General features: G+C 42.5%; 1 protein-coding gene and 1 non-coding gene across 2 annotated transcripts; one reads left to right on the top strand and one right to left on the bottom strand.

Moving 5' to 3' along the window:
- The first annotated feature begins 368456 nt into the window (after positions 1-368456).
- On the top strand, positions 368457-1145383 carry LOC126271423 (iroquois-class homeodomain protein IRX-6). The gene is made up of 9 exons (XM_049974156.1): positions 368457-368567; positions 619321-619471; positions 735274-735348; positions 938151-938282; positions 938330-938567; positions 1000302-1000402; positions 1117417-1117718; positions 1137843-1138284; positions 1143831-1145383. The coding sequence occupies exons 1-9, from the start codon at positions 368546-368548 to the stop codon at positions 1144099-1144101; spliced, it is 1734 nt and encodes a 577-aa protein (XP_049830113.1). The 5' UTR covers positions 368457-368545; the 3' UTR covers positions 1144102-1145383.
- On the bottom strand, positions 1036944-1037015 carry Trnaa-cgc (transfer RNA alanine (anticodon CGC)). The gene has a single exon. It is a non-coding gene; the product is annotated as a tRNA-Ala (tRNA).
- Positions 1145384-1153433: the final 8050 nt, after the last annotated feature.

Genomic DNA, 1153433 nt, shown 5'->3' with positions numbered 1-1153433 from the left:
ACCCTGGCCAGCAAGATCTCCGGATCTGTCCCCCATTGAGCATGTTTGGGACTGGATGAAGCGTCGTCTCACGCGGTCTGCACGTCCAGCACGAACCTTGGTCCAACTGAGGCGCCAGGTGGAAATGGCACGGCAAGCCGTTCCACAGGACTACATCCAGCATCTCTACGATCGTCTCCATGGGAGAATAGCAGCCTGCATTGCTGCGAAAGGTGGATATACACTGTACTAGTGCCGACATTGTGCATGCTCTGTTGCCTGTGTCTATGTGCCTGTGGTTCTGTCAGTGTGATCATGTGATGTATCTGACCCCAGGAATGTGTCAATAAAGTTTCCCCTTCCTGGGACAATGAATTCACGGTGTTCTTATTTCAATTTCCAGGAGTGTAGATTTCTGGAAAGCATTTGACACGGTGCCCCACTGCAAGCTGTTAACGAAGGTACGAGCATATGGAGTAAGTACACAGATCTGTTGGTGGCTCGATGAGTTTTTAAATAATAGAGCCAAGTATATTGTTCTCAACGGCGAGTGTTCATAAGAGGCAAGGGTATCCTCAGGAGTGCGCCACGGAAGTGTGGCAGGACCGCTGTTGCTCTCTACATACATAAATGATTTGGCTGACAGGGTGGGCAGCATTCTGCGACACTTTGCTGATGATGCCGTGGTGTACGGTAAGGTGTCAAAGTTGATAGACTGTAGGAAGATACAAGACGACTAAGACAAAATTTCCTGTTGGTATGGTGAATTGGAGCTTGCACTGAGTGTGGAAAAATGCAAATTAATGTTGATGAGTAGGAAAATCAAACCTGTAACCATCGGATAAAGTATTACTAGTGTCCTGCTCGAGATATTCAAGTCGTTTGAATGTCTGGGCATAACGTTGCAAAGCAACATGAGGTGGAATGAACATGTGAGAACTGTGGTAGGGAAAGCGAATGGTCGACTTAGGTTTATTGGAAATATTTTAGGAAAGAGTGCTTCGCCTGTAAAGGATACCGAATATAGGACTCTGTTGTGACCTATTTGACCTATTCTTGAGTACTTCTTTAGTGTTTGGGATCCGCCCCGGGTCGGATTGAAGGAAGACATCGAAGCAATTCGAAGGCGGGCTGCTAGATTTGTTACCGGTAGGTTCTAAAACAATCTAAGTGTTACGGAGAGGCTTCGGGGACTCAAATGGGAATCTCTGGAGCGAAGGCGAAGTTCTTTTTCAGAAACACGTTTGAGAAAATGTAGAGAACCGGCATTTGAAGCTGATTGTCAAAATATTCTATTGCAGCCAGCATAGACTACGCTTGAGGACCATGAAGATTAGATACGAGAAATTCGGGACATACGGAGGTATACAAGCAGTGTATTGTACCCTCGCTCTATTTGCGAGTGGAACAAAAAAGGAATTGACAAGTTGTGGTATAGGGTGCCCTCTGCCACGCCCCCTACGCTGGCTTGCGGAGTATCTGTGTAGATGTAGACGTAGACGGATCTTAGGACATATGGACAGAATTATAGACCCATGTCGTTGACGTCAGTCTGTTGTAAAGTCATGGACCATGCTTTATATTCAACAATTATGACGATTTCGATGAATGAAAATCTCCTGTATAGAAATCAACATGGATTCCGTGAACAGAGATACTGCGAAACTGAGCTCGCTCTGCCACAACGCCGTAGACAAAGGCGCTCAGCTTGATTCCGTGTCCATGATTTCATTAAGGCATCTAACATCGTCTCGCACTACCGTTTAGTGGAAAAATCGAGTATCGGGGCAGGTTTTCGACTGGCTTCAGTCAGAACTCAACGCGTCGCTCTTAATGAAACAAAATCGACAGACGTAAACGTAATTTCCGTAGTACCCCAAGGAAATGTGATAGGATCGTTAGTGTTTACAATATGTGTAAAAGATGTAGAAAGCGTCGGATGTTCTTTAAGGCTGCTTCCAGATGATGCGGTTGTTTATAAGAATGTAGCAACTACAGGAAATATCTGCAGAATGACGTCAAGAGAATTGACGAATGATGCAGGCTCTGGCAGTTGAGCCTGAACTTAAGTAAATGTAACATTTTGCGCTTACACAGGAAAAGAAATCCACTACTGTACAGCTAGACTATTGCTTTCAAACCGCTGGTAACAGTATCTGGAATAAGATATGTAGGACTAACTATACAGAGAGACCTTAAGTGAAGTGAGCACATAAAACAAATGGTGAGAAAAATATATGCCGGACTCACATTCATAGGAAGAATCTTTAGAAAAAGTAGCTCACCCACGAAGGAAGTGGCTGATAAGGCGCTTGTTCGATTCACTCTTGAATATTGTTCATTTATCTGTGATCCCTACCAGGTAGGACTGATAGAAGAGAGAGAGAAGATCCAGCGAAGAGCGGCGCGCTTCGTCACGGGTGCGAGAGTGTTACGGAGATGCTCAACGAACTCCAAACGTTATAATGGAGGCGCTGTGCATAACGGACAGATTTACTACTGAAACTTCGAGAGAGCGTTTTCCGGGGAGAGTCGGATAACGTATTAGTCCCCCCACATGTGTCTCGCCTAATGACTATGAGTAGAAAATTCGAGAAATTAGAGCCAGTACAGAGACTTACTAACAATCATTCTTCCCAAGCGCTAGCCGCGAGTGGAACAGGTTGGAGGGCTACGATAGTGGTACAAAAAGTTCCCTTTAACCGCACACCATTAGGTGCCTTACGGAATATGACACAGATGTAGACGTAGATGTAGAAGTCGGTTGTGTCTACATCGATGATTGTAGTTAGACATATTGCCGCAACTGTGTTTTACAATTTCACTCTCAGTAAATGCATGTTGTTACGGCCCACATGTTAACATAGTGCACTTACTATGAGTAAAATTGTAAACCACAATTATGGAAATATGTCCAACTACATAGGTTGATATAGACACTATTGCCTTGTATTAAGTAATCTGAAGATGGTAATTTTAATTTGCTGAAACTAGTTATCTATGTACGAATATTAACGGTCACGGAATCATTCCCATAAGAAGACTACACCACTTATAATTACTGGTCACCTCTTACAGAACTAAGCACTCTACAAACTTTTGAGCAGAAACTAATGAAAAAGACAAAACGGTATTTCCTATGTAAAGAAAACGTGAGGAAGAGGCTGGTACTGAAGAAGGAAGCATTTACACAAATCGTAAATAGTAACTTGTGCTATTCGAGAGGAATAGTTTAATGGCTATAATAAATTTTTGCTGTCTTCATTTAGCTGTATAATCATCTCCAGCATTAGGAGTACAAAACCACGCTAAAAAAGCTCACACTGCAGTCGTGCATTATGTATAGGAACGCAATGGAAACTTCATTAAATACTGGAAGAATACAATACTAAACCTATCCGTTACGATCCTTATCAGAGGAGTAGACTGCTCGCTTACGATGTTTGCCTTGTTCTTTGACGACAGATATTTAGACTTGTCCTATTTAAGGGCAAATCTGATGAGGTGCAAATAGTAGACATTTAGCATTTTCCCACTCTCTTTGAAGGGAGAATTTCAGTCACTGGAGACAATCTCCGTTTTAAAGTGAAAGGTGTTAGCAAGAACAATCCTTTGAAAGATGACGATACGACGAAGAGGGAGCAGATAGTGCAATGGTCGGAGTGCATATACCGCCGAAAAAAAGTTGAGCCGCATTTGTTGTACACGGCTTTAATCGCAGGAACACCTCGCGCGCTATCGCCGCCATTAAGAAGGAGCGGAGAGCTTTCGGCCGCTGGCGCTAAATCAAAGCGGTCGGAGGGACATTTAGGGCGGCGCTTTCGGCCGTAATGGACCTCATAAGGCACGATGGCCGGCCGAGAGCCTTGCTCGCTCCTCGCGGCCTCCCGCGGCGACACCTGACCTCCTCCCCCCACTTCCCCCCTCCCCCTCCCCTACGAGCAACCATCTATCGAGCTGCCAGTGGCCTAAGGACAGAAACAATAACAGAGCTGAGAAAAGAGAGTCGCTGGAGAAACGATGTCATTAATTGATGCTTCGTGGTTCTAGGCTACATTACTAAAAAAGATTGGTGCGTCTGTAACTCTCGTTTTTACAAGAAACGTATACCAACTAGTTATCAAGGGTTGTGGTAATAATAGAAGTTGTTGGGCAGTAACTTCCGTAGAGGGAAGGGTAGGAATCTGCCAAGAAGTTTCCGCTGAAGAGCGAAAATTCATATGGAAAGTATCCCGTGTACTGTGGCTGACCCACTCTTTGATTCGAAAACATATAAAAAAAACATAGCACCGCCGAGCGGTCGAAGGAATTTCTTTGTTATTTAAGCTGACACAGAAAAAAATGCACATTGTGAGTAATAATAACTATGTTTGTTTTTTAAATAATTTAGGGACTTGGTTAGTTTGTAAATAAGAACAAGTCTATAGCAAATAGATTTTTTCTGACAATAATTTTCGTATTTTACTATTTTATACAGTTTAAAGATGCTCAAATAATAAATATTTTGATTATAAAAAAAGATGCCGTGTAGACAGTAGTGAAGAAATTTTTTTCAGAGGGAGGTTTGTTTACAATGATGGTGATCTATATACAATATTGCACAGGTATGTGTGTGTGTGTGTGTGTGTGTGTGTGTGTGTGTGTGTGTGTGTTAAAATAATCTATTTGAGAAGATGATCTAAATATAAAACTGCAGCCGTAGATATTTTTCGTGTGTATGGTTTTCAAGATACACAATACTTAGAGTTTGTAAGGAGACTAGCATCAGGCAGTCTGAAGAGAAAATAGAAACCACACACACACAGACGCTTGCATGCACACACGGTGCGCATAAAATAACATACACAATTTTCGCAGAAACACTCCTGCGTGCACAAACACACACACACACACACACACACACACACATATATATACATTCTCCAGCTATTTGTAACACACGTACAGTTTCATCTTGCTCCAGCATGTGATGTCACCAGAGCTTAATCCAATAACAGAGTGTTTTCAATTACGTGACAAAATCTCGAAATTTAAAGATTTTTAGGCTGTAATTAAATAAAACTAACAGCTATTTTATGAGAACGTTGACCGAAAATGCTATTTTAATGTTATAATCATTCAGAATAATAAGAACTCAAACTATATTTTAACATAGTAAAATAGCCTGTTTGATTATTTCAACGGTTCCGTTTTCTCGCTCCACTGGCCTCGCCAACTCCCTAGTTATTTTGAGAGGTCTTTCCCCCCTTTGTGTTCGCATGCTTGCTGCTGCAAACCTTTCCGTAATGGTGCTGGTCGTATACAGCACCCTTACACTTCTGCTCACGCTCGACCTCTTCTACGTAAAACGGTATTAATCCTAATGCCTCGAATTCGTTCTCTTCCATGCCAATGAACTATCGTTACTGTTCTCTTGGAATCGAGCTTATGAGTAACTGGATGAGCTCATCACCGTTGTACGGATGATCTAAAGGTATGTTTATAAATAATTATTCTGCTACCAGTCATGATTTTCTTTATTTTATTTTTCACACGACGCGTTTCGAGAAATGATTCCCATTTTCATGTGCGATTTTATGTGTTTGTTATGCCTTTTCTATGTGATACTGTCGATGTGTGAGAGTCTGCTTCATTTCGTTGACTTTACTGCAGTATATAAAAAAACGCGATTTTTAGTTGGTTGTAGATCTTTTTGTGAAGTTAGTGGCGAAATTTAGAAGAATTTGTACTTACAGTTTTCTTATGGTCAAATTGTGCAGAGTCTCACACACTAAACATCACACAAAATTTACTGTGCACGTTAAACGTCGAAAATGTTTTACATAAACAAAACAATTACAAAGATGTTCCTACAAGTAGTCAACAGAGATGACATTATAGTTCTTCCACGGCGTATAAATGCTTTTTGTACAGTGGTTACTTACCTTAACAATTTGGATCAAAATTTATTTACATCGATTTTACAATTGTGCTTATTTCTATGAGTTACTATTTTTATTTAAGTTTAACAGAAAAATGGTGGCTGGTAGCAGAAGAAATATTTATAAACGAACCTATTGTTTTCACAGTCGCAATCAAAAAAAAAAAAAAAAAAAGGGTTCAAATGGCTCTGAGCACTTAACATCTACGGTCATCAGTCCCCTAGAACTTAGAACTAGTTAAACCTAGCTAACCTAAGGACATCACACAACACCCAGCCATCACGAGGCAGAGAAAATCCCTGCCCCCGCCGGGAATCGAACCCGGGCGTGGGAAGCGAAAACGCTACCGCACGACCACGACATGAGGGCTACAGTCGCTATCTTTCAGAACTATTTGTAATGGATCATATCCGAATGATGATCTAGATATTGATTACGTTCAAGAATTTTGTCGAAATATATGGCTTACAACTGGAAAGGCGTCGCTGAAAGCACAATTTAATTTCGCTATCGCGCATTCAAAGCACTCTATCGTTGCACACATTTGTATTACTGGCAACACTCTAGCACTGACTTCACCATTCAAATGGCTAGTAATAAATCCGAGTTTCCTTTGGATAGGGCAGTAGCTTGATAGGCTATTTTTAAATGGGTCATCTAGGTTTTGATATCTAGGTCCCTGCCCACAAAGCATGTCAAAATTTTCCTCAATGAGAAAAACTGTTTTTCATCAAGCGACCTCTCCTATCTGGACACGGACCCCGAAGCCGTGCTCGTATCTGTAATAAAGGCTCCTCCATAATGCACTCGTTTTCCTTTTGTTTTCTACTCTACGACATTACTGAAAGCTGTTCCGCCACTTGCAGTCACTCAGTTCCTCTTTTCAGATTCTCTGTTTCATGTTTTATCAAAGTAAATTTCTCAGTTTCAACTAATTACACAGGCCCCGTCGCTCCAGAAACTGATCGTCCCTCGAGATTTTTCATTCTTATTGCAAGTCCTTACTCGTGCCTTTAGTCATTTTCATCCTTTTGCAAAGAGAGGTCGCAATACCCTGCGTGTGTGAACTTAGAAATTGTTAACATAGTAACAGACTATCTAGACTTCAACACACCCCTTAAGACCAAATACTGATACACTTAACACAAAGGAAGTACGCTATCTGAAATTTGGTCCTAACATGAGCTCCTAAGGTGGGAAATTGCTAGGAAATCCATTATTAACAATATTTTAAAAACTGTTGATAATGAACATGAGATGAAGGGAACACTACCTACTCTAAGTAAAATTCAAGTCAAAGTAAATTAGTGTTTAATTTCAAAAGTACGATTTCGTACACAAGAAAACCAACAGATCAGCAATATGACTTTAATGTGATAGACTATCCATCAGCATAAGTATGACGTCCAGAGAATGGCAATGGATTCATGCTACACCTTTCCTCAACGTTGTTAAAAAACCCACGAATCTGAATTTTGCTACGCAGTGGTTAGTTGTCCGAACTAAAATGAAAAGAATCCACCTTCGTAACTGGAATCTAACGGCACTGTGGCGTCGATGTATGCTTGTAAAACGGTAAAATCCCACCTAACGAGCCGGTGTTTACACAATATGCTTACCGTTTCTTGTCATCTCTGTGGACATAAAGATGTAGGTCAACAAGAGATTTGCGTCAGATCAGAATCTGCGGATTGCGCTAACTCGTCGGCACGACATTACAGCACAGAACCAAGAATGATGGCCTCCTCTGCGATCGAGCACGGCAAGTTGCCTCCAAGACGGAAGATCCAAGAGTGTCCGCCAACATGCATCCCTGCACCCGACTCCCCGTTTGCTGTGACACGCCAGCAAACACTGATCAGCTATAATGTTATTTACTTATGTCCAATGGCATGAAACAACTGTGTTCAATAATTTCCCACCAAGAAATCTATCAAGCAGTTGGCCAATAGGGCACACTCCCCTCTCAAAGTTGTTGCAGAAATTCCTGTCAAACATCAAGAGACGATACCCGAATCGTAGCATTGTTTATAGAACACAGTTTCCAGAGCATCAGGCGTGGTCTCTTCGAGAATAATAAGTTCTATTCAGATCGTGTAAGGTGGTTGGCCAGCTCTTAAGACTCATACCCACTAGCCGGACACCGGAAACTACCGTACACCACAACACAGAAAATCTAGTCCTTCTTTGACTGACATGAGTGCTGCAAGGCTCACTGGATTTTCACCACAACCCACGTAAGCCAAGGACTTAATTCTTTGAGTGGCGAGCGGAATGCTCCATTATTCCCTGTCTTGTCTGTCTCGGCCGTTCCCCAACTCCTGGGGAAACCAACAGCAAGGTTCCTATGAATTCCCTTGGCGAAGTGACATCATTTAAGACAGACAACTCCTGAGTTTTTTTTTTATCAAATACAGATCTCAGAATCAAGCACGGCAATCAGAATAAAATAAAGTACGGAGGATCATTTGTCTCTCATAACTCTAGTCATGGCAAGGAGCGGACAGTGGTAGGTTGTTGATGGAAGGAGGCGAGCCAGTCAGCTTGTAATCTTTCAAGGTGTTAACTTTCTCTACTTTCTCTATTCGAGTTTCGGGCTAAAGCAGCCTATCTATACCGCTTGCTGCTATTTTCGAGACTTTCTCGATTTGCTTGCTAACTGTCTTAATCGATTTTCGTTTGTAGCTCCGTTATTTTATCCCAAAATTACTTTCTTTCTCCCCTCTCTTTCCCTACCTGCTTTTGCTTTTTGTCTATCCGCCTTGGATTTACTGCTGCTTTCTTTGCTCTGTCTTTATCTGCCTCAACTTTTGTCTCTCTGCCACGGTATCTTTTCTACCTGCCTCACTATTTTCTTCTCTTTTCTCTTGCGCTCTAGCATCTATTTAAGCCATCGTGGCACTTCCTCCATAGCAGGGAAAATCGTTGCTCGACTTTCCCCAACCTGGCTGCTACCACTCTGCTCGTTAGCCTTTTCACTTTCTCCAGTAGGAGCCATGGCAACTGCAGCTTCTGTCTTCCCCACGGGAAATTCAGCAGTACTTGTTCCCGTATCTGTCAACTTACTGTCTCACGTAATTATCGTAGTCTCTCTCGACCTAGCTCGATTTACCCTTTTCCATGCTCTAAAATAATTCAAATCTGATCTACTACTCAACGAAAACACACTAATAAAAATACAGTAAACAAATAAACACGTTACATACATAAAACATCTTCACACGCAGTGGAATTTAACTTCACTCGCAACACGATAAAAATCAAGAAAATAAAATCCCAAAAAATCGAAGTAAATAACGTATACTTCTTTTTAGTAAAGCTGCTGCTGCTGAGAACATGCACGCAAGCGAAGCGGTAACAACAAAATGGTCGCTACAGCAATATTCTGCACACTGAATTGCGTCTCGCCATGATGTTTCAAACTGCGTTTGTCAGACCACTTCAGACGTATGATGCCCGGCTCAGCATCGACCTGAAATATTCTTTCTGCTTGTTGTGCGCTGGGTGGTGGTGACGTGCTGATGTCGGCAGTGGAGTGTGCATTCTGCCTACCGCACTTACGTATTCACTGTATAAACGTTATACAAGCTAATGTATGACTGTACAACATTAAATCGACAAATTGCACTACTTACAGCAACTGAAACTCTCTATAATTTCAGCACTGTGGCAAATACAGTTAAGAGCAATTCTTGTTAATCATTAGTGATGTGAATTAAATAAATGTCCTAAAGCACACTTTAGATGTTCCAAGTGGAGGCATCTGTTTTATAATGTACCTCAAAATGACTTTGTACGCAATCCCAACCGTAGTCAAACTACCAAATAACTCAAAGCAATCTGAAAATCTCTCTTAAGATTGCCAGTCAGGAACATCCAAAGCAGTGTCTATTACCGGAATTTGACGAATTCCTGTACCAGTAACTGACGTGATGGTGCGAGAAAGTCACGTGGAAAAAAATATTCTCAAATATTACCCAGCATCTCCATGATAAGAAATTTTGAAGAAGAAGAAATTAATAAGAAAGTAAGGAATGAAAAGAAACACGATTGGGTTCAAGAAAAGTATGGAAAGGCTGTACGTGGGTGTTTACTAAGCAATCTGAAAAGAAGAAAAAGAAAATCGGAACTAAGGAGGAAACATCAAAGTTACTGAAAGTACCGCATGGTATCAGCGTTCGTAATGGTGATGACGATGACTGCCACGACCAGTTTACTACTGCATTGCAATCACTATACATAATGAAGAACCTAATGGGCTTCGTTGTATTTGTGAACAAGCAGGTAAAGAATATTGTGGTAGAGATGTGTTCGATGCATTGTTTGGAATCGTACTACATGTACTGGAGAATAAACCCCAAACCTAAGTTTGTTAAACTTGTGTAAGGTGTGAAAACGAAAGTGATTATAGATATCATTTTTCTGTTAAATAATTTCAGTATTCTAACTTCGTAACAGTAATTGGCAGATAATTTAAGTGGCGATTATCATCACTCGTGTATATTTAACATAAGCTCCACTTCCACAGTGGACAGTTCCCCTGCCATCACGTATAATTACCAGATGGTATGGGGAATCGTCAGTAATCCCATCTTTGAGTTAAATTTCATCGTACCGATTTTCACATTTACGATGATTCACATAAAAATTAGATGAACTACAGCGATCGTACACATAGTTTGGTTTACGTTAGTTGCTATGAATTTATCAAAATAATAATTTTTGCGTAGGTGCATACTCCTGTACTGAAGATTTTTTGTTAGGAAGAACATCGATAAAAGTAGAAGTAATTTATTGTGTGCCCAGAAAAACGTGTTGGGATCCTTGATGTTGTTTATGTATCAATAGCCTTGCAGACAATATAAAAAGTAATTCAGATTTTTCGTAGATAATGTCATTATCTGTGATGAATTACAGGCTGAAACAAGCTGCATAAATATTCAGTCAGATCTTGATAAGATTTCAAAATGGTGCAAAGTTTGGCAACTTGCTTTAAACGTTCAGAAATCTAAAACTTTTATCCTCAGAAAACGAGAAAACTATGACTACAATATCAAAGAGTCACATTTCAGCAATATGAAATGGGACGATCACGTAGCTTCAGTCGCGTGTGAAGCGACTTCGCTATATTGACAAAGTGCTGGAGAAATGCAGTCACTCTACAAAGGAGATGGCATACAAACCACTCGTGCCATCCATCCTAGAATACTGCTCAACTATGTGGGACTATATAGGCCTAACACGGGATATTGAAACCGCAGCACGAATGATCACAGGTTTGTTTGACCCATGGGAGAGTGTCACAGAGATGCTGAAGGAAATGGCACTCGAACACAAAAGCTTACTAAAAAAGTATTAAGACCCAAGTTTTCAACGATGAATCTAGAAATATACTGTAACGCCCTACGAATCTCTCCATCACGGTTCCTGAGGATAAGATCAGGTTAATCCAGCGCGCACATACTCGTCTGAACATTCACCCTTCCCTCATTCCATACGGGAATGGAACGCAAAGTAGCTCTAATAAATGGTACAATAGGAAGAACTTTTTTCCCGTTACTTCACAGTACTTTGCGGAGTACGGGTGTAGATGTAAATGTAGATTTCCTCCACTTTCACTTACGTTTTATTACTGAGCTAACCAGCCACGTACAACTACCGGTGGTCGAGGGGTATTTGACCATACGTTGGACCGCCTCGATCATGATTTTCTGCTTGCGGTCATAGAACGCATGTGTTTGTAGATGTAGTAATGTGCTTAATTATCGGAGCACATTCGAGGGTGATGGTGAACGGTTATCGATCAGAACACATTTCCATCGAGCTTTCGTGGGCCAAGGATGCTCCTTGCGAATTTGCAGTTTGCAGTAACCTTCGAACCAGCCCTGCATGATCTTCGACGGCACTTGGGAGGAGTTTGTCTATGGACCGCGATATTCAGATGTTACGCATATGCCGACGAAGTCGTATTCATGGCAAGGTAACGGAACGAATTACAGACGGCGCTGCGATGGTATCAACAGTACGGTACAGTGCCGAACAATACAATCTCAGTGAGACGAAGTATGTGGACGTGGCTAGACGGCTGCCCTCAGGAGCGGCTGTACCCATTACTGAAGCACCGGTGCTCAAATGTTTAGCGGTGCTATTTCATGGGCACATTCAACACATTGCGGCGGACTGTTAACAACAGATACATGCACTGGCGCATTTCCTCAAGCTATGCACGATGGACATGTTCCAGCGAGGACAGTCGATAATGTGTGCTTAGCTCCAAAATTAAGCCATTTCGCTAATGTGCTACCACTGATCATTACGATTACTATGAGGATACACAGTTCATTTGGACATTCCGTAGAAATGTTGGAACACGTGAGGCAATACTGTCCCTACGACTTATCTTAGAAGCTAGATTAAGGAAGGGCAAACCTACGTTTCTAGCATTTGTAGACTTAGAGAAAGCTTTTGACAACGTTGATTGGAATACTCTCCTTCGAATTCTGAAGGTAGTAGGGGTAAAATACAGGGAGCGAAAGGCTATTTACAATTTGTACAGAAACCAGATGGCAGTTATAAGAGTTGAGGGGCATGAAAGGGAAGCAGTGGTTGGGAAGGGAGTGAGACAGGGTTGCAGTCTCTCCCTGATGTTATTCAACCCGTATATTGAGCAAGCAGTGAAGGAAACAAAAGAAAAATTCGGAGTAGGCATTAAAATCCATGGCCAAGAAATAAAAACTTTGAGGTTCGCCGATGACATCGTAATTCTGTCAGAGACAGCAAAGGACTTGGAAGAGCAGTTGAACGGAATGGATAGTGTCTTGAAAGGAGGATATAAGATGACCATCAACAAAAGCAAAACGAGGATAATGGAATGTAGTCGAATTAAGTCGGGTGATGCTGAGGGAATTAGATTAGGAAGTGAGACACTTAAAGTAGTAAAGGAGTTTTGCTATTTGGGGAGCAAAATAACTGATGATGGTCGAAGTAGAGAGGATATAAAATGTAGACTGGCAATGGCAAGGAAAGCGTTTCTGAAGAAGAGAAGTTTGTTAACAGCGAGTATAGATTTAAGTGTCAGGAAGTTATTTCTGAAAGTATTTGTATGGAGGGTAGCCATGTATGGAAGTGAATCATGGACGATAAATAGTTTGGACAAGAAGAGAATAGAAGCTTTCGAAATGTTGTGCTACAGAAGAATGCTGAAGATTAGATGGGTAGATCACATAACTAATGAGGAACTATTGAATAGGATTGGAGAGAAGAGAAGTTAGTGGCACAACTTGACTAGAAGAAGGGATCGGGTTGTAGGACATGTTCTGAGGCATCAAGGGATCACCAATTTAGTATTAGAGGGCAGCGTGGAGGGTAAAAATTGTAGAGGGAGACTAAGAGATGACTACACTAAGCAGATTCAGAAGGATGTAGGTTGCAGTAGGTTCTGGGAGATGAAGAAGCTTGCACAAGATAGAGTAGCATGGAGAGGTGCATCAAACCAGTCTCAGGACTGAAGACCACAACAACAACGACACATTGACGTTGCCTTCACAAGACGACGACGTAGGTTTGACCAATGTCAGTAACAGAGCGCGGGCATTGTTTCTTGGAACGATGCTTCGACTTTGGCATTCTGAGCAAGTCAAACTGACAGATACCGTGATCGAGGAAGTGGTGCCACAATCACTGAACCTTCCAACTGTCGTCGTTCATGCCTCGACGCCATTTAATTACATTGGGACATTCCTCATTCACGACAGTTATCCGCTGGACGAGGTGTCTTCTACACGATCATTTACGACGTAGGACTGTTATCACCAATCACAGAGATGCCACAGCGCTAACGCGATTGAACGATGCCACCATGTAGTACGATGGAAGAGGGTATGGCGTTCGATCCATCTACCCTTTCCCCCCACGGAAGTGCGGGCTTCGTGGAAAGTGGTCGTGAGCGACAAATTACCTAATCACCACCGACTGTACCACAGTCATCTGGTCGACGCATCTTTGTGCCCACGTTCTGACATGTGGTACGGAAGCTACATGTGATCTACCCACACAACGAATGTTAGCCCTATTCTTACGACGGTCGCCGGCGTCGATGTTTTCTGACGCTGTGTTCCATTCGGATGTCGTCTTCTTCCCAACCGCCAGGACAAATGCAGCCAGCTGGATTAACTGAATGGTGCTGTATTATTTTTTCCATGACGGTGTCAAAGAAGTGTCCATTCTGCTAGACAGACACACGGACTTACAATGGCGAGCGAAATTCCAGTCCTAGTACGTCAACTACCTGGGTTCGTATTTTATGGACCTTCTGGCTAGCTGGGATGTTCTAGGTGTGAGAAGAGATAGATGACGATAGTCCACGATTCAAGACCGATTGTTAAACTGTGTACACGAGGCATAGTACTCCTCATCGTACGAAAAGACGATCTAGACAATCCACATTCTCAACTGTTATAGGGTTTCTTTACCCAGTTAACATAATCTTTTCTTTGTCATAAAAAAATTATATCTCCCCCTTCGATCCCTATTCCAGACCCTTGAACGCGGCGATGGAGGGTCTACGAGGTAAAGGCAGCTTCTTTGACCGGTGAACGAAAACGTCATGAGTTGCGAATTCAAACTCAGCCATAGCATAAACTCTGAGTACAAATAATCAACAATGGCGGCTGAAGACATCCGCCGTAGGAAGTCATCCTCATTTTGCCAACGGCATTTTTCAAAGAGGGCGGAGGAGTAGACAGAAGTTCAGTGTACTCTCCTCCCCTCGGGGTGGGAAACTGCGCCATAAAGGCCGGAGAATCAGGTACCTCAACGGCATGAGGATGCAGAAGGCAAGGTAAACCACTGTATTAAAGACATATAATGTGTATCCATAGGACATGTGGCCTGTAAATGAAAAAAGTCTCATGATGATCTCTCCATTGGCAAGTGATTCCGGATTAGTCCGCCATTCGAATCTCCGGAAGAGCACTGCCAAGGGGGATGTGATCGGGAGAAGAGGATGGAATGATCAACGAAAGGGTAACATTCTACGAATCGGAGCATCGAATGTCTGAACGTAGTAAACAAGCTAGACAATCTGGAAAGGGAAATGCGAATGCTCAAGCTAGATACAGTTGGTGTCAGTGAAGTTAAATGGAGAAAAGATAAGCGTCTCTGGTCAGACGAATATAGGGTAATATGCACAGCAGCAGAAAATTGTATAACGGGAGTAGGATACGTTACGGGGGCAGAGAGTTAGCTGTTGTGAACAGTTCGGTGATAGGTTTCTTCTCATAAGATTGAACAGCAAACCAAAGCCGTCAACGATAGTTCAGCTACACACGCTGACGTTTGCAACCGGAAGATGAAGAAACAGAGAAGTATATGAGGAAGCTGAACAGGGACCTCAGCGTCAAATGTGAACATGTAATAATTATGGGGGATTGGAAGGCGATTGTAGGGGAAGGAGTAGAATACACGGCTTTGGGAGAATATGGTCTAGGCAGTAGGGATGAAAAAGAAGTTAACAACAGATACTGGATTGCGAGGCATAGCCTGGAGCAGAAACAGACTTAGATCGTAATTTAGTAATGATTAATAGTAGACTGAAGTTTAAGAGAGTTGTACGGAAGAGTGAATGTGCGAGGAAGCGGGGTGCTGAAGTACTGACGAAAGATGAGACGCATTTGACGTTGGCGAAGCATATGGATACTGCGATAAGGAATATCTCTGTAGGCAGTGCAGTTGAAGAGGAATGCACATCTCTAAAAAGGACAATCACAGATGTTGGAGAGGCAGACCTCAGTAGAAGGAAAGTAACTCTGAAGAAAAATTGAGTAACAAAAGAATGACTTCAGTTGATTGACGAAAGAAGGAAGTACAAAACGTTGAGTAAAAGACAGGAATATTGATATATAACTAACTTAGGTATGAAATAAGGTGGAAGAGCAGGGCAGAGAAGACGAAAAGGCTTCAGGACTTGCCGTGTGTGAAGAAATCGGAAAAGAAATAATTGTCAAAAGCACTCACTCATCATTCAGCAAAGTCAAATCAACCTTCGATGAAGTTGAATGGTAGTGTGATAACGTTAAGAACACAATGGGAATGGGACTATTAAACGGAAATGAAAGAGCTGATGGGTGGAAAGAGTACACCGAGGGAATCTATGAGAGGGAGTACTGATCTGATGACGTGATAGAAAAAGAAACAGGAGTCGTTAAATAAGATATGGTGGAGCCAGTATTAGAGCAAGAATTTAAGAGAGCTCTGGAAGTCTTGAGCTCAAATAAAGGAAAAGGGGCGATAACAATCAATCGGAATTTTAAAATTATTCGGATAAGTAGCAACCAAATGACTATTCATGTTGGTGCGTAGAATCTATGAAACTGGCGATGTACTATCAGATTTTATGAGAAATATGATCCACATAATTCCGAAGATAGCAAGGATAGATAGGGACGAAAGCTATCGCGCAATCAGCTTAATATCCCATACATCCGAGTTAGTAACAAAAACAAACAAAAAAGAAAACTAAAGACCTGTTAGTTGGTAATCAGTTTGGATTTAAGAAAGGTAAAGACAGCAGAGCGGCAGGTCTGACTGAGCGTGATATTGGAAGCAAAACTGAAAAGAAATCGAGATACTGTTAAAGGGATTGCCGATCCAGAAAAAGCGTTAGACGGTATAAAATGGCGAAAGATGTTAGAAATTACGAGAAAAATAGGCGCAAGTTACAGAGAAAGGCAGATGATATACAATGTGTATAAGAACCAGGAAAGAACAATAAGACTGGAAGATGAAGAACGAAGTGCTCGGATTAAAAAGGGTGAAGTAATGGATGCACTCTTTTTCCCCAATTGTTCAGTCTATACATCGAAGAAGCAATGACGGAAATAAAATTAAGTTTGAAGCGACCGATTAAATTTCAGGATGTAAGGATATCAACGATAAGTTTCGCAAATGACATTTGTATCATCAGCGAAAGTAAAGACCGAGCGAGGTGGCGCAGTGGTTAGCACACTGGACTCGCATTCGGGAGGAGGACGGTTCAAAGCCGCGTCCGGCCATCCTGATTTAGGTTTTCCGTGATTTCCCTAAATCGGTCCAGACAAATGCCGGGATGGTTCGTTTGAAAGGGCACGGCCGACATCCTTCCCTAATCCGGTGAGACCGATGACCTCGCTGTCTGGTCTCCTCCGCCAAACAACACAACCCAACCAAACCCAACCCAACCCCGAAAGTAAAGAAGAGTTACAGGATCTGTTGAATGGAATGAACACTGCAATGAATACGAAATATAGATCGACAGTTAACTGGAGAAAGACAAATGTTCTGACGGAGCAGCAGAAACGAGAATAGCGAGAAATTTAACGTGATAATTGGTGGCTACAAAGCATACGATAATACGGAATTCTATTACACTGATAGCACAGTAAGCCATGACGGACGAAGCAAGGAGGAGAAAAGAAGCAGAATAGCACAGACAAAGATGGCATTCCTGGCCAGGAGAAGAGTACTGGTGTCAAACATAGGTCTTAATTAAGGAAAAAAATTCTGAGAATGTACGTTTGGAGCACGTGGACTGTGGAAAAACTGGAACAAGAAAATGTGGTGTTACAGAAGAATGCTAAAAATTAAATGTACTCACAAGATGACTTACGAGGAGGTTCCCCTCAGAACTGGCGAAGAAAGGAACATATAGGCAACAACGACAAGGAGAAGGGACGAGATGGTAGGACATGAGTTAAGGTTATAACCTCTGCGGCACTAAAGAGAACTGTAGAGGGAAGACAGATATTGGAACACATCCAGCAAATAATTGAGAGGTTAGGGTCAAATGCTACACTAAACTGAACAGGTTGGCACAGGGCAGAAATTCGTTGCGGACCGCATCAAATAAGTCAGAAGACTGGAAGAAAAGCACGTGCCAAGCACGGTCTATTCGATCGCTCAGCAGGTACCACACTTTAGTTTCCGGGGAGGCAGACGGAGGACACTGGTGGCCAGCAGTCCCTGTGAGGCCAGCGGCTGCCCGGCTGCCCGGCGCACCCCACGCAGGGCGCCAGGTCGGCGCGACAGGACGCGACGCGGCGCAGCTCGGGCCAGGTCGGGGGCCGGCGCCACCTGCCGCTGATTTATACGGCCTGCTGGCGTCGCCTTACCTGCCGCTAAATCTCCGGGATACCGTGGGACCTGCGCCCTGCGCCCTCAGCCCAGCGCCCTGCAGCCTCCAGCCACCCGCAATCCGCTACCTCCACAAAAACTCTGCTCCCATCGCCCGCCCTCGCTAATTTTTGGGAGCGCTCCCGGTGCTGTTCTCACATCAATAACAAATTGTCCTCAGCTGGCCGAGGATCATCCCAGCAAAGTGCGTTTCCAGCGTGTCGTCGGACTTTCGGGACAAGTATGGGCACGGAAACCATTAATAAAGGCAAAAAAGGGAGGCGAGGTTAACTTTTTACCGACGCCGTGTTGAATTAAGGCAGGCCACTCGTTCAGTTGGCTAGGGCACATGAAACGGATTAGACACGTTTTCCGAAGAAATGCCCCACTGCACTTCCGAAGGAAGTGATCCTGCTGAAAATGCTGTCAACAGTGAGGTCTCTCGATATGGAGCGCATCCTCGAATTGAACAAGTTTGGGAAGTGAATCCGCCATGATTTTTTCTAACATTGTCAGCGTTTGCCATAACAGATTTAGGGAAACTACAGACAATTTAAATCCTCTTGGCTGAACGAGGCCTGAATTCTCCTCCCGAATCCGAATCCATATCATCGACTATTGTGTCATTCAGATCGGGGTGAAGTGTCCAGAAATTTATTAATTCAAAATTTGCATATGAACATTTTTTAATTGCTCCAGTTTCTCGGACACTGTGTCCACTCACTCTTCAGAGGCACATAAAACAAAATACCTATTTTTCAATTACCTGATATATGATGACGTAAACAGTCAGTATTTTCCCATAACTCTGAAATGGTTGCAGTAACAACGCAACTCCAAATTAAAATTGAATCAACAAGAGCGTAGCGGTCGCAGGTTCGAATCCTGCCTCGGGCATGGATGTGCGTGATGTCCTTAGGTCAGTTAGGTTCAAGTAGTTCTAAGTTCTAGTGGACTGATGACAACAGATGTTAAGTCCCATAGTGCTCAGAGCCATTTGATTTGAACAAGACCGTTGTGCTTATGACTAAATTCCAATTACGACAGACAAGAAAAAAGTTTAGGGTTTCACTCCCGTCGACATCGACTTCATTAGGGATGGATCCAGTTACTAATATTCTTTATAAGTACTTCACAACGTCAAAGAATGTCGTTCTTGTTAAATTGCATTAGGTACTGCTGTGTATGAGAGTTGCAAAAATCCAAAAATGTATGGTGTGTCGACATGTTGCTTGTATTTTTATGCAGATAGTAATTCCAGTACTACTGTCTTTCATCCGAAAACGTGTCTTATCATCTACAGCGCGACGTAAAATTCTCTGTCGGAAATAATGACGAAGATCATGAAAAATGATGCTTGCAGTTGCGTGCCACAAAGGTGAATAGGCAGCGCATCTTTGTAGAGCAATGAGTACTTGCTTTGTACGCTTTTCATTAACAATTTTCAGAGAGCATGATGGAAAATGTACACTTGTCGTCTCATGTAGTACATTATTTTCTTTTTATATGATATTCATGTGACAATCACGCAGGCAAGTCACATGTGCATTTATCATTATAGTTTATGACATGCGTTTATAAAATTTTCATCTTCGATCATACTCTTTCCTAACTGCATACTTGGCTCCTCCCTATTCCTCCCTGTCTCACTAAACCTTAACTCACACTCACATCAGAATTCTTAATAATCCACTTCTCATTTAAAGACCGTCACTGAGGTCTCTTTCTTAGGCTTCATTGTCATGTCAACATGCTGACTTCAGTGATGAAGTTCGATAGTAGTTGAGGATCCAGATGTGGAACATGAAAGGACTGAGCAGAAAATGGGATGCTCTGTATACCATGTTCAACCACTGACAAAGTTGGATGTCTGTTGTGTGTTTCCACCACTGGAAGGCGGGAACAATATGGTGAGTCCCCAATAAGATGAGTCCACTTTCCAGCTGTGTGTGGACGTTAATTTCGGCCTGTCACTGTTAAGGAAGTTTCTATTAGCATATCTACGGAACGCAGAAATTGATTGACGTACTACTCTATGGCAATGTTTCCTGCTAGGTCTAGATCCTGTCCATTTACACCCTCATATGTCTCTTAGAGCTTCCTTCAACTGAATTACGAAATCTCAGTACGAAATCTTGTCGCACTCGTGATTTTCGATGATAATCGCTACTTTCACTAACTTGTTTCATTTCTGTGGAGGCTGCAATGGTCTTTTACCTACACAAAACTAACTTCCTTGTTTCACATGCTCGCTTATCTCATACGCCGGCTGGTTGTTAGAGGTTGTAGCGACTGTGTTTCAGTACTTGTAGAGCTGCTTACTTGAGGCAGTTGAATAGTCTTCATATCAGCGTTTAACGAAACGAAATTCAGAACTTGCCGCATGGGGCAGTGCGCGGTCTTGGGCGTCTTGTCACGGCTCGCCCGGCTCCTCCCACAGGAGGTTCGAATCCTACCTCGGGAATAGGTGTGTGTGTTGTCCTTAGCATCAGGTTAGTTTAAGTTCGATTAAGTAGTGTGTATGCCTAGGGACCGATGACTTCAGCAGTTTGGTCCCATGAGATCTTACCACAAATATCCAAATTTCCAAATTCAGAATCATCAAATTCTGCCATCATAACCAATATTTTTGAAGCAGTCTTGCGTCTTCTGAGGCGCAGCCCACGTATGCTCGTACAAACCCAGTACCTGTAATATTTTTTAAATCCGACAGTATATATTATTCGATTACGAACTTCGTCTGCCACGTATTACAACGCACCATTAGCAATGTACCATGCGGTGTTGTTCCGTCTGGTAACATTCACAGATAATCAGGGACAACAGCAGAAAAAGGAATTTTTAAAAAATGCATTATCTACCTTTTCAGTGTTCTACAGTAATTTCCCACACACTATTCGTTGTCGACGCGCGTACAGTGGGGTGTTCAGTGAAACTAAGCGCCTCATGGTCGTATCACACAAGCAGAAGCAACCAGCCATGTACAATGTCGTTATCGCCCAGGAAACACCCTCCGACGCTCTTTTCAGTTAAAGAGAGGTCTTACATCATACGAGATGCTAGCAGAGAGGGTTCTTTGAGCAATGCACTGTATTTTGTTCTGTTTGTGCAGTGAAGAGTTACGAGCGAAACTTGCCCGGTAACAGCCTCATACCGTGCAACGTTTCTAACGAACACTATTTCGACTGGACATTAAATACTCATCTTCATCCCTCTTTTCATAATGCAGAAAATTAAATGGAGACAATAATACTACCGTTGCAGCACAATTTGGATTTTAAGAGTAAAATTCTTAGCACAAACAGGTATAATAAATTACAGTTAATCTAAAACCGATTAGAATCACTAAATACGAATCAGAGATACAAATTGAAGAAAAATATTTTAAAATTACTTAAAAACTGAGCCCATGAAAATGTTAAAATATTTAGTGGGAATAGTTTGTTGCGGTCAGAACTGTTTTTAACTCATTTTAAAATATTTTATCGAGAAATGTTCTCAGTAATTAGAAGTAAAAATTGTGAACACAATACACATAGAGAAACAAATGAAGTAATCTAATTATAAGTTCTACGAACGCTAGCTAGCATCATAAGATTTTCCATACATTTCAGCACTGAAAAATGCCATGTCTGAATCCAAAAAATGTTTCCATCTTTTCTCTATGCATGCAGGTGCCATCAATCATATGCCTCAACAACTTTGTTTATACGAGTGAATTTTCACCTTGCAGACTTATTGGTGGCGAAAAACAGTACGTTCTACAATTCTTGTAGTGAATCACATTCTCAGTAGCGTGTGTATCACACTAATATAAAATATCTGTGAAACAAAACATTTTCTTCTCTAATTTGCTCTGCAACCACATTACGGCCTAATACCATCAATATCGACGAGCATTCAAAATTATTTATACACTCCTGGAAACTGAAAAAAGAACACCGTGAATTCATTGTCCCAGGAAGGTGAAACTTTATTGACACATTCCTGGGGTCAGATACATCACATGATCACACTGACAGAACAACAGGCACATAGACACAGGCAACATAGCATGCGCAATGTCGGCACTAGTACAGTGTATATCCACCTTTCGCAGCAATGCAGGCTGCTATTCTCCCATGGAGACGATCGTAGAGATGCTGGATGTAGTCCTGTGGAACGGCTTGCCATGCCATTTCCACCTGGCGCCTCAGTTGGACCAACGTTCGTGCTGGACGTGCAGACCGCGTGAGACGACGCTTCATCCAGTCCCAAACATGCTCAATGGGGGACAGATCCGGAGATCTTGCTGGCCAGGGTAGTTGACTTACACATTCTAGAGCACGTTGGGTGGCACGGGATACATGCGGACGTGCATTGTCCTGTTGGAACAGCAAGTTCCCTTGCCGGTCTAGGAATGGTAGAACGATGGGTTCGATGACGGTTTGGATGTACCATGCACTATTCAGTGTCCCCTCGACGATCACCAGAGGTGTACGGCCAGTGTAGGAGATCGCTCCCCACACCATGATGCCGGGTGTTGGCCCTGTGTGCCTCGGTCGTATGCAGTCCTGATTGTGGCGCTCACCTGCACGGCGCCAAACACGCATACGACCATCACTGGCACCAAGGCAGAAGCGACTCTCATCGCTGAAGACGACAATTCTCCATTCGTCTCTCCATTCACGCCTGTCGCGACACCACTGGAGGCGGGCTGCACGATGTTGGGGCGTGAGCGGAAGACGGCCTAACGGTTTGCGGGACCGTAGCCCAGCTTCATGGAGACGGTTGCGAATGGTCCTCGCCGATACCCCAGGAGCAACAGTGTCTCTAATTTGCTGGGAAGTGGCGGTGCGGTCCCCTACGGCACTGCGTAGGATCCTACGGTCTTGGCGTGCATCCGTGCGTCGCTGCGGTCCGGTCCCAGTGTAAGTAGGCTGTTTAGGTTTTTTTATTGGTAACGCCGCCGCCACATAGCGCTCTGTATAAAAATCACTGGCTGTGCCGTGTGCAGTCTGTGGCTGGTTTGCATTGTTGTCTGCCATTGTAGTGTTGGGCAGCAGCAGCTGGATGCTCACAGCGCGTAGCGTTGGGCAGTTGGAAGTGAGCCGCCAGCAGTGGTGGACGTGGGGAGAGAGATGGCGGAGTTTTGTAATTTGTAAGACTGGATGACATGAACTATCATATATATTTTGACTATTAAGGTAAATACACTGTTTGTTCTCTATTAAAATCTTTCATTTGCTAACTATGCCTATCAGTAGTTAGTGCCTTCAGTAGTTTGAATCTTTTATTTAGCTGGCAGTAGTGGTGCTCGCTGTATTGCAGAAGTTCGAGTAACGAAGATTTTTGGTGAGGTAAGTGATTTGTGAAAGGTATAGGTTAATGTTAGTCAGGGCCATTCTTTCGTAGGGATTTTTGGAAGTCTGATTGCGTTGCGCTAAAAATATTGTGTGTCAGCTCAAGCACAGTCGTGTATAATTGGTCTAAGGGGACGTTTCACCAGGTCGACGGGCACGTGCACCTTCCGCCGACCACTGGCGACAACATCGTTGTACTGATGAGACCTCACGCCCCACGTGTTGAGCAATTCGGCGGTACGTCCACCCGGCCTCCTGCATGCCCACTATACGCCCTCGCTCAAAGTCCGTCAACTGCACATACGGTTCACGTCCACGCTGTCGCGGCATGCTACCAGTGTTAAAGACTGCGATGGAGCTCCGTATGCCACGGCCAACTGGCTGACACTGACGGCGGCGGTGCACAAATGCTGCGCAGCTAGCGCCATTCGACGGCCAACACCGTGGTTCCTGGTGTGTCCGCTGTGCCGTGCGTGTGATCATTGCTTGTACAGCCCTCTCGCAGTGTCCGGAGCAAGTATGGTGGGTCTGACACACCGGTGTCAATGTGTTTTTTTTTTCCATTTCCAGGAGTGTAGATAGCCACGTAAGATAACTGACTCAAGTACGAAAATTGGCCAGCTGAATTACAGAACTAATTAAGTTAGAAAACTTAAATTGCAAACGCCGCTCAGCTGTTAAGTGCGGCTTTTCTTCTTTGGGAAAGAGTCGCTAATCATGATTCTTGATTTAGATTTTCTACAGTTTCCCTAGCTCATTTCTGCCATTTGCTGACATAGATCATTCAAAAAAGTCGACACAAGTTCCTCCTCGCAGCCTTGTCCAACGTAATCTAGTACTTTGTCTTTAAAGAGTTCCAACTCGATTGGATTTTAGCATAAGTTACCAGACAAGGACAGATCTGGCACAAAGTTCATTGTTGCCAGATTTCCCTCTCCCTTCCTTCTTACGATGTCATACACTTTTGACAGATTTTCCCATCGTCTGTCCCTCCGGCAGAGACCAATTGCTCCGTGTATAAAATGGCGGGGAAACTGAAAAATAGATGAGAAATTTAAAATGGGGGAAATTCAAAATGTGGTGGAAATTTAGAAATAGCCTAGCAGTGGTATAAGATTCCCCACATCCTTATGATATCACTGTGGAAATTAGGCTGTTGTCCTAAGTGTAAATTGGCAGGATGTCCAAGATGACACACTGTCCTACTGGAATTCAAGCTGGCTCAAATGGCTCTGAGCACTACGGGACTTAACATCTGAGGTCATCAGTCCCCTAGGACTTAGAACTACTTTAACCTCACTAACCTAAGGACATCACACACATCCATGCCCGAGGCAGGATTCAAACCTGTGACCGTAGCAGAGGAGCGGTTCCGGATTGAAGCGCCTTGAACCGCCCGGCCACCGCGGTAGGAAATTCAAGCTAGGTTACGTGGGATACTAGTGCAGCCTACAATGCTTCCAGATATCCTGGATTTTCTTTTGAGATATGTCTAAACCCGCCTGTTACACAACGAATGCCAGTCTGAGACCGTTGGCTACAGAAATATGTTTTTCAACTAACTGGTGTTATCTTGCCTACTGACCTACTTTCGATTCAATCCAGTTCAGTTCAAAATTAAGTTCAATCTCAATTTGAATTCAAATCAGTTTGAATTCAATTGAATTTATAACGGGGGTTCAAAAATAAACGAGCCGCAGGCATAATAAAAGAACCTGCTTGTATGTCAGATGTATTGACCCTGCCCCGGGAATTTTATGAGAAAGCCATTCAGCGCCTTTTGTCTCATAGGGACAGCGTGGGTAATACTTCTAACATACAGGTATTGGTTTCTGCAATTATGCCTCCTGCTCGTTTCTTTTTGAACTCTCCTTATAGCTTGAATTCATTTAATAATCATATGGACTCAATTCAGTTCAATTCAATCAAAATTAATTCAGTTCAGAAACCGGGAGCCCACGTTCAATAAGTTAAAAATATTGCTAGCCCAGGTGCCCAAAATGTAAACAACTGGCACACCGAAGATTAGCATTAAACTGTTCCCGCTGACGTTAAAGTTTAAACAGGTTTCACACCACCCCTCTGATACCACAGTTTAAAGAATTGTCACCGTAAGATTGAATTTACCTTGTCCTAAGTTTAAGTCCACTTCCACTGTATTTAAGCAACTACCAATACTGTTCCAAGAGGATATCCGAACATTCACTCATCCTAAATTTAAAATGATGAGAATTTCAATTACCCTAAAGTTAAAATTATGGGAAGCCCTAATGTTCTCAGAACTAGATCACTTGATCTCACTTTTTAACTGTGTAGGTCACTAATGCAGTCTGTATGGTTACCAAACACTCTTTACTGTCATATTTAGTAGGACAGGAATATGAAGGGATGACTTGCACTTCAACTTACACCAATACCACATTGGGGGGGGGGCGCTCTTTTCCTACCAGACAGCGCTGATGCTCGGCTTCTGCGGATTCCGTGTGTCGGGGCAGTTCCACGCTGCTGCCACGAAGTCTCACAGCTGCCACTCTGCGCGCCACTTCATTCATACACTGCAGGCCTGTGCCATGTTGTGTCACATTCCACACTACTCCACGGCTACCATCAAACTGCCAACAGAACCTGACAGCTGACTGTCGCAAAGAGCACACAGTACACTGGCACAGAGAGGCTGCTCCTACCTACGTGTCTGGACCTGTCAGCAATGTGTCATCTGTTAGAAGTGTTGACAGCTGTTTGTCACATTTTATGCTCTACAGCTAGTGCAACCAAACCACAGCAAACTACACTACTTCACACTAAAGAACTGTAAGGTATCATACTTTGCTGCATGCCGGACGTCCTCTGCTACCACTGTGACCACAGCCGTTAATCACACTCCCATCTCTTCTTTTATTCACCCAGCACCGTCCCTCATGATATCTTGCACTTGCGTTTTTGGGGATACAAGAGCGTACGCAAACACATCTTCACACCTTACTACAGTTATGAGTTGAATATGGAGGTTCTTATTGTGAGATATTTATGTGAAAATTTACAGAACATACAGTAGCGCAATTCCATAGCCCTAAGATCCATATTTTAAATAAAATCAGTATAACATTTCGTGAATTGGAGAAAGGTTTTGATAAATTCAACTGAAATATACTCTCAGAAGTCCTGCAGGTGGCAGGGTTAAAATACAGGGAGCGAAAGTTTACATAGGGGTATGAAAGGGAAGCAGTGGCTAACAAGGGTATGAGACACTGAGACATCGTTGTACCCGTTCCACGATGTTATTCAATCTGTAAATTGAGCAAGCAATGAAGGAAACCAAAGAAACATTTAGAGGTGGAATTAAAGTCCAGGGAGAAGGAATACAAGCTTTGTGGTTTGCTAATGACATGGTAATTCTGTTAGAGACAGCAAAGGACTTGTAAGAGTATGGCTCTGAGCACTATGGGACTCAACTGCTGTGGTCATTAGTCCCCTAAAACTTAGAACTACTTAAACCTAACTAACCTAAGGACATCACACACATCCATGCCCGAGGCAGGATTCGAACCTGCGACCGTAGCAGTCCCACGGTTCCGGACTGCGCGCCTAGAACCGCGAGACCACCGCGGCCGGCTTGTAAGAGTAGTTGAACAGAGTGTACAGTGTTTGCCGGCCGGGATGGCCGAGCGGCTCTAGACACTACAGTCTGGAACCGCGCAACCGCTACGGTAACAGGTTCGAATCCTGCCTCGGACATGGCTGTGTGTGTGATGTCTTTAGGTTAGTTAGGTTTAAGTAGTTCTAAGTTCTAGGGGACTGATGACCTCAGAAGTTAAGTCCCATAGTGCTCAGAGCCATTTGACCCATTTGTACGGTGTTTTGAAAGGAGGATATAAGACGGGCTTGGACAAAAGCAACACAAGAGGAAATTAGATTACAAAACGAGACTCTGAAAGTAATATTTTACTTTTCTATTTTGACAGTAAAATAAATGACCATGGCCAAAGTACAGAGGATATTAAAAATGGACTGGCAATGACATGAAAAGCTATTTTCAAGAAAAGAATTTGTTAACATCAAATATAGATTTAACTTTTAGGAAGCATTTTCTGTAGGCATTTATCTGGAATGTAGTCTTGTATGGAAGTGAAACATGGAAGATAAATAATTCAGACAAGAACAGAATAGAAGCTTTTGAAATGCAGTGCTACAAAGGAATACTGAAATTTAGGTTGGTAGATCATCCAACCAATAGGAATTAATGAAAATAACTGGCGAGAATAGGAATTTGTGACGTAGCTTGACTAAAAGAAAGAACTGGTTGGTAGGACACATTCTGAGACATCAACAATATAGTACTGGAGTGAAGTGAAATTGCGGAGGGAGACCAAGAGATGAATACAGTGAGCAGGTCCAAAGGGATGTAGTTTGCAGTAGTTATTGAGAGATGAAGAGGTTTGCTCGGAACAGAGTAGTGTGGAAAGCTGCATCAAAGAAATGGGCATAAGAGAAATAAGAACATGTGAAAATGGGAATTCTCATGATGGAGCTATACACTGAACCACAATTTCGCAACCGATTTCAATGCTTTAAAGAGAAGGCGATATGAAACCAGGTCCTGGATGCACCATATGAGCAGAAGGATTAACAAAAATCATCCCAACCAATTTTTTGAACTGAGTAAGATAGGATAATTACGCTTGTAGGTCGATACACAAAAGATATGGCCACATTACTTTATTTCTTAGATTAACTTGCATATGAGCATGGAGAGGAAATTAGGAAACAACCCAGCATGAGTCAGTTTAACATGCTCTACTCATTGCACACTGGTGAGCAAGCCATCTGCTCAACAAGAATAGATATAAGTGGCATAATAATAATTTTAATTGTTAATAAATGCCACCCTATTGAATAGATAGAGGAGTACATATAGGGTGTAGAAATTGTAAAAGTGTGCGCTCCACACCCATGAAGGACTCAGCACGGCAGTAATGCAGATATGAATAACAGGCATGATTGATTAGTGGAAGAGGCTCTGACTCTACCCGTAGATAGTATCCGTCTTCCTGGAGCCTTACTCGTAAATTACAATGAGCCAAAAACGAAACTTTCAGAAGGTGTCGCTCACTTCAGTAACTGAACAGGGAAACTGCATAATGCATCTACATCTACATCTACATCTACATCCATACTCCGCAAGCCACCTGACGGTGTGTGGCGGATGGTAACTTGAGTACCTCTAGCGGTTCTCCCTTCTATTCCAGTCTCGTATTGTACGTGGAAAGAAGGATTGTCGGTATGCCTCTATGTGGGCTCTAATCTCTCTGATTTTATCCTCATGGTCTCTTCGCGAGATATACATAGGAGGGAGCAATATACTGCTTCACTCCTAGGTGAAGGTATGTTCTCGAAACTTCAACAAAAGCCCGTACCGAGCTACTGAGCGTCTCTCCTGCAGAGTCTTCCACTGGAGTTTATCTATCATCTCCGTAACGCTTTCGCGATTACTAAATGATCCTGTAACGAAGCGCGATGCTCTCCGTTGGATCTTCTCTATCTCTTTTATCAACCCTCTCTGGTTCGTATCCCACACTGCTGAGCAGTATTCAAGCAGTGGGCGAACAAGCGCACTGTAACCTACTTCCTTTGTTTTCGGTTTGCATTTCCTTAGGATTTTTCCAATGAATCTCAGTCTGGCATCTGTATGTATATTGTGAATAGCAACGGTCCTACAACACTCCCCTGCGGCATACCTGAAATCGCTCTTACTTCGGAAGACTTCTCTCCATTGAGAATGACATGCTGCATTCTGTTATCTAGGAACTCTTCAATCCAATCACACAATTAGTCAGATAGTCCATATGCTCTTACTTTGTTCATTAAACGTCCGTGGGGAACTGTATCGAACGCCTTGCGGAAGTCAAGAAACATAGCATATACCTGGGAACCCGTGTCTATGGCCCTCTGAGTCTCGTGGACGAATAGCGCGAGCTGGGTTTCACACGATCTTCTTTTTCGAAACTCATCCTGATTCCTATAGAGTATATTTCTAGTCTCGAGAAAAGTCATTATACTCGAACATAATACGTGTTCCAAAATTCTACAACTGATCGCCGTTAGAGATATAGGTCTATAGTTGTGCACATCTGTTCGACGTTCCTTCTTGAAAACGGGGATGACCTGTGCCCTTTTTCAATCCTTTGGAACGCTTCGATCTTCTAGAGACCTACGGTACACCGCTGCAAGAAGGGGGCTCCTTCACGTACTCTGTGTAAAATCGAACTGGTATCGCATCAGGTCCAGCAGCCTTTCCTCTTTTGAGCGATTTTAATTGTCTCTCTATCCCTCTGTCGTCTATTTCGATATCTACCATTTTGTCATCTGTGCGACAGTATAGAGAAGGAACTACAGTGCAGCCTTCCTCTGTGAAACAGCTCTGGAAAAAGACACTTAGTATTTCGACCTTTAGTCTGTCATCCTCTGTTTCAGTAACTGATGTGATATTAGGCGTCATAACAGTGCCTTGTTTTGCGGTCTTAGGCAGCCAAGTTCCAGTTCTAGCTAAGAAAGTCTACGAAATGCGAGACAAAGAAAAAAAAAGTGCCCAACTTTCAGAATCCAAGGACTGAGAGTACTTGGTGCAGTACATTGAAGTTTAGGGAGAAGTCAAGGCCAAATCTCTGTGTTAATCACATACGCTTAATGGTAATTATGTAGTTGTATGTAATCTGATTGTGAAATAAATTTTGGAGCTCTACTTTTTAAAATTACATGTTCTGTTACTGTACCTGAAGCAGAGATATGCAGAGATACTAGTAAGAGAGAAATTAAACTAACCTTCTGGGACAGTTCAGACATTTCACTGGACGAGGACTCAAATGTTAGGGGTTGAACTCACCATTGAAGAGAGGTACTGCCAAAAAATGAGGCTGAAGGATTAATGGAAATAGATGAGGAGGAACTAGGTGAAGAAAATGGCTCTGAGCACTATGGGACTCAACATCTATGGTCATCAGCCCCCTAGAACTTAGAACTACTTAAACCTAACTAATCTAAGGACATAACACAACAACCAGTCATCACGAAGCAGAGAAAATCCCTGACCCCGCCGGCAATCGAACCCGGGGACCCAGGAGCGGGAAGCGAGAACGCTACCGCAGGTGAAGAAAAAGACTTGTTCCACCAGAAGTTTTGTGAACAGAGAGGGCGATAGAATTAGTCACAGAAGGAAATGTCGCTTTCCCAACGATACTGCAAAGATGATGATTGGGAAGATGTTTGGACCAGCGACTCTGATGATGAGGAGATAAATTACTGAGCTTTACCATGTAATACATTGGCAGAGGCTGTAAAAAGGTTTTGATGTCTTTACCCATGCAAGACTGAGTACAGATGTGATGTTAGATTATCAGAGGATGATTTCGAGCAGAGACAAGTTTGAATACATGAACAGGAACTGGTGATAAGCCCCTGGGAGAAGAGCTGTGTTGCAGACACAGGAAGTCCGCTGGTTCTGATGGCGGGCAGAGAGGAAGAAGTAGGCGGAACACTGCACAGTGATCACAAGGCCGAACTGTGAGGCATGTTACTCAGTGTAAGAGATGACGATAATGGCAAGTACTTGAAGTAGGGTAACACAGGTTACGAGTTAATTAGTGACAGTAATTTCGACATGTGTTTGTGTGTGTGTGTGTGTGTGTATGTGTGCACACAAGCCAAATGAATACTTCTTGATGAGTAGAAAGAATGCAGTAAGACAAATTAATTCCGTTGAAGGTGACAAGGTTCCACTAAAGATGAGGAAAAGGTCATGGAAGTGCAAGTTGATGAGCCACAAGTTTTTCTACATCTGTTGTAAACTGCAATGAGTTACGAAAATAATACATAACAACAAAATAGAAAATGAGAGTCCCTAGAGCCACAAATCAATGGGACGGCAACAAATTTCAAACCTCAAAAGATATATTGAGCAAACAATGTCAGGTACCACCCAGCAAACCTCACAGCCAAGAATGAGTTGGAGGTATTTAGGTAGCTTATGTACGGATGACTTCCTGGAAACGTTAAAACCGCTATAATGGTATGGAAAATAATAAAGATGATAGCATCAGAGAAGGTACTGGACAAGTTTTCTCAATGAGCACTGTTTGCGTGTTACACATGTGAGCCAGTAGGGGGAAGACTGACCTGTGGTTGCTAGTACCATTGGGGCAACGAGCCTTTGATGTTTTGCCAGTCGTGATGGAGCATTGTGCAAGGGAGGATTTTTTTGTTATTTTTACGAGGACGAGAAGCATGATAAACTGAACAGTGAAGAGGCCAACGTGAGTGCAGATACGACAAATCATGTAAAGGTACGTCAGTCTGATTAACAGATGGTGCAGGATTCCTTCTATGTGTTTTGATTATGCTGTTCACAGGGAATATGGTTGTCATCTGGAGGAAGTCCTTATTTGTAACAGTTAATATAATGGAAAAGGAGAAGTATACCGCATGGAGGAATAAAAAAAGTGAAAAATAACGTAATTGGAAGAAAGGGAATGTAATCTTACAAGCTCAGATAAGGAAATAAATTTACGAATCGTATAGTTGATATGTTGAATATCACAAAAGAGCATTTTGTGTTGAAGTGTCTTGCATTTTGTGTTGTTTTGCATTGTCTTTCACGTGTTATACTAGCACCTCTTGTGTGTTTCAAAGTAGTCATTTGAGAATTAAGATGACTAATTTGTATTCAGAAACCAAAGGAGCCAAATTAGTAACGTAATGCAAGAAGATCTCTGCCAAATGAGGGAGTATAGTTCTGCACACTGGCTGTGGAGAAGTTAGTCGTATGATACACTATAGATAACACAGATTTGTGTTCACAAAAGCATACAGATCATTTAACATGTATCAAGCAGAAACCTCATGGGGAGAAAAGGTATTCACATACACTTAGTACTAACAGCATACCCAGTAATTTGTAAGCAAAAGTATTCATACAATGTTTGTTGTATTCCCCTAGTGTTAGGCTAAATACGAAAGCTAAAAATTTGCATGCGCTAATATATTAATTGGTGCCATTCACGTTTAAAATTGTTAATTTATTGATTTGATCAAATTTGTTCAACTGACGAAGCAGCCAATATATAATTGTGTAATGGTTAAAACCCCAATAATTTTCTCATATTAATAATTAGAAATTTTTATTCTAAAGGGTATTGAATATCATGGTGATAAATTAAAATTTATTTTTGTGTTTCAAATGTATCTGTGTAATGCTGTTTGACGGCGAACATTCAACACAAGCAATGAAGAAAATACCAGATGAAAAGATGTCTGCCTGAGGAGATAGCTGCGGGAAGACACCTATCCGGCCTTGGCACACTGCTGTAGGTTGAACATGGCAAACCAGGAGTCCCACTGAGTCGCACAGCTGACCCTACTGCTCTAGGATGTCTACCTGCAATGACAAATGGCAGCTGCCACAACGGGACCGGCGCTGCGTATCACAGCTGCACGAAAGAGGACTGGTTTCTACTGCAGGCTGACTCAAAATAAACCACCGGAACTGTGACAGCAAGAGATTACTGTCTGTTAATTCTTCTTGGAGCAGTCATGCTCATGGCTGAAGATGTTAAGAAACTTACCTTCAAGAGTCAACTTATCCACACCCACAGTATTAAATATTAGGGAGGCTTTAAATCGACCTGGGACATCACTTAAGCTGTCTGGGGTCTGCATTAATGAACTTATTACTGTGTTGCCCACATGAGAACGCGTTGCCTCGAAGCACAATGTCTCACTTGTAATACTTACTTTGAACTCTTAATTTAATATACACTTATGATATGGAACAACTAACACAAATCTAATCATAGTGACTTAGAAAATGATATCAATTTTTGTTCCATTAATTGTGTGTCAGGCTAGGCATCACAGTATCGATTTTCGTGACTTAAGCATACAGACCATTTATGTTACTCACTATGATCACTAGGACACTGGTCATACATTAGAGCTAGGAGTTGTAAACTTCATGATGATAGACGTTGAGAGTCACAAGCGATGAGAGTGATCCAACAGATGACTGAGCAGGCTATGAACATGATCATCTTGACTAAAATCGAGGTTTGCCACAAGTTACTAGGAGAAATGTACGCGTATTCTTTAAAAAAAAAAAAGTGTTTTCGGAGACTGCCCTGTAGCCCCATTTACAATTATCAATTAATAGATTGATCCTGACATTCACTGTCAGTGGTGCTGCAATTGTATTATGTTTATAACTTTACAATAGTTCGTTAAGAGTGATCTGATGTGAAAGTAATTGTGTTTTATGTCAAGCGTCTCAGTGTTATATTTTGTTCAGTTTAATGTCACAAGTGCAACACTAGTTTCCTTAATCTGTACTTGGATCTGTTCACTCGATGTCACTAGGTTGTTATATGAGTATTTTCTTATGTTTTTGTACCAAATTATCATTCGTGTCCGTGCATATTTAAATGACTATGTGTTTAAATTTGTTTAATGATTCACAAATTTATATATACATCAAATAGTACAGTAACACAGTTGTTGTACAGCTTTATTTTCTAATGTTTTAGTGTCATACATACACCAGTCTACTTAAATGTGTCTATAAATATGCCACATTTCCCATGAACCATGTTGTCAGGATAATTTCCTACAAGGCTGAATGATTTGTGGTTGTAATACAGTAAGTGTGAATGTGTTGTAAGCTGCTGTCACATTGCCTTTCAGTGTCAGTGTATTTGAACAATAAGCCATCTGTATCTGTGCGAGGTTGACAAGGTACTGCCTTGTCTCAGAACTATTGTCAGGAACAAAGAGTGGGTGTGTGTGGAATTTTATGAGCTGGTGCTCCTTTTACTTGCAACCAAATAAATCTGCTCTTTCACAAGTGAACGTGACTAAGTGTGAGGAGTCTCACTGTTATATGTGTTTGTGAATTTTGATGTTTGTCGCCTTGGCACCAACTTACGCATGTTTCTATCCGTAATATATGCCATGAAGCACATTAGTCGATGACCATGTGGACTAAGATGAAAAATGGTACCTATAGCCTACAATCGCCGTGATGTGCTACAGATCAGTATTAGCACAAATACATCGGCATCCACGTGGAAGGGATGATTTTATATCGCAGTTTTTTTTCAAAAGCTACCTAGTAGCTTGTTTAATAATACAGTATCCGTATCTGAGTAGTAAACAAAATCAAATCACTAACGCTGCATGCAAGCAGCAAGCAGTAATAACAAATGCTAATGATTGCAGTTATAATTAGCTCTATCTCTTTTTCTTTTGATGTGGTGATGGATACTTGTAATGAACCGCAGACTGGGGCTTTTAGTTATTTCTACTGAAAGCCAGAGTCTCAGGCAAGTAAACGCAGGGAAGAGTGGTCTGCAGATTGAATCTAGCAGGAGTGACCCATGTGAGAGACTAGTCCATTGTATTTATTTTGGTGGCGGAGATGAGTTCTTGCACGCATGTGCATACATGACTGCCGTCTCATTGGCTGTAACTAGAAATCTATTATATAGCGGAGAAGATTTTCTGCTGTATACCCAGCTGCAAAGGGGAGATATACCGGTATTTCATTGGCTGATCATGGCAGTATCCGTAAGAGCGGGGAATTTGTTAACAAGTTTGTTAAATTATCAGTGATCTGAATTGGCAAGGTCTGTTGCAGTTGGCGGGCAAAATTCCGATGCTGACAGAACCAGCTACGTTTTTCAGATAAGAATAAAACACACCTGCTCCAGAGATATCGTAGAGGAGGCTTCCCTGCAATGCTTGATGTCGTATTTTGTATCTTAGAGCTGCAGAGCAAGACGTCTAGAACTTGCAACAGAACCCAGATGTCATGGCTGAACTTCTCAGCCACTACTGCAGCCAACTTTTACTCTCGTCCATCATTAGAGTAGTAAACATGGCTATATGGCCACCGCGGTGAGGCGAGTGCAAAGTCATTTATCTTGCACCAAGCCTGCGTTTTACTGATTTACTTACAATTTCCATAATCAGTTATGAGGACTCACTATACGCTTAGGCGACGGTGCTGCTGCTTGTTCGTGCTTTTCCAGTACTTTTCCTCACCGCATTAACTTATTCCTCAATCAATTGCCATATTTTCTGAAGCAATTTTATGTCGTTTCTATCGTATGTTGATCCACCTGTGCTAAGGCTTTCATATGAGTTTTCAAATCTTTGTTCTCTCAGTAACTGAATGTAGTCTTTATTAAGTGGATAAAATATTTTAGATGTATTTTAGCAATAAATCTGAGAGTTATAGAGTCCCTTAGTTTCTTTTCATAGTTAGATCGATCCAGCTGTCAATATACCCGTATGACGTGCAGTACCCATACTTCCTTGCTGAACTGGACCACAGTAGGTGATTTATTTAAATAAGCCATTATCTATTGCGTGTCACTCTTTTAAGTCGCATGATCTTATAAGAAGTTTTTTTAACACTGTATTTCGCTATGGATAGAATCTATAGTATCTCAGGGCTATGCTAAATAGCTCAACCAATGCCTCACAAGTTGCATTGCTGACATCCGTAATGCGATCCCATTGTCTCAGTCACTGTACCCTTGGTATTTCAGGTAAAATTTTGGGTTGACCATTCCTCAAAGCTGCATATTATCTAATATCTCGCTGTGCACTAACAGTTTGCCCCCTTGCTCATGCCGCTCACAAAGACCTCAGTTGGCCACTTGCTTTTTTCTTCAGTATCGAAGTCTAATTAGTACTCTAATATCTAACAGAGAGCTACAACTCAGTGTTTAACAAATTCTTTCACCAGCGGAGGTGCTACAGAGGAAATACACTGGATCTGTTTCTGGAAACACTTGCTCAAGTTTAGATTTTCCATGCCTACCATAGAAAGATCATGCCCAGCGCCTCCCCCATGCCTTCAACAGGACTCGAATACACCCCGTCAAGTCTTCATAACTAGAATACTTTAAGGTTTATGTTGTTGTTGTGGTCTTCAGTCCTGAGACTGGTTTGATGCAGCTCTCCATGCTACTCTATCCTGTGCAAGCTTCTTCATCTCCCAGAACTCACTGCAACCCACATCCTTCTGAATCTGCTTAGTGTAGTCATCTCTTGGTCTCCCTCTACGATTTTTACCCTCCACGCTGCCCTCCAATACTAAATTGGTGATCCCTTGATGCCTCAGAACATGAGCTACCAACCGATCCCTTCTTCTGGTCAAGTTGTGCCACAAACTTCTCTTCTCCCCAATCCTATTCAATACTCCCTCATTAGTTATGTGATCTACCCATCTAATCTTCAGCAATCTTCTGTAGCACCACATTTCGAAAGCTTCTATTTTCTTCTTGTCCAAACTATTTATCGTTCATGTTTCACTTCCATACATGGCTACACTCCATACAAATACTTATACTCGATGTTAAGAAATTTCTCTTCTTCAGAAACGCTTTCCTTGCCATCGCCAGTCTACGTTTTATATCCTCTCTACTTCGACCATCATCAGTTAATTTGGTCCCCAAATAGCAAAACTCCTTTACTACTTTAAGTGTCACATTTCCTAATCTAATTCCCTCTGCATCACCCGACTTAATTCGACTACATTCCATTATCCTCGTTTTGCTTTTGTTGATGTTCGTCTTATATCATCCTTTCAAGACACTATCCATTTCGTTCAACTGCTCTTCCAAATCCTTTGCTGTCTCTGACAGTATTACGATGTCATCGGCGAACCTCAAAGTTTTTATTAATTCTCCATGGATTTTAATACCTACTCCAAATTTTTCTTTTGTTTCCTTTACTGATTGCTCAATATACAGACTGAATAACATCGGGGAGAAACTACAACCCTGTCTCACTCCCTTCCCAACCACTACTTCCCTTTCATGTCCCTCGACTCTTATAACTGCCATCTGGTTTCTGTACAAAATGTAAGTAGCCTTTCGCTCCCTATATTTTACCCCTGCCACCTTCATGTATTCTCCTTTTCACATCCTGTTTGTCTAGCCAGTTCTGTTTGCGTCAACTTCGAATTCTCATAATTTTCGGTAAAATAAGGATCCGTTACAGGTTCGTTACAAATGTTAAATATCTGATGTTATGCGCAGGCTGATGGTTCATCAAAATACAAAACAGAAAAAGCCTTTAGTTTGATGTAGGGTTCACTATAAGAAGTACGTTTGTTGCTGTTTGGTTGACAGTCTGCAGAATCAGAGGTCCAGCAGTCGATTCACAACTGGTATCAATATTTTTCTCTGTATTAATACGAGTTGCACATAAGGCAATGGTTTATGGTACGTGAAAAATTTAAGCTGCATCCCGATTCTTCTCCTACATGACACTGTAAGCCCTTGTTTATCTGAGTGTGTGGGCTGGTTCTCATGACGACATAGGCATCGCTGTTCACTTTGCTTCCCCGAGTAACATAGCAACATAGTTTTGAACACAAAGAAGCCTTTCTGACCCAGTTAGGAAGAGATCGAAAGGCAAAGCGAATGAAACAGAAAGATGAAGGAAATAGTATTATCGAGGAAGACAAGTGAAGTCACCAACCAATCACTGCGACTATGGTTCCCCAACGTCCCTAAATTGCTTGAAGCAAATGCCAGGATGTTTCCAAATAGACTTGCACTGCTAATTCCGGTCAACATTCTCCAATCGTAGTCTGGGCTCAGGTTTTAATCAACTCATCGTCTATGAGACTTTAGATCTACATCTACATCTACATCTACATCCATACTCCGCAAGCCACCTGACGGTGTGTGGCGGAGGGTACCCTGAGTACCTCTATCGGTTCTCCCTTCTATTCCAGTCTCGTATTGTACGTGGAAAGAAGGATTGTCGGTATGCTTCTGTGTGGGCTCTAATCTCTCTGATTTTATCCTCATGGTCTCTTCGCGAGATATACGTAGGAGGGAGCAATATACTGCTTGACTCTTCGGTGAAGGTATGTTCTCGAAACTTTAACAAAAGCCCGTACCGAGCTACTGAGCGTCTCTCCTGCAGAGTCTTCCACTGGAGTTTATCTATCATCTCCGTAACGCTTTCGCAATTACTAAATGATCCTGTAACGAAGCGCGCTGCTCTCCGTTGGATCTTCTCTATCTCTTCTATCAACCCTACCTGGTGCGGATCCCACACTGCTGAGCAGTATTGAAGCATTGGGCGAACAAGCGTACTGTAACCTACTTCCTTTGTTGTCGGATTGCATTTCCTTAAGATTCTTCCAATGAATCTCAGTCTGGCATCTGCTTTACCGACGATCAACTTTATATGATCATTCCATTTCAAATCACTCCTAATGAGTACTCCCAGATAATTTATGGAATTAACTACTTCCAGTTGCTGACCTGCTATTTTGTAGCTAAATGATAAGGGACCTATCTTTCTATGTATTCGCATCACATTACACTTGTCTACATTGAGATTCAATTGCCATTCCGTGCACCATGCGTCAATTCGCTGCAGATCCTCCTGCATTTCAGTACAATTTTCCATTGTTGCAACCTCTCGATACACCACAGCATCATCTGCAAAAAGCCTCAGTGAACTTCCGATGTCATCCACCAGGTCATTTATGTATATTGTGAATAGCAACGGTCCTATGACACTCCCCTGCGGCACACCTGAAATCACTCTTACTTCGGAAGACTTCTCTCCATTGAGAATGACATGCTGCGTTCTGTTATCTAGGAACTCCTCAATCCAATCACACAATTGATCTGATAGTCCGTATGCTCTTACTTTGTTCATTAAACGACTGTGGGGAACTGTGTCAAACGCCTTGCGGAAGTCAAGAAACACGGCATCTACCTGTGAACCCGTGTCTAAGGCCCTCTGAGTCTCGTGGACGAATAGCGAGAGCTGGGTTTCATACGACCGTCTTTTTCGAAACCCATGCTGATTCCTATAGAGTAGATTTCTAGTCTCCAGAAAAGACATTATACTCGAACATAATACGTGTTCCAAAATTCTACAACTGATCGACGTTAGAGATATAGGTCTATAGTTCTGCACATCTGTTCGACGTCCCTTCTTGAGAACGGGGATGACCTGTGCCCTTTTCCAATCCTTTGGAACGCTTCGCTCTTCTAGAGACCTACGGTACACCGCTGCAAGAAGGGCGGCAAGTTCCTTCGCGTACTCTGTGTAAAATCGAACTGGTATCCCATCAGGACCAGCGGCCTTTCCTCTTTTGAGCGATTTTAATTGTTTCTCTATCCCTCTGTCGTCTATTTCGATATCTACCATTTTGTCAACTGTGCGACAATCTAGAGAACTTTGCAACTTCCTTTCATTTCCGAAGATAGTATGATGGCCGAAGTTACTGTCTTTGAAAGTTTTTTTCGGTAGATTATAAAAATATCATTGACCATAAAAATGTTTCAGGTATTGGGAAAATGTGAACGGAGCTATGTAATGCACAAAGAGAGGGTGGCATAAGGTGGAATGACCTGGCAAGAAACATTTTCTCTGGTTCTCTATTTTAAGACATAGAGGAATAGTAGATAAACAGACAGTACAGATGACTACCAGTTGGTAGACGAACGGAGAGGATACTGCCACATCATTTCATTAATCAGCTACTCCTAGGAGAAAACTCACACTCCTGCATAAACATACACATCTTGCATACGGTTATGACAGGTTCACTTCACGACTTCTTGTGTACACTAAAGAATTTTGCGCTTTGAATTACTCTCCAATTTTACAGTTCCCTGTCTAGTTAAGTGTGATCTCCTTTTGTATCATACAGTTAAATAAATTTGCAATCATTCACCATCAAAAACGGTAAACTGAACTGAGGTACATGTGGAAAGAGATAAATATCTCCCCGACGTTTCAGCATTATCATATCGTCTTCGATTAGCTCCTACCATGGTCATAAACTGAAGGGCGAGGGGGTTTCAAAGCCCTTCCGAAATGTTAACGGAGCTAAAAAAAAATGAGTGGAAGTAATCTTGATGTCGAGTGCAATGTAATTTTTACTTCAAAATTTCAGTGCTTTCAAAAACGGCTATTGGTGTAAAGCACGAAGGGAGTGCGGCAGTGGTAATACAATACTGGTAACAATATTGGTACCAGTATGTGGACTGAGCATCAAACGAATGTGGTTTGTTCAAATGGTTCAAGTGGCTCTGAGCACTATGGGACTTCTCTTCTTAGGTCATCAGTCCCCTAGAACTTAGAACTACTTAAACCTAACTAACCTAAGGACATCACACACATCCATGCCCGAGGTAGGATCCGAACCTGCGACCATAGCGGTGGCGCTGTTCCAGACTGTAGCGCCTAGAACCGCTCGGCCACCCCGGCCGGCAATGTGGTTTGTCTGTAGTCTTGGGAAGTCCAATTAGCACTGTTCCTGGTCGAGGGCTACCCTAATTGTCACAGTTGTTGAGGCTGGGTGCAGTGAAAAGACAATCGTCATATGGCAGCAGGTTAGAACTAACGTGGCGATGGTTTACCAGTTCACTCTAAGCTAATGCCCGGATGGTTACTTTAGAATGCCACTGTAACTCCCTACGGTCCATTGATAAAAAACGCGACTAAAGTTCCGTCCCTAATGAGATTAAATGTCGACGAGATATAAAATACTAGATTTACTTCCTTATTTCTGCTACAGGAGATGATTTCTGGGGCTAGTAAGTAAAAACTGTGCTTTTGTTATCGGCACTGAGTAGGATGGAAATTCTTTTCCATTTACTTGTCCTCTCTTACTGACTGTCATTGTGCTGCTTACCTCACTCACAAACTCTTTATTGTTCGAAGTGATACCGCTTGTTGAAAAGACGTTGATTGCAGATGTGAATAAGCAAATGTTCTGTGCCAACTCTGGACAACATTAACTATCATACGACAACTTATCCCTGTGGAGACATCATCTGCTTGATGATGATATAATGATGTTATAATTTGCCGTTTTGTGTTCTGTTACAAGTACATTTTATTATGACGTCGATCTGTTGAACACCCATCCCCCTTCCGCCCGAAATGAAGTTCTGGCTATGCCTTTGTCTCCTACTATCAGCTTTCTGCCAGTATCAACTCAAGTGATACCGACTGCGGAACGTCATGTAAAATGCCAAGGCAAGGAGTTTTACATCATGTGAAGGAATCTAGTCACTGAATCTGTGTTCAAATTTGTACCCTCAAACTAGCGGAGCCCACTGTTGAAAAAGACCAGTGAGAACTAGGTAGTGGAGGCTAGTGCAGATCAGTCTTTCATGTGGTAACAGTGAAGATTCTGCACCATATAGCGTGAGACGACTTTACTGAAGCACATAAGACCGGGGAAACATTTCAGATTAATGGTATAAGTCTGACACTTAGAACTACTAGCAAGGTGACTAAAACCTATCGATGATTATTTATATTGACGCAAAAGCTTAGTTTGAAACGTGGTTTGTTAACAAATCGCCGCCGGCCCGTCTGCTACACCCAAAGTTTCGGTTACGTAGTGGAACTATAGAAATACAAGCTCGAGTAACATACTTATGAGTACTGAAGTACAGGGTGCGACACCATAAACATCGTATCATAATTTCCCTAGCGGATAAAAGTTGATAATTTTTTATATATTGCCCCAACATTTATTGGTAACTAAGTATTCACACTAAAAGATAATTACTGTCCACAATTCAACAGATGTAGTGAGCAGTCGATGATGATCTGGTTAGCACCCATCCGTACCGCATTATGATAAATGATGTCGCTGAATGTGCCGTTTATCACTACAATGTTTAAAGGAGAGCCCGAACATTGTCGCGAGAAATGTCCTGCGTTATACGGGAAAGTTATGATACCATAACAGTATGATCCCATCTATTTCTCCTTCGTGTCGTTTCTTATTCAGGCAGGAAAGACACAGTTTGTGGCTTCACTAATTTGCAGCTGCTGATATTGGAGAGGGCCTAGAAGGAGAACCTGGTCGCATTTCTATCCTTCGCAGTCGAGGCAACAACTTCATTCCCTCTCATGTCAGGGAGCCCCTTGATCCACACAATAAAAGTCTATTTACTGCGACAACATAAAACTCGCAAGCTGTTCTCATTATACGATGAAATTTCTGGTGTCGTCTACATGGTTGTTTAACAGCACCAGCGCAGACTAAGTCTGACAAGTTAATGGCTGTATCGACTATTACGTTGTCAACATATTTCAGTTGTTTAGTATAGCAGTGAATTCCACTGCACCAATGACAGAGCCAACACATAGCAGTTAGTGTTGACGAGGTAGGCAAGCGCTGCTTTACATCCCTAACGTGTTTCCAACATGGTAATGTATCTCTGAAGATGGTTGTGTTTGATGACCGAAACTAGTAATATAGACATTCCAAATAATACGCGACCGGCGGCAGGTTACATATGCATTTCTCTGCATCAGTCTGAATCTACCGTGGTCCCAGCGCTCTCAGTGCAATCACACGTAACACCGATGGACTGCCCTACACCGCAGGGTCTACGATACGGTCCCTTCCAAACTCTTCTGGCTCCTAAAAACTGTTCTCTCTCTAATCTCCGTGCTGTTCTGCTTTGGATAATCTACAGCACTGACACGACTGCCTCATCCAAATACTTGTACATTGTTACGGTAGGTTGATAATTTTTAAAATGTTTTATGATGTTCATCAAACTTTGAGGTGAATCTTTCAAACTTTTAATTAAAAGTACCGTAGATTTAGTCTTGTTACGAGGGGAAATTAAGGGAATGGTCCATCTATTATCTCACTATGGACTAAACTCAGGCGAGCTACGAGTGCTGTCCTATGCTCCACAAAACATGGCCAAAGTCGAGGCTGTAACCCAATAAACCAGAACAAGGCAACAAACACAATAAGGTAAAATTTATATTTTTCACTAGTAAATACGTTGATCACCCCGAAGATGACTATGAAAGACTGACATTTCAGGAACGAAATAATAAATTCGTAGATAAAATGGCAATCGGTTCTTTTATATTTTTTGCTCATGTCAAAATATACAATAAAAATGTGGCAGACTGAGACTCTGGATTGGGACCTGGTTCGTATTCCTGTCCGACACGAAGTTCTAATTCGCTGGAAAGTTTCGTATTAGCGCACACTCCACCGCAGAGCGGAAATTCATTGTGGGAACAATCCCCCACGCTGTGCTTAAACTCTGAAGTTTAGAAGGCAGGAGATGAGGTACTGGTGGAAGTAAAGCTCTGGGGACGGCTCCTGATCTGTACTCACATAGATCAGTTGATTAGCTGCTAGAGTGGCTCACCATGTTCGGTCAGAGTGCTGGATGCAGTCTGTAATAAAAAAAAAAAAAAAAAAAAAAAAAAAAACTGAGTGAAGTATTCACCCATGAACTTTAAGAGGTGTCATGGACGCCACCCGAGACAAAACTGCCGGGAACAATGGCGAAAAAAATAACAAAATAATAAAAAAGAAAATGATAGGTTGGTAGAGCACTTGCCAGTGAAAGGCAAATATCCCAGATTCGAATCTCACTCTGGTATACAGTTTTTATCTGTCAGAAAGTTTCATATCAGCATACACTCCACCGCAACTTGAAAATTCATCCTGGAATATAAGTACGAATTCTGTATCAGGGGACGAAAAGCCCACGCTCATTAAAAGAGAATGTTAGAAATAAATGAGTCCAGACAAAAACATTAGTAGACTGCGTGCTTCATGAGTCTCATTACTGAAGTGACCAGTGAAATGTTTTAAAACAAGTGTGGAAAACACAATTCTGATTTAATCATTTTCATTGAATCAACTGTAGGTTCTCGGTGAAACATTGTAAATTAACTAAACAAACACCATTTTTTGCCTTGTTTCACCAATTTTATTATGGCTACTGTAAAACCTAGGTTTTGGGTATTAAGTAACCATAATAAAGTTCGTGAAATAAGGCGAAAAACAGTGTTTGTTTAGTTAATTCTGATTTAAGATTTAGAAACAGTGTCAGAAAGTGATGGAAGCTATAGAAGTTTTTTTTTAATTTTAATTGCCTGAACAAACGAAAGAATCACATTTATTCCATTCGCCGCCCCTACTCCGATTCCCATGCGAAACTGAAAGAAATTTCTGGTACATAATATGTGCTTGATAACGTCTCACTTGTAAAAGAGTGAATGTTGGGTTTTAACCTGTAAGAAAATAATTAAAATATTTCTTCTACAAAACGCAGCAACGTAATCAAACGTTGTCAAGTCTGTCATTTACGTATTTGGAACTATAGCTCAAAACGACAGTATTCTATCTTCCTTCCAGGAGAGTCTACACTGAGAGCCTTACTACCTTTAAACCCTGTACTACGGAAACGACTAGAACAACTAATGCTTTTTTAGCGAGTGAAGAAAAATGCACATCCGCGTTAATTCCAACGACGTTTGGTTCTTTTAGGAGTACAAAAACATTTACAGGTATAAGAAGGTGAGGAACATGTGGAAAAGCTTACTCTAAGAATGGTCAGGACGATAGAGCATGTATCAAGACATCAAAACATAACTAGAATGGCATTTCACAGAACCATATATCCAACCAATAACCGAGGACGTTGGACATAAATGCTACTTTGAGACGAAGGTGTTGATACCGGAGGAAAGGTCGTGGAGGTTGGCTCTGAGCACTATGCGACTTAACTTCTAAGGTCATCAGTCGCCTAGAACTTAGAACTAATTAAACCTAACTAACCTAAGGACATCACACACATCCATGCCCGAGGCAGGATTCGAACCTGCGACCGTAGCGGTCGCTGGGCTCCAGATTGGAGCGCCTAGAACCGACGGCCAGAAAGGTCGTGTAGGCTCCCTTCAAACCCGTGAGAAGTCTGATAAAAAATTAATGAAATACAGTGATAGATCACCCATAGGGTTCAACTGCTGGTACGTGGAATGAGACATCACGATTGTTAATAAAATTTAATTGATCATATAAGCAGTTGTACTGAAACCGAAACTCAAAACATATAGATCTACCTTTTTGAAGCAGTACTTTCGCCAGTTACTCGTCTCAGGTGATAACTTGTCTTTATTTGTCTGAGGGAAGCAAATCTTTCGTCTGCTTTAAATTCTAAACACTGCGGCTGCTGTTTGTCTGAACCGCTTGCTACTCTGTAGAATTACAACGCACATGCTATTCATAACAGACGTCTTTCTTCTACGTTTCCCTGACGACAAGCACATCTTTGTTGGCCGCCGATGCATGTAACACTACAAAAGACGAGGTTTCTTTTGTGTGAATGAGCTCGTGTGCTGCGACGCGTCACGTCAACCTGATACCGCAGCACGACTCCTCCGTGCGGCACGCATCTTGCTGTGACTAAGCCTACTACGTAGGAGGAGTCCTACACGTCTCGCCCATTGTTATTGTTTCACTTTGTCCTCAGTCGCTTAGACCTGAAAAATTATCCGTGATTACATGTTTGAAATAACAGTGGGAAAACGAAAAATGAAGAGGCATAAAGAAAACCGATGCCTTACTAGTGAATTCTCCATTTCATTCATCAGCCAAATGAATAAGTAACACTCTGGTACGTTATCCGGTCACAACAGGCGTCTTCATCTAACCGTTTACCGAAAACATCCAACTTCTGGAGGCTAAATGTGAGGCAAAGTATTCTTGTTGTCGATGAACTGTGATGAGCCAAAACATGACCACCTACTAATAGCATGTTGGCCCACTTGGGGGTAGTAATACAGCAGCGATTCTTTCTGGCATGGACTGGAGAAGTCCTTGGGAGGTTTCCGGAGCTATGTGGCACCAGTCGACTAATCACATATCACGCAATTCCCGTACATTACGGTCGATGGTTTGTGACTTTGTATCTGGTGCCCGATAGCGTCGAAGATGTGTCCCATCGGGTTGAGATCAGATGAACTTGGTGGCAGACATAAACACGTATCCACCATCATGCTTCTCTATGATTCTGGCCTTGTATGCGCATCGTTACGCTGCTGGAACATTCTCCAATGTTAATTTATTTTATATTGTTTATTTACAAAAGTCCTAATTATTCTTCTTTCTGTTTTTAGTATTCTGTCAGTTTGTGCTATATTAGTTGTTTTGAAGATAGTTTTAGCTGCATACGTTATTTCTGGTTGTGTAACTGTTTTATAGTGTCTTAATTTTGCATCTATAGATAGGTTTTTTTGTTGTATGTAGTTTTGGTTATGTAATTTGCGTATTTCAGTTTTTTTTATTCTATTCTGACATGACGGCTTCTCATTTAAAGTCTATGTTATTATTTCGCATAAATATTTAAATTTATCAACAATTTTGATTTCCTGTTCTCCTATTGTAATTTTGTTTGCAAGTGGTGGATCAGTTAGCATAATCTACGTTTTTTCAAATGATATTCTAAGGCCTAGTGGTGGTGGTGGTGGTGGTTAGTGTTTAACGTCCCGTCGACAACGAGGTCGTTAGAGACGGAGCGCAAGCTCGGGTTAGGGAAGGATTGGGAAGGAAAGCGGCCGTGCCCTTTCAAAGGAACCATCCCGGCATTTGACTGAAACGATTTTAGGGAAATCACGGAAAACCTAAATCAGGATGGCCGGAGAAGGGATTGAACTGTCGTCCTCCCGAATGCGAGTCGAGTGTGCTAACCACTGCGCCACCTCGCTCGGTTCTAAGGCCTACTTTCTCTCGTTTTTCTTGTAGTGATTTCACTTGTTGCCTGGCTTCTTGAACGGTGTTGGCTAGGAGAGCAAGATCATCAGCGAATCCCAAGCAGTTTAAGCTAATATCATGTTTTGCACTTCCAATTCTTATCCTCTTTGGATCGTCCTTGTACCATTGTCTCATTATGTATTCCAGTGCACAGTTGAACAGTAACGGGATAGGCAGTCACCTTGTCTTAAGCCTGTTTTTATGAGGAATGGTTCCGAAATTTCTCCTCTAAACTTCACTTTTGATTTGGTGTTGGTTAGAGTGAGTTGTATTATTTTAATTAGGTTTGGATGGAGTTCTAGATTTCTTAAAATTTTTAATACTGAGGGTCTGTGGAGACCGTCATATGCCTTCTTAAAATCTACAAATGTTATTGCCAGAGGTTTGTTCCGTTTCTTGTAGTATGCCATAATCAATTTTAAACTAATTATCTGCTCTGCACAGCTTTTCCATGGTCTGAAACCTCCCTGATCTTCTCCTAACTCCTGTTCTAATTGCTCCTTGATTCTTTCATATAGGATCTTGGATAGAATTTAGTATGTGCAATCTAGGATATATATATATATATATATATATATATATATATATATATATATATGTGTGTGTGTGTGTGTGTGTGTGTGTGTAAATGAACAGACACTATATATATATGGTGCCTTTTAGACACGTGATGATGACAAGCTGTTGTTTCAAAGTGGATTGAAGAAACATCTTTAAGCAATATTATGAAGAACTGAATATAAAATGAAGTAATCGTTCTTAAAACATCGGTGATGGTTAGTTATCAAAGAGCCAAAGCTCAACCTCGAGGACATGTAGGTGACAAGCTAGAACACCAAGTTATAATTCACTTACATGGTCACTAGAGATCCAAAAGCAAAGAAGTAAGGAGTGGAGTTGTGCCCGCAACTAGAACCTTCCATAAAAAGGAGAAGAAATTTGTCACAAAAAGTAACATAATATAAATCGTAGAGACTTTTCTGGAAGCAAGTGGAGTGCGGCATTATGTGGCTGTGAAACCTGGGATCTGAAGAAAGAAAAGAGTGAATTCTTTTCATATGTGATGTTACCTGCGTACCTTGCAGATGAAATGTAGTTATAAGTTCAAAAATGATGAAGGTCTTAAAAGGCGAGAGAGAAGATGATGGAAGGGGCCAGCGTAGTTAAACTCCAAACAGTCTGATTTTTCACTGACTTGCACATGGTATTCCCACTCAGTGCGCAAGTCCTCCACTATGATCAAGGAGTACGTAAAGGAATTATATGAAAGGAAACGAAAGGGAAGGGTTCGCCGTAATACACGCGCTGCAGTTGTGTACTCTGATTAAATGTCATTAATTGCTAAGTTGTGCTGGTGATTGTCAGTAACTGTAATGAAACAAGGGCTGCATATTATGCACTTTCATTGGTTGCATATGAATGTTCAGAACAAAGAAAGATCAAATACTCATCATGGGAGAATGAGTGCATGAACACATATGAACGTATGATAGTTATGGACCTCTGGAAGGAAAGGACCGGAAAAGTTGTAACACAACAGGCTGAATAGATAATGAATCGGGTGGACTGACACCTGGGCGCGAAATTAAATTGGTGGTGATGAGTACATTGAAAGTTTAGTGAATGAAGAGAGACAGAACCTCAAAGAGTAAAATCGTGGCCGAGAGGTCACCATACAGTGACCAATTAATCTGAAACAACACGCCTGTCATCCTGTACGAATTTTGTACACCGTTTTGTTGCGGAACTTATACATTAATTATGGAAGACGAGACCTGTTGATGTTTGGTCCATCTGCTCGTGAAAAGACTGCCCCTACCCAAGTTCAGATTTCGACCCTCCACTTCTTGCGGCAAAGAATTTGTCTCTATCTCCTCTCGGTGAAGAAGTGCCTTCTACCTGAACAAGAATGCGAAGAAATGTCCTCTGATACTTCGCTCTCCCTCTTCTTCGCGGTGTGAGCCTACCAAAACTGCCATTTTGGCCACTCTGAGGTTGTGTACTTTATTTCTCCAATTCGAAAATTCTTAACAAGTTTACTGTGGAAAGTTTGGCATAGCTTTTCGGAAGAAAGCGAACGCCGACCTATCAAAGATCCTCCTTGCAAGAAACTTTCGAGTGCCGACCTATGGCGAATCGCCGCTCCGAAAGACTGAGCTCCGACCTGGCAAAAAGCATCCGCCAAAAGTTTCTGTAACTTTACCGTCTCATTGTTCACGCTCTAGGTGCCAGCAGCCAGTCAGCATGAGATAGAAGACTCGCCTGTGAATGGGGCACCGTGGCTGCTTCACAACAGTGCAGTGTTATCCGTCGGGTCACTGCGTTCCTGTGGGTGGTCTGTTTCTTCAGGGAAAACTCGATATTCCTTTTCGCCGCTGGCGAGGGATGGGCGTGTTCACTGAAGGCAGTACGCAGTCGCAGTCTACTCCGAGCGTCGCTAATCGCGCAAAGATAAACGCTGATTTCTGCCATGGTGAATGAGACGTCAGGCGTGCTGCTCAGGGCAGCCAGTATTTAACCCCCCCCCCCCCCCCCCCCCCCTTAGGTTAATGTGTCCGATCAGTTGAAGGAGTGGAAACTGAAAGGGTCATGATTTCATTTCCTACCAACTGACAAAAGACTTAATACATCACGCACGTTGCAATTGCAGGAAATTAAGGGAAACCCTCTTTAATCATCATGCATTCCCAAGAGTAATCCTCCGAATATGCGTTAGCATTTATCGATGAATTAGACCTATGGTATCGATGAATTAAGGGTGCTGAGTGAAAATAATTAAACATAAGGCTGGTCACAGTCTGACGCGTTTCAAGGAGTCTATAAAACACAACTGGAATAAGAAGAACTTGGAGTATTCGTCAACCATTGAAACATGAGGTGCCCCTAAAAACAATAATAGAAGTTTATGTCAAATGAACGAGAATTAGAGGAGGACCACGACTGAATCACATAAATCATATTGGATCAATCTGTAGACAGTACCAGCTGCATCTCGGATAGAGAAATAAAGAAGAAGGGAGAAAGACGCGACGATTAGAGATGTGCTGCTATCGATGCTGCTGCGAACCGGACTGCTATTCTTAATCCGCAGATTCGGGGCTAAAGGAAGTAAGGATTCCCAGAGAACGATTAAAAGTCCCACATGTGAATTATTAGAAACGTAAGAGGAAGTAAGGCTTGACACAACTTTGCTGAATAAACTTCGAGACAATGGTCCTGTGTGTAGCCACGGAAAAACTCAATCACAATCGATTCAGGAACACTCTGATCTGGCCTTTTCCTGCAACGAGAATGACATTATCTCACAGTATCCCATCATCATTTCTCACCTGACGAATGTAAAGTGAATATCTAGCCCAGAGGACGGACGCTGTGCTCAGGCCAACAAGGTCTTCGTAACTCCTGGGAAGTGACTTTGCATTTTGGGGACTGTTAAGCCATTAAGGAAAACTAGAGGCGAAGGGCAAAATGTTTTAGTCGCTCTAACTAAATAACAGCTACACTGTCAGCAGTGGAATTAACTAACGCCTATTTGGGTAGCCCTTCGTGCTTACGGACAGCGTCACTTCGGCACTGAACAAATGCCTTGAGCTCATAAACTAAAAATACAATAAGCTCGCCTTTTTCAACTTACTTGTGACTGCAGAGAAAATCACTTTGAATATGTGAAAATGCATTGAAGCAAAACACATTGTACACCATAACTAGTTTCTGCGAAAATTGCTTAATCATCATGAGAATTTGTTCTGAAATTACTTGTAACGCAGAGGGCTAAGCACCGCAGTTATCTTGATTTTCAATATTGTTCAAGTAGCTCCTTGACAGTGTGTTTTATTTCCATTTTCTTTCCCTTACATGCCATCAGACTTGAACATTCTGTGTTAAGTTATACGAGAAGTCTGCAACGAAAACACCTACTTCGATTTAAATTTACCGTTAACGGTAAATAACTGTTATATTACAGAAATGCTAGTTCACAACGGTAGTGGGGTGCTTAGACGAAACGTACACGAACATAAGATGTGTCACAAGGGTTATTTTGAAGTTACTTTGAAGTGTTCATTATTATGGGTAAGAACGAAGCAACAACGTCATCTGCAGTCGTCTTTATCAACGTAGCTCTGGAGATCAGATCAGTGTATTATATTCGGGTAAATATAAGATGCGTAAAACAGTGTTCGGTTTGTATTCTTCTTGTGCTTTAGTTATTAAAGCATTTTATTCCTCGCAAACAGCTTACAATTTTTGATGAAACGTTAATTTTTTAGTTTAAGTTAAAGGGCAAGCATTTAAAGCTGGATTCATCAACAAAATATAGTGTATTAAACTGCTATAATGCATTATCTTTCCCACTGAAAGATGGCCATGTTCCGCCCACAATGCAGATCGTTATGATACTTTTTCTTAAGCTCAGATGCTGCTATCGGTTTTTAGGATGATTTTTTTACACATACAGTGTTTAAAGTAGTTAGTTTCTACGCATCACTTTTATACTTCCATATTTCCATTAAATAACCCTTAGCTCTCTAACCATCCCAATAGTTATTTATTGACAATCACTGCCAGCAGTTAAGTCTTATTTGTCCCAATGTCCGCTGCAAATAGTTCTCTACTCTTCGAAGGTACTTCGAAGAAATCAATGTTTGATACAAGATGTAGCTTTACTTCAGAGTAATTTTTTTTATCATACTGTTCCTCCACTGTTTTCTCCTAAAATTCTACGCGACAACTGAAATGATTATAACGGTACCTCTTATACCCACAGTCAATATAAGTCTATTTCTCAGTTGTCACTCAGTGTAGATCTATCACTGTTATTATTCTTTTGAATCTCCTTTACTTCATCCAGCTTTAATATTTTCTTTCTTCTTCACTCAGTGACAACAGCTTTGCATCCACAGTGCATCCTTTCCTCTCAAAAGCGATTCAGTCATCGAATATTTCTGTGACATTTTGTCAAACGAGGTGGCACTATGATGAGACAAGGAACTCGAATTCGGGTGGGACGGCGTTTCATATAATCATTTGGCTTCCATATTCCCCTGAACAGTTTAAGTCCATTTCCGCCATTTCAGTAATGGTTTCTTTGAAAAGCACACCTCCAGTTTCCTTCTAGTTCCCTCTCCAGACCAAGAATGTGGTCCGTCAATCATCACTCGTCGTAGACGCGTAGTTTAAACTTAATCTTCCTATCCTTCTTCCCAATTTTTTCCTTGCTAACCATGTGTAATGAGCAGGGCGAATCTCTAGAAACAACTTTGTCCTTGCCCACACAACTATTCTGAACAGAATATTCATTGTTGTTGTTGTTGTTGTTGTTATGGTTGCGAGATTATGATATAGATCCGCACGTCGTATTTGAAGTCTATATATTTAAAGTAAACAGCTGGTAAATATATTATACATATTAGTTGTCAAAGCATTGCGTCGGTTTTCCCGAATTCGTCCTGTAATGAACTTTCACTGACTTTAATATACGCTATGTCTGATACTGTGCTGAAGAGTCAGTGTGTACCGTAAAGAACATACCTACAAAACAGAAGGGCTGTCTACGGATTATATTACTTTACTTGGTGCGTCTTCGTCTTTCTTCCACCCATAAACATTCACACACAACTTCTAATGCGAGACGAACTGCTTAATATGAAATCGGGCTGCGAATCGTGACTACTGTGTCTTTCGAGGGAGGGGGTGGGGACGGGGCTGGGAGTCCATTAATTATGTTTTAGTGACAGTAAGGAAACCCAATGTCTGATCCACATGTTCACATTTCTCAAATGTCAGTATCCACGAGATAATAACGTTACTGTTCGCAGTACGTTGGCATGAGAAAGAAAGAAATAGAAAGATCGGCAACTTAGATGGATCCAGGAACACTCTCAGTGGGAAAGAGCGTTCTTTATGGGCAGCAAACATATATGCTTTTCACGAAACCGCACTGTGGACAGCTAACAACTGGATGAATCAAAAGGTTCAGCTCTTTGGAATGCAAGTATAACGTGTGGCTTGACTAGAGACCATTTCATGGCATTACAGTCAAATTACATCTGTCTCTCCAGTTTGTTCTCTTATCAATTTACCTGATTCTGTGACACTCTAATCTCACTGCATAGCCCAGCATTTTTGAATAGTTTTTGAATTGTAGGTCCATTTCTCCCTGATATAAAAACTGGTAATAAATTCTGAGTGTAAACTTCCCTTTTCAGTCACCTTCGGAGCACAATTTCGAATAGCCTGTTTAGTGTACCAATCAATTTCTAGTATTTCGTTCGCTGTTCACCCAATCGTTGTCTTTGATACTTCTTTATTTATGTTGCCTATTTATTTATTCATCCTTCGGTAACGTCACAATAACATACGATTTGTTATCGTAAAACAACGAAAATATACATACACATAGAATATATATTTACGAAGACAGGGCACTTGGCTAGCCATGGTCTTTCTGGAGAATTCATCAGGACATTTATCCGAAATGATTTACGAAAACCGCGAAAAACCTAAATTAGGATGGCCAAACAGGCCGAAGTCCACCCTCCCGAATATGAAGTATCTGTCTTAACAAATGTACTAACTCATTTGGCTGGTCATTATCTGCACAATTCTCTTTTAAAAATTTGCACACTAGAACTTATCATGTAAAAATTAGTTCTTCACTCTTTCTTCCCACCACTTCCCATACGATGGGCACTTGCTGATACCTTAAGGACCACGAACACGCTGCTATGCCCCTTTAACTCCCATCAGTCTCTTTGGAAAACGGACTCTGGGACCATAAACATGCTATTACGCCCCGTGCACGTCTTCATATCCTCTCATCAGTCCGTCTGGAAAAGAAGATGAGCCCGGGAAACAACAAGATGTTAGTATCATGCACTATAGATCTTGACACACGAGTGCCTTGCGAAAGCATTTCAGGCTCATTATCTGTTACAGTATGACAAAAACGTGTGTGAAATCTTATGGGACTTCACTGCTAAGGTCATCAGTCCCTAAGCTTACACACTACTTAACCTAAATTATCCTAAGGACTAACACACACACCCATGCCCGAGGAAGGACTCGAACCTCTGCTGGGACCAAAATTGTGTTTTGCTAAAGGAGGACCCTAGCCACAATCGCATGCATTGTTAAAGAAAACACGGACAAAAGAGCTTCAACCTCAAAATGATTAGTATGAAATTCACTTTAAAAAGGGAAAACTCTCCCGACAGAGTTGACTAAATGCGTTGTTTATGTACAACTGTCATCCCGGATTTCTTTGAAAGCACGTCAATTGCTTTCTCAGAATCTACGAATCCCAGTGGTCACTCATATTAATTGCTCCACAACATAATTTCGTTAGGTCCTTTCTATAACGATGTTTAGATGTAAAGGGATAAACTTGGAGATAGAGAAATACAAAAGGAAATGGCAAAATTATTTACATAATGTAAAAGCAGTAAAATAATTCAGCAAAACAAGAAGTTCTATAATTTTTTGCTTAACAAGAAATGAGTCTGACATAATATAAACATCCTATATACGTAACAGCCTCCTACGCAATCGACCATTTGGATATCCTGTGCTAAATTATAGACAGAGCAATGAGCATGAAGAGCTTCGTCTGCCGTTTTGAGATTTTAATATAGTTTCAACGTAAGCTGCAGTAGCAAATTTTGGAGAAACTCGGAATTCTTTCATGGTAGACCAAGAACGATGTACTTGGATCAAATGGGTGTAAGACAGGAATGTAGTCTGCCACCAGTAGAGCTCAGTCTATGCACCCAAGAAGTAATGTTGGAGATAGCACAAGTGTTCAGGAGCGGGATTAAACTTCAGGGTGGAAGTGTATGAATGATAAGATTGGATGATGTCATTGGTATCCTCAGTGAAAGCGAGGAAGAAATACAGGGCCTATCGAATGAGACTAAAAGTCTAGTGAGTACACGTTGTGGCTTGAGTGTAAGTCGAAAACAGATGAAAGTAATGAGAGGTGGCAGATATAAGATTAACTATAAACTTAATCTTAAAATTATCAAACACGGAGTAGACGGTGTGAAGGAATTCTGCTATTTAGTAAGCAAATTAATACATGAGAGACAAATCGAGGAGGATATTTAAAAAAAGAACTAGAACTGGTAAAAAGGGCATTCTTGTCGAAGGGAAGTTTACTGTTATCAAAGATCAGCAGTAATTCTTTGAAAAAAATTCTGAAAATGTACGTTTGGAACACAGCATTGTAAGGATGGGAATAATGATTTTTGGGAAAACCGGAAAAGCAGAACATCGAACCGTTTGCGATGTAATGCTACAGAAGGATGTAGAAGAATGGAGACAGAATGATAGGACAGTAAGTAGTAATCTGCATTATACTTGAAAGAGCTATAGATCGGAAAAACTGATTGTAATACACTCAACAAATCCCATTGGATGTAAGTGGTAGTCTCAGATGGACAAGTTAGCACAGGAGAGTAATTCGTGGCGGACCGCAACGAACCAGACAGAAGACTGACGAAAAAAATTGGTTAAATATACAGCGTCTCACAAAAATAAGTTAAGAAATTAGCTGTGGCACGGAGAAAGGCCACCAGGGTGCGGTAGTATTGTTCTTGTTTAGGGTTTTTCGAAGCTAGATTGGTTATATAACGGGCGAGAACAGTGACATATGTTGAGCGATCACTGTGCCAGACACTCGGATGCTCCTTATTCGTGTGAGAAAGCGTTACTAGCACCTGACGATGTTTGAAAGATTCCTCGTTATAAGTCTCCGTTTAGCAAGCTGATCAGATCGTGCAATATCCAGATTAGTGGGGCATTCGGATAGGACAAACGCATGGCGCTAGTGTGCATGGAAACGTGAGGACACTCAAATTCTTCGTTAAGGTTCCGTCTGCCCAGGACGAGTATGGATCGCTTTGTTGTGGACCAAGCACACCATAACCCCATCACACATGCATCTGGCATCCGGGAACAAGTAACCAACTGCCCTCAACATTCTCTGTCATCCCGCACTGCTGGTCAGAGACGAACAGCAGCAGGACTAAGAAAATACCCTCCTACGCGTAGGCACGTTCACAGGGCAACACAAACGGCTGCTCGTGGAGAGGTACCGTGATCGAGAACTTAGGCTGCTTGCGAATGGCATGGCACTGTGTTCACCGATGAGCCGTGGTTCTGCACTTACCACGATGATCGTCGCTGCTGAGTGTGGTAGCGGCCTGGAGAGAGACCCATTCTTCCAATGTTTAGGAGATGCAAAACATTGTTAATCCTGATGTAATGGTTTGGGAAGGCTCGGGTATGACTTCAGGTCACTGCTGTTAATGACAGAAAGATCTAGCAGCACAACGGCACGCCACGGAAACCTTTCTGCCACAGTATTGTGGTGTCATTTTCAACAGGACAATGCTAGTTCACACATCGCAAGTATCTCTTTGCACTGTCTGGGTGATGTAGAGGTACTTCCGAGGCCAGTAACATTACAGATCTGTCCCCGACAGAACATGTGTGGGATCAGTTCGGACTTCAGCTCTGCCCCACTGCCAGTATACAGGGTATCAAGGACCAGGCACTCTTCCTCAGGAGAGGACTGCTTCGTGAGAGTCTTCCCAACTGAATCAGTGGGTGCACCCAGGCTAGAGAGTGTTCGATACCCTACTGATAAGTGGGCTCATACTAGCATGTACTTTTTAAATTTGACTCGATTTTGCAATAAATGAAACAACGAACCTGTGGTATTTCATTTCGGTTCCCCTTCCGCTGATGGGTGCTTCAATATTTTTGTAACTGCAGAAAAGAATACGTACATCAATATTTCAACTCCCAGTCGTTTAGGATTGAACGTGGAGTTTGGAGAAGAAGAAAAATGTGTTAACGGAATATTTCTGAACCACCTTCCTTTTGCTGACTGCATTGTACTGTCTGTGTTAAGCAGAGGAAAAACATAACTCAGGTTCAAAAAAATGGTCCAAATGGCTCTGAGCACTATGGGACTTAACATCTGAGGTCATCAGTCCCCTAGAACTTAGAACTACTTAAACCTAACTAACCTAAGGACATCACACACATCCATGCCCGAGGCAGGATTCGAACCTGCGACCGTAGCCGTCTCACGGTTCCGGACTGAAGCGCCTAGAACCGCTAGACCACCGCGACCGGCATCACTTAGGAAGACAACTTTAAAGCGATAGTAATGGAAGTAGACAGGTTTTAACTAACAGAACCGTGTTTTTAAAACGAACGTTCTGATTTTCTGAAATGGAAGGTTCACCATTCTCTACTTTCGGCAATAAGATGTGGACTTTTCAGGGGAGACGAAAAGCAATTTCTATCCCTATTCTGCCAATGCTATTTTACCCTTTGAATAGGTACACTTTCCAGTAGAATTATAAGTGATAAAACAATGAAATTTTTACTGCCTATATATAACATATATGCCTCAATTTACAAGTAAAATGAACGTAATACATCTTATGGTTTCGAAGAAAAAAAATTCTTTCGCTAGTAAAATTTAACTTTTTTTGTACATTAGTATAAAACAGTTTCTGCTTGTTTGGTGGTTATCAATTTACTTGTAATAATTTGTTACCATATGCAGTACAAATTGACCAAATTTCATGTTTCTAACCCCATTAGTCTATCAAATAATGGTACCGGAAAGTAAAAAAAGAAAATCTGGTTTTGAGAAAAATCCATTTAATGTGTAATACTCCAATTCTAGTATATTTATTGATGACAATTACTTACCACTAATATTTTCTTGCACCATACTGAGCATTATCTGAATCATACTGATCTTCTTTTCTTCTCTTGGTCCCTATGTTCTTCTGTTTGGCTTCTTTTGTGCATTTTAAATTAGCAGTATCTGCTTTGTGGATTCTCTCTTTATCTATTTCCACCAAGGATTTTGCAGTACTTCCACTACATTTTATGCCCGATAATTCCAAAACATCCTGTTTTCTGATTACACCATGACTGAAGCATAAAATAGCATCATAAACACCAAATATGAGGGTTGTAAACTGAACAAATACAGTTTTCGGTAACCGGTTCCAAACGACAGAATTCACACATTGATTTAAATTTTGGGTTTTCCCTTGAAGACAGTTCTTCAACAAGGTATCTTTACAAACGTCTCTAAATATGTTTTTAATTTCATTCATTGCTGATGCATGTCAAGAATGTATGTGGTCATATCTGGTACTTCTCCTGTACTTCCACCAAGTGTCAGGATCATTCGGCGAAAGACCGTGCACTGGATATTCAATTGTGGAAAGCGTATGGAAAAAGATAGCCCATACAGCTTTTTTCATGTTTTCTAAATTCCCTACATTTCTTCTTATGGCCAAGCCGTAATGATTCTGTAATCTATCAATTTCAACGTTTGTCAGCCGACCTTTACCACCTATCTTCTTACCATCTTCCAATACTGTTTTTGACTTTCCTTTCAATAATCTTCTCAACCGGGACCCCATTCTCTTCCGGACATGCCCAATGCACTCTAATTTAGAAAATGTGGCATTAGGACCATATGGTTGTTTTGCACATACCCGGTCATAAGCTTTGCTGTCATCGATCACAGATTGCACAGAGCGTCAGGAAAACCATCATATCTCTCGAAAAAATTATATAAAACAAAAACTGTTTCACACAGGAAAGACCAGGCATTTCAAATATGCTAAAATCTAAAAATAGAATTTTGGAAGCCCACATACCTTACAACTCCCCTTATAGAGAAAGCAATTCAGCACATAGGTCTGCTCGTCAATCAAAGGAGATACGTATGTTAAGAAACATAAGGGGAAACGGGAAAAAAAGAAATTAATCTGGCAACAGGAATTAAAGTAGGGAAGACATGGTTTAATGTCTTAGTGACAATTAGGTAATTCAAGGTGGAGGACAAGGTCGGACATGACATAAGGTAATAGATAAGGCCTATTATTTTCTGTTTCCACGTAAAGCATCCCGAAATTTGGCTAATCAATTAAGAGAAACTACCAGAGACATAAATTAATAAGTTCCACTCTTCTCGACTGTGAGGACACAGTGTGTCAGCCACTGTGTCATATCGCTCTGCCATCTTGGGACAGACTAGAGTGGAAGAAACTGTTGCGTACGGAGTGGAAATTTTATGAAGTGGCCGGGCACGTATGCAGACGAATGAATGATGTGGCGGTACTTCCTCTAGAGGCTTTCGAGAGTTGTGGAAGACCGAGACCACGATCTAAAGGAACATGGAGAGACGAGTATTGGAAATATGCAGCAAAACGGATGCGTGTAGTTGAAGATTAATACACGGAAAATACAGAATTGGCCATTACCGAGCAATAGAGACCTTGTTCTGACGATGAACAAATCTTAATCGAAACGTTCTTTTGAAACTTCTTCTTGAAAAAGGTCATATGTCTAGTTCATGTAAACCGTTTAGGATTCATTTTCCTCAGTCAGCAACTTTTACTCTTCTACTCTTCTACTACTTTTTTTTTCTTATAAACTAATGAGGTAATCAAAGCAGGTTTCTTGGAAATTATTGATTGATTCTGATTCTGGGGAAACATTTTCTGATTTTCTAAGAAATTCAGTCATCATTAAGCACCCCATCCGAGGAGTTAAATATTCTCTGTCGAAAACGAGGGTTGTCCATGACGGAAGTCCTGCAGTCTGCAAATCTTCTCTCAAATAAAAACGACAGTCTTCGTAATCTACAGGATATTGCACACAGAGTAATTGCATAGTTTTCGAAAGTTGACAAAATGGCGGACATTTAAAGCAAAGATGTAGTTTTGTTCTGTAATTTTCGGTAAAGTTTTTTGCAGCAAATAATGAATAAATTAAAAAATTATCTTATTACTCCTTGCGGACATGCCCGAGGAGGAATTCACCCAAATTTCAGTAACAACCCTTGCATGTCCGTAATCCATTCACTGAGAATAAGATACAGTGCAAAGGATTGATTGATACAGTAGTTTCTCCAAAAAACAAAAATTGTGAAAGTTGGTTATTTTACTGGCTGACTGATGAGAATGGACCTTGAAATTACGTTATAGATTGGATCATACAGTTATTACCAACTGTATTACTGTGGACAAAAATGGCATTTTGGCATTTCCAGTAAATAGCTGTCGGAGATGAAAACTAAGTTACATGCTAGGCATGCTTCACTCAAGAGAATAATCTGAAAAAGTGTAAGAAAAATGTAAGAAATTACGTTTACTTGTTGCAGTCACTTTCACCTATGTCGTCATCTGTAAGCAACGACGTCTGACATGAGCAGAAGGTACCGAATGAAGTGTACGTACGTGGGTAACTTCAGTTCCTATGAGTACATGATATATCACGTATACTGCCACTACAGACATACACAACCTCTAAGAGATGGAGTTAGCTGCCACTAGGCCGTCACGAGTGATAGGAGGTGTACAGCCTGCAGTGGACTCTGCTTCTTTCGAGGGCACCGAGTCAGACATGAGAATGAATGTTGTCCCATAGGCATTCAGTTGGTTCAAGATCCTGACTCTATGGTGCCAGAGGACTAGACGTCTCGATCTCCAACACAGCTCTTCTTGACTTGCATGTGCTTTAGTAAAAATATTCCCCAAATTATAATGCTAACGTCATCATATAATGTCGTTAGTAATTAAAGCACCTAACCTTTGGTCTCTTGAGATAAATTTACCTGCACCTAATCGACAGGAATTCAGTTAATCGTTGAAGATGCCAGCCAATCGTACTGTTGAAAGGTCAGAAAAATCATTAAACAAAAGTCGGTCATAGATCCTGAGATGAAAACCAACAGGCAATATCTCAACGAGAGCCACCCAACACCTCAACAATTTTGCACAGCAATTCAATTCGATAGTGCTCACAGTATTCGCAGTCGTGATGTGTGGATTTCAAATAATGCTTCAGCCAATCCAGATTTAAATTTTCTACTGTCGCATAGAACCACTTCAGGTAACTTCCAAGGAGGTGCTAAACCACAAAACAAAAAGAAAATAAAACCTCTCAACGCTGAGTCCTTATCACATCCTTATCCAGTTCGAGGTCGTATTGCGCCTGTAATTACTCTCTTATTGGAGGGACATAAAATACAAACTAATTAAAGTCTATGCAGGAAACTAAAGTGCAATTAGATAGCGAAATTCTTGATTGTAGTACACAGAGGTGACAAAAATCATGGGACAGCTCTTGGTATTTCATCGGACCTCCTTTACCCGGGGTAGCGCAGTAGGTCGACGTGACGTGGACTCAACATATCATTGCAAGTCCCTTCCAGGAACACTGAGCCATACTGCCACCGGTAACTGAGTGGCCAGCGCGACAGAATGTCAATCCTAAGGGCCTGGGTTCGATTCAAGGCTGGGTCGGAGATTTTCTTCGTTCAGGGACTGGTTGTTGTGTTGTCCTATTCATCATCATTTCATCCCCATCGACGCACAAGTCGCCACAGTGTGTCCAATCGAAATACTTGCAGCCGGCGAACGGTCTACCGGACGTGAGGCCCTAGTCACACGACATTTTTTAAGCCGTCCATATTTGTGAAAGTGTTTTCAGTTTAGGATTTTGTGTACGAACTGGTCTCTCGAGAACGTCCCGTAAAAGTCTGATTCGTGGACAAATCATTCGCTAGAACTGTCCAGAAAGTTCTTCAAACCAGTCGGGAACAATTGTGGACAAGAGACATGGTGCATTTTCATCCATCAGAACGCCAGCGTTTTTTTGGAACATGAAATCTGTGATGTAAATTGTATCCAATTACTCGAACATAATCATTTTCTGTCAACGATCGGTTCAGTTGGGGCAGAGGACCCAGCGCATTCCATGTAAACACACTTCAAACCATTATCGAACAATGGTGCGCCACACTAGAATCCTTCCATTAGGTTTCACCAACTGAAATCGTGATTCATCTGACCAGACCACAGTTTTGCAGTAGTGTAGAGTCCAACCGATACGGTAACGAGTCCAGAAGGAGCGCTGCAGGCGATGTCGTGCCGTTAGCAAAGGGACTCGAGCCGGTCTTCTGCTGCCATAGCTCATGAGCACCAAATACGGCGATGAGGGATAAGTTCGTCGTATGTGAAACATTGATTTCAGCCCTTATTTCAAGCGGAGTTGCTTGTCTATTAGCTCTCAGAACTATACGTAAACTCTGCTGCTCTCGGTCGTTAAGTGAATGCCGTCGGCCACTGCGTTGTCCATGGTGAGAGGCAATGCCTGAAATTTTATATTCTCGGCACATTCTTGACACAGTGGATCTCGGAATATTGAATTCGCTAGCGATTTCGTAAGTGGAATTTACCCATGCGTATAGTTCAAACTATCATTCCGCGTTCGAAGTCTGTTAATTCCCATCTCGCTGGCATAATCACGTCTGAAGCCCTTTCACGTGAATCACCTGAGTACAAATGCACTGCCCTTTTATACCTAATGTATATCATTTTGATGTATCTCGGTTAGCCTTCAAGCACTGTCATAGTCTTCGTTCATATGGGACGCGAACAGGCAGCAAACTTACGATTTCAGTTACAGCACCCCTGTTGGACCAAAACTCGTAAGAATCCGCATCTGCGATTCGTATGACTTGGGGAGCTAAAGGAGAAGGGACGCCCTGCGAGCATGCTTGTATACTTGAGGGGGCACGACGCCGGCACACATGACGCCCACGGCTGAGGCGAGCCTCCCTGCACAATTATCTCGAGCCACTAAAACAGGACGAAACGAACAGGGGACAGCTGGAAGGCCGTGGACTGGTGTGGGTGACTTCGTACGTCATGCGGGACACGCAGCTTACACGTATAACTGTCAGTATTTGTTTCAGGCTGACGTTATAAATTGAAATGTTAGGACGTAAAAAACGAGTATTTGACGGCGAGTAAAGCGGCGGGGTGCCGGCGGCGCCACCGCCCCCTGGCGGGGACACGGAGCCCGGCCGCGCCCCGGGGGTCCGCCGGCCCGGCGCTGCCGCATTCCGGGACCTCGCGGGGGCGCTGCTCCAGCAGCCGACGCCTCCTCCACAGCGTCGGTTCACTCGCTGCGGAACGCCACGTCACCCGCATTCCACAGCGTATTCCAAACGGTGGCGTTCACACAAATCATCGACTGAACGAAACGGATCGGAATGGGGTCGGCATGCTTCAGTGTCATCGTACAAACGACAAAGGATGTACGAGCCGGATCCACACTCCAATATTACGACAGTCGATCTGATTGCCATTTTCGGAGCTCTGATAATCGCACAGATGACCACAGCAGACACAATAGTCATAATCGATGATTGTATGACAGCCCTACAGCTGATGAGAAACCATCATAATAGTTGTACCAATCCCACAGCTGCTGCAATTATTGACCTTGCTTTTTCAGGAACTATCACAACATCGTAATGGTTCGGATGAAAGGCCACTCCAGGATAACTGAAAATGAAGAAGTAAATGTCAGAGCAAAGTAAGCATTATACGTGAAGCTTTAAAATGTGATAAACTCCCAATCACCGATATAATACCCACGCTCAGAAAGCAGTTGTCATCGGACAGGTCAGAGGAATGGACAGACACATCTAAAACCAAAAGCAGTCATTACGTGCTAATTCGTCCCAAGGTTCCTAGAGCACCATGATATAAAAAGACACAAACATCGAGCAGGCTTACGACAGTTATAGGTTCATAAATGGTTCAAATGGCTCTGAACACTATGCGACTTAATATCTGTGGTCATCAGTCCCCTAGAACTTAGAACTACTTAAACCTAACTAACCTAAGGACATCACACACATCCATGCCCGAGGCAGGATTCGAACCTGCGGCCATAGCAGTCGCGCGGTTCCGGACTGAGCGCCAGAACCGCGAGACCACCGCGGCCGGCGACAGTTACAGCACGGTTCAAACTTAATCACTGCAAGTTCAACAAAAACTCTGTCGGCTCAGCTTAAGCGCCACCGCTCTAAGTGTTTGCGGAGAGCAGTAAGATCCAAATAATAAGTTCCTCGGAACACGCTTAACATAAACGTCCTTGCAAGTAATCTTCGTGCGCATGGCCGTAAGTTCCCAAGCAGCCTCCAAACCTTATTAGCATCCAACGATATAGCAACGTATAAAATGCTGTACGAGTTTTTTAACAGTGCCAAAGTCCAGTGCTGCTAATCTAACGGTCTTGACAGCTACAGAGCCAGGAGAAGAGCAAAGTGAAATTAACTAAACTGTATTTCAATGTACTCCTCAGCAGGACATGACACTCTCAGCCCATAAATGTATGTCAGCATGTACCTCCTATATGCAAGTGTCTGAGTACTGAAGCACGAGTGCCTATCATATGGCTGACATACCTAAATCTAGTTCTTGTATATTGTTATCATGTTCTGTCTAGATGGAATTTACGGACCGGCACAAATATTCAATTATCTATTCGCAGCTTTTGAAATAGTTCTTACAGGACATACAAAGAACATTTTATTGTTAATTTACATAGACAGTCATTGATATGTAATGTGTAACAACGGCGTTTTGTCGTTTTTATTATATTACGAGTAATATTTCGTCGCATAGTACTTCTGATTATCCTGTGCTATATTTTTGTTTTGTTTACTCGTTTCAGTAAACTGTGTGTGTAAAATTCGATTTATGTAACTTCGTAGTAAGGTAGGACTTAGACCAACGTATACTCTGCATTGTCAAAACAACTTGTTGTGTCGCATTTCCAGTTTTCCGGTGATGCCGTCAGCTGTGAGAAAATATAATAATAGTTGTGGAGAATAAGTCGTAGTCCATCACCAATATAGTCGTCTTCTCTTCAGAATATTTAGTCCCTGAATTCTACATCTTAGTTGGTTCTGAAGACTCCGTACATGTGTTCTGGAAACGTAATGGTTAAACATATAGAGTTTTACTCTTAATTGTCTGAAGTACAACTGTTCATTCCAATATTTACTTTAATTAGATGTACTTGACTCACAAAGTCAGTACCTGAAACTGATCTGTGCATCACACACATTCATTGTAACATTGTCACGTTTATTTGGCTAGCCACAGAGCATCAGTGGAAGCTGAAAGGGATAAGGCTATTTGAGTCTACAGTTTAGTGTTTTCTTTTAGATCTGCAGTTCCGAATTCTCCACACGATATTTCCCCGATAATACCAGTACACAGGAGCCAAACGTATCGACATTCAGATGTACAAGTTCAGGAATTCGTTTAAAAAGGACCTGGACGTTAAATTACATATAAAAGGAACAAGGGGTAGTTCATGACGGTGACCCTATTGGTTGTAGAATACTTTGTAGTAATTTAACCTACTATAAGCTAACGATGACTCATTCTTGAAGAACTATCGTTTTACTGGGACTCTTGTATTGGATGACGGTATATAATCAAGAAAAACTTGTAGTTCCGCCATCTTCAGAGAACAAACGAGAAAAACCTCAGCTAATATAGTTACCTCCCTCTTCTCTCCATTTGAGTCTGGTGTCTATTATATGTCGCTTGTTATCAGTTTAGCTGAGACGTAGTTTACTTGTAACTTTAGAGAGAAACCATACGACGTAGGCTTTCACGGCCGGTATTGTCTTCACTTAAAACTTCCGGGCTGATAGGCCATGGTCGATGTATAAAACTCCAACCAGTTTCCCACGTTACCTGGGAGGATGTCTCCCGCATTCGGAGACGAAATGTCAGGGGAGAGTTTTATACACTCCTGGAAATGGAAAAAAAGAACACATTGACACCGGTGTGTCAGACCCACCATACTTGCTCCGGACACTGCGAGAGGGCTGTACAAGCAATGATCACACGCACGGCACAGCGAACACACCAGGAACCGCGGTGTTGGCCGTCGAATGGCGCTAGCTGCGCAGCATTTGTGCACCGCCGCCGTCAGTGTCAGCCAGTTTGCCGTGGCATACGGAGCTCCATCGCAGTCTTTAACACTGGTAGCATGCCGCGACAGCGTGGACGTGAACCGTATGAGCAGTTGACGGACTTTGAGCGAGGGCGTGTAGTGGGCATGCGGGAGGCCGGGTGGACGTACCGCCGAATTGTTCAACACGTGGGACGTGAGGTCTCCACAGTACATCGATGTTGTCGCCAGTGGTCGGCGGAAGGTGCACGTGCCCGTCGACCTGGGACCGGACCGCAGCAACGCACAGATGAACGCGAAGACCGTAGGATCCTACGCAGTGCCGTAGGGGACCGCACCGCCACTTCCCAGCAAATTAGGGACACTGTTGCTCCTGGGGTATCGGCGAGGACCATTCGCAACCGTCTCCATGAAGCTGGGCTACGGTCCCGCACACCGTTAGGCCGTCTTCCGCTCACGCCCCAACATCGTGCAGCCCGCCTCCAGTGGTGTCGCGACAGGCGTGAATGGAGGGACGAATGGAGACGTGTCGTCTTCAGCGATGAGAGTCGCTTCTGCCTTGGTGCCAATGATGGTCGTATGCGTGTTTGGCGCCGTGCAGGTGAGCGCCACAATCAGGACTGCATACGACGGAGGCACACAGGGCCAACACCCGGCATCATGGTGTGGGGAGCGATCTCCTACACTGGCCGTACACCTCTGGTGATCGTCGAGGGGACACTGAATAGTGCACGCTACATCCAAACCGTCATCGAACCCATCGTTCTACCATTCCTAGTCCGGCAAGGGAACTTGCTGTTCCAACAGGACAATGCACGTCCGCATGTATCCCGTGACACGCAACGTGCTCTAGAAGGTGTAAGTCAACTACCCTGGCCAGCAAGATCTCCGGATCTGTCCCCCATTGAGCATGTTTGGGACTGGATGAAGCGTCGTCTCACGCGTTCTGCACGTCCAGCACGAACGCTGGTCCAACTGAGGCGCCAGGTGGAAATGGCATGGCAAGCCGTTCCACAGGGCTACATCCAGCATCTCTACGATCGTCTCCATGGGAGAATAGCAGCCTGCATTGCTGCGAAAGGTGGATATACACTGTACTAGTGCCGACATTGTGCATGCTCTGTTGCCTGTGTCTATGTGCCTGTGGTTCTGTCAGTGTGATCATGTGATGTATATGACCCCAGGAATGTGTCAATAAAGTTTCCCCTTCCTGGGACAATGAATTCACGGTGTTCTTATTTCAATTTCCAGGAGTGTACATCGACTACGGCCTATGAGTCCGAAAGTTTTAAGTAGCGTAACGTGTCGAAAAAGCTTTGTGATAATGACTGCCTTATTTTTTTCATTACAGGTGCTCTCTTAGCTTCAACTTGCACTACCTCAGCTCTGTCCTTACTAATTACGCAAGTAGCATTTAAATCATCATCACAAATTTCTCTATTACATTATAACATTTGCCGAGTTCTCCCATTCTCACAAGCTTGATCCTTCTCTGACTCACGACACATAATACTGGTTCTAGAATCTAGCCTATATGCGACAAATTTTCTGCTATTTCGATAGTTCCACTCGAGGGATCTTCGACCTTGCTACTGTCATAGTGCTATGGGCTACAACAACCAATCGAATCAGTTCGGTGTCTCAGCTCCGTAACGCGCTACTTTGAGACCACTTTCAAGTGATGTAAGGTCAAGAACCTTACGTAAATTAAAGCGTAACTGTAAGGCACCTGTCATAACGGTGATCACTCCTGATTCCCGTTTTTTTCCAATTCCAGTAGAGATGTACGACACTAAATTTAAATTCTGAGTTTAGCTTTCCGATTCATAATGACAGAAATGAATGACAGTCGTATGTGGAAGAACTGTAGCACAGAAACGTAAAGGAAGAAAAAGCTTTGCAAACAACTCAAGTACTCTGTGGACTTAAACGCTCAATCTACTAGAGGAGATGCCTAGAGCACTCTTAGACTTGAACTCACATTTTCACCTCTATAGTAACTCCACCTGTTTCAAATTTAGCCGACACTCATTTATACTACCCGGAAAGGCTTACAGCAGCTCAGTCAGCATCTTTCTGGCGTAATAACTTCCTAATCGACAACTTCAACGTACTGTATCATGAGACTGTGTACAAGAACTCTGACTTTCATCGGTTCATCACTTATCTCTCTGGAATGGTACACAATCACATCTGCTCCCAGCGTAGATGCCTATGACCTATTGATAAACGGAAGGAAGAACATAAGGTAATGGAATCCACGAAGAGTTACCTCTCGCAAAGGTTACCTGTTATTCGTAACGAAGAGCCTTGTGTCGCTGATTTCGGCAGTGTCTCCACCTGCACAACCCGATACTGACATCAATAGTAACAGGTCAAGGTTTGTAGACACACCTGGGTAAAGTGGTGCGCCAACACTGGAGCAAGATCACGGGCAATTTATTGCCTAAGAAGATCTGGCAAACAGTCTTCAGTTAGCCTCTGGTCTACACCGAGCGAAGCTGTGGCAGTTCTTCGACCATGTCGAGAAGTCTGAGACCTCAGCCCGTTCAGCGACGCTAGACTAGCGACGTCTCGGACGTTGCTATGCCAGTAATCAGCTGATACTGACACGGTGGAAGACGGTGTCATGCTCACGTTACTTCGATCCCAGACGGAGCTGCCATCTGCGAGGGTTGTACTGGGGTAGCATGGGTAGCGTCTGGGTAGCATGGGTGGTCCCAGCTCAGGAACCGACGTACGAGGGTTAGTTCACGAACTTGTGAGGGCTTCACAGTGGATGCTGAAAACGTCGATGATTCAGGCACACAGCAGTCTAATAGATCGGCCAAGCGAATCATTTTTCGGATGGGCGCTACGAAACGTAGCCTGACCGACTTGTTCTGCTGCAGCTGCTGCTGCTGGAGTCACATACAACTGGTTGCTACAATGCTTGTTTAGCGCCCTCCTACTTTGCTAACTAAACCGCTGTTCTAATATGGACGGTAGTCAGTGCCGCAGCAATATCTTCAGCTATGAGGGATTTCAGAAATAGCTGCGAAAAGAATGACATATTTTCACCAGTTACATGTTAGCTAAAGGTATCCGACCGCTTGTAAGCTCTTTGTCCATCTTATTTTCTTCTGTTTCTTCAAAAAGCAGCATAACACTAAAAAAGTAAAAAATTGCACTATACCTCTTTATATAATGATTTACATACTTTATAGCAGTAGTAATAAAATAATACAATCTTTGACAGCAGTCTTATGTATCCAATGTACCACATCTATGGAGTAGAACTACTTCAATCGAATACCTTTGGTAATACAGAAAGTTTTTGTTTTCTATTACTTTCATATTTTAATTTCTTGACGGTACCACCAGTACGGCAGAATCTCTCAGTACACAAGTATTTTATAGCGCTTTCGTGTTCTCATACACTTTCCGTTTATATACCAACATAACATACCCCACGAGCGATTGCTTAGCTACATCATGATGAAACCCCGCATGTGCATCACGGAGACTCTGACAATAGAACTTCCGCTCTGAAATACGAAAATTAAAACTTAGGAAACTGAAATGCGGTCGGTGGTCATATTTCATAATGTATATGGTCACAGACCAGTTTAACTGGCGGGAGAGAGTAACGGAAATGTTGAACTGTTAAATAACGAACACATAAAGACGCCATACATCTTGAGATAACACATCTAAATGTACGCTCACTGAGTGTAAGCTGAACGCCTTCCACTGCTGTTAACTTTAGTTTATGATTTCATAGGACTTTACGACTTCTGTTTTTCATACCCTGTAACGTTACTTCCTTACATGAAATTTGACTCATAAGCGAATAAACGCAACGTCAATAACTTTGTTTTAACTGCAGTAGGGGCAAGCACCTTAACGAAGCACAACGGAATAATTGGAATGAGGGTTTAGCAAGAGCTAACCCCTACGAAACAGAAACCGTAATCCTGACAATAGACTTTATCCAACTACTAACTGTACACGTTTAAGAATTGCTCGCGCGGTTAAAAAAATGGCTCTGAGCACTATGGGACTTAACAGCTGTGGTCATCAGTCCCCTAGAACTTAGAACTAATTAAACCTAACTAACCTAAGGACATCACATACATCCCTGCCCGAGGCAGGATTCGAACCTGCGACCGTAGCAGTCGCACGGCTCCGGACTGCGCGCCTAGAACCGCGAGACCACCGCGGCCGGCTCGCGCGGTTAGAGGCGCTACGTTACTAATAGTGCGGCTCCTCACGCCGGAGGTTCGAGTCCTCCCTCGGGCATGGGTGTGAGTGTTGTCTTTAGCCTTAAGTTAGTTTAAATAGTGTGTAACTCTAGGGACCGATGACCTCAGCAGTTTGTTCCCTTAGCAATTCACACACATTTGAACATTTGATTTGAATTGATTCTTATGGATAAAATTCGTACTATGCAAATTTTATTCCTCTGTGTTTCTTGAAACACAGGTAGAAAATACTTGAACTAATTTGGAAGCAGAAATCATATTCGTTGGCTCATGTCTCGAAGTCAGCATCACCACAAAATTACCTGTAAAGCTGAAAACTTTATTTCATGCAACTCTCGCCTCAGATTAAAGTAGGATGCTCCCTCTCGCCTTTAAATGCAATTAAAGTGAATGTAGTACATTTGAGAATGTAGTTCTTAATGATCACACGTGGGGATGTGGAGCACATAGAAGGTTAAACTGAACACAGACCAGGGAGAATGAAAGTAAGATCTTAAGAATCGCAAATTATGTTCACACTTCATACAGTGTTCAATAATTGAACGTAAAATCTAATATTTCACATAGAAATCCGATTCAGCAGACGATGTCTGTTTATATTATCATCTGGATACCAAAGACAATGAAAATCACTACATATTAGCATGGTTGCCAAAAAAAATTTCATGAGTGGAAGAATAATAAGCTAAGAAACTAGAAACATTTTATGTCTGAAATAAAACTACATATTGATCGCACATGTTGTAAAAAGTAGAGTGTATGAACAAAGACCTTACATTTCTCACGTTAACCCTTTCAGACACGATTTTTTTTTCCGGAGGAAATGTTCATCGGTGAACTTTTAATTATTTTAGATGCAAGATTTATTCACATAAATGTACCCGTTTTCGAAATATATTTTTTCACTTGTGTTCTTTTTATGGACTAAGTATTTACTGTTGCAATAAATAAAATGATCATTTTATAATTACCATGCAATATAAAAATAATAATATTCAATTATACAGCGTAATGAAACCAACTATTTCTGTACATTCTTGCGGCCACTGGCTGTTGCGTGCTGCTACATTCGCTTGTTGGTACTTTTACAGTTATGCCCAACTACTGGCAGCACTTGTGCATGGTGAAAAGATTGAACATTCACAAATGTATACATGAGGCTTCCACTGAGCAAAAATACTTCTGTTGCAGCCAATACACAGGTTCATGATTCATGGGAAGAACATTAACAAATTCCATGCCGAGTAGGCGTAGCAGAAGTCTTTATCAAGGCTGGTATAACGACCAGCTTCGACAACCCGGAATTCACCAAATCACATTTCGTTCTATGAACATGAAATTTCTCGGTACTCACAGTTAAGTTACACCATGGGTATATGGTCTTCAAAAATACACAAAAAAGGTCTTCCATTAGTACTATTGTGAGCAATATCGGCACTCCAGCGTACTGTATGAGTTAGCTAGACAGCTTGAGTCTTTACTGTGATCTTTTTTGGGGAAGTTTTCACATCATTTTCGCAATTCCTGTTGCTTTATTAATAAACTGAAGTCACTTCGACTCAACAAGTCAGACTTATTAGTAAGCTTCGATGTCGTCTCACTCGTCATCACGGTCGCTCTCATGGATTCATTGTCATTTATCAGATGTAAGTTCAAAGCTTCATCATGTCCTTTCCTCAACCTACTTTTGAGTCTACAGTGAATAGGTTCAGCAAATTGACGGTGTTGCCATGGGTAGCCCTCTCTCCCCTCCAGCAGCAAACATTTTTATGGAAGAGGAGAGGGCACGGATCATTGGGGCACTTCCGTTTACCGTACCCACACACACAGTGGTTCACCGAGCACATGTTGTGTTTGATGGAAACAACCTTGCAAAGGAGCTGGAAAGCCTGCAATCAGTGTTCAAGGATAATGGATATTCTTCACGTCAGATCACCACAGCTCTAAGGAAAAAGAAACGTGACCACCCTTAAGAACAAGAGGAGAAGGAGTGGTTCAAGTTCAGATCGTTACTCCCTTACGTTGGTAATACTTCATCGAAATTAGGCAGAATCTTAAGAAAACATGAAGTGAAAGTAATATTCCGCCTACCTACAAAGGCTTGTGCTCTTTTCGGTTCGGTAAAGGAAGCTCTGGGATGGCGGAAGGTTGGAACCTACAGAGTACCTTGGCAGTGTGGCAAAGCGTACATTGTCAGACAACGCGCACAATACATGGAAGATGCGTTGAACATGATCGCCACACTAGCCTTTCTCAGCCCACTAAATTAACCATAGCCATATCCATAGCAATTCCATGGATTACTCTGCCACGGAAATCTTGGCCCCACGCCTTTTTAAGAGACAGTCTTCACTCTTTCTGATCTGATCATGTAAGTGTAGAAAAGTTGTGAAATGTTTTCAAAGAGATAGCATCGACAGCAATTGAGAGATATATACCACATAAATTAATAAGTGATGGTACTGATCCCCAATGGTACACAAAACGGGGCCAAATCGCTGTTACAGAAGTAGCGAAAAAAGCAAGCCAAATTTAAAAGAACACAAAATCCCAAAATTGGCAAAGTCTTACAGAAGTTCAAAATATGGCACGTACTTCAATGTGAGATGCTTTTAATAATTTACACAACGAAATTCTATCTCGAAATCTGGCAGAAAACCCAAAGACATTCTGGTCATACACAAATCACACCAGCGGCAAGACACAATCAATATACCTTCACTGCGCGATGACAACGGTGAAGTCACTGATGACAGGGCCATTAAAGCAAAGTTATTAAACACGGTTTTCCGAAACTCCTTCACCAAAGTAGACGAAGTAAATATTCCTGACTTCCAATCAAGAAAACTGCCAAGATGAGAAACATAGAAGTAAACATCCTCGGAGTAACGAAGCAGCTTAAATCACTTAATAAAGGCAAGGCTTTCGGTCCACATTGTATACCAGTCAGGTTCCTCTCAGAGTAGCTCCATATGTAGCAAATATATACAACCACTCGCTAACTGAAAGATCCGTACCTAAAGACTGGAAAATTGATCAAGTCACATCAATACCCAAAAAGGAAGCAGGAGTAGTCCGCAGAATTACACGCCTATATCACTAACGTCGATTTGCAGTAGGGTTTTAGAACATATACTGTATTCAAATATTATGAAGTACCTCGAATAAAATGATTTATTGACACATAGCCAGCAAGGTTTCAGAAAATATCGTTCTTGTGAAACACAACTAGGTCTTTATACTCACGAAGTAATAAGTGCTATCGTCAGGGGATGTCAAATTGATTCCATATTTTTAGATTTCGAGAAGGCTTTCGACACCGTTCCTCACAAGTGTCTTCTAACCAAACTGCGTGCCTACGGAGTATCGCCTCAGTTGTGCGACTGGTTTTCGTTCTTTCCTGTTATGAGGTCTCAGTTCGTAGTAATAGACGGAAAGTCATCGAGTAAAACAGAAGTAGTATCCGGCGTTCCCCAAGGAAGTGTTGTAGGCCCTCTATTGTTCCTGATCTATATTAATGACGTAGGAGACAATCTGAATAGCCGTCTTAGATTGTTTGCAGATGAAGCTGTCATTTATCGTCTTGTAAAGTCATCAGATGATCTAAATGACTTGCAAAATGATTTAGATAGAGTATCTGTATTGTGCGAATAGTGGCAATTGACCCTGAATAAGGAAAAGTGTGAAGTTATTCACATGAGTACTAAAAGAAATCAGGTAAAGTTCGATTACGCGATAAGTCACACAAATTTGAAGGTTGTAAATTTAACTAAAAACTTAGGGATTACAATTACAAATAACCTAAATTGGTACGATCACATAGATAATATTGTGGGTAGAGCAAACCAAAGACTGCGACTCACTGGGAGAACACTTAGAAGGTGCAACAGGTCTACTAGACACACTGCTTACACCACGCTTATCCTCCCTGTTCTGGAGTATTGCTGTGTGGTGTGGGATCCGCATTAGGTGGAACTGGCGGATGACTTCGAAAAAGTACAAAGAAGGGCAGCTAATTTTGTATTATCGCGAAATAGTGGACATAGTGTCAAGGACATGATACGTGAATTGGAGTGGCAACCATTAAAACAAAGGCGTTTTTCGTTGCGACGGGATCTTCTCATGAAACTTAAATCACCAGTTTTCTCCTCCGATTGCGAAAACATTCTGTTGGCACCCCCTGCATAGGGAGAAATGATCATCACGATAAAATTAGAGAAATCAGGGCTCGCACAGAAAAATTGAAGTGCTCGTTTTTCCCACGTGGCGTTCGAGAGTGGAACGTTAGACAGACAGCTTGAGGTGGTTTATTGAACCCTCCGGCAGACACTTTGTTGTGAATAGCAGAGTAATCACATAGATGTAGATGTACATGTAGACGAGATCCTTCTGGGATTCAGTTATTATGGAACTGGTTGAAATTCGTGTAACTCAAAATATTATTAGTCGCGATGGCGGTTTTCAACTGGATGATTGTGGGACCCGGTGATATCTTTCATTTCTTCGGAAAGAAAACATTTAATGAACAATGACATTTCTGGCAACACTGAGTTTTATTTCTACTGATATCTGAATTTTAACTCTATGAGTGCACATTACAACAGAGAGGGAGCATGTATTGTCTAATTACATATGCGCTTGCGCGCCACAGATACGGCAATATTCGAGGAGGGCGCGTAACTCGACAAAGGACGCTCATATAGTGATTGTCTTTGCGCATGCTTTTCTCGCCAATTGTTTATATAGAGGTGGCGATGTGAACTAGCAAGCTCCAGTGGAAAACACTCACTTGAAGATGGCTGAATTGGTGTCAGCCGAAACATCGTGGCAAGAAGTCGACATTATCTGTTTGAAATACAGAAACTTCATGGAATACTCATCATACCTCCGCACTTTTATCGAATCTTTAAATGTTGTCATACGACTATAGACAACATTTATTCATGGCTTTACATCTGAACTATTTTAATTAGCATGACATTAACTGTGTAATAGATTTGACATTTTATAATGTTCAGAATAATATTAAATTTTGTCTACTGCCACTCGCACTTTCATTCCATTAGGGAATTTACCCACAGTTTCCTCAAAACAGTTTAAGGGCAGCTATTGCATGAACCATCCAAATATGCGTGTTGAACAGTGAAGCAGGTGGCTAGTACAAATCAAATGAGGCGCGGAGTAGCCGCTCGGTCCTAGGAGCCCTAAGATACGAGTCCTCCCTCTGGCATGGGTGTATGTGTTGTTCTTAGCAGAAGTTAGTTTAAGTAATGTGTAAGTCTAGGGACCGATGAACTCAACAATTAGGTTCCTTAGGAATTCACACACATTTGAACAAATCAAATATTCGTCATTTTCTGTTGGGATGCCATATACTCACGAAGTTATAGAAAACTCCACCGTGTACACGTGACAATTAACAAAAAAAGTGTCTCAAACGTTGTAAGTAGACTGCTGATGTTTTTACGTTGGTAACGCCACCTAGCGCTCTGTATGAAAATCCCTGACTGTGCTGTGTGCAGTCTGTGGCTGGTTGGACTCATTGTTGGAATATTCGCTTTATAGTGTTGGGCAATTGGATGTGAACAGCACGTAGCGCTGGGCAGTTGGAGGTGAGCCGCCAGCAGTGGTGGATGTGGAGAGAGAGATGGCGGAGTTTTGAGAGGTTACTGTAAGTGGACGACTTGGAAGTGTGTCCGCCAGAGAAAAGGAAATTTGTAAAGATGGTTGTCATGAATTGATATATATGATGACTTTTGAACATTATTGTTGTTGTTGTTGTTGTGGTCTTCAGTCCTGAGACTGGTTTGATGCAGCTCTCCATGCTACTCTATCTTGTGCAAGCTTCTTCATCTCCCAGTACCCACTGCAATCTACATCCTTCTGAATCTGCTTAGTGTATTCATGTCTTGATCTCCCTCTATGATTTTTACCCTCCGCTCTGCACTCCAATACTAAATTGGTGATCCCTTGATGCCTCAGAACACTTAAGTCTATACTCGATGTTAACAAATTTCTCTTCTTCAGAAACGCTTTCCTTGCCATTGCCAGTCTACATTTTATATCCTCTCTACTTCGACCATCATCAGTTATTTTGCTCCCCAAATAGCAAAACTCCTTTACTACTTTAAGTGTCTCATTTCCTAAACTAGTTCTCTCAGCATCACCAGACATCATTCGGCTACATTCCATTATCCTCGTTTTGCTTTTGTTGATGTTCATCTGATATCCTCCTTTCAAGACACTATCCATTCCGTTCAACTGCTCTTCCAAGTCCTTTGCTGTCTCCGACAGAATTACGATGTCATCGGCGAACCACAAAGTTTTTGTAAATTCTCCATGGATTTTAATACATACTCCAAATTTTTCTTTTGTTTCCTTTACTGCTTGCTCAATATACAGATTGAATAACATCGGGGAGAGGCTACAACGTCGTCTCACTCCCTTCCCAACCACTGCTTCCCTTTCATGTTCCTCGACTCTTATAACTGCCATCTGGTTTCTGTACAAATTGTAAATAGCCTTTCGCTCCCTATATTTAACCCCTGTCACCTTCATGTATTCTCCTTTTTACATCCTGTTTGTCTAGCCAGTTCTGTTTGCATCAACTTCGAATTCTCATAATTTTGGGTAAAATAAGGATCTGTTACAGATTCGTTACAAATGGTAAATACCTGATGTTATGCGCAGGCTGATGGTTCATCAGAATACAAAACAGAAGAAGACTTTAGTTTGATGTAGGGTGCACTATAAGAAGTACGTTCCTTTCTGTTTGGTTGACAGGCTGTAGAATCAGAGGTCCAGCAGTCGATTCATAACTGGTACCAATATTTTTCTCTGTATTAATACGAGTTGCACATATGGCAATGGTTTATGGTACGTGAAAAATTTAAGCTGCATCCCGATACAGATTGAATAACATCGGGAGTGACTACAACCCTGTCTCACTCCCTTCCCAACCACTGCCTCCCTTTCATGTCCCTCGATCTAATAACTGCCATCTGGTTTCTGTACAAATTGTAAATAGCCTTTCGCTCTCTGTGTTTTACCCCTGCCACCTTCAGAATTTGAAAGAGAGTATTCCAGTCAACAGTGTCAAAAGCTTTCTCTAAGTCTACAAATGCTAGAAACGTAGGTTTGCCCTTCCTTAATCTAGCTTCTAAGATAGGCCGTAGTGTCAGTATTGCCTCACGTGTTCCAACATTTCTACGGAATTCAAGCTGATCCTCCCAGAGGTCGGCCTCTACTAGTTTTTCCATTCGACTGTAAAGAAATCGCGGTAGTATTTTGCAGCTGTGACTTATAAACTTCACATCTGTCAACACCTGCTTTCTTTGGGATTGGAATTATTACATTCTTTGAACATTATTAATGTAAATAAATTGTTTGTCCTCTATCAAAATCTTTCAGTTGCTGACTATGCTTATCAGTTGTTAGTGCCTTCAATAGTTGGAGTATTTTTATTTAGCTGGCTGGCAGTATTGGCGCTCGCTGTATTGCTGTAGTTCGAGTAACGAAGATTTTTGTGTGGTAAGTAATTCATGAGAGGTGTAAGTTATTGTTAGTCAGGGCCATTCTTTTGTAGGGATTACTGAAAGGCAGATGGCTCATTCAGCTGATTCAAGACGTACTACCGCCAGAAATATTTATAATCTATCTCATCCCAAAATACTTACCTAGAGATAATCTACCGTCTGTATAATTTTGGCCCAAAAGTTTTGGAAGAATTTGTATACTGCAGGTGTAACTTTATGGTATGTTGCGGAGTACAATTCATGCTTCACTATCATTACCCTTATGTTCTGTTCCAATCATGATGTTGCACATCGAGAACGGCTATTGTTATCGTAGGGTGTTGCGTAGTGAGGGGTGCTTTTATATCGAAAGTTTACTTGAATATTTTAATGTAGCCCCGTATATCTCACACAAGTAAACCACTAACCATCAAAACAATGATAAAGGATTTCATCCTACTACGAATATGAAGAAGAATTTCAATTAACTCATTTTATTACACTTAAACGGATAAAAAATTGTTTAAAAATCATTGACAGTAATAAGCTAATACCTTGGCAAACCTGAACAAGGAATCTTTAATGTGATTCGGATGAACGCGTATCTGGATAAAACAATTAAATTCACATAAGTCGTACCATAATTGTTGAATGTTAGTGAACAAAGATAGAAAACGTTATATAAGGGTATATGTTTGAAACCACGGCTGGTGCTACAAACATGTTGATCCTCTAACTGTGAACATATCTTCAGAAAGAAGAATGCAGCTACTGAAAACTGGTACAACTAACTCGACCTGCAGGTGGCGACTAAAGTGACGGCGAAGTCAGTCACTGACTCTCTACCAACAGTTTATGTCTGCGTGTAAGTTCAACTCAGCCGGTTGAGAGCCTCGTGTCTCTAGAGTAAAGTCCGCCACTCGTGAATACTGGCAGAGAAGTCTGTCTACGAAGACTCTAAAATCTGAAGCACTCTCTGCAGTGCACTTCCGACAAGGAAGACTCGTTTCTCTGGATTTTTTTTTTTTTTTTTGTGTCATTTAATTTTGACCAGCAAGAATTTGTGTTAAAGGGTGATGGTCCTCTCCCTTACTCTTATTTCAGTTGGTCAGCTAGTTACGAAATTCGTTATATTTGGTGCTCCAAAACTGTATCCTGCCCTTCCCCTCTCTCTGTCTATGTTCAGGTGCTGACCAATAAGGGGGACTTCTGAAAGCAGAGCCTCACTCTTTACTCTCAGTTCTAAATTATTTACATTAGCCTGTGGTAGTCATTTTTACATTCCATTATTTCATTCGAGTTTTGTGGGATCTGAGTACGGTGTCAATAACTCACAGTCTTCAGGGATGCCTTAAACTTTCCTCTTCCTCTCGCATTTCCTAAGATGTTATTTTAAACGTCGGTGTATTTTGACGAATTCTGACTTCCTGCTGTTCTTTCCACAACAGCTGCCCTTCCGAGACTGCCAAAAATGGCACACAGCCCCCATCTACACAAAGCTCACTAAAAACTGTCTCTCAGTGAAGCATTATATTGTCAAAGAGGAGATGTGGGTCTTCATGTAGTTTATTATAAAAGAAAAATAATTTTAATGTGAAAGATTTTTTTGTGCCTAGACTCCAATTTTCAGTATACTATTACAGCACGATGACTGCTTTCGGTTTTTTTTCTGCATCCATCTTCAAACCTGTAAATCAATGGATTAAAGATAGCCTAAGAAAATATTGTACAATAGAGTAAGATATAAAACAATGTATAACAGATCAACATATTATATAAAAAGAGTCAACTCCAGTAGTAAAAGTGAACATGTATCAGATTCACTTAACAGTAGGGTGTAAGTAATATCTTACTGCTCTTAAGGTGACGTACTGTTCAAATCGTAAAGAAAAGCGATGCACGTGCGCTGAAAAACGTGATTGACTGTAGTCATGCAATGAAATGCATTAGTGTTGTTGGCCAACAAGATTATTGGAGTACGTAATCAAATGTTTCAGCATGAGTGATCCAGGTTGTAAACCTGCCAAAATAATTGTAAAAATAATAAGGGAATGAAATTAAAATTATGAGGTATGGCAGCTGTGTTATGTTATTACCTGGCAACATGCCGCATGAAGGACACAATCCTACATAACTGTGAATAATTCAAGACCAAAAACCAAGAAAGTCTGTCCCTAAGTCCAAATATTTTTAAAACTATAAATATAACAAGGAATTGAAGTTAAAAAAAAGCAAGACAGAAGATGCCTTATACATTTTTAGCAGCATACCATATGTAAAAGACAAATCCTACGTAAATGCCAACATACACAGTGTAAACGTAAACACCAAACACTACGCAGTAATTTTACAGAAATGCTGTGTGATCAACGGCTGCAAAATGAGAGAGAAATGCTATATTCTGGCTTGCAAGGAAGTCATTCTGGTTCAAATGGCTCTGAGCGCTATGGGACTCAACATCTGAGGTCATCAGTCCCCTAGAAGTTAGAACTACTTAAACCTAACCAACTTAAGGACATCACACACATCCATGCTCGAGGAAGGATTCGAACCTGCGGCCGTAGTAGTCACGCGGTTCCGGACTGAAGTGCCTAGAACCGCACGGCCACCGCGGCCGGCTGATGTCATTCTGGTATCTGTTGTATTTTCCAGGCGTGGGGTAACGACTTCAGCAAGATGTTGTTGTGGTCTTCAGTCCTGAGACTGCTTGATGCAGGTCTCCATGCTACTCTATCCTGCGCAAGCTTCTTCATCTCCCAATACCTACTGCAACCTACATCATTCTGAATCTGCTTAGTGTAGTCATATCTTGGTCTCCCTCTACGATTTTTACCCTCCACGCTGCCCTCCAATGCTAAATTTGTGATCCCTTGATGCCTCAAAACATGTCCTACCAACCGATCCCTTCTTCAAGTCAAGTTGTGCCACAAACTTATCTTCTCCCCAATCCTATTCAATACCTCCTCATTAGTTACGTGATCTACCCATTTAAACTTCAGCATTCTTCTGTAGCACCACATTTCGAAAGCTTCTATTCTCTTCTTGTCCAAACTATTTATCGTCCATGTTTCACTTCCATACATGGCTACACTCCATACAAATACTTTCAGAAATGACTTCCTGACACTTAAATCTATACTCGATGTTAAGAAATTTCTCTTCTTCAGAAACGCTTTCCTTGCCATTGCCAGTCTACATTTTATATCCTCTCTACTTTGACCATCATCAGTTATTTTGCTCCCCAAATAGCAAAACTCCTTTACTACTTTAAGTGTCTCATTTCTTAATTTAATTCCCTCACATCACCCGACTTCATTCGACTACATTCGATTATCCTCGTTTTGCTTTTCGTGATGTTCATCTTATATCCTCCTTTCAAGACACTATCCATTCCGTTCAACTGCTCTTCCAAGTCCTTTGCTGTCTCTGACAGAATTACGATGTCATCGGCGAACCTCAACATTTTTATTTTTTCTTCATGGATTTTAATACCTACTCCGAATTGTTCTTTTGTTTCCTTTACTGCTTGCTGAATATACAGATTGAATAACATCGGGGAGAGGCTACAACCCTCTCTCACTCCCTTCCCGACCACTGCTTCCCTTTCATGTCTCACGACTCATAACTGCCATCTGGTTTTTGTAGAAATTGTAAATAGCTTTTCGCTCCCTGTATTTTATCCCTGCTACCTTCAGAATTTGTAAGGGAGTATTCCAGTCAACATTATCAAAAGCTTTCTCTAAGTCTACAAATGCTAGAAACGTATGTTTGCCCTTCCTTATTCTAGCTTCTAAGGTAAGTCGTAGGGACAGTATTGTCTCACGTGTTCCAATATTTCTACGGAATCCAAACTGATCTTCCCCGAGGTCGGCTTCTACTAGTTTTTCCATTCGTCTGTAAAGAATTCGCGTCAGTATTTTGCAGCTGTGACTTACGAAACTGATAGTTCGGTAATTTTCACATCTGTCAACACCTGTTTTCTTTGGGATTGGAATTATTATATTCTTCTTGAAGTCTGAGGGTATTTCGCCTGTCTCATACATCTTGCTCACCAGATGGTAGAGTTTTGTCAGGACTGGATCTCCCAAGGTCGTCAGTAGTTCCAATGAAATGTTGTCTACTTCGGGGGCCTTGTTTCGACTCAGGTCTTTCAGTGCTCTGTCAAACTCTTCACACAGTATCGTAGCCCCCATTTCATCTTCATCTACATCCTCTTCCATTTCCATACTATTGTTCTCAAGTACATCGCCCTTGTATAGACCCTCTATATACGCCTTCCACACTTCTGCTTTCCCTTCTTTGCTTAGAACTGCGTTTCCATCTGCGCTCTTGATGTACATACAAGTGGTTCTCTTATGTCCAAAGGTCTCTTTAATTTTCCTGTAGGCAGTATCTACCTTACCCCTAGTGAGATAAGCCTCTACATCCTTAAATTTGTCCTCTAGCCATCCCTGCTTATCCATTTTGCACTTCCTGTCGATCTCATTTTTGAGACGTTTGTATTCCTTTTTGCCTGCTTCATTTACTGCATTTTTATATTTTCTCCTTTCATCAATTAAATTCAACATTTCTTCCGTTACCCAAGGATTTCTAATAGTCTCCGTCTTTTTACCTACTTGATCCTCTGCTGCCTTCACTACTTCATCCCTCAAAGCTACCCATTCTTCTTCTACTGTATTTATTTCCCCCATTCCTGTCAATTGTTCACTTATGCTCTCCCTGAAACTCTATACCACCTCTGGTTCTTTTAGTTTATCCAGGTACCATCTCCTTAAATTCCCACCTTTTTGCAGTTTCTTTAGTTTTAATCTACAGGTCATAACAAATAGATTGTGGTCAGAGTCCACATCTGCCCCTGGAAATGTCTCACAATTTAAAACCTGGTTCCGAAATCTCTGTCTTACCAATATATAATCTATCTGAAACCGGTCAGTATCTCCAGGCTTCTTCCATGTATACAGCCTTCTTCTATGATTCTTGAACCAATTGTTAGCTATGATTAAGTTGTGCTCTGTGCAAAATTCTACCAGGCGGCTTCCTCTTTCATTTCTTTGCCCCAGTCCACATTCACCTACTGCGTTTCCTTCTCTCCCTTTTCCTACTACCGAATTCCAGTCACCCATGACTATTAAATTTTCATCTCCCTTCACTATCTGAATAATTTCTTTTATTTGATCATACATTTCTTCAATTTCTTCGTTATCTGCAGAGCTAGTTGGCATATAAACTTGTACTACTGTAGTAGGTGTGGGCTTCGTATCTATCTTGGCCACAATAATGCGTTCACTATGCTGTTTGTAGTAGCTTACCCGCATTCTTATTTTCCTATTCATTATTAAACCTACTCCTGCATTACCCCTCTTTGATTTTGTGTTTATAACCCTGTAGTCACCTGACCAAAATTCTTGTTTCTCCTGCCAACGAACTTCACTAATTCCCACTATATCTAACTTTAACCTATCCATTTCCCTTTTTAAATTTTCTAACCTACCTGCCCGATTAAGGGATCTGACATTCCAAGCTCCGATTCGTAGAACGCCAGTTTTCTTTCTCCTGATAACGACATCCTCCTGAGTAGTTCCCGCCCAGAGATCCGAATGGGGGACTATTTTACCTCCGGAATATTTTATCCAAGAGGACGCCATCCATTTCCTTTTTTAAATTTTCTACCCTACCTGTCCGATTAAGGGATCTGATCCACGCTCCGATGTGTAGAACCCTAGTTTGGTTTCTGCTGATAACGACGTCCTCCTGAATAGTACCCGCCCTGGGATCGAATGGGGGGACTATTTTATTTCCAGAAAATTTACCCAAGTGGACGCCATCGTCATTTCACCATTCAGTAAAGCTCATGCCCTCGGGAAAAATTACGGCCGTAGTTTCCCCTTGCTTTCAGCCGTTCGCAGTACCAGCACAGCAAGGTCGTTTTGGTTATTGTTACAAGGCCAGATCAGTCAATAATCCAGACTGTTGCCCCTGCAACTACTGAAAAGGCTGCTGCCCCTCTTCAGGAACCACACGTTTGTCTGGCCTCTCAACAGATACCCCTCCACTGTGGTTGCACCTACGGTAAGGCCATCTGTATCGCTGAGGCACGCAAGCCTCCCCACCAACGGCAAGGTCCATGGTTCATGGGGGGAGGTTCAGCAAGAAGATAGATACGTCTAATAACCAGGCATACGATCTAACCCAGCAAACTGAGAGAGTGCTTTTCAATAAGAAAACCTTAAGAAAGAGTGTCTTCAAGCAGATAAAGGTATTTGAGAAATCCAACCTACTCCAGTCATGCAGAGCAGGTGACTGAGTTATATGCAACATGCAATGGATATGGACGTTGCAGAGTGCCTATGCCCTGCTGCCTCTCAGGGGCATAGCCAACAATAATACACTTAGCGGCACCAGAAGTGTCACTGATCTTTATCTATGTACCACTCATAGACATTAGATGCAAGGATTTCCAGAAACCAAATATATGTTGCTTGTTCATTCTTAGAACGTACAATGTCACAATTTTGATAAGAAATCACACTGCGATTCAAAACGTAACTCTTGTCGTGACACTGTCTGAGAAGGAAGAACAAGACCACGATGAATTTGCTCCTACTAAACGAATCTATGACGAACCACGCTGCTTTTCTTTACATCTCGTTTATCTCCTATTTTAACACCACCTGCTTAGGATCCCAGACTGATAAGCAGTACTTAGAAATTTGTGGAATAGTTACTTCGTAAACTGCGTTCTACATTGGTGTATCTCATTACCTTAGAGATCCTCATTCTGGAACCAGCGTTTCCTACAACTAGTCTTGTGTGGTCATTACATTTTAAATGCACGCAGTTGCGTACTTCTAGAGTAAAACTTGTTTCTAGCGACTGATCGCCAATAAGAAAATCACGACTCTCTCTTTCTATTTATGCGCAAGACATTATTTTGTTTATGTTGAGGATAAACTACCACTCCCTACACCACATGTCGATACTTCGAAGGTCCACCTACAGTTTGCAATCAAAATTTGACGTTGTAGCACCCCTTTATGAAACAGCACAATCCGTTATAAATATCATAGAGCATCCGACATTATCCATTAATTCAGTTTTGTTAATTGTAACCAGTGATTGTCATACACCATCCTTTCGGGCACTGGCGAAGCTACTTTATTAACTCCTGACGTCGTCTACCCCTGGGGGATGACATGCTGAATTCCTTGACAGTTGACGGTGCGACCAGAGTCTGCTCCGCTGCAATAGCACTGGCTTGTGCTCAGAAGACTTACGTATACAGGGTGTTACAAAAAGGTACAGCTAAACTTTCAGGAAACATTCCTCACACACAAATAAAGAAAGATGCTATGTGGACATGTGTCCGGAAACGCTTAATTTCCATGTTAGAGGTCATTTTAGTTTGTTCTTCCACCTACGCTCAATGGAGCACGTTATCATGATTTCATACGGGATACTCTACCTGTGCTGCTGGAACATGTACCTTTACAAGTACGACACAACATGTGGTTCATGCACGATGGAGCTCCTGCACATTTCAGTCGAAGTGTTCGTACGCTTCTCAACAACAGATTCGGTGGCCGATGGATTGGTAGAGGCGGACCAATTCCTTGGCCTCCACGCTCTCCTGACCTCAACCCTCTTGACTTTCATTTATGGGCGCATTTGAAAGCTCTTGTCTACACATACCCGGTACCAAACGTAGAGACTCTTCGTGCTCGTATTGTGGACGGCTGTGATTGAAACGTCCCCTTAGAAAAATTATAACACGACTGTGCTTAAACTGACACACAATATTTTTAGCGCAACGCAATCTGACTTTCAATAATCCTTACAAAAGAATGGCCCTGACTAACATTAACCTATACCTTTCACAAATCACTTACCTCACAAAAAATCTTCGTTACTCGAACTACCGCAATACAGCGAGCACCACTATTGCCAGCTAAATAAAAGATTCAAACTACAGAAGGCACTAACTACTGATAGGTATAGTTAGCAAATGAAAGATTTTAATAGAGAACAAACAATGTATTTACCTTAATAGTCATAATATATATGGTAGTTCATGACATCCAGTCTTGCAAATTACAAAACTCCGCCATCTCTCTCCCCACGTCCACCACTGCTGGCGGCTCACCTCCAACTGCGCAACGCTACGCGCTGTTAGCATCCAGCTGCCGCTGCCCAACACTACAATGGCAGACAACAATGCAAACCAGCCACAGACTGCACACGGCACAGCCAGTGATTTTTCATACAGAGCGCTGCGTGGCGTTACCAATAAGAAAACGTAAACAGCCTACTTACATGATACAATACTCCATTCTCCAGGGCTGCATCAGCGCATCAGGGATTCCATGCGACAGAGGGTGGATGTATGTATCCTCGCTAACGGAGGACATTTTGAACATTTCCTGTAACAAAGTGTTTGAAGTCACGCTGGTACGTTCTGTTGCCGTGTGTTTCCATTCCATGATTAATGTGATTTGAACAGAAGTAATAAAATGAGCTCTAACATGGAAAGTAAGCGTTTCCGGACACATGTCCACATAACAGATTTTCTTTCTTTGTGTGTGAGGAATGTTTCCTGAAAGTGTGCCTGTACCTTTTTGTAACACCCTGTAGATCTGAAATTCGTGTGTTCAAACGGAGCATAATATGTGCACTATGCAAACCAAACTAGAAGTAAACTGTACTGCTTCAGACTATTTATTTATTTATCTATCTCACATCTACATTTTATATTATGATTATTACGATGAACATCTTACAAAAGCTCTTATACTTCATACGGAATACAACAATTATAAAGAACCGTAACATAAACATAAGAAACAATAGTAGCTGTATTAGAGAATAAAATCCAAGTTGAATCAGTTCATGAAAATAGAGCACTAACACAAATTACAGGCAGCGATATTTAAACTGATGGTAGCGAAAGACGGGAGAGAAGAAGCCGCAGCGATATGGTCAAATAAATGAAAGGTGCATGTGTGCGGTACCCAAGCATTCGTGGTTAGTTGTAACAGCGTAGAGTTTTCATTGCTTGTGTCGTGTTACTTTGCATGCCAATGGAGATTCGGTAGAAAGTGCGCTTGCATGCATTAATCTTTCGCATCCAGTGGAAATAGTTTCCGAACTTCTGGAAAGCCCTTCCTGTACGTGCGAATAGTGTTTTATGACCAGTGGATTGCACTTCAGTTCAGCCAAGTTCTTCGCCGCTTTATGAGATGGTTTTGGGACTGCGGCGAGAAGTTTAGGAGGCAACTTCCGTGGAATTTAGAACTAATCTAAGCTTTATCCTTTTCGCCCATCTGGACATTTGAAGACAGATGAATATTCATCTGATCGGTCACAGTATTAAGATCTTCATTGCTAGGACTTAAGTGAAGTTGGAAGTGGTCGGCACAGAAAAAATATCTACAGGACAGAAACAATGAGATGTCATTGACATAGACGGAGAACAATAATTTGCCTAGGACGACGCCGTGTGGCACTCTTAAGAGTATCTGATTCTAGAAAGACTTTTCATTCCCACGCACAGCACACTGTTGTGTATTTGTCAAGCAGTTTACTTCCCACTTCTCCCGCCTCCGTAGTTGAGTGGTCATCATGGCTGACTGTCATATGTAGAACCCAGGTTCGATTCCCGATATTACCAAGGATTTTTCCTTCAGGGCGCACTCAGCGTCTTGAAGCTAACAGGTGTTTCAAGGTCATGAGACCCAACAACGACTGGCAGAGACTTGTACTGACCACATGCCTCCCCCCCCCCCCCCCCCCCAAATCGCGTCCAGTGAAGTCATTGGCAGAGGGCAGAGGATGACACGGCCTTCGGACTTGCCCGATTTGGCGGTCTATTACCCGGTTCTCTTAAATTCACTGTGAAAATTAGTTTCTCGGCTCTAGTCTTCTTCACTAGGAAAGTTTTTGAGCCAGTTGGAGCAACGGTGGTGTTATGCGGCATGTAAAGAAACACTGGCCTCTGGTCACCTTTACCAACCACGGAGAGCAAATAGTCATCTTCCTGTCGCACTTGTATTACGTACCGAAAGAGCTCGATTACCTTGTCCGCATAGTCTCGAGATAAATGCATTCACAAAGATGTTCTCCTTCGTAGACTGAGATTTTTCCGTCTCATAGAACTATTTACCCAACCATCGTTTCTTTAAAATCCTTTCAGACAGTGTTGAGCGTGGTAGGTATTTGGCGAGCTTTGTTCTGAATCATTTCGTGAGAAACACAACAGTCATCAATCCGAACTTCATAGACATAAGCCACTACACCATTATCAGTTTCGGGATGTTTCCCTGTTATAGGCTCACGGAGAGATTTGTAGCTTCCGTTTTTATCTCCACCATTACCGTATTGAATTGGGATCAACGGAGAAATGTAATCCTGCTGCAGTCTGTATCGGCGTAAGGAAATATTTTAATTAAGTTTTGCAGTGTTGTTTCAATATTTCGACATAATGACGACTTTTAACAAACTGACCTAGAAATACACTACTGGCCATTAAAATTGCTACACCAAGAAGAAATGTAGATCATAAACGGGTATTCATTGGACAAATACATTATACTAGAACTCACATGTGATTACATTTTCACGCAATTTGGGTGCATAGATCCTAAGACATCAGTACCCAGAACAACTACCTCTGGCCGTAATAACAGCCTTGATACGCCTGGCCATTGAGTCAAACAGAGCTTGGATGGCGTGTACAGGTACAGCTGCCCATGTAGTTTCAACACGATACCACAGTTCATCAAGAGTAGTGACTGGCGTATTGTGACGAGCCAGTTGCTCGCCCACCATTGACCAGACGTGTTCAATTGGTGAGAGATCTGGAGAATGTGCTGGCCAGGGTAGCAGTCGAACATTTTCTGTATCTAGAAAGGCCCGCACAGGAGCTGCAACACGCGGTCGTGCATTATCCTTCTGAAATGTAGGGTTTCGCAGGGAACGAATGAAAGATAGAGCCACGGGTCGTAACACATCTTAAATGTAACGTCCACTGTTCAAAGTGCCATCAGTGCGAACAAGAGGTGACCGAGACGTGCAACCAATGGCACCCCATACCATCACGCCGGGTGATACGGCAGTATGGCGATGTCGAATACACGCTTCCAATGTGCGTTCACCGCGATGTCGCCAAACACGGATGCAACCTGGATTCATCCGAAAAAAATGACGTTTTGCTATTCGTGCACCCATGTTCGTCATTGAGTACACCATCGCAGACGCTCCTGTGTGTGAAGGGTAACCGCAGCCATGGTCTCCGAGCTTATAGTTCATGTTGCTACAAACGTCGTCCAACTATTGGTGCTGATGGTTGTTGTCTTGCAAACGTCCCCATCTGTAGACTCAGGGATCGAGACGTGGCTGCACGACCCGTTATTGACACGCGGATAAGATGCCTGTCATCTCGACTGCTAGTGATACAAGGCCGATGGGATCCAGCACGGCGTTCCGTATTATCCTCCTGAACCCGCCGATTCCATATTCTGCTAACAGTCATTAGATCTCGACCAATGCGAGCAGCAATATCGCGATACGATGAACCACAATGACGATAGGCTACAATCCGACCTTTATCAAAGTCGGAAACGTGATGGTACGCATTTCTCCTCCTTAAATGAGGCGTCACAACAACGTTTCACCAGGCAACGTCGGTCGACTGCTGTTTGTGTATGAGAAATCGGTTGGAAACTTTCCTCATGCCAGCACGTTGTAGGTGTCACCAACTGCTCTGAAAAGCTAATCATTTGCATATCACAGCAACTTCTTCTTGTCGGTGAAATTTCGCGCCTGTAGCACGTCATCTTCGTGGTGTAGCAATTTCAATGGCCAGTAGTGTAGGTGTGGAACTTTCACTTTTCAGATTTAAGGTGTGTTGAGACAATCGAAACATTTTTGTGCCAAGTACCGTAGTGTCTATTGTTGTCCATTGTCAAGTCATTTGAAGCCCGCCCTAGTAAGAACGGACCAGGAGAGGGACTCATGCGTGATATTAAGAAAATAATAATTTATTATGATGAAAAATCTTAGGGTAGGGTAAGACTATGCGATAAAATGCGGTATTTTTAGTACTCCTTAACCGATGCAGATTCTGTGCTAAGATATTTAAAAGCAACGAAATGAATTTTTTTCTCCGTACTTTCCTCTCAGCCCACGTAAATACGTTTAACGTTGTTTAAAACGTACAGGGATCTTCGCTGTGCCCAAGACTGCTGGCAACATCGTATCCGCCGTTGTGGCGCACAGCGAGCTCGACTCGCCGGTAGAGGTTGCTGCGCTTTACGTGGTGCAGCGATTACCATATTTTATTGGTGCAGCTGCCGTAGGAATTGTTCAGCACGCTGTTTAGGGCCCCTGGAAGTGTTGGGGGGCGGCCGCGTGTGGTGTTTGCGGAGTTTACAGCGGACAAACGAAGCGCCGGCGGCGGTGGCGGCTCGTGTTTACGGGTGGCGCGATCCACACCTCACCTTCGCAGGGCAGCGCCGGTCGCCGCCTAGAGCGTCGGCGCCCTCGTTAGGGCCGGCACTGGCCTCTGCAGGTGTGCGGCGCCCGGGGCGGCGCTCCGGTAAGGCTGTACCGGGAGTAGTTCTTATGCATTCTTACATCTACTTACGTGCTGTACTCCTATGTAATTCTTATTATACTGTTTTCCTTGCGAGAAAATTAAAAATGCTGCTATTGATTAGAGTATACACGTACACAAAAGAACAGGCCTTGGCAAACAGCTACCCCACAAACACTGCTGAACATTCCAATTGCAATAAAAGAACCACAGGAAAGTAATAAAATTTCTCTTATTATGCACGTACAGTATAATAGGAAGGTCGACCGGTGTGGCCGTGCTGTTCTAGGCGCTTCAGTCTGGAACCGCGTGACCGCTACGGTCGCAGGTTCGAATTCTGCCTCGGGCATGGATGTGTGTGATGTCCTTAGGTAAGTTAGGTTTAAGTAGTTCTAAGTTCTAGGGGACTCATGACCACAGATGTTAAGTCCCATAGTGCTCAGAGCCATTTGAACCATTTATAATAGGAAGAATGCACTATTAAATTTGAAGGTATACAGGGTGCGAACTTTAGTACACGGAACTGCAACTTATGGCGAACGGTCATCGCTGTAACCCGGTTCATCATCGAGACAGACGAAGTACCTCATTACATGTCGCTTCAGTCATACTTGCTCCAGTCATACACTACAGTTCATTAGCCTCAATTATTGAGTAGCGCTGGTGTGCTATTCTATCTAGAACATGTAACCAGATGTTTTCATTGGTTGAGAGCTAGAGAATGTGTTAGCGAGGGCAGCAGTGGAACATCGCCAGGACAGTATTGGCAATATCCAGTCTTGCATTGTCTTGTTGAAAGTCAACGCTATGGATATCTCAAAGGTAGGACACAGCAAAAGGGGTTATCGACTATACAAGCCAGAGGTGATCGTGTTTTACTCTGGCCCCTCAAATTAATGTCACCGCCTGTCAAAAGCTTGAAAATAACCTTCCTTTCCCAGCGGGGGCCACTGAGCACAGAAATGAGTCAGTGAGGTTCTAGAAGGTACCAAAACGGATGTGGGGTGGTGTCGACTACATTGCTGTGGCCAACTCCGCTAGGTCTCTCGATTGAGGACTCATAGCGTGTACAGCCTGATAAAGGTGGTTCAAATGGTTCAAATGGCTCTGAGCACTATGGGACTTAACTTCTGAGATCATCAGTCCCCTAGAACTTAGAACTACCTAAACCTAACTAACCTAAGGACATCACACACATCCATGCCCGAGGCAGGATTCGAACCTACGACCGTAGCGCTCGCGCTGTCCCAGACTGAAGCGCCTAGATCTGCTGGGCCACTCCGGCCGGCTAATAAAGGTGGTCCCACAGATTTTCGATTGGGCTATACGCAGCAACGTTCGCTGAACCGTCGATGAAGAGACACTGTAACCGTCTTTTTCATCTGGGCAGCCAGTTGCTGAATAGTTTCGTGTCTATTCGCCCGTACACATATACCCATCCATCGTTCACTCCTGTAATCTATGGCCCGCGTTGCAGTGCAGGTGCTTCGGCGGCCGTTTTGGCTAGTGCAAATTTGTCATGCATGAAATACTTTAAACAAGCCGTTTCTGAAATGCTTCTACCCTTGGCACGAAAGCCAATGATCACGTCCTCTTGGACGTCATATAAGTCGCTCCCATATCCGCATTACAACAATGACTGCACTGTTTCCGGCGTCACCCCCCCCCCCCCCCCCTCCCGACACGCTTTATACATCATCTAACGTTGCCACCTGCCGTCGGTGAGTGGTCATTGGACTTCGACGTCGAACATAGGCAGTGGTCACATTAACAAATGACTCGCCGCAACTTATCTGTTTGACGATGACGAATTCTGTCTGACCAGTTGGATGTCCTCCGAGCCTAAACATATGGATACGCCCATCGTGATGCTGTATGGAGAACGAGGACTCTTCAGAAAAGGCATTGTGATGTTCCTCTTGTGTCCAGCATTGTCGTTGGGTGAACCACTTTCCTCGCCCCTTTCTATGCTGGCGCACGAAGGGAAGCCACAACAGTAGTAGCCTCGTTGATAGCTCGTGGTATGCCACACGTCATCGTGCTGTCCGTGTCCAATCAGGCCCGTTGCCACACTCCTGCCAGATGATGTTTCCGAATGGTTCTACATGGCCGAGCGGACAATGTGTCTGTTCTCTGTTGCGCTGTTCGTGCACAGCCGCTGAGATCCTGCAAGTAGCAGGATACTGCCGTGCGGAATCTATACATTTCATATTTGAACTACAGTCGTAGGACCCCGAACAACGCGAGCAGCAATCTTGCGGAGCAGAAAACTACTATCTCGACAGGCCACGATCCTGCTGGTACAAGTTCCTCCTCCTTACGCGAGCCTTGACAAGATCTCCTCACAGTCAACATTTCTGAATCAGAAGCCTGTTGCTTAATATTTCCTTATATACAGAGCATTTCTCCTGCCTACTTTGTGCAGCTATGCTGAAATGCTATTCATTTGCATATAAAAAGAAGCCAGTTTGGCGTTTGTTGCATTCCACCTTCTTGGTGTTGCTGTTTTGATGGCCAGCAGTTTGTATGTATATTAGAACAGCTGAGATACTCATTGGCACATAGACGGTCACTGTAATAAGTCTCTTACTTTGCAGTGATTTGTCTGCTGTTAAGAGACTTGATAAATTAAAACTCTGTGTCGCACTGGGATTAGAACGACAACTCTTTACAAGGATCCTATTTATAGTCTGTATCGGACGCAGTTTAACAGGGTAGATGGTCTCCAGTGATGTAAGGTTGTGGTAATCACCAGGCGCGTCCAAGTGGAGTTGGTGTGAAAGTTAGTTCGCTTCCAGATAGCTGTTCAGGCGGACTAAGTGGTAGTATAGTATTACTGAGCGAAGCCGCAGTGCGACAGAAGGTGCGGTGTCGGTGGAAGGGATGATAGCCATCCGTCGAAGTCATCGTTGTCAGCGCCTTCAGCGGTCGCGTTTCTTTATTTCTAATTTTTATCAACCTCGGTAATCATTTTAGCGTACTCCTTTCATCAGCTGAAACAAACTGCTGCATTCAAGTTTAGCTTGGCTAGTTCCAGTGTTGGTGACAAATGGTAAAAGAGAATTACGCGGTACTTAGCTCCATATGACACACTAAATTCGTCAGGTGACAGACGTCAGCTGAACAAGAGAAGCATTACCATCAAGAAAATATTCGCAAGTTGGACTACACTTCTTCCTGAAAGTGAATACTGTACAGAGCGACTATTAATTAGAGTTAATAGGCTATGTAGAACGGAATTGAGGCTAAAATGACTAACATAATAATGTTAAAAACAACACAAGATTCGTAAGTATTTCCCTGTCTAGGAACCAATCTTATTCCGGTTTGTCAACGCGAATCAATGTATAGGAAAAATAGCGTCTGCAAAGCACCTTTTGCGGAGGAAGAGAAATCCAATCGTCTGAAACAATTATCTCGGAAAATGAGAGAATTCAGCATCTGAAAGAAAAGATCGTATCGAAATGGGGAAAATAAACAGAAGATGTAGTGTTAACACGAAATTTTAGAAGCGAAATGTACGAGTACAAAAAAAAGTTTTTGCAATATACGCCATCTCCGGACAGGCAAGGGATGGTCTGATGAGACATATACTAACATATCCGTGCTTAGTCATTCCGAAGATGCACGACGCAGGAGCAGCTAGAATAATAAAACTGATAGAGAGACCAATTCAGTAATATAGTCCATATATAATAAACACACTTGAATGTGTAACAGGTGGACATACAAATTGTCCGATAAGTGAAATAGAGGCCACAGGGAATTTAGTCGAGTAACTCCTGACCGAATTTTATAAATCTTTCTACGTAAACATCCAGCCATACTTTCTGTACCTTCTTCATCTGTCTCCTGGATAAAGAGTTCCGTTGGAAGAATATACTGTCAAAGTGACATTCTCAGAGTCGTGGCTACTTGGCTACTATTCATTTCATACTACTAGACGCTATTATTCTTATTTGCTATTAGTCGGCATCAACTGATTCGTCTGCGAATGTAGATCGTGGTGAGTCATTGTTACCATTGATACTACTAGTATCAACAGAATTTGAACGCCTACAACAGCAACATGAGCTGTGAATGTGTTGGTCTCTATGGGTACAGAGTCAAGCCGTCTGTGAAAGTTCTTAAGAGATATTCAGTGTATGGTTAAAGCATATATGCTTTTGATCATAGATCTGGTAACGATGAATGTTTAAACTGGCAGTTCATGAATATTCAAGCACATCTGACTGATACTGATCATTTGACTACAAATGATTAATACTGGATATTCAAATGTATCTAACGTTTTATATTAAATATTACAAAGATTGAAAATTGCAGCTGGCTAAGATTGAAATGTTTTAGCTCAATGGAAAACGCTATCATCTACCAAAATGTTCGTCAGTAGGGTGACTAAAATGTACAAAAGACAAAATCATGTTACGTAATAGAATTACTTTTCTATTATGCAACGAAAACCACGCCCCGCATAACGACAGCATGGAAACAATCCATACTATCTTTACTACTAGTGTGTACATAACCACATCTGAAGCACCCAAACAGTACTGTGGGGGCTAGAGGAACATTTGCTGCGTACTTGCAGTCTTACTCGTAGATTGCTTTACATCGGAGCAATCAGCAGAAAGAAAAGTGATGCTGTGTTATACCCTGAAGTATGTGATCCTGCAATGGATTACCTTGGATCTGACCATGTTCGTTTCTATAATTTTGTGTCTTTCAATCTGTATATTTTCTGTAAAAATCTTTTGCATGTAAATCTCCATAAAATTTCTGAATATTCTGCTAAAGAAGTAACTGAATTCTGAACAGAAATTCCTTTTTAATCTGAAGGATCGAATTGTGGGCAAAGATGGCATGTGATGCAGAAGTGAAAGATATATTAACTTCAATACAAATTAGGTAGATCATAGAAAGGAAAGTTAGAGCGCACTGTTCTCACGCCCCGAATGTTGACGCAAATTATGTTTAAATAAGGCCACACGTACAGTGCACACAACGACAAAAGAATTTGGGGACAAAGTAATATTCATCCTTGAAACGTAACTCACGAAATATACCTTCATTTAAAGAACAATATGTATATTCATAAACGTTGTAACTAACTGTAGAAACAACAAGAATGACATAACATGCAGGTTATAGTTCAATCACGCGAGCCTTCAAACGTTAAGTCACTTCCTACACACGAGGGACGAAACGGTTTCACTTTTCCACAGTTAAGGATATTAAATCACGTTGAGTCTGATTTAAACAGCTATAAATTGCTACTTCATACGGTAGAGCATCCCTTGGTCGTAAACACCGTGCTGATCCAGGCCTCATTAGCTACAACCTGGTAAGATAAGTGCTGATAGTTAACAGCTACATGATACACAGGTCGCAAATTTACAGACACAATGCACTCCATAAAGTTACGAGAGTTCCATGTATTTCAGCATAACAAACCCCTAAACCTTCACTAGATACGTGGTCGTAATGTGGCAGCATCAAAGACATTTGAATTCACGCAAGTGAAGAAGGAAAGAAGTGCCTATAATTGACGTGGCACGCTAGTTGTCGAAGTGTTTTACATACGGAAATCATCCTCAGTAAAATATTTCAAGGCAGAGCATTAATATAATGAATAAGAATCTTAAATAATTAGACGACAGAGGGCTACATGGGCACAGAAGAAGCACCACGAAACAAAATAGTTATTAATTTCACGAATAAATTAACAAAATGTAATTCAAACAGTCAGTCCGAAAGGAGATATTGACAGACAAACGACAGTGAAAGGCTAATTGTCCTCTCACCCACATTCAGCATGGTATAAAGAATAAAACTTGGTTACAGCAGAACAACAGCAGAAGTTGAGCGACGGCTGCGGCCTCTTCTTGATGAGAGTGTGAACTGGGGGCTCTATAGTTCGCTGTTTCCTGCCGGAATCCCTACGCTGGCGAATGACAAGGTAAGCCATTTCTTCTGACTTCCCAGATTTTGGTTAACTCGATAGTATCTTGTCTTACTGTCACACAGTTCATGTGATATCTTTGACCAACGCGACAGCCGGAATGAATTCGGGAAATCAAAAACCATTTACGAGAGCTTTCTCGCTGCTCGCGATGCCAAACAGACGTTCGAAATGATATGCAAATGTAAATACAGACACAAATACTGATAACAATCATTAAAATCTTGAAATTGTGCAATTTTTCAGTCAGCTTTTCATGTTGAGTCAGTTTTTCGCCCTATAAAACTTTGAGGGATCACTTCTTACCGTTGTTGGATTTTCAGTTACAAAAGACTCATACAGCAAACAAGATGGTCGACATGGGTTCACGTGCTTTCGATTCGGGTAAGTTACAGGTAACTCGGATCGAGCATTTAATTTATGGAAGAGTAGTATGCGAAATCCATCAGTACCGTTATATGTAGGACAATAAAGAGGTTGACGTGGCGCTTTATAGTGAAAGTAAGAAAAATCAATAGAGGTGTTCAGAATCTGTAAACCTAGAAAAAGCGGTCTATAAATTAAAATTGGGTAGGTTGCTCGAGATCCTTAAAAAAGCATTATTTATAAGCTGCAAATGGGTAATACAAATGTGTTCAACAACGAAGAGAGCACGAGGTGTTCGGATTAGAAAGGGTGTAAGAAACGGTTGAGTCATTCGTCCCTAGTGTTCAGTCTATACATTGAGGAGGTAATGGCGGAAGTTCAAGATTGGGATTAAGGTTCATGGAGAAAGGATGTCAATGTTAAGATTCGATGACAACGCTGCTCTGCGCAGTGGAAGTGCAGAAGAATTGCAGGACCTATAGAATAGGATGAAATGTCCAATGAGCACGCACTATGGATTGAGAGTAAACCAAAGAAAGACGAAAGTAATGAGGAGAAACAAAAATGAGATCAGCGACATGCTTAACATCAAAATTGATAATCAGAAAGTAGACGAGGTTAAGGTATTCTTCTACCTTGGAAGCAGAAAATCGTATGAGAGACGAAGAAAGGAGGCCATAAAAGGGAGTAGCAAGGGCATAGACAGCATTCTTGGGCAAGAGAGGCCTACGAGTATCAACCAAAGGCATTAATGAGACGGAGAAGTTTCTCAGAATGCAGGTTTGGAGAACAGCATTATGAGGTAGCGTGTCACGCACTGTGGGAAAACCAGAACATAAAACAATCGAAGCTGCTGTGATCTGATGCAACAAGATGTCGGAAATCAGGTGCAATGATAAAGTAAGAAATGACGAGCTTCTCAGCAGCGTCGACGAAGGAAGGGATATGTAGTTAACATTGACTGCACTAGAAAAAGGGAAAGGATGTTAGGACAAGTGTAAAGACAATCACGGAATAACTTCCATCGTACTTGAAGAAGCTGTAGAGGAGAAAAACTGTAGAGGATGAAAGAGTATGGAGAGTATCCACGAAATAATAAAGGACGTTGATGCAAGTGCTACTTTGTGATGAAAAGGTTGGCACGGGAGAATAATTTGTGATAAGCCGCATCAAACCAATCAGAACGCAAAAATAAAACAGAATAAAATAAAAATATAAAATAGAGAGAAAGAGAGATGAAAAATAAAGGGGTACGCCGAAACTTGCAGGGAAGATTCCTAATGATGTACGGGGGCTGAGTACGTGTATAGGGCGTGTGCGTAACAAAAGGGAACGGTCACTCTGTAGATATTCGCCGAACATACAAGTACGAGTAGAAAATATGCTACATGTACAGGGGCTCGGGAAGTAGTTACTTACGTCTAAGACCTTCCACTCAGACTCGACGAACTAACTTACAACTATTTCTTAGACAATACTACAGCAGTTCTGCTGTAAGAAGTGCCTTCTCCAGTGCGATGGACGGTATATTTCATCTCGCAAGATCGAGACCCTCCTCGGTTCAGGGTTAACGGTCGCACGTTTCCAAATAAAAGATTCTGTTGAGGCTGACGCAGCGTTTATTTGACCTTTTGACTGTTGGCACTCGCCTCAAGACTTCCGGCCGACGGTCGTCGACGGGTATTTCTGGTGTTTCGCCAGCGCGAGTGGCAGGCGCTGTCAAAGTCTACAACGCTTAGCTGGTGGTCCGCTACTTGTCCTGGCGAAAAATCAGAAAAATCCCTACGTGAATGTCAGCCGAAAATTCCGAGACGATGTCCAGTGGCTGCACAACATATTCTGTGCCAGATGGGTAGGTAAGAGTTGGACCAATTTCCTGGCCTCATCCTTCTTCGGGCCTGAAGCCACTAGACTTTAATATATAGGAATGTTTGAGAGCTCTTGTGTATGGAATCCCGATACAAGAAACATGGCTGCCGAGATAATATGCGACAAAGGACTCATGCAAATACCAGGGTCAACTGAAGACTTTTCAAAATATCGTCGAAGAATGATTTTCATTTGTTATGCTGCTACGATATGTTTCTGTGTACTTCCCATGGTTAATATACAATAAAGAGCTGTATGAAATGAGTTCTAAAGTGAAAATAAGGCGATCCCGGACCCATGTCCGTATAACACGTCTTTCTTCTACAAGTGAAAGATGTGTTCCGAAATTATTAATAAAGGAATAAACCAAATTCTTTAAATAATTGAGTGATTCTTATGAACTTTGGCGAATATTATGTTTGATTACAGACCACTGACAGCGTTTTAAATTAGCGAAACTAAATGCTCGCATTTTTAGTAGCTGGATGTACGGATTTGAAATGCCTCAGGTAAAAATAGCGTCTAGATCATTTAATTGGTAAATTTTTACGTTTTTTGACTAATAACATCTTTGTGATAATGTTTGTCATTCTTTTGTAATTTCTTGTGATAAATTTTGTTCCCATAGACCAAAATGTGAATAATTTCATAAAAAATATATAAATAAACGTTAAGGGGACCTAGATATGAAAATGACTATAAAATCGAATCTCTCTCTTTTGCCTCACGAGAAAGAGCACCTTATCCTGATTTCAGAATTGTATTGTTTGCAAACATTTACAATTTCATTTCATTTCGGCCTGAATGAACTTTGAATCAGAGCTTGAACACGCGTTACGCCCAGATCTCATCGAAGAGTCCACTATACTGAAGAGAGAACTGAAAAATTATGCGGAGGACAGAAGTGCGGCTAGCCAACAGGAATATGCGGCTTGAATGTACATAAGATGCCTTAAGCTTATAGTAAACTTTCTTTTCCCGTTTTCCGGAAACTACACTTTCGCTGCTTAAGGAGCATCATCTGATCAGTAGCATCCGGCACCTATCAGTGGCATTAATACGGGGTGTGTCCACTCTTCACCTTTCTGACTGCTTTTTTGAGGACATTTCCAATGAATATGTCTGATGGTCTGTCAGGGATTTGCAGCCCGTTCTTCCTGAAGAGCCGAAACAAGAAAAAGTAGTGATGCCGGACGCTGGGTTCTGGAGCGAAAACGACCTTCTATCTCATCTTCAAGGTGTTCTCTTGGTTTCAGTTCGGGACTCTTGTTAGGCCAGTGCATGTCGGCAATATCGTTGTCTACAAACCGTCACTCTGTGGTGTGACGTGTCGTATGCTGTACTGCTGTTGAAATTGCTAATGGAAAGCCCACGTTCAGGATCTTGTTCAAAGACTCGATACCGTCATTTTTACTATTCGAACGGTATCAGAAATGAGTGATCGTTCGACGCTAAAATTAATTTACTTTGCTTATTTTCATTCGCTTATGTAGTATGGTATTATATTTTGGGGTAACTCTTCCCGTTCTAAAAGGATATTTTTAGCTCAGAGACGGGCCTTTCGGGCAATAAGTAATGTAAGTTCACGAACCTCTTGTCGACCCCTGTTCACGAGTCTGGGTATTTTGACGATGGCCGTTTAATATATATACACTCCTGGAAATGGAAAAAAGAACACATTGACACCGGTGTGTCAGACCCACCATACTTGCTCCGGACACTGCGAGAGGGCTGTACAAGCAATGATCACACGCACGGCACAGCGGACACACCAGGAACCGCGGTGTTGGCCGTCGAATGGCGCTAGCTGCGCAGCATTTGTGCACCGCCGTCGTCAGTGTCAGCCAATTTGCCGTGGCATACGGCGCTCCATCGCAGTCTTTAACACTGGTAGCATGCCGCGACAGCGTGGACGTGAACCGTATGTGCAGTTGACGGACTTTGAGCGAGGGCGTATAGTGGGCATGCGGGAGGCCAGGTGGACGTACCGCCGAATTGCTCAACACGTGGGGCGTGAGGTCTCCACAGTACATCGATGTTGTCGCCACTGGTCGGCGGAAGGTGCACGTGCTCGTCGACCTGGGACCGGACCGCAGCGACGCACGGATGCACGCCAAGACCGTAGGATCCTACGCAGTGCCGTAGGGGACCGCACCGCCACTTCCCAGCAAACTAGGGACACTGCTGCTCGTGGGGTATCGGCGAGGACTATTCGCAACCGTCTCCATGAAGCTGGGCTACGGTCCCGCACACCGTTAGGCCGTCATCCGCTCACGCCCCAACATCGTGCAGCCCGCCTCCAGTGGTGTTGCGACAGGCGTGAATGGAGGGACGAATGGAGACGTGTCGTCTTCAGCGATGAGAGTCGCTTCTGCCTTGGTGCCAATGATGGTCGTATGCGTGTTTGGCGCCGTGCAGGTGAGCGCCACAATCAGGACTGCATACGACTGAGGCACACAGGGCCAACACCCGGCATCATGGAGTGGGGAGCGATCTCCTACACTGGCCGTACACCTCTGGTGATCGTCGAGGGGACACTGAATAGTGCACGGTACATCCAAACCGTCATCGAACCCATCGTTCTACCATTCCTAGACCGGCAAGGGAACTTTGCTGTTCCAACAGGACAATGCACGTCCGCATGTATCCTGTGCCACCCAACGTGCTCTAGAAGGTGTAAGTCAACTACTCTGGCCAACAAGATGTCCGGATCTGTCCCCCATTGAGCATGTTTGGGACTGGATGAAGCGTCGTCTCACGCGGTCTGCATGTCCAGCAAGAACGCTGGTCCAACTGAGGCGCCAGATGGAAATGGCATGGCAAGCCGTTCCACAGGACTACATTCAGCATCTCTACGATCGTCTCCATGGGAGAATAGCAGCCTGCATTGCTGCGAAAGGTGGATATACACTGTACTAGTGCCGACTATGTGCATGCTCTGTTGCCTGTGTCTATGTGCCTGTGGTTCTGTAAGTGTGATCATGTGATGTATCTGACCCCAGGAATGTGTCAATAAAGTTTCCCGTTCCTGGGACAATGAATTCACGGTGTTCTTATTTAAATTTCCAGGAGTGTATATTTCTTACTGTCATTTCTTGTTAACAATATTAGCTTATTCCCAAGAACAAGCAGCTTTCACTCGGTTAATACTCGGGAGAAATCAAACCTGCATTTGGATCGGACTTCCTTATCTCTTGTGCAAAAGGTGTGCAGTATACTGATGCATCCTTTTTCAATAAGCTACCACTCGAAAATCGAAACTTATGGGCCACTCCTGCCTAAGAGTTCCTTGAAAAATTAAGCTGATTCTTATTGTATTGTTGTTTGCGTTTACTTAAACTTATGGAGTGACTTTTTTCGGGATCATAAACATTTATTTTTCTGTTATTACTTTTATGTTGTAATTTCATGTAGTGACATGTTCCATGATCTCGGTGATTTGCTCCTCAATTTGGTCCAACGCAGCTTGACGTGTATATAAAATAAATAAATAACAGCTGTAGCTGCTTTATGACAGGGTGCATTCGTAAGTAGGCTGTTAAGGTTCTTATATTGGTAACGCCACCGCCACGTAGCGCTCTGTACGAAAATCACTGGCTGTGCTGTGTGCAGTCTGTGGCTGGTTTGCATTGTTGTTGGCTATTGTAGTGTTGGGCAGTTGGCTGTTAGCAGCGCATAGCGTTGCGCAGTTGGGGGAGAGCCGCCAGCAGTAGTGGATGTGGGGAGAGAGACGGCGGAGTTTTGAGAGCGGATTATCTGGACTTATGTCCATCAGAGACAGTAAATTTGGAAGACTGGATTTCATGAACTGATATATATATATATATATATATATATATATATATATATATATATATATATATATATATACAGGGTGTTTCAAAAATGACCGGTATATTTGAAACGGCAATAAAAACTATACGAGCAGCGATAGAAATACACCGTTTGTTGCAATATGCTTGGGACAACAGTACATTTTCAGGCGGACAAACTTTCGAAATTACAGTAGTTACAATTTTCAACAACAGATGGCGCTGCAAGTGATGTGAAAAATATAGAAGACAACGCAGTCTGTGGGTGCGCCATTCTGTACGTCTTCTTTCTGCTGTAAGCGTGTGCTGTTCACAACGTGCAAGTGTGCTGTGGACAACATGGTTTATTCCTTAGAACAGAGAATTTTTCTGGTATTGGAATTCCACCGCCTACAACACAGTATTGTTGCAACAAGACGAAGTTTTCAATGGAGGTTTAATGTAACCAAAGGACCGAAAAGCGATACAATAAAGGATCTGTTTGAAAAATTTCAACGGACTGGGAACGTGACGGATGAACGTGCTGGAAAGGTAGGGCGACCGCGTACGGCAACCAGAGAGGGCAACGCGCAGCTAGTGCAGCAGGTGATCCAACAGCGGCCTTGGGTTTCAGTTCGCCGTGTTCCAGCTGCGGTCCAAATGACGCCAATGTCCACGTATCGTCTCATGCGCCAGAGTTTACACCTCTATCCATACAAAATTCAAACGCGGAAACCCCTCAGCTGCACGAGAGACATTCGCAAACGATATAGTGCACAGGATTGATGACGGCGATATGCATGTGGGCAGCATTTGGTTTGCTGACGAAGCTTATTTTTACCTGGACGGCTTCGTCAATAAACAGAACTGGCGCATATGGGGAACCGAAAAGTCCCATGTTGCAGTCCCATCGTCCCTGCATCCTCAAAAAGTACTGGTCTGGGCCTCCATTTCTTCCAAAGGAATCATTGGCCCATTTTTCAGATCCGAAACGATTACTGCATCACGCTATCTGGACATTCTTTGTGAATTTGTGGCGTTTAAAACTGCCTTAGACGACACTGCGAACACCTCGTGGTTTATGCAAGATGGTGCCCGGCCACATCGCACGGCCGACGTCTTTAGTCTCCTGAATGAATATTTCGATGATCGTGTGATTGCTTTGGGCTATCCGAAACATACAGGAGGCGGCGTGGATTGGCCTCCCTATTCGCCAGACATGAACCCCTGTGACTGCTTTCTGTGGGGACACTTGAAAGACCAGGTGTACCGCCAGAATCCAGAAACAATTGAACAGCTGAAGCAGTACATCTCATCTGCATGTGAAGCCATTCCGACAGACACGTCGTCAAAGGTTTCGGGTAATTTCAATCAGAGACTACGCCATATTATTGCTACGCATGGTGGATATGTGGAAAATATCGTACTATAGAGTTTCCCAGACCGCAGCGCCATCTGTTGTTGACAATTGTAACTACTGTAAATTCGAAAGTTTGTCTGCCTGAAAATGTACTGTTGTCCCAAGCATATTGCAACAAACGGTGTATTTCTATCGCTGCTCGTTTAGTTTGTATTGCCGTTTCAAATATACCGGTCATTTTTGAAACACCCTATATATATATATATATATATATATATATATATATATATATATATATATATATATAATGACGTTTGAACACTATTAAGGTAAATACATTGTTTGTTCTCTATCAAAATCTTTCACTTGCTAACTATGCCTATCAGTATTTTGTGCCTTCAGTAGTTTGAATCTTTTATTTAGCTGGCAGTAGTGGCGCTCTCTGTATTGCAGTAGTTTGAGTAACGAAGATTTTTGTGAGGTAAGTGATTCATGAAAGGTATAGGTTAATGTTAGTCAGGGCCATTGTTTTGTAGGGATTATTGAAAGTCAGATTGCGTTGCCCTAAAAAATACTGTGTGTCAGTTTAAGCACAGCCGTGTATAATTTTTCTAATGGGACGTTCCACATTGTCTCGCCAATACGAACAGTCATGGTGTGCGAACTGTCGGTGTACTATTTGCGGTACACGATGCAGCCAGATGTGTTCATACGTTTCGGCATTTAGCGTTTTCTTAAGCTCAATATCGGAACCATACCTTAACATCGAAAAACATCCCCATGCCGCAACATCCCGTGCTCCATACTTCACTATTGGCACTAAACATATGGCAAGTAAAATTCTCCAAGCATTCGACAAACCCGAGCCCTGCCATCGTATAGGGTGTTTCATAACTCTAAGTTACACGTTTCCAATTAGCCACTGTACAGTGGTGTTACTCTTTATGCCACATGGAAGACCGCTTAGCATTGTCTACACAAAAGTGCGGTTTATGAGGAGTTGCTCGATCGTTGCGCCCAATTATTTTTAACTCCCAACGTACGATAAAAGTGCTAGCTGGATTGCTGGTAGCACTTTGAAAATCACCAGTGGTCCCTTCAGTTGATTTGCAACCAGCTGGCTCTTTATTTCCTTGAAGTAATGAGTGCTGTCGACATGGGATCTCAGATCGATTCCATATGCCTAGATTTCCAGAAGGCTTTTGATACCGTTTCTCACAAGCGAGTATTAATCAAATTGCGTGCATATGGAGTATCGTCTCAGTTGTGTGACTGGATTCCTGATTTCCTTTCGGTGAAGTCCCCGTACGTAGTGATAGACGGTAAATCATCGAGTAGAACAGAAGTGATATCTGGCGTTCCGCAAGGTAACGTCATAGGACCTCTGCTATTCCTGATTCATGTAAATCATCTAGGTGATAATCTGAGCACCCCCCTTAGATTGTTTGCAGATGACACTGTAATTTAACGTCTAGTAAAATCATCAGACGATCCATTCCAATTACAAAATGATCTAGAGAGAATTTCTGTATGGTGCGAAAAGTGGCAATTAGCACTAAACTAAGAAAAGTGCGAGGTTATCTGCACGAGTACTAAATGAAATCCGATAAATTTTGGGTATACGATAAATCACCAAATCTACGGGCTGTCGATACGAGTAAATACCTAGGAATTACAATTATGGGTAACTTAAATTGGAAAGACCACATAGATAATCTTGTGGGGAATGCGAAACAAAGACTGCGCTTTGTTGGCAGAACACTTAGAAGATATGACAAACCCACTAAAGAGACAGCCTACATTACACTTGTCCGTCCTTTGCTGGAATATTGCTGCGGGTATGGGATCCTTACCAGGTAGGATTGACGGAGGACATCGAATAAGTGCAAAGAAGGGCAGTTCGTTTCGTGTTATCGCGCAATAGGGGTGAGAGTGTAACTGATATGATACGCGAGTTGGGGTGGCAGTCAGTGAAACAAAAGCGGTTTTCTTTGCGGAGAGATCCACACTACTAGCCATTAAAATTGCTACACCACCAAGATGACGTGCTACACATGCGAAATTTAACCGACAGCAAGAAAATGCTGTAATATGCAAATGATTAGCTTTTCAGAGCATTCAAACAAGGTTGGCGCCGGTGGCGACACCTACAACGTGCTGACATGAGGAAAGTTTCCAACCGATTTCTCTTACACAAACAGCAATTGACCGGCGGTGCCTGGTGAAACGTGATGCCTCGTGTAAGGAGGAGAAATGCCTACCATCACGCTTCCGACTTTGATAAAGGTCGGATTGCAGCCTATCGCGATTGCGGTTTATCGTATCGCGACACTGCTGCTCCCGTTGGTCGTGATCTAATGACTGTTAGCAGAATATGGAATCGGTGGGTTCAGGAGCGTAATGCGGAACGCCGTGCTGGATCCCAACGGCCTCGTATCACTAGCAGTCGAGATGACAGACATCTTATGCGCATGGCTGTAACGGATCATGCAGCCACCTCTCGATCCCTGAGTCCATAGATGGGGACTTCAGCAAGACAACAACCATCTGCACTAACAGATCCACGACGTTTGCAGCAGCGTGGACTACCAACTCACAGACCATGGCTGAGGTTACCCTGGACGCTGCATCAGAGACAGGAGCACCTGCGATGGTGTACTCAACGACAAACCTGGGTGCACGAACGGCAAAACGTCATTTTTTCGGATGAATCCGGGTTCTCTTTACAGCGTCATGATGGTCGCATCCGCGTTTGGCGACATCGCGGTGGATGCACATTGGAAGCGTGTATTCGTCATCGCCATACTGCCGTACCACCCGGCGTAATGGTATGGGGTGCCATTGGTTACACGTCTCGGTCACCTCTTGTTCGCATTGACGGCCCTTTGAACAGAGGACGTTACATTTCAGATGTAATACGAACCGTGGCTCTACCCTTTGTTCGATCCCATCGAAACACTACATTTCAGCAGTATAATGCACGACCAAATGTTGCAGGTCCTGTACCGGCCTTTCTGGGTACAGAAAATGTTCGACTGCTGCCCTGGCCAGCACATTCTCCAGATCTCTCACCAATTCAAAACGTCTGGTCAATGGTGGCCGAGAAACTGGCTCATCACAATAAGCCAGTCACTACTCTTGATGAACTGTGGTATCGTGTTGAAGCTGTATGGACAGCTGTACCTGTACACGCCATCCAAGCTCTGTATGACTCAATGCCCAGGCGTATCAAGGCCGTTATTACGGCCAAAGGTCCTGATTTCTCAGGATCTATGCACCCAAATTGCGTGGAAATGTAATCAAATGGTTCAAATGGCTCTGAGCACTATGGGACTTAACATCTGTGGTCATCAGTCCCCTAGAACGTAGAACTAATTCAACCCAACTAACCTACGGACATCACACACATCCATGCCCGAGGCAGGATTCCAACCTGCGGACGTAGCAGGCGCGAGGTTCCGGACTGCAGCGCCTAGAACCGCGTGGCCACCGCGGTCGGCGTATGTGTCAACTGACAGATTCGTATCTACACTTATCCGGGGTCCCATATCACTCCAACAGCACATGGTCCACACCATTACAGAGCCTCCACCAGCTTGAATAGTCCCCTGTTGAAAAGCTGGGACCATGGGTTCATGAGGTTGTCTCCCTACTCGTACACGTCCATTCACTCGATAATATCTGTAACGAGACTCGTCCGACCAGGCAACATGTCTGCAGTCATCAACAGTCCAGTTTCAGTGTTGATGGGTCCAGGCGAGGCGTAAAGCTTTGCGTAGTGTAATCATCAGGATACACTTGTGGACCTTCGGCTCCGAAAGCCCATACAGGTGATGTTTCGTTGAATGATTCGCGCGTTGACACTTGTTGGTGGCCCAGCATTAAAATCTGCTGCAATTTACGGAAGATTTGCACTTCTGCGACACTGAACTATTCTCTTCAGTCGTCGTTGGTCCTGTTGTTGCAGGATCCTTTTCCGGCAGCAGCGATGTCGCAGATTTAATGTTATAACGGATTTCTGATATTCAAGGTACTTTGGAGATGCTGTGTGCCATCTCGCGTGCGCCTACTATAACAGCACGTTCAAACTCACTTAAATCTTGATAACCTACACTTGTAGCAGCAAAAACCAATCTAACAATTGCGCCAGACATTTCTATCTTATATAGGCGTTGTTGACTGCAGCGCCATATTCTGCCTGTTAACATATCTCTGTAGTTTAATAAGCGTCTTTATACTAGTTTCTTTGGCGCTTCAGTGTAAATAGAAACCGAAAAGAATTTACAGAATATTATATGTTTTGTGGCAAAATGTTGCTACCTAACTGTAGGAGGTGTGATTTTCCGTTGTGACACGGTATGTTTCATATCACTCAGTGACAGCACGGTGGAATCACAGGACGTGCTAGACACGGCGGCCGCTACAGAAGGAGTCGCTGGTTCGGGAGACCGGGCGTCGGCAGCGGACTGTGAGCGGGAGGAAGACGCCGCCGCGGCCTCGGCGGGCCTCTGGACTGTTTTAATTGCGGCGCGGTGCGCCCCCAATCACGGCCGACACGCCCCCTAAATCAGTGCCGGCCCTAATGAGGCGGCCGCATGCAAATCAAACGGCCGCCCAGGTCGGCCAATTACCGCCCCGCTGCCACGCAGCGATGCCCGTAATTTGGACAAACGGCGCCCAGCGTCGCAAAAGGCGAGGCGCCACCCCACACCGGCTTTCCGCAGACTCCGTTCTGCCAGCCCTAGCCAACCGTCTCGCAGCGTCCTGAGGCAGTCAGCATGCGTTCCTTAAGGCGACCACACCCGTGACTGCACGCTTGCGCAAGCGTGTTTGTCCAAGCATGCTTGGGAGTAATTTTGCGGAAGCATCAGGACTCCACAAGCAGCTTCATGCTTGATTGAATTTCGATTCTGCATGCTTGTGCTAGTGTTCAGCCGCGTGCGTGCTGGAGTGTATGTACCGAGAATAGGGAAAGAATATAATATTACTCTGAGAAAAATAGGAGAAAAACGACAACACTGTAAGACAATTTCCGTAGCGTGTATATCGTGAATAGTTAATATGGAGATAATATTTTCCTTTCTTTAATTACCCTTTACTCCACATGTCACGTTTGCTCTTTTGTTTTCTTCGTAATATAGGTAAACAAACTAATGCTTATACAGTCATTCTTGTAGAGTAAAGAGACATGAGCAATTCGTGCATGCTGGCTCAAGCACGCTTGCCCAAGCGTGCTTGTGAATCATACAGTATCGTCACGTCTGTTGGCGCCTTTGCACCTCAGATGCCATTGCCGGCTTTACACCTCAGATGACACTGGAGTCGCAATGAAGCTGTTGGACATCGTATGTATTCGTTACTGAGTAGCGAATATAATGTGAGACTCGAAGACCTGCTACGTTACTGGCTGTAACATCGCTCGTATGTTCTTTTCCCCGCCCGTAGTACATGCCCGACTAGAGTCGAGTACGTTGTTTCGTACTGAATTTTCTGTCTGGAATCGATCGATTATTGATTTCTGGCCACACACATTTGTAACTACTTTGATCATAGTACCTTGTCCACACATCCCCAAGTACAGAGTGGCGCACTTAAAAGTAGGCCCCCCTGTCTTTGAATGCGAATGCAACATTTCGACTTTTGAAACAGAGTAAACAGCTGCAACAAATAGCTCAAGTGGCTCTAAGCACTATGGGACTTAACATCTGGGGTTACTAGTCCCCTAGACTTAGAACTACTTAAACCTAACAAACCTAAGGACATCACACACATCCATGCCCGAGGCAGGATTCGAACCTGCGACCGTAGCAGCAGCGCGGTTCCGGACAGGAACGCCTTAAACCGCTCGGCCACAGCGGCCGGCCTGCTGCAACAATAGACAGTTTTACGCAGTAATCGACTGTTACACTATTAGAAAAAAAGTATCCAGACAGCCACAAAAACATATGTTTTTCATTTTATGTGCATTGTGCTGCCACCTACTGCCAGGTACTCCACATCAGCGACTTCAGTAGTCAGACATCATGAGAGAGCAGAATGGGGCGCTCCGCGGAACTCACGGACTTCGAACGTGGTCAGGTGACTGATTGTCACTTGTGTCATACGTCTGTATGCGAGATTTCCACGCTCCTAAACATCCCAAGGTCCACTGTTTCCCATGTGATAGTGAAGTGGAAACATGAAGGGCCATGTACAGCACAAAAGCGTAATCTGTAATAGGCAGACTTCTATCGAGATCATCACACAGGAATCCCAAACCGCATCAGCATTCACTGCAAGAACTATGACAGTTAGGCGGGAGGCGAGAAAACGTGGATTTCATGCTCATAAGCCACACATCACACCGGTAAATACCAAATGACGCCTCGCTTGGTGTAAGGTGTGTAAACATTGGACGATTGAACAGTGGAAAAACGTCGTGTGCAGTGACGAATCACCGTACACAATGTGGCCATCCTATGGCAGCGTGTTCCGGCGGTGGTGTTATGGTGTGGTCGTGTTTTCCATGGTGAGGGCTTGCACCACTTGTTGTTTTGCTTGGCATTATCACTGTACAGGCTTACGCTGATGTTTAAAGCACCTTCTGGCTTCCCACTGTTGAAGAGCAGTTCGGGATTGGCGATTGCATCTTTTAACACGATAGTGCACCTGTTCATAATTCAAGGCCTGTGGTGGAGTGATTACACGACAATAACACCCTTTAATGGACTGGCCTGCTTAGAGTCCTGACTTGAGTCCTATAGAACACCTTTGTGATGTTTCTCAACGTCGTCTTCGTGCCAGGCCTCACCGATCGACATCGATACCTCTCCTCAGTGCAGCATTCCGTGAAGAATGGGCTGCCATTCCCCAAGAAACATTCCAGAACACGATTGAACGTATGCATGCGAGAGTGGCAGCTGTCATCAAAGCTGAGGGTGGGCCAATACTATACTGATTTCCAGCATTACCGATGGAGGGTGCCAGGAACTTGTAAGTCATTTTCAGCCAGTAGTTTGGACACTTTTGATCACATAGTGTAGCATTCTTCTGTCAGCATTTCATCAGTGAAGTTGGACGTTTCTCTTTGCGGTCTGCAAAATTACTTTTCCTATAGAAGAAAAAATGAAATTGTGAAAACGTTGTGAAAATATATTCGATAAAGGAAACTCGCGAAATATTCGGGGTCAAGTATCTGGACAAAAGACTACCAGCGAAGACAGCAATACAGTGTCTGTATAAAGACTGAGACACCTACAGATCTGTGCAAAATGTAAAACGGCAAGGAATTCCTTCATTTCGCACCCAGAAATTTTCGAAGAATTATTCAGAGCCTGGAGAATTCTACATGTAAATGGGCCCAACAGGCGTATGTGAGTAGGAGGAATTGCCAGCGGATATTGAAAAGCCTCAATTTGAAGTCATATCGTGTTACGGTTTTGCAGCAGTTGCGGGAGGTTGACAATCATAAAAGTGTAGATTACTGCACGTGACTTTTGAGTAACATCAAAGATGGTTTGTTAGACATGGGCAAAGGAGAACCCTGACATTGTGGCACTCTATGATGAAAAAATCGGCGTTTGGTGCTGTGTATTAGGAACGTGCATCACTGGACGGATATTTTTTGACACTACAGTCAACACTGTTGCGTATATGGAAATTTTTGATAATTTTTTTGTTAAATCCACTGAACAGGACAGATAATACTGCTTCTTCCAGCAAGATGGGGCAACGTGCCACAAGGCTAAGGTATCCTGGAAAGAGTACGTGAAGTTTTCACTGAGAAACGAACGGTCAGCAAGTATTTATGGCCACCACGTTCGCTGAATCTAATAACATTAGATTTTTTCCTGTGGGAAGACTTGAAGAACAAAGTCTGTGAAACAAATTCACACACAATACAGGAACTGAAAGGTAATATCAGCCATGCAGTTGCCGATATCGATATCCGAAACTTACGCCAGGTGTATCTGAATATGCTTAGACGTGCACAGCTGTGTATTGCTGTTGAATGGGGTAACTCCCAGGATCTTCTATAAACGTGTTTTTCACTGTATTTTTCATTGTAAAGAAATGGTAAGTCCATTTAAGTTCTCCGTTTCTGCAGTTTCACTGCATTTCCTTTATACTTACACGGGCTACTTTTATCTGTTCCACCCTGTATATGCTGAGAGTGTTGTCGACTTGTAAAGATTGGAATGAAGAAGCTCCTTTGGAGTGACGTCTAATTCGTGTGGAGCCACGAATTATCTTTCGTACCAGTGTCGGCCTTGCAAATCACGTAACCCTATTCGACGCTAACGTGTTAACATGATGTTTGATTTTGGCGAAAGCAGGTACTACTTTTTCATCTCGACAACTTATTACGGAAGTTAGCGTACTGACGTCGATTTTTCTTCTGGGGCAACTTATCCAACTTGTGTGCTCTATGGAACATGAGACGTTAGCTAACTGTTTTCTGCTGAGTAGTTGCTCCCCAAACAGCATCCCACACGATCAAGCCAGTTGGAATTTTACCTGATATTGCTCGCGCCTTAGGTAATTAGGGCATGCACGGCTCTGTTCAAAAGAAATAGCTTCATATTGTCAGAGGGTCGAGCAGAGCATGTCAGCTGCAGGTAATAACCTGTAGCTGAGATTCCCCAGTCAAATCGTCTCTGCATTGGCTTGAATTACGAATGACTGAAATACACATTAATATTAAATAAGAGACAAATGAATAATTAACGAAAATGGTTCTGTTGTAACGTCTGTAACTAATGTAAATAACAGAGAATTGTACTGAATAATGTTTATTCAAGAAAATAAACGGAAATAGTCCTACGATATCCATTTAAAGTACAGACAGAAAATAGCCTTATTAAATGCAGTGAAGATCCGTTGAGAGGTTAAGAGAATGGAAGCGGAATACCCAAGATGATTAGTAATCCAAAACTAGCGAAAACTACGTCCATTTCGTGGTCATAATACACTAAATATCACGAAATATTCTCCAATCCAAAATAGTTCAGTGTTCAACATGCTAATTTGAAAATTAACACACACTCACGTTCTGTGTATTCTCAATTCCGTAATGGAATCGAAAAAAGTTAACAGTACTGTAGGGGCCGTTCATTGCCCAGAACCAGTCACCCACACGCTTGAATCACGCACATTACCTAAGGCAGGTCTCTCTTCTTCCAGGACAAACGAAAAGAATCCAGAATCGCGCGCTTCAGCTCTTCACTTGAAAAAAATTTGTCTCCACTCGACTCCAGTTGTGTTCCCCCAGTGCCTCCTTTCCCACCAAAAAATGTGTCGCCCGTAAGTTCTACAAAGATGACTTGTCTCATCTCGACCACTTCCGGCACTAAACTAACATACTGTTATAATATTTAAAAAAAAGAATGTTATAAATATTCAGTCAAACTCAAATCATTTGCAGTAAACATAAATCATAGTTTGTTGACAAACAATTAAGTCAGCATTCTTGAGCATCTGCATTCACTTTCAATTACAATAAACAGTCTTCAAAAATTGTTTAAACAATTATTTAGGCAGAAGCGTCTTTTGGTCTCGTCTTCAAAGGTGGTGTAAGCAAACAAATGCTATTGACCACCTCCTAAATTTCCATGGTTTTGTATTAGTTGTTGTAAATAGCCTAACGCTAACGTAGTGTGACAGGATCTGTGGAGCAGGAATGGGGACTGTGATAACCACATCTATATGTTCTATGAGACTGATGAAGTGTTAATGAGCTGGCAGCTATTTGCTCGTCCAAAGGCATTTTTTTTTGTCGGTTTTGAGGACTATTCCATTTGAGAACACGTCTGCTGCCACTTTGAAAGTTAAAGGGGAATGAACCTGTAGCACTATTGGCTATAGCATTATTGGCCGGGAGACTCTCTCTGGTGTAGTTGGGCCGTCTGGTGCATGACTTTCTCTGACGACGCTCCAGCGACTTAGGCGTTTCATACCCGGGCGGTAAACCAAGTCTGTACACCAGGATCTACAGGCAGCTGCGCTAAGTAGCAGACCCCTAGCTGTGGACACTGGGACTCACTCGGGAAAAGGATTCTCTCCTAATGGTCGTAGACCTATACTGATCTACTATCCAAAACTCTAATTTGAATGGTACGGAGATTCTTCTAAAGGCTTCTCGATATCGAAACTGTTATTCGTAATTGTTGTCAATTCTGTGAGCAACAGAAGGGCAAATATACAGACGGAAGTGTTTTACCGTGAAGCACCAGTCTTATATTTCTCGAACTTTGATATCCATCGTCAACATAAGTATGAACTGTGAGCCCACAGGAACGAATATACTACTGTGTTCTTTATGGTACGGAAGTAAACATTTTACGAATGCTATCTTCAGGAGACTGTGTCACTTCTCGAAGCTGCCGGCTGAAGGCTGGTATCCATAACGTCCCAGACATGCTCCATGAGTGACAGATCAGGAATCTGAGCAGGCCGGTTAAGGACCCGTATACATACGAGGGTTGGAACTTTAATACCGGCAAATATTTTTTACAACTTACACAAAGAAGACACATGTTCCGAAGTTTTCCTGTCCTTGAGAGTTGTTACCAGTATTGTGTATAACCACTTGCCAGCAATGTGGAAGTAGTAGGATACATTTAACAGCGTCAGATGTGTTGATACATCGAGTGGGGCGCTCTGCTGCCTGACGAATCTCTGTAACAGTTCTGAAACGAATGCCGTAAAGTGGTTCCTTCATCTCAGGAATCAAGCCCCGTCGATCGACCAGATAAGTCGCAAGTTGGTGCCACACAATACCGTGCACTGATGGGCGGATCCTGCAGAATGTGTCACCGCTTCTTTCTATAAGCTGTTCAGTTTTGGAACACAGCCTGCAATCCACTACAGTGCCAAGACTTAAGCCCTTGTGATTTCAACTTGATTCCTAAGATAAAGGATGCACTTCTTGGCATTCGTTTCAGAACTGTTACAGAGATTCGGGAAACAGACCGCTCCTCTCGAACTATCAACACAACTGGTGCTGTTAAAGCGGTCCTACATCACTGACAGCTAGTTATACACAAATCTAGTGACTACTCTGAAGGACAGTAAAACTTTTAAACATTTATCTGTTTTGTACAAGTTGTAAATAAACATTTTCCACTATTAATTTTCCAGCCCTCGTGTGGGGTCTCGCAATTTGTTTCTGGAATACACCACTTGGTAACCTGGTCATGAAGGGTATATAACAACAGTTTTTACCATCCTGGCAACATACTGCTGAACATTCACCAACACTTATCAAATCAGACCTGTTGTCATATCCAAGAACTTTCTAAGCCATGAATCCAGGACGGGAGAGATGCAGGACTCGAAAATCGGTATTTTCTGTGACTCTTCACCAGGTCGCGTACGGGCACGTTGGTGTCGATCTTATCGCCGTAAACAGGAGTGAGACACATGGCTCAACGTCACGGAATGCCGTTCCAAATCCCAGTTGACTGTGGTTCTATGTCATTCAAACTCTGTTGTCTGTGGTATGGTGTCAGCTGTAAATGACACGTGGCAACTCAAGACCTCAACCAAGTTGTGAGTAATCTTTCCATATGGTTAGAAGTGTCACTTTGCCTGTAGCTTTTGACCAGATTTCAGTTACTTGTCATTGGTATATTCGTGAAAGCCATTCGAACAATCCTACGAAATTCTAATGGTGTAGCTCTTCTGGAAAGAATTGTGCCTACATTTCTAGCCACACCGTTGTCGTGAATCCGTCTCTTCACCATTTGTCCTGCTGTTGTTGTAATGCCGACTGTCTGCGCGAAGTGTCTGTGTGATGATCCAATGTCCCTCATGCAAACTGTTCGATATTTTTCAAAGTTCGAAGATTAGCGAGTTGCAAATGCACAAGACCTAGGCATTCTATGTTCCAATCTCCGAATGAAAAGTTCACATACTGACAAAATTATCGTCTGCTGGAATGACTATTTCTATACTAAAAATACAAAATATCAGCTCGCGTAAGAATGCAATTTCGATGAATATTTGCCACAGGCAAGGGAACCTGGAGTATTAGTTTGGTAGCGTTCGGTCACATTGTTCATGGTATAACATCTACTATTTCCATCAACGTAACTAACCAACTGGTAAACATTCCACTTATTGGTTCAAATGGCTCTGAGCACTATGGGCCTTAACTTCGGAGATCATCAGTCCCCTAGAACTTAGAACTACTTAAACCTAACTAACCTAAGGACATCACACACATCCATGCCCGAGGTAGGATTCGAACCTGCGACCGTAGCGATCGCGCGGTTCCAGACTGAAGCGCCTAGAACCACTCGGCTACAACGGCCGGCCATTCCACCTAGTCTGACAAGTTCTGAAATACATAAGAGTCCATTGTAGTTTATCAACATTGTGTGCTCGGGTACCCTTCTGTAGTCTACCCTAGCTGTCTGATCTTGTTCCCACAATACCAACAGCCGTCCTGAAATGAAAACAAATTTGATGACTTCTTCTGGGGTTATCAGCCGAGTCGTGGCGTCGTCTTCTCGCAACGTTCGCCAGAAGATGAGGGGTACGAAACTCATTGAAACGTTGCGACAAGACGACTCCACCACTCGGCTGATAATCCGAGACGAACTCATCAGTGGAATACGCCGAGAAAGACTGCAATCGTATGAAACCAAATGTACTTATCGTATTTTTGTCAGGGGAGTTATGCCACCTGGTGGGACATTTTTACCTGATCACTACGACGACTTGCGCGTCGATGATGATGTAATGATGATGAGAACAACACACACACATCACACACATACTCTCTCTCTCTCTCTCTCTCTCTCTCTCTCTCTCTCTCTCTCTCTCTCACACACACACACACACACACATACAGTCCGAAGTGGAAAAAATTGAACCCATTTTTAACAATTGTAAAACTTTATTCAATTTAGAATATACATCCAAATGTTAAAAATTATTAAGAAATATTGCATTATTTTTTGCTTCAGATTTCCCTTTTAAAATTTTCCTCTTTTACTACATTTTCATTAAATATGTTTTCGGTCTCTTAGAGTTCGTATTGATTTTGATTTTAAGATATTTTTCCTTGCATCTCGTTCTTGGAATGCTTTCAGTACTTTTCGAGTTGGATCTGTTGACGTCTTTCCTAACTATTCATGAGTTATCGTTTGATGATTAATGTCAAAAAATAAATAAGTTTACGTTACTAGCCACAAATTTTTTAGGATGAAAATATGTGCGAGTAGGATGACAGTCAGCACTTTTACTAACTTTCAGCGGAATTTTTAGTATGTTTCTTATTTCGAGGACTTCACTTCCTAGTTGGGAAGCCCTTATTTTATGTGGAAAAGGTGATACAGACATTTATCACAGAAGCAATGCAAATAGAAATACTTTATGGTTACAATATGGCATACAATTTTAACGTTATCAAGAATTTGATAGGGAGACAGTGATACATAATGAGACGTAAATGAAGGGAATAAGGAGCACACGTATTGAGAGGTAGTTTCAATCAGTCACTTCGTGTTCAGAATGGTTAGACATGAGATTTCAGGGCAGAATTTAGCTTTTTTATGGGTACGATTTAGTATAGTAATTGTTGTAACACAGATTTAATTTAAGCATGTGCAAATTAATAAATCACTAAACTGTAGCCGGTCGCTGTGACCGAGCGGTTCTAGGCGCTTCAGTCCGGAACCGCGCTGCTGCTACGGTCGCAGGTATGAATCCTGCCTCGGGCATGGATGTGTGTGATGTCCTTAGGTTAGTTAGGTTTAAGTAGTTCTGAGTCTAGGGGATTGATGATAGATGTTAACTCACATAGTGCTTAGAGTCATTTGAACCATTTTGAACTAAATTGTTTAGTGCGAATATGGCACTGTTTTGGCAGAGGAGAAATATTAATCTTTCCTTTTGCTTTCTCCTTTTCTGCTATTCACTGTTCACTGGCACTGGCGATGACGTTAGAAAGCATTAATACAAAACAAATTCCTTATTATATTAAATCACTGCACTCTTGACGTTTTGCAGGGGGCCCGAGGATCGAGAATTAGCTTCGCTAACCATAAAACCACGACGCAGCCGTCCCGCATGAAACAAGATGATTTTCGCTGTGCAGCGTGGCGCAAGTAGATTTCAGCGCAGTACGTTTGCATGCCGCAGTATCTTGCAATGATAGAGTAGCAACTGCGTACTGAACCTGAATGATACCTGTTCTTTTCGAAACTCAGATTTAATGACAAAGTCTATATTCTGAATGAAACTTGCACCTAGCTTTAAATACCAACAACCATTATAGAAATAGACCTTACTTTAGTTTTTCTTGAACAAGGACTAGACACAAAAACTTGGACTGGTTTTTCAAATTCATTTAAATACTGATTAATTTGATTGCCTCCCCCCCCCCCAGAAAAACACCTGTCAGATCGTTATATGATTAAAAGAATTAAATTCCTCGTCCTGGATACAAAGAACAACACACTAAAATTTCACTGAAATTCGTTATTGAGGGAAGATAAAAACTGAGTGATTTTAAGGAGCCAGACTAGAAAGCATGGTGGTGCTATGAGATGTAACAGTCTAAAGTTAAGAAATCACTGAACATCTATTTATGAATTAGAAGCACACGAGGATTTTAAATAAAACATAACTGCTTCGAATGCTGGTGCTTAATAGTCTAGATATGGTACATTATCTATCACAAGAACACAACCTCCATACATGGAACCTAATCTGCTAAATAACGGGTAGAATTTGCTTGACACACACACAAGAACATTCATAGCAAAAGGAATAGAGTTTAGAAGAATGCTGCCCCATTCTACGTTTAAGTATAATGGGTCAGAGACTAACTAGTTTTTACGGTCAACATCTGAGGACAAGAATTCGATGCAGATTCACTTATTCCACGGTATAATTATATATAAATAAAGCACGTGTACTGCTTAGTGGATCTGAGGGTTCAGTCACACCACGAGAGGTGATTACGTCTTATAGCAGCCTCCTAGCATACGGGGAAACGCACGTTGTGTAGCAGAATATAGTTTATTAAAATAAAATAAAATATGAAACGGAAGACTAATCAGTAAAGCACATAGCACACTCATACATGGTATACAAAGCTAACTGAGTTTTTACATCACTTGACTTCACCGCTCGACATCGCTATGTTGCTGTTGAACAAAGGATCACTTTAAGTACATTGAATAGTAATAAAAATAAAATGATTTGAATAGCAAGAGTACCGATTACTGCACTGAAGAAGAACTATTATACACTCAAACAAAACTAAGTTTACGCACCTCAACTTATGCTGCTAGTGAAGACCAATCACATCATTCTTACTCACCGGCGACTCAGGGAAAGCCAAAGCTTATACGCTACATTAGCCCGTGTCGTCACGGAAGCCGGAAATTCTCAGAGAGGTTACCTGTTGGCTACCTGTGCTTTTGACTAGTGGCCACTGATGTCTCTCAGACCCGACTTAACTACCTGGTGGCTACCTATGCTGTTGACTAGTGGCCACTGATGTCTCTTTGACCCAACGTTGACTAATGGTCACTGATGTCACTTTCATCCAACGTTATTGCTCGTAACGTCCACAGAAATCCTCTTGCAACCAAAGAATTTTGAAGTACCACACACAGACAAGTCGCACATTCACTGAAGCAGACGAATACAGGAACGAGCACATATTGATCCTGAGACATAAATTATAAATTGAGAAAGCATTCTCTCATAGTGTTTAAATCGCACTGGGGCTAATAAACCAAGCACTTTTCCGTTCAGTTTTCTCTCCACCAAACATCAGAGGTACGAGGAGATGTTGCAAACCAAAGTTTGCTTTGCAAAGTCATTGGAATTGCTTAGATGGAGACGTTTCAAACTTTCTGCAGCAAGAATATTATTGTAGATTTTCTGCCGTTTTATGACGCCATCCACAGCAGCTCAGATTTGTATAATCTCGTGTGATCCAGTCGGCCTGCAGACCATGCTTAGCTCTGTCCAGTTGCAAGTTCATCTCGCTGCAGTAGTAAACAGTGGGGGTAGCATACTTCCACACGTCATAAAAGAGACAAGAGCTCCGTATTGGCAGCTGTGGGTGGTCCAAGAGATGGTATCGGCTGCTTCAGTTACCCTTGGCCACACACGCGGCTTTATTGCTGGCGCTAATTACCAACCAGTGTGTGAGGTGCAGGCCGTGCTTTACGACGCCCACCGCTCCACTACACAGATAGCCGCGCTACCATAAACGCAGCTCCTCTGCCGTCCTGCCTGCACTCCACGTACATTCCTTAACGTTAGGCTGTTTTACCGTTGCGTCCGTAAGACGTGGAACGTAGTTTAGTCTGTGGTTGCGTATGAAACATACTTCCAGAGTCGTGGAAGCAAGATACCTCCAGATTTTATGTTGCACTTGATATTTTATTGATGTTCTTATCGGTGCTTAATGATTAATGGATACGAATCGACCTGATCACATCCACGGATGCTACAAGAGCCTTCCGACCGTGGTGTTTGCGACCATTCTATAGGTTCCGCAGGCACCGTGGGACTTCCGACCAGGGAGTTTTCACAGTGTATTTTCCGACCAGACCTTTCCCCACTGCTCGTCTACCAGAGTCGTTCACCAGCAGCAGACGGTGTTGTAAACGCCAGCCACGGAGTGCAACCGTCAACAGGCTTCATTTCCATTTAGTTTTGTAGGCCTCAGCTACTTGAATTCTGTACATTGACAGTAACAGAAATAACTACAACAACGAAAAGTAAGCCGTGTCTTCTCGAGAATGCTCACTGATACTGCATGCACGGAAAATGTGATGAATATACTAACTCGTTGTGCGTGAATTCTGAACTAAATACGTGCCGAGTACTCCTGACTGAAAAGTAACATTCATACTATCTGACGAAGCAGATATGGAGAGAAAGAAATGAATGTATAACTCCAGGGCCGGCCAATGTGGCCGAGCGGTTCTAGGTGCTTCAGTCCGGAACCGCGTTGCTGCTACGGCGGCAGGTTCGAATCCTGCCTCGGGCATGGATGTATGTGATGTCCTTAGGTTAGTTAGGTTCAAGTAGTTTCTAAGTCTAGGGGACTGTTGACCTCAGATGTTAAGTCCCATAGTGCTTAGAGCCATTTTGAATCATAACTCCAGGAAAGAAGTACACCGAATAAACGCCGTGCCTTTTTTCCAAATTTTTAAAGAAGATGTGAAAGGTAAAGATTCAGATTTCGTCGCAAACATGCCAAATTATGATATCTCCAAGATTGCATTGTGTAAAGTAAGAAAGGGAGCCACTGAGGCGACGCAGAACCCTGGCACTATTCCAGAGACTGAAATTGGGGAAGGGTCTGAAATTAACGGAAGGCAACAGTTCTTTGAAAAGTAATTATGAGCCTCTTCCTGACATTACAATCCTGTATGGAAATGGAACTGCTTTTATGGAAGTGATTTTCGACAGTTGTTCGATACAATACAGACAACTGTACACCCTACATATTGATGCCGGAAGCATAGAAAGAGAGACGAAGCTATTTCATGGGTTATTTGCTTCGCTCCCAGACAAAAGTCAAAAGTCATGTGAAAAGTATCCAACTGGGTAGTCACTGAAAACTGCAAAGCTAGACTTTGAAATGGCTACAATTAGACCTACAAAAATAGTGTTCCCGGAAATATCCCTTTCCCGCTACTATTTTCGTTTCAACTACTGTGTGTGGAAGAAAATACAAGAACTGGAATTAACGAAAGAATACAGGAATGAAGAATAAGTTGTTTTGCTGAATTGGTGCTGCAGTAGCACATCTCCCACCGTACAGTGTTGATTAAGCGAGGAGGAAATGTCCAGATCAGGAAAGGTCATGAAATTCGCAGACTGTATTGTAAAATCCTAGCATACCAATTGAAATATGGAATATTTTTACCCAACGGCATAGGATCAAGAATGCTATCGAAGGTAGACAATGGAAACCCAACTCTGCAATAAATCAAAAACATCCGAAATTATACTTTCTGATAAGCTAGCTGAAGGAGGAATCAATAAATACTATATTTTTGATAGATTCCAATGGCCTGCCTCTTCAAAATATAACGAAAAATTACGTAGATCTTGGCAAAAGGCGAGACCTTCAGAGATGGTGGTTCAGAATGCTGTACATGGTGCAGATTGCCGTACACACCGGTACATCTAATACCCAGTACCACGTCCTCTTGCACTGATGCATGCCTGTATTCGTCGTGGCATACTATCCATAAGTTCATCAAGGCACTGTTGGTCCATATTGTCCCACTCGTCAACGGCGATTCGGAGTAGATCGCTCAGAATGGTTGGTGGGTCACGTCGTCCATAAACAGCCTTTCTCAGTCTATCCCAGGCATGTTCGATAGGGTTCATGTCTGGAGAACATGCTGGCCCCTCTAGTCGAGCGATGTCGTTATTCTGAAGGAAGTAATTCTCAATATTTGCTCGATGGGGGCGCGAATTGTCTTCCATGAAGACGAATGAATCTCCAACATGCTGCCGATATGGTTGCACTATCGATCAGAGGATGGCATTCACGTATCGTATGCTGATACGTTGCCTTTCATTACCACTAGTGGTGTACGTCGGGACAACATAATGCCACCCCAAAAACATTAGGGAACCTCCACTTTGCAGCACTCGCTGGACAATGTGTCTAAAGAGTTCAGCCTCAACGGGTTGCCTCCAAACACGTCTCTGATGATTCTCTGGTTGAAGGCATATGCGACACTCATCGGTGAAGTGAAAGCTGTTCACAGTTTGAGTCGTAACACGATGTCCTGTGGCTGCACGAAAAGCATTGTTCAACATGATGGCGATGCTGTCAGTGTCCATAATCAGTAGGTAGCGGTCATCCAGTGTAGTAGTGTAAGTAGGCTGTTTAGGATTTTTTATTGGTAACGCCGCCGCCACGTAGCGCTCTGTATGAAAATCACTGGCTGTTCCGTGTGCAGTCTGTGGCTGGTTTGCATTGTTGTCTGCCATTATAGCTTTGGGCAGTTGGCTGTTAGCGGCGCGTAGTGTTGCGTAGTTGGAGGTGAGCCGCCAGCAGTGGTGGACGTGGGGAGAGAGATGGCGGAGTTTTGAAATTTGTAAGAACTGGTGTCATGAACTGATTTATATATTATGACTATAAAGGTAAATACATTTATTTATTTATTTATTTATTTATGCATTTATTTTACCTGGCAAGATTAGGGCCTTCAGGCCCTCTCTTACACCTAACCAGGCTTACTCAGGTTGAACGAGTTACAGTTTCTACTTAACATTAAGGACATATAGCCTATTGTGCAGTATTGATGTTAAAGAAAAAAATAGATATTATAACAGTAGTATAATGATAATTATAACAATAAAAATAATTATAACAATCAATAATAATAATAATAATAGTAATAATAATAATAATAATGACTATGTATATGAAAGTAAACATACTTTTCTTTTCTGAAATGTCAGTCCCATTGTTAGTTGGGAATTTTCTCGTTATGTTCTTGCAGCTTGTGAGTTATTCTCATCGAGCAGAGACATAAGACGATAGAATGGGGTGAAAGAGATATATAAGAGGTAGATAGGTTAGAGGAAGAGAAATAGAACGGTAAAATTCGAAGCTGTGATGGAGAGGAGAAAGAAAGAGATGGGAGGGGCACAAGAATGGTGGTTATACCGTCCCTAATATGTAAGCTTTGAGTTCCCTCTTGAATGTTGAGTAGTTCTGGATAAGACGCAGATCACAGGGGAGCGCGTTCCATAGTCGTATGGCTGAGATGGAGAATGACACGGAGAAAGATTTTGTGTTATGTAAAGGTACAGCCAAGATGATAGACGTATCCGATCTGGTGTTGCGATTGTGGAATGATGATAGGTGTTTAATGTGAGAAGATAAGTATTGGGGGCACCAGTGGCTAAGAAATCGATGAAGTAAGCACATCGTGTGGAGATCGCGTGCCGTATGTGGGCGTATCCAACCTAGCTGGGAGTATGAAGGACTGATATGATCATACAACCGAATATTGCACACGTATCTAACGCAAGCATTCATCACTAGCTCGAGGCATCTAGAATTTTCACTATTTGTGCCGTGTTGAACTACATCGCAGTAGTAAAGATTAGGCAAGACTAGTGTTTGGACTAATTTTTGTTTAACATGGGTTGGAAATATTTTTCTAAACTTTTGAATGGCATGTAGGGAGGAGAGCGATTTCCGGCAAGCTGTGACTGTTTGTTCTTCCCAGTTTAGGTGTTCATCCAAGATTATTCCAAGGTCTTTTACTGTTTTTTGGTATGGTAGTTGGGTACCATTGAGGAGTATTTTAGGGACTGTTTCGCGAAAGTACCGGCTGATTAACTTTGGATGAGATATAAGTATGACCTGGGATTTCTTGGGGTTTAGTTTCAGACCTAGGTTCTGTGCCCATCGAGAAACAGAACAAAGATCTGCGTTCATACTCGCTACTGCGCCAGCAATGTTTTTGGGGCTTGCACTTATGTACAGTTGGATGTCGTCGGCATAAAGATGGTAGTTGCAGGAGTGAATCACTGAAGAAATATCATTAATGTACAGTGAGAAGAGTAGTGGACCAAGGACGGAGCCTTGGGGAACTCCAGAGCGCACGCTTTTCCATGATGACTTTTCCGACCCACAAATGACTTGTTGACTTCTGTTTTTGAGGTAGCTGTCGAACCATTGTATTGCGCTGTTTGAGAAATTCAGCTGTTTCATTTTAATTAGTAATATATCGAAGTCAACTGTGTCAAAAGCCTTGCTAAGGTCAAGCAGTGTTAGGATAGTAGCTTCACGTCTGTCCATAGCATGTTTAATGTCATCAGTTACTTTGATTAATGCGGTTGCTGTACTATGGTGCTTTCGAAAGCCTGACTGATATTCGTCATGGATGTTATGAGTTTTGAGGTAATCCGTCAGTTGTTCATGGACGATGTGCTCTAGGGCTTTAGAAATTGCAGGTAGTATGCTGATCGGCCTGTAGTCACCTGGCGACTTAGGGTTGTCAGTCTTGGGTATAGGCTTAATTAAACTTTGCTTCCACTCAGTAGGATATGTACTACTGACAAGAGACAGGTTGAAGATGTCTGTGATAACTGGAATAATAGTGTCTACGACGTTCTTAATCATGCCAATGCTCACTCCATCATTTCCTACTGCCTCGGAGAGATTCTCATAATTGCCTTGTGTACTGTGCCGGTAGTGACATGTTTTAGGAAAAACTTGTCTCTCGAGAGATTGATATCTTGGGGCTGGTAATTTGTCGCTGCGTGGCAGTTTGCAGCTGTTGAGAAGAAATCGTTTAATTCTTCTGCAGACGCTTGATAAGCAGCGTCAGATCTTCGCTTCCCTATACCGAAACTGCGCAGCTTTTTCCACAGTGCAGCAGGTTTTGATATGCCGCATACGACAGAGCGGGCATGTCTGATTTTGGCATTCCTCACGCTTTGCTTGGTTCTGTTTCGGAGTTTCCTATAAGCTTCGTACGCCTCGGGAGTTGGGTTACGCTTGAAGGCCCTATGTGCAGCATCACGTTTATTCATTAACTGACGTAATGCAGTGGTGAGCCACGGAGCGGGAGCTCTCTTTACCTTAACAGTGCGTTGAGGAGCATGTTTATCATACAGTGCAATAATTTTGCGACATAATTGCCGAATTTTTTCGTCTAAAGTCGGTTCATCGTTTATATCATGCCAAGGGATTGTTCTCTAATAAAATCTTTCATTTGCTAACTGTGCCTCAGTAGTTAGTGACTTCCGTAGTTTGAATCTTTTAGTTAGCTGGCGGTAGTGGCGCTCGCTGTATTGCAGTAGTTCGAATAACGAAGATTTTTGTGAGGTAAGTGATTTGTGTAACGTATAGGTTAATGTTAGTCTGGGCCATTCTTTCGTAGGGATTTTAGGAAGTCAGATTGCGTTGCGCTAAAAATATTGTGTGTCAGTTTAAGCACATTCGTGTATAATTGTTCAAAGAGGACGTTTCACAAGCACAGTCTTGTACAATTTTTCTATGGGGACGTTTCAGTAGTAGCCCCTGGGCGGCCTGAGCGAGGCATTTCATCGACAGTTTCTGTCTCTCTGTATCTCCTCCGTGCCCGTACAACATCGCTTTCGTTCACTCCGAGATGCCTGGACACTTCCCTTGTTGAGAGCCTTCCCTGGCACAAAGTAACAATGTGGATGCGATTGAACCGCGATACTGACCGTCTAGGCATGGTTGAACCACAGACAACATCATCCGTGTACCTCCTTCTTGGTGGAATGACTGGAACTGATCGGCTGTCGGACCCCGACCGTCAAATTTCTTTTTTGTTCCACAAAAACAGTAGCAAAAATGGCTAGCTTAAAATGAAATGACATAAATAAGTTGACAGATAATTGCAGCCATAAAGGCGCTACTCATGCATGGTTGTTTACATCTTTGGGTGGATTTAGTGACATCTCTGAACAGTCAGAGTGATTGTGTCTGTGATACAATATCCACGTTTGACGTTACAGGTCGCGAAGTCCGCGGTCGTAAAGCCTACGTCATCTCTACAGACCTCTTATCAACCACTGAAGAGGCCTGAATAAGTTCTACCTGAACCTACCAAACGAGTGGATATTACATTCCTGGTCAGTAAGACGGCAGTAGATAGTGCCCTCCGCCACACACCGTCAGGTGGCTTGCGGAGTATGGATGTAGATGTAGATATAGATAAAGCTTCTGATGGACGTCACAGCGAGATTACAGAATGCATTGGCAAACTTTCTTGGGTTTGTCCGAAGTGTTTGCTGAGGGGTTTTGTGCTAAGTGTGCATTCCCTCATCCGCGCTATTTGTCTTAATGGTGGAGACACTTGTAGTACGTACTCAGGATGAGCAGTTACGTTTTCGTTCTCACTTGTGGCATGCTATTTTCTGCAGCTAGGCATCGCAGTCTTAGGACCTTTGATGACTGCTTGTGCACTTCAGGCTGTATGCTCTGACTAGAATATCGGCTCGTGAAACTAGTTTCGGTTTTGCTTTTCCACTGACGCAGGAAATGACTGAAAAACATGTCACAACCTGTTCTTAACGAGGAACACAGACACGAATTTACGTAATTCAGTAAATACTTCACGTATGAACAGCACAGAGCTGAACGTACGTGTAGAGGGACAGGTTTTCACCTGTCAGGTTCCATCGGCACGTGCATGCAAGGTTATCAGTGGTCGAGAAATTAGTGGTTTTCAAAATGCATGTCCCATGCAGATTTCACAGATAAAGTGAAGAAAACGGAAACCCGGAGAATAATGTTTGGAGTTTCACGCTGGTAGCTGTTAAGAAGGATTAGAACTTCGTTTTAATTGTTCGATAATAGAACATAAATAACACAGTGTTCATGAAAGCAATATCTTTTTTATATTCATGTGTACTCAGAATGTAAGCCGCATACAGTTTGAAGGTTTGAATAGGCCTGTACCGGGTAGTGAAACTGGTAGCACACAGCTCGCGAACGCCAGAGATCCAGGTTCGACTCCCAGTCTGGCGTGCAGTGTTAACGCAACACTGGACCTCTACACTACGTTCCTACTCGAGTCAATATAGTAATTGTGTAATGTTGGAATATTGGCACGCTGAAACAATGTTTGATAAATCCTTCAACTGACTCAAAAATAATGTTTTTAATAGACATATATATCCACTCCATATTACTGCTTCCTGGCGAGGACGTCATGTTCCTGCAAAGAGAGCTTCAGTAGTAAATCAAAACGATGGAAACATGCCAAGAGAGGTGGTGGTTCGTATGTAGATTTTTTTTGTTTCTTTAAAACGCTTAAACAAAAGCCGATATTGTTACCTTGGAGAGGACATGGCCGATAAGCTTCTCCAAATCAGAGATTATTGTCTCTAATAACCTCATTGTCGATCGGATCTTAACTGTGATATTCTTTATAAATACGTAGACGTTCGTGCTCTGTGCCGTCTCTTTTTGTTTCTCAATTTTGTGGGAGTATATAAATCGAAAACACTCCACAGATGATGCTTGCAAAGGAATGTAGCAACTTGACGTTACGTTGGAAAGGACGTGCTCTTTCCTCAGTTACAACATCGCAACGTATTTTTCCACATAAAACAAAAGAAAATAAATGTAAGAAACAGTGAAACATATTAACTGAGGGAACTTGTGTGCTGAACCTTGGTTGAAACTGGTAGTTTCAGTTTTACTATCTCACAGCTCTCTTATGGCACAGTGAAATCACCACAGATGGAAGCCCTTTCCTTTCCATCCAGCTGGTATTCACTGTTGTCAGTTTCGCTTGCTATCGATTTTGAAACTGGATATTTTTGTCGTCAGCTGCGTTGCTAGAACATGTAAATCAGCTGGGTGTAATACCAATAACTATCAATACAGTTGAAGGAAAGAAAAAGTATATCTTTCTTCAGTACTGTACAGCTGATGTCCCTGTATCACTTGCCAACATGAAAAAAGTAGATGAAATCATTGTGGTTCTTGCAAGTTGTATCTTGCTGGGATGTATTATGTGACTTCCCCACAAATTAGTAACAAGGGCATATTAAATTGAAGTGAAAGCTAATTTGGCAACCTTTCAAATACTGTATTGATATACGTTCACCTTTACAGAGCATAGTTGTTTCTTTTTCGTTTTTTGCACCGGTTGTATTCCAACGCAGTTGCATCATCTTCAGAGAGAGTTCTTTGTTTACTACTTTGAAATTTTGCTCGAGAAATGTTGGTGAAACAAACTTACATAACACTAATGTAGTATTTTGTTTATCATTCTTTCTTGGTTTTTACATTTGTGGGGCACTATATGGCATCTGTCTTCTTTTCGACTTGTACCTGCATTACAATGTGTCATCAGAAACTACCGGCACGTTTACAGTCGTGAGTTCATTTTGATGGGGAAACATGGTTTAACTTCCAATGTCATACCCAAAATAGTACACATTTTGATAAATTAGTCCTTTCATGATGGTATTTTTTGCTAAATCACTGATTTTTAATTGGTTGAGAAGTCCTTTTATTTTTGAATGCAATTTACAGCTTTATTAGCCGAAAATTTGCATAATTCTATAACTTTCGTTATAGCTATATTTTGATGTATGGTCCTCGAGTAAACAGACGTGTCTCTCCGACTGTAGCTGCAGACTCGTTTGGTACAATTACTTATGTTTCAACATTCTGCAGTTGTGAGAAGAACGCAAATCGTCACGTTGGCGCACTGTGGCGTCTCTTGTCGTAGGCATGAAAGAAGATATAGTAAAGACTGTTTGTCTGTCGATTAGGGTTTTTTTTTCGTGCGCTGTTTCAAATGCTTACTGTACGATATCTGCATGAAATGTAGCATTTTAATAGGATTGATAAAAATAAGAAAGAGATATAAGGACGTGGTTATTGATAGTTCAGTGTACTAATCAGTGTAGCAAATAAAAAAAAACATTTATATTAAGAAACAGAATTTCAGTAATTCAGCTGTCAAGTGGAACCGCACAACGGCATATAAATACAGTACGTTATTGTCATGGTTATGACACAGTTTTCTGTATTTGTATGTATAGCGAAGCATGGTCACCGTTCTTATTCGTATGAAGTGGAATGGCGACTGTTTTCGTGCATATTTCAGTTTTTTATTATTCCTTGAAAATGAATATTCGAAACTGCATCATCATCAGTATTTCCTTACAGCGAGCCGGGTAGGGACTTTGTGAAGCATACGTCTCCACTTATTTCTGTCGTGGTATAGCTTTTTTTCTTTCCATGCATCCCACGTTACTCCTATACTGTCATTGACCTGGTCTGCACATCTCTTACTCGGCCGACCAATCGGTCTTTTCCCAGGTACTTGCATCTCCAAATACTATCGTGGAGTTTGAGTCGGGTGGTTTGGCTTCTCATGACCTAATCAATTTTCTCACAGCACTCATTGCTTGCTCAATGGTCGAGGTCACCTTTTAACACTTATATCTATTGGAAGACGGTTTATATTACGTAACTGTGTATCTGCAATTTATGAAGTGTGTATTCTGTGTTGTTGATAAACTCGTTGATCTGAGGCAAGAAAATTAGAGTTTTCTAATGTATATGAAAAGAGCATAATAATATATTGAATAATAATTTACCAATTATTACAGTATGAATATTTTCATAAAAACAAAAGGTTTTTTTAAAAGCTGGTTAATGCTTAGGGCAATTGTAGTTTTAACATGTAAATGCTGTAGGGAAGTCCCTCCATAACGGAAGTAGCGTGACGCGATGTAAAAGATGGGTTTGGCGGTCGAACTGAGCGGCTCCTTTGTGTGAACAACACGCAGTATGTGGCGAGCCTTAGCACAATACACTTCGAAAGTACTAAGAGAGGCAACTGGAAGCTTCATTATGAAGGGATTTGCCTCAGATGTATATCTGGCTATTACTTGGTATTCACGGCATAATGTTATGGCTCTAATATGTTGAAAATCCGACGTCAAGAAGTGATTTTATAGAGCATCCGTACATCAAGAGCCGTGAGTACGGTTAGCCGGCATGTCGCCTGCCACCAGTCTTCGCCACTGCTTCACGGACTTAATACATTCAGTCAAGTAATGTATATGGCCATGAACCAGTCAATCTGTGTGTTTTTTCAATAATAATTATAAAAATCTAACTTCGAGTCTAGAACCATATTTTTAGTCCTGACCACGAACCCACGCAGGATCCGTACCTAAGTGCTACTGAAACCGAGTATCCTGATTTGAATGAACAATTGTTGCATTCATGTGCTTTAAAGTGATTTTTTGTCTAAAGTAAAAGGAGTGGTAAACGTTAAAGCTAAAACCACAAAAGTGAAGTTGGATAGGCTTTTGATAAAGTATCCTTAGTTAATTATAAAATATAGTTTTGTAGGATTACAGGGCAAGATTGTGTAAATATTATTGTCTAGAATACCTGCTTTACGGGAGATACAAGGAAAATACATACAAATCTTTAATGAACAGTTGCCCAATAGTAATATTAGAAGTGAAGTTATGCTCACATTCAAAATTAGTGTGGTTGTGATTTCTATCATGGATGGATCCTTTTTTGAAGTTTATTAAACTTAGTGTTGTATTTTATTGTCTTGCAAAGTAATTTATGAACTACTCCAACTCAAGTTAATGATTAGCTTTTTTGAATTAGTCTTTACAATTATAATAATCAAAGAGCGTTGACTAGTGAAATTATACTAGTTTATGGATCCCCATCATATACTCCATATATAAGGAAAAAAATTGAACTACTTCTGTTGCTAAGGATATTACTCATCTTTAATTCTGTTTTTCGTGTCAGTCAAGACAGAAGCAAAAAATGGCACTGAGCACTATGGGACTTAACATCTGTGGTCATCAGTCCCCTAGAACTTAGAACTACTTAAACCTAAGTAACCTAAGGACATCACACACATCCATGCCCGAGGCAGGATTCGAACCTGCGACCGTAGCGGTCGTGCGATTCCAGAGTGAAAACCCTAGAACCGCTCGGCCACATCAGCCGGCGAAGATAGAAGCCCCTCGTGTCCAAATTTAGTTCTACACTTCATGCAGTGACATTTCAATATTTGATTAATTTATGCTCTTGAGTGTGGCTGTCTTTAATATGAGTTTGGTGCAAATATACTCCCCAAAATTTACTGGTGTTGTTTTATTGGTAAGTGCTGCTATACACAGTACAGAGTGCACTGTATCAGTTTTAATCCAGTTTTCTATTCAAAGGGAAATCTCAACAAAAATAATTTCACTAATTAATGTCCAATTTTCTCAAATATATATTTCCAAACTAATGTGCTTCATTGGTTTGCAGATCGTTCACTTTTTTTTTCATTCACTTATGGTTTTACGACTTACGTTGACCTCGTTTGGTTTTTCTGTTAATTTAACAAAATTCTAAATTATAATCCGATACCCTTGTCCATTAGACACAAGCGCGGTAAAACTTCGAAATCCTGTCAGAGGGTATCATTAACGTGTTTCACAGCACGTTAGAGTGATATACGTTATAGTGTTATATGTGCCATTCCCGTGACAGGACTAAATGTTCACTTATTAGGGAACAAAGCGTTACTGTCATAAACTGCAGGTTACTCCTTACATATTTACTCCCGACTCTGTCTCTCCTGACTGCTTGTAGAGCGGACGTAAGGAACTTCATTTCATATGCTCGTCTTTGAGTCTCTCCTTTCTTATTTACGACAAAGGTCACCGGGCAATACGTCATGATTGGCAGGAGACAGGTTTTGTAGGTGGTCTCTGTAGCTCTCAGAGGGACTACGTCGCCGAACAATGGGCTTCGTATTTTGTGGAAGAAGCTTGATCTTTTTCCTATTTAGTTTGAAACTTCTAGTTGCAAATCTCAGATAATAAAAGCTTTGGTTGCTTTAAGCGGTGGTCACCATGTTAAAATACTTTTCAAGGGGAAGTTCCAAAAGAGAGTGAGTGAAATACGTAAGTGCATATGATAAAATCCTTCACTCAGCATTTTCCCTCCTTCATACCTCCTCTGTGTTACCACAGATGAAGAGCAAATTCAAATGGCTCTGAGCACTATGGGACTTAACTGCTGAGATCATCAGTCCCCTAGAACTTAGAACTACTTAAACCTAACTAACCTAAGGACATCACAGACATCCATGCCGGAGGCAGGATTCGAACCTGAGACAGTAGTGGTCGCGCGGTTCCAGACTGTAACGCCTAGAACCGCTTGGCCACTCTGGCCGGCAGATGAAGAGCGACTGGTCTCATTTGCACTAAGATTACACGTGAGGCGCCTATTTGCTTCCACCCCATAATTTCTCATTAATGTTTACCAATCTGCAGTCTTCTGTAGTTATTCCCCCCCCCCCCCCCCCCCCTCACGGAAACAGCACGTAGGTCATGAATCCGTTAACTTGAGGCTATAATAAACTCTTAGCGAAGAACTGATATTTTAGAAATAATTAAATTTCCAATTAATTTGTTTATATGGGATGCCACTCACTTTTCTTTAGCAGAACACGAGAAACTGCCCAATTACATTCCACTTTATAATCATAAATAATTTCCACTGTTCAACAAAATAATGAACTGTGTATTTCCGTAATTACTGTCACCCTATTCTTAACTACATAAAGTCTTAACTGACACCAACCGCAGCAGACAACATGTCCCTCTTCCGAGACTATGTAACCAGCTTTCATCGTACAGCCGAAACACTTCGCCCGCCATCTAGGTTAGCCCCGATCCGAAGGCCACCTATTTCGTTTAGCAGTTGTTTTTTAATTTGCTGGTTACTAACACTTGTAAAATAACAGAATGATAGCACGCTATTGAGAGATGCTTTAATTTGAAATTCAAGTAAATACGTTATTTAGTTTTTCTAATACTAAGAACAGAAAATTATCATTTTGGCGCGCAACTTCCGAACACAGCAGCCAATCGCGGGGCAGGACCACAATTTAGGCGATCTTTCTCAAGATAACCGCACCGAAAAAACCATCTGTCTCTGGTACCTCGCATCACATTACGTCAACCTGCCACTACTGCCTTCTGAACTGCTCTAAGAAGCACTTGTAGCCGAATATGATGGCTCTTCAGGAAGTTTAAGGTTTCTTCAGCAGTGTCAACAATAAGACACAATTCAACAGTAGAGAGCATTGCGTCGGAAAAGTTGTACTGCACAATAATCTGTCCAGTTCAAAAATGGTTCAAATGGCTCTGAGCACTATGGGACTTAACGTCTAAGGTCATCAGTCCCCTAGAACTTAGATCTACTTAAACCTAACACACACATCCATGCCCAAGGCAGGATTCGAACGTGCGACCGTAGCGGTCGCTCGGTTCCAGACTGTAGAGCCTAGAACCGCTCGGCCACCACTGCCGGCACTCTGTCCAGTACTGAAGGCTTAACATAATATGTCTGTACCTGGTACACGCATATTGAGAAACGACGAAGAAAGGAAAGACTTCGTCAGTAAAATATACCATGCTAGTGGTGGAATCAGTGTATTGGCTAACTGTTACAGGAAACCCACTTCCAGATGTGCTGCAGACAGATAATCCGTTTTCCGTCTCCTGACAAATGATTTCACCCAGAATAGGATGTCAACGACGCGAAGCGGCGGCAGAGCCGGAGCTAAGGAGGCCTGTTAAGAAGGTGCGGCGCGGACAAAGGGCCCGAGTGTTTGCTCATCGCTAACCTCTTAACCCGCTGCTTGCCTCCAGCGGCAGAGGGAAAGGGCCCGGCGGGCGGCGGCGCGTCCTCACAAAGGCCGCTACGGCCCGACCTGTTGACAGGGCGTAGGGACCTGCCCAGGGGAGCGAAAGGCGCAGGACTCGGGCTCCAACAGCACCGTCTGCGCCTTGTATGGCGAGCATAACTGCGTTTCTCATGTACGAGAATTGCATTCGTTAAACAAATACCGATACTGAAAATCCCTGGCTGACTAATACCGAGTGCCGGATCTGAACTCGAACCTGGCATCTTTGAGCTGTAAGCGCTGATCGTGAGTCATGTTTGGATATGTCAGTTACCAGAGAACTGATTGCACATGGTACACAAAACAGGTCAGAACACTGTCGCAGAAGAACGCAAGCCTCGCCCTCCCGCCAACCAAAGTGGTGAAGATTTGCAGAAGCTCGAGAGTCAGAGTGAACTTGATTGCGAGAAGGTTTTTAACAGTTTGCACAACGAAACTCTGTCTCTAGCTCTGACAGAAAACCCAAAGAGATTCGGATCGTATCTAAAGAACAACAGTGGGAAGACGCAATCAGTACCTTTACTGCTCGTAACAGTTGTGATGTTACTGTTGACAGTATCACTACAGCAGAATTACTAAACATGGTTTTTAGAAATTCCTTGACAAAAGAAGACGAAGTAAGTATTCGAGAACTCGCGTGAAGAACAACTGCAAACATGGGGAGCTTAGAAGTAGATACCTCGGTGCAGCGAATGAGCTTCAATAAAGACAAAACCTGTAGCGAGATTGTATACCAGTCAGTTTCGTTTCAGATAATGCTGATACAATAGCTCCATACTTCGGTTCAAGATTCAAGGTAGTCTTTTTGACATTTAAATACCGCACCATTGTATCCTTTTATGTGCAAAAAACCTAGGCCTTGAACAGATAAACTTTTTGACACTTGATTTACATAGCTTTGCGGCAGCTTTTCGTGAAACGTTCCAATTTTTTCTCAACTCAGTAATTAAGTTTTCCTTAATTACCCTGATTACCTACAAGCTATTAAACATTTTCGTGCAAAACTAGTTCTCACGCTGCTCACTTTGATACCACGTTTGCCTGTTTCTTTGTTTAGCTATGAAAATTCGGAGGCGACCTCATAGTGTAATTTACAGGCAGTCTTGTTTTCGCTCTGCTCACACGTTTGACAAAAACGTATCGAGTGTTAATCATGCGATAAAATAATCCTTTCTGCGTGCTGTCATTTCCAAAAAATGCCGTTTCGATACCTCGAACCGTTAATGAGATACGACGATTTTTACGACCACTTCATTCCCGAAGCCCAACAAATGATTTGGACGCGCCGCCAGTGACCCATCCGCGGCTATAACAACCAATATCTCAAGAATGAAAACAGATATCATTCCGCTCTCAACTTTAAATACAATTTACGTAAATATATTGGTTACATTTCATACACAATAATGTATAGCCTAAAACGAACTATACGAAAAGTCTATGCAATGTGATTTTAGCTCTGCATACTCTTAAAAATTTCGTGCAGCTATGTACTCAGTTTCGTGCAGCACAGTAACTGTGACGACTAAAGAAAATAAATTCAGACCTTTATCCAGCAAAGATATCAAGCTGTAAGATGCGGAAGAATCAATTGTTTTTCACCGAATAGCATACCTCCGGTGCTATTTCGTCGTCTGAAGCAGTCGCGGGCTATCGGCCGCTTCTGTCTCTGACGTAGGACACGGCCTTGAGAAGTAGGTGCAGCGACCACGGAAACTGGGTCAGAGGCCGCTATTGGCAGCGTGCTTCAAAGAATTGAAGAAAAGAAAAAGATGAAGTCTGTAGTCGTTCACAGCCAGACACGGAGCTCTTCAGCATATTGTCGTGATGAAATACACCACAATCAATCTGTCTCGACGTCTGATGACGTTACTCCAATACTCATGAGCAGACATCTGTGGAAATCCCTTTTTGGTGTATGTCGCGAAACCGCGATCAATGTTGATCGATTAGAGACGCGTCTCTACTGCAGCAATTAACTGTCTCTTAAGGCGTGTGCTGCAATTAGAGAATTTTTTTCATGTTTCTGTGCGAAACAAAGGGTAAATGATTGTCACGGAGGAGCAGCAGTACTGAAGACATTTTGCCATTAGTGCAGTGGAAGTTAAGTTATACACTGATCAGCCACAATATTATGATCAGTGCACACCGTGGCAGTCAATGCGGGGTATGAAAAGTCTGTGACTTGGCCAGACGCGGGCTGGGATCATCCCAGAGAAGATATGGCCTGCAAATGGGGAAATACACTGAGGTAAGCGATTCTGACAGAGGGCAGATAACTGTTATGTAGAGCCGGTGAACGAGTATCTTGGATACGGCGAAGCTGGTCGAACGTTGTCGTGAGCTGAAAAATGTAGAAGGGCAGTGAAACTACGACTAGGTGCTCAGAACGTTGGGTTCGGAGGCTTGGCTGCTCTGCAAAGTAGGATAGATAGTGATCTTTGGCATCTCGGCCGAAAGAGCACAATACTGGTGCACGCACAAGTGTTTGAGAGCACACCGTTCGTCGTACGTTGTCGAACATGGAGCTCCGCAGCATACCACCCCTACAGGTTCACATATCGACCCAATGACAACTCTATTACGATTCCATTGGGCACATCGGGATCAGTGGAAACGTGTCGGCTCTTCGGGTGAACTCACTTTTGCTGCACTAGATAGATTGTCGTCTCCACAAACGCCCTCATCGAGGTGGACGACGACTCGAAACGTGAAGATCACCACGGACGCAGGCTGATGGGAGCAATATTATGCGATGTGAGACATTCTCCAGCGCTTCCGTGGGACGTATGACAGCAATCGAATACACGCTGACAGCAGCGAATCACCTGCATCCGTTCATACTTAATGTCTTCCCCGACGGAAAAATAAATAAATAAATAGTGTAAATTTGTGGTAAGATCTTATGCTACCAAACTGCTTAGGTATTGGTCTCTAAGCTTACGCACTACTTAATCTACACTCCTGGAAATGGAAAAAAGAACACATTGACACCGGTGTGTCAGACCCACCATACTTGCTCCGGACACTGCGAGAGGGCTGTACAAACAATGATCACACGCACGGCACAGCGGACACACCAGGAACCGCGGTGTTGGCCGTCGAAGGGCGCTAGCTGCGCAGCATTTGTGCACCGCCGCCGTCAGTGTCAGCCAGTTTGCCGTGGCATACGGAGCTCCATCGCAGTCTTTAACACTGGTAGCATGCTGCGACAGCGTGGACGTGAACCGTATGTGCAGTTGACGGACTTTGAGCGAGGGCGTATAGTGGGCATGCGGGAGGCCGGGTGGACGTACCGCCGAATTGCTCAACACGTGGGGCGTAAGGTCTCCACAGTACATCGATGTTGTCGCCAGTGGTCGGCGGAAGGTGCACGTGCCCGTCGACCTGGGACCAGACCGCAGCGACGCACGGATGCACGCCAAGACCGTAGATCCTACGCAGTGCCGTAGGGGACCGCACCGCCACTTCCCAGCAAATTAGGGACACTGTTGCTCCTGGCGTATCGGCGAGGACCATTCGCAACCGTTTCCATGAAGCTGGGCTACGGTCCCGCACACCGTTAGGCCGTCTTCCGCTCACGCCCCAACATTGTGCAGCCCGCCTCCAGTGGTGTCGCGACAGGCGTGAATGGAGGGACGAATGGAGACGTGTCGTCTTCAGCGATGAGAGTCGCTTCTGCCTTGGTGCCAATGATGGTCGTATGCGTGTTTGGCGCCGTGCAGGTGAGCGCCACAATCAGGACTGCATACGACCGAGGCACACAGGGCCAACACCCGGCATCATGGTGTGGGGAGCGGTCTCCTACACTGGCCGTACACCTCTGGTATTCGTCGAGGGGACACTGAATAGTCCACGGTTCATCCAAACCGTCATCGAACTCATCTTTCTACCATTCCTAGACCGGCAAGGGAACTTGCTGTTCCAACAGGACAATGCACGTCCGCATGTATCCCGTGCCACCCAACGTGCTCTAGAAGGTGTAAGTCAACTACCCTGGCCGAAGGAAAAGATGAGTTGATATGAAGGTAGACAAAGCAGTCCTACGACAGATACCTGTCTTACCTGCTTCGCTGCATCGCCTTCGCTTTTTTGCCTGGAAACTTCCCCAACTACCATTTCACCCTACTTCAGGGCTTAAACATCTGAGACTGAGTATGTTTTTGTTTTCTCAGTTTCACTATTACTCTCTCGTGGCTGCAAGAGACCAATGCGCAGAGAATACGACAGTGCGAGATAGATGACAGCTGTGCTACGATTCATAGAAAGACAAGATATCCTGCTGTTTGCAGCATGATTGTATCATCCGTTCCTAATAGCTTTTTCGTCTATATTACAGTCCGATCCACAAATGATGGCGGTTCACGAATGTCGAGACACGAACGAGAGTTGCACTGTTGACGATTCAAAGCGACAGTTGTGGTAAGCGCATGCTCTCCCTTGCTTATGTTGAATGTATTACTTACCATAACCATAAGCGATGACAACTTGCAAGAAATGGAATAAAAATTCACTAAAAAATTCGCCACCATCACGTTTAAAGCTCACATTAGCTACGGCCGTCAGAGCAGAGTGCACAGAACACTACTGAACACTCATTGGCTGTCTGAGAATGCGTGACGTAGGTGCGTAGAACAAGCATAAGATCGACCACCATCTTTTGTGACTTCAACCACAGTCGACCAAAATATTATTGCGCCTGGGAGTGAAAGCGCTTCGGTCTGCTTATCATGAGATATTATCGTGATATTTCTAGAGGTCACATTGAGTCGCCTGATAGTACAAAAAAATGGTTCAAATGGCTCTGAGCACTATGGGACTTAACAGCTATGGTCATCAGTCCCCTAGAATATAGAACTTCTTAAATCTAACTAAACTAAGAACATCACAAACATCCATGCCCGAGGCAGGATTAGAACCAGCTTGACCACACCGGCCGCCTTGATAGTACAAGGGCTTGCTGAAAGGTATTGCCTCCTAAATTTGTACTCCGTTCTCAATATTGGCTCAGGTATTGCATATGATGGGTATTACTCGTTAGACTTTCCCGCTCCTCCGAAGTAAGTTGCAATTCTCGGCTGCTAGAGGGCGCCGTGTTGTAGTGTGTAACATGGCGGTGTGTCACGCAACTATGTCGATGCGTGAAAAAACAGCGTGCTGTAATCGAGTTTCTAACCGTCCACGTGTGGAGCTCCTCCCCCCCCCCCCCCCTCCTTTCCCCTTCAGCATGACAATTCCAGACTAAAACCAGAGCCGTGACAGAGGTAACAGTCCAGCATTTTGAGTTCAGTGTCATCAATAAACCTCCCGACTTAGTCCCATCCGATTTTCATCAGTTTCCAAAACTTAAAGAGCACCTGCGAAGACTTCGTACTGATAGTGATGAAGAGGTGCCAACATAGGTGAGGTTGTGGGTACGTTAACTGAGTCATACATTATACAGTGACTATCTTCCATTGCGAGAAATGTGTTCATCGTCTGAATGACTATGGTGAGAAATCATTACATAGACATGAAGACTAAAGCTGTTGAATGTTAAAAATGTTTGTTTTATTTAAACAGCTTTAAGATTTTTGAGATAAAAGTCGGAGGCATTTCTTTTCAAGACGCCCACACATATGCGCAACTGTTCTGGAATCATTCACAGTACGAGGCTTTTTCCTTAGTCACCACTCTACTTGTCTACTCTGACGTCACCGCGGTTTTCCGATAGCATCCACAGGAGGGAAAGTGCAATAATATCGTCTTCGAGTAGTACCTAGAGTAGGTGTAAACACACTGATCAATACGAAACCTGTTGCGTAACAAGCAGTCACATAAACGTATACACAAAATCCATCGAGTGAAGACTGGCTGTGGAATTTCAGTGATTATTATGATGACAACAATCGTCGTAGCCTGTTTTGTAGGAGTCGTTATTTGTCAAGAGGACGTTAACCAAAGAGTTATAGTCGGCCTGTAACCACAAAACAGTGCATAATGAGAAGATTTACACGCCGCAGTGCCTTTCAAGTGTGCGTTACTAACACTTAGGCTCGTCTGAACAGGATCCTACTAATGGAATGTAAAAAAAATCCGAGTTAGATTCGTTTTATGGGCACTCACATTGGCTGGACAGTTACCACTGTAGCACTATGTGTGCGAGTGTGAATATATCGAACAGCAAATAGGCACTGTACATGACCCACAAGATTCATTGCAGTTACGGAAAATCTTTACATCTCCCAATGGAAGGTGGTGCATAGCGGCACCGTGTTTAGTGACGCAACCTGTGGGTTTTAGTACCTCATATTGTTTTTGGATGTCACCAAGAAACCAACCTTCATGAATGTCAATGGGCTGTAATAACAAATCTTCTACATCTATCTTGTTTGACCTCTTTCCTTGTGTGATGAAGCACTGGAGAAACAGAAAGGCTGTGTTGTATTCTCCGTTATATATTACTGCTGCTGCACGTTAGGCGACAGACTCGTAAGATTTTGACCTATAACGCAAGTATTCGGTACTGGTTCCTTATGACAGGCATTACATTATACAGAACAGGATTACTTTTCTAGTTTCCTGAAGGTGTAGAGGCACCCATTTAAGTGATAGTGAGAAACTGGGGTTCCATTTTCTGTAATTCAGAATAGAAGCCTGCGTGAACATTACCCTCGTGGCTAAATGCGTTGCACAGTTTATTAGTTCAATGGCGCCTTACAGTATTTTTGTCACATATTGACACCCAGGATAAACCAGAATACATATATTCACGACTAGAATAGGCAGTGTTTCCTTTACATTAAGTCCAACAATTATGTACAAAAACAATCCATAAACATAAGCTGAAAACATATTCCAAATATGTACGACTCAAAAATTTGCAATATCTGTAGCTTCGGAAGGAAATTTTGTATGCCGAATTCTTCCTTCGTTATGACAAAGAAAGCGTACATCATATGTGAATGACAAAGTACCTCGGACCCGAAATACTACCACGAGTTCGGCACTATTATGTCTCCATGCTCGTCACCAAATATCACGTCCAGCCTTATCATCAAATAATGGGGTGTCTAGATATCCTTCTTACTCGGTTCGCTAGACAATCAAATCAAACGAGTCGTATTAATGAGTATTACCACAAAAAGAAAAGAGACAATACTTTGCAATTATATGTGTCGCACGCAAAGGGCGACATACGAAATATTAAATCTTCTTCAATATAAACAACCCGATGACTGTGCTACATAGAGCGCACAAGCAGAGTAACTTGCGTTGACACTTCTATCCAAATTACTAGTCTTGCAGCTGCTATTCAATTGGGGAGTCGCCAGTCGGTCGCGGCCCTTGTGTTCTCTTCGCACAGGGGCCGCTGCTGTCGCGTTGTCGTCCTGAAGAGGCGGCGGTCAGCGAGCGATTGGCTGATATCTTCTCACAACCATCTATTCTCTGTCGTTGCCAGCTGACCTGCCGACGCTTGACTTTACGCCGTAAGAGGCACCTTGAAAGCAGTCTGTCAAATTCACAACTTTCAGTACTGAATTTCTTTCACGTGTTCATGAATCGCAACCACTCCCATTTCATCTTCATCTACATCCTCTTACATTTCCAAAAATTGTCCTCAAGTACATCGCCCTTGCACCAGCACTCTCACCTGAAGATGGCGGCCAGTTGGACCGCGGAAATATTGTGTCATGAAGACGTTATGATCCGGCTGCATACCCGAGAAGAATATTATCAATTATTACGCCGGGAAAGCCTTCGTAGTCACGCCACTGTTGTTGTTGATGTGGTCTTCAGTCCTGAGACTGGTTTGATGCAGCTCTCCATGCTACTCTATCCTGTGCAAGCTTCTTCATCTCCCAGTACCTACTGCTACCTACATCCTTCTGAATCTGCTTAGTGTATTCATCTCTTGGTCTCCCTTTACGGTCGGCCGGTGTGGCCAAGCAGTTCTAGGCGCTACAGTCTGGAAGCGCGCGACCGCTACGGTCGCAGGTACGAATCCTATCTCAGGCATGGATGTGTGTAATGTCCTTAGGTTAGTTAGGTTTAAACAGTTCCATGTTCTAGGGGACTGATGGCCTTAGATGTTAAGTCCCAAATGCTCAGAGCCATTTGGACCATTTGGATCTCCCTCTACGTTTTTTACCTTCCATGATGCCGTCCAATACTAAACTGGTCATCCCTCAATGCCTCAGAAAATGTCCTACAAACCGATCCCTTCTTCTAGTCAAGTTCTGCCACAAACTCCTCTTCTCCCCAATTCTGTTCAGTACCTCCTCATTAGCTATGTGATCTACCCATCTAATCTTCAGCTTTCTTCCGTAGCACCACATTTCGAAAGCTTCTATCCTCTTCTTGTCTAAACTATTTATCGTCCATGTTTCACTTCCATACACGGCTACACTCCATACAATTAGTTTCAGAGACGACTTCCTGACACATAAATCTAAACTCGATGTTAACAAATTTCTCTTGTTCAGTCTACATTTTATATCCTCTCTACTTCGACCATCAACAGTTATTTTGCTCTCCAAATAGCAAAACTCCTTTACTACTTTAAGTGTCTCCTTTCCTACAATGGCCGCTAACCCTAAGATATTCAGCAAAAGAAAAGTAATTCTTTACAGAGCCATTTTAGTGAGAAAGTGCTCCTGAAACTTTATTTTAACCTGTCGACTTGTTTGTCCAATACACCTGCCCCTATCGGCAGGAAAATCCGTTTGAAGCCCGCTTTTGTACGTTTTTCTTGAATAACTCGATAACAACAGCATCTTTTGTAAACTAAATCCAGTACAAAATTTACTTACATGATGTAACATCCACGTGATAAATTTTTGACTACAGTGCGACGAGAGGAAATTATGCCTTTAACAGTTATAAACATTATCTATTCGACGTATGAAGAAACAGTGAAAACTTATAAATATTAATGATTTATATAATATTTTATGATGTAATTGGACATATCGATGTGTATCATACAAAGACAATGATAATTGTAAATTCCTTTTATGATCTGCGTTTGTCTTCCTTTGTTTTTACCTTTTGTTGGTTGGCTTATGTAAGTTGCGGACGCGTATGAAACTGAGGTCTGTTAAGAAATTGTAGTTATTTGTTAATTATTACTTGAAAATGGAGTTCATTATTATAATAAATATGAGTGAATAATTATTTTTAACTTTAATTCCTCTCTGAGTAACCATTATCTGTGTTAATTATTTCTTTCCGCTGCAACGAGCGCAGTCATTGATGATAGCGATTTGTATCGCGTTTTTGTCTGTGTTTTCCTTAGAAACAAATCAAATGTTTGCTTGATGAGGTCTAAATACTGCACAATATGAAAGTATAGTTTATAGCGTTAAATAAACATTTTAAATACTTACTTATTGGTCTAACAACAGAAAGTCTCTATCAATTGTCTGCCGCTATCTTAACAATTTTCTCAGCGGCAAATTCAAATTACGCAACTCTGCAGACATTAATGCTGTACGTAATACAAATCTGTAAAAATAAATGTGCACCGGTGGTCCCGAACTCATTTTAATGAAAATAATTCGAATCAGATTGGTTCTTTAAAAATAGTGCTCATAGCACGATCGTTATAACAAATTTTTCTAGGTGATATATGGAGCCGAAATTAATTACGCACGAGTTGCGAAGAATATTGTTTCAGGTAACATACATCAGCGTTGTGCGCGGCTGATATTCTGTGGTTTTAATAATCATTTTGCTGGAGATAACTGTTTCCATCACAATGCATAGTTGTATAGAATCTGTTGTATGAACTGTGATTTAGAAACACTTACACAACTTACAGGCTACACTTTAACACGACGTTAACTTGGAGTTCTTTAGCAACTTGATCAAATCTTTGGCCGGGACTACGGTCGCAGGTTCGAATCCTCCCTCGAGCATGGATGTGTGTGATGTCCTTAGGTTAGTTAGGTTTAAGTAGTTCTAAGTTCCAGGGGACTGATGACCACAGCAGTTGAGTCCCATAGAGCTCAGAGCTATTTAAACCATTTTTTAGCCGGGAGAAAAATTATTTAGTAATTACTCAATGTAATAAAATAAGATTATTATTTTCATTTACAAATTAGTTAAATACCAAACCACTGAATAACACAGCGAACGCCACAATGATATTTCCTACATAAATGCCCTGTTCACAATTTCTGTAGGACTAACAGTTTTCATGTAGGAAGTGAGAGAATATGATAATTTCCACGTGGTATCTTAAGGCGTTGTGCGATGCATAAAACCCACTGGTAGGGGCAGTTTCTTTTTATCCAGAGGTTGAGCTCCTCGACGCCCACACCGGCATGATGGCCAACTCAAAAGGTCTACAGCCATCTCTGCATAAGGGTTAGTCTTCACTAAAGTGAGGTGTCGCAGGATGTGGATACTGCGATGTTTGCGTACGTCTGGTTAACCATTAATACGTGCTCATGTGGAGATCGACTGGGTCGAAAGTCGAACGAAGGGTAGCAGTTTGAAGGGCAGAGGGAAAAAAGTGCCAAGGCAAGAGCCAAGGGAAAAAAAAACCTCTGCGATAGTTAGGTCGGGTGGTAAGAGCAGTAGCGGATGTCTTGCTGCCTGCTACAGGTCATGCAAGGGTAGGTTTTGCTAGTAGTGGGTATCATGCATGTCGATACCTTTGACATTGTGCGGCGCTATTGCCCGGCGGCTGTCTCTGGGTGCCGGTGTTGAACTTTCGGTCAGCATTAGCTACCTGCAACAGCCGCGTGGGATTAGCCGAGCGATCTGTGGCGCTGCAGTCATGGACTGTGCGGCTGGTCCTGGCGGAGGTTCGAGTCCTCCCTTGGGCATGGATGTGTGTTTGTCCTTAGGATAATTTAGGTTAAGCAGTGTGTAAGCTTAGGGACTGATGACCTTAGCTGATAAGTCCCACAATATTTCACACACGTTTTGAACCTGCAACAGTTAGGTTTATCGTCGTTTTGTGTCCGGTAGGTCATATATCGGATGCACAGTGTAGGGTGGTGTGGACATTTGTTTGTGTGTCAATGGGCGAGCTCGTCTGTTTCCCTGCTGTAGCCTGTTGGTCGGCTTTAATAGCAGCTGGTATTTCAAGTCAACGTTGCTGATATGCAGGGGCTTGCGGACGTTTGTCGCATGTTAGAGTAAGCTTGCCATAGGTGGTTATTCCCTGCCGAATCACCCTGTATATGTACAAGAGCCTGGACACAAGTCTTGTAACTTAGACCCATTCACCTACCGAAATCCCGAAGGTAGCTATCCAGCACTACGCCCTCTGCCGTCTCTCACGGTGTCATCGTGTTCATCCGGTCGTCTGAAGGGCGGGGTTTCGATCCCGGTCGTGTCCAGAGCCAGTGACCCCCGACACGGGCAGCTGACAGCTGCAGGACCGCGGCTCAAAAGTGCGCCCTCGTGCAGTTGGCGTCGGACGCTGGAATTACCGCTCCTCTCTGCTCTCTGGCGACAAAAGGAAGGGGGCCGTGGCGCGCCCATTTGTCATCGGCGGACGAATAATTCACGCGTCGAGCGCAATTGGCCGGTTTCATTAGCAACACGCGGCCCGGCCTGCTCTCCGTAGAAGTGCGAGGCCGGCCGGCGGTCAATTGTGGGGCACTAGCTGCACAATTACACGCGGCCGGCCGATGCGGGCGGCGGTGTACAAGCGCACAACACAACAACGCGCGCCGTTTTGCGCCCGGCTCGTCGGCGTTTCTATTAAACAGCGCCGCGGACGCTAATTTAGCGGGCCCGTATTATGACGGAGCGTGTTCGGTGCGCCTGACAGCGCTTGTAAATATCGCTTTGTGCGGCCGTCCACTACACGCGTTCCCGCGCGGAAATAGTCCCGCGCCTGCCCGTCATTATTCGCAATGAATGCCGCCGCCATAATGCTCCGCTCTCGTTATTTATCGTCCGTCGTATGCCCGCATTTTTGCTAGCTCATTGCCGTCGCCTGAAATGCGCTGATAGCCGAGTAGTGTTGCAAAAACTCGTAGTTTCGTAGATGGATTCAATATTGTGCGCTGCGGCGGGTATACGACTATTGAATTCCCAGAAGAGATCAAAAACAAAAGTCGAAAGCCGATACTTACCGTTTGTTACCTCCGCTCTTCCTCGTTCCTGTCTGCACAACCCTTAAGGCCGAACGTTAGTAAACAAACTGATCCAGCAGAAGGGACATGGTGACTAATTGCAGGTGACCATTTCCTATTCCAACTATTCTGTAAACCGTCGCTAGAAGTTACAGAAGTTTCAGGCGATGGGAGCTGCAAAGCACGCATCACCTTGGAAGGTCTACATCTACGTAGATACTCCGCAAGCACTGTAAGGTGCATGGCAGAGGGTACCCTGCACCACTAATAGTCATTTTCTTTCCTGTTTCACTCGGAAATAGCTCAATGGAACCAGACTGTCTATATTCCTCCGTATGGGCCCTAATTTCGCATATCTTATCTTTGTGGTCCTTCCACGCAATGTATGTTGGCGGCAGTAGAATAGTGTGGCAGTCAGCTTCAATTTTCGGTCCTCTCATCTTTTTCAGTGGTATTTCTAGAAAACAACGTCACCTTCTCTCCAGGGGTTCTCATGTGTGCATCTCCACAATACTTATGTGTTATTCTAACCTAACGGTAACAAACTTAGCAGCCCTTCTCTGAATTGCTACGATGTCTCCTTTCAATCCGACTTGGTACGGAGCCACGCGGGATTAGCCGAGCTTTCTAAGGCGCTGCAGTCATGGACTGTGCGGCTGGTCCCGGCGGAGGTTCGAGTCCTCCCTCGGGCATGGGTGTTTGTTTGTGCTTAGGAGTTAAGTCCCATAAGATTTCACACACATTTGAACATTTGAACTTGGTACGGATCCCAAACATGCGAGCTGTACTCAACCTCTCATGCCAGCTTATTCAGCTCTGATAACAGTCCATGTAGAAGGGTTACGCAAAAAAAAAGTGGTTCTTATGGCTCTAAGCACTATAGGACTTAACATCTGAGGTCATCAGTCCCCTAGACTTAGAACTACTTAAACGTAACTAACCTAAGGACATCACACACATCCATGCCCGAGGCAGGATTCGAACCTGCGACCGTAGCAGCAGCGCGGTTCCGGACTGAAGCGCCTAGTACCGCTCGTTCACAACGGCCGGCCGTTACGGAAATCGTGGCCCATCTCCAGAATGGGCAAATATCCCTTATCTGCACCGTACCACAACCGTATTCTAGCGTCCACAGTAGCGAAGAAGACGAGCACACGACCGTGACCGCCAAATTTTACAGAGCGATGAAGCTACCGCTACCGATAGGTTTTATGGAACCGGGAACTCCTTCAGAACCCGTGCTCTACTTTTACATATTCTTTTACTTGCTACGCACAAAATATTAGTCCTACATAAAACAATGAACAGCACCTTTCTGTAGAAAATTTAATTTAAAATTTTGTACTGGGATGTGTTTTTGCTGGAGGATATATTTCTCAACTTGTTCAAGGAAAACCTACAAAAGTTATCTTCAAACGCACCTCTACCCCCACATTCATCCCTCACCAGCCAGGATTTCTAGAAGGTTGCTTGTGGCACTCCCTTCTAACACTGAACAAAAATTTCTGACTGCGTGAACTATTCCAGATATTCGACTTTGGTCTCTTTTGATTGGGCTATTACGACACCAGCATAGCCCGCAGTTTTGTTAACGGTATGAATTTAAACATGCCTGTGAAGGTAATGAAAGGAAAACGACTTTTGTAAACGTTACGCTAAAACTAATTGCGTTGACAATTCGATCGAAACTTAGCCCTTACGAACACAGTAATTTCATAGTCAGAAATCCTGACAAATACGAACATGTACGTGTTTATTTTGCTTTATTACTAAATAAAATTAACACCAACATAAATTTTACGATTTGTAATTGCTCGACTAAGTCAGTTAAATAATAATGCTAGTCAATGAAAAGAAATGGAAAAAAATCGACTATGTTAAATAATTCGTGCAGTTACAAATTTTTGTACAGTGGTAAGAGGGATTGCTACGTACATCATAGTAGAAATCCTGACCAGAATGGGCTAAGAGTGAAAGTGGGGGTCCGTTTGAAGGTGACTATTGTATCTTTTGCTTGAATAATTCAAAGCTAAGGCGTCTTGTAAAAATGTCTGACAGTACAAAATTTAACTTCATTCCACTTTCTATAAAAAGGCTCTGTTTATTTTTTTCTGAAGGACTAATAGTTTGCGTTTAGCGAGCCAGAGAATATGAAAATCTCACGCATGTTATTTGAAGGCTTTGTGGAATCCATAAAACCCATCGGTAATAGCGGCTGAATAACACTGTATATTTGACCATATTTTTTTTAAAGACTACAGAATATCACACAAGAATCATATCTAGTGTGAGTTCGATGATACCTTCCACACTCCTCTTTAAAAAACTCGATAGTTTTATAATGGCCGGCAGTGGTGGCCGAGCGGTTCTATGCACTTCAGTCCGGAACAGAGCGGCTGCTACGGTCGCAGGTTCGAATCCTGCCTCGGGCATGGATGTGTTTGATGTCCTTAGGTTAGTTAGGTTTAAGTAGTTCTAAGTTCTAGGCGACTGATGACCTCAGCTGTTAAGTACCAGAGTGCTCAGAACCATTTGATAATGACTAGCAGTTCATTTGTACTGATGAATGTTCTTTGACTTTACCAATCTCTATCTTATCTCATGAAATAGTGAAAAGCATGAACGTAACACGCGGGATAAAAGTAACCTTTATAATAATTTCGAGAGTAACAGCTGTACGGAAATAACCGATACACACTGGCAACTCCTTCTATTCCAGTAAAGTGTATCATTAGAGAAACTTTGCAAATTAGTGATCGACGTTCTCTTTCTGTAATCTCACATAATGTTCTTTTATTTTACTGTAGTGAAATAAAGGTTCTTGTTTTGATTCCCCGTGATCTGAGGCGCCTTGCCAGGGTTCGCGTGGCTCCCACCGTCGGTTCGAGTCTTCCCTTGGGCATGGGTGTGTCTTTTGTCTACATCTACATCTACCTAACGGTGTGTGGAGAAGGGCACTTTCAGTACCACTATCTGATCCCTCCAACCCGGTTCCACTTGCGCGTAGTGTGTGGGACGAATGATTGTCGGTAAGCCACTGCACTGGCTTTAATTTCTTAATTTTCTGCTCGTGGTCAATACACGAGATGTATGTGGGTGGGGGGGGGGGAGGGGGAGGGGGAGAGGGAGTAATATGTTGTCAGACTCCTCCTGAAAAGTGCTGTAACGAAATTACATAGTAAATCTCTCCGTAATGCATAATGCCTCTCCTATTACGTTTACTAGTGGAGTTTGTTGAGCATCTCCATAACGATCTCTCGCCGGCTAAACGATCCGGTGACAAAACGCGCCGCTCTACGTTGGACCTTCTCTATATCAGTCCTACCTGATAGGGATCCCAGATAGATGAGAAGCTGTATTTGACTTTGAAACGTTCTCTTAGAAAAATTATAAATGACTGTACTTAAACTGACACACAATGTTTTTTACGCAACGCACTCTGACTTTCAATAATCCCTACAAAAGAATGGCCCTGACTAACAATAACCCATACCTTTCATTACTCGAACTACTGCAATACAGTGAGCGCCAATACTGCCAGCTAAATAAAAGATTCTGACTACGAAGTCACTAACTACTGATAGAAAATGAAAGATTTTGATAGAGAACAAACAAAGTATTTATCTTAATAGTGTTCAAAAGTCATAATATATATATATCAGTTCATGACATCCAGTCTTACAAATTTACTGTCTCTGATGGACACATGTCCAGATCATCCTCTCTCAAAACTCCGCCATCTCTCTCCCCACATCCACCACTGCTGGCGGCTCTCCTCCAACTGCGCAACGCTACGCGCTGTTAACAGCCAACTGCCCAACACTACAATGGCGAATATTGCAACAATGCCGACCAGCCTCAGACTGCACACAGCACAGTCAGTGATTTTCATACAGAGCGCTACGTGGCGTTACCGATATAATAACCTAAACAGCCTACTTACAACTTATATCGTTAAGTTGAATTTATCGAAGAACTATTTTTTGTGCGTTACAGCACACACGCATACACACACATATATATGCTGTAAAAACCTTCATTAATTGGTCGATTTTCATTAATTAGTCGTAATCCCTCTTGAAAGAAAAATCCAGCCCAAATAGCAACTAGAGCGCTGTTACTTTGTCGAATGTAACATCAACAGAAGCCAGAAGATCTCCACTGTTTCGACTTTTGGGATCTCGACCACATGAGGAAGCCGATGTGGAGGTATATTAATCTATGCAGGACTCTGTCAAACATTTGTACACTTTCATCCTAAAACTGCTTCACAGTCAGGTCGAGAGAATTTGTTTATTTTGCAATCGCACCAGTCGTTCCGTTTCGGTTTACAGACTCAGCCTGTCAGGATATTTCATAATGAATGTAAAACTTGGGTCCTGACTCCCTGAAGCAAGAAACGAAGAAAGAAATGAAGTTGTCACTAGAAAAGGAGCACAATATCGTACCTGGTAAAGATGTGGAAAAAAATGTCACATGTTTCGAAATGATTCTTTTAGGGCATTTGCCTGGCTTGGTATAGTAGAATAATTGAAAACCTAAAACCAGACAAATCTCAATGAGAAATCACACTTCCATAATTTTGGCAGGTGTTTCTGAGTCTCGGCACCCTCTTGGAAGCCAAAATCGGTTTATTAATTTTAAAGTAAGTTTAAATTTAGGCTGCTAGTCACATTTTCACAGCACTTGACACGCTGAGATAGTATTACAATGTAGGGAGAAATACCAACGCTAGAATCTGAATGATCAGTTTTCCTTTCCCTAATCTTTTATTGTTGTTCCTTGCTGGAAGTTGTAGGCTCGTAGCCCATTCTGAAATGCAACCTTATATATCGGCTTCATTTTCTTTAAATGATATGAACAATGGTAGAATTTCTGTTGTTGGATACATATATTTTTAGTCATTACACTTTCCAATAATAATTAACATCAACCAACATGCTAACATAACAAAAATAAGTTTTACGCCTTCCTCGCACTTAAGACTTGTACTACGATCTCGTACTACGAACTGCCCAAAGACGAAGATTTACATCTAACAACATGTAGCAATATTGTCATACATCGATCTATTTGTGCAAAATTATCTTTGTAACATACATTTCAAAAATAAAGTACAAATAATTGTTTGCTCCCCTTCCATGAACCATGGACCTTGCCGTTGGTGAGGAGGCTTGCGTGCCTCAGCTATAGGTAAAGCCGTACCGCAGTTACAACTACAACGGAGGGGTAGCTGTTGAGAGGCCAGACAAACGTATGGTTCCTGAAGAGGGGCAGCAGCCTTTTCAATAGTTGCAGGGGCAGCAGTCTGGATGAATCACTGAACTGGCCTTGTAACATCAACCCAAACAGCATTGATGTGATGGTACCGCCAAAGGCTGAAAGCAAGGGGAAACTGCTGCCGTAATTTTTCTCGAGGGAATGAGCTTTACTGAATGGTGAAATGACGATGGCGTCCACTTGGGTAAATTTTCTGGAAATAAAATAGTCCCCCCTTCGATCCCAGGGCGGGGACTATTCAGGAGGACGTCGTTATCAGCAGAAACCAAACTAGGGTTCTACACATCGGAGCGTGGATCAGATCCCTTAATCGGACAGGTAGGGTAGAAAATTTAAAAAAGGAAATGGATAGATTAAAGTTAGATATAGTGGGAATTAGTGAAGTTCGGTGGCAGGAGGAACATGACTTCTGATCAGGTGAACACAGGGCTATAAATACAAAATCAAATAGGGGTAATGAAAAAGTTGGTTTAATAATGAATAGAAATTAGGAATGAGGATAATCTACTACATACAGCATAGCGAACGCATTGTTGTAGCCAAGATAGACACGAAGCCCACGCCTACCACAATAGTACAAGTTCATTTGTCAACTAGTTCTGCAGATGATGAAGAGATTGAAAACATCAATGATGAAATATAAGAAATTATTCAGATAGTTAAGTGAAATGATAATTTAATAGTAATGGGTGACAGGAATTCTATAGTAGGAAAAGGAAGAGAAGGAAAAGTAGTAGACAATATGGACTGGGGGTATGTATGAATGAGGAAGCACCCTGGTAGAATTTTGCACAGAGCATAACTTAATCATACTTAACACTTGATTTAAGCATTATGAAAGAAGGCTATATACTTGCAAGAGGCCTGGAGACACCGGACGGTATCAAACTGATTGTATAATGGTAAGACAGATTTGGGAACCAGGTTTTAAATTCTGAGACATTTTCAGGGGCAGACTTTGACCACAATTTATTGGTTATAAACTGTAGAATAAAACTGAAGAAACTTCAAAAAGTTAGGAATTTAAGGAGATGGAACCTAGATAAACTGAAAGAACCAGAGATTCTAGAGAGTTTCACAGGGAGCGTTAGGGGACAATTGACATAAACAGTGGAAAGGAATATAGTAGAAGAAGAATGAGTAGTTTTGAGAGATGAAATAGTGAAGGCAGCACAGAATCAAGTATGTAATAAGACGAGGGCTAGTAGAAATCCTTGGGTGACACAAGAGATAATGAATTTAATTGGTGAAAGAAGAAAATATAAAAATGCAGTAAATGAATCAGGAGAAAAGGAATACGAATGTCTCAAGAATGAGATCGACAGGAAGTGCAAAGTGGTTAAGCAGGAATGGATAGAGAACCAATGTAAGGCTGTAGAAGCATATATCACTAGGGGTAAGTTAGATGTCGCCTACAGGAAAATTAAAGAGGCTTTTGGAGAAAAGAGCAACACCTGCGTGAATATCAGGAGCTCAGATGGAAAACCAGTCCTAAGCAAAGAAGGGAAGGCATGAAGGTGAAAGGAGGATGTACGGGATCTATACAAGGGCAATGTACTTGAGGATAGTATTATGGAAATGGAAGAGGACGTAGATGAAGATGAGGTGGGATGTATGATACTGCGTGAAGAATTTGACAGAGCACTGAAAGACTTAAGTCGAAACAAGGCCGGAGGAATAGACGCCATCCAGTTAGAACTACCGATTGCCTTTGGAGAGCCAGCCATGACAAAACTCTTCCATCTTGTGAGCAAGCTGTATGAGACAGGCGAAATACCCTTAGACTTCAAGAAGAATAAAATAATTAAAATTCTAAAGGAAACATGTGCTGGTATGTGTGAGAATTGCCGAGCTGCTAGTTTTATCAGGCACGAAAATCCAAGAAAACAAATAAAAACCTTGAGGTTTGCCAATGCATTGTAATACAGTCAGAGACAGCGAAATACATGGAAAAGCACTTGAACGGAATGGACAGTGTCTTGAAAGGAGGATATAGGATGAACAGTAACAAACGAGCCGAATTAAATCACATTATGCTGATGGGATCAGATTGAGAAATGAGACACTTAAAGCAGCAGATGAGTTTTGTTATTTGGGCAGCAAAATAGCTGATGAAGGTCGAAGTTGAGAGGATATAAAGTGTAGACTGGCAATGGCAAGGAAAGCGTTCCAGAAGAAGAGAAATTTGTTAACATCAAGTACAGATTTAAGTGTCAGGAAATCGTTTCTGAAAGTATTTGTATGGAGTGTAGCCATGTATGGAAGTGAAACATGGACCATAAATAGTTTGGAGAAGAAGAGCATAGAAGCTTTCGAAATGTGGTGCTACAGAAGAATGCTGATAATTAGATGGGTAGATCACATAACTAATGAGGAGGTATTGTATAGAACTGGGGAGAAGAGGAGTTTGTGGCACAACTTGACTAGAAGAAAGGATCGGTTGGTAGGACATGTTCTGAGGCATCGAGGGATCACCAATTTAGTACGAGAGGGAAGCGTGGAGAGTAAAAACAGGAGAAAGAAACCAAGAGATTAATACACTAAGCAGACTCAGAAGGATGTACGTTGTGGTTGTTTTTCGGAGATGAAGAGGCTTGTACAAGATGGAGTAGCATGGAGAGCTGCACCAGACCAGGCTTTGGACTGAAGACCACAACAACAATTGTTTATCATTGATTTTTTTTAAGAACTCTATAATCATCATCGTAATTGGTTTAGGTGTTTATATATGTAGACGAATATAAATTTTCATATAACTATATGGTATTGGATTTCTGGGTTTTGAGTGTTCGACTTGGGAATCGGTCCTTTCAAATGATGTAAGATCGATTAATACATTTATCTTGCCATAACCAGTTTTACTACATGTTGAAGGTGACATTGTCATACGAAAGTATTTTATTGGGAAAATCGAAGACACTCTTTGATTCGAATTATACAATTATCTAAAATTCTTTCCAGAAGCTGAGTGAAGTGCTTTGCAGTTTTCAGAGCGAAACATTAACATAACTATAGTTATTAAAGTTTGACAATATCTGAGATATCTTTGGAACTGATTATTTATGTGTTTTTATGTTTTTAATGTATGTTGAGGACTGTGAACTGTTTAAGCTATGTGCAATATCTGATTTTCTACTTAATAGTATAACAAGAATTTCATAGAAAACTTTCATCCAAAGTTGTCACTAGATTTAGGACCAGCTGAAAAACTTGGCGTTACCAAATTTATTTTTGATTTATAAATCTTCTTTGTACACAAAATTTGAAGTAGTGTGATTACGAACATGAACGAAGAGCTTGTTTGCATCTCTAACTCAGGAGAGCTGGCCTTCCGAAAAGCAGCTGGTACTAACGTCCAGGCCTGCAACACACAGCGTCTGGCCATGTTCTTTGTTTATAGTCATGGTATAACATAATCTCGACGCTAATTGTACACGTTTAAAGCGAAATCGTAAATTGTCAGGAATAAGCGGCATTCGGGGTAAAAGAACTCACTTGTGAGTGCCACTTCGCATCAAAATTTCCGCTTTAATGATGTTACGTTTGAGAGAAGTTACGTTAAGCCTTTGGGGGTAAAGGGTTCTGAAAAGCGAAATAATGCATGACGTTCTCGCTCAGAGTTACTTTGGGCCTCACTTTAAGTCTCGCCTCACGATCTTCGTTGGATTCATTAGCCTTCATAGCCCTCAGTCTTTTAGTCGTTCTGTTGTATTTTGAAAGACTCGACCGCTTTCTATGCGTTTTTCCTCATAAACAAAATTAACTCAAACTGTAATGAATAGGCACTCAAATCACATAGGAAACTTAACAAATTCGCTTTCTCTACAATGTAAATAAAATCTATCGAAAGAAACAAAGCAAGGACGCTAAGTTTTTATTACACACACACACACACACACACACACACACACACACACACACACACACACACACACAAACACATACATTTCTCACTGCAGAGAAAGAGACGGTGGGGAATATTCACAATCGCTTGTGCAAAGTCTACGGGGCATATTCTGTCGACAGAAGTACGGTTAGTCACTGGGCATGAATGGTGAGGCCATCAGAAGGCGGTTCGGTGGTGCTCCTCGATTTGCTGCCATTCGTGGAAGATATTTTGAGGCCGATGGGGAGGTGACTCACACAGTGAAGCACTCGCTCCGCCACCAGAACAAGGAAGCGTACCGACAGGGCATAAACGCCCTCGTTTCGCGCTAGAGGAAGGCCATAGAACGGAATGGAGACTACTTGGAAATATAGGGAACGTAAATAAACACCATTCTTTCCTGTGTGTAATTCTCATGATGTTGAATAAATAATTGTCGAAAAAAGAATATGCGATGGATTACTTTCTGGGCAACCCTCGTATATGTATATACAGGGTGTTTCAAAAATGACCGGTATATTTGAAACGGAAATAAAAACTAAACGAGCAGCGATAGAAATACACCGTTTGTTGCAATATGCTTGGGACAACAGTACAGTTTCAGGCGGACAAACTTTCGAAATTACAGTAGTTAAAATTTTCAACCACAGATGTCGCTGCAATTGATGTGAAAGATATAGAAGACAACGCAGTCTGTGGGTGCCCCATTCTGTACGTCGTCTTTCTGCTGTAAGCGTGTGCTGTTCACAACATGCAAGTGTGCTGTAGACAACATGGTTTATTCCTTAGAACAGAGGATATTTCTGGTGTTGGAATTCCACCGCCTAGAACGCAGTGTTGTTGCAACAAGACGAAGTTTTCAACGGAGGTTTAATGTAACCAAAGGACCGAAAAGCGATACAGTAAAGGATCTGTTTGAAAAATTTCAACGGACTGGGAACGTGACGGATGAACGTGCTGGAAAGGTAGGGCGACCGCGTATGGCAACCACAGAGGGCAACGCGCAGCTAGTGCAGCAGGTGATCCAACAGCGGCCTCGGGTTTCCATTCACCATGTTGCAGCTGCGGTCAAAATGACGCCAACGTCCACGTATCGTCTCATGCGCCAGAGTTTACACCTCTATCCATACAAAATTCAAACGCGGCAACCCCTCAGCGCCGCTACCATTGCTGCACGAGAGACATTCGCTAACGCTATAGTGCACAGGATTGATGACGGCGACATGCATGTGGGCAGCATTTGGTTTACGGACGAAGCTTATTTTTACCTGGACGGCATCGTCAATAAACAGAACTGGCGCATATGGGGAACCGAAAAGCCCCATGTTGTAGTCCCATCGTCGCTGCATCCTCAAAAAGTATTGGTCTGGGCCGCCATTTCTTCGAAAGGAATCATTGGCCCACTTTTCAGATCCGAAACGATTGCTGCATCACGCTATCTGGACATTCTTTGTGAATTTGTGGCGGTACAAACTTCCTTAGACGACACTGCGAACACCTCGTGGTTTATGCAAGATGGTGCCCGGCCACATCGCACGGCCGACGTCTTTAATTTCCTGAATGAATATTACGATGATCGTGTGATTGCTTTGGGCTATCCGAAACATACAGGAGGCGGCGTGGATTGGCCTCCCTATTCGCCAGACATGAACCCCTGTGACTTCTTTCTGTGAGGACACTTGAAAGACCAGGTGTACCACCAGAATCCAGAAACAATTGAACAGCTGAAGCAGTACATCTCATCTGCATGTGAAGCCATTCCGCCAGACACGTTGTCAAAGGTTTCGGCTAATTTCATTCAGTGACTATGCCATATTATTGCTACGCATGGTGGATATGTGGAAAATATCGTACTATAGAGTTTCCCAGACCGCAGCGCCATCTTTTGTTGACAATTGTAACTACTGTAATTTCGAAAGTTTGTCTGCCTGAAAATGTACTGTTGTCCCAAGCATATTGCAACAAACGGTGTATTTCTATCGCTGCTCGTTTAGTTTCTATTGCCGTTTCAAATATACCGGTCATTTTTGAAACACCCTGTATATTAGAGAGAGGGAGAAAGAAAGAGAAGAAAAGACTAATAGCGCAATCTATTGGTTCTTTGATGCAGTACGAAACTAACAGCGCTATCTATTGGTTCTTTGGTGTACTACGCCGTCATCGTTAAACATCCGAGCTATTAAGGTGAGCAGACGATTTAACTAAAGATTTAAATTACGGTACCTTTTTTTTCATATTCTGATTTTAATGAAATAAAGCCCGTGTGTCTCTCGAAGTTGCGCTCTACGTACAAGTGAAAATTCCATTATAATTCATCTGGCAGTTTTGCCCAATACACACGACGATTTTACAATTTTTGTATTAGTATAGATAGGATACATTATTAATTAGGAAACTGCGCATGTTTACATTCGCGAAAAGTAACCAGAGTAATGCCGCAGCTCATATACATCACAAAGATAACGCATAATTTAATATTTTCTTTCAATGTGTTATGCGAAAAATAAACTGACAAAAATGACGGCTGACCCCCAGAAAGTTATATTACACGAAATGAAAGCATAGAGAGAAGAATATTCCTAAGGACCACTCTTGCAATTCTATATAAATCTGAGCGGATATTGAGAGGGACAGTGAAATGGAAAACGAACACCTGCCACAACGGTGATCATAGAATGATTCCATTCAAACGTAATCACCACACTAATCACCACACGCGTTAAGACACTTATCCCTCTGGAGGACAACACTATCAGCTCCTGCTTTATATTACAATTTTTTTCAAATAACATTTTATGATATTTGCCAGTCTCGTTTTGGAAAAAACTAAGTGTGTAACTATTGTGAATCGGTTTGGTCAACAAAAAATTTATAAAATGAACATTAATAGCCGTGTCATTCTTCCTCGCAACACACACGGAATCATTTCTTTGTTTGTTGACGAGTCTCAATTTTTTGGAGCAGCGTACTGTTCTCTGATTGTAGATAAATTCGTAATAAACCTAGTTTTATATCCAACGAAAATACATTGTTTTCAGTAGGCTTTGGTATAACACTGTCCGAAATTTTCCCAACAATTAAAATCGATAGAATGGACTAGGATGACTCTGTTTACGATACATAGAACCTCTTGTGTGATGATCCAACCGTATTACATACGTATGATCACTGTTTCCTGGAATGCATACTCGTTGCCAAGAAAAAGTTCAGTTTGACCTAGTTATGCTACAATACATGAGTTCAAAATATAGTGTAAAATATTGTTGCTGCTACAATGATATAGGATGGTACTTCTGTTGAACATACCCCTAGTTTTTCTGCTCAAGGAGCATAAGTTATTATCGACATGGCTGTGAAGAAATTTTTGCTGAAGAAGCCGGTGATAAATTATTTTCCGTTAGATAGGCACAGAAAAGTTTAATAATCTACTACGCAATTGTGACTAAAATGTAGTAAAAGGATCTTTTTCTCAAGGTATATACATGTCTATAGGTTTCTTCAGAGTCATTTCAAACCGTTCTACGCACTGCGCATGCGCAACCGTTACGTTGGCGTGATGAAGTTGAAAGTCATGTCAGCCATGAGCGAGAATTTAGGCGTAAAGGTCGTATGTGTGACTGCTGGTTCGCGTGGCTGTGTCATGAGTAATTCTGTTATAAAATTAATGCTGAAACCGGGTCAGGTCGGATAATACGTACTGACCAACGTTCCTACATCAAAATCAAATCCCTACGTGGAAAGAACGTAACCAATATTTACAACGCTTTCAGAGAGGGATGTGAGGTTAGTGTAGTGGATCATAGCACAATATCACGGTAGTCCAGTCCTTCCCGTGGAGGTCAGGTAAGTCCTGAAGACAAACTAAGAATTGGAAGACCATCAACTGCAACAGACTACACCACTCACGTTATTGTTAATGTCATGTTCAGAGAGGATCGACGGAAAACATATGAGGAGACTGTATATGAGGCAAGATCGTCTGTCATTTCAGTTTACTGAAAAGTTAAAGATGAGAAAAATTGCTGCCAGTAGGGTTCCGCATGATCTAAGTGAAGAGCAGAGAACAGCTCCCAAAAGAATTGCAGAAAAATTGCTGCAATTGATGAAACCTGGATACGAAATTTTGACTCAGGACTGAAGTTCGATTGGACACAATGGAAAAGTTTCAACTCTCCACTCACGAAAAAAATTCACCACCAACAATCAAAGATTGTTCATCGTGATCTTTGCGCATGACATGAACGGAGTCACAGCATGAAACAGAGTGCCCCAGGGGACGCAGCCCAGGGGACATCTGCAACAGGCATGTGCTACAAGCTGTTTCTGCGAAATGTTTTGCCCCCGAAAATTAGTCAAAGAGGGCCTGGCATGCTTGCAGCTGGCGTCCTCATTCTGCACCATAATGGAAGACCGCCCATTGCCCTACTGGTCACAGAGACACTGGACAAACATGGATGGCAAATAGTTCATCACCCACAATAAAGTCCTGATATGAGCCCACCAGACTATGATTTTTTTTTACCAAATTGAAGGAACAACTCAGTGGAAAACGTTTTAATAGAACTGACGAAGTTTCGAGTGAGGTGACCAGAAAAATCATGGTACTCAACAATGAAGGGACGCAAAAGTTGCCAAAAAGGTTAGAAGCTGCCATAAGCAAAAACTGAAGTTATGTTGAAGGCCTGTAAAGGTACTTTGTAAACTAAATTATTTCCTTTAAATATATCTTACAGTGTGCAAAAGTATTGAAATGACGCTGGTAAAAAACGGGAACAGTTAGTAGTCATTCATCGTGTCTTTACATTACGTCCTGTGGAGGATCCTTCTTAATCAATTCTAGGCTGCCGCATCTCCGGCAGCTTCAGTAAACTCACATACTGTTGCTACAACACTTGCAGAACACCCCAAACATATACTTTCTATCGTTTGCCATAAATATAGATGAAACGCGTACGATACATTAAGATGTAGACTAAAGAAATACACTACTCGCGATTAAAATTGCTACACCATGAAGATGACGTGCTATAGACGCGAAATTTAACGGACAGGACGAAGATGCTTTGATATGCAAATGATTATCTTTTCAGAGCATTCACATAAGCTTGGCACCGGTGGCGACATCTACAACGTGCTGACATGAGGAAAGTTTCCAGCCGATTTCTCATACAGACACAGTAGTTGACCAGCGTTGCCTGGTGAAACGTTGTTATGATGCCTCGTGTAAGGAGGAGAAATACGACCATCACGTTTCCGACTTTGATAAAGGTCGTTTAACCTATCGCGTATGCGGTTTATCGTATCGCGACATTGTTACTCGCGTGGGTCGAGATCCAATGACTGTTAGCAGAATATAAAATCGGTGGGTTCAGGAGGGTAATACAGAACGCCGTGCTGGATCCCAACGGCGACGTATCACTAGCAGTCGAGATGACAGGCATCTTATCAGCATGGCTGTAACGGATCGTGCAGCCACGTCTCGATCCCTGAGTCAACAGATGGGGACGTTTGCAAGACAACAACCATCTGCACCAACAGTTCGATGACGTTTGCTGCAGCATGGACTATCAGCTCGGTGACCATGGCTGCGGTTACCCTTGGCGCTGCATCACAGATAGGAGCGCCTACAATGGTGTACTCAACGACTAACCTGGGTGGACGAATAGCAAAACGTCATTTTTTCAGGTGAATCCAGGTTCTGTTTACAGCATCATGATGGTCGCATCCGTGTTTGGCGACATCGCTGTGAACGCACAATGGAAGCGTGTATTCGTCATCGCCATACTGGCATAACACCCGGCATGATGGTATGGGGTGCCGGTGGTTACACGTCTCGGTCACCCATTGTTCACACTGACGGCACTTTGAACAGTGGACGTTACAATTCAGATGTGTTACGACCCGTGTCTCTACCCTTCATTCGATCCCTGCGAAACCGAACATTTCAGCAGAATAATGCACGACTGCATGTTGCAGGTCCTGTACAGGCCTTCCTGGATACAGAAAATGTTCGACTGCTGCTCTGACCAGCACACTCTCCAGATCTCTCACAAATTGAAAACGTGAGGTCAATGTTGGCCTAGCAAGTGGCTGGTCACAATACGCCAGTCACTACTCTTGATGAACTGTGGTATCGTGTTGAAGCTGCATGGGCAGCTGTACCTGTACATTCCATCCAAGCTCTGTGTGACTCAATGCCCAGGCTTATCAAGGCCGTTACTACGGCCAGAGGAGGTTGTTCTGGGTACTGATTTCTCAGGGTCTATTCACCCAAATTGGGTGAAAATGTAATCACATGTCAGTTCCAGTATAATATATTTCTCCAATGAATACCCGTTAATGATCTGCATTTCTTCTTGGTGTAGCAATTTTAATGACCAGTAGTGTAATAGACAATATAATTGTTCATATCTGAAAATATATCCTCATCACAAACAGATTTGCGAAAGCAAAAGTAGAAGTAGCCTACTACCAAAATCATTGCTATTTGTTCCATTCTTTTATTAAGACGGAGAAAAAAAAAAGTGGCTCATACACATTAGTCTTCTCATCAAAAAGGGAAACGTATGCCATGAACCCAAAAGATTACATATTTACGTGACGGAAAGACTTCCGAACAGAAAAAAGGTATTTCCGATACCATCTTAGGGTATTTCTACAAGAATAACAGAGATGAAAACAGTGTATGATTTAACAAACAAAACCACATTCTTCGATTACAATAGCTATTTTTCAGCTTAATGACAGGAAGATACCTTCATATCTCTCAAAATCTGTCCAGAACGCGGTTATAACCTATGGTATTGAAATTCCGGGCGGGAAGGAGCGCCTGGTCCCCGGCACGAATCCGCCCGGCGTATTTGTGTCGAGATCCGGTGGACCGGCCAGTCTGTGGATGGTTTTTAGGCGGTTTTCCATCTGCCTCGGCGAATGTGGGCTGGTTGCCCTTATTCTGTCTCAGTGACACTATGTCAGAGATTGCTGCTCAAACAAGTTCCCCACGTACCCGTACAGCACAATTACTCTACCACGCAAACAGAGGTTGCACTCGTGTGAGACGTTCCCTGGGGGGCCCCACCGGGAGCCGAACAGCACAAAAACTCTGGGTTCGGTGTGGGGCGGCGGAGGGGTGAAGTGGACTGCGTTAGTCGTCGTGGGGTTGTGGACAACTGCGGCTGCGGTGTGGACGGAGCCTCTCCGTCGTTTCTAGGTCCCCGGTTAACATACACTCCTGGAAATGGAAAAAAGAACACATTGACACCGGTGTGTCAGACCCACCATACTTGCACCGGACACTGCGAGAGGGCTGTACAAGCAGTGATCACACGCACGGCACAGCGGACACACCAGGAACCGCGGTGTTGGCCGTCGAATGGCGCTAGCTGCGCAGCATTTGTGCACCGCCGCCGTCAGTGTCAGCCAGTTTGCCGTGGCATACGGAGCTCCATCGCAGTCTTTAACACTGGTAGCATGCCGCGACAGCGTGGACATGAACCGTATGTGCAGTTGACGGACTTTGAGCGAGGGCGTATAGTGGGCATGCGGGAGGCCGGGTGCCCGTCGACCTGGGACCGGACCGCAGCGACGCACGGATGCACGCCAAGACCGTAGGATCCTATGCAGTGCCGTAGGGGACCGCACCGCCACTTCCCAGCAAATTAGGGACACTGTTGCTCCTGGGGTATCGGCGAGGACCATTCGCAACCGTATCCATGAAGCTGGGCTACGGTCTCGCACACCGTTAGGCCGTCTTCCGCTCACGCCCCAACATGGTGCAGCCCGCCTCCAGTGGTGTCGCGACAGGCGTGAATGGAGGGACGAATGGAGACGTGTCGTCTTCAGCGATGAGAGTCGCTTCTGCCTTGGTGCCAATGATGGTCGTATGCGTGTTTGGCGCCGTGCAGGTGAGCGTCACAATCAGGAGTGCATACGACCGAGGCACACAGGGCCAACACCCGGCATCATGGTGTGGAGAGCGATCTCCTACACTGGCCGTACACCTCTGGTGATCGTCTAGGGGACACTGAATAGTGCACGGTACATCCAAATCGTCATCGAACCCATCGTTCTACCATTCCTAGACCGGCAAGGGAACTTGCTGTTCCAACAGGACAATGCACGTCCGCATGTATCCCGTGCCACCCAACGTGCTCTAGAAGGTGTAAGTCAACTACCCTGGCCAGCAAGATCTCCGGATCTGTCCCCCATTGAGCATGTTTGGGACTGGATGAAGCGTCGTCGCACGCGGTCTTCACGTCCAGCACGAACGCTGGTCCAACTGAGGCGCCAGGTGGAAATCGCATGGAAAGCCGTTCCACAGGACTACATCCAGCATCTCTACGATCGTCTCCATGGGAGAATAGCAGCCTGCATTGCTGCGAAATGTGGATATACACTGTACTAGTGCCGACATTGTGCATGCTCTGTTGCCTGTGGTTCTGTCAGTGTGATCATGTGATGTATCTGACCCCAGGAATGTGTCAATAAAGTTTCCCCTTCCTGGGACAATGAATTCACGGTGTTCTTATTTCAATTTCCAGGAGTGTACATTACAATTCAGTACAATGGTATTGCAAACTGTCTGCAGGCAATAGAACTTTTGTAGGAATGAACAGTGAGAGATGCTAGGATTTCGCACGAAGTCTAACACTAGTAAGATTTAATTAGTCTACTCTGACGAAGGAAATATCAGTTGACAATTTTGCAGAAGTGATTGGAATCTAGTCTTAGTTCTACAATCAAAGCAGTGGTTTAGACATATATTTCATCAGGAAGTTTTCAGTTCGTGCTCTTCTCCTTTTATCTCCTCGAGATTACGGACGACTAATGGTGAGGGCCCTCAGAAATCTAGACCATCCATCGGAGTACACGCGCCCACGGCGAACAAAGAACGGTGGCGTGTGTCACCGGCGCCCAGGAAACACAGGCTGGAAGACGCAGGAGCTGCGGCTGCGGCTGCGGTGCCAGCGGCGATGCCGGGCGCAGATAACGCGTCCACACCCGCTATCACGGCTCGCCATCTGCTGCCGCCTGCGCAGGAATGCGACCGCGAACCGGCGGCCGGCCGCCACGGGCCCGTTACGCGCTTCTGCGTGCTCACTGCTATAAACACATCAATATGGTAGTCATTAATAGCGCGCGCGGAAAAACCCGTGTACCAGGGCGGACGTATGGCTTTCCCTGTAACGGCTGGCAACGTTCCGCCAAAATTAAGAAGAGTACGACGGCTTCTGCCTAACTGAAACATTAGTTCACCAATCTGTTTGCTTCTTTAGTAGAGCCGAACCGGGGACACTGCTCCCTGCCAGAAGCGCCAAAGCTGCCATCTACCCATCCCATCTGCACACACACGTACGTGAAACTACATTTCTACTACCGCTACGGTCGCAGGTTCGAATCCTACCTCGGGCATGGATGTGTGTGATGTCCTTAGGTTAGTTAGGTTTAAATAGTTCTAAGTTCTGGAGGACTGTGACCTCAGATGTTAAGTCCCATAGTGCTCAAAGCCAAAGCCATGTATTTGATCTAAGAAACTGAAATTATAACCTTCTATGCCTAATAACTCTTCAATAGATTTCAAACTAAGATTTTTAGGACGAACTCTCTCATAATTTGGAATATTTCTCTGTAACTTGTGTTTTCAGATGATTACCCTCCATTAAAAATCTTTTGTTACATTGTCCACTGATGTAATTTCATTCCATGACGACAGTCTTTCCGTATTTCATTGAAGTGTAATAGGTGATGAAAACGAGAAAGTTTCACGAATATATTATTTACATATAAAATTAAACAGGCAGAATACGGCGCTGCGATTGGCAAAGACTATATAAGACAAAAAGTGTCTGATGCAGTTGTTAGATCAGTTACTGCTGCTACAATGGCAGGTTATTAAGATTTAAGTGAGTTTGAACGTGGTGTTACAGTCGGTGCACAAGCGATGAGACAGAGCATCTCCGAGGTAGAGATGAAGTGGGGATTTTCCCGTAGGCGATTTCACGAGTGGTGTATCGTGAATATCACGAATCTGGTGAAACGTGAAATCTCCGACCTCGCTGCGGCCGAAAAAGATCCTGCAAGAACGGGACCAACGGCGGCTGAAGAGAGTTGTTCAACGTGACAGAAGTGCAACCCTTCCTCAAACTGCTGCAGATTTCAATGCTGGCTCATCAACAAGTGTCTGCGTGTGAACCATCCTACGAAACATCTTCGATACGGGCTTGCGGAACAAAAGGCCTACTCTCGTAGCCTTGGTGACTGCACGACACAAAGCTTTACTCTTCACCTGGACTGGGCGACACTGACGTTGGACCGTTGATTACTGGAAACATGTTGCATGCTCGTTTCAAATTGTATCGAGCGGATGGATACAAGCTCATGAATCCATGGAGCCTGCATGTCAGCAGGGGACGGTTAAAGTTGGAGGATGCTCTTTAATGGTGTGGGGCGTTTGCAGTTGGAGTGATATGGGAACCCTGATAGTCTGAATATCGTTCAGACAGGCGACACGTACGTAACCATCCTGACTGCGACCTGCGTCCACTCATCTCCATTGTGCATTCCGACGGACTTGGGCAATTCCAGCAGGACAATGCGACACCCCACACGTCCAGATTTGTTAACGATTGGCTCCAGCAACACTCTTCTGAGTTTAAACGCTTCCACTGGCAACCAGACTCCGCAGACATGGACATAATCGAGCGTGTCAGGGATGCGTTGCAACGTGCTATTTAGAATAGATCTCCTCCCCCTCGTGCTCCTACGGAGTTATGGACAGCCCTGCAGGATTGATGCTGTCGATTCCCGCCAGCACTAATTCAGACATTAGGCGAGTCCACGCCACGTCGTGTTGCGGCATTTCAGCGTGCTCGCGGGGCCCTACACGATATTAGGCAGGTGTACCAGATTCTTTGGCTCTTCAGCGTATAAGCTTTTAAGAATCTATCTTTAGTAAAACCTCCACTCATCGGTTTCGTCTATGCTGAAGCTCAGGTTGCGTTCGAATAAATTTTAGGGATTCAATATGAGCACCATCCCTTCCTGTTCTTAAGTGATGTTAAGATGAGTTTTATAACGTGATTTCATCTAATCCTTCCTCATCTGTTGCTTCGATTTCAGTTTCTTGTGTTGTTGCATCGTACCATAACGGTTTGTAATACTATGTCCACGTTTCTTCTTCAGCATTGCTTTCCTTTCCACTGCATTCTTAGCGTTCTTCCGGTTTTTGATACGTCGTCATACTTACATGTAATACCAAACGCCACAAACTTCCCGAGAAAATGAGTTTCTTGACGTTCTGGATCACATGTACAAGCCTTGATTTTAGTGTAGTGCCGTTAATCGGTATTGGAAATACAGGTAATAGAATAACTGGTGATGACGAGACTTCAAAAATTAATTATCTGAGCTGGTGCACATGTGATAAATGTTAAAGGAACTTGAATTATTTGTAGTTTGAGAAAGCTTTAGTCTTATAATTACTTGTACAAATAAAATCTGAACGAATATATTAACATTAGCGGCAGGATGAGACTTACGTACTTTCTCAGTAACGATAAAAGGTATATTTTACTGGAATTTATTTGCAGCACTTTTTTGCTTCTAGTAAGAACACAGAGTACCTTTCTACGTCTAAACACAGATTTAAATAAATAATTTTTGCTTGAGGAAATTTACATTATGATAGCTGGACAGTGGACTGATAAAACAAGTTTCTTCACACAAGTACTAAACAAGATGTAAATCACAGCTTAAATGAAATGTTGTTTCACATGCGACAGTGAACAAAAGAAGTATCTCACTCATGTTAATCAGTTACCAGATGCAGTCTTAACTATTTGATCTGATCTGGCCTCTCAAGTTAGGCGAAGTTCAAGTTAGACACATATATTGAACTCACTGACAATATGGAACAACATACCAAAAAACTACTCATACACATGTTTCCAAATATAGCCACAGCTATAAACAAAAGTTAAGGAACGTAAGAGTAAACAATGTTCAAGAATGGCAAGGACATACTATAAAACCAATTTACGATAGTGAAAAGATTTCTTGTTCACCACCAACGATGAACAATTGTGTAAAAGGGTCATATACCTCAGAGAGCAGTTCCGCTAACCCTCTGTATACGAAAATCATTCAATGGGTTCACGGAAGATTATCAATTGAATTGAAGATACTGTGAGGGAGAACAAGATTACCGATTTTCAAAACACGTGGTCATCAAACTTTAAGCGGGAAAACTGTCATTTAGATCTTGGGGTAATAGTGTCATTATTTGGAATTTTGAGTTAAATAAAGGTAAACAATCGTTTACCGCAACATTTTTTTCTTCCGTGCACTGCCGTTATTTCCATGAATTAAATGCAGTAATCATTAAACGGCACTTGTTCTAGCACGGTGGACATGGAGACGTCTCCAGATCTTGAGTCTGCACATCGACCTTGTTCTCTCGTGGACTCTTCGTAGCGGAAACCTTACATTAAAAGCCGACAAGAGCGTAGCCGACCAGTGAGCCCTTGTGACAATTATCCCAGAGAGCACACTAGCGTGGTCTCATTTACTGTTATCCCCGCCACACCACAAGCAAGGAGAGAGATACATACGTAACACTTCCAACTGCGGGAAGTTCGTCTTGCACACAGTCTAGGAATCGGCAGTTGACGCCCAAGTTAATGGCAAGCAGCAGCAAACGCTCCCAAGCAAAGCTAAGCGCAGACGTTTAGTGTGTTTCCTGTGTGCGAGTCGACAGTCCGATGACGAAGTAAGAAATTTTAATCACACTTCCTATCAATTGACACGGGAGAGTGATAGACACTCAAGCTATTTTGTAACTACATACTGACCTAATTAACAGTTTGAGAAACCAGGTCACATTTAGAAACATCTATCAGCTGTACTTACTTGTTTTATACATAGGCAACCGTTTTCGGTGCTGTGGATGCACCCGTGGGCATAGCAGAAAATGTGTAAGGATGACCTCTCCATTGGCAAAAGATTACGGAATAGTCCTCCATTCAGATCTCTGGGACAGTATTGCCTAGGTGTAGGTTCCAAAACCAACGAAAGGATAATGTTCCACGAAACGGGGTGTGGAATGTCAGAAGCTTCAACATGGTAGGAAAGCTAGAAAATCTGAAAAGGGAAATGCAAAGTCTCGAACTACATATAGTTGGGGCCAGTGAAGTGAAATGAAAAGGATACTAGGATTTTTGGTCAGATGAGTACTGAGTATATCATGAGCAGCAGAAAATGGTGTAACGGGCGTAGGATTCGTTATGAATAGGGAAGTAGGGCAGAGAGCATTTACTGTGAACAGTTCAGTGATAGGACTGTTGTTATCAGAATCGACAGTAACCCAACACCGACAACGATAGTTCAGGTATACATGACAACGTCGCAAGCTGAACATGAGGAGATAGAGAAAGTGTGCAAGGATACTGAAAGGGTAATACAATACGTAAAGGGAGATGAAAACCTAATAGTCATGGCAACTGGAATGTAGTTTTAGAGGAAGGAGTAGAAGAATAGGTTACAGAAAGATTATGAACTTGGGACAAGGAACCAAAAAGGAGAAAATCTGTTAAGTTCTGCAATAAATTTCAGTTAGTAATGTTAGTAATGTCGGATACTCTGTTCAAGAATCACAAGAGGCAGAGATATACTTGGAAAAGGCTGAGTGATACAGGTATATTTCAGTTTGATTACGGCATGGTCAGAGATTCCGAAATCAAATATTGGATTGTAAGGCATACACAGAAACAGATGTAGACTCAGATCACAATGTAGTAGTGGTGAAGAATAGGCTGAAATTTAAGAGATTAGTCAGGAAGAAACAATACGCAAAGAAGTGGGATACGGAAGTACTAAGGAATGATGAGATACGCTTGAAGTTCTCTCAGGCTATAGATATAGCAGTGAGGAATAGCTCAGAGACAGCACAGTTGAAGAGGAATGGAGATCTTAGAAAGGGCAGTCACAGCAGTTGGAAAGAAAAGCATAGGTACAAATCAGGCTAAGAAACCATGGGTAACAGAAGAAATACTTCAGTTGATCAACGGAAGAAGGAAGTATAAAAATGTGCAGGGAAATTCAGGAATACAGAAATACAAGTCGCTGAGGAATGAAATAAGTAGGAAGCCCAGGTAAGCTAAGACGAAATGGTTGCATGAGGAATGTGAAGAAATTGAAAAAGAAGTAATTGTCGGAAGGACTGACTCAGCATATAGGAAACCCAAAACAACCTTCGGTGAAATTAAAAGCAAGGGTGGTGACATTAAGAGTGCAACGGGGATTCCACTGTTAAATGCAGAGGAGTGAGCGATAGGTGGAAAGAGTACGCTGAAGGCCTCTATGAGGGGAAATACTTGTCTGATGTGATAGAAGAAGAAGCAGGAGTCGATTTAGAAGAGATGGTGGATCCAATATTCGAATCAGAATTTAAGACAGCTTTGGAGCACTTACGGCAGAAAGGATAGATAATATTCCTTCAGAAATTTTTTTAAAAGTACACTACCATCATGCCTCTAGATACATAGCTACAGTTTTCTATGTGGTTATAAGAGTTCCTACTCCGTTGCCGAGGGCAGCTATACCATTTATTCAGTTGCCTAATTACTAAAGCGCCCATCTGTCATGGTGTACCACGCGTGTAGGAGTCCTATCCCAGGTCACATTTTAGTCTAGTTGGACAAAGTAAGTGGAACATCGTAACTTATTGATTTACAAATAGAGACTCTGTACTATATGGAGAGGCGTGTCACTATATGATTAAATAGTTTTGTTTCATGATGCGTTTAGGTCTTACACCATGCAAGTGATGCATTGCGTGCCACAGCAGTGAACTGTATTATGTGACTGATACAGAGGAATACAATCCTCCTAAGGTTGATGTCGCGTAGTAGAGCCTGTTGAATATCCCCATGCATATTCTTTTACTTGTTTGTGTGTACTGCTACTACATATTTATACACCAATTTGTACACTGTTTGATTTTCCTGCAATAATTATGAAATAGAGTGGACACTATCTACAGCCTTGTACATAATGAATGTTTTAATACTATGTTAGTGACATGAATGAGTGTAACTGGAATTAGTTCCGTTAATGTGGTTAACATATAATCGTTTTTAAATAGTAACAACAGGTATTCCGATGCTCTATTTTGTACAGTAACGAGAAATCATATTTTTCTGTACCTAGGAGCTTGAAGATGGTGTACTGTAACACCAAATCCGGTTGCATATGAATAAAACCAGTAGGTTCAATTGATGGTATTGTCATTGATTCAGTTGCTCCTACCGATGTCGTTTGATGCAACCCGCAAAGTTTTGTCTGGCCTTCAGAAACCACAGGCGAGATTTTTATGTGCTCCCACTCTCTATGCGTCAGTCATTAGTCCTAAAGGAAAAATGAGGAAGACCATTATGTAGGAATTTTAATGCACTTAAAAATTTTAGTGGGATAAGTTTTCGCTAGAGGCCGTAATTGTCGATATGCTCAAGAAAAACGTAGAAATGTGACCTTCAAACGTATCCCCACCCCTACACTCAGCCCCGATCAGGATTTCCAGTAAGTTGTTCATGGCTCTTCCTTCCACCGCTGAACGTCTGCTGAAAGTGTAATGTTCAAACTCCTACATCAACTCGTGTTTTCAATTGTCTGGTTGGTATCTGATAAATACATTCAAAACTTTTTCTCGATATTGAACTGCGTAAATGTCAGTGCAGGGCAAGAGAAATATGCGAAAATTGAATTTTAAATGGAAGTATATGGAGCACACGTTACACAATACGAAATTCTGGCCAGCCAGTACATCAAATCAGTCGCCTGCCAGAGACCAAACCGTTCCCAATAGAATTTGCGTGTGCTCTGTGATTGCAAAACAAAATAATTCTAAGTAAAATGTTGACCCTGATTACAGCTAACCTTTACCTTAATGTTGTAAACAATCACTGTACCAGAATTGTTAATTTAATTACGCAGCAAATGAAATAAAATTTAATGCGGTTCACTTTCTGATCAAATGCTTGAAAATTTACAAGATAGCACTTTTCTGAACTCTTTTGCTGATATGGAACATCTGAACTGATATGTTTTTTTTATTCAGAAATACGTTTCGACAATCACTGTACTTTACAGTGGACATGAATTTTGCTAATAATTAAATTTGTTGGCTCGTCTGTTCTGTTATTATTAGAAATATTGATCTGACTGTCCAAAACCAAATTTCATTCACCGTACTTGTGATGTGCAATGCAAGAGAGTATCTTGGGACTTTTCATAAAAATGCTTCTGCAGCACACAACTCGCGATGTGTAATGAGAGTAAAAAAACATAGTCATAAAAGTAAAGAATGATAAACGAGGAACTAAAGTTAACGACTGATAAAACAGAACAAAAACTTCAAGTTAAACTACGCTTCATTAGCCAGTAACAATACACCCTTTCATAACGTTCTCACGACTTGACAAGTTAGCGAAATATTTCTTAATAATTTTCCATAATTTTCCTGTGCACGATTACTTTCCTTGACACTTATATCTGTTATAAGTCCATGTGCTTCAATATAAAATTTCTTACAACAAACTTTAACAATACACAATATTCTGTCAATAAGAAACTACACAGTCACGAATTTGTAAAAAAAGACTAGATTACTTTAGAAAATTTCCAATCTGACATTCTTGCATTCATATCATCTCACTTCCACAAAAATTTCCTCAGAATAAATTAATTCAAAATCCTTTTCGAATAATGTTGTTTCCTCTACAAGGCAGGCAGCTTCCATCCTTCTAAAAGCAAATACATAGCCAGACTGTCTACTCTCTTCAAAAGAAGTAACATCTCTGACCAACCCCTGTGGTCTCAAGAGGTTGAGTACAATTATCAAATTTTTTACATTTATGGTCAAATCCTCTTGAAGATCGACAATGCTAGGACAGTTACCCTCCATCACCCTTCCCCGATAAAATAAGAATTTTTCAGTGTGGTATCTGCTGATGCAATAGCAGGAGGCACTCAAAAAGTTCTACAAAAGAAGCAGCCACAAAATTATGGTACAAAATGTGTGGGTATAAGTACCTGGGGTGGTTTACAATGTATACAAATTGCCAGTGAACAAGTACAAAGTGATACTAATATGGTACATAATTTGAAATTCAAGTAAGAGTACATACATACAAATAAGCGTACAAAGCTTGCAGTAATAAGTCACTTCACATACTTGTCGTGATACAGAAGACATGGCACTACAAAACGCTTGTTTTGATAAATTAGTAATCTGGTGATGACAAATGAGTATTCTAGTCAGTTCAAATAAAGCGAGAAACGTAGACACATTTACAGCGTGCTGCGAAAATCCTTACAGTTGTCTATTCAAAACCACTGAGAAAACCTATGAGGACAACGTCTTCAAATGGAGGGAAAAACTATCATAGCAAAATGTTATACACATCACTGTTTAGTCACACAAACACTTATCACAGTCACACCAGCATGGCAGCATGAACATATTCCTGGGGCAAACTCAGGGAGCACACTACATTCTCCACTGACAATCCACAGGGATCAAAATAAGTATGTTATCCAGGCAGACTCAGGGAGCATGAACTGTCTTGCCACAGCCTCCGCTGACAACGCAGAACTTGAAGAGCTACAGTCATCACTGTAGGGCTGACATAATGAGTGTGTTTCCCTTTATCCTTCTTTCGTGATCTAAGACATGGTGTGATACTCTACTTAGTGCCACAGCAAACTGCATGAAGCCATCCAGCATAATCTATCCATTATCTTTCTATGTTGTGTTAGCCATGATGATTTACCATGCATGTCCATAATAAATGAAAGCAATTTATAAAGTAATTAGATAACAAGTTACATCTATGTGAATACGGCAATTAATTGTCCCGAAAACCACATAATTGCATAGACATGTGTCTTATTCAAAATCCTTATCTAACATATATATTAGGACTGGTTATCTTATGACCTGTGTATGATACGAATCACATGTAAGACTTGCCAGTAAAATTCCGATGTCATTTTAACCACATTGCTTAAACAAGTATACAGCTGATCATTATTTTGGTACCAATTGTCAATAATATGTATTCATCTCTATTCTCAAAGTACATAAAATAAATGAGAGGATTTAGAACCAGTTTTCTACAGGGTGTTTAAAAAATGACCGGTATATTTGAAACGGCAATACAAACTAAACGAGCAGCGATAGAAATACACCGTTTGTTGCAATATGCTTGGGACAACAGTACATTTTCAGGCAGACAAATTTTCGAAATTACAGTAGTTACAATTGTCAACAACAGATGGCGCTGCGGTATGGGAAACTCTATAGTACGATATTTTCCACATATCCACCATGCGTAGCAATAATATGGCGTAGTCTCTGAATGAAATTACCCGAAACCTTTGACAACGTGTCTGGCGGAATGGCTTCACATGCAGATGAGATGTACTGCTTCAGCTGTTCAATTGTTTCTGGATTCTGGCGGTACACCTGGTCTTTCAAGTGCCCCACACAAAGAAGTCACAGGGGTTCATGTCTGGCGAATAGGGAGGCCAATCCACGCCGCCTCCTGTATGTTTCGGATAGCCCAAAGCAATCACACGATCATCGAAATATTCATTCAGGAAATTAAAGACGTCGGCCGTGTGATGTGGCCGGGCAACATCTTGCATAAACCACGAGGTGTTCGCAGTGTCGTCTAAGGCAGTTTGTACCGCTACAAATTCACGAAGAATGTCCAGATAGCGTGATGCAGTAATCGTTTCGGATCTGAAAAATGGGCCAATGATTCCTTTGGAAGAAATGGCGGCCCAGACCAGTACTTTTTGAGGATGCAGGGACGATTGAACTGCAACATGGGGCTTTTCGGTTCCCCATATGCGCCAGTTCTGTTTATTGACGAAGCCGTCCAGGTAAAAATAAGCTTCGTCAGTAAACCAAATGCTGCCCACATGCATATCGCCGTCATCAATCCTGTGCACTATATCGTTAGCGAATGTCTCTCATGCAGCAATGGTAGCGGCGCTGAGGGGTTGCCGCGTTTGAATTTTGTATGGATAGAGGTGTAAACTCTGGCGCATGAGACGATACGTGGACATTGGCGTCATTTGGACGGCAGCTGCAACACAGCGAACGGAAACCCGAGGCCGCTGTTGGATCACCTGCTGCACTAGCTGCGCGTTGCCCTCTGTGGTTGCCATACGCGGTCGCCCTACCTTTCCAGCACGTTCATCCGTCACGTTCCCAGTCTGTTAAAATTTTTCAAACAGATCCTTTATTGTATCGCTATTCGGTCCTTTGGTTTCATTAAACCTCCGTTGAAAACTTCGTCTTGTTGCAACAACACTGTGTTCTAGGCCGTGGAATTCCAACACCAGAAAAATCCTCTTTTGTAAGGAATAAACCATGTTGTCCACAGCACACTTGCACGTTGTGAAGAGCACACGCTTACAGCAGAAAGACGACGTACAGAATGGCGCACCCACAGACTGCATTGTCTTCTATATCTTTCACATCACTTGCAGCGCCATCTGTTGTTGAAAATTGTAACTACTGTAATTTCGAAAGTTTGTCTGCCTGAAAATGTACTGTTGTCCCAAGCATATTGCAACAAACGGTGTATTTCTACCGCTGCTCGTTTAGTTTTTATTGCCGTTTCAAATATACCGGACATTTTTGAAACACCCTGTAGTTACACCCATGTATCTGTCTGGCAATAATGCTAACTACCACATATGCCATATATTACAACATTAGGAATAAATATAGTGATTACCAAAAATAGATAGTTGATGTGTACACAATCTTAGAATAGAAAACCTTATTACCCAGTGTACTTTTAATGTCAGTCTTGCATCAGTCAAAATCTTATTCTAATGGAGCAAAAATCTTTGTTGTAACATTATTTTAACATGTGTCAAATTCACTGTATCATTAGGACTACAAAACTGTTGTAATTCCTCATGATAAAAGAGTAACATGTTAATTGTATTTTCATTAAGAAGTTGCAGGTTCCTGAAAATTCAAAGATTAGTTGTCAATCAGAAAGTAGGTCTATTATGTGTTTAGTGAATTCCTCATAAAGACATCGGGCCGTCCTCGGCCACTTGTTCATGACATTTATTGTTTTTCTTCTTCTGCCTCGCCTAGTTTTCTGATAACATTTACTGGAGTCACTAAATTCTGCCTTACGTGCCCGTGAGTGGCAGCAGCAGAGCTTATCGATAAGAGCACTGTCGTTCCATATCTAGAGCGACCGATAGTATTTTCGGGTCGTCGGTGAGTCTGGTATTTAGTTGGAGACGGACCAGGAGTGCAGTCGGGCACGGAGCAGCATCGGGGACGGGCGCCAGTGAGGTGATGACAGGCAGTACTTGCCACCGCTGGGGACACACATGCACTGTCCGACGGAAGGAGACTGGAGCGGGAACGACAGTTGCTTGGTCGTACGGTCGGTCGTCTCATCGGCCGACGTATGTTTGGTCTTTTGACCGTTTCCAGGTGTGTGGCAGTCGGTCAGTTGGGGCAGAGCGCCGAGGAAGTCTCCGTGGCGCGTTTTCAGGCCGGAGGTACTGGCAGCGTGCATGTGCGGTTGGAGTTGTGAGGCGCTTCTTGCGAGGGTTACGAAGTTCGTTGCCTACCGATCCTGGACACTAAAGTTGAGTGCTCACTGAAGCTACTATCAAGCGTCAGCTGCTCTCACATCTCTTCTTTTGATCCCGGTTGTCGCTTTCTGGGAGATTCCCACGAGTGAGAACGTCTATGCATTGAAGTTGGATAGAGTTGCAGTCGTTTTCCTGTGTGGCGTTTAACTTAATTTAATCCATTTATTCTGACTTGGCTGGATTGGGCACCAGTATCCAGAACGTTATGCTACTGACTTCTTGTTGTCGATTTGCTGGTCCAGTGGAGCAGATCTGACCTTGTTGGTTGGTTCATCCGTTGGCTTCCAAGTAAGAAGTTGTCAGTCTGGCTGCCCTTCTCATCTAAACGTGTTAGTGTTACCTTCCCAGGCTGACCCTTGGAACCCTCTGATCGCCACTCCTTGTGTTTTACATAGCGATTTCCTTTTTAGTCTTAAGTACTCTGTGTGGCCTTCAGCCGAGTTTCAGCCTTTCAAAATTAAAACTGAAAATTCCTTGTGGCTAGGCCTTAAGCAGTAAATTGGTTTCAAGTTGGATTGTGGCCTTCAGCCTTTTTAAATCAAAAGTTGAAAAATTTTCTCTTGACCTTAAGCCGCAAGAAATATTTTCTATTTTTTATGTGGCCTTCAGCCGAGTTTTCTAGCTTAAATTAAAAATTGGAAATTTCTTGGTCTGGGCTTTAAGCCGTGATATTGATTGGGTTTCGTATGTGGCCTTCAGCCGAGAGTTATGTGAAGCATTTTAGGATAAAGCCTTTTGCCTATTTTAGTAGAAATTTAGAAGCTCTTTCCTTTAGGCCTTAAGCCATAAAATTGTTCTCTGCATGGTGTGCGGCATTCAGCAGAATTTTAATTCAAAATCCTTGTCTTGCCCTTAAGTCATAAGATTGTTATTCTTTAGTATGAGGCCTATTTTACACGATATATTTTAAAATAAAGCCTTCAGCCTCTTCTTATTGAAAGCTTTTCTTCCTAGGCCTTAAGGCGTTAAATTGTTTTGTTGATATGCGGCCTTCAGCAGAGTTTTCAGCCTATTTAGATTGAACTTTGAAAATGTTTGTCTCGGTCTTAAGCTGTAACACTGTTCTTGATTAATGTGAGACTTCCAGCCGAATTCTATTGGAAAAATTTAAGCTGAGGCTTTCAGCCTATTTATAATGAAAAAAATTTTTTCCTAAAGAAGTGAAACCTCCAGAAGAAAACCTGTACCTCAATTCCATGCTTAGGCCTTGTGCCTTGGATTTTCGACGTGACCTTAAGCCGATCTAAATTAGGAGGTCTATCTTTAAAATCTTGAGTTTTGATTCTTGCTTGTGTGATTGTGTGTCTTAAGAAATATAGTTTGTATGTTGAGTGGAACTGGCAGTAGCTTATTTTGGCCCATTTCCACAAATATAACCGCATCCGCTTCGTCCTGCTAGACCAGGGCTTTCAGACATGCATAAAGACCACATTCTGAACAAACAAATGTCCATGTTAAACATATTTTGGTTCTTGTTTTCACTGATGCACAGAGTACTTGTAAAGTAAATATTAAACGACATAGAACATCATTAGTGAGACACTAATCTTCTTTTACCCTTTATTGGATACCGCAAATAATAATCCATAAAATATCCACATAAATCATCAATACAGAAATAACATACTCTTATTCTTCTCATTAGCGCCCTAGAAAATTTATTCTTAAAAACATCACTTACATTTCAATCGTAATTCAATACATATTGTTCCTTTGCCGTTGCTCAGCAAAACCACCATTTATATTATAGCATAAATCAGCATCCTATTGCATAAATACAGCTACATCATAAGTATATCATTTCTTCCATTTTCGTCTCAGTACTTCTCTTAATAAGTGTGATACTTTACCCTTTATTTATAATTCTTTACGCTGTGTCCAGTTTATCACAATATACATATTCAGCTGGAATTGTCAATTAATATCTGTGTATCAACAGCAGAGAATTGTTTTTCGGTTTACAATGGTACTCTCAAATATCTCGAAATGGCATCAATACAGTAAACTTCTGAAATATCAGTTACAAATTACTAAAAGTTCATAGCAAATGATATTTATCATCAATTAGGAAAATAATTTCTTGTAGCGGAAGGTCAGCTAGGATCAAAACTTTCTTCACTGTACTTACAGTAAGATAGCAGGAGAGAGTTATTTACTTTTATTAATTAAATAAAATGGGACAAGAAGTCGAGTGCACCACGAATTAAAGAAGGAATAGTAACACCTATTTCAAGGAGGCATCAGTCGCCAGCTGATGTAGCCGTCATAGGGAGATGGAGTCTTTACCTACAAGTTTCTTTTAGTGGAATGTCAACCAGTCTCAAAACTTTCTTCTCTATACTTACACTAGGATAAGAACAGAGAGTTATTTACACTTATTAACCAAGCAGAACAGTACAAGAAGTGGAGTATACCATAAATTAAACTGCTGTCTGTTGGTGTCACCACTATTGCCGAAGCTTCTTTGTTTGCTAAAGCGACGACCTGTGTTCCTATCTTTGAAATTGCCGCAACTGTTAGACTGTGATCTCGAATGCCAATGGAATGAATAATTATGATTACGGCTATTAGAAAACTGATTACTCTTGTAACTATTTTCGGAATACCCATTATCTCATCTGCTTTGCAGTGACGTGAAATTTTGCCTTTCAGTGTCTCTGCATTTACTTCGTGAGTTAAATTCCTCACTGTCATCTTCAAGTTCTTGCAGTAAATTTTGAAAACCTTCAATGTCATCTTTACAGCGTCCTGCCAAAACAATGTGTCGCAAGCGTGTCGGTAATTTAGTCAAACAAATTCTTGTTATGTGACTCTTCAAGCTTTCCCGGCTGTTCTTGTTAATTCAGAGGGACTGTAGGGATTCGATAAGAAGCGATTCTTTCGTATCATGTGCTGAAAACAGTCTGCTGGAAAAGTCTGAATAATCAAAATTCCTTAGCATAATGGTACTGTTTATTACTCTGTCTTTTGTTGCTTCAGACCAGTATGGTGACAAGAATGTGTGATAAAATTCACCTTCCGTTTGGCATTCTTGTGTGATTGCTCTCATTCTTGTGGCTAATTCAGATTCTAAATAGCTACAGTCAGCAGTTAACTACGAAGGTGGGAGACAGTACTGGAATTGTTGGAGCCACTCTCTGGGGTGCATATCATTAGGAGACTTTGGAAAAACTTTAAACTTTATGTAGAAAATATTTGTAATCGAATGAATCATTCTGTTCGAGAGAAAATCATTTTTCGTTGTGTGTGAGGCATCAGCGCTATCTTGTCTGCTTACCGCACGGCTTTTGCGTATCAGTTCACCTGCGAGGCACAAATCAGAAAGTTTGTCAGAAGTATTAACGCGCGTAGTGTGAACATCGGTATCATTACGGCCACCGTGACTGGTTTTCTGTGCAACGCATGATTATCTGTAATCCAGTTTCTTTACATCAGACTTGTGCTGTTGATTAACAGTCGGTTGACCTTACTTAAAACGATGAAGAGAAAGACATTCTTCCTATTGTGCAAAGGGAACAGGCTGTGTAATATCTGGATTTTTATCGGCGTTGTTAGATAGTTGGGTCGGGGTTACGGACAATTCGTCTATTTCTTTGGTAACTGTGTTTAACTGTCCCTTTACCCTTAAGGGTGCACATTCCTCATCAAGACTTTGAGTATGGGTTTCAAACTGACTACCTTGCTGTTTTAGCTACGAAATTTCGGCCGTTTCAATCTGTTCGACTCTTGACTTTAGGTTCTCCACATCTTGCTTAACCTAGTGAGTTTCCTCATTTAAATCGGACAAAAGTTCCTCTCTAAACAGTTTATAGTTCAGTTCCAAATTGCTGGCTAGTTTTCCGTCACGTTCCTCTAATCTTCTAACCTGTTCCCTATGACGCTATGATAATACCTTATAATTTTCTTCCTTAACGCTTTTAAACTCTGATAACTCGCAGGAGAGCTTCTGTAAAGTTTGGAAGGTAGGAGACGAGATACTGGCAGAAGTAAAGCTGTGAGTACCGGCCGTGAGTCGTGCTTCGGTAGCTCAGATGGTAGAGCAATTGCCCGCGAGTTCGAGTTTCGGTCGGGCACACAGTTTTAATCTGCCAGGAAGTTTCATATCAGCGCACACTCCACTGCAGAGTGACAATCTCATTCTGATAATATTATCTGCAAAAGATCGTTGTCCTTATGTTTGGCACTATTACCGGAAGGAAAGAGATTGGCTCAGATCGGTCGACAGCTGCGGGTACCTGTAGCTATATAATCTCTTTGTATGTCAGATTACATCCCACAGCTCAGTTTTCAAAGATGAATCCACAGCTTCACTTCCTTGTTCCATATTTGATACCGAAAAGTTACCCTGATCGTCCTATCAGGCATTGTTCTATATGTTTCAGTTAAATCAGTAATGTGAGAGGACACCTGTTGAGCTGTTTCTTCTCTGTATACAGTATTACCAGAAGTTACGTCAGCAGTAGCTCTGGCATTTGATGACAGTGGATCAGAGGCTGATGACAGTTTCAGAGACAGCTATTGGCAACCCTGGTTGGCTGATTTGGGGGAAGGGGACCAGACAACGAGGTTATCGGTCTCATCGGTTTAGGCAGGGATGGGGAAGGAAGTCGGCGGTGCCCTTCAAAGGAACCATCGGGGTATTTGCCTGAAGCGATTTAGGGAAATCACGGAAAACCTAAATCAGAATTGCCGGACGCGGGTTTGAACCGTCGTCCTCCCGAATTCCAGTCCAATGTGCTAGCCACTGCTTCACCTCACTCGCTCTCTGGCATTTGATCTAGCTCTGGTAGCATTTGACATTTTAAGGCGATCAACAGGAAAAACTATCGCACACTACTAAAAATCACTTCCTATAATTTTTGATGACGACAGAAAAAATATTTAAATTGCCGCTGACAGGCACTTCAGTAAAGACACAATGTCGCATACACCACAAAAAATCACAGTCTGTCTAGCCATATAACTCTTCAAGATTCAATAAAAATGAATACTTTTAAATGGCAGCAAATCACTACGAATGGCGATGACCAATGGCAAAACACTTATTGTAAGAATAATAAACATTGCAAACGCATAAAATGAAAAACTCTCAGTTGCACTACATACTGTAAAATGCTTGTCACTAATCGGTGTTCAAAATTTCAGAATATTTGTGAAAATCTATTCCTGCACAAGCAAACTTTAAGTGTTCTCCAGAAAATTTGTCTATGTTGTTGCCTGGTAATAGATATCCAAAAGACTCAGTGTTGCTGTAATAGTATACAGTGTATAATCACATCAATTGTTATGTCAAATATCTTGAGAGTAATTGCCAAGTCTATGTCTATAATAGAAATTTTAATTTGTGGTTACAGAACAAAACTTTATATAACTGCAAAAATCAGCCGACAACCATATAACTACCCATCCTGGCACAGAAGGTCGAGAGGTGAAACTATAATGTTCAACCAAGTTTAAATTAATAATGTAAACGATACAACCGGCTATGCTGGTATAATAATGGAGACCAAGAAAAATCGAACATCGAGAAGAGTTCGTGTAGTCATATATTTTTGTATCGTAGCAGGAGAAATGCTACGAATAACATACTTGAAATCCCGACTGATGAGGGATGAGTGAGGGGAGGAGGTGCATTTCAATACAACTTTTTGTATGTTTCTCTTGAATAAATCCAGCAAAAAACATATCCCTCTGCAAAACTTAACTACATTAAATTTCATATAAAAGATCCTGTTCATTTTTTCTGTTGGACTAGCAGTTTGTGTGTAGCAAGCGAGACAATGTAAAACACCACGTGATTTTTTGAAGACCAGATATAACATTGCAGGTTGCATAAAACAACATCTGTAAGGGCACCTGAATGAAACAAAAACAGTAATTGCCTTATTATCCACCATAAGATGGATGTACGCGGACGCATAGAAATTGTAATTAATCAAACTTATTACTTTCAGTATCATGAGTAATTAACCTAAATTGTAATTGATGCTGAGAAGTGTCTTCACCTCACAACAGTGAAATTCATAGGACAACTCAGAACCGCAGCTCAAAATGGTTCACCGAGAGAGCTGACGCAGTGATTAGCACACTGGACTCGCATTTGGGAGAACGACGGTTCAATCCCGCGTCCGGCCATCCTGATTTAGGTTTCCCGTGATTTCCCTAAGTCGCTCCAGGCAAATGCCGGGATGTTTCCTTTGAAACGGCACGGCCGACTTCCTTCTCCGTCCTTCCCTAATTCGATGAGACCCATGAGCTCGCTGTTTGGTCTCTTCCCCCAAACAATCTAATCCCTCAAAATGGTTCAAATGGATGTGAGCACTATGGGTCTTAACATCTGAGGTCAACAGTCCCCTAGAACTTAGAACTACTTAAACCTAACTAACCTAAGGACGTCATGCACGTCCATGACCGTGGCACGATCCGAAACTGCGACCGTAGCAGTCGCGCGGTTCCAGACTGAAGCGCCTAGAGCCGCTCGGCCATAACAGCCAGCAACTGCAGTGGGCAAGTAAGTTACATATCATTCCAGTCAGTTAATGGCATCTTTAAGTTAAGCATAGAGTGATAAACAGACGAGGCAAGAACATGACGACAGTGTTCTGTTCTGTTGGTGTAGCTGAGCAGATGGAACGTGTTTACCGTGGACGGAGGGGTACCGTTTTGAGTTACGCAATCAGCACACGTCTTGGCGCGCGGTCCACGGCTTGAGGACCCTCGTGACCACAGCAGCGCCTCTCTGGACCGATGACGTAAGAGGGACGTGCCAAGAGACGCACGCCCGCGCCCGCGGCCGCCCCCACCCGTGACCACGCGTAGCGGTGCCGCGCCTTGCCGTGTGACGCTGACTCACGCAGGCTCTCTTCCTGCTGCGCCTGCAGCCCAACACCGGCTGCCCGCATTGCGCTGCCGTCTCCCGTCCTACGTACTGGGCGCAATGGGCGGGAAGTTGGGGTTTAGTTTCCCGTCGCTGAAGACAAGGTGCGAAGTACACATGGGTGCCGAAGGAAATCGGTGATCTTCTTTTCGAAGGGCCATACATCGGAAATATACTTAAATAATTTGTTACGAGAAGAAAAAATAGAGATGAGGATATGAGAAGAGTGCTTGTCATAACGCGAGTAGACTTCAACAGAGCGCCAGAAGACTGATATCAAAACAAGGCATCTGTGGTAGATGACATTCGAATTATTAAGGTATTTGGGAGAACCAACTATGACTAAACACTTGCGACCTGATGAGACAGGCGAAACTCCTCAGACTTAAAGAATGCAGCAGCGGAATTGCCATTTTTGACAATGCTACTGGAATAGATTCTTTGAAATTCTGAAGTTATCTAAAACTTATACAGTATCGGCTACAGTTATAACAAACGAAGCACATGCAACGGAGGTTGTAGTTGAGAAGAGAAAATGATATGATTGTTGTTTATCAGCCTCGTTATTCAATTTGTACATTCAGAAAGCAGCAAAGTAAATTAATTAGTAACCTGGTAACTAAATGAAACTTTAGGGAGAAAAAGTAAAAACTATAAGTTTCACCGACGACACTGTAAATACCACGGACAGCAAAGAACTTGGAAGTGCAGTTGAACGGTTTGGGTACTGGCGTGAGAAGAGCTTACAAGAGGCACAGTAACATAAGTAAAACAAGGGTAATGGAGTGTAGTGAAATTAAATAGCTGGCGCTAAAGTGATCAAATTACGAAATGAGGCTCTAAAATTAGATAACGAGTTTTGTAATCTGTGCAACAGAATAACAATCAGTAGCAGTTGTAAAGATTTAAAATGCAAATTGGCAATAATAAGAAAATCTTCTCTGGAAAGGAAAACGATGTTAGCATCAAATGTAGACTTAAATATTTAGAAGTTGTCTCTGGCACTATCTCCCCTATTTCGCGATAATACAAACGAGCCGCCCTTCTTTCAACTTTTTCAAAATCATCCGTCAGTCCCACCTGATGCGGATCCCACACCGCACAGCAATACTCCAGAACAGGGCGGTCAAGTATAGTGTAGTAGACCTGTTGCACCTTTGAAATGTTCTGCCAATGAATCGCAGTATTTGGTTTGCTTTACAATGCTATCTATGAGATCGTTCCAATTTAGAGCATTTGTAATTGTAATCCCTAAATATTTAGTTGAATTTACAGCCTTCAGATTTATGTGACTTACCACGTAATCGAAATTTAGCGGATTTTTTTAGTACTCATGTGAATAACTTTACACTTTTCTTTATTCAGGGTCAATTGCCACTTTTCGCACCAGACATATCTTATCTAAATCATTTTGCAATTCGTTTTGGTCATCTGATTACTTTACAAGACGGTAAATGACAGCATCATCTGCAAACAATCAAAGACGGCTACTGAGATTGTCTCCTATGTCGTTAATATAGATCAGGAACAATAGAGGGCTTATAACACTTCCTTGGGGAATGCCGGATAGTATTTATGTTTTACTCGATGACTTCCCGTCTATTACTACGAACTGAGGCCTTTCTGACAGGAAATCACGAATCCAGTCGCACAACTGAGGCGATATTCCACAGGCACGCAGTTGGTTAGAAGACATGTGAAGCCTTCAGGAAATCTAAATATATGGAATCAATTGTACATCCCCTGTCGATAGCACTCATTACTTCATGAGTATAAAGAGCTAGTTGAATTTTGCAAGAATGATATTTTCTGAATCCGTGCTGACTACGTGTAGATAAATCTTTTTCTTCGAGATACTTCATGATGTTCGAGTACAGTATATGTTCCAAACCCCTACTGCAAATCGACATTAGTCATGTGGGCCTGTAATTCAGCGGATTACCCCTATTTGACTTTTTGGGTATTGGTGTGACTCGAGCAATTTTTCAGTCTTGAGGTACGGGTCTTTCTATGTCCGAGGGGTTGTATGTATTGCTAAATATGGAGCTATTGTAGCAGTATACACTGGAAGGATCTTGACGGTATACAATCTGGACCGGGAGCCCTGCTTATATTAAGTGATTTAAGCTGCTTTGCGACACCGAGGATGTCTATTTCTGTGTTTCTCGTCTTGGCAGTTGTTCTTGATTTGAATTCAGGAATATTTACTTCGTCTTCTTCGGTGAAGGAGTTTCGGAAAATCGTGTTTAATAACTCTGCTTTATTAACACTGTCATCAGTGACTTCACCGTTTTTAGCGCGCACTGAAGGTATTGATTGCGTTTGGTACTGGTGTGCTTTAAGATTTCGAGACAAAGTTTCGTTGTGGAAATTATTGAAGTACGCACTATATTTCGAACTTCTGCAAAACTTTGCCAATCTTGGGATTTTTGCGTTCTTTTAAATTTGGCATGCTTTTTTCGCCGCTTCCGCGACAGCGATCTGACCCGTTTTGTGTACCATGGGGGATCAGTACCATCACTTAACGTAATACTGCAAGCATTGCTGCGACTTGTGCAGAAAAACTAGAAATCTCACACGGAAGAAAAACATTTCCTTCCAACCTGTGCTTGGATACAGTAATTCGCAGCCCCACTGTCGTTACCTGTGTTTATGGAACCGTCAATTTATATCACGAAATGATCTGGACAGTTTTCAGCAACGCAGAGTTTTACTAATTGCTCCGGCAAATGTTTTTGGTTAATAGCAAAAACCGTCTGTTCCTGAAGCTGTTTCAGTATCTAGATAACTGGAATTCGGTTTTGTTGGCGTTCGTCGGAGATTAGGCAATATTTCCTTCAAATGCATAAAATTTTTGCCTAATTCCTATTTTCAGGCGGTTTTTATTCTTTATCCGTTCATATCTACTTGACATAATCTGTCCAGTTTCTGTATCAGTGTGTGGTCAGTTGCGAAAATATTTTTCATTACGCATATGTCTGTCTTTATTTTTCATCGTAAGGCTTTTCATTTCTACAGCTTTCGCTAACAATGCATTTATTGATGCGCATTGTATACCTTCGAGGCAAGGTCCGATGTAGCTACACCTATTTTTTCTAGTTACCTTTGAGATGATGATGTTTCAGCAAAACAACACACCACCATAGTCAATTTTAGATCTTAGTAGATTCCTGTACGTTAACGGCCGAATACTGTGATCCGCTCACGGTCACGCTGAGCCAATCGAACGCAACACGTTGGTACAAGGCCCCACTTGTCAATGAGATATCCGTCAAAAGTTTGTGTTCATTGCCATTCAAAGAAATTTAGTTTTACTTCACTGGGAAAGGCTGATCATTTAATCTCATCTGCGTTATCCCCTTGGTGTGCTTTCCCCAATTCCCACTAAACTTTATTTCAACTGTATCTAGATGTACATTTGAACTGAGCATACAGAAGCCGTGACTTTTTTTAAGAACTTCTCTCTACTTTTTCCTTTATTCACGTAAACTTATGCAACGCGAGAGAGCGCATCCAAAGACTATATAACAGTGATTTGAAAAAAAAATTAGCTAGGCGGTCTGTGGATACTGCATGGGGGTTATTTACTGAAATTGAAGGAGGAACTATTCGGAGGGACGTCTGCTTAAGCTTAAGCACAAGACGCAGTAGAAATCAGTGTGTTAAAGAGATCGACATCAATTCTGATCTGTATTGCAGAAAATCTTTTTTTTTCCTTTGTTGTATTTCAATGCCCCATCAGGAGCGGGCTGGCAGCAGCATATGCGTTGCTGTGCAACCAAAAGACAGTAATTATACAAAAGAAAACATTTAAAATAATAGAAATGAGAAAATATGGCGTATATAAATATAAAAAGGGGGAACAGTACAGAAAAGAACAGACAAAAAGGGGGACATGTGTTTTGTCAACCGCATCTTTCGCATCTTGTCTGGCCTTTGGATTGATTGCTAACGTGGCTGTAGCGTAGACATTTGAAACATTGACTCACAGCAGATATACAGCGTTCCAAACAACACCTGACTGCATGAATGTACACAAACGCCAGCAAAATTTGTTTGTAAAATGTTACTAAAAGAAGTCTGATGTTTTCAGAGCATTTGTGATTGACTATGGGCAACTCCCTTCAAAAACTACTGAGATTTCCACATCCCTGATTACACCTTATTCGTTCATATGTAACACATTAATCCCAATTATTTTTCTTGAAAAATTTCTCGTGCAGAAGTGATTTTTTGCCTCACTTTTCGTAAACTTGAAGGTCGCTTGTCACAATATCAGCTTTCAAAATTATCCTTTCTTCAAGTATTCTGTATCACATGCATATTGCAAAGATGTTATGTATCAAATGTTCGATTACAGAAAGTGCCACAATTTTTGACTGGCGAAGTGAAGGTATTCCTGTATGTGCCAAAAGATACCTTCGCGAGTTGAGGTTCGAGACAATAGTAAGTGCAGTCGCATGGTCTCAGCCATATGACCCATTCAGTGGCAGAAAGCATTCTCGTTGGCTTCTGTCTGTGTTTCTGATGTAATCTTCCACGAGCGGCTGCCGCTATTGCTTCCATGTTTCTGCTATGGGGAACTGATGTTGTTTTCTCATAGTCATTCTCATTCACTGCAAAACTATGGTCAGCTATCTGCTAATGTTTTGGCAGCTTCGTACTTTGTACTCTTCACCTTACTTCAAATATGAACACTCTACCATCGATTGCCTTCAGCAGGAATGTTAGTAAATACGAGGCACAAATGCAATCAATATAACTTTTTTTTAGAACGGCAAAAACCAGAAATCTTCGTCTGTTCCTCGCATGCTTTTCAGGTTAGGTGGTAAGAGATGCTGTCGAGATCCTGAGACTGATAGCAGGTGATGATATTATGTCGATCTGATCACTTTGAATCTTTCTTTTTCAGGTTTTGTACAGATAGTTATTAGGTAATCGGAATAGGAGACGCATGCTCAGTGCACATGCATCACTTACAAAGCGGTTCATATGTACTTTCTTCGAATCAGATTACGAGATTTCCACAAGTAACTGTGATCATAAAATTAACTCAAATATTTATTAATGCCCATAATTCTATTAGTTTCACAAAATAAGCACTAACTACTATTGAGTATGAGTTTAGAGTACGAATTGATTGCGTTATAAATTATTCCTTGGTTCAAAACATCATGTACAAAGGTGCACTAATTCACGCACTTTACTGGAGACATCCTTTTATTTACTCAGAACTCACGGTTTTTGCCAATAGCGAACATATTTACAATATCATTATTCATAATCGGTACTTTTGAATGTCATTGGTTGGTACACCAATATTTGGACGTACATCACATAAGGGTCTATATCTGTCATCTCCTATTTGTTTTTAAATATTTGTCGTTCTGCAGAACCTAGCTGTGGCGTGCTCTCTTTGTGTTATCTCCCAGGCTTCCTTTGTTGACGATTGTGGGGGCTTTTCTGCCTTTGTCTAGTCTGCAATGGAAGTTTTTGTTATGATCTTTCCTCAGCTACTTCAACAGGTCTCATTGTCAATACTGAGCTCCATCTCTAAGTCATCTGACATCTCTCGAGAATTTACTCGGACTATTGTGTTCGTTGCAGTAACGTTTCTAATACCGGTATAATGTTTATGGTGAATATAAAGAGGGTTTCCTGCTCAACGCTTTCTTCATACAAATCCTCACCACAATTACCTACAAACATAGTGGGAATCTCGAAGATTCATACTGCCAAGTAACAGTAAACTCACTGCTTCACTGACAATAGTACGTTATGCTACATCGCAGTATTACAGGACTCTCATGTCGCGCGCCGGCCGTTGTGGCCGAGCGGTTCTAGGCGCTTTAGTCTGGAACCGCACGACTGCTGTGGTCGCAGGTTCGAATCCTGCCTCGGGCATGGATGTGTGTGATGTCCTTAGGTTAGTTAGGTTTAAGTAGTTCTAAGTTCTAGGAGACTGATGACCTCAGATGTTAAGTCCAATAGTGCTCAGAGCCATTTGTCATGTCGCGATACGTGGGAACTTTGAGAGGGCTAGAGGTAAACTAACAAAAATAAAGGCTACTTATCGCGACGCACTGAATGTGGTGTTTAACGGGCAGTGTGTGGAGTGTACAGTTCAGCGCAAAGGGGTTTCCTTAATGTTTACGGGTTAGTTTTCGTACCATGATTTGGGTCTACCGTGAATATGGTTCAAATGGCTCTAAGCACTATTGGACTTAACATCTGAGTTCATCAGTCCCCTAGACTTTAAAGTATTTAAACCTAACTAACCTAAGGACAGCACACACGCCCATGCCCGGGGCAGGATTCGAACCAGCGACCGTAGCAGCAGCGCGGTTCCGGACTAAAGCGCCTAGAAGCGCTCGGCCACAACGGCCAGCCTACCGTGAACATGAATAAGGTTGCTTTTTCAGCGTTTTCGGTTACCAACTCTTCTGGCCACTAAACTCCGCAGACATGAATATTATTGAGCATATCTGTGATGTCTTGCAACGTGCTGCTCAAGAAGAGATCGCCACCCCTTCCCACTGTTACGGATTTGTGGACAACCCTGCAGGATTGATTGCGTCAATTCCCTCCAGGACTTCTTCAGACATTATTCGAGTACATGCCACGTCGTGTCGCGGCACTTCCGCTTCCTCGCGGGGGCCCTACAAGATATTAGGCAGGTGTACCAGTTTCAATGGTTCGTATGGCTCTGAGCACTATGGGACTTAACTTCTGAGGTCATCAGTCACCTAGACTTAGAACTACTTAAACCTAACTAACCTAAGGACATCAGATACATCCATGACCGTGGCAGGATTCGAACCTACGACCGTAGCGGTCGCGCGGTGCCAGGCGGTAGCGGCTAGAACCGCTCGACCACATCGGCCAGCTGTACCAGTTTCTTCGGCTCTATATTGTATAAGTAAACAATAAAATAAATTTCTGAACTTTTTACACTATGTTCTGAAGTAACACAGTGTTTGCGAAATTTACTGGAGCTGTTTGGCTACGTTCACGGCCTCTCGCATGCTTACGGACACCTGTCACTTCCCAGGACACGGTTTGTTCCGCATTAACGGTTCGCCACAATGCTTTACAGCTACTGGCAACACGCTTAATGTGCGCCGACGAGCACAATGAGCGTACGCCTCGGCCATAAAGGGCAGCGAACATCCTGCTGTGGCGCCGTTACACAGCGCCGTAGCCGGACTCGCAGGCACCGGAAGGAGGAAGTGGGCGCGTCGCCGCGCGCCCGCCATGTTAGGAGCCGCGGCTGGTCGTTCACTTCAGCCCCGTCCGCTGACACGTGGCTCTCTGCCGTCAGCGGAATTACAAGTGCCCTCTGCAGCTCTGACTTACTCAGCCAGTGGTCCACAGGAACTGACATTTCACCCACGTACTTTCCACATTACTAGAAATCGTGTCACAACGAAATGGGTTTGCGAGTATTATTGAAAATCATAGGTATTAATTCCGCTCGGCAGTATTTGTTCCGTTTCCGTGGCGCTAAAAGCCACATCTTTACATTCCGAGACTTTCCGCTCTAATTTTTTGATCATACACTACTGGCCATTAAAATTGCTACACCACGAACATGGCGTGCTACAAACGTGAAATTTAACCGACAGGAAGAAGATGCTGTGATATGCAAATGATTAGCTTTTCAAAGCATTCACACAATGTTGGCGCCGGTGGCGACACCCACAACGTGCTGACATGAGGAAAGCTTCCAACCGATTTCTCATACACAAACAGCAGTTGACCGGCGTTGCCTGGTGAAACGTTGTTGTGATGCCTCGTGTAAGGAGGAGAAATGCGTACCATCACGTTTCCGACTTTGATAAAGGTTGGATCGTAGCCTACCGCGATTGCGGTTTATCATATCGCGACATTGCTGCTCGCATTAGTTAAGATCAAATGACTGTTAGTAGAATACGGAATCTGTGGGTTCAGGAGGGTAATACGGAACGCCGTGCTCTATCACAACAGCCTCGTATCACTAGCAGTCGGGATGACGGGCACCTTATCCGCATGGCTATAACGGATCGTACAGCCACGTCTCGATCCCTGAGTCAACACATGGGGTCGTTTGAAAGACAGCAACCATCTGCACGAACAGTTTGACGACGTTTGCAGCAGCATGGACTATCACCTCGGAGACCACGGCTGCGGCTACCCTTAACGATGCATCACAGACAGGAGCCCCTGCGGTGGTGTACTCAACGACGAATCTATGTGCACCAACGGCAAAACGTCATTTTTTTGAATGAATCTAGGTCCTGTTTACAGCATCATGATGGTCGCATCCGTGTTTGGCGACATTGCGGTGAACGCACATTGGAAGCGTGTATTCGTCATCGCCATACTGGCGCATCACCCGGCGTGATGACATGGGCTGCCATTGTCTACACGTCTCGGTCACCTCTCGTTTACACTGACGGCACTGTGAACAGTGGACGTTACATTCCAGATGTGTTACGACCCATGGCTCTATCCTTCATTCGATCCCTACATTTCAGCAGGATAATGCACAACCGCATGTTGCAACTTCTGTACGGGCCTTTCTGGATACAGAAAATGTTCGAAAGGCCGTTATTATAGCCAGAAGTGGTTATTATGGGTACTGATTTCTCAGGATCTATCCACCCAAATTGCGTGAAAATGTAATCACAGTTCGATTATAGTATAATATATTTGTCCAATGAATACCCGTTTATCATCTGCATTTCTTCTTGTGTAGCAATTTTAATGGGCAGTAATGTATGTTCACCTGAAGATGTGGCTCTTAGTGCCACGTAACGGGTACTGGTACCGTAACAAAAGACCAAATATAGCTGAAGCGGTTATTAATACCTAAGATGAATACGCAGAGCTGTGGTTGCCCCACCTTCAAGGTTGTCTGTTGAAAATGTGAAATGACAAACACAATCATCCCTATCCTTTTAAGACACATATTCTGTTACAGATTCCCTACAGTATCCCACCTACACTGGGTATCGATAGTAATTCAGAGATGGTACGCCTGTCTAACACGAGAGCCGCCCGTATGGCTACAAACAGAGCAACAGAGATGTCATGTGGTCCAAGCCACTCACTTGCTTACAGATTGGCCGGGCGGTCAGTAATAACTTATTCCGTTCTGTATGAAGTGCCCTGTAGCTCGCCACATCGCTATAAACACAACGACCCCATTCTTCTTCCAGGATGTCTGGTTTCGCCATTGGGATGTATTCAGTGTTGAGCTCACGACGACTCTTGCTCTGTCCATGGTTTACGCATTCGTATCGGAAGTAGACTGAAAAATTCTCACCTAGTCCCTTGAGTCTGGCAACCTATCCTTTGTACATAGCTTGACGAGTTGCTTCTTCTAGATCAGTGGTCGTCAAACGAGGCCCAGGTGCCTCACACGACCCGAATAGAATGGTTTGTCGAACACGGCTTCGAAATAGATGTGGCGAAAACAGAAATGATCGTTCTCCGAAATGGAGGAAGAGCACCTGCATCAGTTGAGGTCTTCATACGGGAAGGAAAACTGAAGATCGTAGCATGCTTCAAGTACCTAGGTTGCTATAGACGCAACTGCAAAATGTTTCACAAATCATGTTGCAGAGAAAGTAATGCAAACAATAATGGCAATCTATGAAATACAGTACATCAGATCCCTGAGCCTAGTGACAGAAATGGCACTATTCAGAGCCAAAATCTCCCCAAAACTAACGTATGGCATAGAAATCATCGGATTACTCCACTGTGAAAATCCTAACGACACTACAGAGACTGAAGGCGACCTGTACAAAGAAAGCAATAGGACTGTCCAAAACAAAACGATGCAGACTTTTATACCTGCTGACTAGGAAACCCTTCCTCACTGAAGACCTAGGACAAACCTAATGCTCTCAACAGCAGCGCTTTGGAAAGTCTACTTAAAACATTGAAGGAAAAAAGGAAAGTCGTACTTCCGAAATTTTACAGCACAGTCGCCATGGTTGGCCGAACATGGACAAAGGAAAACTTCCAAATAAGACAGAGGGCCATCAGAATGGCAGTCTATGGTTTCCTTCATCTTATTTGCAACAACATGTCATATCATGAACCAAACGCAGTGTGTAAGTGTAAACTGTGTAAGCAAATATACAAACGTTACCATATAGAACTCTGTACCTAAAGGACCCGGTCAGTAAGTGACTATGCAAATCAGAATATGTAAAATTTATAACTTCGTTTATTGTTACCATTGTACTTTGAACTTGTTTGGTTATTTGGTTGTAATAAACGTATTATTATTCGCGTAACCCACGGTTGTCAGCCGCGTTTTACAATGTGCGCCTGAAAAATTCGCTGAAAATAAAGGAAATGACGGCTACAAACAAATCTCCCTTACTCGCCTTCAAAAAACCTCTATTAGCGACAACACGCTCCTGACATTGGCTGTAAAGCTGTTTGCTGGCCGGGGTGGCCGAGCAGCTCTAGCGCTACAGTCTGGAACCGCGCGACAGCTACGATCGCAGGTTCGAATCCTGCCTCAGGCATGGATGTGTGTGATGTCCTTTGGTTAGTTAGGTTTAAGTAGTTCTAAGTTCTAGGGGACTCATGACCTTAGAAGTTAAGTCCCGTAGTGTTCAGAACCAATTTACTCATTTTTGAACGAAAGGTAAACGGAAAAAACAGTTTACATGAAACAGGATGAAAGATTGGAAAAAAATAGTAAAACAGTACGAACAGGATGGTGGGATAAGGGTTTGCTTGAAAGCTATCTCGTATTTACAAAAACTTGACTAAATTTATCAGAAGATGTACATAGAAAAATGTACAAAATGTAAATACCAACTTACAAATAATTTTAAAAACGTACAGTTGAACTGATTATTAACGAAGCAGAACAAGTAACTTAAGATCTCCTTAGTGACAGGTGACCAGCACGCAGCTTAGAATTTCTTCCTTTTCTTCGGCTGCAAGTTTTGAAATTGCCTCATCAATAACGTTATCTTTAGCTAAATAATTTTTTATTGATTAACAGCTAAATTAGTCAGTTAAGTTTTGAAATTGCCTTATCAGTATCGGTATCTTTAGTTAGCTAATTTTTTATTGATTAACAGCTAAATTAGTCGGTCATGACTGATTCATAGTGAACCCAAGAAAATTCTTAATTAATTTGATTTCTGGAAAAAAATAATTCTTTTACAAAACACTATCGAAATACACAAAGTTTAGAAAATCTTAGCGCCAAAATAAAGTTGGCAACAATATTGAAAAAAATCGTAGTTGTGAAATTTGTGCAAGGATACCGTCTTCAGGAATCTCATGATAGCCGTCAACTGATTTTTGGATAATCGTGAGAAGTTTCGTTTCTGAAGTTTTAATCACATGACTAGCATCCGAAACAGTCCATATTCCATGGTTTTACAACCTGCATCAATTTCTTGCAGAAAGCTGTCGATGTACTCTCAACATTGTCCTTCCAAGTTAACAGCGTTCTGTATAGTATGACTTGAAAATGCGAGCTCGGAAACACCTAGGTAGCGTTCCTCAGCTCTTCTACCTGCCGAGCAAATGGATTTGCAGACCGTTCCTTGACCCTTTCTGGGCGCAAATTTCACTGAGCGCAAATTTCAGTGGGAGCAGGTTTCAGTACACCTTGCTAACCATTGCTCTTCTAGCGGCTGGACCTTCAAGTATATCACATTTACCGCTTCAGCCTGGCGAGATTATCTACCACTTCCAACAACTCACCATACAGCGTTGTAACGTTGTTTACCTTCAATATAAGACAAGCAATTTCAGCACATACTCCACTTTCTGTGTTGTTTCCTCCAGCGTCGTGCCACGATGCTGTTGCACGAAGAGCTTACTGTTTACTTTTCTAGAGGATAATTAAGGGTTTGAGTGGCCCTCGTAATACAAGTAGTCTCGTTCTTTTCTGTCGAGGCACCGCGATGGTGAACAATTTTGTATACAGTCCTCTTGGTTTAAATGGCTCTGAGCACTATGGGACTCAAGAGCTGAGGTCATCAGTTCCCTAGAACTGAGAACTACAGCTACATCTACATCTACATCTACATACATACTCCGCAATCCACCATACGGTGCGTGCCGGAGGATACCTCGTACCACAACTATTATCTTCTCTCCCTGTTCCACTCCCAGACAGAAAGAGGGAAAAATGACTGCGTATATTCCTCTGTACGAGCCCTAATCTCTCTTATCTTATCTTTGTGGTCTTTATGCGAAATGTAAGTTGGCTGCAGTAAAATTGTACTGCAGTCAGCCTCAAATGCTGGTTCTCTAAATTTCCTCAGTAGCGATTCACGAAAAGAACGCCTCCTTTCCTCTAGAGACTCCGACCCGAGTTCCTGAAGCATTTCCGTAACACTCGCGTGATGATAAAACCTACCAGTAACAAATCTAGCAGCCTGCCTCTGAATTGCTTCTATGCCCTCCCTCAATCTGACCTGATAGGGATCCCAAAGGCTCAAGCAATACTCAAGAATAGGTCGTATTAGTGTTTCATAAGCGGTCTCCTTTACAGATGAACCACATCTTCCCAAAATTCTACTAATGAACCGAAGACGACTATCCGCCTTCCCCACAACTGCCATTACATGCTTGTCCCACTTGATATCGCTCTGCGGTGTTACGCCCAAATATTTAATCGACGTGACTGTGTCAAGCGCTACACTACTAATGGAGTATTCAAACATTACAAGATTCTTTTTCCTATTCATCTGCATTAATTTACATTTATCTATATTTAGAGTTAGCTGCCATTCTTTACTCCAATCACAAATCCTATCCAAGTCATCTTGTATCCTCCTACAGTCACTCAGCGACGACACCTTCCCGTACACCACAGCATCATCAGCAAACAGCCACACATTGCTATCCACCCTATGTAAAAGATCATTTATGTAGATAGAAAACAATAGCGGACCTACCACACTTACCTGGGGCACTCCAGATTATACCCTCACCTCCGATGAACACTCACCATCGAGGACAACGTACTGGGTTCTATTACTTAAGAAGTCTTCGAGCCACTCACATACTTGGGAACCAATCCCATATGCTCGTATCTTAGTTAGGAGTCTGCAGTGGGGTACCGAGTCAAACGCTATCCGGAAGTCAAGGAATATGGCATCTGATACCCTTCATCCATGGTTCGCAATATATCATGTGAAAAAAGGGCGAGTTGCGTTTCGCAGAAGCGATGCTTTCTAAAGCCGTGCTGATGCATGGACAGCAACTTCTCTGTCTCAAGGAAATTCATTGTATTCGAACTGAGAATATGTTCGAAAATCCTGCAACAAGCCGATGTTAAGGATTTTGGTCCGTAATTTTGAGGATCCGTCTTTCTACCCTTCTTATATACAGGCGTCACCTGCGCTTTGTTCCAGTCGCTCGGGACTTTACTTTGGGCATTAGATTCGCTATAAATGGAAGCTAAGTAAGGAGCCAATGCAGTAGAGTACTCTCTGTAAAACCGAATTGGAATCCCATCAGGACCTGGTGATTTATTTATTTTCAACCCATCCAGCTGCTTCACAACCTAACCAACCTAATGACATCACACACATTCAAGCCCGAGGCACGATTCGAACCTGCGACCGAGGCGGTCGCGCGGTTCCAGACTGAAGCGCCTACAACCGCTCGGCCACTATACAGCCCTCTGTTTGTGAGAGAGCCATGGCAGAAGCAATAGTTCTTTGTGTCTCACGAATGGAAAATCATCAGCTCTTGTGCTCTCCGTCGGCTGAAATGTCGAGCGCAAGAGGGGCACATGCGTGATATTGCCGTTTTGATCGCCTCTGGCTGTTGTGTGTCTGAAAAGAGGGCACTCCGTCTCCGAGATGGCGCTGGTACCGAACTATCTATAGTGGCGCTGTGTCAAACGTGTACAAGAGTACCTCGATTCGAGGAAAACGGCCATGAACTGAGTTAGCTGACGTAACCAGCACCCTTTGCTACCAGGAGTCTGGCAGACTTTAGAACTGAACTGGTGGGACACAATGTAGCAAGTCATTCGTCTTTTCAGTTGTGACCAACTATTTCTCGTGGTCAGTGAGACAATGGAGAACGACCACCTCGCTATGGGAAACAGATGCCAGCTAAATTAGGGTCAGGTCATATCACAGGGCAGACACTGGTCGCAGAAACACTGCCTTCACTCGCTTGCAGCATGGAGAAGACTGATGAGTGGCGGCACCCGTTTGGTACGTTCCGAGGAAAGTACAAGAAGTGTAGAATCAATGTGTGTTAATACATACTGCTTGTGAACAGACCACGTTCCAGACAAGAGTGGAGGTATTCTCATGTTCACTTGCGATGAAATGAGGCCCCTGATACATCTACCGTCATCTCTCATCGGCGAAGAATACAGATCTTGCCGCGGACCGATGCACACCAGAATGATAGCAGGAACGTTCACCAGGCGTGATCGCGCTTATTTTGCTTCAATCATGCGAGATGAATGCGCCGCCAATCAATCTTCATGAGTCGTATACAACAATTGATGAGTGGTCATGTATCGTGATGGATCTCCAATGCTTCCAGTATATCTTAGAATCCGTACGACGCACAACACTGCTGTCATCACTGCGAATGGGATACCATGAGGTAGGAGGCTCAAGTGCAACTGCAGGTTCACTCACTGTGAGGTTTACAATCGGTACATCATTACTGTTTATTGAAGCTGGGGGGAGATGGTTGGGGGGCCAGAAATAAATTATATTTCGACAACAACTTATTAAAACAATCAAAATCATTACAGTGAGAAAAATATGCGAATAAGAGGGGCTACAGTAGGCAGACAATTTTTGAAATTTAAAACAAGCAGCGGAAAACAGTAGAGATGGAGAACAAACAACTAAAATTGCTTCAGTTCAAATGAAAAGCTATTTTTACAGGCAAAGCAAAAAAACAAAATTAAAAGTTTAGAATAGCAGCAATAAAATGACTTAAAACCCAAGAACAATCAAATTACAACCCCGCCGTTGCTTCTAAACCGTTAATCACCTTGTGGCTTTGTTCATACACTGAATATTTGAGAAAATCAAATAAGAAACATAGCAACTGAAAAATTGGCTTACGGCCCAATTAAATCTGTATTTCATCGGTAAGCCAAAATAATTTAAGTTACAAGTAAGTGTACTACAGTACAGTTTTCAAAGTAACAGCGTAGGGCTAGTCCAAAATTATTCTCAGCAACACCACCAAAGGCATTAGGGGGTAATCTGTCCCGCAACACAAACGTATAGACAGAATTAAATATTACGCCATTTAACTACAAGCCAGTAGGCAAAATTACAAAGACAACTGGGCCAGCACTAAGGGGTACATAGTATCTTAATGAAATGCCAAAATGAGCACAGTCTGACACCTTTAATTTCGTAAAATGTGAGACACTAAATAATAGTTAAAAAAAGTACAAGGCACATTAAGGAAAATTAGCAAGCATAATGTAAAATATCAGGGCAAGAAATTTACAGATTTGAACGTAGAAAAGCACCTTGAAGATATTATAAGCCAGCCACGCCTCTCAGTAACGCAGCGAGTACACAACAAATGTGGTGCACGTTTGCCACAATTCGCGAAATGTCCATTACATGAAAACCGCAAACGAATACCTTTGGCTCAGAACATCAGATCAGAGTAATGACGTATATATCAAGTAGGCGGAAAGGAACCAGGAAACAAGTATTAAGCACAAAATTAATGCCTCTTATTCAAGTACCTCACCGTTGGTCAGAATATAAGACCTTCCCGGAGCATACTTGTTTCCTTCAGTTATCGAAAATAGCTGCCATCCAAATTCACTACCGATGTGATGGTGCCGACAAGAATCTGCAGCCGAAGCCACAGGCTTCCAGGAATGTTCGGCTAAGACGGAGCCCCTGGCAAACACACACCTTCAGCGGTCATTACTGACAGCCAGTCACTTCACTGTAGCTAACTAAGCATCCCGTTCGGTGCTGCTTACTCGCCCACTCTTGAAATCAAGCGTCCTCTGGTCTCCCAGCGACCGGCCAGAGTCAAACTTACTGCACAAACAATCGATAATAGAAAAGTCGCGCGAGCACAGCACATTTATTTTTATATGTAGTATTGCACCTACGACAAGATGGCCTTTAAAAGTCGTTGCAATTGCGAATTACGTTTATCCTAGAGCAGCTCACCAGGAAACAAAAGTCACATGTGTTTTGACTAAAGCATGAAAAATGTCTGGTGATCACCAGAAGAAATTTGACACTTTCGAATAAAATAACTTAAAACCAATTTTATGGGTGGTTGCTGCACTACTCCATCAACGTATTGTTTAACATAACAGCCACGGTGTCTAACCACTTTTTGACAAATGTTACTCATCTGAGAAATCTAAACACGAAGAAACTGGAGATACCACTACTGCACCGAAACTTATAGTCTACAACTGCTTTCCAACAAGCCCTCTCCAATATCCTCAGAACCTGAGGAAACTTAAATCATGGGATAACAGTAACTCAAAATCGCACAATAGAAATACAATATTTGTACTCAACCAAACTAGGCAGACCAGTTTCTTTCCAGCAAAGTATTCTAAAACATAACACAAAACAGCATCCTGACAATAGCTTGTAAGCAGACCAGGTCGCAAAATGTGCCTTCGGAAAGAGAAAACTCCTGCGTGGAAATACTTTCACTTGTATGACTCCAGGCTACCCGGTACAGCCGAGTGGTTCTACGCGCTTCAGTCTGGAACCGCGACCGCTACGGTCGCAGGTTCGAATCCTGCCTCGGGCGTGGATGTGTGTAATGTCCTTAGGTTACTTAGGTTTTAGTAGTTCTAAGTTGTAGATGACTGATGACCTCAGACGTTAAGTCCCATAGTGCTCAGAGCCATTTGAACCATTTTCTTTTAGAAAATAGACGATGTGTTTTGCAATTTGGACTTCAAAATAACTGACGGCTGCCGAAGTAGAGATGGCATGAAATGCTGACTGCCCGTATAGAGAAAAGCGTTTCTGAACAGGAGAAATTTGTTAACATCGAATATAAATTTAAGTGTTAGGAAGTCTTTACCAAAGATATTTGTCTGGATTATATCCTTGCTGAGAAGTGAAATCAGGGCGACACATAGTTCATACAGGAAGAAGATTAAAGCCTTTGAAATGTGATGCTACAGAAATGAAATGAATATATGGTAAAACTAATGGACAGGTACTGAATCGATGTGGGACAAAACAATTTGTGGTACAACTTAACTAAAAGAAGCGACTGAGTGATAGGACAAATCCTTAGACATCAAGAAATCGTCTGTTTGGTAGTGGAAGCAAGTGTTAGCGGTAAAAATTGTAGAGAGAGACCAAGACTTGAAAACACTGAGCAGATTCAGGTGGATGAAGGTTGCGGCAGTTATGCAGCGATAAAAAGGCATGTATATAGTTACACAAGCGTGGTGAGCAGAGTCATATCAGTCTTTGCAATGAAGACCATAACGACAACAACAACAAAAACCGGGGCTGTATTCAGCTTGCAATAATCGACAAACGAGTTCTCACTTGCATTGGTCTAGACCATAAATGCCTTTTGTTCAGTTACAGAAACGATTGTCATATCCTCTCAAGTCACAGCTCATGTGAAGCCATACTGTCTGTTAACTGCAATGAAAATCATACCTCCACAAGGTCAGGAACGATATGTTACATTTTAACAGTTGGTGAGGTCAATATAGTTCAATAAGTAGTCCGTGTACAATATACAGCGTTCCACTAACGATTCAGCAGTTGACTTCCAACGAATAGGTAGACATTTACTCGTATGCTTATGCCAAAATGGCATTGGGCCAGTTAAGGCTGCTGAAATAAGCATAATTCCACAGTTGTATAATATGTAGTGGTTGTAACGACCGAGGGGTCTCTAGAAATTCATTGTGACTTTCTGACAATTATAACATAAGCCAAATTTGTCGCAGCATTAGGTCCTGTAGTACGACACAATACTAGGTCAGACAACTTTGTACCGCCAGTTGGCGGAACGTCTTAACTGGTGAATACGGTGATAGGACCGCTAATAAGTTCATTTATGCTTTTATCTTGTGCCATAACTTATTCCTATAAAATATTTTTACCGACTGATCTTGTTGATCATTATTTTTACTGATTTATAGCCAACTGAACTTCCACTGTCAATGATTCCCCTCTCGGACATCTGCATCTGTCCACTTGTGTATTTCTCTTCTTGAGGTCTTCTTCCGGTAACCAACACAGAAAATTGAACAGGATTTAATTTCGTAAAGGAAACTGAAACTATAACTGTCATGGGAGAATAGGATACTGCGGTAGAGAAAGGAAAAGAAGCAGTGTTACTGGAGAAACGCTGCCGGCAAAAGGAATGAGTTAGGAGAAAGACTCCTTGGGTTGCGCAAGACATTTCATTTCACTGTGTGCGCCCCAGGCACTTTGTTTCGGAGTCATGTTTACAGCTTTTGAGCGCGATCTTATTCTCCGCTGCTGCGACTGATAACCCACACTGCACGACTGTACACAGCACGGGTTTTTGAACCAATAAAGAGCCTTGTGCGACCGAAGACTGCATTTTTAATTTCAGTCAGAGTATAAGGTTGCTGTACCACCGCGGCACAGTAGATTGGAATAAATTTTACATCTCAGTTAGTAATAGTGAATAAGCTTTTAAAAAATTGAGAAAGAAGCTGGAATTTACAGGAAGATGCCTTGATAAGGCAAAGAGCCAAAAATCAGGTACTGAATCTTATGGGGTGCTTAAGAGCAATTACAGGTCTATATTAAAAGGATCGTAAAAAAGAATTAACATACAAAGATGTGGAATACTGAAGCACTGTGAGATACACATGTAAGAAAGATGTTTACAAAGAAATTGCGGACAACAGAAGAAATACTTCAGTTGATCAACGGAAGGAAAGAAGTGATTTGGACATGGAAATATATCAGTAGTGCAAGGAAACTAAATCAAAATAGCTGTAAGAAAAGCATGAGAAAAATGAAAGAAAGTTTTTGTCAGGAGGACACATTCAGCGTATAAAAAACTCGAAAATTAAATATACAAACGGGATATCACTGCTAAACGTAGAGGAGAGAACACAATTGTGGGAAGGGGACATTCGGTGGCTCCACGAACAGGGGGAACTCTTTTTTTAAAGGTATAGAAAAATTAATGGCTGTTTATTTGGAAGCCGTAAAGGATCCAGTATTACAGTAGCAATCTGACACTGTTTATGAAGATTTGAGAATCGTTTTGACATTGTAAGGTTATCGAGGAAAGTCACAACCAACAGATTATTCAAATTAATGTGTAGAATGTTTAAGACTGCAGACACAACCTTCGCACTTTCGGAAGAAATTCACCTGAGATGTTTGAAGTTCTCAGCAAAATACGTACACTTTGTAGAGAAGATAGGTACAAAAATCAAGAGGGGCAATGAGAATGGAAGATAGGAGAGCTCGATTTGCAGGGGGGTGTAAGGAAACGATGCTGTCCGCTTTTCTCTTCTGTCCAGCCTCTGTATCAAATGAGCAATGAACGAAAGAGAATTTCAGATGTGGAATTCGAGCCAAAAGCGCAGGATGGGGCTAATAAAACTGGCGCAGACGAATGGATATGACTGGACGTGAATGTATGGATACAACCACACCCCTTGATGCGCACACCACGTGTACGCTCGTCACATGATCCAAACCGGATCAGAGCGTAGAGCGGGCTGTGTCAGTGTGAGTGGAAGAGTACAACGGACACCATGGTACTCACAGTGGAGCGGCTGATGTTCGTTGTGGGGAGGTACGTGACAGCAAATTGGTGCTGACGGTGTGGTCAGTTGTTCACTGAGAAATTTAAAGATGTCAAAGTGCCAACAAAGAGTACCACGCAATGATTAGTCCGAGCTTCAGAGAGGATCTGTTTTGAACAAACCAAGAAACATTGCCAAACGTGCCCGCACTCCAGAAAATGTGGCTGCAGGTCCCTAAAAATGCTTCAGAGTGCTACCAAATCAACCCGACGGCTGTCGTAAGAGGCCGGCATGTCACGTCGATGATGCTGTTTCCTAGACCTCTTTTATTTGCCCCACCATGCACTACAGAGGTATGATTCGGTGACGACACTGTATTGCTCTCTGAAATTGAGATAAAATTGTATCATATTTTGAATGGAACGTCTACTGATGAGAGAATATGGATTAAGAGTAATCCAGAGAAAGACAAAAGTATAGAGAAGCAACAAATGTGAGATTAGCAACAAACGTCAATTCTGCGACCACATACTAGACGAAGTGTAGGAATTTTGCTATCTTGGAAGCAAAATAACGAATAACAGACGAACCAAAAAGAATGTAAGAAGCAGATTAGCACAGACCAAGAGCGCATTCTTCCACAAAACATAGACCTTAACGTGAAAAAGACATTTCTGAGAATGTACATCTTGAGCACAGTATAGTACGCAAGCTAATCATGAAATGTGGAAAGAGCTTGAGATGTGATGCAAAGCGAACAGAAAAAGTAAAAGTTTAATTAGATTTACAAGAAATGAGAAGTTGGCCAGGGTAATAGGCGAATAAAGAAATTTGTGGAGAAGACTAAATAGAAGGCGGACAGGGTGATATGATGTGTGATAAAACTTGCGTGGCACTATGAAGAACCGTAGTAGGCAAATGTAAGAGAAGGCAGAGAGGGAATAGTTACCACAAATAAAACAGAAAAAACTAACAACGATCGGTGGATAGAAGTTATGTGGCCACACGTGGCTACCATGCTGTAGGCGAGAGACGTAGCATCTTCCGCAGTGGTGGTGGGGTACCTGGTGGGTGCCAGCTGGTAGGACTGGCCCAGATACCTACCGCCGATGACTGTATTACGTCGTTGCTTCTACGCACAGCCAATGTTCTGAGCGATCTTCAGACTGAGTCACCCACCCAACTCCTCGAATCGGAGTCTCGCTCAGAAGACGTAAATAGCAGTGAAAGGACTGAAATGTCCCACAGAAGGATTTGACATTCTGACTTTCCTCTGTAAATTTTTTATAATTATTAGTTCACTGCCAAGCTGATGTAAAAATTGAAAGTTCTTTCCCGAACTGTCAGCGGCTGATATCGGTTGACTGAGTGGTCGCCATCTAGTTGTTCTTAACTTTTACTACTAAGAGGAACCTTTCCAGATACGACTGTGATTTTCCAACGCAACAGTTTTAGTTCCAGGAAAAGTTACGTACTTACGTGAAAACAATATCGCCCTTATTTTGAAACTTCTTTTGGAAAGCTGCTCTTGCTCGGCATCCGATGAAACTGCATATCAAGGCGTATTGCAAAACATTTTACATTCCTTCTCTGACGTTTAAGAAATACTTGGCCTGAACATGTGCTATCTTCTGACTAACCAGTCTGGGTTAGGAGTCCGTATTTTGCATACCTTCTTTAGTACCTGCAAACTGCAGCCATTCTTACTGTTCATGCTGTTTGAGCATTCAGTTATCTCACTAACACTCCTATTTCTCGCGGCTGCATGGCTGCTACCCAAGCGCTCAGGTGTCTTCAAAAATGTCATCAGTCCCCTAGAACTTAGAACTACTTAAACCTAACTAACCTAAGGATATCACACACACACCCATGCCCGAGGCAGGATTCGAACCTGCGACCAGAGCGGTTGTGCGGTTCCAGACTGAAGCGTCTAGAACCGCTCGGCCACACCGGCCGGCCTCACCCTGGGGAGTGGTATTATTTTGAAAGTAAACTAAAGAAATGTTTGGGAAGGAATGATATTCCGGTTGTATTGGTGACGTGAATAATTACTTGTTCACACGCTTGTTTTGAAAGTATTTTCCAGCACAATCACACATAAATTCAGTAAGAAATTGTCGGTTTCGGCCGTCACCAGATACTTCCAGAACATAAGGGGGAAAAAGTTGTTCTCTTCAACCACAGAGAAAACCACATTGTCAATTTACCCGACAATGCGATTTTCTCAGTGATTGGATGAACTACCGCTTCCATGTTATGATGTAGAAATAGCAGGTGACTGCCGAGATTGATATTTCTTGAATACAATTGTATGTGGTTGTGCCGGGGTCTAATGTACTCACTACTGCTCTATTATGAATGTTCTAATTTTTAGCTGCTAGTAAGACGCTCTCTGAGCTAGAAGTGGTCAGATTCCTTGCGTGAAGTTGCACGTCGGCTGACTGTACTCTGCATTCTGAGGCGGGTTCTTCCAATACCTCACCAGCAAGTGCTGCATGTGCGTTCTGTTGAGGTCTCCTCGCATCGCGGACGGAAGTCTCGCGACGTCTCAAGCCATAAGCAAAGCGCACGGTAAATTTTGCAGAGGGCTGAACTACGAGCGATCTCAGCCGGCAGAGACACGGCAAAGACATTTATATGTGCAGCAGACCAGCAACAGACGTCTGCTGCACGACAAACGAGATGAATCAAAGACTGCACAGTATATAGCCACCTTCCGTATGATTCTTCACGGACTCGCGTTATTGGTGCTGTCGTCGCATTTTCGATCGTCAATTAGCGACAATGCGTGGCCGTAGAGGTGTTGATTGAACCTTCACTCTCAATGGCTTTTATATCCTTTCGACGCTATTGTAAACACATTGGCATATCCTTCTTTTCAGGGGAGGGGTGGGGTCTTCTGGCCGGTATGATACGGCCCGCCGCTACTTTCTATATTGTGCAAACTTCTAGCATTTGCACACAACATCCTCAATAGTTTGTTGGATGTATTCCATTCTGTATCCTCCCCTACAGCTTATATCCTCTACAGCTCCTTCACTTAAGTTACTGCTTGATATCTTAAGACACATTAGAACATCGTTTCGGTTCTTTTTGTCAATGTTCTCCTCATATTCCTCTCCTCACTGATGCTCTGGACAATGTCATTATTTCTTATCCTACCAGAGCACCTGATTTTCAACATCCATCAACAGCAGCACGTCCCAAACACTTCGATTGTCTTCCTTTCCGCCTTTTCCAAAGTCCATGATTCACTTCCATCGAACACTGTGCACCTGTAGCAAACGAACATTTTCAGAAAGTTTTTCCTCACAAGATCCATGCTTAAATACTAGTAGACTTCTTTTGGACAGGGACGCTTTCTTTACCTGCCTTACTTCGCTTTAGATGTCCTTTGTCCGTCTAGATGGTATTCTTTTCAAGGTAGCAGAATTCCTTCACTTCGTTTTGCTATGTGGTCAACAGTTCAGATGTTAAGTTTATCGGTAATCTCATTTATATTGCTCTTCATCACTATTGTCATTCTACTGTTTTTTTATATTCATAGTGTGTGCACATTAGAGTTTCCGTTCCATTAATCAGCTCTTGCGATTCGTTCTCATTTTCACCAGATAGCAACGTCATCAACTAATCTTGTCATTTATATTGTTTCTCACTGGATTTTAATCTTAATCCTGGGCTTTTATTTCTGTCATTGCTCCTTCGATGTGTAGATCGCACAGTAGTGGCGAAGGGTTACATCCCTATCCAATAGCCGGCCGGTGTGGCCGATCGGTTCTAGGCGCTTCAGTCTGGAACCGCGCAACGGCTACGGTCGCAGGTTCGAATCCTTCCTCGGGCATGGATGTGTGTGATGCCCTTTGGTTAGTTAGGTTTAAGTAGTTCTAAGTCTAGGGGACTGATGACCTCAGATGTTAAGTCCCATAGTGCTCAGACCCATTTTTGAACCTAACCAATACCCTTTCTAATACGAACATTTCGTTTATCTTATTCCAGTCTTATATTTTCCCTATCCATTCGTTGACATATTGTGTATTACCCAACCTTCAGTAGGGCTTATTTCCCAAAAATTTCGAATACATTGCTACATTTGCTTTTTTGTAGGTCAAAATCCCCATTGTAGGAGTCCTGATTTTTGTTAAATAATCAAATGTTTGTGAATTCCTAAGGGACCAAACCGCTGAGGTCATCTGTCCGTAGACGTACACACTACTTAAACTAACTATGCTAAGATCATTGTAATTCTGTCAGACACAGCAAAGGACTTGGAAGAGCAGTTGAACGGAATGGATGGTGTCTTGAAGGAAGGATATAAGATGAACATCAACAAAAGCAAAACGAGGATAATGAAATGTAGTCGAATTATGTCGGGTGATGTTGATGGTATTAGATTAGGAAATGAGACAGTTAAAGTAGTAAAGGAGTTTTGCTATTTGGGGAGCAAAATAACTGATGATGGTTGAAGTAGAGAGGATATAAAATGTAGACTGGCAATGGGAAGGAAAGCGTTTCTGAAGGAGAGAAATTTGTTAACATCGAGTGTTGATTTAAGTGTCAGGAAGTCGTTTCTGAAAGTATTTGTATGGAGTGTAGCCATGTATGGAAGTGAATCATGGACGATAAATAGTTTCGACAAGAAGAGAATAGAAGCTTTTGAATTGTGGCGCTACAGAACAATGCGATGGGTAGATCATATAACTAATGAGGAGGTGTTGAATAGGATTGGGGAGAAGACAAGTTTATGGCACAACTTGAGTAGAAGAAGGGATCGGTTGGTAGGACATGTTCTGGGGCATCAAGGGATCACCAATTTAGTATTGGAGGGTAGCGTGGAGTGTAAAAATCGTAGAGGGAAACCAAGAGATGAATATACCAAGCAGATTCAGAAGGATGTAGGTTGGAGTAGGTACTGGGAGATGAAGAAGCTTGCACAGGATAGAGTAGCATGGAGAGCTCAAACCAGTCTCAGGACTGAAGACCACAACGACATGCTAAGAACAACACACACACACACACACACACCCAGGCCCGAGGGAGGACTCGAACCTCCGGCGGGAGGGGCCGCGCAGTCCGTGACATGGCCCCTCAAACCGCACGGCCACTCCGCGTGGCTTTTCTGAACTCTTGTTTCCATTATTCAAGTACAGCATCAGAATTACCTGCCTAGTGTCCTTGCCTTTACTAAAGCCAGACTAATGGTCATTTAACACATCCACATTTTTCGTATCCATTTTGCTATATACGAACTGTAAGCTGTTTCAAATAATTTTATGATACCTGAAGATGATCGAAACGGGTAATATATGAAGCAGATCTTGGCGTTTTTGAAACATGAGTTTTTTTCGTGTTGAGTGTATGTCTCAGCGAAGTACGAAGCAAAGACCGGGCAGCATCGGACGAACGTTGAGGTACGACTCGTCCCGAGTGCGCGTCCACAGACAGCGCCGAGGGCTGTCAACACGGCGGCTCGCGCAGGCAGGCGGCAGCGCGCCCGCGGAGGCGAGGTGACGCGCCCCGAGTGCGGCGCCGGTGCCTGCGGCGAGTCGCGTTCTTGGCGTGTCCGGCCGGCCGCGGCCCTTGACACGGCGGCTCATGCATTATGCGCGCCGCACGGAGGTGTCAGGCGTGCGGCCGGGCCGCGGTCGCCGCCACCGCACTTGATGGACGCCCCGGCGCCGGACAGCGCTGAAATATTCAGCCGGCCGCCGCGCCGCGCCGCGCCGCCCCCGGCTCCTCAGCGGCGCGCTGCCTGTCCGGCCCTGTCCCGCTCACCGCACCGCGCACTCTGCCGCGCCGTCTTCCCACTCCGGCCTCTACCTCGCGCAGCCGGTTAGCAGCTGGCCGCACTCCGCCACCGTCAACCCGGTTCTCAGTACTCCGGATGGCTTACGGGCCAGCGACAATCAGTGTCCCAACAACCAGTCCACTCTTTTGACTTAAACTCAAATGTTCAAATGTGTGTGAATTCCTAAGGGACCACACTGGTGTGGTCATCGGTCCCTAGACTTCCACACTACTTAAACTAGCTTAAACTAACTTCTGCTAAGAACAACATACAGACACCAATGCCAGAGGGAGGAGCCGCGCAGTTCGGTACGTGGCGCCTCTAACCGGGCGGCCACTCTCTGTCCAAACAGCCCTCGGAAGGCCCAGTGGTACCGACCGATCGCCATGTCATCTTCACCCAATAGGAGTCACAGGATACGGATATGGAGAGCCATGTGCTCAGCATACTGCTCTCAAGGCCATTGTCAGCTTTCGCGACTGGACCCGCTACTTCTGAATCCAGTAACTTCTCAGTTGACCTCACAAGGGCCAAATTCAACCCGCTTGCCAACTGCTCTCGGCAGGACTAGCCAAGCCCGACGGAGCTTAACTTCAGTGATAAGGCGGGAACGTGTGTTTCCACTGCAGCGAGGCCATTGGACTTTTACTTAAGGTGTGCCACAAATTTCTTTTTCCCCCAATTCGATCCAGTATCACTCGATCTCCGCATCTTATCTTCAACATTGGGCTGTAGCAATCTATTTCTCTTCTTGTTCACCTCCGTAGATCAGTGGTCTGCATGTCTTGCCACAACGCGGGAGACCTGGATTGTCAGTACTGCCACTGGTGAGAATACAGGAACAGGATGCGCTCAGCATCGTGCTACCAGCTGAGGAGCTACCTGATGACAAGTAGCGGTTGCAGAGTCAGAAAAGGCCGAGAACGGCAGGGACAGCGGTGTGCTTATCCCGAGCCCCTACATACCGCATCCAGTGACTCCAATACCAGAGGGTGACTCGATGGACGGTTGGTCCCCAATGACCCCATAGGGCCAGAATGCTGAGCTTTACTTCCTTCGTTCTTGTCTTGTCTGAGCAGTTTGTAGCCCTGCTTTCACCGCCAAGCAAACGAGTACCTCCTTAAAAGACTTCCTAAAACTGTAATTTGTGACGGAAGAGAAATTCCGACATCAACTGCAGACAGGCACTGAAATAAATGCAGTGGCCACAAGTGAAAATTAGTGCTACATCGCGACTCGAACATACATTTCCCGCTAATCACGACCGCTTTGAAGAAATGTAAATTAAAAAGAAAAGAGGAACGCGACTCGATATAACGATCCACCGATTACGGACCTTTCCTTATAATTTATTAGAAAGAGAAACACATCTACCTTTATTTTTTACAGGTAGTTCCTTGTGGGAAGGAAACAAGAACACAATGAACAATAATGAAAAACTGAAGAAGAGAGAGCCCACCCTCCGTAACAAATAAAAAGGCCGCATACCCGCGGCTGTAGGCGAGTGGTTGTAAGTTTATCCCCTTGTCCTGCAGACGAGATCTGGGCACGTCGACTATAAGAAATATGCCGTACGTCCCTGTCTTTGTTTCTGTGCTGAGAATTAGACACTTCCTATGAAGTTACCTCCTCATCGTCAGCACACACTAGCTGCGGGGAAAAAATTGCAGATAGCGCAGGTGGTGATGAAGACAAGTAGAACGTTCCTATATAAAAAAATATAAAAATCAAGAAATCTCTGATCACCATCGTGGAAGAGATAATTTATCGACATTCCTTTCATTCGTGTCACGGCATTAGTCTGAGAGCGACGGATAAGTATCTTATCCGGGTGTAAAAGGGACTGTGGGTCTACGCATGTAGGGCCGTGCGAACAACAACTCATCAAATGCCACACCCCCGCAGAACATCCGTGTTCCAGGTGGTGTGCATCCATGTCAGGCAGAAAGAGCTGAAAGTCAGCCATGTTAATGGCATGGATCCGCTAAAGCGTCATATGTTTTTTGTTGTCCTTGCGTTAGAGTCGAGGAGGGGGTCCTATACTGTGCGCTAGACCAGGGCCAAGCTATTGCAGGTTGACGTCATTTCATCACATTCCGGTTTTGTCCTATCATCATCAGGCGGTAAACATAACGCGCCTGAGAGGACCTGGTGCACGGTAGATCGACGTGGATCTAACTGTAGTCAACAAAAAAGACCTTGACGTGGGAAAGTGATGACGTTTTATACATCACGGCAATGGACGATAGTCGGGAAGGGGGAGCCAACTCTTCGATTGAGATACCAATCAATTTCGGCAATCCGAAAACGCTTTCCCAAATTCCCAAATATCGCACACTGTATACGCAATGTCTACAGTCTATCCTCCACATTGGTCTCAGCCTCACCTCAGTGCCGCAAGGCCTCAAGCGGAAGAACGAAGAATCCATTCGCACTGAAGCTATCATTATTTGCCGTCAAGGCGTTAGTATTTGTAAGTGTGGTGCCTGCTATTTCGGACGTGTCAGAACAGACGCCACACACACACATTTTAACTTATATTCCAAGTTAAAAAATTTCTCTTTTGCTGAAATGCTTTCCTTGTTACTGTTAGTCTGCATTTGACATTCTCTCTACTTCGGCAATCACAGTTCTCTTTCTGTACTAAATAGCAGAACTCTTTTGCCACGATGGTTGAGGTGCGACGAGAATATTCACCGAGCGAAAACAGCGGAAAGGAACACAATATTTTATTTTCCATCAAACTAGTCTCCGCTGGCCCCTATACACGTCTAGTAACTGAGGGGAACTACCAGTAACAGGCTTTTGGTCCAACTAGGTCACAACATTGTGGTCCGTATGGATGTGAAACAATATTGTGTGCACTTTAACCGCGAGGGTTACCTACTGTAATATAGATGGAATTTTGTACTCAAGTCGGATGTCAGTCACACACACCTCTAGAAAAATATTGGTAGAAGCATTAGTATTTTTATGTATGTAGCTATATCAGCTCGCGGGTCACTCGACATTTATTCGTTGGCAACGTCGCGTACGAGCAACACCAGAAAGACCGTACTCAGAGCATCAGCAGACCAATTTCTGTCACGGCGCGAGCGTCACGGAGTGTCTGTGCATGATGCAGGATACATACCGTTCATCGAGTAACGACACGTACATCATTTTCCAAGTTCCAGAGTTCTCTCTCTGATAATAATGTACCATGAAAACTAAGTCTCAAGATGGAAAGAAATTCTACACTGAAGAGCCAAAGAAACTAGTACACCGTGTAGGGGCTCCGAAATCACGCAGGAGGGTCGCAGTACGACGTGACATGAGCTCGACTAATGCCTGAATTAGTGCTGAAGGGAACTGACACCATGAAACCTGCAGGGTTGTACATAAATCCGTAAGCGTACGAAGAGGTGGATATCTCTTCCGACCAGTACGTTGCAAAGCATTCCAGGTGTACTCAATGACGTTCACTTCTGGGGAGTTTGGTGGCCAGCTGAGGTGTTTAATCTCAGAAGAGTGTTTCTGGAACAATTATGGACGTGTGGGGTGTCGCATTGTCCAGCTGGAATTGCCAGAGTCCGTCGAAATGCACAATGGACATGAATGGATGCAGGTGATGACACAGGATGCTTACGTATGTGTCACCTGTCTGAGTGGCATCTAGACGTATCAGGGGTCCCATATCAATCCAACTGCACATGCCCCACACCATTAGAGAGCCTCCACCAGTTTGAGCAGGCTCCTGCTGAAATGCTGGGTCTACGGATCCATGTGGTTGTCTCCATACCAGTACATGTCCATCCGCTCGACACAGTTTGAAACGAAACTCGTCCGACCAGGCAGCATATTGCCAGTCATCAACAGTCCAATGTCGATGTTGGTGGGCCCAGGCGAGGCATAAAACTTTGTGTTGTGCAGTCATCAAGGGTACACGAGTGGACCTTCGGCTCCGAAACCCCATATCGATGATGTTTTGTTGAATGGTTCGGACATCGGCACTTGTCGATGACCCAGCATTGAAATATGCAGCAAGGCTGCAGTTCTGTCATGTTGAACAATTATTTTCAGTCGTCTTTGGTCCCGTTCTTGCGGTATCTTTTTTCCGCAGCAGCGCTATCGGAGATTTGATGTTTATCGGATTCTTGGTATTCACGGTACACTTGTGAAGTGGTCACAGGGGAAAATCCCCACTTCATCACTATCTTGGAGATGCTATGTCGCATCGCTCGTGCACGGACTATAAAACACGTTCAAACTCAATTAAATCTTGATAACCTGCCACTGTAGCAGCAGTAACCGATCTAACATCTGCAGCAGACACTTGCCTTATATAGGCGTTGCCGACCGCAGCGCCGTATTCTGCCTGTTTACATATCTCTGTATTTGAATTCGCATGCGTATACCAGTTTCTTTAGCACTTGGTGTTTAATTTACCAGTTATGTTTAGCACAGAAGTTGACTCATGAGATTCTACGCGCATGCATGTGCTTGCAGCGTGACCGGTAATATGCCAGCCAGATAAAGTCGTCAAAAAATTCGACATGGTTTGTGACTGGTCAGATTGAATATGCAAGCCACAGGAATCTGATTTAGGGAACATAGAAAACAGAAAGACTGACAGGCGGAAACGGCTGAAAGGAAGTCCTTTGCGCTCGTTTACACTCTCGTTCACAGATTTGAAATCGCAGTGGTAATGGTTAAGAAAATATGATATTTGTGCGAGCACATTAGATTTTATATTGTATAAATTATTAAGTTATGAATGAGAGAGAGAGAGAAACTGTGATCATTGGTTGGCGAAAATGATAACTGATCGTGTGGCGTGTCGCGTCTTTGTGAAGAATGGCTAATTTCTAAATAAATACTCATCTCACTAAATATTAGCCACCCATGTGCTGGTCGATTTGCAGCCTCGTAGTGGTGTAGAGCCTTCATCACCAACGTAAATAATGCGACTAGAGCGGTGTGTTATGTGCCAGTCGATTGCATATCTTGAGAATCAGTGCAGTTCGACGCGCCGACGTGGAGACAGAATGCGGTGATACAACTAACCAGTTTTGTTACTCACCAGCGGCCCATATCCATATTACACTTTGGCTTCTGTAATAATTACTTTCATATTAGTACGTTTTCATGACTGAACACCATATCTGGCCGTGCGGTTCTAGGCGCTTCAGTCTGGAACCGCGTAACCACTACGGTCGCAGGTTCGAATCCTGCCTCGGGCATGGAAGTGTGTGATGTCCTTAGTTTAGTTAGGTTTAAGTAGTTCTAAGTTCTAGGGGACTGATGACCACAGATGTTAAGACCCATAGTGCTCAGAGCCATTCGAACTATTTTTGAACACCATATCAACTGAGAGATGGCCCGTGGGTACTCTAACGCCTAAGGGAAGTCGAAGAGGTTGCCTGCTCTTAGGCGCTAGAGCAGCCACAAGCCACCAATCAGATGAATGGATGTCAAAGTCTCTATCAGGTATATGTTTATTGTGCTCAAGAAGTGCTTCGATGGCAGCTAGGATATTGCCGAAGGGGAGTCTTAGAGGGATCCTTTGCAGTTTTTGCAGTTTAATTCACGCACGTGTCAATGTTGCATCCTTGCACCCCTCCACGATCACGCCACAATGGGCGCGATACAGGAGAGTTGAAAAAAAAAGTATAAACACCCTTTGCTGCTTCGGAACACGTTTAAACTCTCTCACGACACAACAGGGCGTGCGATACCGTTCGATGAGGCTGCAGCCCCACGATAGAATAGGTTGAATCGTCCAGAATGTGTCAGTAGTTTCGAACGTTGTCAAGAACGTGACACTGTTGCTCATCCTTCTACGAACTGTCGATTTGGATCTCGAAATGTGTAAGAGTCAACGCCCAAAGGAAAAGGATGGTTTGACTGACGCCCTTAGCGCCAACTGCTGAGCGCTTTTCGTGTCGATTCTGAGCGGCCACCCATAAGAATGCTTGTTTCCATAGCTGGGGGTCGCGGTTTTGACTTCCATCCCAGAAGTGCAAAAAGAAGTCGTGAAATGAGGGTACATGGGGATGTGACGATCTTCCAGTCACATGACACGTCCACGAAGGCATTGGGCAGAGTTGAAGTGAAATTTGGATCTAATGTGACATCTTCAACCCTCCGTACACCTCGCATGAACTTTTGAGCTGTGTCGTATTTTGCGCCTTTCGACATCTTGCTGTTAGAGGCGCCGCCGAGCCTGAGGGCGGTGTTGTAGGGTTCCACCCCTTCGCACTATTAAAGAAGAAGGTTGCACGTACATTTGACTCACGTTTCTAACTTAGACTTCACTATGGTAGACTATTGCAGAATTTAGCAAAAGTGACAACTGTTTTATCATCATTAGTGTATGTGTGTGTGTGTGTGTGTGTGTGTGTGTGTGTGTTTGTATGAGTGAATGGAACTTGAGTAGACAGGAAAACCACATTGAAGCTTAGTTGAATATCATAAAATTAACTTATTATCAATGTTTACTGTGGACCATCCTATTTACTGGACACCACTACTCACTCATCGAGCGGTAGCGTTCTCGCTTCCCACGCTGGGGTTCCCGGGTTCGATTCCAGGCGGGGTCAGGGATTTTCTCTGGCTCGTGATGGCTGGGTGTTGTGTGATGTCCTTAGGTTAGTTAGGTTTAAGTAGTTCTAAGTTCTAGGGGACCGATGACCATCGATGTTAAGTCCCATGGTGCTCAGAGCCATTTGAACCACTCATCGAGTTTAGGCTGATAAAGTTCTTTGACTACGTCCAGTACTGCTGTGAAAATTTCTTAACTTTCTGGAGCTACTTTCTAACACGGCTCACGGCTGTCCAACGACGACAAGTCTTCCCTAATCCTCACAAACTTTCTCTGCGCTTAACTATCGAAGGCGTACTGTATAAAACTCTTTCCCATTAATACATAACGGAACTGTTATTTCAGAGCCTCGTGTGGCTCCTGATATTGTCCACTGGCTCACTTACATATATGTTGTGAACAATAACGGTCCTGCATCAGAAGATTCCTTTTGCGTTTTGCCTGGCAGTAAGTCTTCAGTCGAATCACAAAGCTTGTTTGATGTTTCGGACGCTCGTATTTTATTAATTAGGCGATAGTACGGAACTGTCTTGAGTCAAGAAACACGGCGTAAGTCTGTGCTGTTTTCTAGGTCTCGTGGACGAACAGTGAAAGCTTTGTTTCATATGACTGTTGTTTTCGCAACCCATGATGATTTCTGTGGGAGACATTCAGTCCCCAGGAAGGTAGTAATTCTACAGCAGTCTGACGCCAGCGATATACTGAAGCGGGGCTGACTATTGCCAGAAACGGCCACCGTTGACGTCGAATCAGCGCCCTGCTCGATTTATCAATCTCTGCGACACGCATATGCGGTTCTGCCTAAAGGACAGCCGCAATGTCGTTTCCATTGCTCTGCTGTAGCCTTTGCAGAGCATTGTGATCATCTGAGTGCACTTAACTCTTCAATTTGCTTCACACGTAAAAATCACACACACACAGGGAGAGAGAGAGATCAGACGACCGAAGTCCCTCCGCTGAATTGTACTCTCCTAACTAAAATATCATGCACTCCTGACAAAGCTTTTAGGGGAAAGCGTGCCGTTGAACCGTTTTGCTGAAAATATCTTTGCAGTTGTTCGTCTTCTGTGACTTGATCGACGCATGGATTAAACAGATTCTTGACATGCCGATTAGCGTTAACAGTTTGGTGAAGGAATGCGGACACCAGACAATTCGCACCGAACATTAGATTATGCAACGGCTAGTCAAAGTAGTGATGAGGTTTTCCGATTCACAGTGGTGCATGTTCTATGAACTGACATGCCTTGAAAGGCTAAACAAGTTACATCCGGAGAGATGAAAAACTAGGGACATAAAAGTCTTTATACCACCGCCAGAACTCATTGAGTGAAAGGTCGCCAGGAAGCTTTAACTCAACAAACAACAGTAGATTTGTAAGCTTACAATTGCAGGACCTGCTTGTTAATGGCTCGCCACTACAGCCTCGTAATTTCCACTTGAACACATAGACGGCATTGTGATTTCGTCGATCTTTGTTCTAGGTTTTCCTTCACTCCAGCGATGTTGCCGAGTATTCGAAATGTTTCCGAGAAGTTACGATTTTTATTTGCTACATTTCCAGTTCCGCGTCATTTTGACCCAAAATTTTGCTTTGCAAACATTCCTGTAGTTTTTGCGAACACAATCTCAAATTTTTGCGTAAACAGTTCTGTATACGGTTCCCACGAACTGTGCTTCGCGCAACATTCGCAATGAACGCGCGCTATTTTATCGTGAGCACCATTTTGTGTTACATTCAACTGATCACTTAAAACGTCTACTTCCCTCACTCTTTCAAAAGTAATGAGAGAATGTAGTCGAGACAGTGAATGTGGAACATCGGCATGTGACAGATGCGACAGCAACCGGTAGGTACAACGAAATAACGATTTGCAGTATTTTCTGTGGTAGGCTGTTCTTCTGTCCATTAAGAAGAGTCAGTTCCACGTCAGTTTTAATACTTTTCCTGACCAGTCCAACACAGTCTTATTTTTCCCACCCTATGGTAGTGTGCGACTGTTCGTGGACTCTTCTTATAAACAGGAGTGACCAGAGAATTTTTTCAATCACTAGCAACGCTTCTTTCCTCCAGTGACCAACGATAAACTGCTACTAGTAGGCAAGTGTCTTTCGTAACCAAATTATATAGGGGCAACATATTTTTGTGGTTTAAAATTCTGAGGTGGGTAAGATGCGGATGAAAAATTTCCTTCGTAACTACCTGTCGTAAATCGACTTGGGTCACGACATACTTTAGAAGCTCAGATTCAGATCAGAGATGAAGTGGGATTTTTCGTCACAGGTTTCTTTGCACACGAGCGGCTGCGTACACCATTGAAACAGTAGCGGGGTTCAAGTAGAGATTTTCAAGTCTCTGTGGTTGGAGACAGTAGTCGGATTTTAAGCTAAAGAGCTAGGTAAGGTGATGATAAGAGAAATGAGACTCTAGGTTGGCTTACTGGTCTGTTTTTTATCGCATCTTCACATGTTATGAAGGAACATTCAGAAGAGCACAGCTACTAGTTTATAACATCAGTAAGCGTAAGACGTAGATGAAGTTACAATCAGTTACTGGCCTACAACTTTGTTAAGATTCGGGTATACAAAGGAATGTGTAGTACTACAGACCACGAACCATGAAAGTGCCAGATTCTATTGTTCTAATCAAACTCTTAAGTCCAAGAACTCATCACACTGTAAGTGACATATAGACATAGGTTCATGTAGACATAAGATGGAAACCAATAACAATTGCCTAGAGTTACATACAGGCAAGCCTTGCAAGTCCTTCTTAGTGTACATAGTTAATCGAGTGTGACTTCTCACGTGGCATCTGCTGTAGGCTCGCTCATTCGAGTCGGTAGTCGCTGGATCCATCGAACGCTCGAACTCTGTCAAACTCTCTCTGTTCGCTTACAGAGGGTACGTAACTGCGTAGCTCTCTAACTCCACTTCGTAGTCACTGCGCTTGTAGTCAGTGATTTCTCAATGCGTTTGACGTCTTAACTGACTGACGAAAGTGGCTAGCACTGGGCGCCTCCTCCTAAGTTACAACGCTTACGGCTAATATTCATATTTTGATGATTTTTCTTTGTCTTCCTGTCAACGTTTCGTGATTGGGTCATGACGTACGGGACATTATTTCCTTCCCAAGTCGATACCTACAGTCCCAGCAATATTTGAAGGACATCGAGATGGCCCCTTAAGAGACGAAAAAGCCGTCACCCGTGAGCCCGCAGCCGAAGCTTCGGGCCACAGACGAGCTTCCCGCCCCCGCGGCAGCGCGGAGAAGCGATCGCCGCACCCGGCGCGGCGCGGCGCGGCGCGGCGCGGTGTGCCGTTCGAGTCTGGCGCCGGGGTTTTGGCGTGGCGCCGATCCGGAGCGGCGATAGCGCGTCCCGAGAGGGCGGTGGGCTATCTGCACCCTTAATAAACCTGTCCCGGCGGGGGCGTCCCGCCAGACAATGCTCCCCATTGTCGCTAACGACGCCCTGCCCCGGCACTGTCGCCGACTCGGGCTAATTGGCCCAAAGGTCGCCCGCTCGCTTTTTTCCTCCGTCCAAGGGCGTCGCCCGTCGGTGGTTGTACGGGAGCGCCAGTCACCAGTCGCCCCTTGCCGGAAGGTAACAACCTGCCCGTGTGGCTGTGTTTTCTTTCTCACGCCTTGGCGTCCATGGATCACTCCTTACTGTCATAACAACCACGAAACAACGACTGTTGTCCTTGCACAGAAATACACTAGACTGAAATTATTAAAACAGACTCTAAATGGAGGACAAAAGAGCTCGTGTCATTTTCCTCTCACGCAGTCGCGCCAGCGTTTCAAATCCTGATGGTGAAACAAATTTTCTTCGCCAGTATTTGGCCGACAAAGGGGTGAGCGAAACTCCTTTACCAAAGATATACCAGAAGTGGACTATAGAACAACTGCCAACATGAGTAACTTCGAAGTAGATATCGTCGGCGTGCCAAAGCAGCTTCAATCACATAATAAACGCAAGGCCTCTTTCCAGATCGCACACTAGCCAAGTTCCTTTCAGAGTATGCTGATACAATAGCTCCATACTTAGAAATCATACTCAACCGCTCGCTCATCGAAGACAGGAATGTTGAACAAATCACAGCAACACCCAAGATAGGTAATAGGAATAATCCATCTAATTGCAGACCCTTATCTCTAACGTCGATTTGCAGTCCGATTTTGGAGTATCTACTGTGTTCCAACACCATGAATTACGTCGAAGAAAACGATTTAGTGACAGATGGTCATCACTGATTCAGAAAAAATCGTTCTTGTGAGACAGCACTAGCTCTTCATTCTGACAAAGTAATCAGAGCTATCGACAGGGGATGTCAAATTGATCCCATAGTTTTAGATTTCCAGAAGGCTTTCGACGCCTTTCCTCACAAGCGCTTTCTAACCAAATTCCTTACCAATGGAGTATCGCCGCAGTTTAACTAAACGATTCGTGACTTCCTCTCAGGAATGTCACAGTTCGTAGTACCTAACGGGAAGCCATCGATTAAGACAGAAGTAATATCTGGTGTTCCCTAAGGAATTATTATAGATCCTCTGCTGTTCCTGGGCTTCATAAATGACTTAGGAGGCTAAACCTCTAGGATTGTTCGTAGATATTGCAGTTATTTACCGACTTTTAGAGTCATTAGATGGTCAAAAGCAATTGCAAAATGGTTTAGATAATATATTTGTATGGTGAAAAAAAGTGGTAATTGACTCTAAATAATGAAAAAGTTGAAGTCATCTACTTGAGCACTAAGAGAAATACGCTAAATTTCGGTTACACGATAAATCACACAAATCCAAAGGCTGTAAATTCAACCAAGTATTTAGGGATTGCAATTACTAATAACTGGAATTGGAAAGAAAACATATATAATGTTGTGTCTAAAGAAAACCAGACTGAGACTTATTGACTTAGAAAGTGCGACAGGTCAACTAAAGAGACTGTTTACACCCCGCTTGTACGTCATCTTCCGCAGTATTATTGTGCGATATCGGATCTGCATCAGAGAACACTGATGGAGGACGTGGAAAGAGTTCTGAGAAGAACAGGTCGATTTGTGTTATCACGAAAGACGGGCGATAACAGGTAGTGCCACCGGCATGATGCGTGGGTGGCAGTCATTAAAACAAAGAAATGTTTCGTTCCAGCAGAATCTTCTCGTGAAATTTCAATCACCAGATTTCTCCTCCTATTGGGAAAATATTCTTTTGGTGCTGGCACACATAGGCAGAAACGATCATCATGATAAAATAAGAGAAATGGGATCTCGCAGACAGAGATTTAAGTGCTTGGTTTTCTCACTCGCTGTCCTAGAGTGGGACGTTAGAGAAATAGCTTGATGGTGCTTCGATGAACACTCTTTCAGGCACTGCATAGTGAATTGCAGACTAATCATGTAGATTTAGAAAGTTAGTGATATGTGGTTCCTGATCACCAGACTTTGTACCAAAGTCTGGGGTTAAATTCCGAACCTCGTCTTATTATCTCATGCTGTCTTCATAGATGAATACGTGACGTCTGAGTGTACTAACCCCTGTTTTAATATAATGAAGAAAGACAGACACTGTCTGGGTCATTTTTTATTTCTATTCAGATTATCAGTTTGTACTGTTGTTACTACTCGTCATCCGTAACTGATTACTGAGAATCTCAGTTCGCGGTGTGTGTATGTGTGTGTGTGTGGGTGAGTGTCTGACACTTACAGATACTCAATAGCAAGGTTTATAGCGCGTTTCAGTTCCATAATAAGAATAAGAAGTCTTGTACAGGACGCCCAGCCTGTCTAGTACTTGAAAAGATTTTTCCATTGAAACATTAAGGTGTAATGTCCATAGCTAAGTGCAGTCCACATCCCAGAATCGTCGCTTTAGCATAAGCTGTTTGTTAACATGAATGCGAATTGCTCAGAATGTGCTCTCTACGGACTCGCTCTATGTAGCCCATAAAGATCGTGGGACTGGGACCACTAAATGATTGCTGGTCGGAAAAGAAGTGCGTCGGTTCTGATTCACATTCTCTCTCTCTCTGGCACCGACTCATAGCTGTCTGGGACGTTTCCTGGCCCCTTTGCGAATTTTAATGAGTAAGTTACTTTTCTAACGTATCATATCTCGGCCTCGTCATAACTAACGGACGCCTTATAAACAAACCTGGGTGCACCCAACAGTATTCCATATGAGGGGCAAACTTATTTTTGTTAATAGAACCTACATCTTCTGATTTAATGCCCCTAAAAATGCATACCTCTTGATTACCCTGAACAGGCCCACCTTGACACCTGAACAAAGTTTTAATTCAACATTCACTTTGCGAAGATTTAGTTAAGGCATCATATGAAGACGTAAAGCTCGAGAGGCCCTTTCACGCTGTTCAAGAGGTGTAGGCTATGTGCCTACACTATCTGTCATTCCCACTTATCTCTCACTCTGTTACACCACAAAAACACTTTACTACACTCAGTACCCATCCACTAGAGTCACCAACTCCATACGTGTCCACTTACGACACAACACACAATGTGCGAAGAAAGAAAACTTGGTTGGTTGGACCTAGCCCTCGGGGTCTCCCAGCCAATCATGTCACTCTAGCTAACACATTATGTTGGATACATCAACACAATATAACACTGCTCCACTTCATCACCTCAATGTTATAAATTGCTGAACTTCTTTCTGCATGGGCTCGATCTCTCAAACATTTTTCTGAGATGTATCTCCAATTGCAGCGCTACCTTGTCACCATAAACCCTCCATGAAACTCTTGTTAGGCAGTCGGCATCAAGTTGAGCAGGGAAGTTCCATTCGTCTGGGTGGATTTCTACTACGTTCTTAGGTGAAGAATCTTCCTTGAAACTTCATTAAGAAATTAAGAAACACATCAATCATTTCTTCTTGATCACAAAAGAATTAGAGCAGCTATGAGTAAAGATGCAACAGCGAAAATGATTCTGCATTGCGTCAAAAACGGAAGGTCAAGTTGTTTGCCCAAGGACGATACATTACTACAGTCATCTCTTAGTGTAGGGCCTACCATCAGCGTCAGCCATCGCTTGTTGCTTCTTTAAGCAGATTCCATAATGGTTGTCATATGCAGAATGTGCCAAAACAAACTTTGGTGACTGCTCACGAGGGACACTGGGCCATATGAAACAAATGGTAAGAATATATTGCTGGCAGCCAAAATGAGCGAAGAAAATGAAAAAAATGGTTTCACACTATGAACCATATCAAATGCAAAATCATACACCAAAAAGGCATTTCAAAACAGGATCCAAGCAACAAAACAAAGGAAAAGAGTTCATATAGATCATGCAGGATCGTTTTGAAAAGCATATTGTTTTACGTGTATCGAAGCATACTCACAGTTCCAATATTATATAATTATGATACACATGATGTATATGAAGTCACAATAAATGCACTCAAAAAAAAGTCTTTCCCACGGAAGGTCTCCACAAGACCACGGCTTCTGACAGTGGGACACAATTTGTATCAAATGAATTCAAAGATTTCTGATTCAATCCTAGTTTGGTCAGTCTTTCATTTGCTTCTTTCACTCTATCCTTTATGGCAAATGATACCGGTCTGAGCTTGAAAAAAATTGATGTGGCTCCTGTTTTTAATTTCAGAACTGCGTTGTAGGTTTTGTAGGTACCTAAGCGAGGCTGGAAAACAGATTTATGATCCTGGCATATTTCCTTCTCAGCTTCTTTACAGTTATTTTGATTCACCAAACTTACAATCCATGAGCTATTTTCGTTGATATTTAAATTGAAGGCAATTGAACCAGTTCATACCAAAGAGAGAGGCTGCTTTTCGTGATCTGAATCTTTTGATTCTTTGACTGATTTTGACCAGTGCCATTACTTTTCCCTTTAGGTCAGCCTCGGCTCCATGTTTTCAATGTTGAACTTGAACTCACTTATTCTAGTACTCCCAGCAATCCGTACGAATACAGGTCCTCTATTGAGAAATTTGCACGAGTGTCAAATAGGAATTCAGTTTCGCAGCCATTGATTTCCAATCGTATGAATATTTTTCCTGTTTTTTTCACTGATAACGATTTTATTACCACTGAATTCTTCAGCTACTGCAACTTCATTCGCTTCATCTGTGTTTCCCTAGTCCATGAGTTTAAATTTTGGTGCTTCTCGGCAGTGAAAGGAGGATTTTTACTTTTCCCGAGCAGGTGGTGGAGTGGGTCTTATCTTCTTGCAAACATTGGACATTGAATTTCTGAATTTGTATTCATTCTGGCTATAGCTCATACCACAGTCTGCGCAAGATTTATATTTTTCCTTGTTAGAGTTACTTTGTTTTGATGAGCTTTTCGAATGTGGCATTGTGGATTTATAGCAGCTGCATGTTAGAAAAAAGTCAGGCAAATCTGAATTTTTAGCCTTTATTGTTTTCACAGATCGTTGAGTGGCTTCAAATGCTTCATAAATCCTTGAAACTTCTTCCAGTGAATCAATACTATACTTTACCGTAGAATTCTGCACGGTATCATAAAGCTAGGAGGTGTAATATCTGTGATCGATGTCAGTATAAGCAAACTTCTGACCATCATTTTCGTATATGAAATTACAGTCCATTGCAAGATCAAGTAAAACAGACACCCATCCTAAATATGTCCACCCAGGCTTCTTTTTTTTGTGCTAAGGAGCTAGTAAGTGGCCGCTTTTTGCTTCAAACTTGGCCGATAGCTGCTTCAGCAGCCTCGTAATATTTTCTCTTATTGAGGTCCTTTTATTAAGAGTTTCGTCAGCAGGTCGAACGTGTCAGTGACGAGCCATGTCAGGAAAAAATCCGCTTGTGGTCGTCGTCTGTCACCAGGAAAGCCTCGAACTGTTGATCCAGGCGGCACAGTTATATGTATATGTATCTGCATCGAACGCAGGGAACGCTGGCACGTTTGATTTTTGATCCAGTAACGTAGCGCTCTGCTTTGTCAGTGGTTCCGCCAACTCCTGTTGTTCTCTTGTCGCTTTCTGTTATTCTTCCACAAACTCGCACTGTTGGAGCATCAATATTTTGGTAAGCGGTGTAAGTTCTGCGATTGCCATTCCCTTTCGTCTTTACGATTCCTTAACTCCCTGTCGCCAAATAATTTGATTTTGTTTAGTGGCCACGTTAGTTGTAGTTTTTGAAATACGCACTTTTACTAGCACAAACCAGTAATTCTGTAGAGTCGTACTGTAACATACACTAACATAACAAAACAAGAACTAAATACAGATACTGAGAATCATGGCACTTCTATATCTGCTTAATTAAAAGGTAGAAAATTTCCCATGTTACAGTAGGCGGGATGTTGTATGCAAGAGCATTTTGTCCCAGTCCTGAGATATCCAGAAAAAAGAGAAAACATGGAGGCAGTTTGCTGCTGATCGTCACATCGTGTGCCGGTGTACTGGGTAAAATCGCAACCCCTCGTCTGTTTTTCTTGGAGTGAGGACGTCTCAAACTGTTGATGGCAACACGTTTGCCACTTCCTATTCCCCTCGTGATATTCCATTTATGGTGTACTTTAAACGCTTTCCGGGTTTCACACTCTACCTTCCCACCAACATCATAGCCAAGACAACAGTACAATGGAAAAATACTCAGCATAATCGTCAACACAACCAACATACTCAGTTGATACGCTATACTGAGGGAAATATTCCAGTATGAAAGAAAGGAATACTAGTGTTTAATGCAGTATCGATGTTGACATCATAAGAGACGAATCACGACTTCTGACTGTGGAAGAATATGACATTAAATCGGCATTTTCCTTGCAACGCAATCGCCCCAACGTTGGCTTTAAATGGCTTAGAGAAATCACGGAAAAAATTAAATGTTGATGGCCGGACGATGATAGGAAACACGATGTCGAATACGAGCCCATTGTTTTAACTATTGCGTCATCTTTCTCGACCCTTGGAAGATCTACTTTGACAGTTCACAGAGCTCAAATCAGAACCATATATTATAGGTGAATGTTTAATTAAACATTAGTACCATGTGCAGTGTAGTAGACAAAAATGTTTCCTTCCTTGTTCAATCTGTGCATAGCTTGTACCGTGAGTATGATAAGCACAGGTAAGTTCATTTTTATTAATTTAAGCTACTATGTTATTTATTACAATTTAAACACCCAAAAGTAGCCATACGCAGAAACAAACTATATATACTTATCATTTACAATGGATCAATAGAAAAAAATCGAACAAATAAACAATGGAACCAACATTTGACTAAATAGCTATTAACTAACTGATGATTGCTCTTTGCGTGAAGTATGGTTAGTATATATATTTTTTGTTAGCAGATGTTATCTCTCATAAATGTAGTGCTACTTTTATTGTTGTACAGCGAAAATAAAATCGCCTTATGCTTTCAATGAGAATTGATTTTTGTACTTGCAACTTACGGTAAGTAACTTTAGTGCAACACGCGGGTCATTATTGCAACGTGTTCAGCAGTGAGCGTCAGCTGTGGCTGCGCACCTACTTACGTGTAGCCACGATCGCTTCTCCCAACAGATGCGGGACAGCCAACACTGACTTCTTATGTTTTATACGAGGACCTGCTGAAAAGTACTAACTTAGACTTATTTTTTTGAAAACTCTTAAAATTTTTAAATAAAACAAACGTTATTAACATTCTACACCTTTGATGTCATGTCAAGTTATTTATTTTCGACACACGCACCCAGCCGACGAGCACAACAAGAGACCACTTTGTTAATACTGTCACTGTAGAATGTATAACTTTGTTGACGGAGTCCCAAACCCGCCTCTGTTTGCACAGCTTCATCACTATCAACGTGAAGTCCTCGAAGGTGTTCTTTAATTTTTGGAAACAGATGAAAATCGGATAGGCCAAGTCGGGACTGTATGGAGGGCTACGACGACAGTGAACCCAAGGCGTCGGACTGTTGCAGATGTTGCAGCGCTCGTGTGTGGTTTGGGACTGTCGTGCTGAAGGGGAGGCTGTTCCATGTGTTGACGAACTCTTGAAATTGGAAACTCGATTACAACACGCTGTTTGTCAAGCACCATCGCCGTTACGCAACACACCGCCATGTTAAACGCTACAATTCGGAACTATGTAACGGCACAGGGCTGCAAAATACTGTAACGCTCGTTTTATTTAAGAAGATTTATGATTTTTCATATTAAAAATGCGGATGTGAACGTTTCAGCATGACCCCATAAACAACCTACAACCTCTTGCACAGAGAAAGAACATATCTCCGAATCGCGGTGCGCTGTAATGAAATGATTACCGGTATGTCACAGTGGTTCAGTTCCGTTATTGAGAAAGTTCCAAACTGCTCGATACAATGTGGTTTTTTGTAGCTAAAGACCACTAACTATCGTAAATGGTTACAATGTTCTTCTAAAAATTCTTGCGATGTCTTAAAAATAATCCTAAGACTTTGTGATATTAATGATAAAATTCTGATTACGTAGTATTTTACTATGTAAGGGTAAACCCTTCGACGGCCGATATTGAAGTATCCTCTGACCGACATTACGACACTACAGCAGCTTCAAACAACATGCTGCTTCAGGTTCGTTCGTAGCTACTCATCATTTTAGTAACTCTTTAATGAAATGGGTTACAAATTACCTTTGAAAAACTTAATCTAGTACGTAAGTATAGAGGTGTATCGGTTTCCTCGTTGCTGATACACGAGCGTCCTTTTGTTTCTCTTGCATGAAATAAATTTGATTTTTTACGTACAGCTTACACTGAAAAATTTGAATGATATCGCGTACTGTTCTTCAGTCACATTCACTGTAATGATTATTTCGAACGCATATTCCTTCAAGAGGTCTGGAGAATAAACTATGATTAAACATCACGCGAATTGTAGAACTTAAAACAGCTTTTGATTTGCATTAATTGTGTAGTACCAGGACTTCGAGATACTGTTTGAACTCGTCCATAATATTTCCCTTTAGTGCGTATCAGTGATTAAAATTCGTCTTCCCACTAACATCTTGCTTTTCTTTATAATGTAGTTTTTAGTAAATACTCTGCACCGGCGAATGTTTTTATTGAAAAATAAAATACGTGGACTGCTGAAGTCTTTTAGTTAAAATGCTAATCAGGATATATGTTAGCGTTCTCCTGGTACTGCGTAAAATTTCCTTTAAATCTATGAAGTTTGCATAAAATTCTTGTTTTCAGGTGTTGTTTATTTTCTGTTCATTCATTTCCTTGAGACAAATTTTCAAGTTTCTGCAGAAAATCTTTTCGGGAGGAATATGTATGTCATCAATTTCCATCCTCAGGCGTTGGACATTTGTGCAGCTTCCTCTAACAGTGCGTTATTTGTAATGGAACACATAGCTCCTAGGCAAGTTCTGATGCAGCCAAACTGGACTTTTTGTAGATTCGCAATTCGTAGTTGATTTCAAATGGTTCAAATGGCTTTGAGCACTATGGGACTTAACATCTATGGTCATCAGTCCCCTAGAACTTAGAACTACTTAAACCTAACTAACCTAAGGACATCACACAACACCCAGCCATCACGAGGCAGAGAAAATCCTTGACCCCGCCGGGAATCGAACCCGGGAAACCGGGCGTGGAAAGCGAGAACGCTACAGTACCGCACGACCACGATATGCGGGCAGTTGATTTCCTGCTACCTCTGCAGCGCTTGCGTCTCACTTATCAACACTTATTGTTTTCATTCATGTCTGCTTTGGAATGTTTCAGCAGTACCGACAAGTTGCTTCCTTGAAAGCAGAACGGTCTCCTATCGGTTGTAGGTCACAAATAAAATTTCTAAAGCGTCTTTCGGCATGGTGTGGCCTGCATAGTAGCTCATGTTACTGTTTCTGGTTTGCCACCATAATGGGTCAACTTACTCTTTCTGTTTTCAGCAATAAATGTTCTAGTTATGAAATACATTATGTACTTTGTGTACCCTATATCAGTACGTCGTTGTTTCTGTGTATTCTTACAGTAACGTGATAAAAGTCATGGGATAGTGATATGCACATCTACAGATGGCGGCAGTATCGTGTACAGAAGGTATTGAAGAGCAATTCATTGACAGAGTTGTCATTTATAATCAGGTGATTCCTGTGGAAACGTTTCTGACGTGATTATGGCCGCAGGATGGCAATTAACAGATGCTGAACGCGGAATAGTAGTTGGATCTATACGCATGGGCCATTCCACTTCCTATACTGTTAGCGAATTCAATATTTCGCGATCCACAGTGTGAAGGGTCTGTCGACAACACCAAATTTTAGGCATTACCTCTAACCACGGATACAGAAGTGACAAACGGCCTTCACTAAAAGACCATTAATTAATAACATTTGTTTGTAAGTCATTTGCTTAGAATATGATCAGTGAATTTTGGCTGGCTGTAGCTGCTTATTCAGTGACAGTTAATTGTTTTTCAAATTGTGTGTTTTGTTATCTACTGAATGACAGTAGGTTTATAATTAATAACAGCTGTTTAGAAATCATTTTCGTAAAATGTGATCAGTGTATCTGGTTATTTAGGGCCTGTTAATTGTTTTTAATGTTTAAAGATCATTTGCTTACAATCTTATTAGTGAATTTTGACTAAGGGTAGCTGCTTATTCGGTGAGTGATATTGGTTTTAGTGCTTCCGTGTTTTTCAGTCTACAAGGCTGACAGTGGATTCATAAATGACAACAGGTTTCAGCAGTCATTTGCTTAAAATCTGATCAGGGAATTCTGGGTGACTGTAGCTAACTATTCAGTGATTTTTAATTGTTTTTAAAATTTTGTACCTTTGCTGTCTACAGAGTAACATTGGGTTCATAAATAATGGCAGCTGTTTAAAGATCATTTAGTTAAAAGAATTTTACTATCTGTAGTCAATTGTTTTTAAAATTCTGTACTTTTGATGTATAGTTAAAGGGTAGTGGTTCATAGTTAGTGGCAGCTGTTAACATGTATTTTTTCTGAAGTCTGCTCAGTCAATTGAAACGCTGCTTATTTTTAAAACTCGTCTGACTTTAATAAAAGCAAGTTGTGTATTAAAGATGATTAACACTGAAGCAGTTATGTGGGGACCACAGTCCCTCCATTGGGGTAACCCGATACCAAATCTTTCTACCAAAATTCCTATTTATCAGCCAGCTCAGATGAGTCCCGATTTCAATTGGTAAGAGCTAATGGTAGGATTCGAGTGTGGAACAGACACCAAGAATCCATGGGCGCAAGGTGTCAACAAGGCACTATGCAAACTGGTGGTGGATCCATAATGGGTGGGCTGTATTTACATGGAATGCACTGGGTCCTCTGATTGAACTGAAACGATCATTGAGATGGTTATGTTTGGCTATATGGAGACCATTTTGAGCCATTCATGGACTTCATGGACTTCATGTTTCCAAACAACGATGGAATTTTTATTGATGACAATGCACCATGTCACCGAGCCAAAATTGTTCGCAGTTGGTTTGAAGACATTCTGGACAATTCAAGACAATGATCTGGCCGCCCTTCGAACATTTGTGGGGCATAATTGAGAGGTCAGTTTGTGCACAAAATCCTGCAGCTGCAACACTTTCGCAGTTATGGATGGCAGTAGAGGCAGCATGGCTCAACGTTTTTGCAGAGGAGTTCCAACCACCTGTTTAGTGCTTGTGACATCGAGTTGCTGCATTACACCGGGAAAAAGAAGGTCGGATAGATTCTTTGTAGGTATCCCATGACTTTCGTCAATTCACAAAAGTAACCAAAGGTGAAACAAGTGACTCATAAAAATCCAAGGACTGACTAGCGTAAGAACAAACATTTTTGTTGTTTGCCGGAGAGGTTTGCCAGAGAAAGGTCTCTCTTAAAGGCAAACTTACAGGCCGCCGGACTGATGAACGTGAGACGTGGGAATATCATGGTTGCTTAGAGGCAAACTCATACTGCCCAAGTAGTGTATAACCAACGGTCACTGTCACCTAGCAAGCTGGCGACCGCCAGGCCCCGCCTCTGGGCAGTAGCAGCGAGGCAGTGCAGCAGGGACGGTACATAAACACAAGCGCCGCGCTGACCGCAGCGCAGGCTGCGGCTAATGTCCGGTGCGTCGCTCTAGCCGCCTGCCAGCCACGCCTCAGCTGCTGTGGTGCTCTCTAACTGCCTGGCGGAGGTTGCTGCACTCCTACCCTGCTAACCTAAGCAACAGCTTCTATAAGACCTCAACACTTTCCCGCTTACATTCTTCTGCTAACGGAGAAGCGACCGTTTACTCAAAGCGCTTATAATCGTATATCATCACACAATTTACAAATTTTTATCCGTCTTTCAGAGATTAATAAAGTAACATGAACGTGACAAATAATTCTAATATAAAATTGAAACAAATGAGCCCTCGGTCACTATTATTTTTAGTCTTATTGACCAGATTTCAACACTTCTAACAGAGCCTTCATCAGAATTAAAACAATTAACAACGGAGTCCGTTGCAACCTGCGGCTGTACAGGTACGAGCAGCCCATAGTGGCTCGCCTTCACGCATTCCCTTTTATATATTTTGTGACTAAAGCCCTTCTGGCCTGTTAATTATGTCATACATGTTCGTACTGGCTCTGTCTTTTATTGTTAGTCAGTACTTAAACTTTTTGTATAAAAATGTCTTTTCCTATAAATTTGTAACTATGTTATACGCTATTTTAAATCTTTTAATTCTGATGAAGGCACTCTTCGAAGTGTTGAAACCTGGTCAATAAGACTAAAACTAGTAGTGACCGAGGGCTCATTTGTTTCAATTTTAATTTAGAAACGGTCACTGAACCAAGTAGCCATGTTTGAAACTTCACAAATAATTCTCGATGACCACTAGCATGATGCTAAGACATGTGTAAAAGTGAAAGTCCTACAAATCTGAAACAATAAGAAAGTCCTTCTCTGCCAAATACAGGAGGATGGGACCTTAAGAAATAATCTTCATTTGTGTAACCCTAGTCAACAAACATGTGTTGCAGTTGTGGTCTTCCTGCACTGATAATAATGATGAGTCCCTCCTTTCATTTTGTATTGTGTAAATTTTGACGTTGTCAAACCTGTCGCAGTTTGCTCCATCAAATTTCTTAAATCAATCGTACGATTTGTAGCTTTAAGCTTCTGGCAAGAATGCTTTCCAAATCGTATAGAACTACTTCTCTCTATTGTACTTGTTTGGATTTTATGCTGGAATGATGCACTAATTACTGATGTAAATAAATGGTTATTATATTTAAACATTTTATATATTTCGCTGTCACATTATTAAAATCTTTAACATATTAACAGTGAGAGTGTCAGCAAGTTGTACCGGGGGCATTAGAGCCCGTAAAAAAAAATTTTGCCTTCCTCACCCCTCCCCCCGAAACCCACCCAGGATCCATGCTTGCCTGCAAAAGAATAACCTCTGGTGCGTAGTGTAACAATTGACAAAAACCTACACCGTCTGACTGCACAGTCGCTAATCTGTTATTTGAATAAGCTAGAACATTTTGGCAACTAGGGATATCTAAGCAGTGTGACCTAAGATGGAACGAAAAACATTTTGGATGTATCCCATGTCGCAGCTTTCGTATCGTTCATAAATGACCTCTAAGGCTATTAAACACGTTTAAGCTGCATACAAAATATTTATTGTTCAACCGGTGTTAGCATTCTATAATACGAGGTAATATACCATACACGTTCTGCGACGGCTTAACACAGTGTAGAAGCAAATATATCCTTCTGACATCTGCCTAGGCTGCTCTTTCATTAATGTTTAACAGCCGTAAAATCCAGACGGCTTGATTATATCAGCTTTTCTTGTTTTGTGCAAGTGTTTTCACCTCTGCGAACAGCATACTCACAAACGTGTTTGAATATCTCTCTGTTCGTATTGTAGTTTCTTTTCTAATTCGCTACGTAGGGACGAGTTTGTTGGTAAATATGTTAACATTCTCAACGTCTTAGCACATTTTCCGCTATAATGTCACTTCTTTTGGTGAAAGTATCGTATAAATCGCTTTACTCGAATGCCCTTTCAAATTGGAGTAAACATTCAACTCCTTTTGTAGCACAGAACCGGGAAACTCTTGAAATCTTCGGTTTTTCCACTGTCCCCGCCTTATTTGCGTACAATTTTGTGTTCAAGTTGGTGTTCTAACAGCTCGGTCCCCATTTCTCTGGTAACATTTGTTCTTTTCCTGAAAGTTAACAATATTAATGCCCACGTGCCACTGATTATTCTCTCTCATCAACCATCTTGCACATGGTTACTTACTGGACAGCAGAACGTTTTCGTTTTCTCTACTGTGTCGTCTTCACTCTGGTGTTTGCAGAATGTTTCTACACCTTTACACTACGCTTGTGAAGAAGTGTTCGCCTGTGTTTTGGTATCCTTGGCACAAATTCCCCAAAAGAGAAATATTGTATTCCAACTTTGATATCGTTATTGTTTTATTTTCATTTTTGTTCTGATTCTGAAATATTCTTTCGTTTCTTTCATCATTGTCAGTCAAACCATTTGTTAGTAGTGATGTTATGCCGCTAGCCCTGAAAGGTTAACAATTTGCAACTGGTGTGGTAGTGAAAGACTAAAATCTGTTTCCTGTTATACGAACGAAGCAAATATAAGTGCAGCAGATTAATCTCTATAGTTACGCATATATGACTAACGACTGACTAAGCACACGTGACTAAAGTTTGAATATAAATGGTGTTAGTTGTATAAGTGCTTTCTGTTAAAAAAAGACCCTCACTCTGAAGAGTAATACGTAATTTCAACCAGAGAACTCGTAAGGAAATACTTTGAGCAAATGACACATGATCTTAGCAACCATGGGGCAGGATCAATTTAATCCATTTCACGGTTACTGGTTACAATGTGTATCACAACATCGCTGTCCTTCAGCTCTTTGTTCCGGTCGAAGATCATTGCGAGTCAGGACACTTGTAGGTGGAAACCTACAGATCCAGAGGCTAGCTAGAGTATTTAAGGTATGACTGGATACAGAACAATAGAGCAGATAATATGTTGGTGCCATGCAGTCAGCAACAGCATCTCCAAATATTCATATTTGCTTTAACAACAGTAAATTAAGTTTTTTTCTTTTAAATATTTCTCTTCATCAGATGTATATTATTTATCAAGCTGTTGCGTTTATACATGGTGTTAGCGTTATAAGTGCAGGCATTGTGATCAATGGTACATGAACGTGTACTCACGTCATCGGGTTAAATGTTTTCTCTACTTCTCACAGTCTTCTTGCAAACATGTCGCATAATTTATTTACTGCCTTGTATTTTCTCCACAATCGTGTCGGTGACACTAAGTGGACCTCGCCTGTCAGTATAGACTAAACGTTCTGGGTCTAAGCGTCCACAAAATGGCTCTGAGCACTATGGGACTTAACTTCTGAGGTCATCAGTCCCCTAGAACTTAAAACTACTTAAACCTAAATAACCTAAGGACATTACACACATCCAATCCTCTAGGCAGTATTCGAACCTGCGGTCGTAGCGGTCGCGCGGTTCCAGTCTACAGTGCCTAGAACCGCTCGGCCACACCGGCCGGCGTCCACAATTCAGCAAATGACGTACTACCCAGGGGAAAATAAGCATTAATGGCTTGCTCTTTCCACATTTACTTGCAGGTACATTCACGTCAGATGCGTTGTATTGATCTTAACTTCGCTAATACATGTTAAAGTCTTCCATTCTTTCATTCCATTGGCCGCACTGTGTGCCCACGTCTAGTCCATTTCATTCTACATTCCTAAAGAAGTAACGTTCGAGTGCTAATGCAGAATGGCCGTTGGTTTGAAACAAAAAGATAAATAACTCTGAATATTTACGTCTTTGATTATTTATAGGTTTACAGGGATTAGAGACAAATATGGAAACAACACGAGAAATGCATGCTTGAACTTATTATCAGATACTAGACAAGACTGCCTGTTGCGTTGTTGATTTCACCACAGGGAGCACCTGGAAACTTCCTCCAAACGTTGCAAGTGTCACTCGTGCTCAGAACAGTGTCCTGCGAAGTTGCGGGAGCATGATTTAAAAGCTAAACCATTTCAAACGTGGGTAAATTGTTGGTTTTCTTCAGGTGGGTGCTTCCATAAACAAGACAGCAGAAGTGTTTGGCGTTTCGAGTCGCACCATATGGAAGATTTATACGGCGTGAAGAGGTCGCGGAAGACCATCATCCGGTAAGTCACAATTCAAACGAAGATGTGTGTCGACTCATCATTACAGCTAGTCACTGAAAAGGATTTGGGGCAAAAATAGGACGATAGGGGCTGCAAATGTCACTGCAGAATTGAATTTGACACTCGCAAACACTTTCAGCACCAAAACAACACGAAGGGACCTCCAAAATGAACGAATTGCAGGGCGAGTTAGCCGGCCGCTGTGGCCGAGCGATTCTAGGAGCTTCAGTTCGGAACCGCGCGGCTGCTACGGTCGCAGGTTCCTATTCTGCCTCGGGCATGGATGTGTGTGATGTCTTTAGGTTAGTTAAGTTTAAGCAGTTCTAAATCTAGGGGACTGATTACCTCACCCTTAGTGCTTAGAGCCATTTGAACCATTTCAGCTGGGCGACCTGGATATACAAAACCGTTAGTCAGTGATACAAATGCTGGGAACAGAAAAACGTGATGCCGGTGCCGAAGCCCAGGTAACAGGGTGTGCAGCAATGGAACAAAGACATTTCCAGTGGTGAGCGTCGTTTGACACTCTTTCCAACTCCTGGCCGAATTTCGTTACAAGAGTGAAACATGTCGTGGTTTCGGTGAGGATTTGGGCAGTCATATCGATGTATTCCATGGGCGTCATGGTTACCCTACAAGGTCAAGTTACTGCTAAGGATTGTGTGACCATTTTGGATGATAGGTACATCTCGTGGTACAATGTTTGTCCCCCAGATGATGATGCTGAGTTCCAAGACAACAGGGTCCGTGTTCACACAGCTAGCTTTCTCCAAGACTGGTTTTGTGAATACCCGGATGAACTGTCGCTTCTTTCCTGGGAACCACAGTCACCATATGTCAGTATTATTGAGCCTTTGTGGTCTACTTTGGAAAGAAAGATGCGTGATTACAATTCGGATCCATCTCTGGCCCACTGTTGTAGAGGAAGAACGGTATAAGATGCCCTTGAAGTCCACACCGGATCTGCATTTATTCTTTCCGATACGACTGGGAGATTTTTTTATGCCAACGGGTTTCCTACACTGTATTAGGCAAGGTAATGTGTTTTCGGTGTTTTCATATTACGTCCAACCCCTGTACTATAGGGATTCTGATACGGTTTTCACTAATAGACTGATTCGCGAGGAAGGGTTGCGTTATGTAATTTATTACCGCTGTTGCTGACAAGTCGTCCGGCCGTAGACACAAGTGATTCCCATGCGAAGCCCTGATAGGTTGCTATTTTTAATATACAAAAGTACTTCACTTGACTGACTGGTTTTTCTTTCATTTCTTCCTTACGTATTTAGTCCTTGTTTTTTTTATGGTTCTTCCTTTTGGGCGCCTGGGACCTTAGAATCTTGAAGACCCTTGTGAAATGTTCCAGTTGCTCTAGCCTAGTTACGTCACTAATGTGACAAGTATCACTGGACCGAATATCCTCCGTTATCTAATTGGGATATTCCGGTCTTTGTTAACTGTTGTAACCGATATTGCGTGGTGGCTAAGAAAAGGTTTTCACATGTAAAGGATGACAAGGGTGAATAAGTGCCACTTCTTGAAGTCAAACTCGTGAAATGGACTGCATGTCTAACCGAAAAAGCAACACCAGCATTGCTACACACGACCTGGGAAGCAGCGAGCTGAAACATCGAAAAATCTCGAAATATCAATATCTAGCGAGTGTTGGAAAAATTCACCAATGTCAGGAATCGAACCCAAAATATTCTAGGAGCAAATCCGGTGGAAATTGGGTAAGTGAGATGTTTTGAACTGCCCGCCAGGAAGAGGCGGGAGTTTTTACATATGTAACTGAATTTTTTCCGTGGAAAGAAGGGGGGAAGTAGTGGGAGGAGAGGGAAAGAGTTAACGTTATAAGAAAATGTAGGTCAAGATGCAGTTAGATAATATGGACAGTTCTCTCCAAAACATTCCAATATTGTAAGGAATGTGTCAGAACTCTCCATTGCATTGAAAACAATATATCCAACTTAACGCTATTCTTTGCATTGTGTAAAATTGAAAATAAATAAGCAATCAGATATCGATGGTAACAATCTGAGGGCGAAACATGGGAGCGCGATTCTAAGCATTTTTGGGAGAGGAGGTCTGTCTGCGAGAATGGAAGTAGTAGTGCCGGTCGAAGAGCTCAGAGACAGAACAAATGATCAAATGGCTCTGAGAACTATGGGACTTAACGTCTAAGGTCATCAGTCCCGTAGACTTAGAACTACTTAAACCTAACTAATCTAAGGACATCACACACATCCATGCCCGAGGCGACCGTAGCAGCAGCGTGGTTCCAGACTGAAGCACCTACAACTGCTCGTCCACGACGGCCGGCTTAGAGGCAGAAGGCGTGCACGCTGCTCTCACGTCGGTGATGGCAGATCTTACCACAATCGACGCCCGACTTCATTTATAGAGATAGAGAGGAGAGATTTAGATGGCTAACTGCGATTGAAGATTGAATTCGAGGTAAAATTCGCAAGCATAGAGCAAAAGCAACTGTAGGGTTAGGCTCGGGATAGCTAGTCTCACTTTGCAATAACCCTATGTTTTGCTTCTCAGTTAAAGAAGCCTCCTTATGCTCCAAATAATAATTATTATTCTCCACATCTAATTAATAAATAAATGCTGTGGTTTTAAATGTTAATCTAACTTTGAAACTGAAATAATTTGTTTATCTGACACTCGGCCATTATTGACACCTAATGTCATTATGATTCTGATTTTTTAAATAGACTTAATTTGATAAATCCCTTCTCACAATGTAAGCAGGCTGTTTAGGTTTTTATGTTGGTTAACACCACGTAACTCTCTATATGAAAATCACTGACTGTGCTATGTGCAGTCTGTGGCTGGTTGGCATTGTAGATATATTCGCTATTGTAGTGTTGGGCAGTTGGAGGTGAGCTGCCAGCAGTGGTGGATGTGGGGAGAGAGATGACAGAATTTTGAGAACGGACGATCTGGACCTGTGTAGGCCAGAAAGTAAATTTCTAATACTGGATATCATGAACTGATATATATATTATGACTTTTGAACACTATTAAGGTAAATACAGTGTTTGTTCTCTCTCAAAATCCTTCATTTGCTAACTACACCTATCAGTAGTTAGTGCCTTCAGTAGTTTGAATCTTTTATTTAGCTGGCAGTAGTGGCGCTCGCTGTATTGCAGTAGTTCGAGTAACGAAGATTTTTGTGAGGTAAGTGATTCATGAAAGGTATAGGTATTCTTTTGTAGGGGCTTTTGAAAGTCAGAATGCGTTGCGCTAAAGATATTGTGTGTTAGTTTAGTGTTGATCAGAATAAGTAAAGAGAGTAATGTCTTAGTACGTTCAGTTTTGCTCAACTGTTTGAAAATCATAGAGGTTTATCAGCACAGTAATTCATTAATTTTTCTACGGGGACATTTCATGTATCGACCCTTAGGCCAGGATACCTCACTGGAATCTTCTGACTTTTTCTTGTAGTTTCTGTAATTAGTGTAGCTTTTGTTTATTGCTAGCGCGTAATTGTAGAGAGAATCTCCTTTGTCGTTGTAGTTTTTCATTGTTGTACAGAAAAACAGTTGTGGCATGCATGTAGATTTGCACCAAGTATTTTTCAGCTGTGTTTGCAATTAACTAGATGATATTTTCAATGCTGTGTTAATGTGTTTTCTTATTTTGCTCTTCAAATTGTGCTTTTCTGCGTTGTCGTGTGAAATACTGTGACAATAATGGCGTGTGAAAAACGTAATACTAGGCTCTAAAGTAAACTGAGAAATGACAGTGAAGACGAAAGCAGTGTGTTAGCGCCACCGAGTAATGAATTAACTAATGTTCATCGTAGTAATTTGGTAATTGTGCATGGGGAAATGGAGCGGGCGGCAAATAATAGTGTAGACAGTGAAACAATTAGTGAACAGGGAAGCATTATCCATCGATCGGTCTGAAACTGTTCGCCCCAGAAATCCGAAATGACAGGACACAATCTTGCAAATACTGTAGATTCAGGTTTTGCGTCCTCGTCGTTTTCTCAAGTAAGTCAGGACACATTTTCTGCTCGTCAAAATGTGAATGTTGCCGGGGCAAATACACTGCCCAAAAGCATAGAGGAACAGATTCCAGACACTAAAACATTATTATTGCAATTAATGCAACAAATGAAACAAAATCAGAGCCAAACACAGCAACAGTTAGACACAATGGAACAAAATCAAAAACAGTCACAGCAACAGCTTCAAAAGTTAGACACCACGCTCGAACAAACACGTGAAGGTTTAACTGCTGAGTTACTTAAAATCAAATCGAAATGTCAAAAAGTCTGTAATAACGTAAAGACACAAATTTGTGAGTACTTCCAACCTATTTTTTCGCGTCATGAAAATGCTTTACAGAATCACGAAGCAGTCATAAAAGAACTGCAAACTATTGTTCATGAAAATCACGACACCTTGCAAGCTAAAATTGCCTGAGTTGCATCTGCCGATTCGGTTACGCAACTTGCAAAAACTCAGGAAAACTTAAAGGACACAGTAGATACGATTTCAACACAAATGGACACTCTGAAACATGGTTCAGAAAAACATACTGAGGAAATAAGTTCTCTATCGGAGAAAGTAGCCGAAGTTTCGGATCAGTTCACCAACTTATCCACAAAGGTAGATGATGATATGAATGACACAAAACCGTAGCCTTCACTGACTCAGAAGAGTATGAACAAATTAGAAAATTCAAACAAAAGCAAAGTCAAATCAATATACAGTACAAAAGAGAAATCCGGGAAGTACAAGATCAGTTGACACAGGTAATACAAGAATTACATATTTCAGAGGAGACTCGCGTTCCAATATGGGAAGAGGGACTTAGAAATACGGAAAAGTCACAAAACAATAACACAAGGCATTTCGGATATTATGAAAGAAATTGGCAAGGTGCAGTGAATTTTGAGATTGAACCGCCGAAACGAAGTAACAATGACCGATATGCGACTCGCCGACATGATGGTTTTGACTATAAGCTGTTCATTACTACACGTAAATTCAAAACATTTAAGAATTCCGGCAACGACATTCATCAATTCTCTCATTGATTTCTTCCCAAGTGCTCATTAGAGCCCAGGTTAGAATTTATGTGTGGCTACTTAGAGAATGAACCAGCTGTAAGAATGCGATCGGTCATTCACGATTGTCGCAGTGAAGGAGAATTTTATCATGCCTGCCTCTCAGCATACTGGTCTCAAGCATCATAATTTCGAACAATCTGAGTTTTCCAGTTTGTGAAATACTTTGAAGATATGTTGCACAAGAATTAATACCTGTAAAACCCATACAGCCCCTCAGAACTCATCCGCATTGGCTTAATCAAATTGCCTGAACATTTACGACATATTATTTTGGCAGGACGTTGCAAAGACGACATTGAAGCTTTTCAGGGACTGTTACAAGAACTGGAAACTGACACTGACAATCGCGGGACGCGAAAACAGGAACACAACAATTACAGGTCACTTCCGTCACTATTCCGCAATGAAAGAAATAATAACTGGACACGCAAATCGTGACCAAAACAGACACCACCCTTATGACAACTGTTGACAGAGTAGTGATAATTACAGAGAAAGATCGCATTTCCATAGTAATGAATGTGACAGAGATAACCATAGAAACAGACAATATGGGAACCAAAACAATTATTATTAAGGGAGACAGAATAACTTCAGACGCAACGGTCCACCGCGCAGTTACGATTCCGGGAGAAATTCTCCACCACATGATCGTCAAAAAAGAAACCATGTAAACTACCGACAAAACGACAGACCTGAATTTCATCAGAACTGGCGGACACACGTCCAGATCGTCCGTTCTTAAAATTCTGCCATCTCTCTCCCCACATCCACCACTTCTGGCGGTTCACCTCCTACTGCCCTGCACTACAATAGCGAATATTTCAACAATGCCAACCGCCACAGACTGCACACAGCACAGTCAGTGATTTTCATATAGAGAGCTACGTGGTGTTACCAACATAAAAACCTAAACAGCCCACTTACAAGAAGTTATTTAGCAGTTATCAGGACCCAAGCAAACTCCTTTTTATTACATTCATTCTTAGTAACAATCAGCTTTAGCCGCTGCTGCTGCATGCTACTGCGAATTGCTGTAAACCACATAGAAAAAATCAGTCATCTAAAGAGGTGAGTGCAAAACGTAGTGCCAAAACAGAGACACTGACACACCACAACATGCCATGTACTCTAATCCAATAAACTCCGTTGCACAAGTTATATTCTATACCATTTGTAAATTCTTGTTCAAATACGCAGTCAGATAGCTTATCCAAATGTTACTTTTAAGTTTTTCATGTAACGATCTGTTGAGGGCTTAAAAGACAGTGAAACTGACACTCACACAATACGCACACAGTGTTATGCAGGTTAGAGTCCGTGTACTGATAGCTCAGGTTGCTTATCGACTCCATTTTCATAGACGAACATAGGGAATATTGACTGTAGCTAAGTCACATATTGGTTGCATATGCGTTACCGTATCTCAAGTAGTGTACACCTGATTGATCATATTGTAATCCAGGAACAAATGTTGCTGGACGTACTGAATCAGTACGTCGTACAAGACGCGTAAAGTTCACGACCTAGCTTGCACAGCGCCCTGTAGAGACTGTGTGTCAGTTACCAAACTGATCAACTCTGGGATGAAAAACATTCAGAGAATACTGAAACCAAACGCGTCAACTAGATGAGAAATTGGCTATGTAGCTCCAACTTCGCAATGCGTACGACAAAAGTACAACAACAAGCGGCACAATAACAAGAGGAGAAATGTGGAAAGAAGCAGCTTCATTACAGGGGTGAGCGTTGGTCTCGAAACTGCCTCACATGTTGCTAAAATACCAGTACTAAAATGGCTCAAGAGGCATCGACAATGTGTAATTACCACTTCTTGAACAAGCATAATATTGCCCCTAATCCAATATTTGTTACCTTTTTGCACATGTAACCTAAGCTACTGGCGCATTTTAGAAAGTAAAACCTCTTGAAAGGCATGAAATCCCCTCGAGTAGTTAACAATATTATGACGACATAACTAAGTAAGTTATGTTGAACGAAAGGGTCGACACTTAGGACATTAAAGGAAATTTTTTTTAAATACGTATCTAATAACACCAGCTACTGTGAATCCTAAGAAAACTCTTGACTTTAACAGTCTTCCAACAAAACTCTTACTAATTTTGACTCAAATAATGTTAAAAGACTGGGAATGCCTGATATTCGAGGTCTTGTTGCGAAATTCCCACATGTGGAAAATTATCGTACTCCAGAAAATTAAATGTGAGGAAGGGGCCATTAAGACCTAAGCTGTGAGTTTAAGGTGCATAATTTAATTGGATAACGCTAATTTTAATGGCTGGAGACGTAGATTCTAAAGAGGGAACTGACACCAAAAAATAATTAATTTAAGGGAAGGATGTCGCACTCAAACGACATGTCATTTGAACACGTTGATTTGTTCACAGAAACGTCAATCACATCCATGAATTAAAAGAAAATGTGTCATGATTTACAAACAACAATTGGAGAAATCTAATTAATGGCTTTAACTGATTAGCAGTGTTACTATACTGGACGAGAAAGTAGGCCCTTCTAACGGTTATATCGATGAAAATGTGACTCGCATAGATTGTGAATTCTATACAAATAACAGTGACTGTACACCAGATACTAACTGCAAAACGGGCAAATTCAACACACCAAGGTTGAATCTCAGATAGGCTCTCACACAGTAATGCAAATGGAGTACAAGAATGCCCTAACACGCCAGGGCTTTTATTTGTACTCACCGCAATGATGCACGAGGACCGTGACGAACACCGCTGTTATGAGAATGGTTTTCGACAGAAGGCGAGGGCGCATCGCTGTTGCTGCAGCTCCTCTCCAGGCTCGTCTGCTAAGGTGCAGTGACCTCTATCTCCCACGCATACAGCTGACATACAAAGCTGCACACGGCTCCACGTCTGTAATAACTCAAAATCCAAGACGGTTACATCTGCGCATGAAAATCTCTGTGCAAACCCTACCACACCTTAAAAAAAATCCTTTGTGTCCGAATATATCATGTCTACCAAAGAAGGCTTAAGCTCCGCACTCCTCCCCCTCTTCAGTAGAAGTCCTCATACGTGTGAACACTTACTAATGTACTGAAGAAATTTCAAATTTTTGGCGGATTCTAACTTCCAGCTATCGTGCACTCATACCGATATGCCCATCCGTCCTATCTTTTCCAACTGAACCGTCCCCGGTCGCCGATAGTGAAAATTGCAGAAAAGAGTGATCCGATACCGAGGTTTTCTCTACGTATGGAATCCCGTCAAAAATAACACGTCGTGATCTGACACCAAGTACATCACAAAACAATCCCATACTACTACTAAAAGAAAGAAAAAAGAAACAAAAAAAGAAACGGCTGCTTCACCAACGTCTCCTTGACGTCACTGACTAAAGCATCAATGACACGTTTTTGTGAACAGCTCTCAGACTTGTACCGGACGCCCTCTGAAATCCCAAGAGCAATGGATGAGGCTAGGCCTTTATTCCTGAAGGCTGTGTTTTCTTGCAAAAAGTATGACGTGACTATCTACCAGACATTCTCTATGGAGTTTGGTAATATATCATCTACTTACGGAAATAATCTTACTTTCAGTTAAAGTGGCACGCGAAAATTTGCCTGCTGCATATTATTCTTAGGCGCTATCTGGAAGATGTCGGAGAAGATATGACAGTGTAAATGTAAAATCCCAGACAAGAAAAGACCGTGGGTGCCTCGTAAAAAGAATAATATTTTTTAATATATTTCGACAACTGGATAGTTCAAACATATCAGTAATTGTGCAATAAAATGTAGCTACAATATTTTTCTGTGAACTAGTAGAAATTTGGTTGCCATTGTCTAAAGTTGATGCAAGCTGCATAATATGTAGGGTGTCAATGTTCAGGGACATGACAGGAACCATTATTCGAAGCAAAAGTTCGGTAAACATTGGCTCTAAATTGCATACCTTAAGAGTTATGAGCACTTGTTCATTTGAAGAGGTGTGTTTCACAGGACTGAAGATAAAGAAGTTCTCGTAGCTCTTAAGGTATGCATTTTAGGGCTCATGTTTACCAGACCTTTCCGCTTTGAATCAACGTTCTGTCATGTCCCTGAATATTGACCATTCTTACTGGGAAACCCCGTACAGTGGCACTATAACCATGGTTATTATTACACATTGCTGCCCCCCCCCTCTCGACATGCACACACACACACACACACACACACACACACACACACACACACACACACAGCAACACACCATATGCCATATGCCTAAAAAAAGTGGTTAAGGAAAGTGAATATAGACGATAATAAGTCTTCAATTGATGGGATAGCGAGGAGAGGCGATGGGACGATGCATAACGCGTCCCAAATCAGTCGTATTTTCGAAAAAAGTCAGATGTTCGTCTTACACCATTCTAATTGGGTAAAACTTCAGAGAAGTCGACCAGTAGCGGCTGGGCAAGTGTTTAGCGTATAAAGGCTTCCCATGCTGCAGGCTGGTTGATGTTGCCGCTACTTAAGTACCATAAGCTCCAGCCATGCTTCAGCGATCACTGTGGGCATGGCAATGGTAGAAATTTGTCTCTCGGCCAGCGGCTTAAGCACATGCAAAGCAATGATAAGACAAACCTTGAGTCTCCTGCTGATCCAGAAATGTATCAGGACTCTTCAGATAAACAGAGCTTCATATAGTTCAACGGTCATCTCCGTAGAGTCTCGTGGCACCTCTTTGATGCCTCCAGTATCACACCAAAACATTCAACTCAAGTTTCCTCTGGGTGAATTATTGATGTTGTGCTTTCATCTAAATTTTTGATCCCATTTTACACATTATATTTCGAAGGCCTAACCGCTCAACTTCTTTTCGAGGTGCATAACTGCCTTTTGAAGGAAAAATTTCGAAAATCCTAACAACTTGGGGACGAGGTTTCAAAACACAGTCATCCAACCAGAGTGCCTTTATGTAGTTGAAACACTCTATTAAACGGATCGTGAGACACTGAAGAAATCAAAAAGAGGGAATGGAAAATAATAAGGAAAATTTTTGGTACAAATTATACTGAAAAAAGAACATACAGACTAAGAATAAACAAAAGAAACTGAAAGCTGGATCAAAAATAATTTGTATGTGAGAAAACGTAGAGCAAGATTCTATGCTCATATTAAAAGAACAGAACCAACCAGATTAACTAGACAGATTGTAGAACTCTAGGAAACCCGCAAAAAAGCTAAAACAATCTATAATATGGAACGAGTAGTTACAGTAGATCCGAAGCAACCTGCCACAACACCACTTTATATACCGGACAGAAAAATATATAGGCAGAAAAACTCGAGAAGACGAGAAAGGCTTGGTCTGATGAGCGGAAAGATTTGATTCGAAGAGAATGGAAGTATGAGGGGCATGAAATGAAGCCGCTACAACTCGACAGTGGAATGGTTCCATTCAAAAGTAATCGCCACTCACCTTAAGACATTTATCCCACTGGGAGACGAGACGAAAAATTTCTGTTTCGTAAAACGCGGAGACCACTGATGGATCTGTAACCACACCCATCTTGCATTTCCTCGTCGGACTGAAACCGACGTCCACGTCTTTTTTCAGCTCGCTAAAAACGCCATGAGTTAAATTCGGTCAAATCTTAGGAAGTTCCAGTGAGCATTTGAAACAAGAATACGGAATGAGTGTAATTCTCGAGACAGAAACTTTTGAAACGGTAGTGTATGGTGTATCCGGTGAAAGTCTACATTATACGTTATAGAAGTAACCTAAGGACCTCACACACATCCATGCCCGAGGCAGGATTCGAACCTGCGACCGTAGTAGTCGCGCGGTTCCGGACTGAAGCGCCTAGAATCGCTCAGCCACCAATACCGGCGAGAGGATGTTTGTCTAGTAAATATAACAAAAGAAACGAGCAGTTGGCTGTTCACCCGAAGCCTCTTGAAGCACCGATCATACATTTCGTAAGCTGACAGTTTTGTAAAAGCCATCACTACTACTCCAGTTCATCATGTTCACCATTAACCAAATGGTGGTGGGTTTGTATGATTGTGACCTATGTTTCTGAGACACAATACATGACTTAGTCCAATATCTGCCTATGTGGTTGTGACAAACTGCCTTAATGCATCACAAAAATTGCTAGACCTTTACGAGGACGTAGAGAAATATTCAATTTACTGTTCGTTGATATGATTTTGTTCTGATATTAGCAATTAATCATAAAATCACACAAACAGACACTCACAAACACACACACACATACACACATACACACACACAGCGCTACTTACAAAACAACTCCTGAGTAAGTGATCTCCAGAAAGTAAGACGTTTGCTCTCCCGTACAAGGTAAAAATTTTCATTATTCAAAATTTTAATTCCACACAGGTTGTTGGACCTGGAGCATAATGAATTGCTTACGAAGGACCGTTTGCCAAGTAAGAGACAGATTTTATAACTGTACTTTTAAGCAAGCGTTCTTTTGCATTTCTTACTTGCTAAGCGCTGATTTATTTCTCCACGGTGACAACGGAAAGCTGTATTATGTAAATTTCAGATTCCACTTAGCGAAACCAAGAAGCGGAAAGATTTTTTATTTCACGCTGTGCGCTAACGCGGCAACAGTTTATACCCGTAGTTCGCTGTGTTGTACGCCTTTGTTTTCTTTTGCACGTGAAGACAGTATAGCTGTTTCTAGGAATCTGCATTGTATGCGGGAGAAGTTAAGCGAATTAGTAGCTTCCCCAATTTTTCGTGAGTGTGTAAATGAAGACGAAAAAGTTAATTTGGTTTCACACGTAATATTACCAGAATGTGACGTTGTAATTAAGGTTCATAAAATGTAATTAACATATTTAACGGTTATGGATGAGACACCGACTTGAGACGTTGAAGGCGTGTTCTGCATTGTTGACGTCTCATGAAAAATGTAAGATAAGATACGAAGGAAACACACTTCCGACCTACACATTAAACGCGACAACCGGGAACTGCAAAGAAACTTACAAATGTTTGTGAAGACAAATCCTTTCACTATATGTTATTCACATCAACTTTATTCGAAGATTTCTAGAACCTGTTATATTTTATTGTTAACGGAAGTATAAACTTAATTTTTTCGTGTGCATGCAGGAAATCACTAAGAATTATTTTGTTGCTTACTAACAACAATAACAACGTCCAACGTAGCATAACGTTCAAAATACAATAGATTGCGAAGGAAGAACTCGGTTTCCTTCGAAGTATACCTTGTGTACCAGTTAACGACATAATGTGTGGTGTACCAATGTTTCAGTGGTCGCCTACCTTCACCTGAATTAGATAACATTTGAAAGTAGATACAGAAGACTTACAGCGTTTGAGAATCCATTGAATACGAATTTGAAAGTGCAGCGGAGTTTTATTTTTAGCTCCAGTTCACTGAACCAGCAATGCGAATGATTTGATGAAAACTGCTGTTACAAAGTGACACATACACCCAAATGATTAGAGAAGGATTTACTGTAAAAATGCCATTACGGAAGGGCACGTGGTACCAAATAAGTAGAGAAATGATACGAGGTAATTTAGAAACTTTTGTGAATATTGCATGCATATCAGCCCACAGAGCCATAAGATAATCAGCAATATCACAGTCAGCTCTTGTCCCCATCTTGACGGTCTATTTTCGAAGTCCAGTCAGTTACGAATGTGTCAGGCACTTCAGCCAATCGAGAAATCAGTGCATAGTATATTACGATCGTACACACTACAAGATGCAAGATGGTAACATCATGCACCTTCACCTTCAAACCTCAAGCATTTTTACGCTACGGAGAAGAAATTATATACTGCAAGAGTTTTCTTATTTCCTCAATTCATTTACCGTCCGTCCAAAACGTTCCGAGACTGATCTTGCTTCTCTGGCGTATAAACCAAGTAAGCGCAGTAACTACGGTGACAACTTAAGCTTCAAATGGTTCAAATGGCTCTGAGCACTATGGGACTTAACATCTGAGGTCACGAGTCCCCTAGACTTACAACTACTTAAACCTAACTAACCTAAGGACATCACACACGTCCATGCCCGAGGCAGGATTCGAACGTGCGACCGTTGCAGCAGCGCGGTTCCAGACTGAAGCGCCTAGAACCACTCTGCCACAGTTGCCGGCCAACTTAAACTAACAACTGTAAACAACATATCCTTTCTATGTGTCTTTGGTCAGCAGGTAGTAAACGTGTGTTAATACTGTACCAACGTTGCTGTGTCACAAATTGCAGTGAACAACATCTCTAAATGAAGCGCTTAAGACAATCTCCACAACGTTTTGAAGAAGAAAACAGTGTGCAATGTTTGTTCCCCACATATTGACTCCCGAAGGAAAATAATGATGCATGGACGCCTGTCGCGACTTTGAAATGCCAAACGCGTTCTTATCAGGGAAATAGCTTCACACGTAACAACACATGAATCATTAATGCGAACCTACCACAACGCGACAACATTCAGAAATTCAGAAGAAGAATTAACTCTCAGACGACCAACATTCAATGACGTACTAGATGAGCAACATCCCAAAGAAGGACACTTTCACAAGATTGTATGAACATTCTGCACGCTGTGCTCAAACGGAGAGAGACCATGTAGGACACCTGAAGTATTAAAATCATCGTTTTAGCTTTTTTCTATTTTGTTCTAAGCCATACTGGCGGGTGCATTTTGAAGCAAGGCCTTCGAGGACGTGCAAAGAGTCGAAGTAGAAACTGGCATAGGTAAGTCACTATCAGAAAGCGACGATGTACATTGTACTCATAATAAATTGTTACAGTACTGGTATATACTATTTATGCATAAGAATGTACTTACTACTCCTTATTTAGCCTTGATTCACTACAAAGATAATTTCTTTGTTTTGTAAGAACAAGATTCCGTGCATAATGAATAATTCACCTTGTTTTGCTAATAGCAAACGTATGTATGTTTTACATTGAGATACTCAAATAGCTTGCAAAAGAAGTTGCGGGTAAATATGTTTTCTTTTTCATTTCTATAAAAAAAATTCAGTTTCTTGTTTTATGTGAGCAGTAACTCATAAAGGGCCAGCGCATCGCAACGTGAAGCACCATTACGAGGCACAGGCAAGGAGTCAAAATGGACACGGAAACTTTGTGTGTTCTGTTTTTTATTAACTAAATCTCAGTTGGCTTAAAATATAGTTTCACTGTTCTCATTAAGAAGGAAAACTCAGAAAGCCAGTTTTGTCATTGTTTTTCGAATGGAAACTTTATTTCCAGAAACAAATACACAAATGGCACCGTGAATGATACACCTTGCACTATGTTTCGACATAGTCGGCTACATTGAACGTTTGTGGTCGTGTGCTATCAGTCTGAAAAAACCACTCTGTTCAAATTCGGTTCCCTGCGATGCAAGGAGCTGCCGCACAGCCTGCTCCACCTTAGCATTCATTTGGAAGTGACGTTCCGAGCTTGCGGCTTTCAGTGCAGGGAACAGGGCAAGATCTGTGAGGGTGAGATCGGGGATGTAGGACGTGTGATCCAATCTCTCGCGACCGAAGAGACGGATGTGATCCTATCTGAGCCGCGTTGTCCTTCCAAGAGCACAATACTTTCACTCAAGACTCATGCTCTCTTTCGCCGCATTGCTGACTTGAGTTTGGTGAGGGTGTCGCAGTACTGTGCCGCATTGATGGTCTCTTGGTGCTGGAAATCAAGTAGATTCACAACTTTCGCGTACACTGGGGAACTGGGACGCCCATATCATTGAGGTGACCTTGGATTCTGGGGTAAAGTGGTGCACCCATATTTTATCGCTTGTGATGATTTTAATCGGGAAGTCATTTCCCTCTCGCGTGTACTGCACCAAGTGATCCTGACTGATTCTCATTCTTCCACTATCGTGATTCGAGATCAGGTTTCTCGGCATCCATCTTGAAGACACTTTTCGGTAACCCTTCACATTAGGGAACACATGAGAAGGCCTGAGCACGACCATTATGCAATGTGGGAGCCACGTTACGCATCTGGCCGCTAGCACCATGTGCTATACTAGCAATGTTGCTTTCGTTCGTGGATATGGAGGGACGCCCACTTCATGTTCTGCCTTCCTTCTCTGAACATGCAACACCAGCGACCAACCATATGACGAAACATGACCTCTTCATCATACATGGTCTGTAGACGTTAATGGATGACAGACACACACCCTACGTGCCCATTCATACCGGATCACAGAACCCACTTCCACTGGGGATCACGTTGTCAGTATACGTCCGTCTGCTATCGTGATTTGTACTCGAATAACCTCGGGCACGTCGGTTTACTGCTATTCTCTCTTGTTTGGCGATCTGTGCATGCGTCATTCCACAGCTGACGCCCCTTCCATCGTTGAACTGGTGTGGATTCATACAGCGTTAACACACCAGTGGAAGAACCTGCATAATCAGAAGACCTGTCCCTTTATGGTGGCATGTCTCTAAATGATAAATATATCTCCTAGTGTGTAGCATAATCCAAAGAAATAGTATTGCATTTGCCTTTGACTCTGTATTATAATGTCCCATATTCACTGCCGATGTTAGGGACGGTTCATTGAATTTGATGACCATGTTTTTTGTCATAGCTATTGTTTGGAAAGTAAGCAGTGAACAAATTCAAGTAAGAGATACCTATTCGAATTTTACAATTATCATCGAGATAAGCTATTGTAACCATTGAACCCACTCCAACTGAAGAGGTCGGCGGAAGAGAGTGCTGTCTTATCTTTCTTATCTTCGAGGGACAAAAAGCGGTATAGCAATGACATCACTTCCAGTGACGTATCTTCCATCCGTGATATCTAAGCGCCTTGCCCCGCTGTTTTGAGTCAATGCTATATCGTGTGAAGAAAAATTCCGAACCATCAGAAAATATATATATATATATATATATATATATATATATATATATATATATATATATATATATCACTATCGCACTAGTGTCTGATGGTTCGGAATTTTTCTTCACACGATATAGCATTGACTCAAACCTGCGGGGCATATATATATACACTCCTGGAAATGGAAAAAAGAACACATTGACACCGGTGTGTCAGACCCAGCATACTTGCTCCCGACACTGCAAGAGGGCTGTACAAGCAATGATCACACGCACGGCACAGCGGACACACCAGGAACCGCGGTGTTGGCCGTCGAATGGCGCTAGCTGCGCAGCATATGTGCACCGCCGCCGTCAGTGTCAGCCAATTTGCCGTGGCATACGGAGCTCCATCGCAGTCTTTAACACTGGTAGCATGCCGCGACAGCGTGGACGTGAACCGTATGTGCAGTTGACGGACTTTGAGCGAGGGCGTATAGTGGGCATGCGGGAGGCTGGGTGGACGTACCGCCGAATTGCTCAACACTTGGGGCGTGAGGTCTCCACAGTACATCGATGTTGTCGCCATTGGTCGGAGGAAGGTGCATGTGCCCGTCGACTTGGGACCGGACCGCAGCGACGCACGGATGCACGCCAAGACCGTAGGATCCTACGCAGTGCCGTAGGGGACCGCACCGCCACTTCCCAGCAAATTAGGGACACTGTTGCTCCTGGGGTATCGGCGAGGACCATTCGCAACCGTCTCCATGAAGCTGGGCTACGGTCCCGCACACCGTTAGGCCGTCTTCCGCTCACGCCCCAACATCGTGCAGCCCGCCTCCAGTGGTGTCGCGACAGGCGTGAATGGAGGGACGAATGGAGACGTGTCGTCTTCAGCGATGAGAGTCGCTTCTGCTTTGGTGCCAATGATGGTCGTATGCGTGTTTGGCGCCGTGCAGGTGAGCGCTACAATCAGGACTGCATACGACCGAGGCACACAGGGCCAACACCCGGCATCATGGTGTGGGGAGCGATCTCCTACACTGGCCGTACACCTCTGGTGATCGTCGAGGGGACACTGAATAGTACATGGTGCATCCAAACCGTCATCGAACCCATCGTTCTACCATTCCTAGACCGGCAAGGGAACTTGCTGTTCCAACAGGACAATGCACGTCCGCATGTATCCCGTGCCACCCAACGTGCTCTAGAAGGTGTAAGTCAACTACCCTGGCCAGCAAGATCTCCGGATCTGTCCCCCATTGAGCATGTTTGGGACTGGATGAAGCGTCGTCTCACGCGGTCTGCACGTCCAGCACGAACCTTGGTCCAACTGAGGCGCCAGGTGGAAATGGCACGGCAAGCCGTTCCACAGGACTACATCCAGCATCTCTACGATCGTCTCCATGGGAGAATAGCAGCCTGCATTGCTGCGAAAGGTGGATATACACTGTACTAGTGCCGACATTGTGCATGCTCTGTTGCCTGTGTCTATGTGCCTGTGGTTCTGTCAGTGTGATCATGTGATGTATCTGACCCCAGGAATGTGTCAATAAAGTTTCCCCTTCCTGGGACAATGAATTCACGGTGTTCTAATTTCAATTTCCAGGAGTATATATATATATATATATATATATATATATATATATATATATATATATATATATATATATATTACCGGTCTGTACTGCAGCTTCTAGCTACCTCAATAGAGAATAGGGTGATACGGAAAAGCAGAAGAAATGCGGCACAGAAACAGGTAGCAAAGGAAATGCTGTGGCAGCAACTCAGGTAGGCCTGCTCTGTGGACGGCAAACCACATATCCAGAGGCGTAGGTCCCAGGACGGAGGACTCTTAAATGCTTAACTCAGGTATCGACACTATTTACTCGTACAACAAATTACGCTTTCCCTCGCCTACTATTTTTATTCACCTAAACTTCTTCCATATTCATGGTCTACTACATCTCAAACACGTACAATCCTTAGATTGACTGGCTTTTGCAAGCATTTTCAACATATCATGTCGTATCACTCGGTAGATACAGGGACATGACCTGTGAGTTTGTATCCACATAACCTGTTTCAGCAGTTCGTCCCTTGGACTCTTCCCAGGAACCACATTCAAATCTATTCCTGACATAATCATGACATTTACATAGTACATGAAGAAGAGAATGGACACAAATCAAAAAACCAATGATTCAAGGAACCCACGAATGGTTACAAATACACATGCAGCTACTAATCTTGACTATGTTGATGATGATGGCAGCACCGCTGATGTTGGTGCAACTTCACTGGCTCGGTTTTGAACGAAGAGACCTTTCTGTAAGGCCACTGAAACCCAGATGCAACGGTGCCGCAAGAAACAAAGTGGTGCCGTTATTTTCACAAAAGTCACAAAATTCTGCTGCAGTTGTTTTTGGTAATTTTTCAACGTAAAAATTGAGCGATAAATTTGGTACGACATTGTTGGCGAAGGTGACTGCATCTGAGTGACGCAGGGAAATAGTGCTTCCTGTATCGATCAAGATCGAAAAACATGAACCCAGAGAAGGGCAAGGGAAACTTATATGACTATGTGGTAAAATAGATGTTGCCTGCGTTCATCAGAAATATCGATGTGCCAGAGCTGCTGGCTTTCTTCGGCTTGTCCGGCTTGGTACCATCTGTTTCGTGTTTTCCCGATGGCCTTCCAGCAGATATGTTGTTCAGCCAAACTTTTTGTGATGATTGTGCCTTGGTGGAACAAAGTCAATACCCAGCGTTGGAGCGGTTTTGGGATGATGGTTCTTGGATGTCCATTGTTTGTGTGCAGCAGGAGGACACCAGTGAGTGAATACAGGTCATGCTGATGGTGCCTATACGCCTGAATCTTGTGGTGCTAGATGAGTTTGTGATCTGACGGGGACATGTGTTGTATCAACTGGATGACGTCAACAAGGACCGGATCCTCTGGTTACCTGTGGGCCATGGTCAAGTGTATGCTTCTGTATGGAAGCAGAACCCCAGTGCAGCATGAAACTAGAGCTCCTGTGCTGCAAGGAGACGGGACAGCGCGTCTGCATTCACATCCTGTGCTGTGGGACGGTGGTTGATGTCGCAACGGTATTTCAAGAGGAACAGTGCCCACCGTTGTAGGCACCAGGCAGTAGTGGTAGGGGTGTTAGCGGATGGGTTAAACACTACCAGAAGGGGCTTATGGTGTGTTAAAAGAATAAATTGCTGTTCATACTTTTACTGCAAAAATGTTGAGGAGGCCTCTTTTTCTATTTGACTATAATAGCACTGTGCTGGAGACAGATTTTGGAAACAAATGCAACTGGGCACTCCACGCCCTTATTTTGTGGGAAAGAACTCTCCAAGGTCTTTGTCTGACGCATCAGGCAACAATCAGCAACCGTACGGTCGTAAGCTTTGAGACAAGAGGGTACAAATGACATTTAGCATTGTTTCGAATTCGAAGAAGCTAATGGAGCGGTCTGGCGATGGCTGCTGCAAAAAGAATGATTTTTTGGTAGTCGTTTAGCAGGTTCAACACTGATTTTAGTTGTTTGATATCCCTGGAGACTGACAGTTTTTATATCAGCTCTAAATGATGCCAAGAGGTGCATGTATCTGAGGCATTTAAATCATATTCAAGGTATTCAGCTCGTGATGTGAATAAACAGCATTAATTCTTGTCTTTGTTACACTTCAAATTCGCTTGTAGAAAGCTGAATAAGGCTACTAGTGACGATGATATTATTCAAATTCTTAGCCTTGCCTGGAATTTCTTGTGTTAGGTGTTCCAAGTATCTTTGAAATACGGCCAAAGGGGAGAAGATTGTATCCAAAAGGGCCAAAGGTTGTATTAACAACTAAGATATGTTTGCAGGCTTCATCCAAGGATGGTTGTAGATAGATCGATTTTTACGAACAACTTGCCACTAGAAAGCTTTTTCGAGATATCCTCAACCTTCGCGTTGGGACAAGTGTCAATGACAGATTGTACACTGACAATATATTGAAAGTCTCCACAAAGTCTCAGAGACAAAATTGGTTTTTCAGCTATCACCATGGGAATATCCACTGGTTGTTCGCTACTGGTGTCAGAACTCCTTTCTCTAACAGTCTCTGTTGCTGAATGTGAAGCTTATTCTAGAATGCCAAAGGTACATTCTGTAAGCTGAAAAACATAGTCATCGCTGAGGGCTGCAAATATATATGTGCTTGAGTCAGTGACTCTGGTCGACTATTGGGAACAAGTTGAGGCATACTTTATAAAAAGTTCTTGATGTATGGTTGGATGTGGTTCGTTGAATCATGGACGTCCGATCCCAGAGATAAGAGAGAGAATTCCCAAGATGTTATTTGTCCCCAGCGAGTTAATGCCTACGTTGCTGGTTGATAGAAATGCTGCCTGATACCGAATCTGTGCAGTGAAATGGACCTTCACATTAGTGGTGTCATTGATGTAGTTAGTAAGCTGTCTGGCAAAAGGCTGATGTGGTGCCGAACCAAGGTGCCTATATGTGTCCGAATCCATTTCAGTGGTGGAGGTCCGAATGTATATTTTACAGATGATGCAGATGGCGTCGATCACTATCTCTAATGTCAACAGCCGATATAAGATGGGCACCATGGCTTGTACCTGGAAGGCATGTGGGCTGTGTGCATAGCCCAGCTTGTTCAAGCCAGAGTCCAGTGTTCCCATACGGGTATCATCCACTTTCATTTTTAGGGAAGCCTACAAACCTCAGCCTTATATTCAGTTTTTCCAGTCATTGTATTTCGCCTAGCGAAAGTAACACTGCTGCTCTGACGCCTGATGAAACAATTACTACATTCCATGTCTGTTGGAATGAGCAACCTTGCAGGATGGGGTCAAGCCATAGGTTTATCTCCGGGGTGGGCGACAAAAATGCAACCTGGGTCTTTTTAAGTCACCTCTATCAACATCTTCTCACTTTTATGTTTCAGCATCCTGTCAAATTTTAATATTACGTAACACGCTAAAATTCCACATACTACACTGTTCTCTGTCTTAATCAACTCAGTTTCACTTTCGTTTATTTCACTTTCTATAACTTTCCCTTTTACTCGATTTTACCTATCGATTTTCAAAACTATTCTAGTATACTTTTCACCATCGGACCCCCAGCACAACAACAAAATGACAAACTCGAGAGCATTTTCTAACATTCTTAAACAATCTCTGTTATTTGGGAAAATTATAGAACGTTCTAGAACAATCTGTAACTTTCATGGTCTGGAACATTCTACAGCATTCTCGAAAGTTTTCAAACGTTTTTGGTGGACTTTAGAGCTTTAGTGGCATGTACAAATAAAGAACACTTACATGTTTTGTATAGTATAATTCTCAATAATGCTGTAGCATTATGGCATTATCTAAACGCGAGGCCAATAAAAAATTAAAATCTGGGTCCCCATTCAAGTGACGCCACAAATCAAAGTTAAGGATTTCAGTAATAACATGATGAATCGAACGGGCACACACTCCATTCCAGGAGTTTGGTCCCAGAGGTCGCTTGTGCTAGGTGTTAGTCAGTCAGAACCATATATTCATACTACAATGTTTCTTACATAAACATAGTTCACAGTCAGAGTTTACTGCAACACGAACCATCGGCCATTATTTTGCAGCGGCGCCAGTCTACTTTTGGAAAGCACTCCAACTCACAAAAATACAGGTTTTGTTGGTCTCTCCAGTCAAACACATTAGTTCACATGAACTGTCTTCTAGCACCTTCCAAAAATTTATGAATAAACATGCCTCTTCCCACTAGTTTAAGTAATGTCAGATCACGGAAACGAAGTATAAAGTATTTTATAGTAGAATTAAGATAGCTGATGGCCAGCACTATTTAATTTTTAGCAGTTTTATAGTGAATTAGTTTCCCTTTGTGTGTTACATTAGACACCACGTATATTAAGGAAGTAGCCACATTTGAACACGCATTCTTTCCACAATTCCTTCGGCCTCCTAAACTAAATAAAATAAATCTCATGTTTACACAGTTTAAAATGACTTTGACATGATGTATAAAATGTCTCATGTAAATTAATTTTTATACTGCTATGAAGACCCCAAGGTTATAATTAATATTTTAGTAATATCAGTTCTGTTGATGCGTTTGGGTTACAGTTGCATGTGTAAAATATTATATTTTGTCATCTAGTATTAGTTGAATGAGCGTAACTTTTGGAAACGATAGTGAAATTGAATTTCAACATTGCATCACCAGTTTTTGTTACCGCACGAAACAGTTTTGGAATTAGCCAAATGAATACTTTTATCTTATTGACATCTTTACTTTTATAGATCGTCAGCTTGTAGTAGCGAAATATGTGTTGATGAATTTCAACTTTCGAAGCGTGAATCTTAAAATACTATTTCAGAAGGATTTTGTGGAACCTATTGAACCAGCAAGCAGTCAGCAGTGTTGTAATGATGTTATAAACATGTCCTATGTATATAAACAGAATTTACGTAATGTCAATTCATGTTAAGGTAAAAGTGTGTTGGAAGGCGTCACGATTGACTTTGCTTCAGTAATCAATAATCGATCACAAAATTATGTTGCAGCATACTGTGTTTCCTAAACTATACGCTTAATAAACCTACAGTTTTTTAACCTTGCATATTAAAATTAGTTGTTGAACATATCACCAATTTTCTTGAGGAGGAGGAATTAACTGTCATAGGACAGAACTAACTACAAAACTTTTCAAGAACAGGTGTTAAACACACTTGCAACAGTCAGTAAGAGCAGCCGGTTGTGATATTTTAAATACACTATTAGACCAAGTGCTGAAGGCGACCTCCCACACCTACATTTAGCGAATCGAAGCATAGTTGCTAGCAGCAACTGTGGGAAAGTGCTTGTAAACATTTATTTCATCGAAGTGGATCGTTGTCCCTTACGCACATCAATCCTATCATGAGTTGTTTCTGGTGGCGTTTTACTCATGGATCTACGGAGATCAAGTTTGAGTTTTTTAAACTGAACTTTTAAGTATCAGTACGTTCTATGAGGTAGTCAACGATGTGGAGATATCAGAACAATTTGAAAGTGCTTTTAGAGAAACAAAACGATGATATATAATTATTAGTTCGCAAAAGGGATGCCACAACACACGACTTTCTCTGCTATGACGCCAACCAGTAGTCGGCTGTGCGCGTGATGCACGACTTGTAGAAACACAGCTTTTGTCTTGCATTGTTCTTCTCAACACTGCCTCTCACGAAAGGGGTACAGTTCCAATTGTGCCGTTTTCCTAGCGATTAATGAACGAGATTTTCCCAGGTATCAATCTATGCAGACCGTAATAATAATGACAATAACACTAAAATAATGGAAGCTCTAAGACGCAACTAGTCGTTCCATCACGATGAAAGCAAAGCTAGTGACAAAGTTTGGTTGTTACCTGTGAATGGGTTTCTCGCTCTACTGGTGATGTAGTATCCTACAGAAATGTAATGAAAGTGATATGAATGTCAGCTGGTACTAACCGATGTAAGCAATGACATATGCCATACGGAGCACTGGGTTCGAATGTAAGGGGAGAAGTAGGGTGAAACAATACATTTAAACCATTGGCTATGTGATATGCATGGTTGCGGGGGAACTACCCAGGACAAGAAGGAGAGCCACTGAATTATTTTCTTTAACTTTAGGGTAAACGGTGTTACTGAATGAAATTGAAAAAAATTATTGAGAATCCATCAGAAAGCATGGAGAGGCGTAGCGCGTGGAAGAGAACAGCGTATTGTTTAAAGCCTAAATACATCTTTAGAAGCGTAATAAAGAAAATGATTATACTCTCATTTCTGATGTTATTAGTAAATAGTCGCTCGTGTTTTGTGTAAGACCTGCTATAATTTATGTACAACGTTTACGAACACAGGTGCGATATCACGCATTACAGACCCAGAATCGAGCTCGAACACAAACCACCACCCATTACAATAACTCGAAAACATAGAAGAAACAGAGCCATGAAAGATGACACTTGTATTCATGGAATCGTACTGTGGCGTCCCATTTCACGAATTTTGGCTCGTGACGAAATGGATACCGACAGAAGTTTCTTGATGCTTTTCGTGGATGATGCTATTATGTACAGATGAGTCGGAAAGGTAGAAAATTGTAGTGAAATGCACGAATATCTGCGGAGGATAGACATTTGGTCGCGGGTTGTCAGTTGATCGTCAGTATAATGAAGTGTAACGTATTGTGCACACTTAGGCAGAAAGACCCATCATAATAAGACTACACGATTTTAGAACAGCCACTGGTAGCAGTCATACCCATTAACTATCTAGAACAACGTGATTTCAGTTGTAACGACCATATAAAACTAATGACAGGTAAGGGAGATGCCAGATACCAGACTGAAATTCATTGGAAGAATCCTCAGGAAATGTAGCCAACCAATGAAGAAGGTAGCTTACAAAAACCTTGTTTGACCTATACTTGATAAAGTTCGATAGTGTAGGATTCGTATCGGATATGATTGATACAGGAAACAGAGAAGATACGATGAGTAGCAGCGCGTTTCTCACAGGATCATTCAGCAATCGCGAAAGCGTCACGGAGATGTTCATCCAACTCCAGTGACAAACGCTTTAAGAGAGATGTTATGCATTACAGTGTGGTTCACTGGTCTAATTGCATGAGTTCATAGAAGGGTCTACCTACATACAAAAATACGGAAACACCACAAACACAACACTTTAACATACCTTAAACGGCACAGGAAAACGTCTTCTAGTCATTTCGGGATGGATAAATACAGGTCCTGTATGGTTTCCAGGGGGATCTTATACCATATTTGAAGCAAAATATTGGCAAGTTCAGATAAAGACAGAGGTTGAATAGTGATCATCACGCACCATTTTGTCCGAAGCAGCTCCCATAGTCTTTGTAATATCGAGATTTGGCGATTTTGGCGGCCAAGGCAGATGTGATTATTCATCCTTGTGCTTACAAAACCAGTCTTTGACGATTTGAGCTGTGTGAACAGCGTCCTTATTGTCTTCGAACAGTGAATCACCATTAGGAAACAAACAAACATTATAAAAAAAAATGGTTCAAATGGCTCAGAGCACTATAGGACTCAACATCTTAGGTCATAAGTCCCCTATAACTTAGAACTACTTAAACCTAACTAACCTTAGGACATCACACACACCCATGCCCTAGGCAGGATTCGAACCTGCGACCGTAGCAGCCCCGCGGTTCCGGACTGCAGCGCCAGAATCGCACGGCCACCGCGGCCGGCAACAAACATTATACCATCGGATTGACGTCATCAGCCAAAATTATCACATAATCCTTGCGCTCTAGCAGAGTAACTACGGGGCCCTCAGAGTACCACGATATTGCTGGACAAATCATTTCCGAGCCTCCTGCCAAGCTTCGCTGTTGATACATAAACTCGACCAGAATTTGGAAACGGTGTGAAAGAAGACTAATCCTACCAAATTACTTTCTTCAGTTGCTCCATAGTCCACGTTTTATGACCGCGGCACCACATGATCCTGTTACGAGTAGCTGCATCACTGGCGGGGGGTTTTGAAATTACATCGATGTACGTCTGGAGCTCCCTTCGTGTTGTTTTGGTGCTGATAGGTTCGTGAGTGCGACATTCAGTTTTTCACTGACTTTTGCAGCTGTCGTCCTCTAATTTTGTGTCACAGTCCTCTTCACTCACCGTCCGTCATGATTACTCAAGACTTTCGCCCGCATTCTGATTTTTCCCTGAGTGCGATATGAATCTTAGATATGGTAACTCTTGAAGCAACAAATACTTGGGCTACATTGTTAGTGGAAGCACACACTATACGAGCATCATTAATTTGGCGACGTTCTAATTCACTTGCTTCTGACTAACACACTCACGACTACGCAGACACTGGTCTGACCATGGGTGACACTTGCTGCTTACTGAGGATATAGCACAGGTGCCGTACGTGGTCAAATACAACAGCGCTACTTTCAGACTCGGCTAGCATTTGCATTTATGTACAACCATGCATTTCTGGCGGTGTTTCCTTATCCTTGTCCAACCCCTGTATATTTCGCGAAAGGACCAGAGATATTCGGGCTCTTATAATGTCCCTGGACCACTTGCGACCGAAATAGAAAACGTGGAAGAACATTAATATACGAAGTACTCTCCACAACGGGCCATAAGGTGGCTTGCAGAGTGTACACGTATATGTAGACGTACAAAGATATCGGGTGATCAAAAAGTCAGTATAAATTTGAAAACTGAATAAATCACGGAATAATGAAGATAAAGAGGTACAAATTCACACACATGCTTGGAATGACATGGGGTTTTATGAGAACCATAAAAACACATAAGTTCAAAAAATGTTCGACAGATGGCGCTTCATCTGATCAGAATAGCAATAATTAGCATAACAAAGTAAGATAAAGCAAAGATGATGTTCTTTACAGGAAGTGCTCAATATGTCCACCATCATTCCTCAAAAATAGCTGTAGTCGAGGAATAATGTTGTGAACACCACTGTAAAGCATGTCCGGAGTTATGGCGAGGCATTGGCGTCGGATGTTGTCTTTCAGCATCCCTAGAGATGTCGGTCGATCACGATACACTTGCGACTTCAGGTAACCCCAAAGTCAATAATCGCACACACTGAGGTCTGGGGACCTGGGAGGCCAAGCATGACGAAAGTGGCGGCTGAGCACACGATCATCACCAAACGACGCGCGCAAGAGATCTTTCACGCGTCTAGCAACATGGGTTGGAGCGCCATCCTTCATAAACATCGTACGTACGTTCCAGCAGGTGTTTATCAGCCAGGCTGGGGATGATGCGATTCTATAACATATCGGCGTACCTCTCACCCGTCACGGTAGCAGTTTTGCGGTCCAGCGCCATCTGTCGGACATTTTGTGAACTTTGTTTTTTCTTTGGTTCTAATAAAACCCCATGTCATTCCAAGCTTGTGTGTCAATTTTTAACTCTCTATCTGCATTATTCCGTGCTTTATTAAGTTTTCAAATTTATACTGACTTTTTGATCACCCGGTATGTTAGGTTCGCTTCGGTAGCTATGCGATCAGTGCAGTGGATTGCCAAATGAGGGATCCGGGTTCGATTCCCGACCGGGTCGGAGATTTTATCCGTTGGGGTACAAGGTACTATGTTGTCCTAAACGTTCGTATCGTCATAACTGACATTCCACTATTGAGCTAGCTGAATGAACATCTCCCGAAAGATTAAAAAAAAATTTAAAAAAAAAAAAGAAGAAGAAAGAAAAAAAAATTAGAGGGATTCGAGCCTGTACAGAGGTTCACCAGCAGCCGTTCACTTTAAGCTTCATTCGCCACTGGGGCAAGAAAGGGGGAATGTGACTGTGATACAGAGTGGAGACGTAGATGTAAGACGAGACAGACTACAGTATTCAAACAGCAAAGCTCTGTACTTAAAGCAGTAGTTTCGTCGCGTCGACGTTCTTCAGCCCTGTTGGGAGGCGCTGCCGGCGCTCTTGCTTCGGTGACGAGCTCCTCATTACCAGCGAGGCCCGTCCCTCTGCAAGAAAACTCATAAGAGCGGCGTGGAGCAGGCGCCCTGCGGAAACCACAGCTGCCGTGGAACACGCAGCCGCTGAAATCCCGAGTTGGCGGCGTTGGGGCCTGGCCCGGTATTGTTCGCCAAGTTTTATGCCTCCGCCTCGCCTTAATACAAGTTCTTGCCTAATTGCGCTTTGCTCTACACCAGCAACAAATTAATTCGCCTCTAGCGGCCGCTCCCGCAGCAGCCGGTGCCGGTGCCGCCGCCTTCGCCTCTCGCCTCCCGTGTCGTCTGGCGGCTGCGGCCCGAGCAGGGCTCGCCCGCTGCAGCCGGTGCGGCGTAAAATGTGTCGCAAGCGGGAGCACCGTTAGCTACGCGTGTTGCCGGTTGTAAATGCCTGAGAAACTGCGCTCCAACTAATAACAATAGCGCGGCGCCCGCTAGGCTCTCGGGGCGCAAGTTGGCGGGGCCCGCGCGCGCCGCGATGGCTCGCGAGGGAGGGGGTGATGCGCCAACTTGTTCCATTACTGCTCCCCTTGTAATGCTTCTTGATTTTCTTGTGAAACTGCATACAACAGGCCCTTCTGAAGGAGCGCAGTCCCCACATAACTAACATTCGCCTCTGTTTTCAGTTACGACACTCCAACAATTTTATTAGCGCTGTCCAAGAATGGTCATCTTTTATACAGTGTTCCTTATAAATGAAATATTCTCTTAGCAACAATAATATTTAGACTTTTCCAATTTTTACTGTCTTTTTAATATGGTTAATACGCAACTACACTGAAAGTATTGGAAAAGTGTTTTTACCATGAAGCGCTAGCCCGATATCCATTCTGCAGCATTCTTCTCTAGCATTGCATTTCGAAAGCTTCTAGTATCTTCTTGTCTGAACTGCTTATCATCCACGTTTCGCTTCCGTACAAGGTTGCGCACCGGACCGGAGCCGTACCGAGGTTCTTCCAATCATCATACGGATATGGAATTGGCAGATATTGAGATAACTGATCGTCGAATAGGAACACAACTTCAACCGCTTCGTAGATTATACAGACTGCGAAAGAACTCGCTCCTCTTCTAGCACCAGTTTATCGTAGGTCGCTGCAGTAACGAAGGGTACCAGACGACTGGAAAATATCGCAGGCGGTTTCAGTTTTCAAGAAGGGTCGTAGGTCAGATGCATACATATCGTTGACGTCAATCTGTTGTAGATATGTGGAAAACTTTTTAAGCTAATGAACTATGGCATTTGAAGAGAAATAAAATCTCCTCTAGCAAGGTGCCGGTGTGGAGAAGAGTTTCTACCTCTTTAATTCTGACGAATTTTGCATAAGAACGAGACATGCACTCGACCCCCTCCTTACCTACCACCCAATTAATTATACACACAACAGTAACGAAAGGAAATGATGGTGGGCCCTGTAAGTTGATAAAATGAGAAGTGCACATTCACAACAAATATATAAAAACCTTAATCTACTCAGAGAAAAAAAGAGAACTTCATCGTAATAAACAACAGGAAATGGGATTCTGCATATATCTACGAAATGATGTGAGGATTAAATATTACAATGAGATTTATTGTACATCAGAAGACTAAGGCACACGATTATCGACATAAACAGTACGTTAAAGGATAGGGTATACTGAACTATTATGAGAATAAGAGCTGGCTCGAGAACAAGGGGCGCCTACTCTCTGTGACGCAGTAAATTGACGATAATGACTGGAGGTCCTAATGATGAAAATATTACTCCCCCGACTGCATTGCGGTATCGCGATTAGTAGTGAGAGCTCAAATGGGATCACATGGAGAAACAGACAAGGTGGACTTGTAGCAAAGCGAGCGCGTGTGCTGCTGAGGACTGCAGTACAAAACTGATAGGTCCTACAATGCCCGGAGCTGCAACATACTTTACTAGTGCAGAAATCTGTTGCAGGTCGTCGGTAGGCAGCGTTCTGTTGATGTAGGCGCCGGCTTCTGCTGTGCAGCAACTCTGTTTTAACCCCTTGCCTCGAAGGCTGTCCGATAATTCTAAGTTCTGTCGAAAAAGTGTGACTAAGTAACAAGACCGTCCGACTCCGACGAAGATCAGATCACGAATGCCAGCGCCCGAGCAACGCAAGAGCGAAGCCAACATTGCTCAGCTCCCTACCATCTTCGAAAACGGCGAATCAGCATTCAGAGCTGATTCCCAGAAGTCACCGTCTCACAACATCATTCGCGCCAATAGCAACCGTTTTCTCCAATTTCGAGCAGGGCCTTATGACGTCAACTAGCCTAAGTTTAAGTTAGCCAATCATGCCTCCGTTATTCAGCTGAGGGCACTGGACCTGCCGTTTGACTGGCGATGAAAACAACATGCCTAGACCACCGATCATCTGGCGTCAGACAGTCGCGTCCAGCAGGGCACGCTCCACCAGTTTTCTGAGAGTCATGAGGACAGTGCAGTGAGTCGGTGCCAGCAGTCTTCGTTCCGAACGCGCAGGAACGGTCAACACATAAACTGCGGCGACACTCAGACGTATCGCAGGTAGTTTAACCCTGCGTACAACAGGCGAAACTCGACCGACGTCAATCGTTTCGCCAGTCGCTTAACCCCACTGATGTACGACCCTATCAGTGTTCGCTGAAGTGCAGCCCCCAACCGGAAACGCAGTGTGTGCCGTGTCCTCCGGCGCTCGTCTCGCACAGCCCACCCAGGGAAGTAACCCAACACGCTTAGCAATCAAATGAAAAGTGTTTTGAGCTTTCAGTACAAATACTCTCGTTACAATAACCTTATTCGGCCTGTTACCAACGTGCAGTGACAAAAAACATTAACAAAATTGTTCAAAATGAGAGGCTACACGAAGAAGAGAGCATGCAACCTCTCACTCTATAAAACTCAACATGGATTCCGCTAACAGAGGTAAAGCGAATGTCAGCTCGCTCTGCTCTTCCATCGGATCCCCAGCATTGTAAACATCTTCGCTCAGGTCGATGTCGTGTTCCTCGACTTCGGAAAGGCATTTGATACCGTGCTGCACTGCCATTTAGCGAGCTTATCAAGTGTCGGGTCAGATTGACGACGGGATTCAAGAAGGTACAAAATCGACATATGGAAGGGTAATTTCGGGGATACCGCAAGGAAGTGTGATAGTAGATTTGTTGACACCTCCTGGCAGATTAAAACTGTGTGCCGGACCGAGACTCGAACTCAGGACCTTTGCCTTTCGCAGGCAAGCACTCTACCACACTGCGAAAGAACTCGAGCACTTGCCCTCGAAAGGCAAATGTCCCAAGCTCGGCACACAGTTTTAATCTGCCAGGAAGTTTCATATCAGCGGACAGTCCGCTGCAGAGTGAAAATCTCATTCTAGTACAGTTGTTGTTTGCAATAAATGATCTAGAAGAAAGTGTCGGGAGTTCTTTAAGGCTATTAGAAGAGGATGCTGTTATCTCTAAGAAGGTAGCGACGCCAGAAGACTAACGATTTGCATAAGGACACACACAGGATTGACGGCTGGCAGTTGGGTCTGAATATCAATAAATGCAGCATATTGCGTACACATAGCAGAAGATATCCGTTGCTCTACAGCAGTGTGCGATTTGCAGGGGGGATGGGGATGATTCCCCCCCCCCCCCCCCCCCCCTCTGCATCAGACCATCCTTTCCTCTGGTTTTGGTTTTGCATCCCAACACGGGATGTTTATTTCCCACACACTGGAGTAAAATTTTACAAATAATTTAAATTTGTGGGGCCGAACTCTGGAAGTTTTTAATACAGTCTTACTATTAATACTATTAATGTGTTTGCTTATTAATTTTGAAAAAGTGTTATGTAGTAGTTAAGCATTTCAAAACATTTAGAACTAAATCATCATTCTCATGTGGTCATTGTTGCTTTCGTCTAAGGTGCGTCATCCGTTTAGTTGCGAGCTTGCGAGGGAAGTAGTGTGTCAGTCATACGGCAGCAGTCGTACCGCAGAGTTGGGTGAGCTGGGGGCTGAAATTCCCACCCACAGGGTGGTGACCGGCCCGGTACCTGACCGAACATTTACCGTTAGCCCACCTTTTGGCAACGGTATAGCGCGGAGTAACGCGCCTGGGACGAAAGCACACATTACTAAATAACGCACCATCGTCTGCTTCTAGTTCCTAGGATACTACTTCGTGGACCTTCTATAATACTCTTCTCTTCTACCATCGTTTTCTTTTCCTTTGGTTTTCATTTACGTTGTTAGCTGCATGTGCAAATACCAAGTAGGCCGCCGCTGCTATACTTTACCATCCTTATACTGCAAGACCGACATACGTGTGGCACAAATTCTGTTGCTTTGGTATAAATTAACCTGCCGCATGCAACATACGCCCGCAAGATGTTGCCTGTTGTAGCATGCTACAAGATGACGCACACCACATTTCCGTAGCATGCCACAATGTTGCAAGACGTCGCCCCACCGTAAACGTGGGTTTAGAGCCAGGTCTGTATTGTATGGCGGATGTGATGTGTTGCATACGAAACTAAAACCTGCCATCAGATCCAAACGTCGTGGTAAACTGTGAAGAGGTGTCATCCTGCAACAAGATAACGCTCGCCCACATTCTGCCAAACGGACAGCCGACGCAATAAAGGAGTTGAGATTCGAGGTGCTGGCTCCAAGCGATTTTCACATGTTTGGACCCTTAACGGAAGCACTATAGGGAAGAAGATTTGAATGTGATGAAGACATCATTGTTGCGGTGCAAAATTGGTTACAGATTCAACCGAGAAACGTATTTTCTGATGAAATAAAAAAAAACTCGTAAAACGTCAGGAAAACTGCACTGAAGTCCAGGGAGGTTACGTAGAAAAATAACGCACGTTTCAGTTTTCTATCATCAGAATAAGTACAGCTTTTCACAAATGTGCCTTGACTTTTTGAATTCCCGTCGTATACCTGTACGTAGATGACTTTGTAAATAAGCTTTACCTATAATGCACTTTTAAAGATATAACAAGGGATGACTTTTCTAATAGTGCTTACGCGTGAATAGTGAGTTTCGGCATTCTACATCTACATCTACATCTACATCTACATCTACATCCATACTCCGCAAGCCACCTGACGGTGTGTGTCTATTTATAAATAACTGTTTAACCATGGGTAACGCCACAAGCTAGTACCATATGTAATTATACTAACCCCGTAAGACATCCTCCCCCCCCCCCCCCCCCGCTGGTGAAAGCACAAATCGCACACTGCTCTAGATATACACTATTGCTGAACATTTGTTGGAAGAGTAATTACTGTAGAATGTCTATGAGTATCAATCCGAAGCCACCTTAAGTGAGATGACCAGATAAAACGAAAAGTAGGAAAAGCAAATCCCAGACGGAGATTCATATGAAGAATGTTAAGGAAATGCAGTTCATCCACTAATGAAGTAGTTTATAGGGTGCTTGTTCGAGCGATTCTTGAGTATCGTCTATCAGTTGGCAGTTATGACTGATAGAAGAGAGAGAGAACATCGAACGAAGAGTGGCGCATTTCGTCACGGGATCGTTTATTCCACACGAAAGCGTTACCGAGTTGCTCAACAAACTCCAGTGGTAGGCGCTACAAAAGAGGCGTTGAGCATCACAGAGAAGTTTACTATTGAAATTTCGAGACAGTACTCTCTCGGGAGAGCGGGACAACAAATTACTTTCTTTCACATATGTCCACGAAATGATCACAACGAGAAAATTAGAGAAATTAGTGCTGGGACAGAGGTTTACCGGCAATCTTTTTTCCCACGCGCCATTTGCGAGTGGAAGAGGGAAAGGGTGATCAGTTAGTCGTACTATAAGTATCCCCAGCCACATATCGTCACGTGGCTTGTGAAGTATTGTTGTAGTATAGTGGGCGAGATTGAGTCCCGCCAAGGATGCAAGCGAAGTCGGAGCGCAAACCTGAGTGAATAAATCCAGAATAGAAAGTTAGCTTCAGGGCCAACCGGACAGATATGTCAGACCAGCTGTCTCCCTTTTTTTCACCTTTTGCTTACTGAAGCCGCACTGTTTTGCCGTACTGTTATCTCCACAGTGTCATTTCACCAAAGTGATAACATCAAGAAATGCCCACTAAGCAACAGACGTCTATCGCTAACGCAGTTTAAATGGCAATATTGCTGCTGGTACATACAAATAGCGCCTACAAAGTTCGCTCAGGTTCCACAGTGGAGTTCTTGTTGCCACTTCGCTACGGTATTTTTGATTTCGAAAGGTCGTCATGCAGGTGCCGAAGCGTGTATGCTATTTATAGGGAGGCTTCCGATTTTTCCGTTTCTGCCGACTGATGACTCGAGTTAGAGGCAAGAAGGAAAGGCAGAAGGTGTTCAAATTAAAATGCTTCTGAGCAATATGGGACTTAACATCTGAGGTCATCAGTCCCCTAGAACTCAGAACTACTTAAACCTAACCAACCTAAGGACATCACACACAACCATTCCATAGGCAGGATTCGAACCTACGACCGTAGCGGTCGCGCGGCTTCAGACTGAAGCGCCTAGAACCGCTCGGACACAACGGCCGAACTCCAGCCAAGTATGAAACTTGGGCTTCTTCTCTAATTAATGTTCAAATGACTTATAGGAAACAGCCGGGTAGCTTCTTCAAGCAGAACTGAAACGTGAGACCATTGTGAATGGCAGATGATGCCAATAAATTTTCAATAATGCTCCATTTTCATTAAACTAATTACAAAATTATAGAATCTGAAATAATCTAGAACTGTAGAGAAAATTACCAATCTTTGGTTTAGTGTTTGGGGGGGGGGGGGGGGGGAGGTCGTAGGAGGAGGTGGGGGGTTAGCTACCCTTGGTAGTCTGGCAAGTACGTAGGATTACCTCGGTACGGCTCTGTTCCAGATAAATGCCCTTATAAAAGACTTCTAAACACTTAACTCTACATTGGATGTTAACAAATTCCTCTTCTTTAGGCACGCTTCTTTTTTTCATTGCCATCCTACATTTTATATTGGCTCTGCTTCAGCCATGATATGTTACTTTACTGCCCAAATGGCAAAACTCTTCTACTACCTTTGCAGTCTCGTCCCGTTGTCTAATTTCCTGAGCAACGTCTGATTTAATTCGTCTAGTTTCCAGTATTCTTGTTTTGCTGTTCTTAAAGATTAACCTACATGCTCCTTTCAGGATATTGTCCATTCCGTTCACCTGCTCTTCCAAGTCCTTTCCTGTCTCCACCAGAATAAAAGTGTCATCAGCGAATAGCAGAATTCTTACTTCTTCTCCCTCAACTCTAATTCCTTTCTGAAATTTCTTCTTGCTTTCCTTCACAGCTCCCTCAGTGTAAGGACTGATTGAATAACGTCGGGGATAGCTACAGTCTTGCTCTCTTCTCAACCACTGCTTCCTTTTTATTCTCTTTGACTCTTATAACTGGTTTCTGTACAATTTGTAAATAACCGTTCACTCCTTGTATTTTGCCACGGCTGTATTCCAGTCGACATTGTCAAAGCTTCCTCCAAATCTACAAACGCTATAAATGTAGGCTTGTCTTTCCTTACTCAATTTCCTAAGGTTACTCTTAGGGTCAGTATTGCCTTACGTTTTCCTACATTTACTGGAATACAAATTGAACTTCCCCGAGATTTGCTTCTACCAGTTTTTCCTACATGCTGTTAATCATTTCTGTCGATGTTTGGCAAACATACTGTTCGGCAATATTCACACCTGTCAGCATCTGCTTTTTTTGGGATTGAAATTATTGCATACTTCTGGAAGTCCAAGGGTATTTGCCCTGTCTCGTCTATCTTTCGCAGTAGGTGAAATAGTTTTGTCATTACTGGCACTCTCAAGGATGTCAGCTGTGTTGAGGGAATCTTGTTCACTCAAGGGTCTTGTTTCGAATTAGGTCTTTCAATGCTCCATCAAATTCTTCTCACAGTAACGTGTCTCCCATCTTATCTTCATCTGTTTTCTCCTCCGTTTCTATAATATTGTCTCTAAGTTCATTTCCCTTCTATAGCCCCTGTATATAATCTACTTTCTTTTTAGTGCTGATTTTCCATCTGAGATCTTGATATTCATACAGATACTTCTCTTTCCTTCAAAGTCCTTTTCAATTTACGTGTAAGCAGTACCAATCTTTCAGCTAATTAAAAGTACTTCTACAGACTTCCATTCGTCATCTAGCCACTCTTTCTTTCAGTGTAAGCAGTACCAATCTTTCAGCTAATTAAATGTACTTCTACAGACTTCCATTCGTCACCTAGCCACTCTTGCGTAGCCATTTTGGCACTTTCTTTCAGTCTCCTCTTAAATCTCTATATTCCCTTTCACCTGCTTCATTTGCTACATTTTTATATTTTATCCTTTCATCAGTTAAACTGAGTACCTCGTCTTATATCCAAAGATTTCTACCAGGCCTTGTCCTTTCACCTACCTTCATCAACTCTCAAAACTACCCGTTTGTCTTCTACTGAAGTATCTTCCCTTATTTGAACCAACTGTTGCCTAATGCTTCCTCTGGAACTCTAAAAAATCTCTTGGTCTTTCAACTCATCTGGGCTCATCTTCTTAATGTTCTATATTTTAGAAATTTTTCAGTTTTAATCTACAGATAAAAACCAAAAAATTATTGTCGCAGTTCACATCTGTCCCTGGAAATATCTCATAGTTCTTAATTTGGTACAGAAATCTCTGTTTTTACCATGACATAATCAATCTGAATCCTTCCAGTTTTGCAGTTCTCTTCCATACAAACAACTTTCTTTGAAGATGCTTAAACGTGTTAGCTATGATTCAATTGTGCTCTGTATAAAATACAACTATTCCTTCTCTTCCTCATTCATTCCTTTCCCCCAGCCAAAATTCTTCTACTGTTTACCCTTATCTCCCGCTTTATACTGGCAAATTCCAGTCGTACATTACAATTAAGTTTCCTCTCCCTTCTCTATCAGAATAATTACTTTTATTTCGTCTAACATTCTATCAATCTCTTCATCAGCTGCAGAGCTAGTTGACATAAAAATTGGACTGCTATAGTGAGTATCTGGGGTGGTTAGCATAATGCGTTCGGTATGCTAGGTTTCCTAGAAGTTAAAATCTGGAGGAGAATTTAGGAGTCAGTATAGATACTCACATTCTACAGATTCCTCCCTACAGTTGGCCCAGGATATAAAATCACTGAAGTACTTGCCAACACTATATATTTTACAGCAGTTGGCCAGAAATTAGGCTTTCTACAGTTGAATATCATGGATCAGAACAGGCATGTAGTCAACCTCTGATGTGAAGAAATCTTAATATATCAAAACTTGAAACAGCAGCAGCAGCATGTGTGTAAGGTATAAAACTGATGTACGCAGCCACAGGCATGCTACTTTGCAGCAGCATCACGGGAGACCTACTTTTTTTTTAAAGTCGATAGACTTGAAACCCACAATGACATCGCTTGATAAAGGAGCTCTAGTTCACTATGATGAACGAATCATCCACCCGAAATATTTGTCCCAGAAGCCTTTTATTTCAATGTAATTTAATAATAATTATAATGAGATTATGATTCTCATTCAGTGCCAGAATACATTACCAATTCCAAGCAACAATTTCCTGTACACAAGATGAAGATTTATAAAGAATGATGGTGACCCTAGATCGACATTGCTGCTTACACATAATGTGTTCGCCTTTCTGTGTCAAGAAAGGGCACTGAGATTCAACGATCAAGAAAACTTAGAATTGCATCAAATCTCAAAACCTGTTTCCATATCAGCTACTGACTTGAACAGTTAACAAAATGCAGGACAGTCCGTGGATGGACTGATAACTGAACACAATTGCTTTTGCGTGTTTATACCTCTCAAGGTCCTTATGGAATACTTTGAAGACATGTCATTATGCATGCGAAGGAAGAAGTAATTCTTATATGAAGTGCTCGTAACTTATACATTCAGGGAGACACTGAACCTGAAGAGAATAAAATTAGGCTGGAGAAATTAGTATGGAATATGCCTAATATTTCTGTAACAGACAACGAGCATTTGAAATTTGTAAAGTTACTGAAGACTGGTACTCAGCTACCTTAAACTTTACATACAAGGGAACTGCTGAATATCCAATTCTACCGACTACATCCAGGTACACGTAGGCCATCACAACAGTTATTTAGTTAGAGATGCATCGATTCATCACACTGACACTACAAACCAACATGAAGGGGAGTCTAAAAAAGAATATTCGGCAGTCGTAAGCCAAGCAAAGCTAAAGTTTACCTTAACTAAGAGCTTCAACTGCATGTTAATTTAGTGCTGGACTGGAGTAGGCTAATAATGTCTATGGTACATTGTTTTACATGTATACAAAATTTCTCTGTGAGAGTGATGAATACTCAGTCCAAATAAATTTAAGCAATCATCACCCATTATCTTGAGAGATTTCTTAAAGCAGAGCGATATGTGTATAGAATTTTAGCCAGAAGATTTACCCAAAGAATCTGCTGTGTACACATCAGCACTACATGACCTTGTGATTAAGTATTCACCTCTCACTCGAATAATAATTATAGTTAATGTGTAATTTCCAATGGAATACGCTATAACGAGCCTGTGATGGCTTATGATGGTATGTTGACACTGGTTAAAATTTTTGACCACACATAGACGGTCGTTCTGCCAAAGGCTGTGAGAAAGCTTTGTGGACGCACAATATTCACAAGCATTCTGCAGTTCAGATCCTGGAATCATACAGTTGTTCATTTCTCTGGCAGCTGTAGTAGATTTATGGTGAATAAGAAGAACATAGTGCTATGTTCGCTGCAAGTAACGTAAAATGATCTTTAATTGTGGTGACAAATACATGATATTAAAAAAATAATCAATATGCAAACAAGGTCTGAAGAACGTCTTCCTTCAGGACTGGTCGGTTTCAACTTGAAACTTTCTCACACTCGTCTACCGACAAGTTTGAGCAAGCTCCTCATGAACATAGACCATGAGTAATGGAAAAATCAGTGAACATAGTCCACTGATTCTTTGATAACTTCTTGGTAGAACAACATAATAACTAATGAAAATCACAATATAGTTTATAATTACAGAATAAAGTGATTTAGTTAACTAGTTTACGGGTTACAAGGCTATCGGTTGATCCTTAATCCTCATGGACTGGCTGGTCTCAATTTTCTCACCAATCCTCTTCCTCCCCCTCCTGTACTGATTAAGCCAGGTCCAGTTTGTCCACCAACAAGCTACTCTACTACAACTTCTCCACATACAGGTAAGGATTTATACACAGTAAGACGAAATTTATGAATGGTAATTATGCATTTTTCCCCAAGTACATTGTCTGTAGTGTTCATCTATTACTGAGGATGCAATTTTACCCATGTCTTCTATATCTGTATGGAACTTACACCGATCATGTGTCACCTGTTCCAGTAGAACAATGCAAGAATACATGTGGCACTGTAAGCAAACTCTCGTGTAATTATTTCATGAACTGAGTCACGCTTCTCAACTACAATCTGCTCTTTTTCTTCCCTGTACTCATGTCTGTTGCTCCTTTCATATGGGCTGGTATCAGCTCGGAATATATGATTAAACCTGAGAATTAAATTTCTTTAGCAACAAAAGGGGGATATAGGGTAATAACAAATTTTCTTCATTATTCATGTTATAAGGGGCAGTCATATGGAACCCAAACACCTACCATAAAACACAGTCACCATGATAACTTTGCCTTTTGTTATATTTCAATACTGTCACCACTGTGTTAGAAGAACAGCATAGAGTGACATCAAACCTGCATGGAGTTGGGTTATTTCTATGGTTGTTGGTAGACCTGACTGGCATGTTTGTACAGCTACTGACATGAGGTCGAGTCAGGAAGGGCAGAGAGTGTGATTTATTTTCTGGCGGCTGACGGTGCAGGTGTATGCGAAATTCGTTGTCGCCTGAGTACAGTGAACACTGCATGTCCCTCATGTGCATTCACAGGCGACGGAGGAGATTCTGGGAAGGCTAAACATTACTGCAAGATGATGCCCACTCAGTACAGGCACAATGAGCCATTACACCTCACGTGATGGGATGGGCTGATGGGCTTCTACGGAGAGAGCGCTGAGCCACAGAGGATGAAATTTGTGTTTAGATCGTCATTCGCCATGGCTCTTTGCATGCCATCATCGAAGACCACTTGCATTATCACAAAATTACCATGCACCTGATAGAGAGACAAAAGAGGGACATAATATCGTCAAATTTAAGTCATCTGTTCTAGAACTACGAGGAAGGGCTCTGCCCCGTACTTTCACAGGGGTCAAAGTGTGATGCTACCATTTGGAGCCATAGGGCAAATCGCAAAGCCAACAGGGGAAACATCCCATATAATCCATACCAAAGAAATCCAAACCTGTTCACACGAGTGCCAGTGAGGTGAAGATGTCCTTCTTCTTTGACTGTAAAGATGCTCTGCTCATAGAGTTCTTCTATCTTGGAACCACAGTAAATGAGTAGCACTGTGAAGACACTTTCCAGAAACTGCGATGTGACGTAAAGTCACAACATCGAGAAATACTTCTGGACGGGATCATCATGTTAGACGATAATGTCTGCCCCACACTGGTAATACGATGAAGCTACACGTCGGTGATTTGGTTGAGAAACACTGTAATATCCGCCGTACAGGCAAGATCTTTCACTGTATGATTTTCACATCTTTGGTGACCTGGAGAAAGACATCCATGAGGAAGTACCAGAGTGGTGCTATTGTGGACCCCTCAGCACCCGAATGTGTTCTGTGCAACAGGGATTAATCATCCCATCTCCCAGTGGGATAAATGTCGCAATTCATGTGGTAATTACTTTTCAATGGATCTGTTTCTTGCCCCATTGTGGTGGATGCTTGTTCATTTGACTGTCCCTGATATATGCAATATGGTAACAAAATATTTTTTGTTTATTCACAATATTTTTTCCTTGGTAACCATTTTCATGCAGTATTTTCAGAGATGCTTCGGTAATAATGACAGGAAACTAACACGCACTTATGATAACAGATTATTTCTTACAGTAATGACAATAATGCTAGAAACTAATACACATACCAAAAAAAATTTTGCTCCTCCTCGGCTCCGAGACTTCCGGAACCTGTACAGAAAATTGGAATAGAGATCAATATAAACATCATTTCCGTCCTTTCATTGCTCATGAAAACAACATATTCCATGTTGTACCACCATACCGCGAGACCTTGTGAAATGGAGGGTCCAGATTGCTGTACACACCGGTACCTCTGATACCCATTAGCACGTCCTCTTGCATTGATGCATGCCTGTATTCGTCGTGGCATACTATCCACAAGTTCATCAAAGCGCTGTTGGTCCAGATTGTCCCACTGCTAAACTGAGATACGGCGTAGATCCCTCAGAGTAGTTGGTGGGTCGCGTCGTCCATAAAAGCCCTTTACAATCTAGGCCAGTCATGTTCGATAGGGCTCATGTCTGGAGAACATGCTGACCACTCTAGTCGAGCCATGTCGTTATCCTGAAGAAACTTATTCACAAGATGTGCACGATGGGGCGTGAAATGTCGTGCACGAAGATGAATGTTTCACCAATATTCTGCCGATGTGGTTGCACTATCCGTCGGAGGATGGCACTCACGTATCGTACAGCCAGTTTGGCGCCTTCCATGACCACTAACGGCGTACTTCGGCATCACATAATGCCACCCGAAAACTGAAGGGAACCTTGCTACACTTGCAGGACAGCGTGAAGAGAGCGTGATGGCAATCCTGAGCCGTTCCTTCGGTATGTTGTTGGGCCCAACTGTACCGCGCTGCATGGTGTCGTAGTTGCAAAGATTGATCTCCCGATGGACGTCGGGAGTTAAGTTGCGCATCATGCAGCCTATTGCGCACAGTTTGAGTCGTAACACGAATTCCTGTGGCTGCACGAAATATGGTGGCATTGCTGTCAGGGTTCCTCCGAGCCATAATCTGTAGGTAGCGGTCATCCACTGCAGTAGTAGCCCTTGGGCGGCCTGAGCGATGCGTGTCATTGACAGTTTCTGTCTCTCTGTATCTCCTCCATGTCCGAACAACATCGCTTTGCTTCACTCTGGGACGCCTGGACACTTACCTTGTTGAAAGCCCTTCCTGGCACAAAGTAACAATGCGGACGTGGTCCAGCCGCCGTATTGACCGGCTAGGCATGGTGAACTATAGACAACACGAGCCGTTTACCTCCTTCCTGTTGGACGCCCTCCTTGTAATAGGCGCTCCTCATGCGTGGTTGTTTACATCTTTAGGCGGGTTTAGTAACATCTCTGAACAGTCAAGGGACTGTGCCTGTGATTCAGTATCCACAGTCAACTTCTGTCTTGAGCTGCTGTGGGAACCGGGGTGATGTAAAACTTTTTTTAATGTGTGTATATACACCAAACAACAATCTAACGCTATTTTTGATAAAGTTGATTTCTTGGAATGCTACAGCAGATTTACAGTGGCGCTATCAAGCCTTAACGCTCTCATTCATTTTTGTGTAGAGTTGTATAGACACATTTCTTTCCATATGTTACAGCAGTTACAATCTTGCATTTCCTTTGACACCACTGTTTCAATATTGGTGGGACTAATAATGACTGGCACGGCTAGCAGCAGTTGGAAAGAGCATGTAAAACACACACAGCATGCAACCAATTAAGACGAAGATACATTATAATACTCACACCTGGAATCCAATCAACTCAGGCACAAGTACAGTACACTCACATACTGTGGAATCAACACAGACACCCATTTACACTACAACAGATCAGTAATACTAGTCCCATATGCCGCAGCTGTATTTACAAGTAAATACATCCACTCTCTCTGTATCACCTCAATTAATAGCGGTGATTACAGCATGGTTTCAATTCCATTCACACAAATGATACATTTGTTGTCATGGTGCAAGAGGCTGACTTTCGGTTGCAATATAGTATGTAACACACTATCCCGTGATTGAATGGTAACTTGGTACGCCTTGTGCGGAAAAGCATTTGCAACATGTCGCAGGCATTCCAAATAATTATTTACCGGGAAAGCCATTCAGGCCACACAATGGACAATCCACACCTGTGAGTGGCAGCTGTCACTGCATGGTATGCATACATTTTGGATGTAAGGCAACAGTCAGCGACCCATTCTTCTCGTCTTTCGTTAGGGCTGTAACCTTCTTGTTTGCAAGCATTGTACCATATTGATTATCGGCCACATATCCACAGATGTCGAATGTGTCGGACTGGTACCTTGTTACTTCCTGTGGATTGTAACCCTTCGCCAAATAGATTAAGCTGTCCACATGTGTATGAAGTAACTTTGGATCTCCAATATGAGTTTTTACAAACTGATAATGAGACTGGTACATACTGAGCCTGGATAGATCCAGTATATGCATATCGACACAACCAGGTTTTGTGAACTCTATCGCAGTTATGGCCATCTCCAGAGCGACAAATTCTTTTTTGAAAGATGTGGCCAGTTTAAATTTCGCTTTGTGATTTTAATCTTTTCTCTATAATGCCTCTCCCTTACACTGTTTGTGGATATCGCTGTAGTTTCTTAGATTCTGGACTGCTTTGGCAGAAACGGTGTTATTCGTAATTTCAAATTTTTTTTTTTCGAGGTGACACATGTCCAAGTATTAAGAAGTATTTCTGAAAGTGTTTAATTTAAGAAGGAAGACAGTTCAAAAAGACACACGTAATGTTTGTGACAAATATAGAGCACAAGCTGCATCAGCAAACGCTGCAGTGGATAAGACAGTGCTCCTTGACCAGCGTGACAAACACATATATAGAGCAGAACAAGCTCAGAAAAATCTGAAAAAAGATATGATTATATCACAGGAGGAAAATCGGATTGAAATCAGTTACGGTCTAGAAAAATGATTATATTACCACGGATACCATTAAATATCATCTTTTACAAAAGACAACTGTGCATGTACCATTGTGGAATCCATATTGCTAAAGTAATGAAGGACACTGCTATATCTGCATTGAAGACACTGCTGGCCGTGGAGCTCAAGAAGTTGGGTCACGTATTCGACGTCACATATTGAACAATGTAAGTAATGGAGTGAAGGAATTGGTTTTGTCATCGGATTCACATGGGGGACAAAACATTAATATAAAAATAGTTTTAATGTTAAAAGCAACTCTAGAAAAATATAGTTACTTGGAGGGAATTACATTAAAATATCTTATCTCAAGCCATTCTTTCTTTGCCTTACGATAGTGACTTTGGCGGTATAGAAAGCGATCTGACGATGCAGACGCCAGGAAACTATATCCGTGTAATGCAGAGGGCAAGGAAAAAGAAACTCCTACAGGTCCATAGGATGCAAAAACATGATTTTAAAGGAATTGCACAACTTATTAATAGGAAACTAGACACCCATTAGAACAAAGTAAGCTGGCTACAACTCCGTCAGATTAAAGAGCAGACCCTTCCCTGTATTACTGAATTTTGTTGAAGCTCATGTCAAGAAAAGTAGAACTGGTCGCCCAACGTCTTCAGTAAACTTTCCATCATGGAAAGCCTACATCACAGCCAAAATTGGACGACATCACATCCTTTATGCACCTCATTCCAGTGATGCTATCACGATTTACAGTAATCATTCAGTACACTGTGGTATTGTGGATGATATTAAAGGGGTGGACTTCACCTTAGTATAACACCGGATTTATTGTGCAAAATGTATTATTTTCCTTGTCATTGCATTGTATTATATTCAAATTGTTTGGTAAGTAATTGAGGTTTAATATATTAATACATGCAAACATCACTATTGCCAGGTTTTCAAAGACATGATGCACACTACCCAGTTCTTTACAATACAACAAAAAAGATCCAAGTGCCATTTTAACTTATTGAGGTGAGCAATAAGGAATCAACTTCAATTTAGGCCCTTCCCACCAACGGAAATCCATATTTTTTATCTTTTTTATTTTAAACTTTGGCATCTAAAAAGTACACTGTAATAACATTCTCACTTGGTCGATATTGTACTTATAGAATCTTATTTTTAATGTTTTGCAAAACATGATGTAGCTCAAAACTTTGATCTACCTCTGCCCCCTTACAATTTTTCCCAGACTTCATTAATCGGTACATTATTATATGCTATCTCTAGAACAATCATTGTAATATGCGTCTCCAATCCAGTGTTCTCCCGTTTTTCACATATTAATTTCATTGTAAACATGTAGACCATTACCGCCCTTCCTGCTGGGAATCCTGCATGCTCGTCTAGCTGCTTGTGACATGTTTCTTTCTCCACCAGCTGTTTCAGTAGCTTCGAATACAATCTTTCAGGGGAAGGGAATTTAATGGTGCTCTGCTGCATCTACATCCCACCAGATTCGTTTCTCCTTTTCTATTTTCTTCAAGGAATTGTTTCACTTTTTCATCTATGACCTTCTTTGTCTTCTTTTTATGCTCATATTCCTCTTTTACCGTTCTCTCTGCACTCTTCAGTTTCTTTCTCAGTCACTGTTAGTATAAGAACGAAGTACTGTCTTATCCTAAACTGTCCAAGATATGACTTATGATCTTAGGCTGGCTAGAATGCTGTTCTGTTCGATGCTACTCCTGAAAAAATAGGAGATATAAATCTTATATTCCACAGATAGCTGTTACTTACACAGCCTGTCCCTCTTTTAACTCTGATTACCTGAATTTTTGAACTGACCTTCTGCCTCAAGATTAGATAATCAATAATTGACCATGAAAACTATCAGGATATATGAAGTCCACCTCACGACAAATACAGCACCAGAATCCGCTGACACATATCTGACTTCACCGACTTTAACGATTTCCTTACTTGACAACCACTAAAAGCCTCCAACTGACGAAGAGGGTAGCGTGGTTTGCTCATATAAATTGTTTGTATTTATGCACAGGATGTAATTCAAATCACTGGATGCACTGAATTCATCAGCCATTCGTGGATTATTTGCCTCGGTGTGCCTATGGACACAAGGACAAAGCCACCTACGAATCTCACTCTGAAAAAAAAATCGATATCGATCAAAGTTCGCGTGTTTTTCAACAATGCGTTCCAAAAAATCCTAGGCACTGTTAATAGAAGGCAAGATCCAGCGTGTATGCTTTCATCCATACAGTTTGGAATTTCTCGAAAATATATTCAAGCAAGCATATGTCCAGGTCCTTACAAAGAAGTCTTAGAAACTCCCCTAAATTGGGGATGTTGAATTCCTTTCAAACAAATACCATATGCTCACACTCAACAACCTTATGCATTGCCTATAAGATTACCCGAAACTGTGGTTATGATTGGCAAAGTGGTTTTGTTGAGTTCTTCATCGAATCCAGATACTTGTTTGGAAAGACCTCTTTCTCATCACGAGCTAGCATCATCAGGTTGTGTACCTACATAAATACTGAAAGAGAGTATAAATTAACTGTTTGTTTCCATAAGGGTCATACATAAATGATGAATAACAGCGGAAATGTGCTACTGGGAAAAGGGGAGGGTTGGGTTGAGGTGTGACCCAGAAAGTAACAGGTGGTGCTTTTTTCTTAAGGATCAAAAATCGGTGGGTCTCAAACTTTACAGTCTCCTTACCACTATGTGTGGGGAGGGAGAGGGAGGAGGGTGTAAACTGTAGGGGGAGACGAAGGCTCAAATACACTAAACAGGTTCTGAAAGGCATAGGTTGCAGTGGTTATGCAGAGATGAAGAGGCTTGTAAGGATACTGGAGAATGCAGAGCTTCTTAAAACAAGTCTTCCACCTGCGGAGCACAATAACAGCAACTTGCTAATTGAGGGGCACTTTCGGTAACATTTCCGTCTAGGGGAGTCCGTAAGAGCTAAGTATGTACAAAGGCATTGTGATCTGGAGAAGCAGCCCTTCATTACTTTGTAGGAACAACTACTAAGTCAGCAGCATAATATCCTGCACGTATGATACGTTGACCAGCGTATCCTTACAAATACTAACCTTACAACACTATGCATATATGATCATTGTAGGTTATGACTCCTCTCCCTCACCTTGATATTCAGTTAATTCCTGTAAGCCACTGACTGATAACACCCTAGCTGTTGCTTCTCTCCTGATCGGGACTCGCAGACATCTGCTACCACTCTGATGCTCCAAAAGAGGATCATAGAGAGACAATCTATGCGCTACAGCGCTCTGTGTGGAGGCAACAATCTAACGTCAGGAACACTGATCATTTAAATTTGGCAGATGTAGCAGATGCTGGAAAAGAGTGTGTTTCATGAACTAAATGCAGGATGAGGCAAATAGAAGTGGCCCGGAGAAGAGAGTTCCAGGGTACAAAGAGACAAGGCAGAGGGAAGGAAATACAGCACTAACTTGACTGTAGCAGATGCTGAAAGTGAGTACCTTTCATCTGTTGGCACTTTTGGGTTCTGGTAAGCAAGCTGCTGAAGGCGGATCGGAGCTGGACTGCTAGAACTGCTGTAATGTCATCAGAAATATTCCGCTGCAGTTCTTGAAGACAATGAGGTTTGTTGCGATACACATTGGACTTGAGGACTTCCCACAGAATGTAATTGCACACTGACAGATCAGGTGGCCTGGATGGCCATCTAGGGCCACGATCAGATTTATCTTTGCTAAAAGCTCTGTCAGGCGTGAAGATTGTTTAAACGTGCTCGAACTTTCAGCCGATGCATGGGCAGCCGTCCCAACCTGTTGGAAGTAATTGTAGGTCTCTTCCTCCTCCGTTAATGCTGCCACAAATGGTTTCAAAATGTCTGGGCTACTTTTATTTGCCCCTCCTTGTGTAATTTAAAGGTAAATGTTACCCAGTGTATTTTTAGTGGTCAACGGTATTAACTGTTGCAATGAAATATAGCTAAGTATCAGCATGTTTTCACTTCTAATATTCTTTGTTCATAACTAAGTATCCTTGTGATGTCGAATGGGGTGGCATGCTTGTTCCTATCGTAAAATGAAATATTCGATAACCTATCGTCTAACACAGGGACAGTACGCAAAGGACAATGCCACATCAACGACAAAGCTCAACATGCTTGTATGCCAGGTTGTATTTATATTGTAGTGGCAGCTTCTGCCACCGAATGTACCAGGATGACCAAATGTAGCGAGAAGAGGTAGAAGGCATCTTATTAAGACTCGCCCAAGCTTTCCAAGTGATTTATTGTTTCCAACTACAGTGTCGTGTTCCCCTCGGTCTGCGACACCGGGTCCCGCACCACTTCACTGTCTGCGAAATGGTTTGGAGCAGAATGGCTGCCTCAGTGACCCATGCAAACTCTGTGTGTTGTCCTTGTATGCCATCGGAGTTGCGGCATCGTCAGGATGCCGGCAGTTGACTCAGCTGTTTGCATCCCTGCAACTCAGCGCTGCGCAGTGTGAGCCCCAGGTGGGCAGCTGCGTGCTTTTTACCAGCATGGTTGAGATCGCAGCGACAACAAGTGCCCATGATTCGGAGTCTGAATCTGCGGCCCTCGCCTCAGGATGCCTCTGGCGTGTGTTGGATGCCGGGACGAATGCCCGCGGTAGCGAGCCGTGGAGTGGGCCACTGCTGGCTGGCTGCGGATCCCGCGTCGGCCTCAGAGGGTTGAACCAGCGACCAGCCATGGACTGGAGTGCTGGTGCCCCATATTCTGCTGCGTGTCGCTGGTGGAGTGACACGCCCTGCCATCCAGGAGAGCTGCCACACTTGAATGAATCTCGTTAGAAACCCGCACCTACTTATATGTGGCTGTGAGACTCTGTTTTTCCATACATGCCGCTTCGCATCACGTACTCATAACAATCTAGGTTGGCCAGTGGGCCCCTTCTGCCTGTGATTTGCGACATGAAAACCTGCTACGTATACTCTTTTGGTGATTTGATGGCCCTGTGACCTCTATTCTACTTTGCAGCTGTTGGTATTCGTAACTCACTGCAAACCGGCCCGCACCTCGCTGTAACTTGTGCTCAGAATATTGCCCAAAACTAACTTTCCCTATTCTAAAAGGTGGTTCTGCTACAATATTTTTATGGGTAATCTATCCATGAAACTTATAGAACACATTACGGGTCTTTAAATTAAGATCAAGTCCACCTTTAAAAGATTTTTTTTTTACCCTTAAGTTTCACAATAGTCTCTCAAAAGTAATCTAGCAGTAAGAATAATTGAATTATGAATTACGTTAACAAAAAGTCATGCCAATACTGTGAGAGGTAGCAAATGAAAGGAAGACACCATGGAGAATGAAGCACCAAGACATCCAGATCTGTGCAGCTTGCGATTACAAGATAAAATATAAATTGGAATAAAATCAGCTACTCAAGTTGCCTACAAAAAAAACGGGTCAAGTGAGCTGCTCAGATTATAGATCACGCTATCAAGGATTGTGAAATCTTACATCTTCTCGAGATCAGCAACATATGCCAATTAGTCCCAGATGCCCTGAATGCACAATAGATGTTCCCTCCTGAGCCATTTCCAACTTTTGAAAGCTTCAGTGTGCACAGGAGGACTCCAAGATGTTGCTGACGTGATGGAGGAGAAATATGAAAAATGTATCAAAAATTGGGATAGGACAGCGAGCCTCCCCCTTTATGTGTACAAGACCAAAATTTTGCCATCACGGCGTTGCACTGGGCTGAAACAGTGTGACCTTGATAAGTCAGCCACTGCACACCATGCGCAAGATGGCACAAAGTAATCTCATTGTACTGTGTAAACAAAATCTCTGGAGGGAAACGGAATTCACAATGCCACTATAGCTGAGTGTGCAGTGTTTCGGCCTTTGAAGTTATTGCAAATCAAACTGTCCCCAAGGGATTATAAGGCCTTTACCGCGCAGCTCACGTACAGGTCTGGCCGTATTTACAAAAAGGCCGTGGTAAGGGCCACAGACTGACTTCTGGGAAGGTCACTCAACACCCCACGGAGACGTGCGTGTCATAATGATATTCACAGGCTGCTCTCTGCTGACAAAGAGTACCTGAGGCCGTACTGGGGCCCATCTGAGCCGCAAGAAGGGCGTGAAGTTTTTTCTCCAAGTACACATTATTAGCGCCCAGAAAGTTTACTGCAAAATAGTCGACGAAAAATGAATTGCTATCACAACGAACTGTCATATTTACCAAATTTGTACATCGTATGTTCTGTATCTTCATGGTCGTCTGGAATATCAGATAGATGACTTTATTAAAGTACGCTTTTCTACCGTATTTTGTATGTATTAATGTGTCGACAATACACGTATTTATCCAGAGTAAAATTGAGTGTTAAACAATGACTTAACAGGTATATGGGCTACGTATACATATAAACTCTAATTAAGCTAGCGTTTATTTTTTTCAGAATTCGTTTGAAAAGCAAGAAGGCAACACATCGATGGGCAACCAGTACAAGGCTGGGACGAGTGGCTACCTACTCATTCCAATTATACATGCTCTTCTCTTCGTAAGGGTTCTGGTAATTGCTCCTTTCCGAGAAACAAAAATGTTATTGCAGTATGACCTGAAACTTGACAGTTCTATGTTCCACTAAAAATGGTGAAAATCACACAAAACACGATGCTACAATAAAAAAACTCTAGCCCATATACCTGGAATTCTTCTCAAAAACAACGAAAACTAAGCCGGAAGTCACGAATTACTACCCTTCCATTCCCTCCCTTTCGCTGTTCTCTGTTTCACGTAAATAAATCAGCCTTCGAATCACGTATTAAAATGTTTATTACTGTTTATTATTGTTTGTTTTCTCTACAAATTTAAACGATCCGTTTAAGTTTTAGCCTGGTGTATAAACTCGTAGACTTCTTGTTTTGCATTTTGGTCTTCCGGTTGCTGTGGGTTTATTTCTAGACCGTATTTCTTATATTTAGTTCACTGTTGCTGTTTGAGTTTAAATATTGTCGTTTAGTCCCTGGAGAAAACAGAGTGCCAAGTTGAGGAATTGGAACATCCGTGGCGTATCCTTTTGTCTGAGTTGAATAGAGTGATGACAGCGGCGGAGGCAGATAGAAACATTTGTATCATGTATGGAGATAATGAAAGTGAGTGCGGTAACAAAATGGTTTTCTCGTTTTAAGGAGGATCTTTTTGACGATAGTGAGTCTCTACGCTCAGGAAGACCTTTGGGGTTTGATGACGATCACTTGGACGCAGTGATAAACACCCACATATCCACCTCACTGTACTCAAAAACTGGAAAATGTGATGAACTGTGATTATTACACCACCGTGAGATATTTGCATGCAGTGGGAAGTTTCATAAATCAGGTATGTGGGCACCGCATCTCTAAGCCAAAATCACAAAAATCAGTAGCTGGACATATGTGCATCTCCGCTTGCTTGTCATTCCTATCCTGTATCGAGAAATGGTGTTTTTACGCTAACACAACGGAAAGAAAGGAATGGTTGAGCCCAAACAAAGCAGCAATTCCCCATAGAAACACCTGAGCGCTTCCACAAAAGATAATGTTATGCATCTGATGAAACAGTGGCGGTGTGGTTTACTGTGAACTGCTTCCCCGACGTATAACCATCGCTGCTGATATTTATTGTCTGCGACTGAGACATCTGGAAGACGCAATCGAAAATCAGTGACCAGGAAGACTGGGTGAAGTGACGCTGCTCCATTACAAAGGCCGCCAGCCTTCTGGTAGACTTCCAACAAACACTAGGAATTGGGTCGGGAAGTCATTCTGCACGCACCTTGTTCACCAGACTTTGCGCTCTGAAATTTTAATCTTTTCCACTCTCGATCCAACAACCTTGCAGGAATTTCCTTTACGGATATGTCTCGACGACTTTTTCGCCTCGAAACCACGTGATTTATGCAGTCGGGGGGTCTGAAAGTTCTCCCAGCGTTGGCAGACTGTTGCAAATAGTGAAGGAGAATAAGTTATCGATGACTAAAGGTTCTGTTATGTGTATCTTTATTCTCGGAGGGCTGGCTGCTGTGGCCGAGCGCTTCTAGGTGCTTCAGTCTGGAAACGCGCGACCGCTACGGTAGCAGGTTCGAATCTTGCCTCGGGCATGGATGTGTGTCCTTAGGTTAGTTAGGTTTAAGTAGTTCTAAGTTCTAGGGAACTGGTGACTTCAGACGTTAAGTCCCATAGTGCTTAGAGCCATTTGAACCTTTTGTTCTTGGAGAAATGAAAATATTTCTCTGATCAATCATTGGTCCCTTTGATGTAGTAAAATATTATAAAGAAATTCGTCCGTACCTATAGAGTAAGACGCATCGTCAGTTGCACAAATACGGGTGTTTACATTAAAGCCATCAGAATAACACAGCAGCACGCACATCGCAAACATCACACTTGAGATAACATTGTTATAACCTTTAATAACCAATAATTGCGTGGATATTCAAACACAGTCACTTATAAACAATAGCAGGTTGCCTGATAACAACTCAGTATCTCTTATTCGACTGCCGTGCCGTGACATGTGGCCGGCGCCGTTCGTAGCTAGGTGGCGCTCCCGCGCTCAGCCGAGTTGCGGAGCGCCTCTATCGCCGTTTGCGCGTACTGTCGTGGCGGCACTGTTAAATGTTGTGGCACTGTCACAACACTTTTCCACCCTTGAAAAAAAAAACTCACTTCCTTGGAGACATGGACAGTGCGGAGACATGGAGACATCCATGGCCTCTTGTGAGGCCCCGAGAAGTTCCCGCGGAGAGACACGTGAGTATGGTCGAAAATGTCCAGGACGGAAGCTCGTGCGTGGAACTTGCCTCCTGGACGAGATGATGGGTGAAAACTCCGGAGCAGCATCCATAGGTGTCGTGAACCTGGGGGTGTGCTCCAGCGAGATGGGTCCCGGAGAAGGCTGCGTCGCGACTGGGGCCGGTTCCGACGTACTCGGAAGCGGTAGCGACGTCGGCTGCATCAACACGTACGGTAGATCGGCAGCAGCGACAGGACTGGCTTCTCGGGCTGGTGGAGGCGAAGGAAGGGGCGGTGGCACCGGCGTGGCCACCACTCGTGGGCGCATCTGGTCGTAGTGGCGAACAACCGAGCCGTCTTCCGTAAGTATTTCATAAAGCCGGCGGCCGCGAAGAGCCTTGACCACCCCTGGAATCAATTTAGGGCGAGATCCATACCCTCGTGCCCACACGTCTGCGCCCACCGAGTATTTTCCCGCACTAGTGGACACAGCACAAGGGCCTGACAGGGTGAGCAGGTGCAGTAGAGTGCGCGGATGGCGGCTATGCAAGCAGGGCTGCGATCACCCAGAGGCGTGAAGCGATAAGAACTAAGAAATTGCAGCAGAGCGTCATCTGTGGAAAATTCACTAAGGAATTTTTTCATCTGGCTTTTGAAAGTGCGGACAAGGCTCTCGACCTCCCCATTCGATTGCGGATGGAAGGGCGGAGCTGTAACACGATGAATCCCTTGTCCAGTACAAAATTCACGGAAGGCCTGCGAAGAAAACTGAGGGCCATTTTCCTTGACGATCGTGGATGGAAGACCTTCTAGCGCAAAGATTTTGGACAAAGCCAGCGTCGTCGCCGCAGTGGTGGGCGACGGACATCGAACAACAAACGGAAACTTCGAGAAGGCGTCAATCAACAGTAGCCAATAAGTACCGAGGAAGGGGCCGGATCAGGCAACGGAGAGGGTATTGTACGAGGTGCAGCCAGTTGTTGAGCACACTGACCACACGCAGCAACGATGGGGTGATGTCCGAATCAATACCGGGCCAATAAACGTGCCTGCGGCCAGGGACTTAGTCCGAGAAATACCCCAATGGCCTTCATGCAACAGTTTGAGATTATCTTTCTGAAGAGAGGCTGGCACCACGACCCGTGGAGATGCGCCATCCGTGGCCAGAAGAACAACACCATCACGAAGGCGCAAGGCATGGTAGTTGCGAAGGGGATCGGATGCCCGGCCCTTGGTCCTGTCCGGCCATCCCCGTTGGAAAAAAAAAAAAAAAAAAAAAAAAAAAAAAAAAAAAAAAAAAACCGGTCACCTGACGCAGGACCGGGTCCCGCGCAGTAGCCGACGCGACCTGCGAACCTATAAGTGGAAAACTCTCCACCGCACGACTTTCTTCCTCATCAATGTGGTAACAGAGTAGTTCATCACGATCGAAAACCGGGTCGGGGCCCATCGGCAATCGCGACAATGCGTCAGCGTTGGCGTGTTGGGCCGTGCGGCGATAGTGAATCTCATAGTGAAAACGAGACACGTATAAGGCCCAACGTTGCAGGCGGTGAGCTGCCTTATCGGGAAGCGACGCCGATGGGCTGAACAGAGAGACCAGCGGCTTGTGGTCGGTGATGAGGTGAAACTTAGAACCATACAAAAAAACGCTGAACTTTTTTAGAGCATAAATGATAGCGAGCGCCTCCTTTTCGATTTGAGAGTAACGCCGTTGCGCATCGTTGAGGGTCTTGGAAGGGTCCTCATACCGATGGGCGAGAACAGCCCCTAGGCCATACTGTGACACGTCAGTCGCCAGAACCAAGTGCTGACCCGGACGGAATGTGGCAAGACAAGGCGCCGACTGCAAATGAGCCTTCAGGCGGACAAAAGCCTGCTCACACTCGTTGGACCAACAGAAAGGGACGTTTTTGCGTAACAGCTGATGCAGAGGATGAGCTACCGCCCCCGCGGATGGAATGAATTTGTGATAATAAGCAATTTTGCCTAGAAACGCCTGAAGATCTTTGACCGTAGACGGCCGGAGTAGAGCGTTAATGGCCGCAACGTGATGACGTAGAGGACGTATACCCTCATGGGACAAGTGGAAACCAAGATACACAATGGAGGGTTGGAAGAACTGCGACTTGTCCAGATTGCACCTCAACCCAGCCGAATGCAAAACCCGAAACAGTGAACGCAAATTGCGAAGGTGCTCCTCAGTGGAGGCCCCCGTGACAACAATGTCATCCTGATAGTTTCTGCAGCCGGGAACGGAAGCCGTGAGCTGTTCCAAAAACCGCTGAAAAATGGCCGGCGCGCTAGCGACGCCAAATGGTAACCGCTGGTACTGATACAAACCACAAGGAGTGTTGATGACGAGAAATTCCTTGGAAGAAGCATCCAACGGCAACTGATGATACGCCTCCGATAAGTCAAGTTTGGAAAAGACCTGGCCCCCAGTGAGCTTGGTAAATAACTCCTCAGGACGCGGAAGAGGATAAGTGTCAATAAGGCTCTGAGCGTTGACAGTGGCTTTAAAATCACCACACAAACGCAGACTCCCGTTTGGTTTAGAAACCTCCACGATTGGCGATGCCCATTCGCTGGAGGTAACAGGAAGGAGAATGAATCCCTGAAGCTGTTAACCTGTCTATCTCAGCCTTGACAGGTGCACGCAACGCCACCGGAATAGGGCGTGCCCGGAAAAACTTTGGGCGAGCTGTAGGTTTAAGAGTAATGTGGGCTTCAAAATCCTTGACACGACCCAGACCAGCAGAGAACACGGACGAAAATTCAGAACACAATCCATCCAGGTGTTGATACGGAATATCCTCAGATACGAGGTGCACATCATCATCAATGGAGAACCCGAACAACTGGAAAGCATTATAACCGAACAGGTTTTCAGTGCCCGCATGATCCACCACATAAAACGTGAGGGGCCTAACAGCAGACTTGTAGGCAGTGGAAGCATCAAACTGGCCAATGATAGGAATTTTCTGTTTATTATAAGTTCTCAGATTACGCGTAACTGGAGACAAGGGAGGGGAGCCCAACTCCAAATACGTGCGAGAATTAATGAGAGTTACTGCAGAGCCAGTGTCCACTTGCATGCGAATGTCTTTATCCAGAACACGAACAGTAACAAACAACTTATTTGTTTCAGAAAGCACACAGTTAACATCCATGTCCGATGCCTCGTCCTCGTCGACAGGAACTTTAGGGGACTGACACGCAGAAGCAATGTGGCGTTTTTTCCTACATGAATTACAAGTGGCCCAACGTTTTGGACACGCGGCCCTGTCATGCTGTACGAAACAACGTGGACAAGAAGGAAGTGCGGAACGAACCTGCTTTTGTGGTTGCTGTTTTCGCTTCGAGCGTTGCGGCCCAACGCGACGTTGTTTACGCGAGTGAACCGCCGCCACATCTTCGATCTCCTGTGAAACAGGCAAATTGTCCGTGTCGAAAGTTGACTGTAAAGCGCCTACATCACACCACGCGTCTATTTGCGCGCCAGCAGCGTGAGACACTTCAAAGGATTGAGCGATGCTTAGAACTTCCGACAACGACGGGTTTCGCAGTTGTAGGGCACGTTGCCGAACTTCTTTATCAGGAGCAAGCCGTAGAATAGCATCCCTAACCATTGAATCAGCATAAGACTCATGATGATTGTCCGTGACAAACTGACATTTCCTACTCAGACCGTGTAGTTCCGCCGCCCAAGCCCGGTAAGATTGATGGGGCTGTTTACGACACCGGGGAAACGCCACGCGGGCGGCAACGACGTGCGCGTTTTTTCGGTAATAAGTCACACATTTCTTGGAAGGACAGAGAGGCAGGTTCCCGCAGAGGGGCTAACTGAGATAGCAGCTGATAGATCCGTGGGGAACTCCAAGATAGAAATAACGACTTACACATAGGAGCGTCGACAACGCCGAAAGCCAAGAAGTGTTGCCGCAAACGCTTCTCATAATCCTCCGTCTTCAGCGGCCTCGTCGTAAGGAGGGAATGGAGGCGGAGAAGAAGACAGACGATGAGTAAGCGACGTCGACAATGCGTGAATAGCAGCCGTCATCTGTTTGTTGTGCCTGAATACCAGCCGTCAGCTGTGTTTGTTGTTCAATGAGCGCTTGCATAAGCTATTCCATGTCTGCCCCGTCACGAACACACACATCCACAAAGCAGTGAAAATATCCGACCTCATCGCCAAAAAAGTGCTATAACATTTAATCACTAATAATTGCGTGGATATTCAAACACGCTCATTTAGAAACAATAGCAGGTTACATGGTAACAACTCAGTATCTCTTATTCAACTGCCGTGACGTGCCATGCGGCCGGCGCCGTTCGTAGCTAGGTGGCGCTCCCGCGCTCAGCCGTGTTGCGGAGCGCCTCTATCGCCGTTTGCGCGTCCTGTCGTGGCGGCACTGTAAAATGTCGTGGCACTGTCACAACAAACATAGTGCACGAAAACCACATGAGATGTTGGGTATTATTTCCCGAAACGTCTCGTGTGGGCAATAAATAAAAGAAGATCGTTACCGGCAGCAGAAAATTGAATTGTACAACGAACAAAACCGTGTATTCTATGCTAGCAGAGAATTAGCTTCACTCATCATGACGTAGCAAGACATGGCTGTTAATTTTTAATTGGATTCAAAAATGGCGGCGCCTTGATGGTTTTTCAATTGTTCTTTCATCCCCCTCGCTCACTATTGCGGTGGGGGTTTGGGGGGTGAGTGTGCTGTCAGGGAATATAATTTGACACTCTTCAACCATATGAGAGTAAAAATTTTTAAAAACATAGTATAAAAACTGGATTTGGCAATTGACAAAACTGAATGTTTTGATTGTGTACAATGAAAAGACAGATTGTCAGCTGTATAAATTAAAATATACATGGTTGATGTAATGATAAATTAAAATAGAGACACAGATGAATAGAAAAAGAGTGTTTCACTTCAATATATGAAACAGATAGATGGTTGGAGCTGATATGTTGACTAATTAAATCAGCAACATAGATGAGTGAACTGACGAGTGGATGTAGATTTGTAGATTACCGGGGATAAGGGTATCATGGGAACATAGCAAAAAAAATGGTTCAAATGGCTCTGAGCACTATGGGACTTAACTTCTTAGGTCATTAGTCCCCTAGAACTTAGAACTACTTAAACCTAAGTAACCTAAGAACATCACACACGTCCATGCCAGAGGCAGGATTCCAAACTGCTACCGTAGCGGTCGCACAGTTCCAGACTGTAGCACCTGTAACTGCTCGGCGGAACGTAGCATTCAAGGCTAGTCCATATGAGGTGGTTTGTGTGGATGGGTGTTTGGAGGAGGGGTGTGGGAAAAGTGAAGAGGAATGGCGGGCCGGTGTGGCCGAGCGGTTCTAGCCGCATCAGTCTGTAACCGCGCGACCGCTAGGTCACCGGTTCGATTTCTGCCTAGGGCTGGATGTGTGTGTGATGTCCTTAGGTTAGTTACGTTTAAGTAGTTCTAAGTTCTAGGTAACTTATGACCTCAGATGTTAAGTCCCATAGTGCTCAGAGCAATTTGAAACATTTTTGAAGCGGGATGCAGTTCCGAATCAAGACTTCGGAGGTGGATGGATTGTAGTGGAGGCGGTGGAAGCGCTAACGGGGAGAAGGTGGTGAGGCTCTCTTAGGTCTGGTTGCACAACTAAAAACAAAACACCAAGGCACCGCCACTTTTGAAGCCAATTAAAAACTTAACAGCTACGTCTTGCTACGTCATGTTGAATGAAGCTAATCCCCTGCTAGCATAGAATTACGTGGATTTCTTTGTTGTACAATTCAGTTTTCTACTACTCGTACATCAGGGCAGATTTCATGGTTGGGTAAGCAAATGCGTTTAAAGTTTCGTTGGGAGAAAACGTAGAGGATACGAAGGCGCAGTTTTGGGGGAATGTGATGGTAGAGGTACACCAGAATACCACGGCGAGCGAGCAGAGGGGAAAAATAAGGCATCGATGTTTATGATGGAAGTGTAGAGTGGGTAACTTTATAAGTTTGTGGAGGATTTAGGTGGGGAAGGGTAAACAGATTCGATAGGCTAGGAGAAGTGCATGGCATTCGAGGATCTGTAGGACATGGTAAACGGAGGTAGGAGCATGCGGCTTGTGTTTAGCAGAGGATGCGACAGATCAGGGCCTTATAGGTGTGGATGGTTATGGAAGGGAGCAATCCCTAAGTTAAGCCAGTTAGCAGTTTTAGTAATTTTAGTTTAATGTGGACTTTCTATTGCATAGTTGGTAGATTGAGTGTCCATGTCAGTCGGCGATTAAGTGCTGTAGTGTGTTAGTAACCTGGATAGGACGATCGTAAATGGTAAGGTAAACGTCGTGGGGCAGAAGCTGCAGGTCGTTTCACCTATAATTACCGCCCACGTTTTGGTAGGGTTGGTTTTGAGGGTGTCATCAGTTGTAGTAGGAGGTTAACTGATTGACTTGGAGCTGCATGGTACGTTGGGATTTCTGGAGGGTAGGGTAGAGTGCGAGGAAGGCGGTGTCATCGCCATACTAGAGGAGATAAACAAGAGGAAGAGCCTCTGGTACATAGGCACTGAAGAGGACACACAGGAGAGAAGTAAGGACATAACCGTGGAGCACAACTGCAATGCGATGGAAGATAGAGGAGTTGGTACTGTCGACGGTGACATAAGACGGGCGGCTACAGAGAAAGAATGCGAGGAGGTAGACATAATTTACAGGAAGTGCTTAGGTCTGGAGCTTAAAGAGGTGACTGGAATGACAAAAACGGTCATACGGTTTTTCAAGATGCGCCCCGGCCAGTCTGTGTTTATATACACTACTGGCCATTAAAATAGCTACACCGACAGGTAGAATATGCTGTGATATGCAAATGTTTACCTTTTCAGAGCATTCACACAAGGTTGACGCCGGTGGCGACACCTACAACGCGTTTACAGGAGGAAAGTTTCCAACCGATTTCTCATACACAAACAGCAGCTGACCGGCGTTGCCTGGTAAAACGTTGTTGTGATGCCTTGTGTTGTAACACCCTACCCGTCACTTATCTGGTTTTGGCGTGCGTTCACCCGAGCTAATTGACTAACAGATCAACAGAGAGTGCAAAACTGCCACAATATCGGATAACGCAAGGGAAGTATTAAGGTCCTGTGACTCCTGATTGAACTGCGGTGGCAGTGTTGACATTAATTGATTCAGAATTGATCACTTTTAATTAAAAAGGGGTACACATTGATGTTATATACAGCTATTGAACACTAGACGCAAATGTTGAACTTAAAATTAATTAAGAAAATGACCTGGGATTTCAACTACTTGATTGAAAAGAGATGCAGTCGATTAGCACAAATTTGTTTTAACTCACGACCTTCAATCATCACATTACATGTCTCTCCTACCAGGCAGTGGTAATAAATTGCGTTTGCGTGGAGTAAAGCGCGATAACTCAAAAGTAATTCCTATCGACTGACCCAGGCGTAATGCGAAGTGCGAGAAGAATTCTACAACACATGGTCCATGAAACCATTGTGGAAACTTTGACAACGTGATCCAACAAATTAATCAGTGGCCGGATCAAGCGCAATATCACCGAATAGTGTGGCGGAGCGGCGTCTTTGTGTGGACATCGGCGACCTCATGGTGCTGCAAGGCTGCGCTCGTCTATTCACTCCTAGCTATCTTGTTCAGTACATAGCTGAACCAAAACTTCCTATGTCCAAGTTCAGTCGTTCCATTTGCTAAGTCCTAAACTGCAGAGATGCTCACTCTTTCTCAGACAAGCTAAGAACGCCACGTCTGCACTCTAGGCAAGGTGGGAACGGAAGACCTCTACGGAGACTCCTCACAGTCCGCTCTTTGCTTTGGTTTCCCCTCCAGCAAAATCACTTAAGCCAATTGCAGCGCCAGTCGCATTAATTATTCGTTGCTTCCCAGTGCCAACCAATGCGTGCTCTGGCAAGTGAACAAATTCCCATAACATTTCCCTTCCTCCCAACTTCTGCTATTTAGCTCCTCCCAGGCCACCCATCAAGGTTAGTGTCTGCACAAACACCAATTTTTCCAGAATTCTGACTCCCAGGAGAGTACTTCAAATTCCTTGGTCCTACGTTCCCATAGGAGGCTGGCGTATTTCATTCTGTCGCTCTTCACCTGATTTACTTAAGACTCTGCAAACCGTGAATTCAGCGTTAAGTTGCTATAGTCACGAACACGCATATTTTGACCTCTGTTGACCACTCCACCATAGCTTTGTGCTGCTTTCTCACATGTTTCACTGAAAACGGGACGATGGACATTTATCAACAGGCGTACAAGTTCTCTGTCTGTTTGATGGTACCCCAGCATAGGGTCGGGGTAAACCATCCACTCACTGTCACTAACCTGAAGGTGGCTGGAGGCTGCGCCCTGTTACTGCTTTCTCAGAGCTTGAGCCACCCTCAGCTGCCTCTTGTAGCTTCCCTTAGCCACTCCCCCAGCGGCCACGGTCAATTCTGAGTACTTCCCTGGGATGAACTAGCCTCCAGTAAATCGACGCATTTCCACAAAGTTTCCATGTCGTGTGAATTACTTTAAAACCATCACCTGACGTTAATTATTTCCATACGTCCATACAAGATGCTTTGTGCCTTGTCAGCCATTTCTGTTCAGCCCTACTATTCGCTCAACGTTAGTTAGGTGATCTTTCATGACTTCAGGTAAGGGGCTTGTTCTTGCCATCTTACAGTGTAAGGAGGAGAAATGCATACCATCACGTTTACGACTTTGATAAATGTCGAATTGTAGCCTACCACGGTTGCGGTTTATCGAATCGCAACATTGCTACTCGTGTTGGTCGAGATCCAATGACTGTTAGCAGAATATGGAATCGATGGATTCAGGACGGTCATATGGAGCGCTGTGCTGGATCCCAATGGGCTTGTATCAAATGGCTTTGAGCACTATCGAACTCACCATCTGAGGTCATCAGTACCCTAGAACTTAGAACTACTTAAAATTAACCAACCTAATAACATCGCACACATCCAAGCCTGAGGCACGATTCTAACCTGCGACCGTAGCGGTCGCGCGGTTTCGAACTGTAGCGTCTAGAAACACTCGGCCATGGCCTCGTATCACTATCAATCGAGATGACAGGCATCTTACCTGTATGGCTGTAACGGATCGTGCAGCCACATCTCGATCCCTGAGTGAACAGATGGGGACGTTTGCAAGACGACAACCATCTGCAAGAAACTGTTCAACGACGTTTGCAGGAGCATGGACTATCATCTCGGAGACCATGACTGCGGTTACCCTCGACGCTGCATCACAGATAGGAGCGACTGCGATGGTCTACTGAACGATGAACCTGGGTACACGAATGGCAAAACGTCATTATTTCGGGTGAATCCAGGTTCTATTTACAGCATCATGATGGTCGCATCCGTGTTTGGCGACATCGCGGTGAACGCACAATGGAAGCGTGTATTCGTCATCGCCATACTGGCGTATCACCGGCGTAATGGTAAGGGTGTCATTGGTTACATGACTCGGTTACCTCTTGTTTGCTTTGACGACACTATGGACAGTGGACGTTACATTTCAGATGTGTTACGACCTGTGGCCCTACCCTTCATTCGGTCCCTGCGAAACCCTACATTTCAGCAGGATAATGCACGACCGCATGTTGCAGGTCCTGTACGGAAATGTTCGACTGGTGCCCTGGCCAGCGCATTCTCCTCATCTCTCACCAACTGAAAGCGTCTGGTCAATGGTGGCCGAGCAACTGGCTCGTCACAACATGCCACTCACTACTCTTGATGAACTGTGGTATCATGTTGAAGGTGCATGGGCGCTGTGCGTGTACACACCATCCAAGCTCTGTTTGACTCAATGCCTAGGCGTATAAAGGCCGTTATTACGGCCAGAGGAGGTTGTTCTGGGTACTGATTTTCAGGATCTATGCACCCAAATTGCGGGAAAATGTAATCACATGTCAGTTCTAGTATAATATATTTGTCCAATGAATACCTGTTTATCATCTGCATTTATTCTCGGTGTAGCAATTGTAACGGCCAGTAGTGTAGGTCGTCGGATCCTGGTGTAAGAGATGAGCAGTCGCATGGCAACTGGTCGAAGCACTCGTTCGGCCACGGCGCGCCAGAGTGGCAGGGCCACGGCGTCCACTGTCGCTGGCCACGGCGCGGGCCGGGCCGGGCCAGGCCGGAAGCGATGTCGCGGCCCGATAGCGTCGCTCCGGCCCCAGCGAGGCCGCCAGGATGTGGCCGCCTGGCGGAGACGGGAATTAGGGAATATTTTAGTGCGGCCGGCCGCAACATGTGTCGCACAGCGACGCCGCAGCGGGAGTCCGCAGCTGCCGCCTTTGTCCGCGGCTCGCGCCCAGCTGCGGCTCCGATGGCCGCCGTTCGATGTACCCTGGCCTCGCCTAATGGTTGCTAATCCCTTCACTTGTATTCTATCGTAGCCGTCGCACCTTGCCCGCGGCCTCCTCTCTCAGCCCTTCGCAGGAGTGAATAAAAAGGTAATAAACCCCGGCAGTAAGTAGTTTCGGCGCCATGATATAGCATCCATTGTGTCGGTACGGCACAATAGCAGTGCGCGGCCGGGAACTTGCCGGAAGTGTTATTTTACTTTCGAACGAGGCGTGACATTGCCACCGGGTGACTCCGTTGGCAATTGCCTTCCTGAATACACGCCGTGAGCAGGAAGCGTCGCACCGGGTCGTAAATCTTCGTCCCTATCCGCGACGACTCGCACTGCCCGGACAGTATCCTTCGTTTTCCTACAGCCGGCTCCTTTTTGTGTTCAGAGGGTGTTTTACGGCGTGCGGCACACTTTGTCAGGTAGTTTCGCTCGTCTCGTTATCACCCAGAGCTGCCAGTGGAACAATAACCGAAAAACAGTATGTTCTCACCTAGAGAGGTGATAGAGAGCTTAACAAAACGGAGCCGTATTACGGGCAAGGGATTCGAATTCCTGTCCGACTAACCCGATCTACATGCGCCCTGATTCCTTAAAATAAGTTGAGTTGAAGGACGTGGCCAGATTCTTGCATCATCCTTCTTAGTCTAGCTAGTCCCCCATCTAACTTTTCCCTCTGGAAAGTCTATAATGATCACGGCATCGTCTAGAGGCAGATTATCTTCAAAAAATGCTCAAATGTGTGTGAAATCTTATGGGACTTAGCTGCTGAGGTCATCAGTCCCTAAGCTTACACACTACTTAACGTAAATTACCCTAAGGACAAACAGACGCACCCATGCCCGAGGGGGGACTTGAACCTCCGCCGGGACCAGCCGACTGCAGCGCCTCGACCGCTCGGCAAATCCCGCGCGGTGCAAATTATCTTCCCAATATTCTTTTTTGTATTCGTAGCCTAAAGATCTGCCCTGTCACGTTCGTATAGCTTAATGTGCAGCTCTGTAGTTCACCAAAAACGAAGATGAGCAAAACCGCGGTCCGAAATGACGACACTTGGTCTGGTACATAGGCAAGCGTGAGTGTAGTTTCTAGATCGTTTCCCAACAACAGTTAGGTAAATTCCGGCCTTGTCTTCAAACTCAGTCTCAGGAAACTCGTTACATAATCAGTGAAAACAATAACATGTACGCCGGCCGAGGTGGCCGAGCGGTTCTAGGCGCTACAGTTTGGAACCGCGTGCCCGCAAGGGTCGCAGGTTCGAATCCTGCCTTGGGCATGGATGTGTGTGATGTCCTTAGGTTAGTTAGATTTAAGTAGTTCTAAGTTCTAGGGGACTGATGACCTCAGAAGTTAAGTCCCATAGTGCTCAGAGCCATTTGACCCAGCCACTAACACGTACACAATTCACAGACAGAAGGCACGCCCGAATTTCCTCCAGATTGTTAACTGGCGACTATGACGACAGAAGAAGCATCGAACAACAAAGTGAAAAATGCAAAAAAAAGAGCTTCATGATAAACTAATGCGAACCCTGTTATCAAGGAACAACGGTAGGAACCAGGAGCACAACAAAAAGAAGAAGAAGAATGATGATCTCTTACTTCTACTGCATCTGTGCGGCGGCAAACTGTTGCTCTGATCTGCAGAAATTTTGTGCGCCTACAGAAATATTTGAAAATCAGCGCAAGTTAGTCTGGTGTCCATTGTCATTTGTTGTGATCTTCGGCGCAGGCACGACCGACGTATTTGATCTATCTGTGAAGTGCTTGATGTGCTGCTCTCTCCAAGACTGTTGTCATAACCTCTTTTCTATGCTGAAGAAAGATACAGCTAAGCAGAAATGAAATAATCACTATACTCGGTAAACAAACGAAACTGGCGGCTTCACAGCACGTTACTAAAACACTGGACTGGACATCGGCTTTCATTTCTTTCCATTTACTTAAACATTTAGTTCGTCGGTGGTTCCTCCAAATTAATTTGGTTCTTTCAGTACCTTTGTTTCTTTTTAATAAGTGAAGTAACAAAATACATTCATGTCCAGTGTTAATTTCAAATTCGGGAATCTAAAAATACAAAACCAAATGAAACGAAATGGAGCAAGCGTGAAAACTTAATATGACAGAAACTGAAAGGAGCAGCCTTGATAATGAATTGGCGGTTATCGTTAATAGTTTCACTTCACAACAGTACATCAATTTCCTCAACATATCCTTTTTTTACGTTTAACTGAGGCATACGAACAGCTAAATTAAGAAGTAGTTAATTGTTCCACACCATAGATAAATAACTGGCTAACATTTGTGTTTATGTTACAGTGTATTCTATCAAGAAATGCTCTTTCGTTTGATGCCTTCCCAAGTAGCATGGATTCCAGTCTTCTGGTTTATTTCGAATTTTTCCAGTAGAAGTAGTGATTTGTTTGAGCGAGTTGCCACAGTGGTTAGCACAATGAACTCGCATTCGGTAGGATGGCGGCTCAAATCCGTGTCCGGCCATTCTGATTCAGGTTTCCCGTGATTTCCTTGAATTACACCAGACAAGTTCAGGGACGGTTCCTATGAAAGGGCACGCCCAATTTCTTTCTCCATCCTTGAAACAATCCGAGCTTGTGGCATCTTGAAAGAAGTCGACATCGACGGGGCGTTAAACACTAATCTTTCTTCCTTCTTTCATTCGTCTGTAGAGGTTTTGGACGTGTTTAACAACATGCTTAGTATCGAGCATGTGCTGCACGAAAGCTTATCTCTCACAGTGGTCTAACGGGAAGGCAATCACACGCTCTTGGTGTGTGTCTGGAAACTTCTGTCTGTTTCTCGATACAGTAGGTAAGTCGAATAACACCATTATCATCAACACCAACATCTTATTAGGCATTTGACATCCACTGGTGAATAAAGAAGTCCTCTGGACTCTTCCATACGTCGCGATCTTGAGCTAAAGGGATCCCTGTCACCCCTGCATGTTTTCTTACGTCATCTCCCAAAATTCCATTTGGTCGTCGTCTGCGTCTTCTCCTGTCTCTTGGCATCCAGTAAAGAACTTCTTTCATCCAGCTACCATAAATTTTTATTCGCTTACCACTTGTGCGACTCAACTCCATTTCATTTTCATTTCCTGATCCATTTGTTTTTTATCCGTGTCTTTTGTTTATTCCGATGATGTAGCTTTACAATAATCACTGGGAAACAGTCTACATTTTCAAATGGTTTTTCAGCGAAATTTCCACGTCTCACCACACTAAACTCTGATTGTTAACCTTCCTGAACACACACATAGGATGCTTACTTCAGAAAATCGTATTCAGTTTATCGAAAGCAGTCCATACTATTTAAACCTTCTGTTAATTTCATTCACTGTAAATACAGTCGTTGTATTCAGTTGCCCTAAATATAAACAATCATCCACTTGATCTGTGACCCCATTGTCAATTTATATTATTATCCTTTCTGTATTTTGCTTCTACGTTATTTTAGTCTTATTGCGATTGATTTTCAAGCCTACTTAGAGACTTGCTTTATTAAGTTGTTCAGCTGATTATTAAAATTCTTTTGCGCTCATGGCAAACTGCGCACAATCATGGAAGTCAAGGTGGTCCACGTATGTTCCAGCAGCACGTTTTTCCTTTTCATTTTCCATGTTAAGGGGTCTAAGAACTTTTTCTAGAATTGCTGAGAACAGTTTTGGTGATTTGAAATCTCCCGGCGTAGCTCATCCTTTTTAGTTCCGATTTTGTCACTATCTTCATGAAATCTAATGAGCACCGTAGCACTGCCACATAAATTCTTCAGTTAGTAACACGCATTGAGCTCTTAGTACAGTATTTGTTGAAAGTGAGTCGATACTATATTTTTAAATCTATGAACCCGGGATCAACTGGTAATTCATAGTGTCATTACTTCATTCAACAGTTTCTTTTACGACTTCAATTGATCCACTGTGCTATGTATATTTTCATGACCAGTTTGTTCCTTTGCCTGATTAAATTCTGATGTATTTCATATGCTTCAGGTGATAATATTAGCGAACGTTTTTTACGTTATGAAGAGGAGTCTGAGAGATTTGTAAGTTTCTATTATCTTGTCTGTCCCATTCCATATTTAGGAGGGTAATTACGACGTTTTTCAAGTTTTGGGAAGTTGTCTTCCGAGGCAAATATTATGTAAACAACTTTGCAGATTGCCTTTCTAAAACGTCTCCCGACACCTTCCATTTGAATATCTTTCTACACCTTATCTGGTGTTGCTTCCCACATCTTACTATCACCTGCCTGCATTTATGATTCATCTTTTGAAGCGACTGATCAGTGAGGTAATCTTATTGGTACAATTTTCTGTAGTTAGTTAGTTACTGTTCCATGTGCCTTTTTAAATTCTGAAAATTTTTGTTGTGTTTTCTCACACCTTCTTTATTATAGGTGGCTCGTACCATTTGAGATTTTCTTATTTGATGCTTCGTTCGAAACTGCTTATGTATATGCTGTTATTATGTCTGCAGTGTTGCTTAACTTAATCTGGGATGTGCCTCTGTATTCCATAAAGCATCGTTATCTATATTGACTACTTTCTGCCCAATGAATCTACTTGCCTCAAATGATTCAAATGGCTCTGAGCACTATGAGACTTAACACCTATGGTTATCAGTCCCCTAGAACTTAGAATTACTTAAGCCTAACAAACCTAAGGACATCACACAACACCCAGCCATCACGAGGCAGAGAAAATCCCTGACCCCGCCGGGAATCAAACCCGGGAACCCGGGCGCGGGAAGCGAGAACGCTACCTCAAGATCACGAGCTGCGGACAATGAATCTACTCTTTCTTGCTTTGTATCTGTGTTTACACTGTATCTCATGTACCTATGATCACCAGTTAAGAACTATTTAATTTCTTTATTAGTTAACTTAGTTTTTATTACGTTTGACATTTCCAGGTTCGAATCCTGATTGCTGTCTTATGTAAGAAAGGGCGAAAAGCAAATTCATTTTTTTTTCTTGGCATATTCTAAACGTATCAATTTCGTCTTTTCAGGTTCCGTATCTAACTTCCGCAACTGATGAATCGTTGTCTTATGGTCTCATAACATTTCTACATCATCACCATGTAGAGGTAATTGGTGTTATTGATTTGCTATTGTGGCTTTATTGTGGGCCAAAAGTTCTCCCGTATTAGCATCAGTGAGGGATGTGATTGTTACATGCTTTAAAAATACCAGTTAACAGTTTTTTGTGACGTAAAATTTAAAACAGGAATACGCTACTTTCCTTTTACAAATGGGCAACGGCCTTGCCGCAGTGGATATACTGGTTCCTGTCAGATCACCGAAGTTAAGCGCTGTCGAGCTTGCCCGCACTTGGATGGGTGACCATCCGGACTGCTATGCGCTCGGGGTGCTCAGCCGCCTGATGCCAATTGAGGAGCTCCTCGACCGAACAGTAGCTGTTCCGGTTAGGGAAAAGCATCACAACGACCGGGAGAGCGGTGTGCTGACCACACGCCCGTCTTATCCGCAGTCCCGATGGGCCACTTGTGGCCTGAAGACGGAGAGTGCCTTTTACAAATGCAATGTTATTCTATGTCAATTAATCGGAAATTCTGTTATTTAAGGGTAAGTGTCGGCATGACATTCATGAAACTTACACTGACCAACTATAATTCAAGATGTCACTTGAAGATGGAAGTAGGTCTCTGTAACACAATAGTATAGAAAAAAAGGTTAAATATGTCTTGTTACAAAGATTGTATTTGAGTGAATGGTACAGCCTTCGTGACCATGGTGTCGTGGCGTTCATAAATGTAGTCATAATCGCAAATTATCAACTGCTCCAAATTATCGTCTGTTGCACTACATTGCAGCTCAGTTCTCTTCAAAATACTTTACCTGAACATACCTGGCTTATAAATAGTATTGAATGGCATTTCTTCATTACTTCAAATTTAGCTACAAATCTCATGCATTTATATCGCATCACTCTATCATATTCTTCATAACGTCCTATTCAGTACTTCAGATAACCATTATCACCTACGTCAATAGATTACCCGGGAAACTTAACATCTCCCTAAAGCTTTATCTGCATAACGAGTTTTCTGCATAGATGATACCGTACTTCACTGTTTCGTACACCTCACAGAATGAATATAGTTTCTAGAAACTAACAGTGCAAAGTGTTAGACACCTCTTATTGCTCATTCAAGATGTAGTCGGTCATCCACATGTTATGTCTTTCTTACTGATCTCTCTACAGAAAATTAACCTAGTGGCTGAGAAAGAACTGCAGTCAGATGCAGAACGGCATTTTATATCACCTCAGTATGCTTTACACTTGTCCATCTGTGCGTGACCTGATAAAGTATAATTGCCACTGAATTACTATCGACAACATTTCGAAATCAAAAAACAGTCTTTTCGAGGAAGTCAGACCTTTTTAGCTATGCTGATATATCAAACTGAATATTGCACTTAAGCTGAATTTACTTCTCTGTTGGAACTAGTGGTTTAGAATTTTAAGAATTCATTACGATTACACACTGTGTACAACTGTGGAGGCTGGCAATTCTTCTTACCATCATAACTCAGTTAACCATAATTTACTTAGATACTGTACATGTTAGTTTCAGGTTTACAGGAAATGATTCACAGGCTCTACTACAATTTATTAATCGTACTAAACAAGTACAAAATAACGCTACGAACCGTCGTGATCAAGACAGTAGAGATAAAGAGAGAAATGATACAGGGAAACGGCAGCACAAAGACCAACACACCATGTTCTCTGTCAACGTATTTTCAAGAATTGCAAACGTCCTACAGCGATTACCAATACTTCTCTCTCGTCACCGCCTTACTTGCATATTATGAGCTAATTTTTATAGCCTTTGAATGAGTCATTGCATCTTATTACTTAAGTCAAGTACTTCGTAACTTTTGGTAAAACATTTCACTCTTCTATCCCTTGTGGGGGCGGGGGAGGGAGGTTGGAGAGAGAGTGCAACTGAGTGTACCGCATTTATTTGTGTGCCACCGAAGCTAAGGTACATGAAGTCACACATCTCAGCTGTAACTCTCGCTCGGCTTTAATGCTGAAACACCCTATATGTGTCCTGTTGTGCAGAAAAGGAAGAAGGAAGGTTAGAGTTTAGAATTAAAGCGACAATGGCTCATTTGTGACGGAGCATAATGTTGCATTGGAAGAGACTTGGAAGGAAATCGACCACGCCATTTTAAAGGAACCCAGCTCTTTGTTCCCCTTAATCAGTTTATGGAGGCCACGGAACGCTTGAGCCTGCACGTCTGGACATGAATTTTAAGCGGAGTCCAGTGGCTCTTGCGCTGGAGCACCTCGCTCGGTTTCGCTCTTTATAGAAATACTCTTTAGCTTAACATTACTCAGTTTTGTAGGTACACTACCAGCATAAATGAAAACACATTGTACTTGATCCCTTACAAGCAAAAAGAGCAAGGCTAGTCTTCCATTATACACTTCGAAATTTAGCCATCGTATTTTCAACATTTACACGACAGGTGCTACATTAGCACTCCAAGTTAACACGCAGTTATCAGCTTCAGCATTTCCTGACACATATGCCCGTATAATATTAACAGCTTACGGAATGAAACCCCACATTTGTATTTGTATAAGACATTTTAGAGGTGCATGTGTTTCCTAATATTTTATGCACTTCCTTGTAGTTCAGGTATACCTCTATTGTCGTTTTGGCTTATACCTCTGTCCTACTAGACTCTTCTAGTTTTAATGTATACTCTACTATCTTTATTTCAGAACGTGTTTTCGGTATTTCAGTATTTGAAAACTATGTACCAGTAAATTTTCGACTCAACTTCATACACTATGCAGCACATTTCACAGTTCAACAAACCTATGAATCAAATTTTCTCCATATTGATACAAAATTTGCTTATAAATTCTGTAGAAAACTAGTACGGTTCTTCTCGTATAATTATATTTTTCATCACTGTTTACTTCCATTAACGATGCCTTGTCGCATTGCCTGAATAACTTCCCGATATCTTAATATGAAAACTGTCTGCATCAAATCCAACCTCGGGTTCGATTTATACTGTTTTGTACCGTAATAGCTTTACACTTTCCATAATGCTATTAAAAGGGGAATTTCTGCGTCATTGTGATAGACTTCTTGTTGTTGACAGCTATCATTTTGTCCATCATTTATCTCTATTCCCTGACAAAAGCGACACCACATGGTTTAAAGCAGTTTGTTTGGTATAAAACAACCTTAACGAATTCACCTGAAAGTTACGCCTACTAGTCGTCGTTTTAATTTCATTTTGGAAAGAGAAACACTGTCAAGTAAGTTAGCGCAACTTCTAACCAGTGCAGGATACGTCAGGTGCAGTGAGGAAAATAAAGACAACGGGCAGACAGACCAAACATGAGAAAGAGCCCAGTAATAAGCAGCAAGCCGCTTTCAAAATGCAAATACAAGTACTCGTATTTTGTATTCCCTTTAAAGTTTTAACGGTTTCCAAGTCTGAACACCGAGAACGCTCCACATTCGAAAACGACGTAATACTTCCTAAAAACGTAAAACAACAGTAACAGTTTAAAATAATATTAACTTTGAAAGATTGACGACGCTGTACAATTACATCAGACTCATATAAAATTAAAGAATGAAATTAACTAGAGGTAAGTTCGAATATACGACAATTTTACCTTTGCACGTTACAAAGTGCACATTTAGCATTTGCTATTTTTAACACGAAATTATCTGAGTAACGTTGCAGGGCTGAACAGGAAAACGAAATATTCACAGCGCCACACACAAAGTAAGCAACGGAAATCCATTGCTAGAAAATCTATATTTGCATCAGCACAACTAAATATTGTGATTCTTGTCAGTAAACTTCGTGAATATATGCCCTTTATGGCCAGCTAGACAATAATGTAAGAAATAAAGTTCTCTGGTAAGAGCATTACCTGTCTGCCATTGAACTTCATACCTACGATCAATTTACACATTAATCGGTCGCTAACGGCACAATGAAGAGCAATACTCTTTGTCGACAATGAAATGATCTGCTGTACACGAGCGCCTTTGAGTTACTATCCCTTAGTGGTAATGGTCCTTTCCTTGCTGCCTCCTTACTGATAATTCTTTATCACTCCTGTAATGTATACGGGTAACATAAAATTAGAATTGCAGACAAGTGTATATCTGATTCAGCGACAGTGAATGCATCTTGCGGAAAGCGGTTGTACAACACCATAGTGTGCCCTCCTCGCTGTTTATACAGTGGCACGAGAGGCCAGTGACATGAGTATCCAGATGAAGAGATAACTGTTGCCCATACGGCACGATGAAGCCAGAGATAAGTATAAGAACATTTTAATGAGGAGGGGACTCGCGGGAATAAAAGTCACCGGACAATGTCTCCTCCGCCGCCCTCTATCAGATAGTGCAGTCGCGACTGCGCGACCCACGTGGCTTCTCGGTTTTGTAGGGAATCGTCGTGACCCTTTATATTTTACGCTTAGCGTATACGGCAGTCGTATTTTAATAGCGACCTATGACGTCATGTGAACTGAATATTGACAGCATCCAACATAAGTTCAGCAAAATATGGGGGTCATATAGATCGGTCGCGCGATACATGTATAAATAAAGAAAACAGGGGCATGCATTGCATATATTGACCGCGACCTTGCGGAAGACCTGAAGTCAACAACACGTCTATTCACGTCTCACTCCAGTTGCGTTCATCCTTTTAGTTTTACAACCGTCATATCTTGGCTATTTTCTGCCACGGTAGTTTATGGAACTGAAGCTAAAAGTATATTATTTGTTTAACATCGCTGCTCCCTCTGCAGTATTATGCTGCTCAACACCAGTTCGCTTTGCTTTAAAGGTCACTACAATACTATCTCTCAGTCACCCGAGCTGTTTTAAGTTCTTGTAAGAGATACTTCCCACGTCCTCTACAATCCTCTACAATTTATAGTTTACGATTCAGTGTATCACAAGTTAACGGTTGTCTGCCTTTCTTATACCAATACTACATTTCCACGTCCAGTTACTACCTGTTTTGTCGCACATGTATACGCAAAGAATCATGTACATTGCTATCATCGGCCATCAACTATTTGCAATGAAAACGTCTGTTCGGTAATTCTGTTCCAAACCATAGACTTTCATAGTTAAGAATTTCATGCAGATTTGGAAGATGCAGAAATACAATGAACTTCTGAAATGTTGTTTCTCCTTTTCTTTACTGGGTCATGTGCTACACAAATGAAAACATTCTTATTTTTATTCGAAGACCAACCAGCAATAACTCTCTGTCTCATACTTTTTCTTCTATACGTCTCTACCGAGTTTTCAACTCATTTCGACGCACGATTTGAGGCGCTGCATCACGGGTTGCTGGAAACCTCCCGCCGGAGTTTCGAGTCCTCCCTCGGGCATGAGTGTATGTGTTGTTCTTACCAGAAGCTACTTTAAGTTAGTTTAGGTAGTGTGTAAGTCTAGGGACCGATGACCTCAGCAGTTTGGTCCCTTAGAAATTCACACACATTTGAACTCATTTCCTTTCAGGAAGTATGGGTTTTAAGTAAACACACCTCACTTCGTCGAATGTTAGAGATAAATATATAAATCGGCTAAGGCCACTTTTTTTAAACTCATTCTCTAAAATTCTTACATTTGCATAACTATACACACGTGCGGATTAACATAATTATACACTGAAGAATCAGGAACTTAGACGCCGGAAATGGAACAGTTTCTATGACGGATATATCAGGACAGCGAAATGCAAAAGCCCAGTCGGGAGTCAGTCAAGAGTTTATGTCAAGAACTTAAGATGCTCTCCATGTCACTGGATGTTCATGTACCTTTATTTATATTTAGTTACTTGTTATCAGTAGGATGATTTTCTAAGGTGATATGAGAGAATATAGTGACAGAAAGATGGAGTTACCGATGGATCACTATTACAGTCTGCCACACCCGATACAAATGTCTATCACAAACGTGAAGCAGATAAGTTATGTGACGCTGACACACACACACACACACACACACACACACACACACAAACAGAAATATTAGAGATGAGAGTTTCAAGCAATGGAATAATGTACTGTATAATTTTTGGTATGTGTTTGTTTTCTTTATGTGATTTTCTTTACACTTCTGTACTACTAGCAAATAAATACTAGATTGTTGTGCAGTAACATCCATATCTACTTTATGTTATACTCATTTGAAAATAGCATCTTACAGACCTTCGTTTAGTATGCCTCGGCTACTTATGGACAAATTACGTAAAACTTTACTCCCTCGAGCTTCAAAATTAATCCCGTATTCTCACATTATTTTTCGATGAGCGTTCTCCTTTTTCTATGTCCACGCCTATCGTTTCCTTTTCTTCGATGTCGGCTGGAAACTCTACTGTACATGATGTTCGTTCTTCAGAGGGTCAGTTTCGGGTCATCGTGGCAGTATTATTATAATTATTATTTGTTGTTTTTAAACACAGTTTTTAATTTTTATCTACCTAGTGCACGGAAATAATCCATAGCTGAGAGGAAGTTTTGCGTTAGTGCTGTGGAATAAAGAAAGATAACATTTTTAATGTTGTGAATGAAGCTTTGCAGTTATAAATAAATTAGCCCCAGGCTGTGTCGTTTTTGGTTTCTTTACTGCATAACCTTCTTCGGGGCTATCAGGCCCATGTTCAGATGCACTTGTTCACATAACGAAATTTTCCAAAAGTTTCATTGCAGCAGTACTTTTACAACGTAACACATTACTCGTTGTATCCTACCTCGTTTTGAAACCTCTACCGGGCATTAGATCACACTAAAGTCATAGTGCTCAAGTGAGATTATACATGAAAACACAATTACTCACAGTCATAGACAAAATATTAATACAATGATGTTTTCTGCCTTACGTTCATTAATTGTCATTATACAGTATGAGCAACCTATTTACTTTCGTGTTAGAAAACATTTATAGTGGGAATGTGCACATCACTCTCTACTAAGGACAACCATTTATGGAGCTAAGAACAAACTCTGTGGTAAAATCGAGTGAACATTATTCTGAAACGGCACCGAATCCAATAAAATACTATTCTTTGTGCCATGTCCCATGAATCATGAGTAATTGTTCACCTTTGCGTATGTAACAGGGTAAAATAAAAGTTTCTAGAACCAACATGATTTATTTTGTTTGATACACGGTATAATTCATCGTTGTCATAGACACATCATTAATACAATAATATTTTCCGTCGCATGTGTGTTAACTGTCCTCAAACAAGGTTGTCAACAAATTTACATTTGAATTAAGAACCATGTACAGTGTGGTTTGTACATCACTGTCTACAATCATAAACCATTTCGCAGTTCAGAATAACCTTTATGGTACAGCCGGGCGCACTTTATACTGAAAGCGCACCGAAACATAATGAAGTACGAGACTAACCTCTCATAGGCTACATGGACGTGAATTAAAATGAAGCAGCTGGTAACCTATGAGAACGTAATTGGGTAAAATTTTGTTTCATACACAGTCTTATTATTTTATTTTGCCACGTATTTAACCTAGTCCGTTGTAGGTGCTTTGCACTTAAGACAGTCATGAGACATAAAGGTACCATTACATAATAACTAACGAGGTGTCTCATGGAGGTATTCCAGATATAGGATTAATTCACTGACTGAATGTCTACTAACGAAAACTAGCTTCACTTCTTGGGAAATATATTCTGGGATTAGAAAATTAGAGTTGTTTATGAGTTATGTTCAACTATCGATTAGTAACAGTCCAACCACATCAGACATCTAATGGAGTCAATCGCAGTGTAATAAATTGAAGCTGTGCGTAGTGGGCGCGTGGTTTAAGGCGCCATGTCACGGATTGCGCGTCCCCTCCCGCTGGAGGTTCGAGGCCTCCCTTGGGCATGGGTGTATATATTGTTCTTAGCATAAGTTAGTTTAAGTAGTGGTAAGTCTAGGGGCCGATGACCTCAGCAGTTTGGTCATTAGGAATTCACACACATTTGAACATTTGAATAAACTGAATTTTAAAATAGAAATGAGAATGATTTATATAAGCCAACAAATGTGACATCTGAGATCAACACTTCATGTCATACTTATCCTGTCATATTTTGGTACGTTTCACACACAACATCAGAAACTAATGAAAATGTAAATGTGGTGTAGAATGCACAGCACAATAAAAGTGTGTAGCACAGCAGACTTAACTGAAATAGGGTTTGATATAAAGGGGTCATACATGGAAAAGGCAGCTAAACAAACTTACTCAGACGGTTTTGGTGTTTGTTGACTGATTACAGGATTTCAGAAAGGAGTACACAGAAAGTAAATGGCAGAAGTTGCGCAAGCGCACGTTTAAAAAAGTTGTAGTGCCATGATGAACAAATTGTGGAGTTGAAAAGAATGTGTCGATGTCGTGTGGAACGAATCCATCCTCCCGTGGAGCGCGGACTCGGCGACGAAGCGTAAGCTATCTCGAAAGGCTGTAACAAGGTATATGTCAGCGAAACAATTTCTTACTCCGCAGTGTACACGAGTTAACTGCGGAAAACAGATTTCTCAGCATCCGGGAATTATGGCCTGCTCTGACGCAGAGTCTGTTCAGACGGCCGTCAGGCCACAGTGGGAGTCGCGAGCAGGACCACAGGATTTCCCGATATAAAATCCAGATCCGGTGACGGGAAATTATCGCCTTGTTACGCGGAGCACGTGTTTCTTGACAAAACTCGGCCCCTGAGGGGCGTCGCGCCGTTACGTCTGAATCGAGCACGGACATAACTCGCCGCGCCCGTCCGTGCTCTCGCAATTTGTTTGGCCAGGTTTCGCGCCGGGCCATCGCGGCCGCTAGATGCGGATCCGATACTATTTCTTTACTTCTCATTACTTATTCATGGTGTTATTATTTATCCCGCAAGCGGTGATAAATAAGGCGGCCGGCGTTGTACGCTGTCGCCGGCGTGGTGACTAAATCAAGCGCGCGCCGCGGGGACCCGGCGCAGCGCGCGCTGTCTCCCAGAGCGGGCATCGTTCAACGTCCGGCGCCGGGCAGCCGCAGCCAGCCGCCAGCTACAAGCGCGCGCGGGCCCGCCTCCCACCAGGCGATATACTGTGTACCGTCCACTTCCCGAGGCGCTAATGCAGCGACAGAGGAGAAGTCGTGGCCGGTACCAGCCAGCGGTTTCGGATCATAAAATCCGATGCGTCCACAGATTTTACTCCGCTACCTGCTCTCGTATCGATGAGAACAGAATGAAATCGTGTATCATGTTATGAGGAGGGACAGAATAATTTCGCCAAAACGGTAACTAAAAAATAACATGAAATCGTCGATTTTTACGAAGTATCGGGAATCTGGCCTTTTCCCACACAAAAACAATTATAATTCTGAAGATTTCGGTTTACCAAATTTTTAAATGATTTTTGTTGAAAGAATAAAAGGTTCAAATGGCTCTGAGCACTATGGGACTTAACTTCTGAGGTCGTCAGTCCCCTAGAACTTACAACTACTTATACCTAACTAACCTAAGGACGCCACGCACATCCACGCCCGAGGTAGGATTCGAACCTGCGATCGGAGCGGTCGCGCGGTTCCAGACTGTAGCGCTTAGAACCGCTCAGCCACACCGGCAGGCATTTTTGTTGAATGCTGAAATTGCATTTTGGCTTATTCTTCCCTCAAGGCTCAGGTTCGTGTGTAATCTTAAAATGACCGTAGATTTCCCACGTAACGAGCTGTGATGTAATGTCAAAAAAAGACATACGAAAAAAAACACAAAATTCGGCAAAAAAGAACAATATCGAATTTGGGAAAAAATATCACCGTACTTTGTAAAAAGTAACATAGAATATGACGAAAATTGTATCAAATTTCGCAAAAAGACAATGCCCAATATGGTAAATAATAACGCTCAATTTCTTAAAAAAAACGTGAATTTGGCGAAAAATTGCGATGAATTTCGCAAAAATTCACTGACTTCATCGAAAAGTGACACCGAATTCCGCAAAATAAGCACCGCATTTGGCGGAAGCTGCACAGAATTTGGAAAAAAAGATTCCAAATTAGGTAAAAAATAACACCTAAAGTGGCCAAAAAGTACTCAATTTCGCAAAAAAATTAATCTGAATTGCAATTTGACAAAATACTAACATTAATTTAGCAGAAAAAAACAACGGATTTGGGAAAAAGTAACACTGAATATGGCAATATAATTAAACCAAATTTCGCAGTTTGTCAAAAACAAAAAAGAAAAAACAAAAAAACATCAAACTTGGAAAAAATCGTAGAATTTGGCAATAAATAACATCGAACTTGGCAAACACTAACGACGCATTTGGAAGAAAATAGCGGCCAATGCGGCAACTAACATTACTGAATTCACCAAAAAGATCACCGAATATGGCAAAAAAATCACCAACCTCGGCAAATATACTCGCTAAAAAGATCAATGAATTAGGCTAAAATCGACATCAAGTTTGGTACAAAATACGAACTAATTTGGCAAGGAAATATAGAATCCGGCAATTTTACAGAAGTTCGAAGAAAAATTGCCAAAAGTAGCACCGAATATGTAAAACATAACACCGAATTTGGTCATAAAGTAAAAGGTTTTCTCTTGTCTCTAGTTATGAGGCATACTAACAGGGAACACAGTATGACGACTCGGACTTGAACACACAGCATTGCTGTCAATGGCTGCAACATTAACATTGTGTACATGGAGCTTAGTGAATAAAATACTAGGTCACTGGATATCGGACCAGATTTGTGATTAGATTCAGAACCACCTTGCAGCTGGAACTCAACACGTCGTTCTTAACGGAATAAGGTGAACAGATATAAAAGTTATTTTCTTTTCATGGCTAGGGTTCAGAGTCATGGAAAATTTTGAAAACGGCATTATGGTAGCCCTTTATTGTAAAAATGTTTCTTCTCTCTATACAAAAGGAAATGTCCAGATTGATATACTGATCAATCATCGCCCAGCCCAAACGACTAAGAATACAAGCTTCAAATGCGAGGTGTGCTTGACCTTACGCCGTAGGCAATGTTTAGGATGGGATTTTTCGAAATTCCACCAAAGGGGAGGACATAGCGGGTATAATGTCATTTTCTTTTTTAAAAAAATACGCCACAATTTAGGCAATTTTGAAGCTAGAGCTACTAAAATTGGTATTTGTTTCCTTGGTTGGAAACAAAAAATAAATGCGAATTCCAGCAGTTTTAGAAATTTACCTCTGAGGTAATGAAGTAGAGGTGAAAGTTATTTCGAAATTAAATCGTTATTAAAGAACCTGTACAGAATTTAGTACTTGACTTACAAGTTTAAAAAAAATCTTTCATCAGTTTTGTAAACAACCCCTAACGCGGTGAAACAGGGGTTGAAACGTTTTATGAAAATATTTCACTATGAAAGCATTTATTAAACTAAATCTATGAAAATTTGTATTTGACTTCCCAGTTAGAAACAAAAACAGTACATGTTCCAGTAATTCTGGGAATTCAACCCCCAAGGACGTGAACTTTGGAATGAAAACCTTTATGAAAGTCTTTCCTGATATTAAAACATTTTTAAAGCTAAATCGATGAAAAGTGAAATTTCGGTTAGAAATAAAGAAATATATGTCAGGGGATGAAAGTTTGCATGGAAATATCACACCACAAGAACTCAAAGGGCAGAATTAACAAACCTCTGATTCCAACTGCCAGAATCGCTTTTTGGTCAGAAGTACATTCGGAAAGGACGTACTTGTAGGATCTTAAAAGTGAAAAGTTTAAGAGGTGTTGCGGTTTGTGAACTAAATCAGCGAAAGCTATGTAACAGTCACCACGACAAATTGGCTTTGTCAGAATTTCACAGGAAAAGAAAGAGCTCTTTAATACATTAATTTTTCAGTGGCCTAATATATTTTAACAAAATTATCTTTGTTGTAATTAGTACGCCAAAGAGAACGAAGCAGTGAGAGCTAAGCAAGTTTATCAAGTCCACTTCTGAAGTTTCGGCCGTGTGGCCCTTATCAAGTACAGTACTACGAAAATACTGCTTCAACAGATGACAAAACGTTAAAAAGTATGTATGACGCATTATGTCTACGTCACGTACATACGCTAGGATTTTGAGCGTTGTCATCTTTCACATAAATCACATAAAAGTACTACACGTTTTCACTGTATTAAATAACTGAATTGCCATTAATACGGTGGCAGTGTGTAGTGGTTTCATGCGGTTTATGTAAAATACGGCAACAACCTTAAATATGGACGTGATAGAAACTAGGGCTCGGTTGTAAATGAAATGTCATAACCTTTCCCTGAACTTGAGGGTGATTTTTTTCAAGAGTCTACCCCTCAATCCAAGTACTGTTGTGTAGAACAATATATTTCTGTGGTGGATGTAATGTCAAACTGCACATTTTTTAATAATGGACGACGTTTCAGAAACTTTTGCTAATAATGCATATATTTAACGTATCTTTAAGAGCACAGCAATGAAAACATGAAAATGTTGTTCACATGACAATGTTTCGAGTGATGTCACAAGCAACCACAGCTGTTTCTACAAAGTTTTATTTACCAGGACTGTAGTAGATAAGCAGCGTAATACACTCCTGGAAATGGAAAAAAAAAACACATTGACACCGGTGTGTCAGACCCACCATAATTGCTCCGGACACTGCGAGAGGGCTGTACAAGCAATGATCACACGCACGGCACATCGGACACACCAGGAAACGCGGTGTTGGCCGTTGAATGGCGCTAGCTGCACAGCATTTGTGCATCGCCGCCGTCAGTGTCAGCCAGTTTGCCGTGGCATACGGAGCTCCATCGCAGTCTTTAACACTGGTAGCATGCCGCGACAGCGTGGACGTGAACCGTATGTGCAGTTGACGGACTTTGAGCGAGGGCGTATAGTGGGCATGCGGGAGGCCGGGTGGACGTACCGCCGAATTGCTCAACACGTGGGGCGTGAGGTCTCCACAGTACATCGATGTTGTCGCCAGTGGTCGGCGGAAGGTGCACGTGCCCGTCGACCTGGGACCGGACAGCAGCAACGCACGGATGCACGCCAAGACCGTAGGATCCTACGCAGTGCCGTAGGGGACCGCACCGCCACTTCCCAGCAAATTAGGGACACTGTTGCTCCTGGGGTATCGGCGAGGACCATTCGCAACCGTCTCCATGAAGCTGGGCTACGGTCCCGAACACCGTTAGGCCGTCTTCCGCTCACGCCCCAACATCGTGCATCCCGCCTCCAGTGGTGTCACGCCAGGCGTGAATGGAGGGACGAATGGAGACGTGTCATCTTCAGCGATGAGAGTTGCTTCTGCCTTGGTGCCAATGATGGTCATATGCGTGTTTGGCGCCGTGCAGGTGAGCGCCACAATCAGGACTGCATACACCCGAGGCACACAGGGCCAACACCCAGCATCATGGTGTGGGGAGCAATCTCCTACACTGGCCGTACACCTCTGGTGATCGTCGAGGGGACAGTGAATAGTGCACGGTACATCCAAACCGTCATCGAACCCATCGTTCTACCATTCCTAGACCGGCAAGGGAACTTGCTGTTCCAACAGGACAATGCACATCCACATGTATCCCGTGCCACCCAACGTGCTCTAGAAGGTGTAAGTCAACTACCCTGGCCAGCAAGATCTTCGGATCTGTCCCCCATTGAGCATGTTTGGGACTGGATGAAGCGTCGTTTCACGCGGTCTGCACGTCCGGCACGAACGCTGGTCCAACTGAGGCGCCAGGTGGAAATGGCATGGCAAGCCGTTCCACAGGACTACATCCAGCATCTCTACGATCGTCTCCATGGGAGAATAGCAGTCTGCATTGCTGCGAAAGGTGGATATACACTGTACTAGTGCCGACATTGTGCATGCTCTGTTGCCTGTGTCTATGTGCCTGTGGTTCTGTCAGTGTGATCATGTGATGTATCTGACAACAAGAATGTGTCAATAAAGTTTCCCCTTCCTGGGACAATGAATTCACGGTGTTCTTATTTCAATTTCCAGGAGTGTACATTAGTGGAGTCGCTGACACGAGACATTCTTGCATGGAGTCGACAAAAGCATCTCGAAACCAATAAGGGTGACTTCCGAGGAAATAAAAATACACAGGCAATCACTCTATTCGGTCTGTTTCAACATGCGAAATCAAAAGTGCTCCAGCAGCATAAAGTGGCGACGTCTTGTTCGCAGTTTTGGAGAGACGTTCTACAGCTCTGAAGGGAAAATACTATTTTCCAATCTATATTAAGTTGGAGTTAACACAGAAAAGTGCTTTAATTGCAATAACAACAGCTGTGTGAAGAGAAGTTCTGAAAATGACAATAGACCGAAGTTGTTATTTGAGCATAGAGGTTCATCTTCAACTGTGGAATCTTTTTCACTTGCGTGAGATGATAGTGGTTTGCAACATCCCATTGGAGAAGTACGCAACACATGAATACCCTGATGACTCGACAATGAGAAAGAACTATTTATTCATGTGGTACGAGGAAGTAATCAGCAAAATACGAATTAGTGTTGCTGACCAGAAGGTCTTTATGCTCATAGATGAAACCATTGATGTGGGCAGGAGCTATGTTGTAAAGGGTATCGTTGGTTTTATAAAAGTTGACGGGCCTGGAAAAATGATCCTCTTAACGCCTAAAGCTCCCGGGAGAATAAACAAACCAATAATCGCCATTCGGTTTGACAAGTCCACGAAGTTTTTGTGGCCGGATGGATTGAACAGTTTTCTTTTCTTTTCTTTTTTTCTTTTTTTTTTTTTTTTTGCTAGTTACAAACTGTTCTTCATTTATGATTAATTAGCCAAGTGGCTGCAGATTCTCTACCACAGTATCAAGGACATCACTTGCCTTGCACATGCAGTACACCAACTTGCAAAATGGGTGCAATTAGATTATCCTGATGTGGAAAATTAACTTCCTGTGGCAAGAAAATTTATGTGAAATCTCCGCTACGGGTGCAGAAATTGAAGAAACAAGCACCTTCACTGACCCCCCCCCCCCTCCCCCGCGCCAGCCTGTTCTTATACTATGGAATTCTGAGTATTACTGCGCCAACTACACTAAAATAACGACCTTTCGTGAGCTTGACAGCGATGAATCAAGTGTTATCAGAACTGTGAAGAGGCATTTACAGATACCCTTCTGGAAACTTGGCATACATCATCGCCAAGTCTTCATTGGTATCAAAAGCCATCACACGACTGGAAGCTGCTGGTACTCAACTAGGTGACGCTCTGGAGATTGTGCATCACGTGGAGAGGGAGTTGGGTCAAGCTCTTGGTCACGTTGCAGACAAAGTGAACAACAGATTGCAAAGTATTCTGCAGCGGAAGCTCAGATATTGTGCAATGTGCAAAATTTGTGGTAGTCTTTGTGAGAATGCCACAACATTTGAAGACAATGAAACAAAGCCGGACTGCAGTCACCTCGGTACCTCCAAATACGTTCCTCTCATTTCGTGTGATGTGGAGAGGAGCTTTCCAGATACAGAGCCATCATCATCGACAACTGTAGATCTCTCAAGATGGAAAAACTGAAAGATTACCATCTGTTACAGTGCATCTCTGCAGAAACTGAAGACTGACGGGACCTGTATACTAATTTGGGTTTTTTTCAGACAAATGCAGATATTTGCCAAATAATTGATAGTTTCAGACACTGAAAATTGTGAGTATTAAACTCAAAATTTGTTCAGAAGCCTTAAGAATTACAAAAAAAGTGTTCTAAATAAAATTATATGAAGCCATATTTCGTTCTTCTAAGGTCATATTTATATAAATTTTAGATAATAAGTGCTTGCATATTTCGCTGTTTTTTTTTAGGTCTTTAAAACCTGTACTGTTATAATGACACGGCAGATACGTACTAGAACACTATTCTCACGGTACTCCACTTGATAGTGGCCACACGGTGGCAAATGCAGTTGTCTACTTTGTGAATAAATACTCTGACAGTCAAAGACGACCATGATGTTCTTAAAAACTTCGGTAATCCAAGAGAGTGTTATAGAACCGTTGCAGTAACGCTCTAGAGAAGAACGTTGGATTTTCCATGGGCCTATTCATGGCTAATACTGTTCGCTATAGAAAGGCTCCGCTAGACACAGCGCTGAGATACGAAAGAAATTACAGTCAAAACACTTGTTTGGCTATCTCCTGAGTCTCATTCACCAACGGAAGATGCAGAGAAGATCCAACGAAGAACAATGCGTTTCGTCACTAGATCATTTAATCGACATTTGAGGATTACGGAAATGCACAACAAACTTCAGTATCAAGCTCAACAAGAGAGGCGTTGTGCATCATGAAGAGGTTTTTTAATGAAATTCCGGGAGAGCAGATTTCAAGAAGAGTTGGGAAACATATTGCTTCCTCCCACATACATCCTGGGAAATGAACACTACGAGAGAACAAGAGATATCAGAGCTCATACGGACGTTGATGGACAATGATTCTTCATACGTACAACTGCCAACACAACAGGTAGGAGATAAGATAGTGGTGCTAGGGGTATCCTTCACTATTCGCTTTAAGTTGGTTTGCGGCATAGGGACGTAGTTGTAGGCGACAGCAGCAACAAATGTTAATTGCGAATAGGACTGCTGTTTTCTCCAGTACTGCCATATTTCAGAAGTATTTGGGAACAGTAAATGCAGTATTTAGGTAATTATTTTCTGTCTCGTAGGTCTCTGCGATCATTCACTGTGGGAATATAAGTTGCAGTTTCTGTTATAGTCCTGGTTTCAACTCAAGTTTTGAACTCAGCAAGTAAAAATGATGACTTTAGAATTTCTTAAAATACCTCAGTTTTTCAAGTTTTTTTTCTGAATCAATTAATTGGCGAATGTTTTGAGAGTTTATGTACATATGGACTACGTTTAGTAATGTAGCCAACGGATGTACCCTGGGCGCCGTCTCCAAGGAGATGCAGTCTTTAGACAGTCGGAAAAATTTAAAAACACGAAAAGAGATGTTGGAGGAAGCAGAAGAAAGAAGAAGAAGAGTGGAATGGATTTGAGGATATTAAAATGGGAAGCGGACTGAAATGTGTAAAGGGTAGTCAATAGCACATTCATGTTGAGAAACTATTCCGTAATACCTACTAACCACGTCTGATTCGAAAATGTTTTTTTTCTTGGTTTTGGCTACTAAATGGAGTCATTCTCGTTATGCAATTGAAATTTTGTAATGAAGTGCAAAGACTATACTTTGTACTTCCTGTTTAATGTTTCGGTTTTGAATTGTTCGGCAATGAAACAGTGAAAAAGTAAGCGTGTTACTGTTGCAACACATGTGACTTTTGACTGTGTGCAACTTCCTATTTTAAACTGTATCATATAAAACAGAATTATAGAGATGAGTAAGTTCTACTTCCTTGTAATGGCGTGTTGATCTCGATATATGAGTAAATAGGCAAACAACCGTAATGATTAAAGAAAGGAAATGTGATTATGGCAGCAGAGAAGGAGGAAGGGGCTAGACTAAATCATGAAGTTCGCCCACGGCACAGTTTTCCCTATTTACACCACTGGTTGCGATGAAAATGTTTGTGGTTCGTTTGTAGAGTTCAGTAGCGGTTTTTGTGCAGCTGCACGCACGTTCCAAAATTTTAGCATTTCACGTGTCATCAATATGTACGAAAACGTGAATTCTCTACAGAGCTTGTAAAAAAACTATTTAGATACTGAGAGGATCACCATACTAAAAGAAAAGCTAAATGAATTCAACATATACTGAACGATGTGTAACTGACATTGGTTCGTTGTCGTATGTTGTGGATCTTGCTTACTTCAGAGAATACGGTAATATTGGCTTCAAATGAGGTAATCTTTAGAGGCCCCTTAGTTGCTTCCGGTAAGTAATTTTGGAATTACGGATATTTTTTCGTTGACATTGTATTGTCCATTTTATTTCCTTTATTGGAGCGACTGAAGAGTGACTCATTTCACAAATGTGTTCTTCAGACTCCCTTTTACTTTTCTTCCATTTAGTAAGTGAAACAAGTGCAGCTTTGAAGAATGTCGCAAAATCCCTAGCACAGAGTATTGTAGGATGTCTCACGAGATGGAAAATCACCTGTTTCCACTGGATACTGAGTCGCATTGGCAAAAGGAAACAATAAGAGTAAGGGCAAGCTTTTCAAAAACGTGTGATGATTCGCTCCTATTCTAAAGTCCATACACAATGCGGTCATTGCCAAGGGATTGTTTTCAGGGGAAAAGAAAAATGATCAATCTTACGTATTGGGAACATTTTTTCAAACCAAATTGCTGCTACACTATGAAGAAACACATTCGTCGCATGCCATGGTTTTTTATTCTGGTAATAAGAGAAAGAAGAGTGTCATCATTAATAGATTAAGAGCAGGCTACATGGCTATCAAGAGCACAAAAAACATGTTAAATAACTTATAAATTAACTCTCACAAACTGTGATGCCATACAGTAGCCCAAGACATTGTGCAGTTTTATTGGACTCTGCAAAGGTTGTTCATTCGTCTCACTTTGACGAGTTCTAAGTTTCTGTAACTGTATATATAGGGTCGTCAGAAACAGATATTTCTAATTTGTATTTCTTAATAGATTTTTTTAAAATTTCGTTAGTTTATGAATAAGTGTAACTCTGAATGACAAAATATTTAACGCCTTTCTATTCATGCAAGAAAAACGAACTTGAACGGATGTCAAGTGACGTCGGCAACGACGAAACACAACGATCAACAACGAACAAAACGCAAAAAAAAGCACCCTGGTATAGTGGTTATGATACTACAGGGTGGTCCAAACGTCCGGAAACACCCTGAAGTAATCCATACGGAGTAGCAAACAAGGAAACAAAGTCCCTACACACGAAGAACGGGAAGGGAGAAAGTTTGTAGGCTATGCCACCAACATGGCGGCTATCTTGAAAGCCTCCATCTTGGATTCAACTCCAAAATTTCATATGGGATAGTGGTCATGCGCCATATCAAACAGATAGAGAATTTCACCAGAAAAACAATGCCGTTATTATTTTAAACATAGCTTTATTCATTCTCAGGTTATAGCCAATTACTTGCGGCAGCAATGGGACGCTCGGCAGCGTGAGTATTACGTACTTAGAAGTCATAAATTGTTGTCTGGAACGGTGCAAAGTGACTGTCCCATGCCTGATAAGCTACGTTTACTCATGTAAACGTTTTAATCATTGTTTCCTTATTTACAGATTACAAAATGTCCTTAACACATGAAGAACGCATTGAAATCATCTTGATATCAGAAGAAAGAAGCACAGGGGTCATTACTGAGGATTTCAACAGTCGTCACTCAACCAGACAGCCCATCACTCACAGCGCAGTTGCCAAGCTTTTGGCCAAGTTCCGAGCAACAGGTTCTGTCGCAGATAAACCTAAGGCTGCAAGGCCAAAATCCACCACCGATGAAGCAACAACAGTGAGCGTGTTGGCATCATTTCGCAAGAGTCCGCAACGGAGTACTCGTCGCCTGTCACAAGAATGTGGGGTTAGCCGTACCTGCATATTGCGAATTTTATCGCAGCACAAATGGCACCCGTACAAAATTCCACTGCTCCAACACCTGAACGAGGATGACCCAGAACGTCGGGTACAATGCGCAGAATGGGTGACACAGCAGCTGCAGAGAAACCCACGTTCCCCCTATCAGGTGCTGTTCAGTGATGAAGCCAATTTCGTTATCAATGGTGAAGTGATAAAGTAAAATCACAGATAATGGTCCGATACAAATCCGCACTGGACTGATGCTTCCAAAACGGTCGACTCACAAAAAGTGATGGTCTAGTGTGGTGTGCCGGGTGCCAAAGTCGTTGGACCTTCCTTTTTATGGTACTTTAACAGCCAACTGTTATCTGAGATTATTGGATGAAGAACTGTTCCCCTCATTGTTAACGGAGGACGGGACATTCCCGGAATTCCTTCAGCATGATGGAGTCCCACCACATTATAGGCACAATGTGCGAGTATACCTGGATATGCAGTTCCCTCAAAAGTGAATTGGTCGTAGGGGTGCTGTGGAGTGGCCACCACGTTCACCGGATTTGACTCCTTTGGATTTTTATCTTTAGGGTCATGTCAAAGCACTGGTCTATTCTGTGAAAATACGGGATTTGCATCATCTAAAGCAGAGCATTGTTGATGCGTGTGGTCAAATTCAGCCAGATGTGTGGGTCAAAGATCATCAGGACTGGGTTCGGAGGATAGCATTAACAATTCAACATAATGAACAACAATTGAGCCATTCCTATGACTATTGGTGGTCTCTCGGGACTGTCTTAACATCGGCGTAATGTCTCTTCGGCACATAACACACATGTTGCTGAAGGTCCCACCACTGCCACATGTAACTGCCTATAACCTGAGAATGAATAAAGCTACGTAAAAATAACAACGGCATTGTTTTTCTGGTGAAATTCTCTATCTGTTTGATATGTCACATGACCACATTCCCATTTGAAATTTTGGAGTTGAATCCAAGATGGCAGCTTTCAAGATGGCCGCCATGTTAGTGGCATAGCCTATAAAGTTTCCCCCTTCCCGTTCCTCGTGTGTAGGGACTCTGTTTCCTTGTTTATTACTCCATTTGAATTTTATGAGGATGTTTCCGGACTTTTGGACCACCCTGTATACTGGTGCATGGAGGGTCTTGAAGCCAAAATTCACCTGGCCGGCCAATGTGGCCGGTGGCCGAGCGGTTCTAGGCGCTTCAGTCTGGAACCGTGCGACCGCTACGGTCGCAGGATCGAATCCTGCCTTTGGCATGGATGTGTGTGCTGTCCTTAGGTTAGTTAGGTTTCAGTAGTTCTGGGGGACTGATGACCTCAGATGTTAAGTCCCATAGTGCTCAGAGCCATTTGAACCATTTCAAAACTCACCTGCACTGTACAATTTTAATTTCTACATTCGGTTCGGGTACATTTTAGAAGTATCCACAAATGTCAAGCATCACTGTACTCGAATGATCTGTAGCTATATAAATACTGTATGTGTTCCGACCAGAGGCAGTTCGCTCCGCGCTCTTGTATGTGCAAGTGCTGAATAAATCTTCGTTAAGTGAAGTTATTGTTCGTCATTCATCTAATTAAACCTTCTTCTAAGTGATATTATCCTGGTGGAGGAGCTGGGTTTTGGAACTTGTGATAGCGCAAATTATCGACGACACAGTGGCTCCCATCAGACCACGACAGAGCCGCCGTTTACGTTGCGAGAAACCCGAGTTCGAGCCATATTCAGCAGAATGTAATCTACTGCAGACAGAAGAAGAGGAGGACGTTTCGATGACAGCAGCGGTGTGCCATCACATGAGACGTCCTTTCTCTGGTGACGATGGCCAAGATCCAAATATGTGGCTAAAGGTATATGAGCGTGTAGCCAAATTTAACAAATGGGTTGACACTCTGTGTTTGGCTGACGTATTATTCTACTTGGAGCGCACTGCCAAGCAATTGGTATGAGAACAATGAGGAGAAGTTCACTAGCTGCAAAGTATTCCAGGTGGAACTGCGCAAGTATTTCGGCGACACACAACGTCAGAAGTGCATGGCTGAAGATAAATTAAAGTGCAGGGCACAGTGTCCAGGAGAAACTACTGCATCCTACATTGAGGACGTCTTGGACTGTGTGAAATAGTGGATCCTAGAATGAAGGAGGAAGACAAGGTTTCACATCTCATGAAAGGTGTTGCTGAGGACATGTATCAAGACCTACTCCTCAAGGAAGTTTCGATAGCAGACGACTTCATAAAATGGTGCCAATATATCGAGACAATGCATCAAAAAACAATCGCACGCAAGAAGTTCGAACGGCTTCCAAACTTCGTATCGATGTCTGTGATGGAGGAGGCAACTGATTACATAAGTGTTCTTCGTCAGATAGTGAGGGAGGAAGTTCAGAAGGCACGTGGATTGCACGGCGAGCAAAAAACCGAGACGCTTCAAGAGATCATGAGGGAGGAAGAGTAACAGATATGGAACCCAGTCTCTCGACGTTCATTTCCCTTTGAACGCTGAAAAAGTCGACAGCCAGGCGAAGTTACGTTTCTACAATGCCGCATGAGAAACCTGTTTGGACACCAAGGAAGACTGACGTCTGGAGGACCAAGGATAACCAACCAGTACGTTTCCACTGCGGAGGACCGGGACATGTGATGCGCTATTGTCGAAAGAGGCGGCGGATATTTGATGACGCTCGCGCCAGAAGACAGCAGACCGATCTTAGACGACACCAACTCTGGGACGACGAAGATGAACAACAAGATGTGGGTGCAGGACGACGTAGGTCACCATCGCCGCAAGCTAGCCGCTGGAGAGGACGCTCCCCAACACGCCGAGCAAAGTCTCCATCGCCATTAAGAACCTCCAGTCGATCACCTAGCCACCGCAACCTGGAAAACTAAAGGGTGCGACCTTCCTTGGAGGTGTGGCCGCCGAAGAGAAAATCCGCCGTCGATCACTACAAATATGGTAGGAAACCATGTCGATATCCTCATGGATAGCTGACCAGCCCAAGCTCTTGTGGACTCTGGAACATCACATTCAATCATTTCGGAGAAGTACCGTCGCCAGTTGCAGAAAACCGTATTTGTTGACAGCAAAACGTCTCTGCTGAGGGTGGCTGATGGGAAATATGTAAAACCTGCAGGAAGATGTACCATTCGTGAGGGTATAAGTGGCCATATACAGCCCTTAGAATTCATCGCCTTACAAGAGTGTAGTCATGACGTGATTCTCGGCTGGGACTTTTTGAAAGCTTCTCAGGCAATTATAGATTGTGGTCGCTCGAAGATTCTGCTAAACGAGATGAGGTACTGTGGACAGGAAGATGCGCATCAGCGCTAGAAAGGTAACTGTTAGTGTCATGCCATGCGTCAACCCATGGATCTTGTGTGGAATGTAAGAGAAGCATACCACTGAAGAATAACTTGGTCATCGTTTAAGAAAGGATTCGGTGAATTGTGGATATTTAACTATCGCCAAGAACCGCAGATCCTTCCAAGACGCATGTGCGTAGCAAACGCTGAGGCGTTAATTCAAGAACAGATGAGCGTCATAGAAACCTCCCATGCCAAGTCTGTGGGCGAAATTAGTGCTACCACTAGGAGATAAGATCTTCTAGCTCGACTATCACCAGATCTTACTAAGGAACAACAGAAGAAGCCACTTGCCCTTCTTCAAGAGTTATCTGAATGCTTCAATCCACAGGTAAAGAGATAATTAGACAAATCGACGGTGAAGCAGCGGATTAGCGCTGGAGACCATCAACCAATAAGCCAGAGAGCATACCGTGTGTCAGCAACGGAACGTCAAATAATTCGCCACGAGGTAGAGAAAATGATGAAGAATGAGATCATTCAGCCTTCGCAGAGCCCATGGTCGTCACCAGTGGTCCTCGTCAGTAAGAAGGTTGGCAGTTGGTGCTTTTCTGTTGATTACAGGAAGCTTAATAAGATAACTAAAAGGGACGTTTACCCTCTTCCATGAATTGACGATACACTAGATTGTCTGAAGGGGCAAAGTTTTTCTCAACCATAGACACGTACTCGGGATACTGGCAAATCGAAGTAGATGAGACTGATGGTGATAAAACTGCATTCATCACTCCTGAGGGCGTGTATGTGTTTAAGGTAGTGCCAATTCGTTTGTGTAATGCACCAGCAACTTTTGAGCGGGTGATGGATAATCTTCTGTATCATCTAGACGGAGTGCCTTTGTTATTTAGATGTCATTATAGTGTTCTCAAAGACATTTGATGAAGATATAAAATGACTGAGGGCCGTTCTTAAGTGCTTCCAACAAGGCAGACTGAAACGTACTCCAAGAAAGTGTCTCTTTGGAGCAAAAGAAATCAAAGTACTTGGACATCTTGTGTCAAACGAAGGTGTGCGGCCAGACCCAGAAAAGGTGAGATCTATAACAGAATTTCCTACTCCAAAAAGTATTAGAGATGTGAGAAGCTTCCTCAGACTATGTTCTTATTACCTTCGTTTTATCAAAGACTTCTGCATCAAAGCCAGGCCACTCCAAGAGGTGTTAAAAGCTGATGCTAAATTTATCTGGGATGGAGCTCAACAAGATTCTTTCGATGTGCTGCGATAAGCTCTGACGGCTGACCCTGTACTTGGTCTGCATGATGAGAGAGCACCTACAGAACTAAACACAGATGCCAGTGGGTATGGGATCGGTGCTGTTCTGGTGAAAACTTCAGATGGAAAAGAGAAGGTTATAGCCTAGGCTTCTAGGACACTTACAAAAGAGGAGAGAAGCTATTCAACTACAGAAAGAGAATGTCTTGCTGTGGTCTGGGCCATGTGCAAATTTCGACAGCATCTCTATGGAAGGCCATTCACATTTGTTACATACCATCATTCACTTCGTTGGCTGACAGGTCTTAAGGATCCAACAGGACGACTCACCAGGTGGGCACTACGTCTTCAAGAATATGACATTACCTTAGTGTACAAAAGTGCAAGAAAACACCAAGATGCGGACTATCTTTCAAGAAACCCTGTGTAAGACCATCAACACTTTCATGAAGGCAGTGTTATTTCGCTGCACTTCAGGATCTGTCTGCTGAGAACAAGCAGGACGTCAAGATATCTCAAATTGTGCTTGCCTTTAATCGGTCGGAGGATGTGAAAGGACAATTTAAGGTAGTTAATGGGTTACTTTGCAAGAGAAACTTTGATCCGCTTGGAAATAGGTGGCTACCAGTGATTCCTAAACACTTGCGCTTACATGTTCTACAGAAATTCCATGACACACCTGAGGCCGGAAATTTAGGATTTATTAAGATTTACGATAGAATCCGCAAGAGATTTTTCTGGACAGGTTCATTTAGGAGTGTCCGTCACCATCTGTCGCACTATCGAGAGTGCCAGAGGAGAAAAGCAGTTCCTCAGAAACCACCTGGTCGACTCATTCCAATTCCACCAGCCGAAACGCCTTTCCAGCGTGTTGGGATTGACCTCCTCGGACGATATTCAACTTCTGCTAGTGGCAATAGATGCATTATTGTTTGCACTGATTATCTGACACGCTATGCCATTACAGCCGAAGCATCCGAGGCAGCCCAATTCATCGTGGAAGACATTGTATTGAAACACGGTGTCCCAAGGTCATAAATTACGGATCGAGGGAAAGTTTTTCAATAGAATCTTGTGACATTACTCATCACATGACATGCTATCAATGATACTAAATTGTCGTATGGAGGGTCGTGAGTTCAAAACTCTACTGTATTGTACAATTTCAATATCTACATTCGGTTCGAGTACATTCTAGAAGTACCGACAATTGTCAAGGATCATTGTAGTGGAATGTTCTGTAGCTGTATATATACTGTATGTGCTCCGGCCGAAGGCAGTTCGTTCCGCGCTCTTGTATGTGCAAGTGCTGAATAAATCTTTGTTAAGTGTAGTTAGTGTTCGTCATTCATCTAATTACACTGTCTTCTACGTGACAATATGTATAAAGTAAATATATTGTATTTTGTCTCATGTTCTGAACTTTTTTCTTAGTTTATTGGCCATAGTCAGAAGCAACGTGAAATAAAATAAATAAAAGATATTTATATTTACTTCCATCCTCGCTACAAATATCTAGACATGGTGGTTCTCCATTACATCCTGCTATCTCGTACAACATATTGTTTCCAGTTACGAATGAAGGAACAGGCTAGGACAACAAACAGTGAGCAAAGTTGATACTGTAATTACTAACGAACATTTCAGTTGGAGTGAGAGGTGAAAAAAAAGTTTTGTTGTGCCAGTTATACCAATGCCTGCGAAATATCCGTGGCCAAGAGTGGAGACGTGTATGAAGTTTTACAACATCTTTATCTCCCGGGGGTGAAAGTGAGAGAGGGGTCGAGGAATTAAACTTAAACATTTTCATCAGGAACAAAAGTACAGTTACAAGAAACACAATCTTTTAATTTCGTCATGAGTTTTTTTTCCACAATGTTTCGGAGTCAGTTGTGTCCCCTTATGCAGTTACCAGCAACTAATATTCTAAGTATCTTTTTTTGTAAGACACCGGAGAATAACAGCTCATTGGCCACAATGTCCACTGAAAGCACTACCAGTAGAGTATAGTAGCAAGAAAAACTTAGGAACGGGACAGCCTGAGGAATACATCCAGCAGGGACAAACGAACGAAACAGTTAGTGGAACAGTGCACTGGATTGGAACTCGTATTGTGAAAAATTCCTTTCATGAACATTTTTTTCCCTGACGAGGCCTTCGATCCCAACAATAAAACCGATTCAAAGCGTTACAGTCTCTATGGCTTCTCACTTTCTTCTAGACCAAAAGTCGCTAAGAATCTTATGTTAATAACACACATCTGTTATTGATGCTGTGTTATAACCTATGATGATGTCACTCACTGTATTGCACCCATTACCTAAGAGCTGTTAAATCTGCTAGGATCAGTTTTAGCAGTGTAGCGGTTCATATTGATGAGTTACGAGTGCTGCCAGAGACGTTACTTCGTTTTTGGGTGGGAGTGATATTTGACAGTAACTGTCCCTACAAGAGGTGCTTCGCGATGGATGGAAGATTGCCACCGGACGGCTCTTAAATTCTTGGCTGCATGTTACCGAGGTCTATTTCACTAATGGTGCACTGGAATTCTATCTAAGGGATTAATTTGAGTCTGTTGAGTCTTCGTTTATTTATCCATACCTGATGGATTTGTCATAGGAAACTCGTTCCACTGCAGTGTCCCTGCCCACCATTTTGTAAAATACGCAGAATAAGAGACAAAGTCAGAGGCTTCTCCACAAACTCATTACTTTTAAGACCTCGCATGAAGTCTTATATGTGGTGTTACTTGAAATTTTCTTGTGTTTTAGAATTGGCCATAGTTGTATATTATGATTTTCATGCGCAGTGGTTTGCCGAGAGTTGTTTAGCTTGTGATTATTTTAGACACAGCTATCAAGTTCCAAGGCTCATTAACTGGATGGATCCCTTTATGTAATTACATATACGATATATGTATAACTCTGTTTTCTTTATGTTGCAGTAAAGTGATCTTAGTAATTGGTAACAGAACGCTCACCTGTAAGGTTCTAACCTTGATCGATGGGTTGAATCATCAACCTTGCTACAGAGAAGCAGACTGTATATCGGTTATTATTTTTAATCATTTGTATTTTACTCTTTCTGTTAATCTAGCAAATGCTAAAGTAATTCTGAATATCAATTGAAAGTTTTTTCCCTTGTGAAAGGCGTAAAATTTCCCTGGAGGCTGCTTTTGTTACTTTAACAAGTTGATTGCAGATTGTTTGTTTCTGTTCATTTAAGTGTGATAAGTTAACCATTTCCTGCTCCATGCATTGTTACACGCTTTCACAGTTACTGAATTTTTCTGAGGTTAAATTTACTTTACTTTACGTGTATGGTCACAAAAAATTTTCGTCAACAGATTGATCAAAGGGTGCACAGAACTCATAAAAGGCATTTTTTGTGTTCGAGTGGCTCCTCTGAAGCAATATAATTCGATGTTCAAGGCAGTGAGTTTCACACGTTAATAGATTTCAGATCGAAGATGTATTATTTTATTGATTGAAATGGTATTACCATAATGAGTACTGAAAATGAGAAGGAGAATGACAAATACAAAGGGCGTTCAAAACGTTTTGCACAGTCGTCTCAATTTTTTTTATCTTTTGCAGGAGAAGAGTTAAATTTTTTGTGAACATACTTAGAACATGTAGCTATAAGTAGGTGGATAAAAGTATTGTCTTTTATTTACAGGTGAGCCATAATGGACCGTGAAGTAGAAGAAAGGGTGCGACAACGGTAGGTGATGGAGTTCCTCTTCAAGACCGGCGATGACTCTGCCACATCTATTCACAGGAAGTTGCTCCCTGCTTATGGGGAGGACACAGTGGATCGCAGCAGTATCCAGCGGCGGCTGCAGTGGTTTCTCTCTATTGGAGAATCCATGATACGGTAGACCATCGATGGCAGTAAGTTGTGTGAATAAGGAGACCATTGATCAAATCATCCTAATGACAGATGTGTGACGACACGACAGCTCGCTGAAATGACTCGTTTGTCGTTGAGTAGTGTGGTGTCACTGGTACAGTCACTAGGATACAGAGAAATATGTGCACGTTGGGTGCCTAGAGTATTGACAAGAGAAATGAAAACGACGAGGGAAAATTTGTGCGAGGGTCTCATAAAGACTTAACTAAAGAGTGGAAACAGTGTTTTGACAGGGTCATTACTCAGGATGAAAGATGGTTGTTTTTGACCGAACCTGAGAGCAAACCGCAGTCCATGGAGTGGCGTCATCCGGGTTCCCCTCGGAAGGAGAAACCAAGACTTACACGAACAGCAGGCCGAAAGGTGATGGCCTCCTCCTTCTGGGATCAGTGTGGTGTCACTTGCATTGACTTTTGGAACCTGGCTCCACAACTAACCGGGACCGTTACTGTTTGTCACTGCACAAGCTGCGACGTGCCACCAAGACCCATAGACCACAGCTTCCGGGTCAGCTCATCAGACTACAGCATGACAATGCCAAACCCCATACAGCCCTTATTATGTAGGAGAAAATCAGGAACATGGGTTGGAAAATTGTTCCTCGTCCTCCCTCCAGTCCAGAATTGGCTTCATCTGATTTTTAGCTCTTTGGTTGTCTGGAGGCCCACCTGCGCGGTAAAATTCTTGATAGCGAAAAAGACCTTGTTTCCTGTGTCAAGCGATGGTGTAAAAGTCATTCCCCAGAGTTTTACCAAAGTGCATTTACATCACGGCAAAGACGTTGGGCCAGATGTCTCATAGCCGATGGAGGCTACATTGAGTAGGCTCAATGAATAGCTGAATGTTGCAAGAATGTTCAGAAGAAATTTCATTGTTATCTTGAAAAAAAAGTGAGGGGGTGATACGACGTAGGTGAACCACAGAGAAGAAGGTATTACACTTGGACAGTTATGTGGCACAAACCGAATGAAGATTATCTTTGACAGAGCAGTAGGAATGAAACTGAAACTGAAACTGAACGAACAGTCCACGGTAGTACTGCTGGTTCATTTCGGCTGACGAACTGAATCCAAGGGGCGCACGGTAGACTTACATGCACTACACTGCGAGCATTCTCCACACAGTCTAAGCACGACGGCGCATGTTGGTGGCCACTTGCGGTAGTGTGGGTATAATTACCAATCCGCCCTCGTCTCCAGAACGTTGTGTTTGCAGAATGTCTTCTTAATTAGACCCAATGCTGCTTCCCAAGCCTTGCTGAGACTGTAGCCGCAGTCCAGATTGGTGCGATTGTCGCTGCTGCATATTTCGATGGCCTCTATAATGACGCTGTCGCGATATTTGGAGGTTGGTCTCAATATTCTGGCACGTTCGGATTCAGTAGCTTCAGTTTCGGGAAAACATGCACGGTGACCGCTGACTTGGTGGGATACATTATTCGAGTGTGTCACTAGTGTTCTGGGTATCGATCTTCGATGGTTCATACTTTTTGTCCAATATACGTCTTCCCACATTGGCACGGAACCTGATATACTCCGTCTTTTTGTAAAACTAAGTCCTCCTTGACGCTTACCAATGATGAATGCGCTGGGTGTTCTGAGTACAGTTCTTACTTCGTGCTTTTTCAGTACGCACCCAATTTTTTTTCCGATAGCGCGGCGGTTAATGCTAGAGAGACAAATGGCTAGCATGGAGCAACAGCCTTCTGGTTCTGCCTTTCCGTACAGGACCCCTCGGGAACACATGCGATCAATTCCGGTTCTAGAATCTGGTATTTGTCTGATGAGAGCATGATTATGTCTAAAGGAGAACGTCTTGTACTCTTTGAAGTTCTATCAGAACTCGGGCACAAGCAACTCAAGTACTCAGTAGTGGCATTTTAAGCCAGTCTTTGGGACAGGCAGTGTTCCGAGATAGTTTTATGTTTGTAGTTAAAACGTTATACGATCGTGACCTAAAATGGTTCAAATGACTCTGAGCTCTATGGGACTTAACTTCGGATGTCATCAGTCCCCTAGGACTTAGAACTACTTAAACCTAACTAACCTAAGGACAACACATACATCCATGCCCGAGACAGGATTCGAACCTGCGACATGATCATGACAGTTTGTCTGCTTAGAGTGCCTGAATAAGGCTGTTATTCCACTGCTAACTTTTGTAGCCTTTATTAATATTCGGGGCCGAATTTAATGACTGGTTTGTGGTTTGGATTTTTACTTCTAGTTAATTTATAAAGGGGCTGCTCGTATAGACTATTACACGAAAGCAATTGTCATTTTATTTCAGCTGAATTGCTCTTTATTCCCCACCTGCAATTGTTCAACCTTGTAATTAAAGATTTGTGAATTTAGGATCTTAGTCTGTTGCCGTCGTTTCCATTCTTTCGGCCAGTGTCATCCCCCAGGTAGCGGGTAACAGTTTCCAGCAGTTTTCCGCTGTCTTGGTTGGCCTAGATTCTAGCACTGCTGCCCTGGCGGTCAAGGTGCCTGTGTTTGAAACGGATAGCGATCTCATGTTACTCCGCTATTTGCTCAAATCCGGAGCTGTAAAAGTGCCTCTAACCATTTAATGCTGTGTTTTATTTTATTGAACTTATTTGACTTTAATTGTATGGTTGTTAGCACCGAAATTTGAGACTTATTTATCACTGGTCAGATCAAACTTAATTAACGATCTAATGAAACCTGTGGCCTGTCTTCCTTAAATACAAATTTCATTTAATTTGATATGAACAAACTATTCTAGTGAGCGATGTGGTGCATATTTCTTAAATACAATTTTAATTTAAACTGATGTGAATAAACTACTGGACACGGAAGAGCCAAAGGAACTGGTACACTTGCCTCATACTGTGTAGGGCCACGGCGAGCACACGCAAGGGCCGCAGCACGACGTGGCATGGACCCGACTATCGTCTGAAGTAGTGCTGGAGGAAATAGACATCATGAATTCTGCAGGGCTGTCCACAAATCCGTAAGAGTACGAGGGTGTGGTGTATTCTTCTGAACAGCACGTTGGAAGGCATCCCAGATATGCTCAATAATGTTCATGTCTGGGGAGTTTGGTGGGCAGCGGAAATGTTTAAACAAAAAAGAATGTTCCTGGAGCCACTCCGTAGCAATTCTGGAAGTGTTTGGTGTCGCTTGTCACGCTAGAATTTTCCAAGTCCGTCAGTATGCACAATGGACACGAATGGATGCAGGTGATGGGCCAGGATGCTTACGTACGTCTCACCTTTCACGATCGTATCTAGATGTATCACGGGTGCCATTTCACCCCAAATGCACACCCCCAGACCATTACAGAACCTCCACCAGCTTGAACAGTCCCCTGCTGACATGCAGGGTCCATGGATTTATGATGCTATTTCCATACCCGCAAACGTCTATCCTCTCGATACAATTTTAAACGAGGCTGGACCGACCAGCCATCACGTTTCCAGTCATCAACATTCCAATGTCAGCCGGCCGCGGTGGTCTCGCGGTTCTAGGCGCGCAGTCCGGAACCGCGCGACTGCTACGGTCGCAGGTTCGAATCCTGCCTCGGGCATGGGTGTGTGTGATGTCCTTAGGTCAGTTAGGTTTAAGTAGTTCTAAGTTCTAAGGCACTAATGACCACAGCAGTTGAGTCCCATAGTGCTCAGAGCCATTTATTCCAATGTCAACATTGACAGGAGCAGGCGAGGCGAATATCTTTGTGTCGTGCAGTCATCAAGGATACACGAGTGGGCCTTCGGCTCCGAAAGCCCATATCGATGATGTTTCGTTGAATGGTTCGCCCGCTGACACTTGTTAGTGGCCCACCATTGAAATCTTCAGCAGTTTGGAGAAGGGTTGCTGTTCTGACACGCTGAACGATTCTCTTCAGTCGTTGTTGGTTCCGTTCTTGCAGGACCTTTTTACGGCCCCAGGGATGTCGGAGATTTGATGTTTTACCGGATTCCTGATATTCACGGTACACTAGTGAAATGGTCGTACGGGAGAATCCCCACTTCACCGCTACCTCGGAGATGCTGTGTCCCATCGCTTGTGCACCGGCTATAACACTACGTTCAAACTCACTTAAACGATTATATCCTTCCATTATAGCACCTACAACCGATCTAACAACTGCACTAGACACCAGTTATCTTATTGACGCTTTGTCGACCGCAGCGACGCATTCTGCCTGTTTACATATCTCTGTATTTGAATACGCATAGCTGTACCAGTTTCTTTGGCACTTCAGTGAAGTAAGGGATGTGGCACGTGTTTCGTAAATACCATTTCATTGAAACTGTTATGAACAAACTATTCTAGTCAGCGCTGTGGTGCATTGTTCCGGACTACTATTTTCATTTAAGTTGTTAAGTTGTTCAAGTTACGATTAGTAACTAATGCTCTAATGAGCACGGTGGTGCATTTTCCACAACTACTTTATTTGTTTAGTGTGTTATCAACGAATCTCCGTGTTGAACAAGCTACCCCCGGTAATAATTATTTTGGTGAGCCTGTGACGCATTTCCTTTAAGGAACACGAATTTCATGTAAACTGCCGAACGTATCTGCATGTTGTGTAAGCTACCCTCGATATTTAATAATCTAGTAATATAGTGGGCTTTGTGACGCATTCTTCTTTAATTCAATTTTAATCGAGTCTGTCTGGAAGCATTCCACGTGGTTAAAGTTATGATTAATAATGAGTATTTCCATAAATGGTGTAGCCTTTAGGAAACTCATTTGGTATTGCTGTTAATACCAAAATTTTGGTTAATCTTTATGTTAGTTAAACTGTTGCTCGATAATCAATATTTTAATTGAGTATTGTGGACGATTTCGTAAATTGTGTGTTGTAGGTCTGTATGTCTCTTGTGGCTTCTTAGTCATTTTAAAATAAATAAATCTGCTTAGTTCATGTCCAGATAGTAACTGATAAAAGTTGCATGAATAAATTTGTGTCATAAGGCAAACTGAGAATGATGTTGATGCTGCTGTTGCTGAGCTAACCGTTTCAGCCCACAGTCTTGAGTGCTGAACATGTGACCTACGCTGGTTAGCGCTACTTCAGTGTGCACCACAAAGGTCGATGATGAGTACACCAACGGCACACTCGACCAAAGTGTCCAAACAAGTCGACGGTCGCAGAGCACTGTTTGTCCGCGATTCATGCGATGGAATACGAACGTACCAGAATTTTAGCACAGATTTCCAAATGCTGTGACAGTGTCGTTATAGAGGCCATCGAAATACGACCAGTGACAATCTAATCAAACGGGACTGTGGCTATAATTTCAGTATGACTTGGGCACCATAGCGTGGTCTCATTACAAAGGAAATCTGGGACCACGACGTTCTGGCGGCCAGGTTGGATAGAGTTACCACAAAGGCATTACCGCAACCGGAATGCACAGAAGACGACGGAGTCGTCCCCACGGCTGGGGGTGGAGGAGGCGGTGGTGAGGGTGAGAGGGGGGGGGGGAGGGGGACGACCGCCGTGCACCCATCGAGGTCAATTCGTCAGGGCGCTTGACGATGGCGGTACGTCTGATAGCGAAATATTATGCCTGCAATGCACTATGAGCTGGCTGTATACTCGTGGACTGTTCGATCAACAAATACGCCGGAAGAAACTGATGAATCACGCAAGCCAAACAGTTAAAACTAAACAGCAAAGAAAACATTAATATTCGATACGTGCATGTGTGTGAGCGAACATGAGACGTAGAGGAGAAGAACACTCAACAGAAGCGAAGGTGAACATGTGGTACAAGAACTGAAATAGCCCCTGTAGCCATTGAAATTAAAGGGACATTTTCAATAAAATATATAAAGATCAGAGTATTTTAGAATATACTGAAAATTTATTGCATATGTAGGTGATTCAGAAACAAAACAAAAGCTACTGCACCATTAACTGTTGTAACGCACTTAGATGTACGTGAGATAAACTGTATGTTAGTAAGCAAAGTTATCGGATGAGAAAGCAGTAGACACTCCCTGTCAAAAAAAAGGGAACCAACTAGAAGACATGGGGGTTTGACAGTGTAACTGCGTATACACACATACCGATGTAAATGACGAGCGTTGCAGTTTTCTGTGACAGGTAAAATTCTGGAAATTTGTGGTAAGGTCTTATGGAACCAAATTACTAAGGTCATCGGTACCTAAGCTTACACATTATTTAATCTAACTTAAACTAACTTACGCCAAGGACGACACTCAAGTGCCCGCTACGACGGGGGAACCGTGTGACAGATAGAAAGACCATTAGAGTGCATTAGCGTTATCGTGACAAGTGATGTTACCATGTATGGTGGAGTATATAAAGGGTGTGAACAGCGTCAGGTGTTGAGTGATCACTGAGGATACGGAGATGCCACGTACTAATATGAGACAGCGTTATCATTACCTGGCACAGTTTGAAACGGGCGTCGTTGTGGATTTATGACTAGTCGTCATGCAGTATCCAGATTTGTGCGGCATTCATTTGTCAGTGGCCAGATGTTGGAATGCGTGGGAATGTTGGGCCAGACATGTTCACGGTCAGTCTTCTGGTCGACACATCTTCTACCGTTAAAAGGTAGAATCGCTGTATTGTGTGCCAAGCACATCGTAACTCCTTCATATCTGTGCCTGCCATCCGAGAAAAACTAATGGATTCGTTGCAACATTCTGTGTCCTGTCACGCCATTGGTCGGAGACTAGCAACACCCAGATTAGGGAGTAACCGTCCCATGTGTAGGCCGCCATGGACACCACACAACAAACAGCTGCGTTTGCAGTAGTGCCATAACAAGGGAACATTGACTGCTGACGAATAGCGTCGCATTGTGTTCAATGACGAATCGTGGTTCTGCATTATTCTAGATGACCATCGCAGGCGAGTATGGTGGCGACCTAGGCAGAGGTCAATGTTTTGGAGACGAAAAGCGGTGCTACTCCTGTCGTCATCGTATGGGAAGCCATGGAGTGTGACTTCACTTAACTGCTGATAATTCCGACGCCACAATAGTCTTGTATCCTCATGTGTTATCTGTCAAACTGCGACAGTATCGTAGCGCCATTTCTCAGACGGACAATGCTCGTACACCCATGGCACATGTCTCCGTAAACTGTCTGCGTGATGAAACTTCCTGGCAGATTAAAACTGTGTGCCCGACCGAGACTCGAACTCGCCCGCGAATGGCAAAGTTCCCGAGTTCGAGTATCGGTGGGGCACACAGTTTTAATCTGCCTGGAAGTTTCATATCAGCACACACTCCGCTGCAGAGTGAAAATCTCATTCTGGAAACACCCCCAGGCTGTGGCTAAGCCATGTCTCCGCAATATCCTTTCTTTCAGGAGTGCTAGTTCTGCAAGGTTCGCAGAAGAGCTTCTGTAAAGTTTGGAAGGTAGGAGACGAGGTACTGGCAGAAGTAAAGCTGTGAGTACCGGGCGTGATTCGTGCTTCGGTAGCTCAGATGGTAGAGCACTTGCCCGCGAAAGGCAAATGTCCCGAGTTCGAGTCTCGGTCGGGCACACAGTTTTAATCTGCCAGGAAGTTTCATATCAGCGCACACTCCGCTGCAGAGTGAAAATCTCATTCTCTCTGCGTGATGTAGACGCTCCCCCGTCGCCAGTAAGATCCTTATATGTGTACCCAGTAGAACGTGTGTGGGACCGTTTAGAACAGCAACTCAGTCCCAGTGTCAGTATTCAGGATATCAGAGACCAGTTCAAGCAAGTAGCTCGCCTCAGTAGGCAAACGATGTATTTATGACACTTTTCCCAACCGAATCAGTGCATCCATCTAGGTCAGACAGGATACAATGTCATACTGATAAATGGCCCAATATCGCCAAGTTCTTTGTAAATTTGACTCGTTTTTGTAATTACAGCTTACTCTAATAGATTTCAATGCCCTTACCGCAGTGGTAACACTGGTTTCATTAAGATCACCAAAGTTAAGCAGTCGGGCTTGGCTAGCACTCTGAAAGGTGACCGTGTGGGTTTGCCCAGTGCTGTTACCAACTGAGGTGCACCTAGTCCTTGAGAGACCAATCGTGGAGCTAGTTAGTTCAGAAGTAGCAGTTCCGAACACGTAAACTGACAATGGCCAAGAGAGTGATATTCTGACAACATGCCCCTCGATATCCGCATCCAGTGACGCTCATCAGCTGAGGATGACGCAGCGGTCAGTCGGCAAAGACTGGCCATCCGACGTCTGTTCAGGCTTTTCACTGGTAGATACGATAATTGACGGGAACGGTCCTTGTATATAAGTTATAAGTATTTCATGGAGATTTTCGCCGCTCGGGATTAGCCGAGCGGTCTCAGGCGCTGCAGTCAAGGACTGCGTAGCTGGTCCCGGCGGAGGTTCGAGTCCTCCCTCGGGCATGGATGTGTGTGTGTTTATGCTTAGGATAATTTAGGTTAAGTAGTGTGTAAGCTTAGGGAATGATGACCTTGGCAGTTAAGTCCCATAAGATTTCACACACATCTGAAGATTTTTTTAGAGATTTTCAAATGGTTCTAAGCACTATGGGACTTAACATCGGAGGTCATCAGTTCCCTAGAATTAGAACTACTTAAACCTAACTAACCTAAAGACATCACACACATCCATGCCCGAGGCAGGATTTGAACCTGCGACCATAGCAAGAGCGCAGTTCCGGACCGAAGCAGCTAGAACCTCACGGTCACAGTGGCTGGCAGAGATTGATTGCACAAGGGCGAATTAAGATTATTCATCACTAGAAACTAGATGATCTGATGCAATCCCTACATCCTGGAGGTAGAGAGTGTGCAGAATAATGTGGCCAGTAGATTTGCAATCGACAGGGCACGGATGGGGAGAGCAGTGGTGGTGGGGGTTGCAGGTAGTCGCTACATGGGCAACGCCTAGCGCTGGAGGGGAAGTGCCATTCTAAACTGAAGCCTATACTCATATTCTTTGTAAATAGCAAGTAGATCATTTTCATGCACACATTTGCATAGTGAACATTCAAAAAGAGCTACGGTCAACACTGCGTTCGTCAGTATGAAAAAAAAAAGTTCCATTGAAAATGCTACAGAAGAAGCGATTAATTTCGCGTGGCTTTTTAACCATTTGTAGCTTTCAGAACAGCGTAATGAGCGGTGAATTTAGAGTAAAACCTACATTTCTCTTGTTGCCATGTTATAAGTTGCTTCTTTTACTAAGACGCAGCGGAGTTTACACAATGTCACCTCACTAACACGTTGTGCAAGTGCAACTGCGAAAGAATTCTGTAACCTGATTTTTTATTAAGTTTATTAAGTGAGGTCAATAGCTTACGGAAAAGCACAACCTTGACTCACAAATAAATGTGTAATGTGTTCACTCGTGCTGTTTCAAAACCCATAGCATTTCTACCTTCACCATCTATCGACGGCCTTAAAAAATTGTATTCTTTTATCAAACATGTCTGTATTTAGTGGAATAACACAGTAGGTAACAAAGTTTTACATAATAACCAAACAGAAAAATACTCTCATCTTTGTGTGCTATCATTTGCCATAATTTCATTCAATACGTCAGACCATGTCTGAAATATAAGGAACGTCGTTGATGTTTTGTTCCGGCCTTATCACTGGGATGTGTGATCGCAAATGAGTGTGCTAAATCAGAGCAATTTCCTCGAGATTGGTGACAGACTGAGACTTCCACGCAAGTCTAACGAAACATTCAGTATACGAGGTGCTTTCAAGTTCTAAGGCCTCCGATTTTTTTTTCCGGACTGGAAAAAGATAGAAACATGCGCATTGCTTTAAAATGAGGCCACGTTCATTGTCAATACGTCCCAGAGATGGCAGCACCGTACGGCAGATGGAATTTTACCGCCAGCGGCGAGAATGAGAACTGTTTTAAATACTTAAAATGGTGACGTTTTCCTTACTTGAACAGCGTGCAATCATTCGTTTTCTGAATTTGTGTGGTGTGAAACCAATTGGAATACATCGACAGTTGAAGGAGACATGTGGTGATGGAGTTGCGGATGTGTCGAAAGTGCGTTCGTGCGTGCGACAGTTTAAAGAAGGCAGAACATCGTGTGACAACAAACCGAAACAACCTCGGGCTCGCACAAGCCGGTCTGACGACATGATCGAGAAAGTGGAGAGAACTGTTTTGGGGGATCGCCGAATGACTGTTGAACAGATCGCCTCCAGTGTTGGCATATATGTGGGTTCTGTGCTCACAATCCTGCATGACGACCTGAAAATGCGAAAAGTGTAATCCAGGAGGGGGCCACGAATGCTGACGGACGACCACATGGCTGCGGGTGTGGCATGTTGCCAAGCAATATTGACGCGCAACGACAGCATGAATGGGACTTTCTTTTCGTCGGTTGTGACAATGGATGACACGTGGATGCCATTTTTCAATCCAGAAAAAAAGCGCCAGTCAGCTCAATGGAAGCACACAGATTTATCGCCACCAAAAAAATTTCGGGTAACGGCCAGTGCTGAAAATATGATGGTGTCCATGTTCTGGGACGGCGAGGGCGTAATCATTACCCATTGCGTTCCAAAGGGCACTACCGTAACAGGTGCATCCGAGGAAAATGTTTTGAAGAACAAATTCCTTCCTGAACTGCAACAAAAAGGTCCGGGAAAGGCAGCGCGTGTGCTATTTCACCAAGACAACGCACTCGCACATCGAACTAACGTTACGCAACAGTTTCTTCGTGATAACAACTTTGAAGTGATGCCTCATGCTCCCCACTCATCTGACTTGGCTCCTAGTGACTTTTGACTTTTTCCAACAATGAAAGACACTCTCCGTGGCCGCACATTCACCAGCCGTGCTGCTATTGCCACAGCGATTTTCCAGTACTCAAAACAGACTCCTAAAAAGCCTTCGCCGCTGCCATGGAATCATGTTGTCAGCGTTGTGGAAAATGTGTACGTCTGCAGGGCGATTACGTCGAGAAGTAACGCCAGCTTCATCGATTTCGGGTGAGTAGTTAATTAGAAAAAAATGCGGAGGCCTTAGAACTTGAATGCACCTCGTATATAAATATTATAAACAGCAATATTTTATGTAATACGTACCAAACGCAAAATCATAGCGATTCCTATTTTGCACTGCAAACTTTTTCGAATTTTGTGCAGTGTCTTACTGAAATGCAAATATCACAGTAAAAATTACAATTAAATAATTGATGAACACATCATCATGAAGGTGACATACAAATGTAAAAGTACCGCAAAAGATTTTTTTACCCTGCGGTTTCCGTGCAATGGTTGGAAAAAGATTGCAGGGTATGCACCTCGATTTTGTTATCGCTGACCGACTGAAAGTGGGCAATAGCTTAGCGCCCACTTTCGAGCAAACTAATGAACTCGCCCAGCACTTCGGATGCTAATTGGTCACTGTGCATCGGCCACAGTATCCTGTGTGGAGTCCATTGCTGGACTGTGAATCCATTTGCTAAAAAATTAACGGTTATTTATATCAGATTCTAGTGCCACTCCTGGCCACATATCAGGCAAAATCATGAAACCCCAATGAAGGAGTTAATGCCTTGCCTGTGCCATGCATTTACTGCTGCACTGGACTAGGATCGCCCACCTAGCAATAATTCCGTATTTATATGAATGCTTGGAGTCGCCTATTTTGGACACGTCTGAAAGAACAGAAACCCTGCTGAATCTGATGCTGTGATACATTATACGTAAACTGACGGTGGAGATGGGGAGAATGAAAAGGAACGGGATGACATGACTGATGTCAGCTGCATCGCAACATTACGTGGAATCAGCAGCGACGAGTGAAAATGTGCACTGGATTGGGATTCGAACACGGAATATCCTACTTACTGGGTAGATTCATTAACCACTGCGCCATTTGGGACACAGTATTACTGAAATGTCTCATGGCCGATTCACATTACCACCGAGTTTCATCTATCCAAAATCCTTGGCCATTTCCTCCATGCTCTCTAGACAGTCTGAAAGAACATACAACATTCATTCATATAATGCGGATAACTTTATGTTGAAATGACTAGATGTCGATCAACACCAGGATCACAGAACGTAGGTGACATTGCAGGTTGAGGCAGGGAGAGAAATCGACCATGGCAGAGTACAGGTTGTGTGAACTCGACCACATAGTAAAATTCGAGAACCAGATGGTCTGACTGTAGAGAAGAGCTATCACACCCAATTGCTCAGGGAACCTATAGAAATACACAAACGCGAGAATAGTTTCAGCAAGAAAAATGAAAGCCTCAAAGTTGACAGATCCTATATTGCAGGTAGCAAGAGGAGAACGGCACTGGAAATGACTGCGGAGAAGCCGTTGGACGTTGGGAGGCCAGGAACTATAGCCAGAGGCCGCGAGCTCGGCTACAGTCCACCACCAGGAATGGAGGGTGAATCTTTGACAATTGTGCTGGCGAGGCGGTCGGTGTGGCCGAGCGATTCTAGGTGCTACAGTCTGGAACCGCGCGACAGCTACGGTCGCAGGTTCGAATCTTGCCTTGGGCATGGATGTGTGTGATGTCCTTAGGTTAGTTACGTTTCAGTAGTTCTAAGTTCTAGGGTTGGTTGGTACCAGACAGCGTGGTCATCGGTCTCATCGGTGTACGGAAAGATGGGGAAGGAAGTCGGCCCTGCCCTTTCAGAGGAACCATCCCGGCATTTGCGTGCAGTGATTTAGGAAAATCACGGAAAACCTAAATCAGGATGGCCGGACGCGGGATTGAACCGTCGTCCTCCCGGAGTTCTAGGGGACTGATGACCTTAGAAGTTAAGTCCCACAGTGCTCAGAGCCATTTGAACCATATTTTGTGCTGGCGAAACGTCACAAAATTTATCAGACGAACACTGGCCGAAGAACCCGAGACAGAAACAAACAGATAGTTTGTGAGTATGATTATTCTTTGGCAGAGGGTGCTTTGTACCAGTCTTGATTGCTGGGGAATGCTACCAATCTTGCATGGCAGATGGTGCATCATAGCATTGTGATGTGACACATTATGCTCTGTACCAACGTTACGAGGCGGAAGGTGCTTTGAACTAAAGAGTGGTAGATGTCATTTCATACCTGTGTTATCAGAATGAGATTTTCACTCTGCAGCGGAGTGTGCACTGATATGAAACTTCCTGGCAGATTAAAACTGTGCCGGCCGGAGTGGCCGAGCGCCTCTAAGCGCTTCAGTCTGGAACCGCGCGACCGCTACGGTCGCAGGTTCGAATCCTGCCTCTGGCATGGATGTGTGTGATGCCCTTAGGTTAATTAGGTTCAAGTAGTTCTAAGTTCTCGGGGACTGATGACCTCAGATGTTAAGTCCCATAGTGCCCAGAGCCATTTGAATCATTTTGATTAAAACTGTGTCGGACCCAGAGTCGAACTCAGGACCTTTGTCTTTAGCGGACAAGTGCTCCAGCATCTGAGGTACCCAAGCACGACTTACGCTCCGCCCTCACAGCTTCACTTCTGCCAGTATCTCGTCTCATACCTTTCAAACATCACAGAAGCTCTCCTGCTAACATTGCAGAAGAAGCACTCCTGGAAGAAAGGTTGTTGCGGAGACATGGCTTAGCCAAGCCTGGGGGATGTTTGCAGAATGAGAACTTAGGAAGTTTGGTATCAGCGCACACTCCGCTGCAGAGTGAAAATCTCATTCTGGTGAATTTGACAGTCTGCATCACGTATACTCGACCTTAAGTAGTTTTTTTATCATCTTCAGTTTGCTGAAGCAGCGTTGAAACTTTCATAAACATCGTTCAAGGGATTTTAGAGGTTTGGATTAGCATCTCGTAACCCATACTTCGGAAAGAAAAATTCCGAACATGCAGGTGGGAATCAGTGCCAGCGCTCTTAATGAGCTTCTTTTACTGGAATTCAGAAGCAGTTATTTCGTAAATTAGTCACTAGTAGCGCCACCACGAGGATGCAGACCATGTTTGCTTTAAATACACGCTGTAACGACAGTGAGCGTTAGTTACTTTTGAGAGCGGACGTGGTGATTTAATGATGGTCAAGGATGTCTTTAAGACGACAAAGATGCCGCTGTTCACGTGGCCGTATAAGAGGGCTGCGAGAAGCTGCATGTTCCGTCCGCGATGCTGCAGAAAGACTTGGCAGGAACGTAGCTCTGTACAAGATTGCTGGCAGCAGCAGTAACGAGAATGTACGGTCATAAGAGGGTCAGGATCTGGACGGCCACATGACACTACCCAAAGGGAAGAACGTCATGTTCGGCGCATAGCTCTGGAGCTTCATACTGCATCTACAGCAGCAGTTATCATCCGCAGTGACGCAACGGACTGTTACAGTTCGGCTATTTCAATAACAGTTTCGAGCCGGACGCCGTGTAGCGTGCATTCCATTGACCTCAAACCACAGCCATTTGCGACTTCAGTGGTATCAAGCAAGGGCTCATTGGTGGGCAGGTCGGGGGGCTATTGTGAGTTTTTATGAAAGCTGGTTCTGCCCCGGCGCCAGTGATGGCCGGTGTTGGTTAGGTCAGTTGAGCGCCTGCAGCCAACCTGTCTGCATGGTAGACACACTCAACCTACACCTGTAGTTAGGTCCAAGGAGTGATTTTGTATGACAGCTGGAACACTCCCGTGGTTATCCCACGCACACTAACTGCAAATTTGTACGTCAGTCTGGTGATTCGAGCTGTTGTGGTGTCATTCATGAACAGCATTCTGCTTTGGTAAGCCAACATGCTCTGCACAGTGTCGACATGTCCCCTGGCCTGCTCGATCACCAAATTTGTCTCCAGTCGAGCACATATGGCACATCCTTGTGAACTCCAGCGTCATTCACAAACAGCAATGACCGACCAAGTTTAACACCCGTGGAACTCCATCCCACAAGTTGCTTTACGGCATCTGTACACGCGATGCATGTATGTTTCATGCTTGCGTTAAAGACTCTGTTGGCTACATTGGTTATTAATGTACAAGCATTTCTCATTTGGAGAGACTTACCTGACGCTTACATTAACATGTGATCTTGCAGTGTTAATCACTTAAATATGTTACATTTACTACTGTTTCCTTAAATTTTATATGTATGATTACCTGACATTATCGGGTGGTGTTGGCGTTTTTTTCCGTCGGTGAATATTGTTAATTACCAAAATCTGCTTATATTTTTGAAAATAAGATACAGAGCGCTCATTCGACGCTGTCATGACAGGAAATTCAAAGTCAGACGATATGGTGTGTTACTTGTGATACCTGTTTCCCATTTTATTTATTATTATATCAAATATTTTGAATGAATCTGGCTTAAACATTCCACTCCTCAATTGGCAGATATCAACAAAAATAGAAAATCTTCGTTTAAATAGCGTATTATTTGCTGCAAGACACGGTGGCCAACCTTTGAGAACCTACAATAGTAGCAACGAAAACCTGCGTTGTTGATGGTTCAAGTGGCTCTGAGTACTATGGGACTCAACTACTGTGGTCATCAGTCCCCTAGAACTTAGAACTACTTAAACCTAACTAACCTAAGGACATCACACACATCCATGCCCGAGGCAGGATTCGAACCTGCGACCGTAGCACTCGCACGGTTCCGGACTGAAGCGCCTAGAACCGCGAGACCACCGCGGCCGGCCCTGCGTTGTTGAGCATGCGTTAGCTTTATATGCGGCAGCTGTATGAACCATGGGTAGTGTTGGCGCATAAAGCGAAGCATGCTCGGTAGTAGTCACTTATTTATGCGCTCTTCGGACTAAATGTCTGACAACAGCATGCGTTTACAGTCTCGTGCTGAAGGAAAGGCTCGGCAAATGCCGAAACTGCAGGACCTCTCCCTAACATTCCCACGAGGGAGTTCCTTCTCACCACCACCATCTAGCCTGGTGCTTGGTTCAAAAGTCACTGACTCCGAGTCGATCATTACTCGAACGGAACGCTCCATCTAGAGAATGGAAAGGAAGTGTAAGAAGAAAAGCAAGTATGCGAAAGTGAAATCACTAGCTGCCAATGACTAGCACTAAAGAAATATTGCCAGTTTCTTCCAAAGCAGACATTGTTTCCAACGACCAAATGTGGAGCTGACGTGTATGTTAAAGGGTAAAAAAGAAAAAAAGAAGAAAATCGCGACCTCTATACGTTTCTCAATATTAATTACCTTTTGCAGTATACAGGACGGATACACTGATGATGATACAACTTCACATAAACATAATGTTTGGGTAGAACTGAAAAGCAGGAAAGCTGTGTTTAGCTGAAGGCGGCATCCTCGAAGTACTGTAAACGTACAAAAGCCGTTCCCCTTCTAACACAGCCACTTTGTCATTCTGGGACGTGGGAATTGATATAAAACGGTGCACGAAGGTGACAAGCAGAGACAATTAATTGCGGGGCTGGCGCTCGTCCCCCGTTGGCGGAAAATCGGAACGTCGGGATGTCAGGTAGCAGATGGCAGCCGGGTGGAGCTGTCCGGTAGACAAATGAGGGACGGCGGTCATGTCTGGCGCTAGGGAAAGCGCTGGCCTGGCTCCCTTTGTGGCGCTTGTCGAACACTGCGGACCTCCCCGGAGTCCCGTGACAGATGGAGGCGAGGCGCCGGCCGCTGTGGCGCCAGCAGGTAAGAAACAACGGCCAGTGCGCTTCCGGTTCCGAGTACAAATAGTCCCAACATCGGCGCCTATAGGTGACAAAGATACGTCAGGGTCAAGCTATTTCTACATCTACGTCTACATTTATACTCCGCACCCAACGGTGTGTGGCGGAGGGCACTTAACGTGCCACTGTCATTACCTCTCTTTCCTGTTCCAGTCGCGTATGGTTCGTGGGAAGAACGACTGCCGGAAATCCTCCGTGCACGCTCTAATCTCTCTAATTTTACACTTCGTATTTATCAGTCTTCTCGACACAGTCGTGACGAACGCAGGCTCCGTTTGCATGAGACACTTCCGGTTGCGGGGATAGCTGTGATGGGATCAAAGACACTGCTAGCTACACTACTGTAATTTGGTTAAGAAAGATAAGTGACGTGATATACGAAGTGACAGTGTGATGATGTTACATTCCTGGATGGTGGAGAAGAACAAGTACATCAATTTGAGGCAAGGGACACTGGCCTGGAAACGACAGAGTCGAAAGCTGTATGCGAAAACCGTTCTCATACTTCCGACTTTGGAATACATGTACCGATGTTGTTGTTGCTGCGACTATAGTGTAGGCAACTTTCAGAGATGGTAGGGTGGACCAAAACAAAGAAAAAACGTCTGTAAACATGGGCTCCGAAATGCATATCTTAAGAGTAATGAGCATTTGTCCATCTTCGGTCATGCTTGGAAATTGGAAATTTGTGGTAAGGTCTTATGGGACCAAACTTCTGAGGTCATCGTTCCGCAATCGTACACACTACTTAATCTAACTTTAACTTACTCTACGGACAACACACACACACCCATGCCTGAGGAAGGACTCGAACTTCCGGCGGGGGGTACAGTTTGGTTTCCAAGTTTTTGGTGAAGGTAGTATGAATAGAAAGTAGAAAAGTTCGGTAAATAAGGGCTCCAAAATGCTGAAAAGCTATGGGCATTTGTCCAATAGGAATGAACAAGTGCTCACAGCTCTTAAGGTATACATTTTAGAGTCCAAATTTACAGCACTTTTTTTCTTGTTTTTGTCCATACTACCAACCTCTGAAACTTAGTAATAACAGTACCAGGGCATGTATTCCGTTGTCAGACGTATCAGACTGATTTACGTTTGTAACTTTAGACTCGGTCGTGTTTGGACCACAGTTCCTCACCTCAGATTGAAACATTTACCCTCCCTCTTCATCCCTGAAAATTTGTAACATCACGACGGAATCACCCTGAAGATATCTGTACTTGGTCACGACACTCGGGAAGTACTTGACATTAAAGAAAGAAAAGAATAAATTTTCTGTATAAAACGGGTACATTTCGTATTGTGCACAATTGATTACACCTGCACATTTAAGTGTCACAGTACAATGTTAAGCTTAGCTAATTAAGTCGTGAATGGGCTTAGGGTTGTTTTCTAGCAGGTAATTAGTCCACCTCTTCGGAAATTGCTTCATGTGAGTGAACATTATGTTATGGTCTAGTTCGAATTTGTACTTTCAACAGCAGGGTCTCATAACTGCCTCGGTGACCTAGTCGTCATCTCGGAAGAAATCCAGGACCAACTGTCTCCACCAGTATCATGTCTAAGAAAGTCCCACGATGTCTAAATCCCCTTGGGGTTCACCAACGTAGTTCTTAGTTCCCAATACTTTTGTGATGAGTCACATTAATCAGCTCAAAATAGTGTGCTAGCTATTCAAATGGTTTCCTCAAGTCACATTCAGCTCAAAAAATTCACGATTTGTCTTCAAGTGTGCTTCAACCAATAAACACATTTTATGTGAAAAGACCATTGGTTCGTGCTCAAGGCATAATTCATTCAAAACATTTTTAATTCAAGCGCGTCTTGGGATGCTACTGTTAGTACAGACTCTCCATTTCCCTTCGTATCTACAGCCAGATGAATAAAAGCTCCCTTTCTGATGACTGTCAATTGTTGCGTTTCGATGGGTCTCAATGCAGAGGGGCGTGGTTTGCAGTCACTGTGGAGGAATCTCTGGTAGCCATTTTCAGCAATTTACAAATTATCTTTGGGACTTTTTCTTATTGTATGTTTCTGTTTCTTGTGTGTACTGTGGCCTGTCAATTGTGGCCGGTCGCGGTGGTCTCGCGGTTAAGGCGCTCAGTCCGGAGCCGCGCGACTGCTACGGTCGCAGGTTCGATTCCTGCCTCGGGCATGGATGTGTGTGATGTCCTTAGGTTAGTTAGGTTTAAGTAGTTCTAAGTTCTAGGGGACTGATGACCACAGATGTTAAGTCCCATAGTGCTCAGAGCCATTTGAACCATTTTTTGTCAATTGTGTGTCATATACAGGGTGAGTCACCTAACGTTACCGCTGGATGTATTTCGTAAACCACATTAAATACTGACGAACCGATTCCACAGACCGAACGTGAAGAGAGGGGCTAGGGTATTTATTTAATACAAACCATACAAAAATGCACGGAAGTATGTTTTTTAACACAAACCTAGGTTTTTTAAAAATGGTACCACGTTAGTTTTGTTAGCGCATCTGAACATATAAACAAATACGTAATCAGTGCCGTTTGTTGCATTGTAAAATGTTAATTACATCCGGAGATATTGCAACCTAAAGTTGACGCTTGAAACCTCCGACGTTCAGTTGCGTGTTGTAACAAACACGGGCCACGGTCGGCTAGCAGCATCTGCAGGGACATGTTTACGATGACGACCGTGTTTACGAGTGTGGCTGTAGTGCACAGTTGTGGTTTGGTCTAGCTGTCGCAGTGTCCGCATGTAGCGCTTGCTGCTATTGTTATTCTGCATTCGTCTCCGCACGCAGAGCGACTGTAGTACACCGTGTTACCAGACGTCTGTGATAGTGTAGTGTTGTAGGAACTGTGACCATGGTGTATTCGAACTCTGAAAAGGCGGAGATGATACTCGGCTATGGCGATTGTCGACGAAATGCAGCTGAAGCCTGCAGGGTGTATGCAGAACGGTGCCCGGACACACAGCATCCAACGTGCCGCACATTGCAAAACATCTACCGCCAGCTGTATGCAACAGGTGTGGTCGTAGCACGCAAACGGGTCCGTAACAGGCCCGTCACAGGAGAAGCGGGTGCAGTTGGTGTGTTAGCTGCTGTTGCCATGAACCCACACATGAGTACACGGGACATTGTGAGAGCCGGTGGACTGAGTCAAAGTAGTGTAATGAGCATACTGCATCGTCACCGCTTTCAGCCGTTTCATGTGTCGCTACATCAGCAATTACATGGTGATGACTTTAATCATCGAGTGCAATTCTGTCAATGGGCATTAACAGAGAATGCGTTGCACCTCTACCTGTTTACCAATGAAGCGGGTTTCACAAACCACGGGGCAGTGAATCTACGGAACATGCATTACTGGTCCGTGGACAATCCTCGCTGGCTCAGACAGGTAGAGCGACAGCGACCGTGGACTGTAAATGTATGGTGCGGAATCATTGGCGACCACCTCATAGGTCCGCACTTCATTGCAGTGGCGCAAACAGGTGCCACATACGTCTCGAATGATCGGCCAACATTGCTCGAAAATGTCCTACTAGAAACGCGTCGACGTATGTGGTATCAGCATAATGGTGCACCTGCACATTCCGCAATTAACACTAGGCTGGCCCTTGACAGGATGTTCGACGGGCGTTTCATAGGACGTGGAGGACGCATAAATTGGCTAGCCCATTCTCCTGATCTTACGCCTCTGGACTTCTTTCTGTGGGGTACGTTAAAGGAGAATGTGTACCGTGATGTGCCTACAACCCCAGAGGATATGAAACGTGGCAGCCTGCGGCGACATTACACCAGATGTACTGCGGCGTGTACGACATTCATTACGCCAGAGATCGCAATGGTGTGCAGCAAATGATGGCCACCACATTGAACATCTATTGGCCTGACATGTCGAGACACAATCGATTCCACTCCGTAATTGAAAACGGAAACCACGTGTGTACGTGGACCTCACCCATCATGGTAATGTACATGTGCGTCAGTGAAAAATACCAATAAAAATGTGTTAGCATGTGTACGTAATGTGCTGTTCCAGTCTCTTCTGTACCTAAGGTCCATCACCGTTCCCTTTGGATCCCTACGTAATTCGGTGCTCTCCGATACACACGATCGAACAGCGGAGGATTGGTACTCAACCGTCAACTTTAGGTTGCAATATCTCCGGATGTAATGAATATTTTGCAATGCAACAAACGGCACTGATTACGTATTTGTTTATATGTTCAGATGTGCTAACAAAACTAACGGGGCTCCATTTAAAAAAACGTAGGTTTGTATTAAAAAACATACTTCAGTGCATTTTTGTATGGTTTGTATTAACCCCTCTCCTCAGGTTCGGTCTGTAGAATCGATTCGTCAGTATCTGGTGTGGTTTACAAAATATATCCAGCGGTAATGTTAGGTGACTCACCCTGTATATACAGGGAAGAGTGTCGGTTTTTGTTTGTAATTATACAAATGTACAGTTTTATTCCGAACTTTATGAAATTTCTAACACTTTACCTTCAAGACTGTCTACATAATAAGTCGTAATCTGACTTGGAATGTATATGTATGTACTATATAAAGGGGAAACGCTTTAAATGCCCTTGACCGATTAACTTCAGATTGATACTTTCAGATGAAACAATGAAGAAAACTAACGGAAAATGAAATGCCTAACAAACGAAATACATCTTGGCTAACTGTCTGTAATTCCTATCGCGAGAATAAATTACAGCAGCAATAAGAGAATAAATTAGAGCGGAAAATTGGGTTGCAAGACGAACTGAAGGTTGACAATTTGAGACAAACGTGATTGCAGACTCTTGTTTATTGATTAGTTGTCGTTATTACTTACGACATATACACTAGAAACTAATCAGTGTTTCACGGATATTTTTATTATTAAAATCCACGATGCTATACAAACGCAAGTTGTGCACATAGTACCAACAAAAGCCACTCCGGTGGCAGATCAAAGATCGATCAGAAAACGAGATTTCCGTAACTGTAACGTAAACTATTCGAATAGTACGAGTTGTGCTCAAACACTGGCCTCTTTGAAACAGGAAAACAGTGCTGGAGCAAAAGAACAGGAATTCTCCAAAAACACAATGACATACTTTTCACAAAATGTACTGGCAGATGGCGCAACTGCTCATCTTGTCATACATGTGAAGACGTATTCATTCATCGCATTCCGTTGACACCCAGTGATTCAAATATGCCCTTCGATTTTAAGCAATTGCAATTTCCCATGCGACAACAATTCACAAGGCCAATTACTTTTTGTGGTAGATGTTAAACATCTCCAGGCTCTTTCATCCATTAAAGGTAGCGCCAATGCAAGTAATATGTGTGTGTTTCTGCATGAAATAACAACAGGAAATCCTAAGATGCCAGAACAATACAGTAATTCAAACATCGCAAACGTCACCCATAAATGCCACATTACACGAAAAGCTCGGATGATAACGGGAATTATTTCCCGAAACGTATCGTGTAGGTAACAAATAAAGGAAAATCACGAGTAGCATCAGAAAATGTAGTTTTATAATGAACAAGATCATCTTAACACTCCTCTCTAAGTATCACACAACAGGAACATCAGTTCTGATCAGAACAAAATCCTTTCCGTCCCAGTTCATCACTGTTCCGTTTGTGAAAAGTATATGTTTGTGTTTTTGGAGAATTCGTCTTCTATTGCTCCAGCTCTGTTTCCACTACTTCAAAGAGTGTTTGAACCCTGCTCGTACTATTCGAATAGTTTACGTTACAGTTACGGAAATCTTTCTTAGCAGAAACAAGGACTTGACTCAGGAATGACCTCTCTCACTGAATAACCTGTCCGCCCTTATCCCATTTCAACGAATTGTCCTTCTGGACCTCTCTGCACTAGAAATCACCTATTCGATATAAGTGAGTGCCTGGGCAATGTATGCTTAAGCTTGACAACAACAGTTACCTGAAAATATTCTACTTTTAGACATACGCAGCAGCTTTTATCGTATGGATAGGAATAAATGTCATACATATTTGGGAAATACAGTTGTAAGAGATTAATAATACCTATTCCTATGCATATGACAAATATTTGCGAAAACATCCTGTTTTTGTACTCGTAAGAGGACAACTATGAGGAACTTTACTGCGCGGAATGTGTAAAAATTCTGGTCCCACGTGAGGGATGAGTTAGCAATGACGGGAACAGATAGTAATAAAATAAAATAAAATAAAATAAAATAAAATAAAAAATTGATTCTAATTCCAAAATCCGAAAAGTGAGGAGTAAAACCGTTTCAGCCAATGGAAGCGTAACTAATGTTGCTGAATGGGACACAGCAGTTTTCATTTGCGCACATTATGATAAAAAAATCTGTGTATGCCCTGCAAGTTGTTCAGAATAACAAGCTGCTTCTCTTTTAGTTCTATCCAGGCTCTTTCATCCATTAAAGGTAGCGCCAATGCAAGTAATATCGTATATCTAAACTTATATATACGCCCACAGAAATACTGTGTAAGTCGTCTTACTTTTTCTTGCAAACATGTAACTAAGATATTTTATTAAAATAACAACAACGTAAGCGAATAATCTGAGAGTGCTACTGATCTAATTTAATAGTTAAGTCATGAGTACTGAAAGAAATTAATAATCTTGCTACGATGTACATTGAGCAAGCAGTCAAAGTAACTGAAGAGAAAATTGGAAAGGGAATTAAAATTAAAGGAAGGAAACAAAGAAAAAAAACCTTGAAGTTTTGCCGATGGCACCGTAAATTCTCCAAAGACAGGTAAGAAATCGGAATGGATGGTGCCTCGAAAAAAGGTTACAAAATGAGGATGATTAAAAGTAAAATGAAGTTAGTTGTGCTGAGAGAAATATTTTAGTAAATGAGACACCAGAACGTGTAAAACAGTTTTGGAATTTGGGCAGCGAGCGAAGTGGCAAGAGTGAAAGTAGAGCGGGTACAAAATTAAGAAAATCAATAACAAGAAAACCATTAATGAAAAAGAGGAATTTGTTAATATGTAAAACACATTTAAGAGTTAGGTTGTCTTTTCTCTGTACAGTAGACTTACATGTAAATGATACATGGACGATAAGCAGAACAGAGACGAAGAGAATAGAAGATATACAAATGTGGTACTGCAGAAGAACGTTGATGATTAAATGGGTAGATCGAATAAGCATTGAAACGGTACCGAAATGAACTGCAGAGAAAGAAATTTATGGCGCAACTTGACTGAAAGCTAAGGATAGGTTATAGGACCCACCATGAGACGTTAGAGAATGGTCAATTTGTTTATGGAGGGAATCGGGCGAGGGAAGCGGGGTAAAATTGTAGAGGAAGACGAAAGCTTCACTACATCAAGCAGGCCGAAGTGAATGTGTTGTTGTCGTTGTTGTTGTTGTGGTTTGATGTGGTTTGATGCAGCTCTCCATGGTACCTACTGCAGCCTACATCCTTCTTAGTCTGCTTAGTGTATCCATCTCTTGGTCTCCCTCTACGATTTTTACCCTCCACGCTGCCCTCCAGTACTAAATTGGTGATCCGTTATGCCTCAGAACATGCCCTATCAACCGATCCCTTCTTCTAGTCAAGTTGTGCCACAAACTCCTCTTCTCCCCAATTCTATTCAATACCTCCTCATTAGTTATGTGATCCACACACCTAATCTTCAGCATTCTCTGTAGCACCACATTTCAAAAGCTTCTATTCTCTTCTTGTCCTAACTATTTATCGTCCATGTTTCAGTCCCCTACATGGCTACACTCCATACAAATACATTCAGAAACGACTTCCTGACACTTAAGTCAATACTCGATGATAACAAATTTCTCTTCTTCTGAAACGCTTTCCTTGCCATTGCCAGTCTACATTTTATATCCTCTCTACTTCGACCATCATCAGTTATTTTGCTCCCCAAATGGCAAAACTCCTTTACTACTTTAAGTGTCTCATTTCTAAATCTAATTCCCTCAGCATCACCCGACTTCATTCGGCTACATTCCATTATCCTCGTTATGCTTTTGTTGATGTTCATCTTATACCCTCCATTCAAGACAATGTCCATTCCGTTCAACTGCTCTTCCAAGTCCTTTGCTGTCTCTGACAGAATTACAATGTCATCGGTGAACCTCAAAGTTTTTATTTCTTCTCCATGGATTTTAATACCTACTCCGACCTTTTCTTTTGTTTCCTTTACTGCTTGCTCTGTATACAGATTGAATAGCATCGGGGAGATGCTACAACCCTGTCTCATTCTCTTCCCAACAACTGCTTCCCTTTCATGTCCTTCGATTCTTCTAACTGCCATCTGGTTTCTGTACAAATTGTAAACAGCCTTTCGCTCCCTGTATTTTACCCCATCCACCTTTAGAATTTGAAAGAGAGTATTCCAGTCAACATTGTCAACAGCTTTCTCTAAGTCTATAAGTGCTAGAAACGTAGGTTTGCCTGTCCGTAATCTAGCTTCTAAGATAAGTCGTACGGTCAGTATTGCCTCACGTGTTCCAATATTTCTACGGAATCCAAACTGATGTTCCCCGAGGTCGGCTTCCACCAGTTTTTCAATTCGCGTTAGTATTCTGCATCCGTGGTTTATTAAAGTGATTGTTCAATAATTTTCACATCTGTCAACACCTGCTTTCTTTGGGATTGGAATTATTATATTCTTCCTGACGTCTGAGGGTATTTCGCCTGTGTCATACATCTTGCTCACCAGATGGTAGAATTTTGTCAGGACTGGCTCTCCCAAGGCTGTTAGTAGTTCTAATGGAATGTTGTCTACTCCCGGGGCCTTGTTACGACTCAGGTCTTTCAGTGCTCTGTCAAACTCTTCACGCAGTATCGTATCTCCCATTTCATCTTCATCTACATCATCTTCCTTTTCCATAATATTGTCCTCAAGAACATCGCCCCTGTATAGACCCTGTATATACTCCTTCCTTATTTCTGCTTTCCCTTCTTTGCTTAGAACTGGGTTTCCATCTGAGCTCTTGATATTCATACAAGTGGTTCTCTTTTCTCCAAAGGTCTCTTTAATTTTCCTGTAGGCAGCATCTATCTTACCCGTCGTGAGATAAGCCTTTACATCCTTACATTTGTCCTCTAGCCATCCCTGCTTAGCCATTTTGCACTTCCTGTCGATCTCATTTTTGAGACGTTTGTATTCATTTTTGCCTGCTTCACTTACTGCATTTTTGTATTTTCTCCTTTCATCAGTTAAATTCAACATCTCTTCTGTTACCCAAGGATTTCTACTAGCCCTCGTCTTTTACCTACTTGATCCTCTGCTGCCTTCACAATTTCACTCCTCAAAGCTGCTAATTCTTCTTCTACTTTCTTTCTTTCCACCATTCCTGTCACTGGTTCCCTTATGCTCTCCCTGAAACTCTGTACAACCTCTGGTTCTGTCAGTTTATCCAGGTCCCATCTCCTTAAATTCCCACCTTGTAAATGTAGGTTGCAATAATTATGCAGAAATAAAGAGCCTTAAACGCAAGTGAGGATACACCAATCATTCTGCTAAGCAAAGAAAATACCAACATGACTGAAGTCCGTTAACTGACTTTTGCTGTCACTACGATGCCACAAAATTTTAATTGTTGTTCACATTATTAAAAAACTTCCACCATCTTTGGATCTCAAGTGTATTGAAGATTAAAGAAAAGCTCGAAACAAAAAATAATATGAAAACCAGTTTCATCAAGAGAAGAGCTGGAAAGAGAGTTAAAGAAAGGAAGTTGTCTCGAAAAAAGGAAGACTAGAATTAACGTCTCGATACGGTGAGGTGGTTAGGCAGGGCTAAAACCTGTGTAGGATAACGGTAAAGAATGAAGTCAACCATGTCCACCCTAGAAGAACCATCTTCACATTCATCGAACTCGTTGTAACAAAAGCAATAAAACTGAAATTTTGGAAAGGAATTGGAACCCTGTTCTTCGCGACTCAGTGTTCATATTAGGTACACCAACAACTTAAGAAGATGTGTAAGGAAGTTTGCGAGAATAGAGGAAAGGAAATTGAAACCCAAGCGAAGTATTAGAAAGTCCGTATATTTTGTAAGTGACAGTTATTTTACTCATACTAAAGTATCGCACATACCTTCTGTGACTCAAGCCCTTTCCGTGTTAGGTCTCACCAAATATTCTAGTGAACACAATCGTGTATTTAAGGCGCAGAGCTTACGGAAGTGGCGAGACACGGACGTCTGACAGAGGGCGTAGGGTTGCGTCGAGTCACTTCCGTGTTAACAAATGAAGCAATGTACACAGGGGTCACGTGACAGAGACCCATCCTTCTGCGGTCCGGGCCACTTCCGCTGGTTATTGTGTGTGACTCTCCGAAGCGATGCGTGACACAGACGTTAAGGTGTCGTGCTGGTGTTTTCATTAACGTGAGCTGATAAAATGGAAAGTAATTTAGAAAACAGGTAAAGTATCATGAAATAAAATAAATGTGTCCAGAACTATACAATCATTATCGTGCAAACTATTTGGAAATCCATAGTACAACACGAGGCGTGGTAGCTCACTGCTGAAGAAGCAAACGAAGCAGTCAAGTCAAATAATTTTGGATGCAATGTTATATATAGATTAGGTTCATACCTACCTTTCAAAATAGGTTTAATAATAATTAATGTACTGGCTGTTGTCTGTCTAGTCAAAGGTTATAACGAGAGACTGAAAATTATAAGAGACCGGTACACCAAAGACGCCAGTACACCAAATACGAAAAAGACAGAATTTCTGATATCAAACCCGTGGGGTTAAATAAGTCATAGACTCCTATGAATAGCCATACATCTCCTCTTGGCCAACAATTTAAGATCATGACAGTATGAAGCATTCTTGTGGTAGAAAAATCGAAAGCGGGAGAATTGTTTGGCTGATTTCATGCGATCACAGTATCTTGTTCACGTGATGCAGAATATCATGAACTGCTTCCCGAAGTTCCAAGTCCTTCCTCATCCATCACGAAACAAAATGAATCCTTACATATTTCATTTGGTAATGTTGTTGATTCTGGTACATTATGGTCTCCTCGTTATAAGGCTCTACCAAAAATATTCTCTTGAAACGTTAGTCAGCAGGTGTTGAGCTCGATTTTTAGCTGTGTCCACTATTACAAATTAATTAACTGCATACTCTAATCCTACAAATCTACGTATAAAGTATCCTTGTATGAACCTAATCTATATGTAACATTACATGCAAAATTATTTGACTTGACTGCGTCGATATTTCGACGCCGTGACAATCAGCTGCTCCTGGTGATGATGATGACGGGAACCGTCGAAAGCTCGAAGCTTTATGCGGGATTGACGTGACTAGTTGCACGCACTGATGGAAATAAGTATTACGGATAGACCACACAGAAAATTTACCAGTTCAAGACGGTGTAATGAATTTACCATATACTGTCCTGAAAAGATGAAAGCCAATATGGGACAATATCTACGCAAGAGGTCCCAACAACTTCAACCTAATAGACTAGTGGAGAACTGAGTTACTAAACATTGTCTCATAACTTATCACTCAAAAGCACTGCAGGGATTCAACTTCCCAAGAAAATGGAATAGACTCAATCTGGACCGTGCACACGTGGTGCTAGGGCATGCTTTGTAAATGGTTGTTTGTGTACAGTCAAGTTGTGACTATGGAACACCTAAGCAGACTCTACAGCATATGATATAAGTGTATCCTGTAAGAAAATATGGTGAATCAGTTGAGGTCCTTATAAAATCCGACCTCAAGCTACGAAGTGGATATAAGTTTGAAACATCGACGTGTGGCCAACAACTAGTTTAGTACGTATCTCTGTTCTGTGTATTTGTTATGTGACGCATATTACATCTTTATGTTCTCTTTCCTGTTATATACGTTTGCAATCTTGTTTATTATCGATACAGTGCGGAAACACTGCAAGAAATGTGTCTAAAAAGGCGGCTTGCAGAATCACGGTTTGTGGCATGGGGGGAGTGGGAAGGAGAGGGGTCTTTGTGCTTGTCCTATTTGAGGCAGGATCTCGGCGTAAAAAGTTTTTATGTGGCCAGGACCAGCGGCCATTTGTGCAGTCATTTGAACACGTGTATTACTGTAGCTACGTTACAGTATATTCAAGTTTCATTGACAGACCGGAGATTGTAACGAATCCATTAATTGCTTTTGCATAAGATTTTATTTGGGCTAATATTACTGGTCAGCTGATGGCACCACTTGTATGTGCACCGTTCGGACTCACTGTGCTAAAACAGTCACCCTTAAATAGCTCCGGACTGAAGTGATACTGATGGTTGAAATTTGGCCCAGCGGTGTATCGGACCTTAGCCTAAGGTCGGTTTCAACCCTTTGAAAAGATTTTGTGTTGTTTGGATTTTACAACGTTTTTTGGGAGATTTTTGAAGCTAATCACGTCTAAAATTGTACGAATTTTTTCCAACTTTATACGAATTAATTTTTTGCTCGGAGGTTTTTGAAGTGCGCCATTCCCATACTTAAAAAACTTTTACGTATCACTTCAAACGTTGCAGAAAGGTAGGTAAAGTGGATAAATTAAAAACCAATTTTTTTATTCAGTAATCTTTAGCCATTTTGTAGATACGATGGTAGAAAGTTGAGCTAAACGTATCACGTGCAATTAGCTCTTACGTGAACTGAATGCGCGGGAATGATTCAAAGTTAATCAGATACTTAAAAATATGCACTCTTACGCTAAAATGGAAAACTTACTTCCAAAAACCTTGCTTCATTCGGATTTTACTAGCAAAAACACGTTTCTTGTCATTTATAACGCACTCAGCTCTCAAACTTGTGCGACTCGATTACAATTTCGTAAGAATGTAGACGAACATATGTAATTAATGGTTATCCTGTTATTTTGTAAAAGTTTTATTCATTGCCACGCTATACACAACGTGGTTCGGGAGACAGTAAAAAAGCCTATACCGGATCAACAAAAGTTTACATTAACTGGCAAGCATAGTGATCCAACATAAGAGTTATGGTAGAGTAAAATTTTGGAACCAAAAACGAAAAATGTTGATATCATACCAAAGAAAAAGTTCAACATTTCCTGCGAGTAGTTATGGATGTAAGGCAAGGGAACTAGCTTTCCAACTTACCTGGCAGCTTCAAAGACATTTAAATCGAAACATCTTGAGATATTCGTGCTTTTTTGAGAGTTTACCCTACTTCTGCAGCGCAGTGAGCTCTCGTAGACCCGCCTCCCATGTATGATGAGGGGTGTAAGAACAAATAGAACAAAATTTATCTGCTTCTAGAGAATGGAAGGCATCTACAATAAGAAGTACCCGAGAGTGTGCGTGCGTCTATAACAGGAAGAACCCCATAGTGGGTATGTATGTATCTGAACTTTAAAGACACGTTGTGTTGTACTGCACGACATAACAAATGCCATGTCGGATGACATGTTGGCATGAGTCGTATTATACGACATGATATCAAGTATCATGTTGTTTTACTTGGCACGATGCATTTTGTTACACGACATAGGTACTAACACTAATAAGTAAAAAATCGAGAATAGATCTAGATGTTTTAATTTAAATGTCTTTAAAACTGCAAGATGAGTCGAAAAGCTATCTCCCTTCTTTTACATCTCTAACTCTGTCCGTGGCATATTCGCATTTTTTGTGCTATGGTAGAAGCATTTTTCGCTCTTGTAGTACTTGTATTTGTGTAAGTGCTGCTATTGTGTGCCTTACGACATATGCATAAAATTATTTAAATGGGCGTTTATGGTCCACATCTTTTCCTAAACCTTTGGACCGATTTCAGGTACACTTGTTACACATGTCTGCTAATACTAGGAAACAATCGCTGTGGGAATAATAACCACCTATCTATTATAGCTCAGAAGATATGACGTCATATACAATTATATGCGTAAAAAACTGCCTCATTGTGCATGACGTTTAAATATATTACTTCTTTGCTATTTAGTCTATTTGCATCACATTTTGAAGATAGTATCCATTGTTCCTGCTGAATGTACATTCAAGATTATATCATTGTATGGCTACCAAATCAGGAGATATGACGTCATAAATATTGAGATGAGTGAAACACTTCATCATCATGATGTTTATATTTTTTATTTCCTTGCTCCTAACTCTATTCGCGACATATTTTGCACACGATCCACACATGCAGCTGAATGTACGTACACAAATATATCAGATGATTCAAGGGATTTGATCTCATAAACTCTGAGATGTGCGGAAAAATGTCGCTAAATGTAAGGGGTTTTTATATATTTATTCTTTGCAATCAAGACACTCCTATAGTCGAGTGAACTTAAAGATATCCTTGACATCAGGGCTGTGCTTTAAACTGCGAAGCAGGCGAAAACAGAAGCCGGCTATGGAGCTGTAATGATGTGTTGCCATACAGACATTTACAAAATCTCGATGTAGATACGCGAAGCGGGCGCACCCAGCATATAGGAACAGCCAGGATCATCTCACAGTGTCCACAGCATGAGTACATATAAGGTCTCGTTTGTAATAGAAACCTGGCAAAATGAATAGCTTGTCCGCAGCTGGTGGTCGTGCGGTAGCGTTCTCGCTTCCCGCGCCCGGCGGGGTCAGGGATTTTCTCTGCCTCGTGATGACGGGGTGTTGTGTGATGTCCTTAGGTTAGTTAGGTTTAAGTAGTTCTAGGGGATTGATGACCATAGCTATTAAGTCCCATAGTGCTCAGAGCCATTTGAACCAAATGAATACCGTCTCTGTAAGCTACTAAATAAATAAAGCGTTCAAACTAAAACTAACGACGCAGTTGGACAGAATGAACAGTTTGCAGAAAAGATGAAGAGTTTCCTCCCATTTGGTTTCAGTTCACTGTTGTTTTTTTTTCGAATTTCTTTAACTAAATACAGAAATGTCTTGAGTCATTTTTTAAATATTGTGGAAATGTTCGGAATAAATGTTTCGAATATGCTATATTCCTCTCTTGTAGCTAAATTCAGTTGGTGAAGATACAATTTATAGCCAATTTCGTCTACTGAAGGTGACATGGTGTGGTACTTCTCAAGCGGCGACTTGTATGAGTCTCCTGCCAGCACCTTCTCAGAGTTTTGGTTTACGTCCTACCTGTGGCACGCCTCCATCCCGCTGTTGTCAGGAGTTTGTGGCACTACATTTATGTATGCGTTTCGACCAAAATATTGACATTACAGACTGCTCACATTTGAAAAATATACAGAGAAACTGTAAATTGCCACCTGCGTATGAATGCTTTTGGTCTTTACTCGTCATCTTTGTCAGAAGTCCCTCAAATACATCTCAGCTCGTACTAATAGGAGGCACTTAAATTACTGCAGTGTCGGTACCTAGAAACTTCCGTTCGGTTTCTAGTTCCGAGCCTCATGTGAGTCGACAGCCTGTACTCACTACAAGTGGACACGGGTAGGACGAGAACATTCCCCCCGGCACGAGTGCTGCGCCGTGCCTGTGTGGTGGCAAATGAGGCGTGTCCGAGACAAACAGGGTTGCGGGCTGTTTGCGCGGCGTGCGGTGGCGCCTCTGCTTTCGCCGGCAGACGTCTGGCGCCAGGCAGGCCGTCCCCTGCAGGTATGCGAGGCCGCCGGCAGCGGGCGGCCGCCCAACGCCGGCGCCCCACCACTCCTTACACAACCACATGTCGAGTCTGTTGCTCCGTGCTTGCAGAAACCTGTTGTTCACTTCACGTACTCTAATCAATTCATAACATCACACGGTGTGGTCCGAAAAGCTTGTTGGGGTGTTACAGGGTGGGTTGTGCTGAGGATTAATTGTTAAGAAAGAAATTCGATACGACCACTACTGAATACTGCTTATGAGTATGGGATCCGTAACAGGAAGTTTTGATAGAGGAAACAGAGGAGATTCAAAGAACAGCACTGCGTTTCGTTACGGGTTCATTTAGTAGACACAGAAGCGTCACGGAGATGATTGACCATCTCCAGGAACAGACACTGCAAGAGAGGCGCTCTGCATCACGGTGTCGTTTACTGTTAAGGTTCCGAGAGCGTACATTCCTAAAAGAGTCAAGAAATATATTACTTCCCCCGCAGGTACCGGGTGATCAAAAAGTCAGTATAAATTTGAAAACTTAATAAACCACGGAATAATGTAGATAGAGAGGTGAAAATTGACACACATGCTTGGAATGACATGGTGTTTTATTAGAACAAAAAAAAAGTTCACATAATGTCCGACAGATGCGCGTCGTTTTGTGATGATCGTGTGCTGAGCCGCCACTTTCGTTATGCATGGCCTCCCAGACTTCATTCCGTGCGATTATTGGCTTTGGGGTTACCTGAAGTCGCAAGTGTATCGTGATAGACCGACATCTCTAGGGATGCTGAAAGACAACATTCGACGCCAATGCCTCACCATAACTCCGGACATACTTTACAGTGCTGTTCACAACTTTATTCCTCGACTACAGCTATTGTTGAAGAATGATGGTGTACATATTGAGCATTTCCCGTAAAGAACGTCATCTTTGCTTTGTCTTACTTTTTTATGCTAATTATTGCTGTTCTGAACAGAAGAAGCGCCATCTGTCGGACATTTTTTGAACTTTTGTATGTTTTGGTGCTAATAAAACCCCATGTCATTCCAAGCATGTGTGTTAATTTTTACCTCTCTATCTACATTATTCCGTGTTTTATTCAGTTTTCAAATTTATACTGACTTTTTGATCACCCGGTATATTTCGGAATGACACCATGTAGAGAAATTCGAGCCCACTCGGAGGCTTGCTGGCAATCATTCTCCCCACGACTGGAACAGAAACACGTGGACGTTACTGTGGTACACAAAGTGCCCTCCGCCACATACCGCAAGGTGGCCTGCGGAGTAGTAGCTGTATACATAGATATCGATGTACAATGTAGTTGCAGATGCTTCTCTCCACTCTAACTGCTACAAGCTTGTTCGTTTCTGCATAATCACAGCAAACTACATACATTTGAACTTTCTTACTGTATTGAACTCTTGGTCTTTCTCTAAATGTTTTACCATCCACGTATACCTCCATAAACAAACTGACAACTCTTTCATACCTCAGGTGATGTTCTATGAACAAATCCGTTATTGAATGCAAGTTCTGTCAAAGATTGCTGTGCCCCCTATTACGATTCAATACGTGTTTTGAATTGTTCGTTCTATACCTCCCATCTTTAGAATTCTTGTGTAGGGACACATATCAAAATTTGCTATTTTCTTTTGACCTGAACTCCTTTCACATCTGCACAAGGCTACATTCCAGATAGACATCTTCAGAAAAGATACTGTAACATTTAAATTCATGTTAGATTTTAATAGTTTTATCTTTTCAAAAAAAGCTATCTAGCTATTGCCTGTGTACATTTTATATCCTCTTTACTTCGACCATCATCAGCTACTTTGCGAACCAAATAGCAGCAGCAGTCTACCAGTTTTACTGCCTCATTCCCAAATTCCCTCAGCTTCGCCTTATTTAATTCAATGAATTTCACTCTCTTCTTTTACTTTTGCTGATTTTCATCTACAACCTCTTTACAAGACACTACCCGTTCTATTCAACTGACTTTTGCCACATGCGACAGAGTTGCAATATCATAAGCAAAACTTGTCCTCGGTTTCTTTTACTATTTGCCCAATGTACTAATTGCGTAATACACGGCATAGATTACAATTCTTTTTCATTACATTCCTAAGTACTGCTTCCCTTTCATGTCCTTCGACTCTTACAATGTAATGCAGTATCTGATCAAGTATAACCTCCCGCGTCCTGTGTTTCAGTATATGCCGCTACTTTCGGAGTTTCAAAGAGATAATTCTAGTCGACATTTTCAAGGAGTTGCTCTAAATCTGCTAATGCTGTAAGCATGTGTTGGTATTTCTTTAGTCTTTCTCCTAATATTAATTGTAGAGTCGGTATTGTTACGTGCGTTCCTACATTTCTCTGGAATTTAACCTAATTTTGCCCGACGACGGCTGTTTTGCAGTTATGACAGTACTTTGCCATCATAGCTTATTAAAGTGACGTTTCGGTAATACTCACACCCATGAGCACTACTATCGTCATTAAATGATAGCTGACTCACCCTAGCTGAATACACACCCCCGTACCATTACACTTTTTTTTTTTTTGTTCTGTACACTTATTTCTATCGACGTTTGTCACTCACATGGACGTTACCGCGCATTCGTGGACCCAAAATTTACTTCCGACCACAAGTTATCCTTTAAATACTCATGTAGCTCATAAGCGTTGGGTTTCTCCCACAAAGAATACTACTATGCTCTGCGGTTTCCCTTAGCCCACTCTTTATCTACGATTCGTTTCGCATATGACTCTTTTCCTTGTTAATCGCCAATTTCAGCCTCTTTTGCTCGCGACAGTAATTTTACTATTCCTAAGCTGGCATGTTTCCCTTCCCCTCAAAAATTACAGCTCTTGTTTAGGGGAACGTCAGTTGCTGATTCGTCTCAAAATAACGCACGACCATATGCACATTTGTACCGTTCAGCTCCTTTCGCGAACCCCTTTGTATTCCTGAGTCATTAAATTGCCAATAGCAGTGCGACGTATCTTCAACATACGCGAAGTTTTTTTTAGACTCACTCGTCTCATGTCGACAAACTATTTCTCGTTGTTGACCAAAAAGTCATGCCGGCCCTCCTGTAATACATATTATATGTAATGCTACTTTAACGAAGATTACGTAACAGTTGGACAGGAAATAGAGTATATATGTGATTTTCCTAATTTTTTAAGCGAAGATAAGGTAATTACTTCCTGGATTACATAGTATGAAAGTCAGTTGAACTGGCTATCTCTGCACAATAAGAACTAAAAATATTCAAAATCAACTACATCACAAACGTAAAAATCTGCATCAGTGCAGCAGAGCAATTAAAGGCTGATATAAGCTTCATAAAAGCTGTTAACCTTCTCATATTTCACGTGCGTAGCTCTTACTTATACTTTTCCATATCCTTGTGTACTTCTTATTTTGTTTCTTTTCAAAATGTTATACAGAAAAGTTTCAAAAATGCGGTAACCGAATACTAGGGTCAGACGCTCTTCATATGAGCGTTATCAAAAATGGAAACTTAGTCTAAGCGAAATACAAAATTAAATATGAGTAAGATTCTCTACGTATAAAAGTTACGAACTTGGACATTAGTTCGTAAAAATTTCGTACTTCATGTATATAACTCTTCTTATTTACTTCTCCTAAATATCTTTAAGAATGGGGCACACAGCATATTGTGTCGTATTACAGTTAATATTTTTTCATTCTGCATGAAAACAAGTTCTTTCCAGAAGTGCACGTTCTAATAATTTGACATTTCCCTGACACCTGCATGGTTTATCTCACAATTCTCGGTGCCGTTGATTTTGCAGATTTTTGTAATGTTTGTGCTACAGAGCACAATTTTTGTCACTGTTGACAGATGCTCGTCGCTTTTCTCCAAGTTATGTTCAAGCACAGGAGACGATGCACGTCTCCACAACACGATACGGTGACAGACACTCTTCCGTCACGCACAGCATGCTGACCTGCAAAATACAGGTGTAGATGCAGACTTGGTGAGACTGCCGCCTCGATTAATTATACCTCGTACTCCCTTCTCCTCATATTCAGTCTTCAACAACCCACAATTTTGATATGGTTTTGCAATAGAATCTTATCTCAAGAAACGATTTTGATTTTACTTTGTGCTCCTTTGCATACTGTAGTACTTTATTTCAATAAAACGCCAGTGCGTATTAGGCAGTGTCATTATGAATCATGGATAATAACTAACAACCGTCTTTTCGACGGTGCTCTTCAGGGTAGGTAAAATTACTTCTCGCCCAAAACGTTTTACACCTAAGAGATCTTCACCGACAACTGGCATCTTCTTTTTTCCTACAACGATGACAATCTCTCGAAGAACCGTTTTGTAAATAAAAACCGCCTTCCTTACTGTAATGTACTTCATTTCTTCCAGACATGTTTCGCCTTTTACTGTAAGACATCGTCAGTGGAATATTTCTTGGAGTTTTTGGTTGGAATCTGCATTTCCTCTCACCTGGTCACATGTTGACGGTCGCATTATAACTTTACTTACGGAACACAAGCACGTTTTCATGTTACGAACTTTTCTTCCACAGTTTTTAAATTGTTTACCCTAATTATTGTAGAGCACGGTTAGTCTTCTAGCACTATCGGCAGATATTTTATCGAAAACTGTGCTTTGCAGTCGTAACTGCAGTGCTCACTTTGTCTCATTGTGTTTGGTTTGTTTCAACAAACCAAACAGGATGAGACAAAGTGTAGACAGTAGTTACGACTGTAAAGCTCACTTTTCGGCAAGTTTACTTATTTACAATTTAATTACATGAAAATATAATTTCTAATGTTACGGATATAAGGTTCAGACGATTTATTTTCAACTATGTTATGGTTATCACTGATATTTTTTTCTTTATTTCTGCAACACTTTCCATATCTAATCCCTTTTCAAGCAATTCTTCTCTATCTTTAAATGCGAACATTTTTAGGTTAGGCTTTACCGTGACTGTTACTTGACATTAAATGAAACAACAAGTTCACTGTTACCAGTCACCGTTTTATTTATTTCCACGACGCGTTTCGAAGGTTTAAATCTCCTTCAGTTTCTTCATCATCCCTATGACACCCGCCCATGGATCAAGCCATTCGTGATGCCCTGTTTGTATACCTTCAGTCTCCTTTGTTAGCCCTATTGTGTGTGGATCGCATATGGTTGAGCAGAATGTTATGTTCGGTACATGTTGTAATCGCCTTTTCTCTGAATATTAATTTTTTAAATGTTGGTTGTAAGGAATAACATAAGCAAAAGGGAAAAAGTGCGATTTCAATGAGCGGAGGAGGAATTAAAATCGGCGAGGCCTGTGCTCAAAACGTTCAAATGTGTGTGAAATCTTATGGGACTTAACTACTAACATCAGTCCCTAAGCTTACACACTACTTAACGTAAATTGTCCTAAGGACAAACACACACACCGATGCCCGAGGGAGGACTCGAACCTCCGCCGGAACCAGCCACACAGCCCATGACTGCAGCGCCTGAGACCGCTCGGCTAACCCCCCGCGGCGAAGCCTGTGTTGCCGGTCCACCTTTTACACGATGGTGCGTTACCATGGAAAGATAACTGAAGAGTTCTTAAATCAGACTTGACCTTGTAATAAAAGGAATCTGAAAAAATGACATCAGACTTAGTATCCTGGCTGCTAATAGGTTAGGTTTTGGAACGTACAATAAGCATTTAAGACTGCGACAATGGCGATACCAATTGCTTAGTCGTATTAATAAGACCTATAGCGAATATTTTCTTAGAGGAAGGTCGAAGTACATTCAGGGAATGAACTGCTATGCAGTTTACTGTACGTTTGAGATCGTCTAAGCTGTGAGATTAAAGTTAAATGTTTTATTATACAGTCCTGCAGAAAAGCGTTCGCACTGTTTTTCATAATTGACTTGACAACGTCATTCAACAAGTCGCTGTTTAAACGCATGTCCGTTCCATCATATTCACAGATTTTCACAAACGACGTCACTTTAACTTCTCTGCTCTTTGAATCCATAAAATTATTACTACGTTGTATCATACACATGAATTAACAAATACACTTATTTCACTGACACAGATAAAGGATGGTTTGAGTAAACCGTCATTTTGCCATTTTTTCTGGCACTCCAGTTTTCAAGTACATGAGTACAATTGATGCAATTTATCTTATCACTCATCTGCGAAAACTAAACCTTACACCAAAGAAGTCAGATGACAGGAGACGAGAGAGTCTAATGGGGAGCTCTACTTAGAAGTATGGGGTCCAGGAGATGACTTTCTTGTTCACACTGTCCACGGACGTCACGACTCAAGCAGGCTGTCATTCGTGCAGATGTCCAATCTTCGGCAAAGACTGGGATCGTGAAACAATTTTGCTACAGAATCACTGATGCTTTGGCACAATTCATAGCGATTGTGCTGAAACAAAAGTTTTGAAATACGAAGGTACAAAATTTACATTTTTAGAACATACATTCAATATATGTACACGTCTTTTTATATACCTTAACAAATCTTAATAGTTTTTAAGAGATCCCCCTCACTTTTATTCAGGGACGTGGGTTTCCTGTAATCTCACAGCACAAGTGCCTGGATGACATTAAAGGTCAAGAAAATTTGCATTAGACCAGTCGCATTTAAATTTCTATAACGACGCCGCGTACGCAACTGTCTGTCTCGACAATCGGGTGTAGATTGCGTAACCGAGATTGTGGTGAAGTCCGCGTCGCGCGGGTGCAGCAAACAGTCTGTCCTGTGCTGGTGCAAAGTGGGCAACGTGTTCGGGTGATCACGGCCATGTGGAATGTCTTTTAGGACCTACCAAGAAAGTTCCTCTTCGACACACTAAACTTCGACCAGGCGGATGCTCATGGGATCAAATTCAGGTAAACAAAGTATTCACCTTCTTTTTGTCTACTCAGGTCGGCGAAATATTCCAGTTACATACAGTAAGGGTGACCAAACACAGGATTTCACTCACAGGTTATGTTTTTTTGTAGGTTTCGCTTCTCAGTAACGTACAGTTAGTGGTCCTTTAAACACGCTAAATCTTCATTACGACTCCAATAGTTTCTAGCTCAGAGCCTTGGTATTTACATTATACAGTTAAAGTCTCGATTTGTCATTGCGGATCTCGTTATTAAATTATTCATCTTTCAATTGCATTTGCAAACCAAGTAGTATTTCATATTCATTCCTATACTTTTCCTTTTCCGACACATGAATACTAACGTTACACTTACAGATTGCTAAACAAATGTCCAGGTTATGTTAAAGTGATTATACTTTAAACATTTTCTGCTATGTGAACTAACCACTAATTAAACTTTGGCCAGCATTATCTGTGCTTACATACAGTAGAGCAAAGATACATGCATGTATGAAATTTTGCACAAAGCAGATCCAAAGATAAGTCAGCCCCTGAAGGGGGCACAACAAAACCTAAGCTGCACACTGTTCTTCCCTTTTACTGGTAATATCTCGAAACTGTATTCCCGGAGAAAACCTATACACCTCGTAATTCTACGATGCAGTAGCTTACAGATTTTTTTTAAAAAGTTCATACTGTGGTGGTCACAAGATACTGTAATATGTTTTCCTAAATGTAATAGTTGAATTTCTTTAACGGTCATGTTATGGCTAGAGCCTCTAGCTCGGTAACACGCCGTCCACGTTTGCCCTCTGAAAGAGTTTTACTAGCAAAACTTATCATGGTGACTTCATTCGTACAGTCTTTTTTAGGGATTTTAAATATACATGCACCATTTTCTGGAAATGAAGTGTCTGTGGCAATACAAAACTCTAAACTCACGTCGGGGTCGCATAGGTTCTCATAATTTTCTGAAGCATGTCTTATTGCATCGAAATCTGTTTGAAATTTGTCTGACCAATTCCATATGGTATTCTACTTTTACAGACTCAAAACTGCTGAACTGTTAAGTAACTATCTAGGCAGAAAAAGAAGAAAAAAAACGAAAGAACGGTAAGAAATGCTTTCAACTGCCGTTTTGTGTGCTGAGCTGGAAAATTTCTCACTGCACGTACTATATCAGGATAAAGTGTTGTTCCTGCAGGAGATATGACGCAGCTGAGAAATCTTATTTGCTTTAGATATAACTTTGATTTGTGCAACTTAACTGTCGCTCCAACATGAGAAATTTAAATACGTTCTGTGCAGTAATTCAAGGTGTTTTCCCATGCAGCAGTTAGCAACCAGGTGTCATCAACATATAGCGCTTCTTTGTCTAGAAGACAGTGTCCGAGAACACATACTAATTACTCCAGAACTTACGTTAAATGGCATATTCCATGAAATTTCCGCAATTGCTCATATAAGCTTTCACGTTGGATGCTGAAGGGCACAATTATCTTATTAATGCCACTTGCATCCTAAAGTAAGCATTCTTGGCCATTGGTTTATTTATTGATTGTAATGAACTATAGTAGGAAGAATGTGATTCCTCAATAACTTTCCACTGAAGTATGCCTCTTATTTCTCGAACAAACGCCTCTCGTTTCATTCGCAGAATGGAGTGGGACTTATTGCAGAATGTGTCATGTGGCATCACATCCATATGGTACACATACATATTTATCTTACCAGATTTTTCCACAAAAACTGTAAGTATTTCAAAAGCATGTTTCTTAAATATAATTGCTGTTGTGCGTTAAGGTAAGGAGATTCCTTTGCCATATCACGTATCTATGATTGTTATTGTTATTCTCACCATAGTGAGTTTGGAGACTACCTTCAGGTACATTCGTTGCCTGAAAAATTTTTATTTTAATTCCCTGGTGGTACTTATCATGTTCCACTCAGAGCTTATACTAAATCTACTTCAGTATTTTTACCTTCAAGAGCATACCCAAAGAAAAGTCTAATTTTTCGTTCGTTTCTCTGAAAATAGTATGCCCAGTACACAGACCACCATAAGATTATTTATGGTTAGGAGCGGGCATACTATCATTCCATTTCCTATGATAATGTTTATTTGTGTCTGCCACTTGATAGGTTCCGACTTAGCACCTAGAGCTCTGACAATAGGACAATTTTTTATCAGGTAGGTTGGAAGTATATCTACTTTTTTAATCTTATTAAACAATTTTTGGGTAAGACTTTGATAGAGGCACCTGTACCTAACACTACATTGGTATGAATTAGTCCCACAATGGTGCTTATAGCATAATTATGTGACTGATTTGATTTCCCCCATATTGTGATATGACTGTCATTGGTGGGCTTAATAACATTTAAAGAGATTTGACGCAACTTGGTTGTGATTGTCTGAGTGGAGTTCATTCGCCACAGAAAGACTATTTACGGCGAAGCTGTAATTTTTCCTACTAGTATCATGTGGACAAAGGGGCGTCTGATTATTTTTTACGTAATTTTTGCTTTCACTTAATTCGGATTTGCAAATTTTAACTACCGTTGTGGTTATTTCTATAGAATGGTCCACCCCCATTTCTTTGGTAAACAGTGTAATACCGACTTTGGTATTTTCTTTTATTCTTATACTTCTGGTTCCACGTATGCTGCTCTGCACCCCATGCGTCAAATTTTGGTGATGTGGGAGGTGGCACATGAGTAGTGCGATAGCTGTTAAGTTGCCTAGAACTTCAGTCCTGTCATGCAAGTTGGCATCGCCTTTTTGGCGTAAAACCTGGAACTACTTGAGCTAAATCAATCATTCTTCAAGTAGTGCAAGAGAAAGCGACTTTGCAGTCGTTACTTCATATGGTATACGGTAAGTTATTGTTTTGTTACCATGAGTTGTAGGAACTACAACAGTGGGACAGCCAGACGTACCACGTACTTTATTAAGAGTTTGTGGAATGCTTTGAACTATTCTCGCAGATCTTTATTTATAGTGGCGTTGATCTGAGTTGATTCGGATTTTATGAAATCACCAGAATGGCGCTGACATATCCATTTACAATACGTTCTAATTCTGTAAGTAATTGGTTATTTAGTTCTACATTCTCTTACCTAAATCTGGCAGGAAAAATAATCTGGAACTTATTTTCATTCAACTTATTTTCATTCAATTATGTCATATGGAGTAAAGTTCATATGAAGTACCGCTCTAGAGTAACTCACATTTAAGAAGGAACATCTTTATTTATCAAAAACAAACTACAAGGACAATATGTATGATCATGTTGTTGACATCTGTTTAAGGATTTATGCATTTTGACTTCACAGTATACTTATTCCCCCATGAAGTTAATTGTAAATAACCCACTGCAGTTCAAGAGAAACAATTATGCACATAATTATAATACCAGAAGGAAAAATAACATTTATTACCTCCACATTAAGGTAGTATTTAGCACAAAAGAGGGTGCACAATGCTGCAACCAAAAATTTGATTGTTTACCTAGTGATACAAAATGTCTGACATATAGCAAAATAAAATTTCAAAACAAACTGAAAAAGTCTCTCCTTGACAACCCCTTATATCTCAGAGAAGAATTTTTGTTACTGTAATGTGGAGGGCAGCGGGTAGAAATTACTAACTCACACCTCTACATTTAAAAAAATGCTATATTAAAAATTAATTTTTTGGTTCTAAAAGACTCATTCCACATCATTATGATTTATAGTAAAGTGCCGCATGGAACATGAAAGTAACTAACTAAATAAGAGAATTTTTCTCCATGATTAAACTGATGGGAAAGTCATTGATGTACATTAGAAACAGTACTGGTTCTAATATGCTTCTCTGAGGATGTCCAGTTCTAATAAATGTTTTACTAAAAGTTTAGGCTTATTTGAAGTATATCACTACTCTTTGTACCCTATCTCCTGGATATGGTCAGAAGCAGATGTTAGCTATGCATCTTAATGGTTGTAGCTGACTTAGTAGAATATTATGGTCGACAGCATCAGAAGCATTAGAAAGAACTAAAAATATGCTTGTGACTCACTTATGCTTGGAAACAGCATCAGGTACCATTTTTATGAATTCTGCTATGGCTTATTGTGTATTTCTGTAACCTAGGGAGCCAAAATGTGATTCACTTAAAATGTAGTATTTATTTAAGTAACTCATTAATCTGTATTTCGTAACTGATTCTATTGTTTTTGAGAATGGTGAGAGCAGAGTAATGGCCCAGTAGTTTTTTATGTCTTCTGCATTACCTTTCTTCAGGAGAAGTACAGCACTTGCCTATTTTAAATACCCTGGAAAATTACCCAATGTGCACTATTCGTTTATCATGTTTCTTAAAATATCTTGTACATTCTGTATGCATTGTTTCAGAACACACATTGGTACTTCAGTTAACCCTACTGAAATTTAATTGATAGGTTTTATGCAGTTGTACTGACACATGATCTGTGGTTTTGGGGGATTCCTACTGTAATTTGCCTGAAATATTTTAAAAACGCGCATCCAAATAGTTTGCTTAATGGTGTGATTCATTTATTACCTTATCTCCCTCCCTTACCGTTAGGTTATTATGCTTTTGTTTGGCTCGCACAGTTTCCTATTTTCTGCCGTCCATCAGCTTTTCAGCTCTCGCTATATAGTTTTCACTTCTATCGATTTCTCACAGAAGACTACATGATTCTCTGTTCCATGATCATCAAAGACCACAACCCTCAATAGTGCAATATTGCTCCCCTCCTCTCTCTCGTGACTACAGTTCGACTTCACTTCCAAGTCCCTTGATATCTGAACATTCTGCCTTATATCTTCCGCTGGTTGTCACCTCCTGTTCATTGCTAGGGCCATCTGATCGAAAACTCTAGGCCTGTCCAGAACCCTTAGCACTCCAGCTCGTGATACATGATATCCTGTTTGTCTGTCTCTGCATTATGACTGTACCATTCTCCTACCGTCATTATTTATCATACAGTGAATGGAATCAAGAAGTTCTCTCTACGGATACATTTTTCGTGTGTGCCCATTTGCTCCATTTTCCAGACGATAGTTATTTAAAGTGAACACGGAGATTTCACCGAGATGAATGGAATGTATTAGTAAGAACACTCCAAACAACGTGTTATGAAACCATCACGTCTCACTAATACAAACGGAACCCATCCTTCCAAAACGGTTCGGGACTGCATAAATAATGGGAAAAGTTAAATTGGCTCTTTTAACGGTCAGGTATTCGACATGGACCACCACCACTTGAGTAGAAGGCGCAGACCGTTCGTAAAACCATGTGAAACTGTCAGAAAAGTCTTCTTTGAGATGTTGTTTAACTTTTATGTCAGATTGACTTAAATGTCGGTTATGGTCGGTTATGCCGTCAAAACGTTGACCCTTCATGTGAGTTTCTGTACTTTTTCGTTTGTGGTGGATTGGTGTTGATAACGCCAACACTTGGCAACCCATGATCATTATTTTCACTTTAATCAAGTTGCGGCAGGCCTTCATGCGTTAATTTTTTCTGGAACCAAGGCGCATGGGACAAAAATTGCACGCTCTTTTCTCTTCTTCAAAACAGTCTGGAGAATTTCTGGAAAACTTGATTTAGAGACGTTGCTAAGTTGCAACTTCTGACCAACAATATGGACACACTAACAGCACACATCCGCTATTTAACACTGCCTACTTGCACGGACTAGTCAGAACCAGGAGACTGGGATTACTTTTGTTTTTTGCCTGTGATGATATGGAAAAATGAAGTGTGTGTATGTGTGTGTGTGTGAGTGTGTGTGTGTGTGTGTGTGTGTGTGTGTGTATGTGATCTAGAGAGAAAGAGAGAGAAAGAGAGAGAGAGAGAGAGCTGAGGGCTGTGAAAGCAATTCAGAGTACACAGACACATCTTACTGCACTAGAGATAAATTTCATCTGTGGAAGGATAAAAACGTTATTGCCTTTTTTGTCACTAGCTATAATCACATGAGTAACAAATTATTATTGGGTCAGTCCGTTCAGAAGAAATGCAGAGAATGAGAGAACTGTTCTACATCTACATATACATTTATACTCCGCAAGCCACCCAATGGTGTGTGGCGGAGGGCACTTTACGTGCCACTGTCATTACCTCCCTTTCCTGTTCCAGTCGCGTATAGTTCGCGGGAAGAACGACTGTCTGAAAGCCTCCGTGGGCGCTCTAATCTCTCTAATTTTACATTCGTGATCTTCTCGGGAGGTATAAGTAGGGGGAAGCAATATATTCGATACCTCATCCAGAAACGCACCCTCTCGAAACCTGGCGAGCAAGCTACACCGCGATGCACAGCGCCTCTCTTGCAGAGTTTGCCACTTGAGTTTGTTAAACATCTCCGTAACGCTATCACGGTTACCGGACAACCCTGTGACGAAACGCGCCGCTCTTCTTTGAATCTTCTCTGTCTCCTCCGCCAACCCGATCTGGTGCGGATCCCACACTGATAAGCAATACTCAAGTATAGGTCGAACGAGTGTTTTGTAAGCCACCTCCTTTGTTGATGGACTCTCCCAATGAATCTCAACCTGGTACCCGCCTTACCAACAATTAATTTTATATGATCATTCCATTTCAAATCGTTCCACACGCATAATCCCAGATATTTTACGGAAGTAACTGCTACCAGTGTTTGTTCCGCTATCATATAATCATATAATAAAGGATCCTCCTTTCTATGTATTCGCAACACATTACATTTGTCTATGTTAAGGGTCAGTTGCCACTCCCTGCACCAAGTGCCTACCCGCTGCAGATCTTCCTGCATTTCGCTACAATTTTCTAATGCTGCAACTTCTCTGTATACTACACCATCATCCGCGAAAAGCCGCACGGAACTTCCGACACTATCTACTAGGTCATTTATATATATTGTGAAAAGCAATGGTCCCATAACACTCCCCTGTGGCACGCCAGAGGTTACTTTAACGTCTGTAGACGTCTCTCCATTGATAACAACATGCTGTGTTCTGTTTGCTATAAACTCCTCAATCCAACCACACAGCTGGTCTGATATTCCGTAGGCTCTTACTTCGTTTATCAGGCGACAGTGCGGAACTGTATCGAACGCCTTCCGGAAGTCGAGAAAAATAGCATCTACCTGGGAGCCTGTATCTAATATTTTCTGGGTCTCATGAACAAATAAAGCGAGTTGGGTCTCACACGATCGCTGTTTCCGGAATCCATGTTGATTCCTACAGAGTAGATTCTGGGTTTCTAAAAATTACATGATACTCGAGCAAAAAACATGTTCTAAAATTCTACAACAGATCGACGTCAGAGATATAGGTCTATAGTTTTGCGCATCTGCTCGACGACCCTTCTTCAAGACTGGGACTACCTGTGCTCTTTTCTAATCATTTGAAACCTTACGTTCCTCTAGAGACTTGCGGTACACGGCTGGTAGAAGGGGGGCAAGTTCTTTCGCGTACTCTGTGTAGAATCGAATTGGTATCCCGTCAGGTCCAGTGGACTTTCCTCTGTTGAGTGATTCCAGTTGATTTTCTATTCCTTGGACACTTATTTCGATGTCAGCCATTTTTTCGTTTGTGGGAGGATTTAGAGAAGGAACTGATGTGCGGTCTTCCTCTGTGAAACAGCTTTGGAAAAAGGTGTTTGGTGTTTCAGCTTTACGCGTGTCATCCTCTGTTTCAATGCCATCATCATCCCGGAGTGTCTGGATATGCTATTTCGAGCGACTTACTAATGTAACGTAAGACCAGAACTTCCTAGGATTTTCTGTCAAGTCGGTACATAGAATTTTACTTTCGAATTTCCTGAACGCTTCACGCATAGCCATCCTTACGCTAACTTTGACATCGTTTAGCTTCTGTTTGTCTGAGAAGTTTTGGCTGCGTTTAAACTTGGAGTGAAGCTCTCTTTGCTTTCGCAGTAGTTTCCTAACTTTGTTGTTGTACCACGGTGGGTTTTTCCCGTCCCTCAGTTTTACTCGGCACGTACCTGTCTAAAATGCATTTAACGATTGCCTTGAACGTTTTCCATAAACACTCAACATTGTCAGTGTCGGAACAGAAATTTTCGTTTTCATCTGTTAGGTAGTCCGAAATCTGTCTTCTATTACTCTTGCTAAACAGATAAACCTTCCTCCCCTTTTTTATATTCCTATTAACTTCCATATTCAGGGATGCTGCAACGGCCTTATGATCACTAATTCCCTGTTCTGCACATACAAAGTCGAAACGTTCGGGTCTGTTTGTTATCAGTAGGTCCAAGATGTTATCTCCACGAGTCGGTTCTCTGTTTAATTGCTCGAGGTAATTTTCGGATAGTGCACTCAGTATAATGTCACTCGATGCTCTGTCCCTACCACCCGTCCTAAACATCTGAGTGTCCCAGTCTATATCTGCTAAATTGAAATCTCCACCTAAGACTATAAAATGCTGAGAAAATTTATGTGAAATGTATTCCAAATTTTCTCTCAGTTGTTCTGCCACTAATGCTGCTGAGTCGGGAGGTCGGTAAAAGGAGCCAATTATTAACCTAGCTCGGTTGTTGAGAGTAACCTTCACCCATAATAATTCACAGGAACTATCCACTTCTACTTCACTACAGGATAAACTACTACTAACAGCGACGAACACCCCACCACCGGTTGCATGCAACCTATCCTTTCTAAACACCGTCTGTACCTTTGTAAAAATTTCGGCAGAATTTATCTCTGGCTTCAGCCAGCTTTCTGTACCTATAACGATTTCAGCTTCGGTTCTTTCTATCAGCGCTTGAAGTTCCGGTACTTTACCAATGCAGCTTCGACAGTTTACAATTACATATCGATTTCTGCTTGGTCCCCGCATGTCCTGACTTTGCCCCGCACCCGTTGAGGCTGTTGCCCTTTCTGTACTTGTCCGAGGCCATCTAACCTAAAAAAAACCGCCCAGTCGACGCCACACAACACCTGCTACCCGTGTAGCCGCTTGTTGCGTGTAGTGGGTCACTAGAAATCTAACAGGTGAACATTTTGGCAATGACCATATAACTCAGAGATGGGATAAAGCGGGAGTCTATTCCGAATTTATTGGTAATTAAACCTATAGCGATGGCCCAGTGATGGATGGTGTCTTGTCAAAAGAAGAAAGAATTACAGGTGCAGCTAACATTTCGGACTGATGCATGATGATCCAGCAGGCGCTCGCGAAAGTGTTGGATTCTGAAATGTGCCCAGCCCTGACAGCATTCCGGTAAATAGACGTGTATTTTTGCACCGTAATCGCCATAACTGTTATCTCTCACCCTACTCAGCATTCCGGTATCTGAAGGGCAGTGAAAATGAAATGATCATATAGCTTTGATGACAAGGGGTGGCCACAGGGAGAAGTTGGGCCGCCGAGTTGCAAACCTTTTCAACTGAAGTCACAATGGGTTAATTGCGTGTCGGTGATGATCAAGTGGTATTGACTACAACGCAACACCCAGTCCCCGAGTGGGTAAAATCTCATACAAAGCTAGGAATCGAATCCAGCTTTTTTTGTATCATTTTGTTCGTTATTGTTCGTTGCATTTGTTCGGGGCGGACGTCTTCTGACACCCGTTCAAGTTCTAGTTGATCAGTTCTCTCAATTTTTTATTACAGAGGCCAGCTAATCTTCTGACCGAACAGCTGAGCTACCGTGCCGGCATCAGCTAAGCGGGCGAACTTGTAGCGAAGTACCTTCTGAGTTCTGCTGCATCATGCGACACGCGTTCTGAAGTCTCTAAGTCAATTATTCTCTTTCGAGAACCAAAGTGCAGTCTTCCCTTTGTCGTTAACCCCTACGAACTGTCGAGTGCTCTCTGCCAAAGACCGCGCAGAAATATGTCCTCTACCGAGAGCTGATATCGAGAATCCTCTCACTTCTCTATCGAAATCTGAGTCCGTTCTCTCCTCTGAAAGTCCGTCAGTTCAACAGCCTTAGTGGCAATGGATCTGCAAAGTACCTGCCAATTATATTTTTGTTAGCTAGTCAACAATGTGCCCACCATGTAAAAGTTTTATGAAATCAGTCATTATACACTTGGGCTTGGAGCTCTTAAACAGCCCTAAGTTGCTTACCCACTCTCCAGCTGTTCGATGTTTTAGTCAAAGTAGTTTGGTCTAAGTATGCACTTCCCAAAAGTTGTCGTCTTGAGTCATCCCAATCTGCAATTAATTTAGGTTAGGCAGTGAGGCGGCTTCTTACGACTTCGGCCAGGAGTCATCCACCGACTTAGGGCGGCGACGGGTGTGGTCGAAGTAGAAAAGAATTTATATTCACAAATCAGACCAAAAAACTTGTCACGCCATGACGAAATGTTCATCTACCTCTGTCTGTCCCTCACATAGTGCCCCTGGGAAACGAGTCAGACGCGCGGAGTTGCCGCGCGGTTAGAGGAGCTATAACTGGTTGCGCACCCACTCGCGCCGGAGGTTCGAGTCCTCCCTCGGACATGGATATGTGTGTTGTTCTTGACATAAGTTAGTTTAAGTTAGCTTAAGTAGTGTGTAAGTCTAAGAACCGATAACCTCAGCAGTTTGGTGCCTAAGAAATTCATACACATTTGAACATTTTTCTTAAAGCAAATCTTTGGCGACTAACAAGGTTGCTTTGAATATTGTTTGGCCCAGTCACACTTGTTAGTGAAACTCGCGACTTTTCACCGACTGGAGGTGTTCGTCGCTCCTGGTTAATGATTTCTGTGATAGAAAACGAGGACCCATCCTCAGCAATGCGCAAAGGACGTTGCATAGGCCGGCCGCGGTGGTCTCGCGGTTCTAAGCGCTCAGTCCGGAACCGCGCGATTGCTACGGTCGCAGGTTCGAATCCTGCCTCGGGCATGGATGTGTGCGATGTCCTTAGGTTAGATAGGTTTAAGTAGTTCTAAGTTCTAGGGGACTGATGACCACAGATGTTAAGTCCCATAGTGCTCAGAGCCATTTTTTAAATGTTGCATAAACGGGAGGAAGGCGCCTGTTTAACGTTAGTCTCTAGCAACAGCAAGGCTGAGTGCTTGAAAACATAGCTCTCAGACACAAAGAATCGTTGTAACATTGAGTCACTGGCCTGGCCCAATCAGCTTGGCTCATCGTGCACTCAACTCTAGAAAAATTCATGCAAAACCTCCACCAAGAATAAGGTATTTATCATAGAGTGAGAGGATTTCGTCCGGCAGTCACTGACATTATTCATCAAAAATGTATTATAATTATATTTTTGTTAAAATATAGGAATATCATATGAATAGTACTGATTATCAATCAAACTAAAATTGACATACCAACTGCACCAGTCTAGCAATAGGTAGTAGCTTTTCAATGTGCTTCCCAAGAATCATTTCTCTGATGATCTCTGGCAGATAGCACAGATCAAGGTTCAGTCTCTGGGTGGCACTGGTTTACAGGTAACGAAACGCAGAACTGGGAAAATTTAAAAATAAAAATAAATGAAAACAATTGACCGGTGGAAACGTTTCAACTGTTCTGATTATCAGGCCCAAATGATTAGAGGACAGTGAAAATGGTTTTCATTCCGAAAACAGGGAGAATTGATCATACCAAGTCTAACGAAATGAGATCGGTCTGTGCGCCTTTCCCCTAACGATATTAAAAAATTGATTAATGTGCACCTTAGGCAAGGAGGTTAACTGAGATTACTCTACATGAAAACCAACATGTGAAACAGGACTTCGACAACTTGTTGGTAAGGTGGAAAAAGCTCTACACTTACAGGAAACTGCGTCTCCCTGGATATCAAGGGGGCTTTCAGCATCACGACTTTCGAATTCATGGTTACAGCTGCAGAAGAAAATGATATTAGGACCACAATGTACAGGTGGATTAAGGTCATGTTGAGTAGACAGAAAGTATAAGACACCATGATGAATAAGAACTGGGTTTGTCCCCACTACTGTTGAACCTACTGGTTAATAGACTCATTGAAGAGTTAAACAATATAGGTTACTTTTGCCAAGGATATGCAGACAGTATAGTCATATGAAGGGCCAGTCCAAAAGGAACTGTTGTGGTACCATCCACAAGGAAGCATATCCTGGGCTTGTAAAGAAATCTCATGCTTTTTAACGAAACGCTGCCGATAGAGGGGACAATGCAGTTTCTATGGGTAGCCCTGGACGCTGAACTATCATGGACACCCTCCACCTCTAATTCGAAGAATATGTGTTTCAAGGTGAAAGGCGTTCTTACTTGCACTAGAAGGCTTGTGGTAAAAAATGGTATCTGAACTCCAGGAGTACGTACTGGATTTAATTGTAATAAGTACTTTGATAATTTATGGGGTTATATTATGACGGAATAAGGGTGGCTGCTAAGAAGCCTGGCAAGGTGCAAAGACTGGCCTGCTTAGCCATGACTGGCTGTATTAGCAGCACATACACTGCTGGGAGGGAGACCATGCTGTACATGACCCATAACACATCTGGCTCGCAATGGAGGCAGTGGCAGGGGCATACTGGTTAGAAACTGGAAATAACTGGAATATTTTAGGAAATCTAGAATCCCACGCTATGAAAGTGATTGTGGAAAATATAGGAGTGGTCGGGGAAACGGCGGCAGAACTATACAATAAGTCCCAGGTGCTTCAATAAACCTATCAAGGTAACAACTGGAAGTAGGGAACAGTTGAAGAAAGCTACTGTGGTTCTCTGGTGACTCAGGAATTAGAGGGGATAAACAAGCCTGATGTGCTGGGCGGGACATATTCTGGAACCTAACCATAAGGAAAAACGATGGTAAAATCAAAACAGTGTAGCTGGATCAGGCGACAGCATGCATGGTAATGAACTAAGATCCAAAACCAGAAACAGGGCAAGCTAATGTTGGCGAATCCATATTTCAAGATAAGTTCTGTAATCCTGGGCTTGAACAGGAGACAGATTAAACTCATGGTATGATTAATGACTGGCCATACGAACTTTAAGAAACAGCTACACACCATTGGTATGGAGAAGGAAGGTTGTAAGTGAAGACTGTGTGGTGAGGGGTGTGTATATTGTGTGTATTGAACTGGGGATCTAGAAGTGATGGAGAGGCTTAATCCCACCGTAGCCCTCAGTGGTTCACAACAACACAATAGGCCACCGCCCCACACTGAACCCAGAGTTATTGTGCGGTTCGGCCCCCAGTTGCCCCCCCCCCCCCCCCCCCTTCCTTCAGGAACGTCTCATACCAGACGAGTGTAACCCCAATGTTTGCATGATAGAGTAATTATGGTGTACACATACGTGGAGACAGATTTTGCGCAGCAATCACCGACATAGTGTAACTGATGCGGAGTAAGGGGAACCAGCTCGCATTCGCCAAGGCAGATGGAAAACTGCATTAAAAATCATCCACAGACTGGCTGGCACAGCAGACCTCGATACTAATCCACCGGGCGGATTTTTCATGGGGACCATCACAGCTTCCCGCTCAGGAAGTAGCGTGTTACACTGCATGGCTAGCCGGACGGGAGTGATGAGGGGTTGAAACCACACCATGTTTAATCTTCCAGTGCGAAGCTTTGGAAGTCAAAGGACACAAATTAATTGGGTTATATAGTCCTGAAGAAATTGTGTGTAACAAAGAACTATTAGATGATCTCCTATTACTCTTTAAGGTTGGGTTATACATCCTGAAGAAATTGTGAGCAATAAACAACTATTAGATGATCCCCTATTACTCTTTAATGATACTGATTGGCTTTGATACAACCAGAGAGAGAGAAATCACACAGTAAAATCAATTTCCGCGAGAGCAGTAAGGGCCAAACACCACTGTTGCTTTGTCTTCTTGTGGAAATCAATTAGTCTGTGAAGTAGTTAACAATCTGACGAATTAGACCCAATGAAAAAAATCTGAATTGCTGCCACCAGCTTCTAGCATTCTCTTTTGCTCTACTAAGTATGTAATGCAAGTAAGGCGAAAGAGAAAAATCAGATTGCAGACCAGAGTTGCATTGCGTTTGTTTCTCATAGTCAGGCTGTAAGGATATCAGGTTTCTGTTCAGACAGATGATATTGTTCATGAAGTTCCGTATTTGTTTTCCACAGCAGAATAATCGTTAACGTTATTGGATATGTATTTCAGATATACGTAATCCCCTAAAAGTTGATGTCATGCATGATTGTCTTAGATTCTTGCCTTACAAATTGCCTTTCATCCCGTCTGAGTTTCTAGGATTCTTGCGATATTACCAGTACGATATGCTCATTTCATGGATATTTCTACTCTGTGGTTTCCTTCGCAGATTGTATTGAGCTAAAACCACAGTCTGATATTATACTGTAATAAAAACATAAAGTAGAAATGTTTCTGGGGTGAGCACTGCGTTTTGCTAGAACTGTCACGTCACAGACCAACGTAACAGTTGCGACACTCCCTCATTTTTGTTACCCATTGCGTCAGCAGCGCGTGTAGCTGCCGCAAGCGATACTTCTGATCACGATATTAGGTGAGTACGGGTACTAACGTTTATACAGATTTATAACGCAGTTTTTACAACAAGGAGCGTCAGTAACTAAAAAATGACACCACAGTTGTCATTCTTCTGTTTTATAAGCACCATGGACAACATGAAACAGTAGATTACAAGACAGTTTATTTACGATTCTCTTGTAACGTACAGATATTTACAGAAGACCGTCGTTTTCGTTCAATATCAAAAAATTGCTAGTAAGTACCAGAAGGCCTGACATTTTCCAGAAGGACATCAAGTATCTACCCAAGAAAGCGAAACTTTGTTCGTGGCACATTCAACCAAATCAGTGATTATGAAAAGTAGGAAACCTGTATGGAATGTAGAACCTACATTATTTAATATACCAAACAAGCCGCCACATCTGTACGTAAATGGAAGACCACAGAGACGCGACAATACAATGTCAAAAGCAGCAAAACGATTCCCTATCACAGAAGGAAATAATTCAACAACTGTTGCCACATCTGAGCCACAAATGGCAAGAATCTGCAACATATTAGATTTTGAAAGAAGTTAAATACATTTACAGAAATATTCATACATTAGAAAGTTGAGTGTAGTTTAAGAATGGGCGAATCGTTGGACTCCACCAAAAGAAAATTTATGTGTGCTGAAGGTGCTTACCAAAATAAGAATGCACAACAAGAACGTGACATATGTTTTTATCTTCTCTATCTTTCAGTGGAGTAAACTGCCAATACGCTCACATACCAAAGTATTTCATTGTGAATAAGTTGTAGCTTCTTCCACTGAATCAGTGACATTCGAATGTTCTTAAATTTATTTTACGAAAAAAATTTTTTCTTGGTTATTTCCTAATGCATGCAAGGCAAAAATATAACAATTATTTCGTAAATTGAGTAGAAAACTATTTAAATAAGCATTAACCATGCGACACATGTGACAACGCTCTCACCGCTTGCATTGTTAGTGCCACTCCAGCTGTTAAATGGTAACAACTTTGCCCCAGAACTGTTTACAGTAGGCTGTGGTCACGTGAACGCAGGACGCCGCCGTTTGTGGCCAGATCACACTGGCCGTCACATCACATCTCGTCACTTCTAAATATTCCACACTGCATTTCAAGTGGCGGAATTCACGTAGGTCGTCAACGGAACGTCTTTTCACATCATGGTACGTCAAAAGTTTTCGGGAACAAAGTTTTGACGGTATCATCGTCTGCTAATATCGTAAGTCTATCTATTTTCGCCACGCTCACTTGTGTTATATTAGTGAAGTTTGTGCTTTTGTTTCTTCGTAATATTCACTTTTTTTTTTATTGCTATGCTTTGTTTAAGTGGTAAATTTCAAATGTTCCTTGAGGAGTTTCATATTTTTTCACTGAATATTCTTACCCACAAGTGAGATCAGAAGTCTGAAAGCGAAAGTTATTTAGGTTTTACAACAACAGAACGGAGTTGATGCCCACAATACACATAAATAACATAAGTTGAAGAAAAAATTTCCGCTATATAACATTTTAAGTGGAAAAGTCAGCTTTAATTACGGAGAAAAATACAGTTGTTTAAGATGTTATTAGTTACATAATGAAGAAATATATGAGTAATGTAAACAGGCTCCATTTTTCATTAACAGATTTTGGTTGACGTTCTTCAATAGCAAATAAATGTCGATGTTCTGAAAAACTTGATTTGTTTCTCATTAAACAAAACTGTTCAAAAACATACGTTATGAAGTTTGCTTTGGCCATTAGTAACCTATGTCATTGTTGGCGTCTCAGTTCCGATACTGTACTCTGAGATTTTGTGTCATAAATGGTGACTCATAACCTCCTTTTCTCCATTCGGTATTGGGCTAAGCTAATTAACGTGACAGACAGTGTGAATATACCCTGACATGACGGTACCGTAACATGATGTCCATTCATGTTGCTCATCAAAGCTCAGAGCACAGCTTATGTCAGGTACCAAGGGTAAATTGTTATATTGTCTACAAAACGTCTATATAAAATATACAGCACCCACAAATGGAACCTGCCTGTACTAGCGAAATGATAACGTTCAAAATTTAAAGGATGCATTACGGACAACCTACGCCGTCCCGAGATAATGTAACCTCGTTGCAATGATTGTTGACAACAGAAAATCACTTCCACGCATCTGAACGCTCACTCCAGAGTCTAAGGAATACAGTCGCGAAGTTTTCTGTTGCGAAAGTTGTTACCGTCTGACAGCCGGAGCGACACTAGCTCTCCAAGCGGTAAGAAAGCAGTCACGTGTGTCGTAAGGATAATGTTCTTTTGTGACCCTGTTCTATTTAAATAACGGAATATTTGTTATATTTTTGCGTCCCATGTGTTGGTAATGTACCAAGAGACATGAATTATCGTGAAGTACATGTAAAAGCAGCCGAATCAAACTGATTCAATGACATGAGCTACAACTCATACATGAAGAAATCCTTTACAATATATCTATATTTGCAGCTTATTTCGCTGAAGACGAGAGAATATAAACACTTTTCATGCATGAGAAGAATACCCAATATATTACTCTTCTTACCTGTCGCTATTAACACAGATACTTTCCCCTAGAATTAAAATTTTTTATGGAGTCCAATGATTCGTCCTTTCTTAGTTTTGCTTAAAAAGCGAATGTGTTGAAGATTCCCCCCTTTTGTGGGTCAGCTGTACCAACAGTTGTAGAGCAGGTTTCCACTGTGTTTGGAATCAGTTTTATTGTTTTTGACGATTTATTATCACGTCTGTGTGGTTTTCCCTTAAGCCATAGTTGTGGTGGCTTATTTGATACGTTAAATAACAGGGGCAATACATTCCACATACGTCGATTTTCTGCGTTCCACATTCAATCGTTTGGTTGTAAGTGTAGCGAATAAAATTCCGCTTTCTTGGATATATATGAAGTCTTTCTGAAAAAGATCTGGTCTTCTTGTGATTACTGGCAATTTTTCATTATTAAAGAGAGACGACATTATTCAGTAAACATGTATATTATTACAAGAGAATCGCAAACAAACCGTCTCGTAATGCACCGTTCCGTATATCCCTGGCTCCTTAGGAAACCAAATGATCACAAATGTGTTGTAATTTTTTAGTTATTTTTATGGCACTACGCACACTCCATATTTAAAATAATGTTACAAATGATATGAACTTTAATATTCGCAGACACTCGATATGGTATTCGGAAGTGTCGCTTGCTGTCCGCTTGAAGCGCTGCAATCGCTGTAGTAACAAAAAACCGAGACGGAGTCTCGCGACTGTTATGCTAGACTGTATTTCTACTCCACCGTTGAAACTGCATAGAGTAAAATCTTTGGAAAAAAGTGTAATCAGGCTGGATGACGAAAATGTTTAAATGTTTAGATGCTTGTACAACTTCCGTAGCAACACATGAAATGTAAGTTCGTTTATTTTCATTTTACTTCAGCTATTGTTCCCCTAAAATAAGTGTTTTCGATTGTGGTAACCTTTAAGTTGTTGGAGAAACGTTGTTCACATTAAAGTCGCAGTGTATGTGAAATAGATCCGAAATAACGAGTATAAAATATCAAACAACGACATCCGTCGTACGTTATTTAGTGGGTGCCTATTAAGAAATTGTATTTTCTGTGGCGAGTATGAGTTTTTCGGTCGCAGTTCCGTTTAGTTCATTTATTCCACAAATGGAAACAATATGTTCCTAAACTTGCTTATGTTGTGGCAAACCAAGGCAGTCGACACACAATCGGTTAACAGGTGCAGCGGTTAAAGAGTATTCGTATACGGGAAAAGCAGGATATTTCCCCGTCAGACCATCCATATTTTGGTTTTTCTGGTCTCCTCAAGTTAGTTAAGATTGCGGGGTTAATTCCTTTGAAGAGTCTGCGAATCATTTCTTGCACATACCTGTCCAATGCGTCCCTAGTGACATTGTTGTCGACGGAACATGATTCCCTAATTATCATTCCTCCTTTTCAATGAAATATCTGTTTCATTGTTTGAATTTAAAAAAGAAAATGAGCGTTTAATATTTCAGAGCTACATATTCAAGTTCTATTTCGTTTGGTTTCTTGTGGTTCTTTGGGTACTTCTTTAAGTGTATTAGGTACCAAATACATTCTTCTTTCGTGTTAAATGTATGCAAGGGATGTGAACAGTTCATGTGTTCTGCTCTCGCAGTGTAGCATTACTGCGCAGAGATTCCTTAACTATTGATTTGCCATGCGAGTAACTGACAACGGATCCTATCCCAGTTCACTTATACTCCATTACTGCGTCCATTTTGCTACCTTTCACGTAGGAATTTTTTCGCTGTCATCTTCAGATTTCTACCAAATCCTTGTAACCTCACATTGTAAACCGTTCATATGCGATGTAGAATGTATGCTGTGTTTCGACCTGTGAATACTATGTGTTTGTCAATGCTACTCGTTACTTGGCATCCCCCTCATGTTTCCAATTTCACACTGACATTGTACATTACAATACCGGTTATCATTTCATGTTTACTCATTCATCACGAATTTTATTTTTGTCTACAAAGAAACAGTCTTGGTTCCCAAATAAAGTGTAGTTCGATCCAGATCTTTATATTGTTAATTAACTACAGGCAGGAGGCATAGAATAAAGCAAATTGGCCAGGAGAACGTGCTAAACGTATTGGCTAACATATCCCATTCCCCACATTTCCTGAGTAACAGAGCGATAATAGTTTATGCGACGGATGACTACTACATATGCAAGCAATAAACAAAGGTTGTAAACTGCTGAGTGCGAAATGTTGTTGTTTTAGTGGAATAAGGCTTGAATCATTAGCTAAGGCTGTGACGCGTAGTATGTAATGTGAGACCTGAATACTGCACAGTCTAATTGAACTTGTTTGTGGGAGGTGATGACACATTTGTTTCCAAAGGGGATTTAGAAACGTGTTATAAAATACATAAGTGTGAATCACAGTGTGTCTTAACAAAAACTAAATTCGTCTCCGTTGCAACAGGGAGGTACGGGAGAGAGCCACCTTCGAAATGTAATCAGTTTACAAATAACGAATAATTTAGAGTAAGACATTCAAAGAAAATATATTTCGACGTTTTACATATTGCGGGTGAATGCAATACTGGATGCTTATAATAAGTAGTACATATAATACGGGGCTAGTATCAACACTGAAAAAAGTTAAGTAAAATCGAACTAATGAAGAATGCACAGTATTTTCCGTGCTACGACAGTATTTGTTTTTTAAATAACGTACAACCCTTGTACTTAGATCACTTTTTCATTCCCGATTTCTTCTCCTGAATAATTATATCATTTGATTATTACTGATTCAATCTTTGTAGACTACACACTTCCATAGGTATCTTCTTCCTGCATGCATGAAAGCACCGACAGTTGGAAACATTTCTAATTTTCGCGTAATGATCAGTTCGCGAGATGTGTGAGGAATGAAATCAAATCTCGGCAGATATCTACTTGATAGCATACCACTCCTCCACATAACAGTGTACCACTACACCGCTAAACAGTATACCATTCCGTGATTCACACAGTCACTGCAGTTTGATGAGCATCTTCATAGCACCCTCGCTCTTATGACACAAACCTGTGGCAAAACGTGTGGCTCTTCTTTGGATCTTGTCTGCCACCTGTGTGGGTCTCTCCTCCTAATGGTGCCAGCAGACTGATGTGGAATTGGGAACAGTCGGTCTGATGAGTGTTCTGTATATTGCTAAGCCCTGACTTTCGGAAAATAAAAAAAAACCAAGAAGTTTTTAATATTACAGACTTTTTTCCTAGTTACTTGTGAAAAGACGTATTCTACAAAATCTTATTTTTTCCAATTTTGCCGACCTGATTAAAAAAATAATAAATAAGGGAACGGGAGTGATGCCCTTTCAAAACCAAGCTAAAGAAAGTATTTTATAACAAACGTAATACAGCTTAAACTATTTTAATTTTACAAGACTGAACACCAGTGTATGAAATGCCAATGTATAAGACACATTTATAGAAAAAAAATGCATTTATCCACAACTTTTATCTTCATAAGATTTGGCTTAATGCCTTTTAGCAGACTCTTCTCCGTCCTTTCTTGGACATTCACAGATCCCCTCATAGATGCGTATAACATGCTCTTCGTCGAAAACACTGTTGGTGTTTTTTAACATCCGCCACTTTTTCCGAGTTATTCGGACACTTCTAGAAGGACGCCTTTTCTATGGAGGATGGTATATTTTCACATTTTTGCAGCTTAAAAATGTGGGATCTTACTCCGTCAATAAAGCCATAAGTTTACAACGCGCCCTTTCTGTGCTTGTTTCATTCGAACATGTACTATGTTGATGTAAGACCTGTTCTTTTACTTCTTTGGATATATTCTTCCCTGGAGATTCAGAAGGTAGAACTTTTGTCTTATAAAATTTGTTCCACTAGTTTTGAAACCAACAGAAAAAATTTCATAGTCAATTACACTAGTAAACTTGCAGCTTGATGTAGTGTCCATCTATAATTCTGCATACTCTGTAGTTGTGTATATGCGATCAGTTCGTTTCAGTGTCTATAAAACCACTCGCCCGGAGGAATGAATGACACTTAATGGATAGTAATAGATAACTTCGTCAGATAGTCCAGACGAAACCAGCGTTGTTAGGTATCGGATAACAGCATTATACCTGTTTTGTCCACTGGTAGTATCGGAACATAAATACAACAGTTTTGCTCTTGGTGGTATGTTGTTTGTAATATAATTATTGAGAAAAGTGCAAACTTCTTTTGGTCCTCTGTGTCCCATACCTTGGTGGCATAAATGAAACTCTGATGTCCTGTTCTTCATATCATACAAATGCCCACAGCTGCCGTAGGTAAGAAACCTCCTGTACACGAATGTGGGGCAGAGGCAAATTCTGCAAACGGCTGAAACAAATACATGCAGCATCGTCCGATACTTACGTATATTTTTAACTTCATTCATTTTCTTGTAAAATTTTTTGATCTCTTATTTTGTATAGAGTACCAGTCCTCGACTGACGAACCTGTTCAGAACATATCGAATTTTCAAATCATGGTAGCTACGACTGGTATATATGGTAGTAACAACGTACTAACTGCTAACCTCATTTTCGTATAAGATGTGACTGATTTCCTTTTCAAAACCTCTGATTCAAGTGAACTCAGCGTGGCACCTGGTTCTCCTGCAAGTAGTTTTACAATGTCTTTCCATTTTAGGTCGTTGCTGACAACTACGCATAGATGTTTTACGGGTATTACTGTTGCACTTCTTCAGCGGCGTTTGGTCTCATTCCTGCCGTCTGTAGCTGGTTCTGGCAAGTCTGTTGGTAAGAGCATATTTTCTTTACCTCCATTTCTTTCTTTTTCTTTTGTGTTCACAGTATTCCATGTTCCTGCCCTTCAGTACTCTGGCTCAAAATACAAGCAACTACTCCATTATTGCTGTCACATGAGAAGATAAATTTCTTCTGAAAATCAGGGTAGGCTAGTACTCAATCAGTCGCTAATGCTGCCTTCACTGCTTGAAATGCTGTCTGACACTCTGCTGACCTCTGGAATTTGACACCCTTTCCTCAGCAATATTTCAAAGGTTCTGCCATGTATGCAAAGTTCTTGTGAATTTGTGATAATAATCGCATAATCTCAGAAATGACTGTACTTGTTTTATGGTTTGTGGCACTGCAAAGTTCTGGATTGCTTCAGTTAGGTGAGTATCGGTTTGAACACCATTCCCACTAAACACATGCCCAAGGTAATATGTCTGTGCCGATTGGTATTTGTCTATGCTAAGCATCAGATACGCAAATCGTAGCCTATTGAATACGTCTTCCAGGCATTTCACATTCTCTGGCATATTCTTCAAGAATATGATTATATAGCCCAAATATACCAAAGACAGTTTTAGCTTTAAACTGCATAAGATCTCATCTGATAACGTCTGGAAATTGGCTGGTCCGTTTTTTCAGTCTGAACAGCATCGTTTTATATTGATAATGACCCCATTGAGTGGTGAAAGCACTCTTTATTCTGTCTTCTGGGACTACCTCTAGCTGGTGATACCACTTCCTAGATCTATTGCTGTAAAGTACTGCCACTATGCTGCATTGTCTAACATTCTTGCAATATTTGCTATCAGATATGCATCTATTGTGCTGTTTTGCTTCTGATAACATTTCGGCAAACCATTAGCAAACTGCTGAAATGCTTCTGCCCCACTGAGAACCTCAGGGTACAACACGTATTTCTTTGTTTCGCCCGTTAGTCGTAAATTAGCCACATGGAGGGCAGATTTCGACCAACCAGTAGTTGCAGCGGTAGCCTTAACGTTGTCAGTGACCGCAGCTATGACCTGTTGACTAGCCAGGAAAAAAGTGTTCTTAAGCCACCTGCCAGAGGATCGGAAGAATGAGGGAAAGATACACACACTGCTGCCTTAGCTTCCTCAGACGTAGATTGCAGCTGCTGAACCACAGCTTGCAAAATTTCTACCTGCCTATATAGCTCCTGTTCTCCCTGCGTTTCTGGGAATTGAAACCTGATAAATCATGTATCTTCTCCGTCTGAGCGGCAACAGTCTCACCTGTAGTAGCAGAATGATTGTCTAGTATTTTATGTCATTTACAGGTGCCGTTTGCAACAACAACAAATAAAGGCATGGAAACTACGCATTCCACATACAAATAGTGACTACACACTAATCATTTTGGGAAACCATTCCCTAGCGGGACTCTGAATAGTCCTGAGGCAAACGCTCAACTCCTCTATAAGTACTGCACATTAATGGCACTGCTTTGATACATAGCAGTTCACGCACTAAATGCTCACAAAACTTACAACGAGTTAAATAATTTTTCCTAACATTCCCTCCTGTTGTTGTTGTGGTCTTCAGTCCTGAGACTGGTTTGATGCAGCTCCCCATGATACTCTATCCTGTGCAAGATTCTTCATCTCCCAGTACTGACTGCAACCTACATCCTTCTGAATCTGCTTAGTGTATTCATCACTTGGTCTCCCTCTACGATTTTTACGCTATACGCTGCCCTCCAATACTAAATTGGTGATCCCTTGATGCCTCAAAACATGTCCTACCAACCGGTCCCTTCTTCTAGTCAAGTTGTGCCACAAACTTCTCTTCTCCCCAATCCTATTCAGTAACTACTCATTAGTTATATGATCTACCCATCTAGTCTTCAGCATTCTTCTGTAGCACCACATTTCGAAAGATTCTATTCTCTCTTTGTCCAAACTATTTACCGTCCATTTTTCACTTCCATACATGGCTACAATCCATGCAAATACTTTCAGAAACGACTTCCTGACACATAAATCTATACTCGATGTTAACAAATTTCTCTTTTTCAGAAACGCTTTCCTTCCCATTGCCAGTCTACATTTTATATCCTCTCTACTTCGACCATCATCAGTTAGTTTGCTCCCCAAAAAGCAAAATTCCTTTACTACTTTAAGTGTCTCATTTCCTAATCTAATTCCCTCAGCATCACCCGACTTAATTCGACTACATTCCATTATCCTCGTTTTGCTTTTGTTGATGTTCATCTTATATGCTCCTTTCAAGACACTATCCATTCCGTTCAACTGCTCTTCCAAGTCCTTTGCTGTCTCTGACAGAATTACAATGTCATCGGTGAACCTCAAAGTTTTTATTTCTTCTCCATGGATTTTAATACCTACTCCGAATTTTTTGTTTTTGTTTCTTTCACTGTTTCCTCAGTATACAGATTGAATAATATCGGGGAGAGGCTACAACCCTGTCTCATTCTCTTCCCACCCACTGCTTCCCTTTCATGTCCCTCGACTCTTATAACTGCCATCTGGATTCTGTACAAATTGTAAATAGCCTTTCGCTCCCTGTATTTTACCCCTGCCACCTTCAGAATTTGAAGGAGAGTATTCCAGTCAACATTGTCAAAAGGTTTCTCTACGTCTACCAATGCTAGAAACGTAGGTTTACCTTTCCTTAATCTAGCTTCTAAGATAAGTCGTAGGATCAGTATTGCCTCACGTGTTCCTATATTTCTACGGAATCCAAACTGATCTTCCCCGAGATCGGCTTCTACCAGTTTTTCCATTCGTCTGCAAAGAATGCGCGTTAGTATTTTGCATCCGTGACTTATTGAATTGATTGTTCGGTAATTTTCGCATCTTTCAGCACCTGCTTTCTTTGGGATTGGAATTATTATATTCATCTTGAAGTCTGAGGGTATTTCGCCTGTCTCATACATCTTGCTCCCCAGATGGTAGAGTTTTGTCAGGACTGGCTCTCCCAACGCCGTCAGTAGTCAAAATGGAATGATGTCTACTGCGGGGGCCTTGTTTCGACTCAGGTCTTTCAGTGCTCTGTCAAACTCTTCAGGCAGTATCATATCTTAACAAATGAACGTTAATGGCGCTACTAATGTTTCTTTGATTAGACATGGGACAAAACAGGCATATGTATACACTCAAAAGGCGTTCAACAGAGCCGCACGGGGTAGCCGTGCGATCTAAGGCGCCTTGCTAATGTTCACGCGGCTGCCCTCGTCTGAGATTCGAGTCCTCCCTCGGGCATGGGCGTGTGTGTTGTCCTTGGCATAAGTTAGTTTAAGTTCGATTAAGTAGTGTGTAAGCCTAGGGACCGATGACCTCAGCTGTTTGGTCCCATATGAATTACAACAAATTTCCAAATTTCTTTTTCTTCAGCAGAGGAAAGTTCTGTCACCACACCACATTTTTCTGGTGGTGTTAGATGATGGTCAGTGTCATAGATGTAGCTTCACTGCCACTGAAGTCTTGAGTGACAACCAATTCTGTCACCTTTGTTGCAAACTGGGGAGCTGGGTTCAAGTTGTTAGCAGGAGGCCGAGGATGCAGTATAGGTGAGTGGTCCAGTTCATGCCTGAAAGCGTCTGTGACGCACCTACCTATGTGCTATGGAAAGTAACGCATCACACATTCGGTGGAGTGGGTTTAAATGGCACTGAGCACTATGGAACTTAACATCTGAGGCCTTCAGTCCTCTAGAACTTAGAACTACTTAAACCTAACTAACCTAAGGACATCACACACATCCATGCCCGAGGCAGAATTCGAACCTGCGACCGTAGCAGCCTCGTGGTTCCGAACTGAAGCGCTTAGAACCGCTTGGCCACCGCGGCCGGCCATTCGGCGGAGACTAACAACTGTGATAGAGGATGTTGGTTTTCCATCTACCATGGATCGATCTAGAATACAGCAGGTGTTCCTGAGTCAGCCAGGAGGCTGTATGATCTTGCCACATCTGTCACCGTGGAGAATACAGCTGATGATACGTTGCGGAGTGGTGCTGGAGCGCAATGGGGCTGGCTGCACACCAGCCTTCACATCCACGATAACCCAATAGTCGGCAATAGCAATCCAGAGCTGTGGAATGTATCAGATTGACTGCACCTCAGTGTTGAAGGTAGCAAGCAGTGAATTATTGATCACCTTCTCGTGGTCTCGCTGAAACTCAACAGACTGTCATGCTGTCTGGCTCAAGTGATGCGGACTAATGTTTGCGTCACTGAAAGTGTCTTTGAGCTCAGAAAGCCTCGTTATTTTAAAAGGCCGAGCTTGCACCTCTTACACGGTGGCTCTGAACGTATGAGCACATTTCCCTCATTTATGAGTATCAGATCCGTCAGCTTTCCTAGGCTCGCTGCGGTTAAGTTATTCTGGGTTGCCGAGCTCGGTTCTTTCTGCCTACGTTTGATTGTGCATCCTTTCATAATCCAAGTTTGTGCTCCGTCTCAGATGACCTCACTGTCATCATGGCATTAGACTCTAACCTTCCTTTCTCCTTCTATGACCGTAAGAAAGCAAGAAACCAAGTCACTTACGGGGATAAAGAAGTGAAACGAAAAAAAGGCAACGCTCGTCTTATATACATGCATCAACTGAATTGTAATGTTCACTAATAAAAAATTGTATTCGGCCATAAAAGTTTTCTCCAGCTTTAATTCTGCTGCCAAGATGAGTACTCAGACTGGAACCAAACTTTAAGCCGAAACTATGCTACTATCTGCTTGTGCTTTGTCTTATAAAATTAAAAAAAATTAAAAATTTAAAAGAATTACAAATTTTAAAAAATTACCTTTGTAGTCATGTTGGGAACGATTGTGGTTTTCCGAATTGTTGGAGAGTGTGATGTGGTGGAAACCTCAGAAGCTACTTGTTACTAGTTGAGTGCAATGATCCACTGCTAGATCCCAGTTTACCGTAAGGGACACAGACTTGTTAGGAAGACTAGCAAATCAGTACTGGGGAATTCGCTGCTGAACTAAGGAAGTTTGATGCTCTTGTGGATCTGGGACCATATTTAGTGCCGTTAGTTTTGTTTATCACATCGCAGTACACCACTCCTGGTCAATGTGGAGATCATCTGCGGTGGCTCGTAGTAGAGAAGAGTTTGGCTACATACCAATCTCCTTAACAGCAATGACACAGTAGACAGAAACGGCAGACCACAGCTAAGGTATGAATCGGGTTGGCCGCATCTCGGTGTTGAGTCAGCAGGCAAGTAGCAGGCACACCATCCCTAGTCAGCTTGTCCTGATTTCACGAAACTCAACATACTGTCCCTGTCTTTAGTTCTAGTGACACAGATAGAAAGGCAGCATGACTTAATGCGCTTTTGAGATCTGAAGGATCGAGTACGTGCCTACGACACGGTGCCTCTGGATGTATGAGCTCATTTGTCCTCGTTTATCAGATCTGCCAGTGCTCGTTGCCTCACTGCGATATTTCTTTCTGCCTACGTCTGGTTTTGCAGTGGCGCTCGCGCTTTGAAGTACGTAGCGTTACGTCACAGGGCCTTGTTATGTAGCATGGCAACGTTTGTATTTCCATCTCCCTCGCTCTGAGGTTCTGTAACAATGTTTACCTCTTTCCATGACATCTGTTACATTGGCCGTACATCTTGTTGACATTCCGATTGGCACACCAGCCCAGAGCTAACCTTCTGTGCTCTGGCTTACTTGGTACAATTTTTAATAAATTGAAACATGTACAACAAAACCGTTCTGCTGCGCTACAGAACAGCAGTGGCGAAAGTTTGCATCCCCGACTTACACCCGTTTTAATCCGAGCACCTAGTTCTTTTTTCTTCCATTCTTATAGTCCCTTCCGTGTTTTTGTACATATTTTATACTACCCGTCTTTAGCTAAAGCTTACATCATTTATCATTTTCTTGAAAAAATTAGAACATTTCGAAGCGTTTTGCATTTTTGATTGTTTCATAGGTCCACGAATCCCATGAACAAGTCATGATTTTTCTTAAGTCTTTTTTTCCATTATCAGTTACAATGTCAGAAATGCCTCTATTGTTGTTTTACCTTTCCTAAGGCCAAACTGTTCGTCATCTAACTGATTCTTATTTTTCTTTTCCGTTCTTCTGTGTATTATTCTTTTCAGCAACTTCGGAGCATGAAGTATAAGACTGGTAGTGCGATAATATTCGCACTCATCTGCCGTTGCTGTCTTCAGGACTGTGTGGACGTTATTTTTCCGAAACTCCGATGGTCTACGCCCAGACTCATAGATCATACAAACCAACTTGAACAGTCGTTTGGTTGCCATTTTCCCTAACAATTTTAGAAATTCCAGAGGACTGTTACGTATGACTTCCGTCTTACTAGATCACTAGTCTTCCAAAGCTCTGTTAAAGTCTCACACTAATAGTGGTTATCCTAGGTGTGATATTCATCACTGTTAGTAGTCTTTTCGTCCCTTACTTTCGGCCAGAAGTAAAACGTTGCCGGTATTCTTAGCGCTGATATCTGTTACTGTTGCACTCTGATGACTTCTTTCTTCAGGGCTCCAGAAATATGGAAACTGCATGTGGAGAAATGGGGACTGTGTGTAGGTTGTGTAAGAGCTACCAGCGAAACTTCTGCAGCGTACTCGAAACAGCCTTGGCAAGATGTGGGCGGGAACAAGAAGAAAGACACTCGTAGCCATCGATTTGCTTCGGAAGAAGAGATGAACGCCTGGGTACTATCAAATGAAAAAGAGGCAGATGAAAGAAAAATGTAAGTAAACTCTTTGTTATCTGAAAAGTAATCGCCACAACTGTTAATACATGTACCCTACTATGAGACAAGGCGGTCAGTGGTCTCATGGAAAAATATTTGCAGCCGTCTACGGAATCATGATAGAACCCAGGTGTGCACCTCTTCGTCCGAAGCTAATCGACGGCTGCGAGTGTCTTTCTTCTTGTTCCCGCCCACATCTTGCCAAGGCTGTTTAGAGTACGCTGCAGCAGTTTCTCTGGTAGCTCTTACACACCCTCCACACAGTCCCCGTTTCTCCACATGCAGTTTCCATATTTCTGGAGCCCTGAAGAACGGCATTCGTGGCTGTCGATTTGTTTCAGATGAAGAGGTCCATACGTGGGTACAACCACGGTTCAGTAGATAATCGTAAACATTTTCCCACGAAGACACTGCCCGTCTTGTCTCACAGTGGGATGGATGTATTACGAGTTGTGCCCATTACTTTTAAAGTCATTATCATCATCATCATCATTTAAGATATTATGCCTTTCAGCGTTCAGTCTGGAGCATAGATCCCTTATAAAATTCCTCCATGTTCCCCTATTCAGTGCTAACATTGGTGCTTCTTCTGATGTTAAACCTATTACTTCAAAATCATTCTTAACCGAATCCGGGTACCTTCTCCTTGGTCTGCCCCGGCTCTTCCTACCCTCTACTGCTGAACCCATCAGTCTCTTGGGTAACCTCGCTCCTCCCATGCGTGTAACATGACCCCACCATCTAAGCCTGTTCACCATGACTGCTACATCTATAGAGTTCATTCCCAGTTTTTCTTTGATTTCCTCATTGTGGATACCCTCCTGCCATTGTTCCCATCTACTAGTACCTGCAATCATCATAGCTACATTCATATCCGTAACCTCAACCTTGTTAATAAGGTAACCTGAATCCACCCAGCTTTCGCTCCCATTTAACAAAGCTGGTCGAAAGATTGGACGGTGCAAAGATAAATTAGTCTTGGTGCTGACTTCCTTCTTGCAGAAGAGAGTAGATCGTAGCTGAGCGCTCACTGCATTAGCTTTACCTCGCTGAATCCACCCAGCTTTCGCTCCCATACGACAAAGTTGGTCGAAAGATTGAACGGTGCACAGATAAATTAGTCTTAGTGCTGACTTCCTTCTTGCAGAAGAGAGTAGATCGTAGCTGAGCGCTCACTGCATTAGCTTTACCTCGCTTCCAGTTCTTTCACTATGTTGCCATCCTGTGAGAATATGCATCCCAAGTACTTGAAACCGTCCACCTGTTCTAACTTGGTTCCTCCTATTTGGCGCTCAATTCGTTTATATTTCTTTCCCACTGACATTACTTTCGTTTTGGAGATGCTGATCTTCATACCATAGTCCTTACATTTCTGATTTACCTCTGAAATATTACTTTGCAAACTTTCAATCGAATCTATTTTGTGTTCACATATCTTGATCTCACCCAGCCAGTCTATTGTTTTCAACATATGATCCATAAATAATATGAACAACAGTGGAGACAGGTTGCAGCCTTGTCTTACCCCTGAAACTACTCTGAACCATGAACTCAATTTACCGTCAACTCTAACTGCTGCCTGACTATCCATGTAAAGACCTTTAATTGCTTGCAAAAGTTTGCCTCCTATTCCATAATCTCGTAGAACAGACAATAACTTCCTCCTAGAAACCCGGTCATATGCCTTTTCTAGATCTATAAAGCATAGATACAGTTCCCTGTTCCACTCATAACACTTCTCCATTATTTGCCGTAAGCTAAAGATCTGGTCCTGACAACCTCTAAGAGGGCTAAACTCACCCTGAATTTCATCCAATTGGTCCTCAACTAATACTCGCACTTTCCTTTCAACAATACCTGAGAAGATTTTACCCACAACGTTGATTAAAGAGATATCTCTGTAGTTGTCACAATCTTTTCTGTTTCCATGTTTAAAGATTGGGGTGATTACTGGTTTTGTCCAGTCTGATGGAACCTGTCCCGACTCCCAGGCCATTTCAATTATCCTGTGTAGCCATTTAAGACCTGACATTCCACTGTATTTGATGACTTCCGATTTAATTTCATCCACCCCAGTTGCTTTATTGCACTGCAATCTATTGACCATTTTCTCCACTTCCTCAAACGTGATCCTATTTCCATCATCATTCCTATCCCATTCTACCTCGAAATATGAAACATTGCTGATCGTATTTTCACCTACATTCAGCACCTCTTCAAAATATTCCCTCCATCTGCCCAAGGCATCCGCAGGATTCACCAGCAGTTTTCCTGACCTGTCCAAAATACTTGTCATTTCCTTCTTACCTCCCTTTCGAAGACTGCTAATTACACTCCAGGATGGTTTTCCAGCAGCTTGACCCATAGTCTCCAACCTGTTTCCAAAGTATTCCCAAGATTTCTTCTTGGATGCTGCAATTATCTGTTTGGCTTTGTTTCTTTCTTCAACATAAATTTCTCTGTCTACCTGAGTTCTAGTATGTAGCCATTTTTGATACGCTTTCTTTTTCCTTTTACAGGCTTCCTTGACTCTGTCATTCCACCATGCTGTTTGCTTCATCCTCCTTTTACACACTACTGTTCCAAGACATTCTTTAGCCACTTCTAGTAGTATGTCCCTGTACCTTGTCCATTCCTTTTCCAATGACTGTAATTGACTACATTCAACTAACTGGTACCTTTCTGAGATCTTTGCTATGTACTTGTGCCTGATTTCCTTATCCTGAAGTTTCTCCACTCTTAACCTCCTACATATGGACCTGACCTCCTGAACTTTCGGCCTCACAATCCCAATTTCACTGCAGATTAAATAATGATCAGTGTCATCAAAGCATCCCCTGAATACACGTGTGTCCCTCACAGACTTCCCGAATTCCAGATCTGTTATTATATGTTATTCAATCTATATATTGAGCAAGCAGTAAAGGAAACAAAAGAAAAATTTGGAGTAGGTATTAAAATTCATGGAGAAGAAATAAAAACTTTGAGGTTCGCCGATGACATTGTAATTCTGTCAGAGACAGCAAAGGACTTGGAAGAGCAGTTGAACGGAATGGACAGTGTCTTAAAAGGAGGATATAAGATGAACATCAACAAAAGCAAAACGAGAATAATGGAATGTAGTCAAATTAAATCGGGGGATGCTGAGGGAATTAGGTTAGGAAATGAGACACTTAAAGTAGTATAGGAGTTTTGCTATTTAGGGAGTAAAATAACTGATGATGGTCGAAGTAGAGAGGATATAAAATGTAGACTTGCAATGGCAAGGAATGCGTTTCTGAAGAAGAGAAACTTGTTAACATCGAGTATAGATTTAAGTTTCAGGAAGTTGTTTCTGAAAGTATTTGTATGGAGTGTAGCCATGTATGGAAGTGAAACATGGACAATAAATAGTTTGGAGAAGAAGAGAATAGAAGCTTTCGAAATGTGGTGCTACAGAAGAATGCTGAAGATTAGATGGGTAGATCACATAACTAATGAGGAGGTATTGAATAGAATTGGGGTGAAAAGGAGTTTGTGGCACAACTTCACAAAAAGAATTGACCGGCTGGTAGGACATGTTCTGAGGCATCAAAGGATCACAAATTTAGCATTGGAGGGCAGCGTGGAGGGTAAAAATCGTAGAGGGAGACCAAGAGATGAATACACTAAGCAGATTCAGAAGGATGTAGGTTGCAGTATATACTGGGAGATGAAGAAGCTTGCACAGGATAGAGTAGCATGAAGAGCTGCATCAAACCAGTCTCAGGACTGAAGACCACAACAACAAGAAGATTCCAATGTGCAAACCACCAGCACTCTCACAGCAAAAATGAGGTATTAACAGGTTTCCAAGTAATCCTGAAAGAGTGGGAAAACAGATTGGTAACACTGGAAAGGTAGCCAATGTGATGAAACGTATAAGTCCAGTCGATAAAGATTTGCACTATCCCGAATTCGGTGAAATGTTCAATGTGAAACACTTCAAGGGGCAAGGAGCTGAGAGACATTTTAGTTGAACAGAATCTTCCTACAGATATTTACAAATGTAATGTGAATATCCATGACTCAGAATTAAAATAGCGAACATTTGAACCTTTACTTTGTTACGAAAAAACATCGTAGCACAGGGACAGTTATTCTGCTTGGGTACAATACTCATGACGTACAAAAATGTAATAATTAACTTTTCTCTCACGTATAAGTTCAGTGTGTAGTTATGGCTGTTCTTTCTCTGTGTGGTCCAAATTTCATCGAGCCGTGGTATTAGGCAGAGACAGGTCACGGGAATGTTACTTTCGTCTATAAGTTATGTACAGCCGTGTATTGAGATTCAAGTGGGCGGACGGCGAGAGGCACAGGAGAGTGGAATAGACTGGCGTGAGTTTCGGCTGGGGAAGAGGGGTACGGGTTAAGTACCTTTCATCTAAATACCCTGGTAAGACTAGACTACAAGAAATGGTTTAACGGATCACTCCGAAAGATTTATCAGTGGACTGTCTCCTCTGTGAATGCAACTCATGAAAGCTGTCATCAAGCGTATGCGTGTCAATAGGTCGAAGAAGCAAACGTCGCAGCTGTCACTTGTTCTCTTCAACTATCAGGTCTTATTTTCAACGAAATACTTGCCCCAGTGCGTTGGTCGAAATGGAAACATTCACAGCATTTTGAGATACAAATGACCAACAGTCTTTGTTGTAAATGTATTCCTGGATGGAATGATTTTATATTTATTTGAAAGGGGTGATGACTTTATCTCATGCAACTCATTGGCACAATATGCAAACAAGTGCGATATTGTGACTCTTCAATCTTTCCCGGAGTATGTGTTGTAAATAGCCTTCACGGGTTTGCCGCCGGATCACGCTGTGTAAATTCCATAATATTTCTTCGGAGCAGCGGCCCGACATCATCAGGTGGTTCAACCTTGCAGGTGGCTCCGAGGAAATATTGTAGAATTTGCGCAACGTGATCCGGCGGCAAATCCGTGAAGACTATTTACACGTGTGATATTGCTTACGGAAGGTAATTTGCGCATTACCCACAAACTTCCTGAAATGCACTGCCTGACTAAAAAAGTGAATCACCCAGAACGACAGGAGGTAATGAAATTGCACAAATTGGGAAGGTATGTGGTGTTATTTCAGTGGTTACAAAATCGATTCAAATTTACAAATCACTTGGCGATATAAGCCCACTTTTCAGTGTGACATTGTACACCGTCTGACCTGGACGCATGAAATGATTCGTTTGGGAACGGAGCCCCTGCTGAGGCAAGCTGGCCCACTGCTGTTGCAACAGGTTCTAGAGAAGCTGAATGTCGGCACTGGGACGGAGTTAACGTCTGGGCTGGGCCCACACATACATTTTATTGGGGATCGATATAGGGATCTGGCTGGCCACCGAAGTACGTCACTCCGACATTTTACACTTCATGTAGACACTTGCCATGTGTGGACAAGCATTGTCATGTTAAAAAAAAAGCACCACGTTAGAACGACTGTTAGGAACTAAAGTCTCTTGTTGTGGAACCTGCGACTGCTGTAGCTGCACCGGGCTCGCATTCGGGAGGACTACGGTTCAAATCTCCGTCCAGCCAACCAGATTTAGGTTTCCCATGATTTCCCTAAATCACTCTAGACAAATACCGAGGTTTTTTGAAAAGGACTACAGATTTCCTTCCGCATCCTTTCGTAATCCAATCTTGTGCTCCTTCTCAAACGACCGCGCTATCGTCGGGACGTTATACTCTAATCTTTCTTCCCACTTCTATAACAGCAAGATAGCAGGCCACTTACATGTGTAGAAAAGTGAAATAGAAATAAGCCATGGTCGACTTATATGCATCCACCAAATGAATTTTAATGTTTAATAACAAAAAAATTGTAATCAACCATAAACGTTTTAGTCAGACTGTATCCAGCTGGCGAGATGAAAATTCAGTCTGTAACCGGACCTTAACCCGAAACTAAGCTGGAGTCAGCTTAGACTTACGTTTTAGAAGTATAGTACCTGTTTAGTTAATTGGGGAGTGTGTGTGTTTCTCCGAAGTGTTGGAGAGTGTGGATTGCTGGAAGCCTCAGAGGCTGCATCAGTGCGTTAGTTGTTGCAGATGACCTATTTGTTAAAGTTTGAGAGGCAGAAATCCACAGATGGGTCCCAGTTTGTCATTCGGCACAGGCCTGTTAGGAAGGTTAGTAAATCAGGACTGCTCATTTCGCTGCTAAGGCAGTTTGGTGCTCTTGAAGATTTGAGATCTTATTTGGGTCGTCGTTTTCCTTTAACTCATGCTATGTCTAAAATAATTATACTAATTATACTTTCCCAGTTTCAGAGAAATTTCAAATGATGCCACATGTTTTCGAAAGTGACTGAGCCCAAAATGATCTTCTGAGGGATATTACGCTGGCAAATAATTTGTAACTAGTAAATGCAGACGTAGGATTTTTACTACAGTTTACTCTTACTTGCAAACGCTGTGACCTGATATATTGTTTCTCAATGTCTGGAAAGAATAAACCATTCCAGGATCTGTGTGGCTCCACTCCGACCCTGAGTAGCAGATGTATTCGGATAACATCCAAACACCTGATATGATAGGCTTAAATTTCAATCATGTTTAGTAAATAATGTTCACTTAACATGGACAGTTAATATTTCATAGAAGAAGAGAGCAAAAGTTTTTGAAATGTGCTACTATAAAAAACACTGAAGATAAGGTACATAGATCAGATAACTAATGAATAAGTACTCAGACGAATTGGACAGAACAAAACTTAACGGCACAGGCCGATTAAAAGAAGGATCTGTTGATAAGACACACCTTGCGGCAATAAAAATTAGTTAATTTGCTAATAGAGGGAAGCGACGAGGATAATAATTGTAAAGAGACATAAAGGCGTGACTATACTAAGCAGGTTCAAGTGGATAATGGTTGCAACAGGGACGAAGATACTCGTACAGCGTAGACTAGCATGGAGATCTGCATCGAATGAGCCTTTGGACTGAAGATCACAATAACAATAATTTTCACTTCAACTTGAAAAGTGAAGAACACAATCAATCCCATCTTGCTTGATAAATAACGCTAATGTAGATCTTATTCTGCTTTAAGTTTTTGTTTCTCTGCAGGAGTTTTGGAATGAACTGGTTGCTCCATTTCTAGTTCACTAATAGTGTTATAAATAAAGTAACTGGTTATTTCATAGACCCACCTCTCATATACGCTGATTTCGTAGAACTATTAAATGGCTGCCAGGAAAAGATTTCCTTTAAGCGAAGGGTATAAATCTATTGCTTAATCACATAGCTTAATACGTACTGTGAAGCAAAGTCGCAAATTCCACTCGTTCAGTACTTTCCCACTGCTCTCCGGTCTTACTGTACTCGTTGGCACATCTACATGATTTGTTCATTGCTACATCCGAAAGCAAGCAGCAAAACCTGTAATTACTGTACGCTGCAATTTAAAGGTGAACGGAGCCAATGTTTCATTTGCAGCTGACGTGACATCCTCTAACCACCACGAGGAAAACCTCTCTAAAAGAGAAAGTGCGAGAATGATTTGCGCAGCAAGGTCATGGTTTAGAACGTCATTTTGCAGTTCACTCCTTCTTTTATTTCAATAATTTATTTAATCTTTGGTCATTCTCTGTGAATTCATGAGAGGTCAAAGGTTTTAGCAAAGAAAAATGACCCATGACTTTCGACTACTGTTGTGAAAAGCAAGTAAAATCAAAGAGAGTAAATGAGGAAACAGAAAAAAAATCTTCATTATTACATGACAAACTTACAGTGGAATTCATTCAGCTGTTAATCAAAAGTTAACGTACGTCACGTGAACAGAGAATCGTCCTCTGATACAATAAAAGAAGACAGTGCATAATCATTAACGATATGGACATAAAAAATATCTCTTACTAGTTCTGACTTACGCCCACAGGGCGTAATGGAATGAACGGCTAATATGGCGAGATTTACCTAAATCCTTTAGTCGATCGATGCCTATAAATACTGAAGAATATCAATGGATTTATTCCATTGCAGGCAAAGCCAATGATCCAGTGATATTACAGTAGGGTACCGACACACTGGTTATGTTTCTCAAGACTAACCGAAACAGACTGGACATGAAATTTCAAGTATAGACTGGACATGAAATTTCAACTTAACGGGCCGCAAATCAGTATCGCACATTTAAAAGCCGTCTGAATAGGGGTAGTGTCATTCTGTAAAATGTAGTTCGCGGCTACAAACTATTCTCCTGACACTGAGTGGACAGAGCCAACCAAAATTATTTTCTAACACTACCAGTAACCTTTTCTATCATTAGGAGCACGAAACACACTAAAAGCCATGATTTAATTACATTGTTAATGTACTGGCACCCTTATATTATGCGACATGGGAACTGTTGCTCTATAAATAACTTTATATACAAAACTTCGAATACACTCTTCTATAATGTATGAAAATTAAAAAATGAAGAAGTTAACAAATAAAAACTCAAAGGAAGTTGCAGTGAATCGATTTTAAACACGCTTCTTCCTATTATTAAGATCACCTGGCTCACTGGAATTGCCGTTACCGAGGACGAGAGACCCGGAGAAGCTTCAAAGGAAAGTGACCTCGAACTCATCAAATGGTTCAAATGGCTCTGAGCACTATGGGACCTAACTTCTGAGGCCATCAGTCCCCTAGAACTTAGAACTACTTAAACCTAACTAACCTAAGGACATCACACACATCCATGCCTGAGGCAAGAATCGAACCTGCGACCGTAGCGGTCACGCAGTTCAAGACTGTAGCGCCTAGAACCGTTCGGCCACACCGGCCGGCTCTCGAACTTATCAATTTGAAGTAACGACTACAGGGAAAAAAACTACAGGAAAGAAGCGTTGGCAACATGATGACGACATGCAATCCATTAACTTACTCTTTCGGAATTTTTCTTCGGCCGACTGTTCGTTCGCGGATTGAGTTTCACATCGCAAAACTTACAGCAACAATTCTTTCAAAATTTGTATTTTACTGTATTAGTCTCTGGAGGGATTCAACAGTGCGTACATTACTTTATCAAGGAAATAATGTATAAACAAATACGTTGCCATTCTTTATAATCTGCCACTTGTCTAAATTACAACTAATCATGCTTGTGTCAAATCTAACACAAACTTCATTATCAAAAGTGAGTTAATCATGGAATTATAGGCTAGTATAACGAATGTTAAATTTTACACTGTAATGTCATGAAGGGAGCACTCCTTTCGATCTTTTTTCAGAATATAGCATACCTGAATGTTACCGAAGCGGTTAAATATAGGGATACGCACATTTAATCCAGGTCGGTTTCGAGGCCAGTGTTAATTGTAGCTTATTGGCTGGAGAAACTAACAGCCTCAGTGAGTCAGAACTTCAATGTAGTCAAAACTGTTCTCAAAGCCTATTTCGACAACTATACTTTCGAAATTCGAAAAGATAATGTACCCAAAGAATCCATCGGAGTATCGTAAGAGATGTTATTGTAAACAACGTACATCATTCACCGATCACCTGATGTCCCATGCCCACTACAGGTTTTTTTTTACATGTCATTCATTTGAGTTCGTGATTTACTCAGAGAGGTTTCTATCTGCTGTTGTGCTTGCGGTCTTTTCTGATACTATATTACTGGACAATAGTAATCGTTCACTGCAGTACATAATGCGAGCTGTATGTACATATCATTTTAGTATGTTCAAAAATGGTTCTGAGCACTTTGGGACCTAACTTCTGAGGTCATCAGTCCCCTAGAACTTAGAACTCCTTGAACCTAAATAACCTAAGGCCATCACACACATCCATGCCCGAGGCAGGATTCGAACCTGCGACCGTAGCGATCACGCGGTTCAAGACTGTAGCACCTATAACCGCTCGGCCACTCCGGCGGGCCTTTTAGTATGTTGCTGTTGACCATGGTGAACCACACTTTTGCGGAAGACGCCAGCATGATGTTGTACGGCGAAGCTCGGTGCAATGTGAGAGTTGCTCGCCAGTTGTATGCGGGGCGTTATCTACACCACCAGAGAACTTCGTGCTTCTCCCTTGTTACTGTGTACCAGCGGGCTTTCGAGACGGGTACATTCTCCACCAGCAGGGTTGACGGACGGGTTCCACTGTGCCGTCTAACACCCGACTTTGAAGAGGCTGCCGTGGAAGAACACGTGACGATGAGTACCAGAAACATAATAGGTAGACTGAATGTGGATCGCCATTTACAGGTGATATAGAATATGACTTGTGCAACGGAATGTACTGGATTAGAGTACATGACATGTTGTGGTGTGTCAGTGTCTCTGTTTTTCGCCCTACGTCTTGCACTCACCTCTTTAGATTACTGACTTTTTCTATTTCTGCCTTTGAGCTGGCCGTTATGGCTGAGCGGTTCTAGGCGCTTCAGTCTGGAACCGCGTGACCGCTACGGTCGCAGGTTTGAATTCTGCGTCGGACATGGACGTGTGTGATGTACTTAGTTTAGTTAGGTTTAAGTAGTTCTAAGTTCTAGGGGCCTGATGACCTGAGATGTTAAGATCCATAGTGCTCAGAGCCATTTGAACCTTTGCAGCCGCAACATTCTGCGTCTCGTGCCGCCTTCTGCAGATGCTTCTTACACCGTGGTGTGGGCGAGCCCAACATCCCACGGCGCATCATTTTCAAGGATGAAGCCAAGTCCACTATGGTAGGTGTTCTCATTTCCCGAAACAGTCATGCTGCATGCACGCTGCGCTCCTTAATGGGCTTCAGGAGACATACGGTCTGAACATTTGGGCAAGATGTAACTGAGCCATATCTTCTTCTTCGTATCACAGTTGCCATGTACAAGTACTTGCGTTTTCTTGAGAGTACATGGGCTCTAGGGAAACGTGCCACTGCACATGCGTCAGAACATGTCATTCCAGCATGATGGTTCATCACTTCGTTTTTCACGTGCCGTCCGAAATCGTCTGGAGCATTGGTATGGGCAACAGTGGATCCGTCGTGGTGGCTCAGATGCTTGGTTTGCAGGTTTTCCCGACTTGAAGCCGATAGACTACTACCTGTGGGGTTACATGAAATCCTTGACTTACGAGACCCCTGTGGTCTCCGAGGAATGCCTATTGACGCGGCTTATGGCTGCGGCGGATGCTAGAAGACCAGGTATTGGTGATCGTATGTACCGGATCATAATACGAAGGTACCGTACCTGTGGCGCGTATTGTGGCCGCGTGGTTTGAGGCGGCATGTCACGGTTGGCCTCTCCCGCCTGAGGTTCGAGTCCTCCCACGGGCATGGGTGTGTATGTTCTCATTAGAATAGTTAGTTTAATTTAGTTTAGTTGGTGTGTAAGTCTAGGGACCGATGACCTCAGCGGTTTGGTCCTTAGGAATTCACACACATTTGTACCGTATCTGCAGTGAAGTCGGTGGTTGTTACATCATGCACTACTTGTATGTCAACACAGACAACAAGCAGCAGGAATCAGAGAATAATGTGTGTTGTGGTATTTTGCGTGTAGCCAGATAACGCTAGGTACGTTGCCGGACTTCAGGTCCTGCTTTAAACTTATCCGCCTTGGTCCCTACTACAAGTACTCAAAGTTTGTAAAGGGAATTTACTTACAGTCTGTGTACAACACATTTTTCGATTTGGACGCCGTTTGTTCTACAGTAGAGGTGTGCTCACTACATACCCACGGAGCGGAATCACTCCATTCCATATTTTTAGCAGAGAATGCAGCGTGGAAAAATATTTTTGTCTTCTAAATAGCCATCACGATGAAATAAAATAGCAATCCCCTTAGCCAGTTTCATTTAATAATGGGCATAAGGTCCTGTTTCCGTGCGAGAGAAATAGGAAAGACATACGACAGTAAACCATCCAAGATCTTGATACTTTGTTTAGAGATCTTTACATTAGTTTGATGACGGTAATTTGAGATTTAAATCGAGGACGAAACAGTTACTCTCCGCTGCACGTATTTTAGCCGATGTAAGAGATAATAACACGCAACTGCTTCACATGTGTTGCGAAACCCGTTTCATTTTGTGCCTCATCAGGTTCGTCAGCAATATATTTTTCTCTACATCTCTCTGTGATTAAAGCCATTAAAATTTCTTACAACTTTGCACACTTGCTCTGGTGCTTGCTTAATACCTTCCTAGCGACTGCAGCTTCCTGTCCGAGAGCAGTGAGTCGCTTGGAGACCCATGCCACATTACTTCACCCTTTTTTTTAACGTGGTGAATGTCCAGGACTGGCTTCTTTTGCTTGTGATCTCTCCATTAGTAGTTAGATGTTCAAATAAAACTACCAGTTTTTGTACGAGGCATGCTACTGGCAGCTGAAGAAATGTGGAATAGCATTAACGACTGTCGAACTTCCTGACATCCATACTGAAAGTAATTTGATCAAACACTCCTTCTATAAAATGTCTTTTTCTCAGTATTTTTATGATCTTAGTGGCCTTGAGGTCAGTGTTACAGGTCATTTTCGCTCATCTCCGTTTATATTGTGCAATAGGTGTGTAGACACTGCATAACTGAAACATGTTTTGTAAGGAAACATGCTGTGATTTCTTCTCTAGTCTTAGAGATTCCTGGTGTATTAAATGAAACCGTCATCTATAATCAAATAGTTAAGATGTATGATTGTCTTCTAGATAGCAATGAGAATAGCTGGTTTTAATGGATAACTTGATAAATATTATCGATAAAATCGTTTCATTTACATTTTGGTGTAAAATCGATGAACCCATTTATATTTTTTGTAATCACTGAGATGGGAAACTATCTAGAAAAGCTGCAAGAGATAGTTCTACAGATAATTTGAAACTTATATTCACTACAAACACTGTCAAAAACTTTCAGTTAGTTTGCCTAAACTCTTTGGCAACTTTAAAGAACAGTTATAACTGTGAGGGAAGAAACATTGAATTTAAGCTACAATATCTGTGAACTTTTGAACATCTTTCCACACGTTATATGCATGCATGGAGTATTCTATTTGAAAGCCTGAATTAGTCCAATATATTTCCCATTTTCGTTACACAAAATATTTGTTGGGGGGAGGTAATATGTTTCTACAGCATTCTGTTATTTACGCCCTCAAAATTTTTAAAGTAATGCTCCACAAGAGGGACGTGGAATCACTCGCCACTAAAGATTGTTGAACACTTCTGTATCGCTGACTGAGCAAACACATGACGAATTACGTCACTCTTCTGTGAATCTTTTCTATTTTTCCCGTTAGTTAAATCCGATAAGGGTCGAAAAATTACTAACAGAATTCAGGAAGGGGTTGGACCCGAGCTTAATAAGAGACTGCGTTGGTGAATGGCTAACATTTCCCTAAGGCTCTATCAACGAATCCGAGTCTACCAAGGGCCTGCCTCACAGCTTGATTAACGTGATCATTGTAATTAAAATCGGTCCAAATGGACCCCTAAAAGAATTTAAAGCGTTCTTCATTGGTATATTGAAATCGTGATTATGTACCCAAAGAAAATTGGATCTTTTCTACTGTTTACCAGCATTTTATTATACTTGGCTATTTTGAGTGTTACTTTCTCGTTTCTGTACTAACAATTGGTAATGTGCAAATTTCTCTGCAATTTTCGGCAATTTTCTATGAGCCACCGCACAATACACAAAGCTGTAGCCAGCAAACAATTTCATACATCTGCCGGCATTACCTACCAGGTATTTAACATAGCCTCTCAAACATTCCCGACTTTTTTTCCACTTTTAACGATGCCTTCCCATTGAGAAAGTCATATTGATTTATTTTTCCAAAAAATGTTCAGTGCAGTCACAAATCTTCTTGACAGTCCGTAAATACGTGTTAATAATCGAACACTTGCTAGAAAAGCTGGATACGAGGGATGTTGTAGATGGGTTCGTCGCACACATGAACGGCAGTTCGGTATTCGTCTCAGAAGACTCGAGGACAAAGGTGCAGGCAAAGCAACGAATATACTACGCAGTGTTTTGTAAACAACATAATCAAAGCTTTCGATAAGAAAACTTTTATTGTTGGAAAATATATTGCCTCAACTAGAAATACTACTTACAAATTAGAGGAATTTACATTAGCTGGAGAGAGATCTGAGGGCACTTAGGTTCGCTCGCCTCTGTACAGTAACAGAAAAAGCTTACAAAATCATGCAATGCTAGCTCGAGTTGAACCTATGAGGATTTACCTCTGCCAGCAATAGCGCTATACAATAGAGCCGCATTAACTGGCTTTGTTGGTTTCGCAGCAAGACTGTTGGTTCAGCAAATACACAGATAACGTGCGGAAGCCTGCCTAAGCTGTAGATAGAGGGTGTACATCCTAGATTAACTGGAGCATTTAATACTACACCAGCCGATATGATTGTCAGTTACAGAGCTGCTTGCTATTGGTTGCATAAAGCAACACTACGACTATGAGCTAGACATGTAGTAACCAGACCACAATAAAAATTCGGTCAATTTTTAGAAACCGGCTTGTAGCAAAGAGACTGGGAAAATAAGGCATCGGTCATTGTGTTTCCAATTTCTTACCAAACATCCTGCATTCCCGAGAGAAAGAAACTATGGGGCATGAACCCAAGTAGAAGCATGAGCATTTCATAACAGGACGGGGACCCCACCCAGTCTATCGACATATAATCAGCAAAAGACAGTGAGAGAGATGTGAATGTGGAGAGGTCGGTACGTTAGACCATGGTGTGTAACAGTCATGTTAGGAGCAACAGTGCTGAAGATATACCTGCGTTTAAATTACATCTGCACACAGCAAACCACTATGAAGTATATGGCAGAAGGTATGTCCTATTGTACCTATTATTAGGGATCTTTCCCGTCCCATTCAAGTATAGAACACAGGACCAACGATTGTTTAAATGCCTCCGAGCATGCTATAATATTAATCTAATTTCGTCCTGTTAATTCCTACGGGAGAGGTAGAGCCATCATTGAAAGCCGATTCTCGGATAGTTACTACTATCCTCAACAATCTCCCATTTCAGTTTCTTCAGCATGTCTGTGACTCTCTCACGGGTCAACCAAACCAGTGACCATTCGTGATGCTCTTCACTGTACAAGTTCAATATCCTCCGTTTGTCCTGTTTGGTACGGGTCACACATGCTTGAGCAGTGTTCCATAATGCACCGCACGTGTGATTTTTAAGCAGTCTTCTTTGCAGACAGATTGAATTTCCAAGTATTCTACCAATAAACCGAAGTACTACCATCTACTTTGCCCTCGACTGGATCTATGTGATCATTCCATTTCATATCCCTACAAAGTGTTACACCTAGGTAGTCGTATGAGTTGGGTGATTCCAGCTGTGACTCATTGATATTATAGTCCTAGGATACTACGTTTTCTACGTTGTAAAATGCACAGTTTTTTGTTTCTGAACATTTAAAGCACTCGTTGCACCGCTTTGAAGTTTTATCATGACCTGACTATATTTATGCAGCTTCTTTCTGGGAGTACTTCATTATAGACAACTGCATCATCTGCGAAAAACTTGAGGCTCCTACAACTGTTGTCTGGAAGATCATTAATATAAATCATGAACAGAAAGTGTCCCAGCACAACTCCCTGGGGAACACCCGAATTACTTCTACATCCGTCGATAACTCTCCATGCAAAATAAGGTACCGCGTCCTCTCTACCAGAAAAGCCTCAGTCCAGAGACAAATTTCACTGAATATCCCATACGATCGTACTTTGGTATTAAGCATGGATGTGGTACTAAGTCAAATGCTTATAAGAAGTTAATAAATGCTGCTTCTACCTGACTTCCTTGATCCACGGCTTTCAGTATGTCATACGAGAAAAGTGGGAGTTGGGTTTCACATGATCGATGCTTCAGAATCCACGCTGGTTGGTATGAAGTAGATCATATTGTTCGAGGTATCTCATTACGTTCGAGCTGAGAATATTTTGTGATCTTCTACAACAAACGGATGTAAGGAATGCTGGGCGGTATTTCTGTGGTTCAATTCTACTATCCGCCTTGCTTACAAGTCATTACATCTACATCTGCATGGATACTCTGCAAATCACATTTAACTGTCTGGCAGAGGGTTCATCGAACCACCTTTACAATTCTCTCTTATTCCAATCTCGTATAGCGCGCGGAAAGAATGGACACATACATTTTTCCGTACGAGCTCCGATTTATCTTATTTTATCGTGGTGATCGTTCCTCCCTATGTAGGTCGCTATCAACAAAATATTTTCGCATTCGGAGGAGGAAGTTGGTGATTGGAATTTCGTGAAAAGATTCCGTCGCAACGAAAAACGCCTTTCTTTTAATGATGCCCAGCCCAGATGGTGTATCCTTTCAGTCACATTCTCTCCCATATTTCGCAATAATACAAAACGTGCAGCCCTTCTTTGAACTTTTTCGATGTACTCCGTCAGTCCTGTTTGGTAACGATCCCACACCGCGCAGCAGTATCCTAAAAGAGGACGGACAAGCGTAGTGTAAGCAGTCTCCTTAGTAGATCTGTTACTTTTTCTAAGTGTCCTGTCAATAAAACGCTGTCTTCGGTTAGCCTTCCCCATGACATTAACTACGTGTTACTTCCAATTTAAGTTCTTTTTAATTGTAATTCCTAGGTATTTAGTTGAATTTACGGCCTTTAGATTTGTCTGATTTATTGTCACTCGTGTTGCCCATCATAGAACATTCTTCAAATATGTGTGACCCGTACCAAACAGGACTATTGGAGGATACTGAACGTGTACAGGAAAGAGTAGCATGAATGGTCACGGGTTTCTTTGATCCTTGACAGAGTCACAGACATGTTGAAGAAACTGAATTGGTGGTTCTTGAGCATAGTCGTAGGTATACGAGAAAGCCTAGATACAAAATTTCGAGAATCGGCTGTTACTTGTGGCTCTACCGCTCCCGCAGGGATCAACAGGACAAGATTAGATTAATATTATAGCACGCTTGGAGGCATTTAAACAATCGTTGTTCCTGTGCTCTATACGGGAATGATACGGGAAAAATCCCTAATAACTAGTACAATAGGACGTACCCTCTGCGATGCGCTTCATAGTGGTTTGTTGTGTGTAGATGTAACTTAAATGCAGATGTAGAAGTAGGTATATATATTCAGCACTGTTGCTCCTAACATGAATGTTATACACCATGATCTGATGCACCTATCTCTCCACATTCGCATGTCTCTCACTGTCTTTTGCTGATTTTATGTACACAGACTGGGTGGGGTCTTTGACCTGTTACGAAATGATCATGCTTATAGACCGTTCCTTACGCCCTAAACTTTTTTCCTTTATTCTTTCGCCTACGATTTCTGTTGTTTCAGTCTACAATGCATAAAGCATCTAGCGTGCGCCCGAAAACTTGTGAAATCTGCTCGTATACAATAGACAGCTTCTTGGAATATGGCGTCCGTTCGCAAGTTGCAGTCCTATTTCCGCACAAACAATGTGAAATGATTACTGTGTTTTAGTTTTGCGTGGTAACTTGTGAGAATAATTGTGTAATATTTCGTGCATTGCATTTGTTCTTCTGATAGCGTGCTGTTGCGGTTTTGCGAACGGATCTCCTTGGGCATAAAGACGACACCTATGTCTGGTGCCGTCGCGACTGACGTGTAAGAGTCTGTTGTTGTCCTTCAACTCATCCACAGCAGAGCGAGTAGGTGCGACATCATCAGTAACTGTCTTCTTGCATTGGGGTGCGTGGCATAACTGGTAATACATTGCTATCGGATGCTCAGTATTCTCATTGTTTAACTCCCACCCATCTACGGTGCTCAGTTTCCATGAATATTCTTTATTTTAGTGAATACGCCATTTTGTGGGTTTGTTGTTATACATATTCGTGTACAACCCACATCCCTGTGACTATTGCCTGATGAGACTGTTTCTGGAACTGTGCGGCTCATGGCTCACACATATTGCCTCTGTGCTACAACGCCATCTGACGGCGTCGTTTGCTATTAACAGCCGGAAGATCGAAACATACAGGGTGTTTCAAAAATGAGCGGTATATTTGAAACGGCAATACAAACTAAACGAGCAGCGATAGAAATACACCGTTTGTTGCAATATGCTTGGGACAACAGTACATTTTCAGGCAGACAAACTTTCGAAATTACAGTAGTTACAATTGTCAACAACAGATGGCACTGCGGTCTGGGAAACTCTATAGTACGATATTTTCCACATATCCACCATGCGTAGCAATAATATGGCGTAGTCTCTGAATGAAATTACCCGAAACCTTTGACAACTTGTCTGGCGGAATGGCTTCACATGCAGATGAGATGTACTGCTTCAGCTGTTCAATTGTTTCTGGATTCTGGCGGTACACCTGGTCTTTCAAGTGTCCCCACAGAAAGAAGTCACAGGGGTTCATGTCTGGCGAATAGGGAGGCCAATCCACGCCGCCTCCTGTATGTTTCGGATAGCCCAAAGCAATCACACGATCATCGAAATACTCATTGAGGAAATTAAAGACGTCGGCCGTGCGATGTGGCCGGGCACCATCTAGCATAAACCACGAGGTGTTCGCAGTGTCGTCTAAGGCAGTTTGTACCGCCACAAATTCACGAAGAATGTCCAGATAGCGTGATGCAGTAATCGTTTCGGATCTGAAAAATGGGCCAATGATTCCTTTCGAAGAAATGGCGGCCCAGACAAGTGCTTTTTGAGGATGCAGGAACGATGGGACTGCAACATGGAGCTTTTCGGTTCCCCATATGCGCCAGTTCTGTTTATTGATAAGCCGTCCAGGTAAAAATAAGCTTCGTCAGTAAACCAAATGCTGCCCACATGCATATCGCCGTCATCAATCCTGTGCACTATATCGTTAGCGAATGTCTCTCGTGCAGCAATGGTAGCGGCGCTGAGGGGTTGCCGAATTTGAATTTTGTATGGATAGAGGTGTAAACTCTGGCGCATGAGACGATACATGGACGTTGGCGTCATTTTGACCGCAGCTGCAACATGGCGAATGGAAACCCGAGGCCGCTGTTGGATCACCTGCTGCACTAGCTGCGCATTGCCCTCTGTGGTTGCCATACGCGGTCGCCCTACCTTTCCAGCACGTTCATCCGTCACGTTCCCAGCCAGTTGAAATTTTTCAAACAGATCCTTTATTGTATCGCTTTTCGGTCCTTTGGTTACATTAAACCTCCGTTGGAAACTTCGTCTTGTTGCAACAACACTGTGTTCTAGGCAGCCGAATTTCAACACCAGAAAAATCCTCTGTTCTAAGGAATAAACCATGTTATCCACAGCACACTAGCACGTTGTGAACAGCACACGCTTACAGCAGAAAGACGACGTACAGAATGGTGCACCCACAGACTGCGTTATCGTTCACATCACTTGCAGCGCCATCTGTTGTTGAAAATTGTAACTACTGTAATTTCGAAAGTTTGTCCGCCTGAAAATGTACTGTTGTCCCAAGCATATTGCAACAAACGGTGTATTTCTATCGCTGCTCGTTTAGTTTTTATTGCAGTTTCAAATATACCGGTCATTTTTGAAACACCCTGTACATCTGTACATGAAAACAGTTACCTCGAGGGAAATTTTGTGCTGTTATGAAAGGAATTTTGCAACTCTAAGCACCAATATAAGGCAGAGAAACGTACCTTCTCGCTTCTCTGGGAGGAACATTCTACGACTTCATCGTGTTCAAATGCAAGCGAAATATTGAAAAAGCCATGTTGAACATTATGATTAACGTACAGGAACCTAAATACTTCGTCTAACACAATACTTGCGATTAATGGCGTTGTGGAAACATTTACAACGTATTCAATACAATCACATCATCAACTGCGGATTTTCATGAAAATAAAATAAAATAGGACGTAGGCTTTAGTGATAAATCAAATATAGACGATTTGAAATAAAAATATGTCTTATTGAATCTTACTGCAGTTGTACCTTAATAAGGAAGAAAGTGTTTTGGGATACTGATGCGTTGAAAGTAAGTGATCAGTTTCAGAGTTATGACATCGAATTACTGTGTCACAGGTAAAGGGGTTGTAATGCTTTCATATACAGATTCGCTTACGAAATAGCATATACCACCTAGAGAATGAAGGACATCGTTGTTTTAGCAGGAAATTAATAAGCAGTGCGGGGGACGAAACCGCAATAAACAGGTCAGAAGTTAACGACTATCTTGTGTGAATGTGTGTGTGTGTGTGTGTGTGTGAAAAGAACCGTATATTATAAGAAAAACTTCTGACAGACTCCCTTAAAGAAATAACCTTCAGCAAGAGATCCTGACGCTATTGTCTCAAATGGCTTTCTTTCGAAAAGTACTTGTGATACTGAGACTTATCATGTTGATATCAGGTTTTCTTTTAATTTTCTACTTTTTCTCACTGATACCGACAGGAAGTTTCTGAGGCAATTCATCACGAAAACTGGTACTGGAACCGCATTGCGACGATACTAAAGAAAGTCTTCAAGCAAGGCTACGTTTTATCCAACAACCGCTTGGGAGTTAATGTGGTAAAAGCCATTGACTAGGAGAGAGAGGCATCATCAGAACAGTTTAAATTGCTGCATCAAAGTTTTATATGAGTCACCCACTTTTGGACAATACTTAAAATTTTGTCTGTTCTTCGGTTATGAGCAAAATTTTCGTTGACGTACTTACAGGCGCACAACTATGCGATGAAGAAGTGATTTGGAAGCAGAGTCTTCCATGTTGGAAATCACAGTACTCTGTATACGTCTCGGATTTTAGGGCGAGGAGCAAAACTTCATTGTCAACAAAGAGACTTCCAGAATAATTCTGAGTGATCCACCATTAAAAGACACCGTGTCAAGCCAGTGATCATGTATGTAGGGCCAAACATAGGCCTAATTGCTAAGGAATGTGATAAATTACAGGTAAAGAATAAAATGGGCCAACGGAATTTGAACGACCAGTAATTCTGTAGACGAGACGTGGCTTCACTCTAAGCACACAGTAATGTTGATAAAGTGACAGAATGCCAGGAATATTGTCAACATAAATACCGACCTATGTTTATCGAAACACATTTGGAGCTCCTCTAGTAAGAGGTCAGCATCTTCGTCTCTGTTTTCTGTTTTTCACACTGTGTTTTGAAACTGACTTTTCTTTTAGTGTAATACGGCTACAGTGCACAAGTTCGATACTGAACTCTTTCTTCGAAGATAATCTTCTAACATACTATCCTACACTTCCGCTCATTAGCTTCGTTTGTTTCACTACGTCTTCGCTTACAGTGGCTGTAGAGAATGAGGAAGAGAACCGCAGCGCGTCCCTGACGCGGAGGCCAGCGAGTGGCGCCGGGCATTGTCTCGGCGGCATCCCCACTTGGAGAGTCAGGTGTCAATGGCTGTTGTTGTTGTCTGTCAGGCCGGATTGTTGGGCGGAGCCAAGGCGGCTTTAATTGGCCCCCATGAAGCGGAGAGCGCCGTGATTGGAGGAGCGCTCCAAGGCAGGAACCGCCTCACCGTCTGGCCGTCCCGATCGAACCCAGCGGGGGGCAAATTGAAATCCCTCTCCTTGCCCCCCTCCGCACCGTGGAAGTTATGAACCGGCCGTAAGAGCTGCGAAGGTCGATGACACCTCGTTCTACATGAACATTTTCGGCAGGGCCGTATTCTGTTACGGGGTTCCCGTCCCATTCATCTGACATCCTCCAGAAAGCGGACACGTGCTGTTAGTAATAGTTCTACGTTCAGCCGGCGCGTTGTAGGCGCTGTGATACAAGGCCCTAGGCGGAGAGACTTCTGATGTAACGAGTGTGCAACGGCTGTGAACAGACCCCGGAACGATCTCACAGGATCCATTTAAACGATTTATTGCTACCTCTTATTGACTAGGTCCCGGACAACCGTTTCTTATTTGAATTTCGAATTCGTACGCCGGGCAATAATCAAGAAACATTTATCGCTTGTCTGTATAAAGTTGCAATGGCTTTCTTCTCTTGAAAACATGACGTGAACATGCTTAATTTTGACGTCAGAGTATCTGAACGTGTTGAATTTTAAGTTCCGTAGACATCATGGTCACATAGTTTGGCAGCTCCACTAAGTCAATTTCAGTTATCCTTAGGCACTTATGTCTCGAATACATCTGCATCTACATGCACATGATTACTCTACAATTCACAATCAAGTGCATGGCGGAGGATTCACCTAACCACTTTCAAGCTCTTTCTCTCCCACTCCACTATCGAACAGCGGGCTGGAAAAACGAATACTTAAATCTTTCCGTGTGAAATGTGGTTTCTCTTATTTTACTACGATGATCATTTCTCCCTATGCAGGTGGGCAATAGCAAAATATTTTCGCATTTGGAGGAGAAAGTTGCTAATTGAAATTTCATGAGGAGATCCTGCCGCAACGAAAAATGCCTTTGTTTCAATTACTGCCACACCAGTTCGCGTATTATATCCGTGGTACTTTCTTCCCTATTCCGTGATAGTACAAAACAAGCTGCCCTTCTTTGAACTTTTTCGTTATCCTCTGTCAACCCTATCTGAGGTGGATCCCGTACCGCTCACCAATACTCCAAAAGGGAAGGCCTTTGGTTCGCTTTGCCCAGAACATTATTTAAGTGATCGTTCTAATTTAAGATACTCGTAATTGTAATCCCCAATAACTTAATGAATTTATAGTCCTCAGACTAGTGTGACTTATCTTGTGACCGAGGGTTAAGGGATTCCTTTTAGCACTCATATGGCTGACCTCACATTTTTTATTATTTTGGGAGACTTGCCACTTTTCGCTCCATACAGATATACTGTGTAAATCATTCTCCAGTTGGTTTTGATCATCCGATGACATTAAAAAGCGGTAAATGGTAGTATCATGTGCATACCGTCTGAGGGGGCTGCTCAGGTTGTCCGCTAAATCGTTTATGTAGAACAGAAACAGCAGAAAGCCTTCCTTGGGAAACGCCAGATGTTTCTTATGTTTTATTTCATGGCTTTCCGTTAATTATTACGAACTATGATCTTTCTGAAAGGACATTACGATTCTAATCGCACAACTGAGACGGTACAACGTAGGCACTCACTTGTGAGGAACGATGTCAAACGCCACTTGGATTTCTAGAAATATAAGTCTGTTTATATTATTCTACTTGGGTAAAAGACTGCTTTTAAGGGACCTGGTCAATCATCACTAGGAATAATTACTTTTACAAGTACAAAACACGTTGCTGGGAGCGTCAATAAGTATATGACGGCGTAATATTAATGGCACTCTAAACAATCACGTGGCGATGTAATATTAATGTTCCGTAACTGTGCGGGGCCTCTCATCAAACAGCTGTATTAACAGTTCAATTTACAAAGAATGAACGGTCGTACTAGTTTGTAAGCGTCGAATATGTACCCTTTTTTTATAAACCTTATATCACTCTAAATCAAATGTAAATTTTGAAAGCACCCGTTTCTTATCAACTCATACACACTCCTCAGAACACAAAGGCAGTATGAAGACAAGCATACACGGACAACGCATTTCGTTGTGTTATTTAACTTTCGGAACAAAAAACAGTAAATCAATAGCCTAGAATTCTAGTTCATTGTAATCAAAAATCGGCGTCCTAGTCCGAATACACAGTAACGGCTGACTTTTATGATACAATAGTAATTTCCTTTCCTGAAAAATAAAGTGCTGGCTGTGCCTCATTGTACTCTCTGCCCAGCCTTCACGACCTCTGTGGTCGGCTGGGGTGGCCGAGTGGTTCTAGGCGCTACAGTTTGGAGCTGCGCGACTGCTACTGTCGCAGGTTCGAATCCTGCCTCAGGCATGGATGTGTGTGATGTCCTTAGGTTAGTTAGGTTTAAGTAGTTCTAAGTTCTAGAGGACTGATGATCTCAGAAGTTAAGTCCCATAGTGCTCAGAGCCATTTGAACCGTTTTGAAAGGCCTCTGTCCGATCCACATCAGTTTTCCAGGTCCTTATTGCCCCTGTATTCGAAGCTGGGTGACGCCTCAGATGTGACATGTCAGCTACTAACACGAAACAGATTTTAACATGCATATTAATAACAGATATTTTTCCAGTTGTTCTTTTTCTGTTTCTCAGCGACGGATCCGTTTATATATGTACGCTGTTTTGTTGTAATTTAATTTGTTAGATGGAGTGAAACAATTGGATATAACTGGACCGTTACCGGGTCGAAAGCTAAGTTCTATGCAAATTCAGAAGTAAATTTGTCCTATATACGTAATGTGTTTTGGTCTATTTCACATTTACATTTTAAAAATCTATTTAAAATTTGTAGTGCAGTTGATAACCGCACTATCAATGATTCGTAAACAACAAAACGTTAGAGCCCGAACTTTAGGATTCATTGTTGTAAAACTTTGCTTCCAATATTGGCATTATACTTGCAAGAAGATTGTCTGATATTCGTCCAATGGAAACAAGTCACTAACTACTCAGCCAGAGTGAAAAGGCTGCTCTTTTTTGAAACTTTGCATTTCATTAAATGTAGAAAGTGGTATCACTCGTTAAAAATATTATGGGCATTCGGTATGTATCACTCCAGACAATTGCAACTGATGGCAATACATGAGATGCTAACATAATTTACATCACGGTTTGAAGACACAGAAGGAAGATATGACCAGCTAGCCCTATGCTTGCAGTCAAACCAAACATATCCAGAATGATGCAATCGCTTGTCTCATATACATAAAACAGTAACAAAGACACGAGGGATGGAAAAATCTACCGTCATTAGAAGACCAGGAACTATTCAGAAAGAGTAAAATTATTTAATGTGCATTACAAAATACTAATAATTATCGTAAGTGACTAACCTGTATCACAAAGAAATTTTACTCGTTGTGAGAAGCATGAACAGAAGTTGTCATAGAGCTAAGAGTAGTCGTTATAACGAACAAAGTAAACAAAAAGCTAGAAATCTTTACTTACATGGACAGAACCAACAACAGTCTTGTCAAGCAGCAAAACCGAAGAACAACTACCTAGGGAGTAAGTAAATTATCAGTTCGCGTCTCACACATTTTCATCCACATGTAGTAGATTATATATGTGAATTTATAAAACTATTAGGGAAATGATATGACAGAGATGTTTTAGAAGAATTAGTTATCGTATGTTCGCTATCTGCGTTTTATTTCACTGAATGTTTCATGAAAATATATTTCGTTCACTAACCACAACTTATTTCCTTCTAGTTCAAACTCAGCCACTGTGGGTCAGCGGTTTCTTCAAAATTCCTGGATAGTGAAGTACTCACCGTTTTCAGAATTAGTTTCTAAATTGAAATCTTCTAACAGCCCTCGTCGTTTTGATCCATTACAGCCCCTGAGCTCCCACGCTCTGTCAATATTTTTCTAGTATCATGCTCATGAGAAGCAAGATTTGCGTTCAAAAAGGCTGCTGACGGGCGTTGTAAATAATTTAATAATACGGCAGCAGTCTATTTTTTCGGTTCGGGCGGAGCAATAACATTGTAGACAATAATATGTACTATAATTTCGTCAACGAACTCTCATGGTTATTCGCGCTGAGGAATAAGTTCTCTTGTTATCTGATGATCTCTGAAACCGGATTCTTTCCTTAGCCATGCTACAGCTCGTTCGTCTTTCCAATTCCCGTTTTAAATTTGCCACTGTGGGTCTTTCCCAAGTTGTCTTTTACGGTGCATTTTTCGTTGAAACGTTTGAAACGGTGACACTGCATAATAAACTTTACGGCCTGCGTTCTTATTTTCTCCAGTTGGCTAAAGTAATTGCTCTGTAAACCCACGTCAGAAGCCACGTCTTTGAGCCAAAACACATGGAGACACTTATGAAGTGTTTGTCCCGGCCACATCGTGTAACTCAACGCGCAACACTTTCGCTTGTGAATTAGGGAGATGATCCAATCCCGGACAGGCTCACATGTCGAATTAACGACTGGTGGTATGTTACGTTACACCAGTCAGTCTAAGAGCCGTCTTTAGGCATTCTTTCTTTCAGCCAAGTTAGATAAGCCACAAGACTTCCCATTTATAGTATAACCCGTGAATATGACGGCAGGCAAACTTTCGGGCCACAGGAGTAAAATAAATAATAAAATATAATTATTCACAGTTATCTGACTTTGTAAAATGATACACACAAGTCACTTTCTGAAAAGGTATGTAATTTGGCACACAGAATAGACATGTTATCATCTGGAAGCAAATGTGTATTTTTTAATGCTGTGTAGAAAAACAAAGAAAATCTTATGTTCTACGTCTTCCATATATTTTATCACTTGGACTGAAACAAATGCGAGAAGAAGTAGTAAATATGTTCTTCACTGTTAGGTAATAGCATATTTTTAACTCTAACTTAAGTAAACCAAATGTTTTTTTGTTACTTATATTTGCAGGTAATGTATTTAAGATGGTTTTGGTTGATGTTTCATACTTTCCTGATACAGAGCCTAGTTTTGTATTTCTCTGTGGAAATCATTTCTAAACTGTTAAACTGCCTGTTTTGTGCCGAAAATTCCTTGTGTAATTTTGAGTACCTCCCCCTATGAACCATGGACCTTGCCGTTGGTGGGGAGGCTTGCGTCCCTCAGCGATACAGATAGCCGTACCGTAGGTTCAACCACAACGGAGGGGTATCTGTTGAGAGGCCAGGCAAACGTGTGGTTCCTGATGAGGGGCAGCAGCCTTTTCAGTAGTTGCAAGGGCAACAGTCTGGATGATTGACTGATCTGGCCTTGTAACAATAACCAAAACGACCTTGCTGTGCTGGTACTGCGAACGGCTGAAAGCAAGGGGAAACTACGGCCGTAATTTTTCCCGAGGGCATGCAGCTTTACTTTCTGGTTAAATGATGATGGCGTCCTCTTGGGTAAAATATTCCGGAGGTAAAATAGTCCCCCATTCGGATCTCCGGGCGGGGACTACTCAAGAGGATGTCGTTATCAGGAGAAAGAAAACTGGCGTTCTACGGATCGGAGCGTGGAATGTCAGATCCCTTAATCGGGCAGGTAGGTTAGAAAATTTAAAAAGGGAAATAGATAGGTTAAAGTTAGATATAGTGGGAATTAGTGAAGTCCGTTGGTAGGAGGAACAAGACTTCAGGTCAGGTGACTACAGGGTGATATACTCAAAATCAAATAGGGGTAATGCAGGAGTAGGTTTAATAATGAATAGGAAAAAAGGAATGCGGGTAAGCTACTACAAACAGCATAGTGAACGCATTATTGTGGCTAAGATAGATACGAAGCCCACACCTACTACAGTAGTACAAGCTTATATGCCAACTAGCTATGCAGATGACGAAGAAATTGATGAAATGTATGATCAAATAAAAGAAATTATTCAGATAGTGAAGGGAGACGAAAATTTAATAGTAATGGGTGACTGGAATTCGGTAGTAGGAAAAGGGAGAGAAGGAAACATAGTAGGTGAATATGGATTGGGGCAAAGAAATGATAGAGGAAGCCGTCTGGTAGAATTTTGCAAAGAGCATAACTTAATCATAGCTAACACTTGGTTCAAGAATCATAAAAGAAGGCTGTATACATGGAAGAAGACTGGAGATGCTGACAGGTTTCAGATAGATTATATAATGGTAAGACAGAGATTTAGGAACCAGGTTTTAAATTGTAACACATTTCCAGGGGCAGATGTGGACTCTGACCACAATCTATTGGTTATGAACTGTAGATTAAAACTAAAAAAACTGCAAAAAGGTGGGAATTTAAGGAGATGGGACATTGATAAACTAAAAGAACCAGAGGTTGTACAAAGTTTCAGGGAGAGCATAAGGGAGCAATTGACAGGAATGGGGGAAATAAATACAGTGGAAGAAGAATGGGTAGCTTTGAGGGATGAAGTAGTGAAGGCAGCAGAGGACCAAGTAGGTAAAAAGACGAGGGCTAGTAGAAACCCTTGGGTAACAGAAGAATTATTGAATTTAATTGATGAAAGGAGAAAATGAAGCAGGCAAAAAGGAATACAGATGTCTCAAAAATGAGATCAGCAGGAAGTGCAAAGTGGCTAAGCAGGGATGGCTAGAGTACAAATGTAAGGATGTAGATGCTTATCTCACTAGGGGTAAGATAGATACTGCCTACAGGAAAATTAAAGAGACCTTTGGAGATAAGAGAAACACTTGTATGAACATCAAGAGCTCAGATGGAAACCCAGTTCTAAGCAAAGAAGGGAAAGCAGAAAGGTGGAAGTAGTATATAGAGGGTCTATACAAGGGCGATGTACTTGAGGACAATATTATGGTAATAGAAGAGGGTGTAGATGAAGATGAAATGGGAGATATGATACTGCGTGAAGAGTTTGACAGAGCACTGAAAGACGTAAGTTGAAACAAGGCCCCCGGAGTAGACAACATTCCATTGGAGCTACTGACGGCCTCGGGAGAGCCAGTCCTGACAAAGCTCTACCATCTGGTGAGCAAGATGTATGAGACAGGCGAAATGCCCTCAGACTTCAAGAAGAATATAATAATTCCAATCCCAAAGAAATCAGGTGTTGACAGATATGAAAATTACCGAACTATCAGTTTACTAAGCAAAATACTAACGCGAATTTTTACAGACGAATGGAAAAACTAGTAGAATCCGACCTCGGGGAAGATCAGTTTCGATTCCGTAGAAATGTTGGAACACGTGAGGCAATACTGACCCTACGACTGATCTTAGAAGCTAGATTAAGGAAGGGCAAACCTACGTTTCTAGCATTTGTAGACTTAGAGAAAGCTTTTGACAATGTTGACTGGAATTCCCTCTTTCAAACTCTGAAGGTGGCAGGGGTAAAATACAGGGAGCGAAAGGCTATTTACAATTTGTACAGAAACCAGACGGCAATTATAAGAGTCGAGGGATATGAAAGGAAAGCAGTGGTTGGGAAGGGAGTGAGACAGGGTTGTAGCCTCTCCCCGATGTTATTCAATCTGTATATTGAGCAAGCAGTGAAGGAAACGAAAGAAAAATTCGGAGTAGGTATTAAAATCCATGGAGAAGAAATAAAAACTTTGAGGTTCACCGATGACATTGGAATTCTGTCAGAGACAGCAAAGGACATGGAAGAGCAGTTGAACGGAATGAGGAGTGTATTGAAAGGAGGGTATAAGATGTACATCAACAAAGGCAAAACGAGGATAATGGAATGTAGTCAAATTAAGTCGGGTGATGCTGAGGGAATTAGATTAGGAAATGAGACACTTAATGTAGTAAAGGAGTTTTGCTATTTGGGGAGCAAAATAACTGATGATGGTCGAAGTAGAGAGGATATAAAATGTAGACTGGCAATGGCAAGGAAAGCATTTCTGAAGAAGAGTAATCTGTTAACATAGAGTATAGATTTAAGTGTCAGGAAGACATTTCTGAAAGTATTTGTATGGAGTGTAGCCATGTATGGAAGTGAAACATGGACAATAAATATTTTGTACAAGAAGAGAATAGAAGCTTTCGAAATGTTGTGCTACAGAAGAATGCTGAAGATTAGATGGGTAGATCACATAACTAATGAGGAACTATTGAATAGGATTGGAGAGAAGAGAAGTTAGTGGCACAACTTGACTAGAAGAAGGGATCGGGTTGTAGGACATGTTCTGAGGCATCAAGGGATCACCAATTTAGTATTGGAGGGCAGCGTGGAGGGTAAAAATCGTAGAGGGAGACCAAGAGATGACTACACTACGCAGATTCCGAAGGATGTAGGCTGCAGTAGGTACTAGGAGATGAAGAAGCTTGCACAGGATAGAGTAGTATGGAGAGCTGCATCAAACCAGTCCCAGGACTGAAGACCACAAAAACAACAACAATTTTGAGTAATACCCACATATTTTTTTTAAATGTTCTCAGATGACTCACTGTTTGTAACTTTTTATTATAGTTCTCACTATATTTTATTTTAAATGATTATTTTGCAATAGTTGCATTACTCCAAAAAAGCCCACCATACCGCACCGATCTACACCTATTTGTATAGAAATAACATAGTATTGCTTCCTGTTATAAAGATATTGTCGACGAGGTGGCGTTAAAAACTAAACTTCCTTTGATGTTACAGTTTTCCGAGTCAATCTTAAGGTGTAACAGTCTGTACTCAATCTTTTGTGCGATTGCACGACATGCTTTTGCCATCTTAAACTGTCGCTTAAAAATACAGATATTCGCTAAATTATGATTGCGTATCTGTCCATAGTTAGCGTGGCCTGTCGCAATGGGATACATGCAAAAGGAAATGAAGAATACGTGGTGTTTCCACAACTCATCTTGGCTCTGTGGCTACCGTTGCAGGAAAGACAGTGAACCTGAATGCTTTCCGTTTAACTATCTTCCGGAAACTAATGTTTCTTTCAGAGGTTAACTTACGATGCCAACAGGATATAAGTTACCCTCAGACGCCGCCATTGAAGGTTGTACTCTCTTATTAATTACCTTGCCAGTACGTAACTGAAATCTAAACGCTTGTGGAACAAGTAGACGTCTTTCCATTACGTTACAGAGTCAAAATTTCAAAGTGAACAGAATCTGTTTTATCTTCACAATAATCTGCTAAAGTAATTTAAAAACTAAGGTGACAAGAAGATTGGCAGGTATTTAACTCGTTTGGTTATTTGAACAGCAAAAGTCCTACGGACTGGTTTGATCGTAATTTGCCATGATTCCTTCCCTTGTGTTTACCGCTTCATCTCAGAGTAGCACTTACATCAAATGAATTACTAGTTTTTCATATTCAAATCTCTGTCATGCCCCACAGTTTGGACTACTGAAGTCACAGAAAGAGTTCACTTGCACAAATGCGGATTAGAAGTATTACTTATGATTATTAATGGGACATCAGGGGAAAAAATTGCCGACCTACTTGTTAATAACGCGTCAGGAAACAAGTGTTAGTTCGAGGTTCAGAATTCAGAACCAGCAGCACGTACATATCTGATAACTGTTCAAGTTGTATCTCAAGCACATTCATTGCGGACGACAAAGTCTGCCTTATTACAGGTCTTATTCAGGACTTTGAAGCCATTTTGACTATTTTTTGACCGTGACTGTCTTTAGAAATATGTAAAGGTTTTTTTTAAACAAAAGTTACCGCTACCAGTTACAAATTTTGTCATCTATTGTGTTACTTATTTATTGATAGACGTGTTTCGAGTGCTATACCTCATCTTCAGGCTAAATGGCACTACAAAAACAACTTTACAATAAGGTTCTACTGATGTTACGTAGTCTTTTCGTAAATGTTGTGGTTATCCTGTGGAAGAATAGAAAACTTAGTACGAGGCCATGTCAGTCCAGCTTTCGAAGTGAAGTATCAGTACGAGGTGATTTAAATCACAATATCATATTTAATTATGAAGGCTGATGTGGTACGTGTCGTTTAAGAAAGGGAGATTAGTGTTAAATGTCCCGTCAACAATGAAATGTGTGATTAGACTGAATACAAGCTGATGCTGGAGAAGGAATTCCGACGTGCCCTTTGGAATGAAACATGCCGACGATCAATTGAAGTGACTTATGCAAATAACGGAACACTTAAAAGTGTGCGGCTCCACAGGGATTTCAGCTAGCGTCCTCCACAACATGAGTACGTGACTTACCACTGAACAATCTCGCTCGGTAGTTGTCGTTAAGCTGAAACAGGTTACATCATATGTGTCAAAGACAGCCTATGACTTAGGCATACATTATGACTTCTCTGCCAATGATACATTGATGAGACAAAACAATAAGACACCTTGACGTGGAATAACTAAATATATACAAAGGGTTTTACCATGGACGACAATACACCACAAATTGTGATATATGATGCTGTTGATGGTTGTACCGGAGTGTCCTAGGATGCAACTGCCACTCACCTTTGAAAGTTGTAAAGACCATAATAACAGTCTCGCTAGGAGGACTTCTGGAACCTTTCCAGACACACCCATCGAATTCAGTTCGTGAAATCAAGATCGCCGTAGTGTACACTCAATCGTGTGCTGTTGAAAATATTCATTCACGAAACGAGAACATCCCAGTCCAGGGTTATTAATGAAATGTCCGCGGCTCGTGGTCTTGCGGTAGCGTTCTCGTTTCCAGCGCATGGGGTCCCGGTTAGGGGTTTTCTCTGCCTCGAGATGACTGGGTGTTGTGTGTTTTTCATCATCATTTCATTCTCATTCACTAGCAAGTCGCCGTAGTGGCGTTAAAGAACTTATGGAGAGGCGGCCGAACCGCCGCGCGAGGGGTCTCCCGACCACCAATGCCATAAGCTCATTAGTATTATTATTGATGAAATCATCACCTGTTGGACCAGCATAAGGACGTACATTACCGTCAACGATGCTTTCGGTATAGACTCGCGCAAATACACACTGAGGAAAAACACCCTTAAAATATTCAATCCCACACAAAGACGTGTTCTACTTAGGAGTCATCACTTTCATAGATAGTCTATTTCATTCGTGATAAAAGGATTTTTTTGTCACGTTAAGCAAGTTTGCTGTCACTCCGAAAGCTACATATAGACTCATCCATGAAGAGAAAGAAAGTCCTTGGATCTATAGTCCACCGTATGCGTTATCATGGGCACTGCAAACTTTCGGTTCTATAAGAAGTGGCGAGCCGTACACAACTGGCTAGTCTCCTAACGTACAAAATTTTGAAGAAGCTTTCTCCGCTTAGCGGCCTGCAGTATCACTCTTTTGGTGACTGAATCGCAGTTTTATTCTCTTGATTGTGAACAAAAAATGTCACTCATGGGCACCCTTCATCGCCCATGGCTTTCAGTAATACCCCCCTTGCACCCCACATCCATTTCTTTAAAGAATCCAACTCCCATATATGATACAGCTTACATTTTACACGGAATACGCAGAGCTCTAATTATGTTAGTTTTGGATTATTCATCCATACACTAATGAGTATAGTACGGGAAATCTGACCTAAGTTTTAAGAAAAACTATTTCTTCACGCATCTCAAAGCTTATGACGTCATATATCTTGAACTACATGTCGTACAATGGCTTAGTTTTGTAGCTAGAATCAGTGGTATATGTGGATACTGTCTGCAAAATGTGTTGCGAATAGTGTATGTAAGTAGTTAAGAAGAAATAAATTAAACTGCCATGCCTGATGCTGAAGTTTTACTGCATAAACTGTGAAAATGTACTAAGCAATAAAACTCTTTTAAATTCATTGTTTTGTGAGAAGATCGGCTAATAAACTTTCAGACAGATTTGAAAGTATATGTAAAACTCAGATAAATGGGAATACAGCTGGATGACGTCATCGACAGCCGCGATATTTCGACAGGTGCATTTTCAAGGCAAGACTACAAGTAAGTGCTGTGCAAGGGAGCTTAAAACCTCAGTTTACAGAGAATTCCTGGCAAGGTAGCAGACACACACACACACACACACACACATCATACACACACACACACACACACACACACACACACACACACACACACTGTCTCTCTGTATTTCTCTCTCTTTCTTTCTCTCGATCTCTCTCTCTACTTCTAAACACTAGCGGCATCACACAAACAAATTTATTTGTTTATCCTATGGCAGTACATATACAAAGATTACAAAACGACTACACGTCAATATTTAACCACAGCTCTCCAGCAAAAAACAATACAAATTACAACAGCTACATACGGTTATCACGGTCTTTTACGTATTATGAGAAAATCTTCGAAAGGACCCTTGTAGGCACGTGCGGGACACGTCGATACAACGTGAGCAACTGTCAGTCGTTCCGCACCACTGTCACAGGATGGCCATGAAGATTTGCGCCATATGTAGAGAGTGTCTGCATATCGTCCATTGCCCTTTCTGATGTGATTCAAGGTAGTCCAAATTGCTCGAGCCTGGTCGAGTCCAGGGGTTCTTTTCTGGATACAAAGCAGCTTCAGGAATTGTGGGGAACAGTTTTATTGCCAACAGCGTTTCCGTTCATCAGTGGTATTGAATTCAATTTCAATGAGAGTTCTGGCTGTGATGAGAGCGGAAGTCTTGATCTTAGTCGTTTTTGCTCCAAAGGCAATACTTCGTCCATAATATGGAAGGTCGGTGATATTAACAATCTTCCGCAGTAGCGCGCTATTCCGTCTGATAATCAGGCGTTGGAATGTGGCTCAATATAGATAGCCAGTATATGGGAGTAGATCGTATGGACTCATTAACAATGAGAATGGCCTCGTTAAGTCGTACGTCTGTCATTTTTGCGTTTGGACTATGAAGCCAGACAGGCGCACAATACTCTGCTGCTGAGTATACCGGTTTACCGAGTGCTGATGCCCGAAGAGTGTCTGCTGGCGATCCCCTATGAGAGTCACAGAGTATATAGAGAATGTTGTTTCTGGTTTAGAGCTTAGTAGACGGTCGTGTCAAGTCATCCTTAAAAGAAAATGTCCTACCTAACGTGATCCCAAGGTATTTTGGGTGCATATTATGATGAAGTTTGTCTCCTTCAAAATAGACACCGACGGCTTTGTGTGCCAATCTACTGGACAGATGAAACCATGAAACTTATATTTTATTGTAGTTTGGTTGTAACCTCCATTTACGGAAATAGTGGCTTAAAATATCTAGATCAAAAGTTAGGACTTCTTCAGTTGTTTCAAAACTTTTGTGTTGGGTAGCTATTGCCTAGTCGTCCGCATAGCCGAACTTCCTGGACTGTGTTGGAGGGATATCAGATATACATAAGTTGAACAAGAGAGGATCAAGGACGGATCCCTTTAGCTATAGACTATTCAATACTTTTGGGTGCTAGTGTATTCTCCTGTGATTACAGTGAATCTCCTTCCAATTAACATGTTGTCAATTAGTTTTGTTGGCCGTTTTCATGGGAAAAGCTGCAATATTTTTTAAAGCAGTCCATGGGTCCAAACTGCGTCATATGCTGCAGTTAGACCAACGAAAGCAACGTGATGTTTTCTGCTTCATTTGGTTTCCTGCTTCTGTAAATCTCGATAAAGATAAGACCTGATCAGCGCAGCTTCGTCCTGCTCAATCAGCTTGCTCAATAGGAATGTTCTGAAAGATTACTGGACTAATCCGATCGTATAGAAACTTATAAATAGTGCTCAATAGTGCGACTGGGCGATAGTTCTTAGGCTGGTCTGGTGCTTTGTCGGGCTTGCGTATTGCTACGGCAGCTTCATTTTTTGTGGGACTGAACCAAATACCATAGTGTCAGAGGAGAAGTTCAACAGTCGTCTTTTTGCATAGTTCCCACCATGTAGAAGAAATTCTGTGTGGATTCCGTCAACTCCCGGCGCCTTCCCGGGTCTTTGAGTTTTAAGAGAAGTAGTAATTTAAAGTAAAGAGGAAATCCTTGAGAAGTCAGATTGCTCACTAGTGTTCTTTTTGAGCAATGTAAGTTTGCGTCTTATGTAACTTGTATGAGTTTTATCCCTGTGTGCTCCTCATGTGGACAGTAAATGTGATGCAATCCTATTAGCTGGCAGATGAGTCTTTTTCGTTACTTTAAATTTGTTTCCATCCAATTTTCTTAGTAATGACCATGCTTTTCTACTCGATATTTTAAACTGAGTGGCTCAACAGTCTCTCTCCACCTAATACGTCTGACGTACTGAGGCTGTGTATTGGGTTATCGGACTGCCGATGTGGCCGAGCGGTTCTAGGCGCTTCAGTCTGGAACCGCGCGACCGCTACGGTCGCAGGTTCGACTCCTGCTTCAGGCATGGATGTGTGTGATGTCCTTAGGTTACTTAGGTTTAAGTAGTTCTAAGTTCTAGGGACTGATGACCTCAGTTGTTAAGTCCCATAGTGCTCAGAGCCATTTGAACCATTTTTTATTTAGTTATCCGGTTTTTAAGATTTCGTCATATTATTTTTCAGCAGATTCATTCCGACCTGGAATATATTGTTTCCGGTAGCCCCTAGGGATTGCCTTCACTGCTGCACTTATCTTAGCTCCAACAAGCCTCTCATTTTTTTTCCTTTTGGGGGAATCCAACCAAGACAATATTTTCAGATTTTTAGTAAATCCATCCCAGTTTGATTTTCTGAAGTTCCATCAAGGTCGTGGAAAGGATGAAACGAGTGAGATATTTGTCCCTATTTCAATTAAGACTGGACGGTGTTGGCTCTGTGGGAAGGCTTTTAATACGGACCGCGAACTTTGGAGATATAATTTATTTTCATTAGTTGTTACAAAGCATAGATTTGGATTATACTCCTGCTTGTAAGCTGCTGACACGAATATTCCTGTCCGGTCCCTTTAATCCCACAAACCAACCAACCAACGAATGTTCCTTCATCCTTTGCATCAAACACCAAATATAAGTTATCGTCTTCTGCCCGGTTTACAACGGCTTCACCATTTTCATCTCTTTCCTTATACCATGTTAAAGTCTCCGAGGTATATGAGGGGACGTTGCGATACCGAGATGACCTGTTGAGGCTAAAAGATAGGTGACGGTTTGTATACATTAATTACTATTAGGTTTCCTATTTACTAAAATTTCTTGGATGTCACTCAGATCAGATGCAGAGCATAGATGTACATTCTCGACTGACGATCGTACGTATGTTGCCACTCCGTAATCACGGTGGTACTTTGCTCCTAGGAATTCAAAGTCAGGAATTTTTCCTCTCTGTTTCATTTTCAGTATGCGTTTTCTGAACAGCAACAACATCGGTGTTAAATTTTGATAAAAAGTTTTGTAAGACTTGGCATTTCGGTTTACTGATGCCTTCAATGTTGATTTGACGTACCTTGATAACGGGTCCTACGTTTATAGCTCGATGGTCCTGAGAAGAACCATGTGGTTCCAGGTCTTGCGACAAATTCATTTTAGGCAGGAGATCTTCGAGATTATCTGGCTGCTTCTGCTTCTGTTTCTTGGCTTTAGATATTTGCCTTGAAGTGACTGTTCTTTAGCTCCAACCAGAGAACACAGAGTACTTATGGTATGTCAAGGACACGAATAGTCATTGACCCCCGCACAAACAAAGATTAGTAACGTCAGAAGTAGTCGGTAGTGAAAATTAATAACCAACGAATGAGGAAGCATTAACACTGTCCTTAAGTTTCTCGACAAGAGAAAGAGAGAGAGAGAGCACAATTCAAGCAAAACCTCCATCTCTACTTATAAGGTTAGATGTTAATTTAATTTCAACTGTGTCCTTAATAACGCTACTTCAGTAGCTGGAACTGCACACCAGAATCCGTGCTGTTATATTCCATAGGATCACCGGTGCGTAGACATTATTCTGTAATGGGAGATTTGGTCCGCTGTTAAAATCTTGTGTGACACTTGTACCCAGTACACTGGTCATCTACAGTCTTCATAGTCTAGCCAATGTATGAAAGCCACAACTGCAAGCAATACTGTAGGTACCCGCCTTAACCAACCAAGATCATTCTTTACGGAACGTAAAAGAGAGTTAGTCAGCTGGGTCAGCCTATCTTGAGGTCAGATCAGACGTGCGAAGAGATACCGACCAACCGTGCACCGGATGAGTGGTGGTGATACCGACGTGGGACTAAAGTCTACGACCTTTCTGCCTTAGGTAAGGAGCATTACGTGCCGCATTGGCCGTATTGTGCGCGAATATGATGTAAAACGCGTTTTTCGCCCATAGATTAGTGTCCCTTTACGTTCTACAAAGAATGATCTTGGCTTGCGTAAGGCAGGTGTTTACCGCATTAGTAGCAATTGCGCATGTCATACACTGACCAGACTGTCAGAACAGCGGAGGACCAGTGCACTTAGCTTCAGCGTCATATTTGCTTAGAACAGTGGAGCAAATCTCCTATTACGTAATATTGTCTTGGCTCCAGTCATCTTATGGGATATAACAACACGGAGATTCTGCACGCATTTCTCGTTTTTGAGTTAGTGTTGTTAAATAAGCTGTTGAAAAAGTTACATTAGAAATTAACGTTATAAATAGGTATGAGGGTTTTGCTTATATTCTGTGTGGAATGTTGCTCTCTCCCTCGTCAAAAAACGGAGACACATTTATTGAGGTTCTTTATCGATAACTTCTGACGTCGATGACCTTTGATTGCGTGATTGCGCTAGTGTTTACACTGTGTGTGTGTGTCTGTTTTACCTTTCCGGAATTTCTTTGAAAATCGAGGTTTTAAGTTCCCTTGCACAGCGCTTACTTGCTGCAGTTTTTTATTGAAAACCACAGGGTGTGTACCTGTCGAAACATCGGCGATTCTCAACGATGCCACCCGGCTTCATTGCCGAAAGCTATTCTAACATGGTATAAGGCGGTAAAATTCTGGTCTCATACGTGTAAAGCTTGTTGGAAGTCGCTGAGTGCTCTCTTTCTTAAATGCTGGATGCATACATTCTGGGTAATTAGTTCACTGTCACTTACTCTGCCTCGAAGATCGGACGAGATCCGGTGTTCACAACGTAGCAGGGCCATTACCGTTTTTTATATCAAATTATTTAATGGGAAACCTCTGTGCAGAAGTCGCTGGTATACTCGACGGCTAATCACTTGCTAATTTCTGTCAGTGTTGACCTACCTCAGGAGTTTACTTAGTCCACTTTCATTTCGCACAGTAAAGGGTGTCTCAGAACTATTGCAACAACTTTGGTCATCCTCGCTGACTTCTCTCACTCACTTCTCTCACTCCTAGATGTGTTATTGACTGCTACGTCCAGCTGGAATATGGTAACTCCAGCATTACATCGGTTATGGTAGTTCTGTAAGCCAGTACGGTGGGAACATAATGCGGGTTAGTTCACGTACGAAGTAAGTGTTGAGTGTGTGATGATGCATGGGAATTAACCCAACGAGATCGTAGCAGCAGCGCGGTTCCGGACTGAGGTGCCTAGAACCGCTCGGTCACAAGGGCCGGCAATCCATATCACATAGGACGTTTTCTTTATGTATCAGCTAGTCAGCTAGTATTATTCTTGGATGGGTTTTTCTAAATGTAGAGCAACACACTTCTTAAACTGCCATGCAGTTTTACTTCATTTTTTTCTATTGAGTAAAACGCGACACCACTTATTCTGACATTTTCTTCTTTCTCAGCTAGACGTATGTGCTCGCTGACACTCATAAACAGAGCACTATCTAGCATTAAATGAAACAACAAGTTCACTGTTACCAGTCACCGTTTTATTTATTTCCACGACGCGTTTCGAAGGTTTAAACCTCCGTCATCGCGTGGATTTACATGAGTAAGTATTACATTTGTGTGTGTGTTGTGTTACGATTTTTGGAGGAACTTGTGACACTGCCTAGTGGAGAAACAAGACACTATTTCAGAATATGGTTTAGGATTACTTTTGACAAAAAATTAAACTGATATCTGGTAACAGTGAACTTGTTGTTTCATTTAATGTCAGTAACAGTCACGGTAAAGTCTAACCTAAAAATGTTCACTATCTAGCAGTTTCTCTGCGACATTGATTCTGCAGAGGAAGTATCAGGTCCTTTCTTTCTTTCATTTCTGAACTCAGTTCACTCTGAGATACTGCTTACGGTTCTTCAGACTCTGAATCGATGAGAAACAAAGCACTTTCTTCATTTCCACTGTTGAAAACACTATCAACATGCGTCTTCCTGCTTATCATACCACGAACCACTCTCTTCGCCATGTTGGTCGTTTACTAGGATTAGCTACCACATGACACATATAGCCTATGCTTAGGTTTAGAATACATTTAAGAGCCACCTATTAGTTACAAAATGAACACAATGCATACATATTGAAACATCCCCTTAGAAAAATTTATGAATAACTGTGCTGATAAACCTCTTACGTTATTTGCTTTTCAAACAACTAAGCAAACCCGAACGTATTCAGACATTACTCTCTTTACTTATTCTGATCATCACTAAAGTGACACACAATATTTTTAGCGCAACGCAATCTGACTTTTAATAATCCCTACAAAAGAATGGCCTTGACTAACAATAACCTATACCTTTCATGAATCACTACCCTCACAAAAATCTTCGTTATTCGAACTACTGCAATACAGCGAGCGCCACTACTGCCAGCTAAATAAGAGGTTCTGACTACTCAAGCCACTAACTACTCATAAGCATATTAGCAAATGAAAGATTTTGATAGAGAACAAACAATGTATTTACCTTAATAATGTTCAAAAGTCATAATATATATATCAGTTCACGACATTCAGTTTACAAATTTACTGTCTCTGATAGACACACGTCCAGATCGTCAGCTCTTAAAATTCTGCCATCTCGCTCCACACATCCACCGGTACTGGCGGCTCACCTCCAACTGCGCAACGCTACGCACTGCTAACTGCCAACTGCCCAAAACTACAATAGCAAATAACAATGCAATCCAGCCACTGACTGCACACAGCACAACCAGTGATTTTCATACAGAGTGCTACGTGACGTTACCAATAAAAAAAAACCTAAACAGCCTACTTACAATATAGTGAAGCGTGCTTTTGTGAGCTGACCTCGTCGTACGATTAAAATACCATAGCAACTTCAAGTAACCAGAGCTCGTCATTTGAAGCGATTCGGTTAATACCCGGTAGGCAGAATCCAGTCGCTGGTGACGCCGCAATCCGTTCCTGGGACTTAATGGTATCAATTTTATCTGAACTAGACGTGTTAAAAGCGGCCATGAAAGGAATGCGTCATCGGTCTACCCTCGATGTGATGACGCAAATACATGTTGAAAGCCGGTGGTAGCCATGAAACATCGTCCGAATTCTTCGAAAAATATTTTGAACAATTAGTTTAGGAGCACACTCGAAGTGTAAATGGTTGCGGGAACATGTTTGACCTTTCTGTAACAAATAATCCTGAGCAGATAGGGAGCTTCATGACGGTTACAAGGATTAATGTTCACAGGTATGTTTTAGCTATACTAAATACAGTAACATCAGAGTTCACCAAAAATAAACGCGAAATACATCTATTTAAAAGAGTAGATAAAAGTTTTTTGACGCATTCCTAAGAGACAGTCTTTACTGCTAAAGTCTGACTGTTTAATCGCACATCAGACTTTGTTTGAATTCAAAGAAATAATACCGAGGCCATTTAAATGTGACGTCCTTTGAATAGTTGTCGCAACGAAACTCTGTATCAAAATCTGGTAGAAAATCCAAAGAGATTCTTGTAGTACGTGAAGTAAACCAGCAGCAATACACAGTACATTCATTGCGCAACAATGATGACAGCTTTACTGATGTCAGTGCCACTACATAGAGTTACCAAGTACTGTTTCCCGAAATTCTGTCGCCAAAGAACACGGAGTAAATATTCTAGAACTCGAGTCAATAACAGATGCCGGCATGAGTACTTCGAATTAAATATCCTGGGTATAGCAAAGCAGCTTAAATCACTTAATAGAGGCAAGTCTTCAAGTACAAATTGTACAACAGTTAAGATTCTTTTCAGAGTATACTTATCAATCATATACAGCAACTCGCTCGATGGAAAACACGTACACGTACGTAAAAACTGGTAAGTTGCACAGGTCACACTAGTATACAGAAAAGGAAGTAGGAGTAATTCGATGAATTACGGACCTATCTCACTTACATCGAACTGCAGTAGGATTTTGGAACACACATTGTGTTCGAACATTATGAATTACCCGGAGGAAAATTATCAACTGACAAACAGTACTGATTCAGAAAATATTATTCTTCTAAAACACAGTTAGCTCTTTATTCTCACGAAGTAATGAGTGCCATTGACAGGGGATCTCAAACTGAATCCATATTTCTATATTTCAAAATGTTTCATATTGTCCCTCAAAAGAGGCTCCTAACCAGATGGCGTGCCTATCGAGAACGTCTTAGTCGTGTGGCTGGATCCCTGATGTCCTGTCAGAAAGTTTGCAGTTCCTAGTAACTGACGGAAAGTCATCGAGAAAACAGAAGCGATATCGGGCGTGTTCCAGGGAAGTGTTACCGGCCGTCTGTTGTCCCAGGATCTACATAAACAATTAAGGAGACAATATAAGCAGCCCTCTTAGATTGTTTGCAGATGACGTTCTCAATTACTATCTTGTGATGTCATCAGACTAGCAAATCAGTTGTAAAATGATTTACACGAGATGTCTGTAAGATACGAAAAGTATCAATTGAGTCTAAATAATGAATAATATGAAGTGATACACACGAGTTATAAAACGAATCCCTTAAGTTTCCGTTACATGATAAATCACACAGATGTAGACACAGTAAATTCAACTGAGAACTTAGAGACTACAAAGGAGTAACTTAAATTGGAACGAACACATACAGATCGTTGTGGGGAAGGCGAACCCAGAACTACCTTTTATTGACAAGGCACTTCGCAGATCCAATAGGTCTACTAAATAGACTGCCTATACTACGCTTGTCTGTCCCCTGCTACTGCTCGGTATGGAATCCCTACCAGGTAGGATTGACGGAGAACGTCGAAAAAGTTCAGAGAGGTACAGCTCGTGTCGTATTACTGCGAAATAGTTGAGAGAGTGTCACGGATATGATACCCAAGTTTGGATGGCAGTCATTAAAATCAAGGCGTTTTTCACGGATTTTGAATCTCCAACGTTCTCCTCCGAACTCGAAAACATTTTGTTGGCCTCCACCCACAGAGGGAGAAATGAATCATTATAATAAAACAAGGCAAATCAGAGCATGCTTGCTGTTCTAGTCAGGAACGCTAGAGAGGTAGAGTGGAAGTGGTACGGTGAACTCTCTGCCAGACATGTAACTATGATTTGCAGAGTAGTCACGTAGATGTAGATGTAGAAGTTCGACAATATCGTTACGTCACTTACAAGGGAATCTTCCCATCGCACCCCTTTCAGATATAGTTATAAGTTGGCACAGTGGATAGGCCTTGAAAAACTGAACACAGATCTATCGAAAAAAACAGGAAGAAGTTGTGTGGAACTATGAAAAAATAAGTAAAATATACAAACTGAGTAGTCCATGCGCAAGATAGGCAACATAAAAGACTATCTGAGCTCAGGAGCGTCTTGGTCCTGTGATTAGCGTGAGCAGCTGCGGAACAAGAGATCCTTTGAAACGTCCCCTTTGAAAAATTATACACGATTGTGCTTAAACTGAAACACAATATTTTTAGCGCAACGCAATCTGACTTCCAAAAATCCCTACGAAAGAATGGCCCTGACTAACATTAACCTATACGTTTTACAAATCACTTACCTCACAAAAATCTTCGTTACTCAAGCTACTGCAATACAGCGAGCGCCACTACTGCCAGCTAAATAAAAGATTCAAACTACTGAAGGCACTAACTACTAATAGGCATAGTTAGCAAATGAAAGATTTTAATACAGAACAAACAATGTATTTACCTTAATAGTCATAATATATATAGCAGTTCATGACATCCAGTCTTACAAATTTCAAAACTCCGCCATCTCTCTCCCCAAATCCACCACTGCTGGCGGCTCACCTCCAACTGCGCAATGCTACGCGCTGTTCACACCCAGCTGCCCAACACTACAATGGCGAGTATTACAACAATGCCAACCAGCCACTGACTGCACACAGCACAGCCAGTGTTTTTTTTTATACAGAGCGCTTAGTGGCCTTACTAATAAGAAAACCTAAACAGCCTACTTACATAGCCCCCATGCTCCCCACAAAAAAAATTACAAATTGTTTTGGGCAGTGGCCAATAGAGATTTGAAAATTTTTTTTCATAATTATGATTACAATAGCAAAGAAATCAAATGCGCTCACTTATTGATACAATGTTGGTCAAAAGCTAAAATTTTCTCACAGTCCATATAGACAGTCCTGATCATTCATCACAGTAAAATAGTAGTGTTTTTCTCAAAGAGCAATAAAAGAAAATGCACATGGAAGTAATGGATTTCCATGCAGTCTTGAAGAAGTAGTGTTGTCCTTCCAACAGAAAGACAGTGCTGACTCTTGACATGCTGACAGGTAATGGGCTACAACAGAGCAAAACCACAGCAGAGTCAGTCGAAGTTGAAGACAATTTGTAGGTAGGTCATCGCAGAGTAGACCCATTGTAGTCCTGGTAGAGATTACGGTATTGGTGGGCCACCAGAGGTGCAGACACACTGTAGTCCTTGTAGAAATAATGGTATTGGTGAGTCATCAAAGTTGTAGACCCACTGTAGTCTTTGTAGAGATGGCCAGCAGCCATCTGTTTGTCTGTGCAGGTGCACAATACCATTGAAGAGTCTTGCGGAGAATATAGCAAGTCCATCAACCACCACTTGTGCACTCACAAAGTTTTTGGAATTGTCCTTAGAACCAGCAATGCTGTTAACCAGTCCTTTGCTGAATTATCAACACGTGTGCAAACACCAACAGTCCCTACTTCTCACATATTGTCCATATACTATGACCAACAGAAACGTGTGCAGTGAAATGATACTTAATTTGAAGAACTGGTGTCCATACAATTATAAATTTAAAACATAAAAATATAATTACAAAGGCACAAAATACGTAATTAAAGAACATAACAATACAGATAACATTTGTAGTAAAACGGGCTTTACAAAACAATGGAAATAAACATATACATCAGTGTTACAGGAATTATGACATAAGTAAATACATAAAAGATCAGAATAATTATTGAAACATCAACTTCACACATGAGCATTAAAACAGAACAGGATAAATAATATCTAAACATCTTTACAAAAAAATAACATATTATCAGAAAAATTCTACAATGGAAATCTTATTACCTAAACACATAAAGACAGGACAAACACAGATTCACATAGCGTAATAACACAAAATACAGGACAGGGTTTGTTTTCAGTGTGACATTTGGTACTGCAGTCCAACCCAAAACGTCATTCTGTAGATCTTTCGTCTTACCTCAACATTTGGTTCCACCAAAAATATCATAACCAAGCATGCTTTCTGTATTTTGTTCACATCCTCTTTCAAAAAATAGTTTTTCTCCACTGTACACAACTTTTATTGGCCAAATCATTGTCTTATAGCTTCTCAATGCATTTCTTCCAATTCATCACAACCCGTTCTCTTTTATAGCCTACCCCATCTTAAGCTAACTTAAATCTACTGAGCTCAGATGCTAAACTAAGGGACGAGGCAACGCAGCAGCACTAAATAATTAATACAAACAGCAATAAAAAAAAAGGAAATTTTCAAAGCAAGCAGCAATATTACAACTAATATAAAGCAATGCACAGCAAACAAGAAAAAATAAATCCGTAGTAAAACTGCCTTAACAGAGTAATAAAAAGTCAAATTCAGTAGCACTATGCCTGGCAAACAGCAGCAGCAAATACAATAACTTATATGTAAACATGACATAGCTCAAGCAGAAAAAACGTTACACTAAAGACAAGAATGCAGATAAGGACAATGTCTATTCACATCTAAATGTCTATGTAATTAAATTGGTGCACCACAAAAACTAATGCTACAACAAATTACCAAGTACTTGAAAAGAAAATTATATATACAGTTACTGTTATTAGTCGCTTCTTATTGCTCTTTCCATTCCAAGAGCTCCTTTTTCGAAGAATGTGGATCATAAAATAATTATTTAATAGATCTGTTGACAGAAAGTGTTCACATTAGCAAATGGATTTAATTTTATTTTATAAAACCAATGCTGCAACACAGCTGGAAAACAGATATCAAATGAAATGAGCAACTATGTACAAAGCATAAAAATATCATTCAATAGTAATGCGACATTTCATAAGTTAGTGCAAATTCTCTCAACTCTTGTAGAAAGGCACTTGTCATAATCAGGTGTGCAGATGTAAGAACGTTTCCAAGAAATAAGCGTATCGTATTTGCGGTGCTTTCAACAAAGGACTGTCAATAGCGAGGATAACGGCCTCCCTTTTTTTTTCACCTGTGCCTCTGAAAGGCACACTCTAATGGCTTGTTTCCCGGTGGCTGTCGCCCAGCTGGGTGCCCACGACGCATTACATGCAGGTGGTCACTTAACTGTCTTACCGAAATATTTACGACACCAGTTTCCGCTACAGTGGCAGTCTCATAAAAAATTTCACAGGTCAATAACTTGCGTTACAAATCTGTAGAAACAAAATCCTATTGATATAACAGTGTCCAAAAAAGTTCCGTCGGCATTGTAATACATTCACGCATTTACATACATTTCATAACTCTTAAAGTACGATTCTTGGTTTCCAACCACCTTTTTCATAAACCAGAGTCTCTAACCACTACTCATTATTCCTTACATTATTCGTCGACACTTCTTCAATATTTCATCACAAAGATACATAGCATAATCAAATTACTCATATAGCATCAGCTTATTGATCATAAACATACCGCAACAGCGTAATACACATCGTCATCATAACATCATAAAACCTCAGCCAAATCTCAAAATCGTCGTAGCTTCCTCCAGTAATTTCAAAACCTAAAAAAAAAATCTGTGCTCATGTCAAAAGTGTCATCTACCTCAAATGTACTTTAAAAATCATGACCCCATACCAAATACATCATTCAAAGCTCTCAAAGTATCACAATGGTTCTGAAAAATATGAAGAGTTCACAAAGTACAGACAAAATAGAATTTCATAAGTGTGAAATTATCCAGCTGTGTGATTGCGTAAACATGTGTCACTGACGTAATAAAATAAATGTTTGTCTCTCAGTTAAATGATCAGATAGCTGTGTAATTTATGTGTTAGAGAAATATGGTACCGATGTGTAAAGTTGTATAAGCAAATACCATATTAGCTAGGGCTCCTTGTGCTTGCCACACACACGGTACACAAAGTAAGCGTGTACCCCCTGAGGATTAATGTAATTATATCCTCAGGTGTTACAGATTTCAGCAATGGAATGAAATGTATCACGGAAAACTTTCTTTGTAATTCAAATATGTTGAAAAATAAATAGTTTAATGCGTGTCCTGTAGCGCTAAATGTGCGTCTTGCTGTAAGACAATCTCTGTGGGAGTGTCGTAGTTATTGTCCTCCGAAAGCTAAGTTCTGCAGAAGTCAATGTACTTACCACATGATAAACGAAATTGAAATGCTTTGCGTTTTCACCGGCAACATTTACATTTTGACAGGCAGAAACTGTGTCTTGACTCATTTGAGAAAACGGTGAGGACCCATAACCTAAGTCTACAGTATTTGCAATATTGTGTTCTGTCATTTCGGATTCCTGAGGCGAGCTGTTGCCGACTGATCGATCTATAATTGTTCCCTGTTCACTACTTGTTTCATTGTCTACACCATTATTTGCCGCCCACTCCATTTCCCTATGCACAATTACCAAATTACTACTTCGAATGTCTGTTAATTCACTACACAGTGGTGCTGATAAGCGACGCTCGTCGTCACTATTATTTCTCAGTTGACTTTGGAGCCTAGTGTTACATTTTTCACACGCCATTATTGTCACAATATTTCACACGATAACACATAAAAGCACAATTTGAAGAGCAAAAATAAGAGAACACATTAACATAGCACTGAAAATAATATCTAGTTAATTGCAAGCGAAGCTGCGAAATACTTGGTGCAAATCTACATTCATGCCAAAACTGTTTTACTGTACAACAATGAAACACTGCAACTACAAAGGAAATTCTCTCTATGATTATGCGCTAGCAATAAACAAAGGCTACACTAACTACACAAACTACAAGAAAAAATCAGAAGGTATCCTTGGCTAAGGGTCGACATATGAAACGTCCCCTTTGAAAAATTATACACGATTGTGCTTAAACTGAAACACAATATTTTTAGCGCAACGCAATCTGACTTCCAAAAATCCCTACGAAAGAATGGCCCTGACTAACATTAACCTATACGTTTTACAAATCACTTACCTCACAAAAATCTTCGTTACTCAAGCTACTGCAATACAGCGAGCGCCACTACTGCCAGCTAAATAAAAGATTCAAACTACTGAAGGTACTAAGTACTGATAGGCATAGTTAGCAAATGAAAGAGTTTAATACAGAACAAACAATGTATTTACCTTAATAGTCATAATATATATAGCAGTTCATGACATCCAGTCTTACAAATTTCAAAACTCCGCCATCTCTCTCCCCACGTCCACCACTGCTGGCAGCTCACCTCCAACTGCGCAATGCTACGAGCTGTTCACATCCAGCTGCCCAACACTACAATGGCGAGTATTACAACAATGCCAACCAGCCACTGACTGCACACAGCACAGCCAGTGTATTTTTTTTTTTTATTTTTTTATACAGAGCGCTACGTGGCGTTACCAATAAGAAAACCTACTTACACCTCGTTTCAAGTCTTCCCTCGAGTGAAAGATTTAATTATTTATATAATCCATTTAGCTCTCCAAAATTCCAGATCATTTTCAGATTTGCTTGGACATATGCAGGATATGACGGTCCACTCGCGGAAAAATTTGAAAACGTTAAAAACATATGTTTAGACAGAGCACAGGGAAAACTGTGCGACTGTGAAACTGTTGCATTCATTTGTTGCAGTTTATGTGAGAAACTCTTATCTTTTCATAACTTTTGTGGGAGTGATTATCACATCCACAAGAAAACCTAAATCGGGCAAGGTAGAAGAATCTTTTTACCCATTCGCCAAGTGTACAAGTTAGGTGGGCCGACAACATATTCCTGTCATGCGACGCACATGCCGTCACCAGTGTCGTATAGAATATATCAGACGTGTTTTCCTGTGGAGGAATCGGTTGACCTATGACTTTGCGATCAAATGTTTTCGGTTCCCGTTGGATAGGCACATCCTTTCGTCTACTAATCGCACGGTTTTGCGGTGTGGTCGCAAAACACAGACACTGAACATATTACAGTGAACAGAGAAGTCAATGAACGAACGGACAGATCACAACTTTGCGAAAATAAAGAAAATAACCTTTTCACCCGAGGAAAGACTTGAACCAACGACCTCTCGTTTCGCTGCTGCTCACGCTAACCACGGGACCACGGCGCTCCTGAGCTCAGATACTCTTTGATGTTGGCTATCTTCCACATGGACTACTAAGTTTGTATATTTTATTTATTTTTGTCATAGTTCCACACAACTTCTTCCTGTTTTTTCGATAGATCTGTGTTCAGTTTTTCAAGGCCTAGCCACTGTGCCAACTTATAACTAAATCTGAGAGGGGTGCGATGGAAAGGTTCCCTTGTTAGCCCTCCAGAATGGTGTGCCGGTGGCATCAGCTAAGAGAGGTGTGGACATCTACAAACTGAAACCTAGGAAATTAACGGTAGTGCATCTACTTACCAATTGAAATACTGGTGTACCATATTCGATACGTAGGATACCCACAACTGAGAGGCATGATAATTAATTTAGGGAGATTCGTTTTACTTGTACTAATATTTATTCAAACCACAGCTGCCTTTTGGGATTTTAAAATCCTATCTTCGGGTTATGAAACTGTAACATACAAAGGAGAGAAAGGAAGAAATATGAAGTGTAAAAACCAAAAATTCAGAGTGCAGAAACAAGACCCTCACTTATAGTATTTGGTAATACATAACACGCGATCGGGGCAGTCAGTGCAAGAGTTGGCGGAACTAGAATAAAGAAGAAGGGCGGGCCCAGTAATGAAACTGCCCTAAAAATGTAACGTCCGGACGGGGTGGGGCGAAGTAAACAGAAGAAGAGAACATACACAATACTCACAATGTCCGCCGGCGGGCAGCCGTACGGTAGGAGCGCAACCGCTACTGTGTGGCAGAAGGTCTGGAAGCCCGGTGCGGCGCAGGTGCCGACGATGTCCCAGCATGTGAACACGGTATCAGCGAACGATGTTACAGGAAATCTGGGCTGACTGCTCTGATCGCTTTAATACTTCAGTTAAGAAAATAATAGAATGGATTAAATAACTCTGCAAGCATGTGACAATTTCTAGGCAACAGGGCAATAGTATATAGGTAAAATAAACGTACAAGGGATAAAAATAGTCACAACAGTGCTAAAAATTTATGATAATATTAACCACACTAAGTAAATCAGCACATGCATGATACATTATGGTTTCTGGCGATAAAAATGAAATTAACTTTTTATGTGTGTTATTCTACTTTTGTCACTCAAGTTGTATTTCCACCAACATGAAAAAGATTGGTACTCTTGCACAGATTGACCGTTATATATACCAAATATAAGTAAATCGCTTTGTCTCGACAGTCTGCGCTTTCGGTTTTTACAAAAATGGTTCAAGTGGCTCTGAGCACTATGGGACTTAACATCTGAGGTCATCAGTCCCTTAGAACTTAGAACTACTTAAACCTAACTAACCCAAGGACATCACACACATCCATGCCCGAGGTAGGATTCGAACCTGAAAACGTAACGTTCGCGCGAGTTTAGACTGAAGCGCCTAGAACCGCTCGGCCACACCGGCTGCCTCGGTTTTGCCACCGTCAAACCTACAGCTGTCTATTACAGGCTGTGCGTGATAAAGAGGTCGGCCATGAAATATTATATCATTGGAGTTCACGAAATCATCACCGGTTTCAGTGTTTTTCACTTGAATTTTTTCAGTATTTCCGCTTTGCTCTCTAGCGAGCCTCTAAATGAAATAAGTGACTCCAGAGCTTTGCTGATGGCGACAGCCAGTTGCAGTACTGATGTCGTGCAAGAGTTGGCTATTTGAATTACTCTGTTGAAGCTCTACCATTACTTTGTATAATTTCAGTTTCGCAGTTATGCAGTACGAGGACACTTCTAACTCGTTTAGTTCAGCTAATACCGATATGATACCTGCCAGAGTCCGAGGAACCGCCCGCAGCGTCACTGGCCTCAGGGGCTTGCCTCCCCAGTATTGGTTCCCGCGTTACACCGGGCATAATGCTAGCGTCGTGAGTGAAACGTTGTTTACTTAGCTTCAGTATCAATTGTTTCGTTCCCTTAATTTATTACTACTTCTGTGAATTTTCTCTGACTTGATGAAAAACAATGTACTTGAAGTAGAACTTGGTAGCAAGTGTAAAGAACGGATATTAGTGTAGGAGCAGCACTGGAACTTACAGGGCGGAAGAAGCGTTCAGTGAAGAGGTGGCGGGAGGGGGGGGGGGGGGGCGGCGGGAACGGAGGTGTGGGTCAGGTAGTTGTAGAGGTAGAGGCGGTGGCGGAGGCGGCCACATTTGCATTCCGGCGCGCGCCGCTGTTCGTTGTTAACACATGCGCTCGGCGACGCGCGCCGCGAACCCTCACCCCGGCGATGGTCGGCGGATAGCGTTATCTGGCCTTTCAATGGTAATCGTGGGACAGCCGCCGTCACCTAATAGGGCGGTACATCATCGCGTCAGCGCGCCTGCCAGGTCACAGAGCCAGCGCGTCCGCAGATCGCCGCCCCTGATAACCGTCGGTTACACCTCCACTTCATGACCCGGCGCTTGCACCTCTGTTGCGTGCAAGCAGTTTTCGGGAACGCTACTGTTAACACTGGTTTCATGCAAGACAGTTATCTCCTACTCGGAATCGACTCATACGGCTGCAGTATACCGAGGATCGGGGATTAACTTTACAATTTCCTGTGATCTGTAGACGGTACTGACTGTACAACGGTTTTAATTGATGTGCAGAGATATGCCGTTCTCGAACGGCGGGAATAAAGCTGTAGACCAGTTTTTTCGGATGTCGCACCGCTGAAGCGTAACACAGCAACAACAGTTTTTTGGTGATACTGTCAAATATTATCTTTATAACAAACTCACTAACACGGTAACTACGAGCCTTGCTTAATGACATATTAAACGTGCTGTATTCTCCTCTCTGTTTCTCCATTGATGATCGCCGTTCAAAAATGGTTCAAATGGCTCTGAGCACTATGGGACTCAACTGCTGTGGCCATCAGTCCCCTAGAACTTAGAACTACTTAAACCTAACTAACCTAAGGACATCACAAACATCCAAGCCCGAGGCAGGATTCGAACCTGCGACCGTAGCAGTCGCACGGTTCCGGACTGCGCGCCTAGAACCGCGAGACCACCGCGGCCGGCGATGATCGCTGTCTTGTTCTACAACTACAATAGCACTAGCATCATGCATTAGCAGCAGGTTAATTGGTTCTTTATCTTGTACCTTTGTCTCGCATCGGCGCAAGGGAGACAGGGATGTTAACAAATTTGGTACGTTTAATTTAAGTGGTGGCTGGATGCCCTTGCCATCGTCACCCCGCGACATCGTGACACACAACTCCCCCCCACCCCAGGATGGAAAATTTGTACATCAACTGTCCGCGTGTAGCGTAATTCATGTGATTGTGTCAGCCCAGTACTGGCCTAACGGGGAGCGAAACCGCCTAAAAACCACTTCGAGACTAGCCAGTACGCCGACTCTCAGTGTCATTCTGCCGGGCGGATTAGATCTGTGCTCAGCGCAACTCCCCATCCCGGAAGCGGCGTTTTAACAAGATCGGCTTTCCAGGCGGCCTGCAGGAAATTTCCACCATCTTTCACTCGACAGATACAAAATGTTGGAACACGTGGTATTATATGTTTGCTGACTTAACAGTGAAAGCCCCGTTTCTGAACATACTTCACTTCTGGAAACATGTATCAGCCAGCGCCCAGCACACTTCGCTGTAGCTTGTAATCGTAACTTGCGATTACACAGTATTATTTATTGCTGCTGTTGATTTTGTAGTTTTCTGCACCGTGAAGGCTGTTTTAGTGCAGTTCTCCTGTCTTTTGGAAGCCTTTTCATCTGTGTATAACAAACACAACCAATATCCACTTGACATTACTGCCTCTACGATTTTTATCCCCCTACCCACACACACATCCCTCTAATGCCAGTTTCTCGTCAAGCAAAGTCTCCTTTTAGTTACGTCATGGCATGGAATTATTTTCTCTCCGTTTGGATTCACTGTCTCTTCATTAACTGATATATGTCCCTAACTAATCTTAAACATATTTCACTAGCACAACACCACAGTATCTAGTAATCTTGTCTTGTCTGCACAATTTATCATCCTCGTTTCACGTCCGCATAAGGCTATTTTATTTATTTAGGTACTTACTCGTATACTCATCCAGACGTCTTGGATTCAGTATATCAGCTAATGGCAATATACGAATGTAAATCATCGACTTCCATCACAAAAGCTGTATCACAAAAACAGTAATTATTACTAATACAGAAAAAAGAAAAGGACAAAAAAGTGAGACAAAGCACAATGATAGGAAAAAGACGATTAAAGTTGTACCTTTGGGTAACAAATTACGAAAGATTCCTCTATTGCTGCTGTTAGATTACATACAATGTAGCATACTGACAAAGTGAGATGTAAGTCCTATACTACCAGATTTTACCAAAAATAATGTCATTACATTGAGTTATCAGGCAGGTTTTTCATAGTAAAGTGCTTGCAACACTGAAAGACAAAGCAGAAACACTAGATTTGTAAGTAGTACAGAATAAAATGTAGAACTTAAACATTTGCTTGTTTTTCATGCACGAAAGATCAAAAGTGCGAAGATGGGTGTGGCCACTAGTAGGATTAAGTCATAGGAAATCACAGTAATCGAAAATGGATCACAGTAATCCCTGAAACATACTTCTTCTCTTCAGAAAAGTTTTATCATCTAAATGCTTTTACTTTGTTATTGCCGGCCGCTGTGGCCTAGCGTTTCTAGGCGTTTCAGCCTGGAACCGTGCGACCGCTACGGTCGCAGGTTCGAATCCTGCCTCGTGCATGGATGTGTGTAATGTCCTTAAATTAGTTAGTTTTAAGTAGTTCTAAGTTCTAAGGGACTGATGATCTCAGATGTTAAGTCCCATAGTGCTCAGAGCCATTTGAACCATTTTTTTACTTTGTTACTAGTAGCTTACGAAGAACATCTAAAGCTGCACAGAAATCTATGGTCAATAAAAACCGCAACACGATAAAAGAATTGCAACCTGTTTGCGACTGAAGACTATTATGCTCTTCATCGTATAACGACATTGTGATATTACTGTCAAAGTGTTTGAAATAGCGACTAATTTTTATTTTTCCGGTAACAGAGCTTTAAAAGCTGGGGAAAATAAAAGTTCTTCATTTGTCTTCTTGCAGCTAAGAAAAATAGATAATCCATTATATGTACTGTCAATTTTATGTATTTATGCTCTTACGTCGTAGTCTACATGTGTAATAAAGAATATTCACCTAAAAGAAAGTGACTTGAGTATGAGATTACGTTAGTGGCCCTTAGATACACGCTACAAATTCACGTACTTAATTACCGAATAAATTTATTTCGAAGCAGGAAACTCCAAAATTAGCAGAAGCGTATTCTGTGGACCCACTGAGAGACTGTCTCACTCTTCACGGGGAAAACACCAGGCAGCTGCTAATACATGAGTTACTGGGATACGTTCTTTTAAAGGCTCACAACCCCACATTTCAGTTTGTGAGTTAATCGACTACGATAGTTTGTACCAACAGTTATTAAAGAGACTAATTTGGGGGCTTCAGATGAAAAGACGTAGGAGAAAAATTCATGGAAGGGAAGTTAACGGCACCGACGTCTTCACTTCCATAAAGTTGCTGTTAGTAATAAGTTAACTGCCAGCCATTAACTGTTACAGTGTCAGTCAGCGGCGCCCTCCATTCCTTCGTGAGCTTTTAATAGGTAGTTATGTTCACAGTATTTTAATCAGAATGTTCCTTATCACAATTACAGGTTACGGTAAACTGACAAGATCGAGAGATGTAATTGCAGAATGGAAGCTGCGAGAGTGGATCCTATGTCGAGACTGGATAACTTAGTGGTATAAGTCATGTTCGTGAAAAGTAAGATCCGTAAGTACCAACGTAGATGCCTTTCGGATTCCAGGTAGTAATCTTCTGTTCCCTCGACGTCTTTGGTTTTCTTGAGATTTTCATTCGCGGTTTGGAAACTACTGAATTCATCTTGAATCATAGCTAGCAAGAGATTTTCCTTAAACTATGCTCCCTAAGATTTAATTTTCTCTGTTGTAATTAACTGCAGTCTGTTTCCTCTTTTGCAGATTTTGGCGAGTTCTTAGAATAATATACAAAATGTTCACCATGCTGCTGAAAAATGTATGCCTAAGCTGTGGTTGTAGCTTCCTTTCCAACTACCCGTCTCTCCACATCGGCCAAGTTCATTTTGTAAACATACGTATTCAGCTCCTTATATTCGCTATCTGATTAGTTCAGTAAGATTTCTAATTTTGATAGCCCTATCACAGAGGTTACAGGTCTAACAGAGGCATACGAACATTAATTCTTCGTTAGGACATAATTTTGTATATTGCTAATATATTCTGACGTCAATTGTTTGCGCACATAAAAATTTGTGCCACACCAAGACCCGAACCCAGATTTCCCTCATGTCGCGAGCGCTCTCCGTAATCACTTCGGTGATCCGTGCACGCCTCCAGGCCGATCCAAACTTCTATGTGCCACGCGGTCACAACCGTTATGCTTGTACAGCTTTTGATTCCCGAACAGGAAAACAAATATTATATCGTCATTTCAGCCTTTATCGTCATTTTGGCCTATCGAGGCGTGGATACATCACTGATGGTTACGATGTCTGTGTTTACACAGTGTCTGGCATCTTCACAATTCAATTCCTTCAAACCCGCATGCATGTTTTATTGTGGTGTGAAGATGCAGATACTGCATAGCACAAACACTGTAACCATCGATGGAATAATTCTTCGAATGAAAGAGTAAATAATTCTCGGAATAGGAGAGTAAAACACGGACAAATGATAGAGGTACAGAAAGTATCTACCACCACACGCCGATGGGTTATTTATGGTGTATAGATGTGGATAAGATCGTTAAATTTTCTAAGATGAATGTTGTAAGGCAGAAAATCACTGATTTTTCTATCAAAAGATTATGCGTAGGCGCTGTTGTGACTCTTAAGCACCTCTTTGATCAGAGCTAAGTACGAAATAGGCCATGCGCTGTCTTTCATACAGCTACTCTAAAATTAAGCAGAAAGCGCGATCACAAAAGGTACTGTTCGTGCACTCAACAAACATCTACTCATTAAACTGCAAATAACTTTATTAGTAACAAATAAAGCTTTGTAAATGGCTTCGTACGTTGCAGTTGTTTTCGCGTTCTCGCAGTAGTTAACGCCACAGGATTCGTAACTGCAGTATTCATATTTTCCTGCTGATTCACTTCGCTGTGTGTCAGACAATGAGAGGGTGCACGGGAAAAGGGAAAAGGCGATATGCTATTCACTAAGGTAAACAAACTACCAGTTGCGTCAGCATACACTTTGGTGACGCTATCCAACAAAAAGCTTGGAAAACAGCTAGGAAATCGCGTGACGGCAAGTGGTATTTCTCGCTTGGAGAGAAACCCCCGATTGAATTACCGCCACACGCACAGAGCAGCTGCAGAATCCCTAATTGATGCCCTCAAGATAATTATCGCAGGTATCGGAAAGTGGATATTAGAGCTTCGTTTCGTGTTCGGCATCTCCTGGAGAGGAAGGTGCGGTAAAAACAACCTGCTTGTAATTTCCTGTTGTCGCATTAAGCACTGTGACAGGTGTTAATGTGTGTTTAAGAGCCAACTGCAAGAATACGTTGACGAAAGTCGGGTCCTGACAGTCGAATTGATGAGATTTCTTCGTTACCTATATTATACAAAGTGCTCTATCCATCAAATTTTTAATTTAGATATGTTAAACAGTGTACCTTGTAATTAAGTTGTGGAAGGTTTCCTTCGACTAAGCATCTGCATCTTATTTCATGTTCAGCTCGCTTCACAAGCGGAGGTGTGATTACATAATGAAACAGCTGCAACACTATATAACTGATAATCTTCATTTAAAATTCCGTGAGTGTTATGAAGGTTGTAAATTAACTACATTATATTTGCAAGAACTAATAGTTTAATTATAAATGTAGTAAACACAGCTCACCTAGTAGCAATCTGAATAAGAGATGTTAGGCTGTATTGAACTATCATATCGTCCCGAAGGAAATTTTCACTGAAAACTCTCTGACAATAGAGAATTATTTTTATGGTGCTGATCCACATGAATACAGCATTTTTTGAAAGAATACACCGCCATTTGACCGTATTTTTCTTCTCTACAATGTAGATTTCGCCTCTCACAGCGTTATTGATTACAGTGTTCTTAGACCATTAACATCATTTTACTGTGTGCTGTGCAGGATGACACATACACAGTTCGACACATTCGCTTAAAATTGATCTAAATGGTGCAAAATTAACGTATTGTAGGAACGCAACACATTGCTGTACAAGCACGTCATGTGTGGTACAACCAACCCAAGACTGGCAAGACTAGCATGTGCCTTCAAGATGTAAGTGACCCACTTGATAATTTAATGGTTACGTCTTGAAGGTATGTGCTAGTCTTGTGTGTATTTGCTTTGGGCTGGTTTTACCATATGTGACGTGCTTGAACTACAATGTGCTGTTTTCCTACAAGATGTTAATTTTGTACCAATTATAACAATGTCAAGCAAGTGTGTGGAACTGTGCATTTGCCATCCTACAGAGTGCAAAGCAAAACAATGTTAATGGTCTAAGAACATTGTACTCGACCATGGAATGAAAGTCTAAATCTAGATTGTACAGTAATATACAGTCCAATGATGTGTATTCCTTCGAGAAAAGAGAATTGGTTGTTGAATGTGAGTAAGATTATTATAAAAAAGAAACTCTCACTAACACATCGACATCACAGCAAAAATGATCTACATATTACTTAATTTACAGTAGATATCACAGAATATAATGATGTTTATTGAACTGTTGTTTTACATTTTTTTAAATACTTTTAGCATTTTCTCTACAGCATAATAATGCTTTGCAGCTTAAGTGAGCACGTGTCAGATTATCAATACCAAGGCTTCAACGTTCAGTCACTTTTCATAACTTTTTTGTCATTGATCACTTCTTCCACCTTTGGTAATGATTTCTGTACCACGTAACAGTAGTAGTTGTAGCATTAGTAGTAGTTTTATTCACCCGTGGATCACCTCTACAAGTGCATTGCACATGTCTCGGTCTAACAATTTAAGAAGAACGTAAATAACTTAATTCATATATAAAGTCATTTACATGCTTACAGGCGTAGTTTGACAAGGATGGAGCAGACAGACGGTAATGGCCTTGTAGGAACCATTCAGGCATTTTCCTGAAATAATTTAGGCAAATCACAGAAAACCTAAATCAGGATAGCCGTTTGAAGATTAAGTGAGTCTGTTTAAAAAAGTATTTCCTCATTCGGTTTATCCCTAGGGTACAATGCAAAGAAGCTTAACCGTTGTTCGCATTCAGTGTTAAACTGTAGTTCTCCCCATAATTGGTTGCGTGTGCCAATTAAAGCTCGAACGATGGCAAGTCCACAGCACCTTCCTGAAGACCATACCTAGCAAAGCACTGTGTTGTTCGAATCAGCCTTACGGTTCAGAACAGCTTTTTTCTTATTCAAGGCGTAATTCTGATAAGGTATAGGACGTGAGTAATAGTCTAAGTGTGTTCTGTGAACAGTTTTCATTCGCACATCGTTAAAGGCTGCTCTTAAGTGAAGAGTTCCTTTGAACATGCGTTCGAATATAAGATAAAGTAGGCTTCACATAAATTTGGTCATGAGTGTTTTCGAGATTTTTAGTTCACTTGTTCAACAAGATCTTCAAAGGTATCATTTGCACTTAGTACGTGCGTAAAATTGTCACAGTCGAAAGCTTACAGCAATCGCAGTCAATATTGTCGCTAAGAAATGTTTAGTACAGATGACGCTACATAAATTGTAAAAGTGTTACTCTTAAACCTCAGACTAAAGATACAATCATTTCTATGAGCGCTCTTTTAAAGGTATCTTGAAATTAAGAAGAAATACTTCTGCATTGCAAATAGCAACCTTTTTTTTCATTTTGTTCGTCATGGTTCGTTGTATTTCGTCGTAGCGGAGGTCACATGACATCCGCTGAAGTTCGTTGTTGATCGCTTCACTCAGTTTTTTTATTGCAGAGGCCAGCCAGCTCTCTGACCGAACACGCTGGGCTACCGTGCGGGCGTCTTTCGATTACAAACTAGCTTATTGTCCTGTGTTGCTTGCATACCACCGGTATAATCACTGTGTACCACTCTAGAATTGTGCTATATACTTCCGCAGGCGTTGCCCATAAATAAATTGCAATGCGACAGTAGCACCGAAGCGTTGTTTAATGAAGATACCGACGTACTTTTACTCTTCAGAAATTGTTTTCTATGGTTCTGAAGGGCTTTATTCATCCACTAGTAGTAATATTCAGTGGTAAAGAACGGAATAATAGTTAATTTGCTGTGTTTAAAGTTTTACGAAACGTGAAAACTAACTTTTTAGGAGAATATCTATGCGTGGCTTAGAATGTATGTACGAATAGAAGCGTTGAGTTGGAGTTATAAAAACTGTTAACTCTGCGGGGAATTGTGTAATATGATAGTATATTCCTCACGTCACAACAAGGTAAAGAGTAATGTAAGGCCATGTTCGTAAATATACCGATAGAAACGGAAAATGTTACATGACCGAATGCTGTCAAGTTTATACTAAAGTATTTCCATACCTGTGGGACATGTTCATTAAAATTTCATTTTTATGGTGCGAGACGCTACTGGGCATTGACTAATTGTAAATAGTGCCTCTCTGATCTGCGTGGAATTAACATGAGCACTATCGATATGCAGATGGCCCCACCTCTCCGCCCACGTCCCTCGCGCTACAACGAATGAGTCGAGGCTGTGGTCCTTATAGAAATCAAGCGGTAATGAAAGAAGTGATGGGGTACATTTTTCTACCGGGTCGTAATTTATTGTTATAAAAATGTAAAAGAGAACAAAACATGTATCAGAAATGATACAATTTTTTCTCCAAACCAACATAGGTAAAAGAAAATCGAAACCCAAAACCTTGCAAGAAATTCAGTTCAGTACGCCACATACACGATTCTCCGTAGGACACGATGATTGCATCGGTCTGCGTGGGTAAAAGAAATGAATCCTGGAACCCAAAGTGAGCGAGGCACTGAATATATAGCTTACTTCCAAAATAAGAACCCGTTAACCTGAGAAAGAAACTCGCCTACGTCTTTATCGCCACTTTTATCCCCTATTCGCTTTGACAGCGTGATCTCATCATAGTTCTTCGTCAACAGAATGTGGACAACATTCACGGTCCGGAAAAACAAAAGCCAGAGCCGAAATTTGTAGATCGAGGATTCCCTTCCAAGCCTCCAAAACGAGGGCTATCAGTCCTATGTCGAAATCTAAGATTTTCAAGTAACAAACGATGTACCTCATCCCGAATCCGAAGCTTCTCTACCTAAAATCAGTCTCCTTAAGATTCTGCGTGGAGAAGTTGCCAAACACGCTAGTCTCCAAGTCTGAAAGTTTGTTAGTCGCACTCCCAATGGGATACCACGTAGCAAAACTTGTCCTGTCTTTTCCCAAATGTTCCTTTAATCGCTATCCAGTGCCTCATATTTTCAGGATAAGACAGGGACGTTTGCAGACACCTCTTTGGCCTTGAATCTCATTGAGTGGAGTAGAATTGCTTTCAGTGAAGAGTCCGCTTCGAGCTGAGCCCTGATGACCAGCGAAGACGTGTCTGGAGGACCCCAGACAGTGGTGTGATACCAAACTGACTGTTGTCCGCCATACGGCTCGACAATCTACATCTATATCTACATCCATAATCCGCAAGCCACCTGACGGTGTGTGGCGGAGGGTGCCCTGAGTACCTCCATCGGTTCTCCCTTCTATTCCAGTCTCGTATTGTTCGTGGAAAGAAGGATTGTCGGTATGCTTCTGTGTGGGCTCTAATCTCTGTGATTTTATCCTCATGGTCTCTTCGCGAGATATACCTAGGAGGGAGCAATATACTGCTTCACTCCTCGGTGAAGGTATGTTCTCGAAACTTTAACAAAAGCCCGTACCGAGCTACTGAGCGTCTCTCCTGCAGAGTCTTTCACTGGAGTTTATCTATCCTCTCCGTAACGCTTTCGCGATTACTAAATGATCCTGTAACGAAGCGCGCTGCTCTCCGTTGGATCTTCTCTATCTCTTCTGTCAACCCTATCTGGTACGGATCCCACACTGTTGAGCAGTATTCAAGCAGTGGGCGAACAAGCGTACTGTAACCTACTTCCTTTGTTTTCGGATTGCATTTCCGTAGGATTCTGACAATCAGTAGTGGTGGTCTGGGGTGATACTTCTTTTCATAGCAGACCCCTTTGGTTGTCATTCATGGCATCCCTCTGCACAGCGATACGTCGACGATATTATACGGGCCCTTTTGTTGCCCTTCATGGCAATCCATTTAGGATTTATATTTCAGAGTTTTCCTTTTTTTATAGAATATATACAGTAGGGTGCTTCATATTGCAACACTTTCCATTTGCCTCAGTGTACTTCGTTTCCTATTTTTTACTGAAAAAGCATGGTACCCTTGTAACCTATCAACAGTTTATTATTCCGTTGTTGTTGTTGTGGTCTTCAGTCATGAGACTGGTTTGATGCAGCTCTCCATGCTAATGTATCCTGTGCAAGCTTCTTCATCTTCCGGTACTTACTGCAATCCACATCCTTCTGAATCTGCTTAATGTATTCATCTCTTGGTCTCCCTCTACGATTTTTACCCCCCACGCTGCCCTCCAATGCTAAATTTATGATCCCTTGATGCCTCAGATCATGTCCTACTAACGGGTCCCTTCTTTTTGTCAAGTTGTGCCACATACTCCTCTTCTCTCTAATTCTGTTCAATACTTCATCATTAGTTATGTGATCTACCCACCTAACATTCAACATTATTCTGTAGCAGCACATTTCGAAAGCTTCTATTCTCTTCTTGTCCAAACTATTTATCGTCCAAGTTTCGCTTCCATATATGGCTACACTCCATACAAGTACTTTCAGAACGACTTCCTCACACTTAAATCTACACTCGATGTTAACAATTTGCTCATCTTCAGAAACGCTTTCCTTGTCATTGCCAGTCTACATTTTATATCTTCTCTACTTCGACCAGCATCAGTTATTTTGCTCCCCAAATAGCAAAACTCATTTACTACTTTAAGTGTCTCATTTCCTAATCTAATACCCTAAGCATCACCTGATTTAATTCGACTACATTCCATTATCCTCGTTTTGCTTTTGTTGATGTTCATCTTATATCCTCCTTTTAATATCCGTAACCTCGCTATAATAAGGTTATTAACCTCCCAACAAAAAAAAGTTGTGACTCACATATAATCTTTCAATAATTAACTTACTGTGAACCTAAACTGATAAATGTGGAAGTCAGCAACGCTGCGTTATGGCCCTTTCAGAAAAATCTTACCTCTATGAAGTCGCCGGATAACGCGTGTGTATCTGCTTCTGTAAGAAATGTTTTTTGGCACAGCCCAGTGCAATGCTGGCCGCTAGATTTGTTATGTATAAAAAGAAGGATGCCCATGGATTGGAGAAATTAGTAAAATCTTTAAATTCAGATGAATGACTGTCAAAAGTTAATTTTATAAGAAAAATTATTATTAAAAGATTTTTAAAAACACTTACATGGGGCTTGATAAAAGAATAGTAAAAATTTTGTTGTAACAAATTAGACATGCGCACGGCTGCTTTTAGCTTATACTACATCGCTCAAGCACGACCGGCCGAACTACGGGACTGCGAGCTACCACCACCACTGCCGACACGGCTCCTACTGCAGCCGACACTGCTCTCAGGTCTGCGACTCTGTTATAGCTTGCATATCGCAGGCAGCACGTGAGCAATCCATCGAAATTACGTCTTTTCGAGTGCTCTAGCAATAAATTCCTTAGTCATGGACCTCTTACACCTTCTCAGAGATACTGCACAAAATGTGATAGAAAATGTTCAAAATGGAGTTTCATTGTCGTCCCACATGTAGACGTCTAATATTATTGACTGTTACATAGTTTCAAAGATGCTCAAGTTGAGACAAATGGTTTTTTCAGCTTTCATGACAGTTCGACAGCCCATATGTCTATTTTTAGCGGTCATTTCCTGTTTCCGGTGCCCCACAGATGAAGAGAAGTATAGTAAACGTGTAGACCACGCAATTAATGCTCTTCCGGAAATTCATCTCGAACTGAGTGATAATATTTGCTGGAGCCTTGTCATTCATAAATCTCGTGATTGATTCTAGGACAGGAACATGTTCTCAACAGAGTGATGTAGTGTGTTTACTGTGATGTTCAGTTGTGGTTACTTCAAATTATACTTTCGTCAGGAGAATTTATGTACCGTCTACTCCTGCACCTTAAGGAAACGTTGTTGATGTCCATATATGTTTTATTGATAGCCTATCCTAGTAGTGTTCGAATGCCACATTCGAATTTACTGATACCCGCCAAATGAAACAAAGCAGACGTACTGATTGTTAGCAGATCTATACAGACATTTACTGTACTTGACAGTACATTGTAAAATTGATAATTTAGCATTATTTTTTTACATTGTTATTTTTACCCTCCTTGCCCCACACGGATAGGAGATGAGCTGTTAGCGACTACGGTTCGCCAAAGAGTTCAAAAACTTTACAACATAGTAATTTTTTTTATGCAGTGTTAAAAATTATGTTTTTACAAAATAAAATAGAGTTGGTGAGCTGCGTTGGCTAAAAGATGAACAGCTTATCGGCTGATTGCTCAAAATATTTACGCATACAAGAAGAAAATTATGATCTTACTTAGAATGCCAGCTGTAAGGGTATTATGGGATTTACAGGCTTTTGATTATGTGTAGTACGAGTTTGTGTTTAGCTGAATGTTTGGGAGGGTGACGGGGGATGAGATTTCGAACCAAGCCTTTGGATGTGGGACGTGGTGAGTAGTTAAGAGGAGAGCCGTAGACATGGGGATGGACGAGGTGTTCTGCTAGATCTGGTACGACGGGTACATATCTGGGCCGGCCGCGGTGGTCGTGTGGTTCTAGGCGCTGCAGTCCGGAACCGCGCGACTGCTACGGTCGCAGGTTCGAATCCTTGCCTCGGGCATGGATGTGTGTGATGTCCTTAGGTTAGTTAGGTTTAAGTAGTTCTAAGTTCTAGGGGACTGATGACCTCAGATGTTAAGTCCCATAGTGCTCAGAGCCATTTGAACCATTTTTGTACATATCTGGGGGATTTCAAGTTCCGGTAAGGGGAGGTGATTAAGGTTTGGGAGAGGATGCAGAGAGTGTGTAGATGTATCGTTGAAAAAGTGTGCTGTTAAAGGCACATTACAAGGATTGGAGAGCAGGGACGAAAGTATAGTGTGCTGAGTGGGAGACCTGGCGTTGCCCCGGTATTCATACTGTCAGTTTTCAATTAGGTATGAAAAGGAAGTATACAGCGTGCTTGTGGTGTAGACAACGGCCTTGTCGCAGTAGATACACCGGTTCCCGTCAGATCACCGAAGTAAAGTGCTGTCGGGCGTGGCCGGCACTTGGATGGGTGACCATCCGGGCTGCCATGCGCTGTTGCAATTTTTCGGGCGCACTCAGCCTTGTGATACCACTTGAGGAGATACTCGATCGAATAGTAGCGGCTCCAGTCGCAGAAAACCATCGCAACGACCGGGAGAGCGGTGTGCTGACCACACGCCCCTCCTCTCCGCATGCTCATCTGGCGATGACACGGCGGTCTGATGGTCCCTTTGGGCCCCTTGTGGCCTGAAGACGGAGTGCTTGTGGTGTAATGTCGAAAATATTACATTTCCATATATAAGGGAAAACCAATTTGAAATTATAAGTTCAAGGAACTTTGCATAATATACACATATATAAGTAAAGATGCTTCGCGTAACTTCTACTCGACTTTATAAGCGTCTTTATAGGGACATTTCTTCAAAACTCTATAGACGACTGTTGTTTTCGCCTACAGCCGTTTGCGCTTCGCTGCTGAGAGATGTCGAAAGCTCTGCGTCATTGATTTTCCTACATTTACTCGACTGTAGTGTCTTAGTACTAAAGAAGAAATGTTTTAAAACTTAATGGGGATATTTTTTCACGCATCTCGTTGTTTATGACGTCATGACTCTTGAACTTTAGGTCGTACATTGATACATTTTTGTAGGTACCTTCAGCGGCATATGCGAATACTGTCTGCGAAATATTATGCGAATAGAGTTAGTTGGAAAGAAGTAATAACTTTAAAAGTTATGCATAGTGTGGCAATTTCTCATGCATCTCGGTGTTTATGACGTCATATCTCCAGAACTATGTGTAATGCCATGATATAATTTTGAAATTGCATTTAGTGGCATATGTGGATACTGTCCGCAGAATTCATTGCGATTAGAGTTAGTACCACAGAAGTAATATATTTAAAAGCCCTGAAAGATGCGGCAGGTTTTCACGCATCACATTGTTAATGAAGTATTTCCTGAACTATTATAGCCTACCGTACTGTTATGGAGAGCCAGTGGGTCAAAGCGGAGACGGCCCGTAGCACTTGTTACTGGTCGGTAGACGCGTGAGCAGCGCCGTGTCACGAACTTCCTGCCGAGCTGGTCGGCAGCAGGTGCGTCGCGTGGACAGCTTTTTGTCAGAGGGAATTTCTGGAAAGCGGGCGCGAGCAAACACGGCCGCGGGCGCCGCCGCGCGGTGAAACGCGCCGCAGATGGGCAGCGCGGCGGCCTGGCGAGCCGGCCAGTAACCGGAGCCCGCGTCGCGTGCCCGCGCCCGCAGCTTACCGCGGCAGCTGCTCGCTTGCATTAACATTCGACGGACCGGCTGCCGCTCCTTACCAAGAGCCTGGCTACCAAAAACGTGGTCCACTCTCGGGTGAACGTTACTGTGCAGCCAACGGCCCGTAACTCTGTGACATTCCTGGGCCTCCTATTCGAGCAAATTCCGACGCCTTCCACACCTACAGAATCTTAATGTCAGAATATTGAAGCCCAAAAATATTTAAGGGGCCTCTATGTGAGAGACTAGGGATCTGAAATATTATACTTACTACAATTTTAAATGCCGATCCCTCGGTCTTGACTGATGTCGAGACAGTATAAGAAACCTCCAGATTTCTGTGAAGGCGGAGTTTCTTAGCCTCCAGTGGGGCTACAACAGTGATTCATACTTTTCCCCAACGTCTTTTCTCGACACACCAACACAGTCTTACTCACCAGCACCACCATTCAACAAAATATTCATACTTTCATCCTCACCTTATCATACCATCTGCTTGTTCCTTTATAACATTACGGAGCAATAGCAGCCCCATTTACAGTTGCTTACGATGTCTTTCAAATCCACCTAGTCGGACACAACCTGTCAAACAGATTATCCTTATTACACCGTTCACCTCTCTGATCGTCACCAGTGCCACCAATTACTTCCATTCCAGACATCCAGACCTGAGTCGGAACAAGGCCCCCGGAGTAGACAACATTCCATTAGAACTACTGACGGCCTTGGGAGAGCCAGTCATGACAAAACTCTACCAGCTGGTGAGCAAGATGTATGAGACAGGCGAAATACCCTCAGACTTCAAGAAGAATATAATAATTCCAATCCCAAAGAAAGCAGGTGCTGACAGATGTGAAAATTACCGAACTATCAGTTTAATAAGTCACAGCTGCAAAATACTAACGCGACTTCTTTACAGACGAATGGAAAAACTGATAGATGCGGACCTCGGGGAGGATCAGTTTGGATTCCGTCGAAATGTTGGAACACGTGAGGCAATACTGACCTTACGACTTATCTTAGAAGAAAGATTAAGAAAAGGCAAACCTACGTTTCTAGCATTTGTAGACTTAGAGAAGGCTTTTGACAATGTTGACTGGAATACTCTTTTTCAAATTCTAAAGGTGGCAGGGGTAAAATACAGGGAGCGAAAGGCTATTTACAATTTGTACAGAAACCAGATGGCAGTCATAAGAGTTGAGGGGCATGAAAGGGAAGCAGTGGTTGGGAAAGGAGTGAGACAGGGTTGTAGCCTCTCCCCGATGTTATTCAATCTGTATATTGAGCAAGCAGTAAAGGAAACAAAAGAAAAATTTGGAGTAGGTATTAAAATTCATGGAGACGAAGTAAAAACTTTGAGGTTCGCCGATGACATTGTAATTCTGTCAGAGACGGCAAAGGACTTGGAAGAGCAGTTGAACGGAATGGACAGTGTCTTGAAAGGAGGATATAAGATGAACATCAACAAAAGCAAAACGAGGATAATGGAATGTAGTCCAATTAAATCGGGTGATGCTGAGGGAATTAGATTAGGAAATGAGACACTTAAAGTAGTAAAGGAGTTTTGCTATTTAGGAAGTAAAATAACTGATGATGGTCGAAGTAGAGAGGATATAAAATGTAGACTGGCAATGGCAAGGAAAGCGTTTCTGAAGAAGAGAAATTTGTTAACATCGAATATAGATTTAAGTGTCAGGAAGTCATTTCTGAAAATATTTGTTTGGAGTGTAGCCATGTATGGAAGTGGAACATGGACGATAACTAGTTTGGACAAGAAGAGAATAGAAGCTTTCGAAATGTGGTGCTACAGAAGAATACTGAAGATAAGGTGGATAAATCACGTAACTAATGAGGAGGTATTGAATAGGATTGGGGAGAAGAGAAGTTTATGGCACAACTTGACTAGAAGAAGGGATCGGTTGGTAGGACATGTTTTGAGGCATCAAGGGATCACAAATTTAGCATTGGAGGGCAGTGTGGAGGGTAAAAATCGTAGAGGGAGACCGAGAGATGAGTACACTAAGCAGATTCAGAAGGATGTAGGTTGCAGTAGGTACTGGGAGATGAAGAAGCTTGCACAGGATAGAGTCGCATGGAGAGCTGCATCAAACCAGTCTCAGGACTGAAGACCACAACAACAACAACTTCTTTTTCACTCGCAGTCGCCAATCTTCTCCACTCTACATTACTGCTGCACATACAAATTTCCACAGCCTTTTCCAGGCTTAACTAAACAACTGACAGCCTCTCTCTCAAGAGGACTAGTCCCCTTTTCCGCCACACCCGTTTCCTTACGTTTCCTTTACTGCTTCCTTAATCTACAGACTGAATAGCATTAGCGATAGGCTCACTCCCTTATCAAAAACTGCTGTCTTTTCATGCCCTTCGACTCTTAAACTGTCACTTACTTTCTGTACTCTTAGTAATTAACCTTTCCGTCCGTATTTTTACCGCTGCTGCCTCCAGGATTTGAGAAAATGTATTTCGGTCAGCACTGCCAAAAGCTTTCTCTCAGTGTAAAAAAAATTACAAACATAGGTTTACAGTTCTTAAACCTGTCTTGTAAGGTAAGACGCAGTATTGCTTCACATGTTCCTACATTTCTCCAAAAGCCAAACTAATTTGCACAGAGTACCCTCCGGCAGGCACCATCTGGTGGCTTGCAGAGCATATACATAGACGTAGATGTAATCTTCTACCAATTTTCCATTCTTATGTAAATAATTCGTCTAAGTATTTTGCAATCGTCACATATTAAATCGTTATTTTGGTATTATTCAGACCTGTTAGCACTACCTAATTAGAATTATTACATTGTTTTTGAAGTATGGGTATTTCTTCAGTGTGATGTATGTTGCAGACGAGGTTAAATAGCTTTGAAAATGCAGTATCTTCAAAGGATATCAAAATATCTGAGTGAATATCAACCATTCTAGGGACCTTCTTTCTATTTAGGTCTTTCAGTGGTCTGCTGATGACGGCATCCTCCTAAGTGGTCCCAGTCCGTTGATCTAAACGGGGGACTATTCTGCCTTAGGAGGATGCCACCCTTGAACAACACAGAAGAATGGAATGGTGTCGGGAAAAGTAGCAGCTGTAGTTTCTTCTTGGTTTCAGCCCTTCGCAGTTCCAGCACAAAAAAACCATGCTGGCTGCTGTTACAAAATCAGGTTAGTCAATCATCCAGACTTTCGCCTGTGCAACTACTCAAGAGGCTGCTGAGCCGACTGAGGAACTACATGTTTGTGAGACATCCCCACAGGTACCCTTCTGTTACTATTACGCCTACAGTACATCTATGTGAATCATTGTGACACGCAAGTCACTCTGCCTCGGCAAGACACTTGACTCAGGGGGCAACTGCGAGCACATACGTACCATTACCGCAAGCTACCTTGATGCCCTTCAAAACCCAGAGAATATCGTCTGCACTCCTTCCTTCCTAAAAGAAGCTTACTTTGAATCCATCAGAGACACTTACTCACTCGTCCTGTCGAACCTTGCTTATGGAGCACCACTCATAACCAGTGATTAACGCAATGAGTAAAAACTAAAGTAGGATACTGACTCCCTTAACTAATAATGTTTCGTATTAAGAGTACGTGTAGTGTCATTTTTTCTGTCTTTAATAAATATACGAAAAACCACCTACTGGATTGGATCGCCGTCTTTGGCCACTATAAATGAACATTAAGTCACGCCTTCTCCTACAACCTACCGTTCTGTGAAGTAGAAGCTGTAACAATGCTGCACTGAGTCAGCTGTGCTCATCCATCGAAATGCGTCTAGCTCTCCAATTCTTGTCACCTGTAACACTGCTCGTGGTTCCGCGACGATGTTGCAAATTATGTGCAACGATGCTGCAAGAACTTTTCTCCGCCGGCGCGTGGAAACGCTTTCCATCGCAGTATCTGTTTATGAACTCCAAATCTGATATGTCGTCATTACCTATCACGAATTCCTTGAATATCTCAAAAGGCAGTAGCTATGCATACTACGAATTTAATAAACGATGATGCCATGTGTTTTTTTCGACAGGTTTTGGAGGAGGAGGAGGATCTTAGTGTTTAACGTCCCGTCGACAACGAGGTCATTAGAGACGGAGTGCAAGCTCGGGTGAGGGAAGGATGGGGAAGGAAATCGGCCGTGCCCTTTCAAAGGAACAATCCCGGCATTTGCCTGAAACGATTTAAGGAAATCACGGAAAACCTAAACCAGGATTGCCGGAGACGGGATTGAACCGTCGTCCTCCTGAATGCGAGTCCAGTGTGTAAACCACTGCTCCACCTCGCTCGGTGACAGGTTTTGAAGCACAGGCACAAACAAATAACTTTAGGCAGCATCCATCTAAAATAGGATGTACTGTACGATAGCAAAAAATTCCAATGACGTATTCTACACTGATTCCTACGGAGAAAAGTGTTTCACTTAACAAGTGTTAATTACGAGTAAGATTCAGGAACGAATAATGCTTTAAGTGAAGTAACAAGGTACAGAGTATAATTTGCAGAGCAAGTAAATCATATAAAATACACACAATAACCAACTTTTTTTAAATTTTATGACAAACATAATGTAAGTGAACACTTTAACTGTAACTAATTATAAGAGATTAGCTCCGGTGAGCCGGGCCGTCTGTGGATTGTTTTTAGGCGGTTTTCCATCTGCCTCGGCGAATGCGGACTGGTTTCCCTTATTCCGCCTCAGCCACACTATGTCGGCGATTGCTGCACAAACAAGTTCTCCACGTACGCATATACCACCATTACTCTACCACGCAAACTTAAGAGTTACACTCGTCCGGTCCTAGACGTTCCCTAGGGGGTCCACCGGGGGCCGAACCGCACAATAACCCTGAAAGAGTGATTCGGTGTGGGGCGGCGGGGGAGTGAAGTTGACTGCGGTAGTCGTTGTGGGGTTGTGGACCACTGCGGCTGCGCCGGGGACAGAACCTCTCCGTCGTTTCTGGGCCCCCGGTTAACATACAGTACATAAATATACAATACAAATATAAGAGATTTCTTGGAAGTTTACCATTCCAAACTGACATACAAAGGCAATTTATATAGCGAAATGAAGCATTGTAATTATGTTTGAGATTTATGTAGGTGTACCTTCGTACTTAACAATTGTTTGCAATCGTGGATCAAATTTTCTAGTGGAAATTATCAGCAGCGACTTCAAATGCTCATCAGTTAGATTAGATTTTTAAATATATTTTGTAAATTTCACTTTAGAGAATATTTTTTCACAGAGATAAGTTGTGCCGGAGACGAAAAAAAAGCCACGACAGAAGTTACGCAACTGATCAAACTGTATGAGTGAAGTACCCTTATAAAATTTTTAATATTCTTCATTATGAGAATCGCTGCATTGCAAATCAACCATTTCCATTTGCAATTCTGGGGCAAAAGTTTCCGTACCGGCGTTAAAGTATTTTGAGAAATCTTGATACCGTTTGCAATTACATTGAAGTCCGAAAAACGACCTCAGAATTTGTTTTTAAGGCACTTTGAGTTACAATTGCTTAATCTTGACTCAATGTATACCATGTATTAAAATACGTGAAACATTCTTTATTCGAGTGAGACTAAGCAAAACAATTTTTTGTCGAAACGTTTTACGTGAATGTACAAGTCAGGCAGTAGATGTTTTTCTCGTAATTTTAAATTAAGGTCGTTCACATGTTTAGTAAAATGAGTGTAAAATAATAATTTCCATAACCACTTATAGCTTTGTAGCTCAGCCAGAGGACGATACATTTCATAGAAGAAAATTTCGATTGTTGTTCGGAGCTCAAAAAACTGCGTCGGAACTTTCCCTCAACTAACCCAGTGTACTGTTGTATAATATGGTAAGGCATTTCTTTTGTTCAGCCTCTTCGGTGAACTCGCGGAATTGACGATGATTGACAGAATTTGATCTTATATAATTAACAGCTGATATGGTCTGATAGGGTGGGTGTGCGAGGCAAAACATTCGCTGGTACACGGAAGCGAAAGTTCGAACTCTCGAATGTAAAGTTGGATGCGTATGCAAGGTACTAGGGAGCTACTGCCATACCCTTCCGAGACTGTGCGATACACTGAATGATCGGATTAATGCAATGGAAGAAAAAGTAAACGACTTAGCTGAAGAGGAACAGCTGTTATTGAAAAGGGGACATTGTATGAACGTGTTAATGCAATTGAAAAGAAAGGACGTGACTTAACTGAAGAGAAAATAGCTGTTACCGAGAAGGCGGAGCAGCATAAGAAGAAGAAGAAGAGCGGATATATAAAACCTTACGCTGCACAGAAGTCCGATTAGTATACAACGAGATGTCGACTAAGCGTAAAGTCATCGAGGCACGAAGGTCGTTCGAGAGAAGTTACGGTTGCTGAAGTTAGAGCATTTGAAGCGGGAGCAGACACTGCAAGAAATCTTCAAACAGGTTACTGAAATTCTCCATGAACTTTCAGCGAATTTCGACAACGACGACCATGACTCTATTGCTGGTTTCATTAACCGTCACAGCGAAGTTAGGTTAGACAGTAAATACCTTGCCAGTGGTGAAAAACCATACATTCTAGGCACGCAGCCTATAACTTTAAATGGAAAAACAATACAGATTGGCAATAAACAGTTTCAGAGAACACCTGGTTTACTGGAACTTATTTTCCTAAGACCTACTAAAACTGTAAATTATTCGCCTAACGATCTGGAAATGTATTGTGAAATAATGCATTTAAATGATCTACTACAAATTCAAAAATCCGAAACAATGTCCAATACAAACCCATCATAAAACCTATACTGGATGGTGAAAAAAAGCTGTGGTTGTGGTATTAACATTCAGCGTAAGAGTGGGCAATCGATGCTCACGGTATATATATATATATATATATATATATATATATATATATATATATATATTTTACGACGACCCCAGTGGGCTAATAGATTGGCTACGACTGTTCATGCCATCATATGCCGTTGGTAATTCATCTAATTCGAATGAAGCTGTTTCAATATTTTCTGAGTTTAGAGGGAGAGGTATTGTCGAATAAGGTTAGTGTAAGAGTAACTGCACCTATGCAATAGCTGTAATTAATACTGCAATGTGAAGTAAGAAATATTTTCAACCAGTGCTATTATATCTAAGACCAAAAACTGTGAATAAAAATGTTTCAAACACTCATAAGAATTGTGAATTGAAAAAGCGCTATTAGTTCATGTACTGTAAAGATTTGTGAATGCAAATCTGTATTATTAATGTGAATATTTATGTCTGAATAAAAAAATTGTTATTCATTACCATAAATCTTTGACATTTCAAATGTATATGAAGGGAGATGCATAAGGCATTATTTACAAGCATGAGGGAAGTAACGTTTAAGATGGGTGAAAACAATATATATGTAATCGTTGCATGGAATTTCGCCTATCGTGATGCACTTACAGGTTTTTGGGAACAGGTGGCATATAATCATGTCCACTTCCAAAGACATATTAAACATGTCTGAAATGATATCAACTTTGCTTGAATAAAGCCACAGACATAGGACCTGGGCAAATTTACATACTATCTAAGTAGGAGCTATGTAGATAAAAAAGCAAAACACAGCAAGTGAGGTAAAAATTAATTTATTTTCATTAATTCAACTTAATTTTACATTTTCCTAATCAGACACAATGCTATTTTTACAAATATTCAATCATAGGTCCTCTTCTGTTTTTGATATATGTGAATGACCTCCCTTCCTATCTGAAACAGGAAGCTGAACTGACACTGTTTCCTCATGATACAAGCATCATTATTCATCCAGTAAAATAAACTCCAATTGAAAATGATACAAATAAGGTCTTTGGAAAGTCAGTAACTGGTTTTCTGGAAATGAGATTGCTGTAAAGTTTCAAAAAAACACAGTACATCCAATTTTCTGCTGCAAAAAGTTCAGTTTCTTCAATAAATATAACACATCAACAGAAGTCAGTAGATAGGGTAGAGCATACTAAGCTTATGGGTGTACATATAGATGAGAATCTTAATTGGAAAATTCGTATTTTGGATCTTCGAAAGCATCTACGTTCAGTAACTTCTGCAATCAGAATAATTGCCCATTCTGAGGATATAGAAATTAGTAAGCTAACATACTTTCCATACTTTCACTCTCTGATATCATGCAGAATAATATTATGGGGTACCTCAACATTTAGACAAAACGTATTCACTGCTCAAAAGACATTGGTCAGAATAATGTGTGGGATTCACTGTCACACATCTTTTGGCACCTTTTTAAAAGACTGCAAATTCTTACAATAGCCTCGTTGTACATTTAATCATTAAAGAATTTGTTCTCAGCAACATGGACCAGTTTTTGAACAACAGTGACATTCATGATTATACCATCAGGAAAAAGAAAGACTTACACTATCCTTTATTCAACCTATCTTTGGCACAGAAAGGGGCAAAATATCCCACTATAAAAATTTTAGACAAATTACCAGATGAAATAAAACGACTGACAGACAGCAGTAATAGCTTCAAAAATAAATTGAAATTGTGTCTCCTTGACAACTCCTTCTATATCATAGATGAATTCTTGAATAGGAATAAATAAATCTATAAATATAGTATATGTATTTTGCACCATTTAAGGAAATGGGGTAAATAATAGAAATATTAATCTGTAAGTGTGTGTGTGAACATTAAAAAATCTTGCTTCATATGTGCATTTCTTGTGCACTTCACACATGCCACATCATGACGGCTACTGTAATGTGCAACTGATCAATGGAACATGCAACCAACTAACTAACTAACTAACTAACTAACTAACTGATGGATAGCAGGGCACCTATAGAATTCCAGGTATTGAATATATACAAACTTGAAGATTCATTGCATCCATGTGGTCTCCTCCTCCACTTTGACTTAGACGATGGTATCAGGATGATCAAACATTCGAAACGACACTATCATATTTATATAAGGCATACCAGAATGGCCACAGTGGAGTCCATGGAAGACACTTATTGGGCTCTTTCCACTACTTCATGTTTTAGGACAATTCACATTCTTGAAAGCCCTCAGTGATGCAAGGCTTGCTATTACACCAGCATCTTCTGTGTGTTCTATGAACGTAACTTCTTTAAATATGATGTGTCTACACTCATCATCATAATAACCTTGAAGTCAACAACAACGTGCACACTCCACTTTGTCACTGTGAAATTCTCTGGATATGACACAGCACTTGGTCATTTATACAGCACCCTGCATGACAACAGTAATTGGGCAATAGTGAATCATGATCATATAGAACTAAAGTATATGCTGCAGTGTGTTGTGGGAAATTTGACAAGGATTCAGATTCGATTGCTACTCTAATGGTCCTTATTTAATTATCTCATTCTGCTTACAAATGTCTATTAACATGATTGGTGCCAGCGCCTTGAATTTCTGTAAAATGAGTTGACAACCTTCCTCTTCAACATAGCACAGAATCTTGCATACATGTCAAATGGTAGACTGTAGACATTCTGGTTCCACTGAAGCAGTAAATTGTCGTTTGGACAGAATTCCGAAAGCAGCTAGACTCTGGCATTAATTAAATCACGGTTCTCAAATAAGGTGGAATCATTTGTTAAATTCCCCCTTCTAATGGACTGAAATTCAAGTGTGATGAATCTCAGTGCTTCCAGCTGCAGGGAGGTTTTAATAGCCCATCCTTGTCTGCTCACTGTTGGTAGAACTGGATACTCAAAAACCTCCCATGAGTGGAAATTTAATAGCAGATATTGAGTTGCTATCTGCAGCACTCCATACCAGAATAAGTTCTGCACTCCATTAAAGTACCCCACAAGAATTTTTAGAGATATGCATGTAGTAAATCGATGGTACTCTTCTGCTGTTCTGCCCACAGGTTCGTCTATGAACTATCCTGCATTTTCTAAACCTTTCAGATTTGAGGGTGATGAGACATATGTGTTACGGGTTGATGCTATGCCAACATTATTGTATGACAATCTCTACACCATTATGTTCATATCATATTTCCTGGAACAGGAATGACAAAGCATTATTTGTAAGCTTTGATCTCACTGTATGACTACTATCCTTTTTCATAAATGATTCTTCCAAATATATGACACTGTTGCATGGAAGGTGTAAAGTATCTTGGTGCTCGATGGCAATCATAATATTTTTCGTTCTAGTTAAATTTCACTTGTATTTTTACCCTCCTACACATCACCATTAAAATTCTTTGTCTTTGCACAAATTTTGAAAGCTTAGAGAGGCGTAAGATAAATGAAGAAAAGCTTTCTACTTATCTTCATTATATCCTTGTCGTTGTTGTTGGTTCCAAGTCTTGTCTAGGGGTACATTCTTGCAGCTGAAATTTTTATATAACTTTCTGGGTTCCTGAAGACGAAAGAACTGATGAATATTTGCCTGTTGCTACGAGTATTTTTTATTTTGTCCCATTCTTCTGAATCAACCTGACTTTAAAATTTTCATTTCTATCTCACCACAAATTACATTATTAGAGACATACTTAAAAACAAGTCTGATCCCATCAGAGGCTTGTCTGCTACTACCCACTTCCTGCAGTACTAATGATATTCTAAGGACTTTACAAAGCAAAAGAGTTTACAATCTTTCTTGACACAAAAAGAATCTTTACTAATTTATATCATTATTTAATAACTGAGTCCAGAATTCAACTTAATAATTAGAGTTAGATTGTGCACTCAATAATATGAATTCTTAATATGCCAGAAATTTCGTGAAATTCAACTATTTTTAAAAGAGTAATTTTCACTGTGCCTACAGATTGCTAACAAATTAATATCTTTTTACATGTTTTAGCCCAAAACAACATATCGTATACAAAATCATGTGATGTTCATTCGGTACGACAGCTGCTATAATATTCACCTACACAAGAATCGATAATACACATATCTGTTACTTTTATAAAAAAGGTTCTGTTAGAAGTGGATGACCCATTATACACTGAAGCATAATATTTATACGAGATGTATTCCCGGTATATGTTTCGCTCATATTCGACTGGGTGAGATATATTGAGTGCCAACGTCATTGAGAAGTTTCGCACTGATCAGGACCCCTGGTGCACGCCTGCGAACAAGGGGCTGGCTGGATGTCTTCAGTCAACAATAACAGCTCATTATCCTGCTTCAACAAGATGACCAAGTGCGCAATAGGATCCCAGAGTGCTGCTACTGCTGCGGGTCGCGACTGGCTGGGGCACGTCACTGTGGCAGTCTCTGACGGACTAGAGGACGTCGCATCCACTGACGGGCAAAGAAGTAAAACCGCTACAAACGATAATACCAGCACGAAGACTTCATCTTCCTTACAAAGCAGTAAACACAGACATTAGGCAAGGGATACTAACTATTAGGTGGCTTCTTCCTATTTTGCTGCTGCTGCTGTGGCTGGGTAGCACTGGACGATTTCAGCTGGTGCTTCATGCTGACTGACTGACTGCAAATGTGACTGCAGAGCTAGCGGGCCCACCTTATATCCCTGCTGTGATCGGATGCTGCGTTCCTATTGGCTAATGAAATTCCAAGGACCTCTGGCGGTATAATTCATTTGGGGGGGGGGAGGGGTGTACTTGGGCTTTCCATCCAGAAGGACTAGAGTTTGGGTCCCTTAGGCTTAAATGAGACCCCTGCTCTAGAACTACCAATCTCTCCTTGACACTTTGACCAATACCAACTTTTACACATCTTACCTAACAGACACTTTCACCATTCCTGACAACCCCAGTTTCGATCACTCCATGGACCCATGTACCCATGAGCTCTTTGACATCCCTGCAATTCCTCTCTCCTGCCCCCCCCCCCCCCCCCAACTCCCTGCAACTTCCAGTACTTACACTTTACACTGCGAACAGGTTTAAAAACAACAAATACGTCATATGATATTAAAATCGCTACTGCAAAGAAGTACAATCCAGAACCTGGTCCGGATTTCATCATGTATCATAATTATAAGGAATGCCTTTTCCTCTTTCTGGAAATCCTGTCATCTCTGTACAACACACTCCTTCATACTGACATCTGTCCTGAGGTTTTAAAGACCTCCAAACCCTTTCTCAAATGCGATGAACCATCCTTGCCCAGTGCTACCAGTAACACCTTTAAAATCTTCCTCATTTCCTATAGACTATCAACTCCTACACGTTATCCACATCTTATACCAAAAACGTAGTAGCTGTCTACCTTCCACTTCCATTTTGATTTCCCTAAATATTGAGAAAGTTTGTGACCGTTTATTCTACTTCAACCTTTTGTTCGAGCTCCACTTCCAATCAACGACATCTCCAGAATTGCCTGTTTCTGTCTAACTGCCCCTCTTTTGTAACAATAAACAAAACACTATTTCATATTTTCCGTCTACTTGCAATAGAAATCCGAAGATCTGTCGCCGGCCGCGGTGGTCTCGCGGTTCTAGGCGTTCAGTCCGGAACCGCGTGACTGCTACAGTCGCAGATTCGAATCCTGCCTCGGGCATGGATGTGTGTGATGTCCTTAGGTTAGTCAGGTATAATTAGTTCTAAGTTCTAGGCGACTGATGACTACAGATGTTAAGTCGCATAGTGCTCAGAGCCATTTTGAAGATCTGTCTTGCCACTGCTTCTGTGCACAGTCGATGTTCTTACATTGTCTTCACATCTGAACCCGCTCCATTACGCAGACGAGACCGACTGATGTAACCAGTGCTACTACTTCATCAGCTTTACAAAACCCGGGTAATAATCACAGGAAGGATCACCTGAGTTTTCCATCCTCAAGACTTTTATCTCATATTCAGTAACCACTTAATCACTCTACTTATATTCCTACAACACCTTGGACCAGCACTCTATCTGAAACTCCCCTGGAATTCATATACATTAACTATCAAAAAGAATGCCTACAATAGACTAAAACTGCTCGAACTGTTAACAGTCCAAACATGACGACTAAATACAACAACAATTATCCATACTTATGAGACCCTCATTTGTCCCATCATCATCGATGTTAATGTTACATTGATCTCTTCCCATCCTAAATTTCACCACTCCCTTCAAATCTCAGATTACGTAGCAATTCACCTTGCCTTCTGCATTTTTCTAACCTTCTCCATGTGCAATCTTTACCAATGAATCAGATTTACACGTCTCCTCCAATGTGTAGCACACCCACATCTCTCCTACATCATAAAGACCAGTCCTAAAGCCCTATAATCAAAACATTCCTTGAGAACTGTGGGCTACGGTGTCAGTATGTACCACCAACTCCATCTCCATGCACCCCATTACTTTCTGAACAGAACATCAATCGCCTACCACTCCATCACTGTGAGTTCATTTTGTAGAAGTACCCATTCTTCCACCAATAACTCACCGTACCCACTCCACCTGAAATGAGACTCCTGCCTACCAGTTCTTTGGCTGACTAGCATCCCACTCCTATCCTGACATTTCCTCCCCACAAAAACGTACCTTTTCCTTTTCCTTACAATATCTCTCCAATACTTCCTACATCCCAATACCTACCCACAGTTAGCAGGAGCCCACATTACATAAACCTCAAAAATTTTAAATTATATGAGAACATTCCATCATCATGTTTTCGTAAACATTACTACTAGTTGTTTCATCTGTATGTCTTTTATTTTAATCTGAACTGTCTTATAAAAATTAATTGCTAAGTAACAGCAATATGGCTGCTGCCAGCGTCTGCTCTCACCCATTTTCTTGACAGCCAAGCAGAAAGCATTTCGTCCAGACTGCAGAACTCAGCCAGCAGGAGAACATATTAATAAAAGTGCATTTAATAGATAAACATCCCCCCCACTTCCCAAAAGGCCCGCATCTCGTGGTCGTGTGGTAGCGCTCTCGCTTCCCACGCCCGGGTTCCTGGGTTCGATTCCCAGTGGAGTCAAGGATTTTCTATGCTTCGTGATGGCTGGGTGTTGTGTGTTGTCCTTAGGTTAGTTAGGTTTAAGTGGTTCTAAGTTCTAGGGGACTGATGACCATAGATGTTAAGTCCCATAGTGCTCAGAGCCATTTGAACCATTTGAACCTTCCCAAAAAGCATGGCAAAACAGCTCTGATGCACTACAGATTCAGAAGATGTTGCAGAATTGATCACTAGCCTTGAGTATAAATTTTAGCTTTTCCCAGGGCCTGTGATGTGAGAACACTGACGGGTGAAATTGCTGTGATATCACGAGGACGTTGCAGATAGAGGGAAACTTTTTAGTATGAAGAGAGGACACTAAGTTCATTGGTTTTGTAACATTTCACCTCTTCTTGGAAGGACTCTCTTTTTTATTTAATTACATGAGTGGCCAATAGATATACCTTTTAAGAGGATTTGTGGTCGAGTTTTTCTTGGCGGGAAGAAAAGAGCAGTCAGTTCTTTACTGACTCAGAGAAAGGTCTTCATTGCTGAGCTTGGCACTGAACACATCAACTCTCCACATGTGGCACTCTCTACTGAAACAGCCGACCCTTTGAGTAACTTTGCCAACCAATAGTTCCATTTCTCTCACCGTCAATTCTAAGTTTGTACCTTTGTAATCTGAAAATTGACGCTGATGCATTTCCATTTTAATGCTTTCTTTTGTAATAAACTAAACAGTTCATTCAAATCTTGTATTTAGTATCAAATTTATTATTTTTTTTATAATGATGTGCCAATTACTACCTTAAGATTCATTGCTAGACCTACAATATTTCATAGCATTAATCAATCTGTTTGCATAAATTAGTTCAGCATTGGGTCTCATAGGTGTGTTAGTATCAAGTGAATTTTTATCCAGGTAAATTACACAAGGGATTTTGCACAAATACAACATAAAAAAGATCATGTGATATCTCCTACTACAAATGTTCTTAATTCTTGCAGTAAAACAATAAGAACTCAACAAGAGACATCCATGTGAGCTCCAGTGCCCAAACTTAACCAATGGCAACAGCTTTGATTTTTTGAGTACATTACAAATTGTGGTGTAGTTCATGGCTGAAGATACTTCTAATTGGCTAGTCACCTGGCATATCTGGCAATGTGTGCCACATGGAAAACATTGATACCATCCATGATAGGCTACTGGAAACCCATCTTATGCTGTAAGTCCCTTGTGTCTGGCTGTGTGAGTCAATTCATCAGACAGAGGAAAACAAGCATATGCCAAATATAATAGGATTAGGCCTACCAATCAAATTAAAATTCAGGCAGGAAACCTTACCTGTTTTTGGCAAAGGATGTCTATTTTATTTGGAAGGACAAGAACAGGGACCTCTCAGTCCCATAGGGAAAGCTGAGACTGTGAGATGTACGGCCCCTTATTTCGAAAGCTGGTGTTAATATGCCCCTCTAATACTGCTATCAAATGACAAATTTGAGCATGGAGGAAGTTCAGCTTTTCACAACACATACTGTCCCCAGTTTTCTTTCTAGAATTATTAAGGATGTCTCCTGTTCTGGCTGCATGTGGAAACAGAGACCTAATAATTGAAACTGAAGGAAAGTTAATATGAATATCTTCTTCAGCCGAATACTATTGTCCAGAGACACTAACTAGAGCTACTTACTGATTACTGGGTCTATGGAAAAGCAAATCTGCAGGTTACAAATCTCTCTTGTATCTGCACAAATGTACAATAATGATTCTCCAACAAAGTACAATCCGCTTTAGTAGTGGTTGCTAGATACAGACGATTTCAGTGTGGGAGGGTTCACTGCGAATACTGCCTCTAGGAATGAAGAAAATAACAATGCTTTCAAGTAGGTGCACATTTTTCTTGAGAAACTTAGTGATAATTTTTGACAGTAGAACCAAAACACATAGACTGTTGATATTAAGTCTATGCCCCATGACAAATGGTGACTCTTGGACGTTTAGCCAGTATCTGACTCTTTCATCTAACGGTCATACTTGATCCAGGCGAACAGATGGGAACCTGCCCTCTATTTATTTCATGAATATAATGAATATCAGTGTAGCTTCAGTTGTGCTTAATAAGACAACACTTTTGAATAATATCTAGTTTCTGTGGGTTGAGATTTGGCCCAGAGATCCAACTGTGACAAAATAAATAGTTTAATCTTATGTTTTGATGATTACAGAACTTTTTTAGAGTGGTAGCATTTTGGGCACATTGACAATTAGTGATACTATAGTCAAAAGATCTAGTTTTCTTCTTGGCTCACTACTATATTTGTGCTTGTTTTTAGCAACACGTTGTTGCTGATAAACACGAATCTGTTCTCAAACCCTGTTTGCTTACCAGTTATGAAGAAATTGCAGAATTTGGGCTACCGAAAATCCTAGAACTGTCGTGGAAACTCTATTGCACGACGAGAAAGTCATTGTATGGTTTGGATTTACCACATCTACCGTTATTGGGCCTTTTTTCTTCGAGGAAATGCGTGATTCTGGTTTTGTGAATGCTATCGTGACGGGTGAGAGGTACGCCAATATGTTACAGAATCGCATCCTCCCCAGCCTAGCTGATAAACACCTTCTGGAACGTACCATGTTTATGCTGGATGGCGCTCCACCCCTTATTGCTAGACGCGTGAAAGATCTCTTGCGCACATCATTTGGTGATGATCGTAAGCTCAGCCGCCACTTTCGTCATGCTTGGCCTCCCAGGTCCCGAGACCTCAGTCTGTGCGATTATTGGCTTTGGGGTTAGCTGAAGCCGCAAGTGTCTCGTGATCGACCGACATCTCTAGGGATGCTGAAAGACAACATCTAACGCCAGTGCCTCACTATAACTCCGGAAGTACTTTACAATGCTGTTCACAACATTATTCCTCGACTACAGCTACTATTGAGGAATGATGGTGGAGATATTGAGCATTTCCTGTTAAGAACATCATCTTTGCTTTGTCTTACTTTGTTAGGCTAGTTATTGCTATTCTGATCAGATGAAGCGCCATCTGTTGGGTATTTTTGAACTTTTTGAACTTTTGTATTATTTTGGTTCTAATAAAACCCCATGTCATTCAAAGCATGTGTGCCAATTTGTACCTCTCTATCTACATTATTCATTATTCCATGATTTATTCAGTTTTCAGATTTATGCTCATTTGTTGATCACCCAGTATATATATATGACAGATTATGTTCATCTTCTCTAAAACTGTCTGATGAGGTGAATCTTTACTGAAAAGATTTAAAAAAGTAAGAGATGATCTTAGTTTATTCTTTGTACCACAAGTACTGGGGTACAAAGATGGTATCTGTGTTTGAATATGTTTTCTTCCTCACCAGACACAGTTTTAGAGGAGATGAACGTAATCTGTCATGTTCTACACTAGAAAAAGTTATCAAACTGTAAAAAGCAAATGTGACTAAAATAGCATTTTAAGGAGGTAGCTGACACTTCTTTCTATGTCTCAGTGAGGATATGTATCAAAATGAACCTGACCCAGCTAGGGTATCAGCTGTTGGATCTCAAATAGTATTGTAACATTGGAGACTGCTGTGTATTAACATAACTTGACAGTTGGTTTCAGCTATTAAATTGTAAATCTGTATGTTACCACTTGAAACTGACAGTGAGTACATGCAATAACCTGGCAATATGTATCAGCTGAATCTCCCTTTAGCCGGCCGCGGTGGTCTCGCGGTTCTAGGCGCTCAGTCCGGAGCCGCGGGACTGCTACGGTCACAGGTTCGAATCCTGCCTCGGGCATGGATGTGTGTGATGTCCTTAGGTTAGTTAGGTTTAAGTAGTTCTAAGTTCTAGGGGACTGATGACCTAAGATGTTAAGTCCCATAGTGCTCAGAGCCATTTAAATCTCCCTTTTTTTTTAATTACAGGTCAGCATCATATAAACTGCCCATACATTCTCATTTTACAGCAAAACTGTAATAAATTCAGTCATACATCACTGTGTTATACGAAAACTATAATGAATTACCCCATACATCACCATTGTACAGAACATATATTGGCTAAAATACTATGCTAAGGAAGAAAGCACACAAACACATCGACTGTTTGAATCACTGTTGTATAGTTGTCAGCTACAATAAAAGGACAGATAATGTATTTCACATAAAACATGAACGCTCAAATTAAGTGGCAACATGCTAAATCCATTTCTGAAATACTCTATAACCATAGATAACAAATACAGCTGAAAACAACATGCTAAGCAGACAGTTGAAACTTTATTTTAGATTAAACCTGGCGATATTCAAAAAGATTTTACAAGGAACTGTGGAATAGTTACTGATTGAAACTATGGTGCCAAGGCTCATTATACCAGTTACTGACTCTATATCCTTTCCTTTCTGTAACCAGTTAAAAAATATTACCGATAGTTAGCCGCAATGCTACAAAACCAAGACGTAAACTCTCAACATACCAAAAGCCAAACAAAGTGACCAAGCACTATTTTAGGGGAACTGAAGGTGTTTGAGGAGATGTTTGGGAATTGCCTCACCTAAACTACATATCTTTGTAATACACAAAGTGACCTTCATGATGCATGAAATGAAAATCAAACATGGTCAAAGACAATGATGAACAATTATCCACACACAAACAAGAGAGTTCGATTTCTGCACTAAAGTAAGATAACTTTGTCAAATAAACTAAGATTTGAGTAAATAAAGCACATGGTACTACCATCATTACCTAAATTAAAATAAATACACGTGAATTGTATAATAGCAGCACTGATAAAACATACAGGTTAAACCGTAATTGTTGACAAGCTTATAGTGCACATTAAACCAACCAAAATAAGTAAAGATTTGCACCACAGTATTACAAAACAAATGTGGGTACTACTGGCAATGCAACTTACAGCTTAAAGTGCACCTATCAATGAAAATAGTTTGATCATTGTACCAAAGTAAATATGTTGTCACACAGTGCAAACTACATGCCACTTTGATATAATGGGGTACTGAACAGCAGTAATACACATTTATATAGGTAAGAAGGCAGGAATAAAGGTTGATCTGCATTCACCTCCTTTTCACTGTCTAATAAATTTAATAAGACTGTCAGGTTATTAACTTTATCTTGCAATACAAAACGGTTGTTATCTGATCCTGCTAATGTTAAATACCACATTCCACAGTCAAGGCTACATGACAATCTGCCCTTTATATATTTACAAGTTATGGAAAAGTTCCAAGAAACTGTACCATGTTACAGCAGAATTGTAATGAATTTCCCATACATTGGCTTGTTGCAATAAATTTTTAACAAATTGTCCCACAATCGTTATGTTACAGCAAAACCAAAAAACTGTGTCATACATCATCATGTTACAGTAAAATTATAGCATATTGCCCTGTACATGATAATTTTATAGCAAAAATTTAACAAAGTGCACCATACATTGACATGTTACAGCCAAATTCAAACAGATTACCCCAAACATTACCACGTTACACAAAATTGTAACAAATTGGGCAGCAGTGGTTCGATTATTTGTCAAAAAGTGTGTAAAACTGAATAAAATTGATACAACACCGGTCAGAGCCTCACAGTTGTCAGGGTGCAGCATTGCTGCTACAATCTACACAACACTAGACATAGCTCCTCTGTACACAATGTACAATGCTCACATCAGAGTTTATGATTAGGACAAATAAGAGGTTGTGATCACATAGTCCCTCACAGCACTGATGCTTGTACAGCGCCAGATATGGAACTTTTGTACAACCTGTACAACAATCATCTCAGAGTCCGATGGCCAGGACATAGCGAATATTGCAATTAGAGCCTTCCTCTCTGCTACAGAATTAGTAGAAGCCTGGACGCATTGCTTCTGTCCTCATTCGTGGTAACTACCATTATTGCAGATACATTCGTAGGTAAGCAATGGCCAGTTGAAATTTGACGACTTCCACTGCCCTGAATACTATTGTGGCGGATGATGGTCCATTGACAAAGCGACTACTGTCACCCCACATACTTGTGTAGGCCAATGATAGTGAGCTGGTATGGTAACTGTAGTTATCCTGATTGTGGTAGCTACCATTAGCCTAAATGGTTGTGATGATGTGTTTACTATAACCTGATACTATGTATCAGCTACTGAATCTCACATGGTATTGTAACACTGGAGACTGACATTGTTTTGCAATAACTTGCAGTCCGTTTCAGCTATTAAACTGTATGGCACCAACAGTAGCAAAAAATTGTATAACAGGAGTAGGATTCGTTATGAATAGAGCAGAGAGTTTGTTTCTGTGAACAGTTCTTATCAAAATCGACAGCAAACCAGTACAGACAACGGTAGTTCACGTGTACACGCCAACGTCGCAAGCTGAAGATGAAGAGATAGACAAATTGTTTGAGGATACTGAAAGGGTTATACAATGTGTAATGGGGGATGACAATCTAATAGTCATGGGGGACTGGAATGCAGTTGTAGGGGAAGGAGTAGAAGAAAAAGGTTACGGAAGAATATGGGCTTGGGACAAGGAATGAGAGAGGAGAAAGACTAATTGAGTTCTGTAACAAGTTTCAGCTAGTAATAGCGAATACCCTGTTCAAGAATCACAAGACGAGAAGGTATACTTGGAAAAGGCAGGGTGATACGGGAAGATTTCAGTTAGATTACATCATGGTCCGACAGAGAATCCGAAATCAGATACTGGATTGTAAGGCGAACCCAGGAGCAGGTATACACTCAGATCACAATATAGTAATGATGATGAATAGGCTGAAGTTTAAGACATCAGTCAGGGAGAGTCAATACACAAAGAAGTGGGATACGGATGTACTAAGGAATGATGAGATACGCTTGAAGTTATTTAAGGCAGTAGATTCAGCAATAAGGAATAGCTCAGTAGGTAGTAGAATTGAAGAGGAAAGGACGTCTCTAGATAGGGCAATCGCCGAAGTTGGGAAGAAAAACATAGGTACAAAGAAGGCAACTGCGAAGAAACCGTACTTCAAGTGATTGATGAAAGAATGAAGAACAAAAATGTTCCGAGAAACTCAGGAATACAGAAATATAAGTCGCTGAGGAATTAAATAAATAGGGAGTACGGGGAAGCTAAGACTAAATGGCTGCAGGAAAAATGTGAAGACATCGAAAAAGAAATGACTGTCGGAAGGACAGACTCAGCATACAGGAAAGTCAAAACTACCTTCGGTGACACTAAAAGCGGGGATGGTAACATTATGAGTGAAACGGGAATTCCACTGTTAAATGCAGAGGAGAGAGCGGATAGGTGGAAAAAATACGTTGAAACCCGCCTCTATGAGGGAGAAGATTTGTCCGATATGATAGAAGAGGAAAGAGAAGTCGATTTAGAAGAGATGGGGGATCCAGTATTAGAATCAGAATTTAAAAGAGCTTTGGAGGACTTAAGGCGAATAAGGCAGAAGGAATAGACAACATTTCATCAGAATTTCTAAAATGGTTGGGGGAAGTGGCAACAAAACGACTATTCACGTTGGTGAGTACTATTTATGAGTCTGGAAACATACCATCTGACTTTCGGGAAAGCATCATCCACACAATTCCGAAGACGGCAAGAGCGGACAAGTGCGAGAATTCTCGCACAATCAGCTTAACAACTCATGCATCCAAGTTGCTTACAAGAATAATATACAGAAGAATGGAAAAAAACTGAGGATGCGTGAGATGACGATCAGTTCGGCTTTAGAAAACATGAAGGTGCCAGAGAGGCAATTCTGACGATTCAGTTGATACTGAAAGCAAGACTAAAAGAAATTCAAGACAAGATCATAGTATCAGTCGACCGGGAAAAACCGTTCTACGATGTAAAATGGTGCAAGATGTTCGAAATTCTGAATAAATTATGGGTAAGCCATGGGGAGAGAAGGAAGATTCACAATATGTACAACAGCTAAGACGGAATAATAAGAGTGGACGACCATGAACGAAGTACTTGTATCAAAACGGGTGTAAGACAAGGATGTAGCCTTTTGCCCCTACTGTTCAATTTGTACACTGAGGAAGCAATGATGAAAATAAAACAAAAATTCAGCAGTGGAATTAAAATTCAAGGTGAGAGGAAATCAATGATACGATTCGCTGATGACATTGCTATCCTGAGCGAAAGTGAAGAAGAATTACGTGATCTGCTGAACGGAATGAACAATATAATGAGTACACAGTATGAACTGAGAGTAAATCGAATAAAGACGAAGGTAATGAGAAGCAGTGGAAATGAGAACAGCCAGAAACTTAACATCAGAATTGATGGTCACGAACTAGATGAAGTTAAGGAATTCTGCTACCTAGGCAGTAAAATAACTAGTGACGGACGGAACAAGGAGAACATCAAAAGCAGAATAGCCCTGGCAAAAAGGTCATTCCTGGCCAGTAAAAGTCTACTAGCATCAAACATTGGCCTTAATTTGAGGAAGAATTTACGTCTGAGGTATAGCAATGTATGGTAGTGAAACATGTACAGTGAGAAAACCGGAACAGTAGAGAATCGAATAATTTGACATGTGGTGCTGCAGACGAAAGTTGAAAACTGGGTGGACTGATAACGTAAAGCATGAGAAGGTTCTGCGCAGAATCGGAGAGGAAAAGAATATATGGAAGACACTAATAAAGGGTAGAGGACGATAGGACACCTGTTAAGACATGAGGGAATGACTTCCATGGTACTATAGGGAGCTGTAGAGGGCTACAACTGTAGAGGAAGACAGAGATTGGAATACATGGAGCAAATAATTAAGGATGTAGGTTGCAAGTGCTACACTGAGGTGAAGAGGTTGGCACGGGAGATTAATTCGTGGTGGGCCGCATCAAACCAGTCAACAAAGTCACCACTTGAAGATGGCAGGGTGTGCAGAGGCAATAACCTGGCATTAGGTATCAGCGGAATTTCCCTCGTTGTTTATTAGATGACAGATCAGCATCATATAATCTGTACACACATTATAATGTTACAGCAGATTTGCAATACGTTTTCAGTCATACATCACTGTGTTACAGGAAAACTGTAATGAATTACCCCATACATCACCAATGTACAAAAAATATATTGGGTAAAATACTATACTAAGCAGGAAAACATACAAACAAATAGGCTGTCTGAATCACTGTTGTATAGATTTCAGCTACAAGAAAAATGCACTTAATCTGTGTCGTCCTAAACATAATCGTGAACTCTCAAATTAGGTGTCACAATGCTAATTTCATACGTGAAATTTTCTATAACTGTAGATAATAACAACATGCTAATCAGACAGCTGAAACTTTATTTTACGCCTAAATTGAGCGATATATAAAAAGAAGTTAAAAGGAAGGTTACAACAGTCTCCGATTGGAACTATGGTTCCGAGGCTCATTAAAACAGTTACTGACCCCATATCCTTTCCTTTCCGCTATCAGCTACTAAATATTACCACGATGTAATCGTAATTCTACAAAACCAAGACGTAACTCTCAACATGACAAAAGACAAACGAAATGAGAAAGCACCATTTTATGGGAGCTGAAGGTGTCTTGAGGACATCTTCAGTGCACTATCTGACTTACACTACGTATTTTTCTAATACACAAAGAGACCTTCATAATGCATGAAACGAAAATGCAAACATGGCCAGAAACAATGCTGAACAGGTTTCCTGTCAGTAACAGGAGAGTTAGATTTCTCGAAAATATTATCTCTGCCCAAAAGTGAAACAGTTTTTTCAATAAGTTAAGATTTTGAGTAAAAAAACGCAAGTGATACTACCGTCGTAACATAAACGTTATGTACCATTAAAATAAATACACGTGACTTGTATAATAGCAGCACTGCTTAAACTTACAAGTTAAACTGTAGTTGTGGAGGAGCTTACACCATACATTAAACTAACCAAAATATGTAAAGATTTGCACTAAACTGTTAGAAAACAAATGTGGGTGCTACTGCCAATGCAAATTATAGCTTAAAGTCTCAGGCTATTAACTTTATCTTGCTATACAAAACGTTTGTCATCGTCTACTGTTAATGTTAAATGTACCATTCGGTTACGTGACAATCTGCCCCCCGTACACACTGGTATCCAAAATTAAACCAAGAAACCGCTATTTCCCCGTCCTGTGTCTAATTGAAGATATAACCATGAAAAGTGTCAACACATATTCGTGTGACCCTCGTTCTGCATGGAAGAAGACATTCCGGTCAATGGACAACCACGCCAACGATGACATCAGTGGACCTATTGAACGGGACAGTGATTGCTGGGTAGTCCTGCGGCCTCAGTCGCCCTGTACACACTCACAGATGATGCAGCATGGCACACAGAAGACGCCTACCAGACTTTGCGGTAGAGCACCATAGGAAGTATGGAATCTGGACAGTCGCAAACTGATGGTGCCAGACGGCTTAAGGTAAATCGTTCTGATGTTTCTCAGATGTAGTAGCAGTTTATAGAGACATAATTTGTAACCTCAAAGCACGGGAAGAGCCAACGTCGTGTGACATCAGGAACAGACGACCATTATTTGGCTGTAAAGGACACGACGGTACCGCCTTAGTACTGCTCAGCAGCTGCTGTCTGACCTCGCACCATCCTTCGGACGCGTTGTATCGAGGCAAACGGTGTACAGAAGACTTCTACAGAGTGGTCTTTATTGTCCGGTACCAGATGTATGCGTACCTCTGACGCGCCTTCACAGAAGGGAGCATCTAGACAGAAGTCTCAACATGCCACCTGGACGGCTGAACAGTGAGCCAATGTTCTTTTCACTGATGAGCCCCGGATTGGTCTGGAGAGTGATTCTCGACGGATTCGCATCTGGAGGGACCGTGGATCGCAATTACTGAACCCGAAAATAGTGGAAAAAGACCGATATCTAAGAGAATCACTAATAGTTTTGGCAAGTATTATGTTATTTTACGGATCAATCAGCAAGGTTTAACTTCTATCGGGTGTCGTGACGAGATCTTGGTACCACATGTACGGTTGTTGCGATGCGCTGTGGGCCCAGAATTCGTACTAACCCCGATAATGCTAGACCTCATGGAACACGAGTGGTTCGACAGGCAGCAGACCGCTCCATTCGCACCATCAACAGAACAGGCTCTGCTAACGGTATACTTCGATTTCCACTGCGCTGGCAATGGGTTCTACACAATGCTGGTGATTACTTTAAAGGACAGTACAGGTGCAAACATGGAACTCTTTTGTATAGGCTGTGAATAAGTAGTTGCCACTATTTAAGTTCCAACCATCGTACAATCAGATTATTTATCATCTCATTGACTGATATTAGCAAGCATCATGTACTAACAACTTCTGTAGTAGTGCATGTCTGGGAGTTAATTAGAGCTGAGCACTGACATAAAGGAGTGTGTGGGCCATGCATTCCACACAAAGCACCATGAGCTGAAGAGAGGCTGGGAAGATACGTGCCGAGTTCTCCATGGGTGTCCATTTACTGCCCCGAGAGAAGACGGAGAGAAGAACAAGTAGTTTACAATGCTGGAGGCAGCGGAACTAGAGTAGCGCAAATAGTGCGGGCGGGAGGTGGCCCTCAGGTGGAATGGAAAACATTTCAGAATAGCGTATCCGGAGAAAGAGCACTAGACGCAGAACAAGGCGAAAAGACATCCGTTTAGTGCGAAAGAATATGTAGGGTCAGCAACGATGGTCACTAGCTGACCTCCAAGAAATCTTCTCATAGAAAGTACTGGAACACGCTTCTCGCTGAAAGGCAGAGATGTGTATTTGATTGGTGGAGTGCTAAGGATGTTAAAAGAGTAATGGAAACTTCCAGAAAATCTTCTGAAAGGAAACTTCCGGAAAATCTTCTGAAAGGAGCATGGGCTTCAGGTGATTGGCTGACCGATTCGTGAGACATGTAGTGGGAGGTAAAGCTTCTGTAATGGCCGCTGGGCTTCACTGCATGCCCAGGAGTGAGTGGGGTTATGCCGTGGAGAACCCCTTCCCGGTGGAGATCGGAGACACTTCCTTCTGGGGGTCCTCCTGACAAGAGCCACAGCGGAGCGTCTGGCGTTTGGATTTTGAGATGTTTTGCTTGCGGCACAAGGAGTTCATGAATTCCTTTCTCTGTGAACATCCTTGTTATTCAGTTTACTCTAGAGTCGACTGTTTACCTTTCTGTGGAGTTGGATCCACATTGAAACGTTTCTTGAAGCAAGAATGCCTGATTCGAATTTCTGTTCACGACTAGTAAGCAACCAGAAATCTTGACTCGTGTTTTGTCTTGCACTGACGTAATTTCAGCTCTAGGAGTTTGCGGACGGTGTATTGCGTCCACAGTGTACGCAAAGAACTGCAAGTACACACGTACATTGTCTGCACAGTGACCTACGCCCAAACAGGCAGATCATCGGTGCAATACACCTGCTGTCCGCACTGCTGTAGATCATAGGCGCAGTCCAGCTTGGCAGATAGCGAAACACTGACAGCAAATGTGTTGAGTTCCGTTTGTTTGTCAACTGAGATTTCCTGAAAGTTCCAATCAGGTTGTAGGTCTCATCGCTGATCAGTACCAGCCAATTTTGTGTCCGCCTTATAATGGAGGCCACAGTCTAAAGAAAGTCAAACATATTTTCTGTCTATCTTGAAATTAAGTGTGGGGTAGAATCCGACACTGAGTGCTTCACATTTATAAAATTTTCACATCACATACGTTTTTTGAGAATAAATAGTGTACGGTATCAGGTTGTGATTCACTCTATTGGCGCCCCGATAGGAATGATTGGTTGGATTTGCTAAACTGAAGTAAAACCACAACACTTGTTGTTGTGGTCTTCAGTCCTGAGACTGGTTTGATGCAGCTCTCCATGCTACTCTATCCAGCGCAAACTTTTTCGTCTCCCAGTACCTACGGCAGCCCACATCCTTCTGAATCTGCTTGGTGTATTCATCTCTTGGTCTCCCTCTACGATTTTTACCCTCCACGCTGCCCTCCCGTACTAAATTGGTGATCCCTTGATGCCTCAGAACATGTCCTACCAACCGATCCCTTCTTCTTGTGCGACAAACTTCTCCTCTCCCCAGTCCCATTCAACACCTCCTCATTTGTTATGTGATCTACCCATCTAATCTTCAGCATTCTTCTGTAGCTTCTATTCTCTTCTTGTCCAAACTAGTTATAGTCCATATTTCGCTTCCATACATGGCTACACTCCATACAAATACTTTCAGAAACGAGTTCCTGACACTTAAATCAATACTCGATGTTAACAAATTTCTCTTCTTCATAAACGCTTTCCTTGCTGTACCACAACACAACACAATAGTTTGTGAATGGTAGGGTCATTTCATTCGTTTGTAGGCTTGAGAATTCCATTACGGAGACAATATTACGCAACCACATACACACGTATGTTTTACATATACCACCGAGTTTTACACATTCTACACAAGTAATCCTGTACCCTCTTACAGTCAACTAACGCGAACATTTCCCCGTACTCTACACCGTCTTCAGCAAACAGTCGTGGAGTGCTCGGCACCCTATCAGAGTACAGCACGAGCGTACGGTAACTGATATTCCCCGAGCGGCTGAAGCCTGCTCCTGACAGTAACAAGTAAGCCTTGGAGCTCGCGCCCGGCAAGGGAGATTAATGCCCGGAGCGGGCGGTCGCAAGCCGCAAGGTGTTGGATTATGCAGACAGCTCGGCCGCAACTCGCCTCGGCCACAGCGTCCCGGTGCCGGCGCTGCCGGTGTACTGCCGCCTCGCTCCTCGCGCATTCATATTTTAATGAACACGTGTCTGGCGCAGCTGCCGGCGGCCGCGTGGGCGCAGATCGGTGCTCCGGCCTAATAAATGACGGCGCTGTCTTCGCCGGAACAGACACCCCCGCTGCCATTAACACGGCCCTCTCTCTCCCCGGTAAGGGTGCGCGCTTCGCGTTGGCACATAATTAAACTTCTTTTTATTGGAGCTGCCGGAAAAACTGCCGCCTTTTTTTATTTTCCTTCTTCTTTCCTCTCTGCACCAGTTTGGGAAGGGGTGGGGGGGGGGTGGGGGAGGTGAGTAGAAGGCCGGGGGCAGATGAGATCGAGCGAAGCGCGTGGCGTTGAAAAGAAGTTCTTTACTGTCGTTCCGGACGAAATACGGATCCGCTTACTGTTGAAGTGGTAGCGGAAATCGACCGTGCTCAAACCCTTCCAGCTGTTCTCACTGAGTGAGTCATAGCATCAGCGGTCGCAGCGTTTTAGACGTGCAGCACAGTCAGAACCTGGCTATTCTTCTCGTCTAAGGCACCACTTGTCGGCAGAATCATTGTGAAATGAATGTCAGATAAGTGTTCGTTACGCAAGATCAATTATGTTTCACCAACTGCGACATAATCGCATATTCAGCTGAAGATGTTGTGCGCCCATCCAATAGGATAAAAAAGCGGAAAGTAAATAATAGGCCGACCCACAATCATCTAGAAAAAAGAAAGAATAAAGAAAACCTGAAAACTATTCCAATGAAATTTTACGGAAAAATGTCCCAACAAATAGAAAAGTGTTTGAATAAATCTAAGGTTAGATGTCGTTTTCAAGTTAACAACACTCTGAAACTCCGTTTAAAACACAGTTTGAATAAAGACTTTGATAGATTTGACGGTTGTGGGGTTTACAAAATCACTTGTAGTAGTGGTAACAAAATTTACGTCGGTGAAACTGGCCGCTCTTTTAAAATTATATTCACGTAGCATTTGCAAGCACATAGCAAAACTGCATTAGGAATATATTTAGCAGAAACCAGCCACACTGTAGACAATATCGAGAGTTGTATGCGTAATTTACACAGGACAAAGAATGGTCGCGCTCTCGACTTGGTCGAGGAGTTGAAATTTACATAGCCAAAAGGCATGAGCCCAATAAGGTACCCAACGCCTACTTTGCTCTATTTTATAACATACTACGATAACCAAATTATGCCTCGCGGATTTATACCTAGCCTTACTTGATGAGTTATGTTGAGAACGGAAGGCATTTGCCTTACTTCCGCACAGTAGTCGCTCTAATCCCGTAACTGATTATCCCCTACCTATTCATTGAATGTATAGCCAAACTATATAATTTTATTTATTCAATGTTTATATTCTGTTTAAACGTTTTCTGTGGGAGACATGTCACGATGTATGTAGAGCCCTCTATTGGTTAAGTTGTCACGATCGGTGTGCACCTGCATAAGAGCCTAGCGGTCGACCCAACAGAGGGCGCTGTTCATTGATCTGTCTCTTTTTTTCAGCTGTCATACAGACATGTTATCTTTCATAAGCAAGTTATAGGTTGCCATAGGCAATGTATTACGCTATATTAATTGTTGACCGTAAATTCACCATAAAAAATGGTCGGACCTATGCTCTTCATATATTCCTTTCAACAATTTTACATGGGTAACTGCATTCGTCTTTTAATCTATCATAATTGGTTTCTATGCTAGTCATCAATTTTAATAAGTCTGCTACACGCATTTTATTTAATGTGCTTTTATCAGATTATGTTTTTGCATAAATGATGACTACATATAAGTAAGCCCCCAGTAGCGACATCTAGGAAGGGTGTAGGAAAACAGGTTTCTGGATGCTACTGTACTTCAGTAGCTAGTTGGCAATAATCACTATGTGGACATTGTGGCCTATTCTACAACATATTTTAGATGCATGTGGCGATGAAATGCTGATTATATTTACATGTTTAGAAGATGCCATTATGGCGCTATCACTTTAGGACATGGTGTAAAAAAGGTAAGTTATACAGTATTCTATCTGCACATTTCCCTGTTTGTATGACAGTATATCGTGATACACATTGCTGTTTTATGTTAAAAGACACACTGCTCACTAGATGTATATATTTATATATTTTAGATCTGAGGATGGTGAATACAGACTGAAACCGATCATCGTCTAAAGAATTCATATTGTGACCAGAGACTGAAATAAAAAAGAATTCAATTATGTATTTCCATCTTCTCAGCTTACGAATCCTACGCGCCAATGATGATGACCACTTTGTGTGAGTTGCACTTCACCCAGAATTTTTGCGTATTTTTTTCCTCATATCTGCTGAAAATAATTTCCAACCCCAAATTTTATAGAGATCTTAAAACAGTCTACAATATTAGACATTCATGGCGCTCTCTAGATCCTCTCGTGCAGCAGAACGTACGGAGGTATGAAACGAATATACTCTTGTAATTGCAGGGAGAAGTGTTATCAGAAACTGTTGCAGAGGACTATACCGACAGAAACGCAGTATTCTATTTGTGTTTATACATGCTGTAAATAAAAACAATAAAATTACCAGGTTGCCTAGTACTTCGGAAAATCCTAGCGCTCCCTCGGTGATATTAAGCAGCTGCAGTTTACTCACTACCGTTTGCTTAAACTCTGACTGTAACAGATTACATGCTACGCACAGGCTCTAACATTTAGATGTCTGTTTGATCCATCGGCATCGCATTGTAGATACCTTACTGAATCCTCCAGAAGTAGGAAAAGCTTTGCCAAGTTTTAGTTTCGATATTTTCCATAGTGTCCTTCTTCCTCACATGTTATTAATAAATATTACATGTACTTTAGCTGTATTACCCCAAGATCCCATATGGCAGAAGAGACTGAAACTATGCAGTCTACGTGCTGAATACTGTTTAGTTGTTACTGAGACGGACACCATATAATTTCATACATATTGTGTTCCAGTACCAGAAAGTAGTTTAATTTAATCGGCATTATATGAGTTTTCGTGATATTTAAGGCTAAAATATTTTTCCTGTAAATGTGCTGTAGGTTTATTTAATTATCAGCTGAGCTGTTCGGTTTGGTTGATGTTCAATTTTTGATAACATGTTTGCACCATCAGCAACCATTATAGTTTTCAGGATTCTGTTTAAACAATTTGGAAGCTGTTTGTGTAAGTTAAGGAAAGGAATGCATACAGCATCCTATTTTGCTTCATGTTTACCCATTTTAATACATTCTTATGACGAAATTTGCTAATGCGACTGTTTGATTTATATTAAGAAGTTTTGACTCCATTCATGCAGTAATTGCCATAATATTAAAATGTTAAGACCTTTGACAACGTCTCTTGAAATACAAACTATGATATTTTTCTTGCTTAGCTCCGTTGGGACGTAATTTATGAGATTATTTGCGGGTCCTCGTCTACATAACCCAGACTGTGAGTCGGCGATGTTTCTGTATAATATTTCGATGACTGGTCTCAATTCCTCTTCATCAATTACTGCTGATATTACATGGTCGCGACGCTTGGGATCCAACAACGCTGATGTACAGTTGTTAACATACCACTGTTTATTTTCTTGTTCGGTTCAAACAATTAGTTCTGTACCTTCCCCCAATGGCGGTTTTGTCTTCCAGTGCTCGTGCCGGCTTCCCGTAAGACTGACATATTCTTGCGACACTTTGGCAACGGGTAGCCACGAAGTAAGTTGTATGGTAACACGTATGCAGAACGATCCATAGAAGCAGTTACTTCTATAATATATCTTGGAGTATGGGTGCGGAGAGATTTAAAGTGAATGGCCACATAAAACTTCTCGTAGGAAAAGCAGATGACGGACTCTGATTAATTAGAAGAATCATCAGGAAATACAATCCATCAACAAAGGAGGTGACTGACAGAGCCTTCGTTCGATCAGTACTGGAATATCGCTTGTCAGAAAGGAATCCATACCAGATGGATTGATAGATGAAATAGAGCAGATCCAAATAAGAGCAGCACGTTTCCTCACAGGCTGATTCAGTAACCACTCGAAAGCGTAACTTATACGCTCGACGAACTCCAATGTCAGACGCTGCAAGACAGGCGTTCTGCATCCCTGTGTGATTTTCTGTCAAAGTTCCGAGAGCGTTCGTTCCTAGGTGAGTCAACCAGTATATTGCTTTCCACTACGTGTATCTCGCGAAAAGACTTTGAAGATGAAATTAGAGACATTCGAGCCCACATAGAGGCTTAGCAGTAATCATTCTTCCTGAGAAAAATTCACGACTAGAAGAGGGAAGGGGAGGAGCGGAGGGGTGGAGTGACACTGGTAGACAATGTACCCTACACCACGCACTGCATGATGAACTGCGGAGTATAGATTTAGATGCAGATGTAGTCCTAAGCAAAGAGAGAAAACAGAAAAGTGAAAGGAGCATGTAGAAGGTGTATACTACGGCGATTTACTTGAGGGCAACGTTATGGAAATGGAAGAGGATGTAGAAGAAGATGAAATGGGATATATGATAGTGCGTGAAGAATTTGACAGAGTACTGAGAGACCTGAGGTGAAACTAGGCCCCAGCAGTCGACTATATTCTGTTAGAACTACTGATAGTCTTGGGTTTGACAGCCATGACAAAACTCCTCCATTTGCAGGAGATGTATGAGACAGGCGAAACAATCTCAGTCTTCAAGAGGGATAAATAATTCAAATCCCAAAGGAAGCAGGTGTTGTCAGGTGTGAAAATTACCGAACTATCAGTTTAATAAGTCACGGTTGTGCAACACTAACGCAAATTCTTTACAGACGAATGGAAAAACTAGTAAACGCCCACCTCGGGGAAGATCAGTTTGGATTCCGGAGAAATATTCGAACACGCGAGGCAATACTGAGCCTACGCTTTATCTTAGAAAATATCTTAAGGGAAGGCAAACCTACATTTCTAACATGTGTAGACTTTGAGAAAGCTTTTAACAATGTTAATTGGAATACTGTCTGTCATATTCTGAGATTGACAGGGGTAAAATTACAATTTACAATTTGTACAGAATCCAAATGGCAGTTATAAGAGTCGAAGGGCACGACAGGGAAGCAGTGACTGATAAAAGGAAGTGAGACAGGGTGGTAGCCTATCCCGATGTTACTCATTCTGTGTATTGGGCAAGCAGTAAAGGAAACAACAGAAAAATTTGTAGTAGGGATTAAAATCCAAGGAGCAGATATAAAAACTTTAAGGTTTGCCGATGACATTGTATTTCTTTCAGAGATAGCAAAGGATCTGGAAGACCAGTTGAATGGAATGAACAGTGCCTTGAATGGAGGATGTAAGATAAACATCAACAAAAGCAAAACGAAGATAATGGAATGTAGACGAATTAAATCAGGTGATGCTGAGAGAATTAAATTAGGAAATGAGACACTTAAAGTAGTAAAAGAGTTTTTTTTTCTGTCTGGGAAGCAAAATAACTAATGATGGCCGAAGTATAATGGTTCGAATGGCTCTGAGCACTATGGGACTTGACATCTGAGGTCCTCAGTCCCATGCCCGAGGCAGGATTCAAACCTGCGACCGTAGCGGTCACGCGGTTCCAAACTGAAGCGCATAAAACCGCTCGGCCACACCGGCCGGCGCCGAAGTAGAGTGGATATAAATTGTAGACTGGCTATGACAAGGAAAGTGTTTCTGAGGAAGAGAAATTTGTTAACATCAAGTGTAGATTTAAGTGTTAGGATGTCTTTTCTAAAAGTATTTGCATGGATTGTGGATATGTATTGAAGTGAAACATGGAAGATTGTTTAGCCAAGAGAAAAGTAGAGTCTTTTGCAACGTGGTGCAACAGAAGAATGCTGAAACTTAGATGGGTAGATCACGTAACTAATGAGGAGGTACTGGACAGAGTTAGGGACAAAAGGAATTTGTGGCAAATTGACTAGAAGAAGGGACCGTTTGGTAGGCCACTTTCTGAGGCATTAAGGGATCACCAATTCAGTATTGGAGGGAAGCGTGGAAATGTGTAGCAAGAAAAGCATTGACATTATAAAGACATTCAAGGTCCAAGATTACGAATACAAAGCCATTCGATGTACGTAGAAGTGAATGCTAATTACTGATTACTAATTACAGATCTGAAGAAAAAGAAAAGTAATCCCAAAGAAAGTTTATTCGAGGAAGTAGACAGTTATGCAGTACTGGAACTACGCTGTAATTCCTCTGTCTCACAAGAAAGGACACAGACAAGACGAATAACTATAGGCATAGCTGCTTTCTCCCCTTAATATAAAATTAGTTGTAAAATCGTTACCAACTGCATACAAACAAACCGTATTTCAATGAAAAACTCTTTGGCTTTATAATTGAGGAAAGAACGATGCTAAAAAGTGAATGAAATGAAATAACTGAGTTATGGATATGGATTATGGCGAAACTTGTTTAGCATGAAGTGGGAAACCAGAGGGCGCTATGGTTGGCCCGCTAAATGGCGCTGTCATAGGTCAAACGGATATCAAATGCGTCTTTTTTAAATAGGAACACCCGTTTTTATTACATATTCGTGTAGTACATAAAGAAACATTAATGGTCTAGTTGGACCAATTTTTTCTCTTTGTGATAGATGACGCTGTAATAGTCACAAACATATGGCTCACAATTTTAGACGAACAGCTGATAACAGATAGGTTTTTTAAATTAAAATATAGAACGTAGGCACGTTTGAACATTTTATTTCGGTTGTTCCAACGTGATACATGTACTTTTGTGAACTTATCATTTCATGCTGTTACAGCGTGATTACCTGTAAATACCAAATTAATGCAATATATGATCAAAAATGATGTCCGTCAACCTCAGTGCATTTGGCAATACGTGTAACGACATTCCTCTCAACAGTGGGTAGTTCGCCTTCCGTAATGTTCGCACATGCATTGACAATGCGCTGACGCATGTTGTCAGGTGTTGTCGGTGGATCACGATAGCAAATATCCTTCAACTTTCCTCACAGAAAGAAATCTGGGGACGTCAGATCCGGTGAACGTGCGGGCCATGGTATGGTGCTTCGACGACCAACCCACCTGTCATGAAATATGCTATTCAATACCGCTTCAACCGAACGCGAGATATTTGCCGGACATCCGTCATGTTGGAAGTACATCGCCATTCTGTCATGCAGTGAAACATCTTGTATTAATATCGGTAGAACATTACGTAGGAAATCAGCATACACTGCACCATTTAGATTGCCATCGATAAAATGGTGGCCAATTATCCTTCTTCCCATAATGCCGTACCATACATTAACCCGCCAAGGTTGCTGATGTTCCACGTGTCGCAGCCATCGTGGATTTTCCGTTGCCCAATAGTGCATGTTATGCCGGTTTACGTTACCGCTGTTGGTGAGTGACGTTTCGTCGCAAAATAGCACGGGGGAAAAAAATCTGTCATCGTCCCGTAATTTCTGTTGTGCCCCTGTGGCACAACTGTAAACGACGTTCAAAGTTGCTCCATACAATTCCTGGTGCGTAGAAATATGGTACGGGTGCAATTGAAGTTGATGTAGCATTCTTAACACCAACGTTTTTGAGATTCCCGATTCTCGCGCAACTTGTCTGGTACTGATGTGCGGATTAGCCGCGGCTACAGCTAAAACACATACTTCGGCATCATCATTTGTTGCAGGTCGTGGTTGACGTTTCACATGTGGCTGAACACTTCCTGTTTCTTTAAATAACGTAACCATCCGGCGAACGGTCCGGACACTTAGATGATGTCGTCCAGTTACCGAGCAGCATACATATCACACGCCCGTTGGGCATTTTGATCACAACAGCCATACATCAACACGATATCGACCTTTTTCGCAATTGGTAAACGGTCCATTTTAACATGGGTAATGTATCACGAAATAATACTGTCCGCAATGGTCCAGTGTTACGTGATACCACGTACGCCAACTATCAAAAAGCGAAAAAAGTGGACCAACTAAAACATTCATATTTGTTTACGTACTACAGGAATATGTAATAAAAAATTGAGGGTTGCTATTTAAAAAAAAAACTCTGTTGATATCCATTTGACCTATGGCAGCGCCATCTAGCGGGCCAACCATAGCGCCATCTGATTTCCCCCTTCAAGCTAGACGAGTTTCGTTCTTTGTAGTTTTTTCGTTTGATGCTGGTTTCGTGAGATATTTGGGCCGGACACGATCAATGGACCACCCTGTTTGTATATATATATATATATATATATATATATATATATATATATATATATATATATATATATATAACAAACACCTAGTTCGGGAAACACAATGAAAATTTAATTATGATAATAGGAAAAAGGAAATGTAGACTGTAATGATGTGTAGCCAAGCGAATGGATGCTTGAAGGACGAGACATTTTCTGGTGATTTCCAACTAGTTAGAAGTGATCGAGAAACTGATCTAACGGAATGTGTGTAGACTACGATAGAAAACACGCTGTTTCAGTGTGCAATCGTATAGTGGAAAATGTTAGATGATGATCCTGCTTATAGTGTGAACGATATCATGTTTATTTCATGCACTTCTGATACTAACAAAGGGATATCAACCGATAGTCTAACCGCATAGGCTTCAGTGAACAATATTCCATAACAGGCAGTATAATGCGTTTGAATGCACGTTCTTGTACTGACGCACTGCAGGTTACCGGTATCAAATGAACCGAAGCGAAATACATTATCAGATAGCAGCTGCATTCCAGTGGTGATTTCATTTCATATAATTGTTAATAGATTTCCGTGAGAATAGCCACGAATTAATAACCAGCAGTATGAAGAAATTTGTGGCATAGCAGACAGTAATTACAGTATCTGCGTATCTAAGATAACCGCACAAAGTTCGAGGACAGCCATGTAATTGGTTTAATTACTGCATCTCTTGCAGCCACTTCTTCACACTGAGTACATAGAACACACCGCACAATGAAGTGCTCTTTTACGCTAAGTGCACATAATTACCCCACCAATTAGCGCTATTTTATCTGCGCTAACGTCTATTAATTTGTTATTGTCTGTTAAAAGGTTCCATCATAGCTGCTTAATAACATCAGTGGTTTCATCGCAGAGAAACACAAATATAAGAAAGAACAGATTGGCTCGTATTTCGCTTTAGAAACTTACGAAGAAGCAACATCTAATGATGACAAAAGAAGAGAAAAGACTACGCAGTATTATAACAACGCACCCATGGGGTTTTGAAGTTGAAACGCAGTTTAGTCACAGATTAAACGATATTACAGGCTTTAAAATTGCGTCACCTAAACATCAGAACTCCTACTCAAACTATTCGAAGAAGAACTAATACTTCCAAACATATTTTTCCCCTCATTCTCAACTTCATGTCCAAATTCTGATTCGAAATTTTTTCTATCACATAACAGACTTCTGACATATCCTACGTTTCGTTTAGTTGTCTTCACGTTCCCCGTCTTTCGTTAGCGTTGCTCTGAATCCACAGTTTAACAGTTTCTTCTAAGGATTCACCTGAACTTCAGACCAATCCGTGGGTTATTATTACTTCTAACGTTTTTTACAAATGGTATCTCATCATTCTCGCCCGTTATCTCTTGGAGACCCGTGATATTACAACACCGCTAATGTCGGCGAACCGAGTTCCCTAATTACGCTTGGTTTCTACCCACAACTAACTGGAACCGTGCTTAATAATGTTGACAGCTCTGGTAAATCACATCATATTATCTCGCACTCGTTAATCTTTTCTGAAGACTCAACAAGTCCGTAATCAACGGCTCTTCAGAAGGTTATCTATTTATTTATTTCCGGATGGTACAAGTTTCCAGTTGCCATACTTTTAGGCTGAAATGAACGTATCTGCAATTAACGCTGAATGTAATGATCCACTTGTCTCAGTTTGTCTTTAATATGCCATTTATAAAGTTTTCTTAACTTCAAAAATGCGTACAGTGCAGATGAGTTCTGCTGTTTGCACAGAAAAATAATTGGTGATGGTTGAAGGAGAGAAGATATAAAATGTAGACTGGCAATGGATAGAAAGGAATTTCTGAAGAAGAGAAATTTGTTAACTTCGAGTATACATGTAATTTTTAAAAGATTTTTGTGAAAGTATGTGCATGGCGTGTAGACATGCATGGAAGAGGAATATGGAAGATAAACAGTTTAGACAAAACGGAAATAGCTTTTCAAATGTGGTGCTACAAAAAAATGCTTGATTAGGGGAGTAGATCACGTAACTCATGAGGAGGTACTAGAAAGAACTGGGGAGACAAGACATTTGTGGCACAACATCGCTAGAAGAAGGGATCGTTTGGTAGTACATGTTCTGAGATATCAGGGTATCACCAGTTTAGTATCGGAGGGTAGCGGTGAGCGGGGGCGGGGGGGGGGGGGGGATGTATGTTGCAATTGTTATTCGTAGATGAGGAGGCATGCAAAGGATAGAGCAGTATGGACAGATGCATTAAATCAGTGCTTTGGCCAAAGACCGTAACAACAACAACAGTATCACGTTGGTTATGAATCAGTGAGGATGCCTAATATTTCAAGAAGATTCCAAATTTTTATTGGCTTTCGTCTTTATCTGTAAGAAGAAATGACAATAAGAATGCCGCGGATAAGGAATAAATTGTATTCCTTAAAGTAAAATAATCGTGAATAGTGACAAAAACGGATCAACTAGAAAGAGCCATGGACTCGGACGTTCCAGTGAATGAGTCTCTATCTATTCTGCAGGTTTCAAGTTAACTGTAAGAATATGATCCTTGTCACACACCTTCTCGATACTCCAGTCTGATATTTATTTAACATCAGCGTATTCATTTTCTTTTATGCTTTATAAACGCTTAAGCTAGATACACTATCATGATGCGTAATACGAAGGAAACAGTAGAGAAACAGTACAGATGTGAGCTGAATAGTGTTAATTCCTTCACTATCCTGAAATCTGGAACACTGTAGCTTGTCATATATTCAGTGTATTCCAAATTCATTCACAGCTTGATTATTTTTCATGAAAAACGAAAGAAGAGGGATTCAAAAAAGTAGGAAACCGCAGTAATGAAACTGGTTAAACATAAAAAATAAATGTTGAGGTTTGCACCTTTGTAAACTTGATACAGTCGTATTTTTTCTGTGTGTAATAAGGAGTGATAGGAACCATGTGTAGTAATATGGATACAGACGCACAATAAATTCCTAACTAATGTCTCGCAGATGCCGAAACGTCGCCAGGTCACTTATGATTTTTTTATTTACACCTTTTGCTTAAGAAGTCATCTGTCATGTTCAAAGTATCGTGCAAGATGCTGAAAACTCTCAGCGACTGATATTCATCTTTCTCATTGTCTCCTTGACTATGATGCGAAGTCTTCAAGCACCAGAGTCTCCGTTTTTCTGAGGATTCCCGGTTCCTCGCAGAGAGGTGGTCTGTTACTTTGTTCTTCGTCATTCAGACTCATTTCTCCACAATGGAAGCGCCCGGGCCTACTAATCACTGATCCACATCACCCCCCCCCCCCCCTCTGGGCAAGAACAGTGACACAATTAAAAAATGCACTATTTCAGATAAATCGACTTAAGTACTTCTATAAAACTTTCATGGATATAGTACAATGACTCTATAAATTTCAAGTAAGTACATTTGCCAGTAAATTCCAATATATTCTATACAACAGTAACATGGGTATGTAGTTTATTCTCGATGAATGTGAGGTCATATCAGGCAATACTAAAATAATGTTTCAGTAGTCTCACTTTTATTGACTTCTAAAAACACCATTTTGTTCTTGTTATGACCATTATGTAGTACCTCTGCCACATTTTCTCCACACCCAATATACACTCCTGGAAATGGAAAAAAGAACACATTGACACCGGTGTGTCAGACCCACCATACTTGCTCCGGACACTGCGAGAGGGCTGTACAAGCAATGATCACACGCACGGCACAGCGGACACACCAGGAACCGCGGTGTTGGCCGTCGAATGGCGCTAGCTGCGCAGCATTTGTGCACCGCCGCCGTCAGTGTCAGCCAGTTTGCCGTGGCATACGGAGCTCCATCGCAGTATTTAACACTGGTACCATGCCGCGACAGCGTGGACGTGAACCGTATGTGCAGTTGACGGACTTTGAGCGAGGGCGTATAGTGGGCATGCGGGAGGCCGGGTGGACGTACCGCCGAATTGCTCAACACGTGGGGCGTGAGATCTCCACTGTACATCGATGTTGTCGCCAGTGCTCGGCGGAAGGTGCACGTGCCCGTCGACCTGGGATCGGACCGCAGCGACGCACGGATGCACGCCAAGACCGTAGGATCCTACGCAGTGCCGTAGGGGACCGCACCGCCACTTCCCAGCAAATTAGGGACACTGTTGCTCCTGGGGTATCGGCGAGGACCATTCGCAACCGTCTCCATGAAGCTGGGCTACGGTCCCGCACACCGTTAGGCCGTCTTCCGCTCACGCCCCAACATCGTGCAGCCCGCCTCCAGTGGTGTCGCGACAGGCGTGAATGGAGGGACGAATGGAGACGTGTCGTCTTCAGCGATGAGAGTCGCTTCTGCCTTGGTGCCAATGATGGTCGTATGCGTGTTTGGCGCCGTGCAGGTGATCGCCACAAATAGGACTGCATACGACCGAGGCACACAGGGCCAACACCCGGCATCATGGTGTGGGGAGCGATCTCCTACACTGGCCGTACACCTCTGGTGATCGTCGAGGGGACACTGAATAGTGCACGGTACATCCAAACCGTCATCGAACCCATCGTTCTACCATTCCTAGACCGGCAAGGGAACTTGCTGTTCCAACAGGACAATGCACGTCGGCATGTATCCTGTGCCACCCAACGTGCTCTAGAAGGTGTAAGTCAACTACCCTGGCCAGCAAGATCTCCGGATCTGTCCCCCATTGAGCATGTTTGGGACTGGATGAACCGTCGTCTCACGCGGTCTGCACGTCCAGCACGAACGCCGGTCCAACTGAGGCGCCAGGTGGAAATGGCATGGCAATCCGTTCCATAGGACTACAACCAGCATCTCTACGATCGTCTCCATGGGAGAATAGCAGCCTGCATTGCTGCGAAAGGTGGATATACACTGTACTAGTGCCGACATTGTGCATGCTCTGTTGCCTGTGTCTATGTGCCTGTGGTTCTGTCAGTGTGATCATGTGATGTATCTGACCCCAGGAATGTGTCAATAAAGTTTCCCCTTCCTGGGACAATGAATTCACGGTGTTCTTATTTCAATTTCCAGGAGTGTATATATATATATATATATATATATATATATATATATATATATATATATATATATATATACTTACTGTGATATAATACGACATTCGAACCTCCATTGGGCCAAGTTTGATTTAAGTTAAAATAAGAAATAAAAGTGAAGTTTAAATTACTTCATTGGGAAGATACAAAATGCAAAATTTTAATTTATGGAAAGTGAGGAAAGTAATACTGCCTAACATAGAACATCAATTATATACAATTTATGAAAACTTAGATTTGTGAATGGGCTTAGTTAATGTAGGAATACTTTTCGTGTAGAAAAGGAATACAGTATGAGGTTTCTTTCTAGCAGAAATTTCCATTTTTTTCTCGTATGCAGTTACGCACGAAATTGTGAAATGTTTACAACAGCTGTAATCATCAAAACATATTCTGTTCCTTCAGACATGAGTGCATCCGTCAGGCACATTGTAATGTAAGGTACAGACACTGTATAAACACTGACATTGTAATACTCAACTATATTAGCAACTAAATTAAACTTATCTTGTACATGAAACGCTTCACAACTTAGAATATACCGCTCTTCGTGAATGACCCAGGCACGCTGAAGTGACACTCTTCTTGTCGTGGCACATCATGAAGTAGCCTACAACAAAATTCACTCATCTGTCCTGAAGTGGTCAAGTTGTGGGATAGAGATGTGACGTTTTCCTGCACATTGGGGCACATCGGAAGTATTTTTTGGTGACAAAAACAAACAATTGCCTTCTTTTTTAATTTTGTCACTTTTCTGGCAGGTGTGCGATATGATGGTGCATTGCCACAGTACACTTTCAGCGACTCAGCCTGGACTGTTGCTGTGTTGTCCACCAACATATGCAGAAATAGAATTACCCCGTGCTCCAGTTTATGAATCGATCGAGCAATTCTGTTTGACCTCTCTAGCCGAATGCTACAGTACTGTGGTTCCAGATGTTTCAGTGTGTACCAAGACTAGAGACATCTACCCTGCAAACACACAAACCTTTATTACGTACACTACTGGCCAATAAAAATTGCTACACCAAGAAGAAATGCAGATGATAAACGGGTATTCATTGGGCAAATATATTATACTAGAACTGAGGTGTGACAACATTTTCACGCAATTCGGGTGCATAGATCCTGAGCAACCACCTCTGGCCGTAATAACGGCCTTGATACGCCTAGGCATTGAGTCAAACAGAGCTTGGATGGTGTGTACACGTACAGCTGCCCATGCAGCTTGACCACGGTATCACAGTTCATCAAGAGTAGTGACTGGCGTCTTGTGACGAGCCAGTTGCTCGGCCACCATTGACCAGAGGTTTCAGTTGGTGAGAGATCTGGAGAATGTGCTGGCCAGGGCAACAGTCGAACATTTTCTGTATCCAGAAAGGACCATACAGGACCTGCAACATGCGATCGTGCATTATCCTGCGGAAGTGTAGGGTTTCTCAGGGATCGAATGAAGGGTAGAGACACGGGTCGTAACACATCTTAAATGTAATGTCCACTGTTCAAAGTGCCGTCAGGGCGAACAAGAGGTGACCGAGGCGTGTAACCAAGGGCACCCCAAACCATCACGCCGGGTGATACCCTAGTATGCCGATGGCGAATACTCACTTCCAATGTGCGTTCACCACGATGTCGCCTAACACGCATGCGACCATCATGATGCTGTAACCAGAACCTGGATTCATTAAAAAAATGACGTTTTGCCATTCGTGCACCTAGGTTCGTCTCTGACTACACCATTGCAGGTGCTCCTGTCTGTGGTGCAGCGTCAAGGGTAACCGCAGCCATGGTTTCCGAGTTGATGGTCCATGCTGGTGCCAACGTCGTCAGACTGTTCGTGCAGATGGTTGTTGTCTTGCAAAGGTCCCCATCTGTTGACTCAGGGATAGAGACGTGGCTGCACGATCCGTTACAGCTGAAACGTCCCCTTTTAAAAATTTATACACGACTGTGCTTAAGCTGACACACAATATTTTTAGCGCAACGCAATCTGACTTCCAAAAATCCCTACGAAAGAATGGCCCTGACTAACATTAACCTATACGTTTCACAAATCACTTACCTCACAAAAATCTTCGTTACTCAAGCTACTGCAATACAGCGAGCGCCACTACTGCCAGCTAAATAAAAGATTCAAACTACTGAAGGCACTAACTACTGATAGGCATAGTTAGCGAATGAAAGATTTTAATAGAGTACAAACAATGTATTTACCTTAATAGTCATAATATATATATCAGTTCATGACACCAATTCTCACAAATTTCAAAACTCCGCCATCTCTCTCCCCACGTCCACCACTGCTGGCGGCTCACCTCCATCTGCACAACGCTACGCGCTGTTAGCATCCAGCTGCCGCTGCCCAACACTACAATGGCGAGTATTACAACAATGCCAACCAGCCACCGACTGCACACGGTACAGCCAGTGATTTTCATACAGAGCGCTACGTGGCGGCGGCGTTACCAATAAAAAAACCTAAACAGCCTACTTACACAGCCATGCGGATAAGATGCCTGTCATCTCGACTGCTAGTGATACGAGGCCGTTGGGATCCAGCACGGCGATTCGTATTACACTCCTGAACCCACCGATTCCATATTCTGCTAACAGTCATTGGATCTCGACCAACGCGAGCAGCAATCTCGCGATACGATAAACCGCAGTCGCGACAGGCTACAATACGACCTCTATCAAAGTCGGAAACGTGATGGTACGCATTTATCCTCCTTACTCGAGGCATCACAACAACGTTTCTCCAGGCAACGTCGGTCAACTGCTGTTAGTGTATGAAAGATCGGTGGGAATCTTTCCTCGTGTCAGCACGTTGTAGGAGTCGGCACCGGCGTCAACCTTGTGTGAATGCTCTGAAAAGCTAATCATTTGCATATCACAGCATCTTCCTGTCGGTTAAATTTCGCGTCTGTAGCACGTCATCTTCGTGGTGTAGCAATTTTAATGACCAGTAGTGTAGTTTTAGTTCTTCGTGGTGAGAACAAAAACTGTACGACTATCCCTCGTAGGCGCATTGAGGATTGTTTCGTACACAGTTGATAAAACTGTGACACGAGTGAGGCAAGGCGAGGAGACGGATCTGGAGGCGGGTCCCAGGGCGGTTTCCGGGCGAGCGGTGTGTGGCGCCGCCCACGCCGTGTCTGGGCGGCACTCGCGGTAATTGCGGCGGGCGCCGCCTCTGTCTGAGGCGAGGCGAGGCGAGGCGAGGCGAGGGCCGGGCGCTATCGGCCGCCGGCATCGGCCTTATGTAAACACACGTGGCCGAGATGGCCGGGATAGCGCCGCTGCCCACCGCTAATTAATTGACACCCGCCGCGGGGGCGGGGCCGCTTATACCTCGCTGAGGAAGCGGCTACAGGCACTGAATACAAGTGACTGCTGCCCTCTGACGATAATCCACATGCGTCGGAAACTCTCCCGGACAAAGGATGTACGAAAGGTAGCTTGATGTGTGGATAGTGGAACATCCAGCAAATTGCTGAGACTGTTACGAGAGGCGTTCAATAAGTAATGCAGCACATTTTCTTCTCGGCCAATTTCGGGCGAAAAAATTCCGAATTTATTGTGGGACATCGTGGAATATTCCGTCTTCAGTGTATGTAGTTTCATTCTAGGAGGAGCCCCTACACGTAGCTTTCAAAATGGCGTCTGTAACGGCTGTGCGTTCCATGCAGAGAGCTTTCAATGAGCTTATTTTGGCAGAAAACCACAGCTTCGCAAATATTCATTGGCGCTCGCAGAATGTCTACGGAGACCTTTGAGTGAATAAGAGCACGATGAGTCGTTGAGCGATGCAGCAAGGTCGCGCACACCTTGTGAGTGTGTGGGTTTTATTTTGTCAGATTGCGCAATGGACTGATACAACAAGTACCCTATGGCTCCTTCAACAATCAATTTCCACCTCACGCTACTACAGGTGTGGGTTGAATCACCCCTCTGAAGGGACGGGCGTCCCAGTGGACTGGTTGCCTCTTTATAACAAAAATTCCTGTGGCCATCATGTTGTGTACCCCAGTCTCGACTTTTTCAACCACAGTGTGCACTTGCGATTTACTTATTAGATTTTCATATCGCTTACATGAATTCATACATAATTGACTCTACCTTATCGAGTTTGGGTTCGAATGAAGCGTCTTGATGTGCAGAATACGATTGTGAGGACGGAGACCATGCCACCTTACAACCTGTCCTATATCACGCATGCTGGTTAGCCTCACATAGCGGAGCTCCTGCAGTGTTCGAACGTGCGGACACACTCATTCGATAGTTACATCACTACAGTACTGGCCGTCTCTGGTGGTAGTACTGAATCACTCGTTCACCAGTTGCGATACTTAAAGCTGTATGCCCGCTGGGTTCCTCAGAAGAGCAACGAAGGACCGACTACGCGACATTGTTTGCACGTTACGGTAGTCACAATTTTTCGTCGTCACAGCCGATGAAACATTGGTTCATCGCTTGTAACTGGAAACAAAACGTCAGTCCATGGAGTGGAGCCACACATCCTCTCCTCCGAAGAAAATGTTCAAAGCCGCACCATCAGGGTGACTGCCTTCTGAGACTCTTAACGAATTACTCTGTTTTATGACCACCCTCATGGTGCAACGATCAATTCGGAAGTGTATTGTGTTATTCTCAGGACATTGAAGAAACGGCTTCAGCTTGTTCGTCGGCACAAAAACGCTAACGAACTTCCCCAACTCCATGACAACGCAAATCCTCACACAAGTCTGCACACCCGAGAGGAACTCTAATTTTGTTGTCCGTTCTTCCCCATCCACCCTACAGCCCGGATCTTGCACATTCCGACTTCCATCTGCTTGGCCCAATGAAGGATTTACTCTGCGGCAAGCAGTGCGTGTATGATGGGGCGGTCCTTGGTGGAGCAAGATGTTGGCCCCGACACCGACCAGTAGAGTGGTACCATGCGGGCATTTAGACTCTCCCAGTAAGGTACTGTGAGACCGTCACATTGAAGCAGATCACGTTTAGGAACATAGTTTTGTAGCCAAAATAGCGAGGAATAATGTGATTTTTTGGGATCATGAACAAAATCAACCTGATTTAAAGAAAAATGATCCATACTTATAAAACGCCATTCGTACTACTAAAGGAGCATTTTGTATTTTTCCCTTAAAGATACCACGAAGCAACTAAAGGGGCATGTTGATGAGAGGAAACATTCGAAATATTTTAAAAAGAATCATCCTATTTCACAAGACTACATGTTCTAGATGAGTAGCGATAATGACATGGAGGAAATTTTAACATACCCATCGAAACCAAAAGTTTACTTTGGTGCCAGTTAAAGCTGGCGGTTCACGTAGTCGGCGGCAGACGTTTCTGTAAGGCGGCAGTGAGGAATCGCCTAGGTGGCAGGAACTAATAAAGGACGAACTTACGGGGTGATGTCGTACGAGTCAAATTAAGTCCCCCACAACAAGGATGATTATTTATCTCTCGCACAAGCCATGCAAGCTTATTTTACCAGTGGCAGGAGATGTACGCGTTCTGTAATTTTACTTTTGGTGATAGCGTACTGCAAGGTCGTAATTATAGGGCCGCGCGCGGTAGCCGTGCGGTCTGCGGCTCCTCCCGTCGGAGGTTCGAGTTCTCCCTCTGGTATGGGTGTGAGTGTCGTCCTTAGCGTAAGTTAGTTTAAATTAGATTAAGTAGTACGTAAGCTTAGGGGCCGATGACCTCAGCAGTTTGGTCCCATAAGGCCTTACCACAAATTTCCAAGCAAGTTGTACACGGAGTCAACAATCAAAGTTCCAGTTTCAAAACACTGTAGAAAGAGAACCACTGCTCAGATTGACCTCAAATTTGAACAACATATTTTTGACGCAAGGAAGACGTCATCGAACAAAAAAAATTTATGAACGTTTTAGCAGCATATGGCTCTGTAAGAGTCAGAAAATGCACACCAACAGACACACGTCACACGTCTGTCTTTCAACTTCATTCCGAGACGGCCAATACGATTGTCTTCATGAAGGATCGAGAGCTGTTGGTAATACTGTTTTACAAGTACGGTGATTATGCACGAGCGGCCGCATAGGAGTTCCGAACACTCAAGGCTATGAAAAAAGGCATTAGTCGGAAGTCGGCCAAGGGACTGGAGAAAAGCACTAAAAAATTCAAAAAGACAGTTTCGTATGAAGTGCAGTGTGAAAGAGGGAGTAAAGCAGTTGATCAGTCGAATATTTGGCCACGGGATTGCAGGAGGGGTTGTGTGCAAACATGCAGTGCACGCTGAATTGCCCGAATGTGGGACTTGCCTGAGAGCACGGTGCATAAAACCCTATGAAATATTCCGCATTGCTATCCACCATATCACCTACGTTCAGGAGTTGCTTCCTGTTGACTTATAAGCAAGAAATTTACTGTGGAATTTCTTGCTCGCATAGAAGTAGACAATGAACGGCCATGGAACATTCTATAGACTGAAGAAGCCCGTTTCTCTCTCGAAGGACAAGCCAGTACGCAGAACTGCAGAACATGAGAAACGGGAAACACGCACTTACATCAACCGGTACCATTTCATTCTGCAGAGGTAACTGTGGCGCTGGTTGACGGCATCGTTCATTGTAGGGCCGTATTTTTTCTAGGAGATGAGTCCTGCGGGTCCTGTTACCTGTACCGTCACTGGTAAACGCTATGAGAGACTTTCGTGCAGCAACGTCATTCCAACACTTCAAGAGCGTGGATGTGTGGGCAGGATTTTTATGCAAGATGACGCTCCTCCGCACACTGCACAACCAGTGAAGCGGGTGCTGTGGAGGCATTACGCAAAAGATAGAGTTATCAGTCGTCATTTCCCTACACCCTGGCCGCGTGATCTCTTGCTCTCGATCTGTTTAACTTCTGGCTGTGCGGTTACTTGAAAGATACGTTCAGTGCTCCAGTTACGAACGTAGCTCAGTTGAAGGAATGCATTTCGCAACGCATTCTCAACGTGATCCCCGAGGGACTCCGATCTGATATGGAACATCCCGTTTCTCGATTTGAACTTGTGGCAGAAAACGGTGACAGCTAACTGAATATGTCTTGCGCCAGACTCACGAAAATTAGAGACAGATATCATTTTGCATGCTATGCAGCTTTTGTCCTAAAACAACTAAAAACGGATGTGATTTTGATTTTTTTTTGCTGTTTTTGGCCCCAAGACAATAAAAAAACCGGTTTTTGGCCACTGGAAAGTTTAAACTTGTATGATCTTGGTTTTTGTAAAGTTTTTGGCCTTAAGATATTATGATACAATAAGGAAAATCCGTCGCATGGGAAGATATAGGTGTTCTTTTCTCCCGAGCTGATCGAGATTGGAATAACAGAGAATTATTGTGAAGGTGGTTCAAAGAACCCTCTGTCAGGCACTTAAGTATGATTTGCACAGTATCCATGTAGATTTAGATGTAGATGTAGATATCCGAATTTCTTTACCTCCAACTGAAGATATAGACACTTATTGATATCGTACGTTTATTATCACATTATTGACTTGATTACATTACTGAGTGTACCGACGGCATTTAACCTATACTACTGGCCATTAAAATTGCTACACCAAGAAGAAATGCAGGTGATAAGCGGGTATTCATTGGACAAATATATTATACTAGAACTGACATGTGATTACATTTTCACGCAATTTGGGTGCATAAATCCTGAGAAATCAGTACCCAGAACAATCACCTCTGGCCGTAATAACAACCTTGATACGCCTGGGCATTGAGTCAAACAGAGCTTGGATGGCGTGTATAGGTACAGCTGCCCATGGAGCTTCAACACGATACCAAAGTTCATTCAGAGTACCGACTGGCGTACTGTGACGAGCCAGTTGCTCGGCCACCCTTGGCCAAACTTTTTCATTTGGTGAGAGATCTGGAGAATGTGCTGGTCAGGGCAGCAGTCGAACATTTTCTGTATCCAGAAAGGCCCGTACAGGACCTGCAACAAGCGGCCGAGCATTATCCTGTTGAAATGTAGGGTTTCGCAGGGATCGAATGAAGGGTAGAGCCACGGCTAGTAACACATCTGAAACGTAACGTCCACTGTTCTAAGTGCCGTCAATGCGAACAAGAGGTAGTACGTCATCTTTGTGGTGTAGCAATTTTAATGGCCAGTTGTGTACAATGTGTGAATGGCGTGGTTAACATTAGAGGTAGTTCTGTGATATTTTGGGGTGTATTTTGCACCATGATGTTTGCCCATTCATTTAGGATAATCTGAACATCAATCAGGATATTTCAACATCCCTGAGACCAAGTTTTATCCCGTTTTCCACGTCTTCCTGGTGATTGTGCTGTGGACATTCCCGCCTTCCAAGACCAACAAAAACAATTTTCACAGGGTTTCGTGCATACATTCCTGCTTTTGATGACTACTCAGATACCCTGTCGCTCGTCAACTGTTCCACTAAATCCCAGAAAGTGGCTCCGACTATTTGGAACAGTGAGTAAAAGGCAGCAATCGATATGCCCGCAAATTAGTAGCACTATAGAATACAACCATCAATGAATGGTTTCATCTGGATATGGCAAATATGATGAAACTTGGAGACTCTCTTGCTCATTGATTTGAACCGATTGTCAAAAGACTAGACGCGGGTGTTACATGGTAGTTGCTCGATGCCTCATACAAGTGCCTAATTTTTGGTCCCGTGTGCTTAGCTCAGCAGACGTCGCTCCCAGCTGCGATCATTTACTCTCTACCAACAAGACTTGTATCCCTCGTGCACGTGTGTCCGCGTAAGCAGGGGTGGCGGCGCAGCATCTCGATAAGCGCGTAACGGTGAGCGTCGGGGGCTGTGCGTGACCCGCAAGCAGGTGGTTGTGGGCGGCGCGGACAATGGCCGAGCATCAGTATGCCAACGGCGCCGCGGGCGCGTCTTCAAAGCCGCCGCTGGACCACCGTGCGGCTGTGGCCATCAGATGCAAGCCTCGGAAACCAGCGCCGGCAGCTCGCGACCCGCGTTTACTAGTAGCTCCGGGAACTCCAAGGAGATACAAACTTAACTGGCAGTATACGCTTTATTGTAAGAATCCACTGACACAAATGTTTTGGGAAGTTCTGGAGAGAGTAGTATGCATACAAAGCAGGCGCTGTACAGGACACGTCTGCAACTAACATTTAGACTGTTAAAATTGTTTGGTAGCGCATTTATTAATATATTCTGACTTGTTCTTTCATTTCACGTCGAGAATTCTGTCAGATCCGCATTTCAGAGTACACAACAAAGGCCGTTACCCATTGTTAGCTCGAGGTGAAGCTTACTGTCAGGTCGAAGCAATTGTTTCAACTTGTTTCGAAATTTACATTTATTCTAATGAATCTGTTCAATTTTAAGGATTCACTTTGTTGCAAACTACGCTAGTTTATATTAATTCAAACAGAGTCCTTAAAGGAATCTCCACTGATCTCCTGTGCCATACATTATATATGTGTATTCTTACTTAAAGAATTGAAAGAAACGTATGACCTGAGTTGGTTGCTCCTAAATGAAACATGACATTCGGTGTCATTCACCTCACGATTTCTTTGTTGCGAATAATTTATTTAATGTGCTTAGTAGTACATGACGAAGTGATGAAATAGAGACACCAGGGTGCTATAAATTCCAGTTTGGACCAGAGAACGAATAGTTGACGGAAAAGTTCGACGTCTTCGTCAACTGGTAAGTCGATGGCTACATACACCCTTGTCATCTGCAGGTGCTCTTATTATTGCTACAGTGTTCCTTTAGAAGCCAACGGAAGTACCTTAACTGGGTTCCAAGAAGCCAAGTGCTTGCTACTTATGACAGTGTTGTGAAGTACGTCAGCGATGGTGTCTAGATCGTTCGAAGAGCTTTATGCACTTTGTGACATTTGGAGTGTAAGGGAACTGGAGGAAAGCCAACTGTTACTTAAGAAAGTGCATCGTTTTCCCAGCAGGTAATAGAAAGATCCAAATGGATTAAAAAGAAATGAGCTGCGAGTTACATCGCAGTTACAATCTCTTTACGAATGCTGAGATTTATAGGCAGTTTTCATTTTTAAAGAAAAACTGTATGCTTACCTTAGACGAGCCACTTTTTTGCTGGTGGAATCCATATGTGGCAATGCCTATTCCGACTGGTGTAACTTTTTAGGGTGAGTGTTTTGCGACTTAGGTCAGGAGCTACAACAATTCACGAGCAGTCTTTAATTGTATTGTTGATCTGATACTTAGAAGATCAATCAAAAGTAATCAACAGTGTTTGTTGAAGCTGAAGTGAACAGTATTGTTTCCTTTGAATTGAAATGTATGGCTGCGCTTCTCAGTCTGACTGTAGCACATCTGAAGTGTTGCCCGAGACGTGTTTTTTCAGAGATTCCGGCGACGTTGCAAGAAACCAGTTTGAGAGGTTACGTAATGTGTTCTCGCAATGTATTACTTCCATCCACTGGTCCTTTTCTTTTTTTTTATCTGGGTGCAGTCCGATTGGTTGTATAGCAATGTCACAGTGATATTTAAATATTACGTTTCAGTTGTAAAATCGAAATTGGTGATCATTATCTACATTATTTCACATTCACAACAGTGTAGTAAGTTCATCTAGGTCTGGGGATTAATGTTTTCTTCTTCCACCACTGCGCGGAGAGAAATCTCGTGTGTCAAGCGTAAATGGGACGGGATAATCGATTTGTCTCAGAGACGAGAAGTGACGAAGGAACTTCATTCAGGATGAGTCACATAAATAACGGAAAAGAAAAAATTTGTTGGCTTAACGGAAACAGGGTTTTACATTTTCACTCTTTCTAAAAGAATGCTGCGATTAAAATATCCCTTTAAGGTGGAAACTGCTGTCCACTCTGTATTATAACGTGAATATTGGTCTCTCGCGAGCGAAGTTCTTCACAATGTTGATTCCGAAAGGCTAAAATCCAGTGTCAAGTACTAGTGCGACGGATAGTTTCAGTTTTATAATGAAGTTCATCTCATCATACAGTCTACATATTGTTACTTCATCTACTTCCTTATTTACTGAATCATGAGATTTTTCTATTTTTGTTACAAAATTGTACTGATTTTTCTGTTACCATGGCGTACTATACTGCATAATGATGGAACTCTTCTTAACCGATTACTATAGCTCTCGAATTTAAGTCTCTATCCTTATACGTAGATTTTTTTGCAACATTATGAGCAGTTTTGATTCCCCGATGATGGGTTTTATTACTGCTGTCAAGTTGAGCAGTAGCTCCTGGCAGCGATTTCCTCTAGTACTGAGTTCCTGACAACGTGCGGGAGCATCTACCGTCATTCACTCAGTTTTCGATAGACTATTCAGATGAGACTTGAGCTTATTAACGATGAGTATTGTCAGGTAAAGGGGCAAATTGGAGCTATGAAAATATTATCGAGCAGTTTTTCATAACACTGTTTCGTAGTCTGAAGTAGTAACATCATGGGGCAAGAGATGTGCATGGAAGACGAGTCCACAACAAAAAGCCTCTTCTACTAAATTACATAGAGTGAATAATCATCACCTGATGCTTTACTACATAGTTGAATGAAGGCATCTTCTAGATTCTCCATATATGCAGCCTCACACAATCAAATTTCCTTGGGTTATTCCTGGTGGCTTCTTCCCCTATTCATTTAGGTCATTATCTACGTCGAATCTTACAACCAGAAATCCAATACAAATTTAGTTAGCTCATATATTTTCAGTTGGCCAGGTTGCACACAACCCAACACCAATTTCTTAACGTTTAGGCCCACCTAGCTCTTGACGTTTTTAAGTTACCCGTTGTTTGGAGATTTTCTGTACTGTTCGTTTGCCTGATTTGTTCGCTGTCCTGTGATTCGGCGTCAGACCATTTGTATACATTACCGGAAAAAATTACAAAAAGACATTTATCGCTACAAAAACTTCTATTATCATGTGTGTATGTGACACGTGTCCTCTCAATTTGTTACTTAAATACGTACACAGACACTACTCACAGCTTTCCTGATGTTAGCCATTGCCATTTCTGTTTCTGTTAGGTCACAGAAAATAAAAATACAATTTTCCGCACTCTGCGGTAATAATCAATAAATGCTTCGCTCTCGTACTCGCGCCAACTGTGCCTGCACACAGTCTCGTATTTGTCCGCTCTGTGAGTCGATTTCTACGCATTTTCCGCAGGCTGTCGCTAGGGTTATCACATTGGACTCGCATTCGGGAGGACGACTTTTCGAATCTCCGCCTGGCCATCGAGCATTAGGTATTCTTCGATTTCTCTAGATCGCTTAAGGTACACGTCGGGACGGTTCCTTTGAAAGGGCACGGTCGATTTCCTTCCCCTTCCTTCCGTAATCCGAGCTTGTGCTCCGTCTCTAATGACGCCAATGTGGACGGACCGTTAAACATAATCCTCCTTCCTTTTCTGCAGGCACCAAAGGTCACTCCACGCGCTAGCTGACTGGACATACTCGTATCATCTGTGATTTCGGTCCGGCCAAGGTGAGTAAGGTTAAGATTCCGTACATCGCAGCGGTATCAGTACCTGTAACCTTCCAACTCTAAACGTAGCTTTGCCTATGCCTCACAACTTCCGTTTTGAAGGGAGGTAAAACTGCCATCAGCCGCAAGGTAGGTTTTAACAACTTACTGCTTTACTCGGAATCGTTCTAGTACTCCACCGTTGGTTGCCTTTGATTTCCTCCAACTTTCAAACTAATTTATTCACCCACTTACAAGAAGGACTCGCCCAGCAGATTAACGCAGTTTCCCAATCAAGGTGTAGTTCGTTATTCTTCAGCTCGACAAACGTTTCCAGAGATGAAAGAAGTGGCAAATGACACATAAAAAACTAGGACTGAACCGGGATCGAATCCCATACCGCTTTGGACTCGTAGTTTGGCACTTAAGCAATGAACCACTCGTTTAAAAAGAACTACCACTGTTGAATATCGAAAAGAGATAGAACATTATCAGTCATAAATATTAGGAAGAACAAAAATATTAACACAATATTATTCGCGGATGATCAAGTTATCATACAAGACAGCGAAGATAAATTACAAATGTCGTTACATAAACTAAATGAGATAAGCGCAAGCTACAATCTGACTATATCTATAAGTAAAAGTAAAGCTTTAGCTTTTTTTGACGTATTCACCAGTATGAACATAGAGAGTTCTCAGTAATATACCAATAGAACAGCATTTAGGATGACATATCATATTACCGAGATATGGATATACAGAAAAAAACCTGGGGTAGCAGAAGAAAAAGAAGATTACCGAAGTCGTGGGTTACATCAGATCTGCCCTTCGAAGTCTCAGAGGATGGAAGACTGGCTCCCGAAGATAAGGGGATTAACATTTTACTATCCAGCCATTCAGGAGTGACTTTTTCCTCATAACTTGAAAAAAAATATTTCTATTGACGCGGTCACTTCTATTCCCAACACGACCTGCTGTTCCCCAGCAGGACTACGGTAAAGATACTGTACGTATAAACGAACTGAGAAGGTCTCCTGAAGTCATGAGTGTCAGCTGAAGATTCTGTCTGACCGCAAGTTTCACTTTGGTGCGCAGTAAGTGCTGCCACATTTATGTAGATTCCGCTAAAACACCCAGCCTACGAACGACAGTTTGCTGACAAATAAAACATCCAACATCGGAAAAATCTCTAAAGTATTCTCCCGCCCATACCCAATCATAGTCTTAATGACAATCAAATGAGTCAGAGCTGTTGTATATTAACGTGACACGCTCGATGTACAATAAATCATTGTCAGAATTATAATCAGGACAGGATAATTTGCGCCACGAAAGCCCGGACCCCCGCCTTCGGAAATGAAATGTTAGAGCAGAAATGGAGCAGTAAAGTCTTAGCTGGGTAGGCATTAAAGTGGAGAGAGTGAGGGACAGAGGACAGGCACCGAGCGGGCCGCCCCGCGTACCTGCGCGCCTGCTGAGCGCCCGGAAACTCATTTTCGTGCTGTCCTCATTGGCGGTCAGTCAGGGAGCGGCGCGGCCGCCCCCGAGTTTGGCGAGCGCTTCAGTAGCTAATATGAGCGGGCCGAGTGCTCTGCAAATACCAATAATAACTGCCTGCGCCCGCGGGTGCTGCGGGCCCGCCGGCAGGTCGCAGGTGCCTGCACAGAGTTCCCGGGGCACGCCCACAGACCGCGCCGGCCAACCACTGTTCGTGCACTCGCTTCTGATCCAGCCAAGGTCATCACTCGTCACACACCAGCAATTTTCCACAGTCTAATACATTAGCCCAAGTGGCAGATAGTACGTTTCGACAGTACGTGGTGTTTTGAAAAGATTTACCTGATTTAGCGAGATTGTATCTTCGGCATAAACAAGTGAAGAAAATTTTTCTTAAATTATTTGGGGAATGGGGGTGAAGGGAGGTCATTGGTCTTCGACTGGTTTGATGTTGGCCTCCACAGATTTCTCACCTGCCCCAACCTCTTCGTCTCAGAGTAGCATTTCCATCCAGCGTCCTCAGCTGTTTGTTGGATTTAGCCAATTTTCCTTCCTCTACGGTTTTCACTCTCCACAGCTGCCGCTAGTAGCTTGGAAGTTATTCACCGACGTCCTACAACCTTGTCTCTTCATCTTTTCGATGTTTTCCACGTGCTCCCGTCATCAACGATTCTGTGCAGAACCTGATCATTTCTTATTTTATAGACGAGTTTATTTTCCTCATCTTTCTGTAGCATTACATTTCAAACACCTCAGTCACTTCGTTCCTCTCCTTTTTCATTTTTTCCGCAGCCTGCCTTTCACCTGCATATAATACTGTTCTGAAAAAGTATGAGGGATTTTCAGAAAGTAAGGAACGATCGGTCGCAAAATGGAAATCTCAAGGAAAGTCCTATGAGGCTTTGCACAGAGGTGTTGAGCAGTGTCTCAAGTACGCCCGTAGACAGCGTCACGTCGTTCTTCTCAGTTCTCACAGTGAGCGTCTAAATGTGCCTATAAAATAGTGTGCCGGCCGGTGTGGCCGAGCGGTTCTAGGCGCTTCAGTCTGGAACCGCGCAGGTTCGAGTCCTGCCTCGGGCATGGATGTGTGTGATGTCCTTAGGTTAGTTAGGTTTAAGTAGTTCTAAGTTCTAGGGGACTGATGACCTCAGATGTTAAGTCTCATAATGCTCAGAAACATTTTTTATAAAATAGTGTCCCCGCCATGTACGGGTGCCTGCCTAGAGGTTGCGCCTGGTTTCGCGCAACCCCACATAACATAAGTGTCACGCATTTCATTCCTCGTGACGGTTCTCGGCCGCACATTACAGCGCCGTTGAGAACACTACTGCAGTGTTTTGGATGGGAAGTGTTTGATCACCCACCATACAGTACGGACATGGCTCTCTCTGATCTTCATCCCTGTTCAGATGAACCACTGGCTATGAAGACAACATTCTGGCACAGACAACGAACTGTAGTCCAGCATGGAAAGTTGTCGGAAAGCACAATAGAGTGCCTCCTATGAGGAGAATATTTTAAAGTTGGTACAACGTTACAAGAGCTGTCTACGCCGAAGCGGCGACTATGTAGAGAAATAACTGGAAGATTGTAGCTGATGTTACAAATAAAATATTTTCGATTTGCACTGTGGTTTTCACTTCGTTTCATAATTTCCGAATAGTGCTCGTACATTCAAAAAAAAGTTCTTCCTCTCATTAAGGCCTACGTTTGATGTTAGTACCCTTCTTGTAACTAACCATGTCCTCTTTGCCTGCGGTAGTCTGCTTAACGTGTCATTGCTCCTTCATCTGTCATTTGCTATTTTGTTTAAAAATAACACTTCCTTCGGTTAGTCTACTTAACACTCCCCAATATTGATGTTAAGTTTAGCGCTAATCTTAGTTTCGCTACTCCTCATTACTTTTGTCTTTCTTCGGTTTACCTGCAATCCATATTCTGTATTCTTTAGACTATTCATTCCTATCGACAGGTAATGCGATTCGTATTCACTGTAGTTGAAGAGAGGTATATCATCAGCGAGTTTGTCATTCGCATCCATGCATCCTGAATTTTAAACCCATTCTTGAGCCTTCTCTTTATTTCGTAATTACTCCTTTGATATATACACTCCTGGAAATTGAAATAAGAACACCGTGAATTCATTGTCCCAGGAAGGGGAAACTTTATTGACACATTCCTGGGGTCAGATACATCACATGATCACACTGACAGAACCACAGGCACATAGACACAGGCAACAGAGCATGCACAATGTCGGCACTAGTACAGTGTATATCCACCTTTCGCAGCAATGCAGGATGCTATTCTCCCATGGAGACGATCGTAGAGATGCTGGATGTAGTCCTGTGGAACGGCTTGCCATGCCATTTCCACCTGGCGCCTCAGTTGGACCAGCGTTCGTGCTGGACGTGCAGACCGCGTGAGACGACACTTCATCCAGTCCCAAACATGCTCAATTGGGGACAGATCCGGAGATCTTGCTGGCCACGGTAGTTGACTTACACCTTCTAGAGCACGTTGGGTGGCACGGGATACATGCGGACGTGCATTGTCCTGTTGGAACAGCAAGTTCCCTTGCCGGTCTAGGAATGGTAGAACTATTCAGTGTCCCCTCGACGATCACCAGAGGTGTACGGCCAGTGTAGGAGATCGCTCCCCACCCCATGATGCCGGGTGTTGGCCCTCTGTGCCTCGGTCGTATGCAGTTCTGATTGTGGCGCTCACCTGCACGGCGCCAAACACGCATACGACCATCATTAGCAACAAGGCAGAAGCGACTCTCATCGCTGAAGACGACACGTCTCCATTCGTCCATCCATTCACGCCTGTCGTGACACCACTGGAGGCGGGCTGCACGATGTTGGGGCGTGAGCGGAAGACGGCCTAATGGTGTGCGGGACCGTAGCCCAGCTTCATGGAGACGGTTGCGAATGGTCCTCGCCGATATCCCATGAGCAACAGTGTCCCTAATTTGCTGGGAAGTGGCGGTGCGGTCCCCTACGGCACTGCGTAGGATCCTACGGTCTTGACGTGCATCCGTGCGTCGTTGCGGTCCGGTCCCAGGTCGACGGGCACGTGCACCTTCCGCCGACCACTGGCGACAACATCGATGTACTGTGGAGACCTCACGCCCCACGTGTTGAGCAATTCGGCGGTACGTCCACCCGGCCTCCCGAATGCCCACTATACGCCCTCGCTCAAAGTCCGTCAACTGCACATACGGTTCACGTCCACGCTGTCGCGGCATGCTACCAGTGTTAAAGACTGTGATGGAGCTCCGTATGCCACGGCAAACTGGCTGACACTGACGGCGGCGGTGCACAAATGCTGCGCAGCTAGCGCCATTCGACGGCCAACACCGCGGTTCCTGGTGTGTCCGCTGTGCCGTGCGTGTGATCATTGCTTATACAGCCCTCTCGCAATGTCCGGAGCAAGTATGGTGGGTCTGACACACCGGTGTCAATGTGTTCTTTTTTCCGTTTCCAGGAGTGTAGACTGAACACCCTGCATCGCTGTCTCCCATCCTTTCTAATCCGATCAATTCGTTCTTGGCCTTCCATTTTTATTTTTTCATCTCGGTTCTTGTACGTAATGTACCCATCTTTCCCTTTTGCTCACATCTATTTTCCTGAGAATTCCGAACATCTTGCACCAATCTGTATTGACGAATGCATTATCTACGTCGACTAATCTGTGATGGTGTCCTGATTTTTCCTAAATCTTACTTCCATTATCAAGTGGAACGTCAGATCTGCCTCTGGTGCCATTACCTTTCCTAAAGCCAAACTGATTGTATTCTAATAGAACCGCAATTTTCTTTTCCATTCTTCTGCATATTATGCTTCTCAGAATCTTGGATGTATGAGATGTTAAATTGATTGTGCGCTAGTGCTTGCACTTGCCTACCATTGCTGTCTTTGGGACTGCGTGGATAAATGTGGTAAGTCTCCAGACTCATAGCTTCTACAAAGCAACTTCAAAAGTAGTTTGGTTGCCACTTCCCCAATAACTCTTTTAGGTTCGAGAGTAACGTTAGGTATGCCTTCCGTCTTATTTTAACACAAGACTACCAAATCTCTATTAAACACTGATTTGCTCCCATTTCAAACTAATAATGGGTTTTAACTTACGCACTGAAACTAAAAGTTTATCTTGGCGTCCTCTGTAAGTTCAGGAGCATATGGTTACCAGTAGGATCTCCTTGGTGCAACTATTCCTTCCGTACTAGCGTTATCTAATCTGTAGCTAGTAGGAATGCCCATAACAGAACAATAGAATGCGTTTTCCATCCCGCATTGCAACAGATGCAGTTTAGTTACAATTATAAGGCGTGATTTTCGTCCAAAGTGAATACTGTATATCATAGAGCCCAAAGCATTCCGCGATGGAGAACGGCATGTTTAAGAAACTAGTAGTGTGTGTAAAGAGATATCGACATGACGCACTCAAGTGCTCATTAAAGACTAAGAGCGCAATCAGCGCAGCTTTTCACGTAGCCCTCTGAGGTTACTCGCCGACTCAGCTCTGATTTAGCCATTCTTCATGGGTATGTCCGGTATGGTGTCCGGAGATATTTGTATTTCAAACATTACAATGTTGCTTCAAGCGATTCATTATGGTGATAAATAACGACGCGTACTATTCTGTGAATTCATTTTGGATGTAGAGATGATGACAATTTCGTTTGACGTTTATTGTTCAGTACTGAGGAAAAGTGGGCCGCTAAAACGCAAGAATATGAGAAACACATCACCATACCATGTACGAGCACGAGAGACTCTTCAAGACTCACGTGTTTTGCTCCACTCCCCGAGATAATACTTAAGCCCCGTTCTTGTTTGCGGATGCTATGGAGATCTCGCTTTCTCCACAATTTAGAGAACGTTCAAAAATATTACTTGTATGATATAGAGGTTGGTGAAAGAAAGGGAAGGGATGGGTAGGAACCCTTGACTTCCGCTAGCATAGGGCATTGTTGTAGGGCAATGGCGAAAGTTAAAATTTTGTGCTGGAACGGGACTCGAACCTGGATTTACCGCCTCTCACGATTGGTTCCGTAAGCGCCTTTTTTTTACCTTTCGGAGGCAAGTGCTTTACCGATTTTGTTCTCTCTCTTTTTTTAATTTCTCTCTTATCACGAGTGGTCACCCTATCATTGGTTTTTGTTTTTTTTTTCTCTTCGTTGAAGAAACAACACAAAGAAACACCTCTAAAACTCACCACATGCGGCGTCAATACGCCACGAGCGCCGCGGCCCACCAAGTTTATTTATATTTCTTTATTTTCAATTTTTTAATTTGCTTTTTAAATTAAGAAGCACAGTCAGCTGTAGGCTGAAGGACACAATGCGAGCAGGGATCGAATTCCGATGCCCCCTCTTACCACAGAAGCTGATGGCAAAGATTTGTTATAGTCTTCTCCAACGATGGAATCCGGCTAACGATACTGTACGACGACACCCAACGGTCGACTCGACGCGGGTATAGCGAGCTATCAACGGGTCCTTTCTGTCCACTTTAGTGCGGTCACCGTAGTGTTTGGTGACTAAGGAGAATTTTTTATTTATTTATTTTTTTTTTTTACTCATCAAATAAGAGGGAGCCATATGCCAAAAATTATGATGCTAATGTGAACGAAAACGCATCTTGCCCGCTGGGATCACCTTATTGAAGTGGGCGGTCAGTAACAGGTGGTCATCATTACAATGGGCATTGCGAGTCATCAACCGACGGAGTGTGCGGAACCGCTGCACACAGTCAGAGACTGTTTCCGTTACCATCTGACGATCGCGGAGACGTTTGCAGTTTACCTTCCTCTCACACCTGGGCACACACCAGCTGGGTTGTGGATCCATGAACGACGAGCACAAATAATTTACAAAATGTTTCCGGTATTACGTTCTGTTCTCTAAGACCACGAACTTGTCCACGATGTATTGCCAAAAATCGAGAAATTCCTTTTCGTCGTAGCGGTACATGAAGTGTATCGCCATTCCTTTTACCCAATTGACCGCATTCATCTGGGTCATCGGGAAGTAGACGGCGTCTGGCTGAATGGGGTACTTGGGCACAATAGAAACAAACGGGCGGCGTAGGCGGAAAGCCAGTGTCTGGCGGATCAGTCTGCAGTACTCGCGTGCGACACTTCAGTCTGCGTTCGTCGGTTCAAAAATGTTCAAAAGTGTGTGAAATCTTATGGGACTTAACTGCTAAGGTCATAAGTCCCTAAGCTTACACACTACCTAACCTAAGTTATCCTAAGGACAAACACACACACCCATGCCCGAGGGAGGATTCGAACCTCCGCCGGGACCAGCTGCACAGTCTATGACTGTAGCGCCCTAGACCGCTCGGCGCATCTACTGTCGGGCAACGGGGGGAACATGTGGTCGTCAGGTGGGTGAATGGTATGTAGCCGTCGGGTTGGAAATTTCTCGTTAGTGACCAAACACCACGTCGACAGGACTAAAGTGGACAGGAAGGGCGCGTGCAGTCGACCGTGTGATGTCCTAGTAGAATATCGTTAGCCGTATTCCATCGTTAGAGATTCCGAGTCTCTGGTATATCTGCCAACATACAGCTGTGTTCCACGAGAACGTCCTAACATTCGATAGCGAGAGCGATAAATGTCCAGGAAGTACCGGTGGGCACAGCATGTGTTGGGCCACCTCTACTATCAGGATTTCAGGAAGACCGTCTTTTGGCGAAACCCATAGTCGTCGCACTGAGCGAAGATAAGCGCCAGTGCTCTGCGCTTGACATCAGCGAGTCTAACACTTCCTCCATGGAAGAGTAAAGTAAGAGTAAAAAACCAATCTTAAAAAGTGCACCAGCGTTCATCAAGTGCCAGAACAGTGCCTGTAACCTGGAAGCCAATATGTCTGTCTCCGGTAATACGTGGTCGAAATGGTTAAACTGAGAGGCCGTGTACACATTAACGTACTGATCTCGTTGCAGAATATCCAACGACCTAAATTTGTTGAGCCGAGCCTTTGTGAGAAGTCATTGTAAGACCTTACAATACATAACGCTCACCGTACGTTGTATTTGCCGATGGAACTATGACCCTAAACATTTGTACATTGAGGCTTTGACAGGGTACATCCAGTTCTGCAGGCATGCCTCGTCCGACTTCCATGTAGCAAGATGTTACTCGCACTGCCTGCCACTGCCCCATACAGCTGGAGCCAGGAAAGCGCCGTACGTATTTTGTCACCAGTTCTTGCTAAGAACATTGCATCATCGGGGTACGCGCCACATCGATAGGTCACGGAGCGGAGGTTAAGACCCTCCAAGCGTCGCCGCAGTCCATGAAGAGCGGGTTCGAGGGCAGTGGTGAATAACATAGTAGAAAGGGGACAGTCCTGTCTGACGAACACAGAGCGGATGGGGCGTACCGCACCGCTCCACAGCCAAAGGCTGACTGTTCGCTTCGGTCATCCGGACATCATTCAGAGGCATATATTTCAGAAAATATAATTTTTGTACAGGATAGAGCATCGCCCTACTGGCACCTGAAAGAAAGAGAATGTTTTAACAAACGCTGTTTCAAAGACATATTGACACTGAGGAGCTTAAAATTGTTTTTAGAAGGGTAAGGGTTTCACATCTCGCCTTTGGCCACCAACGCCACGCAATCTCGTGCCTTCTTTGTGCAAAGGGTGCACACTTATTCATGTGTTGCTCCATGCCCTGCCTGTGTGTGTCCATCAACAACAATACTCCACAACAAGTCGTTCTGTTATTTATCAAACTCCATGCCCTGCCAAGATAGAATAATGGGCGTGCTTAACTACCTTATCTCATACACTTGCTGGCAGGACCATATGCCCTCTACTCTTGGTCTGCTTATGAAATGTGCCATGATCAGTGCAGAACTGTGCTAGTGCTGCGAACTGCTGACAATCTAGTCTGTGGCCTGTGCCTTTCGCCGTTTGTCTGTAAAAATTCCAACATGTTCCATTGCTAGCCAGAGTTTTCATGCATTTTCTCAGTGTAGTGCATCACTTCTAAGTCATATAAAACCCATCAGGTCATGTAGATAGTCACATAGTGACTCTAAGCCATTTTAATGCTGTGACATCCATTAAAGCTTTGAAGCCCCTTCCATACAACTAACAATATAAATACATGCTACCAAAAATCAGGCTGATCATCTTCTTTTTGTGGTGAAGTAGCTCTTCTGCGCCCTACATAGCAGCCTAGAAGCATAGGGTATCAGTTGCTCTTCTCCGTCTCCTTTTTGACTTGATATACACCACAAGGACTAGGCTGCTGGCGTCATACGACATTATGAACCGATTTTGATAATTCGAAAAAACAAGGACAAGACCAGTGGTCAGTAAGTCCTTCAGGTGCACGAAGGCTTCTTCAAAATCTGAAATCCAGTGAAGCTTCTTCCATTTCATCAATAGATGCAAAAGGGCTCCTGCAAACTATTAAAAATTTTAGCATAAACTTCCTGTAATACTTAGCCAAACCTAAAGATAACTGTAGCTCCTTTTCTGTACAATGAGTAGAAACTTATCACAGCTTGTTTCAAGGGGAGGTCTGTTCACACACCATCCTGGCTGATAACTGCGAGCTTTTTTCAATATGAAATGACACTTTTCCAAACTTAGTGTTAGCTGTGCTGATCATAATCTACCAAACACGTGAATTAACATACAAAGTTTTCTTGTATCTCCTTAGTAAACACTAAAACATCATCTGAGTACACCATACATAGCTATGTTTTTAGCCTCATAGCACTCTGTTAGTTATAACTGCAGCCCCAGCACTACTTACAACAAATAGTATCCACTTTACAATTCCGTACTCATAAAATAACATCATAGCTCCAGGTTATCTGGAGTTTTTGTTGTGTTCAGCATTGATTGTACATCCTTGATCCTACTTTGATCTTGATTCCAATAGTCAAAATAAAATACATATGCCTAATTTTCTTCGGAGCTTTTCTTTGATATATTCACTACTGATGTCCACCATATGCTGTTACTCTATAATCGGAACTTGTAGCTGTTAATTTATCAATTCATCCATCACTGGTTGAAGGCCATATGAATCTCAGTATTACTTCTTGTCTATTGGCAGTTTATTCCCCATGGGAATCCTATACTATGTTGTTCGAGATGTTGGTAATGGTTCAAATTGGTTAAACAATCCTACATGTTCCTCTAACAAATGTTACATGTCCTACATTGCAAATATAATACTTTTCCCTACTGTGTGGCTAAATTTGCGGCCGTCTCTGTCTTTGTGTGCTCCATATTCAGATTCCTATCCAGCTATTCCTCCCTCAGTGTTGGCTACCAGTGCTCCTTGTTACAGCTCTACTTCTATTGAACTAAAATTGTCCCTGCTGAAAGCCATTACTTAGCTTCCGTCAACCTCTTGCAGGTATAATAACCTATGGAGCACAAAATACTGAAATTTCTCATTTTCCACAAAATTTCAACCACATACAAAGCATTGATAAGCAAAACTGCTCCTACAGCTACAAAGACTAGTTCCCTCTACCTTGTGGTATTATTCAGCAACTGATTTTAAGGGTCTGAGCACACAAACTATGTGTCTCCCTCTCGACTATGGATGCGCCTTGTGTTAATTCAGTTTTTATGGTAGTAGCACACATACGGAATGATATACCATCCAGTTTTGCCATATGTCGCTCCACATCGACTTCTGTATGATTTTTACTAAGAAATGAAATTGTAGCTGTTGCTGACTTGAGAAAGTACTTCCACACAATTCCAAAACCCTTTCTCTCCAACTTCCATTAATTTCGAACCGTGTGAATGACCATTCCTACCACATATGCCACTCAATCTACAACGAGGTGGGCTCGAATAATGAATACCAAGTTCGTCTTGACTTGCCATGGACACCTGTAATTCGATGTCTAGTAAAAGACCTACGTACATTTCCTCCTACACAGCCAACTACACAACAATCTGCTGCTGATTCCGCACGTTGATCTCTTGTGTCCATGCTTATTGGGAACACTGTACAATGGGCACCACGTCCTCATTTTGATTAACATCAGAAAGTGACCTCCGTCCAATGAACATCGTCCTTGCAACTGAGGAAAGGCACTCCGTCATAAAGCCACAAGTGGCCCATCGGGACCATCCGACCGCCGTGTCATCCTCACTTGAGGATGTGGATAGGAGGGGCGTGTGGTCAGCACACTGCTCTCCTAGTCGTTTTCTGTGACCGGAGCAGCTACTATTCGCTCAAGTAGCCCCTCATTTGGCAGCACGAGGCTGCGTGCACCCCGAAAAATGGCAACAGCGCATGGCGACCTGGATGGTCACCCATCCAAGTGCCGGCCACGCCGGACAGCGCTTAACGTCGGTGATCCGACGGGAACCGGTGTATCCTCTGCGGCAAGGCCGTTGCCCCAGCTGAGAAATTCCCATTCTGTGTGTCCAAACTGCTTATGCCTCCCACACTGAGGTTTCGTAAAGATGCGCTGATATGGACTCACTGACGACACCGATAACGTGTAATTTCCACATTAACCATAACCCTATTTTCACTAGGTCAGGTAACTTTATGTATTTCTTCCAAAGCCATTATAGTTACTACAGCTTTGTTTAACGACTTTGTAAATTCCCCTTCGTCTTACACGAGATCTCAGCTGGCAAAGGAATGCATCTAGTGCTCTCTGATCTGCCTCCACAGGCATTGTTTAATGGCGTTGTGATTATCTAGCAGTTCATAAGCATTGAAATTTAATAGCCCCAAACGGTCTACAAAAATTTCCATGGAATCCACTTGGCCCTATGCTACACCATTGAGCTGCTACCAAAATAACGAGAAGTATTCTTCCTTCTATAGCTTTCCAGCTGTCCTCCTTGCAAATCCTGGAAGGAGTGTGCATTGAAAATGTTCCCACGGCATATCACATATGTACTTTCATCTCCTATTAATTTCAACCGAGCCATAGACAACAACTGATCGTCATTCCATCCCTATAACTTCATAGCCATGATTAGGTAAACTCCCTGATTTACCCAGAAAAGGAGTCACTAACGTGGTGACGTTGTTATCTAGAACAGATGTTTTTTCCCTCTATCCTTTCGTAACGTCTCTAGTTATTTTTTTTCTTTCTTTTTTAAAATCATCAGTTTTATGACTGATTTATTGCCACCCGCTGTGAATTCCTCTCCTCTGCTAATTTAATAAATTTATAAAAGACTTCCAAAACTACAACAATATATGAACAATATCCGGAAGTTTGTGGTAGAGGCCCATACAAATCCACTGACAACAATTGGAAGGTGTCTTCCGGTACAGTATTTTGCATACAACCTTGGTTATTTCGGTTGGCAACTTTTGCTCTCTGACAAACATCACATGATTTAATCCTATCTGTGATTTTCTCGGTGGCACACACATTTATTACTATCACATCGGTTAATATTTCAATACATTTCTTCGGACACAGTGCCCTAAGGCGAGGTGGAAATAGTCAGTAACCTCGGTTTCAAACTGAGATGGTCAGCAAACTTTCCTGTCCTCTACATTTAAATTTTCCTTCTGTATAAAATACCATTACGATTTTATAAAATTTGATGATTTGGGGAAACCTGGAGTTACTGAAAATTATTTTTATAGGTTTTCAAACTTCATCTTCGTTCTGACGGAAAAGCATACTTCTAAAAATCTCTTCAATTTTCTTTCTACCCTGAACCTCTTCAGTATACCTGATGTGACAATTACCGTCTTCATTGCTTTCTTTTTGGTAAATTATTCATGCCCTCAGGTAATGGGGATGAAGCATCTGCTACGTAATTATCACTGTCTTTAACATAGAAGTCCGCCCCGATAGCTGAGCATTCAGCGCGGCGGTCTGTCACGCCAATGGGCCCGGGTCGGTTCCCGGCTGTGTCGGAGATTTTCTCCGCTCAGGGACTGGGTATTGTGTTGTCCTCATTATCATTTCATCATCATCATCAGTGGAATACAACGGGAAATTGCCACTGGTATCACTTCCCTAGACGATCATGCGGTGGACCTCTCTAACGAGGCTTCCCCCATGACAAGACACAAAGTTTTTTTTTTTAATATATAAAATTTCATAGTCAAATTGCTGTAAATGTAGAGCCCAGAGACTTAATATGCTGGTAAATAGGCGACAGTCTTTCAAAAAAGTTGGTTTTGTGCCCCCATAGATAATTTCGAAATTTCTTCAAACCCCATATAATGGCTAGTGCTTCCTTTTCTGAAATAGTATAATTCCTTTCATACTTGGTTAGTGCTCGACTAGCAAAAGCTATCGTTATTTGTTTTAGTTCTACTGACTCTGCGTCTTCCTGGAAAATTTCTATGCCAATGCCATACGCATTACTATCTTTGATAATATGGAATGGTTCACTCAAAATCGGGTGGTGCAAAATATTCCTCCTTACCAATTCAATTTTCAACTCCTCAAAATCCTTTTGACATTCAGGTGTCCAAATATAAGGGCTATTTTTCTTTAGTAAATCATTCAAATAAGGGCTGTCAAATGCTTGCCCCTTCACAAGTTTGCGATAAAAACTACAAAGACCGAGAAAGCTTTCAACTGCTTCCGGTTCTGAGATGGTGGGCATCTTTCAATTGCAAAGATACGTAAGATCATTTCAACACTTAACTCAGGTACAACTAAGAAGTCATGTACAATCTTTAGCCCTTTTATCTCAAAATCTATCAGTACCTGTTTACGGATGGACATACTGGATTTGTCAGCTGCTCCCATAATCTTTACCCCATTCACGGACATTATAACTAATCCTGGTTCATTCGATATGCTCAAAAACCGATTCTGATATAGCACTGACTTGTGAGCTAGTATCCAAAAGTACTTGCAACAAAATATCATAAATTTTGATTGGAATAATGGTTCGTTTAATTATTCTATGTTCTGTATCTTCCTGTTCTTTCCATCAAATCCTGCTCGACCATTACATCGTTCCAAGAAATGTTATCAACTGACCGTTCCTGTATATCTGGGTATTTTTGATCTCTAGCAATCCTTAGTAACTTCTACCCCGATATCATATTATCAGGTGGCTCTGTTGGTTTCGGACATTCTTTCATAACTGTGATTAATGCCTGCCCCAGTATTGTATCATCTGGAGGTTCTCTCAAACCCTGTCCCAGTACCTCCTCCCGCTCTTTTTCGTTCCTTGACAACTCTTTCCTGCACAACATTTCTTTCTTATTACCTTTCTTATTACATGCTCAAATTTTGATCAGTTTCAGAGACATTTACTGCCAAAACCTGTCTACTGAAGTGTTCGATTCCACTCTCCCTTTCCAAACTAGCTATCTCTCCCGTACTGCGTCCAGCTGCTTGCCTCTCAATGTTCATCGTCCGCTGTGCTTAGCGCCTCGTTCTTACAGTTAACTCGTTGCTTGCAGTTATTACTTCTGTTGTTTCTGTATAATTCCTTTCGTTTGGTCCTGAAGTCACTTTCCGAGCTGATCTGGTCCATAAAACACGCAGCCTCTAGTTTTCCGCATCGTCCCTATTTTGGAAATTTCGCGGCATAACTCCTCTACCGCGAAACGACACGTTACCGCGTCCTGTACCTCTGCCTCTCTGTACCATGTTCACGCTCATTTTCATTTTGCTCAACTTAGTCATGATTTTCTCTCATCCTGTTATCACTATTCGGACGGTAGTCTTGATTTCCCTTCCAATGGTCTTCGTCTTCAACTCTTTCTAAGAATGATGAGAAGCTCTTATGGTTGCTTCCTACATATCTTTTCTAATTCTGTGGGAGCTTCTTCCATAGTTCCTGCACTATCTCGGGTACTGTTCGTCTGGATCATAAATGAATCAATTTTCGGTACCATGCCTCACAAAATTCCTTCATGGAATTTCTGCCGCTAATATAGTACAACCTTACCATAATGAATTATCGCCATCAGTGGTCGTGTTTCTGTTCAGACCAGTAATCTTCGATAAATCTTTATTTGAACTCTTCAAATGACATTCGATTGATTTCTAAGTTTAGTCCCCATCTATTGGCGTCTCCTATTGAAGCACTAATTATCACATTAATTTTATCCTGATCTGTTAATTAATTGGGATAATTCTTTTGCAGTTTTTCACAAAAGCTAGAGGACGCCACCGGTTATGTTTTTTACCTGGGTCGATCCGTTCTTCTCTCTCTAATAATTTGCTACTTATTACACTTTCAGTAACCTGATAAGGTCTTTTCTTTCAAGGTCGCACATTTTCCCTTGAGTTTGAGAAGTGTTTGGCTCTCACTTCTGTTCGCAGGTGGTTAACTGTTTACCCAACTCTCTTTCGGATTCTGTTATCGATAATCTTATTTGAGCAATTTCGGTGTTACATTTAGTTAATACTTCGGATTCAATACCGAACACTTTTTCGTCAACTTTAGTTACTATCAACGATTCTACCTGGTCTTGAATTTGTATTATTTCTGAGTCAAATCCTTCTTTAATGTCATTTATTTGTCCTTGTATATTAGCAACATTACCATTAATAACATTTATTTCACCTTTTAAATCCCTGATTGCGGTGCTCACAATGCCAAATCTTGAATTTACTTTAGCAATTTGTTTACTGATTTTAATACTTTCTCTTTCGATTAGTGTGTTTATATCATTACTCAGTGTTTTCATCTGATAATCTTGTGCAGCAACCTGTTTTTCACTTTGCTGACCCTGTGCTGGGAGTTGATTATTAATTTGTTGAATTCGTGCTGCAATCTGTGCGGTAAACATATTTAACAGTTCTGTCATATCTAATGATCTTTCACTTTCTTGTCCTGATGTGTTCACATATGCAATTCCTACTTCTCGCAACTCACGTACTTCACTTTTAACCTTTGGCGAATGAAACACATGCCCTGATTTGTCGATATATCCACTGTCTTTGCTCACTTCCTCTTCCTTGTCTTGTTCCATTTGTGATACGTTCATCATACGAATCTGATCATTTACCTGATTTTGAAATTCTAAGTAAGCCTGCTGTCGACTCGTGGCGTCATCTGTTGTTACATCTGTCAAACTACTGCCACATAATGCATTCTGTTCTCTCCCATTCTGTCCGTCTTGGTCTAATTTCGTTTTGTGTCCATCTTTTATTCTGTTACTGTTTGGTATCTTTAACTTCCTAACTTGGGAAAAGTTCTACCAAATATTTCTCCCGGTTTGTTACAGGTTCGTGCCGCTGGACGTTTACTACTGTTTCTACTTTTGTTTTTCACTTAATATTTCTGTTTTGAACTAACTTTGACAGTAAGTCTCCTCCCTCTTACCCAGTGTGGCTTCCAACCCTCCTTCTCCGCTGAAAACCAACACCTTAACCTCGTTCACCTTCTATCGTTACAGCTCAACTCCCGTCGCTCCGCCATTTTTGTTTCCCTTGATCTCCAAAATGCCTATGACAGTTTATGGCATCCCAGTCTCCTCTTTAAACTCCAAACCTACACCCTGCCTATCGGTTTTGTCCATCTGGTCGCCTCCTTCATCTCGCACCGTCCTTCCTATGTCACCCTCCAAAACACCAACTCCTGTATCTTTTATCCCACAGCTGGCGTCCCCAAGGGCTCTGTCCTCTCCCCTCTCCCTTATTTCTCGTATACGGCAGATGTGTCCAAGCCACCCCCATCTGTCCACCATCTCCAGTATGCTGATGACACCAGTATGCTGGCTCTCTATCCTTACCTTCAACGGTCTCAATGTACCCTCCTAACCCATCTTAACCAGTTCGCCACTTGGTGTAACCAGTGGTTCCTCCATCTCATCCCCTCTAAAACCCACCCACTCCTTTCGTCTCCATGATTTCTACCTCACCCTTTATGGTCGTCCTATCCAGCTCACGCCCACTCTGAGATACCTTGGCCTCACCCTCGTCTGACGGTGGACCACTCAACTCCAGACAATTCAGCAGAAAGCCCATCCCCTCCCTCGTCTGGCCGGACATGAGGATTTCATCCTTCTACCATCCTCCACACCTACAAAACTCTCATCCGTCCTATCCTCTGTTATGCCAGCATTGCCTGGATCTCCGCACCCACCCACTTTTACAAAGCCCTCCAAATCCTCGAACGCCATGCGCTCTGCCTTGCCTTCCGTATCTGCCTTCCTTTCCCCAAATGGCTCCTGTATGAACTCATCCCCTTCCCCCACCTCCTCCTGATCCTCCAACACTCCGCATCCTTTACATTGTCCCCAGGCTTGATCCCCCCCCCCCCCCCCCTGCCCTCTGGTTTTCTCCTTCCTCTCCACGACCCACCCGTTGCTGCACCTCTATCGCTGTATCTCTCCCTCTGTCCATCACCACATCCTCCATCTCCTTCATCAGGGCAATTTCCAGCGCCTCCTCCTCCCAGATGACGAACTTTGCTGTGACATCTAGCCTTCCTTCCAACTATAACCTGGCCTTGTCCCCCAACCTCACCAGGGCCCCATTTTTCGTTTCTCCTTCTTCTACCAGAGCGGATTTTCCTCCTTCCCCCCCCCCCCCCACCCCCCTTACCGCCGAGACCCTGCACCCCATCCTTGCCTCTTCTCTTCCCATATTCCTCCCAACCTGGCCCTCTTCAGCGTTCCCCCTGACCATCTCCCCCCTCTCTTCCCCTCGCTCCCTCTGTAAGTATTGTGTGTCAATTTAAGCACAATTATGTATAGTTGTTTAAAGGGGACGTTTCACCTCCCTCCATTCTTCCAGTCTCCCTCATCTCCTTGTGCCTGGCAGATCCTCCATTTTGATCATTGTTGGTGTGCCACGTCAGTATTGTGTTTAGTGCTGTTTCTCCTGTGCATGAAGAGTTGTGATTTTAATTGTGTGCTGCCTTGGGGATCACTGTCACTGTTTGTTATGTGCTACACCATCTGTCGATACTTTTATGCACCGGCCATACTGTGTCTTTTAATTTCCCAGTGTGTGGTTTTTTGTTTGCACTACTTTTTATGGTTTTTATCTCCATTTCACAGTCGCCCCTTTTTTGTCTATTGCCTTCCATGATGTTCCCCCTTATTTATATCTATGTTCACCAAATTTTCTCCTTTGTATATTTTTAAATGTCTTCTATTGTTTTTCCTATGTCTTTCAGCTGAAGAACAGTGCATATGCTGCTGCCAGCCCACCACACGTTACCTCACCCGGATTCCTCATATCATCTCTATCCAATCGTAGGTCCACAACTGCCTCCGACTCCTCAAACCCCTCTCTGGCCAGACATGGGGGTTCAACCCCTCTACCATAATTCACACCTACAAATTCTTAATCCGTCCCATCCTCTGTTGTACCAGTCCCACCTGGATATCCGCTCTGCCCAAATTCTATGTAAGTCCTTTCAGATCCTCGAGCCCCATGCACTCAACCTCACCTTCCCTATCTGCCTCCATGCAGATCCTCTACTAACTGATTCCTTTCCCCCATCTGCTCCTATTCCTCGAACATATCCACATACTCTACACCCCGCCCCCTTGATCCCCCTATCCTTTCGTTGCTCTTCTCCTATCCAACTCTCGCCCTCTGCTGCACCTTCACTGTTGTGTCCCCCTGTCCTCCATCTCTACACCCTTCATCTCCTTTCCCAAGGTGGCGTCAACTCCCCCTCCAGGATGATGCCCTCTCTCTCTCTCCATTTATCCTTCGTATCAACTCTGATCTTCATCCCCCCCTCCTTTCCCTTGTCCTTTTCCCGGGCTCTCTCTTCCCCTTCCCCCTCCCCCCTCCATCCTGATTTTTCTCCAGCTTAATGGCTCTGAGCACTATGGGACTTAACATATATGGTTATCAGTCCCCTAGAACTTAGAACTACTTAAAGCTAACTAACCTAAGGACATCACACAACACCCAGTCATCACGAGGCAGAGAAAATCCCTGACCCCGCCGGGAATCGAACCCGGGAATCCGGGCGTGGGAAGCGAGAACGCTACCACACGACCACAAGCTGGGGACTGTTTTTTCTCTGCCTACCCTCTCTCTGCCTCCCTTCTCTCCACCGAGTTCTTTTGCATTTCCTTCCTCTGCCTTTCCCTATTTCCCTCTCGTGTCTGCAGCACCCCCCCCCCCTTCTGTGTTCTCTCCCTTCGTCGGTTCCCCCCGTCTTTCGTTTTTGTTCTCCTCCCCATTTTTTCCCCTCATCTGTCCAGGTCCCCCTCCCATCTTCCCTAGCCTGTGGTGTGTCTTCTCGTTCCGACTCTTTAGTGCAGTGTTCCCAGTGATTTTTCAGTGTTGTGCGTCTTTTCCAAAGTGTTGCAAACGGAAGTCATGCTGCCCCAGGGTGTGATTTTTATATCTGTTGTGCACAGAATCCAGACTGCCGCTGTGTTTTTCGTAATTGTCTGTCTACTGTTTTCCTTGTCTGCTTCCTGTGTATTTTAATGTCATCGCACACCATTTGTTTTATGTTTAAACTTTACACAATTTTTCCGCCGTTTTACATGTTACATCATCGTTTCATCGCCTGTTTTTATTGTTTCTTATCTTCTTCTGTTTTTAAAAATTCTGTAGGCTGAAGAGCGGCCTACTAAGCTGCTGCCAGCTCGCCCCCTTCTGTGGGGAATTGAAATCCAATAAAGGAAAAAAATTTCTGACAGTAAAACTAACTAATGTCCTGCCACGTGGCACCACATATAACACTTTTTTACGTATTAATTATTACCATATTTGGTTTAAACTGCCTGCCGGTGTGGCCGAGTGGTTCTAGTCGCTTCAGTCTGGAACCGCGCGGCCGCTGCGGTCGCAGGTTCGAATCCTGCCTCGGGCAAGGATGTGTGTGATGTCCTTAGGTTAGTGAGGTTTAAGTAGTTCTAAGTTCTAGGGGACTGATGGCCTCAGACGTTAAGTCTCGTAGTGCTTAGAGCGATTTGAACCATTTGGTTTAAACTTGATGCAGATGTTACCCTCTGGGAGAATTTTTTTAATTTGACCGTGTGTTTCCTAATAATCGGAGGGAGTCGGACGTGAATTTCGTAATGGTAGCAGTTAGTAGATGCCAGAAAGACTAAACTTTTGCAAGAAGTTACAGTAAAAGAGTTCTTGTAAATGAAAAATAAAACAGTCACCAGCCTAATTAGGCATAATAATGTGGAAACGTTATTTTTAATTATCCTACTTTTACTCTTGCAAAAGTAGCTTTCATAAATTCTTTCTTAATCAAGTGCCATGAACACCTGCAGTAACCAGATGAACTACACAGTGGATGGCAGTAGTTGTCAACAGCATAGTTAAGCAATCACAGAAATGGAAAAGAGACTTTATCCCTGTTAACCTCAATCTTCACTTCACCTTTCACTAATTTGGCATATGAATCTTTCCCTAGGTCGTACACACGACTAACTGGCATCTGGTAAGACTTAAATTTTGACTGACACATATATACACATCACAAATGCAATAAGATAACATTACACACCTTGTGGTGTTACAAGATGACTACGCTAAGTCCGAGGTGGTCACTAGGGGAGGGTCAATTGGTATAGCCCACGATGTCTGGAAGTATGCTCATGTGTACTCCCATGTAGTAGAGCGATGCCAACGTCCGATACCATTGTCATCTCTTGCAGCTGTTGAATTTTCACTCAAGAAATAATTTTGTTAGTGTTGATCATTGCCATTTGCCACATTTGGAGTCAAGCCACATTGTAGAGGGGAACTCCAACAGTGAAGGGTGAGGAGTGGTGAGGCTACGGTGAGTCACGCCATGCACATCCTGACAGTGTTGGCATTACCATAACTGGGTTTCCCTCTGGGGTAATTCCATCCACAGAGTGTAGTCCAGGTCAATGTCGACGTTATCGCATCACACCATCGAGAGCGTTGCCGTTGCTGCGACCGCATGTTCCACCTCGTCCATAGAAGTGGAGGACGTCTCAGTGCAGTCATAGTGGTTGCGTCCAGTTGAACGTGGGGGAGCCGCCAGAGCAGGTACCAGTGCAGCCAGATCCAGCATCACAATGTCGTCATTCTTGTCGTCATGCAGGCCCTCCAAGGTCTCGTCGGGTCTGATGGCCTCTGAAGCGTCAGGGGATGGATGTGAACTGTCTCATTCCAAGACATAGAATGCCATTTAGGAGGGTGTTGAATAAAATATTCTCGTACTTCTTGCCGGGTCAAATCTTGGTAAAACCTTGAGCTTTCGACGATATTCACCACCATCGTCATCGTCAGGAAACTAACTGGCTAAACAACAGCTGTGGTGGACCTTATGTAGCCCCAGGACGTCTTGTGATTGGGTGGCTCCTGACTGGACGGCGAATACGTCACGGTGTCGCAGATGTTGTCGACGCCTGCACTGGTGGCGCCATCGCTCTCGGAGTATCGAAGACCCGCGGCGAATCTCTCTGACGCTTTTCCATATCGAGCGCTCGCTTCCATGCACCACTAAGATTGTAACCATTGTCACGATTAAAATTGTTATCGCACATTCTAATTTCTATCGCCTCTTTAATTACCGAGTCCCAGTATGTAGAGGCCTGAGACAGAACTTTTGTTTCATCGAAGAAAATTTTATGTTTCCTAGTGAGGCTATGCTGCGCAATTGCCGATTTTTCCAGCTCCCTATTTTTAATGTGACGTTGATGTTCTGTACAGCGATCGGAAATGGTCCGGACTGACCGACCGATGTAACTACTTCCACATTCACAAGGAATTTTGTAAATACCAGAAATCCTGAGACGACCGAGGCAGTCCTTCACAGGACGCAACATCCCCTTGATTTTCCTTGGAGGTGGAAAGATCGGTCAAAAAACCTCGTCTACGAAGGATCCTACCTATTTTACTGGAAATAGAACCGAAGAAAGGAAGAAACACGCTAGGTTGTTCATCATGCGAATAATCATTATTTTCACGTTTCTGTCTCTTGCAGAACGCTGACTTTACATCCCGTGAACCATAGCCGTTCCTACGAAACACGTATTTAAGGTGATTAATTTCAGAATGTAAATGGTCTTTGTCAAACACAGTTCTTGCTCTGTATATCAATATAGTTAGAACGGCTTTCTTCTGAACTGGATGATGGAAACTCTTTGCGTCGAGATATAGATCGGTGTGCGTCGGTTGGCGGTGCACAGAGTGGCCAAGCCGCCCATCTGCTTTTCTTTGCACCAGAACATCTAGAAACGGCAGTTTTCCCTCTCTCTCTCTATCTCGGCTGTGAACTGAATATTCGGGTGCACACTATTCATATGTTCCAGAAAATTCTCGAGGGCTCCTGCGCCATGCGGCCAAACCAAAAACGTATCAACCACATAACGATAAAAAATAGATGGACGGAGTGGGGCCGAATTTAGTGCACGTTCCTCAAATTGTTCCATGAAATAGTTAGCCAATACAGGGGATAACGGAGAACCCATGACCATTCCATCCTTCATTTCATAAAATTTCCCGCCATACAGAAAGTAGGTGATCGTCATGACATGTCGTAACAACTGTACAGTTTCCGGAGGAAAGTGTTCTGTCAGAAATTGCAATGTGTCCTCAATAGGAACCTTGGTAAAAACCGAGACCACATCTAGGCTAACTAAAATATCATTTGGACCAACTCTAATCTGTTTGATTTTCTCAATAAACATTTGGGAGTTTTGATGTGGTGTTCACAATGGCCAACTATGGGAGTCATTAAATTAGCCAAGAATTTCGCTAGCCTGTATGTAGAAGATCCAATGGCACTAATGATGGGTCTTAAAAGGACATTATGGATCTTAGGTAATCCGTAAAGCCTTGGAGGCCTAGGGGCTCGAACTTTAAGATTTTTTTATGACATCTTCTGGAAGACCAGAATTTTTCAAGAGCTCCGTTGTTTTTCTTCTATATGACAGAGTTGGGTCCCGTTTCAAACATTTATAAGTGCTATCCTCCAATAAAGATGCTATTTTGCTTTGATAATCTTTAGCATCAAAAACCACTGTGGCCTTACCCTTATCTGCTGGCAGAACAACAAGATCTTCATCCCTCTGTAAAGCACGGAGACCCTCTCTTTCATCTCTACTAATATTAGATTTGGGAGGGTTGGCTGAGGCTAAAATGAGACTGGTGGTAAGTCTTACCTCGTCGGCGTCGTCCTGTGAAAGATGTCGAACAGCCTGTTCCACTCCACTAATAAAATCCACGATAGGAACAGTGCATGGTGTAGGAGCAAAATTCAGTCTTTTATTAAGGGACGAAATAGTTCCTTCGCCCAAATTCTTGCTTGACAAGTTGACGACAGTGCATGCTGGTTCATGAGATGAACCCAATCTTTCCGTGCCTGCAAGCCGCTCAAATATCTTAGTTTGTTTAGCCGTTGTATTGCTATAATGAGCTCTTTGAAGAACTGTCGTCGACATATCGACCCACTCCCAATCTAAAGCTGAGAGGACTGCAGACAAATGGAGATGGCAGTTATACAAACAGCGAGCATTAGTATCCAGTTCATACCTGGTGTGTCTTATCCTTTCTCTGACGATCGCCTTGCTAGTTATCAGTAAAATCTTACTCACTCCTGCCGACCTCATGTGATTTTTAACCACAGCAAACTTGGGTATCGTCTCCTTATCCCGACATCGTTGCAGAAATGCCAAATTACTGCGCAGCTGAGCATATTTCACGAGTAGCTTCTCCAATTGACGAACCAGGCGTGCAATGTCCTCGCCGTAGAGGAATGTAATATGAGAACGAAGTCTTTCGCGACGGCACTGTTGAATAAAATATTCTCGGACTTCTTGCCGGGTCAAATCTTGGTAATACCTCGAGCTTTCGACGATATTCACCATCATCGTCATCGTCAGGAAACTAACTGGCTAAACAGCAGCTGTGGTGCACCTTATGTAACCCCAGGACGGCTTGTGATTGGACGGCTCCTGATTGGACGGCGAATACGTCACGGTGTCGCAGATGTTGTCGACGCCTGCACTGGTGGCGCCATCGCTCCCGGAGTATCGAAGACCCGCGGCGAATCTCTCTGACGCTTTTCCATATCGAGCGCTCGCTTCCATGCACCACTAAGATTGTAACCATTGTCACGATAAAAATTGTCATCGCACATTCTAATTTCTGTCGCCTCTTTAATTACCGAGTCCCAGTATGTGGAGGCCTGAGACAGAACTTTTGTTTCATCGAAGAAAATTTTATGTTTCCTAGTGAGGCTATGCTGCGCAATTGCCGATTTTTCCAGCTCCCTATTTTTAATGTGACGTTGATGTTCTGTACAGCGATCGGAAATGGTCCGGACTGACTGACCGATGTAACTACTTCCACATTCACAAGGAATTTTGTAAATACCAGGAATCCTGAGAGGAGGGTGTTGTTTATGCGTCCATCCCTCTATGTCGGAAAATTTGAGGGAGTCACTGCCGTCTGGGATGAAGGTCATCACAGGTGCGATGAGTACTGTGATGTCTTTATATCAACTGGGAGGGGATCTGCAGTTGTTGCTGTTGATAGTGGTTCTGCATCACATTTGTAAGCTTGGCTCATCAACCTCTACATTATCCATGTCAGCTCGAAGAGACATTGGTATGTGGTCCACCTGGCGATGGTCAGTGGGTGGAGACGGGAGCAACAATGCGTAAGTGATCATTAAGCCATTGTCCAAATAAGGGGCGCTAGGGTAGCAGCTGGTAGTTGGGTGATGCGCCGCTGAAGAAACTCAGACCTAAGGTGTCCTTATTTGCTGCACTTGGAACAGGCCTTGGATTGGTCGTCATATTCACTGAAGCGCCAAAGAAACGGTTATAGGAAAGCGTATTCCAAAACAGAGATACGTAAAAAGGAAGAATACTGTGCTGCGGTGGGCAATGCCTATACAAGACAAGTGTCTGGCGCGGTTGTTAGACCGGTTAGTGCTGATTCAATGGAAGGTTATCAAGATGTTAATTTGAACGTGATATTATAGTCGGCGCATGAGCGATGAGACACAGCACTTCTGATATAGTGATCGAATGGGGGTTCTCCCATAAGACACGACTATTTCACGAGCATACCATGAATCAGGAATCCGGTAAAACGTTAAGTCTCCGACATGTCTGCAGCTGGAAAAAGATCCTGCAAGCACGGGAGCAACAACGACTGAAGAGAATCGTTCACCGTGATGGAAGTGCAGCTCTTCCACAAATTGCTGCAGATTTCAGTGCTGGGCTATGAGCACGTGTCAGCGTGCGAACCATTCAACGAAACATCATCAAAATGGCCTTTCGTAGCCGAAGGCCCATTCGTCTACCCTTGATGATTGATCGAAACAAAGCTTTACGCTTCGCCTGGGTCCGTGAAGACTGACAATGGGCTATTGATGACTGAAAACGTGTTTCCCAGTCGAATGAGTCTCGTTTCAAATTGTACCGAGCGTATGGACGTATGGAGACAACCTCATGAATTTATGGACGCTGCATGTCAGCAGGGAACTGTTCAAGTTGGTGGACGCTCTGTAATAGTGTGGGGTGTTGCAGTTGGAGTGATATGAGACCCCTGACATGTCTAGACAACACTCTGACAGGTGAGTCGTATGTAAGCATCCTGTCTGATCTCCTACATCCATTCATGTCCACTGTGCATTCCGACGGACTTGGGCAATTCCTCCAGCAAATGCGACACCCCGCATATCCAGAGGTGCTGCAGAGTGGCTCAAGGAACATTCTTTTGAGTTTTTAAACACTTCCGCTGGCCAAAAATTGCCAGACATGAACACTACTGAGCATACCTGGGCTGCCTTATATCATGCTGTTTAGAAGAGAGCTACACCCCTCTTACTCTTAATAGATTTATGGGCAGATCTGCAGGATTCGTGGTGTCAGTTCCCTCCAGCACAACTTCAGACATTAGTCGAATCCATGCCACGTCGTGTTGCGGCACTTCTACTTGCACGTGGTGGCGCTACATGATATGAGGCAGGTGTACCAATTTCTTTATCTCTTCGGTGTGTAATGAATGTGTGATACCCATTGATTAGTATATGAAACGGTACATGGCAATGCTGTTTGATGGCGCTCCTATATACAACGTTAAGAATGAGGACATTAGGAACTGCGCCAAGCAGTCAGCAGTATGGCCATGTATAGTGCTATAGGTATGTAAAGCTGAGATAATGTTATCCACTGGGAACGTGAGTGGTAATTTGAACTCGTATGATGCACATACCCAAGTCAGTGCTGTCAAAAGTGACTGCACCATCATTGCTGTCAATCCATGTTTGGGGTCCTGAAATATTTGTTCACATGGCACTTCATTGGCAACTTTAATGTTTACCATACTGCCTGTGATGGACTAATTGATGCTCAAAATGTCGGAATCTTAGTTTAATCACAAAGGAAGCATTCCACTTCCAAAGACTTTGGACGGGTGTAATCATTACAGAAGGCAAAGAAACACGTTTTGGATGAATTAGATGCATCGAACATTAGTTGCTTCTCTGTTTTGTTTTTGGTCTGATGAGGTAGAATGGGTTGCCATTCCTCCACAGACATCCAGACACATCATAATGGTGAAGTGTGGACAGTATTAATGTACACTATCAGGGGTCTGGATGCTATTGATCAGATAGTGTACGGAATCCATTGTGAAGGATTTTCATTATGTCACATAATCTGCCTGCTTCATTCACATACCTCTCAAGAGTACCAATCAAAGAATAGTAGACAGAAATTAGTATGTTACTGCTTTTCTCAGTCTCAATATATGTTACCTGTGTTTTTGATGTGAATTTTCCTCACGTGTATGACAGGATGGCTTTAGGTACATCAAAATTTGGGAAATTCTCTCTCATAATGTTGTAAAAGTTCTGTTATTTGTTTCTTTCTTCATTGGTTATAGTCCTACAAATTTTGAAAATAAATATACCATTACAAAAAATGTAACACGGACCATGTCTAGTCTTTGGTAATGGTCCATAAATACTCATTGTTACAAAATCCATTGGTTTCTTTGAAATCATGTTTTGTTTGAATCATCTGCACATTTCATTACTAACTTTAACTCTTGAACACCTATGACCAGCTGCAAGTGTACTTCTTACCCTTCCAGATATTTTATAGAAATAAAAATGTTCTTGAATCTTCTGGACACATTTTAGAGCCCAACAATGATTGAAACTTTCGTATAACTACTTAACAAAAACCTCTACAAACTAATTAGCACAGATTAATGTCCATATATCTCTATCAACACTAATACTTCTAAAAAGAATTTCCTTTTGCACTTTGTAGTGCATATCAAGCTCTTCCTGTACCTTCTTTTCTGTATAACTTTTCATGAATTGGCCGCGCAGAGTGTCCACGCGGTTTGAGGCTCCATACCACGGATTGCGGGGCCCTTCCCACTGGAGTTTTCAGTCCTCCCTAGGGAATGGGTGTGTGTGTTGTTCTTAGTATAAGTTAATTTAAGTAGTGTGTACGTTGAGGGACCGATGATCCTAGCAGTTTGGTCGTTTAGCAGTTCACACAAATTTGAACATTTTTTTTATAAAAATTCTATTTTTGGTCATGGCTCTTATTTCTCCATTCATCTTTACCAATATTTCTGATTTCTTTCTCTTCCACGACGCATTTTAAGTACATAATTTTGCATTCCTTTTCACAGTTCCTATAGCTATTTCCTAGTGCACCCCCTAGCCCTGTGGTAATCAATGCAAAACATCTACAAATAATTGGTTGCACTACATACATATGTAATGGTATAGTCAAATCGTTGAAGGAATAATCCTCACTTAAATAACTTACTGTGATGGAGATTAAACCATTGCACGTAATTCAGTGGTTTTTGGTTGATCCTGTAACCCAATAAATAGCTCTTACTCTTTTTTAAAAAAAAACATTGTATAGCTAAGAGTTTTTTTCTGTGTCAGTGTACATTCTTTCACATTTCTGTGAAGTTCTGTTAATGAAAGCTTTGGACTGTGTTTAACATTCCCATCAGCAACTTTTCCCTGAAATAAATTTGCTCTCACACCTGTATCACAGCTATGGTTCATAATACATAAAGGTAATTACAAAACCAGTTAGTATAAACTTCTACTTCCACAAACACGTTTCTTAACCACCTTGAAAGCCTCCTTGTAACTGTCATCTCCAAACCAATTGGCATTTTACTTTTAAACATTGCGCTTTAGTGGGCTGAGAAATAATGAATTTATTAAAGGAACCAATGAGCCCAAAGAATGATCTCAACTTCTGTTTAGGTTTTGGGATACAAAGGTTGGAAAGGTCTATGTTTTATATTTGTCAAGCAAAATTCCATATTCTGAAATGCTCTCTCCCAGAAATTTAAGTTTTACACAGAAAATTTACATTTTTCAAGTTTTAATTTACTATAAATGTCTCATAACAATCAAAATATCGCTCCCAATTATTTCTCATAATTAAAATATCATCAACACAAGTAGTTAATTCAACAAGTAAATAGTCTGCAAAACAAGATCAGAGAATGAATTAACTGAGAAATGCATACATTAACTTCAAAGGTACATAATGTTCATAATATTTATCTCCTACAACAATCTTGTATATATTCCAGAACTATCCACATCAGGATTTGATGAAACCAAGAAGTAAGACTCAATCTATTCATGACTTAATAACCTCTGATTTATATCATAGCTTATCAGTATTCCCAGGCTTATCCATTTCTCTATCTAAAATTTTAGTATGATATCTAGACTTAAGAACAAGTCTTACATTCTGGTTTTTCTTAGAGACTGAGAGGGTTGTTGTACACACTACTTCTCCTCTCTATTATCTTTTAGCTCTCTAGTTTTTGCAACTCTCTTTCTACAATATTTCTTTTCTAAAAAGTTATGGTACATGGTTTGATAAAGAGAGGTTGTGAAGGCTTCACCTTGAAACAATACCCACAGTTACCACTTTTCCTGATTTTTCATACAACATATAATAATATATGCAGATCAATTTCCTCAGTTTTATATTCTGGTTTGATTTTAGAGTGACAACTTCTTGTATCTTCACTGTACTGTTGCATTATTCATCAACAAACTCATTCAAGTAATATTCCCTTTTATTACCATAATCCAGCATTGTGATTTCATTATTACTATTTGCAAATTTTGAATGTACATTCCAGTCTCTAAAGAAATCCTGTAAATAATAACTCTTTGTTAGATTAAGCAAAGCACACTCCATCCTTAAGAATTAAATTCATTCCGAAAATATTGTTTTCATTTAGAGAAAGTATTACTGTAAACCTTTGTGCAAGTTTAATGTCACAAATAGTAAATTATAACGATATCTGCATTTTAACAATTTTTCACCTATCTGTCAGTGGTACCTTTCATTTTAATTCCCACATCTGCCATTTCAACAAAGTATGTGCTTTCTTTAATTTTATCCATCATCTTTTCAGATATTCTAGGAATTACATTACTAGTGTCTACCAAGCAGTTACTCCTCAGACCATTGATTTGAAGATGAATATATCCCCCCCCCCCCCCAAATACTTCATATTCTTTGTAGCCACACATTCCATATAAAAGAACATTTTCAATTTTTTTCAAATTTTTTGCATTCACTTTTTCTACAAACCTCTTGTACCCTATTTGCAGAGAACTTACAGCAATATCAAGTTCCACCAGACATTCATTAACCATAGTTACAGACAAATTCTTGCCTATAGTCTCCTCCACTTCTTTTGACCTGTTCTTAATTTTCTTCCACCAATCAATGTACATTTTCACACAGATTTTCTCATATGTAGCGTAAGATATGTTCTTTTATCATTACAGTTACTGTGAATAATGTATGATATTTGTTCACACCACTTTTACATGAACACATCTGAGATACCTAACTTCAACCACCCATTCAAGTAATGACTGGCCCCACTGGCAAGATTTGATCCTCATGTGCATCAACTGGCAAGATCTGGTCCTTAAGTGTATTCTTATCAGTGACTTAACTTCCCCTATCATCTTCATTATAACACTCTAAATCATTATCTTCTTTTTCATTTCTGTTGATTTCTACATAATTCTGTCAATCAATCTTTTCATAATAATCAACTTCATTAGTGATCATATTAATTTTTTCAACATCATTATCATTAGTAACATTATCATCTCACAGTACAAATTCTTCATCTTCAACATATGATCATCAGTCCTAAGTTTTAGCAAATCAGCATGAACCACCTTACATGCTACATTTGATTCTTCATTACTTGTCACCTTATTAACACCAAATTCATCACAGTTACTGATTGGCAATTCTTCCCTCCTTATAATTTTACATTTTACTTGTCTACAAAAATTAGTGAGCGCCTCAGCATCCATCTGAAGTATACTATTTCAGGCTTGATTATAATTACTGTTACCTATTATGCTATCCTTTATTACCTTTCAAAATTTTTCATCAGTCTGTTCATCAGTGTGCCTTCATGTTAAACTCCTAGCAAAATGCCTCATACTCTCTTCCTTGAAACCCTTTTTTTTTAAAAAAATATATTAGCTCAGTTTTAATTTATCTCACTCACTCCAAATTGATGAGTTCCCAATGGGATGATCAGTAGTTTTCCTGCAAATTTCTGTTACTTTGTAATGTCTGCTCTGTTCTGCAATTTTTTGTTCTCTCTCCTACCTTTTTCATTCCAGTTAAAATCTTTTCTTTTTTGCCCACTGTTATTCTCCTCCCACCATGAACCATGGACCTTGCCATTGGTGGGAAGGCTTGAGTGCCTCAGCGATACAGATAGACGTACCGTAGGTGCAACCACAATGGAGGGGTATCAGTTGAGATGCCAGACAAACGCATGGTTCCTGAAAAGGGGCAGCAGCCTTTTCAGTAGTTGCAGAGCCAACAGTCTGGATGATTGACTGATCTGGCCTTGTAACACTAACCAAAACGAACTTGCTGTGCTGGTACTTTGAATGGTTGAAAGCAAGGGGAAACTATATCCGTACTTTTTCCCAAGGATATGCAGCTTTACTGTGTGGTTAATGATGATGGCGTCCTCTTGGGTAAAGTATTCCGGAGGTAAAATAGTCTCCCATTCAGATCTCTGGGTGGGGACTACTCAAGAGGACATCGTTATCAGGAGAAAGAAAACTGGCGTTCTACGGATCAGAGCGTGAAATGTCAGATCCCTTAATCGAGCAGGTAGGTTAGTTGAACGGAATGGATAGTGTCTTGATAGGAGGACATAAGATGAACATCAACATAAGCAAAACGAGGGTAATGGAATGTAGTCGAATTAAGTCGGGTGATGCTGAGGGAATTAGATTAGGAAATGAGACACTTAATGTAGTAAAGGAGTTTTGCTATTTGGGGAGCAAAATAACTGATGATGGTCGAAGTAGGGAGGATGTAAAATGTAGACTGGCAATGGCAAGAAAAGCGTTTCTGAAAAAGAGAAATTTGTTAACATCGAGTATAGATTTATGTATCAGGAAGTCGTTTCTGAAAGTATTTGAATGGTTTGTAGCCATGTATAGAAGTGAAACATGGACGGCAACTAGTTTGGACAAGGAGAGAATAGAATCTTTCGAAATGTGGTGCTGCAGAAGAATGCTGAAGATTAGATGGGTAGATCATATAACTAATGAGTAGGTATTGAATAGGATTGGGGAGAAGAGAAGTTTGTGGCACAACTTGACTGGAAGAGCGATCGGTTGGTAGGACATGTTTTGAGGCATCAAGGGATCACCAATTTAGTATTGGAGGGCAGCTTATAGGGTACAAATCGTAGAGGGAGACCAAGAGATGAATACAATAAGCAGATTCAGAAGGATGTAGTTTGCAGTAGGTACTAGGAGATGAAGAAGCTTGCACAGGATAGAGTAGCATGGAGAGCTGCATCAAACCAGTCTCAGGAGTGAAGACCATGACAGCAACAACAATTACTAGTATCACTTCTGCCATAATTACTCCTGTTACTGTTCTTCCATTCTCCATACACGTAACCATCATGATTCGAAATTTGGCTACCATTCTTCTTCCCTGTTAATCTACATTTTAATTCATCAGTTTGAGTTAAGTTGTCAAATATTTATCCAAATGAACTAATCTGGCCAGCTTTGTTTCGCAGGGTTCCCTCTCTAAAATGTGGCCTCTTTAAAAATTCTGTTTTTCTTCTTGTTTGCTCAGACACAGAGTGAAATTAACTGCAAAATCCCTTCTCAAATTCTTTGTATGGAAATTATGAAATTGCATTTGAATTTTTTCCAAAACAGCATGCAATTTACCTTTCCCAGGATTACTTCTCGCAGGATTAGCTGCCCTTATGCCATCACAGTTGTTAACATAACTTTTTGTTGCTAAGACTTATTGTAGTGCTAGAAGTTTCTTATACATTTTTGCTACATTTCCTTATAGTCCAGATACATTACTGTTATAGTAATTTTCATTACATTCAACATTCTGTTCTACCATGATAAGCTTCAAGTTAACTGACATGCTTAGGGCTTGATAAGGTGCATCAAGTAAATGTTACAGGAGAAATGTATGAAGGCTCAAAAAATTTCATAAATCATGTGATGGACATTAGAGGTGCGTTTATTGTTCTATAACATGCTACATACCTGAAGATACACTTCTCACATGAAGTTGAACATTTTTATTTGCTGCACGTAATGTAAACCAACACGAAGTGCAAGGAATGCGTATTATTTTGCAACTTGTCAGTGTGTATCACCAAACTTGCAGTCCTGATATTTGCCTTCACTGATCATAATTTATGTCGCTCTCAGCATGATCTAAGATATACCATCACCTAATTCAGGTTCATCAACCTGCTCTGTGGCTTGGTACTGACTCAGGAACAGCAACACCCATGAAGCAATGCAGATATATAGGGAAGCAGGTCCTCGACATCAGACATTTTCTTGGCTTGCATGGTAATACGCCTATGATATTTTGGTATTAAGTTCGTAATCCATGCTGTCAGCAAGGGATGCTACACTGAACATTCAACAATTTAGCAGCTATATAAAGGGAAGCCATAGCATTAATTCCTATTATAGGCACCTAGTAATGCCCTTAGCCAATATCACAATCGTTTACAGTTGATGGACTCGAGATAAATATCTTAGAAATTGTCACATTAGCTCATTAAATATGAGTATTGTTTAAAAATACTACATGTACTGTACTGACGTGATAAAGCACATTATCACATGCTATAATATAATATACATGACAATTATACTTCGTTGATCATACTTCGAAGATGAGGCAATATCACATGGATTCGAGTGAGAATCTACATCTACAGAACTTTCATTTCACAAGGATTTAGTCTCAAAACAATTGGGTTTTATATCAGTTCCACAATGCATCTTTTCATTTAGAAACTCGTGCTGTTTGCTCCACAAGTCGCCGATCTTTCTGTAGCTTACCATATTAGGGCACGAAAATTATGTGCTGTGTCTTGCTGCAGTAAATACCAAGAGTGTATGCTGTCATCTCTTGATTTCTTCAAATACTATTCTACAAGCAGCGTGCCTTTTCTGCCAGATAGGAGAAGTGTATAAAATATTCCTCACTGTGTGACTTACCAAAATGTAGCCACGAACGCATCAATTACAGAAATTTTGTCATTATTATTACAGTTTTGACAATTCTATTTTATTTTCTATGCTTTCTTTTACATCGACAAATTTTGATCATAATTTAGTATCCATATTATCCTTAAATTTTGTTACATCCATTATAAATTTCAAAATTCTTTGAAGTTTTTCTGTTCCTTTGGACACATTTGGTTCGCCGTTTTCAATAGTATTGTCGAATACTTCCACTGAGCATTGAACTGTTTTTGCTCTAATCAGACAGTGAGTTTTAATTTGGTTACTTCCAGCTCTGACTTCTGCAAATTGAATGTTAGTACTCAGAAGCTCATTCCAGGTTGCTGGTTACCTGCGAAGTTCTGTATTTGTTTCTGATACCTGACTAACTACTCAGTTCATTTTTCAGTAGTTATCTTATTCATTTTATGTAGGGCAGTAAATACTACGGTCCACAATATCTTGTCCTTGCCATATTTTTGATTGCGTCCAATCGATGAATTTTATTACCCAGTTTTTCGTTCGCTTTGTCATTTTCGTCATTGTTTTTTGTTTTCTCACTTTTCATTTCCCAGTTTATTTGGTGAATTTTGTTTTGTCGATTTCCTCATCATTTCTTCTCAGTTCTCTCAGAAACAACCATCAGACCCTCAACAGATTAAGTACAGGGGTAATAAGATACCACACTAATGTTAAGACTAATGTATCGTTAATGATGAATTTTGTGAATGTGAGACATGGCATGACTGAACATTTGTTGGTTTGCGATAATCTGAGCCAATCCTGTGACATGGAAGGCTTGTTTGCAGCAGATGAGAGTGCCATTCTGGCTGCAGAATAATGAAACATAAGGTGTGAAATTCTCAGCTGAGACTTTTACGTTGTTATTTCTATTATATTGTGTTTTGGTGTTTTTTAGACTTGAATAAAAATAAATTTCCCTCATAAACTGCTCCCACACCACTCACTTCTTCATGAAAAGGAACTTCCAAATCTTTGAGGAAAATCCCAATAGTTTCATACCATGACCTCAACATTGGCTCACTTAATTTCTGCACTGATCACTGTCACGTATTCAGACTGTAAAATTTTTTTTAAAAAAATTAACTTTTAAAAGCAATAATTTTTCTCCAAAACTTTTCCCTTTACGAAACTGAACAAAGCTATCATAATTTTTGGTACTTTTAGATTTTAGTAAAACAGCAAATAATTGTTCCACAACACTGAGTCCACTCACTGTAATGTCCATATTTTTGTTACATTCCAGTTCACAAATCCAAAAAATTCTATGATTGAATTATTTTATTCTCTTGTATTATCTAAAAAATCGAAAAGAATAACGTCAGAATGCCACTTTCAAGTGGTTTTATTAGCACACGTCCACCGCTTATAATGTTCCTGATCTCTTTGACACACAGACATTTAGCGCAAAGTTCTAATTATAACCACATTTTGGTCAACAGCTAAATGAGGAGCTTTTGCAAATCATAGAATTTTTAATGCAGGAAACATTACGTTTATAATGGAATTACTTTTATTATGAATGCTTAGATTGAAGAATTTATAGATGATGTTTAGTGTTGTTTACTTTTGTTTGCTTTTTTTTATAATGTTGAAATCTCTAGCAACGCTCTATGAATTAGAAAGATCTAGCACAGAAACACTTACAACTTTCTTCATTTATTCGTTCGAAGTAATTCATCACTTGTACCGTGAACTTACTCAATCTTGAATTGGCATTACTAACACATACTTATCACTTTGGCGTAAATCTGGACCTCATATACAGTGTGATTTTTTCATGACGTATAAACTGTAGGGATTGATCGATGATAGGATACGAAACAAAGAATGTCTAATGAACATTTGTCCGGAAATGCATGGTTTCCATGCCAGAGACCATTTATTCACGCATACTTTGTTTCAGACACTGCTGTCTAATACGTGCTATACCATGCAGCCACAGTTACAGTATGCATGGTTTCCTCACACAGGGTCGTATTGTTCCTCATGCGTCATGCACTAGCACCCTCTCCAGCCATAGCTATTGCTAATGTTGTGACCAATTCACTTCTCTTGCTGACTCACCTTGTAGAGCATGTGATATAATGTTGTACACAATAGTTCCGTATTCGATTCGAGAGCTTGCCGACATGGTGTTCACTTACGGAAATGCAAATGGCAACTGGCGGCTGGCCACAAGGTTGTACCAGGAAGCCTATCTCCACCGACAACAACCACAGCACTCAATGTTTTCAACAGAGTTTCGCCGTTTCTCTGAGGCAGGTTCTTTTCAGGAAGCAGGAAACCATGCAAGACGTACCCTAAATGTTCGGACACCAGACCTGGAGGAAAATGTGATTAACACTGTGGACGGCGACCGCCGTGTCAGTACCAAGCAGTTGGCCCGCCAGTACAGGGTAAGCAGTGTGAACATTCTCCATGACAATTGTTACTACCTTTACTAGTGACAGATTTTGCGCATCGGGAGCAGTTTTGTCATCGGTTTCTTCCCCAGGCAACCACAATGCCGGGATTTCTGTCATCCTGCCTGCTCATAGATGAGACCACCTTTATGTCGAGTTGTATCTTCAGTTTTCGCAACATTGTGGGATAGTATGCAGAGTTCCCATGTTACTATGACAGCGAGTCATCGGCACCGGTGCAGCCGGAATATGTGGGCCTGGATAATTGGCGGACGAATTTGAGACCAGTCTTCCTTCCACGTCGCGTAACAGGCGTTTATTGGGGCTGACTTTGCCTCCCCTGCTGGAAGAAGTGCCACTGATGATTCGAAGGGTTACATGGCTGCTACATCATTATGCGCCAGCCCGCTTCGCCGTTAACTTTCGGACGCATCTCAGTGGTGTCTACCCTGGTCTATGAATCGGAAAAGGGTGTCGAATTGCATGGCCTGCTCGTTCATGGATCTCAACCCCATGCGATTCCTGGAAATGTGGCCATCTCAAAAGTATCGTAGATGCGGAGTCCATTCCAGATGAGAAGACACTGCAGCAGCGTGTTCGTGCTGCCTTTGACACTGTTCCGGTGGACCCTGGCCAATGTGAACGCGTGAGACAGAACATGATACGGCGCTTGCATTCATGCGTTGAGACACATGGAAACCATTTTCAGTACATACTGTAGCTGTGACTAAATAGTACAGCGTGTATTAGACAGCACTCTCTGCAACTATGTATGACTGAATGCATGGTCTCTAGCATTGAAATCATGCATTTCCGGACAGCAGTTAATTACATCTTTTTTGTTCCGTGTTCCCTCATCGATGAATCCCTAGACTCTGTACACTGTGGAAAAAATCACCTTGCAGAAAAGTAGCAGTTCATGGTATGTATAGTATTCAAATGGCTCTCAGCACTATGCGACTTAACATCTGAAGTCGCCAGTCCCCTAGAACTGAGATCTACACTACTGGCCATTAACATTGCTACACCATGAAGAAATGCAGATGATAAACGGGTATTCTTTGGACAAATATATTATACTAGAACTGACATATGATTACATTTTCACGCAATTTGGCTGCATAGATCCTGAGAAATCAGTACCCAGAACAACAACCTCTGACCATAATAACGGCGATCATACGCCTGGCCATTGAGTCAAACAGAACTTGGATTGCGAGTATAGGTTCAGGTGCCCATGCAGCTTCAACACGGTAACACAGTTCATCAAGAGTAGTGACTGGCGTATTGTGACGAGCCAGTTGCTCGGCCACCATTGACCAGACGTTTTCAGTTGGTGAGATATCTAGAGAATGTGCTGGCCAGGGCAGCAGTGGAACATTTTTTGTACCCAGAAAGGCCCGTACAAGACCTGCAACATGCGGTCGTGTATTATCCTGCTGAAATGTAAGGTTTCGCAGGGATCGTAACACATCTGAAATGTAACGTCCAGAGTTCAAAGTGCCGTCAATGGAACAAGAGGTGAGCGAGACGTGTAACCAGTGGCACTCTATACCATCAAGCCGAGTGATATGGCAGTATGGCGATGACGAATACACGCTTCCAATGTGCGTTCACCGCGATGTCGCCAAACACTGATGCGACCACCATGATGCTGTAAACAGAACCTGAATTGATCCGAAAAAATGACTTTTTGCCATTCGTGCTCCCAGGTTCGTCGTTGAGTACACCATCGCAGGCGCTCCTGTCTGTGATGCAGTGTCAAGGGTACCCGCAGCCATGGTCTCCGAGCTGATAGTCCATGCTGCAGCAAACGTCGTCGAACTGTTCGTGCAGATGGTTTTCTTGCAAACGTCCCCATCTGTTGACTCAGGGATGAAGACGCGGCTGCACGATCCGTTGCAGTCATGCGGATAAGATGCCTGTCATCTCGACTGCTAGTGATACGAGGCCGTTGGGATCCAGCACGGAGTTCCGTATACCCCTCCTGAACCCACCGATTCCATATTCTGCTAACACTCATTGGATCTCGACCAATGCGAGCAGCAATGTCGCGATAAACCGCAATCGCGATACGCTACAATCCGACCTTTATCAAAGTCGGAAACGTGATGGTACGCATTTCTGCTCCTTACACGAGGCATCACAAAAACGTTTCACTAGTCAAAGCCGGTCAACTGCTGTTTGTGTATGAGAAATCGGTTGGAAACTTTCCCTCGTGTCAGCACGTTGTAGGTGTCGCCACCGGCGCCAACCTTGTGTGAATGCTCTGAAAAGCTAATCATTTGCATATCACATCTACTTCCTGTCGGTTAAATTTCACCTCTCTAGCACGTCATCTTCGTGGAGTAGCAATTTTAATGGCCAGTAGAGCACTTAAACTAACCTAAGGACGTCACACACATCCATGTCCGAGGAAGGATTCGAACCTGCGACCGTAGTGGTCGTGCGTTTCCAGACTGAAGCGCCTAGAACCGTTCACAAAGACCGGCTATGCATAGTATTGTTGCAATTAATATTTTTAGATAATTTACGACGGAGTAAAACTTGTACAACATTGCTTATTGGTGACATACTCTCAGCAAAAAAGAAACATATTTTGCATAAATAGTTTCCTAAAATACAGTCGTCCCATGTTAAATTTTGCTTGGTGAATATTTTAACAATTTATTTTACAGAATATAAATTTTCATTAGAAATAATTTAATATTTACTTGACTACAATATTGGTAATTCCAGTCCTACCTAAGCCTTAATTCTTTTATACAAAACGCGCTGTTCCATCATGTACCAAAAAGGAGTAAGTAAAACTTATTTACTATATGAACACATGATTTCATGGCTGAATAATTTTGTATTGAGTTATTATTCTTAAAATTTTGATCACTACTCTTGTTTACATTATATAATGGCTGGGAAAATTTGAAAATTAGATTAAGATCGTATATTTATTTCGCCGTAGTGAAATTTCTAATTTTTTGCTCTCAGTCCGTTACATTGCAACCTGCACAGTGTAAAAGATATATCGCTGTAAATTCCGGTGGTTCTTTTGAAACATAAACCTCTGCAGTCCCATGTGCAGCTCATAATTTACCCTAAGTTTCTATTGTGTGTGTATGTGTGTGTGTGTGTGTGTGTGTGTGTGTGTGTGTGTGTGTGTGTGTGTGTGTGTGTGTGTGTGTGTGTGTATGTAATGCGTACATATACATACATGATATGTAAACCGTTGTGAAGTACACGGCAGAGGGTACTTAATATGGTATCGTTGTTAGAGTTTCTTCCCATTCCAGTCAAGCGTGTAGTTCGGCAAGGTTGCTGAAGTGCTTCTGTGTGTGCTGCAATACGTGGGAGCGAAGAATATTTCTAGATTCTTCACGTAAAACTGCTTCTAGAATTCTTGTAAGTAGGTTTACATTGGATAATTTGACTCTGCCTTCAAGAATTGCCAGTTCAGGTTTCTAACCATTCTCGTGATTGAAACAAATCTGTGGTCATTGGTCCTGCCCTTCCTTGCGTATGTTCAATTTAACCTCTTAGTCCTGATTAGTGTGGACCTCACACATTTCAGCAGTAGGCCTATAACACGTCTCCCTTGTAGACTGACGACACTTACTTAATATCAAGCCAACGAACCTGCAACTAAGGGAATGTGGTTATTTCGTTTCATATGACTACAAATTTTTGCAGCCCTGTATCTGATTGAGATGACCGATATTAATTCTGACTCTTTGATAATCTATTCATAAAATGTTACTGTTTTTTGATTTGTTATGTGCGTATTTCTATATTTCTGTAGATTTAAAGCAGCCACTTTGAAATCTTTTCAAATCTGATCGAATATTTCTGCAGCTCTTTTCAGTCTTATAAACACATAAAGTAACGCTTAAAAGAAGTGGAACACATTTTCACACCCAACATTTATGAACCGATGTAAACTCGTTTGGCGAAGTTTCAGTTTGGGCCCAGCAGTTCTTTGAGATTAGTGCTTGCGTTGCTGTTGTCGATGACCGTCTGACGAATTTATATTTTTTCGTAGTACATGTTACAGGTCGTTTTGGAAACTTGAGATACATCGTCACAGAAAAGTTATGAGAGCATCTCACGACTCATCAAGAGATCATAACGTGTACACTGAAACCTGTTTCGCTGTATAATTACGCTTCCTTGTGGTTCTTCCGATACATCTCAGTCTGTCACATATACACCAATGTGTAGATTTCTGTGGTTTCACTTTAAGTTTTTCCTGGCATGCACGACTGGGTACTTGAAGGTTGTGACTGACATGTGATAATGCTAGATGTTACGAAATGTGCAGTATGCATTAAGTAAACAGCCTACTTTATGGTTATACAGCTGAAGTTGTCAAAGTACAAGTTAAATGATTGCAGGTGATGGGACTATCATTTACATATATGCTATAATCACAATTTGAAATAATTTTGGTCACGAAAAAGATACATTTTCTCCCTGCGAATACAGTTTTAATTTCTCTATCGGTTTCCAGACAGGTATTTTCTGGTTAAGATAGAGATAAACGGTACATTTCTGTGAAGTAACTACAGGATCGACAGTCACCAGCACAATAAATTCTCTTCAGCTACTCTGTCTAAGGATAAGAAGAAAATAATCACTGGCGAGGCTAGGGAGGACGCAATAACCAAAGATTTGAACCTAAGAAGACGTCAGTTCCTTCCACTGAACTTCTGAAGCGCCAACGGAAGTCTCTGTTAATATTTATCCGAAGTTGGCATCTTGAGGGCATCGAAAGAGGAGCTGGGTCTGAAGTGTTCTCGAAGAAGTCGGAGCGGTCTCGTCAGTAACTAAACAGGGGCTGTGAGAGGCCAGCGAGCCGGCCAACCCTTCCCGGGATATTAATATCTGGCCGCACCGAGCTGAACTGAGGCTGCCTGCGCTCGCCCGTCTTCCGCACATCGCTGCACAGGCGTGCAGGTCTCGACTCGTCTGCAGCTTCTTGGTTACGTCGCCTATGATATACACTTTAAGAAAAAAAAGATGCACCACGAAGAAATTAAGCGAATGAGGCAGACATCGATATAGGGGCCGTACATGTACAGACAAAAAAATTGATTAAAGTTTCAGAAAAATTGGATGATTCAAACAAGAGAAAGAACTTCATAAACTGAGCAAGACAATAACGCGTTGGTCCATCTTAACAGTTATTCGGCTTCCCATTGATTTTTGGATATCATCCTGAGGGATGTCATGCCGTATTCTGTCCAATTGGTGCGTTAGATCCACGAAATACCGAGTTGGTTGGAGGGCCCTGCCCATAATGCGCCAAATCTTCTGTATTGGGGAGAGATCCGGCGATCTTGCTGACCAGGATAGGTTTTGACAAGCACGAAGACAAGCAGTAGAAATGTCACTGTGTGCAGGCGGCCGTTATCTTGCTGAAATGTAAGCCTACGATTACTTGTTATCAAGGGTAACAAAGTAGGACATAGTGTATCGTCCACGTATCGCTGTGCCGTAAGGGTGTCGCTAATGACAACCAAAGGCGTCCTGCTATGAAAAGATATGGCATCCCTATACCGTCACTCCTGCTTGTCGTGATGTATGACGGGCCATAGGTCGGTATCCAACCACTGTCCGGGGCATCTCTACAGTCCTCTTCGACCTGGAATCTCAATGACTGAAGTAAAATTGTCTTCAGTGACGAATCCCGCTTTCGATAGAGCCCTGATGACCTGCGAAGACGTGTCTGGATACGCCCTAGACATTGGAGAATACCAGCCTGACGATCACCTGTCGTACAGCCCGACAGCGAGGAGAGATGGTCTGGGGGCCATATCCTTTCATAGCAGCACCCCTTGGTTGTCATCCACGGCTCCCTTACAACGCAACGCTACGTCGACGATATTCTACGGTCTCTTTCGTTGCCATTCATGTCAAGCCATCCTGCACTTATTTTTGTCTTTGTGCTTGCCAAACCCTACCGAGGCCAGCATGGTCATCGCATTCCTCACCAAGTGAGAACATTTGGACAATTATCAGCAGGGCTCTCCAACCTGCTCGGGATTTCGACGGTCTAACACGACAGTTGGACTGAATTTGGTACGATATCCCTCAGGAGGAGATCCAACAATGCCAGACCGAATAAGGGCTTCTATAATGTGCAGAGGTGGACAAACACATTACTCAGTTTCTCTATTAGTGAATCTATTTCTCCTGAATAAATAACAATCGTATGTTTGTCTGTACATGTACATTACATTTACCGATTTCCGTCCCGTTCGGGTAATTCCTCTGTGGCACGTCGCTTTTTTTTCTTTTTTTCTTAGAGTGAATTTCACTACTTTTCCGGCTGTCTTCGTCCATTTATTGAGTTGTGTTTTGTGTGAAAAGCTATTGACAGAGAATGGTTGTTTGTGGGCACCACCTTATGGTGGCACTGTGCGTGTGGACTGAAAAAATTGTGCATTTCTATGAAGCTGAGAGCCATACAGATGGTAGCATAGCTACTAGAAAATGCAACATAGCCGGAAATGTTCAGCAAAGGAGCCAGACATAGCGCACCTCACAACAATCCGTCTTCTCTATTTTTCCATTCCTTGCTTATACAGTATTTATTTTATTCCATAGGTCAGGGAGAGCTCTAGAGTGGCAGTGATTCCTATCCTCCTAGGAGAGAAAATCCTGCTGATAAATGCTGCAAGCCAAGAGCAGAAAGGCAACATCGCTACTTTCGGGCTAACCATGTTAACCCATCGTAACGTGGCCAGGAGACATTTGCCATAATGAAAAATCTTATAAATCTGTCTTGCAATAGCATGCAACCCTAAAAGACGAAAATGACTATAAAAATTAGTTTACGAGTTGGCACATGGAATTTGAGAAATATGAGTAGACGAGGAGCTTTCAGCACTATAGTGGACGAGTGGGAGAAATATTTAGTCAATGTCAATACATTACCAAAAACTAAATTATGTGGGGAAAGTTAGCCTTCATGGGGGCTGCGAGTGGAATAAAACATATAAATATAGGAAAATATTTGTGGCAAGTGATCGGTTGGTGAGACAAGTGAAGGGCTTCAGTGCGGTAAGCAAGAGGACATCATGTGTCATTATGAGGCGTAAGTATGGAGATGGTACACTTGTTGAAGGATATGCAGCGATAAACATAAGCGAAGACGAAGAGAAAAGTGAGTTTTATGAAGAACTAGGAAAGTAGAAAGCTTTGGACAAGAAATATTAAGACCATTTTCGGAGATACCAACGCTGAAGTGGGACATGAATACATATGTCTATAGTTCAGCAAGCAGGAAAGAGAGTACACAAATGAAAATAAATGACATGGACTGCGTGTAATCAGCTTGCGCTACAGTAATATGTTGTGGGAGGTCGATGACCTTGCCCCGCAAATGGATACACAAAGGGACGTCGACTTTCCCCAATGGTAATGCCTTGAATCAGATTAATCATATGATTACAGATGAGAAGTACAAGAAATATGTGACATAAGTTCTTACAGAGAAGCTGATGTAGACACAGACCGTTATCTAGTAATCGGAAAACTACAATTACAGCTTTGTTGTAAAAGAAAGAGGAATAAAAGTGTCAAGACATTCTCTAGTGTAGATTGAGAGTTGTGTCACCAGTATAATATCAGAATGCATAATAAATATGAAGTCCTGGCATCAAGCCACAGCGATGAAAGAAGAGATCATGATCAATGGGAAGATATGAAGACTGACAGAATCACCGAAGGAAGCACTGAGGGAAGCTACAATAAACTCCAGGTGGCCGATTTCCATTTCTACGTTATGTGGATCGAAACGATCCGACACGTTTATTACGAGCAAATATCAGCCGTTTCCTTTGCGAGAGTGTTGTATAAGCAGTTGCTGGATTAAGTTTTGGGGAAACTGGTCTTGCAAGTTGCTTCGCTAACAAATAAATTGAAAGATGGACGTAGCGATTATCAATGAATTTGCATTGACGAAACGTTAATGCCACACGACTCCACAATAACTACATACTATGCTTAACCTCGGCGTCACGGTATATCGCACACTGCGGAACATATGTTTATACGCGGTCAAAATTACTTTGTGATTGACAATTGGCAGTGGTGAGGAGCGGAGATGACAGCTCGTCCTATGTGCTCATGCGATCGATAGTCATTCATAATTTTTCCACAGTCTGTGGATCGTATACCCATACTTTTCTGTAGTTCATCTAAAATCAAAAAGATGGCTTATACTGAACCACGAGTTCCTGTAATTCACTCTTTCCGCAGTTGTTTAACTTGGAAAAACTTATTTGTTGTAGCCCATTGATAATGTCCTGCTTTCAGGAAGCTTCTACAGGCGCCTTATCAAGGACATTCAAATTACATATGGCGTTGTCCGTAACTATTACTGAAAGCTTGCTCGTTTTCCAAAAGCTAGTGCTTAAACAACCACTGAAATGGGTCTTCATTAATTTTTTCCTGGTAATCACCGGTTCTTTGGGATTAAAACAACGGTATACAATTTTTCGCGAACCCTTCTGATGTATAGGGCGATTATAATTAAAGTTAATCTTTCAAAACGCTGTAAAAATAACACCACTGGTCAGAATTGCGTCAAATTACAACGAGATATTATCGGAGAAGGGGGGAAACGTATGACAGAAGAAGAAAAATAGTGCGAAAATTGATCAATAGATGGCGATGTATGTGTCAGAATACGTAAATGAAAACGCCTGTCAGGCGCATGACCTATTGAAGTTGGTATAAACACGCCGGGCACACGGGTTTCCCTCCTTTCGCGTCTGCGACGTTCGTCATGACTGTCTCAATGCCGGATCGCGCTCTGCTTGTAAAGCTGTATTGCAAGAATGATGACTGTCCACACGTCGCTCTGCAGAAGTTCCGGACAGTGAAGGGTTTGAAAAAAGACATTGCCGTGGGTCTGGAGAAAATGGTTCTGAAAGTCTAAAAGACAGGTTCTTTTGGTATGCAACCTGGTAGATGGAGGAAACGAATTGATTAGATATCAGTGGAGGCAGTGGCCACCACAATGCAGGAGGAGACAAGTGCAAACGTGTAGTGCATGGAGAATTGCGTGAATATTGGACACACCCGTGAGCACGGTGCGTAAAATACTACGAATCATCCTTCTTTGCTTTCCATTCAAAATTACCCATGTGCATTAGTTGCTTTTGACCTGCCAGCAAGAGAGACCTTTGCTTTAGAATTTCTTCCTCGCATGGGAGTGGACAATGCTAGAATTATCAGCCGCCATTTCCCTGCAACGTCGCCGTCCCGATCACCTGACCTTAATCTGTCTGACTTCTGGCTTTGGGCCTATCTGGAAGGCGTGGTCAGTGTTCCGATTGCAAAATTAGCTGCACTGAACGCACGCATTGCGCAACACATTCTGAAAGTGACCCCTGAAACACTTCGGTCAGTTGTGGAACATGCTATTTCTCGATTTCAACTTGTTGCAGAAAACGGTAGACAGCATACTGAACATACACTCCTGGAAATTGAAATAAGAACACCGTGAATTCATTGTCCCAGGAAGGGGAAACTTTATTGACACATTCCTGGGGTCAGATACATCACATGATCACACTGACAGAACCACAGGCACATAGACACAGGCAACAGAGCATGCACAATGTCGGCACTAGTACAGTGTATATCCACCTTTCGCAGCAATGCAGGCTGCTATACTCCCATGGAGAAGATCGTAGAGATGCTGGATGTAGTCCTGTGGAACGGCTTACCATTCCATTTCCACCTGGCGCCTCAGTTGGACCAGCGTTCGTGCTGGACGTGCAGACCGCGTGAGACGACGCTTCATCCAGTCCCAAACATGCTCAATGGGGGACAGATCCGGAGATCTTGCTGGCCAGGGTAGTTGACTTACACCTTCTAGAGCACGTTGGGTGGCACGGGATACATGCGGACGTGCATTGTCGTGTTGGAACAGCAAGTTCCCTTGCCGGTCTAGGAATGGTAGAACGATGGGTTCGATGACGGTTTGGATCTACCGTGCACTATTCAGTGTCCCCTCGACGATCACCAGAGGTGTACGGCCAGTGTAGGAGATCGCTCCCCACACCATGATGCCGGGTGTTGGCCCTATGTGCCTCGGTCGTATGCAGTCCTGATTGTGGCGCTCACCTGCACGGCGCCAAACACGCATACGACCATCATTGGCACCAAGGCAGAAGCGACTCTCATCGCTGAAGACGACACGTCTCCATTCGTCCCTCCATTCACGCCTGTCGCGACACCACTGGAGGCGGGCTGCACGATGTTGGGGCGTGAGCGGAAGACGGCTTAACGGTGTGCGGGACCGTAGCCCAGCTTCATGGAGACGGTTGCGAATGGTCCTCGCCGATACTCCAGGAGCAACAGTGTCCCTAATTTGCTGGGAAGTGGCGGTGCGGTCCCCTACGGCACTGCGTACGGTCTTGGCGTGCATCCGTGCGTCGTTGCGGTCCGGTCCCAGGTCGACGGGCATGTGCACCTTCCGCCGACCACTGGCGACAACATCGATGTACTGTGGAGACCTCACGCCCCACGTGTTGAGCAATTCGGCGGTACGTCCACCCGGCCTGCCGCATGCCCACTATACGCCCTCGCTCAAAGTCCGTCAACTGCACATACGGTTCACGTCCACGCTGTCGCGGCGTGCTACCAGTGTTAAAGACTGCGATGGAGCTCCGTATGCCACGGCAAACTGGCTGACACTGACGGCGGCGGTGCACAAATGCTGCGCAGCTAGCGCCATTCGATGGCCAACACCGCGGTTCCTGGTGTGTCAGCTGTGCCGTGCGTGTGATCATTGCTTGTACAGCCCTCTCGCAGTGTCCGGAGCAAGTATGGTGGGTCTGACACACCGGTGTCAATGTGTTCTTTTTTTCATTTCCAGGAGTGTATTTTGCGCCAGTCACACGGAAATTAAAAATCCGATTTGATTTTGACTGTTGCTTTTCATACGGTTTTTGGCCTCGGACAATTTTTAGCCTGCCGCTGTGGCCGAGCGGTTTCTAGATGCTTCAGTCCGAAACGGCATGGATGTGTGTGATGTCCTTAGGTTAGTTAGGTTTAAGTAGTTCTAAGTCTATGGGACTGATGACCTCAGATGTTAAGTCCCATAGTGCTCAGAGCCATTCCAACTATTTTTTTGACAAATTTTAAACCGACTGATGTTTTTTCTGCAGTTTTTGGTCTCAGGACAATTAAAACCGATGTGATTGATGCTTCTTGTGTGGGTTTGGACACAGGACAATTAAAAATTGATTTTTCCCATCCGATGTGATATGACCTTGCCGTGGTGGATGGGCTTACATAACTAACAGTACACCCATGCGCACTGAGTAATACAGTTAGTTTAACGTCAAACGTACACCTTAGGTATTGTTGTATGATTCCTTTGCTATTTTTAGTACGCCACTGCTAAATTATGATACAGCGGAGCGCCATCTATTCTTCTGCCATACGTTTTCTCCATTCTCCGATAATATTCCGTTGCAATTAGACGTCATTCTGACCAGTGGTGTTATTTCTACAGCTGTCTGAAAGTTTAAAAAAATGTCTCTGAGCACTATGAGACTTAACACCTATGGTCATCATCCCCTAGCACTTAGAACTACTTAAACCTAACTAACCTAAGGACATCACACAACACCCAGTCATTCTGAAAGTTTAACTTTAGTTATAATCACCCCGTATAAGCATGAAAAAGAATCAGTTATTACCTCTTCCAGTGGACTGTGAGCAATTATTGAATCATCTGTCCATCCAATACTCACTGAACGGCCTACATTTATCCATGTTTCGTCGGGCCAAACAATATCTTCAGTATTCTTTTCATATTGTCATCGCAAATCTAAAGAGACATGATGCAATATACCTACATTATGCACACATTATAACCTGTCTGGCGTTCTTCCATCACTGCGTACTCTCCGAATTATGCATTGTATGTCTCTTAAATTCGGAACATCATAATAACTAAGACAACTAAAAGCAAACTATGACGTGAGACTATAAGATGCTAAACAATCAATCTTCGTAACCAACAGTTCATCTGTGATCTCTTGATAAAGACCGTGGATCTGAAACTGTTCGTGTCAACTATAATGTTTACCGAAGGACTAACTTATGCAGTAGAAATAATTTTGCCTTATTTACATTAAAATATTTTTATAGTAGCGCAACAGGAAATGCGGAATTCATTGCATATTGACGCTCCTACCCCTCTACCCCTTCCCCTACTCCACCTGCCTTACAAGCACTGCAGGTCGCGTCACCTGGCAAAGCTTGTGCCCGCTGAACAGGCAACATCGTCAGTGCGTGGAGCCCGAGAAACGAGTACGATTGGTTGACGCCTAGCCCGTACCACTCGGCTTACTCGAACGTCAATCACAAAATGATTTTAGTCAGACCATAAGTAAGTCCTTATACCATCTCCTTACACTTGCTTTCCTGATAGCTCTTCCTAACATTTAAGAATTTGCCGCGGAGCGACAAAACTCCGAGCTGTGAGCCCTTTTATTGTCTCAATATAGGTACTGCAATATTGTCACCCAGGCGGTGGCGAATATCATCGAGACGTAGCTGCAACGAGGTTCCTGAAAGTGACACTTTGAAACAAAGGGGGCGGCTCTGAGCTCGCCACTTGAGAGAGAAAATATGTCTGATCCTGTTGGCAGCCGCCACTTCCGGACCTGGGGCCCAGCACGGCAGAGCACAGCCGAGAGAGGCAATTTTGGGGACACGGGTCGTCGTGGCGGCTGAAAGGTGCCGACCGGCGTTCATTAGTCGCGACACGGCGCGCCGCCCCCCGTGTCCTCTCGCTTTTATTGTCCACCGACAACCGGCCATCACGGAAACCCATTTTCTTACAGCCGAATGTCGTCTGCACCGGATATTGGTAGCGATGTACTCCCTTGCTTTCGTGATGGCTACGAGATGGTCGGGGCGGCGACAAACAGCGACAGTTTCTTTCCATTCTCATCGTATACCTCACTTCTGGGCTGAAATAAATTAGTACCTCGCTCGTCACACATACCACTTCAGATGAATAATAGCACAACAGCAGCTCTGCGGTAAGAGTATGAAAGGGCACGTGCATGGAAACAATTAATTTTAATGCTTCGTTTGGATCAGAAATCATTGGATGCCTTTCTAGAAGTGAAACGTTTTCCACAAACGGATTGGAAGAGAGTGGTAAAGTGCAACCGAATCAGCTTCGTTAAAAAGGACAGAAATTGGTGCAAGCAACATTCAACTTCATCATGCTGGAACAGACAAAGAAGATCTTGCTACGATACCAAAACAGTAATTTGCTATTAAAGTCTCACCACTTCTGAGATCTATGACGTAGCGTTCATTGCTTGTGTTAAGCACTGTTCATGGTAGAGCCTACTGCGAATGTATCGATAGTCTTGTGACCCTAGAGCTGGGGTAGCACTGCAAACAGGTGACGAACGGACTGTGAGTGTGTCTTCCAATTCAGGCCAGGAGGCATCAGTGACACAAATAAATCTACAATAACATTTATTTATCGTAAAAAGTGTTCAAAGTTATAAATTTCTTCACTGCGACAGTTGGTGTGCAGGTGTAAATGCGCCTTGTCACCAAGTCGTGCCTTCGCTCTACAAGTCAGTGACGAGGCCGCGGTGGGAAGAGAAGGGCATCGCCATCGAACGTCTTTCAATACAGTCCGGCTTCCATCTAAGTACTCTCAAAGGTAGCTCGTCGCTCACTCGGGTTGAAACTGTGGACTGTGTAGCAGGATGGCGATTGTCGTGACGACTAGACCTCGGTCATCTACAATGAGTCGACCAGGACTGCAGCAAATACTCACGAGTCGGCCAGGAAGCTGCGCTGACGCGCCACGCCGGGTAGGTATGGAGACGGCAGCTCGCAGACCACCTGCGATGACCCGTAGTGGGGGAGGGTCTGCCGCACACCAGTCTTCGCATCCGCGGTGACCCAGTAGACAGCAATGGCGAACCATGGCTGTGATATGCGTCAGGTTGGCTGCGACTCGCTGTTGAAGTCAGCAAGCAAGCAGCAGGCTGCCCATCATTGATCAGCTGAAACTCAGTAGAATGTCATTAAAACTAATTCTATACACCTGAACAGGATGACAACACGATTCATCCGTCTGTAATGACCTCGTTGTCGACGGGACGTTAAACACTAATCTCCTCCTCCTCCTGCTCCAACACGATTCAATATGTCTGATCTCCGTATGCCCCCTTATTTAATGTGCCGAGCCCGTGCTTATGTTACAGTAAATCTGTTTGTGTCAGCTTATTTGGCCGGTCGCTTTGGCTGAGCGGCCCTAGGCGCTTCAGTCCGGAACCGCGCTGCTGCTACGGTACCAGGTTCGAATCCTGCCTCGGGCATGGATGTGTGTGCTGTCCTTAGGTTAGTTAGGTTTAAGTAGTTCCAAGTCTAGGGGACTGATGACCTCAGATGTTGTCCCACAGCGCCTAGAGCCATTTGAAACATTTGAGCTTATTTGCACTCGTTTACCATACCTGTCAGCACTCATTGCATCGGTGGTGGTAATTCAGTCAGTGTTCTGGATTGTCGAGCTCAGTCCTATCTACGTATGTTTGATTTTGCAGAGGCGCTCAGGCAGCGAAGTTCGTAGCGTTACCTAACAGTCCCTTGTTGAGTAGCACGGTGACACTTGCATATCTGCCTCCCTCGCTCTACAGTCTGTTGCATCGACAGTATGCCTTCTTGACATACCAATTGGCACACCGACCCGGAACTGACTCTTTCTGTTCTGAGATCGCCTGGCAGAACTTTTGTAAATAAAATTACACATGTACAATAAAATTATTCTGGTGCACAACAGTACTTAGGCTTGTGTAGTGTCGCTCGATGTGAGCGTTATAGGTGGAATACTGGTGCTGGAAAAATTTCATCAGCTTCTTTTGTATATATAGCTCTTGTCTTTCTTTCCGTGTTTGTAGTTAAATTATGGGATGTAGGTTCCATCTTTTATGCAAAACACTATTTTGTCTTGTTACCCAAACATGTTCAAGCACCTCCGTGCCATCATCAGTCGGTTTTGTTTATTGACCACTATAAAAAGCGAACATATTTAAGGTTGTAACTGATCTTACAAACCGAGATCTAAAGGCATTTTTTGTTCGTTTTCCTTCTTGTAGTGATTTTACATTATATGGTTTTACAGGACAATCTGTATGGTGTCCTGCACTGATAGCTTGTCATTTGCAAATCATACGATGTAAATGGGAGATTTAACACATTCCTTGATTTTTGAAAAACGTAATTTTGGTGAAAGAAAATGTATTGCTTATGTATTTGTTATTACTCCCTTTTTGTTACGACTGATCCTTCTTCTTTTGCGCTCTGTGGAACTTGACACACTTATTAACGTACTTTGCGTTAATTCGTTTTCTCAAATGGCAAATGCCTTTTCACTTTGCAGAACGCACAGAGAACTGAGTTCTTGTGTTCCATAACCCTGTCGGAGTTCATTTGTTTTTAGAGTTTTCATTTAAAACTTGTTTGCCTTCTGTTATATCCTACTATATGTGAAATTCCAGTTCTACTGTCAGTTTGTGGTACAGGTTGGGTTTCGATATTTTTAAATCTGTTGCTATTGTAGGTGAATGACTGTTATGGGCTCTTAAGTTCGTCAGCAAATGTTATGAGTGCTGTTACTTTTCAGGGCTCTGAGGTGTTCTGAGTATCTTGTTTTAAAGTTCCTGCATGTTCGTCCTATATCTCCTGTCTGGCAAGTATTGCATGACAACATAAACAAACAGAATTACACAGAGGACCTGAACACAATAAAACAGATACTAGTGGAAAATGGTTACAAGCACGGAGGTTCTGATGCATGTGTAGGTTACAAAAACAAAACAAAAAAACAGTGTTTTGCATAAAAGGTTAAACCTATATCCAATAATTCATCACCAGTCTCTAATCTGTAAGGAGAGAGAAGGTGAAAATATAGTTCCTGATCAAATTCTTATGTAGTAAGTACATGTGTCACTGCTAATGGCTGTCCTTCCATAGGTTACGGAAACCTTAACCTAGGCAGCTCCTTCAGTGCTTTTCAAGTGGAGAGAGCAATGGGGTGGCGCTAGGTTTCAGCTTGCCCCTTCTGCTCTGTCCTTACCTAAAACATAAACACGACACTCCCACTCTACACACGCACTCATCACAATGAAGCACACTATACAGTCAAACTTACAACACAACATTTACGGTTCTCGAAAATAATTGTGTATTCGGTATAGTTAAAGAAAACATTTATGATTTAGGGCCAGTCCTCTGGGATGGTATTCAAGCCAACATTGCCGTACTGAATTTACTCTTATTTGTAATCGCAGCTCTTATCCATTTGCTGCTACTGAAAATCGTGAACACATTCTTGTCACTTTCAGGCCGTCCCTAGTACCAGAACCATTTGCCAGCAAGCAGGGGGTAAGCATGGATTTGGCCGACTAGTAAAAGGGGCAAAATAACTAGTGTGAGAATAAGTAGTAGAGAGAGACATAAATAAATAATTGCGTCGGCTACATTGCTCGGTCGTTTCTCTGAAGTGCAAGGTGAGAGGATGTGGTGCTGCACAAGACTGACAGACCTATTAATGTTATTTATCTGTTTCTTTCTTTTTGGCTCAGCTGTCTGTTACATCAAACATGTACCTGCCTTAGAATCAATTATAGTATTCAAATCATAGTTCTGACGTAAATGTCTTCATTTTGACTGTCTAACAAGTTTTCTGACTTTTGCAAGTATCAAATTAATAATATATTTTGACAATATTTTCTTTTATGTACAACTAAAGTAACTATTTTATATTTTAAATCTTGATGTAATTATGTTAATGAATTTCACTAATAACGTACGTAATACGTAATACTGTTCTTGGACTCACAATAAATTTGGTGACTGCTGACTCAAACTTCAGCTTTTAGTTGGACTTGAAATGGTTTGGGACAAACAGAGGCTCATACTTCAACTTTTCGCTGAATTTAGAGCACATGACGACGGTTCTGGTGATTGAGTTTCAGAGCCCATACGAACTTCAACTTGAGTTATGCGACTTTAGCCAGTTAAAAACTTCATCCATCTTCCAGTAGCTAATACTGATATCTGTGTGTGATGGATTTCTTGTTTGCTTTTGCAGTGAATATTTAGGACAATGAACTTCAGTTTGACGTCACCTTTAATAGTAAGAAACTGTGCTTTCAGATTTTGAGTGAATTTTGTGAAGAATGGCCTGAGAAACGAATTTAGCGCGAACGCGTACCATTTACGTTGCTCTGCTGCACTACATTAATTATTATTTATAGTTGTTTTCCTTTGAATCCGCAGTTTTGGAAGGCCACCATTCGCTAAGGTGTGAGTCATTTTCAACAAACTTTCAATTAAACAATGAATACTTTTTTTTACAACATTATGAATCCTATGGGATTTATTCATGAAGCTTGTTTATTTATAAACTATTTCATTGACTTGTCGAGCTAGCTCTTATGGCCTAAGATTCAGTTCTTCAGTAAATACACGGCCTTTAGAACGCTGGCGCACGACCGATCACTGTGACATTGAAGTGAGCCAAGCTAATATCCCAGCTCGTGCGTTGCTCACATCATGGGAGGACTTCAAAACCACCGGAACAGTCGTATTCTTTCACAAAAGAAATATCAACAGACAAATTCTTCACTTGTCTCTCTTGAATACAGAGCATCAACCAGTTACAAAGAGGGTCGCGTAATGAATCTACAGTAAAACATGGCTTGATGTCTTGAAAGTAAATAATACGATACTGCATACTAGAACAATCAAGTGTCGCGTAAATATGGGTATCATCTTCAGTTCTGAAAACCCGAGGAATAATTTATGTTGCCTAAATGGAAAGCTTCTCCCCCTTCACGATAATCAATATCTTTGTTTCGTGAAATTGTGAGACCTAGGCCGACATACAGCTCAGATGTATGAGACTGATATCAGACAGGACTAAGAGGGGATATCGAAAGTCCACAATGAACGGTAGCTTGAATTGTCACAACCTCTTTTATTTCATGGAAGGAGTGATAAGAATGCTGATAAAACTCCACTGACAACCCCGCGAAGAGATATGCAACCATTCCACGATAAATACACAGGAAATTTCAAAAAATATTTATCATGATGAAACTCAACATTTACCATCATCCCAAGTATATATCCTTCATTCTTTCTATTTATTCTGTGAACAGAACGACTAAAAATAGATAAATGGTGCAAAATATGTGGAAATGTGGAAACTGCTGTATTGTGTTTTCTGTGATTGTCACGTCTTGCTGATTTCGATGTTTGGAATGTACCTAATGCAGAATTTTTGCTTTTGATGAAACAACAGAGAACGGAGAAGTTCTCAGGAGGTACTTACGGACTGTAACTTTTATACCACTTGCACCTTCCTTGGCGTCAGACGAATAACACAGCAACGCAAAACGGCACTCTCGCAGTCCCTGTGCGAGTAACAAGTACGCATCAGTATTCTGGGATATCTCCCGTATGCCTCACATCTTAGCAGCCGCGCTACTTCAGAAACGTAAGATGGCGGCTTATCTTCTTTGAACCACGTGACAGACCGTAAAGATTTGGTTCTGTCGTGACATTGGCCAACACTGGTATCACAAGAACTTTATTGATTTTCAGGCTTATTGTCCAATGGGGAGCCAGCAGTTACTGGAGCAAATAAACTCTTATCACATCGCGACGTAAGTAGCGTGCGGCCATCGAGTTTCTTCGCGAAACTGTGAGTGCAGCTTTGTTGTGATTGGCTGAAACAAGTCTCCCTTATGGTGGCCACAATTATGACTCCAGTGTTCGGACTTGTGTGAAACAGTTGTTGCGTTATTAACGCATGATATTTTATGCTTCGAGGTACGTTTTCAGGAGCGGAAGGCGGGCGCTGTGAAAGTTTTACTCGTTTTTTTTACTGCTATCACGTTCTCACTTTTCCATTGTCTTTGCAGTTATACTACTGCATCTGTCCGAGATTCATTTTACGTTGTTTTCACAGTCCGGGAAAACGTGATGAACACTGAAAGCAAAAGACTTCGTTATCAGTGTAGTGAAAAAAGCTTACAGCGTAAAAACGTAAACCGGTCGTCTTGGGCAATAAGAGGCACATTGTCTCAACGTCGTAACGATCTGTGCCACTGCATCTTTATGTAGTTGTAAAATAGAGAGTCCTCATCTCTTTTGTAAGATGTAAATCGGCGCTACCGAATGATAGTTCGCTATGGCTGATGTTGTCAGTGAGTTTTTGTTTCCCAGTTCCATTTTAGTAATACCAAAGATGATAATACAATGGCGGTTAACATACGAAACGAAATCGTACTGATGATATACGTATTTAAGGATGACACACAGTATGGTTCAAACGCTAACTGTTTTTCGCAAGTTACTAACACACACTACAAAGATGTATGACACTGTTGACTGCGAAGCTCCCTTGTGGTTCAACGGCCTAAAATGAAACGGTTTTCTTTACTCGCCCCCAATGGTCTCCTTTCTCATTCGAATTGTAACTATTTTTAGGTTCCAAACGCCATATGGGGGCGATAATGACAGTTGGATACGTAAGAGTTAGCGGCGCTGTTCATTTCTTGCCTAATGAGAATCGGTCAACCTCAGTAAGCAAAATTGTAGTTACTAGGAAGCAACAACGATACACAAGCAAAAAGCAGTAATATTTGAATGCTGCGAAAAGCGCCACTGAAGCGTCTTTCATTAAGCCAAAAAAGCCGTATGACATAAAATGGCGCTACCGTTTTAGTGGGAGTATTTTGACTTGAATTCTGTAAACCCAAATAGAGCTTAAAGCCACACGAACCAATAATTAATCTATTAATCCGATTAATACGGAAAGCTCATCGCGGTTTTGGATTCTTGATTACAACTGGTACCAACTCAAACGAACATCAGTCATCCAAAAATCCAATCCGAATGATAAAATACGAAATCGTAACACAGCACATTTTAGTGCAGTCTGAAAGCGAAAACATATTTGTCGATAAATCATTGCACACGATAAACATATGAAATGTATAGTAATTTAGCATTTCGGTATGAGATGCCAGTCTCACGCAGCGTGTCAGTATCTATTTCTACTGAAAATTATACGTTGTATAGTCTAAAACGCCTGTCCGAAGTAAGAATCAGTCTGAAAGCAATGAGAGTGTTGAAATTAAAATCAAATAAAATATTGGCGTAATGAAAACTGCGTATTACCCATACTAAACGGTGCTAGTTGGCAGGAAATCTGAGTCCATCCAGTACCAGCTCTACCGGAAATGACTATGTACAAGTAAAATTTTAATGAATAATTCATCTGTCAAGATAAAACACAATCTGACAAAAAATATTAAAAGGGAAAGAAAACCTAGAATGGGCTTAAGGTACCGTATAAGCGACTTTGGCACGAAGAAAGTAGCCTATTAGGAATTATGAAGAAAGAATTGCTCCTAAAATTAATAAAACTTTGCATAAATTTTTATTGGTATTCGCCGAAGAAGATGAGCACGTTCTCCCATTGTCTTTGGAGTGTTCACACTTCAGCCAACGAAACGTCCTCTCACTCTGTCACGGATCTTCCGTGGCGCTGCCAAAATTCAGGCACTCTCGGCTCCTTGCAGCGTGCAAGGCAAACTAAGCGACAGACCCTACGCAAATAAACCGCAAACATTTATTGGCGGGGCTGGTGTAATTCCTTACCCTGTTGCTCTGTCAAACCAGTCTAGATAAGGATCGGCAGCCTCGCTTTGACACTTCTTGCTACTCCTCTGTCAATAATCAAAGCCCTTTAGCAATCCAACAACTTTCAGAAAGATTCCGAAATCCGACCGCTGTACCGGAATAAGTACACCACTAACGGTTCGCACATCGCCCCCAACTGGCCACTAGCAACTCTAGCAGATAATCAACAAAACAGGAATACAGGTCAATGTGGAGAGGGGAAGGCTCACACTGGAGCATCACTCTTATTGTTGCACGGAAATACGAGATTTTTTAGCATGAATTTACCACAGCCAAGACCTTCACTTTCATCCAACACCAGGTCCAGCTAGCTAAGGGCTTCCATGCTCTGCTAGGTGGCAGTTGTCATCAAACTGGAGCTTGTGGGCCGTATGCGACTCGAGTCGAATATTCGTGATGTCCTCGGTTCTGAGCCCTATTTTAAATATGCCTCTAGTAACTAACAGCTGAATCTAAAAACGTCAACGAGCATTAAGAAATACTCAAGACTCCAGCTTTTCTGCTCAGTAACAAACAAAATAGGTACAGAGGCAGTGAAATGAACTGATCGTGTGGCATTATTGGGCGGGAGACCCCATCTAAGGTCTTACAGAGGCACAAATATTTTAAAATGTGCTTAATATTAATTGGCGTTACCTAATTAGGTTGTGAGCCAGGTAAATATGGCGCTTACCTCAGAGGCAGGAGGGTTAGCAGCGCAGCCGTTGTGGGTTTAGGGGACGTGAGAGATGTCTTACAGTTTTCCTTCAAGTACGCCTGCTGGCAATTCACGGGACTGTGCTGTACAAACCGATCAGCGGCTATGATGTAAATTTTGACAAATAAGTAAAGTGGATTCGTGATTGTCCATTACAGGCACAGGTATCTTCAAATGCGACACATATTTGCAGTAAGGAATGTGAAACTAAACAAAACCTGTTTTACTACAACACAGTGACTAAAAGAAAAAATATATTCAAAATATTTATTAAAAATTTCTGGTCATTCTTATATTGCATAATTAGTTTAAATATAAGTACAATTTACGGTTATTAGTCAGTAATCATCTGCTCAAACGGACAATGTAACAACACTTCGCCAGGCAATGACAGTGCCACGAATTTTGGGTCGCGATGAGTGGCAACCATTTGAAAAGTAAAACAGTAGACACGAAGTCTTCCGCATGCTGCGGCCTTTAAACAGACATTACTTGGGTGCTGGCGGGCAGCTAATCACGACTTTATTGTAGGTAGTCTGTGGGGTCTCGTAACATAAGATGAAGTAGGCTACTAATTAATAATACGGGGGTCGTTCAATAAGTAATTTCCCAAATTTTATAAAAAGCCATTAATATACATAGATAAACGTCCTTGTTGGTGCTTCACATTTGATGTTAGTTCTGTGTCCCAGTGAAGTTTCGAACCGTTCTGGCTAATGGAAGAGCCGTAGGACAGTGTGAAAATGACGTCTGCATACGACTCATGTTACAAGCAGCGTGCTATTACTGAATTCTTGTGCGCAGAAACATAAACCTTGGTGAACATCCATAAAGGTTTGTGTGCAGTGTATGGCGATGCTGCAGTAGATAGGAGTACAGTTGTGCAATGGGTAAAGAAAGTTACAGCCTCAGGAAATGCAGAAACAGAGCTCCATGATCAGACACGCTCGGGACGCCCTGTCACAGCCACTGCTTCAGACATGCTGAATCGTGCGTATGCCATTATTCGTGCCGACTGGCGCATCACAACTCGACAGTTGGCTCTACAGTTCTCGGTCAGTATTGGAAGTGCGTCTGCAATGATCGAGACTCTCGGATATTCAAAGAGGTGCTAACGATGGGTTCCACGAATGCTCACAGCAGACCACAAGATTCAAAGAAAGGCCATTACATCTGAATTGTTGGAGCTTAAAGATTATCTGCGGGGAACATACTTTGAAGATGACGAGAGTGTCAGTCATGCAGTGAAAACATGGCTACTCCTACAGGACAAGAGCTTTTACCAGCAGGGAATGCATGCTCTTCCACAACGTTTGTGTGCACCCATAGAGCGTGATGGAGACTACGTAGAAAAATAGGACATGGACAAGAAATGTTAATGTATATTGTCACCAAATTCTGACTTTTAACAACAAATACATTCTCAGAGAAAATTGTTGATCAATCCTAGTAAAACTGGCACATCTGCAGCCCGAGGAGCCACAACAAATTTCGTATCGCTTCTTGAGCAAAATAGTTTACGACCATTGCTCTGAGTCTCTCTTTTTATCGAACAAATCCACGGTCACTAATCCGTAACGATCTCCCAGGAAAACAAGGAAATAGCTAAGCAGAATTACAGCCCGCAGCCGAGAGCACACTTTGGATTTTTTCAGTCTTCCTTGCTGCTTTAATTAACGTGGTTAATCACGAATGACCACCCACTCTCGACTGCAAGTACGCACTACGAAAACAACATAAGCACACGACTTCTACAGCCTAGGAGGAATGCCGACCGACTCCTCGATTTAGCGAGCTCGAGGCCTTTCCACGAAATTATTGAACATACAGGCTTTTCTGGCAATCACAGCTAGAAGCAGAATGTAGTTTTCATTGGCCATTTCCTGCTCCCGTTGATATAGCTTCTGTAAGGTCCTGTTCGCTAACACATCTTTTAGAACTTCTTCTGCAACGTCTGTAAAAAAAAAAAAAAAAAAAAAAAAATGAGCATCGGTCGTCATGGGGAATTTACAAGCCGTTAAAAACCAGCCCAGTCGATTATGACCGCTACCTATTTAGAAGCGTGACGAAAGAAGTCCGGTCCATCGTCTTCAGGCCAAAGAAAAAACCCCTTCAGCTGCACCTGGGATCTACGGTTATGACTAGTGACTCCGAAAAATGAGGAAAGAGTTGTGTAACATATCATTCCATAGTCGTCTATGTTTTTCGTTACTCTCGGGTAACGAACAGACAGACGACCATGGAATGATATGTTAGACAACTCTTTCCTCATTGTTCGAAGCCAGTCGCCGCAACTGTAGATCCCATTTCCTGTACGTATTTCACCAACACACTGCACGAAATACCACAAACACTGACATGGACTTTACATGAACATCCGCAAAAGTAATATTCAGAAGCAATCTACATACACTTTGTTATATATGGGAAAAAATGACACGGAAAGTAATGTATTGATGAAAAAACTCAAAAAACGTGTAACACAGGTAAATGTCTTTAGAATAAAAGCTATGACAATAAAGAAAGCTTTGACACATAAACTTCGTATTATTATTAAAAATCATTTAACGGTAAAATTAATTTCACTACCCGTAAAGTTTCTGAATTCAATAGAAATAGTTGGAAGATCTGGAAACAATGTTCCGTGACGCAGATGTATAACATTCAGAACCCGCGCATGTACGAGGGTTGGAACTTAAATAGTGCCAATTATTTATTTACAGCTCGTACAAAATAGATACGTGTTTCAAAGTTTTACTGGCCTTCAAAGCAGTCACCGGCATTCTGTTCAACCCGTTCCTAGCGATGTGGAAGTCGTAGGATACTCTTAGCAGTGCCAGTTGTGTTGACAGTTACAGAGGCGTTGTCTATTGCTCGACGAATCTGTATCAGTTCTGAAGCGAATGCCGTGAAGTGTTTCCTTCAGTTTACAAATCGAGTTGAGCTTACGAGGGCTTAAATCAGCGGAGTGCAGTATTTGGTATAGCACTTATCATCCCTATCAGTCAAACAAATCAGTAACAGCTTGCACTGTAGGTGCTTGAGCGTTGTCCTGCAAAACGGTGGTCAGGTCCTGCAGAAAGTGTCATCACTTCTGTCTCTAAGCTAGTCGTAGGTTGTGTTCCAGAAATGAACAGCATAGAGACAATCACGCCGAAATATAACTTATTGTCACCCCCACTTCTAACGTGCCACTGATGTGTAGTATTTCAATAACCCTGCGACCACTGCGAAATTTCACATTTTTATAGTTTTAAATAATGACTGTACTTGGAATACGGGTAGTCGTTGGGGTAAAAGTAGTTGCGAAAATGAAGAGAAAACATCTTTAAAAATAAACCGAACGACGTGAAATAATAATCACGAATTAATGGTGTATCCTTGTACATACATTTCCATGTGTCCAAAGATATAGTTCGCATTCGCATTGTTTGTCCCAGCGGTGCTAGAGGTGATAGCCTACGCTGATGGCCTCCTCCTATTGGTCGGTGGCCGAAGTCGCGGGGATATAGAACCAAAGTTAGAGAGGGCTATGGCAAAACTACAAATGAGTTCATGGACTGTCAGTAGGGCCACATAACCTATAATATAAACTCGGCAAACATTTTCAATCAGAGTAAGCACGTTAGGTGGTAGTAGCAATAGGTAAATCACAATTCAAGGTCACAATGACTAATGCGTTTGCGTTTCGAAAACTAAATTCGTTTAGAAACCTCAACTTCTATGACGAGCGCAGATAATGGATTACCGCAGTGCTGAAGGCTATTATCAATGAAAATAATACATACAAATTATCCAGTTAATAAGTAATTTCCACAAATAGTAAGTTTTAGTTCAAAATCGGTGCACGATGTGTGAAGTCGGTTAAAAAAACCTTTCTAGCGATATTTCATTCATCCCTGTACTCTTTGTATGTTCTGAGAGAAAGGGATGTTGACTTGAGAAGTCGTATATATGATGACACCAATAAGAAATGAATTTTAAAAAAATACTAATAAATTTTGTACATCAGTGTTTACTACATCGTTTTAGCATAACTTCCGAGTACATGCAGGTCAAAAATTGGAAATTTGTGGTATGGTCTTATGGGACCAAACTGCTGAGTTCATCGGTCCCTAAGCTTACGTACTACTTAATCTAATTGAAACTAACTTACGCTAAGGACGACACTCACACCCATACCAGAGGGAGAACTCGAACCTCCGACGGGGGGAGCCGCAGACCGCACGGCTATCGCGCGCGGCCCTATGATTACGACCTTGCAGTACGCTATCACCAAAAGTAAAATTACGTACTACTTAATCTAACTTAAACTAACTTACGCTAAGGGCAACACACACCCATGTCTGAGGGAGGTCTCGGACCTTCTGTGTGGGCGAGCCGCGCGGACTGACAAAGCGCCTCGCGTGCAGTTCAACAGAACACATTATTTTCTGTATCTGTGCCATGCAATTTATTTGTAATAGCTACATATTCTAACGACTTTGACAACGCCATATTTTACGCAATATAAAATCGAATTGCGTTGTCAACATTGACAGTATTTCACTTAGCACGCCTGTTGTGTTAGGAGATATGCAGACTACTACTTCAGGAGCGCGAAAATCGTGGAAATCTTGTTTCTTTCCGTCTACTGTCGGGAAAGACAGTCTTCCTGTCATATTTTTTTTTATATTGCTGCACTCAATGTCCTGTAGCTCGTCGTTCCCACCTGCTGACTCACGATCTATTGTTGATTCCTTGTAGGCGTAGACAGAGTCATCTCCTCAACGTCCGCCTTCGGAGGACTGGAATCTCATATGCAGCTAGTCAGGGCACAAAGCCCGTCAACATGGGATAGCAACTGGAACGTATTCTATATTTAAGGAAATTTTCCACAGTTCTTTGCAATTTTAGCGACACTTAGTCTTCAAACGGCTTTACTCTCCATCTGTTAGCTAAGAAATTTGGGACCGGCACTTCTATGAAAATTAACACTTTTAGCAAGCCAAATTTCGGAATAAGTGTCGCATTATGATGCTGGCTAGCATCTATCTTCATGTCGATTTTGTTAGATTCAGCGTTAAAAGGATCGTCTACTGTCTAGGTGTAATTGTATATAATCTTACATGGTTCAAATGGCTCTGAGTACTATGGGACTTAACATCTGAGGTCACGAGTCCCCTAGAACTTGGAACTACTTAAAGCTAACTAACCTAAGGGCATCACACACATCCATGCCCGAGGCAGGATTCGAACCTGCGATCAAGCGGTCGCGCGGTACCTCACTGAAGCGCCTACAACCGCTCGACCACACCGACCGGCATAATCTTACACATTTTATAGAACTTCTGTGACTGTATTAACCAGTTCTTCGCTTCGATGATCAGATGAAGCACCAACGGTTACCATTTTACGAAATTCCATTCATTATTGCAGCCACGGTCTGTTTTGGGCACGTACATCCATCTTCAGGGGGGGGGGGGGGTGTCCATAATACGTGAATGTAGCCTACTGAAGATGGAAATATGTGCCCATGTTTGGCCATGACTTAATTAAAGAACGATATTTCCTAAAATAGTAACTACTGGTGCTTCACTACATCCTCATGCTCATTTGTCTGTACAAGTCAGATAGCGTATCTTGACGCCGTAAGAAAGATACAAACTGCCATTAAACTAGAAACACATTTGCACTGTTATCAACATACTCTTGAGGAGTTAAAACATACGTTCCATTTCCAAATTTCCATTATACTTATTTGATAGTCAGACTTTAATCGATGTTCAGTATGTTAGAAACATTGTCCCAGTCTATTCCGTCAGAGTGAGCTCAGTTTACATTCGCATCCTCTGTTCTCAAATTATAATAAGTTTAACGAGTATGAGGGTTCTTGCTTTTAGTCACAATAAAGAAAACTCGAAATGCTTTCAGACTGGGTGCTTACTTTGTATTATTTCCCGTTTATTTAATATTACACTATTCAAACTTGCTTTTCTATGGTGGCATCCGCAGTGAAAAGTGTTCACGAAAACCATTGGACATAACTACAAATATATGCATCATACTGACTAACCTAAATAAACGTACTTATGCTATCAATTTTCCAGTCGTTCACAGCAACTGAAATTTTATTATGTCTCATTTCTCATTGCTATTGTTGCATAGAAAATTGCATTTCCTCTGTTGTTCATTCCAGGTGAAAGGAACATCACAAATAACACATTTTCCGATACTTCTTGTACTAATGGCTGAACCCCCTAATCTCTTGCTCATCAACGTAATGCAATGCAACACGTTTATACTGACATTAATTTTTGTTGAATATCGATGTAATCCACCACTTTTGATATGGATCACTGTAACGTGATTAACTGGTAACATCATTTGACAACTATGACGCCGTTCTCCGATGCAATGAAACATTTCACCAATTAGCGGACGGTAGGGTTACCACATTAAACTGAAATATAACCACTGTGTCTAACTATTCGGTGACTAAAACAGAAAAAAAATATCCAGATCAAAACAGAAGTTTTCTTTTATTAATGGAACAAGGTGTCTAAAGTGTGTAACACGCATGCTGGTGCAGACTGTAATGGCCAAAATGTAAGCCACAAATTCTTGCAGCCGATTACTTTAGGGAAGAAGCTGGTATTGCACATGTGATGCAGTACACAGAACAGAAGCTGGACAAGGTCATATTTCTTGACCATAATTTTGAACAACTACTCTTAAAATAAATAGGGTTGTCTGCGAGAAATACTCAGAGGAGAACAAGTGCTATTAGTTGGCACTGATAAATTTTCATACTCAGTAGCTGAACTGCTTACTAAGAGCAGTAGAATTAACTGACGAGGCTACAAAAATTAAGTATTGTGATAAATAACTTAAAGAAGAAACAGACATAATTTTTATAATGGAAGAAATTAAAAACATAAAATAAAAAGTTATGCAGGCTATTTCGCTGCTGGTTGTACGAACAGACGCTCTTCATCTACTTCTGCATCTACATGGCTGCTCTGAAATTCACAGGTAAGTACGTGGCAGAGGGTTCTTCGAGCAACCTGTAGACTATATCTCTACCGTTCCAATCTCTAAAAGCAAGTGGGAAAAATGCACACTTTCTGTGCGAGTTCTGTTTTCTCTTACTTTTTTTAAGATGATCGTTTCTTCCTATGTTGACTGTGAACAATGAAACATTTTCGCAATTACCAGAAGAGGTCGATGACTGAAATTTTGTGAAAGATCTCGTCGCAACGAAAAACGCGTTTATTTTTAATGATTGCTAAGTGTTTCTTAACACTTTTTCCTAGAACTGTCTTGAGAAACTAGTTCAACAACCCATACGCGAGTGAGATATTTTGTACCTCGAAGCTCCAAACTAGTCTAGCATGATCGACAGTGTCAGTATAGAGATAGAGCTTAGCGATGCGATCATGAGGTCATCACAGACATGATCGTTACTAAGGTTAATAAATCCATCTAGGCAGGCGAAAGGTAGTAGCCATTCGTGCGTTGCCGGGCGTGTTGGCCGAGCGGTTCTAGGCGCTTCAGTCCGGAACCTCGATGCTGCTACGACCGCTGGTTCGAATCCTACCTCGGGCATGGATGTGTGTGATGTCCTTAGGTTAGTTAGGTTTAAGTAGGTCTAAATCTAGGGGATGATGATCTCAGATGTTAAGTCCCATAGTGCTCAGAGCCACATTCGTGCGTCTGTAAATAGAACGATACGTGGTCTACATTCGTAGAATCTCCACCTTCATATAGTAGTGAAAGATCTTCCCGAGAATCATCAAAAATTTTCATCCTACGTAAAATCCCTAAGCTGGCCGAAAGCTTCTGTTCGGTCACACTTTCACCTGCCTAGTGTGGCAATATAAGGCAGTAAAAGGAAAACAGAAGATTTAAAATTCGCGTTTACACTGTCATTCATACAGCTGAAGAATGGTTCAAATGGCTCTGAGCACTGTGGGACTTAACATCTTAGGTCATCAGTCTACAAAACTTAGAAGTAGTTAAACCTAACTAACCTAAGGACATCACACACATCCATGCCCGAGGCAGGATTCGAACCTGCGACCGTAGCAGTCGCGCGGTTCCGGACTGCGCGCCTAGAACTGCGAGACCACCGCGGCCGGCCATACAGCTGAATCGCACTGACAGACCACCGTTTGACAGGTTCGCAAACTCCCGTATGGAGAACATAGAATTAGGCATCTCTGACGTTCAAAAAGAGGAGAAAATGTTGAAAACAAACAAATCGTCACGTCCGGATGGAATCCGGATTACGTTTTACGTAGAATACTCTCCAGCAGTGATCCCTTACCTGACTTGCATTTGTTCGGAATCTTTCTCCCGGCGGAAAGCAGCAAGTGACTGAAAAAAAAGAAAACACAGATGACTTCCGCATGTCAATACGACAAAAGAATGGACCCATAAAATTAGAGACCAATATTCTTAACCTTGGTTTGCAGCATAAGTCCTGAACATATTCTAGTTAAAATACAACACATTTCTGTTAGAAAGAAAAACTTCCTTCTACAAATCCATAAGTATTTTAAAGGCCTGGACCACAGGCATTGCTCATTGCCATAGGCACAGAGGCGAGACCAGAGCAATGAAAACCGCAGACAACGACCTGCCTGATCACCAGCAGTCGTTTGTACGCCGAACTTCCGCCAGTCAACGGCCAGGACCCCGTCCAACGTTCAGGGCGCTACTGCAGTTCCACCCACCAGTCTGTGTTTGAGACGTTCCTTCATGACACAGAAACGTGGTTCCTCCCGCACATTCAGCGCCAGAGAGCTGCATTTAACACACCGTCCCAGGTGACTAGGCGACTGGCTTGGTAGGACCATGCGTGGCATCCACGGTGCGTTAGTCGTCTCCACGAGAACTTGAAGTTTACGCCGCCTCCGAGCCGCAGCGTGAACGTCTGGGCCCTTGGCACGCAGCACTCCGCCACCATCTCTACGAGACCACTCGCCCTCATGTCTTGCCATCGCGTGCTGCCCGAATGCCACCAGCCACCCGCTTCTGCTCTTCCAGAGTTGGAGTCTGGAAAAAACTATCGCCTGGAAGGCGCCGCTGGCTGCATCGAGCGGTAGAAAAGCCCTGTCAAGTTCTCCGGCCAGTCAGCGCCTACCAACTAGGTATTCTTTCTATGAAACTGCTTGTTCTCGAGATGTGTGTACGGCGCAGGCTGTTTGCCTTCCTTGCCTGACCAACCTGCACCAAGAGGAAATATCACTAGCAAATTCACGTCTCAGATGAGGAAGCACCCAAATTATTGTCCAGTTAAGATGGACTAATAAAGAAATGCTGTTTTCACACTCATGTTTCTCTCCAGACACTTCCTACGCCGCTAGGTTTTGCCATCTTTGTCTGCCCCCCTTTGTCCTCATACAAACCCAGGATGCCACAGGTAGTAATAGAGCGCCCCCTGACAACCACCAAGTCGATGCGGTCACTGAATGAACCGTCGGTTAATTTAGAAAGCATCACTCGCGCGAAACGACTTGCTCTTTTCCTGAGTGATATCCTGCGAGCTATGGATGAAAGGCTTCACGCTGATTGCATATTCCTGGACCTCTGGAAAGCGTCTGCCAGAGTGACACACTGCAGACTGTGAATGAAAATCAGAACATACGGAATACGTTCTCAGATATGAGAGTGGCTCGATGACGTTTTAAGTACTAGCACCTGGAGGGTTCAGATGGTTCAAATGGCTCTAAGCACTATAGGACTTAACATCTCAGTTCATCAGTCTCCTGGACTGAGAACTACTTAAACCTAACTAACCTATGGACATCACACACAACCATGCCTGAGGCAGGATTCGAACCTGCAACCGTGGCAGCCACGTGGTTCCGGACTGAAGCGCCTAGAGCCACTCGGCCACAGCGGCCGGCACCTAGCGAGTGCTCACCGCATGCAAAGAAACAATTAAAATCGCTCAAAAGAGGAAAGGCCGCTGGACCTGATGGGATACCAGTTCGATTTTACGCGGAGTACTCGAAGGAACTTGCCCCCCTTCTTGCAGCGGTGTACCGTAGGTCTCTAGAAGAGCGTAGCGATCCAAAGGATTGGGCACAGGTCATCCCCGTTTTCAAGAAGGGACTTCGAACAGATGTGCAGAACTATAGACCTATATCTCTAACGTCGATCAGTTGTAGAATTTTGGAACACGTATTATGTTCGAGTATAATGACTTTTCTGGAGACTAGAAATCTACTCTGTAGGAATCAGTATAGGTTTCGAAAAAGAAACCCAGCCCGCGCTATTCGTCCACGAGGCTCAGAGGGCCTTAGACACGGGTTCACAGGTAGATGCCGTGTTTCTTGACTTCCGCAAGGCGTTCGATACAGTTCCCCACGGTCGTTTAATGGACTATCAGACCAATTGTGTGATTGGATTGAAGAGTTCCTAGGTAACAGAAAGCAGCGTGTCATTCTCAATGGAGAGAAGTCTTCCGAAGTAAGAGTGATTTCAGGTGTGCCGCAGGGGAGTGTCATAGGACCGTTGCTACTCACAATACACATAAATGACCTGGTGGATGACATCGGAAGTTCACTGAGGCTTTATGTAGATGATGCTGTGGTGTATCGAGAGGTTGCAACAATGAAAAATTGTACTGAAATGCAGGAGGATCTGCAGCGAATTGACGCATGGGGCAGGGAATGGCAATTTAATTTCAATGTAGACAAGTGTAATGTGCTGCGAATAGATAGAAAGATAGATCGCTTATGATTTAGCTACAAAATAGCAGGTCAGCAACTGGAGGCAGTTAATCCCATAAATTATCTGGGAGTTCGCATTAGGAGTGATTTAAAATGGACTGATCATATAAAGTTGATCGTCGGTAAAGCAGATGCCATACTGAGATTCATTGGAAGAATCCTAAGGAAATGCAATCCGAAAACAAAGGAAGTAGGTTACAGTACGCTTGTTGGCCCACTACTTGAATACTGCTCAACAGTGTGGGATCCGTACCAGATAGGGTTGATAGAAGAGATAGAGAAGATCCAACGGAGAGCAGCGCGCTTCGTTACAGGCTCATTTAGTAATCGCGAAAGCGTTACGGAGATGATAAATAAACTCCAGTGGAAGACTCTGCAGGAGAGACGCTCAGTAGCTAGGTACGGGCTTTTGTTAAAGTTTCGAGAACATACCTTCACCGAAGAGTCAAGCAGTATATTGCTTCCTCCTACGTATATTTCGCGAAGAGACCATGACGATAAAATCAGAGAGATTAGAGCTCACACAGAAGCATACCGACAATCCTTCTTTCCACGAACAATACGAGACTGGAATAGAAGGGAGAACCGATAGAGGTACTCAGGGTACCCTCCGCCACACACCGTCAGGTGGCTTGCGGAGTATGGATGTAGATGTAGATGTAGATGTAGTAAGGAGTGTCCGACGACACCGTCATAGTATCACATTTTTTCTTTATATATATAAAGGATCCAACGGATAGGATGAGAAGCAATCTGCGACTGTTCATGTGAAGCTATAGTGTACCAAAAAGTGTAGTTGTTGAGTGACTGTAGGAGGACAGTGGATGTCTTGGTCAGAATTTCTATTTGTTGAGGTGAATGGGACCTTGCTCTAAATGTTGATAAATCTAATGCAGACGAGTAGGAAAAACACTCTTGTAATGTTCGATTTTAGTATTAGTAGTATGCATTCCTAGGCTTAACGTTCCACATCGACATGCACTCGTAACATTGGTTGTAGGAAAGGCAAATGAATGAGTTGGTTTTATTGGGAGAAGGTTAGGAAAGCGTAGCGCACCTGCAAAGGAGGCTGTGTGCAGAACACTTGTGCGACTCATAATTGTGTACCGCTCAAGTGTTTGGGATCCCCACCACGTCGAAGTAAAGGAAAACACGGAAGAAATTCGGAAGCGTGTTGGAGTGAAGAAGACAATCTTTTCGCGAAACACTTGTGAGAAAATGTAGTGGACCGGAATTTGTGATGGATTGCAGATACATCTCGCACAAGGACCGTGAAGAGAAGATACGAGAAATCAGAGTTGGAACGAAAGCATATAGACAGTCGTCTTCCTCTCTCTCCATTTACGAGTTGAATAAGAAAACAGATGACTAGGATTGGTACAAGGTACTCTTTGCTGTGCAGCGTATGGTGACTGGCGGAATGTGTACGTAGATGTAAAGGAGCTGATAATTTTTAGTAATATTTTGCAAATTACAAAATAATATTAAACTTATTTAAAAGCATCGCCCTCAATCCTGTGGGAGAATCGAATTAAATTAATTTAAAAAGATTTTTGTACTCACTAGTTCCTTTATTCTGAAATTCTAACCACTCCACCCCACCCAGCCAAAAAAAAAATTAAAAACGACTACACATGTGTAATCAGTTAAATACATCTAACGTACGTAACACTGGATGTCTCTATCGCCTTAAACCAATCTAGGTAACTGGTAACATACATGATATCATTACATGAGAAAGATACACAAATTCACTGTTGTTATAGGCTTCAATAAATCAGAGAGCAAAATAATGCAGACGGCTTATGGATAAGAACGAAACGATGTTAAGAAATGCGCGAATTACTGTTTCCTATTTTCGAATATGTTCGATTCTCTAACAGCGAACCAGTAAATAATCATTGACACGCTTTCGTCTGTAATACTACAAAATTCAGTTTAACGCTACTGGGCCATCGAGAAGATACTCTCAAAGACAGAAAAACGTCGCACCACGATGAAATTAACCGAATAGGAAGGAAAACGGTAGATTTGATGTTCATGCACAGACAAACAAATTATTACACTTTCAGAAGAATTTAATATTTATTCAAGAATAACGCGCTGATACACCTGTGAAGAAGTTATCAGGTTTGGCATTGACTGATAAGGTTTTAGAATATCCTCTCGAGGGATATCGTGCCAAATTCCGTCCAGTTGGCACGTTAGATCGAGGGCCCTGTCCATAATGATCCATCTCCACTGGGGAGAGATCCCGGGAACTTGTTGGCTTACGTACAGTTTGGCAACCAGAAGACAACCAGTAGAAACCCTTACCTTGTACTGGTGGATATTATCTTGCTGAAAAGTAAGACCCGTATGGCTTACCGTGGAAGGCAACAAAACAGGTAGAATCTCGTCGACGTCCCACTGTGCTGTAAGGATGCCGCGGACCACATCCAAAGGGTTCCTGTTATGAAATGAAATGGCGCGCCAAATCATTATTCCTGGTTGTCGGGCCGTACGGCGGACGGCAGCTAGGATGGTATCTTACCGCTGTCCGAGATATGTGGGGACACGTCTTCGTAACTAATCCGGGCTCAGTTCGAAGCGGAACTCATCACTGTAGATAATTCTTCTCCAGTCAATGAGTTTACAAACGAAGACGTGTCTGGAGACCCCGATAGCCAGGGGTGATGGTCTGGGCTGCCATTTCTTTTCATAGCAGGACCATTCTGGTCAATCAGTCGCGGTATTCTTACAGCACAGAGGTACGTCGACGATATTCTACTCCTCGTTTTGTTGCCCTTGGTGCGTCATCCTTTTTCTATTTTTTGATTATTTTATATTTTTCAGCTTATATCGATAGTAATTTTTTGTTATTTACTGCGTTTGGAGTTGAGCAATTTTACGATTTCAGTACGTTTTTAAATATTAGTTTGATCTTTTATTACTGGCTACCCTTGTGGTTTGAACTACTCACAACTTCTGCGTTTAGCTAAACTTAACTCATTTAAAAAAAAATGCTACACGTTTATTATTAACCTATAGTTCAACCGAAAACGTGATTTCGTATTCGGGCGAGCTGCTTCACAAATTAGTGAAGGCGATGGGCATACCGTTGTTAATAATGCAAAGCAAAGTCCATTAAAAGATTTTGGCGTTCCGACAAATTTTTCGGGGGATTGCAGTTTCACGTTTGGTGTAACTTGTTGCAGTAAACTAATTTGCTTAAAGACGAATGTCAAATGTTCCTTCAAGGCGTCTCCTTCCAAGTAAGCACGAGCGAATTGTGACCGTTGCGCAGTCTTTGTGTGTTCCTGAAACGTCCAAAGCGATGGTAGCCTTACACCAGTCCTGAAAATGGGCAAAACAGGAATTCCTGTAAAATAGTATTATATAAATTATCATCCATTGCGGGTTACCTCAAGTTGACACATATTCGTTTACTCAGTCTGTCTGAGATATTTTCACTTTTAGGTGCTCGCGTTTTATTCTTACTGGAATATATGATTCCGTGTAACAGATCGAATAACCATATGAAACAAGCCTAGGAGGGATGGAGCACCTGGCCACTGGCCACTAATTCATCACTCGTATTTTGATTGCCTTTCCTCTTCCGTAAGCTAATTCTGGAGAGGAATTGAGAAGTATATGGAAGCCAAGGATATCATGAACGTTTTCTTTTTATTTCCGTCTGCGACAATGGACGAGGTCGTCCCATAAACAACTGGTTCCAATCTTTCTGTTGCAACTAATGTAATTAGGATGTTCGGCCTTGGCTAACAGAGGAATGCCAGAGCTGGAAATCCTCTCCTAAATATTTCCAGTTGATACCCCTTCTGCTTCAGAAAAGAATGGCTATCTAAAAAGCTGTTCTGCACTTATCAAGAGAGAACTGAAAATTCAAGAAACTAAACGAAATAGAAATCTTAATATTTCGTAAATGACTCAAGATACTAGAACAATATTTTGGAAAAGTGACAACATAGAAAGGAACCAGTATCGTGTTGCGTTATTAATATGATTATTTATATTCTTGTTATTTACTGAAACACCGAAACAGATGAACTAAAATAAATTAAATTGAAGCTCTCGACGGAGCACGACGAAGACAGTCCTTTAGCGGATACCTTCTCATTGACATATCGATTTTCTGTGGACTTGCACGAAGCCGAGCGTTAGCGAAGTATGGCAGACAGGGTAAGCAGTGTGACGTCACAAGTTCGTATTTCTTGTGGGCTCCGGGTGCGGTATGGAGTGGCGTGGCGTCAGCACACCGGTCGCCCGGTCTTTGTTGGCTTTTTGGCTTTTCAGACCTAGGAGCTGCTACTCCTCATTCAAGTACTACCTCAGTTAACATTTTAGAGGCTTTGTGGACCCTGTTCCAGTCCTGCCACCAAAGAAATATCTCTGGAATTACCGGTAATTAAACCAGGGTGATCCGCATGGCAGGCAGATGCGCTGAACACACAGATACGGAAGCGTACCCAATAGAGGATATGGGTTCTCAAATTGAGCTACGCACTCTTCTCGTTAGCATTCCCGTCTCATGAAAAGAAGAAGGGTTGAGTGACACAAAGTTAAGTAAAGCTTTCAGTGGAACTGTCCGATTAAATAGACAAAATGTTAAATCTTTACTGGTGAGACAGCGACGTTTGACATTCAAACCCATGAAATAAATATAGCGGGAACTACGTTTTTCGACGGCACTTATATATAAAACGTTCTCGGTATTCTTGCCGCATCAGTTCTGGATGAAATCTCGAGCTTTCGACGATTACCTCCATCGTCATCATCAGGAGCTGACTGTCTTCAATGCTGCTGTGATAGCCTTTTGATGTTCATTGAGAAAATCAGATTAGAGTTTGTCCAAATGACATTTTAGTTAGCCTGGATGTCGTATCGCTGTTCACAAAAGTTCCTGTGGAGGATGCTTTTAAAATGCTGGCGGATCGTTTTCCTCCTGAAACTATAAAGTTGTTCCGGCACATGATGACGACCACCTACTTCTTGTATGTTAACAAATTATATGAAATGACGGACGGCATGGCTAACTTTTTTATGGAGAATTTTGAGGAACGTGCATTAAATTCGGCTCCCCTCCGTCCATCCTTATTTTAGCGTTACGTTGACGATACATTTATGAGCTGGCCACATGGCGCAGCAGATCTCGAACAATTCATGGAACACATGAACAGCATACATTCGAACATCCAGTTCAATTTTGAAATGGAGAGAGCCGTTTTGAACACGTTGGTATATAGAACAAAAACTGTTTCTGACGAGGACCATTTAATGTCGGAGATAAACCATCTGAAGAACGTGTTCCGAAAGAATGGCTATGGTGCACCCGATATAAAGGCAGCGTTCTCCAAAAAAAAGGAAACAGGAAAATGCTACACACTCACAGGATGAAACACCGATTGCGGTTCTTCCTTATTGTGGCGCGATTTCCAGCAAAATAGGAAGAGTCCTACGTAGACGAGGTATAAGACCGAATTTTCGTCCTAAGAAAATGAAGGAGATGATGCGCCCTGTTAAGGACAATCTCGACCTCAGGGTCCCTGGAGTTTATAATATACCTTGTGAGTGTGGAAGCAGTATATATATGTCAGACGATTCTTACCGTTCCCGACCGCTGTGCAGAACACCAACGCCACATTAATGATAGAGAACGGAAGAAATCGGCAATTGCCATAAAATATTGTTTGATGAAACTAAAATTCTGTTCCATGCCTCCACGTACTGGGATTCTGTTATTAAGGAGGCTGTTGAAATAAGAATGAGCCAAAAGAACTATAACCGCGACAGCGGATACCACCTGAGCTGTGCATGGAAACAAGCGCTTGATCCAGGAAACCGGCTGAGACGTTCCTTCCAAGGTTTACGTTCCATCGGGAGCGGTGGCGCCACCGGCGCCCTCAGTGACACCGTCTGCGACAGCAGTACGCAATCACCTACCTATCATAAACCGACCACTCAGAAGCCGTCCACGGGCTATAGGTAGGCTACCGCGGCAGCATTGAAGAAAATAAAATTAAAATTAAAAAAAAGTTGAAGACAATCAGCTCCTGACGATGACCATGGAAGTAATCGTCGAAAGCTCGAGATTTTACCCAGAACTGACGCGGCAAGAATACCGAGAATGTTTTGTAAATAATTATAGTATTTTTCCGTTGCTGCCCCGGTGATCCTATTGCTAGAAGTGCAGTTTAACATGAAAGAAAATAAAAGTAAGTGGACTACACCTATAACTGTCCTCGCTCATCTGCCCCCCTAGAAGTAGTATCTAAAATATGTTACCTGGTGTACCTCTTGTTAGACGCTGAGCCACCTAACTGATATGAGGAAGTAGAATTCTCTAAGAGCCTCATTTAAGTATTTGTGTAGAAGACAAGGCGGCCGCCTCAGATAGAAGCATTAGGTCAGTTTGGGTCCTATCGGCAGCTGGTTAATGGGAGGCTCAAGTCGTGAGAGGGCTGGCAGCGGATACAGCGCGCCAAGTAATTGTGGCCAGATAGGCGGCGATCGGCAGTCGCGGGAACAGCTGTCGCCCTATCTGTGGACACGTGGAGCGCCCCGCCGGCCGCCGCCGTGTCTCCAGATAGCCGCGCGCTCTAATTGCGGAACCTCCATTAGTCGTCTCCACCTGCACACCACCGGCAACCAGTCTCTCGGGCTTGTCAGCCACTAGCTACAATAAACTGCAGCTGTAGGTAAAACTTACGCTGTACAGTGTTAAAAATACATCGATGTAGTTTGAATGTATTACGGCTAGGAGATAGATATCACGCATAGAAAGACTTTTTCCTTCCTATGTTGCTACATGGCGTTCAGCAAAGAAAGTAAAATGTCAACTCGATCTGAGCAATAGCTTTGCTTACACGAATTAAAGGACACTCATTCGCTCAAATACATGAACTGGAATATCGAAGCAATATAGACCGCTCTCAAAATTGCACATACTCGTCAGTAAGGAGTGATTCTATAATACTTTTCTCCATTTAGCCGACCGGACTCTTGTTACCTCAAGATTACGGTTATCAGACACTGTCGCCCGTCTTTAGATCATACTCGCAGTTAGGATAACCTGTTTTAGAGAAAAACAACCAGTTTCTTAGATGCGACATTCATACTGGGAGATTTCCTGTAAAATAGTTTACTGTCTAACTGCTAACATGAACTCAAGCTGGGCGTCAATGACTGAAACCGGTAATCTTGAGGTAATAAAACAGAGCGGATAAAAAGTATTTTTCCTACAACATTCTATTGTTTTGGACATTTTATCGCACACGGAAAATCATCCACAGGTGAGGACTCTGTTATTTTGTTTCCAACAGTGAAGTACGCTGTATGTGAATTCAAATGCACCCAGAATTCTCTTGTAGAAGAAGTCCCGAAACTGCGATAACACACGTCGCCATTGAGAAGGTATACGATATGGTATTAAATGGGATGTGAAATAAATACCGGCATAGGGGTTTTAAAATTTTAAAATATAGCGACCACACTCAATCTCCCAGTGTAAAGTCAAATGAAAACTCAGGGATTACGATGACGAAAAATTGGAACGATCACAAAGTTGTCGGAAAGGAAACCAAAGACTACGATCTATTGGCACAGTACTTAAAAAATGCAACAGGTCTACTAAAGAGACTGCTTACATTAAGCTTGTCCGCCTTCTTCTGGAGTATTGCTGTGAGACGTGGGATCCTCATCAGACGAGATTGACGGAGGCTATCGAAAAAGTTCAAAACTGACACCTCACTTTGTATCATCGTGAAATAGATGAGAAACTGGCAGTCTTAAAAACAAAGGTGTTTTTCGTTGCGGCAGGACCTTCTCATGAAATTTCAATCACTAGCTTTATCCTCAGAGAGTGAAAATATTTTGTTGGCGTCCACCTACTTAGAGAGAAATGATCATCATAATGAAACAGGAGAAACCAGAGCTTTCACGGAAGGATTTAAGGGTTCATTTTTCCCATGCGCTGTTCGAGAGTGGAATAGTAGAAAGGTAGCTTGAAGTGTGAAACGTCCCCTTTGAAAAATTATTACAAGACTGTGCTTAAACTAACACACAATATTTTTAGCGCAACGCAATCTGACTTCCAAAAATCCCTACGAAAGAACGGCCCTGACTCACATTAACCTATACGTTTGACAAATCACTTACCTCACAAAAATCTTCGTTACTCAAACTACTGCAATACAGCGAGCGCCACTACTGCCAGCTAAATAAAAGTTTCAAACTACGGAAGGCACTAACTCACTAACTACTGATAGGTATCGTTAGCAAATGAAAGATTTTAACAGAGAACAAATAATGTATTTACCTTAGTAGTCATAATATATATATCACTTCATGACACCAATTCTTACAAATTTCAAAACTCCGCCATCTCTCTACCGACGTCCACCACTGCTGGCGGCTCACCTCCAACTGCGCAACGCTACGCGCTGTTAGCATCCAGCTGCAGCTGCCCAACACTACAATGGCAGACAACAATGCAAACCAGCCACAGACTGCACACGGCACAGCCAGTGATTTTTATACAGAGCGCTACGTGGCGGCGGCGTTACCAATAAAAAAACCTAAACAACCTACTTGCAAGTGGTTCGATATACCGTCTGCCGGGCACTTAATTGTGAACTGTAGAGTAATCATGTAGATGTAGACAAATGGTGCATTTAAAGTGAAGAATTGACGTGAACGAAGAATTCCTGAAGATTACTACCACATTCGTTGAACAGTGTACAAAAGTAAGTACCAGAACATTTTGTGCACAGCTTTGGTTAACCGAATGAGACAAGAGTCCATTGTTTCATTCCAGAAACGAGAAAACTATCAAAGTAGCGTGTGGAAACACGAAGAGACTCTACTTTGAGTATCCGCTATAAACTTTATTGCTAGTTTTCTCTGCGGTGTAAGCTGGATATTCTTACATTAATTAACGGGCGAATATCACGCAATTCTTTAAGACTGTAATGGTTATTTTTGTCATTTAGTAATTATAATATATTAATATTTGTTTGCCCTTTTGTGCGTCATTTGCATACTACATAAAGGGATTGGAAGGGCCAACCGCTCGAATACATTTATAGTACCACAAAGTCTATTTTGACAAGCAAACGTATTATGAAACACGGCTATTAAACGTTTCACAAATTATGTCTTCTTCTTCTTTTTCTTAGTGTTTTCCTTTTCTCTATGAATTCGGCACTGTTATGCGGATTGAGGCAATGTCACTGGTAGCTGGTAGCTAGATGTCCTTCCTGACGCCACCACTATGCACGGGACGCGATTCGCGTACACCGTATTTATACGTCTTGGGTAAATCTGATATTTAACTGTCTACATGTTTTTATATGTTGGCGTGGTGTGCATATGAGGTAGGACATGGGTAACAGCACAGAATTTACCCAGTCACATCAGTGCCGATTCGAGAGTATTTTTTCTTACGAGCGCCTAACCATTTAGGAACACCCCCTCCCCGCTTTCTCTCCTGTCACACGAACACGTTCACCCTTGTCAGTTTTCTCGACTAATTGTGATACAAATGGTACACAAAACTTTCACCTGGGCACCGCTGGCTTCCCTCTCGGCTTGGCACACCAAGCTAGAGCTTGTGTCAGTGTGACTCAAACCAGCATTGAGTTGAATGTGGGAAACCGCCTACACATCCAGGCTGACCGACTCACCTGCTCTGCTCTCGTCGTTAATCTGGGAGGCGGGTTCAATCCGGAGCAGGTGGTCTCTCCGTACCCCTGAAGCAGCGCGCTATTACTAATGAAATAAAATAATAATATGCTCACTACTAATAAATAAAACATTCATGGTAGTTACCAAGGTTGTAATAGTGGTTGCTAAGTGACAGGCGGAATTGTACGATAGACCCTGATAGGATGATGTGCAGGTCATTTACCGGGCTACGGTCGATCAACTGGCGGCGTGGCTGTGACGCGGTGGATCCGGAGGGCGATGTGTTCCTCACGGCCGCATCCGCAGCCGGACGCCCGGCGTTCGCGGCAGTGACGCTCAGATGACTGATCTTATCAATGCTATCAAGGAAGCACCTGCTCTAGAGTCTCCAAGTGAAGTCTCTTCTCCCGAGGCCCCCATTGCGCTCTGCAAGTGAATTCTTCCAACCCAGAACGATTTTCCTCTCAGTGTTCTGCAGAGCTTTCTTCCTGGGCGCGACTATGCACCTGACTGGCCAGCTGGTGTTCTTATTCTGGCCAATCAAATTATTTTGCGACATCTTTGTTAACTATTTCGTACCGCTCACATTTCTCACATCAGAAAGACCATACAGAATCATTAAAGAAGTCATCCTTGAAGTTATTTCCTCGTTTGGCTAACTGCATCTCATCTGTTAAGTATTAACGTCCCGTGCCTTGTGTGAACTCACCATTTGCCATCTCATCCTTCATATTTGTAAACTTCAATTTCCACTTCAGCAAGAAATTTTGTGTTGGGGCCTGCGACAGTTCAAGTATTCGGACGTACAATAGTGGCTGGCTGGAACGCCCTGGGCGTCCATCGGCGTACGAGTTTGAATCGCATTGGTGTTTGCCGACTTCGGTGTCTGGCGGCTTTGGTACCTGGGAGGCGGGCAATGAGTCTTGTCTAGCCGATACAAGACCAAGTAATTGAAGTAATGAGCGAGAAGAAAAAGGTCCGTGGAAGAAAAGTATCATCTTTGTTCAGGACAATGAAAGCTGCCTCAAATTGTTGCAACATTCTATCCAACACGATTTTGCACCGTATGTTTAAATAAATATATCTGGAAAATATTTTGAATCCAGACTTTCCAGAATCACATTTCTTCGGAGGAAACTATTTACCTGGTATAGACTGTACAACGCGCTCTGACCTACAAGGGGTATAGTTTTTTACTGATACATCGAGAAATTTTTCCCTTGCCGTTACAGATAGTGGCAAAGTAGGTGTGGTCCGTACCCTCATTGCTGCTATAAATATGATGGATATTTCAGATGATACATATTTGAAAACAGCTGAAAAGTAATCGAATTAGATGTGGCTGCACACTAATGTGAAGCGTCCTCTTTCACCGTGATGACGGTACGTTACGGTATGGACACGAGACACCAAAACCGTTGAGGAACCACTCTCACCCATAACCACTCGGCCGCGACAGCCACCTACACTTCACAAAGTTTAATCGGCGCTGGATCTAACGCCTGCTAATCTCGTTGGGGTGTGTGGAGTATGGATCAGGCAATCACCCCTGTATCTGTGGCAATTAGGGAGCGTTGGGTTGATGCTTCGCTTTCTGAAGCTAGCGGTCGTCTGTAAGCAGAAACGAATGTACGTGTTTGCAAAACAACTGCTTCATAGTACAACGGAAGAGGGATTACAGACGTATGGGAGGCCCATTTTATCTCACCTAAACAATCTTGACAAGAGAATACCTCCACCCTCTACTCTGTTGGTAAAGCTGGATGCGTTGCTTCGTATGGCCTTCTAAATATTTGTAGTCTGCCATCAGCATGTTTCAATACACACTGAGGTAAAGGTAGCAAAAGTCATAATATCGCCTGATCTCCTTTTGTCAGGCATAATACAGCAACTCGACGAGCCATCGGGTCAACAAGTCGTTGGAAGCCTCTCGCAATAATACTGAGCCATGCTGCCTCTATTGCTGTCCATAACTGCGGAAGCGTTGCCGCTGCAAAAGTTTGTGTACGAACCGATTTCTCTAGTATGCCCTTTCAATGCTAGATTCTTTTCGGATGATCTGTATAGCCAAATCATTCCCACGCACTGCCCAGAACGTTTTTGAAACCAATAGCGAAGAATTGTGGCCCAGTGACATGGCATCGTTGTTTGGGAATAAGAACTCCATTAACGGCTGCAGATGGTCTCCAGGTAACCGAATATAACCATTTCTAGTCAATGATCGGTTCACCTGGACCAGAGGATCCAGTCCATGCCATTATCGAGCCATCAACAGTGTCCTGTTGACAACTTGGGTCCATGGCTTCCCTGGTTCAGCACCATGCTCCAACCTTACCATCATCTCTTACCAACTGAAATCGGGACTTATCTGAGTGGACCACGGTATTTGAACAGTCTAGGGTCTAACCGATAAGGTCATGAGACTAGGAGATGAGGTCTAGACGTTGTCCTGCTGCTAGCAAAGACACTTGTGTCGGTTGGCTGGTGCCATAGCCCATTAACGCGAAATTTCGCCGCGTTACGTCCCACATTGATTTCTGCGGTTATCTTACTCATTGTTACTTGTCTCTTAGCTTGGAGAAATGCATAGTAATCACTGTGCTCTCTTATGTCTGACAATATATTTATTCACAACCGGTTTCGATCACTGATCATCTTCACAGTGGAAAAATACTGTGACAGTGAGAGAAACCGGTTGTGAATAAATACAATGTAAGACAGCACAGTGTTTCCCGTGCGTTTCTCCAAGTATATCGGTGCTCTTAACAATCGCCTGAAAAAAAAATTTGTCTCTTAGAGGTGACAACTCTAAGCAGATAATGCAGTTCCCAGTCGTTAAGTGGAGGCTATTGACAACTGCTTTGTCCGTGGTGAGAGGTAATGCCTGAAATTTAGTGTCCTGGGTACACTCTTCACATTGTGGATCTCGGAATAGTGAATCCTGTAACGATATCCGAATTAGAATGTCCCATGCGTCTAGCTCCAACTACCATTTCATGCTCAAAGTCTGTTATTTACCGTCGCATGGCCGTAGTCACGTCGGAGACCTATTCACACGCATTACCTGAGTACAAATGACAGCGCACTGCCCTTTTTATACCCAGTGTACATGATGCTACCGCCATCTATTTATGTTCATACCGCCATCCCATGGCTTGTGCCACATCATTGTATACTGGACGTCATCGGTCCAAGTGATTTTCCTCCGTACTTCCAGCGACGAGAGTCGCCGTTCAATCTGCATGCTAATTTCCTCTGCTTTGCCACGTGCGGTGAGACGAGGTACGTATGCAAGGCCGTGACTCCTATGCTATAGTAAGAAGGGATATTTAGGCATTTGTGGTTTCCCAACTGCGGGCGTAAGAGATGTGAAATAAAATAAATTTGTTTAGAGGTACCAACAAAATGGGTTTGATTTGGGTTGAGTCATGAAGTTAAATTACTTCTTAAATCATCTTTATTAGCGCACTTGTATTGGTAATTTTTGTTACTAGAGCAAAAAATAGGTACGTAATTTTAAAAAATATCCAGTAGTGTGCGTCGCAATGCTGTGGAAACTACAACATGTGTAACAAACGCATGAATGACGCTATTCGAAATTCGCAAATAGTGAATGGCAATCACAAATTATGGCAGCCGGCTATTAGGCACGATGCGTTCGGTGATTTGTCGCACTTTCCCCCACCAGTCAGTTATTCGCTCGTGTCGGCCTCCTCTCCTGTTTTTACCCTGCGCAATTGTCACGAAGCAACATCTATGTATACATTCTGTCACTACGAATAAATGACCAATCGCCTGTTTCTTCTAGAGCACGGCTCCAGATGTAATACTTTTGTCCTTATGGGCGCATGAAAACATCAAATATTTTATGACGGATAATGTCTTAGCAAAGATTTGCGTTTAAGACTACCTCAATGTACATAAAAGACGCCGCTAACTCGTTGCCGGAGGTAGTGAAAACGGAAGTTCGGTGTGTTTTTAAAATTTTATGACCAAAGTCCAATTTTAGCGTACGAATCTTAGATTTTCTTTTGGTTATAGTCTGAACTGTTCCCCTTTCCCGCTATGCGCAATAGTCAGAACAGCATAAATAGCTATCATTGACGTCCCCGATTCTGGTGATATAATTATTTGATAAATTTCACAACTATGTCATGTAAGATAATTGTCCTACTCGCCCTTAAATCACCATTTTTTTTGCTCTCAATGAATAGAATGGTTATAAAGATGCAGTCGGACTAATATGGCTACGAAGTCTTCCGCGACAGATTCGAATAAAATGCTCTGGGTATATTTGTAGCTTCACGTTCGTATAAAATCCCAAGCTTTCGATGACTATCTCCATCATCATCGTCAGGTCCAATGTCTGACTGCCATAAAACTATGCAACTGTGGGCCTCGTCAGTTTCACGACAGACAGAGACATCCCCAGACGACAATAACGGAGGCAGTCACCGAAAGCTTGCTATTTTATACGAATTTGACGCTATAAGTTTACCGAGAACATTTTATCCATTCTCACTGAGCCCAGTAATCCAGCAACATGCCTACTGTCATAAGCTACTCTGCTTAAAGTTTAATGCATACGAAAAGTAAATCCACTACAACTACTAGCTACGTAAAAACATTTATTTATTAGTCGTTACTGCAAGATGCGTCAACATTGTCTACACAGCATTTCCCTTACTCGTCGAAACTACTACATGCCGGGGCCCTAGTACTAACTGCGTCGAAATTCCAAAAAATTTACGTCTCGTTGCCTACTTTGTCGCGTTTTCAATAAATATTTCCTCTTCCAAAAAATGTGTAATGAGACCCGCATCTGGCACTCAGCTACAATCCGACTAACATAAAAAGGTTAATAAACTCTCGGCTTAACAAAAATCTGGTAGTACTCTTATAGTATAAAACCGCTTTCTGGTCTTCCCGCCCAGAAATTATTTAAATAAAACGACACTCCAGCGAGCTATGGCTGCTTCAAATAAGAACACGACTGCTTCAGAGCGGCTCTAAATGGGAGCTCGGACAAACTAGAAGTACTTTTCGCTACCATTGCCTTTACAGCAACATAAAGCAGTCGTGGCCTGTGAAACTTTTTACCGCTAGTCATGCATGAGAATTCTAGGTTCTCTTCATTATTATCTGCGCAGCTTCTCATCTGATGTTTCAGCTTTAGCAACCGGCTGTTGATTCTGCGCAAATACTAACCTGCACTTGTTATTATATTATTATGCGGGCAACTCTTACTAAGGGCCTAAATATTTGTTACTTCTTCAAAAAAATCTTATCAAAATGCATCCTTACACTCGCCAGTACAATAAGACTACCAATGAAGTGAGCATACACATGGACGGAACAGAATTTGTGTGGTCATTATACATTGCCTCCAGAGTTAAGTGACTTTGTGACATTATCTATAAAAAGTAACTATTACTCCTTATACGACTTTTGACTGACATCAGTAGCAGCAACAATGAATCAACGCTGCTGTTACTGCTAAAGGTGTGCAACCTTTATAAATACGGGTAATACTAAGTTTCTACCTTTTCCACAAAATATAAACATCAGCATATTGCGAAAAACCATCTGATATTTCCCATTTGACCTTGGTCATAAGTGCAGTATGCTGTGCTCATTTCATAGACATACTTACTCTATGTACTAGCCAACCCAGTCACAGTTACAGATTGTACGTATAAAACTTTATGTCTGGTGAATTTCTTTGGAATAACAAACACACTTAATCTCTGCTTGCAAAGAAGATGACGAATATGCTGGCAGTGGAAAATAAGGTATTCAGTTTTCTTCGCAACCTGCAGCTCTACCAATGCATCTTTGAATCTGAGGATTGTCCAAGGTTCTGAGAACGAACAATGAAGAGCGAGATGAGCAAGTGATAGATGAAGTAAGTCTTCATTTGTCATGACGAGACAAGTGCAGACTTATACTATCAACTATTTTTCTAATTTCTAAAATTGATAAGAGTTCTAAGACAAGTATCACTTTCATTTTTATTTATCATATGGTTTTAGGAGAATACAAAGTATCTACAACCAAATGGAAACGTCCAGTGAAGAGCACCTCGAATCACTTGAAGTCGTCAGACCACAGTCAGGGCCACTCCTTAACCATGTGATCTATTGTTTACTCCTACGCTCCGCGGGCTCAGTCAGCAGGTGGCCGGTAGGGGTTACCACATCCTTGGCCGGTCCTAATGCGGTTCACTACGACCAGATTTGGTATGGTACTTCGAATCCCTCGACCCTCCTTGATCGATCTTGAACCAGACTTCGATTCCATCGAAAGTCATATGTAACTTCGTTTGGGCTTTTTTATTACTTAGGTGGAATGCAGTAACTGCAGTTTTATTTGGATTCGGCCGAAGTCTCCAATTATGTAACTAACCATTCAATTTCATCAAATAACTTCTCTGCTCATTCTCACGATACACGGAAGACTATTGCTAGGTCATATGCATACTGGATTTTCGTCTCGTCCGTATTGGCATATTATGGATATACTCCTTAAATGGTAATCGATCCCTGAGGCTGGTCATCAATTACACTTCTCTATCTGCTACCTTGACCACTCTGGAAGACCTTAAAGTGACTGTCAGAAAGCATGTTGATAAGTAAAAACGCAAGCTTTTGGCATTGGATGACTTCAGTAAGCTTCGACATCAAGCCCTCTCTCCACACAGTGTCATAAGCTGCCCTAAGATCCTACAAAACTGCAGCTGATTTGAGACCTCCCTGAAATCCAGCTTCTGCTAGAGATGTCAGTAAATGCAAGCCTTCTTTCAGTAAATGAAAGTCTTCGACTCTGATTAAGGCAACACACTGAAAATAGATTTTGGCAGAATTGCCAACATTCTGATGAAGTCTGTCGCAAGCATTGATTATAAACAGAGAAATCCACAAGAATACTGATTCTATTCTCCACATCTTGCATCACTCTGCTCGTCGGATGTATCTGGGTGTGTTTTGCTTCCCTTTGGTGATTTATCAGGATCTCAGTCTGTATCCCTCCTCTTGCAACTATGTAGATAATTTGAATTTGCTCAACAATTTCACCAACTTACTGTGAGGGCTCTGTGATACTAAGGCTACAGCCAAGAAATCTGCTGTTCGTACTTGGAGTTCACTCCTTGTGGATCTACAGCCAAAGCAAAAAGTTGAAACTATTCTCTTTGATCTTCGGTAATTTCATGTATTTGCGTTGCATTCGCGAAAATATAGACAAGAAATTATCCATCAACTTGTAATCGCTCTGTGCAATGTTTTATTTGTCTATTTATTTTCTCTCTTTTCTGTCGTCTCATTGTTACTGATGGTGTAATTTGTGTCTAAAGGTATAAGTAAGCGAAAACTGCACACCATGTGTCTACGGAAGTAAATATTTATTTGTATTGCTCTCTATGATTATCAGTACATAGACAAGACTCTAAGTCAGCGTCAAGAGACGACCATGAAAACTATATAAACGAGGCAGACAATGTCATTATGGCAGTCCTGTTCACTGAAGACAACTGCTAATGAAGATAGCAACTCTGATTAAAATACAAGGGAGACAACATGAAAATATGAACCAGTAAATAAAAACAATGGCTATGCAAGAAAAATGTTTACAGAAGACAAAGCAGTAGTCGACGAGTAAATGTAGCAGTAGGAATACGTATTTTAATATTTGTGTTGCTATATGTTCTTTACCAGGTTTGACTCTCAAGCAGAGGGAAATGTACAGAAGGATCACAAAGTGAATGGCTGCATTGACAGGTATTTTGAGACACGTATGAGGAACTGTAATGAAATTAGAATAAAATATTATCTAAACCAGCTCTGTTGTATGGAAGGGAGACAGTGTCTTAAGGCAACAAGATACGAGAAAGAAAGAATAATTAGAACTGATATTTATTTATTTATATATTTAACCTGATCTGAATAGGATCATCAGACCCTCTCTTATATCGGACAAGAATTTTACACACCCAAGTCCTTTTTTACATTTAGTTACCTATGAAATAACAATTTTAATGTTACAGGTAGTATTAAAATGATTGAAGTGTCTATCGTGACAATGTAAGTAATATTTATTATGAACTGGGAAAGTTAATGTTGACAGTACTTGTACTAATGCAGATTAGCGAGTTCTGGGGAAAGGAAATTTAAGGAGACTACAGCAGCTAGGAATACTGGGAAATGAGGAAGATATGGTTGGGAAGAAGAATTTACAAGAGTAACGACTATGGTAATAATAGCTGTTGCTTTAGCAGATATGTCATTAACTGTCTTCTGATGCTAGTGATGTTATTTTGGAGGTTATTCCAGACTCAGATTTGTGCTACTGAGAAGAACTTCAAGAAAGTGGCTGAACGATGGAGAGAGACAGAAATTATTTGCTCTGATGGGAACTGGTGTTTATGCAGTAATGTTCGGACAAGAGCGTTAAGGTTAAGGAGAGATATCGGGGACATTGTAGGTTGATAAGACGGTAGAGAAGACACAGGGTATTGAAATCGCTCCACTTGTCTGCACACACAAGGACAGCTGTGCATATGATGGTGAAATATGATCAAATGGTCCAACATCACAGATGTAACGAACACTGACTTCCATGATCAGTTCCAGTCGCTGTGAGCTTTCCTCGGAAAGGGCTTTGCAGGATAACATCGCAGTAATCAGTAATTACACTCCTGGAAATTGAAATAAGAACACCGTGAATTCATTGTCCCAGGAAGGGGAAACTTTATTGACACATTCCTGGGGTCAGATACATCACATGATCACACTGACAGAACCACAGGCACATAGACACAGGCAACAGAGCATGCACAATGTCGGCACTAGTACAGTGTATATCCACCTTTCGCAGCAATGCAGGCTGCTATTCTCCCATGGAGACGATCGTAGAGATGCTGGATGTAGTCCTGTGGAACGGCTTGCCATGCCATTTCCACCTGGCGCCTCAGTTGGACCAGCGTTCGTGCTGGACGTGCAGACCGCGTGAGACGACGCTTCATCCAGTCCCAAACATGCTCAATGGGGGACAGATCCGGAAATGTTGCTGGCCAGGGTAGTTGACTTACACCTTCTAGAGCACGCTGGGTGGCACGGGATACATGCGGACGTGCATTGTCCTGTTGGAACAGCAAGTTCTCTTGCCGGTCTAGGAATGGTAGAACGATGGGTTCCATGACGGTTTGGATGTACCGTGCACTATTCAGTGTCCCCTCGACGATCACCAGAGGTGTACGGCCAGTGTAGGAGATCGCTCCCCACACCATGATGCCGGGTGTTGGTCCTGTGTGCCTCGGTCGTATGCAGTCCTGATTGTGGCGCTCACCTGCACGGCGCCAAACACGCATACGACCATCATTGGCACCAAGGCAGAAGCGACTCTCATCGCTGAAGACGACACGTCTCCATTCGTCCCTCCATTCACGCCTGTCGCGACGCCACTGGACGCGGGCTGCACGATGTTGGGGCGTGAGCGGAAGACGGCCTAACGGTGTGCGGGACCGTAGCCCAGCTTCATGGAGACGGTTGCGAATGGTCCTCGCCGATACCCCAGGAGCAACAATGTCCCTAATTTGCTGGGAAGTGGCGGTGCGGTCCCCTACGGCACTGCGTAGGATCCTACGGTCTTGGCGTGCATCCGTGCGTCGCTGCGGTCCGGTCCCAGGTCGACGGGCACGTGCACCTTCCGCCGACCACTGGCGACAACATCGATGTACTGTGGAGACCTCACGCCCCACGTGTTGAGCAATTCGGCGGTACGTCCACCCGGCCTCCCGCATGCCCACTATACGCCCTCGCTCAAAGTCCGTCAGCTGCACGTACGGTTCACGTCCACGCTGTCGCGGCATGCTACCAGTGTTAAAGACTGCGATGGAGCTCCGTATGCCACGGCAAACTGGCTGACACTGACGGCGGCGGTGCACAAATGCTGCGCAGCTAGCGCCATTCGACGGCCAACACCGCGGTTTCTGGTGTGTCCGCTGTGCCGTGCGTGTGATCATTGCTTGTACAGCCCTCTCGCAGTGTCCGGAGCAAGTATGGTGGGTCTGACACACCGGTGTCAATGTGTTCTTTTTTCCATTTCCAGGAGTGTATAAGAATTTGTAGAAGTATCTTTTTTAGGTCAAGAGGCTGATGCCTCCTTGCACACTGTAGTTATGTGGTCAGTTGAATTTGGATTTTTATCTAGCATTATTCCTAGACTCTTTGTTGAAGGACAGAAGTTGGTAGTTATCACTTTAGGGTTAACAACGACAGGGATTCCCTATAATTCAGGTTAATGAACCTGTAATGAGAAAACAGTAAGCTTGTGTTTAGCAAAGGAGTGGTTGTACCAGTTAAAACAGAAAGTGGTGATATCGTACAGAAATGAAATGATAGTAAAGTGAACGATGAGATCAACAACTACCAAAAGCAACGAGTCTCACATTTATAACGAATAACCGACAGTATACGTTTATAAACTCAAAGAAAGACGAGTCGTCGACGTACGGCAAGGAAGATAATGTCAACAGTTCTATCCCTAACCCTCTTGTAGAAGAAGAAAAGGCACCCTGTGCAAAAATATCCAAGGCATCATAGCATATCGGTCAAGAGACCCAGGAAGTTGAATGGAATTGCTGTCGGTAAATCCAGACAGTGCTGTGGAGGAGTAATGTTGTTTGGCGTTTGACAGGAGCGTTATTCCTGACGATGTGCTTCCAGCGGGCGTGCGACGCGAATGCCAGGCGTGACCTTTGAGAGCGGGCGACGCGGGGGTCGCGACACGGTCCCGTCGCCCCCAGCGGGCAGTCGCGAACACGGGATTCACACCATTAACAGCGTTGCGATAATCGCTATCGTGGCGCGCCGCGCCGCGCCGCGTGTTTGCCATTATCTCTAGCGGGCGTGTTAGCGGCCGCGGACGGCTGTTGATTGCTGTTTTGACAGCACTCGGCGCCGGGCCAACACCCTCTCCACAGCGGCGGTTATCGCGCCGTCGGCACCTGGGCAGCCCTCTCTGCTGTTCCTTCTGGCACTGCTAGTTGTCGCCTTTGTCACTAGTCAGCGCCACCTGCGAAACACTCTTTTCTTCGTTCACTGTTTACCAGAACAGAAACACGGATAAACCAAAGCAATCAACCGAAAAGTCCTTTCCAGAATCAGTCTCTTCTAAGGGTCCTACTCTCCCTGCTCTATCATCGTGCTGTCTAGTCAGACTGCCGTGAGTTATGAGCGAGATGGTGCGGTTGTTGAGACATTGGAGTCATATTGACAAGGAGTGAGGTTTTGATTTTCTGCTGTTTCCATAAACCACTGGAACCGAATGTGGGATTGTTTGATCGATCTCTTTCTCACTCCTCGTCCAGTCCGAAATTTTGCTTCTTCCCCTGCTACCTAGTCATCCATTGGACGCCAGAAATTTTGCTGGTAAGAGGTATTGGCCACTAGCTAGCAGCGAGAGTTCAAATGGCTCTGAGCACTATGGGACTTAATATCTGAGGTCATCAATCCCCTGCAACTTAGAACTACTTAAACCTAACTAACCTAAGGACGTCACACACATCCATGCCCAAGGCAGGATTCGAACCTACGACCGTAGCAGTTTCGCGGTTCCGGGCTGAAGCGCCTACAACCGCTCGTTCACAGTGGCCGGCTAGCAACGAGAGCAGTTGCCGTTTGCAGTGTACGCTGGTAGGTGACGATACATCTCCACAACTGCCTGAAGTCATTCTCTTGCAATCCACACCATAATTGGTGAAAGGTGTGTGGCGAAACACTACACAAAGAATAGAAAGTCGATTGCTGTAGCTAAAGTTTCTGCATGTGGCATAAGATTCGTAGTAAACCTGGGTAATGTTCGGAGAATTTACACCAGGAGGTGACATGCCTAGCGTCGACAAGTAGCTTGACAAAATGGACAACGGGTCTCCAGAGGTGTTGGAGGTCCGGTTCTCGCAAAATCTGTCCCAGTAAATTAGTAAGCAGACAGGAATTAGCGTAACTGAGATATAATCATCATTGGTAATAATGAAATGAGAACAACTAATTAAAATTGAGACATGGTTGATTGACGTATGGGGTTTACTAAATAATGATCTAAACATAAGAAAATGGTGTTAAGAGTTAGCGTCGTAGATCGGTTGTTATCGTATGCTGAATAGTGATTCTTGGCGAATTACTGAACTGGGGAGACGTATCTTTTGTCGCAAACTTTTTCGGGGATTGATTGTCTATTCTGAGTGCACTTACACAGTGCAGACAGACTAGGGAGCTGACTTAGTTACACTGAACAAGGACAGAACTTGTAACCACACAGCCTAATATCATTATCTCTTCCGCGTTTGTTGTAAGCGGTGTTATAGTTATCACTACAGTGTGAACAAAGACTTTATCATCAGCATCGCTGCAAATGCTATAAATACGTGCCTCGCTCTGAAGCAATAATGATGAAAGATGTTGATACTTCTACTGGAATTAATTATTCACACGTTCGTCTCACCTAGAGTTCTTACTGACGACTCTTTGTTTTAAATCTATATCATATTTTCAGCCAAATCCATTTCACTGTATAGCATCTCTTCTCCACCAGAGATCAAAACCGTGCTAGTGGGTTGGTAGTATTCCACGTATCCTAAAAATAGGAGCCCATTCAAATCTCCAATCCCCAGCTAGGTGTTATACAGTGTGAAATGGAACTTCACCTACAGAATTTCTGATGTTCTTCAGACGTGTTATAGATATATGCTTTTCACGTGGTTTTTACTACCATTTATATTTTCATCTGCACTTCACTGAAATTATCTGCACAATAGTGCAAGTGTCCGACCTCTTTTAGAATACTGCTGGGCGGTGTGGGATTCTTACCGCATCGGATTGACGGAGTGCATCGAAAAAGTTCAAAGAAGGGTCACTGAAATGATACAGGATCAGGGCTGGACATCATGAAAAGAAAGGTGTTTTTCGCTGCGACTGAATCTTCTAACGAAATACCAATCACCAACTTTCTCCTCCGAATGCGAAAATATTTTGTTGACACCGAACTACATATGGAGAAACATCACCACGATAAAATAACGGAAATCAGAACTCGTACGGAAAGATACAGATGTTCGTTCTTTCCGCGAGCTATACGAGATTGGAATAATAGAGAATTGTGAAGGTGCTTCGATGAATCCTCTGCCAGGCACTTAAATGTGATTTGCATAGTATCCATGTAGATGTAGATGTCGATCGAATGTGCTGTGTATCTTGTTCAGAATCACATTTCCACCATTCACTCTCGGTATTTGCTGTTGAAAACCGCAATGCCCACTTTACTCTTAGCCGTTAGATTGCATTCAGTAATACTCAGTTCTGAGAAGTGTGAACAGGTTTACAGACGAAGAGTTTGCCGAAATGCTCCTCGTCGCGCTATGCTGCGATGTTCTCGCAGCAACGGTGTGACTGCATATTACTGGTTTTTCACTGTTGTGTAGGTACTCTCACTGAAACCAACATAAATGGGGTAGCAAACCGAATAAATCTTGGCTGCTTTATTACTCTGTAACGATCCATAGGAGACCATTTGTCATTTTACCGAAATACTCGTAAAATATCCCTGAACCACCTCTGAAATATTGTCAACGCCACTCAGGTTCAGTCTCTATTTTGTTTCCGAACTGCTACTCAGTGATATATCACAGTAACTTTACTTGTAATCACATCCAGTTGAGTTGAAACCCCGTATTATTCCGTCACTTATCAAGCTGCCATTGCTACTTCACTATAGTCACGCACAGTTGTTCTCCCTTGTTGAACTAGCCTACCTATCAGTCTCTATTAATCTCCGTCTCCAGAGGATATTAATCATTCCCTAGCAAAGAACAGTAAGAGTGTCCTTGTTGAACTAAGCTACGTCTCATTCTCTATTAATCTTTTTTCTCGAGAGGGTATTAATTCTTACCTAGCAACGAAAAGTAAGACAGATGTACGGAAGCTTTATGACAAATTGATTACTGTTTAGGAGAAAATACATGTAGGATATCTTATCATGCGTCACTCTTTGGCCAAGAGGAGATTCATATCCAATGAGAAGGTGAAACGACGTGAGGAGTGCTGAGGAATGCACCAAGGGACTAGTTTCGATGCTAAATGTGTGTTACATTCGTCGCTTCGTTCTCATATTCGCACGTGATTACTCACTGCAGTAAAGCGAGAGTGATCGTTTTCGTGTAAAATAATCAAATAATAAAATCGAAACATACTGAAACGTGGTCAGAAAGACCACCACTATTCCGCATCGGCTTATTATTAACCTAAGAAGGGCATGACTTGTTATGTATTTATACGGACGTCAGTCTGTCATCCATACGAAAAAATGTTATACGCGTTCTGAGTACTAGTGCGTAGGCGATTCTTCTCTCTCCATTAACAAAATTATAGATTAAATTATTCTTCATTTCCTAGTAATAATGAAAGTTCTGAGTGTAACTGATATCTAATTAAAATTTTCAGTGTAAAATGCATTTTAGTAGTAAGTCATTTCGAACATGATTTGAAGGGCTTTCGATCTCTGCTGTAGTTGAGAATGCGAATAAAGTTCATGTACTACGGCGACTGCAAACTTGCAGTTGTGACCCTGTCATTCTGCCAAAGAAACGGTCTAGGGACAGATTGTATCCCCTTTCATGATGTCGAAAAAGGGACTGTTCAAACGCAGTGTAAGTAAGGCTATTATCCTACGGTAGTGAATGTGAAGTACGAGGCTTGTTTTTAAGTACCGTTTTGAAATTAAAAAAAGACGTGCTAAAACAGTTCAATAATTTTATTTTTACATGAAAGCCTGTACCTTAATCTACGCACTGACGCCATTACAGTCTCATTCTACTTGTTTACGTTGTGTAATGAGTGTTCAAGATGCCTCCGATAATCGTGAGTCCCGCCGACTGTGAAGACGTTAGGGATTGACAACCTAAGAAGTCAAGATCCAACATGAAATACGTGAAGTATCCTGCCGCCTGGCCTACAGCGTTTATCAATTTTGTTGACATTGTCAACCAGGAAGTACGCGATCTGATACAATTGTTTTTATTTATGTTAGGAACCGAAAACCCATGAAGTCGAGATCGCACATGAAAGCGATGGACTGCATGGGTTTTCAGAATTTAACATAAACAATAAATAAATAAATAAATATGTAGACTTGATGAATCAAGTTGTAGTATGTTAATAATGTTTGTTTCATTTAAAAAGCTTTAAGAGTTTTCATATAAAAATTCGCCCTCATATAATATGTATGAGTAGATACAGATCTTCATGTGTGACAGAAGAAATCGTGTGCGCTCATAATCTACGTGAGACGTACTTGTTATATCGTTCACTGATGAATGATTTCTTATTCATTTTGGATAAAAAGGAGGTGGAAAGAAGATTAGGGTCGAATATACCATCGGTGACATGGTCATCACTAGCATAGGACGAGAGTAGGGAACGAAACCAGCAGTGCGCTTATCAAAGGAATCATTCAGCATGACTCAGTTACGGAAGCTACAGGAAACGTAGCTTTGGATCCTCAGATATAAATTCTGATTCCTATGAAAGCGTAGCTAGTCCTGAATTTCAACACACCTCGCTTGATCGCCCTGGGCAATGGGAATAATCAATTGACTTAGTGATTAGGAACAGTGCTGTTACAGTGGGATGTATTTCTGTAGAGTATGTTTAAAATTGTTTTACCTATGTTATGAAACAGATTAGTTACGAATATCCTGGGTAACGTTCCAGTCTCTGATTCAGAAAGTAAGTTACATACGATAACGCCCAGAACAAAGACAGAGGGTGCCCATAATTTCCCTTCTTTAAGGTGCACTTGTGCAACTTTCCGCTCGCACAACGTGCATACGGCCTTTGCACGAAGAGGCAAGGAGGTGTATGCAAGGGCAAGGAGTGACGCAGGTGTCTGATTTCTGCGCACGGGTCATTGTGAGCATGAGCTGGTGGCTGTTAGATGAAGATTGGACAGCCATATCGTGGTATCCCATGGGCCCTGTTGTTTCTCTGTAAGATCTCATTACTGCCTAGTATTATGTGAGCATTGTCTGATTAGACCATCCCATGACAGTATTTGTGTGCCAATGATGACACGGTGTTCCAAGACAACACGGCCTGTGTTATCACATCTCGCATCTTCCAGGACTGGTTTTGTGAGAGCGAGGATAAATTGTCGCATCTCCCCTGGCCACAACAGTTATCAGCTCTCAATATTATTGAATCCTTGTGGTCTAATCTTGAGAGACGTACGTGATCTCTATCCACCTTCATCATTGTTACCCGAACTTGCCATTATCTTGCTGATAGAATGGTATAAGAGTCCCTTGAAAACCAAATGGGACAATGCCAACGTTTTCCCTACACCGTATTACGAATATTAATGTGTTGAGTTTTTGATTTTTCCATATTTTATCCACCCCCTCCCTGTAAGTACAGCCTTGAAACAATAGAGGTAAACCGGAATAAAATAAGGAAGCCTACAGTGCTACATTGGTACTTTCGATGAACACGTGTTGAGGAAAAGGTGGACGAAGCAAATAAAAGGACACTGAAATCGTACTTATAATCGAAACGGCTGTTTCACTGCTATATGGTCACTGCAGAACCATAAGTGTTTCATCCAAAGGCCCCAACAGCGCGCGAAATTCCACCCCACTTCGTCCAGCCACTCCGCAATAGAGTTTGTAGACTGAAAGTAAACAAAAAAGAAACTCAAAAATCTAGGTAAACACTTGAGACAATGTAAGTCCCTCCTCAGTCCCCCACCACACACACAAACATAAACAAATTATAGCTCATAGTATTTGACTGAGGTATCCATATATGGAAATGTATAGCAACTCTTTTCGACAATGTTACATCTTCAAAAATAAACATATATTCACTGTTACTGACAGAGCAATGACTATTAACATGAAGTACCGTATATAAGAATTGCTTCAGTTTCCAGAGAAAGAAACGTTATCAACTTACCTTAGTGTAGTTATACAGGTATTTAATCACACCCTGGAAATCTTCTGAGATGATATTATGCAGTGGACCCGTTGAACTGGAACTTCAAACTCTGTAACTGTCTCCAGTAGCAAGAATTAAAAGTGTCAGAGGTTGCTTTGTCGTCACTGGCGCAACAGTGGAACACATCGTACACTATTAGGTGTGACAGTCCGTCGCCGTTTATTACGGCATGGGTTATGTGCGCTTGGTCCGTTTCTCCGCCTACCTTTGATGAATAAGAAGAAATAGTCTGGGCGGCAATGGTGTACGGAACAACATCACTGGAAACAGGAATGGCATCAGATAGTGTTTTCGGACGAATCCAGGTTCTGTTCGCTTGGAAATTACTGCCGCATTTTGGATCGCCGCTGACAGGAGGAGCGGCATCACAGTCGCTGCATTGGCACATGATGTACAGCGCCAAATTAAGTCCCTATGGTGTGGATGCTATTGGGTACAACTACAAATCACAGCGTGTCCAGGGCACAGTGACCAATGTGCCCTACGTGAATGAGATCCTGCGACCCGTAGCCATAGTCTTTCTGCACAGCAACCCAGACGCAATTTTTCAACAATATAAAGCACGACCACATGTTGCTGGACGAACACGTGCCTTCTTGGTATCACAGGATATGAGTCTTTTGCCCTGGCCCGCCAGATCACCAGACTTGTCGCCAATGGATAACTTGTGGGATATTGTAAAAAACGGGTACAGTAATGTGACACAACGCCAACCATCACAGATGAGCTTTGGATCCGGATGAGTGTAGCATGGATGGCTGTACTACAGGACACCATTCGCTCCTTAAACGCGTCGATGTCATCATTTATAGAACATGTTATCAGAATACGTGCCGAATCCTATCCCTACTAGGCAACAGGGCACGTGCTCAAACGAGGTGACTAAAATGCCAATCATTTCTGCAGGACATACTATTATACAGGGTGTTTCAAAAATGACCGGTATATTTAAAACGGCAATACAAACTAAACGAGCAGCGATAGAAATACACCGTTTGTTGCAATATGCTTGGGACAACAGTACATTTTCAGGCAGACAAACTTTCGAAATTACAGTAGTTACAATTGTCAACAACAGATGGCGCTGCGGTCTGGGAAACTCTATAGTACGATATTTTCCACATATCCACCATGCGTAACAATAATATGGCGTAGTCTCTGAATGAAATTACCCGAAACCTTTGACAACGTGTCTGGCGGAATGGCTTCACATGCAGATGAGATCTACTGCTTCAGCTGTTCAATTGTTTCTGGATTCTGGCGGTACACCTGGTCTTTCAAGTGTCCCCACAGAAAGCAGTCACAGGGGTTCATGTCCGGCGAATAGGGAGGCCAATCCACGCCACCTCCTGTATGTTTCGGATAGCCCAAAGCAATCACACGATCATCGAAATATTCATTCAGGAAATTAAAGACGTCGGCCGTGCGATGTGGCCGGGCACCATCTTGCATAAACCACGAGGTGTTCGCAGTGTCGTCTAAGGCAGTTTGTACCGCCACAAATTCACGAAGAATGTCCAAATAGCGTGATGCAGTAATCGTTTCGGATCTGAAAAATGGGCCACTGATTCCTTTGGAAGAAATGGCGGCCCAGACCAGTACTTTTTGAGGATGCAGGGACGATGGGACTGCAACATGGGGCTTTTCGGTTCCCCATATGCGCCAGTTCTGTTTCTTGACGAAGCCGTCCAGGTAAAAATAAGCTTCGTCAGTAAACCAAATGCTGCCCATATGCATATCGCCGTCATCAATCGTGTGCACTATATCGTTAGCGAATGTCTCTCGTGCAGCAATGGTACTGGCGCTGAGGGGTTGCCGAATTTGAATTTTGTATGGATAGAGGTGTAAACTCTGGCGCATGAGACGATACATGGACGTTGGCGTCATTTGGACCGCAGCTGCAACACGGCGAACGGAAACCCGCTGTTGGATCACCTGCTGCACTAGGTGCGCGTTGCCCTCTGTGGTTGCCGTACGCGGTCGCCCTACCTTTCCAGCACGTTCATCCGTCATGTTCCCAGTCAGTTGAAATTTTTCAAACAGATCCTTTATTGTATCGCTTTTCGGTCCTGTGACTGCTTTCTGTGGGGACACTTGAAAGACCAGGTGTACCGCCAGAATCCAGAAACAATTGAACAGCTGAAGCAGTAGATCTCATCTGCATGTGAAGCCATTCCGCCAGACACGTTGTCAAAGGTTTCGGGTAATTTCATTCAGAGACTACGCCATATTATTGTTACGCATGGTGGATATGTGGAAAATATCGTACTATAGAGTTTCCCAGACCGCAGTGCCATCTGTTGTTGAAAATTGTAACTACTGTAATTTCGAAAGTTTGTCCGCCTGAAAATGTACTGTTGTCCCAAGCATATTGCAACAAACGGTGTATTTCTATCGCTGCTCGTTTAGTTTTTATTGCCGTTTCAAATATACCGGTCATTTTTGAAACACCCTGTACATGTCCTGTGAATATAACCGTCTTAACACCAGTCGTTCAAGCTGTCCTGTTTTTCTGAACATTAGTGTATGTGAGGCAGCATTTTTTCCCTCATCTCAGTGCGTATGACATATCCAGTGGTACAGTGAAATAACCTTGCAGGTCCATATAGCGGTATATGTGCGTACCACTTGCGAAATTTATTGCGAATAGAGGTAGCACAAAAGTAACAAATTTAAACTTCATGCAAGATGCGACAGTTTTTCACGTATCTCCTTTTTTTTTTTGACGTCATATCTCCTGAACTTTGATGTGCAGGTGGTTCTTACGCAGACACCGACTGGAGTAAAGGATGTGTGTTCCACGTTTGGCTGAAATCCGTCCACTGGTTTAGGAGGAGACGTGGAACACACACACAGACACACGAGGGCGCGCACCTGCGCACACACATCCATTTTTATAATATGCGTGGATTTTAAACCTAGACGAGACTTTTCCTCGCTGACAACCTCACACAAAATTGCGAAAGGGAAAAAGCTTATCCCGTACTACACTTTTGCTGTTCCTGCAGCAAAACTTGAGCATCGGGCACGACGTTTTGATTGATTACTTCTTGACCAATAACTCTATTCACAGTACATTTTGCACACAGTATACACATTCACCATAAAATGGTTTTGCCCAATTATATAACTCTACGACTCATCAGAAGATAGAACCACAAATCTGGTGTTGAGATGCGTGAAAAACCAGCTTTTGTTTTAAAGGGGGCACAAATTAGTCACGCTAAGCACCTCTGGTGTTTCATAATGAGATCACTTGGTGACTTCTAACAAACTTTATAGCCCACATAATTTCAAATATTCTCCAGCCTTTTCCTGTCTCACAAGCTTAACATCGTTAATTTGACACATTAACACATCTGTAAATTAATTTGATGTTTGAAGCTGTTTTACACGTGTAAGTTCGATTCTTTAAAGCATCGGAGGTTTACTGGTAATCACAATGACTACACAGCTATCAGTGCATAAGAAAAGTGCTATTGCTTTCTGGATGCTTGAAATTATATGCTGCTTTGAATGCCTAATGAGCTACTGCGAGAACTAAAAATTAAATCCTTCAGATACAAACTCTCCTCCAAGCGCCCGTAACTAGTGACCCAGATGTGACGCACTGCACTAAATTTCTGCAGCTTTACTTCAACTTTCATTCGGCAATTTTTATCTGATGTTTCTATAAAGTGGTAGCCATTTACGATGATACTGAATCCCATGTCTAGCAACAAGTATTGACGTATCATCGTCGATTGTTATTGACATTTTACCTTTTGATAAGGAATGTGGTTGTAATGATTTAAGTTTAAACTATGTGTGACATCGTTGCATAAGTGCCCTTTAGAATGAGATTTATACCAAACACAAAAAAACATTTCATGTCTTTTCTCATAGACGTTACTCTCGCTATTATCCTTCAGGCCCACACCGACAGTTTGATGTCGTTCGGTTCTTTATGTGGCCCAGTGTTCGTATGTCATTGGGTGGTGCTACATTAAGCTTCTACAGTGTTTCTGGTTTCTATATTTCTCGTTTCCCTTTTCATTTCGGCTGATTATTTCTTTATTAGTATGTATGTGTGTGTGTGTGTGTGTGTGTGTGTGTGTGTGTGTGTGCGTGTGTGTGTGTTTGTGTTTGTGTTTGTGAGTGCGCACGTGCGTATGCGTGTGTTTCGTGTGATTAACTTACAATGTGTTGCTACAGAACAGTGAGAATTGCATTTCGTCATACTAATATTCGGGTCCTACGTAATAAACGTGAGTTCCATACTACAGTATCTGTTATTACAGGAGCCACATTATTTGTTACGTATTTCCATGTGTAGTAAGTGGGTTTTATTTGTGGTGTTTGTTTCGTTATTTATAAAATGATTGTGGTTACATGCTTGAGGAGCGTTTCCAGTAGTCACAATGAACGTTATGCTGAATACAATAATGCCTGTTTATTTACACATTTAGAAAATGCTCCACTGATATGAAGACATTTTTCTAATAAATAAATGCCCGTAATTCTTCTTCAGACAATTTTGCTGCAATCCCACGTTGTTAACCTGTCGATGACAGGTCATGTATTAATAGCATATTCCTGCTGATGAGAGTATTTGTTTGTTCTAAAGTTTTGTGTGCATGGTTCTTTTGTCACAGATTAACTTTGTGCAGTGTGGAGATATTTACAGTGCTTTTTTTTACTTCAGTATTTCCTGTGACTCCTTTTTTCATATGGCTCTGAGCACTATGGGACTTAACTTCTGAGGTCATCGCTCCCCTAGAACTTATAAGTACTTAAACCTAACTAACCTATGGACATCATACACATCCTTGCCCGAGGCAGGAATCGAACCTGCGACGGTAGCTGACGCGCGGTTCCAGACTGAAGCGCCTAGAACCCCTCGGCCACAACGGCCGGCTAAAAATCAGGTTATACAGGAACAGTGATACACTAAGTATGAAGGTTCTAAAAATACGCTGGAAGGAAAAGAAATTTTGGTTTAGGGATTTGTAAAATACACGTTGGTCGAACCGACGAAGAAACTACATGCAGTTTAAGACGGGGAGTCTCTTCAGCAAAATATACGTCGTGTTAAAACATGTGCAAGGGATTATCAACTCAGCTACTGAAATACGACTGAAAGGTCGAAGTGTATGGACTAAGGAAAAAGCTGGTGTGGAGAAAGCAACACGTCTGTCGCAATGCAGATCAGCCATGACTGATAAAGTTATTTTTCTACGTTCTTCATTGACGTACTCGTATACAAAATTTCGACAGCGATTATCGGTTGCTGTCGGCAACGTTCATCTACAAACCATTTAGAACAAGCAAATTGAGTAAACTACATTTCCAATTAAGGTAGTACAGTTAACATTGACTATTTAGTAGCGAGAGCGCAACGGCCGCGCCGGAGTGGATACACCGGTTCCCGTGAGATCACCAAAGTTAATCGCTGTCGGGCGGTGGTCGGCACTTGGATGGGTGACCATCCAGCCGCCTTGCGCTGTTGCCATTTTTCGAGGTGCTCTCAGCCTCGTGATGCCAACTGAGGAGCTACTCGACCGAATAGTAGCGGCTCCGGTCAAAGAAAACTATCACAACGACGGGGAGAGCGGTGTGCTGACCACATGCCCCTCCTATCCGCATCCTCATCTGAGGATAATACGGCGGTCAGATGGTCCCGGTGAGCCATTTGTGGCCTGAAGACGGAGTGCATTTAGTAGAGAGGAGTCCACATCCCTCTTAACCATCCTAAAGCAACTCTTCCGCTGATGCTCTGTACTACATCAGGTGAATGTCTAAGTAGGTTTAATGTCAAGTAGGGTACTGAACAAGACCACGAACGAATCTTGCCCCAACATTCGTGTAATTGAGCTCGTGTTCGGTCTTCAACTTTGGACTTGATCTTTGGACAGTCAGATAAGAAGTGGTGGAAGCATCTATCAGGTATGCTGCCGCAAAACGGACGTTAGAAGAAAAATTCCTAACGTCAGTAGAAGAAATCTACTTGTCACCTGTATCTGGTAAACAGTGGTTTGAGTGCTGGAGACAAGAACAGAAGTTGAAGCTGAAGTATGCAGTACATTTTAGCGTCGATACACCGTTAAGTGGAGAATATGGATTCGATTCACATCTCATAGGTGTGGCTATCAGGTATGCCGGTCCTATGAATATGTAATCAATAGTTGTAGAAAAACTTTAAACGTTTGAAAAAAAAGAATGAATGAATTGATCTTGCTGAATGATTGCGTAGTAAAATAATTTTTTCTCTTTAAAGCAGGACTTTAGTTATCATGGATAAGATAAAGGTAAAGGTATTGCGAACAGGTGTGTACTGGGGAATACACGAATAATTCTGAGGCACTGTTATCGCATATAAATTCCATGAAACACTTCTTCGCAATATCTTCGACCCCGCTACACTACGTAATTGCTACGCTGTTCACGAAAGAACAGTTAATCGAAGAACCTGTATCGACTCTCTGTCCTGCTATATCAGTGAAATAGCTTTCGGGAAGTTCCCCCAGTCTAGTTTCAACTATCGAGACTAGGTCAGAGCTGTGACCCAACTGACTACTGCCCTGTACAACTGCACTCAGATACCAAGATTCGCAAAGTAGACTGAAAACATGAGATGATAACCATCTCCATTTTACTTCAACTGGCCCTTGGTAATTTCAGCAAATGTCGGGCTAACAGTTGAAAGATGTGAAAGATATGAAGTCATAAAAATGTCAGACACTCCTGATTATCGGAAAACTGTACGGTTATTCCCACTTTTACGAACTTCGACCGTGATCCGATCTGCACCTTCTTTAGCTCCTACACAAGACGGTACTGCGATTAGCACTCCGCGTCCAAGTCTTCAATGCCACTCGCCGGTTTCGAGAGTTCAGACAGTTACCGGATCTTGTTCATTTGGGCATCTACGCCAGACCGCTTGGCTCATTTCTCGCTACTCGCTGCTGTCACTCAGCGGAACAACGTCCGTAACCAATTTAATTTGTTTTAATTTATGTATTAAGTTTTTTTAATCGTTAGTGTTCGTCTTACCTATCCTAATCGCTGGAGCCCCCAACAATTGCCGGCCGGGTTGGCCGAGCGGTTCTAGGCGCTACAGTGTGGAACCGCGAGACCGCTACGGTTGCAGGTTCGAATCCTGCCTCGGGCATGGATGTATGTGATGTCCTTCGGTTAGTTAGGTTTAAGTAGTTCTAAGTTACAGAGAACTGATGACCTCAGAAGTTAAGCTCCGTAGTGCTCAGAACCATTTTGAACGCCAACAATTTTTCCGTTTTGAGCTTCTTCTATTATCATGTAAGTTACTCCTTAACGTCTTCACACAAGTCTGTTGGTAAATTAACGACCAGTAAAGTTCCCGTGATCTCCCGGGAAACCTTCTGAATATTGCGTTCAGTGAAAATGTTTCCAAATGGCCGACTATGCTCTGATACAGAAATGACCTCACCTACCTAAGACTGCCAATAAAGGTGATTTCCGCGTTTCCGTTCAGTTATAAAAGCCCTACAAAAACGTGAGTAGGCTCATCCCGTTCCAACAACAAATGCAGCAGTCTGCTTATCGGAAACAAAGCGCTTAAAATTGCTCTCTGCTTTTAAATCAGGATCGTGTAATTACCTGATCGACTACCTATTCCAGTGAGCATAGAAAAGACGCGCTACTATTTTTGTACTAAGACAAATAGCTTATTTGAGCATATCTCGACTTGTAGAAGCGACAAATATTTATAAACTTGGGAGATGGGTGCTATTGACTTTCGGCAGATTAGTTTCGGAGGACACGTTTGTTTCAATAGAGACAAAAGCGTGTGTACCGGTGACTTCCGACACATTGCTTCCGGTGTATTAACACGTGGACAGTGATAGGCTTGTATGGCTCACAGGCGAGGACTGCAGTAGGATGGACGTGCGTGGTTTTGTGCAGCGTGCCGGCGCGGAGTGACCCTGAAGGCGCGAGGCGTGCTGCCACCTGTGGGCGGCGCGCGAAAGCGGCCCGCCGCGGTCTGGCCGTCGCCGCTGCCCTCCGCCGCCAAGTCGCTGCGTGCGGGTCGCGGGTTCGCAGCCGAAGGCCCACGGTAAGTGCGCTCACATTTACTTCTGCGTCCAGGAGTCGGACACGGGCTGACTCACAGCTGATAACTACTGCCAAGGACACACACAAACACTTTACGCAGTTCTCGAACTGAAAATTTCCAATATTGCTATATTTGGTAACAAGAGTGCCTTTCCAAATATGATTAGTCACATTTGGACGATTGCTCAGCCCAAGCGATAAAACAGTAGAGGCTTTTTGCATAATCGTATGGCAGCCAGAGAGGTCCCCAGCTATTCGGTCGCCATCAAAACTCTCTACGACTGAAGGTTTGATGTCGTCTACATTGTGCATACAAGACGTTTGAAATGTTGCATTTACGTGTCATCACTGCCATCACTATTAGAACTCCACATACCTACTCCTTCTCAACCATTATTCGGTTCAAGCTACAACATCTGTAGGTCATGGCTAACTGTCACATAATGAAGGGTAATGTGGCTGAAAGTCCGACATAAACTATGCAATTTCTTGACTATGATCTATACAGTTTCAACTTCTCATCACGCATCATACATCTTGATATAGAGGGCGTTATTTATATGTTGTGTTTCCTACCGTTGAAGGGTAATTATAGCGCCTCAGTCTCATTTTGAATACTACATGCGCTGTACTGTTAGACTTTGACATCTACTGTGCAGCGAAAATATTTTGAAGGATTTGAAATACGAATAGAATTAGCGTACTTAACGCAAATAATCTGTTGCGTGAAATTTGAACCAGAAGCAGCTATTTTGACACGAGACCCATTTTCTTTCTTAAGCACACATAGCGGCACATTATTTTTGTGGATACTGCGTGTATTCGACAAAGATTCATTTTGTTTTCAATTTATTTTCTTTTAAAATTTTTTCTCTCTTGCTCTCAGCAAGTGAAGAAACATGATTCATTGCATCAGAATTGAAGAAATATGACTCTCTGCATCAGAATTACTTTCTTCCGTTGAGTAAATGACAGAACAGAAGCCGGTGAGTACAAAAGCCTTGATCAGTATAGGCCTACGTGAACCGGAACAGAAAACGTATACAATCTGCCTGTTTTACCCCTTTCTTTATAAAAAATACAATTCATTTATTTTTCCCGTTTTCCATGGTGCTCGAGGGTCGTAGTTTCCTACTTCGACACAAAGTTCGTATAGTTTATGGAGATCAAATGGTGTTTTTTCATTCAGCAACTGAGCTGTCTTAATTTGTTTTGTTATGATATATTTTCAATTGGAGAACTAACTGAAGAAAATAAACGCATAGTGTGTAACACAGCTTCTGTATGCCTCTAAATTAGTTGACAGTAGGTTATCGGATGCTTTTCTCACACAGAAGCAACTTCTCATTCACAATTTGAGAAATTGTATGTTTACGTCTGAACAGCTGCTATGCATACAGGTGAAACCATCGTTTTTCGCCATAGATACCGGGTAGTTACGTTTACAATAAAATGAGGTTAATAATAGTGTATTAGCACCGAGAAGCAAAAATCACGAACAGATTACTTACTTTAGTTATCAAGTTGAGAGATCTCTTGTAGAGCATATCATTTCGTTTCTTATCGGGAAAAATAAGGATGAGGGTGTCAAGAGATGCTTCGACACAATTGACGTATACTATGCCATGATCTTAACTCAGATATTGTCCTGCTAGTCTAAAGCAGCACACAGAAAGTTCTCTAGGAATAGAGGTCTCTGTGATCGCTCCGTCCTTTACATGCAGTGACGACTGTGCCTGTTTAAACCAATTTCCGAATATGCGAACGTGTCTAACTGGCGAACTGGTTTCATCAATTACTTTTCAGTAACCATGTAAATACAAAGAAGGCTACCTCTGATTTTCAGACGACCAGTGGTGCCACACCACTCCCTGGAACCGAACAGTAGAAGGACGTCCCATCAGTACTGGCGCGGATCAGGAGAAGAGCAGCGATGTCAGAGACCATACTGCCAGTTGCGAGATTCCGCCGGAAGTCAAAAATTGGTGTATGGATTTCCAGCAGGAAAGTTATTAGCTGTGAATGAGTGACCGTTGTTAATAGTTTTCCTGTTAATCATTGTTTAACAACTGGAAATTTCTATACCTATATCTACATATATTCCCCACAAGTCAGTACAAAGTGCACGGTGGAAGGCACACTGTGCCAGTATTATCCAGTTCTGTCCTACTTTGTTCTCTAAATATGACCAACAGAGTTTCGCGAGAACTGTTTCGTCTTTCTTCCAAGGGATCCCAATAAAATTTCCCCAGCATTTCTGTTGCACTTTCGTACGGGCTCTGCCGACCTGTTACTATCACAGCCGCGTGTCTCACAGTTCCGTGATGTCTGCTGCCAAGATTATTTGATAAGAATTCCAAACACTGACACATTTGTGAAACAGGTGCCACATATAAAGTGCAACATAAGGTAATGTTTCACACGGTGGTTCGGCCTGCACTGCGTCAGTACGATCACAATTTAGTCTTACAAAGCCCCCGAATTGCTGAAACTGATGGCTTCATTATGCCTGTTCCGCAGTTTCATAAATTACGTTATCACTAACAAGAGAAATTTAAGGCAAGTTAAAATACAGTTCACTACAGCCATGCGCCATAAGTTGGGTTGTCAACTGTAGATGTAAATACGCCAATTATCGTTTCATGAGCACTCGACTTGAAACTCATACTACTGAGTTTAACACTGTGAAGAGATTCATCATTCATTAGAGTGGCTTATGCATTAAATAACTCTGTTATAGAAAACGAAAATTAAAATTTCCTAAATCAGTCCTTTGTGAAATAAACAGTTTTTATTTTAGCTTCTACGGGAAGAAATGATTGACACCACATAATTCTTAAATTGTTAGAATATTATTATAACCTAAAAATAACTGAAAACCACTTAAAGTATTTTTTTTTAATGTGGCTAACTGTAAACAGAGTTTCAGGAAGTTCTTTAAGGCAAGTTACATTTAGAAATTATGAACAGTGTACGAAAAATCAGGACAACGGAAAGCTCTTTAGGTGATCTCATAACAGATACATTTTAAGAGAGACAGGTTTTAATAAATAGAAGATTTGTTGTTTGTTGAGAGTTTCGTGTCATGTTTTCAGATTCGTGAAGTATAATCTAAAATGTCAAATTTTGGAGCTATCTAATCGTTATACATTACTAGTTGTTCTTATCTGAGTTAATACTTTCTTATTGCCAGATTTCCTATTGTCAGATGTGTCGATTAAGGCGTAGCAATAGCCTTAACACAACTTCTACATTTACGCCTCACGTATAACACCACGGAACTGCCGTTCATTTTGTCTTAACTACGCCATGTCATGCCATGCAGCAATAGCTGTAGCATCGATTTATTTCCTTGCAAACGTATCTCCTCGCGTCGCCTTATCAATATAGCAATTTTTGTTTGTATTTAACACGAAAGTTCTTTTCAAATATTGCTCTTGTCCACGAAGTACATTTCATAGCACGTAATTAAATATACGAAAGGGTACGATTTGTGTCACCTGTCGTCTGTTAAGGCATCACGCCAGACATACACACAATCTTGCATACCATTAAAGTACCGAATATCGTACATGTTTGACACATAACTGCCTGTGTTAAAATTGCTGAAGCGGAAGAAGCCATCTGTGTAACACAGTAGTTAGTCAGCAAAGTGAAATCAGTATATGTACTAGAAAGCATTTGCATTCTTACAGTTAGTGGTGGTGAATATTTCCTCTCATTAATAGTATGTGGCAGCGCACGACAGTTTCGATTTCGAAATACCGACGGACTAAAAAAAAAGGGGGGGGGGGCAGGAACGAAATAAAAAAAGAGACAACTATAACAAGACAAATAGGTCCAACAAAAACTAAAATGAGTTGATGGATTATGAGAGGTTACATCTGGCGCCTACGACGGGCACGGAGACAAAAAGTAGTTCCAGAGCAGATTGTGTCATTGGGCGTATTTCAGACACTTTAGTGGCTGATTGTGGTACACAAGAGCAGCAAATATAATGTTGTATTTCTAACCGAGAAATGTGTTTTTGATAATGAACTAGGCCGTTTGTTATTGAAAGAGGAAAATACAAATGGAAAGAGATTGCGTCTGGATAATAACGAGGATCGAAATTGGTTGTATCATATTCAAAAGAACCATCGTAGGATCTTAATCCTTACAAGGGAACCCTCAGTATGGCTGATCAGACGGTTATTTGAATCTTGCTTCTTCTAAATGCGAGAACAGTGACTTAACAAATGCTCCATGTCGCCTTGCTCTTGTTTCTGCACTCGTGAAATACACAGAAGACCTTTTGTTAACAATAAGCTACTGAAATCAAATTTTTATTTCCTTGCATAATTCTTTATTGTGTTGGACAGTTGTACTAGTGACATAATGTCAGAGAATACTTCATAACGTACAGAACAAAGAAACTGACACAAAGTAAGTGTTTAGCGTTAACAACTCAAATAGAAAGGGCTGAACGTAATGTGGCATTAAAGTGCGAAATTAAGAATACTGATTCGGTAATTCCGTAGTCAACACATTTTTTTTTTTTTTTTTGTGCGTTTTCTAACTGAGAAATGAAAAGGCGAAGTACAGTTTGCGTATTAGGTTGACACCGAATGTACTCGCTATAACTTTGACAAAGAAACGCAGTAACTACCAAATAAAGTAAGTAGTGCACAGAAGCATTTTACGCAAAGCAATGTTGATGTAAAGCCTTGTTCGGTACTGCTGCGACAAATGATCGCTACATTACTTCGTAAACTGTACCAAAATAGACGCAACACTGTTCCCTGACACACGCACTTAATATTCCCGAAGGCTCTGAGAAACAGTTAGGGCATATACTTGTTAATTTTCATTTTTGCTTGATGTTTTCCAAATACGAACACATATAACGCATGGGGAGAGATCAGGACTGTATGGAGGATGTGTAAGGGCTTCCCAGCGAAACTTCCGTAGCGTAATCGAAACAACCTTTGTAATATGAGGGCAGGCCCAAACTAATGCTCATCTATAATGACGCCGCTCTCAACAATATGCTTAGCAACAAAAATGAAAATAATGGAGTTCAAAAATGGTTCAAATGGCTCTGAGCACTATGCGACTTAACTTCTGAGGTCATCAGTCGCCTAGAACTTAGTACTAATTAAACCTAACTAACCTAAGAACATCACACACATCCATGCCCGAGGCAGGATTCGAACCTGCGACCGTAGCGGTCGCTTGGTTCCAGACTGTAGCGCCTAGAACCGCACGGCCACTTCGGCCGGCAATAATGGAGTTGTAACGAATGTTGACATACATCTAATATTCCTCACTCAATTGAATGGCTAATTGAAGACAGAATATTTCCAATTAATTGATATTACGTAAGTCTTTAAACCGAAAATTACGCAGTTCTTATTTGTAACTAGTTTTTGCCTGATAATGTTTAAATTTTGTTGTTTTATTTCCAACGCCAATTCGACAATCTGAAGTCGTGTGTACGTCCCCCATCTGCATCTACTTGAGATATTTGTGATACTGTAGTGTTGCCTTCGCTATATGACAAAAGACTGAAATTCAGTCAGTGGAACATTGTAATCTGCAACAAAATACTATTTAAAAAAAATTTCCTCACATAATTATGTTACGTGTAGCGGTTAGCGGTTGGCTTAGAAGTACCGGTAGCACGGAACTCCCTTGACGTACATAATGCCATTATGTACAACTTAGAAAACGTCAATCGATTTGCTAGAGATTATGGTCATAAGGAATGTCCGAAATGATGACCTTTTTCAAGGAGATTTGGTAGAGGTGTATGGGCAAAGTGAGCCTGCTCATTGAAGATCAGAGCGTATATAAAACCATCGAGAGACATTTAACTTTGAACGAGCCTGCGATAACGAATGGTCGATGATGGTGGCAATAAATTGCTAACAAATCTGGCATCTGGCACATGACCTGTAACTCAGAATTTCAGAATTAGTAGTATCTTTTTTTTTAGAATCAGTGCAGATGGCTAATAACGTGGGACAAGTCCTAAAATTGTAATTATGCAAGTAAAAAATGGCCTGCATCTGCAACATAACACGTAATGCTCTCCGTTCCGGAATGGGAAAGTGAAGGAGAACCGTACAGAAAATGCGTGCCGTTTTTGCGCGATCTAGCTTAGAACATACATCACCCGAAGTAATGTTTCAGGTGGTTTAGATGATTCTCCATTTGTGCCTTAGAAACACACGTGCAAAGTTAAGACATTAAATATACGAAGTGAAATTTCCACCAATAGCAGGTGTATCTTAACTAAGACGTCACACATGGTGAAGCGAATATTAACCAACCACAGAAATATAATAATTTCTAAATCTTGAATGGTCTAGTAGACTGTCTATGACATGACAATCCATGGCGACATGTAATTATTGCAACTACACCATTGAAGAGAAGCTGGAAATTCTAAGAAAATGAGATCTTATCACATGAGTGTCTAACGCAGTACAGTATATACCGAGGTGTCACAGATAGTATCTACAGGTGCATGATAAGAAATCTGAAAGAAGGTATCACTGCTTCGCTTTGTCGGGACATAAGTACAGTTGTTTCCCATGTCTTTCTGATAACGTCGCTTCTGATCGTCATTATATGTTGCATACAGTATCGCACAACCTTCAAAGATCCAAAGATTATCTGGTGATATAGTCCTCCGAGTAAACACTGATACTGCGACTTACGTCTTACCTCATTATTTTTTTCTGGAACTTGGATAAGGCGTATTTTGTGAGATAAGATTATTATACAGACAGCTTCTCCCCACAGTGAGTAGCTTTATAACTCTTTACAATAGATATGATTTAGCAATATATGGCAATGAGTTTAGGAAATACTTCTTTTTAATAAAACCACTGTAAATGATCATTTTCGAATTTGTCCCGTGATGTTTCCTTTATTCGTTTCTTAGCACGTAAATGAACACGGGCTACCCGGCTCGAAAAGGAAGTTTGGTAGGGTGTAGAAAAATATCCGCTACCCGTCACAATAAAACGTTATTTATTTGTCATACGACCGGTTTCGGGCTTGCTCCCATCCTCAGGTGTTTATACATTCACGTACATATTTATACTGTTGGAGATCACTGTATAAAAACAAACAAAAATTTTTTTCCTGCAGAGATATACAATCTCACCTGTGTGTCCAGCCGGAAGAAAGACAGGAAACTGTCAGCCCAGTCGCTGCTGAAATTTTCAGGGCTTTGACCGCTGCTCAGATTGTCGTTACGCAAGTACTTCTGACATCGCTCAGTCATGTTGTGGTTGACATCAGTTAATTTGGGATTTTGGGATAGTCACTGAAGCCAACCACCACTAGAGCACTATTGTACAATTAAATAAATAACTACAGTTCATAGGGACTCTAAAGTGAATAAAAAAAAAGATGTTTCCACGTCAAATTTTTAAGCGCTCTTGAGAGTAAGTCAACATGATGGTTATCGTTCTGCGATAAGTAATAAAAACACAGTGTTCAGTGTTTCAGTCTCGTTACCAATTAGAAGAACATGACACCACTCGTCTGTATGTTATCATGGACAATTTTCTTGATTTGGGTTAATAATGCCAATAGGCAAGCTATACCCTAAAGCACTTACGTCAGTTCTGTAATTAGTGACACTATAAAGCTCTGCATGTCTGTCAGACTGACTATTAAGAACTCAGTGTAAGTGATTAAGACTGAAAGCTCTCAGAATGAGGGTGGAAAACCATGTCAAATATACACTCATTTTCGACGCCGTCCCATTTGTAGTTAGCACCCTTGTGCAACAATTTTCAAGTAAGGAGATCCATCCCTGAAGTACGACACTGGAAGATTAAAATTTGTCCAGGTACACGTATTTATGTTCGGAAATAAGTGAACGTCACAGTTGTAAATTTAGCGGATAAAGTGGATGTTCCAGCAAATCGTAATTCAGTTCATTTAGCCTTCTTACTGTCAAAGTATCATACTCCTGATAAAAAGTGACTTTTTCTATTTTCATGCTTTTTTTACCCATTTGCTTCAGAAGAATTATCCAGTATTCGCTATTTTATTGTTTTACATTTTGCAAATAAATTGAAATGAAGAATTACTTTAGCACCACAGCAAACACCGGTCATAATCTTTCGTAAACAGTAAACTCATTTCACTGTTTTGATGACAAAGGACGACCATGTATTCAAATCCTCTTATGTTTCGCTATCGACATGAGGCCGCGAAATCACCTCTCAAACAATGTTACACATCAGTGTGAAAAAACTGTTGACTAAGCAATAGCTGAAAGTTACTTTCGCGTATTTACGGTGGTTAGCATTAAACAAGATGCGGAACGCATAGTGCACAAAGTTTCCTAGTACTTAATTTTTTATTTCAAGCGTGCGGTATTCTTCCATCTTAGACGCGAAAGATGTCAGATGCATATTCGTTGACTGACTGTCCAAAAGAATTATGCGTCCATTCTTTTTTCCTTGATTTTACTTTTAGGAATTAGTCACGTCGATCAACTTCACGAGAAATATAGACATATTTGAATTCAGTAGACACTATCTCATTTATGATACGGGACAAGCAGACTCGTTCTCACACTTCACATGCGAGGGATGAATTTCCGTTGTCTCCAAACCGCTCACAACAAAGAATTTTTCGATGACACTGTGATCCAGTTCATCTATGTCAAACAAACATGTGCCGTTTTAAAAATAAGTCGGAGGAAACCTATTTCACAAACCAAGTCAAGACTTGGCGTTTTTCATAGTGCAATTACAGTTACCATAGTGATAACACTATTTCATTGGCGTTAACACCAGCTACATGCCAAGCCTTAGTTTTTTCGCTTTGCCATGATACTGGATATGCATTCATACACTGGATACGTCAGTACACAAACAAAATATCTGTCCGCCGTTTGGAAATATTAACACGACCCTTTTCGTCTCTTTAATTTCTACATGTTCATGCATATCATATAAATATAATGCTAGCCCAAATCACTAAAGAGGTAGTTCTAATGTATTAGTGGAAAGCAATAAAAAAGTGAGAGTTAAAGGGAAACCTATGCACACTCACTGGTCTAATTAACATTTACCGACTAGAGCAAAGAAACTTTCTCCATTTAACACACATTTTGTAAAAAAAATCACAAGCATAAAGAAATTTCCATTTCCACTTTGTAATAAACTTACAAATTAATAAAAAGTTACAGTTGAAGCTCGCGCCAAGTACCTCTGTCTTTGTATGACTGGAAATGTGTTGCGCTATGAATAACATATAACACTTCAATTTATGAAAAACAAAGGTCTTTGAAATTTTAGAAATTGCGTTAAGCGTTCAGATATACTATTTGAAGAATGTCAACCAACAGTGTGTTTGCACTATATCTGCCGTTTCATTTTTGCTCTCACATATCTCATTAAGTTTTACTCTCTTTTATAGATTCACTCAACCAGTTTTTTTCTTTCAAGTACTACAGTCAGTTTAATTATGTCACCTAAATCTATGGGGGTCTACTTTGCAATGGTTCGGTTTTTGCAGAAAACGTTTGTTCGTTGTAACTTTGAAAGCCCGTTGGAAATTGTTAACACAAACTCTAAGTGTGACATTCAATTAATATATTGCTCAAAAGGTTAAAAGTTGTGGCTCCAGCGATGTTGAATCGCATCTTTCATCTGTGAGCAAAGAATGTAAGTGACCAACAGGTAAAAGTACTCTACGACAGTGTCCTGGATATTCTTCTAATGATGGTTAGTTTCCAAATTTCGGGCCTTACGCTTATTAATGCAAAATAGGATAAAACAGTATCTAATTTTCGTCCGTAGAAACGTTTCATTCTTGGAGAATTCTTGTTACTAACACCTTTGTTTGTTTTAGAATGTTCTCGAAAACAAATCTTTCCATTTGTGTTGTGGAAAAACTTATGTTTTGGTCATGAGTAGAAATAATGTTGCCTGTAAGACCACTGGAAAGATTACTTCGACCTTCAAGAGCCCGTTCTGGTGATAATTGGCAGTGGCGTCTCGCGGTGTACGCTTGGAACTGACATTTGGTAGCACAGAGCTCATCCGCAGTGTTTTTCTGTAATCATAGTATGATATCTTATGATTCACTCCAAGTAACATCTCAGAGTTGGTGTCTATCTTTCTGATGATGAAGTGTCAAAAGTTTGTATATAACTCTGGTGGGATAATGTATGAATTACTCAGAAAAATACGAACCTAATTAGTTCAGTCACCTTATAGGACGATAATTTTGTCAAAGTAATGATGACTCCACAAAAAGAAATTTTTCTTTAGACCTATCATACGTAGTGGATTATCCAATAATGTACAAACAAAAAGCTGAGACGTGAACGATCTAAAGCTCGGCAAGAAAGTCAGTATTTCTCTGCGAAGAAGACCAGGTCTGCCTGTCAAGTAACAGCAATGCAAACCCTGAACTTTTTAACTCAAATCATTAAAAATATGATTAAAATATTAATCAGGACGAAAAACAATGGATGTCAAAAACTGAGTGAAACTACTGTAAGTAGACAGTTGGAAGGTTATAAGAGAGAGATTTGTGTCATAATACAGTTATTCGATGGAGCTGGAAACGGAAGCGGAATTTATGCGATGAGTCTGAAATATAAAAAATACCCACTGTATGACGTGAATGTGGAATTAAGTTTTAAGCAAATGACAATACACTTAATATTATCAAAATACAGTATACTATTGTGACACTTGATGATAGAGGGTCTCTTACTAAATCTGTCATGATCGTATTGTGAGGAATCGTATTTAATGTTGAGAATGGAAGTGTCGAATGGAAGATGTCACATTATGACGGTTTACGCAGTGGAGAAGCACTGAGCCTAAGGAAAACGACACAAATATTTTTGAGCAGGGGAGAGATTAGTATATTTGGTCACTTTTCAGAGTTTGGCATCTAACTGATCCTGTAACTGGACTTTAATACATTTTCTTATTCCATTTTAAATGATGGCATTCGCTTTTTATTTGCTGCAGCCTCTTTTCTGAAATTACAAAAACTGCCCGAGAGAATCAAGATTTGCCCGACTGTGAAAACGTGTTCCAAAGTAAACGAAGCTCATTTACACAGGAAAAAATATTATATTCAAATTTAAAAGTGCTGTAGTCGAGAAAATCTTCTCAGTGTTGCATTTAATAGTCTATGTCTTGCATTATTAATCTTCTACATGCTAATTATTAGTGAGTGAAATGAAATTGAGAACAAGGATTATCAAAACCAGTTACTAGTTAAAAGCATTTTGAAATACAACCTATTGGCAACAAACACAAATTTCCATTTACAAGACTGAGAAATTAATCATTAAGACGTTAAAGGAACCCTGTTCAGTTGAAAATTTATGACATTCAATGGTAGAAGACCTCCTTCTGTTTCAAAGCACAAGACGGTGCAGGGCCGACGAAGTACGATTTAACCATCCACAGTTATGTAACTAGTTTTTAAAATATATACAGAATTTGACTCACCTCAAAATACTGTAGATGAAGAATTAACAATATCCTACAAATACATTTAATGTAATTACACAGCTGATAAACATGTGAAACTCTTAATATTTAAAAAACTTTGCGCAGAACACAACCTCATGTCCCACAACATCAAACCACCTGAAACCGCCGCAAACTGCTTATGGAGGTTGCTAGGGCACATTCTTTCTCATGATTCTAAAATCACAGGAAGCATGATTTGTTCCTATGTACACTGTCCTCAAAGTACAACACTCCTCCAATACGAGAGAGAGAGGAGGGAGAGGGAGAGAGAGAGAGAGAGAGAGAGAGAGAGAGAGAGAGAGAGAGAAAACGCTGAACAGAATATAGCGGATGATAATGCGACTGTTGGGCAAGACATGCAATGAACTGAGCCTTAAACAGAATCACTAAGCATCGGAGCTGTCACAGAAGACAACGATCTTGACTAGGCCGCTATGTCTCGCAATACCGAATGACATGGTACTGTAAAAAGTAAGATATGCCACGCTACGTCGGCCAGTTCTCGTACTGGTGATAACACTGCACCGTGAACAATACATCGGTATAGAACGATCTTCACCATTAGCAGTTACAGTTGACGGTAAAAGTAGAGATGGGAAATGTTTTTGAAAATGTATGTGAGTTTTGAAATGACGGGATAAATTTAACGTTGTATGTTAGAGAAAAACTGTGACCGAATTGAACAAAATTGAATGGAAACGAATCACTATGATAAAGCAAGGTGTTAGACATTCAAACTGACTGAAAACTATACGTTTAGTGACAAGGCAAAGATATATTAAAATTATGTATGTTTTGACCATTTATTAGAGCTGCACACCTGGAGACGATAAAAATAATTTGATAAACTGTGGGATTGCAAATGTCAGATTCAATTTATTACTACACGGAGAAATTCTGATCATTACCTATCATAAGAGTGGAATTGATTTCCGCCATTTGACTATTAGTTGTTCATTTATTTTACACACTCATGATTTCGACTTTGTAGCCATTCTCAAGTGCATGTTCAAATGTTAAAATATGTCTAACCTGTCTGTGACATGTCATCGTCAAAAAGTATATTCCTGGTCTTATACACTAGTTGTCATATGACAGGAGACGAGCACATTTTGAAGACAAAGGAAATGGCGTAAAACTCTTTCAAAAAATTCTACACGACTGTGGCCCTCACGAAGGAAAGGTTGTTGTTATAATTGTTTTTACCAGTGAATGGACTGTCACACAATGAAACCACCCCTCTAGGGTTCGTAAGTAGATTAAACAAAGTCACACAAATTTAATAGCAAAATCTGAATCTAATTAAGTAATAGATGAAGTTCTGCCACATATTTCACAGGGATTTTCAGACTAGATGTGGCTGCTATTTTCTAGATGTTCATTAATGTGAAAACCCTTATTACGTCTCTTGTTACTGGAAAGAAACAAACGGAATTTTCTGTATTAATTTGAATAGCATAACATTAAACGAATTGGTCCACAGTGAACCACAATTAGGAACACACGTACTATTCTTCTTGTGTGTGTGAAAACAACGGGACACACATACGCAAAGCGTAAAATCACCCAAGAATTGCAAGAACAACAAGTCAGCACTTAAACGTAAAAATACGGATATATATTATGATACTGAAAGAAGCTAATTCTAAAAAAATTATCCTTCAGCTTTTTTTGAGAAAATGAAAAGGTCACCCTACAAGAATCTTCACTAATTACAGGAATCAACGAGCTAAAAGAATGGAAAGAAAATGCGAAGAAATTATATAGAACACCAAATGAAAGATCAAAATAGCAGCAATTTTTTTTATTTTTATTTTTTATTTTTTGCATGGTACGTAACTGGTAGGCATCATTGAAGGAGAACGGTAATACCTGAGCTTGCTCTTTACAACCGAAATGCAACAAAACAATGAGAGAATACCTACAGACGAAATTCGTTTCATCAGTATAAATCAATCGAAGAATGGCAAATCATTCGAACGTCTTATTATTATTAATTTGATTACGCATAATGAAAAGCATTATTTGTTATGTAGACTCTGTTGTGAGTGTTGACAAATACATTAGCCAGAAAACAGCACTGAAAAAAAAAATCAATACTATACCCTGAGCTGATTTGTAATAGCACTTAATGAACATATCCTTTGAATAGCGAGCCAGTTGACACTGTGGTTAAGGCGTTGGGCTCGTATTTAGAAAATGAGGTGTTGCGCTTCTTCCCTTCTAGTTTTTTTTAATGTTGCAGCTGCTCCACTTTTGCAATGAGTTAAAAATAGTCAAAAAGCGCTTAAGAGAATTTGCAGCAAGCATTCATCGCAATAATTATTTCCTGAGATCCTACCCTTACACAAATTAAGGTTGTCCAGATTACCAAGCGACAGAGAAACTTTCTGAGCACTGTCGATCGTGTGATAACACTGAGCGGGTACTACTCATACCTGCTTGCGGTACGCAGACGGGCCACGCGGTGCTGCGGTGCAGACGTTCTGGCATCAACTGCTCGCCGCCCGTCGCCGGCGCCTACGTATCGCCGATATGCCACCCACCGAGGCACCCGCCATTGGAGCCCCCTGTACCACTTCCTCTTCCTCCTCCTCCTCCTCTGTTCTCGTATTCGGCCTGGGTTGCTTTCTATAGCCGAAAGACCTGCAGATGAAGTACACGCTTAGTTTCATCGTTAAAGTTAGATCTACATATACACTCCTGGAAATGGAAAAAAGAACACATTGACACCGGTGTGTCAGACCCACCATACTTTCTCCGGACACTGCGAGAGGGCTGTACAAGCAATGATCACACGCACGGCACAGCGGACACACCAGGAACCGCGGTGTTGGCCGTCGAATGGCGCTAGCTGCGCAGCATTTGTGCACCGCCGCCGTCAGTGTCAGCCAGTTTGCCGTGGCATACGAAGCTCCATCGCAGTCTTTAACACTGGTAGCATGCCGCGACAGCGTGGACGTGAACCGTATGTGCAGTTGACGGACTTTGAGCGAGGGCGTATAGTGGGCATGCGGGAGGCCGGGTGGACGTACCGCCGAATTGCTCAACACGTGGGGCGTGAGGTCTCCACAGTACATCGATGTTGTGGCCAGTGGTCGGCGGAAGGTGCACGTGCCCGTCGACCTGGGACCGGACCGCAGCGACGCACGGATGCACGCCAAGACCGTAGGATCCTACGCAGTGCCGTAGGGGACCGCACCGCCACTTCCCAGCAAATTAGGGACACTGTTGCTCCTGGGGTATCGGCGAGGACCATTCTCAACCGTCTCCATGAAGCTGGGCTACGGTCCCGCACACCGTTAGGCCGTCTTCCGCTCACGCCCCAACATCGTGCAGCCCGCCTCCAGTGGTGTCGCGACAGGCGTGAATGGAGGGACGAATGGAGACGTGTCGTCTTCAGCGATGAGAGTCGCTTCTGCCTTGGTGCCAATGATGGTCGTATGCGTGTTTGGCGCCGTGCAGGTGAGCGCCACAATCAGGACTGCATACGACCGAGGCACACAGGGCCAACACCCGGCATCATGGTGTGGGGAGCGATCTCCTACACTGGCCGTACACCTCTGGTGATCGTCGAGGGGACACTGAATAGTACACGGTACATCCAAACCGTCATCGAACCCATCGTTCTACCATTCCTAGACCGGCAAGAGAACTTGCTGTTCCAACAGGACAATGCACGTCCGCATGTATCCCGTGCCACCCAACGTGCTCTAGAAGGTGTAAGTCAACTACCCTGACCAGCAAGATCTCCGGATCTGTCCCCCATTGAGCATGTTTGGGACTGGATGAAGCGTCGTCTCACGCGGTCTGCACGTCCAGCACGAACGCTGGTCCAACTGAGGCGCAGGTGGAAATGGCATGGCAAGCCGTTCCACTGGACTACATCCAGCATCTCTACGATCGTCTCCATGGGAGAATAGCAGCCTGCATTGCTGCGAAAGGTGGATATACACTGTACTAGTGCCGACATTGTGCATGCTCTGTTGCCTGTGTCTATGTGCCTGTGGTTCTGTCAGTGTGATCATGTGATGTATCTGACCCCAGGAATGTGTCAATAAAGTTTCCCCTTCCTGGGACAATGAATTCACGGTGTTCTTATTTCAATTTCCAGGAGTGTACATGTACATGATTACTCTGGAATTCACAGTTAACTGCCTGGCAGACGGTTCATCGCACCACCTTCAAACTACTTCTCTACCGTTTCGTTCTCGAACAGCGTGCGGGAAAAACGAGCGCTTAAATTTTCCGCGCGAGCTCTGATTTCTCTTATTTTATTATGACGATTATTTCCTCGTATATAGGTGGGCGCCAACAAAAAATTTTCACACTCCGAGAAGAAAGTTGTGACTGGTATGACAAGGCCCTACCGCAGCCAAAACTTCTTTGTTTTCATAACTATCACCCTATTCGTGTATGATATCCGTCGCACTCTCTCCGATAGTTTGTGATAACACGAAACGAGATGCTCTTCTTTGAACTTTTTCGATTTCCTTCGTCAATCCCATCAGATGCGGATCCAACAAAGTGCAGACGTAGTCCAGAAAAGGACAGACAAGTTTAGTATGATAAGTCTTTTTCGTAGAGCTGTTACCTTTTTTATGTGTTCTGCCGGTAAATCACAACATTATCTACTTGGTTGCTACAATTTAGGTCATTCGTCACTGTAATGTATTTAGTTTGGTTTAGAGCCTTTAGATTTCTACGATTTATCGTGTAACCCAAATTTAGCAACATCCTTTTAATACTCGTGTGGATGACTTCACACTTTTCATTATTTACAGTCAACTCCCACTTCTTGCAACATACACATACCTTGCCTAAATCATTTTGTAATTCGTTTTGATCATCTGCTGACTTTACAAGACGGCAAATGGCAGCATCATCTGCAAACAGTCCAAGATGGCTATTCAGATTGTCTCCTAAATCGCCAGCCGATGTGGCCAAGTGGTTCAAGGCGCTTCAGTCTGGAACCGCGCAACCGCTACGGTCGCAGGTTCGAATCCTGCCTCGGGCATGGACGTGTGTGATGTCCTTAGGTTAGTTAGGTTTAAGTACTTCTAAGCTTTAGGGGACTGATGACCTCAGATGTTAAGTCCCATACTGCTCAGAGCCATTTGAACCATTTTATTGTCTCCTAAATCATTTATGTAGTACAGGAACAGGACAGAGTTTATACTTCTTCTTGCAGAACGCCAGATATTATTTCTATTTCACTCGATGACTCTCCATCATTTATTATGAAGTGTGACCTTTCTGATAGCAAATCTCAAATTCAGTCACAGAACTGAGACGATAAGCCACAGGCACGCAATTTGATTACATGTCGGTTGTGAGGAACGGTTCAAAACCCTTCTGGAAATCTAAAAATATGGAATCAGTTTGACGTCCCCTGTCGATAGCACTTCGTGAGAATAAAGAGCTAGCTGCGCTTCGTAAGGACGGAATTTTCTGAATCCGTATTGGCTATTTCTCAATGAATCGTTTTCACTTTTGCAATAGATACGGATTGTTACATTAGTTGCGGGGCCTGTCCTGTTCTCGACACTGCTACACTGCTACTCTGTGACGTCAGTAGGTTGAAAGCTAAAGTGGTATGGCAGTGTAGACTATGAGACTGGCTAATAACTTGAGGCCTAATCGGAAACGTTTTATCTCTTCGCACAGTTTGCACCTTTCCTTCGACAAGCATGAGAGCTGAGTACTAAGTGTACACTTTGGTAGAGAGTAGCTGACGAATATGTGTGGAGTTTTGCGTCGTGCTTATGTCGTCGATAACGCTGAGAGGTAGAGAGAAATGATCTGACTGAAAGGGTGAGCAGTAATCTGCGGGTGTTTGCTGATGACCCTGTTGTGTAAGGGATGGTGTCGTCGGCGGACTCTAGGGGAATACAAGATGATTTACACAAAATTTCTAGTTGGTATGATGGTTGGCAGCTTGCTCTGACTGTAGAAAAATGTAAATTAATGCAGGTGAGTAGGAAAACAATCCCATAACGTTCGAATGCAGTTAGTCACGTTGTCAAGTATCTAGGCGTAACGTTCCAAACCGATATGGAATGGAACAAGGACATAAGGGCGGTAGTAGGCTAGTACGGAATGCGAATGATCGACTTCGGTCTGTTGTGAGGGTTTTAGGAAAGTGTGGTTCGTTTGCAAAGGAGACCGCTATAGAACACTAGTGCGACCCACTCTTTAGTACCGCTCTGCTGTTTAGAATTCTCACCTGGTCAGATAAAAGGAAGACATGGAAGAAATTCAGAGGGGGGCTGGTGGATTTGATACCTGTACGTTCGACCAACACGCGAGTACTACGGAGATGCCTCATGCATTCAGATGGGAATCCCTGAAGGGATGACGCCGGCCTCTCCGCGAAACACTCTTGAGACTATTCAGAGAACCGGCTTTTGGAGCTGACTGCAGAACAATTCTGTTGCCACCAACGTACATTTAACGTAAGGACCACGAAGATTAGGATAGGGCTCGTATGGAGGAGTACAGATAGTCGTTTTTTCATCAGTCTGTTTGCGAGTGGAACAGGTTGGGTTATTTTGTTTTGAGGGAGGAGACCAAACAGCGAGGTCATCGGTCTCATCGGATTAGGGAAGGAAGTCGGCCGTGCCCTTTGCAGAGGAACCATCCGGGCATTTGCCTGAAGAGATTCAGGGAAATCACGGAAAACCTAAATCAGGATGGCCGCACGCGGGACTGAACCGTCGTCCTCCCGAATGCGAGTCCAGTGTGCTAACTACTGCTCCAACTCGCTCGGTAGTGGAACAGGGAATGACATAAATAGTAATGGGACAAGGTACTCTCTGCCATGCACCATACGGTGGTTTGTGTAGTATGTATTTAGATGTATCTGTAGACGTAGACGGGAAAAGTACGAAGGGGACTGCCGAGTTTGACATCCCCAGCCGATCGACGGACATCAGTCATCATTATGAAACACTCTTATTTGTTGAGACACTGCGAAACTATTCAAGATTCATCCTGGAACCTGTCACTGCTCACTGAGAGGGATAACCAGTTAATAATGGAGTGGCAATTTTCGATTAATAATACAATGTCACTTAACTGTGAGTGGGCGAGTTGTGGTTTAATTTCTGAGTTATCACTCAGGTGGCTCGTATCGGAAACACCGTAGGTTTACTTGGTTCACGAGTAACGAGAACGAGGCGAATAAGGTGGAGTCGTACGTATGTCCCTCACTTGGTAATTAGTTTGTAATGGATTCAATTACACCCAATTCCTTCACCGCCAAATTCCGAATGACTCCTGACTACGCAGCTTCAGCGCTCACCTCTCACACCCACCGATTGCGTCTTCTGTCGACCGCCTAATTCTCCACTGAATTTACGATATACTTCCGATGTCTTTCAGCGATTTTCTCATGAGTAACTGTACAGCTACAAGGCTAGTGTAGTTCTACTAACCTCCATTTGCACCTATTACATCCCATAAATGGATTGTGTTATATTCTACATGTTGAACAATAATGTGCAAGCTACCTAATGGTGTGTGGTGGAGTGTGCGTAGCACTGTCACTCCCTCCCCCCTACCCCTTTTCCTGGTCCAGTCCTTTTTGATACAGGGGAAGAACGATTGTTGGTAAGCCTCCTTGTGAGCTAGAATCTTTCTGATGTTATTTTTACGGTCTTTTCGAGTGATGTGCGTAAGTGGAAATCTTATACTAGCTGGCTCTTTTAGTAAATTACGTCCACGGAATTTTTACAGTAAACTGCAGCGTGATACACAACGTCTCTCATGTAAGGCCTGTCGCTGTAGTTGAATGAGCATCACCATAGTGTTTTCATGCTTAGTAAACGAATCTAAAAAAAAAAGGCTGTTCTTCTTTGGATCTTCTCCGACAAGGCAATTTGTTACGGGTCCCAGACTGAAGAGCAACGTTCAAGTCTCAGTCGATCGAGGGATTTATAACCTATCTTCTAAATGAGTGGACTACCATTCATGAGGGTTTTGTCATCTATCTCAGCAAGGCGTATGCCTTTGCTGTGTTCTGTGTTTACTTGTATCTGGCCTTTCCACTTTCAATAACTTCGTATGCTTGCTTATACTGAGATACACAACTTATGTGACTCCTCCCAGCGCTTCTTTGGCAAACGTTTAATGATAGTCATCGGTCGTTGCAGCATTCTCGCGGTTACCTGCCCGCAGGTTTGCCAGCGCGTCCCTTCAGTGCATTTGCTCTGGTCTCGTGGAGTGACGGCAAGGCCATTACAGGAATGTAAGCAAGATGTGGAACTCAGTATGACTAGGTTAGTTCAATTTTCTTTCGTTGTGGAACTGACAACTGATGCAAGTAAACATATGATACACGCTAGTCCCATTTCATGATTTTTTCAACATAGGTCTTTGAACGATTTTGGTTGTCCTTAAATGACGGCTCGAGCGATAATACACTGATGTCACAAAAGTTATGAGATAACGATAAGCGCATATACAGATGGCGGCAGTATCGCGAGGACAAGGTATGAAAGGGCAGTGCATTGGCGGAGCTGTCATTGGTACTGAGCTGATTCATGTGAAAAGATACCCGACGTGATTATGGCAGCACGACGGGAATTAACCGACTTAAACGAGGAATGGCTGTTGGATTTAGACGTATGGGATACGTCATTTCGGAAATCGTTAGGGATTCACAGTGTCACGAGTGTGCCGAGAATACCAAATTTCAGGCACTGCCTCTCGACGTCGACAACGCATTAGCCGACGACCTTCACGTATCGACCGAGGGCGTAGAGTTGTCAAATAGGTAACAATGCGTGAAATAAACGCAGGAATCTTGGGGAACGTACGACGGACGTGTCCGTTAGGACAGTGAGGTGAGATTTTGCATTAATGGTCTGTCGCAGCAGACGACTGATACGAATGTCTTTGGTAACAGCAGGAATTCGCCCGCAGCGCCTCTTTTGGGGTCATAATCAAATCCGTTGGACCTTAGGCAACTGGAGAACCGTGACCTGGACGGATGAGTCCCAATTCCAGATGGTAAGATCCGATGCTAGGGTTTGATTGCGGGGCAGACCCCACGAAACTCTGTAGTCAATATTTTCGGCAAGGCACTGCGCATGCTGGCAGTGGCTCCATAACGGTGTTGGCTGTGTTTACATGGAGCGGACTGGGTGCTCTGGTCCAAATGAACCGATCGCTGACTGAGTATGTTTATGGTCGGCTAGATGGAGACAGTTTGCAGCCATTCGTGGACTTCATGTTCCCAAACAACGATGTAATTTTTGTGGGTGGTACGACTGGTTTGAAGAACATTCTGGGCAGTTCAAGCGAATGATTTGGCCACCCAGATAGCCCGAGATGAGTCTCATCGAACATTTCTGGGACACAATCGAGAGGCCACTTCGTACACAAAACCCTGCGCCGCAAACACATTCGGAATTATGGACTGCCATAATGGCAGCACGGCTCAGTATTTCTCCAGGGGACTTCCAACGACTTATTGAGCCCATCCCACGTCGAGTTGCTACGCTAACCCGGGCATAAGAAAGTCCTAATCAATATCACATCGCTTTTGTTACCTCAGTAATAGGTTATAGATTACAGCAATGTCCAGAATATCGGCCACGGCGGTATGTATGCCGCTTAAGTTAAGGAAGATATGAAATGGTAGTTGGAATATTTTTAAGGATTGTTCCGTGATATAAGTGACGTCACACAAGGCTCTGTCTTCAGCAGTTCTGTGATGTGATACAATGGTTACCTTTATGACCGTTAATGTAAGGGTCCTACAGATTATAATTTTTTTAACCAACGAAATTCATTTTGGAGACCGAAGACATCCTTCTGAAGAGCCAAATTCATTGTTTAAGTAGCACAGAGCTGAAGGCAGAGATACAATGTAACGGATTGCACAAATCACATAAACGACAAAAATATGTATCCAAATGTTGCAACGTTTTCTAAATTTGACTTACATGCAGTCACGGACCTACCTTCTCTAGAGATATTTAGGCGTTGTGTTTTCCAAAAGAAGATAGAGACAAAGACAGAAAATGGCTGAAGATAATGATAAAACTTTGTATGAAAAATGAAAAATTTGAATAAAGAGAAATGATCAGATTCAACGTAGAGTGGTGAGCAGCGAAATGAAAAGAGAATTTTTATTCTCTCATGTTCTCACGATTCTAGCGTAATGGGATGACATATTTTTACATCGTATTGAACTGGGTAACAGAGTGAGTTGCAAAAGATCATTGTAGCACATCTTGATGCGTCGCTGTGTAAGGACCAAACATAGATGAAGTGCTCACAAATCAGCACTGCAGACAACGTGGTGAATCAATGTTTATAGTTCTCTAGAGTAAAGGTGGTGCTGTGTACTCCAAAAGGGACAGACTGCTAAATGATAAACCTAGTCTGTGAACTCCGCTGCTACGTGACTACCGAGTGAGGTGGTGCAGCGCAAATTCCTGTCCGGCCATGCACATTTAGCCCTCTCGTAATATCCCTTAAACACTTAATGCAAATACCTGGATCCTTCCTTAGAAAGGACTCATTCGATTTCCATCCCCGTTCTTCCCCGAACTTGTACTCTATCGATAATGCCGTCGTCGTCGGTGCGATATTAACCCTTAATCATCCTTTTCTCACATAATAACGCAAGCTGGACGTATTGATCCCAAGATCTGAAATTTGGACGACTGCACTGAGACTGTTGACGTATCTCGACAAAGTCCTCAAGCCCTGGCAGGCCCGAGGTTAATAGATATGGCTTTCGAGTGCCCTATTGCCACGTGTGAGTTCCTGTAAAGTCGATATTCCGGCCCAGATGAAATAATATCGTGCACAGAAAACTGAGAGAAGTCAGGTAATGGTTTTGGGCCACGTAACTTCCAACTTAACCAGAGCTAGCCGCTGTAGTTAGCATTCCAGGGACACAGGTGACAATGGAGATTATTGTATGCTCTGCATCCAGGCAGTTACAGGGTAGTATGATTAAATGTATTCAGGCTGCAAAGCCAAATGTTTATGCTAATGCAAAGAGCAGGTGCCGACAGTTATTCGAACTTGGAAAGAATCCGCGTGAAATGTTCGTTTATCAGTTCTTTCTCAGTGTTTAGCAACTCCTCAGGAATCTCGACTTAATGTAGCAGCGCTTTGAAGTCTTGCTCGGGAATCTGCAGAAGGGCCTCATGTTTCCATAACAGCGCCAGGGCGGCGCAGATCCAGGTGCTCCGTTTAAAGACAGTGATACGCGCTCCCGAGCTCTGCAGCCTGTTAACGAGCCAGCGTAACCTAGCTAGGTCGAAGAAGGAAGCTATTGAAACTGAACATATCAACAACGACACCCATTAAAACAGATTGCTTGCTTTACAAAACGGAAAGAAAAGTTAAATGACAGATCAGTTCAAAAAATGGGTCAAATGGCTCTGAGCACTATGGGACTTAACTGCTGAGGTTATCAGTCCCCTAGGACATAGAACTAATTAAACCTAACTAACCTAAGGACATCACACACATCCATGCCCGAGGCAGGATTCGAACCTGCGACCGTAGTGGTCACGAAGTTCCAGAGTGTAGCGCCTAGAAACGCTCGGCTACCCTGGCCGGCGACAGATCAGTATCACGACTTTTCATTGTGCTACATCAAAACACTTTCCATTCAACTCCTAAAACAATGTATAAATTTCATTTTTTTATAACTACGTGCTCTTTGTTGTTCTTTACGTAAATGTTGAACGCTGGCAATAGAAAGGAAATGTCAGTAGACAAGTGCTAGTTCTCAAGGAAGAAATACTCTGTGTACTCATTCACGGTAGAGGACAGTTTGCCCAATAAACTATATTGTAAGTCTACATTGGTGTAATCCAGCCAAATGAAGTGTAGCATTTCGTACCAACTGAGATCCAATACAACCACAACGTATACCACAGCTGTGTTTGTTGTTTTATCTTTGTATCCGTTCTTCAGGAGGTGGACACTGTGACTTTTAAATCATTACACATTTTTAATGAAGGACAAAAATAGCCAACAGTGGCAGAAACTGTACAGCATTCACCAGGTTTCGCTACCAGCTAAGGGTATCTTCATCAGCATAAGTCACAACAAGTACAAAGATTTTTTAATCAACATAGGAGAATGATAACCATACTAAAAGCCTTAAGCAGCACTAGAAGTATTGAAAATGGAAAATTTATTACTTACACAGATTCACAATGCATTGAGAGATAATAAAAACATGCGAACTAGATTGCTCCAGTCAGATAAGTAAAAATTTATTAGGAAGAAAAGTTACTAATGTGCATAATTCGTCCTTTGATAACTGCTGATCACAGGCCACCAACGAAAGGGAGTCTATGAAGTTACTATCCACCATAAAGAAAAGAAAGGTTTCGGGGTTGATATTCTTGAAGAACTGGAAATTTTTAAGCATATTTATCTTAATAATGGTCTCATTCTCAATGATCAGGTATAATTTCGAAATAAAAATTTCTTTTACGGCCTTAAACTGTTATAAGCATCTATTTGACATACTGTTGTACTTTGGCAACAGGTCTTTATACACGTAGTTCTTAAACATCATTTTCCTCCTCTTTTAATTTTTCTTGTCGTATTCCACAGCTGTTACTCCTCCTATGCTAATTCTGTTCATTTCAAGTACTTTGAGCATCTGCACTGGACAGATGGCAAGAAACAACTATTGTTTCATTTTGCAGTATTTTCTCTATGTTTCATGTATTACATATTTTTATGCTTTTTTTATTAAGCTTGGGCTCTTGTTGAAACTAGATTGATTTATAATACAAGTATTTTCTTAAATTGTACCACTCTAGCTGTTCATTCCTCATAGGTAACATGCACTACTCCGTTTCCACGTAGCGACATGGTCGGTTGACAAACATTCCAATCTGATGTCACCCTAGCGACTTGCTGTACTCGTGGTTTTAATGTTGCCTTTACAAGGTAACTTTTACTTATCTCTCCATGCAATATGAATCTATGTAACTAATACATAACCCTTTTTTAATACTTCTAGTGCTACCTAGGGCTTTTTTTTATGGTTGTTACTCTCCTACGTAGATTAGAAACTTTTTTCGGTAAAGATGCCCTTAGTTGGTGTCAGAACCAGCTCACTGTAATAACATTTCTGCAGCCGATTTTTTTTATCCTTCATTCACACTTAAATACGGTTGCTTAATATATTGCAGATTACACTTAGTCTTTTATTTTTCGTTTTGTCTGTGTAAACGAATAATTCGCTCCCTCCCTCCCTCTCTCCGAAGCACATCAGACCACTAAGCAGTTCCCATCTCCGCACGTACTAAGTTGAATTTTGCCAATGGAGGAAACACTTAAACAACAACAGATATGGTCACCGGTTTATTATATTTACAGCTAGTTTCATGACTGCTTTAATCAGCTCTATTACAACCCTCCACAAAATACCTTAGCTTTACGTCGTAGCTCGAGAGGGGCTATTAATTGATGATTTATGCCACACAATCGTCTTCGCGTGTCTTCCATCGGGAATCGTCCTAATGTTCTTGCTGTTGTTTTAGTCGCCAGTACGAAGACCGGTTTGACGCAGCTCTACACGCTACTCCATCCTGTGCAAACATCTTCATCTATGCAGAACTATTTAAACTTTCATTAATTTATCCTGCTTACTGCCTGAGACTCCCTCTACAGTTTTAATGACTATTCCCCCTTTCTATCCCCTCCCCCCCCCCCCCCACACACACACATAACACACACACCTCCCACTAATACAAAAACTGACTTCCTTCATGCCTCAGAATGTGTTCTATCACACCAACACCCATTTCAGTCATGATGTGCCAAAAATTTCTCTCTTGCTCACTTTCATTGAGTGCCTACTCATTAATTGTTCGATCTAATCTTCAGGATCCTTCTTTAGTATCAAAATTAACAAACTTTTAATTTCTTGTTGGCACTTCCGCTTCATAAAAAGCTTTCTAGCTTTTAACTTTATATTCGATGTTCATAAACGCTTATCTTACTGTTGCCAGTCTGATAAAACACTAAAGAGCCGAAGAAACTGGTACACCTGCCTAATATCGTATAGAGATCCGCGAGCACGCAGAAGTGCCGCAACACGACGTGGCACGGACTCGATAAATGTTTGAAGTAGTGCTGGAGGAAACTGACACCATAAATCCGTAAGAGTACGAGAGGGAGAAGATCTCTTCTGAACAGCACGTTGAAAAACATCTCATACATGATCAATAATGTTCATGTCTAGGGAGTTTGGTGGTCAGCGGAAGCGTTTAAACTCAGAATAGTCATTCTGTAGAAATTTTGGACGGGTGGAGTGTCGCATTGTCCTGCTGGAATTGCCTAAGTCCGTCGGAATGCGCAATGGACATGAATGGATGCAGATGATCAGACAGGATGCTTGTGTATGTGTTACCTGTCAGAGTCGTATCTAGACGAATCACTCCAACTGCACACGCCCCACAGCATTACAGAGCCTCTATCAGCTTTAACAGTCCCTGCTGACATGCAGGGTCCATGGATTCATGAGGTTGTCTCCATATTCATTCAGGTCCATCCGCTCGATACAATTTGAAACGAGACCCGTCCGACCATGCAACATTTTTGCAGTCATCAACAGTCATATGTCGGTGTTGATGGGCCCAGATGAGGCGTAAAGCTTTGTGTCGTGCAGCCATCAAGGGTACACCAGTGGGCCTTCGGCTCCGAAAGCCCATTTGGTGATGTTTCGTTGAGGGGTTTGCTCGCTGACGCTTATTGATGGTCCGGCATTCAAATCTGCTGCAATTTGCGGAAGGGTTTCATCCGTCACGTTGAACGATTCCCTTCAGTCGCCGTTGGTCCCATTCTCGCAAGATCTTCTTCCGACCGCAGGAAATTCGAGATTTGACATTTAACTTGATTCCTGATATTCACGGTACACTCGTGAAATGGACGAACGGGAAAATCCCCACTTCATCGCTATCTCGGAGATGCTAGATTGCACCGCTTGTGCGCCGACTATATTGCCACGTTCAAACTCACTTATATATTGATAATCTGGCATTGTAGCAGCAGTAACCGATCTAACAACTGCGCCAGATCCTTGTTGTCTTATAGGTATTGCCGACCGCAGCGCAGTATTCTGCCTCTTCCTGTTTTTGAATAAGTATGTCTGTACCAGTTACTTTGGCGCTTCAGTGTATAACCACTCTGCTTCGGCCATCATTGTTTATTTTTATATATATTTCTGACATTGTCAGTCAGGGGACAACCTGAAATGTATGGTAAATGAAGAACACTTCCCAAGCTTTTAATTCAAAGCATAAGATCCAATAAAATGTTTTTTTTTCCCTTGCGATATTGACTTGTGAAGCTTTCGTCACTTATTGTTTACTTTAATGCCAAAATATCAGAATTTTTCGGTTTTTTTCAGTGCCTCATTTCCTAATTCAGTACCTTCACCACCACCAGATTTGCTTCGACTAGATTTATTATCCTTATTTTTGTTAGCTTTCATCAATAAATTTACAACGCACTATTCATTCTCTTCTACCGCTTTTGCAATTAGTTTGTCGTCTCTTACAAAATTGTAATGGCATCGGGAAACTTCAAAGTTCGTATTTCTTCTCTCTGAACTCTCATTCCATTCTCTAAATTCTCCTTGATTCATTTTAATGCTTGCTCAGTGTACTGATGCAACAACGTTGTGGGTAATATACAGCTTTTCCTCACTTCGTTCTCATTCAGTGCTTCTCTGTCACGTCCTTTGACTCTTATAACTGCAGTTCTGTCTCTGTACAAGCTATAAATTTTCACTCCCTGTTCTTCATGCAGGCTACCTTCAAAAATTACAAACGTTAGGGCACTGAACGTTGTCAAAAGATTTCTATAATTCTACAAATGCTATAAACGTAGGTTTGCCTTTCTTCGACCTTTTTTCTAAGATAAGTTGTAGTGTCAGTATTGCATCGTGTGTTCCAACACTTCTCCGAGGTCGATTTCTATCAATTTCCCCATTTTTCTGTGAATACCTTGTGTCAATATTTTGCAAACATTTCTTATAAAACTGATTGTTCGGTAGTTTTCACAAATGTTAGTGCCTGTTAGCTGTGCAATTGGAATTATTAGGTTCTTCTGGAAGTCCGAAGGTACTTCCTTTGTCTCGCACATCTTCCACATCATGTGAAATAGTTTTGTCAGGAGTAGCTCTGGAAAGGACATCAATAATTCTGAGGGTAAGTCGTTACCGCAGGGGCTTCGTTTCCACTTAGGTAGTGTTCTGCGAAATGATTTTCGGAGTATCTTGTCTCCCATGTACCATCTTTACCTATTTCTTCTATTTTTATAATATAGTCCTCAAGTTTCTTTCCCTTAAATAAATCCTCTATGTATTCCTCCCATCTTTCAGCATTCCCTTCTTTGCTTAGTAACGCCTTGCCATTTGAGCTATTGATATTAATAAGCTTCTTCTTTTTTCTCCAAAGGCCTGTTTATTTTCCTATAGGTTGCGTCTGTTTTTCCACTGGTCACGTATGGTTTACAGCCATTCATTCGTCCTCTCCTTACCATTTTGCACTTCCTGCCAATCTCATTTTTTAGACATTTCTTCAATTCTTCTGTGATCTTCATGGTGTTTTTACCTATGTGATTCCCCGGTGCCTTCAGTATTTCATCTCTTAAAGCAAATCATTCGTCTTACACGGTCTTCTTTTCCCCTGTGTCAGTCAGTCGTTGCCTAATGCTCCCTCTGAAAATCTCGGCAACTCCTGGTTCTTTCGACTTATCCAGGTCCCATTCCTTTATTTCCTTCCTTTTTGCATTTTTTGCATTTTTAACTCACTGTTCAAAACCAATAAATCGCGCTAAGGATTCACATCTGTTCCTGGAAATGTCTTACCGTTTAAAATATGGTTCCAAAGTCTCACTATTACATGATCAATTAGCAATCTTCCAGAGTCTCCAGGCCTCTTCAACGTATAAAACTTTCTTCCATGATTCTGAAACCAGATGCTGGCGATGATTAATTATGCTCTGTGCAAAATCATGTGTCTTCCTTTCTAATTCCTTAACATCGGTACATGTTTTGCCACTATCGTTCATCCTGTTCTTACTGTCGATTTCCAGTCACCCATCGCAATTAAATTTTGATCTTCCTAAACTATCTTAATAGTTTCCTTTACATATCATCATACATCCTTTCAATCTCTTCATCATCTGCGGAGCAATTTCGCATATACAGGGTGATTTTTTTTCCACCGTGTGGATTGATCGACGAAAGAATATGGAACAAAAAGTCTAATGAGTTTATGTCCGGAAATGCATGGTTTTCATGATACAGACCATTTATCCAATCACACATTGTTACAGAGAGTGCGGTCTAATAGATGCTGCGCCATGCTCCGTAGTTACAGTGTGTGCTGAGAATGCCTCGACGCATGCGTGTACGCGCCATTGCATGTTCTGTCTCACACGTTCACATCGTCCATGCTATATCCGAACAGTGCCAAAGGCAGCATGAATACATTGTTCCAGTGTCTCCACATCAGGAATGGGCTCTGCACAGACGATACATCTGAGATGGCTCCATAAACAGAAATTACACGGGTTGAGATCGTTGAACGAGCAGGCCATGCAACTGGACCCCTTCGTCCGATCCATCGACCAGGGAAGACAGGATTCAGCAGAGTCCGGACATTAGCGGCGAAGTGGGCTGGAGCATGTCATATAGCAGCCACACGACCCTTCGAATCATCAATGGCACGTCTTCCCGCAGGGCAACCAAAGTCACTTAGGCGATGTGGAAGGAAGACTGGTCCCAGAATAAGGTCGCTGATTATTCCGGCCCGCACATTTCGGCTACATCGATGCTTATGATTCACTGTCACTATAGCAAGGGGGTTCTGCATACTATCTCAAAGGTGACTGTTGTAAAAGTTGAAGATACCACTCCGCGTAAAGGTGGCCTCATCTGTGAAGAGGCTGGAGGACACGAATCCCGGAATCGTGGTTTCCTGGTGAAGAAACCAATGACAAAACTAATCCCTGTATGGAAAGTCTGTCGCTAGTAAGCCATGCACGCGCTGTAAGTGATAAGAGTATTAACAGTTGTCATAGAGAATGTTCCACACGGTCGTCTGGATTACCCATTACTGGCAGGCCAACTGTCTGGTACTGACACGAAGGTTGCCTTCCACAGTGTTAATGACATTTTTCTCCAAGTCTGTGCTCGAAAATTTCGGGTACGTCCTTCACGATTTCCTGCTTTCTGTAACGACCCTGTCTCAGACAAACGGTGAAACACTGTTGCAAACACTGAATGCTGTGGTTGTTGTGGAGGACGCGAATAGGTCTCTTGATACAACCTCATTGCCCGCCGCCGCTGTCATTTGCCTTTTCGTAAGTAAACACAATGTCGGCAAGCTTTCGATTCGAATACAGAACCATTGTGTACAACACTGTACCTTATCCACTACAAGATGAGTCAGCAAGAGAAGTGAATCGGACACAACAATACCATAACTATGGCAGGAGAGACGGCTAGGGCATGAAGTATGAGGAACAGTACCAACCTCTAGGAGGAAACCATGCATACTGTAACTGTGGTTGCTTGGTACAGTGCCTACTAGACCGCAGTCCCTGTGACAAAGTAAGATTGAATAAATGTATTTTGCATGGAAACCATGCATTTCCGGACTTAAGTACGTTAGACCTTTTTTGTTCCGTATTCTCTTAGCGATCAGTCCCTAGAATTTGTACTCCGTAGATAAAATCACCGTTAGGCTTGCAGTATTGTAGTGGGTGTTGGCTTCGTGTCTATCGTGGCTACGACAAAGCATTCACTATGCTGTTCATAAGGGAGAGTTGTCTATGTTATATAGCGTCCTAATTCATACAACTGCTCTAAAATTCGTATCTCTTGTACAACCCGACGATTAGTAAGATCAGCGTGACCTAAGTGGTTCTTGGAACCATCTGTGTGTTGAGGAAAGCAGTGATGATTTTTTTGTAGTTTTCATCTAAGTTTTTGATTACATGACAAAGTGAATTGCTGTCCTAAAGTAATGGCCACATAATGTTTTGTTTATGGATGAATATAAGTGAAATAACCTTACCTTTCGCCGTCCGTTGTGGCCGAGCGGGTCTAGGTGCTGCAGTCTGGAACCGCGCGACCGCTACGGTCGCAGGTTCGAATCCTGCCTAGGACATGGATGTGTGTGATGTCCTTAAGTTAATTATGTGTAAGTAGTTCTAAGTCTAGGGGACTGATGACATAAGATGTTAAGTCCCATAGTGCTCAGAGCCATTTAAACCATTTTGAACCTTACCTCTCACACAGCCACGAATCTGCATTCGTTTATAGGAAACCGATAAAGACGAAAAAGCAACGTCGAATATAATGTACTGATGTAAGTTTCCAGTATTATATCGGTACAATTTAAGAAACTTGCTTTCATAGTTAGCTGTTCATCTGTGCTCCGCAGATGAACAGCATTCAGTTGTAACAATACATCTAAATGGAGATCATGAATTGAATGGGTGTGGACGCATATAAACTGTGCCTAAGCCAATAATTATGAGAAACGCTAAAAATAAGAACGGATGCAAAGAGGGATATAAAATTTTTTGACAACAGTATATAGTTTTCCGACGAAGTTGTAAAACGAATTGGAAGAGCATGCTCTTACATTTCAAGGGATGATGTTCGGTTGATGCACGCCGGACGTAAGAAAACTTGCTTTGGACATTGCGGAACGAACGGACTGCCTCATCATTTCAATGTAAACGAAGCCATGGTTGGCAAAAGTGAGCTAAAGGAGGCCATCCAAGAAATATTACCAAGCACTACGAAAATGATGAAAATCTCTTACCAAAACGTCAAGGGCTGTCCAAGGAGACTGTCTGTGAGTTTCCGAATGGTCTGTGTCAAGAAAAGTAAGTTAACTGAAGTAAAGGAGATATCTAGATCCACAGCTCCGCTTGTGAAACGGAAGTATTTCGAATTATCTATGGGAAAGCTACCATGGAAACAACAAGAGGAATGGTATTGCGAGTTGTGCATGAAGATGGAATGGAAAAAAGGGTCAGAGGCATGAAATGAAAAATTTGGGTACATGCAAAGTGTACAGGGGTGCAGAAAAGTGTGAAAAATTTATATTGCAATGCCTGAAAATAGTTTTGTAAGCACTACAATGTGAAACGTTTCCTTAAGCTTACACTGGTACGTATCTTGAAGCTCAGATACTTAGTTTATTAGAGAGATTCAGTTTATACACTCTGTGGTACTCATTAGGAAACCAGATTCCTAATTTGAGTCACTTGCAGATTTTTAGAAAATGCGATGTGTTGTGTTTATTTTTCTCAGAATTTCCATTCAGAAACCAAGAATATCCAGCAAATGAAGAGGGCGTTCTTTAAATAATTTTGCAATTACTGTTTAGGCTATAATAAACAAAATCTGAAAATTGTTTCAGTTTAGAAAACTCTTCCCTAGTAGCGCAACCGCATTTCTATTTTCTTAAGACCTTCTTATGCATTACTCGTCTTTGACAATCCTCTATTGACCTGACCAGAAGTCCTGTTCTATCTCCGACCATACCTCGCCAATTCCTACTATACGTGACGTCAAACCACCCATTTCCCTTTCTTAATTCTCTAACTTACCCACTCGAGTAAGAGATCTAACATTTCATGCTGCAGCCTGCCAGTTTTGTATTTCTAGATGCCGGGATTAAATGTGTCAAACAAAACTGAGTTATAAAACTTAGTAACTGCATAAACTGGGGAAATTATATTCGTTAAAGAAAAGAATACAAAAACTACAGTGCAAGAGTTTGTTACCAACCTTAAGCTTTAAAGCTGAAATGTCGACGGACGCCCTGAAACAGTAAAGAGTTTCCGAAATATCGTTGAAGATATGCAGAGCAATAAAGAATGTATTTACAAGGCAACGCTCGCTTATCTGCAGAAATGTCAGGTTTCAAAAATAACTCCATTTCCACTGGCAGAAAGATGCAAAGTTCACAACCCTAAGTACTAAGAAATGAGTCTTACAAAATAAGTAAACCATAAAGTTTAAAGTGATTCACTGTCAGTCGATTTTGTTCACCTAAACATTTATAGAATATCTTGTTGTTTCTCATCAGATGCAGTCACAATTTCATGTGATTTTAGATTCACGTCTAAAGAAAAAGATTTCAGTTAACTTTCCAACTATGTGATTACCTTAGTGGAAAATAGGAATTTAAGTTTGCATAAGACAGTGTTTTCTATTAGAGCTTTCTAATTTGCCTGATGCATTTACGTCACTCAAAAGGCTTTACGCTATAAAATAAAAGCCACTCTTAAAATAATTTGTTATTATAATATTAATTGTAAATTTCGCAGTTGTTTTATACATCACAGTAGGAAGATTACATTTCATACTGTTGTCTTGACGGAAAGAGTTCTTTTACTTCATTTTATTTCTTGTACATCTCACAGTAATAAATATGACCGAGTTAGAAAGTTTTCAGTCTTGAAATAATTATCTCCCGATGAACTTTGAAATTACTCCCAATGTAATTAGTTAGATAATTTTAGGTAAATTTTGTATCTATCAAGAAATAATAACTATTACGTTGGCGGATTAAATTGGCAAGTATGAAACTTTTAAGCACAAATGGTCTCCATGGACAATGGAATCAGTTTACAGGAGCGCTAATCCAACGTGTTTTTTTATCGTGGACGGCATATCTGCTGATAAGACTGCAGTAGCATTTGTTTCGAAACACATTAGTGGTTGAATATAGCCTCTGATGTCAGCACAGTTGTACGACGAGACTTCAAAAAGTTAGTTACACATTATTATGAAGGACAAAGAAACTTTTGTTGAATGCTTCACTGTACTTCAGAGTGACACAGAAACATGACATTGTTTTTCAGTATAACCTCCGAGAATTCTTGAACAACGATCTGAGCGTTCTAGTAATCCTTCAGTTCCTCGACGACTCAAAACTGTGGTCACGGAACTATTCGAGAACGTTGTGTGAACGTCCGCATCTTCGGCAAAACTGCGATTGCTACGAATCAGTTCCTCGATTGTTAGACATTGTCATCTGTGGTCGATGTCGGGGGCATTCCTTCCCGATGAGCATCAGCCACGTACTTGCGGCCTTGATCAAGTTGGTCAATGGTGGCCGAGCAACTGGCTCGTCACAATACGCCAGTCACTACTCTTGATGAACTGTGTTATCGTGTTGAAGCTGCATGGGCAGCTGTACCTGTACACGCCATCCAAGCTCTGTTTGACTCAATGCCCAGGAGTATCAAGGCCATTATTACGGCCAGAGGTGTTTGTTATGGGTACTAATTTCTCAGGATCTAGGCACCCAAATTGCGTGAAAATGTAATCACATCTCAGTTCTAGTATAATATATTTGTATAATGAATACCCGTTTATCATCTGCCTTTCTTCTTCGTGTAGCAATGTTAATGGCCAGTAGTGTATTTAACACATTTTTGAATTCACTTCCTCTTTTTCCACTGCAGAGAGGTTTCAGTATTTTTCTGCAACCAGTGTTATACACTTTAGTTCTTCATACGTCGACTGTGGCATGAAATTACAGCTGACAAGAAGTGTATATGGTACAACCTTACGTGGCTTGTAGTGTTCTGTCATGATTTGTTTACGATTACCTGCCTTTTCTTACTGAATCACTATTACCAACACAAACACAATCTGTCACGAAATAGTTCCTTGATATCATCATCGAAGTCGACTGCACATGCATTTGCATCTTTTTTAGTGCGATAAAGCTCAGCGTACCGCACTGATGCTGCTGGCAATAGCAGACGGCTTGCTGACGTGCTGACTTCTCATGGCCACTATCATGTGCTAAGAGACAGGAAAGGCCAGTCACCCCTTTTCATGTGCAAAAACATAAAACCTACAGGGATTTGTGGAATAGCTTTGGACAGAGTATTCAGCGAAGTACTCCTACTAGCCTTTAAAATTCAATAAGCTACCGTTTAGTGAGTTATGTGGCAGCTGTATTTGGTGCAGCCGCTGTTCCAGTGATATTTAGAAGGACTTAGTCATGACTGATGTAGAGCTCCAATAACATTACATAGTAGTTCTGGTCTTAGGCAGATATGGTCTTGGGAAGGTCACTCTCACCATCCCCAAACTACTACTGATCGGTATTTCCAACTCGTGTATTCACAAAGTCAAATACTGCGTGATATGGTTCATCAATATATGCATAAAATGGAGTAGTACTCACTATCAGCCAGCGGAGAAGTATTCCATTTCCACCTCGGCTGTGGCTAGGCCATATGTCCGTAATGTCCTTTGTTCCAGGAGTGTTAGTCCCGAAAAGCCTGGAAGACAGTTTCTGTGGAGACTTAAAACTAGGAGAGAATCACTGGCTGAAGTAAAGCTGTGAGGGTGCGTCGTGAGTCGTCACCGGATAGCTCGATCAGTAAAAGCATTGTCTGCGAAATATAGGCTTCAGGTTTCCAGACCCGCTCCAGCACACATTTGTAATCAGCTAGGAAGTTTCTGGTACCCCATAGAAACCCCATCCCCAAAAATGTCTGAACTGTGAAGCGGCATTTTAAAATGACTATTAATGAAATGGAGAAGGCGTTGTTCTTCGCCTTGGCTGCATGGCGTATTCACAACAAATATTACATGTAGTGGACATGTTACTTACGAAGATAAATGTGCTCGAGACCAACATAAGCAGACGTAAGTAATAAGTCACTCGCGAAAGGAGAAAAACATTAATGGTAGAAAAATGAGTGCATGAGAAGAGCATCCTTAAAAATGGAGGAAAGAGAAAAAAGCAAAACTGATTAATAAATAAAACAGTTAACGACACTTAATCGATCTGACATTCATGAGCTAAAGCAAAAGAGAGCAAACTTAGAGGTGTAACAGTGATAGAGGAAATTAAATCCATCATTGGACGTAGGTGCTTGTGTCCACTAACACAAGTTGATCAAAAACATCAGAATTCCTGTTTGTGGACATCAATAACATGCAGCGTCTCCATCCTTTGCCATTATGATGTCTTTAACTCAATGAAACTCTAGCGAAAACGTTTCCGAACACAAAATTAAACTACGTTGCATTTAATTCAAAACAGGTCTTATTGATTTTTTACTCTAGGGCTAATAGCTGACGCTTTGCAGGGGAGGGAAAAATCATAGTTCATAAAAAATAGTATCTTAATGGCGTAAAATTAATGTCTGTTGCCAAATGAAGTGGGGGTAAGAACAAATATTAACTGCTTGTACCGCAAATGTGTGTCACATCTAACTGCAGTCTAAATAAGTACTAAAGGATAAGCTGCGTTCTGGGCCTGTAATTGGGTGGAGGGGGTGGGGATTCAGGCTAGAATCGCTAGGGAAGGTAGGTCGGTTATAGTAGTCATGGTCTTCTTCTTTCATAGGTCCGTGAACTGAAGAGCAAGAAGGTGAGTGCCTACTAAACCTATCCCATTACTCACAAGAAGAAACAATAGGGTTTTTTACGTAGTTATATCGACCCTCCGAAGCGCGAATTATTGATCACTGGCAGATATGTCGAAGACCTGTTTAGTTTTCCCAAAGTGCATTAACACTGCACGAAATACAAACATGAGTTACTCGTTACTAAAACGAGAAATCCATATGGACAGACTCTACGTAAATCTCTGCACACCGTTCTACATTGCTAGAGGAGAATCTGATTCGTAGTCGTCCTGTATGGCAGCTGTTCTATTCTTCCGAGAAATACAATTTCTCCCACCACGAGCGCTGCTCGCTTTTCAGATTACAGACTGACTATACCTCCCAGGTATTTCCTATTCATGTCCCTTATGAGAGTAAACTAAACTACTTCGCTGAATTCGTGTTTGTGCGAAACAGTTAATTTCAGTTTATTAGATGAGAACGTATTTGCAGTTGTGAGCTATTATGTAATTCAGTTCAACAGCTTGAGCTGTCAGCTGTGTACCGCACTGAAGATTCCATCCTAAGTGTGACGTGCTGCCGGAATGTATTCGACAGTGGGCGATTTCATAGTCACTGTCTCGAATGCTTTTCACAGCATGCAGTGTATCAAATGCATTACTGAAGCACAGGCCTGGATTGGCTCCCTTCGCAACAAAGTAGGTCGCCAGAGAGTCATGGACTTTCATATTTCAACGTAAATCAACCAACGCATTATAGCAGATTACTGTTCTAGACCTAAACATGATCAGTACTATTGCATCATACATATCAGTGGGACGTTCACAGTATATCTTCTAAGGTGGGTACGTTAGAAGATATACTGTGAAAGTGTGGTAAGTCGTCCCAATAAAGTCGTATGGCACGAACGACTACGAGGCTCTAAAGAACTTTTTAAGTATTATTTTAAGTATTACAGGGTTTAGGTTAGCATCTCACTTTTGTAGATCAGAAATGGAGAAAGGAGGAGTTGCCACATTCATCAGGAACTGTCATAAATTTTAGAACATAGACATTCATAAATTTAGCCTAGAACAGCATGTGGAAGCATGTGCAACAGAATTAGAATGTCACAAAAAATCCTTCATAATATTAAGCGTATATCGAGCACCTGCAGGTAACTTTAACCTGTTCGTAAACCACCTTGAAGCTGTACTGGCCCATTTAACAACCAAAAACAAAGAAATAGTGGTGGCTGGTGATTTCAATGTAGATTTCCTTAAAGACTCTCCCAATAAGAACTTATTTGAGTTAGTAACACTATCATTCAACTTAATTCCCACTGTAAAATGGCCCACTAGGCTCACAAACAGCCATTGATAATATCTTTATAGAAAAGTCCAATGAACAAAATCATATTACAAAAAAATAGTTAATGGCCTCTCAGTCCATGACATGTAGTTTTTTCTGTTAAATTTTAATACTGAACAGGATATAAAATCTGTTAAATCTGAAATCAAGAGGGTAATCAATAAGCCAAAAATTGGTTATTTTAGGACACTCCTCAGAGACATTCACTGGACTGATGTTTACAGTGCTCATTGCATGAATGAAAAATATAACACTTTTGCTAATAAAGTGCTTACGTTATTCGAACACTGTTTTCCCCTAAAACTTACCAAGGTTAGAGCAAAGTGTAAAAAGAAGCCATGGATTATTCAAGAAATAGGGTTATCTTGTAAAACAAATAGAAAACTGTATCTGTCAATCCGAAACAGCTCAGATGTTGATGCTATAGCACATTACAAGAAATGTTTCTGAAAGTATTTGTTTGGAGTGTAGCCATGTATGGAAGTGAAACATGGACGATAACTAGTTTGGACAAGAAGAGAATAGAAGCTTTCGAAATGTGGTGCTACAGAAGAATGCTGAAGTTAAGGTGGATAGATCACGTAACTAATGTGGAGGTATTGAATAGGATTGGGGAGAAGAGAAGTTTGTGGCACAACTTGACTAGAAGAAGGGATCGGTTAGTAGGACATGTTTTGAGGCATCAAGGGATCACAAATTTAGCACTGGAGGGCAGCGTGGAGGGTAAAAATCGTAGAGGGAGACCAAGAGATGAATACACTAAGCAGATTCAGAAGGATGTAGGTTGCAGTAGGTACTGGGAGATGAAGAAGCTTGCACAGGATAGAGTAGCATGGAGAGCTGCATCAAACCAGTCTCAGGACTGAAGACAACAACAAAAACACTGCAAAATATTAAAGACTGTAATACAGGCATCAAAGCAAATATATTACAAGGAAAAGATAGTCATATCAGATAACAAAATAAAGACTATACGGGATATAGTGATGGAGGAGATAGGTAGAACCAGACATGAAGAGGGACAAGTAGCGTTAAGAGTAAATGATACATTGGTGACACTCATGTAGAATGTTGCGGAACTTTTTAACAAATATTTTATAATTTTAACTGACAAGATGGGGTTGTCAGGTTCTGTAGATGCTGCTATGGAATACCTCAGACCAGACATGTCAAGTAACTTCCATAATATGCATTTGACCCTCACTACCCTACCAGAAATAATATCCATCACAAAATCTTTAAAATCAAAAACATCTAGTGGGTATGATGAAATATCAACAAAGTTATTTAAAGAATGTGATTCCAAGTTAAGTAACATATGAAGCTATCTGTGTAACCAGTCATTTATCAGTGGAATATTTCCTGAATGGTTGAAATATGCTGAAGTTAAGCCACTGTTTAAGAAGGAAAATAAAGAAATAACATCAAATTTCGGTCCACTTTCACTTTTGCCAGCGTTCCCAAAAATTTTAGAAAAAGCAATGTACAATCGGCTTTATCATCATCTTATCTCAAAAAACATACTGTCAAAGTCACAGTTTGGATTTATAAAGGGTTCTGATATTGAGAACGCTATCTACACTTACAGCGAAATTGTGCTTAATTCATTAGACAAAAAATTGCAGGCATTTGACTATGCAAATCACAATATCCTTTTAAGTAAATTGGAATTGTATAGTGTAACAGGAAATGCGGCAAAATGCTTCAAATCTTATATCTCTAGAAGGAAACAAAGGGTGTTACTAGGAAAGAGTCATCCAACTGGGAACTAATTACATGTGGGGTGCCACAAGGTTCCATTTTAGGGCCCTTACTTTTTCTTGTGTATATCAATGATCTTTCATCAGTAACATTACCAGAAGCCCAGTTCGATTTGTTTGCCGATGATACAAACATTGCAATAAATAGCAAATGAAGTGTAGTCTTAGAAAGGTCAGCTAATAAAATATTTGTGGACATTAATCACTGGGTCCTAGCCAATTCTTTGTCACTAAACTTTGAAAAAACACACAACATGCAGTTCAGAACTTGTAAGGTGTATCCCACGAGTATATGCCTAACATACGATGACAAGCAGATAGAAGAAGTGGACAGTGTTAAATTCTTGGGATTACAGTTTGATAATAAATTCAACTGGGAGGAGCACACCACAGAACTGCTGAAGCGTCTTAACAAATCTCTATTTGCAACGCGAATTGTGTCAGACGTAGGGGATATAAAAATGAAAAAGCTGGCATACTATGCATACTTTAATTCTATATGTTATATGGGATTATTTTTTGGGGCAATTCATCAAGCCAAGCTAAAGTCTACCGGGCACAAAAACGTGCAGTAAGAGTTATATGTGGTGTGAACTCGAGAACATCCTGCAGAAGCCTGTTTAGGGAACTAGGGATACTAACTACAGCTTCACAATATATTTATTCCTTAATGAAATTTGTCATTAAAAATATATCACTTCTTCAAACCAACAGCTCGATTCATGGAATCAATAGTAGAAATAAGAATAATCTTCACAAGGATTTAAAGTCACTTAATCTTGTACAAAAAGGTGAGCATTATTCAGGAACACACATTTTCAATAACTTGCCAACAGTCATAAAAAGCTTACAACCAATGAAATTCAGTTTAAGAGAAGCCTAAAGGATTTATCGGTGGCCAACTCCTTCTACTCCATTGATGAATTTCTCATTAGAACCAACTGATTTGTGTGTGAGAGAGAGAGTGTGTGTGTGTGTGTGTGTGTGTGTGTGTGTGTGTAAGTACAATCTAACTTGTGCACCAGTTCAGTGCAGTAATTTGTTCATTGTAAATAAGTATTCAGTAGTTGTATTACACTTTTATTGCCTTATAAATAGATTAATTTTTTTTTAATATCAGTGCATTAGTATCTGTAAAACGATTCTTTCATACAGCGTTCATTAAAAAATGACGACCATGCCACTTGGGACCTGTGGAATGGTAAATTGGCTTATTTGTTTGAGTTGTAAATATTTGTCATGTATTGTTGTTTTTCTGACAAATTGTACATTCTGGAGGACCTCCTCACTACGGATCAATTGGAATGAAAGTAAATCTAATCTAATCTAATGGGCAGGTTCAGTCACCTATCTGGAAGGTTTCGCTATCCTCCGCGCCCACAGATTTCTTACTTCGCTAAGTATGAGAGCTGTGGTGAGTCTATTAAGGGTAGATGACACTAATGGTGAACGCGCAGTGTACTCTGAGGTGACAAAAGTCATGAGATAGCGGTATGTACAGATACAGATGGCGGTAGCAGCGAGTATACAAGGCATAAAAGTCGTGACATTGACGAAGCTGACATTTGTACTCAGGTGATTCATGCTAAAAGATTTTCGACGTGACAGGAAATGGAGCTAGACGCATGGGACACTCGATTTCGGAAAACATTAGAGAATTCAGTATTCCGAGTCTCACAGTGCGCCGACAATACCAAACTTCAATCATTACCTCTCACCAAGAAGAACGCAGTGACGGAAGACCTTCACTTTACAACACAGAGCATAGAGTTCTCAGTGCTGAACTACAAGCAACAGTGCGTGAAAGAAACGCAGAAATTGAATGTGGTACGTACGACGAATGTATCTGTTAGGACAGTGCGGTGAAACGTGGTGTTAATGGCCTATGGCAGCATACGACCTAAGTGAGCGCCTTTGCTAACAGCATGGCATCGCTTACAGTGCCCCTCACGGGCTCTTGATCATATCGGTTGCGCCCTGGACGATTGAAATACCGTGGCCTGGTCAGATGAGTGCTGATTTCAATTGGTAGGAGCTGACGGTGCAGTCCGAGTGTGGCGCAGACCCCACAAAACAATCGATCTAAGTGGTCAACAAGGCACTTTGTAAGCTTGTGGTGGTTCCATAATGGTGTGGGATGTGTTTACATGGAATGGACTGGGCCCTCTTTTCCAACTGAATCAGCCATTTGCAGCCATTCATGGACTTCATGTTGTGGATAATAATGTTCCATATCACTGGACCACAATTGTTCGCGATTGGTTTGAAGAACAGAACTTTCTGGACAATTCGTGCGAATTATGTGACCACCCACATGGCCCAACATCAATCGTATTGAACATTTATGGGACTCAACTGAGAGGTCAGTTCGTGCACAAAAATCCTACATCGTCAACTCTTTCTCAATTACAGACGGTTAAAGTGGCATCATGGCTCATTAGTTCTGCGGGGGAGCCTTCCAACGACTTGAGTCTCTGGCACGTCAAGCTGCTGCACTATGACAAGTGAAAGGATGTTCAACACGATTTTAGGAGGTATCCCATAACGTCACCACAGTGTAGTATCCTATTCGCGATAGAGACGGTAAGAGAGGGACGAAAGTGAAACAAGGTGCCGATACATAGCCTACTCCTCACAAAGAACACCGAGGAGCTCGCCGATCTTAACGTCCTCAACCGACGGACGGCGTTGCTTGCCCTCTGTTTATGAGACACGATGTAAAGGGCTGGAATTGAATCCAGAGCATTGAGGCAAATACTGGTGATCAGGGATTTCATGCCACCACCTCTCGTGTACCTTCTGCCGTAAAGACAAAAGAAAAATTGACAACAGCACTCAGAGGATCCGAACGGCCACCCATCCAAATAAGGCCCACGCCCGAGTTTCCTTAGTTTCGGAGATACAACGAGAGCCTATGCATCCACCTCGGCACGACCTGTTTACAGTGGCTCCACACGGTGCAGCCCACTCTACAACTGTCAGCAATTCCCGATTAGAGGTTTGTCTGGTCTACAAGTAGCAGAATTAATGGTGAGAGAAGTGCAGTAACTTTCTGGTCGTTCATTAATTCACCACCAAGGGACTAAAATACAATTACACAGGGTTTACGATATTCTGTCAATGACAGACAGCAACAGATTTCTACTTATACCAAACCAGTACCTTTCCTACAAACACTAAAGCAGTTGCTAACAACTCGCACTTACAAATTACGCACTTCTCAGCCTTTGTTTCTAGGGACGTATTTTACATAAACGCTCACTTATCAGCTGCAAATTAGTAGCCGGCCGCGGTGTCCGAAAGGTTCTAGGCGCTTCAGTCCGGAACCGCGAGACTGCTACGGCCGCAGGTTCGAGTCCTGCCTCGGGCATGGATGTGCGTAATGTCCTTATGTTAGTTAGGTTTAAGTAGTTCTATGTTCTAGGGGACTGATAACTTCAGATGTTAAGTCCCATAGTGCTCAGAGCCATTTCAACCTTTTTTTTTTTTTTTTTTTGCTAATTGGTACTCGATTATTAAACTGAAAATAACTCCACTATCTAAACACGATCGCAGTGAATTTATTTTGTTTATTTGTGAGAACTTTGCGTGAAATACGAGGGTTTACAGTCAGTCCGTAAAATGACAAGCGAGCATCGCTCGTGGTGGGGAAGTTGTCTTTCTCGAAAGAATAGAACACCTTCCGTACAGATGACTAAGAATCAGTTTCTCCTCTAGCAGCATAGAAAAGCATGCAGAGATTTATATACAGAGTCGACTCATATGCATTTCTTATGTTAGTATTGTTAGTAGCTCATATTTGTATTCCATGTAGTGTTAATGCACTTTGGGGGAAAGTAAACAGGTCTGGGACATGTCTGCGCACTCAGTCGCCAGTAATTCATAAAGCGCGTTGCGGAGGGTCGACATAACTTTGTAAAATACCCTGTAGTTGCTTCTTGTGACTTAATGGTAGAGATGCAGTGGGAAATTATCTTCCTGCTCTTCACTTTGCAGAACTATGAAACGGGACGTGCATGACCACAATCCAGCAACCAACCTTCCCTCGCGATTCCAGCCTCCATCTCCGCCCGCTCCATCCTGTCACAGCCTCAGAACATAATTTATACCTTAATACGTAGTTAGACTGCTGTTAGATGTGGTACACAAATTTAATATATGTTCTTAAACCACTTAACTTTTTTATAGTCATCAGCCTTCTAACTGGTTTCATGGATACCACCACGAATTCCTGTGCAACCTTTCATCTCAGAGGAGCACTTGCAACCTACATCCTGAATCATTTGCTGTCTTCCACTACTGTTTGTACCATCTACAGCTTTGTATAGCATCAAGTAAGTTATTCTCTGACGTCTTCACAGATATCCTCTAATACTGTCCCTTCTTCTTATCATTATTTTCCATGCGTTCCTCTCCTTGCCGATTCTGCCGAGACCCTCCTCATTCTTTACCTCTTCTGTCTACATAATTTTCAGCATTCTGTAACACCACATCTGAAATTCTTCGATCCTCATCTTTTCCAGTTTTCATACAGTCATGTTTCACTACCGTACAATGCTGTGCTCCAAACGTACATCCTCATACATTTCTACCTCACGTTAATACCTATGGAAGATACTACTAGACATTCTGCCAGTTCTAGTCTGCTTTTTACGTCCTCCTTGCGGAATTTCTTAACTTCACCTACTTCATTACGATCACTTCTGATGTTAAGATTCTCGGTATTATCATGTCTGCTACTTCTCATTACTTTTGTCTTTCTTTTATTTGCTCTAAATCCACATTTTGTACTCACTAGACTTATGAAACGCTTGCTCTGTTTCTTCTGAGCACCTGTTCTGACTTGTACCGATACACTGTTTCCTTGATTGGTGAGAGAAACAGTTCGCAATTCTTAGGTACATCGACCGAAATTATAAACAACTTAAGAATGCAACACTTAAATTTTTCGGTTGCAGAATACACAAACATTCAAAAGTTTACGTAATTATTTTTCACTTTCATGGGGACAGCAATGTCATTAAAGAATCTTATTCTATCATCGATATTCTGTCATCTTTAATCCCACAGTTTAATCTTTCTTCTATTTCCGTCATTGACTAAAGAGTACGTGGGAAATACTACATCACTGTCTTACACCCTTCTTAATCCAAGCACTTCGTTTTAGAATAAACATTAATTTTATATCATTAAGAAACTACTTTTGATAATTTGCAATTTTCTCATCCCCTGCAATGCCGACTATTAGTCTCATAGAAAAAAGAATAAAAAGGACTTATTTCGAGAAAATTTAGCGTAGTTTAATTTGCTCCTGGGAAACATATTCCCTGGAATCCGCTGTTTTCGAGTTATTCGAGAAAACCGTAAAAAACCGGCCTTGAAACGCTTCCCCGCACCCCTCCCCCTACCGCGCCACCTCCAACCTGGGGATTCTTAGGATTTTGTTCATGGTACTGCTACTGCCAATGTACGACAATTTATGAATATACGAATGTTTTCTCCTATTTGCAATTTTTTTGTCTTCATTACCAGGGCTGTTAATTGGGTTAGTAATTTCTTCGACAATCTATTATTCGATTTCAACAGCATAACCTTTCGACACAGAGAGAGTCGTACATCACTCTGAATTTTAGATTTTAACGTAAGAGGAACTTATGAACAGACCTGTTCAGCTAGTGTGGTATGGTTTGTGGTATCAGTGAAATCAAGTTCATCAGTCCAGTGTTATGCATCACAAGGTTACTTACATTTATACTGAAGAGCAAAAGAACTGGTACATGTGCCTAATATCGTGTAGGTTTCCCGTGAGCACACAGAAGTGCCGCAACACGACGTATCATGGATTCGACTAATGTCTGAAGTAGTACTGGAGAGAACTGACACCATGAACCCTGCAGGGCTGTCCATAAATCCGTAAGAGTGCGAGGGGGAGGGGGGGGCAGATATCTCCTGAACAGCACGTTGCAAGGCATCCCAGATATGCTCAATAATGTTCATGCCTGGGGAGCCAGGGGAGTTCAGTGGTCAGCAGAAGTTTTTAAACTCAGAAGAGCGTTCCTGGAACCACTCTGAAGCATTTCTGGGCGTGTAGGATGTCGCATTGTCCGGCTGGAATTGCCTAAGTCCATCAGAATGCACAATTTACATGAATGGATGCACTGATTAGACACGATGCTTACGTACGTGTCACCTCTCAGAGTCGTATCTAGACGTGTCAGAGGTCCCACATCACTCCAACTGCATACGCCCCACACCATTACACAGACTCCACCATCATGCCGACATGCAGGGTCCATGGATTCGTGACACCCGTAGACGTCCATCCGCTCGGTACAATCTGAAACGAGACACGTCCGATCAGGCAACATGTTTCCAGTCGTCAACAATCCTGTGTCTGTGGTGACGGCCCCGGGCGAAGTGTAAAGCTTGGTGACGTGCTGTCATCAAGGGTACACAAGTGGCCCTGCGGCTCCGATGATGTTTCGTTGAATCGTTTGCACGCTGACACTTGTTGATGGCCTGATGTCTTACCGAATTCCTGACATTCACGGTACACTCGTGATATGGTCGTACGAGAAAATCCCCACTTCATCGCTGTCCCGGAGATGCTGTGTTCCATCGCTCGTGCGCTGACTATAACACCACATTCAAACTCACTTAAATCTTGATAATCTTCCTCTGTAGCAGCAGTAGCCGATCTAATAACTGCGCCAGGGGTCCCATATCACTCCAACTGCATAGGCCCCACACCATTACAGAGCCTCCACCATAATGCCGACTAGCAGGGTCCATGGATTCATGATACCCGTACACGTCCATCCGCTCGGTACAATTTGAAACGAGACACGTCCGACCAGGCAACATGTTTCCAGTCGTCAACAGCCTTGTGTCGGTGATAACGGCCACTGGAGAAGTGTGAAGCTTGGTTTCGTGCTGTCACTTGTTGTTACAGTTTTACACGTACATTACATTTTCAATGTTAGTATTAATTTTTTTCCTAGTGATTCCGACAGGAAGATAGAGTGTCAAGACCTCAATGTCCTATCAATCAACGACGAGTTGGTTAGAGAAGCATCGCAGAAGGATGAGGAAACAAATCGGCGGTGTCTTATTTAATAGCACCATCCGTCCCTTAACATGGAATAATTTTGTGAAATCACAAAGAAACCTGAATGATGATAGCCAGATTTGAAGCATGTTCCTTCCTAAGTAAATTAATAGGATGAATATCGACCACTCTCGCTCATTACTGAACGACGGAAATTTGCCGTTAATAACGTCACTGTTGATTTGCTACCAGTTCACCTAGATACTGGGAATATTTATCGGGAGCTTTCCTTGATGATCAGGACATTACAACTCCCAGAACCCGAGAGGAGAAAATTCTGCACCCGCCCGAGATTCGAACCCCTTGTGAGAGCCATCTGAGCGTCGTATACGGATTTTGGAACGAGGTCTCTGTTGCCGCACAGAGTATATTTACAGCACGTGGGACCGTTAGATCGCAGCCAGTGTGCAACGTGGTCGTTTACTTACAGCGTTAAAAGCACAGGAGTGATAGCACCCGCCTACTGACCGGAAGCTGTGCGTCCGCGGAGCACTCAGCGCGCCGACATCTCGGCGCCTGGCCGGGACCTGCTGGCTGGCGACGCCGCACCGTTCTGTGGAGGCGCCAGCACCGCTGCGGTCCACTGTTTGGTCACCTGCTGCAACGGCGCCGAGATAGCGGCTGATGCTCGTGGCGACCGTGTATCATGCACTTTTCTCGTGCAGCCTACAGCGCATTTTCCTCTACTGCATCAGCAGCAAGGAGGTCGAAGTTTGTGTGCGCTACGGCAGAGGTGAGAAGAGTAGGTGGTGGCGCGAGAGGATGGTCACAGAACTGCGGTGGTGGTATGCACGCCACGCTCTACAGCGAGGCCAACAACGCTTATACTCAAGAGGGAGACAGTCATGTCTTCTACTTTTGGTGATAGTGGGATTTCTTCTTTGTTGACAAGACAAAGTAATAAGGTATCTCTTGCTGGAGCCGTTACTCAACACAGTGAAAAGATATAGGGCAATTTCGACTTGTATGCGCCACTTAATCCAAAAGTGGTATAAAACTTTTGTTGTCATTTTCAAATGAGGTATAACTCCATACAAATTTCAACTAAACGTTTGTTTTGACGTGAATGGTGAAATGAACATCTCTAACGAAAATGACAATCAGCAAGAACACATTTTTTGTAAACCCTCGTCGCCAGTTTTGTTAAGGCCTCGTCGCTACTACTGTGGAGGCCGAGCTACCACTGTTGTTACAGTACGCCAAGTTTGTGAGTTCATGAAACGTCTTCTGGTGCAGTACACCGCTAAAACAATTTCTCCCTGCCATTATTACACAGGCATGCCTCAGGGTGTGGTAACAGCATAGGAGTTCGTAGGTTCTACAACACTCCAACAAGTTAGTAACAAAGTCATACAAATTAGTTCAAAAGGTTTACTTATCTTTGTGACTATTTGAATAATAAAGTTTGTAACACTGTTTGTAATATAACACAAAAAAGGCCCTGAATGGCTAAGTGTAATTGGCCGTAGATAAACTTCACCGTGCATGACAAATGCAATTTACAACAACTGTCTGCTCTGTTCAAAGAGTGCATAAACAACGTTCCAAGTCAGCCCTGGACAATGATCTGTAACCAAGTGGGCGAGAGCTGTTCTTCTGTCTTCCAACTAGAGTTCTGTCCTTTGTCGTCTGGTCATTTGCGGGTTGTACTCGGCTTGCAATTGGCCAACAAGAAGTCGATATCTTTATCCTCAGCGCCGACCGTGGCGCTGGTGGAACTCGCGCAAGTGAGGAGTCTTTATGGCACTGGCATCAGCTCGGATATTTGCGCTTGTGGTGCTTCTGGCCTGGCTGTGTCCTATTCTGACGACACAGCTACATTTTCTAATGCTTTCAATTCTACGTGTTAAGAAAGTGTCGGGTAGTACGTGCTATACAACACATTATGGGTTTCTAAATAGAAAAGATGTATTTGTGATGCACAAAAAGATAACTGTTAACATATCAAAAGAACAAGAAATTTAAAAAAAACAGTTGCGTAAAAAGCCTTACAATTTGTGGCCGATTGAACCTAACACAGTTAGGTCTGAGGTTTCCTGAAAGACATTTCTCTGTGCTTCTTTATAAAGTTTTGATAGAAATCTTTACTTGCCAGATTCATTTCTCTGTCAATTATGTGAGATAGTTATAAATTTTCTACCTGGAAACTAAATCTCACAGGTTTGCTACAAGCACTTCTTCGTACTTTCCTTCAAATAATTGATTGAAAATATCTGAGGGGGTCATAGATCTGTGTTAATTCCCTACAGCTGGCTTTAATCTTCTTTTCAGTGTACTTGTCGGAACAGTGAAACGAACGGCAGCAGAACGGCATGAATACGCGGCTTCTCCATGTCCTTCACAGTAAGCGTTCAACGTCAGATGTTGTTCACTCCCCGTATGTACCTTACAGGGCGTGGTAACAACATTCCCCACGAACAATACTACTGCCCTCTCGTAGCCGTTCTAACTATTGTCACAGACGATTACAACTCTGGTACATAAGTCTACGAAGAGAAATTGACATCCAGCCACGTACTTTGGGTGCTCAATTTCTTTTTTGCCAGGTTGTGTCCTAGAAAAGAAACTTGAATACCTGTTTGAAACGACATTTTCTGACAAGTGCAGCATTTACAGAGCCTATTTTCCAAAACAGAAATTGTTGTGTTTCTGCACGACATTCATTTATTCGTCACAAATGTGCACTTTGGATAAAGCGATTAAAACACAGCTGAAATCAACAGTATGCACGACTGACGAGAGCAACATGCACTTATGCTACATTACTTTCGGTTCGCCCAAGGTGCAGTAGTCCAACAATCAAAGGCACGGGGACCACATCACTTAGATCTTTACCACGAGCGGTTCAGTTTTGTTTCTTTTAATCAGTTCATTGACTTGTGCTTCTGTTCAGATTCGTCAACTTTCAGAATTAACAGTGCCTTGCAGGTAAATGACCTATATGGGCTGTAGAACAGATGCATCTCAGTATTTCAAAATCATTTTATTTGCTGTTAGTTCGGGTAGATCTCTTGCAGCAGATGCCTTGCGCTGTGTGTATTCGTGACTCTGATTCAGAGGAGTGGAGCACACAAGCTTTACATTAACGAGTTTCGAAAGCTGATTAAATCACACTCAGGATGGCCTGCGCTCCAGACCAATGGTAGAGAATGAGGCACTCAGTTGCGGGTCACTTTCATCTCGCAACCTAGAGTGATTTTTGTGAAGCGTTATGAACAGGTCCACGGTTGTGTCATCGGCGTTGTTCTTTTTCCCCATATTCTGAAGGTTCCTAATTTGCATTTTTTGTAGACAAACTACGTGAGCAAGAGAGCTACCAATCAGTGAGTAATTGTCAGAATACATCTCCAGGGTTTCAGTATACGGTACTTTATTTATGACACTGTCTACAAGCAGATGCAAATGTGTAATTGTAATAATGCAAAAGTCTTGTAATCAATAGTTTTCAACAACTGAGAATATTTTAAAAACGACAGCAACAACACTGGACGAATATTCGTGTACCATATTGAAGCTTCGGTTTTCCTGGCCATTACGTATACGTATAGTTACGTATATTGTGACTTAACTCTGTCAGTTCTGTTTGTTCATCGGAAAAGCAGACTGCCACCGTCTTTCTCATTACTCAGCGAAAGCAGAACGGATTATGCTATGCAAGATACGTTGGACAAGCGAAATTCACGGGACAGAGAAAGGTCATAGCATACACAACCAACCTCGGTTACGCCTAGAATACGTTACAGTCGTCACACCAAACTTCTCACTAATGACTAGTTTATTTTTGTTGCGTTGGGCTGGTATGGACGGTTACATGTGGGGAGAATGTTACAGTGACTTACATTTTCGCACATTGCGTGTGGTAGAGCTCTGCGACTATGTTGCGAAATTTATAAAAAAAAATGAAAAACACAAATTTTAAGATTCAGTGCCATTCATTTTCTAATATTACGAGTTTAGGCAGCACGTGGCTATCATGCGATGCTTAACTGTTACTTGCCGGCCGGAGTTGTCGAGCGGTTCTACGCGCTTCAGTCAGGAACCGCGCGACCGCTACGGTACAGGTTCGAATCCTGCCTCGGGCATGGATGTGTGTGATGTCCTTAGATTAGTTAGGTTTAAGTAGTTCTAAGTTCTAGGGGACTGATGACCTCAGATGCTAAGTTCCATAGTGCTCAGAGACATTTGAACCATTTAACTGTTACTTATACGTCACCTGTCAGTTACAGATGACTGAAGTACGGAAAGAAAACCAGTAAAAACTTTTTCCAGTTCTAAAGTAATTGCGACTGCAGCTGAAAGATTGTTACTTTATAAATTTGCTGTAATCACGGTCGGATGAAAAATTCTACACCCCAGTCCATGTGCGTAATGACTGAAACCTTTAGAGAAATACAGAAAACAATGTCAAGAACTGGATATCCAGTGTTCTTATCACACTGTTCTTGAGTGGTCTTTTATATATGTACCAAGAAACTGACTAAAGTTTTAACCTTCGTGTTCATTGATTAGAATTATTTCCATTCTGTAGGTATATCTGCCCTCACGGCTAGTTATTGATTTCACTCCGCTAGCGTCAGCCTTTCTCTGGCGTTCAACACCTTTCGTGTGCTTTTCGTGCTGTTTCTCGAGTATGACGAGGTATGATTGGTGTGCAGTGCTACTGATACCGATAGCGCCGCACGACCGACTCTGGACAACAAATACTTGACACGAAGACAGTTTTATCGCTGTGAGGACTTCATTAAACCTTCCGGAAAGTTCACACCTGCTACGGCGTTTATAACTAAATCCAAGCCAAGGGGTGAGGTGTTATTAACTTCATTGGCACCTGAATGATTAGATTGCCAGCTTACTTAGTCACCGAAAACATATGAGCATTGTATGGAGGCAACTGTAAACAATGGGACGCTGATATCTAACATAAAATATAACTTCAGAAATAATTATTACCATTTTTCAGCAGAGATAAGTGGTATTTTGCATATTAACCAACAAGAACATGGCTTAAAATTATCTTCCCCTATGTTTGTTTTAATGAATGTCGAAACACCACTGCAGTCAGGGACTGTGCGGCTGGTCCCGGCGGAGGTTCGAGTCCTCCTTCGGGCATGGGTGTGTGTGTTTGTCCTCAGGATAAATTAGGTTAAGTAGTGCGTAAGCTTAAGGACTGATGACCTTAGCAGTTATGTCTCACAAGATTTCACACACATTTGAGCTTTTTTTCGAAACGCTAGAATCTTTCAGTAGGTCGCACTGAGGAATATTCGCAAACAAGGAGAGGTTAGGGCTTTCGGGAGGTCCTTCGACGGGTGCCAGCCCGTGTCTAGGTCTCCTTCGTTTGACCTGCGGACGTTCGGGGTTGTATTTCAGCTCATCACATGAGGGGGAAAAGGGGAATAGTCGCTTTGTTTCTATTATAACAGATACCATGAAATATGCACTCATTTGATAAATCTTTTTCTCGCTATAAGAGTGTGTTACCTCCTTAAGTCTCCCGGATATCTTTTTCTTCATGTTCTCATCTATCACTTCATAATAAAAAAATCTTATAGCGTCATTCTTAGAAAAGTGGCCTTTGTAATTCGAAATCGGTAGCTTGTTTCTGGCAATAGTTTTTCGGATATTTGGCAGCGGGTAAACTATCGCTCCAAATGTTTCCTGCTGTGTTAATACACATATACTTTTATTTATTCAAATAAGAGTGATATTTGTTTACAAAAGGATATTGTTGGTAAAAATATCCTGACTCAAATTTTTCATCATTATTTAAAATGTTCCAACCACATCGATAAACATATTGTCTATTGCACATTCTTTACGGTTTTTCAAAAGTGTGGCCATTTGTATTTCCACACGCTATTGCAATTTGGGTTAGTTATCTACAATAAAAAGAGAACAATACTATTAATTTTAAACGTGATAAACGTAACTAAATGGGTAACGATACAACGCCTCTAAAATTCTCTCATAAAGTCTAAGAGACAACTAGACTTCTATACATAAATGATTCACTTAACGTGTAAAAAAATGTGACGGATGTAAAACATACAAGAAATTTATAAAGTAGCTACAAAAATAGTAACAAACTAGTGTAAGTTATTATATGTGAACATTTTAGGACGTTAATTACGTCGCACTTGTATCACAGCTCTTTGCTGTGTGGGTCAGTGGGGGCCAGATCTCATGACTGAATGTCTACAGAACTGACGGATGTCCTGGAGAGCTCGTCGTGTAGCGTAGGAACTGTGTGCGTTTTCACATTGTCTTGGTTGAATAGCGCACCTGCAAGACGCTGTAGCAACATTGACAGGATGACCTGTTTGGCATTCTGAAAGTAGGGCGTATTGTTCAGCGTTCCCTCAACAAACACTTGAGGTATGATCATTGTCTTCTCCTCACACTATCATTACCAACTTGGTCGCGTACGGTCTTCTGTCATACACACCGATAAGCCGTCGACGGCACATTCACGAGCGACTATCACTGACGTCAAGACAGAATCTGCTCACATCACGTAATACAGTTTCTTTCGGCACTCTAGTTGAAGCTTTGGCTGTGCTATCGGAGGTCGATTACACAATGCCTCTGAGGAGAAGCCTAATGACTGTTGCCTTCGTTTGTTGGTCAGTTTCAAGGAGTCAGTTGCTGGTGTTTATGAATATTTTGGTGCATCATTGGCGTTGCTGTCACCTGAAACTCCTTTATTTAAATGTGTGAGTATGTACATAAATTGCTGAATGACTGAGACCCACAATATTATCCCTGCGCAACGCAATCTGACTGCTAAAAAAAAGATAACCTGACTTCAAATAATAAATTCAAAAGAATGGCCCTGACTAAAAAGAAATCAAATTTCATTAAGCACTTACCTTACGAAAAACTTCATTACGCGAACTACTGGAATGTGACATCCAGTCAATCACGAATATAAATTGTCATTCACATCCAGTACAAAGATATATAATCATGGATAATATTCAGTCTCCAAGTCGAACAAGTACAGGTCGTTAGCCTACGCTAACACTTCAAACCTCTACCCTCCATCAATGCTAACTTCTCACATCTAACATCCATCAGTGCTGGCTGTTCACCTCCAACTGCCCAACAGTACTTTCATCACTGCTGGCGACTAGCTTCCAACTACCCAACAGTACTGCCGATTAACTTCCAACCACGAGTCCGATCAGCCTCAGAGTCTCTTACAAAGAAAGCGCAGTCAGAGACCCAATGCAAAGCACTACACAGCGCTGCCAACACAGAAGCAGCCCACTTACAACCGTGCCGTCAGGAACGACTGATCTGTAGGCCCAGGTGTCAATCTCGAATATTCGTTGATACTCCCTTAAAAAGTCTGCAGTATTAAATAATCCTATAAGATGCTCAACACAAATAAATATGTCAAGGAATAACTCCATTCATGCGCAGTGGAAGGTTTCTGTTCTGTCATTGTAGTCGTTCGTCAGGGCCGGTGTAAAGATTTTATTTGCCGACGTAAACAGTTTTTTTTCAGTTTTGATAAATGTGAAGCGTCTTCAGTTTTCCTTAGGAGAACAATGTTGCCCTGAAACTCCAGCGTGGCTCACGCGACGTCGCGGTCGCGAGCATCCCGCTACTGATGCCGCCGGCGCGCTGCCAGGCGGCGGTACTTATCTGCGACAAGTGGGAACAGAGTGTAAGGAGGTGTTCCTAATTACGCGTTATCTGCTCACAAGACGGTAGCGGCCGGCAGTGTAGCGCCGACGTGCCGCCGGGCCGCACCGCCCAGCCTCCTCGCCTTATCTCGCGCCAGGCCGCGCCGCCTCAGCCAATCACGGAGCCACGGCAGTCATGATCCGCTCCTGCTACGACGCCGACGGCCGCTGCCTGCCCGCCGTAAGTCGCACGCCATCCCTCTGTAGTACGCTTCTTTCCGAAACACTCCTTCACCATAATGTCGAAACGTTACCACCCCCAGCGATCCCTCCGTTATTATTTAATAAACAGCAGCCAAATAGCCATATACAGTTACTTTGCTTAACATTTTACATTTTACATTTTTGCATATTCATTTCTAGATTTCTCTACATCTACATCTGCATCCATATCCCACAAGTCACCTGACGATGTGTGGCGGAGGGTACTTTCAGTACCTCTATCGGGTCTACCTTCTACTCCAGTCTCGTATTGTTCGTGTAAAGTAAGATTGTCGGTATGCCTTTTTGTGGGCTCTAATCTCTCTGATTTTATCCTCATGGTCTCTTCGCGAGATATACGTAAGAGGGAGCAATATACTGCTTGACTCCTCGGTGAAGGTATGCTCTTGGAACTTCAATACCGAGCTACTGAGCGTCTCTCCTACAGAGTCTTCCACTGGAGTTTATCTGTCATCTCCGTAACGGTTTCGCGATTACTAAATGATCCTGTAACGAAGCGCGCTGCTCTCCGTTGGATCTTCTCTATCTCTTCTATCAACCCTATCTGGTACGGATCCCACACCGGTGAGCAATATTCAAGGAGTGGGCGAACAAGTGTACTGCAACCTACTTCCTTTGCTTCCGGATTGCATTTCCTTAGGATTCTTTAATTAATCTCAGTATGGCATCTGCTTTACCTACGATCAACTTTATACAATCATTCCATTTTATATCACTCCTAATGCCTACTCACAGATAATTTATGGAATTAACTGTTTCCAGTTGCTGACCTACTATATTGTAGCTAAATGATAAAGGATCTTTCTTTCTGTCTATTCGCAGCACATTACACTTCTCTACATTTAGATTCAATTGCCATTCCCTGCACCATGCGTCAATTCGTTGCAGATCCTCCTGCATTTCAGTACAATTTTCCATTGTTACAACCTCTCGATTACCACAGCATCATTCGCAAAAAGCCACAGTGAACTTCCGATGTTATCCACAAGGTCATTTATGTATATTGTGAACAGCAACGATCCTACGACACTTCCCTGCGGCACACCTGAAATCACTCTTACTTCGGAAGACTTCTCTCCATTGAGAATGACATGGTGCGTTCTGTTATTTAGGAACTCTTCAGTCACTCTTTTACTGCACAGTTCTATGTGATATCGTTCACAGGCATCGTTACTCAGTTCACATACACACGTTGTGGTTGGGTCGTGATAATTTTTGTTTTTGCATATTAGAAGATGAAAGCCGTGAATAGATAATCTAGTTACGACATGTCGCAGTTCAATGTTTGGTGCTGTCTGTGATCGGTTCGTCATGGCTTCGGTGCCGTAGAACTCCGGCCATACTTTTCCTCGTTTATCCTCCATGACCTTCAGTTGATTTCTGGAAGCCTTGGTGTGTGGCATCATACATCGAAGTTTGAAGCCTTTGACTAGAAACGTCTCTCTCGCTAGCAGGTACACTAGTCTAGATCTTGTTGTATTTGAGAGACCTAGTGGTCTTTTTAGATCAGTCGATTTTATCTTTTCTTATGTTTCTAGATTTTTTTTCTGTCAGGTGGCCCCATATAACCTCCACCCCGTAGGCCAGAACTGGCAAGATTTTTGCTTTGAATAATTTCATGGCCGTTTCTAGACTGAGTAGGAGCATGTTTTTGATGTCCTGTATTGCTATTATTGCTTGCTTTCTGTTGTATGTTTTGTGAAGCATTTGACTGTTGGTTGCAATGTCACCCCTAGTTATTTAATGTCTGATGAGATTTTTGTTTCTTGTCCTCAGATGTTGATTTCCGCATTCTTGGGTGTTTTGCCTCCTTTTCTGAAAATCATCATTTCACTGCACCATTTATCTATTTTCTCAATGATTTTCTGCAGCTTCTGTACATCTGTTGATCCTACAGCTATGTCGTCAGCGTATCCATGTATGTATACAACTTCTTCAATTTCTCCAATTCACAGTACTTCATCAGTGGTAAGAATGTACAGCAAATGGCTCATTGAGTCACCCTGTAACATTCCGTTCGATTGCAAAATGAAGTTCGAAAAAGAGAGGTTGTGCGATATTGTGATTAAGTTGTATTCGAGGATTGACTTTATTATTCTTGCCCATACGCTATCTTCTCCCATTGTGTTTTCCAGTTTTCGGACTATGAGATCTCTTTCCAGTAGGTCAAATGCTTTTTTAAGGCCTATGAACACAGTGTAAAATATGTGTTTTTTTGTAGCGCTTCGTCGATGTTGCTTCGAAGAAGCCTGACTGCCCTAAGTGTTGATCTTATATATCTGAAGCCCATTTGTGGTTCTGGTAGGTGACTGCCCTCACAGGTTTGATTTTTTGTGTAATTGTCCTTGAAAACATCTTGAACTGAGTATTTTCTAGGGCTATGCCTCTGTACTTGTTTGTGTCCGTTGGGTCTCCTCTATCTTTGTAATAATATTCAGGCTTATTCTCTCTGACGACGAGAGAATACATACCATATGAACTTCTTATATTTGCACCTTACCTTATAATAAGTTGCTTACATTTGTCGCAAGGTTCAATAAGTCGCTAGAGAAGTCGACGCGTGTACTGTTGTATTTTGGTGTCCAACGGGTACAGTATTTCTGAGAGCAACGCTGTTAACGTCATCAGGTACGCAAGATGGCCCAGATCTTCGAGTCAGGAAATCATGACAAAGTTGTTCACCGAAATTTTGTCCCACCGAAATTCAACAATACTTTCGTAGACTGTTGTATCAACAAATACGCCGAAAGCTGCAAAAGAATCATTCAACAAAATTAAGGCTAGTTCCAGTGTGTTCTCATTCTTGTAACTGTCATATCCCTTTAGTGACGGAGTTCTAACAAGAAAAAATTATCAGTGAACATGGACTCCAAAGTGCTTACATGGAGAACTTTAAGCATTTGTTTATCTTAGCTACTGTGAAACACATCTTTTGCATCGAACAAGCGCTCATAGCTTTTAAGGCATGCATTTTAGAGCCCTTGTTTACTACAAAAATTTTTCTTGATTTCGCCCATACTACGTCCTAATAAAATATGGAAAGCAAAGAGCCTGCAATAGAAAAGATATTTTTCATAGTGTCGAAGATGGAGAACTGCTCATAGCTCTTAAAGTATACACTTTTGTACTACACGTTTTTTACTTCGAATGCTCGTTCCTGTTTTATTCCCACATATTGATAGCTGCTCCTGGGACACACTATGTATTTCGTTATTATTCTGTGAATGTCACTCTTCGCCTGTTGTCTGATCAGCTACCACTACTATTGTCGTTTGCCTCGTCTGTATTGTCTGGAGGCATTCATCGCTTGAGCTCGTTCCCGCCTGCTCCATCATCAATGGAAGCATTCTTTAAGCAACGCTTTAGACATTCTGTCTGTAGAGTCGGTCCACAGGCTCTGGTCTTTAAGTTCTTGCGTTATGTGTGAAATTGCACACTCCTTCGTCCTCGTATTACCACCATGGTGAACTGTCGATGTGCCGATACGCTGTCTGGAGAACGTCTTATTGACTCGAAGAGATTGCATTGATATATTCTTGTTGTAACCATGGATAATATGCAGTTCAAAATTCATTAAAATTTTTCTGGATTTGTGACCGCATTGTCAATAAATATCAACATATATAAAACTACCGACATTTCGGTCCCCGTTGCAAGCGACCTGCTTTAGGGTGTCTTTGCTTTTACTGAATGTGACAATGGCCGCGTTATCCTAGGTTTATAAGCAGTTCACTATGTTGATCCCGATTCCTGGCTAGTGTGTGCAGCAATTTGTATGCCATTTGTGTATCTGTTTGCATATGTTGATTAAAGTTTCATTTCTGATCTAGGTAAATGCCCAAATGTCTTTCAGCCATGGTTTTTAACACTATTTTCATCTAGTTTAAGTGTAGGATTTCTTTGTAAGTTCCCTTTCAACATAATGTACAGGTTTTTTTTGGCCGCAATGGTGACTACATTTCCAGCACAGCAGTTGCTCCTCGTTTGCGATACTCTTGTTTCCCCTGCTCTCCACAGTTGGCGCTATTACGAGGAGGAAATCTTCAGAATACGACGATTGGTTATATGTGATCGTCCCCTTCCACAATAATCGTAATTGTTTGCAGAGCCTGTCTCAACTATCTTCTATTTATACCATAGTCACAGTATTTAACAACTCGAACGAGGACGATACATTTACTGCACGATCACTCCACGTTATTTCAGCCGCCTTTCGGCATTGTTTGGAAGGAAATTTCTTTTGGTGTGAGTTCAACTTTTCATTACATGTTTAGCTGGTTTTCACTTATATTCTTCTTGTGAGCTCAGGGTGATATTCACCTTGCACTGGATAAATTGAATGCTTATGAAAACAGCAGGGTATGTAAAAATTAAAACCCTCTCATTGAAGTAGCTTTCCGAATAAAGGAAATTAGTGCTTGTGACAACGAAATTCTCCTATATAGAGTCAGGCAGAAAGGTTGCTCATGTTAAAAATAAAAAATGAAAGATATTTCACTTTTCTTTCGAAAGTATTGTTCCAATCTGCAGAAAAACTTGTCATACCAAATTACTGATTTCTTTTCTTAAAAGTAGTAACGATAGAAAGCACGAAACATACTGACCTTATACGAGAAGCTTCATAACATATCACCTTCGTGCTAAAGTTTCGTCAACAAAGTCAGGGAAAAGTTGACAACTCATTTCCTCTTCCACATTTATTTTCATCTGCTATGCTTAATACTGGCAATATAGCGCTTATTGTGTGGTATCAATTAGTCACCTGTTCCTCTGGCAACCTTTGCTGATTCTTTATGAAACGCTGTTTGCAGTTTCTTTTGCTTATTGTTACATTTTATGACGCATATGTTTGTGAAATCGGTTAAATTTTTCTGCGTTATACTAGGAATAGCAAGAACATTGTGAAACACTACTCGTACGTATTGTCTTCTTCACCTATTGTTTTGGACTGCAATTCGTTCTTTCTCGGATTATTTTCGGCAAATAACAGATTAGTTCTCAACTGACCACATCTCTAACTCAATGATTTACTGCTTTTCTAAAATAATATGATTTTGTGAGCATATCCCAGAAATTGCTGTCTGAAATTCTAAACGTGAGATGTGGATTTCAAGTATTTCAGTTCAACGTATTATTTATTTCTAATCACTGTTAACTTAATGGAGGCCTGCCGGCCGCGGTGGTCTCGCGGTTCTAGGCGCTCAGTCCGGAACCGCGCGACTGCTACGGTCGCAGGTTCGAATCCTGCCTCGGGCATGGATGTGTGTGATGTCCTTAGGTTAGTTAGGTTTAATTAGTTCTAAGTTCTAGGCGACTGATGACCACAGATGTTAAGTCGCATAGTGCTCAGAGCCATTTGAACCATTTTGAACTTAATGGATAGTACCACTCTAAAAAGGTACACGAACAAGAGAAGATTTAGGCTTAGCGTCATAGCTGATATATCCCGAATGTATGCTGGTACTTGGTGGTGATTGCGCAGTATAATATATCACTTCTAAAGGATGTGCAGGGAGCGGAAGTATCGGTGGAAATCGGCCGGTATATTGGCTTCTGGAAATGTAAGATTACTCGAAAAATTTCATCAAAGGTACTAACATATCTAAATTTAGTGTTGTCCTTACAAAGCAAACAATACTGTGAACAATAGTATTTTGAAATTTGTAGCAACCAGATTTCAGTTTCGACTATATAAAAGCATTAAGCGACTGCTTCAGCACTGGTCTCGTAGAAACACAGACCTATGTTTGTTTTATATACTGTCTTTCCTGCGAGAGCAGGACTTCTGAAAGTCTGGAATTGCGTACATCTAGTCCCAGCATCGAGTTTGAAGCGCAAAATCGCATTACGCCTATGACGCTCTGTACAGTCAGCAAAGTTGACGACCGTAATTAAGGAATCGGAACGCTTTTTGTCTCATTACTATACATGTTCCTTAAACTTAACTCATTTCCCTTACAATCCTTTTACTTTTCATTTCAGTAGTCACATTACTATGGTCACAAAAAATGATTATTTCTTCTAAACTAAGAAGTAACTAAACTAAGAAGGCCAATGACACATTTCCTTACATATGTGAGTTACTTCTTAGGTTCTTGATATTCATACTCAGGGACGACTTTCTTTTATCTGAATGACGAAGCTCTTATCTATTTAACGGATTAGTTAGTAGGTCAAGTAGGGGAAATTGTTGTACGTACTGGAGGTGTCCCTAGGAAGACACGATGTTTCCTGGTCGGTACCCCACTCTAGTGTATGATTTTAGAATCGAATGAACGAATGCGCTCTAGAGACGCCATAAGAAGTTTCTGCTCTTTCTAAAATTTTTGTTGTTGTTAGACATGCGGTTGTCTTTGCACAGCTTTTGTAAATATTTTGTGTTCTACATATTTTAATTGCCGTATAACACATTAAACCAATTTGGAATATACTGTTAGTTCTTCGAGTACAGAACTTCATAGTGAGTAAAATGCTATATATTTTTAGAATTATTTATATTCCATATGGACTGTTAAGCCTTACTTCGTCGTCCGTCCACCATCCTGTACCTTGAAACAGAAGAAGGTATTTTACCGTGGAACGTGTGGTACTTGCAAATGAACTGAGTTCCATTAATGTGGAAATTTCTGCTATTTTACAAAAGCTTGTATTTCAAAACGTATTTTAAATCTAACTGGCTTTCAGTTATGTTTACTCTTAACATGATTTCCGGGTTCCCGGGTTCGATTCCCGGCGGGGTCAGGGATTTTCTCTGCCTGGTGATGGCTGGGTGTTGTGTCAGTGTCCTTAGGTTAGTTTGGTTTAAGTAGTTCTAAGTTCTAGGGGACTGATGACCATAGCTGTTAAGTCCCATAGTGCTCAGAGCCATTTGAACCATCTTAACATGATTTCACTTACTTTTTATTTGTGTCTACTAGCGTAATAATCTGAGAGACTAGTACATGCAATATTGAGATCAGTTTATTGATTGCATTGCTTTCATTTTATTTATTTAACCTTATCTGATTAGGATTACCATTCCCTTTCTTACATCGAAACAGGGCTTCACACATGCAACACCGTTTCTATGTCATAGTTACTCAGAAATGACAACGTTAACGTGACAGATGGTATTAAAATGATTTAAGTGTTTGTAGCGAAAATGAGAGTAAGTAATACTGACTGCGAATTAATATGTTAATCGTTGCAGTACTTCTACTATTGCTGTTGGTGTGACCAATAATGACATTTATAATAATAATAATAATAATAATGAACAATAACAACAATAATGATAATGGCAGATATAAATATAATTCAGGAGTACACATAATAGATGTTTTGCGATACAGCGAGTTCTGGGGTAAGAAATTTAACGGAATTACACCAGCAAAGAATACTAAATAAGGAAGATCCGTTTGGAAAAAAGGATGTGCCGTAGTAACGAGCGCTTACAGGGTGAATGATAATCATTAATGTTGCTTTAGCACATATGGCATTAACTGTTTTCCGAAGCAGTTCTCTATTGCAATGCGAGAGGTATTCCAGAGTCGGTTCGCTGCTACTAAGAAGGACTTCGAAAAAGCTGCCGAACGTTTTAGTGGGAAAAAAAGGATTTTGCTCTGATGAGAACAATTGGTTTTACCGTATCGTTAAGGTGGAGGAGAGATGTGAGGGACAGTGTACGTTTATAATACGATAGAAAAGGCAGAGGGTACGGAAATCTCTGCACCAGTCAAGATAGCTGTGTATATGATGGTGAAATATGAAGAGTTGAAGATCACAGATACACCGTACCTAGGCATTTATAACCAGTTCAAACCACCGTGACCAGTCCTGAGAAAGACCGTGCAGAATAACATCGCTACAATAAATAAGTTGAAATAGAAGTGTTTGTACAAGTTTCTTTTCCAGGTCAAGACGGAAGAGCTTTTTATATTGTTGTAGAGTATAGGCAGATGCTAACGCATTTTTGTACATTGCAGTTACGTGCTTAGTACAATTTAGATTTTCATGTATTATTACTTCTGAACTCTTTGTTGAGGGGGAGAATTTGATATTTGTCCCATTTAAGGTTTTACTCTGAGGTACAGCTCGAGGTTATCAACGTACACGTGGCATATACTGGAGGACAAAACTTATAACACATCACTGACATACGATGAAAAGTGTATAGGACCTAATACCGAAACCTGGGGGACGCCTGATACTACCTACATCCACTTTGACTTCATAGTGCCGGACAAGACGCATTGCTGGCGAGATGTCAGATATGAGAGAATCCGTTAAACCGCACTTTTCGGGGATTTTAGGCTGCTGTGTTTGGCAAGTAAAATGTTGAAGTAGACCATTTCAAAGGCTTCGCTGAAGCACATGACAGGCGCTTCTTGTGCATCCATGACACGCGTCACGACAATTGTTATTTTTATTAATGCATATATTGTGTTACAATGTTTGCGGAAACGTGACTGGCATTCATCTAGTAGGCTGTATGTAATTAGGAAATTTCGGAGATGGTAGTGGACTGTGTATTCTGGAGCTTAGGAAAGGGAAAACTCTTGGGGTTAAGGAGTGTTTGAAGATACCTGTTTCTGTAGGCAGTAGTGGAACAATGGTAAGCTTCATCATTTGGACTGTAATACGATCGTGGCCAGCAGATGCATATCTGGTACGCATGATGGCTTTTTTTTTGGTTTTATTTTTTATATATATTTCCGGTACTGTAAGTAATATATTTTAAATAGAATTTTTCGTGGCTACAGTCCCCCATAAAGTAATCAACGGTTCTCTATTTCGTTTACGGTTCAGCTGTGGTTGTACATGGTGTGAAGTACTGGTTCAGTTGCTCGGCTGGGACAGTGGATCAGCAGCAGCTTTTACTTTGCCTACACCAAGACCACGCAGGTTTTTCCATAGAACAGCTGGGCTTTTTTATTGTAGTTTAATGTATTGGTATGCCTGAGTTTAGCATTTGTAACAGATTCACTGACTCTGTTCCGCTTCTGCTCGTTAGCCATTTGATCTTAAATTACAATCAAACATTTGTTTCGAGGTACATGACTACGTTGTAGCTTCGAACGTGTTTTCACATTTGGAAAAACTTAATTTTCTGTAGAAATTTGAGTGATTTCAGAAACAGTTGCAGCACGCAAAAGTGAATGTCATCATTTAAACTGGAATAAGAAAATACATTAAATTTTTATTACGGAGCTGGCTAGAGATGAAATTTCGAAAGAGTATCAAGAAATTAAGTTCTCCTCAACATCAAAATTAAACGAAGCTCAGCTGCTCGCTGCCAAGAGCAGAAAGAGTATTAATACACAGTGCAGATAAATTGTTACAGTAGTTAATAACTAGAAAAATTAGGACATAAATTATTTCTTGGCAGGATAAAACTGTGTTATGGCTGTAAAAATAACTAAACACGAAACAGCAAGAAACAGTGCATATGAAATTTTTAAAGGTGAGTGTAAACGGACCGTAATAGATCCTGTCTGACATTTCAATACCTACAGTGAGATAGCGCTAGAAGTATTGCTTTTATACTTTTTATTTGATTCATTTGAAACATAACCAGTTGTAGTGAAAAAGCTTCGTTGAAGGCGAAATTGCGAAGGAACTTTTCTCCATAAATATAAGTGTATTAATTTATTGTTATTTGTCTTTTAACGCATTATTAAATGTGACTTGTTATTACCGAAACAGCTGATGAGGTGATAGGAAGAGGTTACGAATGAAAGTCAAGAGTAGTCAGAAAACAAGGAAACGTATGTGACGAGAAACAACTCAACACAGAACCATTTAATACTATTGTTTATCGTGCATGTAATTACGTGCCTACAACGACTTCTACACATAAGTGCAAATATTGTGGGAACAGCTTGGATGAGTTCATGTACACCCTCGTAATAGAAATTCCTCACCGGGGAAACTGACGTTACTTGCCGATTGTTCGCAAAGCTTATGGGTACTGGAGTGCAAGTATCGTTAATCGTGATACTTCTGTTCACTTTAATCAAATTATAATTTTTAAAGGTAGACCGATTCACTTTTCATCTTGAACTGAACGATCGTTTATGAAAAGTTTATACGTTTTCACGTTTCTCTTCGCATTAATACTCTGGAGGCCACCTTAACGTGTGTGCCAAAGAGCTGATTAGCGTACGACTAGAATTACTCCCCCTGCCATTCTCTGTTGGCTCGTCTCTGCCAATACCGGATTCAACGCTAATTTCCTACTTTTATCGAGCACTGAAGGAAACGATTTTCAGTCTGAGTTTGGACATGAGGAAGCTGTTTCTTCCGAACTTAAAAATGATACATCCCACTATGAAACAAAGATGTTCAAAATTAGCTGCCGGAATGAAGGAATAGTTGTCCATTTTCATGTTATTATATTAGGTTACTCATCATTACTTTCAACATTTCAAAAAGATTATTTCTATCAGCATTGTCAAAAGTTTTTTCTAAGTCTAGAAATGCTATCAACACAGGTTTGTCTTTCGTTAACCTATCTGCTGACAGCAGTCGTAAGGTCAGCATTGCCTCGCGTATTCCCACATTTCTCCGCAATCCAAACTAACCATTCGGTGGTCGGCTTCTACGTTTTTCCATTCACCTGGAAAGAATTTGTGCTAGTATTTTGCAACCGTGACTTATTAAACTGGCAGTTCGGTAATATTCACACCTGCCGCCATCTGATTTGATGAATGTTTAATATTAATGATATTTTTAATATTACATATAATACAATATGTATGTTGTATTATAAAATATTAATATTATATATTAAAATTAATTAAAATGTATAAATCATGGAGATAGAGCTTCTTATTTTAAGTCAATTTATAATTTTTACTTCTGGTTCTTCTGCATGTACGGCAAGAATTGAAATTCGCACTCTCTCCTTGGACACATTGTAGATGTCGATTAAACAGAACACGAAAATCGGGTGAACAATGGACTAAATATAAATTCTGCAGCAAGCAGATGGCGTCCTGTTCTTAAACATGTCTGTCGTCTCCAAATAGCGACCGGAAATATTATTTGTCTTGTAAAGTCTCTGGCGTCCTAAGCGCGATTCATTAATGGTGTGCTTCTGGTTGTTCTACTAAGTTGTTGCTTCCATTGTATGCTCAATATTTCTACGAGTATGGTTTTAGTGCAGATAGCGAGCTCCCTTAAAAGTAAAACTCGCAGCACCTGAAGAAGATGACGGAGTCGGTCGTCGATTTATAGAGACAGAACTCCTCATTTTGAGTTAATTTTTATTATTTATGAGCAGCCCACAAAGCGTGATAATCTTATAACAACTTCAGCTAGTTACTGAAAGTAAACTTTCGTTAACTGAGGTAAAATTTTTGTGCTAAAAGCTGACGGGAGTTCTCTATTTAAAAAATACGACACTTCTGCATTAATATGTACAGCCTGAATAATATAAATTTCACTCTGCATTAAAAATTATTTATCTCAAGATTAAATTACCTTAAAAGACCGTAAATAAGAGTTACTGGAAATCTGTGTCACTTTTGAAAGGTTCTGCGAATTCAGTCTACAGATATTACCTTATTTAAGAAACTGCCTGATTGGTAAAAGCCATACACTTGACGGAGCATGAACCCTGTTCATTCGTAGGCAAGGCTTTGACCAGCTGAGCTATCGAGGTACGGTTCCCGGTCCTCCTACATAGCTTCAGTTCCGCAAGACTTCTCTGTTTCTTTGGGAACTCCAAACAAGCTCTCCTCTATACCTTGCTTCATTATCTGTTCTCAAAGAACTAATAAGAGGCAGAAAATGTTCAGCTATCGCTTGGGAATTATTCCTAGCACTAATGTTTCACTTCCTGGTACCGAAGAACGACTTGATTGCAGACCATAAAAACGGAGTTATCACCACATGTCGCTACATTTGTAAGATCGATGAAATGCAGAATCTATTCAACAACGTTCTCTCCGGAAAATGTTCTGTAGAACCGAATCAGAGAGGCGTTTCGTTGTGAGCCCGAAACCAGAGCATAGATAACTTTACTTGCAGCTGAGCCCAGCTTGTGTGAATAAATAAACGCTAATTTTCATGTAATTTGAATAAAAAGTGCACTGTTTAGATACGCACCAGTGAACAGTATCCATTACAAAACGATATACGAAAAATATCCATGTGTCGGTCAAATAGTTTATCAGCATTCATTACGCGTTTCGTAGTTTTTACGTTCGTCTTCAGGAGGATGTAAATGACTTTGCAGAGGATATTCCTGCTGCGTACAACAGCTTCCACGATTATTTTTCCTCTCTGTCTATAAAATTGTTATCAAATGTCATACTATTAAAATAAACGATATGAATGATTAACATATATGCCTCGTTTTGTTTTTTGGAATAAACATCGAGGGTTTACAAATAAGAGTACATCATGTAGAGAATACAGACACATCATAAATATCATTTCATAACAGGTAACTATCAAAGCGGTTCAGTAGCGAATCTTGGGAAGCAACAAACATGCGACGGGAAATAAACATAATTTGTATTTAGATGAAAGATGTGAACATGCTATTCGCAAGCACGTGTTCATAAAGTCATGTTATTATTGATAAAAATTCATAGGTAGCAGCTGTTGCAGTTGTTCACTATAGTACACCTATTAACTATGAAGAATATTTGACATGTGTAAAAATTTCGTTTGTGTTGATAAACTATTTTCTGTATTCCCAGAATAGGAGTCAATCGTTGTGTCAGTAAATATTAGTCCACTCCTTCAGTATTGCGACTTCCTGTGATAATTTGAAGCACGTGCCCCTGAAACACTGAATCCCATTGGTTGGACAGGTTCGCTACGTGGATGTGGCTTTCACGAACGTTAATAACGCTTTGGACAATCCTGCAGAAAAACATATGTGGATTGTTTGCTTAGTGCTGTTGTTAATGTTCTGGATAATGCGATTTTGCATTCGTACCAGTGCAGACGTTTAGAAAGATTTGTAAAGTTGCTCAGATAATAGACGGCACTTGTGGTTCAGTTTATTGGCTTTCATTCAGTTTGTTGATTGGGGACTCTCGTAAAGCAAACCCATTCTCCTATATTAATTACTCTAATTCGTTTCAGTGCTGCTACATCATCAGTAAAAGTCTTAATCATGAAAAAGTAATGTACTTCAGCGTTTACATTTTATTTGTGTGTGATGTATTAATGCTGTTCGATCTTAAACCACGGAACTAGACTCAGAGAGGACGATTCGAAATTTCATAGTAATTTGAATGCTAAGAGTAGTGAACTTAGTGGCACACAACTTCTGATAGCCACGTTATTTCCCAACGTCCTTCAATAAATTATTAAACAAGCTTGATTGCTTTTTGGGGTGCAACGTACTGCTCATGCTGATTTATTCCTTACATATTAGTACAATATCTTAACGATCCTCTTGGTGATTTTCCGCGGGTGTTGGCCATATGCTGGCTACGAATTCTGTTCGATGCATGCATTTATCCCCGTAATTTTTCATAAACGCAGAAAAGGGGCGCTATACTGCAGTGACAAACACCACAGATTCACAAATAGGAAAACATAATTTATAGGACAAGAAATAATCGATGTTTATCTATGTACGAAATATATTTTAAATGCATTTCATCATTGAAGAAATGGGTAAAGAAAATCATAGGACTTAATTGTCCCACATGATACACTTCCGTTTTATGACGTTGGCAATCACACTTCTAGAAATATTGGCAGTGCTGTAATACTGTCTTCACAAATGTTACGCGAGAGATTATGATACTGGGTTTTCAACACATTTTTTGCTGAAGAATAATAGATTTGTCTTTGGGGAAAAATGTAAATCTTTTGTCTCGCTGGCTGTACTGAAATATGAAGCCGTTCCTTCCTAGTAACAATCCAGTGATTGCCCCACCTCGTTCTAAATGAAACAAGTTCAATCATTAGACTTTTAAACAGAGCAGTGACTGCGTTATACACCAGTAACATCTAAAATTTAATCTATCGGTTACAAACAGTAAGTCGCTGACTTCACCAACATTTCTTAATTATTTGATAGATTCCTGTAATCACAAATAAACTCGACAAACTATATTTAGTGCACTTTGTACATACCAGATGACTTTTGGGATAAGTGGAGGTGGAAATGTCTGTAGCAAAATATCTACCGAATTTTTTTTTTAAAAGAACTTTATTTGAGCAGGATACAGACAACAGTTCGGCCAATCTAGTATATGAAGCTCGTACTAAGATTTTGTCACAACATTTCACGTTATTTTTGTTCATTAATTATTTTTAATTTTTATAACAGAAATGATTAGTCCTGACGTTTACGGTCCAACATTTCGCTGACGGCACGACAACAGAGCTTGTTTTGAGATTGGTTGAGGAAAAGAATATCGTTTCTCATGAAAGAGTATTGAGCCAAAATAGTGTAAAGACAACGGTAACTAACTGAAAGTATGGACATAAAATTTCACGACCTCTGCTCCACCTTTAATGCCCAAAATAAATATATCAGGCGTATGTACTGAACTATACGACAAAATGTTGCTTGCCGACATTGTATGTAAGACGGAACAGAGTGTCCAACAAAAAAGTGCAGTGCTGAGGCCACCATATGATTCTATGTCCATCACAGACGTCAACGAAGTTGTTTTGTTCTCAGAAAATAACATTTAAGATTGAAAATTGTGTTGAGATACAAAAGTGTTCCGCCTGTTCTGAGAAACATGATTTTTCTGCACAACAGGGAAATTATTCATAAGAATTCTCATCCTGTTGAAAGATTCTGCAATTTTCCTGTGTCTCCAAACGTGTGTCTCCAGTCGCTGTATCACGCCCTGGTGTTTTCTTAATACAGATATTTTCAGCGTTGGAGGATCAGCGGCAATATCTTCCAATAGATGTTCCATAATGAAAACTGGAGCAGCAAAAAACAGCTTTTTGGCGAAACACAGATTGTGAATGTGTGAAATGTTTTCTGCGAATCTATCTACTTACATGGATACTATGAATTAGGACTTTTGTTGTATTCTGGGGAGAAATCATACTACATTTACAACTTGTGCCGAGCTTGAAACGATACGTTCCGAGCAGTGCACACATGTTATTGATTTCAAAGACAATATGTCGTCATGTTTTCAACGAATCTGGGGAGGGTAACTGGTGTAATGTCATCACTACGTAATACAGAAAGTTGTAAATCTGGACCATTAGCTGCTTTCTTTTACAACAAAATGTTTTAAGATCAGATCAGATCAGTCCCAGAAGATAATTATAGCTTGCTTTAGAACTTCATACCGTCGAGATGCTCTTGAGATTTTACGTACTGGGAAATGTTCTTCGGCTATATTCAGCTGTATTTGTAGGGCGGAATGGGCAGTTCGCGCTCCTTCCGCAATTGTGACTGCAATGCCAGATGATGACAGCGCAAGTGCGATGTGTTGTTTAGTACCTATTTCCGCCAGCAGTAGATTTATTAGAAACTTTTCCAAGTGCCGCCTTGTGCAGCCAAATAAATAATTCCTCAAATGTAAATTTCCTTTTGACTTTCATTGAGTTGTTCGTTGTGTGCAATATATTTAACTATTTCGTTGATGTAGCGTTTCTCCTTTGTAATTTCGAGGTTTAGCAAACTGACTGCATCTTTTCATCGTTCTTGCATCCAAAGTAGTACCAAGGACTGGTGGCTTATTGTTTAACATTTATTTTCTAAACAAATGAGTAAGATGTCGATTATCGGTTCAGAATGAGCTTGTCGGATTTGGTGAAGTATGTCATCACTCATACTCTCTTTGATTGAGTCCCATAGCTGTTTTGGATTCGAGGGGTTACATGTTGTTAGAATTATGGCAAAGTCTCTCACTTGAGTCTGTGAGTGAGATTTCTTGTAGTGATAATTCTCAGTGGTTGTCGTTTTCCAGTAGTCAAAAGCATTGACATGCTTCTCTGTACGTCTGGCGTAGATAACCGTCAACAGTTTTGAGATCTGAGAAACTTTTTGCTCCCCGTATTTCGTGTAGCAATATCCAGAGATAGAAATATACGGCGTTGTTCGGACGTACGGCGTGTACTCGGCCTAGTGAGCCAGTTTCATGGTTCCCGAATGATCTTCAACTAGAATTCATTCTTGTAGTGTTCCATGTATAATAGATAGGGACGCCGACATATAGTAATGTTTTTACGAATTTATCCGTTCAACACGGTTGGTAAAAAGCTACTAAGATTGTGTTCTGAGGCGGTTCGCTTGCACTTTTTCTGGGGGTGTCTTTTATTCTCTCTTTCCATTCTCCAAATGTACTGCTAGATGTTGCACAGATGGTTGGAGTTCGTGTTTGAGAAGACAGAAAATCCGCCAGGCTGTTTCGTTACTGTTGATGTATCTTGCCATTTGGTGCATGAGGGTCTCATCGTTTCTGTTTAGTTTTTCGCAGTCATTGGCCGTTTGAAATACTGCCAGTTCACTGCCTTTGTTCATATACTTACGGAAGTATTTGATGGATTTCACTGAATTGCAGTATCCTGCGTTTATTTGTGCTTGCTTCATGTTGGAAGGTAGTGTGTTATACGGCACTACCCATTTCTTATCTATTTGCAGTTTGTCGCTGCCTCGTATTCGTATTTTTACTGTGAAACCACCGTTTTTAGGTGACTGTCTTCTGTATTTGGTATAGCTATCAACTCCAGTTTTTTGTGTCGTTCGAGTAGGTTTTGGGTATTTTTTTCTGTGATCATTTTCCATCATTTTCCAGCATCTAGCGGTTCCAAAGACATGATATTTTATGATGACTTCAATAAATCTCATTTTGTCAGAAAACTCGGTCTGTTATAACGTGTCGATTCATGGGGGCTTGTCCGTATCTTAGTTGTTCTTTGATTTGTGGTCACGACATATTGCATGTGAATGCTGTGAAGATGTCAGGTCGTCCATATTTTCTTAGTAGGTCATAGCATCTTGAGTGTATTCGTGCCTGTGTTTCGGACTGCCTATGTATGATGGGGGTAAGATTAACTTTGTTCCAATGTCGTCAATATTTCCGTCATTTATGGTTGCATCTCGAACGTGGATGTGTTCTTCTGATATAGTCTTATGTAAAGCATCCGTTACGCTTCAATTTTTGCATTCAAATGCACCAGAAATTGTTAGAATAAACAGCGTGTGTTGAGTATGTGATTATATCTTTCATTGTCCTGACCATTAAACGGTAAGCATAGAACTCATTGCAAGTGACATTTTTGTTTACACCTACGCCTGTTTCAGGTTGGATTTCCTTCACATTGAAATGATATCTGTCTTCTCCGTACCTAAATACTAAACGATGTTGGAAGGCATCATATGAACGGTGTGGGTCTGCAGTGCACACTAGTCTGTGTCAGGGCTTGTGTTTTCATTGTCCATTACGATGGCGACTTCGCCTGTCTGAGGTGCATTAAATCGACGTTTTTATCGGCTCGAATTATAGCTTTATAGTTATCAGAAATCATTCGGTTTAGAGCTGTTTTGAATATGTGACTCAGTTACTGTGTTTATGTAAGATCCTCTGTACATCTTGGACCACTTCTCGTTTCAATGCACTTATATTATGTGCATCGTTGATCAATTTCTGTTTCTACATTTCCGATTAAATATATTGGCACAAATTTATGGCCTTCTTTGGGTAGTGGTAGTAATGTGATCTCATTTTGTGATTGTTTCTTCTTGGACGAAAAAAAAACATATGGATTTTAACTCTGTTAGTGTTGATGAAGGTGACAACGGAAACAGCCATTTGGAGACAGCCAATGTACGCTTTTATATTTTGAGGAAAGTGTTTTGATTATGGAATTTTCTCGCTCATGTAATGTAAAAATTCCTACAGAGGTGCTTCCAGTGGTGGTAACCGAATTTTTTTTCATTTATGCAACAGAATCATAGTGTTTCTCTACTAAATTCTTTGGCGTTGCAAAATAGGTAGATGTTATCCGTTTTTCCGAATACGACGTGTTTGTATTTGTTGCATTCTTTCGTCGGGTCTTAGTGGAAGGCTTATTTGCTAAGTTGTACGGTTTATTAGTTCTAGTCCGCGCTTCTCGGAGGGTGATATTTTCATGGCTGGCTTGAGTTCGCAGTCTTTCAATGTACGACTGTGTCGCAATTCTTGATTCTTCAGTTCGTTCATTTCGTTGTTCTTCGGTTTCTCTGCTTCTCATGGTGCTAATTCTCTTTCGTAGGGAACTTAAACGTGCTTTGCACTCTCCATCTGTTTTGTTTTTTCGCTGTTCTTTTTGTTTTCACCGTATTGCTCTAGGACCGGCAAGATCTGCTCCTCTTTTACGTTTGTGCACTGTCTGAAATATAAATGAAATCAACTTCTTATTAACAAATACACTACATACACTTTACAAACTTTGTTTTCGATTTACATTCAGCCACTGTATCACTTTGACTACTCACACTTCGCTGTTTGTTTTTATTCACTCACTACACAGCCTTCTTTCTCGGTTCCTCTCTTCATCACTAATAAGAAACTGACGTTCGGAACCACGACGTATCTTACTTTATATACCCCTACTAATGGTTTTCCCCACCAGTGGCGAGTTACAGAACATTCCAAAAAGGATTCGAGTGTCCACAATGTTGCAGAACATTCCATAGCATTCTAGAGTGTTATGGAATGTTCCACAATTATCTGGAACGTTACAAGCTGTTCCTGAACATTCTGGAACCTTCCCAAATGTTCCAGACTATTTCTAGAACATTTCAGATCACTGTGGAACATTCCAGAACACTCTCGAATATCCTGGAATGTTTCCAAATACTCTCGAACGTTGTGAAATTTTCTAGAAAATTCAGGTAAAAATGGTAAACTTCTTCATGGATGTAGGATAAAGAGCACCATATAAGTCCCTTATCGTACCGTGACTCGCTTCTGAGTTTTATCTGCATGCACACTGTACACTCACCTTTATAATATGTACTGATTAGTTTAGTTTGCATAAAAGCTACATGTTATTACTTTTTTTTATTAGTTCAATTTGCATTAAAGCTACGTGTTATTACAAATTTTTGATTTCGCTGAACAAAAATCTAAAGATCGATTTTCAAACCTTATGATGGATAGTCCATTATGGCTTACGAAAAATAGTGTTCTGACGAATTTTCACCTAAATTTGACCAAAAAAAGTGTTTTCGTTTATTACGTTTAGTCTGCAATTCCAGGGCGTTATATCAACCCTTCCTCTACCTCCAATTGTTCCCAGAAAGCAATTTTCTCGTTTTCTTGGCGAGAAAAACTGATCCATCTGAGCTGGATACGCTGCGTTCAAGAGCCTGCGCACGTTGTTCGTCAACTTTTTCGGCGAATATGTTTGCGTGCATACTGCAATATTCATCATTTTGTGAACGTGCGTTACGTCACGACAAGTTTTCTAGCTGAGCCGGGCGTCTCCTGCTGAGAGCGTCCCATGGTGGATGTGACACTGCCGCGAACAATGGGCTGTAGAAATTTGTTTAACGCATGGTTTAAAAAACCTTTCGTCCCAACATTCCAGACAAATATATCTTTCAAAAAATTAATGAAAAGAAAATAGAATTTTTGACTATTTTGAATGATATCTTGGCCTTAAGGGACATATCACTAAACTAAACTAAACTGTTTCCGAATAGGCCTCAGAAGGTCCAACAGTACTGACAGACCGCCGGGTCGTCCTCAGCATATTGGTGTCATTGAATGCGGATATAGAGAGGCATGTGGTCAACACGCCGCTCTGCCGTCCATTGCCAGGTTTCGTAACCGGAGCTGTTACGTCTCAATCAAGTAGCACCGTAATTTGCCTCACAAGGGCTGAGCGCACCCCCCCCCCCTCCCCCCCTTTGCCAACTGCGCTTGGCAGTCGGACTGTCACCCATTAAGGTACTAGCCAAGCTCAACAGCGCCTAACTTCGAAGGATGAGAACCGTTGCTATTACTGCGGCAAGGTCGTTGGCAACACATCAGTGTACCGTGGTCAAATAACTTCTGGAAGATGATGTCAAAAGGTACCCTCTCACACGATTAATATTCTAAGAATAAACCGCTTAACACATAGAAAGTGGTTGGTCCCTAAAGTGCTCGATGAATAATAGGCGATTCGTGTAGAAAAACTATCAAAGAATTTTACAGTGGTGTAAGTTATTTAAATTCCCAGTAGCCCTACTTGACGCACATCACCATAGAATCCATATTACGAATGATATTACGAAGGGGGCGGCATGCATAAAACGTCATCCGAAATTGTACTAGAAGCTTTCGCAGAAAATTATTTTGAACAATTAGTTCACGAGCCCACTCGAAGCGTAAATGGTTGCGAAAGCATACTTGACCTCTTAGCAACAAATAATCCTGGACAAATAGCGAGTATCATGAGGAATACAGGGATTAGCGACCACAAGGCAGCTGCTGTTAGGCTGAGTTCCGTTAACTCCCACAACCATCAAAAAGAATCACAAGGTATATATATATATTTAAAAAGGCTAGTAAAAATGCTCTTAACGCCATTTTAAGAGACAGTCTTAACTCGATCCGATCTGGTCATGTAAGCGTAGAAAAGATGTGGAATGATTTCAAAGAGATGGTATCGACGGCAACTGAGAGACATTTACCACATAAATTAATAAATGATGGTACTGATCCCCCAAGGTACATAAAACGGGTCAGATTACTGTTGCAGAAGCAACGAAAAAAAGGCATACCAAATTTAAAAGAACACAAAATTCCCACGATTGGCAAAGTTTTGCAGAAGTTCGAAATACAGCGCTTGCTTCACTGCGAGATGCTTTTAATAATATCCATAACGAAACTCAGTCTCGGAATCTGGCAGAAAACCCAAAGAGATTCTGGTCATATATAAAGGACACCAGTGGCAAGATGCAATAAATACCTTCACTGCACGATAACAACGGTGAAGTCACTGACAACAGTGCCACTAAAGCAGAGTTCTTAAGCACGATTTCCCGAAACTCTTCACCAAAGAACACGAAGTAAATATTCCTGAATTCCAATCAAGAACAACTGTGAAGATGAGAAACATAGAAGTAGATATCCTCGGTGTAGCAAAGCAGCTTAAATTACTTAATAAAAGCAAGATCTCCGACCCAGATCGTATACCAGTTAGGTTCTTTTCAGAGTATGCTGATGCAAAAGGTCCATATTTAGCAATTATATACAACCATTCGCTCACAGAAGGTTCCGTACCTAAAGACTGGAAAATTCCTCAAGTCACACCAATACCCAAAAAGAGAAATAGGAGTAATCCGCTGAATTCCTGGCCCACATCAGTAACGTCGATTTGCAGTAGGGTTTTCGAACGTATACTGTGTGCGAACATTATGAATTACCTCGAAGAAAACGATTTATTCACACGTAGTCAGCACGGATTCATAAGGCATCGTTCTTGTGAAACACAACTAAATCTTTATACTCGTGAAGTTATAAGTGCTATCGACAGGGGATGTCAAATTGATTCCATATTTTTAGATTTCCAGAACGCTTTTGCCACCGTTCCTCACAAGCGTCTTCTAACCAAACTGCCTGCCTCTGGAATATCGCCTCAGTTGTACGACTGGATTCGTCACTTCCTGTCAGAAAGCTCACAGTTCGTAGTAATAGACGGCAAGTCATTGAGTGAAACAGAAGTAATATCCGGCTTTTCCCAGGGAAGTGTTATAGGCCCTCTATTGTTCCTGATCTTTATTAACGACATAGGAGACAATCTGAGTAGCCCTCTTAGATGATTTGGAGATGATGCTATCATTTACCGTCTTCTAAAGTCATCAGATGACCAAAACTAATTGCAAAATGATTTAGATAGGCATCTGTGTCGTGTGAAAAGTGGTAATTGACCCTGAATAAAGAAAAGTGGGAAGTTATTCACTTGAGTACTAAAGAAATCCGGTAAATTTTGATTACGTGGTAATTCGCACAAATACGAAGGCTGTAAATTGAACTAAATACTTAGGGATTTCAATTACAAATAACATAAATTGGAACGATTACCCAGATAATGTTGTGCGTAGAGCAAATCAAAGACTGCGATTAATTGGCAGTACACTTAGAAGGTGCAACAGATGTACTAAAGAGATTGCTTACGTTACGCTTGTCCGCCCTATTCTGGAGTACTGCTGTGCCGTGTGGGATCCACATCAGGTGGGACTGACTGACGACATCGACAAAGTTCCATGAAGGGCAGCTCGTTTTGTACTATCGGGAAATAGGGGAGATAGTGCCACAGACATGATACGTGAATTGGCGTGGCAATCATTAAAACAAAGGCGTTTTTCGTTGCAACGGGATCTCCTCGTGAAATTTCAATCACCAGTTTCTTCCTCCGATTGCGAAAATATTCTGTTGACACCCAGCTACGTAGGGAGAAATGATCATCACGAGAAAGTAAGAGAAATCGGGGCTCGCACAGAAAAATTTAAGTGCTCGTTCTTCCCGAGCACCGTTCGAGAGTGGAACGGTAGAGAGGCAGCTTGAAAGCGGTTCATTGAACCCTCTTCCAGGCATTTAATTGTGAATAGCAGACTAATCACGTAGATGTAGACGCAGATATTGCAAGAAAAATGATTCTGGGATATTTTCATGTGTAGAATTTGGCAATCTGAAGCACATAAGTTTCTGAAGACTACGAATTGAAGAGCTACGGCCTGATTTCATACACAAGACGTCTCCTCGCTGTGTCTTTAAGCCATCAGTGGAGCGCCTTATAGACAAACGGTCGCCTTGTAAATGCGACTACATTTTCGTATCATAATTGTCTTTCAAAAAAGAACTATCGACTGAAACTCATGCAGCTCTGCTTTAGACTGTCCCAAGAAATAGCATGAGGTACTCGTATTGCACGAATTTTGCTTAGTCGTGTACTCGTACGTGGCAGATATCGAAAAGATACCTCAGGTCTAGCTAATACGATTACTCGTTTCTACATTTGTGAATAGCGAACACATTTGCACTGCCATGTTTGCAGGTGGGATCTGCCGGCGTAATCATCTCGACGATAATGCATTGTCCCTCGGAATAGCTAACTACCCGCCCCGTTCTCTAGTAGCGGACGTTTTCTTTTTTTAGAGCCTCTTTGCTCCTGTGTTATGCACGGCTTCTTCAGAGGAACCCGCCGACGACGACACAAAAACCGCCGGAAGCACTTTAATTAATTAAAAGTGCCTCTTTTGTCTTGGTGTTTATTAGGGCAGGTCCCCCGTGTAAGGAAAAAATGCTCCTTCTGAGGAGGGGAGAGGCAGGAAGAAAATGCGGAGGACGTATGCTTCGTCCGTCGTTGACGGTAGCTAATAAGAAAAGTCGCAAGTTTCTCAGGCGCACTTGCATATAAGCGAAGGCACGCAGTTGAAATTATATAAGCACTCAGACGCGCGCTGACAGAATGACGTTAGCTAACTCGGACATGCGTTGCCACTGCTATAAATACGTCTTCTGACTACACTCTTGTATCCCGTCTAGTTTATCTTATAGTGGAGTTTTATTTAATGTAGATACAATCAGCCCCAAAGCTCTAGCAAAATTAGGCAAATTTGTGTCGCCTCGCGAACTGTCTTATGAACATGTGTTTATTGTTACAATGAATGCCAAGACACTGAGTCGCTGATCTTTCTTGAAATGAGACTTGTAACTGCAACGGTACTGCATATAATGTGGAACAAATATGTAAGAGATTCAAGTCTTTTTAATTAGTTTCTTTCTCTCATTTCTTCTTTATATATCTACTTCATATATGCTACATTACTGTTTTAAAAATTTAGCCAGCAAAGTAAACCAGATATGTGTAAAGAATTTAAAGTAAACTGAGTATTGATGGAATACTGTCCGAACTCGGAGACGTCGTCACGAAAACACACTGACGCTCCACGGGAGATCGTCCATAATCATTCAGTTACAAGCAGAAGCTTTAAGGAGATTGATATCTCACTCCAAAATTTGAAAACTTCAGGTTTACAAATACCTCTTTTTTCTGAAACTACAACAATATTAATGCAACAGTTGTAATCTATATATGTATTTCTTAAGAAATGGCTAACGAAGTTTTAGAAATTCATCGTTGTTTCACTTAATGTTATTTCGAGAAAATCTTTACTCGATACCTGTACAATGATAATTTCCAGAGTTTCTAGAAATAAGACCATAGTAATCTAGCGAGCTGATGCATTGTTTTGGTTTTGGACCACCCAGGTTAAAATCTCAGTCCAGTCACCCAGACCCAGGTTTACAGTGGTTTTCCTAAATCGATTAGGACGTTTCTTTCAAAACAACGGCCGATACCATTCTCTACCTTTGTGCAACCCGAAGTTATCTTCCAGCTCAAATGACCACGAAATAAGATTGGAATATATACGTATCCCAACATCCAATCTCATAGTGTCCAATCCGCATTAGGATTATGTGCGTTTAGGCTAGTAAAAATACTATAGTTAAAACAAGGGTTACATGTCACAAGTATGAAGCAAGCGATACAGATCTAGCACGATATATCTGTTGCTGATAAACTGAATGGTGTTCAAAACTTAAATCTATGCAGACTGGTGGTGTCATTGCGTCACTGAATGGTGTTCAAAACTTAAATCTATGCAGACTGGTGGTGTCATTGCGTCAATGAATACGCACGCGCGCCACTCCTGTCAATTAAGGAGCCTAACAGTGACAGATTGTATGTCCGACTCTAGTGAACTCCTACGCAGTGTAGATGATTTCGTATTTTTCGATTGCTTTTCTCTGTAGCAACAAGCTTATCACTGCAGTATGGAAATTTACTTACGTACTCTTATTCATACGAAAAACCGCAATGACCCACTGCATTCTTACCGTCCATCAGAGCCTCAGCGATGGGCAGTATGCATGGTAGCAGTAATCTTCAACCAGATTTGAGAAAATATTTATCCATGGGTAAAGTATTAACGATCTCCAACACGTGTCAGTCGTCTCGAAATATCAACTTTAGAACATAGCTGCTTTTAGGACGAAAGCTTCGGTATAAGATTTCTCAGATTTAGCTTCTTTGGATCTTTCGTGGCATAGTGAACTTTTGCTCTCTATTTCTAATACTGTCAGCAATTTACAAATTAAGTGAGTTCCCTTCTTCAAGCAATTTTTGCTGTTTGGCCTACCCTAAATCCATTTCACCATCTGTTCTGAACACAATTGGTCAAATAACATGGTAATGTGGAGCAGGTAAGAATAATGGATTTTTTCTCTGCACTTGATCCACGAATGACGTATCAAAAACATAGAATATTATTAATATTCGTCAGTGAGTTGTCCAGCATTATGCAGGTGCTGATAAACTTCCGCAAAAGGTGGACCACTGTCTTATTGCATTACTACGTATGATTTCTGCCAACCGTCTGAACGACTCTCCCAGCTCCACTCTCGATCTCCCCTGCCGCCCCCTCCCCTCTCTCTCTCTCCATCCCCCCCTCTCTCTCTCTCTCTGTCCTTCTCTCTCCCTCTCTCTCTCTCTGTCTCTCTCTCTCTCTCTCTCTGTCTCTCTTTCTCTTTCTGTTGCTTCGATACACAAAAACACACTCTTAGCACAGCTTCATGAGTCACCAACCAGCTGCTTGCTCACCTTTCTCCCATGTGCCTCCTATCTCCGGAAGAGAGTGTTTGGTTGGCGATAAGCTTCCGTCACAGTAGCATCGCGTCTGAGTGGTTCATGTCACACTTAACGTGACCACAATCTCACTCGATTTACGAAAAAGTCCGCCATTTATGTCATACACGCAACACGCATCTTGTAGACGTCTTATTGAAATCAAATATCAACCCGTGGTGCCAGTTTCTTGTATGCAAGTACGGGACGTTAAGTATGTGTTTTTTCTCAATCGCAAAGGCGTTAAACGTGTATCTTTTACAAGCGAACAACCAGCATAATTGACAGCCAGTTCGGAATCAATCTTACGTTCTTATTCAACAGGCACCAATAACATTCTGGGCACATTTAGATCTTGTTCGGGGGGAATTGAAGAGGGATTACGATGATGTGATTTCTGTGTTTCGGAACAGTGATATCCAGATCATCACACACATCCTCTTTATCCTTGAGGCTAGCATGCTTGAGAGATACGAAATTATATTCACCTTCGCTGTTCTATATGTATGTGCTGCGTAAATACATGAAAACGAAAATTTTCTTCAGTCGTTTCAAAAAATGTTTAAATAGATGTAGCCGATTCGTCACCAACCAAACCTGAAACGAGTGAGAAAAAAACACATCCGAAAAAGAGACCAAGCCAACAAGCAGGCTAATCGTTGTCGTCTTATTCGAATACAAAACCAATCACGAAACATGCATCACACTGGAGCCGGTTTCCCACAGACATGGTACACCGGTTGTTCCTCGCTACGGAGGAGCTGCCGTGTGTCAAAGGGCGATGACATTTTCTCAATCGCGTTAAAGCCAGTTTTGTCCATCTGTGCCGGCCGGTGAGGCTCAGCGGTTCTAGGCACTTCAGTCCGGAACCGCGCTGCTGCTATGGTTGCAGGTTCGAATCCTGCCTGGGGCATTGATGTGTGTGATGTCCTTAGGTTAGTTAGGTTTAAGTAGTTCTAAGTCTAGGGGACTGATGACCTCAGGTGTTAAGTAAGTCCTATAGTCCTTAGAGTCATTTTGTCCATCTGTGTGACTACATGTAGGTTCTCACGACCCAACTGTCAGTGTCGCCTACTGTAATACTTGTGTGTTATTTTGTACCTTCAGCCACTCTTTCTCTCCCAATGAGACATCACTGTGGTTCTCAACAACGAGTTAACACCACCTGAGAGGAAAGTACGTGGTACTATCTACATTACTTTCGTTGTAGTCATCTTTGCTTCAGTCTCAGCTTGTAGCTCAGCAGTCATAATTTATTTATGTAATTATTTCTGCAATGCCATTCGCATTGCTTCCAATGTTTTTCTTTTCATCATCTATAGTAAATAAGTGATCACTTTTAGCCACGTGCAATAATTTATGTGCTTAGCAACGTCTTTATTTTTATTAGCTTTATAAGAACATTGCGGATCACTCGAGAACACTCTACGGCATCGTAAAAACTTCCACTGGAATATCTTAGTATTTCACACTCAGATATACTCTCAGGTACTCTTAATTTAATATAGAAATACCCCAATTTGAAATAAAACAGTCTGTGACTTATTTACATTTTAACAGAACACCGAGGGCATCCAAAAACATTAGAGAAATTTACAAAACCTACATAGTGTTCGAAAACGTTAAAAGATTCTTTCGTACTCTTTAGTGGGATCGTAACGGAATGCTTCACCTATCAAACTATAATCTCTACTTTTTCTACCTTCCACTCCTCATTTACTAATGTTTTGTTTATACGGTTTCGATCATTGTATTTCACGAACTTCACTCACTTTAATTCTACGAATATTCACTGCATTAGGCAATTCAGTTCCACTTAAATTTATTTCATTTTCTACCACTATCACGTTTCCTTGATCTGCTGTAATCTATTGTCTGAAGTATATTGATGCATGCTTCTTGCCATCATCTACTTTGAACTGGAATGTATCCCACCAGAAAAGGATAATGGAACTCTTTGGACGTTCTCAAATATGCTGGAGCATTTTAAAAGATTTTCGAACATTCTGGAAAATTCTAGAACGTACCTGTAGATTCTATAACAATCTGGGACGTTCTTCAACATTCTCCAAGATTTTCGAATTTTCTACAAGGAGCATTCTGCTCAGTGTCGGCCACTTCGGCACTCAATTTCCAGCTACTTCACTGACTTCCCTATTACGTTCATTGGTGCGGAGCCCTATTTTGACCCCCATATCTTCGAACTCAATCCGTGCAGTTCCACGTCGTACCACATAACTTGTGTGGGGATGTAGGCGTCTTTTTCAGAGTTATAGAGCCACGCATGGACAAACAACGCTTATATCTATTACATATATTACGTTACTGGCCATTAAAATTGCTACACCGAGAAGAAATGCAGATGATAAACGGGTATTCATTGGACAAATACATTATACTGACATGTAGAACTGACATGTGGTTACATTTTCACGCAATTTGGGTGCGTAGATCCCGACAAATCAGTACCCAGAACAACCACCTCTGGCCGTAATAACGGCTTTGATACCCCTGGGCATTGAGTCAAACAGAGCTTGAATGGCGTGTACAGGTACAGCTGCCAATGCAGCTTCAACACGATACCACAGTCCATCAAGAGCAGTGACTGGCGTATTGTGATGAGCCAGTTGCTTGGCCACCATTGAGCAGACGTTTTGTGATGAGCCAGTTGCTACGCCACCATTGAGCAGACTTTTTCATTGGTGAGAGATCTGGAGAATGTGCTGGCCAGGGCAGCAGTCGAACATTTTCGGTATCCAGAAAGGCCCGTATAGGACCTCCAACATGCGGTCGTACATTATCCTGCTGAAATGTAGGGTTTCGCAGGGATCGAATGAACAGTAGAGCCACAGGTCGTAACACATCTGAAATGTAACGTCCACTTTTCAAAGTGCCGTCAATACGAACAAGAGATGACCGAGACGTGTAACCAATGGCATCCCATACCATCATGCCAGTATGGCGATGACGAATACACGCTTCCAATGTGCGTTCACCGCGATGTCGCCAAACACGGATGCGACCATCATGATGCTGTAAACATAACCTGGATTCATCCGAAAAAAATGACGTCTTGCCATTCGTGCACCCAGGTTGGTCGTTGACTACACCATCGCAGGCACTCCTGTCTGTGATGCAGCGTCAAGGGTAACCGCAGCCATGGTCTCCGAGATGAGAGTCCACGCTGCTGCAAACGTCGTCGAACTGCTCGTGCAGATGGTTGTTGTTTTGCAAACCTCCCCATCTGCTGACTCAGGGATCGAGACGTGGTTGCACGATCCGTTACAGCCATGCGGATAAGATGCCCGTCATCTCGTCTGCTAGTGACACGAGACCGTTGCGATCCAGCACGGCGTTCCGATTTACCCTCATGAACCCACCGATTCCATATTTTCCTAACAGTCATTGAATCTCGACTACGGGAGCAGCAATGTCGCGATACGGTAAACCGCAATCGCGATAGGCTACAATCCGACCTCTATCAAAGTCGGAAATATGATAGTACGCATTTCTGCTCCTTACATGAGGCATCACAACAACGTTTCACCAGGCTACGCCGGTCAACTGCTGTTTGTGTATGAGAAATTGGTTGGAAACTTTCCTCAAGTCAGCACGTTGTCGGTGTCGCTCCCGGCGCCAACCTTGTGTGAATGCTCTGAAAAGCTAATCATTTGCATATCACCGCATCTTCTTCCTGTCAGTTAAATGTCGCGTCTGTAGCGGGTCATCTTCAGGGTGTAGCAATTTTAAGGGCCAGTAGTGTAATTTACATACGAGGGATACATTACATTGTGTGACAGTATGACTATAAGAAAAAACAAGTATAAATAACTAGATAATTTTGTTACAAGTGGTGTTCTAGAAAATGTTTGCGTTTAATATATTCATGAAGAACAGTACAGATACTGTAAAGGCAGGTATGGTTGTAGGTGTTTGCCCAATAAATATCCGCAGATAATTGTTTGGACATACAGTAACTAGAGTGGCATTCGATCTAGGTGATTGCTTCTGTTTACCGTAATTCAGATTATCCCTTCTCGTTTAGAGTTTGTTCAAGTCTCCGTTTCACTAGTGAAGCCATTAACACCCTCCAAGAAATAAAGGGCTTGTTGCAACAAAACCAGAACGTCTCTCTGCGAAAGACGTTGCGACGTGTCGCTTGAGTGTGAAGCTCAGTTCGGGACTCGGTGTGTTTAACATAAGCAGCGCAGAAATGTCCCTTGTCATCTTATCGCAGAGGGGAACCCGTTTTGGGCAGAAAGTAGCGCCCCCAACTGCTTAACGAGGAGTTTAATTACGAATGCGGCGGCCATTAGGAGTAAGTGGTGATTCTAGATTGCGGCGAGGAACCTGCCCTGCCTCCCGGCCAGGGGAACACACAGGAAGGCCCGACTCACCGCTGCGTGTCTCAGAGCGCACGTGTTCGCGGCCACCGGCTCCCCTCATTCTACTGTGTCACATAATCTGTTTCGGCTTCAAAGGATACTTGCTACAGGCACTCCGAAGACAAGGATAGCACTGCTGACTGAAGTATCATACAGGGGCAGATTCAGGGTTGGATTTTGGAGACGGAGGCTAAGGGGGTCTTAGACAATATGTTATTTCTCCCCACACTCCCCTCTCCAGCGCTTTGGTCATCCCGACTTTTAACCGGCAAGATGTTTTAATATACTAATAATTCTTCGTTTATATTAATGCTTAACACACTGGTTGGGCGTAACTTGGAAAAAAAATCAGTTGAGAACAATATATCACTTTAAAACATTCTGTCAAAAATTCGACGAGTTCTTGTGTGTTGAAGTTGGTTTCAGGACCCTAATAGCAACAAACTCTCACTACTTTAATATATTAAAAAACTAAAAGCCCGCCTCGATTGCGAAAAAAGCACCTAGTGTTGACCTAGGTTCGGCGTAGATAACTACACCTTCTTCAGAACAACAATAAAACCCACAAGTGCCTAAGAACACCTTTGTCAATGATTAAAAGAATACCATAGCTATACACTTAAAAACGAAAAAAAGGAAAACACAAACAGTACACATGTACAAAGTCAAAACCACTACTTTCCTTTTTTTTCGTTTATCAGTGTATAGCTATAGTGTTCTTTTAATCATTGACAAAGGTCTTCTTAGGCACTTGTGGGTTTTATTGTTGTTCTGAAGAAGATGTAGTTATCTACGCCGAAACCTTCGTTAACACTAGGTGCTATTTTCGCAATTAAGGCGTTCTTTTAGTTTTTTAATATATTAACCAACGATAGCTGATGCGCTGCGATGTTATGGGTTCTTAAATCTTTGACAACGTCATAATTTACACCATTAGTAGTGTTTTCTTAAGTGCTTTAGTTGTGAATACAGTTCTTGACACGATGGGCAGGTGAGTGTCTAAAAAGGGAGACGCTATTTCTTGTACTCGTTTCCTCTTCTGTTAGTATTTTCTAAGCGGAGGTTCTTCCCGTTTTTTTTTTTTTTTTTTCATTTTCACTATGTTGCCTGCGAACTGCTGGTTTTACCTCTTTACTCGGTAAACAGTGTGGAATTTGTCTTGGCGGTAGGGATAGTCATTCTGTGAATGGGTGCCTTTTTCTGCCTGGAAATCTACTGCAGCTCTCTGGACAGAGCACAAGCGCATCTGCGTGGCTAGTCCCCAAGAATTCAACTGAAAAGCATTCTGTGTTAAGCACACCTTGTAACGTCGTAAAATTTATTGTCATTTTCGAGAGTCTTGTATTCCACTTTATTCTCCTAAAGTGTACTGAAAAATTTGAAAATTCATTTACGAGAGTGAGTCAAATGAAAACCTTAAATATTTTTTAAATATTATTTATTGTGCAGAAGTGGTACAAAGCTGTATCACTTTTCAACATAACCTCCCCTATGCTCAATGCAAGTCCTCCAGCGCTTACAAAGTGTATACTTTCCTTCAGAAAAAAATTCATTTGGTAGTCCGCGCAACCGTGGCGTACCTCTTCATCAGAACGGTACTTCTTTCCTCCCATTGCGTCTTTGAGTGGTCCAAACGTACGGAAATCCCTTGGGGCAAGGTCTAGTGAGTATGGTGGATGAGGAAGACACTCAAAATGCAGGTCTGCTATTGTTGCAACTGTTTCACGGGCAGTGTGGGCCTTGCATTGTCATGTTGCAAAAGGACGCCTGCTGACAGCAATCCACGTCGCTCTGATTTGATTGCAGGCCGCAGATGATTTTTTAGGAAATCAATGTATGATGCACTGGTGACAGTGGTTCCTCTAGGCATGTAATGCTCCAAAGTAACACCTTTTTCGTCCCAAAAGAGAGGCAGCATAATCTTTCCTGCTGATGTTTCTGTTCGAAACTTCTTTGGTTTTGGTGATGAGGAATGGCGCCATTCCTTGTTCGCTCACTTCGTTTCGAGTTGGTGGAAGTGAACCCATGTTTCGTCCCCAGTAACGATTCTTGCAAGGAAGCCATCAACTTCTCGTTGAAAGCGCCGAAGAAGTTCTTCACAAGCATCAACACGTCGTTCTCTAATTTCAGGAGTCAGGTGCCATGACACCCGTCTTGCAAACACTTTGGAGCACATCATGCACAATGTTGTGTGCTGACTGACCCATGACTGATCTGTAAACATGCTGCAATGTCATTCATTGTCACTCGGCTGTTTTCCTTCTCTATGGCTTCAACTGCTGCAGTGTTCTGTGGAGTCACAATTTGTTGTGCCTGACCTGGACGAGGAGCATCTTCCACTGAAGTCACACCATTTGCAAACTTCCTACTCCTTTCGTAGACTTGCTGCTGTGACAAACATGCATCACCGTACAGAAGCTTCATTCGCCAATGAATTTCAATAGTTTTGCACCTTCACTACCCAAAAACCGAATAACAGAACGCTCTTCTTCGCTGGTGCAAGTAGCGAGTGGGGCGGCCATCTTTATACTTATACTGCGACGGTATGTGTGCATCTGCACTATGCTGTCACCTACAGGCCATTCTGCTTGCTGTTTGTAGCAAGCTTACCAACTACAGGATAACGGCGTGAAATTTCGATTTGTTGTTACAAATTTAAGGTTTTCATTTGACTCATCTTCGTAAATGCAGATATATAAACATACCACTCCCCTGGTTTCAGGCGGAATCCTACGTTTCTTTCGATGCTTATGTGCTATTCCAATACAGTTGGACAGCCTCTTCAATGCTATTCGAGTTTATATAGTATACCAAGTGGGCTGAGGGCTGAAAGGTGGTTTAGATTGACGAAGTAGGCGTGTTAGGGTAGTTGTGCAAAGCTACTGTCAGTGTCAGGGTGGCGTTTTGTTTAGCGCATCTGGCTAGAGAGTGGGAGTCTCGGATTAGAATCCTGGCCTTGGTAGAAATTTTCATTTGTCACTTCAATCCATATGTATACATTATAGTTACCTGAGACTCGAAAAGTTCTCCAGAACCATATAGATTCATAAACACATATAGTGAAATAATCTGTAGTTGGTAGCAGTCATCATACCCAGCCGGCGCGCAAGTCGCCCAATATGGCGTCGAATAAAATAAGACTTGCACTTGGCAGCCGAACTTCCCAGAATAGGGGCCTCCCGGCCCACGATGCCATACGCTAATTTCATTTATCATACCCAATCAGTCCACTGCCCCGTATCCCAATCTCTTAGGTAGCTTTGACGCCATAACAGAAGATACAGACTGCATCTGATATTTTTTTCCCCGTACAAGTTTCCAATTCTACCGTGTTCAATATTTAGTTACATGAGAGTAACTAATAAATGTACGAGATCTGTTCGAAAAGTAAGGTCCGATCGGTCGCAAAATGGAAACCACTGTGAAAATCAAGAATATTTTAGTTGCAACAGTTAGCTGGTACTTGTCTACATAGACATTTGTCGTAGCGTTGTACCAACTTTCCAATACCCTTGTGATAGAAGCAAGCCGCCTGTGTTTCCTGCCAATTCTCTACGCTGGTCTGCAGCTCGTTGTCTGTGCCAAAACGCTGTCTTCATAGCTAGCGGTTGATCTGAGCAGAGATGAAACTTTGGAAGAGTCAAAACGTTGTCTTCATATCCAGCGGTTGATGTGAGCAGAATTGAAACTCTGGGAGAGTGAATTACGGGCTCTAGTGTGGGTGATCGAGCACTTCTCATCGAAAACGCTGCTGGAGCATCTTCATTGTCCCTTCAGAGTGCGGTCGAGAAATGTCATGCAGAAGGAAACGTATGACAGTTACGTTATGTGCGCTGCATGTAATCAGGTGCAATCTCACACCAAGCCCTCATACTTGGTAGGAGACATCATTCTTCTAAACATCTCTACGTTCTCACTGTGGGCTCAGAACTGAAAAGAGTGACGTGAAGCGATCGACGGGCATACTAGAGACGTTGCCCAACACTTCTGTTGCAAAGCTTCATTAGGTTTTCACTGTGGTTTCCATTTCGCACCCCATAGGATCTTACTTCTCGAATAGTCCTCGTAATATATGCCATGTATGTTAGCGTTGTTCCCGATGAGAGTAGGGACTGCAGGAAGACCTGGACTCTATCGACAAAATTTAGTAGGTTCATGCGATATTTTCTGTGTATTTCGGTACATGGGACCTGTGGACTCAGGTGAGTCGTTACACAGCAACTGATTTTCTTATTTATTTATGGCTGCAAATTTCAACAATTGTAGTATATATTTTCCAGAATAAAATTCATTGATCAGTTGCAAATACATTTTCATTACACTTTACGAGTTGGGACAAATAACTTTGTAAACGTCCCATTAGCTAGAATTGTGTAATTTTCATCTCGGCCAGTTTAAATTTTAACAATGGCGCACAGTTTAAAAATCACTGCTTCACTCCATGTTTGGAGTAAAGCAGTTCCTTATCGACCTAGCGTTCCTCTAAAATTTGTCTGTGACGTATTTAGCTGTTTGTGGCTGTTCAATTAAACGGGCTCAGGATTTTCGCTCCCCCGACTAGCTAGTGGATGTTTATTGTATCAGTGCAGTCCCTTACTTTTTTTCGTTCCACCATTTGAGGTATAAATTCCATTTCTTCTTTTACAAAATACGGGTTGCATCAGATTGCGCTTCTTTGTAGCCTCCTGTGTCCATGCAATTATTCGCATAATGTGCAGTATACGGATAATTAAATCAAAAGATAACAATAAAGGAAGAAACTCTTGGTTCATATCCGACAGATTCGCTGTCAACCAAACGCCTGCTAGTGTTACAGTTACTCTAGCGCTATATAAAACTAAAAACTAAACTAAACGCCTCCCGAACATGCCATGAGGGCCACGGTAACGGCCGGCCGCCGTGTCACCCTCAGCCCACATGCGTCACTGGATTCAAATATAGAGGGCCATATGGTCAGGACACCGCTCTCCCGGCCGTATGTTAGTTTCCGAGTCCGGAGCCACTACTTCGCAACCAAGTATCTCCTCAGTTTGCCTCACAAGGGCTGAGTGCACCTCGCTTGCCAATAGTGCTTGGCAGACCGGATGGTCACCCATCCAAGTGCTAGCCCAGCCCGACAGCGCTTATCTTCGGTGATGTGACTGGAACCGGTGTTACCAATGCGGCAAGGTCGTCGGCTCTAACACTATATGACAGTAATAATTTCCAAATCAATGGTTGAACATTATCCATTCAATTCGACTGCACAGAAGAAACAAATATGTTGTGTACATACATTATAAGTTCAACATTGAAGAAGCTTTTATTAGAGGAGATCCAGTGATACTTGATTTGTTCGATAACACCTGTTTTTGCATGTATTTTAGCAGGCAGATTTATAACGTGAGCATTCTGCTACGAATCTAAACAACCAGTCATGAATTTCAGTGTAAAATAAAGTTCTTGCAGGGTTCAGGTAATGAAATTTCATGCCAACAAGTTGCTAATTCTTTTACGTTGAGATCAGACGTTGGTAGAGTGACTGGTAACTGATACCTAAAGTGTGGTATCGAGGTGTCCGCAGACACAAGAGCGGGTAATCACGTCATCCAGCCCAGATAAGCATGACGGACATGCGTGATCAAACAAGTGACTGCTCAAGAGTTCATAGCAGGGTTTTCAGCATTCCGAAACTGTGTCTTCTGCCTTTACAATAAGTTCATTAAGAATAATTAAAACATTACCTTACTGTTATCTTACTTCTTGACAATGCAATGAGGTACTACGACGAGAGACTAAGTCACTTCTGAGTGCAATTCCGCAATTAGATGTCACTTGTTCTTCTCTTAAGTTTGAAATTATACCAAAGGATGATTACATTATTTCTATTCTCTACTATCATGTATATTTTCATCGAATTAGACCAAAGGACTGGTTGCTTATTTGTTACTTATTGTTACTTATTTGCTACTTATTCAGAGTCATCCGTTTCTGCCATTCGTTTGAAAAATTTAATCATAAAAACAGATGAATCCTTTTTTAAGTAACGGGAAACCCATTTTTGAATACGATTTTGATCAGAATTTCAATAAATGTGGGATACATCTTGCACAAAAGGGAACAAGAGAGAAATTGTAAAATGTATGAGACTCGGTAAATGAGGCTGAATTCTTTCCTTCTGTTACGATACGTCATACGAACATAAATTCTGCATTGGTACGTGTGTGTGCACCTTCAGTCCGCAAGCCACCACGAAGTATGTACACGGCGTATCAGTACGAATATAGTGAGAAGTATCGCTCCTTGTCTTCACGTACAAAATTTGTCGAATAACTCATAATGGGACCTCTGGACAATGAGTTAGGGTAATAGCAAGCACGTTTCAGAGCATCAAGGTCCTGTGCTCGACAGCATAAAATCTCGAGACCATCCTCCAGCTCAGTAATAAATGAGTGAGACTATGGGAATCTACCTTCCGAGACTTCTAAAATTCGTACAACTCCGTGGATAGAACCACTCTCTTTGGAATTTTAAGAGTCCTAGGATTCAAGGAAAGACTCAGTAGGATGGGTCAGGCCATTCTGTACAACACCAAATACAAAGCGAATTTTAAAGGACAACTGTCAGAGTTTGCCGATCAATGCAGGTGTGAGGCAAGGTACGTTATTTCGTGTATATCTTTTAAGAGTGCCCTGGAAAAAAACAACAGGGAATGAACCGGATCGCTACCAGAGAACCCCAGATTGAGGATGAAGATCAAACAAGACAACTAAAAGATCGCATTCTGTGCCTTTGCTAATGATCTGATTTTATTAGCAAACGAAATACAAGAGCGTTACGCGCAGCTCTAGGCACTGCATCCAACCAAGAAAACTACTGTTGAACGTCGGAGACATCGAATTCATTACCAATATTAAAAACACTCCAAAACGATGAGATTCTGTGCTATCAAGCATATAAAGAGAGCCAGAAACATAAGAAACCTTGGAAAATGAGTCTCAGATGATCTCATTGGAACTGCTGCTCTCGAAAAACGGAACCAAACTAGATAAGGCATGCTACGCTTGTAGAAAATGTACACTTCAAAACATATATCGATGAATATGAAATTAAAACCTCATAACACAGCAGTCAGGCCGTCAGTTCCGTATGCAGCGAAGTGCCTGTCTCTAACCAAAAAGCCCCCAATAATAATCCTCGAATTAGAAGAAAATAAAATTCGTGCGAAAAATAGTACAACGAAGGATCCTACCAGATGGGAGACGATGGTACACATCTAATCGTGAACCATACTAGCAGCAAGGAAACCTCACTGATGGCATCAGAAGACGACGACTACCTTTCAGTGGCCACCTGTACAGAATGAACCACTTTAGGCTGTCTTATAAGATCTTCAAAGCAGCCAAAAAGGGCAAATCCGATGAATCCATGTGGATTAAACAAATAGAGGAACACCCTGTAGAAAATTACATTAGGCAGTACTTAATAAATAATATATGTGACTATCGTTTAGCTATTGAAACCAAACTCCTCCTAACATCCCTTGTAGAAGTTAACAATAACGAGATCTAGAAGTGGTGTGAGGAACACAAGATAGAGTTCATCAGGGAAATGAAAAAACAAAATACTTGGCTAACAGAAAAAAGGGTACTAACAAAAAAAAAACAGGTTCTAAACTTCACGAAGAACACCAGAAGTGGCAGACGACAACACCGCAGCAAAACTTCATGCACAGTGGTCCACAAATGGGTCAAGAGAGTTAGAGAAAAAGACCTAGCAGTATCCCGTGGAAAGTTAATATCACCAATAATATTTCACTGTTTGTTACCCTTTCGTAGTCACAACGCCCATAATTGAGCAGTGTCCGACTGCTATCCGCACATCCCTTGTCGGGAGAAATCATAGCCTATACAGAAGCTTACCGACAACTATTCTTGTCACGCGCAGTTCGCGAGTGGGACAGGGTTGGAGGATTGAGTTAGTGGTACAAAAGTATCCTCCACCACACACCATTAGGTGGTTTGCGGAGTGTGTTATAGACGTAGAGTACTGGAATGGAGTGCACTGAGGACCGCAAGGTGCGAGACCAATGGCGATCAGTAGCGTCTCCAAGGTCCGGGTGACAGACAGCCGCCGGTGGAGCGGTGAGTTGTCCCCCTGCTCTTCCACCCCCACCCCCCAGCCCCTTCCAAAAAAGACTGCTATCCACGTATCGCCTACGAAGTTTCGAGATCCGAAGTTATTAAATGATTCTGGACACGCTACAAATGTCTTAGTCATTTACAGTTCTAATAGAGTTTTTAAGGAAAAAATTAATACTCCGTTCAGATACAAATTGTTTGAATTTCACGTTTATTGTGTCATATTTGCTCATGACGTTTGTTATTGAGATATGAAGTAAAATACTGTTTAGCTTCTCTGTGCTTCACCAATTATTAGTGCAAACATTTCGTGCTACTTCTTTTTTTGCAACGTCTCCAACTGGATCTTTTCTATTCTTTTCATAGAGTTCCCAGAAAGACGTAATGTTCAAAATTCGATACGTTGTAAGTGTTTTGAGAAATGTTCTTCTAGTCTGAATGACACCTGATTACGGTGAATCATCTTGCTTCGACATGAGAAGATTTTTGTGGTTGTTCAGTGATATTTCGTTCTGGTTGAACACCTACTAAATATTTACCGACATTATTCCATTGGTTCATTAGCAACGGACGAATCAATTGCTATCGGGCCTTTTCGCTTGATCACAAGTATAAAATTGCATTTCAGTTTGTTTAAGATCAACTTCCATAACTGTCAGTAAGTAGGAAGAGAAGGGAAATTGAATTTGTTGATTTTGAGAAAGAAGCGATGAGGGCTTTCGTGGGAGAGTGTTTTCTGAAGAACGTGAGTTGGAAATGATGGGAATGAGGATCTTAAACCAGGCTGTTGTAAGGGGGTGGGATATGAGGTGACGAGAGAGGAGTAGAGGCAGGGGAGATTAGAGGAGAAGAGGAAACGTGACATGGAAAGAAAGTGTATTTAGTTGAAACTGAAAGGATGCACAGACCTCTGTGCGATTTCCGTTCTCAGTCACGGGGAGATGGTGTAAGTTTCTTTCCGGTAGGATGTGGAAAGTGTGTGGGTGATACTTTGGGTGTAAATGCCGGTCTAAGAGCGGCAGGGTACAAGGGTTGGTAATTAAGAATGATATTATTTGAAGGCAGGTGCCAATTTTTCCGAAAGTGTAGTAAATCCGTAGGCGTTCAATCTGCAGTGCAGGTTAAGAAATTAATAAAGCAAATTGGGGAAGATAGATAGATTCAAAAGACAAGGAGGAACGCGTGGTGTTTGAAGATTTGGAGGGAGTGATAAAGTTTTGATGAAGCAAAAATTCATGTAATATTGGCGTAAGAGAGGAGACGTAGAATTAACGGTCTGTCGTTGTGGAGTATAATGGGAGGACGTCGTCAACATGTTCAGATCATCTACTGTGGGTTTTTTGCTGTGTAGTCTGTCGGAGAGGTTTTCTTCTTAGTTTATGGTCGAGGCTTTGTCCGTAATATCTTAGCTAATTAATAGGATGGTTTTAAATTTTAAGGTAGAAGTGACTTGGGGTGAGGCTTAAAGTGTGAATGATACGTCCTGTAGTTACTTACTGGATCTCACAAAAGCTGATGTTGGAGATCCACAGGTTTGCACCAGGATCTTATGCAGTCTCACGATGTTGTGTGAAGACTGTTATAAAAGTACTGCAGACTTGCTGATATCTAATAGTAACTTTGGTCCTGGTTCGTTCCGCTAGAGGAGAAGCATTAGAGGCAGCGTTGCCTCACTGTAGTGGGCTGTGCAACTGGAACTTGTAAGCGCTCCGTCACTGGTGGTGGGGGTTGGAGGGGGGGAGGGGGGGTAAAGTCCTCCTAGAGCTCCGACACGTATCACATCTTCTTAACGTACCACCTACATTCCTAGAGACAAGTGTCTTGTGAAAAGATAGTTTTGTGTCATGCACGTGCTTGGCTAGCAACGAGTTCTGCGTTCAATGAGCGGAAATATTTGCAGAATTCTCCAGCGATAGAATTACCATACGACCATACTTGGAAAAAGGAAATCAACTATTCAAGGATAAAAGCTTTCTTTTTTTAGATGAAATTTGCATCATGAGGTAATTTCCATTTCTTTCCTTCTAATTCTTATTCCACTGCCTGCAAACCAAATTTCTTCTCTCGTTAATCACAGAATAACTAGTTTCCAAATGAGCCACAAATTACAGCTGTCACCAAATGCTGCTTTCTCTTGTTAGGCCTCAAATCTAGAGCTAGCTAGCTTTTTCTGAATGTTTAAATGAAAGAAGAAAAATGACGTGCATATGTCCCATAAAGTGTGTCCACTGTCCTGATCAAAATTTGGCTGTAATGGTTTTGCATGACACAGTAAACAAAGGCAAAAAATTCCTCTTTCATCAATCTGTCGAGACGCTTCTGCTTTGGGAATAGTCCCATTTCCTTGTTTTCTGAAACTGAAGTGAAAAAAATTACAGAGTGAATTGCAGTTCAAGACTTAACTTCTAAATGTTCGAAGTATTGTTGCAGGCATACTGTGATGACATTTCATTATAAAATACGAATGTTACATACAGTCTCCCATTCATAGAGTCGACGAGTGATATGGCGTAGTGATTAAGATAAATGACGAGTATTCAGGAAGAACGACTTTCAGATCCTCATCCTGCCACCCAGATTTGTATTTTCTGTGGATGTATTTGGCGTATCACAGGTGGTTTCATATAAAAATAACTGTGTCAGATTTTTTTACTATCCTTTTCATATTGGAGCTTAGGAGCTTAGACCACGATGACGTCCAGGCATTAATACTTCACTGTCATTTACCCTATTGTAGAATTAAATTCACGGCTTACAAACTATTTTGAAAAAAAGAAAACAGCATCTGCGTTGGAGGTGTCGGACATGCTAGCGTTTACAAAAACTTTTGAAAGTTGAAACTTCACTTCCTGCATTAAATACTTGTAATAGTTCAGCTCTTGATTGTGTCGAGGTACATATTCTCATGCATTCTTTCATTCATCTGTTGTTCATATACATGGCTCCTAATCATTTCACACTTCTGAGTCAGCCTAGAAATAGGGATCTGTATTTCTGTACTAAAAGAATCTTTACTTTTTGTCACTGCTTCCTAGATACGATAATTTTCACGTTGCATCGCGGCGGAGATTTTTTTTTTCAACCTTTAGATAAAACTGAAACTAAGTACTTACGTGGGGGAGGGTTAAGACGCTTTTGCGATGTCCTTTTTTGTACGTCAAGAGTCTTTCGACGGATTTCCTAAAGCTTCTTCCTTTCTTATTCCAATCTTTTCAAGTACCTACTACTTCGAACATCACTGTACATGTTTCACATTGTATAATCTTTGTCTGGCTCTTCATGTTTGCGACCTCTACTCTATTTGGTGCCATTTTACCTTATGTCCCCACCAACCCTTCGCACAACTTTATTATATTTTGTTTTCTTTGTAGACTTCTCTTTCTGAGTCTGGTTCTTTTTGTACTTTGTCAGTTTGTTCGATTTCTAGGATTGTCTCATCGTAAGTAAGAATATTACTAGTACAATGCTGTGGTTTACAAACTAATGTCCTTGCTCTTGGCTGCTTTAGTATGTATGCCTATACCATTTTTTTCAGTTCTGTATTGTGTTTAAAAATATAGATGTATTCCACCTACGTAACAGATAACATTCCAGTCCTATAATACGCTGACATGAAAACCATTGAGAAGTGCAGTGTTACCGATGGACCTAAACTTTTATTCGCGATGGATACCGCTGTTCAGATTCCTAAGCTTGATCTGCCCGTCAGATTTACAAGCGACATGTTATTTAATGGCTGAGGCTTATGAGACTCATTCTTAGCGAAATTCTTTGGTCGCAATCAACAACATAGCAGTTCCTTAGTCCGTCATCTGTTGGTCTTGCCTGTAATAATGTACGACGAATATATGCAGTAAGCAGTATTCTCATGGAAGATATCCAAGAACTAACAATGAGCAGCGTGCAGAACGCTTGCTTTTTACTGTGGAGTATTTAGATAAGCCAAAACATACGCAAGGGACAACGTCCAAGAAGGCGTAATCTCTTGTTACCAGCAACCACTTGAGAACGTCATCTCCCGATAAAATTCTTCTTTCCTCTTTGATGTCAAGCAAGTAGTAAATGTAAGATTGAGCTATGTATAAAGAAAAAACCAAAATTTTAGCACACACGTCACTACAACTAACTTAAAAAATACGCTTTTCCCATCGAAAGAAATTATTTATAAAAATTGTTAACATTACGGGAGGAGGGGTTTGGTGACAAACAGTTTCTTATTAGCGAAAATAAGATGGACGTACTGATCACTAGAATTAATTCTAACTAAGTCAACGAGACATGCGAAAGTAAACCTGTGCATCAGTGACAAACTACTTTTTAGTTAGTCTTCTAAGTTGTTTCGTCCCAAGATAAGCACGATGTTGATTACACTCTCCTGAAATTCGACTGCACTTGCTCGGAATAGAGATATGACTGTCATTGGATTTAAATGAAAAGCGGTAATGGTTAAATAACACAATTTTTTCAGGGGGACCTCTAAATAATTGTTAGAAAAATGAGAAAAAAAAACAAATCAATCAGGCTCAGTGTAGAATTTGGGCGATACTGCATACAAATAGGTTTACTTCCATTGGTTAAATTTAAAACTCTGAAGTTCTCTGGAAAACCTACCGATCACTGCAAGGGGAGATATTAGGTTATCTTACATAAACCTGCTAATTACGTAAGGAAATAGTAATATCTTTGCGTGTAAAGCTTTCCAAATTAAAAGTGAGAGAATCTAGTAAGTATTCGTACACAACTCTGTAGAAATAATTTCACGAACAATACTATTGCTACTAAATATTATACCTACTATACCTCAGACTGTTACAGTACACTCGAAAACGAAACTGAATCGTATTGAAGCTTTGAATTATCAAAACAAATGCTCTGACATGCAAGGAAAAAGAGAAAGCATAAAGGTAAAAGTAAGCGAGAAATTTTGAAAACACTCGCATTCGAGAGTCATGAATGTTATTACCACTTATCTCAGATATTTGTAATATTATTGAAGCTTCGAGTTTGGGCTGCTCACATATCACGAGTCTCAAGTGCAGAAATTCAATAAGATAGCACAAGTCTTAGAACTTGTGACCTGAGATGGACGGAAAAGTAATCACAGTCCAGCGTCAGTGAATTGTCATTTCCGTGGGGGTTTTTCTATACTCAGTTTTAAAATTTTTCACCAAATCGACCTTTATCTTCGTAATAAGCAACAAATACAATAAGGAACTGGCAAAAAGTAAAGAACCAATTGTTTTAGGGCGGTGGTCTCAGTTTGGAATGTAGTGTTAAAAACGTTTACAAAATTAACCTTCATTATCGTAGCAAACAACGAATAGAAGAAGAAATTGGCAAAAAGTAAACAATCAGTTGTTTTAGGAAGGTGACTTCTCTTTGGAAACACTGGGACATACAGTTTTGAGCCACCCGTCATTTCATGAGATGTATTTGAAATCAAATCCGCTTTTATCCCAAATACAATCCCACGTCTCGAAACTTCCATAGATTCACAATGTATAGTTCTATATAAAACTCGAAGATAAGCATAAAATTTGATAAATTTATATCAAAAGTACATACTGCCCCAGTGCTTTCATATCGCAACCACTCATAAAGGCATTGGTACAAATTCAAACTTACATTACAATAATTTTAGACATACTTACTTTCACTATCAATGATCTCCTCGATATTTACACTATAAAAAACAACGTGTCACATCTCCTACAGTCACAAAGCACAATCTCCGACCAGACCATTGCTTTCAATGCTGTAAGTGACTGTTACAAAGCACTACATTAGTAGAAGTACCTCAGCGTATCACTAGATGCTATGTCTTGCAATAATCTCGAGTGTTTCATGCGGAAGAAGGCACCGGTACTTTAAAAAAAATGATTTCACGCAAAAACAGCTGGTTCCCAAAGTGTTAAACTAAGACTACAAGACGAGATCACTTCTGGTAGTATTTTCGAAAATTCTGGACAAAAAAAGAAAGATGAAATGACAACCTATACTCGGTCAGTGCTATGTATTTGAAAACACAACTGTAATATCAAAAGACGCATGGTTTATTTTACTACAGAGAGACACTATTTCGCCTTCATATGATTTCTTATAGATTTTTATCGCGTAGAACACTAGTGCACGCCATTTACATCCGGTATTTATCTATTGGCTGTGAAAATCCAGATAACCTTACCTTGTCAAAAGCTGTGGCGTTATCTTGAGCCAGTGAAAAGCTCGTAGACCCTTATCATTGTCATTCGGATAGTATCTTGGCGCTTGTATTCGCTTATGATTTCTTCGTTTATTACCATTATTCCTTGAAAGTATCATGGAAAGCATCATATATCACGAGGTCTCTTCTACGAGCTTTGTGAATAAGTTTACTGCTAATGTACTCTAACGTAGTCATTAGTTAACAAACATGATAAGCTACTGACAACGACAGAAAGATCGAAACTTTTATTACCAATAAATAAAAAGTGTCCAAGCGCTCACAGACATAAACTTTATGGTCACAGTTAAGGAGTTCACGGACGCTCTCCGCCAAAAACATGCCAAAAACGAACACATCTCTCCAGGATTATCTCCAGCTTCGCAGCCAGAAGTTGACAAGGTATTTTCTTCTGAATCTAGCTGGGAAGCATTTTCACATTCAAAATATAGTCCAGATATTCTCCCGTACTATTTTCACGATCCTGTTGGTCTTAAAACAAATAATTGCGAAATAGTTCCACAGCGAAAGTGTAAAAGATCATTTGGGAGCAACAATGGTCTCACCACCGGTGCAAAAACCTTTGCGGGAAACATACTGATCATTTGTTTGTCCCAATGAAACAAGTATCTTCATTATTATATAAATTATTTCCGATCTAATTAATCTTCAGTTACACTTTTTGGTGAATGTCAAGTGTAGACATGACCTATTTGACATCATACCGCAAATGGCATTTCTAACTGGCTTCACTTGATAGTTATCGAACACAACTTTCTCCTAGTGATACTACAAAAATAAATTTTATATCTGTATTTGGTATCGCTCTGTATGTTCACAAATCATGACTTAGTAGAAATTACAAGCATACTATTACAAAAAAATTTGTCACATTTTAATTTTACGTACATTTATTTTTTGCTAATCAAACACTACGGTCCGCCTAGGAAAATCTAGAGCTGGATGTACCTCCAGCTTAAACGAAATTAGTAAGTTTCTGCCTGCGTATTTTAAAACTCATTGTAACTAACAAAACCTGCGACAGACAGATATTAGTTGTACTTAATGATAAAAGTAATACTTTTTAGAATTACAACTCTTTTTTGGGATTTTGTATATTTTCACATTTTAAGTGTATCCAAGACAAAGTTGTAAAATGAAGGCACGAAGTTACTAGCGACCGAATTATCGGTGTGTTTTGCTATCTAATAGGCCAACTCCGATTTTACAATGCATTCAGTGCTAAATTTTCTCAATACTCATACCGTACAAATCTGAGTGACATCATCCGCGTGATTTCCTGCATCTGCCTGCCGATACAACTGCAATTTCTTCAAAGACCGTCTGCTGAATAAATATAGCCTCCACTGCCACCGACGGTACACATTCAAGAGCACAAATAGTTAAATCGATTGTGATACCACACACAGATTATCATCTTGAACTTTTGTATACTGCGAAGGGATTTGTGCTCGGTATTTAAAAAGTTAAATCCACCATATGAGGCTTTTGGAGCTAAAAAAGAATATATCTGTTAACGTGAATAAGATTCGTGGTCTGCTTGATCTACCTTTAAATCTGTCACTGCTATTTATTCTTTGTTGGAGAAAATGATAAAATATTTCGGAGACTGTAAAGTACACGCAGTAACAATGTTTGGGGAAAAGTCGTAACATTTCCATAAATGCACTCTTCTTCATTATTATCCTCAGAAGTGCACAAAAGATCTACAAAATGTGTGTGTGTGTGTGTGTGTGTGTGTGTGTGTGTGTGTGTGTGTGCGAGTGTGCGTGTGTAGTCAAGTAAGTCATTAAGGTTACATTATTTCTTTTGAGTGCACATAAATAAATAAATCTAAAACCCCAAAAGCTGATAAATGGTACCCACGGCAGTCGATGAAATATATGTTGTTTTATGTACAAAATCTGAGTATTAGGCATTTTCCTTTACTTTAGTAAATGCCGTTGTTATGAACAGCTAATGGTCTACGTAATGATGATGATCACGACGTAATAATAACAATAATAATAATAATAATAATTGGTAAAAACGTGTAAGAATTTGGTTCTGCTAAAGAAGATAAGATAAGAGTGCTCTCGATGAATTAGTCAGAGAATGAATGTACGTTGATGCAAGAGAATAGAACTTAAGAAACGAAGTCAGTTGCATAATCGTAGTAATAATACAACAATAAATAATAATAATAATAATAATAATAATAATGTTGTATGGCTCTATCTCCAGCGGCTGACTTACTGGCACCACACTTCCGAGCAACATCTGTTTAACGCCAAAAGCATTTGCTGAACGTAAATACGTTTGCCCAGACCTAATTCAGATCTGTGGTCATTTGCAATTGTGCTATCATACTGATAATCATTTAGAGCACATTGCGAGAAAAACGAACTCTTTTTTTTGCATTTTCTATTTTCACATCCTACGGAATAGCAGGCAGGCTATTTTAAAACCGGCTCACACTATAACGCGCTTTCTTAAGACGGATTGCAGAACGCTGAGAGCGAGGCAATAAAGATATTCATTTTTCGCGAAATTGGAAGCAGATTTCCATTATGCCATTACAATAAAGAAAACCTACATAAAAATTTAAGCCGAAACAGGCGACTGGAAGTTATGTTGGTTCATATCTACTCCACGTTGCCTCAAGCGTGACAGGGTATCATGCATAAAGTCCCAGCCATGGAAAGAACATGAGCCCTATAGCAGAACTCTAGAGATTGATGCAGAAAGATATCGTTTAACGGAGTTATTCGTCAGTGATTAGGTAAGAAACAACAAGGCCAATGAGGAAATTCGTGTGGCATGAATATTAGTAGCGAAACCATTAGTGTTTTATTAACAGTAAGCAGTACTTTAGTTGCTATTGAAAATTATATAAAGTCTCAATGGAGACAGCTAGTGACAAGCGTCACCCAGGTCTCGTTATTTCGTCCTGTAGTCTTTTCACTGTATGTCAGAGACGTGTCTTCAGTTTTGTTCTATTGCAAATAACATATGAATGCTGATGACCTCCAACCGCATCTAAGTGCAAAATCAGTAAATTTGAAATCAGTTGTAGATAGTTTCAATAAAGCTACGTGCCCTATTAACATGGGGAGAGAACATATGTTGAAACTCAATCCAGCCAAAATCCAATCGCTCCTGATGGATCATGTTAGTCTCATTTGACCAAAATATCGCCAGTATCCATTATCCTTAATCTCAAAGAGGACAAATATCAACATCTCTCCCTCAGCAAAAATCTAGCAGTACTATAATAGGGCCTAATGGTTAAATAGCTGTGCACGAAGCTGCAGTGTGGAGGATCTCTCCATGCCCCACAAAAATATAAAAATCTCTTCTCTTTCAACTGGAAAAAGAAAATTATACAAACACTTAGGCTTCCAGATGTTCATTGGAGCGACGTTATTCTGCTAGGTCTTTATGTGGAAAACTCGTGGTGCCCGGAACTAGTACGGAAGGGCTGCGTTCGATATATGTGTGACATTCGATTTCTTGATCATATTTTACCATCTTTTACAAAGCTGCTCTGGCTATGTGTAGACACGATCATAGGTTTCCATACCGTCTGTCTTCTCTAATTTTTTAACAACGAACACTGTCACTTATATCTCTCCTTGACCCTAACTCCCTTGTCTGAACAACGTAGCAGAAATACCCGTTCCCATGAGTGCAAAGTCCTTTCTGCTCCACTACATCACTCAGCCGCCTTCGCGAAGTTCTTTCCAGTAGCAGGAGCCAGACTATGGAATAATCTTCGTGATTACTGTACAGAACTGAATAACACCTTCAGCTTCAGAACACAGTTAATAACGTAGCTACTGAAGCAAAAACTGAACAACAAGCTCCGTAAGCACTCGTTACTCATTTATATATTTTTCAGCAAGATCATCGACATTTCACGATGCTCTCAGCTGGTGCAGTCTACCTAAATTTCCTTCCCTCAGGACTCGTTACGTGAGAAATAACTTCTGTACAAGCATAAGCATTTTTTGATGTACCTGTATCACTATTATTATTATTATTATTATTATTGTTATTATTGTAGCGGTAGCAGCAGAAGCAATTGTAATAATACGCCTAGTATTTACTTTATTACTTTCTGGTACAATTAATTTCTATTCTCTCTTCATACATTCAAATGATTTTTAGTTTTGCTAACACTATTTTATTATTGTCTGTCAGCTAAAATTATTTTTATCAGAGAGCTAAGATGTGAAACAAAGTACTGTAAGGTATGAAACCTTTGTCTGATGTAACAGAGAGTCTAACCCGATCAGGTTAAAATATATCATGAAAGCGGAATAATAATAATAATTCTAGGCCACATTAAACTTTTCGTGTTTTTTTCGTGAATAAACCGTTTTGCATATGAAATTTTACTTCTCATGTCCGTCACTACAGAATACTCTACGTTATCCACTGCATCAAGTATTCCTCTGAAAGTACTTTCATACTGATGGTACCACTTTCTTTGTACTCTTTTTCCTTTGCCCCTTTGCGCTAATACGTATGTGTGTCTCACAACAGAAAAGGAGTTGTTAGCGAAAGGTTGTCTTCGAACTTAGAAGACTTTTGTTCTTTTATTGGTAAGTTAGCTACCTAGACATTCTTCAATAGAAATTATTTCGAATCTATGAGAGAGTTAATAGGAAGAAAGAGTCAGTTAACCAGAGAATGTGACGCTGTGGAACAGATTAGCATCGCGTAGTCACAAAGTACAGCTTAAAACAACAGAAGAGATGGATAGAAGGAAAATGGCAAATTACCAGCAGCATTCATATTTCGTGATTTATCCAACGAGTACAAATAACACGTGTATCAGTTAGGTATACGTAAGTGCTGGGAACTGTCGACATCGATAGCTAATTGTATGCTGAAGCAGTTAATGTATACAGTAGTCTATTCGCAGTATATAACATCTCTCCTCGACGTCCTTATTTTATTTCTGCGGCCAATCTGCAAAACAGTAAGCATTTATCACTAGATTTACACAGGAATTCCTCTAAACTTTCTCATAGAGAGATGTAGGCGAGAATCTAAGACATTGGATCTATCTGTATTTGGCAAGCTATGGATTATAATCACCTCCAGCCATACATATTCATATTATCTTTCAATGCCCATACTTCAATTTTTTCATCATGGCCGGAACTTCAGCGCTGGCCCGATTTTGGTTCCACCACAGACTCTATTCCAGTGTAATGCTAAACAAACTAAACAAAAAGTATTTCATTCCCCCAATCTGTTATATGTATAAAGCAGAGTGTATGTGTGTATGTGCAGGGCATCCTCCCGAACCACTGTATCTGTATGATCTAAAGCTGGCACAGAAACAGAAGGCATCACGAAAATCAGCACTGTGGGGCTTAAGGAGAGAGACAGGCAGAAAGGGGCAGAAAGGGATAGAGGCTGCCCTGCGCGACAGACATGTTATGTGGAAACGTTATCAGCTTCCCAAATCAACCTGCTTTTCAGGCCAGCTTTCATGTACGCGGCCAGAAACGGTTTTGTTGGCTTGGACGTGTAGGCTGCCCTGCATGACAGGTGTGTTCTGTTGAAGTAGCATGATCCTATTTTACCGATCTGCTTTGCAGGGCGGCCTGGATGTAAGGCGATTCTTGAGTATTGTTCATCTATCTGGGATACCTATCAGGTGGGACTCAATAGAGGAGATAGAGAAGATCCGACGAAGAGCGGCGTGTTTCGTCGTGGGAGAGAGCGTTACAGAGATGCTGAACAAACTCCACTGTCAGACGTTACAAGAGAGGCATTGTGGATCACGGAGAGATTTACTATTGAAAGTTCGGGACAGTACTTTTAAAGAGGAGTTGGACAACATATTACTTTCCCTCACATACATCTCACGTATTGACCAATAGGAGAAAAATCGAGAAATTAGAGCCAATACAGAGGCTTACCGGTATTATTCTCACGCACTATTCGCGAGTGGAAAAGGCTTGGAGGGATCAGATAGTGGTACCGAAAGTACCCTCCGCCACTTTAGGTGATGTAGATGTAGATGAAATAAATGATTCTGAAGCTCCTGATTTGTAACATTCCTTGCATGACAGGTGTGTTGGAATAGTATGCGTCTGCTTTATGGAATTGTATTGCACCAGCTTCATATGTCAATGAGCATACTTGCGGACAAGTTGAGACGAGTAGACGAGTCGATGATGGACGGACCAAAGGAAGAGGGGGAAATAAAGAGTGTGGAGGAGGGGGAGATGCATGAAGCAGGAGGAAGGCGTAAAGGGATAGTGGGCAGGTGTGAAGTAGTGGAGAAAAGGCTAGCAGCTGAATAAAGAGAAGACAAGAAAGATATTAAATAGCTCTAGGTGCTGCGGCCCAGGAAATATCATCTGTTTGTTTTTCTTTATAAGAAGATAGATCTTTCAAGAACTTCCCAGTGCTTTCATCACACCCTCGGACAGCAGTATAAATTTGTTCTGTTTCGTACAGAGTTCTAGGAGAGATCGTACATCAGGATCTAAATCTATAGCCTAAAAGTCAATGGACCATGGAGGAAGGTACGTCATGTCAATATTACTGCTCCTTTCCTTTAAAGTTCACATACGTGGCGATTCAACTGTTAAGATACATTTTCATCATGAACAGTTTGAGGTATCAACGTGAAATTTATGTCCCTTGTCAGTGTAAAACACTGAAACTTTCAAGTTAATGCAGTCAAAAGATACGGTCACATATGTCATTTATTTTGATAGTCGCAAACCTATAGCTCAACTGCCTACATTCTTATTGAGCCTTGTGGGTTAGCGGTACCGGCACGGTAGCTCAGCGTGGTTGGTCAGTGAGCTGACTGCCCTCTAATAAAAAAATAAAAATAAAATAAAAATAAAAAAATAAAAAAGTGAGTGAAGTATGCAACAGAGAACGTGCAACAAAAAAAAAAATTAAGGCTCACGGAGACCTAAAGGTTGTGTAATTGGATCTCCATCGGACCACGGATTTCTCTTGAACTTAGCCTTTACCTCGCCCTTAACAGCACGTGGTTCGGATTCCTCGTTAAACCCTATGCCCCCCCCCCCTCCCGTTGGATATGATGTGGAGTACATTAGGGACACGCAGTTCGCCGAAATAACGTTCAATAGAAAAACTTTCATTTGGCCATAGAATCACACAAAATTTTTATTATTATCTATTGTACGGAACCCTTAGAGCGTAAGTCTAACTGGAATATGACAGCCTTTTTAAGTTACCATCATGAAAAGCGAACCTGGTAAACAGTTAGTCACCCCAGGATAGATGACACCTATAGCTTGTAACATCGTTTGTCACCATGATAATGGAATAATTTCGGGAAGGCAGAGAGTATAGAAGTTTATTCGAGCATGTTATATCTAAATGAAGCAACTAGTTGATGACAGGATGCAGCAGAGTTATCAGATTGCGGAAATAATGGTTTCTACCTTTGACCCACTGTTCTAAAGGAATCACAGTATTTTTGTGTGGGAGAGGGGGTGGGGCGAGATAACACTTGTTGATCTAGCGGGCCGGTCGAGGTGCTACAGGGCGCCTTTCGTCAAAACGTATGCATGTATTTCATAAATGTGGTTTTTTGCACAGCACAGTCATAGTGAATGACAACATTCAGTCACCGGTTATATTGAAATAATGATCTTGGTTCATGTTGAAAGTAACGTCAGTGAATGGGCTCGAGTCATTACACGTCCCTTTGAAGGCGTGCAACTGTAAGGGAGGCGCTGGTCTTTTACGAGATATCCGACTCTAAATGCCAACTGCATGCTGTTTGCTTTAAGGATAATAGTTCAGAAGCCTGTTCCGATACAGCTGTGTTCGCTGACAGCAGCGGTTCCTGACACGTTTGAAACCAAATGTCATTGACATAGCTTGACACTCATCTCCGGTTCCTATAGGTTAAGATCTCTTTACGACCACTATTTTCACGCCTTGTTACATGACTACGAGTGGTATGAACGTTGGACAACCTGCACTGATAAGCAATAAATCAGGCCACTCCATTCACGGTGTGTTCATGGGCAGGTGCAAACAGAATAGTTGCTTTCAGCCATTCCGTAACGTTTCCAGTTCGACGCAGTGACTTCCTACAGCTGGCTGGCGCGCACACGGTTCTTCACTGCCATGTCTTACGTCAGCAGTAGAGGGTGCGAGGCCTACGAGAAATACAGGCCACGGCGCGTACGTCACGAAGGTAGTCCTGGCTCGCTCGTTCGCTCAGATCAGCAGACAAAATGCGTTTCTACACCGTGTACGTGCAAACGAAAACTGAATCTTCTACTGGAATCCACCATTATGGAATCTTACTGTTATTAGTCCCATAATTATGGGAAGTACATGGGCCTACTTATAATTCGTTACGGATGTACTGGCGTACAATAAAATAAAATCATGCTAAAATGATTATCAGTTGCGTAAGGCACCACTTCCAGCATGTAATGAGTACTGTTAAACAGAAGAGGCTGAATTCTATAAGCAAGCCGTTATACCATTTATATCGAGTATTGGTCTTAAATTAAATTTTGCTGTAGTACTGTTGATCAGCAAGACTTCATAATAGCAGATTCTAGTGGAAGATGCAATGCTTGTTACTACTTACACACCCAGCTGCGAGTTAACAGGTTTAGAAACGCATTTTATCTGCTGAGCTGAGCGAGCGAGCGAGGTCAGGACTACCTTCGTGACGTATGCGCCGCGGCCTGTCTTTCTCGTGGGCCTTATACAGGGTGAACGTTACGAGTTCTCCACCATCTACAGCGCTCCAAAGCAAGCGATATGCTCTTTCAAGGAAATGATTAATATTTGGCCAGTGAGCCGACTCGGATCAGATATACGATGTACGGGTCAGGATTGACTTACAGCATGTCGCGAGTCTCTGTTATTAAGATTTAAGCCCCTCCCCCTTTCCCGCCACCCTCCCGCCCCTTTCATATTTATCGAAAAATACTCCAAAGATTATTCTTCTTCCAACGATTCTCGATTAAGTAGCAAGCCTCGTAACTGGATACTGTCCACTATTTGGTCAGACATGGTTAAGGATTTGACAGTTTCTAGTGACGAAACGCGAAGTGAGAGTAAATTTGCCCAATTTCGTCCATGTCTCCCTGAAGTCAGATGAACAATGACACTGTGCACTCTGGTGCACCGATCGAGCTGGGGCAGCTGGACCGGATGAGACAGGAGACGGCGCCTAAGCGGCATTCTTGTGGAGGAGGCGCCCCTGACGCGCGCGGGACCAGCTAGCCGGCCCATTACGGCGCGGCGCGGCGCGGCGACCCACAAACCAGAGGCCAAATTAATTGCCGGCGGCGCGGGCGCTCGAACACGCGGCCGTCTATTTTTCCGGGCGGCGCTACGGCGGCGGCATTGTCTCGCGGGAATACCGGCGCGCCGGCGACACGGCCCCTTTTAAGCGGCAGGTAGGCCTGCCGCGCCTCCCTTGCATGTTGATTAGACACGGCCCTCCGGCCGCGGACCGCCCCCGCCCAACGGCGGACCTCGGGTCCGGCGCCGCCCCGACCTGTCCCAGCGGCTCCAGGAAGGGCTCTTCCCTCTGCTGCTGCTCCCTCCAGATCGCCGCGCTGAACTTTTCTGAGGTTAGGGACGCCGAATGGAAGACAGATTTGTAGAAAGGGATCCGGGGAAGTTCAACGACTCTACATCTACATCGTAAGCAGCAAGCCAAGTCAAGGTGTGTGACAGATGGTACGTCTGGTACCACTAGCTGATCCGTACAACCCTGTTCCTCTCGCAAATGTTGCGTGGGAAGAACGATCAGTAAGCCTGTGTACTGGCTCTATTTTCTCGACACAGTCATTACGCGAGATGCATGTCGGAGGAAGTAATATGTTGTGTGCAAAGGAAACGGCAAACAAGAACGAAAGTGCTAATAACTCTAGAGTATTGCCCCGGTGCTTGGGATTCTTATCAAGTAGGTGTGACAGATGAAGAACGAATTCACAGACGCTCTGCAAAGGTCGTAAGTGGTCCAGTGACGGAGGCAACAGCGCCAGTATCCAAAGTGGGGCTCACCCTCCTCCGGCACACTTGAGCTTGCCCAATCCCGATCCGTTCTGCCGGCCGGTGTGGCCGACCTGTTCTAGGCGTTTCAGTCTGGAACCACGCTACCACTACGGTCGCAGGTTCGAATCCTTCCTTGGGCATGTATGTGTGTGATGTCTTTGGTTAGTTAGGTTTAAGTGGTTCTAAGTCCTAGGGGACCGATGACCCATAGTGCTGAGAGCCATTTGAATCATTTGAACCCAATCTGTTCTGAACTCAGTAAAACGTCGCACACACATCACTTCCCACTGCCAAGGGCCCCTCTCCCTACACATCCCCCCACCCAGCGGACTGCAAATACTCACATACAATCACAATTATTCCAGTCGCTCTATTGGCACTTGAGTAAAAAGTGAAATACGGAAGAAACACTTTTACAAAGGCTATTTTATTTTAAATACATTAGCTGATATAAAAACTGAAGCATCCATAAACGAAATTAAACTTCATATTAACAGAATCTTCCGTCGGTTCTTTCTTGGTAGAACAAAATTATAATAAATGAAAAGCACCAGTTTGCTTTTGTTCTTTACTACGACGGGGCGGTGAATAATAAAGAAGAACAAATGCGGTTGAACCGTTCTCACGCGAATGTGCATATACAAATGTTGGTTAAAAAATGTTATCGCAAATTTTGGCTCTCAGGTAAGTCTCAGGGTATGATTTCCACACTTGGTGCATTAGTACACTTCCACACCCGCGCATTTGTTATAGTTTTTCAATTAATTATTCACTCAGACATAAGTACAGTTTGTGCTAGGGAACAAAATTAGGCGGCTATTATAGCAAAATCAGTTTTTCACGACACAGTTCAATTACTATTTATTGGCGTTGTCCTTTTCTTTCAATAAATGAAATCAGCACTGGTGAGACGGTTTACAGTTTCGCTTTAATAATAATTTGAGTCCGAGCCCCCAATAGTAGTAAGTTAGGCTGCTATAATCTAAAGTTATTCAGTCAATACGAACAAATCCACAAGTCCCACTGTCCTCTTTGTTATAACAGATTTGGTGCGAAGTCACAGACTGCCACACGTTCACTTACGACGACGTAAACCTCGTAAATGGTGCTCACACAAATAATCGTAACACTTCCAGTTCACCAAATATATGCTTGCGCCCTTCCACTATTAAACAACACTCTTTGTCGAAATAAATCGGCGCGAAAAGGAATTCTCAAACGACCACATGGCCCACCCTCAAGTGGGGCTTGCTCACCACCCACCCTCCAAAACGACTGACCAACGACTGATGTGTTGAGATGTTAATGGCAGCCTGAACAGGTCACGGTAATTGTAGAACAAAAGCAAATTGATGCTTTTCATTTATTGAAATGAAGCTTAATCGTTTGAGAGAGCATGTGATGTTATTTCAGTGATTACAAGATCGTTTCAAATTTTCCAAGATCTTGGTAGTATGAGTCTGCTTCTCAGTATGATATTGCACCTACTGTGGAGTCGCAAGCATGTTTTGTTACGCTTGTAAATGTTGTCATAGAGCCGTTGCATCCTGTCCTGAAGGAAGATGTCCCACAACATGTGTAACCGGACCTTCGAATTATCCTGGATACGGAAATGCGGTGGAGTTAACGTCCGAGCTGGGCCAGCACATGTTCAATTGGCAACAGGTCCGAAGATGTTACCGGCCACGAAAGCACTTCACAGAGATACGTGCCATCTGTGGAGGAGCGTTGTCCTTTTGACATACGACTCCATAGTCGCGCGAGAGATAACAGATGGGGACGCAGGATATCTATGACGTACCGTTAGGCCGTAATAGTTCCTTCATTCATTACCAACCGTGACCTGAAGTCATATTCGATGATTCCTCACACCGAAACACCAGGAGTACCGTTGTGGCTTTCCAAAACATTGGAAACATGGACCTCTGTCCTGGTCGCCGACATAATAGCCGACGGTGGTCATCAGGGGTTGTGCAGAACCACGATCCATCGCAGAACACAATGCGACGCCATTCATCAACAGTCCAAGCTTCCCAGTGACAGCAGAACTCCAGAAGTAACCGTTTGTGTAGATATGTTAATGGCAGCCTGCGCAGGGCACGGTAATTGTCTCGCCCGTTTGCTGATCATAACGAAGGCACAGGATGACACAGAAGGTTGCAGCGATTCCATTACTTCTTCTCGGATGGCAGGAGAAAGGGTGAAATACACTCCTGGAAATTGAAATAAGAACACCGTGAATTCATTGTCCCAGGAAGGGGAAACTTTATTGACACATTCCTGGGGTCAGATACATCACATGATCACACTGACAGAACCACAGGCACATAGACACAGTCAACAGAGCATGCACAATGTCGGCACTTGTACAGTGTATATCCACCTTTCGCAGCAATGCAGGCTGCTATTCTCCCATGGAGACGATCGTAGAGATGCTGAATGTAGACCTGTGGAACGGCTTGCCATGCCATTTCCACCTGGTGCCTCAGTTGGACCAGCGTTCGTGCTGGACGTGCAGACCGCGTGAGACGACGCTTCATCCAGTCCCAAACAAGCTCAATGGGGGACAGATCCGGAGATCTTGCTGGCCAGGGTAGTTGACTTACACCTTCTAGAGCACGTTGGGTGACACGGGATACATGCGGACGTGCATTGTTCTGTTGGAACAGCAAGTTCCCTTGCCGGTCTAGGAATGGTAGAACGATGGGTTCGATGACGGTTTGGATGTATCGTGCACTATTCAGTGTCCCCTCGACGATCACCAGAGGTGTACGGCCAGTGTAGGAGATCGCTCCCCACACCATGATGCCGGGTGTTGGCCCTGTGTGCCTCGGTCGTATGCAGTCCTGATTGTGACGCTCACCTGCACGGCGCCAAACACGCATACGACCATCATTGGCACCAAGGCAGAAGCGACTCTCATCGCTGAAGATGACACGTCTCCATTCGTCCCTCCATTCACGCCTGTCGCGACACCACTGGAGGCGGGCTGCACGATGTTGGGGCTTGAGCGGAAGACGGCCTAACGGTGTGCGGGACCGTAGCCCAGCTTCATGGAGACGGTTGCGAATGGTCCTCGCCGATACCCCAGGAGCAACAGTGTCCCTAATTTGCTGGGAAGTGGCGGTGCGGTCCCCTACGGCACTGCGTAGGATCCTACGGTCTTGGCGTGCATCCGTGCGTCGCTGCGGTCCGGTCCCAGGTCGACGGGCACGTGCACCTTCCGCCGACCACTGGCGACAACATCGATGTACTGTGGAGACCACACGCCCCACGTGTTGAGCAATTCTTTGGTACGTCCACCCGGCCTCCCGCATGCCCACTATACGCCCTCGCTCAAAGTCCGTCAACTGCACATACGGTTCACGTCCACGCTGTCGCGGCATGCTACCAGTGTTAAAGACTGCGATGGAGCTCCGTATGCCACGGCAAACTGACTGACACTGACGGCAGCGGTGCACAAATGCTGCGCAGCTAGCGCCATTCGACGGCCAACACCGCGGTTCCTGGTGTGTCCGCTGTGCCGTGCGTGTGATCATTGCTTGTACAGCCCTCTCGCAGTGTCCGGAGCAAGTATGGTGGGTCTGACACACCGGTGTCAATGTGTTCTTTTTTCCATTTCCAGGAGTGTAGTTCTGTTGTGCTTGGTGCCAAATTTCGGTGATCCTCCCTTATGGTGTACAGATGTGATCGACCCGAACCTTGACGATGAGCATACCTTCTCACACGTTCCCATGCATTCCACGCAGGTCAGTCTACACCCGAATGTTCAAAAAATCTGTATATGGCACGATTAGAATACCCGGCCAAGTAGACCCCAATGTGAGACTCTATTCATCTTCTGTCACATGCTGATTACGCTGTCTCATGCGAGTTTGCAGAACATCTGTGTCTTTCACAACGATCACTCAACATCTGATACTGTTCAACCCCTATATATCCCGGCAGAGATGGTAAGAACACTGAACACTAAAACATATTGCACTCTCTTTCCCGTTCTATATGTAGCAGACAATTGCAACTCTAATTCTTTATATATGTGTCCGATCATGTCTTCTGGATGCTTCGCTTTGTCTGACACGCAATGTACGTACTTTGATAAAATGAAATATAGTCTTAACACTTTCTCTGATTCATTCATGAAACACATATAAATGCCTCCATACGTCATCGCGTAATACAAGTACTGGACTGTACCCAAGGGATATTTTAATTAATTTTTTGTTTAAATACAAAACCAAACCGTGTGTCGTCAAAACCTGTATTTAACTAATAAGGCAATCCTCTTATGTTGAGAGTAAGGGCATAAAAATTAATTAATTACAATTATAAATAAAGTAGAGAAAAGTGATGTCATATCGCAAGAGAAAACAGGAATGAACAGATAAATTCGAGGGGGTTCAAATCGTTGAACATTCGTAAGTTCTGCAACACGGTGTGGTTTATTGTTAAGACACAAATACCCTACGTTTGTGGAAAAGTTTATTAATACATTGCTCTCCTACGTAATCTTGTGGAAATACCATGAAGGTAAAATCTGGGAGATTGAAGACCACGCGGAGACCTCCCAACAGTCGTTCATCCAGTGGACTGCTCGCGGCTGTAGATGAAGTACCCTCAGCCACGTACCGTTAGGTGACTTTCGGAGGACAGATCCAGAAGTATATAAGATTGTAAACTGTTAATGAAATGTACATGCTTAATTATCTAAACTATTGTCTTATTTAATTGAGCTTTTCCTCGTTGTCGTGTGTGCGAAATGTTCTATTATTTGATAGAAACCAGTTTATCGTGTGTTCTTCATATCTTAATTAACGTATACATACATTTTCAGTGTTCGAAATACTGTAATCTGCATCAGCGACAACGTCCATACTAGCCGATTCCAGGATCTCTAGTGTTACATTGATTCTGAAAAGGGGACAGAGCTGAGTAATTAAATTATGTTTTTAAGACCTATTGCTACACTTCGATACATTTCTATTACGAATTATGCTTGTCATAGCATTAATAATGTCAAAAGCTCTCTCTCCTGAAGTGCGTAAATGATGTCGTACCTGCCGGTCCAACACTTTGGATTTAGTGTCTTCAGCATGACCTCGAAACTACTCTTGGGACAATCGTAGCACAGTAACATGCTGTGGCCAAAAACTATTGCCAAACGTTTTCAATTGTTCCGAAATCTTGACTAGCCATTTAGCTTCGCCATCGCCTTTAAGGAGTAAATTTAAATTGCGGCTCGATTCTTTTTGCAAACCACAGTGGACGCCACTCATGTCGGAAACTTCGCCGTAGCCTTGGCACACTTGCTCACATCCCGTCGCCCCCGTCATAATTCACCAAAATCTTAAGAAAACCGCGAAACTCGGGAAGAGCGTAGAGCAAAGCCAGTAGTCAGAAGGTAAGCCATCAACAAACGTCTGTGTTCCACCAATCCGTAGCACTCAAAACACAGGTATCAAATCGATTGCACTTTTCTGTTGACGCGTAACATAAATTCTCACAGGAATGCAAGTGTAATGAATATGGAGATCTTCGAGACCGCTGTTCTACACACGGTAATTTGATTTTTTCAAACCAGTCATTCAGATTGTTTATTACTGTTTGTCTGAGGCAATTTGTGGAGGACAAGCTTGCATTTTATAAATCTTGCAATTACAGGTCGAAATATCACGAATTACACATTCTCCTACGAAGTTTCGGTGTCAAATTCTGTTTATACTCCCTCGTGTGGATAATGTGCGACATGCCGAGTGCATCATCAAGCTGTCTTAAAACAGTTTTTCCATGCAGCATATATACACTGTAAGAAATAATGCATTTTATAAGAATTTCTTACGCGTGGATTTCGTGCATTAAGCTGGTGTTTTGTCGAAAACTAATTTGCGTTTCAAATCACGGACGCCTTGTTAACGAAATGAACTGCGACAACGAATTGTTTCTTCCGCTTGCTTGTAATTACATAACGCGGGTCAACTTTATCATCTTTGTACCATTGTCCTCAATACCAGAACAATGCGCCCACATTTTTTTTCCCTCTCGTCTCCCTAGTACGAAATCGGTAGATGCCACTGGAATTCGATTTGCTAGTGTTTCGATTCGTCTCCCTGCCGGCTTTCGCGATCACACGACACTGTGCGGAGTAGGGCTGACACTATAGCCGTCATTGTTTAATGTTTTGTCTTTCGTGCTATGATAGGTAATTTGCAGCAGTAACTATCACCTGCACACGACCTCGGTGTAGCCCTGATCCGACACAGCAATTCAATAAGAGCCCCTCAGACACACGATGAATTGCTGGCAATCTGGGGAGCAATGTTGCCTGTAATCGGTCGATATCTTCCATTCCTCCCAGCAACGGCAACCAGTATTACGAAAGCCACTATTGAGGTAAGTTCTGTAATGGAAATTTGTCTGCTGTCTTTAGCAAAGTTACGTTTGTCGAATAATACTCTCAAAGAACAAGAGTAGCAATTTATTAAATTTGTTTTGAAATATTTTTCCTGACAATTGTAAGATATCCACTAGGGAAGTTCCCAGTCTTAAATTATCTGATATTTGTATTAAAAAATTTACTTGAAGTGTCCACATATTTGTGACTATATTTGGTCAGTTCATTATTAGCTTAGAAATTTTTTTCTCGTTTTCATTATTCCTTTTCTTTATTTTACCTTTTACTGAGTTTCATTTACTTTTTAGCTTGCTACTGAAGGTACTGATTTTTTTTTCTGTGAATACGTGCAATGGTAACAGAGAGGACTCGTATCCTGGAGAAAGGCGATTCTAATGCCCACCCGACCATCTACATTTAGTTTTCTCCTTATTTCCCTAAATCGCTTGGGGGTAATGCCAGAACGCTGATTTTCTTCCTATCCTTCCCCAATCCGAGCTTGTGCTCCGCCGAAGGAACGTTAAACGATAATTTTTTCTCCCCTATTTGAAAGTACAGACTTTTGATGTTATGATGATATTGTATACAGTACATAATCTGATTTAACCCCGTAATCATCCAAGTCCCTAGATTCTCATCCTCAATAGTATTCCCATTATAATTATAGCCCGGTATTCAGAAGGACCGAGGACAACTATTTATCCTGTACTATGTTACAAAATATATTTTTCATTCACGTCAAATGTATTGTGTAGACGTTTCCAGTCTGTATTTCGAAAATAACTTTGTGGTTCCCAATTCTGTCACAAAGGGAAAACAGAAGACTGGAGATGGAGCACAACCTCGGATTAGACGGAATGAATGTTGATTCATTCATGTCTAGTTCTTTCCGTTCTATAGACTCAGTTAAATGATGTTTGAGTATTACTGTAGGCAGGATTGAAGCAGCTAAATTATTCGTATGTCTACTTCGGAACGATTTCCAAAATTTTTTTCGTTCCTTTTTTTTTCAGGCGCCAGGCGCCCTTCATCCTCAGGGGTTCGGGCCGTTGCTGCGGTTGCCCCACCCTAGTTGCGGCCAAGAACAGGTCGGTATTGCCCGCACAAATGCTAAGAGAACTTAAATTGGAACCCTTTGAAGAAAGTGGACATAGTTTCCGCAATATCCAGTTGGGCAAATTTATAGGAGCTGTATTACAAGAAGACTTTGCCATCATTATGCCGCCACTAAAAATCATGAGAAAAGAAAACAAATCAAATAGAAAAGAAGTCATTTATATTGTAGGACGATCCTCCAGCGTGCACTGTGTAGAGGCCGGTGAAGTGTTTATGTAGATGTAGATACAGACTCTATGGCTGATGTAAGCACTCTGCAAAGCTGCGATAACGTTTTTACCCTCCTTGACTGCAAAGTTAGTTCATTTTGACGAGGAAATATCTTTAAAATTCCGAAATATGATGCCTTCATTCTGCTTCCGACAGTATGCTATTTTGAAAATTCCTGGCAGACCTGAATCTGGAACCAAGCAATGCAGTACATATAGGGAAGCTTAGAAAGTAGAAGAGAGGAAAGTGTAGCTGTGATGCTGTGCCGAGAGTGTTTTAATTATCACAACAGCTTCCTGTTTGTGAGAATAAGAGTAGTTTAACTTTTATTGATCAGGAAGTATTTGTTCCTGTTTCTTTATCCTTTTAGATAAGAGGAGGAAGTATTTTCAAGGCTGAAGTACTTATTTAGTTATCTATTAAGTTTTTACAAATGGAAAACGTTGTTTTGCTCTCGATGTTGCACTTCAGTACCAGATAATCTCAACGTACGAAGGAATTTCAAAAAGCAAACTACACATGTCGTCCATCGTTAAGACCATTGCACTAAGAGAGTGCCGTCAAGTTTCCTGCAGGCACAACTGTGTTGCGCTAAGCATAACAAATGCATCACGACGTGCTATTCAGGTGGCGCGGCAGCTGCGGACGTAACTCAGAATGGAAGTACGCGTGACTGTGCTATTCTTATGGGCCAAACGTTCACAACGCACACAGGTTTGCCGTAAAATTCTGTCGGTATACTGACCAGATGCATTGTCACACCCAGCCGTGGCAAAATGGCGCCAACAATTTGACCAAGGCTGCACAGACGTGGGTGGTGACGAAAGGAAAGAAAGGCCACAGACGAAAATGTTTAGGCAGTCAAGGAAATTATTTTCGGGCATCTCAGATTTTCCAGTGATGAGAACATTCACGCAGTGGTTTCCATGGTCGAGGAACTGAATGGTTAATCCATTCTAATGTGTAACTTGATTTTTTTAAGACCCCTCATAATTCGATATTAATGACAAAGAAGCCAAACTGAAGAAGGCACAGATGATGAGCGATACGTAAGGTTACAAGGATTTATACGCAGTCCGAGAAGAAATGGTCAGTACACTCGGATGTGAGAGGAACGAACATCTGAAGCAAGAAACTTCAAATAGGCATGTACCGTATCGCGAATAGTTTCTGAGACAGAAAATATTTAACGTACATTGTTACTTGTTTTCTATATTATTCAATACACTGTCAGGTTCACACACGTGCACATGTGCAACAGTTAACAGAATTACTCTACGCATTTTACAACGAGTTGAAAGATAAGTATTTTTTAATACTTTCACCTCTAAACATTATCTTAAGCGTCGCATTACAGCTGTTGTACAGTTCACAATAAATGTTCGAACATTTCTCCGTCATCGTCAGTGCATTTGTGCTCTCTTGGGACAAAATATTGCATTATTTGTCTGAGTGTTTTCTCGTTCCCTAATGAAAGCAGAGCATCCATGATGCGACCAAGCAGTTCATCTCGTGTATTTATCTTTCGTTGGCATACCTCAGACTTCATCCGTTACCATAAACAAAAAACCAGTGTCGTAAGGTCTGACGAACTTGCTGGTCAGTAAATTTTAAGTGCGGTTGAGATTTTCCGTCACATATCCGGTAAAATGTGGAGGAGCTCCTACACGCTAGAAATACATTGCAGTCCTTAAACTAACTTGGAGACTAGTTTCCACTGTACCGTGTGGATTGTCTTGGTACCATTATGTGAGTTGTTTATTTCATTCCTTGTAAACGTGGCTTCAGTGGTGAACAGTGTTAATGAAAGCAAATGACGATTGTTATTTAACCAGTGACAGCATTCACGTCGTGCGCACTGTCTCCAACGTGAAGGTTGTGAACACGCTGTAATTCTAATGGATACAAGTTTCCCGCATGTAATGTTCGCGATATACTTATATGTGTAGAAAGTCACCATGTGCTGGTTGTATGACGACGGTGCACCATTTCAACAACGTGTTGCTGTCCCTGTACATGTTCAGACGATAAATTGTAACTCGGGAGAATACCTGATTTACGCAGTGCGCTGAAAACACGGTAAATACTCTATGATAATGAATTCGACGTGTCTGAAAACTGAATCTGTAGCAGTGCCATCGCAGAGGCCGTAAGTATACACCGTATCGGGATATTTCTCATTAGTGTATATTGTGTTATTTTAGCCAGCGAATGTACTTTCACACTAAACGGAAACTTCCGTCTGATATACTCGTACTCCCAATCTCTCGCATTACTTCTCTCCTTACACACCATGGACAAATGGCTCTGAGCACTATGGAACTTAACATCAAAGGTCTTCAGTCCCCTACAACTTAGAACTACTTAAAACTAACTAACCTAAGGACATCCATGCCCGAGGCAGGATTCGAACCTGCGACCGTAGCGGTCGCGCGGTTCTAGACTGAAGCGCCTAGAACCGCTCGGCCACACCGGCCGGCACACACCATGGACAACTGCCCGTTCGGTGTGCTAGTTTAGTGGCAGAAAGACATCTCGAAGAAAGAGGTTCAAAGCAACGAAGCACTTTGTATCAGAATAAAACGTCGAACAGGTTGCGTGGGTGACACATACGTGGGCGCCAGTAGTCCCAAAATAAGTATATATTAAATGTGTTCCATCTTGGAAATTATTCAGAATAGGCCGGATGTCCATATGAAGTTTTTTTGCTTCAAATGAGCTTTCTGTTACATTCCTGAATATTGACCATTCCGCCTGGGACACGATCATCCCAACACCAATCAACCGAAACATGGGTACACCGAAGGTGTATAGCCAAGCACCAAACAGCCAATTTATGAGCTAATAGAAGAATAATCAGGACTAGAATAATACAGACAGGGATATATTTGGCTCGAATATGATGATGATAACTCTGTCTGTTAAGTGATGACGGGCAATGAAGTACTTCCCACTGTCATCTATGACAAATAAATTTGCGAAAGCGAGGAAAAGGTTAGATACAACGATTTCGCTGAAAGAGAGCCATCCAGTGCGGAACTTTTCTCGCTGCTTACTCCTATGAAGTATTCAGAACATGAAGAAGAATATCATGCAAATATATTGTCGAAGGTTAGTGGCTTCCGAGCTTACTGTCAAAGTAGATTACGAAGTTAGTTCTTTGTTTTATTTGTAAGACGTGACATAGGTGGACTGATAAGGTAAGGAATGCGGAGGTTCTACGCAGAATCGGAGAGCAAAGGAATATGTGGAAAACACTGATAAGGAGAAGGGACAGGATGATAGGACATCTGCTAAGACATGAGGGAATGACTTCCATGGTACTAGAGGGAGCTGTAGAGGGCAAAAACTGTAGAGGAAGACAGAGATTGGAATACGTCAAGCAAATAATTGAGGACGTAGGTTGCAAGTGCTACTCTGAGATGAAGAGGTTAGCACAGGAAAGGAATTCGTGGCGGGCCGCATCAAACCAGTCAGTAGACTGATGACAAAAAAAAGACGTGTGATACAAAACATTTGCGCTGTTTGTGTTTATTCCAGTGCGTCTTTGTTTCATATTCATATCAACATAGGCACAATATGTTTTCGCGAATGACAGGTTAACGGAAAAATCAGTTGTCTGCACTTCCCATCCTGTCCCCAATATGTAAAGTTCCGAGAATATGTGAGTCCAAGACTGGCACACGATTTTAATCTAGCAGGAAGTTTCATCTTTAGCATTGTGCTAGTGTAGGTACCGAAAGAGTTGAGATTGTGGTGGGGAAGGCCAGTCGTCTACTTCAGTTTATTGGGAGAACTTTGAGGAAGTGTGGCTCATCTGACCTTATGTAGGATGCTAATGAGGCTTGTTTTTAAGTGTTCGGGATCTGCAACAGGTCGGATTAAAGGATGCCATCGAAGAAGTGCAGACGCGGACTGCTACATTTGTTACAGGCAGGTTCGAACAGCATACGATTATTACGGAGATGCTTGGGGAACGGAAATTGGAATTCCTGGAGGGAAGGCGACGTTTTTTTCCCGAGAGACACTATTGAGCAAAATTTAGGTAGCAAGTGTTTGAAGCTGACTGGAGAACAATTCTAACGCGGATACGAAGATAAGTTACGAGATATTAGGGTTCATACGGAGGCAAATATATGGTCATTTTTCCCTCACTCAGTTTGCGAGTGGGACAGGAAAGGAAATGACAAGTAATGGGACAGGGTACCTTCCGCCACGCGCCGTGCGGTGGTTTCCGTGGTATGTGTGTCGCTGGACAGATATTGTCTCGCCTTTATTTTCGTTATAATTTATGTGTTGCATATCATGTGTCATGTGTTGTTTATGTTCTAACAATACAATGTAAGTTCCTCCGCAATAGGCTGTTTAGAGTGATGGTTGTGGAAAGTGCAGGACACCAGGTGTTGCTGCTGTCCGAGATAAACACAGAGTTAGGTTTCGGTAAAACATTTGAGTTGAATGCCTGGGCGTGTGTTTGTTGCCCTGTATTTGAAGAACTCCTGCTTCGTACTCCACCTATCCGTTGACAACTGGATATTCAATTCTAATCTTTAGTTTTCTTCCGAGAGGAAACCGTGCTGCCACGATGGGAGTAATCCAGCGTACGTTCTACAGTTCGAAAACTCTTCGCTCCAATAAATGAGCGGCATCCACATCTGCCACAATCAGCTAACCCTGTGGCTTGTGAGGCTTCAAAGCAGAAGGTGATATCTGCATCCATATAAACTAAAGTGTATTCACTTAAATGACAAATTTTGCCTCTAACGTAGGAAAAGAACTGCTGCTGATTGGTGGCAAGCAGTTTTCTCCAGCGAAGCACGTTTCGTGTTTCATATTATGGTAGGACTGCAACGCGTAGCGAAATAAACACAGGTGAGCAACCACTCTGCAGCCATCGCTAGAAAGATGGTGTTCTCTAACACCATTAACCCATGCACAATGAAGTCTTGCTTGATTTGACTAAGAATCCGTCCAGGAGTATGAATTTTGCCAATAAATATCTTCCCCAGAAAAAATAACGGAATATTCTAGCAAGATATTGCTTTCCAGCGAGATAACGCTGGAGGTCCGAAATCGCCGGCCAAAAGAGTAAAATTAAAACTTCAAAGAAATTCCCGCAATCGCAGGTTTCTCGGATCTTAGTTGAATATCTGCGGGTCCACTTCGACGATCTCGTTCACAACGTGGGTCCTACGACTCTCGCCCTTCAATGCTGCCCGAGTCATTGCAAACAAAATCTCTCAAAATTCAACAGAGAGCTATTAGAATCCTTTCTATCGTATACCTGAAACGGAGGTCACTCACTGAGTGCTAGCAAGTGGTGATGCTAAGTGACTCGACAGTGTAATCGATAGTCATATTCAGTTAATACATTAGTCAGAATCATAGAAGTAACTGTGTGTATACTTAGTTTTAGAGCTTCCGTTCATTTGAAAGACATCTCTAGACAATGTCCTTCGCTTAGTTATAAACTGATCTTACCTCCAGAGAACATGAGCTTATAAGTGTCTAGAATGTGTCGTCATGCACTGCGAGGAAAATGGGAAAAGTATAGTAGATAAACATCATTTGAAAAGAAAAGCTAAGCAGGAGAAAAGGGTTCAGAAAGATTGATGCTGGATGTGATCTACTAAGGGACAAAAAACAAATTGTATTACCTTCAGATGTAAATGCCAAATCGGGAAAGACTCTAGGTCGGAAAAATCCACTTACTGTATAATCGGAAGTAGGAAAGAAAGAAATCCTATACCATAAAACACAATGAAGTGGAAGAAAAGAAGCAGAAAATGGTTACGTCACCCCCAAGAATCTACCATAAGGAAGAAAGCAACGATATTTCGCTAGTGTTGTGAAAAGGACATTACAGAAAATGTTCGCTATGAATATCTCCTTTCGATCTCTTAATCCTTACGATAATTAAAAGACAAGATCAAATAATTTCTATATGTCTCCGTTGTTATTATAATTGGTAATTATGGACGTTAAGTGACATCACACAGATGGCCAACATAGCAGTTTAAAGCACTCCATGCTTTCACGGCTATATTGTGAGAATATGAGGAAAAAAACTGTGAAATCGGTATCTCTCTTATATTTTTTAGTTCACTCTACCTTTTACCTCATTCGTTCCAAACAGTTCCTTGGGGAACTGAGGTAAACAGTGTTCAACCTCCGTGGATATGTTGCGACAGTAGCAAGCGAATTATCATTATCACTAATTGATTAACAGAATTTCGAATCGATTACACTTGACATAGATAAGAACTACAGATCTTTAGTGGATGCTGCAGAAACGTTTATCACATAAGATAGGAACAAAAGAGAATGTGCTATGACTTGGCAACAGGGAGTCATAAAAGTAGGGGGAATGTAGATCAGCTGCATACTCAACAGATAACGCAGGAACTTTGCCTCAGAGTGAATGGAAGAACATTTCTTTTGTGAATATTTAATTCTTAAGGGCCACCTTATAATCAGTGTATCGTACAGAGCAGAAAGAAACTCCTGAATTATATGAAATTATTTAGTGGAAAAAACTTACACCTCCACCCTCTTGAAGGAATACGACTCTAGTTTTGTCACCCCACGCTCGCAATATCTTTCAAAGAAGCATATCTCTTTGCTGTTAATTTGGTTACTAAGAACGTAAATGTAGCAACTGGTGATCAGAACTGAGTGTTAGGTATCACTAAAAACCAATTACATAGTCTACTGATTGATAGATAATTTCCACTGACCTCTTTGCTCTTTCAAGAAATAAACGACAGAGCCGGACCCGTTGGTTGTAACTCGCTGCGAACGCGATGCATCGCAGATGAATGAAGAAGGGAGAATTGACGTCCGAAAATTATATAGCTACGCCACTGAAATCGTTTTCATTATAAGATGTTTTCTTCCGAACATAGCGCCTTTTTCTGACCACGGTCACCACCAGTGACTCTGCAAATCAGTTTGTGTCACGTAAACAGCGTCTCATTTAACTTCACAGAGCCCATTAGTGGCATCAGGATAGTCATCGATTACGTTGTGATTTCTCATCAAAAGCACTGGAAGGTGAAGCTTTGAAAATTTGTATAAAGTGTAATAGATATAAGTGGAGATATTGGTATTGGTGACTGAGTATGGTGCACTGGACCACGTTTCATCAGTATTTACGTCATCTGCAGATTAATAATCATAGTCATTACAAGTCATTTGTTTTTAGGTTGGTTAGAGTCTACAGTACATGCAGCAAGAGCAAACATTAATGCTTATTTTCCCCTAGGTAGCAGGTGATGTGTTGACGTGTGGACACACAGGCGCAAAACATTGAGTAACGGACAGGTGTAGGTAGTCTGCTTATTGACACAGTTAGACCTTGTAGGAAACATCAGGTCGTCAGGTTTGTGTTGTTTTTGCGGGAAGATAGACACAAAGAAAAAACAATACTCACAGTGAAGTGTGTGTATATTAAGATACCAGATATAAAAATATCTGGATTTATTCCCGTATTCTGTATTTCTTCCAGCTCAAATGCTAAGCCTAATAGCTTGTATTTCTTTTGGAGTATCGTAGTTTCATTTCTGTGGATCAACTGAGAAATTTTTTCAGAACCTACTTGTGGACTGGTTTTGCTATTCAGTACTCTTACACAATAATAAATAAGAACATGTAACATTTTATTTCACTCGTCATTTCCCAGTGTCGACACCGCGATGTAGTGTAATGATCAAGACGTTAAAACCTCATTCGGGAAAGGCGGAATTCAGGCCATTCATCTTGATTGTTGGTTTTCCATGGTTTGCCTCAGTCATTTGTGGTCGGGATGATTTCTTAAACAACGGTACAGTCTAGTTCCTTCCAAATCTTTGTCTAGTACGTGATTACTTTAAATGCCACTGTTCTGTAAATCAAATATTCTCTTACGCAATACGTATCGAAATAAGCGAATAGCAGAACATTCTCGACAGCAGACCTCAGGACGCTGACTGGTCTTCGCCCCTCGCTTCCACTCTCTTACAACTGTTTCATTGTTTCTCGAAACCTGAGGCAAGTGTCGCAATGTTTCCCACAATAAAGCAGCGGGCATTTACTTCCCTTTTTCTCAGCCTTGCTCTCATTGAACTCCGTTTTGAGCAACGTTGCTACCAACGAGACGTACACGTACAACTTCCGTTCCTGGGACATCACAACGTAGCAAGTTCTGAAAAATAAGTTGTCAAGCTGTGAAGTAATATCAAGGTATGCTATAGTGGTGCAAAACTAGTTGAATTTCTGAGAAACGTAACAACACACAGAAGATTTTGATAGCGAGTATGTTTAGCGGTCGACGTAATTGTTTTCAGAGTGATGTTCAAGAAGCTCTAGTAATCCAGAGATCACAGAAAATCAGCAGTGGAAGAGGGATTTGCAGCTGCTGGTGTAGTTAAAAACTGACGGAAATTGTGAGTGGGGTGATCACAAAAAAAGTCTTAATAAATAAGAGAGAGACTGTGTCTTCTTCACAGTACCAAGAAAGTTAAAATAACATTTGTACAAATCGATTTCTTCTGCTACAATTGAAAATGATACAAAGAATCCTCAGCAGTTGCAACCGAAAGGGTTCCACGTGCTCTGAAAGCCAGTACCGAATAATTATCGCATCACACATGTTCTCTCTCTTATCTAAGTCGTAAGCAGGAAAGTGAAGAATGTAATTTAACGAACTGGAACGCTTACTAGATTGAAACATTAGGATTTGAATGTTAACTGTGAGGAAATGGGGTATATATATACGTTCTTCTGTAGAAAGAAAAGGTCGTTTGGATAGGGTTTACAGTACGTCAAAGCAGATGTACCTGATAGGAAGTTTAGACTATGTCTCAACCAACCTGGCCGACTGATCAATGTTCCCATGTGTGAAAGTTCTCTGCGGAACACAACACGGAGGCTTATGAGAAGCAATAATTTTGTTCTAACTCCCATTGACTGGATGGAAACGACGTACGGTTTTTATATTAGTTTTACCCCTGCAGCGACGACACAGAATTTTTCATTGATACTAATACGTGACAAATGGCCATTATTTTCATGACATCTCTTCCGAATTTTAGACAATGTCGTTTCGCTGTCGTGTTAATTTTTATTTACTACATATTTTTAACAGCATAACTCAAATAAATAAAAATATTCTTATTTGAGTTTATTCACAGAAAAAACCCATTAGAAGAACATTCTCATAACTGTAACTCTTCATTCCACGAGTTCAGTAAAAATGCTGTTTTACAGACTATATATCAATGTCTCATTGAAAGACAGTACATAGGTTATTACCATGTTCCATTTTACTTTCCTAGTGCTGATAATTTACCATTATATTTACAGCAAGAAGGTGTTTTACTGTTACTGAAATGTATGGGTGAATATTTAATTATTCAGATTTTGCTATAGAATCCTTAAGAGACATACAAACAAGTCAGCAAACAACACGCACAGTTTCTGTCTAAGATGTATAGATTAGGTTAGATTAGATTAATTATTCATTCCGTGGACCCATAAAGAAGGTAATTCTCCTGGGTGTGGAACATGTCAGATAAACACATTAGAACATTGTAGTTAGAAAAACTTGAGTTTCATTAACTTTAATGATCCTCATCAATTAAACTTAAACTTCTAATATTTACAGGTTTAATACTTACTTGTGCTTTAATTAAATCCATGATTCAGACATTTACTAGTTTCCTGGCTATTACAACCAAGTAGCGTCAAAAATTAAAGTAAATTATTCATTTCAGTGATCCTCAGTTAACAACAGTCAGATTATGTACAAGCTTTAAAATTAAACTTCCACTATTTACAGACTTAAGACATCTGCTTTCCATACATCTACTATTCACACCATAGGTAGTTACTTGGGTGTTACAACCAAGTATTGTAAAAAATTAAAGTATAATACATTTTCATTAAAATGGTCTACTGCACTTGTTGAGAAACTCATGGATGGAATAGAAGGTGTTGGGCACCAAAAAATCTTTTAAATTATGTTTAAATTGTGCCTTGTCTGAAACTAAACTCTTAATGATTGCTGGTAACTTATTGAAAATATGCGTTGCTGAATACTGGACACCCTTCTGGGCAAGAGTAAGTGATTTTAAATCTTTATGTATATTGTTCTTATTCGTAGTATTGATACTGTGTACTAAGCAGTTAGTTGGAAAAAGAAATGTATTATTTACAGCAAACTTCATTAAGGAATAAATATACTGAGAAGCTGTGGTTAATATGCCCAATTCTTTAAATAGGTTTCGACATTATGTTCTTGGATTTACACTTCTCATTACTCTTATTATACGCTTCTGTACTCTAAACAACAACAACAACAACTAAACTGTATTGTTTTTCCAGCGGTTATTTCTGGCACATAGCTTTCAAAGTCAGGTCATTACATTAATGGTTAAGTCGGAGAAACGTGGAAGACCGTAACGCACGTCACCTTCCCCAAAGAAGCTGCCCTTGCCTGAAAGTTATTTTGAAAGATCACGGAAAATCTTAATGTGGATGATGGGTCGAGGATGCTGTCCATCTTGGTAATAATAGCGTGATTTAATCAATATTACGTAATTCCGGTCTGTTGCCATTAGGCTGAAACATTTCTTTATAGGTTAAGAACTCTCTGTTACGGCTTCTGGAAGCTTAACCCAATGGCGATGACTCATCCCATCTGCATTCTGAGACGATTCATCTTCAGACTTGGCTATAGGAAGGGTACATACAGGTTGAAGAGTCCCATCTGCAGGTTCTGGAAATTCTTACGCCAGTATAATCCGTTAAGGAAGAGCGACAACAGTAGTCTTTCCACTGATACCAATGAATACACAACTCTTACGCCACAATCAGAAACTGAGGAATGCTATGCTGTGGAAGGTTATGTCTCAAGTTGTTACCGAAGGAGAGAAAGTAAACCTTTAGCGAATCGTTATAGTGTGATTCACATGATGTGTCTGGTATTGTAGTGTTTGTAGAAGTACTTTACAGCACTTTTGTGTTAGTAAAGACATACGATTCCATGTAATAGTTATTGATCTCAATTATAAGGCAATAGATTATTATTGAGCCATGTGTAGTAGGCTAATTCCCCTCGCATATTATAGTTTTATTTGTATTTTATCTGCAGAGTGTTTACAGAAGTTTCAATATACAAGTCGTTTGTCTCCGTAGCTGAACGATCTGCTGTTCCGAGATCTCGACGATAATCGCAATGTCCCTGCAAATCGTCATTCGCCTGAAGCTTCAGGCAGTCAGCGAAGAGTTTCTCCCTGGTCTGGTACCAGTATTACTTCTAATCAGTTACATACAAAGGTATTCATCTGTTCTGAATGCCTTTTCGTTGTCGATACAGATTAAGTTTTAGTAATGAAACAAGGTAATTTCGCTTTGCAGTTTCTTTTTGATTAGTCATAAGCAAAAATACATTCACACAGTCTCCACGTTAATAATTTCAAGTGGCATAATTACGATTAGTAGGTATGGTAGGAATGAAAACAGGAATGACGTACTGAACGCAACAAGTTGCAAGGGAAGTATCACAGAATGCAGCATTACTTTGAGTTAAATTGTGTAAATCCAGTATCTTTTGTTCTACACAAATCTTATCACAGTTCGAAGCAAGAAATGTTCTTTCAGCTCTACTAATTTACAAAAATCACAGATTTCTACATTTACATGTATAAAGGCATGAACACATCCATTAGGAACTACCCCTACTACTTCTCTGTGTAGCTTCTGCGGAAATAATGATTTGTTACGGGTCTTCTAACGGTTTTTGTCTAAAGATGTTGGTAACCAGTTTGTAAGTAAAAGGCGATAGTGATAGGGAAAAGAAATGTAATTCTTTTTTCAATCCCCGCTGCCTCTCTGTGGGATAGTAATAGCAAATGAAAAATGCTCCTGTCGGAGCACAAACAAGGTGAACAAGTTCCTGTTTAAAAGATTCTACCAGAAAAGTGAGAACCAGGTCCCTCAATCCTCATTCTGCCTTCCTCACCAAATATTTTGGCATGCGAACGTAGTAGCACTCTTTTAAAACGAAACATTCTAAATCCACTTACCCTGTCTCTCTCTGTAGTGAACCCTTCATACTCAGCATCTTCCTATCAGTGCCACTGTCTGTACTCAACTCTCTGCCACTGTCTCCTTTTTTCTCTCATTGACACTTTCCCCCGTCTGTGTCTCCCACAGTCATTGTCTTCACCTCTTTCTACCGTTCTTCCTTACAACTGTCTCCTTCTCTGTCACTTTGACCGCCTCTTTGTTCCACCGCCATTGTCTTTATCCCATTCTCTTTCTCTCTCTCTCTGCCACTGTCTCTTTCTTCTCGGTCTCCTGTCGTTCTCTTCAGCCACAACTGCCTCCTCTCTACATGTGTCGTTAGGGATGACTTGCTCAAGGTTTTGATCTCTAGATCGCGAAACTTTAAGACACGAGTGTAGGAGATGGAGGATTGTGTGCAAATTTTTTCTTGCTGGGGAGAGGAGTAAACGCATACGCCATACCCAAGACCCTACCTCAAGGAAGATAATAATGGTATCTAAGTAGTCTTGTGAATGGGACATTGTCGATGTCCTTAGCCTTATAACGGACAAATTTATAAATTTTCCAGTTGCTGTAATTTGGTAACTGTGGATGTTACGTGACATCACGAAGTTGGGCGACATAGTAATTTAACGCACTCTATATCTCCCTAACCTGTTGTGAACGTGGCTGTACAAAAGCACTGCCCATCCTCCCCTCCCCCACCCCTTCTCGAACCTATGCCATTTGCACTGTTTGCTCCCCCTTTTCGCCCACTGCTATATTCTTTCACTGCCACTTTCTCTCCCACTATCGGTATGTCCTCTCTCTTTCTGTCCCACTGGTGTTGTCTCCCCTCTCTGCTACTGTCACTGTCTGTCTGGTACTCTCTTTCGACAGAAAAAGCGTGAATGTAATCACAAGCCTAAATTTTTGGTGAGGTAGGCAAAACGAATGTTGAGGCACCTGGTTCCCCATTTTTCTATCAAATTCTTTAACGAGGGGCATAATCACCTTTTTGTGATCTGACAGGAGCATTTTTTCAGCTGGTTTCCTCTTTTCTTTGTTATATCAAGGTGTAGTAGTTATATAAAATGAATTTTGTAGGTCAGTAGAATTTTAACAGTTGATTTATATACTTCTACAAACATACATATCTTGATATATGTAAACAACAAATAAGTACGCATAATATAAGTTTAATACAAAATCTTCTTCCGTGCATAGCACATTCACTTTACATTACTTTAAATAAAAATGCACATAATTTTAAGGACATACCTACAGTATAGCAAAAAATGCGGTGTTTGATCTGCAAGCAGAAATAATTTTGTGTGACAAAATATTTCTTTGTAAGATGCTTACAACGCCATGTGGCACCATCGAAGAATTTCCAGGTCAAGACAGCCCGTATAGGCTTAAAGTGTTCATTTTACAGAGACAGCGCGTCTTAAAGTTTTAATGGTGAAAAAAAGGCGACTGAAAGCATAGCTTGGTGACCTCAGAAACCACGCTGTGACTCTAGATGGTTAGGTTCATTTGAGGTGAGGAGACCAAACTGCGAGGTCATCGGTCTCATCAGGTTAGGGAAGGATGGGAAAGAGAGTCAGCCATGCCCGTTCATAGGAACCATCCCGGCATCTGCCTGAGGCTATTTACGGAAATCACGGAAAACCCAAAATGAGGATGGGCGGACCCGGGATTGAACTGTCGTTCTCCCGAATCCGAGTCCATTGTGCTGACCACGCACCACCTCGCTCGGTGATGACTCTAGAACCATTTCATGTATTCACCCCGTCAGTTGAAACTACATTTGCGCCTGAGTATTTATTTATGTTTTTTTTTTCTTTTTTGAGTCATCAGCCTTTTGACTTGTTTAATGCGACCCTTCACGAATTCCTCTACTGTGCGAACATTTTCATCCCAGAAAAGCACTTGCAACCTTCGTCTTCAATTATTTGCTGGATGTATCCTAATCTCTGTCTTCCGCTACCGTTTTTACCCTCCACAGCTCACTATAGTAGAATGGAGGTTCTTCCATGTCTTACCACATGTCCTATCGTCCTGTCCCTACTTCATGTGAGTATTTTCTAAACATTCTTTTCCTCGCCTATTCTGTAGATAAACTCCTCATGTCTTATCAGTCCACCTAATTTTCAACATTCTTCTGTAGCACCTTGTCTCAAATGCTTCGATTCTCTTCTGTTCCGCTTTTTCCTCAGCCCTTATGCTGTGCCCCAAACGTACGTCCTCAGAAATGTCTTCCTCTCATTAAGAAATATGTTTGATGCTAGTAGACTTTTCTTGTCCAGAAATGCTCTTTTCGCCAATGCTAGTCCGCTTTTTATGTCCTCCTCGCTCCGTCCGTCATGGGTTATTTTGCAGCCTAGGAGTAGAATTCCTTAACTTCATCTACTTCGTAACCACCAGTTCTGATGTTAAGGTTCTCGGTATTCTTATTTCTGGTATTTCTCATTACTTTCGTCTTTCTTCGATTTACCCTCAGTCCGTATTCCGTAATATCCAGAATGGATACTACGCGTATATTTTACTTGCATTAATACGGTAATTTTGAACCTATGGATGTTGATGACGAATGATATCTAAAGAAGTTTCGAAATTCCCCGAGAACATTTCCTTAAGAACGTATTTTAAAAATTTCGAAGATTTTCCTTGAACTGATATCATAAAAGTGGGTCATTCGTTCCACTGGTACCATTGGTGCACAGAAATCATGATTTTTGGGGTTTTCTAAGGATCCTCCCACGAACAGATGGTGTTTTTATAAGCAGTCTGAGGCTCACCCTACACCACACATAATTTTGCTCATTTGCTCATTTTGCCTGGGTTGCAGAAAGTGAGTAATGTTTGAATTTTGACGCTGTACTATTGTAAGTTGGATGTTTAGGTTTTAATGTTGGTGACGCCACGTAGCCCTCTGAAAATCGCTGACTGCGCTGTGTGCAGTCTGGTTGGTTGGACTCATTGTTGGAATATTCGCTAGCGTAGTGTTGGGCAACTGAATGTGAACAGCGCGTAGCGTTGCGCAGTTGGAGGTGAGCCGCCAGCAGTGGTGGACGTGGTTTTGAGAGGTTACTTTGAGCGGACGATCTGGACGTGTGTCCGCCAGAAAAAGGAACTTTGTAATATTGGATGTCATGAATACAATGTTTGTTCTCTATCAACATGTTTCATTTGCTAACTATGGCTATCAGTAGTTAGTGCCTTTAGTAGTTAGAATCTTTTATTTAGCTGGCAGTATTGGCGCTCGCTGTATTGCAGTAATACGAGCAACGAAGATTTTTGTGAGGAAGTGATTTGTGAAAGGTATGGGTTAATGTTAGTCAGGGCCATTCTTTTGTAGGGATTATTGAAAGTCAGATTGCGTTGTGCTAAAATATTGTGTGTCGGTTTAGTGATTATCAGAAAATGTAAAGAGAAAACTGTGTGAGTTCGTTGAGTTTTGCTCAGCTGTTTGAATATCAAATAACGTAAGAGTTTTTCAGCACTGTCATTTTTTTTACATAAAAGGAAGTTTCACGATAAGATACCTAATTTCTAGAATGTTATGAAATGCTGAACCAAAGTTTCGCACACAGTTGGAAGTATTCTTCACCACTCGTTTGAAATTATATCAGAACTAAGGTTGAAAAGCGTAGACCCCTGTCGCTACCTGAATGGAATCCGTTGCTTAACAGTATTCGACCAGCGTAATGCGTACACCCTCATAGAATGTTAGTTATCAGTTTAACTAGAAATTAAATAAGGAATATATATAAAAGTAAGGTTGTCACGCGGAGCACCATGTCCGCTGGTTTAGTCAAGGCAGACAGTTCTGTCCCTTTATGTTCACTGTATAACACAGCATGAAAACAACTGAACAACATCTTGAGTTTGTAGCTGACAATGCTGTCCCAAACCCTGAAGAATTTTACTGACTGTGACAACTTCCGCGGAAGCCTACGCTTACATCTTATCAATTGTTTGAAACGTGTACTGATTACCATAGACATTAAAGGGCAATAACGCAATGAAAAACCTTGAAACAAAACAGCCAATAATATCTAACCGCGCTGTGTGTCTTCGACCGGTGAAATAGGAGTAATATCTTCTTCTTTTTGCATCCTTCGCGTCAATCATATTCGAACCATCTAAATAGGAGATGGAAACATGAAACGTGTATTACATTTTCGTTCTCAAAATAGAGAAATAGATGCACATTAATTTCGTAGTAATTGTTATAAGACTGTATTATTTGTTTGTGACCATTGTTAAACTTCCCCAGAAATCAATTGGACCATATCATTGAAATATGTATAAGCCCCCTGCTAAGTTCTCAAACCGGATTACATATAAGAGGAACTTGGACATATGTCCTAAGCTGAAAATGCCTACTCGTACACTACAAAGTTTAAACCTCTCAATTTAATTAGTAAAGCGATATGACTGCAAAATTTATGGGGTATTACGCAGAAAGGAAGTACTTACTTTTCACAAGGATTTGTGATGCACACAGCAATGTAAGGTTGATTTACGACCCTCTTGATCGTAACAAACATTAACTTTGCATGAGGAACGTAAGTAACGGCTCCTAAAGGTCTGTAGGCGCACAATGGGCATGTGGGCCCAGACTGTTATTATAGTTCTCATATGCTAGGCTTCGAACAATCACACTGGAATTGCGTCTCTGCCAGCTGCGTCAAACTCCGTCATCCACCTTTTGCTCTGAAAAATCATGAATAGAAAAGCAAAATACAGTGTCCATTGAGACTGGTTCTAGTTTTGAGATTGATTGTACTAAGAATTTTAGAAAACCACTACCATTTCTGGTGAAAAGTAGTAAACTCCACATAGAATGGTGTCGGGCCAACTACTGAGAGCAACTAGACGTAAACTCGTTTGAATAGGAAAGCGGTGACAAGTAAAAATAATTGATTCGTAAAACATTTGAATATAAAAACATGTAATTGTGTCCAAAACTAGATAAGCCACTATAGTAGGTCCAATATCAGTGTTCAGAAACGCATCCTAAACAAAGTTTCAGCACGTAAGAAAATGAAACAAAGGAAAACCCTTTTGTAGCGGAAAACAATCAGTCTGGATTGTTGATGGGGAGCGATGAACTTACATGTTGTACCGTTCGCATGAGGTAACAGCAAACAAATTCTGTAGCACGCTTCGAAAACTGTATTCTTCACAAAGGCGAAAAACGGTATCTCCACATGGAAGGCACGTTCTGAAGTCGTTAAAGTTTCAATTTAATTTTCTACATCTGTCATAAAAAGTACCAGACGCTGCACTCATTCATGCTATATCAACAGTCAACACAAACAGTTGTCCAGTCGGCAGTAGGGACTTAAAGTAGACTGCCTCTGTTCGTACTGTTAGTGAGTGCTATGCCTGACATTTCTTTTAGAAACGGTGTAACGTATATTATAATGTGACAACACTAACGTTTTGTGGATTTTATTATCTGACACCACTGATTTTGTATCGCCTATAACGGACCGGGTCCAAAAATATTTGCTCGGTAAAGAAGTTTTCGCAACAGCTTAAGTAACGACCTTCCTCTCTTTTACTCTTCGGATTTTCTGCTGTTGGAAAGATCGTATGTTCCGCTGTAAAGAGCATTGTCCTCTAAATGCAAGGCTGGTTCACAGTTCTAAACCCTCTGAACGTTTCAAGAATTAAATCTCTGGTGTCCTTACAAGATTCACCATCTACAATCCGAAACAGCAACGACATCAGTAGAACAATGAAGAAAAACTTATTGAAGCTAACAATGTCGTTATAAAATACTCTAGAAATAATGACTATAGTAATCCCAAGAAAATATCAGATAGTTTGAATGGAAGACTTTGTAGAACGCCGTGACGTTACTACAACGTGAGAGGGACAACGCAATCGCTGAGATATTCTGGCAGGATGACAACGATTTCGAATCAGTGTATCAATAAGGAAGTAGTGTTTACAGAAACGTGTTTATTCTTCACAAGTAGGTAGCTAACTGCCTCAATCTTTACTCATAGACATTTATGATACGTTATACTGAATACATCTTTATTTCTACTTTTACGAAAATACGTAATTTAAAATCACCAAACTACCTACTGAAGATAGCAAATACAGTATTTTCAACACTACTTAAAACATCAGTTAAACTTGTGGAATCATTGAATGTGTATCGTTAAACTCAGTCAAGATTCGGGTCTAATGGTCTATAGTCAGCCTTAAGTTCAAACCTCCGAAATACTGCACATATTTTGAATGTACTGTCTTTATAATTCTCATAGTTAAATATTTGTTGAAGGAAACTAGTCTAAAAGAGCTAGAAAGTCCTGTTCCAAATCTAATTAACCAAATTTATTATCAAACAAATCATGAAGATCTTGGTGATTTGATAATGGTGACTACAAGTACACTTTACGTTGAAATATAATAAAATGCATGATTATTGATAAAAGTATCACGTAATTGTACTCTATCTGACACACTAGATTTATCCTTACTTTAACATAAAGTAATACTCCTGAATACCGGTTATTATCATTGAAGAAGATGGAGTGTTCTGCTGTTTTTATCAGCTGTATGTTACTATTGTCGATTACTTCTACAACACAGTGTATCTGTTTAACTTGGTTGATGGCTGTTTCTACACACTAGTTGAATTTCAGTATTTCCGATTTTAAAATTGTCATCCGACTTCGGAATTTTTTCTGAAACACTATTCATGGAGTAACCTGCCGTTAATTGCTGAACAGTGCATTAAGAAGTATAACGTGAAAGTGAAGTTAGTACCCCTCGCTCACCGACAGCACCGATTCTTTTGCTTTCCTTTCAAGCTCTTTATGTGTGTTACACCTACAGGAAGACCTGCAGCTCGTCATCGATTTTTTTGCAATGTACACGTTAAATAAAATATTTTTGAGTATCAGAGTAACGTAGACGACACCATTCACAAGCAAGGCGGTGGGTGATATCGACGTCTTTTGTAAGAAGTAGACTGGTTGTTTCAGTGCACGTCCTTTAGGTATTTTATGTTAAAGGAGAGACGAACCTGGGTCGAACGTTTCACATAAAGGTCCAAACATCACATAGATCTAAGAACGAAATGTTGGGTCTTCTCTCAATTTTGCTCTGAACTGAAACCGTTCTGCCTTGTTGGGATGATGGACGGTGTTCGCCGTGATGAGCACCGAGGTTCCTGCACTTCCTTCAGTTGTCTCTAGAATGCAGTATAATAGGTCCCGTGAGCTTACAGCAGTAAGTCAATTAAAGGTAGGAAGGTTTCACTTTACTCTGCACTATTAGACAACTTTTAATTTGGAGCAGGAGCTACCTTAAATTTACTGATTTTATATTTTAGCGAGAACGTATCAGCTGAGATTTCCAGATAAGCTGGAAGTCTGATTCAAGCTTGACCCTAAGCAAGGATTATAGCGGTTTCTGCAGGACGGCAATGTCAGCTAAGTGACACAAGTTCTTACCGAGGAAATACGGACACGGAGATTGGCTGTTTTCTTTCCAAAAGAGCCCCTCTGAGTGATTTCTAGGAACAATGTATCTGAGTGGCCGTCCCGTCGAATGCTACATAGCCCAGGCAGTGTATTAACCCAGCGCCAACTCGCTCAGTGGCAGGAAACGGTCGACTGACTAAGCCATACATGTCTTTCATGTCCAGACTCAAGCCTGTAATCTGTCATTCCCTGTCACCTAGTTTTTGAAACCTGCAGCCACTCTAACGCACAGATTTAATTTGTCAGTTTCAAATAATACTCACCAGAGAAAATCAGAGAATATACTACTATGAAAATGTTCAGGTTGCTAAAACCATGTTTGCATGCCAAGTGGTGTTCTCGAGTAGAGCTTTACAAAATGGCTCTGAGCACTATGGGACTTAACTTCTGAGATCATTAGTCCCCTAGAACTTAGAACTACTTAAAGCTAACTAACCTAAGGACATCACACACGTCCATGCCCGAGGCAGGATTCGAACCTGCGACCGTAGCGGTCACGCGGTTCCAGACTGAAGCGCCTAGAACCGCTCGGCCACATAGGCCGGCAGAGCTTTACAAAAAAATAACCAGTGACAGTGTAGTAATGAGGCACATCACGTTTGTGAAACAGAATTAAGTGCAAAAGTATTAGCTACAGTTGTATATACTGCGGAGTAGAAATATTATTTTTCTGATTCTAATTGAGATTCTTTGGGCTGCATGTTAACAACCACTCTCATTGACAATGTGTGGAGCTTTTTCGTGGGCCAGCCTTGACATCATGCTAATCCATCAGTGCTTTGTTTCGCTCCTCTGTTACGAGACCTCTCTGTCTCCCGGGTTCTAATTACACCATAAAACCGCGACAGCTCATCAGCATCCCTCTACGCGCCTCTCCGACCGACGTCGCTATGGCTCGTTTCTGCGGTGGCTCTCGACTCGATCGTACATCGGTTCAAATGCTGATTATGTGTGGAATTTTCCCTGCCAGTATTTGGTCGGTAAGCTGAGGAGAGCGTGAGCGTATTAAGTTCCTTATCACCAGACTTCGGTCCTGTATTCTAGATTACATTCCAAATCTCTCCGCAATGTTTCAAGAAGTGAGGTTTTCTGACGCTGTTAATGATCATTTGTCTGCCTAGGGGGACGTGAAGTCCTACGGTCGCAATGGTGCAAGAGGCGTAGATCATGCTTTGTGACCGGGTTTCACCCTTTTCTTCCCTCTGTGATCATCATTATACAAAACAAAACATAAAATTTACCCGTATACATATCAGTTATAGTCACTTACACTCAACAAGCACACTTAAGAGAGAACTACTTAACATCCGCAAGGGAAAATGCCGTTTTGCTCAGCGGAAGGAACCCCTTTACGAATAGGCAACTAGACCTTCAACTTGGGTTCTCCCCGGCAGCAGTGCCATACTAGTTTTGTTTACTTTCCTTCTGAAACCATCTCTGTTATTTATTTTACTTTCAGCAGTCCCATCTCTCGTAGATGTCTCTCACATTACGCTAACACGCCATAATCATCCACACGGAACATGTACCCGTAGAACAGTAATCTTCTTTTTTTAATTGCTATTATTGGTTCCGACATCAATCGAAACCCTTCCTTAATCCATTCACGTCTTTTATAAATAACCATAAATGCTCTTTACTACATAGTTACTATCTAGTACAGCATTTAATATTTGAAGGATTATCGTTACAGCGACTTAATAACCACACGATTTGTAGATTGATTTTCTGGCCGTTATCAACAATGTTTTGAAACAGAAGGTATGTGCAATCCGCTCTGCTTAAACAGTCGATGTCAAGAAATAATGCTGGTCAAAGGAGCTTTGTCATCAGCGTACGCATAAAGAAAGCGACGGAATGGATATTTTGTAAATGTTCTGTTAATAATGTAGTCAGGTGTCCACAGTCATTTCTGATGGCAAACAGTTTCTGATTTAAAAAGGGGGAAAATATGGAATCTCGGCTTCGAAAAAGACAGAAAAGGTCTGAAGCTGGCGTGTTGCTCGTCCCCAGAGAACAGCCGAGTCGAAGGCGGGCAGTGTTTCCGGAAACAACGCCAGAATCGCTAACAAGCGAAACAGTGTTCCGCAACGGCTGGACCGATTTGCATTTCGCAGGCCGATGCCGGCGTGCTCACGCTTCATTATCACTTAAGCCCGCGGGGCTCATTATACGCATTTGGCTCAGCTACACTGATAAGGTCGACGGGCGCGTTTTCTTTCCCGCAATGCGAGCACTAATTCCGCGACCGGGCCCGCGTGTAGCGAGCGCGCTTTCTGCGAAACATCTTGTAAGACTACACGCTGTTCAGCAACCTCCTCTTCCTCCCACCCTCCCCCCTGCCCCTCCCCCCTCTCGCAACCACGCCCAACGCGGCGTGCGCGTTCTTACAACACTCGCTTTGCATAATGTTAATCCGACCCCTCTCCCGCAGTCTAGCGACCGTTCGACTAATTTGCATGAGTTAACCACATAATGTTTTAGTAGCGGGGCTTCCGCCTATTTTATTCCATTCCGCGCGGCGGCTAAAATTCTTATTGCTGCCCGCAGACTTCGGTCGCCGTTTAACGAGTAAGCTCGGGCAGCATTGGGGTCGGTGAAATTCAGTCGCGGCCGAGGGCAGGAAAACGAGGCTGCAAGAAGGAGGGTTGCCGGCTCCCCGCGCCGCCCTCCTCGCCAGGCACACCGAAGCCGCGGCCGCCGCCTGACTGATGGCCGACTATTTCTTATGGTAATAAGGAACAGTGTTAAATTCCTCGCCGAATTAATTCGACGTGGGCCTGCATAATGCGATCGCGCCAGTCTGCTCGCGGTGCGTGCGCTGCGCGTGGCACGCAGTACACAGCTGCCGCTCACGTTTCATCCTCATATGCGGTCGTCACTGTCGACGTCTCAGAGCGACGGCAAAAAGCCCCAGGGGTAGCTTGAGGAAACCGTATCTGTCGAAAGTTCCTAACCTTGGGAAGCGTTCAGTTATGAAAATATATCGCGTGGACTGAAAATCAGATACAGCAATTACAGTCGTACTTACATAATTGCATTGTACGATGGGTATTCAATAAGTAATGCAGCGCTTCTTTTTTCTCGGCCACTTTCGATCGAAAAAGGTTTTGGGACATCGTGGAATACTTCCGCCTCAGGCCCTGCAGTTTCATGAAGTTCGGATAGGTGACGACGCTATCACAGTCTTCCAAATGGCGCCTGTAATGGAAGGGCGTTCCAAGCACAGAGCTGTCATCGAGATTCTTTCGGCGGAAAACCAGAGTATCGCAAATATTCGCAGGCTCTTGAAGAATGTATACGGAGACGCGGCAGTGAACAAAAGCAAGGTGAGTCGTCGAGCGAGGCGTCTGTCATCGCTGCAACAAGGTCGCGCAAACCTGTCCGACAGCTGGTCCCGCTGGAGGTTCGAGTCCTCCCTCGGGCATGGGTGTGTGTGTTTGTTCTTAGAATAATTTAGGTTAAGTAGTGTGTAAGCTTAGGGACTGATGGCCTTAGCAGTTAAGTCCCATAAGATTTCACACGCATTTGAACAAACCTGACCGATCTCCCGCATGTCGGCCGGCCGCACACACGTATGACGTCCGCAATATTGTAACGCCGTCACAAAAGCAAACAACTTCCTCCTTCATAACAAAACAATGCTTTACACAAGTCTCTGCACCCTAGAGGAACTCACAAACCTTCCTTGGACTGAACAGTCCATGAGTTTACTGCTGGTTAATAGTATCCAGTGAGTCCGTTCGATCACCAAACACGTCGGGAAAACTGAAGAATCACTTCACTGGACTGTTCTCTCTCATCCACTCTACAGTCCGGATCTCGCACCTTCCGACATTCATCTGTTTGGCCAAATGAAAGGTGCACTCCGCGGGGAAGCAGTGAGTGATGATGACGAGGTTATTGATGATGCAGCAAGACGCCGATCAGTAGAGTGGTACCACGGGGGCATACCGGCCGTCCCAATAAGGTGGCGTAACGGAGATTATGCTGAAAAAAAGGGTTTTGAAGCCAAAAAAGTGGGGAAAAAGATGGTGTATAGGAATACTGTTTGAAAGTAAACTTGTTTCAGACAAAATTTTTTTGAAGTACTCATTGAACTCCCATCATATCATCTGACCACAATTGCTTTATTAATTCAAAGCATCTCATCAATGTTTTCAGTACAACATTAATGTAATTATAAATAAATGTTCTAGTCTAATCTTCGCAAGTTATAGCTTTCGGCTAAACGATTATTGTGAACGATTAATGTGTCAGAAATGCAATCATTAGTTTCATGCGGCCGGCCGTTGTGGCCGAGTTGTTCTAGGCGCTTCAGTTTGGAACCGCGCGACCGTTACAGTCGCACGTACGAATCGTGCCTCAGGTATGGATGTGTGTGATGTCCTTAGCTTTGTTAGGTTTAAGTAGTTCTCAGTTATAGGGGGCTGATGACCTCCCATAGTGCTCAGAGCCATTTCAACCATTTTAGTTTGATGCAAATACCTGGAACTAACCATGCGTAACGATATGATGTGCATCCCTCACACAAGTTCAGTCGCATGTCACACATACTCATTAGCCTCTATTTGTTGGCAGGATAGTACTAAACTACTCTTATGATAAAAAACACGACAATTAGTCACGCTTTTTATTTCTCTGTAACTACTTTTGCACCTGAATCTATACATTTTACGCGAATTTCACACATTTCTCATGAAGGTAAAATATGTACATTCGAGAAAATGTAAATTTTAACTGCAAGTACATGTTCCAGTCAGAAGACAAACTTACACTAGGCACGAAAAAATTAATCGCTTAGCTAGATTAAACTGTGGCTGGAGGCTGTCTTTCTCAAGCTGACATTGATCATGACATTGATGATGTCGTATTGGAAATAGGAAGTGCAGATATATAGCTACAGTTAACCCCACAGCGCTTTTCGTCTAGGCCTATATGTGAAAGCTAAGCCCAAGGGTCACTGTGCCGATGCGATACGGTTCTCGCTAATAGACCGACTGACTCACGAGGATGATTTGTATACGTAATGCATTACCGCTACGCCAGACAATCCGTCCGGCCGTAGATACTTAATGCTACCTGTGCCCGTAACTATAATTTGAGGGAACATTATTTGGTTCCATTGTGATGGGATATCGCCGATATAAAAGTAAGTACAGCAAGAACGGTTGCAAGCTTTGTTTTCTAGAGAATGATTGTATTGGAAATGGAGAAACATGTCGTATGTAGAGTTTAGAAAACAGGCAGTTAACACGTCACAAACACTTAGTCATCATATTAAAAGAACCAGATTTCAGTTCCGAATGTTCAATATTCATCAGTTCACCACAAGCTAATCCCGCAGGAACCATGGAGATGGCGCAAAAGTAATTATAACTCGCAGAGATGCGTTTAAGCATTCGTTCTCATAGTCGAAAGGCATGAAACGTGAATACAAATTGTAAGGCAAGAGCAGACAAGTGCGATAATTATCGCACAATCAGCTGAACAGCTCATACATCGAAGCTGCTTACAAGAATAATATACAGAAGAATGGAGAAGAAAATTGAGAATGTGCTAGGTGACGATCAGTTTGGCTTTAGGAAAAGTAAAGGCACGAGAGAGGCAATTCTGACGTTACGGCTAGTAATGGAAGCTAGGCTAAAGAAAAATCAAGACACGTTCACAGGATTTGTCGACCTGGAAAAACCGTTCGACAATATAAAATGGTATGGTGCAAGCTGTTCAAGATTCTGAGAAAAGTAGGGGTAAGCTGTAGGGAGAGACGGGTCTTATACAATATGTACAACAATCAAGAAGGAATAATAAGAGTGGACGATCAAGAACGAAGTGCTCGTATTAAGAAGGGTGTAAGACAAGGCTGTAGCCTTTCGCTCCTACTCTTCAATCTGTACATCGAGGAAGCAATGATGGAAATAAAAGAAAGATTCAGGAGTGGAATTAAAATACAAGGTGAAAAGATATCAATGATACTATTCGCTAATGACATTGCTATCCTGAGTGAAAGTGAAGAAGAATTAAATGATCTGCTGAACGAAATGAACAGTCTAATGAGTACACAGTATGGTCTGAGAGTAAATCAGAGAAAGACGAAGGTAATGAGAAGTAGTAGAAATGAGAACAGCAAGAAACTTAACATCAGGATTGATGGTCACGAAGTCAATGAAGTTAAGGAATTCTGCTACCTAGGCAGTAAAATAACCAATGACGGACGGAGCAAGGAGGATATCAAAAGTAGACTCGCTATGGCAAAAAAGGCATTTCTGGCCAAGAGAAGTCTACTAATATCAAATACCGGCCTTAATTTGAGAAAGAAATTTCTGAGGATGTACGTCTGGAGCACAGCATTGTAAGGTAGTGAATCATGGAATGTGGGAAAACCGGAACATAAGAGAATCGAAGTATATGAGGTGTGGTGCTATAGACGAATGTTGAAAATTGGGTGGACTGATAAGGTAAGGAATGAGGAGGTTCTACGCAGAATCGGAGAGGAAAGGAATATGTGGAAAACACTGATAAGGAGAAGGGACAGGATGAATGGACTTCTGCTAAGACATGAGGGAATGACTTCCATGGTACTAGAGGGAGCTGTAGAGGGCAAAAACTGTAGAGGAAGACAGAGATTGGAATACGTCAAGCAAATAATTGAGGACGTAGGTTGCAAGTGCTACTCTGAGATGAAGAGGTTAGCGCAGGAAAGGAATTCGCGGCGGGCCGAATAAAAAAAAAAAAAAAAATAGGCATAGAAAATAAACCAGGGTTAAATTTCAGGTGTCGGTCTCACTCGGATTTTTCTGGCTCTCTGAAAGCTAAAATCTCAACTAGGTCTATTCATTGTGACGTTTTTCCTCATATTAATCTGAGTTATGGTGTCTGGGAAGAGTTTCGATCGCAATAAATGTCGAGTGTTCAGCGTACACGTATTTAACTGCCTCTTGCATCGGTGTTGCAATGTGAAAAGTTTCTGAGAGACGATAGTTCAACGTCGGAACCCAGTTGTCATATTCACAGACTTGCTTTGGCCATCTATCATGTAATAGTCCAAATGCAGAAGTCTCGATGTGGCTCGCATTTAATAAAGTATGAGAAGCAAATCTCTGCCTAACTTACTCTTCAAATCACGACAGTCACTTACTACTTATTATTGAGAATCTATGCCTGTGGACGTGCTTGTAACGTATTTGCGCCTGTCTCTTGTTCTCTATTTCAGTATCTTTGTAGAGCGTCTAATGTGCTTTATATATATTTCACTTCAGTAAAGCAACGTATTTATGAAATGACTGAGTAATTGTATTTTTTATTTCCAGGTCTACAATTTTCATCGTTAGGTTTCATTTTCAGCTAAGTCTTTAATTTTTATTCTGTTCCATGTTTTTTCATTAATAATGTTAAACATTTTATTAATTTCATTGTTACTATTATAACTCATTTTTTCTATTAAACCTCTTAGTTTGACCATTGCTATAAATTTATTAGAAATTATTCTGACTTGTATCGGTAATACATGATAGATACTTTGGGAAAATGTTGAAGCCCTATTGATACGTTCATGTGTTTCCTCATGAAAATTAAAAAAAAAAAGTTTCTAGCTAGACAATATGTCAGTATGAGATTTGCACGTGAATTTAGTAGTGGAATTTTCACTTGTTCTACAAAGTGTGATACTATCGTTTTCGTATGGAAAGGAAAGAGTAAAATTGTTGTAGATCTACGTAAAAATAGATTTCTGAAATTGAAAAAAATTAAGATATACATAGAGAGTGCACACTCGTGTCATCTCTTAAGCTAACGGTAAAGGTGGATCCATTGCACTGAACTATCTTAAATTGTGTACATTCCCCATTTCTACGTGGGATATACTGCCAACTTGTCTTCCCAGATGATTTCTGTATGACCAGAAAATCGTCTTAAAATTCTATTCAGGCAAAGGTTTTCAAAATATAATTTGAGCAACGGTGAAATGGGGATAAAACCGCTATGGTAGCGTAGGAAACGGCAACTCAAAGATGTCTGCGTATCATTGCATGTATTAGGCTCTCACGTGGAAGACTATCAGAAACAGCGTGGTAGGGAAGAGACGGAACCACTCACGAAAATCTAGTCAACAAAAGGAAATCATTTCAGTGGTCATAACTGCTGTGTGGTTAATGGCTGCAGAAGTTAATTTCTGCATAAAAATTTCTTTGTTTTTAAGAATGTACGACTTTAGGAAGGCTACCTGTAAAGGGAGGAAGCCCCATGGCTGAAGATCAGTTGGAGCATTTATCTTCTTCTCTTCCTCAGAGACTTCCACAGTATCACACTACATTTCCGTCTCTGTTGCACTCAGTGTTTCCTTGTCAACCAATATTCTTTCATCTTCAGAGAATACCCCTTAATTTTTTTTTTTTTTTTTTGAACTGGTGTGAAGTTCTTTCGTAGCCTGTACCTTGTATTTTATATTTACCACATTCTTTAACTAATATCTAAAAAAAACGGCTCTGAGGACAATGCGACTTAAGTTCTTAGGTCATCAGTCGCCTAGAACTTAGAACTAATTAAACCTAACTAACCTAAGGACATCACACACACCCATGCCCGAGGCAGGATTCGAACCTAATAACTCCTTTTTTACACTATTTATTTTGAAATATGTTTTACTTTTCTGCAGTAGTTTCCATTTTCATACTTAACCTCCAACATTTATATCAGTTAACTCTTAAGACAACAGCACTCGTCCTTCTTCCAGAGTTGCAGATTTGTTTTCTCTGCTGCCCCATTTTTCGTTTGGACTCTTTTAATTTCCAGGCTTCTGCAGTTGTCGGCTCGTCTTTATTTTCCTGGTGGCTCTTATTCTTGAAACGTCTGGCTGTCTCATAATTAAGTGTCAAACATTCAGTTAGTTACAAATGTTCTTGTTTTGATGCACTGTTCGAATACTATAGTTTTAGAATTTTAGACACAATTACGCTATTGTGAAGACACTTCGTTGTATCATATACTGTTTCCATTTTGTAGAGCCATTAATATATACCGGTAACAGACATTTTTGAACAGTTTTCTTCAGCTCTGTTTTTGAGGTAATTCAGCACTGTAATGTTTTCTTTTTAATGATATTTGTTGATTAAAATGTTATCATTTTATATTGTTAATAATAAATTTAGTTATTTCAGTTCACACCTATTTCAATAGCTATTCTTCAAGCAGAGTGATTTGTTCTTCTTCCCCAGATGGTTCCTCGGATAAAGCAGAAAAATTTTCTGTGATTGCCAGGCAGTGTACCTTAGGACGCTGTTATTCCTTCCTTGTCTTCTTGCAAATGATTTATATTCTTCTAAGTTTTCATTGAATTTTTTTTCCTAAGACAGCTTGTCGTATATCCTGATTGATTTGATAATGTGTCGTATATGGATTTTGACAGTATGTATGAAGACGTCTGCGGGCCATATTTTCTTTATGAACCAAAGTCTAGAATTGCTTCAAGTTATCCACTTCTTTTCTGTTAAGAGAGACGAATGTTACATGATTATCCATGATTATTGAGAAATGTTGGATTTTAGATTTCTCCTTTGAGATGGTTTTAACAGTCCATGGATTAGCAGATTAAAAAAAATGAAATTAATAGTGTGTTTCTCTAACAAAGTCTGTTGTATTTGCACTTCCTTCGAATGCTGGAATTGTGAGACAACGCAGGCAAGAGATTTACGTAATTGCATCTCATAGTCGATAACTTACTACATCCTCACGTAACCTAAGTGTCAGAATTAAAAAAAAAGAATCGTGAAAATTGAGCCTATACTTTCACTTTACTTATGTAAGCATCTGACGGTGGAAGCAAGCTGCCTAAGTACTCTGTGACGATCTCGCTTGGTTTTAAAAAAAAGTGTTATATAAATAGTAGTTGACTTATCTAATGAAACTGGATAACAAGTATGAAATGATTCTGTTGTAACATGGAAAATTAAATTTTAATTAATTAGAAATTTTTTGTCATTAACCGTCATATGCTTGAAACTAATTTCTCATCCGTTGCGTCTCTATGGAAAACAACGGAGGGCCCATCCATCTGGTTACACACATTATTTTACCTTACCGAAAGATGTTTCAGTAAAACGTCGCTAGCGGGCTTTTATTTCTGACAATGTAGAAAAACTCCGTCACTGTAGAGTGATCTATTAAATATTTCGGCATCTGGGAATTGGCTGCTGCTGTTCTGCTGTCTGGAAGTGATAAATTGACATAAGAAGAGACAGAATAACAAGAATATGAATTGAGTGGTAAATACAGTAATAAGGTTCAAAAAGTCTTATACAGGTTGTGATTCTACAAATTTTCCCGGGGTAAAGAGTACTGCATGAGGTTTCGGGATTGCAGCCGGATTACGTCGAGTTCTTGCCACGATCTTTGGGCTAAAAACCATTGAGCCATCGTCAAGCGAGCGTTTTGCGTCGTCTGAAAATGGCTGAACGTGGCAAGAAGTCGAATTAATCCAGCTGCAATCCCGAATCTTCTTGTATTCAGGATTACAAAAATAAATAATAAGTAAGAGATGCAGCACATTGGTATACAGGAAAGGATGCATACTTGTCAAGTAAAAGTAAGACGATTTTGGGCAAGCAAGGATATAACAGACAAATGCGTAGCTTCAGGAAGCACAAGAAAACTTTAGGTAGTAACGAAAAACTTTTCAGGCAACAGGATCCTAGTATTTTTGTTCTTGTTCCCGAGCTTAAAGTTCATTGACGACGCTACAACGTTCTGGGAACATATTTGGGGAAGACAAACAATAGTGACACCTGTCGCAAACAGTGAAGTAGAGAAGAGATTGTGAGACTACGCGTGATAGTGACGAGGGCAGCTATGCAAGGGAGAGGTAAAGAGCGCGGTGAAGAGCCGCTAACGGTGCGGGTAGTCGCTACGAGGCCGGGACCGGGTCGCGCACCTGAGCGGCGAAGTTGAGCAACAGCTGGTGGCGGCCAGGAGGCGGCGCCCTCGGGCGGCGGCACGCCGCACTACGGCGCCGGGCGCGCAGTTGGCCGTCATTAGCGCCTTACTTTATCACGCGCGGTCTGCCCTGCTGCCATCTAGGGACCAGTTAAAAATGTAGTAGATATCTGAGCAAAGCTGCGCGCTGCGAGCAACGACAGTGGCGGGAGGAGCGAGCAGAGGCGGCCGCGGGTGGAGGGGGGCGGGCCCCGCGGCCCAGGGGTGGGGAGCGACGGCCGCCGGGTGGGGGGGCCGCCGCAGGGGAAGAGGGAAGGGGCGCGCAGGTTTTTCAGATGTCAGTGCGCGCGCGCCGCCCGGCTCCTCCGCGAGACGCAAATTTGCAGCCCCGAGCGCTCTCTCTTTTTTTCCCTTCCTCAGTCCTCCCTTCGGCGACGACGGCAAAACTACAGAGCCTGAGTCGCGCCAGCAGCTCGCTATTATTTTACGCAGCAGCGACAGCAGGCTGCTGTTCAGGTGGGGAGCGCGTAAGGGACGGAGCAGTCGCCGAAGTAGCTTACGTAGCTCTGACGGCGTCTCGGTGCCAGTGGGGCGACAAGGGCTGCGCGGCGCTCGGAGCAACATATAGACAAGGTGAGAGCAGAGCTGTGTGAGCTTCGACACTTAAGCGGCGTGAGGGGACGTCGTATCGATTGGGCGTCGAATGTGGCGGAAGTGTTTGCCACCTCGAGGTGAGACTGTGTGTGTGTGTGTGTGTGTGTGTGTGTGTGTGTGTGTGTGTTTCACGGAGGGCAAGCCGGCAGGGTCAGAGAGCGCCGGGCAGGAGCGGGAGGGAGGGAAGACAGTATAAACCAACTGTCAGGGGAGCCCGAGCAAGCGCTGCCGGCGACACGGCGGCTCGGCGACAAAGCGCCGCCATTTCCACAGCAAGGGCAAGTGCGCGCGCTGGCGCGGCCGAGGGGGAAGCGTGGAGTGTGAGGAGAGAGCGAGCGAGAGCGCTGAGGCGGCTCGGGGGAACGGCGGCGCAGGGAGGGGAAGTTATTATTCATTGTCCCCCCGCGGGGAGCGCCGGAGGTAGGTGAGAACAGGAGGGAGCGCTTGTTACTGTGTGTGTTAGTCGCGGCAGGCAGGCAGCGATCTATCATTGGGCGAGATGGCGGGCAGGGGGCGGAGCGAGGTGCTGTCGCGGAACCTATCGGCTGTGCTGTGGCGGCGCGGCGGCAGGAAAAGAGGGGAAAAAAAGAGGTGGGGCGCCCGCCGGGAGGGGCGGCCTGCCGGGCGAGGGGAGAGCCGCAAAAATTGTACCGGGCGGGCGAGCGGGCTGTGCGCTTCTTGAGATGTTCCTCCCCAGAGAGGGCGCGCTGGTGGCGGGGGAGGAGAGCGAGGGGGCGGGAATGAAAAAGAGGAAAAAAGAGGAGCGGCGGCCGGTGTATCAGCGGCGATCTGTGCGAACAAGCTGCGCCGCGCTCCTCTTCCCGTCTCTCCTCCGCCGTGGCGGCCCCCTCCCCGCCCCGCGGCCGCCCCCCTCCCACGCGCCCCGCGGGGCGGCTGCCCGCAGCCACCGGTTTACTTTTACAAACGCGACTCGCGTCGAAACGAAAAGGTCGCCGGCTGCCTCTCACAAAAACTGCCGCCGATCCTATACCCCCCACTTTTACGCCGAGGCGTGCGTCGCGCCCGCCTGGGGGCTCTCCTCTCTCGGTGCTCTGGCCAGTTCGCAGCTCCGCGTCGCCAGTTTTTTATCGGCGCCGCCGAGACACGGGCGAATACACAAGTAGCGCCCGCATACCTCCTGCGTCGCGGTCGCCCTTCTTCTTCTCTCATTTTCCTTTCTGCGCCTCCCTCTCTCTCCCCACCTCTCCTACCCCCACCGCCTCTGTACATCTTTCTTTGTAAGCGTTGTATTTCCCCGATTCTCTGCAGTTACCGGATCCCCTCCTCCGGCTAGGGGGGAGAGGTGGCAGTGCCAGCAGATCGCAGCGGCGGCGGTGACGACGAGGAAGATTTTTCGCTCTCGGCGTTTCATCGCCATTCGAGGGGGCGCCGAGCCAGTAAAAGTCTTCGATTTGCGGATGGCGCTGGCAATTGCGACAGACTGAACGCGCGGTCGCTCGGCCCGAGACCCGGCCCGTTCTTCTTCCTTTCTCCCTCTCGCTTTTTTTTTTCCTCCACTCCGCGCTCTCTCCTTTTTTTTCGCCCCTCCCCCTCTCTTGCCGCGGGGGGACGACGCGCTCTGTCTCTCCTCCTCTCCCGTCCCCGTGTCTCTCCGTCTCTCTCTCTCTCTCCTCTCCGCCCATCTGCCGCCGCCGCTGCTTGCGGTTCGCGTGCGTGCGTCCAGCGGCCGACCACGACGACAGCTGCCGCGAGCGGAGCGGAGCTAAGCGCGCCTGCCTCGCCTCGCCACGGCGTGTCGTGTCAGCAGCGTGTCGGGTGCCTGCAAGGAAGAGCACAGCCGGCGGCCGGTGGTGGGGGAGCGAGCGACGTCGTGGCGTGTGCGTGAGCCGGGCCGGCATGCCGGCCGCGATACTGTGCCCTAGTGCCTCGAGCCGCGACCGGCGCCCCGCAACAGCGGCGCCCGCCGCCTCCTCCGCCGCCGCCGCCGTCGCCGACTTCTGACGCCCGCACCCGCGCGCTGGACCTCCCCGCTGGCTGCCGCCTGCTCGCTTCCGCTCCTCGACAGCTCGCGTGTGATGGGGCGACGGAGACCCTGATGTCGCAATTCGCTTTCCGGGGATCGCCAGCGCCGACACAGGTAAAGTCCAGTGACAGTGTGTGTGTCTGTGCCTCCCCAGTGCCACGGTATCAGTGCTCTCTCGTACCAGTGCCTTTACTCTAGCGAGGAGAAAAATCCTGCCGACACCTGCTCGTTGCTAGCGGGGCGGTGTGAGAACCGCGCCGCCTGCAGGTACGGAGTGTTGTGGTGTGTAGTGGAGTGTAGTGGAGTGTAGTGGTGTGGTGGCGTGGTGTGGTGTGGTCCGCACGCCACGCGGGCGCTCCGCCACACTGGCGCTGGCAGCGCGCGCCGCCTGGCCCGGCGCCGTGTCGCCCTGATAGTGCGCATACGCGGGATTCCGTAATTGGCGGTCCCAGTTCGCATACTGGTTGGTGCAAGTGTGCCCGTAGGCGGTGCGTGGCGCCGCGCACACACCCACGTGCCGACACACACCGACACACTCACACCCACCCACTCACACACACACACACACACACGTACCCGCTCACACATGCGCACGGTCACACACACGCACACACACACACACACACATGTTGCGGCGCGGCGCGGGGACACAAACCCACACACCCTCGCGCACACGCCCACGCCTCGTGTGTACGCGCTAGGTGCAGCTCGCAAATGCACGCTGAATGTCGGTGGAAGTGCGGGGGGAGAATATTGCGGTGGTGTCGCGACTGTTAGGCCCACGTTACCTCGCAGCCACGTGGCTAACTTCACAGGCGACCGCGAAACTCATTTCTTCCGTTCTTTGGCTTGCAGACACAAATGACTGTATTACTACTGCCCGTAATTTACGACGTAGCAGAACTGTTTAGTTTCAGTGACGTCATTCTCCACTTACATCTGCAAAAGTTTTATTCTGCTATTGCAATTTTGACATTACGCCATTGTCAAACATAAATATTGGACGTCATGTCACGGCTCAGAACAACGTGGAACTAACGAAACTTTTATAACATATCTGTGCAGTGACATGCTATCCAGTATTTACGTCTGAAAATGCTGTAGAGGATTAAAAGCTTCTACAGCCACAAGAAGAAAACGGCAGTTAATATAGCCTGCGGATTCATATTACAAGTAGCCTAATTAACTTTACTAGTACTTACAGATCCGGAAATAACCTCGGATCATCGATTACAGACTCTCAAAATTCGTATCAGGCATTTTGACAGCTTATATCGGAGAAATGACAATAGTAATAATAATTTTCGATCTAAGTTCTTTTTAGTCTGACTACAGAGTACAACGCCGTCAACATTTTTTCTCATTTCTTCCATTTCCTCGGAAGTTTTATAATTTGTCGCGTTGTATTATGTATTTTGACAGTATATGCTTCGCTGAATTAATATCAGTGACTACCCACGAGTATAGGACAATTTTGTTGCAAATTTTATAAGAGACAATCTTTTAATCTGTGTTTTAAGTTCGTTGCCATAAATAAGTTCCATGTGCAAGCGATTCGTGTTACTGAAATTTACTATTACAGTTATGTTATCTCTAGAGACAGATGTTACACATTTTGAAAGATATTACAGAATTCCACCTAAGATTCGCTTTCATATATACTGGTGTTAAGTTTACCGCAGCCATTCATTTAAGAATCTACTCATTTCTAGGAAGATCTCAGTTTGTGCCAGTTTCCAGTACTACTATCCAAAAGCGCTTCTGTGTAAATTTTCCGAACAAAGGAATCTGTACTTTCAAAACAAGGAACAGTGAATTCAACAACAAAACATATCCATTAGGTACAGGGATTGCAAGCTTTATAACATGTTTTCGAAAACAGGCATTAACTGACAGCGGCACGTGGTAATTCGCAGTAGTGCCATTAGCCTATTTTTTTTTTTTTTTTAGAAAGATTGTCTCTTCAGATATGACATTAGTGAGTCTTCTCTTTGCAGTATATCACTAATTCCATCTGCTGCCTCACCCACGGAAGGAAAGAAATTGTTCCGTTTCTGAATTTATGACCTAAACTAATCAGTGAAATTGAACAAAACGGGCCTTTACATGTAAGTTAGAGAACTGATTATTGTCGTTTACAGCAGCTGCTAATAACAAACACTTTCAAACACTAACCCAACATTCTACTGTAGGCCTCTCTACGGCTTTCGCGTGATTTGCGATCATTACTGTTCTTACATGATTTATTAAGTTTAACAGAAATATGCCCCCTCCGTGACATTAATTTAGTTTTTACGTCAAACAAAACAAAACAAAAATGTTGCATGTACCTGACTATACTAGATCTCTGATCCACGTTACTATGACACTTCTCGAATGTAGGCAATAGGCTATACTGAAACGGTTTCTACCATTCGTGTGGAGCCAAACTAAGATTGATGACGTGATAACCAGAAAGATTTAGATTCAATGTTACGGATGTTCAAAACTAACAGCAAAAGTGGAGAAATTTCAGTCTGTGGGCAGTTTTGTTTGACATTTCTCAGAGAGAGAAAATAACTTTGTGCGTATCAAATAAAAGTGAAAAGCTAACACTAATACTAGTGACACTATTGCTTTACAGAGTAATCCTTGTAAATTGTTTTATTGTTTCTGATTCCCGAAATTAGTGCATTTCTATCGAAGGTAGAAAACAGATCCGCTTGTAATGAATGACATTGTTGTGGACAGTACATCAGATTTGCAAACAAAGAGCAAATTGCAGAATTAATACTGAACGCATAATGCTAGGATAGCTTCAGTTGCTGAGAGCGCTGATTTTTCACGTATTTTGACATACTCTTTGTCTAAAACATTTAAGATCTTGCATGCTGTACTTAACAACGAAAAAAACAAGATTTCTTTTTCGGCTAAAAATGTACCAAATAGTTGTACGGTGATCGATAGTATAATTTAAGTTAAAACCCATAACGAAGTAAAAATTAAGCCAAGTAATTTGCTTATTCCTTTGCAAAACTCTTTATAGATATATTCAACCTTTTCATAAACATGATTATGGAACATTAATGTTATTTTATGCCCCACAACATAATTCAATAACCACTTAGTAGTTCGTAAAAGATAAAAACTTAATTTTTTTGCCTTTTTTACCCCCGTTTTTCTGCAAATGCAATGCGTATCAAAATGTATCTGGGGTAATGGTTGTGAGTTAACTATCAAAATGAGTCATCAGCCACATAAAGAATGCATGGTATTCTCGTACCATCATCTTTATTATTATTATTTCATGTGGAACAGGCCAGTATTTACACTAGTGTTCGCAGTAATCGGTATGCATGATAGTGAATGTACTTAATTAAATTCGGGTTAAATCTGTCTCTTTTCTTTTCTAAAGTAATGTTTTAATTTAGTTTCGTTCCATCCAACAAAAAATATTACACGGAAATAATATATTAACATAAACTCCAGAAATCTCTTTCTCTATGTTCACCCACTTGAGGCATTATTAATTAATGCATTAGATTACCTTGACTTCAGTTCGAAGTCGAAATTAATGCGTCCAGTGAAGAACTCCTCACGGAAACAATTGTAATATTTTTCCAACGGTACCATGCTTCTTCCTACGCTGTATAATTTGGCATAAAATTCTGGAATACCATCACTTCTCTCATGAACAAGATATCCAACAGAAATAAGACACGTTACCAAGCGAAAAAAAAGAAGGAAAAACTGAATCATTCTCTAATATGCTACTACAAATGGTGTCTTACAACAAAGCAAACGTATATTAGTGGCTGATCGTGTGGACTATTGTGCGAAACAATCGTTTCACTGCTGCTTTATCGTTGAGAGTCTCTGGGATAAAACTTTCCTAAATCGTTAATAATACAAGCTATTGTAAATACACAGACAATGACTTGTTGTGTTTGCCTCTCTGTTCGGCTTTGCACTTCATGTTAAAAGTTGGCACTGGCAACTTCCATACATTGTACAGTTCATTTAGACAGCGGCTGCGTTGTTAATTGAAGCTGTTCTTTGCATACATATGAGATCACAGTTTCTGCTTGAAGCTCCGTCAGTGTTACTATAAAAATACAAAGAAGATCATATTTATACAAAATATCAGGTGTCACTTAAGCAATCAAGCACAGTTTTCAAATTCATTTCGCCTGTTTCATTGTGGCTGTCACATTATCTTTCTTTTTAAGGAGACTTCCTTTCTGAAATTCCATTTTCAAATAGGTTAATATTACAGAAATGTAGTAGCCGAAGTTCTGTTCAAGAAATATTAAAGACATTACTTACAATATTGTGTTAAATGGTCTCTAAATCGACGCTGCATTAACTTTAATCTCCTTCTATCCTCCTAATAACTACAGTACTGTAAACGATAAAAATAAATACAACAGTAATATTCAAATCCTATTAAAATACCCGTGCTGTTGTACACAGTAAAGGAAATGGTGTTATAGAAGTTGTATCAACGTTTGTGATGCAATGTACGGCGGAAAAAGACACAGAAACAAATAAAAAAGAAATGACCAAAAGTGGTTATATATTTTCTGCACATTGTGCTCCCGAATTCGTCGCTCGATTGCACTCAGCATTTCTCAAAGTTTTGCCTATGTGAGTTTCTGTCTAAGGCTTCAGTCTAAAGTACAATAATTTAAAATTCGTGTGTGTTCTAAATACGATCAGTGTTCACTCTAAAAGTGTGTTTAGCGTCAATCGTGAGTAATTTTACAAATGAGGCATTTTTTCCGCTTCATTACTGCTCTTCGCTGTGTGCCGTACTCTGCGCAGCTGTTTACGGGTTCATGAGGTCGACTGTATCAGTGGCGCGCACTTCTTTCTGGCAAGGGCGCGCGGGTCGCTTGTTTATGGAAGCGCTCCGTATCAGCGCCGCATCGCCCCATCTAGACCATAACTCGCCTATCCGCTGGCCGGGGGAACCCAGACTGCATGCACCCTTCGGCCCGAATTTACGCGGGGCACTTAGCTGAGGTTCGGGCTGTGGTACCACGTGGTACTGTCCCAACATCCCACTTTCCCCGACTCCACGCCGTATTCTCAGCTACCGATTGACGACTTTCGTGTCCTAAAATCGTTGTCGTCTGGTATAATTGTTATTACTCCGGTAACGTTCCGTGACAGCATGTCTAAACTACTTTAAATGTTCACCTGTCGCACACAAATGGCGAATTACTTGAATACTTTTCGACTTCTTGCATTTTACCTAAAGTGAAATATTACTTTTCAGTGGGGGCTGGCGCTTCACTTGCAGTACAAACTGCTCACGGAACTTACGGTCGCCTAATTTTTGTGTCCAATGATGCCCTGTTGCACAGCCTGGCACAAAAAAAAATTAACTGTCTCTTGGCTACACCTTTTCTCTGTCACTTGTTGTGATCTTTAGTCCGAAGATAGGTGTCATGCAGCTCATCTTGCTATTCTATTTTGTGCTAGCCTCTTCATTTCCGAATAACTATTGCAACCTACTCTCGTCACTTAATTTATTTGAAAATTGTTACACCTGAGTTGTCACGCTTACTAGCTGAATCTTGCGCCGAATGATTTGTGTTGTTAATCCAGAAAGATGTTGCACATATGTAAGGAATAACACATCAAATTTGTTTTGAGTTCTCTTGAAAAGGTATATACACGGCGTAAGTCATACCTTACTGAAGTAACATTTATCGTGCCTAGGTAATTCTTCTTTATTCTTCTCCTTTTCCCGCTCCCAACTCCACCCTCTCTACTTGTGTGTCTGCGTCCACTTACGTAGTAAAAAACTGCAACGGAAAGGAATGAAGCAAACTTAACGATTTTTCGTAAGGCATGAAGGACCGTCAGGGAAACAAGTTAAAGGGCTGGACTGAGCTGGGAAGTAAACAGTTCAGGAAGAGGTGCCTTCTTGCAATAAACAACGTTCCAAAGTGGCAAAAGTTGTTTCGGTACAATTGCATCACCTTCAGTGAGCGTTTATTTTCATTCGGCAAATAATGTAGATACTTGAAATAAAGTGACTTAAGACTGAAGTAACAAAGCAATTTTATTCTTGTGGCAGACTGTTTCTTGGTGAAGTGGGTATGGCGATATAGACCGACAAAACAGTTACAGAGGCAGATGATGACCTCATACTACCAAGCCTGTGAGGTATTTGATAACTCGAAGTACTGAAGCCAATTGTTTGGTAACGGTGCTTGTGTAAGTTCTTTAATGCGGCGTCGTCCATCTTAGATGAATGATTGCTGCTTCGGGGGCAGATTAAGAATACTGTACACAGAATTCTCGTTTGGGGACGGATCTAATTATTGCCGCTTCTATGATCAACTGGTACCCACGAGAAAATATGTTCTTAACACCCAAGCCTTACTACACACATTTTTAAATTAATTGTTTAATTTCAAACTTACAAATTATACACAGCAAAATAAAAAATAGCTAACCATATTTTATTTATAAAGGCATTGAGTTTTCAGTATTATATTCTTACCATATATAAATTAAGATTATGTTAAAATGGCTAGTGACATAATAATTACGTCTACCATGGAAAATATCAAGAAGTTGATATGTAATGATTCAATATTAAAACGTACCGATTTCATTCCTTTCTTGTACAGTGCGCATAAGCTAATTTACAAGCTATTGAATAGGTTGACAGTTCTACAGCAGCTTTTGCGTCGATCGAACAGGTTGCACTCTTCCAGATAAGAAGCTCTTTTCATTTTTGTATTTAATCGTTAAGCAAGAACGAAGGTCACAATGTGAAAATCTTGAGCATGTATGTAAGTTTCGTAATGAAGGTATTGGTCAAGTGGCAACTGAAATTTTGGCAGATCATAATAACTGTGCAGGACAGAATAAGACTCTAGACCCTTTATCTTTCCTTCAATACGACGATAATTTAGATTGCGACTCTACAGGAATATTTTGGCAATATGATTCTGCTCTGACCAGAAATACAACTTGGCATGAGTATAGCAAGTGAAGCGGTGATAATACGATGTTTTTGATGACCGCGAGTTTGGGCAAGCGCGATCTCCGATCGGGACAGCTATGCTGTGACCGGCAGCGGTGACGACAAACCGTCCAGCTGAAGTGCCCCCTGAGTCACTGGGAAGGGCCGTGGCATTTGGGAGCCGCGTCGACGCGCCTCTGCTAATAGCGAAGTCCGCGGGCGTGCGCGCTGAAGGCCGCGCCCACGTGTGCCAACGTTTCGACACCCCAGGACGGCGCATCTGCAGAATCGCGATGTCAGCTCCGGCGCGAGGCGAAATCTCTTATACCTCTGCTCTCACTACTCACAATCAATCCGAGTCGCCCTCCGCAACTATAGCAAACAGCCCAAGGCACAGGGCACATTCGCATGGAAAGATAAAATCGTGACAACTAGTCCACACAATCGCACACTATTCCAAACATTTTCACACACACACAAACACACACACACACACACACACACACACACACACACACACAATGTTTTGAATACTGTCCGCGTATTTGGACGAGTCTTCACGATTTTATGTTTCAGCTCGAAGCTGAGTGGTCCCCTTGCGCGTGTGTACATGTAGGTGCGTGAGACGGTATATCCCTCACTGAGGGTTTTTTAAGTGCGTTAAACAAGAGTAATGCTATTATGAAGGGCGACCGTTACAAAAAAAAAAGTCTATTCGCAACACATATCATGTGGGATTCACATAGGAGATACACAAGACCTCAGGAGATTTATGCTTTGTCAAGCTTATTTTTTATTTTTTTATTTTACGTAGTGTGTCAGTGTCACTGGAAGCTTTCCAGGGAAACACCATCAGAAAGGCAAAGTGCACCGTAGAAACAACTCACTTTAAAAATTCCGGGAGTCTTGTTTCAATATGAGTCAAAACACTACTTCTGCTAACATGCGTTTCGCAAAGCCTTAACGAGCAAAAATCTAGAGAATTTTGGGCGTTTGCAGACGGGTACCGACAATATCTGTTTTCCCCAAAGTCGAATGAAACAGGTATGGCAAAATTTGTGCTCGTACATTATAAACTCTTCGCCATTCACTGTACAATGGTTAGTGGATAATAGATGTGAAGGTTGATTGTGAGAAGTAGGTAGGAACCTTGGTTTCCCCACAGCACCGGTTCTCCTGACGCTTGTGCTGACGTTTCATTGTTCCTCTCCATCCTGTCGATGTAAGCTCTATCGCTCTAGTTTTCTTGTGTTTCATCTCAAAGGCTCGGCAACCGAAAAAGAACAAAAATGCGTCAGTGTTGAAAAGAAAGCTTGTACGTAATGTTTACTCTTAATAATTATTCTTCACTCTTAATAAGTATTCTTTTTAAGCTTTGCAATTTTAAATCTTTTCTTTTATATCCCCTTATAAGTGATAACTTGTTGATCTTGACGGACACTAAAATAAAGACACAGCCATCCTTATAGACATGTCTTCTGCTAAGAGAAAGTCATTCATTGAGCGTCGCGGCCAATTATAGTTACGTTTATACAGTAAATAACTTAATCATCATGTCTTTAAATTATACATGATCAAATTATATCATACAGCCTGCCTTCCTGAACTCCTTTAATGGTAGTTTCGTGATAGACGATGAAAACAGATTTTTAATATTCAAATGTGAGAAAAACAAAGCTCTGACATATACCGTGCTAATATCTATTCTATGCGTTTTAGAAGACCCCGTCAGCCGCTGCTAAGAAACGATACTGTACTCCGCATTTAGCGGTAAAATAAATTTACCTAGAAGGCACTTTCTAAACATCTTCCTGGATGGAAGAATAAAATCCTTCGAGGATTCGTCACCGCCCATAAAAAACGGCGAAAATGTACTTCACCTTTTCAGAAATTTTTTCTTTCATAATAACAGTAGAATTTCATTTCTCTATATTTTCTTTCATGGCTGATACTTTCTGACTGCATTTGTAGGGCGATGGTCCTTTTTAGGATCAGGGAGCAGCGATTAGTACACACGTGCGTGATCAGGCTGACTCACGATTTTAATTATTAACTATCCACCAAGAACAATTAAAAAATTCTATTATGCTTTCCAATAGAAATGTGATTTATTTGACATCCTTTCTATGGAAACCAATAATTCAGTTTTTTAATGATTTGCACAGGAATGCGTGAATGAACGCAGATTATATTGCCGCTCGCAGCTATATATTTCCGTATGATATTAGACAAGACTAAATTTGTATGTAGCTAAAGTCCCGTTGCTTATGAATGTACAGTAAAATGCACCCATCACCAGAGTTATAATCATATTATAAAGCAAGACGATAAGAAATAATTTAATTATCTCACGTGATAGTTACTTTAATTCATAATATGAATAACATAATAAAAATGATAGCGTTTAGTAATTCCCAGCTCTTCTAAAAATGCTAACCAATATTTTTGTGAGAACTACTGCAAATATAATGACATAGTTATAGCAAGTTACATTGGAAATAGTGTAAAGGAAGTCTGCAACTCGCCTCTCATTTCATTTCATGCTCAGAAGCAAATACTACAGCGTTTCGTGCTGATGCTGTTGTCGTTTAGTAGATCAGAACGGTTTTGTGGTATTTGCCTCCAACCTCAGATAAAAATTTAGTTCATTTCTCTAATGTGACCCTCTCGTCTGTAAAAATTTAGTGATCACATGTACTTCCGTATATTATGTCAAAGAAGACGTTTTGATGAAATTGTGGGCATTTCAGAGGAAATTATTTTCACAAATATTTATCGTTTTCATATTTATTACTTCAATGACCAGAGGTCCCAATTGCAAGTATTTCTGAAAATGTTTCTTTCTCAAATGCGTAAAGTAGTTTCAGAAATCCCCTTTCGCCCAAATTTATATAAAATATTGTGGCCTGTAGAATGTGTAAGAGGTGGAAGCGATCGATAAAAAACTAAGTCCAATTTATAACCTGAGGTCTGGAGAAAATCTTCGAACTGCGATGTGATCAGCAAGACGTCAACCACGTTGGTAAATTAAAATGTTATTTCAAATGGAAAAAAAAAAGATTGAGATGTACGATGGTACATTTTGAAATTTTTTTATGTTAACAGTTTTAAACGTCATCAGAACTAGGACACAGTTCTTTTTTCAACCTATTCTTCTTCTTAATAAAAGTAGTTTGAACTGTATCACGCGATGAGAATGGTACTTTCTCCTTACAAAGGCCGCAGAGCCCTGTCTCTGTATGAGTGACGGTACGCGAAAAGAACGAACTAGCTGCAGTCGTTCTTACAACATGGTGATTTATATTCGTATTTCACACGAAAACACTTTTCTGAGTTTGGAAAATGGTTTCCTAAATAATTAATTTGTTATTATGAATGTGTGTGGTAACACGAAAAAATTAATATCGTGGACAACAGTCTCTCACCCTAAACATCTTCATTTATTATTATCGGTTGCGTGTGTTTTACAAGTTGTTGTTAAGTTAGTGGTAAATACTTAAAATTTAATGCGATTTTTCTGCTTTGCATAGATGTTCGAATTCAGATTTTTCATTACAAATTTCCTTATCTCTTTAATTAAACATGTTACTAGCGTTGAGGCAATAAGAGAAAGAACATGATCTCTGCAGCACATGGATGAGTGATGAAGGTCGGCGTGGCATATAGTTCAGATACAACAAAAGAAAAACAAAAAAAACCCTCTCCTACCCAGTAAGTCTAGTGTTTCATGAAAACTTTAAAATTTTGCAACATCAATTCCTCGCCTACACCGATAGGACACTGAGCTCGAAGCTAAGACCGTTTATAACTAGAGGCGAAACCGAGTGGATCTGAGAAATATGTCGATGAATCGGCTCCGGAATGACGATGGGGAATTTTAACATGCTTTCTGCTATTCACTCGCTGATTTAGTCTATCGCAGTTGTGTTGGGGCCGATTGAAGTAAAGTGTAAGCGAAAATTCTGCCTACGCTAGCTGAAGTGATAACTTGCCGCGACGCATGGAATCCTTCACCGATGTTTCGCTTTGTGATTGGGAAACTAGCCTTTTGCTGCACACCGTTTACGTCATCCCCTGACTGCGTTACGAGGCAAGAGGCCCATCTAGCGTAAGATTCGGGAGACCGTGGAAGCGTAAGCTCGTTTCAATTTGCCGCTTAGAGTGATGTACCGTCGACGTATAGGAAGAGTGTGCTTGCGCCTTAGCTAGACGTATACCTGAAGCAAGGGCAAGTAACGCTCGAACACCCACACGAAACCTAACAATCGTCGTTCACCAAGTCTCATGTGACCAAGTGATAGTTGTAGCTATGCAGTCTCATGAAGAAAATAAATCTATCATGAGACATGGTTGAAACAAGCAAACTGACAATAAGATACAGAAACAGTATGATACGGTGATCGGCACGACACAGATAAAGAACTTATTGTTGTTGTTTTTGTGACTTTCAGTGCAAAGCCTGGTTTGATAGAGTTCTCCATTCTCAACCGTTCAGCGCAAGCCTCTTCATCTCTGCATGTACTGCTGCACCTAACATCCATTTGAAGCTCGGTAAAGTAGTGAAGCCTTGGTTTCCCTCTGAAATTTTTACCCTCTACACTTATCTCTGTCATAAAACTGACGGTTCCTTGACGCCTAAGTATGTGTCTTATCATCCGAACACTTGTTTTGGTCAAATTGTATCATAAATTTCCTGTTTCCTCACTTCGATTCCGTATCTCCTCATCAGTTATTCACTCTACTCAGATAACCTTCAGTATTCTTCTGCAGCATCATATTATAAAAAAAACTTGTACTCTCTTCTTGTCTGTATCGTTTCTCGTACAGCCTTTACATCCCTAGAGAGCCATACTCCAAACAAATGCTCTCAGAAAAGACTGCCTAACATATTTGCTGTTTTGCTATTAACAACTATAATTCAGCGTGGACAAAGGAATACCTCGAAAACTAAGAGGCTATCTTAAAGTTTAATGCCTGGACATTCACTATTTACATTCATGATTACTTTCTTAAGAGCTTATTATAGCGTAATGACGAAGGTAATGCTTCTGGACGATTTGAACGGCCATGGAAGTCGGTAACAGCTTTTTAGTTTTAACGATACTCGTTTGTCTACGCCGGGGTGGCCGAGCGGTTCCAGGCACTACAGTCTGGAACCACGCGACCGCAGCGGTCGCAGGTTCGAATCCTGCCTCGGGCGTGGATGTGTGTGGATGTCCTTAGGTTAGTTAAGTTTAAGTAGTTCTAAGTTCTAGGCGAATGATGACCTTAGAAGTTAATTCCCATAGTGCTCAGAGCCATTTGAACCATTTTTGATTAATGAAGAGACTATGTACAAGGTTAGAATAATGTTAACAGACTGAACCTAGCGCTCTTGTGTGGATAGAGTTCATCGTGACGGAAGGTAGTGTTCCAAAGAAGCGTGATGTAATGGTTACTCCAGTCTAGGACTATTCATTGAAATCTGCGTTCAGAAGATTTACATAATATTTGGACTCAAGAGTTACAACTGAAGATTACAGTTTCTTCGGTAAACTGAGGCTAAATGAAGGGCATCTATGGTACAAGTTTCTCGTACTAAACATTCCTGGGTGTCGTGGGAGAATCCACAGTTGTTTTTGATACATCTTGTGGAAAGACATCGGAGAAATGCAAAGCATACGATGTGGCTTTATTGGCCATTCACTGAAGGCGAGAGCTGAGGGCCAGAGTGCTACGGAGATGTGAAATCGACTAAGCAGTTTCCTATTACAAGCTTAAATAAAAGGTTGTTGCAAGGGGTAAGAAAATCAGAGAAATGGATGCGCTGCTATATAAACACAATACGACTAAATGTTTTGAAATTCTTAAAAAGTATTTTATGAAAAAGTCGTAAGGAGAAAATAAGAGCTATTACAACTCTTTAGATGTAATGCACCTCTTTTCCTCCACGTTACATGAATGGTACTTGACTAGTGGTTACAAATAATGTACGAAGTGCCTTGCACTGTCCACCGTGTAGGGGCGTAAATACACAGATGGGAGTAAAAAGAATGAAATCACTGTGCGTTTGGAGGGGCCTGCCGTAGCCTTGGCCAGCGCGCCCTTGGAATCGAAGCCGGGACCCAGGTGTCCGCAGCCAGGTGCCGCACGGTCAGATTTCCCGTGTTTCCACTCGCCGATAAACAGGGCGTTGTAATTATTACGCCGGCACGGTGTCGGCGCGGCCCGGCGTGGGCACAGTACGGGTACATAGTGGATGTAGCAGAGCGGGCCGGCCGTGTCGCTGTGTCGTACAAGCGGCCAGCGCGGCCGGGCGCCGCAGCCAGCAGACCCTTCCCGTCCGCTTCTCTACCCTTCCCTTCCCATTCCGCGTTCACTGCGCCAATTGACGCTCCGCGCCAACTGTTCCGCCCCTCTGTCCGCTGTACAGGCCGCAGCTGCCGACAGAGCAGTGGCTCCCTACATTATTTTAACTGCGATGCCTGCACAGCCATAGGGCTCTTTGAAGCCGTGTCGACGAGATACGTACGATAACAATTCACTAGAATAAAATATTTATATATATGAAATAGTTTCAGACATGAGGTCATTTTCGGAAGGCGATGCACAATTCTTGCCATACTGTTTGTCCTGCAGAGGAAACTTTCTGTTTGTACGTGAACAACCCGTACTCCAATGACAAAATATCAGAGGGTGTTGAGGGATATTTTCTGAGTGCTTCGATGTAAGGCTCAAATTGCTCTGAGCACTGTGCGACTTAACTTCTGACGTCATCAGGCCCCTAGAACTTAGAACTACTTAAACTTAACTAACCTAAGGACATCACACACATCCATGCCCAAGGCAGGATTCGAACCTGTCACCGTAGCGGTCGCTCGGTTCCAGACTGTAGCGCCTAGAACCTCACGGTCACTCCGGCCGGCCGATGTAAGGAACCAGTGGTGTACGGTGGATCGCTACAGAGTAATTGCATTTTATTTGGTTTCTTACATGCATTTATCTGACAAAGCTCGAGCTCCACGACTAACTAACTAAAACTGACTATTTAAGAAGGGAGAATCAAGGTGGACTGAGGTCTGGATTGGCCGGCCGCGGTGTCCGAGCTGTTCTCGGCGCTTCAGTCCGGAAGCGCGCGACTGCTACGGTCGCAAATTCGAATCCTGCCTTGGGCATGGATGTGTGTCATGTCCTTAGGTTAGTTATGTTTAAGTAGTTCTAAGTTGTAGGGGACTGATGACTTCAGTAGTTAAGTCCCATAGTGCTCAGAGCCATTTTTGAGGTGTGGATTGAAGTTTGTTAGGGAGGTCACTGGTGTTGGGTAGTCCGTACAGTGGTGTTAACTACAATGTCAGGATGGTGTCACCGTTAACACATCTGGCAAGTATGCAGGAGAGCCATGTTCTGGTACAGACCGTGGTACAATTTCTAATTCGTTCATTCAGCTTCTCTCCTCATTGAAAATTTTAAAAAAATAAGTGATCTAGTTTTAACAATAATGTCATCGTCTGTCAGATTTCAAAACTTATTATAGTATGTGCCACATGTCTTCAGTTTTAAGACATATGAATCATTTACTTAGCTCTGTTAATGTCTAAAGTGGTTGAGAATATAAAAACTTTTTAGCAGCTTGTGGTGATTTTACATGAGAATATTATTCATATGTTGTATCTGTATTGCGCTGAAAATATCTGCACAACTATACAGATGTCGATGGTGTGTCCTGAGTGCCTTGTTCGGAAGCAAATTTCTCGCATTTACCCCCGGAGTTTCCTGTTAACATCAGTGATCCCCAATTTAATCTCTTCACTGAAGCTTGCATTGAGCTGCTCATTTCTTTCTCGGATTTGTTTCTTTCCGGCAGTTAGTTGTACGTTAAGAGAGATGCACAGCTGCATGGACAGATCTGCTGATGAAGAGTTGGCCGATATGCTCCTCGTAGATTTTGCTCACTGAAAGCAGTGGAAAAGTGGCTCTGCAACGCCATGGTAATCTGTTCCCACAGCGACTAAAATAGCATCACAGTACTTCCGCATATGTCCGATGGTTGCTTCATTATTCTGCACATCGCGTTGTATGGTTTGGTGATTCCCTATTGTAGGCCTGTCTACCACTGTGAAGTTAATTTTGCAAAACCAGAGGTAATTGTGATAACAGACAGAATGAATCATAATAACTTCGTTATTCTGTGAGGAGCTACATGAAACGACGAGTCCTGTATACCAAAATACTCATAAAATATCCCGAACAATCTAAAAAACTTTGTATATGGAGTAGGGGTTTATCCTGCGGGGTGCCTTTTGTAGACCTAAGAGACCAAACTCATTACGTTGGCCATCAAACTGTATACGACAAGACAGACTCTTTAGTTGATAAAACTGAGACTTGGTGCAGTGCTTCTCTCGTCTCATAACAGCGCTGCTTCCGTGGGATTTCTAGGCAGCACACCCTAAAGTAGACGAGCTCAGTTTAAAGACGATTAAGGACGAAGTGACGTAATTACCGAAATGGAAACGGATTAGCTAGTGTCAGTGCATTTTCTCTTTCCTGAAAACCTAAGGTTAACAGCATCCTCTCAGACACTAGAAACACGGCACTGAAATCAAAGGCTATTTTTCACAATAATGGTACATAATACATTTTTTTCCATGTTCAAGTTTAGAAATATACAAGACCAAAATGTATTCTTATAGCTTAAAACTTCATTCCCTTGAAAATTGGAAGAATTGATTTCAAATGGTTGCAGCTGCTGCTGATGACTTAATTTCGGAGTTATACGACGCGGAAGAAAATACATACGTCAAGTTTTCTGCTCTGAATGCTCACTCATTGGAGTATGCTGGTTGTTAAGTGGGTGCAAGAGGGTAGTGCAATGTTCATCACGAACGGTGGACAAAGACAAAAGTTAAAATCATCTAGTTTGGTGTTCCATCTTAGATGTATCCCTTTTATTGTCACTTTTGTATCAGTCTGCAAGTAACTTCTGCCGGAGTCACAACTCGACTTGAGGACGTATGAAATTGTATCTCTGTAGAGCCAGCCTGGTGGATGAACACAGGATGGAGGATACAAGAAATCGTGCCACCTTCACGTTCGTGGTGTCTAGTAAAGCACTTATCTGATCACACCAACTTTCGTTTTGTAGTCTATTCCTTACTTATCAATTAAAACTTCGGTATTGTGTAAGTACCTTACGATTAAAGAACTTGGAAATTCTTAAATACTGGTTAACAGTATTAGTATCTGATAATATTTTCCCGATTTTTATAACGTTCTATTTCCCTCTCCTCTTTTTCAATAACTCTAAGTAAATAACTTTCACAACAGTACAAATCTAAATAACAAAATAACATACTTTAGATATAAATCTATATCTTAAATTTTCTTATATCTTTTCGATAAAGACTTGGGACATTGCACAAAATATCTGACGAAAGTAAAGAATTAACATGTTTCTCATATGTTGTGGGTGTTAGTTAATATTTTGTACAGACTTGGAGTGCTACAGTATTGAGACAGTCTAGATTCTGAGGATCAGCGAGCCAGTATAACTCCAAAACAAAAGACAATCTAAAGACAATAATTTTCATTTACATCATCTTGGAACTATACTGCAGCCTCGTTAGCATACGTTTGGAAATATTGGTTGTTAGTATTATTTTAGACGCAAAAACGCCAAACTTTGCGTTCAATAATGTTGTTCTAGAAACAGGCGTGGTCCTTAATGAAATGATAATTATTTTGACTTAGGAGACACTGAATTTTATAAGACATATAGAAGTGAGAGCAAATAACTTCCAAACTAAATCGAGTTATGTTGAGTATACGTAAGCTGCATGACAGTTAATTTCTTTTCTGAATCCTAGAATGCAATACCTCATTATGAACGATAAAAAATGACACCTTTAAGAAGATGCAAGCGGGGTTTAAGTAGCCAGAAGTATGCTTTACTAACAATACTAAGCTACATGTAATTTTTCTGTTTATGTTTCCTCGTTACGGAAGAAGATAGTTTTGATTCGTGTACGCTGTAAAAAATACAGTTCTTTTTTCCATTACCGGATATGGAACTGACTGATTTCGTCATGTGGTTCAGCGCACTATTCACAACAAATATTCCACTAATGTAAAAGTGAAAATTGTGTCGCTACTAGATTTTATTTAGGAAACTTACATATTTGGTACTTTCCTTTGTGAAGCTTGCTTCAAGAACAATCCTTTGGCGCGGCTGTTTACCAAAAATCCGTCCAGGAGCGTCGCTTTTGAATAAGCAGTGGCAGTCGCTCTTCTGGTCCGCTTCCAGTACAAGTTGTCACAAGTAAGAAACCAGAGCTCAGTTCGAGGACTGCTTCATAGAAACAGGAACGCATCCGCTGCAGGAGTATGGTCTGAACTCTCAGCAGTTTTTTTTAATTTTATTGTAACGATCTGTATAATCGTTTATTCTCTAAAAATTATGAAATACTGAAACCGTTCGATATCTTCGTCTTGTTCAATAAAACAAAGGGATCATATCTAATATCGAATTTACCATTGTCGACGAGAGAAATTTGTTATTTAATTTCCTTACACTTCTGCCATTTTATACATTTTCATGAGTATAAATAAAATTTCTTAATTTCCAGAAGGAAAAAAAATGTTATTAAAAGAGACATAATTACTCCCATTAGTTTCACATCAGCTGGAGAGAAGTCAGGGGAACGTTTTTCGTCCGGTCTAACGTCTTCTTTGTCGAAGCTGTAGTGAGGAAATCGCAGTTCGCTGTCAACGTAAAGAGCAAGGAAAAAGGGTAGCGAATTGGATGCGTGTCTGAAGCAACTACCTTTTCCTTTGCCCACTCCTGTCAGTGCTACTATTAAATCAGTTGTCTCGGAAGCAAAAATGCCCGTATCGGTGGTTCTATTTTTTTTATTAACAGCGAAACTGAAGCAAAATAAGCACATTTCAGCATTTCGGGTTCACTATCACAAACAATAATAACAAAAAAGTCATATTACTCTTTATAGCAGGATTTCATTTACATGCAGACAATTTATATCTCTAGTACTATCAGAAACATTACACAGTGATCATTGTAATTTAAATTATATACGAACTGCAGCTTTACATTTGATCGTATAGAGGCTTATGTGATTCAACTATATAATTGGATACCGGTATTATTGGAAATGGCAGTCGCACGTACTGTTTCCTTGTTATCCACAGTACTTAATCAGACATTATTAACACTTGTGACACATCTTACAGGTGTATTTCTATTCATCTATCCATTTTCATTTATTAAATAACAACATTCATTTATAGTTCATAATAAGTCTTGATGTACACAGGAGTATCTTAATCTTACCTATATTGTTTCAGTAATAAGTAGCTCGTTTTGCCCATTTTGTAGAATAGAGTTGTCCGCCACATGACGACACAAATGAAAGAGTCGCTTCACCTCGAAGATCTAAAAAATATCTGCCATTAACTGAAACTATTTCGGAATTCTTCTGTGGCATTTTGGTTTCAATGTCTGTAACATTCCAGCAAAAGTGAGGGTACAGTTAAATGTCAAGAGAATTCTATTTTTTGCTCTCGGGAAGAAGACTAGCGTATTACAGTAAAGGAGAAACGTTGCCTCTGTACACTGACGAAAGCACTGAAAACTGCTCTAGAAATTGTGCCCCTTTTCTTCCGTTTGTAGCAGCAGGTTACGATTCTATCTGACCTAATGGAAAACGAAGATTTATAAATTTGTAATTTATATTATCAACGTAATTTTACGGTGGCTTTCAGTGTTAGGTTTGTACATTTTGAGGTATGGATCACCCGGCTACAGTTGGACAAGAAAATATTGTAGAGAATACGCAAAACTACTACCCTACTCTGATTTCCCAGTTTCTGCCGACTTGTTGTCTGGGGTATCTGCCGAAACTGGTCCCTGGTTGAGGTCGAACTGTCACCTAATCGCAATGTTTCGAAAGCGGGCTTTGCCTTGCATAAGTAACCAGAACTTGTCAAACAAAGATAGGCCGCTTCAGTTTACTCTTCGGGTGTTACAACAAGAACGACAAGATACATTTGCCACGTCGTTCACGTCAAATAATATCTCGTCTCTCTCTTTTGCATAGTTTCCCAGTTACAATGTTTCAACCAATAATTATGCGTGTTATGTGCTAATGGTATGAAACGAAAAAAGTGAGATAAAGGTTGGTGCAAAACCACTTTGGGGCCTGATTGCAAGGAATCGGTAACATTTGTCCTCAAGGTACGTTAAGAGGTTTTAATACAAAGTACTTTAAATTCTGTAAATATTTGAAGTTTTCACTTAATCCAAGAGGCACATTCGCAAATAGTGTTTGCGAATGTGCCTCTTCGATTAAGTGATCTACTTGAAAACGATGGAGGAAAAAACTTATTCTGTTACTAAAACGTTGAAAACGCTTTTCTTGGATTATTTGGTAATTTCACACTATCCATCTTTTCCACTGTTTCACACATATTTTCCGCGTCTGACTCACGAAATTCGTAACCTGACATCCAGTCTTTTCATGACAGGAATATGCATTTCATCTCATTCAAACCAACAAATAAAGCATGTATTAAGACGAATTACACCTGAAGATGAACGTACAGGGTCCGAAATGCATCGTGTACTGAATAAAACACGAATAATTGTGACTAAAGGCGTTTTTTAATTCATACCTCGAGTGTATTTAGTACAGTCACGTTTGAAGCTTTAAAATGTGTATAAATTTAAAATGAAATAATTATAATTCAACATTAAGAAAGTTTGACTTTTTTCTTCTTTTTATACGTTATCTCCGATATTTCTTGTTTTCCAAATTTTCATTTACCTTATATAATTTGTGTTTCTGACAACAGTCATTGTTATCGTGATTTTTCAGAGTTCTAGTTTGTTGTATTGGTGATATTGTAAATAAACATTCCAAAACGCTCTTCTTGTTCTGTTTCTATACTGAGCTTTGTTTATCGGCAGAAACGACTTGCGTTCTGGCGTAACAGATTCATAGCAGTGTTTCGCATCCTTTGAATAACTATTTAAAAATTCCTTACGCAAAGCAGGCTAGATTTGGTCTACTGATAATGAAAGAGACGCAATACATGGTACATAACATTTCTCAGAGCTGACATGCCACTACATCGTGAGGATCTTTCATTCTACTGAACGTTAGAGTACGGAATTACATTGGTGAAAACTTGACACGAATATTAAGTCGCAGTGTAAGTTTTTTCCTTGTCTCTTCTTATTCTCCCATAAAGCTGCCGTTCGATCTTAGTGAAGTTGATGTTTCCGGATGTTCCGGTCGTCCAAACGTTGCCTAAACTGAAGTAAAAGTCATGGATTTGTATCTGCGTGGTATCGAGTAGCAACTGTACTGCCCCTTTTCACTGATTTATATCAGATATAAATGGAAACTTTATAAACCGATTTTGGTAGTTGAATTTTGAGGATATTTCGCATCTGAAGTGTGAGTGGGAAGTCCAGTATTTGTCACAACGTGATCGAAAAAGAGAGAAAAAGGTTACAGTTTAATTTGATATAGGAACTTATTTTACTATGTAAGTCTCTCTATTATTTTGAAATAAGCACTTTAGCTGAATATTTATCAGTCAGTTTATTAGACCCCTTGGATATGATCAAATTACATGAGAATAAAAGTTTTTGAGCTTGCTCTACAATATGTTCCACACTGCAGTGCTGGGAAAAGCAATGTCTCACTTTATCTCTAATAAACATTTTTCACAATCGTAGTAAGTAAAGGCACAACTATCACAGATGTGATTGGAAAAATAAATTAATACTACGCTATGTCTTTGTCAAAGTCTTACGTTATTATCAATTTTCTTGAGACGGTGATAACACCATGTTTTGTTTCTACTTCACTAGTTAAGCTACCGCATTTTATTGTGTTTTTTGCTGCTATGGAGACATTTTCAATCTGCCAGTGGAATTCATATTGTACTAGTTATTTCTGTACTTATTTTTCACAGCTCCATATATCGCTTTTCGTCAGACTGCTGCACGCATTATAATGTACCATATTAAGAAATTTCGGCGGCTATGGGCACATAGGGTGTACATAAAGAATACTGTTATAGTGTAATGTTCCGTCGACGATGTAGTCATTAGAGATGAAAAAAATATCGTTGATCGAGTCCACTTACGTCTGAATTGTGACCCCTTTAGACTTTAAACTGTAAACAGAACGACTGGTATACCTGAAAATGGTACAAGCTGGCTTTTTTTTAATCAAAACTCATCCACCAGAAGAAAATATCGGCGTTACTAATATTGCGAACTTCGGCTTCAAGTCTGTGACGTCATGACAACTCTCCATAACTTATTATACTTTGATGGGAGTGGTACATTGGTTGCCTGGAAACATCTGTCGTTAACAAAAAAAGTGGGTAAAATCGCTCTTGGCATAGGTTGTTTGTGATATAGGTGGAAGGTTTGCGCTAGGATGAGGACTGAATTTAGAAAGGAGTCACCCCGTCGTTCTCTTAAATTGATTTCGGGAAACTTCCGAAAGCCTAATTTCAGAAGGCTGAAGCATACTCACATTGTAATAGTTATTCCTGTACTTATTATAGTTGTGAAAAACTTATTGCGGACGCCTTCATATATCGCTTTTCGCCACACTTCTGCATGCGTTCTAATGTGCAGTATTAAGAAATTTACGGCGGCCACGGGCACATGGGGTGCATATAAAGAACGCTATTATAGTGAGAAATTCTGTCAACGATTAAGTCATTAGGGATGATGAAAATATCGCTTGATACTTACTTACTTCTGTAAAATATCTGGGGGCATGCGTGCGGAACGATTTGAAGTGGAATGATCATATAAAATTAATTGTTGGTAAGGCGGATACCAGGTTGAGATTCATTGGGAGAGTCCTTAGAAAATGTAGTCCATCAACAAAGGAGGTGGCTTACAAAACACTCGTTCGACCTATACTTGAGTATTGCTCATCAGTGTGGGATTCGTACCAGAAGATCCAAAGAAGAGCGGCGCGTTTCGTCACAGGGTTATTTGGTAAGCATGATAGCGTTACGGAGATGTTTAGCAAACTCAAGTGGCAGACTCTGCATCGCGGTGTAGCTTGCTGTTCAGTTTTCGAGAGGGTGCGTTCCTGGATGAGGTATCGCATAAATTGCTTCCCCCTGCTTATACCTCCCGAGGAGGTCACGATTGTCAAATTAGAGAGATTCGAGCGAACACGGAGGTTTTCCGGCAGTCGTCCTTCCCGCGAACCATACGCGACTGGAACAGGAAAGGGAGGTAATGGCAGTGGTACGTAAAGTGCCCTCCGCCACACACCGTTGGGTGGCTTGCGGAGTATAAATGTAGATGTAGATACTCTTTCCGTACGTGAGTCCTTTGCCTTAGTCGTTGCGCCACTGTGCTCGGCTAGGACCAGCTGCGTGCCTCGTCAGAGCCACTGGCGTCGACTGCGCTGTGCGACGTCGGCGCCGGAGCTGCAGCTGCCGCTACTACGGCTACACGGTGTAAGGGAGGCGGGTGTCAGGGGCGGAGGGCGCGGGCGCGGGCGCGACCCGGCGACCATTTTCCGGCTGTCACACAGTAGCGCCGGCCAGACAAGCGCCTATCGACCTGCGCAGTCGCGGCCGCGCACCGCCCCGCCGCCTCGGCCGGCGTCTTGCGTAGTCTTCCCTTCCTTCGAGCCCTCTTCGCCCGCCACCACAGGAGCACAGCTGCCAAACACACGTGGACACTTGGCGCCTTCTGACATCGTGTCACGGTATTTAGGTACACTCCCCTTCAGGGTGCGAGCGCGAAATTTTTCAGTGCGAGGAGAAATTTTACAGCTGGCTCCTTTGAGCAAAAAGTGCTCGTATTTCCAGCGTATTTTCCTTCTAGTTCAGTCCACTTAATTCGTTTCCCAGTGAGCAGATTTCATCCCGTGGATGCTCTGTTTTTCCTTTATTTATTACCAGCTAATAAGCCCGGCATTGCCCGTGTATTTGTTTGCCAATTTTCTATCAGAAACGAAAACAAAACTGAACATTGTCTATAGTATAATACCTCGGACAGTTTCTGTACGCAGGGCGCAGCTGTTTCACATGTCTCGACGCGATTTTGTAAACGTCTCAATGGCAACGTCTAACTCTGTAGATGGTGACTGTTTTCGCCTACAGCCTTTGCACTTCACAATTGAAACTCTCAAAAGTGCTATCGGTTGCCAGGGATTTCAAGTTGACTCGGCTGTAGGAGTGTCTTTGTCGTATTGAACAAAATATATAAAAACTTCATGTATTATGCGGTATTATCTCACGCGTCTCAGTGTTGATGACGCGATGTCTCTTAAACTAAGTGTCGTACAATGATACATTTGTGTAGGTACAGTCAGCGACATATATGGAAACGGCTGCACAATGTGTCGTGAACAGAGTTAGCAGCAAAGGCGTAATATATTTAAACATCATGCACACATCAGTGTTTATAACGTCATATTTCATGAACTGTACGTGGTACTAAGCTATAAACTCGTAAGTGCAATGAGCTGCACCTGTGGATACTGTCTATTGCGAATAGAGTTCCTAGGACAGAAATAATTTTCTAAACGTCGTATACGATACGGCAGTTTGCCATTCATTTCATTGTTTTATGGCGTCATGTCTCCTTAAAAATGAAAAGTAGATTCATATTTCGACAGCGATTTTAGTGTACCAAGTTTGATAGAAATCTTCCAGTGGTTTAGTAGGAGTTGTGGAAAACACACTCACTCACTCACTCACTCACTGTTGTAAAATGCTTGAATCATCACCTAAAGGCTATAGTAGATCGTAGGTCCGCCGTGGCACTTACGATTGGAACGCTGCCTCTTTCATAGAAATACAGAAGTCCTGAAGAGGAAGCGAAGATAACCACAAACTAAACACCATTTCTAATACAATCCTACCACCACCAATGTAACCTGTATAAAAATTAACCTACGCAAAGAACGCACTGCCCACTCTCATTGGCAACAACAGATGTTTCCAGGCACCGGTGTACTGCGCCCATGGGGGTATAGCAAGGGGAGTTGTAATGACGTCACAAACTTGAAGCCTACTTCCGCCATGTCAGTTCTAGCGATATTTCTTATTACATACGTGAATTTCAGTTGACCTGACTACTTTCACTGCAGTTGTTTTCTTTCTCTAATTTGATTGTAGATTTCCTATCAATACAACTCGAATAGCGCTCTGGTTGAACTCTCTGAGAAGGAAGTATTGCAAATGGTTCAGCCATAGCAAAATATGTTCTCACTATTTTCAGGAAGAGGACATAGGTGAAATATCAGATTCGTCACTCTGTACTCAGGAAAATGCTAGGTTACGAAATCAGCCTTTTCACATCGCTTACTGGTTATTCGAAACTTGTAACAAAAAGGAAGTTACATTAACGAGGCCAAATGCGACGTCTTCCTGGCTCAAACATCCCTTTGAGACGAACGTCTCAGAAAGCCTTCCCGACATTGCGCTATATGCGAAAAGGCTGTAACATTTAAAACAGCTGTTACGTGGACAAGACAGAAATTAGGAACAAGAAGCAATTGTAAAAGTATCCTGCTAATGTTTATGGGCTACTAACGTGACGTCACCGGCTTCAAAGCAATGTACAGCGTAAGTCTGCAGCGCCACCTCCTCGTACTACACCTCCATGATCGCCCCAGTCTGAAGCGAGTGCGCCTGCTTTCTCCAGAGCCCTCTGTCACACCATGTGATACTCTACTAAAAAATATTTGAAAAGCTGAACTTACCATTAAATTCCAATTACATGGGGCACCACCGTATAGGGCTTAGTCTACGTTTTATTTTTGTTATGGCTCATGGACATCGATCACACGTTGAAGATAAAATATTCTGAGTCGTCAGCTCACGTTGTATTCCTCTTCTGAGGTCGTCTTCATCATTCGACTGTTGTCCCTGTAGTGCTTGGATAAAGATTCCAACAGTGGGATTTAAAAGTCGAGTATTTTAGAACTTTGAAAAAGAATATAACATGGTCTAACGACTCATCAATCACAATGGCCACGAAAGCCTGCAGACTTATGCATCGCCTATACAGCCAACTTCACAATGATTTTTAACATTTAAGTCGGTAAGAGCCTGAAACACTTGAAATGAAACGCATGGTAAGCGTTGTGAGATTATTAGAGACGAAACATGAGTTCATTTGAACTAGGTTTCAGCAGGAAATCGGTGACAGGATTGCTGACGAAACCATACCTTATGTCATTCAAGAAAACTACGTGGAATCTTAATCAGAATAGACGGGCGTGTAATTGAAAAATACTTCACACAAGTAATTTTTCTGATTCACCCTAGAAGTGCACGTAGAGCCGTGAGATCAGAAAGAATATATTTACATTTTATTAGATAGATTTAACTCATGAAAGCATACTATTTTAATAGTCTGTACCATCTTTATATTCATGTACATGGTAGGGAGTATATCATACGGTTTATTTGTGCTTATTACGCAGAGATCTATGTACCTCCTATAGTAAATACGGCTAAAACATTTCCTTTCTTCAAAAATGTTCATATGTGTGTGAAATCTTATAGGACTTAACTGCTACGGTCATCAGTCCCTAAGCTTACATACTACTTAATCTAACTTATCCTGAGGACAAACACACACACCCATGTTCGAGGGAGAACTCGAACCTCCGCCGGGACCAGCCGCACACTCCATGACTGCAGCGCCCTAAGACCGCTCGGCTAATCCCGCGTGGCTCCTTTGTTCATAATGTATCATTAACCCACTGCATTTTCAGTTTTCTTCACAATTTCATTAAGTAAAGGATTTTTAATTAGTAAAGAAATATATTATTGTGAGAGCTGTGGAAACTAGTGCAAAAGAAGGTGGAAATAAAAAGCACTTGCTATTTAATTAGCAATTATAAAGTTATTGCCGTAATTGACTTTTCTGCGATCTAGAAGACACTCAGTTACGCAAGTTTTGCTTTTTTTATTTTTCTATGTCATCACCCTTTTAATTTATTCGATTCCATCTATTTTTATCTTGTGCTATCTTGTGATTCATCTCTACGTTTCTACTGCAACCAACTTCCTCGTCACTCCGTTTCACATATTGTAATTTTTTTGTACGTCTGCAATTTATTCTCTTTAAGGCTGTGCTAAATAAACTATTCCTGTAAGTATTAGTAATTTCGTATCTTGCCTTTTGCTAACGTCTCCCATCTGTTTCTCATGACTTTATAATACTCATTTATTTTATAGTTTTTCTTCCCCCATGTACCGCATCGTATCTTTAAAACTTCTGCTCCTTTGCAACATCTCGAGTCATTTGCTGCTGGTCTCTTGGTGAATCAATATCATATAGGCTATTTTTCTCACAAGTTTTTATGTTTCACTTGACGTCAGCCCCACAAAGATGGCGAAATAACGTAGCCATCATGATATTTTTACATCCAGAATAACACCTTTCGTTTTGTTTTCGTTTCATAAATTAGCTATGAAAGAATTGGCTGTGAAAGATGTTTTATTTTTCGTATTCTTACTAGTAACCTTTTTTTTAAGTTCCACTTGGCATCACGCCTTTCTATCTGCTACCTGTTTCTAATGAACCGTGGTACCACAAAAAAAGATATAGCGTAAATATGTATTTGGATCACGAAATCGCAGCAAGAAAGGGTAAAAAGGATGTGACAATTAGAAAACTACTGCTGATAATAGTTAGCAGATAACAAAATACACATGTCAGATACGAGGCATGTAAACGCCGGACAGTGTGTGAAATCCACCTGAAAACGGTCTGGCGAAGTTGAAACATTCTCTAGAGTTCTCTAGAGGAAGTTATCTCCAGCAACAGGTCTGTAAGGATTCAGGATCCCCTGCCTTGGGTGCAATCTCGAGTATATTCTTATTTGTAGAAACACGTTGTGGTGATATTTGCTAAGAAAAGCACTTGAAGTGTCTGCTACAAGTATTGCTCCGGTTTTTAGTCAAAACTTTGAATTTTGACTCTATTTTACAGATGACAAATGAATCTACATCAATGGCTCTCCGTAGTATATTTGAGGCACGTTCTAACAGTAGATGAGTAAAAACTGGTCTTCTGCCTCTGTGATGCATGAATTCGCTATAAAATAATACTAACGTAATCGTAATAGACGAAAGATATCAGTTTGTGTCTCCTTCGGGTATAATTTTCGCAGTCACTTTCATATGCCGGTGATACTTCTTGTAATGTTTCTCATGTTTCAGCTCACACAAACATAATACTACTAAAGTTTTACTGGGGCTTGTTGGAAAATACGTTACTTATTATCTTTCCATTGAAGCAAGCGATATCAACCAGGTTCAGTCTTAGAGTATAGCTGATTTGTCAGTTACCGCAAACAAAGGTGGCTGCATTTGCGGTGTGTTAACAGCACGTGGATTTTTCCTGCAATATTTGGTTACATAGTAACTGACTGTTACAGTGCTGTAACCTTCCGCTTGCGTAAGCAGTTCCTTCGCAGTTTGTTGTCTGTACTGACTCATCTACTACATTATTTACTAAATTTCCTTTACTTCACGTCTATGATCACAAACTTTTTGTCATCAGACTACCGGTTTCGGTCTATAATGACCATCTTCAGACCTGTTTTATAAGAACATGTCCTAATATACTAGAGCCATAGGAGCACCGTCAAATCTTGAACACACGATGCCACTATAGCTCCAATATTTTAGCAGATGTTTTTATAAAACAGATCTGAAGATGGTCATTATAGACCAAAACCGGGAGTCTGATGACAAAAAAAATTTGTGACCATAGTCATGTAGTAAAGTAAATTTATTCTATTTCGGATCACTGTTCAATTCGAGACAAGGTCGCAGCTTGTGATACTGTTTACTCACTGCCACAAGATCAGTAATGAGAACGATTGTTATAATTTCTGATAGTCCATCAGAATGCACTCTGTGAAGTGTCTCAGTTGTATTCGACTGGTATTCAGATAGATCGATGTTGTCATCTTTGTCCGCCAGTCTCATTTAGCTACTCTATGGTTTCCAAAACTGAGTCGAGGCGAGTGTGAATTTTGTGTTCCTTTGAAACAGGCACAAGATTACTGTTTCTCCATCTTTTAACATTGTGTTCCGTCGCCAGTGTGCTCGATATCGACGAGAATTCGATTTTAACGTTTGTGCTAGGCCAACCTCAGAAGCGTTCTTGAGCAGTTTACCTTTAATCGCGAAATTCACCTTCAAGTATTCTGCGTCGTGTAAAGTGGTGCTATTTAAGGCTTTCGTGACGTAGGGCCTAATAACTGCTTGCTATGTTCTCAAGTGTTGCATCGGATGGTGCTGTGAAAACTGCTGTGCTGATCGTCATTTACAGGTCCACATGAATGTGACATGCACCTGCCTCGTTGAAATATTGGGCGTTTTCCGCAATACCATTCGACACAACACCCAAAGAGCTTCGAAACAGTTCCCTTTTTTCTTATATTTGTCGTGGATCATGTTAGCAGCAAGTTTCCATCATGTATAACGTATCATTAGGTTTACAAAAAAGATACATCGTCTACATGGAGACATGGCTACATGCTGGCCAGTGCAAAGCAAGATTTTTGTTTCAAAAGTCAGTCTACAATAACGCTGATAAATTTAACCCAACGACATACAAGCTATCTGCTCAGAAACACCTAAGGAGTTGAAGGGCCGGTCAAACAGAAATTATTTAAAATTATTTTAAATCTTTCATTATGTACGAGCACGTTTATTCATAACCAAGGTGGTCAAATAATCTTTTGCTGCAGCCTTCCTGTGCGAGAATAAACAGTGGAGGCTGTTTTGTCTCAATACTACACTTCTAAATTTATTTTGAAGTTGTGTCTGATTCTGAACAACAAATTTAATAAGACAGTGAATACAAGTCTGTAATGGGGCTATCCAATTTTTTAAACGTCTGGGTGAAGCTCACCGAAGAACATCAGATTTCTTACAGCCTGTTTCTATGTAATCAAGTATCGATAAAATCGTAAACAGAAGCTCTGTAAGAGTGTAACATCTAGATTTTATTGCGGAAATTTATGGCTTTTTCTCTTGCGGTGTTCTGCTCGTAAAGTAGCACTTACTGAACTTGCACTGTTTGGCAATCAGTTATGTGAAATGCGAATTTGTCAGAGTTGTAAATCAAAACTCAACTTTCCATTCTATCCTGTCGAAGATGGTACACGTACCAGGTGTACCGGTACGAAATGAGCGTTTTTTTGTGAAAATGAAACACTAATTTGAATTGAAAAGTAAAAACATTTTATTCAAAGTACCGACCATTGCTTTCTCTACGTTTTGACCACCTTTCTGGCAATTTATGGACACCACGCCAATAGAAATGTTGATATTTTGAAGCAAACCAATCAGACACACAATTTTCGACTTCTTCGTAGGAATCGAAGTGTTCCTCAGCCAGTGCGTGTCCCATTGACGAAAACAAATGGTAGTCGGAAGGGGCCAAGTCTGGCGAATACGGCGGGTTGGGTAGCAGCTCCCAGCCAAGTGTTTAGATCCTGTCCTGAACCTGTTTTGCTTTGTGTGCAGGTGCATTGTCATATAAAAAAAATACTTTGCCATGTCTTCTGGCATATTCTGGTCTTTTTTCGATCAATGCATAGTGCAAATTGATCATTTGTTGTCTGTAGCGATTAGTATTTACAGTTTCACAGGGTTTTAGAAGCTCATGATACACCACACCTTTCTGATCCCAACAAACACAGAGCATTGTCTTCTTGTCGAATCGATCTGGTTTTGCAGTCGATGTTGATGGTTTTCCCGGATTAACCCACGATTTTTCCCATTTAGGATTCTTAAAATAAATCCATTTTTCATCACCAGTAACACTTAGATGCAAAACTGATTTTCTTTCATGTCTTTGAACCAAAATTTGACAAATGGTTTTTCGGTTCTCCTTCTGTCTTTCATTCAGTTCATGTGTCATCCATTTTATACACTTGTGGATCTTTCTCATGGCTTTAAAACGGTCAGAAATTGTTTGTTGTGCAACATTTAGCATTGCTGCTGACTCAAAGTATCATCTTCATCCAATATTACTTGCAATTCGACGTCTTCGAACTTTTTTGGTGGTCTTCCACGTTCTTCATTTCATACTTCAAAATCATTATTTTTGAATCGTTGAAACCATCTTTTGCATGTTGCTTCTGATAGAGCATGATCACCATATGCCTCGACAAGCATTCGGTGCGACTCTGCAGCACTTTTTTCCAAATGAAAACAAAAAAATTAATGCTTTCCTCAAATAATCGTTTTCTGGTACAAAATTCTACATTGTTAACATGATGAAAACATATGATGTTGTTTGTTCCACGACTTGATGTTTACTAAATATCTTTGACAGATGTCATACCAACCAAACAAAAAAAATTAAAGCTCGTTCACAACAAATGTTCCCTATAGACACGTTTGTATCTTAACGTTCATTTCATACCGGTACACCTGGTAATCCTCAAAACGTTGAGTGTTACTTTACAACTGACCCACCCGGAACAAGAGCTGACTATTTGCACAAGGATGGTGTCACGAGAAACACGCGATCGTGGACATGTGCAGTACGTGGTGGCAGAAGAAGGACCAGTGGCATTCGCCCCTGACGGCTGCTGCGCGCACAGTGGCTGCGTCCGCAGCCCGCTGCTCCAGGCAGGCGCACAGACAGCGCCTCCTCGGGCCGCGACGTTTACGATCGCGCGCATAAACGTACCGGCAATAACCCGTCACTCCGTTATTAAGCGTGGCGCACCTGCAGATCCCGCCGCCCGCCATCTCCGCGGACGCCGTCTTCTGCAAGAGCCAACACCGCGTCTCGTTCCTAAACGGCCGTACAAGTGTACTCGCAATTGCACTCGCCTTTGCTACCCCTCCGCCGCATTTACGGGCTTGTTCAGGCGCAGTTTTAAATGGTACTCACAGACTTCAGTCTCGTGTTACTTGCCGTGGCCGTCTATAAATGTGTACCGTTGTGTTTCGCATTGGAAATCATTACCAGCGTTGCAGCCGTGTAGTTTGCCATGACGACAGGGGCCGTGAACTTGTTTACTTCGTGAGTGAGATGTGAAGTACTCTCTATCACTGGAATTATGTTCTGATGTATGACTTATCTGGCATATTTCGCTTCTTTCACCTGTATGGCGCTGAGTAGCTCCGTCGTTCGAATGCACGTCAAACTGTAGATCTGTCTATAGCTGGCTGGGTAAGTCAATCCAATAGTCGGAGAAAGGCTGCGGCATTACGCCCATAACAGGACCACGCTGCACTGCTGCATTTATTTATTTTCGTGCTGCATTTGGACTACTTGGGCCCGTCATCTAAGAAGTTTTATGCTGGTCGTAGTACTGCACCAAGTCCACTTATGCGGAACCAACGACCCCCACCTCATAGCTTCTTGCTGCGCAGCTGAGGTTACGGGCTCCGCCGGCCGGAGTGCCCGAGCGGTTCTAGGCGCTACAGTCAGGAACCGCGCGACGGCTACGGTCGCAGGTTCGAATCCTGCCTCGGGCATGGATGTGTGTGATGTCCTTAGGTTAGTTAGGTTTGAGTAGTTCTAAGTTCTATGAGACTGATGACCTCAGATATTAAGCCCCATAGTGCTATGAGCCATTTGAACTCTTTTACAGGCTCCGTCACCCATGAAGCATCAGGTGGAGGAGGGCCCTTGTAGAGGTCTTTTGTCCTCTTTCTTTGTGTGATTGGTAGCTGTATTACGGTTAAAAAACTATTATACTCGTACAACAGATTGGAATCAAGAAATCACAAACATAATTGATTTGAGAACAATGATAAAAGTAGACAGGAAAGATTGAGTAGTAGATGTCCCTTCACCAGCGCTGCCCAGGGAGGAGGTCACAGAATATGACCCCGAGCCCGACATCTCAGTGTAGTGCCTCCCTAGTTCACTTACTAAGATATGGCATGTTGATATGCTAATCTACTTAATTCTAGATTCACAATGGTATTTGAATTACTATTGATGTGTAATCTGTATGCTGTGCGCACTCTTATTCTAGCTTCAGCTATGTGCTACAAATCTATGGCATTATAGTAGCAATTTAAATGTGGAGCCTAGTACAATAACCGACCATGATTATGTGGTAACGTATGTCTGGTCTGATCTCTGTTATGACCGTGACTACTAAAGCACTGTGGTACTTAATTGATCTGTAGGTTGACAACAGCTTTACTTATAACTTAAGTGTTAGGTTACCATATAGCCCTGCATTTCAAGGTACTTAAGTTAAAATGGGAACTGTTATTTGGCGATATACTTCATAGAAATATAAAGAAAATTGCCACTCTCGCCAACTCCAAACTTTTTGCTCTGTATCTGTAATGGCTCCGTGCACTTCTTTTATATGCCTGTGTTTCCTGTTATTGTTGGAACTGATTTACTATTTATTTTGTTATCAGTTATGGAAAGCGGATCCTCACATTGTTGCTCACTTCCAAGTACACAATAAATGCCTGGTTAATACAGATTGTGAAAGTTGTGTTCACAACAAAAGTGCAAATATTGTTATTAACAAAAACAGAAATAATAAAATAGTGGCAGCAAAATCAATGGCTCCAAAGCTGCAGCAAGCTAATGACAAGGTTTAAAATGAATAAGTGCAGATATTTTAATAATGGTACATTAATACGTAGACACATTAGTGCATTGGCTCCTTGTTCCTTGCTTCAAACAATCTTGCTACACTGGACTCGCATTCGGGAGCCAGACGGTTCGATCCCGTGTCCGGCCAACCTGATTTAGGTTTTACGTGATTGCCCTAAATCGCTCCAGGCAAATGTTGGGATGGTTCGTCCGAAAGGGCACGGCCGACTTCCTTTCCTAATCCGATGAGGCCGGATGACCTCATGGGTGACGGAGCCTGTAAAAGAGTTCAAATGGCTCAGAGCACTATGGGGCTTAACATCTGAGGTCATCAGTCGCATAGAACTTAGAACTACTCAAACCTAACTAACCTAAGGACATCACACACATCCAAGCCCGAGGCAGGATTCGAACCTGCGACCATAGCGGTCGCGCGGTTCCAGACTGAAGCGCCTAGAACCGCTCGGCCACTCGGGCCAGCTTGGACTTACAGGTTTACATTGGTGACTTAAATAAGAAAGATTTTCTACGACGATGTCTCTCAAAATTTGGGGATGAAAGATTAGTGAATTGTTTTACACATCGAGCGCGGTCTCTCAGCTTGGAAGTCTTAACTGCGGTTGATTTCATTCTTCCTTCATAGTCAACTAGATAAGACGTCGACACCCATGGCGCACTTAGCTCTATGCTTTCTCTGTTTCTGTGGTGGTAACTAAACATAAAAAGACTAATAGTATGTTAAACAATGAAAAAGAGATGTTAAATAATCGAAAAGAAATAGAGACACGTACGGCAGATGGAATCTGCGAGGCCTGCCTCCGAGGATCTAAACTCGGCAGGGCTGGCCGTGCCGCAGATGATGCGATTGGAACGGCGTTCCCACAGTGGAGATGTAGCCGATATTGACATTCACGCTGAGGTTAGACCGCACAGATGGCGACGTCGCAGATAGCTCAAAGTCACGTGAGCGAGGAGCTCAAAGCGAGCGGTGGTGCGCGATGCGGCGCGGCGCGGCTGGGTCCTTGGCCAGTTATTCACATCGCACGTGTTTGTTTGGACGGAGATTGAGAACAGGCCAGCGAGCCGATGGAAGGCCCACGTCACGCTCGCTATTTAAATGAGCGCTGGTGCCGGCGCCGGCGCAGCAGCCGGCGATTCTCAAGCGCTGTGGACCCGTCTGGGGCGAAACGCGCGGCTAGCCGCTGGCCTCTACCCGGGCATCGGCCGTTCCCACGGTCGGCGAGACCCGGCCACGACAAAGACCGCCGCCGCCATCAGGCATCACAGCGACCAGGCGGGCGCATCTCCTTTCATAGTCGACAATTCCCGGTCTTGTCAATGCGCTCAGATTTTCTCAATCACAGGCCAATATTTATCTAACATCCTCAGTAATCGCAAATGCTTACATGCACCCGGTTTCACTGTAATTATCACTGGCTATCACTATTTCAGATGTGAAACTTAGCGACGCAGTGCTATTTACTCGAGTCAGAAACAGATAAAATGTATGGTTATTAACATTAAAGGCAAATGAAAAGAAGGATAATCAAGTTACACTGCAGTTGACCACAATCTTGCAACTTCAATTGCTCCCGGAGTTGCACGCAGAAGATCTTCTTCTGTACAAGATGCAGCGCACAGTTGTCAGTCCATCAGGTGGTTCATGGTCTGTGGGTCTCGACAGTCACAGTTGTTGATATCCTCAGGGAAGTTTCATTTCTACTGGGTACTTCTGAATCTGCTTATTCCAGAAAGAAGACGATTAAGTAACCTTGATACGAGGTATGAGCTCTCACTAGGATGGGCGAATACAATTTCAGATTTACGTATTTCGTTGTTTTTCTAGATCCGTTTCGGTAAAGGTTGGAATGTTTACTCAAAGAAGACACGGCCATTTTCTCTCCCAGTCATCACCGTCAAAGCTAGCGCTTCGTCTCCTAATGTCCGTTATGTCGTCACTATGTGGAACTGTAATTGTCATTTTTTCCCTTCCCCTAGATGCCAAGTAATCTAGTTTGGCTGCTTTCGCGTAGCCCTCTGGCCATACAGATGTAAGTTTTCGTTTATATCGCTAAATTAAGGTAAATATTGGGATGGTACCTTTGAAACGTTGCGGCCGAATTTCTTCTCTATCTTTCTCCGATTGTAGCTGGTACTCCCCCTCAAATGACCTCGGTCGAGAGACATAAAACTCTTATCTTCCCTCCTTCCTTTTTAGCATAACACCTACACCGCTTTACCACTCAGCTGACCCTGGTAAAAGTTCCTTAGTGTACGGTATTTCGGCGTCAGATAGTTTGTCTAACAGCTCTTAATTTCGAACTTTATTGTTCGTTTAAGTTTCAGTATCCTTCCCGAGTATTCTATTTTACAAACTTTCCAATCTCTACAACGCGCCGTTTTATTTCTTCTTGTTTGCAACATACAGATTAAGGAACGTCCATCTTCATTTGAACCATCTTCCAGATAGAAAATGTCAGGTGTCCAAGAATTCAACCCACTTTTTAAGTAATCTTTTTTTTATCGTATCTCATCTCGTTTTACATATCAAGATCGAACGAAATGCACCAAATCTTGGCGCTCAAAAGTGCTTTACTTTGTTTTCTGCTTTTTGTCTTTTTATTTTCACTCTTTTTGTTCTTTTTTCTTTACCCGAATTCATTTGTAAATCTTCTGCCCATTCAGTTCAAGATCTCTTGTAAATCTTCAGTTAGGAGAACTTTTTTTACTTAACTTTCTGTGCTTCCCTTTTCAGTAGTTCTCCAGGGTGATAATCAGTGAGTAGCTCAAATGACCTACAATTTTCTATGGCGCATAGTTTCAGCAAGTGTTTATTTAGATTATTTAAATCGATACTTTCTCAGCACAATTTCTTCAGTTCTGAGCCAGATATTAAAGCAAACATTTAATACTGTGTTAGAAATTACACAAAAGACGCAGAAGGATTTTTCGGTTTACTGACAAGAATTTGTGAAGTGAATAATGCAAAACTTTTTATAACATAAGCTTCAGTACTTTGAACATTATTTACACGACACGACTGTCCGTTGTGTTATTATCCCAGAGTCCTGTTGCTGTACACTGCATTTAGCTAATTCACTTTCTTCCAACATACCACTAACAGTACATATTAGATAACAAATAAAAACTAAAACACACGCACTGTATTCCCAAAACTAAATTTAATTTAAAAAGCAATTATATATATTCTGGATGGAATGGTAATCAGTTTCTGGTTTCATATCCGGCAGTATATTACAATATTAGGAGAAAAAATGAAACAAATGAAAATGCTAAAAGCGTACTTCATGTTATAGCTGGTTTCTTTATTTCTCTATTGTTCAGAAAAAACGGTTTGAGTCTGCAGAACTGTTCTGGCTCTCTCTTTTTACGTTATGCGCGACGATGAGAAGCTGCAATTTCTGTTCTAGATTTCGTAATTTATCTGTAACTGCTGAAGAAGCAAAACACAGTAAATTGGTAAAATGGTAAGATTATTTTCGTTCTCGTTACGTCTTCAAGGCCTTGTGGTCGTCGGTAGGTTAAGCCCTAATCTTTCTCTCTTCCTGTCCGTGTTTTCTTAAGAAGTGCAGATGTTCTGATCGAAACGATTGTTCTCTGTTATGGAGAACGTTTGCACTGTTGCTTAATTTCGTCTCTTAGATTTTTCGATTTATTTTAGTGTGTTGCAGGGAATTATCGCCTTATTCTACGGAGAATTTACTGTCATATTAGCCATTTTAAATCATAAAATTAGCGTTATTATTTCATTCCTCTCCTTGCATGATGAAAAATTATACGATAGTACCCGACATTTATTCTTGATAGAGTGCATCATTGTTATCTACTCGCTGAAAAGTGCTTCAGATTATTAGTGTTGTGAGCTTATCTGAGTTTTAGCCTTTGTAAAGAGAGAAATTATCAGTGTTCATTCTCCATGTACCTGCAGATCTCAAGGTACTTGAGATTTTCCGACTTGACACACTAAAATGGATTGGTATGGCAAAAACTCCTGCGCACTGAGCTAATAGTAAAGAGCACAAAATCGTTTCTAACATTCCGATAAAGGTCTCGAAGTATTCAGCTCTTCTAATGTCGAATAGTCGACGTATTGCATATTAAACGACCCATAATATCTTGAACCAATCGTACTTGTTTCATGATTTGCATTTGAATGACTCTGGTTGCTAAGCAGTTAGTAGATACTCAGAGGAAAATCGGTTTACCGAATTCCTAACAGCAGCTACACTTACAAACATCCCTGACATGTTACGAAATCATCTCTCTTTACACTACCTTATCAAAATTTTGATCGTTAGATCGTTTAATTAGCGCTACATAACACTGTGTATGTGTCATATACGGACATCATTTGTCAAATAAGTATTGTTTTGATTTATTTTGTATGAAAGTAACTCTACATAATAATAGTTGTCGGGCTTCATTTCTAACTAATTTACTGTCGTCTCTTGAATCTTACTGTATTGAGGAGCCAGCTTTTTTTAAGAACTGAATGTACTACAATATTATTTTCTTTTCATTCAATTATACTGAAAAGACAGGAGACTCGATTCTGTGATTAATGTTTCGTCTGAATACATTAAAATTGTTACAGAACCCTAAAAACGATCTAACTTTCGTCTATTTATTGAGTCCATCTCTTCGATTGACAGACTGGACAATGAATGCTTAAGAGAAGATTTAACAATCTACAATGTATTAAATTTTATTTTATGAATCTGTGAATATGTGAAATGTCAATTAATGAAACTACAGAAATAACGACTTCCTTGACAATTTATTTTCGCTCAGTTGCGTGACGAAGAATGAATGTCATCTACTTCCTGTGGCTTCTGGGACACAAGGTTTCCAAGTGAAGAAAAAAAAGCCTATAAGTAGAACAGGGGGAGACCTCTATTCATTTCTTTCTGATGTCGAGTTTTCTAAAGGCGCTGATACAGCCATTATCTTCCAAAAACTAGTTTTGTATGTATGACGTATTAAAAAAAAACCTGCTGCTCTGATTCCAAGCTACATACAGGATTTTCCAAACTGGCTTACTGACTCCTGTTTGAAGATAATGAGTTTAACAAGGGCAACAGTCAATCACTTCCTTAGCACCGACTCAAGGACTGGAATGTGGTGGTTTCCCTCACTGATACCCAAATCTCAGGACTAAGCATGACACGTACGTACAGATACTATTCCCTATCAGAGGGTTCCTCGTCCTGTGCTCTGTTGCAACTTACCGAAAGCAGTGTGTGATGTAGCTGTCCAGTGCATACTAGTGGTTCTTGAAAATTCTCAACCAGCCTTACAAATCAGTAATACTTAATATAAACATAATTACCGAATTCTGCAAGCGCCTGGTAGTCCTTTAAAGAACAAGTGCACACCTCGAATGATATGCTCTGAATTTTAATTGAAGAAAATTTCTGTACAGCTCCTCTGACGAAAAATCAGTCATGCCGCCCCAGAAAGAAACGCATTATTTAGCACAGCACTACACAGTAACATATATAGGTCTTTGTTACTCTCAGATTAAGTCTTGGCATTGCAACTAGTCGTAGGATGTGCTGCTGTGCCACAAAATTAACGTTACTGTTGTGGTTTCATTTCTCATTGGCCTAAAAGCAGTACAAATAATCTTAAGGCGGAAAGATAATTCTGTATTGCAAAGTAATATATTCCATGAACTGAAAGGAAAATTTTCTACTCTCCCTTCAGGGCCGGCCGGTGTGGTCATGCTGTTCTAGGCGCTACAGTCTGGAACCGAACGACCGCTACGGTGGCAGGATCCAATCCTGCCTCGGGCATGGATGTGTGTGATATCTTTAGGTTAGTTGGGTTTAATTAGTTATAAGTTCTAGGCGATTGATGACCTCATCAGTTAAGTCGCATAGTGCTCAGAGCCATTTGAACCATTTTCTCCCTTCAGGAAGCGACTACAATAAATTTTGAACAAACTTTTCCAGCTTCCTCTAGCGGTGAGAAGTTTAATGCAGTCGTTATATCGAAATAAATGACGGTGGGCCCTGCTGAAAGTATATGCGACATTCTCAATGAGAGTCACGAGAGAAATTAAGACCGGTGCTGATCAAGTAAGTTTTGGGGTAGAAAAACCCTTTTCTTGTGTTTTATATGCTGGAAAGCTGTTAGTGTGGCTTCGGTTGGTCGATTATCGGAACATCTGTTGATTAAGAACTGATCCTTCGTTGGTACAGCGCCGGACTGTTAGATAAGCGGCCATCTAACCACAACTGATAAAATCTCTTACTTTTGAACTTGGTTCAAAAAGGCCAGTGTATCAAAAGGTGTTAAATACTGTTGAATCAGTGTCCACTTACGATCTATGTTCGTAAATACAAATTAGAGTATACCTGTTGAATACAAGGTACAGTAACAAACAATTTCATACCAAGGAGTTGATGATGCTGAATTCAGTAGGAATATTTTTTACGTTTCTGTGTAGAAATTTATTGCTATGTATTAATTTAAATTAATACATAGCACAGCATGGGTCTTAATTTGGTTCGGACAGGTGTAACGAGATTGATTGCATCGGTTTCAAATGCTGGCAATCATCCTCAGTGTTTTGGAGAAAGCATTGAACATAAAATGTTATTGGACAGTGGTCTATATAAAGTACTGCCCCCTCGAATACGAGTGCAATGGCCTCATTACTTCGCCACGTCACGCTGTAAATGCTGCAATACACTGTATATCTTGTCACGATCAATCGCTTCAGGCAAAAACCTCACTTAGAACTTACCATTAAAGACATCATATGTGCACCAATGTGAGGAGCCACCCATTTACTCAGCTAAAATGACTTTGTGTCCCAGTCACTAGCGCAGTTTCCTCTTCAGCTTTCGCTTGTGAAGATGAGAATTTTGAGTGTAAGAACTGTCAGCTCTCCAGTCCTTTGATCATCACTCCTGTGGAGCATATAATGCAATATATATCAGTAACTGAACAGACAGGCGAATATCGCTGGCAAGGCTGCGACGCCACGACGTGGATGAGTAGTGCATCGTGTTTCCCTTGTAACAGGTTGTCTTATCGCCGATTCACACGCTGAATAAAGAATCGTTACCGCAGAAGTGGCGTAGATAATTCATAGTTGTTATCGACAATGCAGCGTGGCGACAGGTTGTACTTTAATGCGAAACATGTATTAGAAACAAGCCGCTTACTAGCTAACTGGGTGTTTTCTACATCCAAAATAATAACTATTCTCACGAAATGTCCTGATGTAATATAAACCTTGGGAAAAGAGCAGGAAATATTCGAAACTCGTCAAGGCTTTCTTAAAGAAGTTCTTATAACAGAAATATCCATTTATCGTCTCGTTTCTGTCTTTTAAGAAAGAGTGCTGATAATGAAAGAAATGCTATGTGAAACTGGATGAGGTCTGCAACTGTCTTACAAAATTTACAACGAACATACTTTCACACTTCAGTCACGTTTTAATAACATTGTTGGTTTGAGCATCCTGCATCAGTGTGTATCCATTTATTAACTGCACTTTATTTTGTATGAGATTGTTGAAAGACTCATTTTGATTCTGAGTCTGTCCATGTATAGATTTCTTCAACAATTCAGTATTTGCGAAGTGGTTGTAAATGTGCTTTATGACTTCCGTGACCGATGCTGGAATGGAATATTTCTGGTGTATGAAGTAGTTTACGAGTATTGGGCGTTGCGATGCTTGCATCATGAATGTGGTCCGGAACAGCAAATCTGATGTATTGGTTTGTCACCCATTGGCAATTTGTGGAAGAAGGTAGCCCATACTATCTCCATCGTCATCAGTCTTATTCTTGGGCGCTTATGACCTCAGTGATTTTTGCGCCCTAAAGAAAAACAACCAAAAAAACTGTTATTCCTAATTTTACCATCCCACAATAATTTTGTCTGGCAGTCTACCTCTGATGAGTTTACCATCAGAAACTTCCTTGTTTCTCATTGTTGAAGTTCAACCTTTCTCAGCCTGATGTTAATGCTCTCTTGGAAGTGATTCATACAGTCCAGTTTTGTGACAATCTTATCACTATACGGCCAGTTTGCAACTACAGTGTTCTACCCTTTTTGAGTCACCATCACCTTAGAACTTAGAGTAATAAACAACAGTTTCATTAATGGCACGGCTGAAAATTTCAATAGCTGCACTTCCATTTCACTAGTTTTTCCTTCATAATTCCAATCGCAGATAGGTTGTGTCTGATTTGTCAAAATCTGAAAATCGATTACCTTTCAGTTACCCAATTTGGTCACCATAGCAACAGAATTCTTAGGACTTCTACATACAATATGGTTTTCTGTTATGGAAAGCTACTATGTTGTTTTCTGCAGAGCTACCAATACAAATAACACAATTTCGACTTTGTAATACTACAATCCATAACCTTCTGTATAAAAAGATACCGGCTTAATTTGATCTAGAAGTAATGCACTTACAGTTTTTAACATTTCAAACAGTTGCGGCCGATATTTAAAGAAAATACTTCCCATGACAGTTTACAAGTGATTTATATAGCACTTTGTTTAAGAAAATTGCATATTCCATAATGGTATAAAAGCCTGAAAATGTCAATAAATTTTCCAATCTATTCCCCTTGAGGAGGGACGTATGGAAAACTGGCCAAAATGTAGACTTTTTTTCCTACCGGGTTGTCCTATAGTCTGTTAGAAATATTGTCTCCAATTTTAAGAGTTTCATTCATACTACAAATGATGTGAAAGCCATCATATTTGAACTACTGCGCAGTGCCAATCCCCCTTTTCTATATGACTCTTTTCTTGTTTGCGATATCTTGTTAGCTCCTGCCATCAGAGAAGACATTTGCAGAGTGCAGAAGGCTATGAGTAAATTTACGGTGCTTTTCATTTATTAAATAAATGCACACACCCTGGAACAAAAAGCTGAACGAAAGCGTTGAAAACCTCATTTGAAAGAAGTGCCCAAAAACAACAATTTGCTCGTCTATTATTGTTAAAAGAGGCTCATATGGTGCTTGTTGGTGTTCAATTCAGCTGCAGAGTGAAAATCTCATTCTGGAAACATCCCCAAGGCTGTGGGTAAGCCATGTCTCCGCAATTTCCTTTCTTTCAGGAGTGCTAGTTCTGCTAGGTTCGCAGGAGAATTTCTGTAAAGTTTGGAAAGTAGGAGACGAGGTACTGGCAGAAGTAGAGCTGTGAGGACCGGGCCTGAGTCGTGCTTCGGTAGCTCAGATGGTAGAGCACTTGCCCGCGAAAGACAAAGGTCCCGAGTTCGAGTCTCGGTCCGGCACACAGTTTTAATCTGCCAGGAAGTTTCATATCAGTGCACAGTCCGCTGCAGAGTGAAAATCTCATTCTAGAAGAATGGTTTGTTTGTAAAATACTGCGTAGCAAGTTCGAAAACAGTACGACAACTGAAATACACTGTAGCGTGGGACGAAGTTGAGAGCGAATGCTGCAGCTACGGTATCGTTAAACGGAACACGACGTCGGTTCTGACCGGCGTGTCTAGCCTGGGGACGCTGCGTGAGTTGTCTGAGCGAGGCTGGGTGTGCGCGGGGGCGTGCCCGGAGCACGCGAAGTGGGGGCGGCGGCTGCGGCTGCGGGGGCGGCGGACAGGCGGACAAGGCTGCGCTCATTACAGCAGCTCAAACAATAAGCGCGCCAGGTGGAGGCGGCCGCTACAAGTGTCCGGCGCGCCCTCTGCGCCCCGCGCTCTGCGCTGCTCGCTGCTCGCTGCGAGCGGCCAACTGCTGGCGATCGCTACACGTCGTGCGCGCCAGCTAACGGCTGTGCGATTACCAGCTACGCGCTCTGCTAATGCCACCCGTAAATGAACTGACGGCGCCCGCTCACAACACGTGTTACACGCTAATTTATACACGCTGCGGGCATTCTCATAAGCACGCTAACTTCCGAATGTATTAAGCGAACTGCGGCAATAAACGTTGAACAATTTTTTTTTTTTTAAACTGTACTACGTAGTTTTCCAGTTGTGATTATGGCGCTCGTGGTCACTGTTTTCTGTCTGGCGTTGACGAACGTGCTGTAGGAATCAGGCTTAACATTAACTCACATAAGGATGTGGCGTAACTTATCTGCTTCTGAACGGATTGCTTCGATAATGTTAAGGAAAACGTGACTTGTATAGGACGAATCATTTCGAGACGGACTTCAGGTGGCCTCGGCAAATTTTTTGCGTTTCTGTTGCTGAAATCTTCTGTCCGAAGAATGGTCTGATGCAGCTCTCCACGCTAGTCTATCACGTATGAACCTCTTCATATCTACTCAAAAGTACATCCATCTGAACCTCATTATTCTAGTCAAGCCTTGGTTTACCTCTACAGTTTTTGAAACTTCCTGGCAGATTAAAACTTTGTGCCGGATCGAGACTCGAACTCGGGACCTTTGCCTTTCGCGGGCAAGTGCTCTACCATCTGAGCTTTACTTCTGGCAGTACCTTGTCTCATTCTGGCTCTACAGTTTTTGTTCCCTCATACTTCCCTCCATTACGAAACAGACGTTTTCCTCACACTTGAGGATGTGTCTTATCAATGTGCGATTTTTTTTTTCAAGCTGAGCCATACATTTCTCTTCTCCTTAGTCTGATTAAGTATCACTTAGTTATCCGACCTACCCCATTTAAACTTCAACATTCTTCTGAAGCACCTTATTTCAGAACGTTCCATTCCCTTCTTTTAATCTGTTTACCTCTTCTTTATATCTCTTTATCGTCCATGTTTTACTTTCGCATACGGCTGCCCTCCAAACAAATACCGTCAGTAGAGACACCCTAACATTCAAGTTTATATTACATTTTAACACATTTTGCTTGTTGACAGAATGTTTTCGTGCTTTTGCAAATCTGCATTTCGTATATCCTGTTACATCTTCCATCGTCAGTTATTTTCGCCTCCGAATAGCAAAACTTGTCTTCTACATTCGATGTGTCATTTCCTAATCCAATTTCTTCAGAAGCTCCTGATTTTATTCTAGATTCCATTAACCGTGTGTTAATGTCTGTCGTACAACCTCTTTCGAAGCCTCTACCCATTCCGCTAAACTGATATCCTTAGTCCTTTGACGTCTCTAACACAATTACAATATCATTAATAAATATAAAAAGTTTTAGTTCTTCTCTCTATATTGCAATTCCCTTTCTAGATTTTCATTTGGTTTCAAATGGTTCAAATGGCTCTGAGCACTATGGGACTTAACATCTGAGGTCACCAGACCCCTAGAACTTAGAACTACTTAAACCTACCTAACCTAAGAAGGACATCGCACACATCCATACCCGAAGCAGGATTCGACTGTGCGACCGTAGCTGTCACGTGGTTCCAGACTGTAGCGCCTAGAACCGCTCGGCCACCCCGACCGGCTTCATTTGGTTTCCTTTGCTGCTTGCTCAATTTGCAAATCGAATAGCATGGGGGGGGGGGGGGGGCAGGCTACCACTCTGTATCACTCCCTTTTCATCTACTACCTCCATGTCCTTCGACTCTTGTAATTGCAGTCTGGTTTCTGTACAAGTTACGGATGACGCTCTCTGTAGGTTATTCTGCTATGTTAACTTATCGAAAGAGGGAATTCTAATCAAAATCTTTCTCTAAACCCACAAATTTTTCAAATTTTTGCACTTCTTCAGTCTACCTTTTCTCACGTTAAACTGGCATAAAACTCGAAGTTTTTGACAAAAATCATCCGCAATATTCGTAAAACAAGTAACTTTAAAACTAAAGCTGCAAACTATAAATGTGGATTAAATGGGCTTCTGTTTAAAGATGGGAGCACAAGCAAGCTAAATTACGCCGGATGTTAGAGACCAACAATCATGTTCATCTTGCTCAGTAACGAAATACCGTATCGCCCAATGAGTCCTGCAGAAGCGACATTAACTTGCCAGATCAGGAGCTCGACGAAGGACCCATCCTGAATAAAATTTCGCGCACATTGCCAGCTGCCGGTATTATTAGACGTGCGGAGGAAGCAACATGTCATCTTCTTCAGGACGCGGTCGATAAAACGTAAGGCTCGATGGCATTCCTGTTTTAGCAACGGTGAACTACCAAGCACAATGGCAGCAGAGCGGAGAGACAAGGACTTAGTTTTACGCAGAGTAATGAGTGTTTTAATATGTGTACTGGTGATTAGGAAAACGCTAAGGTTATTTTTACGCCATTGATAGTAATGAGAAAGACGAGAAAAGCAAACCAACATACCGGTTTCTGAAACTTATTTCTAGACTGGCAGTCAGCACATAAACAAAGAAATTGCTAGTTATGAAAAAAAATTGCAGTGTATGCCGATGCCATTTGGACGCCGTTTACATCTTTCGAGTGAGGTGGCACCGCAGTTTTGTTATTCATTCGAGAGGAGCGGATTCCAAATTCCTGTTCTCCATCCAGATTCGAGTCTTCCACGGTTTCCCTAAATCTGTTAGAATTGATGCCAGGACGGTTCTTTTCGAAAAGAACGTGGCCGACTTTCTCCACCATCCTTTCCGTATTTGATCCTGTGCTCTGTCTCCAATGTACTCAGAATCAACGAGGCGCTAAATTCTAACTTCCTTTTTATCATTTACATCTGCCTTTGACAGTCAGCTGCTTTTGCGACGAAGACAATGGAGGGTAACTGGTGATAACTGTTTCTTAGAGTTTTGGCAGTAATCCAAGCTATAATTTTCTGCCCGGCGTTTCGCCTCTTGCTGCTGAAGGCATCCTCAAAGGCTACGGTGTCAGATAGCTGATTCGCCGGCGCTGAATTCTTAGAAAAACATTCTACACTTTTATCGCTCAGCTAGCCGGAGGAGTTACCTCTAAGAGTATAACAATTATTTGAAAGCCTCCGATTTATGGTGAAAGGCGAATATTGTCGAATTATTAAAATTTTATGCCAATTTGCTGTCACAATTTGACCAAGAACATTTTATAAAAACTAAATCAACCCTGTAGTCCCACAAGTAAAAAACCAATGCTTAGCCACCATGGTATCCATTCAAATGTTGCTATGTATTTGTTGAAGTGATTGCTTAATAAATCTTTTGGTGATAACTTCCAAGTTCTAAGCATCTTTGCGTTACTTCTTGGTAGCAGCTAAACGTTGCATTTCAACTAGTTCGACATGATCAAAGGTGCACTGCGTATAAAATAGACCAAACACACTTTAATTATTTGTAGGTGACTCGATCACCCTAATCCTGGGCTGTAAAGCCAATAACGCCACCAGTAAAACTGTATATTATGAAGATGACCTGCCACAAGTCACTGATACTGGGAAGGAATAGCGAGGAGTAACAATATACAAATAGAAAAAGTAAAATAAATGTTTTGAGTTGTGTAGTAACAGTGCTGAACAGAGCTGAATGGTGCAGAGTATTTACATCATGGACACTAATACTAAAATAATAAAAAAGATTATAGATGCGCGTTAGAGCATCAAGGCAGCCCACCAGTTATACGCAAGAATAATAAAGCATTTATAAGACCGCGTTGCATTTTTTATTTTTCTCTTCCTGTCTTTATTTCGATGCCTCATATTGCCCATTTGGAAGATACAGCGCACAAAGAGTAAGTTCAAACTGCTTATCCTATCACCAGTTTAATTTTGCAAGACATAGAAAGTTATAATTGGATTCTTAATGTGTATTCATGTTAAAAAGCATAGAAATATAGTACCGAAAGATGAAGAGGAAAAAAGATTGTGGCATACAACATAGCATGTGTAGTTCACATCATTTCTGCATCTCTGCTACTACAACAGTCACTTCGGAGAGACTTGTATACCTCCTGAAAAATTACCATGACGTTCAACATAACTAAAGAATTAGAGCTGCCTAATTTAAGAGAAAAGCTTAGCTAACGTAAGATGTGTATGTACGCACAAAGAGCATCTTGAGGAACAGTGCAATGGAACAGTAAAATCACAGAAGTATACTTCTCATATTGTAGGTATCAGTACGCAAAGAAGGGTTATTACTTTAAGACCTGCAAAAATCTGGAACAAACTGTCCATTCACAATAGTGTCACTAAAGAAAAGAAGACGTCGATATGAATTAAACCGAAATATTTACTTTCTAAATGATGTCCATTACGAAAATGGATGCTAGTATCGGATTAGTAAGATAGATATGAGGATACTATCAACAGAATCAAGTTCATTAGCACTAAACAACAAAATTTCGTGCAATAGCAGTAATTAAAAGTAAAACATATTTCATAGATAGAAGTCGCGATGCTATAAAATTGTAGGGAACTGCAGGAAGACCGAGATTTGGTGCAGGGAATAGTGCTTGCTCCTCAACATAAACTAATGCAACGCATTGGCCATAAATAGGAAGTAAGACCCATTACTGTATGATACCACGATTACAGAACAATCACGGGATGTAGTCACATCCGTGAACTATCTGGCATATGCGTACAACGCGACTTAAAGTGGAAAGACCACATATAATTAACCGCAGATAGGGTAGACACCTGACATTTATTAGAAGAAGCCTCGTGAAGTGTAGTCCACCTTCAAAGGAAAAAAAAAATGAAATGAGCGTATGGCATCGTTGGCCGCGAGGCCCCAAGCGGGAAGTTCGGCCGCCAAGTGCAAGTCTTATTTCAGTTGACGCCACATTGGGCCACTTGTGCACCGGTTATGAGGATGAAATGATGATGATGTTGACAACACAATAACCGGCCGTGGTGGCCGAGCGGTTCTAGGCGTTTCAATCTAGAACCACGATGCTGCTACGGTCGCAGGTTCGAATGCTGCCTCGGGCTTGGATGTGTGTGATGTCCTTAGATTAGTAAGGTTTAAGTAGTTCTAAGTCTAGGGGAGTGATGACCTCAGATATTAAGTCCCATAGTGCTTAGAGTCATTTGAACCATTCGCTGTGTCTGCGTGTATATGCAGATACAGATATATAAGTCTTTTCTCTAAAGGAGTTTCATTACTATTCTGTCACTGTTATGCATGGATGTATCAGACTAGACTGCTTAATAAAGCACACCGTCTTCAGGCCACAAGTGGCCCATCGGGACCATCCGACCGCCGTGTCATCCTCATGTGAGGATGCAGATAGGAGGGGCGTGTGGTCAACACACCGCTCTCCCGGTCTTTATGATGGTTTTCGTTGACCGGAGCCGCTACTATTCGGTCGAGTAGCCCCTCAATTGGCATCACGAAGCTGAGTGCACCCCAGACTGCTTGATAATAGGCCTAAAATATGAACATGAGATGTAAACATAGGTGTTCGTAAAGGGGTGGGGGCCAAAGGGGGCACTCACACCCTCCTGGATTCTATCCAGGGCCTATTTATTCATTACAGAATTCTCTCACCATAGCAATAATTTTCTGCGACTCCACTAAACCGCAGATTAAGCACCACCGACAGCGATTAGAAATACTGCAGTTTTAGCAGTAACTGTATATCTTGGGTTTTCTTCTTGTGATTCTACTTACAGGAGATCAGGCTGATCTCTTGCGGCAGCAGTTTCGGCTCTGATCTGCAATCAAGACGTATACAAACCTTCACAGAACGGTGCCAAAATAATGTTTTCAATCTTTGCTCTGTCGCTTTCTCGTTTAGCTCTTACCGAGCAGAAAGAGTTCGTCTGACTCCCTAGCCCACGGATTCCATCGTCCATCACCGATTCCCAACACATAAACATGGCAGCGTTATACATTACAGTCACCCGTCGGCAATTTCGCCCTGTTGCACAACGGAATTAGGACAATAATTTAAGATTTCTATGTGGAAAAAGAAAACCCGCAATGGCTTGTGGATTCTGCGTTCTGTTTTACGCGACACAGCCCGTGTACTGCACTCGGAGCTGCGCGGTGTAGCCGCGCCTTCTGAGGCGCCTTGCCACGATTCGCGCGGCTCCCTCTGTCGGAGGGTCGAGTCCTCCCTTGGGCATGGGTGTGTGATTTGTCCTTATCGTAAGTTAGTTTAAGTTAGTTTAAGTAGTATGTAAGCTTAGGAACCGATGACCTCAGCAGTTTGGTCCCGTAGGATCTTACCAAAAACTGGACTCGGAAGAACACAGCTTTGTTATACTGTAGGTGTGTACATCTATACTTAATCTCAAACGCTTCAGTCGAAAAAAGGTAATGCCATTTTCTGAGCTACAAGGGAGGAAAAAATGTGTGAAATTTCAAAGAGGATAAATATGTGTCCTTCAGTATTGGGAACTTGTCAGTGTCTATGGATGCAACACAGCACGACATGCTGTTACCAAGGTACGAATTCTACCTTTCAGCTGGCTCGCTACGTAATGTGGAAATGTGGAATGACGAGGATTACCTTGCAGCAGTTACAGGCTGCTAAAGACTGATTATACCGGCCTAGTTGAGAACGGTATTGAGCATTTTCCCACATTCAATAGTCGTATACTGGCCCTGAGCTACAGTTTTACCTAACCAACGCAAATAAGTCGTTAAGACTTCATCTAGTTCAGACTTTTAATATTCAGTTTCTATCTAACATTATGGGAGAACGCGTAAATTATTTTTGTGAGTACTTTCTAGCTTGTTTCATAACTCATTGAATATCCCGGATTTAGTCAAATGAGGATACAATTTCAGATTGTTGAATCAAAAATATATAATCCACATTCATATTAGTAATGTAACTGGTGTACTTTGTATATACTATTGAAATATACTTACCGTTTACGCACTAAAGTAATCTGCTTTAAAAATACTAAGTAGATAACTATTAATTTTTCTAGATGAAATAAGTCTTGTGTACTTCTTGTTTAGGTCTCGGGCAGACACGTTTTAAAACTCACGGGAACAGTTATATCCAAACTGGCAATCATGGACTCTTGCCACCTGTTGAAAAATTTATGCAACCGAATGAGAGCGCGGACTGCTATCTTTGACTGTACATTTCCTACGATGGAAGGATTACAAAACATATGTTTTCGTGTAAGTGAGATTGGTATCATTCTCGAATTAAAAAAACGTTTGTGTGTTTTATATGATAATTCTAAGAGCACATAGACGAAAGACACTCAGTAACAAAAATCTGACAGGCGAAATGATTTTGAACTCTGTAAAAACTCATTATTTCTACTGTATAAATATCAGCACGTAATCGCCTGTTTGTAAAACAACCGGAACTCCTACCAACATCGTCTGAATATCACTGCACCGAAGTGTGTTGTTGTATCTGTATGTCACGGGGTTTATGTATTGATTGAGCGATGGATGTATCGATCGTTCCTAAACATTATTCCGCGAAGAAAATACCGTGGTAACCAACATCAAATAATAAGAGAGCGTATTTCACAAGACAGCGGCCTTGGTAGACCTGAAAGTTGTTTTCGACGACGTCGTGAGTCGTTAATACAAGGTTACCCGGCGCTTCTGTGGAACGGAGACGGAGGCGGCTGTCAGCGAGCCGACTTCCTCCTCGTATTACTCACTGTTATTAATGCAACGTTCCTCACGCGATCCTTGTCAAGGATGTACATACTGCACTACACATTAAAAGCATTCCTGAACACGGATAAAACAACACTCGCGTTAAATCATTTCCTTGATCAAATAAACTTGTTGGTTCGCGATCGCATTAAGTTGTTCAGCAGCAATGACGTATGGTAACGTCGTCTTCCTCGCACTTGTTCGGGAAACGTTTTCCTTGCTCAATCTGTCAAGAAGCTTTTCCCGCTTCTCACTTCTCACTTTAATTCCATCTTAATAATAAATTACTATGTGCGCTGAGTATTTCCTTGCTTGATAACTTCCTGGTGGCTTTCGACAGTGGCTTCTATTTTGCTCTGTTCAGAGGTTTTAGAGTCGACTGGTGGTAAAGCAATATGCTGCTGTTTAGCGTAGACTACTGCGCTACGGCAGAGAACATCACTTTGCTCAAACTGCACACGTTTATGTGCAGATCAAGAGGATATTGTAGTGTTAATGAATATTTCTCCTGTCTGCCTGAAAAGTCACCTCACGCTTGTCGATTTCCTTATACATTATTTGATTACGTGAAATTAGATTTCTAAAAGGCTTCCGGCACTATACCACATCGTCATCTACTAAGCTAGAAACGACCATATGGCGTATTTTTGCGGATATATGATTTGTTCGATGAATATTTGCGTAACAGAAACCAGGAAGTTACACTGAATGGCGAATATTCTATGGAAGCGAAAGTAACATAGAATATGTCCCATGCAAGCGTAATAGGGCCTCTACCATTCTCAGCGTACGTAAACGATTTGTCATATGGGGTTAACAGCACTGTAAGGTTGTTCGCTGACACTGCTCTTGTCTGCAGTTGTACAGTCGTATGGAAATGCATAACAATTGGACAAATTTTCAACTTGTGTAACGAATGACAATTCTATTTAAGTGTGGACAGGTGAAAAATAATATCTATAACAAAAAGTTGTAACACGTCATCATAGGATTTTAAGAAGACTAGAAGGGTTCTTAGAAAGTGCGGTGCGCCTGTAAAGGAATTCAGATACAACACGCTAGTGCAACCAATTCTAGAGTATTGTTGCAGCGTTTGGAGAACTCATCAACTAAGCAGGACAATAGACATCCAACGAATTCAAAGATGCTTTACTAGGATCGTAACAGGTAGATATAACCCAAACGAAAGTGAAACAAATTCTTGGGAAAATAAAATTGTTATCATTGGAAGAAGGACGACGCACTTCTCGTCAAACCCTTCTGGATAAATTTGGAGAACTTATATTCTAAGAAGAGTGTGATACCATTCTGCTGCCACCATCGATCATCATGAAAATAAAATATTAGGGCACGTGAAGTGGCATTTTGTCCTAGCTCAACACGCCAAAGGAATAGAACAGAAAATCTTTATTAATGGTCCGAAATACACACCGCCATACACTGTGTAGTGGCTTACGAAGTACATGTGTAGACGTAGATGCAGATTGCTCTTGTTTTCTTTTATTATAGGTTCCTAACATTAAACACAACGTTCTCGTAATAGGAACGCACTTATCAAAGTTTTACAGAGCGAATACTGGCGATTCATCTGAACAATAGAAAGTGTGGGTTCCTCCACGTGAGTACTAAAAAAACCGCTAAAATTCGGTTGCACGATAAATAATGCATATTTAAAGATTGTTAAGTTAACTAAATATCGAGGGATTGTAATATTACGAACAATTTAAATTGGAAGCATTGCATGGAAAGTGATATGGAGAAGGCAAACTGAAGACTGTGTTTTATTGGCAGAATACTACCAGATGCTACAGATCTACTAAAGAGACTTCCCACACTAAGCTTATCCGTCTACTGCTAGAGTACTGAAGCGAGGTATGGGATCCTTACCAGATAGGTTCGACGGAGGATATCGTAAAAGTTGAAATCAGGGCAATTCGTTTTGTATTACAGCGAAGCAGGGGAGAGAGTGCCACGGAAATGATAAGGGGGCCGGGGTGGCAGTCATTAATGGAAGAATTTCAGTCAAAAATTTTCTTCACCGAATACGAAAATATTTGTTGAGTCCCACCTACACAAGGAGAGACGAAATCATAAAAAATTAAGAGAAATCAGAGCTCGCTCTGGAAGATTTATGTCTTCATTTTTCCCATGTGCTATTTGAGAGTGCAACGGCCGAGAAATTGAAAGCGATTCTGTGAAACCTCTGTCGAGCACACGGACTTTTTTTTTAAGATGAAGAGCTACTTAAGCACTGTAGAAAGCAAATTACTACTGTTGACAGATCTACAAGGTATGGAATATAGTTTAGTAACAAAACACGGGTATTTGTGGCCAGAGGGTGGGTTTCCTGTGGCTCCTAGTAAGGAATGCAGTCACATCTACAGCTGTGAATAGCGAATAACACTTTAAAATAGAATTCATCGAGCCCCAACAACGAATTTTCTCGGTTGCTTTTATTAAATAGCTAGCGGCCTTGGGATGCGACTTGATGGACATAGGACCGGCAGCGACTGGGTGGGAGCGCCGTGTGTAGGCGTCGGCGGTGACGAAGAGGAGAGCACAGAGCAAGGACCAGGTACCGAGCGGCAAGATGGCCGCCGATAAGGCTGCTTCCTGCTGGCTCGCCACCTTCTCCTCGCGCTCATCCGCGGGAGGGGTCAATGAGCTCACATCGCCTACTGTTGCCCACTCTTCCCGCCAAAATATCCTTCCCAAGTAAAGAGCTGCCTGATAATATACGTTCCTCATGTTTGCGTTCTGTCGTCGGTGAACAGGAAAATCCTTTGCAGCCTAGATCGCTTGGTACTGACCTGTTTCCACAGAATCTTACTATTATCATAGGATCTTCGAAAAATTCTTATAAGCATGCAGACAATGCATACAATGACAACACCTTCCACTCATAGAAAACGACTCCAAGTTGGCTTGTCAAGCACATAAAAAAGCATATATAAAATACCCACTGCATATCCTAGTCACACAGTTTCTGCAGTTGATGTTTTATACATTCATTTTTATGTGTCTGACAAGCCAATGTAGTGCCATTTCCTATCAATGGAATGTGTTCTCATTATATTGGTGGCATGTACGCAAGTTAATTAGAATCTGGCGAAGATCCGGTGATGGCAGCAAGATTCTATCGAAACCGGCCATTGTGAAATAAAATAAAAGTATCAAGCCATCTTCTCTGCAGAAGATTTTCCTATTCACCACCTGATAATGTTGTACTGTGTAAGGGTTGATGCAGTCTCGACGATTTCTATGTTCCTTTTTTCATTTCGTCTTGCGTTTGGGTCTTTTAAGCACCAGAGACATTGCCAATTATTCATGCATACTTTACAGTCCTTCCACTACAGTGTTCCTTCTTACTCCCGCCTTACGTGCTCTTCCTCGCCTCCAGTCCATCTGGGCAGTCTGCTCTTGCTTCTGACGCTGAAATCCTTGCGCTTTTAATATTTTCTCGCTTAAATATCTTATTTCTGCCATTGCATGTTGTCTTATTTTTTTCGTGTATTTCGGTACCTCTTCAGAACAGCATTTTGGTATCTTCTTTTCCCAAACATATTTAAAAACCTATTGGTTGACATAGAGACATAAATGTACAAAATTCCTTTCAGCACTATTGCTCTACTGTTTTCTATGTTCTGTTCTATTATAGGAGCAGTAATGCTTGAGCCCTACATTACTTTAAAAAGGCGATGGTTCACTAGTTTTAAATATTATTGAAAAGCATGATTTGGCACAATAATTGTTTGCTACTTCATTAAAACTATTAGCATCAATAAAATGTCAGACCGCTCTCAGAATTAAAAGTGAAAATCACACAAATTACAGGACACGCGTCCATCGTGACTATTTTTATCTAGCTTAAAGTTATATACAAACTAATGAAAATTATATAATGCAGGAAAGTGCCAATTTTTACGTATGATCGATTTTGCTATTTTGCCCTGTTAACGCGCGAGTATTGTCTTACACAGGGTAAGACAGACGCTTGGGAAGTTTTTAGACAGTCTAGGGGTACCTGGCCATTCAAAATAGACAAGTGGAAGTTTTAGTAACCATGCAGCGTTGGTCAAGTGCGCTACATGCGCTTGCTGTAAATGCGTGTTACAAGGGCTCGGATACTTTAGTTGGAGCTGAAAGCGCTTTCCGTCGGGAGTTTAATTTACCCTCACCGACTCCCCTGCCACCTTCCAACGCTTTCCACCTTCGCGGGAGAAACTTCGAATCCACTGGTAATACTGTAGGTGGGAGAGTAAAAACCGGACCCACAAGTATATTGGTCCTGTGCGTGAAGCTTTACGAAGAAGTCTGCGGAAATAAGTTAGACGACACAGCGCAAAACTTGGTCTCTTCCATTAGGATGGCGCAGTGTTAATGGATTTTGTTAGACTCGCTTTTCCTGCTCGTCTCATTAGCAAAAATGGCAATATTCCGTGGCGTCCCCGTTCATCACCTCTATAGGCTCGAAGTGTTTCTTCCTCATGGGCACATCAAGTCCGAAGTTTTCCAGAAAAACCATCCAAGAACCAAAGTCGTTTCGAAGCAGTGAATTCATCGAGAAATAAACAAAGCAGCGTCATGGGATGACTGACCCTCCGACAATGTGTGCCAAACTAACGCCACTTGAGTGATATTGTATTAAAAATGATAACTTTGAAGGTAAATTACTAATTTATTCTCGTTTAAACTATATTCATGTCAAAAATTGAAATTTGATTAAATTTCCCATTTTTGTGAATTTTTTTATCTTTCCCTTTCCCCTCTGACTGCCCCTCCACGTGCCTTCTATTATTTTAATATGTTAATTTGTGATTTTGATTTACATAACAGGTAACAGACAGATAACATGTAATTCACGTTCTTTTATAATATCTAATGATGTTCTGTTATTTGAAAGAAACTGTTACTTTTTATGAAATAAAAGTAATGATTTTTGAAAATTTATTTTCTTGCTGCTATCGGGCGAAGTAGCACAGTAGTTAATACACAGGACTCGCCTACTGGAGGTCACTTGCTGAAATCCCCATCCAGCCATGAAATTTAGGTGTTCAAGGGTTTCCATATATAACTTAGCTCAAATGCCAAGATGATTCCTTTTTAAAGGATAAGTCCGATTTCTACCTCCACTGTCACCCGACCTTCCACTCCGACCCCCAGCCATACTATCTTCATGATAAAAGCTAGTTCCTGTCTCTAATGAACTCGTCGTCTTGTTTTTGTTAGTATATCTAATATTCTCCTCACAGTTATCCATGCCTTGCATCTTGAATCGGTTACAGTTCAGTGCCAGAAATTTGCTTGTATATAAAAGCTCTGATTTGGCCACTCTAGCATTCGTCACAAGTAATTTAGGGTAATCGGAAATGTTGATGGCGCGACAGGAATATTTTACTCCGCTCCGCCCAAATGTAAATCCTGTTTCTCTGATATTAATTATTAACGCAAAGTGCGTCAAAGGTTCTCACAGTAAAACGTTACCGTGCGATGTGTCTTACAGCACCGATTGCTCAATTTGCCGAGATTAATTATCGTCACGGCTCAATTACAAATCGACACGCGGCAGAGTAATGAGGGTTACGATTCAGCTTATCGACTGCATCAACTCATAATAGTTGGAGTACTACCAGTTGTACAGGTATGGAATAGAGAAACACCTGCGGCCTCGTGAAAGGAACAATGCCGACATCCGTCTGCAGTGACCTAGTGAACTTCGGAAAATCCCAAAATATGGGTTGCTCAGCACAGACTTTCAGGCCGTTTAAAACACCGAATACAGTCCTGTCTGTTAACCATTTCGCCTTCTCGACCAGTGCCCCGGAAGTACCTAACCTGTTGTCCACGTAGCCTCTGCTTACGATAAAGAAAGCTCACGGACAACCTCTTCGAACGGAATCTTTACGTACACTATCGTCTCCTACGCATGTTCATGTAGCTGATATAGTAAATTGACTGTCGGCCGTGAAAAAGAGAGAGAGAAAGAGGTGCCCCAGCGAGGGAAAAAAAGACCAAGACGAAGGAGAGCCAACATGGGATCGTTGTTTGTTGCGCTTAACGGCGACTGACATTCCGGTTGACAAGTGTTCTCTTGTTAGCGCCAGCGGACATCGAAACACTATCTGCATATCGTCTCGTTAACTGCAAAAACCGCCACCGACCCATTGTTCCCAATTTACGGCTCGTTATTTACGACTCGCGCATCGTTCGAGACTGCGCTGTTAACTTCACAAGTACTGGTCCTGACGATGCTACATTCTGTACTAACCTCTCTATTTTCTTTGCTTGTCCACAGCAACGTTGTTAATGCATGATGTGCACTTATAAACGATGTATACCCCCGCAGCCCAAACAAATGAATACGTTCTAGGTGCGGTGATAAGAAGTCTTCTCAGTAGTAGAAAAAGCGTGACCGCGTCCGGTAAACAAATGTTGTGTGCTTGTCGCATTATCAACAAAGCTATCCGTTGTCTTACTCGCACTCGTGGAATTTATGGGACAGCCACTTCTGCCTTTGTGCAAAACAAAAAAAGAAGAAAAAACGTAGTCACGCCCCTGTAGTAGAATATGTCTTAGGCGCTCTGCTCTCCGAAAGAGCATAGACAGAGCACTGTACAAATACAGCAGATTATTTGGAAGACTGGCAGTTTCTGCTACCCATAGATCTAAATTATGATTATGATGATGATGCTTGTGTTGTGGGACGCTCCACTGCGGGGTCATCAGCGCCAGTACAAAGTCCCAATTTTTACACAGCCCAATTTTTGTACACAGTCCAGTCTAACCACTGTTACGAATGATGATGATGATGAAATGATGAGGACAACGCAAACACCCAGTCCCTGGGCAGAGAAAATATCGATCCCGGCCGGGAATCGAGCCCTGGGCCATGTGATACAGAGGCAGCAACGCTAGCCACTAGACAAATTATGATTGTGTTCACGTAGTATAGGACTAGGTAGCTTTTGTGAGACTATACTTGGACAAATTGTAGCAGGGTTCAAACGGCTCTCAGCACTATGGGACTTTACTTCTGAGGTCATCAGTCCCCTAGAACTTAGAACTACCTAAAGCTAACTAACCTAAGGACATCACACACATTCATGCCCGAGGCAGGATTCGAACCTGCGACCGCAGTGGTCGCGCGGTTCCAGACTGTAGCCCCTAGAACTGCTCGCCACAGCGGCCGGCTTGTAGCAGGGGTAACGTACAATGTAAATAGCTTTGTCAACTATTTTGTTCATAAAACCGTAAATAACTTAACACACAGTACATTGTTATGCGCTGTGTGTCCTCTTGAGTGTTTCGCGGCGACATGCCTAAATATATTTATTCATTATTCCGAGTTACTTTTAATGGGCAGCGGACGAACCACATTGCAGTTTTGATTAGCATCTATTCCAACAGATGTTTCAGAGTTTACGCATAATTGCCTACCATTTTAATCCTATGGCTAACAATACTATTTAACTCTACTTAATCCACCTTGATTTCTGTAGTGCCGGGAGTCGAGGCGTTTGCTTTGTTTCTGAGAATGTACCCGTACTCCCTTCTGTCTTCGTTTGCTATGTTTTTATTACAGCACCAGCAGTGTGCAAAATCACGGATGTATATTATATTTTTTTACGCTTGCGTATTAGCCTACGATCTTTTTTTTATGACGGTTAATGTCCTCTTCGTGTAGCGCGAAATAGAGACCCACAGCTCACTCTGCTCATCCATGAAAGCTATAAGGCAGTACACTGCGTACTCCAGGTTGATAACCGTGCTCCTCGATTACCGGAAAACGGCCGATGCAGTTTCGTAGGACTTCCTAGTAAACAGCATTCAGCACGTGATTCTTTACAAGGCACAATCGTCAGGTGTGGCAGCAGCTTCGGGCTTACCCCAAGACAGTATTACGGGAGTGTTGACTGGATGACAACGTCGGAAGCTCCGTCTGGGTGCCGCAACTGGCGCCAGAAAACTGTAACGAGCTGCAATAAAACCTTCAGACGAGTCTCACTTGGTGCTGGGCTTAGTAACGAATCGCAGGAAACCCTCACAATCGTAAAATACATGTGAGTATGTATCCATTGTGGAGCGGACACTTGAAGCCAGTTGTGTGAAAGGTAAAAGATGGAGTGAAATTTATTGGAAGATTCCTATGGAAATGTACGAGGGCGTACTAAAAGTAATGCCTCTGAACTTCTTATGTGAAAACTCTTAAAGTGTTTTTTAAATAAATCAGTGTTTATTAACATTCTAAGCGTTGATTTTTGTTGGCTGCATATTTATTTCTCAACAACACACTTATTCCAAAGAGAGACAAGTTTGCTGATACCGACTTTGTAGAATGTTTGACTTTGTTGACGGGACCACAAGCTCACCTCTGTTTGTGCCGCTTCATCACTATCAAAGTGAGTTCGTCGAAGGGGTTCCTTAAGTTTTGGAAACATATGAAAATCGGATGAGGCCAAGTAGGGGCTGTATGGTAGGGGATCGATGACAATGAACGCAAGGCATCAGACTGTTTCAGGTCCTGTAGCGCATGTGTGTGGCCTGGGATTGTCATGCTGAAGGAAAGGGTGCACCATGTGTGGACGAACTCTTCGAACTCGGAACTCAGTTAAGGCACACTATTCCTTACGCACCGCCAAGTTACACGCCACAATTCGGAGCCCTTTAGCGGCAGAGGGTTGCAACTTGCTTCAGCGAAGAGGGGAAAGTCGATCGAGTGATATGCATGATATGTACGTAATATCCCAGACGATATTGAAAGCAGAATAAAAATTTCGGCGTATTATACCCTCTTAATCGACAGAAGAAGTATCCTTTGAAACCTCGTTTCGCTTATTGTAGGGTGCTGCTCGTCAGCCTCGAACTACTACAGGAAGTATACATAGATTAGATACAAAGAAGAGCAGCAGTTTTGGCCGCGGGTTCGCTTAATATGCACACGAGCGTCACGGAGATGTTCATCCAGTTTCAGTAGCACGCGCTTCAAAAAAGTGACTGTGAGTCAAAAAAAATCTCGGACAGCATATTCCAAGAAGAGTGAAACAACATAGTACACTCTTCTACATATAAGTCATGAAGTGAAAGCGATAGAAAAATCAGGTCAGTATGGAAGTTTAGCGGCAGTCGATGTCTACGCTCATAGCTCGTGAATGTGAAAGGAAGGGCGGAAAATGACAGTGGAATGCCAACTACTTTCCACCAAGCGCTGTTGAGTCGGCTTATGGAGTATGCACGTAGATGTAGATAATGTTGCTGTTCTCCAATTAATGCACTTGAGCTATAAACTTTGCTCAATATATAACAAGTTACTGTTTGATATGTGGCTCGCAGTAATAAACCGTTTAGTGTGCAGCATTAGCAAGAGCGGATTAGTTAGTATACAGCAGGTGTCCTTTTCGATGTCATAAAACGCTACAGGCAGGAACCCTTAGCAAGCTGTCAATCTTTAAATCATTTTAAGTCGGTTCCGTCACTTTCAGTGCTTATTTTTATTTGAGTTTCTGAGGCAGCGATGGGGAACCAGCACGGCATTCACTAAATGGTTGTGGAAAACTGCATGTAAAAGACAACCGGGCTGGATGTTATACCATTAGGGCACAAATCACTATTGAAGAAGTTTATTGGTCGAGATGGCGCAATGGTTACCACACTGGACTCGTATTCGGGAGGACGACGGCTCTAATCTGCATTCGGCCATACAGATTTAGGTTTTTCGTGATTTCCTTGGATCACTTAAGGCAAAAGCCGGGATAGTTCCTTTGAAAGTGGGCGGCCGATTTCATTCATTTCTAGTTTGTGCTCCGTCTCTAATGACTTCGATACTAACGAGACGTTAAACTCTAATCCGAATCCTCTTGACAACTTAAGTTGGAGCCTGGGCCACTATCATCTCTAGCAAGCTACCAATCTAGGCATTACGCTTTAACGAGGAAACTAGTAATTTACGAATTTAAGTACTTGTAGTCAGCGCAACGTTATTACACCGGACTCATATTTGACTGGCTTCAAAGTTGGTGACTGTTTCTGGTTTGTTATGCTGTCGTTGAATGATATAAATTATTGTTATGATTAATTCTCCTTCTATCGTGCCAAATAAAACAGCTACTCGTTTCCAATTCAGTGACTATGGCAACGAAGAACAACTGGTGCAGACCACGACAGGACTAAACAATAAGTACAACACTGCCAGTGTCATGCACTGTCGAGTAACTCTAGGGTTGTTAAGTGCCTACACCTAGACGGCTAACGATAAATCATTATTTTTAAATGTGTAGCGTAATAATTAATAATGTAAATAACAATGTGACTGACGAATTTCCCAATGAAAAATTACACACAATAAACTTCGTAGGAAACTCAAGACTGTAAAGAAGTTAAGTTGACTCGCGTCACAAAGAAACCAATATTCTAAAAAGAAGTTGGGATTCTAAGTGCAATTTCTTAAGCATAAGAAAGAAAATGATGAAATCATCAACCCATTCGGAACAGATTGAAGAACTTGAGCTTTTGGAAATGCCAGCATGGTTTGAAACAGGCCATGGATATGCGTCGCAAGCGACTGGGTCTTCACAAAACTCATCTTTAATGCCTGAGGCCTCACGCATTTGATGGGGCGGAAAAGCTCTGCTGCCAAGGTGAATCCGATCCGTGTCAGACATCCTCTGCTGGGAAGGAGAGCATTTTTCTGACTGTCTGGGGATTTGACGGCTTCACTCCAACAATTGTGCTTGCCTTCGTCTTCCGTGCTACAAGATGGAATCGTTCAAAGCATAATGCTCGCTTTCTAAGTCATAGCACGTAGCCTAGACGGTGTAGTCTCCCGTCATTTCATTTGCTTATTTCCCGTTACAGCTTTCAGTGGTGCAAACGACACCGTAATTCAAGTGAAGAGGAATAGCTGTTTCGTTTGGCACGCTCGACGGTGAATCTTCTGTGAATGCACAAAAAACTAGAAAAAATTTCACCGATTTTAAATATATGAGTCCGAGGTCGTACCGTTGCGCTACCTGTAAGAACTTAAATTTAGAAATTTATTGTTTCCTCGCACAGCGTAATGCGCAGGTTGGTAACCTGCCAGACATGATGGTGAGCCAGGCTCTAATTTCAGTTGTGCACTGGATTCACGTTTAATGGTTTGGTACCGTCAACAGTTTTGTTGTTTACTGGTAGTTTTCCACCACCATATAGCGACTGCCTTGCAGGTTTCCCACCGCTGCTTTAGAAACGTAAAAATAAAGCACTGCAAGTGACAGAATACACTTTGGGCTATTGAAAGCTGAAGGCGTTCACAGTAATCTTGCTTTTTGTGGCATCAAAACCTACAACCTTAGAACAATATCCGTGCCAAAGGCGAGTATGGATCTCAAAACGAGTGGCGAAAATTCGCAGAATCAGAGAAACTAATTGCAAAGTACAGTGTTAGCTTAGTATAGGTTGCGAATGTTGTCACAGTCGATCGCCCATTATAAGTTTATCTTCTTATTTATCATAGATGTATTGTAAGCGCCACTTGTCACCAGAGCTTGAACCTGATATAGAGAAAACGTCACTGTAATATTAAAGCGATGTATGCACTTTTCTGTCAATGTTTACTGCGAGCTTAAAGATTCGAGCGGATGCAGCGTTAAAATATAGAGGACTATTATACTACACGATTTAGCCATGATGGATGTTTCAGTGTTCAAAGAGACAGTACATGGTTGGCAAGTACGTCGTGAATTGAAAGTTCCTACCTGTTAAAAAGCAGTTCTGTCCTTTTTATGCGTAAATAAAATGTAAGTTCACGAAAACACGCATTTCATTCATCTTGACCTCGTATTACAATTTCCTCAGCAGCAAGCTGAATCCACGACGATAATACTATGTTTTCAAATGTACACTGATGTTAAAGACACAGCTTTTGGTCGATCAACACAATGTGATGTATAAAGTCTCATTTGAATTATTGTTTCAGGCTACCAAGCAATTGTGACTACGCCTTGCTTTGAAAAGGGCCTGTGTCATCATGAATAAAATATCTTCGGTGTACAGTGCAAATAGCAAGTAACTTCAATATAATTTGGTTGTTTACCACTGTGAAATGAGCAGCTTTCATGTTTTTCCTCTGCGTTTTTCACCTAAGTCAGTGAAATATATTCCACGGGAAAAAGTTACACTAACAACTGTTCTTTCAAGAGGTCGTTTCAATAAAGGGATGAGAATAGTTCCAAACAAATATGTTCTTAAGCAGGAACTCTGGAGTTTCTTAACAAGAATTTATTCGTGTTTCAGCCAGCCGTTGTGGCTGAGAGGTTCTAGGCGCTTCAGTCTGGAACCGCGCGACCACTACGGTCGCACGTTCGAATTCTGCCTTGGGCATGGATGTGTGTGATGTCCTTAGGTTAGTTAGGTTTAAGTAGTTCTAAGCTCTAGGGGGCTGATGACCTCATAAGTTAAGTCCCACAGTGCTCAGAGCCATTTTTTATTCGTATTCAAATAAAGTACAGCGACCTCGTTTTTGTCTCCAAGCCGGACCTAATACAGAAGATAGTGTTGGAGAACGAAAGCACACGAGTAGCGGCTAGAGGCTGTACACAGCGTACTAAGCGTAGCTACACCTGTTAACGGCCCCCTCAAAGGAAATCGCTTTACTGCGCGCTGTCTCCGGTATAAGGGACACATTTCTTTGTCGTCCGGCTGCTCTTGTGCTCCTTTGAGCTTCTGCTTAATTTCTCGACGTCTCTTTCTTACGATGTTACATCTGTAAAGCATGATGTTCTCTTGTTAACTTCGCATCCAATTAGATACGATGTTTATTATTCTCACAAAAATAATCTCAGAAACAGTCTGTAGACAATGGTTTCATAAATTACAGTACGGCCTCTTCTTCAGATTGTGCCTTCACTCGAGCGATCTTTAATGCTTTTATCCTATTGAAAGCACTTCCAAACGGTTATGGCTGTCTTCTCTTGAATTCTTATTGCAAGAAGCGCTCTTCTAAAGTAGCTCACGCAAGAAAAAAACATTGAATTCATCTTGTTGTCATTCAGTATCTCTCAGACTTGATATAGCGTAAGGGATGTTTGTATACCCATGTTACAAGCCAATTATTAACGTTTGGATACCATCGGGCTTAAACATAAAAACTATTCTCTAATATCCCGCCCTTCCGAGAAAAAATTCTCCCCGTCGTAAGTAGAATGAATCTTTATACTGCATTCATTACATAAATGAAAAGTTATTCGGGATGTTTCCATTTCCAGTTTCTTAAGATTTCTTCAACTGCTTTGGTATTTTGTAGCGAAAGAACGAAAACACGAAGTAAAGAAACGGGAAGTTTATACCTATAGCAAACTGGAAACCACTGTAAGGCATAAGAAACAGGAGACCGAAACACATAAACCGCATTGTCCAGATATCTGCAGAAGTTTTCATCCGAGAGGACAAAGGTAAAGCATCAGATGAATGTCCAGGTCGGCCGTGTAGCGGCCGGCGCACAAAAAGCTTGTCATTACGGAGGAATGCCTGCAGAACACAATGTGCCTCGGATCGCAGCAGCCCAAGAACAGAGCGCCGGCAATGACGGACGGCTGTCATCGCGACGTCACGCCGCCAGCCAAACAAATCGATACCGAGCCGAACGCCCTCCGTCCGACCCCGGCGGCTATCGACAGCAGGCCAAGTTTATGTCTTTCTGAAATGTGTGCGTGTGTGTGCGTGTTGCAGCGCGCTACCACGACCGCGGACACCATCCTGAGACACTGATTACTGCCAACGCACAGAGAAACTTCTCATTAAGCGTTTTTCACCCTTAGTTAAACCGAGAAAGCAAGACAAGGTAGTTTAAAACCAGTACTGTGTTTCATGTTGCAAGATCTCCAACGACATGTCTTCCTAGATACAGACGCTAATATGTTGGCGACTGACGAGACTTGATCTAAATTTTCCAAGCATAAAGTTTCCGTCGAGGACATTAATTTAATCTGCTTGCTGTTCATAGCAGAGTATACTTGGGGCCATTTTAGTCAGTCCCTTATAAAAATGGTTTATGAACCTCTTAACTTCTCTCATTTTTACTTCTCAGATCTATTTTTTGCAAGAAAGAGGTTCTCTTGCTTTCAATAAAAGTTTAATTCCCATTTCCATGACAATTTCATTTTGATTGAAACATCCTCATTGTTCTTTCATTTCAATCCAACTGTCTGCGAATTTCACGTACTCAAACATTAGTCAGGAATAGGTCAAGTGAGGTGAAATGTATGCGGTCTTGCTTGTAATTTCACTTTCCCTCCGGGGAACAGCCTCAAAGAAAGTTCTCCTCCTGTCGTATCTCTGTTTTCATTTATTTCTACTCTTGCACGACTTTGCTACTGTAGATGTCGCTAATATTGTGTATTGTCATGTATTACTACTTTTTCCGAAGTTTGTACAACTTATCTACACTTTATCTATACGAGGATGACCTGCCACTAATTACGCCAGATCGAAATGTGGACAGGCTGTTCTTCTTCGTCACAGTTAGTCTTACATCTACAGTTCGATTATAGTATCTTTAAGTGAATAAGAAAATATTATCGTGTCGTTGGTATTCATTACTTACGTGGCTTACCACCCAGACCTAAACAATCCTTACATTCTGAGGAAATATTTCCCGTGTTGCGTTTCCTTTAGACCACCTGAATAGGGAAACAGATTTCGAAAGCAATGAAGGATTACGACACAGTATCGAGCATCCGAGTGTGCTTCCGATTATTCAGTAGCCGAAGACACATTTGTAGCCATCGTCGACCTATAAACTATTTATGGTCGTTCCTCTTTACTCAATATGCATTTATTTGTCTCGAAGCTCTTCCTTTTAGTTAACTGTTGCATAATGGTGAGGTCCATCAGTAGACCTTCCTGCATATGTGCTGTCGTGTTACCGTCACTTCCAATACTGATCATCCACATGTTGTTATTACTCTCTGCTGTTGGCATTGGCAGTAGCCCCTATAAGCAGTAGTAGTCCATTACTATGCGAAATCTCGAGACTCATACCGCAGTGATTAATACTTAACGGTTAATACTTCCTTAGAAAAAAACGTTTTCAGCAGTCGGACAACAAAGAGAGCCTACAAGGGTTCTATTTTTACCGATTGAGGCCAGGAATCCAAAAAACGAGAAAAACTACTGATAACCACACGCAGTTGAGGTAAAAGAAAAATATATTCTTTGGATTTACGACTTTCGTACTTTCTAATGCAAACTAACTAAGAATTATAATAACATAAAAAGTTAAAATCGAAGCACAGTATTCTCTATTAGTACTTTCGTTTTTGTGAATTAGATTTTCGTAACATAAGCTAACGGACATCACGGGTAACGGAAATGCTCAAGCAACTCCGTGGCAGACACAGCAAGAAAGGCGTTCTGTATCACACTTTGCTTTAGTGTTGAAGTTCTGAGAGCGTTCGTTCCCCCAATAGTCAATAAATACAGGTTGGTAAGAAACACTCTGAAAAGCCTACAAGGGTGTTGCAGGGGGGGGGGGGGGGGGCTGTGCTGAGAAATAACTGATCTGAAAAAAATTTGGTACGTTGTGCCGTTTCCGAGATATTTAGCATTGAAGTTAGCGAATCGGGTCGTCGCGCTCGCAAAGTCAAGCAGCCCGCCAGAGAAGTGTCACCAAACGAGTTCTTCGTTTGGTTTCCTCTAACCGGACAAGAGTAGCTTTTACTCACCTAACTGAAATGTATGAGTTCTGAAAAAGGCACATTTTAACTGGTAATGAGTATTTGAACAAATGTCGGTGTATTATCCTCTTTTAGCGCGTGCGCTTGAATTTGCGCGCACAACGACACGATTAGCATACGTCAAAGCTAACTAAATCGGAAACGGGCAACGTATCGATATCTTTTCTTAACAACACTTTTACAAGCCTTGCAGACTGTTTCCGACCAACCTGTGTATTCCTTCCGCCCGTGTATATCTTGCCCCTGCAACAGGAAGAGGGGGAACTGACATAACGTAACCTCCGTTATACACCGTCAGATGGCTTCCAGGGTATAGATGCAGATATAGATATTCATGTAGAAGTGAGTGATCCCGGTATTCCTGCATTGAATATAGGGTCTAATGAATTTGCCAGGAGAATGGTTTTTCAAAATACACACATCAAAAAAAGTTTTGCATCACCTTAGTTCCGAGAGTTCCGGAAACTGTACAGAAAATTGCAATAGAGACCAACATAAAAATCATTTCCACTCTATTTTTATTGCACATGAAATCCACACACTACGTGTTGTATCACCATACAACGAGACCTTCAGAGGTAGTGGTCCACATTTCTGTACCCACCGGTACCTCTAATACCCAGTAGCACGTCCTCTTGCATTGATGCATGCCTGTATTCATCGTGGCATGCTATCCACAAGTTCATCAACGCACTGTTGGTCCAGATTGTCTCATTCCTCAACGGTGACTCGGCGTAGATCCCTGAGAGTGATTGGTGGGTCACGTCGTCCATAAACAGCCCTTTTCAATGTATCCCAGGCATGTTTTATAGGGTTCATGTCTGGAGAACATGCTGGCAGTCTAGTTGAGAGATGAAGGAAATCATTCACAAGATCTGCACGATGGTAGCGCTAATTTTCGTCCATGAAGACGAATGCCTCGCCAATATTCTGCCGATATGGTTGCACTACCGGCCGGAGGGTGGCATTCACGTATCGTACAGCCGTTAGTGCGCCTTCCAGACCACCAGCGGCGTACGTTGGCCCCACGTAATTCCATCTCAAAACGGCAGGGATCCTCCACCTTGATGCACTCCCTGGACAGTATGTCTAAGACGTTCAGTCTAACCGCATTGCCTCCAAACACGTTTCCGACGATGGTATGGTTGAACGCATATGTGGCACTCATCGGTGAAGAGAACGTGATGCCAGTCCTGAGTGGTCTATTAGGCATGTTGTTGGGCCCATCTGTACCGTGCTGCATGGTGTCGTGGTTGCAAAGATAGACCTCGCCGTGGACGCCGGGAGTGAAGTTGCACATCATGCAGCCTATTGCGCACAGTTTGAGTCGTAACACGACGTCCTGGGGCTACACGAAAAGCATTGTACAACATGGTGGCGTTGCTGCCAGGGTTCCTCCGAACCATAATCCGTTGGTACAGGTCATCCACTGCAGTAGTAGCCCTTGGGCGGCCTGAGCGTGTCATGTCATCGACAGTTCCTGTCTCTCTGTATCTCCTCAATGTCATGACAACATCGCTTTGGTTCACTCCGAGACGTGTGGACACCTCCCTTGTTCAGAGCCCTTCCTGGCACAAAGTAACAATGCGGACGCGATCTAGGCATGGTTGAACTACAGACAACACGAGCCGTGTACTTCGTTCGTGGTGGAATGACTGGAACTGATCGGCTGTCGGAGCCCCTCAGTCTTATAGGCGGTGCTCATACATTGTCTTTTACATCTTTGGGTGGGTTTAGTGATATCTCTGAACAGTCGAAGGTTCATACAATATCAACAGTCAACGTCTCTCTGAAGGAGTTCTGGGAACTGGAGTGATGCAAAACTTTTTTGATGTGTGTATGTCTGAAATATTTCGGTTTCTCACTGTCAGCTGTCTATTCGAGCCGAATCTTATTCAAGATATTTGTTGGGGAGGACTGCACATTTTTTCAGTAGCAATTAACATGGCATGTGACTGTGCCCGTATCTTAAAGACTCTCTTTCCAAATTAGGTTACTGTAAGACACGCTAGGCGACACGGCTCAAGTGTTTTGTAGTCTTTCGTACCTGTACCGAGTACGGGTCAGTTAAAAAGTCTACTTGACGTCAGCGGCGAGTAGCTGGTCGGGACGCGCTGGGGGTGGGGCCTGTTGTGTGGGCGGAGTGCGGCGTGCCGGCCCGGGCTGCCTGGCCGGGTCCCGCGCTGCGCGTCGCAGGAAACTGGGCCCGTGTCTGCGGTCTGGCCGACAACTGCGTGTTTACACTTCCGTCGCTAACACTAATCTCATCCCGCAACTACTTGGACAACAGCTGTTTACACGGCCGGACCCGGCGGCGACGCTTTGCTAAGTCTGACCGCCGCCGGCCGGCCGGGCCGCTCCGCAATTAATTGTCCGCAAGCCGGCCGGCGTCCGGGGGACTGCCAGGCGCCTGCGGCGCGCGCCTGCGCTTTTAAAAGGGCGAGGCTTCACTGACGCCCACCTTCGTCAGACACTACCAGTCCTTAATCGTTAAGCGGCGTGTCCGGAAATTTTAACACTAAATACATTGGCGAGTTAAAGTAAAAACGGTGTGCGGTATTTGGTAACGATTTTTTGTTCTTGTTTTGGGACGTACACGTAATCAAAGACGTAAAAGCAAATAAACTCATTTTTCATGAAGATCCACTTTAGAAACAAACTAAAGCGAAAAAAATCTGGAACTAAAGGTATTACAAAAATAAACAGTCTTCTTGTTACATCTATTTTTGAATAAAAAACTGATAAATAAGAACCTTTTTAATCGAATACACATTTAGTAATGTTTAAACAATAAGAAACGAGCATCAGTTTGCCACGTGGGATTAGCCGAGCGGTCAAGGGCGCTGCAGTCATGGGCTGTGCGGCAGATCCCGGCGGAGGTTCGAGTCCTCCCTCGGGCATGGGTGTGTGTGTTTGTCCTTAGGATAATTTAGGTTAAGTAGTGTGTAAGCGTAGGGATTGATGACCTTAGCAGTTAAGTCCCATAAGATTTCACACACATTTGAACATTTTTTGCCACAGTGTCAACAACAAACTTAAGTAAACAGCAGATTATATTTCTTATTAGTGGATCGCCTAACCGTGGTGAAGTTGTAGGACAATTAAATGATCTTGAAATTTAAGTCAAACCTGCTGAAAACAGATTCTTATTTGCCGTAATTGATCGACACAATTCGCAAGAAGATGACAGACAGCAAAGTTCTCTATTGATTGAAGTTACACAAAATGACTCTAACACAGTGGGGAGGTACCAAACTGTATGGAAAAATACATGGAGAAAACGCAACAAGATATCTTTATCTATGCACCTCGCAGTTTGAGTTAACGAACTCACAAGTTAAAGGTCATACCAACAACTCAAGTGGTGTTCCAGTGCCGGCCGCGGTGGTCTCGCGGTTCTAGGCGCTCAGTCAGGAACCGCGGAACTGCTCCGGTCGCAGGTTCGAATCCTGCCTCGGGCATGGATGTGTGTGATGTCCTTAGGTTAGTTAGGTTTAAGTAGTTCTAAGTTCCAGGGGACTGATGACCTAAGATGTTAAGTCCCATAGTGCTCAGAGCCATTTGAACCATTTGGTGTTCGAGTATAAGCAAGCAGCGAGCTGCAGAGAATACGGAACGCGCTACCATGGACTGGGACACTTACATTTCCCCAAAAAGAGCAAACCGTGGATCCATCAGCACCAGTCGGTGGCCGAGAGATGAACATCCATGAATCTTAGTTCTTCATCCTCGTCTCTCCCGTTTCCAAAAGACTTCACATGGAGTGGAAAACTCAATGCTGTTGTCAGTGTGCCAGACCAGAATATCGTTTACTCGTATTATGAGAGAAAACAGGGGAACACAGCAGAGGCACTCTTGGTGTACAAACCGCACAGTAAAAAAGATGAGTTTGGTACTGGCCTGGAGCAGTGTTCCTTTGCTTGGTCGGCTTCTTTGCCAAGTAACATGGTGGTGGAACCGACACATATACGATACAACAAAATTTCATAGTTTTAGAAAGGAAGCAATCAACTTTCTCACTCTGGCCAGGCAGCGCCGCGTTTCTCGTCCTTTGATGTTCGTGTAGAAAAGTCAGAAAAGTAGTAGGCGCCAACCCTGCTCGACTCACATGAAAACCGCGGGGTGGCAGGGGCTCGTCTCTCCTAATGAGATTCACTGACTGCCTTCTTCCCACAAACAGAACCTGAGATAACTCTGGAAGCACACAATCTCTGTGAGAAAAACGTAACACATTCCTCTCTAGTAACTATGCCCAGTACTCAAAATAAAATAACCACAAAATAGTGGCAGAAAAATGAAACAATATAGCTTAGCTTCATCTACAGGGAGCGTGTGTGATGATTCCATCTCGTATCACCAAAAACTGTTACACGCAGGTAGTTGTATGACTTTGTTATCCCCAATGGTGACTCGTTGCTATGGGGTCCACTGTGGTTTTGTGGCATTAATGACAAAGTGACTGACAAGGAACAAGAGGTATGTTTAGACCACCGGTCAGTCCTGATATTTTTGTCTGTCATGTATCGCTTCTTTCAGCGGTTGCAATGTTCATTAAGAGAAAACAAACGGCATCCAGTTTGGTTCTAAGTCCATTTAAACTGTAGGTCTTCTTATAACTGGCAGATTGGGTCACTTAGATGTCAGAGGAAGGTAAAGCCACCTCCAGTAGGACCGTACCTGGTAAAGGTTATGGTGTTCAAACCAACATTTTTGATGACAGTTCTAACCTACAAACCAAAACAAGAAACTGGCAGTCTTTGTTGAAACAGTATATTTACCACGTTTATCCGTCTATTGCCCACTGGCTGTAGTTCTCGTTTAGCTTTTGCTCTTGTTACTGTTTACATCTTCTGTTTGCTACTTACCTACAGATCCTTTCATCTTGCTGATAGAAAGAATTGTCAGCCCGACTCTGCTTTGAACTCGTATTCTTCCCTTTCTAGGGCAATGTTCTTAATAATCGAACCGAAGGATGTGGCGCAGTGATAGCACACTCGACTCACATTCGGCAGAACGGCGGTTGAAATACCCGTCCGGCCATTCAGGTTTAGGTTTTCCGTAATCTTCCTAAATCGCTTAAGGCAAATGCTGGGATGGTTCCATTGAAAATCCCAAGGCCGATTTCCTTCTGTAATCCAAGCGTCTGCTCCGTCTCTAATTACCTCGTTGTCGACGGGACGCTAAACTCTAATCCTCATTCCTTCCTTAATGACTGAGATGTTTAGGCAAAGCTACCGACAATTAGAACTCCCTACTGTCAAAACTCTAGAGCACCTCAGCTGTATACCTTACTGCACTAGCTCTCCTGAGAATTATTTATTCTAGGAAGGACTACGTGACTGTACATTATGAGGTGGCTGGAATATCCTTTTTCTGGGAACTGCTAGTGCAATAACAGATGTAGGAGACTTCACCCATTACATATTTTTCAAAAAAATAAGTTCTGGGTTCGAGTCGAAATCATACATATAGTTTTCTCTTAGGAAGCTTCATAACAGTGGTAGCTGTATGCTTTGATTAATGTGGAAGACCCGAAGTAATCAAGACCACAATAAAAACTGAATCACAACAATACACATGTAGTGTTCTTATCATCTTGTATCAGAAAGAGACTAGTTAGCAGTCTAAAGGGAATAATCCAACACAGGTTGGTGCTTGTAACGGTGCTTATGTTCACTAAGAGTTACAGTGCACTTGCTTTATTTCCTGGTACGTTATTACTGACGTAGTTGTAATTTTCTACGCTTATCTCCACAAGTGTGGAGTTCTTAAGTTAGAATGTAAGGAGCGTCCCTTTAGGGAATATTGATATTACTATACTCATTTGAACAAAGGATGTATGCTGATCCAACAAATAACGTGTAGAGTTTTTTTCTCATTAGTCTGAGAGGAATATGCACAGACTGCATGTTACGGCGCAAACTTGCCCACCCACCACAGGTGCACTCTAGGCCCTTGGAAATATTGACGCCCCTGCGATCCGCGACGCTGACCTATTGATCCCTAGCAAAGCACTTGCCGCTCAGCTGTCGGTCGCTCTTACACAACCCAAGGAGACGTCATTTGCGCGTGCTGCGTCTAACAGATAGACTTTTAATAATTTCCCCTAAGTGTTGACCAAACATTTGATTTTTCCAACAATCTTACGCGCTTCGATTTTCCGTCGTTTTCAATGGCAGTGTCATGTCCGTCAGAAAGGAAAACTACCTTAACGTTATTCTGTGAATATTCTTCTTCTAATCATTTCTTAATTTGTAATTCTTGCTTATCATCTTCCTATAAACCTGAATCCAATACGCTGGCGAGACAGGCATTAAAATATGACGGAGTCGAAGAATCCAATAGATTCACTGAATGATGTAATCATATAGATAACACAAAGTTCCATTGTCTCCGTCCGTTGTTACTACGTGTCGTCGCAATCTTTGGACACTTTATTTTCCATTGTTCGTGAGTACGCTGTTGATTAATGACAGAGGATGTAATGTTCTTTGCATTATGTACGAAGAGAATAGATTATCATATATTATTATGTTTCACGGGTGGGCTAACATGATAGATATGTCCCCCTAAAACGTGGTAGCTTACATACTGCAGTTCCTCATCACCGAGATGTTTAACCATTAGAGAGTGGCAGCACATGAAACTACGAACTGTGAGACTAATTGTCTCGCCGCATAGAAGTATTCCATGATCTTAGACTGCCATTCTTTTCCGAAAAATGGTGTGAAGAGGAAAAAGACTTTTCATTGAAGAGTTTTCATTGACTACAGAGAACGAAATGACGGAAGTTAGCAGAGTTTTACATATTTTCAGGTGTGTTCAAAGCCAATGCCCCTCCCCCCTCCAGACACTCATGACCTGTGTACAATTCATACAAAGTATTTTAATATTATTCGTTCTTGCACTCCAGCTCATATTTTTCCTCATTCGGCATACTCGAATTATCTACTTCGTGCAGAAGAAAATTCTCTGAAAATAGCTGAAGGTAATGTCTCTGGAAGGGGCCAGACAGCTAATATACACTGTTTCATGTTAAAAAATTGCTCCCATCTAAGGCTTGATACGTCTTTACTTGGAACCAGACACCAATCAAATATCGCTCTCGTCCTCCTTCACTCTTCCGTTCGCCTTTCCAAACACTCGTTTTACAAGGGCGTTTCCGAATACTAAAGGGTGTCCAGCATCAAACTCTGGAATAAATCCAGGAACACTTATTCCATGTTCAGATTGGTGTTTCATCTTTCGCAACCAGTCTTTGCAATATGGAGTAGCAGTCATAGTTATTTAAGATGTATGGATGGAGCAACCAATGTTAAAGTAAATTGTATAAAATGAACTGTCAGTTTTGAAATGTGCAGTTCGATGGATGAAATAGTATACTCAATTGCACATATGGCCCGGTTAATATGGCCAGCAGTTAACGAAAAAGTTGTTACACTTCGCGCGTAAGTGGGTAATAATCTTAGCATTTTGCCTCCCTAAAAAGATTTTGTAGCAACTGTGCATTTCATTCTGTACAGGCCTTTGGGCTCTACACAATATTTTAACGTCCCGGTGACGCAGCTCGCGCGCCGTCATTTATCACGAGTGTACCACGACGGCAGTGTTGCGGAGAGGAGCATTTCTCACAAGTTGGCAGACATGTTGCGTGCGGCCTGCGGATTTGCACTCGTGATTCGGCCGTTGCGGAGAGGCCGGGGCGAGCCGCGAGCCGGCGCGGAATTTCTCTGGCCGACTGGAGGAGGGCTCCGCGGGGAGACGGGCCGCCGGCCCCCTGGGAAATTCGGACTCTCATGTCGCCATGAAATTATGCGAGCGGCCGCCGGGAGATTTACTCCAGTTTGCCGCCTCCTGTCGCCCTCCGCCGTGTTCTTCCGCCGCGTCGGGAGGTCGGGAGGTGGTCCCCGGTAAACGCGCTGCTCTCCCCTGACACTTCGCGCGCGGCGCGTTAGCGCGGGCCCACAGCCGACACAGCGGCCGAAACTGCCGGGAAAAACACAGCGTCGTTTTCTGTACACATGGCGCCGCAGCCGCAGCACTTGTGCGTCTGTCTACGCCGTGGGGGGGGGGGGGGGGGGGGGGCGGGGGGCGGGGGGGGGGGTCAGTTAATGTGGAGACGCCTCAGCCGAGCTACACTCTCTACAGTCCTATCCTTCCGGCCTAACGCACACTCTGAGTGGTAGTGACTGTGTTAAACACAGCAGTGTGAAAGTAATCTTTAATTGTGAAAAGGGTAAATAACTTACAGAAATATGCGATACCGTACTGAATGCAGCGTATGTTCAAGTTTTATTTCCTTGCTTATCCGAGGCATGCTGCCACTAGATGGGAGGTCCGAAATTGTTCAGAACCGAGAAGACTGTATATTTTTTTATTCCGTCCGTTTCATTGATATGAAATTTTGCTGCAGTGGTTACCAGTTTCGGGCTGACGCGCCTATTCTCAAACCACACACCTTGTTACTAACTGTAACCAACCATACAGTATGGTACAAAAGTGCACGAAAAGCTTCTGTACAGATTTGTATACTTCGGGCAACAAGTACCCTCATTGATAATAGCCTATGTGTCAGTCAGGTGCAACAGGCACACAGGCAAATTTCAGTGTAGGTACTTGTTGCCCAAAGTATATGTTAACATACAGAAGGTCTTAATACCTTTTGGCACCATATTGTAAGGTGTAAGGTTTGAGAAAGTGGCGTGTCAGCCCGAAACTGGTAACCACTGGAGCAAAATTTTGCGCCAGTGCAATTGAGACATCCGAAATAAAAATTACCCTATCTCCTCAGTTTTATTTCCGCCTAGCATTGTTCGTCCCCGATGTTGCAGCTAGGTGGCATGCGCGAATGAACTATTCCGATAATCGTCATAGGGTCGTATAATGGTGCAGCGCTTGCGCAGTATTGAATTTTCTCATTTTGAGAATACCGAAGGAGTATTCTGTTTTACTTGCTAAAAACATCCAACAGGTTAGATCGCATAAATGTCTCTTTATTTGAGACAGATGGTTTCGACAGGTTTTGCTGTCATCTTCAGGTCTTAAAAATCGTGTTGTTGTGAAACGTTTTCATTTTACGTTGAACCTCATGACACGTTGTCATGTGGATGAAAATCAGCATTTAAAAACATAAAACACCTTGTGCAAATGGTCATGTCTATGTACATATCGGTCACAGGTGCTTCTTACATCACAAAAGTACTATATGCAAATCTGCTAATGCTTATAGCGTGTTTCGTGATGTAACAAACATCTGTAAACAATGTGTGGATCTGGTCATTTGCACAAGGTGCTTCATGTTTTTAAACGTTTTAGTTTCGTCAGACTTTTTATAGTGTGCCGATTTTTATCCACATGAGAACGTTTCACACCAAAAGTGCTTTTAAGATCTGAAGATCACATCAAAGTCTGTCGAAACCGCTTGTCTTCAACAAAGAAATGTTTTTAGTGCACAATTTTGTTAATGGTTTCACTAATCCAAATCAGTTACCATATTTCAGAGACAATTCAGAACTAAATATCGCAAGCCATCGCCTCAAAGACAAGCTATTATTGGCTGGTAACAGTTGTTTCACTGAAACTGACTATGTATCATATGGAACGCCAGGTCAGAATCGGCCAGCAGTCTCCAACGCAGAAATTTAACAAATGTAACTGCCGTATCATATTTGGAAATGCTTGAACATTATCTAATGCCTTAGTTACATCAGAATATCGGCAAAGAATTTTTTCCAGCAAGATAGCACGCCACCATATTACCATCGTGAAGTTGTCGCGTATCTCCGTTGGAATGTGCTGACTAAGTCGAACAATGTCTTCGCCACCACCATCACCTAATTTAACCCATATGGACTTTTCTGTATAGGGTTACATTAAAGACAAAGTCAGCTTCAGGGAAGCTTCGACGAGCTGCTACAACGGATAACACAAGCAGATATCACCAGACCTTAAAACTTCCTTCATAGGCTTTGGCAGGAAACTGATTACAGATGGGACATTCGTCGTTTTGCAAAAGATAGCCACACTGAACATTTACAAATGAAACTTGAAGATATACTGCATTTAGTGCAATACCAAACGTTTCTGTATGTTATTTGTCTTTTTCACGATTAATGGTTACTTTTGTGTAGCTAATTTGTAAACACCCTGTAGTTTTACACCCTTTGTTACGTTTACGTGTGTGCTTCTAATATATATTGTAATGCTCTCAGTATGTTTGCAACGTAATCCTTAGGTTGTAACTTCAGTGAAATGTTGTATGCTTCACTTTTTGCAACACTGAAAGTGGAACAGTATTCAACTTTCTGAGTGAAGAGCTTTAAATATACTGTTGAATGTGGTTATCGTCTGTGAATAGAAACTTAGTGCTTCATCTTGTTCATACGAAACTTTATTAATGCCAGCGTTTTTTTTCTCTGATGTGCGAATTGCATGTACTAAAACCACTGCTGCGTAACTTAGTGTGTGTTCGCCTACTCTGTAAAACTTGGTTACGTTAAACTGAAAACGATAATTTGCAGTCTGTTTCTTGACTAAATAGTTAACTGATGATCGTGATAAGTGAAACACGTCATTCAACTACTTGTCGATTAACAGTGAAGAATTTGTAACGTTAACTTCAGTATGTAAAACCCACGTGCAGTTACTGGTAATGGCCCTGATATTAATCCTTACTCACACAACGAAGATTTGATCTCCTCTGCAATAATAACTTTAATAAAGAACATAATCACACGTAGACCTGAAAATAAATCACGCTCCTTTTCCAATGCATTGCTATGCAATGTCTGTTAAAATTACGGTAAGTGCTGTGCGTGCATAATTGTTAATGAAATGCTAGCAGAATGGTCGTGAAGTGTGAGTTTCAGTGATCAAAAGGAAATTTGAGATAAAATAAATAAAAACCTATTTAGATCCAAAGTTACGTTATAACTCACAAAAATGAGGTACAGAATTTCAGTTACATTTGAATGAAAACATCGTGCCTCTCGTTTATACGACATTGTAGCTAACAATCACGTGGGACACTATCATTTAACAGAAAACTCTCTTGATGAATTAAACAGTTTTGAAAAGAAATGATCTCTTCGACTACATTACGTGCATTTAAGAAGAAGAAGATCGAGGAATGATTCCCTGTACACAGACGTGACAATCGTTAGACAAAGATAAGCTAATCATGAATTTAATCTCCCCACAACTACTCGCGGTTTGAATAATCTGCTCTAAGAATGTTGCAGGAATATTAGCGACCGCAGCAAACGTAAAACTTTTGGTGCATCTTACCTTGTTCCATATATACAGGCATGGAAAGACAGCGTCCCACAAATCAGTCTCTGCACGGTATCACTGACAACAGAACAAAATTTACGAGCTTACCGGCAAGAAGCAAGTGACGTCATCTACACATAAGATTAACTCTGGTAGCCAAAGAGATTTACTCCACCCACGTAGTCAGGAACTCGCTGTGGCAAAGATTACAAGAACCACTCCCAGCTCTCAACATACAAACACCTCACTTATCTTTCTGCTTTGATGTCAGCTTTCCGCAGTGTTTAATTTAAAAACGAAGTCGTAGGTAATTTGACTCATTGTCGCAGTGCCCATTTCTTGTAAACTGGCAGTGTAAATAGTACGCGCAGCATCTTCGACAACTTGTTGCAAATGTTTTAACATACAGGATGTTTCAAAAAAAAAGGATCCGTTTTCACATGCCTATACATTCCACATGAATGAAGATACTAACCTGCTACAAAAATTAACTTACGATCAGGATAACAAATGTATTATTTTCAAAAGCAGGATACGATTATAGCCGTCCGCTGTGGCCGAGCGGTTCTAGGCGCTTCGCTCCGGAACCGCGCTGAGGCTACGGTCGCAGGTTCGAATCCTGTCTCGGGCATGTGTGTGTGTGATTAGTTAGATTTAAGTAGTTCTAAGTCTAGTGGACTGATGACCTCAGACGTTAAGTCTCAAAGTGCTCAGAACCATTTGATACAATTTGCCCTTGAGATAATCCACGTCCAGAATGAAATTGAAAAACTCTGGAAATTGTTTATCAGCATCCTGGAGATCTGGTGGCTACTGAATCCTGTATGTTTTGAAACGCTAACGTCGCCCAAAAACACGCCAGACAGACATATGGGCGGGTTGGCTACTAAGTAGTGTAAGTCACAAAACTTGAAAAACTGGCCGGCACCACTTATCATTAGTGTGCTATTTCGATAGATCGCTCACAGTAAATGGAACTGCTGATCGCCTTGGCAGTCAATTGTTTTTCGTCCAAATGCTCATGTCAGTCAGGTCTGCTACCACCGACTGGAAACGAATAAGTTTGTAGCTTACGAAAGGTAACGTTCAGATTTCCCGAGAAAGCCTTTCAAGCATGTGTCACAAACAGGGAAAGAAAATTTGGTGGAAATGACTGCAGCTGGCTGAAAATGCGTCGTATCAAGTACGTTAAAGCGCATAGAACATATAATTTTTTTTAATAAATGAAACCTGAATGTCTAGGTTGAATTCCAGGAGCTTGAGCTGAGAAAAGGACATTTCTCCGGTATTGCCTCAGAATATCATCCTATCCTTCATCACTTGCAACCAGTTGCGCTCTTTTCAGGAACAAAACTTAACACCAGTGCCAATATGCTCCTGATTTGTACCTTCAATCGAATTTCTTAGTAGCAGTAACTCCTAACGGATGAATTCTTCCATTTATTTTAAATTTCCCTCTCAGTTCTGTTAACAAGCTCTTCGTCACTACCTATTCTACTAACTTTCACTGCTTCAGTGTTTCTTTAACAAATACGCAATATTTATAACCCCAATTCTCTTCTAAATGCATTACCCATTCCAAGTCTTATTTTCAGCTTGAAACCACATTAACGTTCATACAATTACCCATATTTGCAGGACATTCCCATTAAATAGGTAATATGCGGAAAATAGTCTCATTCTGTTGTGCTCTTTCTTACAACACATATAAATGACTGCAGTTCATTGTACGTTGCTTGTAAGGTTGCATGTAAGGTTAGCGATTGCTTACGGAATTTTATTGTGCTATTTTTCATTTACAAGTACGAAAACATTAATATGGACGGAAAGTATAGTGAGGCTAAGATCTCTGTATCTTAATCTGCTGTTACAAGTAATGTTTGTGACCACAAACCAAAACAACATTGCCTCGCGGACAAAGAAGGAAACCGGACTATTTCAGGACAAAAATTTAATTACTGAAAGAAATAATTCAAAAGAGACAATGCGTGTAATAGCTTACTTTATAAAATCTACTTTTATACTGTCTTCTCAGTTTATATTACAGCTTAACATTGCAAACTGGTACGAGTTTCATACAATGTATAAGACTATAAAGCTTCTTCGTTATTGTTTTTTCCCATCAAATACCGTTTTTTAACGCAGTCTTTCTAATATATAGTAACTTTTGCCATTATAATTACATTTTTTTCTATTAAGCAGATTCGTCGAAGCAACGCGCTAAGCTGCAAAGGGCACAGAAATGCACAAGTACTTAGTACAATACTATACGGATACTAGTAAACATAATGCGACTGTAGGTGAACTTTTAATTGAATAATATAGGTACTCTTTAATAGTTACAATGGAACAAGAATTCCGTCGAAAAAAACGAGCGATAAAACATTTCAATAAGCTTTGAAGAAGTATGCAGTTCTTCCAGAGGAGGCTCTCCATCAGTCTTTGTCGTTAGGATGTACTGATAGCTTGTTTTCAGCGATAAGATATTCTTACGACTGGTTAAGTGAAACGAGTGCCATTACGGTGGACAGACAGTGCATGTCGAAACGTTTATCCCAACCATCACTCGACACTTCCAGATATTTACTCGAGTCAAAACTATTTTCTCCGTAAGGTTCGTATTATAAATTTTCCATTTCTGTAACAAATAGACATTACTACATCGAAGTCGTGAAGGGCACTCTACATCAGTACTGAGAAAAGTGAAAAACCAAATGCAAATAACTTAGACATCAACTTGGTGATTACATGTAGCAAAAATATCAAGATAAAATATTTTATAGCGCTCTGCAATACTGGTGTATTATGCCTAACACCTGTGTTCGTCCAAACGCCAATAATACCTCTTATGTGTTCTTTCAGCTACCAGAATCTTCCATTCTCTGTGCTCAGCTGTGCAAGGCAACACTTACACAGCTTTCTGTCTTGGCAATAAACATATTTTTTTTCAAAAGGATTATTGTGCATACATATATCTTGGTTAATGTAAGAATACTATACAGATTCTTCACTGACTTAATTATAAGGTAACTGTTGGCACTATTTCTTCTAAAACAATAATCAGTAAGGCTGAAGTATTCGCTTTCTGACGATTATATGCACGTTCTTATGGATACAACAATAAGTAATGTTATAAATTCAGCATTTAAATTTAAAAAAAGATTCGATGTATTGTAGGGTGTTTTTATTAATACCTAATTTGTACATCATACTTCCGCTTCTGTTAATATGTACCTACTGTGGGAGCTACGAAAGAGCGAGATGCGTAGGTACCCGAGTTATCATTTAATTGTGTATGTTATAACAGGTTTTCTTACAGTATGGTGACCCTTCTCCTTATAAGCCTCAGTTACTACAGTCATTCAGCAAAGTACTGGGAGAAGTCACTGAACACTTCTCGCCAAATATATCCCCTGCTACTATATAATCTCGGCGCCTTATTATTTCTTATTGCGTCTTTTTTATATTTGTTATTGTGGTGCGAGCATAGCAGTAAGTTCCGTCGACAACGATATCGCTGCAAACTGTAAATCACTTTCTTTGTTCACATCTTATTGTTCCATCCTAGCCTCTCTCTCTCTCTCTCTCTCTCTCTCTCTCTCTCTCTCTCTCACTCACTCCAACTTTTCCGCTTATATATCCAATATTCGACAAAATTTTCAGGAATGGCTCGGCATAGGCATCAAGTGGTAGGAAAATTATGAAAATGATACCAAAGACGAAGAAGACTCCAGAAGAATTTTCCTGACGTCATTTTACATCGAGAATGTACTTTTGAAATAGTCTGCATTAGAATATACATATGTTCCTGAATTCATAATGCAAAATATTACTCTTTATTTGGAGGACATCTACGGAAATATCCATGGTACACCAGAGTTAAATGGCAAACGGTATATGTACTGGGCCGAGGTCGCAGTAGGTTTAGATAACATAAATCAAGAATTTGGTTTGCCGACCGTTGAATTTCGAATATGTTCCAGTTACTGAAGCGTCGTTCTGACACTAGAATTCTTGTGATTTACTCTCTCACAAACTGGAAATCGCCTTCTACGTTTCATTTAACTTTTCTCTTCATAAGCTGACGTGTTAACTAGCACTTGTTGCCATTGTTTTTTAGAAATTTCAAGTACGTCTGTAATTAGTGATTGGGAGCGCCTGTTCTTGAATGTTTCTTTGCCATTTGTTGGGCCGTTATTCTGTCACAAGGTTGTCGAACGTTAATGCATTGGATTTATTCCGTTGCAAAATGTGAAGGTTGGCCATTCCTGACGAGTTAGTGAAGCCTTTCTATGTGAGCTTACATTAGTTTCTTTCGTTCTTTTACTGCATGCTTCCTCGCTACGCTTGACCAGTTACACATCACATAACGTTTTCCTACTTTTTTCAAGAAGAGTTACTCTCCAGATTAAAACAATTGATAGTAACGCAGATTCTAGGTGAATGTGATGCTCATCAAACTTTTGTCTTTTTCTGTAGTATATGTCATCGACTTCATTTGATTTGAAGGAATACAACATATGTTTCGACAGTTGCTTTTACTCTTTTTACATTTCATACTTCGAATATACTTACACTGTTACTAATGTCATGTCGAAATCTAATTCATTATCGTCCCAAAAAGGTTTTCTATGCCGCTTTCCTCTGTCAGTCAGAGTGGACGTCATCCATTCTCCAAAACTTAACCTTCCTAACGTTTTCCTCTCCTTTAACACTATTTACATGTACCTCAATAATATTTTTTCATCGGACGTTTTTCCTATTCTTATTTACAAGCACTCAGGCGTCCTGTAAATGTAATGTGATGAGTGCCGTCAGAATTTTACAAAATTAGCAATAACTGTTTGATTTTCACCACTTGCTCATGCAGAATAAAAGATAACTGCATGTAAGTGCTAGACACATGACCTACACTAGCTTGTGATAAAACGTATATCACTTTCTCTTAAATTGTGAGCGTTGAATCTTTCGTATTTGTTGATTTTCATTTTCGTTAACTGCTACACTACTGCTGTCAAACAAGCTCCATACCGTTGCCCCATAGTATGCCTTTCCAGAATGTTTCGCAACACAAATACAGAAGAGCGTGACTGTTGCTGAAAGTACATCCCTGTGAAAGGAACTCATTCCCGCAAATTTTTTCTATGTGCAAATTAGTAGATCTGCTTGCTGCTAAATTTGTAAATTTGATTCAAAAATTCAGATCTTTTGGTTTCAAGAAACACGATTGCTTATAGAATGAAAACAACAAATAGCTGATGTAGTTGACCATAGTCTATATTATGAATGATAATGACATCATTAAAAACGTGAATATTTTATAGCAAGTAAAATCATCAAAAATAAGACAGATTTTTGTGAACTAATACATTAAATGGAAAAAAATGAAAAATATTTTCTAACATTACTGTCCATCAGTAATAAGTATTGTAACAGTATTATTGCTTTTATTGGTTCATAGGTACTTTTCACTTTTTCATGCACACTCATTCGCCTCAGACAGGAGAAGCAGCTACATTAAATTCATACGCAGTACTAACCGGTTTATGTAACATACACAAACAGGAAAGAGTGCTATCTAAATGTAAAGCAGTAGGATTGCTAGTTTCTATTTTAAAACACTGCTAAAATGAATCTGATTTTAGCTCTAGATACGAATGCATATAACGCTATATTTCCTGGACAATTTTTCTGACCAGGTAGCACGCTCTTTTGGAAAGGTTTGTCCGTGGTACACCGCAGTATGTACTGCCGTTGAATGATTTATGTTAGGATGCTAGAGGCATCAGAGAGCGTTAACAGTGAAATTTACCTACCATACTTACTATTACTTGAGACATGGCAGTAATGAGTCAAAGTTGCTTCTCTACACTACCAGCAGCCAAGGTAGCACCAACGTTTTCTTACGCTGCTATTTCAGACGTTGAGAATCTGGCTGTGAATGAACGAAGTAGGAAATTGCATTTGTAGGGCCGTGTGGTTAGTCTTTTCTGCATCACTTTCCCACTCTGCATGAAGATTCGAAAAGGCACGGAGACTGTTCGCCTAGTCAGCAATTTAGATGGAACTTTGCAAATAACCATTTCAATTTCAAACTCAAAATGCGGTGCACTTCGCATAAAATTTTCGGTCTCTGGTTACGAAACCAGTAACGCTCAGAAATTACTTCGGAAGCGTGAATGGAAATACAGGCCGAATTTGCAAAGTATGAGTAGCTTGCAGGATAAAGCGTGAGACCCCACGGGTGTTCTCAATGATTGATTTATGAATAAATTCACTCTGAACGGAATTTCTCGCTCAGCGATAGGGATTATCGGTCCTCCTTTCGATTTCCCGCCATTTTCCCCGATCACTGGCGTGGAAGCACACTTCACCAATAACCTTACGGTCAAATCAAGTGAACGCCCTCACAGAATGCTGTAAATCTTATGACTGCTATTAGACTATCAGGACAGCAAGTGTTCTAATGAGAGCCAAATCCACGATAGGGCTGTGTACAATAAGGTGGTAACACATTATTTACAGATTTAAATAAAATACATCTAAACCCGTACTGTCACATTTTCCTCCTCCTTTGGTTTATTCGTAATACCTATGGATATGTGTTTATATGTTAGGCTGATGAAGTATAGATTGTAAACTGAAGTCCACATACACGTCTGCCGATGTCTGTTTCTGCAAAGAACCAGTATCAGTAAACAGTTTATTTGGAACCATCAGACTATTATTTAGGACTCTATTTGTTACATACACACACACACACACATACAAACACAAGAAATAAAAACGAAAACAAAATTAAACGTGTAATCACTATCTATAGAATGCGCCACCATAGCTTGTAGCGTGAAGGTAAACAAGAAATAACTACATAATCAATTTATTTATTTTGCAAAATGGAAAGTAGAGCACTATTGGGACCAACTGATCAGGTGAAATCGTAGCACGCCTTGAATTTCAAGCAAGAACGGGAAGTCTTTGTAAATTCATCTCTTTTTCCCAACATAAAAAATAATAAAAAACGCTAAATTTTTCCCATTACTCCATTAATAATGTAATCACGCGAAAGAAAATTAGGTAATGGACATGTTGCCTTGAATGAGTCTACAACTGTACGATCTATTGCTTTAATCTCAAGGCATAGGCTTCATTTTCCGTGCAAGGAAAAAACTAAATGAAAAAGACCACTCTTATTTTATTCTATTATTTTGAAGAACATTCTGTTACTACAAGGTAATTAAGATATTGTAGATAAAAATAAAATTAGTCCCACAAGATATGCCACACGAATAAATCTGGTTAATGATTCATTGATGAAATCTATATCTTCTTCTCTTGTTTCCCAAATCAAATATATTTGTACGAAAATGATTCTGCGTATTAGAAAAAACTCAAGGTAATGCCTATGAGAAGCAATAATAATGAAAGAAAGAAGTCAGTATGCTGGTGTAGCTCCTATTATTGACTCCTGTCGGTGTGCTTTACTAGATTACAGTGACTTGGTGCTTCACTCTTATGACAAGCTATACGGCAGTTAAGATTTCCCGCCAGTGTGTCCACAACACTGTGCGGCCCTATGAACGATCCGCGCACAGCACTCTGTGCCAGACATAAATTGCACAGTCTTTTGTGCATCACTAAAAATTGGAAAAAGTAAAGAAACAAATTCAGCTAGACTAAATACATTGCCGCTACTGACTAAGTTAATTGATGTCGGCGTAGTGTGATTAACTACTCAAGTCTTACTGCACTGTTCTGGAATTTGAGAAACATAAGTCTGTACTCTCGGCCCAAAATGATAACAGTTTTCAACGTAATGGTAGTAGTAACGCACGGTGTAGAGTCGGCTTCGTAATTTTCTGTACGAGACGAGAGAACGGGAACTACCACACAGGCAAGATGGCCGACACTGAAATGAGTCTGTTAATGGAAACAAATATAAGGCGATAGCGTTGACAGTGAAATGAAGTTTGTAATTACTGTAGCGTCGCAACAAAGGAATGACCATAGAACCAGTGAGAAATTGCCCATGTATACTCGGAAACCTGACTAATGAACTACAAAGAAAATACGCCTGTGGAACTAATAAAATAAAGAAGTCAACAGACGGTTCAGGAAAATGATACTACAAGCCTGTGGAATCAACAAATAACTACTTTCTCATTACATTTAATCTGAGCTAAATGTAAAATATCCATCACTTACCGTCTGTCCTATTGCCAAACATCGATCTCAGACTGAATTAAGTTGTTAGTTAATTTTGTAAAGTCTATAATAGATTCCAATGATATGTATTACCAATAGCATCATTCTTCGATAGCAAAACAATATTTTTTATGTGGTCTTTCAATTCCTGCTACTGATCAATTTTTAGTTCACATTGACGTGTATTTTATGCTATAATTCGTGTTTCCAGTGTTGTGATAGGAGTATATTTTACTAATCAGTAGAAAAGTTAAGGATGTGAAAATGAGTGAAACAAATCTGTTTCAGAAGGCCAAACTATCAGTAAGGGGTACTACGTACAAGTTCAACGCCGTTTGCGGGAAACAGTCCGTATAAAGCGCCCGGATGGCTTTTGTACCACGGTAACGCACCTAAAGAAAATGCACCTACGAGCGCTTCATTGCTTGCTCGTGAATTTTTGGCAAAGAAACAACATTCTAATGATGCCCCAGACTCTATATTTGCCAGTCAGGGACTTTCTTCTGTTTCCAAAAATTAACAGAACCTTAAACGGCAGTCGTTTTACAAGCTTCGATGAGATTAAAAGTGAATAGCTGAAACAGCTAAGTGCTTTCCAAAAATTGAGTTCCAGAATTTTTTTGGGATTGGAAGAAGCGCTGGCGTAAGTGTATAACATCTAGTGGGGATACTTTGAAGGGGATAACATTGTTGTTGTTGTGATCTTCAGTCCAGAGACTGGTTTCATGCAGCTCTCCATGCTGCTCTATCCTGTTCAAGCTTCTTCATCTCCCAGTACCTACCGCAATGTACATCTTTCTGAATCTGTTTATTGTATTCATCTCTTGGTCCCCTCTATGCTGCCCTCAAATACTAAATTGGTGATCCCTCGATGCCTTAGAATGTGCCCTACCAACCGATCCCTTCTTCTTGTCAAGTTGTGCCACAAATTTCTCTTCTCTCCAATTCTATTCAATACCTCCTCATTAGTTATGTGATCTACCCATCTAATCTTCAGCATTCTTCTGTAGCACCACATTTCGATATATATCAATAAATGTCTACACAGAAACGGAAAAAAATTATTCGTACTGAATTCAGCATCATCAACTCCTCGGTATGAAATCGTTTGTCACTGTAGCTTCTATTCAACAGGTAAACTCCAATTTGTATTTACGAACATAGATCGTAAGTGAACACTGATTCAACAGTATTTAACACCTTTTGATACACTGGCCTTTTTGAACTAAGTTCAAAAGTAAGAGATTTGGTCGCTTTGGATTAGATGGCCGCTTATCTAACAGTCCGGCGCTCTACCAAAGAAGGATCAGTTTACAAATGTGGCAGTATACATGTGATGTGTTACGACGGCAACAGGAACCTGTGACCACTGGAGGCAGTGCCACAAGTTCCTCCAAAATTCGTAGAACTACACACACACACACAAATGTAACACTAACTAATGTAAATCCACCCGCTGATGGAGGTTCAAACCTTCGAAACGCGTCGTGGAAATAAGTAAAACGGTGACTGGTAACAGTAAACTTGTTGTTTCATTTAATATCAGTAACAGTCACTGTAAAGCCTAACCTAAAAATGTTCGCATTTAAAGAAAACCGTTCCCCATATCAAAGTGAGTCACTTGAGTTGCGTAACACGTGCCAAAAAATAATGAAAACAATGTTTTACCAATGTCAGTGCCATCTGTTTGCCAGGCCGAGAAGTACCTTCCTTTACTGGCCATAGGACGAATAAGCTGCGCAGGTCGCTGCTCGCCACAGTTCTCAGCGCTTTTTGACGGAGGCAGGTCTTGCCAATGGCAGAAGACCGGAGGAGAATCTCAGCATGTCCGAGCTGTGTTTCCCGAAGGGCTCGCAAGGATTATGGATAAAGTTTTTAGGTACCGTCCCATCCACAAGTCATTCAGAGCACACACACACACACACACACACACGGGGATGCGAGGAGGAGAGGCCCCGGCCGGCCGGAAACAAACAGAAAACAGGACCCTAAGAGATGCCGCGCCAAACAGGCAAACTCAAACAAGCGGCAGGAGGCGGGCCGGGCCGGGCCAAAGACTGGTCTGCGGCGAGGCGCCCTCTCGCAGTGTTACATCTTCTTCGGTCAATAGCGGCTGAAAACAATCTCCTTGGCGGCCGGCGAGACCGCCCTTTGTTTGCGCTTTTTGTGTCCCGACCGCGACGCCCGACCCACCCGGCACCGCTGGCGAGAGGGAGGGGGGAGGGCGGGGGTGCATCCACCCCTCTGCCGCCGCCTGGATCCTCTCACGCTGGGACGTGACTTGGCGGCGCTGCGCGTGACCACCACGAAAAGTTCCCGATGCGAGATTTACCGACCGGTTTAGCGTCACTTTGTCCGGAATAATGTTTTTACCACTCGCTCTGTTGCCATCTTCAGAGCACGTACGCGTTGTACTGCCCTTGTGAGCACTGCGTCCGATTTCGGAATCCATTCTGGTCCACCCGACGCTTTTACTAGCGCGGCTACGCTCCGAGCAGGATTTACGAACGGTTTTGGTACAATAGCACTGCGCTGGCACGGTTCCCCTGGAGATCGAATTCGAAATCGCTACTCGACATGCTGTGGGTCTCCATAAATTATTCCAGACTAGTAGACACTAGGTTCTTGTCTTTATTATTTATCAGTTTAAGCTCTCGTCTACAGTCACCAAACATCTCCTCAGTTTCAGTAGCATGGATAAATTTACGGTTTTATACCGACATCCTGTGCGCCTCTACAAATCGTTCCAGACTTTCTAACAACCCTACCACAACAAATGTCAAAATTTAATAATGATTGTGGTGTTGCTAAATACTGCATTTTCGGGCAACAACAAAGTTATTATGTGGCAGGTGTCAGTAGAGCACAGTTAATAAAGTCATTTCATGTAATAATAAATAAACTAGGCACTTATCTTTTCGTATTTCCCACGCTGGTCTCGATGTAAAATCATAGCTCGGATGCAAAGAGGCCTAGGTTTTATTCTGCTATATTCAAAAGTTTTATAGATGTGTTTCACAAACCATTCTTGAAGATTACACTTTTACAGAACAATGGTGATGTAAAAAAAGAGTAATCAGCACTCCAAATTTAAATTACACTTCCTTTTTATTGCTTTTATTGCAATATCACGTAACACGCAAAACATCACTTCACGATACAAAACATACTTGAAAACATCTTTCTCACCGTTAAAGTTCACATTTTATAAGCTGGCGATAATATGCGTCTTTCCAACATGACGTCCAAGACTTGACTTTCTCGTGGTCCGACTCTCTAACAACTAACTAATAACCGCTTACGTGCCAAAAAATCAGAGTTACAAGTACGTCGAAGATCATAGTGACAAAAGAAAGAATACACATAAGAATAATATCATTGCAATATAAACATATCGATGTATCAAAGTACCTCTACATTATGAAATCAAATCTGAATGTTGTCTCAGAAATATGTTAACTACTTTACAGAAACACAGTAGAATATTGCTGGTATCGAGAGGTTAAGTTGAGCTGCCGTAATGGTTAGGTAATTCAAGTACCATTACAACTTGTACACACTAGGCGACGTTCGGTTCCTGTATCTTTCATCTATTATTTAAGATAACCTTGACATTTAAAGCACGTAACCACGGTTTCATTGAGACATATAAAATTACTGTTTTTCACCGTGAACTACATTTTTAGCAAACGAGTCAAAAACAAAATTCCTGGCAGATTAAACCTGTGTGACGGATCTAGATTGGAACTCGGGAATGCTATGAGGATGGGTCGTGAGTGGGTAGCTCATTTGGTAGAACACTTGCCCCGCTACAGGCAAAGGTCCCGAGTTGGAGTCTCCGTCCGGCACACAGTTTTAATCTGCCACCAAGTTCCATATCAGCGCACCCTCCCCTGTAGAGTGAAAATCTCAATCTGTGTCAAAAACTGAATCAAAACGATCGTGATTCATTATTGCTGCTCTCTAGATTGGTTTATATCAGCTGAGACCACTTCCGGATTTGTGGTTTCTCGTAAACGCTTCGTGCTTCATTCATTTCACCTTTCTAATAGCAACCATTTCCGAATGCCATCGCTTGCCTCTTCATTCACATAGAACATACAGAAAGCCGTATATGAAATTAATTTTCCATAGTTTCCTTTTTTTTATTTTTACGCTGAACAGTTTCAGTAATTTTCCTATTTGTTTTCTTACGTACCACATTCAACTTTTATTTTTCATAATGCAGCATGCCATCAGCAAGAGGAGCACTTACTGTAGCGGAAATTTTCTATCAGAGCTGACTGACTTTAAACTTACGAATCTATAACAGAAGTGGGACGTTTAGGCGAAACTTTAACGAAATAATTTGTGTATGTTTTTTTTTAGTGGCCTCAAAGTAGTGGCTACAGATAACACCAGGTGTAAGTCAGAATTAGTTTAATATTGACTCAGTGTATAATAAGACGGTTGAATTACACGGTAGATAGAACACCAGGCAGTATAGTCCCCTGCGTTTACGAACTAACTGCAAAGTTATCGACTTTCCCAGCAAATAAGGTCTGATTTGCCTCTTACATAGGCCAAACTTCTCAAGAGGTAGACAACTAAGCCATTTCTATGGTGTGATTAGACTTGAGTGTTTCGACGTTAAGACATCGACCGCTGGCGTGAAACTAGCAGTATGATGTTTATCTCTCCTTGCTGTGCATGTTTCTTAAATAATTAGCCGTCTTTGGCAACCGTAATTTGTCGTTTTTATCACCCGAAACATGCTACGCCTTGCCGTGTCAGGCATCTTAGAAGGGTTTCTATAGCTAACAGAAATGAATCCTGAAACTAGAACAAATACAGGTTTAGAGCATTACTAAAGTTATAGCGCTCACTAGCAGCAAAGAAGCTAGACCCCAGTAACGCGCATTTGTTGAAACTTAATTTATTAGAGACGTCCATGAACGATTTTTCGGAAAAGGTGTGCCAAACATAGAGATACACAGACCCACCCACGCAATCACTCACACACACGCACACACACACACACACACACACACACACACACACACACATATGCACGAGCGCGCACATGACCAGTGCGTTACGGATCTCTACTTTCTTGTTTATTGGAATGTTGACGTTGTCTGTGTAGTGCTGCAACTGTTTTTAGCTGTTACGTGATAGGGAGAATTCAGCATGTGAGAGTTTGTGGGAGAGGGGCAAGCAGGCGTGCGGAGTTCAGAAGTATGTTTCTACTTCATATGAGAGAGTGGGTATGTGAGCTTGCCTATCTCTCTCTCTCTCTCTCTCTCTCTCTCCCTCTCCCTCACTCCTTCCCTCTCTCTCTCTCTCTCTCTCTCTCTCCCTCCTTTTGTGTGTGTGTGTGTGTGTGTGTGTGTGTGTGTGTGTGTGTGTGTGTCTGTGTCCGCTTGGGTGAGTGAGAGTGAGAGGACTCCCTCTTTCCCTTTTTCAGTAGTAACAAGTGCTTGACTTATTAATATTGGTTTGCTAGTTCATGTCACCCTTTTATGCCCTTATTCTCGTAGTAGCTTTTTCAGTGTCAGGGGTGTGTCGGTTCGTGTGTGTTGTTGTTGTTTATGCAGTGTATTTTCATATCACAGTTGATTTACGAGCGCTGTCTGTTATCTCTTAACAGGTATGCTCTGCTGCTTTGAGGGAACAAAGCACAGATCTGTACTGCGGGTTGCACACAAGTAGGCGAAACAGTCTCCACCTACCCGCTGAAGCAGAAAGAACACTTTTCCTAGTCTGCTTCCTAATCATCAGCGATGCTGTCCATTCTGCTTTGAAATGACGTTAGACCATCTGATGCTAACAGGAGAGATGCAAGTGTCCCCGACTAGTTGACTGTGCCTCAGATCATATTGATGTATTGAAAAGATCCGTCTTTTTAATAACACGATAAACGGTGGACGCGTTGTATCAAAGTTTTCTCTGCTTTGGAGGTGCATTGTAATCGACAATCTCTTCCTCTTCTGAAGTTTAAAAATTATCAACGCGCGTCCAGGCAGCCTACCCGTCCCCCTCTCCTTCCCCCTAGCCAGCCATTATGCAACACAGCTGAGAGAGCCTTCGCATTATCTTAATATCTTTAAACACAGCTTGCTAACAATCCAATTACGGAACAATGGACGTGTTAATTAAATAGCAGACGGCTCGGAGCCCAATTTGCCCGGCGGCTGGCGGATGGCGGCCGGCGCCTCGGCCTCAGTAAGCCAGCGGGGAGTGCGGGGGTGTGGGTGTCGGTGCAGGGCCGCGAGCGCCGGGAGGGCCGCCTGTCCGGGGTAGCCAAGTACTTCTGGTCAGCCAGGCAGGGCGGACGGCCACGTTTCTCATGGCACCGCCTCACTAGCTATCCAGGTTTCTTCAGATGTTAGCAACTGCATCACGCAATACAGAGCTGTAGCCGGCCAGAGTGGACGAGCGGTTCTAGGTGCTACAGTCTGGAACCGTGCGGCCACTACGGTCGCAGGTTCGAATCCTGCCTCGGGCATGGATGTGTGTGATGTCCTTAGGTTGGTAGGTTTAAGTAGTTCTAAGTTCTAGGGGACTGATGACCTCAGAAGTCCAGTCCAAAGTGCTCAGAGCCATTTGAACCATTTGAACAGAGCTGTACTTGTTTTTTGTTTTGACTATGGATTTCGATCACTTTCGGAGCATTCTTGACCCATAAAAAACGTATTTCACTGTGTGTCCTACAACTAATCATTTTTGGAACATCCGATGTGGGTATAACATGTGTTATCACAAATGTGTACTTCTTCCAACCGATGTAGACATTTCAACGGCGATTAAACAGTTAAATACGTCTTCCCCTACCCGAGGATGGTCAGGATGTGATTGAAATCGATATTAGCAATAGAAATAGCTTCAGCTGTGTTTTGTGTGACCCAGTCGCTAACCTTGTAACTGGCGCGTCGTTTGTCAAAAATTTGCCGCGCTTGTAGAATGGAATGGCTACAGAAAATTGCCTCGATTTTAAATTTCTTTTCTATTTGTAATTCCCAGTGAAAGTAGTATTGTAAAGCGATCTGACTTCATTTGAAGAACAAGTCACATAGGTACCATTTTCTCTGCGCAATGGTCATTTTGGGCTTAAACAATGCTTAAATACACTTTAATGATCGCGTTTTCTACTAGCAGAACTAGTTATTTGACTTATGAAATATTTAATATGGTCTACCGTATAGGAAAAATATGTGACTGCGCATGCTTCTCTAGCCGGTCGCTAGTGGCCGACCGGTTCTAGGCCCTTCAGGCTGGAACCGCGTGACCGCTACGGTCGCAGGTTCGAATCCTGCCTCGGGCATGGACGTGTGTGATGCCCTTAGTTTAGTTAGGTTTAAGTAGTTATAAGTTCCAGGGGACTGATGACCTCAGATGTTAAGTGGCATAGTGCTCAGAGCCATTTGAACCATTTTGAGCCATGCTTGTCTCACGGTTTAAACATTTTCCTGCAAAGGAACTGGAAAATATTGAATAACAGAAAACACTGAATGTATGTTTACGTGTGCATTTTTATACATTATTTGCAGCTCCGGAGATATTAATGAAAATTTCCCTTCCGAACTCTGGAAGAACCGCACGAAAAGTGCTTCTGGCAACATTATGCTGACGAAAAGCGTGATGCATATAGAAAAATTCTCACTGAATAAATACTCTACTGAAGGCAAATTATCTGAGGAGGATCCCCATTAATGAATAATTTATAAGTCCATGTTCTTGGAAAGAAACATTACATAAATGCTCTCAGTTCAATGATGTGAAGAAGCGGGAATAAACCTACAAAGATTTTGTATCAGTTGTTAATTATTGCAACCCACAGACGTAATCATTAAACTATGGTTGAAGTTACATGTACCGCTTGGCATCCACTTGTAAACCACTTCAAGACAAGGACTTTGCTCCCAAAGTACTCACAAAACCGACAGAAACACTAGGAAGCGATCGATGAATGCATAACGGGCCTATATATCTGGTCGACAAATCAAATGCAGTGAAGGAAATTAATTCTGGCCTGCAATAATCGAAACCGAATGTCCCACAGTATCACTCATAATGGCTCAGTACGGATGTACGGATGATCAACATGGCACGCCAAGCTCCACGTTGCAGCACACATTCTCTTGTTACTCGTCGCTCATGATTAGAGAATGCTGGTCGCAATTCTCATTATAATACTTCACAGACAAACCCAGTTGTAACCAGCAACCAATTTCTTTCCCTTTTGACACACTCTCAGACAAGCCACACTTCAATCAAGAATCGTGCGCACTACGCAACAGAGTAGTACAGAACCTTTTATGCCCCGCTCAAAACTCAGATCATGCTGCTTCCGGACGGACAAGCTTCAGTTCGTGTAGTCCAAGGCTTATTACTGGCCGAAGAGCGTAGTGAAGACTGAGTCACAACTTACACTCCGTACGACTAGTCGTGACAGATCACCATAGAAAAACTTTTCTGAAGTTAACAAACGCGTGACATCAGAATTTGGAAGTTGGAAATTGTATCCTTTATTAAAGTTGTTCAAAACCGCCTACACTAAATATAATTTGTTTTCGATTTAAAAGTAAGTGGAAAACAACAATTCTGAAATAAAGTTACTGAAAGCATACTGAGAAATTTGGAGAAAATAGCGCGGATAGCTACTCAAACTCAACAAAAGCGAAGATACAAAAGTGTTACGTACTCATTGTTATCAGGACAGATGATTAAGTGTACGCATTCACTCAGTCAAGAGTTCGCTCGTGAACACTCAACATCTCTAAATTCTCATTCCATATATTTTTTTAAAATTTATCTCGTTGTAACCAGTCGTACTTAATAATCACATGCACTACCTGGAAACGTAGACTTTTTCTGCGAAATCAAGTGTGTGTGTGGAGGCATGAATTTTTTATTTGTTCGTCCTGTTATACAAGATCATCTTCCATTGTTCTACCTCTCTCCTCTTTATTCTTCTGTTTCTATTCGAGAACATCCATCTGGTCATGAGAAGACGATATCCGGTTTTTGGATCCTCTGCTTCCTTCAGTCGACTGCCGACAATTTAGGCAGAGTGAGTGTCATAAATGGTCATGTGCACTTGGATGGTTGCGGCAATAACTTACAGCTCAACCGTAGAGATTCCTTGCTGAGTTACCTTCGCTTTACCACTGTTTCCAGTTGTATTATTCTTGATGATACGTACTGCAATTTCGTCTATTGGGTTTGCACAAGAAGGTGCAAAGTGCTCCTCCGAATAGACCTTAGGACAGAACGGGCGTAATCCCTTCACCTCAAACGCTTTTTGCGTCTTCTCTGACGTTGCTGGTCAGGCACCGTTAGTTCTGATTCAACCACCGCAGTGGAGCGTACGCTTCCCTGAACATGACAAACATACAGCTATATGGATTTATCATCTAATACAATAGATCAAACTGCAATGACATATTACATTTTGAGGTGGATATGTTACTTTCTGTCCTTACAAAAAGCTTTCTTATCTGATAGGAGAGCAACAGCAAGCATCTGACGTTTAAGTCTCTAGGCACTGCTACATTGGCTATATAAGCCACTTCCCCAAGTTCAGCCAACACAAAAACAGAAAGTGCATACACTTAGACGACGCTTATCCTTTATCGAATTCCCTTACACATCGTGCGAAAAAACTGAAACGTGTGCAGTTTGAAACGTAACAGGTATTAATTAGGGATAGCCATTATTTGAAGAATTACTGGAACTTATGACATATATTGCCAGGCTGAATACCAAAAAGATGAATTCGCTCGTGCAGCTAGTACAGATCAAAATTCGACATGAGCAATTACAGCACGTAATACCAGATCTTAGGCGAACATTGTCTTTCATTTAACTGACAGAAATAGTGCAGCTAACGAAATGAAATAAGCGCCCGGCTAGGGTCTCCTATCAAGTAGACCGTTCGCCTGGTGGAACTCATTTTAGCTGATGCCACTTCGATGACTTGCTTGTCGATGAGGATGAAATGAAAGTAAGAAGAACACAACACTCAGTCCTCGTTTGGAGAAAAAGCTCTAACCCGGCAGGGAATCGAACCCGGGTACCTCCTATGGAATTCTGGCGTGCTGATCACTCATATGTAGAGATGGACAGTCGTTTCGAAAATTAACAAGATAATTCCCAAGGATAGCATTTCAAATATGCAAATGTGTGTGAATTCCTAAGGGACCAAACTGCTGAGATCATCGGTCCCTAGACGTACACACTACTTTAACTAACTTATGCTAAGAACAACACACACACTCATGCTCGAGGGGGGACTCGGGCCTCTGGCGGGAGGGGTCGCGCAATCCGTAACATGGTGCCTCCGACCGCGCGGCCAAATGATCAAGTGCAACCGTCAGCTGTCCACAGCAACAGCCGTGGCGTGGAGATCTGCAGCTGTAGCAGAGAATGTGTGAGCTCGGCTGTAAGAGTGCGCTACGGGTGACAACTAACGATGCCGTGGTCGAGCGCTCGACTCCAGATCACCACTGGCTCTGCGCGCCGCGCACACCAGACAGCGGCGTAAGCGATCGAGCGATAGCAATCGAGAGCTGCCTCAGCGACATTCATTGCACGTCTGTCAGCACACAGCCGCTGGCAAATGCACTGAGACCAGCAGGAATGCGGAAGCGTAGCAGGGAATCAGGACCCGTATGGCGGTGCAACACCTAGCGTTTGGAAGAGCAAGTTCTTATAAAGTAAACAATTAGTGTCTACAACTCACAAGAGAATGGTCCAATCCGACACGCCGAAACCTTCCCTGAATTTTTTCCCACAGAAAGAATATAGACAAATAAATCTGCTTTCAGTATTTTACCTGCTAAGACACAACGCAAGTATCTTCTTTTCTTTAATGTTGAAAATTGTCAAATTCGTAGCTCGTCTGGCTATTGGAGAAATGTGCACCTCTGCCGTAGCTGTAGCTGACAGCGCTTGCGTAACGCTGGGGGCGCATAACCTTGACTGACGGCAAGTCGGTAAACAGATAACATGTCACAACGTGATTGTAATTTGTAAAGCGAATTGCAGTTCCGTTGTTAGTTTCACTGAGACAGCTGTTTACAGCCACTATCCGCACGAATTTGCAACTCATTTAACATCCATAATAAACAGAAGTTGCCTTTGCATTATCGGTAGAGCTGTAAAACTACTACAGCCTCTCACAAGTAAGAGTAACTGCTGTAATTTTCCTTGTAGATTTGACCACTTAAGATCGTACCTGCAATACTCGTGCGTTAGGTGTGTTGCAAACCTAGTAGGCGTTATCTCAGAACGACCACTTTCTTCACATAAGCGATTAGTGTCTTCATAGATTCCCCTTAGTGTCTAGACAGGATGATAACTGTGTAAAAAAATATTTCATAGGCTACAAAGTCATATATATCATCCTGTCTGTTACTTAAAAATAAACAATAAACAGCATTTATAAAAAAGCATGAACTTTTCATTGATCAATTCAGGTTTTATTCGAAAATTGTTCATTTGTAACCTGATACAGAGGAATGTTGCAGTGAAAATATAGAAAACAATACAAATTTATCATATAGCTCTAGAATACGCAATTTACTCAACAAAAAGGTAAAATAGAAAGAAACCACAAAACAAAAAAGTATCACATATCGCTTCAATACCTCGTTGAACTAATGTAAAATGTAATGTTACTCATAAACAACTTCCGCATTTACCAGTAATAACAGGAAATTGTTACCTTTGATCACGATGAAGAACCATCTATTGAGTACAAAATAACAACAATAATTATATATATTTTTTTATGCCTGTGGATCTGAGCTCTGTTTACATCAAAAGGAGCTGCACTGGTTACATAAGAGCGCCGAAGTCACGCCGTCAACTAATTTTTTTTTACTTGTAAAATGCAATTTATATCTGTAAGGGTATGAAAAACATAATGGACTGGAACTGAATGATGTCCACTTCTAATTATGTGCAAAACGAACAACCAAACAAATACAAAAAAGAAGAAAAATCGTGGACTCCCAGTTTCTCTCTTACACATTCATTGTGTTTCTTTTCTACTAACGTTATCAATACTACCAGTACATCTATTATGTACTATGTCGTTTATGTAGTGTATCGAACCTACCGAACCGTAGGTTTGGTAGGGCGCAACTCTAGGTATCGCCAAATGTTAACAATTGACGTAAAACTTTTCTTTGTGTTTTCTTCGCATATGCTTGCGAATAGCATCTGCCTTTGTGCAGGTCCATAGTTTCACTTCATATTTTCTGTTTTGCAAAGATAAAATGTGAAGAACGTGGTACCAATCAAAGTTTCCAAGCGATACATACCTGTTATTCATTATCGATAGTTCATTTCTTGAACATTCAGTCGAATAATGTTGATATTTCGTTAGTAATTCTGGAAACATAAAAAAGAGGAAATAGTTCTGACGATTCCGTCAATTATGCTTCGAACGATGATTGTTGTGTTAATTCAAGTCCAAGGCAAAAATGTAGTACCTGACTAGCTCAAAGAAACTATGAATAGCGATAGCTTCCGGTGACAAGGAGAAAGCTGTAAATTATTTTGTTTAATGAAGGAGAAGGAAAACTCTTAAAGTTAAGCTGTGTGCAAAGCCGATTTCGTTTCGTAAAATTTGAACGTGAATTGTATGATTGAAAGACAGATTTACACACTGTACGAAACATGCACCGAATTGAAATTCACACAAGTAAGAAAGAAAAACTATTTGAAAGATGCAGAACTGCTCTTGAGAGGCGACACTCTGTGACCGAGGGCAAACTGTAAGACTAGGCCCTCTGAATTGCAAGTTACAAGAACATTACAGGTGTCCAGTCTTTTTCGACCCCTGGTAAAACATATTCAAAAAATTGTGTGGGAAAGGAATTCGCAAAATTACTAAGTTTACTTCAAATAAACATATAGACGAGATATCATTAATATGAAGTATAGTTATCCCCTAAAACGCTGTGTATAAAGGCAGTCTGTCAGGTTTCGTGCAATAACTGCGTGCTAACTGTATTTTATTATTTCGAGCGAAAGAAAGATAGTCACTTTTGCCGTCAATGAATACTAAGACACATTCGTATACAACCATGTCAGTGGTATCAGAGGGTTCGTGTTTCCGCAGCTTCATACAGTCTTCGGGAACCTCTAGTTAAATTGGGGCTTTTGTTGGACGTAACGGCACCTCAGTCTTAAGGAAGACGACGACGGGGCTGTTACCATAAAAGTTGATATAACTCGTACAACGTTTGTCTGGTACGCATTTCAATACGCAGAACAATGGCTGCTATCATTTCTTTCTCCATCCAAATTCAGTACAAATAAAACAAAAAAGAACTGTGAATTTCCTGAATGCATTAGGTTTTCTTTTATCAGGTGTGCCTCGTGTAAGGAAAATGTTTGTTTTCGTCTTCCAATAGAAGCTTCTTTGCAACAGGAATTGCCACCAATTTTTCATGTCAACAAATTAAAGACAGAATTAATGGAAGTAGTCTAAAATGAAACTTCATACAGCGCCTTCATTCTGTTTCCTTTGCTATTCACTTCTGTAACAATTACATCTTCATAAATTTAGCTGCCAATATGAACTGTAACATACTCAAAACAATTAATTATTTGATTTCAGAATCAAAACCCTATTGGTTCTAAAGTTATTTAATATCAATAACGTGTTTCAACGTGGTTATGTATCCAGATACTTTTGCTTTAACTTCCTCTTTTAAATGGCCTTATAGTGGATGGATTACGTATCCAGCTACTTTTAAGCAATCTGATGATGCCCCAAAGTGATGAAGCGGGTTATTGGCACTACATAACTTTGCAGCCATGAATATTTTTATTTTGAAATAATTCAAAACCGTTTTGTGCATGACTCTGCCACAATGTAATGGAAAAGTTTTGATGATTTGAGACTTTTAGGTATGATTTAAGTGTTTAAAATTCGCGTGTGTACGCTTTTGGCTTCGCATTACGCCGGAATACGCTGCCTGCTTATTCGTGTGCTACGCGGGAAGGGCTGAACAAATCGCTGTTACAATCGGCAAAGCTGAGTAACTTTCATTTTTTAATACCTGCAATGTGTCTTAGCAGTCAAAATTTTGACAGCGTATTTCTTTCGGTGTATGCTTTCAGTGTGAAAGATGTCAGCGTAGGTTTCGACATATCGGAATGGACCATTCCCTTGTCAGGTCTGTTGAAGCCAGGCTGGCAGAACTACACGTCGATTAAATTGGGTTTCTCTGTTGCAGCTTGGTAGACATTATTGCAATTAATTTTTGTAATTCTTGGGACTCAGCATCCTTACATGCTACTGTATCCAGACTACTCCTTCAACTTTCTCCTGGCTTTACGCCGTATCTTCACGCGGTCGACAACTTATTCTAGATATGGCAACGTTATTGGTGGATCGATGGCCTTCCTGCCGTCACCCAGCAATGGGGTTGGGCCACACGCTACAACAGTAGCTATTGCTTTAATGCGACGCGTGGTGCTAATTCGAGGTTGTGGGCCCTCTTGGGCGAAACGAATGCGGTTGCTGTTGCAGGTGTAAGTTTAACTCTGATTCAAAGGTCCTGTCTGTTATTCTACTTTTCCGTGGTGTAACGGGAACTCTCCCGTTTGGGCTAGTCATTACTGAATGCCGGGGAAAATGCTGTGTTCCAGCTGACTTAACAGAATATATGTTTCAATAGTTCCTCCCTAGTTACCTGCTATTTCTATTTTTCCTTAAAAATTCAACTTAGGCAATATCTCAAGACTTTATTTTCCAAATTATCCATTTAACAGAAGCTGAAAACTTCTACTAAAACTATTGTGGACAAACCGTCATTCGCTCACTCGTTTCGCTGTCAATCGACAGCATCCGTAATAGAAAAACGAAGTTCATATAAGTGTAATTGGTCTGTCCTATTCATTTTTGACACGGAAATTCATAGATATCACGATGATAAATTATTGTAACAAGCATGTCATTTTTTTCAGTTTGTTTGTTTTGAATTACACCTGACTGTTTCTACCCTCTTTTTCCTTGGTCCTCGGTTGGACTGCAGGACTCAAAATATTTTAATTTGGCTCCTAGAGATTTTGAACTATTTTAAACCTTTCTTATCCCTTTCAGATCCTCTTATTACAATCGTGTACATTTACTTATACTGTGTCTTAGCTAAATCAGAATTATTTTTTCCAAGTGGAAGCGTGAGGAAGACATTTGTGAATGTTCAACATTTTCATCATGTGCAAGTGCTTCCAAGTGTTGGGCACCATTAAGAAAATATCGTCAAGTCAATGTGGCTGTGCGCAGCAGCTTGTGACCCCAGAACACACGGGCGTGGTTGGTTCGCTGTACTCCACTGCATAACTGAATATTGTTATGATTATTTTGAATTCTAATTATTGAATGATCATTTTTCCATTTATTGCAATAGACTATATTTCATTATTAGCCAAAATGACGCCAAATGTACAAAGAATGTCTTAAAAATGGGTCCATATTTTTGTAAAAATCTTGCATCTAAAACCATTAAAAAATCACTATTGCCACTCAAAAAAATTCCTTCCTCCAGAAAAATTCTGGTCTAAAGGGTTAATTTATTTTTGGAACAGTGATGTCCATTGTTCCACAAAAAGATTTAAATTTTGTGTATTTGTGTATTGTTCGTCCGAGTGTGAGCGCAAACGTACTGTATACTTGTATTTTATTATATGGTGAAGTACAGCCTATAGTACATTTAGCTACTCTCACATTGTAATTGCTACTATTAGACACTAGTATTCAATAAGTATCTCATCAGCCTAGTTTTAATACCGTATTATATTGTAACTCACTTCGTACTTATCTCTCCAATAACTACTTTTTTTCTTACTTGTCTAAAAGCTGCTTAGGGAGAACCTGCCCTGATGCATCGCAACTTAAAATGCGAAAGTAAGCAACGAGCCCTAATTCTTGTATTTACATAACTATGGTCACAGAGACAAGGGACAGTTTGAGTATCCGATAAGAACTTCATTACGGAGTGTCCCGCTGTTTCACGTATTCCAATCTGCTGTCCTCATCACCGTGTTTCCGTCATTAATATTTACTCTGGCCGCGTCCCACCTGCCTGTGTCTCTGCGCTGCACAGTAGCTACTCGTCTCTCCCCACCCTCTTCTGTTCAGTTCTGTTATTTCCTTTTCACTTTCTCTTAAGCGCTATTGCTCATAGCGAAAGAACACATACAACGCTCTACAGATTCCTTTCATTCACCAGTAGCAGGTATGTTTACCTTGTAGATCAGAAGTCGCTATCAGAGCGTTTAATTACTTATAATAAGCTACTCTCAACAAAAGAGTCATACTGGCTAACGAAAGTTTGTGACATATTCGCTGAGCGGGATTAGCCGAGCGGTCTGGGGCTCTGCAGTCATTGACTGTGTGGCTGATACCGGCGGCGGTTCGAGTCCTCCCTCGTGCATGGGTGTGTGTGGTTGTCCTTAGGATAATTTAGGTTAAGTAGTGTGTAAGCTTAGGGACTGATGACCTTAGCAGTTAAGTCCCATAGGATTTCATACACATTTGAATATTTTTTTGCGAATGTTGTCATAGTCTGTTGCCCACTATAAATTTATTTTTTTATTTATCATATTTTATGACAAAGAACACTGCTAATATAATCGAAAACTCGAATTTTTTTTAAATTCTGATGTGGCGCTGTTTGAACACAAAGAGAATTGTATGCATTGCCACACACAGTTTGTCGCTGCTGTTTTAATTTTCTTTCTCTAAGTGGCGTCATCAGTTTTGTATTTCGACCGATCGTGTTCTTCGAGTCGGTCAGTATACCTCGTGTAGTTGCTCCTCTTATCGGCCCCCTCTTATACTCTCCATCGCCGGAGCTGGATGAAGGCGCACCTGATCGTGCAGCCGGTCGCAGCATCCGGCAGCAGTTACACGGCCGCAAGCGCCGAGTATCCATATATCGATTGGCTGCGTGGACACGCGGCGCTTATCTCGGCGATGTGTCCCGCCAGTTGACTTACAACTGCGATGCCGGCCAGTCGCCTCTTGCCACATACCGGCTGAGTTGCCTCTCCACCACTGCTCTGCACTGAAGCCCCTGTGCGGTCAACGCGGCAGGTGCGCCGGTCATGCAGCTGAGACAAATAAATGTACACCACTTCCTCCCTCATCCGTCGGTGACAACACGAGGCCTGAACAGTTTCATCTGGATGATGAAGCAGCACATCAAGACGACGGTGAAGCAATCGTCACCGAAAGCCCACTTTGGAAAAACAGGAAATTCATACCTCAAGTACCTACACACGCCATCGTAGCTGAGGTCGCTAAGGCGCTTGAGCAAAGCTAGACTCAATATGGTGGAAGAAATTTTTCACACCAGTATTTATCCGACAGGGGTAGGAGAACTGATGAAAAATGGTTCGAATGGCTTTGAGCAGTATGGGACTCAAAATCTGAGGTCATCAGTCCCCTAGACTTAGAACTACTTAAACCTAAGAACATCACACATATCCATTCCCGAGGCAGGATTGGAACCTGCGACCGTAGCAGTAGCGCGGTTCCAGACTGGAGTTCCTAGAACCGCTAGGGTCACACCGGACGGCTGAGAAACGATGGACTAAATTCTTATTACCAGACTTTGCGCCAGTCCTGGAATAGATTCCAAACCTCTCCACGGTGCCTCATGAAATGAGGAAATTTGACACAACTGCTAGTTCATTTGTCGGCGGTCCCTTTGGTCTTATCTCAGAGCAGTAGGCGTCCAACCTTGTAGGGTACCCTTTATCTGCAGATGACAGCGCATTTTACTTTATTTCCTGTTTTGCTATTTCACGTGCATGAACTGAATGTATCAGCTCTGCAGTACGCGCGGAGTAAGAGCAAACGGTGGACTCCCACGGTGACGAGCAGAGACCGTTGGCGATCTGACGCTTTCAGAGCCAGTGGGATGAGTTGCCGACGCAGAAATTACTCGTGAGGTCAGCAAAGCGATACATAGGGGCAGTACATTTATTTCTGCGCCAATCAAGTAGTTGTCATTAACAAAAATTTGTTACAAAACTTACCTTTCGCCACCAAAACAGTAGGAGGAGACTACGGATCATCTTTCAGTAATTTTACAATACCAGGAAACGCTGATAGTAATAAACAAATGAATAAATTTGGCATAACCGAAGATTTACGATCTTATACGAAATATGCCAATTGCACTCCCAAGTTACAGACTTTGTGCCTTAGTCGGCAGTCGTCGATAGGTTGCCTTTCGGTCTAGAGATGCGGTAGACCGTGCTCAAAAAATGGCTCTGAGCGCTATGGGACTCAACTTCTGAGGTCATTAGTCCCCTAGAACTTAGAACTAGTTAAACCTAACTAACCTAAGGACATCACACACATCCATGCCCGAGGCAGGATTCGAACCTGCGACCGTAACGGTCTCGCGGTTCCAGACTGCAGCGCCTAGAACCGCAAGGCCACTCCGGCCGGCTAGACCGTGCTCCCGTAGCGTTAATAACTAGCTTATAATCATTGTGAACATGTTCATTCTACGTTGTTTCTTAAACAAACGCACCATAATGGCATACCGACTAAAAATTATTTGCACAAAAAGCAAGTCGGTTCAGGGACGGACTGGCTTAATTATTGCAATGCTCGGGCGGAAAAGAGTCGCCAGTTATACTGCACGCCCCTTATACTGCCGTCCACAGACTCACCGGCTAAACTGAGACATTTCTGCAGGTTTACTGGGGTTCTTGCGTTTTTGTTGTACTATGTTGGGAGAATTGAGACACCACATAGTAGATATATCCATTACAGTGTACTGATACACTTAAAAGCAAATCCCGCGCATCGTGAGACAAGAGGCCTTTGTACTCGCGCACCCGTTTCCGATTAACCTGCTGAACGTATACCTCCGGTCTCCCAGCCAATAATATAATACGACTCTTTATTTATTTATTTTTGGCATATAATTATAGAATCGTACTTAATTCTTATGGTGTTCTATTATGATAGGTTTATCAGTTTTCTTTTCTCTTTTACATGGTTTCGTCTGAAACGTGAATTAGTTTCCGTGAATTTTTCCTATATTCAGGTGATTACCAGTGGAACTAAAGGTTGTGATAAAAGCTATGAAGCCCTGCAAAGTAATTTGCCGTACTTTTTGACAGAGTAGATGTCTTGGTGTGACGAGCAATACTATTCCTAATAGAGCGCGATCGTTTCTGATCCCCTCAACGGTAACATCTTCAGATGTTGTCTCACACGCACACTGGCCAGAACTCGCATTTTCAGCATGTACAGTTGTCATTGTTTCCATTATGTCTTTCTTGCGTAAGTTGTGGCTTAGCTCAGTGAAACCTGGGAGGTAATTTCGTATTTTTTTCTTTGTTTGTCTTGCGAGTTAGTATCTAAAAACTTGGTAAGTAGGTGATTTTAATAGGGATAGGTTGATAGCATATATCCTGAAACATTAAGATGCAGTCAGTTTGTAATGGAGAAATGTGTCGGTGTTAAAAATTGCTGAGGGATTCCAGTACGAAGCTTCAAAGGGATGCAGCCTGCAGTAGTTATGCAGAGGCGAAAATATTTGCACAGGATGTACTGAATTGAATAGCTGCATGAACCAGTCTTGTGACTGATTACTACAACAACGAAATTCTTATCTAAGTACAGCATCTTCATAACTCAAGAGTAGCGTCTTCACTGTTGGTTTTGCTGTCGTTGATGAAGTGTGCTTTTCTGTGTGTTCATGGGTAACGATCTCTTATTAACAAGTAAGTTTAACAGCTAGAAATATGCTCGGTGTACTACGCCAGTTGCAGGCTAAGTGAAAAATTATAGTTATCTTTTTGTACAGTAATTATGGCTTTAACAGGATACATAATACTTTCACCGCAGCATTAAGTCCAGTATGCAGCGGTTAATTGAAAGACGTAGTGTGGTGCCGCGATTCGCATTCCGGCACATTCCAACTGATACTTTGCTTTGCCTCTTGATAGTGAGTAACGGAAGCGTCAACCAGAAGCGCATGTGCAATAATTTGAACCTGTAAGGAAGGGTCGTCATTGTAGTAGCTTTATCCAACAGAAATATTCATTTAATTACTGTACTGCCTTACACGGAAAGTGGATCTACCTAGGAATCCGACTTCAGAGTTTTGCATTTAGAATTTCTTGACTTACTGGTGGCTCAATGATATGTCAAGCGACTAACGATAAGTTTGGCAGTTCCTCACTGAGAAAATACTATGACATCAGGTGTATATCAGGCGCTTATGATCTAATCTGTTTTGACATCTAATGCCCCGATAAACGACAACGAAATATGTGAAATATACAAGCTGTCCGACTGCGTCCTTTCTGGCGAAGTGTGATTTTATTAAAACTGGAAATCCTTTCCAATTCCGTTGTTTTGTTTCAGAGTACATAATGAAATGAAGGCAGTTCGACTAGAGCCCTTACTGCACAAATCGGGTAGGAAATGAGAAGCACAAGAGCTACAATTAAAAAGTGTGAGAAGAAAGCTGCATTTTTGAAATACTATGCAGAGAGGAAGAATTAGTTCGCATGATGCTCAAAAACTTCAAATGAAAGCTCATTCAGAAATAGTTACAAGGGCTAAGAGTGCTAGCGCTGTTTGATGACTGTGCGCTGAAATTCCACTAGTTACATTAGGACCAGAAATGTCTTCGCGGTATGTGCGTTTCTTATTTCCATGATTAATGGCAAGTTAGGCATCGCGGACGATTAAACCAACAAAATGAGTAACGAAGATGTGTAGTTTGTCGAAGAGATAAACTATAGTTAGCTGTTTCAAATTCCGTCCATCGTACCTTAATGACGGCTGGCGCACGCTCACTGGATCCTTCTTTCCGCTCACAAACCTTTCACCTCAGTAAGATGGTACCTGCTAGCTGCAACGCTTGCCTTTCTTTAGGAAATTGGCATAGTGGAGGTATGTGCTTCATGACTGTATTAGTAAAACTGGAGAGAACCGAAGTTTACAACGAAAGAGCACCAAAAATCTGGTATATAATGTCAAGACAACCTGTAAAAAACTTGATTTAGTTTGCCACTATAACCTTCTATCCAATGAGTACAGATAGAAACATGCTTCGAAGCGCGCCTTCCAACCATTATTGAATATAATGGAGTTCTTAAAATTGTTACATAAGACGTAGACAAATTTTTAGCAAAATTGTGACGGAAAGTTCGGACACGGTTAATTTATCGATTATATTTTTGATTCAAACGGTGTCAGACTGTTAATTCATAGCATTTGCTGTTTTTGCTGTCCGAAATTCTAAACAGTCATTTAACATCCGCGTTCTCTACGTTACACTGCAGAAGTGGCGTAATTTATAAAATCCATTGTAATTTTTACTACATTTATTCGAGCCAGATAGGTTTTGGATACCAGAAAACGAGCGGCTGTACTGCTGGACTATATAACGTGGTCAGACGGGTTTGTAAGTCAGTGACTGTCTAAGGCAGGGCAATAGTCGCATATTACCAGCCTATGCAACGTAACATGCGCCCTTTAACCCCACTACTACAATGTTTTTTTTGTCTCATTGAGTATGATTGGCTTCATATAGATTTCAAGTAATTTACACCAGTTATATTGGCAGTATGTTAATGAACTAACAATTTATTTTCATAAATATTACTTTCAAAAAACAGGAACTTAGAATGGAGTCTTATTTACACCAATCGATACTCAGTCCGAAAACCATCAATAAATTTTAATGTGTTGTAAATATAATATAGCATTGGATGAAATTGACTCGGAGATAGAAAGCCACGTGTATTGAAAAAAATAGCTTTGAAAACAAGCGCGACAGATTTTCCATTGTACTTAAGGGCTCATATAGACCAAAAGGGTACTAGGAATGGTACAACAACAACTGATTCAAGGAACCTTAACGGTTCGTACAAAGATAAGTGGGAAATATTATTTTCGTTCTAGCAGGTGTTTCATCAATGTTATACTCAAGGAAAAGAAGACAATTTATGTTGGAGTCATATTGGTCTCAGCGGTAGTCAGCACAAAATCCACGAATAAATTTTAATTGTTGTAAATGTAAATGTTCGAAACAGCATTGAATACAATTAACTCAGAGGGAAAAAGTAATATATTTTGAAAATAATAGTTTTGGAAACAAGGGAGCTATACATTTCTAATGTGCTTATGGGTTCATATTGACCCCAGTGGTACTGGGAATGCTAACTGAAGAACTAATGTTAGCGTCATATTCTTATTATTATAAAGTGACTCTGTATTTCTTGAAGACCCGCGAGTGGAACAGGAACATTGTCTATGTTACAAATTCATCAGCTCTGAAGTTCGACCACGTGCTCGTCCTCCCACCTTCCACTGTGTTTCAGTTGAGAATCACCCGACTTTTCGTGCTACATTTCCTGGCCGAAGTATTGAAGTTTCCTTTTGTTTCACTGGAGAGCATGATTTCTCTCTTGTTGTGTAGTCCAAGGAACACCTCAACTCTCCTGATTCTCTTCTGTTCATGATACGCAGGACAGAATCTGCTACAGTCATACTTTCAGCATCTCCCATTTCTTGCCTATAGCATGTGCTAAGGGGGAAGTATGAGCAAACGTAAGCACCCTCTCTATCGAAAACTCAAATCCGTTATGACATCGCCGCTGCAAATGACATTCATCATCTTATTCGAGAGGTGTCGAATATATTAAACCCAGACCATGTTCTCCTCTCTCAGTTCTTATTCTGCTTTTATGCACCATCTCCCAGCTCTGTTATTTATTGTGCATTCGCCTGATCTTCTCTTTATTTTTATTAGCAAGCTAGGAGAGCTGCATCAAACCAGTCTCAGGACTGAAGACCACAACAACAACAACAACAACATGAAATATGTGCCTGAAATACTTACGGCACAACTCATTATCGTCATCATACTCGCACACTTCTTCGACAGGCTCTTGATTTGCATCATCAGTGGCAAGTATTTCTTTAATTTAAATTGATATTTTATTTTTAGTTCAGGACCTGGTGAGCGGGATGGAGTATCGGTGCATGAGAACAGGAACCGTGAACAAAGTGCACCGAAAGCCTTGTGCTCTGTGCGAACTTTTATTTCTACGAGCAAATCCTAAATAACCTGTCAGCAGAAATTCACTAGCTCGGTTATTTATTGCACAAACTGAGTTGCAGTTAGTGCAGAATGCCGGGAGTCTGAAAAGGCGCGTGATGTAACTGCTAATCAGGCAGCTTGTTACCGGTTTGTTCACTGATATCTTATCACTGCGGGGGACTCTGGAACAGTCGAAAGTCTGTGTGTCTCCAGGGGGAAAACCACCGTCTGGCATTACTACTGTTACCACTTAGCCTTTTCTGAAATTTTTCGCTCCCACACCATAAACTTGCTATACGTACAGTGCGGTCTGTTGCTGCGAGGGATGAGCTGTACTGTTGATTAACTGAAACACAGGGCTCTTGGTGCTTCTTGCACTCGTTGCTGTGAATACTGACATCGTTAGCTGCGACAGAGGTAGAGCCTCTTAAACGGTTTGACTATCACAATTCGTGCCTGCGCTTTAGGTGCACATGCTGTAGTGTCAGCGGTTCTAGATAACGCTAGCGTAAGCTCCGTTTTAAAAGACGGAACGAGCTTCCCTAACATTCAAGACGCGTTGTAATGTGATGCGCCGCCGTGAGTTTACCACCACGGAACAATGTTTATCGCGTTTATGTCAGCGTTTTATGATGGACACATCATATAAAATGTTCACCACCCATCTTTCCCAGCCCGCTATCTCTGACGCAGCACCATAAAAGGTGTGGACAATGGGAAAGAATAGTTCCGACAAGCATAAAACCCCCTCTCTCTGCCGCGCAGGTCATTAGGGACGGCCGCTGCAGGTTGTAAATCAGTACTTTACGCTACACTGTCTTGAGTTTTTACAACACGGGGCAACATCGTAGATGTTTACATCGAAACTCCGGCCAAGTATTCTTTTTTACGCATAATTTTATACCCTGGCGAATAAGCTTCGCTATAGTCTGGCGTAAGGGGATGTAGAAAGTTTCCAGTATTTTCTGAATTGGTTTAAAGAGATTCCACACTTTCCGTTACGTTTGTTTCGGCTGCTAAAAGGCAGTGTATGTTGTTGTATTTATATTTTTTTATATAATGCAATATCTTAATGCAAAGGTTATTTTTCGAGTTCATTACATCTAGGGTGGTGTGATCATGTTATTTGTTTTTATGTGAATTTCGCAGTAGCATTCTTTTTAAATCCGTCATCTTTATCAAAGAGACTATTTCTGAGAATTAGCGGTTTCATTGGTCTATTCGGACCATAATGTCTAGGTAACAGTTATTAATTAGTGCAGAAAGCAGACAGGACGAGCATGAAAGAATATCATGTGCTTATTTCCATACCGGGGTGTTCAAAGCCAGAAGACACAAACACGTAACCTGAGTGTGGCCGTTAGCAAATAAAATCAGATGACTGAGAACTTCAATATCAAATTACTGTTACAACTTAATTTTTGGTGTTTAACTCGGCGACTAATAGCAACATAAATTGACAAGTTGTTACTTTGTTGTTTTTCAACAACGAACAAAATTATTTTATAATATTACAACACAGCAAGAGTTATGGAGTATACACGGCACCATTTATCGATTCCCAGGTACAGGGCTTTACATGGTACTTTATGAAAAGGAAAAGAATTGTTTTGGAACATACTGTTATCGTTGGACGTCAATGATCAAGCGCTCTTCACTATTGTCCTTCATGATAGATTTTCTTGGATGGATGAAGCATTACAATTGTATTAACAATGAAATTCGCCAACAGCCGTGTACTTGAGATGTTATTTTATTTTATTTTGACTACCAGTTTCGGCATTCGACTATTCCATCTTAGGCCCCAAATGCTTCTCTAAAAAATAAACGATTTTGTCATACAGTGTCATATATTCGTGGATGTCTTGAATCCAAACGGCATCCGAAGTGCTTCATTCGAAGACTTGGTTGCAATCAAGTCTTGGAATGAAGCACTTGAGATACTTTTTGAATTCGCGAAATCCGTATGTACATGGGCCCTGAAGATGGTATAGTGGAATGCCGAAACTGGTTGTAAAAATAAAATAAAATAAAATAACGTCTCAAGTACACATCTGTTGACAAATTTCATTGATAATTACTTGAGCAGCTGATGTCCCCTGTCCATGATGCATCAACGGAGGCTCTATTTATAGACTGAAATGAAGACAATTACTACACCGGCCAAGTATTTTGCGCGAAGCTGGACGCTATTGATTACCAATATGAAGTGGTGTGAGCCCAATATCTTCGTGGGAATCGTGGTAAGGCAGATATAAGTCCTGCATGAAGTACAAATTTGACTCAATTAAAACTTCATCGCGGTCAATGAAAACACAGTGCGTCAAGGTGATGGTACGTGGTCTAAGCTGGGGCAGGACAAGAAGAATACCCTTGACGCCCATAGCGTCCCGCTAAATGATCATATGAGACAGTCTGTGTCTTCTATATTATGGTTTCGACCGTTTGTTATATCGATTTGTTTACAGTATTCCAGTCACACTGAAGCTGGAAGGTACAGCTAGTAAATTGTCAGATTAGGGAATGGTCACAGCGTAAGGAAGACCCTGACTGGATTGTCACCTAAAGGTTTCGTTTAACGGCTTTGGAGTAACTTCCCAAAGGGAGGAAGTATTTAAATACGAGCGAGGTCGACAAGGTACTACTATCATGCTTCACTTATCTTGCCGCCGTAAATGCCCGAAAAGTGACGATGTGGTACTGCGACAGGCTGACTAGAGAGCTTCCGCAAACTTCTGTATCTCCCAACCCATGTTTCGACGTGTACCATCGGCAATCATCGACTAAGAAATTGCCTCACACAGTCGATGACCTATCTTACTCATAGGCAATGTGTGGTTCAATGATTGTGGTATGAGCCTAGAAAGTGGTTCTCATAGTTAATTTATTATGGTCTGTGACACGTTCCTTGCCTCTCAACGTTACAGAAAGGAACCGATATGATGGCACCAATGTTCTCGTCTGAGGAGAAATCATCTTAGGAGCACGTATGTTGATGCATGTGTGATGCTTACTGTTCATAGAACCGCGAGTATTGTGTGGTCTCTCCACCCACTTCCCCTCCTCCCTCGTCGCACGGATCTTACGGAACACGAGTACCACAGGCTACTGTCGACTTGCAGGGGGCGCCTGTCGAGAGACGGGAGGCATTAGTGTAAATTTTGCTGGAGTACCTTATCCACACATTGGAGAACCATTTTTCATTTGGTGTCGAGAGAAAGCACCATATCCCGTAAAGACTAAGGCTTGAATGTCCCGTCGACGAAGGGATCATTAGTGACATCACTTTTGGGGGTTCACGGGGAAGGAAATTCGTTGGGTATTTTTCACTCGAACTGTGCCAGCATTTGATCTGAGTGATTGTCCGCCCCCGGTAGCTGAGTGGTCAGCGCGACGGACTGGCAATCCTAAGGGCCCGGGTCCGATTCCCGGCTGGGTCGGAGATTTTCTCCGCTCAGGGACTGCTGTCCTAATCATCATCATCTCACCCGCATGGACGCGCAAGTCACCGAAGTGGCGTCAAATCAAAAGACTTGCACCAGGCGAGCGGTCTGCCCGACGGGAGGCCCTCGTCACACGCCATTATCATTATTTGAGTGATTTAGAAAAACCACGTAAAACCGAAGCTGCGGCGTCACGTGTTTTTCGAGGATTTCGATGATTTCATAACTTACTGCAGAAACGTAGCTGAAAACATCGGCAACTGCCGATTCATCTCTAAGATGTATTCCGCTGGCTAGTGACCAAGCGTTAGTGAACAGTTTCATGCATCCAGCACTGGCTCTCACCAAGGAAGGTAAAACTAAAGCAAACATCATCCGTGAATGCTTACACTGTATTCCGATATTGTCGGGCCCGGTGATCTAGTGATACCGTGCGCCCGGCAACCGAGAGATTGCTGTATTTAATACTTGCAGGACCATGAATATTTCAGTCTTCTTTTATTCTGGCGAACGGCATACAGGGTGTAATGGGTATAAGTGCAGGTATTTTTATTGACGACTTAGAACACTGTACTAAACAACATTGTATAAGTATTTATTTCATTTGCAAACTTATAACTGTAGCTATTAGGAGTAGTATGCTTTTAGGATGGTTAGTACCACTAAGTACACGTGCCAAGAACAAGCCACTAATGCATATTTTACCCTGGGTCGCAGGTCAGATGTTTAAGTGTAGCTGCGTGGGGAAAACACGGTTAGCCTATACTGACAGGCGTAATTCACTTAATGGTGCAATTACAACCGGGCATCGGGTAGTAAATTTTGTGACTGTCTGTGGGGAGACTGTTCGCTGCAGAGGGTAGCTTGTCTTTCCCCAGTGGTGATATGGGGTCCGATTGAGAAATATGCAGCAAGCAGTTGTTTGGCAGAAACATTCGGTGGCGGGAATTAGTCAGTTCAATGGTTCAAACATGGTTCAAATGGCTCTGAGCACTGTGGGACTTAACATCTGAGGTCATCAGTCCCCAAGAACTTAGAACTACTTAAACCTAACTAACCTAAGGACATCACACACATCCATGCCCGAAGCAGGATTAGAACCTGCGACCGTAGCGGTCGCGCGGTTCCGGACTGAAGCGCCTAGAATCGCTCGGCCACACCGGCCGGCTCAGTTCAATGACTCTGGTCGTTGGCTTATGAGTAGATTCTAAATTTTGATGCTGCAGATTGTTAATAATTAGTTCCAGCGAGTTATCAGAAGCCTCTAGTTGTACAGACAATACTGTTTCTCTGTAGGTAGTTGCGCTCATAGGAGATATTTTTAATTACGGTGATGTGGGATACCTTACACTTTCTTGAGTGAAGATACTATCACGATAGTCCAGTTCCACTTCTCCAGAAACGCTCTCGATCTCAGGAAAATCACTGTCTGCCTCCTTAGCTGAGTAGTCAGCGCGTTTGAGTGCGTTGCAACGGGCCTGGGTTCGATTCCCTAGCGGGTCAGAGATTTTCTCCGCTCGAGGACTGTCTGTTGTGTATATCATTTCATCATCGTCGACAAACAAGTCTTCAAGTGTGGCGTCTACTGAAAAGACCTGCAACTCGGTGGCCGAACTTCCCCAGATGGTGACTCCCGGCCATTTCATTTCCCGGCAATCAGTTGGCACCCATTGTTCGTTGAGCTCTACGCTGCGGATCATTTAGTGGCGATGGACCAGTGGCTGTGATTTGAGAATGCCTGTTAAGTGGAACGCGTCGTGACTGGAATGCTGTGCCGACTGTGGTGTACGAAACGGGGCGGCACGACGGCCGTATCTCGCGGCCGCGTGACGTCCGGCCGGCGTTACTTCAGCGCGGGATCACGAGCGCCGCGGAGTACGGCACGCCGGCGCCGTACGACCCATTTCCACGGCAGGCCTGCCTGCCTGCCTACAGCCGGCGCTGCGCTGCCGTGCCGTGGCCTGGTGTGTCGAACCGGTTTCGGGAACGCCGCCGTCCAGGTCTCGCCGAGCGTACGACGGGTAGTTGCCCGCTGACACTAACGGCCAACGCGCAGGTGGATTCTGGCTGGCAGTGTCGTGCGCTTCAGCACCGGCTGTCGGCGCAGCACGCAACACGAGCCACGGGCCGCAGCACACAGAATGACAAACAGCCGCTTCCCAACACAAGTAGTTTCCACGTTATTAAAATTAGTAACCGGCCACCGACTGTCACTCTGTTGACAATAGAGCCTGAGGGTTTCAAACCTAGTATTCGCCTTCAGGCGGAACTTCGTGTTTTCTTTAGCATAGAGGTGCTCCGCAGTAGCTACAGATATTAGAAAATTATTATTTTTGCTGGTAGTATTTGCAAAAGACGTATCGTGCCTTGTAAGAGGCCAGGCCAGTCATTGAAGATAAAGCCGAGAGTCAAATTACAAAACGTAGAATTTAAAATTTTCTTGCATCATTTAGAAGCGAGAACAAGAAAGGGCAAGTAGTAGATTGTATGTTATCTTGTCAAAAACTGACATTCTGAGCCCGTGGCTGTGTACAAAATATGCGCTGACTCTTACACAGAAGATGACAGCAATCAGCCACTTTTTAAATTGCTACTTATTTATTTAAAGAGCGCCGTTGTCAGTTTCGGACCGACAGGTTCATCTCCAGATTGCTAGCTCACGTTCAGATACGTTTTACATTCGATGTTTCGGTTACATCTCCCCTTTAATAATTTGTTTATATCACTTAAAATTGTTCAAATGTGTGTGGAATCTTATGGGATTTTACTGCTAAGGTCATCAGTCTCTAAGCTTACATACTACTTAACCTAAATTATCCTAAGGACAAACACACACACCCATGCCCGAGGGAGGACTCGAACCTCCGCCGGGATCAGCCTCATACTCCACAACTGCAGCGCCTTAGACCGCTCGGCTTAAAACAGTTGTGTGGCACAAACATAGTTAAGAGACATTTCGCTTTAGTTGTAGGGTACCACCACCCAAAGGAAATTTCAGCAGTTCGGAGAAAGAAACGCGAAAGCTAATGTAAAATGTATCTTAATATGAACTAGCCGTCTGTAGATTAACCTGTCGGTCCGAAACCGATAACGGAGCTATTTAAATAAATAGCATTGTAAAAAGTGGCCGGTTGCTGTGATCTTCTATGTAACTGTCAACCTATATATCTAGTAGATAGTATTAAATGGAGGGAGTTCGTTAGGAGGAAAAGTCAGCATCGAGTGTGATGGGACTGGATAGATAAACACGAGGGCTATTCGTTCATTAAGGTGCGTTCGGTTGCGAAATGGAAAGAGTAGTGAAAATTCATCTACCATCTACATATCTACATACATACTCCGCAATCCACCTTACGGTGCGTCGCGGAGGGTACCTCGTACCACAACTAGCATCTTCTCTCCCTGTTCCACTCCAAAACAGAACGAGGGAAAAATGGCTGCCTATATGCCTCTGTACGAGCCGTAATATCTCTTACCTTATCTTTGTGGTCTTTCTGCGAAATATAAGTTGGCGGCAGTAAAACTGTACTGCAGTCAGCCTCAAATGCTGGTTCTCTCAATTTCCTCAGTAGCGATTCATGAAAAGAACGCCTCCTTTACTCTAGAGACCCCCACCCGAGTTCCTGAACCATTTCCGTAACACTCGCGTGATGATCAAACCTACCAGTAACAATTCTAGGAGCCCACCTCCGAGTTGCTTCTATGTCCTCCATCAATCCGGCCTAAAAGGGATCCCAAACGCTCGAGCAGTAATCAAGAATAGGTCGTATTAGTGTTTTATAAGCGGTCTTCTTTACAGATGAGCAGCATCTTCTCAAAATTCTACCGAAGACGACTATCCACCTTCCCCACAACTGCCATTACATTACTTCATATCGCTCTGCATTGTTACGCCCAAGTATTTAATCGACGTGACTGTGTCAAGCGCTACACTACTAATGGAGTATTGAAACATTACGGGATTTTTTTTTCCTTTTCATCTGCATTAATTTACAATTATCTATATTTAGATAAAAAAGTTTTCGACGAATTACCCTCGCAAACTAGGGTAGCACGGTATCTTTGAAGCAAAACGCGCTTAACTTAACCAAGACACTATTACTACTTAGGAAGTGTGCCTGTGATTGACTTGTTTCCGTTATCCTCGAAAGTGGAGAGACGATTATTTCTTCATACAGGTATGGCAATTCTGGGTTTTGCAAAAATCGTGGCGACCATTTACAATTATTAGCCGCATTTTCTTTTCCCTTTTTTGCTTTTACCAATTATGTCCAACCAATGAATACCAGTGACTTAACACCGGCACTCCAATTCGCTATACGGGATTAGAGGACTGGAAACTGGGATGAGAGATGGAGCGCGATGCTTGGAGTGTTGGGGAGGGGAGGAGGCAGATACCCATCGATAAGAAACCATCCCGTAACTCCGAGGGCGAGCTGGCCTGATGGACGGCGGCTGTCGAAACCCCGCGCAGGACGGCGCTGCGCGGCGCGGCGCGGCGCGAGCGACGCCGATCCCCGGGAGATTGCGTATCTGAGCGGGCGGCTTGTAGCGGCTGCAGCCGCAGCGGCGGACGCAGCTTCACAAATTCTCCGCGCGGCGCGGTGGCCGGCGTGGCGTGCTGGGACCCTCTCCTTAGGCGGCGCTCACTTTACGAGTATTTTATGTTACCGCGGCGCAAGATACTTGTAGCCCCGAGTCCATTAGCGGCCGCCTTGCTGTTTATTACTCTCCTCAAACTCCCCCCTCCCACCAAGTCAACCCAGCCACTACGCAGCCGAATTTTTTCACCTTCCTTTTTACTTAAACGTCCTCCCGACTAAATTTCTACGTCGCCATTTCTTATTGTATACGTGCTCTGACGCATAGTATCAAGCAAATGGGAGCGGGGGTACAAATCTCGTAGCATAGGGACAGTGCTGAAATTGCTTTCCACTTCGCGACAGAAAAGAGGGAGGAATGGCTTGGGGAGAAGAAGGCCTCAACTGAGCCGCTAACTTTCGAATGATAAACTATGCTTTTATTTTAATTTGTCGAAATTTTTTCTATACCGTATCAGAAATCGGTAATTTTGTGTTTTGAACATCTGTGAAGTGAGACTCTGTTGCTTTCTGCCACACTTAGATACAGCATTTGAAGAAACTGACCCGTATCGCTTACCAAGTCCAAGCTGATAAAACTCTGGAACTACAACGACATCTCTAAACGACCGGTGCGTAACCAAATTTTTGCATTACGATTACGCGATAAGTCACACAAATATGAAGGCTGTAAATTCAACTAAATACATGGGGATTACAATTACAAATAACCTAAACTGGAACGATCACATAGATAATATTGTTGGTAGAGCAAACAAAAGACTGCGATTCATTGGCAGAACACTTAGAAGGTGCAACAGGTCTACTAAAAGAGACTGCTTACACCATGCTTTCGCGCCCTATTCTGGAGAATTGCTGTGCGGTGTGGGATCCGCATCAGGTGGGATTGACGGAAAAAGTACAAAGAAGTGCAGCTCATTTTGTATTATCGCAAAATAGGGGAGATAGTGTCACAGACATGATACGTGAATTGTAGTGGGATTCATTAAAATAAAGGCGTTTTTCGTTGCGACGGAATGTTCTTGCGAAATGTCAATCACCAGTTTTCTCCTCCAATTGCGAAAACATTCTGTTATTACCCACCTACATAGGGAGAAATGATCATCACGATAAAATAAGAGAAATCAAGGCTCGCACAGAAAAATTTAAGTGCTCGATTTCCCGCGTGCCGTTCGAGAGTGGAACAGTAGAGAGACAGCTTGGTTCATTGAACACTGCCGGGCACTTTATTGTGAATACCAGAGTAAGTAGACCCTCTGTCAAGCGCAGGAAGACAGGAGCCAACAATATTGCGGAAATCTCCTTACAAAGCTTCGAGAACCAGTATTAAGTGTACACTATAGGCATATTCTACAACATCTCCTGTATCGCTACGTAGGTGCCGTGAAGATAAGACTAGATTAATTGCAGCGCTTACAGAGGCATTTCAGCGTCCTTCTTCACGCGTTCCGTACGCGAATGGACCGGTAACGAACCATGACTTACCATACAGTGGGTGCAATAGGGACTACTCCCTGGCACGCACTTCACAGAGGTTTTCAGAGTGTAGATGTAGAGAGCTGGATATACAAGGTGGTCGAAACAGGTTGAAAAGCTTGTAAAGGTGTTGCAGGGAAGTTTGTCCGGAGAAACAACGGTGAAGAAAAATGTTAGACACATTGCGCCGTTTCCGAGTTGATTAGCCATGAAGTTAGCGAATCAGGCCGTTGTGCACGCAGATTCAAGCGGCACTCTGGACGCCGTTAGTGGCAGTTTCGCTCGTAGCAAAGGTGATAGAGCACGAGACTGCTCAGCCGTTGGCTCGGGTTTGATCCTTACTGCTATCCCATGTCCGATTTTTGTATCGCTCTCTTGTTCGGTTTTAGGAAACCAAACGAACTACATGTTTCACGACTCCGTCTTTGACGGACAGCTAGGATTTGCGCTCGCAACCCCCTGATTGGCTAACTTTATGGCTAACCAGCTCGAAAAAGGCGCCACTTGTCTAAAGATTTCCTTAACAAACCTTTTTCCACACAGCCTTACCTTCATCGCAATTATAAGTTCTCCAGACTGTTTCTGACTACCCTGAAAATTACCAAACTTTTTTGGTTATAAACGCGTTACAGTCATGCTTTATGGAGTCTGTCGTACAGGTAGAAGCGAGGAGCGTTAGATCACGAGACATGTAGGTCAGCTGGGCGTAGATCGATATTTTGCACCGGATTGCTAGGCAAGTGACCTGTCATGCCACTCACTTTTAGCGTGGCTTTGCCCTGATATGTCACACTGTTTTGGTGACCGAGTTCACAACACCGACTCAGGAACGCAATACAAGTATATGCTGTAACACACCAAAACAAGGAGCAGACTTCACACTATTAGCAGGCAGATAGCGTAGTTTACTTTCCTGCGATTAGTGAGGCGACGATGTTGCGTCAGGAAGGGCATAGGCCACACATTTGCACAACAGGAACAAGATGAAGAGTGCATCGGAAGGTCTGAATACTGTAAAGTGAAATAGTACCACGAAGGCGCTGAAACCGAAGAGATTACTTTCATTCTGAAACCCGAATTACATAGTATAATGTCTCGCAGCAAGGTCCCTAAACCTGTCCGGTCACACGCGTGCCGGCTGGCCACATACAGCTCTGACTTCTGCTGTGTTGGAACGTTCGGACACTCTGATTCGAGATGATCGGGGGATCACAATCGGACACCTCGCTACACAACTGGGCGTCTCTGTCGGTAATGCTGACAGTTGGGATACTCAAAGGTGTGTGCCCGCTGGATTCTTCGCCGCCTAGCAGAAGAACATAAAGGGCAACAAAGCACCATCTTTGCAGAGGTGCTTGCGCGCTAGGAGGCTGATCACAACAAGTTTTTTGTCGAACATCGTTACAGACGATGAAACATGGATTCGTCTCTTCGAACCGGAAACAAAACGGCAGTCCACGAAGTGGTGACACACCACCTCTCCACTGAAGAAACAGTTCAAAGCCGCTCCTAAAATCAGGGCCACAATCATCTGGGTCTCTGAAGAGGGTGTTATGTTCCATGTCCTGCTTCATGGTGCAACGACTAACTGAGAGGTTGTTGTGCTACCCTTAGCAAATTGACGAAACGGCTTCAGCGTGTTCGTCGCCATAAACATCCAAACGAACTTCTCTTTCTCCTTGACAACGCAAGGTCACATAACTTTCTGGACTGTTCTTTCTCATTCACCCTAAGGCTCGGATCTCACATCTTCCGACTTCTGTCTGACCCAATGAAAAATGTACTTCGTGGAACGCAGTACGTGGATGATGGGGAGTATACTGATGCCGCAAGACATTGGCTCCTACGCCGAGCAGTAGAGAGTGGCACTGTACGGGCATGCAAGCCCTCTCAGTAAGGTAGCTTAAGGCTATCGCACTGAACGGAGATTATGTTGAAAAATAGAATTTTGTACCCAAAAAGAGGGGAGTAACATAATGTATTGGACTCGTTAATAAAACCAACCTCCTTCAGAAAAAATATTTTGCTTTACTTGTATTGTATTCTATGTTAACCGGGGACCTAGAAACGACGGAGAGGCTCTGTCCCCGCCTCAGCCGCAGTGGTCCACAACCCCATGACGACTACCGCAGTCCACTTCACCGCACCGCCGCCCCACACCGAACCCAGGGTTATTGTGCGGTTCAGCCCCCGGTGGACCCCCCCAGGGAACATCTCACACCAGACGAGTGTAACCCCTATGTTTTTCGTGGTAGAGTAATGGTGGCGTACGCGTATGTGGAGAACTTGTTTGCGCCGCAATCGCCGACATAGTGTAACTGAGGCGGAATAAGGGGAACCAGCCCGTATTCGCTGAGGCAGATGGAAAACCGCCTAAAAACCATCTACAGACTGGCCGGTGCACCGGACCGTGACACAAAGCCGCCGGGCGTATTCGTGCCGGGCACCAGGCGCTCCTTCCCGCCAGGAAAGCCGTGCGTTAGACCACACCTCCAACCGGGCGGGCTTGCATTACTTACTGAAAGCCTCTCGCAGTGCGCATAAAATGGAAACGACAACACGGCAAAACACCCGGAAGCACACCCCATAATCAATACTGTCTTCGATAACCCCTGCTATGTTCTCCTCCTATGAGTTCTTCGCGGTACTGGGGATTTGGCCAGAGTGGTGTAGAGACGAGCGTGCAAACTAACTGCGTCGTTGTAAGGTGGCCCGCCTGACAGCCTAAGACAGCGGCGTGACAGAGCGCCGGGGCTCATCGGGGTGTCGACAGGCGACAGAGGGCGCAGGCGGCAGCCGGCGGCGGTGGCTCGCCGGACGCCGATACCGATCGGTGGTCCTCGCGCAGCTGTCGGCCGCCAATTAAATTCCGGTCCCGGCCGGCCCGCGACGAGCGGTAATTGGCCGCAGCTGTCGCCCGCACCGCTGCTGGGCCCTGCTGCCCCGGCCCCGGGTTCGAAGCCCGCTGCGCCCCGCGGCCTCGGCCTGCGAGCCGTCCCTTTGTCACGCGTGCAGCGCTGCAGGGCGGACAGGCAAATGGGCTGCTGGAGGACAATATTGCTGTTGGCCTGATGAGACGGTAAAGCACGCAGCTTACTCGCAGTATATAAAACGACTCTGCTCGAGTTTGCTTATCTGAACAGTCGCTTCCAATACGCGTGACAAGATCCCTTAGGTCAGTGGGCACAATGAATCCCATTAACTATGTGTGTGTGTGTGTGTGTGTGTTTGTGTTTGTGTGTTTGTGTATGTGTGTGTGTGTGTGTGTGTGTATTTCCTTTTGTTGTCATTTTTAAGTATTCCAAGAGGATGGGAGCTAGCAGCACAATGTGACTTCTCTTCAGCCACATTGTCCGTTAACGCTTAGCTGTAAAGGAGACTCCGTACATAACACATGTACAATCTATTCCTGAGTTCTACTCGATTGTTTGGGTCACTACTACATTGAATATCGAACGAATTCAGAGGAATGGCATTAGATTCGTTACCATTTAATTCAAGTTAATAATAAGTGGGCGAGGTTAACTGACTTAAAAATGCTGAGGGACAAAATATTCTCTCGGAATAAATGTCATGGTTCCATATTTTTGCGACGGTGGAAGTTTGAAACATTTCAAGTGCGATAATTTAATTCGCACTGTGGAATCGGACTTTTTAATCAAATGAAGATCGTGTTCTAAAATATTACTATAATTCGTGGTTACCCGTGGGAGACGGTTGCATTGGCGATTATGCAAACTTCGCCCAAGCCGGTTATTGCGGTTTATGCAACAATTCTCACCCACTTTCCTACCTGGTAATCTGTTAATAACATATAAGAGAGGTTAATCTTAATAAATAATAAAAAGAAAGTTATAACTTGTACAAAACACATAGTTTTTCGCACCAGTGCTTTCACAACGATACATACATCTTAACACAATAAGGCCACGAGAAGGAAACGTAACGAAGGAAGTGACAGAAGAACAAAGGCAGTCCTCTGATAAACATCGCTTCACAAAGATGTTGTACTTCAAAAACCTTCCTCCAGATTATTAAACTCTATTGATTTAACGACTCACTTCATGATTATATTTGGCAAAAGGAATTTTACCAGCTCAATAAAAACAATGAGAAATACTAATACGTCGATGTAAATAGAAGGTCTCTCAAAGACGGCGTTTAACGCTTTCCTTTTCTTTCTGTCACCTGAGAAGATAATGTCTTTTTCGCGTAATGCTCCGCAAGATTTAGAAGTAGCTGTGTTTCTCCGCCCGCAAAGTGTTTTGGTTTATGATGAATAACTGAAGAGCTCGTAGAGACTGTTTTCTAACCGTCATGAGGTATCTCACTACACCTCTTTCTCGTCAGCCGATATTCCCTTGGCATTCAAGATGAATTCTTTTCTGCCAAGAGTGGAATTACCGAATATTCACACTGCGTTATTCGTAATACATTTGTTAGAATCTAAAATTATACGCTACGCAGTACAAACATTTTCGTTGGTTTTCTTTTGCGGAGTACGATAAGTTGGCACGAAAGCGTAAGAGGAATAGAGTGAGATACGTCATCCAATTCAAATGTGTCAGGACATCAAAAAAGGATCAGGTTAGGGCTGATCATGTCAAAACACGGGTCAGTCGTTTTATTTCTGAGTCAACTGTCTGAATATTACACTTCTGCAAGCAGTATTCAACCGGAGACAGTCTCGTCATTAATTGAGTTAACCAGGAACAAGCCGAATTGCAAACAGTTTACTTTTGTCATATGCTCCCAACTGAAAGAGAATAATCATAAATCCCCATTGGTGACTGGATATGATCTAATCCTTTTACTGAGCTAGAGACAAACAAGATTCTCAATCACGTATGCACCAAAATTGCGGCTCTGATAAGTCAGTGCTAGTTTTATACAGGGTGTTTCAGTAAGAGCGTGCATAAGTGTAACAGGATACGGAGAATGCTCCACTGAACAGTTTGTGGTAGGGAACCTGGGATCGGAAAAACCAGCTGAAGGAGATATGGAAGTAAACTTGTCTACCGCTTTCTCTAACATTTTTGTTTTCCAGTTTACTTACAACTAAGAGGCGTACAAGTTTACACGTACTGTGCTTTTTATTTACATGTGCTTTCTTTATTTCCTTCAAGGAAACAAAGAAGACAAGTCTGATTACCATGAAGTCATGATGAAGGTTTTGTTTACTTTATTTGTCCATAAGGTGGCCCTGTTGTATCGTATTTATATTGACGCTTGACGGGAAGTGCTATGAATCAAAGACAGACCCATTCATTACTCAGTATTATTTTTATTTACATGTGCTTTCTTTATTTCCTGCAATAAAACAAAGAAGACGGGTCTAATTACCATGAAGTCATGATGAAGGTTTTGTTTACTTTATTTTTTCATAAGGTGGCTCTGTTGTATCGTATTTATATTGACGCTTGACTGGAAGTGCTATGAATCAAAGACAGACCCATTCACTGCTCAGTACTATTCAGAGATGTACAGTACAATACCACGGAGCAGTACCAGTACAGTACTTCCTGGTCGCTGGACTTGAAGAGGGCGTCCTGATTTACTGCCTGCGAGGTCACCTGACCTGCTGACCTGAATCCCCTTGATTATTTCCTATGGGGAAATCTAAAATCACTTGTACATAAGACGCCAGTGGATACGGAAACGGAATTATTTGCCAGAATTGTAGCTGCCTGTGATGTGATTCGAAACACGCCAGGGATATTTGTCAGGGTGTGTCAGGATCTTGTTCGCCGATGTCATGCTTGCACCGAGGTTGATGGCCGTCAGTCCAGCATATTTTGTGAGATACAGTACAAATGGTAGTTTATTGTGTCAGAAACGGTATTTTCAGTTAACTAACGGTAATAAAAAAGTACACAGTAATTGACTTTATTCCTATTATCTCCTTCAGCTGGCTTATCCGAACCGAAGCTCCGTATCTCAAATTGTTCAGTGGAGCATCCTCCATGTCCTGTTAAACTTTTGCACATTTTTACGGAGACACCCGGTAGTATGATTCACATATAGTACATAACCAATAATTTGGGACGACGATGAACTACCAAGCGCTTTGTTCTAGCCATTACTGTACGGTAGTGTTTCCCTGAGAAAGCCCAAGTCTAGACGCCGCAGTATCAGAGGCCGGCGATGTGAGGCAGAGGGGGTGCTGGGCAGCGCGGCCGCTTGGGAAACACCTGTGCAGGTGTCCGAAACGCATTTGTATTCGGCTCCGGGGAGGCCAGCTCCGACGCCTCGCTGGCCATTGTGCGTCGCCGTGTTTCGTAACCATGGCTACGTACCGAATCGTAGATATCCGCTGTACGTGCACTCACTCATGTTCGTCCGCACCTGCAGCATCTCCCATGCTAACACCCTCGAGCGCCTGCAATACCAGGGTCCCAACAGCGTTTACAAAAACTTCTTTGGGCAGTGCATTCCTTTCTTTGGACTCTTTTATGTGAAGCTACAGATATTTTTGAAAATAATGTTGTTCATCGTCTTGAACGTCTTGACTACATTAACTATATATAACGGAGAAGGAGACCTTAACATTTTTTTTCTTAATATTATGACTATAATGGATTTTGAGCAGCTTTTCTGTTCTTAACTCTTTATAAGTAATCTCTACAAGTGATTTGTATCGTTTGAGAAATGTCGTTTGCAGCTACTTATATGTGATCTGCCGAAACTCATTGAGCAGTAATGTGTGTAGGTTTGAATTCTGTTGATTTTAAATCTAAAGTACGTCGTGTGTGTGCAAGTTCATAGCCCATATCGCACCAGATCAAGGATAGTGACACAACTGAAAAAGGCAATACTTGATAAAACTCGACTTCAAAAATTATTCTTTTTAACTTACAATGAAATAGTGTAAGCCCTCTTTAAATTTCAAGTAAATATTGTTAGCAGTAAACGTCATATTTTTCGTGCACGTTCGGGCATTTCGCACGTATTTTTTAGGAACAAAAACTAAAGATGCCGCTTTTCGAATTGTGTCACTTTTCTTGCTGGTGTGTGATACGACGTGTAAGGAGGAGTTGCTGTGCGAACTTCGGAAGAAAGGCGATGTTATTCTCGTGAAACGCTGTTGTGTAAATTTAGAGGGCTTGTATTCGAGGAAAATTCTAGGACTAGTATACTGTCACTGTCCAACATTTCGCGTAGGAAGCATGAGAATAAGGTGACAGAGAGAGAGAGTAGGGTGCTTAAAAAGGTATATAAAATGTTTTTATATTTTCCTCTTAGCATATGTAAATGCAATAGGATAGAAATCGCTAATGTCGATATAAAGTTCCCGCCGCTATACACTTCAAAAATAGCTTGTGAAGTATATATGTAGATCACATAACAGCATTAGACGACATGAGGGCAACGTCATAAACCTTGCTACAAATGTATCCGCCGTAGATCACGGAAAGTAGTTGTAGCTTAAATTAAAAAGAACTGCGCGACATACTGAAGGTTGGGAGGTTGAACTGATCTGCTGTCGAATACTACACGTCCGACGTACTCTCTCAGAGGGGAATACGAGGGGAGAATTACGAAGATGTCTTGAGAGCGTCTTATACCACATATATTGACAAGTACGATATTCATTGCCTGTGCACAGATAAGAAATTGAAAATACTTTCACATTACAAATTTCTCTCACTAAATTTGCTATTGACAGCATAATTTGAATTGAAACTGAAAATAAATTTAGTGAAAGAACATCACCTGCGTCTTTTGTGATGCGGTGACTCTACCTGACCAGTAACATAATGAAGTGAAAGTAGAATACATAATGGAAAAATACAACTCTTATGAGCTACCACGCGAATAACGACAGATAAACAAAGGGAGGAGTGTGCTTAGTTCTTAATGTTACGTCTGCTCTGATTCCTACTAACAGTCCTTTAAATTCAAGATTGCCTTCAGTCTCTAAGCAATTCTTAATTGGTGTTTCTGGGACACGTACAGCCTTTATGGACCAGCATCTGCCTGTAGAAAGAGAATATTTATTACCTGTCAGGATCACAGGTACAAACATTTTACGTTTTCGTTTCATTTAACAAACCATCCTCAGAACTTCCACTACTGAAGTAGTAAGTCTATTCAGCAAGCATATCGTATTTTTCGCGCTGTCAGTTCTTGCGCGAAGCAGCATCACAAATACACAAGATATTGCGACGTGCAGACGTTGTCTGTAGCTGCGAGGAGTGACAGCGCGTGTGTGGCAAGGCGCATGCGCAGGAGGAGGAGGCTGGGGCGGCGCGATGCTGCGGCTTGCGGGCGGCGTGCTGAGTGCGCGAGATGTCGCCGCTGACAGCCGCTGCGGATGGAGGTCGGACGTGACGAGGGGCGCCGCCTGAATAACAACGGCCCGTCCGCCCGCCTCGCGGGGTGCGCCACACCCCCACAGCTCACCTCACTGTTTCCGCGCGGTGTCTGCTGCACTCACAAAGCCGTCGCCATAACGGGCTCACTACCAGCCACCAGTTGTTCCAGTGTTACATCCATTCCTCCGAAGACATACAGAGGGTACACCTTTAATCCACGTGTACAGTTGTTCTTCAGACGTTAGTAGAAAACAGGATGCAAACGGAACTTTGGACGTTCGCGTTATTGCAACATGCCTTTTCAACACTTCATTCTCTTTACATAATAGATCGCTTCTGAATTGAGCTACGGAATGCTATAAAATTCGATCTTTTAACGACTTTTCCTAAATACATGGACTCCCTATTGTTAATTGTCATTACCAACATTTATATTTCTCCAAGACATACATTGTCTGATCAAACCTTCCGGACAGCTGTTACGAGACATTAATATGGCCTATATCCACCGTTCCCTTCTACGATGCCATGAACTCTAGTAGGGACACATTTAATGAGGCACTTGAAGGACGCCGCGCGGGATTAGCCGTGCGGTTTGAGACGCTGCAGTCATGGACTGTTTGGCTGGTCCCGGCGGAGGTTCGAGTCCTCCCTCGGGCATGGGTCTGTGTGTTCGTCCTTAGGATAATTTAGGTTAAGTAGTGTGTAAGCTTGGGGACTGATGACCTTAGCAGTTAAGTCCCATAAGATTTCACGCACATTTGAACATAAAGGAATGGCCGCCCATTTTTTTCAGAAATCGAAACCAGAGACGGTAGCTGTGTTGGGCGGTAGGGCCTGGAGCGAAGTCAACGTTCCACCTCGTCCTAAAGGTGTTTCATTGCGTCCAGGTTGGGACTCTGGGCGACCAGTCAATTTCAGGAACGTTATTGTGAGTAAACCATTGCCTCACATATGGTACTTTATGACAGGGTGCACTGTTAAGCTCGTACCATCATCGTCTTCGAACTGTTGCTTTACTTTGCGACTATTTCCCCTTCTAGTGACTGCTTAAGCTCAATGAAGTTGCCATACCCAACCACGAAGAACAACCCCATATCATAACATCACCTTCTCTGAACTTCGCTCTTGGTACTGCACATGATGAAAAGTAACATTCTCCAGGCATTCGTCAAACCCAACCGTCCCATCGGATTTCCACAGGATATGCCGGCGCGAAATGGAAACCATTGTGAATATCCGACGAAGCTTTGCACAGATTTGTTGGGCACTGTCTCTAGTACGTCCGTCGATCACGTCACGTTCCTCTTTTCAGTTCTGAGCGTACAGTGAGCACGTAAAGATCCCTAGAAAATAGTGACTCCCGCCAGGTATGAAGGCCTGGTGACAGATTTCGCCTGGAGCTATGCAGCCCACAGAACATAAATGTCATCCGTTTCTTTCTTCAGGACAATTTTCAGCCTCATTCTGCACGGGCAGTGAAGACGGTCCTGCAGCGTTTTCGATGGGAAGTCATTGGTCACGCACAATACAGCCCTTAATTGGCTCCCTCCGTTGTTCATCTCTGTTCACATCAACCGCTGCCTACGAAGACAACGTTTTGGTACAAACAACGAAAGGCAGACTAGTGTAGAGAATTGGTGGAAAGCAGGAGCGGCTGCTTTCTGTGACGAAGGTGCTGGAAATTCGAAGTCGGAGCGGCGACTATTTAGAGATGTAGCTGGAAGGTGTGGCTAACTGTTGCGAATAAAACATTATTGACTTTCACTGCGGTTTACATTTGGTGACCGATCGAACCCGACTTTCCGAACAGCTCTTGTACGTTTTATGTCTCATTTCCTAATCTAAGTCTCTGAGCATTGCCTGTTTTGATTCAACTAAAAAAACTAAACTCCTCCCGAACAGGCCATGAAGGCCCAAAAGTACCGGTTAGCCGCCGTGTCATCCTCAGACCACAGGCGTCACTGGATTCGGATATGGAGGGGCACGTGGTCAGCACACCGCTCTCCCTGCCGTACGTCAGTTTCCGAGACCGGAGCCGCTACTTCTCAATCAAGTAGCTCCTCAGTTTGCCTCACAACAGCTGGGGTGCACCCCGCTTGCCAACAGCGCTCGGCAGACCGGATGGTCATCCATCCAAGTGCTAACCCAGCCCGACAGCGCGTAACTTCGGTGATCTGACGAGTCCCGGTGTTACCACTGCGGTAAGGCCGTTGGCGATTTGATTCGACTACTGTACCATAATTCACGTTTGTTGACATTTGCCTTACAGTCTCTTTTCAAGACACTGTCCATTCCGTTCAGTTGCTCTTGCACGCCCTTTGGCGTCTCAGACTAAATTGCAATGTTGTCTGCATACCTCAATGCTTTCATTTCTTTCCCATGAGCTGTAATTCCCTTTTCATTTTTCTCCTCGATTTACTTTGCAGCTGGCTGAATGTACTGATTGAATAGCATTGCGGGTAGTCTATAATCACGTCTCTACTGTTTCACTTTCATGTCCTTCCTCTCTTGTAGCTGCTGTCTGGTTTCCATGCAATCGACAGCCGTTCCTGTGCAATCTGAAGAGGGCAGATAAACATGCAGGCTCTCCGAGCACGAGCCGCAAGTCTCGTTTTGGGAAGGGGGATAGAAAACGAGGAGGAACTCGTCAAACAAGAGGACGAAGCTGATTAAAGAAGCCGCGGCCAGCGGGGCAGCGGCGGTGTTTGCACGGCTTTGCGGAGCGGCGGGCCGGCGGTAGCGCGACACGCCGCCGACACAGCTCGGCGGGCCCGCGTCCTGCCCCCTGCCCCCTGCGCGCTAATATTGACCGCGAGGGCAGCGCAGCGCCGCGCCGAGTCGCGACGCCACTTAGGCGCGCACTCCCGATCCGGTACACAGCCGGCTCTCCGTGCAAGTCAATAATTGCCCGCGACTCGGGACTAGGAAGAGAGGTGCGCCCGCCGCCAGTAGTAGCAGTCAGGAAAGGCTCGCTCACTCCCGCTCGCTCTAAGAATCTCTCAAAAGAACAAGCACGGATAAATGAAAAGCAACATGTGCGGGCATACACCTTCCTTTACTCGTACATGACATATTGCAGATAACAGCAGCAGGTGCAGCAAAAGACATTCGACACGGCACCACATCGTCTACTACGTATCGAAAAAGGACCACACGGAATATCTTTGCCAATATGCGATTGGCTCGTGAAATATTTGACTAATACAACCCAGAACGTTAAGCCGGTCGGCTGATGTTCCACAGTAACGATAGTACAAAGGACATACAGTAAGCAATGCAAATACAGAATACTCTCCAGCGGAGTGTGCGCTGCTATGAAAACTTCCCGGCACATTAAAACTGTGTGCCGGACCGAGACTCGAACTCGGGACCTTTGCCTGTCGCGGGCAAGTGCTCTACCAACTGAGATCCCCTAGGATGTCCCCACAGCTTCACTTGCCCGCGTAAGGCAAAGGTTTCGAATTCGAGTCTCGATCCGGCACACAAGGAGTTTCATATCAGCGCACACTCCGCTGCAGAGTGAAAATCTCATTCGGGAAACATCCCCCAGGCTGTGACTAAGCCATGTCTCCACAATATCCTTTCTTCCAAGAGTGCTAGTTCTGCAAGGTTCGCAGGAGAGCTTCTGGAAAGTTTGGAAGGTAGGAGACGAGCTACTTGCGGAAGTAAAGCTGTGAGGACGGTGCGTGAGCCGTGCTTGGGTAGCTCAGTTAGTAGAGCACTTGGCCGGGAAAGGAAAAGGTCCCGAGTTGGAGTCTCGGTCCGGCACACAGTTTTAATCTGCCAGGAAGTTTCAATGCAAATACAGTTTACGGTTTTATTCAGGATTCCAGTACAACATATTATACCCCACTAGAGAGTTGATCTTTTGTATCCCGCCTGGAAGACGGCGCGTGGGTCTGCTCCTGAAAACTGATAGGTTCACCGAATGAAGGAAGGGAGTAGGTGCAACACGTCGGTAATGCGTGTGTAAATTATAGATGCGACGGACTGTTAATCCTAATGGCCAGGGTTCGATTCCCGGTTGGGTCGGAGATTTTCTCCGCTCAGAGACTGGGTGTTGTGTTGTCCTAATCACCATCATTTCATCCCCATCGACGCGCAAGTCGCCGAAGTGGCGTCAACTAGAAAGACTTGCACCAGGACAGCGGTCTACCCGGTGGGAGGCCCTCGTCACTCACCTTATTATTATTATAGGTAAAAACAAGTTAATAAATTGTTACATAACTTTGCTCAGATGAACGAAGCCTTAGACCCCTCGTAAGTAGTACAAAGTCTCAATAGCAAGCCAACACACTCTGAAGTTGAAGTGATGTTTCTAGGCCGTCTGTTCTTGATCAAATGGGCAGAATCTGCAGCGGGGCTCGTAGATCTGAACAGCGTCGGTTAGAGGGAGCTGTCGTCAGTGTCGTAGTGCCAACCTACGAACTTGAGCCTACGCCGTGGCATCGTAGCTATCGATACCACATGATCCCTGCACCTTGAGGAAGGAAATCAAAGAGCGTAACTCCTCCAGAGTCCCAGATCCATGAATTGCCGTTTTGTTTCCGGTTCGAAGTGGTGAAGCCATGTTTCATCGTCGGTGACGGTGTTCGACAAAAAATTGTCACGATCAACTCGTAGCGCATAAGCAATTCCGCATAGATCGTCCCTCTTTGATTTTTACGGTCTTCTCGTAGGCGATGAGAAGCCCAGCAATCGCGCAGCTTTGAGTATCCACTGGTGGACGAGTGTGGCAGCTCTACTTATAAAAATTTAATGTTGTATGTGATCTGTGCGGTTTTGTTTTGTCGTAACCACTTACTCTTTTAACTTGGTACTTTCTAAACGTAGATCGTGTTTCTGTAAGTTCTTTCCATAACCTTTATGTCCTATTCTTCGGGAAAAGTAATTAAGTACAGGCAGTACCTCCTCATGAAATGCACAGTATCGCACAAACTGCTGCCTACAGTCCAGTTATTTGTACAGTCAGTGCCTCTTACTGAAGAAGATATATTCTCGAAATGCAATCCACTTAGAATCAAGTCCCTCCTGTAATTTGCACACCATCGATTACCTGAGGAGTATCTCGCGTGCACGTTCCTTCAGAACAATGGGTGCTGTTCCTCTGTTTTTGTTTTCATCGCCAATAAACTTAATGGCGGTAACAGTAAGGCGTGACGCCTGTTCATGAAGACATTTCCCTGACTGAAATGAGGCCGATCGTAGTCAGATGATCGAATCAGTGGCCACTAGGGTTAGAGCGTCACTTAATTAAAAATAATAATGGCGTTTGGACAATTAGCTATACAGAAAGCTTATCAATATTGTGGAAACGATGGTATCCTTTTTGAGAACTCGATGTATTAAAAGGATATACAGCGTATTAATTTATATTCTAATGATTTCTGTGGTTCAGTACCTGATTTGTTCAGAGGACATTTACAGTGACGGAACATTTAGAAGCTCCTATATCATCCATTTCACGAGGCATCGACGCTACAGCTAGACCATCGGAATGATAGGAGGAATTAAGAAATATGTGTGGTGTCTTAAAGAGAAGTTTTAAGTCTGTGTAAAGTGGAGGAGGAGGTATGTTGAAGAATAAAGCTAGCTGTAGGTAGATGAGATGTCAAGAAGAGTACATATATATCAAGAATCAATAGCAACACTGACAAATCAGTGTTTAAAGTCTCTCGGTGTACTGAAAAGGTCGATATACATTTCGTAACAATTCAGGGAGTGTGGAGAGCAACACTAATTTTAAGTACCGATTAGCACCCGAAGTAATAACAAGAGAGTACGTATTACATTTGGAATAAAAGAGTCAAGCTGTGTAAAACAACGACCTTCCAATGCAGAGCCACGAACCAGAAATAGCGAGTGAGGCAAAGACGTAATACATGCAATCGATTCATCTGACTTCACGAGGCTGAACTATACATCAGAGGCGTCAAACAAATGATAAATTAGCGAAGTAAATATCATTCATTCGCTTCGTTATCCATTATGTTGTCGTCATTGTTTTTCAGCGATGTCTCCACAATTTTCCATCGCTGGCGAGGGTATGGGGTAAACATTTACTTGTTAGTGTGACTGTACCACATCCACCAACAACTAATTTTTAAGTGTGAAGTTATGAAAAAAATATTTCATATTCTCAGGTATAAGTCTCAAGAGAATAGAGCTACCTCATTTATCTACTATGTTTTCATTCGTTATTGAAAATTGTAGAATTACTTCTCAGGGCTAACGCTGTAAGCAGAAGAAGCTGAGCTAGCAGAGGATTTGAATGGATGTATTAATGTTCTAAAATGTTCCTTTCAAGCTTTCAGGGTGTACTAAATGACTCACTCCCTGATGTACAACGTGTCTTTCCGCTTTCCCTGGTGTGCTATTGTCAGAGATTTCATTCAGCGAAAACGTGTGCTGCATTACATCAAGCAAGTACTCCACTGCATTGCTAATAAGTAACATGTAGAAAGGAATATTTTTTTTAATATAAAAATCGTATATTGCAACGCCGATGAACTAGGATCTAATTTGCTTTCTTTTCTCCTCTCGATAGATCACTGTCCAGTACAGGAGTACCAAATCACCTAATTCCAAATTTCTTGCTTCAAGCCACTTGCTCACAAAATACAGATACGTTTACACATTTTTGCGAACAGTGTGAGAGTCTGCTTGTAATATAATGCGCTGCTCTGTATTTCATCGTCCACTTTAAGAAACCAATACATATAGCGCGCTTTGTATTGAACGTTGCCTTGTGTAGATTTCGTACGAGAGGAGGGCTAAATGGTCTCGAGACGCGCCTCCCTTTATCCAGCGGGGACCCACAGCAGGCGTCGGGTCAGCCGGCTTGCTCAGCAAAGTGGCTCCGCGCTATTTCTGAAAGATGGCCACAGTGCTTTTATACCCCTCTGCTTTGTAAATCAATGAGTCGTACTTTATTGCTGGCGTGTGAGAGTTTGGCGAGAAAATACACTCCTGTTACACGGTTTTCTGCGGTCGATGGGCCTTTACAACTCAACGATTCTCGTGAAGGACTTCCCAGCGAATAGCGCCAGGCGGCAAAGCGGTAAAAGATACCTCTTCCCCGAATTGTTGCACCCCAACCTCTTCTCACTGCGCACATTTGTCTCCCTCATTTCAGCGGCGGGAATACCTGGCCCCAAACGGCTCCCTAGTAACACACGCCGATACTACTGTACGTGCATATTATTTAAAAATTGTTTACTACTCTGGCATGCACCACTTACAGCTGGTTCTGAAAGTTTGTTAGAAGGTTTCCTCGGAATAGTTTGCGTCTATCTTCAGTCGTCTGACAGTTTTGTTTTTCAGCGTCTCCATGGCGCTCTCCTATGTGTCAAAGAAACCTGTACCATTTGCGCTGTCTTTCTATGTATACGTTAACTATCCCATGTTTGATACGAATCCAACACATGTGAGCAATATTCCAACACAAGTCGCACAAGTGATTCGCAAGGAATCTCTTTTGTGGACTGCATTTATCCAGTACTGTATCAATAATCTCTATTAACTGACCGACTGCAATAGTGACTCATTGATATCGTAGTCCTAGATACTACGATTTTTTTTTCATTTTGTGAAGTGCACAGTTTATATTTTTGAACAAATCTTAAGAGAAAGAACCAGCCAACCCAACATTAATTGCTGCTACAGGAGTGAGAACTCAGATCTTTTGATATAGTATGTAGTTTATTTTACCGCATCATTTTCCATGAATAGTGTCAGGAAGTTGAATAATATACAAATGGTTCAAATGGCTCTGAGCACTATGGGACTTAACATCTGAGGTCATCAGTCCCCTAGAACTTAGAACTACTTAAACCTAACTAACCTAAGGACATCACTCACATCCATGCCCGAGGCAGGATTCGAACCTGCGCCCGTAGCGATCGCGCGGTTCCAGACTGTAGCGCCTAGAACCGCTTGGCCACTCCGGCCGGCTGCAAAGAAACTTTGCTCCAGACCCCAACATCCAACATCACTATCTGTTCTGGTTTCAGCTCTTCATTAAGAATGGTCTGCAATTCCTCCACAGACCTTGAGACAATTCACTGACGTTGTCCCCAGCGCAGTTCGAGCCACCATAAAGGTGAAGTGTGGATGTGGCCCATATTAATGTCCAGCAACAAGTGCCCCGATACTATTTATTATGTAGTGTACATACATTCGTTGTACAGACACTTATCACTTGGTACCGCAGCTACCCTTATTATCGAAAGTACGATCGTGTGAGATACCAGGCGAAATTTGTGACTGTATTGAGACCACAATCGCGTCGGAAACCTTTTCACACGAATCACCTGAGTGGTAATGGCACCTCCGCCGCTGCGTAGCCTTTTTATACTATGTGTACGGGATACTAGCGCCATCTGTGTACGTGCATATCGCTATCCCGTGACACACGTCAGTGTACAAACACGTCCACCTCTCCCTTCCGCATTATGTCAGTGTATGCGGGTACTTTTGATGAGGTAGTGTAGGAGTGTTCCGGAAGACGTAAGGTGCAGCTGGGTGGGTGGCTCGGAGTAGTGCTGAGCTGTGGTGAGCGGCGCTGCGCGCGCCCTGGGCGGTATACGAGCGTCCGCGGCTGTATACGTCTTTAATAAGGCGGGCGGTGTGCGCGCAGCTGAATGGCCGCCTTTATGGCGGGCGGAGATTGCGGCCGTGGCCGGCGGCGCACTTGTCACAATATTTACCCCTCTGCGCCGCGGCCGGCCGGGGCGCCACAGCGCCCGCTCTATTGCGCCTCTCCTCTCCTCTCCTCTCCTCTCGCGCGACGTTTGCTTTTGATTACTCGCTCTGTCCTGTGGTTTGCGTACGGCGCCGGGAACCGAGCTATCTGTCTGAGTCCGTCTTCACCGCTCTCTGAAGCCCCGGTGCTTCCCGATACGCTTACTTACCTCCGCTTAAACGAGATTGCTGGTACACACCCGTGTTGACAGGAAATAACACTCAGGACTGAGAGCGAACAAAGTAACTGCGACGCTGGAGTTTACAAAGGGAGAATTTCCACGTGGTTATGCTGAGACCATTACTAAATATTTGTTCGGCCAGTAGTGGCGCCATCAGGATATAAAAACAGTAAATGTTGAAAAATTTACAAAGAAAAAGAGATTCATAAATTGATCTCGCAGTATAAGGCAGGTGTAGTTGTTCATTTCTTCATGAAAACAGCATCCCCAGGTGAAAAGAACGGTATGAGGTACACTTACATCTTCAGTGATTTTATTTTTTACTACGGAAGTTGGGGCCATTGGTGCGCTAATGTGACACTATTTTCACCTGAGGATGCCATTTTACTGCAACGAAATCGGTTCAAAATGGTTCAAATGGCTCTGAGCACAATGGACTTAACATCTGAGGTCATCAGTCCCCTAGAACTTAGAACTACTTAACCCTAACTAACCTAAGGACATCACACACATCCATGCCCGAGGCAGGATTCGAACCTGCGACCGTAGCGGTCGCTCGGGTCCAGACTGTAGCGCCTAGAAATCCACTTACTGAAATTATGTACCAAATAAGTTTTTGGTCAGTCAATGTAAAAAGCATATTTAACTGCTAGTAAATAAGATTTGCGTTTACCCAGAAGTAAAGAGATGTTGTCTTTTCTTCTGCAACAGAAACAAAACCAGATTTGAAAAGCCTAAACTGTCATTCCTATATGCTAAAGAAAAGAGTATCTTGTACTATCATTAAAAGTAAATGTTTAAATAATATACACGCTACCCGTCCCCATAGCCGAAGTTGCTAATGCATCCCTGTGCGTTGGTGATCGACGTGGAAACACGCCGGTTCGAACCTCGAATCTCGCTGTGGATGAAATTTTTGTTGCCAGTATCTGGCCAGTGAGGGGAGGGGAGTTGTTGGCATAAAGTTTCTGATCACCAGTCTTGGCGTCAACGTCCTGGATTAAATTATAAACTTCTCCGCATTGTCACATGAAGTGGGGGCGTATGTATACTGTTGATGGTTAGAGATGAGGACCTTAAGTTCGGCGGCCTCTCTGGTACTATTAAAGAGGAGTATGCTAGGCGGCGGACTAGGTTTCACCTTCTCTCATCATAATCATGCAAAACAAAGATAACGCTACACAAAGATACATATGAGACATCTTCCACATGTGTGCAAAGAAAGGTTCCAATTTGCTTGGAGGTACAACACCCTTTCCGCCTGGAGTCTGAACCCAGCCGTCAACGCTATGCGACATTCGCATTTTTTAATGTAGCCACTGCTACTACAATGAAAGCCATTCCAGTGTTTGCCCTCTTTCCATGCGACGTGTTACCAGTATTATCAATTCGCTGTCTTATACTTCTGTACGCACAAGAAACAACTGTTTGAAAAATTAAGCGTACATCTGCAGTATTCACAGAATCGATATTATTGTATCAGAACTGTGGAGAGTGACTTAGTCATTGCCCATATGAGGCGTTTTCGTGGAAAAATGGGGGTAGCCAGTTGAGGAACCAACACCTCTCTGCCTGAACACACCTACGCCATTAATCACTGGGCAGCCTCGCTCAGGCATATATCCAACAAGAGACTGTCTAAATGGAGCTGAGAACTGTCTAAATGAAGCTGAGGACTGCCATCTAACGCGAAAGCACGAGCTACAACAATACGATATGTGAATTACAGTCGGTCCGGACATGCAAACAAGAGGATGCCAGATAACCAAGAAAGTCTCTTCAGACATTTTCGTAGAGTCACCTGCACATGTTATACTTGTATATTCAGCACTGAATAGGAATCCAATCCACTGGAAAAAATGTGTACAAGACACAGCAGCGCCATTTCCGTGTCTGAATAATTCACGCGTTTGTCAGGATCACGAGAAACGAATGTACTACAGCCTCACGTGCTCAACTATTTGACGCACGACGTGTACTCGACAGTTTGTGGCCCGGCATGAAAATTATTTGCCTCCATTACTTGGCATCCAGTTTTGATACCAGTTCCATACCTTATCCCAGTGTGGTGATCACTGGAGAGCACTTCCCTGGTAGTAAACAGAGTACAAGACCTCAGAGATGCAAGCTGAATTAACTAGACGGTGGGACACCCGGAGTTATGGCAGCAGCCGTGCTGATGCTTTTCACACTCCACTCGCCACCCCGGTCGGACTTGCCGAGGGCTTGTACTTGTACGCAGTACAGCGCAACAGGCGCGGGGAGTCAGCCACTTGATCTATGCGATACCTCATTAGCATCAGGCCGACGACGCTCCGATCCTCGTTTCCTCACCTAACTTGAAAGCGCAAGAGGCCATCGGTGCGCTCGCTGTGAAACGAGTGCATGACGAACGGTGCGGCTATTAATTACGCGAGTGGAGCTGCGATCACGCTACGGAAGTCGAGAGTGCCGGCGCCTGCAGCTTCTGCTTCCGTGTCGCTGACCGTTTTATCCTATGGCTGACAAGGAATCTTCTGCGTGGAATGTCTCAGTTTCATCTACAAACGGAGGTAGAAGGAAAACAGAAATATAGTACACTCAGACAACGAATCTTTTATAGCGTTGCATCGCGTGTAATTATCATACTCGGTTTCTGAGCTCAGATCCTGTACTTGCAGAAAATAATAATGAACTAAGCATGGGTCAGCCTTTTTCGCATGTTGAGAGTTATTGTTTTCCTTTGACACACAGCTGCGGCATCCTCGGTGGGCTTTTTCTTTTATTTTTCGTTTATTTTATATTGTGTGGATCATGTGCCTGATTTCGGTTGACAGCCACAAAACACACACAATGTAAAAAAATAAATAAATAAAAAATAAATTAATAAAATAAAAAGCCCGCTGAGGATTCCACAACTGTGTATGATAAAGGAGAACAGTAACTCAAATAGTTCAAATGGCTCTGAGCACTATGCGACTTAACTTCTGAGGTCATCAGTCGCCTAGAACTTAGAACTAATTAAACCTAACTAACCTAAGGCTATCACACACATCAATGCCCGAGGTAGGATTCGAACCTGCGACCGTAGCGGTCGCTCGGCTCCAGATTGTAGCGCCTACAACCGCACGGCCACTCCGACCGGCGAGAGCAGTAACTATGTGATTGCAGAAAGGCAAAAAGTAGTTCTAAGTTCTAGGGGACTGATGACGTCAGAAGTTAAGTCGCATAGTGATCAGAGCCATACCACCTACAGCTGAATTTTCCTTGACAAATTGTAGCTTTCACTGTCTTAGTTACAAAGATATTTATACGATGATATCCGAAAACTACTCTGCAGCGCACGGCGCTTTCATCTATTGTGACGCGAGCGATGCTGTAGCTTTTTTCTTTGTTTATCTTCGATGTGATTTTCATTGCTGTTGACCATTCACCGTCACGCATAACTTACGTCATTCATTTAAAAAGTCTTTATTATCCTTCCAAAGAGATTACGATAGTACTGAAGTAACGTCTGTTCCCGTTATGTCTATAGCGTATTTATAATGTAGCTGCTCCGTGCCAGTTATCGTATGGTATGTTATGGCGGCCATTCGCATCTTTCGCTACACAGCATTAACTCTACGACTCTACGCTCTCTATCCCAGTGCACACAGGTACCTGGCTAGAGAAGACAGAATGCTGCTTAATGCAGCACTGTTTTTTAATTTTATAATTTTAACTCGTTTGTATTTGTCTTTCTACCACTGCATTTAATGTGTTATTAAAGTAACTCAATCATAAGGACATCAAGATATAAATGCGAAGCAGCTGTACGTAATGAAGAGAGAATGGAAAAAGACGAAAAATTGAAAGTATTTTGGGGCACGTTCTGCCGGCCGGGGTGGCCGAGAGGTTCTAGGCGCTTCAGTCCGGAACCGCGCCGCTGCTACGGTCGCAGGTTCGAATCCTGCCTCGGACATGGATGTGTGTGATGTCGTTAGGTTAGTTAGTTTAAGCAGTTTCCTTGTCTAGGGGACTGATGACCTTATGTTAAGTCCCATGGTGCTTATAGCCCTTTTGGGGCACATTCTGCGGTACCCAGATATAATTATCTTGGTTCTGTGACGTGCATTAAAAACCTGTGCAGGAAGCGAAGATTGGAATGTGAAAAGCAGACTTTTCGAGCTCTGAGTGCGAAGAGCTTCTATTACGGAATAAAGTACTAAATTTATAAGATGTCTGTTGAGAAAAAATTAGAAACATCTACATCTACGTACACACTCCGCATGCCACGGTATCGTGCGTGGTGGAGGGTACCCTGTGCGACTATTAGTTATTTCCTTTCCCGTTCCATTTGCAAAGAGAAGGAGGAAAAAATGACTGTCTATACCTCCGTACGAGCCCTAATCTCTCTAATATCATTAACGTGGACCTTACTCGAAATGTACGTTGGCGACAGCAGAATCGTTCTGCAGTCAGCCTCAGTTGCCGGTTCTCTAAATCTTCTAAGTAGTTCTCCTGGTAAAGAAGTTCACCTTCCCTCTAGTGCCCCACTTGAGTTCCTGAAGCATTGCTGTAATACTTGCGTGTTGTCCGAACCTGCCGGTAACAAATGTCTGAATTGCTTCGATGTCTTCCTTTAATCCGAACTGATGCGGATCCCAAATACTCGAACAGTACTCAACAACGGATCGCACTAGTGTCCTATACGCTGTCTGATTTAGAAATGCACCACACTCTCCTAAAAATTCTCCCAATAAACCGAAGTCGACCATTTACCTTCCTCACTACAGTCCTTATATGCTCACTCCCATTTCAAGTCGCTGTATATCGTTAAGCTTACATATGTAATCGACGTGACTGTGTCAAGAACGTTATGGGTTTGTTTTTCCTACTCATCTGCATTAACTTAGATGTTGCTACATTTGGAGATGGCTGCCATTCATAATACCCACCAGAAACTTTCCCTTAGTCGTCTAGTATCCTCCTACAATCACTCAGCGACGACACCTTTCCGTAGACCATAGCATCATGAGGAAAAAGCTGCAGACTGCTGCCTACATTGTCGGCCAGATTTATATGTTTAGAGAATAAGAGAGGGCCTATCACAATTCCCTGGGGTATTCCTGACGCACCCCTATCCCTGATCGAAGACAACGTACTAGGCTCTGTTGGTTAAGAAGTCTTGGAGCCACTCACAAATCTGGGAAATAATTCCGTATGGTTGCACCTTCAATATGGGAAACTATAGATAAAAGAATTAAAACGAGAATATTGTAGGAAGACGAAAAAAAATACTGGATGCTCCAAAACAACAAAGAAACTGCTCATATGTTGGTCACTAAGAATTTAAGTAAATAAAACAGAATGTGGAGGTTATCTTGCACATTAATTATGGAACGATTGCAGGGGAGTAAAATCGAATTGTAGAAGTAGTGACCAGTATTTGTACACAATATTGTGGAATGTGTTAAGTGAAAAGAAGAGTTCTCGTAAGGGACAGTGGAAGTGAAGGGTTGAGTAGCTTCAGTATCAGTACAAACCGACAGTTACGGTATTTCAGTCTGCAGCATAACAAGAAAGAAAGCGTGCGTTAAGATTATTTGTAGTATCCTTGTCCCTCTGTGTGAAGGACTCTCGCCGAGATTTCCGGCGAGGCGGCGTCGGGTCGGCGGGCGGAGTGTTAACTGAAAGGCGTTATTGGGAAGGAGCTGACGGGGGCGAGATAAGATAGGGGAGCGCCACCAGGGACAGCAGCGGCCATTAGCAGAGGCGCCGGGCGTGGGCGGCTCACAGGCGCCGCCAGATAACGTGGACGCCTATCGCCGGCGCACCTTCCGGGAGATAGCGGCTCCGCGGCCGCTGCTGGACCGGCCGGCCGCCGCCGTTGACGCCGCCTTCCTCTGCAGGTGCGCCGCGGCGCCCTCCAGACAACCGTCGCTTCTACAGCCAAAGAGCCTCGTGCCAGAGACTGTTTCTAACCCCGCATTTGTCCCAATACGTAGATGCGGGTGGTGCACAACAATATGGAAACACCAAGAACGCACCACATCACAACGCCTAATCCGGGAAGCTCAGGTGTAATCGGGTATGAGGGTGAAAAGTGCGAACCCTCATATTTCTGGTAAGAGACGAGGCACTGGCGGAATTAAAGCTGCGAGGAGGGGTCGTGAGTCGTGCTTGGGTAGGTCATTTGGTAGAGCACTTGCCCGCGAAAGGCAAAGGTCCAGATTTCGAGTCTCGGTCCGGTACACAGTTTTAATGTGCCAGGAAGTTTCACATCAGTGCACACTCCGCTGCAAGTGAAATTTTCATCCTGTAAACCTCATATTTCTCTTTACGAGTCTGCTTTTTGGCCGTTAGACCAATAAGACGGCCGGAATGACAGCCGACAACATCAGTACCGCCATGCGGCCTGGTAGAGTCAGCTATGTTGTTACTGAGCAAAATAATTTGTTAGATTTTTGTGGGTGCGTATCTTACTTTGAGATAATTTGTTTTCAGTAAGGAACTTAGATCATCGTACTACCATCTGAAAGTGGTAATGCAAGGAATAATAGTTTTAATAGAGTTTATGAACATCTGCCATATTAAACAATCCTTCACCTTCTTTCTTATACAAAAGGATTGTTACTGATGAGGTACAGTTGGGGTAAAAGTGGGTAGAATCAACGGAATAAAATCGAAACTATTTGATATACCCCACGACTTCGATACATATAACTTTGTGTGATGTAAGAAGTTTATGCTTTTATTGATGCACTACTTGTGTGTACACATTTTAATAACTACAGTTTAATACTTAAATACAGAATTTACAATTATTTTGCCCCAATTTTAGATTATTATTAGTTTAGAGGAAGGATTACAGATATAAATGCTTTATTTTGGTTTATCCACGAGCGCTTTCGCCACCATATTTACGTTTTCATCATCATACTTTTTCAAGTGTCTGGCGAGATCATGCAGCCTGCCCACGTGTCTCAGAACTTCACCTACTATGTTTTACTTCGTATATATAAGCTATAGATGCTTTTTTGCTATACGGCGTTTGTTACTTTTTATGAATTGAGCTTTAGAACATAATCTGTATTGTTTGTGTATGTACGAACGTGACTGCATTTTCCAGTGACATATGTGTTGGTCAGTGATCAAACCTGCTGGTAATAAATCCAGCAGCTCACCTCTGAAGTGTTTTTCTATGGCACAGCATTCTTAAGGCGGTCTCCTGTATAGATGAACACTTTCCTAGAATTCTCCCAATAAACAGAGGTCGACTATTCGTCTTCCATACAACCGAGCTTATGAGCCCGCCCCATTTGCAACTTTACTCCTGAATATTTAATCGACGTCGCTGTGCTGAGCAGTACACCACTAATACTGCATTCGAATTATACAGAAGTGTAATCCATACTGATCTCTGTTAGCTTACACTTTTCCACAATTAGAGGAAGATGTCATTTATCAGACTAAAGAGAAATCCTGTGTAACAAAAAAAAAAAAAAAATGGTTCAAATGGCTCTGAGCACTATGGGACTTAACGGCTGAGGTCAGCAGTCCCCTAGACCTTAGAACTACTTAAACCTATCTAATCTAAGGACATCACACACACATCCATGCCCGAGGCAGGATTCGAACCTGCGACCGTAGCGGTCGCGCAATTCCAGACTGTAGCGCCTAGAATCGCTCGGCCACAAATTCTGTGTAACTCATCCCGTATTTTTCTACAGTCACTCAATGACGACGCTTTCCCGTGCACATTGCTACTCATCCTGTAAGTTAGAACATTCATGTATATCATGAACAACAGCGGTCCTATCACACATCCAGGGGCACTTCCGACGATGCCCTTGTCTCGAACTCTCGCCGTCCAGAACAGTGTGCTGGGTTCCGTTACTTAAGAAGTCTTCTAGCCACTCAGCTGTCTGGGAATCTATTCCATATTCTCAGACGTTAGTTAACAGTCTACAGTTCAGCACTGCACCAAAAGGTTTCCCGAAATCTAGGAATATGGAATCCGCCAATTGCTCTTCATTCACAGTTCGCAGAATACAGTGCCAGAAAAGGAGAGACTAAAGAGTTCCCGACAGTGCCTCAAGAATCCAACAATATTAGTTAATATTTTACATTGAAACGGTTTAGAGCGGGTAATTGTTAGCGTATCAGTCACATTTGCCATCGAAGCTACAGCGTAAATAATAACTCGTTGGGATTTGTTCAGGGTTATGAGAAGGAATGTCTATGACTATCTCTGTAAGATCACTGAGAGCGAGGCCATTTTAACAGTATTTTTGCAGTGTCACTTTGGACCTGTGGAGCTGAGAGTGGTATTAGTGGGGTACGGCGAGTTGTAGAGGGTGATTACGTTTTATGGGGTCTGTTTCACGAACTTCTTTTCGGTTTTTCGCCGAGTCTTAGAATCTGTAACGGCCCAACCAGTCGAGAGTAGGCCCTGTGTCCGACATATTTGTACTGCCCAGCATAAATCAAATTGTTCGTCAAGCGATGATATTAGAAGCTAAGCTGCTTCTGTTCGCATAACTGTTATATAGTGATAGGACTTCTCCGACACTTTCATCATCTAGTGATTATGGTTCGGCACCGGACTCCCTGGCTTCCTCAACTTTTCTAAAACAGCCGCATCATGTTCGTAGAGACTGCAAACAGACGGTCATAAGAACATCTACTGGGTACCGACCAGATCTGACTGTCAGTTAAATAGGAGACTGGCAATATCGTCACAAGTGATGAGTTTACTTGGTAGGAAGTTTGGCTACCACGTTATGGCGTCAACTGCCGTTCTCCCTCACCTGTTCCGAGATCCGCCTGTGCCGGTAGTACGGGCTCCGAGCCGTTTAAGCCAAAGAGTCGCCAGTTAATTCCTCGCGGTAGACCGCGAGGCGGTGGAGCGTGGCTGGCAGGGTGCGTATCGCCGTTGGCCGGCTTCCCGACGCGTCGCAGCCGCTGGTAATGACTGCTGCTTGGGATCCGCGGACGCCGCCCGCCTGCCAAGGCGACAGCCGGACTTCAGACGGACAGGCGGAGCTGCGCTCTGCTGCGCGGCCGGGACGCGGCGCGCGCCGGCGCACCCTGAAGGCACGCGCAGTCGCCGCCGCCTTTCGCGTATGCGCCAGGCACAGCGAGAGCGATTCATTTCGCGCCTTCAGCGAGAATCCAAAGTACCGCTCATCGCATTCGGCACCTATCCGTTTCGATTCGTGGAAGCTGGCTTTGTCTCGGAAGACAGGTGCGGCGCTAACTCTCTTCATCATATTCGCCTCGCGAAAATTACTTCATATTCAAGCCGCGTATCTTTTCTCCACCTCCGCATACACCCCAATAGCTTCAGCATTAGTATTACACTGCCTCTGGCAATAACATTGCTCGCAGCAAGTACACTGCCAACAAAAGAAGTGAAGCGCCCAGAAACTTGGTCTGATGTGCCATCTGCGTCATCTGTGGACATGTAAATGACCAGCGGGAAAATGCTTCTATCGGAGCACCATAAAATGCGAATTTGAAAGACTCGGACTGAAAAGTGGGTTACAAGCTGTTTCATTCTACCTAAGTCACCACCGGAAAATATTAGGACGCAAGCATACTCGCTTAAAAAAATTAAAAATTAAATAAATATAAAAAATAAAAATGCAACTCACTTCTGACTTTCACAAACTCCCCTAACTGTAACTCACTCACACCCAATCGCTCTAAGTTGCCCATACCCATCCACTCCCAGCTGCCTTTCTTACTGAATCATTCAGCCCAGCTCAGTCTGATTGTCTCTATGTGTCTCTCTGTCATTTTCACTTGTGGCACAGCCACAGTTCCCTTCGTTCTGTACCGCTTCTCCTGTCACCACTCACTGTCAGTGTCTCCCTCTTGCCCTCTCTTTCTCTAATATCTTATTCCTTCCTTCGTAATGCTGCTTTGTCTACTCACTGTCACGTCTCTCTCTTCCTCGTTCTCATTGGCATATACTCTGTCTCTGATTATCACTAGCACTCAACCACTTCTGCTTTCTCTTGCTCTTTATTTCTCCCCTCCTCCTCGACCCCCTGGAACTGTTTCCCTCAAATGGTTCAAATGGCTCTGAGCACTATGCGACTTAACATCTGAGGTCATCAGTCCCCTATAACTTAGAACTACTTAAACCTAACTAACCTAAGGACATCACAAACATCCATGCCCGAGGCAGGATTCGAACCTGCGACCGTAGCAGTCGCGCGGTTCCAGACTGAAGCGCCTAGAACCGCTCGGTCACACCGGCCGGCTACTGTCTCCCTCCCTCTTTTCCTAGTGCTGTTCTGTCACTGTCAACTACACTCCTGGAAATTGAAATAAGAACACCGTGAATTCATTGTCCCAGGAAGGGGAAACTTTATTGACACATCTCTGGGGTCAGATACATCACATGATCACACTGACAGAACCACAGGCACATAGACACAGGCAACAGAGCATGCACAATGTCGGCACTAGTACAGTGTATATCCACCTTCCGCAGCAATGCAGGCTGCTATTCTCCCATGGAGACGATCGTAGAGATGCTGGATGTAGTCCTGTGGAACGGCTTGCCATGCCATTTCCACCTGGCGCCTCAGTTGGACCAGCGTTCGTGCTGGACGTGCAGACCGCGTGAGACGACGCTTCATCCACTCCCAAACATGCTCAATGGGGGACAGATCCGGAGATCTTGCTGGCCAGGGTAGTTGACTTACACCTTCTAGAGCACGTTGGGTGGCACGGGATACATGCGGACGTGCATTGTCCCGTTGGAACAGCAAGTACCCTTGCCGGTCTAGGAATGGTAGAACGATGGGTTCGATGACGGTTTGGATGTACCGTGCACTATTCAGTGTCCCCTCGACGATCACCAGAGGTGTACGGCCAGTGTAGAAGATCGCTCCCCACACCATGATGCCGGGTGTTGGCCCTGTGCGCCTCGGTCGTATGCAGTCCTGATTGTGGCGCTCACCTGCACGGCGCCAAACACGTATACGACCATCATTGGCACCAAAGCAGAAGCGACTCTCATCGCTGAAGACGACACGTCTCCATTCGTCCCTCCATTCACGCCTGTCGCTACACCACTGGAGGCCTGCTCCACGATGTTGGGGCGTGAGCGGAAGACGGCCTAACGGTGTGCGGGACCGTAGCCCAGCTTCATAGAGACGGTTGCGAATGGTCCTCGCCGATACCCCAGGATCAACAGTGTCCCTAATTTGCTGGGAAGTGGCGGTGCGGCCCCTACGGCACTGCGTAGGATCCTACGGTCTTAGCGTGCATCCGTGCGTCGCTGCGGTCCGGTCCCAGGTCGACGGGCACGTGCACCTTCAGCCGACCACTGGCGACAACATCGATGTACTGTGGAGACCTCACGCCCCACGTGTTGAGCAATTCGGCGGTACGTCCACCCGGCCTCCCACATGCCCACTATACGCCCTCGCTCAAAGTCCGTCAACTGCACATACGGTTCACGTCCACGCTGTCGCGGCATGCTACCAGTGTTAAAGACTGCGATGGAGCTCCGTATGCCACGTCAAACTGGCTGACAATGACGGCGGCGGTGCACAAATGCTGCGCAGCTAGCGCCATTCGACGGCCAACACCGCGGTTCCCGGTGTGTCCGCTGTGCCGTGCGTGTGATCATTATTTGTACAGCCCTCTCGCAGTGTCGGGAGCAAGTATGGTGGGTCTGACACACCGGTGTCAATGTGTTCTTTTTTCCATTTCCAGGAGTGTATATTTCACTGACACTATGACTCTCTGTTTCTGTCACATTGCCATTGTCTCCTTCGCTCTTTCTATAACACAGCCATTGTCTAATGTCTTCCAGTATTTATTACTTTTCCGTCTCTTTGCCAAGGTCACAGTCTTTATGTTTCCTGCAAAAAAATTCGTGAATATGTTAGCATGCCAAAATTTTTGAGAAAATGTTTCAAGTTGCTGAGGGACGTAGCATGAGGCATCTGATACTCTTACCTTTCCGTCGGCGTCTTTAACATAAACGCGAGCAGATTCGCATTTTTTGTGCTCCTATAGAAGCATTTTCCCGCGGGTTCCCTTCTTTCGCTGCTTAGAGCACGAAGAGATGTGTATTGGTGAGTGAAATTTATATTATTTACTTATGTGAAATTGAAATGGCACAAAACCAATTTTAACCTCAGACCAGATTTTACGTGCAAAAATATTTTGTATCCGCTACAGTACAAAACAGGGGGCTCTCAGATGATATCAGAGACACTTTACAGCACGTTACTCCATGATACGTCACTTTTTAAACTAAGTTTTCACCTCTCACCGGATTTCACGCCTAGAAGTAGGGTAACTTTGAACCTCTGTATCTCGGAAATGGATAAAGATACTAAGAAAATTTTCAAAGCTCTTCGAGACGTGAATCTCAGAAATATCACGTAAAACTTTCAGCCATTTCTTATTTGTAGCCTTTCTGGAACCCTCGGCTGAGTTTTGGCCGCCGATGACGGCGAAAATATATTAAAAAAGCTCTTTTTCTGGAGGGACGGCCCATGAACTTATGGTGCTTCCACTAGTCTCATCAAGCCCGCCGTAGACCACATGAAATTCTAAAGAACCAACCGCTCTGCTCCATTTGTCTAAGCAGGAGGAAGTCTGTAATATTCATACTTTGACCCTGAATTGTAAGATAGTGACGCTAAGACGATCTTTCTATTGGTTATACAAATGGTCCCTAGCACAGGGCTATCCAAAACACTTGAACGCTTCTTTCTTGTCAGCAATAGAACCGCAGGTATGTGCATCGTAAAATCCTGTTTCTATGCACAGCGTTTAATAAAATATTAGGTATGCATGCTATCACATCCATACCGAATAGCGTTTCAAAGGACTGATTCTTTAACACGAAGCCGATTCCTTTCGAAGACACGCAAATCAGCTGCTGACCCTCGCGCTGCGTCCTCTCTGTAACGGGCCGTCGACAGCCGTAGGCTCGTGCGCCATTTGGTAAAGCTAATAACAACAGTGAAGCCGCCAGCAGTTACTTCCCTCTCATAGACAGGGTGCTTCACTTGTCTGTTCCCTTGTAGGACTGGCGGGCAGCAAAAGAGCAGAAGCTCTCGAGTCTCGGCAGGAAACTCGTGCATATATATGTGTGTGTGTGTGTGGGGGGGGGGGGCTGTTAGCTCGTGTGTGTGTGTGTGTGTGTGTGTGTGTGTGTGTGCGTGCGTGCGTGCGTGGAGTGGGCAGCTGGGGAGGGGCGGGCAGTTTGCCCAAACCGCACGCCTTATTTGATGTGTATTAAGCGACTACCGCTCTTCTCTTTCCGTCAAATTACACATGATGTATGTGTTTGCGCGGCAAACAGCGGCGCGGCCGCCCGCCGGCCAGCCCTGTGAGGGTCTGCCGCCGCCGCCGTACCGCCACAGCGGAGCGCCGCGGACGGCATGGGGCCAGCGGTCGGCTCACCGCTGAACAGCGGCAGCAGGCAGCAACTTAAAAGCCGCCGCGAGTCTGGTCTGTTGTGCACTAAATTAGGACTACCGATCTCATGCGGGAACGTGGCGTCTTCGCATCAGTGGCTAAGGTCCAGGGAACTGGAACCGATCCAGCTTCATTTCATACTCCGCCGGCAACTACAAGGTGTTTCATTTTCGACGCGTTGCGCGGAGGCCAGTCCCCATATAATGAGGCTAGGATCACCGCATAGCCGCACGGGATTAGCCGAGCGGTCTCGGGCGCTGCAGTCATGGACTGTGCGGCTGGTACCGGCGGAGGTTCGAATCCTCTCTCGGGCATGGGTGCGTGTGTTTGTCCTTAGGATAATTTAGGTTAAGTAGTGTGTAAGCTTAGGGACTGATGACCTTAGCAGTCAAGTCCCATAACATTTGATCACCGCATAGGGCCCCAGACCGTTGCACGGGAAATATGGTACACGCCTTCCTACAGTAAGAAATCATAGTGAACAAGGCCGTAAGTTTGGAGTATAACGGAGTGGTGTAGCGGCAGATCTCATGCTGTTCAGTAATAAATATTTCACTTTCCTCGAGTAAAATAAAGTTGCGTCTAATCAAGAAGTCTTTTTTCTTCGTGTACCCGACAAAATTTTGGTGCTACTAGTGTCCAAGTATGTTTGGGTTCCATATTTCAGTAATTAGCGTCGTAGTGTCTTCTTTATTGGGGAAGAGGTCAGATCATTTAATGAGTTTTTCAAACCGCTAACGAAGTGACACGGAAAAGCCTGAAGTGGAGAACAACATCGTCGATCAGGACTGAACCACACACCAGTGTGCATAGAGAGACCTTAGGCGTTCCCAGTGCAGTGCAAAACGTTCGTTGACTTGGACACAGAGGAAACACATCTGCCGGCCGCTGTGGCCGAGCGGTTCTAGGCGCTTCAGTCCGGAACCGCGCTACTGCTACGGTCGCAGGTTCGAAACCTTCCACGGGAATGGATGTGTGTGATGTCCTTACGTTAGTTTGGTTTAAGTAGTTCTAAGTTCTAGGGGACTGATGACCTCAGAAGTTAAGTCCCATAGTGCTCAGACCCATTAGAACCAGTTTTCATCAGTCCCCTGGACTTTGAACTACTTAAAACTAACCAACCTAAGGACATCACACACATCCATGCCCGAGACAGGATTCGAACGTGCGACCGGAGCGGATGCACGGTTCCAGATTGAAGCGCCTAGAACCGCTCGGCCACTCGGGCCGGCCCATCGTCTGGCATTTGCTACTATTACACTTAACTGCCGAGACACGCTTTTAAAATGGACTATGGAACAATGTACAACCTTTCGCAACGCTTTTTTTACACCGGAAAATGGTTCGAGTTTTACAAAACATCACTGAAGACTTACTATCTCACAACGCGGGTTACAGTCGTTTTTGAGAGAGTGCCGGTACAAAGGTAGGTTGCATAGTTAACAGAATATGAGCAGTGGCGGTTGGCTACGTTACACACGGGGGACAGCGTGGGACACTGTTCAGAGCCACCAGCCGGTGGGAACACACGGGCCGCGCCGACCGCCAGTGGAGGCGGTGTCCAGCTGCCCGAAATATCCGTTAGCGGCGGGCGGCCGCTGAGCCCTGGGTCGGGCCCGTGGGCCGCGGTCCTGCTCAAATATTGGCCGCTATCTATCAGAGGCCGTGTTGGCTCAGAGCGGGCCTTTCTTGTGGCGCCGCAGCTGCCCAGACAGGTAGAGCAGCCGGCGGCGCGGCAGCGGGCACCGCTGCGAGACTCACCCGCGGTCCACTTCTCTGCCCTTTCGGAGATCTCCGAGAAATCCACGCTAGTGTTGTAGATTCAGGCCCTCGCCTCCTTCTGCACTAAAGTGACTGCATCCGTGTGTCTCGATAGTCGCTTATCATCAGCCATTCAAGGACTTTCACAACAATTCTCTTTTATTTGATTCTAGCGAGCCCGACAATGTATCGCAATTGCTGAATATGTAATGGAAATGTTTCTATGTCCTAATCTCCTTCTTCCCATAGATCGCTGTCCTTAACTCCCCCCCCCCCCCTCTCCATCCCCTTCTCCCCGTCTCTCTCCATTTCCTCCACCATCCTTGTCTCCCTTGTCTCTCCATCTACTCCTCTGTCTCTCTCCCAAACTCTTCCTCCCCTCTTGCCCCACCTCCTCCCCTTACCCCCTTACCTCCCTCCATCTCCTCCTGCCTCTCCCTCTGTTTCGTCCTCCTCCTCCTCCCCCCTTTATATCTCCTCCTCGCTTCCCTCTCATCATTCACATCCTCCTTCCCCCCACTCTATGTCCATTGCCTTTCACGTCCTTATCTGTCCATCTCCTCTTCCTTCTCTTCCTCCCTCACTCTCTCCTTCCCCCCTCTCTCTCTGACACTGAGCCTTGCAAACAAAATCTTAATAAGGAACTGAAGTCGCTTAAAATGAGTGGGTAAATCGTGGCGATCGTCGTTATACGATAAAAATGGTTCGAATGGCTCTGTGCACTATAGGACTTAACTGCTGTGGTCATCGGTCCCCTAGAACTTAGAACTAATTAAACCTAACTAACATAAGGACATCACACACATCCATGCCCCAGGCAGGATTCAAACCTGCGACCGTAGAGGTCACGTGGCTCCAGACTGTAGCGCCTGGAACCGCATTGCCACTATGACCGGCGTTATACGATGTGTGAGAGAGACGTCTCCAGTTGACGGATTTGTGAAAGTAGTTCCAGTGTCAGTTTTTCGCGTAGTTGTAATCTAAGAACTGTAGTTTCGGATGATTCCGATTCCCTAGTAGTATTCTAATCATAAGCCTATAAGCAATGAAAAAAAAGCTTTCCCTGTTTTCTGATTAAATGGACTGCGAGAAAGAAAACTAAGCCTTAAATTTTTACAGCACACCACGAGCGCTGCGATTTTTTTTTCTCGCAATCGTATTAATCAGAAAAGCCGTACAGTGTGGTTTAGAAAAATACACCGTCTGCGTCCGTCTGAATGATTATTAAAAGTACCGTTTAAAAGTTTGAAGTAAATCGGTTAAGAACTTTGAGATTGCTGGTAACAGCTCTAAACAACGTCTTGTCTTTGTATTATAGTTAGGTTATCGCCCAATTCGAAATATTAAAAAAGTACACAAAACATTTGAATCATTAGGTGGGATACTGACACATACCGTATCACATTTCGGCACATCACTTATAAATCCATGGCAAGTATTAGTGTGACTAAGCGACTAAGTTTACATAAAGATCTGTTTTACAGTTTGCAAGTGCACGGCTAAAGAGGGGACGTAAAAGAGAAAAGGGATATTAAACAGGTCTCGCGAAGCGCAAATGGGTGGACGGGTTTCGTATGCGTATTTGAGGTTACTTCCGGGCTTTGTAGACTACAGGTGTTTTATATCAACTTTCTCGTTTCGAGAAATCAGAGCTTCTACCGAGAGGTTTAACTGTTCATTTCTCCAAGTGCTGTTACAGAGTAGAAGGCAGGAAAAGTAGTCTAAAGGTGCTTCGAAGAACCTTTTCTAAGGAAATTAAGTGTGATCTGCAGCACAGTCATGCAGATGTAGCTGCAGAGTTCCCTTACGTCACTTTGGTACGTTGCAAACTGTTACTGTTTAAGGAAAAAGGAAATGAATAACGAAGGATCGGTAAATGCCATCTTCCCTTTTTCTCCTTCGGGCTTTTTTTTTTTGTAGTTGTGGATCCGAGCATCTCGATGAATGTCGCTGATATTTTTTATCTATGTGCCAGAACGGCATTTAATGTTCAGGACTCTATAGAAAGAAGTAGAGAAGAGAAGTGACTGGGAGTGTAAAGTTCCATCGATGTTGCATTACCAAACCACTATTTTTCGACTTGGACAACCATTTGGAAAGGCATCTGCTGTGGCATGTAGTCTAGTTGATCCAGTTGTCACGACATTCGTCTCAAGTGATTTACGAAGACAAAGGAAAAACCCAAATCAGACTAAAAGAGCGAGGATGTGTATCGTACTCTTCCTGAATACTAGTGCAGCAGCGTAATTGCTCCACCCAGTCTGCTTTAAAGCAGGAGTGTCCAAAGCGCGGCCCCTGAGGCTGCATGTTGTCCAAAGCAAGTATCAGTGTGACCGAAGAAGTAGGAGTCTATGGCACAATCGATAAATAAAATTCCATGGCATTTCGTTATAATAAAATGAATATTTTCGATTTGAAACTCCTGGCACATCTCCGCTGTACCTCCTAAGGTCTCTCTCCTTCCCTCTCCCCCCCCCCCCTCCCTCCCTCTCTCCCCTCCTCACTCTGTCTCTCACTCTCCTTTTCTTTTCAGCGTGTTAGTGTAAAGTATATTATGTGCGGCACAAAAATATTCGTTTCCTTTCATTGTGGCCCAGATAAGCTAAAAGATGGGGTATCCTTGCTTTAAATGATCAATTTGTTATTGACTGGGCCGATCGATGAAATCAAAGCAAAACATAAATTACACAGGTCGTGTTGTGATTTAAACTTCAGGACCCTTCTGCCATTTCGTCCAATACGAACAACTGTTGTGACTTCAGGGACAGAGTTACGGTGAGTAACATCTGTGAAACACGGCGGTGTCTGTGTCAGGCTGCGGCGCGTCGGCAGTTATCCCCGCGTGGCAACGCGGGATCAAAATGCCATTAAAGTGCGCCAGCGAGCGACCCGGATGGCGGAGGAGGGGGGCCGCCGAGAGCCAGGGGGCGTGAAAGTAGATGCACTTTCATTCTGACACCATTAATGCGCTTTCATGCGCGCCCGTAAAAGCGGGAGGGTCGCCGGCATGTTGACGGTAATAAGACACTGCGAGGGCTGAAAGATAGATGACGGGGGGAGCGTGTGAGGAGGCATTAATCGCGAAGGCGCCTGGGGTCTGGGATCCAGGGTCTCGGCTCCGGGAGGCGGGGCTGCCGGCAGCTAACGAAGGGACAGAGGCGCCAGCCTTCAAATTTGCACGAGGCGTCCGCGCCAACTTCTAGCAGCCACTTACCTGGCATCAATTATACACGCGGCCCGGGGCGCGTTAAACATTGCTCAGATGACGACGCACTCTGGCTACCGCGCTCGGTTACGCCGCTTCCCTGAGGCCTTCTGCGGCAGTGCTAACGTCGTCGTGTACACATCTTCAGGAACATGTTTTGCGTTCCAGATCAGTGGTGGAGGCTGGTATGTACTAATGGTAAAATTTCTTTCGTGAATGGAACGTGAAGAGAACAATCTTCTGCACTACTGGCCTGCTCCTCCTTACGCGTCAAAACATCTACGTCTACCTTAAGGTGTGTGATAGAGAGTGTTTCTCTTACCACTATCTGTACCTCGCTTTCCTGTTCCATTCGCGAAAGCCAAGTGGGAAGAATGACTGTCGGTATACCTCAGTACTAGCTCTAATTTCTAGATTTTCTCGTTGTGATCATTTTGCAAGACGTATGCAGGAGAAAGTAACGTGTTACTCGACTCTTACCGGAAAGTACGTTGTTACTAGTGAACCTCTCCGTGAATCACAGCGCCTCTGTTGTAGCGCTTGTTGAACATAGCCGTAACTCTCTCGCGCCGCCTAAACGGACCAGTGAGGAAACACCCTGCTCTTATTTGGATCCTGTCTTTTTTTTCTATTAATTCAACTTTTTAATGGGCGCAGAGTATTTTGTAGGCTCGTCTGTCATGAATGAATTATGTTTCCTTAAAATACTTCCTGTGAATCTCAGTCTGACATCTGCTTTTTATACAGTTTGTTTTATATGGTCGTTCCACTTAAGGTCCTATCGCATGGTTAGTCCTACGTAGTTAATATTTCCGCCGATCGTCTAATGGCCTACCTGTGGCTGTGTTTCATACATGGCACATATGTAAGTGAAACTGGCGTCTCGAGACAAGGAAAGCGTTGAGTCGTACTGCGCGTTGGAGGGAAAAAGAAGTGGAGGTATTCCTATACTTCTAACAAATGGGTAAAAGTCTTCAGTGTTTGTCAAGGCGGAAATTAATACTATTTTTACCTCTACTTTTACTAAATGTGAACAGCTGCATTTGATCTTCTTAAACTATAACTGCTATCACTTCCGAAGTCACAAGGCTCCATACTCAGTCACAACAATAACGAAATTCGATGTACAGTATACGCATCGTGTAAACACCAGGAAACAGCTGATCTATCGTCCAGTAACTATCAAAACACCCAAAATCAATTGACTAAATAAAATTTAGTTGGTTTCCGTAGCTGTTGACTGATACATGAGCAGTTTTCTCGTGTTCAAATGAAACACTTGCGAATATACAGTACTTTGATTCTTGTACTTGAAGATGGTGCCTTGTTGCATCAAAAAATGGTTCAAATGGCTCTGAGCACTATGGGACTTAACATCTGTGGTCATCAGTCCCCTAGAACTTAGAACTACTTAAACCTAACTAACCTAAGGACATCACACACATCCATGCCCGAGGCAGGATTCGAACCTGCGACCGTAGCAGTCGCGCAGTTCCGGACTGAGCGCCTTAACCGCGAGACCACCGCGGTCGGCCCTTGTTGCATCGAAGTAGATACCGGGCGAGGTGGCGTAGTGATAATTACACTGGAATCGCATTCGGGAGGACGACGGTTCAAACCCACATACAGCAATCCAGATTTAGGTTTTCCGTGATTTCCCTAAATCGCTCCAGGCAAGTGCTGGGATGGTTCCTTTGAAAGGTCATTGCCGATTTCCTTCCTCATCCGTGACACAATCCGAGCTTGTGTTCCGTCTCTAATGACCTCCATGTCGACGGAACATTAGATCCTGTCTTCCTTTCATTCCCTCTTTCGAAACAGATAGCAATTAATTTGGGAAACAATAAATACTTGTTTTAATGCAGAAATAAAAAGGAAATTACCACTATCCATTTCCTCTTCTGAAAAGGTTGGCAGTTGGCCCCATTACCGACTTCCACCACTGTGGAAGCTACAAGATTGGTGAAGATTGCTCTCTCCTCTTGAGAACAGTTAGTAAGTAATAAGGAAGCAAATTCAATAGGCACTTCAAGTACATCCGAAATGTATCATTGGTCTCCATTGGAAGCACTGTGTGTGTTCGTTGATGGCTAAACCGTCTCTTATCCTCGAATTTGATGTGGTGAAGGTAATATAATGACAATTGCTTCATCGTAATATAGTTAACATGTCATCACTGAAGATGGTGTATACAGATATTATGTTGTCCTTTCTATAATATGATAAATTATGTGTTTGCTATACATAGTAGTCTGAAGATGGTGGATTTTTCATGGGGTCTAAATTGCATACCTTAGAAGCTTCGAGTACTTGTCCATCTTCGATACTGTAAATCTCACCTCTCGTGTAGTAACCTCTTTGCCTTCCATATTTTGGGAGTGTGTAGTTCGTACTTGTTCATCTTCGATACTGTTCTAGTGTAACCTCTTAGCTTTCCATAGTTTGGATGGGGGTATTATGGAAACAAGAAAATAATGCTCAGTAAAGATGGGCCCTAAAATGCATACTTTAAGAGGACCTGGACATGAGTGTGCTGCATTTATATACCTCGCTCTCAGTACACACTACTCTTGATGTACAATGCGCAGGAAGTTTTGGTTTTTTTACCAGCAATGAATGACATTAACTCAAGCAGTGAAAGGAAATTTAATGAAATATCTATTGTAGTTTAAGAGTTACAATATTTTGCCTAATATATGTTTTTATAATACACGTTCCCATTCTGGTACCATTTTTTGCTCCATCGTCAGTCTAATAGCATTCAAACTGTGGCAGGCTGCTGTCAACATTGATGGGAACACATGATGCCTCTCGTTTTGTAGTTTGGGGTCTATCTAAGAAAATAGAAAAACCCTTATTATACCGTATTACTATTTTGTCTAAAAATACCGCTAAAATTGTATAAAGAATGACAAACATAGATCATTTCTACGATGTATTAAGCACAGTACAAAGATAATATCCCATTCTTCACTTGAGAGAAATTTGGTGAACATGGATTGTGAATTATATGTACCTAATGTTCTGAAAATGTAATTTCGAGAAAATGAGAAAAGAATGTTCACAGTGTTTTTGACTCTCCGTATGCCTCTTTCAGAACATTCCAGCAGCATAATATTGCTGGCTAGCTGCTTCTCTGTCCTGTGAAGACTTCTTCAGGATCCTTTTCCTTACTTTGGACTCTTTAGTGGTGGCTTCCACAGCCCTTTCAGCTTCAACTAGTCGCTGACGATCTATGGCACTCAGAGCAGCTATCATATTATTTCCTGGCTAGATGCCTAATTTGTCCATTACTTTGGTCCTGCTGATTACACCATCATTGAAACAAACGACAGCATCCATCACACCCATTTTGAGTACTGTCCATCCAACAAACACAGTTTTTGGTACTCGTTGCCACACGCAGCTGTTGAAACTTTCATTAGGGTTTTGTCTACGGCCATGTAGACATTTTCTAAGTAATTTTTTATCTGCAAGGTCCCTGTACATTGGCTTCATAGTTCTATGACTGTGACAGGCATGGAATGTTTATAGTGATATTCCTTGCCTGAAGCCAGTGTGCAGACATTTGTTCAACGAGCGTTTAAGACTGTAATAACAATTTAAAAATTAATAAACCATACATTTTTGGAAACGGGAAAAATTTGTCTTTCAGATGGTGGCAATTTTTTTCTATTTTTCAGTCATTTTCACGTCCTGATGCCCTTAATAGTTGTGAGCACATGTTCAGTAGAGGAGATGTTCTTCACAGTGGAGAAGATGAACAAGTGTTCATAGCTGATAAGGTATTTAGCTTAGAGCGCCTGCTTGCTGGACATTCATTTCTTGTTTTGGTCCTTACTACCATCTCTGGTTCATCCTGTGTATACGCGAATGAAGGTTTTGCAACTAAAATCTGGAACCAGGTTACTCTGGTACGGTGCAGGGAAAAAAATAACATCCTACAGTTACTATTTAGTACAATCGACGTATCTGTTCTGTATAAGTATACGACATAGTGGGAGTCTGCACCTCTGTAGTGGGAGATCCCCGCTGTCAGACCCAGTATCCGTCCGCCCGTCGTGACGTCTCGGGAATGCGGCCGCGTCGCATTAACATCACACTGGCAGTAGCTGGCTGGCTGCGGGGGGGAGTCAAGCCACGGGCCCTGCGTGTCCGGGTAGAACAGCTGCCTGCGCGTGCTTCTCACCTCAACATCGCTTCTCTCCTAGATTTGCCCCCTTGCGCAGCAAGGACTACCTTGTTCCACTAAATACTACTTTGGCGGTTGCTACAGTAACAATTATTGTCAGCTTCTGTTTAAACGTATAGCTCTGCATTAAAAGTCTCTAGACATTTCAACTTGTGTGGAACTGCTCGCCGCTGTTTCTCCTCCGCTGCAAATCGCTGGCGGTTTGCTACCATCATTCCAGGAAGATGCTGAAGTCGAAAATCTTTTTCCCTGCATTCTGCGAATACCAAGGCATCTAACATTTGATTTTTTACACTCCGCTTTCTTAAAACACGATGATTTTCCTTATTTTAGTTTTTACCAAAACATAAGTCGAACCTTATGTGTAATCTCCAAGGGGTTTTGTTTTATTTGTGTAAAATAGTACAGAAACTTTTCGTTGGTTCTCTGTTGTGGGCCTAAAAACTGTACCATGTGCATTTTATTTCGTTTTAATATGAATGCGTGGTGTGTGTTCTTCCGGGCATGTCGTCGCCGCTGATTCCACATAAAGTCCCGGTGCAGCTGACAGCAATAGTTCCTTCTCGTTCCTTTGTGTCGCCTCCACCTTCAATTAACATAATTGTTTAGTTGTGGTTGCTCACCTGAAACTGCCTTAATTTTATAAATGCAGGTTTACAGGATGGCCTCATTTCAAGTTTTACGGCTTGAGAACAGGTCATCGGCAAAGTAGCCGGAGAAATATATTCATTTGTTCACAAAGTACTTATTTTGGTACACTCTTGCCGAGAATAAGACAAGTGGTGGTTTTGTGAGTACATTTTCCGTTCTATTGTTTAGCCTAGTTGTGTTTCTTTCAGAGTTGTAAATAACACTTTTTTTTACTTCTGTCCCACTTGGTACTGTGAACGTCCACCACGAAAAACTGGCCAACTTGAAAAATACCATCTTTATAATTCATACAGTTTCGAGTGAGCAGTCACAACAAAATAAACTACGATTGCTGTAGTTTTTAATCGTGAAGTAGAGAACCGGTGGAAAATATATGTAACATTTCACAGAAATGAAACGACACCCGCTGAAGATGACACGTAAGGGTCGATACAAGTTTAGGTAGACAATTAAAACAAAAACGTGTTTCGCAGAATGAGGTGTTTTAAAAATCAAAATTTAGTTGCACACATCAAAAAACGGGAACGGGAGCTCACAATCACAGAAAGGAAGCAAAATAGTTGTCTCGAGGCCATGAAACTTTACAACGGAATAGAGAACTTTCAGACATACCTAAATACACCAGGCAGGTGAACATTAAACAACTACTGTCATCGTCCACTTTTTCTCGTTTTCCGTCGTTCCCTACTTGCCTCATAATTCATGGCGGTATATGGGTTTAGTTTTTTCACGTTAGTGTCTTGTTCTTCAATTTAGAAACAAGCTACATAAGAACAAATATGTATCTACTAAATAATGCATTTTTTAAATTTATGAAAATAAACATGTACTACAGGTCACTCAAGATCCTTCCAAAAAGAAACGCATATGGTAAATAAACAACTACCTTTCATCTAGGTCAATGACGGAGCATACCTCTATGTACTTTCAACGATATTCGGTGCAGCACACGATTTTCCACACATCAAAGAAACGTTTGGTACGCTTACGTACATGTCATATGCCAGAGTCGTACTTAGGGATCCCATATCACTCCAACCGCACACGCCCCAGAACATTACAGAGCCTCCACCAATTTGAACAGTCCCCTGCTGACATGCAGGGACCATGGATTCATGAGGCTGTCTGGATAACCGCCCACGTCCATCCGCTCGATACATTTCGAAACGAGACTCGTCCGATCAGGCAACATGTTTTCCGTCATTAACAGTCCAATGTCGGTGTTGACGGGTCCAGGCGAGGAGTAAAGCTTTGTGTCATGCAGTCATCAAGGAGGGTACACGAATGGGCCTTCGTCTCCGAAAGCCTATATCGATGACGTCCCAACACTGAAATGTGTAGAAATTTTCGGAAGGGTTGCACTTATGTCGCGTTGAATGATTCTCTTCAGCCGTCGTTGGATCCGTTATTGCACGATCTTTTTCCGGATTCCTGATATTCAGGGTATACTCGTGAAATGGTCGTACGGGAAAATCCCCGCTTCGTTGCTCCCTCGGAGATGCTGAGTCCCATCGCTCATGTGCCGACTATAACATCACGTTCAAACGCACTTAAATCTTGATAACCTACTATTGGAGCAGCAGTAATCGATCTAACAGCTGCGCCAGACACTTGTCTTATATAGGTGTTGCCAAACAAAGCACCGTATTCTGCCTGTTTATATATCTCTGTATTTGAATACGGGGTGCGATACCAGTTTCTTTGGAGCTTCAGTGTAATTTATAGAACTAATAAATGTCGTAGTTTACCCGTTGTTGATCCGATTTCATGTTTGACCGCTATGTTACTTTCTATTGAAAGCGGTGTAGCAAATGGTACGAAACTCAAACTGAATGAATTAATCGTTGAAAAATGATAATGAAAGCTTTGTCACTCACCTGCAGCTTACTCCGTGCACCCCTTTCGATACACGCCTTTTCACTAGTGAAGACAGTAAGCACTGGTGTCGAGCGCGCACGTTCTTCTTCGCTCTGGAGCGATGAGTGGGACCGACCTACCTTCGCTTCGGAGTTAGGATGGTGCGTAGAGCGCGCTCATTACAGTCGCGCTGTTGTATTTCGTTGGGGGCAGAGCGTTTGCATCTCGGAGGGCCGCCTCGCGGGAGGACAGCAGAGATCTTGATCAGCCGGCCGCGCCGCCCCCACAGCCGCCCCCTGCGTGGCGACCGCACACCTGGAGCCGGCTGGGCACACGCCCGCGCTATCGCCGCCACCATCGCCGCCGTCACTCAGGAGCACGCGTCACGGCCTGCCGGCAGCTTCCGGGCCCGCAGCCACTCCCACCAACAGACAGACACCTCTTCTCGGAGTCTTTGTCTCGTGGGAAACGCCTTCGTTAAAGCTACTTTCCTCCAATGTCTCAGTGCCTTAATTTTTAGAATCTCATTATTTGTCAAGTAACCAAACCTTCAGATGGAAGGAAAATATGAGGTCACCACATAATCCGGTAACAGCGAATCGTGTTCATTTCATAAATCACTTAGCTGTTCGAAGCAGCTCGTAATGCAGTGTTAAAGGAATATGGGTATGAAATATGGTGATACTACTTATATGGTTCAAATGGCTCTGAGCACTATGGGACTCAACTGCTGTGGTCATCAGTCCCCTAGACCTTAGAACTACTTAAACCTAACTAACCTAAGGACATCACACACATCCATGCCCGAGGCAGGATTCGAACCTGCGACCGTAGCAGTCGCACGGTTCCGGACTGCGGGCCTAGAACCGCGAGACCACCGCGACCGGCCTACTACTTATAGTCCTACGTAGTAGAGAACTAAATTTTTCAAGAATTTCATTGAGCAACACTTGTTGTAAGCGAAATACTGTGAACGCGAGAGCCCTTTGCAGAATTCAAGGAAGTCGTGCAGAGTGCCGCTTCTGCGCTGATGGAATGTGTTGAAGAAGTGCTCGTAGCTCTGAAGATATGCGTTTGAAAACCCATGTTTACTAGATGTTTTCCTTGTTTTGTTCCATACTACCACTTCTGAAAGTTGCCTATCATACAGTCTTAGCAACAGGACTACCAACAGTTTATTCCACTGTGAGAGTTGTCAGAGCGATTTTTATATAAAACTTTCGACTCCATTCTTTCGATATAGTGACCCTTACCTCAAACTGATACGTTTGTCCTTTTCTACAATCCTATAAAATTCGCAGCGTTATCACAGAAGCGACCGGTGTATACATACATTTACAGGTGTCCGCGCCTATAACTCTGACTCCCTGTAGCGATGATATTTCCGGACAGGAGTTCCTGTTCAAAATATTATGTACTGATTCCCCTCTGCAAGACCTAAAACTTTGCAATAGGAACTTCCGAACACAATATATATCTGTCGACTTTCTCACGGAAAAATTCTCACTTTAGGGAACTGGTAAAAAGTGTACGGAATTCAGTTGCAAAACGCCCTCCAAGTAAAACCCTCAACAATGCTTACAGGTTACGTTTATGTAGAGAGATTTCTTGCGTCTGACACATAGCCGGAGGTAGGTTGTTGTTTGTTATTCAGACTCTTGCAACCGAATGCACGCTGCTTTTCCTTCTCCGTGTACAAACAATAGAATATAAGTACCCGTTTCGTTCTTAATGCGTAGCAGGTACGTACAAATGTTTCAGCCGCGGCGCAGTTCACAGTATTCCGGAACACCACTCTACACATCCTCCCCGACTTAAAAATAACCCGCCGCCCTTACGCGGAACCGTTTTCCGCCCGCGCAGCACAGGTTTCCCGCCGTATCGGCGGCAATAGAGCTGGCAACGGCCCGAATGGAAAACAGGGCGTAAAGGGAGAAAATAAAAGGGCGAGGGGCCTTATACCGTAACTTTTGAGACCCGCGGCCCGCGCCGGCGGAAGGAGAGGAGCGAATATTGTGCGGCATTCGCGAACGCGCCGCCGGCGGGCGCCAAGGGCCTATTTGAATGCTAACAATGGCGGCCGGCCGGCGTCGACAACAGGTCGGCTTGTATCGACATTCACGGCCGGAATTAAACCGCCCCCGCGTCCCCCACCCTCCGCCCCCACTGCCACCGCCCCCGCCGGCGCCGCTGCTTTATGAAGGATATTACGGCGAGAGAGCACCGCCTGTTTTATGCTCACCGGGCTTTACGTAATATTTTCATATTCATCGCGCACCGCGTGCGTTTAACATCGCTTTATTCAGGCGACACACAATATCTTTTATCTGCGCTGCTACCGTGAAACGGCTCTCTATTTGCTTCATTGCTATTCCATTGGGCGGACGCGCCGGCAGCTACCTGGCCCCCGAGAGACGCGAGACGCCGCCGGCTTCTGGCCTGGATTATTCATACGGCGCGCCCGCCGGCTCACTCTCGGCCGAGCAGACGTCGTCGCCGCCGTCGAGATTGACAGCCGGGGCTCACTGCGGAAGAGTTATGGGACAGGACGGAGCCCGCAAAGAACTGCGCCTCATAGGAGGCGGCGTCGCGCGGACGTGTCGCCCGCCGTGTCCGCGCTCTGTCAGCCGCTGTCTTCATTCCAGGCACAAGCGAGCAGCGCACCGCTCGTTTCACAGTTACCACGAGAGCTCTCCGTCGTGGGTACGCCGGGATCGTTAAGGGCGGCGCGCTAGCCCAGATGGCGAGGACTGCAGAAGAAACTGACGTGAAGTGATTTGCAACAGATACGTTAAAGTGACAGAAGTAATACGAGATCGACTCCTTTTCTATACCAGCCTAGCATATGGCGTCATTTTCGGTTCATAGAAATGCTCTGCAAAAGGATAACCGCTCGCTGACACAACGACGAGAAATCTAACCAGAAAAGCGGATAAAAGCTGTTGAAAATGGTGTTCCGAGCACCGTTATTGTTGTGTTGGCTGAAGAGCCAACACCGTGTTACTAGAGGAGGCTGGCGTGAGGAAGGAAGAACTATACTGACGTGAGGTCTGGAACTTGACAAGGAATTAGAATTCAGAAAGCGGACGTCATTAGTTTGATACTTAGCTTTAATCCATTAATGATGAATGTTGCTCTTGACGGTACATGATTCACAATATTATCTGTTCAGAATACATAGTAACTGAACATGGCACCTTGCTAGGTCGTAGGAAATGACGTAGCCGAAGGCTATGCTAAACTGTCGTCTCTGCAAATGAGAGCGGATGCAGGCAGTGAACCATCGCTAGCAAAGTCGGCTGTACAACTGGGGCGAGTGCTAGTGAGTCTCTCTAGACTAGACCTGCCGTGTGGCGGCGCTCGGTCTGCAGTCACTGATAGTGGCGATACGCGGGTCCGACGTTTACTAACGGACCGCGGCCGATTTAAAGGCAACCGCCTAGCAAGTGTGGTGTCTGGCGGTGACAACACGGTTAAGACGTATAGAAATCCATTGCAGTATAATGTTTAAGCATACGAAATATTAATAAACAGCTGTTCATATCTAGTATAAAAAATAAGTTCATTAGAGTACAGTGTCACTTACATGTTGTGAAGGAAGAAACGTAGCACAGCTGAGGCAAACAAAACCAACCCTGGGTGTGCTGATGGAACCATCGCGGCCGTCTCGCGAACTAATCCATAGACACTGCCGAAAACTCACCGCAATGTTCCCTTGATCACACAGGGTGTAACGGATATAGGTACAGCTATTTTTATTTGTGGTACCTTAATATGTACACACATGAGCGTGTTAGTTGTTTTTTCTCTGCGAACAAGGGTATTGCCAGAAAGACGTCACAGACTTCAGAATCTGATGTTTTCTGCACCAGTAAGTGTACTCCGCTTCTCAGAAAAGACTAACCGTTTTGCGTCCATGCGTCCACACTTCAAAACCTTACCTGCTGCCCCGGGGTGGATGACCGCAAGATACATGCTCCGCGACTTTGCGCAATCGACAGATAGCACCATGTTTGTCATACTATCCCAGGTGATCACTTTATACACAAAGGCGAAAATAACTCTTATTTTCGTGACAACAAGATATAAGATAGCATTCTCTTGTGTCTCATCATATGGCTCTCAGACAAGTCTTATGATAAACCATGAAAATTTCCTCAGTATCTCACGAAATGAGACTGTGATACGTCGTTGGTATTGATCTCCCCGTCGACAGATTTAAAGGTAGCAGTGGATATTCGAATATTCTATAGTTTTCCTTTAGGTGAAAGAATAGATAAGAAATTACCAAGGTTAATTTTAGTGTTTGTAAAACTGTAATGAAAAATTATTCCCACATTGTGTAGCTGCTGCCTGCAACTGATAGATGCAACTGTTATCAAGGATTATTCACGCGTTTCGAAAGCAGATTAGTTTAAGTATTTCGTTCGAAACAGTGAGTGAGGAGTCAAGAATTCTGTAACTCTAAAACGAATATAACATATAATTTAACTGTTTACAAGTTTATGATCCGCTGTAAAAACCTTTAATAAGTTTATCTCGCCAGGCTTATACTGTTGCCTATTGAATACAGTCCTAATATTTTATTTTGTTGTGTTATTTTTCTGTATAGGATTATTGACGAGACTCCATACAAAAGCATACAGAAGCCCAAGGAAACGAGACGGGGCAACGAGGATATTTGAGTCACAACGGATGATGAAAACGGATGAGGAAGGAGACAAGCCATGACATTTTCAGAGGAACCAACCTGACACCCACCCCTAACCGATTTAGAGTAATGTAAATCTGGATCTCAGGACAAGGGCTACCAACCCAGCTCTTGCAAATAGCTGTTCAGTGCCTTAATCAATGGGGAATCTCTTCGGTAGAATCTAAATTCTTTCATAACGAAATCGGCTGCGTCTGAATACGTCAATTGTACACACGTTCTGTCTTTATCACGTCTCTAATGGGCTGTTATGTAGAACTAGATATTTCGAAGGTAAAATAATTTAACGATCGTTACTGTTTCATGAACATTCGGTTTCTAGTAATGGTAATTATAGTGGTTGTAACAATTTGATAGAAATTGGCTGGATTTAGTAGTTAATTCAGATGACAGCTGTCATTCTGACGTACTACATCACTAAGACCTTGACATTCAGAAGTTGATTTACAACGACATATTCACAGCTTATTAGAATTGTGTTTTTACGATATTTTTAAATACTCACTCACCTCTGTGATCAGAGGCTTCGATTCAGTGACCGCGATTTTTCCGCAGTGTAACGACTGTGACGGGGTCCACAACGCTCATAATTGCGCAAAATTGAAGTGATATCAGGCGTTCCCCAGAGAAGCGTCCTGGGACCTCTGCTGTGCCTGGTCTATATAAATGACCTGGGTGACAACCTCAGCAGTTCTCTTAGGTTGTTCGCAGATGATGCTGTAATTTACCGTCTAGTAAGGTCATCAGTATCAGTTGCAAAGCGATCTAGAAAAGATTGCTGTATGGTGTGGCAGGTGGCAGTTGACGCTAAATAACGAAAAGTGTGAGGTGATCCACATGAGTTCCAAAAGAAATCCGTTGGAATTCGATTACTCGATAAATAGTACAATTCTCAAGGCTGTCAATTCAACTAAGTACCTGGGTGTAAAAATTACGAACAACTTCAGTTGGAAAGACCACACAGACAATATTGCGTGGAAGGGGACCCAAAGGTTGCGTTTCATTGGCAGGACACTTAGAAGATGCAACAAGTCCACTAAAGAGACAGCTTACACTACACTCGTTCGTCCTCTGTTAGAATATTGCTGCGCGGTGTGCGATCCTTACCAGGTGGAATTGACGGAGGACATCGAAAGGGTGCAAAAAAAGGCAGCTCGTTTTGTATTATCACGTTATAGGGGAGAGAGTGTGGCAGATATGATACGCGAGTTGGGATGGAAGTTATTAAAGCAAAGACGGTTTTCGTCGCAGCGAGATCTATTTACGAAATTTCAGTCACCAACTTTCTCTTCCGAATGCGAAAATATATTTTTGAGCCCAGCCTACATAGGTAGGAATGATCATCAAATAAAATAAGAGAAATCAGAAGTCGAACAGAAAGGTTTTGGTGTTCGGGAGTGGAATGGTAGAGAGATAGTATGATTGTGGTTCGATGAACCCTCTGCCAAGCACTTAAAAGTGAATTGCAGAATAATCATGTAGATGTAGATGTAGATACGCAAACAGTGATACTGAGACGCAAGCCACGAAAGTAGCTTCAAAAGGAGGACTATAAGTCACGTGTCAGTTACTGTTTTTTTTTTCTTAACTTTTCAAATTCTTCACTGTCTTTTTCGTACTGCGGCATAATACTTTAAATACAGAAATTTTATGTACCATGTAGTTATGTTACACAGTCAAAGACAACATACTTACTGAAACGTAAGTTAAATACGAAAGTGTATCTGAAAAGTTTTCACAATACTATCCTATTAAGCTACTTCCGTATAATCCGACCATTAAGGCCAGAGCCTTGCAGTGAAATATTCGGCGTGTTTCTCGAACAGGGCACAAAAATTGTTTGGCTGGAATTACGTTTGGTAGCAGGCAGATATTTCTTCACAGAATGTAAATGAAAACCGGAATAAGTTCAGTGCAAAGTGTTTACGAGAGCAGCTGCGCTGCCTCTTGTGCTGAACTTGCACTCCGATGCGGTCTGGTAATGAAGGCGCGACGCGGTATTCCGCCAGTTGTGTCTCCTTTATTCCTCAGACTTCTTCACCCGCGACCGAACAGTGCCTGCTCCTCCTCCTCCTCCATCCCTTCCTCCCTTTCCCATTCCTCATTACCCTCCCTCCCCCCTCCCCCACCCACCCCCTACCAACCATTCCACTTCTTGCCTCTGCTCGTCTTCTTAGTCGCCGCGTTGAATTCACTTCAGTTCGGGATCTGGAATTTACGAGCAGGAAATTCACCGCTGGAGTCCCCCGTAAATTACCATGAGAATAAGAGGGAAGCGTCGCCTGTTGTGACGGCAGCTGGTGGATCCTGAATGGGCGGGCAGGCGAGCATCTTGCGTGTAAAGTTTCACAACAAGTGCACACACTCCTAATATAAATATCCCGCGGTGGGCCCGCCTAATGCTTATTAATGCCTCCAGGTGCTCAGTTTTGTGTGTGTGTGTGTGTGTGTGTAGGTGTCAGGCGGCTATTAGCGAAGCCACCGGCAGCTGCTGTAATACCGCACCTTGTAACAGGCTTACGTGCCTCTACGCTCCACCTCTAAGCAACCCCCTCTGCCTTAGGGTAGGTCTCGCCTCACACATTGCATACCACGGCTATCACTTAAGATTTCGGTTGTCAGCTCTGTGTTACTTCTGGAGAACCAATTGCGTTACACTGATATTTATTCACAACGCTTGTCATTCTGGACCAGGAGGACTGCACTGCGAAATTTTCTACAATTTTTTTTCACTATCTTCTTGCAAAAGGTGTAGAAGTTGTTACAGAGAGGTGTTTGTTCTTTCCGGTGCTGTCGAGGGTCTGAAGTAGCCTGTCAACCATCCTGAGTGATTGAAAAGAGATAATCTTCGCGACTCACTAGTGACTGGTAATTCGTGACGGCTCTAAAAACACATTGCAATGGAAATAAATGAAGATTAGAGTCTCCTGTCGACGGCGAAGTCGTTAGAGACTCAGCACAAACCCAAACTGGCAAAGGGCGGGCAAGGAATCTGCCTATTGCCCTTTCAAAGGGACCATCTAGGAATTTACATTACGCGATTCATGAAAAACGCGGGAGGATTTCAACCTCCGTTTAACCGACTGCAGCATTTCGCAACTTCGCTTGGTTGGCTCTTCTGGAGTCGTCTGTTTCCTGGGTGTGTTGGAGATACGCTCATTTGGGTTTTACTGGGTATTTCTGTGGCCAGTAACCTTCCTGCCATCATATTGTCATTTTAAAGTAAGATTGGACAAAGGGATTTATGTGATGTTCGAAGAGTTTGTGAACATAGGGTCGAGTTTATCGTGAAATCACACTGCGACTGCTCGTCGTTTTCAGGTTCGAATGTGAGAAGCTGTGTGAAGAGCCGTATTTGGACTTGAAGAAAATAAGCAGCTGGCTAGTTGAAAAAATTGTACAGTTTCCACAATAAAAACATTGGAAGTTATGCCAAAGAAGGTCTTAAACTGTTTTTATACGTTGTCAGAGAGAAGGAAGGGAGACAGAGTTTACTGTCCTATCGACAGCCAGGTCATTGGAGATGGAGCACAAGGTCGGATTATGACAGGGTGGGGAACGGAATCAGCCATACGCTTTTCATAGGAACCAACCCGACATTTGCTTGGAGCGATTTTGATAAATTACAGAAAAGCTAAATCTGGAGGGCAGGATGGTTATGTCGTCCAACATAGGATGTACGAAGATGATTGTTTTTCAACGTCTGATCGTTTGCGAAAATAAAACCACTGTCGAATCACTTCGCATATGTGTTGCGCAAAGTCTCTAGTATGTCCGTCTATCGTGTAACGTCGCACTTTTCAGTTCTGAGTGCACAGTAAGAACATTAAAATGCGTAGAAAAAGTATCCTTGGCCGAAGGTGAAGTCCTTCTTAATGGTTTCGCTTGATTTTAGGCATCCTATTAAACGTAGCTGTCATGCATTTCCTTCTTCATGACAATTCCCGTGATCGTACTGCTGGTGCAACGAAAACACTCTTGCAGCGTTTTCTATGGGAAGTTTTTAATTACTCATCATAGAACGCTCTGACTAGGTAGGCTCCCTCCGACTTTCATCTCTTCACTCAAATAAGCTGCTGGCTACGGGCACACCATTTTAACACAGACAACGAGCTGCAGACCAGAATTGGTGGGAAGCACTGCCGGCTGTCTTCCATGACGAGGTTATTGGTAAGGTGGTACAACGATATGTCATACGCCTAAGCTGGAGCAGCGACTATGTAGAGAAGTAGCTAGAAAATGTAGCTAAATGTTGCACATAAAATCATTTTTACTTTGAATGTGATTTTCTATTTCGCGACCGATCGGAGGTTGAGAAAAAATTAGCCCTCGTGTGTCATCTTTCCTGGTATTACATAAATTTTGTAATGTAAGAGATGGTGTTTTAACTGCTTGCATTTTGCATTACGCTAGCAACCCGCGACATGAGTCAAAATTCTGTGCGCATATCCCAGATTCGACGCATTCAGTGTCTGGCAAGGGGACATGCACGCGGGAGGCTACAGGAGCTGGAGCCATGTACAGCCTGTGCAGATATGAATATGACATCTTGACTGTACGGGTTACGCTGCCGCCCCCGCCGTTCTCGGCGTCGCAGCTAAGGAATCGCCGTGTCGTGTTGCAGGTGGCCGTGTCGGGTAGTCCGCCCCCGCCGCCGTCGTCCGGCACGACCGTGGCCGCCGCCGCCGCGCCCGTGGCCGCCTCCGGAGCGGGGGCCGTGCCCTCCCCCGGCGCCGCCGCCGCCGCCGCGGCCGCCGCCGCCGCAGCCGCCGCCGCCGCCGCCGCCTCCGCGCCGCCTACGAGCCCGGTGGCGGGCGGCGGCGCGGCGCGCTGCTGCGACACGGGCCGGCCGCTGTTCACGGACCCGCTGACGGGCCAGAGCGTCTGCTCGTGCCAGTACGAGCTGCTGGGCTACCAGCGACTCGCCGCGCCACCCGGCCTGCCGCTCTCCATGTACTCGGCGCCGTACGCCACGCCCGACGGCATGGCCGCCTACTTCCCCGCGCTGGGAGCCGACCAGGCGCCCTTCTACACCTCCACCGTGAGTACCCGCCACACTCACCTTGTCTGTCCACAGGTCAGGAAAATGAACGCGGCGGTGATGACAACAGGATCAAACTGCGTAGTCGTCACTCTCTTAGTCGATATCCTCTTTTCCCATCTCTTCGTCCCTCACTCTATCCATCTTCTAACTCTCCATCGGACCACCTCCACTAGCCCCCACTATTTGTCCATCTCCTGCCCCTCTCTCTGTCCATCTGCTACTTCCCTCCATCTCTAGCCATCAGCTTCTCTCCCCTCTCTCTCTGTCTATTTCATCCTCTTTCCTTTCTCTGCCCATCTCATCCTCCCTGTTTCTCTGTCCATATCCTCCTAACCCTTTCTCGGCCCGTCTCTTCTTCCCCTCTCTTTCCACCTCCTCCTCTTTGTTTTTTCTGTCCATTTCTCCTCTACTCTTCTGTCCAACACTCCTCCCCGCTCTCTGTGTCCATGTCCTCTTTCCACCACTCTGTGTTCCCATTGGAACACCCCCGTTTAAAATCTTTATTGGGTTTTGTATAATTTACCGAAGCCGCCAGACAGTTAATTATTATGATTATATGACCGTGTGCTTAATCGATGAAAGGTTATCGGTTTTTCTGCTGTGGTTTCGGGGATACTTCAACCGAGTGCGGCTGTTCTGAGACTGAATAGTGCAATGATTGGAAGTTTGTCTATTATTAAGGACCATAAAGACTGCGATGTACAGATTGATATATATTTCCTACTAACACACAAATTCTGAGGCAGTTGCTACCGTCGCCTTACATGTCTAATTACAGTTGTATCTTTTTATTGATGGTTGATCTTCAGTGCTTCGTCACACGCACTGCTGATAGTTAACATTCACAACAATCCTCACTGCAATCCATGGTTGTGGCTGGCAGACGCGGTTAACGCGAAGCACGTAATTCGGCGCTTGTCGCTTTCTGTTTCATATCACTCGCGAATCGGTATTAGTGAGGGTCAACCACACGACGACCAGGGGGACGTGCTCACTCGTCATGCACCGGTTTACAACTCACTTCACCACCATTCTTGCCCGTCTCTCCCGCACTACTTCTCACTCGACCCTCTCCAGTACTACTCCGCACTCGACACTCACTGCCTACTGCAGCACTCGACACTCGACTCCTGTCTACTATCGACCTGGATGTCGAATACTAGCATCTATGTTCGTGGGATCACGGATCCCTTACACCATCTCTACCTCCTCCCGTCCCATTAACCATTACCACCCCAATACCAATACGAAGTTGCTGTTTCTTACCACCACAGCATTTCCTTCCAGATAGTAAGTAATACGTGCACCAAGGTTGGTTGAAAACGACTCAGAGTTTTAGCTGGAGCTTTTTATCAGCGGCTTTGACCACATTCGCACATGTCACTTTTATTTCACATGTATTTAACATATTTCACATACATAATTCTGTAGGCTTCCACGGCCAGAGTCAGTCAGCATAAAAGTTTTCTGATTATCGTACCGCATCACAGTGTAAAAAACTACAGTGTAGAAACCAACGTTCCGGCCACGGTTACGGTGGCCCTTTTCTGGTTCTATAAGGACAGTATAACAGTGGCCGAACCGTTGTTTCCTCCACTGTAGTTTTTTACATCACGACGCGGTACGCTATTCGGAAAACATTTCTGTTAAGGTATTTCATAAATATCAAAACACGTATTTCACCTGTATCTCTACCGAACATCGCCCTGTAGTTTCATTTCACGTACCTCAATGTTTATGACGTCATATCTCCTGACAATGATTTTGCAGGTAAATCTAATAGTATGTCTGGACACAGTCTGCAAAATTTGTTGCGGATAGAGTTATTTCTACAGAAGTAACCAATTAAAAGGTCATGTCTGATGCGGCAGTTTTACTTAATGGACACCGAACATAAAATAAGCAACAAAGTTTTTTTTTTCCTTTCATCAGTTTGTAGGGAGTCTGAGTCTCGTAAAAGTTTGAAATTAAGTGTAAGCTTTGTCGCAAATCACAAAGTGCTCTCATTGTCAAATAGTGGGTGAATATAGTCTGGCTATCTGCGCTTTTTGAGCTGGGTTCTTTTCACCCCTATGGGACGTATGTGGTTCTTAACTGCACAGTGGTTCTTTCCGGAAATATCAGTCTCACTTAACTAGGTAGTACATAACTGGTCAATCGAGGATGCACACAACCTTTTTCTCTTCCTTAACACGTATGGCAGAACAGTAGTTCATGATTCTTCTTTTTGAGTTCACCGTTGTTCTCCTAGTGACAGTACAGTTTATGAAGTAGGTTATTAAGATGAATCAGTTCAATAACCAAGGCATTGTTCACAACCGTTACTGAGATCAGTCGTTACAAAGTGAACCGCAGTAAAAAGTCGCACACCTGTACTTTCAGCTTCTTTCTTATTAGACAATGGACGTTCAAAGCTTCCCCAGAAACCAGGACGTGATTCTCACACTGAAGCCAGGATGCAGATGCCTTAAGAATCTTAACAGGGAGCAGGGAACGAGAGATGTTACCTAAATTGGGGTAACGAATGAGATTGCCCTTGTTCATTTCTAGACCTGAAAGCTCTGTCCGGCCACATTGTTTCCCCAGAGTTCACTTTTTTGCGAATGTCCCACTACTTTCAGATTAACGGCTTCGATACTGAACTCAGTTAGTCGGCAGTGTAAATGCAGTCGACATAGAACCACATATACGTTGACGTTTCTAAATTTTCGCCGTGTGTGAGATGTCATTTGTCTGTTGTGGGATACTCGTACCTAAGACACTGTTGCAGGTGTCTTACAGCGACCAGCTACCTTCGCCGATGTGGCAGATTAATCGAAATTATTGGACCGATACCTATCGTCAGCTTCAAAGGGGTTAAATTTAGACCTAGAATTTTAGTTTTCGTTAACAACTAACAAGGTGCCTACGAATTCAGAACATGATCTGTTTTCATAGGTGAGATGGCTCCATGTTGAAGAGCTGTAGTAAGACGTCACAAATAACTTTGAAACTGATATAAGATTACAGAGTAATGCAATTTGGCATTTCTATAAAAATTTGACGAAGATGACGAGAGAAGAATAATTTGGGAACAGAGGACATGGCTAGGGGTTTCGTTGCCTCACAATAGGTGACGGTGCTTTCTGTCAGCCCTAAATAGCGTATCCTTGTACGTATTTGGTACACATTCAGTCACAGAAGTAAAGTGATGTTTCCCTGCTCATAGCACTTTTTTTTTAATATGTGACACATTTTCATTTCATCTGCTACAGCCGCTTCCCATCTGCTACAGCCGCTTCCCAACACAATATTTATTGAACATCGCCTACTGGTCACGGCTTATTCCACACAGCGAAGTTTCTCTCTCTAATTATACTATCAACTCTCATCACAAGTATCTATGTTAGTTAAGACTTCCTTTACTGAAGCTTCACATCTGCCTACGAAACATTGGTTTACCCGAGTAAACATAGCAGATTGGGCGGTGAATATCCGTTGCAGTCATACTTCTCTTATTCAACAAAGTAATCGTAAACCAATAAACAATGTTTACTTTATTCGAAGCATTTTCCATGCTGTACATTCAAGACAGATTTAAGCAGAGAGCTATACCGTCTTCGAAGCTCGAGACCATATGTCTCGCTGTTACTGCATCTCCCATTCACCCATTCTGGGACACCTCACTCACATACATAACCTTCGACTACTTCTCTTTCAGAATACCCGGCCTGACACTTCATTTCGGAAAAAGGAGATCCTGTTAATGGTATTTGCATACAAAGCGAATGGGGTTGAAATATTCTTTGGGTCTCTTCATTTTGGTGCTACTTACAAGATTTTCGCCGAAAATTGGTTTGTTTTCGTCAAAAATAACATGACTGGTTAGTTCCACTATCCAAGGTAATGTTCCATGTCTGACATGTTGACAGCGCGATACATTCTAACATTACATCCGGTCGTTAGCTAAAAACCGAATTTGTCTACCTCTGATAGATAAGTGATTTTAAAAGCTACTATCATCACTGGCAGAGCCTTCTCCAAACTTTTGATGCAGCAAACCAAAATCCATTCCAATATTCCATTGTTGTTTGTTGTGAAGAACGAGGGCACCTTTCTTTTTCCGCAGAGGTATTAGATTCTTTTGTTTGTTTGTTTGTTTTACAAGTTTGATTCTTCTTCTTAAATGACGATGTTCTTAGATAAATAAGTCTTGAAGATGCTAAGCAACTTAATTTCTATAAACAACTCCTCATGCTGTCTATCTGTAGTTGAGCAAACAACCCATCTTCGGAGCTATGCTACAAAATGCTGCGAGTGCGCCTACGCAGTTTCGTTTACACAGTAGTTGATGTATTGTTGACAAATAGGTGGGAGATGATTGAAGCGTGTAGGATCTGTCACGCAAATTCCCGGAAATTCATAATTGTTTCAGAACATGCAACAGAACATTGCAACGGATTCATCTACTAACTTCTATGTTTACTGACCTATCAGTTATCGATCTATCAGTCTGTAGTCTGTTCTGTTCATTGTTGTGTTAGGAATACTGTGTTTCCGACTACAAAAGAAAATAATTTGTACCTGAAGCAGAATCAGCTGTCGGCTAGCGCGAAAAGCAAGCAGTGCTGAACCAAACACTCCGAAGATAGGGCTGATAATCAAGTGGAGTGCGTATAGGGAAATCAATCGAGTGGAGCAAACAGTGGCCTCCGAGGCCGGTGGCACAGAGCCGCCGGGGGTGGGAACATCTGCTCGGCCTGGTCGCAGCGGCAAGCGTACATTCAATCAGCTAATCGCATGTACACGAATCACGTTACGTGCTCCTCTACTCCATTAGCAGGCGGAATCCGAGCCATTCAATTGGATTACTTTAACGCTGTTAGCTCGTGCTCGTCAGGAACTGTTCTACAAGAGAGACCCTACTTGCACGTCAGGCATACGGCTAAGTGGATTTTTTTCCTTTTAAACAAGAGCGCGCAGGTACTCTTCCAGATGAGTAGGTACCTTTCCATCCGCCAGCGGGTTCACACCAAGGCAGCGCGTCCGCTGACAAGGTCTGCCTATTTGACATTTTCACCCAAAACCTGCACACTACATAACTTTTGTCTGCTAGTCTTTTTCAGATCTCTCTTCGTGTTAGAATCTTAGCCTTAAGCGTGGCCGACCGGAGTGTCTGAACGGTTCTAGGAGCTACAGTCTGGAACCGCGCGACCTCTACGGTCGCAGGTTCGAATCCTGCCTCGGGCATGGATATGTGTGATGTCCTTAGGTTAGTTAGGTGTAAGTAGTTCTAAGTTCTAGGGGCCTGATGACCTCAGAAGTTAAGTCTCATAGTGCTCAGAGCCATTGGAACCTTAAGCGTGGTTGTGTGTCATGCATGTAGTCTGAGGCTACGTAACGCAGTCTTTCTGTTGCGCAACTATCTACGCGAAAGAGTTCAGTTTGAAAAAAAAAAAAAATGGTTCAAATGGCTCTGAGCACTATGGGACTTAACAGCTGTGGTCATCAGTCCCCTAGAACTTAGAACTACTTAAACCTAACTAACCTAAGGACATCACACACATCCATGCCCGAGGCAGGATTCGAACCTGCGACCGTAGAAGTCGCGCGGTTCCGGACTGCGCGCCTAGAACTGCGAGACCACCGTGGCCGGCAGTTCAGTTTGAGCTCAGTTTAAGTTCTTATTCGTCAATCACCTATCAGTTTGAGTATATATATATGCTTAGAAATTATACATTACCATTCAATAACATTCACTACGATTCATTTTTCATCTCCCAATGCTTCTCGCTGAAGCTAATAAATTTTATATAGTGTTCATCTACATAGCTGATACGTACGATAATGTACAGGTATATCGTTCTTTCTTAAGAAATACGTTGTGGACCCACCAAAATCAGCTTTGCTACAAGCTGTTACAAGTACTGAGTGGTGGATTGTGGTCCACAGAAACACGAAATAATCAAGTAGACACGAAGAGACACTGTCAGAAGGCTCTGTCTCGTTTCCAATCCAGTTTAACATACCCACGATGAACATACTCAATTCTCTAAATGCAAAATCTTTCACCACATATACATGCCCTATGTGTTCACGCGGAGAATAAACGGCTGTCAGCATGTCTGCGCCAAATCAGTCTGTCGATGGATATTGTATTCTAATACCTGGAGCAAATGGCCTAAGCGTCTGTACTAGCTACTTTTCAGTAATAATATTTAACAGGCACCACTTACCAGAGACTCGCACTTGTAAAATAGGACCGAACGGCTTTTGGATCCAATGGCAACAAGCTCCGGTGGAATTTTCACCTTAACATGATACTGAAAAGTGCGAAAACGCAAGAAATTTTCTACATTCGACAACGGTATTCAACTGGGGTGCAGAGAGGATGGTGGGACTAACATTACATCTAGCTTTAATCAAGCCATTTGTATTAAGTTTTCCAACGTCACCCTCGCAATCTCCAGTGCAAAGCAGTCGGCGGTGCCCTGAGCTCCATGTTGTACGCGCCAATAAATGCGCAGCTGGTGGACAAGAACGAACCACTGAGTCATATATGTCAGTTCTACATGTACATCTACACGAGTACTCTGCAGTTAGCAATTAAGTGCCAGGCAGAGGGTTTATCGAACCACCTTCAAGCTACTTCTCTACGGTTTCACTCTCCAACAGCGCGTGGGAAAAACGAACACTTAAATCTTTTATGTGAGCTTTGATTTTTCTTATTTGATTATGAAGATCATTTCTCCATATGAAGGGTGACACGGACAAAATATGTTTACATTCTGAGGAGAAAGTGGTCATTGAAATTTCATGAGCCGCAGCAAAAAACGCCATTGTTTTAATGACTGCCACTCCAATTCATGTATCATATCCTTACCACTCTAACCCTATTTTGTTATAATACGAAACGCGCTCCCCTTCTGTGGACTTTTTCGACGTCCTCCGTCAGTACTGTGTGATGCGGATTCCACACTGCACAGCATTACTCCAGAAAAAGGCGGACAAGCGTGGTGTATGTGGTCTCTTTAGTTTTTTGCCAATAAATAGCAGTCGCGTTCCCCACATTATCTACGTGATTGTACCAATGTACGTTAGTCGTAATTCTAATCCTTAAGTATTTAGTTGCATATACAGCCATTAGATTTATGTGATTTATCGTGTCCCGGAAATTTAGAGGATTTCTTTTATTACTCATGCGGATGACTTCACACTTTTCACTATAGGGACTATCACTACTTTTCACAGCAGACAGCTATCTTGTCTAAAACTTTTGCAGTTGATTTTAATCATAGAACAGGAACAGTGGAGTGTGGACGCCTTCTGTTTTACTCGACGACTTTCCGTCCGTTACTACGGATTGTGACTTTTCTGACAGGAAATCAGGAACGCAGCTGCACAACTGAAACGCTACTCCGTAGGCACGTAATTTGATTAGAAGTCGCTTATGAGGAGCGTTGTCAAAAGCGTTCTGGAAGTCTAAAAATATGCAATCAGTTTGACGAAACTTATCGGTAACACTTGCTACTTCGCGAGAATAAAGAGCTACTTGTGTTTCACAAGAACGATATTTTCTGAATCCGTGGTGACAATCTGTCAATAAATAGTTTTCTCCGAATTAATTTATAATCCTCGAAAACAGTATATGTTCTAGAATCCTATTGCATTTCAGCCTTAGTGGCATGGGTCTGTAATTGAACGGATTACTCCTATTTTCTTCCTTCGGTATTGGAGTGACTTGTGCATCTTTCCAGTCTTTACGTGTGGACATTTCGAAGACGGAGCGGCCGTATAAAATTGCTAAGGATGTAGCTATTGTATCATACTTTCAAAGAAACCGACCTGTTATACAATCTGGACCAGACGACTTTCCTTTATATTGTGATTTACGCTGCTTCGCTTCACCAAGGATATCTAGTTCTAAGTTACTCACAGAGCAAATTTTTACTCTTTGTATAAAAAAATAGGGACGCAGTTAGCACCATCACAAATTATGAAAATTAGATCCAATGAGTCAAATGTGATGTGAAATATTCCTCGTTTACGTGGCTCTGAGTTTTCTTGCCGTTGCGCGAAAGCACAGTTGCGGCCAGAAGGCTTCCACTTTAGGCGATGTGCGGCACGCGAGACAAATTACAGAACGTCCCGAACCGCAGGTTTAGTCGGAAACATTTAATAGCTGACCCGGGTCAGTTCTCTGCTCTGATATTCAGATAAAACCAATCTAAATAAGCTCCAGCACCATATTGACAAGCGAGGCAGGATTAAACATCTCACTACCCCAAAGTCAATGGCTGTCTAAATACTATCAGGAAGGTTCCGACATCCGACCTCTGTATTTGAAAATGTATTCCCCTAATGGTTCACATACCTGCTCAAGGTGGCTGCTAACGACTTCCGTCCATAATCTCCACAGAAACATAACAGGAAAACAGTTCAGCGACAACAGGTGACCAGACACACAGAAACACACCACTCAAATATCCACAAAACGATTGAAATTTATTTGCTTCCATTAAGAGTCACGAAGTCAGCTCCATCGAGTGAACGCTCCCTCCACCTTGCTAATGCCAAGACTCCACGTCCGCTCGGGGGAACTTCCTTCTGATTCTTGCAGTCTTTCGGTACTCGAAAAGTAACACTGTTAAGGGATCACAAGCTCAGGACTATAGCTAAACTCTTAAAACACCAAGTGCGACTTAAAGGGCCAACGACTTGCTACTCAATTCCCACGAAGGCTGCCGAAGTCTCGTTCATTTCGCGAGCTCCAAACAGCCCCACAAAATTATTTAACATTTATCTACAGCAGCTAGTCAGAATATGGAGAAGAAAGTAGGCAGCTTCATTCGCCAATTCCTCCCCCTGCCATAAAAGCTCTCTAGAAAGTGTTGCTTTCTGCCACCAGCTTCAGTAGTTTATAACACCCAGATGCTGGAAGACACTGCCAGTTACAGAAAAATTACTCGACCTTGAAATCAGTATAATGTACCCAGACATTATACGTCTAGAAAGATCAGGGAAAGATAAGCCCATCAACTTCGAACGACGTCACATTCATCTCTGCAGTCGAAAACAAAAAACAAGACGAGCAGGCAGGCGCAGCGAGGAAATGATATTAAACCTAGCGTTACTAAGGCATTTTCCACAGAACACATTATCACTGGGCGGGGGATTGGGGGTACTTAATGTCCATCCTGAAACAAGTTTAAAAAAACTAAATTCGTTGGTTGTTGTCGTCTTGTACAAACAACATATTTTTCAAAGACGTATTGATGTATCACTAGGGTTCCGAACCTAGAAAATATGCATTGTAACTCTCTTAGCAGTATCTACCCATTTTCAGTAACGTATACTATCAAGCTGAGAACATCATATGACCATTACAAAAAATTTAAAAATGCAAAATCCATTAGTTGTTGTTGACTTTTACTTAAAGAAATACGTTTTAAAGAGGTACTGACGTGTAAGTAAGGTCCTGAATCTGAAAGGCACTGAATACGTTGGATCATGTTTAACAGAAAAAATTAAAAAGATTTATACATATGATAGAAGAATTCATTAAAACAAAACATATATTTTCAAAATTTTAGACTATAAAATAACTGCCTAATTAAAGATATTTTCAAAAGGGGGGCACAACGTTCTGCCGCCCCACTGCCATGTATTACAAGAGTTAATAACTGAAGTAAATCTCCTGAGTGTGTACGCAGGCACTGTTGATGTCTTTTGAATGTAAACGTGTAGACTGCTGACTATGTTACTTCATTTATAAGGTCGTTTCGGTTACTGCCATCATCAGATCTGCGATTAATATTAAATGAATATAAGACTGAAAGGTTATAAGTTATGAGACGGCGAAGGAAAAAAACTTATTACGCTAGAAAATTTTGAAAGTTCAGTCATCAAAACGCAGAACATCTACAGCTACATTCACTGACAATCATAAAACTCACGCCTCAGTGGGGCGTTAACTGTCGAATTATCTCAAAAATTTGTTACGTCGACGTGGGTACTGGAAGAGAGGTGGCGTTAGTAGTTGTTACATAATTTAGGATACGAAAAACTAATTTTATGAATGTACAACTGTGCTTTTTCAAATCATGCTTTACTGTTTTACTCTGAATGTTTGCAGTTTTACAGAATGTCTGTCAGTTTACAAGTAAGAACTAAAAACGTAAAGAAAAAAATGTCCTCACACTAACGCCAGCTCTCGGCTGGCAGCTGTATCTTTATAATAAAGTTTTGAGCCAAGTTGAGAGCTGTCGCCCTACTTAGACGTAGGTATTACTGATTGACACTGAACAGTCTTACACTGAAGAAATACAGAGATATATAAATAGGCAGAATATGGCGTTGCGATCGGCAACGCCTATATAAGACAATAAGTGTCTGCTGCAGTTGTTACATGGGTTATTGCTGTTACAATGGCAGGTAATTAAGATGTGAGTGAGTTTGGACGTGGTGCTGTAGTCGGAGCACGAGCGATAGGATACAGCATCTCCGAGGTAGCGATGAAGCCGGGATTTTCCCGTACGACCATTTCACGAGTGCACCGTGAATATCGGAAATCTGCTAAAACATCAAATCTCCGACATCGCTGCGGCCGAAAACAGATCGTGCAAGGACGGAACGCCCCCATCGGTTGACTCAGGGATCGAGACGTGGCTGCACCATCCGTTACAGCCATGCGGATAAGATGCGTGTCATCTCGACTGCTAGTGATATGAGGCCGTTGGGATTCAGCACGGCGTTCCGTATTACCCTCCTGAACCCATCTATTCCATATTCTTCTGACAGTCATTGGATCTCGACCAACACGAGCACCAATGTGGCGGTACGATAAACCGCAATCGCGATAGGCTACAATCCGACCTTTATCAAAGTCGGAAACGTGACGCTACTCATTTCACCTCGTAACACGAGGCATCACAACAACGTTTCACCAGGCAACGCCGGTCAACTGCTGTTGTTGTGTATGAGAAATCGGTTGGAAACTTTCCTCATGTCAGCACGTTGTAGGTGTCGCCCCCGGTGCCAGCCTTGTATGAATGCTCTGAAAAGCTAATTATTTCCATATCACAGCATCTTCTTCCTGTCGGTTAAATTTTGTAGCACATCATCTTCGTGGTGTAACAATTTTGATGGCCAGTAGCGTATATGATACGAATGCTCAGTACTGGAAAATCAAAAACCAGTTTAGTTCTCCACGAAGAAGCCAGTATAGCAGGGCATAATCTACCTGGGGAAACATTACCATTATTATAAACACTTTCTACCCCGTTGGTGAAGATAAAGCCGGAAAGTATTGTAGGTCCTGACAGTTGCGGAAGATGGAGATTAGAAGCGCGGTGCCGCAGTGCCCTCGCAGACGCACGTACAGTGCTGAGCCGCCCCTCGACACCCCTTGGCGGGGCGCGTTGGGGAGGACAGGACAGGACGGCGGGGTGGCGCAGTGTTGCGGCGTGGGCGGCCACCTGGCGGTGCGGCGCGGCCGACCGCAGGCGCCACGGCCGCACTCTGCCGGCCCGCTGCTGCGGACGGCCGCACGGCCATTACGCGCCACCTGCTGCCCCGCCTGCGGACAGCCACCGCCGCCTCCGCCGCCGCCGCCTGTCCACCGCCACGCTCTGCGCACCGCTCCCGAACTGACCGTGATGTTGCCACGCGCTCCGTCCAGCAGACCTCCTAGCGTCCGGAAGCATGTGCATGCTCGGAGTATTTCACGTAACTATAGTCTTTCGAAGAACCGAAGTTGGAAGTACGGGAGGTAGTCGCAAAATTTTATTATCACTTCGAACAAATTAAGTCTCGAGTATCAAACTACTTTGTTTTAGCTCTTATCTGTGTATTCATCCTTCAATGTGGCACATCAAACGATGGGTGATTAGGCAGAAACCTTTGTTTTAGAAATCTGTTCAGGAAATGTTCCATCTCCAAAGCCACCTCGTCAGAATTCTGGATGCGTTCCCGTACTCCTTGTTATGGTTCCCCAGGCAAAGGGAAGAAGTCACTGGGTGCCACGTCAGGAGAATACGAGACAGAAGCAAAATTAGGTTTGCCCTTTCATGTAGACAGTGTCCCACAACCTCGTAAAGAGACTTCGGCAGCATGTTAGTGTCAGTTTGCCCCTGGAGATCTTAATCTGCTAGCATCATATCACCACACTGTGCCAGACCGGCCATCCCCCCTTCCCTCCCCCCCCCCCCCCTCCCACCACTATGGTTCAAATGGCTCTGAGCACAATGCGACATAACATCTGAGATCATCAGTCCCCTAGGACTTAGAACTACTTAAACCTAACTAACCTAAGGACATCACACACACCCATGCCCGAGGCAGGATTCGAACCTGCGACCGTAGCAGTCGCGCGGCTCCGGACTGAAGCGCCTAGAACCGCTCGGTCACTGCGGCTGGACCCTCGACTATCATCAGTATCATCTTGTATGATGATAGCTGGATGTAAGTGTTTTTCAGTCGTGGTGAATCCGTATGTTTCCACTCCTCATTTTGATTCCTTGTCTTGAGAGGAGGCGGCAGGGAGGTTGTTGACTATAGTGATACATTCGGCACTCGTCCACTGTGATTACGCCGATAAGAAATCATCTCGACTCACCTGACACAGCTGCAACATTTCCTCGGTTCGGCGGACTTTCTGAACGGATATGAGCAGTTGCGGAATCCAGCAGGCTGCAGCCTTTGTCACGTTCAAAACATCGCGGAATACGTTGAAAACTGATCCGTGACTAGTTTCCATATTTTCCACTATCGCCTCAATTGCGATTTGTGAAATGTCCACCTTTGACAGTAACGTTTCCACTTCTCTTGCGATTCCTAGTCCTTCACTGAGAGGTAGTCTGATACTTTTCTTTGTCATTCAAACTTTTTTTTATCACACTGGAAGCGTCAGCTCCACATAATCACAATGATATCACACTGTAAGCAACTACCCTCGTATTCACGATATGATCGCACTAGAAGTGTCTACACCACAAAACCAACATTTCGTCGCACTGGAAGCATTTGCCCCACGTAAGCAACATGCTATGACACTGGTAGCATCTATCCCACATAATCACCATGAGTCCACACTGGAAATGTCTGCACCACAAAATCACCCTGCCATCACCTTGGAAGCACCTTCACAAAATAATCGCTGTACCATCACACTGGAAGCATCTGCACTACATAATCACCATGCCATTACACTGGAAGCATCTGCATCACATAATCACCATGGCATCACACCACAAGCATTTACTCCACATATTAACTGCGCCACTGAGCTGAAAATGTCTGCCCCAGCTAATCATTTTGTCACATGATTGTTTATTGTTACGATACTTTTCCTTCAAGTCTGTTCCCTTCTATATGCACTAAACGAATTAGTACAGGCAGTGGGCTGCACTGTACTGTTTTGAGCAACGACTCGTGCCATTATATGTATCTGTCCATCTCTTAGATGTAATACGTTATTTACTACGTATTTCTTGTCGTCACCTGTTACAGAATAATTTCATTTGTTACTTGACTAGCGCAATTCACCTTCAGCGTTCGGCTGTAACACCATACTTAAAAAACTTATAATTGTTTCATTTCTGTCGTCCCACTGTTCGTGTTTCGCACACAAATAATGCTGAGCTTCAAACATAGATTTTCATGACTTTTATCCTTCCTCTTCTTGATCTTCAGTAGCTTCTTCTTGCTATAAAAATTCACTGCCCTTTACAATCCTTGGCACTTGTTTCTTTGTCCGCTCTATTTCCAAGAAGAGAAGAAGACTAGATATCAGAAAAAGATGTCCCCCTTTCGCTATCTTCAGTTTCGACATTCATGTATACAAACTGGCACGAAACACAAGGATAAGCTTCAGAAGTACTGAAAACAGTCATTCGCGTAACTCATAAACATACACACGTCTAATACTCGTCTCTCACTTCAAAACAAAGGATTCTACGTCAGCATTAAAGAATAGTCCACGGTCACCTATCAAAATGACATACCATGCTTCTGCATGAGCTGATGACAATGCTTTTATTTTTCCACTGCCAATCTCAGAAACCTAGTCTGATACGCCAATTGCAATGGTGAAACAAAGTTTCAACATCCAGACAGCTCTACGCTCTGGCACAATATGAACCAAAGTTGTGTAAAGGCTCCGCGCAGAGTCTGAGCCAGACAGCAGCGTATACAAAACTGTTGATCGTGGTATACCTCCATTTTGGACCGGCCACTGTTGATATTCGAAGGAAGTATCTATGATTTGACAACTGCTTTTTAACCACTTACCTCTTTCAGCAAAGCATCACAGACAACAACTTCCCTCTTAACAAGCATTTTTCTCCGGAATGTGCACTAAGTAGCCCTGCATCTTGCCTGTTACCACAGATAGCGGTGAGTTAGCAGAGAAACACATTAACAGAAACCGGCAAGTAGTATACTTGTTTGATAATGTATTAGATTGATACATAAGTTCGAAGCGTTTCAGTGCTGCGTGTTTGATTTCGGTTGCTATAAGTTCATTTACAGATTGTCATTTTCTATTTGTGCTTCAGTGTTACTATCTGAGTTAATGTATTGTCACTTTTTTTATTTGGAGATAGTCAGTGGAGCTGTGGACGATATAAAATGGAGTGCCAAGTAGAGAAATCGGGACCTTTCCGACATATTCCTCTGTATGAGTTCAGTAGAGAGGTGACGGAAGCGGAGGCAGCCTGCAACATTTGCGCTATGTGTGAGGATAATGCCACTGGACAGAGCGCGTCAATAAAAAAAAATTTTCTCGTTTTGAGGAGGATCGTTTTAACATTAGTGAATCTCCACGTTCTGGAAGACCTTCGACGTTTGATGAAGACCATTTCACGCATTAATCCACTATGATCCACTCAGTGTACTTGATAACTGGCAAATGTGATGAACTGTGAGCATTCCACCATTGTCAAACATTTGAATGCAATAGGGAACGTTCAAAATTGGGTGTTACCATATATGCATCTCTGCTTGCCCTTCATCAGTTGCCTCGTGCACAACAGCGACGGTTCTGTCTTGTATCGTTAAAGTAAATCGTATGTTTATATTAACCTCAGGGAAAGAGAGGATTGGTTGAGCAGAAATAAAGCAGCAACTCCCTGTACAAAGACCTGCGCGCACCCACTAAAGATAATCTGAATCTGGTGGAGCAGCGACGGTATGTTGTACTAAGAATTGCTTTCCTGAGGTGTAATCATCAATGCTGACATTTATAGTCAACAACTTAGAAGTCTTGCAGACTCATTCCTGGAACAACTATCAGGCAGACTGTTGAAATGATGCCACTTCTCGATAACGCCCGTCTGTATTTTGTTAGACTGACAAAAAGCGCTGGCCAAGGTGGCCGAGCGGTTCTAGGCGCTACCGCCTGGAACTGCGCGACCGCTACTGTCGCAGGTTCGAATCCTGCCTCGGGCATAGATGTATGTGATGTCGTTAGGTTAGTTAGGTTTAAGCAGTTCTAAGTTCTAGGGGCTGATCACCTCAGAAGTTAAGTCCTATAGTGCTTAGAGCGATTTGAACCATTTTTTCTTTTTTTGACAAAAAGGAATTGGGTTGGGAAGAAATTATGCCTCAGATTTACTCTCCTGATTTTGCGCCCTCAGTTTACCGGCCAACAACCTTCAAGGAGCTTCCTTTCCGGATTGAAAAAGCGTTCTGAACATAGTTCGACGAATTCTTCGCCTCATAACCAGTGATTTCTATAGTCGTTGAATCGAGATGTTACCCAGGGTTGGCAGGCTCTTGTAAACAGTGAAGGAGAATATATTATTGATGATTAAAGTTTCTGTTACATGTATCTGTTGAATTTATTGAATTTATGGAAAACGCTAAAAACCTATGCACCAACCCAATACCTCCTCTATTTAATATATTTTGGCTGTGCGATTAACATGCGTTGTTTTCGAGTTTTTGCTTGTTTCCCCTCCGCAAGGTGTTTCTAGAATATCAGTGGAGCTACTATCAAGTGAACGAAGGTCGAGAGACAACCAGACACGCAGCACTAAAACGTGTTGTGTAATCTACACGTGTACCTCTTCAGGCTCCTGATAGGGACCTCATTTAGACATGCCAAACAATTACGGAAACAATTTTAGCCAGTAATGGGTTTTTGCCAGTTGCTGTAAGTAACGTATGTTAGTTCATAAAAGGAATGCAAAATTATCTGGTCCGTAGTGGAAATGAAACTTTCGAATCCGTACCAAACATAAAAAATCACTTCTTGGCGACATGAAAAAGAATAAAAGAGCCGTAGGTGTAATTCAATAGATGGTGTGCTTTGTTGTAAATGAATTATTGTTTCGTTAGCTATGCCATGCATTGCCCCCTCTGTATTTTGAGAACGCAGTACATGAATTCGCAAGCTACCTAGAATCTCTAATATATAAACATGAGATTTTATGTCTTTTCGAGTAATATACGCAGTCCATTTGCAGTCAGTTTATAAGCTCTGGCTATAAACACTGTATGACGACTGTTGACGTCATCTGAAGTTTACGATACCTGCTGGAGGACAACACCGATCCCGTATATCTGCGACCACACTTAATGCTCTGTTCCAGTGACGACTTTGGGGACTCCTCTGTGTCAGAGCAGATCTGTCGGTAGCAGGGATTTTTGTGGGAAGTGTCCGCGCCACGCCGGGAATCTCAAACACGGCGCGTGGGTCCGGGGTAACTGCCCTTATCCGCAGACCCCCGGCGCCCCTCGCGGCCCTGCGGCGTCCGGCTTGCCGCCCATAACGGACACGTGTTTACTGCCCGGCCGTTATATCGGCCGCCGAGTGGCGCCTGCCTGCGTCCGATGGCGTCGTTCTCTACGAGGCCTCCCCCACGTGGACATCACGTGTCGTCCGTGTCCCGTAGCGTAACAGAGGACTCGCGTCAACTGCCAGCACCGTGCAGGACACAAGCTGGACACAGCTCCAGTACTCATAAAAGAGAGACGTTGCGCATCAGCGTCGAATCATTGAGACAGAACGTCGCCAGAGGGGTCAGGCAACGTAATGCCTGTGTAAGTCTGCAAGCTTGTCTACCTGTCGTTACTGAAAGTAACGTCTCCTGACCTGTTAGGTCGCATCCTGTTTCTCTTCGAACTCCTTCCTCGATATTCGACGTTTCAACTGCTCTCTTGCTAGAAACTTCCTGAAGAAGATACCAGTAATGGCGACGAAGGGTCGAATATCGGAAAAGAAGTCCGAACAGCAGCATGACGCTACCTAATAATACAGGAGATTTTACACTTCACATAATGCTTTGTACTACATATATTTCGTGAAATGGATGTGGTGACAAAACTAAGAGTAATTTATGCTCGTATTGTGCGGAAATAAGAAAAGAAAAATCTTGAAGCGTTTGTGACATCGTTATACAGCAGGCTGCTGAAAACTAAAGGGGCTACTAAAATGAAATAGTGGTCATGTTCGAGTAGCATTCGCGCACTGGGGGTTGCCTGCAAACAGGGTGACGGTTATTGAACTACATGAAATAAAAACGTCATAATTTCTGAACGGTTTGCGTTAGGACGTTCAAACTGAACGGTTGGCCGCGGGGTATGATGGGAATTGGCATGCGCTGTATGCAAAAAAAATTGGAAATTTATGGTAAGGTCTTATAGGACCGAACAGCTGAGGTCATCGGTCCCTAAGCCTACATAGTACTTAATCTAACTTAAACTAACTTACGCTATGGACAACACATACAACCGTGCCCCAGGGAGTACTCGAACCTCCGACAGGGGGAGCCGCACGGACCGTGACAAGGCGCCTAGACCGCGCGTCTACCCCGCGCGGCTGCGCTGTATGGTTTGGTTTAGCAACGAAGTCCACTTTCGTTTGGATGTGTTCGTTGATAAGTATTCTGAGAACCAAGAACCCGCATTTCGCGACCGAGAAGTCTCTTTACCCTCAACGGGCGACTGTGTTGTGTAGTGTCCAGTCACGGAATAATCGGTACGATATTCCTTCATTACCGAACGGTTCGTAAAGGTTTTGGAAGATGATTTCATCCCCATTATCCCAAGTGACCCTGGTTTCAACAAGATGTGGTCCATGCAAGACTGAGCTCGACCCCATAGAATCAGGGGAGTGTCTGATGTCCTGGAACCGCATTCTGGCTCTGGGGTACCCACGGCAATTGGCCACCACATTCTCCGGATCTGAATACGTGTGACTCCTTTTTGTGGGACTATGATAAAGACAAGATGTACAGAAATAACCCCAAAACCATTGCTGAGCTGAGAACAGCCATTCAGGAAGTCATCGACAGCGTCCATGTTCCGACACTTCAGCGGATCACGCAGAATTTCGCTATTCGTCTGCGCCACATCATCAACAATGATGGCAGGCATTAAGAACACGTCATAACCTAGATCCGAATATTTGTAGAGACGTTTACATGTTGAATGAAGTGTGTGCAGGTCGTAGTAAGTAGCTAACTTACGTTTTTTCTCATATAGTTCAATAATTGTCGCTATCTATGTAGAAAGTTTATCCTGGAATCGAGGGTTTCGGCGAATTTTCTCTGTTATCGACACTGATACTGGCAAGACGTCGGTTCCAGAGATTCGAAGACTTTCGAGGACGTTCTATTTTCAAATTTGACGTCACCTAACAAATGTCGAAACATATTTTTTTCGTGTGTTAGAAATACAAATCAACAATTTTCTAATTTTGTACTCTACTTGTACCGTAAAAACTGTGTTATTGTCAGATTTCATGATTTTAAATCAAGGGGAAGTACCCCTTAATGAGTCACTTCGTCAGTATCAAAATATATGGCTATTCGAAAAGAAGGAAGACTTTTCAAACATTTACTGCTTCCAAACTGCAAAACACATACACAATTCCAACGTTCTTGGAAAGAGAAAAGCTTAAATTTTTATACATTCTATGTGAGCACCATGTGTTACAAGACAAATATCAAAACGGTGGCTCATTTTCTACCACATACGAAGAAGCTCGTCTCTCGTTATAGAATTCACAGATTCAACAGTGCAATGTCGCAGACTTTCAAGAGCATCAGGCATCGGGGGGGGGGGGGGGGGGGGGGTGAAACCGCGTTCTTGCACGTAACTTCACAGGTAAAAGTCACAAGGTGTCAGCTCTGGAGACACGGGAGGTCACCGGCGGTGAAGTTCTGTAAGCAATTTCGACTAACCGTGCCTGACGAAAGGCGATCTTAACAGACGGACGGAGATAAGGACAGTCTGATAGCAAACGACAAGAAATGATTTTTTTCGTGTGAAATAATTACAAATGAAAAATTTTCGCATGTTTTCCTTTGGTTGTAGTATGAAAGCTTGCTTCGTGCGAAAATAAATGGCCGTGACATAAATGGCCGTAGCTTTTGAAGGTATTGACTTAGAAGCTTCATCATTGTACATCTACAAGGGACTGCAGACTTTACTACGTGACATAAATTTCAACTTGGTATTCGTAAACCCGTTCTTGAGAAAAATGTTTTGAACAATTAGACAGACACATAGACAGACGGACAACAAAGTGATCCTACAACCGTTCCGTTTTCACCGACCGAGGTACGGCAACCGTAAAAATAAGGATGTTCTCCACAGAATCAGCCAGTATAGAGATATATGGAAGACACTGAAGGTGGAGGATGACAGGAACGAGAGATAAAATATCAAGGGATAACTGGCGTGGCGAAAATCAGCATTTTGCACCATTTCTCTGAAGTTGGCAGTACTGTTACCAGTAGCGTAAGGAATGCCCTACAGGCGACAGAATACTACATCGAACTGCAGCCACAATACCAGTTCAAAATAGTTGCCCCGTTTGCGACATGCACCAAGTAAGCAGAGCGTTTTGTCCTACGTCTTCTGAGCAGTGAAGGTACGAAACCTATTCATATCCATCGGTGAATGAAGGACCAATATGGTGATGCATGTCTTTCACTGCAGTAAGCGTACGAGTGAGTCAGGCACACTGCGTTCTGACACTAGAGTTTACTGGAGCAGTTGAAGCCATTGTGAATGAAGAAAGGAAAGAAGGAAGACTGGGTTCAACGTCCCGTCGACGTCTAAGTCATTAGAGGCAGAGCACAACCTCTGGTGGTGTCAACGGCGGCGGAAGAAATCAGTCGGGCCCTTTCCAAGGATTTTCCCCGGCATCTTCATGGGGCGATTTAGGGAAATCCCTAAAAACCTAAATCTGTATGGCAGGAAGCGAATTTGAAGCGTTGTCCTCCCGAATGTGAGTCCAGTATGTTAAGCACTGCACCACTGGAAACCATTGTCATTGAAGTCGCTGACTGACAGAGAATAAAATAGTCCCAAATCCGAACATTAGTCAAGGTTCACCACGCCATATCATTCATGAGGTGCTTAAGTTTTGCAAGCCGGCCACGGTGGTCTCGCGGTTCTAGGCGCGCAGTCCGGAACCGTGAGACTGCTACGGTCGCAGGTTCGAATCCTGCCTCGGGCATGGATGTGTGTGACGTCCTTAGGTTAGTTAGGTTTAAGTAGTTCTAAGTTCTAGGGGACTGATGACCACAGCAGTTAAGTCCCATAGTGCTCAGAGCAATTTTTTAAGTTTTGCAATGTGTTTACAAGTTGGATGGCACGGCAGCATCGAGACCTGCTATTCGATACTCTGCCACATCCATCATACTCACCAGTCATCTCGCCGAGTGATAACAACATTTTTGTACCACTAAGAGAGTGTATGGAAGGAAAGAAACGTCGTTCCGATGAAGTGCATGAGGCGGTGCACGAGTAGCTGTGCACTTGACCAAAAGACTCTTTTTCCAGAGGAATCCGTGCGCTTCCTACACACTAGAGGAAGTGTGTGGAATAATAGGGAGACTATGTCGAAAAATGATGCTTGCAGTATGCTGGAAGTCATATTCTGTCATTGCCTCATTCATACTGGAATATGAGGATTCATCGCGCCTTCATGCCACTGTAAAACAGAGTCGATGTGATTTCTGTATGTTTAGAAGTAGTGAAGCCTTCATAACAGTTAACTGCCTGAAAGACACCCCATTACGACTCCGCCAACAACACGGACTAGAACGTTATTGGCTCTCACTGCTGTTGTTTCTACGCTCCATGCGGTCAGTGTGACTGCTACTCTGAAACCTTCCTGTTTATTCATATCGCTATAGGTTTGGTCAAAAAATGTATTCGGCGAAAACCTGGGCTGCGGCAGTACGAGACATGAAAGCAGCGCAACTGCCCTTGCAGAGGAGCGGCGCGGCTCCCGTACCAGAGGCCTGCGATATCGCTGCTTACACGTACAAGCGCGCCCCGCCTTGGACACACTTGTTCTGTCAACAGGCGCCTGCTGGCGCTTATCTCTGCCGCCGTACATCTTAAGCTGCAATGCTGCCGGCAGCCGGCGAACCGTAGGCCAAAGCGCGCAAATTATCCGGACACGAGTTTCAACAATAGCTCGATGTACGGCATCATACAGCACCCCATCTCGCTGAAACAGCCACGCTAAGCATTTCTCTCAAAAAGAGATGCTGACTTGTTTATACGCCATGTGAAAAGGTGATGCAACTTCAGTATTTCGCGTTTTTTAGGCGTGTGCCGAAAACCAGAGTAAGTCAGTATGGTTTCAAATGATTTTGGAATAAGTGTTTAGCGTTTACAAGCAGATGTAACTTTTGAAGCAATGATGCGTTATTCCTTAACAGTGACTAAGGGATGAGGATATATTAATTTTATGACTAATAATTATGTTTCGCTTTGTATCGCAATAAAGTCATCCCGTAGATTGTAACAATATAAGAGAGCCATTTTCCGTTTTCTTGTATGTCTACTTGCCTTATGATATGCACATAATGTGAATTTATTCTTGCTGGTGCTATTTTTGTTGTGGAATTCCGCCAGAGGGCTGATATGATGCAACTCTCCACGCTGCCTTTTTTTTTCACTAATAATCGAGTAAAATCCGAAATATCTATAACCCATATCACCGATGTTGAAATTATTCGTTTTCAATTTAAAAAAAAAACAAGTAGTTTTTATTCGTAACATTCGCTCTGGTTTGAAATATTCCGTTATTGTACACAATGAGGAAAACAGACAGGGCTATTTCAATAAAAATGCCGACATAAAGGACCAACAAACACTTGGCATAGGAAATGGCACAGCATTGCTGAGACAAAGCATCCCCGTGGCAGTGTTTCGTGGCTTCGTAGCTTTTACGGTACGCGTGTACGTGCAGTGTACGAGACTTGCCCCCACTTGGTCTGTACGGTAGATTCTCGCTATCGTTACCGGACGTCTGTTGTATTGCAGAACGGCACCAACCATGGTCCGGAAATATTTTTACGGAGTGAAGTAGAAATGAAGTAAAAATGCTTCATTTGCTTTAAAAGATTACACATTTGTCTTCCGTTTCTATAAAATAAGAAGAACGAAATTACGGTAACACTAATAACTTAAAAGTTCAACAGTAATTCGTTCATGGCGTACAATAACAATAGAAAGTAGCTGCTCTGGTGCCTGTGTCTACATAACATGCCTTGCAGCCCTCGAAAACGGACAAATTAACAGGAAAAAACAGAGTTCTTCAACCTCAGTGCTCAACTTTTAGCACTGACTATTTGTAATGCCCAAACAGTGGTACGATTCCCGACTACAACATGATTATTGGGCAGAGTCTCAAAAAATGAGGATCAATCGGAGGATACTGGTGATTTTTGTAATACTCAGCCACGTACCACTTTTCGAGAGAAGCAGCAAATGACGGACGGACTAAGGTTTCTTTTGTTTTGCCTATTTAATTTAATATTTTGATTCTATCTATCTCGAAACTGAGATAGTCAAAATTCTTCAATTTTTGTTCGATTTCTATTTTTACGACAGGAAATAATAGGAACAGAACAATAAAAATCGGTTATCTCAGAAACTGGTTCTTTAGAGGGGTTTTAACAACCATGTTCAACTAATGTTGAAAAAATCGCTATAACCGAAAACCGACTGCTTCAGCAGTACCGTTGTCCCTAAAGCGTAACTACTGCAAACTACATCCACTTAAACATGCTTGCTGTAGACGAGTCGTGATCACCGTCTGCAAATTTTACCAACCACACTTCCCTTCATTACCAAACTAATGGTTCATTGATGCCTCACGACGAGTTCTATCAACCCATCGCTCCTTTTCGTTAAGTTGTGCCGGAAAGTCCTTTTCTCTGCATTTCAGTGCACTGCCTTCACTTTATTTTCTCGATCTTTGTGTCAAATCTTCACCATTATTCACTTGTCTTTAACACACACATAATAATATGGCCGTTAATACAATAGAAAGTTCTTCCGGTGTGCATTTCGTCAGCTTACACAAAGATGCCAAGAAAATCGGTATATACCATTCATCAGCGGATTGTGAAATCTATCTTTTCATATTTTGGTTTTCATCGTATTGAGTGACAGGAGTAACAATTTCCAAAGAACTATGGCAAAGTGTCTAGCACGTAGTGGACAAGCAACCATAAAAAAACGTGAAGAATACTATAGGTGACTCGTCAGTTCAATGAAATCATCACTACGAGAGTCTAATAAGCCATTTTTAGCTCATAAATGATGGATATAATTGGCATAGAGATTAAATTTCGCGTGTTGTCGCCGACACTCGCGACTTGTCACGATAACAGAAGCTATGAGTAAATTTAGACTTCCATGTGCAATTCAGGGGTGCGAAGCTTCGGCACCATGCTGCTTGCAAAAAACTGAAGAGCGAATTTTGTTCTCCGGCACATAGGCGGCATTGGTCCTGTCAGCACGTATCAGCCAAGATTGTATCTTAAGTGGCAACGTCCCCTCGTCGTTTCATCCAACAGCAACGCTGCAGATTGCTGAACGCTTGTTCACATTACGTGCTGCTGTCTGCCGCTTATCTCGTCGCTGACTGTGTGTGGCTGACGCATGAGTGCCTCCATGCCACGGCGCTATCTGTGCAGGTTTCAAATGCGAGCTACTGTTGGTATCGGACACAACGTATAAACGCACATTAGGTGTTACCTGTAGTGACTATATAGCTCTTGACTCTTGGATAAATGGAGAAGTTGTCTTTTCTTTGAAACTGAAATGGATTTTTCTGAATGTTCTAGATATCTGAAAGAAATACACCATCACATGTCGCGTAAATGAATACAAATATTTTCACGTCTTGTGAAACGACCGTTGACTATCTACGAAGCAATATCATTAGATGAACAGTTTTACGTCAACACATATTTTATAGGGACATACACCGCAAGTTGTGAAACGATCCTGTTCTCTGTGTGTCGGAGTTTCTGTAGCGTCGAGGCCCGTAGCAGAATCGACGTAGGTACTCGTGGTGATGTGTAACGCGTGAGACAATCTGAGCGATGTTCTACTCCACGACTTTAATAGGAAACGTAAACTGGCCGATCCGGATTTAGCTCTGTAACTACTTTCATGTGAGATTCTGTGAACCGACCACTGCATTAAAATATGCATTCCGCTAACAGTTTAATAGGATAGTAGCAATTCCAGGCGATAATCAGGCCGGCCGCTGTGGCCGTGCGGTTCTAGGCGCTTCAGTCCGGAACCGCGCTGCTGCTACGGTCGCAGGTTCGAATCCTGCCTCGGGCTTGGATGTGATTGATGTCCTTAGATTAGTTAGGTTTAAGTAGTTGTAAGTGTAGGGGAGTCATGACCTCAGATGTCAAGTCCCATAGTGCTTAGAGCCATTTGAACCACTTGAAACATTTTTAGCGATAGTCAGAACAACAGAACAGGAATACAGTTCGAAGTCGTAGGCAAAGAACCACAGAGAAACATCATTCTCCAATTGGGATGGAAGCAAATGAACATTATTGGAATGACTTAATCCTAGCCAAGCCAGTCACTTTTATCCAGCTAGGTGGCTAGCTAGTGGCTCCATGCTCTGTTCGGAAATTTTTCTTTTTTAGCAAACAATTATGCTCTCAATAACCCACAACACCCAGTCGTGGAAAGCAGAAAAATGCCTAATCAGAGTTCTAGGTCCGCGTTCGGGAATGATCAAGTCCTCCGCACTGCAAGAAATAATTTGGCTGATCACGACGGATGTTCTCTTCTGACTTCAGAAGAACAAGACGAGAATATCACCTCCACCACAGAGAGCACACCAGCTGTACGAAGTTGTTTGATCTTCAGGCATACGAGCCAGTCAGAATCAGAGGCGAAATGTAGGCATTCTCATCGGCCACTTCCAGCTCCCGGTAATAAGGTGTAAGGTGCTGCTTCACGGCAGGACTTCTTGGAGTTCATCTCCTAAGATGGTGAAAGCACCGGCCGCCATGAGTAAATAATTCTTCCTTTAAGACAGTCGTGTACATTGACAGAAGATCTTCGTTGTCTGTCTGGTTATCCGTCTATTAAGAACCATTTGTCTCAGAAACGGATAGAGGTACGCAACTGAAATTTATGACAAATATCAAGTACAAGTAAAGAAACATATCGGAAAATAGCTAATTTGTAGTTGTATGATACAAAATATATTTTTTGACATTTGTTGTCTGTTGATCTGTGTGTCCACCTGTTAGAACCCCTTATTGTCAGATCTGGATAGAGGTACCAAGTTGAAATTTATATCAAATGCTAAGGTCTACGGTCCTGTGGTGTGTCTAAGTCAGTGAAGTCAAAAAATACTGCCGTGGATGGCATATATTTTGATACTCACAAACTCACTCGTCAAAACTGATAGATGAACTCAGAGCGAGAGTCCTTCTCGGACTTCTCACGTTTTTGTCATCTATTGTTGTAGATGTGGACATCAGTATTCTTTTCAGAGTGTGCAATTGTTTAAAGAGGCGCCTACAATACGGTGGTGGGTGATCTTGTGTTACTCTTACTGTTGACTTCTGGACGCTCAACACTGTCTAAATTATCTGATAACCACAAAATTTTGATGTAAGAAATTAAGAAGCGTAAATGTGCCAAATATGTTGCGATAATGATTTACACGAAACGCATCTTTATTTTGTCCTCCTCATCTGGTCTGGGTGGACGTCACAAGACGCTCCTACAAGATCATCGTTGAAGACTTCACTGAGTTTCTTTTATTGCTGATTTTGCTATCCGTGCACGACTCACGGCGAGACCCAAACTTCGTAGTTTTTGCATCACAACCTGTACTCGTACACACGTTGTGTAACTCCTGTACAGGGGAGGACGTTCTAAGTGAAAGCTGTTGTCTGGTACTGGCAGATAAATATGATAATGAAGTGCCTCTGTTGTTAGGAAAAACCGGCCGAAGTGGCCGAGCGGTTCTAGGCACTACAGTCTGGAACCACGCGACCGCTACAGTCGCAGGTTCGAATCCTGCCTCAGGCATGGATGTGTGTGATGTCCTTAGGTTGGTTAGGTTTAAGTAGTTCTAAGTTCTAGGGGACTGATGACCTTAGAAGTTAAGTCCCATAGTGCTCAGAGCCATTTGAACCGTTTGTTAGGGCACGCATCCATGTCCGAAAGAACACTGCATCATTCTTCTTATCAATGCAGTCACTGCAGTAACGAAGATGTTGATTTGTAGACTCCAAACACTGGCAGTTAGAGGAAGAGATATGATTGCTGCATGGTTCAAATGGCTCTAAGCACTATGGGACTTAACTTCTAAAGTCATCAGCCCCCTAGAACTTAGAACTACTTAAACCTAACATCCATGCCCGAGGCAGGATTAGAACCTGCGACCGTAGCAGCAGAGTGGTTGCGGACTGAAGCGCCCAGAACCGCTCGGTCACAGCGGCCGGCCTCATTGCTGACCTTAGTAGTTTATGCTGCTTAGTGGAATGATTCTTCCAGTTCAAGCTTATCATCAGTATGAACACCCAAAAAATGGAATGTTGCCACCTGTTTGCATGGTTGATCACCCGGGTAAGTAACGCCCACCGGTTACATCAGACAGATGTGGGCATATAGGATGTCCAGTGCTGGACAGGGTGTAACTGAAGGGTTTGTGACGTGGTGCAGGAGTCCTCGGTGGCGGGCCGAGAGCCGGCAAACCGCCTGGGAGGCAGCTCAGCCCGCTCGGCGGGCCCTGCTTCCCACGTTCCGGCGCGCCGCGCCGTTATTTGCTCGCCGGCGATGACTTTATGATTATGACGCATTGCCCCGGCACGGCGCACTGTTCTCGGCGGCTCTGTGCAGGCCGTCGCGCATACTGAATCGGCGAGCGACTCCCGCCCGCTGCGCGCCTTCTTTATGCTCCGGGCGCGGAGGCGGGACTGCCGGGCCGCGCAGAGAACGGAAAAGAAACATTTCAGAGGGGCAGACAGGCGCGCGAGGCGGGCAACAAATTAATTACCGCTGATGAAGACCGAGGACGGCCATGTTTTAATTCACGACGGCGGAGCCGACAGCGGCGCCTCACAATTGCCGTGTGCGCATTAGCTCTTGTAACCGCTACCGGCGTTCCGTGCCCGGGCACGTCTGTGCCGAGAATGCGCCTGGCAATATATCACTCTCCCCGCACAGGGCTACGTCCGTCGTCTATTGAAATGTACTGCTTGTACAGCACGTCTTTGAGTTTCTGAAGCGAAACAGTATCCATAAGGAACACAAAAGGATCTTTCGGACCGGATCTTGTTACGTTAGTACCATCCAGGACACACTGGTGAATGTATAAGGGGTAATCAAATGAGAACGAGACTGATGGAAAAAATTAGAGAAGATAAACATGTGTGCCAAGACGGCTAACAGTAACCTTTATTGTCGATATCCGGTTTCGGTAATCAGTGTTACCATCTTTAGATCTCCACAGACAAATTTCTTAAAGTAGCAGAGAAAGTACTCTTCCTCATGAATTGGCAGGTACGTAACAGACTAGAAGCGACGCATCAGTCTTCTCGTCTGTTACGTACCTGCCAATTCATGAGGAAGTGTCATTTCATTGCTATTTTAAGAAATATGCAGTAACATGTCCGTCGAGACCTAAAGATGGTAGGACTGATTACCGAAACCGGTTATCGAGAATAAAGGTTATTACTTGCGATCGTGGCAAAGAAATTTATCTTTTCTAATTTATTATCGCAGATCACCCCTTCCAGCTCACAATGACTGAACTGATGAAAAAAAGTAAGCAAACTGTTTATTATTTCAAAAGGAATCGCCATAACTGTTAATACATTTATCCCATTGTGAAACAAGACGGTCATTACCTTCATGGAAAAACGTTGCCAATTCCGTACGGAACTATAGTTGTATCTAGGTGAGCGTCTCTTCTTCCAAAGCAAATCGACCGTCACGTCTTTCTTCAGAGCTCCAAAAATGTGGAAATCTCACGGCGTGATATCGGCACTGTGTGGAGTATTTGTAAGCGATTTCCAGTGAAAATTTTACAGCGTAGTGGCAACAACCTGGTAACGTACGTGCGAGCATTATCCTGCGACAGAATGTTGTCCTCCGTCAACTTCCTTGACCCTCTAGACTTGATGACGTGCTTCAGTTTTTTGCATAGTGTCCATGTACCGCTGTGCGTTCGTTTTGGTGACGTGTTCCAGAAAGTCAATGAGCACTGGGCCCTTGCAATCAATGGAAAAGGTAGTCTTCACTTTCCCGGAGCTGGCGTGTCTTCTCTTTCAACTGCGCTGCAGTAGTTTCTCTGGGAAGCTCTTACAGACGCTCCATACAGTCCCGACCTCCCCCCTTGCGATTTCCATGTTTTGCGTGGTACGAAGAGCAGCACGCCCGGGTGTAATCATGGTCCCATAGACAACCGCAAACATTTTTCCATGAAGGAACTGATCGTCTAGTCTCACAGTGGATAAAGGTATCAAGAGTTAAGGTGATTACTTTTTAAATAATAAACAGTATAATTACCTTCCCTAACTAAAGGGAATAAATGCAGTGTAAGGAACTGACTTCATTTTTAACTATTTTCACAATCTTTCATTACAGATTATTTGGGCACAGAAGTATGAAATTTCATTAGGAGCGTGATGGCTGGTTCAAATGGCTCTGAGCACAAATGGACTTAACTTCTGAGGTCATCAGTCCCCTAGAACTTAGAACTACTTAAACCTAGCTAACCTAAGGACATCACACACATCCATGCCCGAGGCAGGATTCGAACCAGCGACCATAGCGGTTACGCGGTTACAAACTGTAGCGCCTAGAACCGCTCGGTTACTCCGGCCGGCACGCTACTAACAGATGGCGTTATTCGTTCCAGTTACAAAGCAGTGGCGCACAGTTTGAATAATTCCAGCTGAAATTATGAACTGGAATTAATATAATCACAAATAAAACTAACGCTGTGCTTCGGAAGCCAGTGACTGAGTGTATGTTATTGTCTTAACATAAAAGTATCGTTACACGTTCAGCTCTGACTTCATTTTTATGGACGACCACGTCTTACAGCGCAGGCGGAGAAACTCTTGAAAGGAGAGGATACTCGGTGAACAGACTGGCCTACCCGCCCGCCAGATTCAAATCCCGTCGAACACGTGTGGGATGCGTTGGGGAGACGTATTACAGCGCGTCCAGATGAGCGAACGACCATCTAGGAGTCATTAACCGCTCTGGTGGAGGAATGAAACGTCCTACCACATGGACTTCTTACCTGCCTGGTGGCAACCGTGGAAGCACGTTGCTATACGTGATGATCAGACGTCCTATTAAGAACCGTGTCCCGCCTTTTTTAATTTCCAAGGGACTGTCATAAATGGGTGTGACGTCAATGTAACCGTTATTTTTAAATAAAAATGTCATTTCTGATAGTCTCACTGCATATTTCTTTCAGTTACTTTCTGTAGCACACTGTAGCAGGTCTTTCTGTGTATGGTCCAAGTTCCATAGTGCTATGTCGCTTCGCCGACGTGGTTAGTCACATTGCAGATCACTTTCAAAAACAGTTAGGGGCGCTACAGTCTAAGGTACAGTTTCATCTGATCTAAAGGTCCCTTTCCGCATTTTGCAGGAGGTGTCGCGTTATTATGTCAGGTTTAGGACAAGTACTTCTCAGGAAAATCTCTAATCTTTGCTGGTGGATGTGAACCACTGTATTTGTAACTCTACTGACGGAAAAAAACGCAACACCAAAAGATAATTAAGGCAGAGAAATGAATTTTCGGGAATACGTTTGTCTAGGTAACACATTTAAGTGCTGGTACAATAATAATCGACGTAACCACCAGAAAGTTGAATACAAGCATGTAAACACGCATGAATTATATTTTACAAGTGTCGGATGTCAGCTTGTGGGGTGGAATTCCATGCCTGTTCCACTTGGTCGATACCCTGTTTGTGGACGAAGCTGGACTTGACGTCCGATGGTATACCATTGGGACAGATTTGATGAGCGAGCAGGCCAAAGCGACAAGTCGACAAACTGTAGAGCATATTGGGTTATAACAGCGGTATGTGGGTGAGCGTTATCCTGTTGGAAAACATCTCCACGAATGCTGTTCAAAATGGTTCAAATGGCTCTGAGCACTATGGGACTTAATAGTGGAGGTCATCAATCCCCTAGGACTTAGAACTAATTAAACCTTCTGAACCTAAGGACATTACACACATCCATGCCCGAGGCAGGATTCGAACCTGCGACCGCAGCAGTCGTGCGATTCCGGAATGATTCGCCTAGAACCGCTCGGCCACGCCGGCCGGCGGAGTGCTGCTACTGAATGACAGCACAACGGGTGAAATCACAAGGCTGACGTACAAATTTGCAGTCGGGGTGCGTGGGATAACCAGGAGAGTGCTCCTGCTATAATACGAAATCGTACCGGAGACCATATCTCGAGGTGTAGGTCCAATGAGTCTAGCATATTAGTTGCTGAGCCTCAACTGACTCCTTCCAACCAACACACGGCCATCACTGACACCGAGGCACAACAAACCCCCACCTTGCCCTCCAATGAGCTTGACGGCACTGAAATCGCATGTGGTTGTGGTTTGGGGTCAGTAGACTGCACGCTACAGAGCGTGTCTCGGAGCTATTCTTGAAACAACCGATCTGTAACACTTCGCTATGTCACTGTGATGCCAACTGCTGCTCAAATTGCTGCTGCAGATGCAACACGATGCCCCAGAGCTATACACCGAACACGGTGGTTTTCCCTCTCGGTAGTGCCACGTAGCCTTCCGGAGCCCAGTGTTCGTGTGACCGTACATTCTCGTGACTACCGCTGCCAGTGACCACGTACAGTGCTACATTCCTGCCAAATCTTTCTGCAGTGTCGCAGAAGGAACATCCGGCTTCTCGTAGCCCTGTTACCCAACCAAGTTCAAACTCAGTGAGGTGTTGATAATGGCGTCTTTGTCACCTTAAAGGCATTCTTGATTAACAATAACTCACCACGACCAATCTCAAAGCTAATTATCTTTCGAGACCGTTAAAGCGTGTATTGAAAGCAAACCTGGTCTGCAACCTCATAGTGGCGCTACTGGCGCCTACCTACCAACTTTTGCTTATGTCACACAACTCCTTTTTGCTACTGCAATTTTTTTCCGTCAGAGAATATCTGTTTCTTTTGATATCCTGTGGTGCCAGCTTTGGATCTCAGGTTTACTGTGACAACATGTAATGACAGTGAAGGGGAAAATAGCTGTTAAGGGGTAAACATAGCACCAAGTTCCTTACGGGCCTCTAAGCCGTGATCTGCGAATAATGACGGCGAAGCACAATGGATATCTGCGGTTTTCAAGTATCGCGGGCCACGCGTGGCGGCCAAGGGGCGGCGACGCGCCACCGAGGACAATGGGCGACGCCGGGGCGACGCGACGCCTGCGCCAGAGAGCGGTGACAAACGGCGCCGGCGACTGCGCGATTAAAAGCGCAGCCTGCTGCGAGTGTGGCGGCCAGCCGTCACCCGCAGCCGCGCTCTGAACGCGACGTACCGGCCGCTGATTTATCTGCCGCACCGAGCCAACCGCCCGGGACGCGCATCTCCTCTGCTGCCTGGCAACGGGAAGGCGCCCTGTCTCCACCCTCAAAACTCGAGTAGAATAGTAGAGTTAAAGATAGTCCTTCGCCGATAGAAATTGCAAGAATAGGGGACGGAAAGGGTCAAGACACTCTCATCATCATTGGACAGTTCCAGTTTCCTGGATACAGTTAATGAGCCTCTTCCATTCCCTTCTACCCATGTATAACCGGTCACGGAGAACATCATCGAATGTTCTTCCTCTTGCACTGAAGCATCCTTGATGGTATCTAACCAACGAGTTCTGGATCTTTCTGCAGTACGGTTTGCCTCCACCACTCTTCCCAAATTTATTCGATCCTTTCTTGTAGGTTCCAACCTCATTACATGTCCAAACCACCGTAATGTGGATGTGCTGATTCGAACTAAAAGGGATGTCTTGCCGCGCGGGGTAGCCGAGCGGTCGTAGGGCGTCTTGCCACGGTTTCGGCGGCTGCCCCCGTCGGACGTTCGAGTCCTTCCGCGGGCATGGGTGTGTGTGTTCTCCTTAGCGTAAGCTAGTTTCAGTTAGGTTATGTAGCGTGTAGACTTAGGGACCGATGACCTCAGCAGTCTGTTCCCTTACAAATTCGCACACATTTGAAGATTTGAAGGGATGTCTTGACTCTGGCATTCTTCCTGACCTCTTGATTTCTTGACTAACTCATCTTGGTCTTTTGAACGGTGATTCACGGAAATTTCATTTCTGATGCCCCGAGTCTTGGTGACTCTTTGTGACGGTACATGCTTCGATACTTGGTTCAATATTGCTATGAAATAGCTGTTGTACATCACTGATTTAGCTTTTTCTGGAATCTTTTCATCCCATTAAAGGGTTCTCACATTTGGTACAATTCAGCATAATTGTGCACGCTGTTGGCAATCTTCTGTCTAATCTAATTATCCCTGGAGTCCTGCCACTCCATCAGCAGCGCTACGACTGTCAACCTGGCACACGATTCTCCTAGAAAAGACAATCGTAACTCATCTTCTAGTGATTTTTACAGCTTTGAGAAAAGCGACAGACAAGTGACTCTGGGTCGCAAAATGGGTTATTATTCATTCACTGACTTAGGTAGATCCACTGGACCAATCGCATCTTCTAACAAGATATCATCTTCGTAGCTCATGCCTTCTCCTACAAACATGGGAGCCGAATGTCTACGAAATTGGTATCGAACACGTCGTTAGTACTATGACATGCCATGCCACTTTGTACGTACCGCCGGCCGGGGTGGCCGAGCGGATCTAGGCGCTTCAGTCTAGAACCGCGCGACCGCTACTGTCGCAGGTTCGAATCCTGCCTCGGGCATGGATGTGTGTGATGTCCTTAGGTTAGTTAGGTTTAAGTAGTTCTGACTTCTAGGGGACTGATGACCTCAGAAGTTAAGTCCCACAGTGCTCAGAGCCATTTGAACCATTTTTTTTTGCGTACCACTGTCATTACGCCCCCCCCCCCCCCCCGGCCCCTCTGCCACCCACCTTGTCCTGTTCCAGTCGCGAATGGTGCGCGAGAAGGAAGAACGATTGTTGGTAAATGTCTGTGTGAAATCGAGTGTGTCTCATTTTATCAACATGATATTTTCAGTGGATTGGTTGGCTTTTCTAGGAAAGTATGCTCTCGGCATTTTGCCGCGCCTTGATGCAGAACCCGTCTCCAGTAGGAGCTACCACTGAAGTGGGATGAACATCTCCGTAATGCTTCCGTGCTTACTAAACGAGCCGATATGAAACACGCTGGTCTTCTTCAGATGATTAATATTTCTTGTGTCAGTCCTGTCCGATTCTGGCGAGGAACATTCAGATCGTAATTCCAGAGTACAGAGTGACTTTCTCCGCCACGCCAGGCAAGAGGGCGTGGCGTGGCGCGGCGCTGTGGTGGACGGACAGCTGTCGCGGCGTTATTTACGACTGTCCGGCAGACGCGGGCGATAAAAACCGCGCGCGGCGGCGAGCTGCGGGGTAGCCGCCCCCGGCGTCCGGCGAGGCGCCGCGCCGTGCCGGTCCCTTAAGTGCCGAGAGGCGCAGCGCCCCGTTTATTAAAAGCCCTGCCAATGCGGCGTATTGCGATTCATCATAGACGGCCTCCCGCCTCCTGAATAGCGGCCCTGCAGGGCGCCCTAGCCCCAGCCGCGGCCTGACACCCAGCTCCACAGCGACCGCCGCCGCCGCCGCCGCCACCCTCGAGGCAACAAAGGGGCTGAGAGAGTGCCGCGCGTATTAGGCGGGGGAGGCGACGCCTCCTCTTTGTGTCGCGCCGAGCTCTTTGGTTTCTGGCCACTGCACATAAATTTCATACCGTCTGACGCTGTTAATATACATTATTAGTCTGCTCCAAACACGTCGAGGCACGATCTATGGCCGCAGCTTCCAACTGCGTAGTTGGTTGGGGCACAGTTGTGGTCCGTGCTCATCCATCCCGGTTTACGTTTAACCTAGGAAGATTAGAGCCATCAGGCTCTCCCTCAAATCTAACGAGGCATTCTATATACTTCACATTACGTTCATAACAATATTCATATTATAAAACTGCATACATGTACAATGGCGTCCGTCACCTAAAAATAATATAATAGCGGAAAACATAAGTAACTATACAAAAATACGTAGTTTATGTTAGTCTGTAAAAGTAGACCAAGAAGACAGTTTCCAGTCTGGCAGATTTAAACTGAAGATACTGGCAGCAATGTACGTGGCACAAGGAGTGGTGCAGGGAGACAGACAGGAACGTGACACGATGCAAATAATGAAGGAGGGGTGACATTGAGAAACGAAAATACAAAGAAGAAGCATAACAGGAAAAAGATCCAAGCATCTGCTTTACTGTTTGTTACAAAGGAAATGACCACACGTGTAAATTTTTTAGGAAGAAGATAAGACGTTGGCAAAAGAAAGTGCTTCAGTTCTATCTTAAGTGCAGGGTGTCACTGAGCCGTGCCAGAGAAAACAGAGTGGCTCGTTTCTCAGGCTAAAACTTGCAACCCGGTAGGCTTTTCTTTTATGGATGGAAACAACTATGAAACTAGATGAGTAAGACCTTTTGTTGTGATTATTCTGAGTCACAGCTGCTTGAGATGTGATGTGAAAATAGGGTTCATGCATATTGAGGGGCGGCCGAAGTGCTGGAAATGGGGGGGGGGGGGGGGGGGGGCGTGTCCCAAGTACCAAACAAATTCCTGAAAACATTAATATAATCAGTGTAATCAATTTTTGTTTCACACATCAAATGGTTCAAATGGCTCTGAGGACTATGGGATTTAACTTCTGAGGTCATCAGTCCCCTAGAACTTAGAACTACTTAAACCTAACTAACCTCAGGACAAGACACACATACATGCCCGAGGCAGGATTCGAACCTGCGACAGTAGCGGTCGCGCGCTTCAGGACTGTAGAGCCTAGAACCCCGGCCGGCTTCACACGTCACTGAGACGCTCTTTCTGGAAGAAAGAGTATCATTGGTGGTTAAAAATTCAACAAGGTGCCTGAGCTCCACCGTCGGAGATAAGGAAGAGAGCTACCCAAACAGACTAAGATCAGTCTTTTGTCAACAAATTCATACGGAGAAGATCAGTGCTCAGTGAAGAATGTCTAGATCGAATATCGAGTTATGACGGCGCGGTGCAGAGCATTGAGGAGGCCACTGAAAGGAGGCCGTGATCTTCCGTTCGTCTGCTGAACCATGAGCTAGACATCCAACGATCCACTGTCTGACGTACTCTTCATTTATGCTGCAGAATACGAGGTCTCGCATCCAGGAATGCCTCACCTACAGGAGGGTGATTAGCTGCCCTTATGAAAATGTGTACTGATTTTCCGGAGGCCATGAAAAACGAAAACATATTGGATATTCTCCTCTGCCCAGATAAAACCACATTTCAAACGTATGGTTTTCTAAACTCTCACGATTGTTGGTTATGGGTATGCTCATGAGACGTAAGAAACGAAGAGAAACACTCCGAAATTGAACGTATACTTAGGAATGACTAAGACTGAGATCTATGAGCTATTCTTTTTTGACTTCGTTAAGATTCTCCTAGAATCGCGTTTGTATTATGATGGAATTCTGAACTGATGTGTACCAGAAGGACGAGGCTCCTCCCAGTTTGCCTCTCATTGTTTGAGATTGCCTCTTAAAGATCTTCGTGTGAGTTTAAATCATGCTCCACGTGTGTTGGGCTGTAATCATTCCCTTGCGTCATATGCGTGTCCGTATTCTGGTAGACGTTAACAGCATCACACCAGAGCAACTACAGAATGTGTTCCCAACTACGACAGAAGGTAGTCTCTTTGTGTTCATGTGCAGCTGACCACGCTGAACCTTAACTTTACCTAATGTTTCATAGATGCCCTTTTGTATAGATATATGTTTTAATATTAAACATGACCTTCATGAAGATGAATCATTACTTTCGAGACACTCTGTAGACTTCGCGTATAATATTTACGTAACTTGTCTGGCCGCGAAATATGTCACTTGAGCGTACGGAACACTGATTTGCTCCAATGTATGTTGGAGACATTATGTACATAAGCATTAATGATTAGCTCTGACAGCCTAGACTTTTCATTATTCTTGGGATTACATCGCAATAGAGGAGTTTCGGCAGAACATGTATGCACATATGTATGTTTCACATCTTTTAAGTAAGGTGCTTGTAAAGAAATGCTTCTGTAATACTTTGCAGTTTTATCCCATTTGCGCAGTGTATTAGCCTGGTGAAAGCTCCATCGGAACTGATTACCTTTCATATGCCGATATTTATGCTAAAGAGAGTAATATATGTTCATGCAACATTACGTACTTGACTTTGTAACAAGGCTGCAGAATCTTACACAGGATTCATTTTAATTGACTAATAGCATATTATAGTTAACAGAAAGATTCTGAGAGTTACATGAGTAGCATTAAAGCAGTTAACAAACAGTCCTGTTGCTTTCAATTTTTCACTTATTCGTGCAATTGCCGTAGTGAGATACATTTATACACGTAGAAGATTTGTACAAGACAAATTTTTGTGAAATTTGTTTTTACGGTAGAACCACAGTAATTACAGGATGTCAAGAAAACATGCAGATTTTGCAGAACCAGATTATTGTTCTGGCGACCTCTTTGTCCTATGTTTCATTGAGAGCGTTTTTGTTGGTTTAAAAAATCCAAACACATAGCTTTCATAAATATCGCTGGGCTTTAAAAAAGGCTCATACAGATGAAAACTTGCATGAAGATTACAGTACAGAGCGGAAACAGCCCAAGAAGAGAGACTGAAAACTGTATTCCGAAGATGTAGAAAGTGTTACACAACATTTAGTTTACAAAAAAGTCATGGGATAGCGATACATACATACACAGATGGCCGTAGTATCGCCTACATAAGGTACAAAAGGCAGTGTATTGGCGGAGCTATTATTGTAGCCAGGTGACCACGTGAAAAGCTTTCCGACCTGATTATGGCCACACGACGGGAACTAAAAGAGTTTGAACGCGGAATGGTACTTGTGCATAGATGCATCGGACACTCCATTTCGGAAAGAGTTAGGGAGTTCAATGCTGCGAGAGCCACAGTGTCAAGAGTGTGCTTAGAAAACCACATTTCGGGTATTATCTCTCACTACGGGCAAGGCAGTGGCCGACGGCCTTCACTTAACAACCGAGAGCAGCGGCTTTTGCATAGAGTTGCAGTGTTAACAGACAAGAAAAATTGCTTGATGTAACTGCAAAATTCAAGGTGGAACGTATCCGTTAAGACAATAGGGCGAAATTTGACGTTAATGGGCAGCAGACCACCGACACGAAGGCCTTTTCTAACAGCAGCGCCTCTCCTGACCTCTTAACCATATCGGTTGGACCCTAAACGATTAGAAAATCATGGCCTGGTAAGATGACTTCCGATTTCAGTTGGTAAGACCTGTTGGTAAGGTTTGAGTGTGACGTAGAACCCACGAAGCCATGGACCTAAGTTGTCAACGAGGCACTATGCAAGCTGGTGGTGACTCCATAACGTTGTGGCCTCTGTTTGCATGAATGGACGGGTCCTCTGGTCCAACTGAACCGATCATTGACTGGAAATCAATACTTACGGAAACTTCGGGAGCCTTGGCAGCCATTTATGGATTTCATGTTCCCAAAGAAAGATGGAGTTTTTATGGCTGCCAATGCACCATGTCACCGGGCCAAAGTTGTTCGTTATTGGATTGAAGAACATTTTGTACAACTCGAGCGAATAATTTGGCCATCCAGATCGCCCGACATGAGTCCCATCGAACATTACTGAGACATAGTCGAGAGGTTAGTTCCTGCACAAAAACTTGTACAGGCAACACTTTCGCTATTATGGACGACTATAGAAACAGCATGGCTCAATAATTCTTCAGGGGACTTCCAGCGACTTCTTGAGTCCATGACAAGTCGAGTTGCTGCACTACGTCGGGCAAAAGAAGGACCGACACAATATTAGGAGGTGTCCCAGGGCTTTTGCCACGTCAGTGTATTTACATGTGTGAAGTTCATGAAAAAGGTTATATTTCGGAAATTACGGAAATATGAAGCTAGCAACTTTCGCTTCGCGAAATGACTCAAGTGATACAATTAGTTTGTCGTTTGTATTATTAAGAAAAGGAATCTAAGCTGCCTGTTGGCAAAGATGAAGCTGTCAAGAATAAAGACTCATTCAAGTTTGTTCCCGTGGAGTCACTTTCCCTTGAGCTTCGAACTGTTCACCTGTAAACGCTCTTAGTACATTGTTTCATCTATTGTAAATAAGTGGCATCTTTTAAACCACCGGCTCACAAGATAATGTCTCTCAGGTGGAGATTATGGATTCTGAATAATAACACATACGGAAAATAGCTGCAGAGTTACTGAGGCGCGGTGCCCATCAGCTCAGACTAAATATCATCTAATATAAATGTATTAGATCCGTTTGGCTGTAACACTCACCGTACGTCGATTCCAATTTAGACGTCACTTGTTCTGTTAGAGTACAAGATGGACATCGAAGACCAATGATACGCTCGTTAGCACAGACGGCCTTCCTCTTCACCAGAGCGGCGACATGACTGCCGAGTCATGCTCCATGATAGAGAACTCTACCGTCTCACCCATGTTTTCACATAAGGCAGCACGTTTCTGTCAGTCTGCATGCGTCCACACACACACACACACACACACACACACACACACACACACGCACACACAGACTATGAGAGTGGGGGGGGGGGGCGGAGGGAGGCAGAGAGATACTACTGCCCTCACATGCATACACAAACAATAGGATTTTCATCCAATCTCTTCGTTTGTTACGAGCTGGGAATTCGAATCATGTCAGAGTATCGCAAGTTACAAGTTTAGAATAAGCTGGACGTGATCAGAACTGACCTTCAGCGTTTGGATAGTAACTGAATAATGTCAGTACCGAAGCTACGAAAGAATAAGCAGGTGTCGTAAAGAGTGTTCTGCAGAAGTAACCATTTCGAGTTAATCAAAACTTGAAGGCGGAATTGCCCGTGAATGAAATACTACTAGTCGTATTTTAATAGTTTATTATGACTCATTGTTCCCGTAGAGCAGAAAGAACATCCTGAAATTCAGTTGTCTGTTAACGAAGTGCACACCAGAAATCACTCTATAGTTACAACATTTCTAAGAACCTGAGAGTTCTGCGAAGTGAAAAAAAAAAGAAAAAAGAAAAACACTTGCTGGAAGAACTTATTTCTATTTTCAAGACAATATGGCATGGAGCAACGACTGTCCCTCGCGAATCTCTGGCATATCGAACGTGAGGCTGTTTAAAGGCTGAAGATTCATTTGGGTCTTAAACGTGGATAAAAATAAGCTAAATGTTAATATAACAGTATGCTAATTTAACGAAGCATGTCTAAGCAGTTAACACTTAACGTCATTCTTCTGCTATTTGGAGGGAAGCAACACGTGAAGCATTTATGCTGGGCTGATGGGAAAAAAAACTTGTATGCAGACGAAATATATTTCTTAATTATAATAGCATTAATGCTTGCAAAATTTATGAAGATACAAAGCTTGAATTTTTGTTGCGTTGTAATAGTGTCCAACACTTTCCCAGAGGGAAGTTTAAGAGGCTACTGTACTTAGAAGACAACGCTATACAATCTGTCTTCTACGAACAATATTAGTACTTACGGTGAGTAAGTTATAAGGATGATAATGATGACGTTTGGTTTGTGGGGAGCTCAACTGCGCGGTTATCAGCGCCCGTATAAATTCCCAACCTTTTCTCAGCCCAATCCGGCCACTTTCATGAATGATGATGAAATGATCAGGACAACACAAACACCCAGTCATCTCGAGGCAGGTGAAAATCCCTGTCCCCGCCGAGTTATGACAGTCCTGTTCGATATCCCGCGTGCCGGCCGACCGCACACAGCACTGATTCCTGCAATGTGTTCGTCGCCAAAAAAATGGAAACGAAGATGTTCTTTTCCACGACAACGCAATGTCTCAGGCAAGTTGTATGCGAGAGGAGCTCACCGAACATCATTGGAATGTTCTCCGTCATCCACTCTACAACCCGGATCTCGCACCTTCCGATATCCGTTTGTTTGGCCCAATCAAAGGTGCACTCCGCGAGAAGCAGTACTAGGCTGATGGGGAGAGGTTACTGATGCAGGAAGACGTTGGCTCCGACGCCGACCAGTAGAATGGTACCGTGCAACCATACAGGCCCTCCCAGAAAGGTGGCGTAAAACCGTCTCTTTGAACGGCGATTGTGTTGAAAAGTAGGGTTTTGTAGCCAAGAGGAGGGAATAACATGGTGTATTGGAATCCTGAATCGATCAACATCTCTCCAGAACTATTAATGACATTTTCTTCATATCTTCCTACAACTGCATCATTTACTTGTGAGCCAACCCTCGCATTAAAATCTCCTGCTATTATTACTTCTTGGTGCTTTTTGATTTGTTTGAGTAGATGGTCTAATTTCTGGTAGAAATAGTCTTTGGTTTGCTGTGCCGCATAGTTGTTTGGTGCATACACCCCTATTATAACTGTACGCCTGCTGTTACTCGTTTATATTTATCGACTCCAGACCAAAAATGGATGAAATTTCCAAATTTCTCATTCCCTTGTCCCTTCTTCTTTTCTTTCCAACAGAATAATTATGTCCACCTTCAGTTACTAATTTCATTCTCTCTTCCAGTGTATTTATCAGGCTTTGAACGTTCCATGTACCAAATCGCAATGTCCTTTTCCTTGCCAATAACTGTAAGAGTTTCTATCCGATTTCCGAGGCTCCGCTTTAGATCCTCGAGGTTGTAGAAGTTTTTTTTATGGATAATGGGAGTGCTGGCCCATTGACCCAACCCGAAGCTTAGAGGACCAGGATTTGTTATCAGGATTTACCCCCTTAGGAGGGTTGGCTTCACCATGCCTATAGAGACTCCCCTTCCCCACGTGGGACACATTTCGTCTGGCTCCTCCGTTGAGACCTGTACGGCTTGGATGATCCTGCCAGTAGCTACGCTACCGCCAGCATAGCCCTCAACTTCACTGGAGCACGCAAACCCTCCCGCCCGGTACTGAAGGCACCTTCGATAAGGCAGTGTCCCTTGGGAGGGATCAATCAACTTTCAGAAAAAAAGTACTGTATCACGTATTGAATGCCCGTGGTAGAATAAACGTGACAGTGGTTCACCAACGAATAGCAGCTGCACCCGATTCCAACATAATTTGCTCAATTCTCCGAGTTGTGAAGACACGCTGAATTTCTACAGTCGTGCGAAATCTGAAGGTTGTGACAGTAGCGCTGGTTTTCCTGGGAATTATGTGGCCTACAGCTCGGTTGCTGCCGTACCCAAACCCCTAACGAACACTGCCTGGTATAGCCCTGCCATCTCGCAACGGACCGAGTCGTGCCACATCAGTTCCTCGGTCCGGGCGCCACAAAAGCTCTTGTACACAGAGGTATACAAATAAGCGCGGACTCACGCACTGACACAAACACAAAACACGGCGTGCGCATGCGCAAGAGCGCGGGCCGGCGAGCTGTCAGCGCATTCCATTAGAACAGAGGCGGCTGCTCAATGGCGGGTAACGAGGAGCACTGAAGGCGGCTCGTTACGCTGACGGCGGCTAAATGCCGCTGATTAGCCCGCTAATGAACACGTCTTCTGCCACGGCGCCACCGGGCACCATTGTCCGGGGTCTGCCCAGGTCCTCCCCAGCACGGCGGGCGGCGAGCCGCTAGCGACGTGAGACTTACTCCTTACGGGAGACGTCGCGGACAATAGCAGGCGCCTGCGAAGGACCTACCGACAGAGCGGCTGACCAGTGAGGGCAATTTCATTTGGAAACATCTCCCAAATAGCCTGTGGCTTAACGTGAAAATCCTTTCCACTGTGCATGGCAGTGCAATGAGGTGACGCCTCTCATACAAAATCTCCATGGGCGCACCCACTGGAAACGGGGTGAGCACAAGAACCCTAGAGAAAAATGATCTTCGCATCCCGAAGCCGAATCCTACGCCACTACACATACAGGCGTACGTATCAGTTCAATACCCGTATCCATGTACAGCTAGTGTGCCCAAAACCAATTGTGAGATTTCGAAATTAATATGAATTCAACCACTCCCTTCATCCCGTCCTTACCTCGGAAAATCGCTCCATTGACGTATCTCAAAATTTGTCACACGCAAGAAGATTGAAGAAAATTAAAGGACGTATGTATTATTCCACATGATTACATAGTCTTCGATTTTTCTTTTCCCATTCCCAATCCCAGCGGGTTTCAAAGCATGCATAAAAGGTGTAATCAAAAAACAGTGGGATTTCTTTTAATTTCATGGGCTTTATACATTATATTTTAAAAACATTCTCTTTCTTTATTTTGTTGGTACAGAAGTTCCTGATATTCGTTTGCGTTTTCAGCTGTTTCGAGTGTGTAGATTATTTTTGAGAGTTGAAGTGGTTATAGGTGTTCTCGAGTGCTCGGTGAATTGTTGCCTTAGAGGAAGATTGATCATAGAATTTACCTTAAATTTGGCTTGAAAAAACAGAATAAAAAGCAGCGCCACATTCTAAATATTGACTGTGGTTTTTGGCGAATCTACACTACTGGCCATTAAAATTGCTACACCACGAAGATGACGTGCTACGGACGCGAAATTTAACCGAGAGGAAGAAGATGCTGTGATATGCAAATGATTAATTTTTCAGAGCATTCACACAAGGTCGGCTCCGGTGGCGACACCTACAAGGTGCTGACATGAGAAAAGTTTCCAACCGATATCTCATACACAAACAGCAGTTGACCGGCGTTGCCTGGTGAAACGTTGTTGTGATGCCTCGTGTAAGAAGGAGAAATACGTACCATCACGTTTCCGACTTTGATAAAGAATTGTAGCCTATCGCGATTGCGGTTGATCGTATCGCGACATTGCTGCTCGCGTTGGTATAGATCCAATGACTGTTCGGAGAATATGGAATCCGTGAGTTCAGGAGGGTAATACGGAACGCCGTGCTGGATCCCAACGGCCTCGTATCACTAGCAGTCGAGATGACAGGCATCTTATCCGCATGTCTGTAACGGGTCGTGCAGCCAGGTCTCGATCCCTAAGTCAACAGATGGAGACGTTGGTAAGACAACAACTATCTGCACGAACAATTCTACGACGTTTGCAGCAGCATGGAATGTCAGCTCGGAGACCATGGTTGCGGTTACTCTTGACGCTGCATCACAGACAGCAGCGCCTGCGATGGTGTACTCAACGACAAACCTGGGTGCACAAATGGCAAAACGTCATTTTTTCGGATGAATCCAGGTTCTGTTTACAGCATCATGATGGTCGTATTCGTGTTTGGCGACATCGCGGTGAACGCACATTGGAAGCGTGTATTCGTCATCGCCATACTGGCGTATCACCCAGCGTGATGGTATGGTGTGCCATTGGTAAAACGTCTCGGTCACCTCTTGTTCGCATTGACGGTACTCTGAACAGTGGACGTTACATTTCAGATGTGTTACGACCCGTGGCTCTACCCTTCATTCGTTTCCTGCGAAACCCTACATTTCAGCAGGATTATGCACGACCGCATCTTGCAGGTCCTATACGGGCCCTTCTGGATACAGAAAATGTTCGACTGCTGCCCTGGCTAGCACATTCTCCAGATCTCTTACCAATTGAAAACGGCAGGTCAATGGTGTCCGAGCAACGACTCGTCACAATACGCCATTCACTACTCTTGACGATCTGTGGTATCGTGTTGAAGCTGCATGGGCAGCTTACCCGTACATGCCATCCAAGCTCTGTTTGACTCAATGCCCAGGCGTATCAAGGCCGTTATAACGTCCAGGGGTGGTTGTTCTGGGTACTGATTTCTCAGGATTTATGCACCCAAATTGCGTGAAAATGTTATCACATATCAGTTCTTGCATAATATATTTGTCAAATGGATACCAGTTTATCAGCTGCATTCCTTCTTGGTGTAGCAATTTTAAGGGCCAGTAGTGTATTATGAGCAAGACAATAGTTTACGAGTGATCTAAACATTTGAAAGAAGATCAGGAATATATTGAAGACGACGATCGCCCTGGACGCCCTAACGCATCAATAACTGACGACATTGTGGAAGAAGTAAAGAAAATGGTTCTGAAAACTCGCAGAATCACCATTAAAGAGGTCGCTGATGATGTGCCATATGCTTTGGCTCATGCCATCTGGTATCGGTAGGTTCAACTGACACGAAAAATCTACATGCTGCGGAATATGGAAATCTTAAAACCTGGCGAACTCCCCGCAACAAAGACCTTTGTGCAAGATATTTGGAAATGAGATGTGGCAGGCAGCCACTTTGAGAGCGCCGCGTAGTTGATTTCTGGTCGGCACGCGCGGTATGTGGAAATGAGCCGCGTGGACTGCTACGAGACGAGGCGAGAGGCAGCAGCGCAATTCGGCAAATTTCCGGCGCGTAATGGGCGTAGCGTGTTAATGAAACGAAATAAGCGGCGTTAGAACGCAATAAGGCGGCGGCGCGTAATAAACGACACTTCTATGAAAACTTTATAGCGCCCCGGCCGGAGGGCGGTGTCATTTTATTAGTGACGCCGTCCCGCGACGAGGGGGCGGGCCGTGCCGCCTCCAGAGGCGAGACGCGGCGGCGGCGGCGGCGGCGGCGGCGGCGGCAAGGCGGGGGCGGAGCAGGCAATTAGCGACGGCGGCGGCGTGCGTGCGCTGGCTCACAACTGCGGCCTGCTGGCGTAACGACCGGCAGATCCCGCTACGCTCCGGAGGCGGAGTCGGCTCAGGCTGTCGTCAACACGAGTTCAGTCCTCCTATTACGCCTTATCGTATCAGGCCCGTCGTTCTCCTACCGGAATAATCAAGACCGAACGAATATCATCGTTTTTCACATACTTCACATACAGGATTGTTAGTTATCCGATGTTTCAGAAGACGATTGCACCAAAACTACTAGACACAGATAAATAGCAGGTTTGTAACACGCACCATGGCGTAGTTGCAGAGCGCGCAATTATCGTCCAGAAACGTCACAACATGTTCCTGTAGGTAGGCAACCCAACTAACAGATTTCCAAAACGAGTTGCTATCATTACGCCTGTCCGAGCAACAGGAGCAGCGAGTTCAATGAACACACACACGTTTTGACATTTACCATGGAACAAACGGTGCCCATGTAACGTGAGTTACAACTGCACTCATGAAAAATGAGACAGAAGATATCTCGGCTCTCCGCTCTTATGTCATTGTTTCTCAATTCCCATTACACCAAAATTTTGGAGCTCACACCAAATAATGGAGAGACATGCACTCCACTACGCCTTCCGTATCCATCATCCCGCTTCACTAGATGAGCGATCGACGCGTGACTGCCTTGCAAGAGGCCCGTGTTCGATTCCCGGCAGTGTTGGAGATTTTATCTGCTCGGAGACTAGATGCAGCGCTGTCCTCATTGTCGTTTCGTGATAATGGACACGCGAGTCGATAAAGTGGCGTCAAAATGAAAAAAATTGCGCTAGGTGGCTAAACAACCACAGGTGAATTTCATTTCGTCCTAACGCTTCATCAATGTCCCCTCTCTCCTCTCATGTAGTGAATAGCTTCTAATCTCGTAAACTTCCGAGAAACTCGACAGCAACATCTCTATCGTTCCATCGCTGATTCTTATCTCTCGTACTATGCTGCACTGGTATCAACAGATGCTCTCAACCGTACAACTACATATTCTTCACGTCGTGTCTCAACGTGTCTGTAACAGTCTCCCTTCAGCTGTTCATGTAATCCGCCGGAGATTCTTACATCCTTCCAACTTTAGCAGAATACTCCTACTCACGACAGTGCTCTTTTCCGCTCCTCTCTCTCTGTTTCCTGCAGGAAGCGGGTAGCGCGGGACTCTTCCATCCCTCCACTTCCAAATCCTTGGCTCACGATCCCGTTCCCAAAAATTGTTTCTGGTGTTCTCTTTAACTGTGCGTGTACCCTGTCTCGCCTCTGTGGAAGTAATTAGCACTGTCATGGAAGGAACCTACTCTTATTTCATGGAATAAAAAACATATCTGTGATATACTTAAATAAGAGAAGTGATCAGCCCATCCTGCCGTGTCAAGTAATCGTCAGTTTATTCGGAAACGGGGGAAGAAAAAAATGGTTCAAATCGCTCTCAGCACTATGGGACTCAACTTCTGAGGTCATCAGTCCTCTAGAACTTACAACTACTTAAACCTAACTAACCTAAGGACATCACACACATCGATGCCCGAGGCAGGATTCGAACCTGCGACCGTAGCGGTCGCGCGGTTACAGACTGTAGCGCCTAGGACCGCTCGGTCACCCCGGCCAGCACGGGGGAAGAGTGGGGGTAAAAATTGTAGAGGGAGGCCACGACTTGACTAGAGAAAGCACCGTCCAGTGGATGTGGGTTGCAGTAGATATGCAGAGATAAGAAGCTTGAACAGAATAGACTAGTGTGGAGAGACGCATCAAGTAGGTCTCAAGACTGAAGACCACACAACACCAAATGTGAAATATCAGATTTTTCTCTGTGTGGCTGATGCAAGATACATTTCTAAAGAAAGAGTGGTCTGACGTTTCAGTATTCCGATTTGAATAGACGCAGCGAGAAGACTTCTGTGGACAGCAACCTACGAAGAAGACAAGAGATTTTGTAGGAACAGTATTCATCTAGCAATTAGGACAGTCAACAAAAAGAGCTCTACCATTCACACTTCGAAAACCTATTCGGTAGCAGTTATTGTCACCTGATGCAGTAACAGGTACCAACACTATAAAATATTCGGGAGTAGAACTGCCCCCTTTGAGACACTCCACCTGAATTTTTGGCCTCGAAGAGTTCAGTCAAGACGGGAACGTCTCACGAATCCTCGTAGAAACTGGTCCGCAAATTAGCCTGCGGCCGTATCTGTGCGTTGCGTTAGGCAGATCTGGCCGTCGGCCGGCTCGTTTCCTGACAGCTGACGAATTAATTAGGGCGGGCCGCGATAATTAGCGTCACTTAGGCGGCCGCCGTGCGTGTGGTCCGGCCGTGACCCGGTGCGGGCGTCGGCCGCGCGCCTCTGATAGCTGCGCCGCTGGCCTGCAGTAAGGACAGATAGCCGGCCGCTTCCACGCGGCAGAGGGCGCCCGCTGCTGTGGCAGCCACTGCCGCCCAAAGCCTCCCCCTGCGTCACTCTGCATCCATCTACAAACGTTCTGTCGCTCTCAGTCTCCCGTACGACGCAGTGACTCTCTCCTTTAGGCAAGTCTCATCTGTTACCAGGGGAGAATTCTGGTTGTTTGTCATCTACAGCTGCAACACACGCCACTAGACATACACCACCTGATCAAAAGCAATCTGACACTCCTAAGTAACGCGAAATTGACCACTAGTTGCCACAAGAGGCGGATGAGGGCAGGCAGTATTGATTTGTCGATAGAGAAGCAGTAAGAGGGGTTGGTCGTTGGATGCCCCATGTGTCGTAGCTTGTACCGATACCACCCCAGACCGTATCATGATTAGTAATGGAACGGCAAGTTTCCCTCTGACGCCGATAGCTGTCATGCAGCATCTGGTGGACCCAATGGTGCACATCCACAGAACCACCTCTAGCAGCTCTGGTCTTCGAGAGACCTCTTCCGCCATGACATAGGATGTCCGGTGGCAGCGCTCTGCCCACTTGGGCTCAGATCCAGTTCGCCACATGGCGCTCTGCAGACACTATCTAGTCGTGGCTCCAACACCATAGATCGTGCATAGTACGACAAGACTATTCAAATGACTCTGAGCATTATGGGACTTAACTTCTGAGGTCATCAGTCCCCCAGAACTTAGAACTACTTAAACCTAACCAACCTAAGGACATCACACACATCCATGCCAGAGGCAGGATTCGAACCTGCGACCGTAGCGGTCGCGCGGTTCCAACTGTAGCGCCTAGAACCGCTCCGCCACTCCGGCCGGCAATACTATTACTTGTTGACCTTGTGATAGCTGGACTCCGTTTCTTGCATTTTTTTAAATGTGTCTTCATACTCGTGGAGAAATACAAGATAAGAAAATCAACTGTTTGTCGTATTAACTTATTTGATAGGTCCGCCCGGTTAGCCGTGCAGTCTATCGCACGGCTTTCCGGATTGGGAAGGAGCGCCTGGTCCCCGGCACGATTCCTCCCGCCGGGCTTTTGTCGAAGTCTGGTGAGCCGTCCAGTCTGTGGATGGTTTTTAGGCGGATTCCATCTGCCTCGGCAAATGCGGGCTGGTTCCCCTTATTCCGCGTCGGCTACACTATGTGGGCGATTGCTGCGCAGGCAAGTTCTTTACATACGCGTACACCATCATTATTCTACCACGCAAACAAAGGGGTTACACACGTCTGGTGTGAGACTTTCCCTGGGTGGAGGGGGGGGGGGGGGGTTCGACAGCGGGACGAACCGCACAATAACCCTGAAAGAGTGGTTCAGTGTGGGGCGGTGGAGGGGTGAAGTGGACTGCGGTAGTCAAAAAATGGTTCAAATGGCTCTGAGCACTATGGGTCTTATCATCTGAGGTCATCAGTCCTCTAGAACTTAGAGCTACTTAAACCTAACTAACCTAAGGACATTACACACATCCATGCCCGAGGCAATATTCTAACCTGCGACCGTAGCAGCAGCGTCCCTATAAGTCACACATTTTGTAGACAATGCTTAGCCACGCTTGATGTGATGTAAATAGCGATGCCGGTGGACACTGGATGATGTAAACGTGTGATTTGAAACAATTTATCAGGCTATACTAAGTTGCAATCGACGAAATGATTTTCAACAGTGAAAAAGGAATGGGTGGCGTTACGGTCTGGTATTGCCTTTCGTGGTTAGTGTGTGGTGTCCTTTAGTGCTCTACAAAACACTAAAAGCGGAAGGATATAAATACATTTTATAGCATTGCATACAGGGTACATTAGCAGAAGACTTCAGAACAGTGACTATATCAGCATGACAATGCACCCTATTGTAAAGCTGCGTATGTGAGGCAAATCTTTGTAGACAACAAGATTCTTGAAATGGACTGGCCTGCCCAGAGTCGCAGTAACTTAATGGAACACCTTTCGGACTTGACCTTCGACTTATCTCCAGATCCCAGCGGCCAGCATCGGTATCTTCTCTAATTTAGGATGCTAAGTGAGCATGTGTTGCTATTCCTTCACAGACATTCAGACATTCACTGAGAGTATTCCCAGTAGAGTTCAGACCGTCATAAAAGGGAATTATGGACACATCCCATATTTATGTCCGCTAATAAGTGTCCGAACATTTTGATAAGATGCTGTGGATAGGTCTATTGCTTTGAGATTCCATTTCCTGGTCAAGCTGAAAGTTTCTGAGCGAGTGGAAACTAACCAACCACTGAATAGGTAAGTTTAACGTCTCATTGCTATCAGCTTGAGATAACTAGGAGACGAATCACTAGCCCATGTGAGCAATGATAGAACATGAGACCAGTAGTGGTCTCGTTGACGAAACCAGTGCTGGTTTTACCTGAACTGAGTGGATCTCTGCGACTCCCAAATACAACCCTAGTTCCTCAAGCATTTTCACACTTTTTTTTATTCAAGCAGAGGGAGACAAACGTACGAACACAAACATGTGGTACTAATTTTGAAGAACAGGAGTCTTTAATAAATAATGGGCGTGAGTAGCCAGAAAAGCTTGTTGGTTTCCTTGCTACGTCAAGTTTGTATAATATAATAACCTCATCCATTATCTTCGTCACGGCTCAGCAACTTACTCTGGGATGTAAATCATTTCTTCCTTTATACTGTTGAGTCACCAACTGGCAGGCCACGCCGTTAGGTAGGTGATATGGGCATGAATATAATGCAACTTGAACCCCTCAATCACAGATTATTTATCGTCACTGGGAGCATCACCGCCTAAGTACTCTTCTGCAGTGTGTCTGTCTACATCGTTTTTCTCCCAAGCGATACCAGGTATTATTTCTCTAGAGCATCTATTTTTTTTTTAACATTAAGTGTTGAGGTGTATGACTCTGTGTGTAATGCTCAGACAAGAAATGCTGGAGTCTGGTGTTCGATCCCCAGTCAGCTTAGGTCTTTTTCTGGGACTTATCACTTGTTTTGCCTCTGGCAGTGATTAGTAATTCCGAAAAACGCTCAGTGGCACTGTGGTTCTTAGTCTACATAAAAGAATATCCGCTACATATGACTAGCCAAGTCAGTTCTAAGATCAGAAGAAGACAACGATTTACTACCTCTAATATTACCATGGCTAGTAATGCATTGCGGCTTTCAAACCAAGCTTCATGCTGAGAACAATTTCACTTTGGCTAGTAACGCATTGCGGTTTTCAAACCAAGCTTCATGCGGAGAACAATTTTACTTTGGCCTTGACATCGGATGCAAGAACTGCTTATCTTGTGTCGCGTGCGGTGCCCAGTGCCAAAGAAAAATGTAGTTTTGCATCTCGCTGTACACAAAAAATTGTAATTAATTCGAGCAGCTAATGCCGAAACCAGGTCTTAGTCTCTTGTGGTATTCTGGTCAAAGACATGTATGAGAAGGCGCAGAAAATCACGAAGAATAGTAAATGTTTGCAGTAGTGACAGAGGACGAATTTAGTGTCGCGTCAACTTTTCTTCTCATTCTCATCTCACTGAAATTCTCAACATCAAATTTCCACGGTTTCTGCAATATATCCGTAGCAGTGAACAGAAACAAGGGTCATATATTTTGTTTGGTGGAGCTTAGTGCTGCGTATGGATCAAATTTGAAAATTACCTTCTGTCATCGGCGTCACTCGTGTGTTTTCGATCAGCACTTCTCATTCACATTTGTGTGGGGCGTAGGCGCATGTTTCGAATTGTCCATCCACGTAATCTTCGGCATTGTTCAGCATTTCCTACGCTTCTATTCTCTTCTTGTCTGGACACATTATCGTCAACGTTTCACTTCATTCGTGACAAATACGTTTAAAGAAGACTTCTTAGCACCAAAATTTGTATTAGATGCTAACAACGTCTGTTCTTCAGGAACGCTTTTCGGGCCTTTGGCAGTCTACATTTTACATCCTTTCCACTTCGGCCATCATCATTTATTTTATTACCCAAATACTAAAACTCATTTCCTAATCTAATTCCCCACTAGTTGAGGAGTGCCAGGCTCAGTTTGTCGTTCCGCGCAGCATCACATCGAAGACAGAATATCTTGAACTGTAATCAGTGAGGAAGGAAACTGGCTGTCTGATTCATGGACAGTAGCATTCACTTAGGCGTTAGCAAAGATGTATGAGTATTTAGTATATATTTTTACACTACAGTATTAGAGATAGAAAACGCCAATGGCAGTGGAGAAGAAAAACCCAGTTGCGCCGTTTCTTGAAGAAAGATTCATTTATCTGAAGTAGCACAAGTGATACACAAGTGTTATTTTTGTTAATCGTCTTGATGATGATGATGATGAGGTCCCATACTCCGAGGAGTGTAGGGGACGATGCGGGAGACCCACACCGCTTTACGGGTCAAGGTCCTAGTGGAGGTGGTTTGGCATTGCCTTCCTCCGACCGTAATGGGGATGAATGATGATTATGAAGACGACACAGCAACACCCAGTCATCTCGAGGCAGGAAAAATACCAGACTCCGCTGGGAATCGAGCCCGGGAACCCGTGCGCAGGAAGCGAGAAAGTTACCGCAAGACCACGAGCTGCAGATTTCTAATAAAAAATTTTGTAAAATTATGTTTATGGGATTTTGATTTGTACACATTTACTAATTATAATCATGTAATTAAAAAAATTAAAAAATATTATAGCACTGTGGACCCTCTCACTTTGGGAGAATTTTTGGAAATAATTAGGGGATAGGACTGGGACCAGGTCATTGAGCCACACGAAATTATTATTATTATCATCTATATACAATATTAAGATTGTACGTAATCCCCGGAGTATGAGTCCTTCTCACACTTGTGCCGTTTGTGAAGAAAAGGGTGCCTGGTGTTTGCTACATCGATAGGCAGCGAACTCAAGAGACCGTGAAGCGATTGAGACTGTAGCACTGGCGGTGCTATGGTGCAGACCGCGTCACGCTTGTCGCTACGGAGCCGTCTTAAAGCTGACGCGAGGCGTTCACGTTCTCATTCCGCGCTAGCTATTCTACATCCTGCTGCCTCAGCTGCCATTATTACCAGCGGTACCGCTTTCACCACGGACTTTGATTCTGGACGACCACTACGCTATAGCACCGAGATCCGTACAGTGTGATTGTAGAACAGAGCGCACCGCGGATGAAGCCGTACCTCTGGAGGGGACAGCTGAGGCTTGGGGGTCGCGCCGCACCCCGGTGTGCGACGCGCGCCGCGGCTCCCCGCGGGCTCTGCTAATGGGCGCGCGCTATCGGGGCGGCGGGCCACTCCGCGCGGCAGACACGCGTTCCTCTGCATAATTCAATGGCGCGCATTAGGCGTCTCCATTAGGCCCCGGGGCTAAACCGTTTGAGGGCAATGGAATCAGAAAACGACCCCGTCGGCCGGCCGCCCCTAAGCTGGATACGTCGTTACGCAAGCGAGCCTATTTAGGCCCACGGAGCCGGCGGCGTTCGGCGCAGGGTAATCGCAGTCCGCGCGGGTAATGAAGTAGCCGGCCCGAGGAGATTGCGAGGCTCGAAATAGGACGGGCTGCAGTCGCGACACACTTGTTTAGCCGTCACAAGTGTCGCTATACGCAGGATAAAAGACTTCGTAGTTCCCGAGAAAGAGACAGTCCTCAGTCTTGCAGTCACTTCTACACCCCGTGTTCATTAACGGGGGAGCTCTTGAATTTGCGATGCGGTCGTCCACGTCATCTAGTTTCGTCAGCATTAGTCGTCCTCTTCTTCCTGTTACTAACCCAGCGTTACGATTATTATTAAGCTTTTTATATTACTCATAAAACTTGCAGCTGTGGTATTCATTGAATGAAGGCTTTGAACATATGTAAAAGACATTATCCTGACCGACTGGTTCGTCATCGTCCAGCCCAAACCAATAGGGATAGAAACTTGAAATTTTGCAGAGGATGTTGATCTTATACTGCAGGTGTCATTTAAGAAGGGATGTTTACGAAATTCCACCCCTAAGGTGATAAAATAGAGAATGGAAGGTTTTTTGAAAATATATTGTTAGTGAGGAAATTTTAAGCTAGACTTACGAAAATTGGTACTTGGTTTTTCGGTCCGAAATACTAAAATGTGTGATTGAGCATTTTTGGAAATTTGAGCCTTATCGGTTAAACAGTCTGTGGAAGTTTATTTGAAAGAACTACTAAACCATTTTTAAGCTATATGAATGAAAATTTTTATTTGACTTCTCCGTTGCAAATAGAAAAATACGAGCTTGAGTTTTTTGGGAAATTCAATCCCTAAGGGAGTGAAGAAGGGAATGAAATTTTTTATGAAATGTTTCAATTTGAATGCGTTTGTATAGCTAGCTCTATGAAAATCTGAATTTGGCTTCTCTGTTGGAAACAAATAAAACATTTCACGATTTTTGGAATTCAACCGTTTCGGTGGTGGAATAGGAGATGAAAATTTTTAAGAAAATATTTCGTTAAATTAAGAAACGTTAACGCTAAATCTATGAAAACGTATTTCATTTCTCGGCTAGATATAAAGAAATATGTGTTAGCGGGTGACAGTTTCTATGGAAATATCACCTCATGAACCTTAAAAGGCATGATGAACAAAAATCTTGTACTCCAGCTACCAAAATCGCTTGCTGGTCAGAAATTTGTGAAGAACATAAAAATTCGGTTAAAGGAATAAAAAAATCTGTAAAACCATACAGTCCACCCGAGCTAAACGGCGGGCGGTAAACTATTTCTTAATAATTACATTCAGAAGGCAGTTTTTCCAGCTTATCGTGATTGGGAGGCATCGTTTGTGTCACCCTTGAGTGATACTCTTCCTCAGTCAGATTGCTGAGTATCCAGGTCCTAGTTTACTATTCCGTACTTGATGTCTTCACTTTAATGTCTCTGCAGGATATGCTACCTACAGAAATGTCATAGAAATCTTCATTTGTGTATTTATTAACAGCTTCAGTCACTAGTATCGCCTTGTGGGAATCAGTTTTCATAGTTTATTTTCAACAGAATATTTTTTTTCTGAAGGCCATGCAGCCATCAGGATAATTTCTTAGACAAGTCATATATCCTCTTCCCTACCAGACATTTCCATTTGTAACGACCTGAAGTTCGACGGACATTAAGCTCTAACCCTCCATATCTTTCGTCCTCTTGGTATTCCTTTACGCTGAGCACTCATGATGTGATTAAATCCTTTGTATTATATCATGACCTCCTTCTTAATGGAAATTTATGTAGTCAGTAGGCATGTAGTACGGGATTTGCAGCGTATTTCTCGTATTTTTACTGCATGTATTCTGTGCGTAGGAAGCGGTAATAGAAGATGACGGAGATGTCAGAACAGCGGCCGTAGACCACACATGGGATTAATGCAATATCGCAAATATAGCATCAGTCCCCTTTAGGCCGATCAAGGACTGGTTCCGAAGTGATTCATTTCTGCTATGGCAAGCTAAAGCTATATGTGCAAATCATTTAATGAAATGATTAAATAACACAAAAAATTAATGAGCATAGGTAGTAAACGTCGCAAAGTCCGTTTTCTTGTTTCTTTATTTGATCGTGGTAGATGTCAATATGCTGATTTCCCAAAGATAATTCACCGTGCTGCCACAGGCTTCAATATATGTACACGGGTGTTACGTTCGTCGAGCCTTCGTCGCAACAGGTTATCTTATATTTACGTGCGGTTTAAAGATTGCCGCAAAAGCAACTCTGTGAAATTAATTTTTCACTACAAAATTCACTAATATATCCGATACAGAAAGAGGTCACTGAATTCTCATCCTGGCAATATGATAATTGTGAGTACTTGTCATTGTATTGATGCCACATCTTAGTGTGTATAGCATCTTGAGGATGATTATGATCACTTCTTCTTGAATTAATATGGCTTTCAACGAGTACGAACTGAAATTAAGGTGGAAGTTTAATCCAGGAGTCGGTGCTTAGCCTGCTACCCTCCGACAGAATCAAACTTTGCCTCTTAATTCTGAAAGCGAAAAGTTCTATTCAGCACGAATTTTCGAACCGCTATGGCAGTGATTAAAACACGTATTCTACTGCATAAAGTCCGTAAGAGTGGAAGATGTCACGAGAAAATAACTGTATTAATTTCATAAATGGATGGGAACTGGTGACTGTTTTGGATTTTCTCAAAAAGTTTCCGCAGTAAATGCGATGGCGATTTTATGAGTATCAGTCCATGTCATCAGGTTTTCAGTGTTTAACCACAGATCTACTTTTTGCAGTTCACGTAAATACACTGAAGAGCAGAAGAAAATGACACACCTGCCTAATATCGTGTAGGTCCCCCGCGAGCACGCAGGAGTGCCGCAACACGACGTGGCATGGACTCGACTAATGTATTCAAAAATGGTCAAATGTGTGTGAAATGTTATGGGACTTAACTCCTAAGATCATCAGTCCCTAAGCTTACACACTACTTTACCTAAATTATCCTAAGGACAAACACACACACCCATCCCCGAGGGAGGACTCGAACCTCCGCCGGGACCTGCCGCACAGTCCATGAATGCAGCGCCTAAGACCGCTCGGCTAATTCCGCGCGGAGACTAATGTCTGAAGTAGTTCTGGAGGGAATTAACACCATGAATCTTGCAGGGCTGTCCATAAATCCGTGGAAGGGGTGAAGATCTCTTGTGAACAACACGTTGTATGGCATCCCAGATAGTCACAATACTGTTCATGTCTGGGGAGTTCAGTGGCCAGCGGAAGGGTTTGAATTCGGAACAGTGTTTCTGGAGCCACTCTGTAACAGTTCTGGTTGTGTGGGGTGTCGCGTTGTCCTGTTGGAATTGGCAAAGACCATCGGAAGGCACAATGGACATGAAGGGATGCAGGTGATTAGACAGGTTGCTTACGTACGTATCACCTGTCAGAGTCGTATCCAGACGTATCAGTGGTCCCATATCACCCCAACTGCACACGCCCGACTCCATTACAGAGCCGCCACCAGCTTGAACAGTCCGCCGCTGACATGCAGGGTCCATGGATTTATATGGCTGTCTCCATACCCGTACACGTCCATCCTCTCGATCCAGTTAGAAACGAGACTTGTCTGACCAAGCAACATGTTTCCAGTCATCAACGGTACAATGTCGGTGTTGATGAGCCCAGGCGAGACTTAAGGTTTTGTGCCGTGCAGTTATCAAGGGTACACGAGTGGGCCTTCGGCTTCGAAAGCCCGTATCGATGATGTTTCGTTGAACGGTTCTCTCGCTGACGCTTGTTGGTGTCCCAACATTCAAATCTGCAGCAGTCTGCGGTAGGGCTGCACTTCTGTCACTTTAAACCATCCCTTTCAGTCGTCTTTGGTCCCGTTCTTGTATGTTTTTTTCCGGCCGCAGTGACGTCGGAGATTTGATATTTTACAGGATTCCCAACAGTCACGGTACAGTCGTGAAATGGTCATACGGGAAAATCCCCACTTCACCGCTACCTCTGAGATACTGTGTCCCATCGGTCGTCACCGACTACAACAACACGTTCAAACTCACTTAAATCTTGATAACCTGCCACTGTCACACTTGTCGTGTGACATAGGCATTGCCGACCGCAGCGCCGCCTTCTGCCTCTTTACATATCTTTGTATTTGAATACGCATGCCTATACCAGTTCCTTTTGCGCTCAGTGTAGCAGATCATATTTATCTGAGAACTGCCGTTAATAAGTAAAGAAAAAAGAAGACGTCATGGAGGTATTACATGGCACAAATAATTTTGCACTCAGCAAAGAAAGGGCCGACGGTACGGGAGTGTGGGCTCTGGATGATCTCGATGTAGAGCTGGAAGTCGCAGCTGCGATGAAGTCACGCGTAGAAACAACAGTGTGACGCAAGTGGGCGGCAAAGGCCTCGTGGTATCTGGCCACCCAGAAGCGGCGCCCGGAGACCGCGGCAGCGCGCGACGCCCTGCACAATTAGCCGAACACGACTCGACACTATCGCCCTCCCCTCTCCTCCATTTCCAAATGACAGGATGATACATAGCCCGTGGTGTCCCAACGCTAGTGTGACACTCCGTCAAAACAGCCTCGGGTTGTGCGTAATACGACCTCTAGGTCAATGTCTTTGTGTCAACAGAGAACCTCAACCGCAGAGCATATCCCCTCTTTGTTACATCAGGACGTCTCCACATCCCTTCTGATCCTAAGTTCACCACTTATACCAAAAATATGGTCAATACACTACGGTTTCTCCTTACAATAAATACCTGTGCTATCCCCATCTTCGTTTCGCTTCGAAGATCAGTCGAAGTTAAGTTACTGAAACACCATCGCACGCCTGTTTCAGGATGAAGGTGAATGAATACATGTCCAGTGTTTGTCAATATAGAATCTGTCTGTAAGGTTTGGAAGCTGAAATTACAAATCAGTTTCTCTTCATCAGAGCGGTCTGTGCACCATAGCCGCGCGGGATTAGCCGAGCGGTCTAGGGCGCTGCAGACATGGACTGTGCGGCTGGTCCCGGCGGAGGTTCGAGTCCTCCTTCGGGCATGGGTGTGTGTGTGTGTGTTTGTCCTTAGGGTAATTTAGGTTAAGTAGTGTGTAAGCTTAGGGACTGATGACCTTAGCAGTTAAGTCCCATAAAATATCACACACATCTGTGCACCATATTCCTCTCCAAAACAAATGAAAACACGCTTCACTGATGGCACAGAACTCTTCTAGCATGTTTAAACTATTTTTTTTAGTGGAGGAAATTACAGTTAATTTTACATAAATATTTAATCAATCAATTAACAAGGACGTATATAATTTGCTGACAATAAATGTGCAGTTTCGACCAATCATGTTATAGTTTCAGTTACTAGCTTCAGTTCTCAGACTTTGGACATCTGCTCAGTGCTGAGCTTCCACTATATCTTCAGGCTGTTTGAAAGGCATGATTCGAAAATGTGAACAAAAATGGTTTAATTAGCTCTGAGCACTATGAGACTCAACTTCAAAGGTAATCAGTCCCCTAGAACTTATAACTACTTAAACCTAACTAACCTAAGGACATCACACATCTCCATATCCGAGGCAGAATTCGAACCTGCGACCGTAGCGGCCGCGCGGTTCCAGACTGTAGCTCGTAGAACCGCTCGGCCACTCTGGCAGGCGAAAATGTGAACAAAACGACATTATAGCGAGATCAGCTTTCTACAGTGTGGATGAGTTCGACCAAGTGCCACGATGACCGTGCAGTAGTATACAAGAAGTATGAAACAAAGACCAGTGAAGCACAGATTTTATTTCTTCTCTGTCTCCAAAGGATAGGAAATGAGCTGTTTATAGTAACGGTGACGCGTCTTGACTGTTCAGATGATATTTAGTACGCATGAACGACAGTGAATATGCTAGCAGAAGGCAGCATATTGAACATTCATGTCTCATACGCGAATGTGGTCTTCGGAAACTTTATCACACGGCTCTGGAAAATAGGTAAAAATCTACCGGACAAATGACATAGGAATACTAGTTTGGGCAACGCTTAAGTTTTCTAGAGCACTTAATTTATCGTATATTTTTGGGCACTGAGCCCAACAGCAGAAGCAAGGTGCATATTCCGTTGAGAATCCAGTGACAGCGTCTGTCAGCGTCTGCAGTGGGCAAGTGAACATTGTGGTTCGAGAAGAGAACAATGAGATAATTGAATTTAGATTGACTTCGTAGCTTATTACAACCCTTCTGTTGTTGTACAGGATAGATCGCCTTCTTACATTCGCGTGCTTGTCATATGTAGCGCAATACGCATTCAGGTAGACGCCAACAGTTGTAGTGTTGTCGGATGCATTCAGCTGAAGTGCGACAATGGCTGCTGTAAAATATAACACAAAAGCTGTGAAGTATAGCAACACATGGAACTGGCTGACCACTTCTTCTTAGTGGCTGATGTGTACATAACTGGATGCTCTATTTCTTTTTCTTCGGCGACTATGTTCCCAAAATTACACGGTCATCATAGAAATGACTGGAGGAGAAGAGTGGATTCTACTTGACGTTGTAAGCTTATAATTGGGTCCATATAAACACATGCGATCAGATGTCACTGAGCTCTGTCTCAAGAGATCTAAAACTATTGTCCCGTAGTTTAGTAACCAGACGCGAAGCTGTTGTTCGTGTTCACAACATCTCAGGACTGGAGTGACCATAATGATCATCTAACAGCAGCTTAAGGAGGCATTAAGGAGATTTTCGGATTCATCAGTATATAAGCATACAAGAGGAAAAATTAGTCACCTCCAGGAGATGTCGCACTAACATCTTATAACATCGCCTCTACGCCTGATGACGAACTTTGTAGGCCGCGGGAAAGAGTCCATTAGCTACTTATAATATATCACTTATAGCTGAAAGCAGGACTGACCGTTGGATCCCGAAGAGATACTAAGGATGTTGATAGCTTCGTTTCACCACCAGGATGTCCTCTTCTAATGGTATCCAGATCGAGTGTTTTAGTCTGTTACTCGAGGTGTCGTAGGATGCCTGGGTGTTAATTAAATCAGGGTCATATTCGTGCAGCCATGTGAACACGGGAGTAGGAATCTTGGAAAGCTGCAGTGTCCACAGATACACATCCTCAATATGTAGAAGAAAGGGAAAACTTGGTCTCAGAGAATGTTGAACTCGTTCATATTCACAATCATCTGAATGAGAGTACGTAAAACACACCCAAAACTTCACAGAATCATCTCCAGCCTGAATACATGCACTATACACTACAGATCAGATGCACTTGACTGCTTGCTCATTTGAAAGGAGTGAATCATTGGACTCATCCACTGTTCAGTTACTGTGCTGTTTGGCCCGTAGAAGACTTGCAGCTTTACGTGCGGCTGTGAGCAACAGCCTTTCGCGAGCTACCTCTTGCCAGATGTTTAGTAAATGCAGTTTCGTTTGTAGTGTTCGCTAGGCAGGTGGTTGAGACCCATCTGCATTCACTGGCAGGGCGATTTCTTTCCAGTTTGAATCCGATCGTCATTGGCAAGGCGTAGCGTCTCCGGTGCTGTCGGTTCGGACTGTGTTACAACTCACCGTTCTCACGCCGTATTACATGACTGAGAGTGTTACGCCATTCTTTGTAGACACGTTGTTGGATACGCCATTACCAACAATCAGGTGATTTCATTCACGGGGAGGTTACGGGAAGTCCATAAAGTGTAGCTACTTTCTGCTATTCATTCACGAATTAACGCCGACCAGTCTTACTGCACTGATTCTATACGAGTGACCGGCACATACACACCACTTCACTACCAAGACTTACGTCAGCTGCGGAGCCCCATATGACCGCTTGGTTCCAATTTTTCACATCTACTAATCTCCAAAGCGACTAGCGTACCCTTATAAGGCCGTGGCTAATATTTTGTCTAGTGAACTTATTTGGAAAATTGCTCATTAGAATTCGTTTGTACAGTACTGTCCTCCATTTCAGAGATTCCACACATAGTTTTCGCTATTTGATCAAAAGAATCCAGATACTTATTATTAGACTTTAACATGAGGTTAATCCACGCTTCGCCTTTGTGACAGCCTTAAAAATTTATGGGGGCACTTTCATGAGGAGTCTGAATGTCTGTGGAGGACCAATAGCCCACTCATCGTCAAGAGCCGAAAAAGTCACTATGCGATATTATTACGTTATCTGGACTGCTGGTAGCACTTTCAAACTCAGGAGTGGTTCCCTCTCTTGTGTCACGCGGTTTTTTTTTACAACTACACTCAGCTATACTCGACCTTCCCTGTCCGTCAGTACATGAGATATACCTGGTCTTCTTTTTACTGTGGTTGTTCCTTCGCGTCTCCACTTCACAGTCACACCACCAACAAACAGTCGACTTAAGCAGCTTTAGAAGGGTTGAATTGTCCCTGATGGTTTTGTGAATCAGGTGACATCCAATGACCAATGACGAAGTTAGTGAGCTCTTTCGATCGACCCATTTTGTTGCTATTGTTTCTTTGCTGACGACTGACAACACAATACCCATCGCCCATCGCCCGGGACTTCTAGTGACCAGTCCCACTTTACGTAGGGGTGTCAGGATAATTTTGATCAGGCAGGCGTATGCACAGTTCTCTGTATGAGTTTTGGGAGGAGTCTGTTACAAGTGAAAAAACCATAAATGCGATGCTGACGTTGTTTCACTCACATGGAGAACAAAGGAAGTAGTTCATAGTGAATGTTCTTGACTGTTATGTAAGACGTGGTGTACAGTACTTGGGGTGGTTGTTGCAGGCGGGCCTGGAGCTGAAGGAGAACCTGGCGGGCGCGGGCTGGCCCTACCCGTCCGTCTACCATCCGTACGACGCCGCCTTCGCCGGCTACCCCTTCAATGGGTAAGTACCGCTCGCTAGCCGCCGTCTGGATAAAACCCGACACAAGTACTTCAGCGCACTGGGTTCCGACCAGGGTCTTTGTAGACCGGTTAGACCTTTACGGCGTTCAGAATTTCTGTATTTTCACACGACTGGTTTCGGACTATTACAAGCCCATCTTCAGGTATCGTAGTTGTGCTGTGGTCCCCGAACGCAGCGTGTACCAGGCGGGGTGTGCTGCCTATGAGCGCAGCGTCTTGTACGCATCCGCCAAGATATTCGCTTTCTACTGTACGCTGACACTCAACGACCATCCTCCATTCAGTACTGACAGAAAGTGTTCAGTTGTAGTTGTAGGTTTCTGTTGTTCCATATCACGTTCCGAGCTGATAGATCGCCTATGACAATTAGTCTCTGTTCGCTCTTTTTCTTTCGTAGCGAAAGCTTTGTTAGTTCGCAGACCTACTGACGTACCACAAGAACCTGCAATATTGGTGAAGAGGTTCTCAATGGTGTGGATGTTGTGTTTCAATTGAAGCAACTAATAGTAAAATGTATTCATAAGATATTTAATTGTGTAGCTCGTATTTCTGTGGTTTGATGTAAGCTCCAAACACACAATGGACATGCATTATTCAGGACACATGTCCAAATTTCACATTCCTCAATCATTTCACGATATCGATTACTATAGTTTTTATTGACGTTTACTTGAACGAACGCTGCATTAAGCATAAGCGCTCCAGTGGTATGTAATAGGACTTTTTTGTTTTTCGTTTTCGTTGACCTCATCTTGTCGAGTTCTCTGTACAAAACAAAATTAATTGTTGTTATAAACATATAAGTGAGGCACACCACAATGAAATCTTCAAGAACGAGGACACCCTACTAAGCTCACTTGTAGAAACATGCCCGTTGGCGGATAATATCATCAATTGTTCATACCGAACAATTTACTGTAGCAATACCATCGTGAGATCACATAACGTACCTCATTTGACATGTCTGGCTACTTCTCTAACATAATCATCCACTGCTTCCGCGATTTCTCAGACTGGGAGGGGTGATGTTACCTTACATGGCCTCAATAACGCAGCAATTTCAGTATTTTGCGCTACGGTGAAAAACAGAATAGAAGAATAGAAACTGACTTACAAACTGTAAGCACCTTCATTCCTCTTGTTGTCTAAGAAATATATAAATCATCACGTGAAGCGCATTTCATATTTTTTTTTTAATTTTCACTACCGGTTGCGTTTATGAAACGTCACCATGTGACAAGTGTTTTGGACTTAATGGAGTGATCTGTCATATTTCGGAACATCCACAAAGATCCAGACAAGTATGTCATCTGATGTTGATCTATGAACGCAACTAGCATTAGAGGTGCTGATTCACATATACAGTTAAGTATCAACAGACGCGGCAGCACTAAGAGGAATATGCTCAAAATTATTCCTCCTGTTCTTCAAAACTTCGATTAATAAATTCCTGGAAACAGTCCTCCGTTGGTGTCGATGGCAAGATATTAATTGCTACTATGTTTCACTAGCATTCATGCTGAAGACCGTAGTTCCTTCTCCAGAATTATAAATATATTACATATTCTTTTAGAAAACAAGAACAAGCAGTTATTACAAATATATAATGTGATGCTTAATACTGAAACAAAGAAATGCAACGTGGAAGTAAGTACACCTTAATTCGAAAGTCACACGTGGTTAAAATAACTGTTGCTTTGCATAACGCAGTTGTAAAATTCATCATGCAGCAGACAGACTGGCGGTTAACTTGTAACTGTATCAAACGAGCTCAACATGGCAGAGACCTCTAACGTTTCTTCGCTTAAATAAAACTGAAACAGGTAGCTCGGTGTCGTGTTTATTCAACTGACTTAATCGACAACCACGACGCCCAATCACCACCACTCCATGGATAAGGCATACAGTAGAACTGACACGAATCCCAAACGGATGGCAAGTCACACCATTAGAAAGACGGCAACGCTAGGTATTCAGCCAGATATGTAGGACACTGAGGATTCGTGCAGTGACTGGTAATTGATCCTGAATATAAATGTAACGCCTTGCACACAGTTGGAGATAACAACTACTGTTCGTTTATAATAAAGGATGCTAAGGGTATCAGTGCAGATGTTTTATTAGTGACTGAAGACAGGGTACTGAACAACAAATGGTTCAAATGGCTCTGAGCACTATGGGACTTAACTTCTGAGGTCATCAGTCCCCTAGAACTTAGAACTACTTAAACCTAACTAACTTAAGGATATCACACACATCCATGCCCGAGGCAGGATTCGAACCTGCGACCGTAGTGGTCGCGCGGTTCCATACTGAAGAACAACACAGCAGTATTTACTTCATTTACAAAACTAATAATTATAGCTAATTGGAGTTTAGCTGTATTATATATTTAGGTTGGTTAGTACCTGGAAGTATATATGACAAGAGCAAGCCATTAATGTTTATTTTCGCCTCGACACAGGTCAGATGTTGGGAGTGTGGATGCGTGCACACAACTAGATTAGTCTATACATACAAGCTTAGTCCACTTAGTGGTGCATTACTATTATGCAGAAAACATCAGATAGTAAATTACATGATGCATTTGCAGGAAGATTTTTAGACGCAGAGAAAAAACAACTAACGCACTGAAGCGCGCACATGTTAAATTACCAGTTATCACATTATCTACACTTATAGCCCTATACCAGCGACAAGTCTCTGTAATCAGTAACAGTTGTAAAATATTTAGGAGTAACTGACCGTAGCGGTCTGAAGTGAAATGAACACATAAAGCCAGTTATTGGAAAAACAAATTTCAGACCAATCACGTTGGGAGAATCTTAAGAAAATGTAATTGTTTTATGAAATTCAGTGACTTTCAAGACATTTGCTCGATCAATTCTTGACTCCTGTTCTTAAATCCGAAACTCTAAGCAAGGTGGGTAAATATAACAGATAGAGAATACCCAACGAAGAGCCGCGCGTTTCGTCTCTGGATCGCTTAATCGGCACGAAAGTGATACGGCGACGTTCAACAGACTACAGTGAAAGAGACTATAACAGAGCTCTACAATAGAAAACCTGAAAGTGTACCTTCCAACAAGATTCGGAAAACATGTTACTTCTTTCCATACACATAGCCCTGAATGACCACAACGAGAAACCCAGAAAAATTCGTGCCTATAGGAAAGTTTATCAGCATCATTCTTCACACGCACCATTCACTAATTGAACGGGGAAGAGAGGAAAAGAATAGTCACACTAGTTGTATTGTGCGTCACAAATTCTAAGGTGGCTTACACAATAAGTGCCGAGTGGTTGTAATTAAATCTAGCTACTCACAGGGGTCCAGGGTGGGCTCTAATTGTCATATGACAGCGGAATTTGGAAGATATTCTAACGCTTTAATGCGGAATCAGTTTACACTGGAAAAAGGTAGTTCCAGTTTAGGTCACCAGGTGCAAATCTGGCGCTGTGATTGCAAGAAAATATAGAATTTTTTCTGCATGCAATGGATTAGGAACGGGACGTGAGCACAAAAGATCAAACAAGTGAGAAAGGTAACACGTTGGTTTTATTATTAACCGCTGCTTACACAACTTGTTCAATATGAGCACCGGAGACGTCGGCCAGATGATGTGCAGCTCCAGATTTGCACCTGGTGGCCATGATCGGAACTAGTTTTTTTCCCTGGCGTAAATCGGTTCCGCATTAACACATCAGCATATGTACCGAGTTTCGGTGCCATAGAATAGTTACAGCCCACACTGGACCTCTGTGAGCTGCTGCACTCTAATTATAACCATGCGTTAAGTAGATGTGGAAGGTGAGTCCATGTTGGAGGGTTGGGTTGCTTTGTTTTGGGAGATGAGACCAGACAGCGAGGTCATCGGTCTCATCGGATTAATGAAGGACGGGGAAGGAAGTCGGCCGTGACCTTTCGAAGGAACGATTTAGGGAAATAACGGAAAACCTAACTCAGGATGGGCGGACGCGGGACTGAACCGTCGTCCTCCCGAATGCGAGTCCAGTGTGCATGTTGGAGGGCTACAAACAATAGATCCTCGACAAAGAAAGCGGTATGACTCCTTGAAGAAAGGGAAATTAAGCTGTTTGGGAAGTGAGTGCAGTCCTCTGTTGCTTTGTGTGAAATACCGAGATCCCGGTAACTTCAGGCGTTCAGTGGTCAGCATGTCTGGCTGCTGTGTGGAGGATCCTGGTTCGATTACCGACACTGACTGGGATTTTTTCTTGGTAGGAGGACTGGAACGTTGTGCACCCAGCCTTGTGATACCAAATAAGGACCTATTCGACGTGAGAAGTAGTGTTTCCTGGTCAAGAAAGTCAACATCATGAGGGAGAGCCGTGTGCAGACCCATACTGCATCTGAATGACGCCATTGGCAGATAATGTCGAGGCGGTCGATCGGTCCGTCTGGGTCAGAACACGAATCTTTGCTTACTTTTCTTTGGTGACTTCAAGTACAGCTGTTCCAAGAAAAGCCCGTTGAGTGACTGGCAGCTGCCGTGGTCCTCCCAGAGAGAGCCGGGCTTGGTCGGGCTGAAGCGCACCTTGGCGCAACGTCGCGGGCAGGATGAAGGTAGCCGGCAGTTTCCTTTCATCTGCGGATGGACAATACGGAGGCGGGTGGGTGACGAGTGTCAGGACACGACGGCAGCGTCCGGACGGCAGCCCCGCGCCGCGCCTTCCGGTGTCATTGTCCGCAGCGGCACGTGTGCCGGAAGCGCCGGCCGCACATACTCATGAGCCGGCCGCGCATACACATACACATACACATGCGAGTGCCCAGGCCTGCTGACACATTGGGCGAGCTCCGCGCTCTGACGTCACGTGGCCTTTACCGTCTGCGTCACGGGCCTTCTCTGCTACTCCGTTGTTCTCGTGCGCGTGAATTGTCACGTCAGCTGACACGGAGGGGGAGGGAATCTAGTATCGCGTTTCCATGTGATGGTGGTAAATATGACGGCACAGTGATTAAGACACTGAACTCTCATTCAGAAGCGTCGGGGTTCAAATCCCCATCAGGCCATTTCGTTTGGGAGAAGTGTGAAATATACGTATACAAGTTAACATGACGTAACCTTCATCCATGACGATATCATTAATGGAGGTTCACGTCCAGGAGGGTGTGGAAGGAAATCAGTTACGCTTCACTGAAAAAAAAATCAACTCAGCAGCTATTTAAGCATTAGGGACAGCTCCTAAATCTGCGGCAAAAGGGTTCAAATGGCTCTGATCACTATGAGACTTAACTTCTGAGGTCATCAGTCCACTAGAACTTAGAACTACTTAAACCTAACTAACCTAAGGACATCACACACATCCATGCCCGAGGCAGGATTCGAACCTGCGACCGTAGCGGTCGCGCGGTTCCAGACTGCACCGCCTAGAACCGCGCGGCCACCCGGGCCGGCTGAAATTTGCAACAGAATAACCGTGTAGATTCCAAAAAGCTGCACAGTTGGGACTTACACTGAAAATTGCTACCAAGGTCCCTAGTCTACTGCTGCACAAGTCCTGCCAGTGAAATTGAAAGAGCAACGGAAAGAAGCCAGTTAGTAAGTCCCTGGTGCCTGCTTCGCTAAGGCGTCCTCCAATATCAGTTTGTAAAATTTGTTGATTGCATGGAAGTTGGCACAGTCTGTTTCCTGTAGATTATCACTTGATGTCGTACTAATCATGGCGTTAGGCTAGAGTCAGAAGACACTATACCCGTTGTAGTCCCGTCGTTAGACCGAATCTTTTGCTAAGATAAAATGTATGGGGTGGACTTCTGCAACTAGAGTCTTTATAAGACTCAAGAACGATAAGTCCTACGGCGATTCGACATCGAGTACTTCCTTCTCCCACTTCTACCACCATAACTGTACGGAAACAGATCGAAGTAAGACAGCAGTAACACTTCACCATGAGGACGTCCTCAATAACAGCAGAACATGCCCTAAACGCTCACTTACCCAGTGCTGCAAAAGCTAAATTGCTGTTACAGATACATCTTACCATGGAATACCAGCATGAACGTGGATAAAATATGTGTAAAATTATGTAGTTACATTCATATTTTTTTAAAATAAAGTAACAATGATCCAAAGCCATCTTCGGATCACACGTGGTGTAAATCTCAACCTATCTCCTAACTTAACTGTTGTAGCATTTCTGTCACTTTCCTGCCGAACAAGAGAGTTTTGTGGCCTTCTACACTAGACGACTGCTGTTAGACCGATATAAGACGGATCCGATCACCTGAACGGTGTTGTATTATGAGTTGTTAAGAGTTATTATAATTAATGCATGTGGTATACGACGTGCCATTTCTAATGAATCGAATTTGGTAAGTGCTGTTTCTTATAAAATGACTGACTTCTGAAATGATTCATTAGGATGTCGGTTGAAGCTGGTATTTTGTCAGCGTCTGACTGAATATTACTACATTAGTTTTGGATTATACCCGTTCGTAGATAGCTGCATCATCCGTGAAAAGTCAGAGATTGCAGTTGTCATCACCCCTCAACAAAAGCATAACCGGCTATGACAGTATTTAACTACATGAAGGTGGACGCTGTATTTGTCACGAAAATTCTGTGGTTTTAGAAACTATCTCTTTTTAATTTATACAGCAAATCAAGGTAACGTATTGGAAAACATTCCTTATTCTTCGCAATTATGATTAATTTATCACTGTATTTTCACGTATGTCTTTCATAATTAACATTGTAGTTGACTAGTACGCTCACGTCTTGCATTTAGATAATGCGCAACGCACGCCAGCAAAAAGATCTCATCTCTGGACCATCTATTCATAAATCTTTGTGCTCTCACGCCTGCTAGCACAGAGCGCACTCAGAGGCCGGCGTTTACGAGCAGAGGAATTACACTTGCAGCTGTAATCCGCAAGTCAGTGCTGTTACAAGGCGAAGAGCAGTTAGTACTGCAGTTGCTGGTTTTCTTTCAAGCTCGGCCTGTCGCTCTCACGGCGTGAAGGCAGACATTTTGATGCTCGGCTGCCGAGTTAGCAGGCGCTTCCTCGGACAAGTTTCGTGTAGCAGTGGTGAAGACATTCATTAGGCGAGCATTTAAATTCGCTACACGCGCAGGCGCTCCTAGTAAATGGATATAAGTGCTGCGCAGGCGAGCGGCCGCTGCGACTCGTCCGCGGAGATTAATGGCATAACTGCGAGTCTCGCGTCGGCGCTCTGCCTGTCTGCATGAGGCTTCACCGGCCGTCTGTCAGTCCAGGTATGCGCTTTCAGGTCGTGGTGGATCGTCGTCACGAGTCTCAGCAGCCACAAGAAACCTTATTAGCAACTGACCAGTGTTTCGCAGCTACATGTCGTTTCCCACGAAGTACTCGGGAACTAGTGAACTTCGGTACCACACCTTTTCAAGTCGAGCATCATACAAATTCGAATGCGTAAACAATAGGGTCGTTCACGTTCCAGTCCGACATTCAATCCTATCCACGGTAAGATTCCAACCAGCAATACTTCAGCTTCCCACCTGCCGGCAACATCTGCACTAGCCTTCATTGAGGACGCTGTACGATTCTTGAACAGTGCGATAGTTCTAAGAGAGTTTGGAACTTAAATAATGCGTGATGGAAAGGTAGGGCTCATCCACATCGTTAATCAGTGTACGCTGATTTACGTCCTTCGAAGCAATCTCATTAGAGGACAGAACTATGTAGTATGGGCAGACCACATTTGTTTGTGAAGGTCTGAGAACAAATGTTCCAGTTTTCCATATCACATCATTTCCGGAACAAAGTATGTGGTATAAACAACTAACGGAAATGAAACGGCATACAAGGGGACTGATGACCTCAGATGTTAAGTCCCATATTGGTTAGAACCATTTGAAAACTACGTGATCAAAAGTATCCGGACATCCAGAAAAACACACGTTTTTCATATTAAGTGCACTGCGCTGCCACCTACTGCCAGGTACTCCATATCAGCGGCCACGGTGGCCATTAGACATCGGGAGAGAGCAGAATGGGGCGCCCCGCGGAACTGACGGACTTCGAACGTGGTCAGGTGACTGGGTGTCACTTGTGTCACACGCCTGTGCGCGATACTTTCACTCTCCTAAAAATCTCTAGGTCCACAGTTTCCGATGAGATAGTGAAGTGGAAACGTGAAGGGACACGTACAGCACCAAAACGTACAGGCCGACCTCGTCTGTTGACTGTCAGAGACCAGACCATCACACAGGAATTCGAAACTGCATAAGGATCCACTGCAAGTAGTATGGCAGTTAGGCGGAGGTGAGAAGTCCATATACAAAGATATCTACACTTTCCAGAATGACATTTTCACTCTGCAGCGGAGTGTGCGCTGATATGAAACTTCCTGACAGATTAAAACTGTGTGCCGGACCGAGAGTCGAACTCGGGGCCTTTGCCTTTCGCGGGCAAGTGCTCTACCACCTGAGATATCCTAGCACGACTCACGTCCCGTCCTCACAGCTTTACTTCTGCCAGTACCTGGTTCGCAGGAGAGCTTCTGTAAAGTTTGGAAGGTAGGAGACGAGCTACTGGCAGAAGTAAAGCTGTGAGCACGGGGCGTGAGTCGTGCTCGGGTAACTCAGATAGTAGAGCACTTGCCCGCGAAAGGCAAAGGCCCCGAGTTCGAGTCTCGATCCGGCACACAGTTTTAATCTGTCAGGAAGTTTCATATCTACACTTGTAAGCGTTACACCCGGAAGTTTTTATGAAAATAAACAATGGCCGTGGAAGCCTATTTCGTATGCCTTGTGCGTGCTTATCTGTTTATATGTCGACGAGAGTAAAGATGATGAGAGTGAAGTGAGTCGACTTACTCAGCATATGCAGTGTACCTACTCGCGTGAACTTTCAGCGCTAGGCTTGAGAAAATTTAAGAAACAGAACCGTCCGAGGCGGTAGCAAGTGCGTTCCTGCCCGCGAACAGCAGACACTGGGTACGTCAGAGTGTTCCTGTAACAAGCGATGGGTGGTTGCCCCAGCGCAGCGCCGCACCAGGATCCCTGCTCTATCTCGGCTCGGTGTCGCTTGCTCCGAGAGTCCAGCGGGCCGATAAGGACACGCGAGACGCAGCGTGAGGACGCGGCGCGGGGCACGTGTGCGGCGGCGGCGGCAGCTGCGCCCTTCCAGGAAGCCCGCACCGTGCTCTGCATGCGCGCCGCGGGCAGCCGAGGCGAGGCGACGCAGCCGCCGACGCCCACGGCTTATCCGCCCTCTCCGGGCTCCGCCGGCTGCTGCCTGCCTACCGTCTGAGCCAGCAGTATCCACACCCCAGACTGCGTCTAAGCACCAGTCTCCTGAGAACGCACACTGCTGGCCATTAAAACTGCTACTCCAAGAAGAAATGCAGATGATAAATTGGTATTCATTGGCCAAATAAATTATAATAGAACTGACAAGTGATAACATTTCCACGCAATTTGGGTGCCTAGATCCTCAGAAATCAGTACCCAGAACAACCACCTCTGGGCGTAATAACGGCCTTGATACGCCTGGGCATTGAGTCAAACAGAGTTTGGGTGGCGTGGACAGGTACAGCTGCCCTTGCAGCTTCAACACGATACCACAGTTCATCAAGAGTAGTTACCGGCGTATTGCGACGAGCCAGTTGCTCGGCCACCATTGGCCACACGTTTTCAATTGGTGAGAGATCTGGAGAATGAGCTGGCCAGGGCAGCAGTAGAACATTTTCTGTATCCAGAAAGGCCCATACGGGACGTACAACATGCGGTCGTACATTATCCTGCTGAAATGTAGGATTTCGCAGGGATCGAATGATGGGCAGAGCCACGGGTCGTAATACATGTGAAATGTAACGTCCACTGTTCAAAGTGCCGTCATTACGAACAAGAGGTGACCGAGACGCGTAACCAATGGCATCCCATACCATCACGCCGGGTGATACGCCAGTATGGCGATGACGAATACACGCTTCCAATGTGCGTTCACCGCAATGTCGCCAAACACCGATGCGACCATCATGAAGCTGTAAACGAAAAAATGACGTTTTGCTATTTGTGCACCCATGTTCGTCGTTGAGTACACCATCGCAGGCCCTCCTGTCTGTAATGCAGCGTCAAGAGTAACCGCAACCATGGTCTCCGAGCTGATAGTCCATGCTGCTGCAGACGTCGTCGAACTGTTCGTGCAGGTTGTTGTTGTCTTGCAAACGCCCCAATCTGTTGACTCAGGAATCGAGACGTGGCTGCACGATCCGCTACAGCCATGCGGATAAGATGCCTGTCGTCTTTACTGCTAGTGATACGAGACCGTTGGGATCTAGCACGGCGTTCCGTATTACCCTCCTGAACCCGCCGATTCCATATTCTGGTAACAGTCATTGGATCTCGATCGACGCTAGCAGCAATGTCGCGATACGGTAGACCGCATTCGCAATAGGCTCCAATCCGACCTTTATCAAAGTCGGAAACGTGATGGTACGCATTTCTACTCCTTACACAAAGCAACGCCGGTCAACTGCTGTTTGTATGGGAAATCGGTTGGAAACTTTCCTCACGTCAGCACGTTGTAGGTGTCGCCACCGGCGCCAGCCTTGTGCGAATGCTCTGAAAAGCTAATCATTAGCATATCACAGAATCTTCTTCCTGTCGGTTAAATTTCGCGTATGTAGCACGTCATCTTCGTGGTGTAGCAATTTTAATGGCCAGTAGTGTAGAAAGTACCTACAGCTGACATAAGATTTTGTAAGTTATGGAACCCACTACGTTGTCCTGGACGGCACGTGTTCATAAGAGAGGAAGGCATCGACAGGAATTCCAGGATCGCCGTTGTTCTTTATGTACCGGTACGTAAGCAGAGAGAGCAACGATCTGCGAGTGTTTGCTCATGACGCTGTAACGTACAGGGAAGTGTCGCTGAGTGACTGTAGGTGGACACAGGACGACGACATCTGCATCTACATCACACTCCGCAAGCTACCAAATGGTGTGTGGCGGAGGGTACTTTCAGTATCATTTCCTGATCTTCCAACCCGCTTACATTAGCGAATAGTGTGAGAGGAGAATGATTGCCGGTAAGCCTCTGTACTGGCTCTAATTTCTCGATTTTCTCTTCGTGGTCAATAAGCGACGCGTATGTGTGGGGAAGTAATATGTTGTCTGACTCCTCCTAAAAAGTGCTGTCCCGAAATTTCAATAGTAAATCTCTCCGTGGTGCACAACGCTTCTCTTGTAACGTCCGCCAGATGGAGTTTGCGTAGCACCTCCGTAACGCTCTCTCGCCAGCTAAACGATCCCCTGATGAAATGCGCCGCTCTTCGTTGGGTAGACAGAATATCTGTTTGGTGTAATGAATGGCAGTTTACTCGAAATGCACAAGAACGTAAGTCAGTGCAGATGGGTAAGAGAAAAATACCTTCCAATGTTGGAATACAGTGTTAGTGGTGTGCCACTTGACGCAGTCAGGTAGGGAAATGTCAAGGCGTAACGTTGCGAACCGTTATGAAATGGAACGACAGCGTAAGGCCAGTGTTTGAGAAGGTAAATGGTCGACTTCCGGCTATTGGGACAATTCAAGGAAAGTGTAGCCTATACACAAAGGAAACCACGTACAGAACGCTAGTGTGACCTGTTCTTGAGTACTGTTCAAGTGTTTGGTGTTATCACTGGTCGATTAACGGAAGACATTGCAGTAGTTCAGAGGCGTGCCTGCTAGATTGTTTCCGGTAGGTTCCATCAGCACGCAAATATTACGGAAATGCTGCATGAACTGAAATGAGAATCCCTAGAGGGAAGAAGACTTTTTTTTACCTATATATTATTCAGAAAATTTAGGTAACAGGCATTTGCGACGGACTGCAGAAAGATGCTACAGCGGGAAATATACATCTTGCATAGGGATCGCTAACAGAGAAAAAAATCAGGACTCGTACGAAAGGATAATCGTTTTTCCCTCGCTACACAGAAAATGAATAGCTGCAGTACAAAGTGTCCTCCGCCAAGCACTGCTTGGTGGCTTCCGGGGAATGCATAGAGATGTAGACGGAGATATCCGTATGAGCGCTGGAACAATTTCCTGTAAACATTTGTATCAAAATAACGTGAACATCTAATCGAAAGGTAAACCTACATTTACAGCATTTGTAGATTTAGAGAAAACGTTTGGTAACGTCGACTGCAACAGATTATTTGAAATTCTGTATATAGCAGGGTTGAAATATAGCGAACAGAAGTTTATCTACAGTTTTCACACACATGAGACAGGCAGCTATACGTCTCGAAGAACATGATGGGAGGCAGTACTTCAGAGGGAAGTTGCTGCCTGTCCCCATGTCGTTCATTTTTTACGCAGGGCAAGCAGCGAAGCACACCGAGGAAACATTTGGAAACGAGATTAAAGTTTAGAGACAACAATTTAAATCTTCAAGGTGCGTCAAAACTAACTGGATGAGATCCAGTTATTTTAGGTGATACTTTGGAAATTACATTGGCTCATAAAAAAAGCGAAGTACCAATAAGACATGCTCGAATGTCAATATAACTTCGGACACGTTCAGATCATCGGCGGATATGTACGTGACTACAGCTGCAATTCTCTGAGACAGGTAGAAAAGACATATGACCGGGTTCCTAGGAGGAAGTTGTTGTCTGTTATACGAGATTATGGAATAGCAGGCAAACTTTTGCAAGCAGTTAAAGATCTTTACATGGATAGTCAGGCAGCAGTTAGAGTTGACGGTAAATTGAGTTCAGGGTTCAGAGTAGTTTCAGGGGTAAGACAAGGCTGCAACCTCTCTCCACTGTTGTTCATATTATTTATGAATCATATGTTGAAAACAATAGACTGGCTCGGTGAGATTATGATATGTGAACACAAAATAAGCAGTCTTGCATATGCGGATGACTTAGTTGTGATGGCAGATTCGATTGAAAGTTTGCAAAGTAATATTTCAGAGCTAAATCAGAGATGTAAGGACTATGGTATGAAGATTAGCATCTCCAAAACGAAAATAATGTCAGTGGGAAAGAAATATAAACGGATTGAGTGCCAAATAGGAGGAACAAAGTTAGAACAGGTGGACGATTTCAAGTACTTAGGATGCATGATTCTCACAGGATGGCAACATAGTGAAAGACTGGAAGCGAGGTGTAGCAAAGCTAATGCAGTGAGCGCTCAGCTACGATCTACTCTCTTCGGCAAGAAGGAAGTCAGTACCAAGACTAAGTTATCTGTGCACCGTTCAATCTTTCGACCAACTTTGTTGTATAGGAGCGAAAGCTGGGTGGATTCAGGTTACCTTATCAACAAGGTTGAGGTCACGGATATGAAAGTAACTAGGATGATTGCAGGTACTAGTAGATGGGAACAATGGCAGGAGGGTGTCCACAATGAGGAAATCAAAGAAAAATGGGAATGAACTCTATAGATGTAGCAGTCAGGGCGAAGAGGCTTAGATGGTGGGGTCATGTTACACGCATGGGTGAAGCAAGGTTACCCAAGAGACTCATGGGTTCAACAGTAGAGGGTAGGTGGAGTCGGGGCAGACCAAGGAGAAGGTACCTGGATTCGGTTAAGAATGATTTTGAAGTAATAGGTTTAACATCAGAAGAGGCACTGAATAGGGGATCATGGAGGAATTTTATAAGGGGGCTATGCTCCAGACTGAACGCTGAAAGGCATAATCAGTCTTAAATGATGATGATGATGAGGTAGGACCGACATCAGAGTGCATTGGTGTTGATCGTGTTTAGTGTTGTTGGCTTCCTGATAGGGGGCGTGAATGACATCAGATGTTGAGTAATTACCGTCAAGGACACGGAGATGCCGTGTACTCGTGTTAGACACCGTTATCAGCTCCTGACAAAGTTTGAGAGAGGCCTCATTGTGGGTCTCCATTTGTCCGTCTGGTCGAATCGTGCGACATCCAGATATGTGGAGCATTCAGATCCGTAACTCGATATTATACTGCATGGCAATGTGAAGACAGGATCCGGTCGACCACGTGCAATCATCACAAGTGAGGGTCGCAGTATTGCACACCAGTCAAATGGGGTGACCCCTTCTCATCCTCGCTTGATATCCGAGAACAAGTAATTGATTTCCTGAAACATTCTGTGTCTTACCACACCATTGGTTGGAGATTAAGCCAGATTAGCCAATTACAGTCTCATGAGTTTGAGTGGGGCCATAAACAAAAATGCTTAAATGTTGCTGTGATGTATAATGACTTTGTACAATCTTACGCTTCTCGAAAGGTAGATCAAAGAAACGATATGCATTCTTGGAGAATCTAAGCTACCGTACTTCACGACAGTGCTTGCATGTTCTAAGATGGATGTGGCGAATTTCCAACAAAATTGTCATTCAGCGTTTGAAACAGCAGTCTGATTAGCTCTTGATAGAAATGAGATTACATTTTCTTGCCTTTATTACATTCCCCAAAAGTTGAGACTATTTTCACCATTGCTTGTTGACTAAAGTTGCTACAGACGCATGAAGTGGAACGTTTCTACGATTAGCAATATCTGAAACGCATAATCAGTCACCCAGGTAGATTCCCATGTGGCAGTCTACATTCTGGTTTCCACTAGACTTGGGAAAAACTAGGAAGTTTTCCTCAAGTTCTCACGTTGTCATCTGATAGTGCACATGAAAACACTTCATACTAAATTTTTCTGATGTTCTTTTTGTGAATGTTGGATACCGTGACCTGACACAAAATCCTGTCTATGTCCTAGTCATACAGTGACAAAAAATTTACGCTCACAGAAGAACAAAAATGGAGACATATTACTACATTGTAATATGTATCAGAAAAGTGTCATTGACTTTGGGACTGATATACAAAATACTTTAATACGACATGAAAATAATACAGTAGCACAAATAATTCGTTCCTGTTTGGAGGGCTTCACTCTGATTCTGTATTATTTTTATTTCCTAGGTTCCTGGATTATTCTCCGTTGGCACTCTTTATGTTCACTGTTTTACGGCCTTATACTTAAGGTATGATTCAAATGAAGTTTTTTCAAACTTTCTCTGGGGTCTTGAATTAAAAAAAGGAAGGACTGATATTAGATTCTAGAATTCAATTGAGTTTTCCAATATACTTCGTAGCAAGTATCGTGCCGGGTAGGATGGTATGTAGCGGACAAGAATAACTGAATAACTGCGGAAAAAAATCATTATCGAAACCAGCAAATCCAGGCAAAACGTTTTTTGAAAAAGAAAGTTTTTGAACGATAACGGTGATGGTAAAATAGCTGGGGCAGGCAAAGACTAGAATATGCAATGAAGATTATCAAGGATGTACAACAAAACAAATGAAAATCTGGTTACTGATGACCAGTCGAGTGCAGGGGAGCTGCTGTGAAGATAGAAAAGTGAAAGAAAGTTTTGGTGGAACTGGAGCTGGGAGAGTGGACTATGATTCGTGCCTGGAGAGGTCAGCCAGTACAAGCTTTGCCCGCGAAAGGCAAGGTTCTGGGCTCGAGGTCTGCTCACAGAAAAGTATCGCTTGAGAGATTTTCGGGGCAATACGTCTGAGCGTATTGTGTAGTTCAGACAGTACAATCCGACACTCCGTCCAAGATCATTTGGAGCAGTTATTATTCGGGAAACCCTTTAAAAATAGACACACTGTATTAAATCGTGAGAAAGTTTAGAAACAGGTCACACTCCAATGCACTTTGTACGATTAATTCTGGAAACAAAAACTAAATAACGGTAATAATAATTACATACGGCAATATGAAAGCTTCTGCCGAACTACGTAGCGCAGAGCCTCTATTCTGGAGGAGCGCGATTCAAATCCATGCCGGCCATTCCGATCTACATCATATTTAACTTTTCTGAATATCTTCTGTCCACACACTTTTCCCTGCAGCAGATTACGTCCTCATTTCGAAGCAACCGAACCACTGACTTCGACATTGTCGGGACGTAAAATCTCCATTCCGCCCTATATATTTCCGCTGTTAAATTACTCAGATTAAAAACTTGAGAATTTTTTTCATGTTATAACAACAATTGTTTCAGTTGAAAAGAGAAGTAACTAAACCATCTACTTTTTTTCCTTTTCTCACATCTTATTTTCTGGTATTTGAATCCATTGTGAGGTGTTCAAACAGAAAGGTTTTTCATGCCGAGGTTAGTATGAATTAACATGGCAGTCACTGAGGACACCTGAATTAGCACCTACGTGAGGGAGCTGCATAAGTACGAGTAAGAGAACAGGGAATAGAGATGGAAGACGGATTTTTATTTAGGCGTTATTATAAAACAACCCGGTAATTTGTAAACAGGGTTTACAGTGTTTAATTAACCACTCGTACAGCGCGCATTTAATGCTTAGTTTATATCAGGTACAGCTCCAGGGGCCACATTTGTCATTCTACAGCTTGTAATAACTCGTTATGCAGCATGTCACGGTCACAGGTATATTACGTTCGCTAACGAAGTTTATGCACCTAAATCTGCATGAACGCTAAATTATTCACGAGTGAGTAACTGCGAGAAACGTCGCAGAGTGCGCACAAAATGGAAGATCTCGCCAGACTTCGCTCCGTATGTTACCGCATGTTTCTCATTTATTTCTTTGTGATTAGTCAAGTGACGGGGTATTCGTATTACTTATGTCCTTACCAGCCCAGGTGTGCGACTCATTTGCATTACAAATAAAGTTTCCAACAAAAAGAGAGAACAAAAATATTCCGGCCCACATTTTTCATTGGTCTTGGCTTAATCACGGTTCAGAAACAGCTGCTGTAAATGAAATATTCTGGTGAGTTTCAGCTCGCTTACGCTAGCAAAAATGATTATTCAGAAGCCTGCTAAAATTAACCTGAAGCATTACTCACGTAATAGTTACACTCCTGAGACAGATGGTCTGCGTTACGTGTCAATGGAGGATATTCCCTAGGTGTTTGGATTATTAATACTGCATTTAGTAATTAGTGTCATAATAATTTTATGCATGTTATGCATTGCGATGTAATAGTTGTGAATCATCACACCAAATGCTAGCAAGCTGGTATCATTCAAAAGCTGTTTTTATAGTATAAATACTTTCGTCTGGGAAAGAGATAAGTCTCGGTGTTACATTCTACGAGTCACGAAAGAGCAATTTTTTCGCACTTTCTGTGTCAGGGGTGTAAAGCCTACCTTTCGTAAGTATCTATGCCTATATTTTGGTACATTAATGTTTGGCTCAATTCGGATCTCTTACTTCTCCATCCACCCTACAGCTCGCGTGCGCACACACACACACACACACACACACACACACACACACACACACACACACACACACCACGTCTTTCATTTTCTCCCTTTCAACCTATGGCCTTCCTGGTCCCTAGTAGTTGGTTGACCGTGCGTTGTACATTGCAACTCTTGAATATCGCTCCACAGGAAACCTTGGCTACCATTTCAAATTCGAGCCGCTTCTAGACTGCTGCAGAGGCACGTAAATAAATGGGGAGGATTCTGAGACAAATAAAATGAATGTGGTACTAACAGCAGCCGAAAATCCTCTCATCTCTACCTGTTTCCGCTTTTGAGAGGAAATGGCGACGTGGTGCGTGTCCAACCTCTTCCTATTTGATATCATGGTCTCTTGTATTTGGCTCACTTTATTTAGGAGACATTCGTTGGCCTTTGCTGGTAGTTCATTGTTTAACCCGTTTGGTTTCAGAGACTTTTATTTCCTGAACGTTGCTGGGAACCTCCCAGCAAATCATAAAAGAGAAAGAATTGATATAGTGTCCCTCCTTTACTTTTGAAACGATGTTTTATATGACTTATTCTCGTTTGTCGCTCATTGTCCTCTAAATTACGTATAGAAATAGTTCATTAATTATATCGACCGAGTTGTTGTTATGGTTCTACCCTAATGGATGCTCGAGATAACCTATTATGTTAACTGGTTACAAGAATATGTTGTACACGAAGCTAGCAGCCATTACCATTTCTTCAAACTATATGCGTCTGCTGCCTGTTCCTGTGTTCAACTAAGTATAGGTCAAAGTTTAACGAAACATTTATGCTTTGACTCTACACTTCTCGTTCAACTCACAGTTGGTCTACCCATTATCCTGATAAATCCTGTCCTCACTCCTCCCCCTCCGCCCTCATCCCCTCATTGTATTTGTAGCTCGATAAAAGGTGATTAAAAGAATGTATAGCTATAAAATTCTGAACGTAGCCATGCAGCTCATCGCACCGTTTCCTACCATCACACTTCAGCTGCCGTCGTGGCTACTTTCCAACTACCACGTACCTAGTACCTCGTACCTCGTATCGCCAGCATTCGCGGAGTGCCGGCTGCCACCACATACCAGGTACCTCGATCTCCGTTCCGCCAACATTCATGGAGGTGCTGGCTGCTGTGTGCCGCCTCCCTCCCCCTTGGTGATCCCACGTCCAGAACGGCCCCTCATGCGCCCACGTCACCGTCGCAGTCTCCTGAGTTTACTCAGGTGTTGCGTCCATTCACAGCCGATTATTGTGGTCGGTTCGGCCTCCCCCCTGTGTCCGTCCGTCGCAAGAAATACTGCGGCCTCTCCAATGAGCCGTGCAAAAATACGGCCCCTACACAGCTTCCGGCGTCACTGGAGTGCTCCAGAGCAGAATCCGCTGAACTCCACAGAAACTGTGCAACCACTGGTGAAGAACGAAAAACAGGCTTAGGTCACAGACACGAAGTTCAATAATAACGAGTATAGCCACTAGCGAATACATTTTAAGTAAAAGAAAGGTGAAGTTTCCTTCCATATCTGCCCTTTAAAGAAAATCAAGCGAGTCAGAAAATCAGTAGGATAAATGTAGAAGTCACTTAGTGGAAATTAAGCAAGGTGAGTGATGTTCGTTCCTAATTCACTAGATGTAATTTTGCAGTTTCCAATCAACTTAAAGCAAAGACCAACATCGAACTATCGAGCACTAGCCATAGAAAATGTATGCTAAAATTGATGAATTTCCCGTGAACATTAGACCTGTAATAAAAAAAATAATGAAGTCCACATTTAACTAGTAATCTATTAGATAATCTGCCTACAGTGTCTCAAGCCATTATTAAATTTCCTTGTTGTGTGTTGTAAGAATTATACATCAGTTCTTTGTTGTCTGAACATTCTTTCACAGTACACCAGAATACAGGGATAACATGTTTGCACGACATCGCTAGCACGAAGCTAGGTCGTATAATATTAAAAGTTACGAGAAGTGGATGAATACGATTGCCTTCTTTTTTAAAAAAAAATACTACAGTCGTTCACCAAGGATCCCCAGTCAAGTCAGTTAGCTTTTTTTATTTGTGTTTACATTATCTCCAGCGAATCTGTCTATCGGAACCGAAATAATTTGGGCGCAACATTTAGCTTTCAGTGGTCCTACGCAAGCCGTAAAGCTTCTCGCACTTTTTTACACTTGTAATATGAAAGTCTAACAGTAGTACATGGACGATGATTAATACACTCACATCTCATTTACCGCTCTTGACACTCTTGTCATCTGAGAGCACAGTTGATTCTGTAGAGATTCGTTTTTTACAGACTAACTTTTCTTGGTGGGTATTACCGTGTATGAAAATTTCTAGTTCAGTCTGACGTTATCAACACGTTATCTAGTTCTCTGATTTTGGCCATTCAAGCAACAGAAAGTGCTCATGATAGCCAGTATGCCGCTGCCTTTAACGGCACCCTAAATAATCCGTTAGCCCTGATAGTTGTTCGGTGAAGTTTACCTGTCATTTCACGTACCGTGTTTTATGTTGGATGATTGTTATATAGTTTATTCAGATTTGTTTCCATTATCTGTAAGATATTCGTTTGAAATGAGTTTTTATTTTGACTGAAAGTGAAGACAATGAGAACAAGTACTGAAAGGTACAAAAGGATAGGACAACGAGAAATTTGGATTTGATTTCGGAAAAAAGACTAATAACTAATAGAAACAGACAAGACACGAACATTAAATTAGTTCAAGCGAAAGGAGAGTTTTTAGCGAGAGCTCTTGGTCTCAAATGGAATTCCGAATTTTTTGTACGGCTTGGTTCATATGAAATTGAATGGTGGCCTTTATGGAAATTAAGAGTAAGGAAGTGAGAAATGTCAGGGATGTGCAAGCAGGAAATTATGTAATAAATTAATACAACGACTAGATTTAAGTACGTTGACAAGTGTGGTTAATGTGATAGTGAAAGGAATGGTAACGGCAAAAAGTTTGAAGGATGGGTAACGATTCGACTATGTCGTGAGGAGTACTCATATCAAGGATTTCAATAGAAGGCAGGGAACGAATAAAATGAACGACTATGCCTACTGATTTATGCTGATTACCATTACATTGTGAGAAACCGAAGAACTGGGAATAGTCAGAGAGATGGGCTTAAAAATAATATTTCTTTCTTGACGGAGGACCCTATTTAGTTGCTTCTGATTCCTCAGGTATTTTCTTTCTTCCCCCTAAACTTTGTTTACGTATTTGTCCCGTACTCAGCACTGTGTCTGTGCATGCATTTCGTTTGACAGTTAGCTGTCCACATCAGAAGAAAAAGTAAGCTACAAACGTAAAGCGCATGCGAAATATTAGCATAATGTAGCAAAAGCGTATTAGCGCAGAACGTTCGCCACTCGCATTACGAGTGTGAAGGCTTTCGACGGAGCTTCCTAAAACGGAGGAGCCCCCTTTCTTGACAGAAGCCAGACGGGCTGGCTGAGGGGTTGCAGACACGCCTCCCAATGTTGTGCAGCACCTCCCAGGGTTTGGAAGACACAGGCGGCTGGCGATAAAACACGTGTAGCCCGCTACCTGCCCGTCAGCCGTTGTGATTTATTGTGGGGGTTCGACTAGGGGACCCATAAAAATTATCACCCATCTTTAAATACAACATAACGTAAGTGTTTCACGCACGCATTATGTATCTCAACGAAGAATGATTATATACAGAGAACTATTAATTTTTTATATCTAAAAGACAAAAGGTTTATTTGTGATGTCTATAAATGCGGTTGTTTACAGAATTTACAGTTTCTCCTGAGATGCAGTCGTCCCACTGATTTTTGTATGTTACACATTGCTCATACGAGGCAGCTACGTACGAATAGTGACAAGTGGTACTTCAACGATCCATACCACAACCGTTTTAAAACCTCTTAAAATTTTTATGCTTAGTAACGACAAACCGCTGATGAGCTGTACTACGTCCACGTATCATCATATGACCATCTGACATTTTGTTCTACTACGACCCTTCACAGAGTGTAATATTTCCATTCAACTATAGTAATGGTTGACTAACGTAGAATGTGTAGAATGCGAATTTACAAAACCACGCTCCGAGGACTATCGAATGCATTCAGTACTGACAAGGGAAACCTACCCTTGGTCGTTCCCTGACACAGTCGAAACTTCAGTTGGTGAACGAAGGATGAAAATAAAAGGGCACCTATTTTGTCTTAGCTGCCAACATGCAAAAGCATCCACGAAAACGTTTGATGTTATTTCATCAGTTCGCTCGCGCGGCAATGAACTAAGAGAGGCTGTAGCGTATCGTCTAAGAGCACAGTTTAAGTTTTTGCGCTTCGTGTTCAGATCCAATCGTATGACGCGGAAGTACGCAACATCAATGACATCAGTATTTTCTGTGATATCGAGAAATAAAACGGGATTATTGATAATATAAAGAAGCATTTCAAATTTTATTAAAAGTAGACTTTTTCATCTTTAATCTTATATAGCGTTATATAATTAACAATAGCAGAAAATGAAAACCATCAAAAATTCAAGTATTTCACTGTTTTATTTGATATTTTTTACTTTTATACTTCAAGAAAGATAATGGATTCCCCTGACTGATATTTACATCATAAAAACATTCAAAGCCTTAAAATTTCTCAGCACCACAAGCAATATGTGAAGACAAATGTGCCGCAGTCACTTTTTTTGTTTGAATATCATTAGGAAAAGGAACCTCTTAGACGCTGCTAAACGCCTCGCCCTCTGGCGATAATTTCGCGGGATACCAACCATGTCAAAGCATTTCCCCGAAAGCTAGAGCCTGAGCGATGATAACATGGTACTTCTGTAATAGCCGGATGTAGTTCTTCAGCTGTCAGAAAAAGTATATTTCGTTTTCTTGACAGAACGACATACGCTTTGGTGGAATTACTTTTAATGGACACGTCGATATTCCGACTTCATCGGCAACCAGATAATCCTATACGGAGGGATAGCTTTGCTCATTCCTCGAAGCGTATAGAAACGGCTAAATTTTTGCATGAGTTCACGAAACATGCTCCAAAAACTAATGATAGGTACCTTTCGTGAGCTTTCCAGATTTTCTTGTTACGGACGTTTGCATCACCGATGAGTGGTTTTGGAATTCGAGCTCGCCTGGAATTCCTATCGTACGGAGCTCCCTTCGTTTTTTTTTTTTTTTTTTTTTTTTTTTCCCACTGCGACTGCGACATTTAGTCCTGCCGTGACTTTTTCAGGTGTCGTCCTCTTATATTTCGATATCGTCCTCCTCAGTGGCTGTCTGTCACCATCACTCAACACGGTTTCCTTAACGGATAACGCTTTTCCGGTTTCCCTACATGCGGTACAAATCTTCGATACTATGTCTCTTGGAAATCCGAGCTCTTCATCTCCGGTTGTTACGGAAGCATCTAACATACCTCGTATTACTAACAACTTGTCCACGTTCGAAATGCATTGACACAATGCATTCACCACTACGCAGAACACTGTTCTAAACGCGAATGGCAGTTGCAGTTACGTTAAAGCACGAATTTCTGGCGATTCCATATTTTTGTCCACCTCCTGTATGTAAGACTTTTCCTTGTACATTTTATGTTGGCGCATAACATTCTGTCAAAGCTCAGTTTATTAACTAAAATCAACTGGCCTCCCTTACCAAAGACTGTACTATCTTGTTACCCATATATCATAACCATAAACGATGTCTCTATAGACACTAAAATCTTGAAACGTTTATATGTCAGGTAAAAGCAGACGCTAAATCTTGCACCTACGTTGCATCACATAAGCTTTCAGAGATTTTGCTATCAAGAGCAGCATCGTTGGTACATCGTTAACGTAATAGTACAATCATTGGTAGGGATGGCAGTTTACTTTAGTTAATAAACTGAGTTTTGTAAAAATGTTATACACCAACAGGAGATATACAAGGAAGATTATTATATGTCTGACAGTGCAGGGTTGCTTCTTGCTTATTATTTTCCAATGTCCCTAATAGCGTATTAACCTTAAGGCGTTTCCTTGTTTTATAAAACTTGATAATCGGCTAATGTAGTGCCGAAACATGTTGTGTTAAATAAATCACACGTTTTATACAACAAGGGCGTGATAATGTCAGCAATGATTCGTAATAGAGGTGTACGATGGCTTCACAACTGTACTATTTCGTCTCTCCAGAAAATAAGAATAGCCGTCAGAACTTTTAAAGTGTAGTGTTAAAGTGCCGTAACACAAAACGTTACATTTCTAAGGATCTGCCTGTCGGCTATTTTCAGAGATAGGAAACGGTGACCGACAGGCGAGAACAGCGAAAATTTCCGTTGTGCTTACTGTTATTAATCGAAAAACGAGTTCTGTACCTACAATATTGATCAAGTAACTTCATCCTGAAGTATTCGATATCTGTGCTTCAGGCCGACTCTTTCCACACCAGTATTCTATTTAATGTCGTTTCTCCAATATGATCATGGTCTGGTGGTTCCCATTTTACCTTTCAGTATTGCTGACACGCCATTCTATTCCAAGGAAGACGATCTTATTATATGGTAGAACACCCTGTGATTGACTTCGGCTTCTGAATCATCACTGTCAACATGGATAGGGGCACCAGTCTTCTGACTGGGTTTGATGAAGCTACCCGCCACAGCTTACTCTCATGTGGCAATCTCGTTATCTCAAAGTACACTTACAGTCAACTTCCTCAAATATTTTTTGGGTGTAACAAAATATCTGTCTCGTTGAGTAATTTTGGCCTTTCTCTTGTACCATGGAGGATATTCCCTGATGTCGTAACACAAACACTATCATCCTGCCTCTTCTTCTAGTCATTGTTTCTCAAATATTCATTTGATCGCCGATCTTGCAGAGGTTATCCTCATTTCGTACGAGTCCAGTCAACTTTCAACATACTTGTGAAACACCACATCTGAAACGGTTGACTTCTCTTCTTTTCCTGCTCTCCCACAGCCCATGATTCGCTTATGTACAATGCAGCATTCCAGACGAACATTCACCGAAATTTCTTTGCGAAATTAAGGTCCATGTTTCATATTAGTAGACTTCTTTTGACGAAAAATGGTGTCTTCGACTTTGGTAGCCTTCTTGTTACATCCTCCTGTCTTCATCGTCATGAGTTATATTTCTCTCAAGGTAGCATAATTCATTCATTTAGTCTGCTATGGGACATCCGGTATTTAGCTTGTTGCTATCTCATTTTTGGTGATCCTATAAATTCCGTCCATCTTTGGAAAAACGAAACTAAACAAAACTATTGACTGTGGCTACTTGATATTTTATTTTCACTACCGACTAGGCACTGCGTCCATTTAGTGAAGTGAAATACACCCTAGTGGAGAATACTTATTTGTGAAATATACGGAGTATACCTAAACTGCACGGCAAAAATTTCAGGACATCTTCTTCAGACGTAGCCGAAGAAATTATGTTATATGAACATGGATCTGGAAACGCTTTGCATCATGTTACAACTCATTTTCTCCAACTCATTAATCACGGGAACAACACACGAACATAATGCAGCAGCATATCGTACGCAACTCTTTGTCACAGGAGATTTTCCATATGCCCTCGTTAGGCATTGGTACATGGCATCAACCCGAGAACGTAGTGAATCTCGGATGCGCTGATTTATTCCTGGAATACCGCTTATGATTTCGTAGCCTTCCATAATACGGGCACGGAGATTCTGAATATCTTATACTGGGGTTTCATACACAAGAGCTTTCAAATACCCCCACAAATAAAGGACCAGCGGCTTTAGATTCGAAGAGCATGGAGGTCAGGCAATAAAGATCCGGTGACATAAGGACAGATAGAGATGCATCAGCTGTGTGGCCTCCACGCACTCCGGAACTTGAGCCACTGGACCTTTACTATTGGGCGCATTTGAAAGCTCTTTTGTATGTAACCCCAGTACAATATGTGGAGAGTCTCGTTGTCAATACTATGGAAGGCTGAGAAACCAGAGATTCGCTACAGTGTCGGGATGATGCATGTATCAGTGCCCGCAAAGTGCACATGGAACGTCGCCTACGACAAAGAGTTGCATGCGGTATGCTGGTGCGATCTGTTCGTATATTTCCCATGACTAATGAGTAGGAGAAAATGAGATGCAACTTGGAAATAAACCGTTTCCAGGCCTGTGTTCATGTAAAATAATTTCTCCGTCTACGGCGAGGAATGTGCCTTGCAATATCTGCCGTACATTTTACTTATACCCTCTAGAAAATGTTAGGATATCTCAGTGTCGAGGTTGCCTGGTCACACACCATAGTGCTAGAGTATCCTGCTGGAAGCACCCTGCGACTTTGTCGTTTTTTTGCTGCGCCGCCCCTTGAGTACGGCGCAGTGCGTGGACGGTCCCAGGGGTGGCTCTGCCCGGCACACGTGTCGCGGTCGCCGGGATGGGCGTCCGCCTGTTGACAGAAATAATGGCCGCCTCCTCCGGAGAAGAAGCAGAAGCAGCAGCGCGGCCCGCCGGTCGACAGCTCACAGCCTCCCCGACCGCACTCACCTCTCAACGCCGCCATTTCCGCAAAGCAGCACTCTTCTTTCAGGACCGCGCTTCTCTCTGACCCCCACATCACACAGCCAGCACCATCCTCTTCTCAGCAGATGCAGTCCTTAACACCCCGCCATATTACCAGCGAGCGAGGTGGAGCAGTGGAGCACTGTATTCAGGAGGGTTTCTGTGCTTTTCCTAAATCGATTACGGTAAATGCTTGAGCTCATTTCGGCATACTGCCATCGTCAAATGTTCTTACGAGGCTGCCATGTGCTGTATTTTGTTGGAATTTGTATTTAGACGTACCTTGGACGTTCGTTGTAAGCGTACTGTTACATGTCATTTTTAGGTATACATTAGTCAGCTTTTGTGCGCTATTTTCCCTCTTGACAGCTTGGATGACAGTGGATCAGCAATATTACGTATAATGTACGTCTACAGCGAACGTCCATCTAACGTCTAAATACATATTCCAACCAAGGCAGCATATGGCAGCATCGATATTACATATAAGAAGACGTGGCGATTGCAATACGCCGAAATAAGCCCGTTGTGATTTATGCAATAAAACTCGTATAACGAGCACTGAAGCTGATATATCATTACCGCAATTTGCCAGTTTCTTTATTACTCTGGACTAAATGAAGTGAAACTTGAAAATCATCGTTGCATTTGCAACGAGTGACGTTCCAGCGTTGAAGACAGTGAGCTCGTGTCAAACTAATGCCAGGACGGTTTCTTGATCTGTGATGCGGTCGATTATCTTCTCCATCTTTGTCGTTTCCGAGCGAAACTTCCGTCTCTAATTACTCGAAATTCACTGCACGGTAGAAACCAATCCTTCCTCAATCACAATACAGTATTTACTTCGTGTCACCAAAGCTTCCAAGAGAATCTATCCATTTACTTCACGCCACCAAAGCTTCCAAGAGAATCTATCCATCCCATGTCAGCGATCTGCCGCCTACACATTCCCTCCTCCCCCACGTCATACGATGACATTACGTACTTTAGCAAATAGATGGACCAAATACGCATGGGAATGTCTAATGAACATAATCATAACAGTGAGAAATTTGACATTGCCAACACGAACTTTCGATACATGTGTAATATAATGCTTTATTTACAAATGTCTTGATCGCATTTCAAAGATGAATTACTGTTAATGATTTTTTGAGCCATCACTCTTCTGCGGTTGACCACGAATTTCTCTCCTGTGCAACCCGGCCGGGGTTGCCGACCGATTCTAGGCTCTACAGTCTGGAACCGCGCGACCGCTACGGCCGCAAGTTCCAATCCTGACTTGGGCATGGATGTGTGTGATGTCCTTAGGTTAATTAGGTTTAAGCAGTTCTAAGTTCTAGGGGACTGATGAACTCAGAAGTTAAGTCCCATAGTGCTCAGAGCCATTTGAACCATTTGAGCCTTTTCTGTACCAGCATTTCTACCTCAGAGTACCACTTGCAACTTACGTCCTCAATTATTTGTTGGATGTATCCCAATCTCTGTCTTCCTCTGCAGTTTTTATCCTCTACTGCTCCTTCTAGTACCATAGTCGTTATTCCCTGATGTTTTAATGTATGTCCTATCATCCTGTCCCTTCTTCTTGTCAGTGTTTTCCAAATATTCCTTTCTTCGCCTATTCTGCGGAGAACCTTATCATCCCTACCTTATCAGTCTATCTAATTTTCAACATTCTCCTGTAGTACTACATCTCAATTGCTTCTTTTATTCTCTTCTGTTTCGGTTTTCTCACAGTGCGTGTCTCACTGCAATACAATGCAGCTCTCCAAACGTACATTCTTAGAAGTTTATTTCTCAAATTAAGCCCTAGATTTGATACTAGCAGACTTCTCTTGACCACGGATGCACTTCTTGCCAGTGCTAGTCTGCTTTTGATGCCATCCTTGCTCCTTCCGCCATGGGTTATTTAGCTGCCTAGGTAGCAGAATTCCTTAAATTGATCTACTGCGTGATCACCAATTATGACGTTAGACTTTTGGCTGTTCTCATTTCTGTTACTTCCCATGACACAACTTTCTTCGATCTACTCTCAATCCGCATTCTGCACTCATTACACTGTTCATTCCATTCAACAGATTCTGTAATGGCTCTCCACTCTCACTTAGGAGTCGTCAGCGAATCTTAACATTGATATCAATTCGCCTTCTATTTTAATCCCACTCTTGAAACTTTCTTTTATTTCCGTCATTGCTTCTTCGACATACAGATTGAGCAGCAGGGGCGGAAGACTACATCCCTGCTACACACTCTTTTTGATTCGTACATTTGGTTCTCGGTCTTCACTCTTATTGTTAAAGATGCGAACCAGAAGCCCTGTATCTCTTTACGAAAGGTGGTCACTTCATATCTACTCAGTTTCAACATGACGTACTACTTTATAACAGTAAGCAGGACCTTTGGTTCTCGTGATGACCCTCCGGTTCAAATATGGTTTAAATGGCTCTGAGCTCTATAGGACTTAACATCTGAGGTCATCAGTGCCCTAGAACTTAGAACTACTTAAACCTAACTAACCTAAGGACATCATACACATCCATACCCGAGGCAGGATTCGAACCAGCGAGGGTAGCGGGCACGCGGTCCAAAACTGAAGCGCCTAGAACCGCTCGGTCACTACGGCCCGCTTGATGACCCTCCGGAATGCAAATTATAATTTATTTTTGAAATGCGATCTAGATAGTTACGAATAAAAGAATATTCATTTTTACTAACAGGAAATCCACTGAGTGTAAAACCAACAAAAGGGGAACCTTGTTTCCTTTATATAAGTGATAATACGCAAGTATATATGGACTTAACCGTAGAATACTATACCAATTCTGAACCCTTCCATACCTATGCCTTCGTCGTTCCGATTGCCACACCTAGGGCGACGCAACGATAGAATTATAAATCCTTTTTTGTAGGAAATTATGAATCCTTTTCTGTAGGAAAATTAAAGAAAAATACATCTTGCGGTTTACACAGTCTTCTCATTGCAATAAATCACAGAAACTCGCAGTGTCGTGTCGAGCCTTAGTTAAATGGTGCCAACAGGGTGACTGTGACTGTACAGACGTGGCTGATTCTGATCAGGAACGAAGGGCACAGAAATCGACCGCAGATGAAAATGCGAAGGCAACCGAGGAACTGACTCACAGCATTGATAGATTTTCCAATGATGACGACGTACATGCAGCGGTTCTCGAATGGCTCTGTAACCAGGGAGAGTACTACTTTCGAGTAACTGAGACGACTGGCAGAACATTCCGATCATTATTTACAGAAACTTGATGACTACGTTGAGAAACAGTGTCATCTATCTATGTCTGAAGTATAGTGCAGCATTCAAAAAAAGGTACTTGGTGAGCTATGAAAATGTTAACTTACGTAATATAATATCTGTTAATTTGGGCAGCACCTTTTATTGGCCTATCTAATGCTATACACAACAATGAAGTCCATCACCAACAGCAGAACGTTTTTATAAGATTTGCAATATCCTTCCAACTGTTTTACCTTTTCTGGTCACAATGAAAGTGAAACAGTTCCCAGTGCACCTGAAGTCGTGAAAAGCAGATTAATTATATTATCATCTTTCATTGACTAATCAGTCTTAAAGTATTATCGTACTGACTGTAGTTTCTGTGACATTTTCCCAGTCCTCTTGTTCATGAGTAAGATACACTGTTATTTATATGTCATTTCGTCTTCGCGCATGCTTTCGGAAATAAACAGACGTCTAATAAGCGGATCTACGATACACAACAAGCTCGTAAATGATGATAGTGTCACTAAAGAGATAACGACGATCTTCGTCAAACTAATGACCACCGATACGCGCTCCACTACGACGGCAGTAACTCAATGAAGGATTCATTTAAAACTGTAAGGGAGGACTACGAAAACAACAGAACTACAAATCATAGTTAAAACACGGAACTGTTTAGTCATTTCAAAGTAACAGCAAGGATATTGCCTTGTAACAGAGAAGATTAGTAACCTTTTTATATCTGTCGTAAATATTTTATTTTGGCGTAAAAATGTTGACGAGTAAACAAGACTGAAGCTTACACTGCTCTATCTCCATATAAAAGCCATTTTATTCTCGAATTGGAAGTTAGTTTCCCTTAGTACAAACCGCACTACGGACATAGCTCAAATGCGTAGATATCTGCATTTTACTGAAAGGGTTACGATGCAGAGGGAATGCATATGTCAGTAGATTTTCAGAGGATAGTAAAAACAATGTAAACTGGACATAAATGGCTAAGGAAACGTGAATTCTGCAGGCACACTGAGACTGGAGTCAAAACCAAATATCGGAATTAAAATAAATTACACGTAAGAAACTCGTGTATTCAGTGAAATCGATTTTTCATACAAGAGAATACGAAGAAAGGTCAAGAAATAATACATGATTGTACTATGGACGTTAGAAAAGCCTATCATTGTAGCATTCGCGAAGATATTTCAGTTTTGCAAGGGTGATTATCTGAAAGAACACTGTATTAAACTGCGTAGTCTAGAAAGAAATTAAGGGGAGTAGGACGTCAAACGGGCCGACTTGGCGTAGGAGAGGCACCACAGGACATTTTAATTTCCACTGTCTATACCTTTACAAATAAATTCATAAAACTTTGTCAGCATGACAAGGACGGATTCAGGATTCATACTCATAGCAGTGGAAGTCAAAAACATAATAAAATAATGTTTTTAACATGTCAAATTTCATCATTTTTTCACTTACCATTGGCTGCATTTGTTGCTATAGGTAAACTTTTCTTCATAAGTAAGAGAGATTCTTCGACGAGTTTTGCACAGCATACAAACCATACTTACAGATGTATGAAAGTCTAGAATTTATTTAATTTATGAAAAAAAATGAATGAGATGTTGCATTTTGAACTTCATGTTTAGAAAAAACTCTAATTTTTTAGTTAATTTATCATTTTTACCACAGTTTTTAATAGATTTGGAAAATTCTAGAGTTTTGCCTTAAGGAGTTTGTGTTTAATAATCACTGCAAAATTCATCGAAGAATCTCTCTTACTAATGAAGAAAAGTGTACCCATAGCAACAAATGCAGTCAGTAGAAAAAAGAAAAAATGTTTTTGAACTTCCACTGCTACGAGTGTGAATCCTGAATTCTTCCTGGTCATGTTGACAAAGTTTTATGAATTTATTTGTAAAAGTATAGACAGTGGAAATTAAAATGTCCTGTGGTGCCTCTCCTGCTCCAAGTCGGCCCATTTGATGTCCTATCCCCCTTAACTGAACAATTTATTACTACAACAAAATTGTTCTTATTTATTAAGCAGATAGAGACATAGAGTGGCGTGAAAAGTGTATTAGCTTCCTAAGAACGTTGCAAAAACACGGGGTGTTGTCTGAGCAGATGATGTAATAAGAAGAAGAGGACGCACGATAAGGTGAAAAATAATTATATGAAGAAAATTTACATACGTCTTTCATCGTTGTCCAGATGTGTGCCTGGAGAAGAAATATGTCAACCAAAACTCGAGCAAAAATTAATTTTGCACTGTTACAAAGTAAGAGGAAAGGTATAACGCATTCCCAACTTGATAAGGAACATAGGTCTTAAGATTTATTCCTTATAGATAACCCGTAAATAGACAAAAACCATCATTATTGGGGGAGTATAAGAACCTACTAGTACTTTCTCCAGTATTGCAAACTCACTGCAATTGCAGTGTTTCAAAACTGGGGCAAAAAACCAGAATTCACTAAGCTGCTGTCGTGTGGCAGTGTGTTTTAAGGACACTGGGAAGGCTACTGTGGAAACGCGGAGGTTAGCGTCGCGTTGCGTGTCGCGCGCTCGGCTCGCCTGACGAGCACCTGCCACTAGTTGGCCGAACCGCCGCCACGGCCCCGCAGCAGCACCTGCTGGCCACGGCCGCTCTGCCCCTGGCAAACTTCTTCCGCCTCTCAGTCTTCTGCGGCCCTCGGCACACGACGCATACAAACCAGAAGAATGTAGCAGCCCGTATCGAATGGTAGAGAGTAGCGCCACTGTTTGAATTTTGACAAACTAACTAGAAATTTCAACCATGTAGAAGATAAGCCACGTATCAAGTGACGATAAATCCAACGCCCATCTCTTTGAAATCAAGACATCAGTCCTTAGTACCCTTCATCAATGTGAAGAGCATCTACCCAGCAAATTCTGTACATACAGTTTTACAACAGTATTTCCTTTTTCTGCTATTCATGCTCTTTATTCAATCAATTACCTTGAAAAGGGATCCATCTTCTCCAAACACCTCCACACTTTCCTAGGCCTTCCTGTGTCTCTTATGGTTCTTTTCGAAAACCAGACTCGCCAAGTAATTTACCATTAATACCTTTTATATGTTTATCCTAAGAGATGCTATGTAATACTTATTTCACTAGACGACATTTTGTTTACTTCAAATGGCTCTGAGCACTATGGGACTTAACTTCTCAGGTCATCAGTCCCCTAGAACTTAGAACTACTTAAACCTAACTAACCTAAGGACATCACACACTTCCATGCCCGAGGCAGGATTCGAACCTGCGATCCTAGCGGCTTTTTACACAACTTATATCTAACCACATATTTCATGTTCTATAAACTGTTGTAATGTTCTATTGTCTATCTCGTCACCGAACCAAGCAACACTAAATGCTCAGGAAATATAATTTCTGTTTCAGTAGAGCTGAATACTTGTTGTTGTTTCTCTTACATGTCTTGGTTCTTTTGTGTGAATAGTAGAGGACTCTACATTGCAGCATGGTGTAACGTAAAACACAATGCGAAAGTGAAAGATGTAGCAGTCACACTGTGGCACCTTTATTGCAATTGCCAGAATAAAGGAAGGAATTCTTAATTACGAGAAGTGACCAGTAAAGGACGTCAAAAAACAGCAACTTGCAAGCAGTAAAAATATAACGAACCACAAATGTAGCGGAATTTCATTTACAAGTTCAGAAAATTAAAAAAAATAACCAAGTAATTAACTAGCACAGAACTTTGCATCTAAATACCTACCTCGTAAGACAAAAAATAATATACGTCAGCAACTGTAGTATCCGAAAAACTTTAGGTGACAGACTTCAGTTTCGTTGTTTTAAAATGCACTGAATCCAGATACTCTTGCTGAAGACTAGAACGACGTGGTCACTAGAATTCTATCTCATTATATATATTTATTTTAACGCCATACACAGTACTAAGTACAGGCAACACAAAATATAGTAGAAGGCAGACAAATCAGAAATGCATACTCCTTCGGGCTATTTAATAGCTAGCTGATGTCGAACGTGAGTACTGGCGTCATTGATAAGTCAGTGCTCACTTCAAAATTCACTGCAATGAAACCATCTTCTCGATGTTAAAACACGACGGAAACAATATCTGACTTTAGCCACACTTGCACTTCGTTGCCGCAACAGGGTAAGAGATAAAGAAATTACAGTCGTCCAGTCATCAGTAAGAACTCATTGGACACTTGTGTTTATATATTTATAAAAAGAACGAGAAGCGAACAGAAGCAGTTGTATACTCGAGTGTTAGAATAATTGCTGTAAACTGGCTTTATGAGGCAAGGTATCCAGTATTTAGCTGGAGGAGGAAGTGAAGCAGAAACAAAAAGTGGCTAACGCATAATTTATTCTGAGATTTTCGACCCTGAGTTCAGTTATTACTTTTACGGATATAAAAAAGTATGATCATATCGGTAGCCTTTCGCATGAATAAAAGGACTAGCAAATTACCACCGCTCTTCCTTGCAATTCTTTGGAATAATGTGTAAATAGAACACATCCATCTTTCATTGCACCACGAGTACCAGAAACATCAAAATGCCAATGAAATGGCCGGAATTACAAATTACTTCTTCGCGGAAACTAGACAGACAGGTGGTCGCAAGATTCTTTGTCTTCGTAACGCATCTCTCTTTACAATATCTGAGGCACATTACTAGCCATAATAACGTAACTGTCACACTGCTGTTGCAGTTAATACTGTATCGAATGTTGTAGCAGACTTTGGAAAGCGGCCGAGAGTTCTTTATTTTCAAAATACTTTCGATGCATTCTTCCGACATATGTTCACACGCGGTAAAATCACTTACACATCTTTTATCAGTTCAAGAATGCTATAAAACTGAAGTTATCTTGACTGATAAAATTCTGTCCGTGCAAAAGTGCGTCTTATTTCGACTTATCTGGGTGACTTATCGCAACACAGTCACTGACTCTATTCTGCTTACCACACAACAGATGTAAAAATGTGTTTGCTAAGTGAAAATGCGGTAAGAGAAGCATAGACGATTAGCCATAGAACCAAACTAAGATTATCAGTCAACTTGTGTGTAATATACTTACTTATTCCTAACAAGGTGAAGATTCTGGTCGATTCACCATCTATCGACGGCAATGTCACGGGTAGCTCGTTGTTCAGAAATTTGTGCAGAATTTTGCTAACAAGAGTTACTGTTCATAATTATTCCTCATAATTATTTGTCTATCATTTCAATACGTCATAGCTAAAACGCATTGTGAGCAAAATTATATCGGAATAGCAAAAGTGCGTAATAAGATATGGATTAGCATTATAAGTGAAACAGGAGGATACTAATCATGAAAATATACACATTTAATAAAACTGCTAATAGAAATCTGTGGTCAACATCTATTGGATACAGAACACATGGATGAGTTGCGTGTTTCGTGTAAAGGTGTTTGGCCTGTTGGAGTGTTTCCTAAAACGTAAGCTATTAGACGCTTGAATGATTTTTCATTATTGTGTATTACTTAAAACTTGGCATATGGTGGCGAACCGTGAGAAAACACGATGATACGAAGTTTCAAGAAAAACCGGCCTCACTTTACGTCCGAAGCAGAGCACACTAGTCCGCTTTCCATGAAAATTCACAGAACGTGCAGGCACCAACAACTGAGCTCAATTATTTCTTTCTCTGCCTTTTTTTGTATACATACTTCACACATAAGATTACGCATCCATTTGGTAGTCACTTATTTAACGCGACAATCATCAGAACTGTTGCAGAAAAATTAGAAGTGCACTGGTGTACAAAATTAAAGCAACAAACCGCTATTTCCCCGTTCTGTGTCTAATTCAGGAAGATGGCATTTCGGTCAACGGAAAACCACACGAACGACGACGTCAGTGCACTAATTGAACGGAGTAGTGTTTGTACTCTCACAACCACAAACGCTGTGTACACAGTCATAAACGGTGCAGTACGTCACAGACACCTAACAGAGTCTCTGCGGTGGAGGGCCATAGGAAGAATGGACGCAGGACAGTCGCAAACTCATGTGGCCCGATGGGTTAACTTGAATCGTTCTGTCGCTTCTCGGACGTGGCGACAGTTTATAGAGACCGAAATCGTATCCCGAAGACCAAGGCAGGGCCGATCACGTGCGACATCAGAAATAGAGAACCTTTATCTGGATGTAAGGGCACGACGGTACCGCCTTAGTATTGCGCAGTAGCTGTCATCTGACTTTGCAGCATCCACTGGACGTGTTGAGTCGAAGCAAGCGGTGTAGACAAGGCTTCGACAGAGAGGCCTTTATTGTCGGAGACCTACTGTACCTGTGCCTCTGACGCGTCTTCACAGAAGGAAATGTATCGAGTGGAGTCGTCAACATGCCACATGGAGAGTCGACCAGTGGGCCAATATTCCTTTCACGGATGAGTCTCGATTCGACCTTGAGAGTGATTCTCGACTTATTCGCATCCGAACAAGATTTAGAGATCACAGAATTGTGGAAAGAGACAGGTATCGATGAGGGTCTCTAATGGTGTGGGCAGGCATTGTGTTGACCAGTCGAACACCTCGTCACGAAATCGTACGGGTGAATCGGAAAGGTTTAAATGCTGTTGGGTATCGTGACGAGGTCTTGGGACTTCATGTACGGTTGTTGCGAGGTGCTGTGTGTCCGGACTTCGTATTGATGGATGATAGTGCTCGACCTCATAGAGAAAGAGTGCCTGATGTTTTCTTGGAAACAGAAGGTACTGCACGCATGGCGTGGCCTGCGCGCTCTCCGGATTTCGAATCCTGTAGAGCTTGTCTAGGATACACCAGAAAGAAGGGTTGTATCGCGTCAGCGTCACCAATCACTCTCTAAGACTCGCGAGCAGCTCCGCAAGAAGAATGGGCATTATTGCCTCAACATGACACTGATGTTATTCACAGCATGCTCCGTTGTTGTCAGGGCTGTATTGATGTCAGAGGTGGTCACATCCCATAGTGAGTACATTAACCAGTTGTCGCAATGTGTGTGGAAACTCTTTAAGTTGATTAAACGAAGAACATTTTTGTCTATTGTTATGTATGTTGTAGTCGTTTACGTTTTGTATTCTTTGCGTTGTTTCTACTTTGCTGTCATCTGTTTATACTGTTTTGTGGGAAAACAAACACAATCTTGCAAAATTTCCGTTTGTTGCTTTAATTTTGGACACCAGTGTGGTTACCTCAAATTTATTTCCTAAACTAACCACCGCAATTTCTTCTCACTTTCTGCAACGGAATTCCGGTTGTGAGGATGCCGGATACGCCACAACGCTTACGTCAGTAATAATGGAGGAGGAGGAGATTAGTGTTTAACGTCACGTCGACAACGAGGTCATTAGAGACAGAGCACAAGCTCGGATTAGGGAAGGAAATTGGGCCGTCCCTTTCAAAGGAATCATCCCGGCATGTAGCTGAAACAATTTAGGGAAATCACGGAAAACCTAAATCAGGATGGCCGGAAACGGGTTTGAACCGTCGTCCTCCCGAGTGCGAGTCCAGTGTGCTACCACTGCACCACCCCGCTCGGTACAGCAATAATGAAATTGAAATACAAAGATGTGCATTAGATCGAATGCCTTGCGCTGTACATTCGTGATGTGAAAACATATAAAAGTTTAGTTAAATGGCATTTGTCTGTTTACAAAGGGATGAACGTTTCGCTTTAGACACACAAAAACTAGCTAATTTTCAATACAAAATAACCATAGTCATATGAAAAACATCAGAACTCAGAGAAAGGAGGTTTACGCATACTTCGTTCGTTATCAGATGAGCCTCGTTTTCAAAAAACAATCCCCATGGAAGCTGACAGCACTGCAGAACCACACACTTCGTTTCGGGGAGTAATGTAGTCGAGCAAATCCACCTGACATATCGTTAAATTATTGTTTAGGCTGCGCATAAAAGTTTTACATTCGGGCGCGGCGCGCGGGTAAACTGCCGTGCTGTTATTTTCACATCCATGAGTACGGAAATAAACGACCCAGATTAATGGCGGGAAACATTACCTTTATCGTCTATCAACCGCACCGGATGAGCGTTGTTTTTTATTTAACCTCTCCGCAATCCAGTATTTAACTGCTGCTCGTTAGCTCTATTTCAGTGAAAGAGAGCTACAAAAAAGTCACTTCATCACTTCGTAATTACCCAAGGGTCAATACTCCTGATAAGCAGATTTGTTCCGCTCTCAGTTTTGCTAATTCCGTTTTTGACACAAATCAAAATGTATTCCATCTACTGCGTCTCCTCCACCAAAGATTTCTGTAAATCATTTATTTATGGCTTTATGAAACCAGATCCGCTACCCGTCTGCTGAAACAGCATTTGAAGATAAGAATTCTCTTCCCGCGCACATATTTTTGAGCTTAAAAGTTTCTCTTATATTGACAAAATGAGAACCATAACAAGCGAAATATAGAATATGGTTCAAGCACCTGAATTCACAGAATCGAACAGTGCTTTGTCGTCCTGTATTCTGAGCCACTCTTAAATCAGTAATGACAATAAAAAATAAGAAAGAAGGATAACCTATGTGACAGAACAGAAAAATTGAACATGTTGCAGGAAGCGAATTTGAGGGATATCTTACGATCTGATAAGAAACTCATTTGCCAATCAATGACGGTTACAATTAGAATTGTATAAATCTGTCCGATATTAAAAATAATCTCAGCTGGTGAGCTGTGGATCAATTAAAGCTACCCAGCTGCTTGTAAACAAAAGACAACAGCAGTAACAGCAAACAGACTGCCATAATATGGGTTAGGACGGCTTTATATTATATGTTACGGAATATAGATGCCCCGTTTTTTGCTTAGTATAATAAGGTACCTGGCTATGAACGAAAGTCCTAAACACTTATGTTATGCTCCCATAATCTATAAAAACACACACGTTAATAATGTTATGTTACTGGTTGCGGACACAAAAAGCTGCATTGTCGGATATTAGTCTCCAATCGGCATTCACAATAACAAAAAAACTGGGTTTCAAATTTTCAGCTAGCGGTCTGCATTATATTTTCTATTCTTTTCCATGAAGTACGGTACAAAGGGCCAGTGTGTTTTCTTTGGAAGCCTCACGATCGATTACCTACCCATCCTTCGTACAATTCGAGTTTGATATCCGCCTCTGGTGATGATCCTAGTCCTATCTCCTTCCTTTCCATCCAGAAATCCTCAGCGATAATGACCTGTCAGTAGACTTGCTTATTAACCGTATCGTAAATTTGTTGAGAAAGGGAAGTGCCCAGAAGAAAGTTGCAGCCTATAAAACTGATTCCAGCGACTGTGTAGCCAAAAGTCACTGTCAAAATATGCACTATATACTCATGCCAGGATTTGGGAGCTTCTTACTAGAACAGATAATTTTTCTCAAAAAAGATACCACGAAACCACCGAAAAGGCAAGGAGTTTTCTGAGTAATTTTTTTCCATTAAGGCACCAAGGAAAACTGTAGAGGTAAGAGTCGCGAGAAGAGATTCCAGAGACTTACATGCCAGTAAGAAGAGCGCAAATATGCTTATTCACTTTATTGATCGATAACTGGTTTTTCGGAAGAACTGAAGAAAAATATACTGCGTAATATGAAGATACATGAGAATAATTTTTAGTATCATTGAGTTAATGTTGAGACACTGCCTGCATTGTAAGGTTTAACGTGGTATATTGATCAGGTTGACAAATACCCTGGTCTACAAGTTCTGATCAAGTTATATACAGAAATAGTAAAAAGGTTCTCAATTATGGTGTTCGTTAACATACGTCCGTGACCTCCAAACTTCTTTACCTTACAGCTGATAATAATGTTTTATTGATAAAAGAAAACAAGGCATCTAAAAATTACCCAAAATAAATAATTATTCGGCAACCAGTAATAGCAGAAGCGTCAACGCTACTTTATGAGCGCAAAGGCAACTCTCGGGTGTTGCAAACGTGAGTAATCATTCAACTTCGCGTATTACTACTTTTTTAGTTATTCATCGGATGTAGTAACAGAAGGGAAAGATGAAAAGCAACTTTTATAATAGATAATAGCGAATATAACAAATTAAATTCAAAAGTACCTGCTGTAATCGTACAATGATTTTTGTATCATGGAACGTAACGTGTAATTTGAACTGCCTATCGACCAGAGAAGTGAAAATCAATTTTTAATTTGCCACAATCGTTCTCTTGTGCACTGTGAGTGAAACAGTTTTCTTGAATGACATGAAATTGTTGTGAAGACGTTTTCGTAGGGTCGAACAGAACAAGAAAATAAAAAGTTCTTCTTTGTGACACTTTAGCAGTCCCCACTTCTTAACATGACTGGAAGGTTTTGGTCAATGCACCAGCAGTAGATGATGATCCAGACTTGTTTACTACAATATTCTCTGATATTCACTTAAGAGGACGTGTTTTCATCACTCAACTTAATAGTTCTTGAAACCATTTTATTAATGATACAATATTAGTTTTTCAAGCTTATAGGATTGTGACTAGCAAACAGATACAATTTGTGAGAATGTACTCATTTCTTTGAAGTTAGAGTTATGTACCTCAATATATTACCCTTGCGCAGTCACTTAAGAAGCACTGGAAACGGTACTTACTAAAACTACAAATACTGTCTTGGAAAAGTGTTTGCTGTCTGGCTGGCTCCATAATTCTCAGCTGTGCTCACACTCAACGAGACGGATGGGGAAAAGGAGAGCAACTGATCAGGTACAAGTCCTACTCGTCACATGCAGTTACTAAGGCCCTTTCACTGAAACAAAACGGAATTGCCCAGAGGTAGGACACTTGATTCACCTTCAGGTGGGTGGTAACCCAAATCCTGGACCGGCCATCCAGATTTAAGCTCCCCAAACCGCTTAACGCAATGCCGAAATGATCCTCTGATAAGGACACGCCTAATTTCTCCACATGTCTCTAATGACGCCGCCATCAACAGGACGCTTAATCTCGTTCTACCTTTATTTCTTTCGGGCGACTGAATTTCGACCGTAAATGAAGCACGATTGTTGAAAAAGAAGTACACACTGATTCCTCACATTTTTCTACCGTTGAGACGAACGACAGGCAAAGGGATTTACTTGTACTCGGAAGTATTGGATAACGAGAAGTTGTTTTGTTTAATCGATTACTACAGGGTTGTTCAGAAACGTACAAGTAAAACCATGTGCCTCGTCTACATATTCATCGTCTTATCCGCTCATCCAGCGGCCGTTGATGTGGTAGTGGGGACCGAATTAGGTAGAAAACACATTCTAAGACAAAAAAGCACCACTAAGGAATTATCCGAATGGGACGTAAATAGGTAAATGTGATTTACACGTGCAGGCAAAGAAATTATTATTATTTCAGAAAAATTGGATGATTTATTCAAGAGAAAGTGCTACACAAATTGAGCAAGTCAATAACACGTCGGTCCAACTCTGGCCCATATGCAAGCAATTTTTCGGCTTGGCGGTGACTGATAGAGTTGTTGGAGCCGCCCTGAGAGATATTCCGCCAAATTCTGTCTAAATGGCGCGTCAGGCATCAGATCTTCAAAATCGCGACAAGGTTGGAGGACCCAGCCCTTAATGTTCCAAACGTCCTCAGTTGGGAAGAGATCCGGCGACCTTTCTGGCCAAGGTAGGGGTTAGTAAGCATGAAGACAAGTATTAGAAGCTCTCGCCGTGTGCGGGCGGTCATTATCTTGCTGAAATGTAAGCCCAGGATGATTTGTCATGAAGGGCAACAAAACGGGTGAAGAATATGGTCGACATACCCAACTCTCATGGATGTCGGGCCGTATGGCGAGCGACAATCAGACTCATCAGACGCATCTCCAGACATGTCATCGTTGGTCATCGGGGCTCAGTTCGAAGTAGGACTCTTCACTGAAGACAGTTCTATTCCACTCAATGAGATTCCAAGCCGAAGAAGTGTCTGGAGACGCCATAGTGGGATTTAAACCTGACTGTCGCCCACCAGACGGCCAAATAAACCAGGACTGATGGTCAGTGGTGCCATTTCGTTTCTTAACACAACCTCTTTGGTTGCCATCCGCGGCACCCCTACAGCGTAGCGGTACGTCGACGATTGTCTACGCCCTAATTTGTTGCCCTTAGTAGCAAGCCATTCTGCGATTACATCTTAGGAAGATAATGCCCTCCCGCAAACGACGAGAGTTTCTACTGCTCGTCTTCGTGCTGCCCAACAAGGACGGCGGATATGTCGCCAATTGACAATGTTTGGAGAATTATGGGCAGGGCTTTTCAACTAGCTCGGGACTTGGACGATCTAATTCGCCAATTGAACGATATCCCTCAGGGCACCAGCCAGCAAATCTATCAGTCAACTGCTTGCATAAGGGCAGACGTGGAAACACTTTATTCCCCTACTCAGTCTGTGAAGCTCTTTCTATTGAATAAATCATCCAATTTTTCTGAAATTCTAATCATTTATTTGTCTGTATTTATACATCACATCTACCGAATTCCGTGCCATTTGGATAATTCCTTAGTGGTGCGCCTTTTTTCGTCTTCATTGTATCCAAGACCACGAACTTGCTGAAATGACTCAGTAATTTTTCTGCAAATTAGCTGCAAAGTAGCGAGGCGCCGGAGAAGTACAACAGTGAATGAAGACTGCAATCTATGGTTGGTGATCACGATTGATACTTTTGTGTCGTAAATCAGCGTTACTACTGCGAGTGCGGACCTCCTCTGCATCTGGTGGGAAATGAGTCGGCGGCCGACAACCACATATTACACAAAAACTACTACTTCGCACCAGTATGTGGCGGCAGATGGGATCGGTGACTTGGTTCCGCAGGGTGGATCGCCACACGAAGCCGGGCCGGGTCGTGCGCCTCAGATAGCAGACCCCTCGACGTCTTGGTCCTGCGTTTGTCAACACGGGACATATTTCTGGCGGCGGAAGCTATCCGCCGGATGATCGCGCCGTGGCGCGCCGTGATTACAGGAGCGCGCCGCTATAAAGAGGCGCAGATAGCATCGCGGATGCCGCCCGACACGCTATCTGTCGCCGTGGGCCGCTATTAGGGGCCTCCCGCCGTATATCTAGACGCCACGCAGCCGCTGTCACTGTACCACTCGCATCCTGCTGGCGCTGCAAGTCGCCGCTGCCTCCACCGCCTACAACGACACCACGTCGATTACCGATTGTCTCGGTCGCGTTCTGTCTTCAAACTCCAGTTTCCTTCTCTACTGGTCGTTTCATTTCTTGCAAAGGGAACACCTCCTATAGCTGTCTGATAATCTTTAATGGGGCACGACCAGTTCCGTGGACTACTGCCCACATCATCACACTGTGTCACCGTCAGCGTTGCAAAGAAGAGAGAGCAAATGTTCACTGGTAAAATGCCATTACTCACCACATGCAGATAGTATACAAAGGGGTTCGAATGGTGCGTTAATCATCCTCCATTTCATTTCTGGCTTATGGTGTGAAATCAGCATCGGCATTCACCTTCTCTTTAATGAATACACGGAGGATAATCCTCAAACATCTTAAGCTATTCTCATTGCTGGTTGATGCCGCTAGATCAGAATGTATAATCTGTAGAAGAACATCATTACTTATCTTTCGTAATAGTGACAATGTTTCAACATCAGCGGTAGATTTGTATTTCTGAAAACACTGAAAAATACAATAACATACGATGTTTACACAGTTAGTAACTAGAAACATTGTATATCACTGTATTTGCACTCAACATTTTTCATATCTTTTTGTGTTTTCATAAAAATTAATCCACTAAAGTTGAGCAAACTTCGCTGAAACTTATTGATGCAGATTAGACCACTTACTGTATGAAGGACTTGGAATCGAGCTCGGAACCAGTACCTTTTGTGAGCAATACTTTTAATGTGAGCTAACCAGGCGTGAAAAACGACCTTCCTCCATTTACAGGGTTAGTTACTGTCGTCAGTACCTCCAGCTGCTATCAGAACTTAACAGGAGCTCTCCCGCATTCCTTGCTGGACCAGAATTCCCTTGGAAAAGGGAAGCAGGAGAGAACTGCTGGCGGCAGGACAACTGTGAGGGCATGTCCTGATCCGTGTCTTCATAACTCATTCGGTAGGAGTATTGCCCTCGAGAACTGAAGTTTCCGGAATCGAAACTCGGTACGGCACACGGTTTTAGTATGCCAAGGATTTTGAAAACATTTCACTATCCTCTTTGGAATGAAAGATTCGTTCTGCAGACCACAATTGTAGGAACTGAGTCCCGCCTATTACGCGAACAACTAATCTTTTCATGTCTCGGCACATTTGTGTCATCATCAGTGGGACTCCTACTCAGGTGTTATTCCCCAGAACTTCAGGTACTGTAGTGCATTATTCCCACTCATATATAGCTTACCATAGCTTTTCTGAATAAAAGCACACTTTTGTGATCGTAAAAAAGTTCCGAAATATGCTTGGGTCAAGAAAGAATTTGTTGTTCGTACAATAGACAGACTGAATTCGCGTAATTTAGCTTACAAACACGGCTTTTATACGAAACTATGATGAATAATAATAGTGATCGCACCAACAATTAAGTATAAATTACGCTCTTACTGATATGTTTACCGTGAATGATTACCAAACCACGTAAGTACCAAGGTGTAATCCACTGAGTATGTGTCAAAGCAGCCCAGTTCATCCCTTTTTTTAAGGAAAATATTCTTTATAGCTAGTGTAACGTCCCTACTAACCCTGTGAACGACATATTTTTCTGTCTTTCGTCTCCTGGAAGATTTATCTGTCCGCACCAAGAGGATCTCCTCGCCGTTCTAATCATCACTCTTTCAGTCGAGTCATGTCGTGTGACAAAGTCGCTTGGGGCAAAAACGGGTTATAAGGTAGGTGCTAAAGAACTTTGAAGGAGTGAGACATACATTTCAATATCCAGTCGTGCCAAAGCTATTATATACAATCCATTAGATCAACTCAAAAGTATGGAGAAGAGAATTTATTGATATTGACGACACTATTCTGGAAGTTTGAGCCCACCATACATGGTGCAGAGAGGCTTTGGCAATGCTAGTCGCTCGTGCCGGTGAACAGCCAAAAAGGCCTCTATAAACGACTGATGGCCGAAGATAGGAGAGGAATGACAACAGACAATATGTCAAGAAGACCACGAAGGCCTCAACTGTTTTCCAGTGTTGTTGATGACCGAATAGTGGCGACATAATGACTATGAATACAATGTTAAATCCGTTCGGTACATACATTATCAGATCAAAAATATCCGGACATTTGTTAATGGATATTAACGCGGCATGTGTCCACTCTTCACTTACATGACAGCTTGAACTCTGCTGGAGCACTTTCAATGAGGTGTCTGAAAGTCTGTGGAGAACTGGCAGCCCACTCTTCGTGAAGACGAGAAACCAGAGCAGGAAGCGTGGTTGGACGATGGAGTCCGGAGCGAGGTCGACGTTTTAACTAACTGGCTTCATGTCGGGTTTTTGGGCCGGCCATTCTGAAATCACCAGAATACTTTTCCCAACAAATTTATATTTAATGTAAAAGTTTTTTTTCAGAAACCCCTTTGTTTTTATTACTAGTCTGCATTTTGTATCCTCTTGATTTTGACCTCTGTCTGTTATTTTACTGCCAAATAGCAAAACTGATCAGCCACTTTTAGTGTCTCGTTTGCCATTCTAATTCCCTCAAAATCGCATGATTCAATGCGACTACATTCCATTACCCTTGTTTTACTTTTGTTGTTGTTCTTCTTATAATCTCTTTTCAATACATTATCGATTCCGTTCAAATGCGTTTGCCGTCTCTGACAGAGTTACAGTGTCATCGCAAACCTCAATTCTTTTTAGTTCTCCTCCCTGAAGTTTAATTAGTGTCCAGAAAATATGAATATCCGGCAGCAAAGGCGGATTAGGCGGCGTAACACGCCTCCTCGTCTCCGGCAAACAAAGCAGGAATTAAGGCAGACGGACGGGTGAAGACAGCGGGGGCCTGGGAGGCCGCCAAACAAAAGGCGATCGGTGGTCACGGCGCGTGACGGGGTGCCATCACTCAGGCCGCGAAAGGCCACTCCGGAGCGGGCCCAGGGAGGCGCGCTTCGTTTTTTAGCCGCGGCGCGGCGCGGCGCTGCCGTGGCGCCGGACCAGTTCTTGGGCAGCAGGCAGCCACAAAAAGCAGACACGGCCAGGTAGGCGCACTGGCGCCGCGCAGCGCCGTCAGCCAGCGACTCCGGCGGCGCCCAGCCGAACATCCCCTGGCGCTCGAGTAAACAGTGTACCTGAGTCGGGTAGTCCTGTGGTTGTTGTGTCGCTGACAAGTAGCATGAAGAATTTAAGAAAATGGTTGAAAAAACTCTTCGACGGATTCAGACTTGCAGAGGGACTCGTGCTGAGCTCATATTGAGCGCCAGCTGTCGGGTCTTGATCACAGTCACGTGAGCGGGCGGTCACGAATTCAGAAATTGCCGAGGAGGGGTCCACAAATCCCCCTACAAGAATTCACAACTTACCTTCAGGTAGAAAACGGCGTACATGTACAGGGTAATTCCGTGATGACGACACAAACTTTCAGAGATAAATTTATCAATTTGAGGTAAGGGAACCAGGTCCGGAAAAGACCAAGTCGAGAGTTATGAAGTAAAATCGTTCTGATTCCCCTAATAGTGTTGCTAAGAGTGTAGGGTTGGCAACTTTCAGAGGTGGTAGTATAGAGCAAAATAAGGAAAAAAGGTCTACTAAGTAAGGACCCTAAAACACACAACAGCTATGAGTACTTGTTCATCTTTGCTACTGTGAAACACATATCTTCTACTGCACAAGTGTACGTAACTCTTATGGTGTGCATTTTAGAGCCCAGATTTAACAGATGTTTTTTCTTGTTTTGGTCCATAGTACCTATCTCCTGTGAAAGGTGCGTGTCCTATAATCTTAGCAACAACAGTATCGGTACATGTGCTCCACTGTTAAACGTGTCAGAACGGTTTCCGCTTATAAATTTCGACTCGTTCGTTTCTGGACGAGGATCCCGTACCGCAAATTGATAAGCCACACGGGATTGGCCGAGCGGTCTGGGTCGCTACAGTAACGGACTGTGCGGCTGGTCCCGGCGGAGGTGCGAGTCCTCCTCGGCCAAGGGTGTGTGTGTTTGTCCTTAGGATAATTTAGGTTAAGTAGTGTGTACGCTTAGGGACTGATAACCTTAGCAGTTAAGTCACATTAGATTTCACACACATTTGATTTTGAACGCAAATTGATACCTTTACCATTTTCGGTTATTCCTGAAAGTTTGTAACATTACCACGCAATCGTCCTGTGCTTCGCAGAACGACAAATGAGTGCGAGAGCTTTCGTAATTGTTTTAACTCTTTGTTTCGATTGGCTCGCTCAGACGCTTATGTTGTTGTGAGTAAGATTACAAACACATTCAACATTCCACTAAATACTCTGTGGTTCCGCACCAGAAACTGACAAGAAAGGGAAAGAACAGTAGGTATCTATCCAAGGAAAAATATTGACAATGGGAAAATAGTAAAAGGGAGAGACAGCACATACTGAAGTGTATTTCGTGCAAAACTTAAATGTTATCGTTAGCTTGAAAATATCTTCTGAGTTAAGGTACTTGCAACAGAATCTCGTTATTACATACTTCACTTTTTTGAAGAACATTTTCTTCGTATACTTCTGTAGTTACGATATTTGAGATAATAATTTACCCAGTATTAAATTTTGTAATAAAAATGTAATAGTACCCATAGCTTAATATTTCTATACTTGGCTTACCGAGGGTTGCAGGCAGTGGCCAAGAGACAGCCGCAGATCTGCTGCTAACTGCTGCGGAGTGCGTGTGCTAGCGGCAACAGTCATTTTGAGAAAAAAGATGGATGTTCAGATAATCGATGCGGAATTCATGTGAGCCGACGTGAGCTCCACTGCAACGGCACCATCCAATGAAGAGTTCACTTGTCTCATGTAGATTTCCCTTTTCCCACACAAGGAGTCTATCACCAGTTCCCTCGCCGAAGAGTTCGCTAATCATTCAAGTCTTTAGGGTATAGTGTGCGCTGTCAATAAAAGAAAAATTGTTTAGGTTTTAAGCCACTTAGTTTCAGCATTTATATCTGCATATACAGCTCGACGTGTCAGGAGTCAACCCGATCGCTGAGCGCTGACCTCTTGACTATGATCTCAGGATTGAGGTTGATATGTTGAGACTTAGAGCGAGCAGAAGAGAAAACATTGTGGCCTACCAACAAAGAAGAATTTTTCCATTTTATAGTTCGCTGCCAAAGATTAGTCAAATTATGACAACACTCCCGTCATTACACATTCACACTAGATGACGTACAAGTTTCTAGAGATAAGGCTACAGCAATATGTGGATTTAGAATAATAAAGTACATCGATCTCCGTAAAGAAAGAAAAATAGGGTTTCAGAGGGTTTGCTGTGGATAGATTATAAGTAATCAATAAAATTCCGTTTCATTTATTGTGCTAGAGCTATTTACTGAGAGGATCACGACACACAATAGACGTAAATGATTCTTTAAGCTTTTATGGCACCGGTTGCTAACATCTGAAGTTATCGTATTGCTGTCACGGTTATATCTCAACAGTAGTCTTTATGCTTTTGTGTTGTCTGGATTTTTATTTTATTACTTGACTTGTTTTTACACATTGCGACATTTGTATGACAACTTCATATTTCTTACGACTGTTCTCAGACGAAAAAGACCCAGCATCTGAAAGCTAAATATACGAACGACAAAAAAATAATGCAATGTCCACGAATAAAATCATGAAGCGAAGTTTCTTAAAGTATTATTTAGTAACCTTGTGTTGACATTAAAGGGCAGAAATGCAGTTTATTCACGTTATTAGCAACTAGAAAGAAACGAAAATTTAAGAAAATGGGCGATATGTATTACCTTCTAAGTGTTGACTGCTCGTGGATATCCAGTGTGAATTGGCCTAAAATGGTATGTTTTAAAACTGGGATTATCCTGTTAGGAAGCTTCATCCCAACATTATCTAGTAGCAAAAGGGTGTATAACTATGATGACAACGTTAAGAAATTACGTGGATGACAAGAGATCTCCCAGATAGCTCTACGCTTCAGAAAATTTGTTTCCAAAAATCGCTGTTTCTAACTTGTTATTTTTGGCTTGTGCAAGATGCGTACTTTTCTTGTGCTATTTACAACAAAGCAGAGGAATTATTTCCTTATGGCAATGGAACAACGCATCGCACTCCTCCGAAGAACGCTCCCTGGCTGCAGATTGGGGAGGCAACGCAAGCGCCGAATTCCAGCTCCTAGCCACATGTGGCATTTCACGGCCGCGGCACATTGGGGCCGGCGGCAGAGACAATAACGATAAATAATATCCGGTGATAATGGTCGGCAGTAACAGCTACTGTAAACAGCGCTTCGCGGCCGATCTCCAGCGGTTAACGGCGCGAAGCAATCTGAAAACTGTTAGCAGAACGGCGGAAGGCGGATCGTAAAGCCGCCGCCGCGTAATGGCGTTGTTGACGAATGGCTGTTTCCTTCCCAGGCTCGCCCGGGACCCTCTGTCTCTTCACAAAGCGACATTTCTCTTTGTCTTTATTGTGAGTGTTTCCTTTTTTCCTCCCACTTCACGAGCGTCGCAGAAGATGCATCGGTTTCTACTGCAGACACTGTTGTACCGCGCAGCACACTGTAATTGATTTTGATGCTATACTTGTGAGTGTACTGCTCTACGACAAGGCAGCGATGGGAGTAATTGCTCTAAAAAGAGAACGGGATAAATCATTACTCGTAGGAACATCGCAGTATGCACTACATGTGAGGTGTCACGTATTTTCGGCAATATTCTCATTCAGATGACGCACCAACCACAGAATGTTAATTAATTTCAAGAAACAAAACTTACACAAAAGCGAAAAGCTTATACAGTTTTTCCCCTGTTAATACCGGATTACTGCATAAAATATTACGGAACGAGGTGGCGCCGTGGTTATCGAACTGATATCGCGTTTTGGGTATCCTGGTTCACGTTCACTGTAGTTTTCTTAAATCATACGACGCGAAATTTAGGATGGTCTTCTCATAAAGGGACAGTCAATACCTGATCCTGTCCGCCACTAAGTGAAGTAACGCTTTATGTACAGGGTTAACTGGATCGGAAAATATTTACATTAAGTGTAACTCGATCTTAACCTTTGTTAATGAACATCACAGAAGATGCTGGAAATGACCAGCATTGACGTCATGCACCGCTGTGCTCGATTTATCAAGCCGTAAGACACGTGTAGCAGCTGAGCCTGATAGGGAGCAGCAGTGTTCTGCTGCAGCTTTTACAGGGTGTGAGGATCGTTTGAATGCACCTCATCCTTCAATTTTCCCCACAGATAAAAATCACAGGGAGACAGACAAGGCGTTCGAGATGGCGCTGCGTCTGCTCACTATGCTCTCCTCACCGAACACCTCATACACTCGTGGACAGGCTTTAAATGCGGTGGGTGCTGTTGCTCCGTCTTTCTGAAAATGTCCATACAGTCTTTCATCTTCTGTGAGTTGATTCGCATGTCGATCGAACATTTTCTGGGCAAAGCGGTTAGCGTTAAAGCTTAGTGAGACAAACGTGTCATGATGACACCAGATACTGGCCACAAAACACCAAAATTGAGATTATGCAGCGGATCTTCACAGTAGTGATGAGGATTTTCTGACGCGTAGTGGCGCATGTTGAGTGAGTTCATATACTCTGACAGGCTGAAACTAGCACATGTGGAGAAATGAGAAGCAAAGGATCCAAAAGTTCTTATACCACCTCCAGAACTCAACAGGTGAAAAAGATCGTCCGGACGCTTTGGCTCATGCGCAACAATAAATTTGTAAGGATATACACGCAGGTCCTTTTTGTTGCTGGTTCTGTACGACAATCTCTTAATTTGCATTTTCACAGATGAACGGCGCTGAAATTTCGACGATCTTTGTTCCAAAAAAATGGTTCAAATGGCTCTGAGCAGTATGGGACTTAACATCTGAGGTCATCAGTCCCCTAGAACTTAGAACTACTTAAACCTAACTAACCTAAGGACATCACACACATGCATGCCCGAGGCAGGATTCGAACCTGTGACCGTAGCAGTCGCGCGGTTTCGAACTGAGCGCCTAGAACTGCACGGCAACCGCGGCCGGGTCGATCTTTGTTCTAGGCTTTCCTACACCCGAGTAGTGTTGTCTGGTGTTCGAACTCTTTTGAACAGTTACGGTTTTAATCTGCTACTGTGCCAGTTCCGCCCCATCCTGACACTCCCTTTTGCATTGCAGATGTTCCTGGAGGTTTTGTCATAGCACTTACAGTCTTAAACTCTTGTGCACGCAGTTCCGCACTCGCTTTCCACGAATTGTGCATCGTATAATACCCAACAATGAATACGCGTTATTTCGCTGTCAGCTAATTTTGTTAAGTATTCCATTTGTCACTAGACACGTCTGATCGTCTCACTCACTCAACCGTAAGAACACAGCCAAGTTCTTTGACAAGAGTACGAGCGAGAAATGTGGATGCGCAGACATGTGACAGTAACCGATTGGCCTATCAAAATCATGGTTTCCAACACTTCCTGTGATGGATATCTCTCTTGTTCGTTAACAAGGGCCAGTTCTGCGTCAGCCGCCCACACTGCATAATACCAATCGCTGTTAGCAAGATGTTAAACTGTAATCTTTAACTTCTCTAACAACACGAAAGTAAAAATGTTTGCATTATCCGTTCATTTCCTCAAGATTTATTTTCATCCCGTTAAATAAGTAAAGAACGACATCACTTAAACCACCGTAAGCTGCTGTAGGGTATTTATTCACGGAAAACCTGTTTGTGTCAGGCGACCATCTTTACGTCACGGATTAACATTACTAATGCATTAAGTTTAAGGAATGTTTCTTGGCGTCAAATACGTAATTGTCAGTTGCTGCAGTAATTGTGTGTTTGACTCCGAAGAACCTTCCTTTAACCTAATTTAATGTTAATCCGTGACGTGAAGACGATCACTTGATATTAACTGGTTGTGTGTGAACGAGTACACGTTACTGCAGCCTACAGTGGCTTTTGCGATGGGATTCTTTAAATGTACCGAAGCTGAACAGGATTGCTTAAAGAAAACAAAGTCATCCAAGAAATCTCAGTCACTGCATTACAGTGATACAGGCAGTAGAGTGAACATCACAAGTTTTCTTGGGATTTCACTGAGACGCAAACTACGGAGGTATATACATAGATACAGATGTAGATATAGACAAACATAATGAAACCTTCAGGACGTAATTTTTGGTCCTTTACAATGCCACCTAAGGAGGGCATTGGACAACATGAAACAGATCAGAATGTATTAAATTTTAAACAAACCACATTAATAACTGAAGTACACTGACGGTAGTATCATTTCGTAAAAATCTAAGTTAGGAACGATAGAAGAGAAAGACATACGAAGTAAAACAGATTAATGACATGCTGATTGTATACCAGAGATGATACAAGAAACGAGAGATAATGTGACAGTTTTACGAGAGAGTGAATGATGGTCCAGTGATCTCATACTTGGATGAAGTACAGGTACTTTTCTGAGGATACTCTATTTAGGATTCCCTTGGTTTCAAGTGAATGAGTTCGGCCAAATGGCTGTAGCAGAATATCTGTGTTCGTTACGGTAAAGAGGTCTGTTACGGCCCTGTAGCAATTTCTACGCCAAGGGAACGTTTCAACCCAGATAAAACAGCATTTTTTCTAGTCTTCTGACAAGGAGAGTTTTTAATGTTATTTCACTTCAGGTCCCGACAAATTTAGAGATATGACAGGAATTAGACACCTTTGATTTCGTGACATCGTACATCTTGCAAGCCATCTCGTCAAGAGTCATCCATAGTCTAATAAAAGGCCGCAGATGATCTACCTGTGTGTGCTTGGTCGCTTACGCCATCGGTGATCAGAAATGAGTAGTATCGAATATAATTGGGTACCGATTCACGCGATGACTGAACAAAAAATCAGTTGCAGCTAAGCAATTGATTGAGGCAGAGATGTAGTGCTTATACGTATGTTCGGAACTTGATGAGTTTAGTAGAGTGGCTAGGCAAAACTAAACAAAACTCTGAATTTCAAAAAGTTATGAACAACTAAATACTGAAATCAAGAAAAAATGGGGCTGGAGCTATGACGACCACATACAAAGAACAGGACGTGCGAGTGGCAAGGGGAAAGTGATCCAGGGAACAAATAAAGATATATCAGTTATCAACTCGATGGTTGGTCTGAACCACACACTAGGCACGCTCGTGTTGCAGGTGGTATGTGTGGCACTTTTCCACCAAGCCACCGAACCACAGAACAAAACAGTGTCTTAAAGAAACGAAGAAGATTAGGGCCATGTCTATGGGAGGGAAAAAGGGTACGGAATAGCTACAAGGCTAGAATATAGGTTTCAGTGAGAAGGACGGCGCACGCGATGGATCTAGACGCAAGCAGCGAGCAGTCGACCCATCTAAAGTGAAGATTAGACGTCAGGTACGTGACAGAGTGTCAATATGGACCCGCATGAAAGTGCTGATTGCGAAAACCAGCTAATGTGTTTGTTCATTCGACGTATTCGCTGCCACCAAAAATCTACCGCATTTTTATTCAATGTGGCATCAATTTAAGATACACAATCAGGGGGAACGAATAAGGACATACCTGGTTTGTTTGTGAGTGCCTGCATTCTCCAAATCACTTTTTACCTCAACTTACCTAGTGTAATGAACTACTTCTCTTAAATTTGCATTGCATACATAATGATAAGGAAAAGGATAAAAATTGAATTTTATAATACAGGTCCATAAATTTAGACAACGTAGTCTATGGACAACAGCGACCTCACGCTATATTTAAGTTAAAATGAACATTCAAGATAGCAATAATATTTGTTTATTTACCGCTTTCGGTTTGTGAAAAATCCACCTTCAGAATTTTTGGCGCCCTATGGCTGGTGTAGCGGCTCCTCGGTTGTCTCGTGACAGCACGATCGTACACAGTACGAGGTCTCGAGCAGCCGCCACCACCAGCCGTTTTTGTTGTTGTGGTCTTCAGTCCAGAGACTGGTTTGATGCAGTTCTCCATGCTACTCTATCCTGTGCAAGCTTCTTAATCTCCCAGTACGTACTGCAACTTACATCCTTCTGAATCTGCTTAGTGTATTCATCATCTCTTGGTCTCCCTCTATGATTTTTACCCTCCACGCTGCCCTCCAATACTAAATTGGTCATCCCTTGATGCCTCAAAACGTCTCCTACCAATCGTTCCCTCCTTCTAGTCAATTTGTGCCACAAATTTCTCTTCTCCCCAATTCTATTCAGTACCTCCTCATTAGTTATGTGATCTACCCATATAATCTTCAGCATCCTTCTGTAGTACCTCATTTCGAAAGCATCTACTCTCTTTTTGTCTAAACTATTTATCGTACATGTTTCACTTCCATACATGGCTACACTCCATACAAATACTTTCAGAAAAGACTTCCTGACACTTAAATGTATACTCGATGTTAACAAATTTCTCTTCCTCAGAAACGCGTTCCTTGCCATTGCCAGTCTACATTTTATATCCTCTCTAGTCCGACCATCGTCAGTTATTTTGCTCCCCAAATAGCAAAACTCATTTACTACCTTAAGCGTCTCATTTCCTAATCTAATTCCCTCAGCATCACCCGATTTAAATTGACTGTATTCCATTATCCTCGTTTTGCTTTTGTTGGTGTTTATCTTATATCCTCCTTTCATGACACCCACCAGCCATAGGGAGCCAAAAATTCTGAAGATGGCTTTTACATAAGCTGAAACCGGCAAAGAAATAAATATTACCGTGATCTTGACTGTTCACTTTAACTTAAATTATAATACACCGCTGTGCTATTTCATTTTTAATAAAGACAATTGATTTCGGTCACGAATGTGACAATATTCGCGTCCCAAAAAGATTTTCACCTGCGCATTGCCCTATTGAATGCCCAGTAAAACGAGTAAAATGTTCGATTATTAATGCAGTTCCGTTCTTAAGACATTTACATTCTCAATAGAGTTCCATTTTTAATACGGCTGTATTAAGAATAGAACACTATAAAGATATTTATTGGGCACTGCAGTTGCGCAGTGCGTGCTGAAAGCCCGGAGATGGCCCAATTCAAGAACGAAATCCACCGTGTTTAATACAAATAAAGTAGCACAGCCGCGTATTACTCAATTCAATTTTCAGCCTTCATCAAAGCTGTAGGACAGTTTCGCATTAAATTTTTCTGGTATATAAAACTTTGATATCTCTGCACTAGATGTTGTCACGCAAAACAGCTGCGGTTTTCTCTCTCTGTATCGAAAATGAGGACCTAATTGATTAGCACAAAATGTTGTCGCTGCAGACACGAAAATTATAGTGGAAGAAAAGGCGCTGCGAAATCGGACTGGCGCGACATTTCCTGTGAATCTGTTTTTAATGTTACATCCTCACTTAGATGATTCCAAAAACTTTACTTTACGTTGTACCACGAGACTGCTTTTATTTTCGAGCCGTGTAACGAATTTGAAGCTCGTGTTTCGGGGAGAACCGGTGTAGCAGGAAGTCCGATAATTTGCGGGCTGCTGACGAAACGAACACGTTCCTGCGGAGCGGCCGCAGCAACCGGTCCTTTGCCGCGCGGTGCGATACACGCCGGGCTGCCCGAGCTGCACGCCGCTGTGGTTCGCATTCGGCCGGTCGCGCCGGGAGACGTCGCCGTCTGCGCGAGGCGGACAGCGGCCGCGCCGCGCGCGGGCACAAATTTACACGCGGGCTTTTGCGTTCGCCGGCGGAGATGATTTACACGGTCATTCCAGAGCTGATTAAGCAAGAGAATTACGGCCAGCCAATTAAGCGCCAGATTTATCGTCGTCAGCTGCGGCAAGCGGCGGATTAATTTAACAAATAAGAACACGCGTGAGAAAATAATGTCGCCTGTGAGAGCAAGGAGCGTCTCTGGCGGCGATGGGAATAGACCCGTTTGCGCAGGCGACTCCCCACTCACTTGTAACTTGCTCACCAACGCAGTTCTTTATAAAGCGCAGAGCGGCCTTCGCTTGTCAGTAGATAGATGCAGTCCACACAAAAATCAGTGCTTACATAAACTTCGGGTACACGTAACACGTAGCAAAATGTCCTTTTAGTATTCACGTCTGGGTAATAAAACTATACTCTCGTAATTTGTAACTACTAATTCTCTCCTTCTACCCTTTCCTGATAAACCCTGCGCCTGACACACTTGCACCTGCTCTGAAAAATTCCGTTCCTTCTGGCTTGCACGAATAAAAAATGTTCAGATGTGTGTGAAATCTTGGGACTTAACTGCTAAGGTCATCAGTCCCTAACCTTACACACTACTCAACCTAAATTATCCTAAGGACAAACACACACACCCATGCCAGAGGGAGGACTCGAACCTCCGTCGGGGCCAGCCGCCTTGCACCAATAAACAGTGTTGCTAACTGACTTAACATTATATGAGATGTACCCGTAAAATATTAATAAGCTGCTCAGTGGTTGCGTTACAGTGACGGTACAGCGGTACAGTGGCATGATTGTGGTCATTGAAATGAAACTATTGAGCTATCACTATTGTTGCAGTTCCTCAAATAAGAAAATGAAGTTCGACAATGACTAAAAACGTTGTGCTATGAGTCTGTTGGTTCCAATTAACTTTACTGGAAACTCAACCCTTAACTGTTTCTGTTTTCGTATATACCGTCGGAAAAATATGAAAACAGTTATTAGGTGTGTATGTAAATTTCACCGTCTAATGTGTCGCCGAAATATTGCCCATAAAAAATACATTATCAATCCGTGGAGTAAATTATCCATGAAGTCTCTTATTAATGTTTATTTGATTCTGTAATTTTCATCTTGCTACAATTTATATATTCAGTCTGCTCGTTACTGTGAAAAAACGGGACTGTATGACACGTCCTGAGGCATTATATGACGGTAGATAAACAAATCATCTTTGTAAAGCAGAATGCGATCAAATTGTAGTTGACAATTTTCAAATGGTACTGATGTATGCAATTAATTTCCAAATAATTACAGAATGAAATACATATGAAGACTACATGTCAGCGATAACTTACTCCACAGATAGTTATACTAATACATCAGCGAGGCACTCCAATCACTGTCGCTCACCATAGCCACCACTGTTATCCAGTTATTTGTTTTACTGCTGCTACAACACTCCAGGAACTGCTGAGAAACACTCTTGTAGCCATATTTCTTTCAGCTATGAACCGCATACCACCGAACGTATTCCGCAACGGTCCATAGAATTGGAGATAATTTGGTAAGGCGTGAGTTAATGTACGTTAGAACTGTAACAGAATTGGAGATAATTTGGTAAGGCGTGAGTTAATGTACGTTAGAATTGTAACAGAATTGGAGATAATTTGGTAAGGCGTGAGTTAATGTACGTTAGAATTGTAACAGAATTGGAGATAATTTGGTAAGGCGTGAGTTAGTGTACGTTAGAATTGTAACAGAATTTTATACAGTCGTAGTGAGCAACATGGTCGCTACAGTTCTGTATGACAGGCGGTGATTGGGAGCTATTGTAACAGCCTTGTGACCAAAGCAATATTAAACATAGCATCAAATATAATACATCTGGAAAGTACTGAAAAATACTTGAAAACGGAAATTGGGACATAAATTGCTAAGAAATATGCTGAGAAGGAGAAACGGCGAAAGTAAAATGAAAGCTAAGCGTCACGTCAGTAAACTTGAAGAAACGTTAGCTTAGAAACTAAGGCCAAAAAAACTAAACTCAGCGCTGAGATTACATTCTGAGTGAAGCAGGAACGCAGGATTTATAAAATGTGAGTTAGTAATTATCGGGAGAAATGTGAGCCGAAACAGTCGTTTTCTAGAGCATATGACGAGCATGTCAACAGACTAACTGCGAAACCGACGATTCATCTGCCTTGCCCCCTGTTAGTCGATTTACGAGAAAAAGTACTACTCAGTTCACGTCTTCGCTCGTTCGTTCACCGTGAATATGAGCTACACAGCGCACTGTCCATATGCTTGGTTACGCGGCGTGCTTCCAAATAATCGTGAATGGTTGAGTTTGCGTAGCTATACAATCACCGAAATTAGTGCTGCGAGACTGCAGATGCTCGCCCCTACGCATTTAGACCCCGCCCCGTTACAGCTGAGCACGAGCCCCGTGTAAAAGGCTGTTTGTGGCAATGTCGTAAATATACGAGGCCCGGCAGCTGGAACACCAGTCGGTGGTAAGGCACCGGTTTCACAGCGAGGGCTCGTTTGTCCCCCTCCCTTCTTCCTGTGGGAACCGACTGACGAATCGGGGCGGCGCGGCCACGGGTACAGTACCTCCCCTCGGCGCAGCGGACTTGGCCGATTGATCAATTTTCCCCCGTGTTATTACCGGGCGCAGGTAATATTTTAGAAGAGTAGGGATGAGAGGTGGCAGGCGGGCAGGGGCAGGGGGTGGGGGGTGCGAGAGGCGGCGCAGCCTCCATCCATCATCCCCCGGCAGGCCGCCTCTCGCCTCTCCCCGGCTGCCGGCGCGTCAAGCGCTATCTTATTAAGAAGCTCACTCGCTCAGAATAATTAGTTTCCAAAGTACCGGCGCAGCGCGGCGCGTCGCGGCGGCCTCCAAGACGCCGGAACAGCGGGCGCCGGCGCCGGCGCCGCCGCCGATAAGGCCGTCAGCGCAACTTGGGTCTCGGCGGGCTTGCCGGGATTAGCCGCCGGTGACGGCAGCCGCCCCCGCTTTAATATCCGTAGTCTGCCCCCAGCCGCACCCGGACAGGTCGCTGGCGGACAGTTAATTTTCTTGTAATCTGCACCGCACCGCGCCGCCCGCGCCTCGCTGCTAATCGTATCGCCCGTGTCGCCGTGTGTGCGGCGTGCCGCCATCTGCCGCGGCCCGTCGCGCCTCTGAATGCACCAGAAGCAGGAGGCATTCACCGCCTTTCTCAAAGCCGTCTTGCCCGTCTACTTCCCCACGAAACAACGTATCATTCATGTCAAAATGAACGCTTCTCACTGCTCCTGTGACGTCGCAACAAATCAAATGCCTCTGAGCACTAAGTGACTTAACTTCTGAGGTCATCAGTCGCCTAGAACTTAGAACTAATTAAACCTAACTAACCTAAGGACATCACGTATATCCATGCCCGAGGCAGGATTCGAACCTGCGACCGTAGCGGTCGCTCGGCTCCAGACTGTGGCGCCTAGAACCGCACGGCCACTCCGGCTGGCCGCGACAAATCAGACTATAAACTCATGTGTCTGTGTTTCACCACCAACCTCGTCCGTAGTCCCCTCCTCAACTCCTTGCCCACAGCACTTAGTACTTAAGGGAGTAATCCCCTCTGAGAGTAAAATCCTTATCCATGCTTACTGTACCTTAAATATGTTTTTTTTTTTTTTCTGGCTTGAGGAAACACAGTTTTTGTCCGTAGCACGCATATCTGTTTCGGTGAAGTTAGTACATTGGTAGTGCCTTCATTTTCTTTTCTTTTGACTAACAGGTAAAAATTTGGCATGACAATATCAGTTTTGAGATTATACAACTTAACTAAATGTTTACTTTAATAGCCTGTTGGTTGATTGCAGCAATGGGATCGAGCAGCGAGATCATCGGTCCCATAGGTTTAGGGAAGTAAGGCGGCCGTGCCCTTGCAAGGGAACCATGCCAGCATTTGCCTACAGTGATTTAGGAAAATCACGAAAAACCTAAATCAAAATGGCCGGACGCGGATTTGAACTGTCGTCTTTTCGCATACGCGTCCAGTATGCTAACCTGCACTGATTGTCGTCCTTAGATGACAACGGCACCGAAATATAAAGCTGTACTGGAGGCGGCAGACAGCTACATGAACTCCAGTGCAGACAGTTGAAATGGTTCTGAGCACTATGGGACCTAACATCTTAGGTCATCAGTCCCCTAGAACTTATAACTACTTAAACCTAACTAACCTAAGGACATCACACACATCCATGCCCGAGGCAGGATTCGAACCTGCAACCGTAGCAGTCACGCGGATCCGGACTGAAGTTAAGGTATATGTGTAGCTAAGATATGACGAATATAATGACCTGAACCCCAGAGCTGTATATACTATCATTACAAATATTTACCTGTTACACGACAGAAAATAAAACAACCCTTCACCGAAACATGTGTGGGTGTTAAAGAAGAAATCTGTATGTTCTCAAAAGAGAACCCTTTTTCCAAGAAGACAGTACTTTTCATCAGTTCCTCATCCGTCTTTCATCTCACGAAATAATTCTTAATTGACTGCCGGAACAACGCTGCTGCTGTCAGACGGTCCATAGTAAAAGTTATCAATATACCGTAATATTACACAGAACTGAGGAAGACAGGACTACAACAGTTGAAGGTGTTTTGTTTATTTTACCGGCCGCTGTGGTCGAGCGGTTCTAAGCGCTTCAGTCCGGAATCACGCAGCTGGTACGGTCGCAGGTTTGAATCCTGCCTCGGGCATGTGTCTGATGTCCTTACATTAGTTAGGTTTAATAGTTCTAAGTCTAGGGGACTGATGACCTCCGATGTTAAGTCTCATAGTGCTTAGATCCATTTGAAACATTTGTTTATATTAAATTATCAGACACAGTCTTCAGGATGCTCTCCATTATGGACAAAATAATAATCGTTATCTTCTTGTTCTTGCGACGCGTAGCTTCGTGGTTCTGTGTCAGATTACGAACCCTCCTGATCCTACTGCATTTTTTGTGCTAGTCAACGGAACGCGTGTTATTAAATGGGAAAACTGGGCGTAAAACAAACTGGTTCGGATTCGTAAAATTGAACACAAAACAACATGGTTAAACGGTATTTTCTGTGCCCTCCATCTGAAATTTGCCCAATGCCTAGCCCACAAACGGCACCTCCAACAGAACTGTATCCAATGGAGAACTATGGTGCACAAACCTATTAAGGGTTTTATAAAGAACATTTTATGATTTTTGTTGTTTTGCCAAAGGCGTTCCTCGTGTAGAGCATAAGGTATGTCCAACAGTGGTGACGTCATTAAATGGCAGGTCCTGTTCTACAGGAACGTATATACACTCACAACAAGACGTGAAAATAGATACGTTTTTATGCAACTGCAACGCTTCTCTTTTTATATATATAAAACGCACTTTGTTGTGTATCAACGAGTTTCGATGCTGCAACAAATCAATAACTAATAAAGAAAACAATTTTATTTATATTCCGTTTTCAGCCGTAGTCTTCATAGTGTTATCTTACATAAACAGAATATGTCCTCCGCTCGTGGTCTCGCGGTAACTTTCTCGCTCCCCGAGCATGGGGTCAGGGATTTTCACCTGCCCCGAGATGACTCGGTATTGTTATGTCGTTTTCATCACCATCATCATTCATCCCCATTATGGTCGGAGGAAGGCAACGGCAAACCACTTCCACTAGGACCTTGCCTAGTACGGCGGTGCGGGTCTCCCGCATGGTTCCCCTATGCTCTGTCAAGAATCATGGGACTTCATTTCCATAGATAAAATAACTATGCTTCTCTTCTTGTTACGCTACATGTTGTTTCGTGAGGCAATGTCAGGTAGCAAACCTAGATGATTACGTTTCTATACGCTCCTGGCTCCTCGGGATATTTTGACCACTGATGGGAATACTCACCTCCAGCAGTTCTTTCAATAAATGATAAAATGTGCCAACAACGTAGATAGGATTTATTGTAAAATTGCTATCCAAATAACCAGTTCAAAAATGTCCGTTGTGTACCACCTCTAACAGAACCATATCTTGAAACCTCATGGTGTAAAATTCTACCAAGTGTCTTATTGGAACCATTTTAGGTTATTTATTCTTTTGTCGAACATGCTCTCATCTCTAACGTAGTGTGTCCGCAATTACTGCTATCAATTTCTCTAAATGGAAGTTCCAATAATTTTCGTAAGCGGCAGTGAAAATAAATAAGTTTTAATAGAACAGGAACGTCGAATAATCGAATTTTAGTTTCTGTCAGTTGCAGTACATTAATATTTTGTGCCGAGCATTTATTTATTTATGAAATCACGATTCATTCACTTTCTCGTAGATGAGCACTCCAACCGTTTCTAACCCGTGGTCTGCCTTGCCGAAGGTGTTCGCACACTTATTCTACCTTTTGTACAGGATGCGAGAGCAATGAAAACAAAACATGAGCCTCCATTCAATAACAACGCTGATTCCGCAGTAGTCTACTATCCTCCATTTTATTAATCTCGGCAAAGAACTTTAGCTCTTCTCAGATTGCGTCTTTCCTGATACAGTTTAGTATGGTACCTTACATCCATTAAGTCTTCTAGTAAATTTCATTTAAGTTCCCTGGAATTTATTTTCATTTGCACTTATCCAGATTTTGATACCTTCTAAAATGGTGGCTATGGAAAAATGTTGTTAAATTACATCTGTGTCTATCTTTCAGTGCTACTAAGTTTAAATCTGAGTTTCTTTTCTGTTTCTTATCCACCGTCACTAATGCATCTAATATCACATCTAGCATTTTAATTGTCTTAATTGTACTAACATAACGTCATCTGAAGATATCTTTATCTTTTTCATACACTGTCAGACTTTGGTATTCGTATTACGTTTACTTGCAGATGCTGGGATAAAAGCTTGAATGTCAATTAAGGATGGTTACTGACATTTTTATATCTACATAGATACTTTGCAAATAACATTTAATACCTGGCAGACGGTTAGATGCTCTCTTAATTATCTCAGACAAATACATAATGATTCGCAGCCAACATCGCTTTACGAAATATACAGCCATCATCAAATGGATTTCTTAAATGACACTAATCGCGTACATTACTTGGTTAGGAACTTACGCCATAATCGTTCACCGATTACATTTCCAAAGCGATGCGAGTACCGATAGAGTCGAACGTTCGGTAGCATGCGTAGTTAGGCCCTCAACCACTGCGTTCGAAGAACAATTGTTCTTCCTTTTTCGAGAATTACGAAAGAACAAATCAAATAATATTTAATCTGGGAAATTCGTAAATGAAAAATCGTCCACCCTTCATACGAAATATGAATTGCGCTTCACTCTTTATCAACGTGACATTGATATTCTCATATTCTCATGAAATGCTAAGACGATTCAAGGAAGTTTATAGTGGACGTGTGATTATGAAGCGTAAGTGTCACTATTGGAAAACTAGAACAGCAAATGTTCGATAGCGTATGCACCAAAATTTTTTTTTGTAATGAACGTTGTATGATGCCAGCAGACATTAATTCTGAATTTTACAATTTTTTTCTGATTGAAAGCGGTCATACAGATGTAGGGAGTATATTACGTTTTTGTGCACACTGCCTTCGAAAAAATGGACTGTTTTCACTGGACCGTGGAATAAAATTACACAATTGTAGAATTAATCAATAAATATGATTATGCTGCCAAACAAATTAATGTCATTACCTAAAATTGCTCACTTATAGGAAAGACCGGATGAACTTAATTTCTGAGGGAAGTTTTTTTATTTTTTTTCGAAAAGCGTTGTTTGGGATGGTGTATTGGGACACAGCATAAGAAACGTTGATGAAATGGGGGTTACAGTTTTTTGTTTGAGGTGAAATTGTGAATGTCACTATATTATTTTAAAATGATATTTTATTTTAGTTGGGAAGAAGCCTATTAGGACTACGCAGAGTACTTAGAAGTGGGCAGTTGCCTCCCTTTGTACCCAAAGAAATATTTCTTTCATTCTGTTCCTGTGGACTACTTTTGTGTCTTCAGACGATGTTGTTCCAGTCTTCTACGGTTTTTCCCCGTGTTCAGTTTGCTATTTAAGAATTTTAAATCTGCAGATTTCACAGTTTTGGACATCTTCTCTAGTAATTTTGGCCAATTTACAGTCGTTTTTGATCTCGCCAATCAATTTCACGGTGTCCGTATTGGCTTTGCTCTTATAGTAAAAAAAATTGTCTCTTTGTCTTATAAGTCAGTCGGGGTTCATTCTTTTATGTCCTCCGTTTTCTAATGCCACTATGGATATTTTTGTATTATCTAATTTGGTGATTGCTTCTGAGTCGGTATTGTTCGTAAGTTTTTCTTGCGATTTTGCGTTCCTTTTCTCAGCTTTTTCATTCTTCTGTTTTCCTGTTCAAAATAAATGTTTTTGATCCAAAGAGACATCCTGGTTTGATTACTGTATTATAATGCCTTGTTTTTGAGTGATTGGATGTGCATTTAGTGTTTTCGCGGTTTTCGGCATGTCAGTAGGCAGTTTTCATCTTGTGGTATCTAATTTCATTTGTTTTGTTTCGATGCCATTATGCTGAATGATTTCACCGATATATGTAAGTTGTGGAAACCGTTCAATTTTGCAATATTTCATCTTCATGAATTTTGGTACTTCTGTGTTGCTGGTGAGGTAATCTGTCTCTCCGATAGATGTATGGAGACCGGCTTTCTCCGCAGTTTCTTTCAAGTGTTCAACCTGATTTTAAGCTGATGAAATTCCGCGAGTTCATACTGCTAAATCGTATGCAAACTCTTTCCGTATCAAAATGAGTTTCGGGACGAGTTCACATGCGTAGTAAAGTGGCTTTTTTTTCTTTTCTTCTTATTTTGACTCAGTAGACAGTACAGAGTCCTGCGTAGTGACGGCGGTATTGGCAGAAAGTGATCAAGCGTGTGATCGCTAAGGAGTCATTTCTCTGGAGCGACTTGGTGCGGTGCCATCTACCTCGGCGAAAACAATTGCGACTGCATTGTGGATCCGCATTAGTATTCTCAAATGTCTCACGTTTCCCATCGAACTCGTCACTAATTTGGCAGCTGCCAGCTCGTGTCCGGTTCTCAATCAGAACAGCCGCCATGCGGAATGTAAAAAAGAGGCACTTCCGCTGATTGTTGGACGCCAGTGACCCGGCGGCATTCCAGCGCGAATTTGATCCGAGGAGCGGCGAACACTGAGCAGGAATGGACGACCAATTACGGAGCTCATCTCGCTGTTAGCAAGCGAACCGCCGAGCAGTTCTTCTTGCGGCACGGCTACACTCCGCTGGTGGACCCGCCAGCTGGGAACCGAGGCTTATCACTCAGTTTGGACATCCACACCGTTGTTAGTCAATCATGCGAGAACGTGTGTTTGGCGTCTGATAGCAACAACTCTCTTTCCACTACACTATTTTACCCCAACAAAAGAACAGTTTCCTTAACAGCTGACTGACGATGGAGTACCCCATCTCGGATGGCTACTATCAAATAAGAGTGATCTTGAAATACGCAGACGTGTCTGCTGTATCATATGAATGACTTGTGTTGTGATAAAAAGCAATGACTGCCCCCATAAGTAGCGTTGGTTCGGTCATGAAACCTCCAAGCTACACAAAACGTGTAATCCTTATTCCCCCAAAAATAGTTGAAAACGCTATCTCTTTCTTAAATTTTAATAGCCAAACACATACACACACACACACAGACACACACACACACACACACACACACACACACACACACACAAACAAACACACACGGGCTTGTATGGCTAATATTTGAATATTACACAGTGAGTACTGATTCGTGAATGCAGTGAATCAAATTGACAAGTGATAGCTTTCTGCTTATCGCTTCAAGCTCTGCAGTTGGGATGTCTGCGATGTTTTGTAAGCACCGAACGTGAGTATAAAGAATCTGTAAGCCTTCTGAATGAACATAAAAAACCTAAGCAGCATCTTTATGAAACATCATAGTAATGCACGAGACTAAGCCGCACGACCTAGCTTGTCTGTACCTGGAACCTTATAGCAGGCAAAGAAAGCAACTTGACACAGTGTGATACATCCATAACAAAGAGTGACGTAGAAGTTGATTCTGTAAGAAGTAGATTGATAATCCCATATCTTGTTTCTAAACACAGATCAGTGATTTACAAGCCGACAAGGGTACTCAAAGCAAAAGGTGCAAAAGTCAAACTAATGATAAGTAAACGGAACACACATTCCTAGTTAACGATTTCGGACAAAGCAAAACCCATTTCACAATCCATGAGTGTGTGACGACATAGAATTTGCAGCACGGCGAAGTGAAAAGAAAATTTAATGCTCTATAACCAGCCTCCATGCTTCCATTCCATGAAATAAGAGCAACCTACAAGTTTCCATTTCATTACGCGTAACCACATTGTTACATTCCTACCCGCGGAGTAATAGCGACCAAGCAATGTCAAATAACCTAACCACTTTAATCCACATAAGCACTCATCGCCAACAGAAAAAGGCAGGCTTTTCTCTAAACACGGCTGCAAGAACCCGGAACACAACTGCACTGGGATGGCGAATCTTTTTTCAAACCAGTGGTTTTCCACCCGCAAAAGCTTTCCGTAGGTCGAAAAAAAAACCTGATCATAGTGGATAAACGGAAAGTAAAGCAAAGATAAATTTCGCAATATATAAACAACAAAATATGGCAAGTGATAAAAGCGCCAAACGAACAGGCAACTTTTACAACCATCAAGGTAATTTACCTGAGAAGCCTTTTATTTGTGCTAAGTCTTCGTTTCAAGGTTAACGAATCTAGGGACCACAGTTGCACTATTCGCTGAAGAAATAGTAACGCGTAACAGACAATTGCGACCAGCTGATTCGCAAGAGTTATTAAAGAGATATTATTTACTGAAAACCTAGAACTTGCTTAAAACGATGTATGTTACAACATGCAGCGCTTTTTGTTGTTGTTGCGGTCTACAGTCCGCAGACGGGCCTGATGCAGCTCTCCACGTTATTCAAACCTGCACAAGCCTTGTCTCCTGTCTCGCGGTTCTAGGCGCGCAGTCCGGAACCGTGCGACTGCTACGGTCGCAGGTTCGAATCCTGCCTCGGGCATGGATGTGTGTGATGTCCTTAGGTTAGTTAGGTTTAAGTAGTTCTAAGTTCTAGAGGACTAATGCCCACAGCAGTTTAGTCCCATAGTGCTCAGAGCCATTTGAACCTTGTCTCCCTCAACAATCTCGCTCCCCCCCCCCCCCCCCCCCCCCCCCACCGCCCGGCTTCCGAATACTACTTTCCATCACCAAACTGACATTTCGTTGATGTCTCCGGATGTTTCTTATCAATTCTCCCTCCTTTTGGTCAAGTTGTGCAAGAAATTAAGTTATTCACTCTAGGCAACTAATTTTCAATATTCTTTTGTAGCACCACATTTCGAAAGCTTTCATTATCATCCTGTCTATACTGCACATCGTCCACGTCTGACTTCCGTAAAAGGCTTCACGCCATACAAATACCTTCAGGAAAGACATTCTAACACTTAACTTGTATTCGACTAGGAACCTGTCCCTGGTTCGCGCGGGTAGCACTCAGTACCTAGCGCTAGGCGAGTTGTGTAGTGTAGGAGTAATTAATTACATACACAGATTTATATACTGCTGAATACCGTACTGAAGTCCTTAAAATCCCTACAATAGTTCTGAGCTCAGCTTTCGCATACAGACATAATTAGCTAGGGACTTTAATTCCTCACATCTCAGCCAATTTGGACGAAATATTGATCAATTATTTACACAAACATTCCTCGTGAATCAGTCTATTAGTGAAGATAGTATCAAAATTTTTACAGTAATTCCTGAAATTAGCTTTCAGATACAGGCAGAAAAATGTGTTGGGAGACTTCAGTTTATAATATATGTAGATGTCAACACTTTTCACTTACATAAAGAACGCATAAAGAACGATATTTCCGAAAATGTAAGTTCCTGTCCTTATCAAAATATAAGTTCCTGTCCTTATCCGTCATCGAAGTGAAAACGTGGAGTTTCAGTGAAATCGTTGAACCACAGTGGAATGGAACAATACGTAGACTTGACAGCGGTTACCTGTGGACATACCATACCATTTTCATTGTGCCCGGACTGCAATGGTCTAATACCAAACGCCACAGTGATAGTACTATACACATCTTTGCCACGAGCTGTAAAGTACCACTGTGTTTTAATCACTTTACTGAAACAGATTTTCGGTTCGATGATGAATAAGAGAAGAAAGCACGAGGACATATCAACTTACGTTTTGGAAGATATGATTGTGGAAGTACTGCGTTTGTTAACATACGTTTCATGCAAATATTTGCTCTTGCAAAATATAGCTTCTTTGTGACTCCTGTCAACCTGTGGGTCATAATCGCATGTCACACGATATCGTTTCTTCCTTGATCCATGCTTCTGCGTCTTTATAATCGTTAACGTTTAAATTTCGATTGAACCCAAATGCAGATTTTTCACACAAATAACGAGTGTAGAACAGACACGTCTGCGTATTTTAAAATCATTGTTATTCAGTATTAAGCATTCAAAATGTGGAAACTTTCTTGTAAATTGTGCGTTCTTAATAAATGCTTCTCCCCTAAACGAGACCTTTTGTAATGTAAGACTACCAAATTCGCACGAAAATTATAGACGTGCTATAGCCACCGTTGGGCATTACGTTACAGTGGAGGCCTCACTACAGCTCTGATAATTGCAGGTGCTCCTGCAGAGTATTCCATTGGTTTTGGTCTGTGGATTCAAGATGCTCGTCTGGAAAATTATGGAATCACTACAGGCCGCTTACGATATACTGTACGTGACGCACTACCACCTTACTCTTCTCCTTTCTCGAATATTTTGCCAGTCCTGCTATCATCAGGGTCGCCATACGTGCTTACCTAATTATAGATATGACCCTTCATGTGTCGCTGGTGTGTTTACCGCACGGACATACGCTGAAGCGGTGCCGGAAGCCTCCTGTGCCCTGAGCGTGTGCTCGGGCTGACAGGCGTTCCAGAGCCGACACATGCCGTTGGCCGGCGTCCAGATTCATTCGAGCGCTGGGGCTGTTTGCGTGGACGCGGGGAGCGTAAAGTTTGTGCAGCCTATTACGCGGACGGAGGCTCTGCCAAGTGGCTAGAATAGCTGGACACAGCGGGCCACTTCCCACCGAGAAATCGATTCGTCTAACTTCTGACGCCAAGTGTGTTATATGTTCCTAAGCTATTCTGGGTCTAGTCAACGTTCGTGCCTGCACTGACTGTGATAATCGTGTTAACTAACAACTTATTTACTTCGTATCTCCAACCTATTTACCATACAATAGCCCGTCACCTGTAGGAGCTTATCAGTGTTCATAGAAAAGTACAGCCATTACTGCTAGGTATTGTATTTTGCTAAGTAACACGATAGCTCATTCTGTCGTTAGATGCTATGTAACTCGAAGCTACGTGTATGTTTTACATGTCTCTCATTTATCAGGTGAAGAACATAGTTTTACATCCACTGAATTTCACTGTACCTGTTCGGCAGCTCTGTGTGTTAAGTAGGCTGCTGTTTAAGTTTTTATGTTGGTAACGCCACGTAGCGCTCTGTATGAAAATCACTGAATGTGCTGTGTGCAATCTGTGGCTGGTTGGCATTGTTGGTATATTCGCTATTGTAGTGTTTGACAGTTGGATGTGAACAGCGCCTAGCGCTGCGCTGTTGAAGGTGAGCCGCTAGCAGCGGTGGGTGTGGGGAGAGGGATGGCGTAGTTTTGAGAGCGGATGATCTGGACGTGTGCCCATCAGAAAGAGTAAATTTGTAAGACTTGATGTCATGAACTATCAAAATCTTTCATTTGCTAACTATGCCTATCAGTAGTTAGTGCCTTCAGTAGTTAGAATCTTTTATTCAGCTGGCAGTATTGGCGCATGCTGTATTGCAGTAGTTTGAGTAACCAAGAGTTTTGTGAGGTAAGTGATTCATGAAAGGTATAGGTTATTGTTAGTCAGGGCCATTCTTTTGTAGGGATTATTGAAAGTGAGATTGCATTGCGCTAAAAAAAAAAATATATTGTGTGTCAGTTTAGTGAATGTCTGAGTACGTTCAGTTTTGCTCAGCTGTTTGAAAATCAAATAACGTAGAGGTTTTCCGGCACTATCATTCATTAATTTTTCCAAGGGCATGTTTCATGTGGACTACCCGTCATAGATCGCTACTGCAAATCATAGAAAACCCGAATAACGTTTTCTGGTGAATCCTGATTTCTTTCAACGAAAATTAATTACATAATGCAAGTCTTTTTTTCACGTTCTCTGTACAAGATTAAGAGGACATCCCTATTATCAGTGGATGTAGCAAAGTAGTTTTCTACGTTCTGATCTCCTTCAAACACTTATATAATAATACGAAAGTGACGTTCGCATGTAGGCAAATTTGATTAGTTTCTTGAGTTGCTTCTTTTAGCAGTTCGTCATAGGTCGGCTTGTGATGTGAACTCATCTAAAGCTTAAGTTTGATTCGAGATAATCGCGCGACTAATTGGTGTGTTTTGGTATTTTAATGTTTGTCAGGACTATACATACGGCATTACTTCCAGAAAGACACGACGTGGGAGATAAGAACTGGCCTGAGACGCTTTAATGTGTGTATTCTCTTAGCAGTTGTACTCTAGAATTACCTATTCCATGAACTTTATATGCGCGTTCTCTCTTCTTTCATAAGAAGTAACCTTTTGTAGCTGGATGTGCGTGAAAACAGATTGCAGGCCCCACAATAGGAAAGTTCCTCATGACCGCCTCGTCACCTGTAGTATGTTTGCAAATTGCATTTATACGTGGCCGTTATTACAACGAGTTTATAAACAAGTATACAAAATTTATGTCGGTAGACACGAGAAGGTCTAGAGTCGACGAAGATGGGGGAAGAGAAGAAGAAGAATAGTCTATTCACACGATAATGGTTAAAAGTCTCTATCTCTCATGGCGTATGGACGTACACACGCAATATCAAAAGATATCTATGACAAACATTCTAGTAGAACAACATCTTGTTACTTGTTAGCGCTTCTTATCGCTGAAAACAATAGCCAGACAGGTAGTAAACTTTATTGCAGTTGAATGATGTTCTTCAAAACGTGTAACTCGTAAAGCGGTTGTTTGCATTCTGAGTAAAGACTCTGTTCCGGTGAGACTCTGTGTGGGGAGAGAAAGGGCGTGAAACTTGCGCTGAGGTCGGTGTACAGCCGCGGACAGTTTTCCACTGGAGGATCAGAGCGGATCGGGAGATTCTTGGTCGGGTCGACAGTTGAACAGCGGACACTGGGCGACAATGTGGCGGCCCGGCGAGACCTCACAGCTAGCTATTCTACATTTAGTACAATGTCGCCGCGGCCCGCTGAATAATTGATGTTTACCGAGAGCAGTCGGCCACAATGGCGGACGGGCCAGCTGTTGCAGTGGGGGGAAAGCGCGGGAACATCTGCCGCTCTCATCTCGAAGGGCTTCCCCTACCTGTCACGGCGCTACCTGATAAATCCAATAGCTTCGCCTCAGCTTTGCCATCAATCGTCGCTGCTGCTGGTGCTGCTGCTGCCAACAGACGAGGGAAGCTCAAAAAGTTCTCGATATGACAAGCGAAACACGAAATTTGTGACATATCTACCTTTTCTAACAACAGTATTGTGAGGGAAGCGGTTGTATCTTGTGAAAGTAATACAGTCACAGAAGAAACACAGACAGCAATGGATAAAATTAAAATAATCACCCTTGAACCAACACACCCCAATGCTAGGATTTTTCAACTTTCAATTCTTTCAGTTCAGCTTGGTTCTACATATACATATACATGATTTGCTCTATAATTCACTCTTAACTTCTTTGGAACATGGTGCATACTATTTCTCTGCCATCACAATCTCGAATAGCACGGGTGGAAAAACGTAAACCTAATTTCTCCATGCGAGCTCTTATCCTTCTTGTTCTACCACCATTATCATTTCTCCCAATGTAGATGGGGTCAACTAAATATTTTCACATTCACAGGAAAAAAAATTGGTGACTGGGCATCGTTTAATTCATTCCACGACATTTCGATAGGACACTCGACGGTGATCTTCAGGTGGGCCACTGAAGACAGTCTTCGATGGCTCACCTGAGGATGACCTGGAGGTGTCCTGTTGAAATATGGTGGGATGAATTAAACGACGGCCGGCTGCCAGTCCAAAATTTGTTTGAATATTCAGCTCATCATGAAAACGTTAAAATTCACTTCATGTGCGATGTCGCCGCAACTTAAAAACCTGTTCCTTTTAGCGATTGTCAAGCAACTCGCCTATCATAGTGTCTTCAGTAGATATGTATTCACTCAATAAAACATCTTACGCGTGATAATTTCACTTTAAGTTATTCTTACTTGTAATTCCCTGGTATTTAGCTGAACTGACAACTTTTCTGTTTACATGATAAACCGCGTGCCTGAAATAAACGGATTACTTTCATACAGTACTCATTTGAAGAGTCTCTTTTTTTTTTGGAAGGGGAGGGGGTGTCAGTTGCCACTTTTCGCACTGTGGAGATATCATGTCTAATTAATTTTGTACTTCGTCTGATTTACTGATGACCTAACTAATCGGTAAACGACGGAGGCCTCTGCAAAAAGACGTGTGCTGGCTGCTCAGATTGCCTCCAAAATTGTTTAGGTAGACTAAGAACAGCAGACGGGCTATATAGCTTCTTTGGGAAACCCAGCCGGCCGTGGTGGTCTCGCGGTTCTAGGGGCTCAGTCCGGGACCGCGTGACTGCTACGGTCGCAGGTTCGAATCCTGCCTCGGGCATGGGTGTGTGTGATGTCCTTAGGTTAGTTAGGTTTAAGTAGTTCTACGTTCTAGGGGACTGATGACCATAGATGTTAAGTCCCATAGTGCTCAGAGCCATTTGAACCATTTTTTGGGAAACCCCAAACAGAACTTTGGTTTCACTAGGTGACTTCCCCTCAATTATTACGAATTGTGACTCTCCTGAGAGATAAACAAGTGAGAAAAACTGAGATAAGAAGAGAATAAAAGCTTTTTAAATTTTTTTCAGAAGGAGAATGCTGAAGGTTCGATTGGTAGATAGGATAACTAATTGTAAGATTCTGAAACGAAGTGAGGGAAAAAGAGGTCTATGTAACAAGTTCAATAAAGAAAGGGAACGATTGATAGGACACATCAAGCGGTATCAGGCATTAGTTTATTTGGTAATAGAGGGAAGTGTGACCGGTAAAAATGTAGAAGGCGTACAGAATATAGGTTCAAATGCATAAAGGTAGCTGCAGTTATGCAGAGATGAAGAAGCTTGCACAGGACAGTCTAGGGTGCAGAGAGCGACATCTGAATACCACAACAACAACAACTACTACTACAACTTCCATTACCACTACTACAGTACATTGATTAAAATAAAGTATGTCCAGTCATGTGAGCTAAGTCTCTGTTTTAAAGTTGAAAGTCATAGATCTTAAACAATTAGTTGGCCAATAACAAAAGCTTGTGGATAATATGACGTGTTTTGAGAGTGAGGTGAAGAATTTTCGTCTGATTAGTTATGTCTTTGCATTTCGGAACAAAAGAATTATCACTCAAATCCCGGTCTGGTGAACATAGTGAATGTAGAGGTGCTTCGGTGTGTTAGTCAAGTAGTTTTCTGGAAATTATTCGAGATACAAGGAGCTTGTTAACTTAATTAATTAACTTTTCTCAGAGAACACGCCTAATATATAATCTATATATTAACAATGGTATACAAACTAATAAATGTTAAACTGTATGAAATGTCTTTTGCATGGTGAAGTTAACCTAAACTCCGTGTTACTGTTGTGAAAATCAGTTAAAATATTGCCGTCAGTAACTTTCCCAGTAACTTAATTTCAAGGACCAATGAGAAAGGAATAAATAAATCAGTTGCTGACGTAATTCGTAAACCATTATATCTCTTAAAATCAAGTACGGTTACTATAAAAGTTTCCCCTTCGTATGCGGTACACAATTAAGAACAATCTACCTTTGAATTATTCTGGTTGAATGTGGCCTTCCCTAACAACGTAATGTATAACGAGTTGTAGATGCTTAGTATGGTTTCCATGCGGAAAAATCATCTAGGGAATGCTGCATTTAAAGCGACGAATAATTTGCGACATTTGTGTTCTTGCCTGCAAATTCACGTCTGACCGTAGTCAAGAAAATAAAAATGTGTTGGTACCTTAATGAGTGAGCCACCGCGTTCTCACATAATTACCTGTCATGACTCAATAAATACTTCTGAATGAAGAGAAACGACGAACACGCTTTCTGTTTCGTATTCATATTGAACTGTTCTTGGTTAGTTGATTACTAAGTCACAACTAGAGCCTCTCATGCCATTAACATTCCGGTATAATCAACGCGTGTTTGTTGTCTTTTTGTTTTCGAAGCCCCCTTCCTCACACACAATTTTACAAGTAATATGGGAGCTCTTCCGTGTTTTGTGACTGTAATAAAATGTTATTTGGACCAGATGCGTTTCGCGTTATGTGAAGCATCTTCAATGGTCACATTCTTGGCTCTTATTTTATTTCCATCTGTTCTTCCATATATAGGCGTTCGACTTTTAGCAAACTGCACTGAACTGACGGAAAATATTTCATGTTTTCATATACGTATTCCCATTCATCTTGTGTAGAACGATAGCTCTGACAGTAGATAAAGCGATTGATTCCCTAGCCGCGTAAAAGAAACTTACGGCTTGCCTACAAAAGACATCACTTATATAAAAATTGATATATTTGTAGTGTGCAGGATTACAGATAAAGGTAATTTAAAAAAGGACTAAAGTGATTTATACTGCATATTTACATTAAATAATAACGTACAGAATGACATTATAAGGAAACTCGAATTACAGCATTCCAGTACACGGAAGTATTTCATAAGACTTGAATATGTTGTTACTTCTACAGTCTGTAAAGATATCTCAAAAAGTCTGTTATTTCAGCCACTATTACAAATTATGTACACTGATTAGTGTACAACACTAGATGTAAAAATGGATCCCTGTAAAGCATTAAGAGTTCAACAGTGCGACTACATCGACATGCACGAGACTACTCTGTAATTCACACTTGAGTGCCCGACAGAGGTTCCATAGAATCACTTTAAGACAGTTCCTTTACTGTTTCACTTTCAAGTAGCACGTGGGAAAAACGAAAAATTAAATGTTTCCGTGTGAGTTTTAATTTCTCTAACTTTATTATAATGATAATTTCTTTCTATGTAGATGGGAGTGCGTGAAGTATTTCCGCGTTCGAAGGAGAAAGTTGGTGATTGAAATTTTGTGAAAAGATATTTCAGTAACGAAAAACGCCTTTCTTTTGATAATTTCCACCGCTGTTTGCTTATCATATCCGTGCTATTCTCTCTTCTATTTCGAAACAATACGAAACGAAATTCCTTTCTCTGAACTTTTTCCACATTCTTCGTCAGTCCTATCTGGTAAGGATCCCATATCGCTCAGCATTTCTTCAGTAGAGGACAGACAAGTGTAGTGTAATCAGTCTCTTTAGTAACCGTGTTGCCTCTACTAAGTGTCCTGCTTATAAAACCCAGTATTTGATTTGCCCACCCTACAACATTTGCTATGTGATCGTTTCAATTTAGGTTCCAGAATTTTCGTTCTGCAGCTGAGTGTGCGCTGTTATGAAAGATTAAAACTGTGTTCGTGACCGAGACTCGAACTCGGGACCTTTGGACCTTTACCTTTCGCGAGCAATTGTTCTACCGGTAGAGCGCTTTCCCGCGAAAGGCGAAGGTCTGAGTTCGAGTCTCGGTCTGGCATAAAGTTTTAATCTGCTAGGAAATCGCAATTTACGTTGTTCGGAATATAATCTCTAGGTATTTAGTTCGATCGGCAGCCTTTAGATGTGTTCGGTTTATCATGTAACCGAAATTTAACGACTTCCTTTCAGTACTCACGAGAATGGCCTCGCACTTTTCATTTTTAAAGCCAACTGCCTCTTTTCGCAGCATACAGGTATCTTGTGTAAACCATTTTGTAATTTGTTTTGATCTTCTGATGAGTTTACTAGACGGCAAACGACAACATCGTATAAAAACTATATAAGAGGGCTGCTTCGATTGTGTTCTAAATAGCTTATATAGATTACAAACAGCAGAGGGTCTATAACAGTTCCCTAGGGAACGCCAGGTACCACTTCTATCTCACTCGATGACCTTACGTCAGTTACAACAACCCGTGATATCTCTGATAGGAAATCAGGAATCTAGTCGTGTAACTGAGACGATAGACCATAGGATCACAATTTGACTGAAAGTCGCTTGTGAAATGCGGTATCAAAAGACGTCTGAAAATATAGGAACATGGTATCAATTTGATATCTCTTGTCGATAGCACTCAGTACTTCGTATAAATAAAGAGGCATTTGTGTTTAGCACGAACAGTATTTTCTGAATCCATGCTATGTATCAATAGATAGATTCCATCGAGATAATTCATAATGTTTGCACACATTATATGTCCCAAAATCTTACTGCAAATCGACGTCAATAGTATGGTATTATAATTCAGCGGATTACTTCTTTTCCTTTTGTGTATACTGGTATGGCCCGTGTAATTTTCTAGTCCATAGCTCCGGACCTTTGATCGGGTGAATGGTTGTACGTAATTTCTAAATATGGAGCTATTACATCAACATACTCTGAGAGGTACCTAATCGGTATGCTATCTTGACCGGGAGTCTTGCCAACTCTTCTTCATTCGCAGTCTGGGAGATTTTCTTCGTCTCCATTGGTGACAGAACTTCGGATAACCATTTTTAGTAATTCCGCAGTAGTGGCGATGTCATCAGTAACATTGTCATCGCTATCACGCAATGAAAGTATGATTGTGTCTTGCTTCTACTACACTTTAGGTACGACCAGAGTCACTGGATTTTCTGTCGGATTTGGAGACAAAATTTCATTGTGGAAACTATTAAAAGCATACCACAATGAGGTCCGCCCTAGAGCTTATGATAAATCCTGGAGATTTTGCATTCTTATAAGGGTAAGTCAAATGAAAACTAGACAGACAGAAATACAATAGAAAACTGTTCTTTAATTTTAAAAGTATTCGGCAAAACATATAATACATTTATGCACTGTGATACAAGACGGTCAGTACCTTCACGAAATGTGTTTACGGTCGTCTACGAAACCATTTGTATCCAGGGTTCACCTCTTCATCCGAAGCAAATCGATGGACGCAGATGTCTTTCTACATGTCTCCAAAAATATAGAAATGCCATGGGGAGAGATCGGGACTGTTTGGGGGATGTATAAGGGCTTCCAGCGAATCTTCTGCAGCGCACTCGAAACAGCCTTGGCAACGTGTAGGCGGGCATTATTCTGCAAGCAGATTGATGCCGTCAACATTCCGGGGCGTTTGGACTTGATGGCGTCTTTCAGTTTTTGCGTCCTCCGTACAGTCCCGATACCTCCCCATGCGATTTCTATATTTATGGAGCCCTGAAGAATGCATACAGTATCATAAATAAAAGACATACTGTATTATATCTACACATAATGTGTGTAGTACCTCTACACAGTTACATATGTGATTCAACATCACATTTAATACAAGCCCACTCGTTGACAGCAGGACTACAGCCAATGTTGGATCACGGACCTCTGCCTAAATCAATGTGCAGATTAAAGATTTTTGTTATCTCTTGTAACTGCTGCATGAAAATAGGAGATGGATCACGCCTCCGTCTTCATGGCATACAGTACATAATGGGAATTTTTCACTCATATTCGGAACAGGTGCACTGGAAATGTGTCATATTTAAGCGCATGCGTCTAACCGTTGTTATGAATCGCCCGCTTATATTCCAATTTAGTAAATGATATAGTAACAGATATTTTAGGTCGCAGCCAGCCATAAAGCATCCTTTTTGAGGTCTTGGTCCCAACCCATCGCATGTGCTCATGTAATCTATTGCATAGTTTATGGTGGACTATATGTTCAATGTGTGGAATCTTTTCCAATAAGGACTGACAGCTGATACTGAATAGCACAAATGTGTACATCTTGGTATGATTCCTGGGAGACTGCAACAGAGCAATTAGTGAATTTCCAGGCACTTAGATAAAATCTTCTTAGAGTATTGTAGGGCCTGGCTGTGACAGAGGGTACAGTGAATATTCTTCCGTAGCTTTACGTCGTTTCCATGAAACTGCAAACTGAATTTGTAAACTATTCACAGACAGGAAAAGTTGCTCTCTATCAAAATTACGTTCTTGGTAGTTTTGGTAGAGTAAGTAAATGACGCAGTAAGTAGTAGAACTACCGGCAGAGTTGGTAGCGAAAGAAACATGAATGTGTAAGGGAGAAAATGGGATCTGACGAATTCTCTTCTTATTTTGTTTATTTAGTTGTTTTTTCCGTATAATTAGAATCCCACATCATACAGTGTTAGTCTAATGTGTACTTGATGTTCTTACAGAATACAGATTAAGTTTTATAAGTAATAGAAATTACCTGATCGAGTGCGTTCTGCGCTTTTATATAACTAAAGCAATTACTTTTTATGCAAGAACAGTTTACACGCACAAACGTAAAAAACATGTACAATTGTTGTTGTTATTTTGTTCTCAGCAGAACGTTCTTCATCATAATGAAAGGCAAGAGTTTCTTGTTGTTATCGATAAATGCGGAAATTGCTTATGAATGATAGAAACACATTTTACACAAGTTCGACGAAGTTTTGAAACGATGTTTGACATATTTTAATTTTTTATGTGTCTCTTTTTTATTTTATCTGTTTGTTGAGGAAATTGCGTTTTCTAGAGCTGTATTTTTACTGCAATATCCCTTGTTTCGTGTTACAAATAAACAATTTTCAGATAAAATCTGCGTTAAACAATTTCAGTTTTACTGTAAATACTGATTGCCTTTAAGCAACAGTCGGGAGGGTAATTATGTAGAACAAAAGTTTTCCCTAGGTTATCCGGCCCTTTATATATCCTCACTCAATTTCTACACGCTTCATCACTTCCGGTTTTTAGGAGAATTTAGTAAGACACTGATGACATATGCAAAGAAAGCGATCGTTATGACGTAACAGCCGATACGTATGCAACACACCATATGTACAGGTAATGCGGATACAACATCAACCGACCATAGCTACTAGGAAAACTACCGTGTTCTGCGCTTGCTTACGGTAGTCTACGGTAGCCTACGGTAGTTTTACAACTCTGCACATAGGCATACAAGCACCCACTTTCTCCATGCGTTATCCGTGAATGATGTGAGCGTATATCTTATGGTAGCATCAACTTTACAGTAATTTGACAAATGTGGGGGAAGAAGTGTGCACTGTAGACGCAGCCACATCGTTTCTGTGGCATACGGTGACTAACCCGCCGAGAGCCGTACGCCCAGGTGCCCCCGGTGCCTCCCACGGAGCGGGGACTCGTCAGCTGGAGCGCCCCCCGGCCAGACGTGGTTTTTGCGCCGCTGGCGCCCTCTCCGTCAGAAAGTGTCCCGATTTATGTGCGCCGCCTAACAAGGTTGGTGTCCCTTTAGCTGGCCCGCGCCGCCACTCCGCGAAAAGCCGACCACCGCGCATTTTCCCAGCGCTGTTCCCATCCTGTACAACATAAATTGATGCCCGAATACATTTTCCTAATCCCGAATCCCTTCATTGTCTTAAATGGCAGTATATTTAACGAAGGCTTCCAGCGGAAGCCCTACCGTCATCGGTTTTTGTCAGATACGGCGCAATCTAGAAACTAGCCTGTTGTAGCGCTACGATATCAAACGTTGGTCAGACTTTTAAATTCAGTTGGAGATTGACTGTGCTCGATTCATCTGAAATACGGATTACAACGACCTTCCAGGAAAGTGAAATGGTAGGAAATTGACACTGAGCCCATTCGAAATGAGACAATGCTTCACTTGGACAAGAATGGAGCTGGAAATTAGTCGTGGAAGCATTCTGGAATCTAAATCATTATGGCTGAACTAGGATTTCAACTTTCTCTGTGTCCTAGTGAACAAATAGCATACGCCTGTCGTCCTCATTTTCGCAAATACAAATGAATTATATTCCCGTATCTTGCATCCGAGCTATCGGAAACACGACGTATTTTTGTATGTGGAAAATGATCACACCCATTTAGAGGCTTTTGACTATCAGTGATCTACATTTTCACCTATACTCTTCAACTCACGTTACAGTGTGAGAAGGAGCGTGCGTCTCTTCATCTTGTTCCAGCCGCGAACGGCGCCTGGATACAGAATTTGTCGGTAGGCATCCGTGTGAGATCTAGTGTCTCTGGTTATCGCGTCGTCATTTCGCAATATGTGGATATCTGGAAAGAATTAGCTTATTTTCTGATTCTTCTCGGAAAATACGCTCTCGGAATTCCAACAGTAAACGTCTCTATGTTCGCATCTACCACTGTCGTTTGTCGAGCATCGCCGTGACACTTTAGTGTTTACAGAAGAAACACGGAAAACTCGTTACTCTTCGTTACATCCTCTCTAACTCTTCCATTAATTCTGTCAGCTAAGGGTCCAGGAATGACGAGCAACACTCAAAAACGAGTCGAAAGGATGTCTAAAATTACATTTCCTTCATATTCTTCCTACGGCTCTTAAGTGCTAAAACCAATGTGACGGCCTAAAAGAAGCGTTTTCTTGACTATTTTTTATTTATTTTTATTTATTTTTTATTTTTTTATTTGCTGAGGGAAGGGTGATAGAGAAGTAATACTTGGGTTATTTATGAAGCATATCTTCAAGTATACCACAAAAAAATTTCTTCGTAAAATATTACAAAATCGCGACTGGAGCAATTCTCCAGAGGGATTTTGAATTTGAGGCGATCAGTGGCACGCTCTACAACTGGAGCAAATGTGAATATAGAAAAAAGAAAAGAACATCTGTGTACTCTAGAGCAGGGATTCCCAAAGTGGTCGACATCGACCCCCTGGGGTCGATATCGGTTTCCTAGGGGTCGACATAAACAAAAACTGATTTTGGGGGTCGACGAGGTCTACAAATCGACCCCTATTAAATTAACACAAATTCTTATTAAATTGCTAATTCTCACTCTGTCTTCTTCTATTGACCTAAGTCAGAATGAAAAATAACACTCTGTAGCAGCTGTTTTAAGTTAGCGGACCGTTATGAATAAGAGGGTTGATCTTAAAAGTAGGTAATTTGGCCGTGGAGGTCTGAGGTAACAGTTCATTTTGGAAAAGGGGTCACTTGTCCAAAATAGTTTGGGGATCCCTGCTCTAGAGTGTAGCTAGTGAACCACGTAACGGATTTTCGAAATATTTATTTTTGTGCAGTCGGCGAGTATTTCAAGAAAGTCGTTCAGTTTCACCAAAAAGCACAGTCATTTGTTAATAAATATTGTTTAAATTAACTAATCAAAAAATGGTTCAAATGACTGGGAAAACTATGGGACTTAACATCTGAGGTCATCAGTCCCATAGAACTTAGAACTACTTAAACCTAACTAACCTAAGGACATCACACACATCCACGAACGAGGCAGGATTCGAACCTGCGACCGTAGCGGTCGCGCGGTTCCAGATTGAAGCGCCTAGAACCGCTCGGCCAATTCGGCCGAATATTATTTCAAAGTTGTGGCTAAGTTTTCAAATAAAAAAATTGAAAAGTGTTGGAATTACGCTGTGTGGTGTTTTGAAAACTCGTATTCCGAGAAAAAAGCGTTTGAAGTTTTGAAGTGTGTTAGGGACATGAACAAAAGAAAAAATTCTTCTCTTAAAAAACTCATACCATTAATCTGCTTTCCCAGGACTGGCGTGTCGTAATGTTGCCCTTGCGATCGAAATCGTATCCACTAGTTTTGCACAGAAAGATAGAAATATAGTCTCGTAGTTCCGCAAGCGCACAAAACTTTACAATTCCGTTTAGCCTTACTCCAAGGAGGTGCATTGTTAGGGCGATTCGATAGTTGATTTCATATGCGTTCCGCGTAAACTTACTGCTAGGTGTAACAACTTCTGTGCAGTTTGGACAAGTAATAATTATTGTGACGCCTGAGCCTCCAGGATTTCGTTCTTACAACTTAATGTCTGCATTGCACTTTTTACATTTCGCTTGTTGAGAAATAATAGAGAAAACCGAAAGAAATTGTATAATCCTATAGCTCAATCCGTAATTCACATTAATATACTGGTCACTGTCTTCCAATTTCATAGCAGAGGCACGACTCTTTCGGAACTACTCTCTGCCTCATATCTATTCTTTGGACGCTCTGACGATATACTGTTTCGATATCGCGTTAGATGTGATGTTTACGTACTTTTTTTTGCCGAAGTACAACTTCTTACCACTCATTCTTACTTGAAAGACAAAACCGTATACTATAAGATCAGAAATAAACTATCAAAAGTCAATACCACACATGAAAATCAAGATTTGAAGCGAAAGAATTGTTTTTCTCTTGCACATTCTAACGCTGGCTGAGGCCAAGTTAACGTATTATTGTGTTGAAATACTATCGAGTTGGCGCACGTAGGCTGATTCGGGCCATGCTAGACGCTTGAGGGATTAGGTTTCTGACTAGTATTTTAGACGGTTCGAAGCGTCTTTTAAGCTAATAGAAGAGGCAATGCGAAATCACGTTTGGAAATTACTTCAGGAAACACTCAACCTCGACATTGTCAAAGAAAACGTTCTGCTGTTCTGCTGAAACCAGGAACAATTGCAGTGACGATGTCGAGGCGGGGATTTCAAACACGAACTTCCACAATACTCGTTTAGTCACTTAATCTCTGCACCACTCTTATTTGCTTCACGTTTCGAGTCCTTGGGGCAATAAAAATAAATTCGAAACTAGTTATTTTTAAGATGCGAACAAAACAGATGTAAATAATTTCGTAAGTGGTCGCAATTCAGCGTGACAAACTTCGGTAAGCATTTTTGATTACGGCTTTGTGTGAGTATTGCGCCACAAATCAGAGCAGCTGCAATCCTCAGCGTGCATCTAACGAGGACAAACATGAATGCGAATTGGAGTTGCCTGTCGACAGTAATTTAAGAAACCTGCTAAAGCGACAATAAAATGCAGAAGAAATTCATTTTCCACTTTTTTACGATGTTCTTGTTGTATATTCCTCGAAATATGAGAATAAGGAGCCACACATTTGTCAGATACTTAGTCGCACTTCCAATTTGTATCCTCATCACGGACGTATAATTTATTGGTCCATTACGCGAAGCTATGTGCCTCGGAGTTGCGGTTTCAAATTTATGATTTCCGTCACATACTTGTTAACATGATTTCCTTTTCCTAGGAGTTAAGCTGACAGGCTAAGGGGAAACCAGTGTCAAGAGAGCTTGTCCGACCGACCGCGATTATCTCGAGCAGCTGCGTCGTGCCACTAAATGAGACACTTGAACGCAGTTGTACGGTTGCCGCCCAGCGGCGCGTCCAATTAAAATTTCCCTCACGGTATTGCTTTCCATTTTGGGACACGCTGCCTGGTTATTTGGCCTGAATATCTAGTCAGCGCCGCAGCCGTCGATGGTTTCCGTATAACGAGATCATTGAGATGCGAGCCGATCAAAATGATTAGTTGGACGATATATCACGCTGTTTTGAAATCAGTGTAAATGCGACCACCCAAGCCGGTATACACGTTTCCACACTGTGGAAGTATATGAGCGGTGGACGCATCTTATAGATTCTGTGAAGAGTTTTTACATGTATAGATGGCTGTGACGGCGTAAGTCAAACTGAATTAAGTAGAAAATTATTTGAGATTATCCAGATAATGGACACGTTTTATTTATTGTTCGGCTGTGACGTGATTTTGCGTCGGGTACCGGCTTCCACTATTATTACTCAAGGTTGAATGGTGCTGCTATAACACTAGGCTCTCAGAACTCATGTTCTTCACGCTCGTGATTCTTTACGCTATCACAGATCTTGCTTCAATGTGAGTGAGTCCCCGCATCCTATTGACAGGCTTTTAGTTAAATTTTCAATTCCTTCCGCTTTTACTCTAATTTCTACACTGAGCGAGATGGTGTAAGTGCTAAGGCAATGGACTCATTGTCTAGAGGACGGTGGTTTAAATCTCCGTCTGAGCATCTTGATGGCGGTTATCCTCAGTCTCCCTAAATCGCTTACAACAAAAGTAAAGAGCTTAAGACAAATGCGGGGTTGGCTCCTTGGGAAGGGGACGTTCAGTTCCTTGCCTTATTATTTCTGAAATTCGAGTTCGTTTTCCATCCCTAACGACGATTGCTCAACGACACTTATGACCATCATTTCTCTTGCTCCAGTTTCTTCTTAAATCAAATACATTTTCAAAATAAAACTGTTTCGAAGTCTTTCGGAAACTTTTGCTATGAGCTAAATGCTTACATCGGAGCACAGGAAGCGTAATGCTAAAATGAGCCCATCAGTATCCCTACGGCCAAGATACTTTCAGTAGAATGTTTACAAGACTTTTCATAGGGTGTTTATTTGTGGAATAGATTCCCCTTGCTCCGTGCTTTTCTGTTTTCAATTGTTGGTTGAAATCTCTAAAACATAATTTCGTTGCGCATGAAAGTTTATAGCTCAGGGCATAGCATTCAGGAACGAATTCTTTAAATACGAGAAGAAACAGCCTCATATTGATACGAAAGAATTCTGTCATTCATTATTTCCGTCGTGTGCTCTCACAATTACCGTTCAGTTACATTTTTTAGCTTTCCTGTTTCTTCCAACAATTATGTAGTGAGACTCCGTAACTAGTTTATAGTTCCACGATATTAGAAAATTGAACCAGTAATTGTAATTATTACAAAATATGTTACTTGTTCCGTACTTATAAGAGATATGCAAGATTTAATAGCTGTCTCTCTTCTGTTTTGGTATTTAGTTATGCGCAATAAATACGTCAAACTTCCAAGACGACGAAGTTGAGCCAATTCGTGCATAAACGCTACACTCGGAATACCACAAACTGTTCATGACGTGTGAATAAAATCATTTTGGGTGTTAAATGGCGTAATTATACAATACTAAGTTAACCGTACCACCAGCGTTTCGACTGCCTTTGCAGTGGGGCTCTTCAGGACGACTAAATATCGACTGCATAGTTGTTTTAGTGTTTCATGGTGATACGGCAAAATGATTTCATTTTAAGTGACACTGACCATGAAAGCCAATAAACGTATGTTTGTGACATATTTGCTAACCGTTTACAGTTCAGCCTAATTCCGGCTTTTCGTTACCGGAAGTTTGTCACAGTGCTTGTGGCAATCCTTCAGTTTTGGAGCTCCTAACGATGACGTGACTTCATATGCCGCTATCTTAGACTTCAAGTGGAGGGCTGGACTTAGAGCGTTATGTGATGTAAGACAGAAATGAAGTGACATGATCGTATGGCATTATTGGCCATGAAACCCAGCCTGGCGTTGTTCGGACGCCTACAGCAAGTCGTTTTATTCGACGCCATTTCGGCAGCTTGCACTCGGTGATTATGAAATGAAGATAAGGACAACACAATGCCTTGTCTCCGAACAGATGAAATCCCCCGAAGCGACCGGGAATCGAATCTGGGACCTCAGCAGGCAGCAAATATAATCGCATTTTTTCTGCTTTCTTTCAATGCGTTCCTTTGCCTTTCGTCGTTTATTCGATAGTAGTCCTTCCAAATTTTAACGATGAGAATTTCATTTAGTGTCTTTTTTTTATGTATGGAGTCCAGTCCTCTGACCGAACACTATGGACTACCGTGCTGGCTAAACGGCTAAACTAGACCAATAGTTGCGGACAGAATAGACAGATTCAGCCGGTAACACAACGTTTGAGAGAGAACATAATGTTCCCACCTTGCGTGCCTTATGTTGTTCCGAGTTTTCAGAAATATTGGCGGAGCCGCGAACACTCCAGTGCGAGGTGAAGAACTACTCCCACCATGTACATAACCACTCAGGAAGCTCAACTACAATCTAAAACATACATACACGCTGCGTTTGTCGATCCGCCCTTACTCTGGGAGTACACAGATAGTCTCTTTATAGGCTGCCGTGATAATAGCCGACAAATACCACGTTATCGAAGGGCTCTGAGTGCTACCGAAATGAATGAGGAGGTCGACCATTAGTGTTACATAAACGAATACACACGGCAACGGGCCGCCTCCGAGACTGCGCCCGATAAGCGTCGCGTGTGTCAACAACGGCGTGCAGCGCGCAACGCCGGCGTCCCAGGCGGCTGCAGGCGTAGACACACCCGTCCAAGCCGCGAGCATCACCTCGGGGAAGCTGCGGACAGTTTGGTAGCATTCCACAGTCTTAAGTGCAGAACGTCGCTGAATTCAGTGCCCTCAGGATTGACTGAAAAGAAAATCTCATGAACCGCAGTGATTACATGCTTCAGTCCTACCTACATACGAGAGCGTTTCAATAAGTAACGCACTACACTTTTCTGTAACGGAGGTGTGTTCCAAGCTGTCATTGGGTTTCTTTTGGCGGGAAAGCAGAGCATCTCAGATATTCATAGGCACTAACAGAATGTCTACTGAGACCTGGCAGTGAACAAAAGTACGGTGAGCCGTTGGGCGAGACGTCCGTCATCATCGCAACAAGGTCGCGCAGACCTGTCCGATCTCCCACGTGCCGGTCGACCCAACACAGCTATGATTCCTGCAGTGTTGGAACGTGCGGACACCCTCATTCGAAGTGAACGAAAGATCGCAAACACCACGCAGCTCAATTGGACGTCCCTGCTGGTAGTGCTGACACACTTCTCCAGCCGTTAGGGCACACGAAGGTGAGTGCCCGCGGGTTCTTCGCCACCTAGCGGAATACCATAAAGAGCAACGAATGACCAACTGTGTGGCACTGCTTGTACGTTGCGAGGCTAACCGTGACAATTTTTTGTTGAATATCGTCACAAGCGGTGAAACGTGAGTTCGCCGGCCGGCGTGGCCGAGCGGTTCTCGGCGCTACAGCCCGGAACCGCGCGACCGCTACGGTCGCGGGCTCGAATCCTGCGTCGGGCATGGATGTGTGTAATGTCCTTAGGTTACTTAGGTTTAAGTAGTTCTAAGTTCTAGAGGACTGATGACCTCAGAAGTTAAGTCCCATAGTGCTCAGAGCCATTTCAACCATTTTTTTCTTCCTCATCCTCCCTAAAGCCTGGATCTCTAACCTTCCGACTTCATCCGTTGGGCCCAATGAAGGATGAACCCCGCGGGAAGCAATACGTGAATAAGACGTCGGCTCTGACGTAGACCAGACGAATGGTGCCATGTGGGCATGTACGCTCTCCCCGTAAACCGTCGCATTGAAAGGAGATTATGTTGAAAAACAGGATTTTGTAGACAAAAGAGTGAATTGGAATCATGAATAAAACGAACCTGCTTTCAGAGAAAAATGTGTTGCACTCTTTATTGAAGGCTCTCGTATAAACTGTGCAGGTTATTTTGAGCTGCACTTGGTGTGTGAAGAATCAAAGACTCAGTACATCACTGCATTACACTCGCTCCAGGCTGCGAAAAACATGTACGTAACAGAGCGAGCATAATAGCTGATCATGTTCATCAGAACCCTTTTCAGTTATTTAACATACAGATTATAGAGTGAGCGTGAAGACAGTACTGTACATTGTTAACAACAATCTTTTTTTTTTTTAAGTCACTGCTTTTTCCGGCGCTATATTAATTATTCCTGGTGTCGTACCAGACGTCGCACTAGACTTTCCTCACTTCTAGTAAAGTTTTTCATTGATTTCCGTCCTCACCCATTCTTCTTAGTTCTTCATTTCACACTTTATATTGTGGGGTGCTAGCTTTTTCTTGGTGATTGTAATAGATATTCTCCTTCGCAGTCTGAATTCCTTTATTACCTTCGCTCAGGACTCCACAGCGTACCACCGTGTGAATTAATTTTGGCGCTTTATAAGGCAAGTGGTCATGCTGGAATATAACATGAACGAATTAACTATGAAACTGAAGGCTCACTACTAGGCTTTATACCTAAAAAAAATGAAATTTCCGATGACCTTCATATACAAGTCCGAACAGTTGACGTGTAATTATGATGTGAGGCACAATAAAATGTTGGTTGTCAGTGAATGAAATACATTTTGATTAGTGTTAGGGACGTATAACATCAACGAAAGTTTCCAGCTAGCGTTATCCAAAGATATTCACATCTGTACAAAATACACTGCTTTCGTCCTGACGACTGTGCTGAAGACACTTGCAGTAAGGTGTCTGAATGTTTGTGGGAGAGTGGTAGTCCATTCAGAAATGTTATTGTCCACAATTGTTTCACAGGTGCTGTTTTTTGACAGTGTACGTTGTCATGCTGATAGTCAATCATCGTCTCTAAACTGTTCCTCTACTGTATGCAGTTCGTAATTTTGTAAAATGTGTTCATATCCTTCCGCATTTATCGCCTTCTCAAGAGTGATAAGGGGACCACTTCCTAACCTCGAAAACACCACCACATCGTAACATCACTTCTGCATGTCGCTATTGGCACTATACATGACAGCAGGTAAAGTTCTGCAGGTATTCGCCAAATCCAAACCCCTCCATTGGGCTGTCACAGGGTATACCTCGGCTAATCGCTTCAAACCATTCCTTTCTAACCATCCTCTGTCCAAAGGCGTCACTCTTGACACCACCTCAAGCTTCACTTAGCCTTGACTACAGACATGTGTGGCTTATGACAAACTGCTCGACCATTCTACGCCATTATTCTGAACTCTCGATGCACAGTCGTTATGCTAGCTGAGTATGATTGCAGTGTGGAGCTCACAAGTGTTCCGTTTCACTGACTTCATCGACTCCGCAATGGTCGGCAGTCCCTGTTCGTCAGTACACGAGCTTTGCTTGGTCTTGGTGTAGCTGTCGTTGTTCCTTCGCCTTTTCACTTGACGGTCACATCACCAGTAGCCGACGTGGGTGCTTTAGAATGGTTGAAAACACTCAGATGGATTTTTTTCCAAGTTTACATCCAGTGATTGGACCACGTTCGAAGCCACTGAGCTGTATTGACCGATCCATTCTGCTGTTACTGCTCCTCTATTGACAACACAATACTCCATGCCTCCTTTTATACTGTCTGGTCCGCCTCTCGTGAGATCTACCGGTAGTTTTGTATTACAAGGGGGTGTCTGGCTAATTTTATCATATACTAAATGAAATTTTATCATATATAAGGCCTAGTTAATCATCCATAAGTGCCATCACTCTCCCATGGAACATGTGTTATGCAGCCCGGCCGGCTGAACTCAAAACTTCCGGTTGCGCCAGCAACTTCAGCTTGATAACCGCTTGTGCGCTGCCCGGAAGGGCCTTACCTTTAAAAGCACTACGCCGCAGCACGGAGCGTCATTCGCTCTGCGAACGTCGTGTTGTGCGTAAGCTTAGCTCTGGGTCTCACTGGGTGTTGGCTTGCTACGTTCACTTTGTGCCTCAGCAATGCCTCTGCGACGAGCGTATCGTCGTCGCGTGTTATGCAGCTCCTGCGTCACATCCGTCGTCCATCAAGTTGCAGCGAAGAGTGACGTCCTGTCCCACGGTTTTAGAAGGCCGGCGGCCATCTTATACTCACAACCGGAAATAAGAGCAAGAGAAAGTCGAAGTGGCATTGTGGTATAAAAGTACTATTTAACTGTTGAAATAAGAAGTCAAGGATGTCAGTACGTCACGGAAGCTGCGCTGTCACCTCCGCGAGGGTCTGGGTCGAGTTCCGCAAGGCGTGACGTCATGTACATTTAAACGTGGAGGAGGAGTGTGTTTGCCGGCGTCGGGCAGCGAGCACAGTGGCAAGTTTTGACAGCGGGCAACGGCCACGGCCCGCCGCGAGCGGTGTGCGCAGCTGAGAGGCGGCTGTTTGCGCTTCTGCTGTGCACGTACTCGACGCTGCCGAAGTTTGCCTTCTCGTGATGGCTTTCGTGTGAAGCAATGTGCCGGCACGGCTCTCTTGGAAGAACGCCGCTTCTGCAGCTACCGCGGATCGGCGGGGCCGCCAGCAGCAGCCATTGTCCGCTGCGGAAGACCGTTTCACCGCTTGGCGCCCCGAGGTCCTTCTGTTTGCGTGGGACGGAAAACCACAGGACGTTCGCTGCTTGCAGTTGTATAGTATAATAGAAAGGGATTTTTAAGGAATCCTCCATCACGCTCTGTAGTTCAATTGCAACAGATTCGTAAGTGCCAGGGCATCTCACGTGTGTTTTAGTTACTGAGGTAGCAGCAGAAATACCGACGTAACGTTTTTATGCGTCCAAAAGTAGTTTATACAGATCACTCGTCATTGTTTGAATTTCATTGTATACATGCAAAAATGCAGCAGAAGCAACTAGCAGAAAATTGTAAGACTGATGTTCTCCCATATAGATAATTAAAGGAAACCCTTGATAACAGCCGGCCGGTGTGTCCGAGCGGTTCTAGGCGCTTCAGTCTGTAACAGCGCGACCACTACTGTCGCAGGTTCGAATCCTGTCTTGGGCATGGGTGTGTGTGATGTCCTTAGGTTAGTTATGTTTAAGTGATTCTAAGTTCTAGGGGACTGATGACCTGAGATATTAAGTCCCACAGTGCTCAGAGCCTTTGAGCCCTTGATAAAATACGAGGTTGAGTCAAATGAAAACCTTAAATTTTTAATAACAAATCGAAACTTCGCGCCGTTATCCTGTAAGTTGGTAAGCGTGCTACAAACAGCGTGCAGAATGGCCTGTAGGTGGCAGCATAGTGCAGATGCACATATACCGTCGCAGTGTCAGTATAAAGATGGCCGCCCCACTTTGCGACTACCACCAGGGAAGAACAGCGTTCTGTTATTAGGTTTTTGCTTAGTGAATGTATGAAACCTATTGAAATTCAGCGACGAATGAAGGTTCAGTACGGTGATGCACGTTTGTCACAGCAGCAAGCCTACGAATGGAGTAGGATGTTCGCAAATAGTGTGACTTCAGTGGAAGATGCTCCTCGTCCAGGTCAGGCACAACGATTTGTGACTCGACAGAACATTGCAGCAGTTGAAGCCATACTGAAGGAAACCGCCGACACTGAATTACATTGCAGCATATTTACAGATTAGTCATGGGTCAGCACACAATACTGTGCATGATGTGCTCTAGTTTCACAAAGTGTCTTCAAGATTGGTGCCACGACAGCTGACTCCTGAAATGAGATGCTTGTGAAGAACTTCTTCGGCGCTTTGAACGAGAAGGTGATGGCTTCCTTGCAAGAATCGTTACTGGGGACGAAACCTGGGCCCGCTTCCACCAACCGGAAACGAAGAGAGCGAGCAAGGAACGACGCCATTCCTCGTCACCAAAACCAAAGAAGTTTCGAACAGAATCATCAGCAGGGAAGGTCATGCTGACTCTCTTTTGGGACAAAAAAGGCGTCATTTTGGAGCATTACATGCCTAGAGGGACCACTGTCACCAGTGCATCATACACAGATCTCCTAAAAAATCGTCTGCGGCCTGCAATCCAATGAAAGCGACATGGGTTGCTGTCAGCAGGTGTCCTTTTGCAACATAACAATGCAAGGCCCCACACTGCCCGTGCAACAGTTGCAACAATCACAGACCTGCATTTTGAGTGTCTTCCTCATCCACCATACTCACCAGACCTTGCCCCAAGTGATTTCCAAATGTTTGGACCACTCAAAGACGCAGTGGGAGGAAAGAATTTCCGTTCTCATGAAGAGGTACGCCACGCAGTGTATGAGTGGTTGCGCGGACTACGAAAATAATTTTTTTCTAAAGGAATTTATGCACTTTGTAAGCGCTGGAGGACCTGCATTGAGCGTGGGGGAGATTATGCTGAAAAGTGATGCAGCTTTGTACCACTTCTGCACAATAAATAATATTTAAAAAATATTTAAGGTTTTCATTTGACTCAGCCTCGTAATTTAATATCACGTAAAGGGTTTCAGTATCTTCACTATCATCATAATGTGTGTGTGATTTACGATAACTCTTGTTTAACGATTTTCCATTTTCATTCATCTACTTTGAAGTGATATTTTGTTATTTCGATGTATCACATGTACTGATAATGGTGAAATCAGTGAGACGCTTAAATTGATGTCAAACAAGTTGAAACTGCGAAGGGATTTCAAAAAAATAAGTTGCACGTTATTTTGGCGGGGGAAATAACTTTTATTCAGTGGTGATCTACACTTGAAAGTGACACAGCGACATCACGCTATTTTACTACAAGGTCGTCCAGTGTCTGTTAACAACGGTCAGTACGTTCTACCAGTCGTTCAATTGGCCGACGATAGAAATCCGCTCTTTTGTCATGGAACCATTGGAGAACCCGTTTCTGGAAGAGCTCATTGTTGGAAAATGTCTTCCTCCTCGGCCCGCAGCCTGGTGTTCTCCCTCGATGGCCTGGATACTGTCGCCTGTGGTTGATGTCGATGGCCATCCCTCCCGATCAGCGTCACCCACATCTGTGCGGCCCTGGCCATATTGTTGGCACCATTTCACTACGGCCGGTCGCCACATTACACTTTCTCCACTTACTGTCAGAATTTTAGGATGAATTTCCGTGCTATTTAGATGTTTCCTCACCAAAATGATACTGTCCCGCATATTTTGTCTTTGGAATACACATGCAGTAGCTGCAACACTCCGCTCATACCTGTTATGCATTCTGCAGTAGAACTATGCCTACAGGAAAGAAACAGCAAGTACTACCTTCTGAAATGAGCCACTGTTGTTGCACAATGGCCAGACAGGATTGATAGAGGAAATAGAGAAGATCCAAAGAAGAGCAACACGTTTCGTTACAGGTTTATTTAACAGCCGCGAAAGTCTCATAGAGATGTTCAGCCAATTCCAGTGGCGGGAGCTGCTAGAGAGGCGTTGTCAATCACGGTATGGTCTTATGTTAAAATTTCGAGGGCGTACGTTCCTAAAAGGGTAAACCAATTAAAATGATAGGCGGGAGGGGGTGATGAACAGACAGAGGAGGTAGGATGAGACGGACAGAGAAAGGGAGAGGTGCAAGTGATCAGAGAAAGGGAAGAGGAGGAGATGGGCAGAGAAATGGGGTAGGAGGAGATAAACAGAGAGAGGGTGAAGGTGGACATGGACTAATTGAAGTTTGGAATAAATATCTACTGGGGCAGTGCCAAGTCCTCAGCTAGTTTTCTATAAACTTCAGCATTCAGAGTTCCTACTACTCAGATCCCAAAGTCGTGTTCTACTAGCTGTGATATGGCAATTGATTAAGACATCTCAAAAGTGAAACCAAATATTCTCCTCCCACAGTCACCAAAATACCCACATGTTTACGGCTACAATTAACTTAGCTACCTATACGTTCTTAAGATATTCTGTTACATGTTTTATATTTGTGTGTTAATTTTAGGGAAACATCTAACTCTAATGGTGAGTCGATCTGTAAAACATTAAAGAACTGGGAGGAGAAGGGCAAAGGAGAAAGCTGTTTGCAGGGCAATAACAGAGGAGCAGGCCGGGGAAGCCCGCCTGCGGCCTGGCGAGCTGTTGTCAAACAAAACATTTGGCGACGGCGGGCGGGGGAAAGCTTTTACTGCGGTTCAGAGGTCAACACGGCCCCGCCGCGCCGGGTTATGAACCACCGCCGCTTTACTGTCTGCTGCGCTCGTGGCAGCCCGTAATCGAGCACATGATGAACCAGCGCCCATTCACGGCGGTTAGGTGCACCACATGGAATTCCGGCCCCGAGATTTGCACGCAAGTTTTCATGAAATGAGCGACGTACGTGGGGAACTGATAGATCAGTGCAAGAGGAATTGTTCACAAATAGTGTAATTAGTGAAACATTAGGAGGAGTCAAATGAAAACGGGGCAGGCGGAAAAAGTAAATAAACTGTTTATTATTACAAAAGTAATAGCCTAACTGTTAATAGATTTATCGCATTGTGAGACAAGACGGTCAGTGCATTCACGGAAAAACGTTTGCCGTTACCTACGGAACCATGATTGTATCCAGGCGTGCCTCTTTCCATCCGAAGCAGTGTCCAAAAATAAGGAAATCGCTTGAGGAGAAATGGGGACTTAGTGGAGGGTGTGTAATGGCTTCCCAACGAAACTTGTGCAGCGTAGTCGAAACAACCTTGTCAAGATAGTGTTCAGCCCACATGCTGTTACAAGCTTTTCTATACCACGACTAAAAATACTGATTAACAGAATAACGGAGAACGACTCTAGGTTTATAATTAATTGTTCAGAAGATACAGATGCAAACTGACCTTCTGCAACCCGAAAGATTCACCCAAGCTTGCTACTATGAATCGTCCACATAGTCCCGATCTCTCCCCATGCGAGCTCCATAATTTTGGAGCTCTGAAGAAAGATCCTGGTGCGCGCCTGGGTATAATCGTGGTTTCGTAGGCAACCGTAAACATATTGCACAAAGGCGATGACAGTCTTCTCTCACAGCGGGATAAATGTATTAACAGTCATGGCGACTACTTTGAAATACAGTTGAAAACAGTTTACTTAACTTTTTTTCCATTTTTCTCGTTTTCATTGGACTGCACTTTATACGGGAGTGAACTTCTACATATAGCGTTTCTGGAATTCTGAATACATCTCTTCGACCTGGTTTTTTACTGCCTTTCCTCGTCCTTGCTCACGTGCCTACCTTCTAGGGCGGTAGTGTGTCCTAGACACTGAATTATTTTCCAGGAAACCTCCGTATAAGGCAATTCTTGTAACTGTTGTGCCGTTCTCAGAGCACTTTGACAGTGGAGAGAGGTGTCTTGACGTACGATTGCTTCACTGGTTGTGCTACGTGTATTTCTTTGTAATGGGAGCAGCTTTGCTTATTTAGTTGTTTTGCCACTTCTCACTTGGACTTTCCGTTCTGCAGGTCCGTTTTTCACCTTAAACCTCTTTTGAAGTGCTTAAAATCCGCTTAGTTTTTCACTGAATTTCTAAAAAAAGTTGTTTTATCTCTTACAAGCGAGCAACGCACGTCTAGTAAATAAAGTCTGTGCTCACAGTGGGAACTAATTAACAAAACAAACAGTAATATCAGTTATTGGCGCCACATCACAAACTGTGCGATTTCACTTCAGATAGGGAAACATCCCTCAGGCTGTGGCTAAGCCATGTCTCCGCAATGTCCTTTTTTTTCAGGAATGCTAGTCCTGCAAGGTTCGCAGCAGAGATTCTGTAAAGTTTGGAAGGTAGGAGACGAGATACCAGCAGAAGTGAACTGAGGAGGGGACGTGAGTCGTCCTTGAGCAGCTCAGATGGTAGAGCTATTGCCCGCGAAAGGCAAAGGTTCCGAGATCGCGTCTTGGTCCCGCACACAGTTTTAATCTGCCAGGAAGTTTCAATGATTTGGGAGCATGAATAATTTGGCGGGATTTTTTAACGGGGCTATAAATTTCAGCTTCTGCTGAAATTTCTGATTTTGACAAGAAAGACACTATTGGAAACAGGTCACACTGGTTCTTTATTGAAACAAAATATCCTCCCTCCTACTCAGCGTCTCTTGAGAAGCCTGGAGAACTACGTTCGGCGGACTAGTTTTTGCGTTATTATTTTCTCTCTGTAAAGAAATAGTATCGTTTGCATTACGTAACACAACACCTAACACTTTTTTTTGCTCCACTTACTGACACTGATAGCCATCTTTTATAAACGATTTCCCAAATAAACACTATCCTTGATTAACGTTGCTGACAAGTTCATAGACATTACGACTGTAATTTAGTTTCACCACAAGCGAACTACCTGAACAACGTCTGTTGCAAAACCCACAGCCGTTTATCCTTAAATGAGCAACGAGACGGACGAACAGAAAGGGGAATAAAGCATACCGTTCTGATCATTTTCTTTCAATTTTTAATTATACGAAATCATTGAAAACAATTTCGTAATTACCTAGCTCACCTTATCGATGCAGTAGGATACTTTCAGTGTTATTAGAATGGCGCAGTTTTGAATACTCCGAATCTTTCAAACTGTCACCGATACTTGTACATAGAAACGAATGAAACAAGGCACGTCAAGCCGCCGGCATACAATAATTTTTTGCTGCAAATTTACTCAGCATTGGGGTCAATTACGTGAAACGGCACGTCACGCCATGGCCTTGGGCCACATTTTGCAAATACGTGGCAGTCGTCGCCAAACAGCACGCTTCAGCGCAAATATGACGGCGAGGTGTGTAATGTTTGCAGCCGCATTTCCACATTCGAAAGATAATGCGACTCACAATACTAGGCACTAAATACTTCAAAATATTTGTCTGTCAAACAAACAGTTGACGTTAATGCATATTGCCTGTCGTATTTAACTTTGTTTCTACGACTCTACGATTTTCTAAAACGACCCACGGGAAATATTACACAGCTCGGGGACCATTCGCCAGTACACAGAAAGACTAAAGGCACTTGTAAATATTCACCAAAGCGCCAATTCGCCATCTGTGGTTGACAGTCAAAGCAAGGTATCAGATGAAGTTATAATAATAAACTTTCAAGTATTTGTGTGCGTTTGGAAATATGTCAAGCGTAAAGATTAAACGAAAAGAACGCAACATGCTTCAAACCACATCTTACTGTGTCTGTAAGGAATCTGATATTCTTCATCCTACATCGCCTTATTTATTTAAATCAATGATTTTACTCGAAAAGGAAAACTTGCAACCAAGTCGTAGATGTATTCTGACGAATATACACGAATAGAGCAAGAAACCGCGTAACAAAGAAATTGAATATTTTCGAAGTATCACTTTAGAGAGAGGAATGTCAGTGGCATACTACCTGGAAAACAATAGCATATTGTTTCAGAAGTTGTCTATGTCTCTTACAAATCGTTTTCAGCTTGAAAAATAATGACTATGATCTTCCCCTACTATCTGAGCAAGATGGCGCAGTGGTTCGCACACTGGATTAGCATACGGACAGACAACGGCTCAGATCCGCTTTCGGCTATCCATATTTAGATTTTTCGTGATTCCCTATCATTCAAGGCGGGACATTCACGAAAAACATACACTATTTTAAAGATGCACCAAATCCACAATTTTGAATATACGGCAGTGAAATTTTGTACCATGCCTTACATGAAATTAAGACAATTACTGTTAAGTTCCTTGGACTTTGTGGAATTTAAAAGCTTTATTTTCAGAAACTATTCAAGAGATTTCTACAAAATGTTTTCTGTTTAATCTCTTTGCATACATTAAGCTTCTCCCGTGCGTTTTTTAAATATGTCAACAGAAGAATTTTAATAATTATAATTCTGTAAGAATAATACAAAAATCATGCAAAATTCCAAGCACTTTGTCCCACTATAAGTGTGCGAATTTTCATAATTCTATCCTTCACAAATTTTGAGAAAAATGTGCACAGATCTTAAAATCATAATTTTCAGGATGTGCATTTTAAAATTGAACCTATCGTTTTTTTCTTATGTTAGTTCTTCAGAAGGTCCCAGATTTGTGTTCAGGGTCCTTTTTCCCTTCAAGGCTTATCTTCTGGTTTCTTGTTTTCTGCCTTCTTTCCTTCATCAGTTCTTCAACTGGCTTTTCAGCTACTGAGAAGCCCTGAACATTTATTTTTCTAAGCGTATCTTGAGCGGGAGTTCCTAACTTAAAGGCCACACTCTCCTCCCTATGTTCTCATAATTAAACGTAAGAATTGAACACGTCAGTAGCACAAGGCGAAACAAGAATTGATTCTTTATAATCAAAGCAGCTGGTTTGCTGTTGTTCCTAAGACGCGGAACAGAGCCACAGATGATCTGCAAAGTCAAAGAGCATCTTCCACAGCCTTCTTGATGTACCCCAAACAAGTGTACTTCAAAGTAATCCACGGAATCGTTGTTCACCGAGCCAGTATAGAAATGTTGCTTCAAAAACTGAGCGTGGCACGGTCTCGCCACACGTTTTATTACTTTTCAGGCACTTCGGATTCAATTTCATCATTCAAACTTTGGAAATTTATTGTCCATGAGTTCTACTAATAAATAAAAGATAAATAGAAAATTGACATTTCCGGTCAATTTCATGAACGTGCCCCTTAAGGCAAATGCCGGCATGGTTCCTTTGAAAGGACACGACCGACTTCCTTCCTCATCTTTCCATAGTATGAGCTTCGTTCCGCCTGCAATAACCTTGCTGTCGCCGGGACTTTACATTTCACGAGTAATCATCCTACACTCTTACTTCCTATTCCAATGGCTTTTAGTACTTTGTCACCCATTGGGTTATAATGCTATTAATAACCGGAAACATAGATCACAGGAAAATGAAGGCTGTGGTTGTGAGGAGAGACAGACAAACTTCTTTCAATATAGGAAAGCACATAACAAGCACAGCAGATTGCTTGCAGCACCAATCAGTCAATGATATGGTGTGCTAGTAGGTTCTGCTCACATGTGGTTCATATTCCGGTCACCAAACTATAAGTGTTCTGCATGGTTAATGTGAAACGTTATTGACCTGGATTGGAAATAGGATTATTTCTTTTTAAATTTTATGCAGTAACTTGAGTTTTTACGTGATCTGCAGATTAGTTTTATTTATACATCTCACTAAGGAAATTACCTCGTGTGCGTTTCATTCAAATGGAATAATTGGAATACCGTTAGCCATATAACTACACCTTTCAGTCGGTTTACGGACAGCATTAATTCGCTACAGTATTGTACTAGACAATCGGAGGTCGAAGGTATACGAGTATACGTAAAATGAATGAATCAAAACACCGAGTGAGGTAGATTCCACATAAAGAATTAACGAAAATAGCACGTGACCAGAACGGCTCTTAATTGTTACCCAGTATGGCTCAATTACATTCGACCATATGATGTCAAATCCGTCAAAACTAGTGGTTGATTTAAGTCAAGTCACGCTGCAGTTTCCTGGAGGCCATGCAGTTCTTTTTCAAGTACTTAGAAGCGCTGCAGCACCGACTACATAAAATATATCAAAGTATTAGTCATTAGAAAACGTTGTATAAGTACCACATGTTTTTAATGTTGGGCAAAAACTAGTTTGAAATGGAAGCAAAAATGAATTTATCAGGAATGTTTGCATCGATTTGGAACGAACCAACGGGTTTTGTACGTCTATTTGATGAGATGCGTAAACGTTATTGTACGACGTGAACAAAACAGAATCAGCGCGCTGAGAGGAACCTGGTAACCCGGCACTAAAAAGAGGTCGATTACGTTACGGCCAGTTTTTCCTAGATAGCAAGTCTTACATGTGGGCAGCAATCGCAATAGACTTGCACAACAAAAGAAATGTTATTAACGCTTTCAACTGTAAATTATGCGGTTCAGCAGACTTTGAGTTGGTAGCCGATCTGCTTATAGTACGATCCAGTTCAGAATTTAACGACATATTCTGTAATATTTATTTCCGCTTGAATGTGATGATGGCAGTGTGCCGAAAGTGCTTTTCAAATCAACAAAACTTCTTGTAAATATTTCATCAGTGTAAGAGTCCTCCAGGATACAAACGGGTCCTTACTTATTTACTACCTTGCGGAGGGTAATAGGTAATAGGAAGTAACTGAGTAGCTCTTGACGGCAAAGGTGTTTCATCAGTGACAAAACTATGAATGAATTCTTGGCACACCCTCAGTAATCATCAGGTGTGGCATCCTTCTGTAGATTTTCACATAAAAAGAAATTCGTGGCTGGAGATCTACACAGATGTGGCTATCCGCATATATATCATTGGATGTCCGCAGTAGTAATTACTTGGCGAATATCCATAAAAAATGTCACTTAAAAGTTAAATGACAGTGTCAATATGTCGATTTACGGCTGTTTACATTAACGTAATCGATAGTAGTTATTAATATTTTTATAAGTCACTGTTATCAATAATTAGGACGGAATGTCACTATATTGGCGTTACTACACAGTGTCATGAAGAGTGTAGGTGCTTTTTTGACATCTAGTAGTGGCTATAGATAGCTGCATGTCCATCTTTACAGTTTTCCGCACAGTTATCCATGTGTGTTGTGTCCGTCGTACGAGCAGCTGCCTTTCATCTGAGACATTCCTGTTTCGTTTACAGTAGCAGTTTGGTGTAAGGAACCTTTCCTCGAAGTCTGTAAAGAAGGAGAGTTGAACACTGTGTAACTAACGCTTAACAACGAAAAATTATAGCCGGCCGTTGTGGCCGAGCGGTTCTAGGCGCTTCAGTCCGGAACCGCGCTGCTGCTACTGTCGCAGGTTCGAGTCCTGCCTCGGGCATGGATGTGTGTGTGATCTCCTTAGATTACTTAGGTTTAAGTAGTTCTAAGTCTAGGAGACTGATGACCTCAGATGTTAAGTTCCATAGAGTTCAGAGCCATTTGAATTTGAAAAATTGTAACAACACTTAATGTGGCTTCCTATTACTGTAGAAATGAGTCGCAGCAAATTGTGACGATTAGTTACGGCGAAGTAGTAGCTTACCATGCGTATCGAGACTATGACAAGCTATGATGTATCAAAACATAACCATGATCGGCGTCTTAGTCGTTGAAAAAACAAATGGCATCAGTCATCTGTGTGGTTTGATGCGCCCCGCCGCGAATTCCTCTCTTCCGTCAACATTTACATCTAAGAGTAGCACTTACATCCTACACCCTCGATTATTTGTTTGTGTATTCCAAACTCTGTCTTCCTCTACAGTTTATAACTTCTCCAGTTTCCTCTAGTAGTATAGAAAAATCCTATATCGGCGGACGAGGATAAAATACTTGTGGATGTGGAAAGGGCCTTCTGGATGATGCTGGTCCCATTTCTCTTACTCGCGCAGACGCCTGGTTACGGGAGCCTTTTATCTGCGTTCTTAAACGCACTTCAAAGATGGAACCTAAGGACTTTGACGAAGTGTAAGTGCGTTATGAGATGAAAAACCAGTTCCTCTTTGGCGAAAGAAAGTTTCTCCCCTGCCCTCGTGTAGAGTGCAGATAATCTAGTGGTGGTCAAGCCGTGGGCCTCGAGCCTCTTGTCGGTCTTCGGCCCTTTGAGCGGAAATCTTCAATAAAAAAGCAAGCGCAGGAGCGCACGTACAGTGCCGAAGTTCTTGTGTTTAAAGAATTTGTGGTTGAAGTGGAGAGAGAGAATATGCATATCTTCTGTTGCATAGCGGGACACGTTGGTTATTAGGAGGGATAGTTTTGAAATGTTTCGCTTCCTTAGTAACAGAAATTAAAGCGTTACTGCTTGAGAAACGTATCCACTATCCAGAAGAAACGAATTATCAATGGATCGGAAAATTCTGTATCATTGCAGACGTTATGTCTCATTAGATCACCTTAGTCGTGAACTTCAAGGGAAAGGAAAAACTTTTTTTGTTGTTGTCAGAAAATATTATTTCATTCGAAGGTAAGTTATCTCTTTTTGATCCAGATTTTGAAAGAGAAACTTTGATTCACTTTGGAAGCCTGCGAAAAAGCCCAAGAAAAAAATTCTGACAATGACAACTGCTATTTCAGAACAGGCCTTCTAAATAAGAAGGAAGCTTTTCTCAGCAGGTTTCGGAAATTAAGAAATAGCAAAGCGACGCTAGCGTTTCCTAAAATACCCCTTAATGCTGCTCTAGCAGGATGAAATGTTCTCCGTTTCAGATTAACATTGGCAACTTGGAGATGCAATTTCTTGGCTTGTAAACCAGAAAATTACGGACCTCTAAATTTTGACGTCCTTACACTGGTACAGAAGTACTGGAGGAACTTCGTTCACACCAAAAGTAATCTGCTTTGGAAGACCTGGAGAAGAAAGATATGTCGACTTTTAACATTTTAACACCTAGAATAATATTTATGACACATATTCAGCTGAAAAATCTGGCGTTTGCCTTTATTTCCTTGGTCAGGTCTACATATTCATGCTAACAATAAATAAATGTCGTGTGACTGGGGCCTCCCGTCGAGTAGACCGCTCGCCTGGTGCAAGTCTTTCGATTTGACGCCACTTCGGCGACTTGCACGTCGATGGGGATGAAATGATGATGATTAGGACTACACAATGCTAACAATCACATTCAGTCACGAGCCTTAGGGAGTAAACTGAAACGTCATCTTATTTGTGAGAACATGGAATCGTGCCTAGCAGCGCGGGATTAGCCGAGCGGTCAGAGGCTCTGCAGTCATGGACTGTGCGGCTGGTCCCGGCGGAAGTTCGAATCCTCCCTCGGGCATGGGTGTGTGTGTTTGTCCTTAGGATAATTTAGGTTCAGTAATGAGTAAGCTTAGGGACCGATGACCTTAGCAGTTAAGGCGCATAAGATTTCACACACATTTGAACATTTTTTGAATCGTGCCTAAAATTAACAATAACAATGTATAAGGTCGAGTTACCAGAAATTTTAAAGAACATACAAGACCATTGTTGACATTAGTGTTTGTCAGTCATTGTCATGATTTAATTTTATGGATAACTTAGAGTTTAATTTTATCGATAAACAATGTTATTAAGTACAATATCAAGTTTTATTCAACGTACTTTAACTAAGAGTTATGAATATGAACAAAGTTTACCGAGTTAATTTTGGGGACCAATGTGAGGAGAAAGAAGATGTAGAGTCGAATATTCAGAAAAGAATTTTGAGATAGATGAAATAATTACAAAAGACGTGTGTGGATGGGACTGAAGAGGTTGTTAACCGAGGCCAGCTTAGGGGATCCCTAATTAAGTTAGTAACAATGTAACTATTTCTAGAGCTTAGATTTAAATATTTGGATCTTAAAGGAAGTTTCAGTCGTTGGCTGTGTTGATCAGTGAGTTTACCGACCACTGCACTAGAGAGTCTTCTAAGCACTAGGCCGTCCGAGCACGGTTAGAAGAGGATAATATGCACGGCGCGTTGGCGGGGAATCGCCTACTTGTGGTGTTGCCGGTAGCTGCGGTAGTTTGCAGCCGTGGCTGGACGCGGAGACTCCGGGCAGCGAGGCGGACGCCATTGCGGCCGCAGATCGGGGCGTCGGGGCGGAGCGTCGCGCGCCGTTTCCACGGCAACGGCCGTCCTGATAATGCGATCGGCGCGCCGTTATCAGCGCCGACATGCCTGCGCCGCTTTAATTCTCCCCCCCCCCCAACCCTGCCCCCTTCATCCCTCCCATCGTTTCATTTTTTTCCTTTTTTTTAAGCGTGCCCAAGCTCTGCCGCTTTCTCTCTCTCCCTGAATTTTAAAATGAGCACGAAACGCCATCACAGAGTTTAGCGCCGCGAAGTGTACGAGGAAGAGCAAGGCAGAGAGAGGGAGAGAGAGACAGAAAAGAGCGACAGCGAAAACCGGAGGGAATAGGATGGGAGTAGGGGGGGAGGGAGGGGAAGCGTGAAACAGTTCCGAGTGAAAGGGGAGGGAGGGGCAGGGACAGAGATCGGAAAAAGAGACAAGGGTGGTAGGAACAGGGTTGGGTGTACGCGTGTAGAGAGACGAAAAGAGAGAGAGAGAAACAGAGAAAGGGACGGGGAGTGACGGTACGTTGGGGGTGGGATCGTTGAGAGATGTGTGGGCTTTAGAGCTTTCAAGTTTAAAACTCACATCACAGATCAGGGCTTAAATAAACGCGCCATCAAATGGAAATGTTTCAAAACACGGGCGAACAGTGGCGCTGGGAACGGAACTCCGGCTGACAGGCTGATTAATCCCGGAGCTTCCATCACGCGCCCGGTGGCGCCACGGGGGTAGGGTGGAGACCGCCGCCGCGCCCCGCTCTCTTTGTTTTATGTATATAGAAACAGATTAAATGGAAAGCGCCGCGCCGTCTGTGAGGCGGAAAGTGTGGCTGACCGTGCGGGCTCTGCTCAAGACTGCCGCGGCCGCGCTGGTTAGCTGGTTACTGAAATCACCACTGGCTTTGCGCTTTATCCTCATAGTGTACTTTTTATTATAAGAGTCACTGGGTGTGTGTGTGTGTGTGTGAGTGATTTTATTCAGTATTGTAGTTGCTCATGTGTGTGTGTGTGTGTGTGTGTGTGTGTGTGTGTGTGTGTGTGTCAGAGAGAGAGAGAGAGAGAGAGAGAGAGAGAGAGAGAGAGAGAGAAACAGACAGACGTAGACAGAGAGAGACCTTCACTGCTAATATAGCAGTAATAACTTGTGCTACAACACGAAGCCCAAAACATATTCCGTACTAAAACTATGATACGAATAATTCACCAGGTGTTGACAATGCTGCGTAGGAAAGACATTCTTTCTTCGATGGAAAGAATGGAAAAAGGAATATTATCATTTAACGCTCCGACGATTATCGTGGTAGGATTGTGAAGGAAATCAGTAATGACCAGCGACCCTTTCATTTGCTTTAAGCGAATTACGGCGATCATGGAATAAATGAGAACTTGAGAGCCGGACAGGGCTTTGAACCACTGTCCTCCAGAATACGAGGCTAGTATCTTACCACTGCGCTACCTCACTCGATAAGAAAGAAAAAGATCGAAGTTGAACATTTCATCCGCATCCGTTTATTGAAGTATCAGTTTAATGTAAATGAAAGAAAAAAGCTGTCGTGACCCCTTTATTAAATAACTACGACACTAGCGCCCCCTTGGGGAAATAACGCAGAAACTATTTTTTCAATAATTCCTGCTACCGCTTACGAGACCAGTGCGTTACTCATTGAGTAATTTCGGTTCGAATCACCCTTCCCCCCTCATCCACACACCCATTATAGAAAAAAAAAGATATGATACAGTATATGTCCAGAAACGTAGATACCCATTCTACACAAATGCTTTAGTTCTCTATAAGCTACTTATTACAGTGACGATGGGTTTAAATTCTAATCATAAACATCTGCATAATTATTTATTTGCTCAACAGTTTTTTTGTGCACTAAAGTAATTCCTCTAAGAGAGAGACTGGTATACTCGTAATTTTTGCATCTTCATAGGAAACTGGCAGCTGGGTGAAGAATGTACGGTTACGAAATATGAAAATATGGCTATGCAACAGAAAAGAAAGAGTCAACATTTTTATTTTAGTTTTTCTCAAATTTCCCTCTTATTTCGCCCATCGGTTCGTTTGTAAGGCAGATCATCAGAGCTTCACAGATACCATTCACAGAAATTTTTTGCAAAAAGTATCTATGATGTAAATTTATGTTTTTGTTTAGCGTGGAGCTCAACTGTGTTTGTTTTGTGTATGTGTGTGTGTGTGTGTGTGTGTGTGTGTGTGTGTGTCTGTTTGTGTGTGTGTATGTGTGTGTGTGTGTTTGTGTGTGTGTGTGTGTGTGTGTGTGTGTGTGTCGAAAGCAAAACTGCAACCGTGCTCTCGGGCAATATTTACTACCGTCGAGTTATCTCGTGAGTCATACAACGCGACGATACATTTCACGCGCGAAGCAGTGCGGTGTGAGCTCATAAGGAGCCAAATACCAACTGCTCTAAAAGAGGCTTAAAACAGAAGATGTCAGGCTGTATTAAAGCGAACTACGAGAGACAATCGCAACTACGTATAGATAATGGTAATATACATTTCAAATTCTATGTTAATGAAAGTTATCCTCTGTCTGCTAACGACTTTTGCTTAAACACCTTTACTTCCCTGACAAAAAACGTTCTAAAACGGATAGAGCATCTATTGATATACAGTGCTATCTTAATAGCTCCCAGTCTTGAGGAATAACTCGGAGTATATTAAAAAGCAACAAAAGTTAGGTGAAACGAGCGACGAAAATATTATTTTATTTACAGAATTGAGATTCCATTTATTTTTTACACTAATGAAGGTAATGGAAACAGGTGCAAAAATAGTTAGATAAATATGTTTAAAATAATTCTTATTTCTATTTCTCACATTTTAATTAGTGTAAGAACCTCTATCGCACATTCAACTTCACAAAAATATCGTCATTTTTTCGTTTTCATTGTAATTTAACACCACGAAATTTGTGCTACAGGAGTTGTTTCTAATCTGGAAACAAGAGAAAAACCTGCAATATGTAACTTAGTAACATATTGTAACTACTACATAATATATGTATTACACGTATAAAAAGAGACATGTATACAGGAAACTGAAGATGCTTCATAAATAAAAGAAGCGAAACGCGTATGTCAAAGAACAAATTACTTTTCATTTAGTCGCATAGACGGAGCCCATTTCCATGAATTCAGAGAAATAATTTCGCAAAAGTAAGTCTATGTCATTATCATTAGGGATGGAGCACTGACTGTGTCGAAGAATATCAGGGGAAGCAAATGGCTTTTGAGTTTGCAGGAAAGCTCCCTGAGATTCATCTGAAGTGACACGCGAAACTTCGAAACACCTAAAGCAGGATTGCCATCTCAAAAGTTGAAAGCTTCTCCCTTCCAATACGTGCCCTAATTGTCAGCCACTACAATCTGCATCGCTAGTCAGTTTTGAATCATTTGGGCAACAAAATTAATATTCGTGAGCTGGACTGTTGTCTTATTGCTGTACTCCGGTCGTCTGAAATTCTGTTGGAACAGATAGATATCTTTAGCACATAGGAACATACTAACCATGTGCAGCGTGAACCAATAAAATGGATAAATTATTACGAACAAATGCGATGGATATTTTCAGTGATGCTTTGGAAGAGAGCTGTAAAAATAAAATAAAATAAATAAATATAAATAAATAAAAAATCAATGCTTTTGAAATCATAATCAAATTTCCTACTACGTGGCTGATATCTCCAATCGCTTCGGAGTAATTTTACAATGCTGCATTGTATGTGAAGAATGAAATGACAATTTCAATGGCGTAAATACATGCGGGGAAAAATAACAGCATACCGATAAACATGATACTTTGTGCCCTCTTTGCCAGCCAACGAATATAAAGCTGGCAATCTTTACAGAAAAAAACTGTCCTTTCTACACAAATATTTATATTATGAATTTCAACAGGATGTAATTACATAACGATGACTCAAGAAATATATCCTACAGCACACTCCTATCGCATTAGTTGCTTTCCTACAGTTATTTTTCATCAATCCATAATCTCCTAAGGGTAAAGGGAAATTTAAAGTTTTTCCGCGACTTGAAGATTAGTTCGACCAACACAGTGATTCATCAGACCATTTTTTTGTAGATGGTATTCCCTTGCCTCCCTTCTACTTTTAAATTTATTTATCGTTTTCTACAGTGCTCTGCATTTTTGTCGTGACCTCCAAACAATGACGCAGCTTGCTGTTTTTCACACATATCGCTAGATGTAATAGCAGCGGTAAGTGACGGGAAAAATCCTGCGACCGACGGAGTATTAATCTTGGACGTGGGTCAATGTAGCTTGAGAGTAACTTTTTTGAGCCACATCACAAACAAAAACTCGTAAGGCATGACTTTCCAAAACGCATTTGAAGCACGTGTACTTGTAACGAACTAAATCACGAGCTGTAATATTATTTGGTTTTCATTCAAAATTACGCCATGATATCACAAATTTTTATGGTGTATCAGCTGTCGTGACTGCAACCAGTAAGACACTATAGTTGCTATATAAGTTATTTACTTAACCTATTTTCTTTTTGTTATTTCCGCCCTGCGTCTCACTGCATTCTACTAGAAACAGGTCTGCGGCCGGAGATGTTTACTTCCGCGGAAATCAGCCTCGCTTCGCGGTAGTGTTGGCACCCCTGGCGCATTTTACAGCGTATATTATCATCTGCGGTGGCAGAGATGCTCCCTCGCGCGGGCTCTTTGTGCTCCATTGTGGCGTGGGAAAAACAAACAGGGAGGACGCGGCGCTGCCAGCTCAGCCACCTCGACGGTAAATAATCGACGGAATATCGGCTTTGTGTCCATTGTGCCGCCGCGCAAAATAAATTACGTCCGCCAGATAATGGCAGCGCGAGCGCGTGGCGGGGCCGCGCCGCTTCAAATCTGGCCCCCATCCCACGGCAGTGTCCGTATATCGCCGGATAGAAATAGCAGTCTTCAGTTTTCTGTATCCCATCACACAAACTTTATTCTATGCAGCTGAGAATTTCCAATATACGTAATGTAAGAAGCTCCTGTGATTTCCACGAACCAGCTCCATAAGCATATTAGTATTAGGGGAGAAAAGAGACTTATGTTCGACGTCTAACTGATTACTGTTTCAATGCACTTGGAGTACAAGCTCCGATTGGACAAGGATGGTGAAGGTTATCGGACGTGTCCTTTTCAACGAAACCATCCCAGCATTCGCTTTAATCGATTTAGGGAAAACGCAGAAAACTGGATGGTTTTGTGTGTGTGTGTGTGTGTGTGTGTGTGTGTGTGTGTGTGTGTGTGTGTGTGTGTTAGGGGGGTGGGGGTGGGGCTGAGGGGAGTTGTAGCATTATCCTCGCGAATAATCAACGATAGCATTAACGTCCATGTTACTACCCATATTCGCACCAACGATTACTGATATTACTATTGATCCAAAATATTTGTATTGACTTTATTATTCGATGAATGTGAAACATGAAAGGTATAGGATGAAAAGGAAAAATTATTAAATACCTCCTGTATTATATCTATAGTTGTTTTAATGTTGATATTAACAACTAAAATAAATACGGATACAAACTGTAATAATTTGCCGAATTGTTTCTATTGTCACTACAGACTAGTAACAGAAATTTTACGAAATAATAATTGCAGGTCAACTTGTCAATGATTTTGGACGTCGCTAATACTCACTGCTTCAAAGGGGCCCTATCTATCTACAATGCTAAAGTTGTTCTTGTGCAACCGCAACAAATTTCGTGCCTTAGTTCTGTCTTCGCCCGGCTATGTCAGGTATCCGAGAAAACATATTTACGCTGCTTCTGTAGTTCTTTGTGGTCTAATTTCAACAGGAAATTAATAAAAGATGTCCGTTATATGAGAAATGATAATCTTATCCATCTAAAATTATTATTTAAGGAGGAAACCTATGCAGCAAGCGGCCTAAAGCATCGTACCGAGCGATTCTGTAAGTTATTTCAAAACATATGAAAGTACATCCGAGCTCTGATTATACAGCCTTTTTATTGTTAACTGTTTTAGCCGTCATACCAAACGAATACCAAATCCACCGCCAAATTTAGGATAATTTCGAAACGTCCAATGTCCGCACAATTAAAAGTACATTGCCTGATGGTCAAGTACGGAAAATTATTGTTCCCAGTTCACCAGCTGAAAGGATTTACTAAATTACAATGAAAAGTATTATGAATTAACTACTGACACTTTACAGCACATTGTTAAAATTATCACCTGCCATTGTCTCGATCAGTCAGTGGCATCGTATCGTAAGGACTATACGTTTCCAGAAGATATGCGAATTTAATTGTCGACTTCCGAGACAACTACAGTTCGTACTTAAAACTACCGCGAATGAATTATGTAGTTTCTAATATTTACTTTTATCTCTAACTGCCTAATTACAATAACCGTCCAAGGGATACAGATAATTTCCAGACGTCATCATTAAATTACTCAATAGTACGACGTCGGAGACTGTTGGTTGCTTGTAAAGAAAAAAAAAAGCATGTACGAGAAGACAGGTTTGAATAACGATCGATACTAAGTTTAAAATTTATTGAAAGTCGCTAAGTTCTCTCATTACGAAAAACTGAATGAATCTCGCAGACTGGGCAACTTGCGCTCCACTGTAACGAAAGCTATTTTTCATGCATCTAAATTTTTATGACGTCATATCTTCTGAAATATGTGCGGCTCAGCGATATAATTTTGCAGGTTCATCCAGTGGTGTATGTAGATACAGTCTGCAACATGTGTTGTGCGTATCGTCGATAATAAAGAAGTAATATAATATGACGCGATGCCCGACACTGAAGTTTTACTGCATGAACTGAGAAAACGCAGTAAGCGAAAAAAACTTTTACCTATCATAATTTTGTGCGCGGGGTGAGGGGGGGGGGGTGAGGGGGGGGGGAATCAGCGAGCGAAAGTTTCGTAAAGGTTTGCAATTATGTGTGAAGTTTGTTGGATATGGCTAAATGCTCTCATTCTTAAACATTGGACGAATACAATCTAGTTAACTTGCGCGTCGAGAGCCATGCTGTCTCATAGACGTAACATAACCAGTTTCTAACCTTAATATTTGACTTACTGTGTTACACTTTTATTATAATAATGTGACTCTTAATGAGTAGAAGATTATAACATTATAAATTTTTATATTGTGTCAATAATCATGAGAAATGCTGAAAATCAAATTTTAGTTGCCATAGTAGGCCGGTAGATAAGCAACCTGAGTCCGTGTACCTTAAGTAATGTATTTCTTACATAATGACGCCGCTGAATGCCAAAAACAATTTTATTCAAATTTACGCTCGCCGTGGAAGCGTGCGAAGTTCCAGTGTCTGTGTGGTTACGAGGTGTATACTGTATTTGGCGCTTCTTCTACAAGTACTGCGCCTCTTGCTGGTATTACCTTTAAGTCAGTGAACATTTAGTGTAGTGATTAGAAAAGACAACTCTGGTAACATCATTTCCTACTCATTATATCTAACTTACACTGTAGATCTTTGTTCTTCAGAATTTCAGTCTCTTAATCTTCCTTTTTTTTCCTGCAAATATAGGCTACTATCCGTGTATATAAAAGGAGTAACTCCATATTGATAGATCGCCTCCAGAAAGTGCCGTGGGATCGCCAAGTGAGAGGCAACTGGAGAATGGAGGTATACCGTTCAGCAGAAACTGTCAAAAGTTGGCCGGCCGCGATGGCCGTGAGGTTCTAGGCGGTTCAGTCAGGAACACCGCGACTGCTACGGTCGCAGTTTCGAACCCTGCCTCGGCCATGGATGTGTGTGACGGCCTTAGGTTAGTTAGGTTTAAGTAGTTTTAAGTTCTAGGGGACTGATGACCTCAGATGTTAAGTCCCATAGTGCTCAGAGCCATTTGAACCATTTTTGTCAAATGTTGGATAACAATATAAGTGATTGGCATGTGTGGCCCGATATAAACTTCACGTTATGAAACAAAAAAATTTTTTTATAACAGTTATCTTCATCATAAAATACAATGTGTAAGCCTATCAACAAATGAAAACCAACATCTTTTGTCATCAACGTATTTCAAAGTTATAATTATTTTAGTCAGTTGCGAGATTTCACTGCGCATCTGTCCCCTAATATGCCCTAACTCACGTGACTGTATTTGCACTCGGTACCGTCTTTATTGACGTTATGCGAGGCTTCGTAAGTCTGTGCAGTTTGGCTCGCAATCGTATTCAACCTTATGTTTGCCCTTACGTTAAGTGTTCATGTAATAGACAATAAATACAGGGAGAATTTCGTGACATGTTTCGGGAACCTAAGCGTTGTGAGTTATCGTTAGACTGATTTTGCCGGTGACGTTACTTGGGTAGCGTTTCCCGTGTAAATTGGGACTCGGGTCCAGGTCCAGGTTCAGGAGGCGGTATTGATCTGACGTACTGTTACAGATCACGGACACACCTTAGAGTAATGCACACGAAGAATGAGGGAAATTAATAAAAATTTAAGTTGACGACAATTCCGCGACGCCCCAGAGAGCACCTGAGACGGCGCTATCGGTGTCTCCGCGCTGGGTGCAGTTCGCCGTTAAGCCGTAGGACAGGCGTTTTTCCAAGCGCCTCTCCGCACCATATTTAAGTCTCCTCTTTCTCTCCACGTCCGAGGAAAACGCAGCGGAATGGGAGGGAAATTTAATTTCGATCTCGTTGATTCAGCAGTTGCTGCCGGTGCGGGGGAACTTTAATCTTTGATAAGGGCTTAAGTCGCCTGCTGTAATGGGACGGGAGGTGGCGAGAGTTTTATGGGAAGGAGGGAGGGGGCAGGGGAGAGGGGGGAGCATCTGATTGGGCGCCTTGCGCTGGTACAGCCCGCGTGCGGCGCCGGGACGCGTAGCCTGTCGCGATTAAGAGGTGAAAATTCCGATCGGCCGACGGCCCAGGAGCGGCAGCGCGCCGACACGGCGGCGAGGGCGGCCGGCGCCTTTGTGCAGGCGCGCCTCTGGAGCCGGCCCGATAACAAGCAAATCGCATTACGGCACGAGGCACTGAGTAAAGACGGCGCTCCAAACAAGGGGCGCGGAAAAGGGAAAAGGGCGGAAAAAGGATACTCAGCTCTCTTAACCACTACACGGAGCGCGTTCCAGTAAACGGCAACTTTCCGAAGTAACGAAACGGACACGTCGTATTACCACTCCTACTTTTTCAAACGAAAACAGCTGCGGCTGCGCTATGAAGGCAGGGTACAACCTATTTTCCTGCTTATCAAAGTCCCTTCTCCCCTCGCACATACTGAACATAAATGTTTGCTTTACGTTTCCTTTACGCTACACACCAGCCATCCCATCGATGGATCCTCTGCCATGCTCTGTGAAGGAGCGGAGAAGAACCTGAGAATGCGTCTTCGATTGATGCGAAACCGATCATGACTTCAAATAAAAAGTCTTGTACAGCCAATGCGAGTCATTTAATTCGACTTGTGGAAATCGTAGGGTTGCCCGCAGTCTGAAATGACTATCTTGCAGGCATCTTTACGTACTGTCTGCGCGCTCGGAACTCTAGAAAACGACGTGACGCTATAGACTGGCATTTTAGAGACCATACGCAACACATCTGCTGAAAGGTTCACCGAATTTTCAATGTGGTTTTAATTTCATCGCTATTAGGTGGTTGAAAAACGTAGTCCTCGTATTTAATTTGCATGCTCGATTTCTGAGTCACAGAATTTCATCTTTGGACATACTTGTTGCAGTTCAGAACATAATCATAATTAAAATAACGTTAAATACGTCAATGTATTGTCTGTGTTGAACAGTTAAAGCCCGTTTCAAGATAAATGTTTATAATTTCCAAATCGATCTCGTGAATTAAATATAATCATTAAACAACTGAATGTAATATCAAAAATGGTTCAAATGGTTCCAAGCATTATGGGACTTAACATCTGCCGGACGCTGGTGGCCGAGCAGTTCTAGACGCTTGAGTCTGGAACCGCGCGACCGCTACGGTCGAAGGTTCGAATCCTCCCTCGGGCATGGATGTACGTGATGTCCTTAGGCTCAAAGCCATTTGAACCATTAGAACTTAGCATCTGAGGTCAGCAGTCGCCTAGAACTTAGAACTACTTAAACCTAACAAACCTAAGGACATCACACACATCCACGAACGAGGCAGGATTCGAACCTGCCACTTTAGCGGCAGCGCGGTTCCGGACTGAAGCGCATAGAACCGCTCCGCCGAATGTATTATCCAATGTATGTATATGTGAAAGGCAATGTCCTGACTGAATGACTCATCAGTACCTAGCCCAGGCCGCGAATGAAAGAAAGCTGAGAATTGGAGAGGGTATTGATCTCGCACTGTAGGCGTCGTTTAAAATGGGATTTTTCGAAATATGAAAGGCACTGAAATATGAAACGAAAAGTTTTTTGAAAATATGTTGCTACTTGTACGAAAATCAGTATTTGGTTTGTCGGTCGCCCTGTGGGAGCGAAATGGCTGGTGAAAGATTTTTTAAAAAATAAATCATTTTTAAAAACAACGAAATATTTTTAAAGCTACAGCTACGAAAAGTGGTATTTTACTTCTTGGGTGAAAAACACCTTCTTTTCAGTGTTTTTGGAAATTCGACCTCTAAGGTAATGAAATACGGTATGAAATGTTTTATGGAAATATTTCGTTATGAAAGCATAATATTTAAAGCTATTTTTTAAAAAAATGGATTTGGCTTGTTGCTTAGAAATGAAAAATATGTATCTCACTGTTTTTGCAAAAGGGGAGAAAATAGGATATGAAAATTATTAACAAAGTTTTTCGTTATGTTAAAAAAGTTTGAAAGCTAAATCTATGAAAATTGGTATTTCACGTCTAGGTTAAGATAAAGAAATTAAAAAAGGATACAGATAAAGGAAATAAAAGTTTCTATGGAAATATCACCACAAGATCGCAAAAGGCATGATTAACAAAAAACTTGGACTTCATCTATCAGATTAACTTTTTGGCCAGGAGTAAATTCGGAAAAGTTCTCGTGGCCATTTTGTGAAGACCATAAAAGTTCGAGTGAAGAAAAAAAAAGTGTTCCGACGAGACGGTCCACACGAGCAGAGCAGTGGGCGCTAAGCTGGTGAGAGTGTATTAGTAAAATACGCTCCTAAGATTACACCCATGAAGATGAATCACACCAAAATCACGCTGACGGCGGCACACTGATTCTCTAGAATAAGTGGGACGCCTTACCTTTTGTTGACGGCCTCACATGCCAGCACTGCTTGCACTTGGAATCGCAAGCGTCGTTGCAGATGGCTGGCGGGAATTCTTCGCCGGGCGACGACAGGGGCAGGGGAGCGGCTCGGCTCGGCGCAGCCATTTCATCAGGTAGACAGCGCATGTGAATATTAAAAGTGGACAACGCAGCGCAGAATTCAGTGTCAGCGGGCGCTGAGAGGCGGGAGGAGTCGAAGAGGAGCGCAGGCGAGGCGAGGCGAGGCGAGGCGCGGCGTGCATAATGCAGCCGTCGACGCGCGACGCGCCGCCTGTCAAAGTCTTCTCGTCGTTCGTGCAAAAACAAACGGCTGCGTTCAATGCGTAATGAGGCGCGTCTGCGCCGGCCGCCTCCGTCGCGGCAACCGCCCGGCGCCGCTCCGCGCGACGTGCGAATAAACATTCCATAATTGATACGCGGCCGCCCCCGGCAGCGCGCTGTTTTTGTTTTCCTTAATTAACGCTGCAGACCGCGCGGCGCGCTGTTTTATTCAGCCGCCACATCACGAATTTATAAAAGGCGCCCCTGAAAACTGAGCGTTTTCTACGCGCGTTTTGGAGAGCCCCGCGAGTGGGATTTGCCGTTGCTAATTCACGAGCCTGATGACAAACGCGCCGGCCCCGGTTGACAGCAGCCTATCGTGGCGTCCTCAGCGCAAATCTGAAATATTTGTCGACGTCAGCGACGTATTTTGTCACCGCTGACGCACTTGCAAAGGAGTTACAGTATTCTGAAGTTAATTTATTATCTATGAACACCGGGAGGTGGCAGTGTGGCGACGAAGTAGATGCCCTGAATCTCTACATCGCGTTAGTGATAATAGAGAAGCTGACTTACACTTCCTCCGTCTACATGTCCAATCTAATCTACATCTGTATTCCGGAAGTCATTTTAATGTGTTTGGCACGGGTTACTGCGTCTGGTATCATTACAGTCATCTCACACCTCCACACCTCCTTCCCGTTCACTTCGCGAACGGTGCGTGGTTAGAAAGGCTGTCGATAGACCGCCATATGAGCCCTATTGCTATGATTTTGTAATAGTCACCTTACCGGTTGAAGTATATGGAAGTAATATTTTCCAAGAGTCTTCTTGGTACCTATGCTCCTGGAATTTCAACAGCGAACGGTAACAGGTAACAATGACGCGTGAAGCCTTTGTTGTAGCATCTACCACTGAAATTTCCTGCGTGGCCGCGCGGTTTTAGGCATCATGTCACGGACTGCGCGGCCCCTCCCGCATGGGTTCGAATCCTCACTTGGGCTTGGGTGTGTGTGTTGTTCTTAGCATAAGTTCGTTTAAATAGTGTGTAAGTCTAGGGGCGGGAGACTTCAGCAGTTTGTTGCCTTAGGAATTCGCACACATCTGAACATTTTTCTTTTTTTATGAGCATCTCCGTAACGTTCTTCGATTTACTAAATAATCCCATGACGAAACGCATCGCTTTCCATTGGATGTTCCCTGTGTTTTCCATTGATCCAAACTGGCAAGGGCCCTTATTGGTGAGCTGCACTCAAGAGTCGGCTGTAGAAGTGTTGTGTTATGTGACCCACTTCTTTCGTGGATTCAGATGGTTCAGATGATTCTGAGCACTATGGGACTTAACATCTGAGGTCATCAGTCCCCTAGACTTAGAACTACTTAAACCTAACAAACCTAAGGACATCACACACATCCATGCCCGTGGCAGGATTCGATCCTGCGACCGTAGCGGCAGTGTGGTTTCGGACTGAAGCGGCCGGATTTTCGTGGATTAGTTACATTTTATTAATATTCTTCCACTGTATCTCTGCCTGGCATCTTCTTTTCCTAACATTTGTTTTATATGGTCATTCATCTTTAAGTCGGCCTCGACAGTTACTCCCAGGTATCTTACTGTTGTTACTGTTTGCAGTGGTTTATCGCCAACAGAGTAATCGCACAGCAATGCCGTACCACGATTCGAATTCAATCTTGTACGCGACTTTCACAACTATAATCAGCAGAATACTGCAGTGTTTTTTAGTTCTTATACATGAAAGTGATATTGATCTCTGAGAGCTCCGAGGCCGTGTTTTTACACTTAAAAGAATCCGCAGCCGGCCACAATTTCGAGTACTTTGGAAAAGCTTTTTATTAGTTTGCTATAACTTGTTTCCTGCAGGCGATGAAAAGCATTGTAAATATCAAAGTGGTCATCAGCTAAGGGACATCAGTAATAAAACAGATGTTGCATGGAAGCGTTTAAACAATTTTATGCAGGAAATAGGGCAGCTTATTGTTTTCGGCTTAAATAAAGGAATCTAAGGGCAACATTTCTAGATTAGAAGGATTTATCAGCACCGAGATTTCACTCCAGGATCAATGTGAAGTGATTTGAATTTATTTAATCCCTAAATTTGATGCGCACAAATCATGTGCTAGTTAGCATTAATAATAGGGAACCACCGTGCCATCTCTCCTGCTCAACCTCTGTAGAGCATCTGACATAATTACTATTAAATTTTTCTTACAACATGCCCCTCCACTTGCGCATCCAATCACCTCTACCGGCTATCGATAACATGGCAGCTTGTCGGTTTTGCAGGACCTTCTGAGGCCTGTGTCGACGTTTTTTTTTTTAAGTTTTTTACTCTACCCTTCCTACGTCTCTTCAGAACTTACCCTTGCTGTATTAAAATTGTGCGATATTGTGTAGTACAGAGACTAATGCTGCACTTCATTTCGTCAGTTCACTGTCGATTTAACTACTCCAGAGTTGTTTACGGCACACGCGACTCGCTTGTGCGATGTTCAGGTAAGCATTTTGTAGGGCCTACACAGTTATTCACTCTCGTATACCACCTCATGCTTGTTCTTATTTATTGTTATTACTGTTGTGGCCTTCAGTCCAGAAACTAGTTTAATGCAGCTCTCCATGCTGATGTATCCTGTGCAAGCTTATTCATCTCCAAGGACCTACTGCAACCTACATCCTTCTGAATTTGCTTACTGTATTCATCTCTTGGTCTTCCTCTACGATTTTTACTCTCCACGCTGCCGTCGAATGCTAAATTTGTGATGCCTTGGTCCTGGCGGAGGTTCGAGTCCTCCCTCGGGCATGGGTGTGTGTGTTTGTCCTTAGGATAATTTACGTTAAATAGTGTGAAGCTTAGGGACTGATGACCTTAGCAGTTAAATCCCATAAGATTTCACACACATTTTTTTGGGATCCCTTGGTGCCTCAGAACATGTCCTAACAACTGATCCTTCCTTCTAGTCAAGTTGTGCCACAAACTCCTCTTCTCTCAATTTCTATTCAGCACCTGCTCATTAGTTACGTAATCTACCCACCTAATCTTCAGCATTCTTCTGTAGCATCACATTTCGAAAGCTTCTATTCTCTTCTTGTCTAAAGTACATTTATTAACAACCGTTATACCGTCGTAATGTCGTTAGTAGCCTACAGTCGCTCTTCAACTATTTGCCTCTTCCAGTTTCATTCCACAATCATGTGTAACCTTACCTTGTTCATTTATATCATTCTTCAAGTTTTTTTCACTGTCTTACGATATTCATTCCCATAAAAGTCCACTTTCCGATTCGTAATACTTCGACTAAATTATCCACGTGGAAATCGAAATCCTTAGATATCTCCAATACACTCATTCGCTTGGGGTGCTTGCCTACCAACAGAGTTTCCTTTTCCGTTCTGTAAAGCAATTACTCTTCATAATTTTAAGAGCAAAAGCATGTTATTGCCATATGTAGTAAAGATGTTTTTGTACATATCTCGTTCCCGTCCAAGCTACGCTTTGGCAGTTAATCTCGTCATTAGACGAAATGAAAATTGTAGTAGAAAGACGATGTCATAACAAGTTTCCTCTGATAATGCTTCACGGCAGAACTGAAATAGTGCTAATAGTGAAGATACCAATGTAACGGCTGTACATTTTCAGGTACGGAATGGACCTGAACGGCGCGCGACGGAAGAATGCGACCCGAGAAACGACGAGCACGCTCAAGGCGTGGCTCAACGAGCACAAGAAGAACCCGTACCCCACCAAGGGCGAGAAGATCATGCTGGCCATCATCACCAAGATGACGCTGACGCAGGTGTCCACGTGGTTCGCGAACGCGCGCCGCCGCCTCAAGAAGGAGAACAAGATGACGTGGGAGCCGCGCAATCGCGTCGACGACGAAGACAACAACAACGAGGAGGAGAGCGGCCGCAAGAGCGCCGACCACCACAAGGACCCCGGTGAGTGCCGCGCACCAGTGCCAGCTTCCATCAACGCGACACTTCCCAACTTACCTTGTAGTCTGTCACGTTTTTTACTTCATTCTCACCTCCTTTAGAAACACTACACTACCGTGACGAAAGTCATGGGATGCTTCCTCTAATATCGTGCCGCATATCCTTTTGCCCGGTATAGTGCAGCAACTCGATCTGGCATGGACTCAAGAAGTCGTTGGAAGTCCCCTGCAGAAACATTGAGCCATGCTGTCTCTATAACCGTTCATTATTGCGAAAGCGTTGCCGGTGCAGGGTTTTGTGCACGAACTGGTCTCTCGATTATGCCCCATAGACATTCAATGGGATTCGCATAAGGCGACCGCCTTGGCGGCCAGATCGTTCGCTCGAATTGTCCAGGATGTTATTCATACCCAGCGGGAACAATTGTGGCCCGGTGATATGTTGCACAGCCATCCACAAGAATCTCATCGTTGAATGGTTGAAAATGATCTTCAAACAGCCGAGCATAACCATGTCCAGTCTATGATAGGTTCAGTTTGACCAGAGGACCCACTCTATTCCATGTAAACACAGTCCATGCCGTTATGGAGCCACCACCAGCTTGTACAGTGCTTTGTTCACAACTTTAGTCCATGGCTTCGTGGGGTCTGCTCCACATTCGAAGCGTACTATCAATTCATCCAACCAGGCCACGGTTTTCCAGACGTCAGAAGTCCAAGTGATACGGTCACGAGCACCCGAGAGGCGCTGCAGGCGATCGTGCTTTCTGGAATTATTTCACTCAGTGTTGCTTGTCTGTTAGCACTGTCACCTACGCAAACGCCGCTGCTCTCGGTCGTTAAGCGAACCCCGTCGGGCACTGCCTTTTTGGGTGAGAGGTAACGCCTGAATTTCGCTAATCTCGACAGACTCTCGACACTGTCCATCCTGGAATAGTGAATTCCCTGTATCTGAAATGGATTGTGCCATGCGTCTAGCTCCAACTACCATTCTGCGTTCAAAGTCCGTTTACTCCCGTCTTGCGGCCGTAATCATTGCTGAAATCTTTTCATATGATTCAACGACAGCTTCGCCAGTGCATTGCCCCTCTATACCTTGTGTACTCTATACTTCCGCCATCTGTATATGTGGATATCGCTATCTTATGACTTTTGTCACCCGAGTGCAAATCACCAGGGGCACACAGTGCAAAAAGCATTACAATCTTTACCCTTGTTAAGCCCTGAGTAAACATTACTTCATTTATTACTTACTTTACAATTTCAGTTTTTGCTTTCTATGGGCACTTGCGCTTCATTAGTTTCGCTGCCTGACGAAGAATCCATCTGTAGAAAGGCATCACGAAAGGTAAAACTGACTGTAAAAACACCCAAATCTTTCCAAAGAATCCGTATCGCTACTGAGTACGAGTAAGCTCGGTTTGACGCCTGTTGATTGCAGATATGTCCATTTACCTCTCATCGGACTAAAAGGTTAAACGTGAGCTTAATGAACGAACTGTATTACGTCAAATACTGTCCATTTTCCTCTAATAGCAATTTTTAAGTGTCCTGAAACTGTTTAATTGGGAATGAGGTTTTAAACAGCAACTGCAAAAATACCATCCAAAACGGTATATCTGGCAACCATAGTGCCAACAACAGTAATCAAACTGAGCGGAACTTAGTTACTTTGTTATTGTTTCCATACGCTTTTATCTTCACCAAAACGATAATTTATATGTATATTCCTCACTAGGGCGTTATTGGTACCTGAGTGGTCAGCGCGACGGAATATCTAACGGCCCGGATCCGATTTTCGGCTGGGTGGTTGATTTTCTCCGCTCAGGGACTGGGTGTTGTCTTGTCCTTATCATCGTCATTTCACCCCCATCGACACGCCAATCGTCGAAGTGGCGACAGCGCGAAAGACTTGCACCAGGCGAACGGTTTACCTGACGGGAGCCCTAGCCACACGGCATTTCCGTTTCCACTAGGGCGTTTGTGTGGCTTCCTCCCTCACGGGTAAGATGTGCGCGTTCTCTATGTATAGCTTGTCACGTACAATGGTTACTGTGTAACGTTTTCTACAAAAAATTGTTCTCCCTCTCCTCATTTTGAAGTGTAAATGTAAGTGTAACTGTGAGAAGTATGACGAACGTTTTAGGTGCTGTTTGAGATGATTTCGTGGTGGTTGACAGTTATTGTACTGGTCACAGAAGTACAGCACCTGCGAGCGGTCAGGGTCTCAGGAACTGCTGTTACCGTAATCCAGCGCTAACGAACCTGTCAGCCTGTCCGAGTGACAGTCGCACTTACACAACATTGTTAATAAGATAGAGCAAACCAGTTGCAGAGAGGACTCATGAATCAAACGCTCACGTTTCACTGAGTCTTCTCTACCACGTACGGAACGGTTAACAAGTCTGTCTAGTTACTGCTTGCTAAATGTTCGACAGTGCGATGAAAGCCGTACCCAATACAACAAGCACTGTCTTCGTGATCCCATCAGGACGTAGAACTGGAATGGAATAAGGTTAGAATGTAACGTGTCGTAGACAGATTGATGATTAGTGGCGGTCGTTAGTTCTGCTGACAAAGTATCAAAGAAGTAAATGACGTAGGCGTTCCAAAGATATCCTGCAGGTATTCACCTGAAGTAGAGAAATCACAGAAAACACGTCGGTATTCCAGAACATGCGCTGTAGCCAGATTTCTCCAAATACTTATGCAGTGGTTCGACTGCAAAGCAATCTCTCTCAGTGTCTATCGTTTACCGCAAGATGGAGTGTGTCCAGAATGGACTGAGAAGCGTTATTCCGTGTCCAGCGATGACGATTTTCTCTGCTTTTGTTACTTGTTTTATTGTGATATTCAGCTCTTATCGCCTCAGCAGCCTTGCTCGCAAATTAAAACAGGTCATTATTGGGGTAGTTGTTTACGGGTTCTCGTTTTTTATTATAAACTCACAAAATACTGTTGACGGGAAGTGAAAGACAAGAAACACTTCTCCCTGCTCAAAATTTCGACGATACGTTTAGCACTTACAAATACGCTGAGTCAGCATTAGGACCAGGTCCGTTATAGGTGGAAAACAGACGAGTCGCTGGTTCGGTTGCGCCTTGCTCCTTAAGACTTTAGTTTATTGTAGTGTGGCTGAGTTACCTATATGTCGTACGCAATGAATGAACTTGGTTAATTTCAGGTTTCTCCGTGTACTCGTGGAACAAAATTAATACGAAAGACAAAAGCTACTTGATAATTGTGAAAGAAACCTGAAATTCTAGTAAAGGCTTTATCCATGGCTTTCTCTATAAACATTACCCAACAGGGCACTCTACGTTGCGAAAGGAGAGCTCACCGAAAAATGCGTGTAACTATACGCCCTTTGTTCACGCCGTACGCATAGCTGCTCACACGCTTCAGAGTCCGTCCCCCCGCGAGTCTGATGAATTTTCAAACGATGTTGTTTCATCTTGCCCGCCTTGTGAGCCATCTTATGCATTATTCAGAGAAGAGGTTTAATTTAGGTGCTCTTTTACAGCGCTGAGCACTGCATCGCGCGCACACACACACACACACACACACATACACACACACACACACATGCCCGCGCGCGCCAACTTTCGACTGACTTAAAATAAAAAAAAAAGAAGCCCGCTCGCTTCCCATCAGCATATTACCGACACCGGAACTTCCAAGCGGCCGTGTTGACAGGCCTTCCTTGGCTCAAAGCGGCGCGCGGCCGCCGGCCGCCTTTGACGGAAGAGTTATTGAGTCAGCCCGACGATTGGCGACCTATGCTTCTATCAGGGTAACTGTGCACCCGCGGTACTAAATTACGCCGTCCACTTTCATCCGCTTGTTTGTGTTAGCTGTCCAAATAGATATTTAAAGAAAGACGAGCGGCGGCGTGTCCCCAGGCCGAGATGAAAATCCCCGGCGACGCGACGCGACGCGACTCACGGTCCCGCGACGGCACGTGTGAGGGCTCGTAAAAGCGTGCAAATATCAGGGTGGCGCAATATCACCGCTCCGCTCTATTAATACCCAGCCTGACCGGCGACTGAGTCAGCTAGGCACGGTGGCAGCGACGCGACGGGCTTGCGTCACTTGTTAACGATCTCTGGCTGTCACCTACTCTTTGCTCCTACCGTCGCCTCGTGCTCTGCGACTATTACTTGGGTCTCTTACGCCCAGCCACACTCTCGCCTTCGTACATACCAGAAAAGCGAGATGTTTGCAATGAAGCTTCCACTGTGCATCCAATCGACCTTTCTGGCACGTTCAGGTTTGGTGTGTCTGCCACACCTCGGAAGAAAAGTCTTTGGGAGTAGTTCAGCTCCGCGTCATAGATTTTCCTGGAAACGAGGGGTTTCAACCATAGCAAATGTTCCGTATTAAAATCTAATTTTATTATCAGTAACATCAGTCTACCGTAGCACCCTCCGTCGGTGTGCGTGCATTGATCTCCAATGTTTATGCGTCGATTGGCAATAAGTGTTATTTGGTGATCACGATACATAATCGTCTGGCGCTGTCATGTTGCGCCGGTCGGTGTAGCCGAGCGGTTCTAGGCGCTTTAGCCTGGAACCGCGTGACTGCTACTGTCGCAGGTTCGAATCCTGCCTCTGGCATGGATCTAGGCGACTCATGACCTCAGGTGTGAAGTCCCATAGTGCTCAGAGCGATTTTTTGTCGTGTTGCCACATATGTCAACACTCAGGTGACAGAAGTAATGCGATAGCGATATCCACATATACTGATGGCGGTGGTATCTCGTTCACAGGGTATGAAAGGGCACTGCACTGGTGCAGCTATTATTTGTACTCGGGTGACTCATATGAAACGGTTTTCTACGTGATTATAGCCGCAAGACGGGAATTAACACCCTTTGAACGCGGAGTGGTAAATAGAGCTAGACGCATGGGACATTCCATTTCGGAAACGGTTAGGGGATTCAATATTTCGAGATCTACAGTGTCAAGAGTGTACCCGAGAATACCAGATTTCGGAGGTTGTCTCTCACCACGGGCAACTCAGAGGTCGTCGGCCTTTACTTAATGCCGGCCAGAGTGGCCGAGCGGTTCTAGGCGCTACAGTCTGGAACCGCGCGACCGCTACTGTCGCAGGTTCGAATCCTGCCTCGGGCATGGATGTGTGTGATGTCCTTAGGTTAGTTAGGTTTAAGTTGTTCTAAGTTCTAGGGGACTTATGAACTCAGCAGTTGAGTCCCATAGTGCTCAGAGCCACTTTTTGAACCTTTACTTAATGACTACGAGCAGCGGGGTTTGCGCAAAATTGTCAGTGTTAACACACAAGCAACCCCGCGTGGAATAACCGCAGAAATCAATGTGGGGCGTACGACGGACGTATCTGTTAGGACAGCGTGGCGAAATCCGGCGCTAAAGGGTTATGGCAGCAGTCGAACGACGCTAGTAGCTTTGCTAACAGTACGACATCACCTGCAGCGACTCTCCTGTGAACGTGACCCTGCCGACTGGACCTTAAACGACTGGGAAACCGTGGTCTGGTCAGATGAGTCCAGATTTCTGTTGGTGGCAGCTGATGGTAGGGTTCGCGTGTGGCGGAGACCCCACGAAAGCCATGGACCAAAGTTCTCAACAAGGCAGTGTGCAAGCTGGTGGAATGGACTGGTTCCTCTCTTCCAATTGGACCGATCGTTGACTGGAGTAGTCCAACTGCAGCCGCTCGTGGACTCCATGTTCCCAAACAACGATGTAATTTTTGTGCACGACGACGAGCCATGTTCGCGATTGGTTCAAATGGCTCTGGCCACTATGGGACTTAACTGCTGAGGTCATCAGTGCCCTAGAACTTAGAACTACTTAAACCTAACTAACCGAAGGCTTTCACACACCCATGCCCGAGGCAGGATTCGAACCAGCGACGTAGCGGTCGCGCGGTTCCAGACTGCACGATTGGTTTGAAGAACATTCTGGACAGTTCGAGCGAATTATTTGGCCGCCCAGATCGCCCGATATGAATCCCATCGAACATATATGGGACATAACCGGGCAACATTTCCGCAATTATCGACGGTTATAGAGGCTGCATGGCTCAATATTTCTGCAGGGAGCCTCCAACGACTTGTTGAGTCCGTAGTACGTCGAGTTGCTGCACTACAACAGGAAAAAGGAGGATCGAGGCGATATTAGGAGGTGTCCCATGGCTTTTGTCATTTCAGTGTCTAACGTCACCGCCTTCTGTTTCCCGTGCCAACGACGCCTGTATATGATCCGTAGAAGTTAGGTCTGTCGCTAGCCGCAGAATGCAAAATTCCCGTTGCGCCAGGCATATAATCTCATTTCTCCGTGTTTCTTTTTTTATTTTCTTTCCAACGCTACCTTAGCTTTTGCATTCTCTCGACACTGGTCTTTCCAGGCTTTGTCTATTCCTTGCGACGCGAACTTTCCTCTGACTTACATTTTTCTAAAATTCCCGGCACGTTACGAGTCATACGAGATGGTATCTTTCATTATTTTGTAATTTTCAATTCGGTACGGATTTTCACATATATTCCTACGAATGACACCAGAATCACTGTGCTACCTAAACGCGTTTCGACGGTACACAAAATTACAACTTTACATGAAGCTAATGCGGAATATTAACGCGCTTGCTCTTGCACTGGTACAAAACAATTACTGAGACGATTTATCCGTTCTTGGCCTCGGCCTTTGTTTACGCATTATTAGGCTCGTAGTTATTAGCGATCCCAACTGGACGCTATTTCTAACATAAGAAATTTCGACCTACGTATCGAACGTGTAGCCATTTTCGCCTCATAGCTCTTTGTATTGTTCAGACCTCAGGCTGTTAACGTGCGATATCACTCTGACTTCTCCAAACTTTGTCTATAAGATTTCCAGGTTGTGTTAACATTGGCAGCTTGCTTTGTTTAGAAAATTAAAAAATTAAAACAAAGTATCCTATAACTACAATATTAGTGAGTCACTAGTGGTATCAGTCAACTGATACACAAATATCTGGGTGTAAAAAATTCTTAGGCATATGAAATCGAATGATCACATTGGCACGGCCGACGTTAATGAAAGAGGCAGATTCAAATCATTGCTAGGATACTGGGAAAATGCAGTCAGTCTCCAAAGAAGATGGCTTACAAAACAGTAGTATTACCACCCAAAGAGTATTGCTCTAGTTCGTAGGACCAGTACCTAAGAGGAATTAAGTAGGATATACTCGTATAACGCGCTCAAAGAAGGGGAGCACGAATGGTCACGGTGTACTTGACACTTGGAAGAGAGCCACAGACATGATAACAAAACGCATGAAGATACGCACCTACTGATACGCGAAACCCTACTTACCAAGCCTCAAGAAGCTGCATTAAATGAAGACTCTAGCAGTACACCACACCACCCTGTGTAAGCAGTACAATGGTAAATACTCTACGACATGGGTTTCACAGTGATATTTAGAGAAGAGATGTAGAAATGTGTAGAAATGTATTTATTCATTCCACCAGTGTAATGAATTCTATACGAGAACGTTCGTGAGTTTTCCTTACAGGAGGAGAACAGTGGTAACTAGAATCTTTGAGTTATTCTCTGAGGCACATTCGGATGGTACAGAGGGTGAAATGGGAAAGTGTTTCTCGTAGAATAAAATATGTGTGGTTTACAGTCTTCCTCGGGTACTGAAGTTTAATCTGAGGAGAATGTTAAAACTTGGATTTATCGGCTAGATGGTCACATTACCAACTGTGACACTGACCACTCGTTGCTTATTTTTAGCAGTACATTTGAGTATTTCATTATGTAGTTACTACAAGCAAAATAAGTATCTGTCCGATAACTGCATCTTGTCATTGTTTAGAAAGATTTATGGAGAATCCCTCTAAAGATCGTAGAGTCAGTAGCTTGATTTAGATATTTCATAAGGGTGTTTAGGTTGCAGCTGACAGCAACATTCGTGGCGGAGTAGTAGCGCAGTAAGATTTAATGTGGAAATCAATTCGTCGAGTAGCTACTGAAGGAATCTTCCTATAAGTAAATTAGCGTATGTAATGAACACATTTTAATAACCTCCTGCATATCTAACCCGCTAATGTTGCATGGTAATAACGATGGTGAGCAGGCCTCCATATAACTCTGAAGTTCTTTAATTTTATCTTTAGTATCATTACACGGAACGCACCTGGAGAGTAAAGACAGAAGACGATATTATCAATACCCTGTAATGAAAGAGATTTGATTTCCAGTTCTCTCAACTGGGAGTCCAGTGCTTCAAACACTGTTTCACTTCGGTCAGTGTACATTTAAGGAAGTAAAGTGACTCTCTCTTCTTGTAACGACAGCTCCAGTGAACTTTAGCGTCAGGTTTCCGTGATCTGTAACACATTTTTCTTTTAGTTTCGTATAGCAGTCGCTTGAGCATTTCCGTGAGTCCCTCACAATAATCAAACAAAGCTGTGGCTCTTCTCTGAATCTTTCCTGTCACGGACCCAGCTTGACATCAAATCTCCACTCACGAACTTTTTGAAGTCAAACGAATGAAACTAACCTCTTCGTGCGCCAGTCCAGACACGTATGGTTTTAAGAATTTCTTCAAATCATAAAGATGACTGTAGCTAGCAAGAGATAATGTACTTAATATTATGTAGTAGCGAAAACTGGAGAAACACATCTTTGAACAGTTTCATCCAGATGACGACTAACGCCGTTGTTGTTGTGGTTTAATTCAGCTGTCCCTGCTACTCCCTCCTGTGCAAGCCTCTTCGTCTCGAATAACTGTTGGAGCCTACGACAATTTGAACATGCTTACTGTATTCGTTCCTTCGTTTCCCTCTACAATATTTTTATCGCGGCACCACTCTCCTCTCATACACGCTTCCCTCCATTACCTATCTGATAATTCCTGAATGCCATTGAAAGCGTCCTTTTATATTAGTCAGTTGTTGCGACAAATTTATACTTTCCTCTACTCGATTCAGTTGCTCGTCATTTGTCACTCGATCTAGCCACGTAATCTTCACCATTCTTCTGTATCACCGTATTTGAAAGCTTCTATTATCATCTTGTCTGAACTGCTTATGATCCAGGTTTCACTTCCGTACAACACTACACTGCACACAGATACCTTCAAAAATAACTTACTCAAATTTATATTCTATGTGGATAAATTCATCTTTTTCAGAAATTCTTTCGTGCTATAGCTAGTCTGCATTTTATTCACACTACAGCCAACTGAGCAGAAACGAAATTACATGTGCACAAGGGCATGATCAGTAAATAGAGATGCAAGGTGAATAAAAAAAAAAACGGGGAGCGGAATATCTGCCTGAAAGGACACTGCGGCAGGGAGGATAAAAACGGCTCGACAGCCACAACGGTGGCGGCTCCGCGCGTAGCACAAGGGCGTGTACGCCGAGGCAATGCGCCAAATAAAAGCCGATGGCAGAAAGAGAGAGGGGTGGCATTCGGTAAATCGGCCGAAACAGAGGCAGCGAGGTCTGAAATTGCGAAAAGCGGACCAGCGGCGCCCGCCGGACTCTGAAATTGATGGACGCGGCCGGCCTTTGGAGTATTAATGCGGGTGTTTTGGGCGGCGGCCGGCTCTGGCGGCGATCGCGTCCGCGCCGCTGCCTCCACGCACACGCGCCACGCACCACGCAGCGCACAGCACGCGGGCAGCGGCGCACCGTACTGTGCAAATTGTCTGCCAGCTGTAGGCGGCGTGGCGGAGTTTAAATCACGCAGTCCGCTTTATGACGCCCCCGGGCATTAATCACGGATCTGGAAGGAAATAATTAAGTGAGTCAAGGGGTTGGAACAAGTTTTTAAGGGAGTGCCGACTTGAGCAACAAAGCCGAGGGGTGGAAAAGCAGCCGTCGCCTTGTGAATATCGAGGGTGGAGCTGTCGGCGCGAATTTCTGATACGGCGAAACGCTCTGTTCTTTCCCTCCGCTCGCAGAGAACAGTGTTTTCTGCTTATAGTCGCTGGACAAGTTTCGGATTGTGAAACACGAGTCAAATAAATATGGCTGGTTCGTTATAAATTCGGGGTTAGCTTTTTGACTAATATGGCACTTTCCTTTCAGTATATTTAAGTTACAGAAGAAACTGAAGTTTGTCTTGCACTATCTACTAAAATACAAATGGTTGTTCAACCATGAAACTGGAAAGGTACTGTTATAGCGAACGCTTGGCTTCTCTCCTGACGAATGAAACCGATGTTTTGTTCTACGTGTAATTACTCCGCCGGCCGAAGTGCCGTACAATCGTATCTATGTAATGTGTAATGTGTAAACTACGTAATTACAACAATCAAAATAATCGAATTTACGGCGTACTCCACGATGGACACCCTGTAATAACAGACATCTCCTTGGGGTAATTAAAAATGGTTCAAATGGCTCTGAGCACTATGGGACTTAACTTCTGAGGTCATCAGTCCCCTAGAACGTAGAACTACTTAAACCTAACTAACCTAAGGACATCACACACATCCATGCCAGAGGCAGGATTCGAGCCTGCGACCGTAGCGGTCGCGCGGTTGTAGGCTGTAAACTAACCTAAGGACATCACACACATCCTTGCCAGAGGCAGGATTCGGACCTGCGACCGTAGCGGTCGCGCGGTTCTAGGCTGTAGCGCCTAGAACCGCGCGACCGCTACGGTCGCAGGTTCGAATCCTGCCTCTGGCATGGATGTGTGTGATGTCCTTAGGTTAGCTAGGTTTAAGTAGTTCTACGTTCTAGGGGACTGATGACCTCAGAAGTTAAGTCCCATAGTGCTCAGAGCTATCTGAACCATTTTTTAATTACCCCAAGGAGATGTCTGTTATTACTGGGTGTCCATCGTCGAGTACGCCGTAAATTCGATTATTTTGATTGTTGTAATTACGTAGTTTACACATTACATAGATACGATTGTACAGAATCATATGTTCCACGCTTTTCGTGCGCTTTTTGAGCTCTTCGATACTGAACGTTAGCTTCCTAGAGATTTATCTTTACATACTCTAACGTGAAATGATAAGTATACAAAACAATAAATAATTATGATGATAAAGCAGGAAGGGAAGTATCGAACTTAACGAATTTATCTCACAGACGTACTATAATCGGCGAGTCTCCTAATGTTTTTGACCGCCGCCTGATAGTTGTTAGGGTGTCTCTCTGCCTCACTCGCAAAGACGTAGTGGACTACCGGGCGCACAGCAGAAGGGTTATTTGTCTGTTCAAGAAACGGTCATTTCCGCTTACGGCCTCAGCGGCGGTACCCAGCCATATGGCGCAGTGGCTAGCACACTGGACTCGCATTCAGGAGAACGACGGTTCAATCCCGCGTCCGGGCATCCTGATTTAGGTTTTCCGTGATTTCCCTAAATCGCTTCAGGTGAATGCTAGGATGGTTCCTTTGACAGGGCACTGCCGACTGACTTCCCGCATCCGAAACCGACGACCTTGCTGTTTTGTCTCTTTCCCCCAAATCAACCCATCCCCAGCTGCGGTAATAACTTTTATATTGCCGTCACCAGGATTCACCCTCCACAGTTCATGCTGAACGCTATTTCATCCGCCAGTGCATAACATTCTCAGCCACAAGTGCGGATTACGTCGGAGTACAGTTATTCCTATGCCATTCAACGAAGTGCCTATTCCTTGACAAGTATGAATCTTACTCCGTGCATCAAAAGACACTCTGTTATATGCCACATGGCCGACATTTCGAAATTTACAAATAATTTCAGCTCTTGTAGTGTTTGCGTGTGCATAATATCTGAACAGCGCTATGCGATAGTTTAACAATTTCATTTAAAAGTTTAAGACAATCAACTATGTAGATCCTTCAAAATAATTTTTTTCATATACACTTCCTGGTTAGTATTACGTAAGTTTGCGTCCCTATATAAATGGAGGTTGAATAAGGACATGCAAACGTGTAGTTTACTTATGAAGCCACGCATTTTAAGAGTATCTCTCGACAAAGTTTGTAGGTACATTTACTTCTTTCTACCTTCTGTGTGAGCTATGGACACGTTGACGTATTCTCAAGGACAGTATAAATTTAGAATATTTATGCTTGTCCATAAATTTCAGTTGGCTATTACTAGAAATTACTGTTTAAAATGTCAGATAGAACCGTCTCCCAATATGATGTGAAAAACACAAAAATACTCTAGCGTGTCCACAATCAAGCTAAACACAAATATTCACAGGGGGATGTGACTTTCTTTTCGTCGTTGGGCGTTGTTTGGATTAGTTCTACCGATTTAAAAACGTGTGGATAGATTATTAGATAGTGCCAATCACAACAGATGCACCTCTCTTTAACTACATGTGCTTGAATCCATTTCATGACTCTAAGTTCCAATCCAGACTGCTAAATAAAAACCTGTGTTACTACAGAAACAATGGTTTTCTTAACGACATAAAAGTGTCTAACTTTTATAATCGAAAATGAAATATCTACGTTACTTAAGGTACATGTAATACTATTCAACGGACTCAACAAGACGATAGACTGGTTCATCACCTGCTTATCAAATTCGAAGCGTATGATAGCTACAGAGTAATTATCATCTCCAAACACGGCATCCTGCACATTGATACAAACTGTATCTCCATTTATGTCATCATTCGATCTCAAGTCACAGCAGTTTCCACCGCAGGAATTTTCTGCAAGAAACCTTTTGGGTTAGCATCTGCTTCTCCTGTTGTCTCTCTAAATTTCTCGCAACGCGATTACCTGCATCTTTATTGTTTGTATTAATCTATAACTACTTTCTTCACTCTTTGTCATACGGGAGTAAGTTAATACCGACAATGTATTTGTTTGGCTGCTGGTACTCAATAATACTCGACTATGGTCTCATAAACAATTCACCCACAGCTGTAGCTAGTAGAAGCCTTTAAAACCATGTCCCGTTGACGTGAACGTCCGTACTTTTCATTTACCTTTAACCTAAATGATTCTTCAGTAAGCCAAATAGACGGAAGTGAAACTTCTCTGCTGATGAAATCTGTGTGCCGTATCGGAACTGCCAGCCGTGGTGGCTGTGCGGTTCTAGGCGCTGCAGTCCGGAACCGTGGGTCTGCTACGGTCGCAGGTTCGAATCCTGCCTCTGGCATTGATGTGTGTGATGTCCTTAGGTTAGTTAGGTTTAAGTAGTTGTAAGGGACTGATGACCTAAGATGTTAAGTCCCATAGTGCTCAGAGCCATTTGAACCGTATCGGGACACTTAGCCTAAACCTGTGACTTCCTCAGGAATGTTGCTCTACCGACTGAAAAAATCCAGGCGCGCCTCTAGACACCTGTTCGCAGATTTACTTTCACCAGTGCCTCTTTCCTACCGTCCAAACATGACACTTTTAAGCTGCAAAAACGTTTCAAATTCTCGTACTCTTCGCGGCAGAATGAAAATTCATACTGTAGATTGAAATATTCGAATAGAAGATACAATTTCTAAGTGGTGATAACAGCCGTCTGCAGTAAGGTCACCGTAGTTTCTGTTTTCTCGTATTGTGGAGTATCTGTTTGCTATGGACCCCATGCAGCCTTGGGAACTGCGTGCATATTTATTCTATATACGCGTCAACGCCTTAGTGTTCTGATGAAACACTTGTTTGGGCTTTTCGAATTACCCTCTTACACCTTTCGAACGAAGATAGCAATTGAATATCAGGCTTTCGTTAAAACTGATCGTAAGATCAGGAAAAAATGACCTAGGAAATAAAGGCTTTGCTTGAGGATTCAGTCAAGTGTTTACATCTACGTCTGCACTCCAGAAGCCACATTACGGAGTGTGGCAGAGGATACTTCGTGTATCAGTGTCACTACCCCCCTTTTCCTGTTGCAGTCGCGAATGTTTCGCGGGCAAAACGATTGCTGCTAAGCGTCTGTGAGCTCGAATCTTTCTAATTTTATCATCCTTCTCGTGGGATATACGTACCAGGATGCAGTTATGTTGGTCAATTCTTCTAGGAATGTGCTTCTCGGAATTTTAACAGTCGGCCACACCGCGATGTAGAACGCCTCCCTTGCATCGTCTGCCACTGGAGCTGGCTGAGCATCTCCGTGACGCTTCCGCGCCTACTAAATGGACCTGTAAAGAAACGTGCTGCTCTTCTTTGTATCTTCTCTATTTCCTCTATTGTTCCTATATGGCACGGATACCATACCGACAAGCATATCGTTCGAACGATGGTTTTGTACCTTACCTCCTTTGTTGACGGATTACATTTCCTGAGGAGTGTTCCAATGAACCTGGTTTGTCTGCCTTTTTATGCGCAGAGTGCAGCTGCTAACTGCCAGTTCCTGCACGGAGTGTCGATCATCTGCTGCTCTTCCTGCATTTTTCTACAATTTTATAGCGCTGCAACTTCGCTGTATGCTTCAGCATCACCATGGAACTTCGGCGTTATCCGCCGAAGATTTCTCTCCATTAAGAATTAACATACTCTTCGGTCCAGTCAGACAGTCAGTCTGATATTCCGTATGATCGTATTTTGTTCCTTAGGTGGCAGTGCGGAACTGCATCGAACGTCTTGCGGAAGTCAAGGAACGCGGCATCAACCTGGGCGCCGGGATCTACTGCTTTATGAGCGAGCTGAATTTCTCACGATCACCGATTTCGGAACACAAGTTAATTCCTACAGAGATTTTCGGTCTCCAGAAATGTCATAATACTACAGGCATAAAACGTGTTCCAAAATTCCGCTTAAGACCAATGTCATAGCTACTGGCGAATAGTTTTGAACGTCTGTTCTGACACGCTTCTTATAAACGGGAATGACTGGAATAGTTACGAGAATCCGCGAGAAACCTAAATCAGATTGACCAGACGGGGACGTGTCCGGTTTTGTTTCAACGCCGTTTTCGAGCGAGGTGTGTATACACAATCCAACATGCCCCGCGTATTCATTGTGCCGATTTTCTGTTAGAAACTAAAGAAAAAAATGAACTATGTTTGTTGTGTAATATCTAAGAAATTTCGTTTTCATCTATTTGTGGAAACACCTTTGAATTTTTGGAACAGTCCTACAAAGAAATATTTGTAATGTACAAATATGTAAGTACAGTAGCCTGTAGAATTTCTATACACTGGGCGCAGCTGCTTCGCGTGTCTACAACGCGATTTTGGAAACGGAAACGTCTCCTTGGAAAAGCCTCTTCAGGGTTATTGTTTAGCCCACAGATATTTTCGCTTCGCATGTGAAAGTTGCCAAAGACGCTGCCAGGTGCCAGGGACGTCCTTATGTTGTATCAACCATAGGAGTGTCTTAGTAGCAAAGAATAAGTGTATTAAAACTTCATGCATGATGCGGTATTTTTTCAAGTATCTCATTGATTATTAAGTTGTATCTCTTGAACTACAATAGGTGGGTGTCTCTTACCTCCACAGCGATTTATGCTTGTCTGTAGGGGATATGTATACCAAGATTGACTGAAATCGGTCCATTGGTTTAGGAGGACACACACACACACACACACACACACACACACACACACACACACACACACACACACACATTAAATACATTTTTACAATATGTGGACTTCAACAGATGTAAAATGAGATCTTTGTTAGCTACAAACAGTGTGGGGAAATGGGGGAGCGCTTTTTGTCACGTGCGTGCTTTAGGCCAACTCTCCTTAGCGCACAGGAGTGTGGGGGTGGCTTTCAGCCCGCCTGCTCGCCACTTGCGAGTGTGGAAGTCGGCCGCTCCCCCGACCGTGACGTCCCCTTCGCAGCTGTCGTGGCAGATATTTTAATCCCGAGTGCGAGTGGGTGCCGGGCCGCGAGTTATTGATAATGTCTTGAGATGACTGCAGTAAATGGAATCCCCAGGCGGGGGCTCGCGCCCTCTCCATATGTCGCCAGACCCCAGCGCTCAATAGCCCATAAATAGCCAACTGCGATTTAATTTGACTCGGTCCTGATAACGAGATTAGGAGTCACGATAAGAGCCGCCCTCGCCTGGTCGGTGAGCCGCGCTTCCGCGAGGGTGCGCGGGGCCGTAGCCGGGGCTGCGCCACCCCACACACGCCCACGCACGGCGCTGGCAGCGTCCGCCAAGTGCAAGGAAGTCAGCACTGCTGTCACACCGTTACTACTTTACCGACAGCAAAGTGTGCTATCATCTCATTAGGGGCTGGGACGTTTGGGCTGTCTTCTTGAATAGCCTTGTAGATGCCGCCCTCTCCCCAACTGGAAAAATCCGCTCAATCCAGTAGCAGACTCACGGCTGCCGAGGACGCTCCTCAAGTCCGAGTGGAAGTCGGTGACATTCTGATGCGGCGGTTTTGTCACCCGCTGGAGAACTAGGTACTCACCGTCGGGAGGTCTGCTTGGAGATGGCGGTAACCACGACATGTGTGTTTTGATTCACACGCCGTTACGTGGAGTACTCAAAAGCAAGAAAGCACCTGGACCAGATTGTATCGACTCGGAAACACTGAAAAAACTAGCGCCGCAGACCACCTCGTTCCTAACAACGTTACTGAACGATACCTTACTAATGGGCAGCGTACCTACAATATGGAAAACCTCCAAAGCAGTCATTATTAAGAAATCAGAGGACAGGGATCCTTCAGATCCAGAGACTTACAGGCCAATATGCCTACTAAATACCCTAACAAAGTTTCAGGAAAAGCTACTGTTTAAGTGCCTGCAAACACACAGAGCTCTCAGGGATATGAGCCAACATCAATTCGGCTTCAGAACTGGCAGATCAATTGGCGATGCCGTCAACTACCCCAATTCCGGTATCAAGGAAGTCAAGGACCAGCTATAATCTGCGCCAGCTTGACTCAGAAGAAAATGTGACAGCTTTATGACACCCTGTCCAACCGAATCACTGCATACATCTAGACCAGAGGATGGGCAATGTCATACTGATAACTGGGCTCATACTGCCAAGATCTTTGTGAATTAGACTCAATATTGCAGTCACTGAAATAGCCTCACATATTTCTGGGTACTTCACGTTTTGTACTAGCTAGTGTAATAGCCAATTAAGAGAGAGGACAAGTAAGAGCGTCATAGTGGAGGAATGCAACAGTTTTCTTAATGACCGTTTCCACAGCAGTTGAAGCTCTATGAACTCTGTTACACAGCAAACAACGCAAGAAAATTTCATCGCTGAACTTCATCCTAAATTCACATATAGCTTTCGTATTAACACTGAAAAGCCAAAACAATATGACCACTGCCTACCGCGACACTGAATGCCACTAATGAAGTTGCGTTCTTATAGTGGTCCTACTGGTAATTAAAACTCTCAGATTTATCAGATTTCATATCAAAAACACTATTGACCCCAGGCGACAGCAGTAGTCTTTGTACTGCAGATCTGTTGCGTCTCGAAATAAGTCAGGTAAATAATCATTATCACTGCTCACTGACCGAGAAAGCAATCTTCTGTTACTGGTTAGGAGCGTAAGAAGGGCCTCTGGGAAGAGATGTGGAGATACCAGTCTGCGACACTCAGAGGAAATCTCTCACACTGCTGGTCCTCTCTTGAAATGTCACCAAGCACGCTTTTGGAGACGTTTGCGGGCGACGTTTGATGAATGGCTGCAGCCCCAGCTTCTGGTGGGGTTGTATTCGAGGGCAGCGGCGCGGCAAGAGCTGGCGGCGGCCGGGAAGGGGGGGGGGGGGGGTATACTGTGTACTATTTGGTGCGTGGTGTTGTGCAGCCACACACAAGATGGGCGGCACGCCTCTCCGACGCCCTCTCTGAGTCTTCTACTTCGTTCCCCGAGCACAACAGGCAGCTGCGAGCAAAAAGCTCACCGCATCACGCAACAGTCGGCTTGTCGACAGCTTTCTGCCAACAGCCGCAAACAACCAGCTATACAGGACAACTTACTCAAAAGGTGCCGCAAGTTTCCACAGAAATTACTGCTTAACCAATAAACAAGATCACTACCGATCTTTAGACTCGCATAGAGGACACAAACACATTTAAACGGCCACCTGACAAAATATTACTGACCCTTGTCAAAAGAACACACTGATCGCTTTGGAGCATGGTAGATGGTGTAGAAACGGTACCATGCGGTCACTGACGTAAGTTCTGGTAATGAACTGGTATGTATATGCCTATAATTAGCATCCTGCTAATGTACTCGTATAAAAGTGTGACGGCCAGTGATTTCTTTACTGAATATGCACACCGGGCTCGAACTCTTACGGGAATCGGCGAATTGCCGCGAATAATTAGGTTAATGAGCAAAGGACATAAAATTAGTAGTGTGTGGATTAGTTGGAAATTTTGGTCCGACTGGAGGCGTGCTAGGGTAGTCAGAGCAGTTGCTTTAACCGATGGGTCTGGATGGCTCAGTGGACAGAGACCTGCCTATTAAGTGGGAGACCCGGGTTCGAATTCAGCTCTGGCACAAATTTTCATATTCCCATCCGAGTTCAATCAATGCCTGCTCCCAGCCAGTATATGTCATTTTTTTGGGCCGTAAGATGGGTTGATGTGGAAAAATTACCGAAGAACAGAAAGGAGCTGTCGTGTTTCGACGACCCCATAACCAGGTCTTAAATGAAGTTGCCCGATTTGTTGGTGCATCATCGCAGACTGTCCAAGTTGTCTACATGGAATGGTTTACCACTAGCAACCAGGTAACCCGGCGTAAGAACAGTGACCGTAACCGACAGAGACCATTGACGCCTTGTCAATGGCAACCGGTTTCAACGTCTACAGAAGTTATCGTTGTCCGTGCTTGCAGATCGGTGTCAACAATTTTTCGAGCGAACATAGCGAAGGGAACTGTGCGCAAAGAACATCTGGAGTCGGGTACCTTGCAAACGCCAATGGTCTTGTAGCAATGGCGACAACTGTTCCCGTCAGATCACCGAAGTTAAGCGCTGTCGGGCTTGGCTAACGCTTTGATAGGTGACCATTCGGGTCTCCCGAGCACTGTTAGCAAGCGGGGTGCACTCAGCCCTTGCGAGGCCAATTGAGTTGCTACTTGATTGACAAGTAGCTCTTCTGTCCACGAAAACTGATAACGACCTACCAGACCCCCTCTCCATATCCGCATGAAGTCTGTCGATTGAGGATGACATGGCGGTCGTAAGTACCATTGGGTCTTCCGAGGCATCGTTGTACAGAGTACCCTGTAAAAAGCCATTGCTCAAAGTGACATTGGAAGCTGCATGTCTCCAATGAGCCAACAACAAAGAACTACCCGGAAGCTGTCTAGTGTGGTCCGATGAACAGCGGGTTTGATTCTTTTCAAATGATGTAAGGACGAATTTAAAAGACCCCTATTAAATTTTCTATTGTTAGTGATCTAATAATGTAGCAGCTTAACCTTTTGTTTCAACGACCGTGACGTAATGGATAGCGTTGACAGGTCTTAAGCGCTACGAGAGTTGTTTCAGTCGGAATTTTGTTGCTCATTAATGCTATACTAAGAAAAATGAGGTTTTGCATTAATCAGCGAGAGTTTGCACCTTGTATATATTCTCGTTAAACGCAACTGGAGACAACGACTGCTATTATTATACATATCAATTCATGTTAAATCTCAACTCAGGTGAAATACGCTGTTACAAAAATCCGCACACGATACCTTCGCAGCAATACATTAGCCGGCGCGGTCGACGAGAACGCGTAATATCGGCACTCGGTATTTGTAATCACCTTTTGGTAGAAACACTTTTTCACCATTCGGAATAATTCTTATGTTTTACTTAGGGTCAACCAAAGGCAATGATGATCTACCGCGTCGGTAGGACTGCCTCGTCCCGTTACGCATTTACAGCAATCAAGCCACACACATTGCCTGCCAACAATCACACTTCCTTACTTGGCGCTCTCGGCACTTGACAATCTATTTTATTACCTGCCATCGACCTGTGCGAGCAGAAATGTGGTTATATATGAGTAAGGAATCGTGGCTCCCTTACAGACTGCACTGAGGGTCAATGAAACGCTTACCTCTCAGGTTGTGGAACCTGTAATTGAGGCTAGCAGTGGTTCTGTGATGCTTTAGGAGTGTTTTTCGTTCCGTGAACTGGGTATATTCATTCAGGTTATCGTGAATATGAAGCACGATATGTACCTCTAATGGGTGAATAATTTTTATCCTTGTATAGCCACATACGCGGAGAGTTGCTGAGTGTCTGTTTGCGTTGCAGACTGCAAAGACTCTGGGACGGGGTCCAGCGAGGACGGCGACCGGCCGCGCAGCAGCGAGTGGGGCGGCTCGCGGCCCGAGTCGCCGGCCGACTGCCTGCCGCCGCCCCCGCATCTGCTGTACACGCGGCCAGCGGGGGCGGGAGCGGGGGCGGGTGCGCCGCTCAGCTCGCAGCAGTCGGCGCCCGCGGGGCCCAGCAAGCCGCGCATCTGGTCGCTGGCAGACATGGCCAGCAAGGACCGCGACCCGTCGCCGCCGGCCGCCCCGCAGCACCAGCACCAGCCCGCCCCCGCCGTCGCCGCCCCCACCGCCTCCCACCCACAGCCGGCGCCGGGGCCCCTCGCGCCGTCCGCCGCCTCCGCCTCCGCCGCGGCCGCCGCCGCCTATTACTCGGGCAAGCTCGTCGCCCCGCTTGCCGCACCTGCGCACCGCCACCACCTGCTGTGAGTATTGACAACACTGCGCTACACTACACTACACTACACTTTGCCCGATAACATACGACACATCAGCAAATGAGTGGTCGCAGCTGTTCACTGTATAAGTTCTAGAGTTGCGGGTAATCTGTTTTGTAACCCCTTTCTCATTGGCTAGTCTTTCTTCTTTCTTTCTTTCGCTTACGCCATAGTCCCGCAGCGATCGCAGGGTCGGCGCAGTTACAACGGATTTGGCAAGGTTAGTTTTAGGGGTGACCGGATGCCCTTGCTGTCGCCACCCTGTACCCTCAGGGATGGAATCAGTGTACCCCAGATGCCTGCATCCACTGTAAATAGTGAAATAGTGCGGACGTGTTTCAAATGTCTGCGACGCGTGTAACTGAGGCGGAACGTGGGGACCAGCAAGGTATTCACCTAGTATGATGTGGAAAACCACCTAAAAACCACATCCAGGCTGGCCAGTAGTACACCGGCCCTCGTCGTTAATCCGCCGGGCGGATTCGATCTGGGGCCCGTGCGCCTACCCAACTCTCGGCTACCCTGGGGAGTTTCTAATTGGCTAGTCTGTGCGCAGTAATATAAACACACTTATAGATCACACGTTCGTCTCCTTGTGCTTCGGACTTGAGCAATTGCTTTACCTACTACAGAGCTCTGAAACAAATATTTCCATTTATCTGTTACACGTATTCAAACGGTAAGAAGTACCAGTAAAATGGCTGTTCTCCAGAATTTTCAATTTCAGTGCACAGGAAAATATCGTTAACACGTATCAGTTTTTATCCCTGTTCCTTAGCTGCTTCTGTGTGGGATAACAAAAGAATACACCCAATGGACACTACATATTCCCATCCGAATCAATTTGAGCCTCTAAAGGGAAGTGAATGCTTTGTTAGTGCAGATACATCATTCTGGCTAAGTCGTTAACCATGTTCTCACGTCGGATATAATATTGAAAAGTAAGCTGTCAAATCGCATTTCTTACAATCTGAGTAACTAAGCGGCTAAACAGTCTATGTATGGTTGGTTGCTATAGTGCTGGCGACGCATTTCACGGATAATATCTCTGTGACTACACTCTCTCTCTATTCAGATTGAGAAGCAGTGCTTTTATGACTACTGTGGCGATAAAACCAACTGAGTAAGTGTGTCTGGAAAAGGGCACATAACTCAACATACGTAAAGGCTTTCACATACTACATCACAATATAAGTTAAAAAGACCCAGTAGTAATTCGGTAGACACCATCATGGCTTAGAGACATATGTCGACAGCGTTATCCCATTGCGATACGTGCGTTGACTGGTGAGATGTCGTTTATCAGCTACTAGAGCTGCTTTCTCACTTTAGTAGAGCGTGAAGTGCCTGCTCGGAATGTACGCCCTTAAAAGTATCTAGCCAAGATGTCTCAGAGGTAGGACACTGGAATCGAATTCGGTAGGGTGGCGTTTCAGATCCCCGTCCCGTCAGCAAGATTTAGGTTCCGCGGGATTTCCCCTGATGTCTTACGACAAATGTCAAGATGGTCCCTTCTCTATTCTTTGTTTGTGCTGAGTCTCTTACGACCTCATCGTTGATACCGGTCACAAAGGGTATGACGCCAGCCAGATTTTATCATTCTTGCCATTTACTGAAGAGCATTCAGCCTTCCTAGCCTTCCTTTAACAATTACCAAAGAGATCCTATTGTCATATCTAATGGCTACCAACACCATTTCCTCTACAGATGCAATGACTACGCCGATCCTGATTAGCCGAGCGGTCAAAGGCGCTGCAGTCATGGACTGTGCGGCTGCTCCCGGCGGAGGTTCGAGTCCTCTCTCGGGCATGGGTGTCTGTGTTTGTCCTTAGGATAATTTAGGTTAAGTAGTGTGTAAGCTTAGGGACTGCTGACCTTAGCAGTAAAGTCCCATAAGATGTCACACACATTTGAACATTTTTTGCAATGACTTCGACATGACCGTCATAAACAGACGTGAAACTCACCAACAGCCACCACAATATGCCACTCATTGTCCCAATTGACTCTGGCTCCACACGCGTGCAAATAAGTGTCTGCTGTCTGTGGCGAAGTGTCAGCAGTAAACGATGAATGGGAACAGGGACTGTGAGTATAGCTTTTGGTACTCTGTTCCGTGTTGTTCGTCATGACACTGCCTGTTACTGTGACCAGTATGCAGTCGTTGACATCCATGCACTCATTACACCCAGTCGAACAGCTCTCCGATCTTCTCGTGGTGTAACCCATCAGAAAGGATCCGTGCTTACTTTCATTGCCGTAGTGTAGTTCTGAGGCCATCTCATCACAACTCGTTTCGCCTTCATTCCACAGTCAACCTTCTGAGCGATCTGTTGATTTGATCTCTCATACCAATGATTCCACTGTTCTCGGAGTACGAATGATGGCGAGAAGCTGCAGATGCAAGCTCTCCACGTTTGGGATGGCTTACTTAACTTTCTCCTTATTTTAGCTACTGCGTACGACTGTTAGTATATTCTCTAAATTAGGAGTACACTCTATTTTCTGTGTTTCTGTACTTATATACTCTGTCGCTTCCCATAATGCGTTGATGGACATAGAATTACGAGTACACGCTTTTTGTGAATCCATGCATATCAGGTGTACTTCATGGCCCTTACAACACGGCTTCTCACTTACTTGTGTAAGGCTGAAGATATGATCCATTCAAGATCGTCCAACCATAAAACCTGCCTGGTCCTCTCACATATTTCTTCCAGTCTCATGCTCCAACCTAAAACGTATTCTGATGGACACCATAACACTAATCCTATAATAATTGCCTGGGTGCTTCTCGCTTTTTTTTATATAGATATCAGATGAATATGATACACACCAGTCTCTTAGTGCTACCAACCCCCGCTCCCCCCCCCCCCACCCCCCTCCTGGTCCCAAATAGGAAAAGTTTACTTGAGAAGGTCCATATTTCTTCTCCTGACCCACTTGTCTATCCAGTACTTGCCTTTTTCGGTGTACATGTTTTGTTTCTGCCCGTAGTATAGATTCTGTATACCTAGTTTACTGCCTCTGCTGTAGACTTCTATAACCTGGCCTCTTCTTTTTTCTACCAGAAGTTCTTCAAAGTGGTTTTTCCACTCTTCAACACACATAGGTTGTATTGTGGTGCAGAATTGCTAGCCATTTACATCTTCCTTATCATCCGCCACTCGTCCGCCAACCTCCTATATTGAAGCGAATCCACTGTTTCCCCACACACTGTTTCCCATGCCTCTTGCTTATACTTTCTTTTTACATTATAAAGGAAAATACGATACACTACGAAGGAATTATCCAAATGAGACGGAAATCGGTAGTTATGATATAAACGTACAGATAAACAAATGATTATTATTTCTAAAAATAAATGAATGATTTATTGAAAAGAAAGAACTTCACAAATTGAGTCAGTCAATAATGCGTTGGTCCACCTCTGGCCCCTTCCGCAAGCAGTCATTCGGCTGGACATTGACTGGCAGATTTGTTGGATCTGTTGCTGAGGGATCTCGTGCCATAATCTGTCCGACTGGCGTCTTAGATAGTAAAAATGCCAAGGTGGTTGAAAAACCCTGCCCATTATGTTCCAAAAGCTCTCAGTCGCGGAGAGATCCGCCGACCCTGGTGGCCAAGGAAAAGTTTGATAAGCACAAGGGCTAGCAGTAGCAACTCTCGCCTAAGCCGGGGATAGCTTGCCACGAAGGGCAACGAATCTAGCAAGGAATATTGTCCATGAATCGCTGTGTTGTAAGGGTGCTGCGGGTGACAACCAAAGGGGTTCTGCTGTGAAATGAAATGGTGTCCCAGACCATCACTCCTCGTTGTCCTGGTTGCTGCTGGGGAAATACCTTTGCTGGTCATCGGGACTCAGCTTGAACAGAGTCTCATCACTGAAGACAAGTCTATCATAGTCAATGAGATTCCAGACTGAAGACGTGTATTTACGAAGCCCCAGACAGCGATGAAAAAACAACTTGAGTGTCGCCTGCCATGAAGCCCGACAACCAGGGATGATGGTCTTCGCTGCAAATTTCTTTTCGTAGCACATCTCCTTTGGTTGTCATTCGCGACACTATTACACCATAGCAGCACGTCGACGAGATTCTATGCCCCGTTTTGTTGGCCTTCACGCAAGCCATCTTGGGATTACATTCCAACAAGGTGATGGCCACCCGCAGACGACGAGAGTTTGTAATGCTTGTCTTCGTGCTTGCGAAAGGCTGCCTTGGTCAGAAAGGTTGTCGGGTCTCTTCCCAATCGAGAATTTTTGGAGCATTATGAGCAGGGCTCGCCAGGCAGCACAGGATTTTGTCGATCTAACGTGCCAGTTTTCTAGGGTTTGGCACGACATCGCTCAGGAGTTATTGCCTTCGGTGCAATTTATTTTCATAGCACATCTCCTTTGGTTGTCATCCGCGACACTATAACGCCATAGAAGCACGTTGACGAGATTCTATGCCCCGATTTGTTGGCCTTCACGCAAGCCATCCTGGGCTTACATTCCAGCAAGGTGATGGCCACCCGCAGACGGCGAGGTTTTGTAGTACTTGTCTTCGTGCTTGCCCAACGGTGCCTTGGTCAGAAAGGTTGTCGGGTCTCTTCCCAATCGAGAAGTTTTGGGAGCATTATGAGCAGGACTCTCCAGACATCACAAGATTTTTGACGATGATAAGCGCCAGTTGTCCAGAATTTGGCGTCGCATCGCTCAGGAGGACATCCACCAACTCGTTCAATGCCAAGCCGGAAAACTGTTTATGAAAGGGGCGGCGGTGAACCATCGCATTATTGACTTCGTCAATTTGAAGCTTTGTTCCTTCAATGAACCGTCCAATTTTTCTGAATTTGTAATCATATGTTTGTCTGAACATGTACAGTACAGTATTGTTTAAAAACAGTCTTGGTTGTATTTTTATTATTTTTTATTTTTCAACGACACGTTTCGCCTTATTTAGGAATCTTCAGGTTATCTTTTCTAGATGGACGCTCCTGTGAACGGGAATGCGTTATACAGATCTTGGTGCCTCTCGCGTCCATCTAGAAAAGATAACCTGAAGATGCCTAAATAAGGCGAAACGCGTCGTTGAAATATAAAAAAATACTAAAATTGCAACCAAGACTGTTTTTAACCAATACTGTTAAGCACTGGTTTGCTGTTATGCCACATGTGGACTGGAAGAATTTCTATGTACAGTACATCAAATCTCCTGATTTCCACCGCATTCGGATAATTCCTTTGCGTTGCGTCTTTCTTTAACTTTTTTTAATCTCAGAATGCATTTTCTTAGCCCTCTTCCCATATATCTTGTACTGAAAATAAGCTCACGTATGAAATTTTGAACAACGTATCACACCTGGAAGTATCGGTGTATCTGTTTGGTAGTGTTCCGTCAAGTTTGTTCACGATTTAACAGTTTTCGTTTCTGTCGGTGTAGTGTGGGAGGCAGAACTGATCCTCGAGGAAGACCATCGTTCACGTTCTGCACCCACTAGCTTCTATGTTCCGCTGGAGCACATGTGAGAGCGGCGGCTGGGTGTTGCAGGTACCCGCGGCCGCACCCGGAGCTGTACCGCGGCTTCTACGCGGCGGCGGCGGCGGCGGGCCACCACGACGCCTACTCGCGGCTGTCCAAGGCGGCGTCGCTGGCGGCGGCGCAGGCGCAGGCGCAGGCGCAGGCGCACGTTCACGCTCACGTTCACGCTCACGCGCACGCGCACGCGGCGCAGGGCCTGACGGTGGCGCCCGCGCCCGCCTCCTCGTCCTCGTCGTCCAGCTCGTCGGCGTCGGGCGCCGACCCGCCGGAGAAGAACTGACGCCGCCGGCCAGCGCCGCCCCCGCCCCCGCACCCGCCCCCGCGGCCGCTCGCCGCCGGCCTGCTGGTGGTGCCCGCCGCCATCCGCCCCTGAGGCCACTCTGCCGACACATCTGTGCAAACAGCCGCACACTGAGGGTATTCGTACGACGACGAGGACACGAACTGGGAACTGTCCGTGACTGCCTTGCAGTTTTTCGTGCACTCTAGATATTTCGACATTGCTGGCACCTCTGGCGTCGAGAGGAGCGCCCAGCGCCCTTTTCCCGAGAGGAATACTACGCTCCCCGAGATCGTCAGCTCTAAATCTGGAAGGGAGTGCCGAGCTACTGCAATAAACTCTTCCAGAACAGTACAGGGTCCCACTCCCTTCGGCGTGATTCAAACATCTCGTATCCTCCGACGCTGTGTAGAAGCATCAAAAACAGTACAATGTGAAACATATTCAATGCTGCGACGAAGACCGTCGCAGAAAAAAAACGAACATTGTCTAAATTATGCAGTGTCGTTGATTTGTTATGCCACTAACAGACATTTGCCGCAGATCGTTTGGACGAATACGTATCAGTAGCAGTTAATTTAATTAATCAAAATTTTAACGGGCTGTAGAGCCGCAGCTACAGCAGTTATACGCTTCATCGTTTCCAACGTCGTGATGCGGATATTTTGGACGCTCGTTGAATTGCTTGAATGCGTGGGGGTCGTTTGATGTTTCAGGAAAAACCATAAGTATTTCTTTAGGACGATACGTTTGTATGTGCGATGTTCCTTTTATTGTACGTCTTTTGTTAGATTAACTTAAGCCAGTTACAAATTATCTTTACATGGTGACTGTCCGAGTTTTTCAATTCAAAAAATGGAAACCTCAGTGGATTAAGCAAAAAAAAAAAAAAACAGTATGTATGTATAGTCATGTGTAGGTAATAGGCAGCCCTTCAAAACGTACCTTCGTCGTCTTCGACTTGCCTTTTACATAGAGAGCTTCTCCGATCGAAAAATCTACTTACTGCTCACGTCTTTTAAGGAAGTAAGTACGACGAGTCTGTTCAAAACTGAGTCAAGGGCGCTGAGAGGTGAGTAATGTGTATATCCCTAACGCAGGCGTCAGGTCATCAAGTTGGCAGCAGCGTGTGCCGCGCCAGGCGCACAGCGTGCATAATCCTTTTACGATTGTCCTCTCGCTAAAATACAATTGTTTTTCTTTTTGTTAAAAATACGTCTTATGTAAAAATGAATATGTATATGACATAAATTAAATTATACAATTACAACTTTTCAAATTCTATATGTCTGTTATTTCCTTCCATTTTCAAATAGTTTGTTATAGCCTTCGTTTTACCCACACTTTCAAATATCTAAAGTTAAAAGAAATCCTTGTTGAGATAACGATGAATAATAGACCAACTGATCCAGAAAAATTGCCAAATATTAAAATGTAGTGGTTTACTCTGATATCCAACACAATAAAACAACTTTCAGTATGTTACGTAAGCAATATTTATTTATGTGAAGCCTGAAAGTAATATATTTAATGTACATACTTCTCAGATTAAACGGAGATCACAAGTAGCACTTATAACTGCCCTTGGTTTTCTAAAAATAAATTCTTTTTATCATAATTTCCTTTGCGAATACATGATGTGAATCTACATGTAAGAGCAAGTAGTAAAAGCGATTTTAAATTTGATATAACAGCGGAAACTAAAGTTAAATTATGTCCTAGAACAATAAATACGAAAAGCGCTCTAAGTTCACTAAGCAATGGAGAATTTGAATGGTTAGATATAGCAATACCTCAACAACATCCTAGCCAAAGAGGGAAGATTTCTCGTAATATATTGATAATGAGATTTCGAAATAAATAAATTAAATCAGAGTCAGTTTCTATTACTGCGTTCATATGGCACCATTGTGGTCAATAGATCCTTTATATCACACACCTTTCTGAATTCTCATCGAGCAAAAAATGTGTTTCACTATATGAAGTTCCCAGAATGACAGAAGGCATTTTAACGATTGCTCACTCACAGAAAAATCTGTATTCCCTCAAACACGTAAATACGTAACGAAAGTTAGAAATTTTTGTCTGTTAAACATGTTTCAAACGTACGTGGATGTTCGACTGCAATGACATATTCATAATTTCCACTGAATACCTGTTCTTGTCTATAGTGTTGAACCCAGCGCAAACAATGGACAGTGTGATCTTAAATAGAGCACATTCAGCGTGTCACGAGTAATATTAACAAAAGATACACTCCTGGAAATTGAAATAAGAACACCGTGAATTCATTGTCCCAGGAAGGGGAAACTTTATTGACACATTCCTGGGGTCAGATACATCACATGATCACACTGACAGAACCACAGGCACATAGACACAGGCAACAGAGCATGCACAATGTCGGCACTAGTACAGTGTATATCCACCTTTCGCAGCAATGCAGGCTGCTATTCTCCCATGGAGACGATCGTAGAGATGCTGGACGTAGTCCTGTGGAACGGCTTGCCATGCCATTTCCACCTGGCGCCTCAGTTGGACCAGCGTTCGTGCTGGACGTGCAGACCACGTGAGACGACGCTTCATCCAGTCCCAAACATGCTCAATGGGGGACAGATCCGGAGATCTTGCTGGCCAGGGTAGTTGACTTACACCTTCTAGAGCACGTTGGGTGGCACGGGATACGTGCGGACGTGCATTGTCCTGTTGGAACAGCAAAGTTCCCTTGCCGGTCTAGGAATGGTAGAACGATGGGTTCGATGACGGTTTGGATGTACCGTGCACTATTCAGTGTCCCCTCGACGATCACCAGAGGTGTACGGCCAGTGTAGGAGATCGCTCCCCACACCATGATGCCGGGTGTTGGCCCTGTGTGCCTCGGTCGTATGCAGTCCAGGTTGTGGCGCTCACCTGCTCGGCGCCAAACACGCATACGACCATCATTGGCACCAAGGCAGAAGCGACTCTCATCGCTGAAGACGACACGTCTCCATTCGTCCCTCCATTCATGCCTGTCGCGACACCACTGGAGGCGGGCTGCACGATGCTGTGGCGTGAGCGGAAGACGGCCTAACGGTGTGCGGGACAGCCCAGCTTCATGGAGACGGTTGCGAATGATCCTCGCCGATACCCCAGGAGCAACAGTGTCCCTAATTTGCTGGAAAGTGGCGGTGCGGTCCCCTACGGCACTGCGTAGGATCCTACGGTCTTGGCGTGCATCCGTGCGTCGCTGCGGTCCGGTCCCAGGTCGACGGGCACGTGCACCTTCCGCCGACCACTGGCGACAACATCGATGTACTGTGGAGACCTCACGCCCCACGTGTTGAGCAATTCGGCGGTACGTCCACCCGGCCTCCCGCATGCCCACTATACGCCCTCGCTCAAAGTCCGTCAACTGCACATACGGTTCACGTCCACGCTGTCGTGGCATGCTACCAGTGTTAAAGACTGCGATGGAGCTCCGTATGCCACTGCCAACTGGCTGACACTGACGGCGGCGGTGCACAAATGCTGCGCAGCTAGCGCCATTCGACGGTCAACACCGCGGTTCCTGGTGTGTCCGCTGTGCCGTGCGTGTGATCATTGCTTGTACAGCCCTCTCGCAGTGTCCGGAGCAAGTATGGTGGATCTGACACACCGGTGTCAATGTGTTCTTTTTTCCATTTCCAGGAGTGTATGTATTAAGAACAATACATTTTATGTTCCCTGTTTGTCATTACACCACAGGAGACTTGTCGTATGGCAGAAGAAACGTGATGCTTCTTCACAGTTTTTGTTTTCTAACTTCATTGTTTGATGTACAACTTTCACAATGAGCTTTTGTAGCAAGCTTACTAAAGAAATTAGATGTTGTGTCTTAAAGACACATTAGCACATGAATTGTAAGGAACAGTCTTCGTAGATATGAGATGGATATGAGTTAAAAACAAAGAAAGGGTCCTGAAATAGAATATCTAATGAAGGATGCCGATGAGAGAATGTGAATTCGTCTGATAACGTTACGAAACGTTATCACTTCCTGTTGCCTCTACGTTCATGTAGAGGCAGTTACCGCTCTATGGAATTTGCAGTTGTTCTCGATGAAGTACCAGGATGTACAGAACCAGAAAGCGATAGCTGGCGAGCGCCTTCCTCAAAAAAAGTCTTCGGACTATCAAATGTTTTTAGCTAAAGGTAAGTTGTGGCTGAGATGCAGCGCACTCGTGAAGTGCGGTAGGTTGCTAAGAAGGTAAGTGATGCAGCACTCTCTTGTTCTATCAATTGACTGTTGCATGATTGCCCCTGATGGAGACTCTAATTTTTGATGGTCGAACTGACCAGAGAGTTCCGACAGTGCTTGGAAAACAGTGACTGAAACTGATATTTTTCTCTGTGAAGCAAAAGCCAACGAGCTATGTAAGAATGGTGAGCGCAGCCAAATGTTTCACACATGAAGAAAAATTAGCTGCTTAAATCGGTCTTTGACAGACGGTCAGGCGGTAGATGTTTCGAGTACGAATGGGCAGCATCCGACGTCATCATGCAAATGCACCTCCGCCACACACCGTTGGGTGGCTTGCGGAGTATGAATGTAGATGTAGAACCCAATACTTCCAGAATTTTTCAGCTGTAATATAAAATAGACCATAAATTAATAAAATCTTCTCTGGATTCTAGCTGCGTCTGGTGGTTAAGATATCACGAACTTTCGACTGAGGCCTCATCGATCATTGTCAAGTGGTCTTTTACCGAGATCTCGGTCGAAAGCTAGCGGGATTCTTGACGCGGCTTAAAGCTGGAGCAGATGTTATTAATTCGTATCGCCGCTGTACCGTGCATTCACACAAGGTATAAACTACTATTTATACCGAGTGATTGTCACGAAATTGTGACGTATAAGCAAATCAGTCTCTACCCTACGAATTTCAAGGATAATGCTACAATAAACAAAGTCTACGTCCTAGTGTAATGTCGGTTTGCAAAATATTTCTAATTAAAGATTCTGCATATCTTGTTTGCTTTACCTTCTTTGTTTTCACCCTGGCAGCTCGTTTGGAGACACCTGGTTGCCTGAAGTGTCACATCAGTTTTCTTTCTTTTTTCACTTCGTTTCAGTTTTTCATTACCATAGAGTAGACAGATTTTATGAAGCTACCAACAAAGAAACTATTCATCTTACTCGGCTTTAAGGGAGGAGCACTTTAGTGAATCGTTCCCATTAAACTGTATCTACGAAACAGCTGGGATTCATATCGCCCACTGTGAGGAAACTATACAGCCACTACGGAAACCCAATTTTTGCCAAATTCTTCAGCTTGCATAGAATTAAATAATTCAGGTTAGTAACAGAAGAGCATAGAAGTCAACCATCCACGCGCTGCAAAGAGAATTGTCAGATTCGAATCTAAGTACATAGTAAAGCCATAATAATATACAGAATGTTCCAAAAATGCTTCTACAAACTTTGAGTGACAGGTTCCTTCAACACTGACTCTAAAATGAGCTATGAACACTGGTTAATCTTAGTTACTGTGAAACACATACCTTCTACTGAGGAAGTGCTCATATGTCGTAAGGCACACATTTCAGAGCCCATGTTTACTGGACATTTTTTCCTTGTTTTTGTCCGTACTACCTCCTTCTAAAACATGGAATGCAAAGAGGTTGCAACAGAAGAGATGCGTTTCATAACATCAAAGATAAGCAGGTGGTCATAGCTCTTACGGGTATGCGTTTCAGAGCATACCCTTTGACTATGAAGCAAGATTTAAGATAAACTACATAAAGATCGTAGCAACCTAGTTGGTCTCCATTGACAGACAGACTCTTGGAAATGTCCTTTAGAACAGAAGACTAAAGGGGACTACAAATGAACTAGTAATGGAAGTTGTGGCAGGCACAAAGGCAAGAAGATGCAGAGGAGCGCAATCAGAAGCTATCTGACGTGGCACGCTTATCAAGTTTATTGACGTTTGTTGCCGTTTCTTTGAAGGCTGTAACAGGTATAAGCTGCCATACTATTCACATGAACCACGTTACAGAAACATACATATGATGATGATATCTATTATGAGGTGATGTAAGTACTGATTGTGTCAGGTACTAAGTTTTAACGGCATAAACTCTTTGGTAAGACGATACTTTTTACATTTAGTCATTTTAGTATATAGTTTCTTATGCAAATATTATTCCTTTATTTCCGCTGGCTCTTGTATATATTAATGTATATGTGCAGTTTTATGACCTTCATTCAATTATACTGGCCACGAACGATGAAAAGATGTTTTTAACTATGTCATAAATGAATATTGTCATTTTAAGAAAGATTTTAGCAATGTGTAAAGCCACCAAGATTGATCAAGAATGGTTTATGGCATGTATTCTTTAATTAACCTGTGTATATACTCTTGAACCTGCTGCAATATTATACGCAGTTCTGTAAGGTGGTTTATGTTGTTAAGAAGAGAAAAAAATGTTTTATATATTAGATTTGAAGATGGCTAGATTGCTAGCGGAAACTAGTAATCCATGCAAATAAAGAAGATTTCATGTGCGATCTTGATTTCAACAGTTTTCAATTGCTAACCTAATTAAAAAAAACTATGAAGAGAGTTTAAAATCAAGACCAGTGTCAAACAGGGAGATGCATGGTCTCCAGGTTTGTTCAACATAGCAGTAGACGAAGTGAGCAGGTAGCGGGATGCAATGAACGAGAAAATGGGCATGCCAAAGACGTGTGTGGGGTACAAAATGGACAATAGGGCTCAAGTTGACAGCCTAGCCTTTGCGGACGGCATAGTGATAGTAAGTGAGACGGAAGAAGACGTAAAGACACAGCTCGACAATCTAAGCAAGATAGCGAGAAGGATAAGTAGTGAGGATCGCCTACAACAAAACGAAGATTCGAATACCACTGAGTATTTGAAAATACCAGAAGGCACCGTGCAAAAGGCGGAGAAATTTAAACACCTGGGAGAATATACAATATAAATAAACAGGAGCAAAGAGGGAATAACGGGGAGGATAAAGAAGATGAAGTCAGCCTCCTGTATGACCAGAGAAGTATGCATAAAAATGATATCTACTGACGCAATTCTCAGGCACTACAAGGCAACGGTGTGGAATGCGTTGGTACATGCTGCTGAAGTGATGGCAATAGGAAGAAAAGGCGGAGAACAGCTAGAGAAAGAAGAGACAGAAGTACTAAGGGAAATACTGGGCCCTAAGGGGGATGGTGATATGTAGATGTAAAGGCCTAGCAAGAACTATACCGGAGTATGAGGACAGTATCAGGAGATATTAGATTGAAAATGTAATGCCCGACATGTAATAAGGATGAATTTAGATATAATAATGAAAAGAATATGTGAAACAACAGGGAAGTTTAGAGGAAAGATAGGAACAAGTAGGTTGTTAACACCGGAAGGTGTGGTCGGAATTGTGGATAAAGGTGGAAGGAAAGGAATAGGGAAGAAGCAAGTACAACTCGACCAATATACCGGAGATCAGATCGACAACAGATAACGATTCAGGGAAAAGACAGGACGTCACCAGAATACTGAAGATCATTGAAGAAATGCGGGAGAGTAGAAGAGAATTGATGAAAAGGTTCTGGGAGGAGGAAAGGAAAATGCAGTCCATTTAGGGGCTACTTGCGGTCCTACAGAGGCCGTAACGCGAGAAAAAGGAGATTATGCAGAAAGACAATAATTTTAATACCTCATTGTAGAATCTTTCACCGTGACGTTATGGTTAAGAAGTCCACTTTCAGACGCACTAACATTTTCGGAGCCTATGGTTTCACCATGTGCAGATTGGGGAATTAGCTATATATTACATGGACAATTACAAATACATATTTATATCGAAGTAAAACAAATGTTGGAGTCAAAGTTTCGAAATGAATTGTTCCTAACAAATAAAATACAAAAATAACCTGACTTAGAGATACACGATATTTCGAACTTTTATGTAGACGGAGTGCCTAGTCTAAGACATTATTTCCACACTGGCATGTTACCAGCTTCATGTTATTTTTTAAGAAAAAGAAACCATTGTGGTGAAAAATGGTAAATTGTTAGAAGCCCCGAACGTAAGTATATTATACAGAAATTCATCGAAACGTTCCGCAGGTGACGCATTATTTTCATTGATATTACTTAGAAGCTGCCACAATCAGAGGGAAATTTTACAATCAGGAATTCATAAAAAATAAAAAAGGAAGACTCTTTCTCCCGCGACGGGTCGCCAACGTGTCTCACGCCATTTATTTGTTTCTCACGGCTACGCGAAATTACATCAGTGGTAGACTCATTAAACTGGGATTACTCGCCGTCTGCAAAAGTAACTAATGTGGCTGTTATGTTTCATCAGCAGTGTAGTCTATGTAAGCCTCCTAATGCCATGCATTATGGCCATGCGTCACGATCTGTCAAAGTTAGAAAGCACTGACATGACGAAATGTAAATTAAGTAGCACCCACTATGTTCAAGAAATGGAGCTTTTATTAACAAAATATTTCCCGGGATGTCGTAAGTATTATTCAGAAAAGACCAAACATTTAATTAATACAGTCACCGTCCCGCCAACTCCGTCAGTTCATCTGCCGTCGAACGGAGCAACACAGAGTTGAGTGACCGAGTAGAAACTGTTTAAAATAGGGTGTGGACCTGTAGAAAAATCATTTAGGTAACATCATATGCTGACTAAGGATACAAGTCCTGGTTTAACCACATGTGACAAAGAAAAGACTGTGATAGACTCTACAGCTGCGACCGATGATAAATAGCGGTTTCATGACCCTTAGTTTTTATGGGAAAGAACGACGGAATCGCTTCTGATTAATGAGACATTTCATGTTCGTGATTCATCTAAGAAACTTGAAAGAAGAGGGTCATCCTATCTACAAGGCAGAATATACGCAAATCTGGGCTACGACAGACAAAGGAGTGCAGATCTGTGGAAAATATAAGTAGAGCTTTTCGTAGGTGATTGTCTACAGTTGTTAAATAATTTGAAAAATTTGTGCAGCTTTATGTTTATTCTCTACCAGTTTCGCTTGTTGCAATCATCTTCAAGACCATAAACATTCTACGTCAATGGATCAAACATGCATTTCCATTATAAATGAGCCATACAAACGTGGAACATATATAATTGTCAAAATAACCTGTCTTATTGCTGTCCATAAAATCACTCTGTGGCTTGGTACTATTACAGTAATGCACATGAGTAAGTAAGTATAGAGTTATCACCGAATGTGCACTATTGTTAACAGTGCCAAGACACAGAATGATTATATGGACAGTGTTTAGACAGACTGTTATGCCAACTATGTATATTCTACATTTGCA

Source organism: Schistocerca gregaria, chromosome 1, assembly GCF_023897955.1.
Source record: "Schistocerca gregaria isolate iqSchGreg1 chromosome 1, iqSchGreg1.2, whole genome shotgun sequence".
Taxonomy (NCBI): Eukaryota; Metazoa; Arthropoda; class Insecta; order Orthoptera; family Acrididae; genus Schistocerca; species Schistocerca gregaria.
This window is presented reverse-complemented; position numbering and strand designations above follow the sequence as displayed.

Coding starts and splice junctions, on each gene's coding strand:
- LOC126271423 (XM_049974156.1), top strand. CDS start 368,546: ATGCTCATGGGATCAAATTCAG. Junction 938,283..938,329: donor CCGCCGCCGCCGCGGCCGCC/GCCGCCGCAGCC, acceptor GCCGCCTACGAG/CCCGGTGGCGGGCGGCGGCG. Junction 938,568..1,000,301: donor CGCCCTTCTACACCTCCACC/GTGAGTACCCGC, acceptor TGGTTGTTGCAG/GCGGGCCTGGAGCTGAAGGA.